This window comes from Pimephales promelas, chromosome 9 (assembly GCF_988280905.1).
Source record: "Pimephales promelas chromosome 9, fPimPro1.hap1.1, whole genome shotgun sequence".
Lineage (NCBI taxonomy): Eukaryota > Metazoa > Chordata > Actinopteri > Cypriniformes > Leuciscidae > Pimephales > Pimephales promelas.
The window spans coordinates 7,637,849-8,791,281 of NC_142777.1; the positions used below are offsets into that span (position 1 = coordinate 7,637,849).

At 40.0% G+C, this 1,153,433-nt stretch overlaps 8 protein-coding genes, 4 long non-coding RNA genes and 4 pseudogenes across 21 annotated transcripts; 8 read left to right on the forward strand and 8 right to left on the reverse strand.

The window, feature by feature from the left end:
- The first annotated feature begins 1,070 nt into the window (after positions 1-1,070).
- Positions 1,071-12,334, forward strand: rell2 (RELT like 2). Its single transcript, XM_039694260.2, has 6 exons — positions 1,071-1,272; positions 7,038-7,259; positions 8,122-8,184; positions 8,284-8,347; positions 8,747-8,926; positions 10,465-12,334. The coding sequence occupies exons 2-6, from the start codon at positions 7,067-7,069 to the stop codon at positions 11,150-11,152; spliced, it is 1,188 nt and encodes a 395-aa protein (XP_039550194.2). The 5' UTR covers positions 1,071-1,272; positions 7,038-7,066; the 3' UTR covers positions 11,153-12,334.
- Positions 12,335-25,549: 13,215 nt separating this feature from the next.
- st3gal5 (ST3 beta-galactoside alpha-2,3-sialyltransferase 5) lies at positions 25,550-92,725 on the forward strand. 3 transcript variants are annotated; one of them, XM_089134718.1, is made up of 8 exons: positions 25,550-25,936; positions 62,449-62,565; positions 62,697-62,817; positions 70,834-71,171; positions 86,767-86,953; positions 87,029-87,187; positions 90,597-90,653; positions 90,823-92,725. In XM_089134718.1, exons 2-8 carry the CDS (start codon positions 62,462-62,464, stop codon positions 90,931-90,933), a joined length of 1,077 nt encoding a protein of 358 aa, XP_088990844.1. In that variant the 5' UTR covers positions 25,550-25,936; positions 62,449-62,461; the 3' UTR covers positions 90,934-92,725. The 3 variants fall into 3 exon arrangements, 2 of the variants coding, with proteins under 2 accessions (XP_088990844.1, XP_039550124.2); XR_016169635.1 differs by having other exon boundaries at positions 25,558-25,936; positions 90,597-92,172; positions 92,270-92,725; XM_039694190.2 differs by having other exon boundaries at positions 25,558-25,936; positions 90,597-92,725.
- A 3,148-nt stretch (positions 92,726-95,873) lies between these two features.
- On the reverse strand, positions 95,874-100,594 carry atoh8 (atonal bHLH transcription factor 8). Its single transcript, XM_039694205.2, has 3 exons — positions 99,490-100,594; positions 98,804-98,995; positions 95,874-97,161 (listed from the first exon to the last, which is right to left on the reverse strand). Exons 1-3 carry the CDS (start codon positions 100,087-100,089, stop codon positions 97,156-97,158), a joined length of 798 nt encoding a protein of 265 aa, XP_039550139.2. The 5' UTR covers positions 100,090-100,594; the 3' UTR covers positions 95,874-97,155.
- Positions 100,595-103,229: 2,635 nt separating this feature from the next.
- On the reverse strand, positions 103,230-103,977 carry LOC148977497 (uncharacterized; annotated as a pseudogene).
- A 26,035-nt stretch (positions 103,978-130,012) lies between these two features.
- LOC120494838 (uncharacterized) lies at positions 130,013-137,806 on the reverse strand. 2 transcript variants are annotated; one of them, XM_089134719.1, is made up of 4 exons: positions 136,884-137,806; positions 136,043-136,240; positions 133,004-133,051; positions 130,013-130,607 (listed from the first exon to the last, which is right to left on the reverse strand). In XM_089134719.1, exons 1-4 carry the CDS (start codon positions 137,317-137,319, stop codon positions 130,198-130,200), a joined length of 1,092 nt encoding a protein of 363 aa, XP_088990845.1. In that variant the 5' UTR covers positions 137,320-137,806; the 3' UTR covers positions 130,013-130,197. The 2 variants fall into 2 exon arrangements, with proteins under 2 accessions (XP_088990845.1, XP_039550106.2); XM_039694172.2 differs by lacking the exon at positions 133,004-133,051 and having other exon boundaries at positions 136,884-137,790.
- Positions 137,807-138,187: 381 nt separating this feature from the next.
- tmem129 (transmembrane protein 129, E3 ubiquitin protein ligase) lies at positions 138,188-151,004 on the forward strand. Its single transcript, XM_039694171.2, has 4 exons — positions 138,188-138,626; positions 141,377-141,851; positions 148,880-149,039; positions 149,971-151,004. Exons 1-4 carry the CDS (start codon positions 138,422-138,424, stop codon positions 150,217-150,219), a joined length of 1,089 nt encoding a protein of 362 aa, XP_039550105.1. The 5' UTR covers positions 138,188-138,421; the 3' UTR covers positions 150,220-151,004.
- Positions 151,005-169,473: 18,469 nt separating this feature from the next.
- On the reverse strand, positions 169,474-321,887 carry LOC120494794 (mitogen-activated protein kinase kinase kinase kinase 4). Of its 3 annotated transcripts, none has more exons than XM_039694128.2 (32): positions 321,734-321,887; positions 321,247-321,312; positions 293,181-293,237; positions 290,632-290,757; positions 242,396-242,506; positions 240,496-240,586; positions 240,232-240,362; positions 239,990-240,044; positions 239,809-239,887; positions 235,054-235,229; positions 234,612-234,684; positions 228,736-228,922; positions 226,140-226,253; positions 225,243-225,308; positions 223,912-224,028; positions 223,639-223,785; positions 221,167-221,286; positions 220,714-220,775; positions 220,526-220,602; positions 220,347-220,420; positions 219,841-219,926; positions 215,300-215,390; positions 214,882-215,022; positions 213,857-213,977; positions 213,614-213,769; positions 210,455-210,598; positions 203,077-203,211; positions 202,224-202,324; positions 197,681-197,830; positions 184,206-184,365; positions 176,188-176,327; positions 169,474-176,008 (listed from the first exon to the last, which is right to left on the reverse strand). In XM_039694128.2, exons 1-32 carry the CDS (start codon positions 321,788-321,790, stop codon positions 175,925-175,927), a joined length of 3,495 nt encoding a protein of 1,164 aa, XP_039550062.2. In that variant the 5' UTR covers positions 321,791-321,887; the 3' UTR covers positions 169,474-175,924. The 3 variants fall into 3 exon arrangements, with proteins under 3 accessions (XP_039550062.2, XP_039550063.2, XP_039550060.2); XM_039694129.2 differs by having other exon boundaries at positions 213,857-213,893; positions 214,882-215,025; XM_039694126.2 differs by having other exon boundaries at positions 214,882-215,025.
- A 442-nt stretch (positions 321,888-322,329) lies between these two features.
- Positions 322,330-823,529, reverse strand: il1rapl2 (interleukin 1 receptor accessory protein-like 2). 2 transcript variants are annotated; one of them, XM_089134720.1, is made up of 11 exons: positions 822,997-823,529; positions 721,219-721,307; positions 494,537-494,810; positions 453,042-453,228; positions 450,040-450,193; positions 358,753-358,827; positions 341,800-341,929; positions 336,365-336,510; positions 334,055-334,195; positions 330,880-331,050; positions 322,330-323,952 (listed from the first exon to the last, which is right to left on the reverse strand). In XM_089134720.1, exons 2-11 carry the CDS (start codon positions 721,298-721,300, stop codon positions 323,267-323,269), a joined length of 2,046 nt encoding a protein of 681 aa, XP_088990846.1. In that variant the 5' UTR covers positions 721,301-721,307; positions 822,997-823,529; the 3' UTR covers positions 322,330-323,266. The 2 variants fall into 2 exon arrangements, with proteins under 2 accessions (XP_088990846.1, XP_088990847.1); XM_089134721.1 differs by lacking the exons at positions 721,219-721,307; positions 822,997-823,529 and adding an exon at positions 539,750-539,899.
- On the forward strand, positions 401,890-402,744 carry LOC148977498 (uncharacterized; annotated as a pseudogene).
- LOC148977499 (uncharacterized) lies at positions 618,126-619,249 on the reverse strand (annotated as a pseudogene).
- Positions 630,879-631,943, forward strand: LOC148977500 (uncharacterized). Its single transcript, XR_016169776.1, has 4 exons — positions 630,879-631,018; positions 631,328-631,427; positions 631,606-631,684; positions 631,797-631,943. It is a non-coding gene; the product is annotated as an uncharacterized LOC148977500 (long non-coding RNA).
- On the forward strand, positions 705,613-714,219 carry LOC148977501 (uncharacterized; annotated as a pseudogene). The gene is made up of 5 exons (XR_016169636.1): positions 705,613-706,721; positions 706,796-706,900; positions 711,756-711,815; positions 713,503-713,595; positions 713,954-714,219. The product of XR_016169636.1 is annotated as an uncharacterized LOC148977501 (transcript).
- Positions 731,692-734,358, forward strand: LOC120482910 (uncharacterized). The gene is made up of 5 exons (XR_016169637.1): positions 731,692-731,953; positions 732,666-732,700; positions 732,983-733,100; positions 733,248-733,340; positions 733,684-734,358. It is a non-coding gene; the product is annotated as an uncharacterized LOC120482910 (long non-coding RNA).
- A 16,876-nt stretch (positions 823,530-840,405) lies between the features above and the next one.
- Positions 840,406-944,282, reverse strand: fam199x (family with sequence similarity 199, X-linked). 2 transcript variants are annotated; one of them, XM_089134723.1, is made up of 8 exons: positions 944,125-944,209; positions 942,518-942,749; positions 942,008-942,181; positions 887,319-887,538; positions 887,049-887,201; positions 886,550-886,711; positions 873,241-873,489; positions 840,406-843,158 (listed from the first exon to the last, which is right to left on the reverse strand). In XM_089134723.1, exons 3-8 carry the CDS (start codon positions 942,172-942,174, stop codon positions 842,985-842,987), a joined length of 1,125 nt encoding a protein of 374 aa, XP_088990849.1. In that variant the 5' UTR covers positions 942,175-942,181; positions 942,518-942,749; positions 944,125-944,209; the 3' UTR covers positions 840,406-842,984. The 2 variants fall into 2 exon arrangements, with proteins under 2 accessions (XP_088990849.1, XP_088990848.1); XM_089134722.1 differs by lacking the exon at positions 942,518-942,749 and having other exon boundaries at positions 944,125-944,282.
- Positions 944,283-1,031,910: 87,628 nt separating this feature from the next.
- On the reverse strand, positions 1,031,911-1,035,728 carry LOC120485580 (uncharacterized). 2 transcript variants are annotated; one of them, XR_005623935.2, is made up of 4 exons: positions 1,035,497-1,035,728; positions 1,034,825-1,034,893; positions 1,034,328-1,034,428; positions 1,031,911-1,033,652 (listed from the first exon to the last, which is right to left on the reverse strand). It is a non-coding gene; the product is annotated as an uncharacterized LOC120485580 (long non-coding RNA). The 2 variants fall into 2 exon arrangements; XR_016169638.1 differs by lacking the exon at positions 1,035,497-1,035,728 and having other exon boundaries at positions 1,034,825-1,035,150.
- A 24,423-nt stretch (positions 1,035,729-1,060,151) lies between these two features.
- LOC120481874 (uncharacterized) lies at positions 1,060,152-1,063,858 on the forward strand. Its single transcript, XR_016169639.1, has 5 exons — positions 1,060,152-1,061,609; positions 1,061,859-1,061,936; positions 1,062,069-1,062,120; positions 1,062,689-1,062,749; positions 1,063,022-1,063,858. It is a non-coding gene; the product is annotated as an uncharacterized LOC120481874 (long non-coding RNA).
- The last annotated feature ends 89,575 nt before the right edge of the window (positions 1,063,859-1,153,433 follow it).

Sequence of the window (1,153,433 nt, forward strand, 5' to 3'; positions counted from 1 at the left end):
CTTGAGGTCAGAGGAAATATTAACTGAAGTAAAAGCATTTGACAGTGTAATATCCCTTAATGACATCTTTATAACTAGTACAATGTGTTCCACTTTACTTGAGGACAAGTAAAATATTTATGACACAGTTATAATGGTGTCATGACAACCAAAGTTAAAACCAACCATAACATATGAAAGGGTAATGTAATGTTAACACAAAACTAAATAACTTCTTTAAGTTTGATAATTAGACCTGTTATGACATATTTGTGACAGGTTATGATTTCTTGGTTAATGTCAAGTTGTCATAACAAAGACATTTTGAACAATGTCAACTTTGCATTAAACGTGTCATAATTTACCGAATGACACTTAATGAGAAAAGTCATAAACATTCATAAAGACTCCTTCATGTTCATGACAGGTGTTATGTCATGTTTATGACAGTGTCATGTCAGTCTTATGCACACCCCTTCAAATAAAGTGTTACCAAAATGTACTGCCGGCAGTAGATCCTTTTCCTATTGAGCACCTCTGGAACAGTCTTCCAACCATTGTCCAGAAAGCAGACACACTCTGTCAGTTTAAATCTAGAAAACACATCTCTTTTACCTGGCATTCACATAGAACATTAGACATTTCTTTTATTCATATAAGTTAATTGTTTATTAGGCAGCATTATAGATTAGGTCAGCCGGAACCAGGAACACTTCCTACAACACTCGATGTACTCGTTACATCATAAGGAGAATGGCATCTACGCTAATGTTAGTCTTTCCGTTTATTCCAAGGTTTACTGAAGTCAGCCGGATCCGGGCCGTATCCAGATCATACGGTGAACCTGCGCCCATACACGACCACAACGCATCCCTGAAGTGCCAGCCTCATCAGCCCTGAGAAGGTCAGAGTCATACCGCCAAATTTTAATTATCAACTTTAATTGCTATTTATTCAATAGAATTTCCTTATCATTTTAATTGTCTTAGCGTGTGTTCTCGACTTAATGGACCTGACAGAAATAAAGTCATATCGCTATCTGGGATGGCATGAGGGTAAGAAAATTGTGAGAGAATTTTCAAGTTGTGGGTGGAGTGTCCCTTTAATGTAATAATCCCTTGCAAAAGTTAAAGACCTGTTCTACAGTGGAGCTGAATCCACTATGAGAGCATTTCACGTGTCGTCTTCCTTTAAATATGTGGACTGCAGCTCTTGATTCCAGCTGCTGCTGTTTCAGCTTCAGTGTCATCTTGGAGGCATCATAAGCGCATCCCTTGCCTGTCAAAAGCTTTGGTGAGTACCGTATAATGTTCTTGTTTCGAAAATATCGCGATTGTAAAGGTAGCAGTGGCTATGTCATGTGATCTCTGACTTTCTCAGTTTTGAAGGTTGTTATATAGGAAATATAAAGGCGACAGTAATCAGGAAACAAATAAATCAAAACGTCGCGTTTATTTTATAAGTGTTTACCCGAGCGTGTGAGCATCAGTTCACATGGGTACCCGTGTTTAGTCTACGTGAAGATGAAGATGAAAATAACGGAATGTAACAGAACTCGAAACTCCCGAGACTCTTTTCTGAACTATTTTTAACTTTGCACGCACTTCGAAAATGCGCCAGAAAACAAACAAAACTGGTTACTATTAATGATAAAAACATTCATCAAAATAATAATAAACAGAATGGTTGTGATTGTCGCATTTGACAGTCTTTGTAGGTATATTAACTACTTGCAGTGAATCGAGCAACCCATTTATTTTGATCCTCAAAATAACGATTTTCGCTATGTCTTGCTAGTCAAAGTTGCTGATATGTGGGATCCTCCTCTGCCCATATAGAAAGTGAGTGCATTGATAATAGGCTATTCTCCTTTCGTCTGTTTTATTATAACTGATACAGATGTGCAGTTTAATATAGCCTAGTATTATAATAAATTGCATGATTTATTTTCCATAGTGTTCATAAGGTAATTCAGTAGTTGATTATAAAGTTGAATTCTTCATGTAGCCTATGCAGTTCCACAGAGTGTCTCTGCACTATTTTCATTGCCATGCATTTCATGAATATAAAAATGTTCTATTCTTGTTGTTGCATGCATATGATAAGTACATTTTGCCATCTTATGTTAGTCTTATGTTAAAAAATATTTTTGATAAGTTAGATGCATGTAGGCAGGATATGTACATGTTTTGTTTACAACTGATCTAAGTAAACCAGTGTGAAAAGACTGAATGCATTGCATTTGAATGCATTTGAATTGCAGTTGGGTATAAAGGCTGCATTTTGTAGATCAGGTTTCAATGATGTGAGGATGAGAATAACCCATGCAGTGTCATCAGTGTGCGTTTGGATGTGGAGGTCATGAGAATGCTGAGTCATACTGCAGAGTAGCTCTCTCATGGTTAGCGTTCCTCTGTATTGAACAGTGGCCATGCTTTGTAAGTTAATCCAATGTCATGACTAATTCAGCAATCTCCACAGAATGACTTTGAGCCAGATGATGGTTACTGGTATAACGTTATTTTATTATTTACCTGATGCTAATAGAGGTAATGCACTGATATCACTTTCCCGCCGGATAATGCCCTCTTAGGACTGAGTGGCAAATTGGCTGCCGGCCTGGCGCTAGTAGGGAAAACTGCAATAACTAGAGTAAAACAAATTATTACGTGCTTAAAGGAATAGTTCACACAAAACTGAAAATTCTGTCATTAATTACTCACCCTAATGTCATCCCAAACCCATAAGACTTTCGTCTTCACGTTATATGATAAGGCTGGTTCCATTCAAAAGTCATCCTTACCATGAAAAAAATAAGTTTTTACCAAAAGAACAAAACCCTTTATAAGTTATAAGTATAAAGTAAGTATAAGTCAATTTAGGTCTGCAATATACTGTATTACTGTGCTGTAAAATAAAATTGCCTTGTTTATCCACCACAAATATGGTTAGCAACAATGCTAAAATTACATTTGCAAAAAACCATATTTCATTGTTTCAAAAGAGGGATCAAAGACTTTATTTTAACATTAAGCATTTTGCAGAAAGATGGAGGCATGTCTGAGAAATAAATATACTCATTTTGTGATGGTGATGACGCTCAGTGCTCTGTCACGACGCTCTGTGCGCTGTCACGTCCTTAACGTTTTAAAGATTAAGTTTATATAATATAATTATAAATACAAATAAGTTGAAACTTTATAAACTTGCACGCTTTGCGATAAATGCGGTTAAGGTTTACACTCGGCAGGTTTTCTATGTACAACGTTCTCAATTTAATTCATAATCCCATGAACAACGCGTAATGGCTATTGTGTTATTACAAGCTGTGTACAGATAGCGTTCGTATATCTTACTAAGTTACTCTACCCTTCCAGTACATACAAAGATAGATCAAAGTGACATTACGTTAACCAACCATTCAGAAATGTCCTGTTCGAGCCTTAATTGTCGAACTTCTTTGGGCTGTCATCTTGTACCAGGTCCGAATCTGGTTCAAACTGATACGGTTGCACATGTGTCCTTGGAGACTTCCGTTGCCATTCTTTCTCCAAAATATACCCTCAAATGTTGTCAAGGCAACACTCCATGTGTGTTGTGTCAAAACTCCCAACAGAACAGGGGGTGAACAGGAAAAGCTCATTATCATTTAAAGACACATGCACTTAAATGCCGTGCTGACCAGGTAAAATGTGTTTTCTTACAATACTAATGAGAATTTTAATTAAAGTATATTGCAGACTTTTCATTTAGACCCTAAAGACTCATATTAACTTTCAGTAAATTGGTATTAAATGCATTTTCTGATAATGTTTTTCTGAGAAGTATTTACAGCACTGCGCAACACGAGAATTAACCTCACTGGTTTTTGAGCAAAGCTCAAACGTGCTGCGTAACACGAGAATGAACCTCATTGGTTCTTACAAAAGCTCAAACGTTCTGCGTAACACGATAATGAACCTCATTGCTTCTTGCAGAATCTCAAACGTGCTGCGTAACACGAGAATGAACCTCATTGGTTCTTGCTGAAGCTCAAATGTGATGCGTAACACGAGAATGAACCTCATTGCTTCTTGCTGGAGCTCAAACGTGCTGCGTAACACGAGAATGAACCTCATTGGTTCTTGCTGAAGCTCAAACGTGCTGCGAAACACGAGAATGAAACTCATTGCTTCTTGCTGAAGGTCAAACGTGCTGCGTAACACGAGAATACGGGCGGGCTTTTGTCTCTACTACTCCCGAACCGAATTCATCAGAAATTACTTTGCAAGTTACTTGCTAGGGATGCTAGGAAGTGATATTCAGATTGCTACATTTTTAATGATTACAGTAGCTAAAACAGCTAAACTTCAACATTTTAGCTGTAAAATGCCACATGCAGTAGCTAATATTAAGAAATATGCTGTGATTTTACTTTTAAAAATATTGGTAACATTACAATTAATGCTTACAAACTTTGAAGATTTTGAATACAGAAGTTACATATGTAATGGTGTAGCTTATTTTCTTTTAAATGTGGTATTATTATTTGTGCAGTAGCTAAGATTAATTACTGCATAAATTAATTAAGATTATTAAGTAATAACTTAATTTTGAGACAGCATGGAATAGATTATATAAAATGCTGTTTGCTATCATTTGGATGATATAGTATCATGAGCCACAATTAAAGTCATGTGACACTCATGCCAGGCAGCAGGCGTTATTGTTGTTGTTGTCGAGTTTCCGTGTGCCGATTGCTTTGGGCTGGGCCTAGTCAAAGTCCAGGGCCGTTTTTCAGTCTTAAAGAGTTAAAGGGCCTTGAAACACATACTTCAAGTCCATATGACTACAGTGGTTCAACCTTAATGTTATGAAGCAACGAGAATACTTTTTATGCGCAAAGTAAAACAAAAATAACGACTTTAACAACAACTTCTCTTCCGTGTCAGTCTCCTACGGTGATCACGTTGGAAACACAGTGCAGCGCTTCCAGGTTCTACGCCAGAACGCCGTGCTCCTTATTTGCCAACGCTGTTCATGTGATCACCATGAGACGTGTGTGTGTGGTGCTGACGCAGGAGATGGCCAATAATGAGCAAGCGTTCTGAACTAGAACCCAGAAGCATGAGATGCCCGTTCCAGCACTGCTGGCCCCTCCCAGGCTCCCTGAGCTAACGGCACTTCCCTGGCTTCCTGTCCTGCCTATCCCACCCCTGGCCACCCCCTTCTAAAGCCCCTCCCCTGTTGGACTTATTACGGCACGAGGACAGTCCTTCTGGGTGGGAGTACTTCCATCTACTGTCGCGTTTTGAGTTTGTTTGTTAATGTTTTTTTTTCTGTTTTATTGTTGTTTGAAGTGGTTGTTCATGGTTGTGTTTCCTCTGATGGAGCTGCGTCATCCAGACGCAAATACGGCAACGATGATCCCCACGCCTCTGTTCTAGCTCTCCAGAGCAAATACAGTGCGGTGAATCTCTCAATGAATGCTCGATCAACATAAAAAAAGATGTCCGCCAACAGGTTTTCGATTTTGACGTGCGAGACACGCGTAAATTTCGCTTCAAACGTTTGATTTTACGTGCATCAGTTTCTCTCTTGACACGCGAATTAACACAAAGTGGTCAAGCGTCAAACTAGACGCGGTAGACGCGAATTTGACGCTCTATTCGCGTCCGTTGTGAACGTAGCATTACGGTTCTTACAACCACTCTGCACAGTCTATGGCCACACATTCCGTGGTCAATTGTTTTTGATTAATGAGCACTAAACTGGTTAATTGACTATTTTGCCACATAGATGTGCCAGTTTCGGGTCTCTTATTATTAGGGTTGGGTATCGTTTTAATTTGAACGATTCTGATTCCGATTCCGATTCCTTGTTTCGATTCCGGTTCCTAACGATTCTCGATTCCGATTCTTTTAAGAGGCAGGGTCAAAAAAGTTTAACTAACCTTGCTAACCAACGGTCTTTCTGAAGGAAATAATCCTTTCTGAAGGAAATACTCCTGTCACAAATACTCCTTTTGTCACAAATTTTGCATTTTGCCGAGATTTCGTTATTTTTAGAAAAGTGAAGCCACACTTTGGATCGCCGACGTAAGGTACTATTGTTCGACACGCGCGGTTATGGCAACACTTCCCGTAGACGCTTCTTTGTTGGTGTTGTTCAGCGGTTTCTTCTTCCTTTTTGAACGATTCCGGAAAAAACGAAAAGTTAGTCCCGATTCCAATCGATACTCGATTCTCGATACCCAACCCTACTTATTATTCACTACTCTTTTTGTTATTAATATTTGTTATTTTATCTTTTGCAACGTAGCCATAATGGAGAAACATAAAATAAAGCGGTAAAAAGACATCTGTGTGGCTTGAAGCAAGCACTCAGTAAATCTGACTGAATTAGAACCGTTTAAGCAACTATATTTGTTATGTTGATTACATTTGTAACAGTTATCAATGGGTGAACAAAGAATAACAATAGCCATTATTAAAGGAAATACAGAATACAACAGAAGAATTTCTTTCAATGGTGTTGCAGTCATACTGTTGCCCTCCTTTTATGCTGCTGTGAAAAACAGACCTTTAATTTGTTGACCCCTACACAACCTCATAGGATATAGAATTTTTGTATGATTCCCTTACACCCCTCTGACTGGTATGTTTATGGGTGAACTTTTTATGCTAGAATTTTATAATGCAGGGAGATTTGGTGATACATTTGACAAACACATCACATAGAAACTGGAATAAACTGGAAAACCCTATATCAATCCAGTTGCCAACAGAATGAGAAATGTGTTGCAGGCTGTTGAAGTTGCAACATATATCAGTTTCTGAGTGAAAACAGAGGGTGTGGGCCAAGCTCCTCTCACCACATGCCTGGATGGCAAGATAAAGGTACTCGCTGACAGGAAATATACCCTGATGGATCTGAGTGGCTGATTATCTCTCTAAGCCAAGAGAGTCAGATGCCGTGACAAATACAACTTTCTCAATGCTGGAGAGAAAATAGTTTTAGGTTGTGTGAGCATTACGTGCTGTATAAATGTAACTGGCATCCTTTTGTCCAATTTGCAGCCAACTGCCTTTGCAAAGAAGACAGTGGGATGACAGACGAAGAGATACCCAATGTGGGTGATCCCCCTCCAACATACATAATCTTCCTCCTTGTCTTTTTCTTCTTCATCACTGGCCTCCTGGGTTTCTTAATCTGTCACTTATTGAAGACGAAGGGCTACCGCTGTGAACTGGAAGAGGATCAAGTAAACTGTGAAGACAAACCGGGGACAGACAAAGATGGCAAGTCATTTCAGCCTTTGTTTTTACAAAAATATGCATATGCTTTATACAAAATATGGTAATAAATTGTTACCCCAAATCCATACTGTTTAAATATAGTTTCTTATCTTTTTATTTCTTGTGTCTTTATACCATGGAGGTTTTATTCATTTCCAAATTCCTGGCCTCATACATAGTCATTCTTAAAACCCTCACCATCACTTTTTTATTATTATTTTCCTGTATAATCTACTCATATTGTCCAAAAATAAGCATTATTTTTCAATAGACGACTCACCCAGACACACACAAATGTCTGCCTACCGTAACTGCTATATTATAATAATAGACTTATTTAAAAAGATCAGTGCAAAGAGAGAAGATCACTTTCTCAAGAAATAAAACACAGTACATCGGCGACAATTCTTGACCTTAATAAAACATGGTGGTGTAAAAAAGGTAGATGGTGTTTGCACAAGAATAAATAGCAAGAACATATTGCTCTAAATGTAGACTATATGAGAAATAGTGGGAAAAGTTAGTTACAATAACCTTTGCCAACAATGCTATTTGCACTGTTTAATTGCATTAAATAGACACTGCCATAAGACAAGAGATTGCAAACCGAGTAGCAAGATTGCACATAATACTCATTTTACACTTTAACAATAAAGTGTCAATGTAAGGATATAAATACTTTTTGACAGTAACAAGCTGTTCACAATGGCAATACAAAAATGTATTAATACATTCTTACAAATAGCCCCTTTAAACTGAACAAAAACACATTAAGAATTTGGTTAGTTCATCAAATTTGTAATGACATTATTGTCATTACCATAATTATGTTTACCATAAAATTAGAAAACTGTTTTTTGTCCAGATGAATCAGAAGACAGCCAAGACACTGTGGAACAGATTCTGAAATGCATCATTGAAAATGAAGGTACAGACAATTTGTTCTGTTCTGTTCTGCAGTATTTACTATTGTATTTGTCATGTATTTAAACAATTTTCTCCACTTGTTTTGCTATTTTTGTCACAGCCAATATGGAGGCCTTCAAAGACATGTTTACTGGGCAAAACGTTTGTGAACATCAAGATCCACGGTATAATCATTACATTTGTTATTTTTGGATATTTCTTTTTCTCTATAGTGTGTTAAATATAATAATATTTGACTCAAAGAGGAGATATCAACTTTGTATTAATATGTTTCATGATATGATGTGAACTGCCAACATTGAGATTATTTAAGATCTTCCTGTTTGTTTTCAGATATTTTAGTTTGTAAAGTATAAAAGACTAATTTCTTTTAGTACATACCTCACAATGATGCAGGACAAGTAAAGCAATGTAGATGTGTAAATTAGTTTACATTGCTTTACTTGTCCTGCATCGTGAGGTACGTATGTGGGGCCAATGACCTCTGAACTAATCCAAATGTAATTTGACAAAAAATGTTACAGTTTTACCAAAAATTAAAAAAAAACATGTTTTCTGACCAGGTTACCTCAGAAAGATGGTGCAAGTGGTCTTCCCCTTCACCATCATACAGTTCATCTTGGTGGTGAAATCAGCTCTTGTGTCCACTGTATGCAAGAACGTTTATTAAAAACACGGCGCAAAAGCCGTGTGGCTAGAAGCAAAGCTCGGCTAGCGGAGCAGACTGTGCTTTCTGTGGGAAGGTGAGGATCTGTTATCTGTTATTATATACCAGTCAAAAAGTTACGGTAATGGACACACTCATTCTTTATTACTGTTCCGTATTTAGAATAATGTTAAAGTCCTTACAGTAGTTCCCATGTATGCTAAAATTTTTAAAATATTAGTTGGATGACAAAATAAGAGTATCTGCGATAAAGATAAATATTTCATTTAATATACATGTACTCTTAATGTCTAATATGGTTTTGAAAAACTTTAACTTCCGGTTTGTTGCAACTGAAAGCAACTTACACTGGCATATCTTAAATATGTCAGTGCCTGTGTTTTGTGTCAAGTCAAGATGCACACCAGTAATGTTTTAAAGGAACATTTATAAAAGTGACTTTTATGTCCTAATTAAACTAAGCTATGCCCTTTCTGTAAAACCAGGCCTAAATATAATTTCAAATGGTGAGGGCTGGCCTGTTCACATCCATTCGCATATTGCCTTGGCAAACAAAAAATGTTTTTTTTAAACAATATAACCCAATTCACAGTTTTATGTGAACGATTAGGAGGATGATTTTCAGATCATTGTGAAGAAAAAACTCTAGGCAACAACATCAATTAGTCAAAAGTCTTGTGGACCCATATTTCGTGTTTTGTGGCCTTATTTCAGTTTTTTCAATAACCACGCACAAACAATATTCTCTCAAAAATACAAACATGTACATACATGTTGCTCACATATTATGGTAGCCCTGTTTGTGCTAAAAAGAGTGTAATTTCACCTGTGCCGTTAATATATTTATAAGCACTGAAAAAAGTACAAATGTCAGGGTATGTCAGAATATCTCAAGGACCCCAAATACACCTTGGTCCTCAGGGGGGTTAAGTAAAATTCGAAAATTAAGATCACACGTTAGTTTTGTGTTCAGTTCTCACTATTAACTAACTATTACTGTAACTACGACTTTTGCTTTAATAAACTAGTAATTACTACTCATTCATGTTAAATTTAGGTATTGGGTAGGATTAAAGGATGTAGAATATGGTCGTGCAGAAAAAAGCATTAAAATGTGCTTTATAAGGACCAATAAACAGCCAGTATCCTAGTATGCATGCTAATAAGCAACTAGTTAATAGTGGGAATTGGACCCTAAATTACAGTGTTAGCAAAACTAATAACATGTTTCCCTTCCCTACAAAGACCAGATGAGAACTGGCCCACCGACTGACCTTGGTTTCTCCCAGGTTTTTTTTTTTTCCTCCATTCTATTACTTGATAGAATTTGGGGTCAGTGCGACTGCAGGCTTTAGCTTGTTTACTTGGGATTTAAAAGACATTTAATATCTAGCAATCAATTTGACTGTACTGATATCAGATGCTAACAACATTTGAATTGATTTCAACTGAATAATGAGAAAAGTCATTTCATAGCTGATAAATTCTGAATCACTGTTGTTACTGTGAAGCTGCTTTGGATGGAAGATAAGACTAGAATTAAGATTTGTGCTATTTACAATATGTACAGAATACACCCAAGCTAACTTAACAAATACTTACCTAAATTCACAGGTTTCGTGTCACCCACATGGAGAAGAGAAACAGCCTGCAAGGTTCGATCAATCTTTCTGCCTCTAAGCCAGGAAACACGTCCAATGACACAACGCTCTCTGATAGCAAGACGGGATTTAAAGACACTTCCAAAAAACCTCAGGAGGAATACAACATCCGTAATATGTTCAAAGACTCTGGAGCAACCAACGGCAAAGTCCTGAATGTTGGCAAACGGAAGAAGAGTGTCACATTGCTTAGCTTTTTTAAGGGTGCTGATCCTGTGGATACCAAAGGGGTAGCAGACGTGATTGAGGACGACAAGGAGGGGTCAAGCACAGCGGATCAGTTATCTGTCTCTCTGGGAGAAGGCTTGAGCTCCGTTGCACTGTCCCCCACTGATGAAACAGCTTTAGATGAAAATGCAAATAAAGGTTCAGGTAAATTAGAGAAGACCAGCCTAGAGAACGAAAAGGCTGATGAAGCGACTTTAAATGTGAAATCGCATGACAAATTAAGTACAAACACAACAGAGATAGTTGGGGATAGTTCTAATGACTGCTCTAGATTTGTGGTGGTACGAACTACGGAAGAAACCGTCATCCCACCTGCAGCCGCTGTGGACCATAGAGGAGATGAAACGACAAAACTCAAGGACATTAAGACTGGCCAAGTTAGTCAGGAGAGTACAGACAATCAGCAGATATGATTACAGCATCATAGCCCTACAAGCATAACATTATACAATTATCAGATGGTCAGACAGTTGTTTATTAAGAACAAGACTCATGAAAAATGACACTGCTTTTACCAAAAATAGCCCTTGTTCTCAATTAATTGCATTTTAAATCTATAAATATGATGGGCTTAATTGAAAAGCAATGCCTATTAAAATATGTCGACAATTTGTTGTTTTTCTTTTCGCATCTTTAGAAAGCAGCTTTATTCATTGGGAAATCACAGCTCATATTAAAACAACATGTTATAGAGGGAATGCATTGACACGTGACTTTCCCGCCGGAACAACCCCCCTCAGCCTGACCGAGTGGCAAAAGATCTGCAATTTTTTTCAATTTAAACTAAATGTTGGACTCAATATAGTGTTCCTTACAACTAACTAAAGATCCAGTGATCCATGGATATTGACATGCAGCCAGGAATCGTGTTGCCTGACAATTTATATTTGCCTGATTTCGACACCGGGGACACCGAGACCTAAACATAAAGCAAATTTGCCTGTGAACGCTTTATATAAATATATAGGTAGGTCTAAATCCGGGTGACCACTTAAATCAGTGTTATATATAACCTATATATATATCATATTGTCCAGCCGTAAAACTTTATACGTTTTTTTGGTCAGTGTTTATTAAAAAAACATCCAATAATGCAGAATATGCAATGATAAATATTTAATTGATGAGTTGTTAATGTATATAACAATACAAAATATATGGGTATGGTTTTACAGCTAAATTCAGCATATTGACACAAAATGATAACTGCAAATCCACCTTTCGCTGACTGGAGTCCAGTTGTTTCTGTGAATTGCTGCGATCCATTTGCTCCTCTTTCTATAGGAGTCTGTAAAAATATACCTCCGATGTTTTGTCAAATCTAGTTGTAGGCCTACAGTCAATCGCAAAGCTCTTTCCCACTTTATTTGTGTGTGTTGTGTTTGTTTTTCGCGGCATTCACGCTGAACACATATACAGCCTCTCAGTCTTTTTGCCACTCACTGTGAGGAACTACAGGCACTCCGGCCGACGGTGACGTCACGCGTGTCATGTGTCCTTGTATACAAGACTGCAAAAAAGACTGGAAGTTATGCAGGTCGTCCATGAATAGAATGTATTTATAAAACTATACGAACATTTCTGATTATTAAAGACATTTCACCACTCATGGCTTCATCAATTGTGGAATAGTGGGTTTTCCCAGACATTGAATGCCAAAATACATTTTATGTCATGGGCTGAGGAATTGGCTGAAATGTCTGCCCAGATAGCAAACTGACATTGAATCAACGTGGAAATATGACATCGAAACAACGTTGATCTGACATTGTTTTGCTCATCGAATTAACGTTGAACCAACGTCAGACGCGTCATTCTTTCAAAACTAACGGAAAATCCACTTGAAATCAACGCGTTGTTTCAACGTTATGAAAGCAAACCAATTTTCGATTGTCATTTAGCTTTGAAGAATGCCGCTTCAACGTTAATTCGATGAGCAAAATCAACGTTGTTTCAATGTCACGAGAGTTTCCACGTTGATTCAATGTCAGTTTGCTGTCTGGGTGGGTTTTAAAAGTTTTAAAAGTCTTCATTGAACAGAAGAGACTCGTCAAATTATATAATTGCCTAATCATCAGTAAACACCAGCAATTTTGGGGAGGTGGAACCCTGTCCAATTTTTCATTTTAATTTGGAGCAAGGGATACAGTATGGAGAAGAAGTCTCAGCTCAGTCTGTCTCACTATGACAATCTGATGCATATTGCATACAAAACTGGAAAACACCTTTTCATTCTATCATTATCTACTTAACTGTTTTGCCAAGTTAGTAACAAAATAATTGTGTAGATATTTAGTTTTGTTTGAGATTGTCGTTCAATTATTTAAAAACATGAATAATACAGCCCATTCTCACCCCCAAGGCGTCACCTAACTGACCTTGGGAAGCATTTTGAACATGCTTCAATATCTGACGCTTTAGGCGCCCTTTAGCATCAGTTAGATGACGCCCTAGGATCGCGTGTAACCCTACCCCCACCCCAGACCTAAACCTAACCGCGATCATCCACCTGACGCTTTCCTTTAGCGTCAGTTTGATGACGCCGTAGGATCGCGTCATGTAACTGACGCTAAAATGTAAAATATTGAAGCATGGTCAAAGGTGACGCCTTGGGGTGAGAATGCGTTGAATAATAGCATAAAGTCCTGGGGTGTTCCAACTGACAGATGTAACTTAAGTGCTTTTTCAAGCATTAGTTGTGTTAAATATGAACTATAAATGTAGGTTTTTGACATACATTTTGGTTGTAGACTGATAAATTTTTTTTTTTTCTCAAAAATTGCTACAACTGTACTCAGTTTACCCTATGTTTGACATTTTTCCTTGGTTTCCATTGAGTTTCTTTTTTTTCTCCATGTCAGTTGTATGTTTTCCATGTATGTTTTTGAGAATAGAAAATAAAATATTAAAAATAAAATAGTTTCAGCCAGCTCTGTTACAGTGCTCAATGGTACAAATTTACTAACATTTGATGACCTATAAATAATGCTTCAGAATTGTATATATTTTGCATACATGTCAAAATAATTTCATAATAATTTTCATTATTATATGAATCAGCTGTTACAACCATTCCCTTGAATGGGTGACTCAACTCACTCATTAAGTCAGTCAGCGTGTCCAAAATCACTTACTGTAAGTATTACATTTGTGACCGTCAAAAAAGGTAATTCTATAAATGAATGTTTGGATGTAATACATCTGTTGTCACAGTCATGTGACCTAGGGCATCAGTTACGTTGCTTCACCGCCAATCACAAATCTTCTTGTGGCTTCATGATAGAAACTTTCATTGGAAAGTTTGTTCATCAGATGCACACTTCAGAATTTCCCCGACAGTAATGGGTCATCTGAGTAGTTTTTGCTTACTGTTTGATGAATACTGTGAATTCAAAAATTCTAATTGAAATCTATTCTGCACACATACTGCTTTTTGCCTACTAAAGTAGTCATATTCGGACACTTGTAGTCACTTGCCACCACCTACAGGCTTTTTTATTTCATATTTAAATAAAATATTTATTTTATATTCAATAAAAAAGCAGCTTGATTAATTCAAATCATTCACCTATTTATCGAGGTTTTAATTGCAGTTTAAATGCATACATTACACACATATGCATGATACATTCTGTGTAAATGCAAGTGATTTTAATTTGTATTGACAGGATTGCTGCTGCTGCTGAGTTAGTTTGCATCTGTAAGCTTTGTATATCTTTCTGTTTTGAATCATTGATTACTTTCATTCTCTATAGACGAGCGGGCAAAACACCACTCATCTGTTCTGATTACAACATCAAACAGGTTCCCCCTTCTCAGTGAAACACCCACTGTTGAATCCTGTAGAAAGTCCCCTAGATATTAGTGATTCTATTACACGGAACGTGAAAATAGAGACACCACCCAGATAGCAAACTGACATTGAATCAACGTGGAAATATGACATCGAAACAACGTTGATCTGACATTGTTTTGCTCATCGAATTAACGTTGAACCAATGTCAGACGCGTCATTCTTTCAAAACTAACGGAAAATCAACTTGAAATCAACGCGTTGTTTCAACGTTATGAAAGCAAACCAATTTTCGATTTTCATTTAGCTTTGAAGAATGCCGCGTCTGACGTTGGTTCAACGTTAATTCGATGAGCAAAATCAACGTTGTTTCAATGTCACGAGAGACGTCGTTTCCACGTTGATTCAATGTCAGTTTGCTATCTGGGCAGCCACCATAATTGCAGAGCACCTGACATCAAAGGCGCTGACATTAAAGGAGAACTCCGGCGCAAAATGAACCTTTGGTCTAATAAAACTTTTGTACCTAGTTAAGCGTTCTCTGAGATTTGTTTTCATGATAATCAAATGTAAAGAGTTTAATCACTAAAAAATCTTTAGCGTATGACGCTGGTAATGGGGGCATTTACTAAGTAAAAATAAATTGCTATTTAATACCACTAACAAGGCTCAAAATAGCCCCACACTAACACAGTAACATAATGTGACATAGTCCCTACGTGCAAAACGAAGCATTGAGAACTTAGTAAGTGTACAGACCGTTTAATAAGAAGATCCTTTATAAAGAATCCACTTCATGTATACACAGCAGGATCCATCTTTGCAAAACAGTGAACACCACGAACGATGTGCCAAGTGAGCTGAACTGTATGAAGTTCAGCGAACTTCTGAACTGTATGAACAACGTTTGTGGTTTGACTTGTCGAGACTGTTTTCTCCTGCCTGTCTACACGAAGTGAACTGTCTTTATAAAGGATCTTCTTATTAAACGGTCTGTACACTTACAAGGTTCTCAATGCTTCGTTTTGCATGCAGGAATTTTATGTTACTCATTATGTTACTGCGTTAGTGTGGGCTTTGAGCCTTTTTAGTGGTTTTAACTAGCGATTTCTTTTTACTTATTATATGCCCCCATATACTAGTGTTATACGTTAAATAGCTTTAGAGATAAAACTCTTTACATTCGATTATCATGAAAACAAATCTCAGAGAACGGTCGACAAGGTACCAATGTTTTATTAGGGGGGTGAGTGCGATTTCACTTTTTTGATTTTAAGTAGTGTGTAATGTTGCTGTTGGTGCATGAACAGTATCTGCAAAGTTGCACCGCTGAAAGTTCAGTGTAAGCGGAGTTATCGTCTTTTAAAAATCAGGAAGTTGAATGCCTACAAAAACGACTCGATTGGGACTACAGCTGGGTTTTAGACGTCACTAACCCACAGATTTGCATCACCCCCTCCGGAATATGCAAAAAAGGGCATGCGCATATTTCAGCAGCTCCAGCTCGTCGAGTGTGTGTTCACCCAGCTGTCAGGTCTTCTGTGTTCGGGCTTCCCACGGACGCTGTACTTCGTCAACAATGGATAGAATTTATGTATGATTATGTTCCTGTAAATGACAATCGTAATCTAGCTCTCTGTGCTGCGCATTTTACGAAAGACAGCTTCCAGAATCTCCACGAGTTCAATGCCGGAATCAAAAAGACACTGTTACTAAAACATGAAGCAGTTCCAACTGAGCAGGGTACTCAGAACAGGGAACTAGAAACAGCATAACATCAAACAACGACCGACACCCAACAACTGAAGCACAGAGGTTTAAATACACAGACAAACAAGCTAAACAAGGTAACAAGGGGGCGTGGTTAATCAGAAACACCTGTGGGAACTCATCAACAAGAAAAACTACAAAGGACTACAAAACATGGCACGGAACAGGAAATAGCAAAAGTTCACACAAGACAAGGGAAACAGACAGGAATCATTACAAATTTCAGATGTAATGTTTTAGTTTTGTCAAATGCCAACGCTGGCTTTATATCCACTTAGTTATGCTATTTTGTGTGTACGACAAATGCGTACAAACATTTTGGACCTGAATTTGTATATGTACTTGTTTTATAAATGTATTTTTCATGTATATATCATCACTTTGTGATGTAAGAACAGGTTCGTTATGTGTGTGATGAAAGGAGACACAGCGTCGGCGAATACTGGGACTCGTGCACTTTTATTTACACAACTCTTTTCACAGCGCGAGGTCGCGCTCAAATAAAGTTAACTCAGAATGTCACAGGCAAGAATAAATAATAGGTGATAATACTCTTCCCACTGAACACAGCTTTGCTGAACACGGTTGCAGTGAAGACTCTTCCCACTGAATACAGCTTTCAAATGTCACGCGTTCGGTAACAGGACTCCATAGGATACGTGCACGAGCTGCCAGTCTCTGTCTCTCAAACTGTTGTGCGCACGGCCCACTTATATGCGCTCTCCTCACGCCAATCACTGAAATCACAGACAGGTGTTTGTCATTTGAACCTGACCCACTTATTCACCGCTCGGCTCCGTCCGTCCGTCCCCGCTCTCCCACAGTCCCACTATAGACTTCACTGAACCAGACTTCGCCCTCCTCGCCACAGGCGTTAAGTATCTGGACAACGTGAGTGAAAGTTTAGCCAATCACAACACACCGGCCCAAACTAACCAATCTGAGCCCACTGCCTGTTTCTGAGGGAGTGGTTTCATAGAATCAGGAAGTCAACCAGTCGTTCGAGGACAGAGGAGAGCGCGGCTAACAATAAAGGTGAAATTTATGAAAAATAAGACTTTTTAAAAAGAAACACCACGAATACATGTTATATTGCACCCCATAAACACAATCATGCAAAGAAAAAAAGCAGTCAACCCCCCCCTTTAATGCTAATCGTAAATTATTACGTAGATTATAATCGTAGATTATTCTTCACGTTGACACTAATGATGTTGAACATCGCCAGTTGGAGATCACTTCTTCCGTACAACTCATCTTAATATTACGGTGCATTTCCCAAAAGCATCATAATTTAAGTAGCACTTGAAAATCATCGCAGATCTACGGGTGCTCTGGAGCAATCGTAAATCCCTAAGTGCATCGTAAGAAGACATAGTTATGAGGTCAGCTGCAGGACAACCGGCAGATTACACCTTTAACTTCATTCAAGTCCGATGTAATTGTTGTGATTATAATATGAGTTTTTGATTGTACTTTATTGTACACTTTATTACTCGTTTTTGTTTTAATTAATTTAGAAATAAAATAGTTAAAAAGGGCAGAAAACAACAAAAAATTATTAAATTATATAATAATTTAAATTTAAATAAAATGAATGAACAAAAAACTAATTATAAAAGATGTAAAATGCTTCAAAGATTGGGCAAATATAATGATGAACTAAAAACTAAAAAAAACCACCCATGTAGCCTATTTCTTAGTTGGCCATCATGTGGTCCCATGCCATCTTTTGTCCTTTTCCTCCTCCACCACCTCTTCATCTTCCTCCCTGTTAAGTATGGACACTTTCATATGTCCTGACTAACAAACATTCTCAAACTCCTGAGATGTTATGGCTGCAGTCTGGACAACTGAAGATAGAGGCTGAGGCCTGGTAGGGTTGTTTGGAGGAATAGGGGATGTGCTGGGGGATGCCAGATTAAACGGATAGTTCCTCTGAGCATAAAGGATCCGACTCAGGCTGAAGTTGAGTATCCCTACTCCTCAATGCATGCCAATACCACCACAAATGCCATCTGAAGCAGTTTTGCCAAGTAGTGACAAGGCCTTTTCTTCCTCTGCTGCAAGAAGGGTGGAATCATTGGTCCCACCACCTGTTTTATTAAATGTTGTCCTCTGCATTGCCCTTTTCCTTTTAGCAAGGCTGGCAAAGTCTTGCCACTTCTTCCTGACCTCCTTCCCTGATCTTTTAATGCCCCTAGTTGCAGTCCGTTTTGTAGCAATATGTGCAGAGTTTTTGATTTGGTTTATTTGAATGACTGCCCTTAAACTTACTAAAAATAATATGTTTATAGAGCTCCACCTCCACTAAAATAACATTAATGCGAATCCCCCCTTTTTGTAAAATGTATTTTCTTCATTTTTGGTTTAGCTATTTTGCTGGTGTCATCTGAGACAGCAGAGAATAGCCATAATAAGCCAAGAGTGTGTAACATTGTCACTGATTCTGTTGTCACAGTCCATTACAAACCAGATAACGTTTACAAAGCCATAGTCAGGTGAGGATCAAGGGACCTTATATATAATATAATGATAGTAATCAGCTGATTGTCTCACAAACGTAACCAGCTCATTACTAGTTCTGTGTATAAATACCCTTCTGTTTTAGGCCTTGTCATGGATTCATCACATATTGTCTGTCAGGGGATACTGGAGAAGAAACCTCAGAAAGCGTCTGGTGGGTAACTCAGTCTTTAATGACAAATTAGGCAAAGCCGCAACAGCCGTACATCAACGAAAAGTTCAATGTCTTAAAGTCCCTGTGAAATCAAAATTGAACCTATTTACTTTGTTAGCGCATATTACTAGTCTTGTGGTGAACAATTAATCCGTGCAAGTAAATATATATTAAAAAAATGTTTTACCTTTGTAATCTTTAATCAAAATCTGAAAAGTTACTTCCGGTCTGGAATGGTTTCTTTTTTTGATGACGTAGGTTTCACAGTTTGGGTGGGGAAACGCTTAATCACTCGCCTCAAACCGTTAGTTTACTATGAGCGAGAGATGGAGAGGAGGAGCGCTACAGTAAAACCCTGCTCTCTGTTCAATATTCCGTTTCACTTGGAAATGCGTCACAGCACTGGAGAAAAGTCGTTTGCGACTTCCGGTTCACGGGGACTTTAAATGCAAACAGAGCAAAGCCGCTTAGGCCCTTTTAACAGAGAAAAGTTCTCCTTAAAGGGGTCATGAACTGGCTTTTTAAATGTTATTATATTGTTGTCTGAGGTCAACTTATAACGTTCGCTTGGTTTTTGCATTCAAAAACATTAAAATGAACAAGTAATAGGCTATTTTGTACCCTGGTTGTGAGCCTGCCTAAAAAACAGTCGGTTTTTATGGGCGTGTCGCACTGAAGACTTGGAAGTAAACACCCACTGCTGCGAGTGGAGAACAGTTTTGCATATTATAATGAGTTTAACTCACCCGTCGGTGTACGTGGGGGAAAACGTCCTATGTTGTCAAATGGCAACCGGATTCGCCCATACATGTTCAATCCAGAGTCCGTGTGTTGCACAATATTCCTGTCAGATCCAATATAGACGGCACAGCACCGTTCTTTACTCTTAATCGGTCTGCAAATCCAGTCTTGTTGACAAAACAATCCTAAGTGAAATGAAGCGAACAGACGACGATGTTTTACCCTCATCAGCTGGAACGTCATTAAAAATAAATTTTATCCATGCAGTCCTATTGGAATCCACAGGAGGCTTATGCAGCGACTGTCTTGCACAACCAGGCACTGCACAATATTCTGTATTGCTCGGTAGCCATCACGAGGTAAGCATGCACATGTATGATACTTATGTGTGTAATGCGCGAATCGGTGGGCGGGGCTAAACCTGCCGTAGTGAAGCAGGCGTTGATCATCTTCTGTGGGGGTGGTGTTTTATCCTCTTTGTCGTCATAGTTCCCCACTTTTAAAAACGAGTCGTTTTTAGAGGCTGTGTCAATAAAAGCTTTTATTGGACTAACAAGGACGTTTTCAGTTCTGAAACTTACAGGATATTCTTATAATATGATGACCTCTTAGATGTCAAAAGCTCAAGGAAAATTTGATTTCTCAGTTCATCGCCCCTTTAAATTCTTGAGAAGCAGAGTGAAGCCAGAGCGGAAGGTCCCAAAGCCTCGGGAGTTAGTAGAGCAGGAAGACAGGTGAGACGTTGCACCCTCAGCGGTAACCCGTGGTGGCTCAGCACTGGACACAGGACAAATCAGGTAACATAACCCCCAAAATAATAAGCAGTACTAGACAGGGCAAGACATGACTGGACTCTTGATCAGTGGATAAAACACAAATACGGCAACATACGTGACGATAGCAATAATCCGACAGAGAAGGGATGAAAGAGAAAGCTAGAAATAGAGAGACTAATGATCAGAGATGGAGAGCAGGTGAGGAGATGAAAGAACGAGGAACAGCTGAAACAGATGAGAGCGCAATGATGGATGAGAGTCAGAGTGTGTGGATGTGTGTGTGTCCAGCAGATGGAGACAGAGAACAGAAAGAGAGAAGGAACCAGGATCATGATATTGTCACTATGAGGTCTGTCTTTCTTGTTTTGTTTCTTGTTTTGTTTCTTGTTTTGTATTTTTAATTGATTATATGGAATATGACCCTTGCCTGGATGACTACGAATGAATAAAACCGGATCTACTCTTTCCTGTGTGTGTAATGGCTCTTTCAGACTGCACGATTTTCAAAGTAGTCAGGTCGCTGCTCTTTTCACACTGCATGACTATCTTGGCCAGCATTCAGTCGCTGCTGTGTTCACACTGGACGATGGATCGGCGACAGAAGGTTTCACACTGCATGACTTTAGAAAAATCGCCGACAGACTCTGTCTAGCTGCACGCAAACTACATTTCACAACAAACACGCGTGAGATATGAAAAGGAAACAACACGCGACACCACACGTGCAAGACCGGAGTTCTCACGTGAGACTTTTTTTTTCGACCCGGTTGTGGTACAGCTGGTGAAACAGACACGAGTGCTCCTGCCAAATTTCTACTAATTTTTCTTCCATTTATTGTGTCCAAATAGACCCAGAAGAAGCTTTTTTTGTTGAAACAATGCCATATCATGTTGATATGTGATCTATAACTCCTCCCCGAACTCCCTGCTGCTCTGTATCTTGCTCTCTCACTGGCTGCCGGTGATCGCCGATGTAGTTTTCAGTCAAAACACTTTTCACACAGCAGGATTTTGAATCGTCGACAGGTCCAGATATTTAGCATGCCAAATATCTCACGGGCGTCGGCGACTCGTCGGTGATTCTCTCAGTTCGCGTCTTTGTTCATTCACACTGCGTGATTGTCACTCGCGTGAACGAGCGCCGATTTGCCTGTGATTTCGGGCATTTGTCGGCGATTTCTCAAAACCTGTCGGCGAGCCAAAATCGTGGCTAAAATCATGCAGTCTGAACTCGGCATTAGTCGCTGCTGTGTTCACACTGGACGATGGATCGGCGACAGAAGGTTTCACACTGCATGACTTTAGAAAAATCGCCGACAGACTCTGTCTAGCACGCTGCACGCAAACTACATTTCACAACAAACACGCGTGAGATATGAAAAGGAAACAACGCGCGACACCACACGTGCAAGACCGGAGTTCTCACGTGAGACTTTTTTTTTCGACCCGGTTGTGGTACAGCTGGTGAAACAGACACGAGTGCTCCTGCCAAATTTCTACTAATTTTTCTTCCATTTATTGTGTCCAAATAGACCGAGAAGAAGCTTTTTTTGTTGAAACAATGCCATATCATGTTGATATGTGATCTATAACTCCTCCCCGAACTCCCTGCTGCTCTGTATCTTGCTCTCTCACTGGCTGCCGGTGATCGCCGATGTAGTTTTCAGTCAAAACACTTTTCACACAGCAGGATTTTGAATCGCCGACAGGTCCAGATATTTAGCATGCCAATATCTCACGGGCGTCGGCGACTCGTCGGTGATTCTCTCAGTTCGCGTCTTTGTTCATTCACACTGCGTGATTGTCACTCGCGTGAACGAGCGCCGATTTGCCTGTGATTTCGGGCATTTGTCGGCGATTTCTCAAAACCTGTCGGCGAGCCAAAATCGTGGCTAAAATCATGCAGTCTGAACTCGGCATAACGTGACACCCGTTTTTGTGTTTCCATTTTTCAAACTTTAGTTAGTGTGTTGCTGTTAAAGCATAAATAATACCTGTAAAATTATAAAGCAAGTTCAATGCCTAGCGAGATATTTTATTTAACAGAAGTCCCCTTTCAAGCTTTAAGTCTCCAGTTTGGGCTACATCATAGACAGTAAAAGAAATGGACAGAGTGATCTCATTGGAACACCTTTGAGACAATTGAAGCCCGTTTTTGGCGATTTTTTTCTTTTTCTTTTAGCACTTCCGTCCCTGACGTGCAGACTCAAACAGAGCTTGACTACGTAGATGTGACGAGAGCAACCCGTCTGTCTTCTAGTGCCGTGGCATGTGAAATCTGAATCATTCCCTTCCAAAACATACAGAGGCGGAAAGTGTGAATAGGAGCAGTCCATGAGCAAGGAGAAGGAAACAATTCTGCTAGGTATTCTGATTAATCATTTTGTCATTTTGCCTCCACGTTTCCCTGATTGCGCGTGAGCTTCTTCTCCTGTCCATATGGTAATCTCTCTATTGTGCGACAGAGAGTCGTGTGGGTATGACGCAATCGTTAGCCTAATTTTACTAAAACTGCTTCTACGGGGCCATAAGCTACAAGGTAATGGAGCATTTTATACATTGTCGTGTTTCTTTAGAAATAAATAAAGGACAAATGGGGTCTTCAAACGCCTCAGATGTAAAGTTATTCGCTGTCAAAGTGACGCCAAAATGAATGGGAGTCAATGGGAATGGTAACGCAAGTGAAGTTCTGCTACAAGATGGCAACTCCCAGCGAGGCTTCAACTCCCAGCGAGGCTTCCTTGGGCTACATTCCTCTACTTCCTTTTTTAATGACATAATTAGAACAGTTTTTTGACTAATCTCCACCCACAGGAATACACAAAAAAAGGGAGCGTGGTCTTGTTGAGCTTCCACGTTTGTCGATAATTCGTCGACAAACCTACACATTGATGTGAGACAGTAATAATTTAATGTGCAGTCACGTAACGATCAACTTTTAATAAATAAATTATTTTAATGCATGGCAACGACGATTTCTTTTACACAACATGGCAGCTTGTAAGGCTATATAGTAAGCCAATAGAAAGATAGAAATATATATAGAAAGCCAATAAATTAATTTTTTATCATACTGTGCTTACATTCAACCATATATATGTTTAATTTTCAACCCATAGATGTCAAAATTACCTTACAGTAAAATTGCACAAGAACATATTTTGCCAGAAATGTGATGATAACTTTTATATACAATAGATGTAAAATGTAAGATGTAACATATTGTTCCTTTATACTTACATGGAGGTACACTATAATTACAGAAACGTATACAATAATTTGGGGTTATTTGTAAGTTGTATATCTGCTTGTTACCCCTTCATTACCAAAAAACGTAACATATTGTTCCCTTATACCTAGACGGAAGTTAGCTATAATTACAGAAATGTACTTACGGTAGAAATATGATGTCACAATATGTCGAACCTTCATAGAAGAAGTGGGTGCCCGCGGTTATGCAGTAGCACTTCATTGCAGTACACAAGATCCAGGGGGCGTAGTTAGATCCAAATCTAAGGGGTGGAGATGGGTAGGATAAGGGGTGGGGTTAGGGATCAGGGGGTGGAGATGGGTAGGATTAGGGGTGGGGTTATGGATCAGAGGGTGGAGATGTGTAGGTTTAGGTATTTGTAAGGCATCCAACTCCTCCCCTTGGATTTCGTGTTCTGCAGATAATGATTATGTAGATAATGTCTCATTCTAAGGTAATAAAAACATTCCGGTTTATTAGGTTTTTTATATACCACTAAAAACATAGCTATGGATGTCATATTGCATTTCTGTTAATAGATAATCATTATATTACACATTGCACCTTTACACCTTTAAATAAACCCACAAGCCAGCTCCAGGGCTTGAAGGGCCTGTTTCGCCTGCTCTACCCTGGTCTCCCGAGCTGCCGGCACTGGCCAGGACACCCAACAAAGACAAAAGCAAAAAAAAAAAAAAAAAAAAAAAAAGAGAGAGAGAGAGGGCTATTACATTAAATAAAATTGTTCACATGAAGAGATGAAAGGCTGTGCAATTCCTACCTGTCCTTATAGCTTTCTAGTAGATACAGAAATCACATTTATTTTAAGACAGGGAAGACAAGTTTACAGTTTAAAAAAAATGCATTTGTGATTTTTTTTAATTAGACCCCACAAACGAAAATATCTGTTTTGTTATTGAGTCTAAATACCCAAATATGTTTCTCATATGTATTGAGAAGCCTGGCAAAATATTACACTTGACAAATACACTAATTTCATTCCAATATGCTTTTGGCTGTAATGGACTGTCTGTCTTTTTTTAAATTTATTTATTCTTATTCAGCATTGTTTTACAATAATGGCTGTAGCAGACCATCTTAAAACTTTGAACTGCGGGCACTGACATCACTGCCATTACATTACACTGCCATGAGGTGCCTCACGTGATGGCTCTCCAGTAGCAGCTCATTGCAGTACACGAGATCCAGGGGGCGGAGTTGGATCCAGATCTGGGGGTAAAGACGAGTGGTATTAGGGATGGGGGTTGGGGATTAGGGGGCAGAGGGGTGTAGGTTTAGGGGTGGAGTTAGGGATCAGGGGCGGAGATGGGTAGGTTTAGGAATATGTAAGGTGGGAGGAATTGGATCTGGATCCAACTCCTCCCCCTTGATTTCGTGTTCTGCAGTGAGGACCATCTCACATAACCTCTCATCATCTCCCTAATAAGACAAGACATCTCTGCCTAAACCCACTGCTGGCCCTGCTCTGTCTGGACATAATACTTAATGGAGATCTTTAAGCGAAAAACACTGTCTCCTTTCGAGTTTCTGTTGAATTTAGTGCATGCATCTTGTTTTGAACGCTTGTAGCCTTGCCATAGCGTGTACGTTGTTGTGAAATAACTAAATTTACAACAGTTAAAATTTGGCTATACCGTTTACATTACAATTATATTTACAGAGTATCTTTACTTTGATCATTCGGAAAGAAAGTTTGCATAATGCAAACCGCTACTGACAAGCCCACAGAGAGGCATTGTAGCGTTCAGCATAACTGAACGGCTCACTAGCGCTACAGTAAACACATCGGTCACCGGAACTCATGACTTATGCATATTAATAAGATAACGTCAATGGACGCCCACAGGAAGCGGCAAGTTATTTCTTTTTGGCATCTTAAGAATAACCTATTGACGTTGAGGTTTGACTTGTGAATTTCGTTTAACACCTTCGATTGTATTGCATACTGAACTGTGGCGTCGAAACGCTTTTGGCCTGGATCTGGAGGAAATGGGTTGTATGTTAAATCATCTCCGGAGAACATGATACAGTCCTCAGAGTTTTTTTTTTTTAATTCAGCGTCACGCTGTACTAGCTATAAAATGTATCTGGTTATTTGTCACATCGACACCGGGAAATCATTACTTAGCTCAGTATGCGGATCCTTATGAGAACACAAAGCTAAAGGTAAGTGTGAATGTTGATATACCATTATAATAGCCTATTCAGTCATGTACATGTGTAAACAAGAGCATGTTTAAAACTACCTCAAAATCCTTTGCTGATAAACTGTTTGGGTGTTGTGATGTGATATATAGGCTACTTGCTAGTATTTACTGTATTTGAATCAAACGTGCTGCTTTTTTAATTGTAGTGAGTAAACCCTTATGTTCTGTTTGGGTTCCGCAGACCTTCTTAAAGTAACGTTAACGAAAAACACACACATGTCATTGTTTTTGATGCTTGCATAAATAATTATTAATAGTTATCTTATTTTTTTTTCCGGTAACACTTTACATTAAGGTTTATTATTAAATAATGTATTAACTAACTTGAATTAACATTGAGAAATATTTGTTACAGTAGCCTATTTATTAAATTTGTTAATGTTAGTTAATTAAAAACAGCTGGTAATGGTTTGTTCATGTTAGTTCTCCGTTGTATGTGTTCAACTGTTAACACATAGTATTTGATTTTAATAACGTATTAGTAAATGTTGAGATTAATATTAACTAAGATTAATGCTGTAGAGGTATTGTTCATTCTTAGTTGCCACAGCTGTGGCATACAGGGTGTCCACTAAAGTGGGCTGATGAATTCACTGCTCTGTCTCTGGATCCACGTCCTCATCCAACGGTCCTTATGGTAGAGGTGTGTCAGTAAGGTTACAGATAATGTTCCAATGTTTGGCAGATAAGTAGCTGATATGGCCTGGCCATGTTCACCAGCATACACATTCAGCGCCATCTGTGTTCATACATTCTTTGGTACATGTGTAGTGTTGAGTTCCATCGAGTTGAGATGGCCTGGATGATGTGCTTTGGGACACCAAGCTCCTCCTGAATAGTTCTTAGCCTCTGTTTCACCAGTACAGAATAGCCAAAGTAAATGCACAGTTTTTTAATAGTCAAGTCACCTTTATTTATATAGCGCTTTTTACAATTGTATCAAAGCATCTTCACAGTGATAACATGAAAATAATATAACAAGTTTGTTTCTAGAAGAAAATTGCATCAATGTTCACCTTAAAGGGATAGTTCACTTTGAAATTAATTTTTGATATGTTTTAGCTTACCTCAAGGGCATCCAAGATGTAGGTGTCTTTGTTTCCACAGTATTTCCAATTTTGATATTTTTTGGTCAAACCGTTGTTGTCTATCAGTCATACACTGGAGGTTAAGGGGGTCCACACTGGGTTCCCATCAAAGAGTATGCACAGAGAAGTCAAAATTAAACATGATCGAATGACTCATGAAACGAGCGGTTTGTGTGAGAAAACGATCAGTATTTATATCGTTTTTACCTGGTGTAATCACAGCCATGTCAAACTGATCTGACGGCACGGGCGCGTGTACGTCTCTCGCGTGTACGTCAAATACGGAGATTTCGGAAGTTTTACCTTTTACTGTGAAGATCTAAACATATTTAGATATACCGAAATCATCTTCCATTGCGATTTCCTGTATCTAAATATGTTTAGTAAAAGGTAAAACTTCCGAAATCTCTGTGTAAATATTGAGTAGGGTTGGGTATCGAGAATCGAGTATCGATTGGAATCGGCACTAACTTTACGTTTTTCCCGGAATCGTTAAAAAGTTAAAATTTCGATTCCTAGTTTCGATATTCACAGTCCGCCGAGTGGAAGAAGAAACCGCTGAACAACACCAACAAAGAAGCGTCTACCGGAAGTGTTGCCATAACCGCGTGTGTCGAACATGAGTACCTTACGTCGGCGATCCAAAGTGTGGCTTCACTTTTCTAAAAATAACGAAATCTCGGCAAAATGCAAAATTTGTGACAAAAGGAGTATTTGTGACAGGAGTATTTCCTTCAGAAAGGATTATTTCCTTCAGAAAGACCGTTGGTTAGCAAGGTTAGTTAAACTTTTTTGACCCTGCCTCTTAAAAGAATCGGAATCGAGAATCGTTAGGAACCGGAATCGAAACAAGGAATCGGAATCAGAATCGTTCAAATTCAAACGATACCCAACCCTAATATTGAGTGACGTACACAAGCAAGCGATCACTTCCGGCAGAGCGTTGAACATGATTCAGTTCGGTTCAGTTGGACATTGCACAACTGATTCAGATCACTTGGACGTGACTGTGATTACACAAGGTAAAAACGATATAAATACTGTTCGTTTTCTCGCACAAACTGCTCATTTCGTGTCTTAGGCCATCAATGTGTACTTACATGTACATTTCCGAGTCATTAAATCATGTTTAATTTTGACTTCTCTGTGCATGCTGACATGGACCCCCATACCTGCATTATATGACTGGCAGACAACAGCAGTTTGACTGAAAAATCATCACGTTATCAAAGAGCGCTTAACTGTTTTCCTTCAGAGACGACTGCAGCTGGAGAATTGAGATGTATAGATTCCGCTGTCGCGTCTGTTGTAAAATAAATCGGCAGTGCATTAATTTTAATAGACAGAGAACTGCAATCAAGGCATTTGTCGATCGGAAAGATATTTTTGGCGTCATTCCAACATGATTCGGGAAAAGTGTAACTTATCAGCTGGCTCTGACGGTCGCTAAGAAGATGGGACATAATGAAAAGCCTGTGGTCGTTGAGGTTTCTCCTTTGGTCGCACTCATGGAGAAGTAAGTAGAAGATACAACAATCGTTATTTAACTTCTAATCTAAAATAAGAAGTTCTGTAGTTGAAAACTGCGCTATGCAAAGGAGTTGACTTACTGCTTTGCTCTGATTGGTTGTATGTTTACCGACTATCCAATTGAGTGCAGATGGTTTTTTTTTAGATGGCTCTGCATTTTTTTCGATGCAGAGCCAAATGGGAGGAGCTAGAGCTCGAGCTCCCCCTTTTCTGGAGCTCCAGCTCCACCTCGCTAAATTTAGTGGGCGGGGCTTCGCTGCAGCTTCCAATGGGAAGAGCTAGAGCCCTCGCTGGATCTAGTGGACAGAACATAACGCGCTATCAAGCCTGTTAATGTTAGTGCGAGTTTCACCCGTGATGAAAGGACAAGTTTGTTTTGATGCGCAAGATGCTGGCAAACATAATATTGTATTTTACTCTAAGATTTGTCATGATTATGAGAAATTATAAAATGATTTATCGTTTCTGTGACAAACGCGTAAACACTTAATAAGAACATTGCTCACACTATCTGTGCGTGTTTCTAAAAACTGTTGAAAACTTTGTCTATCTATGTATTCTTTTCTCTTTATTACGATGAACAGTTTCGTTGTTTTCCTCACTTTTAAAGCCGCTTTGGACAAAAGCGTCTGCTATATGATTATGTAAATTACTAGACAAAGGCAATGTGAAGGCTTACTATCTGTGCACCCGTTTATTTTGTCCACCGCAGTAACGCGAGTTATTTGTTGTAAATTAATCTAAAAAAAGATTGTGTAAATAAATCATCTGATTAGTTCATTAAATAAAAAATAAGACTAGGTTACCTAATCTGCTCTTTTTGTACGTAAATGTAAAAGCATAAACTACTCCAATAGGCCAGTTGTATTTTTTTTTTATATTGTAAATTAAAGTGTAATATTGACTGTAATATTGGATAGACTCAACCTTCATGTTATAGGCTATGCATTTAGCTATTTTAATGAAATGGAAACAAGCAGTCCAGTACTCTAAAACCAGCTGTGTGACTTCCCACACTAGTCTAGAGGAAAAACAAGATAACAAATGTGCTCTGAGATTAGTGATGCATCCGCTTCACATTTTAATGGTATAATAAGAAGTACATTGAAGGACACACTTCATATAACACATAACATTTCTCTTCACAGAACTCAACCAATATTTTTTTTACATAGTATTCCCACTGGTAGATTCAAGTTCAAGTTGATTTTATTTATACAGCACATTTTATAACTGCCACTGACTGACCTTGTGCTTTAAAGAACTACAAAAATAAAAAAATTAAAAGAGAATAATACCTGCATAACAGCACAGCACACGGATAAGTGCAGCAAAGCTAAGAGCAGCCTTAAACAGGAGTAGCAAAAACATTATCAAACATAAAATATAAAATAAGAAAACAGAAATCGCTTGATCACAAGCGATTCACAAGTTAGGGTTGTGTAAACAAGACACACAGATTTTTCTTCTGTCTCGTACTTCCTGCAAGAAAAGTTCCATGTCCTCTACTCTTTGAAAAATGAATAGGAAGGGAGCCCAAATTTCTTCTTCATATGCTTCACCTTCATAACGTGTGGAGTTTAAAAACAAGTCCCGCATTGTGATGGCCAACAAGGCATCATCCATCTTCATCCTTAAGATCTTTGGCAGATCAATCTTTCCAGTAAAGTACTGTTGGCTCTCTTCCACCCACTCACAGCAGGCCAGCTGAATATTTTTCATCACTGCAGAGGCCTGTGTGCCATATAATAATTCCAATAATAATGTTATTAATGAAGTGCTGCTCATAAACACTTTTATGAAACAGGAAAGCCAAATGTATAAATAAACAAATTTCGCAATAGATAAACATTCACTCAACATACATAGATATCTGGTGTTGGGGTGATCTCCATGACATTCGACTCAGGTGGACTGACTTCCATGTCAGCTGGGGGTATTTGTTCCTGGAAAGGAAGAATATTAGTACAAGTTATAATACAAAAATACTTATGACAATTACTGTAATAAGAACATTGTAATTGAGCAGCAAAGATTGAACTTAACTAATTTTGCCCCTTATGCTTCATATAGAGGGTTTTCACCGACGTCACATTCTGAGCGGTAACCTGGATGAGCGGCCATTATGGAGGCACTCGGATGTAAACAACAGCATGGATTGCACTGTTTACGTACTGTACTGAACACATTGTTGCACTAAAAAAACACAGAAAAAACCCATGGTATGTGCGAAATTCATATAGAGAAGGCCTTATAAAGCAGGAGAGAGTGCAATATTTTGACAAACTAAAGTTAATATGTGGTAAATGTCCGACCGAGCTAGCTTCTCTAGCTAGCCCATACTGCAATTCTTCCTTCTATTTCTTATCCCGACATAGGCTACGTTCAGATTGTCAGCCCAGAAAAGCACATGAAATCCGTTTCAAGCTACATCCATATGTGGTTTGAAATCCTATTTAAATACCGGGACATATGCTTCAGTCTGAACGATCGGATTTCGGGTGGTGTGTGACTCTCACGCCACATAAAATGAGATGGTGCTCGATGCAGAGCCACTCTTGCTAACTAACAGAGTATTTATTTTGTTTATTTGTGTTAAATAAAAATCGAGCTGGCGCTGAAATATGTTGCTTTTGAAATCATGCCGAGTGTTCGGAAGTTAACCTGCGCGTGCACGGCCCCCACTAAATCCAGTGAGGTGAAGCTGGAGCTCCAGCGAGGGGAGGAGCTAGAGCTCCAGCTCCTCCCATTTGGCTCTGCATCGAGGACCACTTGTTTTTTTTCCCCTGGTTCGGTTAAGAAACGCCTCATAATCAAACCCCAACGGAGCAGTATCAGACTCCTTTTCTTATTAGACGTTTGGAATGTTAGGTACCTAGTCGACCGTTCTCTGATATTTGTTTTAGTAGTATTCGTGGTATTGTATTGGTGGTATTAAGTAGCGATTTCTCTTTACTTACCGGTATTAAATGCCCCCATATACTACGCTAAACAGATTTTAGAGATAAAACTCTTTACATTCGATTTAAGCCTAGTTCACACTACGTGATTTTAAGCCAGATTTAAGCCCGATTTGCAAATCGTTGAGTCGCCGACAAGTCAGGGTGTTATCGCGTGCAAATCGCGGGCGATTAGCGGACTATTAACGCTCGCCAATCAGTTAGTGTGAAAGAGCCAACAACGCATCAAAGACAGCTCGCAGACAGCTCGCAGACAGGTCACCGAGCTCAGAAAAATATCTAGCATGCTAGATATCTCGCGCAGTCGCGCGACTCAATCTCAGTGATGTCATGAGTACAGCCAATCATAGCAACGCATGGGTTGAGGACACCAGGTAAATCTTACTTTTTCTTTTTTGCATTTTTTTTTTCTCAGAGCATATCGTCGAGCAAACAGTGTGCAGCACTAGTTTCTGTCTGACGTCCATATTCGCGTGTTATGTTCTTCTCTGCAGTTTCGCGTCATTTCTGGTTCGTTTTATTGCGTGGTTTTTCGTTACAAAACATGGTTTCTAGACCAGATAGAATCGTGTTGTCAACTCGTTATTTGGTTGATTATTTTCAGGATTTAGACCGTATTATAGTACTGAAACAGCTCTCATTGAGTCACAAATGATATGCTCTTATCATCCGATCGTGGTTGTATCTCTATGTAGTGCGTTGTTAACTCGTGTAGTGAGTTACCTCCTGTTGTGGATCAATCACGTTGTGTTGTGTGGTGTGAACAGCTAAACAACTTGAACACTCATGATTTCACTGAGAGCAAGTCATGTAGTGTGAACTGCACAGTTCAGCCCGACATTTTAAAATCATGTAGTGTGAACTAGGCATTACATGAAAACAAATCTCAGAGAATGGTTGGCTAGGTACCAATGTGTTGGTACCAGACCATGTGTTGGTACCAGACCAAAGGTTCATTTCGCGTTGGAGTTTTCCTTTAAGGTTAACAGATAAAAAAAAAATTAAAACTTAACTTTAAAAATGTATTTGTAAATGTTGAAATTAACAAACTAACAATGAACAACACAATGAGACTAATGAATATATAAGCATCTTTATTTTTTTAACAACAAACTTTAACCAATAAATTGAGAGTGGTTTATTGTCAAGAACAATGAATTGGGTAAGCATTTCTGTTATTTTTATTGCTCTTGGGGTATCTTTTGACATTTTCTCTTGCCTTGAAAAGGTTTGCTGCAAAGTTTGTTGCAGAGTGCTACTGCTAGTGGCAAATTCACCATGCTCACTTTTGTGTTTAAATATCAGATGTTTTATCAAGTTACTTGTATTATATGTACTGGCTTTTGTACCTCCTCTCGATTAGGGGTGTCCATGGTTAAAACCGGTTAAACGATTAACCGTTTAAAATTGTGGCGTCAATACATTTGCACAAAACTTTTGCGTTTTTTTTCTGAATGTCGATAAAAAAAATATTGTGAAATGACAGCGTTTCTATTAAAGATGTTATGCGACTAAAGCATTTTTTTCTTTCGCGATAAGTCATTCCAAAAATAATGGCAACGGTCTATATCACAACCACCGCACTAGACATTAGCCTATTATTATTTATGTGAGGAGACGTGGTGTGTCATCCAAGCATTAATGGCAGGCAAAGACACAGAGTTTCTGTGTGTTTCTCCCTCATTTCTGCTCCAAGGTCTTGATTTTGGCATTTCTTTGAGGTTTTGTCTAGTAGGCTATTCCTTAATCTTTTATGATTTAAAAAAAAAAAAAGAACTCTGCCTCGTATTATGTCCAAACGGTCAGTGTACTTTTGTGTTCATTCGTTTCCCCTTATTTAATCCGCTGCGCAAAAATATATAGGCTAGGCTATACATATCGACAAATTTTCAGATATTTGTTTGATTGTTTTGTCCATTTAAACATTTTAAATATGTGGCAAATGAATATGGAAAAAAAAAAAGATTTTACTAGTTTTCTGAGGCCAAATTAGAACCTGGAAATGATATTTTTCCCGCAGTGCTGAATGAGAAGAGCCGTAACCACAGCCTACAGAAAGGAGATTTATAGATGATTTATAAGATATAATAAATGTGTCTGATAATAAAATAATATAAAATAATGAGACATTAATTGTTTGTTAATAAACTATTGTTTTCTAAATCAGTTTCTGCTAAAAACAAATCTCCATCCCCGGATCCACCTTTAGAGAGAAATACATAATTAGCTGGCTACATACATAGTCAGAAGATATTGGCTTTCGATTCGAATTTGTTCGTTTTAAATTGGACATTTAAAGCTTTAGTCTACTCAGACTAAAGCTTTAAATGTCCAATTTAAAACGAACAAATTCGAATGCGGTGGCTGTTTCAGTTCTCGCGCTTCAGTTCACGGAGATCATGAAGCGCGCCTGCTGTTAAAGCACAACATTTTCTTGTTATTGTGAGTTTACGCAAATAAATGTATTTGTCAATAATGTATTATTATTTTCTGTATGACCAGAAATGAAAGAGTATTTTAAGTTGTTTCCACTGAAAGAACTGCAATGAAACTGCAAGTGTTCACATGGGCGTCTCGCAGCCATCAGTGCACGCTCCACACTAAGCACACACACTGGATATGCGTCAAAATATTGTGTTTATTTGTGCTTTGTTCCTTTTTTGGATAAAGGCGTCTTCTACATTATGCAGCCTAATAAAATGTTACAACAATGATGATGATCATAAATATTTATTTGCGGACACAGAGTTTTTGCGAAATGGACTTGTTTCTGTGCGTAGGCTATTTTCAATTGGCAATTTCAGTTTGAAGGGTGATGGAAATGTGCCTACTTAACTGCTCTGTACTTATCACTGCGTTTTATTTCTATAAATTAATTCGTTTCAAATGGGGTCCAACCAGTTATTAAAGGTTTTAAAAATTAACTCTGTATCTCGATGTTGCAGCGCGCACACTATGGTTAACCGAGTATTAACGGTTAATGAAAAACTTGAAAACGTGCAGCCCTACTCTCGATATTAATGCAGAATCGTCATCATTGATTTTGAAAATATTTCCACACTGCTGAGGCTGACATTGCATCTGGTGTCTCTGTGTGCACTGGAAAGTTCTGCCAGTTACGTCGCGTGAGGTAGCTATCGGTCTTTGGTATCGGGGTATTTTTACGAGTATGAGTACAAGTACATGAGCTTGGTATCGGGCCCGATACCCGATACTGGTATCGGTATCGGTGCATCCCTAATTCTTATCGGTTCTTTTTGGTATGTTTTTTTTTTACATTTGGGTAATAATTAACATTTGCTTTCTATAGCAAAAGAAAAAGTAATCCTTTAACAAAACAAATAAAATTTATATTTGTTGTGCAGCAGTGTGCAGGCTTATATGAGATGTAAGCAAAAACAAGTACAAACACATGGTCAAACAAAGAATACAATTAAACAAAGATATAAATTAGCCTATGTACACAGTGCTTTAATTTCAGGAAGGTCTAAAATTACTTTTCAGTTAAGTGTGTCAAACTCTGTCTGAAAAGAAATTTAATGTAGTAATCAAATGTAAAATGACACTGCATAGTTTATCATAGTTAGATTAATGCTTATTAAAGTTTAAGTTATTCATTCAAGAGGTATGAGTGATTTTTCTCTGCCTTTTGTTGTTTGATTCACATTACTGGCTCAATCGTCACATGTTTATTAGACTACTGCCCCTAATAGATGACTGCACGCACCATCATTTTCTCCCAAATATTTAGGCCTACGTCCATTTAAGACATAAACTGTATTAAAGTTAATCTCAGAGCTGGTCATTTTTATATTTTATGTATATTTAATAGTAGATGCGCACATCCCAAAATGAGGCTATAGCTTACTTTTCTTGTCTCGTTGCAGTGCATTTCGGAGCGCGCACCGCCCCGTGAACAGCGTATCTTGTGCAGACTTTTGTGCTTTTAATAGCTCTTTTAATGATTGAACGGGTCCACAATTTAGCAACAGTATAGACTGCATTTTACAACAATCACTGATCGTACTGATTCTGACGGTACGTTTGGGTTTTTGGAAGAAATGACAGGGCAAAGCTGTGAAGGGATGGAAGTTACGCTAGACAGAATGCACCTGTAGGCTAATGGTTTCATCTCAAATATCTTCTTTTGATAATCTTTGAAAGCGGAAATCTAAAATAGAATAATATCCCAGATCTAAAGTGTAACCACGTTTGAATGTTTAGTTCTGTCCTCATTGTCACTCATTAAGCAGGGCTGTTGTGTTGTGCGCGCTGTGGCTCCGGGTGAGAGATCGCTCTCTCTCCTCTAGGGGGGTCCCCGACTAAGGATTTACACATTCGAATCAGAATTTTCTAATCTTTCTATAGTCGACTGATAGTCGAATCATCTGTGTGTGAATGTGTTGGGAGGGGCACGACACTAGGTCGTCAACAGGAGGGTAAAACTATTTTTATTTTATTTTACACACTGCACACAGCAACAACTTTTAATAAAGCGACCAAAACTTCCTGCCAACTAACAATGGCTTTCTTATTTACGTTTAATAAAAGGTAATGTGGTGGATAAACATTCGGAAAACGTTCTCTCATAACATTTTAAAGCCGCGATCGAAATACAGAACATCACACAAATATCTAAAAGAACATTTTGATAAATAAACCTAAAAAAAATACCTGCCTTGAGCGGAAAAGAACACACTGACTGCAGACAGGATTTGCATTTCACATTTTGCGAAATTAAATTAAATCGGCAAAATTACCTGTGCTAGCATGCTTTCAGTGCAGCGCAACATCGACACAACGAAAAGCAAAAAAAAAAGCATTAATTTACAGAATTAAATTAGAACAGATTATGCATTTCTTATAATAAAAAATAAATAAAAACGAAATAGTCAGAATCAAGTCACAGGGAGCATAATAAATGTGTGCAAAATGCCAAATTACAGGGGAACATATATTTAAAAAAAAATACAAGTTAAATTAAGTAACCCTGAGTGATCAATAAATAAAATTTAAATAAATTAATTAATAAAACAACGAAAGTTTAGCCAAAATTGTGAACTTTCTCCTTTTAACTGCCAAAACAACAATAAACGCTAAACTGGCAGTTTTTTTAGCTAAACATGTTCACAGCAAATTAAAATTAGAAACGGCTGAAATGTTTGAAAACACTTGTACCCTACCCGATCGAAAAAAATCCAGTCTTTCACTCTGCTTGTGTGCGTTTGAGTCTTTTTAAGTTGTGTGCGAGAAAAAAACTACTTGTTGACGTTGGCCGGCAGCAGTGCGCTCCTTGTTTTACTGATAATAAATCCAGCCTTGGAGAAAATTCTTTCTGATGGTGTGGAAGTAGATGGGATGCTGAGGAATCTCTTTGCGGCCCTGGACAGCTTTGGGTATCTCTCCTCATTCTTTTGCCACCATTCCAGTTAGGGGTGCACCGAAATTTCGGCCGATAATGGCATTATCGGTTTCGGGCCGAAAAAAAAAACCCCAGCCGAAAACGTAAACCGAAAATTAATGTCACCCACCCGCCCCTCCCATCCGTGCGCAAGCGCTTAGGTTTCACTCACGTGCGCAAGCGCTAATTTCACTCACGGTTCAGCTGTTATCACGCGTCTGCATATCAAAGATTAACCATGTCAGTGGTATGGAAGTATTTTAAAGTTTCAGATGAGGACACCAAAGTTGCAATTTGTAACATTTGTTTAGCAAAAGTCTCAAGAGGGGGTGCGGAAATCACGACATCCAATTGAACATGAGGAGTACCGCAAAACAACATCAGTTAAAAGTAACGTTACCTCAACTACATCACAAACACCCTCGGTGGCCACACTCTTTGAAAAGGCTAAGAAATTTGCAGATGACAGTGCCAAAGCACGCGGCATTACTGAGAAAGTAATGGAATTCATTGCCTTGGATGACCAGCCGTTTTCTGTCGTGGAGGACACTGGATTTCGTAGGCTCATACAACATATTGAGCCGCGTTATACACTGCCAAGCAGACGCTATTTTGCAGAAACATGTCTACCTGCAATGTATGACCGAGTCGCAAAGCACGTTCACGAGCTTATGTCCACAGACACAAAGTTTTACCACAGACATTTGGAGCTCAGACGTTAGCCCAACTAGCATGCTTAGCTTAACAGCGCAGTGGATTGACCACGATTTTAAATTGCAAAATATTTTGCTTCACTCAAAGGAGTTTGTTGGGTCACACACTGCAGCAGCGATATCTGATGCTTTGTCTACAATGCTTGACACTTGGCACATTGAAAAGTCTAATGTGCACGCGATTGTCCGAGATAATGCACGGAATATGATAAAGGCTATGGAGGACAGTGGACTGAACAGCATACCATGCATGGCACACACGCTTCAGTTGGCTGTGAATGAAGGAGTGCTGAGTCAGCGCAGCATTTTAGATATAACAGCAATCGGTAGAAAAATCGTGGGACACTTTAAACATTCTCCTCTTGCTTATTCCCGACTGCAAGATTTGCAAATACAGTTTGGGATGTCACCCAAACGACTCCAGCAAGATGTAGCTACTCGCTGGAACAGTACGTACTACATGTTGCAAAGTCTACTTGAACAGAAGCTTGTCATAGCTGCCTATATGACAGATTACGAACTGCCCGCTACTTTGAGTGCACACCAGTGGATGCTAATGGAAAACATAGTGTCTCTTCTCGCCCCTTTCGAACAGATGACCAAGGAAATAAGCTCGGCTAAAGCCTCGGTTGCAGAGGTTATTCCTTTGATAGCAGCACTGAAACGTCTGCTTGGAAAAGAGGTGGAAACAGATCACGGCGTAAAAACAGCTAAAAAGACTCTATTGGAGGCTGTTAACAAGCGCTTTCAAGAAACTGAGTCCAACCCTCTCTGCTGTATTGCAACTATACTAGACCCGCGCTTTAAAGAACATTACTTTGACGAAGAAAAAAAGCAGCGAGTGCGTGAAATGACACTAAAAGTGCTGACGGAGATCGAAAGGAAGAGACTCGACGGGGAGTAGGGTTGGGTATCGCTTGAATTTGAACGATTCTGATTCCGATTCCTTGTTTCGATTCCGGTTCCTAATGCTTCTCGATTCCGATTCTTTTAAGAGGCAGGGTCAAAAAAGTTTAGCTAACCTTGCTAACCAATGGCCTTTCTGAAGGAAATACTCCTGTAAAAATACTCCTTTTGTCACAAATTTTGCATTTTGCCGAAATTTCGTTATTTTTAGAAAAGTGAAGCCACACTTTGGATGTTCGACTCGTGTGGTTATGCCAACACTTCCGGTAGACGCTTCTTCGTTGGTGTTGTTCAGCGGTTTCTTCTTCCGCTCGGTGGACTGTGAATATCGAAACTAGGAATCGAAATTTTAACTTTTGAACGATTCCGGGAAAAACGAAAAGTTAGTCTCGGTTCCAATCGATACTCGATTCTCGATGCCCAACCCTAACGGGGAGCGCAGCGCAAACGGTGCCTGAGAAACGCTTACGTACAAGTGAGGAGGCATACACTCCCTCACTTTCTGAGATGTTTGACGAAATTTTACAGGAAAGCACGCCGATTCGTAGCGGTGTCGGAACAAGCGCAGCCGCACAACAAATAGAGACGTATCTAGCTGAACTACCCATTGCCAGAAGCGACAATCCCCTTGACTACTGGCGCGCGAACAAAGACCGGTTTCCATTGCTTGCGCGGATTGCACGCAGGTATTTATCTGCCCCAAGCACCAGCACAGACAGGGAGAGACTATTCAGTGCAGCATCACATGTTCTTAATGAGAAGAGGAACCGTCTTTCCTGTCAAAAAGCTGAGCAGAGCAACTTTTGTTTTTAAAGAGAAACCTGCCACTTTTGCTTAAATAAACAGCAGTCCTATTTTCTGTGTGTGGATAGCAGTTACATTAAAATTTGCGTAGCACTGCACAACTGTGTTTCCTAAGGCTACATGGGCCAAAATGTTGTTTACAGTTTGAGTTTGGATTAAGTTCTATTGCTGTTTTTGCACTGTTGTTTTGCACAGCAATTTAAAATGTAAGGAAACCATTGTTTACATGCAGCAGCAGAATAGAGAATGGCCACTGCCATTCTGTGATTTTGTGTGCAGTTATTCAGATAATTGTGGATCTTTTTTGCACAACTGTTAAAACAATTTTATTTGGTGGAACATAAAACTTGAATTATAATATTATTTGGTATTATTATTTATGTTTATTTATTGTTAAAGATATTTTAGGTTTTGTTATGTAGGCCTAACTGTTAATAAAAGTTTGATTATTCTATTGGTTTGTGATTTTTCAGATCCATTAAATTCAAACAATTTAAATATATATTTATATTAAATAGTATGTTTTTTCGGCTTCAGTTTCGGTTTTCGGCCAAGTGCATCCTAAATTTTCGGTTTCGGTTTCGGCCCAGAAATTTCATTTCGGTGCACCACTAAGTGGTCCTGTACAGCTTCTTGTAGTGTCCTTTAAATAAGCCCTCATTTCACTGTCCCCTGGCTGTTGCTCCTCTTCATCGCTGGACAACAGCATCGACATCACTTGGTCTTTCTCTTTTTCTTGTCTTGAAGGGCCTGCAGTATCACGCTCCTCCACCAATTCACTGTCATCACCTACCTCCTGTACAGGCCTGGCAGCTAAACTCTCAGCCAGATTTTCCACCACAGCATACGCCTCATTCCTTTGCTCATCATCAGTGAAAAAGGAAAGCTTCTTAAAACGTGGGTCAAGAATTGCAGCCTTGATATAGACCATTTCACAAGATGTAAACACTGGTCCAGAAGCACTTCCTGTTTCAGTTTGTAACTGTTTTCTTTATTTCACATGTAAAGAAAACATCTTAAAGATGTTTGTTTAACTTTTTGATTCAGTTTTAAATGTTCTGTTGGTTGTATTTTATCCCAGCTTTTATGTAGTGTTAAAAATCTGAAACAGGAAGTGCTTCTGGACCAGTGTTGTTTACATCTTGTGAAATGGTCTATAAATACTGCTCTCCAAAAGACGGCCTTTAAGCTCCCATCGTCTGTCAATCTCCTCGGTCAGGGTAATCTTGAGGGTCTTTGTAACAGCGCTGTCGTCTTCATGTACCACCAAGTGTCGTTTCTCAATGTTCATAAGCATCGGAACAGTGGCAGACAGAGATGCGTTCATATCTTGTGACAAAAGCTCTGTCAGTTTGATCATTGGCTTGAGAACATTGACTATGTCCTCTGCCATTCTCCACTGGGATGTTGTGAGCTCTAGATCACGGTCGGACCGTTTGCTGACACTTGAATCCGTCAGCACGGCTGAAACTGCACCCTTTTGTTCTAACAGGCGATCGAGCATAAGATGGACAGAATTCCATCGAGTGGCAACATCTTGTACAAGTTTATGCTCTGCAACATTCAGTTCTCTTCGTTTTTCTGCAAGTGCTGTGGTGGCCTTGGCGCTTTTTTTGAAGTGTGAAACAAGGCGCCTTGCAGCAGCAACAGTGCGACACACGGGATCTTTCTTTAATGCGCTGTTAATGCACAATTGCAGTGTATGCCCAGCACAACGGACTCCCTGTACAGTTCCCCACGATGGGTCTTGGGCCAGTTGATTGGTGCATGCAACCATATTCGTTGCATTGTCATGGACAACAGAAACGATCTTAGTGCCTGGAATGTCCCAATCAGAAATGACTTCTTTCAGTGTTTGTGAAATATGTTCTGCTGTATGACTTTCCTCCATTTTTTTTGTTGCTAACACAAAATTTTCCAGTCGCCAGGCTTCAGTAATAAAGTGGGCTGTATCTGTAGGATATGCCTCCATTTGCAGCGAGTTCCAAATATCTGTGGTGAGGCTGACTGCGTTGCAATTGTTTATTAACATGTAAACCTCCGCGTGTATGGATGCGTATTTCGCATCCACCGCATGCATAACCGTCTCTCTTTTGGGAACTGTGTATCCTGGCTCAAGTGTGCGCGTTAAAAATTAAAACCTTTGCCGTCCACAACATTCACTGGCCTCATGTCGAGCGCAATAAACTCTGCAATTTTGCCCGTGATTTCTCTTTTCCTTTTCTCGGACAATGGCGGTCTCAAATCTTGTTTTCTTTGAGTTAGTTTTGGCGCAGCTCCGGTACTACTACTAGATAAACTGCCGTCGTTAGTCTGATACTGTGGGTGGATCTAGAAAAAAGACGAACATATTTTAAGTTCCAACATATGATATTGCTATTCGTAAATTAAAAGCGCCAGTTAAATGAAAGAGTGAAACATCCTTATTGGAAGCTTAGCTTCCGAAGCTAAGAAACTTACCCGTTTTAAGTGGAAAGCCATATTTGTTGTTGATGAGTGGTAGGACATGAGCTTTTGGCACAACTTGCATTTTACTTTTTTTGGATCATCTTTTACCATTTCAAAGTGCATCCACACTTTTAGATTTTTTTGTTCCAGACATTGTAATCCCTGCCGTCAAGATGCTCCTCGTCTGTCACGGATCAGGGAAAGTGAAACTTAAATCTGTCACAGTGGTGAGCGGTGGTTGGATTTATTCACACACACAAACGTTAAAAATATTTATTGAACGCTTCTTTCTTTTCACGTTTTTTTTACAGCATTATCATAATTAAAGGCTGTATATAATAGGGGTGGCACGGTTCACAAAACCCACGGTTCGGTTTGTATCACGGTTTTAGGGTCACGGTTTTCGGTTCTGTACGGTTCTTGTTATTTTTTCTTTTAATCTTTAACACTCCAGAAATGTACTTCAGCATGTGATATATAGCTTAATTATCCACACTTTAGGATACAGTATTAAAAAAAATATATATTATATTCATGCAATCATGCACAAACTGAATTTGACTCTTTGACTTTAAGCACATTTTGGGACTATCTCAGAGGAAAGCTAGGTGAGATTTAGATACAGCAAGAGAGAAGAAATTGACATGCTTTTTGTTTATTTGGCAAAAAAAAGGAGAATGTGTATCACTATCTCTACAAGAACTTGTGCATTTTTATCACATAAATCTTATTTACACAAAGAAATTAACTTTCATGTATCAACTGCTAACTTTTGTAGCTCTTACCAAAATTCTATCTTTTAAAAGAAAAAGAGAGCAACTCTTAAAACACTGTCTTTTAAATGTCAATATACATGAAACCTCATTGCCTATAGATAATAAAGCTATTGCAATAGCAAAGGCCATAAACATAAAGTGAAATTTAAGTTCAACCTCAACACAAAAACAGTATCAACAATGCTTCTATTCCCAAAATGTGAGGGTACCTTTTTCCACTTAAAATTAAAGTGCAGGGTTTGGAAACGTATGACTGAAGCTCTTATACATAAAGTCCCACTGTAGTTAAATTAAAATATCATAACATGAAATCCAAAATGTTCCCACACACCGGACTTATACCATAGACTTATACGACGCTGGCGCATCCTCCAACTCCCTCATCTCTCCCACTTGCCATTTCTCCGCGTGCCGTGACCTGCAGCGCTCCATACTCCACTTTTACTGGCTTGTTTATTAATTTGAACCGGCGCTGCACAGAGCGATCGGTAATGACATCAAATACCGCGAAAGTGATGAATGCATACGGAGCCGACTCGCGCTAGATTGATGTTATTCACCGATCGCTCTGTGCAGCGCCGGTCCAAGTCGAACAAGTTTATGTCGCGCGAAAAGAAAACACACATCACATACGGGCACGAGGTTACATTGCGCATGCGTCGAACCGTGAGACGCACACGCGCTCCGAACCGAGACAAGCGAACCGAACGGTTCGGGTGTTTTTTCATGTACCGTGCCACCCCTAGTATATAACTTACTATAACCATACAAAATCAGTAGTTCTGTGTGAAATTAGACATTGACCACCCCCATATTGCCAAAATGGTATGATCCACGTTTCATAAAACCCGCGAACGAAGATTCGAATGTGAGATCGGTGGTCGAATCAGGCTCCGCATATCGATGCATCGAATCTTCGACTATTCGGGGTCACCCCTACTCTCTTCTGGACTGCGAATAGCAAAATTGCATCGCAGACAAATTGTTTAATATTATTGTATATAGAAATAGCTTAAGTTCAGCCCGGGGGCCCGTTTAATACCGGGTTTACCAAGCGCGAACACTGAATGAAACGAAACGAACGTACAAGCCATGTGAAATGCGTAAACCAATGGTGTAACCATAATCAGATGACTATGACGCCACGGGTTTTTACTTAAAAGAAAGAACGTACACCGGCAAGTGGGACGGACTAAAAGGAAAAAAATTGGATCGGTCGGTCGGGTTACGTCAAACAAGAATATTTTTAAGGATGGCCTCATTCCCTATTCAGAGAACATGGGTTACACCAGTGACCAGAAAGGTTCTCTTTCATGTTTACTTAAAGCTGCAGAGCTAAGATGCAGTGGGAACGAGATGCCAAACTCGCCAAGCGCTGCGTGATCAATGATCAGATAATGATCAGACAATGATCAGATAACTTGCAAGACTCTTTAAAGCAGACCAAGCATGAGAACCTGTCACCATGGTGATATTAGATTACCCTGGTAGTAACCTCTATTAATCTCCAGTATTATTATTACATCGTATGATACAATATTGTTTTATTTGATATTATGCAAATGTGAATTTTTATTTATATTGGTTTATTTATAATTACCATATGTTACTTGTATTTATATTGTTTAAAGAGGTACATTATGGCATGTTTTCTATGTAGGCTACAACGGGTACATTATGGCATGTTTTCTATGTACAACGTTCTGAATATAATTCATAATCCCCTGTTTATAATGAACAACGCGTTATGGTTGTTCACAATTGAGATACAACTTGAATTGAAGGGAGGCAATGCCTTCTCTAAGTCTCCACGTTTACTCCAAAAACCCAAGTGATTGCACTCATTACAAAAGCAGGCTTATCTGTAAAATACTATTTTTACCATGTTACACTTAACAGGAGAATAAACACTTTAATCACCTAACTTAACCCATGTCATGTAATATATTTGCAAAGTGAGTGAGGTATGAGAAAGTAGCAGTTCTTCTATTTTATTACACAAAGATAAACTAAAATTAGCAAAAACACAATAGAAGAAAGATAGATAAACAATCCCAACTTGTAGTTTTTTTTTAATTGCAACCGTGCAACTGTTGATGGAACAGCACACCAAGACATTATATTTTAGAGTGTCCATCAGTGTGCCATTTTCTAAAACAGTTTCTTGATGGCACCAAGCACAAGGGTACATTACACTTTACACAGTACATGGGAGTCTTTACTTTGAGCCCTGAAAGTTTGCACAAAGCACAAACTCTCCTCCCACTTGCGGCATCTGACCCAAAGTACTCCAGAAAACATTGCTCAACTGCTGTTGTGGCAGATGTAGACAGCTCTGGGGCACGCGATGATGTAAGGGCGCCTCTGGGGCACACAATGAAGAAGTGGGCAGCTCTGGGGCATGCGACGAAGAAGCGGGCGGCTCTGGGGCACGCGATGAGGAAGCCGGCGGCTCTGGGGCGTCTGAGGTGCTGGACTGTGTGGCCAGCTCAGACACAAAACTCTCTCTAAATTCCTTCTGGGTGAGAGGACTTTTGTTCTGACATTTGAATAGGTGCTGGTGAAGAATGAAACCCTCAGGCGTGGACATTGGTGGACATTATTTTACCCAATGAGGGCATCTGACAGATCCACACCTCCCATGTGTTTATTATAGTCTTTGACTGACGCTGAAATCGGGACTCTCTGCCTTTCCCATACACCCTCGGGATTCTTGACACGCCTGAGGACTTCATCACCTTCATATGGCTTGTGCATTTTGGAACACATTGTCACCTCTTGTGTGTCCATCCACTTTACAAACAGAAGCTTCCCAAGAAGTGACAAATCCAGGAGCTGCATGACAGAATCATAACCGAGCCCTTTTCCAGTGGCCGAGGAAGACTTGCCTTCATAGACGAAGAAGTTCCATGTGTAACCGCATGCAGAATCAGCCAGCACGTATAGTTGTAGCCCCACTTGGTTGGTTTGTCTTTCATAGACTGCTTGATGCCGATTCACGCCCTTGAAGCCACCATCCTCTCGTCCACTGCTAGTTGTCTGTCTGGATGGAAATACATTTTGCATGCCAAGACAATGTCGTTGTACAGGAGCTTGATCTTGAAAAGTCTGTCGTAGACTTTAGTCCCCTTTTTTCTGGAGTTGTCTCGATCATCCTCAGGATCGCAAAGATGAAGGTTCCAAGAAATGGCCTGAAATCTGGGCCTGGACATGACAGATTTTGGGTAGGGTAAGCTGTACATTTCTTTACCAGACCAGTAATCAATGATGTTCTTTGCACCGAGGAGCCCCATGTAGATGACAAGTGCCATGTACGAATACAGTTCATGTGCATCCAAAGGCAACCAAAGGAAACGTTTTCTAGCCTCCGACCTCATTTTATCAGCAAAGCTGTTGGGCTTCATCACAATAGTTTCCACCACAGAGCTTGAGAAGATGAGCTGGAAGAGCTGCAACGGGGAATAGATCCTGTCCATTACAAGCTGCGCCCCCGAGTTTCTCTTTGGAAGGAAATTTGATAGCGCTGGAACCTCATCCTCCACACTGCAACACTGCAGTCTTTTCACCTTTCTGTGCCACCATCCTTTGACATTGCACTTGCTGACCTTTTCGTCCCCCGTACCGCATGCTAGGAGTTCCACCTCTCTGTGGCCGCCTCACAGAATCACCAACAGAGGGTGTGGGGGTCTTGGAGGTGTGAGGTGGTCAAACAACCTCCTTGCTGCTGGTGCGTGGAAGATCTGGCTGCCACTCATCACCACGGTCCAGACTGCAAAACAAAACAAACGTATAAATCCACATTGTATTCAGAAATGCAAAAATAAAATAAAAATAAAAAATCCTTGGTTATGCTCATTTATTATTGCATTTCTATGTTTTTGGGTGCAAAATAAATCTCAGATATACATGCACAAACATTTACGCTCCAAAAACAAAACAAAGAAAAAAAAAGGCATGCTTTAGCAAAACCACCCATGCGCATTTTTTGAATTAGAGCATACATGGTTTGCGATATTTCTCTATGTCTATTGCATGAAATTTTTTTACAATTGTTGCATGCATTCGTTCATGGAATAAACAAATATAACGTTTATGGGCCCTATTTTAACGATCTGAAACGCAAGTGCCAAAGCGCAAAGCGCAAGTAACTTTGTGGGTGGATCGCGGCGCTGTTGCTATTTTTCGGCGGGATAAATGCCTCTTGCGCCTGGCGCAAATCTAAAAGGGGTTGGTCTGGAGTAGCTTCATTATCCATAGGTGTGGTTTGGGCGTAACGGAAATAAACCAATAAGAGCGTCATATCACATTCCCTTTAAGAGCGTGAAGAACGAGGTGCGCTTGTTCCATGGCGCAATGCTATTTTAATGGCGCATTTACCAGACGCACTTCACAATCGGTTCACAGCCGAATAGATCGATATTCTCGTCAGGGCCGTAAAAGAAAGAGAAGGGACATTGGGGATGGGACAAACCCACCCAAATTAGCTTCGGTTAAACATGCATATAATAACTTGGGTAAACGTGTAAGTTTTATGCCTATTTTTCCCATCATCATGGACACAACAATGATTTCCCTCATGTTTATATATTTTTTCTTATAATAATGTATCATTTGCAAAAAGTAAAATGCATCTGTGTAGATGAGAGAATCATCTACAGTGTATGCGCGTTGTTCACACTCTGTATTATGGCCAAGCAGGCGCGCTTAAAATAGCATCTGAATGTACGCGCAACGCGCCACTGACTTTAGACCAGGTTTTTTCTGGTCATTGGCGCAATTGTTTTCTGGAACTTCAAAATAGCACTAGGGATTGTTTGCACCGACACACGCCTCCTTTTTGCGTCAACCCGCCCAGGGAGCGCAAGTTCATTTCCTAGTTTACCGACGTGCGTCTGTGGAGGAAAAAAACCCGCTTTGCGCGCGTGCAAAATAGGAATGATAAATGCGTCAGTGTATAAAGTCATTTGCGCCGGGTGCAAGATAGAACCCTATAAGTTCGAAATGTGTACTTAAGCAAAGTCTGGATCCTTTCCTAGATTGTACGCAGCCTGTCTAACGCTCTCTCCATCGAGCTCCGCCAAAACAGGATCCACACTGACAAAAACCTTTCTTGAAGCCATTGTCTAAAGACAAAACACTCCAAACAGTTGTAAAACGCATGCAATAACTCAAAAAAACACTAACCAAATCATTCCAAACTGTTCTCCTACTCTCTGCGATGATCGCTTGCACCAGGTCTGTGGATAGCTGAGAATCTCAGCTTTTCTGACGTATGGCGGAAGATTTGATGACGTCATCAAAATTGTGGCTACTAAGGACAATCAAATTTGTTGTATGTTTGTCTATTTTTGGTGAGTTCATGTGATATAAAAATGAAATTTAATATTATTAATATGATTTTCTCGAGGGGGTGGGTCCTTTTCTTATTCTATATAATTTAAATACAAAAGTGATGGGGTTGTCATGAAAGCTGGGGTTCTTCTAACCTTTCAAAAAATACCACATATATCTATGTTTTGTGTTGCACGACTTTTTCTAAATTATTATGATGATGCAATATTGGATATATTATTTTTTCATTTCCATGTTTTGGAACTATTGGGGCTTCCATGAACCATGTGATAGCCTTGCGGCGACATCAAAGCGTGTCGCAACTCTCTTAAGCGTGTCCCCGTGAAATCAAAATTGAACCTATTTTTTGTTTCTTTGTTTGCGCATATTACTAGTCTTGTGGTGAACAATTAATCCGTGCAAGTAAATATATATTTAAAAAAAATGTTTTACCTTGGTAATCTTTAATCAAAATCTGAAAAGTTACTTCTGGTCTGGAATGGTTTCTTTTTCTGATGACGTAGGTTTCACAGCTTGGGTGGGGAAACGCTTAACCACTCCCCTCAAACCGTTAGTTTACTATGAGCGAGAGATGGAGAGGAGGAGCGCTAGAGTAAAACCCTGCCCTCTGTTCAATATTCCGTTTCACTTGGAAATACGTCACAGCACTGGAGAAAAATCGTTTGCAACTTCCGGTTCACGGGGACTTTAATATATGGCTGTGACTTGACCTAATGTAAGGGCGTTCAATACCATGATTTGACCACTATGGTGCTGTGGCGCTAGAGTGTAATGCAGCCCTTTACAAATGCTATTGCGGTAAAAGGAAAAAACAGCGTGAATTGGGCCGGTTCCAGTCCAAAATTGTCATGCCCTTCACTTGCTTCCCTCCATCTCATTCACTCGGATGTGCGTCATGCTGCACGAGTGCCCACCGCTGGCGGAAACTGCATTGGGCTGAAGTGGAACGTCCAAAGCCCTTGATCACTTGGAATCAGCTATGGAGTTGATTTATTATTTAGATTTTTTTTTTCCTTTAAGAATTTTTTAATGCAGCATCCAGAAGAATATATGTGTGTTTGGGTTGTTTTATATAAAAAAATTCTAATTCATATATCATAATTGTTTTTGGTGATGATGATTAAACGAGATGCGATGACATCACAATCGTGTTGCGTTGTGATATATGGAACTGCCTGAAGTGTACATATGAAGTAGACTCGCTCCCTCGGTCTAAATTGAGTGAATGAGGGTCTGTCCATATAAACTTCCCTCGTCCAATTCATGAAGTGGAACGCACTTCAAAATGGCATCAGGGATTCCCCCGAGGGGAAGTGCTTAGGGAAGTTCGCAAGGGCGTGTCTAAAAGTGGATTGGAACGCAGCCCAGGCTTTATGCACAGCTGCACTACTTCCTGAACTTCAGCCAGCTCCTTGTTTCCTGTCTGCCATTATTGGACAAACTTGATTAATTCAGGTGTGTCTGATTATTGTTGCCGTGACTACTGAAATCAGGCACACCTGAATTGATCAATTTGTGAAAGTGAAAGTGTTTTTTGTCTCTTTGGGATGATGGCACCACAAGGTGCTGTTAATTTGCAGAAAACAAGCTTCTGGAGGACACAAATATATAAAGTAGTGAGTTTATGTATAGGGCTACCTTTAAAGACCACTCTGGCTGCAGCATCTGGATCAGTTGCTGTGGTTTGACTGATGCTGGAATGCCTGCATTACAATAGTCCAGTCTGGATAGAACAAAAGCTTAGACCAGGAGTTGTGTAGCTCCAATAGGAAGGGCCTGATCCTCCATGGTGTAAGGAAAATCAGCAGGATCACAGCAAGTATGGTTTGGCTGAAACCATAAGCAGTTCTGTCCTGGCAAGGTTGAGTTGAAGGTGAAGGTCATACGCCTTATTTACGACAGCGCCATCTTTGATTTTTAATGAGAATGAAAGCGAGGCTGTGAGGGATAGACTTGCATGGCGCTGCTCTGAAGAAGGTCTATTCATCCAGAAAGAATGTTCCATCAGCTAGGCCTGATTGAAAAGTGCAAGTAATGATAGTGTGCGGGAGTTCCTTATCTGCTTTTATTACTATAATTGAAAAGTCTAATGGAAATCCTAAAGAATCCTAAAATCCTAAAAAATCAACCCAATGAACAAAAAACTGTAGAAATTAAAGTAAATGACCAGCTGACAAACAATACTCTAGAGGTAGCAGAGGCTTTTAATCACCATTTTATTGATTCTGTGGCTAACATAGCAAGCTGTTTTACACCTGAGAATGTATTAACTCCGCCAGTAGACACAAGTCAATCAGTTTTCAACATATTTAATATCACAGAACTAGAATCACAGACCATTAAATCACTCAGACCATCGAGATGCAAAGATATTTTTGATATGGAGACAGTGATGATCAAGGCTTTCAGTACATCAGTTACACCCCCCCATCACCAAAGTTATTAATCTGTCCATTTCTCAAAATTTGTTCCCAAGCATGTGGAAAACAGCTGTTGTTATTCCAGTTTTTAAAAGTGGAGATCCTCATCCCATGTCAAACTACAGGCCCATAAGTATATTGCCCACCGTGTCTAAGATTGCTGTGAAACTGATTGCAAAACAAATTATTAACCATCTAAACACCACTACCTATACTCTCCACCCTATGCAGTTTGGCTTTAGAGTAAAATACTCCACCGAGACTGCGACTTGTTTCTTTACTGAAAATATAAGAGCTCTGTTAGATCAAGGTGGGGTTGCTGGAGCAGTATTTCTGGATCTCAGGAAGGCTTTTGACACCGTTAACTATAAAATATTACTGACAAAATTATGTAATTTTAATTTTTCCTCAGATGCACTCAAATGGGTTGAGTCTTATCTCACTGACCGTTCCCACATGTCAGAGTTCAATCATCTAAATCGGCGGCCTTGAGTCTGTCCACCGGTCTTCCTCAGGGATCTAATTTAGGGCCTCTGTTATTCTCCATTTATATAAATGACCTCCCACTCGCTTGCCCTGATGTTTTTGTGCAGATGTATGCTGATGACACCGTAGTCTATGCACACGGTAGGAATATCGCTCAGGTGGTTGAGAAGCTCAATAACTCCATGGATAGCATCACAGCTTGGTTGAAACACTCCTGCCTGCAGCTGAATACATCAAAAACAGTAGAGATGTGTTTTACTAAGTCCCACAAAATCTTCAGTGTTGAGCCAGATATTTTTGTTTCTGGGGAAAAATTGCTGATCGTGTCAGAATACAAATATCTGGGAGTTTTAATTGATTCAAAGTTATCATTCTCATCACATGTAAAAATGGTCTGTAATCGAATTAAATATAGTCTCAGTAACTTTAGACACATTTAGCTTTAGACACTTTAGCAACATTTATAATAATAACAATAATAGTGTGTGCATCTTCAAAGTGCCGGACAGAACAAGAAAAATAAAACGTACTCGCCAGAACTCAGCTCAAAAAGGATTTATTAATCCTCATTGCCATTTTTAAGAAAGTGTGTTTGCCACAGGTACAAACAATATAAGAACAATAACAAACATAACATTTAACAAATACTTAAAGTGGGAAAAGGGAGCACGAGAGATACCCAAATCAAAGAAATCAATAAAACAAAACGAATTATCTAAAGGTTAAATTTAACTAAACTAACTAAACTAACTACCAAACACAAAATGTAGAAAGTAATAATCTTCGGCGTCAAGACGCTCTAACTAAACTATACTAACTACATAACAAAACTTACAAAGTGGGCATTCTCCTGAACTAGTGTGTCTAACACAATCAACAATCCTAAGTGCAAAGTGTATGTCGCGCGACCTACTAACCTGCTCTCTTCCCAGCTTTACACACTCCGTGTAAAGCTATCAGGTTGACATTATAATCTAAAAAAAAACACCAGGCAACAATAAACAGCAACTGAAATGTTAGACACACACAAAAAACTCATTGAAAGTAAATCAAACAAGCGAACAAACAAAAGTGAGCAAACAGCTGGTCAACATTTGAGTGAGCGCGGTCTTTAACTGCCGTGGTGAGATGTGATTGGAGGAGGCGGACCAAAACGTCACCGTCAGAATGGAGATTGACAGCAGATTGATCCAACGGACACCTGAAACACACACTACAACAACACCACACCCACATCCATATTGCAACACTTAAATACGTACGAGTACGTAACATTCGCCATCAAATGTCCACACAGGGAGCAAAAATGTACATGCATTCTATGATTTTCTCACACATCACTTACCGTCTACCCGTTTGGGCACAAGCTAGTAGTACATCTTTGAAACCTCTGGAATCACTCTACAAACGAACTGTTAAAACTCTGGATAAGAAACCATGTATTTCTCATCACTGTCCAATATTACAAAAATATAGATTGCTCAGTTGGGATAACATGGCTAAATACTCAAATCTATGTCTTATTTATAAAATTATTCATGGTTTATCTTCCCCTCCCCTCCAACAGTTTGTCAATACCCGAACAGCTGATTACTGCAGGACCAGGGGCCTCATTTATAAACGTTGCGTACGCACAAAAGAAGGCGTACGCCGCTCTCTACGCAATAGTTGGTATTTATAAAAAACAAACTTGACGGTAAAATGTGCGGTCCTTCAGGCAAGCTCTGACCCAGGCGTACGCACAAAAACGGGTGAAATGAGAAATGGCGACACCGTCGGCAGTTGGAAAAAACATGTGAAAGTGTGTGAAACTGTAGACGGTTGTGTAAAATAAATTGCAATACTGCAACGAATACTTCACAAAGCAAGTCTTAACAGCTTACAATTAACAGTCACACGAACACCCGTTTGATCGATCTGTAACAGAAATGCAAATTAACACATATTTCCAAAAAGAAAGTGAAATATTTTCTGCTATAATATTGGTATGCAATTCATCCTCATAAATAAGATGGTAAACAGAACGAAATAATGTACAAAACTAATATTCTCGCCAATATGTCCATCTAACGGAGCAGATTTAGCAATTAGATAGTCAGTCAGTCAGATAGATAGATAATTCTATTTCCCATTTCCAAGTAGATTAAACCCGATATCCGTAGCTTGTCAGATGCAGAATTAAATGGATGTAAATAAAATGCCCCATCACAATGCGTATAATGACGCACAATGGCTGATCTTGAGCTCTTAGAAGATGTGGCGATTAAATGGAAGGATTCGGAGTGAACGCATCATCTTCACAACAAAAGGTGTGGAAAAATATATTATTTATTCAAGAATTATGCAGTTTCTTATGCAGTTTATTTCAGTTAGGACAGTCTTGATTTCGCCCAACTCCTTGGCCACCTCTTGAATTAATGACTAGACGCTTTTTTTGCCTCAACTTTGATATCCGACCATTTCTTTTTTATTTTGGCCACAGTCTGAGCATTTACGGCGTCTGCAACCTTTTGCCACTCAAGTGCCTTTTTGGCATTAGTAATGCACACACTGTGCCCTCCAAACAACATTTTTCTCCTCTTTTCCACCTCGCCAACGATAAGTTCTACTTCACATTGAGTGAAGTTACTTTTTTTTATTTCCTCTCTGTGTTTAACATGATTTCGCAATTCATGAATATTAACTTTTGGGCGTTTCACGGACTATTTATGGGCAACTATGGGCGTGGCATGAAGCCGCAAAAGCTGCGCTACATTTAGAACTGATTGTGATTTATTAAAGGTGCCCTCTGGGATTTAAAATCAAATCATACAACATGTTCCATACCAGATGGGGGCAGTATACCTCCAGAAATACCTCCACGGCCACGCGCTCTCTCATGTCTTCAAACAATATGGGCGAGTGCTGTGTTGCTCTGTCTCCCTCGTGCATATTAATCAAATCAATTGACACGATAGTAAAAGGTTGGAAGACCGCAGTTTCACGTGGAGCATTTGGAGATTTTCAGAGATTAGAGACTAAATGAACAACATCTCAATACTAAATTATAAGGTCCGTCTCATAGACAAGTCGGTGCATTTCGACGATATGGGAAAATTAAAGCCCAGGCTATTATTTCTAGTTTTATGATATTCGATTTGTTCATATTACATTTTTTATCATTAGTTTGAATTAATTTGACCGACAGCATTCCCTGATGTGGACCACGCTAGCGTCTTTCAGAGCTGCCAACTCTCACAACACTTTTCACACACTCACGCCACACATCAATTTTGTCATGCACAGAAAAGGACACGGAGACCGATGTCAACTCTCAGATTCTGTTCATTTTATTATGCAATTCAAACAATAAATACAGTATTGGCGCTTTACACGACAGATCCCTAGCACACGTGAACCGATCATCTCTACTAGCTAATGGTAAAAGAACACGAACACTGTTAAAAGATAAAGTATGCTACAACTTACCAAAATGTATTCCTCATGCATAATATCGACCAATTATTGTTTTTTAACTCTTCCCTGAACTGAAATGTAGTAGTGGGCTGTATTTTCCACACGACTGACGTCAGGTTCAAGTAAACACAAGCTGGCGCGAGCGCGACTCACTCGTGTACTGCAGTTTGGCTGGTGCTAACGTTGCCCGCCCGCATACCGCCTCCCATGGTCGAAACTGGTATTACGACACCTGCCGGGCCGGGGCTAGTAATTTAGCATGCTAATTCAGATTAATATCTCGGCAGCACTATAACGTGTCAGTTTTTTAATGACATCATCAACCTTATTTCTTCTCAATCTTTTGATGCGTGTAGCTCATTTTTGGGATATTTTAACCTCAATTTTTACAGATGGCACCTTTAAGGGAAAAATGCATAGGATGTGCGTGCGCACGGTTTTATAAATCCGAATATTTCTGTGCGTACGCACGTCCTATGTTTCATCCATACGCCACTTCTGACGCAAATACTACGCAAAGTTTTATAAATGAGGCCCCAGATGTGCAGCTAGGGGAGATTGTATCATTCCCTTTAGAAAAAGTGTATTTGGTCATACTGCTTTTTCTGTTCAAGCTGCTGCTGAGTGGAACCTCACCCCCATAACTATCAGAAATATAAACACGTATACTATAGTTCATTTAAAATTCAGTTAAGGAAATGGCTTATTGATCATCAGAACAACATTAACCTATTTCTACACATGCTCTTGATGCACACTGTTGACTTTTTACCTTATGTGTTTGTCATGTTTTTACGTGATGTTTGTCCGATTGTTGTTTTGATGTGTTTAGATTATATATTCTAAAATAATAGATATTTTACTAAATTTATTTACATTTTTTTAGTGCTATGTACTATGTAATCTTTTTTTTAGGGTGACTCTTACTAACTGTCTAGGGACTGCAGATGAAAAATAGCCTTTAGGCTAATTCTGGCGTATTGACAGAAATGTTTATGAATATGCACTGTCCCTGTACTAAATAAAAGTCAAAAAGTCGAGACAGGACCCATTGTCAAAATTTCTAAGTCCACCACTCTATTTCATTCAAAACGAACTACAAAATAGACTCAAGGTGTTAAATACCGGAATTATCCTTTAAGATAGCAGTGATAGGAAAAGCCATGTTTCCAAATCTAAACGACAGAGCCTAGTTACAAAAAAAACTAAACAAACAAAAAAATAAATAAATAAAAAAAACAATACATGGGTGGAATCTAACACAATCGTGGTCTTACTGTAGCAAAATCAAACCTTGTGCACACTTTTAGTGCAATCACATGAAATCAGAAGACTCCTCATTACTGTTTTTTAAAGTCAATTCTTCCCATACCTTGTTTGCCATGAACATCTGCTTTCCACAGGACCTGAAATCACAAAAAAATAAGTTATTTTAAAACTCAGTATTATATTTACACATGTCAAAATGTGTTCCATTGGGACAGTGCAAAACCTCAACTGACCATGATCTGAAGGCTGAGCAGGAAAGGTTATCATTATGTTTTGAGCTGTCATGTGATTTTAGCTACATATAAAGTAAAAATGAATATTACACATAGGGGTTCATTATGTTATATTCATACTCTAGTATTCGCTGTATTATTATCATCAACAAGTAACGTTACAGAACTGAATTTGATTTCTTAACAGTCTTGATAAAGTTAACTTATGAAAATCGGTCATGGTTTAACTACAAAGAAAACAAACTAAAAAGGTAGGCCCATTTTTAGTAAAACTGTGGTTATTAAAATGGCAATAAATCTGCCAAAAACGTGGTTACTATCATTTTAGTATAATAAAATCAAGGATATTAGAGTTTTCAGCTTCCAGACAGTGTTTCAAAATGACAGTGTTCCTGCCGTTTAAGAGATTGATTGAATGACTATCATAACGAAGAAGATTGTATACGCAATTGGACGGACTTTGATATGCATAACAAGTCTACTAAAGCTTGTTTTAGGTCTTTAGAGATGTTCAACTGATCTTTCTTAAAACAGATGGAAAATTGAAAGGCATGCTGCAGTGTTTTGCCCTCCAGCTCTCGATGACCGTTATGACTGAACATTTATGAATGCTACCGTTAGCTTGGAAACTGTCAAATAACACACATGTAATATAAATTTCGTTTACCGTCAGTTTGACTGGATGAGCTGTCAATTTTCCTGAGAATAACGTTATACTTGGTATTTTAATGTGACATGTTATAACTATGGCAAGAGCTCTTTCAGTCACTGCTTTTTTTTTCCTCATGATGATTTTTATTTTTTCCTTTGCAATCCGCTGTAAAAGTATGACAAAGGACAACAAATACGGCACATTTGTGGTCTTTTTTTTTTTTTTTTTTTTACAGTGTATGTATTTTTACATTAAGCACCAACACTTCAAAAGAAGTATATTTAAAAATAGATTTCTTAGTGGTTTTGAAAAATTACTATAAATTACAGCAACACCTCCTCCTTTGCCTTTCAATATGAGATTCATGTTTATAACAATCCAATCTTGTGGGGTGGACTCATTTAAAGGAATGTATTCATTTGGTTTTAGCCAGGTTTCTGCCTAACACAGCACATATTGATTATAATCTGAGATCATATGACTATGAGCGATTTTGAAGAAAGGGATCGAATATTCAGCAACCCAAGCTTTATCACTTGCTCCTCTATCTGTTTTTTTTTTATTTGTTAAACATCAATTCGATTGTTAATCTGACGTTTTTTTGGATGTCCAAATATAATATCTTGGTGAAAGAGGCTCTATGTGATGGGATTTATCTGACCTTGGTGACGCGAGGCCGTTAAAATGAACTTGTATTTGTGAATGCAGCACAATCGTGAACAGAAATGGATAACTTTAAAGGTGATTTTCTCAATGTTTTTATTTTTTTGCACCCTCAGATTCCAGATTTTCAGATAGTTGTACCTTGGCCAAATATTGTCCCATTGTAAAAAAAAAAAAAAAAAACCCAATTCACATCAATTGACAGATTATGTATTCAGCTTTCAGGTAAAAAAAAAAAATTAACCAATAACAATTTGAAATGTATACAATGTTTAATAGGGAGCCAATGCTGTGTGTGTATTGCCAGTGTATACTATTTAGATATTTTTGCTAAAGAAAATGACTTAAATGTAATGTTTTACTGCCTCCTTGTTGCTGGTGTCTCTTTCCCTGGTTAACAGTCCTCTCCTCGCGGCTGAATCACACAAGCACTGAGCATGCGCAAGCTCCGTGCTCTGTCGCACTAATAAAGCATTCTGTTTGAAGCAGTCAGTGGCTCGGCGCTGAGTGCTATATAAAGCTATGCCATGCATGTCCGTGCATAGTAAGTAAAATTTATTTATATATTATATATTTTTATATAGCACTTTTCACAGTTAAACATCACAAAATGCTTAAGCTATGGTTGTTTATTTGGAAAGTATAAAATGTAAAATCATACACACACACACACACACACACACACACACATATATATACTGTATATATATATATGTGTGTGTGTGTGTGTGTGTGTGTGTTTATATATATATATATATATATATAGCACATGCATATAATGCAGGATATTAAATCATATAAAGACAAACTATTATATGGTCTTTTTGGTCTTGATTGCAATGTTATTTTTCTATATGTATCAATATATATACAAATGGTCTATATACACTCACCTAAAGGATTATTAGGAACACCATACTAATACTGTGTTTGACCCCCTTTCGCCTTCAGAACTGCCTTAATTCTACGTGGCATTGATTCAACAAGGTGTTGAAAGCATTCTTTAGAAATGTTGGCACATATTGACAGGATAGCATCTTGCGATTGGAGATTTGTGGGATGCACATCCAGGGCACGAAGCTCCCGTTCCATCACATCCCAAAGATGCTATATTGGGTTGAGATCAGGGTAGGGTACACCAGCCGTTCACAAGTTCTTTCTTCAATTGTAAAGTCCACACTAGAGGCTTAGTAACTACTAGCTAGTTTGTAACTAACTCTGTACTTTATTCCGTTGCTCCATTTGTTCGTAAGGTAGAACGTAGCTAGTAGGTCAAACTCTCCATAAAGTAATGCGTAGTCGCATAATATGACGTTTAACCTGGATGAAACAATAGCAGCCTTCAAATACATGAGTAGAAGTTGTGTTGAAATGCCCTGAATATCAGTTTATCCTTCATTCTAACTTCTTTTGCCTCAAGTTACTAACGGTAAAAAAAAGTTTCCAAATAATACGATACTTGATCATGAATAACATAAGTGTTTTTATATATAAATAACATTCATAAACCATATGAAATGAAATTAATAAGGATCAATAAATAAATATTGATACAAAAAACGTATATTTTGTTTATTGATAATGACTGATATTTGACATGCACAACATGGACTGATGCACACAGAGGCACTGTTTAGGACGGGTTTGTGTTAAAGATCCTCTAAGTAGCCTAATTAAAACTTAAAATGTAAGCGAGTGTAAATGTCAGCATTATCATATATGTCTAAAGAATTGAAGTCTGTCACGTAAAAGAAGAGCTTATGGATGCAATTCATCTACCTGATGAACTATCTTGGTTTATTCCAACCGTTACTCCTGATCGGATGCTGCCATAAATATTTAGTTGGAACGTTTAGTTTAATGGTGCAACGTAAAAATATTTAGTAGTGGGTAAGTTGTAACTTAGTGCCCATTTACGTCAAAATTAGTCTAAGTTTTAACTTGCGCACAGCTGGTGCAACCGGCCCCTGGTGACTGTGGGGGCCATTCATTGTCATGTTCAAGAAACCAATTTGAAATGATTCGAGCTTTGCGACATGGTGCATTACCCTGCTGGAAGTAGCCATCAGAGGGTGGCCTAAAGGGATGGACATGGTTAGAAACAAGAGGCCACCCCCGCACTGATCCTCATCAGGTCTTTGGTGGTGGAGACCCCAAGGCAGCTTCTTGCCGAAGTCTTAATGCGATTCTGCGCAGAGAAGCCTCGCTCACACTGGGAGGCTGAAATGGGCAGCACCAGCATAATCTGTACTCCAGTATATTCTAGAGAAAAGATGATACTTTTTCATTTCATTTAAACAATTACTATTAACTTATCAAAACCAACCTAAGAAGGATACCATACACAACCACTCAGTACTGTTGGCCTACCTTGTAATCAAGCCTGTAGGGGTGCTTTGTCAACATGGTCTCCCACAGGCCACTGTAGGACTTGTCTTTGAAATTGTGCTGATTAGGGTTTTCAGGCCCTACCACTCATCCTGGATTGCAGCTAAGTTTAAGTTTGAACAGAGCAAGTGAGTTCAAGTATGCAAACATAATATTGGCTCAATGGCAATGCAGTGTCAAATAAATTCTTACCTCTCTAGAGGCTCCTTGAAATGCCTCACCAGGTCTGCCCCATCATCTTCACCAAAGGTGAGAAGGTTTGCCTGGTCTTCTGGCATATGTCAGGGTTTAGCACTCTGAAAGACCCCACTGGGGTCCAGTTTTCTCATCCTTCAGCAAACCACCAAACCTGGCTCGCCTCCATGTGCTCCCTCAGCTGGGGATTAGTGAGGTCTGTGAAGCCTTTCAGATTCCCCTTCAGTATTATTCCCTAAAACATAAATAACACATACAGAGGCAGACAGACAGACACACACCAACACACTATGAAATGTCTGGCCATTTGTCACTCTATTTTCTCCAATCTTCACTGCATTTCCCTCCTTATCCTCTAATTGTTTGTATTGTATTGTGCAACGAAAACATGATATAACATTTATAGTCTTAACCTTTATAGTTCCAACTGGAATTTCCTCTCATCACCCTGCTGATGAGCGAGCACTGTCTGGATCCTCTCCAGCATGCCTCCTGCCTTTGTCCTAAACTTTAGTGCTTCCAGTCTGGTCACTGTCTTCCTCAACTCTGATGTGGGTTGGGGAAGGATTAGGTAATTTTTTTTTTTTTTTTTGCAAGGTGAGGCTAAGTGAGTATAACTCCTCAAACATGTCAGAGAGAAAATGGCAGAGTACACAAAAGAGTGCATTCTCCATTTTCCGCTTTATCTGTTAAGTAGTGAGTAAACATGTTAGTTATTTTAAGTTGATTTTTTATTCTGAGAAGTAATCTGTCTATTACTTGATTCTAAAAGTTAATTTGACTTTTGAAACTATGTTTGTAAATTAGTGGTATTGAATTTACTTAGAATTTCCCTTGAACTTCTGCTGTTGATGATGCTACTTGCCAGGTGGTCCATATGCTGCAGAGCAACTGAGTACTGGCCTTGGTCATTGGCACGGTCCTCTTGTCCATGCCGCAAGAACACTTTGAGGGCTCTGTGGACATGGAGGATCCATCGAGTTTCCTTGATGCTAGCTGGTGTACAAATATCCACACCAAGCTCTTGTCCGAGAACATAGAGCTCTCGTTTGGATTTTCCCAGGGGGGTAATCCATCGACCGGAAGTGGAAGCCTCGCGGGAGCTGACATCTTGTAGCAGAACTTCACTTGCGTTAGCATTCCCATTGACTCCCATTCATTTTGGCGTCACTTTGACAGCGAATAACTTTACATCTGAGGCGTTTGAAGACCCCATTTGTCCTTTATTTATTTCTAAAGAAACACGACAATGTATAAATAGCTCCATTACAGTAGCTTATGTTATGGCCCCATAGAAGCAGTTTTTGTGAAAGTAGGCTAACGATTGCGTCATACCCACGCGACTCTCTGTCGCACAGTAGAGAGATTACCATATGGACATGAGAAGAAGCTTGCGCGCAATCTGCGAAACGTGGAGGCAAAATGACAAAATAATTAATCAGAATACCTAGCAAAAGTGTCTCCTGCTCCTCGCTCATGGACAGCTCCTATTCACACTCTCCACCTCTGCATGTTTCAGAAGGGAATGATTCAAATTTCTCAAGCCATAGCGCTAGAAGACAGACGGGTCGCTCACGTCCCATTACGTAGTCAAGCTCTGTTTGAGTCTGCGCGCCGTCAGGGACGGAAATGCTAAAAAATCGCCAAAAATAGGCTTCAGTCGTCTCAATGGAGTTCCAATGAGATCGCTCTGTCCATTTCTTTTACTGTCTATGGATTTTCCGCTGAAGTGACAAGTCTTCCATATCAGATGTAGAAGATCATATACAACAGACACCTTTGGCTCTTTCTTGAACAGTCAGTATTGCCAACTCTAGCCTGTGAAAGTATAAAAAGAATCTTTCAAACAATTCAAATCTCTCTATTGTGCCAACATAAAACAATAATTTGTGATATTTTCAGTAACACTTTCTAATATGATCATGCTTAAAATGAATTATAGCGCCATATTGATTTATAAGTAAGTACTACCAAATATAAATTATGAATACTCATTAAGACTTTTAATTACTGCATTATAGGAACAGTTATAGTTACATTTATATTGTCTTTATAATTACTTGTTAGTCGTGCTTAAAGTACAAAAACTTTAAAACTCATACTTAAAGTACTTGTTAATAAAATATTTTTCCAGGAGCAGTGCTGTGCGTAAGGTGTTACCAGGCCGCGCAACCCGGGGGCATGCAACAAAAATGACATTTTTCAACTGATTTCAGTGGTTTGTAGCCTACGTGGGGTAAAAAAAAGTTCCATCTCTAGTTATTTAAAATCTCAAAGTTGCAGAGCGGGCGTGTTATGAATACGTCGTGTAAATCGTAAGTCGTGAAACACTGGCATGTCAATTGAATGTGCATTGTTTCCATTCAGAATGAGAGAATTATGTGAAAGTGAAGGACTACTGGTAAAGCAGATTGAATCAGGTGTGACTGTGAGATGCAAGTGAATCTGAAGCTTGAGACTTTACAAGTGCAGGCAGCACACCTGAACTGATTTCCCATTACATTACTTTCTCACATGATTTCCTATATATTATTTGAGCTAGCATTCCTGAAGTGCAATGAGTAGAGCAGATTGCGTCTGACACCTTTTTCACCCCTGATGAGTTTGCATTTCAACCAAATCTGCCAAAAGTGTGAACACACCTTCAAATGCAGTATTGAATGAACTGCGTCAGCAATTTATTATTTGTGCTATTTAAAGTCATCAGTTTGTTTTTTTGTTCTGCTTTTAGGCGTCATCGTTACATGTGGAAGCAAGGGGTTCTTGTTTTAGGCAGTAAAAGTAAGAAGAGGACTTGGTGGTCAGATGCCACCATGAGAGCTGTCAAACTGTGGCTTTTTCAACCCAGGTAAACAGTAGACATGAAAATATTAAACATATTAAAATGTCTTCCTTACCTGTAAACAATTAAAACATGTTTAACATTCACCTAAAAAAATAATTTTACTAATTTTATGCATCTGACCCTTTTTACCTTAGCAAAAGGCTGGTTATTCTTCTTCTGAGCTTGGCAATGATTTCGCTGGGAATTTTAAAACTGCCTCTCTTTCACACGGACCCAAAGCCTGTTGAAGTGCCAGTAGACCCCATCTACCAAGAGGTATATCTTTTTCATTTTACATCAGATTCAAGAAGTATCTACACCATTTCTGTGGTCCATCCAAATTAGTTTAGATTTGATGGGCTTAATCAAATCAAAAACTTTTCAATTCAAAATGACAAATCTAAATGCATAAATTTGTATTTTTTTTGGTATTTTTCTGGAGAATTTTGTGATATTGAGTCACAAATATAAATGGAGTAGTCTGAATTGCATTTGTGGTGCCAGATTTGGCTGCTGCTGCAGAAAAGTTGATTAAGGCCTGTCTGTATCAGAAAAGCTCTTAACAGGGTTAGTTCACCCAATGAATTGATTTCTTACCCTCATGTCATTCCATACCCATAAGACTTTTGTTCATCTTCGGAGCACAAATGAAAATGTTTTTGATGAAATCTTAAAGTTTTCTGTCCCTTCATTGACCGCTACACAACTACTACTTTGATGTATTCAAAAAGTTCATAAAGAGATTCTAAAAATAATCCATATGAATTGAGCGGTTTAGTCCAAATTTTCAGAATAGCTTTATATGATGAAGATATTGAATTTAGTCTTTTATTCACATATAAACATTCATCAACTCACATGCCAGTTGTGTTAAACAGAAGCTCCAGCATGTTCGTTTGACATGTGATAAATTAGGTTCATTTTCGGATCAAGCAGGTTCGGCTGGTCTTCACTGATTAATGTTTATATGTGAATAAAAGACTAAATTTAATCTGTTCTTACAGTATGTATTACATTTTCTTTCAACAGGCACTAATCTGCCTATTTTAATTTGCACATACTGCTTTTAAAAAAGAATAGAATTAGTTTGTTTCTGATATTTGTTTTTTATATAAAAATAAATGGTGAATAATTTATTGTTTAGAAGATATGAGACACCTCCTGTTTCCCTTTTTTGACACTTTTAATCCCACGCCATGGCAACACTGTTCGAGATATCCAATATCCATTTACAATTTTGCATCTTCAATGTCTTTTCATCATTTTCAGAAAGGGAGGAGGAGGAGTTAAAAATACAGAGCCTGTTTATTTAAAAAAAATCCACATTCAAACTAAAATATCTGATTTCCTGTTGGTCGGAGCTATTGACTGTAAATCATAATGTTGCCCGGCTCGATGAGAACAATATATAGCGAGTTTGGTTACTGTAGGTAAAACTAATCTCCCCACTTTAGTCTAAAGGTGGTGCCCTTCTACATGCCCATTTCTAATGCTTTTCCCATGTCTATTGGTGGACAACTCTGATGTTTTATGTTCTCATGTGTTGAGTTTCATGCAATTAAATTAAATTCTTAGCATCCTAAGAGTCTCAAAAGTATCCAAAAAGATTATTGAACTTTGATGCCGCTGCCATGTCAACAGTATTTAAGATATTAAGAATCCTTGTGTTGGTGTATATCTGCCATGTATTGACATTAGTCTTACAAAGTTAGAAACAAATTGGGTAAAAATTAGTAACTCACTTTCTGCTTGCAGTCGGTGGTACTATGATTTTTACACACCATAGCCACATCCATGTGATCAGTCTCCTTCAATGAACATACAGCTTAAGTTATAACACACTTCCTGTTTCCCTTTTCGTGCCTTAACCCTCTGGGTTCTGAGGTGTTTTCTGGGTTCTGGAGGTGTTCTGACATGCTCTGACATTTGTGCTTTTTTCTGTTACTTGTGTTACATGGCTGCACTAAAGTTTGATTACACTAAATTCAGCACAAACTCTGCTACAATAATATGTCAGCAGCATGTATGTAAAAATACATGTATTTGTAGTTTTGAGGTAATGACGTTTATGAATGGTTTGTGAAAAAATATAAAAGTCTTTTCAAATTTGTTTGATTTTTCACTTAGTTATATTCATTTACAGAGTCTCCTGTGAATGTTGAAGTCAGGACTCATCAGTGGCATCTGGTCCCTGTAAAAAAAAAATAAAAAATAAAATAAACACTTGAACATACTGATATCAAGAGAAACTATATGGCTGCACTATTTTGGGAATACATTTTAGATTTTTCTGGTTAAAATTATTAATAAATATTTATGAACACCAAGTTTGTTGTGCATTGTTATAGCCTATTTATAAAACGGTTAGTTCCAATCCTTGATTCTGATTGGTCAAGAGCTGTGCTTTATTCACGATAAAACACGGCAATGACCGCTTCACCCAACGGTTCTAGTTATCACTGCGCCCTTAGCAACCACACACATCAACCCAATGGGCAGTGAAATGCTTCGGTGACTGGTGTAGTGAAAACGGTTGCAGCATATTTTAAACAAATCACCAAGACGGAACTCAACGCACTTATCCGTGACTTCTACGGAACTGTCACGCCGGTTTCACACCGCACGCGTTAGCAGAGCGTTAATTTGGCCATGATCAATGCAATGTTGCTTTAATTCAGTGTAAGCCGCGCGGCAAAAATAGAAAGAACGCCGAAACGATCGCGGCACTGCTGCTCCTGCTACGCGATGCCGCGCCGCCTCTGCGTGCGGTGTGAATGCTCTAATCTGTTAACATGGGCGCCGAAAAAAATACGCGCTGCTGACGCTCTGCTAACGCTTGCGGTGTGAAACCGGCGTCAGAAGCTCCACAGGAGAAAAATATGGGATCAGTAGCGTTACGCGCGGGGCTGAACAGATTCCTGAATGATCCACCTTTGAGTTTGTCCTGGTGTCTGAAGAGACACAGCGAATTCACCTCATCCAATAATGTTTTCGTTGGAGTCGTAAAGACAATAAGAAGAGAGGGTCGTGATGAAACACACCGATTTCTACTAAAGATTTCAGCACCATAAAACTGTCCGATGCGCTTAATCCCAACACACCTGTCACTATACCAGTCACCGAAGCATTTCACTGCCCATTAGGTTTGCTGCACGGTATTTTTTTTATTACGAGTCTTCTCGAATGTATTAAATTTCAGCACTTCAGCATGACAGTTCGTATTTGTAGAAGTCTCTCCAAATTGTTCCTCAAACCACTTATCCATCGTCATGCCACCTAGTATAAATCGAAATTTACTTGAAACATTTTAGCCTTTTTAAATTTTGTCTGTGAGTGCACATAAGTGTAAAAGTAAAGAGCTACTGGAGGCCAAACTTAAAACAAAGAAAGCACTGGAGTGACATTCTTGCTGCAACAGAAAACATCGCTGACAGCGCTAAACCCCAACTAAAGAGGAAGTTAAATATCACCACAGCGGAGCCGATTGAAATGAGTCAAATATTTAATGCGTGCACAATAAAAGATGTTCAAATAAATTTAAATAAACAACAATAAATAAAGTATCTCTTGTTAGGCAGCATTTAAGCAACTAAATTAATAACTAGATTAAAGACCTAACTGTTATCTATCAAAATATGTGCCCTTGTGTTTTTTATTATTATTTTATTTGTTAGTTTGCTGAGAGGTAAGCTATGCCTATTTGTGAGGAAATTTCACAAATTTTGTGTTGTAAAAAAATCACAATGGTTAATTGTGATTTTTCAAAACATATGGTAACTAAAACGAATTGTTTAAAGTTGAGTGACAACATGTTACAATGTTTACATGGTACAATGACTGGTAGGTTACTGTTTGTATTATTCAATTAAATTCTTGGATTTGATTTCAGTCTTAATTCAATATTGACTCATTTGGATAAATATTAGGTAGGCCCCAGTCTGTTAATGTATTCAAGAAAAAAATCTCTCACATAATGCTGTAAACATACAGAGAGAAATTAAATATAATATTTAGCAAAATGCTCCTTGCTATTTTTTCTAGTCAACTAATGTGCTGGTCATTAAATGGCTTTCCTGGGGTAAAATGTAACGTTTTGTGACACAACTGTTCTCCTGCAGTGTTACTGACCTCTTTCCGTGTTTGAAAACACTGATTGATCGTTATTAAGTAAATATACCTTTCGGTAAGTTGTACTGTGTCTTTAAATAAAACTAAAGTAATATGATCAGTTTACTTGAACTGAGGAGCAACGATCTGTGATCAGAACCTAAGAGCTGATTTATCAATAACAACTTTCATATCAAAAGTAACCTGCTCTCTCTAGTCTGTCGGTGTCAGTGTCCTCTTTGCTCTGTGATTTTTCTGTGTGAAAAGTGTCAAATGTTTTAAGCGCCTTTCAGACAGGACTCGGAATGCGCGACGCTGGCCTCTTGGTTCAACATTGCCCTTCAAATACAACGTGATTTGCCATTTTACAAATAAAAAGTTGAACTATTTTGAACTTTAACCCCGGCGTGTGTTGATCGATGCAGGTCGACGCAGCAACAAAACATCCCTGCGTTTCGCGCGCGTATTCTGTCTGAAAGTCTGAAAGTCTCAAGCTTGAGTCTCAAGCTGAATGTGTGAGTTGGCAGCCCTGCGGGGATAAATCGTCGGGAGCGTTCAGCCATGCTTCTACTCCATGTGAGGATTGTTTACATTAGACTAGTGCGCACTGCCTCATGCACACAGTGCTTATACATGTGGGTTTACATCAGAGTGCGCGCGTGTTTTGCGCAGCATATACGCAGTGTTTGAGCGGTTGATGAAAAATAAGCTAATGCGTGCTCTAAAAGTCTAAATTCGAATCTATTATTTTTCACGGTATTTTGAAGAGCCCACGATAACAATATCGTGCATATTCATTACCGCGATTTATCGAATTACCGAATACCGGCACATGTCTAGTCTTACCTTAAAAATCATTCTCATAATAAAATCGTGTTCTTCGAATTCTTCTGAGGTAAATCCAAGGTGATTTGTTTAGAGGTGATGAGGGCGGTAAAAGTTCTGCGTTCCTTCACGTGGATCATTTGAATTTGAACAGCTCTTGCGCGTGTGGGCGTGGTCATATTAGAGTTAATGAGCTGGGCTGAAGAAACTGTACATGTCGTTGCTTTCGTTGCGAGGGAAGCTTAGCGCTACATCGCGATGCTGTCTTTTCAGACCAGTACCAGCTTGCTGAGCAGCCGTGGGTCTAAATGAGGTGAACTGCAACAACTTGAGGCAATGAATGCCAATGCAGTTGGGGGTTGCCCCGGCCAGCGTTAAAGCATGCCCTTTGTACATGGCACCTCAGGCAGTATTTGTGGACTTAGTTCTAGGAGCAGTTGGCTTGGAGAAACGAAAGATCTGATCACAGGCTGAGGGTCTTGCGGCAGGCTGGGGTGTTCAGTTGTGACACAGGTCCAAGATGGTCACGACCCACCACATACTAGGTACGAGTTTATAGAAATTAGTCTTCATATCGGCTGAAAGGAGCGGCTTTATCGCATCCTTTGCCAGTACAGTGGCGTGCGCACAAGACAGGAGCACTGCTCAACACTAGATGTGATGAATATCACTACACTCGAGCAGGCGCTGGGTGATAATGAATTGCATAGCAGAGTCTGATGGTACTGTCTGGTCTGGACCGGTTGGGAAGCTTTTTATGCATCTACGAACCAGGCCCAGAAGACCGCAGACGTACCCGAAGTGGAGTAGTGAGAATGACGGGGTCCTCAAACCACACCGGTCTGCCGGCTGGCTATCAAGAATATCATGAATAAAACGACTCAAATTTTGTTCAAAGTTTGTGAGTTGATCAAAGTTTGTGAATCAAAAAACATTTTGGTTGCCCTTAGCAACCGACAATTGAAATTTTGAGTTTTTTAACTGTCTGAACTGTCAGACTTTAGAAAATATTTCTGCAGTGATTTGGTTCAGATCGGACCAAAAACCTAGGAGTAGTTCGCAAAAGTAGGTTTTTCAAAAAAATGCAATTTACTCAAAATTGGCGCCTGAAGGGCGAGCCAATTCAATTGCATATTTTCCGGCTTGAGCCAAGAATTCCAACGATGTAAGACACTTGAGCCTACACCTAATGGTTGAGGAGTTATGAGCCGTTCGTACCCGTCAGGCCGATCGGGCGGGCCTTGGTGATATCGTAGGCGGTGTGAGTACTACCAGCCCCCAAAGTTTCAAGTCTCTACGACTGGTTTGTTCTGCCCAATCAGTTTTATTTGGTGAATGTTGCATCATGGGAAAATTAACAATAACAATAGGGTTTCAGCACTTCGTGCTTGAACCCCCAAATAATTTATTCTCTGTAAAATTGCGTAATCTGCGGGACGTGAAGATGCGTAAAAAGGTTGGTGATGCTCTGCCCCCACTTCTTTGTGTGTGGCATAGCCTGTTACAACAGCTCGGCAGATAGCTAACAGTTTCCCCAAGACGAAAAATGAAAATTGTTTAACCTTTCCAAACTTTACTCAGGAAGCACTGTAAAAAGGCAAACGTGTTTTCTGGCCATGTTAAATCCAGAGAGGAAAAATATGAGATCGCTTAATTCACCGACAAACATGAACTGACGCGAGACTACTAATAAATGTAAACGGCATGCTATGTTGCTGTAAATCATCTAGAAGTAGCCACAAGACGTCTCTCTTTTGCCGAGACAAACAACAGAACATAACAGGTGACATTCATCAAAATATCTTCTTTTGTGTTCAGCAGAGGAAAGACATTCATGTTAGAAACAACTTGAGTGGTGGTTGGTAAATGATGACAGAATTTTCATTTTGTAAGTGAACTATTCCTTTAAGGCAGTCATTCCCAAAGTCGGGGTCCCACACGTGGGTCGCGGGAGATTTTGTCTGGGTCGCCAAGTCGAGCACTATTTTTCAGTGTGTTGTAGGCTACTCTCTAGATATGGGCTATTCAATTGGCGGCCCGCGGGCCAAGTGCGGCCCGCCAATCATCTCCATACGGCCGAGGGCATCCCAACCTCCCTCTCCTCCTATTTTCTGGTGGTGCCGCGCGGCTAAATTTGGTTAGATATGCGCGTGGACGCAGTGGCGCGTGCAGCTGGATGACTATACGCACGCACTGTGTGTGTACCATGAGCACTCCGACTGACCTGAGAGAAAAGTTTACAGTCCGAATATTTCAGCAGTTTTTATGTGTGTCCCGTATTTCTGTCGACTGAACCAGCGATAATAATCATTCGTTGGTTTGATTATTTCCTTTCCATGAATTGGCTATTGGCCAAACGCGCGTGCATAACGGTCTGAAACGATTCGGATTTGTTCACCTGAGGCGGTTTCTCGGTAAGTAACAACAAATAGAGAACAAAATAGCGCTGGTTTCAGTCGTTTCACTAGTTTACTTTGAACTAGGCAGCACAGTCCAGTGGATAACGGAACGCAAAGCTTAAAGGAGATGCGTTTACTCCCGGTCCCGGACACTATTATTAAACAACGTTGCGCGACATCCTTTAAGAAGCGTCGGACACGTACTCCTCTCTCTTACAAACCACACATCACTCAATGATTTTAACTAGTTTTAAATCGGATGAAACAGTCTTAACATTCCCAACACTATATGAGAAAAATAGAAGAAACATGAATAAAGTTAGAAGACTAAATGCCCTAATCACCCCCCTTACAAACATTTACCATGTAATAGCCTGAATGTAATAATTTACCATGGTTTGGGCATAAATGTGGAATATTTATATTGAATGCTATGTTATAGTCATTTATATTGCCTTAGATTTATTAGAGGGGTAGAGGAATATGTATTTAATCGTGTGTGTAGTTTTTTTTTTTTGTGCCTGTTTAGGCATTTTTATGCAGTGGTAGTGAGCCATGCATGGTTACAAAGTCTCAGTGTCAGAATATTTTAATTTAAGCCTATAATAATTATTATAGTAAATTATGTACACTGTAACTATGAGAATATGAAAACAATGAGATGCCCTGTCAACTTTTCCTTTCTCATTTCACCTCTGCATATTGTCAACAACAGGTTAAACAAAAAAAAGTGCTTTGTCAAATATCTGTATCTCTTTTAAATAGTTAACTGGAAGCTTAAAAAATGACCTTAAAAAATGGTCATACATATTTTGTTAATGCATAAATTCTCTTCGTGATATATGAACTATATGGGCCTAATGTTTTTTGGGTCACAAGGATTTATCGACTTTAAAATGTGGGTCGCCAGAAAAAAAGTTTGGGAAACACTGCTTTAAGGTATTTCTTTTTCACTTTTCAGCGCATCCATTCCTATGTCAGAGAGATACTGGCCAAAGAATGCAGACCTTCTTTTGCCCGACAGAGAATGAAAGCTGAACATTACAGCTCCACACCGGTGGTACAGCCCTTTTTGGACAAGAACACTCATTTGAATGAACAAATATTCCAGTATCCCCCACCGTTTGGTTTCATGAACATGAAGAATAAGCTTCAAGAAATCTTGAACCTCCTACCAGCCTCTTCTGAATCGAGTCATGGAGTGCAAGATTGTCATCGATGTGTAGTGATTGGAAATGGAGGGATACTGAAAGGATTAGGACTTGGACCTCTTCTCAATCAGTTCGATATCATCATCAGGTGAGCTCCTATTAATATGTGTGATTTTAGCTAAAGGACCTCTAGGGCTGGACGATAAAGTTAAACTTTTGATAATGTTATGATAATAATGCAAATAATAAAATATAACTTTCTGCATACAAGAAAGTAAAAAAAAAAAAACAGCAGAGAAGTGATATGTACATTTATTGCTTTATCGGTAACACTTTATTTTACAGTGTCCTTGTTACATATGTAATATGTACTTGCCATAGTAATAACAGTAAATTACATGCAATTAACCCTCAGCCAAATCCTAATCCTACCCTAACCCTATAGTACCCTCTCTCCTCTCTCCACCTATAGCTGGTGTGCTGTGAGCGCACTGGCACTGTTGTACTGTGGCACCCATCGCATCATCCAAGTGGATGCTACACACTGGTGGTGGTTGAGGAGAGATTCCCTGATATAATTGTAAAGCGCTCTGGGTGTACAGTAGTACATATGAAAAGCGCTATATAAATGCCTCATTCATTTATTCATAGTAAGTACATGTAGTTACTTAATATTACTCATAGTAAGTACATGTAGTTACTTAATATTACTTAATTATATACTTAAATATATAATTACACAGTAACAATAAAACCTTAAAATAAAGTGTAACCGCTTCATTTACAGTATGTTTACAATAGGTTGTCCCCTCAAAATGCCCTGTTCAAGGATATATAGGTAATAAGGGGTGATTTCGGACACAGCCAAAGTGTTTTTAATGGGTTTTGTTTGAATGCTTGAAATAAGGTCTGTGGGGATTGTGGTAGATTTTTGCCCTACCCACCTGACTTAAGTTTCAGGGACGGATTATGGCCATGATGTGGCCCTGGGCACGGATGTCCTCCCTTCACCACATTTTGCGACAATATATTTAGTTATTTTTTGCCTAATTCTTATGAATTCATTCTGGGCACAGTTGCCTACCTGCTCTTCCTCTCATCTCCCTCTCCTTCTATCTCTCTTCTCTTAGTCCATTTCTCTTACATATCTTCCCTTCCCAAAACGGAGCTTTGATTGTTATAGTCTGCAAACTCATTATTTCTGTCGGTCGGTAATCTTAAAACAGCTGTTTAGCCTCTTATCTCGCACTGTAACGTTATGCCCGTTAAGTTAATTCCAGTGCGATTCGCGCTCGTCTATCGCTCCTGTGAACATAAAGCCTACCAACGGTGATGTGATTGGTCATCTGGTCACTCAGTGTTTGAGTTCTGAAGCTGCTCAGATGAGAATGTCAGTTCTCGTCGCGACTCGCGAACGTGATGTGTGAATCATGCCAATTATTTCACGACCTTCATTATATAGCCTACACAGAAAAATTACAGAGGCCTGTCCCTCAGAACCTTCAATGGTGGGTACCACCCTTTATATTAGCCACATTAGCCCACGCAATGATTTTCACTGGCCTCTTTAGATGTTCCTCTTAACAATGCAGCACAAAATTAAAATGATTTATTTTTCAGTTCATATTTTGCAACTGAAAAAACACAATATTCAACACAATTTTACTGAAAAAAATATAAATTTGACAGGGCCCAATAGTGCTCAATAGGCCCGTGCATTAATCTGTGCCTGCCTGGTGCGTCTCCAGTCGACACCCAAGCATCTACAGTTGACAATTTAAAATTATATTTCGTTTATTCACAGAATTATTTATCGCTTCCAAGTAGCAATGTGAACCGGAACTTTTTTGACAACGTTATATCTGTACAGAGATAAAGGAGAAAGACGCTCCAAATACCTGGAGGCACCTACTAATTAAAAGAATAACTTTTAATAACACATTGCAACCTAGTATTACCATGCCAGGCCAAGAAATGTTCTTTGTTCAAAATCAAATGTCCCAGTTCTTCTATAGATCAAAGGTCTGAGTCCTGGTCGGGTCGTTATGCTTAAAAAAACGTTACCGCTTGTCCTTCACCGTCAAATGAATAAAGTTATTTTGCGTGCGTCACCACTCCTAATATGCTTGAATCGTTTGAACACAGTTCTGCGTCTTTTGACCAATGGCTGTAGTGCTGGATTGAAAAGTTAGCAACTGAACAGCCCCAAGCTAATTGCTTTGAGTACGCGAACTCTCTGGCTGTGTGTGGGATGGCTCTCCCGTTAATGGCTCCGGCACTTTTCGACAGTGCGTCCCATTGATCCATGGCACCTTCTCTGCGACCTCCACGGCAGTGTGAGTGACCAGTAGCACCTGGTATGGCCCTTTCCACCTCTTCTGTTTCCAGTGCTTCCTTCGAAAGTCCTTGACCACGAAATCACCAGGCCGAATGGAATGCAGGGGTCCGTCTGCCACCTCCGTTACAGCTGCTTTTACCTGTCAAGATATATCAGAGAAAAACCTTGTCCAGTTCAACACAATAGTTCAGCATCCCTTTTTCACACAGAGCAGTATCAGGCAATGTTCTTTGATCATGTGACTCCCAGCCCATATGTGGTGGTCTCCCAAAAAGGATTTCAAATGGGGAGAGATTAACTCTCCCTCTATATCTCATTCTCATTCATGTATGTGAGTGCTATTGGCAGTGCTTTTGTCCATGAAAAATTTGTTTCTTCATGTGTTCCATTATCACTGGAAATTTTACCTGGTATTCCTCATCTGGGAACAATTTCTTGTAATAGAAGTTTAGCCACCCCTTTGCTGTCTGGGTGTTTTGTTGGCATTGCTTCAACCCATTTTGAAAACATGTCTACTGCGACCACACCGTTTTTTGTTTTGTTTTTTCTCCTTCACTTGGTGTCAATTCAATGTCATGACATGACTAAAGGATTTGTCTAGGCTGGGATGCTAGTTTTATTGCCTGACCCTTAAGGCCATTGCACACTGAGTCCGAAATTCGCATCCGAAATTTTCGCACGTAAAAAAAAAAAATTCGACCTCACGTTATGTCAGTCACGCTTGCACACCGCCTCCGAAACTTTCGTCCGTCATAAAATTAATCGGATCGGGTTTGATTTTCTGCGTTTTTCGCATCCAGAGCCAGCATTTTGAGAGGTCTTTTGACAATTCAGGGCCGGGGGGAGCTCGTCCTTAAATCATTGCACATATGTTTTTGTTCTCTTCTCTATATTGGATTATGAAATTAATAAACCTCCCCTTTCAATCAGATTGAAATTTAGGATCGAATAAGGTGTGATTGAGCAGCCTATTCGATAACTAATGTATTATTTGGGCACAATATACACAATAACAGCCTAGCTGTTCTGTCTGCCCAGCGCTTCCAACGGGCCGCGCGCGGGTGTGCGTTTGTCCGTGTGTGTGTCCATACCTGGTCCATTTCAGACATACTGCCAGTCTCCGTTCAGAATCGATTGGTTCACGGAAATTGGTGGTCTTGTTTTTAATATGTGGCTCCAGAATCGCTAGCAAAGCATCCAACTGTCCCACTGACATTCTGAGGTAAATTTTGAATCGCTCAGGATAAATTCGCAACTCCTTGATAAGGAACTCTCCTTCCTCTCGGCGCAATTTCAGGATTGGATGGAAGTAATATTTTTTAAAAAAGGTTTAAGAAATACGCAACGGACTCGGTGTGCAAGGTTTCTATGCATGACGAATTTTTAAGCTGACGAACACGAAAATATGCATACGAATATTTCGTGCACGAAATATTCGTATGCGTATTTTCGTGTTCGTCAAGCAGTGAGGATGATTCGTCAAGCAGTGAGGATGATTTTTGTCCTCTCTTATTGAAAAGAGAAGAAAGAGAAAATATTACGTCCATCCAATCCTGAAATTGCGCCGAGAGGAAGGAGAGTTCCTTATCATGGAGTTGCGAATTTATCCTGAGCGATTCAAAATTTACCTCAGAATGTCAGTGGGACAGTTTGATGCTTTGCTAGCGATTCTGGAGCCACATATTAAAAACAAGACCACCAATTTCCGTGAACCAATCGATTCTGAACGGAGACTGGCAGTGTGTCTGGTATGGACCAGGTATGGACACGCACACGAACACATGCACCCGCGCGCGGCCCGGTGGAAGCGCTGGGCAGACAGAACAGCTAGACTGTTTATTGTGGATATATTGTGCCCAAATAATACATTAGTTATCGAATAGGCTGCTCAATCACACCTTATTCGATCCTAAATTTCAATCTGATTGAAAGGGGAGGTTTATTAATTTCATAATCCAATATAGAGATGAGAACATAAACACTTGATTGAATTGAAAACCGAAACTGAAAGCACGGCGCATATATGCAATGATTTGAGCTCCCCCGGCCCTGAATTGTCAAAAGACCTCTCAAAATGCTGGCTCTGGATGCGAAAAACGCAGAAAATCGAACCCGATCCGATTAATTTTATGACGGACGAAAGTTTCGGCGGCAGTGTGCAAGCGTGACTGACATAAAGTGAGGTCGAATTTTTTTTTTAACGTACGAAAATTTCGGATGCGAATTTCGGACTCAGTGTGCAATGGCCTTTACCCACATTGTTCGTTGCACAAATCATACACCTGCTGCAGTACTCGTGTGCCACTGTGGAAAAACCTTTTGTAAACCAGTTATTTTGCATACATTTCAACATCCCCCCTTTGGACGCATGGTCAACTTAGCAAAAGCTGAAAAGAAATGTTTTGGTAAAGGTTCATCATTAGGCCCCGTCCAGATACCTGCAATGTAATGGGCCCCTGCTAACTTCCTTTTTTCTTTTTTTAATGTCAGATTCAATCTGCTTCATTGTTTGAACTGTACCCAAAGGTTCTGGGCGCTCAGCCAATTTAACCACAGTAGTCACAGAAAGAGGAAGCTTGTGACCCTGCTCAGCCAAAATGTCAACAAAGCCACAGTTGCAACTTTATACACTTCTTTAGATGGACAGCAGAGCAAAATATCAAAATATTGCAGCAAAGCAACACCTTCTGCCAGGTGTAATGGCTCTAAGCTTTGTTTCAGCGCTTCATTATATATTGTTTTAGCTTTCGCAATACCCATGGCATAATTGTGTGAATGTGTATGCTTTTCCATGAAAATTGAAAGTGAACCAAAACTGAGAAACTTTATCGACTGGTACACTGAAGAAAGCATTAGAAATATCTACCAAAGTGTAACTGACTGTCTTTGGCGGAATTTGAGACAGTATTGTAAAAAAAAATTTGGTCCGTTCGGAGCTCTGGCCTGAACAGCACTGTAGACTGCCTGCAGGTCTTGCACAAAATCGCTATTCTGTTGGCTGCTCCCTGTGCCTAATTTTTCTTTCACAGGAAAAAATTGGATGTTCTGACAGGAGAATCTGGACATGGAACAATCACGCCTCTTTCCAGTAGAGTTATACCATCAATAGCCTCTTGTTTTAGGTCATATTGCATTTTTCTTGGGTCTGTAATCACTTTTTGTAATGATTTTAACAGATTCACAATGTTTAATCAAACCCACGTCATATTTATCTCATGTCCAGAGTTCCTGTGGAACAGCTTCCAAACCCTCAGGAATAGACACTTCTTCATTCTTTGTCATTGCAAAATCACACAGCACCTCAACAGCCCTAAATCCCTTAATGTATTTATTTAGTGACTGTAAAACCATGTGCTCTCAGATCGCCACACGTCTTTTTCAGTGGTCAAAACCCAATCTGTCAATGAATCACATTGTTGATTCACAAAAGGCCCCAAAATGTTTCACTCAGCGGTGTGTGGTTTTGCATCAGATAGGGCTGGGCGATATATCGCACGATATTGTTATGCGCGTCTAAACAGTAAAGCCGGTTTCTTGATTAGTTGTAAAATACTTTCAAATGGACGATATGAGTGTTAAATTAACCCTCAAGAGTGTTAAAGTTAATGAGATAATTAAGTGATTAATTTAGTGACGATTGAGCATTATTGAAGACACCTGATGATAACAAGCAGAATCGCTGAAGGACAAAATCACAAATTGTAAGTCACCGTTATGGAGATCAGTGTCTGCTTTAGTTGGGCTCTTGACACTTTTACTTGTACTTTAAATTTTGTTTGTTTGCTGCTATTGATTTATAGCAGTCAAATAAGACATCTGTGGTGTGATAGTGTTGATTATGTTATAACATAATCATGCTTGATCTAAAAAATAAATTCTATACAGGTGATTTGCTTTAATTTGTTAGCAACAGTTTTGTGGTTGTATTGCATATCTGTATTTTTCTTATAACTTAAAATGTTTAATATATATTCTGATCAAATCACTGTCATCTTTATTTAGAAACACAGATATCAATAATCAGCCTGTGTATCTCAATTGTGGTGACAAAATTAATCCTTGTTGCCACCAATCACAACTCATTAAAGGCTCCCATCATGCATTGCGGTTTGAATAAATTATGATCTTAATTGTCTATGTAATTTACTTTTCCTACTTGAATATTCTACTCGTCACCGTTGTTGAGAAGCATTGACTGAATCTTGAGGTCTGTGTGTGCCTAAAGGAAAGTTGTTGTTTTTAAACAACTTTAGAGAAATCCGTCAATTATATTTAACACTCTGGACATTTATGCAGAATCTCAGTTATACACTAACCAACAGAATAAATTATAGACATACATATCGAATGATGAATGTCACTATATGATCAACATCATTTTATTATTGTATATTTTTGTTCATCTGACAAATATAACTCAGATGCATAAGCAAATTAAAATATAAAATTTATATTATAAGGGTCAAGAGCCCAACTAAAGCAAACACTCATCTCCATAACGGTGGCTTAAAATTTTAGATTTTTTCCTTGTGATTCTGCTTTAGGTGTCTTCAATAATGCTCAATCATCTCTCATTTAATGACTTAATTATCTCATTAACTTTAACACTCTTGAGTGTGGACTTATATACACTCCCAGGTGTGTTAATTTAACACGGGAGATTTTGTCATGACGAAGAGCCGTAGTTAACTGACCAGCTGAGCCATATCGCATTAAATATCGCTGGCGATACGTCCTCGATATCAACGCGATATGGCTCAGCTTGTCAGTGATCTACGGCTCTTTGTAGTAAATTTAAACCACTGTGAGTAGTACTCCATTCAAAAACATACAACATTTCCTCAGGCATTTTTACCATGGTCACATCAGCAGTGAGACCATTGTCATCTATACAAATTCAGCCTTATTTTACACATTAAATCTCTATCCAACAGATTACATGGACAAGTGTTTGTTACCAGAAACGCATGCGCAAATGAGTGATCACCAGTCTGACAAGACAAATTTGCCATATATGGCTCCCTAACCAGATGCCCTGTGGCGCTTCTGGAGGTTGCCCATTTTCCAGATTATACCGTTAAATCAGGCAATTCTATTTGTTTAATTACAGAGTTAGTTGCTTCTAGAATCAGTTAAAAACAACTTTTCTCCCTTCAACCTGTACTTCAATTATTGGTAAATTTGCAAATGCTTTATACATTCGTTCAGAGTTAGCAAGCAAGATTTCTTCATTGCAAGAAGCAGAAATGGAAATAAAATTGAAATATAGTTACCACCTGGGAGTCTGACTCTTCACTGTCACTCCCCTCTCAATCTCCCTGCTGTTGCTGGTAAAACTCTGCCTGTTGTGGAGTATATGGAAAGTCATTTCTTTGTGTCCCATTTTCTTGCAGTTAAAACCGGCTTCAGGTGTCATGATCCTGGCTCTCCTCTCTTGTGTTATTTGATCTCTGTCTCCCTTTTGTGGTTATTCTCTGTCTCTGTTCCCTCTTGTTCGCTCTCTTCATTTACTACTTATCTTCCCCAGCTGTTCCTCATCATACCATCGCACCTGTTCTCTATCTTCTATCATTAGCTACCCTCTTTTTCTAGTCTTGTGTTTCAGTCTAGTTTTTCGGGTTATTGTTGACCGTCACGCAAGTTATTGCTCACGATTGTGGTTTGTCCAGTCTAGTCCAGTTGTGTGAGATCTACCTGCAACTTACCAGATCTGAGCGGTTACCTGTTTGAACCCAGAAGAGGCGTGAGAAGTCAGCGCTTCACCTGTTCTTCCTTGCTCTATACTATCTCCAGCTCACGAGACCTGCTGCATGTGCTTTTCAGTTCGTTCAAGAATATTAAGAAGTGATTTGTCTCTGCCTTGTTTCAATTAAAGATTGTCAACCTGCTTTTCGTCTCCTGCAGTTTTCTCACGCAGTAGTCATTGTGACATCAGGGTTCGTTGTTGGGTCTGTTACCCATTCCTCGTCCTTTTTTTTACCTCCTCTTGGATGATTTTTTTTTCATCGAACCTCCTATTTTCAGCAGAGCAAGTTGAGTGTCCTTTTTAGTCTTTTTCTGCGTATTCTTCGCTTGATCTCTCAGCAGATGTTGTTGATGAGTGGGTCGGTGATTCAGGATCAGCGAATCTTTGAGATGGAGGAGCGTATGCAGGAGGTGTAGAGGGAAAATACCTTAAGCTGTCAGGTCTGGATATGCATGGGGTGATTTCTCTTCTGGCTGTCTTTGTGGTCTTATGTCGGCAACCCGGTCTCACCCCAAGACGTCATATAACTGACGTTTTGGGACGTCTTTTGACCATACGTCAATATTCGCCTTTTTAGGGCCCCCTTAAACGTCGGTAGATGAGGTTATGGGATCCTAACTCTACCCCATACCTAAACCTAACCCTAAACCTAACCCGTCACCTAACTGACGTTAAAGGTAAAGCGTCAGTTGTATGACGGCCCGGGATCGCCATCTACCGACGTTTAAGGGGGCCCTAAAAAGGCTGATATTGACGTATGGTCAAAAGACGTCCCAAAACGTCAGTTATATGACTTTTTGGGATGAGACTGTGTTAGACCAGCTGTGGTTGGAAGGGGAGCGGGGAGCCGGACAGTGGTCATCCTCAGCCAGGCGAGTTTTTATTTCAGGCGGGTTTTCATCTCATTTCCTCAGAAGAAAAAGAAACAGAAGTTTTCTGTGGCTTCTTCTACCTTTGTATCTCTACTATCTGCACTTCCTATTGGTGATAGTGCTGCACTTATCTGTTTTCTTTGTCTGAAAATTGCCTCATTTAACCACAACTCTATGATTTGACCATCGAGATTATAATTGTCTTTGTTTCTTTTAGACTTGTTTTTTGTCCAATTTTCCTTAGTCTTTTGCAGATGGTTTACACTCTAATCCCAATTAAACCCTTATTTTTAAATTATTCATGGTATATTTTTATGCCACCACATTCCATTTTTCTTAGTAATATAATTATAATTTGCTTTCGAGAAATCCACTGTCTTTAAAGACTCTTTATTATTACAACTACACATTTTTGCACTACTTGGCCTTTTCTTCAGGATACGGGAAAATAGCCTTCAGAAAATGTCCCTCGTGGCTTACACGCCTGCCAGTAGTCGTCACTACCTGGTCTTTCTTTGAGACTTTCCCTGCGTGGTCTCCACGCACCTGCTGCCAGTAATCGTCACTACTTGGTCTTTCTTTTGAGAGTCCCACGTCTCACAGCACTTTTGGAATAACTTTTTAGCGCAAAAATTATTTTTGTTTCTCACCGTACTTTTTGCAGCATGATTTTACTCGGAAACGCGTCCACCTAGGCCTCCTGTGGTTTTCACAATTCTCCCATCCCTCAAAGTTGGGGGTTTGGAGCCATAGACTTCTTGTCTTTTGGGATGATCAGTCAATTGATTTTACCACGGAGGTCATCAGTGTTGCAATCGCATCCTCGTCGCCAAACTGTAGTGGAAATTTTATACCTAGATATTAAATAATAATTAAAGAACAATGAAGATCTCAAAAGTATTAAAGCTACACTGTTTTTACCCCCATCTAGCGGTGAAAAGGTATATGACCATCCAGTGAATATTAGTTTCTGTTCGTCTCAATTCCCATTTCGTTTTAACTCCTACGGTGGCCAATGTAGTCCAAGATTAACATGGCTTCCAGTTCGACCTCGTCCATGAGTGTTAACTCAAACGTAAACGCGAAAGGTGAAGCTTGAATTAACGGGTATGTCCCTCTTTGACATTAGAACCCCTTACCCGTATGTATTTTCAATGGCATATTATACACTCACGAGAATACTTTATTACTTGAACGAAGTAAATATACATTAATGAACACATATATTTTTGAAAGAACTAAGTGTTTTAGCTAAGAATATACTAAAAGATGTACACAGTGTAGCTTTGAGTATACATGTTTATTTCTTGCAAGAAAGGCAGTTCCCACACAGAGTCTGATACGAGAAGGGCAAAAGTCTTCTCACTTTACAGAGCTTATATACAAAAAAGTTCATCCTCCAATATGTACCCCCTCCCCTTCTTATCTTCTGACTAAGGGCCTGCACGTACACATTTCTTTGGTTCCTCTTATTTTAACACCCCTTATCAATGCATCTTCAAGAAAACCTAACCAGACAATGTCTGACTTCTACTCCACTTATAGTTATCTATTGCTAAAAAAGCAGAACGTTCTGTCCTTTGCCCTGTCCTATTGACCAAATGTAAAGAGGGTACTTATTTGGCTATTTGCAAAGCAGATAATACATCTTGTAATTTTCCTTGACACACACTACTTTTGAGTAAAATCACATCCATATAAAATAAGAACACATTTGTGTTTAAAAAACACATCTATATGAGAACACAGCTATTTTAGAACACACACAAGCAGATATATATATATATACACTCACCGGCCACTTTATTAGGTACCCCATGCTAGTAACGGGTTGGACCCCCTTTTGCCTTCAGAACTGCCTCAATTCTTCGTGGCATAGATTCAACAAGGTGCTGGAAGCATTCCTCAGGGAGTTTGGTCCATATTGACATGATGGCATCACACAGTTGCCGCAGATTTGTTGGCTGCACATCCATGATGCGAATCTCCCGTTCCACCACATCCCAAAGATGCTCTATTGGATTGAGATCTGGTGACTGTGGAGGCCATTTGAGTACAGCGAACTCATTGTCATGTTCAAGAAACCAGTCTGAGATGATTCCAGCTTTATGACATGGCGCATTATCCTGCTGAAAGTAGCCATCAGAAGTTGGGTACATTGTGGTCATAAAGGGATGGACATGGTCAGCAACAATACTCAGGTAGGCTGTGGCGTTGCAACGATGCTCAATTGGTACCAAGGGGCCCAAAGAGTGCCAAGAAAATATTCCCCACACCATGACACCACCACCACCAGCCTGAACCGTTGATACAAGGCAGGATGGATCCATGCTTTCATGTTGTAGACGCCAAATTCTGACCCTACCATCCGAATGTCGCAGCAGAAATCGAGACTCATCAGACCAGGCAACGTTTTTCCAATCTTCTATTGTCCAATTTCGATGAGCTTGTGCAAATTGTAGCCTCAGTTTCCTGTTCTTAGCTGAAAGGAGTGGCACCCGGTGTGGTCTTCTGCTGCTGTAGCCCATCTGCCTCAAAGTTCGACGTACTGTGCGTTCAGAGATGCTCTTCTGCCCACCTTGGTTGTAACGGGTGGTTATTTGAGTCACTGTTGCCCTTCTATCAGCTCGAACCAGTCTGGCCATTCTCCTCTGGCATCAACAAGGCATTTCCGCCCACAGAACTGCCGCTCACTGGATGTTTTTTCTTTTTCGGACCATTCTCTGTAAACCCTAGAGATGGTTGTGCGTGAAAATCCCAGTAGATTAGCAGTTTCTGAAATACTCAGACCAGCCCTTCTGGCACCAACAATCATGCCACGTTCAAAGTCACTCAAATCACCTTTCTTCCCCATACTGATGCTCGGTTTGAACTGCAGGAGATTGTCTTGACCATGTCTACATGCCTAAATGCAGTTGCCGCCATGTGATTGGCTGCTTAGAAATTAAGTGTTAACGAGCAGTTGGACAGGTGTACCTAATAAAGTGGCCGGTGAGTGTATATGTGTGTTTAAGAAAAGAATTTCCATTACAATGTGTTTTTAGTCTAGATTTGAACTGTCTGAGTGTGTCTGCTTCCTGGACAATGTTAGGAATACTGTAACAGAGTTTTGGTGCTAAAGTGTAAAATGATCTACCGCCAGCAGTCAATTTTGATATTCTAGGTATTATCAACTGGCTGGAGTTTTGAGGTTGCAATAGACTATAAGGACTATAATGTGTTAAGAGCTCGCTCAAGTACTGGGGAGCTAAACTATTTAGTGTTTTGTAAGTAATTAGCAATATTTTTAAAATTTATACGATGTATTATAGGGAGCCAATGCAGTGGTGACAGAACTGGGCTAATATGATCATACTTCCTGGTTCTAGTAAGAACTCGAGCTGCTGTGTTTTAGACCAGCTTTAGTTTGTTTATTAAAGGGTTAGTTCACCCAAAAATTAAAATTAAGAGCTGTATAACTACCACATAGACTTCCGGGACTGGCTCTTGACGGCCCAGAAAGTCAATGAAGAAAATGTTTAAATATTCCATGTGACTACAGTGGCTCAACCATATGTTCATCAAGTGACGAGAATACTTTTTGTGCGAAAAAACAAACAAAAATAACGACTTTATTCGACTATTCCTTTTCTTCCTTGTTGGCCTGAAACGAGACTTCCTTAGATTTCCACGACGCATGCGCGAGAATTGCGATCTCCTTACACTACTTCAGTTCAGTTCTCGCGCATGCGTCGTGGAAATCGTATGGAAGTCTCGTTTCAGGCCAACAAGGAAGAAAAGGAATAGTCGAATAAAGTCGTTATTTTTGTTTGTTTTTTCGCACAAAAAGTATTCTCGTCGCTTGATGAACTTATAGTTGAGCCACTGTAGTCACATGGAATATTTAAACATTTTCTTCATTGACTTTCTGGGCCGTCAAGAGCCAGTCCCGGAAGTCTATGTGGTAGTTATACAGCTCTCAAATTTAATCAAAAATATCTTCATTTGTGTTCCGAAGATGAACGAAGGTCTTACGGGGTTGGAACAGCATGGGGGTGAGTAATTAATGACTTAATTTTCATTTTTGGGTGAACTAACCCTTTACGCATGCAGGGAAACCCCCCATAATTGCATTACAATAATCTTAGCCTTGATGTCATGAACGCATGAACAAGTTGTTCTGCATTTGTCATTGACAGCATATGATGTAATTTAGGTATATTTTTAAGATGGAAGAATGCAGTTTCACTGTCCAAAGCCACGCCTCCTCAAATACATGAACGCCCACAAACCAGAAGCGAGATGAGCAGAGACAACGTTACAGTACAGAAAACTTTACAGTACAGTGAGTAACAGTACTACAATAACCAAAGTAAATAACTGTTTGCCTGCCATTCTTGGTCTGTCTGCACAGCGTACGTCACCATGATAGGGAATTTCGACCGAATGCTATTATTGAACAAACATTTTATGCTCCTACGCTTTCCTTAGACGATATATTTATAAAAATACATTTAGACCACTTAACCTTCTAAGCGCCACGGTCGAGTTTACTCGACAAGATGCAGCACTGAATAAAACGGCCGATTTTGTCAAATTGGGTGTCAAATTTCGTTCAACCTCCCCTCCACCAGAAGGCAGACATGTCATACTTCATCCCCGACTCAAAAAAACGTCATGCTTCTTTAAAAAATCTTTGAGTTAGAGTGCATTGAGTCAGTGTGATCAAAAGCGGAGCTAGTGTGTGAGTGAGCCATTTTATCAGAGCCTCTCCGCAATCACGGCGACAGAATTGTGGTGGAGACTTCGTTTAAAGGAAAATGCCGACTTTTTGGGACTTAAGCTTATTCACGTTATGTCCCAGAGTTGGATAAGTCCATACATACCTTTTTCATCTTCATGCGTGTTGTAACTCTGTCTGATGATTACTAGATAGTAAAAGCATAGTTTACAATCATGGGTGTTCGCTGAATTGTAAAGAGGTATGACAATAAACAGTGGAGACCAGGTAATAAAATGATGTTTCATAGAATTCCAACCAAAAACGCATCCAGATTAATAAATATCACAGAACACAAATAAAGAATTATTAAATCAAATTTATTACATGTGAATTCCACTCCTTGAACTGCCACCTTAACGTCGTGGAGGGGTTTGAGTACCCGAATGACCCTAGGAGTTATGTTGTCTGGGGCTATATGCCCCTGGTAGGGTCTCCCAAGGCAAACAGGTCCTAGGCGACGATCAGACTAAGAGTGTTTCAAAACCCCTAATGATGGGCAAAAATTCAAGGACCGCGACGTCGCCCAATATGGCGCAGCCGGGGCCCCACCCTGGAGCCAGGCCCACGGGGGCCGGCTGGGCTCAGCCCGAAGTAGCGACATGGGCTCACCACAGTCTTTGTGCTAAGCTATGGTGAAGAATAAGCTTAAGTCCTTGTGGTTCCTTTAATGCCACTGGGTATGTTAGAAGAGGCCGAAGTATTCATAGGACAGGTAGGGGGCAACGTGGAGGCAGGGTGGGTAGTCGCAATGACAATGACTGTAGTCCGAGCTGTGCACATTTAGCGTGTGCGCGAGGCACATCTGGCTGCGCTGCTCGTATCATCTCACTCATGATCTGTGCCTTGCCGTTGCGAGTGAGTTTTTGAACTAAACAGGTCTTGTCTACTTGCGTTTGTATGTCATATGAATAATATATATGTGCCCCATATACATGGAATCAGAGTGTATACTGTATGTAGTAAATGGAAAATCTCTACTGCAAAAGGACAACCGCTACATGCAATCGGTTTGTTTCTACCATTTATTAGTTATGATTTACAGTTTTTTTACTACTTACTATATTCCTGAGCGTTCAGTAGTGTGCAATATAGCACACAGAAGGTGATGGACATTGTGGGGGTGAAAGAAGTGTTGCATTTTATCATTTAAACGTGACTTTTCATGAAAATTCTATAATCGAAGATTGCACCATATGACGTCATAATATGCTAATTAGACGGGAAAATGTAATCCCAACATAAACTTTGCGTCATCCTTAATATTTCTCTAATTTACAGAAAGTCTCTATCTTTTATCACTTTTAAGATATAGCCTTTTGAAATTAAGATGTAAAACCAAACATTTTGGTTAACAGGGATTGCTATCAGGATATGAGGAGACTTTCAACCAGCATAACAAAAATGTTTTTGTAGAGAATTACCTATTGCAGCTTTAAAATATTTAAGTGTTATTGTTTAGGCCTAGGAGCTGTTTCATAATGAAAATAAGCCCATATAGCACCATTTAGTTGTATGCTTTTAAGTATCTTATTATTGGAAAATGTATGTATCTTCTTAAAATAACATAACTTAAAATACACAATTACATTTCATAAACTGAAAAGGTGTATAGTGAGATCTTTGACTTGTTCATTAGAGTGCTTTTGTTAGCTTTGTTAAACTGATTAAAACAAATACACTGACCAAACATTCTTATTTGACATCTGCTATTATTATTATTAAAAATCTATGACTATATATGACTAAAAGGAACTAAGAGAGGGACTAAGAGATTACATTTTCAGTAATAAAAGTTAATAAATTGTTATAATATATTGTTTGCATTGCATAGAATCATGATAATATTGTATCATTGTGCCTTTGGTGATTTTTTTTTTTTTTTTTTTTGTATTGCTTGTATTTCTCATAGTTTTTTTTTTTTTTTTTTTTTCAATTCCTGTCTTCTAACCCATTTAGGAGTTTTACACTTGCCAAATGTTTAATTGTAAATATTTAAAAGAGCAGAGGAACTTTGTTTCTATGCAGGCTGAACAGTGGTCCTGTTCAAGACTTCAGTGCAGATGTTGGGAACCGCACCTCCATCAGGATGAGTTACCCTGAAAGCTGCCCTAAGGTTTGGGAAGATATGGATCCAGATCTCAAATATGTGGCTGTGATCTATAAATCTGTGGACTTCCACTGGCTTCGTGCGATGATCACCAAGACATCCATTGTGAGTACTTGTTTAGATGATTGCTTTTTTAAGTCTTGCTCAATACATTCTGAACATCAAGTTTGAATTTTTCAGTCGCTGTGGGACTGGCTGTTTTTCTGGCAGAATGTGCCAGTGAGTGTTCCAATCAAGGCCTCCCAGTTCCGTCTCCTGAATCCGGAGATTATTAGGGTGACATCCTCAGATCTACTTCACTATCCCAATCCTAGAGAACGGCTCTGGGGCTGGGACCAGGTTAGTTCCCTTTCATTTGCTTTATAGGAGAGAAAAAACTGATATACTCTACCAGTCAAAAGTTTTGGATCGGTAAGATTCTTTTTTTTAAAAAAATGTTAAAAGTATTTTCTGCTCCCCAAGGCTGCATTTATTTGATTAGAAATCAGAAATCATTCTACTATGGGGATTATGGGGATGCTCAAAAAACATTCATTATTATCAATGTTGAAAATAAAAAAGAGATTATTTGATGAATAGAAAGTTCTAAAGAACTGCATTTATTTGAAATAGAATCTTTTGTAACATTATACATGTCTTTACTGTAACTTGATCAATTGAATTCCTCCTTGATGAATAAAAGTATTGATTTATTTGATTTATTTTGCTCAAACAATTGTAAAAAATATACTTAAAACTGACCCCAAACTTTTGAACGGTAGCGTTTAAAGGCACACTATGCAGCTCCGATTTTTTTTGTAAAACAGTGACCCCTAGAGCTGCTTTGGTGTACTTGCACTGTAGTAAATAACCGTAACTCCCCTGTTACTGCATAATCAACTGAACTACTGGTGATGGTAATAGGTTAACAATAACTATATGTCAAGTGTTAAACTACTTACATTTAATTTGTGTTTTTTGATTGTAATGTAAACACTACAACATTTCAGATGACATCAATAAAATGAAATGTACGTCACATTATTTCATAACATTGGCAGTTATGATTTCATTAGACATGATTATTACAATGTATCATAATAGTTAGCAAATTGTGTTCAATTACACTATACAACCTCTAGGCTTATATATGTCCTAAAAATGATGTGAGATGTTGACTATGTCCTCATGATAATCGCAGGGATCAACATCAACAGAGTCAATATTTAATTGACTCATAATCAACACAATTTGAAGAGCAGTTACAGTCGGGAAGTGCACTGTTAGGCCGGATTCACATATAGCGCCTAAAAACGCGTAGAAAACGCCGGGCGCGCCGCATTCTCCTTTTTCCAAAACGCTAGGGCGGTTGCGCTCTGGTTGGTTCTTGTCACGTGACCTATTGTGTGCTTATGGTGCGCTTGCGGCATTCTGAAAAGTTGAGATGTTTTTATCTCGACGCGGCGCGGGCGCGCTTGGAAAAAACGAGCGCGTCGCACCGCGACTGCGTCGCTTCCATTATGAGCGCGCATACCACGCGCCTACATTTGAAATAACGAACTTGAGCGCGCAAAAGACGCGATATGTGAACCGGCGCTTAGTCAGCAAAAGTTTGTATAAGCACAGTACACGCCATAAGAAATCCGAACCAGACACAGGACTAACGTTACGTGATAAATACACGTCACAACACCTGAGTTCAGCTGGCAAACTAGACTTTGTGCCAAGCTAGTAGGGGTGTAACGATTCACTCGTTTTCTCGATGCATCGATTATAAATCCTGGCGATGCATATGCATCGATCCTGAAACATGTATTTTGAATCGTGAATCGTTTATTTACGTGAATAATTGATTTAAAAGGCTAAGAATCGAATTAATCACGATTTTATAGCGATTCAGTGGTTTAAAATATATAAACACAACCTTAAAGTGTTCCTGGTACAAGCTGCCTCACGCATTGGCCGTCATACGACATCCGCATTTGATTGGTTTCAGACGCTCACACACCCCTGATTTCTCACGCTGAAGCCCGGTCGGTCAAATGCCTGAAAGATGAGTTTATCTTTCTACCTGTTGAGCTACTCATGTCGTGATCAGCTTGTATTACCGCAAATTAGTTAAAATCTCCCGGAATCTAGAGCGAGCGTGCATACGAGACAGAGGTTGTGCTCCAAACCGCGTATCGCGCGTTCACACACGGCTGCACGCACTCGGCAGAGAGGGAAAGCGAGCGAGAGACCACCTTGCGTGTACGGAGAGTCCATGTAATAAATGAATGAAAGCGTTTTATTTCCTAGTGCCCACGCAATGGCATGGCAATGGCATGGCAAACATGGACTGCTCAAAAATCTGTAGTTAACGTTATGAAAGCATGAGAGCTATGGGACCGAGCGCGAGCAAAATCCAGTGAAAAGATGATAACGAGTGCACTGAGAGGACGCAAAATGAAACTAATGAAAACGTCTCCATTAATTTGTGCATGTAGTCATTTAATGCAATACTTTAAAAGCCTTTTTCAAAAACAAAAACAAACATGAACTAACATTATCAATGGACAAAATGCTCACTATCTGATCCCCGAAGGCCGCTGTAGGCTAATTCAAACCCAGACAAAGATGGGTGAAGCATTGAAATAATACTATAATGCATATAAAAAAATTAAGAATCGAATCGATCCGTGAATCGCATCGAATCGAATCGTTCTGAATTTGCACAAATCGTTCATGAATCGAATCGAAAACCTATGAATCGTGAATCGAATCGATTCGCTGTCTACCCAAAGATTCACAGCCCTTTCACAGCCCCCAAAAACTTAGAGAAACGACTGTTTGTTAGGACTTCTGCTTACAGGTCTGGTAATCGAAAGCTAGACATATGTGGGAATTATTGAACTGGTCTAATTATCAACAATGGATGAATGAACAGCACCGTAAAAAATGACATACTACAAGCCAGCGCAGCAACATAGAACGCAAACAAGTTTACAAATAAGAGATTTACTTACTAGTCCATCAACAAGATCGCCAGGTCAGCATCGCTGTTGCATCCAGTGCTCGCGCCAACGAGTGAAAGCCTGGACTCTTGTCCGGTTTCTAGCACGGTCCAATTCTCTTTCCCTTTTTCTTGACATTTCTGAGTCTGACCGAGTTTTCCTGGATGCACGTAAGTGGCTTCATATCTTGTAGTTGTTGTGTGACGTCGTTGCCGTAAAGCATTTTGTGATTCTCGCGAGATTTGTCAGGGGCGCCCGCCCCACCCCCCCAAGCTGTACTAGCAGGATGATTCGCCCTACTATGACATTGTTTACCACCGAAACGACTTTGAAGCTGTTACATTAAGGTACAAATCTTGCATAGTGTGCCTTTAATTTTACAAAAGCTTTCTATTTGTGATAAATGCTGTTCTTTTGAACTTTCTATCCATCAAAGAATCTCGAAATAAAAATGTAAATAACTGTTTTCAACATTGATATTAAAGAGAAATGTTTCTAAAGGATATTAGAATGATTTCTGAAGAATCAAGTGACACTGAAGACTGGAGTAATGATGCTGAAAAATTCAGCTTTGATTACAGGAATAAATTACACTTTATATATTCACATAGAAAACAGCTGTCTTAAATTGTAATAATATTTCACAATATTACTGGGGGCTTTTTATCAAATAAATGCAGCATTGGTGAGCAGAAGAGACTTCTTTTAAAAACTTACTGATCTAAAACTTTTGATTGGTATATTATATTTATTTTATTTCCCTGTTCCCTCTCTAGAATGTCCCTACTTTAGGAGTCTCTGCTCTCAATCTGGCAACGTACTTATGTGATGAGGTGAGCTTAGCAGGTTTTGGCTATAATCTCAGCCAGAAAGTGGTTCCCCTGCATTACTATGACGACAAACCCATGACATCCATGTTAAAGGAAGCCATGCACAATGTACAAACCGAGACCGTTTTCCTTAAAGGCCTGGTAACTTCCGGCATTATCACTGACCTCACAGGTGGGATACACTGCAGCTTCTGTTCAAGCTAAATGTCTTCTCTACCACCAAGCACCTTTGTGGGCCAAGCTATCACATGTGTGTAAGAATTCATGCAAGTGGACAAATTAACTTTTTAGTATGTGTTTTAGTAACCTTAAAGCTGTGAGACTGTTTTACCTGAAACTTTTAATTTCCATTTTTAGTCTTTTGTTTGGCTAACCAAAGCTTGTTTATTTTTTTTTTTTTACATTTATTTATTCTGATTACATTTAAAATGTGTCACTGTAATAACTGTACTTTTCCTACAGATGGAGCAGTTGTAAAAAAAAAATAAAAATACACACAAAGTCACACAACTGCCTAGTAAATATCTAGCCTAATTAAGAGAAACTACATTCATCTTTGCTAGAGGTCAAAAAAGTCACCAGACACTCTATGGGACAAGTGAGAAATATTGATTTCTGAAATTTCTTGATTGCTGAAATTCTGATATTACTATTGTTTTTTTTACGGCTTTGAAATGAGCTGAATGAGCTTTTAGTCTTCCTGGAGTATTGATCTTTTATTGTTATTGGTATTATAATGATAGTAATAGTTACACACACACACAATAACTTATATGTGGCTTTTTTGACATGAAGGTGAAAAAAATGGTTCTGTTAATAACTATTTAATGAACTATATATATATATATATATATATATATATTTATATTTCATTAAATAGTTATTAACAGAACCATTTTTTTCACCTTTATAAAGAAAGGTTCATATATATATATATTAACCTTTCTTTATTTTGAGTGTATTTGTTGAACTGTATAAGAACACTGCAAAAAAACAAAAACTAACAAAAATAAAACGATAAAAAAAATCTGTAATTGCTCAAACAATGGAAGATGAAATTGATTTCAGATCATCTTTTTGAAAAATGTTTGTGCTGTGCAAAAGTTATAGAATCGCATATTTAGAGCCTAGACAGGGATTGTGTTTTCGACACTGTTAGCTGTATAATGTCAATAGTGCAGTGTAAAACTTTACACTTTCATTAAATTACAGGGTTCTTTTCCCAGAGTCTTCCTGGAGTATTGATGATACTTGATGGTATTGATAATACTTGATGATAGTATAATGATAGTAATAGTTACACACACACAATAATTTATATGTGACTTTTTTGACATGAAGGTGATGGATGAGCTACAAATGAGAGATCTTTGTCTCAAACTAGAGACCCTGATGTGCCTGTTATTTTGTTGTGCATCTGGGCTGGTTAAAGTTAGCGTTTTATCTTAAGACTGTGCATTTCCAAACATTCCTTTTGACATTAATTGTAATAATCCAGTGAGATTTTCGTATGCACAAGCAGGTTGGTGTTAGCCTGGCTGCGCCCTCCTCCGCACTTCCGCTCAATTTCATTTTACTTCTGAAATGAAATGAACTAGAGTCTGGTTGAACCAGGCTAGGTTGGTGTCGTCCAGTGTTTTGGAGACGTTGCCGCAGTTCTTCTGGATTTAGTCTATTTTCTGATTCTTCATGTAATCCCAGACAGACTTGATGACTGTGAGATCAGATCATATAAGACTCTTTCTGCATAGAAAAATCTCACTGGATTATAAGAATTAGTGGCAAAAAGGAATGTTTTGGAAATGTAAACTGAAATTTCCGGGTCACACATTAAAGCGAAGTAAATAAATAACTGGCGAACTCATTTTTTTTTTTTTGGTGAAAATAATAATGTACCTTAGACTTTTGCACTACTGTATATGTGAATGTAGAGTGAATTCTCTATCCAGTCAAAATCCATATGAAGACAAGACACATTGTTAGTTCTACTCTCATGTTGCTTGTAATGATTTAAATAAATGACGTATTATTTTTCATGCTGTATTCTCTAAAAATAAAATAAAGAAATATTTTGATTTATTCATTTTCATTGTAGGTAGCTACTGGGTAGACTGTGGGGGAAGACAAAAGGGTATGATGTTGGTCACCAGCAATTTATACCTCATATTTAAGCTAAACTTTTAAAACTAAATAAAGCTAAATCTAAACTAATTTAAAGCTAAATCTTTATTTCCAAAGAGATTTGGATATAAAGATAAATGTTTCAGTAGTACTAAGAAGGTTTAATTTTGATGCATCTGTTTATCTCTTTGCCTAGACAGTAACTTTTGCAAGTAGGTTATGAATGGGTGTGAGAGATCAGTTAAACTACTCCCCCTCTCATAGAAAATGGCTAGCGATAATGACCATTAGCGATATTCTTTTTCTCCATTTAAATCATTTGTTTGTTGAAAACCGGTTTAAACAACATGGCCAGCCCACACCCTAACCGGGACGGGAGATCCTGAAGCTCACTATATGCATGTGACTGCATGACTGGGTTCAGAAATCTTATATAGAAAAAAGGGGGCCAAGCATTGACCCCTGAGCTACCCCAGCTGATGCGAGTTACCCCCACCCTTTAGGACTGATGCAGCTCTGATGCGGGAGACGATATGGAAATGTCTCGCTTTTTAGAAAGTCTGTGGTTATACAAGTATCTGTGATGTGTTGGCCTTACTATGAAAGACATGTATAATGAAATTATTATAAATAATTTTTAAACTTGAAGTTGCAATGTAAATCATATAATGAAAGCAAAAATGGCTTTGATTGTTATAAATATTGCATAATTGTACTTGAATGTTTAGAAAGGCAAATCTGCAAAGCATGAGACTTTGAGAGTGAAAAAGACATCTTGTTGAATTGTTCTGTAATCTTATAAAAGTCTGTCTGAGAGGAAACCTCAGGTGCAGAATATTTTCAGTGAAAAAGACCTATACAGTCTCTAAATGTTATCAGTTGAATGAAAGAAGTAACATTTTTGAACAATGTGAAATTTTGACATGCATTGAGAGAGGAAAGAAAACATCTCCTTACGTGAACTCTGAATAGGGAAAGCATACAACAAAGCTGTTTAAAATATGAAAAAAAAAATGATGAAACAAAATGTTTTAAACCTGCTGCTTAAAATAGTGTCTTTCTTTTTTCCCCCCGCAGTTTCAGCTGATATGATTATAGACACCTTGAAATAAAATTGGCTCTATATTTTACCTCTTATTTTTCCTTGTACATGAGACAACATTAGTAATATTCTGACCTTGCTTCCCCATGTTATTTCCAATCATTTTAACAGACATTAATTTCCACTAAAAGATCAATTTAAAAGTCAGTAAAACTTAGCAAACAAGAAGCTTAATAAAAGTGAATAGTAGATCTGGTCTTAGACTAGATTGCGAGAACTGCTGATGCAGTTGCTGAAAAGAAAAACTTGCTATTGCTAATATGTACATACATGTTGCTGTGACTGATGAAAAAAGACATGCGTACTTTCCCCCTGAAGCAGATCTAGACAGGTGGTGCTGGGGAGGAAGGTGCCAGAGAGAAAACTCTCATAACACTCTGCAGTTGTTAAAAATTGCAAAAAATTAAGTTTTTTTTTGATGAAAACATTCTAGGATTTTCTCCATATAATGGACTATACTGGTAACCAAACGGTTCAAGGTCCAAAAGCCAGTTTCAGTGCAAACTGCAAACTGTTCAAAGGGCTTTAAACGATTCCAGACAATAAACAAGTGTCTTATCAAACGAAACGGTCGCTCATTTAAAAAAAAATAACAAAGTTTAAAGGACAACTCCGGTGCAAAATGAACCTTTAGTCTAATTACACATTGTTACCTAGTCAACCGTTATCTGAGATTTGTTTTCATGATTGCCGAATGTAAATAGTTTTATCTCTAAAAACAGTTTAGCCTATAATGCTAGTATAATGCTAGTATATAGGGCATAGAGTAATGACAAATAAAAATCGCTTGTTATTACCACTAAAAAGGCTCAAAATAGCCCCACACAAACACGACAGCATAACAAAGGTCCCTACATTCAAACCGAAGCATTGAGAACTTTGTCAGCGTCCATAAAGTTTAATAAGCAGATGTTTTATACACACAGTAAATTTCGCGAATTCAGGACGAAGCCATCTTGGAAAAATAGTCTCTACCAGTCGATCTATGAACGCCGATCCAAGTGTCCGACTATTTTTCAAAGATGGCTTCTTCCTGTATTCGCGAAATTTACTGTGTGTATAAAATATCCTCTTATTAAACTGTGTGGACACTGACAAAGTTCTCAACGCTTCGGTTTGAATGTAGGGACCCTTGTTATGCTGTCGTGTTTGTGTGGGGCTATTTTGAGCCTTGTTAGTGGTAATAACAAGCGATTTTTATTTGTCATTACGCTATGCCCTATATACTAGCATTGAACTAGCGTTATAGGCTAAACTGTTTTTAGAGATAAAACTATTTACATTCGGCAATCATGAAAACAAATCTCAGATAACGGTTGACTAGGTAGCAATGTGTAATTAGACCAAAGGTTCATTTTGCGCCGGAGTTGTCCTTTAAGTTTTAAAAGCTCAAATGGTCGCCTTCTTCTGTTCTGTTGCGACTTTTTTTCTGTTCGACCTCGTTTATCAAAATGAACGAATCTTTTTTCGTGTCATTTGGTTCATTCAACGAATGAAATGACCGAATTGACTCGGAAAAAATATTGTTCATTTTGATGAACGAGTTCAAACAGGAGAGTCACGAACGCGCATCACAGAACAGAGCAAGGCGACCATTTGAGCTTATAAAACTTAAACTTTTTTTTTTTTTAAACGAGTGATCGTTTCGCTTGATAAGACCCTTGTTTATTGTCTGGAATTGTTTAAAGCCCTTTGAACAGTTTGCACTGAAACTGTCTTTTGGACCTTGAACCGTTTGGTTACCAGTATAGTCCATTATATGGAGAAAATCCCAGAATGTTTTCATCAAAAAACCTTAATTTCTTTTTGACGGAAGAAAGAAAGACATGGACATCTTGGATGGCATGGGGGTGAGTAAATTATCAGTAAAAGTTTTTTTTTTTTTTTTTTAAATTGATACAATTCGTAGTGTCAAAGCACTATATAAATAAAGGTGACTTGCAAGTAGTTCAAATGCTTATAAATACATTGATCTATAAACACTAACCAATCAACAACCATTTACCATTTTTTTAATACTATTTTATTTTCTCATTGGTGGAACAGAAAGTGTAAAACTTTAATTCATAGCAAATACATACAATTAAATACATTATATACACTGACTGGTCAAAAAAGTTTTGAATTTAAATAAGGAAAAGTAAATACTTAACAATCTATGATTGGATCATTATTGCATTGATTAATGTGTTTCTGGCATGTTATATATATAAACACATAATACTGACTTTGGCATAACTAAAACATTCATTAAGGTTTGATGATGCAGAAGTTAAGAGTTTGTAACCGTGTGAAATAGGAATCCTACACAGGTCAGGTCACTGTGTTCTGTCAGATCTGATTCCTCTTGATGTTTTGTTTAATGTATTGGCGGGTCACCAACCATTGCTTATTGCTGCCTCCAAAGAAGAACTTCTTCAGTTATAAAGATGAAGTCTTGTACAACATAGTTGAGTATTTTAACATTAAATGAATCCATGAAACATAAGCAACTTGCTGACAAAGCCACAGCTCAGAACATTTTATAGAGTATAGGCTCCTGTTTACAAGAATGTTAATACAAACCAAGTGGAGGACAGGAGATGAGTGTCCAAAAAAATCTGCGCCATTTTCATTTATACAGTGTTTATAATGTAATTGATCAAATGAAAAATAATTAAATGGAATTAAAAGAAAAACAAAATGTGCTTTCTTGATCTAGCACATGCAGGACATTTTCGACAGAATATGCACAGGAACTTGCAAATACGCTTTTAAAAATAAAGGTTCTTTATTGACACTGATGGTTCCGTGAAGAACCTTTAAAATCCATGGAATCTTTCCATTCCACAAAAGGTTCTTTTATAGTGAAAAAGGGTTGTTTAGATTATATAAACTTTCCACTAATAAAAAAAAATGGTTTAAATATATATATATATATATATAGGAACCTTTCTTTATTTTGAGTGTATTTGTTGAACTGTATAAGAACACTGCAAAAAAAACCTAACAAAAATAAAACAATAAAAAAATCTGTAATTGCTCAAACAATGGAAGATGAAATTGATTTCAGATCATCTTTTTGAAAAATGTTTGTGCTGTGCAAAAGTTATAGAATCGCATATTTAGAGCCTAGACAGGGATTGTGTTTTCGACACTGTTAGCTGTATAATGTCAATAGTGCAGTGTAAAACTTTACACTTTCATTAAATTACAGGGTTCTTTTCCCGCATGGGGAAAGTGTCTTCATGTTAATTGATTGAGTTCCTTCTTTCTCCAAATTCACAGAAGACATTCTTCATTTCATTCCTGTGAACAAAAACAAAACAAAAATACAAGTTAGTTGACAAAAATAGAAAGAGAGGACAATATTCTGACTAGATGTAATTGTTTTTCAATGTGCTTTTTGAAAAATGTTGCAACAGTCATGCACATTTCCATGTTCACTCAGTGCTTTTCATCGCTGTGCTTTGCCAAAACATTTTTCCCCTCAGACTCACTGGCTCTACTTGACAAAGGGATTTCTTTCTTGGACGGTGCCCCTCCTCCAAACCCTCCTCCTGTTTCCCCCTCGCCTCTGTAACAGCTGCTCTTTGGAGCCGTATCCTAAGAGAGTGATGATCGGTGCTTTTTTATTTCAAAGTGTTTTTTTGGAACAGATGGCCAAGGGAGAACTGGGGAGTCAGCCAAGACCGCGCTGGGGAATGTGCCAATTCCTGTAGTGAGCGAGTTCTCTGGGCTCCAGCTCGCGTGCCTTCCCTCTGCCCTCTGCCCTGAGTGGCGCCAGCAGGACTTCCCAACTAGTGTTGCGAACATCTGGTGTCTGGCTCTGACGGGGGGAGGGGGAGGCGCGCTCAACCAGCTTCCTTTTCAGTGTGCTTTGCTGAAGGAACGTATTAGCTCACATAGGGATGGAGGGTGGCTTTCCTTCACACATAATCTGTTGGGCTTCTGAAGACCCTTCATGCCTAAATTAAGCATAGCCTACAACGGTTGATTTGATTTCTCACAGTTGCTCATTTGTTATTTATAAATGTCATAAAAAAAGTTCCATCATGTAAAATATATATGTTAACTGTACACAACAGCGACCGCCGTTACAGAGGGAACGCACATGTCGATATAGGATAACACTGCAGGAGATCTGGACTACATAGATGACTGTGTCATAAAACTCCCTGCAAAAACACATCAATCACTCCATTTATTCGCCCGGGATGCTTTCTCGGCGTATTGGAGGAAAAAGCTGGCGGAACACCCAGTCCTGCCTCTGACAAAAGTTGATGATAATTGAATTTAATTTAATGGGATCATTATTAGGCAAGAGGGAAATTCTCTCTAATTGTTATCTGTATGTATACACATACACATATTCTCCCTTGTTTACTACTATCTTTATTTTGCTAATATGTCTAAGAATACAGAGTGACGCTCTGAATCCTTCTGTTAAGCAGTCTATAATTATTCACAGTTTGCTGGGCAAATGTCATGGTTCACATGAGAGCAGCGTGGCTTTCTTAAAGGAATGGGTTTGTTTTCAGATAACCACTAGCAAATGACCGTTTAATGTTAGAGAGCAAATCAAAGGTGGGAAATGGGACCTATCTCACGACCAATTCGTACGAATGATTCAAAAGTTGAATCACTCGTACAAATTTGTACGATTTGTCTAAACCCACGTGACGGTTATGTTTAGGGGCGGGGTCAGGGGTAGGTCATTCGTACGAATTCATACGAATTGGCTAATTCGTAAAATATGTACGAATTAGCTAAATCGTACTAATTCGTACGAGTGAGGTCGTACAAATTGTTACGAATTAGCCACCTCGTAAAATTCGTACGAATTCCCGTGAGATCGGGTTGGATTTGTCACCTGGTTTTATCATGTAAGAGCCCTATAGAGTATCCCTTCATGAGACACTGGAAAACTTCTTCCCAACTGACTGTTTACCTTCCTTTTCTTGGAGCGACCCTCGGCCTGCAGAGTTCTAGTGCACTGCTCCACACACTCTCTGAAGCTCACGTTGCGGTGGTCTGGCGAATAATCCAGGTCGGCGAGCTGTGCAAGGGACAGTATGTAGTTGCAAGCTATTCTTAATATAGCCAGCTTGGAAAGCTTCTGCCCATAAGAGTAGCAGGGTACCTGTAAAGTAGATTAAAGTGTCGGCAAGTGAGAAAAAGCAGGTTGTGATTATAAAAATCAATTATTATGATGACACAAGGCCTAAAAAAGTCTACTTAATCCATTAGTAATTTATTAAAAGTCTACTTCGAAACAAGGGTACAAACAAAGTAGATATTTGCTGCAATATTTCACCACTTTTAATGTTTAAACCGTTATTTGTTTGATCATTAAATAGTTAAACTTGAAAAAAAAAACGTTTTTTCATAGTCTCTAGACTTTATGAAAATGACTGTCTACTAGTGGCAATAAGACAATTTCTTTATTTTGTTGAAATAAAGTTTATTTACAGCTAAAACACATTTGCAATCCTTTTTATTCGCAAACTTGGGATATTGTTGACCTCTACGCTTCCTCGGCACTTCTATACAGTAGACTCTGTAAAAGCAGAGCCTTGTGTATTCTGTGGCAATTCATCCAGCTCTGAAGTAATGCTGCCTGTGGTGGGATTTTACCTGCTTTCTGAGCGCCTCAAAGGCTGCACTGATGGTGTGCACGCGCGTCCTCTCGCGCGCGTTCGCCAGTAGTCTTCGTGTCTGCTGAATGGCTTTGATCTCCGTGACGACGCCCGACGGCTCTCCAGTGCGTCTCCTAGGAGACTCCGCGCGCTCGCTTCTGCCGCTGGCGTCAGGCGCCTGCGAGGCTGCGCGCGGAGAAAACACAACACGCTCCAAGGGAAAAACCTGTGAACCGCTCAAAGCCGAAACATGCGAGTTTGTTTGAGCAATTTTGCTATTGACAGTCTTCTCGGAGATGGATCTTAGCTTCGAGTCAGGTATCTCTCCAGAAATCACGGTGTTAATCCTCATATCTATGGCAGTATTTAAAATTTCGTTTCCCACACTGGCCGCATCGATTTCCGAAGCCTGCGTCTCTTTTGGACAAGCGTCTCCCAGAGTCTCTGGCATTAGATGCGAGTTCTTATACAGTTTAAAGTAAGGCAAATGATCTTCACTGACACGCTTAATTGGATCTCGTGATTTCCGTTTAAATTTCTTGTCTCCTGATACCGTGTTCAGGATCTTGCAATGACCGTTTAGATGTGGATTCTTCATTTCGGATGTCCACCCTGACTAAAAGTCCAATAAAATAAAATAAAAAAATGAAAAGAAGATAAATGTTGTTGAGAGGTGATACACAAAGCACGCTGTAAGTGTCAAACCAGCCCTCTGTCAGCTGCAGTCAAGTCTTCTAGGACGAGCATGTCTGCGTCGCTTGTTTAAAACTCCATGTCAGTGTATTTTTGAGGTGACGTGCTTCTCCTGTGGTGTCCAAGAGTCCCGTGAAGTCAGGCAGACATTGCCAGGACATTTTTGTGAATGTGCTCGACAGTTCATCTGTGTTTATTCAGCCTCAGTTAACACAGAAGCCCCTGTTGGTGAGATAAGTCAGCGCCGAGAGACCGCCCAAAATAAACCCTCAAGAGGATCTGACACATTTCCAATGAAAGCATTCTCTCGACAGTTTTTCAAATGATAGTATCATATAATCATAATTATAAAAAATCGTAATAATTACGATATTGTCGGACTTAATAGGCTGTCTTTGTTTAAAAAGTGAGGTTTGATGGCTGTAATGCATTATAAACTTTTTTTTAAAAAAAGAAAGAAATAAATAAATAAATAATAGCCTAGATAGATATTCAGGAGCAATTTGTTGCAATATCTACATCTCAGTTTCTACAATTATTTATTAGGGGTGTCACAATATATTGTAATTCAAAAACGCAACAATATTGTGGATAGTGACAATATGGATTGTGTATAATTCACCCAAAATTAAAATTACAGAGTTTTAGTGTCAGTACATTAAACTACTATAAATAATATTTAATATAAAGTATAATAATGTAATGGAGGAATATTTGTGGGTCCTAATAATGCCAAATGTTTTATGTTACCAGTCAAAATCCTGAATACTGTTATGTCTCTATTGTCCTGATTGGGTTTCCAGCACCAAGTCCAAGCCATTTTCACCCCCAAAAGCATTTTAAATGTTAATTTTGTTTAACCTTTTAATATATGTCTTGGTGTATTGCAATAATAATATCATATTGTGATATGTATCAAATGTTGACACGAGGATATCGTTACACCCCTAAAGGTTATTGTTCACTGTAAACCCCAAAGTCGTTATTAAAAGCTACTTAAAACTAACAAGTCTTTTCTTGCTTTGTTGTCACTATTAGCACAACAGAATGAAAGTGTATTTTAATGTTCCACAACTTATTAAAATTAATTTGATTGTTAAATGTTAGTGTGTTTGCATGCTGAATGTTGATGTCTGCATGTGACGATTAAGGTCACTTGTAAAACTATAGATTAATAAATTGTATATAGATTAATAAATTAGATTACTATAAAATCTTAATAATAACTCAGGTGTTAGTAATATAAATTTAATATTTCCTAACTTTACATTGACACATAAATGTGGGTTAGATAATGATCAATTAAACTTATGAATTTAAATCACTTATAAAAAAACAGCCAATTTACTGTACTTTTCTTCCTTTAAAAGCACAAATAACTGTGATTTCTTGTAACTCTACTGATAGCTGGAATATTATTGTCAAGTAAAAGAAGTTCCAAGTGCCCAAACAATAACACTAATGACCATAATCAAAACCATTTTTGGGGGAATCAACATCAATTTATGAATTCAAAATGTTCCAATGTTGTATTGTCAAACTTACAACATTTAAGACAACTTTGTAAAATGAGTGAATTCAAATAAAGAGGAATATAACTAGAAAATTAATGAAAATTATATTAAGATTGCCCACTTTTTTTTTTTTTTTTTGCTTGACCAATCAATTTATCTCAACTTGGGTTTTACACAGGCATAGTATGCAAACCATACAGGGCTCAGTTGTTCAAAAAGATGAATCTGCATTAGAATGATCTGGATTTAGAAATCCTATGTTTTGCTATCCAGGATCAGGTAATCCATTTTAATTTTGTCAGTTTTTCAAAGCACAATTGGATTGTGTCACCCTGACCAGATCCAAACCTTTTCAGATCTGTATTATCAATGCTTGGAATGTGACTAAATGTCACAATTTAGACTACTAGAACATTCAACATGGATCAATTTAAGTGTGTTTTATTTGAATAGGCACAAAACAGCACAAAAAAAAAAAGTCAGATTACTCTTTACATTTTCATAAAAATAAAAAAAAACAGTCAGGCCCCCAACAAATAAATAAAGCAAACAAATATATTACTCACACGTACATTGCGCATACTTTGAACATATTTTAAATCATAAAAAAGATTGTCCAGTTGTTAACAAAATAAAGAATAATCAGAGTTCTTCATTTGTGGAGAGACCAGCTTAAATCAGATTTCAAGTGTAGCTTTGGTTTGTAGATTGGTAATAGTGTTTTGTTCCTCTGCCAGACAAATCTGTATTTCCACGCTTTCAATTTCTCGTTTAAGAAATTGCGTATAGGCATCATCATCCTTGTTTTGTAACGAACGCTTCAAGCCTCTTTACTGGGCTCCTGTTGGAAAGACTATTGATACCATTGAGTCTTCTTGCTAAAAACATGGCTGAGATCCAGAATAAATGTTTCCTCTGCATCAGGAGGAACTGACTCACTTTTCCACAGTCTTGGACGCACTGTCCTAACAACACCTTGAATCCCATGCAGAGATTGTGAATTTTCACTTCCAATAATGTCAAGAACCAAAACCTTGTAATCACCTCTGTTAAGGGGCTGTTGTGTGTTTTTTTTTTAGGGCTGTCAATCGATTAAAAATTTTAATCTAATTAATTACATACTCTGTGATTAATTAATCAAAATTAATCGCATACATAATTTTTGCTGTGAAAGTATTTACAATATTTCAATTCAAATGAATCAATGAATCAGCATTAGTGACATTAAAGTTCAAAAAGTATTTTAGATTTATATCCAGTGTTCAAATAATGGCCATAACATTCAACAATATGGCCTAATATTCTGAGGAAATAAATTCAAAAGTGCTTCAGGAAGATTTTTTTTAACTGTACAAGGTATCTCAGGCCACAGTTATAACCTTGGGGACACAATGAATAAATTAACACTCCCCTCAATTTCAACACTATTTCTCTTGTATGCAAAATCAATTTCAGGGCTTTTTTTTTGTGTGTAATTGAACATAAATAAATAAATTAAAAATAAGCCCCTTTTACTACATTTCACACACACACACACACACACACACAAAATCAACAAAGCAACAAAGCGTGTGCGTGCTTTTACCTGCATGGTTTAAGGATGGTTTCCTGCCTCTGAAGTTTGTCCCACTCAGGTGTAGTCAACATAGTCAACTTGTGCTTCTGTCTGCTCAGTGGTTTTTTAGAAGACGAGAGATCATGGAGAGTGATGAGTTCCATCTTGCAGGAATCCTGAATCAGACTTTCTGTCAGTTGCCCAAGTTGATTTTGCTGCTGATAGCTCCTCTGTATTTGCAGGGCTATGTTTAAAATGTCCCACTTTCTTACGATACTTTGTCAATGCGTCACAAAACCCACTGTCTGTGAGGCAAACAGTGATGCTTCTCTGTACCATATGAGCAACACAAGGCATGTGCTCATATGGAAGCTTTCTCTCCGCAGCAATCATGTTTCAGGGACACGGGCATCGGCGTAATGCCAGGTGTCCGTTTTTAGCATTGCTAATGCAAATGAATTGAGTTTCCACTTACATTCAATGATGTGTGCAGTAACACCAAGGTGATTGCCAACTGAAGTCCAGTGATCCCCTGTCAGCGCGATATATTCCGCTCCCACCAATACATCTCCTTTTGTTTTGTTTTTTCAGTGCCATATAGCTGCTGAATTTTTAACAAAATAGTATTTCCCGATGGCGGGTTAAATGTTACGTTTGAAGTGGCAATTTGCAAAACCTCTGCTAACCCTCTGTCTTCTATCACCGAAACTGGTCTGCAGGACATTGCGATCCGTTTAGCAAGGGAATTGCTCAGTCGGTCACATACAGATTTGCTAAGTTTGTGTTTCAGTGTTTGGTCCAGTGTGGTTTGAAGATGAGGCTGACTGCTAGAGTTGGTATCACGGGACGTGCTAGGTTAACGTTAACTCCTGGATGCTTTGCATTGATGTGGTATTTTAGAGTTGACGAACTCCTGTGATAGGCATATTCATTGCAGCAGACATTACAGATGACTTTATTTTTTATCAACACTTCCATCAGGCTGTTTTTTATAGGTAAATGTTCCTATCAATGATCCAGAAAGTGCGTTCTCGTCTCCCTCCTTCATTTTGCAGTTGAATGGTGGCTAGTACAGCTCAGAGTCAAAGGTCAATACTGAATGGATTAATCTGCGTTATTTTTTCTCAGATTAATTATTCGAAATTAACGCGTTATTTTGACAGCCCTAGTTTTTTTTTTTTTGGTTAATTGCATTCACATTTTGGGTTAGTTGTCACTTCACCACCCTTAGAGTTAATATACTATTAAAGCATAATGGCATCTTACACCCGCCAGCAGTGTGCGAGTTTCTGCTACAGTGAAAAATGAAATGTTTCCCTTTCGAGAGCAGTAACTCTACATTGCGATGTTTGTGTAAATGCTGTGTCTGTATGAGTGAGATCCACACTAAAAACATGTATCCTTTCACAAAAAGGGCTTTCCCTCCTCTTCCACCCAACACTGTGACTCACCCTGCCCCAGAGCAGTGCAGAGTCGCAGCCCATAACTATAATGGCCTCTCGAGAGAATGCCAATATTCCTCCATAGTGCACGACCCCGTCCGTGCCCGATCGGGTGCCCGCCTATATCCTCCTCAAGCAGTTCCCCCACCAGTGCTTCTAACATGGCTGGGGCAGGGCTCCAATCAATAGCAACAGCGGCCGTAGAACTAACGCGACCACTGTATCATTTCCTAGATGCGCTCTGGCCGCCCATCCGCACAAAACAGTGAACTGTAAAGCCGCACAAAACTATTATTTCTGTAAAGCCGCTTTGGAACAATCCGTACTGTTAAAAGTGTAGTGAATTAAATGAAGGTGACTTGACACGCGCATTCCAGTCACTCACAGTTGCTTCAGCGCTCTGAGACCATGGTGCAACCCGGATATGTTCTGCCTAGGAGTCCCTTTGGGAATAGTGACAAAACGCACCATGGTATCGACAAATGCTTCGACCTCAGGCTGAGGAGCAGTGTGCTTGGGTATGCCTGCCTCAGGTCTGTGGTCAGAGTCACAGAGGGAGTGGCACATACACCGTTTGAATTAAAGGCAGTGTCCTTAGCCCTGGAAGCTGTTCTGTCAAGGTTGGAGAAGCAGCATGTACTGATTTGAATTGACAACATGTCTATGGTTTCGTACTTAAATCACCAGGGTGCTTCAGAAATGAAGGTTTATTAACTAAGTTCGGGAGGAGCACGTTCAGATAATTGACACGTGTGGACAGCAATCAGCAGTCAATGATAAGAGGGTACAAATAGACTCAGCAGTCTTACCTCGATCCATTGACAGTTTGCAGCATCCCTCCTCCACACTAGTTCTCCACACTCCTATTTCTCCACACTCCTCTTTCTAAAAATCACTTGCATACGGGGGGAGTACTCTGGGTTAGAGCTCGGAGAGCTCGGAGCCCTCCCTCCTGACAGCATGCCAAATACGCATTGAATCTTACTAACTCAAAATTATATGTAAGTGTGAACTCGTGAACTCTTTTTAAACAGGCAGGGAGTCTCCTGTTGTGGGCGGATTGAAACTTTCTCTCCATCAGAGCGGCACAAATCCCCAGTCTCCTAAACCGCAGAGCAGACATGCTTCCGAGGAATGGGATTCCTCGGGGAGAGTGGAGGTTTTACCTCGAATCGGTGTGAATGATTTGGAATCGATTTGGGAGGGCGGATGTGGATCTGTTTTTGCCATGTGCCAGAACATGCACTGTCAGTCGCACTTCTCACTATCTCACTGCCTGCAGGAGATGCTCTGGCTACAAGTTGTCATTGAAAATCCCATGGCAAATCCCCCTCAAGAAGGACCTGCTGTCTCAGGCCAACGGCACGATATGGCACCCCAGCCCCGAGCTGTAGAACCTTCATGTGTGGCCGCTTCAGGAACCTTCAATGACAGGGACACACTGCCTTCACGAGTGCTGGGCACACTCACAGAGGTGCACGCACCTTCTACCAGGCGCCTTTTACGCTCTAAAATATTTTTGCAAAATGCGTTTCCCGAAGGTATCGTTAGCCAACTATGGTCGCAAGTTGGTCGCAATTTCCATTGAACTCTATTGTTAACGACGGAACTTGCGACCATAGTTGGCTAACGATGCTTTCGGGAAACGCACCCCTGGTGATCTGTTCCATATGAGATATTTTGTGCTTCCAACAGCGCAGACTGGATAGTGGGAGTTTGCCATGTGAATGTGTATGTGGACGCTATTACTTTGTTTCGTTCCCCGGTTGATGGCAATCGATCAGTAAGCACACTCGGGTGACCAGATTTCTCAAGTGAACGAGGAGATAGTGTTCTTCATGGCCGCCACCGTGGGATCTAGCTCTAGTTTTGAGGGCTCTCTCTCTACCGCCGTTTGAGCCCCTAGCTTCGATTGCTGTTAAGGAGCTCTCAATGAAAACAGCTTTGCTCCTTGCTCTTGCCTCTGTGAAGCTCATTGGAGACTTACAGACGTTCTCGGTGAATGACGTTTGTATCTGTTTCGGACCCGGCGACTGTCACTCTCTAACACCGTTCAAAGCACAGGTTGTTTCCCTGCCCACTTTATCTGCTGAGCTGTAATCCTCGTGTGACGCTGACGCTCAGTGTTTTTTAGGTTGTTTTTAACAATTGCATCCCTTGCCGCATGTCCAGTAATTAATTCTTTCTGATAGAACCCTGGAAGTTAGGCTGGGTTTTCAACAGGCTCAGGTCATAATCACGGAGACATCACAGAGAGGGACATTATGCCTGGTAGGGATGTTGTCGAGGACAATACAGGAAAGTATTACTGTATGTTGCATGCTTTTATGTGGTTTCGCCTGCAAGTTGCAAAGCACCTCTTTAGAACTCCATCAAAATGCCCAATTGCAGATTGTATTTTCCAATGAGTAGTGTTAAAGCGTGCCCGCTAGCTATGTTTTCTGCAAGGTATAAGTGGATAGATTAGGTCTCCTATGCCGCCTGGTTAGTATACGATCATGCTATTAAGCACTCTCCTTCAAGATATGTGCATCATGGACATAGGTATCATTTCCCACCCCGTCCTTCATTCATCGCTGTTTCAAGACAGCACAGAGACCTTTTTATTAGGTTTCATTAACCTGTTGGGAATTGGAATTACCGTCATTGATCTCGTCAAGCATACCTCTTTTACCATCACTGCAGAGCTCAGCCAGTCTTCCAACCCCACATCTGTTGGAGGTTTGCAGTCCTTCACCGTCTCTAAGGAGGTTTTGCTATGATGTCAAGTCTCAGGTCAAGCAACCTCCATCAGCGCCTGAGCGAGTGGATCCTGTGACCCCACCTTTGGCGTCTGATCCCTTCGCTCCAGCTCTAATCACCGTGTGACACTGTCACATATGACACATTTTTAACCACTCTATATATGTATATATATGAATGATTTATGTATATTAGAGTTTTAGGTTTACATGTTGTCTTAATCATTTTAGCCCATTTGAATTTTCTGTTTTATGTGTATATGTCTTTAAATGATCATGGGACTGCCTGTCATGTAAGTGATCACATGACATGAAATGGGAAGCACCATAAAGGAAGCAGCATGGCATGCAAATATGTTCACTAACACATTGCCTGATTAGTGATCAGTGATCATAACAGACTGTAAAAAAAAAGATGGACGACGCCCTTTTCCATTGGTGAAGTGAAGCCGCCAAAGTCCTAATAGGGCGCTGACATCTTGTGCAGATTTGGGACCTGATTCTGTGCAGTAGAAAACACGGGACCCAAATCCGCGCAGTAGTGAGTGTGGAGTGGAGCCGCCTATCAAGGTCCCGCCTCCCGAAAATCTCCCAAAAAGTCTATTGGTGTCTCAGTTACTGCTTCGCTCAGAGAAGCTGTAAAATCTCAGCTGTCAAGTATGATGTCACTCCTGTTTTTATAGCATCAAATAACTAGCTAAGACCAAACTTATTTAAAAAACGAACACTTAAACTTACGTGATAAAAACGACCTAAAATGACCACAAACATCTTTGAAAAAAATAAATGTATTTGAAGTGTAATTCGATTGTTTAGTCATTGCATCCATTAGACTACACGGGGAGGTCTGGACTGGACAACCACCGGGGGCCAATCAAGACACTTTGGCTTCACTTTTCAGGACTTGTGTGGCACGCTTGTGATCACCAAGAGCCTGGACTTTTACCTTTTAAGGACTTTCCTTTCCAGGAATCGCACTTTATTGGATATATACCTGTGGACACATTCACATAGGGACTATCAACACAATTGGACTCATTTGGTTTTAGGGTATGGTGTTATGGACTTAATGCTTTTAACTGTCTGAAGTTTCCTTGTTTTACCAGTATAGGTGTTAAAGCTATACTGTGTCGCATTTACTCCCATCTAGCGGTGAAATTGTATATGACTACCAACTGAATATGAGTGTACTGAGTGTAAAAAAGCGAAAGGTGAAGCTTGAATTTCCAGGTATGTCCAACCAACGTTATAAGTTTGTTTGGTTCAGATGTGTTTAATTAATTAGCCTTGTTTATTTTGTGGACTCTTATTAAATATCCTTTTTGAACTTTCTTCATCTGCCTGTCTTCAGTCTGTGCTACAGCCTTGTAACACAACTGAAATCTGATTAGATTCCATTTAAACAACTTGGCCAAAATTACAAAATTTTTGACAATTATAAATTTAACAAATCGTTGGACATAAAGTAAAGTCAAGTAAAAAAATGTATTTACAGTGCACAAGTCCTCGAAGTCCATGCTACAAGACTGGGATAGCATGACTAGTAAACCTATGCTTTCCTTCCAAAGAAAACCAAATTATGTGTCTCCAGTATGTGATGCAGATTATTTCTCTCAGATTAGCTTTCAGATTCAACGCATATTGCCCAGCTTTTGCAGAGTATCATTGAAATTTAAATGAGCAATTCTGAAACAATCAAGCCAACTTTTGTCAGGCCAGTTAAAGCCCAGGACACACCAAGCCAACTGCAAAGAACTAGCGGCAAGGAAAGCTGACTATGTTGTCGCCTCTTGTCAGCTGTGTCTCAACCATAAAGCTGCGCTTGAACATGTCAAAAGGACTAAAGGCGAGTGTCAACTTGCACATGGTGGCAGTGGCTCAGTGGTTCATATAGGTTGTCAACAACTGGAAGGTTGGTGGTTCAATTCCCGGTTCCACCTGACCAAGTGTCGAGGTGTCCATGAGCAAGACACTGCCGTCGGTGTGTGAATGGGTTAATGTGAGGCAAATGTAAAGCGCTTTGATGGCCATTGGGTCTGTGAAAGTGCTATATAAATTCAGTCCATTTACCATTTACATGCTTTCTGTGCCTGCGTATAAGTAAATATCAGTCTATATCATTAGACTATAAGCTTACCATTTTGAATCACACAGATCACTTTTTTGTGGCTCATTATGAAAAATATTTGTGCATTTCAATGGGTAAGTTGACGTAAAATTAAAACTTTTTTGTCTGTACTGTCTTGACTTCTTTGTTCGATTTCATTACTTTAAGTCACATTAACTCTAATGCTTAACTCTGTGATTAAAACATTGCTTACCTTTGGTTACTGGTTTCAATTAGGACTGTTATTCTGAAGTTTCTGTTTTGTAGTTTTCATCTCAGTAGGCAAAATGTGGTAAGGTAATGATTCTGAACTGGCCATACACTGGACACTTTACTATCCCATGAGGCCATGGGAGAGGAATCATGGCAGCGCAACTGCGCAGTTGCATTCATAATACACACATCCATATTTTAAGGAACATGTTTTTTAATAGTAAGTTTTGTCTCAAATCTAGTACACAGACAGTATGTGATTTCAGATGCAGTCTGATGCTGATTCTTCAGATATTTTTTTCATGTACTAATATAAACCGTGTATGCAAAGTTTGTATACAGGAATTAATTCTGATTAATTCAAACTCACAGTTATTTAGATTCACATAGAAATTAGAGGCTGATTTTTTTTAAAAATCTCTGGCTGTGTCTGAAAACTGCAAAAAAAAAAAAGCTGTCTTCACAGCTGTACAAGAGGTAGGAATTAAGATATCAAGCCTCATCTAAATTCCAGTCGGTGTAACGTTATCCTATCCTATTGAGATGCCTTCGTGTGGTCATTTTTTAAGGCCTATGACATCTGTCAGTTTACTGAATGTCCTCCAGTAGAACATACTGTACCAGTAAGGGGTTTAACATTTCAGCCACTCCCAACAAGCAGAAGGTAGCCTCTTGAGCACAGGCTAACTTATCAAATGCTCATAACCTCCTGAATCCGCTCGTTATTATGTCTGACATCACATGTCACTGATTGCGTTTCCAAACTTTGATGAATCAATCAGATGCCAAAAGAAAATGACGAACAGTGCTGATATACACTCACAATGTGATGTAATACTACCTAAAAATCAGGGTTCTCAAGTTTGAGCAAAAGCTTGGAGTGAGATCACACGCGGTTAGGGGAGGAGCCATAATGAAGCCCCGCCCCACCCATCCCCGCCCCCAATTTTACCCATTGTTCATAATTAACCACACTGTAAAAAATATTTTCAAGATTTGTTATCACAACATATTTTCTTTTGTCAAATCAACTTTATAATAATTTATTTAGTTGAGATAACTTAATATTTTCAGTTTATGATGGTTAAATTAATCTCCTTCATTGTATTAACTCACTTTTTCCAGTTCAATCAACTTAAAATTTTAAGGCAACCCAGGTTACTTACTTTTTTAAGTTAAACCAACAATATTTTTTTACAGTGTAGTTATCACTACATTTTTTCTTTTGTCAAATCAACTTAAATAATTTATTTAGTTCAGATAACATATCATTTTGAGTTTCTGATGGTTAAATTAATCTCCTTCATTGTATTAACTCACTTTTTCCAGTTCAATGAACTTAAAATTTTAAGGCAACCAGGTTACTTACTTTTTTAAGTTAAACCATCAATATTTTTTACAGTGCAGAACAAATTAAAATTATAACAATTGGTAAATCTGATAAATGACAGAGCAATTCATCACATCAAATACTCTTTAATGCAGTATTACAAATATAGCTAACCAAAAATATAACAAAGTGCTCCAAACAGTTTCAAACAAATCTTTAAAAATTGCATTTTGATTTTTGAATGCGTCTTCTATCTAGACGAATGATTTATTGTGTGGTGGGACATTGAGAACAAATGGACAGATTAGAGTGCACCACCTCTTCCACTGTCTCCTCCTCTAATCTGGCAACCTTTTTAGGGGGCTTACCCTTTGGTGCCCAAAATGACAAAATATCTTTCTGCTTTTTTCCTGACATCTTTGAAAAATACAAATGCAACATTATGACAATGATTAAATATTACCCAGAGCAATCTGCTGTAATACATCCTTAATGTAACTAGAAAGACTATTAATATTACAGTATAATATAATTTAAAATAAAATCAGTAAATCTTCATTCCTTTCCATACCCACTAACATTTCTCTTAGTTTCAGATAACGTAAGATAGCCAAACTGAGCCTGGTTGCAAAGTAGTTGTAGAGTTTTTGACTGCATCAATAATAATGTACGATGGGCTACATATTAAATGTTCTAGCCCAAAAATGTTAGACGAGCTTCTTCCAACTTACCTTCTTCTCCATCACGACACATGTGTTCGCGCGATATTTTTGGTTACCTAGTAACGAACGTAAGGTGGCCGAGGATGTTCCGTCCATTTCCGTGTGTTCGCGCTACTGAATGACATGTCATGGATAGATCAGTGGTGCACGCAGCGCGCATATATGTTGCCTATAGTAACGAACGCAATCTGGCGGAGATACGCGCTGGCGGCAGGAAACTTCACTTTGTTTGCCTGCGCCTCGTATACAACGTTAGAAAGCTTTCAGCCAGGACAACTTGGTTGGCATTGCCTTTTCAGCGTGAGAAATACACAGTGTGGCGTGTGAGCGTGTGAACCGGTCGAAATGAGTGTGTCTCACGGCCAATGCGTGAGACTTGAGAACCCTGCTAAAAATCATCTCCATTCCTAAATCCCAGATGGCCAGAAAGTGATTCATCTTTTATAACTCGCTAAAATATTTGTGGATGCTGTGAGTCTGGAATGTACACTATATGTTTTTTTAATGCACAGCTTAAATATGTAATGTGTAGTAAAAATAAGTAGTACTCATAAACAGCTGTTGAGATTCCCAAGTAAAACGAGAGGTTTAGACCCAGACACAGCATTCCTTAAGTCACGACTTAACAAGTGGATAAAGTGGTTATGTTTCTCCTTGGCAGCTGAGACCAGTGAGATGAAGTAAGCCACCTTGGGATATAATCAGTATAAAACTCAGCTGCTCAAAATTTAATTAGCCTGGGTCAAACCTAGGTCATTTCCATATCACTCTGAGGCTGGCAACTGGGATAAGGCTAAATCTATGAAGACAGATGATCTTCACTGAAACAATCACAATGTGAAGAGGTGAGGGTTATTTGGCTCTGTTGAATATCAGCAAGGACGTGTTACTCGTGTGTCTCAACTGTAGATGCTTGACTGATTGAGAATGAAGCTAAACAAGCTCATTTCATAGTGGCTCAAATTTGCTCTTACTCTGGTGGTTAGCACTCCATTGATTGAACAAAAGTCCTGCCCTCTTACTGTTGGTCAGTAACTTACTGTTTCTTAGTTCCTCTTACTGTTTCTTAGTTCTTACCACAATTAGGTGGTAACCATAATTAACTTTAACAAGTAGAAACAGCCCTTTTATCCAGTAGCTCTTTGTAGACCAGCTTTCTATTGTGTATGTGAATTTGGGCCAACAAGACATGCCCTGTGAAATATCAGTATATTACATGGCACTAGCTCAAGAGCAGTGGCTCTTGAACTTTTTCTACCAGGCCCCTCTTTTGTAGAGAAATGCATCCACATAAAAACACTCTCAAACATGAGAGTGCTGGGGCCAGAGCTAATGCTGGGGCCACACCACAAGATATTCAGGCTGATTTCTCCCCTGCTGACAATCCTAAGTGAAGTCCCAATTATCTTGATTGTTCTACAGACTCATCCGATTTTCCTGTGGTGTGAGATGTGTTAAGAGTGACTTGCTTGGAAGAACATTGGAATATCTACGATTGCGAATCAAATTCTGAAGTCTTGACTCTTGAAATATTGGGGCTCACTGCGTCGGACAGGTGAGCCCTACTGGCCTATGGATTAGGAACAGCATGATTTATCCCGTCTGACCAGGAGGGTTGTTGCTGTGTTGCCTCTGGCGTGAGCAGGTCACTGCGCTGGGCGGATGGGCCCTACCGGATGACGAAAGAGGGGCAGCAAGATTTGGGAATGCTTGACCAGGAGAGCCTGTGTAGCTTCCGACGGGAGGAGCTCACGGCATCGGGCGCTACCGGCAGACGGCGGAGTGGTACGTTTTGGAAGCCCAGACTGGAGATTTCTTGATATGTCCGCTGGCAAATCGATACCTGTTGGATAGGAAAGAGGAAACAGATGAACGCTACATCCGCTGGGAGACCAATGCTCGCTGGACAGAGAAAGAGGAAACATAGATGCATGCAATGTCCGCTGGGAGACCAATGCTCGCTGGACAGAAAAAGGTAGATATATGCTGTCCGCTGAGAGACCAATGCTCGCTGGACAGTGGTAATGGTAAGATAGATACATGCTGTGTCCGCTGGGAGACCAGTGCTTGCTGGTCAGAAGAGAGTAGAGATAAGTGCACAGTACGTCCGCTGGGAGACCAATGCTCGTTGGATGGGAGAGAATATAGATAAATACACAGTACGTCCGCTGGGAGACCAATGCTCGCTGGACAGGTGAGAGTAGAGATAAGTACATAGTACATCTGCTGGGAGACCAATGTTAGCTGGACAGAGAAAGAAACAGATGCATGCAACATCCACTGGGAGACCAGTGCTCCCTGGACGGAGAAAGAGAAAACAGATGCATGCAACGTCTGCTGGGAGACCAATGCTCCCTGGACGGAGAAAGAGGAAACAGATGCATGCAACGTCCGCTGGGAGACCAATGCTCCCTGGAAAGAGAAAGAAGAAACATAGATGCATGCAATGTCCACTGGGAGACCAATACTCACTGGAAAGAGAAAGAGGAAACATAGATGCATGCAACATCCACTGGGAGACCAATGCTCGTTGGATGGAGAAAAAGGAAACAGACGCATGCAACGTCCGCTGGGAGACCAATGCTCGCTGGATAGAGAATCAAGAAAAAGATGCAGGCAATGTCCACCGGGAGACCAATGCTCGCTGGATGGAGAAAGAGGAAACATAGATGCATGTAACTTCCGCTGGGAGACCAATGCTCGATGGACAGAGAAAATAATCAATTAGGGATTTTAACGGGAATATTAATTCTGAATAGTGAGGTACTGGAGAGAAGACATCACTGCAGCAGCAGTGGAGAAACTTACCTGGAGAAATTGAGCTCCTGTGGAAGCAGAGACATCACTGCTGCGGCAGTGTAGAAAATTAGCCAGCAAAAAAGTACCTTCATGGGAGCAGAGACATCACTGCTGCGGCAGAGATGAAAATTAGCCAGAGAAAAAGTGCTCTTGTGGGAGCAGAGGAGACATCACTGCTGTGGCAGTGTAGAAAATTAGCCAGAGAAACAGAGCTCCAGTGGGAGCAGAGGAGACATCACTGCTGTGGCAGTGTAGAAAATTAGCCAGAGAAACAGAGCTCCAGCGGGAGCAGAGGAGACATCACTGCTGTGGCAGTGTAGAAAATTAGCCGGAGAAACAGAGCTCCTGCGGGAGCAGAAGAGATGTCACTGCTGTGGTAGTGGAGAAACTTACCTGGAGAAACAGAACCCCTGCGGGAGCAGAGGACAAATATCTGCTATGGCAGTGGAGAAAATAGTCTACATAGGAGTACATTACATTACAAAATAGGAGACATTACTGCTGCGGCAGTGGAGAAACTTACCTGGGCAAATTGAGTTCCTGTGGTGTGAGGCTGAGCGAAGGGACCTGGTGGGCCAATGCTTGTCTTCTTTTGCGCGTTAATCAAAGATGCAAGGAAGAGGTGAGAGATTAAATCCTTGCAGGATTATGCGCATCTGAATTTTAAGGGGCCAAGAAAAGATAGCAGTTCACATTTAGAACAGTTTAGACTGTCTGGGAAATATTCTCTCATTTTTTTGTTTTTTTTGTTTGTTTCTTGTCTTGTGCTGTATCCAAGTTAAAGAATTCAAATGGACGAGGCTGAACCCATGGTTTTAACCTATGCAATTGGAATCCCGAGCTCAGCAGAAAATGTGCGGGCTGAGATTGATTATTAAACATTTGAAAATATTCTTATTTTTCTCAGATGATTTTGTTTATTTTCATAATTTCTATGGGTCACATTCCCTGTCAATTTGTCCGTTCTGGATCAGAAAAGCCAACAGTGAAGGTGTGAGCTTAAATTACCTACTTCAAAAATAAAAATACATTTATGACAAAAATTTTAATTTCGAAGCGATTTTGTAAATAAATTCCAGGACAGTGTTAACAAAAGGTTTTTAATGATTCTATGTGCAATCTGCATGTAGGCCTAATGTGCGACCTACTGTTTACATGTTAGTTTACGCCACAAGGAAGCATTACATCAATGAACGGCAAATCATTTGTACAGATTTTAAATGTGTGTTCTCCAATCAAAAATTAGTATCCAGATAGCACAGATGGCATAACTTGCTCGTGATTCAACAACTGAAGCGATGTGAAATTCAATCAGGGACAGAAAAAGGTTTTGAGCTGGCTGAATCTGCAGTGCGGCTTACTCAAGGCCTGTTACGGCGGCCTGACGCTGAAGGAAGGCCCGGTCCTTCGCGTTAAAGGGATAGTTCACTTTGAAATTAATTTTTGATGTTTTAGCTTACCTCAAGGGCATCCAAGATGTAGGTGTCTTTGTTTCCACAGCATTTTCAATTTTCACATTTTTTGGTCAAACCGTTGTTGTCTGTCAGTTCTATAATGCAGTTTTAGGGGGTCCACCTCAAAGAGCATGCACAGAGAAGTCAAAATTAAACATGATTTAATGACTCGTGAATGTAAGTACACACTGATGGCCTAAGTGAGAAAACGAACAGTATTTATATCGTTTTTACCTCTTGTTAACAGCCGTCGAACTGATCTGAATCAGATGTCCAACTGAATGGAACTGAACCATCTCCAGACATTACGCCGGAAGTGATCTCTCGCGCATCTACGTCACGCATTGTTTACATGGAGATTTCGGAAATTTTACCGATTCACTAAACATATTTAGATATACAGGAAATTGCAATGGAAGACGATTTCGATATATCTAAATATGTTTAGTGAAAGGTAAAACTACTGTGTAAAAGTACAGTGTAATCTCCGTGTAAACAATGCGTGACGTAGATGCGCAAGAGATCACTTCCGGCGTAACATCTGGAGACGGTTCAGTTCGGTTCAGTTGGACATCTGATTCAGATCAGTTCGACGGCTGTTAACAAAAGGTAAATTCTAAGGATTTATTCTCAATCAACGAAACTACAACAGGAATTTGAGTGTCTGACTTCTATCGTTGAAGACCTGGGCAAAAGTTGCATTCTATCAGGTCCTCTTCCCACGGTTAGACGTGGAAACGAACGTTTTAGCAGACTATTCAACCTAGACCAATGGCTTAACAATTTTTGCACAGCGACAGGCCTGGCCTATATAAGTAACTTTGACACATTTTGGGCCAGACCACAGCTATTCAGATTTGACGGGCTTCATCCCAATAGCAAAGGGTCTAGTTTCAATTTGACTAACTTTATTATTGACAATCTTTCATATAGATCTGATTGACTAGTCACGTGTCAAAATGCAGGTCCTTTATCCAGCCCACTTTCTCCATCCTTCACAATTTCCCCCCCATTCTTTGTTATGCAGTCCCTATTAAGTTCTCCTACATCCAAAAATAATTTTATTAGCCCACAAAACCCTTATAAAATTCCAGTCAGAATAAATAATAGATTATACAAGGAAATTAATCTGCAAAACAATAATAAGAAACAATCAAATTCAGTTAACTTAGTGCCTGTTCCCCGCCAACCAAATCCTGTTCTAACAAATGATGTAGATGATACTACTAATACACTAACAACAGCTCTGCTGAATGTTAGGTCCTTATTAGGAAAATCATTGTTAGTTAATGATCTTATTATTCAGCATAAACTTGATTTTTTGTTTTTAACTGAAACATGGTTGGATTCCATGAACAATGCGGCTGTTCTCATTGAATCGGCCCCTCCCAATTTTAGTTTTCTATGATAATCTCTCTGAAATGCTGTCTGTGATTTGTATCGATTTTGACTGTGTGATTGTCACTGGTGATTTAAACATTCATGTTGACAACCTTGAGGACAGAGAGACCAAGGAACTATACTGTGTTTTTGAGAACTATGGGCTGACTCAGCATGTGACAGGGCCCACTCACATTAAGGGTCACACTCTTGATTTGATTGTATCCAGAAGTTTTAAATACTCCCAAGGTTGTAGTGACAGATGTTGCTCTATCTGATCATTTTTGTGTTTTCTTTAACGCTGTTATTTCTGTCTCTAACAATGCTCAAACAAAGATAGTAAGAAAACGGTACATCACTGAAAGTACTAGTGATTATTCACTCACCTCTTTTCCTCCACTCCCACCGTTTCTGGGTCCTCGATCAATGAACTTGTGAATAATTTCAATTGTAAAGTCACAATTGTTATTGATGAAATTGCACCTATTAGGGTTAAAGCTGTCTCCAGTAAAAAAAAAAAAAAAAAAGATCACCCTGGAGGAATGACCCACTTGTAAGATCAGAAAAACGAAAGTGCCGAAAAATTGAGCGTAAATGGCGAAAAACAAATCTTCAAGTTCATTTTGATGCCTTTAAAGAGAGACTTCGCATTTATAATCTGGAACTTAGAAATGCAAGGCAGTCTTTCTTCTCTGATATTATTGCTAAAAACAATAACAATGCACAGGCTTTGTTCGCTTTGTTCAACATCTAAAAACTATGTCCTGTTGCCTTAACATCCTGCCGACAGACTTTTTTAAAAATGTTTCAAACTGCTTGGTCTTAGACCTTATACAGATTGTTAACATGTCTCTTCAAACAGGTATTTTCCGCGCAGGCCCTAAAAACTGCTGTAATCAAGCCACTTTTAAAAAAGAACAACTTAGATAAGTTACACTCTAAAAAATGCTGGGTTGTTTTAACCCAACTTTGGGTCAAATATGGACTAACCCAGCCGTTGGGTTAAATTTTTACATTACATTTTTAACCCAACATTTCGGGTTTGTCCATATTTGACCCAAAATTGGGTTAAAACGACCCAGCATTTTTTAGAGTGTACTAATGGATAACTATAGACCAAAATCAAACCTTCCATTTTTAAGTAAAATAATTGAAAAGGTGTTTTTTCAACAACTAAACCTTTTTTTATCCCAAAACAATATTTTTGACATTTTTCAGTCGGGTTTTAGACCACATTACAACACTGAGACGGCTCTTGTTAAGGTCTTTAATGACATCCACCACCAAGATGGATCCTCCGAAACGGCAAAACTACAGTACTAGTATTGCTAGATCGTAGTGCTGCTTTTGATACGGTCGACCACGATATACTTTTAAACCGATTTGAAAACTGGTTAGGTCTCTCTGGTTCAGTTTTAAAGTGGTTTGAATGCTACTTAAAAAAATTGAAATTATGTGTCCATAGGCAGCTTTACATCTGAGCACTTAGGTGACGTGTGGAGTTCCCCAAGGCTCCATCCTGGGACCTTTGCTGTTCAATATCTACATGCTTCCTCTAGCTAAAATCATGGGAAGACACAATATTAGTTATCACAGTTATGCGGATGACACGCAAGTTTACATAACTGTCACACGGAGACTACAGGCCAATCCAGGAATTGGCAAGGTGCATTGAAGAAATTAATTATTGGATGTGCCAGAACTTTTTAAAATTAAATGAGAATAAAACTGAGGTGATTATTTTTGGAACTAAAGATGAACGGCTAAAAGTGTTTTCACAGGCCTCTCGAAAAAATCTATCAGACAGTAGTTAGTTCAAAATGCTGCTGCTCGGGTCCTCACAGGGACCAGGAGAATGGATCACATTACTCCGGTTTTGAAATCGTTACACTGGCTTCCTGTGCCACAAAGAATTGACTTTAAAGTACACCTGCTGGTTTACAAATCAATAAATGGCTCAGGACCTAGTTATATTTCATACTTGCTTGTAAGCTATGAACCATCTAGACCTCTTAGATCATCTGGGGCAGGTCTGCTTGCTGTCCCCAGGGTTAGAACTAAAAAGGGGGAAGCGGCGTTCAGTTTTTATGCGCCGCATATCTGGAATAAAATTCCTGACGACTGTAAGTTCGCAACAACGCTTAGTTCTTTTAAATCAAGGTTGAAGGTCTATTTATTTAATGTTGCACATTCTTAATTTTTTTCATTCATTCATTGTACTGTATTTTCTTTTCTTTTATTCTTTTATTTTTGTATTTTTAATGTTGCTTTTGTGTTTTTATGTTTGTACCTTGTAAAGCACCTTGAATTGCACCACTGCTGAAACATGCTATATAAATAAAACAGCCTTGCCTTGCCTTGCCTAAACATTGATTTCTTCACTCAAACGGGATTCTCTGTGTTTGTGATGCCATATCACATGAGTGATATGGTTTTGTTCAATTTATAACAATTTGGTGTAGTGACAAGCCAAATTGCTATTTGGTGATGTGCATCACTGCAACGATTCATTACACATATAATTGACAGGGTTTAAGATTTTGCTCATATCAAGCATTTTAACTGAGGAGTTAATTAAAAGTCATATCATAATACTTACACTGTACATAGTATGTCAGGGTCCTGTCACTTCGGTCTGGTTTATTCTTGGTTTTGTGACAAATCATGTATTGTCTCGTCTTTGTGTGCAGCTTTGAGTGTGCTTAAGCTCTGCGCTCCACTCCGTTCCAGTCCGCGATCCTCCAGAGTCCACTCCAGTCCACGATCCTCCAGAGTCCGTTTCAGTCCGCAATCCTCCAGAGTCCGTTCCAGTCCGTAATCCTCCAGAGTCTGTTCCAGTCCGCGATCCTCCAGAGTCCGTTCCAGTCCGTGATCCCCCAGAGTCCATTCCTGTCCGTGATCCTCCAGAGTGTGTTCCAGTCCATGATCCTCCAGACTCCGTTCCAGTTTGTGATCCTCCAGAGTCCGTTCCAGTCCGTGATCCTCCAGAGTCCGTTCCAGCCCCGGAACCTACTCCAGCATCCCCAGAGCCTGCTCCGTTCCCAAAAGCCTGATCCATTCAGTCTGTGATCCTCCACTCCGTTCCAGTCCCGGAGCCTGCTCCAGTATCCCCAGCCTGCTCTTGAGTCCATTCCAGTCCGCGATCCTCCAGAGTCTGCTCCAGGCCACGATCCTCCAGAGTCCATTTCAGTCCGCAATCCTCCAGAGTTTGTTCCAGTCCGTGATCCTCCAGAGTCTGTTCCAGTCCGTGATCCTCCACAGTCCGTTCGAGCCCTTGAACCTGCTCCAGAATCCCCAGAGCCTGCTCTAAAGTCCATTCTAGTCCGCGATTCTCCAGAGTCTGTCCCAGTCCTTTCCTCCACAATCCGTTTCAGTCCCCGATCCTTCACTCAGTTCCCGTCCCGGAGTCCACACCAGTATCCCCGGAGCCTTCTCTAGAGTCCGTTCCAGTCCGCGATCCTCCAGAGTCCACTCCAGTCCACGATCCTCCAGAGTCCGTTTCAGTCCGCAATCCTCCAGAGTCCGTTCCAGTCCGTGATCCTCCAGAGTCTGTTCCAGTCCGCGATCCTCCAGAGTCCGTTCCAGTCCGTGATCCCCCAGAGTCCATTCCAATCCATGATCCTCCAGACTCCGTTCCAGTCCGTGATCCTCCAGAGTCCGTTCCAGCCCCGGAACCTACTCCAGCATCCCCAGAGCCTGCTCCGTTCCCAAAAGCCTGCTCCATTCAGTCTGTGATCCTCCACTCCGTTCCAGTCCCGGAGCCTGCTCCAGTATCCCCAGCCTGCTCTTGAGTCCATTCCAGTCCGCGATCCTCCAGAGTCTGCTCCAGTCCACGATCCTCCAGAGTCCATTTCAGTCCGCAGTCCTCCAGAGTTTGTTCCAGTCCGTGATCCTCCAGAGTCCGTTCCAGTCTGTGATCCTCCAGAGTCCGTTCTAGTCCGTGATCCTCCAGAGTCCGTTCCAGTCTGTGATCCTCCAGAGTCCGTTCCAGTCCACAATCCTCCAGAATCCGTTCCAGTCCATGATCCTCCAGAGTCTGTTCCAGTCCATGATCCTCCAGAGACTGTTCCAGCCCCGGAACCTGCTCCAGAATCCCCAGAGCCTGCTCTAGAGTCCATTCTAGTCAGCGATTCTCCAGAGTCCGCTCCAGCATCCCCAGAGCCTGCTCCGTTCCCCAAAGCCTGCTCCATTTCAGTCTGCGATCTTCCACTCCGTTCCAGTCCTGGAGCCCGATCTAGTATCCCCAGAGCCTGCTCTTAAGCCCGTTCCAGTCCATGATCCTCCAGAGTCCGTTCCAGTCCGTGATCCTCCAGAGTCCATTCCAGTCCATGATCCTCCAGAGTCCGTTCCAGTCCATGATCCTCCAGAGTCCGTTCCAGTCCATGATCCTCCAGAGTCCGTCCAGTCCACGATCCTCCAGATTCTGTTCCAGTCCATGATCCTCCAGAGTCCGTTCCAGTCCCGGAACCTGCTCCAAAATCCCCTGAGCCTGCTCCATTCCCCAAAGCCTGCTCCGTTCCAGTCCGCGATCCTCCAGAGTCTGTTCCAGTCAGCAATACGGGTCCTGCATCCTTACTTTTTTGCCCTAGCCAATTGCTGGGGTTCTTGTTCAGCCGTAGCCTCTATTCTGTTCTAGTGATGTCACAGCATACAAATGCTCTGGAAATGCATTGCTTACAAACTTCTTCAATACAGTTTTGAAAGCCCTGATACACTTAAAAAAACATTTTAAAAAACAGGAAATGCATGGAAATGTAAACAAACCAGTTACTTAAAATATAAAATTATTATTATTATTATTAATAATAGTGAGGCCATTTTTTCTTCATAGAGAACACACAAGCTTAAACATCCCCCCCCCCCCCCCACACCTACATAAGGACGCCCGTTTGTTCCTGGGCAATGTGCCAGTCATCCAGCGACCTGCTGTTCCTCTGATATTGCATTCCTCTGGCACTGACTGTGCCCTGCCTGACGCCAGCGCTCCACAAGAACTCACAAGTAAATATTTCCAGCTGTCAGTGCTGTAATACTCTCTAGTGAGGTCATTCATTGTATTCTCACACATTTACTATGTTTGAAAAGTGTTCAGTCTGTTTATTGCATTCAAATGTATACCGGTTCAACTGTATCAAGTGTATATCGATATATCATGCTAGTGCTGAAGTCAAAGGAATGAATCACAGTAGGGAGTCAGTTATTTTCCAATAAGACTTTGATTTACAGTGAAAGTGGATTATAGCGGTGAAAATGAGTTATTTACTGCTGTTAAACCTTACATTAATTTAAACAAGTTAAATGCAGCACTGATAAATAATACTAATAATAATGTACTTCAGTATAGAATTAATAAAAGTACATGTATACCCTGTTTAACCAATTTGAAATGGATGAAATCATTATCATACTATGGTCTTCTGAGGTGCCAGTAGAGTTTTTAAGTCCATCCATTAGGCACTTCAATTTTATCCAAGATTTTACTTGATAAACATATAGACATTTAAGTAAAAGCTGTTACAACACTCTACAACTACAACTACATGTACGAACAGACTTGGTATTAAACTAGTAAACTATTTTTTTCCTTCATAATAATTTGTTTAGTTTAAGTCTTGGCCAATCACTCAGTGTCCTTATATAGCACTATTATGACATCTAGTGGTAGAGATTAATGGTTCATATCACTCCTCCAACCCACTATGAATTTTGATTAAAAGCAAATTGTTAATTCAGTAATTAAGAGCCTGCAATTATCAATATCAGTGACTATGGCAGAACTAAACAGCCCTGCACAAGTTTGGTTACCTTCTTGATGTTGTTGTTGTTAATAGCAGGAAATATACTGTATTTCAACTCAAAATTAATGTTTTGTCAATGTCAAATGTGCATTTCTGTGTGATTGCTGTGGTCCCTCAACAAGTAGGCTACATGATTTTATGTACATGACAGTCACGTCTAGCATACACATTTAATACAATAGGCCGACCTGGTGGATATTATAAACATCAGTGGTTTTCAATCCTGGTCCGTCGGACCCAACACCCTGCACATTTTGTATGTCTCTAAAATCTGACACACTCGGCTCAGTTATTGGAGCTCTTTTCTAACAGGCTGATGATCTGAATCAGGTGTGTGAAATAAGGGACATACAAAATGTGCAGAGTGGTGGGTCTCCAAAAACCATACATTATTTATCATCAAGGGAACATAATCAGTCATTGCAGACCAAGGGATCACCTGTCCCTTATGGAACGAAAATATATTTCCCATATATGAATGATCATATATGATAATTTAAATGGTTTAACTGCATATTTGAAAATATACAGAATAATATATCCTGTTAATAGATTACAATATATTAAATAATACATAAAGAATTGCCACTTTTCACATGTTGAAAAATATGTGACAATATATTTACTAATATATCATAATATATGTAATTTTACATTCAGTAATACACTTCATAATATATAGATGTATATGTGATCAGATGTACTGCATGTACTGCAAAACACATACAGGAGTTAATTACTTACATTATGGATGCTTCATAGTTTCTAGTGAAGTAACATAAATAACTGCATTTGCCAAAATACTTTTACCCTAAAGTCCATCACTGTGCTGAGGAGTCCACAATCTTTAATTTATCTAATTTAAATATTAGTTAATTTAATATTATAATAATAATAATTGTAGTTTTTATAATACCATAGTTTGTTTTTTCTGTATAATATGTATGAATTTGGTTAATGTATGTGAATGATTGATGTGTGATGAGTTGCCACTTGTGTTTCCGCTGCCTTTATAAGGGACCACAATGGAAATAAGTCTCCGGGCTTTATTGTGTTATCCCTGACTACTTTTGTATTTGATTTTAATGTATTCAATCAGTTTCAGACTGTTTTCATGTTTTTATATTTAAGTGGTCAAATAAAATCAATCAATCAATCAAAATCTGAAATAATAGAACATGAAACATTAACAGATCTCCCCCTATATTAATATTGAGCAGAACACATTAAATAACACTTAATTTTAACATTTGCTCTCCTTTAACAGTCAGAAGCAAAGCATGCTGGTAACTACAACTACTGTAACAACTCATTCCGTGAATATGTGTAAACATTCACAATTATATGGGAACATGTACAAAATATGAACACAATAAAGGATAAGACTTTGTGAATATTTTACATGCTATTTTTTTCTTAATTTATAAATATAAATTATTCATTTATATTTATATTCATTAATATATGCATATTGCAGTATATTGAAAAATATAAGCATTAGTTTACCATATATGAAAATGTATAATGTAATATATCGCATTATATTTTGCAGTATATTCACATACCGGTATATTTTTGTTCCATAAAGGGTGCCAGGCTAAGCACAAGCAGATAAAAAAAAAAAAATCAATTCTCTTATGTAACTATAAGGTTTTAAAGGAGACATCCAAAATGTGTATTTTTGTGGGGAAAGCGGTTCGATTATATTGAGCTACTTAAAGGTTATTAAATATGTGGAAATTATGACTAGTCTCACAAAACAAGACTTGTGTAGCTACTCAAATGTGTAACAAACTAAAATAATAATAACTGGACATACAGTCTTTAAAAAACAAACGAACAAAAAACATGGAGCATTTTCTTTTAAAATTGATAATACCTTTGCCTGTACATAAATGAACCTTTATCAGGTTCATCGCAGATTAAAATTTATTTAAAAAAATGTATATTTATTTACCCAAGGCACATTGCCTCAGTGTCTTTGGGTAGATTGCTGAGGCAGATTACTGGCAACAGCCATTTTAGGATTGTTTTTGATTTGGTCTTAATGATTAACTTTGCACAGATAAGAGCTGGTTTAGGTGATAAAAAATGTGTAGTGCTAAAGAGAGGACTGACCAGTAGTTTTAAGAGTTTCGGTAACACTTTAAAATGCGCGTGCGCTAAGCAGCATTCATACTTAACAAATGCACAGATAATCATGAGTTAATGTATGACTCATGACTAAACCATTCATTAATTATTACTGCATCAGCAACTATATATACTGTATATGAATACAACTTAAATGTAATTAATCAAATTAAATGAAAATAATATTCAAAATACATTAACGTCACTATTACAAGGAAAATAACACAAATAATAAACAAAACTATCAAAATAAACACAATGAAACAATGCCTGCTCACACTAGGAAATAGACTATGCCTACAATACCCAGAATTCCTTGGGATGGCATAAAATAAGGAACAGGAAGACTTCCTCTTAAACCCCACCATGAACCGAGAGACAAAAGATACGATTTGAAAATGTGGATTTAATACTGATATTGTTGATATCAATTCTAAATAAAGACAATAAATAACAATCTTGGTGTCTTCTTTTCATCCTCTAATGTGCACCTTAGCATTGTAGTTAGGGGTAAGTTATGACATCGTCACATACTGTTATCAGGTGTTTGTGAAAGACACAGACTTTTACCATGAGCACATCCTTCGAAAGTGTGTTACACACTGGTGTACAGCATTCATTCCCCATATATCAACACATGTTGCTGGTCTGAAAATCTGAGTGAGCTTGACAGTGTTTTCTTTCAGACGTCACATTCCACATGTCCAGCTCCAGCATAACAGGAAGCAGGAAAATAGCTTGGACTGTCCTTTTGAGTTCTCCAGCATTTCAGCACATTATTATCTCCAACAATAATGTGAGTAAAAGGGGTGGTGATGGCGCAGTGGATAAGACACATGCCTTTGGAGAGACCCCAATGTGTCCCTGAGCAAGACACTTAACCCCTAGTTGCTCCAGAGGTGTGTGACCTCTGACATATGTAGCAATTATAAGTCGCTTTGGATAAAAGCGTTAGCTAAATGAATAAATGTAAATGTAATTATATATAAACAATATGAATGTAAGCCAGAGGAGAACTGGCCCCTGACTGAGCCTGGGTTCTCCCAAGGTTTTTTCTCCATCCAATCTGATGGAGTTTTGGTTCCTTGCCACTGTCGCCTTGCTTTTGGCTTGCTTTTGGCTGCTCAGTGTTTAGCAATGTTGTTGATCTGTGTTGTACTACTTTCATGTTATCAGTGTGAAGCTGCTTTGATACAATCTGTATTGTGAAAAGCGCTATATAAATAAATGTGACTTGACTTGACTTAATGTCTGTGCGGGGTTCTGCTGAAACACGCAGAGATAGAGACGTTCACAACAGCTCAACAAGAGTTCAGTTTCTTTAAACACACAGATAAAGGCATGCACAACAGCTCAACAAAGGGGTTGTGCTCGTCTGAACTAGAGTGTCCTTGTTCTGTTTGACTATAAAACTGAGACTAGTGTCTTAACGTGGCTAATAGTAATAGTAATAGTAGCTAATGGTACCTTTTAAGTTTTAAAAAGAAAGATTGGAACTAATAGATTAAAAGAAAGTGTGTGTGTTTGTGCCTGCGCTAAAGACTATAAAGTAATTATGAGATCCAGGCAGACAAGCAATGATTATATCAGAGATCAAATTTTAAAAAGGAACAACAAATGTGTTAAGAAAAAAAATTAAAGAGACAAACAAATGAATACGTAAATATTAAAATTGTACTAGCAAATAACTTATAGATATTTATTATAGATATTTTTGCTTAAATCTTATTCTATAGTTTAAAATAAAATCCAATGTATTATCTAACAGATGAAGATTGTGAAGATATAGAGAAATGAAGGATGAAAGGAGAGGTAAAAGGGAAGAAAGATAAGCAAAAACACACGCACAGCACATCTATCCGATTCACATGCTGCATGCTTCTGGATTATGGAGGAAACATTGGGAGAACATGTGTATTAAACTGATCTGTGAATTTATTTTAGATTGATATTAAACGTTTGATAACGGGGGATTTGTGGACGCAGCAATTCATACATATGAAGAGAAGTCTCTTCTTCTGCTCACCAAGGCTGCATTTATTTGAACAAAATACAGTAAAAACACGACCAAGTCGTACGAATTCGACGAATGATTAAAAAGTGGCTAATTCGTAACAATTCATACGACCTCACTCGTACGAATTAATACGATTTTGCTAAATCGTACATATTTTACGAATTGGCCAATTCGTATGAATTCGTACGAATGACTTACCCCGCCCCTAAACCTAACCATCACGTGGGTTTAGACAAATCGTATGAATTAGTACGAGTGAGGTCGTACGAATTAGTACGAATTAGACACTTTTTAATCATGCGTCGAATTCGTACGAGTTGGTCGTGAGATAGTGTTGACAGTAACAATGTGAAATATTATTACAATTTACAGTTTTCTATTTTAATACATTTCAAAATTGCTAAGCTGAATTTTCGGTATTTACTGTATCTTACTTACTGCAAAACTAATAAGGAATTAATGAAGAACTAATAGGTAATTCTTCATTAAATACTTCTTCACTACTGTTAACTACAAAGGAAGATGTGTTAACTAATCAGTATGTAATATAATTTTATGATTGTGTTAAGTATCAGTTAGTTAATCAATAACTAATGAATTCTGTCATACCTCCTGAAGAACTACTATTAATTATCTATTAATTAAGGTTCAAGAAAAATAACTATGAAGTAACTACTAATTAACAGTCATAGTTAGTTTGTCATTCTTCAGCACTAATAAGAAAGATAAGTGCAGACATTTACCTATAGGCTATGATCTGCAAATAAGCAAAAACATATCATGTATATTACACCTTATTATTATACTTAGTTCTTATACATTTTAAATTTCTTTTGCACCATTCAAGTTCCGGCAATATCGCGGTAGCCACTGAGCCTGGGTTCTCCCAAGGTTTTTTTCCTCCATTCTGCCACCTGATGGAGTTTTGGTTCCCTGGCACTGTTGCCTTTTTCAACTCTCTTCGCCATTGGCTTTTGGCTTGCTTAGTTGGGGACATTTAACATTTAATTTTAATTTAACAATACTATTACAACATTGTTTTCCTGTTATCTATGTGAAGCTGCTTTGAAACAATTTGTATTGTAAAAAGCGCTATATAAATAAAGGTGACTTGACTTGACAGTGATTTGGTGACACAAGAGCGCAGGCATTTGCATCCTCCTCTGGAGAGTTCTCAGCACCGCAGATTTGGTGCATTTCTTTAGCGAAATACAGATTTGTGTACGTTTATTTAATCCATAAAATCATTACTGTGCTGTAAATAATTTTGTTTTTATGCAAGGCAACATACACGATGTCAATTACCCTGTAGCTAGCTAAATCTATTTATATCAGATGTTAAAATCTGTTCTCAGAGCTGTGCACTGTTATGGGCAGGTTATGGAGTCAAGTATTTTTTTTTTTATTCTAAAATGTTTGTTAAATGAGTTTAAATGTAAACATTATTATAAATGTTAAAACGAAATAAAAACATTTACAGTAAGTTTGATTTGAGTCAGAAGTATGTGGTAATTTTTCATTAATTACTAATGGGTTCCCTATATTGTCACTTTAGAATACTGTTTCAGGTTCTAAGTAATTCCTGAAGGACTATCTAATAATTATTTATTAATTACTAATAAGTTCCTTATATTTTTACTTTAGAAGACTGTTTCAGGTTATAAGTAGCCTAATTCCTAGATAATTATTTATTAATTACTAATGGGTTTCCTGTGTTGTCACTTTAGAATACTGTTTCAGGTACTAAGTAATTCCTGAAGAACTATTTGAAAGTTATTTATTAATTACTAATAAGTTCCTTATATTTTCACTTTAGAATACTGTTTCAGATTATAAGTAGCCTAATTCCTGGATAATTATTTGATTATTCTTTATTAATTACTAATGGGTTCCCTATATTTTCACTTTAGAATACTGTTCCAGCTTCTAAGTAATTCCTGCAGAATTATTTGATACTTATTTAAAAAAAAAAAAAAAAAAATTACTTATAAGTTCCCAATATTTTCAGTTTCCCTCAGTCGTTGCCTCAAATACATGAATTTACTCAGTGGCATTCTATGCTGAGGAAAACAGACACACACTGTATATAAAATATACAAATAATCTGAGGTTAGTTTTGTATGACTGTTCAGTAGTTACTTCTTAGTTATTTTTCTTGAACCTTAATTAGTAGATAATTAGTAGTAGTTCTTCAGGAGTTCTTCAGGAGGTATGACAGAATTCATTAGTTATTGATTAACTAACTGATACTTAACACAATCATAAAACTATATTACATACTGATTAGTTAACACATCTTCCTTAGTAGTTAACAGTAGTGAAGAAGTAGTTAATGAAGAATTACCTATTGTTCGTCAATAATTCCTTATTAATTCTGCAGTAAGTACAGTATTCTAAAGTGTTACCAAATTTTCTTTTTGAATTTTTTTTTATTGTAAATTAACAAAACAGTAACACATACAAGGTAAGAAATCAGTGACACACATCTACAATACAGAAGGAGGAAAAAAAGCTGAATTTTCAGCAGCCATTACTCCAGGCAGTGTTACATGAGCCTTAAGAAATGATCAAATTAATAGATGACTCATGATAACATATTTTACAAACATGGTTCCAGATGACATTAGACAGACTCGTTATTGAACATTTGATGGATATTTCACTCAGTAGCTGGTACAGAAAAAAACAATAACAACAAATCATTTAAACATAGGCTAATATGTTAGCTAAAACAACATGTCTTCTGAATGCTCGACTGCTTCTTTGGGTTTTACGAACCAGGTTGCTCAAAACGCAACAAAGAATGCATCATTCATATATTCCAGTTGAGGGACTCTTTGAATCATTGAGGGGCGGCTTGAGAGTCTCTGACATGTGGTCTTTTGAATCTTCTTCAGGCTGAGATGTCATAGCTGTTGTCTGGCGTGCGGGGTGTGTGTTGAGGATGTCGGTCTGGGGATTCGACTGCAGGTTGGGATGGGCCTGGGACTGGGACTGGGGCAGGAGGCTTCTTAACCCTGCGAACAGCTGGTTGACTAAAGCCTCCATAGAGCGTGTGTGTTCAGCCAGGACTCTGGCAATGAGTCGTTCCTCTCGCGCCTGGTTCTGTTCCCACTGACGCTCCAGCCACATGTTCTGCGTCTGCTGCATTCTTTCCAGAAAGTCTTGATACTGGGTGTGCAATGCACTGCAACAAGTCCTTCTGCGCCTGAACATACCTGAACAAAACACCAAAGAGAGAACAGAATGCATGACACTAAGCTATTCATTTCATGTTAAAGTCCCTGTAAAGGCAATTCTACAAAAAAGTTCTAAACATGTTATAAATGTTACATATGTATTGGTAAAACATATTACAAAGTCTGTGAACTGTGAAGTACTGAAATGTGGAGTTAGACCGTTAAACCGTTTTTCACCATTGCAATTTTACGGATTGTTTGGGCGGGGCTAAAACAGGGCTCGATGATGCACTGGAGCCCATGAGCTCCTGGACACGCCCCTATTTGATGACGCACATAGTCTGATCTCTCCCCTAACACACAATAACACTCCCCGAGCACATTCGCATTCACCGCTCAATCGCGAGTGACTGTCAGTACAGCTGAGCCTACAGTTTGCTACCTAGCTATGCCTTCGACACGGACATGCATAGGCTACCTGGATGCGATCATGTACAAAACAGATCGGTATCTTCATTTAAATTCCCTAAAAACGATCACATCAAGAAGAGGTTTTTAGAGAGCCAACCTTGATGAAGAGCTGAGGATCACCGTCAACACCCGCCTCTGAAGCGATCATTTTACACTGGATAGTTTTATAAACTTTCCTCAGAGACAACTGGGATTCACTGATTATCCGCTGCTAATGGTGAACGGGGCCGAAACGACTATCTCCCGCCTCAGTGTTGATCCTCCCGCCGCGAAAGCAGTTTCACCTAATATCACCGTCGACAGTGGGCGTGGTTTCCACGCAGCCAGCGGACACGCCCCCAGCGTTTGAGAACAGAGATAACTGCTCATTTTTTCAAGATTTTGATAGCTTTTTTTATTTACTTGCCGGCTTTTTTTATCATTCAAATTTGGCTGGGTGGCTAATAACACATTTTTCTGTGGTGTGACAAACTCAGAACACATACTTAATTTCAACATGACATCATGACTTTTGCGTAAACATATACGCCACTTTCGAGTCAGGTGGCGTGTTATCTCTACGCATTTTGAGCTATCTGCGTGTATCCGCGTGTATGCGTATATGTCTACGCCATTAACGTCCGCGTCATTCCGCGTGTCCGTACACGCAGTCAAATCTCCAGTCATAAATGCCATTAACCCCAGTGACGGTTAAGTTTAGGGATGGGGTTGAGGTAAGTCGTATCTTTTTTTTACCTAGGATGGTAAGGGAACAGTCATAAATGCCATTAACCCCAGTGACGGTTAGGTTTAGGGAACGGGGTTGAGGTAAGTCATATATTTATATAACGTTAAGTCAACGGCGTTCATAAACACGCTGAAAGGCGATTATGCGTCTTGATAGCACGCCAAAAATGGAAATACGAATTGGCGTGTCATACACACGCTACTTCATGAGATCAGCCTGCTTAATTTGGACTTTACAGGGAACAAATATAGAAGTCAACCAATATTGAGCCAAATATTAGGGTGAAGTGGTTATTTTTTGGGAGTTTTGAGCCATGTCATATCTTTCTTCTGAATGATACAAAGAACAATATGTCATTAGATCATCCACATTATTCATGAGAGTTACGTTCCACGTGTATTTGTGTGTTTTTTTTCGCTCTCTGTGTCTCTCCACTCATTGTTTTCAGGTGGCGGACTGTTCATCGGCTGCGTGTCGTTATTGGGAGCACGTGACATCAGCCGTCTCACCAATCTGCTGCTGCGACGCTGAGCTTAAAAAGCTCATTCATGAGAAGGAAGATGGATCCTTGCCAGATCCTGGTGGTCTCTGTAAGATCTCAGTGAACATTCTGCCAGATCTCAGCTTGCTTATGTCTACAGAGTTAATTTGTGGAATATACCACTATCTTAGAATGTTTGTGAGGTGATCGTTAGATCCATTGATTTGAGTAACATTTGTGAATTTCTTATGGGTTTATTTTGTTTATGCTTTAACATGCGTGATATGAGATTGACAGAGATCCTCTCGTAAACATGTTTAACTGTGATACTATAATTTAAAACGCGGGCATACACTGTGCGATTTTCGTCCGATTTTGAGCCGAATTCTGACTCGTGCGACTCTTTTTCGTGTCGGACCGATTTTCAGCTTTGTCGTGCGTTGTTTGTCGTGCAGTGATCGTGCAGTGTACAGGGATAAACGAGAGGCGATTAGCCTCTCACGATCGACAATCGGATGGTCGGATGAATTTCTGGCATGCCAGAAATTTTTGTCGCTCCTTGTGACTATATCGCACAGTTGAAGCAAAGCTACAAACCGATTGCCCTACACTCAGTTTTTTTTCCCTCACTGCACCTGCGCGAAAACAGAAGTTTAACCATTTCATCTGCAGCAAAAATAAAATTAAAATAAAAACGAAAAGAGGGAGAGCTTTAAGTTCTGTAGTTCAAACTAGCTACAAAGTACTGTTGCTTACCTCCAGTTCGTGTTGCAAAATGGATATTACCCACGTCTTCCAAGCCACCTGCGATGTAACACCTCTTTTATTAATTTGTTAAACAATGTTTTTGAAATAAACCTGTTTTTAATTTTCATTGATGATAATTATGGCAATGTTTGGACATATTATAGACTGTTAATAGCTATTTTATATGCCTATAATTCATTGTAATCGACCTAAATGTTTTAGACATTTTTTAATGAGGAGTAAGATTATGTAATATTTTATTATCCTCACAGAACGTTGGTTATGTGCTGTGAAAATATTGCGCGGCAAATTAATTACAATAGCGGATCATTTTAATAATAAAATTAGCCTATAGGCCTCCCCTAATAATTATAATACAATAATACTAATAATAATTAAATGCATAAACTGAAAATGCTAAATCATCTTGATATGGATAGCAGATGCTTGTTTTGAGCGGGACAGTGGTCGATTCAAACAACAGGAAAACAATGGATCGCAATGACATTTCGGACGCTGAGGAAATACTCGTATGACGGACCAAGTCATAAAGTTATGAGCCTGCTATGCTAAAGAGAGCAGGGACAGGCCAGGATAATGTTAGACAGAACGGTCAGAGACAAATTGAGTTGTGGTGTGAGGAGAACCAGTGGAGAACAGGACAGGTGTTTTTTGGTGAGAGACGTGGTTATAGATATACACGTTCGCCAGTGTTGGGGAGTAGTTAACTACAAGTAGCGACACTACTAACTTAACTACATTTTTCAGTAGCTTGGCTGTAGCTCAATTGCTTTTTAAACAGTGTAGCTTTTCCAGTAGCTAACTACTTTTTGCAGCAAGTAGCGGTGTAGCGCGAGCAAAAGCTACATTGCGTTTGTCGAGCCTGCGCGAATCAGCCCGATGCAAGGATATTCTTCATCTTGTTAGATTACAAACTCATTTTTTGCCATTACCGCCACCTGTTGTTTAATCACGCGTCTTGCGGCTAACGGTTCACTGACGTAAAGAAGTGGATTGACAGTGACACACCCATATTATGATTATGATGGAGCCAGAGGTGACGGCAGATTTGGATGATGGAGAAACAACTAAAGTTAATTACCCATGGCCTTATTTGTCCAAGTTCAATCAGTATTTTTGAGAAAATGTTCTAAATGCAATTTATGTTGAATGTATATTTAGTTCTTGCAATGTTGTAGGCTATTTGTTGCAATTTTGCACTTTTGGCAAACAGTCTGAGATATTTGAGTGTTGTGTGTAATAAAACAATACTCTATGAAATCATAATTGTATTGCATTGCTTTAAACACTAAATATTTTAATTAAAACATTCATCAGACAGTTATTCAGTTATTTATAATATATAATTTATAGCATGTTATAATAATAATATGTAATATAATATTTATAATATGTTGTTCAAAAAGCAAAAGTAGTTTCAACGTAGCTAGCTATTTTTTGATAGTAACTTGTAGTGTAGCTAGCTACTTTTCCAAAAGGGTAACTTGACTGTAGTTTAACTACTTTAACGTACGAGTAGCTTGTAGCTTGTCAAACTACAGTTTCAGAGTAGCTTCCCCAACACTGACGTTCGCTACGTCTATATTGTGCTCACAATATTGTACAGATTATTATGATCCTATAACAGGCCAGCAGACATTAGTATGTTTAGAGTAGATTTATACTATTAAATGTATAAAAACTATATTTGAGTATATTTATATTGTACTAAAAGCATACTCAGGTACATTTTTAATACATATTTTTCACCTGGGTTATAACATAAACAGAAAATTAAAGATTTGAGTATTTAAACAACTAATTTTGTTTTTCAATTCGCCTTTGGCTAAGCCACGCCCTAGAATGCAGATTGACCTATCACAGCGCAGCCAAGAACGAGCTCCCACAGAGGTCGGACACTTTTTCACAGCGCTCCATTGACTTTCAACACAAGCGTCTCATATTTTTGATCTCGGCGGGCTATTACCGTCGTAGTTTTATCAAAAATATGGTTAAACGTTGTGTCTGAGGCTCCCTAACGTGACGTAAAACGATGCGATGTTGAAAAAAAAAGCCGTTTTTACGAGCAGTCCAAGAAACACTCACTTAGTAAGTAACTACTAAATTAGTGCCCGAATGTTGTTTTAAAACATTTTAAATCCTATATTAACTTTTCATATGGTATTTTCATACAAGGTTATCAATACATTTAGACCTTTTTTTTTTTTTTTGCTCTTTAACTCTTACTGACTGTGGGAGACACATTTAACACCAACGGAAGGTAGAATTATCTGTGTTAATTAGGTGTGGAGTGTTTTGTCATTATTGTATTTTTGTTCTTAGAGTTTAGTTAAGGCGGCACATCCGCCGAAGAATTCGGTTTTGTTTCTACATTTTTCTTTGGTAGCCAGTTTAAGGGATGGCTAAAAATGAGATATTATTTTTATGTTTTGATTATTTCAATGATTTGACAACACTTCTTTTCTTTGTCTCTTTTCTTATTTTGTATTATTCCTGTTTTCACTTGTGTGGTTTACCTCATTCATTCCTGATGATAACGTCTAGAATGTTAAGTGACGTTTTTTTGGTTGTTTTTTCTGCCTTCGCACATTGCAACAGTGCTTTACATGAAATTTACGTAATCATCCCCTTTACCAACTTAAAACACGTAACAATGAGAAAGAATACCATTTCGTACTGTGCTGATTTTTTCAAGTTTGAAAGTATAAAACGGTGGATATATACTGTATAAGTGGTATAATAATTTGAATGTAACTGAAATGTGCTACATATAAATAAACTCACCTCGTCTACATTAAATCTTAATGTGTTTATTCAGCACAAATGTTACTGCCGGCCAGTTATTGTTAAGTTTTGTTGTGGTATTGCACACCGCCATCCCAAGCTGGTCCCAGTGTGCAAAACATGCCTTATGCTGGTGAACAGCAATTCTGGATATACAGCAGCGTGTGCAAACTAAACCTGTGTTGTAAACTAGCAAGATTTACGAAGGTGTTGATATTTACAGCCTTAGGATGAGATGTTCACCTTGAGCTGGAGGCTGCTGGGAGGAGGATGGCTGTGAAGATGTCATGCTGTCTGTGGACGTGAATGGCTGTGTGGGAGTAGAGCTTTCTGTACAGGTGGAGCTCTCCTGGGACGCTTGCGTGAGGACGAGGGGTTCATTCTCCGTTTTCACTGACTGGACTTCCTGTATCCCACCTTCCATGTCATCCACTCCATTATCTTTAACAGAAAAACATGCGAGGTCAGAAATCCATAAATCTTACACAACTACTGAAAGAGGTTGTCTTCTCCAGCTGAGTACTGCTACTTTTATTGCACTGCATTATTATTTCATGTCATGTTCATTCATCGCTCGTCTGTTCTAAAAATGAGCTTAGGATAATAAAGGATTTTAAATGAAATTTTATGATCGATTATTTGTTATTTTCTTTTTTATACCACTTTGAATGTAACTGAAATGTGCTACATGAATAAACTCACTCATCAGATTTAATGTATTAATTTTTTTTTATTAATATAGCACATTAAGTGCACATTTTCAGAGAAAACTATCAAAATGTCTAGAGTTGTATTTTTGCTTAATATTATCAATATAAAACACTATATGGCAGTAGGAGTAGTATAGTGGCATCTGATGGTAATATCACATGTACCCTGCAATACTTTGTACTATAGTGTGAATTTAGGTTAAATGTGATACCTTTTCCCACTCATCTCAATGGCAAAATGAATTATATTCAAGATATCCAACTAAAGATATGTTTGGTAAATGCCCTGGTTGTAAAACAAACCAAAACATGATACCACCCTGGTACTTTTTCTTTTAGTTTTTTCTTACTTTGAAGCATACATGTCCACTCACCATCATCACCATCACCGTCATCATCATCGTCATCATCTTCACCATCCTCAAAAGTAAAGCATTTGCTGTCCGACAAAGGGGACCCGTCTTTAAAGTCGATGTCTCCAGTTTGGTTTGTCACAACAACCAAAGGTCTATGTCCAAAAATTTCTTCCATTGTATCAAAATGTTTAAATGCACTATTAGAGTTGCTGGGGTTTTGTTTCTTGGCCTTATAGTAAATGGATTTTAGGGTTTTCCAGCGATGTTTGACTTGATCACATGAGCGCCTAAAACCTGCCTCCTTATGTCTGGCGCAAACCTTCCTGAAGAGCAGACTGTTGCGGTGCTTGCGTCCGTCCCTGTATCGGTCTATGTGCATCTCTTTTAAACTTTGTAAAAGGAAATCTGTTTCTTCCTCGGTCCAGAAATGTGTGCTTCTGCGATTGCTTGACATCTCTGCCTGGATCTCGTATAACCCGTAATCACTTAGATATAAGTGATACCCGTTACAGTAACAGGGTATTCAGAATAAGACGTTAAGATGAGACAAAATTCAGACTAACGCAAATTGTTTGATTCGGATTCCAGTAGCGTGTAGAACGGCGTCCATGAGGCTGCGGATTTAAAAACACAGCCAATCACAAGGCTGCATCTTGCCCAACAGTCTCTCGAATGACCCACCCTGATTGGTTGTATGCTTTGGGCTGCAGCCTCATAGGTTGGTTAGGCTGTCAGTCAATTGTCGGCCATAATGGCCAACCCATCCGAAGGCAATCGGATTATCGCGCTCACATGACGAATATAATCCTACACGTAAATATATGAGAAATGTGACCCCAATACTTGCGTCAGTAAATACTCCCCATTTAGAAAGAATTATAAAAAGTAAGCGCAATGTCACTTATTGGTAAAAACATTTTGTCTTTCATCAGTATTACTTTTGGTTCATTCACAAACATTTGTTAATATTTATATACATATATATATATATTTATATATATTAACAACATTATAAAACATTTATCTTGTTCAGTATCGAGGTTATCGACAACTTCTGACCCATATGGACCCATCACCAGACAAATGCTGCATGAAAATTCTCAGAATATTAAGAAACATATTTTCCATTAATGACAATAAAAAAAACCTCACGTTTATAGTGTTGATCTCAACTTTCACTTGACCTGCATTCATGCGCACCAATTATAAAATTAATTTTACTATAATTATAGATTATGGAAATAATTGTGGATTTACAAATAAATATTGAAATTTAGCCTATACGTTTTATCTGATATTTCAGTTACCGTGACTTTTATTTTGAAAACATCATTGCCACGTCCGCTGTTGTCATTTAATAGTTTAACATGCTGCTGGGGTTAACTGTGTATAAACACTTCCAAGCTGTTCACTGATACATTCTAATTATTTATTATTATTTATGTTCGACAATAGGGATAAAAAAATCGAGGATATCCGTTGCTTTTTGCGAGTCATTGTCCTTTTATTTCACGAAGTTGCATCTGGCTTCACGCGCGTGTAACTTAGATGTAAACATGGACAGGCCGGATGCCACATTTACTCTTGCTTATATGGTATTTGCTTTGTGCTTTGTTTTTACGCCGAATGAGTTTCGATCTGCTGGTTTGACGGTTCAGCACATGTTCTCAGAGTGGCTGGGCAGTGAAGACATCACCTTCATTCAGCACCACATCCGACGAACAACACTTACGGTGCTCTTCCACTGCTTCCTGCCGCTCGGTATGACACTTTCTATAATGGTTCTACAATTGATGTACTGCTTATGTAGCAATGCAGTTTGAAGTCCTCGTACTGTGGATGTTCTACCAAAATGCGCAGCATAGACAACAGTTGCTATATTATTTTCACACCACATAGACTGCTTAATATTATGGACCATATTATGGTCACATGACCGTGTCACGTGCAAATGTAGACGTGCATACTGTCATAGATTTCTATGCATACTGTACTCAGTACAGACAAGACTCATACGCTATCCATTTTGAAGCGCGGAAGGAAGTTATTTTTATTTATTTATTTATTTTATTGCATAACAAGAACAATATATAACATACACATACAGAGGATCACATACTAGTATTACATTCATAATAGCATCAAAGAAACAATAGACAGAAAAAAAAAAATTAAACTACAGGGGAAACATCATTACAAAAAATTCCAAAAAGAAAGGGATTCAAAAATAGTATACATCCGTTTTGCTTTTTTATTTCTTGCATCTTTTAGGGCTTCAATATAATGTTTAAAAATATGGTATTTTCCATACATAATTATTAAGTTAATCACCAAATTTTGCTCCACACTTTTATTTTTGTATAACAAAAAATATCTTTGCCAGATAGACAAATCTTTAATTTTGTGAATTTAAATATCAAATATTCAACATCAATCCAAAACAGCTGGGTAAATACGCATTCAAAGAATAAATGTTTTATTGATTCTTCTTCTGTGTTACAAAAGGTGCATGTTGTCTCCATATCTCTAAAAAATCTAAAAAACTAAAAAAGTATTTACTGGGTAGACTCCAGACCTCTTTCCATTCAATCGGATTATACAATGACTTCCAAAATGGTTTACATTTAGGCAATAATGCAGTTCTAAATAATTCTCTAATAAAAAAGTTATAAAATTTTTTATTTATAATTTTTTACACCATCAATACTTAATTGATTGGTATTATATATGGAGATAGATTCAGAAGATGCATTCGCCTGAAGCGGAAGGAAGTTATTAATAGAAGGCGCGAGGCTTCAGATTCATCATCAAGTTATCGTCTTGTAATTTGCTGCAAAATTAGTCATATTTATATTCGCAACGCACCGTTTATCTGGTGGACGGAACATGGGAAATGTTCAGAAAAAAGTATTTAACATAAATTCAGTCAACAGAATCATAATTAGCTGATTGCAAATTATGCAAATTATGATTAGCCAATCAGCAAATTATGATTCTGTTGACTGAATTTATGTTAAATACTTTTTAATTTGCATTTGCAAATTTAATTTGCATGGGATAGCAGTTCTTATCCCTAAATTGAGATTAAATTCTGATAGCCTGTAATGCAAATCATTGAGAGATCTTTATATGACAGCTAAGACCTTTTATATAAATTGTCTCTGATGACAGTAACAGAGAAATTCATATATATATATATATATATATATACACACTTTTTTTACTTTTATTTTTTTTCGAGAAACACTGCCATCTTGTGGCAGGTCAAAACAACATACAATCTCCGTTCTTTGATTTATTAAAGGTACAATATGCAATATTTTTGTATTAAAATGTTTCCAAGACTAATTCTCAATTTGAATAGTTTAGGCACAAGTAAAAGCCTGACAACGGTCAATGTTGATTTCTGAGAATATAATTCACATATTAAAGTATAAATTAAATGTAAGAATAATTATAATAATACCAACAGAGCTGTTTGATGCAAATAAATGATGCACTAAAATTTAAACATTTTAGTTTAGATGTGTTTAAGTCTGTATGTTTTTGATGTGTCAATGCTGTGATTACGCTGTTTGAAATTTGAAACATGGTTTTAAACTTTTTGCAGTATATGGCAGAATATATGGTAATGTAATATAGACCATTTCACAAGATGTAAACAACACTGGTCCAGAAGCACTTCCTGTTTCAGTTTTTCAACACTACATAAAAGCTGGGATAAAATACAACCAACAGAACATTTAAAACTGATTTAAAAAGTTAAACAAACATCTTTAAGATGTTTTCTTTACATGTGAAATAAAGAAAACAGTTACAAACTGAAACAGGAAGTGTTTCTGGACCAGTGTTGTTTACATCTTGTGAAATGGTCTATAGGCAGGCTATATCACATGATCACGTTTCTCTGAAAACTACGCTCTTTGGATCGGAACGCTGTGAATTCTATAGATACATGCTTTGAAGCTTTTGTTGTTTGCAACATCACTACAGTACAGTATAGTTTACTGTAGATAAAATGCATGTACATATCAGATGTCACTCTATATCTTCCAATAATATAAATAAATAAAAAACAAAGCTCTATATTTAAAAAAAAAACAATGATTGAGAGATGAACAAATACACGTTCATCAAAAGCCTGTTGGATCATATTTGATACTTAGCTTTATATAAAAAAAATCAAGTGAAACTAAGTTGCTGAACATTATTAAAAATTATAAACATTATTCTTACGTTTACTTCATAAAAATCAGTAAAGATTTCAAAGTAAAAAGACACATGAACCACGACCTGAAGGGGGACATTTTTACAGTTACATTAAAAGGCCTCTTACTTGCTAAAAAGTGTAAACTGTCAACCAGACAACATAGAAGGTGTTAGAAGGAGGCCTTAGAAATGTGCGTATCAAATATGTTTGATTTTCCTCACTTGAACAGAGGGTTTCTCATTGCTCCCTGTGCAGTTTCCAGCTCACTGCGTGATATAACACCATCATACTTGTGTTGCAGGATACTACATAGGAATGTGTTTTGCAGTTCAAGAACAGAATCTCATGTACATCCATCATGCAAGTCAGGGATGGCAAATATACTTTGGACTGTCACTGGCCATCCAGCTTTTGAGTTGTGCACTGGCCTTCTATTGGTCCAGACGCGGATGGGCGAATCACCCGATATGTCGAGCGCTCAGCACACACGCTTTGCCGCGCTCCAGCTGGAGGGCCGTGGCATCGTCCATCAACACAGAGTTTCGCCGCATCGATAAGTTTGCTTCCGGTTCCACGAGCGCGAGGGTGATCGTCACGGACACCTGGGTGATGAAGGTCACGACATACTCCCTGCATGTTGCCCTGCATCAGGACTGTCACCTGACCGTCACAGACTCCAAACATCACAGCCTGTCTCCTGAGTTAAACACGCCGGTGCAAATCGTCACCATCACTGTTGCCAGTATCAATCCCAGAGTCAAGCCTTTCGACATAAGGTAATTTCCAGTGTTGGGTGCAACGTAAATCAGATTACTTTTTCAAGTAATTAGTAATGTAACATTTTACATTTACTCATTTCACTGACAAAAGGAATCAGTTCCTCAAAAGGAATATTATCAGTGAAATGCAAAATCAGAACACTACGCAAACCTCCAACTAAATATTTTAAACAAAACAAATATTTTTGTGCATAAAATATCCATTTATTGACCAATGTACTTGTGCTCACCTTCGATGACTCTGTTAAACTGAGAGGATTGTTTGAGCTCCACCCATGTGTGAATTTGCATTTCCTTCAGCCTTATTGTTTAAATTTTGGACAAAATAAAGAACTTAATGTATAGAACATCTGCCCAAAAATAGTTTTGTTTAAAAATCAAAACAAAACACACAAGCCCAGCCCTGGGGCCTGTTACAGAAAGGAGGTTAAAGGGTAACTAAACCCCTGGTCAGAGCCTGACTCCACCCACTAGCAAAATTTGAAAAATGCTGAAAAAATGGGCAGACCCCAGCGGGGCCAGGGGGTGTGCACCTGAGACCCGCCGTGAGTGACAGCTGCTGTCAGACTCTAAAATAGAGAGAGACTGGAGTGACGCAAGTAGCTGCCTTTGCAACAGAGCGGCCATTTGAAGTCGAGGACTTTTCTCCCTCACCTTCACCTGAAGTGGATGAGGGTGAATTGTATGTAGGCCAAATCCATTCGAGCCGCTGGCTCAAATAGGGGCAAATCCATTCGAGCCGCAAATCCACAGGGCCAAATCCATTCGAGCCGCTGGCTCAAACTGTCTTAACTCCCGCATCGCGACCGGCATCTGATGAGTTTTGTCATCGAGTTGATCTCAATAGCGCACGCTCTGTGGGCTAAATTATCCATGTCCAATTATCCAATTATTAAATTATCCATGATCACTCACATCAAGTGAATAACACCGCTGCGGTGGAGGAGTCCATGCAGGACGAGCAGTGTTTGGCACTGCGTGTGGAGCTGTGTGGAGAAGCCCATGTCCACCTCTATTCCGTTACTATCCTGATCACTGTACTAAACACTGATAAATCTATGATATATAAATGATATATGATGATATATATATCATATATGATATATACAGTATATGATATATATGATATACATCTATGATAGATAAATCTAAATTATCTATATAATGCTATGCTAAATAGATGCAACAATACTCTATCCTGATCGTTTTCAAAAATAATCTAAATAACTATATAAATGCTATGCTAACTAGATGCTAATATATGCTATCCTGATCGTTTTCAATACACATAAATCCAACTCCTGACTCGCTACAGTAGTTTTGACGGAACCAGATGCTTTTATACCAGGGGCTGCCAAGGCTGTGGTGAGCTCGCACCAAGGGCGTGACAGAGTGGCGTCTGAGAGTTCCCTACGTCAGAAAGTACCCCTACTGCAGGAGCTTTCCGTTTAACCTGAAGAGGGCAGCACTCAGATGTTTTTACACCATATATTTGAAAATCAAAACACTTTATACTCAATTGTCAAAAAATGTACTCAAATCAATGAACAGCATTTATGAAGCTCCATTCTTACAGATCATTAACTAAAAAAGTTGTTTTGGTTTTTAGTTACCCTTTAAGTGAAAACTCTGAGTATGTTAACCCTGAAATGAGGGAAACTCTGGGTTCTCTTACGAGAGGTTCTCTCGTATTGCGTAAGTTAGCTTACGTTACGGGAAAGATTCGTCTTTTCTGAGAAGTTGAAGCCAAAAAATTATTCCATAATTTGTATCTTTTGTCAACGCAGTTTCCCTGCAGCAGACTACGAGCAGGCTAGCTAGCAGCTCATTGGTTCGCTCAGAGAGAACTGCTTAAGCCTATGGAAGAGCCAGGCTGAACTCGCGACCAATGAGAAGCAGGCACGCTCTCATTCCGTCAAAGCCTGCCAGAAAGGGCGTGGCTAGACAGTATAAATTCGGCTCTTTCAGGCTGATAAGTCGATTATTTCATCCTTCAGCGAGCTATACGCTTCCGCTGTTTTGAGTAGAAGCCGTCGCCGTCGAGAAGGCACCTTCAAGCGAGCTCCGGAGACTGAAGAAGCGGTCCGTCTTCGCCACCTTCAGTCGCCCTGCAAGCTAGCGCCATCCGACGACATGTATCCTTTTCCATTCATCTTACTGAAAGAGCACGAGCGTCTCTTTAAAGATGTCTCGTATTTCCTGCGGTTCATTCCTGCGGGCACGACTTCAGGCCGTCAAAACCGCTACCTCTTAGTTCGCCGCGGAAGAAGAAACGCCGCTCCCAGAGGCTGCCGGAGCCCCCTGCAGAACAATGCTGGCCGGCGCCGCTTCCCGCTCTCCCCAGCCGGACATGCAGTTGCCACCGAGTGGCCGCTCTGTCGCCTCCGATGACGCCGCGGAGGAGATGGATTTCTGCTCACTGCTCGCTTCCAACAGAGAGGAATGGTCCTCTCTCGGTTCTTCCACGAGAGAGTCTGCTGGGACCCGCGCCAGAGAAATTAATGCTCCTCCTCTCACAGGCCTTCGAACGCCTCGGTCTCGAGTGGTCTCCGCCACCAGAGCAGGCTCCGAACCGGATGGACGGCAGTTATTTTCACCAGCGCTCGGCTCCTGCTTGTAACCGGGCCGCCCCATTCCTGCCTGAACTTCATGCTGAGCTTACGAAGTCCTGGAATGCCCCGCTTCCGGCTAGAAACCACTCCGATGGAGCCACCGAGTAAGGATATCGAGGCCCGTCGAGGACTTGGTTGCTGCACACCTCTGCCCGCCCTCTGATAGATGGCGTTCTTCTCCTGCGCTTCCTTCGAAAGCCTGCAGAGCGACCTTGAGCTTCCATCCTCTCGCCTATGACTGGCGGTCAGGCCGCCTCGGCGTTCCACTCCATGTCAGTCCTCCAAGTTCTCCAGAGCGACATTCTCCGTGAGTGGGCTGAGAGCGGTAGAAACTGTTAGAAACTTCTCAGTAGTAGAAACTTCTCATTAGTAGAACATTAGTAGAAACTTCTCAGATCCGCTGAAACGCGCCCCTCTCCCCGACCGGCCTCTTCGGATCTGCCGTCACGGGAATCGTCGACTGGTTCTCCGAAGTTCGAAAAGCCATCCAGGCCATGGAACTGTTTCTGCCCCGCCGTGCTAGCTCTTCTGCAGGCCACTCTCGTGACCTGCCCCCTGCTAGAGCCCCACCCCAGCGCCTTTCTCAGCAGGCTCAACCATCCCGGCGCTCTCGCTCTGACAGCCTCCGCAGACAGCCGCCTCCCCGTGGGCCTCGACCCAAGATCACGCTGAAGCCTGATCATCAGAACTCTGCCTAGCATAGCTGAGAAAAAGACGGCTCTCTCCCGCCACGGCCGGACCGCCGTCAAAACTTCGCCCTCTGCTAGTCCCTGTTGCTTCGCCGACTGCAGTAGTGTTCACCGCCACAAACAAGCCGGTCTCCCTGCCCGCTTGCGAGCGACAAAAAGCCGTTTTCACGGCTACCCAGAGAAATCTCAAAAAGAGCATAAATTTCTCTTGTGTAAAAAATTTGCCCAAAATCATGTGTTGACCCATACACACAAACACCACAAGTCCCGTGTCTCTCACAGAGCCCATCCCCAGAGAGCAGGCACAGCCTGCTCTAGTATCAGAGAACATAAGAACGCCCACGAGCTTGTGCGCGTGTCCCCTCTCCGTTTGCTCTCTCCGAGTGTAAGTCCCGTTGCCACATACAGCTTAAGCGTGCCCACACCCTGTGTCCAGCCCGCTATGTGCAGCAATCAGACCGATATAGCCATCCACTAGCCGCGTGCTCCAAAGCGTGGGAAGCCATCCCGGGCATCTCCCTGTGGGTACTGAGCATTATAAAGAACGGTTATCTGCTACAGTTTCGTCGCTGCCCGCCACGCTTCCACGCTCGGCTCGAAATCATTGTCAGCCCGGTGGCTATCAACACGCTCCGCTCAGAGATAGCGAAGCTGTTGCAAAAAGGCGCCATAAAGAGATCGTCATCTTTGACCGAGTCTGGGTTTTACGGCCGTTATTTTCTTGTGCCCAAGAAAGACGGTGGCCTCAGGCCGATCTTAGATCTCAGGTTTTTGAACAAAGCGCTCATGAGGAGACCGTTCAAAATGCTTACAGTCAAGAAACTCCTCGCGCACGTGCACCAGGGGGGACTGGTTCATCTCTCTAGACCTGAAAGACGCCTATATTCAGATCCAGATAAATCCCCGTCACAGGCCGTTCCTACGCTTCGCCTTCGAGGGTCAAGTTTATCAATATGCCGTTCTCCCATTCGGCCTATCCCTAGCACCCCGTACCTTCACCAAGTGCATGGATACGGTGCTCGCCCCCTGCGTCGTCAGGGGATGCATATATTAAACTATCTGGACGACTGGCTGATTTTGGCACAATCACAGACGGAGCTTTTGTCGCGTCGCACAGTTCTCCTCAACTATCTGAAAACGTTGGGTCTCTCTGTCAACTGGACAAAGAGCTCCCTTCAACCCAGTCAGACTATTTCCTTCCTGGGGATAGATTTGAACTCGGTCTCTATGATGGCTCGCTTGTCTACACAAGCGGGCGTGCAGTGTTCAGCGACTAGCCGCTTTGTTTTGGATGGGCACCCGCAGACCTCTGAAATCCTTTCAGAAGATGCTGGGTTATATGGCCTCAGCCTCCGCTGTGCTTCCAGCCTCAGCTGGGCCTTCTGCACATGCGCCCGCTTCAGTTCTGGTTAAAGAGCCGTGTATCTCATCGTGCATGGATTACAGGTCGACAGCTGATCAAAGTTACGCAGACATGTCTCACGGCACTGCAGCCATGGACAGTAGCAGATTGGTTTCAGCGGGGCGTCACCATGGGGACCTTCTCCCACTGAAAAGTCATCTCGACAGACGCATCCAACACGGGTTTGGGTGCGGTCTGCGAGGGGTCACCGGCCTTCGGCCATTGGTCGACTCAGGAAGGCTCCTTACACATAAACTGTCTGGAAATGCTCTCGGTCGAGAACGCGCTCTCGCGCTTCCTTCCGCTCATTCGGGGTCACCACGGCCTGATCCGTTCAGACAACACGGCCGTGGTCTCCTATCTCAACCGTCAGGGCGGGGTCAGATCCAGGAATCTCTTCCTTCTGACAAACCACATCCTAGTTTGGTCCCAGAGCCACCTGCTCTCGCTCAAAGCGACGCATGTGCTGGGCCATCTGACGGCCCAGACATACTGTTAAGGAACCTCATTTCCCCTGCAGAATGGTCCCTGCACACCCAGACAGTCCAAATACTGTGGTGCTTATTCTGCAGAGCAGAGGTGGATCCCTTCGCATCAGAAGATAACGCTCACTGCCCAATATTCTTTTCAAAGAGCGAGGACGCGCTAGCCCAGGACTAGCCCCGCCGCCCGCTCTATGCTTTCCCTCCGATATCTCTGTTACCGCAGGTGCTCCTCATAGCCCCGGCTCCTCGGTGCTCCTCATAGCCCCGCGTTGGGAGAGTCAGACTTGGTTCCCGGAGCTCACCCAGCTGTCGTAGACAGCCCTGTGGCCCATTCCAGTCCTCTCTCAAGCTCGCGGCACGATCTGGCATCCCCATCCACAGCGCTGGGCGCTACATGCATGGGTGACCAACGAATACTCGTCGATTTGCCAGAAGGAGTTCTAAACACGATTATGCACGCCAGAGCGGCTTCTACCAGGAAGCTCTATGCTGTCAAAATGGTCTGTGTTCTCCAAATGGTGCAGCGACAAAAACTTGGACCCACGGTCGTGCGAGGTATCGTCTTTGCTCGTTTTCCTTCAGGAGATGCTGGATAAGGGCAGGTCCCCATCCACTCTCAAGGTTTACGTGGCAGCTGTCGCGGCGTTCGCTGAACCCCGACGCGCTCAGTCTCTGGGCAAAGACGAGTTAATCATCCGCTTCCTCAGGGGAGCTAGAAGGATGAACCCTCCGCGCCCCCCTTCGGTTCCTATTTGGGATCTTACGCATCTAAAAGCCTGCCTTGCCCTCTGGGCATCAGGGCTCATTCCACTAGAGGCATGGCCTCATCGTGGGCATGGTCCTGCGGAATTTCCATTCACGACATTTGCGTGGCCGCGGGATGGGCCTCCCCGTCCACCTTTGTCAGATTTTACAATCGGAAGTCCCCGCCCTGCAGGTTAAATACTAGCTGTCTAGTATGCTTCAGTTCCGTTGATGAGCTGCTGTATTGGGAGTCAACCGGTTCGCCGCTTGTGCTCCCCCTAGGTGCTTATGTAATATATAATCACTGGCCCGCTTTGATGGCTTATCACATTACATTCACTCCACTCATAAGGGTCCCCCGGATCCCCCCCTGGACTCATTAGTGGTCACATAGCGCGCACAGCGTTGACCAGGTGTTCCCGTAGCGTAAGCTAGCTTACGCAATACGAGAGAACCTCTCGTAAGAGAACGATTCGGTTACCTAACGTAACCTCGGTTCTGTCTAGATGAGGGAACGAGTATTGCGTTCCTAGCGTAATAGTTCCACTATTGTTTTATACTGATTTGGTCTATAGTTTATGCAGTAGCCTATTTAATGTAATTGCATCATATTTTATTTTAAATTACAGAAGAATTAAGAGTAATCCCTTTAGTTAAATTACAATATTCAGATTACTTGGTAATTAATTACACCCAACACCTCTTTTTGTCTGGCGCTGTTGCCATGGTGACTCATAATATCTGCGCTCCATTGATAATGGCTTTTTATAGTTGTGGTGTATATGTGCTTAACTCAGAGTCAGTCAACTCAGAGTTGATTGAGTTTTCGGTTACAGAACAGCTGAAATGAGTTGGTTCAGAGTTTCCCATCTCAGGGTATGTCAACTCAGAGTTCAAGCTTTAACTCAGAGTTGGTTGAACCTCTTTATTGAAACGGGCCCCAGGTGAGTAAAGGTAACGCAAAAGTAATGAAACGTTACAATATTGTAATGCATTACTTTTCAAAGTAACTTTCCCCAACATTAGTAATTTCATATTTAGGAAATGGATGTTTTCTTTGGTGATGTCACTTTCGGGTCACTTTCTCTTGCAGGCTGAAGTCCACAGAGTATGTTGAGCTGCAGGAGAAACTGCACGCACCCATCAGAAACGCCACCAATGTTGTCATCCATCTGACCATGAGTGAGCTGTTTTTGGAGACCTTTAAGTCATACGTGGGGCTGAATGAAGTGTACAGGTGTCCGAGTGGCCAGGTGAGCACTGAAACTATCAGCACACACTTTTACAGCTGGGTGAGAAACCCTGCTTCTTTTATAGCCGCTTCACAGACGACCTCACTAGAGTTTGAAGACTGTCGGCTCCAAGGAGCACGAAGGCAAAATTGAAAATGACAAATAATCAAGATTTTACTAATTCATACGATGAAACACTGCCAATGATGAAAATATTCATCATTTTAATTAATAATTAAATTAAAATTGTCACTCACAGCATTTATTCATAGGGTAATGTTCCACATACACGCTTTTTTACATTTCAACTTAAAACTTAACATCAAATCAAATAACAACAGTAGTGTATTTATAAATGTTTGATAGCTAATGCTTTGACTGTTTGGACCTGTTATTGTGTAATCTGGTGGTTCTGTATAACGATGTCATATCTGAATAGAGACTGACTTAATTGCATCATGTGCAATGCTTTATTGCATGTCCATGGCTGTGTTTGAAATTGCCCCTATAGTGAATGGTATATAACATTCACTATTCCCTACTTCACTCACTAATATAGTTCACTTAAAGTATTGAATGAAAACAAGTGAGTGAATTCTGACGCTTTTGCATAGTTTCATACTGGCACCAGTAGTAATGAAAAGATTTATCTTGTACTCTATCATAGAAACTAGCTTGTAGAACTTAATTAAACTGTTCAATTCAAAAAGTATTTATGATATTATGCTGTACCCATATTGGGTACATTCAGGTGATTCAGCTGCAGGGCTATTCTCGGTTGTACACTCGGAATTGATTACGTCCATGGTTTCGGTTTATTTCGGACATGTCCATTTTGTCGTTTTGTCTATAAATAGAAGTTTACCTCTGCAACCCAGCTGTTAAACTTTTTACAACTGAAACGTATATTTTTTTTTTTAAATCTTTGTCCATTTTTGCTGTTTCCTGTTAGGAACTTGAACCATGTATTGGATGTATGCAAGTCAATGCCAACGTGAAGCTTGTGCGACTGTGCCAGGGAGACGGCGAGGGCGAGTGCCAGCAGTGCTACTGCCGCCCCATGTGGTGCCTCACCTGTATGGGCAAGTGGTTCGCCAGTCGACAGGACCAGCAGCAGCCCGAGACCTGGCTGAGCAGCAGAGTGCCCTGTCCCACCTGCAGGGCCAAGTTCTGCATCCTCGACGTGTGTCCCATTCACTGAGGAGTGAAGTGCCTTTACTGAACCTGCTATTTCTGGGCACTTTTATGTGCTTTTTCCAATCCTTTGTGCCTCCAAAACTACGAACAAATCTAATGACAGTGAATCACGCAAACCATCACATCAAAGCAAGAAGAAGCAATATATTTGATTTTTTTTTTAAACATTTTATTTACAATTAGACAGATTCACCCTCCATTTCTCATTGCAATAGTGCCAAATTCTCACTTTTATTACTGTATGGGCAACTAAATATATTATTTTTTATGTATGTATATACCATCATTGTAATACTTGTTGCAATGATTTTATAGTATATTTATTTCTCTGGAGGTAATGTGCCTAAGGTGTTGAAAATGTTGTCACAGTTGCAGCACACAACACTACGGATGGGTGCCAGGACCTTCAAGCTTAAGTGTAATGTTACCAAGATAACGTTTTAGACACAGACATTAATGGGATTTTGTTAAAATTGCAAAAATGTGTTGATATTGTGCATTTTGAAAGCATCAGTAAGAATGTTGCACCACAGTGTGTTTATAAATCAGTGGAGTTACATTATAGCTGTATAATTTCAAGTTTGTTAAAAAAAATGTGTGAAGAACTTAACGTTTAATTATAATTATGAATAGCTAGATGTTGGATCCGAGAAATAAATGAATAGAATTGACGTATAGTGTACAAAATAGTCACATAATTTTATCACATGCACTTATGTCAAACTTTGATAAATGGAGAAACTTCATATAGCTTCATTGTAATAAAGTCGGATGTTTTGGACACATGAACTTTTTGTTTTCTCTGTCCATCCTCTAGTGCTCTTAGCATGGTGTACAATTTTTTTAAACTAAATTATATCTATCATATCTTATTGTGATCCATTTATTCACTTTGTGAGCATGAACTTGAAAATGAAACTTACAGCATACTGTCATAAATCTTGAATGTTTGGCAGAGTTGAGTTTCATCTCTTTTTGAAGAAGACACTTGACGATTATTATAAAGCGATAAGTGAAAAAAAAGTTTGAAAAGGAGCAATCAGATCAAATTTGAATAAGGAATAAAACATTAAGTAGAAAAATGAAACTTATAAAGGCTAAATTTAATAAAGATTAATTTAATCACGTAAATATTAAAATTGCAATAACAAATATGTGTAAACAAAAATAAGATCTATCTTAGTCTAAAGTTTATAATAAATTCCAATGTATGAAACATGAAGATAGTGAAGAAACTAAGATATGAAGAATGAAAGGAGAGGTAAAAGAGAAGGAAAAGCAGAAGTGAAGGGCAAAATAAGAGCGACAAATGCAGGAACAATATGCAGAAAATTGACATCCTCCTAAACTTATGTATAAGAAAAGGTTATAGACTTTACAACCGTGTATCAGACGACCGAGCCGTTACATGATAATGTAACGGCTCGGTCGTCTGATACACGGTTGTAAAGACAGACAAAATTAGGTTTTGACACCTTCTGTTGAATACTACAGATAACACACAATTGTCATCGTTTACACACAATTCAAAATTGTTCACACTTATTTCATGATGTGATCATCAACTGCATGAAATATGAGCCAGTTCAGAGAGCTGCAGGAGACACAGGTGCGTGATATGAGAAACAATAGATGGAAGCATATTTTGATACAAAGGTTATCACTTAATTCTTCGATCTTACAGCAAAGCAGACAACAAAGATCATACATCTGCAAATTCAGAGTAGAAAATATACAAATGATTAAAGAAATCAATAACATGTAGAGGAATAATAATGCAACAATTAATGATGATTGAATAAATCCATAGCTATCAATGACTAGAATTCATAAAGAAGAGATTAATCAGATGAAAGAAAAGAAATACACAAAAGACATTTAGCATAAATTGATTAATTTTAAATACAAATAACACTATTTCAAAATTTTATATGATAAATGTATTTTCCAAAACAGTTAGAAAGTCAAAGCCAACAATCTAAAGCAGTTTTCCAAATTTGAGGAAGTTTTTTTTTAGGGCAGTAGTTTTGAAACTAATGGGAAAGAAAATGCCTTTCCCATTCATTTCCAATGCGCTGATTTCAGATTGGGAAGCGTGCAAGTGGGACTTTTTTTCAGGACCATATGAGATGTTTTTTGTATGTCCACATTATAACCGAATAGTTACAAATAACCGAACAACTAACAGTCAGTTGTTCAAAGGTAAGCTGATCGGATTTAGGTTATCGGATTGGATCGAAACTTGAAAATGGTTGTTCAAAAGGGAAGAAGGAATCTGGAATCAGATTAGATCACATAATCCAAGTTCCCTTTCGTAGTCACTTCGAGTTACGTCAGAAGTGACGGAGATTGGGGGTTTCGCATAGAAAGCCAATCCTCTTCGAGTATTTAAAAACGAGCCAATGGCATGCAATGCCTTGGGGCTGCGGAAATTTGCATAGCGTACTCCGCCCTACTCCGTGAGTATAAAAGGAGGAAGTGAACGCAACCGCAGTATGTTTTCGCTTCGGAGCCAAGAGAACCTCTTCACTCCTGAAAGCTATTACAAGACTCTTCGAGACGAGCGTCCTCTTCAGTGTTGGTGTGACGGCGGTACCCAGCGAGTTTCTGCATTGCCTGCGATCTGAGCAGTGGTCTGCCAGACTTTGCGCTTCTCCCTGGTCGCCTCAGCGCTGAAAGAGTGAATTTCCTCCTCTCTGTAAAAGAGCTACACGCGGCACGTCTTTTTAAAGACGGTTCGCCCGTGTTCTTCTGGATGCGGTCGATTTCTGTCGTCATCTGATGGTCGCGATCGCTGCTCTGTATGCCTGGGCATTCAGCATGCAGCAGCAGCGTTCGTGGATGACTCATGTTCCTGCTATGGGGACATGACCATCTCCACACTGAGGTTAAAAATATATATATATATATATATATATAAAAAAAAAATCTCACTAGAGTGAGAGCCCCGGTCCCCCTTACTCGATCGGCTTCCTTCACGAAAGGGGGCCCGTCGACCGGGGACCCGGCAAATTAACGGTGACGGTGTGGCATAAAGCCCCGACGATTTCTCGGGCCACACCTCCCGCCTCAGTGCGTGAGCCAGCGAGCGTTAGTTCGATTCAGTCGGCTGCCTCTTTAGTGGTACCGGCTGCTTCGAGCAGCGCTCCAGATGATGATGTGATGTCGATCGCGGCATCACTAGGCGGGCTACAGTCCTCGGGAGATGAGGATGCGGCTGCACTGCCCCCTTCGGGAGAGCCAGCGCTGCCCGTGTCGGATCCCGAGCTGACGGCATGCTGTCTCAAGCCGCTGGGAGTATTGGGTTAGAGTGGTTAGAGTGGCTAGAGTGGCTGGGATGCCCCCGCTGGAGCATTCTGTTGCGATACAGCTGTGTCCACAGAGCGCCTCCTCCGTGGTCCTCCTAGGCACCCATCCAAAGCCTGTAGGTTCTCGTCTGCCATGGCGGCGCGTTCCTATAGAGCGGCGGGACGGGCGGCCTCCGCTTTGCATGCGATGAGCACTGTGCAAGCGCAGATGCTCAGAGATATGCTCGAGGGCGGGACTGATCCAACGGCATTCGAAGATTTGCGGTCCGCCACTGACCTTGCTCTCCAAAAGGGCAACGAAAGTGGCCGCTCGCGCCGTTGGTCAGGTGATGGCCACTAGTGTGGTCCAGGAGCGTCAACCTGGCAGACACTCGGAGAGCTGAGCGGATTCGTCTGCTCGACGCCCTTCTCTCCCAGGTTGGCCTTTTTTGGCGGTGCAGTCGAGAACTCTTGCCCAGCAGTCTCCACTGCCCAGGAGCAGACGGAGGCAATCAAACATGTTCTGCCCCGACGACCAGCTGCTGCCTCCTCCCAGTCGTCGGCACAGATGCCTCCCGCTGCTCGCCGCCGAGGACGCCCCCCCCGCGGCTCCCCTGCCTCCCGCCCCGCCCCAGCAGCAGCCTTCATCCGGGCCACGGCGTGGAGGAGGCCGCCGGCAGGCGTCACAGCCCCCTCAGGCCGCACACCCCGCTAAACGCCAGGTAAGCGATGATCCTGATACGGGCTGCTCAGTGATGGAGTTGAGTTTTTCCCCAGGAGGCGGGAGCAGGCCCCCTCCTGCCCCCGGTGGAGGGCCGGGGGGAAAATCTTTCGTTTTCAGTTCCCGCTGCTCGCCCACGGGTGGGCAGCGCCCTGAGTTGGTTAAGAAAGACTTGACATCATCACTGAGCCCACAGACTGGAATGAGTGCGCTCAACGTTCCAGTGCGTCAGCCCACACATTCCTCTCTGTCTCTGAGGGTGCGGAAGGGTGCGAGTGTCGTCCCCGGGCTACGCCAATCCCTTCCCCCTCTGTCGCCAGACCCCCGGCGGAACGGACCCCCGTGGAACGCTCCGCTTTCCCTGGTCCCTTCCGTCGGGGAGCGGGCTTCGACGCATCCGAGCGGGGTCATCCCTGCACGCGTGCCAGTCGACCCGCCACGCTGCCCCTCCGGGGGGACGTCTGTGGTTCACATGACCCCGTTGGCTCACTTCCTGGAAGCCTGGCTAGTGCTTCCCGGGATATCCCGCTGGGTCATCAGAACGATCAGATTCGGCTACGCGATTCAGTTCGCACGGTCTCCTCCCCGCTTCAGGGGAGTTCGCTCCACGATAGTTGGTGGCTATGCCCCACTCCTGAGAGCGGAGATTGCGACCCTGCTGGCGAAGGGTGCAATCGGGACGGTCCCTCCAGCCGAGGTGGAGTCCGGGTTTTACAGCCCCTACTTCATTGTCCCCAAGAAGACCGGTGGGTTACGACCGATCCTGGACCTGCGCATTTTGAACCGTTCTCTCCATCGACTACCGTTCAAAATGCTCACGGCCAAACGCATTTTCGAATGTGTTCGGTATCAGGATTGGTTTGCAGCGATCGACCTGAAGGACGCGTACTTCCATGTGTCTATCTTACCTCGACACAGACCGTTTCTTCGGTTGGCCTTCGAGGGCCAGGCATATCAGTACGCCGTTCTCCCATTCGGGTTAGCTCTGTCCCCTCGCGTCTTCACGAAGATCGTCGAGGCAGCCCTTGTTCCCCTTCGCGAACACGGGGTTCGCATCCTGAATTATCTCGACGACTGGCTGATACTAGCACACTCTTGAGCTCAGCTTTGCGAACACAGAGACTTGGTGCTCCGGCACCTAGCCCGTTTGGGCCTTCGGGTCAACCGGGAAAAGAGCAAACTTTGCCCCGTGCAGAGGATCTCTTTTCTCGGCATGGAGATAGACTCGGTCGCCATGTCCGCGCAGCTCACGAACGAGCGCGCACTCACTGCTGACTTGTCTTCGACAGTTCGAGGGCAAGAGTGCGGTTCCACTGAAACTTTTCAGAGGCTCCTGGGGCATATGGCATCCGCGGCCGCGGCAACGCCGCTCGGTTTGCTTCATATGAGACCGCTTCAGCTGTGGCTTCGCGATCGAGTCCCGAGGTGGGCATGGCATCGCGGCTCGCCCCGAGTCCCAGTGACTCCGGCATGCCGGCGAACCTTCTTCCCGTGGTCGAACCTCAGCTTTTTACGGACAGGGTCCCTATTCAGCGAGTTTCCAGACATCTCGTCTTCTCCACGGATGCATCTACCACGGGTTGGGGTGCCATGTGCAATGGGCTTGCAGCCGCCGGTTCCTGGACAGGAGCCCAGCGCCTCATGCGCATCAATTGCCTCGAGCTGCTGGCAGTACGGCTCGCCCTGCACCGCTTCAGAGCGTTGCTCAAGGGCCAGCATGTGCTTGTCCGCTCAGGCAACACTACGGCTGTAGCGTACATCAACCACCAGGGGGGTCTACGCTCGCGCCAGTAGTCGCAGCTCGCCCGCCACCTCTTGATATGGAGTCAGAAGCACCTGAGGTCCCTTCGTGCAGTTTACATTCCTGGAGACCGGAACTGGGCAGCCCACGAGCTGTCTCGGTTCCGTTCCATCTCCGGCGAATGGCGACTCCATCCCCAGTCGGTCCAGCTGATTTGGGACCAGTTCGGGGAGGCACAGATAGACCTGTTCGCCTCTCGGGACTCGTCCCGCTGCGCCCAGTTTATTCTCTGACCCGCGGCTCGGCTCGGATGCGCTGGCGTACAGCTGGCCACGGGGCCCACGCAAGTGTGCGTTCCCCCAGTGAGCCTCCTTGCACGGGTGATCTAGGAGGACGAGGAGCAGGTCTTGCTGGTAGCCCCCTACTGGCCCACCAAGACGTGGTTCTCCGAACTCATGCTCCTCGCAACAGCACCTCCTTGGCCTATCCCTCTGAGACCGGCTACTCTCTCAGAGACGGGGCACTCTGTGGCACCCTCGTCCCGATCTTGGAAGCTGCACGTGTGGCTCCAGGACGGGACGAGGCAGGTTTGAGTTCGCTGCCACCTGCTGTGGCGGCAACCATCACTTCCGCAAGAGCGTCGTCCTCGAGACACCTTATGCGTTGAAGTGGAACCTCTTCGTCAATTGGTGTTCTTCTCTCTGAGAAGACCCCCGGAGATGTTCGATCGGAGTCGTGCTTCCTTCCTGCAAGAGGGGTTGGAGCGTAGGCTGTCGCCCTCCACCCCTTGGATTTATGTCGCGGCCATTGCCGCGTCTCAGGATGCAGTGAAAGGTAAGTCTATGGGAAGCATGACCTGGTCATCAGGTTCCTGAGGGGAGCGAGGGGGCTAAATCCGCCTCCCTCCCCTCCTGCCCTCTGGGGACCTCTCAGTAGACCTGGGTGCTCTGCAGAGGCCTCCCCTGGAGCCTTTGCAGTCGGTAGAGTTTTTGCCCTGTCCTATGTGACAGCACTCCTGATTGCATTGGTCTCCATCAGGAGAGTAAGGGACCTGCACGCACTCTCTGTTGACGAAGTGTGCCTGGAGTTCGGGCCGGCTTACTCTCACGTATTCCTGAGACCCCGGCCTGGATATATGCCCAAGGTTCCTACCACTCCCCTCCGGGACCTGGTGGTGAACCTGCAAGCGCTGCCCCTGGAGGAGGCAGACCCAGCCTTGGCACTGCTCTGTCCGGTACGTGCTCTCCGCACCTATGTCGACAGAACGCGGTGTTTCAGGACCTCAGACCAGCTCTTTGTCTGTCATGGGGGGAGCCAGAAGGGAAGGGCTCTCTCAAAGCAACGGCTGTCCCACTGGATAGTGGATGCCATTGCTTTGTCTTACCAGCAGCAAGGCCTTCCGTGCCCCCTTGGTGTGACGGCCCATTCCACTCGGAGTGTAGCCTCCTCTTGGGCTTAGCGCACGGCGCCTCGCTAACAGACATCTGCAGAGCTGCAGGCTGGGCGACACCCAACACCTTCGCCAGATTCTTAATCTGCGAATTGAGCCGGTATCCTCTCACGTACTCGTTTCGGCCAGTTCTGGATCCGCTCAGGTGTCTTCGCTTGCTCGCCACTCCACTCCCCGGACTGGATAAGTGCGATATTTCCTCAGTTCTTCCATTGAAGTCTTGAGTCCTCCAGCACCGACGATGCGGGCACCACTGATGTTGCTCTGGAAGCTGGCTAGGTGCCTCCATGCGCACGGTTCCCCTTGGTAACCGTCTCATGTGTATTATCCACTGTAAGCCTCTCTGAGCATGTGTCTTCCCTTGGCAAGCCATCTGCCACCCCTGGAGTTGAAATTAGTAGCCACCTGCAGTTGGTACTCCAGTGTTCCATATGTGTTCCTATGTGGCCATATGTGTTTTCGTAAGTCCTCCCCTCGGTAGGCAGCTGGTAGCATGTCCCTTCCGGGATATGTTTCCCAGTGTACCTTGGTAATCCTGTGTCAAAGTCGGATCCCCAAAAAAAAAAAAAGAGGTAAGTCTCGGGGGTCCAGACTTTCGCAGGGCACTGGAAGACAGCTTGAAGATGGCGTGATGGCACAGACCCCCAATCTCCGTCACTTCTGACGTAACTCGAAGTGACTACGAAAGGGAACGTCTCGGTTACGTATGTAACCCTCGTTCCCTGAGTAGGGAACGGAGACGTTACGTCTCCCTGCCACTTCTGCTGTATCGCTGGGTAGACGCCGAGTTCAGTCTTGGCTCCTCAGCGAAGACATACTGCGGTTGCGTTCACTTCCTCCTTTTATACTCACGGAGTAGGGCGGAGTACGCTATGCAAATTTCCGCAGCCCCAAGGCATTGCATGCCATTGGCTCGTTTTTAAATACTCGAAGAGGATTGGCTTTCTATGCGAAACCCCCAATCTCCGTCACTTCTGACGTAACGTCTCCGTTCCTTACTCAGGGAACGAGGGTTACATACGTAACCGAGACGTTTTAATCTGGATCCAAGTTTTTGTTGTTCAAAACTTAGTAGGATTTGGATAACTTTGGTCCAAAAAAAAAAAAAAAAAAAACCCCGGGATTATCCTGATCCCAACTAGGATTTCAAGGTGGATTCCAGGAAGAAAATGTAGTAAAACTTTAAAATTGGTCAAATAATAAATTTCTATCATTTAGTGTATATACTTTTATTTATATTTTGCACTTGACTAGTGTAACCATTGTAACAGTGATAAAGTAGACATAGGCTATTCAGTATAGTAATGGAAATATAAAATAAAAATTATCTTGTCCCCATTTGTGTTTTGTCTCAAAATAAGAAACACTTACATGGGGTCACTACCCCATGTTGGCTCTTCTACCTGTTCTTTACATAGCTGGTAGCCCACATTGTAATATGTTGTCCCATTTAGAGCACTGGTAATCCGGATTTAGTAATCTTGAAAACTGTGTATCTGGATCAGGGTGATCCAGTCCAATGTTGCTTTGAAAAACCAGCACAAAAGTAAGACGGATTACCTGATCCTCTATAGGAAAAAATGGGATTTCCAAATCCAGATTAAATGTTTTGAACAACTGGACCCTGGTGATCCAGTCCAATATTGCTTTGATAAACTGTCATAAAAGTAAGACGGATTACCTGACCCTGAAAAGGAAAAAATGGGATTTACAAATCCGGATCATTTTTATCCAGATTAAATGTGTTGAACAACGGCCCCAGGGCCCGGTTTTTGAAAAGTAATGCACTAGGATTTTGGATTACGTATTGTGGCCCAGGGCCCATTTTTTCAAAAGGTTTAATCCGGATAAAATTGATCCGGATTTAGTAATCCTTTTTTTGTGATCCGTGATCACGTAATCCATCTTACTTTTGAGCCAGTTTTTCAAAGCAATATCGGATTGGATCAATCTGATCCGGACAGGAATTTTCAGGATCACCAAATCTGGATAACCAGTGCTCAAACAGGATAGGAATTTACAATGTAGAACTATAGATATGAAAACAGCAACAAGTAGACAAAACAAGTAAAAAACACTGTATATTTATAACAAGTTTTAAACATAGATGTATTGAATAAAAAAAAAGACTTAATGTCAAATACTCCACAATAATTTCAGACTTCTGTTGTGGAGAGACCAGTGTAGCCCTCAGGAGCCGGATCTCAAGTCTGGCTTGTTGCAGTTTGGTCAGAGTCAATTGTTCCTCTGCCAGACGAAGCTGTGCTTCTGACCTTTCAGTCTCTTTTTGCAGAAGTGCCTTGTAAACATCATCTTTGTTTGATGAAAGGGACTTCAAGCCTTTCCTCTGAGATCCTGTGTCAACTACCACTGGCGCAACCAATGAGGATCCAGCTTCGTCCTCAGGATTTAATTCAGATTTAATATAAATATGCTCAGGATCAGCCTCAGGAGGCAGATTCTCCTCCTCCTCCCCAATGCGAAGCTCGCCATCCCTTGAATACCATGGATAGCTTGCGACTTCTCACCTCCAATGATGTAGAGATTACATCTGTGTAATCTCCCCTGTTAAATGGCTTGTTGCCTGTTAGTGGGTTTTTGGCTTCAGCATGGTCCTTGTTGCCCTGGCCTTACGATTCTTCCACCGCAATTTGATTTTCCAGACCCTATGGCATTCACATTTTCTGTGATTAAAATCCAAACATCATTTTTCTTTTTGTTAGTATCGTTATCAGAATTAAAACTTCCCATTATTGTTCCATGGCAACGAACACCCTCTAGTAGTGCATTGGTTTCAGCAGCAGTGAAGTTACAGCTTCTTGAGTCCATGGTTCTGTTGCTTTACTATAGTGAACATTGTTCATCAATTGGCCTTGGGTTCAACTGCCTCAATTACTAATCAGTTGTAATAGGTGTGTTTGAAAAAACCAACTACACAGCTATATAAATTAGCCTTTCTCAGAGGATTCACAGAGAGAAAGTAGGAGAGGATACCATCAAAGTGTGTATGTTGAACGTACCAAGCCACTGGAGCAATACACCACTGAGGAGCTGTATGTCCGGCTTTGCTACCTTGTGAATCTTCTCAGGCCAAAACTTCAACACAGAACCCAAAGGAGTCACGGTCTGTCTGTGGAAGACCAGATCCTCATTGCTCTCTTATTTTATGCATGTTGTTGGTGACTGGTGAAATCAGTTGTGTGTGATGTGGTGAAAGATGTGTCAATCGCACTGGCCAGCCTGGTCAATGAATTTGTTTCTTTTCCAAAGGACAACCAGATTGCCCAGGCCAAGCGCAGCTTTTTTCTTTTGGGGAATATGCCCAATACTATTGGAGCTATCGACTGCACACATGGACATATACGAACACCTCGTGAGAATTAATGGGAGTTTATAAACAGAAAGGGGAGGTGACTTGTTGTCCAACTTGTGTGTGATGCTGACCTTATCATCACCAACTGCGTTGTCAAGTGGTGTGGGAGGGAGAGCGCTCTATATAGAGACCTCCAAACCAACTGACCGGATGGAATAATATTAGGAGACTAATATTATTCCTAATATTATGACAGATACTATTAGGAATACTAATTAGAGAATTAGTATTCAAAATTAATACTAATATTATGCCTACCCACTCCTACCATGGCTGATGACTCCTTTTCTAACAGCTAAAACACCGGCGCTGGCATGCTTTAACTCTGCTCATTGCAGAGCAAGATGTGCAGTTGAGCTTTTGCAATTGCAAATGGAGTTCTTAAGAGGCACTTTGCATGCCTTAACTACCTGAGAGCAGAACCACAGAAAGCATGCAACATAACCTTTGCCTGTATTGTCCTGCACAACATCGCTACTAACGCAATGTCCCTCTCTGTGCTGACAATGATGCACCTGAGCCCCTTGGAAACCCTAACCAACCTCCTGCATTCTGCCAGAACAAGCAAACAGGAGCCCCTGAGCCCCTTGGAGACCCTAACCAACAGGACTGCACAACCAACAAAGGACGCAATAGACACTATTTCTGATTTGGATTTGTTTTGGATTTCAAAAATCAGTGATTGCCATTCTTTGCTTTTTTTGGGGTTATTCTGTAATCATTGCAAGCATCACTTGGTTAAAACCAGACCATTCTCAGTTGTAACTGAGTTATGGTCTGGCAAAGCGTCACAAATCATTTCCAGAGGGGCGTCACCAACGGACGTCGTGGGTAAACCTAAAACCAATCAGAGCGATGAAGATGATGTATACAGAGCGGCGGCCAGCGGAAAAACATCTCTGAGTGTTGTTTTTTGCTCGGTTTTTAACAAAAAGGAAACGTTCAAATCGCTTAAAACAAGACGCGATAGGTGATTCGAACACGTAATATTCGACAGCGGCATCCATCTTTGTAATGTAGGCTATCGTCATTTGCTATGTAGGCTGTCGTCATCGTGTAAAGCCCGCCCCAACGTTTCTGATTGGTGCCGCAATTTCGGCGAATTGGAAATGGGCTTGAAAGAGCTCTTTGCCAGACTACTGTAACTTTCAGAGCAAATCTTAATTTGCCGGAAGTTGTCTGGGTTTTCCCAGGCTATGCACCACTAATAAATATTCTAAAAACAAAAATATTTTCGATTGTGATGAATATATATATATATATATATATATATATATATATATATCATTTTTGGATTAAAGTGATTCAAATCCTACAAAAAAGTTCTGAAAAACCCAAACTAAAAGTTTGATCCGGATCAAAAGCAAGATTGGATTACCGTTTTTTCTTTTGAAAAAAACAAACAAAACATTTTCAAGATTCGATTACTTTTGAAAAACCAGGCCCAGAGGATTGAAACCATTAGAAACCATTTGCAAAACGTCTCGGTTACGTATGTAACCCTCGTTCCCTGAGTAGGGAACGGAGACGTTACGTCAGAAGTGACGGAGATTGGGGGGGTTTCGCATAGAAAGCCAATCCTCTTCGAGTATTTAAAAACGAGCCAATGGCATGCAATGCCTTGGGGCTGCGGAAATTTGCATAGCGTACTCCGCCCTACTCCGTGAGTATAAAAGGAGGAAGTGAACGCAACCGCAGTATGTCTTCGCTGAGGAGCCAAGACTGAACTCGGCGTCTACCCAGCGATACAGCAGAAGTGGCAGGGAGACGTAACGTCTCCGTTCCCTACTCAGGGAACGAGGGTTACATACGTAACCGAGACGTTCCCTTTCGTAGTCACTTCGAGTTACGTCAGAAGTGACGGAGATTGGGGGTCTGTGCCATCACGCCATCTTCAAGCTGTCTTCCAGTGCCCTGCGAAAGACTGAACCCCCGAGCCTTACCTCTTTTTTTTTTTTTTTTTTTTTGGGGATCCGACTTTGACACAGGATTACCAAGGTACACTGGGAAACATATCCCGAAGGGGACATGCTACCAGCTGCCTACCGAAGGGAGGACTTATGAATACACATATGGCCACATAGGAACGCATATGGAACACTGGAGTACCAACCGCAGGTGGCTACTGATTCAAACTCCAGGGGTGGCAGATGGCTTGCCAAGGGAAGACACATGCTCAGAGAGGCTTACAGTGGATAATACACATGAGACGGTTACCATGGGGAACCGTGCGCATGGAGGCACCTAGCTAGCATCCAGAGCAACGCAGTGGTGCCCGCATCGTCGGTGCTGGAGGACTCAAGACTTCAATGGAAGAACTGAGGAAATATCGCACTTATCCAGTCCGGGGAGTGGAGTGGCGAGCAAGCGAAGACACCTGAGCGGATCCAGAACTGGCCGAAACGAGTACGTGAGAGGATACCGGCTCAATTCGCAGATTATAGAATCTGGCGAAGGTGTTGGGTGTCGCCCAGCCTGCAGCTCTGCAGATGTCTGTTAGCGAGGCGCCGTGCGCTAAAGCCCAAGAGGAGGCTACACTCCGAGTGGAATGGGCCGTCACACCAAGGGGGCACGGAAGGCCTTGCTGCTGGTAAGACAAAGCAATGGCATCCACTATCCAGTGGGACAGCCGTTGCTTTGAGAGAGCCCTTCCCTTCTGGCTCCCTCCATGACAGACAAAGAGCTGGTCTGAGGTCCTGAAACACTGCGTTCTGTCGACATAGGTGCGGAGAGCACGTACCGGACAGAGCAGTGCCAAGGCTGGGTCTGCCTCCTCCGGGGGCAGCGCTTGCAGGTTCACCACCTGGTCCCGGAAGGGAGTGGTGGGAACCTTGGGCACATATCCAGGCCGGGGTCTCAGGAACACGTGAGAGTAAGCCGGCCCGAACTCCAGGCACGCTTCGTCAACGGAGAATGCGTGCAGGTCCCCCACCCTCTTGATGGAGGCCAATGCAACCAGGAGTGCTGTCTTCATGGACAGAACTTTAACTCTACCGATTGCAAAGGCTCAAAGGGATGCCTCTGCAGAGCACTTAAAACTACCGAGAGGTCCCAAGAGGGTACGAGGGGAGGACGAGGCGGATGCAGCCTCCTCGCTCCCCTCAGGAACCTGATGACCAGGTCGTGCTTCCCTAAGGACTTACCTTCCACTGCTTCATGAGAAGCGGCAATGGCCGCGACGTAAACCTTAAGGGTGGAGGGCGACAGCCTGCGCTCCAACCCTTCTTGCAGGAAGGAAAGCACGACACTGATCGAACATCTCCGGGGGTCTTCTCCGCGAGAAGAGCACCAATTGACGAAGAGGTTCCACTTCAACGCATAAAGGTGTCTCGTGGACGACGCTCTTGCGGAAGTGATGGTTGCCGCCACCGCAGGTGGCAGCGAACTCAAACCTGCCTCGTCCCGTCCAGGAGCCACACGTGCAGCCTCCAAGATCGGGACGAGGGTGCCACAGAGTGCCCCGTCTCTGAGAGAGTAGGTCTTGTCTCAGAGGAATAGGCCAAGGAGGTGCTGTCGCGAGGAGCATGAGATCGGAGAACCACGTCTTGGTGGGCCAGTAGGGGGCTACCAGCAAGACCTGCTCCTCGTCCTCCTTGATTTTGCACAACACCCGTGCAAGGAGGCTCACTGGGGGAAACGCATACTTGCGTGGGCCCCGTGGCCAGCTGTGCGCCAGCGCATCCGAGCCGAGAGTGCCGCGGGTCAGAGAATAAAACTGGGCGCAGTGGGACGAGTCCCGAGAGGCGAACAGGTCTATCTGTGCCTCCCCGAACTCGTCCCAAATCAGCTGGACCGACTGAGGATGGAGTCGCCATTCGCCGGAGAGGGGACGGACCCGGGACAGCTCGTCGGCTGCCCAGTTCCGGTCTCCAGGAATGTAAACTGCACGAAGGGACCTCAGGTGCTTCTGACTCCATATCAAGAGGTGGCGGGCGAGCTGCGACAACTGGCGTGAGCGTAGACCCCCCTGGTGGTTGATGTACGCTACTGCCGTAGTGTTGTCTGAGCGGACAAGCACATGCTGGCCCTTGAGCAACGCTCGGAAGCGGTGCAGGGCGAGCCGTACTGCCAACAGCTCGAGGCAATTGATGTGCATGAGGCGCTGGGCTCCTGTCCAGGAACCGGCGGCTGCATGCCCATTGCACATGGCACCCCAACCCGTGGTAGATGCATCCGTGGAGACGACGAGATGTCTGGAAACTCGCTGAATAGGGACACCTGTCCGTAGAAAGCTGAGGTTCGACCACGGGAAGAAGGTTCGCCGGCATGCCGGAGTCACTGGGACTCGTAGCGAGCCGCGATGCCATGCCCACCTCGGGACTCGATCGCGAAGCCACAGCTGAAGCGGTCTCATATGAAGCAAACCGAGCGGCGTTGCCGCGGCCGCGGATGCCATATGCCCCAGGAGCCTCTGAAAAGTTTCAGTGGAACCGCACTCTTGCCCTCGAACTGACGAAGGCAAGCCAGCAGTGAGTGCGCACGCTCGTTCGTGAGCTGCGCGGACATGGCGACCGAGTCTATCTCCATGCCGAGAAAAGAGATCCTCTGCACGGGGCAAAGTTTGCTCTTTTCCCGGTTGACCCGAAGGCCCAAACGGGCTAGGTGCCGGAGCACCAAGTCTCTGTGTTCGCAAGCTGAGCTCGAGAGTGTGCTAGTATAGCCAGTCGTCGAGATAATTCAGGATGCGAACCCCGTGTTCGCGAAGGGGAACAAGGGCTGCCTCGACGATCTTCGTGAAGACGCGAGGGGACAGAGCTAACCCGAATGGGAGAACGGCGTACTGATATGCCTGGCCCTCGAAGGCAAACCGAAGAAACGGTCTGTGTCGAGGTAAGATGGACACATGGAAGTACGCGTCCTTCAGGTCGATCGCTGCAAACCAATCCTGATACCGAACACATTCGAAATGCGTTTGGCCGTGAGCATCTTGAACGGTAGTCGATGGAGAGAACGGTTCAAAATGCGCAGGTCCAGGATCGGTCGTAACCCACCGGTCTTCTTGGGGACAATGAAGTAGGGGCTGTAAAACCCGGACTCCACCTCGGCTGGAGGGACCGTCTCGATTGCACCCTTCGCCAGCAGGGTCGCAATCTCCGCTCTCAGGAGTGGGGCATTGCCACCAACTATCGTGGAGCGAACTCCCCTGAAGCGGGGAGGAGACCGTGCGAACTGAATCGCGTAGCCGAATCTGATCGTTCTGATGACCCAGCGGGATATCCCGGGAAGCACTAGCCAGGCTTCCAGGAAGTGAGCCAACGGGATGACCCCGCTCGGATGCGTCGAAGCCCGCTCCCCGACGGAAGGGACCAGGGAAAGCGGAGCGTTCCACGGGGGTCCGTTCCGCCGGGGGTCTGGCGACAGAGGGGGAAGGGATTGGCGTAGCCCGGGGACGACACTCGCACCCTTCCGCACCCTCAGAGACAGAGAGGAATGTGTGGGCTGACGCACTGGAACGTCGAGCGCACTCATTCCAGTCTGTGGGCTCAGTGATGATGTCAAGTCTTTCTTAACCAACTCAGGGCGCTGCCCACCCGTGGGCGAGCAGCGGGAACTGAAAACGAAAGATTTTCCCCCCGGCCCTCCACCGGGGGCAGGAGGGGGCCTGCTCCCGCCTCCTGGGGAAAAACTCAACTCCATCACTGAGCAGCCCGTATCAGGATCATCGCTTACCTGGCGTTTAGCGGGGTGTGCGGCCTGAGGGGGCTGTGACGCCTGCCGGCGGCCTCCTCCGCGCCGTGGCCCGGATGAAGGCTGCTGCTGGGGCGGGGCGGGAGGCAGGGGAGCCGCGGGGGGGCGTCCTCGGCGGCGAGCAGCGGGAGGCATCTGTGCCGACGACTGGGTGGAGGCAGCAGCTGGTCGTCGGGGCAGAACATGTTTGATTGCCTCCGTCTGCTCCTGGGCAGTGGAGACTGCTGGGCAAGAGTTCTCGACTGCACCGCCAAAAAAGGCCAGCCTGGGAGAGAAGGGCGTCGAGCAGACGAATCCGCTCAGCGCTCCGAGTGTCTGCCAGGTTGACGCTCCTGGACCACACCAGTGGCCATCACCTGACCAACGGCGCGAGCGGCCACTTTCGTTGCCCTTTTGGAGAGCAAGGTCAGTGGCGGACCGCAAATCTTCGAATGCCGTTGGATCAGTCCCGCCCTCGAGCATATCTCTGAGCATCTGCGCTTGCACAGTGCTCATCGCATGCAAAGCGGAGGCCGCCCGTCCCGCCGCTCTATAGGAACGCGCCGCCATGGCAGACGAGAACCTACAGGCTTTGGATGGGTGCCTAGGAGGACCACGGAGGAGGCGCTCCGTGGACACAGCTGTATCGCAACAGAACGCTCCAGCGGGGGCATCCCAGTGCACCCACGGGCGGCCCCACCATCGAGGGGGGAAAGGCGGGGGAGAGATCGCGCTCTCGAGTGGACAGAGGAGTCCCCCAAGAGCGCGATAACTCCGCATGCAGCTCGGGGAAAAAAAGGCAATGGAGTTGGCCGTGGCCTCGCGGCGGCAGCTTGTCCAAAAACCAATTATCCCTCCGTGAGAGATCGGGGGAGAATGGAGGATGCCACTCTAACCCAATACTCCCAGCGGCTTGAGACAGCATGCCGTCAGCTCGGGATCCGACACGGGCAGCGCTGGCTCTCCCGAAGGGGGCAGTGCAGCCGCATCCTCATCTCCCGAGGACTGTAGCCCGCCTAGTGATGCTGCGATCGACATCACATCATCATCTGGAGCGCTGCTCGAAGCAGCCGGTACCACTGAAGAGGCAGCCGACTGAATCGAACTAACGCTCGCTGGCTCACGCACTGAGGCGGGAGGTGTGGCCCGAGAAATCGTCGGGGCTTTATCCAACACCGTCACCGTTAATTCGCCGGGTCCCCGGTCGACGGGCCCCCTTTCGTGAAGGAAGCCGATCGAGTAAGGGGGACCGGGGCTCTCACTCTAGTGAGATTTTTTTTTTTTTTTTTATATATAAAAATATATATTTTATATATAAAATATATATATATCTCTTTATATATATATATATTTTTTTAACCTCAGTGTGGAGATGGTCATGTCCCCATAGCAGGAACATGAGTCATCCACGAACGCTGCTGCTGCATGCTGAATGCCCAGGCATACAGAGCAGCGATCGCGACCATCAGATGACGACAGAAATCGACCGCATCCAGAAGAACACGGGCGAACCGTCTTTAAAAAGACGTGCCGCGTGTAGCTCTTTTACAGAGAGGAGGAAATTCACTCTTTCAGCGCTGAGGCGACCAGGGAGAAGCGCAAAGTCTGGCAGACCACTGCACAGATCGCAGGCAATGCAGAAACTCGCTGGGTACCGCCGTCACACCAACACTGAAGAGGATGCTCGTCTCGAAGAGTCTTGTAATAGCTTTCAGGAGTGAAGAGGTTCTCTTGGCTCCGAAGCGAAAACATACTGCGGTTGCGTTCACTTCCTCCTTTTATACTCACGGAGTAGGGCGGAGTACGCTATGCAAATTTCCGCAGCCCCAAGGCATTGCATGCCATTGGCTCGTTTTTAAATACTCGAAGAGGATTGGCTTTCTATGCGAAACCCCCCCAATCTCCGTCACTTCTGACGTAACTCGAAGTGACTACGAAAGGGAACTCAACACATTCTCACTCACTAAAACACATATCACATTTGTGACCATTTGAAACACAAAAGGCAAAAGTTAAATACAACTAACAGTTGTCATTGTTTACACACAATTCAAAATTGTTCACATTTATTTCTTATTATGAGATCAGATGAAATATGAACCGGTTCATAGAGCTCAGGGGATACAAGTGCGTGATATGAATGGAATCAATCTGATAGCAAAAGGAGGGAGAGTAGGACAAGGAAGAGCAAGATGCATTGTTGTCAAAATGCTGGATCCCAGACAGCAACACAGTGTGTCCCCAGATCCGGGTACACGTGGATTCCACACAGCCCAGATGTGGGCCGAATCTGGGCCGACACTATGTTGCTGTCTGGGATCTGTGAGACTAGAAGGTTTTCCCCTTCGTCTGGTTAGAGAAAATATTTCCTATGATGTGGATAAAGTCCTCAGGCCAGAGCCAGCAGAAGACATGATGCTGAGTCAAGCTCTCATTCACCCTGGGTTGGACTTACAGGATTTAAATGACTGTAACATGTTTTCATTTAGAGTTTTATTTGACCTTTTGCAGTTGGACTAATGTATGTAATGTGATCCACGGTATGCAAGTGCTGAATAAACAGACATTCAATAGGCCTACTATATTCAGTACAATACTTACAGTGAAGGACCCTACTAAGTCGAAATTACTATACTTTTTATGTAATTGCAAAAATTGTTTACTGTATATATATATATAACATTCTGGATGTTGTGTTCTCTATTTTTGATGTAGTGTCTCATGAATGATATAGTGCTTATTTGTGTACGATCTGAAAGCATTGCTTGATTGATTGAGTTCAACTGAAACGGTTTTGAAGCGATTGTTTGAATTTGTCAGAAAAATCAATGGGTTTGTGAGTTCAGTTTGAAAATTTGGATTTGTGTTTAATGTTATGAACAAATGGGTGAAGGTTTCAAGAAATGCGTCTTAGCAATTGTGAAAAAAAGGACGAGCAAATTCCTGCAAAATTTTACTGATGCTGATTTTACATTAAAACACAGCGTATGGAAAGAACAACCAAAGACACATTGACCCGTCCATTCTTAAAGCATTTATTTTGCTCAATTCATTGAGCAGCGACACACACACAACACAAAATACAGATTTGCAGCTTTGTGTTGTTACAATCTAAACCCAACAAGCATACCAATATTGATTATGGTACATATTATAAAACAGGGAATATATATACAATAATATACAGTCAAATTACATGGTTACAAAGAAAAAAGTTTTGAATTAAATGAACCTTTTCTGTTGTTAAAGGGTTAGTTCACCCAAAAATGAAAATTTTGTGAGTGTTTACTCACCCTCATGTTGTTCCAAACCTCTATGTGTTTATTTGTTCTGCTATAGACAAAGGAAGATATTTGGAAGAATGTTTTAATCAAACAGATCTCAATCCCCATTGACTACCATAGTAGGAAAAAATACATACTATGCTAGTCAATGGGGAATGAGATCTGTTTGGTTAAAACATTCTTCCAAATATCTTCCTTTGTGTTCAGCAGAACAAATAAACACATAGAGGTTTAGAACAACATGAGGGTGAGTAAATACTGACAGAATTTTCATTTTTGGGTGAACTAACCCTTTAATGTGCAATACTAAGTTTGACCAAATGTGAAAATATAGAACCCACTGTCAAAACATTTTAATTTTAAAACAAAGCCCAATTAAAATTGTAAGATATTTTTCATGCCTAAGATGAAGTTATTTGCCACTCAGAGCACACATTAAGGCACAGACAGGTCCTGCTTGGTTCAAAAGAAAAGAAAAAAAAGTTATTTCAAATGAAAAGTTTGATTTAAATGAGCATTGCAACCCATCTGGATGTGTTCATTCCCAAACAAACAGGATATTCCGTGACTAAACTCTGGCAAGCGTGGGCTGGAATCGGAAGAGCAGAGAATGCGAGATGCAATGCGAGATCCGTCAAAAGATAATGCAATTCTCTCCTTCACGATACACTGAGATGCTTTATGATTTACAGCATGAAATCAGTGCACTTGTGATAGACAGTCATTACAGAACGAAATTATATATTTCCATATATTTATGAGCAATAAATCACTATAGTGTAAATATACTGAAAAAAAATATTAAATAATACGTTGCATTAATATAATGTGTTATATATTACAATATATTGAATAATTGACGCTTTTTTAAATATTGACCAATATATTTACACTGTAAAATGTAATATGAGTGTACTTAGAAAATGATTGCCTTAAATTTCTCAAGGATGTTTACTAAAAGCTGCAAGTTTCTAATATCAAAACATACAAATTAATTAACTAGCGTCTATTATTGGATAGACATTTGCATTTGTATTCATTAGTATTTTTTTAAATAGAAACTTAATTGAATGAACAAAACTTCACAAAAAAGTTAATAGAAATTAATTAACTTATAAAAATATATATAAAATAAAAAATAATAAAAATAAAATAAATATAAAAAATATATTTTTGCCTTTTAGATAGTCATATGCAGTGTTTTTTGGTTTCTTGGTCTTCTGAACTGAAACAAAGGCTCTCTCTTCAGCACAACGGTGACCCACAAAACTCAGCAGAAATCCTTTCAATCCCAACAGAACATTAAACACTAACATATCTCTCGAGAGTGCAGCAGAGCTTACACAACAAAAACAGCATTACCAGCTTCACTTATTAACCCAGACTGACCCATAAAAACCCAGACTGACTTTGTTTCTATCAGACGTCTACAGAGGATCTCATTGAGAATTAACAGAGGTTTAGATGTTGATAATATAATTTTGATCAGTGTTTGCTTCAGCTGGGCTCTTGAGCTCAAGAGCTCGAGTTTTTCTCTGGCAGTTGTAACTGTATATTTATATGAGACAGAAATTGTGGCAAAAAGGATATATATATGGCAAAATATGGAAAATATGGAAGAACTGTTGGGTATTAATTGATGATGGTAGATTCACCAATAATTATACTGAGTCACAGATCACATCCCAAGATGTATCACTGGATCAAAAATGTGTTTATTGAACAATTGCTGTATTTAGTTGCACACGGATATCAAGAATATGTATCTCAACAACGGTGACATGCTTCATGCATTCTGGGAGCTACCATAGTATAAAACCAAAGCGTATACATTGCAGCATGAAGCACGTCACCATTGTTGAGATTTGTATGCTGATTCTTAATGTTTCTTTTTTTGAAAAAGTTTTTTTGTGATTGTTGCGGGCAAAAATCCTTGATTACGCGGCCCGTTTTCTTTAAAAATGCGATGTAATATGCGGGATATTTATGCAATTTTATGCGATGAAATTGCGGGAACTTGCAAAAATTGCGGGAACTTGCAAAAACTGCGGTTTGATGAAAAAGAGAAAAAAAGTGATTCCCCCAACACCCTGTTCTCACTAGGCTACTACCTTAATGTAAAGAGTCATTTCTTATTACTTTCTATGATGTAGCAAGCATACTACATCATAGAAAGTGCTGGGAATATTTAATTTCTCATCTTGTTTTATTTTTATTAAATTTTCAAAATCAAAAAAAGTTTGATATCAAGTTCTTGACATTTCTTTTACACATTTTCTGATAAGTATAACATCTGAGAAGTAGCCTAAAACATGAAACAATAATTTGGAAGAAAAAAAAAAAAGAAAAAAAAAAAGATAGAGGGCATCACAGACATACAGATACAGATCTTTTGGGCTTTTCGATTTTTTTTTTTTTAATTTTAAAGACTCAAAATACATTTTAAAGGCTGTTTTGAAATGAGCAAAGTTGGGTTTTGAGTTACTCCACTTAGTTTGATGAATATGAAATTTTCCTAATAATAGAAAAAATCGATAACATACATTTTTCTTATAGGAAAGTCAAAATCATTTATGAAGATGACAAATTTAAGACAAGGTTGCAATTCATTTTAAAACCTAGAAATTGAGACATCTCATTCCAAAAGATTGAAAAATAGGGACATTCAAACAATAAGTGCACAATAGACTCTCTTTCACAATTACAAAATCAGCAATGTTTTATTTCAGACTGTAACGAGTGTAAATAAGGTGTGGCCCCTTTAAGAGCTGCGTGCTGAACTGTCTGCAGTGTCTGCGCCTCAAACACCCCATGTGTGCGGGTAATTTCTGTTTGATGCTTATTCTTTTATCTTATTTTGTTTATTAAGTAACGATGTGATGGTAGAACGTGTGACAGACAGTTATACGAGTTCGATTTGTGAGATGTCAATCGCCTCCGTGTCGCGTAATTGCGTCACTTCATAACGTTCCCATGGAAACAGGAGGAAATGGCTGTTCTTGTATGAAGCAAACGCAACATTTTTCAACTTTCTGCGAAGATATATGTGACTTTTTTTTGCAACGAAAATGCGAGGATTATGAAATCATGCAAGCCCCGCATATTTTGCATGGAAATCGGCATTTTATGCGGCAAAAGTGCGGCCTATTCGAAAAAATGCGGCCCCCGCATAAATATGCGGACTTTGGCTGATTTTGCATTGAATTCAGCGATCGCATAATCGCGTTTTTCTGGAGGGACTGGTTTGTAATAATTTAAATGCATTTAATGATCTAACACACTTTTGTAATACACTTTAGGTGGAGACAATTAATCAATATTCAATGATGCTTATGCTTATCATCTGTAAACTAATTACCCATCAGATCACACCCAGTACAAACAGCGCTTTAAAACTAGTGTTATAAAGCCAAGAGTCCAGCTAACGCGAACACTGATCTCCATCATGGTGACTGCAAAATTATATCATTTTCAATAAATCATCAACATCTAAACCTGTTAATTCTCAATAAGAACCTCTGTAGAAGTCTGATAGAAATAAAGTCCATCTGGGTAGTAATAAGTGAAGCTGGTAACGCTGTTTTTGTTGTGTAAGCTCTGCTGAGCTCTCGAGAGATCTGTTAGTGTTTGATGTTCTGTTGGGATTGAAAGGGTTTCTGTTGAGTTTTGTGGGTCACCATTATGCTGAAAAGTAGAGCCTGGATACCAGACAAACTTAACACATTTGAGGACTAGAATTTGAGTATGACAACGTCAGGCTACCTGTGCTTCAGTCCAACAAAAGACCAAGACACAGTGATCATAAAGCATGTTGCTTTATCTAAAAGGCAGTAACTTTATTGCAGTTTATTTTTAGTCAGTTAAGTTTTACACATGCACTAAATATTTGCAATTCAATAGATGAATTAAGTGCACAGTCCATTATTGTCCCAACACTCTTATGTCTTCGTAACTTAAGACTTTGAGTAATACACCTTTCCCACGTTCATTCTTAGTACACCCATCAGTGTAAATGTAATTTTCAATATATGAAAAGCGGCAATTCCTAATACTGTAATATATATTGATACAATATCATAGTTCACATATTTTTTCAGTATATTTACACCATACAATAGAGATCATAAATATATGGAAATATATTTTTGTTTTTCTGCTGCAAATGATCTCAAAACAGCATTTCTGATCTACAGCCAGCATCATTTCCAGTGTGTTGTATGTGCGCATGCTCACAAAAATATCTGTTCTAAACAAAAACCATTTAAGTGCAATTTTACTGTTGTTCCAAATGAGACAAATCATCAGAGTGTGAAAATAGAACAACTGGATGAACAAGCAAGTTTGTCTGTATACAAGCAATACAAAGTGCATACATTTGGATATTCAAGGAATGGTATTGCACCTTTACAAACACAGGTGCTTTGAGTACATACAATTCCAGATATAACAATTCAACAGTTACCAATCCCACATATCCCAAGCTCCACACCACTCATTTTCTAACTCAGATCGCCATCATTCCAACTTTTTAAAAAAACATTCAAATGATCATCTCCATTCCTGGTACTTTTCTTTGCTCCATTAATTTCCAACAGATCAATCATCTCAAATCACATCTCTAGACATTCACATCTCTACCTCTAGGTCCACACATTGTATTTTTCCACAAGATGAAGACGAACTGAACACGGGATACAAATATAAACGTGGTTTATTAGAACAAAAAGGTAGACATGCCCAGTGTGCAGCAAAACACTTGCATATATGAACATCGCCTGACAAAAACGGAGTGAACCGAGAGGAACTAAACACATGGCAAACAATGAACAGCTGAATGAATCACCATGGTTACTGATGAGTGGCGGGAAAAAAAAAATCAAACAAAGGAGCACATTTGATGAATGAAAATAAACTGAAAGTCCATGAAAACATAAAAATAATAAAGTAAAGTGAAGGCTGTTACTGTTCAGTTAGTTTCTATACAAAAAAAATAATGAAAATGTTTCATAACTTTGTCTTAATTTTCCTTCAAAATTTAAACAAATACAGTACGGCTAACAGAAAACACATATTAAGCCATAGTTCGAACACTAATTAGAGCCTAATTTACACAGAATTGTTACATGTCGAGCACGAAAAAATCATTTGCAAGACAGTGCAGAGAACGGATGAATGTCTCGCACATTTTGTGCCAACTGAACTCTATTTAAAAAACAATTTTGTCATTTAAGAAATCCATTGCCTGGCTTCAAAATACCAGTCTTTGTGAATTAAGGATATGTGTTTTTCATCCCTAAACTTGAGCTGAAATATATGGCTATGTGGAACGTAATGTGGAAGGCTGCGATTAGACAGAACCAGAAGACAAAAGAAAAAGGTTTTAAAAAGAAAGGTAAACTAACACAAACTTTGTCAGCTGTGAAATGCGGACAAGGGCTAAAACAAAACCAGCAGCAAAAAAAAAAAAAAAAAAAAAAGGCTTCTCAGACAGTCAAGGAAACATTAGACGTTCAGTCTGCATCCAAAAGACATGTGACAGCTGAACAAACCTTTTATTGATATAACATTTATCATAATAATGTGATCAGTTATGTTTGTGTTGTAGTATGGTGAGAGTTATAATAAACAAAAACAACAAAGTTAAGCTGATCATTACGATTATTAATTATTTTTTTTTTTTACCTGAAAAGTCCCTAAAATTAAAGCTGAAAGTGCACAGTTATTGTATCAATTCAGTTCTGAATTGTTGGCATACACCATAAAAAAAAAAACAATATTTGACCATACAATATTACAACAGTTAGTCCTTCATCTACTAGCTATTAGTATCGGTTTCACACCAAACCGTGTACCAGCCATGGTTATTATACAATAAAATAGTTACGTATTAGGGACAAAATATAAAGTCCATTTAGCAAGATTTGACATGAAAATAGAAAGAGAAATAAAATTAAAATCCAAAACAAGATTTATATTTTGGGGTTAAGCACAGATGGCTGACGCTGTCACACAGGATGCAATAAATCACCTATTTTACATGTATTAATATGTGTGTGTATATATATATATATATATATATATATGGAAAAAATGGGCTATTTGAAATTTATTTGCAGAGATTGTTCATTACGGGATATGGACAGTCTATACAGAGTAATTTGGATGCTTTTACCGAGCAACAAAAGATCACCAGTTGAAGAGCGAGTTCTGCCCTAACGTCATGAAGTAGATCTGACTGCATCCACCCGACTGGACAGAAGCAAAAAACACCTGCAGAGAAACATAATGCCCAATGCTTTATTGTCATACCGTTTAGTCATTCATATGCCTATAATGCCCAGACAAGCTCTTTAAAAATAGTTCTAGGTTATGGGATTTCTGGGGTAATTTGGAGAGATATTTGGCGTTTCTAAATGTGATATTATAAAAGCATATAGGAATTTCCTTACTTTGTCGTTTCTCTCACACAGGAACTTGAGCTTTTGAGCCTTTTTGTGCATGAAGACTCCCTCCAGACTTCCAGTCTTGGCAGATCTAAGTTCGATGGCTTTCTCGCCCCATCCCATCACCTGATTTGACTGAAGGTAGGCTGCCAGACAACAGAGAAAATGATGCAAATCAACATCAAGTCTAGCTTACCAGAACCAGGAAGTATGACCATATTAGCCCGGTTCTGTCAACATTGCATTGGCTGCCTATTAAACATCGTATACATTTTAAAATATTGCTGATTGCTTACAAAACACTAAATGGTTTAGCTCTGCAGTACTTGAGCGAGCTCTTAACGCATTATAGTCCTTCACGTCTATTGCGATCTCAAAACTCTGGCCAGATGATAATACCTAGAATATCAAAATCGACTGCTGGTGGTTGATCCTTTTCCTATTTAGCACCAAAACTCTGGAACAATCTTCCTACCATTGTCCGGGAAGCAGACACAATCTGTCAGTTCAAATCTAGACTAGATGTGAGATGTGTTTTTACACATCTCTTTGGCCTAGCATACACATAACACACTATAGACTTCCTAAATTCAAAATTAGGCTGCATAATTTAGATCAGCCAGAACCGGGAACATGTCCCGTAAATCCTGATAAAAAATCATATTAATGGTTGAGCAAAATCACAAGAATGCAGTTTCATTCATCAACAAGATAACACTGAGTAAATTATATTTGAGCCACAATATTACCAGTAATATTGTCGAGGTAAAGTAATATTTCGAACTCTGTGATCGAAGCTCAGGTTTTTAGGAAACCACAGAACACCAAGAATGTGCCGTCATTTGTGCCAAATTGAATTTGTGGTTAGCTCATCAAGTTGTATTATATTTTTATTATTTTTAGTTTTTATATATTTGTATACTTTTTAATACTATCATTTTGTGTACAGTACATTTCTATTTATCATTTTTCACATTTTGGCCATTAAAGTTTCTAACTTTTCTGTTAGTTGGTTTCTGTTATTTGGTCAGCAGCAGCAGCTCACCAACATCCCATGCCAGAGACATGCATCCAAAACACAGGATATCCCGAAGACCAGCATCTGGCCCATCTGGTCTAGTGCAAATAGACTCAACCATTTTAAAGGTGCATTGCGCAACATTTCATGTTAAAAATAGCCGTTTTCTAACCCATACATGCTTAAACGATCGCCTGATGAGCTTAATGAGCCCTTCTTTGATCGCTGCGATCGCCTCTATAATCCTGTACAGTGAAATATAAAAGAGGGATTCGGGCTCGAATCTGAGACTGGGCGTGACGTCATGCGCGTTCACGCTCGTCGCCTGGCTATGTCTGGCAGGTTCGTGTAGCTATTCGCCGCCGTTCTCTGTATGAGAGAAGACAACTCGAGCGACACAACTCTAGTCAGCTTTCCACAAAAGTAGACGATGGATTCAAAGGAGCTGTTTAGCCTACACCTGGTCACTTCATGCGTTTTCTGTAATCGGATAGCTATTCGATCGTGAAAAGACCAGGGTGTAAATGCCCTTCGAAACGCATTCGAGACGGATTTGAATCCGATCGCTCATGAGGACGTGGTCTGGGCCGTATTCCAGACAAAACTGGACAAGTGTAAATGCATCTGGTTGTTGAAACCAAGCTATATGTAATGTTATTTTAGTCATATATGACGACGCGCATCACCTCAGATGAGCAGCGCTGAGCATCTATCATAAAGCCAGCGCGCCGCAATCTATCGCAAATCAAAGTGAAAGTAAGTCCCAGACGCTTAACACTACCATCTTCATTAGAAGTAAAGAAATGAAATGATCTTACCAGGCCTGTTGCCGATCTCTCTTATTGCTGTCTTTGCTGATTTTGAAATTAGCTGATGATTAATAAAATGCAGCTCATATCTGTTGCTTTCGGTGGCGTGCACTTCATTAAATCTGTATATGGCGTGGAAAGAGACAGGCTTGTAGTTCATTACAAACCCCAACGCAAACTCCGCGTGAGACAAAGAAAATACAACTTCTGTCTGTCCAATGCCAGTCGTCGGAAAAAGACGAGAGTCAACATCGGGAAGGCTTTCAACAAACGGAGAGGAAATTCTCCGGTCTGCTCTAGGGCTCAAACGGGTCCTATACAAAGTGATAACTGAACGTGTTTCCATAATAATTCAATCATAAGTGGATACAGTAAGCACATGAAGATGGATGGAAACAAAAACCAAAGTTTTCTACTACCCCTGTTTTCCCCTCACACACACACATAAGTGTGTAATTTACTCGAATACCTTTCCTTTCAAATATTTTAAATGACTTTTTTATGACAGATTACGACAAATTACAGATTTATTACTGTATCTGTATTACCTCATTATGACTGTAACAAAAGATGTGTGCCTCCTTTGGTTATGAGCAGCTCGTGCAAACGTGCCTGTGTGTGTGTGTCCATGAACGCGCACAGCTCTGGTTGCAGTTTCGCTTGTCGCCAGAGGGGGCGTAGTTCTGTAAAAACTCAGATACTTGCGTTTAGCTCCTTTAATGTGTTTGCACTGATTCACTCAAAATGTTCCAAGTGCTACACAATAGTCTCCTCCATCTAAGACTAATAGTCTTAATAATAGTTACTCTAGACTGGAACTACTTTAGAGATGAAGTGGTCTTCAAACCTCTTTTAAGGAACACTGTTTAATGTTGAGCTCTGGTAAAGTAATGCAAGTCTAGAAAACCGTCTCTTGTTTATTATACTGAACAGATCACAGTAGAAAACTTTTGTCACATCTTTCCAGCTGAGACCAAAGCATTAAAGAGAACGTTATAAGCGTCCACATAAACAGATGATAACGGTATGTTTATTTTAAGAGTGTGCTTCAGTTATGTTTTCAGGGCATTAATGCACATATTTAGCTCTGAAAGTGATTCCAACAATAAGTTGTGGTGACAGACTCTGCTGTTTTCTAGGGCGTTTTCAGATCTGTAGATCGTTTGCTTTGTTCCGAAACAGGGACATTTTCTCAGTTCACACTTACAAATAATTAGAAAAAAAGGTATATGCGTATTTGGCGTGCTTATTGTGTAATAATCGTACTTGGCTAGAACGTGCTCCTCCCAAACTAAATTATGTTTAATAAAACATAATTTATTACAATGTAACACTTTCTTCTTGGTTTGGTTCGCTTTCACAAGGCAACATTTCAAAGTGTACCAAACAGTGTTTAGGCACACGTGATTAAACTGTCCTCTCATTGCTCAGAGTGTCCTCTGCGTCATCCATCAAGATGATTTTGTGATTTATCATAAGAAACACGAGAAGTGCCAGTAATACAAAGTTTCATTCATCATTCATGATAGTATAAACAGGGACACACATTAGAGTGGGAACTCTACTAATTTCACTAACACCTCATTGCAATACACGAGATCCAGGGGGCGGATTTGGATCCAGATCAAAGGGGTGGAGATGGATAGGATTAAGGGTGGGGTTAGGGATCAGGGGGCGGAGATGGGTAGGTTTAAGTATATGTAAGGTGGGAGGATTTTGTGTCTAAAGTGAGGACCTAATCACTAATTTATTCACATAAATTAAAAAAGATCATTTATAATCCCATTAGAGCAGGAATCAAGGCTCCGTCGGGACAGTATACTTGCAGTGCAGGGCGCTGAAGAGGCGCACTTTGGTTTTCAACTGTGATAACTAAAGCCGAGTTCAGACTGCACGATTAAGCCCCGATATTGGCTCGCCCACAGGTTGAGGAATCGCAGACAAAGGCCCGAAATCACAGGCAAATCGGTGCTTGTTCACGTGATTGACAATCACGCAGTGTGAATGAGCAAAGATCGGAGAGAATCGCTGACGAGTCGCTGACACCCATGAGATATTTGGCATGCTAAATATCTGGACCTGACGGCGATTCCAAATCCTGCCGTGTGAAAAGTGCTCTGACTGAAAACTACATAAGTGATGACCGAGAGCCAATGACAGAGCAAGATACAGGACAGCAGAGGAGGAGTTAGACCAGAATATCAGTATTTTAATAGATATATTTACAATTATATCAAACAGAAATAAAGTAGCCTTCACATTTGCTTGACCAGCAGCACACAGCAAAATTAATTTTTTACCCCCAATTCTCTTTGCAAAATGCACAATCCTTGATCTCATCTCCCCAACCATTTCCTCCTGCATTATCTGTTTTTCTTTTCACTGCAAATCAGCACACAGACAATTGGAATCTTTGAGTCTCAATTTGAGTCTCAAGAAAGAACTCCAGTCTCACGCACGCGTGATCTTGAATTATTTCACTTCTCGCGTGTTTGGTTGTGAAACATAGTTTGCAGACCAGGCAGAAGTTGTAGGCAATGCTTTCTTTTTTAAAGTTATGCAGTGTGAAACCTCCTGTCGACGATAGTTACGCAGAGTGAAAAGAACAGTGACTCTGATACTTTGAAAATCGTGCAGTCTGAACTCGGCTAAATGTGCTCGCTCGCGGAATCAGACTCTGCTGATTTTTATATGACACGTTTCCCGTTATGAATTACGATAACGCTTGGTTCCTTGGGTCGGATTGCTTGTCACCTCAACTGAACGTCCCTATAGTTTGTTTTCAATCAGGCCGAGACAACCCTGTTCTAGTGCGGATACGAGCGTGATCGCCGTGTTTATATTTGCCTAAATGAACTGTGCATTTTCTCCCTTTGTTCAGAGTTCCCAAATAAACATTACCGTTATTTTTGTTGGTTTATTTTTACAGAAACCGTGGGACATGTAATGTTTGTGGGCACTACTGAGTCGTGGGCACGTTCACTACATTTAATGTAACGTTACATTTGACATGAGACTGTGTTTGTGTGTAGAAATGAACACTGGGCTGTGGGGAATTTATTACACTCATAACACCATCGGCTGTGGCCAGAATACCAGAAAATACTACACTGCTTATTAGGGCTGGGTAATAAATATCGATTTCTCGATATTAATCGATTCTCATTTTTACAAACCGATATCGATTCTTAAATCTCAAGAATCGATTAGTCATCCTGTTTCATTTGAATGAATGAGACATTGTATCGCGGCTGCGCGCATCCAACAAATCGCAATAATCTTTGTCCTTTGTTACTATTGATATGAAACAAAGTCTCAATTTTCAAATTACGTCCATTTTCTTTAGAAATTCAAAAACATATATAGCGTTTTGCCGTTTTGGCGCTGTGGCGTGAGATCGCTCTGGAGAAGCAGCAGCGCTGATCTCTCTTCCGGGTTAATAATACCAGTCACAGCGCCAAATAAACATGAATGAGCATCTGAAAGTGTGTTAAAAGATAGAGTACAACTTATCTAAATCCCTGTCATTTCACATTGATTCGCTCAATCTGCGTTTCAACCGTGGAAAGACGTCAGGTAAACAGCTTGTAATCAATGTCATGTATCGTCATATTTACCTCAGAAAACCCACATAAACTCGTTAGTCCACACTCGTGTTCTTCAATATTTAATTAGGGCTGGGCAAAAAAATCGATTTTTCGATTAATCGTTTTTTAAAATGTGTTCGATTCAAAATCGATTCTCAACGGCCACGAATCGATTTTTTCCATATAAAGGGCTCGCGGACGCGGTGCTGCATCTTCTCGTCTTTCTGCACTAGGCAAGCGCCAAGCGCTGCAGCTGTCGATACACACACGCGTTCAGGAGTCGGGACATGACGGAATATTCACTTAACAATCGGGCCAGCATTGCATCGTAATCTATGATCGTAACTAACGTTTATCATTTTCACGTCTTTTTGTGTTTTACAAGCAATGTTAAACCATCCCATGCTCGCGCACTCTCAGAGATGTCTTTCACTGCCTCACAAACAGCTCGCCAGAAACAAAAGTTTTGTCCCTCGATTATATCACTTTAACAGTTAAAACACACGACATTATGTCAAAACTCTGGTCTTGGTGAGTAACCTCGTAAAGACAGTCGGTAATGTCTTAAATTAGCATTAAACGCGTGTGACAGAAAGTTAATGGAACAATAATGGATTCGCGCACTAGTTCTTAAAGTGAACGCAGCCATTTGTGTCAGTCATTAATTCTGTTGTCATAACAACAGAATATAGTATTAATTGTAAGCAATCAGAATTAAAAGCCTTTGTATTTAATTCAGTCTGGACTAAAAAGACTATCCAGTGTTATTTTACATTGGATTACTTTATTCAGTTTCTGTAGTATTTCTGACATACCCAAAAAACTACCCCAAAATGTCTCTTAATTTGTGTCTTTATTCTGTTGTATTTATTTGTGCTACTTTTTTCAATTTAATTCAAAGATTGAAATCAAGCTTCCATACATAAACTCTTAAAACAAAAACAAAAAACAAAAATAAACAAAAAAATTACATTACCATTTAGGTAAGATCAATGTAAAAAAATGTCTAAATATTTATATATTTATTTATATATATATATATATATATCTATCTTAAACATAAAATAACATGATACTGTTTGATCAAGCTGTGCGACTGTTCTGACTTTTTTTGCATATTGCATCAAAATCCTGTTTATTCTTTGTATGCATTTAGTGTACCTAAAATAAAAAGAGTTTTATATACAGGTTTATGGCTCTTAATTTCTTTGTATTAATTAACCACTAGTAAACTTATGTCCACTGTTGTTTTTTATAAATATAGGATTTGTATTACATCTTCATTATAGTCGAATCGAGAATCAAATCAGGTATCGAGAATCGAAACCGAAAATTGAATCGAGAATCGAATCGAACTGAGAGCTTGAGAATCGAAATCGGATCGAAATTGAAATGTGAATCGATACCCAGCCCTATATTTAATGCATATTTGAATAAATCTGGCAAGTTTTTATGACAGCCACCATTTAAATGTTTATATTTCATATAATCTTCTTATTATAAAAATAAATAAAAGTGTAATTTAAGTGTTTGTATAGCTACAAAACAGTTAATTATTACCTTCATATTAGGCCAATGAAGCCTAGTAGGCTACAACTAGACTATAGACCATAGTTTACAGCATTTAAGAGATTTGATTCCCTTGAGAAAAATTGCCATTTATTGTAACTGATATCCAAAATAATCGATATTGAATCGAATCGAAATCGAATCGAATTGCAAGCTTGTGAATCGAAATCGAATCGAATTGTGAAATTTGTCTCAATACCCAGCCCTACTGCTTATATGAATTTATCAGGGTTACCTTGGAAACGGCATTTGTGGGCAGACAAGCGTCTGCATCAGTCGAACACCCTTCCTCTTTTAGCTCCCGCCAGCGAGCGAAGCGAAAGCTGGACCAATGTTAATCCTCGTCCTGGCTTTTAATTTGTCACTCTCCCCTTTTCTTTTTTTAGTTTCCTCTGACAAAACCTTTGCATTCTTCCTTATAGCTGTTGTTCGGCCATGACGAAAACATACAGATGGCAATCAAACGCGAGTTGAGCACTAACGTCAGAATCTGAGGAAGTTGTGGGTGGTGGGGGAAGTGACGTATGCCGTAAAGCGGTCGAATTTTGTAGTTCTTTTGTGCTCGGGTTCCTACCCGAAACCCGAAGTTACAAAGTCCTAATAAAAGCGATACAGACACGTGTCATTCAAACTATTGTAAATCGATGTACCATCTCAAAAAAATGGGTTTTGGTAATATATTATAAAGGTTGAAAAGTTCAACAGTGTGGCTTTAACACAAAGTTGCTTTGACTTTCTCCACACACAAATCTGCTCATATGTAGTAAGTGGGCTGAAAGATGACTCATCCACCCAAATGACTTGTTTTGCTTTTTCGTATTTAGAATTTAGACTTTCACATCAGTCAGTACAAGAACGGCAGATATATAGCCAGTTTTAGACAGTTGCATCAAAAACCAAGAGAAACAACAACAAAAAATCATACATATTAAAATGAAGCTGCATTACCTATAGATCAATCATTGCATGTCCGTACTGTACATTATTTACAAGCTAATGCTCATGTTGTTGCAGCTGTTCTTGTGGAGAGCTAAAACTCACCGACAGAGGCGGGCATCTCCCCCCACTGCAGAACCGTCTCCTTGGTGATGCGGCCATAGGTGTCGAGATAGACGCCCTCATCCTCGTAACACAGCAACAGCTCCATCCCACTGCTGCTGGGGAGGATGATGATGGCATGCGGACGAATCAGACCTTGGATCTGAAACACACAAACGTTCTGTTATAAAGAGGAGAACGGTAACTGCCTTAACAAATACAGAAGTCACAAGTATATCTCTGTACTGTGTGTACACCATGCTGTCAAATTATCCACAGCACATTTACTTGTCACAGCATGTAGTACAGCAGGGGTCAGCTGGTCGTAACTACAGCCAATTATTATGCCAAGGCAATGTATAAACAAAATAAAATGACTACCTATTTTCAGTTGAAAGTTGCAAACATAGGCTGTATGTTTTCTTCAGTAATGTGCTAATTTAGGGAAGCATATGTACATGCTGTCACAAAAGTGCATCACAAATAATAAAATGAATCAAATGTAAAGATATTGTTTAAAGGAGCAATGTGTGACTTTTAGCGACATCTAGTGGTTCGGTTGCGAGTTTGCACCAGGTTTGCACTAAGGGCTCAGCCCACTGCTCACCCCTCCCTTTCGAAGAAGCTACGGTTGCTAAAACGGGACAAACATCTCGACGGCTGAGACAGCAGAGAATAGCCAGAGTAAGCCAAGAGTGTGTAACATTGTCACTGTTTCTGTACCACAGTCCATTATAAACCACATCATGAATACTGTCTGTTTACAAAGCCATAGTCAGGTGAGGATCAAGGGTTTTAATATATAATTTAATAAAATAATAATCAGCTGATTGTCTCACAAACGTAACCAGCAGCGCATTTCTCCCCACATACTGTAGCAAACCCATAATACAGCGAGAGAGCAGCTATATATTTTTTCTAACAGGGTAGTAATAGTTTAGCTGGCTAATATGAGCTGTTGCTGTGGCTGAGCTCGGACGCGTCCGCATGAGTTCAAAGGTCGGAACTGCGCGCGCTGTTACAATCATGTCATCTCCGCATCCCATAGATACTATTTACTACACACAATAGGCTTTTTTTTCTCTGATTTTTAAAATTCTTCGCGATCGACTTTAGTGATAAAAGACTTTAGTAAAAGTCTCTATCGACGGGTTAGTGATTCCTGTAACGGTTAGTAATTCCTGTTACGGTCAATGACATGAATACTAATCATCAGCTGTCTCACGAACGTAACAGCACATCTATCCCCAACATAACAAACCCATAACACAGCGAGGGAGAACTAAGTTACATGAAACAATCCCAACTACATATTTTACACCACTCACAAGGGAAAAGTCACTACTCACGGAGTGTGAGGCTAGCTTCCAGCTTTCCGCTACTTCTCTTTCAAGGTAGTGATGAAACGCGTTCTGTAGCGCTGTGTGTTCGCGTTCGGCTACGGTAGGAATATGACGTCACAACATGGCGACCTTCATAGAAGGGGATTCCCTCGGTTATGGAGCTATTAATGTCTCATTCTAAGGTAATAAAAACATTACGGCTAATTAAGTAAAGTTCTTTATACACCACTGAAAACATAGTTATGGATGTCATATTGCATTTCTGTTAATAGATACTCAACTTTGTTACACATTGCACCTTTAATAAGGTGAAAATATTGACTTTAATTCAGTAGTTTTTATCATAATTGGAAAACATGTTTGAATCACCATTATTCTCTATCTATTATTTTATGAATGGCATTTGAGCATTTAACAAACAAACAAACAACAACAAAAAATCAACTGAAAGATTAATAATTTTTAGAAAAGCAAACTTGTCCAAAATATATTGTCAGAAATAACTTGCAGCTTATAACTTAGGCTGTAATCTTTAGGCTTACAATCTTATTACATCTTTTTTATAATACCAATTGATTTAGTTATATTAGTGTTAATAAATTAATGAATAACTAATGTTTATGTTAAGTTGTAAGTGATCGTGAAGGGTCCTAAGTTCAGTGCTCCCAGAGGGCTGTCCACTCTCTTCAGTGCTTCTGAGGTGTCTGTAAGCCATGTACATTTCCCCATCTGGCAGAGAAGCCACATTGTCCTCTGCCCCAAGTCCAGTGGTCCAAGAGGTCCTAAATCAGGTTGACGCATGTTCAGTAGTCCTGGAAGTCTCAAATCCATTAGTCCTGAAGGTCCCAAGTCCAAGGGTCCCAGAGTTTCTTTTACTGTCCTCAGTGCTTCTAATGATGGCGGCCACCATCGATGTGTGTGGCTCCATCTGGCTCAGAGGCTGTGGTATCCACGGCAGCGCTCACAGTGGTCCAAGAGGTCCAAAGTCAGGTGAACCATCGCTCAGTTGTTTTTCCAAGTCTGGTTGCCCTGGAGGACCCAAGTCCGGTGGTCCCATGTTCTCCAGGTAGTCCTGGAGTTCCCAAGTTCAGCCTTCCCCAGTCTGGTGGTCTCAATTCCAGTCTCCCATGTCTGGTTGCTTCCAAGTCTGGTGGCCCTGTAGGTCCCAAGGTCTACATCCACACTGGGATCTCCAACCCTGCTGGTTCCATCCTGGTGTTCTTCAGCCATGACAGCTTTACCTTGATCTTCAGCTCCGTCATGGCCACCAGCCTGATCCCAAGTGGTCTTTTGCTCTGCCATGATGTTCATCTCCACCAGCCTCACCTTGGTTTACTTTACCATTCAATTTTATGGTTTGAATGATTGATTTTAATCCAGGTAATGGGTAAGGCTCTCCTTCAACCTTCTCAATTACCCACTTCTGGGTTGTGCAGCATGTTTCCCTATGGGCTGGGCACATAGGGCAGGTTGCATACTTAAAGATTAAGGGTGTACTCACACTAGGGCTGGGTATTGTTAGGTATTTCAAAATTCGATTCGATTTCAATTCTTGAGGCTTCGATTCGATTTCGATTCGATTCAATATTGACTTATTAGCTTCGATATCCATTCAATAATAAGTAAATACACAAGTAATTAAGTGCCTGAGTATATTTTTAAGTGCCTGAGTAATGTGCGCAGTTTTACCAATGTTAAAGAACAAATTGACCCCAGCATGTTTGTTTCCTGTCATGGTTTATTCAGCAGAATAAAAATGTACAATATTGTATGTGTTAAATTCAAACACAACTGTGACAAGCACTGTACAGAGCTTTAAAAACACCTCTAAAGTGCATGTAACTAAGTAGTAGAAAGTATATTTCTTTCTTCCTATACATTCAAGTTATAAAAGAAATGTAAACAGAAGCACAAAATGTGCATACTCAAAAAAGTGAAATATTATATTCTAATTATAATTTTGTAAACAATAACACTTAACAGCTGATCACACTTAACAGCAATTGCGAGTTATCAGGCCAATTCTAAGGGGGAAAAAATACTAACCTTTTCCCTCTCAGAAGTTTATATCTCATAGACTTTATATCATGCATTTCTGACTTTATATCATGCATTTCTGACTTTATAACACCCAATTGCGACTTTATATCACGCAACTGTGACTTTATATCTCGCAATTATGACTTTATATCTTGCAATTCTGAGAAATAAAGTCAGAATTCCGAGAGATAAACTCCTAATTGTGAGAAAAAAAAAGTCAGAATTGTGAGATAAAAAGTCGCAATTACCTTTTTTATTTTCCATTCTGTGGCGGAAACAAGCTTCCATAGTTCCCTTTTTTTTTTTTTTTTTTTTTTTTTTATTGAACACAAAGCACAGGGGATACATCAAGTAGAAAAATAGATAAAATTTAAAAAAAAAGAAAAAAAAAAAACATGCACAAAGACGACGTAAGCAAGGCAGTACAACAGGGACCGTTCAATAAACAAAAAAAAACAAACAAAAAAAGATCACGAAACAAGCACATCAATACAGGAGGTGATTTACAAAGAAACCATAATTTTTTTAAGCAACAAAGTAGTTTTAGCAGCTTTCTTATTAGCTGATAAACAAAGAGAGTCGTAAAATAATTTTAAATCAACACAAAAAAGTTTAAAGTTGGGCTTAGATTCAGTTACTTTACATTTATGAAGATGAAATTCACCGCATAAAGTAAGCAGCTTTAATCTGTCATCCATCTCCTTTGACCCCGAGTCCCAAGTCAAAAACAACACATTAATAACCTCAAAAGTAAAGAGTTTGTAATAAGCAGAAAAAATAAGCCAGGCTACTCTTTTCCAAAACTCCTTTACATAATCACATTCAAAAAACAAATGTGGTATTGTTTCAAGTGTGAAGAGACGTCCAACTTAAATTTAGAAAGAAGAGAGTTACAGGGATAGTAATTTTGTAGAATTTTAAAGTGAAGCTCCTTCCACTTGTTAGGTAACAGAAACCTATTAATGCCAGTCCATGTATTAATGGTAGAAAGAGAAGGATAATTTAATTTCCATTTGAAAAAGGCTTTGGGATGACAGCTGATCTTCCTAATAAGAAATCTTCTAATCCAAAAATTGTTACATTTGCCATTGGAAATCTCCAAACCTCCAATAGATAACTGGGGCATTTCACAAACGGATGCTCTGTAGCTACAGTATGACCTAACCATATGCAAAAGTTTAGGAGAAATAGAATTAATAACCCCGTTATAAACTGCAGGTGAGGAATTCACTCCAAAAAGATTGATAAATTCATTATAGGAATAAAAGCTGCCATCCTTCTTAAACAAATCCAAAACAAAAATAACACCTTTGTCAACCCAATCCTTAATAAAGATAGATTTTTTTCCACGCAGCACATACTGATTATTCCATAGAATGCTCCTATGTGGGGAAAAATTGTGGCAAAAGGCAAGCTTACAGGCCTCCAAGGCTTGCTTATGAAAATTAGCAAGCTTGAACGGAAGTGCTTCCATAGTTCCCGGCTTACAGTGGAATCCAAAATGAGCCCAAACGTCGGCTTTTAATGTTGGCGGTGCAGGCTTGAATCAGACTTGAACGGAGTGCAGCTGCTGTCCGTCATCCCGCTGTTTTGCAAAGGGATAAAGCGCGACTTGTACAACGCTGAACGCTCTCACTAGAGTGTAGCCCACAGCGCCGCCACTGGCCTGGATGGCTGAATCGATTCATAGGATTTGATGAATCGATATTGAATTGAGAAGCAAAAAAATTGCAATGCATTGATGAATCGATATTTTTACCCAGCCCTAACTCACACTAGCCAGTTTGAACCGTGCCCGAGTGCGTTTGACCACCAAAGCGCGGTTCGTTTGACTAGTGTGAGTGCTCCGAACCGTGCCCGGGCGCTTGGAAGAGGTGGGCCAGAGCACGGTTCAGTTGGACTCGGGCGCGGTTCACATGCAGTGTGAGCGCCAACCGTGCTGGAGCACGGAACAGGACGCGTGACTCCTCGGACGAGCAGCACGATTACGTGAAAATTTTCGCGCCACTAAGGCGACACATCTGTTTAACAACAGGCTGTGAGAGGGCTGTGGACCACCGTGGACCAAACGACACTAAATTAACGTTATCCACAAAGAAAACAGAGCGATGGACTCCATTGTGTTCAGAGAGCGCCGCTCGTCTTGTTTATCCCGAAACCGTCGCACCATAATGACGTAAGCGTGCTCCGGCACGAATGCTGAAACCCTATGTGAGTGCAGGCCAGAGGGGGAGTGGGGAGGGGGGACAATCGTACTCGGGCCCGGTTCATGGCAACCGTGCCTAGTGTGAGTACACCCTAAGATTAAAAAAAAAGTTTACTTTTTTAAACAACACTGTTGTTTATTTCTTTTTTAGACATTTGTTAAGAAAATCAAAAAGCTAAAATTCCTTTTTCAAAGACTACAACGAATATACTAAGCAATGCTTTTACCGCTTGTTTTTGCTTCTTTTTTGCCTGAAGATTCTCCACTTTCAGATGCATAAAACTTTATAACAGTGAAAACATGGAAAGCTGGAACATTCTGTCAATGGCGGGGAAAGGAGTTGTTAAAATAATGGTGAAATCTTTATCACGCATCACTTTTAAATAAATGCAATGACCATGTAATTCAGTTACAAGAACAAAGTTAAACACATTTTAATATTAAAATATCTGTGTTAGCTAAAAAAAAAAAACGTAACCACTTTTTAAGCGACAACAAAAGATTAGAATACATATTCTCAATCATTTGTACTTACGTCTATGTCATTTCCACAATCACACACCTCCCCACTGTACTTGCCTGACTCAGAAATAAATTCACACACACTGTACTGCCATCCCTCTGTAGAGCCACCACAATCCTGAGCATCAATACGGGCATCCAGAGCCGCAGAGAAATCCTTATCCTCTGCCGCGGGATTCTCATGAGCGCCAGCCGCGCAAACACACCGACGGAGAAACGGAGAGCGTGTTCCCAAGTGGGAGAAGCAGAATTACACCACGCAAAGAGCAGCCTTAGAGTGGAAGGACTTCACTAATGAGTGTGTGCAAGTGAAAGACAACGAATAAGTGAAAGGTGGAAAAACGCAATTGCATTAAAAGCTATGTGTGTGAGCATATGAAAAAGTCACAAAATGAATGAGAGAATGAATGAGAAAATGTTGGTATAGGAGGCTAAATGACTTAGTGCCGCCCAGCTTCCAGTTCTCTTTCTTGCCGCTAGTTCAACTCTAAATTTAACTACTGCCTGTTACTAGAAGAAAAAGAAAAAACTGTGAAATACCAGGTCATTTCAATAGGCTTATGCTTTGGGAACATAGCAAAGGCTGCAGAGTTATTTTTGGACGAGAGATCAGTTTGGAGAAACTAGCACACACACACACACATTGTGAGGGTGAACTAGTCCGTAACTATGTGGGACAGCTCAGAGGAGTGTGGGCCGTAGCTAGGAGGGGGTGGTGCATGATCACTATGGTCTTCGCTCTTCCTCTGTAGAGGATAAACTGCTGTGTGGGTGTGTGGGGACGTCAGCAATATAGAGCAGCTCTATCTCATCACATTTTTCACACATTACATTTTGTTCTACATGCATGCCATCTCTAAACTGTGCATTCGGTAGAAGGAAAACGAGTGTGATATGGTGACGGCATTTTCATATGCCTGCTTTTGTTTAAAAACCCAAAACCAAGCTCATTTTGATTACTTGATAAGAAATCTATCTATAGTATGATGGTACACAATTGTGGTTTTGTGATGTGATATCTCAGCTGTTCTGTGCAATCAGGGTTAAACATACAGTTTTAACTTGGTTAAACACAGAGAGAAATCTGAATTATTATTCCATATTTTCAGATTTGAAATTACTGTGTTTCTGGACCCTTGTAATGAGAATCTCTGGCCAAATACAAAAGGTAGGGTTGATGGAAATATAGAAGTACAGTTATCAATTCTTTGTTTTGCTTTTAAAGTAAGCCAGACAGGCAACACAAACAACACATAATAATGAGCATTTAAAATGTATATTAAGCGATATAGCACATATAAAAAGCTTTCTTAAGACTTATTTTGAGATCACAATAAATAACCTATAATATAAATAACTTTACCTTTTAAAAAAAGTTCTTCAACAAAAATATTTTAAAAATGTTGGACATATACTATTATATAAAAAATCATAAATAAAATATATCTTATAGCAGCAACCATAAAACCTGGAAGCCCTCCAGTGTATTTACTTGTCAACAGCGTAGGAGAATGACACAGAAGAGAAGAAATTCTTCAAGTGTGTTTTTGCACACAAAGACCCCATTTACACCTGGTATTAAAATGCGATCTGTATCCAGATAAGTTATCCGGATAATAAGTACCGATTCCATTTACACCTGGCCACATAAATGTGTTTTTGCGAAACGGATATAAATCCGATCTTAAACTCCCGCGTTATATGCAGATTTAATGGATTGCACGCCACCAAAAGCAACAGATATCAGCTGCATTTCGTTGATCATCAACTAATTTCCAAATCAAAGACATCAATAAGAGAGTGGCAACAGCGCTGGTAAGATAATGTCGTTTCTTTACTTGAAGATGATTGTGTGTTAAGCGTCTGTGACTTACTTTCACTTTTATTTGCGATGTTTGCACGTTGGCTCGATGAATAGACACTCAGCTGCTCATCTGCGGTGATGGGTGATGCTGTGAGCGGCAGTAGCGCCGTCATATCTGACTATAAAGCCGCCTTTCCACTGCACACGACATTCGCATACGATTGTCGCATTTCGCCCCCTAGTGTCAGTCGCACGGAACTTTGAAATTGGTCGTGAACTGGTCGTGAAGCAACCGTTACCCTAGGATATTCACAATGGTAAAATTAATGATTTTAATAAATGTAATGCATGCATGAATATATCTACACAAAACAAATGACCCTCAATTCATCTCAAATAAAAATATAGTAGTATAAATATTGGTTTAATAATTATAAAATATATTTTCTGCTATAGTTAATTATAACCAACATTTTACAGAGCGAGCGTTTACAGAAAAACATTAAAGAGTTAAAATATTGGTAATTCTAGCCTCGCGCTCATATTTTTTATTAGAATACATCACTTCCGGTTGGCCGGTCGCATACGGTCTAGCCGCAGACGTTCAGATATTTCAACGGATCCAAAGCTCAAAACGGATCAGAATTTTCCGCATACGCATATGATCGGAACTCCCCGCAGCTCCCGTAAGACTCTCCATTGGAAATGAATGACTTCCGGTCTGACGGTGGTCGTTTGTCGTGTGCAGTGGAAAGGCGGCTTAACATGACATATTGCATATATAACAAGCTCTCACTCGTTTATTTTTTTTGCATTTTTGGGAGGAGTAACATATACATATGTGGTTTCAACAACCAGTTTACACCTAGTAAAGATCCGGACACAATGCGAGCCAGACTACCTCCAGATGTGGTCAGGCAGATCCGATCACAGCGCATTTACACCTTGCATTAACATGCATTTTTTATTATCCGGATAACTTATCTGGATACAGATCGCATTTTAATACCAGGTGTAAATGGGGTCAAAAATTCAAGTCACCCTCATTTATAAAGCACTTTTAACAGTATGGATTGTTTAAGCAGCTTTACAGTGGTAATAGAAATTACCATAACAGATTGTTTAGGCTTTACAACAGCATTAAGATTGTCAAGTCGTTGTCCAGCTAAAGTTAGTTTTGATTGATTCAATTCCGTTGCGAAGATCATTAACTTAGGGGGCGCTAACACGACACCGTTCTAACAGAAAAACTTTTAACACGCTCCGGCTGCCCATCTGCACAAAACAAAAAGTGCCTGGTGTCTCGAGAATGCACTCCCTGAAATAGGTTAGAAGGTGCAAACGATTATCCGTTATCTCTGCGCAAAACCTCAAAAATGCAAACCCGCGAAAACGCAGATGATGCGCACATGCGCCATCACATGTTCGGCCCATAGTAGGCGTGTAACGATATTAGAGCCGAACCGAAAAACCGTGATACAGAACCCACGATTCGAAACGCAATACTCTCATGTCGTACCGAACACGCCCTGCTACCCCGGCCCGGCTCCTGGGACCTCATAAGGACCTCATGTCTTATGTTTACACAACAAATTCAGTTTTGTAGCCTAATCCCCATTAACACCGATAATAATAAGTAAGGTGTAATCTTTGCTATTTGATCACGAAATTCAAACAATAAATGCCGTTTTGGCACTCTTTGATATGGCATGACAGATCACTGTACTAGCTCCACATTTCAAGTGGCAGAGCGAGTAAACGCGATCATCTCTTCCTCATTCACAGACTAAACATGAATGTTGTTCCTGAAGGTATGTTGAAAGATACAGTGAACTTACAGAAAGGCATCATAACTTGTGTAATCGCTCAATTAGTGTTTCAGCAGCGGAAAGAGGTCAATAAAACAGCATAGCTTGTCACTAGCATTATATTTACCTCAGCAGAAGTCATTCAGTGTCCACAACTTGTTGGTACCTAGAGAAATTAATGCTGCGTTCATGTGCTATGGTAATTATGGTAAATACCAAAAGCCGACGTGGAAAATGCACATGAACACCCCCTCATGTGGTATTTTCTACTGGGCAACTCGTAGAATATTTTGATGGACGAGTTGCCGAGATGAGATAACCTTTGAACTTTTTAAAATGGCGGAGAGTACCGCAAGTGAATGGTAAAAATATATATACTTTTCATGATCTAGAAAATATATATAGCATATTATTTACCTTTTGATAAATCATTTTCTTGCAGTTGCAGATGACTTAAGCAATCTAAAATAGATTTAGCTAAATAACAGGTCTGGATCTCCATCTTTTTACCGCATTACGACAACAAAAGCACTTGAACGCAACACACTGGTAAATACCAGTTCACAAGTGGAAAATATCCTACTTTCCATAGCACGTGAACGCAGCATAACTCTTGCACTAAATAAATGAAGAGTTCAGATGCAAAAGCCTCTAAATGCCATTTGAAATTCTCTTCTTTAATGATGATTTTTGTCAAGCCTGTATATTTAAGTTCAGTGATTTCACATAAATGGCAATGATAATTACCTATTAATTGTTATTTAAGTGAAATTACTGAACTTAAATATATAAGTTTGACAAAAATCATCATTAAAGAAGAAAATTTCAAATGGCATTTAGAGGCTTTTGCATCTGAACTCTTCAAATGCACTACATTAGCCTACATATTATATTTTCCTTAACCTGTTAATCTTGATTATTTAATTTGGTTTAAAATATCTTTCATGAAAATGACAGCAACTGTGTCAATTATTATATTTCACAAACAAATTAGAGTAAAAACATTGTCTTACTGCCTTATGTTCAGTTTACATGTTTTCATACAATGTGTTGATTATTATATCTAAACAATAAATAGAATCTGAATCTAGGCTAAAAGTGTAGGCTCTGTTGTTAACCTTTAATGTTATAGTAATGTGCGGCTCTCTATATAGTTAACATTAGCAGATTTATTTTAACCCTTGCAAAACGTTTAATTGTAATTTAATTAATTTAAAGACAAAGACACATTTTTTTTCATTAAAGGTGGAATACCTAAGATTTTTGCATTAAAATATCCCAAAATCACAAGGCCAGTGTTATATATTTAGTTAAGATGATAACTTACAATATTCCAAATGTTTCAAACAATGTTTAAATCGCGAGAAAATTTATATTTTAACCAAGGAAACGGGGCGTGTGAGCAGGGAGTTGCCAGTCAATTGCGTCATATCCACGTTACCTCGGTTTCCGCTCGTACTACGTGTAGTCCTGGACAAATGCGGAAGTTGTAGTAGTGCGTTAGCGTCTATCAAGCAACAAACGTCCGCTTGTTTCGCGCATTTGTTATGGAATGGAGCACAATTATTCTTTTCATTTATTCTCGGAATGTGAACTGTTGGCTGTAAAGGGGGTCGCACACCGGACGAGAAGCGTCGCGCCACGTTTAGGACAACTCCACAGTAACGTTATCGAACACCGGGCGCGCACTTTCTCATCAGTGTATGGCCAGCAATATTGTTATGTTTAATGACATGAAATGAAGATAATGTCTGTTCTATGTTATGATTGTACTGTACAATTAAATACAATCGTTGTTGAGTTTGCATTCTGAAAACTTTACCTCAGAGCATCCGTTCACTGAATGAATTGAGAATCTCACCTGAAAAATCTAATAATATCAGCTATTGTTATTCAAGCAGCTGATTTCTGTAAATGAATGCAAAACTAAATGCATATTGCAGCATAGGGCGAAGTCAGGATCCATTAGCAACGATTTGAGACAAAAATAAGTCACTTCGTCCAGTGACTCGTATAGTAACATCTGTGATAACTATTTTACTTTTAAACCTGACTTTTCTAGAAATCGAACTTTACCTCATCCATGACAACTAATTTTCGATTCCCGTCTGACTGATTTATCCACGGTGGAGTTGAAAACAACAGTTCCCATCAACCGCGTTTCTCCACATCGTCATTAAGCAAAGCCGGTGTTGTTGTTTTGAATGTAGCGCCCTCTAGCGGCATCTAAATCTTAGGTATTCCACCTTTAAACCACTGTTTGAAAAAAAGAAGCAATTTTAGCTTTCTGAACCGAACCGAGACGACAAAACCGTGGGAAAACCGAACCGTCACTTTTGTGTAAAATTACAATACTAGTCCATAGGTATGCGAGTTTGAATATATATGTGCGCAGGAGTGTAGTCCTTCTTCACAAATCAACCCTCAAGAAACTACTTGTCTTACAAATTTATAATAAAGAAAAGTATTCTCGTCGCTTCATAACATTATGATTGAATCACTGGTGTCACATTAGATATTATTTCACCGATGTCTTTACTACTTTTCTGGGCCTTGAAAGTGGTCGTTACTTTGCAGTGAAGCGCAGCTTTTTGGTCCAGGCGCAGCCGACAAAACTGTCAGTTTTCATCACGCTTGTTCTCTGAAGTCGGCTTAGTGTGTTCCAGTTAAACATGTTGTGCAGTAAGAGGGGTACTTATTAGCTTCCACACTCCGCACAGACACTTATGCGCCTAATATGCGCATAACATTAGCTAGGGTTATGTTAGCGATACAGCCATGTAAAGTGGATCACGTTAGGCTGCTACTTGCATGTTTTAAAATATGTCTTGTTTGAGGTTGCACGTCACCTTTTGTGGTCATTCTTTACTCTCTCGAAATGTTCCGACATATTACCGCATGATCCGGCCACGCTAGCGACCTATCACTGCGTGGCAACGTTTTTATTTTATTTTGTGACCAACTGATTTAAATTTAGATGACCAAGCTTCTTTTTGTTAATGAATGCTTAGTTGACTATGAGGTAGCAGCCTTACTGTAATATTCTCTCTACTAGCTCTTTTATAGCATGTAGTACCACAATGAAATATCTATCATATGTATTATACAACAATATTTAATGATTGTACAAACTACACAGGAACATTCATTTAGGACTCCCGCACACAAGATACTAATTACTGACACAGCGTTTCACTGAGATATTTCATGATGATAAACAAATGATTCTGCAAGTGCAAGGTTTATTTAAAGATGTGAATGCACCATGCAGTGTTGTGAAAATTGGTCAAGCTGTTACAAGAGTGGTTTTAAACATGACATCACGGTTCTGAAATGAGTGCAAAAGTGATGGTAAAATACTAAAATAACAAACAAAAAAATAAATTAAAAAAAAGTATACTTCCTATAAAACAGAAGCAGTACTATGGCGGGACACTCATTTTCAAAATGCTAAATAAAATGTTCTGGCACATTTTAGTTTTAATGTATGCATACAGTATCAGTTAAGTGTTTTTGTGAATGTATGCTCTTAACCATTTTCAGTGGTGATAAATCCACAAAACATTGTCCCGCTATCAGTGCAGACAACATTGGCCAATTTATTTCAACACAATGTTACAGCTGACCTCATTAGATGTTTGCTTGATTTTGTCAGTGACCTGGCATGCTAGCTTGACCCAAAAACCTTTAAATAAAATCTAATTACAACAGACAGTTGCACTACTACAGGTACAAGTGCTTGCTGGGATACTCACATGACTGGGCAGGTACAGATCGAATGGCGTCCCTGAATCCACATCAACAGCATGAAAGCCAGAGTGAGACCCATAGATGACCTTTAACCTCTGTCCATTCTCCACCGTCAGGTCAACTGAGAGGGGCTTCTGAGGCAGTGAGCTGAAGGACTGACCGAAGATAAAGCACAACTGAATTACTCTACTGAAGAATAAACAAAGGATGGACATAAAATCTAGTGGTTTCTTTTGGAATACGAGGACACAGGAAGTCTCATTAACATTAACCATGTTTACGTTGTATTACCTATGGCAAGTTTAAACCATGAATACAAGAACACACACACTTGTGAAACACACAAAGACTTGAGGTTTTACATCCAGTCAGTGTTCACTGTTCTCCACTCATCTTTGGTTACAGGATATATTCACAGCTAATGTGAGAATAGATTCTGTTTTATACAGTATCGGCTTTAATTCTGTTAAGGGAAAACGCTGATGGTGTGAGCACTGCTTTTGGGCTTCTGACATCAGAAACCAGAGGATGTCACAGTTGTATTTTCAGTTGAGATCCAGTGAATGGTGTTTTTTGGGCTGCGTAGGAAGTGTTGAGCTCTGGAAGTAACTCTTTCAAGAAAACAATTATGAGTCATAAATAATTATTAGCAATTTTGCTGACTTCAAAATTTCATATACTGTAATATATTATCTAAAAAAGAATTTGCATTTCACATTTCATTTATCCGTCAGAACTTTGTACACCAACATTGCTACACCAAATGGAAGAACCAGCTTCAGATAACAATTTCTTTAAAAAAAAATAACATTTTCAATGACATTTTCTAAACATACTATGTTTTCATGTCCATAAAAATGGGAATGACAACAATCTGATCTAAATGTTATAAATAAAAACGGCAGAACTTCATGTCAGAAATAGAGTAAGTCTCTCAGGACAGCGGTGAAGTAGGACACGTACTCAAAAATGACCCATTTCCAAAAACACTCCAGATACACTATCTATCATTACACTATCCTATTCTTTTTTTTAATGGAAAAATATAAATGTAAACAGCAGGTGATTAGAAATATCACATAAGAAAGTATGGTTATAACAAAAACTGTCTCCTGAGCCGGGGCTTGAATCAATTATGGAGGTACTGTACCAGCAATCTCAGAAAACTTTATGTTTCAACCCTTTCTTTACAATTCACTGTGGTTTCCACTAGTGGCAGTAAAACACTAAAAGTATTTGTTCATTTATACACACATTATGATTACTGGGACAGACTATTGATTAATAAAGACTTTTTGGCAAAGTTTTTCTGACATAGTTTACATTTATGCATTTGGCAGAAGCTTTTATTTAAAGTGACTTACGTTGTATTTCAAGGTACACATTTACATTGTTATCAGTTCTTGCTTTCCCTGGGAATCGAACCCATGACCTTGCCAACGCTCTACTGTTCGAGCTACTGGAAAGCTATATTTAACTTGCTCGGTAACTCACATAATTCTTTAAAAAAATAAAATCAGCATTATTAAAATTGCATGTAAAATTTGTGCCTACTACAAGCCAGGTATTCAATTGCCCTTTGCTGGAAGAATACAAGTTGTCCTTCCCTTGGACATTGGCTGAAAAACTTGATATCTAGTTTGGCCCTTGAGCAGCTTACATCAAGAGAAAAGCCTTCTGAATTTTATGAAATTTGCGAGATGTTTTTGAGATTTGTTAAAGGGGTCCTATAATGCCATTCTCATACAAGTTAATTTGATTCTTTGGTGTCTAAATGAAAAGTTTATAATATACTTTAATTAAAAATTCTCATTAGTATTGTAAGAAAACGTTCATTTTACCTGGTCAAAACAGCTCTGTTTTCAGCATGCCGTTTCAGTGCATATGCCTTTAAATGATAATGAGTTTCGCTCACTCACCTCCTCTGTTCTGTACTGTTTTGACACAACGCACGTGGAGTGTTGCCTTGACAACAGTTGAGGGGATATTTGGGAGAGAGAATGGCAGCGAGAGAATCTGTGCAACCGTATCAGTTTAAACTGGAGTCAGAACCAGAACAAGATGGCGGCCCAAAGAAGTTCGACAATAGGCTATATGCACGCATAAGTTCCGCATTTGACGCAAGGCTGCTCTTCAGTTTCCGGTTGGGGAGATTTAAAGTGGAGGAAAACGGGATTATTGCAGAGTCATCAAAATTTACTGTCCTCCCGTCTTTGAAACGAAACTTTAATATGTTTAGATGTAATTTTATATATGGTTATGTTTATTTAATATAATAAACAAAGAAGAATAAACAAAGTAAGGGGTGTCTGTTTTGTCTTTTTTTGGGACTAACATTTCTTTAGTATAGCCATAGAGTATAAAAACCAATATAAATTATTGGTATAGCATTGGACTCTACGATCGGCGGAAGTTATCGAGCATCCTTAGACCTTCACCGGAAAAAACGCCGTGCATAGAGCCCATTAAGGCTTGAACAGGACGTTTCTAAATGGTTGGTTAATATAATGTAACTTTGATCTATCTTTGTATGTACTGGCAGGGTAACTTACTTTAATTAAAAATTCTCATTAGTATTGTAAGAAAACATTCATTTTACCTGGTCAAAAACAGCTCTGTTTTCAGCACGCCGTTTCAGTGCATAAGCCTTTAAATAATAATGAGTTTCGCTCAATCCACCCCTCTGTTCTGCTGTGTTTTGACACAAAGCGAGTAGAGTAACTTGGTGAGATATACGAACGCTATGTGTTTACTGATGTATACGTACTCAGTTTGTAATAACATAATAACCATAACCCGTTGTTCACATTATAAACATGGGATTATGAATTATATTGAGAACGTTCTTTTAGAAAACATGCCATAATGTACCCTGAGAGTAAACCTTAGCCGCAGTCATCGTGAAGCGTGTAAGCGATTAATATAAAAATAGATTAATATAAAATATTCAATTTAACACTCACTTCTTCAGGAGGTGCAGCAGGAACATGAATAATTCGTACCGATTCTTTTTAAGAAGCAGCTTCTTAGCAATACCAGCTTAATACTGATCCTCGTTTATAAAGCAGTCTGGTGAGAAATGATACACGAATCATTGACGTTCATCAGTGACGTTGCACGTGGGAATACTCCCTTCGAAATTCAGATTTAGGAACATCAAAACGAATGTGTTCGTTATTACACCCAAGAACAGAACACCACAATGGCTTGGACGCCATTCTGCTCCAGTGTATCAACAATGGCGGACTATGATGACAGCTTGCTCAGGTATGTGTCTGTGTTGAAACGCTGCTGTCAATCAACAACCGTGGGAGGGGCGTCCGATTTAGTGAGGTCACAAAAACGAACGGCTCGAATTGAGGCAGAGGAAAACATATAAGGAGATTAAAACAAAAACACTGGATAGATTTTATCATTATATGATGGTTGTGTACAGGCACTGCCAACACACATTTCAGTACAATCAACTTGACAAAGTGCATGTGTGCATGTACGTTTTATGACCCCTTTAAAGAAAGGGGATATTGAAGAGGTTATAGATGATAGATGTGTGAAGTTGTAGTATATGCCTAATGCTTAACAAGAGTGTGTGATATATAGCAATTTAAAGTATTATATATATAATTTTATTTTAACCAACTGCCAGGGTTAATGTGGAGAGGGAGGGATTTGAGTAATTTATGTTTGTAATTAAGTGTATGTTATGTTCTTTTGTTAAATCTGTTGTAAAATTCAATAAAAAATATGTTCTTAATAATAAAATAAAGCATAACGTATGACCAGGAACTTGATCTTGATTCTCATACCTAACTGAAAGAAGTTAGTGTTAAATGATAATCAAAATGGAGATTATATGCAAGAAAGACATTGATCAAACCATTCTAGCCTAGATTACAATAGAACCAGTGGCGAGGCCACATAAGGGCCAGGCTGGCACTGTCCCACCCAATCAAAGCTGCCAGAATATACTAATGGTCTGGAAATAAAAGTCCACTATAACAAATACTTTTTTTTTTTATAATTTAATAGGTAACACTTCACAATAAGGTGCATTAGTTAACTACCTTAGACAACATGAACTAAGAATGAATATTACCTCTACAGCATTTATTAATCTAAGTTAATATTAATTATCAACATTTACTAATACGTTATTAAAAGCCAAGTTTGTGTTTGTTAACATTAGTTAATGCACTGTGAACTAACATGAACACACAATCAACAGCTGTATATTTATGAACTAATATTAACAAAGATTAATAAATAATGTAACAAATGTATTGCTCATGGTTAGTTCATGTTAGTTAATACATTAACTAATGTTAACTAACGAAACTTATTGTAAAGTGTTACCATTTAATTATTACTCATTTTAATTATTTTTAATGAGAATGCGACTTTGGCATTGTGGTAATATCACTCTCTTTTGTTTCTCATAATTTCCTATTTTTATTAATTTTATATACAGTTATGAAATATAGGCAAAAATGTTTTGGCATACTTTATGACATTTCACACAGATCATTTCTACTAGCATACGAGACTTACTTTGAAAGCCATGAACTTGTGGTATGGCTTGGGAGCCCACGCATAGATCTCCACTGCGCTCCTCAAGGCGATGACCAGGAACTTGATCTTTTCATACCGAACTGAAAGAAATAAGTGTTAAATGATAATCAAAATGGAGATTACATGCAAGAAAGACATTTATCAAACCATTCTAACTTAGATTATTATAGAACCAGTGGCGAGGCCACATAAGGACCAGGCTGGCACTGTCCCACCCAATCAAAGCTGCCAGAACATACTAATGGTTTGGAAATAAAACTAAACTGACCATCTTTCCTATTGTACACAAATTGTACTAAACTGTGACCCCAAAACTGAGGTACATACCCAACCGTGACTTCTGTGTACCGCTACACCCCTAATATATACACTATATATAGAAGACAAAAAATGTAGGTCCAGCACCAAGGTTCACTTGGAGACTTCTGGTATCACAACTGCATGTTGTTTCAAAACCACAATTATGACACTGAAATCTGAATTTGCTCTATTTTTGTGTCATTCTGTGATTATAAATACAAAAATCACCCCTGAAAGACCAGCCTTTATGATCCAAACGTAAGATTTGTCAGGCTACTTGCTACTTTACAGGACTGATCATACTTCCTCTTCGGGTTTGCTAGATAAAGTTCACAAGGTATTTCCATGCAGTGTGTGTATATTAATAACGGTCAGTGTTTTTAATTACACTTAGCATGTTTTATTGGCTTACCTTGAATGTCTGCTCTAAAAGAAGTTCAGCCTTTGTATACTGTAAAACTGCCTGAGATGTAGCGCACTGATGTTGGTTGGTAAAGTCCATTAAACAAAAACATATTTAAAATGGACTCACCTACTTTGTAGCTGACACATCCCTCCAGATCTCCCACTGAGGTCCAGCCCTGTTTCTTTTCCACCTCGGGATCATTACGCAAGATCTTATTCCTCAGCCAGGACAGGTAGTACAGCCTCAGCTTGTTTTTCTTACCTTTCCACAAGAAACAAACAATAAATTAGATTCAAGCTATATCTGTACACTACCGGCCAGAAGATTCAATGGTTTTGAAAGAATGGTTTCGTCTGCTCACCAAAGCTGCATTTATTTGATCAAAAAATACAGTAAGCAATAAAATTGTTCAATATTTCTAGAGTTTTCTATTCAAATATACTGTATTATGTGTCAACTAGACTCTCCCCTGTGAAGGCCTCATCGATGCGACAGCCATCCTCAACAAACTAGTGCTGGAGCTGGTCTGAGGTACTGAAACACTGCGTTCTGTCTACGTAAGCACGGAGGGCGCGTACTGGACAGAGCAGTGCCAAGGCTGGGTCTGCCTCCTCCAGGGGCAGCGCTTGCAGGTTCCTGGAAGGCAGTGGTAGGAACCTTGGGCACATACCCAGGCCGGGGTCTCAGGATCACGTAAGAGTAGGCCGGCCCGAATTACAGGCACACTTCGTCAACGGGGGAATGCATGCAGGTCCCCTACACTCTTGATGGAGGTCAGTGCAACCAGGACCACTGTCTTCATTGACAGGAACTTAATCTCAACTGATTGCAGAGGCTCAAATGGAGGCCTAGACGTTTATCAGGCATAGACGTTTCTTGTGGACGACGCTATAGCGGAAGTGATGGTAGCCACCACCGCAGGTGGCAGGGTACTCAAACCTGCCTCGTCCCATCCAGGAGCCACACATGTAACCTCCAGAGATCGGGGCGGGGATGCCATAAGGTGCCCCGTCTCTGAGAAAGGAGGTCCTTCCTCAGAGGAATTGGCCAAGGAGGTGCTGTCGCGAGGAGTATCAGTTCGGAGAACCAGGTCTTGGTGGGCCAGTATGGGGCGACCAAAATGACCTGCTCCTCAACCTCCTTGATCTTGCACAACACCCGTGCAAGAAGGCTCACTGGGGGAAATGCATACTTGCGTGGGCCCCGCGGCCAGCTGTGCGCCAGTGCAACTGTGCCGAGCGTGCCCTCGGACAGGGAATAAAACTGGGCGCAGTGGGATGAGTCCCGGGAGGCGAACGGATCTATCTGTGCGTCCCCGAACTGGTCCCATATCAGCTGGACCGACTGGGGATGGAGTCGCCATTCGCCAGAGACTGGACGGAGCCGAAACAGCTCGTCGGCTGCAAAGTTCTACTCTCCTGGAATGTGAATAGCACGAAGGGACCTCAGGTGCTTCTGACTCCATAAGAGCAGGTGGCGTGCGAGTTGCGACATCCAGCGAGAGCGTAGACCACCCTGGCGGTTGATGTACGCTACTTTCGCAGTATTGGCTGATCGGACTAGTACGTGTTGACCCTTGAGCAACGCATGGAAGCGGTGCAGGGCAAGGCGTACTGCCAGCAACTCGAGGTAATTGACATGCATGAGGCACTGGGGTCCTGTCCAGAAGCCTGCGGCTGCATGCCCATTGCACATGGCGCCCCAACCCTTGGCAGAGGCATCTGTGTAGACAACAACATGCCTGGACACTTGCTCTAGGGGAACTCCGGCCCGTAGAAAGCTGAGGTTCCTCCACGGGACCTCAAGGTCGTGAAGGTCTGTCTGACGGCAGACCTTCACGTCTGCCGTCAGACGTGAAGGTCTGACGGCAGGTCGGAGTCACTGGAACTCTGAGCGTACCGCGATGCCATGCCCACCTCGGGACTCAATCGCGAAGCCACAGCTGAAGCCGTCTCATATGAAGCAATCCAAGTGGCGTTGCCGCGGCTGTGGATGCCATATGCCCCAGGAGCCTCTGAAAAAGTTTCAGTGGAACCGCACTCTTGCCCTCGAACTGTCGAAGACAAGTCAGCAGTGAGTGTGCGCGCTCGCTCGTAAGCTGCGCGGACATGGCGACCGAGACTATCTCCATACCACGAAAAGAGATCCTCTGCACGGGGCAAAGTTTGCTCTTCTCCCAGTTGACCCGAAGGCCCAGACGGGTTAGGTGCCGGAGCACGAGGTCTCTGTGTTTGCAGACCTGATCTCGAGAGTGAGCTAAGATTAGCCAGTCGTCGAGATAATTCAGGACGCGAGGTGAGTTACGCTATGTAAATTCCACAGACCCATGGCATTTGCCATTGGCTCGTTTTTTAATACTCGAAGAGGATTGGCTTTCTAGGCGAAACCCCCATTCTCTGTCATCCGACGTAACTCGGAGTGACTACGAAAGGGAACCACATGTTTGAATGTACTAATGAAACATAAGCAAATTATTCCACGAATAAAAATATTGTGTTTCCATGAACTTTGTAAGACAGACAATGAACTCGCTCATGCAATTCCATTCAGTATGTTTCCACATGTTCAACTAGAAAAAAAAAGGAAGTTAATGGCAACCAAAACTGGTTACCAACATTCCAAATATCATCTATATGCTGCCATTGAAATCATAATCGAGAAGTACAGATAGAGAACGATGCCTTGGACTACCAACCTGAATCTGCTGCTGCGATTTACACTATTGGATGTTAATATCCAATATAGGATATGTGTATATACTTCGTTCCTGTTTCTTTTTTTACGTTCTGAATTATGTATAAAAAAATATATATTTTATTTATAAATGAATTTCACTGTATTTAGTCTAAAGTATGAAAGAACTGTATATACATTTTTAGAATAACTAATTTCCACATTAAACACAACAATACGCCATTGCATTCGCGACTCTCCTATGATTAAGAGCGAACCTTCCGGTTTTCTTCCCACCGGAACCATTTCAAAATGGCGGCTGCGTGAAATCAGCATATTATATTCCACAGAATAAAGAGAGTCATACTGCAATGACATAAGGGTGAGTAGCTGATTTAAAATTTTTTTTTAAAAAGAATTAAAATCTTTGGCCAAACAAACCCCTTAAAAATATCCATTAACATGCTAAAATATTCAGAGAGTTGTTATGTGTGTATGTCTGGTTAGTTGGCAGACTAATATATTACGAGGTTTTGGTGCTGTTTTTAGTGGTACAAAACTCTTTTCTTTGTTTTGCGCCAGGATACTGTTATAAACATGAGCCTCGTCTGATCGGTCGTGGCGGCGGTGTTGCAACAATCTATAAAGATATTTTTAATATTACTCAGAAAACAGGTCACAGGTTTAATTCATTTGAAGTACTTGTGCTAAATGTTACGCTCTTAGATGTAAGAAGGAAATCTATATTATCTCTAGCCCTGGCTACTGTATATAGACCTCCAGGGCCATATGCTGAATTCCTAAAAGAGTTCGCAGACTTTCTCTCGGATCTATTGGTAAATGTCGATAAAGCAATAATTGCTGGAGATTTTAACATACACGTAGATAATACAAATGATGCTTTAGGGGCTGCGTTTACAGATTTATTAAACTCCTTTGGGGTCAAACAAAACGTCAGTGGTCCCACTCATCGTCTAAATCATACACTAGATTTAATTATATCATATGGAACCGATCCAACTGATATAGATATTATACCGCAAAGCGATGATGTCACTGATCATTACATGGTGACTTGCATAATACGTACTGCTGAAATATGTCATGTTGCGCCACGTTATAGACCAGGCAGAACAATCCTTCCAACCACTATAGATGGATTTTCAAATAGCTTACCTGATCTATCTAAGCTGCTAAGTGAACCCAAACAAACAGATGAATTAGAGGAAATGACTAGCAGTTTAAGCACCATTCTTACTAGTACATTAGATATTGTTGCGCCAATTAGATTAAAAAAGGTTCGAGAGAAAATTAAAGCACCGTGGTACAACAGTGCTACGCATGCTATCAAGAGAGAAACTCGCAACTTAGAGCGTAAATGGAAACAAACTAATTTAGAGGTCTTTAGAATCGCGTGGAAAGACAGTATGTCACGTTATAAAAAGACACTAAAAACAGCCAGGGCTGAGCATCTCCGCAAACTAATCGAAAATAACCAAAACAATCCAAGGTTTTTATTTAACACCGTGGCTAGACTAACAAATAAACAGACATCACCAGAGCAAAATATACCTTTACAGTTTAGTAGTAATGATTTTATGAATTACTTCAACGCGAAAATAGAAAGCATCCGAAACAAAACTATAAATGTACAATCCGCTATGGTGTCTTATGATTCTGCTTCAATTATGGACCCTCTAGAACAACTAAACCGCTTTACAACGATAGGACAGGAGGAGCTAAATAAACTTATCATTGCATCTAAACCAACAACTTGTTTATTAGATCCAATACCCACTAAACTACTGAAAGAACTATTACCTGTAGTGGAAGAGCCTCTCCTCAATATTATTAACTCGTCTTTATCTTTAGGTCATGTCCCAAAAATATACAAGCTGGCTGTAATAAAACCGCTCATTAAGAAACCGCAATTAGATCCAAATAACTTGGCAAATTACAGACCCATTTCAAATCTTCCATTTATGTCCAAAATACTTGAAAAAGTAGTGTCCGCTCAATTGTGCTCTTTCCTGCAAGAAAATGATATCTATGAAAAATTCCAGTCAGGATTCAGACCGCATCATAGTACAGAAACTGCGCTAGTTAAAGTTACAAATGATTTACTTTTAGCTTCTGACCAAGGCTGTATCTCAATACTAGTCCTACTTGATCTTAGCGCTGCGTTCGACACTATAGATCATAAAATACTCTTGGATCGACTACAAAACTTCACCGGTGTTCAGGGACAGGCATTAAGCTGGTTTAGATCGCACTTATCGGACCGTTCTCATTTTGTCTGTTTAAATGGGAAAAAATCAAAGATAACGTCAGTAGACTATGGAGTACCGCAAGGATCAGTTTTAGGCCCTCTGCTATTCTCAATATATATGCTGCCACTTGGTAATATTATAAGAAAACATGGAATTAATTTCCACTGTTACGCTGACGACACTCAATTATATATTTCATCACGACCAGATGAAAACACTAACTCATCTAAAATGACAGAGTGTCTCAAAGATATAAAATGCTGGATGACGCGTAATTTCCTGCTATTAAATTCAGATAAAACGGAGGTATTACTTATTGGTCCAAAAAACTACTCACAAAACCTCTCACAATACAACTTTAATATAGACGGATGTCCTGTTACTTTATCCACAACAGTAAAAGACCTGGGTGTTATACTAGACCGCAACTTGTCGTTCGAAAATCATATTTCATATGTTACAAGAACAGCCTTTTTCCACCTTAGAAACATTGCTAAGCTACGCAACATGCTATCTATTTCTGATGCAGAAAAATTAGTTCACGCATTCATGACCTCGAGACTAGATTACTGTAATGCTTTATTAGCTGGTTGTCCTGCATCCTCAATAAACAAGCTACAGTTAGTACAAAATGCAGCTGCTAGAGTTCTTACTAGGTCAAGAAAATATGATCATATAACACCGATTTTATCATCTCTACACTGGTTACCTATTAAGTTCCGCATCAACTACAAAATACTACTACTGACCTATAAAGCCCTAAATGGTTTAGCACCTATGTACTTAACGGACCTTCTTTCGCCCTACAATCCACCGCGTTCCTTAAGATCACTAAATTCAAGGCTTCTGGTCATTCCTAGGATATCGAAGTCCAGTAAAGGAGGGAGGGCGTTCTCGCATTTAGCTCCAAAACTCTGGAATGGCCTTCCCGATACGGTCCGAGCCTCTGACTCGCTGACACAGTTCAAAACTAGATTAAAGACGCATCTCTTTAGTCAAGCATTCACATAATGCTTACCTTCTAGTCCTCTGTTATGCCATACGGAACCGTTTGCCACTGAAACTGCTTAACGCACCAGTGGGGCTCGACAGCCTCTTAGACAAACGGGTCGGCGCGTATGGTTGGGTTGCAGAGAGTTCGGGTTACGGAGAGTTTGTGAGTTATAACGGAAATTATTATGAACATCAGCTATGCTAATTATTTCCCATCTGCCTTTCTGCTGTTATCTCGGGACGCTTGTCCCGAGAAAAATGGCGTTCGTCAGGTCCAGTTTTGTGTCCAGCCTCTCACGGGGATTTCGGATGCCCCAACGCCTGTGATGAGACGACTCAACGCCTGTGATGAGACGACTCAACGCCTGCGATATGTTATGGCGCCGTTTGATTCATAAACAATATTTATATTTAATATTTATATTTAAACAATATGAATGTAAGCCAGAGGAGAACTGGCCCCCGACTGAGCCTGGGTTCTCCCAAGGTTTTTTCTCCATCCAATCTGATGGAGTTTGGTTCCTTGCCACTGTCGCCTTGCTTTTGGCTTGCTTTGAGCTTGCTCAGTTGGGGTTATTTATTTAGTGTTTAGCAATGTTGTTGATCTGTGTTGTGCTACTTACATGTTATCACTGTGAAGCTGCTTTGATACAATCTGTATTGTGAAAAGCGCTATATAAATAAATGTGACTTGACTTGACTTTGTCCCAAGACTTTCTTTGTATGGTGACATTTGATCTCAGCTTTAAGCGTGGCTCCTCCAACTAGAATTTAGATCCAAAATTATCAACGTGATGAAGCTTTTTCAGTTTCGTAGTCAAGTCTTTTTAGTCAGACTTCATACTTCCGCTCAATTTTATGGACTGCATTTATATAGCGCTTTTATTGACCTAATGGCCACCAAAGTGCTTTACATATTGCCTCACATTCACCCATTCACACACACATTCATACACCGACGGCGGTGTCAGCCATGCAAGGCGCCATCCAGCTCGTCAGAAGCAGCTGGGGTTAGGTGTCTTGCTCATGGACACCTCGACACTTGGTCAGGTGGAACCGAGGATTGAACAACCAACCTTTCGGTTTGTAGACAACCAACATGAACCACTGAGCCACTGCCGCCCCAGTGTACTCAGTCTGAGATAGCGACCTATATCTCAGTTTTCCTCCGGCCTGAAAACAGCTGGACAATCAACAAACAGAGTGCAGGCTGAGAGCCGTGACGTATAGGCGCTAAGTGCCAAGTTTAAGATTGTATTTTAGGTTAGGGAAATCCAAAACGACAGTGGATATATAGCAATATATATATATATGCAATTTGCTCTGTTGTGGAGAATATTCCCAGCATTTGCAAACTGAAGCCCGAACAAGAAGAAGCCCTCACGGGTAACCAATGATTTTATACTTCAGACAAGCGCCTCCCGCGAGATAGAAAACACTTTTCAATTATGCCATGCCAGACTCTGTTTTCTGATTTGCCAAAAACTCTTAATTTTGTTCATTAATTTGCTAGTACAAGTATAAGAATACTATCTGTTGTGGTAAAGTGCTTTGTGTAGAGTATGCACCTGATATAGTGATGAGTACATTGAGCCCCTCAAGTACGTCCATCTGCTGGAAGCGTCTTCGGCTGATGAGAGAGTAAACTTTGCCCTGACCACTGCGGTCCAGCAGCCACAGGCCGTTCTCTGTGCCCACCAACAGATTCACACCTAAACACACACAGTGAGGAAACACAGATCTGCCTCAGTTACACCAATTAAAACAGCATTTTCACTGCATGCAATATCTGCTTTAAAAAAGACAAAAAATACACACTGATAACAGCAAGTTTCGAAAATAGTTATCATGTAATGACTAATGAGTCAAAGTCCAAATTACAGCCTTTGCGGTCCAAACTTAACTAATAAGCATAGTGTGGAACATTATATAGAAACTGTGTCTATTCCTCGTTTAGTGAAGCCAAACAATAAATCTAGTGTAGGATCTAGCAAAAATCTTATTGTAATTAAACCAGAAAATCTAAATATCAGTCAACAAAAACAATTTCTAAAGCTAGGTCTCCTAAACATTAGATCGCTCACACCTAAGGCGGTTATCGTAAATGAAATGGTCACAGACAATAACTTCGATGTTCTGTGCCTTACTGAAACCTGGCTTAAACCAAATGAGTATTTCGGTCTAAACGAATCTACTCCGCCAGGATACTGTTATAAACATGAGCCTCGTCTGATCGGTCGTGGCGGCGGTGTTGCAACAATCTATAAAGATATTTTTAATATTACTCAGAAAACAGGTCACAGGTTTAATTCATTTGAAGTACTTGTGCTAAATGTTACGCTCTTAGATGTAAGAAGGAAATCTATATTATCTCTAGCCCTGGCTACTGTATATAGACCTCCAGGGCCATATGCTGAATTCCTAAAAGAGTTCGCAGACTTTCTCTCGGATCTATTGGTAAATGTCGATAAAGCAATAATTGCTGGAGATTTTAACATACACGTAGATAATACAAATGATGCTTTAGGGGCTGCGTTTACAGATTTATTAAACTCCTTTGGGGTCAAACAAAACGTCAGTGGTCCCACTCATCGTCTAAATCATACACTAGATTTAATTATATCATATGGAACCGATCCAACTGATATAGATATTATACCGCAAAGCGATGATGTCACTGATCATTACATGGTGACTTGCATAATACGTACTGCTGAAATATGTCATGTTGCGCCACGTTATAGACCAGGCAGAACAATCCTTCCAACCACTATAGATGGATTTTCAAATAGCTTACCTGATCTATCTAAGCTGCTAAGTGAACCCAAACAAACAGATGAATTAGAGGAAATGACTAGCAGTTTAAGCACCATTCTTACTAGTACATTAGATATTGTTGCGCCAATTAGATTAAAAAAGGTTCGAGAGAAAATTAAAGCACCGTGGTACAACAGTGCTACGCATGCTATCAAGAGAGAAACTCGCAACTTAGAGCGTAAATGGAAACAAACTAATTTAGAGGTCTTTAGAATCGCGTGGAAAGACAGTATGTCACGTTATAAAAAGACACTAAAAACAGCCAGGGCTGAGCATCTCCGCAAACTAATCGAAAATAACCAAAATAATCCAAGGTTTTTATTTAACACCGTGGCTAGACTAACAAATAAACAGACATCACCAGAGCAAAATATACCTTTACAGTTTAGTAGTAATGATTTTATGAATTACTTCAACGCGAATATAATGTAATATATGGGTGAGATACAAGTTGTTAAGTTAGAGTCTAACACAGGAAGCCTGTCATTTCATGTACTGATGTGACTGATATCTTTACTTAGATGGGAGTGTCTACAGTGTGTGCATCAGTAAACTCACTTAAATAAATCTAACATACTAGATACAATTACAGTCATTCTGAGCAGTCAATAACTGGACTCTCCATACTGATTTAGATTTAAACAGTGCAGAAACCAGTTATTTTATGTGGAAATTTGTCCAAAAGTTTTCATTCCATAATAAAATAGTAACAAAATTCAATGAAGGTCAAAATATATAATGAAAAGGTGTGAAAAAAAAAATCATCCGGAATCAGTATGGGACAATTTTTTTTGTCAGAGGACTGCTGATTTTGATGGAAAATGGTAGGTATTTTGCTCCATTTTATTATATAAACATTAAACAAAGTTGATTTCATTTCAATAATTTTTATTAATAATAATTTCAATAATATAACAGTGAAGTGAACATAAAATGAAGTGTGCATTCCATTACAGTGATTTTCACAGTTGGATAGTGAATTTAAAGGGTTAGTTCACCCAAAAATGAAAATTCTGTCAGTATTTACTCACCCTCATGTTGTTCCAACTCTGTAAGACCTTTATTAATCTTCGGAACACAAATTATGATATTTCTAATGAAATCTGAGAGCTGGATCACTCCTGCATACTAGTCCATAGGCTTCTTGAGGGATTGAAACTTGCTGGCCTCGAAAAATTATAAAAGACATCGTTAAAATAGTCCAAGTGACTACAGTGGCTCAATCTTAACTTTATGAAGTGACGAGAATACTTTTTAAGTGCAAAAACAAGCAAAAATAACGGCTTTATTTCAACTATTCATTTCCTTTCTCTCTGGGCGATCTGTTGTTGTACGTCACACACATGACCAGCATTGGCCAATAGTGAGCCTACGTGTGACGTTTAACTGACTAGAGGCCCAAAGAGAAGGAAATTAATAGTTGAAATAAAGTTGTAATTTATGTTTGTTTTTGCGCACAAAAAGTTTTCTCGTCGCTTGATAAAGTTAAGACCATTTTAACGATATCTTTAATAACTTTTCGAGGCCGGCAAGTTTCAATCCCTCAAGAAGCCTATGGACTTGTATGATCTGAGTGATCCAGCTCTCAGATTTCATCAAAAATATCTTAATTTGTGTTCCGAAGATGAACGAAGGTTTTACGGGGTTGGAACAACATGAGGGTGAGTAAATACTGACAGAATTTTCATTTTTGGGTGAACTATTCCTTTAAGTATTCCTTATTGAGCCGATGTGATGATCCCGGTTCTGTCTTTTTTTTTTTAATAGTTTTAAAACGTTTCATATGACATTCATTTATTTTATTCTTTTCCATTTGATTTAAGCAGGAACAGGCAAAGTCTTTATTAAAATCATTAGTCTGCACTGCATGTGTTCCTGAAGTGTGATGTGTGTGTATGAAGATGTCTCACCCCACAGGCTGGCGCAGAGGATCTCAGCATTGAACTTCTTTTTATATTTGCGGATCTCTGGGGCATCGCTCTGGGGCCGAATGTTGGTGGGGTTGACGTTTACCACAGAGCCCTTCCTGTGGGGCTGTCTAACACACGGCTCACACCTGCCATTCACTGACAGAGAGATGCATGTGTTTTATACACTGACATTTTACTCACTGTTTACTGACATTTATACAGGTCAGTGGGCATCAGACTCACATTGGTCGTATCCCTGCGGACTCTGGGGTGGAGAGATCTGCAGTAAACGAGGGTCAATAAAAGGTGAGAATGAGGAAGAGGAAGAGGACGTGCTTTTTCCAGGCTGGTTATTGAATACTTTCTGTTAATACAGAATAACACAAGCACAAACATCAGGGGGAGAATGACAATGCGAGTATGATCAAGCAGAACACCAAACCATTGCTCTTTCCATTAAAAAGCGCTGAACACATGGAAACATAATAAAATATCAATAATATTTTTACATCTATGTAAAAAGGGGACACACACACACACACACAAAATATATCTTTGAAACTATCGGTCTAAGTTAGGGGTGGGCAATATACTGGTAGTCTTAAAATAAGTTTAGTCTTAAAGTGACAGCAACCTAATATACTTGGTGCTGTCTGTGTTTTTAATGTTCATCAAACAACAAAAGTTAAAGAGAAATTGCTCCTGACTGAATCACTTTTGTTACTTCAATAAGAATACATTTATTATCTATGCAGTGTTTTTGTACATTTACAGTAAGTGCTTTATATAATTTATTTAGCCTAGCATTTCTTATTTAGTGCTTGAATTTTTTAGGTAGGTCCATTTCATGTGTGTCTTTGTTCTATTGTAGTTTGTTGTCCTTGTAATTAGTTTCTTTGTTGTTATTTAATCACTGACTGTTTACTTGTCTTCAGTGAGTTTTCTTTTTTACTTATTTAGTCAGGTCTTAAATTTTTTTGTGATATTGAAATTGTTGATGAGAATTATGAAATTCCAATGGTATAAAAAATGTATTTAAAGCAAAAATAAATATATTGTGATTCATCTCGTTATCGTAAAAAATAAAATGACTTGTATCGTGATATAAGTTTGATGACCAGGCTTTAATCGTTATTAAAGCTCTAACTGTTTACTATTGTGTGTGTCCATGATCACAGTATTAGGCACACATTAAAAAGAACCAATCTATCAAAACCCAAGGTCTCAAATGTTGTTATCAGTGGTCTAAACAAAGTTAGAAGACCTACATCAAAGCTCTGTGCGGTGTGCTGGTGGCAGGTGAGCTCATGTGTGGGGCTCTTGTGCAGTAGGTCCGGCAGATGGTAGCTGTCGCTGGATTGGGATCCAGAAGGCCTCTGATGGACGTAATGCGTTGGCTTTGCTGCACTCTGCTGGAGAAACATGAATATCTTTTTTCAGACAAGAAATCCCACTTTGAAAAAAGCTGACAGTATCTATGAAAAACTGATGGATTGAATGATTGCAATAATTACAATAAATATCCACTGGTGTACTGTAAATGAGCTGCAGTATCACAATAAACCAAAAGCAGATGAACAAAGGAGTACATTAAGACCCAATTACTGAGTTTATTCAATATATACTGATATGTTTGTCAGCTTTTTCAACCTGTTCCCTAAAACAACAGACTGAAGGTGACTTTACCTGCTGCGGTTTCACATTGAGGTGAGGCTGAAGAATGATTTCATTAAACTGCCCTCTGGATAACAGGGGCCTTCCATTGCTCAACGGAGACCTAGACAAACCACAGTCAGAGTGATTTTTTAAGGGATGCCAAAGAAAACATTTGATCACTTGACCATGAACAAGGCAGCAAAGACAAACACTACACACAGCACTTGTTAAACACGAACACTCTTAAATGCACATGTGAACACCATCAGCATTTATCACAGGTTCGCGTTTAAAGTCTGTTTAGAGAGAGCAGTGTCATCTTAGCGACCCCTAATTGAATAACAAATGATAACATTTTGACGGAAGTGATCAAACAAAACTAACTTTAGCTGGAAATTAACATCTTTCAAGAACCGCTAAACCAAACCAATCTCCGTTTATCTCTGTAAAGCTGCTTTAGAACAATCTTTCTTAGATTTTTTTTTCGAAAGGACCCTGCTATAGCTATGCAAAAGCCAAAGTTCAACATATTTTTGATAATTATTGACCATCCTAGAGAGTCCCCGAAAATTGTGCAGCAGTGATTTTATCAAGGTTGAAACAAAAATCTAGGACTAATTCGCGGAAGATACAACAATACAATTGTCAGGGGCAATCCTGAGGCAAAGTTGCTCAGAATGAGGATTTCTACCAAGTGGTATGAATTTTGTGAGCATGTGCGAAAAATCGCGTGGTATATAAACGCGAGTACATTGTTTTCTGTTTTCCTTTTTTTGCTATTTGACTTATAATAGCAGACAATATGAAAAGTATGCTACGCTACACATAAGGAAGCATTGTTAAAGGTACAATATGTACGATTTTTGCAGTAAAATATCCAAAAACAACCAGGCCAATGTTATATATTTGTTTAGTTGATTACTTACAATAACCCAAATGATCAACATTAACAAAGATCGAAGATCAACATCTTTCGAGATGCCGAGAGCTCCACGTCCGCGACTAACTTCGACTTGACAGAGACTGCATGTTATTTGAGCAAACAGGTGAGCAAATCAATGTATATAAAACTAATCAATGTTATATAGTTCAACATGATGAAAAGTTAGAATATGATATGCATGTTATTCTCTAATGTTGATCTAGCTTAGTCTCATTCAGCCAACACAAAAACCTAGCTAACAACATTCAACACACAAATGCAGTTTAGTGTGATAGTGAAACTGTTAGAGCAAGTGAAATTGCGCTGCGTTACCTCAAGTTTCATTTCTCTAATAAACTGACCTGTGTGAGTAATTCAGCAAGTAGTTCTGTAGAATTAAATGTCCTTATTCCTTTATATCCGCGGGACTTGCGTTACGTGTGTCGCAGGTATCTGTCTAGCAATCGTGCCCTGCTTCATACTACAGTGTATTCACTCATCCAGAAAATATCCATCAGCTTGACGACAAGATCCATAATTCCGCTTAATGCGGAATATACATCATTAATATATGACTAAATATATATATGGTATTGTAAGAGGTTAGCGACCCCTGGTGGTGAAACAATCTAGCATATTGTACCTTTAATGAAAATTAAAAAAAAAAAAAAATCAGCCAAATGTTTATCTGTTTCTGTGTGGGTCAATAGCACCGAGTACAAAAACATCAAGTTCAGTTCCACCCAAAGGGTACAACAGGGCTAAAGGCACACCTTAAAGGTGCATTGCGCAACTTTTCATGTTAAAAATAGCCGTTTTCTAACCCATACATGCTTAAACAATCGCCTGATGGGCTGAATGAGCCCTTCTTTGATCACTGCGATCGCCTCTATAACCCTGTACAGTGAAATATATAAGAGGGATTCGGGCTCGAATCTGAGACTGGGCGTGACGTCATGCGCGTTCACGCTCGCCTGGCTATGTCTGGCAGGTTCGTGTAGCTATTCGCCACCGTTCTCCGTATCAGAGAAGACAACTCGAGCGACACAACTCTAGTCAGCTTTCCACAAAAGTAGACGATGGATTCAAAGGGGCTGTTTACACCTGGTCACTTCATGTGTCTTCTGTGATCGGATAGCTATTCGATCATGAAAAGACCAGGGTGTAAATGCCCTCCGAAACGCATTCGAGACGGATTTGAATTCGATCGCTCAAACCACTTGAGGACGTGGTCTGTGCCGTATTCCAGACGAAACTGGACAAGTGTAAATGCATCTGGTTGTTGAAACCAAGCTATATGTCATGATATTTTAGCCAATATATTTTATATTTTTTGACGCTTAACACTACCATCTTCATTAAAAGTAAAGAAATTAAATGATCTTACCAGGCCTGTTGCCGATCTCTCTTATTGCTGTCTTTGCTGATTTTGAAATTAGCCGATGATTAATAAAATCCAGCTCATATCTGTTGCTTTCGGTGACGTGCACTTCATTAAATCTGTATATGGCGCGGAAAGAGACCGGCTTGTAGCTCATTACAAACCCCAACGCAAACTCCACGTGAGACAGAAAATAAAACTTCTGTCTGTCCAGTGCCAGGCGTCGGAATAAGACGAGAGTCAACATCGGGAAGCTTTCAACAAACGGAGAGATCTCCGGTTGGCTCTAGGGCTCAAACGGGTCATAGCCTATACAAAGTGATAACTGAACGTGTTTCCATAATAATTCAATCATAAGTGGATACAGTAAGCACAGGGAGATGGATGGAAACAAAAACCGAAGTTTTCTACTACCCCCGTTTCCCCCTCTCACACAAGTGTGTAATTTACTCGAATGCCTTTCCTTTCATATATTTTAAATGACTTGCAGATTTATTACTGTATTACCTCATTATGTAACAAAAGATGTGTGCCGCACAGTGTGCGGCTGATGCTCCTTAGTTATGAACAGCTCGTGCAAACGTGCGTATGTGTGTGTGTGTGTGTGTTCCTCCATGAACGCGCACAGCTCTGGTTGCAGTTTCGCTTGTCGCCAGAGGGGGCGTAGTTCTGCAAAAACTCAGAGACTTGCGTTTAGCTCCTTTAAGAAAAAATGTGCTTTTCACTACTCCCATAGTGTATGAGCAAAGCTGCAATGTCTTTGTCAGGCTGCTCGAGAACTAGTTGTTTTCCATACAGAAAATAAGTAGCACAAGCTAACGTGGTTTGATGTTGATAGGACATCGGCAGAACAGCAGAAATGTGACTGCCACAGGCACTTCTGCACTTTCTTGATTCAGTGACATGCGGAGCCTAGCGTGTTCACGACCTTAGACCCAGGGACCTATCCATCCGGCACCAACCATATGTCTCTCCTTTCACTTTCATTTAAATCATATCAGGATTATTTTGGCATGGAGTTTAAATTGGTCGCAATCACTGTTGAAAGGGATGGTTCACTCTGTATTACAAAACTGTATGACTCTCTTTCTTCTGTGAGCACAAAAGAAGATATTTTGAAGAAACCCAGCAACATTGGAGCTCACTGACTTCCTTTGTATGGACAAAAACAGATGTTCTTGCATGTTCCACAGAACTAAGAATTAGTCATATAATGACATGATGACAAAATTGTAATTTTAGGGATAATTTCAGGGTCTTTAAAGGGATAGTTCCCTCACAATTGAAAATTCTTTCATCATTTACTCATGTTGTTACAATATCAGATTCTTTCTTTTGGCAAACACAAAAGAAATTATTCTGAAGAATGTTGGTAACCAGACAGTTGACGGTAGCCATTGACTTCCATGGCAACGCAATGGCTACCGTCAACTGTCTGGTTACAAACATATAAGCTGTGTCTGAAATCGCTCCCTATCCACTATGTAGTGCACTATATCGGGTGTCGGCCATTTTGTAGAGGTGTCCGAATTCTGAGTGAACGACATCATTCCCTACATTCATTCACTACTTTTACCCACAATCCTCTCTGAATTTGAGTGTACATTCGATGTACACTTGCTGAAGTCCTATTTCCCACAATCCAATGCGGAGAGAACTGAGCACGCATGAAAGTGCGGCACGAGCAAGTTTAAACCAGAGATTACATTACATCCAGTGGAGGATTTGAAAAATATCCGTTAATCGTCGTTTTGAACATAATAACGGTCGCCGGAGGGCGCTCGACGACACGTCATCTGTGAACGTGAGAGTTACAATTTCAGTCGATGAAACTACAAAGCTGGCACGGAGGTATAATTACAAAATAAAGTCATTATGATTGTTATTGTTGTTAATATTATTTTATAACGTAGGTAATGTAAGATAAAAGGAGTTTTATCAGTACGCGTGACGAAGCCTTTTCTGCGACAGCTCCAACTCTCCGACGCACAGTGTAAACGTCAGCGTCCGAATTCCCTCACTTCATCTCGTTCACTCCTTGCAGATATAGTGCACTCAAATGCCATACACTATATAGAGATTAGTGAATGAGTGAACGAGTGAGCGGTTTCAGACACAGCTATAGATTTTTTGGGTGAACTTTCACCTTAACAACATTAACAAGAGTATGATAATTTCAAGTATAACCACAAAATGACTTGATCATGTGTGTTTTGTTTTTAAATTGGTGAACATTCAGAGGAGAGCAAATAGTCAAGGTGAGATTACCTCGTCTTCTCATCATCTTCATCACTGGAGGAAGAATACTCCGCAAGCTTCTTTAATGGGCTAAAGTGAGACTTCATTCCCAAACCCTTAAAGATGAAAACAGTTTGATTTTAAAATCCAACAATCTTGAGGCCTGTTCACAAATCTACAAATCTATATCAAAAATACATTTAAAAGAATAGCAGGGTCCACAGCACAACCATAACTATAACAGCACAGAAGAACAATATTGTTGGAATCACTTTTAGAAGAAAAAAAAATCCAGCAGAAGAAATGATAAAAACATTGACAGCCAATCAGAATCAATCCTGCTTGAAAGAGCTCAAGTATTAGTTATCGTTATAGTCATCAATCTTGGTGTGAACGGGCCATTACTGATACTTATTTTAATATTCTATATTTGGTTGGGGACAAAAAGAGTCTCTGCGTAAAAAGCAGAGGTGAAATCAGCTGCATAACGTGCTTAAGAGCTGCTACATTATCGAATATAAAACACAGATCCACACCTGGTTTGGTGATGATGTTCCTGGACTTTGAGGGCTTCTGTTTTGATGAGCTGGACTGTCCAGCATATAGCAACCTGCAAGAACGAGAACGTCTACATACAGTGTACAAAAACATATGCTTGAATCATTGACCTTATTCTGTTCTGATACAGGTTTCAATAAGTAACAGAAAGACACACCTGACTGTGAGCTGCTTGTTGAGCTGTTAGATAAAGACATCTTAACACTGTTGTCCAGTGAAGACTGACGATCTCCACTGATAGAAAGACAAGAAACAAAAACAGTTTCTAGTCTGAGGATAATCAGAGGACTACACTTAATGTGGGTTTGAAAATGTGTCCTGCACGGATTTCAAACAACATCTTACCTGGATCCATATCTATGATGGCCTGTGACATCTTTGAACTTTGACGTTGTTCGCTCTGGAATCTATTTGCAAAAATAAACAGATTGCTTCCTTTTTTGTTGTTGTTGACATTTGTCAGTGACTAAAATGAATAATTTAGTATTCTTCATGCAATACCTTTGACCTACACTTTGGGCCTTTATGCTATTTTCACTTTTGTGCTAACCACATGTCTGCTTTGAATGGATGTCACATTAAAGGAAGGAAGGAAGGCACCTCCCTTTGGAAGAGGAAGCCGTTTTGACCACAATTTTAGCAGTTGCCACCTACAGCATCTGCACCAAGCTGACACAGCAAAGTAATACATTTGAATGAACTCTACAATGAAAAGTATAGTATGATATCGGTTTGGGTTTCCATTTTGGATCTGAGGCAACCCATGCTGACAGCTGAAACGCTGTCTCAAGGACAAACCTTTGGCGGCAGATCATCAGGGATGAAGAAGACCTCATCTTGTGTTGGCGAGAGAGGAGTGGTGACATCAGACATCGAGCTGCTGTGATGAATCTCTCGACCGGAGCACACGTTCATGTTCTGAAATCAACACGATTCTTTCAGTCTTTTTTACTGCATGCTGGATTCTACATCCTTGTCATTACACTGCACAATTATTACATGGTTGTACACAATTATTTATTTTGTTCATACATGTTTTGTATGTATGTATGCGCAAATCATGTTCAATGCTACAACTTACAAATAATAAACTTTATTTACTAGGTTTTTTTCCCTAAAAACAGAACAACTAAAACAAAAGTTATTTCTGATCCTTTCCCCCCCTCTCCCAGACCCATCTGTTCTTCTGTTATATTTTGCTGCAGTGACTTTAACACTGTGTTCTAACCAGACATGATACAATAAAGTGACGAGCGATTAAAGGTATCTCTTCTATCTATAAAGCATGCCATCTGTGGAAACATTAAGAAGTCATGAAAATACAAGGTAGAAAACCTTTTGCCATGGACGCTCAACTTGTCACTGGAATCTGGACTTGAAAGACTTCTACATAAACAGGTGAAACTCGAAAAAATAGAATATCATGCAAAAGTTCATTTATTTCAGTAATTAACTTAAAAGGTGAAACTAATATATTATATAGACTCATTACATGCAAAGTGAGATATTTCAGGCCTTTATTTGTTATATTTTTGATTATAATGGCTTTATGCAGCTTAGTTTATACAGTTTACAGCTTGTACAGCTGAAACCTTTTCACAATATTCTAATTTTGAATTTGGGTTTTTTTTTATAACTTGTCAGCCATAATCATCAAAATTATAACAAATAAAAGGCGTGAAATATCTCACTTTGCATGTAATGCATCTATACAATTTATAAGTTTCACCTTTTAAGTTGAATAACTGAAATAAACGAACTTTTGCACGATATTCAAATTTTTCGAGTTTCACCTGTAAGTCTCCAATATGGGTTGAAAGACTTTTTTTTAAGTCAACATTTACATGATTAAAGTTGAGTCGACTAGTTGCTGTCGATGTCATTAAAGGAGTAGGTCACATAAAAAAAAAAATAAAAAAAACTTTTGCTGATAATTTACTCACCACCATGTCATCCACCCCCATGTCATTCTTTCTTCAGTTGAAAAGAAATTAAGGTTTTTGATGAAAACATTCCAGGATTTTCTCCATATAATGACTCTCCTGTTCGAACTCGTTCATCAAAATGAACGAATCTTTTTTCGTGTCATTATGTTCATTCAACGAACAAAATGAATGAATTGACTCGGGAAAAGATTCGTTCATTTTGATGAACGAGTTCGAACAGGAGAGTCACAAACGTGATGACATGGGGGTGAGTAAATTATCAGTTTATTTAAAAGTGAACTACTCCTTTAATGAACAAATAAGCCTGAACCTCAAGCAGAGACTCGAACGCGGGTTGCCATGTGCACAGTTATGGCGTATGACAGCGGCTATTGCTCCCACATAACAGCTTATCATAATCAGTTCTTTTATCTTTGGGTTGTTACATTTCTCACAGATTTCTGTTCGATCTAAATCAGATACAGATAAAATAGCACAGTAAAGATGTGTATGGATGCATTAGAGAGAGAGCGATAGCATGTGAATTAATCCTACCTGGCAGCATCTCTCCACTAGTGAAGCTGTGGGTTTTAGTTTCTAAGAACTTTGCCATTTCGAAGCTATTTTATTGTTAAATCATAGAACATTTCTGCACTACTGAATGTTTCTGTGTGCACAATCTGCACTCTGCGTGCTCCTGACATGCATGTACGTTACAATGCAGCAGAGCATTAGTACAGAAGCACGATTAACTTGCATGTTTAAAATGTGCATTCAATTTTAAGCATCCAAATGATACAATCAAACATATCGTGTGGAGCGTAATCAGAGTATGCATTTATTTGTAATTTAAACTGTGAACGGAGCGTAAGACTGGACCTGTTGCGCCATCTATAGGCCAAGATCTAGCGGCAGAGCATTAAAGTCGACTAGTCTCTGTGCAACCCCTTGTCTCCAACATCTGACTTGTGAAATGAGTAACAGTGATTTGCTGTGCTGACAATTTAGCTAGTTTTTACTGCCCTATCCTTCAATGACAGTCTGCATTACACTGGTTTCGATTCATTAAGCGTTTGCTGATAAAAATGTGCCACTCAAATTCAGACTGATGAGGAATACACTTTAGCAGCCTCTCGTTTGTAACGATGGGATTCTTTAGACTTCACATTTTACTGTTGAGGATTAATTATATTCTTCCTACAGTACTTCTTGTGGAGGAAATTCGGCATCCTGAAAGCTACAGTAAGTTGTTCCCAGCCGTAGAACATCAATCCTCTATTACAACTGACAATTTGATTGTTTAAGAGCAGATTCAGGGACAGTTGTCAAGTGTGTGATGTCATACCGGCTGTTTGGCGGCTCTCTGGAGCGCTGGAGTACAAGGACTGGAGTTGCTTCCTGATCCCAGACGTGACTGAACATGAGGAAACCTGACAGCTAAATTATTCAGATTGACAAGATGGGTGTCGAGGGATTCCAGTTTACCTGCCAGCTGAGAGCCAGAGTTTCACAATGTCATCACAAAACAGGACAATCAAAATACCATAATGCATTGTTATATACAAACTAATGTTGACAGAAATCTCATGATACACCATCAAACTGGACGATGTTTTACCCCATCATGTGGTGAGGTGTCTCTAGAGCTCTTCTGCTGGTGTCCGTGGTCGTGCTGGAGCAATAGCAGCTGTGACTGATCTCTGGGAAGTGTGCGGAGGGGTTTTCTGCCCTGAGCCTGATGATGTGGAACACAAACACACAGTTAACACAACACGAAGACAGGGGTGATGTACAGCATGACATCATCACTAGGGTTGGGTATCATTTGAATTTGAACGATTCTGATTCCGATTCCGGTTCCTAACGATTCTTGATTCCGATTCTTCTAAGAGGCAGGGTCAAAAAAGTTTAGCTAACCTTGCTAACCAACGGCCTTTCTGAAGGAAATACTCTTTCTGTAAAAATACTCCTTTTGTCACAAATTTTGCATTTTGCAGAGATTTTGTTATTTTTAGAAAAGTGAAGCCACACTTTGGATCGCCGACGTAAGGTACTCATGTTCGACTCGCGTGGTTATGCCAACACTTCCGGTAGACGCTTCTTCGTTGGTGTTGTTCAGCGGTTTCTTCTTCCGCTCGGCGGACTGTGAATATCGAAACTAGGAATCGAAATTGTAACTTTTGAACGATTCCGGGAAAAACGAAAAGTTAGTCCCGGTTCCAATCGATACTCGATTCTCGATACCCAACCCTAATCATCACAAAACTAACCCTGACAGGGTGATCAGGACCCCAAAAAGATGAGCAGCTGCTCATTACATGACTATTAATCGTATCGAATCGTATCGCGGGGAATTTTCAAGTATCGAAAATAATCGAATCGCTGGCTTAAGAAATCGGTATCGTATCGAATCGTCATGAAGGCCCCGATTTACACCCCTAAAATGTCAGGTGGTGCAACCATCCGCACAAATGAACAGACTTTTAATTTACACAACACAGTTTTCAACTAAAAACGTACAACTTTTTATGCGTTTGGCCGTTCGTTTACACGACAACAGCGTTTTGGGTGAAAGCGGATTGACCACAGAACCGGAAGAAAATACAATGCTGAATAAAGTCGTAGTTTTGGTTATTTCTGGACCAAAATGCATTTTCGATGCATCAAAATATTCTAACTAACCCACTGCTTTGATGATTACCTCTTTATTTCCGTTCTGGACAAAGACAGTATACCATAAATACATTTTCAATGGAAGGGCAGAAAGCTCTCGGACTAAATCTAAAATATCTTAAACTGTGCTCCGAAGATAAACAGAGGTCTTACGGGCTTGGAACGACGTGAGGGTGAATCATTAATGACATAATTTTCATTTTTGCGGGAACTAACTCTTTAAAGCAGTTTAAAGCAGTTGTGTTTAAACTGTTCAGTATTAAAGAAGGCATTTACCTGCTCAGCAAAGAGACTTAAAGACAACGATTCAACATCAGTCCTGTGATGTTCACTGTCTTTGAGCTGAAATCCAATGAGAATAAAAGACAAACAGCAGAACATTATACCAGCAGTGAGGTTTGAGGTTAACCTTTACAACAGCGGCATTAAACAAGAGAGCATGAAGGATGGTTTTGAACACATTTAAAATGTTGAATAGACATATTTTCTGGAAAATAAGTCCCACCACGTCATATTGCATTGTTGAGAAAAGAAAACACACACACACACAGAGATAAGTCACATCGGTATATAAGTCACATTTAATTATTACATTAAGAAATAATCTAAAATAACAAACATTTTAAACACTATATTCAGCTATTTTAGTTCCCCTCACTCCACAAGAATCCCTCAAATGTAATGGTATACAGAACAAGAAATAAACTAATTATAGTGCCATTCATTATAAACAACATTTATTATAAACAGGAAGCCTAAATGAATTTAAAGCTAAACTGAATTACTGGCATGTGGGAAATGAGCAATAGCCTATAAATAAACTTCACATGCTTATCTTGCCTAAAAAGCACAAACTGAGTTTAAGTGGAATGTGAGGAGAGAAAAAAATCCATAACATAAAACATTCCTGTATGAACTCACGGACCGATAATGTCTACTCCGCCACCAACTGACTTGTTGCAGTTACCATTCATTAATGATTTCTGTTCATTTGTCAAGAGTTAACGTTACTCCAAGGCACTGTGAGAACTGCTGTGAGAAAATCAACTGACCTGACCTTGAGTTTTTTCTGTTAAATGTATTTTTTTTTTAAAAAATCAGTCTATCAGAATCTACTCATTGTAGGAACTGTTTGACAAATCATTCTAATGAAGAGGAAAAATAAACTCTAACCTGTTTCTTGTGATTTCTTTTGCTTTTCTCGGTGACATCAGTCTCTTCTTGCCATAACATCTCCTGAAGCTCTGGCCACTGGAGTCCGGTCTCGTGTAACAGCCTTTCTTGGTGCTTTCAAAACACAAACACATTGGCTATGAACTGACTTGTTAATTGTTGTCTATTTTCCACATTGAACAATAATAGCAAATAAATAACACATATGGTCTATTTCAGCTTCTTAATTTGTCTAAATTCCATCAAAGTTTAAGTTTTATAAGCTCAAATCTTCACCTTGCTCTGTACCGCGATGCACGTTCGTGACTCTCCTGTTCGAAATCATTCATCAAAATGAACAAATCTTTTTCCGAGTCAGTTTCCGTTCGTTGAATGAACCAAATGACTCGGAAAAAGATTCGTTCATTTTGATGAACGAGTTCGAACAGGAGAGTCCCAAACGTGCGTCACAGATAAAACTTAAACTTCGTTATTTATTTATTAAATGAGCGATCGTTTCTCTTGATAAGACCCTTATTCATCATCTGGAATCGTTTAAAGCTCTTTGAACAGTTTGCAGTTTACACTGAAACTGTCTTTTGGACCTTGAACCGTTTGGTTCCCACTGAAGTGCTTTATATGGTGAAAAATGCTGGAATGTTTTCATCAAAAACCTTAATTTCTTTTCGACTGAAGAAAGAAAGACATGGACATCTTGGATGATATGGGGGTGAGTAAATTATCAGCAAAAGTTTTTTTCAAAGTTGAACTACTCCTTTAAGTATGCGCATGGCAAGTGCGCATAGGGTGCCCTAATCCACTTTTGCTAGTTTAACGACGGGAAAAATAGTCGGCACGCTTGGTGCATGGTCTAAAAGGGTTGTCCCTATTCTCTTAATGAGTAATAGGTGTAACATGCAATAAACTAACTAGAGTCTCACCTCCCATTCCCTTTAAAAGCCAGTTGAGCTTGCAAATTGGCAGATTCGCTAATTACATGGAGGAATTTGCTAGCCAAAAAATTGAGAGGAGAGAGAGGAAACAGATCTGCTCGTGTGCGAGGTTAAAGCAGCAGACCATCAACTAGACAAAGTGTTTGTGCGTTGTGGACCCATCTATACCCACTGCGCCATTGATTTAGACCAGGTTTCAGTTGGTCAATGGCTCAGTCTATTTCAGTTGCCTCAAAATAGCAACGCGCCAACAATGTGCCCAAACACATCTCGTTTTTTAAGACCAGCACATCTATGGGCGCACAAATGGGCTCAAATGCATTTGTTATTTAAACAACGTGGCACAGGGCATGAAAATGATGCTGTGTTGAATGAACTGTGTCGGGCTGACACTAGCAAAAAACATTTGCGTTGCACTGGGTCAGTGGTGGAAGAAGTACTGAATCTCAGTACTTAAGTAAAAGTACAAATAAACAGATAAATATTTACTTAAGTAAAAGTAGAAGTAACACAATGACAACCATACTTGCATAACTATTTTTTCTCTTAATGTCTATTTTTTTCTAATGATTAATAAAACATTTAATTCTAACTCGTTCCACCTAATACTCCTATAATGATGTTCAATAATGATGGAAAAAAATTGTTGTCACCATCTCTGAAACAAGCTTGCAATTAGGCAATATGCAAATCATGCGTTTATCCTTACTATATATTAATAATTATGTTTGGCAGTAAACACGATTAATTTATGGTGTAATTCTGAACCTCTTGGCTTGCCATAGGCTAATCCTAACCAAATGTATAGGCCTATTACACATGGTGCGTTTCCTATGCACATAAAAACAAATTTTCGCGTATAAAATTGCACGATAAACACACTGCGTGCGAGACGCATAAGTGTGACCGGGTTGATGTATCTATGGCAACCAAACGTCACTGGTGAGACAAACGTGCAATGAACGGATGGTCAGATTACGTTCTGGCAGGGGAAAAACTGATCAGAAAATGTAATGAAAAAGTAACAAAAGTTGTAGAAATGTAGTGGAGTAAAAAGTATAATAATTGCTGCAAAATGTAACTAAGTAAAAGTAAAAAGTATGCACTATTTATTCTACTTAAGTAAAGTAAAGATACGTGAAAAATGCACTTTAGTAAAGTAACAAAGTATTTGTACTTCGTTACATTCCACCACTGCACTGGGTATAAGATAGGGCCCTTCAAATGGACTTTTTAAATGGAGTTTCCATGAATGAACTCTGAACTCAGCTATTCCTTCATTTCTGTTTCAACTCATCAAATTTTGAAATGAATAATTATAGGATTGTAAAGAGATTTGGCACAATTTTGATTCGCCTACAAAACTTTCAGGCCAAAGGCCTGAAAAACAAATCCACTCAAACGTGTCAAAACGTTTGACCTCTAACATACAGATTTAAAAGATTTAGATAGGCAGAAAGAAAGACGGGGCACTTGTAGTAAACCCATGCTACAACTGACTGGACATAAATGTCAAACGCTCGAAAGGTCACTGAAAACCCTAAGCAAACAAACGCCAAACTTGTGTGTCACTCTCCATCTGCATGGTGAAACGTTTTTCTCTGAAATGAGCACATGCACTCATTACACAATCTGAAAAATACAAATAAAACATTCATCCTTACATTTTCGAGGCGTCGTCTTTCCTCCTGCTGTTGTTGGATCCTCTTCTGTCGGTCCGCGAGCAGTTGTCTCTTGTAGTTGTCTTGATTGTGTACTTGTTGGAGTAGTTGTGTTTGAGAGTTTGTCTCCTGCTGCAGACGCAGGAACTCTCGTCTCAACATGGACTCTCCAGGAAGATTCACTATAGAGCTATATGAGCACAAAGCAAATGATGTGAGAAACCATCAAACCTAAGACCAGGGCGATGCTGAAAAACCAACATTTGCACACTGCGTCATGCAAGGCCGTCAGGTTTTCATGCCATCTGCCATGTGGAGAACACTGACAGAGCACATTAATCCAAGGGGTGACACTCACTGACCCGAGCCATTTTAATGGGTCACAAGACAATTTATGGCTACATAACAATTTCCTTGATTTACTTTGATCGTCTTTTTGGTCATCATTAAGCTGCTTGCTGATGATGCCATTTAGATACTACTATAGATCACAAATCCAAATATCACCTCTCAAGTCAATATAAAACCCTGGTCTTCTGGTCTTTTCTGGTCTTATTATCAACGCTTCACCGGTGCATGTTATTCCAAAGAAAATATATCTGCATTTTTTTTTGACATCAGGCCAAACAGTTCTAAGCAGACTGAATGCATTTCTGATTATTTTTACATGTTTCTGTCGGCTGCATGACGATACAGTTTGCTTTCACATGTCTCTAACTTTAACTATGCAACTTCACTGCATAATGAATGCATAAAAGCGAAATCAAATGGATATAAACTAAAGCAAACAGATGGTAACCCACTGAGCAAAATGATGTCCAAAAGACGTCTTTTCAACGTCTTTGTCACAAAAGTCGGACGTTGAAAAGACGTCCACTGAGGGGCCGGAATGAAAGTTTTTATAACGTCTTTTTTTAACGTGTTCTGGACGTCTGAAAAAGATGTTAATGGATCCTTCGTACAAGGTTAAAAACTAGTTCAAATGTGGCCATTTTCAACATTATTTATGGTCTCATTTAGACAATTTATACTGTTTCTTGACCAAATAAACACTCTCAGGATGCATTAAATTAAAACTCAAGTTTATTTCAATGTAATTTCCTTACATTGTTTAGATGGTGATATTTATTTTATTTTGAGTCACCATTGTGGTGATCAGTGTTTGCTTTAGTTGGGCTCTTGGTCCCAATAATTAGTATTTTAGCTTTTCTTAGGCTGTTGTAACTGTGTGTTTGAATAACACCATTGTTGTGACAGAGAAAGCCAAGAAAATTGACTCTCATCAGCTCTTTGTTGTTGTTGTTGATGATGGTGATGATGATGATAATGAAATAAACATAAAGTGGGCATTTAACGTTGTGTTTAGACTTTTGTGTTTGTATCTGGAGTTTATAACCACCAATGTTGTGGAACTGCATTAGTAACATGGAAGTTGGACAAAAAGCAAATTTACACAATGTTTTGAGAAAATCTACCATAGAGTCACACAAAGACATGAAGATTTTGCATATGATTCACAAAAATGGTGACAATAAATAAAAAAAAGCTTCATGCTGCAATGCATGATGGGTAGCTTTCATAGTACAAAACATCCTCGATTCCCAGGCTTTTTTGTTTTGGTTGTCACCGTCGTTGAGAATCATATGCAAAATCTTGATATCTTGTGTGTGACTATCTGATTCACTTTCTTAAAACATATTATACACAGTGGTCATTATAAAGTTACTGGTCCAAATAATGCAGTTCTAAAAGGTGAATAATTATTTCAGATATACAAACAGAAGTTTAGATGTTGTTTAATGCTTGCATTGCGTTGATTTTGTCATCATCAACAAGCAGCTGAAGACAGATGATCTTTTATTTTCTTGGCTTTCTCTGCACAATCAATGGTGTTATGCAAACAGCTACAACAGCCAAAGAAAAGCTAAAGTAAGAAGAATTGGGACCAAGAGCCCAACTAAAGCAAACACTCATCACCACAATGGTGACTTAAAATGAAACAAATATCACCATCTAAACCACATCTAAACAATGTAATTAACCATGAGTTTTAATTTAATGCATCCCGAGAGTGTTTATTTAGTCCAGAAACAGTATAAATTGTCTAAATGAGGCCATAAGTTATGTTGAAAACATGTCCACAATGGCCACATTTGAACTAGTTTTTAATCTTGTCCGAAGGACCCATTAACGTCTATACCGGACGTCCAGAACACGTCACATGTTTCAATGTCCGACTTTTGTGAAAAAGACGTTTAAAAGACGTCTTTTGGACATCACTTTGCTCAGTGGGAACAATCGTGACATAAACATTTGGTTTGTGTTTGCGTTTATTTTTGTCACATTCTTTTATCTGCTTGAGGTACTAATGTTAGCATCCTCTCAGCCTTGACGACAGGCATACTGCTGTTCTCTGCTAATGCAGCATCTAGTCAACAAATGAGTTACTTTGACATGAAAATATGTACTGTAGTACTGTCCCAAACTGTCGGCACAAATCCATACCGTTGAAAAAGTAACAATAAAACAAACTCCATGAGGTGTCAGTGATGGTTTTTATTTAGCCCCCAGAGTCCGCGCTCGTACGGTATAATGACAGCGGACTCTTCTGAGCCGCTCCAGCAACGGAACCAACCCGGAAGAAATATTGGTATGGATTTGTGCCGACAACCGATTGTTCCAGCAATCGGCGCCGGTTAACCTGCAACTTTATATTTCCTGTATTTTTTATTTGTGTGTGTGTGAGCAAAACGTATGGGATCAAAATCCCGCCAAATGTATTGCGGCCACGGATCAATAAATAATAAGCGATTAAGCGTGATTCAAAAATGTTAAAACTCATGTAAAAATATATTGCACAAACAGAAAAAAAAAATCATGCAAAATTATCAGACAAGCAAACAACGTGGTCACGGATCAAAATAAAATCAGCGTGATTCAAAAAATAACAAGCATGAATAAAAACTTTAAACACGTTAAAAAATATTTTGCACAAAACTTAAATTTTAAACGTAAGTTTTTCGCTCTTCTTTCCGTGTCCTGCGCTTGCTCTTCCAAATGTTGCAGTTCGAGTTTCATGCAAATTAGGGTGGGCTTAAGTGTCACCATTGGTCCATAGTTCTAGATTGACAGCTCCAATTAATCGAAGAGGGGAGTTGACGTCACTCAATGCGACTCACGCTAAGGATGTCTATCAGCTCAGCTGGTAAAAATCTTTCAGTGGCAGGACACTGTTAAACTACATGTGTGCCTGCAACCTGTTACCGATATACAATTCTACCTGGCGATACGTTATCGTTAAATTCGTCATCCTAACGTTGACAACCTGTCACAGTTATACCTGTCTGACGAGCCATCATATTCACCTTTAAAGTCCCCGTGAACCGGAAGTTGCAAACGATTTTTCTCCAGTGCTGTGACGCATTTCCAAGTGAAACGGAATATTGAACAGAGGGCAGGGTTTTACTGTAGCGCTCCTCCTCTCCATCTCTCGCTCATAGTAAACTAACGGTTTGAGGGGAGTGGTTAAGCGTTTCCCCACCCAAACTGTGAAACCTACGTCATCAAAAAAAGAAACTGTTCCAGACCAGAAGTAACTTTTCAGATTTTGATTAAAGATTACCAAGGTAAAACATTTTTTAAATATATTTTTACTTGCACGGATTAAATGTTCACCACAAGACTAGTAATATGCGCCAACAAAGTAAATAGGTTCAATTTTGATTTCATGGGGACTTTAATGCCCTGGCCTTGCTTCTGGACCTGGAATTGCGAGCGTCGATTTCCTCCGAGCCACACAACAGTCACACAACAAATGCAAATATGTAGCTATGTAAATGAACACAATAAGTATGTAAGAAATCACTGCATATCAAATCCACCTGGTTTCTGTAAACTCCTTTGTACACTATCATTTTCATTAATCTTTTGTCAAATGGTAGCCTATAGTCTTAGAATTAACATATATGATCACTTGGCAAAAACAATTACGAAAATTTTAGGATGGCGTAGGCTATTAAACAGTAACGGATTGCCAGGTAGGCTGTGCGGATGTTTTTTATTTATTTATTTTTTACAAAGGCTAGATTTTTTTTTTTTTTTCAATTTTAGTTGTTGTTCTTTGATTTACATACTCTGAACTGTATCACAAATGCCTTGTATTTGCCCTGTACTTTTTGCGCCTGGTCTGTAATGGAACTAAAAATAAAATAAAAATGAATAATACATTTTTTATAAATTAATATAAAAGGTAGGCTGTGTGTATTGTTTTTAGGTCAAAACCGTTCTTGTCTGTCAGTCATATAATGCAGGTCTATGGTCACCACCTCAAAGAGCATGCACAGAGAAGTCCAAAGTAAACATTGATTTAATGACTTGTAAATGTAAGTACACATTGATGGCCTAAGACACAAAACAAGCGGTTTGTGTGAGAAAGCGAACAGTATTTACATCGTTTTTATCTCTTGTAACCACAGTCACGTCCAAGTGATCTGAGGGACTGGCGCTTTGTGGCTGTGGTTACAAGAGGTAAAAACGATATAAATATTGTTTTCTCACACAAACCGCTCGTTTCTTGTCTTAGGCCATCAATGTGTACTTACATTTATGAGTCATGTTTTATTTGGACTTCTCTGTGGATGCTCTTTGAGGTGGTGGTGACCATAGACCTGCATTATATGACTGACAGACAAGAACGGTTTGACCTAAAAATATCAAAATTGAAACAAAGACACCTACATCTTGGATGTCCTTAAGGTAAGCTAAAACATACCAAAAATTAATTTCAAAGTGAACTATCCCTTTAAGCCCACCCTAATTTACATGAAACTCGAACTGCGACTTTTGGAAGAGCAAGCGCAGAAGACGGAATGAAGAGCGAAAAACATGACCATAAATTTAAGTTTAAAAATTTTAGTATAATATAGTAAAATATTTTTAAATGTGTTTAAAGTTTTTATTCAAGTAAATTACTCTTTTTTTTCCAAAGGACATCCTGGGATTTTTAAAGACCACAGAGAGACCTCGGTTTAACGCTTAATCTGAAGGACGGTGCTCTTTGACAGTATAGTGTCCCCATCACTATACTGGGACGTTAGGACCCACACAGACCACAGGGTGAACGCCCCCCACTGGCCCCACTAACACCTCTTCCAGCAGCAACCAGCTTAGCTTTAGTGGGCAACCAAAGTCTTGGGCTACAGGGTGATATGGCTGCTGGCAAGTGAACCTCAACAAAATCCATGTCATGACCCCATTAATGTTAATCAAACAAAAGAGAAAATAACTTACCGCTCTTGACTGAATAACTTTTGTTGGTTTAATAAGAATATATTTAATTTGTTTTGTTGGGTTTTTTTTTACATTTGATTATTCAATTTGTGTACTATTTCTAACTATGTTAAATAAACCTTTTCAAATGGATAAACTTGATTTGTTTCATTCCAAATTGTTATATTGTAATTTGCTTCCTTTTTTTATTTTTAATAAAATATATATATATTATGATATTTATCTGTGATACCATATGGTGAAATTTGATTTTGGTCATATTACCTACCCCTAGATGTGTGTGTAAATTACTTGCCATCACAGAAATATATTTTATATAACAATTTTATTGTATATTATTATGACAACACTAATGCTGATGCACACACTCACAAACATACACATACAGCATTAAAGTTGTCAAATTTTTCATTAGTTGGTATTAGCCAAACCTGATGGTGGAAAAGTAGAGTCTAGTTTGTCTTTTTAATCTTTCATCAAAATGAAATCAGTAATGGCCATTTTTATTTCTAGCCCATCTCCTCCTTCCAGAAAGTGTAATATAAAGATTGGTGTAAATTTATTTTCAGAAAAGATGAATTATGACATACCTGGGTTCACCTTCATCTTCATTTATGGCATCTTCTTCATCTTCACTTCCACTGTATTCATATTCTGTTCCCTCTATTAAGATTGGTCACAAACAGAACTTCAGACAAATTAGGCCAACATTGCAATTCAATAAAACTGCTTTTAATAACACTGTCATTTCAGGCATCTGTAAAAATCTCAGAATGGTAAATGGACTGCATTTATATAGCGCTTCACAGAAACAATGGCCACCAAAGCGCTTTACATATTGCCTCACATTCACCCATTCACTCACTCATTCATACCGACGGCGGTGTTGGAAAGTGAAAGAACCTTGAAAGCAGTTGGAAAGTGAAAATAATGACAAAATATTCGAGGACCTCGCCAGTCTAAATCAGAATGTTTATTCGGGGTAAATGGATATACCAAAAGCACATCAACACGTCAGTGTGTGTCTCGTACCTTTCTCTCGTCTCCTCTTCCTGGTTCTGTCCAGATGATCTTTGAGCGTGATGCGTACTTGTCGTTCATTGGGAAGGTCTTTAATGAAGGAATGGCGTAAGAGGGTCTCTGTGGACGGTCTGTGGAGGTAGTTCTTCACCAGACAACTGTCCACAAATGTCAGAAACTTTTTAGACCTTAGAGGAGCAATAAAAAACAGATTTACTGCATGCATGTCTACAGTGGGACAGTACATTTAATAAATGCTATTAAATACTCTTCAAATGCTAGTGGTGGACGAAGTACATACAGTAAATCAAGTCCTTTAATAAAACTACAGATACCCTGTTAAAATATTACTTTCAATTTTACTCTGGTAAATGTACAAACGTACTTGAATTTTAACGGACTTTAAGTACTGATTAATGAATATCCTACTGCTCAAAATATGTGGGGGGAGGGAGAAGGAAAACAGTAAACAGAACTTAAAGAGCTTAAATAGGCAACAGATCAGTGATCATTATAAATAATAAAGAATTTTCAAATAGCCAGCACTAGTCAATAAAGAAGATTATGCGGACACTTTATTGATCTGCGAGCAAGAAAACATGTTATTTTATTACCAATATTTGTCATTCACTGATAACTACCACCAGGGTTCCAGACTGCGACCAAATTGGCCGCATATGAGACCATTTTTTGAGAATGTGCGAGTTAAAATTGTATGTGGTTGCATATGTGCGAGTGGACACTCGCGCAACAGAACGGCGTTGTATCAGCTGCTGCAGTCCGTAACTTGTGTTGAAAATGAACGAGTAGGCTACATTATGAATCCATTTTCCAAACCGTGTTTTTGATTTATCCTGAATCACTACGGTACGCCTATAATAAGTGTTTATATTCGGACTATTTTATCCCGGGGTTGACTCTGATACGGAGTTGCCCAGTGCCTGTGTGCCTGTGTGACTTGCCATATGGACATTAAAGGAGAGAAGTAGCTCCGGCTACAGTGTTCTTCCGCAGGACACGTGCAGTTTATTTATTGACGAACGTAGACGTCACACGCATTGCACACTGATGGTGGAACTTGCCAATTACGAATTCACGAATCCTACGTCTTTTCAGCGGTTAGATGACAGTAATCACTCGACTGAGGAAAAGGAAATTATTATAAATTATATTATATATTATAATTATTATATAATTATTATGCAGAAGGTAAGGAGTGTGAGAGTTCTGATTTTTGTTACAACTATAAACTTTGATAACAAAGAATCTGTATTAGCTTATTATAATACTCTAACCTTTTAAAATGTAATGCATACATTTGAATGTTTAATGTTTTTTAAAAGATAGAAAGATGAAGCTAAAAGAAAGATGATAGATAGATAGATAGATAGATATGTAACCCCCAACACCCGGGTCCTACTCGCCCCGCTCCAAGCGGGCCTCGAAACCCGTGTCTCCAGCGTGAGAATCGGGCGCTCTAACAAGGAGGCTAAAGATTGCAACCTCTAGTGTCTGTCGCTAAAGCGCCTATAGATAGATAGATAGATAGATAGATAGATAGATAGATAGATAGATAGATAGATAGATAGATAGATAGATAGATAGATAGATAGATAGATAGATAGATAGATAGATAGATAGATAGATAGATAGATAGAGGGAGAGGGAGGGAGGGAGAGTGAGAGAGAGAGAGAGAGAGAGATAGATAGATAGATAGATAGATAGATAGATAGATAGATAGATAGATAGATAGATAGATAGATAGATAGATAGATAGATAGATAGATAGATAGATAGATAGATAGATAGATAGATAGATAGAGGGAGAGGGAGGGAGAGTGAGAGAGAGAGAGAGAGAGAGATAGATAGATAGATAGATAGATAGATAGATAGATAGATAGATAGATAGATAGATAGATAGATAGATAGATAGATAGATAGATAGATAGATAGATAGATAGATAGATAGATAGATAGAGGGAGAGGGAGGGAGAGTGAGAGAGAGAGAGAGATAGATAGATAGATAGATAGATAGATAGATAGATAGATAGATAGATAGATAGATAGATAGATAGATAGATAGATAGATAGATAGATAGATAGATAGATAGATAGATAGATAGAGGGAGAGGGAGGGAGAGTGAGAGAGAGAGAGAGAGAGAGAGATAGATAGATAGATAGATAGATAGATAGATAGATAGATAGATAGATAGATAGATAGATAGATAGATAGATAGATAGATAGATAGATAGATAGATAGATAGAGGGAGAGGGAGGGAGAGTGAGAGAGAGAGAGAGATAGATAGATAGATAGATAGATAGATAGATAGATAGATAGATAGATAGATAGATAGATAGATAGATAGATAGATAGATAGATAGAGGGAGAGGGAGGGAGAGTGAGAGAGAGAGAGAGAGAGAGAGAGAGAGAGAGAGAGAGAGAGATAGATAGATAGATAGATAGATAGATAGATAGATAGATAGATAGATAGATAGATAGATAGATAGATAGATAGATAGATAGATAGATAGATAGATAGATAGATAGATAGATGGTAATCAATATATTACAGGTGTTTATGCTGCAACCCAGAAACCCTTTGCTAGCTTTGGTCCATTAAAATCACTATTCATCAGCATGCATTGATTAATCCCATGGTATGTAGCAAAAAAAAAAAAAGTGCGACCAAATCAAATGTTGGTGCGACCAACTGAGAAAGCACCAGTTCAACCACTGGAAAATTTAGTCTACAGCCCTGACTACTATTGATAATTACTCAAAATGTGCAAAAGTGAAAATAACAAAATATACCATTTAGTAGATAGAAATGAGGAAAAACAAAATGTGTGTTGACAAATATAAGCATACAATATAATATATAGGGCACAATGTTACATTGTAAGAAGAACGCTATGCAAACATACTAGTTTTATATCATTTGAATCTGCTACGGAAGAGGGGAAGATGCATGGGCATTACAGTTTTTCTCGATTGTTTACACACATTTTCTGGTACTTGAGACACAATGACCACAACATGTAACTCATTCACCAACCCCCTGAACCAATTCTGCTGAACTACAAGCACAATTCCTGCTTTACACTCAAATTGCAGTTCTAGAACACACGTTTTTCAAAACACTACACACAATTCTCTGCATTTGGCACAATTTTCATGCAGAAAATCTCTTGTTTTCAAGAGGAACACACTGCCATTCAAATATTCACACTGACTCGTCACATGGGCAAACACATTTCACACAGTTTTACAATTAGCCATCAGAGCTTTAGCATAAAATACCAAAACCAAAGAGAGGATGCAGCATAGATATTTTTTTTATTTCTTTTTTTACTGTAACAACATAACAAATTCTGTTGTTTTGTATGTAGACCACTGTATGTGCAACTTTGTGTTGGTCGGGGTGTACAAAATGTGGGATCTATCTCCCATTGATTTTGTGGGAAAAATAAAATATATTTGTTACCGTGTATTTGTGTGTTCTGGGTATAAAAACAATATTCTCAAATATTTTACAACACACTTATGTATGTAATGTTTGTAGTAAGTGTAACACTAAACAAAAAAGGCCCAAGTCATTATGATGAATGGAGAAGAAGTGTTTTCCATTGATCATAGTGTTTTACATTGAGCACATCAGTGTTCAACTGGTTCTTTTAAATGTCTATTCATATGATGGTTTGTGTGTGTCATTTGAAAACAAAATACCATTTTGAGAAAAAATAACATTGTTTTGAATGTAAAGTTTCATTTTGCAGGAGAATTGAGGGGTTTTGCCGATTGTGTGGGTGTTTTTAGATTTGTGTGTAGAGTTCTGAGAATATGAGGCATTCTTTCAGAAAATGTGTGTAAACAATCGAGAAAAACTGTAATTTGCATTCTTTTGATGTTCTGATTGTAACTAAACCCTACCCTGTGCAAATAGTAATACACAAATGTGAACATGTCCAAGCATTTCATACAATGGGCTTAAACAGTCCACCCTTTTACAGCAGATTTTTTTAACAAATACCTGAAAGTCGTGACCTAAATATGATATTGTTTTACAATAATTACATTATTAACTTATTTTCCGCACCATCAGTCACACACACACACACACACACACACACACTCAAGCTCAAAGGATCTCCCGTTCTTGACTCATTTTGAGTCATTTCAGACTTGTGAATCATTGGAATCAGTGAGCTGGTGACTCCAGAACACATGCAATCAGATCGGTCCAATTCACAAATGTATCGTTTAGTGCGATTTGCGAATCGATTTAACAGGTCAGTAGAAAAGAATCAGCCTCTTCATGAATTGGATGGTGTTATCGCATCTCGAGGCGATTTCTTCAGTTCAAAATAATGAGGGCCGACATGTTTTTATGAAATGTAGTGGAGTAAAAAGTATTATTATATTATGCACATTAATATCATACTTTTGATCCATCTGTGTGAAATGATCCAAATGTGTGAAGCCAAAGAGGCAACAAACACCCCAAAACAACACATTCCAGCACAAGATCACCTTGAATGAATGAAATGAATACTCTACTACTCAGCTATAGACGCTTCCTTTTTTCTATTAGATATATTCATGCCGTGAGAAGTGGTGTGGACATTAAATTATGCCTATGCTTTTAAATATGCAAAATAATCCTTCACTAGAACTAACAATGCCAGTGTAAACCAAAATTACTGTGTGAGACCTTCTAGCTGTCACGTGTCACAATGCTCTCTATAATAAAGGAAAGTAATCTTACCATTTCTTAGACTTTAGTTTGGGAGGAGGGTTCCGTGGAATGAGAAACAGCGCTCTCATTGGATGCATATCACACAAGGCTGTGGAGAAATGTGCGAAACAAAGAACCATTAAAGCATATGCAAAGTTGTATAGTTATATAAAAGTGTATTTTGTTTTTTCGGAATATGCCTAGAACTCACGTGGCGCCCCCTCTGCCATCTCCAACGCTGTGATACCCAGAGACCACACGTCGCTCTAAAAACATGCAATGTATTTCAGGAACACATTCAACTACTCATGTTTAGAACACAATATACTGATATTTCGCTTTGCCAATAGACAGTAAATTATTCCCCTTTTTTTTGCAAATTTGTAGTTAACAAATGTTGAAAAGTTTATGACAAAATAAGTATCTTAAATGGATCTCAGTCGATGGACTTACCCTATAGTCATACGTCGAGTCAGGATTCTCGTCACACGCGATCACCTCTGGCGCCATCCAATATGGAGTCCCGATGAATGTGTTCCTTCTGCCAATCGTCCTGTCTAACTGAGCACTGACACCAAAATCCACTGACAACACAAAAATTCAACAATGTCTTCAGCCATATATACTGTACCAACACTTACAGTATTTGTCATGTGACTGGGCATTGTTTTTCATATTAAGAGTTTAAAGCTGGTAATGGTTCGTCTCCATTCTTACCGAGTTTAATCTCAGCGTTCTCCGTGAGCAGCACGTTTTGTCCTTTAATGTCTCGATGAATGACATGATGCGAGTGCAAGTGTAACAGACCCTGAGAACAGAAAGTGTAGCAAATCAGTGTTTACATACATCACAGAAAAATACCCACACCAGATAGAAATACTCCTTTTCTATAGGTGTAGCCCTTAAACCGTATTCACTTTATAGCCTTTAATCCTGTGGACAAATGTGGGCACAGAGGACTCAGGTGTGATCCTAATTTTTTTTTTGTTATAAATGTTATATCACTGTCTTCGATAAAGTTTTGTTTATCCATTTATGGTGGGGGGTATTTTTGAATTTATTTTCTTCAAAAAGTACCATATTTTCTATGTAAATGATGGTTATTTTTATGTTTTATTTTTTTAAATGTTTTAACTACATTAAAATATCATTCCAATAAGTTCTTAGAGCTAAAACCTAAAGATGAAGTGACTTTGCCGTCACCTGGTGTCTTATTTTGGCTTATTTTAGAATGCTCTAAAACACAATTTTTCCCATTCATTTCTATGGGTGCCCATTTTTGACCCAAGTACAAGATTAAGGAGGGGTTTTTTTTTTCACTCACTTAACATTATAGAATTGATAAAAAAAAAAAAATTGTGTGTGTTCAGGAGGCAAACTTAGGAAAAGTAGCCAAGTCTTGTACCGCTCAGATCAAGGGAAGAATTTTTAAAAAATAAATCAAAACTATTCTGCCCACATTTGTCTAGACTACGGTTTATTTTCTGTTATGTTGATGAAAATGACTACAAATGAACAGCTTTTCATCTCAAATGACAGAAGAGTTCATTGAAATGTCATTTTTACAATTATAAGATAAACTTTCTTACGGTTGACAGTGATTAGAGCATGTATACAAGTAATGTGGATGAAATCAGTGGTATGCTAGGTAGGGTTGGGTATCGTTTGAATTTGAACGGTTCTGATTCCGATTCCGATTTCTTGTTTCGATTCCGGTTCCTAACGATCCTCGATTCCGATTCTAACCTTGCTAACCAACGGTCTTTCTGAAGGAAATAATCCTTTCTGAAGGAAATAGTCCTTCTGTAAAAATACTCCTTTTGTCACAAATTTTGCATTTTGCCGAGATTTAGTTATTTTTAGAAAAGTGAAGTCACACTTTGGACCGCCGACGTAAGGTACTCATGTTCGACTCGTGTGGTTATGCCAACACTTCCGGTAGACGTTTCTTCGTTGGTGTTGTTCAGCGGTTTCTTCTTCCGCTCGGCGGACTGTGAATATCGAAACTAGGAATCGAAATTTTAACTTTTGAACGATTCCGGGAAAAACGAAAAGTTAGTACCGGTTCCAATCGATACTCGATTCTCGATACCCAACCCTAATGCTAGGTGGTTATTTATTGATGTTTTATGTATTGTCATCCTCATAAACTTTAATAAACCGAATCATAAACTGAAGTGCAGACTTCATCCAATGATTAAATGCAACTGGTTTTCTTTCCAGGTACAATATGCATCAAAGAATATCTGCATTTTGGCATAAAGTACTGCATTTTTGTTACATAAGTCAGTCTATCCATGAAAATAGTCAGCTTACACTTAGACAGTGCTAAGTGTAAGCTGACTATTTTCAGGAAAACTATTTTTAAGGAAAGACTATAAAAAAATGATGATCCTTACAGTTTAAAATGAGCCTTACAAACATACAAAAATGTAATAATTTCATTTATTCAATGAAAATATGACTTGTTATGCATGCAGGAGGGTCATATTTACTCTAGCATACTCCACTCACTGTAATGCCAGAGGAGAGCCGAGTCTGCCTCCACTCAAGGTTTTTCCCACCACCTAAACGTCTTAATGTATACAATCAATAATCTTTAACTGTGATCACTCACTCTCAGAACCTCTCTACAAATATAAGCGATCCAGTCCTCTTTAAGGCAGTTTCCTTTGGTCTTCTTCAGCAGGTCTGTGACCGAGCCTGCGCCACAGTACTCCATCACCAGCTGAAGGCCAAGACACAGAGAAAACACTTTAACATCAGTCTAACAAGAACGTGACAGCACACAGACGTCTAGACTGGTTATCTACATTGTTATTTATCTCAGTAGCTTAATCAGGATGGTAAAGTCCTTCAGTTAAACGTCAACACACACCCTTGAAGGCCCCGAAGATATGGACTGTGGAGGGAAAGAATGTAAAAGGCCCGTTCCCATTGCAGACACTAATGCCGCTTCTAATCGTCTGAACTCTTTTAGCGATATCGTAACGGCAGAGGAACTGTGGGAGGTTAGCAGGCACACTGTTGTAAATTTACACTACAAAGTTATTGAACATTACTTGGAGGAAATTTTAAGTTTGTACACAAATATATTTGTATGGGCTATATGCACGCATAAGTTCCGCATTTGACGCAAGGATGCTCGTCCATTTCCGGTTGAGGAGAACCGAGGAAAACGGGATTATGGCAGAGTCTTCAAAATTTACTGTCCTCCCGTCTTTGAAACGAAACATAGATACGTTTAGATGTAATTAAGTTGGCTTGAGAAAGCCAACTTACTGAAATCCTATTTAAACTTATTAAGTTGGCTTGAGAAAGCCAACTTACTGAAATCCTATTTAAACTTATTATTATTAAGTTGGCTTGAGAAAGCCAACTTACTGAAATCCTATTTAAACTTATTATTAGTGTGAATGCTTCAAGCATTCACACTCTTGAAATCCAAATCTTTCTTATTATTATTCCGTATTCTTCCGTACGTTTTTCGGTCGCTTTCTTCTCCTCTCTACTTTGTGCTACAAAAACCATTCAAGTATCAAAATGTGCAGCTTTTCAAGGACATGTGTGCTATTACTTTTCTTTTTTATAACCTTTATAATTTTTAAATTATTAAACTTTTTGTGCATATTTTTTAACATGGAAGTCAATGGAGAATTCTTCAAATTCTGTTTTATGCTCCTTCTGCTTTCAAAGCCTACAACTTCTGCATACTTTCAGCTATTTCTGTCATTTAAACTTTAAAATGTTGAGAAATTTGTAAGCTATTAAAGTTGTATTCAACTTTTTGATATCTATTAAACTTTTTTCACAATCTCTACTTTAGTCTCATGATGTTTTCCAACCCGTTTCTGAAATTATAATGGGAGTGAATGAGAGAGACTGTTCAGAGCTAGAGCACGTGCTAGAGTGAGCCAGCTTGAAACCTAATGCTAAAAAATAATTTTTAAATCGCTGGCCTGGCCACAATTTTCACTCTTTGGGCATAAAATTATACTTGAAACGTAGGTATTTTTGTTGTGGTTCCTCTCATGTGTTTAGTAAATCCCTGGGACTTATAGTTTTTTCACTGTGTCCTTCCAAAGGACAAGAGTGACAGACATTCCTCCATTGACAGCAATTATAAATTCAGGTCAAACTTTTGTGATCAGAGCAATACAAACCAGTTTTTTAACTTGCCAAAGTGGTCCCTTTTTTTAACTCTATCCACAAAAAAAATACATCACATCGTTCACAAAGGCCTTGTCTCGCTCACGGTCAGGTCATTTCGCCAATACAACCTATAGTTTTGTCTCTATTGAGGTTTGTTCGAGGCCAAGTATCAGCAATTTTGGCCTCTGTCTAAATAGGAAAGCTGATTGCACAGGTGATGCTGATTAGCAAAGATCAAAGGGAGACACACATAATTGGTCCTGTGTTCTGATTGGTGGACAGTCACTCAGCTCTTTTCTGAAGGATACTACAAGTTTTTGTTGCATTTATGCCTCTACTTCTCCTGTTCTCCCTCTCTCTTCCCTCCTCTTCTCCTCCTCCAATCCTCTACTCCTCCTGTCCTCCTATTCTACCCTCCTTTCATAATCTCTTCTCCTTTCTACTCTTCCTTTTATCCTCTTCTATCCATCTGCCTGTCTTAACTATTTGACTTTCTGTGTCCAAATGATCTATCTATCTATGTATAGACTATGTATCTATCTATCTATCTATCTATCTATCTATCTATCTATCTATCTATCTATCTATCTATCTATCTATCTATCTATCTATCTATCTATCTATCTATCTATCTAACTAATCCATCTATATTTCTAACTAATCTATCTTTCTTTCTTTCTTTCTAGATAATCTATCTATCTTTCTAACTGATCTATCTTTCTTTCTAAATAATCTTTTCTTTCTAGCTATACTATCTATCTTTCTAACTGATCTATCTTTCTTTCTTTCTAAATAATCTTTCTTTCTTTCTAACTATACTATCTGTCTTTCTTTCTAACCAATATATCTTTCCTTCTTTCTTTCTAACTAATCCTTTCTTTATTTCTAACTAATCCTTTCTTTCTTTTTTCATCCTTTCAAATCCATCTTTCTTTCTAACTAATTCTTTCTTTCTTTCTTTCTTTCTTTCTTTCTTTCTTTCTTTCTTTCTTTCTTTCTTTCTTTCTTTCAAATTCATATTTCTTTCTTACTAATCATTGCTTTCTTTCTTTCTTTCATCTATCTATCATCTATTTTTCTTTCTTTCTTTCTTTTTTCTTTATTTCTAATAATCTATCTATCTATCTATCTATCTATCTATCTATCTATCTATCTATCTATCTATCTATCTATCTATCTTTCTTTCTTTCTTTCTTTCTTTCTTTCTTTCTTTCTTTCTACCTAATCTTTCTTTCTCTCTTTCTTTCTTTCTTTCTTTCTTTCTTTCTTTCTTTCTTTCTTTCAAATTCATATTTCTTTCTTACTAATCCTTTCTTTCTTTCTTTCAAATCCATATTTCTTTCTAACTAATCTTTCTTTCTTTTTATCTTTCTTTCTTTCTTTCTTTCTTTTTCTTTATTTTGAATAATCTATCTATCTATCTATCTATCTTTCTTTCTACCTAATCCATCTTTCTTTCTTCCTTTCTACCTAATCTTTCTTTCTTTCTTTCTTTCTTTCTTTCTTTCTTTCTTTCTTTCTTTCTTTCTTTCTACCTAATTCATCTTTCTTTCTTTCTTTCTACCTAATCCATCTTTCTTTCTTTCTTTCTTTCTTTCTTTCTTTCTTTCTTTCTTTCTTTCTTTCTTTCTTTCTTTCTTTCTTTCTTTCTTTCTTTCTTTCTTTCTTTCTTTCTTTCTAATAATCCATCCATCTATCTATCTATCAAATCCATCTTTCTTTCTAACTAACTAATCCTTTCTTTCTCACTAATTCTTTCTTTCTTTCTTTCTTTCTTTCAAATCCATCTTTCTTTCTAACTAATTCTTTCTTTCTTTCTAATCCATATTTCTTTCTTTCTTTCTTTCTAACTAACTAATCCTTTCTTTCTTTCTCTCTTACTAATCCTTTCTTTCTTTCTCACTAATCCTTTCTTTCTTTTAAATCCATCTTTCTTTCTAACTAATTCTTTTCTTTCTTTCTTTCTTTCTTTCTTTCTTTCTTTCTTTCTTTCTTTCTTTCTTTCTTTCTAACTAATCCTTTCTTTCTTTCTTTCTTTCTTTCTGTCTTTCTTTCTTTCTAATAATCTATCTATCTATGTATCTATCTATCTATCTATCTATCTATCTATCTATCTATCTATCTATCTATCTATCTATCTATCTATCTATCTATCTATCTATCTATCTATCTATCTATCTACAGTCTGTCTATCTATCTATCTATCTATCTATCTATCTATCTATCTATCTATCTATCTATCTATCTATCTATCTATCTATCTATCTATCTATCTATCTATCTATCTATCTATCTATCTATCTATCTACCCCCTGTCTTTCTCTACCTTTCTTTTTTGTACTCCTTTACTTCTCTACCTCTGTCTCTTTCTCTACCCCTATATTTCTTTACCTCTGTGTCTACATCTCTACCTCTCTTTACCTCTCTAAGTAAACTTGTAGTTTTCTACAATTTTTTGGATCTTGTTTTGCATTTCAGCTTATTAAATGCATTTGAATTAAGCTTTTTTTTTCTTTTTTGCTCTGTTTTGCTGTTGTTTGAACTGCAATATTATTTTTTTTTAAGCATTTAAGTTAAGCTTTTGAAGCATTCACACGCATATTCCGCAGGAAATGCAATTTTTCTAGTTAAGTTGGCTTGAGAAAGCCAACTTACTGAAATCCTATTTAAACTTATTATTATTCTTCTTCTTATTTTTCTTACCCAAAATTTTCTGACTGCTACTCCTCCTAGAGCTTTAACTCTACAAACTCCAAACTCGGGTCAGACCTTCAGACTGTTCTGACTCGAGTTGCTATATCTTTTTAGACTGATTCGACTTTCAGATTTCTTAAAAATTAATATTAAAAATCATAAAAATCCCATTGACTTTCATTGCAGCATGGTCAAATTGAGCCAAGACTACGGTGGCCCAATAGCGTACAACAAAAACTCAAATCTAAATTCCCTGAAGCCCTAGACTCAATTAAACTACCATTCTATATGTACTAATGAACTTATCTATCTATCTATCTATCTATCTATCTATCTATCTATCTATCTATCTATCTATCTATCTATCTATCTATCTATCTATCTATCTATCTATCTATCTATCTAATCTTTCTTTCTTTCTTTCTTTCTTTCTTTCTTTTTTTCTAACTAATCTATCCATCTTTCTTTCTATCAAATCTATCCATCTTTCTTTCTATCAAATCTATCCATCTTTCTTTCTACCTAACTAATCTATCCATCTTTCTTTCTAACAAATCTATCCATCTTTCTTTTTAACTAATCTATCCATCTTTCTTTCTAACTAATCTATCCATCTTTCTTTCTAACAAATCTATCCATCTTTCTTTTTAACTAATCTATCCATCTTTCTTTCCATCAAATCTATCCATCTTTCTTTCTACCTAACTGATCTATCCATCTTTCTTTCTAACTAATCTATCCATCTTTCTTTTTAACAAATCTATCCATCTTTCTTTCTAACAAATCTATCCATCTTTCTTTCTAACTAATCTATCCATCTTTCTTTCTACCTAACTGATCTATCCATCTTTCTTTCTAACTAATCTATCCATCTTTCTTTTTAACAAATCTATCCATCTTTCTTTCTAACAAATCTATCCATCTTTCTTTCTACCTAATCTATCCATCTTTCTTTCTAACTGATCTATCCATCTTTCTTTCTAACAAATCTATCCATCTTTCTTTCTAACTGATCTATCCATCTTTCTTTCTATGTAACTAATCTATCCATCTTTCTTTCTAACAAATCTATCCATCTTTCTTTTTAACTAATCTATCCATCTTTCTTTCTAACAAATATATCCATCTTTCTTTTTAACTAATCTATCCATCTTTCTTTCTAACTAATCTATCCATCTTTCTTTCTACCTAACTAATCTATCCATCTTTCTTTCTAACTAATCTATCCATCTTTCTTTCTAACAAATCTATCCATCTTTTTTCTAACTAATCTATCCATCTTTCTTTCTACTTAACTAATCTATCCATCTTTCTTTCTAACAAATCTATCCATCTTTCTTTCTAACTAATCTATCCATCTTTCTTTCTAACTAATCTATCCATCTTTCTTTCTAACTAATCTATCCACCTTTCTTTCTAAATAATCTATCGTTCTTTCTTTCTAACAAATCTATCGTTCTTTCTTTCTACCTAACTAATCTATCCATCTTTCTTTCTAACAATTCTTTCTTTCTCTTTCTTTCTTTCTTTCTTTCTTTCTTTCTTTCTTTCTTTCTTTCTTTCTTTCTTTCTATCTTTCTTTCTTTCTTTCTTTCTAACTAATCTATCCATCTTTCTTTCTAACAAATCTATCCATCTTTCTTTCTAACAAATCTATCCATCTTTCTTTCTAACAAATCTATCCATCTTTCTTCCTAACAAATCTATCGTTCTTTCTTTCTACCTAAGTAATCCATCCATCTTTCTTTCTAACTAATCTATGCCTCTTTCTTTCTAACAATTCTTTCTTTCTTTCTTTCTTTCTTGATGCTAATAACATGGTAATCATGCTAGCTTTATGCTAATCATGTTAGCTTTTTGTTATAAACATGCTAGCATGATGCTAGCTACATGCTAATCATGCTAGCATGATGCTAGCTACATGTTAATCATGCTAGCTTCTTGTTAAAAACATGCTAGTATGATGCTAGCAACATGCTAATCATGTTATTATGATGCTAGCTACATGCTAATCATGCTAGCATGATGCTAGCTACATGCTAATTATGCTAGCTTCTTGCTAAAACATGTTAGCATGATGCTAGCAACATGCTAATCATGCTAGCATGATGATAGCTACATGCTAATCACGTTAGCATGATGCTAGCTACATGCTAATAATGCTAGCTTCTTGCTAAAAACATGTTAGCATGATGCTAGCAACATGCTAATCATGCTAGCATGATGCTAGCTACATGCTAATCATGCTAGCTTCTTGCTAGCAACATGCTAATCATGTTAACATGATGCTAGCTACATGCTAATCATGCTAGCTTCTTGCTAAAAACATGCTAGCATGATGCTAGCAACATGCTAATCATGCTAGCATTATGCTAGCTACATGCTAATCATGCTAGCTTCTTGCTAAAAACATGCTAGCATGATGCTAGTAACATGCTAATCATGCTAGCATGATGCTAGCTACATGCTAATCATGCTAGCTTCTTGCTAGCAACATGTTAATCATGTTAGCATGATGCTAGCTACATGCTAATCATGCTAGCTTCTTGTTAAAAACATGCTAGCATGATGCTAGCAACATGCTAATCATGTTATTATGATGTTAGCTACATGCTAATCATGCTAGCTTCTTGCTAAAAACATGCTAGCATGATGCTAGCAACATGCTAATCATGCTATTATGATGTTAGCTACATGCTAGTCATGCTAGCTTCTTGCTAAAAACATGCTAATCATGCTAGCTTGATGCTAGCTACATGCTAATCATGTTAGCTTCTTGCTAAAAACATGCTAGCATGATGCTAACAACATGCTAATCGTGTTATCATGATGCTAGCTACATGCTAATCATGCTAGCTTCTTGCTAAAAACATGCTAATCATGTTAGCTTGATGCTAGCTACATGCTAATCATGTTAGCTTCTTGCTAAAAACATGCTAGCATGATGCTAACAACATGCTAATCATGTTATCATGATGCTAGCTACATGCTAATCATGCTAGCTTCTTGCTAAAAACATGCTAACATGATGCTAGCAACATGCTAATCATGCTAGCATGATGCTAGCAACATGCTAATCATGTTAGCATGATGCTAGCTACATGCTAGTCATGCTAGCTTCTTGATAAAAACATGTTAGCATGATGCTAGCAACATGCTAATCATGCTATTATGATGCTAGCTACATGCTAATCACGCTAACAACATGCTAATCATGCATATCTACATGCTAATCATAATCAGCTAGCTACATGCTAATCATGTTAGCTTCTTGCCAAAAACATCTATCTATCTATCTATCTATCTATCTATCTATCTATCTATCTATCTATCTATCTATCTATCTATCTATCTATATTTCTTTCTAACTAATCTATCCATCTTTCTTTCTTTCTTTCTTTCTAATCCATCTTTAAAACTTCATTCAAACTTCAAAACTTCAAACGCTCTGGTCCGGCTTTCTCAAGCCAACTTAAAGTTTGTGTCATCAAACTTTTTTTTCTAGTTATTATTATTCTTCTTACTCAAAATTTTCTGACTGCTACTCCTCCTAGAGCTTTAACTCTACAAACTCCAAACTCGGGTCAGACCTTCAGACTGTTCTGACTCGAGTTGCTATATCTTTTTAGACTGATTCGACTTTCAGATTTCTTAAAAATTAATATTAAAAATCATAAAAATCCCATTGACTTTCATTGCAGCATGGTCAAATTGAGCCAAGACTACGGTGGCCCAATAGCGTACAACAAAAACTCAAATCTAAATTCCCTGAAGCCCTTGACTCAATTAAACTACCATTCTATATGAACTAATGAACTATCTATCTATCTATCTATCTATCTATCTATCTATCTATCTATCTATCTATCTATCTATCTATCTATCTATCTATCTATCCATCTATCTATCTATCTATCTATCTATCTATCCATCTTTCTTTCTAACAAATCTATCCATCTTTCTTTCTAACAAATCTATCCATCTTTCTTTCTAACAAATCTATCCATCTTTCTTTCTAACAAATCTATCCATCTTTCTTTCTACCTAATCTATCCATCTTTCTTTCTAACAAATCTATCCATCTTTCTTTCTACCTAATCTATCCATCTTTCTTTCTAACAAATCTATCCATCTTTCTTTCTACCTAATCTATCCATCTTTCTTTCTACCTAACTAATCTATCCATCTTTCTTTCTAACAAATCTATCCATCTTTCTTTCTACCTAATCTATCCATCTTTCTTTCTACCTAACTAATCTATCCATCTTTCTTTCTAACCAACTAATCTATCCATCTTTCTTTCTAACAAATCTATCCATCTTTCTTTCTAACTAATCTATCCATCTTTCTTTCTAACAAATCTATCCATCTTTCTTTCTACCTAATCTATCCATCTTTCTTTCTAACAATTCTATCCATCTTTCTTTCTACCTAATCTATCCATCTTTCTTTCTAACAAATCTATCCATCTTTCTTTCTACCTAACTAATCTATCCATCTTTCTTTCTAACCAACTAATCTATCCATCTTTCTTTCTAACAAATCTATCCATCTTTCTTTCTAACTAATCTATCCATCTTTCTTTCTACCTAATCTATCCATCTTTCTTTCTAACAAATCTATCCATCTTTCTTTCTAACTAATCTATCCATCTTTCTTTCTAACAAATCTATCCATCTTTCTTTCTACCTAATCTATCCATCTTTCTTTCTAACAAATCTATCCATCTTTCTTTCTACCTAATCTATCCATCTTTCTTTCTAACAAATCTATCCATCTTTCTTTCTATCAAATCTATCCATCTTTTTTTCTAACTAATCTATCCATCTTTCTTTCTAACAAATCTATCCATCTTTCTTTCTATCAAATCTATCCATCTTTTTTTCTAACTAATCTATCCATCTTTCTTTCTAACTAATCTATCCATCTTTCTTTCTAACTAATCTATCCATCTTTCTTTCTTACTAATCTATCCATCTTTCTTTCTTACTAATCTATCCATCTTTCTTTCTAACTAATCTATACATCTTTCTTTCTAAATAATCTATCGTTCTTTCTTTCTAACAAATCTATCGTTCTTTCTTTCTACCTAACTAATCTATCCATCTTTCTTTCTAACAATTCTATCCATCTTTCTTTCTAACAAATCTATCCATCTTTCTTTCTAACTAATCTATCCATCTTTCTTTCTAACAAATCTATCGTTCTTTATTTTTACCCAAGTAATCTATCCATCTTTCTTTCTAACAATACTTTCTTTCTCTTTCTTTCTTTCTTTCTTTCTTTCTTTCTTTCTTTCTTTCTTTCTTTCTTTCTTTCTTTCTTTCTTTCTAACAAATCTATCCATCTTTCTTTCTAACTAATCTATCCAGCTTTCTTTCTAACAAATCTATCCATCTTTCTTTCTAAAAATTCTTTCTTTCTCTTTCGTTCTTTCTTTCTTTCTTGATGCTAATAACATGCTAATCATGCTAGCTTTCTGCTAATCATGTTAGCTTCTTGTTAAAAACATGCTAGCATGATGCTAGCTACATGCTAATCATGCTAGCATGATGCTAGCTACATGCTAATCATGCTAGCTTCTTGCTAAAAACATGCTAGCATGATGCTAGCTACATGCTAATCATGCTAGCATGATGCTAGCTACATGCTAATCATGCTAGCTTCTTGCTAAAAACATGCTAGCATGATGCTAGCAACATGCTAATCATGTTATTATGATGCTAGCTACATGCTAATCATGCTAGCATGATGCTAGCTACATGCTAATCCTGCTAGCTTCTTGCTAAAAACATGCTAGCATGATGTTAGAAACATGCTAATCATGTTATTATGATGCTAGCTACATGCTAATCATGCTAGCTTCTTCCTAAAAACATGTTAGCATGATGCTAGCAACATGCTAATCATGCTATTATGATGTTAGCTACATGCTAGTCATGCTAGCTTCTTGCTAAAAACATGCTAATCATGCTAGCTTGATGCTAGCTACATGCTAATCATGTTAGCTTCTTGTTAAAAACATGCTAGCATAATGCTAGCAACATGCTAATCATGCTATTATGATGTTAGCTACATGCTAATCATGTTAGCTTCTTGCTAAAAACATGTTAGCATGATGCTAGCAACATGCTAATCATGCTATTATGATGTTAGCTACATGCTAGTCATGCTAGCTTCTTGCTAAAAACATGCTTATCATGCTAGCTTGATGCTAGCTACATGCTAATGATGTTAGCTTCTTGCTAAAAACATGTTAGCATGATGCTAACAACATGCTAATAATGTTATTATGATGCTAGCTACATGCCAATCATGGTAGCATGATGCTAGCTACATGCTAATCATGCTAGCTTCTTGCTAAAAACATGCTAACATGATGCTAGCAACATGCTAATCATGCTAGCATGATGCTAGCTACATGCTAATCATTCTAGCTTCTTGCTAAAACATGCTAGCATGATGCTAGCAACATGCTAATCAGGTTAGCATGATGCTAGCTACATGCTAGTCATGCTAGCTTCTTGATAAAAACACGTTAGCATGATGCTAGCAACATGCTAATCATGCTATTATGATGCTAGCTACATGCTAATCATGCTAACAACATGCTAATCATCTTAACTACATGCTAATCAAATTAGCATCAAGCTAGCTACATGCTAATCATGTTAGCTTCTTGCCAAAAAACATCTATCTATCTATCTATCTATCTATCTATCTATCTATCTATCTATCTATCTATCTATCTGATGTTAGCTACATGCTAATCATGTTAGCTTCTTGCTAAAAACATGTTAGCATGATGCTAGCAACATGCTAATCATGCTATTATGATGTTAGCTACATGCTAGTCATGCTAGCTTCTTGCTAAAAACATGCTTATCATGCTAGCTTGATGCTAGCTACATGCTAATGATGTTAGCTTCTTGCTAAAAACATGTTAGCATGATGCTAACAACATGCTAATAATGTTATTATGATGCTAGCTACATGCCAATCATGGTAGCATGATGCTAGCTACATGCTAATCATGCTAGCTTCTTGCTAAAAACATGCTAACATGATGCTAGCAACATGCTAATCATGCTAGCATGATGCTAGCTACATGCTAATCATTCTAGCTTCTTGCTAAAACATGCTAGCATGATGCTAGCAACATGCTAATCAGGTTAGCATGATGCTAGCTACATGCTAGTCATGCTAGCTTCTTGATAAAAACACGTTAGCATGATGCTAGCAACATGCTAATCATGCTATTATGATGCTAGCTACATGCTAATCATGCTAACAACATGCTAATCATCTTAACTACATGCTAATCAAATTAGCATCAAGCTAGCTACATGCTAATCATGTTAGCTTCTTGCCAAAAACATCTATCTATCTATCTATCTATCTATCTATCTATCTATCTATCTATCTATCTATCTATCTATCTATCTATCTATCTATATTTCTTTCTAACTAATCTATCCATCTTTCTTTCTTTCTTTCTAATCTATCTTTAAAACTTCATTCAAACTTCAAAACTTCAAACCCTCTGGTCCGGCTTTCTCAAGCCAACTTAAAGTTTGTTATCAAACTTTTTTTTCTAGTTCTTCTTCTTATTTTTCTTACCCAAAATATTCTGACTGCTACTCCTCCTAGAGCTTTAACTCTACAAACTCCAAACTCGGGTCAGACCTTCAGACTGTTCTGACTCGAGTTGCTATATCTTTTTAGACTGATTCGACTTTCAGATTTCTTAAAAATTAATATTAAAAATCATAAAAATCCCATTGACTTTCATTGCAGCATGGTCAAAATGAGCCAAGACTACGGTGGCCCAATAGCGTACAACAAAAACTCAAATCTAAATTCCCTGAAGCCCTAGACTCAATTAAACTACCATTCTATATGAACTAATGATCTATCTATCTATCTATCTATCTATCTATCTATCTATCTATCTATCTATCTATCTATCTATCTATCTATCTATCTATCTATCTATCTATCTATCTATCTATCTATCTACCTAATCTTTCTTTCTTTCTTTCTAACTAATCTATCCATCTTTCTTTCTAACAAATCTATCCATCTTTCTTTCTAACTAATCTTTCGTTCTTTCTTTCTACCTAACTAATCTATCCATCTTTCTTTCTAACTAATCTATCCATCTTTCTTTCTAACTAATCTATCCATCTTTCTTTCTTTCTAACAAATCTATCCATCTTTCTTTCTAACAAATCTATCCATCTTTCTTTCTAACTAATCTATCGTTCTTTCTTTCTAACTAATCTATCCATCTTTCTTTCTAACTAATCTATCGTTCTTTCTTTCTAACAAATCTATCCATCTTTCTTTCTAACTAATCTATCCATCTTTCTTTCTACCTAACTAATCTATCCATCTTTCTTTCTACCTAACTAATCTATCCATCTTTCTTTCTTTCTAACAAATCTATCCATCTTTCTTTCTACCTAACTAATCTATCCATCTTTCTTTCTACCTAACTAATCTATCCATCTTTCTTTCTTTCTAACAAATCTATTCATCTTTCTTTCTAACAAATCTATCCATCTTTCTTTCTAACTAATCTATCGTTCTTTCTTTCTAACTAATCTATCCATCTTTCTTTCTTTCTAACTAATCTATCCATCTTTCTTTCTACCTAACTAATCTATCCATCTTTCTTTCTACCTAACTAATCTATCCATCTTTCTTTCTTTCTAACAAATCTATTCATCTTTCTTTCTAACAAATCTATCCATCTTTCTTTCTAACTAATCTATCGTTCTTTCTTTCTAACTAATCTATCCATCTTTCTTTCTAACTAATCTATCGTTCTTTCTTTTTAACAAATCTATCCATCTTTCTTTCTACCTAATCTATCATTCTTTCTTTCTACCTAATCTTTCTTTCTTTCTAACTAATCTATCCATCTTTCTTTCTAACAAATCTATCTATCTTTCTTTCTAACTAATCTATCCATCTTTCTTTCTAACAAATCTATCCATCTTTCTTTCTAACTAATCTATCATTCTTTTTTTCTAACTAATCTATCGATCTTTCTTTCTAACTAATCTATCCATCTTTCTTTCTAACAAATCTATCAATCTTTCTTTCTAACAAACCTATCCATCTTTCTTTCTAACAAATCTATCCATCTTTCTTTCTAACTAATCTATCGTTCTTTCTTTCTACCTAACTAATCTATCCATCTTTCTTTCTAACAAATCTATCCATCTTTCTTTCTAACTAATCTATCGTTCTTTCTTTCTAACTAATCTATCCATCTTTCTTTCTAACTAATCTATCGTTCTTTCTTTCTAACAAATCTATCCATCTTTCTTTCTAACTAATCTATCCATCTTTCTTTCTAACTAATCTATCCATCTTTCTTTCTAACTAATCTATCGTTCTTTCTTTCTAACTAATCTATCCATCGTTCTTTCTACCTAATCTTTCTTTCTTTCTAACAAATCTATCCATCTTTCTTTCTACCTAATCTATCCATCTTTATTTCTACCTAACTAATCTATCCATTTTTCTTTCTAACTAATCTATCCATCTTTCTTTCTAACAAATCTATCCATCTTTCTTTCTACATAATCTATCCATCTTTCTTTCTACCTAACTAATCTATCCATTTTTCTTTCTAACTAATCTATCCATCTTTCTTTCTAACAAATCTATCCATCTTTCTTTCTACCTAATCTATCCATCTTTCTTTCTACCTAATCTATCCATCTTTCTTTCTACCTAACTAATCTATCCATCTTTCTTTCTAACTAATCTATCCATCTTTCTTTCTAACAAATCTATCCATCTTTCTTTCTAGCAAATCTATCCATCTTTTTTTCTAACTAATCTATCCATCTTTCTTTCTAACAAATCTATCCATCTTTCTTTCTAACTATTCTTTTTTTCACTTTCTTTCTTTCTTTCTTTCTTTCTTTTTTCTTTCTTTCTAACAATTCTATCTTTCTTTCTTTCTTTCTTTCTTTCTTTCTAACAATTCCATCTTTCTTTCTTTCTTTCTTTCTTTCTTGCTTTCTTGCTTTATGCTAATCATGTTAGCTTCTTGCTAAAAACATGCTAGCATGATGCTAGCTACATGCTAATCATGCAAGCTTCTTGCGAAAACATGCTAGCATGATGCTAGCAACATGCCAATCATGCTAGCATGATGCTAGCAACATGCCAATCATGCTAGCATGATGCTAGCTACATGCTAATCATGCTAGCTTCTTGCTAAAAACATGCTAACATGATGCTAGCAACATGCTAATCATGCTAGCATGATGCTGGCAACATGTTAATCATGCTAGCATGATGCTAGCTACATGCTAATCATGCTAGCTTCTTGCTAAAAACATGCTAGCATGATGCTAGCTACATGCTAATAATGCTAGCATGATGATAGCTACATGCTAATCATGCTAGCTTCTTGCTAAAAACATGCTAGCATGATGTTAGCTACATGCTAATCATGCTAGCTTCTTGCTAAAAACATGCTAGCATGATGCTAGCTACATGCTAATCATGCTAGCATGATGATAGCTACATGCTAATCATGCTAGCTTCTTGCTAGCAACATGCTAATCATGCTAGCTTCTTGCTAAAAACATGCTAGCATGATGCTAGCTACATGCTAATCATGCTAGCTTCTTGCTAAAAACATGCTAGCATGATGCTAGCTACATGCTAATCATGTTAGCTTCTTGCTAAAAACATGCTAGCATGATGCTAGCAACATGCTAATCATGCTAGCATGATGCTAGCTACATGCTAATCATGCTAGCATGATGCTAGCTACATGCTAATCATGCTAGCTTCTTGCTAAAAACATGCTAGCATGATGTTAGCTACATGCTAATCATGCTAGCTTCTTGCTAAAAACATGCTAGCATGATGCTAGCAACATGCTAATCATGCTAGCATGATGCTAGCTACATGCTAATCATGCTAGCATGATGCTAGCTACATGCTAATCATGCTAGCATGATGCTAGCTACATGCTAATCATGCTAGCATGATGTTAAAAACATGCTAGCATGATGCTAGCATAATGCTAATCATGCTAACATGATGCTAGCTACATGCTAATCATGTTAGCATGATGCTAAAAACATGCTAGCTTCTTGCTAGCAACATGCTAATCATGATAGCATGATGCTAATCATGCTAGCATGATGCTAGCTACATGCTAATCATGCTAGCTTCTTGCTAAAAACATGCTAGCATGATGCTAGCTACATGCTAATCATGCTAGCTTCTTGCTGAAAACATGCTAGCATGATGCTAGCAACATGCTAATCGTGTTATTATTATGCTAGCTACATGTTAATCATGCTAGCATGATGCTAGCTACATGTTAATCATGCTAGCATGATGCTAGTTACATTTTAATCATGCTAGCTTCTTGCCAATAACATCTATCTATCGATCTATCGATCTATCGATCTATCTATCTATCTATCTATCTATCTATCTATCTATCTATCTATCTATCTATCTATCTATCTATCTATCTATCTATCGATCTATCTATCTTTCTAACTAATCTATCCATCTTTCTTTCTTTCTTTCTTTCTAATTCCATCTTTTTCCAACTTAATTCAAACTTCAAGATTCTTCAAACGCTCTGGTCCGGCTTTCTCAAGCCAACTTAAAGTTTGTGTCATCAAACTTTTTTTTCTAGTTATTATTAGTGGTGCTTGCTGAAAGCAAGGCAACACTATTACTATTGTGTTTTCTGAGCCGGCCAAAAAGTTTGACGCGCTACTCCTCCCGCAGTTTTTGTCACACACCCATGAATGAGGTCTCAAAACGTGCGGAATATTCGGGAATGGTGTGCTATGACTTTTCTAAGCGATCGGGGGTACGATGTTCGCCCGAAGGGCGAACAAATTTCCCAAAAATCCCATAGACTTAACATTGCGACAAACTTTGACGACTCATAGCTCCGAGCGAGAATTTCACAGAAGCCTGAGATTTACCACATTTGAAGAGGCTGACAGGCTCTGTAAGAACATACCTCACAATGGGGTAAAAGTTGCACCCCTGGGGGGCAGGAGCTGCCCAAATATTCCCCCATTGACCCCCATGTTATTTATTAGTGGTGCTTGCTGAAAGCAAGGCAACACTATTACTATTGTGTTTTTTGAGTCGGCCCAAAAGTTTGGCACGCTACTCCTCCCGCAGTTTTTGTCACACACCCATGAATGAGGTCTCAAAACGTGCGGAATATTCGGGAATGGTGTGCTATGACTTTTCTAAGCGATCGGGGGTACGATGTTCGCCCGAAGGGCGAACAAATTTCCCAAAAATCCCATAGACTTAACATTGCGACAAACTTTGACGACTCATAGCTCCGAGCGAGAATTTCACAGAAGCCTGCGATTCACCACATTTGAAGAGGCTGACAGGCTCTGTAAGAACATACCTCACAATGGGGTAAAAGTTGCACCCCTGGGGGGCAGGAGCTGCCCAAATTTTCCCCATTGACCCCCATGTTATTAGTGGTGCTTGCTGAAAGCAAGGCAACACTATTACTATTGTGTTTTTTGAGTCGGCCCAAAAGTTTGGCACGCTACTCCTCCCGCAGTTTTTGTCACACACCCATGAATGAGGTCTCAAAACGTGCGGAATATTCGGGAATGGTGTGCTATGACTTTTCTAAGCGATCGGGGGTACGATGTTCGCCCGAAGGGCGAACAAATTTCCCAAAAATCCCATAGACTTAACATTGCGACAAACTTTGACGACTCATAGCTCCGAGCGAGAATTTCACAGAAGCCTGCGATTCACCACATTTGAAGAGGCTGACAGGCTCTGTAAGAACATACCTCACAATGGGGTAAAAGTTGCACCCCTGGGGGGCAGGAGCTGCCCAAATTTTCCCCATTGACTCCCATGTTATTTATTAGTGGTGCTTGCTGAAAGCAAGGCAACACTATTACTATTGTGTTTTTTGAGTCGGCCAAAAAGTTTGGCACGCTACTCCTCCCGCAGTTTTTGTCACACACCCATGAATGAGGTCTCAAATCGTGCGGAATATTCGGGAATGGTGTGCTATGACTTTTCTAAGCGATCGGGGGTACGATGTTCGCCCGAAGGGCGAACAAATTTCCCAAAAATCCCATAGACTTAACATTGCGACAAACTTTGACGACTCATAGCTCCGAGCGAGGATTTCACAGAAGCCTGTGATTTACCACATTTGAAGAGGCTGACAGGCTCTGTAAGAACATACCTCACAATGGGGTAAAAGTTGCACCCCTGGGGGGCAGGAGCTGCCCAAATTTTCCCCCATTGACCCCCATGTTATTTAAAATTTCTAGTATAGCATTATACTATTCCAGGAAAAAGTTTGGCGCACTCCTACGTCCACAGTTTTTGTCACAGACCCATGAATGAGGCATCAAATCGTGCGGCCTATTGAAGAGAAGTGTCCTATCACTTTTATCAGAGATCGGGGGTACGGTGTTCGACCCAGGGGCGAACAAATTTCCCAAAAATCCCATAGACTTAACATTGAGACAAACTTTGACAACTCATAGCTCCGAACAACGATTTCGGAAAAACGTGTGATTTGCCACATTTGAAGAGGCTGGCAGCCTCTGTAAGAACATACCTCACAATGGGGTAAAAGTTGCACCCCTGGGGGGCAGGAGCTACCCAAAATTTTCCCCATTGACTTACTATGGTGAAGGATGTCCCATCAAATGCATGTTTTTCCTACTATGGTAAATTGGATAGGGATTTTGTATTGAACATAGCTCTGGATCATAGTGTCATAGAGACAAGGGGGCGGGCTCATTTTACTCAGACGACCAATCAGTCTCTCAGGATCATTGTGAAGCTATCAAGCCACGCCCTAGCAACCATATAGAGCACCTTAGCAACAACTCCCATAGACTTCCATTGAAAGAGATCAAAGGGATATCTCCGGATAGAAGTGTCATAGAAACACAAGGGTGGTCTCGTTTGACTCGGGGTAGCAAACAGCCAATCATGAATCACCTCAACAATTTCTGGACACACCCTAGCAACCATTATCGAGCACCTTAGCAACCAAATTTTAAAGAGGGATATCTTCCATTCTGAATGTCATACAGGCTTGGGAGTTGTATTATATCAATTATACTGACAAGCAGCCTTTGGAGATTCATGATTGGCAGCTGCCAAGCCACTCCCTAGCAACCAAAAAGAGTACCCTAGCAACCATTTTGCAAGGCCTACATCTCTGCATCAGAACATCGTATAGAGATGGGGGTTGGTTTATACATTCACATTGACTTTGGAGCTTCATGATTGGAAGCTGCCAAGCCACTCCCTAGCAACCAAACAGAGTACCCTAGCAACCATTTTGTAACAGCTATATCTCAGCATCAGAACATTGTATCACGATGGGGGTTGGGTCTTTTGACTCATGCTAGCACATAGAACTTTCAAAATGCTAAACATGCTAGCTGTGAATAGCTACATGCTAATATTGATTAGCTAAGTGCTAAATCATGCCATGAACAATATAAAAACTCTATAATAACCATATGTGAACACTACCAACCACCTAGTAATACCATAGCAACTACCCAGAATACCTTAGCAACAACCTAACAACACCATAGCAACCACCCAGAACACCCTAGCAACCGCATAGCAACACCCTAGCAACCACCTAGAAACTATCCAGAACACCTTAGCAACACCCTAGCAACCACCCCAAACACCATAGCAACCACCTAGCAACACCTTAGCAACCACCCAGAACACCCTAACAACCACCTAGCAACACCATAGCAACCACCGAGCAACACCCTAGCAACCGCCTAGCAACCATCCAGAACACCTTAGCAACACCCTAGCAACCAACTATCAACACCCTAGCAACCACCCAGAACACCCTAGCAACCACCTAGCAACACCCTAGCAACCACCCAGAACACCCTAGCAACACCCTAGCAACCACCTAGCAACACCTTAGCAATTACCGAGCAACATCCTAGCAACCGCCTAGCAACCTTCCAGAACACCTTAGCAACACCCTAGCAACCACCTAGCAACCACCCAGAACACCCTAGCAACCGCCTAGCAACACCCTAGCAACCACCCAGAACACCCTAGCAACCACCTAGCAACACCTTAGCAACCACCAAGAACACCTTGGCAACCACCCAGAATACCCTGACAACCAACTAGCAACCACCCAGAACACCCTAGCAACCGGGTGGTGAGTTTTGCCACTGCAAGCACCACTTCACATTTTCCTCTGGAAATGTACATTCTAGTTTATTAGTGGTGCTTGCTGAAAGCAAGGCAACACTATTACTATTGTGTTTTCTGAGCCGGCCAAAAAGTTTGACGCGCTACTCCTCCCGCAGTTTTTGTCACACACCCATGAATGAGGTCTCAAAACGTGCGGAATATTCGGGAATGGTGTGCTATGACTTTTCTAAGCGATCGGGGGTACGATGTTCGCCCGAAGGGCGAACAAATTTCCCAAAAATCCCATAGACTTAACATTGCGACAAACTTTGACGACTCATAGCTCCGAGCGAGAATTTCACAGAAGCCTGCGATTTACCACATTTGAAGAGGCTGACAGGCTCTGTAAGAACATACCTCACAATGGGGTAAAAGTTGCACCCCTGGGGGGCAGGAGCTGCCCAAATTTTCCCCATTGACCCCCATGTTATTTATTATTCTTCTTCTTATTATTATTCTGGCCACTTTTTGGTTCGCTACTCCTCCCGCAGCTTTTGTCACAGACCCATGGGTGAGGCGTCAAATCGACCGGCTCATTTAGGAGAGGTGTGCTATGACTTTTCTAAGCGATCGGGGGTACGATGGTCGCCCCAGAGCCGAAAAACGGCCCAAAAAAATCCCATAGACTTAACATTGCGAAAAAATTTGACGAGTCATAGCTCTGAGCGAGGATTTCGCAGAAACCAGCAATTTACCACATTTGAAGAGGCTGACAGGCTCTGTAAGAAAATACCTCACAATGGGGTAAAAGTTGCACCCCTGGGGGGCAGGAGCTGCCCAAAATTTTGCCAAAATTCCCATAGACTTAACATTGCGAAAAAATTTGACGAGTCATAGCTCTGAGCGAGGATTTCGCAGAAACCAGCAATTTACCACATTTGAAGAGGCTGACAGGCTCTTTAAGAAAATACCTCACAATGGGGTAAAAGTTGCACCCCTTGGGGGCAGGAGCTCCCCAAATTTTTCCCATTGAAAATTTTCTAGTATAGCATTTTACTATTCCAGGAAAAAGTTTGGAGCACTCCTACGTCCACAGTTTTTGTCACAGACCCATGAATGAGGCATCAAATCGTGCGGCCTATTGAGGAGAAGTGTCCTATCACTTTTATCAGAGATCGGGGGTACGGTGTTCGACCCAGGGGCGAACAAATTTCCAAAAAATCCCATAGACTTAACATTGAGACAAACTTTGACGACTCGTAGCTCCAAACAAGGATTTCGGACAAACGTGAGATTTGCCACATTTGAAGAGGCTGGCAGGCTCTTTAAGAACATACCACACAATGGGGTAAAAGTTGTACCCCTGGGGGGCAGGAGCTGCCCAAAGTTTCCCCATTGACTTACTATGGTGAAGGACGTCCCATCAAATGCATGTGTTTTTCCTACTATGGTAAATTGCATAGGGATTTTGTATTGAACATAGCTCTGGATCACAGTGTCATAGAGACAAGGGGGCGGGCTCATTTTACTCAGACGACCAATCAGTCTCTCAGGATCATTGTGAAGCTATTAAGCCACGCCCTAGCAACCATTTAGAGCACCTTAGCAACAACTCCCATAGACTTCCATTAAAAGAGATCAAAGGGATATCTCAGGATATAAGTGTCATAGAAACATGAGGGTGGGCTCGTTTGACTTGGGCCAGCAAACAGCCAATCATGAAACACCTCAACAATTTCTGGCCATGCTCTAGCAACCATTATCGAGCACCTTAGCAACCAAAATCCAAAGTGGCATATCTTCCATTCTGAATGTCATAGAGGCATGGGAGTTGGTTTATATCATTCATACTGACAAGCAGCCTTTGGAGTTTCATGATTGACAGCTACCAAGCCACTCCCTAGCAACCAAATAGAGTACCCTAGCAACCATTTTGCAAGACTTTATCTCTGCATCAAAACATCGTATAGAGATGGGGGTTGGTTTATACATTCACATTGACTTTGGAGCTTCATGATTGGCAGCTGCAAAAGCCACTCCCTAGCAACCAAACAGAGTACCCTAGCAACCGTTTTTCAAGACCTATATCTCTGCCTCAAAACATCGTATAGAGATGGGGGTTGGTTTAAACATTCACATTGACTTTGGAGCTTCATGATTGGCAGCTGCCAAGCCACTCCCTAGCAACCAAACAGAGTACCCTAGCAACCATTTTGTAAGACGTACATCTCTGCATCAAAACATCGTATAGAGATGGGGGTTGGCTCTTTTTACTCATGCTAGCAAACATGACTTGCTACATGCTACACATGCTAGCAGAGAATAGCTACATGCTAATATTGATTAGCTAAGTGCTAAATCATGCCAAGAAAATGCTACAAACTTCATAGTAACCATCTGTGACAACTACCAACCATCCAATACCAGAACATCCTAGCAACCTCCTTGCAACAACCTAGCAACAACCCAGAACACGCTAGCAACACCCTAGCAACCACCCAGAATACCCTAGCAACCGCCTAACAACACAATAGCAACCACCCAGAACACCCTAGCAACCACCAAGAACACCCTAGCAACCACTCAGAACACCATAGCAACTGCCTAGCAAAACCCTAGCAACCACCCAGAACACCCTAGCAACCACCTAGCAACACCCTAGCAACCACCCAGAACACCATAGCAACCACCTAGCAACACTATAGCAACCACCCAGAACACCCTAGCAACCACCTAGCAACACCCTAGCAACCACTCAGAACACCCTAGCAACCGTACAACAAAACCATAGCAACCACCCAGAACACCCTAGCAACCGCCTAGCAACACCCTAGCAACCACACAGAACACCCTAGCAACCGCCTAGCAACACCCTAGCAACCACCCAGAACACCCTAGCAACCGAGCGAGCTTTTTGCCACTGCAAGCACCACTTCACATTTTCCTCTGGAAATGTACATTCTAGTGTTGTGAATACTATTCTCCAAGACAAAACTTTGGCACGCTACTCCTCCCGCATTTATTGTCGTAGATCCATGAATGTGGTGTCAAATCGACCCGGTCATTGAGGAGAGGTGTGCTATGACTTTTCTAAGCGATCGGTTGTACAATGTGTGTCTGGCGGGCGATAAATCGGACAGAAAAAGTCCCATAGACTTAACATTGGCACAAAATTGGTGAGATCATATCTTTTGAACAGAAGGTCATAGAGACTTGGGGTTGGGCTCTTTTTACTCGGCCTATCATGCAGCCAACAAGTAGAGACATAATAACTTCATATTTACGCCCTAGCAACCACTTAGGGCAGCCTAGCAACCATAAATCAACATATTCAAGTCATTTCTCAGCTTCAGAAAATAGAAGAAACATGGATTTTGCCTTTTTTTGATTTAGACTGTCAACTAGTGTTTAAATATAATCTCATACACTGTATAATCACACCATAGCAACCATATAGAGTACCCTAGTAACCACCTGAACACATGAATAAGCCATTTCTCAGCTGAATAAACAATTTATCATCACAAAAACATCGTACAGACGTGTTTGGTGTCTCGTATGCAAAAATGTGCCACACTCTAGCAACCGAGCGAGCTTTTTGCCACTGCAAGCACCACTTCACATTTTCCTCTGGAAATGTACATTCTAGTTAGTGGTGCTTGCTGAAAGCAAGGCAACACTATTACTATTGTGTTTTTTGAGCCGGCCCAAAAGTTTGACGCGCTACTCCTCCCGCAGTTTTTGTCACACACCCATGAATGAGGTCTCAAAACGTGCGGAATATTCGGGAATGGTGTGCTATGACTTTTCTAAGCGATCGGGGGTACGATGTTCGCCCGAAGGGCGAACAAATTTCCCAAAAATCCCATAGACTTAACATTGCGACAAACTTTGACGACTCATAGCTCCGAGTGAGAATTTCACAGAAGCCTGCGATTCACTACATTTGAAGAGGCTGACAGGCTCTGTAAGAACATACCTCACAATGGGGTAAAAGTTGCACCCCTGGGGGGCAGGAGCTGCCCAAATTTCCCCCATAGACCCCAATGTTATTTATTATTCTTATTCTTATTCTTATTGTTCCGCCGTTTTTCTGTTCGCTACTCCTCCCGCAGCTTTTGTCAGAGACCCATGGGTGAGGCGTCAAATCGACCGGCTTATTTAGGAGAGGTGTGCTATGACTTTTATAAGCGATCGGGGGTACGATGTTCGCCCCAGGGGCGAAAAACGGCCCAAAAAATCCCATAGACTTAACATTACGACAAATTTTGGCGACTCATAGCTCTGAGCGAGAATTTCGCAGAAATGTGTAATTTACCACATTTGAAGAGGCTAACAGGTTCTTTAAGAAAATACCTCACAATGGGGTAAAAGTTGCACCCCTGGGGGGCAGGAGCTCCCCAAATTTTTCCCATTGAAAATTTTCTAGTATAGCATTTTACTATTCCAGGAAAAAGTTTGGAGCACTCCTACGTCCACAGTTTTTGTCACAGACCCATGAATGAGGCATCAAATCGTGCGGCCTATTGAGGAGAAGTGTCATATCACTTTTATCAGTGATCGGGGGTACGGTGTTCGACCCAGGGGCGAACAAATTTCCAAAAAATCCCATAGACTTAACATTGAGACAAACTTTGACGACTCGTAGCTCCAAACAAGGATATCGGACAAACGTGAGATTTGCCACATTTGAAGAGGCTGGCAGGCTCTTTAAGAACATACCACACAATGGGGTAAAAGTTGCACCCCTGGGGGGCAGGAGCTGCCCAAAGTTTCCCCATTGACTTACTATGGTGAAGGACGTCCCATCAAATGCATGTGTTTTTCCTACTATGGTAAATTGCATAGGGATTTTGTATTGAACATAGCTCTGGATCACAGTGTCATAGAGACAAGGGGGCGGGCTCATTTTACTCAGACGACCAATCAGTCTCTCAGGATCATTATGAAGCTATTAAGCCACGCCCTAGCAACCATTTAGAGCACATTAGCAACAACTCCCATAGACTTCCATTGAATTAGATCAAAGGGATATCTCAGGATATAAGTGTCATAGAAACATGAGGGTGGGCTCGTTTGACTTGGGCCAGCAAACAGCCAATCCTGAATCACCTCAACACTTACTGTCAACGCCCTAGCAACCATTGTAGAGCACCTTAGCAACCAAAATCCAAAGAGGGATATCTTCCATTCTGAATGTCATAGAGGCATGGGAGTTGGTTTATATCATTCATACTGACAAGCATCCTGTGGAGATTCATGTTTGGCAGCTGCCAAGCCACTCCCTAGCAACCAAACAGAGTACCCTAGCAACCATTTTGCACAACCTATATCTCTACATCAGAACATCGTATAGAGATGGGGGTTGGTTTATATCATTCATACTGACAAGCAGCCTTTGGAGTTTCATGATTGGCAGCTGCCAAGCCACTCCCTAGCAACCAAAAACATTACCCTAGAAACCATTTTGTAAGACTTATATCTCTGCACCAAAACATCGTATAGAGATGGGGGTTGGTTTATACATTCACATTGACTTTTGAGCTTCATGATTGGCAGCTGCCAAGCCACTCCCTAGCAACCAAACAGAGTACCCTAGCAACCATTTTGTAAGACCTACATCTCTGCATCAAAACATCGTATAGAGATGGGGGTTGGCTCTTTTTACTCATGCTAGCAAACATGACTTGCTACATGCTACACATGCTAGCAGAGAATAGCTACATGCTAATATTGATTAGCTAAGTGCTAAATCATGCCAAGAAAATGCTACAAATTTCATAGTAACCATCTGTGACAACTACCAACCACCTATACCAGAACATCCAAGCAACCTCCTAGCAACACCCTAGCAACCACCTAGCAACCACCCAGAACACCCTAGCAACCACCAAGAACACCCTAGCAACCACCCAGAATATCCTAGCAACTGCCTAACAACACCATAGCAACCACCCAGAACACCCTAGCAACCACCTAGCAACACCCTAGCAACCACACAGAACACCCTAGCAACCACCTAGCAACACCCCAGCAACCACCTAGCAACCACCCAGAACACCCTAGCAACAGGGTGGTGAGTTTTGCCACTGCAAGCACCACTTCACATTTTCCTCTGGAAATGTACATTCTAGTGTTGTGAATACTATTCTCCAAGACAAAACTTTGGCACGCTACTCCTCCCGCATTTTTTGTCACAGACACATGAATGAGGTGTCAAATCGACCAGCTCGTTAAGGAGAGGTGTGCTATGACTTTTCTAAGAGATCGGGTGTACGATGCTTGTCTAGCGGGCGATAAATTGGCCGAAAAATCTCCCATAGACTTAACATTGGCACAAAATTGGTGAGATCATATCTTTTGAATAGAATGTCATAGAGACTTGGGGTTGGGCTCATTTGACTCGGCCTATCATACAGCCAACAAGTAGTGACATAGTAACTTCATATTCACGCCCTAGCAACCACTTAGGGCAGCCTAGCAACCATAAATCAACATATACAAGCCATATCTCAGCTCCAGAAAATAGAAGAAACATGGATTTTGCCTTTTTTTGACTCAGACTGTCAACTAGTCTTTAAATATTAACTCATAAAATGTATAATCACACCATAGCAACCATATAGGGTACCCTAGTAACCCTACAAACACATGAATAAGCCACATCTCAGCACCAGAACATCGTACAGACATGGTTGTTGTCTCATATGCAATTCTGTACAACACTCTAGCAACCGAGCGAGCTTTTTGCCACTGCAAGCACCACTTCACATTTTCCTCTGGAAATGTACATTCTAGTGTTGTGAATACTATTCTCCAAGACAAAACTTTGGCACGCTACTCGTCCCGCATTTTTTGTCACAGACACATGAATGAGGTGTCAAATCGACCGGCTTGTTAAGGAGAGGTGTGCTATGACTTTTCTAAGAGATCGGGTGTACGATGCTTGTCTAGCGGGCGATAAATCGGCCGAAAAATCTCCCATAGACTTAACATTGGCACCAAATTTGTTAGATCATATCTTTTGAATAGAAGGTCATAGAGACTTGGGGTTGGGCTCATTTGACTCGGCCTATCATACAGCCAACAAGTAGTGACATAGTAACTTAATATTCACGCCCTAGCAACCACTTAGGGCAGCCTAGCAACCATAAAACAACATATACAAGCCATATCTCAGCTCCAGAAAATAGAAGAAACATGGATTTTGCCTTTTTTTGACTCAGACTGTCAACTAGTCTTTAAATATCATCTTATAAACTGTATAAGCACACCATAGCAACCATGTAGGGTACCCTAGTAACCACACAAACACACGAATAAGCCATATCTCAGCCTCAGAACATCGTACACACATGATTGTTGGCTCGTATGCAATCCTGTACCACACCCTAGCAACCGGGTGGTGAGTTTTGCCACTGCAAGCACCACTTCACATTTTCCTCTGGAAATGTACATTCTAGTGTTGTGAATACTATTCTCCAAGACAAAACTTTGGCACGCTACTCCTCCCGCATTTTTTGTCACAGACACATGAATGAGGTGTCAAATCGACCAGCTCGTTAAGGAGAGGTGTGCTATGACTTTTCTAAGAGATCGGGTGTACGATGCTTGTCTAGCGGGCGATAAATCGGCCGAAAAATCTCCCATAGACTTAACATTGGCACCAAATTTGTGAGATCATATCTTTTGAATAGAAGGTCATAGAGACTTGGGGTTGGACTATTTTTACTCGGCCTATCATGCAGCCAACAAGTAGAGACAAAATAACTTCATATTTACGCCCTAGCAACCACTTAGGGCAGCCTAGCAACCATAAATCAACATATTCAAGTCATTTCTCAGCTTCAGAAAATAGAAGAAACATCGATTTTGCCTTTTTTGACTTAGACTGTCAACTAGTGTTTAAATATAATCTCATACACTGTATAATCACACCATAGCAACCATATAGAGTACCCTAGTAACCACCTGAACACATGAATAAGCCATTTCTCCGCTGAATAAGCCATTTCTCATCACACAAACATTGTACAGACATGTTTGGTGTCTCGTATGCAATCATGTACCACACTCTAGCAACCGGGTGGTGAGTTTTGCCACTGCAAGCACCACTTCACATTTTCCTCTGGAAATGTACATTCTAGTGTTGTGAATACTATTCTCCAAGACAAAACTTTGGCACGCTACTCCTCCCGGATTTTTTGTCACAGACACATGAATGAGGTGTCAAATCGACCGGCTCGTTAAGGAGAGGTGTGCTATGACTTTTCTAAGAGATCGGGTGTACGATGCTTGTCTAGCTGGCGATAAATCGGCCGAAAAATCTCCCATAGACTTAACATTGGCACCAAATTTGTGAGATCATATCTTTTGAACAGAAGGTCATAGAGACTTGGGGTTGGGCTCATTTGACTCGGCCTATCATACAGCCAACAAGTAGTGACATAGTAACTTAATATTCACGCCCTAGCAACCACTTAGGGCAGCCTAGCAACCATAAAACAACATATGCAAGCCATATCTCAGCTCCAGAAAATAGAAGAAACATGGATTTTGCCTTTTTTTGACTCAGACTGTCAACTAGTCTTTAAATATTAACTCATAAACTGTATAATCACACCATAGCAACCATATAGGGTACCCTAGTAACCCTACAAACACATGAATAAGCCACATCTCAGCACCAGAACATCGTACAGACATGGTTGTTGTCTCATATGCAATTCTGTACAACACTCTAGCAACCGAGCGAGCTTTTTGCCACTGCAAGCACCACTTCACATTTTCCTCTGGAAATGTACATTCTAGTGTTGTGAATACTATTCTCCAAGACAAAACTTTGGCACGCTACTCCTCCCGCATTTTTTGTCACAGACACATGAATGAGGTGTCAAATCGACCGGCTTGTTAAGGAGAGGTGTGCTATGACTTTTCTAAGAGATCGGGTGTACGATGCTTGTCTAGCGGGCGATAAATCGGCCGAAAAATCTCCCATAGACTTAACATTGGCACCAAATTTGTTAGATCATATCTTTTGAATAGAAGGTCATAGAGACTTGGGGTTGGGCTCATTTGACTCGGCCTATCATACAGCCAACAAGTAGTGACATAGTAACTTAATATTCACGCCCTAGCAACCACTTAGGGCAGCCTAGCAACCATAAAACAACATATACAAGCCATATCTCAGCTCCAGAAAATAGAAGAAACATGGATTTTGCCTTTTTTGACTCAGACTGTCAACTAGTCTTTAAATATCATCTTATAAACTGTATAAGCACACCATAGCAACCATGTAGGGTACCCTAGTAACCACACAAACACACGAATAAGCCATATCTCAGCCCCAGAACATCGTACACACATGATTGTTGGCTCGTATGCAATCCTGTACCACACCCTAGCAACCGGGTGGTGAGTTTTGCCACTGCAAGCACCACTTCACATTTTCCTCTGGAAATGTACATTCTAGTGTTGTGAATACTATTCTCCAAGACAAAACTTTGGCACGCTACTCCTCCCGCATTTTTTGTCACAGACACATGAATGAGGTGTCAAATCGACCGGCTTGTTAAGGAGAGGTGTGCTATGACTTTTCTAAGAGATCGGGTGTACGATGCTTGTCTAGCGGGCGATAAATCGGCCGAAAAATCTCCCATAGACTTAACATTGGCACCAAATTTGTTAGATCATATCTTTTGAATAGAAGGTCATAGAGACTTGGGGTTGGGCTCATTTGACTCGGCCTATCATACAGCCAACAAGTAGAGACATAATAACTTCATATTTACGCCCTAGCAACCACTTAGGGCAGCCTAGCAACCATAAATCAACATATTCAAGTCATTTCTCAGCTTCAGAAAATAGAAGAAACATCGATTTTGCCTTTTTTGACTTAGACTGTCAACTAGTCTTTAAATATAATCTCGTGAACTGTATAATCACACCATAGCAACCATATAGGGTACCCTAGTAACCCTACAAACACATGAATAAGCCACATCTCAGCACCAGAACATCGTACAGACATCGTTGTTGTCTCATATGCAATTCTGTACCACACTCTAGCAACCGAGCGAGCTTTTTGCCACTGCAAGCACCACTTCACATTTTCCTCTGGAAATGTACATTCTAGTTATTCTTCTTCTTCTTCTTCTTCTTCTTCTTATTATTCTGGCCACTTTTTGGTTCGCTACTCCTCCCGCAAATTTTGTCACAGACCCATGGGTGAGGTGTCAAATCGACCGGCTCATTTAGGAGAGGTGTGCTATGACTTTTCTAAGAGATCGGGGGTACGATGGTCGCCCCAGGGGCGAAAAACGGCCGAAAAAAATCCCATAGACTTAACATTGCGAAAAATTTTGACGAGTCATAGCTCTGAGATCGGATTTCGCAGAAACCTGTGATTTACCACATTTGAAGAGGGTGACAGGCTCTGTAAGAAAATACCTCACATTGGGGTAAAAGTTGCACCCCTTGGGGGCAGGAGCTGCCCAAAATTTTGCCAAAATTCCCATAGACTTAACATTGCGAAAAAATTTGACGAGTCATAGCTCTGAGCGAGGATTTCGCAGAAACTTGCAATTTACCACATTTGAAGAGGCTGACAGGCTCTGTAAGAAAGTACCTCACAATGGGGTAAAAGTTGCACCCCTGAGGGGCAGGAGCTCCCCAAAAATTTTTCCCATTGAAAATTTCTAGTATAGCATTTTACTATTCCAGGAAAAAGTTTGGAGCACTCCTACGTCCACAGTTTTTGTCACAGACCCATGAATGAGGCATCAAATCGTGCGGCCTATTGAGGAGAAGCGTTCTATCACTTTTATCAGAGATCGGGGGTACGGTGTTCGCCCCAGGGGCGAACAAATTTCCAAAAAATCCCATAGACTTAACATTGAGACAAACTTTGACGACTCATAGCTCCGAACAACGATTTCGGAAAAATGTGTGATTTTCCACATTTGAAGAGGCTTGCAGGCTCTGTAAGAATATACCTCACAATGGGGTAAAAGTTGCACCCCTGGGGGGCAGGAGCTGCCCAAAATTTTTCCCCATTGACTTACTATGGTGAAGGACGTCCCATCAAATGCATGTGTTTTTCCTACTATGGTAAATTGCATAGGGATTTTGTATTGAACATAGCTCTGGATCACAGTGTCATAGAGACAAGGGGGCGGGCTCATTTTACTCAGACGACCAATCAGTCTCTCAGGATCATTGTGATGCTATCAAGCCACGCCCTAGCAACCATATAGAGCACCTTAGCAACAACTCCCATAGACTTCCATTGAAAGAGATCAAAGGGATATCTCCGGATAGAAGTGTCATAGAAACACAAGGGTGGTCTCGTTTGACTCGGGGTAGCAAACAGCCAATCATGAATCACCTCAACAATTTCTGGCCACACCCTAGCAACCATTATCGAGCACCTTAGCAACCAAATTTTAAAGAGGGATATCTTCCATTCTGAATGTCATACAGGCTTGGGAGTTGTATTATATCAATTATACTGACAAGCAGCCTTTGGAGATTCATGATTGGCAGCTGCCAAGCCACTCCCTAGCAACCAAAAAGAGTACCCTAGCAACCATTTTGCAAGGCCTACATCTCTGCATCAGAACATCGTATAGAGATGGGGGTTGGTTTATACATTCACATTGACTTTGGAGCTTCATGATTGGAAGCTGCCAAGCCACTCCCTAGCAACCAAACAGAGTACCCTAGCAACCGTTTTGCAAGACCTATATCTCTGCATCAAAACATCGTATAGAGATGGGGGTTGGTTTATCCATTCACATTGACTTTGGAGCTTCATGATTGGCAGCTGCCAAGCCACTCCCTAGCAACCAAACAGAGTACCCTAGCAACCATTTTGTAAGACCTACATCTCTGCATCAAAACATCGTATAGAGATGGGGGTTGGCTCTTTTTACTCATGCTAGCAAACATGAATTGCTACATGCTACACATGTTAGCAGAGAATAGCTACATGCTAATATTGATTAGCTAAGTGCTAAATCATGCCAAGAAAATGCTACAAACTTCATAGTAACCATCTGTGACAACTACCAACCACCTATACCAGAACATCCAAGCAACCTCCTAGCAACACCCTAGCAACCACCTAGCAACCACCCAGAACACGTTAGCAACACCCTAGCAACCACCCAGAATACCCTAGCAACCACCTAACAACACCATAGCAACCACCCAGAACACCCTAGCAACCACCAAGAACACCCTAGCAACCACCCAGAATACCCTAGCAACTGCCTAACAACACCATAGCAACCACCCATAACACCCTAGCAACCACCCAGAATACCCTAGCAACCACCTAGCAACACCCTAGCAACCACTCAGAACACCCTAGCAACCGCTTAGCAACACCATAGCAACCACCCAGAACACCCTAGCAACCACCTAGCAACACCCTAGCAACCACACAGAACACCCTAGCAACCACCTAGCAACACCCTAGCAACCACCTAGCAACCAGCCATAACACCCTAGCAACCGGGTGGTGAGTTTTGCCACTGCAAGCACCACTTCACATTTTCCTCTGGAAATGTACATTCTAGTTCTTCTTCTTCTTCTTCTTCTTCTTCTTCTTATTATTCTGGCCACTTTTTGGTTCGCTACTCCTCCCGCAGATTTTGTCACAGACCCATGGGTGAGGCGTCAAATCGACCGGCTCATTTAGGAGAGGTGTGCTATGACTTTTCTAAGCGATCGGGGGTACGATGGTCGCCCCAGGGGCGAAAAACGGCCAAAAAAAATCCCATAGACTTAACATGGCGAAAAACTTTGACGAGTCATAGCTCTGAGATCGAATTTCGCAGAAACCTGTGATTTACCACATTTGAAGAGGCTGACAGGCTCTTTAAGAAAATACCTCACAATGGGGTAAAGGTTGCACCCCTGGGGGGCAGGAGCTCCCCAAATATTTTTCCCATTGAAAATTTCTAGTATAGCATTTTACTATTCCAGGAAAAAGTTTGGAGCACTCCTACGTCCACATTTTTTGTCACAGACCCATGAATGAGGCATCAAATCGTGCGGCCTATTGAGGAGAAGTGTCAAATGAATTTTATAAGAGATCAGGGGTACAGTGTTCGCCCCAGGGGCGAACAAATTTCCAAAAAATCCCATAGACTTAACATTGAGACAAACTTTGACGACTCGTAGCTCCGAACGAGGATTTCGGACAAATGTGTGATTTGCCACATTTGAAGAGGCTGGCAGGCTCTTTAAGAACATACCACACAATGGGGTAAAAGTTGCACCCCTGGGGGGCAGGAGCTGCCTAAAGTTTTCCCCATTGACTTACTATGGTGAAGGACGTCCCATCAAATGCATGTGTTTTTCCTACTATGGTAAATTGCATAGGGATTTTGTATTGAACATAGCTCTGGATCACAGTGTCATAGAGACAAGGGGGCGGGCTCATTTTACTCAGACGACCAATCAGTCTCTCAGGATCATTGTGATGCTATCAAGCCACGCCCTAGCAACCATATAGAGCACCTTAGCAACAACTCCCATAGACTTCCATTGAAAGAGATCAAAGGGATATCTCCGGATAGAAGTGTCATAGAAACACAAGGGTGGTCTCGTTTGACTCGGGGTAGCAAACAGCCAATCATGAATCACCTCAACAATTTCTGGCCACACCCTAGCAACCATTATCGAGCACCTTAGCAACCAAATTTTAAAGAGGGATATCTTCCATTCTGAATGTCATACAGGCTTGGGAGTTGTATTATATCAATTATACTGACAAGCAACCTTTGGAGATTCATGATTGGCAGCTGCCAAGCCACTCCCTAGCAACCAAAAAGAGTACCCTAGCAACCATTTTGCAAGGGCTACATCTCTGCATCAGAACATCGTATAGAGATGGGGGTTGGTTTATACATTCACATTGACTTTGGAGCTTCATGATTGGAAGCTGCCAAGCCACTCCCTAGCAACCAAACAGAGTACCCTAGCAACCGTTTTGCAAGACGTATATCTCTGCATCAAAACATCGTATAGAGATGGGGGTTGGCTCTTTTTACTCATGCTAGCAAACATGACTTGCTACATGCTACACATGCTAGCAGAGAATAGCTACATGCTAATTTTGATTAGCTAAGTGCTAAATCATGCCAAGAAAATGCTACAAACTTCATAGTAACCATCTGTGACAACTACCAACCTCCTAGCAACAACCTAGCAACCACCCAGAACACGCTAACAACACCCTAGCAACCACCCAGAATACCCTAGCAACCGCCTAACAACACCATAGCAACCACCCAGAACACCCTAGCAACCACCCAGAATACCCTAGCAACCACCCAAAACACCCTAGCAACCACCTAGCAACACCCTAGCAACCACCCAGAACACCCTAGCAACCACCTAGCAACACCCTAGCAACCACTCAGAACACCCTAGCAACTGCCTAGCAACACCCTAGCAACCACCCAGAACACCCTAGCAACCGCCTAGCAACACCCTAGCAACCACCCAAAACACCCTAGCAACCACCTAGCAACACCCTAGCAACCACCCAGAACACCCTAGCAACCACCTAGCAACACCCTAGCAACCACCCAGAACACCCTAGCAACCGGGTGGTGAGTTTTGCCACTGCAAGCACCACTTCACATTTTCCTCTGGAAATGTACATTCTAGTTAGTGGTGCTTGCTGAAAGCAAGGCAACACTATTACTATTGTGTTTTTTGAGTCGGCCCAAAAGTTTGGCACGCTACTCCTCCCGCAGTTTTTGTCACACACCCATGAATGAGGTCTCAAAACGTGCGGAATATTCGGGAATGGTGTGCTATGACTTTTCTAAGCGATCGGGGGTACGATGTTCGCCCGAAGGGCGAACAAATTTCCCAAAAATCCCATAGACTTAACATTGCGACAAACTTTGACGACTCATAGCTCCGAGCGAGAATTTCACAGAAGCCTGCGATTCACCACATTTGAAGAGGCTGACAGGCTCTGTAAGAACATACCTCACAATGGGGTAAAAGTTGCACCCCTGGGGGGCAGGAGCTGCCCAAATTTTCCCCATTGACTCCCATGTTATTTATTATTCTTCTTCTTCTTCTTATTATTCTGGCCACTTTTTGGTTCGCTACTCCTCCCGCAGATTTTGTCACAGACCCATGGGTGAGGTGTCAAATCGACCGGCTCATTTAGGAGAGGTGTGCTATGACTTTTCTAAGCGATCGGGGGTACGATGGTCGCCTCAGGGCCGAAAAACGGCCAAAAAAAATCCCATAGACTTAACATTACGACAAACTTTGACGAGTCATAGCTCTGAGATCGGATTTCGCAGAAACCTGTGATTTACCACATTTGAAGAGGGTGACAGGTTCTTTAAGAAAATACCTCACAATGGGGTAAAAGTTGCACCCCTTGGGGGCAGGAGCTCCCCAAATTTTTCCCATTGAAAATTTTCTAGTATAGCATTTTACTATTCCAGGAAAAAGTTTGGAGCACTCCTACGTCCACAGTTTTTGTCACAGACCCATGAATGAGGCATCAAATCGTGCGGCCTATTGAAGAGAAGAGTCCTATCACTTTTATCAGAGATCGGGGGTACGGTGTTCGACCCAGGGGCGAACAAATTTCCAAAAAATCCCATAGACTTAACATTGAGACAAACTTTGACGACTCGTAGCTCCAAACAAGGATTTCGGACAAATGTGAGATTTGCCACATTTAAAGAGGCTGGCAGGCTCTTTAAGAACATACCACACAATGGGGTAAAAGTTGCACCCCTGGGGGGCAGGAGCTGCCCAAAGTTTCCCCATTGACTTACTATGGTGAAGGACGTCCCATCAAATGCATGTGTTTTTCCTACTATGGTAAATTGCATAGGGATTTTGTATTGAACATAGCTCTGGATCAGAGTGTCATAGAGACAAGGGGGCGGGCTCATTTTACTCAGATGACCAATCAGTCTCTCAAGATCATTGTGAAGCTATTAAGCCACGCCCTAGCAACCATATAGAGCACCTTAGCAACAAGTTCCATAGACTTCCATTGAAAGAGATCAAAGGGATATCTCAGGATATAAGTGTCATAGAAACATGAGGGTGGGCTCGTTTGACTTGGGCCAGCAAACAGCCAATCCTGAATCACCTCAACACTTACTGGCAACGCCCTAGCAACCATTGTAGAGCACCTTAGCAACCAAAATCCAAAGAGGGATATCTTCCATTCTGAATGTCATAGAGGCATGGGAGTTGGTTTATATCATTCATACTGACAAGCAGCCTTTGGAGTTTCATGATTGGCAGCTACCAAGCCACTCCCTAGCAACCAAACAGAGTACCCTAGCAACCATTTTGCAAGACTTTATCTCTGCATTAAAACATCGTATAGAGATGGGGGTTGGTTTATACATTCACATAGACTTTGGAGCTTCATGATTGGCAGCTGCCAAGCCAGTCCCTAGCAACCAAACAGAGTACCCTAGCAACCATTTTGTAAGACCTACATCTCTGCATCAAAACATCGTATAGAGATGGGGGTTGGCTCTTTTTACTCATGCTAGCAAACATGACTTGCTACATGCTACACATGCTAACAGAGAATAGCTACATGCTAATATTGATTAGCTAAGTGCTAAATCATGCCAAGAAAATGCTACAAATTTCATAGTAACCATCTGTGACAACTACCAACCACCTATACCAGAACATCCAAGCAACCTCCTAGCAACACCCTAGCAACCACCTAGCAACCACCCAGAACACGTTAGCAACACCCTAGCAACCACCCAGAATACCCTAGCAACCACCTAACAACACCATAGCAACCACCCAGAACACCCTAGCAACCACCAAGAACACCCTAGCAACCACCCAGAATACCCTAGCAACTGCCTAACAACACCATAGCAACCACCCATAACACCCTAGCAACCACCCAGAACACCCTAGCAACCACCTAGCAACACCCTAGCAACCACTCAGAACACCCTAGCAACCGCCTAGCAACACCATAGCAACCACCCAGAACACCATAGCAACCGCCTAGCAACACCCTTGCAACCACCCAGAACACCCTAGCAACCAACTAACAACCACCTAGCAACCAACCAGAACACCATAGCAACCACCCAGAACACCCTAGCAACCGGGTGGTGAGTTTTGCCACTGCAAGCACCACTTCACATTTTCCTCTGGAAATGTACATTCTAGTTAGTGGTGCTTGCTGAAAGCAAGGCAACACTATTACTATTGTGTTTTCTGAGTCGGCCAAAAAGTTTGGCACGCTACTCCTCCCGCAGTTTTTGTCACACACCAATGAATGAGGTCTCAAATCGTGCGGATTATTCGGGAATGGTGTGCTATGACTTTTCTAAGCGATCGGGGGTACGATGTTCGCCCGAAGGGCGAACAAATTTCCCAAAAATCCCATAGACTTAACATTGCGACAAACTTTGACGACTCATAGCTCCGAGCGAGAATTTCACAGAAGCCTGCGATTTACCACATTTGAAGAGGCTGACAGGCTCTGTAAGAACATACCTCACAATGGGGTAAAAGTTGCACCCCTGGGGGGCAGGAGCTGCCCAAATTTTCCCCATTGACCCCAATGTTATTTATTATTCTTATTCTTATTCTTATTCTTATTGTTCCGCCGTTTTTTGGTTCGCTACTCCTCCCACAGCTTTTGTCACAGACCCATGGGTGAGGTGTCAAATCGACCAGCTCATTAAGGAGAGGTGTGCTATGACTTTTCTAAGCGATCGGGGGTACGATGGTCGCCCCAGGGGCGAAAAACAGCCCAAAAAAAAAATCCCATAGACTTAACATGGCGAAAAAATTTGACGAGTCATAGCTCTGAGCGAGGATTTCGCAGAAACTTGCAATTTACCACATTTGAAGAGGCTGTCAGGCTCTGTAAGAAAATACCATACAATGGGGTAAAAGTTGCACCCCTGGGGGGCAGGAGTTCCCCAAAAATTTTTCCCGTTGAAATTTTCTAGTATAGTATTTTACTATTCCAGGAAAAAGTTTGGAGCACTCCTACGTCCACAGTTTTTGTCACAGACCCATGAATGAGGCATCAAATCGTGCGGCCTATTGAAGAGAAGTGTCCTATCACTTTTATCAGAGATCGGGGGTACGGTGTTCGACCCAGGGGCGAACAAATTTCCAAAAAATCCCATAGACTTAACATTGAGACAAACTTTGACGACTCGTAGCTCCAAACAAGGATATCGGACAAACGTGAGATTTGCCACATTTGAAGAGGCTTGCAGGCTCTTTAAGAACATACCACACAATGGGGTAAAAGTTGCACCCCTGGGGGGCAGGAGCTGCCCAAAGTTTCCCCATTGACTTACTATGGTGAAGGACGTCCCATCAAATGCATGTGTTTTTCCTACTATGGTAAATTGCATAGGGATTTTGTATTGAACATAGCTCTGGATCAGAGTGTCATAGAGACAAGGGGGCGGGCTCATTTTACTCAGATGACCAATCAGTCTCTCAGGATCATTGTGAAGCTATTAAGCCACGCCCTAGCAACCATTTAGAGCACCTTAGCAACAACTCCCATAGACTTCAATTGAAAGAGATCAAATGGATATCTCAGGATATAAGTGTCATAGAAACATGAGGGTGGGCTCGTTTGACTTGGGCCAGCAAACAGCCAATCCTGAATCACCTCAACACTTACTGGCAACGCCCTAGCAACCATTGTAGAGCACCTTAGCAACCAAAATCCAAAGAGGGATATCTTCCATTCTGAATGTCATAGAGGCATGGGAGTTGTATTATATCATTCATACTGACAAGCAGCCTTTGGAGATTCATGATTGGCAGCTGCCAAGCCACTCCCTAGCAACCAAACAGAGTACCCAGCAACCATTTTGCAAGACCTATATCTCTGCATCAAAACATCGTATAGAGATGGGGGTTGGTTTATACATTCACATTGACTTTGGAGCTTCATGATTGGCAGCTGCCAAGCCACTCCCTAGCAACCAAACAGAGTACCCTAGCAACCGTTTTGCAAGACCTATATCTCTGCCTCAAAACATCGTATAGAGATGGGGGTTGGTTTAAACATTCACATTGACTTTGGAGCTTCATGATTGGCAGCTGCCAAGCCACTCCCTAGCAACCAAACAGAGTACCCTAGCAACCATTTTGTAAGACCTACATCTCTGCATCAGAACATCGTATAGAGATGGGGGTTGGCTCTTTTTACTCATGCTAGCAAACATGACTTGCTACATGCTACACATGCTAGCAGAGAATAGCTACATGCTAATATTGATTAGCTAAGTGCTAAATCATGCCAAGAAAATGCTACAAACTTCATAGTAACCATCTGTGACAACTACCAACCTCCTAGCAACAACCTAGCAACCACCCAGAACACGCTAGCAACACCCTAGCAACCACCCAGAATACCCTAGCAACCACTCAGAACACCCTAGCAACACCCTAGCAACCACCTAGCAACACCCTAGCAACCACCCAAAACACCCTAGCAACCACCTAGCAACACCCTAGCAACCACCCAGAACACCCTAGCAACCACCTAGCAACACCCTAGCAACCACCCAGAATACCCTAGCAACCACATAGCAACCACCTAGCAACACCCAGAACAACTTAGCAACCTACAATAATACCCTAGCAACCGCCTAGCAACCACCCAGAACACCATAGCAACCAGCCATAACACCCTAGCAACCGGGTGGTGAGTTTTGCCACTGCAAGCACCACTTCACATTTTCCTCTGGAAATGTACATTCTAGTGTTGTGAATACTATTCTCCAAGACAAAACTTTGGCACGCTACTCCTCCCGCATTTATTGTCGTAGATCCATGAATGTGGTGTCAAATCGACCCGGTCATTGAGGAGAGGTGTGCTATGACTTTTCTAAGCGATCGGTTGTACGATGTTTGTCTGGCGGGCGATAAATCGGACAGAAAAAGTCCCATAGACTTAACATTGGCACAAAATTGGTGAGATCATATCTTTTGAACAGAAGGTCATAGAGACTTGGGGTTGGGCTCTTTTTACTCGGCCTATCATGCAGCCAACAAGTAGAGACATAATAACTTCATATTTACGCCCTAGCAACCACTTAGGGCAGCCTAGCAACCATAAATCAACATATTCAAGTCATTTCTCAGCTTCAGAAAATAGAAGAAACATGGATTTTGCCTTTTTTGATTTAGACTGTCAACTAGTGTTTAAATATAATCTCATACACTGTATAATCACACCATAGCAACCATATAGAGTACCCTAGTAACCACCTGAACACATGAATAAGCCATTTCTCAGCTGAATAAACCATTTATCATCACAAAAACATCGTACAGACGTGTTTGGTGTCTCGTATGCAAAAATGTGCCACACTCTAGCAACCGAGCGAGCTTTTTGCCACTGCAAGCACCACTTCACATTTTCCTCTGGAAATGTACATTCTAGTTATTCTTCTTATTATTCTGGCCACTTTTTGGTTCGCTACTCCTCCCGCAGATTTTGTCACAGACCCATGGGTGAGGTGTCAAATCGACCGGCTTATTTAGGAGAGGTGTGCTATGACTTTTCTAAGCGATCGGGGGTACGATGTTCGCCCCAGGGGCGAAAAACGGCCAAAAAAAATCCCATAGACTTAACATGGCGAAAAAATTTGACGAGTCATAGCTCTGAGATCGGATTTCGCAGAAACTTGCAATTTACCACATTTGAAGAGGCTGACAGGCTCTTTAAGAAAATACCTCACAATGGGGTAAAAGTTGCACCCCTGGGGGGCAGGAGCTGCCCAAATTTTTCCCATTAAAAATTTTCTAGTATAGCATTTTACTATTCCAGGAAAAAGTTTGGCGCACTCCTACGTCCACATTTTTTGTCACAGACACTTAAATGAGGCATCAAATCGTGCGGCCTATTGAGGAGAAGTGTCAAATGAATTTTATAAGAGATCAGGGGTACGGTGCTCGCCCCAGGGGCGAACAAATTTCCAAAAAATCCCATAGACTTAACATTGAGACAAACTTTGACGACTCATAGCTCCGAACAACGATTTCGGAAAAATGTGTGATTTTCCACATTTGAAGAGGCTTGCAGGCTCTGTAAGAATATACCTCACAGTGGGGTAAAAGTTGCACCCCTGGGGGGCAGGAGCTGCCCAAAGTTTTCCCCATTGACTTACTATGGTGAAGGACGTCCCATCAAATGCATGTGTTTTTCCTACTATGGTAAATTGCATAGGGATTTTGTATTGAACATAGCTCTGGATCACAGTGTCATAGAGACAAGGGGGCGGGCTCATTTTACTCAGACGACCAATCAGTCTCTCAGGATCATTGTGATGCTATCAAGCCACGCCCTAGCAACCATATAGAGCACCTTAGCAACAACTCCCATAGACTTCCATTGAAAGAGATCAAAGGGATATCTCCGGATAGAAGTGTCATAGAAACATGAGGGTGGGCTCGTTTGACTTGGGCCAGCAAACAGCCAATCCTGAATCACCTCAACACTTACTGTCAACGCCCTAGCAACCATTGTAGAGCACCTTAGCAACCAAAATCCAAAGAGGGATATCTTCCATTCTGAATGTCATAGAGGCATGGGAGTTGGTTTATATCATTCATACTGACAAGCATCCTGTGGAGATTCATGTTTGGCAGCTGCCAAGCCACTCCCTAGCAACCAAACAGAGTACCCTAGCAACCATTTTGCACAACCTATATCTCTACATCAGAACATCGTATAGAGATGGGGGTTGGCTCTTTTTACTCATGCTAGCAAACATGACTTGCTACATGCTACACATGCTAGCAGAGAATAGCTACATGCTAATATTGATTAGCTAAGTGCTAAATCATGCCAAGAAAATGCTACAAACTTCATAGTAACCATCTGTGACAACTACCAACCTCCTAGCAACAACCTAGCAACCACCCAGAACACGCTAACAACACCCTAGCAACCACCCAGAATACCCTAGCAACCGCCTAACAACACCATAGCAACCACCCAGAACACCCTAGCAACCACCCAGAATACCCTAGCAACCACCCAAAACACCCTAGCAACCACCTAGCAACACCCTAGCAACCACCCAGAACACCCTAGCAACCACCTAGCAACACCCTAGCAACCACTCAGAACACCCTAGCAACTGCCTAGCAACACCCTAGCAACCACCCAGAACACCCTAGCAACCGCCTATAAACACCCTAGCAACCACCCAAAACACCCTAGCAACCACCTAGCAACACCCTAGCAACCACCCAGAACACCCTAGCAACCACCTAGCAACACCCTAGCAACCACCCAGAACACCCTAGCAACCACCTAGCAACACCCTAGCAACCACCCAGAACACCCTAGCAACCGGGTGGTGAGTTTTGCCACTGCAAGCACCACTTCACATTTTCCTCTGGAAATGTACATTCTAGTTATTATTATTCTTCTTACTCAAAATTTTCTGACTGCTACTCCTCCTAGAGCTTTAACTCTACAAACTCCAAACTCGGGTCAGACCTTCAGACTGTTCTGACTCGAGTTGCTATATCTTTTTAGACTGATTCGACTTTCAGATTTCTTAAAAATTAATATTAAAAATCATAAAAATCCCATTGACTTTCATTGCAGCATGGTCAAATTGAGCCAAGACTACGGTGGCCCAATAGCGTACAACAAAAACTCAAATCTAAATTCCCTGAAGCCCTAGACTCAATTAAACTACCATTCTATATGTACTAATGATCTATCTATCTATCTATCTATCTATCTATCTATCTATCTATCTATCTATCTATCTATCTATCTATCTACCTAATCTTTCTTTCTTTCTTTCTAACTAATCTATCCATCTTTCTTTCTTTCTAACAAATCTATCCATCTTTCTTTCTTTCTAACAAATCTATCCATCTTTCTTTCTTTCTAAATAATCTATCCATCTTTCTTTCTAACAAATCTATCCATCTTTCTTTCTAGCAAATCTATCCATCTTTCTTTCTACCCAACTAATCTATCCATCTTTCTTTCTAACAAATCTATCCATCTTTCTTTCTAACTAATCTATCCATCTTTCTTTCTACCTAACAAATCTATCCATCTTTCTTTCTACCTAACAAATCTATCCATCTTTCTTTCTAACAAATCTATCCATCTTTCTTTCTAACTAATCTATCCATCTTTCTTTCTAACAAATCTATCCATCTTTCTTTCTAACAAATCTATCCATCTTTCTTTCTAACAAATCTATCCATCTTTCTTTCTAACTAATCTATCCATCTTTCTTTCTAACTAATCTATCCATCTTTCTTTCTAACTAATCTATCCATCTTTCTTTCTAACAAATCTATCCATCTTTCTTTCTATCAAATCTATCCATCTTTCTTTCTATCAAATCTATCCATCTTTCTTTCTTTCTAACAAATCTATCCATCTTTCTTTCTTTCTAACAAATCTATCCATCTTTCTTTCTAACTAATCTATCCATCTTTCTTTCTATCAAATCTATCCATCTTTCTTTCTTTCTAACAAATCTATCCATCTTTCTTTCTTTCTAACAAATCTATCCATCTTTCTTTCTTTCTAACAAATCTATCCATCTTTCTTTCTAACAAATCTATCCATCTTTCTTTCTACCTAACTAATCTATCCATCTTTCTTTCTAACAAATCTATCCATCTTTCTTTCTAACTAGTCTATCCATCTTTCTTTCTACCTAACTAATCTATCCATCTTTCTTTCTACCTAACTAATCTATCAGTCTTTCTTTCTAACAAATCTATCCATCTTTCTTTCTAACTAGTCTATCCATCTTTCTTTCTACCTAACTAATCTATCCATCTTTCTTTCTACCTAACTAATCTATCAGTCTTTCTTTCTACTTAACTAATCTATCCATCTTTCTTTCTAACAAATCTATCCATCTTTCTAACATCTTTCATGATGCTAGCTACATGCTAATCATGCTAGCTTCTTGCTAAAAACATGCTAGCATGATGCTAGCAACATGCTAATCATGCTAGCATGATGCTAGCTACATGCTAATCATGCTAGCTTCTTGCTAAAAACATGCTAGCATGATGCTAGCAACATGCTAATCATGCTAGCTTCTTGCTAAAAACATGCTAGCATGATGCTAGCTACATGCTAATCATGTTATTTTGATGCTAGCTACATGCTAATCATGCTAGCATGATGCTAGCTACATGCTAATCATGCTAGCTTCTTGCTAAAAACATGCTAGCATGATGCTAGCAACATGCTAATCATGCTAGCATGATGCTAGCTACATGCTAATCATGCTAGCTTCTTGCTAAAAACATGCTAGCATGATGCTAGCTACATGCTAATCATGCTAGCATGATGCTAGCTACATGCTAATCATGCTAGCGTCTTGCTAAAAACATGCTAGCATGATGCTAGCAACATGCTAATCATGCTAACATGATGATAGCTACATGCTAATCATGTTAGCTTCTTGCTAACAACATGCTAATCATGCTAGCATGATGCTAGCTACATGTTAATCATGTTAGCTTCTTGCTAAAAACATGCTAGCATGATGCTAGCAACATGCTAATCATGCTAGCTTCTTGCTAAAAACATGCTAGCATGATGCTAGCAACATGCTAATCATGCTAGCATGATGCTAGCTACATGCTAATCATGTTAGCTTCTTGCTAAAAACATGCTAGCATGATGCTAGCAACATGCTAATCATGCTAGCATGATGTTAGCTACATGCTAGTCATGCTAGCTTCTTGCTAAAAACATGCTAGCATGATGCTAGCAACATGCTAATCATGCTAGCATGATGTTAGCTACATGCTAGTCATGCTAGCTTCTTGCTAAAAACATGTTAGCATGATGCTAGCAACATGCTAATCATGCTATTATGATGCTAGCTACATGCTAATCATGCTAGCTTCTTGCTAAAACATGCTAGCATGATGCTAGCAACATGTTAATCATGCTAGCATGATGCTAGCTACATGCTAGTCATGCTAGCTTCTTGCTAAAAACATGTTAGCATGATGCTAGCAACATGCTAATCATGCTATTATGATGCTAGCTACATGCTAGTCATGCTAGCTTCTTGCTAAAACATGCTAGCATGATGCTAGCAACATGCTAATCATGCTAGTATGATGCTAGCTACATGCTAGTCATGCTAGCTTCTTGTTAAAACTATGTTAGCATGATGCTAGCAACATGCTAATCATGCTATTATGATGTTAGCTACATGCTAATCATGTTAGCTTCTTGCTAAAACATTTTAGCATGATGCTAGTAACATGCTAATCATGCTAGCATTAAGCTAGCTACATGCTAGTCATGCTAGCTTCTTGTTAAAAACATGCTAGCAACGTGCTAATCATGCTATTATGATTCTAACAACATGCTAATCACGCTAACAACATGTTAATCATCTTAACTACATGCTAATCATATTAGCATCAAGCTAGCTACATGCTAATCATGTTAGCTTCTTGCCAAAAACATCTATCTATCTATCTATCTTTCTTTCTTACTAATCTATCTTTCTAACTAATCTATCCATCTTTCTTTCTTTCTTTCTTTCTAATTCCATCTTTAAAACTTCATTCAAACTTCAAGATTATTCAAACGCTCTGGTCTGGCTTTCTCAAGCCAACTTAAAGTTTGTGTCATCAAACTTTTTTTTCTAGTTTTATATATAGTTATATTTATTTAATATAATTTTAAAAAGAAGCATAAACACAACGAGGGGTGTCTGTTTTATCTGTTTTTGTGACTAACGTTTCTTTATTATAACCATGGAGTATAAAATTCAATATAAATTCTCAGTATTGCATTGGACTCTACGATGGGCGGAAGTTATCGAGCATCCCCGGAAATACCGCCGTGCATAGAGCCCATAGGATTAAATAAAACCGTGATATTATATATTAATATCTTCATGCAATAATATAGTTTTCATTTTCGCAATGATACAAGCAATATATTTGCTATATATACTGCTTATATGTGGATACACAGATATATACAGAGCTGTGCGAAAAGACTGATCTTCCTGCATTGACACTGAACTGAGCTGGACAATGACATCATGGTTTTCTCCAGTGCGGCTATATGAACAATTTTTCGCAACAAAAATAAAACATCACTAAACTTACTTAAGCTGTACTGTGATGCTATTATATTCTAGAAACAAACTTTGTTGCATTATTTTCCACTGTAAAACTGCTTTAAAACCATCTGTATTGTAAAAGGCGCTATATAAATAAATGTGACTTGACTTGGCTTGGCTTGACATTTTTACGACAATATAAACAAATCAAAGCCTATAGAAATGTCTATGAAAAGATCTCAAACGTTTAAATGTGATGGACATTGGTTATGCTAATCTTTGCTCGCTCCTTTTAAGTTATCTTGAGTAAAACCGCAAAAAAATTCATGAAGCACACACAAAAGACCTAAACCGGAGGCGATGCGATCTGTTTTACAGAATGCGGAAGTAAGTTGTGCATAGAGCCTATTGCTACAGGGACCGTTTTTGGAAGGTATCTCTGTAACCTCAGAAAGCACAAACTCTCGCTCTTCTAGTAATGTGAGAGACTATACACAACCAGTTAAAGGGTTAGTTCACCCAAAAATGAAAATTAAGTCATTAATTACTCACCCCCATGCTGTACCAACCCCGTAAGACCTTCGTTCGTCTTCGGAACACAAATGAAGATATTTTTGATTCAATTTGAGAGCTGTATAACTACCACATTGGCTCCTAAGGGACTGCCTCTTGACGGCCCAGAAAGTCAATGAAGAAAATGTTTAAATATCCCAAGTGACTACCGTGGCTCAACTATATGTTTATCAAGCGACGCGAATACTTTTTGTGCGAAAAAACAAACAAAAATAACGAGTTTATTCGACTATTCCTTTTCTTCCTTGTAGGCCAGAAACGAGAGTTCCTTAGATTTCCACGACGCATGCGGGAGAACTGATCTGAAGTAGTTGAAAAAGATGACAATTCTCGCGCATGCATCCGTCGTGGAAATCTAAGGAACTCTCGTTTCTGGCCTACAAGGAAGAAAAGGAATAGTCGAATAAACTCGTTATTTTTGTTTGTTTTTTCGCACAAAAAGTATTCGCGTCGCTTGATAAACATATAGTTGAGCCACGGTAGTCACTTGGGATATTTAAACATTTTCTTCATTGACTTTCTGGGCCGTCAAGAGGCAGTCCCTTAGGAGCCAATGTGGTAGTTATACAGCTCTCAAAATTAATCAAAATATCTTCATTTGTGTTCCGAAGACGAACGAAGGTCTTACGGGGTTGGTACAGCATGGGGGTGAGTAATTAATGGCTTAATTTTCATTTTTGGGTGAACTAACCCTTTAAGAGCCTCTAGAGCAGAGGTCTCAAACTCGCGGGTGATATTTTGTGGCCCCCCACTTGACATTAAAGTTTAATGTGACTGCGGCCCGCCGTTGCGTTTGCCGCGTGTTTTTTTTTTTTTTTTCTTATGGGCTACCATAACCATAGCCTCGTGACAGCTTAAGGTGGGTTTGTTGCAATAGTTGTCATAGACAACCACGAAGTACAAACATATACTGCGCCTGGAAAAAATGAACGCGTCGCTTCAATTATGAGCGCGCTTGATGCGCGCATACATTTGAAACAAACTTGAGCGTGCAAAATATGTGAGCGCGATAGCCCCAAGGCGAGCTTCTACCACCGAATCAGGCTCGCGAGCGACGTGTTGGATATCCCTGCTCTAAAACAATGTGAGAATAATCATTTTGAGCTTGTAATATGTGTTGTGTCTGAACGCGTTCAATGAACGATAGTTCATGAACTTGTTCATATTTTGGGCGAACGTGAACTGAACGTAGCCTACTGTATTACTGCCTGACGAACGTTACAGTGAACTCGTTCTTGTGAACCGAGGAGCGAGGAGGCGTCGTAAGATCATTAAAAAGGGTTTTATGAGGTCGGTGAGGATGGGAAAATCTTAGGCTACATGTCTGTGCAAACTCGACATTTTATTCGACAAAATAATTGTTATCTGTGGTTGTATATGGGCTGTGGCAATAATAATAGCATAATAATAAAAAAGAAGCTCACAGCAACATATGGAAAAAAAAGAACTATGAACTAGTTCATTTTTTGAAGTGTGAAATATGAACTGAACCAGTTCATTTTAAAATTTGTGAACTGAACTTTGATCCAACAGGTTGATAAAAAGGTTTGCTTTGATATGTGCAAAGTCAGTAATTTGCCTGAGATACTATACATGTGTAGAAATAATTATTTGTATTTCAAAAGCAATAATTGTTTTTCTTTTTTTTTTCTTTTTTTTAATTAAGTATAATAAAAGGAAATGTGCCTTCCGAAAAAAGAAAAAAAAAACATTCAATATAATAGTGTTGTATAAAGAAAATAAAAAGCAAATATGACTATCCACACTATATACAAAGATGTTGTGTATAAGAAAAAGACAAAGAAAGTTTGTAAAATGAACTTCAACTGTCAGAAGGACAGCTCATGAAGAACCAATCATGTTCAGAAAGGAATGTTCAAATTCAGAGGAACAGTTCAGAAGAAACGTTAGTAATAAAGATTGAGAAGATTGGATCAGTTGTGCTCCATTTTTGGAATACTTAAATACAATTTTTTTTTTTTTTGAATACTTGATGCGGCCCGGCCTGACCCAGACTCTACCTCCAGCGGCCCCCAGTTAATTTGAGTTTGAGACCCCTGCTCTAGAGGAAACCAGGTTGATTGTTTATTTGGGTTCAGTAGATACTCACCCAAAGCTGGTCATCCTGACCGGCAGGACTTTTCTTAACAAAAGCACCATAATACGTGGCTATGTTCCTGTGATGGGAATGAGTTTTCAACATGTTAATCTCCAGTTTGATTTCATCTTCCTCGTCCTGTGGAAGACAAAATACATTCACGTCATTACTTAGTAATGGAGACCAATATATTGAGACTCCCTTTAAAAAAAGAGCACTCCAAACATTAGCACTTATATGTAAAGGCTGCTTTTACAGTTCTTTCCCAAGAGGAAAGACAGGAGAGGTGTGTGTGAAAGTGATGGTCAGGGGAAAGGAAATCTGGAGCCTGGGGTTCAAATGACCACTACATTGCTCTCTTATCTCCCATGGCAGATAGTGCAAGACGGAAAGGGAACCAGGAAACAGCATTTCTGTGATGGGGAGAGCAGAGTCTTTCACTGGAAGCTTCATAACTGACTCATTTTGGGTAAAACAAAAACCACTTGTACTGACTAAAATCTGTATATTAATGCAATAAATCTACAGTCAAGTAACAGAAATAAAATCTATGCAAACAATCAAACAGACTTGTTGTCTTTGTGTAATGAGTTTAGCTGTCACTGTGCTTGTGTAGTGGTCAGGCAGACTGTCCGGTTGTGATATTATGAATAAGTAGTGAATTAATTAATGATTAATTAATTAGATTACATACCCTGTATCAGACACATCAATTAACATAATCAATTAAACCATGATCATTAAGCATTTTGACCAATGTCGTTTTCCACAGATCTTTCTCTTGGCAAAAAAAAAAAAAACATTTATGTTTTACGTCATTACACCAAATGCCATTGGTTAAAATCTGGCACAATCCATCAATAAATGCTGAATATTCTGATATTTGAACCGGAGTCGGACCATGATGTAGAGAATCAAAAAGAAGTGACAATTTATGTTAACTACCTTCAAGTCATCGATTAGCATGTTCTGTCATGATAATCTATAAATCTCTGTACAGGTTCTCGTAGGGGAACTGTTGTAAGATGCCTAGAGAGCCAGACTATACTGCATGCAGACAGAACAGTTTAGTTTATTTACTTATGCTGTCTTTATGCTTTTATGACAAGCTATTGCATTTGTGTTGTACTGTATTGCAATAAAGGTGAAAAGATGGGTATAGAGACTCTTAGCTGCATTGGTACATCCCAAAACATAACACTTAAGCTGTCATGCCTCTTTAGTACAGACATTGTACAACTCCAGCAGCTACACCGAGGATACAGAAACTCTGTGCGTCTCACTGAGGGCTGTGTGTGTGTGTCTATGCTAATAGAGCAGATCATCACTGGCTGTGGGCGGAGCTTCTACCTTTTGTGGGGGAAATCTGAATCAGCTCATTTGAAGAGACTGCTTTTGATTTATGGGAATTATTAAAAAAATAGTGAGTGGATTTTTACCATTATAGGCTTGTTATTCTCACACACTGCAGGCACACATCGGAGTTCAAACACCTTATAAAAGTGAATTTTGCATAATAGGTCCCCATTGAATCAGCATATTTGTGATATGTGCCACCTTAAAATTGATTTCAAAGGAATACCTTATTAAATGTTTGTCATCATTCATGACAAATTCTTACATTTTAGCAATGAATAAATATATATATATATTAGGGGTGTAACGGTACATGTATTCGTATTGAACCGTTTCGGTTCGAGGCTTCCGGTTCGGTACGCATACAAACCGAACGATTGCTTGGACCATTTTTCTTGCCAGCAAAATTCGTGCTGACGCGGCCAACACAACGTTGCGCAACATCCAATTGGCAAGGGTAATGAAAGCAGAACGAAACTGCGCTCCTCGTTATGTGCTTCACGGATCGTTTATCAGTTCGGACCAGCAACATCTGTGCAGCGAGAGCCGATCTCGATCAAGCAACACTGTTACCACACAGCGCTAAGAGATCCGGTAAAGAAAACATTTGAATTCGCCACTGAGGTAATAACATCGCTGCAAGATCTAGTGAGATGCATTCACATTTCTCCGTTATTAACTGTAGATGTCTATTAGATCAAACAGCGCTGTCATGGAAACCAGGAAAAACATTGTGCCGTGAATGAACTAGTACTTTACGTCCACAGACCAGCAACATTCACCATGGATTTAATATAGTAACACTAACTGGAACCAGTTTGGCTGGAATGGTGAAATGCTTTCAAGTACTTCACACATCTTTTTCCAGCACTTCAAAATTCAATATTATATAAATAAATATATATTTAAATGTTATTTTTAATGTGATGACCAAAACATTATTTGTTCATCCTTCAAAGATGACCCCCATTTATAAACCTGAAAGTTTCAAGATCTAGGAAAACTCACACTTATTTAAAAATATTTTTTCTTTAAACAAATAGGAAATTTCTCTGGCATTTCTTTCTTTTTGCTGTATCGAAAACGTACCGAACCGTGACTTTAAAACCGAGGTACGTACCGAACCGTGATTTTTGTGTACCGTTACACCCCTAGCTGAAGACACAAACTGTTTCTCTCTCTTCTAAAGGTGAAGAAGCTCATACCTCTGTCACGTCCATGACCTTGATGGCTGCCAGCTGTCCTGTTTTCACATGTCGACCCTGTCAAACACAAGGACAACCATGAGAGATAACACACATGACCATGTGGCCCTGCTAAAGGATGTGGACACGTGATTAGGATGTCTGCACTTGTGCGCTTCATCTCTGAAGTGTCCCAAAATGTATAATAGCTCCACAATAGTTGTGTTTTTTTTTTCTGTGATTTATAATATTGGTTAAAGGGTTAGTTCACCCAAAAATGAAAATTCGGTCAGTATTTACTCACCCTCATGTTGTTCCAACCCCCGTAAGACCTTCGTTCATCTTCGGAACACAAATTAAGATATTTAAGATATTAAGATCACTCCTGTATACTAGTCCATAGGCTTCTTGAGGGAATGACTTGCTGGCCTCGAAAAGTCATTAAAGACATTGTTAAAATAGTCCAAGTGACTACAGTGGCTCAATCTTAAGTTTATCAAACTACGAGAACACTTTTTGTGTGCAAAAACGACAAAAATAACGACTTTATTTCAACTATTCGTTTATTTCTCCCTCTGCCTCGAGTCAGGTTACTAGTTTAATAGCGTAAGCTTCTGTTATTGTACGTCACACGCATCAGACACATGACCAGCGTCGGCCAAAAGTGAGCCTACGTGTGACGTAGCTCTACGTAATCACACTACGTCAACTGACTACAGGCCCATAGAGAAGGAAGTGAATAGTTGAAATAAAGTCGTTATTTTTGTTTGTTTTTGCGCGCAAAAATATTCTCGTCGTTTGATAAAGTTAAATTGAGCCACTGTAGTCCCTTGGACTATTTTAACGATGTCTTTGATGACTTTTCGATGCTAGCAAGTGTCATTCCCTCAAGAAGCCTATGGACTAGTACGCGCACGCGCAGGAAGCGATCGGTTGTTTGTGTTTGTAGCTCCGGAGAATTTCTTCACAAATCCTTGATTTTCTTCTTTACTACTTATTTATAAACAAGCACTTTCTATTTTTATATTATGTGAACTTATCCTCGATAGTATTCTTTATAAAAAACAATTGGATTGCTTTGATATCGCTACTTATATCCAACCTCCCTAATCCTGGCTACTAGCCTTTAGCCCGCTAGCATTCCACGCGTGCCCTCTCGCCTATTGATCGTCTCATTTTACACCCGTTTTCACTGAATCCTGGTTATTTCCGACATTTCAATCCTAAATTAGTAGTGATAGTTGTAGTATCACTACTAATTTACTGATCATCCGTTATAATGGCGAACATATCAGATGCGTGTCTAACATTACCTTTGAGTGCAGGTGAAGACACATTCGAGCTCTTCACGGTGAAGCAGGAGCTGGAATACGTCGAGAAACAGATCCGCGGTCTGCTGGTGAAGCAAGCCGAGCTGTTGGATCGGCGCTCAACGCTTGAAGCATCACGCGCCGACGCTAACAAATCAAATCACTCTTTGACTCCGAGTTCATCTACGCCGTACGTTACTCTGCCGAGGAAGATGCGACCATCTCAGGCTTCATTCACTCCGGCACCGAAACAACATGGACCATGGATCACACAGCGGAAGACACGAGCCAGGACCAGAGCCGCCTCTCCGCCCCTCCCGGTCTTCGAGATCTCCACCCGGAACCGCTTCTCCCCTCTTCGCGAGCCGGAACGCGACGACGCCGTGATCATCGGCACATCCATAGTCCGCCATGTCCGCGCTAATGCGGATAAAGGTAAGGTGCGCACTCACTGCTTTCCTGGTGCTCGTGTTCTTGATGTTGCTGCACAGGTTCCCGAGATCCTGAACGGGGACGAGCGCGTCGGAGCTGTTGTGCTGCACGCGGGAGCGAACGACATTAGGCTGCGGCAGACGGAGGTTCTGAAGAAGGACTACAGGAGCCTGATCGAGACGGTACGCAGCACAGCGCCTAAAGCAGCGATCATCGTGTCTGGACCGCTTCCCACGTACAGACAAGGACAGGAAAGGTTCAGTAGACTTTTTGCATTAAATGAATGGTTAATGTCATTGTGTAATGAACAGAGGCTGCACTTTGTAAATAACTGGCATCTGTTTTGGGAAAGACCGAGGCTGTACAGCACAGATGGTCTCCATCCCAGCCGAATCGGAGCGGCTGTGCTGTCGGACAACATTTCCAAGACATTACGCACCAGATGACTAATGAGTCAAAGTCCAAATTACAGCCTTTGCGGTCCAAACTTAACTAACAAGCATAGTGTGGAACATTATATAGAAACTGTGTCTATTCCTCGTTCAGTGAAGCCAAACAATAAATCTAGTGTAGGATCTAGCAAAAATCTTATTGTAATTAAACCAGAAAATCTAAATATCAGTCAACAAAAACAATTTCTAAAGCTAGGTCTCCTAAACATTAGATCGCTCACACCTAAGGCGGTTATTGTAAATGAAATGGTCACAGACAATAACTTCGATGTTCTGTGCCTTACTGAAACCTGGCTTAAACCAAATGAGTATTTCGGTCTAAACGAATCTACTCCGCCAGGATACTGTTATAAACATGAGCCACGTCCAATCGGTCGTGGCGGCGGTGTTGCAACAATCTATAAAGATATTTTTAATATTACTCAGAAAACAGGTCACAGGTTTAATTCATTTGAAGTACTTGTGCTAAATGTTACGCTCTTAGATGTAAGAAGGAAATCCATATTATCTCTAGCCCTGGCTACTGTATATAGACCTCCAGGGCCATATGCTGAATTCCTAAAAGAATTCGCAGACTTTCTCTCTGATCTATTGGTAAATGTCGATAAAGCAATAATTGCTGGAGATTTTAACATACACGTAGATAATACAAATGATGCGTTAGGGGCTGCGTTTACAGATTTATTAAACTCCTTTGGGGTCAAACAAAACGTCAGTGGTCCCACTCATCGTCTAAATCATACACTAGATTTAATTATATCATATGGAACCGATCCAACTGATATAGATATTATACCGCAAAGCGATGATGTCACTGATCATTACATGGTGACTTGCATAATACGTACTGCTGAAATATGTCATGTTGCGCCACGTTATAGACCAGGCAGAACAATCCTTCCAACCACTATAGATGGATTTTCAAATAGCTTACCTGATCTATCTAAGCTGCAAAGTGAACCCAAACAAACAGATGAATTAGAGGAAATGACTAGCAGTTTAAGCACCATTCTTACTAGTACATTAGATATTGTTGCGCCAATTAGATTAAAAAAGGTTCGAGAGAAAATTAAAGCACCATGGTACAACAGTGCTACGCATGCTATCAAGAGAGAAACTCGCAACTTAGAGCGTAAATGGAAACAAACTAATTTAGAGGTCTTTAGAATCGCGTGGAAAGACAGTATGTCACGTTATAAAAAGACACTAAAAACAGCCAGGGCTGAGCATCTCCGCAAACTAATCGAAAATAACCAAAATAATCCAAGGTTTTTATTTAACACCGTGGCTAGACTAACAAATAAACAGACATCACCAGAGCAAAATATACCTTTACAGTTTAGTAGTAATGATTTTATGAATTACTTCAATGCGAAAATAGAAAGCATCCGAAACAAAATTATAAATGTACAATCCTCTATGGTGTCTTATGATTCAGCTTCAATTATGGACCCTCTAGAACAACTAAACCGCTTTACAACGATAGGACAGGAGGAGCTAAATAAACTTATCATTGCATCTAAACCAACAACTTGTTTATTAGATCCAATACCCACTAAACTACTGAAAGAACTATTACCTGTAGTGGAAGAGCCTCTCCTCAATATTATTAACTCGTCTTTATCTTTAGGTCATGTCCCAAAAATATACAAGCTGGCTGTAATAAAACCGCTCATTAAGAAACCACAATTAGATCCAAATAACTTGGCAAATTACAGACCCATTTCAAATCTTCCATTTATGTCCAAAATACTTGAAAAAGTAGTGTCCGCTCAATTGTGCTCTTTTTTGCAAGAAAATGATATCTATGAAAAATTCCAGTCAGGATTCAGACCGCATCATAGTACAGAAACTGCGCTAGTTAAAATTACAAATGATTTACTTTTAGCTTCTGACCAAGGCTGTATCTCAATACTAGTCCTACTTGATCTTAGCGCTGCGTTCGACACTATAGATCATATAATACTCTTGGATCGACTACAAAACTTCACCGGTGTCCAGGGACAGGCATTAAGCTGGTTTAGATCGTACTTATCGGACCGTTCTCATTTTGTCTGTTTAAATGGGAAAAAATCAAAGATAACGTCAGTAGACTATGGAGTACCGCAAGGATCGGTTTTAGGCCCTCTGCTATTCTCAATATATATGCTGCCACTTGGTAATATTATAAGAAAACATGGAATTAATTTCCACTGTTACGCTGACGACACTCAATTATATATTTCATCACGACCAGATGAAAACACTAACTCATCTAAAATGAGAGAGTGTCTCAAAGATATAAAATGCTGGATGACGCGTAATTTCCTGCTATTAAATTCAGATAAAACGGAGGTATTACTTATTGGTCCAAAAAACTACTCACAAAACCTCTCACAATACAACTTTAATATAGACGGATGTCCTGTTACTTTATCCACAACAGTAAAAGACCTGGGTGTTATACTAGACCGCAACTTGTCGTTCGAAAATCATATTTCATATGTTACAAGAACAGCCTTTTTCCACCTTAGAAACATTGCTAAGCTACGTAACATGCTATCTGTTTCTGATGCAGAAAAATTAGTTCACGCATTCATGACCTCGAGACTAGATTACTGTAATGCTTTATTAGCCGGTTGTCCTGCATCCTCAATAAACAAGCTACAGTTAGTACAAAATGCAGCTGCTAGAGTTCTTACTAGGTCAAGAAAATATGATCATATAACACCGATTTTATCATCTCTACACTGGTTACCTATTAAGTTCCGCATCAACTACAAAATACTACTACTGACCTATAAAGCCCTAAATGGTTTAGCACCTATGTACTTAACGGACCTTCTTTCGCCCTACAATCCACCGCGTTCCTTAAGATCACTAAATTCAAGGCTTCTGGTCATTCCTAGGATATCGAAGTCCAGTAAAGGAGGGAGGGCGTTCTCGCATTTAGCTCCAAAACTCTGGAATGGCCTTCCCGATACGGTCCGAGCCTCTGACTCGCTGACACAGTTTAAAACTAGATTAAAGACGCATCTATTTAGTCAAGCATTCACATAATGCTTACCTTCTAGTCCTCTGTTATGCCATACGGAACCGTTTGCCACTGAAACTGCTTAACGCACCAGTGGGGCTCGACAGCCTTTTAGACAAACGGGTCGGCGCGTATGGTTGGGTTGCGGAGAGTTCGGGTTACGGAGAGTTTGTGAGTTATAACGGAAATCATTATGAACAACATCAGCTATGCTAATTATTTCCCATCTGCCTTTCTGCTGTTATCTCGGGACGCTTGTCCCGAGAAAAATGGCGTTCGTCAGGTCCAGTTTTGTGTCCAGCCTCTCACGGGGATTTCGGATGCCCCAACGCCTGTGATGAGACGACTCAACGCCTGTGATGAGACGACTCAACGCCTGCGATATGTTATGGCGCCGTGTGATTCATAAACAATATTTATATTTAATATTTATATTTAAACAATATGAATGTAAGCCAGAGGAGAACTGGCCCCCGACTGAGCCTGGGTTCTCCCAAGGTTTTTTCTCCATCCAATCTGATGGAGTTTGGTTCCTTGCCACTGTCGCCTTGCTTTTGGCTTGCTTTGAGCTTGCTCAGTTGGGGTTATTTAGTGTTTAGCAATGTTGTTGATCTGTGTTGTGCTACTTTCATGTTATCACTGTGAAGCTGCTTTGATACAATCTGTATTGTGAAAAGCGCTATATAAATAAATGTGACTTGACTTGACTTGACTAGTACGCAGGAGCGATCTTAATATCTTAAATATCTTAATTTGTGTTCCGAAAATGAACGAAGGTCTTACGGGGTTGGAACAACATGAGGGTGAGTACATTTTTGGGTGAACTAACCCTTTAAGTATCGGAGTTGCTCAACAATACTGTGTTGTTAGCCTGATCCTGGAATTTACTGTATAATATAAATGTCACAGAATTTGGAAACATTTTTGGATGAAAAGAGCAAAAGTATAGCTTTACACATAAACCAATTGCGCTATAGACTAGTGTGTGTGAATATTACAGACTGCTTTAAAAATCTGAAGTCTGTATGTTGTGCGTGTCTCAGTTTTTGAGCTGTTTTCAGAGTCACTTCACTAGCATTTCACCAGTTCGTTTGGCAAAACTATCGTCATATCATACAGTATCTACACAGCTAAAATAAAATATCTTCACTACAACCTGCTACAATAAAGGTTTGGTTTAACTTGATGAAAGACATAGCCTATTGCACAGTAGAATTTACTTCTCAAAGTAATAATCACAACAGCAATAATAGTATATGAAAACATTATTCTTAAGAAATATCACTATTATTTTTATTTAAATAGTAAACATGAGTCTGTTGTGAGGCACTTTATTTGCCAAAACAATAAAAATATTTAATTTCATTCTATTTTAAAAGAATGATAACCTTGTTAAAGTTTCATCTTTCAATTTTGAACAAAACTGTAAAACAGGGAATCCAGGAAAAATGAAAATTACCAACACAGATACAGATAAATTTGCACAGAGGAACATCTAATAATACCAAATATATTCACTTTGGGAAAAACAAACATTCTTTATGTAATTATAGAAGAAATGACACATGGACCCAGAGAGGTGCAGGATGCCTCAGTTAGCTGAAATAATTATGGCATCTAATTATGGACAATGTTTCATATGTCATGCTCAAACACACAGACCTTAAATTGGCACAGTTCCTTTTCTGCTTTCAAGTTCCACATTCACATGCAGTCAAGCATAGCAATAGCATTTGATGTTTTAAGTGAGAAAGACTAGTGTTTTTACAATATATAATAATAATAAATCAAGACGTGACTATCACTGATCACATAAATAGGCCTATACTGTTGTCCAGTTGTAAACTGCAACCAATGGTTAAAAAATCTCAAGTGGCATATGTGGTATAAAAAATGAAATATTATTTTCTCTTATTTACTCTGCTGAAGGAAACAACAAGTTACAACCATATAGGCCAGTATGATGGTACCCCTGGTACTTGTGTTGGTGGGAAGGAGAGAGACCTAACCTGATGGAGGACAGATCAATTCCTCAATGTTTCATGATGGTATGAAAAGAGGGAATTAGTAGTAGAAGAGTTTAAAGTTAAAAGAGAGTAAGTCAGTTCCCAGTTCTCCTTAGTGATATGGCACATAGACTTAAGGCCTGTTCACACCAAGGACGATAATAATAAAGTTATAGTTCTAAAAATTGTTCTCAAAAGCAGAGTTCACACCACAGCTATAATGCTAACAGCACAGAGAAACGATATTGTTGGAATCACTTTCAAAACAATTCTATCCAGCTGATGAATGATAAAAAACACTGACTGCCAATCAGAATCCATCATGCTGTAACGAGCTCGAGCATTTAAAGTGGCAGACAAGCACGCTCTTAAAATAAACCGTACAATAGGATTTATTGCAGGATCGTTGCCTGCACTAGTAAAAAAATCTACCAAAACCATTTGAAGGTAATCATTTAATTGAAGTTTAACAAATAAAAAACAAATATATTACAGATGGACAAATGATAAAGCTCGGTTTGCTGAATATCCGATCCCAAAAGCACTTATTGTAAAAGAAATGATCCCAGATCATAATCTAGATGTGCTGTTTTTAACAAAAACCTGGCTAAAACCAGAAGATTACATTACTTTAAATGAATCCACCCCCCAAGATTAATGTTGTCATTTCGTCTGAAAGGCAATGGGGAGGTGTTGCTACAATTTATAGAAATATTTTCAATTTTTCTCAAAGGTCTGGTTTCAGGTGTAACACCGTGTCCTAACTACACGCGACGCGATAAAATTCCAGCGACAGCAAGTGTGTCTGTCCACACTAGACGCGACGCGGCTGTGAGACGCCACACATCAGAACAGCGTGTGAGCGAAGTGTCTCTGTGAAAGCACACTGCTGGCCCGCACTCGCATTGGAAATGGGTAAGGACATAATCAAATCAAGAAATAACATTATTAAAAATCAAAACACTGACAAAATATAGCCTACTCATTGACTAATATTGTTATGAAGTAGCCTACAGTTGTCTGTTTGCATAGAACTCATTTTGAACGCTATATTATATGCTTTCAAAATCTAAGGTAAATTATCAGTTATCGCTTGTGGCACAGTGACCTATTTTTAACTAAAAATAAATAATGTATATATACTCATAACCAGTGTAATTTCTTCATTCCGTCAGCCGCGACGTCGCAGAAATAGGAACCGTTTCTAAAGCCCCGTTCACACTACACGCGACCAAGCGACGCGATACCATTCATTATCAATGGTGAGCGGGCGACTTCCGGCGACAGCAATCGTTAGCGACCGGTGGGGCGTGTCCAGCGACGCGATTAAGTTGAGAAATGTTTAACTTTATGCAAATGAAGGGCGATTTTCGCGAGCGACAACCAATAGGAGTGAAGTCAGTGGAGCGCGTCACTCTTCAGTGCGGAGTCTGACCAAGGAAAGTTGAACGAGAAACTAATTTTATCAGTCAGAAACTGTCCTATAATGGATGATATTGAGAATGGATGACAGTTGACGTCATTTTACAGTGCCCCTCCCCTTTCCGCCATGTTGGTAGGTTTCCCACGACAAAACAGTATTGATTACGTGTGTTTTTAGCTCGGTAGTAGAGGAGTTTCTCACAACCGCACTGTTTTACCATGCCTGGAAGTAACTGCTGTGTTAAAAACCGATAAAAACCCTGATAACCGATAGCGTCACCTACCATCATGGCCGACCGGTTCAGACCCCGCCCAAATAGGCACGTGACTCCTCATTCTCAATATCTCCATGTACATACAGTGGTGTACATCGTACTGACTCCGTGACTGAATGGTTTCAGGGAACCCAGATAGATTGGTATTTGCCTGTTTGCTGCAGTTAAATTGCCGCGATGGCAAACACTCACTAGCCATGTTTCCATCCACTTGTCAATCGAATTATCTGAAATTCGGTTAAAAAACTCATGCGGATAAAGCTGGTGAAAGTGTGTTTCCATCCAACGGCTTTAAAGCGAATAAAAACCTGTACGTAATGACGTCACATGCTGTTTTGCGATCAAATTGGTATATCGAATTGATTTGAGACATTTTAAGGTGTTTCCATTTATTTTCGCACTGAATCGAACAACATTCAAGCAAACTTTTGCGAACAAAGTTTTGTTAGACAAAACGGATCGCACCATCTACCAAAAATGATCAATATTTCACAAGTTGAAGGCTAATAATGCTTATGTGCCAGCTGATTGCGACATATGAATGGGATAATGTATGCGAGGCGGTTGTTGGTTGTATTCGCTGTAACAACCGCCTCGTTATATATTATCCTGCTTATTAGCCTACATATAAATGAACCAAATAAATAAATAAATCAATAATTTGACACAAAATATTGACTTAAAAACGAGTTTATTGATTTAAAAACGAGTATTGCTTTTGCTAAAGAAAATAGTGTCCATGGCAATGGTGTGTTATACTAGAAGCGCCGCAGTCTGTTAACTAGAAATAACAGACCACATTCGACATTACAATTCAACCAAGCCATGTAAAAACAAGCAAAACTAACCTAAGAAAACAGCGACGCTATAAACATTGCTATGATGATGCCGATGCACGCAAGTTATGCCCGACGACAGCGGAGGTGACTGTGGTTTGGGAACGACAGCGCTCCATCAGTTCTGGGAGATCGTGGTTCACGGAAACCCTGTGGTTGAAGCATCTTTTTGCTTTGTCCACTTACATCTGTCTTTGTTGACATCCACCATGTGTGCGAACAGACTGGCCGGAAATGAACTCGTCTTCTGACGTGTTGCAACCAAAAAAGGGCATAAAACTTAATCGCAATTCATTATTTATTCGGCAAATAACGTTTCCATCAGCTTTTATCGCATTAGCCGTATATCGATCAAGAGAAAATCCGATGAGACCGAACGCATTTCATTTGAGTCGATTTTCATGAAATTTCATCGAATTTTACTGTTTCCATAAGGCATTTTTCATTCGATATCACTTAATTCGGATAAAAACGTGTCGATGGAAACATGGCTACTGTTTCTTGTTTATCTTTAATATTATGCATTTTATGTACTGATTCCATTTATATTTAGACTTTTCCTTACAAAATATTTGTTTGTAGCGGCAATAAAACTTATTTGTTGTCTAACATAGAGTAACTTCCGTGAATGTCACTCACAAACATTACTTGACAACCAGTAGTGGGGAACGCCCTCCAGCGCAGCCCTGCAGCGACAAAGTCGCGTGTAGCGTGAATGGGGCTTAAATTAGAAACTTTGCGTGTCGCCGTCGCGTCTGGTTAGGAGAAAAACTTTGATTAACATGGAAAAGATACCTTTTATCACGTGTCGCGGCGTCGCGTGTAGTTAGGACACGGTGTAATTCTTTTGAAGTTTTGGTGCTTAGAGTATCTAGTGTAAATGATCAAATCCCGTTTAACATTTGTGTTGGCTACTGTATACAGGCCACCAGGGCACCATACAGACTATATCAAAGAATTTGCTGATTTTCTACTGGCTGCAGATAAAGTGCTAATTGTCGGTGATTTGAATATACATGTAGATAACGAAAAAAAACGCATTCGGATTGGCATTTATACACACACTTAACTCTATTGGAGTTAGACAACACGTGTCAGGACCCACTCATTAATCATACTCTAGATCTAATATTGTCACATGGAATCAGTGTTAATGCCGTTGAAATTCTGCAGCAGAGCGATGACATCTCAGATCATTATCTAGTCTCATGTAAATTACATTTAGCCAAGGCCGTAACACTTGTTACAAATATGGTAGAACTATCACTACTAGTACTACCACTAAAGATTTAATTGTAAATAATTTTCCCGATTTGTCTCAACTCCACAGACTATCTGATAGCTCACAAAAACTTGATGATGTAACAAACTATAACTCTCTCTTTTATAGCAATTTAGACACAGTTGAAGTAGCGCCACTTTGACTGTAGGGAAGAAGTCTGCTGTGGAGCTCGAATCAGTTCGGGTTCGGCAAAAGTGCACATCAAGGGCGCATATCGGCAGTGAAACTCACGAGCACCCTTCTGAAACCAAAAATGACAAATTGGATACCCTGCGGTCTCATGGACTTAAATGGATACGCGCATACGGGCAGTGTGTCCTGACTCCTGAAGTCCTGAAGACCATAATGCAACTTGGTACCTTGGTATCCCAATAATGACTTGAGGGGTACTTGCAGTTTTGACAGCACAGCACCAGAGATATGAAAAATTAACATTTTTGCTACACAACCTATACTAATCCACTGTTTATTATAAAGGGCTTTGTTACGCCTGTTGTAGCACAATTACTGGCTTGAAAAATAAAATGTGTATTATTTTTTAACATCTACTTCTGCTGTTATTTATTCAGGAATATTAAAAGTATTTAAATTAATTAAAGACTCATACTAAAAACAATACAATGACAATACCAATACTCTCTCCCTTTTTGACAAGTCATTCGGCTTTCCAGATTTATTGTAAAAAATAATTTTATGCTTATTCTGAGCTGTACTTTTAAGAATATGTGATCGTACAAAATTTTGTTCTATGATTTTCACTTACAAAAACTTTTTCCTGACAAACGAGTAAAACCTAGTGGTTTGAAGGATAAGCAAAGTATAAAGATGACAATTAATTGGGCTAAACTGTGATCAAATGATTGTTGTTCAAAATATGCGTGAGTCGTGACAAGATTTTTTTTGCATATAAACTATTGTTACACTGAATTAAAATTTAATCTTCTGTAAATTGTGGTAAAAATGGATGATAGCCATTATTATTTTCTCAGAACAAAAAAAAATTATTTAAACAGGATACATTTTAATGTACAGAAAAAAAGAAAACATTTAAAGTTGTATTACACTTTTTTAATGCTTGAAAACCTTTTTATATTTAAACCATCTGCTGATTATTCCATTAAACAAAAGCAAAAGAATCTCTCTAAATTACGGTGAGAATGGGGAACTAAGCTGGATGATGACATCACTGTTTTCTCCAGAGCTGCTTCATAGATGACGTGAACTCATTCCATAACTGATGAACTTTACACAGGTATTACACTGTTGACTGATTTCAGCTGAATAATGACTGTTCACAATTGTCTTTTTAGAGCTGCTTTACAGCAGAATTGCATTCTGAATCATAATTGTCATGTTTATCAATGTAAAGCTGCTTTGAAATAAAAACTCAGTATTGTATAAAGCGCTTTATAAATGAAGGTGACATAACTTGACTTCCATGTTGTAGAAAGGGTGCAACTACTGTATGTAACTTCTAATGTGTAACAATTTCAACAAATGTCACATTTTTGCAATAGGAGTACCACACATGGGGCACTGTAAAATACTATGTTTTAAATAAATAAAAAAACATAATTAAAATTAGATTATTATTATTATTACCACAATGTTTTTCAGTTTATTTTATTATATTATAAAACAAATATGAGTTTCTTGTATGTTTTATTTGGTGACAGAAAGAATTTGGGACAAGTCAAAATCACTTTGAAAAAAAAATTGCGAAGTGTTAGTTACTGGAAATGATTAGCAGTTTCTCTGTCATTGTTACAAAATATGGTGTCAGTAATCGTTGGCACCCTCCCATTTTACCAAGAAACACTAGCACAGTTGTGTCTCAATCATTCATCTCTAGATATTTATAGAAGTGAATGCCAGTTATGTCTTGAGTTAATATAGACGCATGGGAGAAAATATGGCATCTGTGCATTAGGTCTAGCAGTGTAAATATAGCCTACAGTCATGCTGCTGTATATTATGTCCACAACCGAATGATTTCAAGAAAAAGAAAATATTTTTACAGCCCTTATGGCTATCAGATAGTGTGGGACATTGAATTGAGTTAACTGTCTGGTGTACTTGCACATGCAAAATGTTGACGATCAATCAATCGGTCACAGAACAATGTCAATAATCTATCAGATCTGATTTAAAGCCACATTTGGAAATATGGCTGTGTTGAAAATATCGATTATGAACCAACATTGAATCTTAAATCTCAAGAATCAATATTTAGTATGCTGTTTTCTGATGTGTGGGCCAATTGGATTTTAAAAAGAAGTCAGGGAATGCTCAGAGCTTTGACAGGCTACATTAAAATATTCAGTAAACACAACCAACTTGCATTATCAATTAACAAGTCACCACGCATATGAAATGGCCCTACTGCAACCTCAGCCGAAACCTGTTGACAAGGCAAACTACACTGGATAATACCACCAGAAAGCTCAGGATTGTACCGATTTCCACATTGCTATAGTTTTGTTGAAAACCCCAGCTTCAGGCATATGGTGAACAATGTGATCTTGACTCACATATGAGTTATTATGAGCATAGTTAAGTCAATTTATAGCGCTTTTTATAATCCAGATTGTTTCAAAGCTTTACAGTGATAACAGGAAAATGATGCAACAAAGTTTGTTCTCTTTCATAGGTTCACTCAACGCTGCGGATAGCGCAGTGGGATATTCTCTGAATATGCCGATTGTCTGAAGCCCAATAGAATCACGCCAATCCATTGGCTGATGGCGCTCGCGCAATCTGGCCCCGCCCCGACGCAATTACGTCGCATAATCATATACGCGCGTGCGCCATCTTCCCCTCAGATTTCTCTGCCTTCACGAAGCGATCACATCGCCCTTCGTCTCGGTTTTTCTAAGCCTACTTCGGATTATTCGGATTCTTGCACTTCAGCGACTGCACAAGTGGAACTCTGTTCTCCTTCCAGTGAAGCTGCAATGGATTATCGACGTTGCTCTCCGCCATGTGCTCGCTTCATCGCAAGCGACGACCCTCACAGTAAGTGCATCAGGTGTTTGGGTTTCTCACATGCGCGCGAGGCCGTTTTGGGTTTTTCTAAATGTAAATTTTGCGATAATTTACTTCTAAAAACTCTCCGCTCTCGGCTTGCGGTTTTTGAGAAGGATTCTAAATTCGTTTCCCCCCGTCGCGCTCCCGAGGCTTCTCGAGGATCCGCGGCCTGGGGTTCGGATGTTGAGCTCGAGGATGTGGAGTTTGAGCAGACGGGCCCCGCTCTTTCTCTCCCTCCATCTCCCGAGCTCGCTCACTCGCCGGTCGAGTTTGCTCATGATTATTTGTGTCCCAGCCCGGGAGCACGCGATTCTGTTTCTTTCGGGCTGGAGGACGTCATCTTTACCGCGGCTTCCGACTCCGAGGATTTCGGGCCTGCTCTCGTCGATGACGTTATCCCGCCTAGCGGCCAGGAAACGCGGCCTACCGCGGCCTACTCTGAGCTCGTGGATGTGCTTTCGCGCGCCACGGAGAAACTCTCGATCGACTGGCCTGACGAGCCTCGCGAATCGCAGTCTTCCAAACTCGACGAGAGGTTTTTCAGTGGCCCTAATTCTAGGCCCCAACGGAGAAAATTGCCATTTTTCAATGATCTGCATCGGGAGATTTCCAGATCCTGGAAGCAGCCTTTTTCTTCGCGTCTCACTAATGCATCAGCTGCTGATTTCACCAACCTCGTGGGTTCTGTGGAACAGGGCTACTCTGCCATTCCGGCTATCGAGGATACTTTGGCCAGCCATCTTGCTCCATCGTCGGCGCCATCTTGGAGGGCACGTCCTCTCCTTCCATCGAAGGCATGTAGAACCTCTTCCTCTCTCATCGGGAAATCCTACATAGCGGCTGGTCAGGCAGGCATGACCCTTCACACCATGGCCATCCTTCAGGCCTACCAGGCCGATATCCTTAAAGAGATGGATGAGGGTAGTGGTGTCACTCCTGAGGCTGTGAAGGAGCTGCGTAAGGCCACGGATTTGGCCTTGAGGGCCACCAAACATACCGCACGTGCGGTGGGCCGCTCTATGGCTGGCGCGGTTGCTGCGGAACGCCACTTATGGCTCAACCTCACTGAAATTCGCGATAGAGATAAGGTTTTCCTCCTCGACGCCCCTATCTCTCAGTCAGGTCTGTTTGGGGAGGCGGTAAATACGGTGGTTGAGAAATTCCGCTCTTCCAAGTCTCAATCTGCCGCTTTTAAGCAGTTCATGCCCAGGAGAGTTAGGGAATCCCCCGCTCCCTCCCCTGCCCGAAGACCTAGAGAACGCTTTTCTCAGGGAGCGGAGTCCTCTTTCAGGAGGAGTGACCCAGCGCGTCCCCCACCTCCCACGGTTTGGGGAGCCAGCGGTCGCCCGTTCCCTCGTCAGCGACCTCATAAACGTGTGCAGCTGAAGCGATCCGACAAGCCGCCCGCTCCAGCTGCCTCGTCCCGCTCCTGACCCGTTGGTCGGGAAAAGGAGAGCTCCTCCACAGGCACGAGGTTGGGACAGACCGCGCAAGCGTTTCTGTCCACCTCCAACCAGCTCTCCTTTTCTTACCCTGTCTCCTTCGCCACCCTGGGTGTTTCGAAGAGCAGGCCATATTTCACCGCTTCTACGCAGCCCGGTGCGAGAAGAAGGAGACACCCTGGGTTTTCTCTCCTCTCCCCCGACACTCTCTTTGACTGCCGGTCACGTCCTCAGAAACGTTCTTCCTTTTTCTCTGGAGCAGGCAGGCCCGGTCACCCAGACCTCAGCGTTAGCACCTCTCATCGCGTGTCAGGACGCCAAGGGCTCTCCTGCACGGCCAACCTTGCAACTCCACGGCCTTCAGCACGACACCCTCACTCAGGTATGTCATTTGCATTGCAACACCCCTCTTCCTCTTTCACATTTCTTTCCAGAATGGGAGCGGTTACAAGGGGTATCGCCGTGGATTCTTCGCACAGTTCGGTTCGGCTACACTCTCCAGTTTTGCCGCAACCCCCCTCGGTTCAACGGGATTTTTCCTACTGTAGTCAACAGCGCCACTCAGGCTTCTGTGCTACAGCGGGAAATTTCTTCCCTCCTTCTCAAAGGAGCTATAGAGGAGGTTCCTGCGGAGGAAACCGAACAAGGCTTCTACAGCCGTTATTTCCTGGTTCCGAAGAAAGGCGGCGGCTTGCGTCCCATTCTAGACCTCCGCAGACTAAATTTCGCCCTCTTCAGAGGGAAATTCAAGATGTTGACGTTGAAAGCCATCATCTCTCAGATTCGACCAGGAGATTGGTTCGTGACAATAGACCTCAAGGATGCCTATTTTCACATCCAGGTCGTGCGGCGTCACAGAAAGTTCCTCAGGTTCGCCTTTGGAGGGAGGGCGTTCCAGTACAAGGTCCTTCCCTTTGGCCTTGCCCTGGCACCGAGAACGTTCACGAAATGCGTGGATGCAGCACTGGCCCCCTTGCGGCTCCAGGGCATCCGCATTCTCAATTATCTGGACGACTGGCTCATTCTAGCCCAGTCCAGGGAGTTGGTTACCCACCACAGGGACACTGTTCTCCGCCATATTCAGTCTCTCGGCCTGAGGTTGAACGTGGAGAAGAGTGTTCTTACTCCAGCTCAGCACACAGTCTTCCTGGGTGTGCACATGGATTCCGTTCGTATGCAGGCCCGTTTGGCTCCTGCACGGATTTGCAGTTTGATGACATGTTTGGCCCGTTTTTCGCTTGGCCATCATGTTTCTGTGGGCACTTGCCGCAGGCTTCTGGGCTTAATGGCCGCAGCCTCCCCTGTGCTACCCCTGGGTCTGCTCCACATGAGACCCTTCCTGTGGTGGATGAAGCTCTCAGGCATCCGGCCCACTGGGTCAGCCTTTCGCCTGTTGAGGGTGTCGGGCAGTTGCTCTCGCGCCCTGTCGATTTGGCGGGACCATCTCTTTCTTCAGAAAGGGGTCAGCATGGGTACGGTATTCCGTCGCCAGATGCTTACGACGGATGCCTCTCTAACCGGTTGGGGAGCAGTTTTCGAGGGCAGGCCAGCATGCGGGGTCTGGACGGGCGAGACCCTCGCTTGGCACATAAACTGCTTAGAACTGAGAGCCGTCTTCCTGGCTTTGCGTCATTTCCTCCCTTTTCTAAAGGGTCACCATGTCATTGTCAGGACGGACAACATGGCGGTAGTTTCCCATGTAAACCGGCAAGGAGGTTCTCGATCTCGCACCCTGGACAGGCATGCGCGTCATCTTCTATTATGGTCTCAGAGCAGGTTTCTTTCTCTGAGAGCGGTCCATGTCCCAGGGGTTCTGAACCTCGCAGCGGATTTTCTATCGAGGCAGAAACTCCAGTCGGGGGATTGGATGTTGAACCGTCAGACAGTTTCCCTGATCTGGGAGGTGTTCGGAAAAGCGGAGGTGGACCTCTTTGCCTCGCAGGAGTCATCCCAATGCCCGCTCTGGTTCTCCCTGAATCCTCCAGCTCCGTTGGGGATAGATGCATTCGCCCACCCTTGGCCAATGCAGAAACTCTACGCCTTCCCGCCCATCAAACTGATCCAGGCGGTCCTGGCCAGAGTGAGGGAGAGCGGAGTCCGCCTCCTTCTAGTAGCCCCATTCTGGCCGTCTCAGCCATGGTTTTCGGAGTTAATTCCTCTGCTGGAATCGCCTCCCTGGAAGATTCCAATCAGGGAGGATCTGCTTTCCCAACTTCAGGGCAGGATTTGGCATCCTCGCCCGGACATGTGGAAGCTGTACGTTTGGCCGATCAAGGGTCGTCGACTTTAGGCTTGGATCTCCCGACTGACGTTCAGGAGACCATCGCTAGTGCTAGAGCTCTTTCTACAAGGAGACTGTATTCTTCCAAATGGAAGGTTTTCGCGTCTTGGTGCTTGGCGCGTGATAGGAACCCAGTTAACTGCCCTGTCGCTTCAGTGTTGGAGTTCCTGCAAGAGAGATTTTCCTCCGGGGCGGCGGCTACCACCCTCAGGGTCTATGTTGCAGCCATTGCGGCACATAGAGAGTCAGACGAGATTCCTTTGGGCAAATTGAGGTTAGTTTCGGCCTTCATGCGTGGGGTTAGGCGCCTGAAACCAGTTCGCTCCCCTAGAGTTCCCTCTTGGGATCTTTCTGTCGTCTTGGAGGGTTTAAAGGAGGCCCCCTTTGAACCCTTAGAGTCAGCTCCAGATCGGATTCTGACTCTTAAGGTGTCACTTTTGTTGGCTTTGTCTTCTTTAAAGCGGGTAGGGGACTTGCAGGCTCTTTCGGTTAGTGAGTCATGCTTAGACTTTGCTCCCGGGTTAGTCAAAGTTTCCTTGAGACCTAGGCCAGGCTATGTTCCTAAGGTTCTCTCCACAGCGTTCCGCTCTCAGGTTGTTAGCCTTAACGCTTTCCACCCTCCGCCTTTTTCCTCTGAGGAGGATAGGAAGCTTAATCTGCTCTGCCCGGTTCGGTCTTTGAAGTTTTATGTAGACCGCTCCAGCTGTTGGAGGAAATCTAACCAGCTTCTGGTTTGTTTTGGTGCTGGCCGCCGTGGGCTTGCTGCATCGAAACAGAGGATTTCTCATTGGGTCACAGAGGCGATATCGATTGCCTACCAGGCGCGTGGTTTGCCTTCGCCTCTTGGCATTAGAGCGCATTCCACCAGGAGTGTGGCATCCTCTCAAGCTCTTTTCAGGGGAGCTCTATTAGAGGACATTTGTGTTGCGGCCGGATGGTCCTCTCCGCACACTTTTGTACGTTTCTACAATTTGGATCTTGACATGACCCCGGGTTCCCAGATTCTTTCTGTTTGAACCGTTTGTAGTCTTTATCTTTTGATACCAGTCATTGCAGCGCTCTTTGCTTGGCGAGTTTGGTATCCCGTTCCCACTGCGCTATCCGCAGCGTTGAGTGAACCTATGAAAGAGAACGTCTCTGGTTACTTACGTAACCTATGTTCTCTGAATAGGGAACGAGACGCTGCGTTAGCGGCCAAGCTCCTCGCGCTGCTGACAGTCTTCTTTTCGGCAGAGAAATCTGAGGGGAAGATGGCGCACGCGCGTATATGATTATGCGACGTAATTGCGTCGGGGCGGGGCCAGATTGCGCGAGCGCCATCAGCCAATGGATTGGCGTGATTCTATTGGGCTTCAGACAATCGGCATATTCAGAGAATATCCCACTGCGCTATCCGCAGCGTCTCGTTCCCTATTCAGAGAACATAGGTTACGTAAGTAACCAGAGACGTTTTGGCTTTACAGCAGATCTAGAAGAAAATAGTGTCATAGTCCAGCTTCAGTAAGTTCAGTGATGGTTCATTTTGGTTGTTTAATTTTTTTTTTTTATTAATTTAGTTCATTTATCTATACAGCCGATCTGGAGAAAACCAGCTCAGTTCAGATTAAAAATATTATTGCATATTAAGCTAAATACTGACCATTTAGCATGCTGTTTCAGTTTCATGAATGCTTAATGCACTTTTTTTATTAACATACTGACTATTTCAGTTTTATAAATTGTTTACTTAATGCACTTTAATTTTATACAGTATGATTTTTGTCTACAATCAACATTTTTAGTTAAAAGTGTTCAGTGACAATAATCAGTTTATGCATTTCAGTGTGTTCGCTGTTTAGTGTAACTGCAATGCAAATACCTTTGCAAACCAATTGGAATGTAAGTTTGTATTTGTCTGCTGGGTTGTCAATATAATGCGATACAAATACCAGAATTGGAACAAATACAGAGTCTTCCTCCAAAAATGATTTCAGTTCATTTTTGTGACGTATTTTTGCGTATACTTTGCAACTAGACTTTTTACAATATGGAATCGACTGTAATGTATGGAAGCCCTGAGAGGCCATGGATTTTTTTTTTCTTGTTTTCTCGTGATCACAACTTAGTTTTCTCGTGATCTCAAGATAACAAAGTTGATTTCATCGTCGGTGTATGAATGAGTGAGTGAATGGGTGAATGTGAGGCAAATGTACAGCACTTTGGTGGCCATTGGGTCTGTGAAAGCGCTATATAAATGCAGTCCATTTACCATTCTCGTTATCATGACTAAATCTTCTCCAAGTTGCACAAATGTAGGTGGCAGTCTAGAACCAAATATAGCTAATGGGGTGTTGTATACCATATCCACACTGAAAAAAATGATTTTTGCTGCTTGTTCAAATCGCTTAATTAAAATTAGCTTAAGCAACATAATTGCTTTACATTTTGTCCAAACTTAATTTGATTGTGTCCAATCTGCTTAAATATATGTACAATTTAAGTTTACTTAATCCGTTTGTGTTGGATAACATGAATGATTTGTGTTGCATTAACTGAAATTGGGCGGTGCATGTTAATTCCCAGCATGCTTTGCATATGTCTGAATTATGAGAGAATAAATGTTGAAATGATGTGTTATTTTATATGTTTTTGAGAAAATAAGAAAAGGTTAGTGTGTAATTGTGTTTAATGTTCAATTACATTGGAATTATTAGAACCATTTGAATTACAGTTGGTTACCATTGTGGAGAAGAGTGGATGATTTGGTTAGGCTGTGGACCGATTCAACTATGTGTATAGCAACTGCTTATTGTTGATGGTGTATGTATACTTTTGCATTCAGTATGCCACCAAGTACTATTGGTAGCTAACTGCAGGCTATAGACTAGATATTGAGATGTGTGACAAACACATTTAATCTTAATTGGATAAATGAATATATGAATTTGAATACCTGAAACAGCCAATCAGGGAGCCTTTTAAAATCACTTTGAGACTACTTAATTGGATAACTTAAAATTACTTAATTCCATGACATTGAAGATACATTAATAAATTATGTTTGTGTAACTTAATTGGTTCATGTGGGACCGATGTACACTATCAAATCATGTAAATCCAACAGACTTTTTTTTTCAGTGCACCTTACTGTGTAATTTCATATTGGCCCAGATTTGTACGCGGTTGGGTCAGAAGGAGTGAAACCTACTTCTTTGTGATTGCTATAATTTGTGCAGTATATTGTGCGTTATGTTATGTAAATACTTGAATATGATTATTTTGTTTGAAAGTGTATGTTATCACTACGTTCTAACAGCTAGAAGCATGACTCGTTAGGTTAGGGTAGCGCTCCATGGCTACTGGCCCGACAGTGGAAACAGCATGATTTGGTCTTGCAACTTGAGGTCCGAGGCTATTGGCCCCAGCTGGCACATTTTTAGCACTGGTTCGCACTGGCCCCACAAGTGGCTAATGTCTCTTCATTAGTAGTAATGTTTCCAATAATGGCTGTTAGAACAAACCGAACATCAAGTATTAAACTTTGGTGTTTAACTCCACCCATGTTTGCACATTAGGAGTGAGAAACAAAATGAATTATTGGTCCAACTGAGATTTGAGCAGAACATGTTTGCAAGTTTCAAATGATATTCCTGTCTGAGGGGATTTCCTCGTGTTCTCCAGGATGCCTGTGAACTGGGACATAAACAGGAAGTGCTGTCTAAAAAGGGTGACGACTGGATTATACAGTTCTCCAGTAATTCCTTTGAAACATATTGAAAAGCTGTGAAAACTGATCCATATTAGAGCTCAGGAGGAACTGTGGAGAAAAGGATCTTAAAGTCTTTCTTAAAAAACAATACATTGTTTCGGACTGTGTTTTACCAGTGTCTAAAACTGTAATAAGGATGGGATAAAAACACTGTGTTGTCATCCTAAAACTTGGGAGATGGTTAATAGATGGTTAACAGAAGCCTACAATGAGGTCCACAGAGTTTCACCCCAAGCACATCGGATCCAGATAAGCGAGATCTTCAGGACTGCTGAAACACACAGGTAGGTATATTGGAGCAGGAGGACCTCCAAAAACATGGATTGGAGACCCCTGGTCTATGGCCACATCCTAAACCATAAATTGACTCTAAAATTTCAAGTTTTGACAATAACAATATATGACTTATAAATTGATCAAACTCACATTTCATATATGAATCAGGTGAATAGCCTATTTCAACGTCAGAACAAATTTCACAGAAAGACAAAGAGTGTGTTTATATGCACACTCATAATGTGATTATAATGGGATTTGGGCAATATTACGATCAAACTTTACCTCATGTAAATGCAATACTTCAAACCAATGCAATTAAGCTCATAATTGTAGTAACCATATTCACATTATACTATGTGGCGTACACCGATTTTAATCTGAATAAACAGGCATGTAAACACCTTGATTTCATTATTACCACTCTGACCAAATTCCGCATACCCGCTAACATACCTACTGTGTAGAGGCCTGCATTTCAGCCCGAGCCCAAATTTATTTACTGTAGTTATTACATATGGGTAGTGTCATACATCGCAGGACTATGGTTAATTGTAAATTCTTTCATGCAGTATGAGGTGGTACGCACCCCTTTAAGCCAAGGAGGCAAAACAGGTACATGACCAATCAAAATCGCCCATTCGCAGCGCACTCTAGTACCGCACTCTACGCGCTCCGACTTTCTTTCAAGCCAAACACGAAGTAATTTTGATATAAATGTCGATATAAAAACGAAGTTTGAAATGTCTCTCTATCTACCTTAAAAAAAAGAAAACACCCAGAAATGTGCGTTTATTGACGTTGATGTGAATCCTGTGTGCTTAATCTGCAACGAGTGCCTCGCTGTGTGCAAGGAGTATAATTTGAGAAGGCATTTCAAGACAACACTTGAGAAATAACTTTGATGCTACTTTCCCACTGGGCTCTGCTGCACGGAGGCAAAAGATAACAGGGCTTACATCTTGTTATGAGCAAAGACGTCGCATTTTGTTTCGGGCCTGTACGGATCGAGAGAGAGCAACTTGCGGCATCGTTATGAATGGCATGGATATTGGGCAAAAAGAAAAAGCTGTTTACAGACACAGAGACAGTCAAGGAGTGTATGCAGGCATCCACATAGGAGGTGGTAACAGATGAGAAAACCAGAAAAAACATTACCAATTCAATCAAGCAAATTCCGATTTCTGACACGTCAAATATGAGGAGAGTCGAGTACCTTGCATTGGACGTTTTCGAGACGCTTTTGGACAAGCTGAGGAATACTTAAAGGAGAACTCCAGCGAATAATTAACCTTTGGTCTAATAAAACATCGGTACATAGTCAACCGTTGTCTGAGATTTGTTTTCATGATAATCGAATGTAAAGAGTTTTATCTCTAAAAACTGTTTAGCGTATAATGCTAGTAATGGGGGCATTGACTAAGTAAAAATAAATCGCTAGTTTATACCACTAACAAGGCTCAAAATAGCCCCACACTAACGCAGTAACATAATGAGGCTCCATACATGCAAAACGAAGCATTGAGAATTTTGTGAGTGTACAGACCGTTTAATAAGAAGATACTTTATGAAGACAGTTCAATTCGAGTATACAGACAGGAGCCATCCTAAAAACATAGTCTCCATAAGTCGATCCCCGAACGCCGTTCATACAGTTCAGAAGTTCGCTGAACTTCATACATTTCAGATCACGCAGCACGACGTTCGTGGTTTGACTTATCGAGACTATTTTTTAAGATGGCTCCACGAAGTGAACTGTCTTCATAAAGTATCTTCTTATTAAACGGTCTGTACACTTACAAAGTTCTGAATGCTTCGTTTTGCATGTATGGAGCCTCGTTATGTTACTGTGTTAGTGTGGGGCTATTTTGAGCCTTGTTAGTGGTATAAACTAGCAATTTATTTTTACTTTGTCAATGCCCCCATTACTAGCATTATATGCTAAACAGTTTTTAGAGATAAAACTCTTTACATTCGATTATCATGAAAACAAATCTCAGAGAACGGTTGACTAAGTACCAATGTTTTATTAGACCAAAGGTTCATTGTTCGCCAGAGTTCTCCTTTAGGTGATGTCTTTGGTTGTGGATAAGTCGACTGATAACAGTGATGTTGCACAGCTGTGCCACTATGTGCTAGCCTGACTTCGTCATACTCATGTTCAAGAGAGAATATGTGTCTGAAACTCCTCCGTTGGGCTTTGATTATGAGGCGTGTCGTAACCGAAAAAGGAAAAAAAAAACCTCTGCACTCAATTGGATAGTCGGACAGACCTACAACCAATCAGAGCAACGGAGTAAGTCAACTCCTTTGCATAGCGCAGTTGTCAAATACAAAACGTAGCATAACTTTATTTATTTTAGAAGTTAAATAACGATTGTTGCTTCTTCTACTTACTTCTCCATGAGTGCCACCAAACGAGAAACCACAACGACCACAGGCTTTTCATTACGTCCCATCTTCTTAGCGACCGTCAGAGCCAGCTGATAAGTTACACTTTTCCCGAATCATGTAGGAAGGACGCCAAAACTATCTTTCCGATCGACAAATGCCTTGATTGCAGTTCTCTGTTTGTCTATTAAAATGAACGCACTGCCGATTTATTTTACAAAAGACGCGACAGCGGAATCTATACATCTCAATTCTCCAGCTGCAGTCATCTCTGACAAGCGCTCTTTGATAACGTGATGATTACGTCCCTGCAGATCATCTGTCCATCATCGTATAAAGCTCGTTCTTGGCAATCTGATTTTGCCTGATCATAATTACTCCCCAATGGATCGAGTCCAGACCGAACTTGCCGACCAAAAAAATGTTGTGGGCGGAGTTCGGGCTGGCATCCAGGCTATCTATGTGCGATTTTTTGATGGGGAATGCTTTCGTGAGGATCTGCTTGGACTAATTCCGATGGAGGGGCACACTACCGCTGAGATTCTCTTCAGCAAAATTGCTTCATTCTTTGTGGAGAACAACTTGGATTTGGCGCGGGTCAACATGTTGGTGACGGATGGTGCGCCCTCGATGGAGGGTGAGTTAAAAGAGACCATGGACTCGGTCATGGCAATTATAAACTTCATCCGTTGTACCTCCAGTTTACAGCACCGCCGCCTTTTCTGCAAGCTGTTGACTCACATGTCTGCTGAATATAAAGATTTGCTCATTCACAAAGACATTAGATGGCTCAGCAAAGGAAAAGCTTTTAAAAGTTTTTGTGAACTAAGAGGGGAGATTCTGGTTTTTCTCCTGTCTTCAAAATTTAAAAAAGCTGGCAAGTTTCTGTCTCTGATAGAAAATGATGAGTTTAATGCAGCTGTTTGCTTTTTGAGCGACGTTTTCCAACATTTGAACTAACTCAACGTGGAGTTGCAGGGAAGAGATTAAACAGTTGCAGAATTTGTGGAGAAACGTCATGCTTTTTAAAGAAAGCTCTCACTCTTCTCTGCTGATCTTTGTCCTGGCAAGATGCTCCACTTCCCCACATTGAGGAAATCTGGCCTGCAAATTACTGTCAGGGTTTATTGAGTCATTGAAAAACAACTTTTCCTCTATAGGTTTGAGGATTTCAGCATCTCCAGTGAAGTGATGAGATTTGTGAAGGACCCTTTCTGTGTGTGTTGAGGCAGACTTTGCATTGAAAGGGAAGGAGTTAGTCTACAACTGGGACTCATTGACACTCAGTCATCAGATGACTTGCGACAGTCATTGCTGCAGGCAGGTTTTGAGAAATTCTGGACCCATGAAGTCAGCCAAGAGAAATTTCCACATTCAAGGAAATTGCAATTTTTCTTCTGACAATGTTTGGCTCAACGTACACTTGCGAGTCTTCATTCTCACACATAAACGCCATTTATGTGACCAGCATCTGCAACACTGCTTACGCATTGCCCTGACAGCATAAGCATATACACCTGACTTCACTGCTCTTACCAAGTAAAAAAAAATGCCATTTCTCTCATTAGATGGCAAATGTTAGCAAACTATTTTGAACAGCATGATGCAATTAACATGTTATTCACACCATATTATGCACTTAATGTTTTTCTTGATGTGGTATTATTGTTGAATGCAGTTTGAAATGTTTTGCCTTGATAAAGTGCCATGCACTGTTATGTTGTTATAATTCTATTCTGTAGCATACTATGCACTGACTTTGGTTTTATTTTTGTTGGTGCACTTGGAATTAAAGTTGTTTGTTAGTTAAATTAATGAAATTCTAAACAACTGATATAACTCACCTAAACTGAGTAATGCAATTTTAAATAATTTGCCTTGATAAAATACCATGCACATGTTGTTTTAATTCTATTCTGTACCACTATGCACTTTGGTTTTATTTTTGTTAGTGGAGATACATTTGATGTTGCCCGTCAACATTTAAATGTAACAATGCTTTGGGCCTATGTGTCTTAGTGTCTCACAATGTGCATATGTTGTTCTGCATTTACAAAAAAGAATATATTGATTCCTTCAGTGAGTTGTTGTAATTTCTTTATTTGTTACCATAATTACTCATATTCTCTGGCCCCTTATTTTGCTTCCGTTTCATGAACTGACCCCAATTCCAAATTAATTGAATAGCCCTGTCTTAAGACCTTACTCTGATTTTTAGACATAATCGCATTATTGGTCAATGAGTTTTCATGTATGTCCTCACAATAATGAAGAAAAGTTGGTCGCAATTTCCGTTTCATGACAATTTTAAAGAATTGCGGTCAATTTTGCAGTAACAGTGAAAGCACACGCTGCACTAGGAAGTGAAGAAGTGATTGGATTTGTGTTTCTCATACTGTAAGTGACAAAATTCATGATTAAACAAGTGTGTGTGTAAGAAAGCTCTACTAAACACAGAGCTAGTGTGGAAATGATGGGCATGAGAGCTGTGTGATATATTAGGATGCAAAAGCAGGTTCCTAGATTTAGGACGACATTTTCCTAAGTTGAAAATGATTTAAGAAAAATAACAAATGAAATGTAAAGGTGCACTATGTAACCTTTTACATTCAAAATGAAATTATTGTCAATAATTAAATTTTAAATTAAATTAATTAAATACAACGTTAATCCGTTTTTTGGCTTACCCTGATTCATTATGGTAGGCCAGTTATAAATGTTTATTTTAGCCCTGTCGGGATAGTTTTCGTGAGAAATTGCCTACATGTTACTCGCCCCTGCGTGTCTCGTAATATCTGTAAATAGAGAGCAGTTGCTCCGTCTACTTTGATGGGTTATGGTGTGTGAGTGGCAGAGGTTAGTTGTCACAATGAGCGAGAAAGGTTGACATGAAGCTGCTAAATCTCCAACCACCAGGGAATCAGCCATTTAAAAAAAATGGATCACAAGGATCAACGTAGGCTCGGCTTTTCAGAGATGGCGAGAACTGGGGGATTTGAATTACTGTAAAAGCAATGCAGAGATGATGGTGCTTTTAATACTGAACAGGTGAGTAAGGTATTTTATTGAACAGATAAATTGTCATAACAGAGTTAAAAGCATTATCTATTGCGAAGGCTCATATTCATCCGTACCACAATATTCTCCAGCGAAATGCATGCAGTTTTGTTTTTTAACCACTAGAGGACCAAAACCTTTAACACAAAATGAATGTCAATAATTCAAAATGACTGAAAAATAACTTTTTAGATGGGTTTAATCTATATATCAGCTATATATCTTTATAACAACTTTGACGTGTGGTATATGGTACTAAAAATATGATATGATGCAGTGTCACAATTACAATATAAAAACCCTGAAACAGATATACTAAGGCTGCCCTAAATAATCTGAGCACTTCATATCAAAAGGGAACACCCTACAAATTGATCTGCTTTTACAGCAATCTTTTTCGGAGAATGCCAGAAGGAAGAGAAGAAATCATCCCTCTAGCTTTTATTGCACAAGATGCTGTCAAGTGACTTGTGCAACTGAAACAGATCCACCCTGAGCTGAATCAAACACACATGTGTGTGTGTCACAAATCCCACTGCTGCACAGGATGTTTGGGCTCAGAACACACTTCTTTAAAGATGTGATATTTATGTGAAGCATGTTGTGCCCTTCATGAGGAAGTGAGCTCCACCCAGAGAGTGTGTCAAAGACCAAAACCACACTCGTAGGTTTCATTAGCAAAACTCTCACACAAACTATTTATGTAACTAGTGCTGCTTCTGGTCAGAGAGCTTTAAGAACAAAACTATGTTGCACTCTTACAGATAACTATATGTGAGTTTTGAATTCCAAAAATGAAGAACAATCAAAGCAATGAAAAGAGACACCAGCCCAAACCTTGTAAACCTGTCCATAAGTCCCATTCCCGACCACCTCGATGAGCTCAAATATCCCTGCAGGATCCTGGAATGAAAATGACATGGATTGACTGATCAGATTCACTAGGTTTGAGACAATGATTTACTCGATTTGAATAGTTATGATGTCCACACTGTTATCTAAGTTGGCAATTCGCCCTGGTTTTGAGACACGGTCCATGTTTTCACTCTCCTTAACCACAAATTCATTCCCATATCATGTAACGTTAAGATTGACAATGACAAGTGACGAAAAGTACACGAATATTTCCCCAAAACAACTGAGTTTAACGGCCACTCTCAACTTGAAATTGCATTCACAGCAAAGTTAACACAACTTATCGCTAAGCTACTAAAAGTGTAAGCGCCGAGAGAAACTTTGTGCCAAGCCTCGATCAATCGCTGCTGTTGAAAAGATGCGAAACTGCTGAAATAAGAAAAAAAAACTACAGTATTGCTGTACTTACCCGTAACGAGGCCAGGTCAATGTTGCTCAGACTTGTTGTAGTGAAGTCTCTCGCCATTTTTATGAGCTCGTCTATCAATATAAGAGTTTCTTAACTGATCATGGTTTGAGGAACAGTATGTCTGCCCATCTTCAGCGTGTTTAATCCTACTATAGCGAAGGCTTGGCTCATGAATATTAATAACATAACGGAACTGTCGCCCAGCAGTTGGAACTGACTCGCTAATGTTGGGAAGTGGGCGTTCACAACAGTCGTATTAACCAGTAAATCACAGTCCAACTTAGCCGCTTAAATATTAACAAGCTCATGTTCCCAGATACTACGGAAATTTACAAAGAAACGTCAATATTATCTAATTAATATTCATATGCTAGTCCTTTACCTTAGTAGGACTTGTGATTTCTCAGGACAAACACAGGAAACACGGAAAACGAGTAAAAAGTGAAAAGCTGCCCCTTCCTCTGCTTGAAACAAAACAAAGCTTGATCCCTAGAAGCTTACTTTTGCTTTAAAAAGACGATTTTTTCATTAAAATGCACATTTTAGACATCTCACACACACAAAAATAGAATTAAAAGGCATCTCTCAGATTTAATTTCTCATACATTTATTTACTTAGTTGGTTCGATAACAATATTTTTTGCAAGGTATATTACAAATAGGGCCTAATTTATTTGCTAATTCAAAAACAAAAACCTGTGAATCAGACAAACTGCTGGGTTTGTGAATATTTTTACATAACAGCTGGGATATTTGTACTCTTCCACATATCACTGTATCCGAAGAGTAAAATGGCATACTAGTTTTGAGTATACAAAATGAAAACAATGATTTTAATTACCTTCAATTTATTTAAACTAGAGCAAGAGGGCAAAATTGTATACAACTTCAATAAAACGATAATGATAAAAACTGTTAGATCAATAACAGCACTGAAATGCTTAATCAATAGTACCAGATAAACCATAAAAACAAGATGTTTCTACCTATATAATGTATGAAAAAAACAATCGAAATCGAACTCTCATGAGGGAAAACCAAACGATCAGGAAATAAGCCAAATTATGAGCTGTATCAAATATTTAAATACCTCCCCTCCTTACTAGCTACAAACTATTTTAATGTGCTTATTAGATTTGAATAGTATTTGCATAAATAGAACATAATATTCTTTAAAGCTCAGAGATGACGTGTTTTTACATTATTGTGCTATAACAACCAAAGTCATAAGGTCAAATAAAACCTTTATTGTTGGTTCACTTGAAGATGCAGATGCAGTGTTTCATGGAATAGCTGTACATGGTATATTAAATAACCTTCAGATTCAAGTAGGAAAGCAATTTCAGCAGCTCTTCATCTGTCTGAAAAGTATGAAAACACTAAAGGTGGGAAGAAAGCGAGATAAACCATTATGCTTCTTTTACTTTATTTTTCTTTCTTTCTCTAATCTTAACTAGATGAAATCATGCAGATAAAAGGGGAAGAAAAGATGATACAGACAAAGCTATGTTTGGGCGACTGCTGCGAGGTGCTCTACCAGATATCACTGGAATGTTCTTGTCCAGACAGCTGTCCGAATGGGCTGTTCAAGTGAATATCTTTCTTGGCTTTCTCAATGTTATTTTGTGTGAGACGTCCGTTCAGCAGCGTCATGGGCAAACTGCAGTACATGTGACGGCCGCTGAGCGTGGCTATAGCAGTGGTGGGCAGCTCGTATTCATAGTCGCGGCAGAAGTGGCGCATTTGCAGGTGGCCGGGCTCATTATAGTCTGGTATCTCGACATGAGCTGGCACTAGCGACGCCGACGTCCCGGTCATGGCAACTGTAGATACAGCCTGCAGGTCGCCAAAGAGCCCTTGCTCGCCCGAGTCTATGACTTGTCGGCGGGACACGATCTCTTTTTTCTTAGCTGGCATTTCGTACCGGACTTGCTTCCAGAACTTGGATTTCAGCTGGTTGCTTTTGGGACCGTTCCACTTAATGAGCGTCAGCACTCGGATGGTGTGTTTGAGGTCTTCTACTTCCTGGTAGTTGATGACGCTGCGCAGGTCCGAGCATTCGATCATTATCACCTTGATTTCGCCTGTCACCAGCATGCTGTGCAGCCGTGGCTCGAACTGGAAGATGCTCCAACCACGACGGGCCACGAACTCGGGGGTCAGGATGATAATAAGACGCCTGCTCTGCTCCACGCTCCGGGCCAGATCATCAATGTATGCTGGAGACAGAGAAAGATAAATGAGTATGGATGTCATGCACCAACAAGAAGAGATTCAAATAAATTGGGTGATTCAGAAAGCATCAGCATCTGCTTTAGAGCTTGTTAGGCAATGATGTGATCTGCAATGAGAGCTACACTTAGGTTTGTCCTGTTCCATTTGTACCACGGACGTGACAGACATGAGTGATGTTGCCTCAAATACATCCAATTACCAAAATGAAATCTAAAGTCAAATTTCGTGGAATTTCGTCTAGATCTGAAAGAAAAACAGGCAAAACAAAATCATAGACCAGATTTACTAAACAGGGCAAATTAACGTGAGCACTCAATCCCAGCTGGGTTATTTCCATAATGACCAACATAATCTATCAAGAGCAGCACAAATTAGTGGCCAGTTTAAGAGATTCTTTTTTGACTGCATAAAAAAAAAACTGACTGCGAGGTAAAGGGGGTGGGTCTCACTGTCATATCAAGATCAAAAATCTTAGAAAAGAAAACTTGAAGGCTGACCTTCTTATAATTATCTTGCTCTATCGTCCTCCTAAGGCCTTGTCCAACTTTTTTTCTGAACTCTGAACTCTTGACGCTTGCCTGTTCATTGTCATTTCCCATTCTCCTGCTCACTGAGTTTATTATTCAAGTTGATGCTGTTTGCTCCAACACTAATCGATTACTGTCAGTTTTAATTGGACCTAACATGTTAATTATTCTACTCCTACACATATTCTTGATTTGATCTATACGTCAGGGATTGATATCTCTTCCATCTCTTCTTCTGACACTGGTATTTCTGATAATAAATTAATTGGTTTTAGCCTCAGCTTGCCTATAAGAAATGACCTGTTATTTTATAAGGCAATCTCAAAGCTGTTGATATACGGCATCATTTTGTACGTCCATTGTTTCCTTTAATCTTTCTGATGTCTTTGATATCTCCTCTCCCTCACTGATATTATCTAACTGTCACTCCACCATTTCTGAAATCTTGCAGGAGCATTTTCCTGTTAAGACCATAACCCTTCCACCCACTCTTCTCCTTGGTAAACCCCTGAGGCTACTGGTAGACGACCTGAGCATCTTTACAAAAAAACAGGCCTAACTGTACACTATTTAACTTTTATTGAACATCTAACAAAACACTAATCCCCCCTGAACTTGGCTCGTTAGTTTTATCAACAAGGCCAAAAGCATTGTTTAACATAATAAATAAGTTTACCGAACCTCCATCAACCTGGGTGTGATCTTGGATTTGAAAAATATGTTTCTAGCATCTTTAAAAACTGCATCTAAATTACGAAATATGCTTTCAATGACAAAAGCATTAAATTATTGTGATAAAATGATAAAAGGTTAAATTATTGTAATGGTATTATGGGTGGTTGCCCTGCATGCTTAATTAACAAACTCCTGGTCCAAAATGCAGCAGCTCGAGTTCTTACCTGAACCAAAAAGTATGACCATATTAGCCCGGTTCTGTCAGCACTGCATTGGCTGCCTATTAAACATCTTATAGACCCCTTTTGCGCTGACGTCACAGTTACGTCAGAACTGCGGATCGTACACACAAGTCTTATACAGGACCATATAGGCATCTAAAGATTTATATGCCCTCAGTTTCTATTTACGATCGGTTTCTCTATAAGGTAGGTGTAGAAGTCAGGCCACTCAACCGAGGTAACGTACGTTAATCCTGTCAGATCATCCATGCATTGAGTGAGCGTGTAGGCGGCTACAGGTCGGCCAATCTGGTTCCGTCCGTTAAAAATAACTTTTGGAAATAACAATCGCGGTCCTGGACACTGAGTGACCTTACACATTAAGATAATATCGGATTTTCTCCAGTCATTGTTAAAAAAACAAGCTAACAATCCTTGCTAACTAGCGTTAGTGAAGCGGCCAGAGGGATCTTTCTGCCTCCACCCACAAAAAAAACGTCACCAGGTTTACCAACTGAAAGGGGGTCTATACATTTTTAAATATTGCTCTGTACTTGAGCGACCTCTTAAAGCATTATGATCTATGAGCTATGATTATGATTTGTGATCTCAAAATTCTATCCAGTTGATAATACCTAGATTATCAAAATCGACTGCTGGTGGCAGATCCTTTTCCTATTTAGCACCAAAACTCTGAAACAGTCTTAGCATTGTTTGAGAAGCAGAGACACTCTGTCAGTTTAAATCTAGACTAAAATCACATCTCTTTAACCTAGCATACACATATAAAATTATACATTACTATTATTCAAATCAGTTAAATGATTATTAGGCTGCATAAATTAGGTCAGCCGAAACCGGGAACACTTCCTATAACGCCCGATGTACCAATTACCAATTACATGTTTATTCCAAGGTTTACTGTAATTCTGGGCCCTATCCAGATCAGATGGTGGACCTGCGCCTAGACATGACCACAACGCATCCTAGAAGTGTCAGCAGATTGTGTCAACAAACCCGTTTCCATACCGTTCTTCAACCAGATGGAACTGGATAATATTCTGATTGTTACAAACCAATCTGACTTCTGACCTGTAATGCTGCCTGAATCATAATCATACAATATTCGTTCGTTGGCCAGAGGAGAACTGGCCCTCGACTGAGCCTGGGTGCTCCCAAAGTTTTGTTCTCCATTCTGTCACTGATGGAGTTTTGGTTCCTTCCCTTTTTTCCTTTGTTGCCATTGGCTTTTGGCTTGCTTAGTTGAGGACATTAAATTTAACATTTAATTTAATATTCAACAATAATATTGATCAGCCTGCATTTACACCATTATATGAGAACTGAATTGAGCTGGACGATGACATCACAGTTTTCTCCAGAGTATAAAAACTAAATTAATAATTTGTTTACAACTAAAATGAAACATCACTGAACTTAATTAAGCTAGACTGTGACGCTATTTTCTTCTGGAATCAAACTTTGTTGCATTATTTTCCTGTTATCTCTACTGTATTGTGCACTATATAAATAAATTTGACTTGTCTTAAGCTGGAGCTGGTCTCTAAAACACACATTCACGAATCTCAATAGTTTTTAATAGGATAAAATGAATGGAGATCTCGTGTTTTTCCGTGGGTGCTAGAGCCCACGAACACCCACAGGATCGGCGTCTATAGTGGGTGGTTAGAAACCACCTACAACCATCAGCAACTATCCAGAACATCTGAGCAGCTGGGAGCAATGTGCTAGAACACTGTACTTCAGAGAAATGGCCCAGCAATCACCCAGAACACTCTAGCAACTGCAAACGATCAATCATAACAGCGTAGCAACCACATAGCAATGCCCTAGCAATCCGACAGAACACCTCAGCAACTGTTTCTTTCTCTCTCTCTCACATACATACACCTCAACGACCGTATTACAATGAGAACGAGCACCTTAACAACCGTACAGCAAACAGGGCAACAACCCACAAGACATAAAACATTATGTATTTCTTCCACAAAAATAGAAAATGATTTGGTAACACTTTATAATAACTACACGCTAATAATAATTAGTTAAGTATGAGTAAACCATTAATTCATCATTCATAAAGCATTAATAGACATTAATAAGCAGTTTATAAATACAGCTATAAACATTGCCTAAAATATTATATATTATTATTATTTTCCACTTTTACCAAGTTAAATCTTTTAACCAGCATCAGTCCTCATCATAACTACCAAAAATGTATTCAATTTCAGGATTTTAACCCTTTAATTACCAGTTTTGTTTGCGAAACCATCGATTTGTATAAGAGGAAAAAACACAAAAATTCAATTATTTTCAATAAACTAAATGCAAAGAGAAAACTTTAGATTTGGATTATCACAGTCCCACTTTGCAAAAAATCCCACTTAGCGCGTTAGAGACCAAAAATGGCCACCTATTAAACATTGCCTATTGCCTAAAATAAGGTGCATTTCCACCCATAGGGAATAAATATGTAGTGACGTCATCTGGTGGAATACACTATATAATGCAAATATAATGCTTTTGCTTCAAAATGAAAGGATGTTTGTGCAAAAATCATGTTTCATGTATTACTGACAGCCTCAGATTTAAACAACGTTTTAATGGGTTTCAATGGGCCATTTTTGGTCTTTATGGTGCTGAGTGTTACTATTTGATCTACACAGTGTGTGTTATACACATTTTGCAAAATGGGATCACATTTTTTTACATGTATCCAAAAAGACACAATTTTGCCAAATTTCATACCATTTGCATTAAAACAGCCAAAATGGTCAAAGAAATTAAACTGCAAAAGACCAAAAATGTCCCTAATGCAGCATAAGGGTTAAACAACTGGTTTGTAAATAATGCTATACTTCATTTAGAAATTATTAATTGATCATTAACAAAGTATGAAAATACAATTATTAAACGCATTATAGATATGCGTATAAATCAAGAAAAAAACATGTATAGCTATATTTATAAACTGCTTATCAATGTGTATTCATGTTTTATAAATGATGAATTAACTGTTTACTCATGCTTAACTAATGATTAATAGCGTGCAGTTACTATAAAGTGTTACCAATGATTTAATCTATTTATTTATTTATTTAAAAAAACACTAATAATTCAAACAATGATTTGAAATCCCCTATTCTGTGATGAGTAGCCATGTTCTGAACTACTGTATCATCAAATGATAAAAATCAAAAATTATACCAGATATCAGGGGAAAAGCCTTAAGAAAACCTAATTAAATTAATAAATAAAAACATTATTGTTGTACCACCTTCATTAAACATGCTGATGTAAAATCAATAAAAAAAAAAAAAATTTAAATACTTGTATGTATTACCATGCAAGGAACATACCTCTCTGACATTTTATGTCTTTTTTATTAAGAAAGAAAACTTATTAAAACTTGAAATTAGCAGTTTTCATTTGAAACCATTAAAGTGAATATATTGAATACATTACTAAAGGTGCATCACATTATCGGAGTTTCGGAGACATTTTGCGCACAAAACAGGTCCATTGTCAGTTGTGTAATGATGACTTTTCTGTTGGTCAGCGCAACGAATTAATCACCTTAAGCATGAACCAAATCTGCATGGGGATCTTTTTTCTTCTTCTTTTTTACCCTCATGCAAACTCCTGATCGCACGGATTGTAATTTTGGAATGACTGGATTTCGAGCTTTAAGAACTTGGTTTAATGGCCAGGGCTTCAACACATGAGCTGTGTGTGCTACATCGCTGTGTTTCCGTTTCTTTCTTCATCATCCCGATTCTCTCTGTGGAGGGGAACATCTGTCACACCTGCAGTGTCACAATCTGCTGTGGAGAGAAGCGAGAGCTTGTTCTGCTCATGACAGGGTCGGCCATGAATGCAGAGACATTCAGATATCTGAACTGGCTTTATCTTTGTGGGGCCGCTGAACATTAAGTACAGAAAAACATATTTTACTGTCTCTATGTTCATATGTTTTTAAGTAAATCAGTCAGTATATTTGAATTCAATTATTTTTGCCTTTTATTTAATATTATGAGGCATTTGACTTGGTAAGAAAGGCTGCAATGACTCACAGACTATAATTTCATGATGTTTGAAACTGCTGGATGAGTAAAATATGATATTCAAGCTTTTCAGTTTCTGCTTCTTGAGTTAAAGGATTAGTTCACTTTCAAAAAACTTTTGCTGATAATTTACTCACCCCCATGTCATCCAAGATGTCCATGTCTTTCTTTGTTCAGTCGAAAAAACAATTAAGGTTTTTGATGAAAACATTCCAGCATTTTTCTCTAAATAATGCACTTCAATGGGAACCAAACGGTTCAAGGTCCAAAAGACACTTTCAGTACAAACTGCAAACTGTTCAAAGGGCTTTAAACGATTCCAGACGATGTAAAAGGGTCTTATTAAGTGAAACGATCACTCATTTAAAAAAAAAAACAAAGTTTAAGTTTTATAAGCTCTAATGCTCGCCTTGCTCTGTACTGTGACTCACGTTCGTGACTCTCCTGAAAAAAACTAATCTTTTTCCGAGTCAATTCCTTCTGTTCGTTCGTTGAATGAACCAAATGACTCGGAAAAAGATTCGTTCATTTTGATGAATGAGTACGAACAGGAGAGTCACGAACGTGCGTCACAGAACAGAACAGAGCAAGGCAAGCATTTGTGCATATAAAACTTAAACTTTGTTATTTATTTATTAAATGAGCAATTGTTTCGCTTGATAAGACCCTTATTCATCATCTGGAATCGTTTAAAAGCCATTTGAACAGTTTGCAGTTTGTACTGAAAGTGTCATTTGGACCTTGAACCATTTGGTTCCCACTGAAGTCCATTATATGGAGAAAAATGCTGGAATGTTTTCATCAAAAACCTTCATTTCTTTTCCACTGAAGAAAGAAAGACATGGACATCTTGGATGACATGGGGGTGAGTATATTATCAGCAAAAGTTTTTTGAAAAGTGAACTACTCCTTTAAATGCATTTCTACTCTTCATATTGTTAATAACAAGCTCTTTCTCATTAGCTCAGAAGTAAACCACTCACAGGAAGTGAATCTCTCTTCTAGTTTCACATGACTCAGTTTTCAGCAAATGTCATTCTTCTCTGTGCATGTGGACTAATCACAAACTCAGGATCCATTTTAACGTTTATAATGAGGGGTTGAACTTATTCGGTTTTCTCAAAGCATAACCAATCCTGGAATCCTGAGTTTGTTGAACTCACTTTGTGGTACAGGACACTTATCAGTATTTATTTTGGGACATTATCCCTCAGATATCTTTCCAGTCCCCTAGAATTGATTTGATGATGAGCTGCAGTTACAAAGCAGAAACACTTTCGTAACACCGTGTTTCCCTCCAGCAGGCTCGTGTGCAAGGCCGCGTCAGTCATGCGCCTGATTAAATTCTAACTTGCACTCATGAATGAAAGGGACGTGAAATGGCAGGATGTTGTTCTTACTGCTGCTGGGTATAAGGTCCCGGTGTGGAATGAAGAGTTTATATCCGTAGTGTTTCTCCAGAACGTCGGGTAAGATCTCCAGAGCAAACAGCTCCTCCTCACTCATCTCTCGCTCCACTGACTCCAAGTCCACTTTGGTGTAAGAGAGGTAGGCGTCATATTCTTTGTTGTCTGAAAAGAACAGATAAGTTGTACACTTTCAACTTATGTTTAATGTATTATTTTAAATCGATTTAATATAAATCTAAAAAACTTCAAAATATGAGAAACAATATTCATACAAAGTAAAAATAAAAAATGACTTATTTATTTTTTCTATAGTGAGCTTTATTTGCTTTTAGACAAACTAAACAAAACCATAAAAGTAGCCTACACTGTATGCCTTTACTTTGACTTTATTAACCAACGCCTTTGCTGCTGAACTTCGATTATCCAATTCAACCACACCTTCAATGTGTGTTGAATTTAATATATATATATATATATATATATATATATATATATATAATTATTATTATTATTATTGCTGAAGTAACTGTGTTGAACTTTCTTGATCTTCTGCAATCCAGAATGGCAGCACAGCTGAAAGGTTTGAGTTGCGCCCTCTACTGTACAGACGTGAATTTGTATTTCTTTCAGCGTAAGGTTTGTTCATTTCACTTTCACTTTTTCTGTACATTTGGCAAAAAAAAAAAAAGTTTCACAGATGATTTATAAAACACAGTCTCATGAGAATTTGTTGCTATTTCACATTTTTGGAAAATTGGTGGCAAACTGGTACGGTCTCATTTGTATGACCAGCTCTCACACCACTAAGGGTTAAGTTGGTGGGTGCATGGGGTGGTGATGGCACAGTGGATAAGACGCATGCCTTTGGTGTGAGAGATCCGGGTTCAAACCCACTGTGAGACACCAATGTGCCCCTGAGCAAGACACTTAACCCTTAGTTGCTCCAGAGGCGTGTGACCTCTGACATAGATAGCAATTGTAAGTTGCTTTAGATAAAACTAAAAGCGTCAGCTAAATTAATAAATGTAAATATTATATAAATGTAAGTTTAGGGCTGCAGCTTCACGCTTAATGAATCACAAAAATGTAAAAATCAAGCTTTCTTGTGAGATTAGTTTGAATGTGCTTTGATGAAAGAATAGACCTTATTCAGAGCAGCGCCATGACAGGTATGAAAGTGAGGCTGTGAGGGATGGACTTACCGTGTTTCCAATGGCATCCGCAGTAAAAAGCTGAATAAAGCGGCTATATTACTTATAATTTTCCACAGCTTACATTGTCGGGAGTTTTTTTTGTCAACTGACATTTCTTTGAAAGATATTTTTCCAGTGTTTCATGAGCAGAACAATCCGAAAACACATTAAATAACAGTACAGCCCATTGAAGAGATGCATGTCTATCCCTCACAGCCTCGCTTTCATTCTCATTAAAATGCCGTGAATAAGGCGTATTGCATTTTGCATTACTAGACAGCACCTGGTTGTTTATTAAAACAACAATCGTTTAAATTATTGCAGTGACTAATTTGTTTATGCCTCCTACAGGGTTACATGATTATATTCAGTTAATTCATTCATTTTTCTAAGTAATGTTAGAAAAAACCAACATGGGTAACACTTAATCATTAGTTAAGCATGAGTACAGTTAATTCATCATTCATAATAGACATTAATAATCAGTTTATAAATACAGCTATAAATGCTATCTTCATGATTTAAAAGCGTATCTATAATTGGTTTAATAATTGTACTTTAACCCTTTATTAATGATCAGTTTATCATTTCTAAATGAAGAAATGCATTTTTATAAACCAGTTATTTAAGAGTTTTCAGTGGTTCATACGATTACTTAGAGCTTTTAAACTTAAATGATTAATAAACTATTTAAATGTACATTCATACATCGTATCATTCAGACATAGTGATGGTTACTTAGTGTGTTGATTAATGCTTTATTAACATGTATTTATGCTGTAATTCAGGGTTAATTCAGGTAGTTATAAAGCATTTAGTGGTCAGTTAACTATGTTTGTGAGCATCTAAAGTTCGGACTATTCATGCTTTGTAAAGCATTTATAAAGGTGCATCAATCTTCTAAACAGTAAAATGTAACAAACACAACACAGTGATACAGAACTTAGAAATATTTAACAGCCTTTAAATCTCCTTTATAAATGCTTTACAAGGCATGAATAGTCCTCACTTTAGATGAGCTCACAAAATAGTCAACTGACCACTAAATGCTTTATAACTACCTGTATTTACTACATTTACTTACACTTTCTAAGTGATCTTATGAATGACTGACAACTCTTAAACAACTGGTTTGTAAATAATGTTATACTTCATTTAAAAATTATTAATTGATCATTAATAAAGGGGGAAAATACAATTAATATAAACGCATTTTAGATATGCTTATAAATCAAGAAAAAAGCATTTATAGCTGTATTTATAAACTGCTTATTAATGTCTATTAATGCTTTATAAATGATGAATTAACTGTTTACTCATGCTTAACACATGATTAATAGCATGCAGTTATTATAAAGTGTTACCAATACTTGTCAAAAAAAATCTGCAAGATTAGTTTTATACATATATTATCGTCCTGTGTTCTTATTCCCATTCCCATTCCCATCATATTCTGTAGGCCTACCCAATCATAATCTGCAAATACATAATCATGTACATTGTACAATGTCTGGTTCAATTTCAAAACATGAATCGCTCCTTCATTTGCTCCCACTGTTCGGTTGTGAACAGAGATGTTGCGACATGAACAGAAATGCTCTCTATGCTCTGTCTGCACTTTCTGAATGTTTCAGCATAGGTCAAGAAGCACTTCTGTGGCCCTAGACCTGTTGGTTTTTCTGTTTGGTAACTGTGCCATTGGATACATTTAATTCTGTAAAATGACTGAATTGTTTTACTTGTGATGCAAGTACAGTACTTTGTGGTTTAGTTGTGATTAAGCTGCTCTCCATGAAGAATTTTTCTGCTTTTACTTCCAGTAAATTGTATAGCTAACTGTTTCTTACATGTATTTTTAGGCATGTTTGTAGGGAGAAAGAGACATTATTTAGAGCCATCTGAGATGATCCAAGTGTCCAGGACAATTAATGGTTATTATTAGTTGTAATGTTATTATTACTATTATTACGTACCATCATCTGCCTCATCGCTGCCGAAGTGTCGCCGGTAGCACAGCATGATCTCCACATTATAGCACTTATAGATGGCAGTGAAGATCCCCAATAACAGCATGATGGCGCCTAGACCACCAACCAACTCCAGCCTGTACATATCTACATGAGAACAGAAACACACTTTCATCACGTCTTCACTGTCCAGGGTGATGTGCAGCAAGTGAAAGGGTAAAATCATATTGAATCAATCTTCTTTATTTTTATACATTTAAAAAAATCCTTTCTCTTTTTTGTAGCCAAGGTCATAGTAGCTGTTCTTTGGGGAAAACAGTCATTATTCCACCTCCACCTTTTAATCCATATCCATAGATTTCTAAAGAATGGATTTCATATATGTATCTGGGATTTATTACTTTAGGCTGACTGAGTGACCTTAAAGGGTTAGTTCACCCAAAAATGAAAATTAAGTCATTAATTACTCACCCCCATGCTGTACCAACCCCGTAAGAACTTCGTTCGTCTTCAGAACACAAATGAAGATATTTTTGATTAAATTTGAGAGGTGGATCCCTGCTACAAAGGCTCCTAAGGGATTGAAACTTGACGGCCCAGAAAGTCAATGAAGAAAATGTTTAAATATTCCATGTGACTACAGTGGCTCAACTATAAGTTTATCAAGCGACAAGAATACTTTTTGTGCAGAAATAAAACAAAAATAATGACTTTATTCGACTATTCCTTTTCTTCGTTCTGGGCCTGAGACGAGAGTTCAAGAGATTTCCACGACGCATGCGCGAGAACTGATCTGAAGTAGTTGAAGAAGATCGCAATTCTCGCGAATGCGTCATGGAAATCTCTTGAACTCTCGTCTCAGGCCTACAAGGAAGAAAATGAATAGTCTAAAAAAGTTGTTATTTTTGTTTGTTTTTTCACACAAAAAGTATTCTCGTCGCTTGATAAACTTATAGTTGAGCCACTGTTGTCACATGGAATATTTAATTTTTTTTTCAATGACTTTCTGGGCCGTCAAGTTTCGATCCCTTAGGAGCCTATGTAGCAGTGATCCACCTCTCAAATTTAATCAAAAATATTTTCATTTGTGTTCTGAAAATGAACACTTTTCGGGGTTGGTACAGCATGGGGGTGACTAATTAATGACTTAATTTTCATTTTTGGGTGAACTAACCCTTTAATTCACAGGTAAGTTTCATAAGCCAAAATACGCAGCAATACGTGGAATGGACTGCAAAAAAAAAAAAAAAAGGATGATAAGTCCCATTTTTCAAGCCCACAGCACAAGTGGAGTTTCAACGCATTCTCATCCCAAAGCGCCATATACAACGCTTTTGCAAAAGCATAAATATCCAACGCACATGGCACCCTTTAACGTCTAATGAGACGCTTCGGTTATGGTTAAGTTTAGGTATGGTGTAGGGTAAGGGTTAGACCACTAGGGGGCGCCTTCTGCCCAAATATATCTGCGTCTCATTTGACGTTAAAGGGTGCCATGTGCGTTGGATATTTACGCTTTTGCAAAAGCGTTGTATATGGCCCTTTGGGATGAGAACGGGCTCGGAGTTTATGTCAGCGCCCGCTATTGGTGTGGAAAAGCAAAGCAGTCACATCTTAATCAGTGAGAGTCACAAAGTTACACAGAGAGCAAGTACAATTAATGGTAGAATTGATATTTTTAGGATGAGGGAAGAGAACAAACGATAATTCACTGAGAACTCTCGGTTGATTGAACCCAATGTTACTCGAGGTAAGCCGGTTCAAAACCATGTTCTGGAGTAAGTTCAGTCAACCCGGAGAATGAAGATCAGAGATAACGGTGACACAAAAAGACATTCTCAACCGAATGCCGAATCCAAGAGTTACCATGGAAACGGATGCTAAGAAGAAGCACACCATATATGTTAAATGATGATTTACATTCTTAGTGCATTTCGCCACATTTTCTTCAATTTTTTAAGTTTTAATCAGTTTGTTTATTACTGTGAACAACAGTATTTACTTTTATGCTAGAATTACTTTGTATGCTAATTATTATACATACAAGAACTAACAAAAATTGTTGAGTGCTACCTTTTGAGTGCAGTAAAATAAGAATTGCTGCCTGCTCCGGAGCAGGTTGTGTTGAGAAAATAATTTTCTATGGCCACTTGCATAGCCTCTCAGTTTTTGGAACCGATAGTTGAGGTTATCTGCTTCTTCAGAGTAAACTCACTCAGGTAAGATGCATAACCTTCTTTGTGGAAAAGCCACAGATCTACCGCTTTGTCGACATTTGAGCTTAAAACATACAGAACATCACTCCCAGTGATTTACCTTTCTTCTGCAGGATAGCACTTCCACTGCCACGGCCGACGTGGTTCTCAACATTACAGGTGTAGTTGCCCATGTCCATCTCATCCACAGCATCAAAGATCAGAGACAGCTCCACCTCCTTCTCCCCAAGAAACTCTCGCACCACCCTGCACAAACACACATGCTATCTATACATACATATCTATATATATATATATATATATGTATATATAACATAAAATGCAGTATTGTAGTCGAGACCAGCTCACTCGAGTCCGAGTCGGGACCGAGACCATAGAGAGTCGAGTTCGAGTCGGGAGCGAGACCATAGAGAGTCGAGTTCGAGTCGAGACGGAGGTCAAAGAGAGTCGAGTTCGAGTCGGGAGCGAGACCATAGAGAGTCGAGTTCGAGTCGAGACGGAGGTCAAAGAGAGTTGAGTCCGAGTCGAGACCGAGACCAGAGAGAGTCGAGTCCAAGTCGAGACCGAGACCAAAGAGAGTCGAGTCCAAGTCGAGACCGAGACCAAAGAGAGTCGAGTCTGATTTGAGACCGAGACCAAAGAGAGTCGAGTCTGAGTCGAGACCGAGACCAAAGAGAGTCGAGTCGAGTCGAGACCGAGACCATAGAGAGTCGATTTCGAGTCGAGACCGAGACCAAAGAGAGTCAAGTCCGAGTCGAGACCGAGACCATAGAGAGTCGAGTCCGAGTCGAGACCGAGACCAAAGAAAGTCGAGTCCGAGTCGAGACCGAGACCATAGAGAGTCGAGTCCAAGTTGAGACCGAGACCAAAGAGAGTCGAGTCCGAGAGTCGAGTCCGAGTCGAGACCGAGACCATAGAGAGTCGAGTCGGAGTCGAGACCGAGACCATAGAGAGTCGAGTCGGAGTCGAGACCGAGACCAAAGAGAGTCGAGTCGAGACCGAGACCATAGAGAGTCGAGTCCGAGTCGAGACCGAGACCAAAGAGAGTCGAGTCCGAGTCGAGACCGAGACCATAGAGAGTCGAGTCCAAGTTGAGACCGAGACCAAAGAGAGTCGAGTCCGAGAGTCGAGTCCGAAGTCCGAGACCGAGACCAAAGAGAGTTGAGTCCGAGTCCGAGACCGAGACCAAAGAGAGTCGAGTCCGAGTCGAGACCGAGACCATAGAGAGTCGAGTCCGAGTTGAGACCAAGACCAAAGAGAGTCGAGTCCGAGTCGAGACCGAGACCATAGAGAGTCGAGTCGGAGTCGAGACCGAGACCAAAGAGAGTCGAGTCGAGACCGAGACCATAGAGAGTCGATTCCGAGTCGAGACCGAGACCAAAGAGAGTCAAGACCGAGTCGAGACCGAGACCATAGAGAGTCGAGTCCGAGTCGAGACCGAGACCAAAGAGAGTCGAGACCGAGACCAAAGAGAGTCAAGTCCGAGTCGAGGCCGAGACCATAGACAGTCGAGACCGAGAACAAAGAGAGTCGAGACCGAAACCATAGAGAGTCGAGTCTGAGTCGAGACCGAAACCAAAGAGAGTCAAGTCCGAGTCGAGACCATAGAGAGTCGAGTCCGAGTCGAGACCGAGACCATAGAGAGTCGAGTCCGAGTCGAGACCGAGACCAAAGAGAGTCGAGACCGAGACCAAAGAGAGTCGAGTCTGAGTCGAGACCGAGACCATAGAGAGTCGAGTCCGAGTCGAGACCGAGACCAAAGAGAGTCGAGACCGAGACCAAAGAGAGTCAAGTCCGAGTTGAGGCAGAGACCATAGAGAGTCGAGTCCGAGTCGAGACCGAGAACAAAGAGAGTCAAGACCGAGACCATAGAGAGTCGAGTCTGAGTCGAGACCGAGACCAGAGAGAGTCGAGTCCAAGTCGAGACCGAAACCAAAGAGAGTCGAGGCAGAGTCGAGGCCGAGACCAAAGAGAGTCGAGTCCGAGTCGAGACCGAGACCATAGAGAGTCGATTCCGAGTCGAGACCGAGACCAGAGAGAGTCGAGGCCGAGTCGAGACCAAAACCAAAGAGAGTCGAGTCTGAGTCGAGACCGAGTTGAGACCGAGGCCATAGAGAGTCGAGTCCGAGTAGAGACCGAGACCATAGAGAGTCGAGTCCGAGTAGAGACCGAGACCATAGAGAGTCGAGTCCGAGTAGAGACCGAGATCATAGAGAGTCGTGTCTGAGTCTAGACCGAGACCAAGCAGAATCGAGTCCGAGTCGAGACCGAGATCAGAGAGGTTGGATAACCTAAAGTTGTGTCTGAAACCAGACTTAAAGTTATCTTCAAGAATATGTAAAATATTTGGTGGTAACAATAAAATTGGCACCATACTCACAGTAAACCAAATATACCATGGAATCATGTACACTGTAATAGTAAAAAGGCCACATAGTGGTGTAAAGGTAATTTTATAACAATTATGACTGACAATTATTAAAATTAGTAAGTGCACTTTCACATAACATTACTGCACACAAATTCTGTGTGGCTCTTATATGCAAACTGAATTATTGATGATACGGCAGACGTTTTCAATACATAGTTGAGCTAGAGGCTCCACATCACATCTGACCTGGGTCCTGCTGCATTTGCGTGCCACGAACGTTATAGTTATAGTCGTTATAGTTGTTATAGTCAGTTGCGCACAAGAAAGTTAGCAATCATTGGGCGTTTCAATCAAACAGCAATTTAAAGAAATATTAACATACAGTAATAATCATGAGATATTTTGAATGGGACTCGAGTGGACTCGGGAATAAGTCCGAGTCCTAATATGTTCGAGTATGTTCGAGTCAATTCCGAGTCAAAGTCCATGACAAGACGGAGACCATTAAAATATGGTCTGGAGACCGAGTCCAAGACCGAGTCTCGAGTACACAACACTGCTTAAATGTAAATTCATGTTCATTGAATATGTGTTATATGTAAACACTATCTGAATGCAACTAGGAGAAATATCATGGCTTTAATGAATATACTGAACAAACATGGCCCCTGTATAGGAAAACTTCATCCCTGTTGTGCAGTTTCATATTTCAGTCTGAATATGTTCAGACTTTCATTTCTTTAACACACTGCCTCACAATATTTGAAGGTTCTCTAAGATGAACTGCTTTCCTTAGATCTCGCTCTCACTTTGGATTCTCTCTTATCTGAACATGCGTGGTACGAAACCTAGATGAAACACCAGTGACTTTCATTTTTCAAAATAGCTTTTCTGTTCCAGGAAAAAAAGAAATGCAGATTTTTAAATCTGATCGCTTTCAAATTTATAGCAACAATTAGAAATGAAAAGAGGCTAAGCATTCATTAATGATTTTGCAACATTTCCACCATGCTTCATGTTGATACAAATGAGCGATGTCAAACAAACCAAACAAAGAAAAAAATTGACATTTTATAATCATTGATATACTGATATTGTATACTAAAGTATTTATATACTTCATAGAAAATGCCATCCTTTCAAACCTTAGGCTTACAAAAGAAAATAAGTTAAATAATCTAATAAATTATTCTCCAGAGCTTTGTCAGTTGTGACATTATGCAGCCTCAAGACCAGCTTGTTCTTTATTCTTCATTTGTGAAACATGAAGAAATCTCCATAAATAAGGCTCCAGCATCTCTTCCTATAACGGAGGAGCATTAGTCACCTGAAATGAGAGAGTACTTCATAAAGATCAAACAGACATCAGCTGATAATGGCTCAACTGATGAAGCCCTCAAAGGAATTATGCAGATGAAACACTGAAACAAGGTTGCTTATTATAACAGATGTTCTTCAGTGTTTCCTGGTTTTGAATGAGCATTCGGAAATGGACACATTGTGGTTGATTGAACTGTCCCTTTAATGTGTGCCACCTATAGCAAATATTTTACACTAGGGTTTACTATCCTTCTGCTGACATTTGGCCCCTCAATCTTGGTGGAACACAATTACTGAATAGGGGGCATAACATAAACTTTGATTGTTTTATATACTGTACCAGAAAATCTATTGAATGTTGAGGTTTTTGAAAGTCTCTTCTGCTCACCAAGGCTGCATTTACTTGATTAAAAATACTGTAAAAGCAACAACAACAAAAAAACAAACAAAAAAACAGTTTTCTATGATGAATAGAAATAAACCCCAGCATTTACTTTAAACAGATTTTTTTATTTTATAATCTGTTATGCCACATTTAGTGGGCCAAAACAGTATTTGTATTGTTTGAAAGCTGAGACTTTGTTTCATATCAAATGTATGGTTGCCAATTTGGCATGAGATATACAGTACTTGGGCAGAGTGTGAGTGCGTGTGTGTGTGTGTCCATGTTCAGCTGAAGAAAATGTGAGTGAGTGAACATCTGAGATACTGAGTTCCCCTGCTGGAGATCTGCATGTCTTCAGAGTTTACACTTCATGATCTGAACACATCATTTTTAAAATAATTGTAAATTTCAGACACTTGTGAAACATTGAACACCCAAATGCTCACAATGGGTAACTGGCAATCACTCGCATATATTAGCAATAATAATGACAACATAACTCAATTCTACTTATCAGAAAGTCATAGTAAAGACTTTACTTCCTCGGACAACTATGGAAACTCAGAGTCCGACAGAAAGTTGGACTCTAAATATCTATTAAAATGTTAAGAAAAGAGTCCGACAGAAAGTTCTAGATGGTTGTGGAGTGAACATCATCCCTCATCGAGTGCTATGGGAGAAACCACATTGATCAGTAGAACAGCTCGTCCCTCAGAGTGATCCCTGTACATCCAACATACATCAGGGAAACACACTGGATGGATGGTCAGTCCATTACAAAACGTACAAAAACGTACAATGTGAAGTTTGGTGGCGAGGGTTCAACTAACAGTTTGATTACTGATGATGCACTTGAACAATTTGTATTTTTGAACAAAGCGTGGTGGTAGTCTTATGCAAAGAAAATATATTTGCTTAAATTTGAACAATCAATATATTAAATGATTTAATGAAATGATAAAGAATATATGACGTTAAAGGATGAGAATGCGTTGCAATAATATATTGTTAATATATTACAATATGTTGAGTAATACATAAGGATTTGACACTTTTTATTTAAGTGACAATATATTGTCTTGTATTTTCAGGCATACTTCGCCAGAAAAGCAGATTAAATTCAATTCAATTGCAAAATGTGTTTTTTTTTTTTTTTACATTACTGTTATCTTGGGTGAATCCATTCAACCCTACCTTTTTGTTCATGCAGCAACAAAAATCTATTCTATTCTTTCCAGAGTAAATTTTTTTGCACCCTTGTCCACTAGAGGTCTCTGTGCCCTCAGTAATCCTCATGGATGTGTCACACCTGTTTTCCTGGAGGTTGTTAGTGTTCTGTTATATAATCATAGTCTGCTCTTCAGTTTAAGCTCTGGGAAATCATGCATGCTTTATCTATTTATAGTTTGTTATTCTTAATTCAAGTAGTAACAGGTAATAAGCCCCCCAAAAACAGTACCTGACTTCACTCTCTCTTATGTGTCCTTCCAACTCCTCTACAAACTTATCCCCCTTCATCCAGTAGATGATGGGCTTAGAATCACCACTGTAGCCGAAAAAAGCCTTGCAGTCCAAGATGAGACGCATGCCTGCCAAAAAAGAATAATAAATTATTAATAATTTTTAATAATAAAACATCACACAAATAATATTTTATTTCTTCACTCATTCAAGATTCAAACGCAGATCCTACAATGACCTGGCTAAACAAAACCCATGTATAACAAGTGAACACTTTAAACTGGTGTTTCAAGGGCAGGATGTTTAAAGGATTAGTTCACTTTTGAAAAAACTTTTGCTGATAATTTACTCACCCCCATGTCATCCAATATGTCCATGTCTTTCTTTCCTCAGTCGAAAAGAAATTAAGGTTTTTGATGAAAACATTCCAGGATTTTTCTCCATATAATGGACTTCAATGGGAACCGGATGGTTCAGGGTCCAAAAGACAGTTAATAACAGTTTCAGATGCAGCTTCAAATGTCTTTAAACGATATCAGACGATGAATAAGGGTCTTATCATGCGAAACGATCGGTTATTTCAAAACTTATTCCAAAAATGTAACTTTTCTAAGGACAAATGCTAGCCTTGTAATATATTGTGAGGCGCGTTTGCAACGTCACGTAATACGTAATTACATTCAAAAGGTCACGGGCGACGTAGCCGGAAGTACAGAATCAAAATCGTCCGACATCGTTGTTTTACCTTTTAATTCCTTTTTTGTAAACGCCGTTTGAGTTAGTTTTCACGTTCAACCTATGCGTTCAACTTGTAAACACTCTGTAGTTCTGGCTACGTCGCCCATGACCTTTTGAACGTAATTACGTATTACGTGACGTTGCAAACGCGCCTTACAGAATGGAGAAAGGCTAGCATTTGTCCTTAGAAAAGTTACATTTTTGGAATAAGCTTTGAAATAACCGATCGTTTCGCATGATAAGACCCTTATTCATCGTCTGGTGTCGTTTAAAGACATTTGAAGCTGCATCTGAAACTGTTATTAACACTATCTTTCGGACCTTGAACCATCCGGTTCCCATTGAAGTCCATTATATGGAGAAAAATCCTGGAATATTTTCATCAAAAACCTAAATTTCTTTTCGACTGAGGAAAGAAAGACATGGACATCTTGGATGACATGGGGGTGAGTAAATTATCAGCAAAAGTTTTTTCAAAAGTGAACTAATCCTTTAAGAGAAAAGCAGCAAATGAATAAAAGCCAAGTGTAACCCTTTGAAAGAACTAATGCATTGCTGCAGTCAAATCAGACCAAGACCCTTTAAAAGCAACCAAAGGTCAAAGTGAGGAACTCACAGACATATATTCATATTCTCACCCACATAGAAAAGGAGCTTGTTCACTTTCACTGGGTGAGTGAAGTAAACATGCCCACAGCATCTTGCGCATCTGTCTGTGAGACGCCCGCCAACACTGCCATCAGACAAACACTGCCATCACTTTCAAATGGAATTTGGTAAAATAATAATAATAAAAAAACGTACCAAAAAGTTTTTTTTTTTTAACAGCATTCATTTATCTGAATTTAGACAATTTTAAATAAACATTTTAAAGTGAATGTCAAGTGGTGTAACAATATTTAATAATAAATATTGCCTTAAACCTTACACATCCTAATCATGTTCTCAGACACCTAAAGCGCAATGACCCATTTCCCACAATAAGCCGTTTGGCACCATTTCATTACGCTGACCTGCTCTTTCTACACCTCCGGTCTCCGTGCATCTGCCCACTGATAGAGCGAACGCTTCCACCCACGTCCACTTCTGTGTTGTGCAGGCATTGCTCTTAGATTTAGTGCTCTCACTATAATTGAGGAAGATGTAGCGCACAATCCCGTACCAAATATGGGTAAAAAGACAAAACCTATGCTTTTTTAAAGTGGTCTTTAAAAGCATAGATCTGGATGCAAACACTTTTATGCTCTGAATCCCTCAAATGTTAAAACTTAACATACAGTTTCATTAGACCAACAGTATGGAAATGCTTCTTTTAATTACATGAATGCTGACTGAATAGAGAACTATTGTTTTCATGTTGCAGTTCTGCTAAGACAAGCGTATTCTGAGTAAACTCACTACCATTAGCTACCTGCTGAATAATACTGCTTTATTTACTGCACTGATCCACTATTCTCATATGCTGATTATATGCAAATAATGTCTAAAAACCCTCCAGGGCTTTCAACAGCATTAACAGCACAGGCAGTGAAGAGCTTCCTCTGGCTGTAATTACAGCTTTTAAGAGACAGAAAATGGTAGGAGATGCAAATGAATGAGGCTGTGGCCAGCTACAATGTTTTAATGGTGAATAATTATCCAGTTTGCTCCTGTAATCATATCCAGTGTGTCTGAGGATAATTGTGTGTATGTTACTAGGATGAGCGACATCAAATTCACTGTTGAAGAATTTGCAGATGGTTTCTCATACATAATGAAATACTTCTTCCTCGGTGATCAGGGTCAACCTTGCATGCAATCTAAACGTGAGCTATGTATAGAGCATTTCTTTCAGTTTCACATTCATTTTAGTCTACATATGTAAGAATCACGAACATCATCTGGTGCTCAGAATAATCAAAATACTGTTTTAAGAATTGGACTGAAGTAAAAGATTGTTTAAGACCATTCAACCTAAACATGGAATAGCTCAAAATGGCTCTTTCAGACTAAATTCTGAGCATGTGTTATCTTTATGTATGTTGTATTGTGTTACAGTACTAGCACGTACAGTGTCCTTACATAAGAAAGTACTGGGTATTTAAATGGGTTAAAGTTAGGTTTAGGGGTAGGTTCAGGGTTAGTACCAAATTATTACCCAGTTATTGTAATTAATATATCAGTATGCGGAACAGGACTGTAAAATAAAGTGCTACCATTTATTGTTATGTTAAGAGTTAAATCTGCCTGTTTGTTAGAGTACTAGGTTAAGTTATAACTTGCACACACCTTAAATACAAACCAGGGCCTAAAACTAACTTTTTGCCACACAAGCTAATGGCCAGTGACTTAAAGGATTAGTTCACTTTTGAAAAAACTTTTGCTGATAATTTCCTCACCCCCATGTCATCCAAGATGTCCATGTCTTTCTTTCCTCAGTCGAAAAGAAATTAAGGTTTTTGATGAAAACATTCCAGGATTTTTCTCCTTATAATGGACTTCAATTGGAACCAGGTCCAACCGAGGTCCAAACGACAGTTAATAACAGTTTCAGATGCAGCTTCAAATGTCTTTAAACGACACCAGACAATGAATAAGGGTCTTATCATGCGAAACGATCGGTTATTTCAAAGCTTATTCGAAAAATGTAACTTTTCTAAGGACAAATGCTAGCCTTGTAATATATTGTGAGGCGCGTTTGCAACGTCACGTAATACGTAATTACGTTCAAAAGGTCACGGGCGACGTAGCCGGAAGTACAGAATCAAAATCGTCCGACATCGTTGTTTTACCTTTTAATTCCTTTTTTGTAAACGGCATTTGAGTTAGTTTTCACATTCAACCTATGCGTTCAACTTGTAAACACTCTGACTCTGTACTTCTGGCTACGTCGCCCGTGACCTTTTGAACGTAATTACGTATTACGTGACGTTGCAAACGCGCCTCACAGAATGGAGAAAGGCTAGCATTTGTCCTTAGAAAAGTTACATTTTTGGAATAAGCTTTGAAATAACCGATCGTTTCGCATGATAAGACCCTTATTCATCGTCTGATATCGTTTAAAGACATTTGAAGCTGCAATTGTAACTGTTATAACTGTTGTTTGGACCTCGGTTGGACCTGGTTCCCATGGAAGTCCATTATAAGGAGAAAAATCCTGGAATGTTTTCAACAAAAACCTTAATTTCTTTTCGACTGAGGAAAGAAAGACATGGACATCTTGGATGACATGGGGGTGAGGAAATTATCAGCAAAAGTTTTTTCAAAAGTGAACTAATCCTTTAAGAAAATGTTCCGGCCATAAATCATTTTTGATACAGGCTGAACGGGTTCCTTTGCTTCTTCTTGCGCTTGAATATTTAAATTGGCAAGGCTTTCGTGATGATGCAGCACTGCCCCGTCAACGTTAACATTTGTTCACGTTTATGTTCTCACAACATTTAATTTCTTAAATTCACCCAATGCAATGCAGCGCCAGGTGAGCCATACACTCTAAAAAATGCTGGGTTGTTTTAACCCAATTGTGGATCAAATATGGACAAGCCCAGTCGTTGGGTTAAATTTATAAATTACATTTTTTAATCCAACAATTGACTTTGTCCATATTTGACCCAAAATTGGGTTAAAACAACCCAACATTTTTTAGAGAGTAGTGTTTTTTTTCTAGTTTCAGCCCGATGCAGGTTTCATTTTCACGTCCTGCACCACGTTGTTTAAATAGCAAATTAATTTGAGTGTGCTGGTCTGAAAACCAGATGTGTTCGGGCGCATTCTTGGCGCGTTGCTATTTTGAGGTAACCTAAATAGACTGAGCAATTGACTAACTCATCGGTTCCCAACAGGGGGGGCGCGGCCCACAAGGGAGCCTCAGCGAGCTCTGTGGGGGGTCGCGGCATATTTAAAAAGGTTCGTTTGAGCAATGAGCATTAAATAAAAGTCCTTAACTTTTTTCTGTTCAAAATTTACAAAATGTATATAATGAGTGAGTTCATCATGAATCCATTTTCCAATCCGTGTTTTTGTCTTATCCTGAACCACTATGGTACACCTATAATAAGTGTTTACATTGGGACTATTTTACACTGGTTCGGATCGCTGCCGCTGCGGAGTACTACGTACCTTCGTGACTCGTCATAGACGTACACAGAGAGAAGTAGTTCCGGCTACACTGTTCTTTCCGAAAGACGCATTATTCTGTTAATAAGTGCAAGTTTATTATCGCTCGCTATAGCGCCAAAAGCGTAAAAATAAAGCCTCACATTGATAAAGCCTCACAGATAACATGCAATTATTGAGGCCCCAGATAACAGTCATTTAATAGCATATATTCTTTTTCTTAACCTAAACACCAGTGTGAATATTTTTATTTTTGCATTTCAAATAGGGCCAATTAATAGGCTTCTCCTAGGCTTACGTTGTTAAATTACAAAGGGCCTACTGATGTTTTAGTCATTGTATTTTCAATATTATAGGCTATTATTTGTGCATAAACATACCGTTTGTTTGAAAAAAAAAAACATATTTTGTTATCCGTGCTGCAAGCTTACAAGAGCGATAATATTATTAAATGTGAAGGGGGGCCCTAAAAGGTTTTCTTGGGAAAAAGGGGGCCATAGACAAAAAAAGGTTGGGAACCACTGGACTAACTGAAACCTGGTCTAAAGTCAATGGCATCTATAGGCGGGTCCACAACGCATGAACATTCTGCTTATTCCACACACATTGATGCGCAGCAGCATACAAACCAGCCATATCTTAAAAATGAAAGGTTTACAATGTAAAACATTAATATTGTGAGGAGCCAAATTAAAAAATTCTTTTGCATTTCAAAAACATATATGATCCACTTTCAATAAAGATTAATGTTGAAATGGGTGAAATGCTCCTTTAACCTCATGCACAAGCTGATCCATTTCCTCTCTTGAGGCAAAATTCTCCATGTAATAGCGAATTCGCCATGTTTTGCGAGCACAACTGGCTTTTAAAGGGAATGGGAAGTGAAACTCTGATTGGTTTATTGCACGTTACGGCCAAAACACACTCATTACCAACATATTCTCATCCTAGGGCGTCATCTAACTGACGTTTTTGACAGCCCATTCTCACTCCCAAGGCGTCACCTAACTGACGCCTTGGGAAGCATTTGACCATGCTTCAATATCTGACGCTTTAGGCGCCCTTTAGCGTCAGTTAGATGACGCCCTAGGATCGCGTGTACCCTACCCCCACCCCACACCTAAACCTAACCGGGTCCTCTTACTGACGCTTTCCTTTAGCGTCAGTTAGATGACGTCGTAGGATCGCGTCATGTAAGTGACGCTAAAGGGCGCCTAAAACGTCAAATATTGAAGCATGGTCAAAGGTGACGCCTTGGGGTGAGAATGTGTTGTTTTTGACCATGCGTCAAAATCCGACGCACATGGCACCCTTTAGCTTCAGATGACGCAGGTAGGTTTAGGTCTGGAGTAGGGTTAGGGTTAGACCACTAGGAGGCGTGTCTCATATTGACGCTAAAGGGTGCCATGTGCGTCGGACGTTGAAGCATGGTCAAAAAGCGTCAGTTAGATGACGCCTTGGCATGAGAACATGCTGTCATTACTCATTAAGAAAATAGGGAGAACCCTTTTAGATTATGCGCCGAGCGCGCTGAACCTCTTCCTGTCGTTAAATGAGCAAAAGTGGATTCAGACACAACCTAAGTGCACTTGCCCTGTGCACTTTATACCATTCACTTAGATCCTTAAAATAGGGCCCAGTGACACAATAGAGGCTCAAACTCCAGCGATTCTCAGCAATCAGCAGTTCTCAAAAAACACTCCAGCACTGTGGCATTGGACAAAAGGCGAACTCACAAAGTCCACAGAAAAGTTAGCGTTTGTAAATTAGTTTGGTGCAGACATTGCACAATTCACCTTCAAACAAGCAAAAGTTTCAGTGTGCTCTCTCTGGTTCCAGGGAGTCAGTGCTGTCCACCTGCGCTGTGAACACAGGTGATGTTGAGCTCTGTCACGCACTGAACAGACTGACTGTGGGCTGACCCCTGACCCCTGAGGTGAGCATCACTGTCACATCTGTGAATCTGAGCAGGTGGCAGCAGTGTGAGAGGGTGTCACTGACCGAAGTCAAACCACTTCTTCAAAGAACAAGGCTATGTGTGCGGGATACTTTCAGTGTATGTGCTGACAGTGATAAACATGTGTCACATGACCTAATGGAATGTGACAAGTTAATTTTGCAATTTTCTTTTTTGTCCAGTTATGTGTTAAAATGATATACGTCCCTGCCAAATCCTGGCCGAGATAACAATTAGCACGGGACTAATATTATCACAGGACACCTTGTTGGGTGAAATATGGTAGATCACTTGTGGGGAAATTTGTGCTTTACAAATTACAGACATGGCCGTTTCGCATGGGATTAAAATCACATACATCCTCCGCAATTATTACAAATGACTAGAGGGCACCAGGTAATAGTTATCCTGTGCGAATAGCGTTTAAGTGAACAAATTAGGTGTAAGGTGTTTTTACAGATCATCATTGCGTGTCGGTAATTGGTAAATTAATGTGGCATTTAAAGCGCTGTTAGTTTTGAGTGATGTGTCTACTGTAAAGAACTGTGTTTAGCATTTTGCAAAAAGCAAACTGAGTGTAAATCAGAGAATGTGCTTGCAGTTTTGCAGACTTGGTCTGAACATTGGGTTGAAGATTTTAGTGTGAAAGCAAGAAACAACAACAACAAAAATGTAACACTACCATTGAAAAGCTTTGGGTAGAAAGATTTTTTTAAAGGATATTAAAACTTTTATTCAGCATGAATGCATTTAAGTTTTTAGATGTTGACATTTTCTATTTCAAATAAATGTTGAAAAAAAACCCTCACCATTTCCAGAAAAAATATTAAGCAGCATTGTTGATAATAATAAGAACCATTATTACTATAATTGAGGGCAACAATAATTCATTATAACTTTGCAGCAAATCAGCATATTAGAATGATTTCTGAAGGATCATGTGATGTTATAAATTACATTTTAAAATATTCTGTTAATTGTATATATATTTAAATAACTGCAGCCTTGGTGAATAAGAGACAACAAAATCATACTTTTACATAATTACATAGAATGCTTTTCTGAACACTGCACGTCATTTTGTGTGCTCTGGGTGTCTAAAGCAGATGTTGGTGTCCTTCTGAAAATGTCACTAGAACAGAAAATATATATTTTTTAAAAATGTTGCTATGTAACAGACACTTCTGACTGATGCTTTAATTGCACAACACTACCAGCAAATGGACTTCATACGGTGTGCCTGCAGATCTCTAGTGCTAGGAGTCATCTGGCATACAGTTCATCTATTGAGAGATAGTTGACATTTCAAGGAGTCCATTTCCTGTGCTGTCTCCAAGTCAATGCGTGGAATAATGTGCTATAAATTAGTGGAAGCCAACAGATTAAACATGTGAAATCTCCAGCTATTTTGATTCTGACAACAGCCCGAGGTTGGATGAGGAGCCTTACAAATGCATTCAGACAGGAGTGAATACTTTGAAAAGAAAGAGGGGGCATTTAACAGAGGAACTAAGACATGTCTTATATACTGTAGGCACTAGGTCAGATGGGTACTTTAACGGTTAAAATACCGCACACCACAGTGCTAAAATGAAAGTTAGCATTTGTTGTATTGCATTGTACTTCAGTGGAAGCTTTAGTTATGATCCAATATAGATTCCAGATTAGAGGATGATTTCCGGGTGTGTGATTTTATTCATTTCCTTTGGCAGTCTCTGACGCATTTCTTCATGAGGGATACGGATACACACCTTACGCCGCCTTCACACTGGCAGTTTAAATCAGCTCCGTAATACGCAATACGTTCCCAACGGACGTCGTACTACACAGTGAAAAGCATCGGACACAAAAATGGCGGAGAGATTCTGTCAGTTCTGTATGATCTCTCTGATGAGGGTTATGCTGCGTGAGGAAAGTTGCTGAGGACGTTGACATGTCAGGTCGGCTAAAAAATGTGATATAGTGGTGGTCAATAGTTCAATGTCTACCTTCAATTTAATTGTATTAACTGCCCTTAAAAACGTTAGAAAGTCATGAACTCAACTCATTATCATTATGAAATCATTATTTATTTTATTAAAAGTTAATAATTCAGGTTTGTTTATCAGTACCATAGCAACGGTCAACTTCCGCGGAATTGTCGGATAGGAACCGTCCGTAGCTTTTCGCACGAGTTCAAATTTTTGAACGCATCCGGATGACCAACGGACACGATTTTCTTCGCACCGCACTCGGTCGGACCCGTTTCGGACCCATTCGCATGCGGTCTGCGAATCTCCATAGGAAATGAATGACTTCCGGTCGTTTCGCAGCCGCATCGGAGCTGATTTCAACTGCCAGTGTGAAGGCGGAGTTACAGGCCACATCAGCTGACACCACAATGAGACTCTGAGTTTGGTGTTTAAACAAGTAAGAGTTAATTAGAGTTCTTTAGAGAAATTTCATTAGAAAGCAAAAAATCTATTTTAAAAGTGGCATGATGCTTTATAAGCATAGAAAATCAGCCAACACAAATATTGGGGAAAATAGTTTAACTTGAACTATATACAGTATATTAGTGCTGTCAAATCAATTAATCGCATCTTTTGTTTACATAATATATGCTCTGTGTATATATTATTATGATTATATATATATGTATATATTTCAGTGTTGGTGATGAAGTCACTCCAACAAATGTTGAGGATTGTGCGGAGGCAGCGCTGATGGAAACGCTCATGGTACGTGACCCAGGACTCAGAGGAGAGTGGTCAGCACAACAGCTTTGTATACACCATTGTTTCTTTTTTGAGGTTGTTGTTGTTCCAGACCAAGCGTGCCACACAAGCCCACAAAAGTGAAGCCAAAATGTCTCGATCGCCCCCCTGTGACCGGTCCTAGTATAGGTCATAACCCCCGCCTCCCCATGTTATTCAACGGGACGTGAGACCACTTAACAATTCAAATACACTTCACATATCCTTTTTCCAAAGATAGTTTCTGTCATTTACTGTAGTTTATATCACGCTGATGTAATTTCAAAAGTTTGTTTTTAAAATAAGTTTGTATTTAGTTAGTTATTTTATGCTTTAAACACGGTGCTGTGACTGCATGATTGACAGCTGTGATTGACAGGTTGTCTGTGAGATGTAGTCACTGCTGAAGCACCAGCGAACTTTTTTTCATAATGTTGACTATGTGGTTAGTAGTTGTATTTACCTTATTTTAACGAGGTACTGCAATCAGCGGACATCATTGGAGACAAAGGCCACTTAAGAAATGTGCGGGGCGTGTGCTTGCAAAAGATTCAGCGAGAGTGAGGGCGCGGCCTTGATTTCACGGCTTTACTTCCTGCTCTCGACTGCGCATGTCTGGTCCCGAAAACGCAAAGTGTGCAGACTCAAGTCCCAAGATGTCAGAGCCATATCGGGACATTGGCGGCTTCAGTTCTCTCCGATGGAAAAGAGCGGAGGAGCGTCGTCCATCTTTTTTACAGTCTATGTTCCAGATAGAGGTCTTCACAGTGCACCCGAGACCCGTCGGCCCAGGATATTCGGGTCTATATTTTAAATGATCAGCCGGGTCCGGGTCGGGTCCGAATCTATTACTTCGGGTCCCGGGTCTGTTTAACATTGTGTGTAATACCCGCGCGATCGGAGTGCAATCTCAAGTGCGTGTCATGTTTCTATGGCAACCAGAGCAGAGCTTCAGCTAAACCACGCTTTACATTTTCTCCAACGTTTATAATAATATAAATGAACCGTCTTGTTTAATCTTAAAGGGTAACTAAACCCCCGGTCAGAGCCTGACTCCACCCACTGGCAATATTTGAAAAATGCTGGAAAAGTGGGCAGAGCCCAGCGGAGGGGGGCGTGCACCTGAGATGCATCTCTTTGTATGGAACTTGCCTACGTCACCAACAACCGCTGTGTCACGTACCACCGCAAACATCCAATAGGAAAATTCAACTGCAGTAGCCACCGTTCAACCTGAAGAGGGCAGCACTAAGACGTTTTTACACCATATATTGTAGAAATAGAACACTTTATAAACAAATGCCAAAAAAGTTACTCGAATCAATGACTGGTATTAACAAAGATCCATTCTTACAAATCATTAACTAAAAAAAGTTGGTTAAGTGTTTAGTTTCTCTTTAAAGTTTTGGTGGTCAGATTCAGTCTCAATGAAGAGCAGAGAGCACAGATATGATCAAACTGAACAAGCAACACGCAATCATTATTATAGTTCAAAAGGGCAAACAGTTCAAGTTATTATGCAGACCCGAGAAATGTCATAAATGTAGCTACTGCCCAGACCCGACCTAGACCATCAGCGTTGTCGAGGTCCTGCTGGAGCAAGAACATAGCCCTATTTCGCACCGTTTGCAATGGGGAAGGGCTGCGAGAGGTCGTTGCTATGTCTGACTTGTCCAAGCTGGTCTTCATGAAGCTGGATGATCATGGTGAGGACTTCGGTTGGCAGCCTAGCTTCTCCGGAATTTTCCAAACTCCCTCCCTGCTCACGATATCAGATGGTTTTGTCAGATCCACAAAGGTGACGGAAGACAATGGCGGAAGTCCGCTTTTTTATGCAGGCAGGATGGTTGGGCCAGGTGGGGCTTGTGTGCTGATCTCTTCTTTGACAGCAGCTCCTGGACTTCTTAGTTGTTCTCATCGAACCAATCCCTGTTTTGCTTCATGGAGAATCTGAGGGTATCTTCAGATGTTTGCAGAACAACAGTTTTGATGCGGTCCCACGGCACTTCTGGGGCCGGAGGAGAGTCGGCTAGGCAGATGGGTTCCTCTAGCCTAGACCGTAGGCTCTCCAGGAAGACTGTGGCAGACTGAAGGCTGGAGACCTTGAGCTTCTTCCTCAGGGCATCACCTTTCTTTGGTTTGGGCTTAAAGTGGAATGTGATTTTGCAGAGGACAAGGCGGTGGTCTGTGTGACACTTGGCGCTGGGCATTACCCTGCTGTGAAGGACATTGTTTAGGTCACACTGGGGCACTAGAATGTAGTCTATAGCCGCTTTCCGACCGGAGGGACTTTTGCAGTTCCTAGAACCTAACGTTCCTATAACCCTTTTTTTCTCATGTTCCGACCGGACTAAATTGGGGATTTTTTAGTTCCTCAGATCGTTGTTCCTATAACTCTTTCAGTACCTAGTCTACAGCGAGGACTTTTTTAGTTCCCTGTCCCTAGGTCTACATTGAATGGTTCAACTTATTCGTCATGCCCACTGTCAACACGGAACTTGTAGCGCGCTGTCTGCCATACGCTGTGTTTTTGCAAAACATTACAATGAGGATTAAGACAAACATAACGCATTCAACCAGCTGATTGCTAATAATATCTAAACTTACCCGTCGTTTTGTTTGCCTCATGCGCTCTGCTCTTTTATCTTCTTCCATCATATTACTTAATATTATATTACGCTGGAGCCTTCGTCTTCTGTGTTTCTCTGTACAGAACTCAAACGCCGTACAAAATCTTTAAATGCCACCATTCGTTCTCCGTTATTAAGGTCCCGGCAAGGCAGAACACGAACCAGGAACATTTCAATAGCCTCCTCCATGCTTGTTTGTTGTAAGACCGTCGCCGTGCTTGCGTCCTACCAGTTCCTATAGCCACTTGGCCAGTGCGAACACAAGCAGCAAAACCGAGTTTGGGGGAGAGAAGTTCTTAGAACTGTTTAGAAGTAGACAGTTCCTATAACTAAGTTCCTGTAACTACTTGGTCGGAAAGCGGCTTATGAGATGCCAGTGTTTCTGATGTAGTGTGTTATTAGACCAAAGGTTCATTTTGCGTCTGAGCTCTCCTTTAAGACCTATGGGTCTTACATCTATTTTAATGAAAATATTTGAAAGATTTGTGAGATCTGATATATTAAAAACGTTTATTAGACCCAACGCAGTTTGCGTATAGATGAAAAAGAGGTGTAGAGGATGCAAGGGTCACCCTGATACATCTGCTTTTGAAACATTTGGAGGAGAAGGGGTCTCAAGCAAGGCTTCTAATTTTTCCTCTGCGTTTAATAGGATTCAACCTCACATCCTAGTAAGTAGGTTTTAGACCTGCGTGAAGTTGGCCCCCCACTGAACGCAAAATGTCGTCAAATTTGCTCAATGCTCAAAATGTGCTCAGTTTCTGCTGGTTTGTGCTTTAATATGTTTTGTTTGTGCTGCTTCGGTTTTTTTAGATATTAAAAGAATATTTTAGGTCATTCTGAGGTCACTCAGCCACACACACACACATTATCCAAATTCACCCAACATAGACTTGTTTGTTTGTGCTTCGTTTGTGCTGGTTTGTACTGTAAAAAGTTTTGTTTGTGCTGCGTCAGATTTTAAAATATCAAACATTGAATTATAGACGATAACATCACCAGCCCCCCGCAGGCTCCAAATTCAGCCAAAATAGACGCAATCCTTTGTGCTCCATTTGAGCTGGTCTGTCGAGTAAAAAGTTTATTTTGTGCTGCGTCGGGTTTTAAAATATTAATCATTGAAGGTTAGGTCGATGACGTCACTCAGCCCCCCCCACATGCTTCAAATTTATTCAAAATATACTCAATCGTTTGTACTCCGTGTGTGCTGGTTTGGGCTGTAAAAAGTTTCGTTTGTGCTGTTTTTGGTCATTCTGAGGTCACTCAGCCCCACCACATGATCCAAATTCACCCAAAACAGTGTTCTTCATTTGTGCTTCGTTTGTGCCGATAAAATTTTCGTTTGTGCTGCATCGGGTTTTAAAATATTAGACATTCAATTATTGTTGATGACGTCACCAGCCCCCCATAAGATCCAAATTCACCCAAAATAATCTCGTTCGTTTGTACTTCGTTTGTGCTGGGTTTTGCTGTAAAAAAAAATTGTTTGTGCTGTGTTGGATTTTAAAAATATGACATTAAATCAAATTATTATTATTATTTAATTGGTCACGGAGATCAAAACTAGTTAGTAATTGTCATTCTGGTTACTTAGGCTATTTCTAAGACGTGTCTATTTTTATATGAAGTCAGTACGATGTAGATTATTTCTGATTTGTTATATTAAATCTCCTACAAAAATTTTAGATGCTAATAAAGATGATTTAATAGAACATCAATTTCGTGTTTTTGTAGTCCTGTAATGTTTTCTGTCACTCACTTTATCTCTGGATTTGTATTTCAGCAAGCTTGGCCACGTTTGGGCACTAGAACAGCAAAAATATCCTTGAGGTGAGCACACTTTTAAAGTAGAATTAAAAAAGACTTTCCGTCATCACATCATTTGTTTAATAAACAATTATCTTTTATCAATTATTATTGTTGGGGAAACAATTATTGTTATTTTTATTAATTTACAAGGAGTATCATCTGCTACACTTCACTGCCACCACTAGGGGCAAGTGACACTTCTATTCAAGACTGCGCTTGTAGAAAGAGTTAGTAGAGAAAAGGTTGGTTCAAAAGTCGATACAATTCCACATTTCTGGCCAATGCGCGTATATATTGTTTTAAAACTGTCACTTACAATATTAGTAGTTTCAGGAATAATTGTAAAACATTCAAGAGAGCTAAGATTGTCAATGGTTATTGAACATAAAACTCATTGCTAAAACTGATATAACTCATTTAGCTATAAAATGCTGATTACAGTTGCGTAAGTTGTTTTTTAGTATTAAAAAAAATTAACATGGGTCACATGTGCAACTGTAGCAAACATTTTATATCTAAATTAGTGAGTTTAGTATTAGCAATGAGAATTCTGTTCATTAAACGCCGACAATCTAGGGGTCAACATTACCATATGGTCCTAATATAAGATATATTGTCCTTGTATTCAGACTAATACAGTAATGGATGAAAACACATTTATGCTGTACATTACTTTTTTTTGGGAGTCAGAATTATTGAAGAGGGTAATTATGTTTTGCTCATGCCAGATGCCCAAGAAACCAGCAGTTGACAGGGATTCCATTTTCATCGTCCTGTGTTCATCAAAAGAGGCTATAGTCCAAAATGGCAATAGTTTGCCATTTCGGTCTTACTTCAACTGTAAAAAACGGCCCGGAGAAGTCACGGTATAATTGTCTGTCATTCAGTGTCCAAAATTTTTAAATTTAAATTTGGGGCATGTGGGGGGCTGGTGGCGTCATCGTCTATAATTCAATGTCTGATATTTGAAAAAACCCGACACAGCACAAACTAAACTTTTTACAGCACAAACGATTTTAGCATATTTTGATGACATTTTGTGTTGGGTGGGGGGCAAACTTCACGCAGGTGACTTTTAGAACAGTTCAAACTGAGTAATAATTTAGTCAGATGGATTTTAGATTTTTTAATGGAGAGAACACAAATAGTGAAAATAAATAACACAATCTGTGTGCACAGGTTACTTCCTCCACTCGTTCAACACAAGGATACTTTCTCCACTTCTGTTTATTCTCTACACAAATATGTGCCATAGTCATTTGGAAAATTGTGTTGTGCTGAAGTACGCAGACAACACTGTAATTGACAACACAGTCTGCTTAAGAATAATCAGAATAGACATGGACCTATTATTAAAGGAATACTTAACCTCTGGAATGATAAATGTGCATTTACAATGGGTCATTTATTTAGAAGAAATGTGAAATTATTTTTGAATTTAGAGCTTTCAAGTCTGAGACAAGCCAGAAAATGTATTTTTGGCTTCTGTAGATGAAAGACAACAACTCCCAGAATGCACTTGCTTCGCTGCCCTAAGAGGCCACGCCTACCGGTAACAAAGCGCAGTAGTTAAACAACAAATCTAGGCTGCTAATGAGTCTCTGTGATGAGTCTGCCCGAAAGTGTGTTTGGAGATGTTGCCAGATGATTCGGCTTTAGCGTTCTACAGTCGCCATTAATCACGGTTACTGTGGTGAGCAGGACAGGACTGAGCGCCGTGGGACGGGAGAACAATCTCGTCTCTGATATGAAAAAAATGTGATTTTCAGCGTGGCATGGTTGTTGTTGCCAGATGGGCCGGTCTGAGTATTTCACAATCTGCTCAGTTACTGGGATTTTCACGCACAACCATTTTTGGGGTTTACAAAAAATCGTGTGAAAAGGGAAACAACATCCAGTATGTGGCAGTCCCGTGGGAGAAAATGCCTTGTTGATGCTAGAGGTCAAAAGGAGAATGGGCCGGCTGATTCAAGTTGATAGAAGATCAACTTTGACTGAAATAACCACTCGTTACAACCAAGGTATGCACTCATCTTCACTACAAATAGGAGGCTACAATTTGCAAGACATTTGAAGACTGTAAAAATGTTGCCTAGTCTGATGAGTCTCGATTTCTGTTGAGACATTCAGATGGTAGAGTCAGAATTTGGTGTAAACAGAATGAAAACATGGATCACTCATGCCTTGTTACCACTGTGCAGGCTGGGGGTGGTGGTGTAATTGTGTGGGGGATGTTTTCATGGCACACTTTAGGCCCCTTAGTGCCAATTGGGGATCGTTTAAATGCCACTGCTGAGCATTGTTTCTGACCATGTCCATCCCTTTATGGCCACAATGTACCCATCCTCGGATGGCTACTTCCAGCAGGATAATGCACCTTGTCACAAAGCTCGAAGCATTTCAAATTTGTTTCTTGAACATGACAATGAGTTGACTGTACTAAAATGGCCCCCACAGTCACCAGATCTCAACCCAATAGAGCATCTTTGGGATGTGGTGGAACGGGAGCTTCGTGCCCTGGATGTGCATCCCACAAATCTCCATCAACTGCAAGATGCTATTCTATCAATATGGGCCAACATTTCTAAAGAATGCCTTTAGAACCTTGTTGAATAAATTCCACATAGAATTAAGGCAGTTCTGAAGGTGAAAGGGGGTCAAACACAGTATTAGTATGGTGTTCCTAATAATCATTTAGGTAGGTGTATATGCTTAAATTACATTTTGTCATTTTATAGGAGCGAATAAATGACAAAGTTAGCAGAAATTGATTAAATGCCACAAAACTCATTTGGATTTTATGGAATCAAGGTCAGGAGCTCTGTGGTTCCCAGTATTTTGTGGTTTTGTGTTTTACTTCTGCCATATTAATCATGCATGACTGTAAGCACTATAAGAAAATAAAAATATTTTTTTCTCTTTGTGTATCTGTGGATGTGTGTTTTTGTGTTTTATGGTGTGGCATGACTGAGATTGTGAGGACTCACCGAGTTGGACGTCTACAATAGTCGGCTGCCTCTCTGATGGGAACAAGACTTTTGGTGCTCTGGTTGTAAGAAGTGCTGCAAAACAATAAACACACATTAGCAATTGGGCACTGAATGAAATATTACATCCATTACATCCAAATATTACAACTACATCCACTTGTCTAGGCCATCTAAAAGTAATTCATACATTTGGCAAACGCTTTCTCCAAAGCAATTTAGGGCCCTATTGAACAGCGGCATGTCTTGAGCACTGTGCAATTCAGTATGTTTTACAAGTCAGTGGACAAGGTAAAGTTTTGTGCAGTACACACTCAGGCATAACTGACTGTCATCACATGAACCCCTCATGCACGTTTCGTTGAATGCTCCCACAAAAAGTGAATAAGACAGTTTATGGTTGTAGTCTCTAGCTCTGCACTAACAAAAGTACAAAATAGAGCCCTTATCGTGCATTCAAAGTCCTTTTCAATGATTCAGAAGTAATAAAAAATTCTGTTCTTCCACATTTTGAAGTACATCCGAGTGTAATGGATTTTCGAAAAAAGAAAAATATAGGGCGGTTGTGATTCAGTTGTTGATTGGATGTTGAGATGTGGGCATTACAGATGAACTTGCAGGAGTCAGGTTTATGTCCTTAAAGGTGCTCTAAGCGATGTCACACGTTTTTTAGGCCAACAATTTTTTTTGTCACACACAGCAAACATCTCCTCACTAGCTGCTAGCTGCCTGTCCCCTAAACACACTGTAAAAAAACGCGGTCTATGGATACAACCAAGGCTCCACAAATGGCAACAAAAAACAAAAATGGCAACCCACTCCACAAAACATAACAAAGTGTTCCAGCCAATAAATGACAAGAAGGCCCTGGTGGTGGGGTTTGGGGGGTCAGTGCACGGATAAGGATGAGGGAGGGTCTATCTAGCCTCCATTTTGTGTGAAAATACTTTAAACGTCAACAAGATGTCACGTCACCCGACATCGCTTAGAGCACCTTTAAAATGATCATGTGCAAACGCTCACTAATTTCTTACCCATCTCATCCCACGCCTGCTAATTTCAAAAAGCCATTTAAGAGCTAGTAACGGAGGCTTGGGCCATTGATAGCAGACTAACGATGTGTTTACAGGACAATGATGTACTAAAATCGGAAAAGTTTTTACCTGAAGATGATAACCTTAAAGGATTAGTTCACTTTTGAAAAAACTTTTGCTGATAATTTACTCACCCCCATGTCATCCAAGATGTCTATGTTTTTCTTTCCTCAGTCGAAAAGAAATTTAGGTTTTTTATGAAAACATTCCAGGATTTTTCTTCATATAATGGACTTCCATGGGAACCGGATGGTTCAAGGTCCAAAAGACATTTAATAACTGTTTCAGATGCAGCTTCAAATGTCTTTAAACGATATCAGACGATGAACAAGGGTCTTATGCGAAACGATCGGTTATTTCAAAACTTATTCCAAAAATGTAACTTTTCTAAGGACAAATGCTAGCCTTGCTCTATTCTGTGAGGCGCGTTTGCAACGTCACGTATTACGTAATTACGTTCAAAAGGTCACGGGCGACGTAGCCGAAAGTACAGAGTCAGTGTTTACAAGTTGAACGCATAGGTTGAACGTGCAAACTAGCTCAAACACCGTTTACAAAAAAAGGAATTAAAAGGAAAAACAACGATGTCGGACGATTTTGATTCTGTACTTCCGGCTACGTCGCCCGTGACCTTTTGAACGTAATTACGTATTACGTGACGTTACAAACGCGCCTCAGAGAATATAGCAAGGCTAGCATTTGTCCTTAGAAAAGTTAAATTTTTGGAATAAGTTTTGAAATAACCGATCGTTTCGCATGATAAGACCCTTATTCATCGTCTGGTGTTGTTTATAGACATTTGAAGCTGCATCTGAAACTAACACTATCTTTTGGCCCTTGAACCATCCGTTTCCCATTGAAGTCCATTATATGGAGAAAAATCCTGGAATGTTTTCATCAAAAACCTAAATTTCTTTTCGAATGAGGAAAGAAAGACATGGACATCTTGAATGACATGGGGGTGAGTAAACTATCAGCAAAAGTTTTTTCAAAAGTGAACTAATCCTTTAAAGATGATAAACAATTTGTGGTTTGACTTGTCGTGACTGTTTTCCAAATATGGCGCCGCCTGTATATACGAAGTGAACTGTCTTTATGACAGAGCACATAATAAGCATGCGCATGCCATCACCATTTTCACAAATTCACGTTTTCTTTTTTTTTTTTTTGTTGCAGTTTACACAGAGACAATAACAGTATAATTTTCCAAAATCTTGCACTTTGAAACACATTTTCAAGCCCCCAAAACACTGTTGTCAATTAAATGAATAGCAAGAACACATAAAAAATTCTGTTTTTATTTAAATATGTTTATTTTATTTTATTTTTATTTTTTGTTGTTGTAAAATTCTCCTCATAGTTATTAGAAAGATAGGGAGAGATGGAGAGAGAGAGAGATTAAGCATAGCGAAACTGTCAGTTTATCTGCTCCAAGAACAGCATAGTTATTACCTCGCTGGAGAGAAATGTCAAGTACTGTAGCTTTTAAGTTGTTTTAAGTAAGTATTTTACTGCTAAAATTGTCAGCAGCACTGACAACATACTGTATTTCTGTGTGAGTGTGTGTCCGTGTGTGCGTTTGAGTGGGAGAGAGCGCAGGAGAAATAGAGCATGTGCTTTCTGTTAATAATTAAGTCATTTTGTGGCAAAAAAACATTTGCCGTATTTGTTTTGCTTATATTTATTTGCTTGGTCAGTGTCATTGTAGGTTTTGGTTCTTTTTGCTGTTGTAGTCTGTAAGAACCTTTAACCCTTGTGCATCAATTAAAAAAAGTTACACATAGGTAAAAAGAGGACAAAAATGTCCATGTCAAAAAACTGTCATAAAAATGTGACGCTTTGGAGCACAGACTTAAGTTTGGTATTATTTTAAAGAAGACCCTTTGCAGATTATTGCTGAAGTAAAAAAAAAATAATAATAAGTAAATCCAAAAAAAGTTACATAGGTATAAGTTTATGAAAATTATTTATAAAATAATATTTTATATAAAATATTTATTTTTTTAAATCAGGTTTAACTCAAAACTACAATAAAATCAAAGCCATAAATCTAAATAGGTTGTGTTCCAAATTTGAGGATGATATCTCAAAAAATGAGCTTTCGGTAACAGTTTGTTTGGGCATAGTAACATATTTTCCCCATTGGGTCCCAGCAAAACCCCACTGGAGCTCACAGTGATTGGATTTGAATTTGCAGTTTTTCTCTCTCAGTCTGACAAACACCCACATGCGCACACACACACATATTTTTTTATAACACACATACTAACCACACTCTGACATCCATACCAACACACCCACACAAATATCGTTGCATAATTTATCCAGTTGGCTCTATATTATGCCGAACCAGAAAACAGGAATAAAGCGACATTTGTTTTATAGGCCAAACTTAAAAAAAATGACACCATCTGATAAAAAATAGTAAAAAATAAAATTTTGAAGCCTTGCCATCAGAATGAAAGCCTCTTAACAAAGATTGCATAATTTTATAGTTAACTGAACCTGGGATTAAAAATGGCAGTTTTAATGGGTTTCAATGGGGACATTTTTGTCCAAAAGGGGCTGAGAGGGAGTATTTTTTGTACCTAATGCAAAAAATATTTTTTTACGAAAATGACGGTGAAATAGTAAAATTCCAATAAAAATACACACCTGTGCCAAGTTTTTTGCAGTTAGCTTTAACACAGGCAAAGTGATCAAAAAAACAAAACTGAAAAGGACAAAAATGTCCACAAGGATGCACAAAATCATTTGGCGAAGTGATACGGACATGCAATGCAGTGAGCCCTGAAAATAACTGCACACCTTAGAATGTTTGTCAACCAATCAGATTCAAGCATTCAAAAGCCTCATAGACATATACTCACATAAAGTGATATACTGTTCTAATAGCAAATCTCAATCTGGTTGAGTATTTACATCATCAACAAAATGTAAACTATATTTCCCATGAAGTTCTAGACTGCTCACTGTGGACTATAGAAGGAAATAAGGTATTATAAAGATTAATATTATTAAAACATTCTATTGTGAATAGAAATGAAAAAAATAAGTTAACCAAGCTCAGTAAATAGAAAAATATGGATACATTTCAATGTTTTCAATGATTTTGTTGCCACCTGAGTTTGAAATTGGAATCTGCGCAGTATGTTACTGTCCACTGAGCTAATTTTCAGGACAGGCAGGCTCAGTCCCTTGAGGTCACCTTTCAAGCAGAGTTTGGGTTCATTATGTGCTATATAAATGCTTATCCTTTTGGTATAATCTTGTCTCTCTCTATTGTGGAGGAATACTGCAAAAAGAGAGAGATGAGGTCGAGACCCTCATCCATCTTGAGGGGGCAGCTGCCACTTTAGCATGCAAATGAAAGCTATCATTCTTGTCAACAGAAGGCCGGACTGTTCACCAGATCACCCCTTCTGCATCGACACATCTTTATCAGCTCACACTCCTTGTACATCTCAAACCCTTCTTATCCTGCAGCTACTCTATATCAAACGCACACGCCGGTGAGCAGATGTCAGTTAATGCAATGTCAGTAAAGTTTAGAGGTGTTAATTGTGAACCCCAGTGATGTGTTTATAATACAGTGAGAATGTGTTTACTCAATACTTGTGAACAGAACTGGCTTTCTCCACTCTCTGCATTTGTACAATGTCTCTGGAGCAATGCAATTAGTTACAATGATGCAAAAACCACGGCACAATTTCTTTTGCTGACTTTGGATTTTTTCATGGGCAGAATTACCTTTTAACAGCTCCCCTTATTGACTAATAAAATGTTAGGAAAATAAAGTCCTCTCTATGTTTAGATTACATTGTTCGAATTTAACTGGGTTTGCTGGGTAAATAAATGCTCCAAATGTTGTATATGCATAAGAATATAGTGAATTCATTTGGACTATCTATGGGCCATTAAAGGCATAGTTCACCCAAAAATGAAAATTAGCCCATGATTTACTCACCCTGCAGGTGAACATGTCATTCTTCTTTCAGACGAATACAATCAGAGTTATATTAAAAAATATCCTGGCTCTTCCAAACTTACAGTAATAATGGGAGTGAATGGGTATATTTTTTTCCAAGTAAGTCCATCAAAGTCCATCCATGATAAAAGTAATCCACATGGCTCTAGTGGGTTAATAAAGACCTTCTGACCTTCCGAAGTGAAGCGATGTGTTCATGTAAGAAAAATATCCGTATTTAAAACTTTATAGACTAAAATACACATCGATTTATGGCAAAAAGAGTAACCCTTGAACTTTACGCACAATGTAATGACGAACACGGTTGCCCCGCCCTGTTTATTTGAATCGCGAGAGGCGTCAAAGCTTACGATACTCCTACATCATACATTGTGAAGTGTTACTCTTTTGGTCTACGTCATTTTAGTCAATAAAGTAAAAAATATGGATATTTTTCTTACACAAATGCATTGCTTTGCTTCAAAAGGCCTTTATTAACCTCCCAGAGCCATCTGGATTACTTTTATCATGGCTGGATGCGCTTTGATAGACTTCCAAAAATAAATATACCAATTGGCTCCCAAATTAAAGCTTGGAAGAGCCAGGACATCTTATCATATAACTCTGGTTGTATTTGTCTGAAAGAAAAATGTCATATACACCTAGGATGCAGAGTGAGTAAATCATGGGCTAATTAAAATTTTTGGATGATCCATCCTTTTAAAAGACAAGCTACAATGCTACAGTACACAGAATCACAGCACTAAAGAAAAATCCTTCTTAAAATTTTCTCAGAACCAATGGCGGATCCACACAGTCAGAACCAATTGGGGATCCTGGCAGAGGAGTAGAGGGCAAATATGGCAGCTATTACAGCCTGGCAGAGGGCAAATATTCTATATAGACAAGGAAAACCCGGCTCATCCGTATCCGTTTGATCAGATTGTGCCGCTCTTCGTTCTACCCACCCCTCTTGTTTTATCCCTAACAGCTCCCTGTGCAATACTTCACCGCCCCCTCTCACTTCTGCTGCTATCTGTCTGTCTGCCCAGAGGAAAAGCCTGCTAGAATCTTCTAGAATCCATGTAAGCAAAGCACCATTCAAGTTAATTAAATCACAGAATAAAAAACACCAGGTCCAAAATCAATATCGACAAACAATTGCAGTTTTATCTGGTCATTTAAAAAAAAAAAGAGTCTACTGTCAAAAGATTAACATATGTGACAAAACGGCCAAATACTACGGACATGGCACGCGTTCTCGTTAATATACTGTAACATGCGCTGTGATGGGTAGGTTTAGGTGTGGGGTAGGGTAGGGTAGATATTACGCTAAAGGATTTATGACGCCTTGGGTTCGTGTGTTATATTCACGATAAAGGGTGCCATGTGCGTAGTAGTTCACCGTTTTGTCATATAGCATCACATATGACACTAAAGGATGAGAACGGGCTGGAATATGTAAGAAGGGTGAAAAATGTAAAATGAAAAGTGAAAGAATCAGGGTGAAAAATGTGTATGGATTACACTTGCAATAAATTGTAATTATATATTAAGAAATTAAACTGAGGCAGATTCTGCAGCAACAGCACTCTTTTCTCTTCTCTTCTCGGCAACATGCAAAACAGATTCTATGATATTCAAATATTCTATATTCAAACACTGGAATATACAAAAACTAGACTTTTTGCAAACTTGCAATTATCAAATTATTCAAAAAGCATTTTTGGTTTCTCTCTGTGTGAATAGATAATTTATGTGCAATCTGCATCATGTTTTACTTTTCTGCATCACGTTTAAATACTTCAAATTAAACAAAGTGTCAGTATGAAGATCACTTCCAATTAAAGAACAAGCATACCCACTATCCTGTTTACTTTGGTAATGTGCTAACAGAGTTTCATGCAACTTTTTCATTACTTCCCCATCAGGAAGAGCTTAAAAAAGTTTAACTAATTGTCTGTGAGTCTTTGCCTGCAGTATATATATATATATATATATATATATATATATATATACACACTAAAAAATGCTGGGTTGTTTTAACCCAATTTTGGGTAAAATATGGACAAACCCAGCCATTGGGTTACATTTTTAAATTACATTTTTAACCCAATGGCCGGGTTTGTCCATATTTTACCCAAAATTGGGTTAAAACAACCCAGCATTTTTTAGAGTGTATATATATATTTGGATATTTCACAGTGTGCAAAAAGATTCTCTCAATTGAAAATTGCTCGAATGCTTAGAGCATCAGGCAGCTGATATTGTAGCTATTAAGATTCAAATACGAATCGCACATAGCAGGACTAACTATTGATCTTGCATGTTTCACGTCTAGCAGGATCTGCCTACTTTTAGGTGTTCCGACTTCAGACTCACTCCAGGAGTGAGCATGTGACAATGGATCTGTATCTAGGATCTCTTTATCCATGGCTGATGCCTCTCTTTCACAAGCAAGCACCAGCTGTCCTTGAAGGTCTAGATATCTCATGACACCTGACCCTGCGCATCTGGACCCATCACTTCCCATCCACATCCTCACTTCCTCTCACACACTGAGGACACTGTGGCCCTTCTGCGGACACCTCCATTCCCCAAATGACACCTCCATCCCTGCCTTTAAATATACATCTTCTAACCACATTTTATCCCACTCTGCCTAACTTTTATGCTCCTCGGAACATTTACTTGGTCTAGGCAATTTCCAGTTGTGATGCAAATACACTATATGGACAAAAGTACTGGGTCATCTGGCCATTACAACAGGGACTTTAAGGACATTAATAACATTAATATTGGTCAGCTCTTTGCAGCTATTACAGCTTCAACTCTTCTGGGAAAGCTTTGAGTGTTTCTGTGGGAAATTTGTGCAGGCCATTCAAGTTCTTCAACACCACACTCATCCAACCATGTCTTTATTGACCTTGCTTTGTGCACTGGGGCAAAGTCATGCTGGAATAGAAAAGGCCCATCTACAAACATTTCCCACAAATTTGGAAGCATTTTTGACCATACCCAGACAGCAAACTGACATTGAATCAACGTGGAAACGACGTCTCTCATGACATTGAAACGACGTTGATTTTGCCCATCGAATTAACGTTGAACCAATGTCAGACGCGTCATTCTTCAAAGCTAAATGAAAATCGAAAATTGGTTTGCTTTCATAACGTTGAAACAACGCGTTGATTTCAAGTTGATTTTCCGTTCGTTTTGAAAGAATGACGCGTCCGACGTTGGTTCAACGTTAATTCGATGAGCGAAACAATGTCAGATCAACGTTGTTTCGATGTCATATTTCCACGTTGATTCAATGTCAGTTTGCTATCTGGGATAATATCTTGGCATGCTAAAGAATTAAGATTTCCCTTCACTGGAACTGAGGGGCCAAACCCAACCCCTGAAAAATAGCCCAATACCAGTAACCCTCCTCCACCAAACTTTACATTTGGCACAATCGCCAAACATCCGCCAAATCTAGAGTCGTGTTTCCAGTCCATTGGTGGCGTGCTTTACATGAAGACTTGCTTTACATGAAGAAAATGTCATCTTTTAATATAATTTTGTTATTTAATATTATGTATCTGTATTGTCATTCTTTACTAGTATTCATAATTATTGCATTATCTTATGAAGTTTAAAATGCATGAGTTAGGCTATAGGTTGCATGGACACGTGTGTCACGGTGCGGGTTCGGGCAGAAGGACAGGCTGAGTCCAAAGTCACGAAGAACATAGATTTAATATCAAAATACAGGCAGGAAGACAGGATCCACAGCGTAACATTAAACATTGACCGACAATCACTGAATGCAACAGAGGGAACTAAATACAGGGAGGAATCGAACATAACGATGTGAAGACAGGTGATACTGATGAACAAGACAAGGAACAGGTGGCTGATGAGGGGGTGAGTTCAGGAGTGGAGACAAGAGGATCCTGGGAAGTGTAGTGCTGATGACAAGACAGGACGGTGCAGACGAAGACTGTGACAACGTGTTTAAGGATCATATTTCAGACACAGGGAAGGGAGCTGGTAGAGTTATATTTTGCTTAGAGGTATGTGTGCAATGTAATTAGTTCACTGAGCAGAGATCTGTATATGTATTTGTACATATATGAGTAGAGATCTGTATCTGTAATTATATGTACATATATGAGCAGAGCTATATATCTGTATAATTATTCTTTATTAGTATTCATATTCATTGTATTATCTTATGAAGTTTAAAATGCACAGTTAGATATCATATATCATATTTTAGACACAGGGAAGGGAGCTGTTTATATTTTGCTTAGAGGTACGTATGCAATGTAACATGTTCACTGATCAGAGATGTTTTAATGATGATGATACATTAAATGAGTACATATTCTTTACAAGGAAAAAATGTTTCAACCGATGCAAATGTCCCACTAATGTATACACAGAGGGATAGTGGATTGTACCATGTGTAAGCATTAGGTATACAGTACGTTCCATTTTTAAAGAGGGGGGGGGGGGTTGACGGTAGACTTAAAAAGTCTTATTTTTCATAAATTTCACTTTTATTGTCAGCCGCGCTCTCCTCTGCTCCATGAACGAGCGGTTGACTTCCTGATTCTATGAAAACACTCCCTCAGAAACACGCAGTGGGCTCAGATTGGTTAGTTTGGGCCGGTGTGTTGTGATTGGCTAAACTGTCGCTTAAGTTGTCCGGAAGGTTAACGCCCATTACCTTTACGGGGGAAACATGCATGCCAAAGGTCCAACCATGTAAATAAAGGTGACGATACTATGGTCGATACTGCAGTATCAGTTTGAGGCAGAATCAGACCGAGAAAGCGGCGATAAAGAGTGTCAAGCAGAACCTCACCACACACGGCTCTTACTAAACGTTTCTGAATGATAATTTGCTACATTTTTTAACTTTGTTTTACACAATAGCATCTGATTGCCAACAATAGCAACTGACTGGCTACTAACGTTATACTCAAACAGGGTTGGCATTAGTTTGCGTACTTGATCAAATCGAAAATAACATCATAAAGCATATATACATGAAAAATACGTTTAAAACATTAGTACTTATACAAAATTCAGGTCCATAATGTTTGTACGCGTTTGTCGTAGACACAAAATAGCATAACTAGTAGCCTATAGTGGCTATAAAGCCAGCGCTGGCATTTGAAAAAAATAAAACACAAGGCTACGTCTGGAATTATACATGCAAATACATTTAAAATGATTAAGTCTTAGCCTACTTACAGGCTTTGGCCCAACAACTGCTGCCTCTGGTTTTAAAGTTGAAACTGCTTCATGTTTTAGTAACAGTTTCTCATTGAATCCGGTGTTGAATTCGTGGAGATTCTGGAAGCTGTCTTCCGTAAAATGCGCAGCACAGAGAGCTAGATTACGATCGTCACTTTCAGGAACATAATCAAACATAAACTGTATCCATAGTTTTGGTAACACTTTATTTTACGACCCGCAAACAACTGTGTAAGTACACTGAAATTACGGTGTATACGTTTCTGTAATTATAGTGTACTTCCGTGTAGGTATAAGGGAACAATATGTTAAGTTTGGGGTAATAAAGGGGTAACAAGCACCACTTTAATTTACAGCCCGCAGGAGTTACACTTACCCTGTAACTACAATGAACAAGGGGGTAACAAACGCTACTTACTATGTAGCAATACGAAACAACACTATTTGCACTGTAATTAAAGAGAAAGGTTATCAAAAAACAAACAAACAAAAAAAAAAAACGTTTTAATTACACAGTATATTTGCCCTGACATTTAAGTGTCATTGCAATTCAATGGGATAAGGTGAGTATTAATTACCACATGGTACGGTCTAAATTAAAATCATAGCAGAAACAAATTATTTTGACTTTTGTAGTAATCTAGTAAGAAAAGCCAATAAATTTAATTTATCATTTTGCCAGAAATGTGATGCATTTTAGAAACAACAGACGTACAATCTTTGCCTGGAATAGAATAGGTAGCTACCTGTTATTTTTTAACTAATTAAACAATTTGCTTGTATATCTGCTTGTTACCCCCTTATCGCCCCAAACTTTACATATTGTTCCCTTATACCTACACGGAAGTACACTATAATTACAGAAAAGTACACCGTAATTTCAGTGTACTTACAAAGTTATTTGCAGGGTGTATATCTGTTTGTTACCCCTTTATTACCCCAAACTTAACATATTGTTTCCTTATACCTACACGGAAGTACACTATAATTACAGAAACGTACACCGTAATTTCGGTGTACTTACACAGTTGTTTGCGGGTCGTAAAATAAAGTGTTACCATAGTTTTTTGTAATTCAACTTTTTTATTGTTCAACAGTCAAAACATCAGAGTACATCACATTATTCAGTAATCACCTTTGCAATTACACACTCCGCCACTAGTCCCCATCAGTGGAATACAACCAAAACAAAAGCACATGAAAATTAAACAATTATTGTTGTTGACGAAGTACAGCGTCCGTGGGAAGCTCAAACACCGAAGACTTGACAGCTGACAAACATAAAGTGTATCCATTGTTGACAAAGAACAGCGTCCGTGGGAACTAGGAAGCTTGAACACGAAGAACACACACTCGACGAGCCGCTTAAATATGCGCATGCCCTTTTCTGCATATTCCGGAGGGCGGGTTGATGCAAATATATGGGTTAGTGACGTCTAAAACCCAGCTGTAGTCCCAATCGAGTTGTTTTTGTAGGCAATTATACTTCCTGATTTTAAAAAGACGATATCTCTGCTAACACTGAACTTTACAGATACTGTTCATGCACCAACAACAATATTACACACTATTTAAAATCAAAAAAGTCAAATCGCAGTCAACCCCAAAAGCATTGCTTTGTTACGCATTGCTTTGTTTGTTGCTAGTGTTTCTTCCCTACCCTTTTTGTTTATGGTTTGCTGTGTTTCTTCCCTCTGTTGTTGGTTTCTTCCTGTTTTCCCGCTCTCTGCTATCCTTGAGTTTTTAGGTGCTGCTATTGGTCAGAGACAACCAATCATCGGCTGTGGTTCTGATATAAGGCACTCTGGAGAACGGAAGAGGAGCTTGGAGTGCACTTCAGTGCGCCAGCGCTCTGGCAACGGTTAGGTTAAGCAACATCTTAATAGGTTAATAGGTTATAAGCCTTTTAATTCAATTTATAATTGTTTTTTTATTAGTGACACATTTGGGGAGAGGATGTATTCCAAAACTTTCTGAAAATACAGCGTGAGAATTGCCTGCATAGTTACTAGAAATGTTTACCTTGGATATAATACAATTTGCATGCATAAAAAATAAGTCCTTACATTCTTTCTTGTGGTACCCAGTGACACACCTGAATGAAAGACACATTATGCAGGTCATTGTCTTCTCAGGTGTGAACCACAGCATTCTCCATGATCATTCATGCCCCCATGCATATTGTCTTTCCAAACAAAACATGTCTTACAAAGTTTAAATCAATGTATTGTTTATGTGAATGTTTAGGCAGGATAATTTTCAGATCATTTTGAAGCAAAAATTATAGACGACAAAACCCCTTAGTCAAAAGTCTTGTGGACACATATTTAGTATGTGTTTTGTGGCCTTATTTCAGAAACTTTAATTTTTATTTTTTTCATTTACCATGCATACAGTACCTTCAACATTATTCTCTCAAAAATACAAACATGTTCATACATGTTGCTCACATATTACGGTAGCACTGTGTGGTGAGCAGGACGGCCGAGAGACGTGAGAGAAAGTCGCGAGGCCGGTGGTGCGATTGCTAATGAGCAGCACCTGCGAAGCACACCGGTCTCTCATCTCTCACGGAGGAGTGGAGACATAAAGGGGGACCGACGGAGTGGATGATCGAGGAACAGGCCTGCTTTTGTTTGTGTTTTATATTTTATTTTGGCAAGCCAGCAGTTCCGTGAGGAACTGTGAGGTTCCTGTCATCCGGCAGGTAATTTGTTTATTTCGTTTAAATAAAGTTGTATTTTTTTATTGTCATCCGGTTCCTGCCTCCTTCTTCCCTGAACCTTGCTACACTGGTGCCGAAGCCCGGAAAGAGGGAGGAACGCGCTGTCCGAGGGTCCTCGCCGCTGTGGGGAATCCGCGGTGCCATCGAGCATGGTGCGCGAGTCGCCGCCGCTCGCCGTGGGCCGGAGCCTGCTGCCGTCCGCCGCATAAGGGGAGGAGCAGGGAGCGGGGGACTCGCGGCCATGGATGCTCGAGGCGGGGCACTGGGGTGCGTTCCCGGTGGGACGCCCGACCTCGCCGCCGACCGCCTGGGAAATGGAGGGGAGGCTGCCTTCCGGGAGGGAGAGGAGGAGTCACAGCCAATTGCCGTGGGCCGGAGCCTGCTGTCATCCGCCAGTGAAGGGGTGGAGCAGGGAGCGGGGGACTCCTGCCGTCTGCCAGGCATCCGAGGAGCCGTCGCCGTCCACAGGGGGCGGGGGAGTGTCGAGTGGAGGAAAAAATCCCGCTTTGCGCGAGTGCAAAATAGGAATGATAAATGCGTCAATGAATAAAGTCATTTGCGCCGGGTGAGAGATAGAGTCCTAAATGTTTTTTAAAAAAAGGTTTGTCGGGGGGGGGGAGTAGGCACAGTTTCGGGTGTACCCCCCGGCCTGTGAGGGGTGATGGGGGTATGTGGTGAGCAGGACGGCCGAGAGACGTGAGAGAAAGTCGCGTGGCCGGTGGTGCGACTTGAGTAGCACTTGCGAAGCACACTGGTCTCTCATCTCTCACGGAGGAGCGGAGACATAAAGGGGGAGCGACGGAGTGGGTGATCGAGAGAGAGAAACAGGCTTGATTTTGTTTGTATTTTATATTTTATTTGGTACACCAGCAGTCGTCAGCGAGGGGCTGCTGGCCGGTACTGTATTTTGTTTGTTTATTTCATTTAAATAAAGTTTAATTTTTTGATTGTTATCCGGTTCCTGCCTCCTTCTTCCCTGAACCTTGCTACACACACCGTGCTAAATAGAGTGTAATTACACCTTTGCCATTAATATGTTTATAAGCAACTGAAAAAAGCACATATCTCAGGGCATGTCAAAATATCTCAAAAACACCTTAGACCCCAAATGGTTAAAGGGTTAGTTCACCCAAAAATGAAAATTAAGTCATTAATTACTCACCCCCATGCTGTACCAACCCCGTAAGACCTTCGTTCGTCTTCGGAACACAAATGAAGGTATTTTTGATTAAATTTGAGAGCTGTATAACTACCACATTGGCTCCTAAAGGACTGGCTCTTGACGGCCCAGAAAGTCAATGAAGAAAATGTTTAAATATCCCAAGTGACTACCGTGGCTCAACTATGTTTATCAAGCGACGCGAATACTTTTTGTGCGAAAAAACAAACAAAAATTAAAGCTGCAAGCAGCGATGGGCGGGCCCTCGCACCTGTAGCCCTTCGGGGTGTGAGGCGGCCGCGTTGCATATTCTGGAGCTCAGCCGGCGCGGCTGTGAATTTGCTACGCTTCATTAAAGGTCACTTCCTGTTGCCAGCAGGTGGCGCTATGACTGTTGGTGAATGTCGGCATGTAGATTTGTTCAGGGCGGGACTCTTGTCAAATGTGTAAAATTTCGTGCAGATCTGGGCATTTACATCCAAGTTAATACAACTTCCTGTTCCATGGCGAATCATCGACGCCACGGACACGCCCATCGATGAAAACGCGCAGATAGCACAACTTTACATCGTCAATGCCTTTAGAAGGCACAGCAGAAATTTTAAGTCGATCCGACTAAATCCCTAGGAGGAGTTAGTTAAAGTATGTAATGAGTAAATCATCCAAAAATGGCGGTAAAATTAGAAATGGCTGACTTCCTGTCGAGTTTAGGCCATTGCTCCAAGAGACTTTTCTGTGCGTCTGGACATGGTAGATGTACCACAGAAATTTCGTACATGTTGGTCAAGCATGTGGCGGGGGCTGCGCCTTTAAAGGTCACTTCCTCTTGCCACTAGGTGGCGCTATGACTGTGGGTGAATGTCGGCATGTAGATTTGTTCAGGACGGGACTCTTGTCAAATATGTAAAATTTCGTGCAGATCTGGGCATTTACAGCCAAGTTACAACAACTTCCTGTTTTATGGCGAATCATCGACGCCACAGACACGCCCAAGGACGAAAACGCACAGATAGCACAACTTTACATCGTCAATGCCTTTAGAAGGCACAGCAGAAATGTGATGTCGATCCGACTAAAGCCCTAGAAGGAGTTAGTTAAAGTACATAATGAGTAAATCATCCAAAAATGGCGGTAAAATTAGAAATGGCTGACTTCCTGTTGAGTTTAGGGCATCGCTCCAAGAGACTTTTTGTGCGTCTGGACATGGTAGATGTACCACAGAAATTCGTACATGTCGGTCAAACATGCGACGGGGGCTGCTTCGTTAAAAGTCACTTCCTCTTGCCACTAGGTGGCGCTATGAATGTGGGTGAATGTTGGCATGTCGATTCGTTCAGGGCGGGACTCTCGTCAAATGTGTAAAATTTCGTGTAGATCTGGGCATTTACAGCCAAGTTACTACAACTTCCTGTTTCATGGCGAATCATCGACGCCACGGACACGCCCATCGACGAAAACGCGCAGATAGCACAACTTTACATCGTCAATGCCTTTAGCAGGTACAGCAGAAATTTGAAGTTGATCCGACTAAATCCCTAGGAGGAGTTCGTTAAAGTACGGAGTGTGTAAATCGTCCCAAATCGGTCGCCAAATTCAAAATGGCGGACTTCCTGTCGAGTTTAGGGTATGGGTTCTTGAGGCTTTTTTGTGCGTCTTGATATGATACACGTCCCCACCAAATTTCGTGCATGTAGGTTGAACGTGGACGAGGGGCTAATTTTTTCCAATTTTCTAGGTGGCGCTAGTGTGCCATTTTGCCCCGCCCATCCGCGAAACCCACAAAATACGAAATTTTTCACCAGTCCTGACATGCGTGCCAAATTTGGTGAGTTTTTGAGCAGGTTGCGGCCCCGAAAATGGCACTTACTTTGCAGAAAAAATAAAAAGAAAAAAAAAGAAAAAAAAATAATAATCCTAACAGTTTCAATAGGGTCCTCGCACTGTTAGTGCTCGGGCCCTAATAACGAGTTTATTCGATTATTATTTATTTTCTTCCTTGTAGGCCAGAACAAGACTTGCTTAGATTTCCACGACGCATGCGCGAGATTTGCGATCTGCTCACACCAGCTTACACTACTTCAGATCGCAATTCTCGCGCATGCGTCGTGGAAATCTAAGGAAGTCTCGTTCTGGCCTACAAGGAAGAAAAGAAATAGTTGAATAAACTCGTTATTTTTGTTTGTTTTTTCGCACAAAAAGTATTCGCGTCGCTTGATAAACATATAGTTGAGCCACGGTAGTCACTTGGGATATTTAAACATTTTCTTCATTGACTTTCTGGGCCGTCAAGAGGCAGTCCTTTAGGAGCCAATGTGGTAGTTATACAGCTCTCAAATTTAATCAAAAATATCTTCATTTGTGTTCCGAAGACGAACGAAGGTCTTACGGGGTTGGTACAGCATGGGGGTGAGTAATTAATGACTTAATTTTCATTTTTCGGTGAACTAACCCTTCAACTTACAATAGAGAGAACAGGACTGGCAGAAATCTCTTGCTGGAAACTCTGATAGAATCATAATTTATACCTCAAATGCTAAATCCAGTCTACTAAATTTTCTCAGTTTATAGTCTATTGTATTGGAACCTAAATTAAACATTTGATATTATTATATACATATACACACACACATACCCCTAGATAAATACCCCCTAGCACCCTTACTCTTGTATAACGGTTTGAAGATGAAAGGTCGCTTTTCATTGTGACTTTTGATTATATGACGATATGAGAAGAAAATGCACACAAAATGTCAGATTTAGAGGATATCGTGTTTACTGCTTGTGCTTGTTAACTGCCTCTAACAGCACTCTTCAGCATGTCAAACTGATTCTAATTTTTTTCAGCGATGACATTCCGGTTTACTGTACATCTGCACAGTGACTTTTAAGAAAAGTGCGGGTAAATTACATGACTGTGTAGTCTCCATTTAGGAAACATTACGAACAGACTAAACCGATACTCCTACGCAAAGCTTTTTAATGCTTTTGAGCGGCAACTGAAAATAGCCCCATGAAAAGCTGCTTATGCAATTGTAGATGTGTGGTGCACCCTTGAGAGCATCTCCCCACCGCTTCCAAATCCAGCCCAGCCAGCTGAACTATGGGCGCTCACTGGAGCATGTGGGGGAAGAACAAATGGGAGAAAATATTGGAAATGCTTGTGGGATCTGGGACCCAATCAAGAATAAAAATAAGATGAAAGTACAAAAAAAGTACAAAAGAACTGCTCAAACATGTGAACTGCCTGAAGAAATCATTCCAGCACCCAGTACAAAAGGGAAAGGCAAAAATGAATGTACAACAGGCCTGGGACAACTCAGTCTTACAAGAAGTCGTAAAGAATCTAGTGGACAACCTCTTACCCAATGAAAACCAATGAGCAGAGAAAGGGTGCAGCACATTTGGCCAACAGGAAGATCAGCACATTCCCCTTCCGTAATTTCTTGTTGTGAAATTGGGAAATCAGTCCCCATGCATGTTCAAGTCAACTCAAATATTTTTCACCCTTTTTAATTTATTTTCCCTTGTCATACGTTGCTTTTGGAATAAACATTGGATATTGCCACATTTTTCATGTACAGATGTTATTGCACACATTCAGCATCTCATCTCTGTGTAAGCCAACTTTGCTGTATCATTCATTCTACATCTCAGTGTTGTTGCATTGGGACTGTGTCGAAATGTGGCTTTATAGAGTGGACTGCATGCCATCTTCTGCTGAGTGCAGCTGTTTCATACTCACTGACTAAACTGTCATGAAAGTTTCATGGCAGAGTACGGCCCACTCTTCTGAGAGCATAGAGCAAGAGTCTGAAAGCATAAGGCTGATTCAACGCTCATTTTCTCAAGAGTTCGGCAGTATTTTTATGATGATGGAAGTTCATTCCATTTCAAATTATGCTTTGCAAAACAACACATTCAACAATAAAAGCTTGGGACAGCAGCTGCAAAAAATGCATGATTTAAAGTGTTTTCCCCCAGTGCTTGAAGCTTGAGCTTGAGTTAGGGTGATTTGCGAACAGCACAAAAAGGAGTGTGTAAAATCACTGTAATTCTTGACTTGACTTACATTGGAAACATAAATGAAACATTAAGGATATAGTTCATTATCCACACTGTAAAAAATGATCCGCTGAAATTATTAAGTAATTAACTTAATGCGTAATTTAATTTTATCCATAACGCATGAAGCTTTTTTGCTTAATGATTTTAAGGCAACGGGTGTCCTTACTTTTTTTTAAAGCTAAGTCAACTGATCACCTTTTACAGTACAGACTGCAGGTGATACTGATATGTAGACTTTAACTCTTTTCCTGCCATTGACAGTATTTTCCGGCTTTCTATGCTTTCACTGTTATAAGGTAGGGGGCGCTATTTCACATCTTCTGAAAGAGTAGAGAATCTCCGGATCAAATCACAGGTGAAAATGAAGCAGAAACAAGTGATAAAAGGATTGCTTATGCATGTTGTAGTCTTTGACAAAAACGCTAGTGTTGATAAGAGAATGCATGAAGCTACAATAATTTTGTATGTTGTTGTTTAAGAGCAGAGGCTCTGTTTTGATCGCATGTTCAGATATTCATACAATTACATTTTCTGGGGGCCATGAAAGTTTTGGTAAAATTATCAAAAATGCTGACGGTGGCTGGCAACTTAAAAAAAAAAATATAGTGAGGAAAGAGTTGTCATAGAGTTCAGAGTATAAAGCACATTTACATAAGCTACAAATGCGGCTCATCGAATCATAATTGTTCATGAAAGCAAATTAGCCCAATTTGACTTTTAACCTTATAAAGACATTAAATGTTTTTACAAAAAAGCTTTTTTACTAACCAATATTTTTTTTCACTTAATAGCTTTGCAAGAACTGATGCTCAACATTAACTATAGTCAAATTCAACACTTATGTCCAAAGACATTAAATATCCAAAGACTTTGGATTTAAAAGATATTTAAAAACTCCAAAATAAAAGCTAATATCAGCAATGTAAGTCAATCATTTTCATAACATTTTGGCTGGATTATCCACAGTATACAGGAGCTTAGAATTGCAAACGTTTTTTTTTTTTTTTTTTTGTTGCTACATACTGTATAACCACAAAATGTCATATTGTGAAAAAAAGTGCACTCAATTGAAAGATATCCTCTTAAATAAAAAAAAATCTCAATATAATAAACAGTTGGCCTAGGAGTGTTGAGTGCTGTTTTAATGAGCATGAACTGTGGCACATGCACTTGCAATAAACATAAAATGCCTGGTTTTCTTTCTGCCTGCCAATTTAATTCTCCCTTAGCCAGCATATACATCTGATGCCTCGCCAACTACGGCCGTCAACAAACTCTTCCCTGCATCATTAAAAAAAGGATTGCACACGACATTTATATTCATTCCATTACCTTTTATTTTAAGTGAAAAAAATGCATGTATCTCTCCACAGTCACGTCAACAAAAACCAGGAAATATTTTTGGACACATTAAATGACTTTACGCCAGAAACTTGCAACATAGTGTTTCACGAAATGAAAAATATTCGCTAGTTTCAGCAATGTGTTGACTGAGCAATTACTACATACACATGTCCACGAATGACTTTGTCGTGGGATACACACCCATCTGAAATATATCATCATATACAGTCAATACTTTCATTTACTTATTAAAATCAATTAAAAAGTGAATCCAAGAAACAGAAAAGGCTTCTTGGAACTGACTATATATGAAACAATCTTTGTGAAACATTTTAATTTACAGGAACTGGCCGTATCTGACCATTCAGTCTGTGTTATGGGTAGTCGTGACTGAATGGTCATGAGCAGATGTAACACTCAGGAGAAGTTAGATGAGTTTGCATAGAAGGGGTTTTTATTTATCCATAATTAAGGCCAATGAAAAGCAAAAAAATAAAAAATAACAAAAAAAAATACTTTTGAATAAACAAAGTAAATTGACATGAGAGTCAAAATAAATACATTAAAAACAAAAACAAAAAAAAAACAAAAAACTTTTACAACAGTTCAAACATTGACCTATTAGAGCAAGGACAGACTTATGTCCTTTCACCCCAAGCTCCCCTAACAGAATGAAAATACTAGCCTTTATCCACAAGTTTCCGAGGGGCGCTCCTGTAAGAAATAAAGTGGGTGAAACTTCCGGTGAGGCGGCGGAAGTAGCATTCCAATGGTATTTTGTGTGTTAGTTAGCGAAGAGGCTAGCTGTTTTTCGGAGAATTATTTTACTATTTAAAGACGCCAATCTTTATGAGAGATGTCGTTACGGAGCTCAGGGACAACATGTGCTGTTCGCGGTTGTATATATAACCGGACTAAACTAATTCAGTGGCTTAAACATGATTGTTTTGAACATAAGCTGAAAACGAAATCACAGTGATCCTACCAACGACTGTAGTTTCCATCACCTCCCAAAAGACGACGAATCTTCCTGTGTACATTTGTTTAAAATCTTAATATTCTATAAACTCTATCAGCATGTGATTGGCTGTTCACTACTGATGTTACACCTAAACTCAGCATCAAAGCCTGAGTTGACAGAATACCAAATGTGCCAGTTAATGTATTCAAGCAGCACATTCATTTATAATTTTGAATAAACTCCAAAGCACAATGACTAAGTGTGTATTTTTTATTTTAATTGTTTGTCAGCTCGCACAACTGTCTGTCAACATGCCTTGATGAGTATTGATTATTAATAATAATGTTATTACTCCCAATCAACTACTGCAGAGGGTAAAGGTACTGTTATTTCACCCTTTTTAATTTCGTTGAGGTTGTGTTCCCACATCGTTAGCTAGTTTGGATCGCTATAACTTGAATGAATGAACGAGTGTCAAGCATGTCAAGTTGCGCTTTGTTTACTTCAAACCGGAAGTCGCGCCCACTTTTGACGCAAGGCCTCATGGGGCGTAGGAAACTTGTGGATAGACCTGAGTTCACCCATGGAATTGGAACATATGATTATGATACAGGGGTGACTCAGATGACAACAGCATAAATGCTTAAAAACAGCATGAAATACAACCTCTATAAAACTAGAAAATTACAGAATATTATTTCTACAGTTTCAGCTGACAATTGGCAAGCAAAAAGTCACATTAACAGCTACGAATTAATTAAACTCAAACTCCGGGTCATTTTCCTATTGACCCAGAAGTCATAGCGTCATTTAAACCCCACAATAGCGGCACATTTTCCTTTACTCAAACAAACCAGAGACGGGAGTACAACAAAGATAGTATGTGAACACAATGTTTCTCCTAAACTAAATAAACAGATACCTATTGAAAACATGTATTCTGTGATTATTGTAACTGAATAACTGTGATGTAAATGACATAATTTTCTGGAAAACAGCAAGATATGCATTGATAGAAGTAGCTATAGCATTTAAATCACCGCAGTATTAGCTCTTAAAGATGTGCACACCAAAAGCTACGGGATATATGAGATTTTGTTATGAAAGGCTAGATTAACCGTTGATTTATGACCGTATAAAGATTAACAAAAAACCTTAACGTGCTAGACAAACATACGGATCACATTTACACACAGTCTTTGTGTACAAGAATAGGCAGCGTATCGCTGCCGTGACGATAGCTATGCGCCCCGTCACAGTCTGACATTGCTCATAGAAATAGGTCAAAGTGCCTGAAGAACCAACCTCTCTTAGAGCTGGTTAAAATGGTCCAGCACTTCACAGCATGTGAGAGCTCAGGAGACTGGCAGAGATTTGGGACAAATAGTTGTAGAGCTGCGGCCATCGGTCAGACTGAAAGGATTTGCACTCACGGAGAGCTCACCGAGCACTTCCAAACTCCTCTGGGACAGCAGCAGGAAAGACAAGCCCAAAGAGGCTTCAAGAGTGTGAAGTGAGCCACGCGTCCATTTGAACAACGGTGTAGCTGATAAGATATTTCCATTCCAACGAAACAGTCCACTGATGCATTAAGAAGTAAATATGGTCATAGGGCAATGGGGTCATTTGTTCATAAAACGGACCATCCCCAATAGTTAATAGTTTGTTTTTTTGTTGCTGTTTTTTTTACCCAATCCGATTCTTTTTATTATTAATATTATTATTTTTTTTAACATTCAGACACACAAACCAACAAAGTGCAGTAGTGAACAATCTTGTAATTCCATAATTCCAGAAGTGAAATAAAAGTATTGATCTATGAGTGTGGGTGTGAGTGTGGGTATGTGTATGTGTATGTATGCGTAAAAAAAGTAACCATTTATTATTTATTACCATCGTCATTACCATTACCACTTCCACTCCCCACTACCACCATATTTCCAATATTGTATTAGTTAATTTTTATTTTTATTTCCATCTTTCCTCCTATGTAACAATTGCCATTGTCAACACTGCCTAAAATAAAAGATGATATAATAAGATAATATAAGATAGCCTCCCCCCACATCTCTTCAGTCCCTATCTTCTCCTAAAACTTTGTGTGTGTGTGTGTGTGTTATGTGCAATGTCTAAAGTGCATTAAAAAAGGGAGTACAGTGTCACATCTTGGGACAGAGATGCTGTCCCATTGAAAACACTTCTCGCCTGTTTTGCTTGCCTAGGTGTTTGTGATGTTATCCATATAATGATAATGATGATGGCAGTGGTGATCGCAATGGTGAGAGCAAAGACAGCAATTACAACAATGAAATGAAAATAAAAATAGTAATCATAACAGTAAAAGAAAAGATAGTAATAACAATGATGACAGAAACAAGTTCAAACAGCTAAAATGCATATTCATGGCTTGATTAAGAAGGTGGGAGAAGTCGGGGTTAAGAACAGAGAAAGGATTCATAGCTGTAAGAGGTCAGAAAGTGTTGGACGGCAGAGGTCAGTTTCAGATGCGTAATTATAAAGGGGAGATGCGTATTCCATTGCAATGAGGTCTGTAATAAGATTTTTTTCAAATGTTAATGTGTATTTTGTTTCGAGTTTTCCAGTTCATGAGGATAGTTTTCTTGGCGATGGTTAGAGCTATGAGGAGCATTTTAGAGTTTATAGTTTTATCAGTGATTATTGTGAGGTCCCCCAGTAAGAAAAGAGAAGGCGACAGTGGGATGTGGCAGCCAACTATAGTGGATAGTGACTGTGTGACCTCTTCCCAAAAGTGTTTGATTGGAGTGCAGTGCCAGGTTGCATGGATGTATGTATCTGTAGAACTGTAGAAGTTGGCATCAGGAGCTATTGAAAGATTGTTTTCCCATTTTATTGTTGGTAAGTATATGGTCTGAAGTTGGTTTGAAATCATTTTATATATTTTAGAGAGAAGTTTGTCTTGCGAGGAAATGTTAACCAAGTCTGATATTGCTGGTGGGAGTTCTAAATTTGTGTCTCTGATGTTTATTTTTGTCAGAACAGAAGATTTAAGTTGTAGGTATTTTAAGAATTCGTTGTTCCCGATGCCGTACTCCTGGGCCAATTGCAGAAATGGTCTAAATGTGTTAGATTTGAAAATATGATTGATGTGGGTGATACCACTTTCCGACCATGTGCGAAAAGTCAATGTTTTTTTATTGCTTATAAAAGTCACGGTTGTTTCACAGTGGGGTGAGGTTAGATGGAGCTAATGTAGAATATGTGATTTAGTGAAATTTCCAACAGGCTGTCAGAGTTGCAGCTATAGTTACTTCATTGAAGGTACAATATGCATGTATTTTGGATTTTTGCAGTAAAATATCCAAAAACCACTAGGCCAATGTTATATATTTTGTTTAGTTGATTACTTACAATATCCCAAATGTTTCCAACTATTTGTAAATCGTGAGAAAATTGCGATTTTTAACCAAGGAAATGGGGCGTGTGAGCAGGGGTGAGGAGTCACCAGTAAATGACGTCATATCTGCGTTACCCCTGGTTTCCGCCAGGTTTGACCTCGTACTGCAACAGTAACCATGGCGACAGACGTGGACAACTGGGTCGGTTATGGCCGTTATTCGAGCTCAACAGCGTGAGCGTCCCTAGCAGGGTTTTGTTCAAACATTATGGACCATAGCATGTAGATTTTGAGACAAAAAGAGGACTAAAACGGAGATCAACATCTTTCGAAATGCCGAAAGCTCCACGTCCGTGACTAATTTTGACTTGACAGAGACGCGAGTGTTGCATGTTACTTTAGCAAACAGGTGAGCAAATTAATGTATTTAAAACTAATCAATGTTATATAGTTCAACATGATGAAAAGTTAGAATATGATCTGTATGTTATTCTCTAATGTTGATCTAGCTTAGTCTCATACAGCCAACAAACAACCTAACGAACAACATTCAACACACACAAATGCAGTTTAGTGTGATAGTGAAACTGTTAGAGCAAGTGAAACCGCGCTGCGTTACCTCAAGTTTCATTACTCTAATAAACTGACCTGTGTGAGTAATTCAGCGTGTAATTCGGTAGAATGAAATGTCCTTATTCCTATATATCCGCGGGACTCGCTTTGCATGTGGCGCTGGTATAACTTACGTCTAGCAATCGTGCCCTGCTTCATACTACAGTCATGTTAAAAACATCAATGTATTCACTCATCCATAAAAGATCCATCAGCTTGACGACAAGATTCAAAATTCCGCTTAATGCGGGATATACGTCATTAATATACGCCTTTGTTATTGTAAGAGGTTAGCGACCCCTGGTGGCGAAAAAATCTTGCATATTGTACCTTTAAAACGCGTGTTGTTTGATTGATTTGGTGAGGAACGGTATGTCAGCTATATTTAATTCTTTTATATTGTTCTATATCTAGCCATATAATATCGGATTGGGTGGGGTGAATCCATTTGTATATGTATTGCGGTTGGTTAGCCATTGAGTAATATTGAAAATTTGGTGCTTCAATAGTATTGCACCCAATAGTTAATAGTTAAATGTGTGTGTATATTAATAAATTCCAATTTATGAATGAATGTAAGTAGACTTATAAACAAAAAACAAAAAAGTTCAGCTTGCAGACAAATAGATCTACTACTTGTCCTCAGAATAAAAGGTATTTAAAATGAAAAGGGAAAATTAATCAATAACTATAATTAATAGTTCTTACTTTAGGTTAGGTCACAGAAAATGGGAAAATGACAATAGGGCCCTATCATACACACGGTGTCACGTGTCTGTCCTATCGTGTTAGCACATGGGTGGTTTTGTTATGTTGAGCCATGTGCTCCTGTCATTGTTTGATCCTCCCCCGCGTTACCTGATTAGTGTTTGAGTTCTCCCACCTGTTCCCTCTTGATTTTTTTTCCCTATTTAAGTCTCCTCTTGTTTGCAGTCTTTGTCGGTTCGTTGTCATATGTCTTCCCAGTTCTTTGTGGATAGCTTCATGTTCAGAGTCAGTGTTTGTGTCATGTTCATTTATTGTGTTTTCCCCCTCGTGGGTTTTTGCTTTGTGTTTTGGTTTTCTTTTTCTTAATAAATCCTCCTTGTTTTTGCATTTGAGTTCTCCCTTCCTGTTTGTACCGTGACACACGGTGCAATGCAGCGCCAGGTGTGGCGCAAGTGTTTCTCGCTAGTGTCAGCCCGACGCAGTTATCATTTTCACATCCTGCACCACGTTGTTTAAATAGCAAATGCATTTGTGCCCATTTGTGCGCCCATGGGTGTGCTGGCCTGAAAACGAAATGTGTTCGGGCGCAAAAAACATTTGACGCAAATGTTCAACGAATTGAAACTAGAATTTTGAATCTGGCTTTATCCAATGTTTGGATTTGTAATACAAAAGATATTTGTCTTAATGTCAGTAATCAACTGTGGAAGTTTCATGCTGATATCTATTAGTTTGTATTTGTTTGTTTTTTTCTATTCACCTGGGGTGTATCCCCTTAAAAACCACCTTAGTAATGCTTAATAACTCTGCTTATTACACAGGGATGCCCAGCAGCACACAAACATGCCAAATATTACAAATAAAAGGATTACAATGCAAAATATTATTGTAATGGACATAAAGATATGGTGGAATCCGGCTTGTCCTGTATATTGTCTGCTTGCACGCTTTAACCTCACGCACGAGCAGATCCGTTTCTTCTCTAGAGACGCATTCAGTCTTTCCATTTGCAAATTCCGCCATGTAAATAGTGAATCCGCCATGGTGCGAACACAACTGACTTTTAAATGGAATGGGAAATGTATCTGATTGGTTTATTGATTCCATGTTACGCCCAAGAAAAAAAGACTAATAAGTTTAATTTTTACTAAAAAAGCAAGCAAACAAACAAGCTCTGAAAACACATCTCAACATTACAGAGACTTGACAAAGAGTGATGGCAAGGGTGAGGCTTAAACAACAAACTGAAACGAGCTAATAAATGACACACAGCTGAAACCAATGAACCAATAATGACGTAACCATGGAAACTGAACAAAGGCAGAGAAACTGAACAAAGGAACATCTGCAACTCAGACTTGAACAAAACAGGAACACAGAACAAAAACAAAGATAACCCGTGACACATACTATCAACCCTAAATAATATCCGAGACAAGAATTACAAAGTTCAGACCGTGCAAACGCCAACTACTGCATGGCCTACTACCCCTTTGGAGAATGATTTGTGAAATTTCATTTCAGAACTAAAAACAGATGAAGAGAACTAAGAAATTTTTTTTTATCAAAGTCCTGCTAGATATTATTAGACTTTGTCATTTTTATTTATAACCATTTTCTATTCACTTTGAAATCAACCAACAACCTCCAAGACAAACCCCAACCCCGAACCTAGTCTCAATCCTACCGTGATGGTGTCTGACGACTAAATTATGACTAGATAGTTATGCTCATCTTTCAAACAGTGGCGTATCCAGGACATTTTTTGGGGGGTGGCCAAGATGGGACACAAAGCTAGAGTGGGGTGGCCATGGCATAGCGAAGTTAAATGCGTATATGTACGCAGCCGACTATGGATCAAATCCCGGTCCTTTGCTGCATGTCACATCCTCTCTCTCTCCCATGATTTCCTGTCTCATAACTGTCAAATAAAGGTGTCTATCCTGTTAAAAACAGTCCTAACCACCAATCACAGACAGTCCTCAAGTATCTCTGGTTATTTTAACATGTCTATTTTTAATCAGTAATTATGGTCAGGATAGGGTAAATATTTTCTAAGAACTATTTTCTTGTAGTGGATTTAAGTCCTTGTCACTTCACAAGTTAGATTAGATTAGCAAAATTAAACTGCTCTTAACTCATCCTGTAGAATAACATGCATCAGTCGTCAGCTCATCATCTGTGTCACCTGTATTGTTACCTGAGTAATTGAGGCACCATCTTGTGGTTACATGAAAACACAGAAATCCAACAGGACAAACCAACATGCTTAAAGATAGGACCTTATTCAAAAGTGTATCTGTAAAAGCAAAAGAAAAAAACTAAGTTTGTGAGAAAAACAAAACAAAATATTTGTTGTTCTTTACATGCTTAGTTTATGTTATTATTTAGCTTTGATATAATTTGTTAGAGAGCTTAGTTTATGTTATTATTTAGCTTTGATATAATTTGTTAGAGATACTGGAATTTGAATTTCTTAGTTTGTTCTTTGCCAGGAGTGTTTTTATTTAACCACAAGAGGGGACTTAAATAAGTAAAGCAAACACAGGTAACACAGAGAGTGGCCTGATGACTGAATAATTTCATTAGGATGCCTTGTGATGTATGAAAATGTGCAAAAAGTGTTTTTCAACCCAGACAGTATTCATGTCCAAGGCCTTGATGAAAATATAAATTGAAACGTTGGCTTTGATTCAGCATACATTAATCCGTTTTTAAAATCAAACAGTTAAGACTCAAAATCATAAATAGTCAAGATGCTTCTTCATAATTTAACTTATGACATTTGTGCCATTTTAATGCAATTTACTCTGCCTATTTAAACTTCTAAAAATATATGTGGACTGTGAAGATGAGCTAATTGATACAAACAAAAAGTCCTTTTTAAACACTTAAACCACAGAGCAAATAAATAAGTCACAGCTTGTTTTTTTGTGTTTTAACTTAAATCTACTCTCACACTATATTTAACACAGTGGTTGGCGAAAAATATAACATTAGCTATAATTGAACACACACATCTGCAAAAACCACCATCTGTCTTCCAGAAAATAGCGTTTTATATTTCATGGCGATGTATGAGTGGAAATAAGGTGTGGCCCCTTTAAGAGCTGCGCGCGTTCTCTTTACCGTCTGCACTTTCTCAGGATGCTAATCTAGCTAGTACAGTGTAGTTCGACTTTTTCAGTTTTCCTACACATTCACAGGGAACTACGATATAACTAAACATTAAATTACCATACCTCTCAATCTACAGATTCCCGCGTTTTTATCGTAGTATTTGTTGCTGTTGTAACTGTGACTGTGACCATCCACCTGTTTCACGGAGCAGCAGCTGCCCGCGCGCGCATCTCATTAGTAACCTGACCTGCATGGCCAAAGATCCGCTGAGCAGAAATCAGCTCTCAGAGCCTCAGTATGACTATTACTGTGTTATTAAAAAAGGTAAAACTGGACCTAAATCGGTTGATCAGCTGTCACCATTGATTGACAGCATTTCTCTTGTTTCTTGTGTTGACGAACTTGACCAACTACCTATCAGATCTGGGGTGGCCACAGGGGTGGCCAATGAGCTTTCAGGGGTGGCCCTGGCCACCCCAGGCCACCCCCTAGAATCGCCAGTGCTTTCAAACATTCATGATTCAAATCATAATCAATTACATTCATAACATAATCAATTACAACGGCCCACAACTCTTTTGGAGGAGGATCCATGATATTTCGTTTCAGATTTAAAAACACAAATATGTAAATACAACATGAGACATGAGGTCAAATAAAAAATTGTCTTAAAAACGGTTGGGTGATTAAAAAAAATGGTAACACTTTAGAATACGGTTCCTTCATTAATGAATAACTACACAAGAACCAATGAGTAACTGAGTAACCAATATTAACGGTCTAGTAACTATTATTAACTAACAAGAAGCTCTGATTAATGAACTATTAAGTAATTGCGCACAGATGAAAGTAGTAGTTCACTATGAACTAATCAATAACTACTATTTTTGAATGCTTCCCAAAGAACTACTGAAAAAGTTTTTTTAAAAATCTAGTAACTACTACTAACTAAAAAGAAACTGATTAACAAACTAGTAACTAATAGCTCACAGATGAAAGTGGTACTTCATATTTCTTTGGTAATTACCAATTATTTGCATCCGTATTCTAAAGTGAAGTGTTCCCTCGTTCGAAAGCTTGCCAGACCTCCCGCGCATAGTTACGGTAGCTAAGACATGATTGGCCAGTGGCGGTTTTCGGGCGTGGCTTAGCGAAGGGTCAATTACTAATTATTTGGATCCGTATTCTAATGTGAAGATCATGGGAACTAACCAGTAATGATTCAAGTGTTACTACATGATCTGTAGACTACTACATGAGTCATGATTTGTGCAACCAAACACAAAAGCCATTCAAGCGTTTGAGATTGTGGTGAACTTTAGTATATTAGAACATTTCTTTAAATGTAGTAACACTTGAGTCATTACTGGTTAGCTCCCATGATCTTCACTTTAGAATACGGATCCAAATAATTAGTAATTGACCCTTCGCTAAGCCACGCCCGAAAACCGCCACTGGCCAATCATGTCTTAGCTACCGTAACTATGCGTGGGAGGTCTGGCAAGCTTTCGAACGAGGGAACATGCTGAAGCATTGTGCGTATGGATTGTGCAAATCTGATACCGGTATACTAAAAGTTTGGACGGGGGAGAGGAATTGTTTTCCTTCCAGAAAATCTAAAAGCCAAGGGGAGAAATGATTGGCGTGATCTAGCATCTATGTGCGAGACCCATTCTGGTAAATGTCGACATGCTTAAAGGGATACTCCACCGGGTTTTCATATTAAACTATGTTATTCCCTTAATTAAGACGAGCTGATACATACCTCTCTCGTCTCAGTGCGTGCACTCTATCGCTCTGTATTGCCGCAAAACTATGTTAGCACTTAGCTTAGCCCAGTGCATTAGATATGGGCCAGAAAGAGAAGTGACAAAACACTTCCTCGTTTTCCCTATTTAAACACAGTTACTCGATTAGTGTAACTCGACCTAGGCTGGTGACACAAAATAAAACGTTGTGTTTTTCTAAGCGTTTAAAATTGATGACTATATTGTATGGCGGAATACCATAAAAAAGTGCTTTAGAGCACTTCAACTTGGCGCAATAATACCTTCACTCGTGAAAAGTCCTCTTACCGGCTCCCGCTTTGTCTCATGTCACGTTGGCTGCATTGACGGAAATAAGAGGGAGGGGGAGAGCGAGGAAGTGGGAGCCGGTAAGAGGACTTTTCACGAGTGAAGGTGTTATTGCGCCAAGTTGAAGTGCTCTAAAGCACTTTTTTATGGTATTCCACCGTACAATATAGTCATCAATTTTAAACGCTTAGAAAAACACAACGTTTTATTTTGTGTCACCAGCCTAGGTCGAGTTACACTAATCGAGTAACTGTGTTTAAATAGGGAAAACGAGGAAGTGTTTGGTCACTTCTCTTTTTGGCCCATATTTAATGCACTGGGCTAAGCTAAGTGCTAACATAGTTTTGCGGCAATACAGAGCGATAGAGTGCACGCACTGAGACGAGAGAGGTATGTATCAGCTCGTCTTAATTAAGGAAATAACATAGTTTAATATGAAAACCCGGTGGAGTATCCCTTTAACAAAAACACCCATTGCTTGGAAATATTAACGGTTCTTTGGTCATAATGATACAACGTAAAATAAGACGATTAAAGAGACAAGACAAAGGCTCACTGACATACTTTAAAATATATTTCAGCATTTTGTTAATCGACGTCCTACTAACGTTACCCCTTAACTTAACCCAATCCGATCGCGGCTCTCCCGGTATTAGTTTTATTCCACAAGATTTATTGATAAGCTGTTAATTTATAATTATTGAGATTATTTTCACATACCCTGCTGTATATGAACATAGCTGTTCCTCAATTTGTGTTTCCCATTTGAACGGTCAGCGTATGAGGCGCCGCTGCTTGCGCTGGGACTAGTAGCCTAGGCTAACGTTAGGCTTTAACTTCAATTTTTAAGAAATTATTCTCTAATCGGTTGCATAATGTCGTGAATATATCCCTCGAATGCATACTGTAGTCCCTTTTGTCTTGCTCTCTCAGATATTTCACTTGTTCGCCGAAAATTACTAATTATCTCATTGGGAATGTCTGACACCGGGTGCATCCACACTATAATAGATGGGCCAGCCGCGAAAGCTTGACAGGCGTAGCAACAGTAACTAGGGAGGGCGGGGCTTAGCAAAGGGTCAATAGAAATATGAAGTACCACTTTCATCTATGAGATATTACTTACTAATCTGTTAATCAGAGTTTATTTTAGTTTATAGTAGTTTCTAGATTGTTAATAAACTTTTCAGTAGTTCTCTGGGAAACATTAAAGTAAATGTAGTTATTGATTAGTTGATAGTGAACTACCACTTTTGTTCTGTGCGCTATTACTTACTAGTTCGTTAATCAAAGTTTCTTGTTAGTTAATAATAGTTACTAGATTGGTAATATTGTGTTACTTATTGGTTCTTGTATAGTTATTCATTAACGAAAGAACCGTATTCTAAAGTGATACCAAACAAATTACTTGCACATGATGAAAAATATTTGTTTTTGTGTCATCTGTGTTCAACAACATTGAACAGAGTTCTCCGCATTGAAAGACTTTCATGATCAATAACTGTTATGAAAATTCAGCTTTGCCATCACAAGAATAAATTACATTTAACAATTTATTCACATAAAATGTTGTTTTAAATTGTATTAATATTTCAGTCTATTACCAATTACCTAAGCTATTCCATGTTTAAATTTAACACAGTGTCATCCCAAAAAGTCATATAACTGACGTTTTGGGACGTATTTTGACCATACGTCAATATCCGCCTTTTAAGGGCCCCCTTAAACGTCGGTAGATGGCGATCCCGGGCCGTCATACAACTGACGCTTTACCTTTAGCGTCAGTTAGGTGACGGGTTAGGTTTAGGGTTAGGTTTAGGTCTGGGGTAGAGTTAGGATCCCATAACCTCATCTACCGACGTTTAAGGGGGCCCTAAAAAGGCGAATATTGACGTATGGTCAAAAGACATCCCAAAACGTCAGTTATATGACGTCTTGGGATGAGACCGGGTTGTTAAATTTAATATGGCCGCATGTGGACACTCACCGCTAAACTTTGGCTATTCATTGACACTGTAGACAATTGTTCTAGATATCAGTTTAAGGAGGACCTTTTTAGTTCCTAAATGACATTGCATCAAGGTCATCAGTGAGGTCAGGCACTGATGTTGTGTGATGGGTTCTGGCTCACAGTTTGCTTTTTCAATTTATCCTAAAGGTGTTCAGCAGAGTTTAGATCTGTGCTTTACTCAGGATAATAACTTCTTCAAACCAGAATGTCATGCTGGATTAGAAAAACAACCGTCCCCTAACCATTGGAACAATGTAAGTACATAATTCTCGAGAACATCACTGTATGATGTACCGATAAGTTTTTGTTTTCACAGAAATGACTAGAATAGTCAAAGCCATTAATTATTCATTTCTGTCAACATTATGTTTGGCCGAATAATGTATATAGTTAGAGTTAGCACACCCAAAAGTAAAGTTGTGTATGGTCTAGATCAAATGTTCCTCGAACATTCAATGTTGTCCATTAGCAAATTTCATCACGTCTATTAATTGGGTGATTTTCTCAAATGCCTGAAACAAGGGCAACTTGAAATCACATTTTGAGAAAGATGTTATACAAGAATGGGATTATAATATGGGCGGAAAATTAATTTGGAAATCTTTGTAAGACATTTACAAAGCATTTGATGTTACATAGTTAGCGGTAACACTTTACGGTAAGGGTACATGAATTATCATAAATTCATGTATAAGTTAATTGAATGAATTATGCATTCATTAATATCTCATGAATCATCAGGAACTAACACAAGTTCAAAGTTTTTTATTCATGACTTCATGAATGAACAACACCTTAATTAAACATTAACTAAGATGAGCACATCATCATGAATTTTGATTTATTACGGATGATCATGATGTTTTCTTTGTTCTCAGTTATGCCACAATTAATAGCACATTGTTCATCAGAGTTTCAAAGGACCTAGTAACCACTTTAGTTGAGGGGCCACACACATGATGAAGTCATTGATAGATAATGCTTAGTTAATGATGACTTCTGTATTTGATTAACAACATTTTTTTGTGCTATGAGCTGTGATTGGTCTATTATTGTCACAGTCTGCGTCTGCACCATCCTGTCTGCGTCTCCTGCACTATACTTCCCATGATCCTCTCGTCTGCACACCTGAACTCACTCCCTCATCAGCCTCCCGTTCAGCGTCCTGTTTCATCTGTTTCACCTGTTTGCACCTCATTAGCCCTGATTCCTCTGTGTATTTAGTTCCTTCTGTTTCATTCTGTCTTTGTCGGTCAATGTTGAATGTTACCAGGTGTACCCCGTCTTCCTGCCTGTATTTTTGAATTAAATGTATCTTCATTGTGACTCTGGAGTCCTCCAGTTCCTTCTGCCTGCTCAACACCCGTGACAATTATGGTGTCTGTCCAAATACAGTAGTCATCATTAACTAGGCATTGATTTATTAATGACTTCATCATGCGTGTGGCCCCTCAACTAAAGTGGTGACTAGGTCACTGACCTAGACAAAGAACAAAGAAAACATCATGATCATGCATAATAAATCATTATTCATGATGATGTGCGTGTCTTAGTTAATGTTTTAATAAAGGTGTTCAGGTGAAGTTGTGAATGAAAAATATTGAACTTGTGTTCCTCATGATTCATGAGATATTAATGCATGAATGAATGCATAATTAATGCATTAATTTATACATGAATTCAGGATAATTCATGTACCCTTACCATAAAGTGTTACCGAGTTAGCAAAGGGTCCACCAAGATTAACCACATCCTCACACAGATTGACTTAATTTGCTATTCAATGATCAGACTGAGAGAATGGTCAATGTGAATGAAAAAATGAAACTCTTTCAATTTCATTATACTGGATCATGTGACCATGACTGAACCCTTCGAAAATTATTCAAGACACACCTTGGCCAGCTCAGGATATCTAAACCAACAACCTGATCTCACAAGAAAATGTGACTGTGCATACAATTTTGTCAAAGTCCTGCTAGATATTATTACACTTTCTACATGAAATGTCTCCTTATATTTATAATAATTTCCTATTCAACAACCTCTAAGACAAACCCCAACCGTAAGCCTAATCACAATCCTACCATGATGGTGGAAACCACATCACTAAAAGTGCATTGATTTTAAAAACACAATTAAAGGGCACCTCTTATGCCCCTTTTTACAAGATGTAATATTGGTCTCTGGTGTCCCCAGAATGTATTTGTGAAGTTTCAGCTCAAAATACCCCACAGTTAATTTATTATAACCATTTGAAAATGTCATTTTGGGGCCTGCTTAAAAATGACCTGTTTCGGAGGTATACGGCTTTAAATGCAAATGAGCTGTATATCCCTGCCCTGCCCTTGGATGAGGGCGTAACTTGATACCTATGGCAGTCGGTAAGCCAGGGGTGCCCAAACTTTTTCCTACGAAGGGCCAAAAATCAAACTTGATTGTGGGCCGTGGGCCAAAAGTAAATTTTGCATCATAAATCAAACGGTATTACATTAAAGTTGCTATGGGTTTATTTATTTTATAATATTTAAAATAAATATAAAACAACTTCAATCTGATTAACTAATGCAGTTTTATTTGTAAAGTTTTGCATTTTAAAGAAATCCCCTCCAGTGTTTCCTCTAGGATTTTTCCAAGCTGTGGTGGCAGGCCCATATCCCCAGGGGGATGGGGCGTGGCCCACGAGTGATATTCCCTTAGGCCACGCCCCCTTGTCTCCCCTAAGTGTTATAATATGAAAGGCTCCACAAGCAGCAAAGCGATCGAGCTTTTTAAAAAAATTATTAGGCTTAAAAAAAATAACAGCTTTTAAATAAAGTGAACTTCAAACAATCCTCACTCACATAAACCCATAAGTGCCATATTTACCTGTGCCCTTCCTGTCTTAAAAAGTAGGATACAGAAATTGAATAAACAGTCTGCGCTGCATGAATTATAAATTATATACAGACTTTATTAAAGCTACTAAAGTTCTTTAGTCAAGAGCAGTGAGTAAAAAGAGCAGCAGTTGCCGAGAAGCGGATCTCACGCGCGCCTCATTCTCCCACATGCACAACTCTTTTCGTCCATATAAGACTTTTCTTATGCTATTAACATACTCGACAAAATGACATTTTGGCATAATTGTGTGTGTTATTGTTCGTTCAAGCTCGAAAGAGAACTGCATTCTCTGGTACGCGGTCTGATATGCGCATTATTCTGGCGCGCGTCTTTCTGCGAGTCTCATTCAGGACATCCAGGCAGTGCGCTCTCTTTTGACTTCTTGTCGTACAAAATGCAAAACGGCATTTTCACGAATAAGAGCGGGATCATGTAACACTAGTCAAAGGATGACAAAAAAGAAGAGATATCCTACTCTACTGCGTTAATATCCCTAATTTGTTTATTTCATAAAATCGCGGCATTTTGCGTTATATAGCCTACTAAACGCTATTATTACGATTGCTATATGATATGATTAATCGTGCAGCACTAATGCTTAGTGTATTCTATCTATGCAACAGTTTTTTTTAGCCTTTTCTTTTAACATTTTTAAATTTCAGTTACGCAGTGCGCATGAAGAACAATTATAGCACTCGACTCCAGTGCTGTAATCTTACGGACACCTGGGAGAAAGGGATATGATTTAGAAAGGGCAATAAACTCCAACGAGATAAAGTCATTTTAGACCTTTATGCTTTATCTACAAATAAAGTAGCCTATTATAATGGGAACATTGATCTTGAAGAGAGTGTCGTCGTGTTACTGTCGCAACAGAACGCGACGCGCAGTTTGAATGCTGAATGGAGAATGACTGAGGAGAGATGACTTAACTTTACGACTTAAATATTCATTTTACCTCACATTATGCTATTGAATGACTTTAGAAGTCTTGGAATATAGTGCGAAAACTCGATTGTGTTTTACAACGTTTTTTATGCCTTTAGTGGGGCTCAACAAAATAACACAATACAGAAGCTGCAGCCGTGCAGGGAGGATTTTAGGTGTGGCGGCCCGCCACAGCGGAATGAATGTAGCGGAAACACTGCTCTCTCCCCGGACGGTATGGCGGGCCAAATCAAAGGATACCACGGGCCACTTTTGGCCCGCGGGCCCTAGTTTGGGCATCTCTGCGGTAAGCAGAAGGGGAGAGTGAGAGAAACCGCTGTTTTGAATGTCATTCAGCGTACGTTTGAATCGGAATATAAATAGTACGAAGAGACTCCGGCAGAATAAACACAAATGAGAATGGACCAGTACGTCTCGGTATGGTTATTTGATACATTTATGTACAAGTACTTTAGCGTTGTAATCGCGTTCCCTTTGAAATGATGGGCATGTGCAACACACACACACAGACACACATAAACACTAATGCTGGCGCAATTTCTTTGAAATTACATACACATACTGTGATAAAGTTTGCTACGTACAAGCGAAATTACATTTATGCGAGGGACCTGTGGCGTCATGTTTAGCTTGTCATACAGGTGCTTCTGTGGCAAATGTGAGGAGATGGCTAACATACAGAACAACAACATATATGCAGTTTTTAATACAATATCTTTAAATATATATATTTATTAACGTGTGGTTACACACTATACAAACAAGGTTTAAATTATATAGCCTACACAGACATCCTACGACGACAACAACTTTAGACACATTTGTTGTTGAATTGGCTGACATTGACTGAAAAGACTATTTGCTCAAAAATCATAAAATACACTTAACTGTTACTGGATGTGACGTTGGATCACAAACAGTAGATGACGATTAACAGTTGAGGATTAACTTTTAAGCCACAACAACAGGATTAACCCACGAGTCCACGACAGAACACTTATGTTTCCAAGAGATATTACAGGCTGTCGTTGAAACAATGGAGGAAGATGTGTACAGATCACCGAGGGCGGGGTCTAGGCCACAGCCACACTGTCAATCAAACCCCTGTCTCACTTTCTACGTCACAAAGAGCTGAATCTCAGAACAGCTCGTTCTGAGGCAGTGCATATGATTTATTGAGATTGTAAAAAAAACACTGGGTGGATTTTTATCATTCTAGGGTGGTTTTGCTCACACACTGCCAACACACATTTATGTTCAAACACCATGTAAAAGTGAATTTTCCATAATAGGTGCCCTTTAAAGGTGGCATATGTAATAATTGAGGTAACAATATACGAAAAATGAGCTACACGCATCAAAAGAATGAGAAGAAATAAGTGCAAAGATGTCATTAAAAAACTGACAAGTAATAGTGCTGCCGAGATATTAACCTGAATTAGCATGCTAAATTACTAGCCCCGGCCCGGCAGGTATCGTAATACCAGTTCCGGCCATGGGAGGCGGTATGCGGACGGGCAACGTTAGCACCAGCCAAACTGCAATAGACGAGTGAGTCGCGCTCGCGCCGGCTTGTGTGTGTACTTGAACCTGATGTCAGTCGTGTGGAAATACAGCCAATTACTACATTTCAGTTCAGGGAAGAGTTCAAAAAATGATTGGTCGACATTATGCATGAGGAATACATTTTGGTAAGTTGTAGCATACTGTATCTTTCACCAGTGTTCGTGTTCCTTTTCCAGCTAGTAGAGACGATCGGTTCACGTGCGCTAGGGATCTGTAGTGTAACATGTACAAGCGCCAAAACGGTATTTATTCTTTGAATTGCGTAATATAATTGACAGAATCTGAGAGCTTAACTAACCTGCTTGCTAAGTGTCAATTGCGTGTGTCTCACGGTGAATTCACGGCGCTAGCTTGATCAACATCAGCGAATGCTGTCTGTCAAATTAATTCACTAACAATAAAAGTGTAATATGAACAAAACGAATACCATAAACTTCAAATAATTGCCCAAGCTTTTATTTTCCCATACTGTCGAAATGCACCAGCTTGTTTTTGAGATCTATGAGGCGGTCTTCATCATTTAGTGTTGAGATTCATAGTGTTTAGTTTAGTTCACTCTAGTGTTTAGTTCATTGAGTCTCTGATCTCTAAAAATCTCCAAATGTTCCACGTGAAACTGCGGTCTTCCAACCTTTTACTATCATGTCAAATGATTTGAATAACATGCGCGATGGTAGGAGCACAAGTCATTTTTTGGAGGTATACTGCCCCCATCTGTTATGGAATATGGAGTAGGATTTGATTTATGATGTTAGATGGCACCTTTAAGGCATCAAAGCGAATGAAATTCAGTTAAAATCTGACTTAATAGCTATACCCATCTTTCAAAGATTAAAATTCTAATCAATTACTTCTTGAAGACAACCAAACTGTATCAAATGAAAAAAAAAAAATATCAGTTTCGCTGTTTGGACATACCAAACCGACGCCAAAGAACTAGTGCTGATGAAAGCGTCGCCTGCGTCAGGGTAAAAAATCTCCACTTGAACACACCGAGAGAACCACCGCCGACCAACCACCTAGCATGGGCGTTTTCCCTCTGCGCGTAAATAAAACAACTGTCTATTTCTGCAGATATATTAGTCTATATTCGTCATTCAAAAAGGGAAACCGACGCTGCAGGCTGCAGATACACATACCGTAAACAAAGCAGTACCGTTTTGAATATCAATCCTGCTAAACAATTTCTTTATTCCACTCTGCTCATGTTAAAGGGTTAGTTCACCAAAAAATGAAAATTCTGTCAGTATTTACTCACGCTCATGTTTTTCCAAACCTCTATGTGTATATTTGTTCTGCTGAACACAAAGGAAGATATTTGGAAGAATGTTTTAATCAAACAGATCTCATTTTCCATCCTACTATGGTAGTCAATGGGGAATGAGATCTGTTTGATTAAAACATTCTTCCAAATACCTTCCTTTGTGTATAGCAGAACAAATAAACCAACCCGGTCTCATCCCAAGACGTCATATAACTGACGTTTTGGGACGTCTTTTGACCATACGTCAATATTCACCTTTTTAGGGCCCCCTTAAACGTCAGTAGATGAGGTTATGGGATCCTAACTCTACCCCAGACCTAAACCTAACCCTAAACCTAACCCGTCACCTAACTGACGTTAAAGGTAAAGCGTCAGTTGTATGACGGCCCGGGATCGCCATCTACCGACGTTTAAGGGGGCCCTAAAAAGGCGGATATTGACGTATGGTCAAAAGACGTCCCAAGACGTCAGTTATATGACTTTTTGGGATGAGACTGTGTTAAATAAACATATAGAGGTTTGGAACAACATGAGGGTGAGTAAATACTGACAGAATTTTCATTTTTGGGTGAACTAACCCTTTAAAGGGTTCATATCCTGCTTTTGAATCATTCCTTTTGACCACATCATACATTTGTGGTCTATATAAGGCGAAACTGCAATGCTTGGGTCTAAATTCCTCATTATTATAGCTCCACAGGCCAATTTTCTAACCCTTTTAGTGTGAGCAACTCGTTTTGGAGCGGCCTCTTTAAAAAAAAGGAGATGTGTCATACCTCGCCCGCTCTCCAGATTGCTGAGTTCAAACTCGATTCAACTCCACCCCGTTCGGCCAATTTTGTAGTTTGATTAGAGATAGGCTACACAATTATATAGTCAAAGAACATTTTTATTCTCACTTTAATAAAATGTCAACAATGGGAGACTAGTCCATCAAGCCTTTCATGTTCGAGCCAGAGCGAGTGAGTTGAAAAAGAAGACGACGAACCTGCAGAACGTCTTCATTTTGATGTTTTGCAATGGTATGTATGTAACTGTATTGTGTTTATGTTATAAGTGAAAGTCAATTATTTCTCTTGTTAAAACAAGCACAATAACAAGATAAACTACTACGGTCTACTCTTACCACTAAAAATCTGTATTGATAATATGATACGTTTAGAAAAGCATCAGAAAACACAGCAGCTAAATGACCATTGGTGAAACTCAAGAACAATAATACTGCAGACGTGTAACGTTACTTCTAAACAAAAACAAAGAAAGTCAAAGGTACTGCTAAACCATGACCAACATGTGTTTTAAGAAAGTAAACTACTTTATTTTTATTAACGACATTCACAGCTTATTAAACTGCTCGGTTCGTCGTCTCCAAAGATAGAAGGAATTTACGCCTTATTCAGACGAAGTCGATCGGCAAACCCTTCTTTATACTGGCGGAGGTTGTTGAAGTGGGAATCCTTGAAGTGCTTCAGGTCACTACATCCAACAACCGAACATTTTGACTTGCCTTCTTGTAACTTCTGCATCATTGAGCTTGGACTACAAAATCGGAGCGAGAAATAAAAATGGCGGATTGATCGAAGTGTTGGGCCAGTAGTCAATGTACTGTACTTCTTTGGCAGTTCTGCTGCAAATACTGTGACGTAATTGTTCAAAATACGTCATAGATAATAGAAAAATCTGAACAGGTTGAAAAAATATGACCAAAACCGAATATAAAGCTCCTGAAGAGAATAATTTCAACTTTTCTGTACTTATAAACACTCCAAATATACAACAAATGCATTTAAGGGCTAAAAAAGTGGACTTAGCATGATATGTCCCCTTTAATATTTAAATATTTGCCAAAGAACACTCAAGGAAAGATGACGTAACATTAGAACAGCCTTCTATCTGTACCATTTTGACTTCTTTTCTCGCTGTTTTGCTATTATTCTTGTGCACTAAGCTGAACAGCCAATCAGAGTTCCCTCTTTTACAGACGGCCTGTTCGCCACAAAAAACCTGACTAGAGCCAACGGTGCCAATCGTCTGATTGTTGTGAGGGCTTAAAAGACATGCAAAATTTAAGTAAATATTAAAGTTGTGTATGGACCAAATGCAATTTTCCTAAAAACATTCAGTGTGTTGACCAAGAGCAAATCCCATCTACATTTAATTTCATTTCAGGATTTGTCCAAAGCCTTGGAAGACAACACATTCTCACCCCAAGGCATCACCTTTGACCATGCTTCAATATTTGACGTTTTAGGCGCCCTTTAGCGTGACTTACATGACGCGATCCTACGGCGTCATCTAACGCAGTGTTTCCCAACCCTGTTCCTGGCGGCACACCAACACTGCATGTTTTCTTTGTCTCCCTAATCAAACACACCCGATTCAACCCATCAGCTCATTAACCCACCTGATTATGAGCTGATGGGTTGAATCAGGTGTATTTGATAAGGGAGACAAAGAATACACGCAGTGTTGGTGTGCCGCCAGGAACAGGGTTGGGAAACACTGATCTAACTGACGCTAAAGGAAAGCGTCAGTTAGAGGACGCGGTTAGGTTTAGGTATGGGGTGGGGGGGCGTCATCTAACTGACGCTAAAGGGCGCCTAAAGCGTCAGATATTGAAGCATGGTCAAATGCTTCCCAAGGCGTCAGTTAGGTGACGCCTTGGGAGTGAGAATGGGCTGTGGAAGAAGGCCATATTAACCCCTCTTTTCTATCAGAGGTGTGCAATTACAGGTCCATTAGTATTACCTGTTGTGTCGAAGGTCATAGAAAGGCATGTCATTTAAGATTACACTCAAAGCAATTTCGCCAACAGAAAATAGCCAACTACTGCTTTTTAGAGTTGGAGAAAACTAAATTGCCTTGAGGCAAAGGTAAGGTCATTTTCCAAGACTTGTAAGCCTTGTTTTGACTTGACAAGATTGGAGATTGGAGGATTCTTTACAAGATTGGAGACTTGCAGATGTTTGGGAATACTTAAATACTGAATCTATAAATATGGAATTCATAGAATTAATAAATGGATTCTATTTTATTTAATGATATCAATTAAACACACTCACATAAACACATAACTCTTTTTTAACTTTAATATTACAATCATTATTAAGAATATTATTGAGCTGACTGCACTGACACTATTGGATGAGAAATGAACTGAACTGGTAAATGGTATCTGAATGATGCTATGAAAATAAAGGTTAAAAAAATCTAATGTGCTCATTTAAATTTGGACAATATGTGCTGTCAATTAAGGGGTCAGAGATTTGGAACAAATTACCACTTGTCATTAGAGAATGTCCGACATTTCCCATATTTAAGAATCAACTTAAACAATGGCTCAAGACACATCAAAATTGTGACCATTAAACAATTTTCCTTTCTTTCTGTTTTTTCTTTTTTCTCTCTCTCTTCTTTAAAATCGAGGTATATGAATAAAGAACACTGTAGTATCGTGTAAGCATTTGTATGTATATTAAACCAGATTTAGTATTTATTGTAATTCCAGCATGTATACATAGAATAGCACTTTACTGTATATGTATAATTTGTCTGAAAACAGTGGTGTCTTTTGTAATTGTTACTGAATTTTAAGGTGTTCTTTAAACTGTGTAGTATTCTATTTAAACTTAAATGTTAGTTTTGTTATGTGTTGTTCCCTATCGAGGGAACTCGCGATGCGTCACTGTTACGCTTTTGGGAACGCCTCCAGCGTGACTGCGTCTGAAGCATCTATGTCAACTAGTCCAATAGGAAACATGACCGTCATGGGCGGATGACGTCATGACCAGGAAATGATAAAAGAGCACCCGGTGCAAACCGGCATTAGCTTCTGTTGCCTCAGCAAGCGATCTTTGTCTCTGTCTGTCTTATTTACTGTTGTCTGTGATTATTATTGGAAACGGAATTATGGCGAAACAAATGTTCAGGCTTTGTGCTTCTCCCTGCCCGCGCTATTTAACGGGTGGGGATACTCACGAGCTTTGTGTCATTTGTTTGGGAGTGGAGCATGCGGTGTCAGCCTTCGAGGAGGCTGACTGCCAACACTGCGAGAATCTCTCGCTCCGCATGCTTCGCTCCCGCCTGGCGCTGTTTGATGAGAGTGGCCAGGCTCGCAATCCTCAGGGTGCAGGTCTGCCGAGGCAGCGCGGAGAATGCATTCCTGGGGATCGCAAAAGGATCTTTCAGAGGGGTTGGAGACGGGTCCTGTGGCCTTATCGCCTTCCTTTTCTGAACGATCCAGTGCTCTCGCTCCGGTGTCAGAAGCCCGCGCTGCGGTTCCTTCTGCCCGGGGAGAGAGCCCGATGCTTCAGTGCTCTAGCTCCGAGGAGGTAGATGTACTGAGCATCGACAGTTTAAGCACACACACGGGAGAAAAAGACTCGCCATCTGTTTCTCCCGCATATGATGAGTTGGTGGAAGTGATTACTAGAGCGGTTGAAAAATTACATATTGATTGGCCAGCTGTAAGAGAGGACGCGCGTCCTAAAAGCAAACTCGACGAGCGTTTTCTTTCATCTAGTGTTTCACTTCCACCACGAGGCCTTCCATTCTTTCCCGATTTACATAATGAGATATCAAGAACATGGAATAAGCCGTACTCTGCACGTGTTTTCAGCCCTCAAGTTCATATTTATTCGGGTATAAGGGGGCTGAAAGAGTACGGCTATGAGGCGATGCCCCGGGCTGAACAGACGCTCGCGAGCTATCTGTCACCCGGTTCGGTATCGTCTCTGAAGGCCTCAGCTTTGCCCACTAAACCATTAAAAACAACATCTACGTTAGTGGGCAAAGCCTATACGGCAGCAGGTCAGGCTGGTGCATGCCTCCATTCTATGGCTATATTACAGGCATACCAGGCTGAGCTGCTGGGGGATTTGGATAAAAGTGAGGGAGTTGGACCCGATGAAATTAGAGAACTTCGTCGGGCCACAGATTTGTCTCTCAGGGCTACTAAGGAGACCGCTAGAGCAATTGGGCGGTCTATGGCAGCCCTGGTGGCCACTGAGAGACATCTGTGGTTGAATTTGACTGATTTAAAGGACCGAGATCGTTCCTTTCTTTTAGATGCCCCCGGTTAATCCTGATGGTCTCTTCGGCGACGCTGTTGATGAGGTCGTCGAGAGATTTCAGGAAGCTAAAAAACAGTCAGAGGCATTTAAAAAATTTCTCCCTCGCCGTGTCCGACCCCCTGGGGCTGCTGGGCTTGAGCAGCCCCAGCGGTCAAGCTCATCATATCGTGCGCAACAAAAAGAGAGTGTTGCGTCTCGTGCACCTCCACAAAAACACTGGAGGCAGACGAAACACTCTCAGCCAAAGCCTTCAAAGTCGAAGCCGGATCTGAGGACCGTTCTTCAGGCTAAGAAGGCTTCGGCGCAAAAGAAAAGGTCCTGACGCCACGGGTGTCAGACCAGTGAGGACTGCCCCAACCGAAGTGAACCGGTGTACACCTCAGTATACGGTGCCCGGTTCATTTCGGGGTCCTCAGGGGACAATTCTGCCCACCCCGCCACCCTTGGTGCTTCGGGGCGCAGTGGTCGCCAGAGGTTTGTCGACTCGACGTTGCGTCGGACGGGAACCTTCTGAGGGGGGTTCAAAAACAGTCAGTCCGGTTGGTGTCTGCCGTTATGTTCCAGGCCCCCGGGCTGGGTGTTTTAAATACATCAGAGGCCAGCCTCGAGAGGCTGGTTCCCCTAGTAGAATTTCTGACAGAATGGAGGAATCTGCCAAATATTTCTCGTTGGGTCCTGCAGATGATAGAGAGAGGATACAGAATCCAGTTCGGTTCTCGTCCTCCACGTTTCAACGGGGTGCTGCCCACGTTGGTACACCCCGAGCAGGCTCTGGTGATGGAGCAAGAAGTGAAGGCTTTATTAGCGAAAGAAGCTATAGAGCAGGTGTATCCACCCGACAGGGAATCAGGTTTTTACAGCCGCTATTTCATTGTTCCAAAAAAGGATGGAGGGTTGCGTCCCATTTTAGATCTTCGTCTATTGAATCGTTCAGTTCAGAAACTCAAGTTCAAGATGCTGACACTCAAGCAGATTGTGACTCAAATCAGATCCGAGGACTGGTTCGTCACGATAGATTTGAAAGATGCGTACTTCCATATCTCCATCCTCCCTCAGCATAGAAGGTTCCTGAGGTTTTCTTTCGGGGGCAAAGAATACCAATATCGGGTACTTCCATTCGGTCTGGCTTTATCACCCCGCACGTTCACGAAGTGCGTAGATGCAGCTCTGGCCCCGCTCAGGCTGCAGGGCATACGCATTCTGAACTACATAGACGACTGGCTGATTCTAGTAGAGTCAGAACAGTTAGCGGTTCGGCACCGAGGTGTCGTTCTCGCACATATGCAGAAATTGGGGTTGAGGCTCAACGCCAAGAAGAGTGTGCTTTCTCCAGTACAGAGAACCACTTTTCTTGGTGTGGTATGGGATTCAGTCACGATGCGAGCCACGCTGTCGCCCGCTCGTGTAGCTGCTATCCTTTCCGCCACAAAGGAGCTAAAGCTAGGTCAGTCACGCACTGTGAAACAGTTCGAGAGACTGTTAGGTCTCTTGGCAGCAGCGTCCAACGTGATTCCTTTTGGCCTGTTGTATATGAGACCTCTGCAGTGGTGGCTCAGGACCAGAGGGTTCTCCCCGAGGGGGAACCCATTTCGTATGATCAAGATCACGCGGCGGTGTCACCAAGCCTTGATTATATGGAGGAAACACTGGTTCCTGTCCCAGGGTCCGGTGTTGGGAGCTCTTTGCCTTTGAGTGGCTATCTCGACAGATGCTTCCCTCACCGGCTGGGGAGCGGTAATGGAAGGCCGTTCAGCTCAGGGTCTGTGGAGGAGTCATCATCTCTCCTGGCACATAAATTGCCTGGAGATGATGGCTGTCTTCAAGGCTTTGAGATATTTCCTCCCAGATCTGAGGGGCCATCATGTGCTTGTCCGGACAGACAACACATCAGTGGTCTCTTATTTAAATCGACAGGGGGGTCTGCGTTCGCGTCCACTGTGCAAACTGGCGCACCAGATCCTCCTGTGGTCCCTAGGGAAATTGCTCTCACTGAGGGCAGTATACATTCCAGGGGCCCAGAATGTAGGAGCAGACACACTGTCGAGGCAGAGGCTGAGGCCGGGGGAATGGAGGCTCCACCCCGAGGTGGTGGAGCAGATCTGGAGGGTGTATGGCCAGGCGGAAGTGGATCTGTTTGCGTCTCAGCACACGACGCACTGTCCTCTTTGGTTCTCCCTCACTCAACCAGCCCCCCTGGGGCTGGATGCTATGGTTCAGGCATGGCCGAGGCTGCGTCTGTATGCCTTTCCCCCTGTAGCTCTGCTCCCAGGAGTTCTGGAGAGAATCCGCCAGGATGGGATAAGTCTATTGCTAGTAGCACCACGCTGGCCAAGTCGTATTTGGTTTGCGGATCTCATTCATCTTCTCGACAGGCCTCCCCTGGAGTTGCCCATCAGGAGAGACCTTCTGTCTCAGGCAGGGGGCACGATATTTCACCGCCAGCCAGAGATTTGGAAACTATGGGTGTGGCCTCTGAGGGGGCCCAACTCATGAGTAGTGGTTTGTCAGCGGAAGTGGCTGAGACCATTTTAAGCTCCAGAGCTCCGGCTACGAGGAAACTTTACGCACTTAAATGGAAAGTGTTTACTTCCTGGTGTCGCCAACGCCAGTGGGACCCGATTAATTGTTCAGTCAACACAGTTCTCGAGTTTCTACAAGAGCGTTTCTCGTCAGGTCTATGTCCTTCCACGCTCAAGGTTTACGTGGCAGCCATTGCGGCTTTCCATGCCCTAGTGGGGGGTACTTCCCTCGGTCGAGACCCCTTGATTACACGTTTCCTCCGTGGCACACTGAGGCTGAGGCCTGCAACTCGTACTAGGGTGCCGGCTTGGGATCTGGCTACTGTTCTTGAAGGCTTATCTGGGGTTATCTTTGAGCCCCTGGATTCGGTTTCAGAGAAATTTCTCACTTTTAAAACAGTGTTTCTGTTAGCTATTTCATCCCTTAAGAGAGTCGGTGACCTTCAGGCCCTTTCGGTTTCCCCTACATGCCTTGAATTTGCACCAGGGATGGTCAAGGCATTCTTATACCCTAAACAAGGCTATGTGCCTAAGGTGCCCACCATGATTCCGAGGCCTATTGTGCTACAGGCTTTTTGTCCTCCACCGTTTTCTTCTCCGGACCAGGAAAGATTGAACCTTTTATGCCCAGTGAGAGCACTGGACAATTATGTGCATCGGACTTCTGCTTTTAGGAGATCTGATCAGTTATTTGTCTGCTTTGGATCTCCCAAGAGGGGTTTTCCTGCTTCAAAGCAGACAGTTAGCAAGTGGATAGTTGAGGCTATTTCTCTGGCTTATGAGTCTTCTGGCCTGCCTTGCCCTTTGGCGGTCAGGGCCCATTCTACTAGGAGTATGGCGGCTTCTAAAGCTCTCTTATCTGGAGTCTCTCTGCAAGATGTTTGTGATGCGGCGGGTTGGTCCTCTCCTCTCACATTTGTCAGGTTTTATAGCCTGGACCTGGAGGCTGCCCCAGGTTCACATGTGCTTAATAATGCTTAGGGTGGTGTGACAACAGGCTGACACTCAGGCATTTGAAAGTCTGGCGATTTGGGTATTCTCGTTCCCAAAAGCGTAACAGTGACGCATCGCGAGTTCCCTCGATAGGGAACGTCTCAGGTTACGTCTGTAACCATAGTTCCCTGAGAAGGGAACGAGACGATGCGTCACCCTGCCATACTTCCTGCATCCCTGTATCGGCTTGCTTCGGCAATTTCTGAAGCTAATGCTGGTTTGCACCGGGTGCTCTTTTATCATTTCCTGGTCATGACGTCATCCGCCCATGACGGTCATGTTTCCTATTGGACTAGTTGACATAGATGCTTCAGACGCAGTCACGCTGGAGGCGTTCCCAAAAGCGTAACAGTGACGCATTGTCTCGTTCCCTTCTCAGGGAACTATGGTTACAGACGTAACCTGAGACGTTTTGTGATGACCTGACGGGGAAAGTAGCCCTGGGGCATATTCTGGCATAATTCTGGCATATTTACATTACTGAAATATTTATCAATATGCATTGTCCCTTTTAAATAAATAAATAAATAAATTAATTAATAATTTCTTCAAAAATGGAATACTGTCAGTGTTTACTTACAGACAAAACACGTATGACATGTTCTTCTTTGAAAGAGTAGTTGAAATTCAAGTTTCAAATTTTTTCGGATGCAAAGCATAAATAGAACTATAAAAGTGGTTCATACTTGTGTGCTATAGACAATAGCACACATCTGTACAATGAGAGAAAACAGTCTTGACACAAATCTGTAATTATTACATTTAATTCTGTTCTGTGCAACTTCTGATGCCAGCTTTACAAAGTATTCTATAATTTTAAATAGGACTGCAGCACTTTAAAATATAAAAATAAGGATATAATTTCTCAAATCGTTTAACAATTGTTTATGTAATAATTATTTTCTTTGCTGATGGACATCGTTTTCAGACAATTATGTTCATAAAAATACCATAAAACTGACTTATTTTCAGAAACATTTTTAAAACAACTGAGTGATCGGGGGAGAGTTTTCCAGTTTCGGTGCACCGATATTGAAAGATTGAAGAGAGGCGATACCAAGGTACAATGCAAAATTGGGGTCATATGAGCAGAATTTTTGGTATAAGCAAGTATTCTAGCAGCAGAGTTTGGAATATATTGTAATCTGGAAATGGAACTGGCAGGTAATCCACTGAAAAGGATATTGCAGTAATCAAGATGATGTGATAGAGTAGATATGAGCCTGAAAGGAGAGAGAGGTGTCAAAAATAACACCTCAATTTTTAACCGTACTGGATGGTTTCATGTGAATACCAGTTCCAATAAAAATGATCTCAGCTTTGTCTATGTTGAGTTCGAATTAAAATTTGAATTAAGTCAATCTTTTATTTTATTCATACATGCAGAGATTTTGTCAGTTTGGGCAGACAGAGCAGGTGTACAGCATTAAATTGATAATTAAAACCATGATGATATAAGGTCTGACCCACAGGTAATATGCAAATTATAAATAATAATGGCCTGAGAACAGAACCCGGGGGGACACATGCTTCAGAGGGACAGTAGGTCATCAAAAATCCTGTACTGAAATGTAGAATCTTCTGTCAGAGAGGTAGGAAGAAAACCAAAGAGCAGCACCAGAAATACCAACACATTCTCATCCTTTGGCGTCATATAGGAGACGCCATATGACATTTTGTCGAAATACTATGCACAGGGCACCCTTTAGCGTCAATATAACACGCACTGTTATGGGTAGGTTTAGGTCTGGGCCTGGGGAAGGGTCTGCGTCTCATATTGATGCTAAAGGATGCCAGTCACCTGTATGCCACCTTGGGTTCTGCATGTTATATTGAAGCTAAAGGGTGCCATGTGTGTAGTATTTCGATGAAATGTCATATGGCGTCACATACAGGGGTTGGACAATGAAACTGAAACACCTCTCATTTTAGTGTGGGAGGTTTCATGGCTAAATTGGACCAGCCTGGTGGCCAATCTTCATTAATTGCACATTGAACCAATAAGAGCAGACTGTGAAGGTCCAATTAGCAGGGTAAGAGCACAGTTTTGCTCAAAATATTGCAATGCACACAACATTATGGGTGACATACCAGAGTTCAAAAGAGGACAAATTGTTGGTGCACGTCTTGCTGGCGCATCTGTGACCAAGAGAGCCAGTCTTTGTGATGTATCAAGAGCCACGGTATCCAGGGTAATGTCAGCATTACTTACACAGCAACATTTTCCTCCACCAGCATCACGTCGTGACCTGGCCACTATCCTGCAAGAAGAATGGCTTAAAATCCCTCTGACCACTGTGCAGGACTTGTATGTGTCATTCCCAAGACGAATTGACGCTGTATTGGCCGCAAAAGGAGGCCCTACACCATACTAATAAATTATTGTGGTCTAAAACCAGGTGTTTCAGTTTCATTGTCCAACCCCTGTATATGACGCCAAAGGATGAGAACAGGCTCAAAATACCCACATCCAAGAGGCAAGAAATAAAAATTCATGCGAGACATATCAAAGGCAGAGCTGAGGCAGAGTAAGCAGAAGAGAGAATCAGAGTCACCAGAAAGTAGTAGATCATTCACTATCTTTAAAAGTGCAGTTTCTGTACTAAGTGGGTGAAAACCACATTGAAGGATCAAAGAGATTATTTGTGGCCAGCGGTGGGACAAAATATCAAAAGGGCGATATATTCTCCTTCTCTGTGCGATACGATAATCGATGCGCTGGCACCATATGAAGAGTTCAGATGCAAAAGCCTCTAAATGCCATTTGAAATTTTTTTCTTTAATGATGATTTTTATCAAACTTGTATATTTAAGTTCAGTAATTTCACTTAAATGGCAATGATAATTACCTATTAATTGTTATTTAAGTGAAATTACTGAACTTAAATATACAAGTTTGATAAAAAATCATCATTAAAGAAGAAAATTTCAAATGGCATTTAGAGGCTTTTGCATCTGAACTCTTCATATATCAATATTTTAATTACAGGGGTTGGACAATGAAACTGAAACACCTGGTCTTACAACACAATAATTTGTTAGAATGGTGAGGGCCTCATTTTGCATCCAAATACAGCACCAATTGACAGATAGAAGTCCTTCACAGTGACCAGAGGGATTATGAGCCGTTCCTCTTCCAGAACAGTGTCCAGGTCACTATATGATGCTGGTGGACTCGCTCCTCCAAAACACCTCAATAATATTCAGATCTGGTGACTGTGCAGACCATGGGAGATGTTCAACGTCACTTTCATCTTCATCAAACCCTTCTGTCACAAGTCTTGCTGTTTGTGTTGGTGCATGATCATGCTGATACACGGTTTGAGCATCAGGTGCTCATGATCCTCCAGAAGGGTTTGGTAGTCCTTGGCAGTGTCGTGTCCATCAAATACAATCAGGATTGTCATGATATTGGAGCTCAAACCATCACTGATCCACCCGTGCTTCACTCTGAAGATTGGCCGCCAGGCATATAGATGTGAAACCTCCAACATTGGCCAGTGTTTCAGTTTCATTGTCCAACCCCTGTAATAGCATAAGCCACTCTAGATGTCCCTGCTCCCAGCGTCACTACTGCATGGCTACTCAAGGTAGCGCTCAACACATGAATAAGGTTTTTAATAGTGATGTGCAAAACTAGTCGACTAAACGGTACAGCTGCTACTCGTCGACACTGAAAATAATAGGTGATTAGACTGGAAAAAAATTCACAAGATTTTGTTGTTGAAATTACTGATTCAAATTCAAATTATGATCAGAATGAGCTTTATTCGTCAAGTGTGTGGTGTAGCGGCATTTATTATGGGATTTCACAATTTGATTTATAGATTAAGAGTTTCTAATGGATCATATAGACCATTTTACAAGATGTAAACAACACTGGTCCAGAAGCACTTCCTGTTTCAGTTTTTTAACACTACATAAAAGCTTGGATAAAATACAACCAACAGAACATATAAAACTGAATCAAAAAGTTAAACAAACATCTTTAAGTTGTTTTCTTTACATGTGAAATAAAGAAAACAGTTACAAACTGAAACAGGAAGTGTTTCTGGACCAGTGTTGTTTACATCTTGTGAAATGGTCTATACACAAGTCTTTAAAGGGTTTTATTTACTTTTAGACTACTCAGTTACAAAACGTCCTCGGGTTACGACTGTAACCCTTGTTCCCTGAGAAGGGAACGAGAACTGCGTCAAATGACACTTTGGGGGGAACGCCCCTCAGCGTAGCGTCTCTGAAGCATGAATGAAACTAAGCCAATCTCCGATTGGATCAACGTGATGACGTGATGTGTGACGACACATAGGCGGAAGCATATGAAAGGAACCGGCACACACAACATGTCAGCTTCTGTGATGAAGCAAGCGCTCCCAGGCAGGGGAAGGCGTGGCCACGAGACGCAGTTCTCGTTCCCTTCTCAGGGAACAAGGGTTACAGTCGTAACCCGAGGACGTTCCCTATCGAGGGAACTCAAACTGCGTCAAATGACACTTTGGGGGAACGAGTACCCACTACGCCACAACGCGCCCTGCCTGTCCTGGTGTGAAGCTGCTCACAGGCACACTCAGGACGCGAGCACAAGAGAGCCGGGTGTCGACGGAATGTCTAAGCTGTAAAACCTAATGAAGGTATGTGGGGTAGCCCATCCAGCTGCATCGCAGACTTCCTGGATGGGGGCCCCTGCGAGAAGGGCCCTAGAGGATGCTATGCATCTAGTGGAATGGGCCCTCACAGCCAAAGGTGAAGGCATACCGCGCACCTGATAAGCTGTGGAAATCGCATTGACAATCCAGTTGATGATGGTTTGTTTTGAGGCCGGAAGCCCCTTTTTGGGCGACCCGAAACATACCAGCAACTGGTCCGCCTTCCGCCATGAAGAGGACCACCACTAAAAATTTATATTCTTAGTGCTCTGACGGGGCAGAGCCTATGAAGTCTCTCCTCATCCGCCGTCAGGTGAGGTGGAGGATGAAATGCCTGCAGAACCGTAGGCCGTGCCACATTAGATGGCACTTTAGGCAGATAGCCAGGCCTAGGGTGAAGGATGGCCTTAATGTTGCCTGGAGCAAACTCCAGGCACTCGTTAGATATAGAGAGCGCCTGAAGATCTCCCACCCTCCGCAGAGAAGTGATGGCCAACAGAAAAGCGACTTTCAGCGTTAGGTTCTTGGCCTCAGCTGACTCCAGTGGCTCGAAGGGGGCCTCAGCCAATCCCTCTAGAACTACTGCCAGGTCCCAAGAGGGAACCCTGGTACGAGCCGCAGGTCTCATCCTCCAAGCTCCACGGAGGAAACGTACGATCAATTGGTGTCTCCCCAGAGACCCATCACCCAACGGAGCGTGGAAAGCCGCAATGGCAGCCACGTACACCTTGAGCGTGGACGGGGTAAGACCAGAGGAGAAGCGATCTTGGAGGAACTCCAGCACTGAAGCCACTGGGCAGTTAACTGGGTCAACCTCACGCCTCCTACACCAATCAATAAACTCATTCCACTTTAACCCATACAGTTTCCTCGTGGAGGGAGCTCTAGAGCTGAGTATGGTCTCCACTACTCCAGCTGACAGGCCGGCCTCTAGGTACTGTGCCCCCTCAGGGGCCAGACCCACAGCTTCCATAACTCTGGCCGAGGGTGAAATATTGAGCCCCCCGCCTGCGTCAGCAGGTCCCTCCTGAGGGGAATCTCCCACGGAGGGCCGTCTAGGAGCAATATTATGTCCGAGAACCATACTCGGGCCGGCCACAACGGGGCTACCAACAGTAGACTGATCCCTTCGCGACGGACCCTTTCCAGAACTCCCGGGAGCAGAGCGATCGGGGGAAAAGCATACAGACGCAGCCTCGGCCACGTCTGCACCATAGCATCCAGCCCCAGAGGGGCTGGAGGGGTGAGGGAAAACCACAGCGGACAGTGGGTCGTCTCTCGAGACGCAAACAGGTCCACTTCCACTGGGCCGAACCTCTGACATATCGACTCCACCACCTCGGGGTGAAGTCTCCAATCCCCGGGCCTCAGCCCCTGTCTCGACAGGACGTCTGCTCCCTGATTTAGACTTCCCGGGATGTATGTTGCTCTCAGAGACAACAGTTTCCCCTGGGACCACAGGAGGATCTGATGCGCCAGTCTGCATAGAGGGCGAGACCTCAGGCCCCCCTGATGGTTTATATAGGCCACCACTGACATGCTGTCTGACCTCACGAGGACATGATGACCTCTGAGGTCCGGCAGGAAGCTCCTCAGAGCCCGGGAGACCGCCAACATTTCCAGGCAGTTTATGTGCCAGGAGGAATGATGGTCCCGCCATAGGCCTGTCGTGAAGCGGCCGTCCATGACCGCGCCCCAGCCCGTGAGGGAAGCGTCTGTCGAAACGGTTTTCCGGCGACATGGCGCTCCCAACACTGGACCTTGGGACAAGAACCAAGCTTTCTTCCACATAACCAGAGAACGAAGGCATCTGCGCGTAACTCTGATTGTGCGGAACGGGTTTCCCCTCGGGGAGAACCCCTTGGTTTTCAACCACCACTGGAGGGCCCTCATGTGCAGCAGGCCAAATGGAATGATGTTGGATGCTGCTGCCATGAGTCCCAGCACTCTCTGAAAATGCTTGACAGTGACGGCTTGGCCTAGCTTTATCCCAGCCACTGTGGCCAGAATGGACTCGACTCGCGCGGGAGACAATCGTGCCCGCATCACGACCGAATCCCATACCACTCCCAGGAACGTAGTCCTTTGGGCTGGTATCAACACGCTCTTCTTCGTGTTTAGTCTCAACCCCAGCTTCTGGATGTGGGCAAGAACAACATCTCGATGCTGAACTGCCAGCTCTTGAGACTGGGCCAGAATCAGCCAGTCGTCTATATAGTTGAGCACCCTGATGCCCTGGAGCCTCAGAGGTGCTAGAGCGACATCCATACACTTGGTGAATGTGCGGGGAGAGAGAGCTAGGCCGAACGGAAGAACCCGATATTGGTACGCTGCCCCCGAAAGCGAACCTCAGGAACTTCCTGTGTGATGGAAGGATGGATATATGAAAGTATGCGTCCTTCAGATCTATCGTGATGAACCAATCCTCGGATTGGATCTGACTCACGATCATGGGAATAGTGAGCATCTTGAACCTGAATCTCCTCAGAGAGCGGTTCAGATATCTGAGATCTATGATTGGACGCAACCCCCCATCTTTCTTGGGAACTATAAAGTAGCGGCTGTAAAACCCGGACTCCCTGTCTAGTGGAGGAATACGCTCTATAGCCCCCTTTGCCAGCAGGGAGTTTACTTCCTGTTCCAATACCCGACCCTGCGTCGGGTTGACTACATTCCAGACCACCCCGTTGAATCTGGGTGGGTGGAACCCGAACTGCAGCCTGTACCCGTATTGTATCGTGCGCAGCGCCCACGGGGAAATATTCGCTAGATTTTTCCATGCATCGAAATATTTCGCCAAAGGAACCAGGCTCTCGAGCCTGGTTTCGGGTATTAATCGGGATTCGTTCTCGACCGCCTGAAACGGATCTCCGGCAGGACTGGACCGAAAACGATTCTCGATGGGCAAACGCAATCGCTGCCCGTCCGCAGGCTCGTGGGGCGGACGAAGCAGCTTGCGATCGCTGGAAACCGATGCGTCCCGAAACGTACTTGACGGCGGGAGAACAACATCGATTTCCTGCGGGCCCCACGAGGGAGACGACCTCAGTCGCTCCATCACGGGTGGGGCCGCCCGCAGAGATCCTAGCACTGCTAGGACCTCTTAGATGTTTTCTTAGCCTGCAGGACGGCCCTCAGGTCGCCCTGCTTGGCTTGCGGCTTAGATTGAGAGCGCCGTCTATGCCCCCAAGCTCCTTGAGGGGGGGCTCTAGACGCGACGCTCTCTCTCTGAACCTGCCTGTAGGTGGAGGAGCTGGTACCTGGCTGAGGCTGCGACTGCCCACTGGGGGCAGACTTCCTGGATACCGAGCGGCGAGGGAGAAATAGTTTGAAGGCCACTGATTGTTTTTTCGCCTCCTGAAACCTGTCGACAACGGCATTAACAGCGTCGCCGAACAGGCCAGAAGGAGAAATCGGGGCATCAAGGAGGAAAGCCCTGTCTTTCTCCCTTATGCCCGACAGATTTAACCATAAATGTCTCTCCGAGACCACCATCGCCGCCATGGAGCGACCGACAGCGCGGGCCGTCTCTTTGGTGACTCAGAGAGACAAATCAGCGACCTTCCTCAACTCCGCCACATCCTCCGGAGTTGGTCCCTCGCCCTCATCAATATCCTTAAGAAGGTCGGCCTGGTACGCTTGGAGAAGCGCCATGGTGTGAAGACTCGCACCAGCCCGACCCGCAGCCATATATGCCCTGCCCACCAGTGAAGATGTCTCTCTGCATGGCTTGGTGGGCAGCACCGGGGCTTTAAAGGAGGATGCCGACTCAGGTGATAAATAATTAGCCAAAGGCTGTTCAACCCGCGGCATCATCCCATAACCATTCTCTCGTGCCCCCATGATGTTACTATATTTTAAAACAGTAGGATTGGAAACACGAGAAGAATGGGGTTTCTTCCACGATTTACACATCTCAGTATGCAAATCGGGAAAAAACGGTAAGCCCCGATGATGAGATTGTTCCCTGTGCTGCAGGAAGCGCTCATCTAATTTACTTTTAACTTGCACTTCCTGCTTTTCTTGTGGCCAATCGATCTTTAAATGAGCCACTGCACGGGAAACAACCTCTACCAGCTCTTCATATGTAGGGACACGGGGTGGCGAGTCGTTCCCGAAGTCCCCGCCCCCTTCGATGCTGAGCACGTCCACCTCCTCGGAAGCAGACAGCTCAAGCATCGGGTCCTCGACTCGCGCAGAAGAAGCCGCCGAGCGGGCTTCTGCGCGAGGCTCGAGGACATCGGAACTGTCCGATGAATCCCGAGAAGGTGCCTCAGCAGCCTCAGGATCCCCAGACAGATCCATTTGCGAGCCCCATGAAGAGCGTCGCCGCGCCGCCTCGGCGGACGCGGGTCCCGCACCACGGGGCTCACGAGGCTGACCCTCTTCATTGAAAAGGGCCAGCCGGGAACGCAGCATGCGGAGCGGTAAAGCCTCACAATGCTCGCAAGCAGCTCCCTCGAGAGCTGCCTGCGCGTGCTGCATTCCAAGACAATCTGTACACAGATGATGTGTGTCCCTGCCCGTGATGTAGCGAGGGCACGGGTGCACACACCGCCTGAAATTCACACTCGCCATTATATATATTTTTTTTCTGGGAGATTCACTTGCTTAGACAGACAAACAATAAATAAGACTGACAGTCACAGAGAGCACTTAGCTGAAGAACAGAAAGCTGACATGTTGTGTGTGCCGGTTCCTTATATATGCTTCCGCCTATGTGTCGTCACACATCACGTCATCACGTTGATCCAATTGGAGATTGGCTTAGTTTCATTCATGCTTCAGAGACGCTACGCTGAGGGGCGTTCCCCCCAAAGTGTCATTTGACGCAGTTTGAGTTCCCTCGATAGGGAACCTCCCTTTAAATGACTGTCAAAGTAGTGGATACACACATCCCTAGTTTTTAACGAGAAGGCGAACAACAATGTGAGTAAAGTAATAGATGCCCCAGCCATGTCTGGACACACTCCGGCTTTGATACATTTGATGGGACAAACATCTTTGACGCTCTTCACCGAGCACTTACACAGATACACACGGGAGCATTTGAAAGCATGCGTCGATCAGTGGATTCGCCTATTTAATTTACTTAAAATGCTAAATTTAATTTACAAACTAAAAAAGTTTTTTGTGCTGTTTTATACCAGTTTAGACTTTAATAAAGAGAGAAACCCTGCCTTAACTTTTTCACAGGCATTTTGTTTTCATAGTTAGACAGATATCATGATGTATCATTATACTGTAGGATTGTCTAGCAATATTTCGATTATAGCAGAATTGCTGTTTCATGATATTATCGGTATTGTGTATCATGAGGTACCCTGTGATTCCCAATCCTATTTATTACTAGAAAAGACTGAAGCAGGAAGGCAACAGTACTTTACAGTAATTTAGCAAGAAAGGGTAAATTTGAAATAAGACAATATGGGATCAATATTTGATTTCTTAAGAACAGGAGTAACTGCAGCAGTTTTGAGTGGCAGAGGGAATGAAGCACAGGCAAGAGGTGCATTAATGAAGTGAGAAATAGGTGCAGAGATGACAAAATGGCAAAGTTTCAGGAGCCAAGTAGGAGCAGAGTCAAATCGGCAGGATTAAGAGTTGGATTTCAAGATTAACTCAGAGACAGAAGATGGACTAGTCAGAGAAAAGAAAGTCAGCTGACCACATTTGGCAAAAAGCTAAGCTTCGTAGCATCATTTGAGTCTTTTCTACCAAGTAATTCAGAAAGGGACAGCAAAGCTCTGAAGTTAGAGCATCATGGGATGGAGGTTTGGTAATCGTATTTATTTGTGTTAAGTAATGCTTTTGGCCTGTTGCTTGATTGTTAATTGTGGCAGAGATAAAACTGGAACGAGCAGAGTTCAAAGCAGATTCATATTGTATGAAATGTTCGTTCGGTCTTGGTTTTACTTAACCAAAACTGTCATTCATATTGAAAACATTCAAACTTCATGCTTTTAAAACTTCTTTAAACTTTCTGGTTAGGCTTTTTAAAGAAAACGTAACGTTTGTCTACAAACTTTTTTAATCTAATTGTAAAGTGTTACCTTATTATATGGTAAACATCATGTACACATGTTACAAGTCAAGTGCAACGCTGCATGATTTAAGCAAATAAGTTAGATAATGGCAGAAAATTAGGCAAAGTTATTCATCAACGACAATGAGCAATCAAATTCGGATACCACATTACAACTTACAGTTCTTGACTTTTTTGCGAAAAAAGTGTTTTTTGCCGTTTTGAATTCAATTCGACCTTCGACGATGGATTCAGTGCGGGTGCGAGCACGGGCGTGTGGTGATGCACGAGCGCGAGTGACTGATTACCATGGCAACGTGAAAGTCACGTGTAGATACAGTAGATAGACGATCTTTTCTCTTTGAATTTTAAATCTGTATCTATTAATACACATTGGCTTGCGAAAATCCCAACATGTCGTGAACACTTCCCCTATGAAAAAGTGCGGGGGACAAATTTACATTTTATAAAATGTGGGGGGGGGGACACGTCCCCCGCGTCCCCCGCGTAATCTACGCCCTTGTGTGAAAATGAAGTTGAGTAAGTCATGGTAATCTCGATAGATGACAGTGAGACCACCCCCTTTACCGTGCAGTTGAGGTCGAGACATATACGTGTATCCTTCTGGTGTGAGTATATTTAAATGCAGAAAATCATCAAGAACTTGCCAAGTTTCAGTGAGAAGAAAAATATCAAGCTTTTTTGTCAATGATATTTTTGTATAGAGATGAAGGCCTTTGTTCAAGATTGATCGACAGTTCAAAAGAGCAAACCTAGGGTGCCGATGAGGTATGTTGCTGATCGCTACCAGTGAGATAGATCAGAGAGTGCTGTATAGTGTAATCAGCAGGTAATTCTCTGGGCATGGACGACAATCTGTAGTTAGTCCAGATGCATGGAAGAGCATCAGGCTTAGAGTGAAAGCTACTCTTGAAGACATGCGGTTAGTGTATATCCAAAGTATCCAATGAACAGAATTTTGTCATCAGAAGTGTATACAATTTGTGCTCTGACAGATTTTTAAAACCGATCTCACAAGCCCATTTATTTATTTTTTTAGTAATTAGTTCATCCACAAGGTTGCAACCTTGCCCTGGGGGCATCAATTCATAAGGTAGTCGAAGGAAAAAAAACTGCATAAACAGAACAGAATGGAACGCATGCAAGCTACAGTGACAATGGGGGCCAACATAGATGAGAGATTTTGCGAAGAGGTTAGAATTACCCTTATTTGTATAACTCTAGCATGAAAGAATAGAAAGATATTTACATGGGTAGTAACTCGTGGTGCGTCAAACTACAGTGTACACGTATGAGTCAGAAGAAGTATACTTTGCAAGTAACGCTGCATGTTCGACTATACATAAAAATACATTTTCTTTAAAAAAAGTATACTGCTTAAAGACTAATTAACGTCTTATTCTTTTTTCTTGTTTTACTTCTGGATTATTTTCATTTACTAGTTGTCATTGATTATTGTATTTCTACATTTAAAAAATTAAATAATGTGATAAACATACTATTGTTGGGGAGCAATGTTATTTTCCATGATAGTTTATTTCTTTTTGTGCATTTCATTTTATTTGTTTATGTTTATTTATTTATCTCTTTTTACTCTTCCTAGAATGTTCTGATATTTCTAGTGCATATGCATATTTTACACTTGCGTGTACTATATATTTCAATTCAATATATCCCATCCCCCATGTTTTATTTGATAAATTAAAGTTGTCTTAAAGTTTCCATTCTCTTTGTCATAAAGTATCATTAGTAGTGGCGACAGGAAACTTGTGTTGAGGCAGACAAAGATAACATCAATCAGATGTTGTTTTCTCTGCAGGTGTGCTGATGGCAGTGGATGGTGATAGATAGTGTTACCTTGTCGCCTGCAGAGGGGGTTTATCCTCATCACATTAGCTGCTTTACTTCAGTGCATCTTGTTAAAACGCTATTCACTCAACGATCACAACAAATGAGTCTAGGTGTCCCACAGGGAGAGTGTTTAGCATCAGCATTGCCCAGTAGAAATTTTAAAGATACACGTACAAACAAAAGACACGAGGCTACAGTTCAGCCAGATTTCTTGAAGGTCAATAATGTAATTAATGAGTGATGAATGAATGTGCAGAGGATTTGTGCATCCTCAGGAACTTATTATCAGAAAATTAAAATTGAAATTATAAGATTAGTTCCTAATTTCTATGTCACTAAGTGAAAAATGAGATGACAGGGCAGCCATTAGAGTGCTGTTATCAGCACACTGCAGTTCATATAGAAGGAAATGATTCAAATTATTGGCTGCAATATATTTATTGGCAGGGCTTCATAAAAAAAAATAAAATAAAAAATAAAAAACACTTTCCCTCCCCATCACAATGACACAACTATTTGAATTGCAGCAGTTTCCAGGTGTTAATAGGGGGGTTATTTGAAATATGAAAGCAGGATATGTGACATACCTGGGTATGTTTAAGGGTAAGTAAATGAATAACCTCAACCTCAACCTAAGTAAATGGATAACCTTAACCTTTCGGTTAAAAAAACAGAGCTAATGCGGTGTTCCAGGCAACCTGTAATGGCAGTCAAACCCATGACTTCCCACCCGTGAACTCGTACTAGATCGATGTACTCCCAGTTACGAGCTCTAATGTCACATAGCTTGTGAAACCATACAAAACTACAATGGAAGCCCCTATGGATACAGTGTTTCTGCAGACAGTACACGGTGTGAATACACTTTAGGACAATATAACGTTAAAACACAACAATATTACTAGTTTTCAGTCCATTGAGTGCAAGGGTAAATTAATACCAAATACATTTCCAAATATACAAATAAAGTAAAATAAAAGGTATAACAGCTTGTCTTATGCGCCCTTATGCGCCATTTTTCCTCCTTAGTTTCCCTCAAATAAACAAGGAGTAAGCACCTTTGCCCAAAGAAATTATTACAAACGTGCATAAGCCCCATAAGGTCCGCCATGCTGGTTTGATTACATCTAGCTACTAGGGCTGGGTAATAAATATCGATTTCTCTATATTAATCAATTCTCGTTTTTACGAACTGATATCGATTTTTGAATCGATTAGTCATCCTGTTTCATTTGAATGAATGGATCATTGTATCGCAGCTGCGCGCATCCAAAAAAAATCGCAATAATCTCTGCCCTTTGTTACTATTGATATGAAACAAAGTCTCAATTTTCAAATTACGTCCATTTTCTTTAGAAATTCAAAAACATAAATTACGTTTTGGCGCTGTGGCGTGAGATCGCTCTGGCGCAGCTCAAGAGAAGCAGCAGCGTTGATCTCTCTTCCGGCTTAATAATACTAGTCACAGCGCGAAATAAACATGAATGAGCATCTGAAAGTGTGTTAAAAGATAGAGTACAACTTATCGAAATCCGTGTCATGTCACATTCGCTCAATCAGCGTTTCAACCGTGGAAAGACGTCAGTTAAACAGCTTGTAATCAATGTCATGTATCGTCATATTTAACTTACCTCAGAAAACCCACATCAACTCGTTAGTCAGCTAGAAAAATAACTCTAGAGAGGAGTATTTTGCTAAATATATACACCATATTACATATGCATTATAATCTTAATGTTCTTCAATATTTAATGCATATTTGAATAAATCTGGCAAGTTTTTATGACAGTCACCATTTAAATGTTTATATAATCTTCTTATTATAAAAATAAAAAAAAGTGTAATTTAAGTGTTTGTATAGCTACAAAACAGTTCATTATTACCTTCATATTAGGCTAATGAAGCCTAGCAGGCTACTACAACTAGACTCCCATAGTTTACAGCATTAGTTAAGAGATTTGATTTCCTTGAGAAAATTTGCCATTTATTTTGATATCCAAAATAATCAATATTGAATCGAAATCGAATCGAATTGCAAGCTTATGAATCGAAATCGAATCGAATTGTGAAATTTGTGTCAATACCCAGCCCTACTAGCTACCACAATTCCTTGCGCTCAGGTAGTTTGGCGTGACTGGCCTGGAATGGTACAAAGTCGTGAATCGTCGTTAGAAGTCGTGATTTACGTGCTCAAAAACCTGCCTGGAACGCAGCATAACTTTCAGGGTATGCAAGTAGCCATAGCAACCTACTCATAGGGTTAGTTTACTTCACAGGTGTTAACTGGATTGTGGTACAGAAACAGTGACCATGTTACATGGACCATGTTACTAACCCTAACAATGAACATCCTCAGAGTTGGATGAACTTACTCCTAAGTAAGCTACTCAAAAGTACTCCACCCACTAATTGAAGACCTGAAATGTCTTGAAGAGCAGTGAGTATATGTTGAGCAGTTGGGATCATGCGTAAGGGGATCTGTTCTGCATGTCCTCGCAGATAATCTGGGTGCTTATTCTTTGGCAGTACGAATCTTTTTCTGAGTCAATTTGTTCGTTTCGTTCGTTGAATGAACCAAATGACTCGGAAAAAGATTTGTTCATTTTGATGAACGAGTTTGAACAGGAGAGTCACAAACGTGCATCACAGAACAGAGCAAGGTGAGCATTTGAGCCTTTTGAACAGTTTGCAGTTTGTACTGTAAGTGTCTTTTGGACCTTGAAGCGTTTGGTTCCCACTGAAGTGCATTATATGGAGAAAAATGCTGGAATGTTTTCACCAAAAACCTTAATTTCTTTTCGACTGAAGAAAGAAAGACATGGACATTTTGGATGACATGGGGGTGAGTAAATTATCAGCAAAAGTTTTTTTTTTCAAAAGTGAACTACTCCTTTAAGCTGGACAATGACTTCTAGAGTTACTGTACAGCAAAAACAATCTTTGTTGCATTATTTTCCTATTATCACTGTAAAGCTTTATATAAATACAGGTGACTTGACTTTAGTTTAATATTTAAAAGAATCACTTTGTTTTTACCATCATTTCATTTTTCTTGATTGAACAGTTTTTATTTAAAGGGGGGGTTGATTGTGATTTCACTTTTTTCATTTTAAATAGTGTGTAATGTTGCTGTTGGTGCATGAACAGTATCTGCAAAGTTGCAGCACTGAATGTTTAATGTAAGCAGAGATATCGTCTTTTAAAAATCAGGAAGTTTAATGCCTACAAAAACGACTCGATTGGGACTACAACTGGTTTTAGACGTCACTAACCCACACATTTGCATCAACCTTCCCTCCGGAATATGCAAAAAAGGGCATGGCCATATTTCTGCAGCTCGTTGAAAGTGTGTTATGTTCATCCAGCTGTCAGATCTTCTGTGTTCAGGCTTCCCATGGACGCTGTAGTTCTTCAACAATGGAGACAATTTATGTTAGATTATGTTCCTGAAAATGACATGCTGCGCATTTTAAGAAAAACAGTTTCCAGAATCTCCATGAATTCTATGCCGGATTCAACAAGAAACTGTTACTAAAACATGAAGCAGTTCCAACTATAAAACCAGAGGCAGCAGTTGTTGGGCCACAACCTGTAAGTAGACTAAGACTTAATCATTTTAAATGTATTTGCATGTATAATTTCAGACGTAATGTTTTAATTTTATCAAATGCCAGCGTTGGTTTTATAGCCACGCACTAGACTAGTATGCTATTTTGTGTCTACGACAAACGCGTACAAACATTTTGGACCTGAATTTTGTACTAATGTACTAATGTTGTAAATGTATTTATCATGTATGTATAATTTATGGTGTTATTATTCGATTTGATCAAGAACGTAAAGCAGTGCCAACGCTGTTTGTGTATATAGTAGCCATTCAGTTCGATGCTATTGTAAGACAAACGTGTATAAAGTAAAAAAAATATATATATGCAAATTACCTTTCAGAAACGTTTTGTAAGAGCCGTGTTTAGGGAGGTTCTGCTTGACTCTCTTTATCACCGCTTTCAACACCATTATTTAAATCATTAGTGTCGACACCATTATTTACATTTGACAGGAACACATATGCAACTCTCGCCCGTAAAGGTAATGGGCGTGAATTTTCCAGACAACGTGCACAACAGTTTAGCCAATCACAACACACCGGCCCAAACTAACAAATCTGAGCCCACTGCCTGTTTCTGAGGGAGTGGTTTCATAGACTCAGGAAGTCAAGAAAGCGGCTTACAATAAAGGTGAAATTTATGAAAAATACTTTAAAAAAAAAAAAAGAAAAACCACAAATACATGTTATATTGCACCCCATAAACACAATCATGCAAAGAAAAAAAGCAGTAAACCACCCCTTTAAAACATTATCTCAGTCATAACATTATTTGTGCCTTTTTTTAATTGTATTCATGCCACCGCTGAGCAGCCTTAAACAGTGTGTGAATACCTAGATGCAGCTTGTGCCACTGCTGTCCAAAAATGGCTTTTGTTGATACTGATTTCAATAGATTGAAATGATTGATTTAGTTTATTGCTTTATCTATTATATTAATAATTAAATTGATCGAATTTAAAAAAAAAATTAAATAAAGCATGGCAATATACACTCACCTAAAGGATTATTAGGAGCACCATACTAATACTGTGTTTGACCCCCTTTCACCTTCAGAACTGCCTTAATTGTACGTGGCATTGATTCAACAAGGTGCTGAAAGCATTCTTTAGAAATGTTGGCCCATATTGATAGGATAGCATCTTGCAGTTGATGGAGATTTGTGGGATGCACATCCAGGGCACAAAGCTCCCGTTCCACCACATACCAAAGATGCTCTATTGGGTTGAGATCTGGTGACTGTGGGGGCCATTTTAGGACAAGGATGTTATAAATGGCTTATAGGGTATGCCCGTTTAGGAACCCTATTGAACTTTAACAACGTGATCTCATGAGTAAGTATTTGTATTTTGTCTTCCACACGTACATTTACATATACATTCAGAATTGGCATTTGACAGCATTTTGTTTTGTTTTGTTTCTTTGGATATGTTTAGCTTTAGGGATAGGGTTACAGAATCATATGCGTGTGTGTTTCAAGTATTCCCTACATTGTCAGATGGCAATAACATAAATGTGCTATTGAAACAGTGACACAGCAATTTGAGAGAATAAATGTGGGGATTATTTCAGTAATATTAACATTAATATAAAGTTCCCTGTCATCTGATGTGCAACATAAAGCTTATAATTTATTTATTTATAATTTTAATTTTACTGATCTAATTTAAAAGAAGTGGGACTGCCTAATGGTTAGAGAGTCAGAACTATCACCCTGTAGCCCAAGACTGGTTACTCACTGAAGCTAAGCAGGGTTGAGCCTGGTTACCTGAATGGGAGATCTTCTGAGAAAACCAGGTTGCTGATGGAAGAGGTGTTAGTGAGGCCACCAGGGGGTGAATAGTGCTATATAAATGTAATGGATTATTATTATTATTATTATTATTATTATTATTAAGACTGAGTTGCTCTTGAGCAGGGCACCAAACCCCTAATTGCTCCCGGACGTCCCAGCAAATTGCTGCCAACTGTTCACTAACTTGGATGGGATAATTGCAGAGTTCCAAATATGGGCTACCATAGCCTACTTGGCCTTCATGTCATGTCATGACATACAAAAACTGAAGATATTTGTTTTAAAGAAGAATGGAATAATTAATTTAATATTTTTTTCATATATATATATATATATATATATATATATATATATATATATATACATTATATATATTCCATATATATAATGAAGGAAGAAAATTATTTTTATATATATATATATATATATATATAATTTTAATTTTCTTCCTTCATTTCTGATATGGGTTGGCGTCAGACCCAGTTAAGAAAGACTTAAACAACCTATTTTTGAATAGATGGTTCAGGGCTGCAGGCTGTGCACTGTTTTTTCAGTTTGAAAAAAATAAAATAAAAATACTGCCACTGTGTTGAACTGATTGTTGATTTGGTGACAATTGACTTCCATTGTAAGGACAAAAACAGAGACAATTTTAAATTAGATATTTATTGAGATTAATAATTTTTATTGAGATTAATTTTTAACTTTATAACAATTTCCTCATGAGACCACTTTTAACATCAAAGCTTTTTTTGCAGTGCGGCAGGGATATTGAAGTACTCCAGAGCTCAAAAATCCATTAAAACTCTCTAATAGAGGTCACTTAACCGTACATATATATAATTACGTCCCTCTGCACAACATAAAAAGGTTATAAAAGCCACTGCACTTTAATGCACAAAAAATTAATTTTTTAAAAGCTATTCGTCAAACTATGGTACAATTACCTGGAGATAGGAGAACTGTAGAAACTATAGAGCAGAAGCACAGAATGACATTGGTGTTACTTTAATGCAAATATGAATTCACAAGCTGTTGATGGAAACTGATCAGGAATTAAAACACTTTAATTGTGTCACATTGTGAAACCCAATTTCTAAAGCTTGGGTTCCTAAACATTAGATCACTCACATGTTACATCTAAGGCAGTTATTGTAAATGACATGATCACAAATAATAGTTTTGATATACTCTGCCTTCCTGAAACCTGGCTTAAACCAAATGACTATATCAGTCTTAATGAGTCCAGCAGGCTACTGTCATTAGCACGAGTCCTGTCTGATTGGTAGTGGAGGCGGTGTTGAACAAATCAATAAATTACACTTAATGCTATTCAGAAAACAGGACACATGTTTAACTCGTTTAAATGGATACTCCACCCAAAAATGAAAATTCTGTCATCATTAACTCACCCTCAATTTGTTGCAAACCTGTAAATATCATCCCAAAGGAAGATATTTTAAAGAACGATTGGAACTTTGGCACCATACACTTCCATAGTATTTTTTTTTTCTACCATGGAAGTCAATGGTACCCCACAACTGTTTGGTTCCAATAATTCTTCAAAATATCTTTGTGTTTAGCAGAAGAAAGAAACTCATACAGGTTTGCAACAAATTGAGGGTGAGTTAATGGACAGAATTTTCATTTTTGGGTGGAGTTTCCCTTTAAAGTGCTTGTGCTAAATATTACACTTTCAGAGAAAAGAAAGGGGGAAAAAAATCACTGCTATCTCTTGCTCTGGCTAATGTGTATAGACATCCAGGGCCCTATGTTGATTTTCTAAAAGAGTTTGCATATTTTCTCTCAGATCTATTGGTCAACATTGAAGATTACAACATTCACAGATGATACAAATTGATGCGTTAGGAGTTGCTTTTACAGACTTACTAAACTCCTTTGGGGTCAAGCAAAATGCCACCAGACCCTCTCATCATTTTAATTATACGCTAGATTTAATTATATCACATGGAACCAATATCACTGATATAGATATTCTAGTGATGATGTCACTGATCACTACCTTGTAATGTGCATACTATTGACATTTGCCATATTGCTCCACGTTATCTACCAGGTAGAACAATTATCCCAACCAATAAAGATTCAAAAATAATCTGCCTGATCTTTCTCAGCAGCTCAGTGTACACATAAAGATAATGAAGTTCATGAAACGAAGCAGTAAAGGGCACTATCTTCTCTAGTACATTAGAAACTGCTGCAACCATCAGATTAAAAAAAAGGCTAGAGACAGAAGTCCTATTCCTCACGTTCTCACGCCTAAATTAAATCTGTTAATCATGTAAAGCAATCGAGTCTCTTAAGAAAATATTGACTAAACCTCTAAATTCATTTGGATTTAGTTTTATGATTTCTTTCTGAACTTTTAGAAGCAATCAAAGTGGTAGTTGTGTAGCGGTCAATCGAGGTACAGAAATCTCTCTGTAAATATCTTCATTTGTGTTCCGAAGATGAACAAAAGTCTTTCGGGTTCGGAATGACATCGGGTGATTAATTAATGACAGAAATGTAATTTTTCTCTGTAACTTAAACAAAACCATTTTATAATCGCCAGAGAGGGGTGCGACCACTGTCATTTGGACTACTTTTGATTAGACGATTTAAGAAATTGTTATGGGTAGATTAAGAGGCAGGAGTGGGATTAACGGCTCAAAATATTTTTTAACGTTATATTGTTATTAAAATTGTAATTTTCCTATTTCTGTCTATAACATTTTATATATTTGTTTTATTCTCTATAAAATGGTTGTGTTTAGTTGTAAGGTTAAGGCATAAAATGTATCTATAAAATGGTAATGTAACGTTGCAGTGCTGACAAAGAACACACAAAGAAGTAAAGAAAACAGAACGTTAATCCACACGGAAAGCTCAGGAGATCACAGGAGAATAAACAGATCAACGTACACATCGACAATAACAGACAAAGAACTAAGGAGAACTCTGGGCTTAAAAAAACAAATAGATAATAAGACAACAGCGGGGTATGCCAGAAAGCAAGGTTATTTTACCGTCAAACATGCCCTGAAGTCTTGGTTGATTAAACCAGACCTTGCTTATTCGAGTAAACTGGCTCCAAATCCTCGCCCAGGAGTAATGTCATCCAACTCATACAGTATGTTCATGGTTAAAGGGATAGTTCACCCAAAAATGACAATTCTGTCTATATTTACTCACTCTCATGTTGTTCCAACCCCGTAAGACCTTTGTTTATCTTTGGAACACGAATTAAGATATTTTTGATGAAATCTGAGAGCTGAATCCCTCCTGCATACTAACTAGTCCATTGGATTCTTGAGGGATCGGGTATCCTAACATGAGGGTGAGTAAATACTGACAGAATTTTCATTTTTGGGTGAACTATCCCTTCAACACACCAGACATTCTCAACAGAAAGTGACGAATTGGCGAGATACCCTGGAAATGAACGCTAAGAAAAAGCCGCCATACTACTACTTTCTTCTTACTTTGTTTAGTGGATATTTATCCACCTATTTGATGGTTGAGCAATAATTTTTCAATCACTTTGTTTAATAATCCTTAATCGCTGTGAATAAGAAATATATTGTTTGTTTAATGCCAATTTTAAAATAAAAAGAAAAATTGATTAAACTAAATAACAGCAAAGATATACGTTTGTATATATATATATTTATATATATATATATACCAGCGCAGTCTCATCCCAAGACGTCATATAACTGACGTCTTGGGACGTCTTTTGACCATACGTCAACATCCGCCTTTTTAGGGTACTCTTAAACGTCGGTTAGATGACGTTATCGGATCCTAACCCAGACCTAAACCTACCCCTAAACTACCCCGTCACCTAACCGACGTTAAAGGTAAAGCGTCAGTTGTACGGCCCGGGATTGTCATGTAACCGACGTTTAAGGGTACCCTAATAAGGCGGATGTTGACGTATGGTCAAAAAACATCGCAAGACGTCAGTTATATGACTTCTTGGGATGAGACTGTGGTATATATATACACACACACACACATTTTGCTTCTGTATTGCTTGAAAAGTAAGATATAGGCCTATCATTGTCACACTTGGTCATCTTGACTTCCTTTGTGTTTCCCCTGTGATCTAGTTTTGCTGTGTTCTGATTAGTTCACTATTCCCACTTGTTGTCTTGTTAATTATCCTATTAGTTCCAGTGTTTAAATACCCTTAGTTTCCTTCATGTGGCTGTCAGTCTACATATCTTCATAGATGATTGGTTGCTTTCTACATGTTTCCTGTGATGAGTTCCATTAAACTGTGCTTCTCTAAATTCATTGCTATAACCAAGCTCATTACAAATTGCCCGACCCACAACGTTTTTGCTGCATTTTTTTCTCTTTCTGTTTTTTATTTGTTTTCCCTGTGAACCTTCCCTCAGCCCAGCTTCTCTGCTTTAAGCAGGGAGACCGTCCGTTGGAGATCCACACCCGTGAGAGATCAAAGAAGATTGCAGAGAAGATTTCATAGCTTGTGTCGAGTGGGTGCAGGTGAACAAAAGACTGTCCGTTGTTATAGATACTTATGCCCTGAATGTAATCTACGTTTTAGGAACCGATATTTGAAGTTATCGGCTTACTTACCCTTAAACATACCACATAAACTGCTCCTTTTGGAATACCCCCCAGATTATGTAAAGGGTACCATCAAAATAATGTGTAGCCATTTAAACTTCTGAAACTTTACAGCTTAGTTTCATTATTTGAAGTGTAGAAGTTACCGAAGTGGTCATGGCACTTCACTTCTGATGCAGTGTGAATGCAAAATCCTAAATGCTTTATAGATGAAATAGAAGTTGTAAATAACGATTGAATCCTATTGAAAAATTTTCGATACAGCTCTAATGACCATCTAGCTAATAAAAGTGTGCTCCATTTAAATTTTTTATAAACCACTGCAATGGATTTATTAAATGTTCAGGTGATTTTATTTTGTGAGGTTAAGAGGCAATAAACTAAAACTTATATTTCCAGCTGGCAGGCAATTCACAAATACTCAACAAACACAATGATGGTTGGATAGATCAACTCTTCCAAAGATATGAACCATGAGTGAAAGTCAAACTCTCTGCCTGTAAAAACTTAATAAGCGCACTTCATAGCAGCCAGCTGAGACGCATCCAAAACTAATTTATTTGTGACTTTGTACTTACTTTTCACCTTTTACATCAGTGATGGCATGAACAGCGAAATCACAGCAAGCAACCCAGTGTCATGCATTACTGTGATTTTTACCACGATTAAGGGAAGATGTTTGGCACAAGATGTTGGTCAGATTTTGGAGTTGAAACTATCCACTTTTTCAAAAAACATTTTGGCAGTTCCAGAGAGCCGTATCTCTGTCCATCTGTTTCCCTTCACACTCAGTCAAATTAGAACGGTCCAAATAGTCGATCCAACTTTTGCTTGTATTTTGCTGACTGGGACCTCTGCATTGCTTTTGTGAAAATATATCATGAAAGAAAGAAATCTGAAATAAATAAAATCCATTTAAATGATAAGGAGTGTCTTGCATCTGTACAAAGCAAAATTGATGGGTTAAATTTTCAGTAATGGTGTAAAATTCACAGTGTTGCTGTTTGAACATTATATGGCAATAAAACAGCACGGTCTGTGCCACCTGAAAATCTGTGTTTCTTTTTAACACTATCACTGTAGTTGCAAAACAATGTTAAGTGTTGAATAGGGCTATTTTGAATCAACACAAAACTGGTACTAAAAAGTGAATAATGACATTGCTGAGTGTGCACTGCACACTTTGCTGGTGTTAGATGTGACACAGAGGCAATTTTGCTGTGAATTATTCAGAATGAAACATTTTGGGATCCTTTCAACAGAAAACCAATATTAAAATATTCCAGGAAAATGTTTATCCACTTATAAATTAATTGATATATACAGTAAATTATATAAGGAACCAAAATACTATGTAGGAACACATTGTTTTGTTATTGTGTGGGTAACTCAATTCAGTGCTGGGAGTGTGCCTCCATCTGGTTAAGCATGTCTATGTGTGTGTGTGTGTGTTAATGAGAGTCATGAGCTGAGATGTTAATCAGAACTTCACAAAGCAGTTATTTGCACACACAGTTGTTCCCTAGAGACCACCTAATTAAGTCTGCAGTAATGTCACATTAGACAACACAGGCAGTAAAAAAAAGACCATTAGCATTAAGAAAAATGGAAGATTCATCCTTCAAAATTCATTGTTTCCTTCAGAGAACTGAGATATGAGGCTTTCACAGTAAAATAACTGGTAGAGAAATCTTTTCAGAAATATGTCCAGGACATATTTCACCCCCCAAAAAAATAAATAAATAAAAAATCAATAGAAAGCAAACAAAAACAAGAAATTATTTTTTTAGATCATTAAAATCTGTACACTATAAAAAGTGGTAACCTGCAATAATAATTATAACCTTAATTGATTAGCCTAAGTCATGTTAAATGATATTTTTGACAAAAAAAAAAATAAAATTCAGACGTTAACATTATTATTCCAGTGTTCCAAACGTAATTTTGCTTTTCTTTGCTAACCTCGCTTGCAAGTTTGCAGTGGTCTAGTGGCCTATTACACTGAAACGCAGCTATAAAAGTGAATTAATGTGCTCCCAAATACATCAAAATGCTTTTATTCTTTTTTTTTTTTTTCATTTTGAACAACGTAAGGCTCTGGTGTATTTACACTTGCAGTAACTCAATCACATTTGCGTATGCTTTCTGTTCCATTTATTAAATGATAAATTAAAATAGAGAAACTATTAGCTTTTCTAATAAAGTGTGTCTGCATAATCCCATGCTTCATTACTCTTCTCATCACTTCACATTCCTCTGTCTACTGTGAACGGAGTCGAGGAGCAATTTTCAAGACAATGGCCTTGTTGAGAATGTGATGGATGTCGGCAAAAATTAATTATCCAGCTCATTACTGAGTGAGAATAAATCTTTGGCTTTTATCTGGAGACCATCAGTGCTGATAAAAGAGCCACAGCGGGCTTCTGCACAATCCCAGTTTCATCTGTCACCTTATCGACTGGCACGTAACCGTCAGACTCTCAGCTGCAGTGGTGCAGTACAGTCACTCTACTGTAAAAAAAATATAGAATAATACCTACTGCACTCCATCCCAAACATGTACAGCAGATATGCATATAAACAGGTCAAAACAAGTGGTATGATGGTTATCCTTGAATAGGTGGAATTTATAGTTTAGGTGCAGGGAAATTCTCATTCTACAGAGAAATTTATTGGACAAAAATAAAATATTGTAACACTATTTATGAAGACCATGCTTATAATGAATTATAGCTCCATTTATTCTTATGTAGTATAAGTAAGTATTACTATTTTATAAATATATCTTCCTGATCACTCAGTTTCATCATCTCAGCATCCCAGATAGCTTAGAAGAACTCGATATTGCGACCGAAAATTTTATCTCTCTCTTTTTCAGTACTTTAGACACAGTTGCTCCGTTGGGCTTACGGAAGATTGAGCATGTTCTCATCCTTTGGCGTCATATTGGTGACGCCATATGACATTTCGTCGAAATACTACGCACATTGCACCCTTTAGCGTCAATATAACACGCAGAACCCAAGGCGTCATACAGGTGAGTGGCATCCTTTAGCGTCAATATGAGACGCAGACCCTACCCCAGACCTAAACCTACCCATAACAGTGCGTGTTATATTGAAGCTAAAGGGTGCCATGTGCATAGTATTTCGACGAAATGTCATATGGTGTCACCTATGACGCCAAAGGATGAGAATGTGTTGGAAGTAGGGGTGTAACGATTCACTCGTTTTCACATCGATTATAAATCCTGGTGATGCATATGCATCGATCCTGAAACATGTATTTTGAATCGTGGATCGTTTATTTACGTGAATAATCGATTTAAAAGGCTAAGAATCGAATTAATCACGATTTTATAGCGATTCAGTGGTTTAAAATATATAAACACAACCTTAAAGTGTTCCTGGTACAAGCTGCCTCACGCATTGGCCGTCATACGACATCCGCATTTGATTGGTTTCAGGCGCTCACACACCCCTGATTTCTCACGCTGAAGCCCGGTCGGTCAAATGCCTGAAAGATGAGTTTATCTTTCTACCTGTTGAGCTACTCATGTCGTGATCAGCTTGTATTACCGCAAATTAGTTAAAATCTCCCGGAATCTAGAGCGAGCGTGCATACGAGACAGAGGTTGTGCTCCAAACCGCGTATCGCGCGTTCACACACGGCTGCACGCACTCGGCAGAGAGGGAAAGCGAGCGAGAGACCACCTTGCGTGTACGGAGAGTCCATGTAATAAATGAATGAAAGCGTTTTATTTCATAGTGCCCACGCAATGGCATGGCAGCTTTATCAATGGCTTGAGCGGTTTGCCTCAAAACTATTGCTTTCTCAACAGAGAGCTCAGCTGGAGATCGAGCTCAAACATGGACTGCTCAAAAATCTGTAGTTAACGTTATGAAAGCATGAGAGCTATGGGACCGAGCGCGAGCAAAATCCAGTGAAAAGATGATAACGAGTGCACTGAGACGACGCAAAATGAAACTAATGAAAACGTCTCCATTAATTTGTGCATGTAGTCATTTAATGCAATACTTTAAAAGCCTTTTTCAAAATATTTGCTACTTGCAAATGCTAATTTGTAGGCCATTGATTTTTTTTAATAATAATATATTCATTAAAATTAAAAACAAACATGAACTAACATTATCAATGGACAAAATCCCCACTATCTGATCCCCGAAGGCCGCTGTAGTCTAATTCAAACCCAGACAAAGATGGGTGAAGCATTGAAATAATACTATAATGCATATAAAAAATTAAGAATCGAATCGAATTAATCGAATCGCTCTGAATTTGCACAAATCGTTCATGAATCGAATCGAAAACCTATGAATCGTGAATCGAATCGATTCGCTGTCTACCCAAAGATTCACAGCCCTAGTTGGAAGATTAAAGAAGATAATCCAACGCCGTGGTACAACAAGCACACTCGAGCCCTTAAGAGAGCAGACAGAAAAATGGAAGAAAACAATACTAGAAATATTTCGCATTTCATGGAAGGAGAGCTTGATCGCATACAGAGATCTGCTTATTTTTCAATCCTATTAGAAGAAAATAAACAAAACCTGTAGTTTTTATTTTAAACTCGCTGTCAACATTGAACATTGAAAATAAGTGAGATTTTCCAGAATCCATCCCCAAAATAAGGGATTTTTTTTTCTTTTTACACGATTCTTACCCTCAAACTTTAAAAAATAAAGCACTAACCATAAAAAGTCTAAAGAGTTTATAGCCAACATATGTGTGAAAGAGAAAGAAACAGTGTGTCATTTAAAAAAAAAATCATAGAGAATGTTTAAATACTCTAATATCAGTTTATGAGGGAAACAGTCGGGCTTTGGGGAAACGGAGGGGAAGTTAGTGGTGCTTCGGAGGCTGAGTGCAGGAGATGATTGGGAGAGGTCTGTGCACCTTTACCGATCAGAGCGCACGCTGACACAGAGTAAAGCCTTTATACTCGAGGTGTCCGTTTGAGAGTGGCAAAAATGACGCGTTGGGTGCACAAGACCGGCAAGACCTCATTTTGCATGGCTGTGTACAGCTTTTTTTGTGACAGCAGACAGCGCCGCATCTGAGGATGAACGACTTCAAGCCGAATCTGTCCGAGCTTGTACGTCTCACACAGTCAGAGCATAAAAATACGGGATATTTTACGGGAAAATACTAAAACGGGAAGACAGCAGGAAAAGAGCTAAAATACGTGAGAAAGCCGGAAAAAACGGGATGGTTGACAGCTATGATTTGAAACAGTGGTTAAACTAACAAAAAATAAAGCCTCAAACTAGATTTAGAGCATATCATAGTACTGAGATAACTCTCACTAGATCCACAAATTATTTGCTCTTATCATTCGATCGTGGTTGGATCTCTCTATTAGTGTTACTTGATCTTAGTGCTGCATTTGATACCATCGATCAAGGCATTCTTTTAAAAAGACTTGAAAAATTATGTTAGCATTAGTGAAATTGCATTAGCATGGTTTAAATCATACTTATTTGACCGTTATCAGTTTGTAGCAGTAAATGAAGAGGTGTCCTATCAATCACAAGTTCAGCATGGCGTACCACAAGGTTCAGTACTAGGACCGCTGCTATTCACTCTGTACATGCTTCCATTAGGAGATAAGCAAGGCATTCATTTTCACTATTATACCGATGATACGCAGCTCTCAGAGATTCTAATAATTGGACAAAAAACTTCCTTGTGTAATTTCTTAGAAATACAGTCTAACACTTGATGGCTGCTCTATCAAGTCTTCGTTGTCGGTTAGGAACCTGGGTGTGCTCTTAGATACCAACCTTTCATTTGAAAGTCACGTGAATAGAATCTGTAAAACCGCATTTTTTTTTTCCATCTTAAAAATATTTCAAAATTATATGCCCTCATTGACAAATGCGGAACAGTTAGTTCATGCATTCATGACATCTAGGCTAGATTAATATAATGCTGTGTGGTTGCCCTGCACGCTTAATAAACAAATTACAAAACACAGAAGCTCGAGTTCTTACCAGAACCTGGAAGTATGACCATATTAGCCCAGTCTTGTCAACACTGCATTGGCTCCCTATTAAACATCATATACATTTTTAATTATTGCTGATTACTTAAGCTGGTTTAGCTCCCCAGTACTTGAGCGAGCTCTTAACGCATTATAGTCTGTCTATTGCAATCTCAAAACTCTGGCCAGATGATAATATGATAAGATGATACCTAGAATATCAAAATCGACTACTGGCGGTACATCATAAGAAGAATGGCATCTACGCTAATATTAGTCTCTTTGTTTATCCCGAGGTTTACCGCAGTCCACCGGATCCAGGCCGTATCCATATCTGATGAAGGCCCTGCGCCTAGAAATGACGACAACGCAGTCCTGAAGTGTCAACAAGTCCCTCCCTGTGAAGGCGTTTCTCCCTTAACCTCTATATAGATAATCCGGCCTCTAGTTCATAAACGCCAAAGGAGAACTGGCCCCCGACTGAGCCTGGGTTCTCACAAGGTTTTTTTTTTTTTTCTCCATTGGGTCACCTGATGGAGTTTTAGGACACCATTAGTTCACTTGATGGAGTTTTTCAGCACTGTTGCCTTTGGCTTGCTCAGTTGGGGATATTCAAATTAATTAACCAATCAGTAATACCATTGATCAGCTCTACCAAACGTAGATGTTTTTCCACTAAGAAACGAACATTGTCATTATGTTTTGATTGATACTGTGAAGCTGCTTTGATGCAATCTATGTTGTGAAATGCGCAATCTAAATATAAATATACTTGACTTGATGATCGTTGTCGGGATATATGGCTACACAAAGTAGTTTGTTGAGGGTTGGTTTTTTAGGTAAGGACTGCATGCCTGCGCACATATATTAAAATGTGCATTCCTATAGAATTAACTCTTTAACAACGCATATGCACGCTATCAGCGATCTCACAATTTTTCACGTCTTAAGAGTTTTCTGTTAAAACGGTTGTGTTAGCGGCCCAGACCCCAAAGTTAATAACTGCTGATCATTGCGACGGAGGAGAATCAATCAAAACTAACTTCAACTGGAAAATAACTTTATTCTATATAACTTTATTCTATCAAAAACAATCTGTTACTTAAATTTATTATTGAACTATTATCACTGTAAAGCTCCTTTGAAACAATCTACATTGTTAAAAAACGCTATATAAACGAAGATGATTTGACTTGACTGATTTATACAAGTATGAATTAGTCAGTCATATGGTTCCATGGATGTATTAATAAAGATGCAGCCCGCATTGCTATATGTTAATATATTATAGTTAAAATGACTTTTTAGCAGTTCAGATTTATGTTTGTCAAATAAGTGAATATTTTGTTATTAACAGCTGTTTTGTGTTCTTATAAATACTTATTGTGAGTGACAATACAGTTACTAACCTCTATAAATGCATCACTGATGGCTTTAAGTAAAGTAAAAACATAGGATGCAATTTTCCTAAAGCAAATCTTAAAGGGATACTCCACTTTTTTTTTTGGAAATATATTATATTTAGTATATTTTTTTTCCTACTATGGAAGTCAATGAGACCAGAAACTGTCTGGTTACTGATATTCTTCTAAATATCAGAAAATCAGCTGAATGGATTCGAAAACGGTAAAAATCAACTGTTTAACTTTGGGGGAGTTGTAAAATGAGCATATTTCCAAAAAAAGTAGAGTATCCCTTAAGAAATCATAAGGATGTGCTTAATATGCGTTTCACATTGTTTACTTGTAAATGTAACTAATGAACAACTCCTGTAACAAAAAAATGGGGAAAAAACTGAAATCATTAATACAAACAGTTGGGAAAAAAATGTCACATACAAGCAAAAAATATTTATTAAAGTATAATTCCAATACCATGATTATGGCTGAGGAAATAATCCTTCATGACCAATAATGCAAACATTAGCTATGAAATACATAATTGATAAATAATTGGTACAGCAAACAATTGTCTCTGGAACTATTTTATATTTGATCATTTATAAATCAGTGAATTATGGATTATGAGCATGCACATTGAAAAATGTAAATGTAAAGTATAAAAATGTATACACCCTTGTGGATGACAGTGTCATCACTGTTTTCCTTGTAAAGAAATAAAGTAAATGTAAAATGCATTTATTTTACAAAAGCTTATTAGTATTTAAAAATATATAATGTAATGACATTAAAGAACATATTATTTTGAGTTTAGTTATCAATTTTTTTAGTAATGTTTTATAAGAGTTTAACAATGGTTCAGTGAGCTTTAGCCAGACCGGCTCAGCAGCACGTGGTCAGATTTAATCTAACCACACGATAACTATGAAAAAATAGCCTACCCGTTCCTCTGTGCTTATTTATTGACCTGCACATTGGTAGCTTTAGTGGTTATTCATAAATCAAAAGTAAATCCTCCTGACACTGCTGAGCACTAAGCGCCCTGGCAATGAGCATAACCTCTAATGTATATTGACTATTTCACTGTTAGTACACACCATAAGAGCTGTAAATAGACTAATGTTTGGTCACCTTGTTCTCAGAGGGGAAACTTTAGCTAACAAATAACACTGACCGATACAGCAAAATATCTGTTTAGATGGACTAACATTGTCAAATTCATAACTTCTATACAGCACTAGAATAGAGGCCACGCACACACTGCAGCTAAATTACGTTTACACTGTCAGTTGTTGAGATTGACAACAGTGTTTACTTATGAGTGTGAGTTGTGAAATGTCCCGTTCGCACAGCAACTTACAGTAATGTCTTTATGAATGTGCAGCCAGAGTAAAGCCCTTTCTCTCTTATCAGTAACCATAGTGGCACTGACCAAAGCTGCAACGTCCATAAAACTGAAAAGGCTTATCACGTTTAACACAACAGTCCAATCGAGGCATAAATGTATCTGTCAAATCTTTATTGACCAACAGCAGCATTTATATGTTAAATGTAAATGTATTTCTGAGTGTAGTGGATCATTTGAGTCACACATATAACACAAAACTGACAGGAGCAACAGTGACTGGAGCAATATTATGGTTCTATGAATATGCAAATTAGTACTTGTAATTTCAAGGTCTGAAATAAATTGTGATGATTAAAGTCCCCCTGTGGTGAAAATCAAGCTTTTTAAATGTTGCTTAAATGTCTATGTGGTGTTTTTAATATGCTTTAAGACAAACTATTCACAAATTCATAAGTCAACACCATTGCTGAGTATTTTTCTATTTAAAACTGCAGTGAACCAAAGACAGTCTCAAAAATGTGCTGGTGTTTCTGACGTCAAAAACTACCTTGTACCCAATCAGGTCAATGTGTGATCGTCAACGAGTGGAGCTCTGGGGTGCATTTCCCAAAAGCATCGTTAGCCAACTATGGTCGTAAGTTGCTCGCAATTTCCATTGAACTCTATTGGAAATCGACGGAACTTGCGACCATAGTTGGCTAACGATGCATTCGGGAAACGCACCCCTGAGCTGGTGTGAGGTGGGGCTAATTTGCATATCATGCAAATGACCTGCTTGATGTAATCAAAAAAAAGTTGCATTGGAATGCTTTGCTGTATGTGAACATTAATAGGAATAAAAAAGCTCTATTTTTTATTTACTATATTTACCAATTCTAAGTGTTGTGAAGACATGGAATAACATTGTTGTGAGGAAAAGAGTTTCATCTACAAAACTGTTGAGAACTTCTTGGGCTATACAGGTACTTGCTTGAAGCATCACCAACTGTATAAAAAAACAGCATGCGGATTTATTAGATTGTATATCGTCAAGCAAAGTACATTTGAGCAGATAAGTTCATAGAGCTTTGCATAGAAAATAGACACAAATTCAAAGCAGGGGGAATTAAAAAAATTATAAAAGGAATTAAAGGAGATAAATTATATAGTTGCGTAACCATTATTACATGTATCTAGATAAGAACTAAACCGAGTTGGACAATGATATCACTGCTTTCTCCAGCTGCTTCATTACTGAATTAAATGTTTCATAATTGATTACCTTTACACAATGACCCAAACTAAATGAACAATGAACTGACTTCAGCTGAACAATGACACTGTTGTCTTTTTAGAGTTGCTTTACATCAGAATTCTGTTCACATCAATGATCAATCTTTTCCTTTTTTATCACTGTAGAGCAGCTGCTTTGACATGATCTTTATTAAGCACTATATAAATAAAGGTGACTTGACTTGAAAAGTGTTTTGCATTACAACATGAACACAATAAGTACATTATTCCTAACAATTGCTTTTTAATGGGTAAAGCCACCTAAAATAAAATGTAACCCCCCAAAAAATGCCTTGCCTGCCATGGACAGAGATGTTAGAGTCATTGTGCAGTCACAACATGACTATTCCTCTCTTTGAGGATTTGCTCATCTGTTTGGTCTAGTGATACTGGAGACGATACAGCATGATAATGGCACTATTTCACGCTTATTCTCTCACCGCAGGCTGTGTCTGAGCATATCTCACCCCAATCCATATTTTATCATGATAATACAGATCCAGTACCTCTAGGCTATGATGGTTCGGTGCCTGAGTTTACTGAGGTCCTACGGGATCATTGCATTTACACATCAATGCACTTAAAGGGGTCATATAATGGTACATACACTTTTACAAGTTGATTGTACTGAAATGTGTGTTGGCAGTGCCTGTACACACCATCATATAAGGAGATTAAAACAAAAACACTTTATCATTATATGTTTTCCCCTGCCTCAAATTATGCCGTTTTCTTCTACGATTGACAGCAGGGTTTCGACACAGACCCTGAGTGAGCTGTCATCACAGTCCGCCATTGTTGATACACTGGAGCAGATTGGCGTCTAAGGCCCTGTCCACACTACTGCGTTTTCATTTAAAAACGGAAAATTAAAACAAATACGATCTCCATCCACACCAGCGTTTTATCTGCGTATTAGAGTTGATCTCCATCTACATTAAAACGACTGAAAACGCGGATCACGTGACCATACACCAACACTGGGCATGCGCGTGCCGGTGTAAACGGTGGCTGACGAATCAGTGAAGGACACATCATGACTGATGACACCCAATCATAGAGCCGAGCGTGAGCCGCTACGTCATCATTTCTAAACTCCTCCGTCTTGTCCCGTAGTCACTAAAACTCCCTCTGGATTCAAAACGCAAAACGGAGCTGCAGCGTTTCTAAACTTCTCCATTTTAGGTCTTCGTTTTTTCTGTTTTAGTCTGGACGGGAGGTGCAAATGTAGCAAAAACGTTTTTAAACGAAAACACAGTGGTGTGGACGGGGCCTAAGCGACTGTGGTGTTCTGTTCTTGGGTGTAAAATACCTAAATCCAAAACGCTGAAGACACAGTGGCTGAGTTTTGTTTTTAAAGGGAATATTCCCCACAAGCAACGTCAGTGCTTTAATTTTTGCACAAATCTTTTCTCACCAGACTGCTTTATAAACGAGGATCAGTATTAAGCTGGTTTTGCTAAGAAGCTGCTCCTGAAAAAAACAATCGGTACCAACTTTTCATGTTCCTGCTGCACCTCCAGAAGAAGTGAGTGTAAAATTGTATATTTTATATTAATCTTTGCAAATCGCTTGCACGCTTCACGATGAATTTAGCTTCTAAGGTTTACACTTTGATTTGATACATTACGGCATGTTTTCTATATGACAGTCTCAATATAATTCATAATCCCACGTTTATAATGAACAATGCATTATAGTTATTGTGTTATTACAAACTGTGTACATATATCAGTTAACACATAGCGTTCGTAAATCTCTCACTACTCTACCCTGCCAGTACACAAAGATTTATCAAAGTGACATTATGTTAACCAACCATTCAGAAACGTCCTGTTCAAGCCTTAATTGTGGAACTTCTTTGGGCCGCCATCTTGTTCTGGGTCTGACTCCGGTACAAACTGATACGATTGCACGGATGTGTCCTCAGAGATTCCCACTGCCATTTTTTCTTCTAAATATATCCTCAACTGTTGTCAAGGCAACACTCCAAGTGCGTTGTCAAAACACAGCAGAACAGAGGGGCGGAGTGAGTGAAACTCATTATCATTTAAAGGCATATGCACTGAAACGGCATGCTAACCCTAACCCTGACCAGGTAAAATTTGTGTTTTCTTACAATTCTAATGAGAATTTTTAATTAAAGTATATTACAAACTCTTCATTTAGACCCTAAAGAATCAAATGAACTTGTATGAAAATGGCATTATAGGACCCCTTTAATGAATGTGCACTTACTCAGCTCAGACCAAACCTCACAGATATGTCAGGTTATGTCAGTCGTAGGTTTTTTTTTTTTATCATTTTTTATGCTATTTATGAAGCTTTTTAGCAGAAAAGGAAAACATTTAAGACAAACTGTATTGGTCTTCTGTAGTCCATTAATGTTTGTTTTGTAAGCTCATAACCTATCATCAAAATGCAATACAAATGCAGTGCTACTACAATACATATAAATTCAGCCCATATTTTGTTTGAATTTAATAAGAACCATTTCATGAGGTTTCATTCACTAATATTACAATGTAGTTATGCATCTACTATTGAAATACATGAAATAATGGTAATTTAAAGAACTTGAAATGCTAAAATGTAGTAGTCTATGTAAAAATTAACCCTAAAGTCAGCAGGAAATGGAAGTTGCGATAGTCCTTTCTTACCCATTGTGATTATATGTCTAAATGAAACGGATTCTTAAATGAGGGGAAAAAAATAGGGTGGGATATGATTTTGTCTTTTGGAAATTGACTGGATAGTAGGAAGTTGATCATGGTTCACGAAATGGAGGCAGATCCGAAAGCCAATTTGGAGTCCGTTGTGGAGGGTCCCTCCGAGACATACGTTATGAAAAGAACAGGTGTTGATTTGAGGGGGAGGGGAGGTTAACATATTTGATTAAAGATTACGAGAGATTATGATTTTAAATATATTTATAATTCTGTGCAAGAATAAATCATTTATAATAAACAGTCCGACATTCTGTGAAAAAAAAAATATATATAAGAATTGTCCATTTTGATTTCATGGTGGCATGACTTTATAAAACATTAGTAGAGTATGTAAATGTATTATTTCATGTTATATTACCAAATAATGTGAACTAATAAAACCTTCCTATGAAGTGTAAGTTTAATTAATTAAGTGATTTTAACAAACCTTCTCAAAATCAGTTGTTGTTTTTTTTTTTTTTTTTTGCTTGGGCCAGCCTGGAACACTGCATCAATGACACCCTGAAAATCACCATAGCACAGTCTAATTTGAGTCGGTCATGTAACTTTAGAGAGTAACTTTTTAGGTGTTTTATTATCAGTTTTATTTTGACATTTTAGAATTTGACAACTGTAGTCACTATATGAACCAACATTCTATAGAAAGATCTGCAGTAGAAGTAAAGATCCTCTTTTCACAAAATTCTCCTCTTGCTAAATCTGCTGGGTTAACTAAATTACTTTGTTATCTCTTGAAATATTTTTGAGTTTTAGACCCCATTCTGTGTCTAAGAGAGACAAATCATCTGCCTTTGGCACTTAGGCAAAACAATAACGGTGTGTGACAATCTCTGCCCACACGTGATGAGGATGCTGTGTGCGGGGGATCAGAGAACGTCAAATGTGTCAGACGACACAGAAATAAATGTGTGTTGTGCTTCTAAGAAGACAAGCAGGAAGGAGGGTCTCTATGAGGCCATCAATTCATATACAATGAAGGCAAACCAGTCCTCAGACAAGCTGCTGTCTCATCTCCCATTATTGTGACATGAAAGGAGTCTTGACCGTTTACAATGGGTGTAGTGATCAACAGACAAGATAGCATCCCAGTTAAAAGCAGCATTGTGAAATGATCTTGTTGAATTATGAACACAAACAGCTCATATCCACTGTTATTTCTATTTTGCAAACATCTTTCCCCTCGTCAAATAGTCACATACAGTGAGATACAAGGCCATTCCATTACAGATTTGCTCAAAAATTTTGTGATATTTACCAAATGTCGATAAAAAACTATTGCGAAATGACGGCGTTTCCATTAAAGGAGTAGTTCACTTTTGAAAAAACTTTTGCTGATAATTTACTCACCCCCATGTCATCCAAGATGTCCATGTCTTTCTTTCCTCAGTCGAAAAGAAATTAAGGTTTTTGATGAAAACATTCCAGGATTTTTCTCCTTATAATGGACTTCAATGGGAACCGGATGGTTCAATGTCCAAACGACAGTTAATAACAGTTTCAGATGCAGCTTCAAATGTCTTTTAACGACACCAGACGATGAATAAGGGTCTTATCATGCGAAACGATCGGTTATTTCTAAGCTTATTCCAAAAATGTAACTTTTCTAAGGACAAATGTTAGCCTTGTAATATATTGTGAGGCGCGTTTGCAACGTCACGTAATACGTAATTACGTTCAAAAGGTCACGGGCGACGTAGCCGGAAGTACAGAATCACAATCGTCCGACATTGTTGTTTTACCTTTTAATTCCTTTTTTGTAAACGGCGTTTGAGTTAGTTTTCACGTTCAACTTGTAAACACTCTGACTCTGTACTTCTGGCTACGTCGCCCGTGACCTTTTGAACGTAATTACGTATTACGTGACGTCACAAACGCGCCTCACAGAATGGAGAAAGGCTAGCATTTGTCCTTAGAAAAGTTACATTTTTGGAATAAGTTTTGAAATAACCGATCGTTTCGCATGATAAGACCCTTATTCATCGTCTGGTGTCGTTTAAAGACATTTGAAGCTGCATCTGTAACTGTTATAACTGTCGTTTGGACCTCGGTTGGACCTGGTTCCCATGGAAGTCCATTATAAGGAGAAAAATCCTGGAATGTTTTCATCAAAAACCTTAATTTCTTTTCGACTGAGGAAAGAAAGACATGGACATCTTGGATGACATGGGGGTGAGTAAATTATCAGCAAAAGTTTTTTCAAAAGTGAACTAATCCTTTAACCGATGTTATGCGACTAAAATGTCTTTTTTTCCTCTCGTGATAAGTCATTCCAAAAATCATGGCAACGGATGTTGGTAGGTATATAACCTATATCACATCCATGCACCGTACTAGACATTATTATTATTATTAATGGAAGGAGACGTGGTGTGTTATCCAAGCATTAATGGCAGGGAAAGACACAGAGTTCCTGGGTGTTTCTCCTTTATTTCTGCTCCGAGGTCTTGATTGTGGCATTTCTTTGAGGTTTAAAGTCCAGTAGGCTATTCCTGTAATTATTATTTCTTTTTTAATGAATTTAATAAAGAACTCTGTCTCGAATTATGTCCAAACGGTCAGTGTACTAGCATTCGTTTTGCCCTTTTTAACCCGTAATTGCAAAGCGAAAAATTAACGGTTGTTGTATTTTTAAAACGCAAAGTTGAACAACATTTTAGTTTGACCACACCAATGCTACGCAATCCATATACATCTCAACAAATTTTCATATATTTGTTTATGACTTTTTGCCCCCTTTCACAAATTAATTTGGGGGAAAAAAATGTAGATTTTACTGGTTTTCTAAGGCCAAATTAGAACCTGGAAATTATATTTTTTCCCACAGTGCTGAATAAGAAGAGTCATAACCACAGCCAAAGGGGATAGGTGAGTTACTATAAATGCGTTATAAATTATAAGAGCTAAAAATATATCTCCAGATGCACCTTCAGAGAGACCTGCACCTTTCATACGGATTACATAATCAGAAGGTATTAGCTTATGATTCAAATTTGTTCCTTTTAAAGTGGACATTTAAAGCTTTAGTCTACACAGGCTATTGTTTCAGTTCTCGCGCTCCAGTTCAGGAAGACCATGAAAGCGTGCCTGATTGTTTCATTTTATTTTACAAAAGCACAATGTTTTCTTGTTATTGTGACATTACGCAAATAAAAGTAGTTGCATAGTTACAAACACTTAGATATTCGTCAAAATCTAGTGTTTATTTGTGATAATCTTAGCCCTAATATTATTATTGTCCAACCTGTACTGTGAATGAAATGAGACAAATTGCTTTGTTCCTTTTTTGGATAAAAGCGTCTTCGTAGCCTAATAAATGTTATAATAGGCTAATGATGATAATTATTATTATTTGCAGACACGGACCCAAAACACACTCCGTCTTCTAAGTCAGGTGACTTTAAATGCACAAAACCCATTTCCATTGTTTTGCCTGAAAAACCTCGTCATGCGACCCTAAAAACTTTTTTGCAATAAACGGGAGTTTTTGCGAAATTGACGTGTTTGCATTGAGAGTATTTTAATTTCTCAATTTCAATTTGCGCAAATTGAAGGGTAATGGAAACGCAGCTACAGACATATAGTCACGTGATTTTGTTCCATAGTCACAGTATTGTGCAGTTTATCTTGAGCAACATGCTGTAAGAGGGCAAGTGAACTGTTCTCAGATCAGCACTTTAGAACTTCTACAAGTGTTCTAGTCTAGTGGTTTATGAAAAATCGAACACTCGCTTCATGTTTTTATATATTGGCCAATAATCAACCGTGAATGCATCATAACGATAATTGCAAAGTGAAATGTTCAAGGTGCAGTTGGTACAGTATGCTCATTTTTATAGGGGTTTCTAAGGGTCACAGTCAATGCATACTGTATGATCAAGAAACAATTAGGGGTGACTATGGCATTGAAATAAAATACTTTATTGTCAAGCAAGCAATTAATTCATAGCAATGGGAGTGTACATGAGATCAGATCAGTGTTGTGTAGTCTATCAGGCAGGAGTTTTCAACTCTGGCCCTGGAGATCTACTATCCTGCAGAGTTGATCTCCAATCCTAATCAAACACACTTTAACAAGCTGATCAGGATCTTTAGGATAAGCTACAGGGAGGTGAGTATGATCAGATTTGGAACTAAACTCTGCAGGACAGTGGACTTCGAGGTCCAGAGTTGGAAATGCATGAAAGACATTGTGTTATCTAGACACAAGCTGTGAAAGCAGATTTTATTATGATTCCATCACTGTGTGTTGTGTAAAACGGTGTAGTCTATTGTTTGCTCTGTGCTGCGCTGGATTTACTGTAGCTTGGAGATGTTTACAAAAGGGCGAGTTAAGCCTGGAGGGTTGAACCAAAGGCTTGGTTTTAAACAAACCTTCTCATCAGTTTCCTCCAGCATGTGGATTGAGGCACAAGGCTGCCAATGTAAAATATTTTTGGCATCATCACTTTTAGAACTTGCAGAACATAGTCATCTACAGCTGCTATTGTTTTACTGTTGTTTTCATATATTCATTTGCTACGGAGAGTAGTGATAGAATTGATAGACTTTTAATGTCACATTACAGAAATTGTATTAATTTCTATGAATTATATTAATGTAAATTCTTGATTTTAGTTACAGTATTAAGGGAAATTAAATCAACCACTATTTTTTTTCCATAATCGTGAAGCCCTAGTCCAAATGTGATGTGACCAACTACAGCAGGGGTTCTTGACTCTGGTCCCCGAAGTGTTCTAATCAAACAGATTTGAACAGGCTAATCAAGTTCTTCAGTATTACTAGAAAACTATTGGAAGATGAGTTTGAGGAGGGTTGGAGATAAATTCTGCAGGAAAGTGGAACTCGAGGATTTGAGAACGAGAAAGAGAAAAAATCAATTAAAATAAAGCCACAGCCGTATGAATGTTGTATTAAAAAGACTGAAAATCAGATTCGATTAGAAGTCTGTCCATCAAAAACGACACCCCTCCCTCACCCCCATTTTTTAAAATCAGTGTGAAAGAGACTCAAATTACTCAAATAATTGTTGTTATATAGAGAGGTGTTATACATCATTATAAATTATATCGAAAGCAAATATTTTCAACAAATATTTATGTAGTCTGTATGAAATCTACGCGAGCAGTTTTACTAATTATTTTACTATTATTTTACAAGTCTTACAAATTATTTTAATTTGACCACATCCACAACCTGTGCAGCCTTTGACATGCTAATCGTCCACACGTAAACACCCCCATCAATCATCTCAAAACAAACCATCAAACTTCACCAGATTCCTCTGCTTTGCATCGAGAACTATGAAAAATCCATGAAAACATTATAAGTAACAGAAATAAGCACAAATGTCTGGGCATGTGAAAACACCTCAGACCCCAAAGGGTTAATAAATACTAGGGGTGCAGCGCTTACAGTAGGACAACAAATACAGTAAATCACATGCAATCCACACTCCTATCCAGAAGGGGGTACGAGCAGTAATGCAACGCTTATTGCTATTCGCCATAACAGTAAAAAGAGCAGAAGAAGAAGTGACGATCTTCGCACCAACCCAAAATAAGAGTTCAGATGGGACGCAAAAGTTTGCTAGTAGCCTATACGCTGAGTTTCGATTCATTTTTGTGTGACATGCTTCACTAACTTCACCGAAAGGAAACCGGGATGGCAGAAAGCCATTTCATTTTATTTTACAAAAACACTTTTTTTTTATTTTATTGTGATTGTAGTGTACACAAATAAAAATAGACCCTTTACATATCTTTGATGTCTTACTCAGATCCATATGACCAAAATGATGGAGTATTTTAGGTTGTTTCCACTGTTATAATGAGACAAAATCATTTGGCATTGTGCCAATTTGTGTCAAGAAAGTTTCACTACTACTTTACAGTGATGCGTGTCCTGGAAATGGGACGCCACAGGTGCCGTTTCACACACTGCCTTCTCGAGAAAAGGTGAAGTAGACTCTTTTTTTTTCTTTTCATTACGTGATTTCTTAAAGAAGCGTAATATTGAACTTCGTGCATGTTAATGAACTCTAGTGTGCAAAGAAAACTAATCTCTGCACTAATTTTCATTACTCTATTTATTTTGTACTTTTACAACACAAGATATGAAGAGTTCAGATGCAAAAGCCTCTAAATGCCATTTGAAATTTTCTTCTTTAATGATGATTTTTATCAAACTTGTATATTTATCATTGCCATTTAAGTGAAATTACTGAACTTAAATATACAAGTTTGATAAAAATCATCATTAAAGAAGAAAATTTCAAATGGCATTTAGAGGCTTAGGGTTAGGGTCTCTTCATATGCTGTTGCTGATATGTTGCTGATTATGACCAAATACCTTTTGTTTTCCCCTATATAAAAAAATGTACCTAAGAGCGAATCGTTTACTGCTTCATGCTTAATACACTAAAAGAGGCTGTACTGTAGCAACAAGGGGACTAAATGCCGCTAGTTGGAACAAACTGTAATTTGCACTATTGTCTGTTCAAAATAAATGGAAAGAAACCTAGCATTGGAGATGTGTGGGGAACTCATATCCTATGGAATCATATGTGTAGAAATATTCAATTTGATATCAATTTGAACAGAGAAACGGTAATATTTCCGAAGATTATTACATGTATGTAGGTGATAGAACAGTACATTGTTGAAACGTCTGGGAGAATTTTCTGCCTTATCAGGCGCCGGCACCCGTTGGGCTGCTTACCTCTTAAAGGTGGTGGAAGAACAGCTGTATTCAGATAGGCCTAGGGGAGTGGGGAGGCCATAAATGGGGTATCTTATGTATGGATTAAAAGTTAAAGATATCACGACCTTGTATGGAGTTAGTCGATGGACGGTACATCGCCGAATGCAGCAGTGTGGACTGAAATAAACAACAACTTAAATATATTTTAATATACTCGTAATAATCTTTGGAAATATTACCGTTTCTCTGTTCACGCTCCACTTCATCTGCTAAATGATTTAACGCTCGAATTAGCTCTGTCGCAGCATTTTTTTCAACAGCTCAAAACACGTGACATAGCCATAACATGTTATGTTTACCTGTTGTTGCCGAGCCCCGCCCTGTTGCATTGATTGACAGGCCAGGAGGGGGCGTGATCGGCTCGAAATGCATTTTCAATGTGCACATTGAATTTTGCTACATCCATTGCGGGACATTTCATGAAAATGCAATCGCAAGTGTCTTGACTGGAAGTGTAAATGCAATTAAGAAAAATAACATTTAAATGATCATTTTACCACAGTTTCTGCTTGAACATGTTACACATATCTAATCATTTCTGTAATGCATTTCCATTTTAATTTTGCCACTTATAAAGCAGTTCAATATGCGTATTAAAACTAGTGTATGAAATGGCAAATGTAAATTATGTAATTTCACTTTCATTTTGCACCAAACGATGCGAATGGTAATGTAAAATGTAAATTTAAATACAAAATGCAATGCCATTTTACATATTGCATTGTCATTTTGCATATTACATTTCAAATTGAATATTGCTACACATATGATTCCATAGTATCCAACCGTGACCCCAAAACCGAGGTAGGTCTTGAACCATGACTTCTGTGTACCGTTACAAGCCTAATAAATATTGCTTGCCTTCTGCTAAGTATCTTTTTAAAATGTGATATTACCCACATTGTATCAGTTTGGTAAAATGTAAATCTAGCCAAGCAAATAATAACTTGTGATTTCAAGTTTCAATTTCAACACCTCTTCCCTTTTCTGTGCACGATGCAACACAATGGCTTGAGGCGGTCTGAACTGGACACGCCAAAGTGATGTTCCAAATCCATCTGGCCTCTTAATGGAAGTAGGACAAAACAAACATGTAGCGCAGCAAAAACAGAACGGGCACCTGTTTACTGTCGGCAACTCCGCACAACGTGACGCATCCGGTGCGGATGCCATCAGCTGCTTTCTGTCGCTATTTGAGCGAAGTAAACAAGTTAATAATAGAAATATCCGATCAATATCCTCCATAATGTGGTCACTATTTACTTCTCATACTGTCTGTAAACTCTTGTGTTAACAAGGCAACCACTGACAGATTTGTATTACATGCCAAAGAGCTCTGTTTTCAGCCCCACAGTGGATGAGAGAATGAAATCATATCCGTACCAGCTGGGCCGGATCGGCATGGAGCAATTAAGCAACGAGAACGGTTTGGCCCGGCAGTGGAAAAGCAGCTATTAGATTATAACATGTACTATTTGCTTTCGATTCACCACACATTTGAATTGGTTTGAAAGTGTACCTGTGACTTTGAGCTCTGTGGTCCGCCTCACAACTCTGCTGCCGTATTTAAGTTCACATGTGTAATTTCCTCCATCATCTTCCTGCACATCTGGGATCCACAGACTGGTGGTGTTGATGATTATGGAGCTCCTCCAGTCTTGCCTCTGACATTCCTGAGGAAATAAAAAAAAATAACTGAACCTTCACATATGTGGAGTTTTTCGTCTATCCAACTGTCAGACTACCTCAATTCAAACCAATTGGAACACTGGAACAATATTTCCATTGAAATCAGATGGTTTAAGGCAGTGTATCTCAAACCTCAAACCTTGCACATTTTGCAAGCCTCCTCCATCATTTCTCAATATGCGTTCTTGTCTGTAGTTATGTTCTTGTGGACTTCCAATTCAAAGTTCACATTTATCCAAGTACAGTGTTGCTCTTGATCTGCCCCTTTTATTGAGGATACATCGAGAAGTGACTTGTGCTGACTTGAGATCCCTGTAGTGGTTAAACACGATATAAAAGATTTAATCAACACATTCTCATCCCAAGACGTCATCTAACTGACCACACGTCAACATCCAACGTTATAGGGTACCCTTTAACATCAGTTAGATGACGATCCTAGGGTGTCAGTTAGATGACGCGGTTTAGGTCTGAGGTAGGGTTAGGATTAGATAACGTCATCTAACTGACGTTAAAGGGTACCCTAAAACGTCGGATGTTGACGTATGGTCAAAAGCGTCAGTTAGATGACGTCTTGGGATGAGAACGGGCTGATTTAATTCATCTATCCAACAGGCAATCTTTGGTCTCATGAGTCTATAATTGTTCCCTGGCAAATCGTTTTTAAAAAAGATAAATTACTTACATTTACAATGCACATTAGCTTATCTTTTATTAGAAATAGTAAAATTACGTCCGGTTTTCCCGTGACGTCTTTCGTTGCTATGCAACCTTGCTCTGTGCTCTACACAATGACAAAGAAGTTATATAGTAGCTTATATAGTAATGGATTTGCACCACCAATAAACGCTTGCTGTAGTTCTGCAACAAGATTTATTTACGGAGAAGAGAAAAAAAACTGATTGTTTGGGTTGCATACCCATCCTTCACGTTGACTGAGCTTTTAATCTTGTTATGAAAATGTGAAGCTGATGTGTTGGTTCTTGTCACATGACCTGCGGTGCGCTTGCAGCATTCAGAAAAGTTGAGATGTTTTCATGTCGCTCCGCCTGGAAAAAATGAGCGTGCCGCTTCAATGATGAGCCCGCTTGAGCCTACTTTTGAAATAACGAACTTGAGCGCGCATTCAAAGGACAAAATATGTGAACAGCCTCTTGACGATCTACCTCCAATCAGACCACGAGCTACTGGTAGCTCGCGGGCGACGTGTTGGAGTCAAAGATATGCAGCAAGAAGAAACACTTGTGGTTCACAATGGGCTCTATGCATGGCGGTGTTTCCGGTGAAGGATTAAGGATGCTCGATAACTTCCGCCGATCGTAGAGTCCAATGCAATACCGAGAATTTATATTGAATTTTATACTCCATGGTTATAATAAAGAAACGTTAGTCACAAAAACAGACAAAACAGACACCCCTCGTGTTTATGCTTCTTATTAAAAGTATATTAAATAAACATAACTATATATAAAATTACATTTAAACGTACGTTTCGTTTCAAAGACGGGAGGACAGTAAATTTTGAAGACTCTGCCATAATACCGCTTTCCTCGGTTCTCCTCCGCTTAAATCTCCACAACCGGAAATGGACGAGCATCCTTGCGTCAAATGCGGAACTTATGCGTGCATATAGCCCATTGCACGCATACTGCTGTTTTGGCGCGCAGTGTTCTGATTTCCTATTTATTTGTTTGGTGGAAGCAATCCAGAATTACTGTTGGTAAAATTATAATCAGTGCATAATCAACTGTGCATAATAGCAGCGAATTAATAAAAAACACAATATTGACCCGCGTTCTGTTTTCACCGTGCACGTTTGCGATGACATAATATGCACACAAATGCACCAGGGTTGGATAGAATCAACTTGAGTGTGAAACCAGACCAACGGTGCTTTGGAAACAAACGTGCTCGGACTGTGGCAAACAAGCGGGTTCGGTACCCCAGTGTGCACCCGGGTCCCATGACAGCGTTCACATTTGCGATTTTTCATGCAAACCGTGCCCTGTTCTGAACAAAACTGCCAATGTGAATGCCCCCCCTAGTCTGAGAGCGTCTATTAACAAGAACAGACAGTGTGTGTGTCTTTGTGAGAAATCCTTTTCACTGGTGCTCAGGTGATGAGGTGATGGTTGACAGCTGATAATGATTACTGAATGCGTACAGGTAATCAATATTTTTTACAATCAAACCGATAAGAGGCATGGTGATGTTTTATAACATATTTTGTTTTATTGTTGCCTAAAATATACATAACGAGATAACGCTGCAGTTATATTTGCAGAATTATTGGACTTGTGTCCTCTTTTCCTCTGGAGTTCGTTCTTCTGAATCAAACTCGGCCAGTCTGAACTAGTGCTAGAACTTATGCTCCTAGGGGCGGTTCAGTCTTTTACGGCCCTGACGAGAACGTCGGTCTCCTTGGCTGTGAACCGCTCCTGGCGTGCGCCTGGCAAATCCACCATTATAATTGCAATTCCCTTGCATGGAACAAGCATGCCTGCTCCTAAAGGGAATGTGAAAATGGTCTGATGGTCTGAAAAGATGCTCTGGTTTATTGCACGTTACGCCCAAACAACACCTATGAGTTACTCGTGTTTCGCGTTTGATACTCGCGTTTCATATCTTTAAAATAAGGCCCAATGACTCACTCATAAATACTTAACTTGTTGCATTATTGGAGTAATTTTTTAATGTATCGTTTGAATAAATGTTTCAATGACACATTTTTATTTAAAATAAAAAAAGGGGTAGAGACAGAAACAAAACATTTATTTTCCTAGTTGGAAAAACTCATGGTCACCTCATGCTGCGCGAGTTCTAACTCTGTACCTTGTTCCAGGCCATGATAGGCTGCTTGTAGGGGGCGAGATAGTCATCAATGTCAGGGCAGGTAATCATTTTGCTCTTGGTGATCTCGGCCCTCTCCTGGTAACGTATTCGACTGCTAAAGCAGAGTCCCTCTTCACTCTCCTCCACCGTCAGTGACATGGACACCTTCATACAGTACGTTGAGTTTCTGTGAAGACAAAACATTTAATTGGTCATCATGACATGATAAATCTTTTAACATATAAAAGGTCACTGTAGTATGAAAATACTGTACATTTTAGAGTTCAATATTCTTCATCTCTGAGCATTTGTTGAAAAGCAAGCTATCAAAATGACTCTTTTTCTACTTCCACCATATTGTGACATCACTGTAGTTAACATTTACATCAGACCCTTAAAACATCATACCTCAAGGAACATAATAATATTTATTTATAAATAATAATAAATAATAATATTTATTTATAAAATAATATTTAATATTTATTCAAAAAGTTCTTTACACATTACACAATTTTACACATTCATTCATTTTCAAGACACAAAAGACATCGGCACTGATCTTAAACAAACTCGTCTCCATACCCTCGTGAAGTCTCCGACTTCCAACCAGATGGAACTGAATAATAATATTCAGATAGTTCCAAGCAATCTGACTTCTGACCTGTAATACTGCCTGAATCATAATCATACACTGTTCATTCGTTGGCCAGAGGAGAACTGGGCCCCGACTGAGCCTCGGCTCTCCCAAGGTTTTTTTCTCCATTCTGTCACTGGTGGAGTTTTGGTTCCTTATCACTGTTGCCTTGGCTTTTGGCTTGCTTAGTCGGTAACACTTCCTTTTACAGTACTATACTTAAAATGTACTTACCTAGAAAGTACTGGCTAATACAAGGTAAGTACATGGAACAGTGGTAGGTTTAGGGGTAGGTTCAGGGTTAGTACTAGTTATTACCCAGTAATTGTAGTTACTAAAATAAGTACATTGTATTTACATGGGTAACTGGACTGTAAAATGAAGCGTTATCGCTTAGTCTGGGATATTTAATATGCAACAATATTATTGATTTGCCTTACTTAATACAATCTGTAATGTAAAAAAACACTATATAAATAAAGGTAGAACTAGACCCCCTTTGAGGATGTTTCTTTTATTTGTGAATCATGACCATTTCTTATTAGACGCTATTCACTACACTCTAAAAAATGCAGGGTTGTTTTAACCCAAATTTGGGTAAAATATGGACAAACCCAGCCATTGGGTTACATTTTTAAATTACATTTTTAACCCAATGGCTGGGTTTGTCCATATTTTACCCAGAATTGGGTTAAAACAACCCAGCATTTTTTAGAGTGTATAGTTCGTTTGAACATGGTGTAAAATAACAATGCATGTCCTCTGGGCTACTGTCCATTTGAAAACATTAAATGACATGAATGTGAACACAGCTTAGATTCTAGAAATATCTAGCTTTTTCCGCACATTTTTTGAATCGCCAATTGCACTGGTTTTCGTTTAGTCTGTGCGATATCAGAAGCACAGGGCTTGGCCACAATAGTAATTACTTGTACATTAGATGGGAACAGTTTAATAATTATTAACAACCCCACTGCTCCATTCTTGTCTTTTTCCATTATCCCATAATGACACCCAGCTGAATTAATTGAGAGTTGTGTTGTGCTATTCTGTTATTAAAAAATCTGAAAACTCATGTCATAATGTTCAAAGGGAATCAATTAAAGATGAGAAACACAGAGGATCTGAAAAATGAAAATACATCTGCATGCAAATATAAACCAAAGTCTGTGAAACAAACTGCATCTCCCACATGCAGGAAATATCTCATTAAACATTTATATGCATATCATTCAAACATGTAAACCAATCTTCCTCCAATAAGGGTTTTTTTTTTTCCCACAGGCATTCCTTCGAACAAGGATGTTGCCACCATGACCAATGGCTGTTCAAACATACAGAACAAAATTTCACATTACATTCTCAGTAACATGAAATCGTTCTGAAACAATCCAGAAATCAACACATATGGAATTATTTCTGGACCAGCGTGGGTGTTGATGTTACTACTGTTACTAGTAATACTGAAATGCATGTGTGCTGCTGACTCATCCATAATGTTGAGAGATTGCATCTTCTGTGACATGGATCAATGGATTTATTTGAGGCCTGAGGCTGCAGAGAGGCCAGGGTGAACACATCTTCTCCTGTCCCAGATGACATTGAGAGTGGACAATGGAAATAGGGTCTTTCGTACCTGAAAACTGCTGACCTAAACCTGATTGCATTGCAAGGAGAGGCAAAGATTCTTCCTGTGTGCAACTAACACAATCCAGCAGCGACTGCAGAACAGCCATTTGAAATCCTCCCTTTATGCTGCTAATAAGGGCATTAGGCTACTATTTGAGCGGTAATGAGGCTTCACCGGTCCAGTCATGGTCAAATTGTGAAAATTGCCACTCTGCATAGCCTGGAAAATTGTAGAATATTAGAAACCAAAGACAAAAGTTTATTTTAACAACATCCCTGAAAAGTCTGTGCAGCACAGTTCACTACATCTTTGATTGTGATTGTTTTTTTCATCTGTCACGATGTAATACAGAAAAAGTACTGTTACTAAAGAGGGCCATTTTATATGCAAAGGGGGTGTTTTTAATCAGCAAAAGACTGTTTATGAAACAAGCTGAAATTGGATTTGAAAAAAATAAAGATGCGTCCCAGAAAAACTTAACTAGCAATGTTATAAGTTTTTAAAATGTGGTATGAATATGGTTTTATGGCTTAAACTGATGCAGTTGAAAATGTAATGCCTGGTTCAGATTACACTTTTTTTTTGTCTGTTACGATAGTCGCTGTGTCAGATAACGCGATTTTGACTCCTAAAATCTTGTTGTGTCGTGGACAAGACATGTCAGACTGCACATTGCTTCCTGACCAGTCATCGCATGCTGTCTTTCATCAACGGCACGCGTGATGTCATCGAGAAGGCGAAACTAGTAGCGAGTGACTTCCGGAAACGAATGTAAACAAACAATGGATGAAGCGGTGAGTGTTGTATTGGCTGTCCTGTGTTCAGAAAAAAAGTAAAAAAAGAAAGAAAACCCGACACGTTCCTGGATTGCTCGGCATTGCCTTTTCAGCATGAGAAAAAACGTTACACGGTGTGGCGTGTGAGCGTGTGAACTGGTTGAATTGCGTGTGTCTCACGGTCATTGCGTGAGAGTTGAGAACCCTGCTCGAAGAGGACAGTATGGGCTGTCCATCCTCCAAAGAGAACTTGAGGTAAAATGTTGTTTTCTTATATATTTTTACTTTTAGTTTTAACGTTAGCACCATCGTCTCTCTTTCGTTTCGCCATTTTTGAAAGTTGAGTACGGAAAAGTTTCTGTGCTCCTATTGGTCAACCTCATCCATGTGACGGAACCGTCGTGGACGACCGTTAAAAAAATGAAACATGCTAATCTTTTCGTCGTGATGTCGTGAAGCATCTCAGACGCGACGTAGGTTGTCGCCCACTATGACACACTATCCGAGATGATATGGTCGAATCTTGCATCCCGACGTCCGTTGTCATTTACGAATCCCCACGACACCCTACTTCAAACGGATCGTGCCAAAATCGGGCTAAAATCGTGTAATCTGAACCAGGCATAAGATGTAATTAAGCCTTAAAGTTTGAGCCCGTTCTCATCCCAAAGCGCCATATAGGACGCTTTTGCAAAAGCGTAAATATCCAACGCACATGGCACCCTTTAACGTCAAATGAGACGCAGATATATTTGGGCAGAAGGCACCCCCTAGTGGTCTAACCCTTACCCTACACCATACCTAAACTTAACCATAACCGAAGCGTCTCATTAGACGTTAACTCTTTCCCCGCCAAACACGGAATTTTCCGGGTTTAATGAAAAAACGCATCCCCGCCAAACACGGAATTTTCCGGGTATCCGTGTTTTAGGTGGTATACGGTAAGGAAGACCCGCGCGCATGTTCTGAATGAGTGCGCAACTCTTTGATCAGAGAAAAAGATTGCAATCGTCTCAAACAGTGGAGTAGTGAGAATGTATCAGACAGACAATGCAGAGGTATATGGCTGAAGTACTGGAGGTTAATGGACTCGGAGTCCGATCACTCTTTATTTGATAATTCTGAATCTGATCGGGACGAAGTAGTCAGTGAGAGAGATGCACATGTTGTCACAGAAAGTTCTAGCCATGGACGTGCCGCAGATAGATCGTATAATATTATGACACTATAATATTTATGTGTGTGTGCAGGCATTTATGTGTGGCTGTCTAAATATGAAGGTGTAATTGTCAAATTATTTCTCTCTTTGTGCACATTTACCACATTGTAATATGTATTTGTGTGTGTGTGTGTGTGTGTGTGTGTGTGTCTAGGCCTGTTTATTGTAATTCCAATTATTCATTATTCACAGGTAGAACACAGAGAGGCAGAGGCAGAAGTTTTATTGAAAAAGTTACATTTCCCTTACATCCTGGGAAATTTGATATATTTTACATTTATTTATGTTTTTAATTTATTTTGGAAAGTTTTATATATGAAGGAAACAACATCTGAATGTATTCTGCTTTTAAATGCACTTGTTTGATAAAAATACCTTTTTCTCAGTTTTTTGTCCAAAATGTTGTGTTTTTGACAAAACCTACCTCTGTTTAAGAGGCAATAAAAAAAGAACAAATGAAGATAAAATAAAAACGTTTTTTTTTTTGCCTAAAAGCAGAGGCTCAGATCTTTATTTTTATATATATCATCTTCATATATTCATGGAAGAAAATATTCAGCGGGGCATTCAAATTTAGCGAAAATCGTCAAAAACCCTGGCGGTGGCTGGCAACTTTTTTTTAAAACGCTGGCGGGGAAAGAGTTAAAGGGTGCCATGTGCGTTGGATATTTACGCTTTTGCAAAAGCGTTGTATATGGCGCTTTGGGATGAGAATGCGTTAAAGGTTTAGATGCCTTGAATGGTTTTACATTGACAAGCACATTGATTTCACCCCATACTTCATTCTGAACGATTAATAGAGAAAATTTGTACACTGTTTAAACATTTAAAATATCAAAAGATTCATGTTGGTGCTAGATGGAGCTTTTAATAAAGACTTTAATATTTTATGTCACATTATAAATTTAAAGCATTGCAGACATAGTATGTAAGTTTCTCTGCTTAGGTTGCTTGTTCAAAACAAAATAAAAGGCATAGGTTGATGTTGTCATCACCTCCACAGCCAATGGAAACATCCGAAGGGGCAGAAATCATGGTCATTGGTAAGCTAATGTATTAGAGTTTTATTAATAGAACTGTGGTAAGAAGCAGGGCAGGGATGAGATCCTTGGACTTTTTTTTACGTAGCTGTTATGCTTATATGCTGCAAGTGCTGAATTACTACTCAGGTCACTTTATTTAATTTTTTACTTGGTTAAAACAATCATAGTAAAATACTTTTGAGTATGTTGAAAGCTGTCATAACGTTCTTCTGTGCTTTCGCTCAGTGGCTGCTAGATCAATATTAGAATATAATAATATATTAATCAAAGCTGGATGACTTGTGTTGCTAAATAGTATGCCATTAATTTTAAATATATATTGTATGGTGGAGAAAATGCTGTATTACTGTTCCTACAAATAAAGCTCTTTCTGATTATGCTATGTTAGCATTCTCTAGGCATGGTACAAACATGAAAACGTAAATCAGGAAAACAAGAGATTCAAACTATAAGACTAATCATGTTGAGCTATACGATTAGATTCTGTCAATAAAGGTGTCCAAACATTAGCTCACCTGTCTAATAAAACATAATATTTTAAAGCGTCTTAGAGTGGATATGACATCATTAACAGACGAAGCAATAACAAGAACCATTACACTGGTTAAAATAGCTGATTTCTCTGGATATAAACATTGACTGAAACAAGTCAACAAAATGTATAACATTGTTTTAGTGGTTTTGGGATATTTTATTCCAAAAATCTTACATAGTGTGCCTTTAAAAGATGAATGTTTTTGTAAAGTACAATATTTATTAATGTATATATGTTTCTCAAAGAAATCCTACACATTAAGGAAAATTTATGACAATATGTGTATTTATGTCTCTCACTACAGACAAAACTGTCCATGCAACCTGTTTGTGCATATACAGATTAAAGCTAGTTAAGATTTATCTTTGTGCGCACTAACTGATTGTGTTTATTAGCACTGATTGTATTATTGTGTTCTGTAGTGTTTATTAACTGCCACAGTGTAAACTGTATTGAATGGGATTGTATTGATTTTTACCCAAGAAAGCCAGCATGCTGTTGTCCAGTATTACTGCTATAAACACTGCATCAATGATAGTGAGTTTATCGTCAAAGTGAGTTTAGCATCAAAGATTATCATCTTATTCATAATTTTTAATATCGACAGTGTGTCTCCATTTCACACTAATGGAGAACTAGGCCATCTGCAATTGCTCAACAACACTTGTTTCTGTGGTTATTAAAGCTATACTCAGGGCTGGATTTACCTTATATTGTATAGACAAAATAACATTTTGGGCCAAGCTTAGATTAAACATATATCATCACTGTCAGGCGGAAACCTCATATGCCAATCGCTACTTGGAAATGGGGGAAAAAAAATATGTTAACCCTGTGTTGTCAAAGTTGACATTCTGGCTTTATTAACATCCCACCGAAATCAAGTTCAAATTTAGTTTTTCACCAATAAATGTAGGACATACACATTTGTTTTTTATGCTATTAAAAGAGCACACACCTAAGGCAGTGCAATCTTTTTCATCAACTGACAGGTTATTTAGTTATTAAGTTTCCTGTAGCTATGTGGGCGCACAGTTTTTCAGTTTTATTTTGTCCAAAATCTTATGTAATAAACTGATATAGATGATTATGACTCGACGACAAATGCTAGAGTAAAACAGACTTCTCTGCTCCTCAAATACATAAAACATTACCCTTTCTATAGAGGGAGTAAAGAGTACAGAAAAGTCCAATTTTGGCAAGACAAAAGTTTTGTTGCCTGTTCAGAAATTGAACAAAGTTACAGCAAATACAAAAATATGTTAGCAAATTAAGTAGTGGTGCTGTGAGATCCAAAGGACTTCCATGAGCTTGAAGGACTGCACCCATGCGGTTTGGCAAGGATTCATACAATTTATTGATGAAGTCATCAGGAATAACAAAGAAAGCAGTCGTACATGCCTCCCAGAGTTCATCAATATTCTTAGGTTTCGTTTTCCATGCTTCCTCTTTCATCCTATATACCTCACATATGCTCAATGACGTTCATGTCTGGTGACTGGGCTGGCCAATACTGAAGCATCTTGATCTTCTTTGCCTTGGAGAACTTTGATGTGGAGATGGAAGTATGCGATGCAGCACCATCCTGCGGCAGACTTTGGCCTCTTCTATGGAAGGGAATATAAGAAGTAGCTACGATTTTTTGTTATCTCAGACTATTGATGTTGCCTTCCACCCTGAAGATCTCTCGCACACCCCCATACTGGATGTAACCCCAGATCACGATTTTTACGCCAGTAACTTCGCTGTTCGTGGGTGAATCTTGGATCCATGCAGGCTCCAGTAGGTCTCCTGTAATATTTGTGGTGACTATGGTGTAATTCAACAGAAGATTCATCTGAAAAATCACCTTCCACTTTTTCAGCGTCCATCCTTTTAGCAGGCAGTGGGCCTTGGCAAATGCCCCACGGTTTTTCAATTGTCTTTTGTTTAGTGCTGGCTTCTGCCAACGCATTCTCATAGGCCGCCATATTATGACGCTTTTGACAATGAGTATACATCCAACGCACATGGCACCCTTTAGCATCAATATAACATGCTTCGGTTATGGGTAGGTTTAGGTCTGGGGTAGGGTAAGGGTTAGACCACTAGGAGGCACCTTCTGGCTCATATACATCTGCGTCTCATATTGACGCTAAAGGGTGCCATGTGCGTTGGATGTATACGCTTTGTCAATATATGACGCCTTGGGATAAGAACGGGTTTTTCACTGATTCGACCATGGAGGCCATTTCGAGACAGAATCCGACAAACTGTTCTAGTTGACACGGGGATTTCAGGTGACGAGGTCTCGTGGAGATCTGCTGGAGTGGAAAATGGGCTGGCCTTGGATTTGAGCCAGCAAACGGTCCTCTCAAGCAGTTGTCTTGCGGGGTCTGCCTGACTTACTTGGGCTTGTAAAAAATATCTCCAGTGTCTTCAGATGTTTTTTTTATTTTATTTTTTATCCTCTGTACTTGACGCCGAAACACATTAAAGGTGACTGCCACATCAGCAGTGGATCTGGTCTTCATAATCAAAACTTTAGTCTCAGGGTGAATCTTAGGCATGTTTGCAGAGGTCTAGTTGTGGATGATGTGAAGGTCTAGTTTAATGGGGTTGTTTTTATACACACCCGAGACCTAATTTATCCATTATTTGTCACAGGTGAAGCTCAAATGGCAAGGTGACAACACTTACATGTATGTCTTTGCAAAATTTGACTCAATGGGCTTTACCAAGCTGTGAATATTAGACTACTTTTTGACAGTTTCATTTTGCACTGAAACATTATTACAAAAGCTGTTGGGATTAAAATGAGCCATTTCTTGTAAAAAAAAAAAAATCTTGATTAGAAATATATCTAATATATTTTTTAGAGCACTTCAGGTCAATTTGTACACAAGCAACAAGACGTTTGTCAGGAACTGTAATAATAATTAAAAATAGTTACAATTATTTATCCATCTGAGGTGGATTTCATGGCACGAGGAGATATAGATTTTGCAGCAATTATTTCACATTAGGGCATTTCTCACATTAAATATGGGAGTTTCTGTCTGTCTGATATGGATTCGAGTTCAAAATATATTTGAGAAATGTTTGCAAAGTGTTTTTGCCTTAGTGTATTATATTTGGGGCATGAGGTTAGAAAGTGCAGCTCTGTCTCTACCTGTCCTCTGTCACACTGGGAGCAGAGTCTCTCCTCTTGTGGTATCCAACTCTGTCTGTGGCGACCCGTCTCTATAGCCAGTAGGGCTGGGTAATAAATATCGATTTCTCGATATTAATCGATTCTCATTTTTACAAACCGATATCGATTCTTATATCTCAAGAATCGATTAGTCATCCTGTTTCATTTGAATGAATGAACAAAAAATCGCAATAATCTTTGTCCTTTGTTACTATTGATATGAAACAAAGTCTCAATTTTCAAATTACGTCCATTTTCTTTAGAAATTCAAAAACATATATAGCGTTTTGGCGCTGTGGCGTGAGATCGCTCTGGCGCAGCTCAGCAGAAGCAGCAGCGCTGATCTCTCTTCCGGCTTAATAATACCAGTTACAGCGCGAAATAATGAGCATCTGAAAGTGTGTTAAAAGATAGAGTACAACTTATCGAAATCCGGATCATGTCACATTGATTCGCTCAATCAGCGTTTCAACCATGGAAAGACGTCAGTTAAACAGCTTGTAATCAATGTCATGTCATATTTACCTCAGAAAACCCACATAAACTCGTTAGTCCACACTCGTTAGTGTTCTTCAATATTTAATGCATAGGCCTATTTGAATAAATCTGGCAAGTTTTTATGACAGCCACCATTTAAATGTTTATATTTCATATAATCTTCTTATAAAAATAAATAAAAGTGTAATTTGAGTGTTTGTATAGCTACAAAACAGTTAATTATTACTTTCATATTAGGCTAATTATGCCTAGTAAGCTAAAACTAGACTCCCATTTACAGCATTAGTTAAGAGATTTGATTTCCTTGAGAAAAATTGCCATTTATTGGAACTGATATCCAAAATAATCGATATTGAATCGAATCGAAATCGAATCGAATTGCAAGCTTGTGAATCGAAATCGAATCGAATTTTGAAATTTGTCTCAATACCCAGCCCTAATAGCCAGGCTGTATGTTGTCAACATTTTTCTTAGTTCAGGACTTTTTATTGTCCTCAGGTAATTTGCCAGTGTGAATTTGCCAGTGTGAATGCCAGTGTCACCATGTGAATGCCAGTGTGACCATGCCTCAATATCTGACGCTTTAGGCGCCCTTTAGCGTCAGTTAGATGACGCCCTAGGATCGCGTGTACCCTACCCCCACCCCATACCTAAACCTAACCGCGTCCTCTGACTGACGCTTTCCTTTAGCGTCAGTTAGATGACGCCGTAGGATCGCGTCATGTAAGTGACGCTAAAGGGCGCCTTATGGCTCTTTCAGACTGCACGATTTTCAAAGTAGTCAGGTCGCTGCTCTTTTCACACTGCATGACTATCTTGGCCAGCATTCAGTCGCTGCTGTGTTCACACTGGACGATGGATCGGCGACAGAAGGTTTCACACTGCATGACTTTAGAAAAATCGCCGACAGACTCTGTCTAGCACGCTGCACGCAAACTACATTTCACAACAAACACGCGTGAGATATGAAAAGGAAACAACGCGCGACACCACACGTGCAAGACCGGAGTTCTCACGTGAGACTTTTTTTTTCGACCCGGTTGTGGTACAGCTGGTGAAACAGACACGAGTGCTCATGCCAAATTTCTACTAATTTTTCTTCCATTTATTGTGTCCAAATAGACCGAGAAGAAGCTTTTTTTGTTGAAACAATGCCATATCATGTTGATATGTGATCTATAATTCCTCCCCGAACTCCCTGCTGCTCTGTATCTTGCTCTCTCACTGGCTGCCGGTGATCGCCGATGTAGTTTTCAGTCAAAACACTTTTCACACAGCAGGATTTTGAATCGCCGACAGGTCCAGATATTTAGCATGCCAAATATCTCACGGGCGTCGGCGACTCGTCGGTGATTCTCTCAGTTCGCGTCTTTGTTCATTCACACTGCGTGATTGTCACTCGCGTGAAAGAGCGCCGATTTGCCTGTGATTTCGGGCATTTGTCGGCGATTTCTCAAAACCTGTCGGCGAGCCAAAATCGTGGCTAAAATCATGCAGTCTGAACTCGGCATAAAACGTCAAATATTGAAGCATGGTCAAAGGTGACGCCTTGGGGTGAGAATGTGTTGCACCCCCATGCTGTGCCAACACCGTAAGACCTTCATTCGTCTTCGTAAACACAAATGAAGATATTTTTTATTAAATTTGAGAAGTGGATCACTGCTACATAGGCTGCCTAAGGGATCGAAACTTGACGGCCCAGAAAGTCTATGAAGAAAATGTTTAAATATTCCATGTGACTACAGTGGCTCAACTATAAGTTTATCAAGCGACGAGAATACTTTTTGTGCGAAAAAACAAACAAAAAAAATAACAACTTTATTCGACTATTCATTTTCTTCCTTGTAGGCCAGAGACGAGAGTTCAAGAGATTTCCACGACGCATGTGCGAGAATTGCGTTCTCCTTCAACTACTTCAGTTCAGTTCTCAGGCATGCGTCGTGGAAATCTCTTGAACTCTCGTCTCAGGCCTACAAGGAAGACAATGAATAGTTGAATAAAGTCATTATTTTTGTTTGTTTTTGCTACATTTAGCCTATGTAGCAGTGATCCACCTCTCAAATTTAATCAAAAATATCTTCATTTGTGTTCTGAAGACGAACAAAGGTCCTACGGGGTTGGTACAGCATGGGGGTGACTAATTAATGACTTAATTTTCATTTTTGGGTGAACTAACCCTTTAAGGCTTTGTGATGATATGTCTGGAGGTTCACTGATTTTAAGTGATTGTAAAATTAAATTGATCTTTTCTGTATTTTTAGTAAAAGCTCTGCTCTGCACAGGTTATTTGGTGTTTTTTTTTTTTTTTTTTTTAACTCGGATGCTCTTATAGAACTCGGTATGGAAAAACTCTTGTTTTGTCCCATTTTTCAAATTCATTAAGTTTTGGCCCCCAAATGTCACTACCATATAGAATTATTGGTTCTAGATTTAAATTGGAATATAGCTTTTAATGTTTATTTTAATTGCATAGAAAGCTCTCCTTGCTTTGACACTAATTGCTTTTGAAATATTTTTTTCCAGTTAGAATAAAAAAAATAAAATAAAATAAAAGGGGTGTCCAATACTGGTCCTGGAGGGTCGACGGTCCCCCAGTTAAAATGCAACCTGCCCTATCATACTATTTCAAGTCAAGTCACATTTATTTATATAGCGCTTTTTACAATACAGATTGTATCAAAGCAGCTTCACAGTGATAACATGAAAATAATACTACACAGATCAATACAGATCAACTAGTTTAAAAATTTCTAATGGTGCGTTCCATTTCACCTTTAGACAAACACTCGCAAACTTGCCTGAGCAATTCTCCATTTACCACAATTTAAATCAATTTTGATTCAATTACTGCAGATCATGCTTTACACACCCACACAACGCTAGTCAATGGTATATGAATTATTTAGAGATTTGCCGAGTGCACATCTCTTTTTCACAGATATCGCTGGAGAGTTTGCATGCTCTGATTGCTGAACTCAGGACACATGCATATTTGAATTAAAACTAAATTGTGCGCGAACTGTTACATGATTTATGATTAACGAGTGGTTCCCTACATTAATACAAGAAGGCGGTACAGTAATCACATGACGTTTCCTGTGCGCAAACACCCTGAAGCGTGCACCTTGAAATTTGCTCAGACAGTGCGTGAATAGTCTATTAAATCGACTTCTCTTATGTCTTTAATGGATAAATTCAGACAAAATTATTTCAAAATGTCCCTATAGGCAAGTATCCTTGTGAAACATAGTCAGCTATGTCTTAAGTAAATGTAAACAGTTGAAAAGAAAGGAGTGTGTAATAGTATGTTGGATAAGTGTCGCTCTTAAAGTGACAGCAGCCTAATGAACCTGTCTTTATCATCAATGTTTAATAAAACAACAAGACAAGGAGAAAATCTCTCACTGCTCTTGACTGGTTGAGCCCTGCTGGAGCAGCTAAAATATACACTGTGCTATTAAATTAAAGATACAATATGACAGAGCAATAAAATTAACATAAAAATTAACAGTAGGTCTACAATACATTTTAACAGGCATAATTAGGCATGAAAATAACTGAAGGAAATATCTGTTTGCGAAGCCTTTAAATTTTATTCATATTCTTTTGGTTTCGGGGCCTAATAAAAATAAATATTTTTTTAAAAAAAAGTACTCGGTATAGGCAGGTAGTAAAAATAAAAATATTGGTAAAAATAAAAGTATTAGTTCTAGAAAAATTGGTATCGGTGCATCCCTATTTTATATATTTCTCAGGCCCAAGCACACCTAGGCATAGAGAACGGCGCAACAGACAAATCCATAAGAGTAAAAAAGTCTGAACAATAAATCAGCTTCATAGCAAGTGCTAAGTGATCAAGGAATTAAAAAGTTTCAGTTCAACGGTAGTGTCCACTCACGCAACATAAGCAAATTCATCCCCGTTAACAAAGACAGAGGGAAGTTAAGCTGACTTCACGCTATTTTAGCCACGATTTGGCCGTATTAGAACATTTTTGAGAATCCAAAAAGACTCCTCTCATCCTGGTCTTTGCTTGCTGGTTTGACATGTTCGCCAACAGCCGATTCATTTTGATTAAATTTAGGCACGGTCCTGCGGTGTGGCTTCGCCTCCAAACACCAATAGGAGTGCAGAACCTGATGACAAAATTAGTAAGACAACAAACCACGACCTGCTTCACACATGCGTCTGTTTTTTTTTCCAGTTCTCTTTTCAAGTAAAGCCATGATCAAATTTAACACTAGAGATGTATTCGTTTGCTAGCCACCAATTCTATCCATCATAGCTCAGTTACCAGATTGATAATGTAACACTCTAGATGAGTCTTCTTTCATGTGTCTGTCTTTAAAATGTCTTGACTGTCATACTGTCTGAAATTAATTACAACTGAGATCCTTCAGTGTGACATGGATTACATCAGGGATCACGTTCGTACAGTGTGCCCGGCTGTGAGGGAAGGGCATAAATAAGTAATCTGAAACCCTTGATTAGCTTGATAAGCTAAAGTGTGCTTGGCTCTCTAGGAGCAGGACTGTAATAAAAAGGCCATTTAAAATCCTCAAATATAACTTTTGAGTCTCTATTTTTTTTTGTGAAGCATAAATGCAAACATTTATCTGTCTGTAAGAATGCTATACAGACAGACACTGTTGATGAACCTATATTTCTAATTGCATAGCCTACAGTGTTTTCTATGGCATCCATGTATTAGAAGAATGGATTAATACTTAATATGTGTTGAACTGCTCAGTAAAGGGAGGATTCAGAGAACAATAACCTCACACATCGCAGCACAGTCGCTGTTTTCAGCGAGTGAAGAGAGATTTATAGAGTGCTGACAGTATAGAGTTAATTGCAGAATTGAAAGGCTGAGATGAAAAACGGAGGTCTCAAGCTTCTATAAACAGGTTCCAGCAATGCATATAATTCAGGGCATAATGAAATGCTTTCCAGAATAAATTAATTCATGGCTTTCAATTTGACATTTTGCAGCCCATGAAAGCAAGTGTTGAATGATTTCTAGCTATGAGTAACTCAATGAGGATTTAGTTCCTGTTCTTTGATACTTTATTCGCTGCAATGTCTGCTTTGCATGCTAATGATGCTACAATTTTGAATAATTAATATCCTACGCAACCATAGGAAAAGCTGCTACTGACAATAATCTAAAACATACAATCGGAATTTGCCATGTATGCTGTTGCTAATATTTTTTTTTTTTTTTTTGCGAAAATAATAATATGCAGTGTTACAGTATGAATTTGCTATATCTAATATACGTACGTAATATTCACATATTGTGCAAACTGATTTTGCTAAGCATAGCCTACTGCTGCTGCACAACTTAGTCGGGATGGGCAAAAAAATGAGTCACATATGAGTCGTGATTCTATCTTCCAAACGTTTAATAATATGATGTTGTTTCAAAGAAGGCCACACGACGACAGTTTAGAAAGCGCAAAGGCTCGCAACAGGGGAAGCTTTACGAATGAAGGTTATACTTGACAACAGCAGTTCATATCAAAATTGTAACAAATAGAAAATATCCATAAATAATGTTTAGTTTAGTTAGTCGAGCACACTTCATGCTTTTTTACGTATACAGGTAGGCTACTTTTGTTTTTACATACAAGTAGCACATTCAACGTGGACGCACAAGCGGTTTGCTCTGGTAACGAACAAATACCCTAGAACCAATAGCCTATAAAAGGTAATAAACATGCCCTGTTTCTGAGGCTAAAGTAATAAATATTGAGAATGCAATGGCCCGTATTATATATCTCTAACTCCAAACGATTGGCCACTGACCAGGGCTGCATTTCCCCAAAGCATCGTATAAGCTTAAATTGATCGTCGATTACCAGCAATCAATTTAGGCTTATGATGCTTTTGGGAAACACAACCCAGATACAAATGATAGTCACTTCCTTTCATAAATACTGTATGTCTGTCGACTTGCTCTCTCATTTTAAAGATGCAAAAGACACGCGTAAGCTCACGCCGTGAGAGGGGAATATGAACACTGAGCAGCGTCCAGGCTGGAGTGTTTGTTATTGTTTTAGTCTGTGATACTGCACGTGATGCTGCAATTGTCATTGTCCATTGCGCTCGTTCCTTTTGCATGGTGTGCTCAAACTGGCAGCCAGTGTGAGTGTCGTCCAGTCTGAGGAGCAGGTGGCGGAAGAAACGACTATCACCGATATTTTGAATTATACTGCAATACCTATGTCGACCACTAGTTGCCATTCTTACATACTTCACCTTTAAAGGGATAGTTCACCCAAAAATGAAAATTCTGTCGGTATTTACTCACCCTCATGTTGTTCCAACCCCGTAAGACCTTCATTCATCTTCGGAACACGAATTAAGATATTTTTGATGAGATCTGAGAGCTGGATCACACCTCCATACTAGTCCAGAGGCTTCTAAGAGATTGAAACTCGCCGGTCTCGAAAAGTTATTAAAGACATCGTTAAAATATTCCAAGTGACTACAGTGGCTCAATCGTAAGTTTATCAAACGACAAGAATACTTTTTGTGCGCAAAAAAATAATTTTATTTTTATTTCAACTATTCATTTCCTCTCTGGGCCTCGAGTATAAAAAGTATTATTGTCGCTTGATAAACTTAAAAGGGGGATTGACTGTTTTTTTTCTTTGCATGATTGTGTTGATGGGGTGCAATATAACAAGTATTCATGGTTTTTCTTTTTTAAAAAGTCTTATTTTTCATAAACTTCACCTTTATTGTCAGCCGCGCTCTCCTCTGTGCCCTGAACGAGTGGATGACTTCCTGATTCTATGAAACCACTCCCTCAGAAACAGGCAGTGGGCTCAGATTGGTTAGTTTGGGCCGGTGTGTTGTAATTGGCTAAACTGTCGCTCACGTTGTCCGGAAGGTTAACGCCCATTACCTTTACGGGCGAAACGTGCATGTCATGAGCTCCGGTCCAGATGTAAATAAGGTAAATAATGGTGTCGAACAGCAGTATCAGTTTGAGGCAGAATCAGACCGAGAAAGCCGAGATGAAGAGAGTCAAGCAGAAACTCACCACACATGGCTCCTACTAAACGTTTCTGAATGATAATTTGCAACATTTTTTAACTTTATACACGTTTGTTTTACACAATAGCATCTGACTGGCAACAATAGCAACTGACTGGCTACTAAACAGCTTTGGCATTAGTTTACGTTCTTGATCAAATCGAAAATAACATCATAAAACGTTTATACATAAAAAAATACATTTACAACATTAGTACTTGTACAAAATTCAGGTCCATAATGTTTGTACGCGTTTGTCGTAGACACAAAATAGCATAACTAGTAGCCTAGTGGCTATAAAGCCAGCGCTGGCATTTGAAAAATAAATAAAACACAAGGCTACGTCTGGAATTATTCGCGCCTGGATCGTCTAGTTTGACGCATGACAACTTTGTGTTAATTCGCGTGTCAAGAGTGAAACTGACGTGCGTAAAAACAAAAGTTTGAAGCGAAATTTACGCGAGTAATGCACATCAGAATCTAAATCCATTGGTGGCCATTTATTTATGTCGACCGAGCCTACATCGAGAGAGTCATCGCTTTGTATTTTCTCAGGAGAGCAGAACACACCTAAACTTAGCCCTCACAGCGCGTGTTATATTAACGATAACGGGTGCCATGTGCGTAGTATAGCGCCGTTTTGTCATATAGCGTTCTATATGACGTTAAAGGATGAGAATGCGTTGGATGCTCAAATCGCGCCATTCGCACGAACTTGACACGCGAATGAGGCGTATTCGCATCTTCCGCGCCGCATTGAAGCAAAACTGAAAGCGAAAGTCTATTTCACTTTAACACGGTCTACGCCAGACCCGAGCAGCAGAAACGAGATTTACAGACCGAGTTAATAGGTGAAGCGGTCCATGGATGCAGCACGATGCAAAGCCACACCAAAATTGAATGCCAAAAAAATGCTTTTTGAACAGCTGTCCATTGTAGAGACCTCTATGCATGACAGGGTTAAGTTATTAGGGGATCTCCTTCAATGCTTTCATAATCAGAATGAGCTCATTCAAAATAATTATGAATGAATGGCTTAAAAAGACACGGTTAAAAACTTAAGATGAAGACTTTAGATGTCACACCACATGACTCATGACAGTTTCCCATATACCTTTGGAAACAAAATTAGGTTTCTATGATCATGTACTATATTAGAGTATTAACACCAATCTGTCATTCTGTCAATCCATCATTGTATGTGCGGGTCTAAGAATATACCAGAGTTCACTGGCTTAATTAACTAATCACTTCATTAAAGTACTTTAATATAAATGTGTCACTTTTAGCTATGCAAGTCATTTTCATCCTTTGTCCCTATAGACAAAGTAACATGAGACATAAGGGCTAAAAGTACCACATGCATCATTTAAGTGAATAGATGAGAGAGTGACATTTGTGGCTCTCTTACCTCTCTTATCTTAAATAGCTCAGTTTGCGAGTCTATCACTTCCTTTTCATGTTTAGGACCATTTAAGTCCTTTAGTAATCTTGAAATCTAAAGCAAATCGCCTGTCAATTTATAATCCAGTTTATATATTCAGGGGTAAAGCTCATGTTTCTTGTGATGTTGCATTGAGGAGATTTAAATGTCAGTGATGTGCGTTGATTGTAGCCTCTGAGTTGACTGATAAACATAAGTGAATAATTTGAACATAAATGCCATCCACTGCATTCCCTTACTGGTAACACTTTATTTGAAGGGGTATGCATAAGACTGACATGACACTGTCATAAACATGACAGAACACCTGTCATGAACATGAAGGAGTCTTTATGAATGTTTATGACTGTTGTCATTAAGTGTCATTCGGTAAATTATGACACTTTTAATGCAAAGTTGACATTGTTTAAAATGTCTTTGTAATGACAACTTGACATTAACCAAGAAATCATAACCTGTCACAAATATGTCATAACAGGTCTAATTATCAAACTTAAAAGAAGTTATTTAGCTTTGTGTTAACATTACATTACCCTGTCATATGTTATGGTTGGTTTTATCTTTGGTTGTCATGACACCATTATAACTGTGACATGAATATTTTACTTGTCCTCAAGTAAAGTAGAACACATTGTACTAGTTATAAAGATGGCATTAAGGGTTATTACACTGTCAAATGCTTTAACAACAGTGTCATTAATATTTCCCCTTACCTCAAGTAAAGTGGAACACGTTGGACTAGTTATGATTTCTTGGTTAATGTCAAGTTTTCATAACAAAGAATTTTTGTTTTTGTTAATGTCAAGTTGTCATAACAAAGACATTTTAAACAATTTCAACTTTGCATTAAAGAGCCCCTATCATAGCATTTAAAATGTTCCTATTTTTGTTTTAGGAGTTCCCAAAAACAGTTTAACGTGCATGCAAGGATAAAAAAAAAACACTTTATTTGTCTTATAATATGCATTTATTTTTAACTGATTTGCTCAACGACTCCCAAATGATTCGTTCGACGATTCATTTTCCCAAACACCTCCTTTGAGTGACGCGAATCTGCTGCGATTGGTCAGATGACCCAGTTGGTGTAGTTGTTATTGGTAAACCAAACGCCCATAACCAGGATTATAGCTTGTCAAGTGTTGAAAATTGTATATAGTGTTTCAACAAACGTGTCAGAAAAAGTGCACTTTCGACACGGTCCCTTACTCGCGTCTCCGTCAAGAGCAAGCTTTCCTGGCGAAACTCACATTGTGGGGGCTTTTGAGGGGCAGTGCTTATTATATAGAGCGAAGTCATATTTGGCTAAGTCATTTAGGAGATAATTGCCATTTTTCAATGAATGTAAGTAAGTAAGTAAGTAAAATTTATTTATATAGCACCTTTCACAGACAAGGAGTCACAAAGTGCTTTACAATCTGTTAAAAACAAAAAGGATGAAAACATGGATACAGTAAATACACCATAACATGACACACGAAAACAATCTTCACAAACATGAAACGACAGTTAACCACTGCTGTTACGTAAAAGCAAGTCCAAAAAGATGCGTCTTCAGTAGGGCTGTGAATCTTTGGGTAGACAGCGAATCGATTCGATTCACGATACATAGGTTTTCGATTCGATTCATGAACGATTTGTGCAAATTCAGAACGATTCGATGCGATTCACATCCAAATTCGATGCGATTCGATTAATTCGATTCGATTCTTAATTTTTTATATGCATTATAGTATTATTTCAATGCTTCACCCAATGGGTCTTTGTCTGGGTTTGAATTAGCCTACACAGCGGCCTTCGGGGCTCAGATAGTGGGGATTTTGTCCATTGTTAATGTTAGTTCATGTTTGTTTTTAATTTTAATGAATATATTATTATAAAAAAAATTCAATGGCCTACAAATTAGCATTTGCAAGTAGCAAATATTTTGAAAAAGGCTTTTAAAGTATTGCATTAAATGACTACATGCACAAATTAATGGAGACGTTTTCATTAGTTTCATTTTGCTTCCTCTCAGTGCACTCGTTATCATCTTTTCACTGGATTTTGCTCGCGCTCGGTCCCATAGCTCTCATGCTTTCATAACGTTAACTACAGATTTTTGAGCAGTCCATGTTTGAGCTCGATCTCCAGCTGAGCTCTCTGTCGAGAAAGCAATAGTTTTGAGGCAAACCGCTCAAGCCATTGATAAAGCTGCCATGCCATTGCGTGGGCACTATGAAATAAAACGCTTTTATTCATTTATTACAATGGACTCTCCGTACACGCAAGGTGGTCTCTCGCTCGCTTTCCCTCTCTGCCGAGTGCGTGCAGCCGTGTGTGAACGCGCGATACGCGGTTTGGAGCACAACCTCTGTCTCGTATGCACGCTCGCTTTAGATTCCGGGAGATTTTAACTAATTTGCGGTAATACAAGCTGATCACGACATGAGTAGCTCAACAGGTAGAAAGATAAACTCATCTTTCAGGCATTTGACCGACCGGGCTTCAGCGTGAGAAATCAGGGGTGTGTGAGCGCGTAAAACCAATCAAATGCGGATGTCGTATGACGGCCAATGCGTGAGGCAGCTTGTACCAGGAACACTTTAAGGTTGTGTTTATATATTTTAAACCACTGAATCGCTATAAAATCGTGATTTATTCGATTCTTAGCCTTTTAAATCGATTATTCACGTAAATAAACGATTCACGATTCAAAATACATGTTTCAGGATCGATGCATATGCATCGCCAGGATTTATAATCGATGCATCGAGAAAACGAGTGAATCGTTACACCCCTAGTCTTCAGGAGTTTTTTAAAGGAATTAACAGAACCCACAGTTCTCAGTGCTAAAGGCAGAGAGTTCCAGAGCCTCGGTGCCACAGTACAAAAAGCACGGTCCCCTTTAGTCTTGAGACGTGCTCTAGGGACAAGTAAGAGGTCCAGACCAGAAGACCGCAAGAGCCGACCCGATGAATGTTTATGTAAAAGATCCTGAATATAAAGAGGTGCCTGACCATGCAAGGCTCTATAAGTGATAACTAAATTTTTAAACTGAACTCTGTATTCGACTGGGAGCCAATGAGGGTCCTTGAGAACTGGTCTTATATGGGACCACTTACTGGTACTCGTCAAAAGCCTAGCAGCTGCATATTGTACAACTTGTAGTTGCTCCATAGATGATTTATTCAAACAAGTGTACAGAACATTGCAATAGTCCAAACGTGATGAGATGAAGGCATGAACAAGCATCTCCATCTCTTTTCTTGAGACCACCGATCTAATCTGAGCAATGCTCCTGAGATGGAAAAAAACTACAGACTTTACATGACTGTTAAAACACATGGCTCTATCCAGAAAAATACCCAGATTTCTTATCTCACTACGAACTGAACTGGGTGAAACCCCCAAAGCCTGCTTAATCTTAGGTGTCATATTGTCAGGTGCAAAGATCATCATTTCAGTTTTGTCCTTATTAAGTTGTAAAAAAATAGTTTGCCATCCATTTATTAATGGAGACTAAACAATCCTGTAGAACCAACAGTTTATCTAGACTATCAGGTCTAAACGTAATAAGTAACTGAATGTCGTCTGCATATAAATGATAAGAAATTATTTTAAAACCATTTATAATCTGTCTAAGAGGAAGCATATACAAATTAAACAACAAAGGGCCCAGCACAGAACCTTGTGGCACACCACAGGACAAATGCACAGAGTCAGACATAAAAGATCCAACTGATACCGAGAAACTCCTATCGGACAAATAAGATGAAAACCAATCCAGAGCAGAACCCGAAATACCCACTAAGCAGCGTAATGTATTAATCAAAATGCATTGATCTACCGTATCAAATGCTGCGCTGAGATCTAACATAACCAACACGGAACATTCCCCCGCGTCTGTGGCCATCAGAATGTCATTTGATACCCTGAGTAAGGTGGTTTCAGTAGAATAATTCTTGCGAAAACCTGACTGAAATTTGTCATAAATGTTATGAGTCTCCAAAATATCATTCAACTTCATTGCCACAACAACGCATTCTCATCCTTTAACGTCATATAGAATGCTATATGCAAAAACGGCGCTATACTACGCACATGGCACCTGTTATCGTTAATATAACACGCGCTGTGAGGGCTAAGTTTAGGTGTGGGGTAGGGTCTGCGTGTCATATTCACGCTAAAGGATTTATGACGTTTTGGGTTCGCGTGTTATATTAACGATAAAGGGTGCCATGTGCGTAGTATAGCGCCGTTTTTGCATATAGCGTTCTATATGACGCTAAAGGATGAGAACGGGCTGGCCACAACCTTTTCCAGGATTTTAGAAATGAAGGGCAATGTCTGGTGAATATCCAAAACAAAACTAACTTTATCCCGCTTAGAAGCTGCGCAGAGTGTTCACAACACACCCAACACAATATAACTATATTGTGCATGCTAGAGAAAACATAACAGCAAACATTATATTACTTACAGATTGTGATTCGGAGGAGGACGAACCTGATCCATATACACTGGATACTGAGCCCTCCTTCAGGAACAACCGGCTTGCGAATCCCCATTTAAATTCATTTAGGCTTTTGAATTTTGAATGATTCGTCATTAAAATGATGAGAACACAAGGTACGGGCGTTGCAAATATGAACTCTGACCACTGATTCTTCACATGCTCGTCGCTGGACAATGGAAACAAGTGGCTGAACTGTCTTTGCAATGTAGAACACAGTGTCTTCTCGACATGATGCGATTCAGCTGAAGTATTTGAATGTGTTCTAGACGTCACCTCAAGTTTACACTTCCGTATGCGTGCGTAGTTGTTGTGAGCGGCCAATGACCTCTCTACGTCACGATGTAACAGCTAATGACTAGTTTCAAAAACAATTCATTTCATAGACTCAGAGTCAACTGTCTCTTTTGAAAGACGATAACTTTATATACAGTGCACTTTCAGATATAAATCTTTGCAGGATGTTGAGCTATATTCCACACTACATGAACAGTCATTTTCAAAAATCCATAAACATTCATAAAGACGTCATTTTCACGACAGGTATTATGTCATGTTTATGACAGTGTCATGTCAGTCTTATGCACACCCCTTCAAATAAAGTGACTTACCGACTTACCTAATACTTATTGTAATTCAAAAGCAGCGTGTCCTTCCTATTTTACATTATTTTAGCTAACCATTTCCTTATTATTATTATTATTATTATTTTATGTTTCTGTTGGGTGTAATAATAAAACAATAATTATAAATGCAATCAGGAAATGCACAAATAGTTTTGTTGTATGTTAGTTAAATAAATTAATTGTGTACATGATGTGTCCATAGAATGTTTCCTCATCTTTCAAGTCAAAATACAAACGTAAACAATAACAGAACAGAAATATTCGAAACTTTAAATGACAATTTAAGTAGCACACTGAGTGTCTCATTATGTCTCACTTACAGTGGTATGAATAAGTTTTGGCACCCATGCTAAAGTTGCCTGAAAAGAGGAATAAAAAAATCATCTTTTGGATATTGATCTTAATGCATTAATTAGAAAAATGAGGAAAACTCCAACCTTTAAGGACACAAATTGTCTTTGTGAATGAATAATGTATCATAAATAAATAAATGTTTTTCCTTAAAATACAGGGTGCATAAGTCTGGGCACCCCTATGTTAAATTCCCATAGAGTCAGGCAGATTTTTATTTTTAAAAGCCAGTTATTTCATGGATCCAGGATAATATGCATCCTGATAAAGTTCCCTTGGCCTTTGGAATTAAAATATCCCCACATCATCACACACCTTCCACCACACCTAGAGATTGGCATGGGGTACTTTCCATAAGATCATCTTTCAATGCAAATCAAACCAGCTATTAGGCTAACTGAAGTAAAACCACTGATTCTTCACAAAAACTGAAGTTTTTATTCCTCTTTTTAGGCAACTTTAGCATGGGTGCCAAAACTTATTCATACCACTGTATCAAATAAAGCAACATGTTTAATTGGATAATGTCACCCTAACATCTGTTTGATTATCCTAGTTGATGCTGTGTATAATTCATTTCTGGTACTTACATTTTTCCTGTTTAATTGAACTATTATGGGGTATTATATGGTAGAAAGGCACAGGTTATTTTGGCAGTGCTTGAAGGCTGGCTTTAATTTGTACGTACATAGGGATTTAATTAAATAACTTTTTTTATTATTATCTTTTTTTTATCCAGTGCACCAACATATCAAATCCTACATCCAAAAGTTGTTATCAGATGATATAGCTACACACCAAGTACAGTTGCACCCTCAAGGCAGTAGACTACTGTTTTTTGCAACCAAATAGGTCATGAAAGCCATTTTGTCTAAATGCACGGCAAAGAAGGCAAGGAACAACAGAGGAGCTGGAAGCAGGAATACACAGGAATACGCACAAAAGCTGCTGCTCTCCATTTGTTTTTCCATCATCTCCGAGTGCATTCATGTAAATTGTGAGAACTTATTTTGTCCATTAAATCGAACGATCTGAAAAAAGACTCTCAGATCAGACGTGGTTGAAAGTGAACAAAAGAGATGGATTAAAATACTAGGTGTAAGTGTCTCCCTCGTCTACTTCGTGATCTAAATGACCAAAACACATCTTAAAGGCACTCTATGCAAGATCTGTACCTTAATATAACAGCTTCAAAGTCGTTTTGGTGGTTAACAAAGTCATAGTAGGGCGAATCATCCTGGTAGGAAAGCTTGGGGGGGACGCCGCCGGAAAAACCAGCCATGCAAGTTTGAGAGTGGCGCCCCTGACACAGCGCGTGAGAATCACGAAATGGTTTACGGCAACGACGTCACACGCATCAACAACATCATACTGTATGAAGCTACTTTCGAAACAGGGAAAGAGAATCGGACCGTGCTAGAAACCGGACAAGAGTCCACTCGGTCGGGCTTTCAGTTTCACCCGTTAGCGCTAGCTTAAAAGCTGCACTGGATTGTAACTGCGATGCTGACCTGGCGATCTTGTTGATGGACTTGTAAGTAAATCTCTTATTTATAAACTTGTTTGTATTTGTATACTAGTTTCTATATTGTATGTTGCTGCACTGGCTTGTGGTATGTAATTTTTTACGGCGCTGTTCATTCATCCGTTGTTGATAATAAGACCAGTTCAATAATTCTCACATGTCTATAGCTTTCGATTACCAGAGCTTTAAGCAGACTTCCTAAAAACAGTCGTTTCTCTTAGTCTTGTTGTTTTTTTCGTTATGTTTTATTGCCGAGTTCGCCACAAGAGCTAGTTTGCCAGCTGAACTCAGGTGTTGTGATGTGTATTTATCACGTATCTTTAGTCCTGTGTCTGGTTCGGATTTCTTATGACGTGTGTAAGTTACTGTTATATCAAGTTTATCTGACTAACAGTACACTTCCCGACTGTAACTTCAAATTGTGTTGATTATGAATCAATCAAATCTTGACGCTGTTGATGTTGATTCTTGCGATTACCATGAGGACATAGTCAATATCTCACATAATTATTAGGACATATATAAGCCTAGAGGTTGTAAATAATTGAACACAATTTGCTATTATGATAAATTGTAATCATGTCTAAATCATAACGTCCAATGTTATGAAATAATGCGACGTACATTTAACTTGATTGATGTCATCTGACATTTTGTAATGTTTAGGCTACATTACAATCAAAAAACATGAATGAAATTATACAGTAGCCTATTCACTATAGGCTATTTACTTCTGATTTTGCAGAAATCATGTAAAAACGCTATAAGCCAGCAAACGCGATAGGCAACTTTATTATTAAAAAGCAGGCTAGCACTTGACAGTAGTTCAGTAGATATGCAGTAACAGGGGAATAACGGTTATTTACGACAGTGCAAGTACACCACAGCGGCTCTAGAGGTCACTGTTTTACAAAAAAAACAGAGAGTGCATAGTGTGCCTTTAATATCAGGGTCATCAATCAACGCTCATCAAGCCACTTGGAGACTCTAACGATTTCTTGCTTTATTAAGATATATTAAGAGTGTCTACATTAATAAAACAATTAATTATGATAGCAGATGTCTTCAGCGCACATTTGAAGTGACATTTCAGTGAGTATGGTATATCCAATTTAACATGTTTCATTTGAGAACCTCTGTCCTCGAATTTCATCCTTGTAATCTTTCATTCATCCCAAGAGGCCTTGTTAAAACACAAATAATGAATGCATGGAAAGGGCATAAAACTGAGAAGCACTGAATAAAGATCAAGGCTGGCAATCAGGCCTGGCTGTGTTTAACCAGCTGTCTCTAATTGTCCTCTTAATTGGCTTGATTTAATTAGAGGAAATTACTTCTTCAAACACTACTACTGCACTGTCAGACGCATTTGATGAAAAACTGTTTACACCAGCTATTAAGATGCATTTTCCCAGGTCAATGACAAGTGGTCAAGCAAGGCGCATGTGTCTCTCTTGTTCACTTGTGACCTTTCTTTAAGGGAAGACTCTCTGATCCCCTCAACATCAGGAAGCAGGCAGCTTCCTACATCAACAGGAAGGTGAAAGGCTGATGTGTTCAAACATAATATGAATGATTTACAGAGTGATAATATGTCCTATCGCATCACACAGTCCACATGTTGTTTTTAAATTGAGTATTTATTCCAAACCAAGAAAAGGCACCTGGTTTCCCAGGCCAACCATCCGATCTATTGTTTTGTTTTTTGTTTTTCTTTTTTTTCTTTCATCCTGTTGGGATTCTAGCAGGCTTGCTGGGTTTAAATCTCAGATTTTGACAGACTTTCCCTCAACACATCCCTAATAGAGAGATGGTAGTCGTAGTAGTTAAAACACATGATTACACAATGAATGCAACGTGACATGCTTTTTTAACCACCTCTGAATGGGGTTGAAAGTTTTGTACCCTGGTACACCTGCATTTAGCAATGTCCACTTGTGATCACATCAACCAAATGTATTTTAATAGCAAATGTGAATGGGGCCGGGCACACATTTTATATTAATTGTCTTTTGCTACTATGTAGAACGCATTCTCATCTTATCCTTTTGACATTGCGTCTAAATCTGACGCACATGGCACCCTTCGGTGTCAATATAACACGCTTCGGTTATGGGTAGGTTTAGGTCTGGGGTAGGGTTAGGGTTAGACCACTAGGGGGCGCCTTCTGGCCAATAAATATCAGTGTCTCATATTCACGCTAAATGGTGCCATGTGCCTCGGATGTAGACGCAATGTCAAAAAGTTAAGGTTTTTGAAAAGTTACATTTTTGGAATAAGCTTTGAAATAACCGATCATTTCGCATGATAAGACCCTTATTCATCGTCTGGTGTCGTTTAAAGACATTTGAAGCTGCATCTGAAACTGTTATTAACTGTTGTTTGGACCTCGGTTGGACCTGGTTCCCATGGAAGTCCATTATAAGGAGAAAAATCCTGGAATGTTTTCATCAAAAACCTTAATTTCTTTTCGACTGAGGAAAGAAAGACATGGACATCTTGGATGACATGGGGGTGAGTAAATTATCAGCAAAAGTAATCCTTTTGATCAGTAAAATCAGTAAAATCAGTAAAACTAATCCTTTAAATAAAAGTCCAAATAATCACAGATTTACTTTAGTAAAAGTAGAAGTACCACAATGACAACCCTACTTAAGTAAAAAAGTACCTGATTTTAAATGTACCTTAAGTATTAAAAGTACTTGCATAACAATTTAATCTCTTAATGTCTATATTCTAATGATTAATATAACAGTTAAAGGGTTAGTTCACCCAAAAATGAAAATTAAGTCATTAATTACTCACCCCCATGCTGTACCAACCCCGTAAGACCTTCGTTCGTCTTCGGAATACAAATAAAGATATTTTTGATTAAATTTGAGAGCTGTATAATGTCTCAGGTTACGACTGTAACCTATGTTCCCTGAGAACAGGGAACGAGACAATACGTCGAATGACGCAATGGGGAAACGCCTCAGGCGTGACAGGTGTCTGAAATCAAATATCAACTCACAGTAATCAGGTTGACCGGCGACAGCCCGTGCATCATCAGCTTGAATGATGAGCGCGTCAATCTGGATGTATAAGAAGGGCGCCTTGAAACCGTGACAACATCCTATCGTCTGAAGGGACTGTTGCAGGCAGGCCCCGAGGCATGGCAACGAGACGTATTGTCTCGTTCCCTATTCTCAGGGAACATAGGTTACAGTCGTAACCTGAGACGTTCCCTTTCGAAGGGAACTCAACAATACGTCGAATGACGCAATGGGGAACAAAAATACCCACTCCGCCATGCTGAGGGGAGTGCATGCCGAAAAGGCAGTGACAACTGTCAGAACCAGTAATTCCAAGGAACACTGAAACCACTCACCCTATGTTACATCGGGCTGTCAGTGACAGCACTCCCTACCGGTCATAGCCCAAGCTAATGAACCAAGAAAAACCAGAACGTAATAACGTGGGTAAATCGGGGCCAGCTCAAAGGCTTTAGGACCACAACTTCAAAATAGAAGGGGTCCCTTCTAGGGAGTGTGGCTAGGGGGCCAAAGGGACCCCCAGCCAGTCACTATTCAGGAGAACACTCCTCCTGAAATGCCCCCAGGCTGGCCTGGTGATCTGTACTAAGACACACAGTCTGGCCATAGTCTGTCCGTCCAAGACAGAGCCTCTGGAAATTGCCTAGGAAAGGCATCCAAAAACTGAAGGCCCGCGAAGCTGGCAGAAACCATCAAGTTTCGGATCACAGAGACGGGATCCTCCGGAGAGTGTGACTCAACCTCAAAACAACGGGAATCGTACACTCAATCCACGAGTTTCCACCCAGTGCTCGCTTTGAGCACTGAGGAAGTAAGAGAGGGATCAAAATCAGGAAGGTCAATGAGACCTAAGACCTGATGACCCCCTGTGTGGGGAGCTCTGAAACATGAGGGCTCATGTCAGGAAGGCCGTACACTGTGCGGCCTGAAACCCAACGACCACAGCATGTGGAAGCTCATCCTTCAGGAAAGCCAGAGGCTAGAAACCTGACAGACCCACAATATGGGGCTACCTCGAAACAGGTCCAATGAGACCTAAAACCACCAGTTGTGGGAGATAGCTTGAACAAGGGAAGTGCCTGTCGTAATGTATTGCGACAAAGACACATCTAGAGTGGGACCCAAAGTGAAGAACCGGAGTCTGAACCACATAAGAAGGGACCGAAGCATACTGCGCGTGACCCTCACCATAAGAAATGGATTTTAAAAAGTGCACAAGACATCTCGTCGGGTGACTTACCACAATAATAGGTGAAGTATGGGTTTGTGTACTTCACTCTGAATTCAGGAAGGCCCGTTGAGGCCTGTAACCTGGCGACCACAGTGTGTGGGAGCTCATGGCCAGGAAGGCCTGGTAAGGCCTGTAACCTGGCGACCACAGTATGCGGGAGCTCATGACCTGGCGACCACAGTATGTGGGAGCTCATAACCAGGAAGGCCTAGTGAGGCCTGTAACCTGGCGACCACAGTGTGTGGGAGCTCGTGACCAGGAAGGCCTGGTAAGGCCTGTAACCTGGCAACCACATCCGGTGGCAGCTCGTACTCAGGAAGGTCAGGGAGACCCAGCCTGGTGTACCTGAAAAACCACACCAAGTGGGAGCTACTTCGAGAAGTTAGCTCTTAAGAACTCTTAAAGTGGGACCCGAGGAAAGACCGGGGTCTGAGCCACATAAGAAGGGAACGAAGCATACCGCGCGTGACCCTCACCATAATGAATGGATTTTAAAAAGTGCACAAGACATCTCGTCGGGTGACTTACCACAATAATAGGTGAAGTATGGGTTTGTGTACTTCACTCTGAATTCAGGAAGGCCGAACTTGAGGCCTGTAACCTGGCAGCCACAACAAGTGGGAACCCATAATCAGGAAGGCCTGACAAGGCCTAACACCCGATAGTCCCAATGCATGGGGAGCTCACATTCAGGAAGGCCGCTGAGGCCTGCAGCCTGACATGTGAAGACTCACCACTACAACTTAGCGACCACAAAAAGTGGGGGTTTCACATTCAGGAAGGCCTGGTGAAGCCTGCAACCTGATATGTGACAACTCATTACCAGGAAGGCCAATGAAGCCTGAAGCCTGGTGACCACAGAGTGGGAGCAAAGTGCTCAGGAAAGGTGGTGAGGCTGTATTCTGGCTACCACAGTATGTGGGAGCCCACATTCAGGAAGGCTGGGTGAGGCCTGTAAACTGACTACCACAGTATGTGGGAACTCATAACCAGGAAGGCCTGGTGAAGCCTGTAACCTGGCGACCACAATGTGTGGGAGCTCATAACCAGGAAGGCCTGGTGAGGCCTGTAACCTGGCGACCACAGTATGTGGGAGCTCATAACCAGGAAGGCCTGGTGAGGCCTGTAACCTGGCGACCACAATGTGTGGGAGCTCATAACCAGGAAGGCCTGGTGAGGCCTTTAACCTGGCGACCACAATAAGTGGGAGCTCATAACCAGGAAGGCCTGGTGAGGCCTGTAACCCGGCAACCACAGTATGTGGGAACTATAACCAGGAAGGCCCCTTTGAGGCCTGTAACGTAGCGACCACAATGTGTGGGAGCTCATAACCAGGAAGGCCTATTGAGGCCTGTAACCTGGCGACCACAGTATGTGGGAGCTCATAACCAGGAAGGCCTGGTGAGGCCTGTAACCTGGCGACCACAGTACGTGGGAGCTCATAACCAGGAAGGCCTGGTGAGGCCTGTAACCTGGCGACCACAGTATGTGGGAGCTCATAACCAGGAAGGCCTGGTGAGGCTTGTAACCTGGCGACCACAGTATATGGGAGCTCATAACCAGGAAGGCCTGGTGAAGCCTGTAACCCAGCGACCACAGCATGTGGGAGCTCATAACCAGGAAGGCCTGGTGAGGCCTGTAACCTGGCGACCACAGTACGTGGGAGCTCATAACCAGGAAGGCCTGGTGAGGCCTGTAACCTGGCGACCACAATGTGTGGGAGCTCATAACCAGGAAGGCCTGGTGAGGCCTTTAACCTGGCGACCACAGTATGTGGGAGCTCATAACCAGGAAGGCCTGGTGAAGCCTGTAACCCAGCGACCACAGCATGTGGGAGCTCATAACCAGGAAGGCCTTGTGAGGCCTGTAACCTGGCGACCACAATCAGTGGGAGCTCATAACCAGGAAGGCCTAGTGAGGCCTGTAACCCGGCAACCACAGTATGTGGGAGCTCCCACAGATGTCTCTCCGTGGCCACCAAAGCACTGACGGAACAGCAGATTGCTTGGTGGCCCGGAGTCCCGCAGCAGATCAGTCTGGTAGGCCTGAGGACCACAAGGGCGTGCAGAACCGCACCTGCCTGACCTGCTGCCGTGTACGCTCTGTCATTCAAGCATGAAGATGTCTTGAGCAGCTTGGATGACAGGGTCAGAGCTCTTAGTGAAGAGGACCAACCAGAGACGAGATAGTTAGCCAACGTCTCGTCCACTGGCGGCATCGACACATATCCGTGCTCCACGGCTCCCTCCACAGCAGCGAAACTAGCCCGCTGATGCAGATAGAGACGTGAGGAGAACGGATTCTTCCATACCCTCTCAATCCCAGCGTGGAGATCAGAAAGGAATGGAAGGCTCATCCGAGCTGGTGGCTTATGGGTGGGGAGGAACCAGCCATCCAAAATACCATGAGCGGGTTCCTCCCAGACGCGCCTCCACTGCAACTGCAATCTGTCTGTGGCGCGCCCCATAATGTCAACCAGCTCAGCATACACTGGGCAGGAGGGCTGAAATGGTTCGGTCTCAACCAAACTGACATCCTTTTCTATATATATATATATATATATATATATTACAGCCAACTCCTGCCCTGCCCGAAGAGAACAGTTACAGATTCACCAAAGAGAGAGAGTGCTCATTTTCTCTCTTCTTAGATGTTCAACATTAATCTGTAACTTACCCTCATCAGCTGGTAGATCATCCGCGAGGTTAACGCCCCTCTCCCGATAATCTGCCAGCTCCGTCTGAAAGCTCCACGAGCTCAACCGCCACTGAGCCTCAGCCCGAGCGGGAACCGGAACCGCGGGGTTTAGATGCCGCGCCCACTTTCCTCGAGAAGTGGGTCAGACGAGAGCAGAGAGTTCTGAAAGGAAAACTCTCAGTTTGCGCAAAAAACTCCCTCGAGAGCTTCCCGCGAATGCTCTTCTCTCAGGCAGAACACGCACAGATCGTGTGAATCCTCCAGTGTCAAATATCTGGACACAAGTCGGCACACTCGCGCAAAGTGTTTCTCCACGTCTCTGCGCGCTTAATCGTTGATACTATCAAACAGGCAAACAGTCCCTGAAGACGAAAAGATGTTGTCACGGTTTCAAGGCGCCCTTCTTATACATCCAGATTGACGCGCTCATCATTCAAGCTGATGATGCACGGGCTGTCGCCGGTCAACCTGATTACTGTGAGTTGATATTTGATTTCAGACACCTGTCACGCCTGAGGCGTTTCCCCATTGCGTCATTCGACGTATTGTTGAGTTCCCTTCGAAAGGGAACTACCACATTGGCTCCTAAGGGACTGCCTCTTGACGGCCCAGAAAGTCAGTGAAGAAAATGGAAATCTAAGGAAGTCTCGTTTCTGGCCTACAAGGAAGAAAAGGAATAGTCGAATAAACTCGTTATTTTTGTTTGTTTTTTCGCACAAAAAGTATTCTCGTCGCTTGATAAACATATAGTTGAGCCACGGTAGTCACTTATTTAAACATTTTCTTCATTGACTTTCTGGGCCGTCAAGAGGCAGTCCCTTAGGCAGCCAATGTGGTAGTTATACAGCTCTCAAATTTAATCAAAAATATCTTCATTTGTGTTCCGAAGACGAACGAAGGTCTTACGGGGTTGGTACAGCATGGGGGTGAGTAATTAATGACTTAATTTTCATTTTTGGGTGAACTAACCCTTTAATTCTAACTCATTCAACCTAATACTCCTAATATAAACACAATTAATTTATGCCGTAATTCTGAACCTCTTGGCTTGCACTACTAATCCTAACCAAATGTACCCATGTGTATCCTATGCATGTAAAAACTCATTTCCGTGTATAAATTGCACAATAAACCGATAAACACACGCTACGCTATGCTATGCATGCTATAGAGACGCATTTAGTGTGACCGGGTTGATATACAGTATCTATGGCAACCAAACTTCACTGGTGAGACAAACATGCGACGAACTGACGTTCAGGATGACATTTTGGCAAGGGAAAAACTGATAAGAAAATGTAACAGAACATTGTAGAAATGTAGTGGAGTAGAAAGTATAATAATTGCTGCAAAACGGCGCCACATCGAAGGATGAACGACTTCAAGCTGAATCTGTCCGAGCTTGTACGTCTCACACAGAGCGTAAAAATACAGGATATTTTACGGGAAAATACTAAAACGGGAAGACAGCGGGAAAAGAGATAAAATACGTGAGAAACCCAGAAAAAAAAAAAACAGGAGGGTTGACAGCTATGCTTAAGTAAAGTAGTAAAGTACAGATATGTGAAAAACATACTTAAGTAAAGTAACAAACTATTTGTACTTCGTTACATTCCACCACTGGTATTTTGTGCCTGCTGTTTTATGAGTAATGCTTTTGTTCATAATCAATTGGCATAACCTTCTTTTGGACTACTATCCACCTTTTTCTGTTCTAAACAATGCGCGCTTATTAAAGTGCTTGCGATTGGATTCCACCTCTGCTTCCTTCTTGCCGTATCATAACAGGTTGTTTCAGGAATTGCGGCTGTGTTCTGAAATAAGTGAATATTTGTTTGATAACATGCAGATGTTGTGTGTTAGATAATAGCTGCTCATTTTTAGTTTTGTGGGTCTAAGACTGTGTAGTTTGTCACAGTGTATTTTATTCACTGCCAGACAAGTTTACAGGGCCTGAAATGGAAACACAGAATTAACCATCCCGCAGCCATTGGACCTTGGAGGAAATGGATCCTGTGCTTTCAGTCACAGCTGCCTCTGTTCAGATGCTTTACACCAATTGCCCTTCAGTCGCTGTGTGAGAGTGAAATCTTTCCTGAGCAGTGGGTTTCCTCAAGGTCTTCCTTTAGCTCTCCTCTTTCAAAAGCGTACAGCCACTCGGGTGTGAATTAGAGCTATTTTTTGATCCTGCATCTTCAGCATCTGATTTTAGACATTTTCTTTAAATAAAAGGGGATGTTTAGGGAGTTTGGGGTGGAATATTAACTACTATTTTTGGAAATGGTAAGCAGTATGTGTACAGTGCATATCATGCATATATTCTATAAGGCTAGTTTTCTAACAACAAATATACAACCTTGGGAGCAGAGATCCACGAATAAAGGGAACAGGAGGACCATCATCTGGGAGCATTTAATTACTGTTCATCAATGGTTTTGCATGTTTTATTAACATGAGTAAAGGCTGGATGCACTACACAGCTTTGCCCTAATTTCAGTCACTAGAGGGTATGCGTGACGTCACCGTTGGCCGGAGTGACTGGTAATGCCCACGAATGGCAAAAAGACTTGCGGAAGCATTGGTTTTCAGTGTGAATGCCACGAAAAACACAAAAACACAACTAAAATGGGAAAGAGCTTTGAGATTTACTGTATAAATTTGACAAAGCAATCTGAGGTATATTTTTATAGACTGCTGAAAGGTACAGAAAAGAGAAGTCAATGGATTGCTGCAATTCATAGGAAAAAAAAAATGGACTCCAAGCAGTGAAACTGCAAATCCATGTTTTGTAAGATAACATGAACTTGAACTTTGGGTAAAATCATAACCTATATATTGTACTGTTATATATTCTATTGGCAACTCAAACACTGACACAAACTATACACGTATTTACAGCCCATTCTCACCCCCAAGGCGTCACTTAACTGACGCCTTGGGAAGCATTTGGACATGCTTCAATATCTGACGCTTTAGGCGCCCTTTAGCGTCAGTTAGATGACGCCCTGGGATCGCGTGTACCCTACCCCCACCCCACACCTAAACCTAACCGCGTCCTCTAACTGACACTTTCCTTTAGCGTCAGTTAGATGACGCCGTAGGATCGCGTCATGTAAGTGACGCTAAAGGGCGCCTAAAACGTCAAATATTGAAGCATGGTCAAAGGTGACGCCTTGGGGTGAGAATGCGTTGGTATTTAAGGTTAGATGATATGATGATGTATGATATGCACTCACATAAAGGATTATTATGAACAGCTGTTCAATTTCTAATTAATGCAATTGTCTAATCAATCAATCAATCACATGGAAGTTGCTTCAATGCATTTAGGGGTGTGGTCCTGGTCAAGACAATTTCCTGATTTCCAAAATGAATGTCGAAGAAATATGATTTAAGCAATTTTGAGTAACATGGTTGTTGTTGCCAGACGGGCCGGTCTGAGTATTTCACAATCTGCTCAGTTACAGGGATTTTCAAGCACAACCATTTCTAGGGTTTACAAAGAATGGAGTGAAAAGGGAGAAACATCCAGTATGCGGCAGTCCTGTGGGTGAAAATGCCTTATTGATGCTAGAGGTCAGAGGAGAATGGGCCGACTGATTTAAGCTGATAGAAGATCGACTTTGACTGAAATAACCACTCGTTACAACCGAGGTATGCAGCAAAGCATTTGTGAAGCCACAACACGCACAACCTTGAGATGGATGGGCTACAACAGCAGAAGACCCCACCGGGTACCACTCATCTCCTCTACAAATTAGAAAAAGAGGCTACAATTTGCAAGAGCTCACCAAAATTGGACAGTTGAAGACTGGAAAAATGTTGCCCAGTTTCATAAGTCTCAATGTCTATTCAGACATTCAGATGGTAGAGTCAGAATTTTGCGTAAACCGAATGAGAGCATGGATCTATCATGCCTTGTTACCACTGTGCAGGCTTGTGGTGTTGGTATAATTGTGTGGGGGATGTTTTCATGGCACACTTTAGGCCCCTTTGTGGCAATTGGGCGTTGTTTAAATGTCACTGCCTACCTGAGCATTGTTTCTGACCATGTCCATCCCTTTATGGCCACCATGTATCAGTCCTCTGATGGCTGCTTCCAATAGGATAATACACCATGTCACAAAGCTCTAATCATTTCAAATTGGTTTCTTGAACATGACAATGAGTTCACTGTACTAAAATGACCTCCACAGTCACCAGATCTCAACCCAATAGAGCATATTTGTGATGTGGTGGAATGGGAGCTTCGTGCCCTGGATGTGCATCCCACAAATCTCCAACAACTGCAAGATGCTATCCTATCAATATGGGCCAACATTTCTAAAGAATGCTTTCAGCACCTTGTTGAATCAATGCCACATAGAATTAAGGCAGATCTGAAGGCAAAAGGGGGTCAAAAACAGTATTAGACCTTGTATAATGAACAAATAATTTAAATGTATGGGAACACCTAATATAATAAAACAATACCTGAATTAAAAATGGAAGCAAAATCTCAGACTGAATTTATAATAATTTTAAACTGGTGTCAGAATAAACCCCAGAACTAGAATGAAATGAAACATTCGCTTAAGCACAAGAAAAAGACATCTCCTGTGAATACTTTCTCCCACGCCAATGGGTTCATGATTGGGCCAGTGGGTGCTTCGTACATTTCTGTGAGGAAATGTTTTATGACAGGGGGTTTGTGCAGTGACGTCAGTTTCACAATATGCCTAAAGAAGTCGAACCTTATCCTAATGAAGTCAAACAATGTGCCACTCTCACAGTAAAGTTAAAACACATCATATAACAATTACAGAATATGGTTTAAGCTCACAAATAAAATTAAATGAGATTTGCAAATAAAAATATATATATATATCCAAATGTGTTTTATGACACAAACACAACTCTGCCAGGCATTTATTTGTGAATCGTTCAGTACATTTCTAAATCACTGCGCGCATTTGTGAATTGCTTCTTGTGCATTTGTAAATCCCCTCACGCACCTATGGATTTTGAAACACTTCTAGCATCGACATGCAGACAAATCCACAAAAAGCGGACTTAACCCACTGTTTCCTCAAGCCATTCAGACAACGGGCACATTGAGCCAACCAATCATAGCAGATAGCACGTTCTCGCTACAACCAATAAAGTCAGGCTTTACAATCAGGGTGGTCTTGCCCTAAAATAACTTTGCTCATTCATCTGCATTTTGGCTCAAATAAGAAGGGTAAGGCTAAGGCCCATAAAATTGCTCCAGTAAAATATGTTTAAAATTTGGATTTCGTTAGAGTTGTTAGACCATTAGCTGTGTATAAAAGCAAGACACATTTTTATGAGCCTTTGAAAATGCCAGAGAAAAAGTGTTTACATCTCTGTTAGGAACAACGTGTTGCGTTATTCATGATTAAACAGAAAAGCATCAATAAGTTGCTGACTAATGAATAACTGGATTCAACCTTGTCATGAATACATGGGTTTGTGTAATAAAGGTGAAATTCCTGTCACAACAGCTTTTCCCACGTCTTCAAGTTAATATTCAGCAGGTCTGTGGATCTAATGATCTATAAAGCATTAAACATGTATCATGCATTTAAAAGTGAAATGCCAGCAGGCAAGCGATTTCATATGAACATTTCATATGAATCAGACTTAATAATATCTTATGGTAAAAGTTACTTACAGCATTCAAAATAAATGCAAAGATGTATTTTTCAGTATTGCATTATCCACTCAAAACCCCAGTACACGCTGCTACATCTCCATGCTGGTCATTTGGGCTGATATTTAGTATTCTAAATAATAATGTATGTCCTATAGCTATTTGTCACCACATTTGTGCTTTAAAAGACAAAATGATTAGTTTTTGTCATTTCTTGCATCGTTTCTACCCCGTGTGAGGCTGTCTACACTGGACAAAGCAAATGTGCAAAGTATTTGTCCTTAGTGTAGTTGTGTGTAGTAGCCGCTACTTCAGAAGAAGAACCGGCATTTGTCTACTATCAATGAATCACGCTGCGCCACGTCCAGTATAGACACTATCACTAATTATGAATTTTCATGCAGTCAGCTCGATAAGAAAGATTATAGACACGTCATATATATCTGTAAGAAAACAGACATCATGGGCAAAATGTGCTAACATTTTCTTGTGGTGTGAGTTGTGTTAAAGGTGTAGTTCACTTTTCAAAAAACTTTTGCTGATAATTTACTCCCATGTCATCCAAGATGTCCATGTCTTTCTTTCTTCAGTTGAAAAGAAATTAACGTTTTTGATGAAAACATTCAATCAACACTTCAGTGGGAACCACACGGTTCATGGTCCAAAAGACACTTTCAATACAAATTGCAAACTGTTCAAAGGACTTTAAACGATTCCAGACGATGAATAAGGGTCTTATCAAGCGAAACGATCGCTCATTTAAAAAATAAAAATAAAAAAAAAACAAAGTTTAAGTTTTCTAAGCGCAAATGCTCGCCTTGCTCTGTACTGTGATGCACATTTGTGACACTCCTGAAAAAACGAATCTTTTTCCGAGTCAATTCGTTCATTTCGTTCGTTGAATGAGCCAAATAATTCAGAAAAAGATTTGTTCATTTTGATGAACGAGTTCGAACAGGAGAGTCACGAACGTGCGTCATAGAACAGAGCAAGGCGACTCTTTGAGCTTATAAGACTTAAAACTTTGCCATTTATTTATTAAATGAGTGATCGTTTCGCTTGAAAAGACCCTTATTCCTTGTCTGGTGTCTTTTAAAGCCCTTTGAAGCTGCACTGAAACTGTCATTTGGACCTTGAACCGTTTGGTTCCCACTGAAGTGCATTATATGGAGAAAAATCCTGGAATGTTTTCATCAAAAACCTTAATTTCTTTTCAACTGAAGAAAGAATGACATGGACATCTTGGATGACATGGGGGTGTGTAAATTATCAGCAAAGGTTTTTTTCAAAAGTGAACTACTCCTTTAAAGGGTACATATCATGCTTTTAGATCATTCATTTTTACTTATAAATCATACATTTGTGGTCTATATAAAGCATAACTGCAATGCTTGGGTCTGAATTCCTCATTATTATAGCTCCACAGGACCCTTTTCTACCCCTTTTCTGATGTGCGTCTGTGAGCAAGTCGTTTAAATGCGGCCCCTTTAAATAAAAAGAAGTTGCGTCTTTCCCCGCCCGCTCTACAGGTCGCTGAGTTCACGGTTGGTTCAACTCCCCCCTTTCGGCCATTATTGTAGTTTGATAAGAGATATATGATTACTATAGCTTCAAAGAACATTTTTATTCACACGTTAACAAAATGTCAACAACGGAAGACTTGTCCATCAAGCCTTACATATTCGAGCCAGAGCAAGCAATTTGAAAAAGACGACGACGAACCTGCAGAACAACGTCTTCATATGGATGCAGTGGTAAGTTAACTATTTTGTGTTTTTAGTGAAAGTCGACTATTTCTCTTGTTAAAACAAGCACACTGACAAGATAAATGACTACGGCCTAATCTTACCACTAAAAAAATCTGTATTGATAATAATATGATAACTTGCGTTTAGAAAAGCATCAGAAAAAACAGCAGCTAAATGATAGAAGGAATTTAAAGGGATAGTTCACTTTGAAATTAATTTTTGATATGTTTTAGCTTGCCTCAAGGGAATCCAAGACGTAGGTGTCTTTGTTTCCACAGCATTTTCAATTTTGACATTTTTTGGTCAAACCGTTGTTGTCTGTCAGTCATACATTGGAGGTGAAGGGGGTCCTCAATCGGTTCACCTCAAAGAGCATGCACAGAGAAGTCAAAATTAAACATGATTTAATGACTCGTACATGTAAGTACACATTGATGCCCTAAGACACGAAACAAGCGGTTTGTGTGAGAAAACGAACAGTATTTATATCGTTTTACCTCTTGTAATCATAGCCATGACAAAATGATCGGACGGCATGGGCGCTTCGGTCTGCACATGCGCTTGATGTGATTGTTTGCGCGCCTACGTCACTCTTTGTTTATACAGAGATTTCGGAAGTTTTACCTTTCACTAAACATATTTAGATATACGGGAAACCACAATGGAAGACGATTTCGGTATATCTAAATATGTTTAGTAAAAGGTAAAACTTCCGAAATCTCCGCGTAAATATTGAGTGACATCACACGCAAACGATCACTTCCGGCGTAACATTGAACTGATTCAGTTCGGTTCAGTTAGACATTGAACAACTGATTCAGATCACTTGGATTACACGAGGTAAAAACGATATAAATACTGTTCGTTTTCTCACAAAAAACGCTCGTTTCGTGTCTTAGGCCATCAATGTGTACTTACATTTACGAGTCATTAAATTGTTTAATTTTGACATCCTGTGCATGCTTTTTGGTGGATCCCCTTTGCCTCCAGTGTATGACTGATAGACAACAACGGTTTGACTGAAAAATGTCAAAATTGAAAATACTATGGAAACAAAGACACCTACATCTTGGATGCCCTTGAGGTAAGCTAAAACATATCAAAATTAATTTCAAAGTGAACTATCCCTTTAACGTTGCCCCTAATTCAGACGATCGACAAACCCTTCTTTATACTGGCGGAGGTTGTTGAAGTGGGGATCCTTGAAGTGCTTCAGGTCACTACATCCAACAACCGAACATTTTGACTTGCCCTCTCGTAACTTCTGCATCATTGAGCTTGAACTACAAAATTGTAGCGAGAAATAATAATGGCGGATTGCTCGAAGTGTTGGGCCAGTAGTCAATGTCCTCATTTATCAGTTCCGCTTCAAATACTGTGACGTAATTGTTCAAAAAACGTAATAAAGAACAGAAAAATCTGAATAGGTTGAAAAATATGACCAAAACAGAATATAAAGATATAAACGAAGCACCTGAGGAGAATAATTTCATCTTTTCTGAACTTATAAACACTCCAAAACAACAAAATGCATTTAAGTGCTAAAAAAGTGGATTTTGCATGTCCCCTTTAAGAGTGACTGAATCTGCTAGGAAGAACATCAGAGCCGCCACGATCTCGAATCGTAAATATTTAACATGAATATTCAACATTCCTCTATTGTGTGGCTGACAGAAGACTCGCCCACTGCTGTAATGTCCAAGTTCACACTGTCTCGACCACTTCACCAACATTTTTCTTTTTTCTCCCGTGAGTTTTCTGTAAAAAGCAGTCCATACACTATAAGCGCCATTTCTTCTTGCCTGTCATCCGCACGAGATTTCCCATTTTCACGACTCTGTTGTTTGTGAATGGAATCTGTTAGTGTGTGTTGTGCTTTTCCTAGTCACATATCACTCCACACACTATGCAACAAAACGGTTAAATCTATGATTTCGCATCGTAATGTTTGTGGTCGCTCACATTAGAAAATTCTTATAAGATTTTAAAAAAGCGTTTGAAAAAGTGTGGCCCCAGCCTACATAAACAGATATGACCCAGTGCAGTTTTAGGGCTCTGTTTTTTTTTGTTTTTTGTTTTTTTTGTTTTAGTTTTTTTCAGCGAGCACTTCATTTGAAGCTTGAATTGCTAATGACCCACCTGAGCACACAAGTGTAAAATCCATTGTCCTCCATCTCTGCTGAGCGGAACCAAATGGAATCTCCCTCCTTGCTCAGCCGATGACCCGAGAATATGATTGGCTCCTCAGAATCACCCTTGTTCCTGTACCAGATGAGCCGCAGCTTGGCATTCTGGGCCACGCTATAGTTGGTGCGTATGTAGCTGTAGAACAGAGCGCATTTCACCCTCAGAGGCTCTCCGGCCAACACACGATACGTCTTCAAGTCCACTGACCAGTCTATGCATCCGTCAACTGTAAGAGAGAGAGAAAATTCAACAATTTATAAAGACAAAGAAAAAAAAAACATACAAACAAAAAAAACTATTACATTCATCAAACACGATTGCCTGGTTTCACAGACAAGGTTTAAGCCTTGTCCCAGACTAAGCAACTTGTGCTGTCATATCTTAAAATATGTCAGTGCTATTGTTTTGTCTCAAAATACACAGCATTAATGGTGTTTTCTAAAGCACACAAAAGCCACTGAAATGTCTAAATTGAACTAAGGCCAAATCCGGGCTTAATCTAAGCCCTGTCTGTAAAAACCAGGATGATGTTTTTTTAATATAGAGTGCTTAGTTTGGGAAAAGGATAGATTTCTGGAGTCTAAAACATACGATGAATGGCAAAGAAAATGATAAGAATAAATTTGAAGTGTAAAGTATGTGTAGAGAAGTGTAGCTGTTTTTTGTTTGTTTTTTTAACACGTTGCTATGTCAAGGGCATGCTGTTACATGTGTGTCCTTTGTTTCCCCCGTTCCTTGTGTATTTGGTTCAGTCCTGTTTCCATTTTCCCGCTCCTCGTTACTGTTTAGTTAATTCACCTGTGTTTAGTTACTTTGCCCTCTCTGTGTATTTAAACCCTGTGTTCTCCCTCACTCCGGTGTAGGTGTGTTATCCTCTGCCCGTCTGTCTGCCTGTATCCGTTTGTTGTTTTGCTCTATTAAGTAAAGTCTATTGTTTTTTGGAAGTCCTGTTCTCCTCACCCAGACAGCAAACTGACATTGAATCAACGTGGAAACGACGTCTCTCATGACATTGAAACAACGTTGATTTTGCTCATCGAATTAACATTGAACCAACGTCAGATGCGGCATTCTTCAAAGCTAAATGAAAATCGAAAATTGGTTTGCTTTCATAACGTTGAAACAACGCGTTGATTTCAAGTTGATTTTCCGTTAGTTTTGAAAGAATGACGCGTCTGACGTTGGTTCAACGTTAATTCGATGAGCAAAACAATGTCAGATCAACGTTGTTTCGATGTCATATTTCCATGTTGATTCAATGTCAGTTTGCTATCTGGGCATCCTTCCCTGCACAAACCAGACCGTAACACAGCTTTGTTGATTATAATGGAGCTTAATAGCAAAATATTTTTGAAATTCTATTCCCATTATAGGTGAAAATGAATGTCCTACTATACACTTCTATCGTGGAGCCGTTGTTTTAGCCTATATCTGTATAGCAGCCTATAGCACCCTCAGTGATTTGGTTCCGTAACCAGGCCTGCACAGAACTTCTCAATACAAATCATTTCAAAACAGCTTTACAGAAACTAGTGATGTTCATTTTTATAATACCTTAAAGTTTAATTGTCCACACTGAGGAGTTTAGAGATGGGAGATTAAGACCGTTTATATTCGGTGATAATATAAAGGTTGTTCAAGGATGTTTCTATAATTTTAAGTCAATGAGCCCAACCCCAGCTCTTAATATACTGTATGGCTTTGGTCCCACCTTAAAATTAAATATATTTTCATCCAGCAGGTCAAAATCGTACATCCAGTTGTAATTTAAATGTAATTGCACACCATGATTTGAAGTATAATTTATGCATTATTAATTTATCCTGTATACCTTGTAACAATTGGACTGATCAAACAAACCATTGCTCCATTTAATCTTCGCACGCACCCCTCCCCCCTAGGCAGACTCTCTGATTTCCCCACTGAGAATTATCACCGTTTTGCTCCACTCATACACTTCAAACACACTTGGGACATTGATTGTTCTTAATGAGAGAACAGTACAGGATACAAGAAACAGACATGCAGTCCCATACACTCTAACAATGCTGGATTATTTCAACCTATATTTGGATCAAATATCGACAAACCCAGTAATGGACTACTTGCACTGAGCATCGCGACGCACTTCCGTTTCGAAACAATATATATCACTTATTTCCGGTTACGTTTACTTTCAATGTACTGCGGGCAATGAGTTGAACAAACACCACCTAAAATGAGTGTCTGTAATAAGATTTTATATTTTGGACATTTTTTTTGACAGAAGAAGGGATATTCTGATGTTTACCGTGTGCAGAATTTTCAAAACTCATCGGAACATTAAGTTCCAAACCAAGCCAATACGAGAAAGCTGCGGCTGTTAAAAATACGCCATTATTTGGTTGGCACCTCGCGATCATTCATTCATTCATTCATTCATTCAACTATTTTAAAAAGACAGGAATAAAGCACCAATGCACACTTTTTATTAGTCAAATTCATTAAAAAATGTAAATTCAAGAATAGAATATAAGTAGGCTAATACTGTTGTTAATGAGAAGACAGAAGACTGCTGCAGGTTAGTGGATAAATATATTTAGCCTATTTATTATTCAGAATCGAACGGTTAGAAAGAAAATATATTTATAGGAACATTTCAACAGGCTCAAGATAATTAATACAGAGATCGTTATTCATTGTTTTAATCAATTGGCATCCATAAAACGTAGTGATAATCTGCATTCTCATGTATGGACGTGCGATGAGCACTCTAACCGGAAACTCCCGGTATGTAATAAGCAGAACGCGGAAGTAGTTGTGCTAGTAGTGCATTGGGTTAACATTTTAAATGACATTTTTAACCCAAAGTTTGGGTTTGTCCATATTTTACCCAAAATTGGGTTAAAACATCCCAGCATTTTTTAGAGTGTAGAAATGGAATTATCTTCACTTATTCATTGAAAAATCTCTCACAAAATGCCCAGTACATTTTGTGTATTATTACTGTTTGTATATTGTCTTTTTATATTGTATATAGTGGTATGCATGCCTGATGTGTACATTATTCAACCAGAACAGAGTCAACTAACTCCACAAGTTCACAATAGCTTCTTCATTTAACACTTAACAAATCGATTGCAAATTCAGCACCATCGGAACAAATTATCAAGACATTCTCTACGCCACACGCACTTTCCAATTTACCCATGTATATTTGTTTAGATTAGTTGTGTTCGTGATTTAGTTAAACAAAACTTTTGTGTACATTCTTACCAGTTGATTCTCGTCTGCTTATAAATCAATGTCAATTGTACAGTTCAAAGCTGCATGCTAAGGATGAGTTATTTTTCTGTGACCACAGAAAATATCCTTTCTGAAGAGTTGATAGACGATTAAAGGAGAACTCTGGCGCAAAATGAACCTTTGGTCTAATTACACATTGGTACATAGTCAACCGTACTCTGAGATTTGTTTTCATGATTATCGAAAGTAACGAGTTTTAGCTCTAAAACTGTTTAGCTTATAATGCTAGTATATGGGGCATAGAGTAATGAAAATAAAAATTGCTAGTTAATACCACTAACAAGGCTCAAAATAGCCCCACACTAACACAGTAGCATAATCAGGGTCCCTAAATGCAAAACGAAGCATTGAGAAATTGTACAGACCATTTAATAAGAAGATATTTTATGAAGACAGTCCACTTCGCGAATACAAGCAGGAGCCATCTTTGGAAAACAGTCTCGAGCAGCCGAACCACGAACGCCGCCATCTCACCAGCGCACTTGGCTCAGCGTTCGTGCTGATCAAGGAGTCTAGTAATTGCTATTACTCTGAACAAACTCTCTGCTCCTCACCACGGTGCGTCTCAGGTGATGCGGTAATCACTCCGCCCAAGTAGCAATGCTTCGCCTTCTGAGAATATAGTTCCCAATATTTATACGGTCAAAAGACGGCTGTGTCTCATTTGATCTTGTTATTTGTACACTCTGTGACTAAAAAAAAAAAATCACAACATGTAAATAGGAAAATGTTTACATTATTTTGACACTCATTGGGATTAGTACAGTATGCTAGCTGGAGCCATTTAAATCTAGTCTTTGAACTAAGCTAGAGTGTGGTTTAAGCTAGCGATGCATCAGATACAGTTACTAGTGTTGGGCGATATGCTCCATTTTCATATCGTCCTATCGTCAGCCTGTGAGATCGGCGATACACGATATTATCGTGAGGGGGCGGGGCTAACTTATTTGATTATTAACTTGATTATTTAGCCTACTCAACTCATTAATTTGCTTGTTTTATTAGCCTACTTCGTTTTATATACGAGAATCTTTTTTCTATTTTGCTAGCAAAGGTGGAGTGTTTATTAATACGATCAGGTTATTTCCTGGTATAGTGAGGTAAAAAAAAGAGATCCTAATCCTTTTGTTTGTCAACGGGAAATTTACGGACACATTAGCCTATCCTCATGCCGTTACATGCAGCATTTTGACTAGGGTCTATTTCTGCACGAGATGAAAACACGTTTTAAAAATTTCTTGGGTCAGAAAAAGTCGGAGTTTACGATATGTGCCCCCCTACCAGTGCGCTCTCCGCGCACTTCACATGCGCACTTCAGTAAGCACGAAGTACGCGGGTTAATGTGTTTTAAATGCCGATAGAAACAAGAGCAAGGGCCAAACGTCTAGCTGAGTCGATCGGTTTATACTTATAGTTATGACTTGACTCTGATAAAGGAAACGTTTACATGACCACATGCATTGTCAAGTTTATTCAACATAATCAGGTTAAGAACGTCGTCGCATGTAAACGCGCTCAATCTCTGAAAGTGAAAGTAAAAACGGACTGCTTTCGGCATCTGCATTAACGCCGCGTTCCCTCAGAGACGACGATGATAACGGTAACTATAATACTATTTTAGTGATATTATTATTATTAATACTATTTAGTAATTGTATTGTTTTTAGTGTTAGTGTCATTAAACGTTTTGTTAATGTGTTACGGAAACAAATACTGACGAACAACGATGCCGTTTTCATCTTGGATCTGTAGGAAATTGAATTTTGCGTCTGTTAAAACGAGCACACTTGATAATTTGTGAATGGATCACCTTGCAATTAAATTTTGATGTGGGATGTTTTTTAGTCTGTTTTAAAAACATTCTCTTAGAGGAGTCCTCATTAGTGTGTGTGTTGTTGCAATTGTTATTCATTTAATAACAATACTAGCTTTATAATAATAATAATAGGCCTAATAATAATAATTTAATACATTATGGTAAAACGAGCCAATTATCATTATTGATATCGTCAAAGGCATCTGCCATCGGCGATATGTCAGACTATCGTCGATACACGATACTATCGTCTATCGGCACAACCCTAACAGTTACTGCACGCATAGAGATAAAAAAAAAAGGTATGGACTTATCTAACTGGAAGATACAGTGAATAAGCTTAAGTCCCAAGAAGTCGACATGTTCCTTTAAGATTGTCAGTCCAAATTCGATTTGTGTGGATATCCGATTGAAATCTGTACCGATTTAGCAATTGTTAAGGCCAAAAAAATATATACTATTTATACATAAAAATACAAATACGCTTAGAGCTAATATAATAATGATAATAAACTTTATTTTATATAGTGCCTTTAAAAGTAGCATCTGAAAGCACTTTACATAAAATAATGAATTAAAAGGATACACATAACAGTCAAGGCAGTAAAAACTAAACAAGCTATAAAAATAAAAAAGCCAATATACAGAGTAATCACACGAATCACAAAAGCCACCCTAAAAGGTAAGTTTTAAGGGACAGTTTAAAAACTTGAAGGGATTCTTGCATTCCTAATCTCAAAGGGCAGGGAATTCCACAATTTAGGAGCCAAAGAATAAAAAGCCAGATCACCCATAGTTTTTAGCCATGTTGTTTGGACAGTTAAAATACCAGCTTCAGAAGATCGTAAAGCACGTGTAGGAGTGTAGGGGGTTAAGAGCTCACACAAATATTGAAGGACCAAATTATTCAAGGCCTTATAAGTGAGCATGAGAATTTTAAAATCAATACGAAAACTAACAGGAAGTCAGTGATTTTTTTCCAGGATAAGTGTGATGTGCTCCCTTGCACTAATCCTAGTCAGAACTGTAGCAGCTGAATTTTGTACCAACTGTAATTTACTTAGGGTAGCTTTAGAAACTCCAGCCAGCAAAGCATTACAATAATCAATACTTGAACAAACAAAAGTGTTAATTAACCTCGAGCTACAGAGAAAGTCAACAGAGCATAATTTGTCAATGTTTCTGAGATGAAAAAAAAAAAGATATTTTGACTGTTACGAACATGATGTCAAATGTTCAAATGTTAAATTAGCGTCAAATATCACACCCACATTTTTTGTTTAGTTTGGAATTTCAAAGCAGACCCATCCACACTTAAGGTTATAGACTCTGCTTTACACAATGGATGAGGTGAACCAATAAGCACCAGTCTTATCACTGTTTAGACAGAACAATTTCAGAACGTTTTCACACCTAAAAGTCCGCACCAAGGTCCGAACCAAAGTTCACGTTATGATACTTTCAGAATGTTTTGGTTTGGTTTCACACTGCAATTATACGAGGGCCCTAAAGAACTTTACGTGACATACTTGCATCCTGTCGTCATCATCGATGTGGGCTGCATCTTGTATTGATTAGTTGTTAGCGTGTTGTCAATTCGGCGGGTAACTTTGACAGCACAAATGAAAAGACACATATCGTTGCAACTATATTGTTATTTTTATGCCATAATTATCTGCAGCACCAACAATACACACGGCTAGTTCAAATTCGCCAAATGAACGTCCTCGTTGCGCGAACATTTTATTGTCGCCGGCAGGAAAGGAGGAGAAGACTGCAAGTTGACTTATTATTATGTCATCACACCATACTTCAATTAAAAACCTCGTCTCCTTCTCTCCCCATGTGCTACCACGGATCATTTTTCCTGCCACCTTCTGTTTTTTCGGCTATGAGGAACTTAACAGTAAAAGGTCTGAAAGTCTGAGCCATACAGAAATGCTTTCACACTAGAAACGAACCGACCTTTGTTCAGTTCCCTATCGAGGGAACTCAACACTGCGTCGATAAAATCGACTCTTTGGGGACGCTCCCTAAGCGTGCGCCTCTGAAGTATGAATGAAACTAATCCAATCCTGATTGGTGTTGCGTCGTGACGTAACATGTGACGGCATACCCGGAAGTATAAAAGTGACGCTGTCACAACACACACTAGCTTTCGCTCTTCAGCAAGCGCTTTATGTTGAAACTGTTTGTCTTATTTGGTGTTGTTTGTCTTATTATTGAAAAGAATGGCCAGTGAGCAGTTCAAGAAGTGTGTGCATCCCTGCCCTCGTTACATCACGGGTGGGGACGCACACTCTCTTTGTGTGAATTGTTTGGGAGTGCAGCACGCACGGGCAGCTCTCGAGGGGGCTGCTTGTGAAATGTGTGAGGCTATGCCTATTAGAGTGCTGCGCTCCCGGCTGGCGTGCTTTGACGAGCACGGTCAGGCTCGCGTTCCCCAGGGTTCCGGTCCCGCATTTGTCGAGGCGATGCGGCGACTGAGATCCTGGGGTTCGCAGCGGGATCTGGCGGAGGAGAGTGAGAATGCTGAGGCATTTTCTCGCTCTCCATCGGCTGATCCCGCGGCCTCTGAGAGTGGTGTGGGAGCCCGCGCTGCGGTTTCTCCTGCCCGCGATCAGGTCCCGATGCTTGAGCTGTCTGCTTCTGAGGAAGTGGACGTGCTCAGCATTGATGCGGACGACCGTGATCTCAGCGCGCCATCACGCGGCCTGAATTATGAGGAGCTGGTGGAGGTTGTGACGCGCGCTGTGGCCAGACTAAACATCAGCTGGCCACAACATGAGCAGGAAACGCAAGTCACAAGTAAAATGGACGAGCGTTACCTGCAGCGCAGGTCACAGCCTCACCGCCGGGGTCTGCCGTTTTTCCCCGATCTCCATAAAGAGATCGCGAGATCGTGGGAAAGACCGCATTCGTCCCGTATTTCGAGTCCCAGTATAATAGATTACAGCAATGTTGTGGGGGCTCGAGATATGGGATATGGGAAGATGCCGAAGGTGGAGGAGGCTTTAGCGAGCTATCTCTCTCCCGAATCGGCGTCTTCCCTAAAGACCCCGGTGTTGCCTAGTAAGCCCTGCAGGGAAACATCTGCATTAGTGGGCAGGGCTTACATGGCGGCGGGTCGGGCTGGTTCATGTCTGCACTCGATGGCGATTTTGCAGGCATACCAGGCCGACCTCCTGAAAGATTTGGATGAGGGGGAGGGGCCTACTCCTGAGGACATCGCGGAGTTGAGGAAGGCCGCAGATTTGTCTCTCCGGGCCACTAGGGAAGCAGCCAGCGCTATTGGCCGCTCTATGGCGGCCATGGTGGCCACGGAGAGGCATCTGTGGCTGAACTTATCTGGAATTAAAGAAAAGGATAGGTCCTTCCTGCTGGATGCGCCGCTTTCGGCTTCTGGCCTGTTCGGCGACGCCGTTAATTCGGTTGTCGACAGGTTTCAGGAGTCGAGGAAACAATCTGCGGCGTTCCAGCAGTACCTCCCCCGGAAAGCGAAGGCCAAATCTAGTAGGGTGGGGCAAAGCGATCAGCCCCAGCCATCAGCCAGCTCCTCCCACAGGGCAGAGCAGAAGGAGAGCGTTTCCTATAGAGCCCCCCCTCCGGGGTCTTGGCAACAGAGGAAACGCTCCCAAAAACCGAAGTCCTCCGGCCAGAGGGGCGACCTGAGGGACGTCATTCAGGCTAGGAGGACTTCGGAAAAGAGGTCCTAGCCACGGCAGGACTTCAGAGGGCTGCCCCCTCCGCAGTGAGACAACCGAGGTTGTTCTCGCAGCGGGGCCCTCTAGGAAAAGATGCAGGTCCGCCGTTAACAGCGTTTCGGGCCGCATCAATTTCCAGCGAAAAGACGATTTTAAAACATCGGTTATGGTCGCAGGGACCGAATCGACTACAGCCTGCCAATATTCAGCTTCAGGTAGTCGAAGAGAATACCCTGAAGACACCAGAGGCCAGCCTCGAGAGGCTGGTACCCTTAGTAGATTTTGTAGAGGGATGGTATCATCTTCCCAACATATCTCCATGGGTCCTGCAGATAATACGAGTTGGGTACAGACTGCAGTTCGCGCACCGCCCCCCCCAAGGTTTCTGGGGTGGTGCTCACTGCGGTGGTCCCAGAGCAGGCTCAGGTGCTGGAACAAGAAGTACAGACTCTGCTGTCGAAAGGAGCCATAGAACGTGTTCTTCCGGTAGACAGGGGGTCCGGGTTTTACAGCCGGTACTTTATAGTTCCAAAGAAGGATGGGGGGTTAAGGCCAATTTTGGATCTCAGTGTGTTGAACCGGTCTCTGAGAAGGTTCAAATTCAGAATGTTGACCATTCCAACAATCGTGAATCAAATCAGGTCCGAGGACTGGTTTGTCACGATAGATCTGAAAGACGCCTATTTTCACATCTCCATCCTTCCATGTCACAGGAGGTACCTGAGGTTCGCTTTCGGGGGCGAAGCATACCAATATCGGGTTCTTCCGTTCGGCCTAGCACTCTCTCCCCGCACATTTACCAAGTGTATGGACGTGGCCCTTGCTCCATTGAGACTTCAGGGGATTCGGGTATTGAATTATCTCGACGACTGGCTTATTCTGGCCCAGTCTCGGGAGATGGCAGTTCGGCATCGAGATGTCGTTCTTGGCCATATTCAAAAATTGGGGTTAAGACTCAATTTGAAGAAGAGTGTGCTAGTACCGTCCCAGGGCACGACCTTTTTGGGAGTCGTGTGGAACTCGGTTACAATGCAGGCACATATGTCTCCCGCACGTATCGAGTCAATTCTGGCGATGGTATCCAGGGTGAAGCTAGGCCAGGCCGTCACTGTGAAACACTTTCAAAGGATGCTGGGCCTCATGGCAGCGGCATCCAACATTATTCCTCTGGGCCTCCTTCACATGAGACCCCTCCAGTGGTGGTTGAAGACCAAGGGGTTCTCACCCAAAGGGAATCCGTTCCGTATGATCAGAGTAACGCGCAAGTGCCTTCAGTCTCTGCAAATATGGAAGAAGCCTTGGTTCCTATCCCAAGGGCCAGTGTTGGGGGTGTCATGTCGCCGGGAAACCGTTTCGACAGATGCCTCCCTTACTGGCTGGGGCGCGGTCATGGACGGCCGCTTTGCCAGGGGTCTGTGGCAGGACCATCATCGCACTTGGCACATAAATTGCCTGGAAATGATGGCTGTGTTCAGGGCTTTGAGGAGCTTCCTCCCAGACCTCAAGGGTCGCCACGTCCTAATACGGACGGACAATACGTCAGTGGTGGCCTATCTGAACCGACAAGGGGGACTCAGATCGCGCCCTCTGTGCAGACTGGCGCATCAGATTATCCTTTGGTCCCAGGGGAAGATATTGTCAGTAAGGGCAATGTATATCCCAGGGGTTCAGAATCGGGGAGCAGACATCCTGTCGAGGCAGGGGCTGAGGCCCGGGGAATGGAGACTTCATCCGGAGGTGGTGAAGTCGATATGGGAGAGGTTCGGACCGATGGAAGTGGATCTGTTTGCGTCTCGAGAGACGTCCCACTGTCCACTTTGGTTCTCCCTCTCACATCCAGCCCCGCTGGGGTTGGATGCCATGGTACAGGCTTGGCCGAAGCTTCGCCTGTATGCTTTTCCCCCGATCGCTCTGCTCCCAGGGGTCCTGGAGAGGGTCCGTCAAGAGGGCATCAGTCTACTTCTGGTTGCCCCGAGATGGCCGACACGAGTATGGTTCTCGGATATAATATCACTCCTCATAGCTCCGCCGTGGCCGATTCCTCTGAGAAGGGATCTATTGTCTCAGGCGGAGGGCACAATCTTCCACCCTCGCCCAGAGTTGTGGAAGCTGTGGGTCTGGCCTCTGAGGGGGTTCAGTACCTGAATGCTGGCTTATCAGCTGAGGTGGTTGAAACCATACTTAGCTCTAGGGCTCCATCTACCAGGAGATTATATGGCCTCAAGTGGAAGGTGTTTCTCACTTGGTGTGAAGAACGAAGGTTGGATTCAGTAAACTGCCCAGTGTCTTCAGTTCTGGAATTCCTTCAGGATCGTTTCTCTGCGGGTCTCTCCCCGTCCACTCTTAAGGTGTACGTGGCTGCCGTTTCGGCTTTCCACGCGCCAGTAGATGGTGGACCTCTGGGGAGGCACCAATTGGTCATTAGGTTTCTCCGTGGTGCTTGGAGGATGAGGCCGGCGACCAGGTCCAGGGTTCCTGCCTGGGACCTGGCGATAGTTCTGGAAGGGTTGTCCCTCGCTCCCTTCGAACCTTTAGAGTCGGCTTCGCCTAAGGACTTAACGCTAAAAATGGTCTTTCTCTTAGCGATTACCTCTCTTAAGAGGGTGGGAGATCTCCAGGCCCTGGCGGTAACGCCAGCTTGCTTGGAGTTTGCCCCTGGCAAAGTAAAGGCCTTTTTGCACCCGAGTCCGGGCTACGTGCCTAAAGTTCCTTCGAGTACGGCTCGCTCTGTAGTCCTTCAGGCATTCCATCCTCCACCTCATGTGTCGGCGGAAGAAGAGAGGCTTCACTTGCTCTGCCCCGTCAGAGCTTTGAGTGTATACCTGGAAAAGTCTGCTTCTTGGAGAAGATCTGACCAGTTGTTAGTATGCTTTGGGTCACCTAAGAGGGGGCTCCCGGCGACCAAACAAACTATAAGTAACTGGATTGTCCAGGCTATTACTGAGGCTTACAAGGTGCGCGGGGTTCCTTCACCTTTGGCCTTTAGGGCTCACTCGACTAGAGGCATGGCTTCCTCTAGGGCCCTTCTGTCGGGAGTACCTCTGCAGGAGATTTGTGAGGCAGCCGGCTGGGCTACCCCGCATACTTTCATCAGGTTTTATAGTCTCAACCTTCCCAGTACGCCCGGTGCACACGTACTCGGCCCTTGCTGAGGGCCTAATCAGTTTCACTCTGGGGCGGGTCTGTTCGGTGCGTGGCCTAGTGGGTACTCATTCCCCAAAGAGTCGATTTTATCGACGCAGTGTTGAGTTCCCTCGATAGGGAACGTCTCGGGTTATGACTATAACCCTTGTTCCCTGAGAAGGGAACGAGACACTGCGTCGTGTTGCCACGCCCCTTTTTTAGACCCTTGAGCGTCTTGCTTCATCGCGAGGCTAGTGTGTGTTGTGACAGCGTCACTTTTATACTTCCGGGTATGCCGTCACATGTTACGTCACGACGCAACACCAATCAGGATTGGATTAGTTTCATTCATACTTCAGAGGCGCACGCTTAGGGAGCGTCCCCAAAGAGTCGATTTTATCGACGCAGTGTCTCGTTCCCTTCTCAGGGAACAAGGGTTATAGTCATAACCCGAGACGTTTTATCCAGACCGAGACTACCTCTTTTTGTCAGACCAAATTCCATCTGTTTGTTCCGGACCGTGGTCCGTAGTAGGTTTCACACCTATAATTTTGATTCAGACCAAACCAAACAAGGTAGGTGTGAAAGGGCCCTTAGACATCCATTTCTTAATCTCAGTAAAACATTGAGAAAGAAAAGACACATATTTTGACCTCAGGTTTTGAACATATATAGATGGGTGTCATCAGCATAAAAGTGAAAGTTAAACCAAGTGTTCTTAAAGTTGGCCAAATGGAAAAAAAGTAAATACTTGTAAGTAATAAGTAACGGGCCTAAAACTGATACCTGGGGAACACCAGAGAGCACCACACCGACTTCAGACTTGCAATCACCCATCACAACAAACTGCTTACGATCAGAGAGGTAGGACTTAAACCACTGCAAAATCAGAAACTCCAAAGACAGTCTCTAAGCGGTTGATTAAAATAGAGTGATCTATAGAGTCAAAAGCGGCACTAAGATCAAGAAGAGTCAGTATAGATAGACGGCCAGAATCAGAAGCCATTAACAAATCATTCATAACTTTGACTAGCACTGTTCCGGTACTGTGGAGTTTGCGAAATCCAGACTGAAGTGCCTCAAAAAGATCATTAGAGGAAAGATGAGAAAGCAGTTGAGAAGCCACTGTTTATTCTAAAAGCTATCAATTATCAATTGATGAACCCACATTTTGACAACCAAAATGTCCAGGCAAAATGGTTTTGGAGTTTGGTTTTTGTGTACATAAACTACAACAGGTAATCATGTCAGTTTTGTGAATGCCAAAGCCTGGTTCACACAGCAGGATTATTAGGCCGATTTTAGTCCCGATTCACCCGTTCCGGCAATCTTAAGGATGCTCCGATTATCGTAAAATAATCTGATCAGATATTCGTGCTGTGTGTGGTGTGTTAAGGCTGTTCTCATCTGCTCGGAAGGATGCCGGGACCACTCCGATCTCAAATCGGGGATATCCAACATTTTTTTGGCCCCATTTCTCCTCATGTGTGGTGTCCCCTGGGGACGAACGAGCTGCCTGTGAACTGTGGCGTGTAGCCAATCAGAAAGCGAGGCGACGAGGAACAGAGGAAGCACCGGCAGGAAACAAAATCAAAACAGCCGGCGGCTGTTTTTTTCCGTTGAAAACAAACTACACACTATCACCACTGCATCCTCTTCATCCGCCATGATTGTTTACTCTGAAGTCACGTTTGATTTCGAGGGATTTTGTGAGATTTTCCGTCTGACCTGGGAATGCTCGGGAGTCAAATCGGTTTGTGTGTGATGTGTTGATTTTTCCGTGTGGCTGCACACCACACACTGTACGACCAAAACTGTTAGACTCGTGATTTTTTATGGTCATGTGTGGGGTCTCTCAGGTTTTGAAAAATCAGCCGACATTTTTAAAATCATCCCGTTTATTATTTAGCCTTTATTGTTTTTAATACTGATAGTTGAATTCTTTAGATCTATATTACTGTGTATATACTGTATATATGCTTTATTTTTTTTACTTTTAATTTAAAACAGTCTCAGCTTTCAGATTCTGTCAATTTTATCACGAAATTCAACAAATAGGCCATTTTGACACTTTTGACTTACTTTTGACAGATTCAATTGGCAGCGTGGATCAAACAGCTTGTTTTCAACTAGACTAATTACAAAAATAAGTAAACATGAATAAATATCAGAAGATATATTGAAAGATAAAGTAGGTCTACCGAAATGTATAATGTCTCAGGAATTTTCTCAACCTCCACTGCGGTTTTGTAACGTTGAGGCAGGAATGAAGCAGAGAGAATCCTAATGCAAGCACTATTTTAGTGAAATAAATAGACAACCAACAATAAATTCAGATAACAACTGAAGCACAGAGGTTTAAATACACAGACAAACAAGCTAAACAAGATAACAAGGGGGCGGGGCTAATTAGAAACACCTGGGGCCATCTTCACAAAGACTTTAGGCCCTGTTTACACTAGAATGCTCGTGGGTGAAAACTTAAAAATATTTTATCGGATGTGCCTTTCGTTTACACGGCGATGGCGTTTTAGGGGCATAAAAACGCAAAAAAAGTGAAACCACCCTCCAGAGTGGAAATCTTAAAACCGCTCTGCCGCCGCGTTCCCGTGTAAAGGGTAAAAACGCAAAAGTCTGCTAGACAGTGAAGGTTGTACGCAGGCGCGCGGACTTGGTGTTGTTGTGTGGTAGTGCTCCACATTGCCACCTAGCCGCCTGGAGGGCATACTACATTGAATTTCATGCACTTTTGCGTCACCATATGCATTACCATACCATACGGATTTTCCACCCAAAACGCATGTCTAAACGCAGAATAAAAAGTGATAACACAACGCCACTTTTGCGTTTTCTCTTCAGAATCGTTTCCGTGTAAACATAGCCTTAGCACCTATCTGGTGAATTTATGAGTAACTCCTAAAAATAATGGGTGTGTCACTCCTAACTTTAGAACTCCTAATTTTTTTTTCACTTAGAGTAATTCACTAAGCATTTTAGCCCTAAAAGTAGCACCTACTGTAAGTTTGGGACGGCTTAAAACAAGTCTAGAGAACTCCTAACTCACTAAGACCTATTCACAAAGGATTGTAGCGCACACCACCGCCTCTCGCAGTCACACAAGCCGGAATGCTGCATTGATCTGCAAACAAATCCTCTCCCATGTCTCATGCTTAGTTTTGCTTGATATCCTAGGGCCGAATACCTTTTTATTATTTTATAAAACAAAAACAAAAATTCAGCACCGACTGGGCCAGCAGCAGTAACTTATCCTGCATCCAGTTGGGCTTTCTTTTCTGATTTGGCGAGTTCATAATCCACCATCTTCAACTATTACATTACTTCAACAGGAGCAATATTTCCTTGCTTTAAAGGGCACCTATTATGCCCCTTTTTACAAGATGTAATATTGGTCTCTGGTGTCCCTATGTATTTGTGAAGTTTCAGCTCAAAATACCCCACAGTTAATTTATTATAACCATTTGAAAATGTCATTTTTGGGCCTGCTTAAAAATGACCTGTTTCGGAGGTATACGGCTTTAAATGCAAATGAGCTGCATATCCCCGCCCTGCCTTTGGATGAGGGCGTAACTTGATACCTATGGCAGTCGGTAAGCAGAAGGGCTAAGAGAGTGAGAGACGCGCTGTTTTGAATGTCATTCAGCGTACGTTTGAATCGGAATATAAATAGTACGAAGAGACTCCGGCAGAATAAACACAAATGAGAATGTACCAGTACGTCTTGGTATGGTTATTTGATACATTTATGTACTTTAGCGTTGTAATCGCGTTCCCTTTGAAATAATGGGCATGTGCAACACACACACACAGACAGACACACATAAACACTAATGCTGGCGCAATTTTTTTGAAATTACATACACATACTGTGATAAAGTTTGCTACGTACAAGCGAAATTACATTTATGCGAGGGACGGGGACCTGTGGCGTCATGTTTACTTGTCATACGGGTGCTTCTGTGGCAAATGTGAGGAGATGGCTAACATACAGAACAACAACATATGCAGTTTTTAATACAATATCTTTAAATATATATAAATGTGTATATAAAACACACTATACAAACAAGGTTTAAATTATATAGCCTACACAGACATCCTACGACGACAACAACTATAGACGCATTTGTTGTTGAATTGGCTGACATTGACTGAAAAGACTATTTGCTCAAAAATCATAAAACACACTTACTGTTACTGGATGTGACGGTGGATCGCAAACAGTAGATGACGATCCACAGTTGAGGATTAACTTTTAAGCCACAACAACAGGATTAACCCACGAGTCCACGACAGAACACTTGTGTTTCCAAGAGATATTACCGGCTGTCGTCGTTGAAACAATGGAGGATGATGTGTACAGATCACCGAGGGCGGGGTCTAGGCCACAGCCACACTGTCAATCAAACCCCTGTCTCCCTTTCTACGTCACAAAGAGCTGGATCTCAGAACAGCTCGTTCTAAGGCAGTGCATATGATTTATTGAGATTGTAAAAAAAACACTGGGTGGATTTGTATCATTCTAGAGTGGCTTTGCTCACACACTGCCAACACACATTTATGTTCAAACACCATGTAAAAGTGAATTTTCCATAGTAGGTGCCCTTTAAGTACTCTATTTAGGCTAAATGGATGATCATTAACCAAACGTTTATGCAAGTGTCGTTTTTCATTATTAGGCAAGTGGTGGTTTTCATTGAGGTATAGGCTACCTTGATTTAATTTAATTGCACAAATATGTCATTATATATGCATTTCGATGACATTACTATTATTAATTTGTGTAGGACACAGACATATTTAGATGTCGTAATTCCATGATTTGTGTCTGTTATGTTCCGTATGATGGTCCGGCCCTGTCATCTAACGACCAATCAACGTGATCATTGCGAGAAAGCTTGTGCATGAGAACTGACGTCATCCATAGCAACAAAGACTCTGTCTTAGTTTAGGAGTTGTCATTTTTCCTTACAAAGAGTGAGTCTGAAAGGCGTTGTGTATAATTTTTATGAGAAAACCACTAGCTAAAATATTTTAGTGTGATTTAGAAGTAGAAGTGGTAAGATAAAATTCTTTGTGAATACAGCCCCTGGAGAGACTAATAAAATTACAAAGGACTACAAAACATGGCACAGAAAAGGAAATAACAAAAGTCCACACAAGACAGGAATCGTGACAGGTTTGACCTCAATAGTCACTTGCTGTTCCATTCAGAAAAGCTAGATTCAATGTCCATAGCTCAATATAAAGTTAGCTAAAAATCTCTCTAGAGAAGAGCATTTTGCTAAATATGCTCTGTACATATTCAATAGGTTTTTACTTAACCTGTTACTGAAGTCTTCATAATTTAATGTAGGCTACGTTTGAATAAATATTAGCCATCATTTAAATGTTTAATTTATATTGGAGTAGAAACATTTTAGGCCTAAAAGAATATTAATATTCAATATTTATTCAATATAAAACTGCTTTATGTGCAATTTAAATGTCTGTACAGCTCAGTTTTTTGAGTGTTGATTATTAAATAAAATGTATTGGTCAGTTGATTATAAATGTTATTTTTGTTTTCCATTTTGGCTCTTGGCTAAATTAAAATTAAAATGTTAATTTCCATTTCAGTGAATCACTAAAATGTTTGAAATCATTCAAAAGTGTTAGCCTATACAATGATAGTGATATATTATAAAAAGAAACAAATAATCCAGGAGCATTCATTGTACCTAGGTCATTTTGTTTAACACTAACTTACTGTTAGGGAAATAAAATGAATGTAATGGCCAGAATAACTCAGCATCTGGAAATAAAATGCTTGGGAGTTATTAGTTTGAAGGGACCTCCTGCTATTGCTGTAATATCAGCGCAGCAGCACTTTTGAGAAATGTATTCCTGCAGGAATTATATAGACCATTTCACAAGATGTAAACAACTCTGGTCCAGAAGCACTTCCTGTTTCAGTTTGTAACTATTTTCTTTATTTCACATGTAAAGAAAACATCTTAAAGATGTTTGTTTAACTTTTTGATTCAGTTTTAAATGTTCTGTTGGTTGTATTTTATCCCACCTTTTATGTAGTGTTAAAAAACTGAAACAGGAAGTGCTTCTGGACCAGTGTTGTTTACATCTTGTGAAATGGTCTATAGGCTGTGTAGCCTTCACTATACAGAGGCCTTGTCTATAATGGAAACCTATTAATACTAACAAAAAATGCATCAATACAATGATAATTCAGCATGCAAAAATAGTACAAGTGGTTACCGGTATACGAATTACAAAAATAAACACAATATAGCATTATGTCATCATGAAAAATTAAAGGTCTTGTTAAAAATCTGCAACTTGATCATACAAAATTAGTCAATTACAGGCCGATCTGGAATCTACCTTTTCTGTCAAAGATATTCGAAAAAACAGTATCCTCACAACTGTGTTCCTTTCTCGAAAAAAAAAAAAAAAGATATCTGCAAGGATTTTCAGTCCGGAGACAGCGTGGTTGTATCTCCTTATTAGTGTTACTTGATCTTAGTACTGCATTTAACACAATTGACTGCAACATTATTTTAAATAGACTAGAAAACTATGTTGGTATTAGTGGAATTACATTAGCATGGTTTAAATCATACTTATCTGACTGTTATCAGTTTGTAGCAGTAAATGAAGAGATGTCTTATCGATCACAAGTTCAGTATGGCGTACCACAAGGATCAGTACTAGGACCGCTGCTGTTCACTCTGTACATGCTGCCATTAGGAGATATCATTAGGAAACATGGAATTAGCTTTCACTGTTATGCAAATGATACTCAGCTCTATATTTTGCAATCTTAAATTTTTTTCTAAATTATGTCACATGCTCTCATTGACAAATGTGGAACAATTAGTTCATGCGTTCATGACATCAAGACCAGACTATTGTAATGCTCTACTGGGTGGTTGCCCTGCACGTAGGGGTGGGCGATATGGAAAAAATATCATATCACGATTTTTTTAGGAAAATCACGATCACGATTTTTTATCACGATTCTTTTTCAAGTTGGTTTTAATATTTTGCAAGTGGCTGTTCATTACAGCCAAACTAATGTCCCTATGTTAAAAACAAAGCCTTAGGTAACAAAATAAAAAAGAAAGGCATACATTTAGGCCAGTGGCGAAGATAAAAATCTTTGTCATTATTTTCTTTGTTATTAAAAAAATAAGACAAGATAAACATTACACAAATTAATATTCAAATTAAATAAATAGTGCTTTATTTTTCAGATGCACTAGGTGTATTTAGCAGTAGCATTGAAGAAAGTAATTAAATTAAACAAATATGAAATTAAAACACTACAGAGACTTCACTGAATAAATTGATTCTTATTAAAGCTACTATTAAAGTTCTCAGTCAGTGAGTGATTTCTCCTTATGTTTTATGTTTTCTCCTTATGTCTCCTTACCTTGTGTTTTTTTTTCTTTTACTAAGAGATAGTTCCCTCAAAAATGAAAATGGTCTTAATTTACTCCCTCAAGATGTTTTAAACTCGAATAAGTTTCTTTCTTCTGTTGAAAATAAAAGTTATTTTGAATAATGCGGGTAACCGAACAGTTGGTCCCCCTACAGTTTTTTATTGGTTCTCTCCTGGAAGTTAATGGGGACCAGCAACTGTTTGATTACCCACATAAAAAAAAAAAATTCGTTATTTTGTGTTCAGCACAAGAAAGAAATTAATACAGGTTTGTAACAACATTAGAGTGAGTAAATAATGACAGATTATTATTATTTTTTTTTTTTGGTGAACTATCCCTTTAAGGACGTGCGGCAGTACTATTTATTCCTGTCGCTTTGACCAGCACGCGACGCGTTTAATATAGACGCATATTACACCAGATATTCTCTCAAATGTTTGCTTTCACTTTAGACATAGCCTGTTTATGTAAACATTGTGTGTATTTAACAGTATTAGCATAATAAAACTCGAAAGATAACTTAGTCCAGTATTCAGGCGCTGTTTGACAGGCTTCTAGTGCCTGTGAGCGTCGGGGGTATGTGGTCAGGAAAGCGCACGTTAGAACAGCACATCAGCGCCTGAATTAAATGTTTAACCGGCAAGTCTTATGCAAATAATGAACTTTTGTGAATTGCAGTGCCCCGTACCTGTTCATTAACGTGTGATCATGTGTAGGCTGCGTCGTGTTGTACAGTTGAGACGGGGCGCCAGAACTGAACTGATAGAATGCACTGTAACACGATACTACGATATTTCTTCAAAAGCAGATCGTGGAGACATTTTAATCGTCCACGATTAAAAATCGTCATATCGCACACCCCTACCTGCACGCTTAATAAACAAACTACAGCTGGTACAAAAACAGCAGCTCGAGTTCTTACCAGAACCAGGAAGTATGACCATGTTATCCCGGTTCTGTCAACACTGCTTTGGCTGCCTATTAAACATTGTATACATTTTTAAATATTGTTGATTACTTACAAAACACTAAATGGTTTAGCCTATTAAACATCGTAAACATCACAGTAATTGAGTGAGATCTTAACGTATAGTCCTTCACGTCTATTGCGATCTCAAAATTCCTGCCAGTTATTAATAGCTAGAATATCAAAATAAAAAAAAAATCAAAAGCTGGCGGTAGATCCTTTTCCTATTTAGCAAGAAAATTGTGGAATAGTCTTCCTTCCATTGTCCGGGAAGCAGACACACTGTGTCAGTTCAAAGCTCGATTAAAGAAACATAAGCATACACATAACACATTATAGACTTCTATAATTCAATGTTAGGCTGCATAGATTAGGTCAGCCAGAACTGGGAACACTTCCCCTAAATCCTGATGTACTCGTTACATCATAAAAAGAATGGTATACACACTAATTTGAGTGTCTTTGTGTATCCCGAGGTTTTCCTACAGCTTGCCGGATCCAGGCCATATCCATAACTGGTGAGGAGCTCACCTGATGACAATGCAGTGCTGAAGTGCCAACTAGCCGCTCCCTATGGAGGATCCCTTTCCCACTCTACAGATAAAGCGTTGTGAATTTTGTTTTGCGTACCTACCCCGAAGTGATAAAATAAAACAAAATTCTGTATCAAATTTATAGACAAGACAAGCTTGTTCAGGCATGGTTTTGTAGGGAATTACAAACCCGCGCACATATATTCAAACGCATATAACTATACAATCAATTTTTAATGCGCATGTGAACGCCATCAGCGTTTATCACAGGTTCGCATTTAAATTCTGTTTAGATACATTCATATAATTTTTACCTTACAGTTACTGTAAATCCCATATTTCATAAACGCTAGAGGAGAACTGTCCCCCGACAGAGCCTGGGTTCTCCCAAGGTGTTTTTTTTTTCTCCATTGGGTCACCTGATGGAGTTTTAGGACACCATTTGGTCACTTGATGGAGTTGTTCGGTGCCTTGCCACTGTTGCATTTGGCTTGCTCAGTTGGGGATATTTAAATCAGTAATACCATTGATCAGCTCTACCAAATGTGGATGTTTTTCCACTAAGAAACCAACATTGTTATTATGGGTGTATTCACACCAGGAAAGTCCGATAGTTCACTTGCTTTGGTCCGGACCAAATAAATTTTTTTTTTTTTTTTTTTGGTACGGTTCCCTTTCACACTGCTCTTTTTGCAAGTGAACCAAAATTTGTAAACCAAACCACACGTGTGCTAAGGTCGTCCATTCATTGGACAAGGATTCTCAAGGGAAATCAGGAAGTGCAAAAAAGGCTCAGCATGGAGATATTTCCATATATTTCATACTGCAATATTTGTTCTTTTACTAATTTTGTGTTAATTCTGTACAAACGCAATATGAAGAAACTAATGAGTATCATATGATACAATGTCATCTATACGAAGTTGTAATTCGGATTTTAAAAAGACGACGAGTGTAACGTTTGAGTGGCTCTATAAACGCGGGGAAATACGACAACTCTCGTCTCTCGTGCATCTTTTCATTCAACCATCTACTGTTTTTTTTTATCTCTGGGCAACATCTCAACTTTGCGTTACAAGTGGCACTGCACAGAAGACGGATAAGGTATAAAGTTTTCATTCATAGAGAGGGGCTCAGTTCACTCATTCAAATAATGAGATTCTTATTGTGTACTAACAAGTGCTGTCAATGTTAACGCTTGCGATTCAGTTTGTCCAGTTTAACGTAAATTAATGCATCATCATCCTTGTATTGTAACTATCCTTACATTAATAATAATAATAATTCATTACATTTATATATAGAATTTTTCTCGGCACTCGCTTTAAGGGGGAAACTCGTCAACCACCACCAAAAGGTGGTGAACTGCAAATGCTTTATGAACTGCAAATGATTTTTTTTTTTGCATCTTTGCGCGATTAGACATTCACACACGACGCGCAGAAAGACGCGCAATATTCTCTTTCGACGCAGTGCTTTCTTGCAATTGGGTCGGTTCATGTTCACACCGTAAACGAACCGTACCAGAGTTCGTTTGGAACCGTACCGAGACCACCTCTTCAGCTGGGTCTCGGTTCGGTTGTTTGGTCCAAACCTGAGTTCGATTGCTGTATTCACACCTGCCCAAAAGGTCCGCACCAAGGGGGCAAACGAACTAGAGTTCGATTCAATCGAACCAAACAAGGCAGGTATGAATACACCCTATGTTTTGATTGATGTGAAGCTTCTTTGATGCAGTCTATATTGTGGAATGTGCTATAGGTATAAATATACTTGACTTGACATTTTCTTAAAGGAAGTAAAGCAGGACTTTATATAAGGAGAACATTCCAAAATTGGGATTACAGTGAATGGTTCTAGCTTTTTAAAGATTAGATAACTATAATATAGCATCATCAAGATAAACATCCTTGGAATAAAAATCATTCAAAAAATGTAGGGTTTATATTATTTTTGTGACCATATGCATGAGGGCACTGTAGTAAAATTATTCGTTTTTCTTTGCATTTACATCATCAACTACTTTCCTGACATACATAACAAAGCATTATTAGTCGTTTTCACAGATTCATGTGAACGGGGATTGTTTTGATTACGTTTCAGTTTTCAGGCCTATAGGCTAATTTTATTATTAAATTGATCCGCTACTGTAATTAATTTGCCGCGCAATATTTTCACAGTGCTGTGAGGATAATAAAATATTACATAATCTTACTCCTCATTAAAATTGTCTAAAACATTTAGGTCGATTACGATGAATTATAGGCATTTAAAATAGCTATTAACAGTCTATAATATCTCCAAACATTGCCATAATTATCATGAAATGAAAATTAAAAGGAGAGGTTAATCGTCTCTCGTTTCTCCCTAGCTGTACACTACACGACAAACGACGCACGACAAAGCTAAAAATCGGTCCGACACGAAAAAGAGTCACACGAGTCAGAATTCGGCTCAAAATTGGACGAAAATCGCACAGTGTATGCCCACCTTTAGTTTCAGCTGAACACCTGATCCCTGTTTTGTTGATTATCCTCCCTTGTCCTTTAGCCCATTCAGTTCTTTGTTAGGTGTTTAGGGGTTTGTGATTTCTCCTATGTTTACCCTGCATGTCCCTGAGTGTTTGTAATTAAAGATTGGTCTTTAAATTCTCTATCGCAGTGCGCTTCATTTCAGCCACAAACTCGTTACAAAGGCAGCATGGAAATATTCTGTCGAAACCAGCCATAATGAATCAACAACTAATCAATAGCTAAATGCTTTGTGAAGGCACTCTCACCACAGAGAAACAACCTCTGAAACACGAGCAAAGCCCATCTCCAAAGAGCAACAAAACCATTTAACTCTCACATGACATTAGCTGCAAGCTCACTGCGTGCCAATATTTCACGTTGATAGAAAGATGAAACTCATCAAAGTCATGGCCACCTATCAGCATGAAACGCTGTAATTTATGAGCAATTACAGAGGTGTTTGTATGTGCGGACACTGACTCATCACTGCACCCGCCTCCCATCACATAAATATCTTTCACATTCAAAACCTGCCACCGGCAATTTATGTCAAGCACTGTCACAATCACACATTTACGGCATGGATTTTGTTATATACGGCTGGCCTGATCAATTTTGTGGCACTGCATTGAAAGAAAAGCTGCGGGAAAGATGCAGGGAGAAAGCGATATCACACATGACTGTACAAGGAGAAAGTGTTGATTTTAAAGGGCTTGAAATCTCACACACACTCATATGCACACTAGATAAGCAGTGGATTAGTTTGGTCTGCTGCCTTTATGCGAAGCGTCTGAAGCAGAAACAGTGTGGCGAGCTCACAGGTTACATGTTACATAAACAGGCAGCCATATGTCGCCCCAAGTCATTTCGCATATAATGTGCTTGTCTTGAATGATTAATTTATCACTTATTGAGTGCAGCATAATGGTGTAATTGGACAGGATATGCCTTGCTTGTCATGCTAATTCTTGTTACATTGCAAAGTGAATCACGGTAAGCGCCAGAGCGCAGCTTTGCACCAAATCCTAAATGTTTGCATATGGATGAGGCCAAGGATTGTGAAAAATAGGTTCTAAAAATGGGGCCGGTCAGAAAGAGCAGACGTTATATATGCACAGCAAGAGGGCATTAGTGAACTTTTCAACGAAACACTAACTCAAGATCAAGATATTACTCACGGCATCACAGACACCTCAGATAGTTAGCGAAAGGCCACGTCACAAGATAGAAAATCCAAACAAGACACTAGCATTTAGGGTTTGTGCCTTTAATGCTTAATGTTATGTATGAAGACATTTTTGCATTAAAAAAAGGGTGAAAAATGACTGAAATTTCTATTTGGCTGAACCATTCCTTGTTCAGTGTTTTCAGTTTTTCCTCATGCATTGCTTTACTCTCAAATGGCACTGTCATCTTCGGCTCCTAATGTGAAATCCATTGCAAAGCCCTGTACCTGCTGCAATAATAATTGCCTGACCTGCTTACAGCATGGTGGCTCGGTCTATTATGAAGCAGTACAGCAATTTCAACTATGAAAGCTGAAGGGGTACAAAAAGTCAATATCAGAACAGCAGACCACCAAACACTTTGTGCTGATATGCAATTTCATTGCTGACTTTCTTCTTATAGCTTGTTTATAATTCTTGCAATGTGTGAATGAATGGCTTGTAGTGGACATGTATCTTCAGACAGGTGTAAATGGAAGCTGGTGGACGCCTGGGGTGAAACAGTCTCCTGAAATGACTCGCACTTTGGCATGTTATCAAAGACTAATCAATATGGAAATGCAGAGAGGGTTCTGGCCCTTAGCGCATGATTGCACCTGTGTGCACAGCACAACTCATTGGCCATTTGATGTGAAACGACTGTTTGACTCACAGCCCGGATTCATTTGGACCCGTGTCATTGTCATAATAAAGCTTCTATACTATAGGACAGTAGGGCTTGGTGGTATGACAATATCTCAATATCGTTACCAAGGTGTAAAATGTCTATTGTTTGATCTATTGCTATATCATGTATATTGGGGTATGCGCACTACTGACACTTCAGAGTGATGAAATACATAAATGAGAATATAAAGAGCAGGACGTGCTTGCTGTTAAAAAGAATTAAGCGCAATATATGAGGTGCAGACACAGAAAGTGTAAAGTAAGTTTGTAGAGAACCCAAGAGTTTATTTACAAAAGTGAACAAACATAAACCAATTATGCTTACACTCCTCTCACCACCTGATTTATAAAGCTGTGCACAGTAAATTAACACCGCTCAGTGTTCATATGGGAACCACCAGCAGGGTGTTAAAAGTAACACTGAGGCAGTGTTAGAATTAATGAGATAATTAAGTGATTAATTGAGTGATGATTGTTTGATTATTGAAAACACCTGATGATAACAAGCAGAATCACTGAAGAAAAGAGAAACACAAGAACTACAACTGACTTCCAGATAGGGCTGGGCGATATATCGCACGATATTGTTATGTGCATCTAATCAGTAAAGCCGGTTCCTTGATTAGTAGTAAATCACCTTCACCTGCTTTCAGATGGACGATATGACTGTTGAAGCTAATGAGATAATTAAGTGATTAATTTAGTGATGATTGAGCATTCTTGAAGACACCTGATGTTAACAAGCAGAATCACCGAAGGAGAAAATCTAAAATGGGAAGCCACCGTTATGGTGATCAGTGCCTGCTTTAGTTGGGCTCTTGATCCTTATACTTTAACCTTAAACTTTGTCTGCTGTTATTTATTTATAACAGTCAAAGAAAATTGTGATCTAATATTGTTGGTTATGTTTTGACATAATCATGCTATGATCTGAAAAATGAAACTTTTCAGGTGAATTGGCTTAACTTGTTAGTAACAGTTTAGTGATTGTACAGCATATCTGTATTTTTCTTAAAACCTAAAATACTTAATAAAAACTATTCTGATCAAAGCACTTTAATCTTTATTTAGAAAAGCAGACATCAATAATCAGCCTGTGTATCTCAACAATGGTGACATTAATAATCCTTGTTGCCACCAATCACAACTCATTAATGTCTCCCATCATGCATTGCGGTATGAATAAATTATGATCTGAATTGTCTATGTAATTTACTTTTCCTAATTGAATATTCTGCTCGTCACCATCGTTGAGAAGCATTGACTGAATCTTGAGGTTTGTGTACCTAAAAAAAAGTTAAACAACTTGTAGAAATCCATTATATTATATCTAACATTCTGGATATTTATGTAAAATTTCAGTTATGTTGTGACCTACAAAATTAACCACAAATATATTTTTCAAATGATGAATGTCATAATATAATCAGCACCATCATATAAATTGTTTCTTTGTTCATCTGGCAGGTATAACTCAGATGTAACAGCCATTTAAAATATAAAGTTAATAATGAAAGGATCAAGAGCCCAACTAAAGCAAACACTCATCTCCATAACGGTGACCTGAAAGTTAGGTTTTCTCCTTGTAATTCTGCTTTAGGTGTCTTCAATAATGCTCAATCATCACTCAATTAATCACTTAATTATCTCATTGACTCTAACACTGTATCAGAGTTACTTTTAACACCCTGCTGGTGGTTCCCATATAAACACAGAGCGGTGTAATATTTAACATCGGGGAATTTACTGTGTAAATACCTTTGAAATCCAGGTGTACGCAATGCCTGCCGTTGATAAATCCCGCGGCCGAAAACGATCGTCATTAGAATAACACGCCCCTAAATATTCAAGTCTCCGCTCCCCCCACGCCCTCATTTTACGCCATGTACACACGGAAGACGGCAAAGAAGAGAAACTTCTCTGACGTGGAGCCGAAATCACCTATCACAATGCATTATTTTACAGCACGTCTTTTGAAATTAGCATTCAATTTCGAATGACGTCCATTTTTTACAGTCTATGATCACGTCACTTGTATAATAGTGATGATGATGTGATGTGAAGTACCATTCATTCACATAATAGCATGACAATTTGTAATATTCTTCTTATTATTATGATTTGTATTAATGACACTTATTGTTTTAGAAGAAAGATGTCGTTATTATTATTTCTATTATTATTATCATTTAAAAGAAGAAGAATGTATTTTTGTATTATTTTGTCAGTCTGAATTATTTTTTGGTCATTGAAAGCCTTTCATTACTGAACCCAGTCCATGCGCACCTGCCGGGGATAATCCTGAAACGTCAGTTAAGCACACAGGCTCGCAACTGAAGGAATAATTATGCTTACAAATCAAATGCTTTGGTGAAGTCACACAAATTAAACATTGAAATCAAAAAAATCACAAATCACAAATCACAAAAATAAACACTGAAGTTTATAATTACTATGTTGTTGTTTTTTGTTTGTTTGTTTGTTTGTTTGTTTTTTTTTACAGTGGGTCATAATATATCATATCTCTTAGTTTGTCAGTGCGTTTTGTGGTGTTAGGAATTTTTCTGCGCATTTCCGCACTAACTCAAAACGTGCGTACACCACCTCCTGAGCTGGTGTAGGATTTGAGCGTACCATACGCCAACGTCCATATTGATAAATCTCAAAGTCACCATGGTTTTGGGTGTACGCAAGGTGTATGCTGGAAATTTGGTGTACGCACTTTTGAAAAATGAGGGCCATGGCACCAACAGTGGTAACAGGAAACAATACTTGACAAGGACACATGAGGCAAACATGAGGGCTTAAATACACAAGGACTAATGACTAGACCAAGGGACACCTGTGAACAATGAAACAATGAACCAATGACAACATAACACACCAGACAAGGGAACACATGGCTAACAGGGAAGTACATAACAAAGACATGAAACATGACTCACATTAAAAAACAAAACCAGACGTGAAAGAAAGCTGAATCTCTCAGAAGGCGATCGCGAACTTGGGACGTGCTTGATATTAAAAAGATATTATTAAGCACAATATAAGCAGTGAAAAAAAACTCAATGGGGTGATCGCGCTGACTGGGCCAGGCTTTTAAGGGATTGAAACTTGCCGACCTAGAAAAGTTATTAAAGACATTGTTAAAATAGTCCAAGTGACTATTTTGTGGTACAGTGGCTCAATCTTAAGTTTATCAAGCGATGAGAATACTTTTTGTACAAACCCCCCCCCCCCCCCCACAAAAATAACAACTTTATTCAACTATTCATTTATTGGTAACACTTTACAATAAAGTTCATTAGTTAACAATAGTTAATGTATTAACTAACATAAACTAACCATGAACAATACATTTGTAACAGTTTTTGTTAATCTTCGTTGATGTTAGTTAATAAAAATAAAGCTGTTCATTGTTTGTTCATGTTAGTTCACAGCACATTAACTAATGTTAACAAGATTTTAATAAAATATTAGTAAATGTTAAAATTAACGTTTACAAAGATTAATAAATGCTGTATAAGTGATGTTCATCATTAGTTCATGCTAACTAATGTAGTTAACTAATGTTAACTAATGAACCTTATTGTAAAGTGTTACCAGGCTCACTATTGGCCGACGCTGGTCGTGTGTGTGATGTGACGTAGCTTTCTGTGTCACGCAACAACAAAAAAAGCTTCTTACTAGAAAAACAATAGTATTATGAAGAGAGCTGGTCTAGTGAACAATGGAGTCAAGTTATTGGTGTTGCTAGTTTTGAGCCAGTTGCTACACTGGTTCAGAGGTCTAAGGATTGTCCACTTAACAGAGAGAGGTGAATCTGTGTTTTTCTCCTGTGTGTTGGGCTCCTTTTAGAAACAGTGGGATCATGAGGTCATTCGGTCAGGAGAGCAACGACCAGAGATGCTGAGTTTGTTTCGGCATGAGACCTAATGTAGGCTACTTCCAAATGGCATACATTTGCTACTCTCACGTGAAGTGTGCTACACCTTCTATCTGTCCTCTTTGATAGGAGTTAGAGTTACAGCTGTCAGTGTGAATAAATTTCTCAAAGAAAAAAAGAACATCATGTCTCAAACAATCAGGAGGTGCGTGTCTCCGTGTTCACGGTCCATCTCTGATTATATTACACATGAGCTCTGCTTTGAGTGTTTGTGTTTGAGCATGGCGAGTTCGAGTACTGTGAGTTGTTCTCCATTAAGCTCTTCTTGCACATCACAAGGTGATCGGGCTGAGGAGTGGGAGACAGGTCCTTCCCTCTCTCCAGATCGCGATGTTCTCCCATCCACTGCTGAAGACGGTGCTTATTGAGAGTGGGATGAGGACGTAGGTCCTCTTGCCAATAAATAATCTAATGGTTCAGAAATCACGTTTGCTGAGGCAACGCAAAGATTATGGGACTCATATATAATGTGAGTGAACTGAGCAGAAAGGAGATGCTCTTTCTCTCTAGTTCCTATGATCGCATGCAAAATAATTATGTGTGTTTGCAAGCTATGATTTTGTGATTCTTTGTTGAAACTGCTCTAATAAAAAAAATCACCATAGTCAACCTTTCATCCAGACAATTGTTTACTTGTCTGGTTGATATTTGGCTACATTTAATTCTGAGGAACAAAATGGCAAAATAGCCATCTAAAGATGGACTTTGAGGATGCCGCATCTTAGCACTCCTTCCGTGATGATAAAGCTCATGAGGAGTTACTCAAGGTGGTCACTTGTGGAGTGGCCAGACAACAGCTAAACTGGCCACAGAAGAAAGAGCATGCACTCGAAGCAGTTTTTTTTCAGCTACAGTCTCTCCCCTTCTTCAAGGACCTTCATTCATGGGAAGAAACCTTTTTCTTCACATGTTTTTGCACCCTGGACGTTGACTTATTCAACTATCAGGGGTGCAATTAAATGGTTAAATGATGGAAGAGTTGGAAGAGATGTTTGTGGGCTATCTCTCCTGGGAGTTCATCTTTACTTAAAAAGTTAGTACTCCCCACCAAGCCATGAAGAACAACATTCACACTGATAGGGAAGGCGTTAGAGTCTGATAGGGAAGGCAGCTACAGTCAGGATTCTTGGTGCTGCTCAGCAAACTATGGCAGGCGTACCAGGCTGACCTGCTGAAACAAAACAAAACAAAACAAAAAAAACACATGCAACAGGCTATGTAAATATATATTAAGTACTGACAACCTCACGACACCTCTGTTCCATCCCCGTCACCCACAGAGTTTAGGGGCCAGCGGTTTCCAGCAAAATGTTAAAAATATTCAGTTTCTTCCTGCCGTTCCCCAAGGCACGGGATATTTAACATTCCCCCCCCCCCCCCCCATCAAGATGTTGAGCCACAAGACATTGCTTCACAAAACATTGCATCTGAACCATTCTCTCAGACCATTCAACTTCCAAATGATGACAATCAAAATGATTGTCTCTGAAATTCCTGTCACAACACAGAAAGTACTAGGTTTGTTTTCGGGGACGAAGCTTCCCAATACCGGGTTTTTCCATTCGGCCTAGCCTTGTCACCCTGCACATATGCAACATGCATGGATCCAGCTCTGGCTCCGTAGAGACTCCAGGGCATCCAGAGCCGTCTTAGATAGCCGTCGATCCCAAGAGGTCTGGAGAGGCTGTCATCTTGATTGGCACATCATTTGCCTCTAACTGATGGCTGTATTTCTAACCCTGCAGTACTTTCTCCAACAGGAGGCTACCATGTCCTAGCGCGGGTGGACAATACTACAGTAGTCAACTACATAAATCGCCAAAGCGGAATTCGTTTGTGCCATCTGAACAGGCTAGCGCAGCAGGTTCTGCTTTGGACTCAGGAAAAGTTCATGTAACTCAGGGCGATTTACCCCCCTGAGCATTTAAATGTGGGAGCAGGCTTTCTGTCAGGTTACGACACATGGGGAATGGAAATGCCACCCCCAAGGTAGTCAAACAAATTTGGGAAAGATTTTATGAAGTAGGGGTGTACCCTTTTCGCTTCACAGAAAACAGTGCAATGTCCCCACTACTTCTTTCTGAATCACCTGAACAGGGTCTGACCATGGAGGCCATGGCTGAGGCCTCCCATTAGAGCAAAGGTATCTTAGTGGAACTTGGCTATAATCCATATTTGAAGCTCTAGAGTCAGCCGCTGACTCGATTCTGACTCTAAAACTGTTTTCTCTCATAGCAATTACGTTTCTAAAGAGAATTTGGGAATAGGCTCTGTCAATTTTGTCATCCTGCTTAGACCCTGCCCCTAGACTGGTCAAAGGTATTTTGTATCATTCTCCACCATGTATCCGGTCATTCTTGAAGCCTTCTGTCCTCCACCGTTCACTGCAGGAGAAACCTACTGTGTTAAGTTCCTGCTCTTCAGACTTATGTCCACCTCAATAGCCAGTGGCGTAATCAGAGCAACTTTTCATTTGCTATGGGGAGGGGATGGCCGCAAACAATGTCATACTGGGTACGGGATGATATTGCTCTAGCAAGAGGTGTGTGGTAAAGCTTCACCTCTAGGAGTTAGGGTTCATTCCACCAGGGACGTTGCATGCTCCAGGGCTTTGGTAAGAGGCAAGTATGTGATGTGGCAGGCTGGTCCTCTCAGCAGACATTTATTAGTTTTGCACCCAGAATGCAATGAAGCTGTCTATTCGTGATCGTTATGGGACGTGTTGTGAGAAAATTGCACCAAACCAAGTGATTCAAACTTTGCTGCATTGTACCAAAACACAAAAATCAGTTGTCCTCCCTAGCCTTTTCATTCGCTTCCTTACCCGCTCACTTAGGCCTTGTTTACACTGCATGGTTCAAGTGACCCAAATCCGATTTTTTCCTCTCATGTGGCACAGATCGGATATGACCGGTGAACATGTAAGCAGGAAAAAAAAAACGCATGGATTCTGATTTTCTCAGATCGGATGCAGGTCTCATTCATATGTGGTAATAAATCAGATATGAATCAGATACGTGCATTTGCGTGTGCCATGTAAGCAGACAAATTGGATATTCCCCAGTAAATGCGAGTCATGCGTCATTAAAAACTGTGCGATTATAGGCGCGAGTGAAGAAAGGATACACACAGTGGAGCAATGCGGAGGTTTCATGTCTTTTGAGTGTTTGGGGTGAAGAGTGCAGGCAAAAATGCAGGGTTGTTAAAGAAATAAATCCGTTTATGAAGACATTTCACAAGATATGGCATCGTTTTAAGTGCTCATGGCCAGAGCCTCTCCTCTTTTTTTCTCCGCCGTACAAGACCAATGTTTTGATGACTTATTGAAATATTGTGGAAAGAAAACACTGGATAATTTTATTCGCATCAGCATCCATTGAATTTCGTGCTGTTTTGCTTTATTTCCCGGGTCAGAACCGTCAGAACGTCTGCATTTGGTAGTTTCAGCAGTGTATAGTGTGAATGCAAAAATCGGATATGGGTCACTTTTAAAAGATGATGTAAGCAGGTCATCAAAAAAAAAATATATATATTATAGTCAGAAAATATAGTCAGAAAATTGGATTTGGGCATCAAGACCTGCAGTGTAAATGCAGCCTTATAGTACATAATAAGAAAAGTATTCTCATTAAAATAGAGAAAAGAGAAGAAAAGAGATTGCAATGGGGAATGCCTTACAGTATCTGCTCGGATAAAGAAGCACGGCAAGATAATATTTATTGGTAGCACTTTACAATAATGTTTAATTCGTTAACATAAGTTAATGAATTTACTAATATGAACTAAAAATGAACAATATATCACAGAATTAATTCACTTTTATTAAATGTAATAAAATGTTCATGTTAGCACATTAACTAACGTTATCAGATAAAACTTTTGATCTTAAAATTTAAATGTAGTATAAATGTTGAGATTAACTAGCCTTGAAATCCAGACCCAAATCCGAAAGATTAAGGGTCTGGCACTGAGTAATGAAAATTGCCCAACTTGAGGGGCGGCACCAAGCATGCATTTGAAAATCTCACTGCATGCTACAACCAATCACAACAATACACCCCATACACTAAGCTACAGTGAATGTTTTGGGCTATGTGAAGAATTTACTCAGAAGACAGTAACAATACAGTATTATCAAGATTATCTTTAGAATAAAAATTGGACAATATTTTCATTCTCTCATTTTAAATCACAACTCAAAATGCATCTGTTTAAAACTGCCTACCACATGTGATTTAGATTTTGCTTTTATCTTGTTTTAATGTTCTATTGTTTTAAGCTGTGCTGCTTTTAAATGTCTTGCATTTCTGTACGGTGTCCTTGAGTGCCAAGAAAGGCGCCTCAAATAAAATGTATTATTATTATTATTAATAATATATATATATATATATATATATATATATATATATATATATATATATATATATATATTCATAATAAAAATTATTTAATTCGTGTCTATAGGCATGTGGGTTCAGCTTGAGTTTCACGAGTTCACACTTACATACATATAAATTTTAATGTCTAATTTGGCATGCTGTCCTTGGGGATGGGGGATGGGGGAGGGAGGGGGTGGGGGGGGGGTTGGCCCGAACCCAGAGTACTCCCCCCTATGTACTGTAAGTAGTTAGGACTAGAAGTGTGGAGAAGGGGCGGTGGTAAACTGTCAATGGATTGAGGTGAGACTCGAGTCTTTATATACACCTCTTATCATTGATTTTTGAGTGCTCTCCACTCGCGTTATTTATCTGAACGTGCTTCTCCCGATCTTTGTTAATAAAACATCATGCATTGTAAAAGAATGGGTATGCGCAGTCTTACTTAGCGTTTTTAATTGTTTTCATGAATCCGTGTCAACGAGCACCATTTCATTAAAGTTGTCATCTATACACAGATCTCAAATCTGAATGTCAGGGGCAACTGCCATACTTTGCCATACATAAACACTGCCCCTACACAAAATGAAAGTAAAGCCCCTCACAGATGACTGCCACACATACACATATAATACAAAAAATTTCATTAGCAATCACGCCACTCGTCCTGCTTGCCACACTTACCAGGCACACTAACAGCTAAAACTACTGACCTTGCTGATGCATCATCATACTAGAAATAATCAGCTAAATTTAACACTTAGCTTCTTTTCAAAATCAATCCCACATTGATTTAAATTGACCATTTCAAACTCTTTGATACTGACAAGCGGAGCAATACCACCGAGCAGCTCCCCGCCCCAATGTCTATATTGTGGTCACACAACGCATTCTCATCCTTTAGCGTCATATAGAACGCTATATGACAAAATGGCGCTATACTACGCACATGGCACCCGTTATCGTTAATATAACACGCGCTGTGATGGTTAGGTTTAGGTGTGGGGTAGGGTAGTCTCATATTACGCTAAAGGATTTATGACACCTTGGGTTCGCGTGAATATTAACGATTAAGGGTGCCATGTGTGTAGTATAGTGCCGTTTTGTCATATAACGTTCTATGTGATGCTAAAGGATGAGAACGGGCTGGGTCACAGCCTTGACTACTATTCAGCTGGCTTTGGTTTTAACTTGTTTAACGTGAGATGATCATAAGCTTTTCTTAAGTGTGTGTTTAATTGGTGTCATCGCTTGAGGCACATCTACATAACAGACCAAAACCTCATTTTAGAGCTATTTTTACATGATTCAATTTGCAGTAGGTATTAATCACAAAATGTGCTGCTACAGCATCTTAAAATGCATACAATTTATAATGGGCAACAGTTCAACAGAATAAAAAGGCAAAGAGTTTGCAATAAAAGTAAAAAAAAAAAAAGAATTTTCTTTTTTCTTTTTGATAGATTTAGAGATTTATGTGGATGATCGCTGCAATTTAGTTCAGGGCAAAAGAAAAACGTTTCAGTTACATATGTAACCTTCGGTGCGTTGAAACACTGTGGGAACACCTCTGCGTGTTTGCGTCATGAAGCACTTATGAAATCTCGCACTGCGAAGATGAAGGCTGGCAGGCCGGCTCATAAGCAAGTGAGATATCTCTTGCGCATCCTCTGCTTAGACGCCGGTAACCATTACCTGGTTGACCTGAAACAAACAAACAGTTGTTTGGACTTCCTCCACAGGGTAGCTCTGTGGACGTAAGCATCTAGTGTTCTAAACTGGGAGAGCATATTTAGTTTCTCTTAGTCAGACATGCAAAACAGAGGAGGACAGAAGGCTTGCAGAACAGTAGGTCTTACAGTCTTAGTAGGAACCTTCGGAACATAACCCGGTCTATGGTGAAGAAAAGCCATACCAGCCTCAAATTCCAGGCACGAGGGCGAAACCGAGAGGGCTTGTCAGTCTCTAATTCTTTTGAGAGACAGGATAATGAGGAGAAAAACAGTTTTCAAAGTGAGAAACTTCTCAGAAACGGACTCAATAGGCTCAAACCAAGCCAGGGCAGCAAGATTCTCTGGAGTCTGATTTTCAATAATTATCAAGAATATTCTAAATTTTGCTGCACGGTTGCAAGGGGGTCAACATGACATCATGACTTTTGCGTAAACATACACGCCACTTTCGAGTCAGGTGACGTGTTATCTCTACGCATTTTGAGCTATCCGCGTGTATCCGCGTGTATGCGTGTATGTCTACGCCATTAACGTCCAAGTCATTCCGCGTGTCTGAACACGCAGTCAAATCTCCAGTCATAAATGCCATTAACCCCAGTGACGGTTAAGTTTAGGGATGGGGTTGAGGTAAGTCATATCTTTTTTTTACCTAGGATGGTAAGGGAACAGTCATAAATGCCATTAACCCCAGTGACGGTTAGGTTTAGGGACGGGGTTGAGGTAAGTCATATATTTATATAACGTTAAGTCAACGGCGTTCATAAACACGCTGAAAGGCGATTATGCGTCTTGATAGCACGCCAAAAATGGAAATACGAATTGGCGTGTCATACACACGCTACTTCATGAGATCAGTCTGAGGGGGTGCCACAATTTTCTACTGTATAGACGCTTTCATCAGACGCGTTGCCATGGTGATGACCTGGCCCAAAGTTAACTTCCGTTCTGTTCGTTTATTAGCGTTTACTGGATAATATGGCATTGACTACAAATGCAGTAAAAAGTTAAGGTGATGAGCAGGTTGTTGAGCTGTGGGGTGCAACCTGACCTAGGGAGCAAACGCAATTTTTAAAAATAAAAATGTCAAGGTTTCCTATGAGGGAGACAGCGGTATTAAAATAGCCTATGTTTATCTGAGTGATAACCGGTACAGTGTTTCCCATTCATTTATTTGTGGCAGCCCACCACATTATCAGCGCTGACCGCCACATATTGATTTCCGTGTTTTTAACAATTTAAGATGGGAAAAGTTGTAATTGACTGCAAAGTTGCGTGCAGCGCATATTCGCACGCTCTCTCTCTCTCTCTCTCTCGCAAACACATTGACAGCGGACCAGTCTGTGTATTGAATGGTTAGTATCGTAAACAGCGCTGCACAGATCCATCCAACATGCTGTCAATGTGGAGACCCACCTTAAAAAAAGGTTAGCAAGCATGTAAGAAGCCTAGCTAATAAGGAGAGCTAAGTTAACCTTATCAAACCCCGCCGTCGCGCTCGCCACAGTTTTTTAACACTGCGGTAAATCAGACACGTCGGTAGAACATCTTGTCTCCAATTTTGTTCAACGGGTCTGGCAGTGTCACATTTCAGTTTGGCCAGGTAACATTTATTTTCTTTGACTGGCAAGAAATACCAGCTACTAGATTATTTACTTGTTATGGATTGTCTCCGCAAGTCTGCCGGAAGTTAAGTTTGGGCCAGATTAATGCACATGTGCAGTACCGTTTGTTTATGTTGTCACTGCTGAAAGCGTCTATATGTCAGCGGCCATATTTACATGTATGGCAACATGAGTATGTTACAAAATGGCTATAACTCAAGAACGGAATAAGATATATTCACCAGACTCGGGACACGTGTGTACGAGCTCAATCTGAGGTTACTTAAAAAAATTAAGACGATTGGCCACTTGGTGGTGCCAAAAATAAAAATAAAAATTGGCCACTTGGTGGTGCCACTCAAACATTAGCCCAAATTACTTGAAAATTGGCATGAGCTGTCTTTGTACGAGGTGCCACGATTGTCTATGAGGACATTGGCGTATCTGAAAAAACATGGCCCCCAATTAAATTTGAGTAGCTATCAGACAATGTTACCAAAGGCTGATCAGAACGAAACTCAGTGAGCATGTTTGACTCATGGCTCTAAAGTTCTGTAAAAAAATTGAAAGAAATAGGCCCCTAGTTGGCGCTAACTAGTTTTGTGCCTCTGTAATCATGTTGTTTTTCACTCATACACACAATAGCCGTTTCTCAATACCAAGTACGCAAACTTCGGACTTGCGTCCTTGGTAGTTCGGACTTGCCAAGTTCGACTCTGGAAAACGAACTCCCGAGGATGAGAGGGTTATATTTTCAGGGTTATTCAGCAAATGGAACAGAGCGTACTTGATCGCGTCACTCAGCACGCTGGCTACTCCGGTTATCTCTTTATGTATATTTTGTGCAACAATAAAACGAAATATGCTACAATGCTGCATCTTTTCGTCAACAATAAAACGAAATATGTTTCGTTATGTTTTCACTCTGCCTCTTTTCATTTAAAAAAAATCATCATATTAGCCTAATTGCCATGTGGTTCAGGCAACGCGATTCTCTTCACTGCATATTAACAAAATGAACATGATCTTTTTGTTTTCATTTTAAAAATATGAAACATTGATTTTTATTGCCATTTCTAAAACAGAGACAGGGTTGTGTCATTTTATTGTATTGTTCATATAGTGAAGATATAAAAAATGTTGTTAAAGTTAAATAGCCTAAAACATATAAAGTTATGAAACTTCAAAAAACTATTTTTTTTTGCCATGGAACAAACTATAGTTTAATGAGACCAAAGATAGACTTATACACAAGACGAATTAAACGACAAGTTTATCCACTAAACTAGAGAGATCAGAGCCAGCGGCAAACGTCAGAAGCACTAGTCGAGGAAAAGCTGTTCCAGTCGGGGTTGATCTCGCTGAGTATCCGGTGAAGGCTTGGATGTCAGAACTCCAAAAACGTCAGATGCATCAAATAGGCCCTATCTTTATAAATAAACTACAGATTTGAGATTTAAAGGATTAGTTCACTTTTGAAAAAAACTTTTGCTGATAATTTACTCACCCCCATGTCATCCAAGATGTAGCCGGAAGTCCATGTCTTTCTTTCCTCAGTCGAAAAGATATTAAGGTTTTTGATGAAAACATTCCAGGATTTTTCTCCATATAATGGACTTACATGGGAACCAGACGGTCAAAGGTCAAAAAGACAGTTAATAACAGTTTCAGATGCAGCTTCAAATGTCTTTAAACGACACCAGACGATGAATAAGGGTCTTATCATGCGAAACGATCGGTTATTTTAAAGCTTATTCCAAAAATGTAACTTTTCTAAGGACAAATGCTAGCCTTGCTCTATTCTGTGAGGCGCGTTTGTAACGTCACGTAATACGTAATTACGTTCAAAAGGTCATGGGCGACGTAGCCGGAAGTACAGAATCAAAATCGTCCGACATCGTTGTTTTACCTTTTAATTCCTTTTTTTTGTAAACGGAGTTTGAGTTTGTTTTCACGTTCAACCTATGCGTTCAACTTGTAAACACTGACTCTGTACTTACGGCTACGTCGCCCGTGACCTTTTGAACGTAATTACGTATTACGGACGTTACAAACGCGCCTCACAGAATAGAGGAAGGCTAGCATTTGTCCTTAGAAAATTTACACTTTTGGAATAAGCTTTGAAATAACCGATCCTTTCGCATGATAAGACCCTTATTCATCGTCTGGTGTCGTTTAAAGACATTTGAAGCTGCATCTGAAACTGTTATTAACTGTCTTTTGGACCTTGGACCATCTGGTTCCCATTGAAGTCCATTATATGGAGAAAAATCCTGGAATGTTTTCATCAAAAACCTTAATTTCTTTCCGACTGAGGAAAGAAAGACATGGACATCTTGGATGACATGGGGGTGAGTAAATTATCAGCAAAAGTTTTTTTCAAAAGTGAACTACTCCTTTAAACAACCACATTCTCGCCTGAAACACTCTTAAAATTACATGGGAGTCTGGGTGAGTACCTGTACTGGTTCCCAGCATGTACTGCGACATGGAACTTTTAATGTCACAATTGTTGAGATTCATATGCTAATTCTTGATCTCTGTGTGAGTCAGCAAAATACCACTGAGGTTTTTAAATCTGATTGTCACAACAATGGATTTTACAGTATCACATTTCTACTATAATTAATAATACAAAACTAATAACATATCACCTGTATAAACAGATACTAGGCTTTGGATAAGTTCGGTGAATCAAGTCACTTCATTTCTTGACCGCAATGTATATCTTCTTTTAGTGACTTCAAATGAAATAACTTCACAGTACTCATAACTATTGGTTTCTAAAAAAAACGTTATGAATTAAGGTAATCCGTGTCCTTAAATGATATGAGTTAGCTCAATTATTGGATTTGACTTGTGTGTGTGATATTGTGAGCTAACAGTAACTGCAAGCACTTTGAGTTTATTTAAAGTTGATAATTTCAGTGGTTTTACTCAATATAGTGATGTTTCAGTTATGAAGTATTTAAGAAATAACCTTGTTTATTTGTGTATTAAGAAATATCCTTTTTTTAATGGGCTCAATTAAAATAAGTTCAGAGTACTCATTACTATTGTTTTTTTATCAAATGAATTGAATTGAGGGAATCGGTGTTCTCAAATTTTTTGAGTTAGCTGAACTTGTTGGATTTTACAGAGTGCGACTAATCGCTACACCTAATTAGAATGTATAATGTAAACATTCATAATTTATATGAAAAATATGAAAATATGAAAATCACACACAAACCATCAACCATCTTATCTGTGTGTTTCTTAGCTTCTTATTTCAAGTGTAGAAATGTTTCTTTGGTTCGTTCTTCACAGAGCAAAGGGCAAGGAAATGTACAGGAGAATGTCATGCAAAGGGCAGGATCATAATTGTACATGAGTTAATTATGTTAACTCACGTACAATGATTGAGAGCTGTAGAAATCAAATGAGTCATAAACTTATGCAAATTAGGAAGAGAACTTGCTCTGAATGCTCTTTCAGCTCTTCAGATCGCATAATTCAGTGGGAAATAAATAAAAATAGTATTCTATATGACAAAATATTTAGCAAACGTCATTATTTCTAATATTACATTATTCATTTACCAGATGCTTTTATCCAAAGCGACTAACAAATGAGAACAATAGAAGCAGTTAAAGTAACAGTAGGACAAAGTGCTATATGACCCATCTCCGTTCAATTTAACATGTTTTTTTTTTGTTTTTTGTTTTTTTAAGGAAAGACAAAAAATAGACAGATTCAAAATGGATAGCACATATTGGCTCATTCTGCTCTGTAACATAATTATTTTCAAGGGTTTTGCATTTGAAATAATATTTAAACTTTATAAAATCATTAAAATAAAATGACAAATGCCTTTCTCAAAATGTACCTTTTCAATTGTTCATTTTATGCATCATACTTTGCAATATCACATTGCAATGATGCCTGAAAATTATTTTTTAAATGGGAGGCCTGAAATAAGCATTTATTTAACTATCGCTTATTTCAAATGTCTATATACAACAAATTGTGTGTGTAAGCATGTTTAATGAAGTTAACATGGAAAATGTGCCTTGCTGTAGAGGAGACAAACAGACACATTTCAATGAAAGCAAGCTAATGAGTGGTCCTCTGCTGGTTACAATAGTCTTTGTCTTACTATTTACTAATGTGTTTCTATAATTCATATTTGGAAATCGTAAAATTACTATTATAACATTTCCAATCATATTTTATCAAAATCCATCCCTTCATATCTATTTCAACATAAGTTTTGTCAATTATGCTAAATGTGAAACCTGAAAATGGTGTTTTACAGAGGACACTTGCAGTGAACATTTTGTTACCCATCATATATTTTGTATATATATTTATCTGTATCTAAAAAAAATGTGTGCATATATTAATAGTCTATATTAAGTAGAATTGTTTAAGACTTTAATTGTTTTGTGAATGTGTTTTTGCATATTCTCCATCATGGACATTTTATGGTGTCAGGCTGTCAGCCCTACATTTCGGCTTGGCCTAGCTAGACCTTATAACAGCATAATTGGCATGAAGGTCTTAAAACATGTGAACCCCACTAATGCAGCTATATATTTTTTATATTATCATATTCATTATCATTATTCTATTATTATTATTATTATTACACATAAAAAGTAGAGCAGTGCACTACAAAACAAGGTTAAAACAATATGAAGAGTTCAGATGCAAAAGCCTCTAAGTGCCATTTGAAATTTTCTTCTAGAATTATAATTTTTATCAAGCTTGTATATTTAAGTTCAGTGATTTCACTTAAATGGCAATGATAATTACCTATTAATTGTTATTTAAGTGAAATTACTGAACTTAAATATACAAGTTTGATAAAAATCATCATTAAAGAAGAAAAATCAGTATCCACAACCATGTTGTGATCCAACATTCAAGATTGAATGAATCAATAATGCATCAAGCAGTAGTGGAATCAAACTTTCCTTTAAAAAAACATGATTACATAAGCATGTATGCATAAAATCTCATTACACCAAGATTTCAAGATTGATGAATAATCTACTACAGCATCAGCACAGGTTCAAATAATTCCTAATCATCAATAAACCAAAGAGGTCGTCTTATGTAATAAATATTACATTATGCCTCAGATGTAGGCAGCTGCATCTGTCTGTAAAGGTGAGAGTAAAAATAGTTCACACAATTACAACAAATTAAGGACAATGTTGCCTGCAAGATATCCCATTTGCCTATTGCTCTCCTTCCTCACCGTATTGTTTACAGCTAAAAGGTTTTGTTAATAATTATTTGAGCTGAGAAAACGTGATATTAATATTTGCTGCTTAATGGGTTAAAATAATGAATGCAGCAGAACCTCATCGCAATCATCGACAGTAGTGGGAGATTCTATGAGAGAGAGAGAGAGAGAGAGAGAGAGAGAGAGAGAGAGAGAGAGAGAGAGAGAGAGAGAGAGAGAGAGAGAGAGAGAGAGAGAACGTCTCTGGGAAATATAGAGAGGGAAGAGGACAAATCAAGTGCAGGAGCAATTAAATTGAAAAAGTGTGTATGAGCTGAACAAAGAGGAAGACATGACAAACGTCTCTGTGCCACAGGAGGAAAACTTAAGCCAATAAAACATGTACTGTACACCAGCTAACTGCCAAAAAAAAAAAAAAAAATGAAAAATTACATTTAAAATAAGACAAATTTCTATTGAAAGCAAGTTATGTTTTTTGGAGATTAATTTAAATAGTTCAGGTAATTAGTTGTCACACATCACAAATCATTGCAGTGATTTGGAGTTTTTAGTTTGACTGCAATTGTATATATATATATATATATATCATCTTTGTCTTATACTGTTAGTCTCGTCAGTTCATTTGTGTTGACGTTTGTCTGCTCTTGAGTGGTAAGCGATGAATTAGATGAGATTGTCCTTTTGAGTGTGTGATGGCAGAGGGCCAGACCAGGCTGTGTTCATTTGCTCGTCATGAAAGGATTGAAGTGGCTATACTTGGACACTGACAAGCTGAAACATAAACGCAGGTGAAGGTGAGGGGAGAGAGAGAGAGAGAAAGAGAGACAGAGAGAGAGAGAGAGATGGTCTCGTGGCAGCTTAATGAACTTGCTCAGAGCTCATTGTCATGTTGATGCTGAAAGCCTGATGCTTCTTCCTGGTCACTGTCTCCCTTCTATGAATCAGTTTGACATTTGCCTCTGACAGCCAATCACACCACAGGAAATACAACGAAACACTAAAATATTACACACAGACCCTTGGCAAGGAAACAGCTGTGCTATGTGACATTTAACTTATGAATATTTCAACGTTTTTTTTTTTTTTTAAAGAATGCTTTTTTTTTCTTTTTTTTTAAATGAAAGCAAAACCATTCAATCGAGCAGGTTCATTGAATAAGTTGTGAAAAAGGTAGAAGAAAAAGAAGAGATGTTTGTTATTATTATAGACAATACAGTCCCTTGCAAGTTTAGAGATTTATTTTAAAATTCTCCTCTGCAATATTTGGACTTTGATCCGCAGTCAGTTCCAGTCCTCTAATCTGTTCCAAGAGTGATGATATTGGAAAAACAGGACTGGAGGTTTCGCCGTTTGTTTGACTGAGCTAGTCTGTTCACGACAGTGACAATCCGCCTGGAGACAGAAGGGGTTTTTTGAAAGTCAGAGCAGTGTGTATGTATAAAATGTAGAGGGCCAGATTTACTAAACAGGGCAAATTAGCATGAAAATGCAATTCCAAAAAAAGTGCAGATGGGAGTTGAAAGTTCTGCGCGTGATGTACTGACAAGGTGCAAATTAAAGAATACAGATGCAGCCGGATCATTTCCATAATTACCAACGCAATCTATCAAGAGCAGCGCAAATTAGCATCCAGTTTAAGACATGATTTTTTTGGCTGGTAAATAATGGCGCAAACCTTAGTAAATCAAATACATTTTTCTCCCATAAATTTTGCATCTGAAAGTGAAACTCGTACAAATGCATATGCAATATATCCTGTGTCTAACTACACAAAAACAACAACCAGTTACACCTGTCCACAATATTTCATCGTAACTTTTTACTGTTTGTCTTTAGTGAACCCTGACAGTAGTGTAGCCCTCAATCGGGTCATGGGGTCTATACGACCCCAATCGACTTTTACTTAATAATAAAATAAAAAGGTTCCCTTTATCTCAGTGGAATACGATTTTGTGACTTTTCATACATTATCTATCTATACACACACACACACACAAACTGGGCTTGATTCGGTTGTTCTGAAGGTGTGTAAAAAAAAAATGTTTACACTTCTGGTCTTTGGGGTAAGTATGACCCCACATTGAAATTAATGGGAAATGTGAAAAAAAAAAAACGAATTATATTTTCTTCACGTCAAAAAAAAAATAAAATAAAATAAAAATACGGCATAAATCTGAAAATGTTTACACAGAAATGAAGGCCTAGTACTAGAGCATAAATGCAATGTATCATAAAAAAAATAATATTTTATAGACCATTTTGCAAGATGTAAACAACACTGGTCCAGAAACACTTCCTGTTTCCGTTTGTAACTGTTTTCTTTATTTCACATGTGAAAACATCTTAAAGATGTTTGTTTAACTTTTTGATTCAGTTTTATATGTTATGTTGGTTGTATTTTATCCCAGCTTTTATGTAGTGTTAAAAAACAGAAACAGGAAGTGCTTCTCGACCAGTGTTGTTTACATCTTGCAAAATGGTGTAGTTGAGGAATTGTGTGGTATATGGATACAAATGTACTTTATATCTCCAAAAACACAGCATTAATGAATAGATGAGAAGTAAACAAAAAAAATTATATATTATTCGTATGATTAAAAATGTATATTTTTTGTACAATTACGCAATCAATTGTTGGGGTCGTATAGACCCCGAAGCCCAGAAGTGTAAACAGGAAACGAAGACCATTTGAAGGTTAACACCAAAAGAGGGTTTGTGCTGAATCTGGCCCATAAGCTTACTACCTATTTTAATATTTCTTATGGAACAGAGACTCCAGACAGAGATAGAATACATGATATAAACATTATTAGATACAGATAGGTAAACAGGAAGTGCAGGTGAGTGTTTGCTGGCGATGTGGATAGAATGAGGGTGGATAACAAAGAGATCCTGACAGTCTTTTGTGTTGTATATATGGTGTGAAGTTGTATATGGTGTGAAGGTCGTGGATGACTATGTAGACGGTAGACGGAGCACAAACCTCAATGAAGGAACAGGTAGGTAGCAGGAACACTGAACAGGAGACCAGGAGGTCAATGGATAGAGGTAACATGCACCTTGGGATAGTAGAGTCAATGGGTAAGTGAGTAGCTCAAAACGAGACCAGACGATGTGTGTGACGGAGATGATGAGGGAATGTGATGCAGGTGCAGATGATTAGTATTTGGGTGATTGTGGAGTCTGGTTTATCTGCGACAATTATACTGTATTATTTTGTATTGAATTAGGCTATTATATAATGTTTGCATACATTCATTTTTCTTATTCATTCATTTTTTAACAAGCATGTCTATCTTTAAATGTACATAGATAATATCAACATATTCATGGTCTTTAGGATGGATGTAGCTACATAAAATATATGATAATATAAGCTTATATTATCTATATATACATAAACAATTTACACAGAAGACTTTTTAATATAATACAATGATGAATTATTGTATGAAAACATAAGTCCATACAGTTTTAGGGATTTCAATAACTGCCCCATATGTGTGTAATGATACTGTTGCCAACACACACTATGATGAAGATAAAAGGAGTTTTCCAAAATATAAAGTCTTTAATAAACTAAATCCATGAACACCTCATAATGCAAATGAGAACTGATCAGCAGTAATTGAAACATACATACAAAGTAAAGCAACTAGATGAGAAATAGGTGAATCTAATCAAATAAAAAATTAGTAACCATAGTAACAAAGGACATTATCAGAAAGCAAGGAAAGACACATGGGAACTAAAGGAAACATAAGAGTCCACAAACAAAACGTTACCTTTACAATGTGTTATCGACAAACCAAGACACATGTAGTTTAAAATGGAATTTGCATATCATACAATAATTCAAATGTTTTGTATAAACTATACTGTATATATGTCAATATATGAAATCGTGTGTTTGTCATGGTGTGACTGTCACATGTATATGTGTAATTTGTATATTATACAATAATTCAAATATTTTGTATAAGCATATAGCTTATATAGCTTATGTCAATATATGAAATCGGTCCAAATCCAGATAGGTTTCATGTATGTTTACGCTTTATATATTTTATTTATGTAAATATACGTATATATATATATATATATATATATATATATATATATATATATATATAAAATCATTTTTGTATGGGAAGGAATGGTTTCTTCCTTGTTTGGCCCATGCACAGAAAAAAATGCAAGTCTTTTTAAGTTTTCAAGCTTTAAATTTAAAATAATGGGGAGAACAGAATAATAACAGGAACTGTGCCTGACTATAGCAGCAACCTTAGCTTTGGGTTGTTTCTTTGAAAGCCTTTTCTCGAGGCTACCTGATCAGGCTTTGGTCCACCTGGACTGTGTTGACTACAACAAGCATTGAGGCTTTTGTCAAATTGGCTGTCACTTTAATGTTAGCCAGAGAGCTTGAAACAGAAAACTGACTGACCAAACATTTAATAACAGTACATTCACTAAAGCTGAAAGGCTTTGTTTCTTTGAATTTTTTTCTACTTCAGTGTATTTGCAGAACTGTCCTACTGTATACGACAATTCACCATGACGTCACAACAATAATAGACGTTCTTCCGGGTGGCAAGAGGCGAAGCGTCCCTATGGCATCACTAGTAAATTGCTTGAAAGGAGACACACCGTCGGCAGTAGCCTAATCTACATTTCAACAGTTGATTCAAAAACAGACGTGGTGGAAATTCAGACATAGTTAACATGATCATTAGAGCTTAGATTCTTTGATCTAGAGACGTGCACTCCCAACGCACTAGACCGCGGCGTGGGACTAGATCTGATGGCCGAGTGCTATCGGTAATGCGTTCACTCTGTGTGTGCGGATTCCGGGGGGAGGATAAAACGATTTGCGGGACTCCCGCAAACTAGAAATATCTATGAATAAAAAATGAAAACTAATACATTTGTATTCATCTGTTGCAGAAAAGCAACAAGAACAACAAAAACAAAATAGATATTATTTACATGGCGTTTCTTTTAATAACATGACTGCAGCGATGAGCGATGTAGCCAATCACAGACATATGTGTTGATTTATTGAACCAATCAGAAGCATTTACTCCTCACCGCTCAAAAGAAAGTAACATAGAAAGTAATAGAAATTAACTAAGTTAGTTGAGAACGTCAGTTATATAACGACCCACGTATTAAAATGGTTGGGTTTAAATCGGGCTCAGGCTCATAATTAGAAAACGACATGCACTTTTGACGAAGTCCACTCGCTTTAAACTCCTCACCCACAGGTTCCGCTGGATAGATTTACTTTTTTCTGAAGGAAATCGATAAAAAACCTACACCTTTTGCTGTATATCTGGTGGCGCAACCCCAAACACAACATGTTTTCGCCATCGTTTCAACTTTGATCAACAACAATGATTTTAACTATGTAACTGTTCAGTTGCCGGCTGGATCTCTTCAGTTAGTCAATAGAAGCCGCACGCGTTCTGCCACCCGGAAGTATCGCGGTGCCTATTGTTTACAAACATTCTGAAATGCATTATAGTTGACTATTTTATATTTTACCATTAGGCTATACAGATATCTTTGAGCCCCTCTTCTCTAACATATTAGAACGTAATAGGAAGATATGTACAATGACATTCATAAGGAGTTATTTTTAGGTATACTTTTGTATGGATATTTTTAAGATCTCTTCACATTTCTGGACAATCAAGAAAAAAAAACATGTACAGTAACATGTACTGTCACAATAATTGATTTTAAAAACAGTTTATGTGATGCATTTCCAGTGCTGTGACAGCAAAATATCATTTTATTTTGTGTTAGTTACAGAATGAATCTAACATTTCTAATGTGTCACACTCGCAGCTATACTCAAATCTGGCATGCCAACTAATCACACACAAGACAGTTCCCACTCCAAGTGCTCTGTAGGTCAGGGTTCACGCTCACTTCTGACTGAAATACGCCCCATGACATTTCACATCCGCAAACCAGTGTCTTAAGGTGCTTCAGGCACCAGTTCTATGATCGATTTGCCTGCAATTATCAGAGAACAAATAAACTGAATGAATAAAAAACTGAAATTGGATAAGAATAAAACTAGAACTGAATTGAGCTAAATGTAGCAATTTTGTTTTCTGTAGAGCTGCTTTTTACAGTAGCTGACTTGACATGTTATTAAAGGACAAGTTAATTTTACACTTAAAGCCCTGTTTAAAGTAGCCTGGCTGCGCCCTCCTACGCACTTCCGCTCAATTTCATTTTACTTCTGTACTAGGTCTGGGATCGCTCCATATCCTTAGGTTTCCAGAAATCAATTTTTTGTAGGACCAATCAGCGAATAGTGGAGTGGCTGAGAAAGATGACGTTGATGTAAGCGCGTCAGTTTCAATTCAGTAATGCAGCGGAGAAAGACGTGAGAAAAGCTATTCGGTCCGTTGTTGGAAAAGAAACTGCCGAATATACAAAATTTGAAGCCGGATTGTTATTGTCTAACCTCTTGTTGCACAACTGAGGACCAAGTGAAGGAGGCAGAAAGTTTGGAAGTTTGTGCTGGGCAGTTCGTGCATGATGACCGTGACATTTTGGACGGACGGTTTAGCCTGGTGTTCGCGGTGTTCGGAAGCCCCAAATCCTGGCTGCTAAACTATGGTTGAAGATCCGCTCAGGAGTCATGTCAGTCGCTCATATTCCCAACTGTATATTTACTGATTCTTGTGATGAATAGAACATTTTGAGCCCCTTTGTGCACTCGTGCAGGAGGTTGGTGTGTCAGTTTTACATGTTGTAAATCATACAAATTGGTTGTGATTTAAAAAAAAATAATTGTCATAAATAAAAATGTGAAAAACCATACTTTGAAGATATTTGATTTTCAGTTTTAGATGGCAATGGTTGATTTGTTTTACTAAAAAAAATAAATGCCACATAAAAATGTACAAACACATACTTTGAAGACCATAATTAAGGTAATTAAGAAACAATAAGACGTAATATGAAAAATTGTTGTTTATTACACGTCTGCAGATAGAGACAGACTGATCATTCACTGTAGCTGCTACAGCATTTGCGGCAGATCAGAAACGACCACAGCGGCGTATTTGTAATGATTAGACACAGCTTCCACCGTTGAATGAATATATCACTGTCCTTCGTGTCAAATATACATTTCGAATTAATAATTGTTCCTAGATTAACAAAACCTGCGGCGCTCGTTGACTGAAATCCTATTGTAAACATAATCCTCTGATCATTCAGGCTTGTTGTTTCCAGCCATTTCGGCGCGTGACAGACGTCACTCACGACCACACGTTAGCGATTGGCTATGGCAGATCGTGAGTGACTTTGGCCAGATCCAATAGATTTGAACTTTAATAGTGAACCCGCCTACAAGGAAGGAAACGTTTCTCAATGGAGCGGTTCCAGACTCTATGTGGAAATGAAATGAACTAGAGTCTGGTTGAACCAGGCTATGTTTTAAGATCATTTCTGATGAAATAGAACGTTTAAGATTGTTTTTTAGACAGATGCTGCTGGCCCGAGAAATTTCAGTTTCTGTGGTTTCACTGATATGCTCACACAACATAGCTGTCAACATTGAACATTGAAAATAAGGGAGTTTTCCCGGAATCCATCCCCAAAATAAGCACGATTCTTACCCACAAACTTTAAAAATAAAGCACTAATCCTTAAAAGTCTAAAGAGTTCATAACTAACGTAAGCCATGTGTGAGAGAGAAAGAGACAGTGTCATTTAAAGAAAAAAAAAAATCTACATTTGGATTAGCGGTGTGTTGCTCTTGCATTTGGACAACAATTTCTACTGAATTTCTACATAAGAAACAAATGGAAAAAAATAAAATATATTTTATTCATATATTTGAAAATCGATTTATAATAATTATTATTTGTTTAAATTACATTGATATCTGAATTTATGTAAAAACCTAGACTTTCAAACATCAAAATGTAATTTATTAATATGTATTCGAGTACAAAATGACATACAGCTAGTCTAAACATGTAGTTTCCTATTTTTTATTTATTTTTTTGCCTGGAAACGCAAAGAAATTCCAGGCAAAAAACACGCTTGCCTGTCGCGTGAAAAATAGGCGTCAGTTCTATTTCTAGCATGCACGCGTTTTCTGGAGACGCGCGTGTCACGCAGGCAGCGTGCAAGCTCTAATCTGTTAACATGGGAGCCGAAATAAAAACGTACACGCCACGCAGCCAGTGTGTCTCCGGCCAGTGCGCGCGGCACCGCATCCGAGGATAAACGACTTCAAGCCGAATCTGTCCGAGCTCGTACGTCTCGCACAAAAATACGGGATATTTTACGGGAAAATACTAAAACGGGAAGACAGCGGGAAAAGAGCTAAAATACGTGAGAAACCCGGAAAAAACGGGAGGGTTGACAGCTATGCACAAAATCACTGCAAAAGATGCTTTCCAACAGGTTTTATCGCAGTTTTTGTACAACTGCCGGAAACGGAAATGTGGTTGTTTGTGCTTGCAATTGACAAAGGTGCATTATCGCCACCAACTGGTCTGTAGTGTCTATTATTCAAGCTCTCAATGGAAGAATGTACGGTTGTGAGGCGTTCGGAAAAATAGGTCTACAGTTTTACAACGAATGGTAAAACGATTTTTGACAAGTAAATGGTTGCTATGACGGTGAACCCTAACCACAGTTGTCTCTTATACAATACCGTTCAAAAATTTGAGACTTGAAACTTGATTCTTTTCTTTTCTTTTTTCATTAGTATTAGAAACAATGTCAATCCAGGAGCGTGTCCAACTTGGCTACATCACATCGTCCCCCTCCATCCATGTAAAGTTAAGGGCAGAACTGGTCGTGAGAGTATTTTTTATGAGTCTGAACTCTTGTTTGGCAGTGAAATGAGAGTCGAGTCACCTTGATACCTGCGGCTTTACTGACCGAATCCTGTGTCTGACCCCTGTCACTAAAACCTGCCAGCACTGCTCAACAAACACTCTGGAGTTACAGACTCAAAGTTCACTCATGAAGGACACATGCATGAAATAAACTCATCATATCCTTCTGTATATAACAATATCTATCTATCTATCTATCTATCTATCTATCTATCTATCTATCTATCTATCTATCTATCTATCTATCTATCTATCTATCTATCTATCTATCTATCTATCTATCTATCTATCTATCTATCTATCTATCTATCAATTTTGTATAAATAATAACCAAATCAAGCTGAAAGGCATTTAGTTTCTGTTATTGTGTTAGGTGTGCCGGCTATTCACATGCAACCGTCGGCAGGCAGTATTGGCTTTGGCTCCTGTTAGCTGGATTATGTGGACATTTGTGCCACCAGCCTTCAACATGCTCATTAGTTTGGTGTTTCTCTGGAGACAGGTGATTTTCTTAGAGCTGGAGCCAGCACCTGTGCCAGACACCCTTTCACACGCACCCAGACCTCACAACTCAAGGACAATTTAACATTGCCATGCAAGCTCAGCCACAACTGCCTCCAACACATCCGGCACAAAACTTTATGATAGCATTACCCATGTCAAACAGTCACTGTGTCCATTTATAGATTCTGAAAACCAGTTCATTCTAGATTATGAGTGAGACAAGCAATTCACTGCTGGAAGATTGCATGAACAGTACTGCTAAAAGCATACTTGAAAGTGAGACTGTAAAGGGAAAAGTGTGTAATCACTGTGGCTCTGGACATGTCAACTTCTGGCAAAGGTGTGAGTATGAGTATTTACTGAGCAAAGCCGTGGTCACACTAGACTTTGAGTATAAAAAAAATGTATTTGGACACCACAAGGGACAGAATATGATGCCACACTTGAGTGCTTAATAAATCATAAATATATATAATTAATGAAAGTTATCTACTTTCCCACTACACTGCAAACCAAGTAGCTTTAAAGAGTAAAATCCATTATTTGACCCCTCTTCAGATTCGCAGAGCAGAAATTAACCTTTTGTACTTAAAGGGTTAGTTCACCCAAAAATGAAAATTAAGTCATTAATTACTCACCCCCATGCTGTACCAACCCCGTAAGACCTTCGTTCGTCTTCGGAACACAAATGAAGATATTTTTGATTCAATTTGAGAGCTGTATAACTACCACATTGGCTCCTAAGGGACTGCCTCTTGACGGCCCAGAAAGTCAAAATGTTTAAATATTCCAAGTGACTACCGTGGCTCAACTATATGTTTATCAAGCGACGAGAATACTTTTTGTGCGAAAAAACAAACAAAAATAACGAGTTTATTCGACTATTCCTTTTCTTCCTTGTAGGCCAGAAACGAGAGTTCCTTAGATTTCCACGACGCATGCGCGAGAACTGATCTGAAGTAGTTGAAAAAGATAGCAATTCTCGCGCATGCGTCGTGGAAATCTAAGGAGCTCTCGTTTCTGGCCTACAAGGAAGAAAAGGAATAGTCGAATAAACTCGCTATTTTTGTTTGTTTTTTCGCACAAAAAGTATTCTCGTCGCTTGATAAACATATAGTTGAGCCACGGTAGTCACATGGGATATTTAAACATTTTGACTTTCTGGGCCGTCAAGAGGCAGTCCCTTAGGAGCCAATGTGGTAGTTATACAGCTCTCAAAATTAATCAAAAATATCTTCATTTGTGTTCCGAAGACGAACGAAGGTCTTACGGGGTTAGTACAGCATGGGGGTGAGTAATTAATGACTTAATTTTCATTTTTGGGTGAACTAACCCTTTAAAGCAATAGCATAATATTTAATATAGGCTATTTCTTAGCTGCTAATCCTCTCGACTTTACCATACAGCTCCCCATAATTAATTCATAATTAATTAAAATGTGAAAAGCACTAAAGTAGTCCAAATGACAATGTGTTACATTCACAGTCCTATTTTTTGTGGTATAAAAGGTTTTTTTTTTTTTTTTTTTTTTTTTGTGAATTACATACATTTCAACACAATTTAATTTGATAATTACTGACAATCGTCTCACTAACAAATACACAATTTTGAATTTGTAATGAATGTAGGATTTGACTGAGCTAGATGAAGAATAATAAAAAAGGCTAGAATTTGGGTCTGTCTATCACAAAAATCATTCTGTTTGTAAACTAATTACCTTTTTGGTTTAGGCTATTTTATGGCCATCATGAGGCCTGTCCATTATGATGCTTGATATTGCAAATAGCACGTTATTGGTAATCATGTTATTTTAATTTATTATCGTAATTATAAACACACTGGTTTAGCGCAAATTATTACCATTTACTGCATTTTCTTATTTTTTCATTTACTAAAGTGGCTAATGCACCAGAACCAAACTGATTTCAACTGAATAATGACTGTTCACTATTGTATTTTTAGAGCTGCTTTACAGCAGAATTGAATTCCGTTTGCATCATCGAATCATTTTCCCGTTTATCACTGTTTAAGCTGCTTTGAATTAATCTGTATTGTATAAAGCGCTATATAAATAAAGGTGACTTGATATATAAATAAAGGTGACTTTCTATTTTCTTTTCTTTTTTTTTTTTTTTGTCACAGCATTTTGAGAAAATGTATTTTGTGTCCCATGGCAAACAAAATAAATATTAAATGATAAGTAATGGTTAAATGATTACAGAAATTGTCTTAATTTAAGGTTTTAAAGTCTTGTTATCATTTTATGATATTTTATTTAGTTTATCATTACGTAATTCTTTGAAACACATTGACAGGTCTTTCACACAGCGTGTTGATCTCAGGAAATTGCCAGAATTTGGTGAACACAAACATGACCCGGGATTGATACTGGCATCGATGCCGGGTTGGGGACCTAGTAACATTGCCGGAATCAGTCCAGGAACATGCGCTGTGTGAACAAAAGCCAGGACCAATGCCGTAAGGGGTGTGTCATAGTGCGGTGTCCGTCTTCAACAAAGAAAGGACGAACAAATGTCTGCAAACTGGAGCGAAGCAGAGACTATCCATGCTGAAGCTGAGATCGTTCACCAGCTTTGTGGAACGGTATGCGTGTGTACATGTTTTCGACGCGTACGTTACACGTCTCATCCTGACGTCATGTGTCTTTACGGGTTGTGTGTGAACGCACTCACAGATCCCGGCAAATCACTGGCAGTGTGAATGAACCGAAATCAAACAATCCCGGGACAAATGCCGGGTCACATTATCCGTGTATTTTCCGGAATCTCTGTGTGAAAGGGGCTATAGAATGAAATATTTTCAAAATAGGTAAATGAGTCAACTGCGTTAAACAAATGTGAACCACATTTTACGCCAATTACAAACAAATACTCATGAGATCATCCCAATAATGAAGAAGCATTTGTTTCATTACTTTTGAAATCCCATGTGGTGCTACTAGGGGTACAGACATTACTCACTTTTGAACAATGCTTTAACAAAATTTGAACCTTCAATTATTCACATGCCATTTGAGGTCAAGCTATCAGTTAGCTTAATTCATTTTCCCACTTCAATACGACCCTAGAATGATTAAACATCCCATTAATTGATTTCATAGTGTGTGTTTTTTTTCTTTTTTAAGTGCCTAATTAGGGTGTGAAATTGATGTCGTTCTGATGTCGCAGGAAATTGAGATGTACAGACTCTCTGGAGACACAGCAAGCGCATATGGAGAAATACAAAGACAAACCATAGAGTCAGGACAGAAAGACTGGTGGTTGGCACATGAATACCAACAAATGCAAAGGAAGGACACCGCAGAAACACGGGAGAAAGTGCTGAAGCCTTCACAGGGCAGCTCTGAGTGGAAACAGATGGAGTGTTTTCACCTCCTCATAAGCAACACACGTCCACCTCATCCTTCACCCGAAACCTACAGCGCTTGACACCTCCTGTGGTGGCTGGTCCTCCTCGGCTGCGGGTTCAGCCTGACAGCTCTGACAAGAGGAGGTTTGAATTAACGCCGGCCCGCTTACATTATATGCTCCTGTGACTGGAGAGAATTGCTGTCTGCACTTGGCAGTTGTGTCCCCTCTCCGGCCTGATATGAATGACACTCATTATGGTGAGAAGGACTACAGCATGTGGCGCAGCACTGTAAATAATGCTTACCACACAAACTATTGAATGACTGGAGCTCGTTGCAATCCAGCATTATCAGGCTGGCCTGCCACTAAGTAGTAATTAAATAAAATAAAAACTTAAAAGGCCGCTCCTTTTTGCCTTACATAAACCATGCAGACCATTTTTTGATAGGTTTGGTGTTTATAATGTAGATAATACAGTAACATAAGATTTCATAAGTCACATACAAGATCATACAGAAAATGCAGAACTGGATTTCCTGAATTACAGCATTTGTATAAGTAGCAACCCGGTCTCATCCCAAGACGTCATATAACTGGCTTTTTGGGACGTCTTTTGACCATACGTCAATATTCGCCTTTTTAGGGCCCCCTTAAACGTCGGTAGATGAGGTTATGGGATCCTAACTCTACTCCATACCTAAACCTAACCCTATACCTAACCCGTCACCTAACTGACGTTAAAGGTAAAGCGTCAGTTGTATGACGGCCCGGGATCGCCATCTACCGACGTTTAAGGGGGCCCTAAAAAGGCGGATATTGACGTATGGTCAAAATACGTCCCAAAATGTCAGTTATGTGACTTTTTGGGATGAGACTGTGTTATAAGTAGTGGCGTTTTTTTTTTTTTATGTAGCAATTTGTTGATCTCCTAAAATGTCACTTTCTCAAGTACTTAGCACAATAATTTTAGCAAATTTGGACAGCTTGTTTTAGTTTGGTCAAAACAGCAATTCACTGGTTCTTTTCAACGAAATGCCAACATGAACTTAAAATTGACTTAAATTATTTCCATAATACATGTTCACAGTCTCATTGTAAGTGATTCATCTGTGTATGCTAAAGGAACAAACATTGTTTTTGTAATATTTCAATAATTGAAACAACTTTTTTTGGCCACATAATCAATTAAAATGCAGGACTAAAAACTTTTTTTCCACATTTATCATTATTATTATTATTATTATTATTATTATTATTATTATTATTTAACTCTGAAGACAGTGATAGCTTGCTCAGGTGTCTGTGATTAGGGTCAGAACTAAACTCTGCAGATTAGTGGCCCTCCAGGGCCAGATTTCAGGAACCCTGACCCCTTAAACTGGTTTTGAGTCCTGCACCATGATGTCATGAATGGATATGCACACACAAGCATTGATTCCATTTTTTACCATTCACTGTTGCATTTGAAAAAAAGGAGTTTGTCATGCCAGATGCCGGTCAGTCCTTGCAGTGGGAAGGTAGATGAGCGCGGGACACAACCTAAAAGGGGGGTTACAGTAAATGTAACACGGACTTTTTACATACTGTAGTTCGTCAGGATCAAACCGGCTGTCTTTCCGCTCTTTTTCACTTGCTGCCAGAAGACGGTCTCCTGCGGATTTGCGGAAAGTTTTGATTATATTTCGTGAAGATACTGGACAAAGAGTGTTTTGACACCATGATAGTAAGTTTTTTCATCATAGATTTTTTTTTCGGTTTCAGGGTTGGATGTATACGGTTCCAAATCTAACTTTATATTGCCTTAATCCCTGTCTTGTTGGCTCAAACATAGCACCGTTTTGAAACATGTCAGCCAGTAGCGGAGTGGCAATCGGGAGAGTCGGGAGTTTTCCCGGTGGGCCGGTAGTGTTACGAGGCCGCGAGGGCCGGCCCGGTCTGATAAAATGTATTTATTGGAAGTTCGCCATGGCCCAAGCTAAGGTAAGAAAACAATTTTCTTTTTACATTTTTTATAACGGAGCATATATTTGCACTAAATGCCTGTCTTTACAGCAAAACGACACCCGTCAAAGAACAGCCTCAGTGGCGTAGGTCGTAGGGCGTGAAGTGTTTGAATGCAGCTTTTTGATGCGCTGAACGCGAGTTCGAAACCGCCTTGCCGAACTCTCTCTTCTCCCTTTTCCCAACACATATATGTAAAGATGTAAAATGTAAAACCTAACATTAAGGTCTCTAGCGTTATGTTTTGCCAACGAACTAAAATTGAAACCATATGGCGTTGCGCCATTATAATAACTGACATTAGAATAGCATCCAGTTTGTTCTGCGTGATTACTTTGCTCTCGCGATCATCTGGTGTTTTCTCCTAAATAAAAGCTCAAGGGTTTATTTCTTGCAAGTGAAGAAATTAGGACAAAAGTATTTTAATTTTCCTATATTATAGTGTAATGTAGGTTAAAATATACTTTTGAAATACTCATTTTCATTTACACATAGGCTATGGATTTTACAGTACGTCATAGGAATAATTATAAATCATTATTAGGCTACATTATTATAATAATTGTTTGGCATCCTAAAACACCATTGATAATGTAATGCAAACTGAGACTCTCATAACTAAAAAAATATCTGAGCCCTCTTTATTGTCCTGGTACAAATTAATGTTTTTTCTTTGTTCAACGAGCAGTTGATGGGTCTTAATTTCGATCTCTCAGAGAGCATGAGATTGATGCATTATAACCTTAAAATGTCCATAATTTTCTTGCGGGGGAGCATGCCCCCGAACCCCCCTAGAGGCACAGAGTCCACCCAACTAGTTTTAGAAAGTACTATGGGAAAGAACGACCATTTATGAACTTTACTCCAGCATACTAGTACAACAAAGTTCCCTTTAAATCAGTAAAACTGTAAATGCTATTGGCTAATCGTGCCGGCGACGAGGGCCGGTGGTCTACGAAATTTCCCGGTAGATTTTTTGGTCCCACTCCGCCCCTGATGTCAGCAATTCCTAGCGACTGTTAGCTAGGTTTAAAATATGTAATACACAGCGGGGTTGGTTGTAACAAAGTGTTACAACTAAGCTGCCAAGTGTACAATGATAATCAAATGAAAACGGAGCCACAAAACTTTTCAGGTTTGAGGCCCTGTTTACACGATGGGAAAACGCAGATATTTCTCTGCGTTTTGCCCTCTCATTTACACGAAAACGCCATTTTTATCACAGAAAACGATTATTTCTAAAAACTCCAGGCAAAGTGATTTCTGAAAACGCCGGTTATGTGTTGCCGTGTAAACAGGGAGAAACGCCATTTTAGGTTCTCTCTTGTCGATTCTGAGGCTTTATCCTTAACCCCTACACTGCCACCAATAGGTTTGGCATAGTTATGATGGTGCTCGACGGCGTATTTATGCGGGTGTGTGAACAATGTTATTTTTGAAAACGGAGAGGGGGAAAATATTCATTTTTTTGCTAAATACCCGGCTTTGTGTAAACGTGGCCTGAGTATACATTTAACTTTGTTGGACTTTCACAAACAATGTTGGAATTTAAAATGTTTAAAATTTAGTGTACTATGAATCATAACTTGTTTATTTATTAAAAATATGGCCTGTTTTTAATGTAATAAACCCTTTCCATTTTTATTTTGAGCTCATTTGTATTATTATTACTGTTATTAGTATTATTAATAATAATTGTACATGCAGCTGCCACACACAAATCTAATTTAATTGCAATTACAATATTTATAATTTTATTTATTATTATTTATTGCAAAACTGTGCAGCCCTTTTCTACGTCTCTATCCATGATATTGATCCATAACAAAAGGATGATTGGATGAGGGATGGATGTATGGATATCTGTCTATACAGATGCACAAACAATATCAAACTATACAAATAAAATAGTACTGAATTATGTGTGTTGCACAAAAGTGTTACAACTAACCCCTCTGTCTGTTACAATTAACCCCGCATATGGGGTAAGTTGTAACATTTGCACTTCTGTCACTTTCAGTCCAACTGTACGAAAATGGTAGGTCCTAGAAAAAAAAAACTTTAAGTGTTTATTTGTAGCAGAGATGTTTATGTTGCTTGTGTAAAAAAAAAAAAAAAATCAAACCTAATTATTTTTTAATTAATTGAGCCAAAACCAAAATGTGTTAGATTGTGCTCCAGTCTCCCCTACTACTCACTAGTACTGAGTACCTGCACTTCTGAAATAATTCTTTATTCAGTGTTAGTGGGTAATTCGGTACTTGTTGCTTTGAGTGCTTGAAGTGGGCAATATTAATGGATTTATTCTTGCTCACCAGCTGCTCGATTACCATGATGTTACTCTTGAAGAACTATTTTCTAGGTTAAGCACTGGACGTGTGCAGTTAATTAAAGCCACTAATATTGGAGAGGAATCTTCACGAAAAGCAATTCATGTCACAGGATGAAACTTGTTCTCTTCAAGGCAAAACATTTTTTTTTTTTGAGACACTCAAATGGCCACAATGACTATGATGGAAAATTGTTGGAAATTTTGTTAAGCTAAAACATATCAAAAATTATTTTCAAAGTGAACTATCCCTTTAATCTTTTTCATGCTCCCTACTTCTCTGCAATGTGGGTTCCCAAATACAGTAGCTAATTTTGATGTTTCGGTTTTATTTGTTCTGAGACCGATTTTGAGGCCAAAGCTTAGACCCAATATAGGGATAACCTGCACTGGACAAAGTTCATTCCTTATTCCTCAGATGGACTAATTCACTTAAAAGTAGGATAGGCAATTTTGGAAAGGCTAGCGCTAGCAATAGCAAGCTAGCTTTGAAAGCATGAGATCCAACCCTCCCTTTAGAGCGTCTCCAAATCCATGGCTCCTTCAAAACACATGTAGACACACAGCAGATTCGGCAAAGCGTTAAATTACCTCATGTTCAAAGCACATAACATTACCACATTACATAACATTCGCTGTTCATAGTGTTGACATAAAAACGCATAAATCCGAAATCCGAGGACGTGAATAGCTCCAGGGAAGAACGTCAGGGGTTGCCATCTTGTTCAGTAGGAACTGTAAAAGGGGCTGCTCTTTGTTTTTGGCGCTCAGTGACTGCATTACAGAACACACTGTTGATGTGTGATGTCGGTGCGAGCAGGTGTGTGGAGGTATGAAAATACAAGTGTTGACTGGCAGATAGGACATCATATCATTGGATGAACACTTTTTAGTATTGAGACTATTTACATGTTTTAATATTTAGACCACTTCAATTATTAAATGCTATCAGGATGTGAATTGAGTTTCAACCAATACAACAAAAATTGTTTATTAACCCTTGTGCTGCATTAGATTTTTAACACCGTTGAGTGCATTAAGGACCAAAAATGGCCACATATTAAACATTGCCTAAAATATTATATATTATTATTATTTTCCACTTTTACCAAGTTAAATCTTTTAACCAGCATCAGTCCTCATCATAACTACCAAAAATGTATTCAATTTCAGGATTTTAACCCTTTAATTACCAGTTTTGTTTGCGAAACCATCGATTTGTATAAGAGGAAAAAACACAAAAATTCAATTATTTTCAATAAACTAAATGCAAAGAGAAAACTTTAGATTTGGATTATCACAGTCCCACTTTGCAAAAAATCCCACTTAGCGCGTTAGAGACCAAAAATGGCCACCTATTAAACATTGTCTATTACCTAAAATAAGGTGCATTTCTACCTATAGGGAATAAATATGTAGTGACGTCATCTGGTGGAATACACTATATAATGCAAATATAATGCTTTTGCTTCAAAATGAAAGGATGTTTGTGCAAAAATCATGTTTCATGTATTACTGACAGCCTCAGATTTAAACAACGTTTTAATGGGTTTCAATGGGCCATTTTTGGTCTTTATGGTGCTGAGTGTTACTATTTGATCTACACAGTGTGTGTTATACATATTTTGCAAAATGGGATCACATTTTTTACATGTATCCAAAAAGTCACAATTTTGCCAAATTTCGTGCCATTTGCATTAAAACAGCCAAAATGGTCAAAGAAATTAAACTGCAAAAGACCAAAAATGTCCCTAATGCAGCATAAGGGTTAAAAAAAAATGGCTACCCTTCATGTAACTGCCACATCACAAAAAAGCCATCTAATAGCTACAAACCATCAACAAACTAGTGTAGAATGAGATTTAAATAGCACTGCATATTGAGTATTTAAATCCAGATGTACTGTGTATTTTGGGTGCTTTCACACTTGGTTCGCTTGCTTGATCCGAACCGGAGATTGCTTGCTCCCTCTGCTCCCACTGGTTTGTGTTCACACTTGCACAGGTTGCATCATCAAATCAGCCACTGTTTACTCCTGTTGCTAAGTAACAACAAGGCATGAGAAGGTAAGAAATTGCATAGAGTTGCTTGTCTTTTATATGTAGGCTTTTGAACCTTTGGCTTTGTTTCAAAGTGTCAACACAGAACAGCATTTGCAGCGAATGTGCTGTGAATGTTCTGCGAATGTGCTGTGAATGTTCTGCAAATGTTCGAAAGAACACAGGAGTCTATTTCTAAAGACAAGAAGAAATTAAATTTAAATCTCCCTGCTTGCATTGGATCAGTCCTACTTGTCAGGAAAATGAGAACACACAAACACACAGTTTTATAAATTATGATTTTTGTCAGCATAGAAGATCCACCAAACAGCTGTCAATTTGTTGTGAGAAGTTTTAGTCACGTATTACAGTTTTTTTGGATTGCTTACACACTAAAATTAAAAGTAGTACACTATTAGCAAAACCTTACACTCAAGAAGCAAAACATCAGCCCATATTTGCACAACTATAAGCACATTGTCAACCTCACACTTGTTGCAAAACTCTACACACAGTGATTTGCAAAACACTAAACACACTTAACATACATTACACACAAAAATCTATTATGAAGTCACTTCCTTGCAATACCAAAGCACTGACTGTCAAATTACCGCACCTTCCAACCAATTGATTCAACACAGTCATCAGGTGTGCATCAGTTGTTTGCTTAATTGTAGACACACCAATCAGGTGTATAAGCACTATAAAAAGCAGCAGGTGAGTTCATCGGTCTTCAAGCACAATGGAAAGAGTCAGAGAAAGAGTAAGACGAGGTGGAGGACGAGGTGGAGGTGGAGGACGAGGACGAGGAGGAGGTGGAGGTGGAGGAGGACGAGGACGAGGACAAGGAGAAGGAGGAGGAGGACAAGGAGAAGGAGGAGGAGGACAAGGACAAGGAGGTGGACAAGGAGGAGAAGGAGGAAGAGGAGGAAGGGAAGGAAGAGGAATCAACAGAGGAGGAATCAACGGAAGAGGAAGAGATGGAGGCCATGCTGGAGGTAGAGGAAGAGGAAGACAAGAAGGTGCTCAAAGAGGACTGAATCTGACAAATGAGATCCGCGCAACACTGGTTGACCACGTTGTCAACCACGGCCTGACGCTGAGGGAGGCTGGACTGCGAGTACAGCCAAATCTAAGCCGATACACAGTGGCAAGTGTGATCAGAACATTTCGACTGGACAATAGGTATTGTAAAAATATCATCATATCAAAAACATCTGCACGGTTTCAGCAACTGCTTACAGTACTGTATTCTATGCACTATCAGCACTTCCGTTACCTTTTCCTGTGAAATTACTGTACTATTGTTTACTGTTTTTTTTCTACATAGGATTGAGGGTCAGGAACGACGAGGGGGAAGGCCTCCTATGTTCACAGAACAGCAAGAGAGGGAGATAGTAAACATGGTTTTGGCCAACAATGCTATAACCCTCAATCAGCTCAAAGCTAACATTGTCAATAACCACGTCGGTTTCAACAATATCCATCAGGTCTCAACATCAACACTGGCACGCATCCTAAAAAAAAAACATATTCAAATGAAGCAAATTTATCGAGTGCCTTTCGAGCGCAATTCCGAAAGGGTGAAACGACTGCGGCATGATTATGCATAGGTATGTATTCACCTAAGCATTGTGATCTTGCATACTGTCTCATAATCTTTTACTGTACTGTAATATGTATACTAGATCTACACTGAACACAATTTTGCCTGACACTGTTCTTCAGAGAGTTTTACAAATGGATGGAGAGGAGATCCAGCATGAGTTCATTTACGTAGATGAGGCTGGGTTCAACCTGACGAGAACAGGAAGGAGGGGAAGAAACATCATTGGCCACAGGACTATAGTCAATGTCCCAGGGCAACGTGGGGGTAATATAACAGTCTGTGCAGCCATTACACAGAATGGGGTCCTCCACCGCCATGCCCATATGGGCCCTTACAACACAGCACTCATACTTGCATTCTTGGACCAATTGCACAACATAACAGCAGCAAATCAAATCGATCATATGCAATACATTGTTGTCTGGGACAATGTGTCTTTCCACCGCTCTGCTCTGGTTCAGAACTGGTTTCAGCAACATCAACATTTCACCGTGCTATATCTTCCACCATACTCTCCATTTCTCAACCCTATAGAAGAGTTTTTCTCGGCATGGCGGTGGAAGGTATATGATCTCCGTCTCCAGGCTGAGGTACCCCTCATCCAAGCCATGGAGGAGGCCTGTGACCAGATGGAGGTAGCAGCAATGCAAGGATGGATTCGTCATTCAAGACGTTTCTTTCCAAGGTGTCTTGCTAATGACAACATTGCCTGCGATGTTGATGAAATGCTCTGGCCAGATCCAGCTAGGCGAAGAGACAATGTCTAGTTTTGTTTTGTTTTGTTTTTTACAGTAAACTTACAGTACAATACGTAAAGTGACATTTTGTTACAGTATTATGAATCTCCATGTCAAAATTTTGGGCGTGTTGAGAAATAAATAAATTTCTTCAGTCTGCAACATTGGTCTTGTTTGGTGAATTTACATTAGATTTGTACTTTGTTGATGGTAGCCAACTCTAATCATAGGGAAGTAGAAGTGCTAAAAGTGTTTTAGGTTTATCACAGCAGAGTGTAAATCGTGCAAACAGAGTATAGTAATGTGAAACGTGTGTGTTTCATGTGGTAACAAAGTGTGGTTTTTAAACAGAAGTGTATAGTTTTTACAACAGTGTTTAATTATGCAAAGGATCTGTAGTGTTTTGCTAATTGGGTGTGTGGTTGTGCTAATTGTGTGTAGTGTTTTGAAAACACGGGCCCTGTTTTGAAAATCCTGCTTAAGCAATCCAAAAAAACTGTAATATTGTAAGGTCAGGTGCTCTCAGGGACAAGGAAAGGCAAGATCCATGGGTAAATTTTACATGATAACAACCAAAATAAACAAACCATGTAGACAAGGGAGCAGAACTGAGAACATCGACAATACGTCCAACAATTAACAACGCCAGACAACTAAACACTGTAAACACAAGGGGTTATACACAAAGGAGGTAAGTGACAAACAAGACACACAATCAGGAAGGAATGAGGAGAGCCAGATTAACTACAAAAGCACTACAAAACAGAGACATGGACTACAAAACTTAGCCCAAACAGAAGTCCAAAACAACACACAAAACAGGATGGGATGGGAAACGGAACAAATACAAGGCTTCCCTAAAGAGTTTTCAGCAAAAAGTTCATAAAAGAACCTAAAATAAGTATATATATATTTTTTTATTTATTTTATTAATTATGCACACTTTCACTCCTGAAAGTCACTGCTCATTTTCGTAAAATCGCTTTGTCCCTGGCAGAGGGTCGCTTTAGATTTCAGCATTGTCCATCATTTTGAAGGGGAGGGTTGTAAAAATTCCTTCATAATCTATTATCATCCGTTATTTTAATATTCATACTGTAATGATAATAAGCCATTTCTGTTTTTGTTCACATTTTTATTCACAAACGTACAGAACAAGCATGTAGGCATAATGATCAGTGGTTTTTAAACTGGGGTACGTGAGGTGAAGGGAGAGGTATGTGAACAAAATACTGAAATGTAACGTGAATTTAATTATACAGCACTTTTAAGTAACATTTAACTGAGCATGTGTTTCTCACAGGCAAAATATATAAGTGTGTGTCACGTCTAGTGTACAAACAACAAAATGGTATTGCCATAAAAGGTGAAATACATGATATCCAATCAAATTACCTCTTATTTTGCAGTAGAATAATGCATCCACTCAAGTGTCATGCGTAAATGGACATTATGACACCTTTATAATCATGACATAACACGTCAAGAATATGAAGAAGGTTTTATGCATGGTTATGACAACTGTCATTAAGTGTCATTCACTCAATTATGACATTTTTAATGCAAATATGACATTGTTTAAGATGTCTTTGTTACACTGTTAGACCTTACCAGGTTTTTTACAGTAAAATACTGGCAACACTGTTGCCAGTAATTTACTGTAAAATGCACTAAAACTCAAGTTAACTAAAATATAAAACTTATTAGTTTTAGTGCATTTTTACAACACTGTTCCAGTAATTTACTGTAAAAATGCACTAAAACTCAAGTTAACTAAAAAATACAACTTATTAGTTTTAGTGCATTTTTACAGTAAATTACTTTTACTGTAAAAAAAAATTACTGTAAAAAACCTGGTATGGTCTAACAGTATATGACAACTTGACATAAACCAATACATCATAACCTGTCAGTGTCTTTGTCATGACATCTTGACATTACTAAGACAACACAACCTGTCATAAATATGTCATAAACATGACATAGCAGATTAATTATCAAACTTAAGAAACCACTTAGCTTTATGGGTTTACATTACATTAATCTGTCAGGTAGTTGGTTTTGACCTTGGTTGCATGAGGCCATTGTTACAAATTCAATTTGTACCACTGTAGTTGAGGAAGAGAAATATATCTATGACACAGTTATAATGCCTTCATGGCACCCAAGGTCAAAACCAACCACATGACAGTTTAATGTAATGTCAACCCATCAAGCTAATAGGTTTCTTAAGTTTGATAATTAATCGGCCATGTCATATTTATGACAATTTATGGTAATGTCAAATTGTCATTATCAACACACTGACAGGTTATGATGTCAAGTTGTCATAACAAAGGCATCTCATACAATGTCATATTTGCCTTACAAAATTTCATAATTGAGCGAATGACAATGACAGTTGTAATAAACATGCATAAAAGATGTGTCATGTCAGTTTTTTGCACACCCCTTCAAGTAAAGTGTTACGGCGAGCAATAAGCTAAGATTTAAAAATGGATAAATGGCTACAAAGAACACGGCCTGCAGCTACAGATAAAAGGTCTACTCCGGGAAGCTCGGCGGATCCACAATCCTCTAACAGCAGAACGCCTGGTTCCTGTGACAGTGCTCTCAAGTGCAAGAAGTGTGACCGCACCAAATGATACTGTTGACACCGATACTGACAGCAATGCATCCGAAGCTCACCATCACCAGCAATTCACAGAAAGACCATCAAAAAGACGAGCAAATAATGTATGATATGAAATACATTTCAATTTTCGCTTTACATACATGAAACCAGCATTTTTGAAAGAAAATAAACAAAACAAAAAAAAATGTTTTTTTGAAAAAAAAAAAAAAAAACATTTAATTATTGATATCAAAAATGCATACTGTGAATTAAAGAGCCCCTATTATAGCATTTGAAATTTTCCTATTTTTGTTTTGGGAGTTCCCAAAAACAGTTTAACGTGCATGCAAGGATAAAAACACTTTATTTGTCTTATAATATGCATTTATTTTTTACTTGATTTGCTCAACGACTCCCAAATGATTCGTTCGACGATTCATTTTCCCAAACACCTCCTTTGAGTGACGCGAATCTGCGGCGATTGGTCAAATGACCCAGTTACTGTAGTTGTTATTGGTAAACCGTAGGCAGAGACTGTCGGCAACGGAACGCCCATAACCAGGATGGTAGGTCATTTGCGGGGGAATTTTTACTTTACAAATTACAGACATGGCAAATTTACACGGGATTAAGATCGCAGACATCCTGCGCAATTATTACAATTAGTACTTAATTATCCCTGCTGCTTGCTTTGTGAGCTGGTGGGTAATGGCTGGCTTGGGGTAATGAATTAAGCCATCATCAGAAAACACGGTTTCATGTCGCATCACTGATATGGCAGAAGACACACCATTGAAAACGTCTCGGTTACGTATGTAACCCTCGTTCCCTGAGTAGGGAACGGAGACGTTACGTCAGAAGTGACGGAGATTGGGGGATTTCACATAGAAAGCCAATCCTCTTCGAGTATTTAAACACGAGCCAATGGCATGCAATGCCTTGGGGCTGCGGAAATTTGCATAGCGTACTCCGCCCTACTCCGTGAGTATAAAAGGAGGAAGTGAACGCAACCGCAGTATGTCTTCGCTGAGGAGCCAAGACTGAACTCGGCATCTACCCAGCGATACAGCAGAAGTGGCAGGGAGACGTAACGTCTCCGTTCCCTACTCAGGGAACGAGGGTTACATACGTAACCGAGACGTTCCCTTTCGTAGTCACTTCGAGTTACGTCAGAAGTGACGGAGATTGGGGGTCTGTGCCATCACGCCACTTCAAGCTGTCTTCCAGTGCCCTGCGAAAGACTGAACCCCCGAGCCTTACCTCTTTTTTTTTTTTTGGGGGATCCGACTTTGACACAGGATTACCAAGGTACACTGGGAAACATATCCCGAAGGGGACATGCTACCAGCTGCCTACCGAAGGGAGGACTTATGAATACACATATGGCCACATAGGAACGCATATGGAACACTGGAGTACCAACCGCAGGTGGCTACTAATTTAAACTCCAGGGGTGGCAGATGGCTTGCCAAGGGAAGACACATGCTCAGAGAGGCTTACAGTGGATAATACACATGAGACGGTTACCATGGGGAACCGTGCGCATGGAGGCACCTAGCTAGCATCCAGAGCAACAGCAGTGGTGCCCGCATCGTCGGTGCTGGAGGACTCAAGACTTCAATGGAAGAACTGAGGAAATATCGCACTTATCCAGTCCGGGGAGTGGAGTGGCGAGCAAGCGAAGACACCTAAGCGGATCCAGAACTGGCCGAAACGAGTACGTGAGAGGATACCGGCTCAACTCGCAGATTATAGAACCTGGCGAAGGTGTTGGGTGTCGCCCAGCCTGCAGCTCTGCAGATGTCTGTTAGCGAGGCGCCGTGCGCTAAAGCCCAAGAGGAGGCCACACTCCGAGTGCAATGGGCCGTCACACCAAGGGGGCACGGAAGGCCCTGCTGCTGGTAAGACAAAGCAATGGCATCCACTATCCAGTGGGACAGCCGTTGCTTTGAGAGAGCCCTTCCCTTCTGGCTCCCTCCATGACAGACAAAGAGCTGGTCTGAGGTCCTGAAACACTGCGTTCTGTCGACATAGGTGCGGAGAGCACGTACCGGACAGAGCAGTGCCAAGGCTGGGTCTGCCTCCTCCAGGGGCAGCGCTTGCAGGTTCACCACCTGGTCCCGGAAGGGAGTGGTGGGAACCTTGGGCACATATCCAGGCCGGGGTCTCAGGATCACGTGAGAGTAAGCCGGCCCGAACTGCAGGCACGCTTCGTCAACGGAGAATGCGTGCAGGTCCCCCACCCTCTTGATGGAGGCCAATGCAACCAGGAGTGCTGTCTTCATGGACAGAAACTTTAACTCTACCGATTGCAAAGGCTCAAAGGGATGCCTCTGCAGAGCACTTAAAACTACCGAGAGGTCCCAAGAGGGTACGAGGGGAGGACGAGGCGGATGCAGCCTCCTCGCTCCCCTCAGGAACCTGATGAACCTCCGGGGGTCTTCTCCGCGAGAAGAACACCAATTGACGAAGAGGTTCCACTTCAACGCATAAAGGTGTCTCGTGGACGACGCTCTTGCGGAAGTGATGGTTGCCGCCACCGCAGGTGGCAGCGAACTCAAACCTCCCTCGTCCCGTCCAGGAGCCACACGTGCAGCCTCCAAAGATCGGGACGAGGGTGCCACAGAGTGCCCCGTCTCTGAGAGAGTAGGTCCGGTCTCAGAGGAATAGGCCAAGGAGGTGCTGTCGCGAGGAGCATGAGCTCGGAGAACCATGTCTTGGTGGGCCAATAGGGGGCTACCAGCAAGACCTGCTCCTCGTCCTCCTTGATCTTGCACAACACCCGTGCAAGGAGGCTCACTGGGGGAAACGCGTACTTGCGTGGGCCCCGTGGCCAGCTGTGCGCCAGCGCATCCGAGCCGAGAGTGCCGCGGGTCAGAGAATAAAACTGGGCGCAGTGGGACGAGTCCCGAGAGGCGAACAGGTCTATCTGTGCCTCCCCGAACTCGTCCCAAATCAGCTGGACCGACTGGGGATGGAGTCGCCATTCGCCGGAGATGGGACGGACCCGGGACAGCTCGTCGGCTGCCCAGTTCCGGTCTCCAGGAATGTAAACTGCACGAAGGGACCTCAGGTGCTTCTGACTCCATATCAAGAGGTGGCGGGCGAGCTGCGACAACTGGCGTGAGCGTAGACCCCCCTGGTGGTTGATGTACGCTACTGCCGTAGTGTTGTCTGAGCGGACAAGCACATGCTGGCCCTTGAGCAACGCTCGGAAGCGGTGTAGGGCGAGCCGTACTGCCAACAGCTCGAGGCAATTGATGTGCATGAGGCGCTGGGCTCCTGTCCAGGAACCGGCGGCTGCATGCCCATTGCACATGGCACCCCAACCCGTGGTAGATGCATCCGTGGAGACAACGAGATGCCTGGAAACTCGCTGAATAGGGACGCCGGTCCTTAAAAAGCTGAGGTTCGACCACGGGAAGAAGGTTCGGCGGCACGCTGGAGTCACTGGAACTCGGAGCGAGCCGCGATGCCATGCCCACCTCGGGACGCGATCGCGAAGCCACAGCTGAAGCGGTCTCATATGAAGCAAACCGAGCGGCGTTGCCGCGGCCGCGGATGCCATATGCCCCAGGAGCCTCTGAAAAAGTTTCAGTGGAACCGCACTCTTGCCCTCGAACTGACGAAGGCAAGCCAGCAGTGAGTGCGCGCGCTCGTTCGTGAGCTGCGCGGACATGGTGACTGAGTCTATCTCCATGCCGAGAAAAGAGATCCTCTGCACGGGGCAAAGTTTGCTCTTTTCCCGGTTGACCCGAAGGCCCAGACGGGCTAGGTGCCGGAGCATCAGGTCTCTGTGTCCGCAAACCTGAGCTCGAGAGTGTGCTAGTATCAGCCAGTCGTCGAGATAATTCAGGATGCGAACCCCGTGTTCGCGAAGGGGAACAAGGGCTGCCTCGACGATCTTCGTGAAGACGCGAGGGGACAGAGCTAACCCGAATGGGAGAACGGCGTACTGGTATGCCTGGCCCTCGAAGGCAAACCGAAGAAACGGTCTGTGTCGAGGGAGAATGGAGACAAGGAAGTACGCGTCCTTCAGGTCGATCGCTGCAAACCAATCCTGATACCCAACACATTCGAAAATGCGTTTGGCCGTGAGCATTTTGAACGGTAGTCGATGGAGAGAACGGTTCAAAATGCGCAGGTCCAGGATCGGTCGTAACCCACCGGTCTTTTTGGGGACAATGAAGTAGGGGCTGTAAAACCCGGACCTCACCTCGGCTGGAGGGACCGTCTCGATTGCACCCTTCGCCAGCAGGGTCGCAATCTCCGCTCTCAAGACTGGGGCATTGCCACCGACCATCGTGGAGCGAACTCCCGTGAAGCGGGGAGGAGACCGTGCGAACTGAATCGCGTAGCCGAGTCTGATCGTTCTGATGACCCAGCGGGATATCCCGGGAAGCGCTAGCCAGGCTTCCAGGAAATGAGCCAACGGGGTCATGCGAACCACAGACGTCCCCCCGGAGGGGCAGCGGTGCGGGTCGACTGGCACGCGTGCAGGAGTTACCCCGCTCGGATGCGTCGAAGCCCGCTCCCCGACAGAAGGGACCAGGGAAAGCGGAGCGTTCCACGGGGGTCTGTTCTGCCGGGGGTCTGGCGACAGAGGGGGAAGGGATTGGTGTAGCCCGGGGACGACACACGCACCCTTCCGCGCCCTCAGAGACAGAGAGGAGTGTGTGGGCTGACGCACGGGGGCATCGAGCGCACCCACTCCAGTCTGTGAGCTCAGTGAGGATGTCAAGTCTTTCTTTAACCAGTTCAGGGTGCTGCCCACCCGTGGGTGAGCAGCGGGGAGCTGAGAACAAAAGATTCTCCCCCGGCCCTCCACCGGGGGAAGGAGGGGGCCTGCTACCGCCTCCTGAGAAAGACTCGAGATCGTCACTGAGCGGCCCGTGTCAGGATCTTCGCTTGGCCTGGCGTTTAGCGGGGCGAGCGGCCTGAGGGGGCTGTGACGCCGGCCTGCGGCCTCCTCGACGCCGGGGCCCGGGTGAAGGCTGCTGCTGGGGCCGGGCGGGAGGGAGGGGAGCCGCAGGGGGGCGTCCTCGGCGGCGAGCAGAGGGAGGCACCTGCGCCGATGACTGGGTGGAGGCAGCAGCTGGTCGCCGGGGCAGGATGTGTTTAATGGCCTCCGTCTGCTTCTGGGCGGTGGAGAACTGCTGGGCGAAGTCCTCGACAGCACCGCCGAAAAGGCCAACCTGGGAGAGCGGAGCGTCGAGCAGACGAGTCCGCTCAGCGCTCCGCGTATCTGCCAGGTTGAGCCAGAGATGGCGCTCCTGAACCACCGAAGTGGCCATCACCTGACCGACGGCGCGAGCGGCCACTTTCGTTGCCCGGAGAGCAAGGTCAGTGGCGGACCGCAAATCTTTAAATGCCGTCGAGTCAGTCCCGCCCTCGTGCATGTCTCTGAGCACCTTCGCTTGGAAGACCTGCAAAGTGCTCATGGCATGCAAAGCGGAGGCCGCCTGTCCCGCCGCTCTATAGGATCGCGCCGCCATAGCAGACGAGAACCCACAGGCTTTGGATGGGTGCTTAGGAGGACCACGGGTGGAGGCGCTCTGTGGACACAGCTGCATCGCAACAGAACGCTCCACCGGGGGCATCCCAGTGTACCCACGGGCGGCCCCACCGTCGAGGGGGGGAAAGGCGGGGGAGAGATCGCGCTCTCGAGTGGACAAAGGAGCCCCCCAAGAGCGCGATAACTCCGCATGCAGCTCGGGGAAAAAAGGTATCGGAGTTGGCCGTGGCCTTGCGGCGGCAGCTTTGTCCAGATACCAGTTATCCATCCGCGAGAGATCAGGGCAGGATGGAGGTTTCCATTCTAGCCCGATACTCCCAGCGGCTCGAGACAGCATGGCCGTCAGCTCGGGATCTGACACGGGCAACGCTGGCACTCCCGAAGGGGGCAACGCAGCCGCATCTTCCTCTCCCGAGGACTCAAGCCCGCCTAGTGATGCAGTGATAGACATCACATCATCATCTGGAGCGCTGCTAGAAGCAGCCGGCGCCGCCGAAGAGACAGCCGACTGAATCGAGCTGGCGCTCGCTGGCTCACGCACTGAGGCGGGAGGTGTGGCCCGAGGAATCGTCGGGGCTCTATCCCACACCGTCACCGTTAGATCGCCGGGTCCCCGGGTCGACGGGCCCCCTTTCGTGAAGGAAGCCGATCGAGTAGGGGGGACCGGGGCTCTCACTCTAGTGAGATCATTGAGCCTCGACCTCAGTGTGGAGATGGTCATGCTCCCACAGAAGGAACATGAGTCATCCACGAACGCTGCTGCTGCATGCTGAATGCCCAGGCATACAAAGCAGCGTTCGTGACCATCAGATGATGACAGAAATCTACCACATCCAGAAGGGCACGGGCGAACCATCTTTAAAAAGACGTGCCGCGTGCAGCTCTTTCACTTTCACTTTTATGAGAAAGGAGAAATTCACTCTTTCAGCGCTGAGGCTACCAGGGAGAAGTGCAAAGTCTGGCAGACCACTGCTCAGATCGCAGGCAATGCAGAATCTCGCTGGGTACCGCCGTCACACCAACACTGAAGAGGACGCTCGTTCTCGAAGAGTCTTGAATCAGCTTTTAGGAGTGAAGAGGTTCTCTTGGCTCCGAAGCGAAAACATACTGCGGTTGCGTTCACTTCCTCCTTTTATACTCACGGAGTAGGGCGGAGTACGCTATGCAAATTTCCGCAGCCCCAAGGCATTGCATGCCATTGGCTCGTGTTTAAATACTCGAAGAGGATTGGCTTTCTATGCGAAATCCCCCAATCTCCGTCACTTCTGACGTAACTCGAAGTGACTACGAAAGGGAACAACTATTGCTTCGCATAAAAGCCAGTGAATGCGTCGCTTTATAAATTGATGAGTCAACCGATGTAGCTGGTTTAGCTCAACTGCTAGTATCTCCGGTTCATTTACGAAGGTACAATTATGGAAGATGTATTTTTCTGCAAACCGTTGGATGGGCAGGACAACTGGGGAGGAGTCTTAATTGGCTTTGTAATGTCACATGGGCTTTTGTGGACAAAATGTGTGGGCATTTGTACTGATGGAGTGAAAGCCATGACAGGAAAGCAGAGTGGAGTGGTATCGTGTGCAAGCAGTTGCACCCTGTGTAGCTTGGGTACAGAGAGGCGTCACCAAGGGAATGCCTGACTATTTGAAAGAAGCTTTGGACAATGCTGTGAGAATTGTAAACTTAAAGCATTTTTTTCTTGACCATCCTTTTGGATTGTGTCACCGCTAACACAACGAAAAGTGGCTCACAATACTGGCCTATTTGGGTTATGTTTTTTCGCATTTGAATGAGCTGAACCTCAGATTACAAGGAATGTCCACAACCATTTTTAACATGCAAGACAAAGTCGAGGCTATGATCGGGAAGTTTGCTCTCTGGTCACACTGCATTAACGAGAAAAACACAGAAGCCTTTTCATCATTGCATGATTTGTTGTTAGCAAACAACCTCAGGCTTACTAATGGAGTTGTGTGACATAATGAAACACGTTTCTGAGCTGGCCACGCGATTGCGCAGATAATTCCCCGAGACAGACAATGCAAACAACTGGATCCGCCATCCACCTGCACATTTCTGAGCGAGAGGGTCTCATTGAAATCTCTACAAATGGCTCTTTGAAAATAGACTTCACACAAAAATCACTTACAGGGATAGCTCTGCATAGAGAGTATCCTGCCTTGGCAAATCGCACTGTAAAGACTTTAATGTCCTTCGCGACAACGTACCTTTGCGAAAGTGGGTTCTCAGCACTTACCAGCATAAAGGTCAAATATCAACACAGACTGATTAGAGAAGGAGTTAAGACTCAGACTCTCGCCTTTACTGCCAAACATCACGACTGTAAAAAGTTTGAAACCCACTGGGCTAGATTATGCATTTATTTATGAAGAGAAAGTCACTTTTTAGGTTTCATCATGAACGTTTTTCCAATTGCAATAAGCTTTGTGCTTTGTTACTTTAGATATATAAAACAAGACTCAGCTTTCAAATTCTGTCCATTTTATCACAAAATGCAAACAATAAATACCGCTTTGGCACTCTTTAATGTGGCGCGAGAGATCACTGTAGCACCTCAGTTCAAGCGAAGCGCACCGAATAATAGATACTTTCAGTTCAATCTTTCAAAATGATGGATGGCTTTCACATTTTACTGTCGCGGCTAAAAAGATTCCATCGATGACGGAAAAATTTTCGGTTAACACGACCTCTGGTCGCTGTACACCTACCTCCTGTCACCAGGGGTCAGTGTCACTCGTGTAGGAGGATTCCATTCTGATTTTTTTGGTTATGTTTTTTGTTAAAGCCCTTTACTCAGAACGGTTCTTTCGAATTTCTCTCTCCACCAGCAGATACAATGTGGCATCACTGCACCAAGGTCTATGTTGCTCAGACGTAACAGCACATAAGGATTGCCAAGGTGGTCACATGGCCCTGAGGGGCCAAAGCACAACAAAAACATCAGTCTTGAGTGACACAAAGTCTCAGAGAGACTGCATCACAGAAGAGGCCAAGACCGTGACAGCATATGGGCAGCAAGCGAGCAGGAAACAGCCCTGCGAGTTTGGGAATAAGAGAGAGAGAAAGAGAGAGAGCAGCATTCTTATAAAAAAGAACTCTGACTGTCCTTATACAAAACTGCTTTCTACACACTTTTTGAAGGCAGATAGTCTCAATGGATGCTTATTGTAAAACAAACAAGTACTCATTTAATGCTTCACTAACCTATTTTAGGTTACAAGAAATCGTGCACTTTTTCTGTGTAACCAGTCACTTACATTGAATCAATCATATATATATATACGGTCTGCCTTGTACGGTCTGGTACATACAAATATCAGAGTAAAACATCTTAGCCCAGATATTATAGTGTGTTTGAAAAAGAGTGTCTTGCAATGCATACTAAGCCATTTCTAATTCAACAGATTACATAGAAAGCTAAAAAGATAAAAAGAGATAACAGGGCTGAATCAAATCACTTCAAGATTTATAATGAAAAATGCATGAGTAACTTGAACAACAATGTGTTCTGACAGTAAGAGCATTTACTGCTCAATGTTTTAGAGTTAAAAGCTAGTAAATATAATTTATTAATGAAAATGCTGTATTTTCTAACTAATGTAGTTATATGGCATATGAAGTAACTTTTAAATAAAATCTGTCATTATTTACATATATTCTTTTCAGTCTTAAAGCTGAAATTAACAGAAGATTTATATTGTTCTTCTCTACAACAATGACGTTTTACAGTACATGGTACTGTTGCTAAAGATATGTAAATTTATCAGCTGAATATAACCAAACAGCTTATTCAAATTCAGGCAAACTAAATTATGAGAGAATACACAATGATTTATGTGTACAACAGTGCAAAGTAATAATAATAAAGACACTTTTTTTCTTATTTCAGAGAATTATGAGTACATTAAGTCTTCATTTACTACACTAATGTTTCTTCGACTAAGGCCAGAAACTCTGGCTATTGCAAAAGAAGCCCAAACAGGTACTTAAGACAAACAGTAACAAGCATAAGAAACAGACAGCGCTCTATCCTCCCTCCTGCTGTGCGCTACATGGCTTCATACGGCTCGGTCACTCTTCAGTCTACACGTGGATTAGACACACAGACCTCACACTGGCCAATCAACACAGGGCTGCACAGGCACAATATTTCAATGGCAGGTAAGTGCCCTCAGCTTTCTCAGCAGGAAACGGATAAATCTGTGTACACACCCAATATACCAGCAGGCTCCAAGAGCGAGCGGGAAGCTGAGATTTACCACATCGTTCTCTTCGGTTTGAGAAACAATCGGATGAAACAAGTCTCTAAACACACTCTTGTGCCTGTTAACACAACAGATTCGGTGGAATGTATACAGGGCAGGCATAACAAATTGTTTACTTTGATTTTTTATACTGTAAAGATGAATTTATAATTTATGGCATTATCCAAGTTTCCATCAATTTCAATTTCATTGTCATTTTCCTAGAGATTAAACTTTTCTTCAGGTAAAACAAAGAGTAAACTGTAACCATTTTAATTGTAACTATTTTGAAATTTTGAAAAAAAAAAAGAATAAAAAAGGTAATGCTTTACAATAAGGTTGTATTTGTTGTATTGTATATAAATGATGCATTTGTTAACATGAACCGATGTAATGGGACAGAAGACTGCAAATAGGTAAATTCCAAACCGAGTTTGAGTGACATAAGGGACTTGAGCAGGAAATGAACTGGATTTCAGATCAGTATGGCAGGAAAGTGACAGTTCTTATCTGTTGCAGGTGGTGATGGAGGAATGAAGACTTGAAGACAAAATGGTCACAGAAGATGCATGAAGAATTGACAATTTGAGACAGGATTGTAGAGGTAAGTTTCCACAGATGAGTAGTCAGGTAAGTGTCCAGTGTTGAACAACGAGACCTGACAAATGGTGAACTGACTTGGACCCCATTTACACCTGGTATTAAAATGCGATCTGTATCCAGATAAGTTATCCGGATAATAAAAAATGCATGTTAATGCAAGGTGTAAATGCGTTGTGATCGCGATCGGATCTGCCTGACCACATCTGGAGGTAGTCTGGCTCGCATTGTGTCCGGATCTTTACTAGGTGTAAACGCAATCTGGTTGTTGAAACCACATATGTATATTTTACTCCTCCCAAAAATGCTAAAAAATAAACGAGTGAGAGTGTGTTATATAGGCTATATGTCATGTTATAGTCAGATATGACGGCGCTACTGCGACACGCATCACCCATCACCACAGATGAGCAGCTGAGCGTCTATTCATCGAGCCAACGTGCAAACATCGCAAATAAAAGTGAAAGTAAGTCACAGACGCTTAACACACAATCATCTTCAAGTAAATAAACGAAATTATCTTACCAGCGCTGTTGCCACTCTTTTATTGATGTCTTTGATTTGGAAATTAGCTGATGATCAACGAAATGCAGCTCAAATCTGTTGCTTTTGGTGGCGTGCAATCCATTAAATCTGCATACGCGGGAGTTTAAGATCGGATTTATATCCGTTTTGCAAAAACACATTTATGCGGCCAGGTGTAAATGGAATCGGTACTTAAAACTGTAAGTTTTTTGAGGCATAGGCTCACCATGTTTTGCCAAATTGCGGCTTTGTCCCCACCACTATTATAACACAATATATAACACACATCCCCAATCCCCCATTCTTCACAATTTCATTAATACATTCTTCACAATTTCAATTATATACAGTAGCTCATATAAAACATGAAATCTGCGCCAGACTCGTTTGGTGATGCTGTGAGTAACCAGCAAAATGGTTGAGAACTAACGCAGAGGCTATGTCCTAAATAATACATACATAATAAATAATGAGGCTTCTGCTTATATACAGTAGCTCTATGCTTCTAGCAACCTTTTCAGGGCAGCCCTTAAAGGAAATCAGTGTGAAAGGCTATTCGATTGCTCTGTGCTCTTTTACATTTATAGAGTTTGCACAGATTCACTTACGTCTGAAGGTTAACACACTCAATATTGCGTTGAAATTGTAGTTATATATATAAAATATCATGCTGTCAACTGGTTCAAGTAACCAAGCAAGCACAATGATTGACTGCATCTTTTCTATTATTCATTTGAATTCACTAATTATTATCTGTGCATTAACAAATATATTTTGCTTAGGGCACATCCCGAGTGCTATAAATACATAGTTGTGACTGAGAAAATATGTTACAATAAAAATGGACTATAATGTTGTCTGTAAACGCATGTAAAGGATTAAAAACACTATTATCTGTTGTTTACTGTTGTTGTCAGTGGCCTTTCAATCCCATTTTCTCATTGTAAACAGCAGTGGGGCGATAGAGTGACCCGTCTGGGTAACCCGCATGATTCAGCTGCCCCAGGGAGCAAAGATGATTCAATCATCATGTTCCTCCAACACAGCAGCATGATGGAGAGATGTCAGCCTAGGTCTCAGCAGCATTTGTTTGGCTGTCTAGATTTCATTTAACACCAGTTCATGGTCCGCTGTGGTTGGCCTTTACGGGGACCGGTTCTTATGTAGCATGTGACTACACAATCAAAAAATCATTTAATTCACAAGAATCTTGCTGATTGAGTAGAGGGGTCACTTATACCTTATGCCCCTGGGTTCCCATTAACCGACAGGTCACACTTTACACTTCGGTGACACCCTTTTTTTATTAGGTGTATGTGTTACGGTGTAATTATACATTTAGTACTGAGTAATAGCAATTAAGTACATATACTTACTATTTGGTTAGGTATAGGGATTGGTTTAGGGTAAGTGGCATGCATTTATGTATAATTTATAATTATTAATATGGACCTCCACCACTTTTCAGCACTGTGCTCATTGTGTTTTGCTGTGGGTTTGTATTTCCACAGCATGATGGTAAGATCTGACGGATTTATGAATGAACCGCATTTTAAAATCTTCCCGGTTTACTGACATTTGTTATGACATCTGCTTCAAACATTACAATGCTAATGATAACTTAAGTTAACTCTAGAATAAGTAAATCCACTTCACCAGCTTCTCTTCTACAACGATGCCATAGATATATACAGGGCTACTGCAAAAATGAAAGTTCAAAGAGAAAATTATATGGTGCATAAGGTCTATAGTAACAACATGTAACGAGTAACAACGACACTTTAAAATAATAAAAATGAAAAAAAAAAAAAAAAACGTTCCAGAAAAAAAAAATCAAACATTTCATTTAATGTATTGTGAATACAAAATATAAACAAACAAGCATTTAGTACATGGAATAGTTTACATTTATGCTCCGCTTTGTGTCTAATCTGACACACCAGGTGACTTAATATATTATGTGTGCAATTTGTTATGCAAGCGTATTATGCCATGACTACTTTCTGAGGGCTGTTTCACGAAAGCAGAATTTAGAAATGCAGGATAAGAGATAATGCTGGGCTTGATCTAGTGTGATCAGTGCATCCTGGCTTTATCAGTTTCACAAAGGCCAAACCAGGCTCAGGAGGAGTGGCTATGTCAAGCCAGGTGTAAGTAATTCAGATAAGTGGGTGTCAACAGCTTTCTTCAAGAGACCACACAGTCCATCAGATTCATTGACGCTACAATGGATAAGTTGCACCATACTTCCAGTGTTGGGTGTCAGTGGTTCTCAAACTTTTTCAGGAGGAGGCCCCCTTGTGTAGGGTGAATCATTTTGTGGCCCCCCAAAAGAAAACTCATAACGAAAACATCCTCGAACGTACAATTGTACTTACAAATTTTAGATTGTACCAAAAACAAATGAATTTGTACAATGCTGGAACAACAGTTCTGTTTGTAGCTTTATGTCTTTGAATATACAAAATTGGTTAAATTGTACATTTCATTAAATATAACATTTTTTTATTAAAAATGGTTTTGACAGTTAACAATAATATTGTCTGAAAAGTGCAACAAAAGTATTGAATACTGAACATTTGTGATGTTCATAGTAAAAGATGAACACTGAAAAATTAATTTGCTGATTGTAAAAAAGTGCATTAAACTTCTTAGATTTTAAGGTAGTAAATGACAGTGGCTCAAGTTTGGTTTGCAATTTTAAACAGCAATCTGTTTTTCCAGCAATCTTTTTTTCTGCAAGAAACAAAAAAAAATTCTACTCTACTTAAAGAAATAGTTTTTCAATATAGAAGACATACAATTTTATACAAGTTTTACAATATAAAATAAATCATGCAATGCAGATTTCACATAGGACAATACAAACTTACATACAGGTAAAATCATTTTTTAAAATAATTTCATATTCTAGAATTTCTTTGCGGCCCCCCTAGCGCCATATAGTGGCCCCCCAGGCCCCCAGTTTGAGAACCGCTGTACTAAGTAATTAGTTACTGTAATTTAATTACTTTTCCCTTGAAAATGTAAAGTAAGGGATTACTCTTAATTTATCTGTAATTTAATTACAGTTACTTCTGATGTAATTGAGGTAAATATTGTCTGTGTATAGATCAATCCGATCTCACAGCGATTCGAATGCATTTTATGAGATGTCTAAATATTTTATAGTATTTATTTTAAAGAATTAAAACAGATTCATGTCTATCCTTGTATTATTTAGCTGGTTGAGATTGATGTGGGATTTTGAAAGTAATTAGTAGTTAAAAGTAATTAAATACTTTTTAGAGAGAGTAATTAGTACAGTAATGTAATTACACTGTTGAAGAAGTAATTAGTAACTAGTAATTAATTACTTTTTTAGGGTAACTTACCCAACACTGCATACTTTAGACCAAATGAGCAACATCTTTTAATGGAGACTTACGAGGAATTGAAGCACATCATACTCAGAAAAGGAAACACTGCCACTATTATAAAGGAGCGAGAAAGGGCATGGCAAACAATAGCGGATCGACTGAATGCGCTACTGAAAACGTCATAATTATACATTCAAGGAGTTACTTGTCATTTGCTCAAATGATCAACTGTAAACTTAAAAATGAACAGTGGAAGTCAATGTTGTAACGTGTGAATCTGACAGCTGATTAATTTATGTTACTCTTTTTTGTTACACATCCTATCAATATTTATACAGAACAAACATGACTGGACCAAAGAGGACCTGTTTAAGTTTTTTGCAACCTTAATAAATAAATCCTAAACACTCAAAATAGACATCAAAGATGAGAATCTTGGGCCCCGAGGGCCAAAGCAGTGATGTCTAAGAATTTTTGCCAATATTTACACACAAAAAATATCGACAAAGACAGCAATTAATTATATCTATTTTTTTTTTTTAAACAGTCAGGCAGCTGATAGACAAGTCCAAAGGGAAGTCTGCAGAGTGCAAACCCCCCAAAATATTAAATAGACTTCAATGTCACACTCTAGTGTCACCAAATTCAGTTTACACATCAATGGTCTCCAACTGGTCATACGACAACATAAAAAGTGATAAAATGTGCATAGTTTATATTATGAAAATTCAGTTTCACACATCACTGCTCTCCTGCTGGTTATACAACACTTAGGGCCCTATTTTAATGCTCGTCTAAAGCACATGGCTCAAGTGCACTTAGAAGTGCACCAAATCCACTTTTGCTAGTTTTTGACAGGAAAAACTGAAATTTTAACAAATGAATCCATGATATCATTTTTTTTTATTGTAAACCTGTGGTAAAACACACAGTTATTGGATTCTATATCTTTAAGTAAACAACAAAAATGCCAGCAAATGGTCGCTTTTATCATGTTTGATTTGCGATCTGGTTTCCAGTCATTTCTTTCTGATTAGCTTTCTGATAAAATTTCCATTTTTTTTTACAAAAATATGGGTTTGTTTGTCAGTGTTCCAGAGAGGCGTGTTGCGGGAGTGTTTTAGTGGAGCGCTGAGGAGCTTCTGGCCCGACAGGGGAACAGCAGCATGGTTCTGGGCTCGTTGCTACAGCCCGAGGCTTTTAGCCCGGCAGGGCCCGGTTGAAGCCCTGGCTCGCACTGGACTAACAGTGGAAATGCTGCTATTGTAGAGTTTGATTATGAGGAGGACTCTAGCCTAAAGACACATCCTCACTAGGATGTATCCTTCCATTGCAACCCAGAGGCAGGGTTGGAGACCTTTGATAGTATATACTGTAGCAAATCTCAACTGCTTGACTGCTTGTATTGTTGCAAAATGTATTACCGTCCATCTCTAATCTGCGAAATGAAATTATGAGACATGAATATATTATAAACATAAAAATCATAATTTTGTCTGATCCTGGAATTTTAATATTTTACAATTGGTAAAATAATTCAGTTTTCTCATGAGATTGGGCTGGCAATAAATAATAAACTAGTAGTAAGAAATAGCTGGAAAAAATGTAATTATTGAAAAATAATGTACATCCAGTAATGTTCCTCATTGCATCATGATTATTATGCAACGCTACTTTCTTTCTATAGTACAGAACTAAATTCTTGCATATCATTTTAAGGTAACACTTCAGAATAAGGTCCATTAGTTAATTACATTAACATGAACTAAGAATGAACAATACTTCTTCAGCATTTATTAATCTTAGTTCATAATAATTCCAACATTTACTAATACGTTATTAAAATCAAAAGTTGTATTAGCTAACATTAGTCAATCCACTGTGAACTAACATGAACACACACCGAACAGCTGATTATAATATTAACAAAGATTAATAAACACTGTAACTAAATGCATTGCTCATCGTTAGTTCATGTTAGTAAATGCATTTACAAATGTACTGTATTTACTAATGAACCTTATTGTAAAGTGTTACCCATTTTAATTTTAGTACAGAGGCTTTAGCTTTTCCTATTTAGTTATTGTACACAGAGTGAGGGATTATTGTTACTGATTTAAAATAACATCTGCATATTTATTCTCTAATGGAACAGAAAGATGTTTTCTGCACCTTAAATGCAGTGCGTATGTCTGATAAGGTTAGACTTCATCCACAAATATCCAATGCTTTGAGGGCAGTTCTGTCTGAGACACACTTGAATCATAGTGAAGATTTAAAAAACTGGGTGAAAAAGCTGCGATGGCTGTCATGTAGCTGGAGGTATATCTCAAAGCTACCACAGATGTCTTGAGTGGAACTGCGCATGAGATGAATCTCTGCAAATGAGCTTTAATGTTTCTCTTCAACACTTTCTCAAGCATCTCTGAGACAAGAACTTTTCACAATCGAATTCATAAATGAGCCCAGGATCTACACACTGACACAGAGAAATATTTAAACATATTTCCAACATAATATAATGGCCGCACTACAGAATGAGGTCAGTGTTTATCAAATAATGGGACTGTTCTCTGCAGAAGAATGAATAGTGATTATATGAAATGGTATGTAAGTGTGTTGTGTGTCATTGAATATTTTTTTTCCAAGGTTTTTCAGTTATGGACTCTCATTTGACCTCCGTTATGTGATGTATTTCAGGGGAAACAAAGTTCCTTCAGTCAAAGGCCAGCTCCTGTGTATGAATAGTAAATGATCAAGATGTTGAATCAGTGGTGAATTTCAAATCACCAATTTACCATTACAATTTTTACAATAATGAAATAATAAATGTTGCTTCTTAAAGGGTTAGTTCACCCCAAAATGAAAATTCTGTCAGTAATTACTCACCCTCATGTTGTTCCAACCTCGTAAGACTTTTGTTCATCTTCGGAACACAAATTAAGATATTTTTGATACAATCTGAGAGCTGGATCACTCCTCCATAGGCTTCTTAATGGATCGAAACTGGGACGAATTGCTTTGTTCCTTTATTGGATAAAAGCGTCTTCTACATATGTAGCCTAATAAATGTTATAACAGGCTAATGATGATAATTATTATTATTATTTGGGGACACGGACCTAAAACACACTCCGTCTTCTAAGTCAGGTGACTGTAAATGCGCAAAATCCATTTCCATTGAAGTTTTGCGGAAAAAAATCCTTTTTCGAATTGCCTGAAAAACCTCCTCATGCGAGCGTAAAAACTTTTTTGAGATAAACGGGAGTTTTTGCGAAATTGACGTGTTTCCATTGAGCGTATTTTCATTCCGCAATTTCAATTTGCGCAAATTGAAGGGTAATGGAAACGCAGCTATTGAGAGATTATTTCCAAGTGAGAATGTTAGTGTGAAATTGAACACAGTAAATGCCAATGTTGTTTTCAATAAAAAAAAAAACATTTGCACAAAGCAAGCCGATCCACTTTTCCATGTTGATAAGAGCATTAAAATGAGAACAAATAATGGGACAAAAAGAAATCAAGAGACATTTAGAATAGATAAAAATGTGTGATCAATCGCGAGTTAACTATGACATTGATGCGATTAATCGCGATTAAATATTTTAATCGTTTGACAGCACTAAAAAATATATATAAATCCCCTCACGCATTTGTTGATTTTGAAACAATTCTAGCGCCGAGGCGCAGACAAATCCACAAATGAGTTGACTCCACCCACCGTTTCCTCAAGCCAATTAGATAATGGCCACATTGAGCTGACCAATCATAGCATTTTTTTGCTACAACCAATCACTTTAGGCTTTACACTCGGGGCAGGAACTGAATCTGATTCATTAAGAAGATATTTGCACCGGTGAAATGGAACTGTAAACGGTAGTGATAGTAAACGGATGCCCGTTCTTCTTCTGAAGCAGCGGCTTCACGGAGGACACATCAGGCCACCCTTAAAAATATTCTTGTTTGCCGTAACCCGACCGACCCTGTCAATTTAGGGCCGACCCAATTTTTTTTTTTTTTTTTCCTTTTAGTGCGACCGACTTGCCGGTTGTAACTTGTGTTCAGACCGACCGATTTTTTTTTTTTACTCTTCAAACGACTAATTCAAATTCAATAAAATAATATTAAAGTTAAATTTTAGTTAGTATTGTGAAAGCGTAGGCTACGTTCTTTCTTTTACATAAAAACCCGTGGCGTCATACTGTCATCCGATTATGTTTACACCATTGGTTTAACGTTACGCGTGTCACACTATATGGCTTGTAAGTTCGCTCGTTTCATTCAGTGTTCTCGCTTGGTAAACCCGGTATTAAACGGGCAACGGGGATGAATATCAACCATTTCCATATATAATAATATTAAACAATTTGTCTGTGATGTAATTTTGCTATTCGCAGTCCAGAAGAGAGAGCGATCTCTCACTCGGAGCCACAGCGCGCGCACAACACGACAGCCCTGCTTAATGAGATACAATGAGGACAGAACATGGTTACACTTTAGATCTGGGATATTATTCTAATTGTATTTTAGATTTCCGCTTTCAAAGATTATAAAAAGAAGATATTTGAGATGAAACCATTACAGACGCATTCTGTCCAGCGCAACTTCCTTCCCTTCACAGCGTTTGCGCTGTCATTTCTTCCTAAAGCCCAAATGTACCGCCAGAATCAGCACGATCGGTGATTGTTGTAAAATGCAGTCTGTACTGTTGCTAAACTGTGGATGCGTTCAATCATTAAAAGAACTATTAAAAGCACAAAAGTCTGCGCAAGAGACGCTGTTCACAAGGTGACGCGCTCCGAAATGCACTAAAACGAGACAAGAAAAGTGGGCTATAGCCTCATTTTGGGCTTCATGTGCGCATCTAAACTATCAAATATACATAAAAAATAAAAATGACCTGCTCTGAGATTCATTTAAACACAGTTTATGTCTTAATTGGACGTAAATAGTTGGGAGAAAATGATGGCGCATCAGTCATCTATTACAGTAGAGTTCTGCATTCGGTCTTAAAGGGGCAGTAGTCTAAACATGTGACGATTGAGCCAGTAATGCGAATCAAACAACAAAAGGCAGATAAAAATCACTCATACCTCTTGAATGAATAACTTAAACTTTAATAAGCATTAATCTAACTATGATTAACTATGCAGTGTCATTTTACATTTGATTACTAAATTAAATTTCTTTTCAGACAGAGCGACAGACTTAACTGAAAAGTAGCTAATTTTAGACCTTCCTGAAATTAAAGCACTGTGTAAATAGGCTAATTTCTATCTTTGTTTAATTGTATTCTTTGTTTCACCATGTGTTTTGTACTTGTTTTTGCTTATCTCATGTATATATGCATAAAAAATAGATATTTTATACATTTTGTGACTGGCGTAAAATGTAACCGGTTGTAGGTTGCATTAACACCTAGCGGTGGATGCACAGTTTGAAGACCCAGTCAGTGACGTCACAATATGCATTTTTTTTTAAATTCACGATCACCATGAAAAAAAAAAAAGTAACTTTTTTTTTACACTGAATCTTGAAAAAAAAAAATATAGACATACCTACCAACCTTTTTTTTTTTTTTTTAATTGCTGTTACTGCAAACCAAAATATTTTTAAGGATGGCCTCATTTGAACCTTTGCTTTGTCCAGTGTAGAAAGACTCGCACGGGGTAGTCACGATGTAAGAAATGAAAAAACGGATGATTTTGTCTTTTAAAGTACAATTGTGGTGACAAATAGCTTTGTAGAATAGCAAATATCAGCCCAAATGATCATCATTGAAGATGTAACAGCATGTAGACTACTGGGGTTTTGAGTGGATCATGAAAAAATACATTTTTGCATTCATTTTGGATGCTGTGATCAAGTTTTAACGGATAAATAAATGCTAGGCATTTCACTTTTAAATGCATGATACATGTTTAATGTAACGTTACTATGGATCATTAGATCCACGGACCTGCTGCGTATTTAACTTGACTGAAGAAGTGGGAAAAGCTGTTAGGACAGTAAATTCACCTATATTACGCAAACTCACGTATTTATCACGAGGTTGAATGCAGTTATTCATTAGTTAGCAACTTATTGATGCTTTTCTGTTTTATCATGAATAACGTTACACTTCCAACGTGTTGTTCCCATAACAGTGATGTACACGCTGTTTCTATTGCATTTTCAAAGGCTCATAAAAATGTGTCTTGATACACAAGGTCTAAATCTAAAGAAATCCAAATTTTAAACATATTTTAGCAGCCTGGTCTCATTGTTAATACGTAGCTATTTTACGTTTTTGCAAAGATAGAAAACGTACTTTTTAGTACGTTTGGATAGATGCTGAAACGTATAATATAGACGTATCTGCAACATTTAAACGTAACATTATTACGTTTTTACAGCTACAAAACGTAAACTATTTACGTATATTCTATATCATAAAGATATCTGGATAATTTCCCTTTTTACTATTTTATAGATAAATGTAAGATCCCGTAACCCTAATCCCAAACCTAAACATACCCATTTTATACTTAATATAAAAAAGGATAAAACGTAACAGACAGGTGTTGGGAAAGGGCAGTTTTATTAACAATATAGCATTAAAATATATTTTGAGCCACCTACTCCTACCCCTAAACCTACCATAACAATTCCTTAAAACTACGTAAAAAACTACAATTATGAAGAAAAACATAACTAACAGACAAGTATAATCACAATAATTTATTTATTGCGAAAATGTCAAAACCGATACCAAAAGCCGTTCACATGATGAAGCGTTGCAGTCGCAGTCTTCTCTCTGGCAGTATTGTAATAGTTTTGTATGAAGTACAGAGCAGAAATTAAATTACTAATGAAAATGTTAATCCGGCTTCGGTTGGTTCGCGCTTCTCCATTTCAAAATTCAAATGAACTAAACTAACCAACCGTCTACAGTCCTTCATGTCGCAAACTGTGACGAAGCAGGGAAGAGCCAATGAACGTTTGATATCGCTGCCGTAAAAGATGACGTATGGGCGCAATATTTGAATTTGAATTCATCACCAGCGCGGGGTTTGACTTGTAACGTTACGGTCGCTGCTGAGAATGGAGATCACGACTGGATAAGAGGCTGAAATCGCTGAATTAGGAGTTGTTTCTTGCAAACAACTATGGATTCTAAAGATTTGGATTACATCAAACTATTAAAATTGATGTCTTTTGTGAATTTTTGTTGTGTTTTATAGGAGAAAACGCTTTATGTGTCTCAAGGTAAATAAACTATTACAAAATGGTTGAACGAGTAACGTTAAAGAATGTATTTTTTAAGGTTTTATAGTGTATTGTTTAACACCATGCAGGTGAAACGAGCAAAATGTTAATATTTATGAGTATTATATCAATAATGCGACTGAAAACTTCATTAATAAGACAGTGGGATGCAATAGAGTCAAAACATAATGCTACGATATTAATATGCATAAATTGTGATACGTACAATGTGTACGTCGGTGGATTTGTTCATACGTAAATAAATTACGTTTTTGTGCTGTCAATACGTAAATATTTTACGTTTTAGTACTGTAAATACGTCAGTATTATACGTTTCTGCGCATATAAAACGTAATTATATATACGTATGATAGAACGACACTTTACGTACACATACATACGTATTCTCATGAGATCACGCTGATTTTAGTGCAGCAATATTATGGGCCTTAGCCTTACACTTCCTATTTTCACCAATACAGATGATTCATAGATTCAACGAAACGTGATTGGCTGTAGCGAGAACGTGCTACGATTGGTCAGCTCAATGTGGCTGTAATCTGATTGGCGTGAGGAAATGCTTGAGGGGATTTACAAATGCACAGAAACAATTCACAAATCAAATGCATGAGGAACGATTTACAAATGCACAAAAAGCGGTTCACAAATAAATGCCAGGCAGAGTTGTGTTTGTGGCATTAAAAAAAAAAAAACATTTGTAAATATATATTTTTATTTGCAAATCTATTTTTTTTTATTTGTGAGCTTTATATTTTTTTGTGAAACTCTTTATATTTATTTGTGGATCTTAATCTATTTATTTGTGAATTTGATATATTTTTGTGAATCTCTTTACATTTATTTGTGGATCATAGTCTAGATTATTTGGAATAATGCAACAATCCTACCACCATAGAAATCAGCCAATAGAGAGCCAATGTGTTTCGATCCCTTAAGAAACCTATAGAGCTCTCAGATTTAATCAAAAATATCTCAATTTGTACTACGAAGATGAATGAAAATCGTACGGGGTTGGAAAAACATGAGGGTGAGTAATTACTGACAGAATTTTCATTTTGGGGTGAACTAACCCTTTAAGCAAAAAATCCTGTTTTTCAAGTTGTTTTAAAGTTTTCAACATGGAGTAAAAAAGACACGGCAATTATGAATAAGGAGACTTTTTTGGCCACATTTATATACTACTTTATTTTACTCCGGAAAGACAGCATGAAAAGCATTATCAAAGAAAAAGACTACAAACAGAAAATGAAATCTGTCACCCACATTAGTGGTTTAGTATATATATTATAAAAAGCGGCAACAAGTGAATCGTAATCTTTGGGGCTGGCAAGTTTTTATAAAAGATCAAGACCTTTTGTGTGATATAAAAAGAACATGCCAGCTGTTAAATTAGACTATAACCAAATACTCCCATCAAATTCATAAAAAGCATAATTAATTGAAAAGTCTCAATTAAACCTTTGGAATACATTTGTAATTTGCTTTGTTCAAAACATGGAGATCACTACTGAGGTCTCTTTGGATGTCGAGGTCTATATTTTTGCCCATGGATTATTACCCATCATGCATGAGAGACTGCACTATGCTTTGGGAAGCACATATGTGTGATCCAAAAATAGATTTGCCCTAAAAGCGAAAAAATGTAAATAAAAACAGACTCTCTCAGAAGAACATAAGAGGTCTTAGTATAGAGTATTTGATCATATTCCAGGATAGTTGTGATTATTGTTATGGTTATTGTTAGACTGACTAAAATTCATGAAGTGAAAGACAAACCAAGGTTTATACAAACATGGCTCCTGGCCTATAAACTAGATGACTACTACCACAACTCAATCCTGTTCTGGGACACATTTTCCAATATCAAAATAACAGTTGGCAGTGGAAAGGAAGAGTAGTTGAGGCGGGATCTAATCGTAGCAGTCATTATTATTAACAATTCAAACAAAATAACAAGCACGCTGTCCTGCATATAAACGTGTGGGACTAAAGAGAACACACTCGATTCACAAAATGCACTTTCAAATTCAAAAATAAGGTGCAGCCCTGCTGAAAAATCCAGCCTAAACCTGCATAAATACATTGTTTGTCCAGACTGGTTTATGCTGGTATAGAGCAGGTTTAGTGCTGGTCTGGTTATGCTGTTCTCAAGCAAAACTGAGCTGGTGTAGCAGGTCCACCAGCACTTCCGCTTCACGAGTGGCCACTTCAAGCTGGTCCTGGTGTGCAATATATAGGTAACACTTTACAAAAAGGTTCATTAGTTAACATTAGTTGATGTATTAACTAACAGGAACAAACAATGAGCAATACATTTGTTACAGTATTTAATAATCTTAGTTTATGGTAACATATACAGCGGTTCATTGTTTGTTCATGTTAGTTTCCAGCATATTAACTAATTAACAAATACAACCTTCGATTTTAATAATGTATTAGTACACTGGAATTAATATTAACTAAGATTATTAGATGCTGAAGAATTATTGTTAACTAATGAACCTTATTGTAAAGTATTACCAAAGTAATACTGTATACTGATGACTAACAATGCAGGATTTTTCAGAGGCTATTTAGCCAATGCTGATAGTTTAAATTCATTCATTTACATATGCAACATTCTGTTTAAGACTGAACTGATGCATGACATAATGTTCCTAAAAAAAAGACCACTAGACCAATAAGTTTTGAGCATGCTTCAGTATTAAAGTAATGTATGTAAGAGTACTGCAGTGGAAATGTTTTGATGTGTGGAGTGTGAAGTTCTGAAGCTGACGCATCACTTTTCTTCATCCCACACTCCTGCCCATCTGACCAGTGCCGATTTTGGAGGCATTAATGTCTGTCCGCTCATGCCAAATTTATGTGTGTGAGGAAAGCCCAGATAATACCCAGAGAGCCGATCTGACTCAGCAGTGAGACAACCTTCCATCTGTGAAACAGGCCACAGAAATCTCCATCAGAAGAATGTATTTTGACATTATCAATCTGTATTACGTCGTACTTAAACTTCATCCTCAAACATGTTGAATAAATAACGGTTATGCTATCGAGCGAAGTTTGTGAAAGTCTTGGTTTAAACGTACACTATGTAATTTTTGGCCACCAGGGGGCAATCGATCTAAATAATAACAAAAGACGTACTTTGATGACATCGGGAAAGAGTGTGGGATCACGGGAGTTGTTGTCCCTGTCAATGACAACCAACCCTTTGAGGGAGAGAGAGAGGGAGTGCGTGAGCAAATCAGAAATACGATGTTCATTGGAACACACGCGCGCATGCTCAACTGAGTGTTCCTCACTCATTCTTACTATGTATTTTGACAATCACGTCTTTTCGAACAGACAGATACGTATATGAATTATCAGTCCCCTATTAAAGGAGCTCTAAGCACCTTTAATATCACACGTCACACGTTTTTTAGGCCAAAAACATTTTTTGTCACATACAGCAAACATCTCCTCAATATCCGCTAGTTGCCTGTCCACTAAACACACTGTAAAAAAACACGGTCTAAGCAGACAACCCAGGCTCCACAAATGGCAACAAAAACAAACTGCGGCAACCCGCTCCACGAAACATAACAAAGTGTTCCAGCCAATAACTGACAAGAAGGCCCTGGGGGTGGGGTTTGGGGGGTTAGTGCGCGGATGAGGAGGAGGGAGGGTCTATCTAGCCTCCGTTTTGTTTGAAAATACTTTAAACGTCAACAAGACGTCACGTCACCCGACATCGCTTAGAGCACCTTTAAATCAATAATCCATCTAGCTAGTATTAATAGATGTTTAAAAAACACAGTCACCTTTCGTTAATAATATAATTATGTTTATACTTTGATTTCGAATAAGATAATGTTAGTGAACTGCATATCGAAGCTACTTTCTCCAGCTATATCTAGAACAAATATGAATTTACATTATAGCTAATATACATGAGAGCTAACCCATCTGCGTTTTACACATGACATCATTTCAGACATCCAACGCACATGGCACCCTTTAGCGTCAAATGAGACGCATGATATAGTATATGGGGCAAAAGGTCTAACCCTATCACTCTAAAAAGAGATGTGTTAAAAAAACAACACACATCATGTGTTGATGGTATTTTGACACAAGTTGTGTAGTTTTTAACACACAATGTGTGTTAAAATGTAACTGGATAGAATTTGAATGGGTGGAGGGAAGTTTGTGTTTAAGAACCTAATTAGAGGTAGTATATTTTATATGGTATCCCATAATAAGCTCTAAAATAAATGAAACAATACATTACAATAAATAAATAAAATCTTAATTCATAAAAAAATGGCAGATCAATGAATGTTTTTGGCAGCCAATCACATCATGTCTCGGTTTCAATGTTTTTTCAAATGCTGATTTCACTTGTTATTAATAACTAATTTATTATAACAAACAATTTATTTCTGTCAGACGTCTACAGAAACACTTATTGAGAATTACCAGGTTTTGTGTTGACGATTCATTGAATGAATACTCAAAAACTTGATCATAACTTGCTGATTATGACATCATCAAGAACAATCTGATCATATTTTCTGTCACCTTAACAGATGCATTTTATTAAACAGTTACAGCAGTTACAGTTACAGCAGCCAGAGAAACTCTAAAACAAGAGTAAAGGGTCAAGAGCCTAAATAAAGGAGCCATTAATCACGATTCTGGTGACTTGAAATAAAACTGAAATGAAACATCAAACCTCTGTTAATTCTCAATAAGAGCTTGTCTATGTAGATTAATGATGTTTAAAACATCCAAATGTTCAAACAAACTCTATTAAACATCACTGGACTACATAAACACAAGTTACCAATACGTGTCAGTGTTCATCCAAACACTTTTGTAAGCACACGGGAAGTAACTCTGGCAAATACTCTCCGACTACAGTCACATGTGACGCATATCTGACACAAGTTGTGTTACTATAACACATTAGTGTGTAAAAGGTTTCAACAACACACTGCTGTCTAACACATTAGTTGTGTTAAACGTAACACAAAATGTGTAATCCTTATAAACACAGAGATGTGTAAAGAAACAACACAGGTTGTGTGTTAAATTTAACACAACATGTGTTGTACCTGAGCACACACACTAAATGTGTTAAAATCTACAAAACGTGTTAAAATCTACACAACATGTGTTAAAATCTACACAAAATGTGTTGTCCCTGAGCACACACACTACATGTGTTAAAATCTACACAAAATGTGTTGTCCCTGAGCACACACACTATATGTGTTAAAATCTACACAGCATGTGTCATTTTTAACATCTCTTTTTACAGGTTGTGTTATTTACAAAATCATTTTATAAGAGTGCACCAGTGTAAATAAAACTTAATTAATTAATTAATTAATTAAATCACACTCCCTGTGTTAAGAACAATAACACGCTGGTTGAGTTAAAAGTAACACAAAATGTGTTGTCCTTTACTAGACACACAGGTGTGTTAAGATATAACACAGGTTGTGTTGTTTTTAACACATCCATTTTAAGAGTGTAGTGGTTAGTGGCCTAACCCTACCCTATACCTAAACCTACCATAACCGAAGCGTCTCATTTGACGCTAAAGGGTGCCATGTACGTTGGATGTCTACGCTTTGGCAAAAGTGTCATATATGACGCCTTGGGATGAGAATGCGTTAGATCATGACATGAACAAATCAAAACATGACAACAAAAAAAAGATCAGATTAGGCAAAATTAAAAACAAATGGTCAAATTAGTATTTAGTTGAAAAAAAAAAAGATTTACTAGATAATGTTTTACTCGTCTCGAGTACTGAATGTTTTAAGGGTCTTTCGGTTCTTTGTTTAAGTTCCCCTTTGGTAACACACAATTGCACTCTAATAGATCTGCTATCACTGCATGGGGCACTAACAGAATTGATTATATACACAATTAGACTAGAGAATGATTAGAAACAACTTGTGGCAGTTTGGGCGGATAAATCGGCATTGACAGGCAGACAAATTTGCTTAATTGTTGTAATATTTGAATTTACAAGTATTTTTGAAGCTATTGTTACACCCCAAGGGATGTAGGCCTATGTATTTTTTATTGCTGGTGTGGTACTTGTCTCTTTTTATTCTCTCTCTTTCCTTGTTGCTCCTCCCACTATCCACTTCACAGGTTTGGGAATGCCACCTGATTTGTGTTCCAGCTCGGTAGGGTGTGAGTGGAGCCGTGTATAAAAGAACCCATGAGAGTTCCAGCCTAATGTTTGACATTAAACATATTGGCTCAACTGATTTGCAGAGGGGGGGATTTAAAGCTGTTCCTTGTTACTGGTGATTCACTTTTTTAATTTTTATTTCATGTAACGTTAGCCTTTTTTGTTGATCACATATTTTACCATTTCACGTGAACAGCTAGATCGTGTTGCTATGGACACAGTTGTTCACTCCGGTAATATAATCATTTTTAAATTAATAAATTCTCTTTTAAATCAATATTTTGTCTCAAATTATTGATTTATTTGGTAGGTAGCCATGTTATAAGTGGGAAAATGTATATGGAGGCAGTTGTTACAGCAAATACAACCCCAATACAAGGCTGATTCAAGACCCCTCCACTTCATGGTAGACTTTGCGGGGTTGTATTCGCTATAACAACCGTCTCGCTATTCATTATCCCTTACTTTTATTTATTTATTTCTATGAGGGCTGACAAGAAAAAAATAAGGACTGTCAAGTGTGTTTAAACAGAACCAAAAACCATTACAGTAGCACTACCATTTTAGCAGTGCCTGAAAGCAGACCTTTCACTAATGTAACGACGCAATGCTGTGCACTTGCTGACCTGTTTCATTTACATGTTCTCCGAATGCTAGAGGAGCCTCGTCTAGCCTCTGAAGGAAATGACTTGGAAGGACCCGTCCTGCCAAGGAAGTATCCTTGACATTGAGAAACACGTTTTGTGTATACATAAATCTTCGAAATCTATGACCCATCGTCCTCTTCACCGTCTTATTTTCTGTCGCTCTACATACGTCATCTCTGAACCGATTGGCAATGAGCTACGTACAGGCGCATTTGATAGACATTCGTTAGCACCCAATAATACGGCTCTGGGCATTCGTAAACCACGCCTCAAATACGAGAAAATGAACATTGTGGTTTCCAGACCACGTCTCATTCGCAATGATACATGGTCTGGCGTTAGCGAGGCTAACCAAACATACTACATGTGATTTTAGTTAACCATAGTATGCAATTCTGAAACATCAATACAAAAGAGTTTGAATGAATACTCTTTTGAATGGTAAATGAAAAATAAATACCATTGCTTTTACCTATACATGTAATTTCGTGTCATTTTATTTTTTAAACAAGTGAGTCCTGGTGTCCTCTAGTACAGAGGACACATGTTTTCCCCTTTTGTTTCTTATACTCTAAACCATGGGTGTCCAATCCTGCTCCTGGAGGGCCAGTGTCTTGCAGAGTTCAGTTCTAACCCCAATTAATCACACCAGAACCAGCTAATCAAGGTCTTACTAGACATGCTAGAAACTTCACGCAGAAGTGTTGAGGCAAGTTACAGCCAAACTCTGCAGGAAGTGGCCCTCCAGGACTGAGTCTGGACACCCCTGCGATTCTAAACAATGAAATGACATGGAAAAAAATACTAAATTCCAAAAACATTTGTTTCCTGGGTCTTGTGAGGCTATTAAAGGACAGTCCCCATGGAGTTTGAATTTTTAGTTCAAGGCAAGGGGACAATGACAACAGCTCTTGGTCCGTTCCTCAGGGCAATGAACGCTGTCATTCCAAAATGGTACTAGTTGGCGAGTCGACTGTATTGACTGTTTGCTTCACATTAGCAGTGCACTATCTCCAGAGCAAACAACATTTCCATCCTGAATTTTTTAGCCACAATGGTCCATTTAAGTTGAAATGGATAACACATCGATTTCTCATTGATGCCAAGTCCACACTTTAAAGCCAGCAGCCTGTTTGTGTTTTGCTGATAATATCATGACCAAGAGGCAATCTGCACTGTCCATTTTATTGTGTAATGGCAGTATCCACCGGCTCTGTGGAAAAATGTTAACCTCTAGACGGAGAGATTCAGCTTTGCACGGACTCTACAGCAAAGCTCCAAACAATGTAGTGTATGATGAATAGATTAATTATGCAACCTAACATGATTAATTAGTAGTAAATTACTTTGTAATAAATATCTGGCTTGCTGAACATTTTATTAGATACAACCAATTTTGAATACTTGATTTTAATTGAATGAGGCGTTTTAAAGGGGTTGGCTAATTTTGATGATTTTTTTAATAAATGCTCAACTACTTGTAAGGTGCAAATTTAAATTGGAGCGGGGACCAGGGCAAACGTGATTCGCCATTTGGAAAACACTTTGTGGAAGGAAGCAATAAAAGATGCTTTATTTTCACCTGAAATTTGACCGTGACAACTGTTATTATGACAGGAATCTCTTTCATTTTATTATGGTTAATATTGTTGTATATAAATATACATCTTGCAGTTGCCTTTGTGTGTTATTTCAAATGTCTTGGTGAATTCTTGCATATGTGTCTCATCACAATGGGTACCACTAGACAGAGTCATTTTTCTTCTGTTATTCAAATTTACCTTTTCAAAATTATCCTGTATCATTCTTCATCAACCTCTTCCTCTAACTCCACCCCATTTCATTTTACAGTAAGGCATTTCAATACAAAAGTAAATTAAGCTGAAGAACAAGAACAACCTCTGATGCAGATCTGGTGTGTGTGTTGCTAGCCTGTTTCATTTACATGTTCTCCGAATGCTAGAGGAGCCTCGTCTAGCCTCTGAAGGAAATGACTTGGAAGGACCCGTCCCTGTGTGGTGTGTGTGTTTGAGGTAAACCCTAAGTTATGGGGAAGATGGCGATATAAAAAATCTTTGACCTTGTCGGGACATTTTTTGGTCCCCATGAGGAAAACATCTTATAAATCATTAGTGATCACTCTCTGTTTCTCACAGACTCGCACATAACCTTGTGGTCAATGCAACTCAGCTACTTAATTAGCAAGCACCACTAATGTACAGTTTGTCATATAAAGCATTTGCCGTTTTACAGCAGTAAGATCACATATCTTACTGCCTTAAAAGGGCAAATGCTTCATATATGTTTGTAGTAATTAGTGAAGGAAACAAATATATTTCCATAAATGCTCTAAGCACATTCTCAACTACTGAACAGATGACCCTGTGGTTAAAAAGGTCTAGTTCTTCTCATAAAAATTCAATTGGATTGTAACCACGTCAATTAAAATGTTAGGCTCTGTTATAAATGATATTATGTGGGGGTCATGATGGCGCAGTGGATAAGACACATGCCTTTGGTGTGAGAGATACAGGTTCGAATCCACTTTGAGACACTAAAGTGTCCCTGAGCAAGTCACTTAACCCCTAGTTGCTCCAGAGGCATGTGACTTCTGTCATATATATATATAGCAATTGTAAGTCGCTTTGGATAAAAGCGTCAGCTAAATGAATAAATGTAAATGTGTGAGTCTTTGTTAAGCCTGTGTTTTGATACTCTGGGCTCTGGAGCTTGTGAAAAAGGTACGCTAATTTGTCTTTGTTCTGCTCCATTTATCCTCTGATTGAAAAAGAATAATATTCAAGTCAATTCTGCATGCCAGCTAAATACAAAAAGAGAGGGAAAGAAAGTGATGAATTTAAGATTGGTCTATCAATGATATGTGTGCCTTCTGTTTGTAATTCAAAGTAATCTTCCACTGTGCATTTCGATAGATGCTGAATCTGATGTGGAAATACCAAAAAAAAAAAAAAAAAGCCTAACTAAATATAAGGCATTTCTCAATTTACGTTCACGTCCATGAACAATTATGTCACGATTTAGACACGTACTCCCTGGGTTAATTTGGGTCACATTTCCCATCACTTCTCTGTGAAGCCTTGACTTTCCTGGCGTTTATCACTGTGGATTGTTTGTTGCCTTGACCTGTGTACCCTGTTTCTGATTGTTCTCAGCCTACCTCGACTTGGATTGTTACTGGACCTTGCTTCTTGCCGCCTGCCCCTACCATTGCTTGCTATCTGGTTTGTCTCTACCTTTCACCATTGCCCTGTTTGCTGGTGTTGATCCCTGCTTCTCTGACTACTCTAATAAAAGCTGCATATGGATCCCCTTGTGTCTGCTGAATCATTACAAATTACATAACCTATTACAGTTTTTTTTCAATTGCTTACGCACTAAAATTAAAACTTTCCCACTATTAGCAAAACCTACACTCAAGGACCAAAACACCAGCCTAGATTTGCACAATTGTAAGCACGTTGTCACCTTCACCCTTTTTGCAAAACATTACACACAGTTATTTGTAAAACTCTACACACATTTTCACACCTTAGACACAGATAAGGATTGTGAGGTTACTTCCTTGTGATTACAAAGCCCCAGTTTGCCATTGAACACACTAATGAATGCATTGGATATTCACATCCACCAGGTGTGGAAGCACACATATGCTAATTTGAAAACGCAGCACTCAGGTGTGCTATAAAAGGCAGCAGGTGAGTTCACCTGTCAAAAAAATGGAAGGATCTAGAAGAAGAAAAAAGAGTGAAAATACATAAGAGGGGGAGCTCAAAGAGGAGAAGAAGGAGGTAGAGGAAGAGGAGGAGGTAGAGGAGGAGGCCCAGGTAGGAGAACGAGGTAGAGAAGGACCTGAAGAGTTGATAGAACCTGAACAAAGAAGATGAGGACCAAACTCGACTCAAGAAATCCGTGCAACACTTATTGACCATGTTATCAATCATGGACTGACACTGATGGAAGCTGGACAAAGAGATCAACCAAATCTCAGGAAAAAAATCACAAATCACACTCTTAGAAGAAAAGGTTCTATATAGAACCTTACAGTATAAGGGTCTATCAGTGCTACATATTTGGAACCCCTAAAAGGTTCTATACACTCTTAAAAAGGGTTCCTCTGGGGTTCCATACTTGGCCAATAGAACCTTTTACCAAAAAAGGGTTCTATATAGAGCCATTTTGGAGTTCCATATATGAAGCGGGGGATGGAACCATTTCTGGTTCTAAATAGAACCATTTCTTCTAAGAGTATGATTGTTGCTTTTACATTAGTTTTTCTTCAGAGTCAAACTGTATGTACTTCATACAGTAATTTTTATTTGTCTACAGATTTTATTTTTGTCATTGATTTCATTGTTGGTTGATTACTGTAACAGATTATGGTAAGAGATACTGTAAATAAATACTTGCAATATAAGTCTGCAGACATCACTATTTTTTTCCATCTAAATTATCCCTTACATAACAATGTCTGGTCAAAAATCTAGCACATGATATTTCCTAAAAATAGCTTTTATACAAATGTGTTTTTTATTTATCACAGCAGTGTGAAACTGGCTGCAATAGTGTCTAATCATTGAGGACTGTGTTGGTTAAATGAAAACTGATAGCATTTTTACATATATGTGTATATCTTTTGACTGAAGTGTGTGTATGTTTTGACAGAGGTGTGTCATTTTGCAAACAATTTAGGAATTATGCAAATTGAGTGTGGTGTTTGGATAATTGTCATTATATTTTGAAAAAAAGAACCCGGTTTTCAAAATTGTGTGTAAACAATTGAAAAAAACTGTAATATATATATATATATATATATATATATATATATATATATCATCTCAACATTAGTTATTAATCTTGCTATGTTTTTTAACTGGTAAATTGTTTGTGAAAATTTTATCAGAATAATCAACTTAATATCAACCTAATAATGGGCTCTATGCACGGCGTTATTTCCGGTGAAGGATTAAGGATGCTCGATAACTTCCGCCGATCATAGAGTCCAATGCAATATCGAGAATTTATATTGAATTTAATACTCCATGGTTATACTAATGAAACGTTAGTCACAAAAACAGATAAAAGAGACACCCCTCGTTGTGTTTATGCTTCTTTTTAAAATTATATTAAATAAACATAACTATATATAAAATTACATCTAAACGTATGTACGTTTCGTTTCAAAGACGGGAGGACAGTAAATATTGAAGACTCTGCCATAATCCCGTTTTCTCCGGTTTTTCTCCGCTTTAATCTACACAACCGGAAATGGACGAGCATCCGTACGTCAAATGCGGAACTTATGCGTGCATATAGCCCATTATGCTCTGTAAATAAGTTAATTTCTAGGTGGTTCATACTGTATCTACCTCCGACAACAACAGCCAATCACGTTGGTGGATTGGAAAATTGGCAAACTGCAATTCCCTTCTTGTCAGGAAGGGATAATAGTTCCATCAATGGGACAACAAGAGATACAACCATATTTGTAGTCTCCAGCATGTGTGGAAATTCTAGCAGACACAACAAGCAACAAGTTTAAGCACTTCAAGGTTCCTCCATCAGGTTGTTCAAGATTGTTAAGGAACCTTTTGGACCACTAGTCAGCCTGACTTACCAAATACCCTTGTTTGTTGGGTTTCCACTCAATAAGGAACTTCTCTGCCCAACCCCCCCCCCCCCCCCCTTTAAATTTCGCATGCAAATTTAATTCCAAGTTCCCTGAAAACTGTTTATATTGTCGGTATATTGTTTTCTAAATTTGCTTTAGAGATTGTATAGCTGATCATGCCACTTAATACCAAATAATCTTTCTGCTGATGAGGAATAAGTTCTTGGCCCTATTGGTTTCTTTGAAATAATCTGTTTATCTTTCCATAAAATAATACAAATCTGCAATAGCAACATCCAACTCGACTAGTATTTGTCCATCGTATGCACTTTATTGCCATATCAATTTAGGGTATTCATTTAGTAAATGTGTTTAGATAGTATGCATTTACTTGTAGTAATTGTGTTAAATCTTGTTAATAAACTTTTATTCATAAAAAAAATGTTTTCATTGCATATCATGTCTGCCTTGTGGTGATACACAGTTAAAATTTACACAACATCTAACAAATCCTTCAGATTGGTCATTGGCTGAGAAACCCTCTCTAGAGTACATCATTTTATTGATTGAACAATAATTGGCTCTTGAATTGTTCCTATAGTGTCAAGGGTCATCTAACACTTCAAGTGACGTGTGACCTAATTTGGTGTCTCATGATCTCTCCATATATAGCATACTTGTGAAAATTTCAGTGACTTTATGGTGTAATTCAGTGTTATATAAGGGGTAATTGAGACAGAAAAGGGCATTGTTAATAATCTAATTATGTGTCATCTTACCAGCTCACATTAATGTTATCATGTTCATGTGACACTATGGATGAGGTCATCATTGACCTAGAAACCTTCTAGTATCACCAATTACCAGGAATGGCTTCAGTTTAATAAATGATCTCTGCTTTGATGCTGGAACAGCACAACAAAATAAAAACCTTAATAGTGTTTTGAGGTGAGCTAAAAGACTTATGCCTTTGATTTTATTCTGTTGGTGATAAGTCTACAACAAGAATTTGCAGATTACAGTCTGATAAAAAGAGTCATTAACTTAGCTTTGGAGAAGCTAAGTACCTTGGTATTCCTGTGTTAAGTAGGACTCGTCGTCCATGCTAGAATTCACGAAAGGGGATCAGCTAACATGGTTAGTTCATGTTAGTTAATACATTAACTAATGTTAAATAATGAACCTTATTGTAAAGTGTTACCCATATTTGTTATAATTAAAAAAAAGAAGAGTAGTTTATTGTATCTTATTGGCGTAATTAGCCAAGCCCACAGGAATACATATTATACAGACTCTTGACATTGTATTGTATGTGATTATCTGATGAGAGCATAGATTACACTTTCAGGAAAGCATTTGCTAAATATATTAAATCAATTAAAGGGGTGGTTGATTGCGATTTCACTTTTTTCATTTTAAATAGTGCGTAATGTTGCTGTTGGTGCATATATACTTTATGGTGTTATTTTTCAACTTGATCAAGAACGTAAACCAGTGCCAACACTGTTTGTGTACAGTGTATAGTAGACAGTTAGTTTGATGCTATTTTGTTTAAGACAAACGAGTATAAAGTTAAAAAAATATAGGCAAATTACCATTCAGAAACGTTTTGTAAGAGCCGTGTGTGGTGAGGTTCTGCTTGCCTCTCTTCATCGCCGCTTTCTGGGTCTGATTCTGGCTCGTACTGATACTGCAGTATTGACACAATTATTTACATTTGACATGAACAATTCCAACAATTCCAAAGTTGACATGCCAACATTTCATAGACTCAGGAAGTCAACTAGTCATTCAAATGACAGAGGAGAAAGCGGCTTAAAATAAAGGTGAAATTTATGAAAAATAAGACCCCATAAACACAATGATGCAAAGAAAAAAAGCTTAAACCACCCCTTGAATTAATAAATAATAGCATTTCATGTGTGTTGAAATATCTTGTTAGTGAGCATTAGAAAGTTTCATCCTTGTCGAGTGTCAGAACTATTTCTCTCCATATATGAACAATAAAAATGTTTTTGTCCTTGTCTAAACTTGTCTAAACAGTTTTGAGGCTAAATACATACAAAAAACAGAATGTAATTGTGTTTTGGTGTCAAGGCTAATACGGTTATAGTTATCTATATACGTAGTTACCATTCTTGGTGTGAACGAGCATTTATTGGGGACAACAGGTTAGGGTAACTGAGAAATGACAGCTCTGTTCTGTGATGTTAGAGAGCTGCACTGTGACACTGATGCAGACAGAGCCTTTTCTATTTAACCTTTTTTAACAAATGAGTGATACAGAGAGAAAGAGAGAGAGAGAGAGATATCTACGGGTGTCCATCAGAAAACTCCAATCACACTATTTAACCAAACTTCCAAATCTGGTGTTACTCTGACTTGGATCTAGACAGATGGGAAATTCATTCCCTTCTACCTAATTAATCATCTCCCAGATTACTTATTGATTTCTCCTATTCAGGGTGATTTATTTGAACCGATCCATTCACCCAGAGATAGGACGTTAACACAGATACACTTAATGCAACTGTAAAAAGTCTGTGTGAGTAATTATTGCAAAGGCTGTGCTGATGCTGGAGATACAGATGTAGATTGCTGGCTCAGAGGATGCTGTTTGACATGGCCATGAGCCAGTGACTGAAGGTTTGCAGCAGTCAGACATGCTCTACAACAAGAATGACCTTCAGGATCAAGAATGCACTTAACCTAACTCGCTCCAGGGAGCCTTCTCTGTAATGGATTATTATATATAAATTAAGATAAAAAAGAGTGCTAAATTATTCATTTTATTTACCAGTGTTTTAAATGCATGTGTATTGAATCACACATGATATTGCCTTCGCTAACCAAGGTCATGAGTTTGAGCTACAGAAACTCACTTGGAACTGAAACGATAGGATTTCTTAAACCATGCTTCCAAATGTAACATTTTCTTGTGTTCCTGAGGGGGAGGGGGGTTGGAATGATGAGTAAAGCTGAGAACAAGATGCCATATTTTTTTAATAAACCATGCCATTAAAATTGAGAGTTTGAAAAAAAGCTGATTTGAAACGATATGGATTGTGAAAAGCACTATACAAATAAATGTGAATTGAATTCTGAGGCCAAACGATTTCTTTATGTAAATTTGATCATAAACTTCATATGTTGTAACACTCAAATCCCACACACATTCAAAAACTGAGCCTGAAGAAGCGATACAGCAACTTTGATGTTATGCATCATAATAAAAGTTCAGATTTATCTACATGATGTAGGAGGATCTTGAGAGATTAAAAACTCTGATGGTTTGCATCTCACCCCCGTCTGATCAGGCCTAGAATTGTTACTTTACTCCTGTTAAAGGAAGAAGAAGAATTGATATAGTTCACTATGCCAAAAGTAAATCTTAAAAAAAAGTTATTAAGTCACCAGAGATAAAGTCTTGTGGGCAGTACTCTTATGCATTGCACTGTATTTTACCGTAGCATTTACACTATACGGTCACACAGAGCAAGATGACCTTTACAACTTTACATTTCAATGCAATATAGTGTTATGCTCATATTGCAGTAAGTTGTGTACAGAATTTAAACCAATTTCTGATAATAATATCAGTATATAGTATGCTCATGTTTAATGTTTCCTTCAATCACATATACAAAACGTTTCTGGTTACGTACTGTATGTAACCTTAGTTCCCTGAAGGGAACGAGATGCTGTGTGTAAACACTGTGGGAACGCCCCTGCGTGAGTGCGTCATGAAGCACGTATGAAATCAGTCCAATAGCGAGACAGAACTTTGCCTCTGCTTAGATGCAGGACAGCCCTTTCTAGGGGGTCCAAAACAAACAAATAACTGTTTAGTCTTTCTCCACGGGGCAGCTCTGTGGACATACACATTTAGGGCTCTAACAGGGCAGAGCAGATGGTCCGACGTCAGAAATGGACAGAAAGCCTGCAGCACAATAGGCCTGACCACATTGGTTGGGACCTTGGGAACGTATCCCGGTCTAGGGAGGAGGAAAGCCTTTACCATGCCAGGTGCAAATTCCAAGTCCGAGGGGGAGACCGAAAGAGCTTGAATATCTCCTATTCTTTTTAATGAAGATATAGCCAGAAGAAAGATAGTTTTAAGAGTGAGGAATTTATCCGAAACTTCTTCAATGGGCTTGAACGGTGCTAGAGAGAGCCCTTCTAGAACAACTGCCAGGTCCCACGTCACCAACCCCGTGCGAACTACTGGCCTCGGCTTCAAAGTGCCACGAAGGAAACGAGTTACAAGTGGGTGTCTCCCAAGAGAGGCACCACTCAAAGGGACGCTATAAGCAGATAAGGCTGCCACATACACCTTCAGTGTGGAGTGGGATAACCCTGTGGAGAAACTCTCCTGAAGGAATTCCAACGCTGCACCCACCGGGCAGTTAACTGGGTCCAACTGGTGTTCCCCGCACCAACAGGTGAACATTTTCCACCTCAAGGCATATCATTTCCTTGTGGCCTGGAGCTCTGGAGTTGAGGATGGTCTCCACCTCAGTCACGAGACCAGATTATATGAGCTGGGCCCCCTCAGAGGCCAAGCCCACAATCTCCATAGATCTGGGCGGGGGTGAAGTATGGACCCACTCGCCTGAGAGAGAATCTCCAGATGAGAGCCGTCGAGGAGAGAAATTAGGTCTGCAAACCAAACTCGGGCCTGCCAGCACGGGGCTACCAACAATAGACTGACCCCGTCCCGGCGAACCCTCTCCAGAACTCCTGGGAGCAGAGCAATCGGGGGAAATGCATGCAGGGGTGACCTCGGCCACTGTACCATCGTGTCCAACCCCAGAGGGGCTGGATGACTTAGGGAAAACCACAGGGGACAGTGTGATGTTTCCCTGGAAGCAAATAGGTCTACCTCAGCACAACCAAAATGTTTCCATGGGAGCGTGGCCAGGGATGAACACACTTTCTGAACTACTGTTCGCTCGCCATCATTATATAGTGTCTTTTTTATAGTTTTTTTTTAAATGTGAAAAACTCCTGCCTAGATAATACTAAGAGCAGACAAAAACACGGATATATATTTCACACACAGAGCGGTTGCTGAAGACTTTATAGTCGATGACGTCACCCGCCTGACGTTCCGTCTCGCCATTGGACTGATTTCACACGTGCTTCATGACAAACTCACACAACGACGTTCCCACAGCGTTTACACGCAGCTTGAAGTTCCCTGATAGGGAAACTATATTGTCATGTGAGGGAAGCAGGTGAAAAAGACGTAGTATTAAATGTATTAAAAATATACTTGAAATTTGAGTAGTATGTTAATAATACATTTGTATTCCCAACATACTTATTTGAAGTGCATTATAATATATTTTTTAAAAGTATACTAGAAGTACATTGGTAATAAACATATGCTTATTTACACTTTTAAGAAATATGCTAAACACAAGCATACTTTTTGTGAAGTTTTTGTGCATTTACAGAAAATATACTTATGTTGCTCTTACTTAAAGTACATTTTATGTGTGCTTTATGTAGCAAATGATTAAAGTGAAAATGATTAAAGGACAAGTTTGGTATTTGACATTTAAAGCCCTGTTTTAAGATAATTTCTGATGAAATAGAACGGTTAAGATTAAAAATTTGGACATATGCTGCTGGCCCAAGGATTTTCGGTTTCTGTGGTTGCACCCCCCACCTGTTTGCACACTTCAATGGTTGCACACTGGAACAATCCTTCATAAAAAAAAAAAAAAAAATTTACAAAGACGTGAAACTCACCAAGTGGTCTGGGGTGTTCACTGATATGCTCACACAAAAATCGCTGCAAAAGATGCTTTCCAACAGGTTTTTATCGTAATTTTCATCCAAGTTTCGTGGAGTTGGACAAAAAAACTATGATTAAAGCTGTTATTGAAATAATCAAAATAATAACATTAATGGGAGGTTTTTTGTTTCCACCACCATTGCTCACAAAAAAAATCCCAAAACTTATTTATGGTTTAGCCTGTTGGATATGTAGCAAATGCACAGAAATCTTGTTATCTCCACTCAATAACCATCCTGCCAATGTGAGGCTATATTGAGCAAGGACAACCTACATCTTGGATTTGATCCTGTTATTCATTTGAAAGTGTTGTTATGAAACAAAGGATCTGAAACATGCTAGTACTGTGGCTGCACAGATTCATGTGGAAAACACAGATTTTAAATTGTGATGTTTCGAGTACTGACTCACCTCTGTAGTACTGGAGAGTATATCACACTAACAAGCAACACTTGCCTGTACCACCCACGACACACATGTATCATTTGCAGACTCGCCAGGCGTGTAGTATTATTTTACAAAATGTGATTCAGATTCAGAAAACATGAAATGTTAGAAGCTGGTAAAAAGTATTCATGCCCTTACCAGTTAACATGCAAAATAACTGTGTTTGAACCACTATAAATCAGTATGCCATTCAGTAGGACAGGAGATAAAGATTCTCCTGAGGACATGTGTCTTAGAAAAATCTACAATGCTGAAAGATCAAAACAATCTCTGACACCCGTCTCATAAATGCCATCACCAGCAACTTGATTGGCAATGACATTGAGTTTTAGTATCTGTCAATCTAAAATTTCCCTTTAAATGTGACCCATCGATCCAGGTTCCAAAGCACTTGTTGGGTCGTAGGGATGGTCATCCCAGTGTCATCCCAGTGTCTCAGGATGTAAGATTCTGAAGTGTGTAATATTTTGGATCTCAAAATATGGTTCATTTAAAAATCTAAATTCTCATATTTACTCACCCTTCCAACCCTGTAGGGCTTTCTTTCTTTTGTGGAACATAAAAGAAGATATTTTGTTCCTAGCATTCTTCAACATTTATTTTGTGTTCAGCTGAAGGAAGAAGAATGACTTTCATTTGAACTATCCCTTTAAGCCAGGGTTTCCCATAGGGGTTCCCAAGGACCCATAAGAGTTATTGATGGAACTGCAGGGGTTCATGAGATGATGAAAAGCTAATGATTAAATGATAAACATTTAAAATAAATAAATAGGGCTGTGAAATTAATCAAAATAAAATTTAAATAGTGAAACGGCTTGTCAAATCACATAAGGCATTTTGTGGACTGCATATTTCAGAGTAAAGCGAGACTGTGTTCATTTGCATGCAAGCAGCTCATGATCAAGTTCACAGGAAATGCTGCTCCAAACAACCTCCATCCATTTTTGTGAACATTAGTTTTCAGCATATTCAACAGTTTTGTAACGAGAAGCGTTTATAAACCTGTTGTCATCTAAACAGTCTGACTAAAGTTTACAGTGCAGTTTTTCAGTCAAAAAAAGCTTTAGGGTTTAACGTTTGAAAGTGTTGAAGACATATTAGTACTGTAACTTTAAAAATATTTTTGATTAATAATAATAAAGTGCATGTGTATTGGGTTCTTAGTTAAATAAAATCTAAACTGCTTGTGATTAGATCCTGCACTGATCTTTACTTGCAACTAACTGTGATAATTACAACTTTAAATGTCAAGTTTGAAGGTCAATGCAAATGATATTTTTGTTTATTTGTTTTTACTCTGTTCTGTTTGTTCACCCACAAGTGAACACCTTAAAAAGAAACCTTTCCGTTGGCATCAGGGTGCTTACAGTATATTTGTGATATATATTCATTTTGGTCTGTTTTCTTTCTTGAATGTGGTTGATTGTTCCGCCATTACTGTAGTTTTTTATTATTTTGTTATTTTGTCCTTGGTCCTACCTATTTGCCTCCTTTTTGTACAGTAGTGAAAGCGATGTTGTAAATATAAGAATATAAATAAAAAGAGAATAAAATTCTGGTGTAAGAACTTGTTATTTCCCCTGACCCTAGAGCGAGGACGTAACAACTGGATGTTTCAACAGCAACAGTATAAGACGTTTTCATTATATTGAAATGATATAATTTTGCAGTTCCAATCACAATATGAAAAACAAAATAAAAATTTGACCAAATCGTACAGTTCTATAATAGTGTAAATAAATAATTTAACAATACAAACAAAACACTTGCTAAAAAAAGATGTAGTATTTTTAATTGTTTATCTGCGTGTCATGTGACTATTAATTTATTATTATCCTCTTTGTCGCCATCTCTGTTCGAAATTTGCGATTGCAGTCATTCGCAAAATTATCAACTTCACAAGAGTTGTACCTCAGCATGGCACAGCGTGGATGAATCCAATGTTTTGAAGAATGTGCAGCTGTCAATCACCGCGCCAGTGAGGATACTGTCATTCGTAATCACAGATTCTACTTTTTGGAAGTATGACCAACATAAGGATTTTTACCCTAAAATGTAATCTGAACAAGTATCATCCACTTTTGCTCTTTTGACCAACTAAGGAAAAAAAACATTGCAGTAAATCGCACTGATTAAATCTAACGACCGCTTATCATATCACGTCAAACAAAATACATTTTGTTATCAAATTGTTAATGTTAAAGGAGTAGTTCACTTAAAAAAAAAAAAAAAAAAAAAAAACTTTTGCTGATAATTTACTCACCCCCATGTCATCCAAGATGTCCATGTCTTTCTTTCCTCAGTCGAAAAGAAACGTCTCGGTTACGTATGTAACCCTCGTTCCCTGAGTAGGGAACGGAGACGTTACGTCAGAAGTGACGGAGATTGGGGGATTTCGCATAGAAAGCCAATCCTCTTCGAGTATTTAAACACGAGCCAATGGCATGCAATGCCTTGGGGCTGCGGAAATTTGCATAGCGTACTCCGCCCTACTCCGTGAGTATAAAAGGAGGAAGTGAACGCAACCGCAGTATGTCTTCGCTGAGGAGCCAAGACTGAACTCGGCATCTACCCAGCGATACAGCAGAAGTGGCAGGGAGACGTAACGTCTCCGTTCCCTACTCAGGGAACGAGGGTTACATACGTAACCGAGACGTTCCCTTTCGTAGTCACTTCGAGTTACGTCAGAAGTGACGGAGATTGGGGGTCTGTGCCATCACGCCAACTTCAGGCTGTCTTCCAGTGCCCTGCGAAAGTCTGAACCCCCGAGCCTTACCTGTTTTCCTTAGGGGATCCGACTTAGACACAGGATTACCAAGGTACACTGGGAAACATATCCCGAAGGGGACATGCTACCAGCTGCCTACCGAAGGGAGGACTTACGAATACACATATGGCCACATAGGAACACATATGGAATCACTGGAGCACCAACCGCAGGTGGCTACTAATTTCAGCTCCAGGGGTGGCAGATGGCTTGCCAAGGGAAGACACATGCTCAGAGAGGCTTACAGTGGATAATACACATGAGACGGTTACCAAGGGGGAACCGTACGCATGGAGGCACCTAGCCAGCATCCAGAGCCACAGCAGTGGTGCCCGCATCGTCGGTGCTGGAGGACTCAAGGCTTCAATGGAAGAACTGAGGAAATATCGCACTTATCCAGTCCGGGGAGTGGAGTGGCGAGCAAGCGAAGACACCTGAGCGGATCCAGAACTGGCCGAAACGAGTACGTGAGAAGATACCGGCTCAATTCGCAGATTATAGAATCTGGCGAAGGTGTTGGGTGTCGCCCAGCCTGCAGCTCTGCAGATGTCTGTTAGCGAGGCGCCGTGCGCTAAAGCCCAAGAGGAGGCCACACTCCGAGTGGAATGGGCCGTCACACCACGGGGGCACGGAAGGCCTTGCTGCTGGTAAGACAAAGCAATGGCATCCACAATCCAGTGGGACAGCCGTTGCTTTGAGAGAGCCCTTCCCTTCTGGCTCCCTCCATGACAGACAAAGAGCTGGTCTGAGGTCCTGAAACACTGCGTTCTGTCGACATAGGTGCGGAGAGCACGTACCGGACAGAGCAGTGCCAAGGCTGGGTCTGCCTCCTCCGGGGGCAGCGCTTGCAGGTTCACCACCTGGTCCCGGAAGGGAGTGGTGGGAACCTTGGGCACATATCCAGGCCGGGGTCTCAGGATCACGTGAGAGTAAGCCGGCCCGAACTCCAGGCACGCTTCGTCAACGGAGAATGCGTGCAGGTCCCCCACCCTCTTGATGGAGGCCAATGCAACCAGGAGTGCTGTCTTCATGGACAGAAACTTTAACTCTACCGATTGCAAAGGCTCAAAGGGATGCCTCTGCAGAGCACTTAAAACTACCGAGAGGTCCCAAGAGGGTACGAGGGGAGGACGAGGCGGATGCAGCCTCCTCGCTCCCCTCAGGAACCTGATGACCAGGTCGTGCTTCCCTAAGGACTTACCTTCCACTGCTTCATGAGAAGCGGCAATGGCCGCGACGTAAACCTTAAGGGTGGAGGGCGACAGCCTGCGCTCCAACCCTTCTTGCAGGAAGGAAAGCACGACACTGATCGAACATCTCCGGGGGTCTTCTCCGCGAGAAGAGCACCAATTGACGAAGAGGTTCCACTTCAACGCATAAAGGTGTCTCGTGGACGACGCTCTTGCGGAAGTGATGGTTGCCGCCACCGCAGGTGGCAGCGAACTCAAACCTGCCTCGTCCCATCCAGGAGCCACACGTGCAGCCTCCAAAGATCGGGACGAGGGTGCCACAGAGTGCCCCGTCTCTGAGAGAGTAGGTCTGGTCTCAGAGGAATAGGCCAAGGAGGTGCTGTCGCGAGGAGCATGAGATCGGAGAACCACGTCTTGGTGGGCCAGTAGGGGGCTACCAGCAAGACCTGCTCCTCGTCCTCCTTGATCTTGCACAACACCCGTGCAAGGAGGCTCACTGGGGGAAACGCATACTTGCGTGGGCCCCGTGGCCAGCTGTGCGCCAGCGCATCCGAGCCGAGAGTGCCGCGGGTCAGAGAATAAAACTGGGCGCAGTGGGACGAGTCCCGAGAGGCGAACAGGTCTATCTGTGCCTCCCCGAACTCGTCCCAAATCAGCTGGACCGACTGGGGATGGAGTCGCCACTCGCCGGAGATGGGACGGACCCGGGACAGCTCGTCGGCTGCCCAGTTCCGGTCTCCAGGAATGTAAACTGCACGAAGGGACCTCAGGTGCTTCTGACTCCATATCAAGAGGTGGCGGGCGAGCTGCGACAACTGGCGTGAGCGTAGACCCCCCTGGTGGTTGATGTACGCTACTGCCGTAGTGTTGTCTGAGCGGACAAGCACATGCTGGCCCTTGAGCAACGCTCGGAAGCGGCGTAGGGCGAGCCGTACTGCCAACAGCTCGAGGCAATTGATGTGCATGAGGCGCTGGGCTCCTGTCCAGGAACCGGCGGCTGCATGCCCATTGCACATGGCACCCCAACCCGTGGTAGATGCATCCGTGGAGACAACGAGATGCCTGGAAACTCGCTGAATAGGGACGCCGGTCCGTAAAAAGCTGAGGTTCGACCACGGGAAGAAGGTTCGGCGGCACGCTGGAGTTACTGGAACTCGGAGCGAGCCGCGATGCCATGCCCACCTCGGGACTCGATCGCGAAGCCACAGCTGAAGCGGTCTCATATGAAGCAAACCGAGCGGCGTTGCCGCGGCCATGGATGCCATATGCCCCAGGAGCCTCTGAAATAGTTTCAGTGGAACCGCACTCTTGCCCTCGAACTGTCGAAGACAAGTCAGCAGTGAGTGCGCGCGCTCGTTCGTGAGCTGCGCGGACATGGCGACCGAGTCTATCTCCATGCCGAGAAAAGAGATCCTCTGCACGGGGCAAAGTTTGCTCTTCTCCCGGTTGACCCGAAGGCCCAAACGGGCTAGGTGCCGGAGCACCAAGTCTCTGTGTTCGCAAAGCTGAGCTCGAGAGTGTGCTAGTATCAGCCAGTCGTCAAGATAATTCAGGATGCGAACCCCGTGTTCGCGAAGGGGAACAAGGGCTGCCTCGACGATCTTCGTGAAGACGCTAACCCGAATGGGAGAACAGCGTACTGATATGCCTGGCCCTCGAAGGCAAACCGAAGAAACGGTCTGTGTCGAGGTAAGATGGACACATGGAAGTACGCGTCCTTCAGGTCGATCGCTGCAAACCAATCCTGATACCGAACACATTCGAAAATGCGTTTGGCCGTGAGCATTTTGAACGGTAGTCGATGGAGAGAACGGTTCAAAATGCGCAGGTCCAGGATCGGTCGTAACCCACCGGTCTTCTTGGGGACAATGAAGTAGGGGCTGTAAAACCCGGACTTCACCTCGGCTGGAGGGACCGTCTCGATTGCACCCTTCGCCAGCAGGGTCGCAATCTCCGCTCTCAGGACTGGGGCATTGCCACCAACTATCGTGGAGCGAACTCCCCTGAAGCGGGGAGGAGACCGTGCGAACTGAATCGCGTAGCCGAATCTGATCGTTCTGATGACCCAGCGGGATATCCCGGGAAGCGCTAGCCAGGCTTCCAGGAAATGAGCCAACGGGGTCATGCGAACCACAGACGTCCCCCCGGAGGGGCAGCGGTGCGGGTCGACTGGCACGCGTGCAGGGGTTACCCCGCTCGGATGCGTCGAAGCCCGCTCCCCGACAGAAGGGACCAGGGAAAGCGGAGCGTTCCACGGGGGTCTGTTCTGCCGGGGGTCTGGCGACAGAGGGGGAAGGGATTGGTGTAGCCCGGGGACGACACACGCACCCTTCCGCGCCCTCAGAGACAGAGAGGAGTGTGTGGGCTGACGCACGGGGGCATCGAGCGCACCCACTCCAGTCTGTGAGCTCAGTGAGGATGTCAAGTCTTTCTTTAACCAGTTCAGGGTGCTGCCCACCCGTGGGTGAGCAGCGGGGAGCTGAGAACAAAAGATTCTCCCCCGGCCCTCCACCGGGGGAAGGAGGGGGCCTGCTACCGCCTCCTGGGAAAGACTCGAGATCGTCACTGAGCGGCCCGTGTCAGGATCTTCGCTTGGCCTGGCGTTTAGCGGGGCGAGCGGCCTGAGGGGGCTGAGACGCCGGCCTGCGGCCTCCTCGACGCCGGGGCCCGGGTGAAGGCTGCTGCTGGGGCCGGGCGGGAGGGAGGGGAGCCGCAGGGGGGCGTCCTCGGCGGCGAGCAGAGGGAGGCACCTGCGCCGATGACTGGGTGGAGGCAGCAGCTGGTCGTCGGGGCAGGATGTGTTTAATGGCCTCCGTCTGCTTCTGGGCGGTGGAGAACTGCTGGGCGAAGTCCTCGACCGCACCGCCGAAAAGGCCAACCTGGGAGAGCGGAGCGTCGAGCAGACGAGTCCGCTCAGCGCTCCGCGTGTCTGCCAGGTTGAGCCAGAGATGGCGCTCCTGAACCACCGAAGTGGCCATCACCTGACCGACGGCGCGAGCGGCCACTTTCGTTGCCCGGAGAGCAAGGTCAGTGGCGGACCGCAGATCTTTAAATGCCGTCGAGTCAGTCCCGCCCTCGTGCATGTCTCTGAGCATCTTCGCTTGGAAGACCTGCAAAGTGCTCATGGCATGCAAAGCGGAAGCCGCCTGTCCCGCCGCTCTATAGGCTCGCGCCGCCATAGCAGACGAGAACCCACAGGCTTTGGATGGGTGCTTAGGAGGACCACGGGTGGAGGCGCTCTGTGGACACAGCTGCATCGCAACAGAGCGCTCCACCGGGGGCATCCCAGTGTACCCACGGGCGGCCCCACCGTCGAGGGGGGGAAAGGCGGGGGAGAGATCGCGCTCTCGAGTGGACAAAGGAGCCCCCCAAGAGCGCGATAACTCCGCATGCAGCTCGGGGAAAAAAGGTATTGGAGTTGGCCGTGGCCTTGCGGCGGCAGCTTTGTCCAGATACCAATTATCCATCCGCGAGAGATCGGGGCAGGATGGAGGTTTCCATTCTAGCCCGATACTCCCAGCGGCTCGAGACAGCATGGCCGTCAGCTCGGGATCTGACACGGGCAACGCTGGCACTCCCGAAGGGGGCAACGCAGCCGCATCTTCCTCTCCCGAGGACTCAAGCCCGCCTAGTGATGCTGTGATAGACATCACATCATCATCTGGAGCGCTGCTCGAAGCAGCCGGTGCCGCCGAAGAGACAACCGACCGAGTCGCGCTAGCGCTCGCTGGCTCACGCACTGAGGCGGGAGGTGTGGCCCGAGGAATCGTCGGGGCTTTATCCCACACCGTCACCGTTAGATCGCCGGGTCCCCGGGTCGACGGGCCCCCTTCCGTGAAGGAGGCCGATCGAGTAGGGGGGACCGGGGCTCTCACTCTAGTGAGATCATTGAGCCTCGACCTCAGTGTGGAGATGGTCATGCTCCCACAGAAGGAACATGAGTCATCCACGAACGCTGCTGCTGCATGCTGAATGCCCAGGCATACAAAGCAGCGTTCGTGACCATCAGATGATGACAGAAATCTACCACATCCAGAAGGGCACGGGCGAACCATCTTTAAAAAGACGTGCCGCGTGCAGCTCTTTCACTTTCACTTTTATGAGAAAGGAGAAATTCACTCTTTCAGCGCTGAAGCTGCCAGGGAGAAGTGCAAAGTCTGGCAGACCACTGCTCAGATCGCAGGCAATGCAAAATCTCGCTGGGTACCGCCGTCACACCAACACTGAAGAGGACGCTCGTTCTCGAAGAGTCTTGAATCAGCTTTTAGGAGTGAAGAGGTTCTCTTGGCTCCGAAGCGAAAACATACTGCGGTTGCGTTCACTTCCTCCTTTTATACTCACGGAGTAGGGCGGAGTACGCTATGCAAATTTCCGCAGCCCCAAGGCATTGCATGCCATTGGCTCGTGTTTAAATACTCGAAGAGGATTGGCTTTCTATGCGAAATCCCCCAATCTCCGTCACTTCTGACGTAACTCGAAGTGACTACGAAAGGGAATGAAGGTTTTTGATGAAAACATTCCTGGATTTTTCTCCATATAAATGGACTTCAATGGGAGCGCGTTTGTAACGTCACGTAATACGCAATTACATTCAAAAGGTCACGGTTGACATAGCCAGAAGTACAGAGTCAGTGTTTACAAGTTGAACGTGGTAGTTTCTGGATCAGAGTCCTGTTGCTTTACTGGTGTTGAATGTGAAAATTAGCCCAAAAATATGTCAATACATCTAATATAGTAAAACAAAAAAACACACACATACCTCCGTTATTGCTGTAAAAACGTATAGGGCACAGCCGACGTTTTCAGAAAACGGTGAGCTCCTTGCTGGGAGAGTTTGAAATCATCATTGAAAAAGTGATCACTGCACACGCTCTTACATATTAGAGCATGTTCAAATGTGTTGACATCCAAGTGCAGCGCGAGCAACCACGGTTTCAATAGCTCAGGATTGTGAATAGGAAATTTATGAAACGTTTTTCATTAATTGATTTTCAAATTCATTTTCATAAATTTTCAAATTTTCATTAGTCTTTAAAATATTAAAACACCCAGGACACACACATGACAAGGGCATTTTAAAACCAAACAAACCAAAAGGTTGGTGGTTCAATCCTGGTTCCACCTGACCAAGTGTCGAGGTGTCCATAAGCAAGACACACCTAACCCCAGCTGCTCCCGACGAGCTGGATGGCGCCTTGTATGGCTGACACCGCCGTCGGTGTATGAATGTGTGTGTGAATGGGTGAATGTGAGGCAATATGTAAAGTGCTTTGGTGGCCATTAGGTCTATGAAAGCGCTATATAAATGCAGTCCATTTACCATTTTATGTATGTTCCTCCCTCACATTGGTAAACTCTGTACTTCTGGCTACGTCAACCGTGACCTTTAACATGCTATATAAAAATGTCTGTGGGGTATTTTGTGCTAAAACTTCACACACACACACTCTGGGGACATCAGAGATTTATTTTATATATCATCTCATCTCAATATCATCTCAAACAGCCCATTCTCACCCCCAAGGCGTCACCTAACTGACATTTAGCATTTTGACCGTGCTTCAATATTTGACACTTTAGGCGCCCTTTAGCGTCAGTTAGATGATGCCCTAGGATTGCGTGTAACCCTACCCCCACCCCAGACCTAAACCTAACCGCGTCATCTAACGGACTCTTTCCTTTAGCGTCAGTTAGATGACGCCTTAGGATCGCCGTCATTTAACTGACGTCATTTAGCGTCATTTAACTGACGCTAAAGGGCGCCTAAAGCGTCAAATATTGAAGCATGGTCAAAGGTGACGCCTTGGGGTGAGAATGCATTGTCTCAAACTACAACTGTGTGGTGTTCAGAGAATATCAGCTCAAATGGATTGTTCATCTGAATCAGATGTTGAACACAATCAGGAGGTTTGAGATGATATTCAGTAATGATCGTGCACATGCTTACCTCTCTTGCTCGCTCTAGATTACAGGATATTTGAACTAATTTATGGTATAACTAGTCGATCACGAGTGGCTCAACAGGTAGATCTATAGATAAACTCATCTTTCAGGCATTTGACCGACCAGGTTGACTCTTCAGCATGAGAAATCGGGGGTGTGGCGTGAGAGCGGGAGAATTGGGTCAATTGCGTCTATTGAGTCTCACGCTGAATGCATGAGAGTTGGCAGCCCTCATAATTACATTTAACTCTATAAGTCGAATAGAGTTGCATTATAGATATACAGTACATCATTCTTATGAAATACGCAAGATGGCTTGAAGAACACAGATAAACACTAATCATTGCAATCGTGCTTATTGTCTTCATGTTTCATTAGTCAAAATGTCTTTATCTGCATGTTATTCAACTGTATCTGATAAAAGGGATTTTCTATAATAAAACCGCTCCATATTGCTAGAAATCACCTCATTTTGGATAAAAATAGACAAATATACTAAAGTACTTTGTAACGTATCACTTGAGTAGTTTTTCAGCAAACTACTTATTTACACTTACTTGAGTCATTATTTTCCAGTACTTCTACTTGTACTCAAGTAAATTATTTTTTGAAGTATTAACTAGCAACATTTTTACTTAAGTAAAAATTTTTAATACTCTTTCCATCATTGTAAACAACACCTTGGGGGTTGCATAAATCTTGTGAATAACCCATTTCAATGTAAGAACGTAAAAGTGACGAGTTTGTGGGTATGCAGCAAAGAAAGTCTTTAATTTGTTTGTGGTCTTTAAAATTTGCAAATCCAAAATACTTCCACACCAGACTTGAGTCATCAAACAGAGACAGCAAATAAAATAGTGTTTCAGGCAGTGGGTGAAACTGTACTGTACGGTATGATAAAATATCTGTTTTTTTTTTGTTTGTTTGTTTGTTTGTTTTTTTACTTTAAATCATGTACATTTATTTTAGCAGACTCCAATATAAAATTATGAACTTGTAAATCAGCATAGTATGGGCACTTTAAACATCGCACAGGCTCATGTTATGTGAACATAGCTATTCCCTGTATTGTGTATTTGTGTAATCAAATCATCTCTCATATTTACAAACAAATAACTCTCACTCGTCTGCCTTGCCCTCTTGAAAGACACACACTCTCAGCCCAGTGGCGATGGTGGTCGGTCAGCTATGATGATGTGAGGAGTGCTAACCTTGGCTACGTTTGCAGGGCAATGGAAGTGCAGGCTCAGCACACTGTTGACAGCCATCAATTGAGGAAGAGCTGATGGGAAGCGATAGGCTGGGCAAATGGAGTCTGAGCTGCAGAGACATTTCTGACACAAATTTTCTGCGTCAGGCCCCCTGTGCCATCAGCTGAGCGCAGTCAGCCCAGGCAAGACACAAGGCAACAGAAAAGAGGTGGATAAATGTCTCTCTGTCTCTTCCTCTAGGTGCAGTGCATAAAGAGAAAATATCAGGATAAATGTCACCAAAACATTGCATTATTGTGAATTATTTGCTTGCAGTTAAGCGTGTTGTACTTTTGTTTTTTTATTTTAGTCTCATTTACTCACTGGTGAAATAGGATATAGAATATCCTACACCATATTAATCCATTAAGTTAATGTTTTTTTTTTTTTTCACATTGCTTGTTTACTCTTATTTAGACCGCTTTTGTTTCAGTTTGGATAGGCAAAACCCCTGAATGTCACTGGTTATATAATCCATAATTCATGAATACTCTAAGATGACACATCTAAAGTGAAACTGACAAACTTGCTTTTCCTTAATGCCATCTGTCTAATTTAGTTTTGGCCTGTGGACAAGCAAGATCAGAGGGTGTGGGTAATATTTCAAAATATGTGGAAAGTCATGTAATAAAAATAATGTCACAGTGCAAAAAAAAAAAGAAAAAGGTCTAAAAGGTCAGCTTTTTTATGTCTTATGTTTTTCATTTGATTTCATGGCAGAATGACCTGGACGGCAATTGAACTTTTGACCTTTCGTGATGTTTCATGATGACCTTCAGAATGAGTGAGATCATCACAATAGGGCATCTTTGAACAGAATAAGGGTCTTCAACATTGGTGGTCTGTTCTGAGCTGCCACTGTTGAGCAAATAACTTTCAAAAGACTCCATTCGCTGGTGTACTGGCAATGACTCACTGGTATTTGCGGTGCATTTTGAGAAGCTAAAACTGTTTGCCCCCACAGCATAGTGACAGATAGAGTTTTCAAGCGTAGGTGACAACAGATTCAGATGTCATTAAATCCTGCCTTGAGGGGGGTCTCGTCTTGTGTTCAGGCATTTCAAAGGCGAGTCTCTCCAGATACACAGGCACTGTCAATCCCTTCAATTCTTTTCATGGCCTGCCAAGCACAGAGCTTTTATCCACTCAATGGATTAGCCCTTCTCTCATCCTCACACTCAGTCCATATGGCATTAAATGTGGAAAACGAGTGCTGACAGATTCAAAATGCTTGTCAATTAAAGTGGTCAAAATGGAGACGCTTATTTATTTATCAGGGACACAGTAGCATATCTAGAATGATAAAGCCGCAAGTGGCAGCAACACTACGACACTACCGAGGATACATTGGTTTGAAGAATGGATGATGGATCAATGGATAGAATTTATTTGTACAAATTGTAATATAATAATGCTGCAAAAATACTACACAGAGCAAATTGGACAGCAATATAATTACTCTTCTTGGAACTTGAAATATGTTTTAATATTATCAAGATGTATAAATGTCATTGGTCAATTCACTCAAAACACATGGAAACGGTGACATCAATGAAAACTGAAATTCACAGGTGAAAGTAAAAACACAATTTGAGTTATATTAACTATAAAAGTTATATTAACATTTCATTATCTACAAGCATCATATATAAATGTCATTTGGCTCTGTACTGCCACAAACGACTCTTACACGGAGGTTGAGGATCCAAATGTCAGAATCGAAATAACAGGGAGAAGGTCAAAACCACAGGGCAAACAATACAGATAGCAACAGAGTCCAAGACAGGCTAAACCAGGGAAACAGGCAGAAGATCGCAACCATAAAATACAAGAAACTAGAAAAGCGCTGAGAAATGCAGTGGGGCCACCCGAAAATATATTCAAATCTCGGGAAAGATTTGACGGGAAATCGTCTCAGGTTACGTCTGTAACCATAGTTCCCTGAGAAGGGAACGAGACGATGCGTCACTGTTACGCTTTTGGGAACACCTCCAGCGTGACTGCGTCTGAAGCATCTATGTCAACTAGTCCAATAGGAAACATGACCGTCATGGGCGGATGACGTCATGACCAGGAAATAATAAAAGAGCACCCGGTGCAAACCGGCATTAGCTTCAGAAATTGCCGAAGCAAGCCGATACAGGGATGCAGGAAGTATGGCAGGGTGACGCATCGTCTCGTTCCCTTCTCAGGGAACTATGGTTACAGACGTAACCTGAGACGTTCCCTATCGAGGGAACTCGCGATGCGTCACTGTTACGCTTTTGGGAACGAGAATACCCAAATCGCCAGACTTTCAAATGCCTGAGTGTCAGCCTGTTGTCACACCACCCTAAGCATTATTAAGCACATGTGAACCTGGGGCAGCCTCCAGGTCCAGGCTATAAAACCTGACAAATGTGAGAGGAGAGGACCAACCCGCCGCATCACAAACATCTTGCAGAGAGACTCCAGATAAGAGAGCTTTAGAAGCCACCATACTCCTCGTAGAATGGGGCCTGACCGCCAAAGGGCAAGGCAGGCCAGAAGACTCATAAGCCAGAGAAATAGCCTCAACTATCCACTTGCTAACTGTCTGCTTTGAAGCAGGAAGACCCCTCTTGGGAGATCCAAAGCAGACAAATAACTGATCAGATGTCCTAAAAGCAGAAGTCCGATGCACATAAGTGTCCAGTGCTCTCACTGGGCATAAAAGGTTCAATCTTTCCTGGTCCGGAGAAGAAAACGGTGGAGGACAAAAAGCCTGTAGCACAATAGGCCCCGGAATCATGGTGGGCACCTTAGGCACATAGCCTTGTTTAGGGTATAAGAATGCCTTGACCATCCCTGGTGCAAATTCAAGGCATGTAGGGGAAACCGAAAGGGCCTGAAGGTCACCGACTCTCTTAAGGGATGAAATAGCTAACAGAAACACTGTTTTAAAAGTGAGAAATTTCTCTGAAACCGAATCCAGGGGCTCAAAGAGAACCCCAGATAAGCCTTCAAGAACAGTAGCCAGATCCCAAGCCGGTACCCTAGTACGAGTTGCAGGCCTCAGCCTCAGTGTGCCACGGAGGAAACGTGTAATCAAGGGGTCTCGACCGAGGGAAGTACCCCCCACTAGGGCGTGGAAAGCCGCAATGGCTGCCACGTAAACCTTGAGCGTGGAAGGACATAGACCTGACGAGAAACGCTCTTGTAGAAACTCGAGAACTGTGTTGACTGAACAATTAATCGGGTCCCACTGGCGTTGGCGACACCAGGAAGTAAACACTTTCCATTTAAGTGCGTAAAGTTTCCTCGTAGCCGGAGCTCTGGAGCTTAAAATGGTCTCAGCTACTTCCGCTGACAGACCACTACTCATGAGTTGGGCCCCCTCAGAGGCCACACCCATAGTTTCCAAATCTCTGGCTGGCGGTGAAATATCGTGCCCCCTGCCTGAGACAGAAGGTCTCTCCTTATGGGCAACTCCAGGGGAGGCCTGTCGAGAAGATGAATGAGGTCCGCAAACCAAATACGACTTGGCCAGCGTGGTGCTACTAGCAATAGACTTATCCCATCCTGGCGGATTCTCTCCAGAACTCCTGGGAGCAGAGCTAAAGGGGGAAAGGCATACAGACGCAGCCTCGGCCAGGCCTGAACCATAGCAGGGGGGCTGGTTGAGTGAGGGAGAACCAAAGAGGACAGTGCGTCGTGTGCTGAGACGCAAACAGATCCACTTCCGCCTGGCCATACACCCTCCAAATCTGCTCCACCACCTCGGGGTGGAGCCTCCATTCCCCCGGCCTCAGCCTCTGCCTCGACAGTGTGTCTGCTCCTACATTCTGGGCCCCTGGAATATATACTGCCCTCAGTGAGAGCAATTTCCCTAGGGACCACAGGAGGATCTGGTGCACCAGTTTGCACAGTGGACGCGAACGCAGACCCCCCTGTCGATTTATATAAGAGACCACTGATGTGTTGTCTGTCCGGACAAGCACATGATGGCCCCTCAGATCTGGGAGGAAATATCTCAAAGCCTTGAAGACAGCCATCATCTCCAGGCAATTTATGTGCCAAGAGAGATGATGACTCCTCCACAGACCCTGAGCTGAACGGCCTTCCATTACCGCTCCCCAGCCGGTGAGGGAAGCATCTGTCGAGATAGCCACTCGATGGCAAAGAGCTCCCAATACCGGACCCTGGGACAGGAACCAGTGTTTCCTCCATATAATCAAGGCGTGGAGACACCGCCGCGTGATCTTGATCATACGAAGTGGGTTCCCCCTCGGGGAGAACCCTCTGGTCCTGAGCCACCACTGCAGAGGTCTCATGTACAACAGGCCAAAAGGTATCACGTTGGACGCTGCTGCCAAGAGACCTAACAGTCTCTCGAACTGTTTCACAGTGCGTGACTGACCTAGCTTTAGCTCCTTTGTGGCGGAAAGGATAGCAGCTACACGAGCGGGCGTCAGCGTGGCTCGCATCGTGACTGAATCCCATACCACACCAAGAAAAGTGGTTCTCTGTAAAAAAGTGGTTCACACTCTTCTTGGCGTTGAGCCTCAACCCCAATTTCTGCATATGTGCGAGAACGACACCTCGGTGCCGAACCGCTAACTGTTCTGACTCTGCTAGAATCAGCCAGTCGTCTATGTAGTTCAGAATGCGTATGCCTTGCAGCCTGAGCGGGGCCAGAGCTGCATCTACGCACTTCGTGAACGTGCGGGGTGATAAAGCTAGACTGAATGGAAGTACCCGATATTGGTATTCTTTGCCCCCGAAAGAAAACCTCAGGAACCTCCTGTGCTGAGGGAGGATGGAGATATGGAAGTACGCGTCTTTCAAATCTATCGTGACGAACCAGTCCTCGGATCTGATTTGAGTCACAATCTGCTTGAGTGTCAGCATCTTAAACTTGAGTTTCTGAACTGAACGATTCAATAGACGAAGATCTAAAATGGGACGCAACCCTCCATCCTTTTTTGGAACAATGAAATAGCGGCTGTAAAAACCCGATTCCCTGTCGGGTGGATACACCTGCTCTATAGCTTCTTTCGCTAATAAAGCCTTCACTTCTTGCTCCATCACCAGAGCCTGCTCGGGGTGTACCAACGTGGGCAGCACCCCGTTGAAACGTGGAGGACGAGAACCGAACTGGATTCTGTATCCTCTCTCTATCATCTGCAGGACCCAACGAGAAATATTTGGCAGATTCCTCCATTCTGTCAGAAATTCTACTAGGGGAACCAGCCTCTCGAGGCTGGCCTCTGATGTATTTAAAACACCCAGCCCGGGGGCCTGGAACATAACGGCAGAAACCAACCGGACTGACTGTTTTTGAACCCCCCTCAGAAGGTTCCCGTCCGACGCAACGTCGAGTCGACGTTGCGCCAGACGTTCTCTGGCGACCACTGCGCCCCGAAGCACTAAGGGTGGCGGGGTGGGCAGAATTGTCCCCTAAGGACCCCGAAATGAACCGGGCACCGTATACTGAGGTGTACACCGGTTCACTTCGGTTGGGGCCGTCCTCACTGGTCTGACACCCATGGCGCCAGGACCTTTTCTTTTGCGCCGAAGCCTTCTTAGCCTGAAGAACGGTCCTCAGAACCGGCTTCGACTTCGAAGGCTTTGGCTGAGAGTGTTTCGTCTGCCTCCAGTGTTTTTGTGGAGGTGCACGAGACGCAACACTCTCTTTTTATTGTGCACGATATGATGAGCTTGACGGCTGGGGCTGCTCACGCCCAGCAGCCCCAGGGGGGTTGGACACGGCGAGGGAGAAATTTTTTAAATGCCTCGGACTGTTTTTTAGCTTCCTGAAATCTCTCGACGACCTCATCAACAGCGTCGCCGAAGAGACCATCAGGATTAACCGGGGCATCTAAAAGGAAGGAACGATCTCGGTCCTTTAAATCAGTCAAATTCAACCACAGATGTCTCTCAGTGGCTACCAGGGCTGCCATAGACCGCCCAATTGCTCTAGCGGTCTCCTTAGTAGCCCTGAGAGACAAATCTGTGGCCCGACGAAGTTCTCGAATTTCATCGGGTCCAACTCCCTCACTTTTATCCAAATCCCCCAGCAGCTCAGCCTGGTATGCCTGTAATACAGCCATAGTATGGAGGCATGCACCAGCCTGACCTGCTGCCGTATAAGCTTTGCCCACTAACGTAGATGTTGTTTTTAATGGTTTAGTGGGTAAAGCTGAGGCCTTCAGAGACAATACCGAACCGGGTGACAGATAGCTCGCGAGCGTCTGTTCAGCCCGGGGCATCGCCTCATAGCCGTAGTCTTTCAGCCCCCTTATACCCGAATAAATATGAACTTGAGGGCTGAAAATACGTGCAGAGTACGGCTTATTCCACGTTCTTGATATCTCATTATGTAAATCGGGAAAGAATGGAAGGCCTCGTGGTGGAAGTGAAACACTAGATGGAAGAAAACGCTCGTCGAGTTTGCTTTTAGGACGCGCGTCCTCTCTTACAGCTGGCCAATCAATATGTAATTTTTCAACCGCTCTAGTAATCACTTCCACCAACTCATCATATGCGGGAGAAACAGATGGCGAGTCTTTTTCTCCCGTGTGTGTGCTTAAACTGTCGATGCTCAATACATCTACCTCCTCGGAGCTAGAGCACTGAAGCATCGGGCTCTCTCCCCGGGCAGAAGGAACCGCAGCGCAGGCTTCTGACACCGGAGCGAGAGCACTGGATCGTTCAGAAAAGGAAGGCGATAAGGCCACAGGACCCGTCTCCAACCCCTCTGAAAGATCCTTTTGCGATCCCCAGGAATGCATTCTGCACCCTGAGGGTCCTGCACCCTGAGGATCGCGAGCCTGGCCGCTCTCATCAAACAGCGCCAGGCAAGAGCGAAGCATGCGGAGCGAAAGATTCTCGCAGTGTTGGCAGTCAGCCTCCTCGAAGGCTGACACCGCATGCTCCACTCCCAAACAAATGACACAAAGCTCGTGAGTATCCCCACCCGTTAAATAGCGTGGGCAGGGAGAAGCACAAAGCCTGAACATCTGTTTCGCCATAATTCCGTTCCAATAATAATCACAGACAACAGTAAATAAGACAGACAGAGACACAGATCGCTTGCTGAGGCAACAGAAGCTGATGCCGGTTTGCACCGGGTGCTCTTTTATTATTTCCTGGTCATGACGTCATCCGCCCATGACGGTCATGTTTCCTATTGGACTAGTTGACATAGATGCTTCAGACGCAGTCACGCTGGAGGCGTTCCCAAAAGCGTAACAGTGACGCATCGCGAGTTCCCTCGATAGGGAACTTGCAAAATCATTAGCAACTTCAGAATAAACACGGAGGACGATAGGCAGGAAGAAATTGCTATTAACGTTTTGCGTGATTCCTTGAAAAATACTACAAATACTTCATTGACCTCCAAACAGTTTACCATAGAGGATTATTTATAACTAATTCATCAGGACATTTTATCACACAAGCAGCTCCCCATGCATGTTTATTTTTGTTCTTTTTATTTTATTTTATTTTTTTATGTTGCTTATTATATAAAATTGCTCAGTAACTGCTCTGATAAAAATTATTCTTTGGTGAAGAAAAATACTACAGAAAAAAAACAAATGTAATTTATATAGAGACATGCCACTTCCTCAATCCTTAATACAACTAAAACCCCGTAACACCAAAGATGGCGGATGTATGCACATGTCCCGCCCCCCTCCCCTGCTGGACAGCCAATCGTCTGCTTTTAACAGTCAAGCCGGGAAACATTTAAGCCTATCGTCTGGTTCCTCCGACGCATGCGCACACTTGAGGTTTGCGACAGCGGAAAATACTTTACTGTTTGAAAAGGCGGCAGATTTGATATGCAGTGTATGTGTGCGTTGTGTAAATATCAGACATCCCAAGTCTCCCAGAGGTTCCGGGAGTCTCGCTGATGCACGCAAATTAGTTCAAATCTCCCGTGCAGCGCGCACACGACAGAGAGCGAGAGAACCCTTGCGCATGTGTAGTAAAAGTATAACCTGTGGGGAAAACAGAGTTTTAAACCTTATTTTGGGGCAAAGTCATCAAACTTTTTCAGAGATTTTTATCATATTTTGTTACTGTTTCTATAGATGCAGTTTTTATGTCCCGGTGACCAGTGATAGTGCATTTCTGAGTCTCTGCCCATTCATTTAGAAATAGTCCAAAATAGCTGCCCGGAGGCATTGCCAAGATGGCGGCCGAGTGGCATGACTTGCCTTAAAGGACTTTGGTAAATATCAACATTATAAAATTAAGTAAAACTACTCAACGTTCTTTTTAATTACAAACCTTTTAGTCCCACTCACTAGACATTTAAATTCTCAACTGCCACATACAACAACCATCATAATTAAACATTGCTAGTTTTGTGTGCTATGCGCAACTCGCTGGATGTTTCAAAGCTGGTAAGAAGCAATGTAAACAGAGGCATTTTTTTTTTTCACTGAGCCGGCTTGGTCTAATAAACGCTGTTAAAATATTTTTATGGCAATATGACAAAAATATCTTTAAATTAAGAACCCGACTGTTATTTTTAAGTGTTATGCCATTGACAAATTACAGTAAACATTAATTTTATACAGAAAAAAAACACTGTATTATATGTACACAGTATTGTTCCTGGGAGTACAACGCTGCACTGCTGTCCAGGTTGAAACTTTCAGGCATTTCCTCTGGCCACACACATAATCAGTTTATCCAAATTGCGAACAGAGTTGTGATAATCATACATCTGTAAAAACTTCAACTCCCCAAAAACCACCCATCAACTTCCACAAACACACTCATATGCATATCAATGCATGAGAAAGAGTGTGTGAGAGAAACATACAGTGAAGTCACACTGAGGCATACCCTATATTGAGACATTTGAAACCTGATAAAGCAGTACATCTAAGAAAAATGTTTGAAATTACTGGAATGCATCCCAGCATGCAATGTGTGGAAAATACACATTCAAATATGGCCAATTTCGAATCCTGTCTTTGCTTATACAGTATATTAAACTTATGACGAGATTGATGAGTTGCATCATCAGTTGGAGATGTTTCTCCGCCAGCCACCGCTCTGCCTACGTCATCTCCTTCATCGCTCTGATTTTAGGTCTATCCCCGACGTCCATTGGTGACATCCCTCTGGAAATTATTTGTCTATGACGCTTTGCCAGACCATATCTCAGTTACTGAGAACTGAGAATGGTCTGGTTTTAACAAGGCTAGAAACCACTTATGGGTTAATATTACATTAAACTGTCAGGTGGTTGGTTTTGACATTGGCTATCATGAGGCCATTATGAAATCATGAAAATTTTTCTAGATCTCAACTACAGTGGTACAAATTGAAAAAAAAAAATTGTGTCATGAAAATTTTTCTAGATCTCAACTACAGTGGTACAAATTGAATTTGATATTAAAATGCCTCATGACAGCCAATGTCAAAACCAACTACCTGACAGTTTAATGTACACTGTAAAAAAAATGTGTTCAATTTACACATTGGTGATATATAAAATACCGGCAGCTGTGGTTGCCAGAAATTTACCGTCCAAAATACGGTAACAAGAATTTACGATAATAAGGTTTTTCAGGCTTAACTTAAAATTTACGGAAATAAACCGTATTTAATTATCTGATATACTGTTAAATTATCGACCATTTGAAGTGTAAATATCTGTTTTATACCATTGTAATATACTGACATCCATCAATCTCAGCAGTAATAAGAGTCGCATGATATATGGAAACTCATCACATGTAGCTCTTTCACAAGAAACTTAATATTAACATATAGAAGCGGCACAGTGTCATTCACTCAAACATGGTAAAACACATGAATTTTTAAAAAGGCAATAAACATTAATTTAACAACATTAAATTTCATAAAACCCTAATGTACCTAACTGATTAGAAAAAGACTAAGCAAACTATGAAGAAACAAGTTATTTCAACAAAAATACATTAAGTGTGGAGTGTCACGCAGGGAATTGTGGGAATGTCAATTTACGTTTTTCACTGTAAATTATACGATGAGTTGGTCATTTTCACTTTAAAAACTGTAAATTTAACAGTATTTTACAGTAAAATTACATCAAATTTACCATAAGATCTATCACAGTTATTTACCGTATATAGTAAGGAAAGGTTCTTCACTGTTCAGATGTTCTGAGCAGCTTTTCGTTTCGTTTGGTGGGCACACTAGGGTCTAGCCACCTCGAAACAGACACTATCCAGATCATTCCAGCTCATTCCACGTTTAGCGCATGGAGTTGACAAGGGGTTCCCGTAGCATAAGCTTACGCAATACGAGAGAACCTCTCATAAGAGAACGAATCGGTTACCTAATGTAACCTCGGTTCTCTCTAGATGAGGGAACGAGTATTGCGTTCCCGACTGTGAGCGCTATGAACGTTCTTCGCTTCATTCTATGAAAACCAGTTATTTGCAGCCTGGGCCCGCTCTTATAAGGGGTCACGCCCCTTTTCGCGGGCTTTGACGCTATGAGAGCGTGTCAGTCTCTCATTGGTCACGAGCTCAGGCGAGTTCACCCCTAAGCTGCAGCAGTTCCCTCAGAGCGAACCAATGAGCTTGCTAGTTAGATACAAAAATTAGGATAATTTTGTGGCTTCAACTTCTCAGAAAAGATTAATCTTACTTGTAGCTAGCCTACACAATACGAGAGAACCGCGTTTGAGAGAGGAGAACTGTAGGGTGTGCTCTTGGGTAACTCTGGTTCTCTTACAGGGTCTGGTAAGAGAACCAGAGTTGCCCAAGAGCACAATTCTCCTCTCTCAAACGCATCATGAATTTGGGAATTCATCAATATTCTTGAGTCATGGGTTGATCCTGGCCAGCGAGTGACACAGTTAAGCACTCTGAGTTTGGTATCACAAATTGCCTGCACATTAATACTGTGGAAGCCTTTCCTACAAACAATGGTTCATGGTGCTTGAATCCTAATGAATCAACAATGGCTCCTACTACACTTCATGGAAATCCATGAAGATTTGCAACAAAAAAATCTGCTTGCACCTTATTCAAGGTGGAGACGTCAGTTTCTCTAGCAGTTCCCTTTCAGAGGGGTTTTAAATTAAAATATTAAAATTTGCCATAGCACAAGACATATTCAAATCACTTTTATGAATCTAGAGCAGTTGACAGTTTATTAGCTTCCATAGCAACATAGATTGTAACAGAAAGTTATACCCTGTGATTACACAGTAATCAGTAATCACCCTTACTTTTTGGTCTCAAATTAGACCAGCCTTAAATTGTATGCAACTGACTTAAATAAATACCAGTCTTAAATAAAGACAAACTTTTAAGATTAGTCTCAAACCGATATTTGCAAATGTCCCAAGATCCTAGACAATTTGGTAAAGACACTGGAAATAACATTTTTGGCTTTCCTGTCATTTCAGAAGGATCTAACAACATTTAATAATCTTAAATCTGCCAGTACTCTGTGTTCACATAGCCAGAATGTGTCGATGTCAAATGCTGTTAAAAGACAATTCAAATAACAATAGTTTAAGCTTGTTTAAAAATAAATAAATAAATAAATAAATAAATAAATAAATAAATAAATAAATAAATAAATAAATAAATAAATCCTCCTTTTTAAGGATTAAGTCAATCAGTGTCTTCTTTTACTCCCAGACACACCAAGGATCTGATGACTGGCAATTTGGAGAACGATTGTTCTTTATCTGCTGTAACTGTCACTTCTGATATAGACTTGTGGACCTTTTGTTGTATGTTTTGATTTTGTTTATTAATACACATATTTAGGATTCTGAATTAAAAGACAATGAAAAGATTCTTATCAAAAACTTCTTATCGCTAGTAGTTCTTAACTTATTCCTTAACCTCTCTCTTAACCTTATGGCACGGTTCCCGACACGTTCGTGCGCAAAAGTATTTCTTCTGTAAGTCACACTTTCGTAAGGTTGGTCTGGACCATTCGTAAGCTCTCTCAGTGTCGTTTGAGCTCAAGACGCTAGTTGCCGCCACTGTTCTTTATAAAATTAGACACATTTTCAAAACCGTCACCTTTTTTCAAAACTCCGACACACAATACCCAAAACTTCACACACAAAATGCAAAAATATACACACACACACACACACACACACATGGTAAATAAAAGCTAATAACAACAAACAGCAGAATTGGTTGCTTTCTCATTTACTTTTTTTAAAGGTGAAATTATGTCATCATCATGATAGTAACCCTAACAGACAAGATATTTTTCACAAACGGTCTGTACACTTACAAAGTTCTCAATGCTTCGTTTTGCATGTAGGGACCCTCATTATGTAACTGTGTTAGTTGTGTGGCTATTTTGAGCCTTGTTAGTGGTATTAACTAGCGATTTCTTTTTACTTAGTAAATGCCCCCAGTACTAGCATTATACGCTAAACAGTTTTTAGAGATAAAACGCTTTACATTCGATTATCATGAAAACAAATCTCAGAGAACGATTGACTAGGTACCAGCGTTTTATAAGACCAAAGGTTCATTTTGCGCCAGAGTTCTCCTTTAAATTTTTGATGCACATTATTGTAACAACATAGTATTATTTGAATTAACTGAGTACTGTGTAAATATTCTGCAAATTATTCAGTGATAGCTTGATATATAATGATCATTCAGTAGCTCTGATCACAACCCAGCAACTGCTTACAAATACATGTTGGGTGATTCCATGTTGTGCATTAAAATCATTGAATAAATCATTTGGTAAAATTATTTGAATGAATATGAATACATTTTATGTGTATGCATGCGTGTGTCCTTCAGTGAAGACACCCCATTAACTTAGAATGTGTTTAAACTGGAACTGCCTATTCATTAAATGGTAATGCACACTATCCAGGCAATTAGAATCAGGTATTCTTAGAGACCATGATATAAATATATCCAAAAGCATAAATAAATAGCGCCCCTAACATGAAGCATCCGGCAGAATTATTTCCTACAGAGTTTTACATTGATGTGATACTTTAATAAGCATCAAATATTCAACAAACTCAAACGTTGGATAAAACTGTCAGTTATTAATTAGATTTTTAATGATACTTTACTGTACTGAATGAAATATATTTATAGTCAGCATTTATACCCACTTTGTCGACATCTTACAGCCGATGCCATGCAACGCTGCCTTAGAATTTGGCCCAAGCAAGGTATTTTTGGAACTGCCTTTGCATGGCGAGTGCATGGAACGTCAGAGCTCAATTTATGGAACAAAGCAGCAGCATTACATCACATTGGCAGGCAGATCGAAACTGTGGGTGTCATTAGCATTTTTTTTTTTTATGCAACAATGTTTTAGAGATTGTCTATGCAGTCCATAACTGATTGATGAGAATATTATTATACAACTTTGACATTTATCATTGATACTGTTAAAAAAAACATGGACTAATGCAGATTCCACATGAGTAGATGAGTCATATGAGGGTGGTCTCAGATTATTCTCAAAACTCCAGCTCCCTGCAGAGGACTATCACATTGGATATATGGTTAAAGATGCAACAACTGAACCATTGTCCATTTGGTCTATTTTCCTGAAGCCATGATGTGAAGTGTGACAGGGAGAGAGTGACAACATAAGGGTGATAAGGGGGTGGGAATTTGGACAGAGAGAAAGCCAAAGGCAGACATTACAAAACCTCATATGCACCCAATTAAATACAAACATGCCAACCTGCATGATCATCCCTGAGCAATCTTACTCTACTGGTTCACAGCTCTGATAAAATCACCCTTCCTCTGCATAATATCATGTGGAACTCTCATTTAAAATCATGTTTATGTGTAAATAATACTAAAAAAATTGCATATTATGCATACTTACAGGACTGTCTTTACATTTGGCTAATGTTCACAACTCTTTTCAATTTAAAAAAAAAGCTTACATGTAGCATTTATACAACACCATTCAGCTAAAAACGGAAAACCTTTTATGCATTTTGGCCGTTCATTTACATGACAACAATGTTTTGGAGGACTGAAAAAAGAAACTTTGGAAATGAGTTTGAAAGTGCACGTTTTTGAAAATGGTAATGTTAATTTCTCCATGTAAACTACTAAAAATTTAATTCGTGAAAACAATGATGTCACATGCATGTGTATTACGTGTTCTGTCTATAGGCGTGTAGTGTTTCATCAAAAAGTGACATTTCCAACTGCTGGCCTGGCATGCATAATACAACATTTTTAGTCCTTTTGCAGATATGTGTGAACAGAGATCGTTTTGATAACATTGTCGTCTGTATGCGAAAAACACAAAAGAAAGAAAATCTGTTAATAGTACATAGTTGTTGTGTAAACTTATACTAAGACTTGATTTAAGCTGTACTCCTTATGTCAGAAGCTGAAACCCTGGGGTGAATACCATATTCAGAAAAGCATTAGACAAAACAAGTAACAAATTCAAATGAATAGTTGAAAAAGGGTTCATTAGACAGTCATTCCTTGTTTTTGCTGATTAACAAGAGCCAGGTGACAGGACAATATTTTAGATATACAACTAAAACTATAATGTAATATTTTGTGTGTAAAGTGAATGAGTGTAAACTATATGGATGAAAATGAGTCATGGCAACAACATAAAATGCAACAAATATTTTTTGTGTGTGTGTGTGTGTTACATCTTCAATTAAATTATGAAGAATGAGGGATTGGATATGCTTTTCTATGTGCTATACGTGACTTCTGCAAGCATTTTTTTAAATGGACTTTTAAAAAACTAAAGCATTTTACGGTTTTAATCAAATATATATTTACAGAAATTTTGTAATAAAAACAAAACAAAAAAAAAACATATTTGCTATATAATAACTATGACTGGAACAGAATGATATTAAAATAAGCTTTTCATATAGTTTGGACAAACATCCAGTGTAAGCTCCCAAATACAGACAAAAAGTAGGCTAGACGAATGGTTATTGCCCAGCAAATTACAGTCTCCACGTTCTTTCCGGACCTCCACATTAAGATGTCAAGGTCCTGGAACAAGCCATTTTCTGCTAGGCTCTTTTGTCTCTTTTGTCCACTATCATGGAGCTGAATAAGCACGGCTAATGGGAAATGCATGGCAGCTTTGGTGGCTATGGAGAGGCACTTATGGCTGAACCTTATGGGAATAAAAGAAAAAGATAGAGCTTTAATTTTGGATCCCCCGCTTTCCCCTCCTGGCCTTGTTCCTTGCACCATAAACAGTAAAAAGAGAGCCCCACCTCACAGAGACTGGGGGTTGAGACGGCACTCTCAATCGAAGCCAGACCAGGAGAAGACGGATCTAAGGATAAATGGGTCCTGACGACTATAGAGACAGAATTCAGAGCAATTCTCTTCCCCCTTGATTCAAGGGAGTACTGTCCACTATATTCAGCCCAGAGCAGGCTCAGGTGCTGGAACAGGAGGTTCAGTCTCTCTTGGCGAAAGAGGCCATATAACATATCCCTCTTCCCAAGAGAGATTCGGGGTTTTACAGGCGGTACTTCATAGTTCCCAAGAAGGATGGAGGATCGCGTCTTAGATCTTTGGCAATTCAAGAGTTAGTTCATCCAAAAATTAACCATTGATTTACTCACTCTCAAGCCTTCCAAGGATTATAGGACTTTCTTTCAGATGAATACAATAGGAAATTATTTAAAGGTGTCCTGGCTCTTTTAAGCTTTATAATGTCAGTGAATGTAGAAGGATATTTTGAAGCCCAAAACTAACAACTGAAAATAACTGGCTTCCAGCAGACGACCTACGCTGGGCAATAAACTCAAGCTACTCCGACATTTCTCTGAAAAATTAGAGTTTTAGACTTCTAATTTTTGTTTTGTTTTGCTCTATCGTCTGAGATTCTGCGTTTGTCAACACTTCATGCCTCAAGTCAAGGCTCTTTCGCCTTAAATCGATGCGTACGACCGTCTGGGGAAGCTAGTTATTTTAGTTTAAATAACTAGCTAAATAACTAGAGTTTTTTTTTTTTTCCAAACACAAACACATCACTTCGCTTCAGAAGGCCTTTATTAAGCCCCTGGAGCAATATGGATTATTTGTATCAATCATCGATGGATGCACTTTTTATTTTAAAAGATAAAAGATAATTTTTACTTATCTTAGATGTTGATTCCAGATGTGTTCTGAAAGTGTGCTGCAGACCTTGCCGAGTCTGCAAACAATGCCAAGTATTTGAATGTTTGAGCAGCAAGCTCATTTGTCGCTGATGCAACAGCAACCAATCAGCTGTACTATGTAGTTTGACATGATTGCTACCAATAAGTTAAAGACCTATTAGCCTGCACTATCCAGAATTTCATGACAGAAGTAGGTATACACATATATATAAAGTATATATATATATATATATATATATATATATATTAGGGGTGTAACGATTCATCTACTACATCGATCTATCGATTTATATTCCTATAATCCAACTACATTGATCTGTGCTCGGCAAATCGGCATTCTAGACGACATGTATCGATCTAATATCGTTTTGAAAGGTAATCAATCGATTGTATCAATAATAGGAAATAACTCATTAGATTTAAAGGGTTAGTTTACCCAAAAATTAAAATTAAGTCATTAATTACTCACCCCCATGCTGTACCAACCCCGTAAGACCTTCGCTCGTCTTCGGAACACAAATGAAGATATTTTTGATTAAATTTGAGAGCTGTATAACTACCACATAGGCTCCTAAGGGACTGCCTCTTGACGGCCCAGAAAGTCAATGAAGAAAATGTTTAAATATTCCATGTGACTACAGTGGCTCAACTATAAGTTTATCAAGCGACGAGAACACTTTTTGTGCGAAAAAACAAACAAAAATAACGACTTTATTCGACTATTCCTTTTCTTCCTTGTTGGCCTGAAACGAGACTTCCTTAGATTTCCACGACGCATGTGCGAGAACTGAACTGAAGTAGTTAAAGGAGATCGCAATTCTCGCGCATGCATCGTGGAAATCGTATTGAAGTCTCGTTTCAGGCCAACAAGGAAGAAAAGGGAAAAAAAGTATTCGCGTCGCTTGATAAACTTATAGTTGAGCCACTGTAGTCACATGGAATATTTAAACATTTTCTTCATTGACTTTTTGGGCCGTCAAAAGCCAGTCCCTTAGGCAGTCTATGTGGTAGTTATACAGCTCTCAAATTTAATCAAAAATATCTTCATTTGTGTTCCGAAGACGAACGAAGGTCTTACGGGGTTGGTACAGCATGGGGGTGAGTAATTAATGACTTCATTTTCATTTTTGGGTGAACTAACCCTTTAAGCACGTCAGACTTTATATGGCCGTTTTTTTCTTAGCACTTTTAATGATAAAGGCGTTAAACATTACTCGATTCAGTCTGCCTTTATGTGACGTCATCGCCAGGCGCCAGCAGCAGTGCAACTGCAAAGACAAAACACTACAGCATGGCGGAATACAGAAGAGATGCCGAGGAGCAAGAAATCATCAAGCCACCATTGCTGTCCAGTGTTTGGAACCACTTTGGGTTTTGCAAAAACGGCGATGTTGTAAATAAGTCGTTCGCTGTTTGTCAAATATGTAAAGGCAAAGTAAAGTACAACGGCAACAGGACAAATCTCTCCAGCCATCTACTAAGGTGCCATGGGATTTCACACAACACCGACCGTCCAGGCACCTCTTGCAGCGTTCCCACTGCAGTAGCAATACAAGGTAAAGTCAAAGAAGCCTCAGGACTCGCCTGCATGTTTAGTCAGAAACTAGACCAAAACTCAGCTTGAGCGAAAAACATCACGGCAACAATTGGCAAGTTTATCTGCAAAGATATGCGACCGTACACTGTGGTTGAAAATCCGGGGTTCCGTGAAATGATTCAAACATTGCAACCAAGGTACACGATACCAAGCCGACCACACTTCTTAGAAAAGGTTATTCCTGCATTGTACGAAAGTACTAAGAATGACGTGATGCTGTCACTTTCTCAAGCTGAACGAGTAGCCATAACGACGGATGCCTGGACGTCATGTTTAAATCAAGGGTGTGTGACAATTACCTCTCATCACATTGATCCGGAGTGGAAAATGAAGACCTTTGTTCTGCAAACCAGAGTTTTAAACGAAGCCCATACTGGTAAAACTATTGGTGTGTCACTGCGTGAAGCCTGCATGGAGTGGAAAATCTCAGACAAGAATCCTGCCATCGTCACAGATAATGCCAGGAACATGATTGTGGCCGGTGCAGAAGCCCAGTTCAGTCCACACATTACCTGCTTCGCACATACACTCAACCTTGCCTCGCAGAAGGTTGGAGCGTGCTTCCAGGTTGTTGGGGAAAGTTCGAAAAATTGTTGAATATTTTCACCGCAGCCAGATTGCATGTCACACCCTACAGGAAAAACAAATTCTGATTGATTTACCAAAACATAAACTGATCCAAGACATAATAACCAGATGGAACAGTTCCTTTGAAATGCTTGAACGCTTTTTGGAACAACAGCCAGCTATAATGGCAACTCTGATGTCCAAGGATCTCCGAAAAAAGGGGGTCACAGATGTAGCCACGCTGAGTGAGAGTGATATTGCCAACATGGAAGACCTTGTTCAGTTGATGGGTCCTGTAAAAATGGCAACCACTGTTATGTGTGAAGAAGACCAGCCAACTCTCTCTGTAATTGCTCCTCTTCAAGCAAAACTGCTCAAACACCTTCAGCCATGCGAAGACGACTCAACCCTGGTTGTAGAGAACAAGAGGGTGATGGATGGCCAATGACCTCTCCACACGCTACAGTCGCATCCAAGATACACTCAACATAGGTAATTATTTTTAGAGCCTTAATTAAAATCAACTTGGTTAATATTTTAGGTTATTAATTTGTAAAATGCCACATCTTTGCTATTTCAAGTTTGAATTTGAGTTGAGTTTTTTTTTTTTAAGTAAACAAGGTATCTGCTATTAAATTCTCAGTTTGTGGTGGCTTAACATCACCGTACCACATTTCTTTTGAACATACTAAAGTTCAATCTTCTGATTATTTTGTGTGTGAGGAGGTGGTCATCACTTGCAATGTCAGGTCAGCTTAATCTAATAATGCAATGAATGCAATATTCTTGTTCTTTAAACAGCATCAGCGTTGGACCCACGATTTAAAGAACTGCCCTACCTGGAAAAAGAGGACAGAGAACAGGTCTACGCAAAACTTTGCTTTTGGAAGCAGACCACCAGGTTGATCTTCTCTTCCTCTCCTCCCCACCTCTTTCCTCTGCTTTCCCTTTCCTTTTCTCTTCTCTTTCATTTGTTCTCTCTCAAATCTCGTCTTTGAGAATCTTGTCTTCCTCTAAATTTCTATGTGCAGTCTTACAGAGCAGAAATTTGAACAGTTCACGCATTCTTACTTCAATAGATACAATCAATGGCAAATCAGGAGGAAGACGAGGGAAACTCAAGCACAAAGCGGTCAGGATTCAATGAAGAGACCACAGGTGTGTTTCATGTGATACCAACAAAAGATTGTTGTTGTTTTGTATTAATGATAAGCATGACTATATTTTGAAATATATTTCTTATATTCTCTTATATTTCTTATATACTCAGCTAACTGAGTCACCTCCTTGTAAGAGGAAAGCCTTAGATGTACTGTTTGGCGATTCCTTCACCCAAAGAGAAAGAAAATCCACAAGCGAGACAGCCAGAGCAGAGGTGACAAGGTACCGAGTAAAAGATGTGTTGCCTTTGACTGAAAATGCCATGAAGTGGTGGAGATCTCAGGAGAAAGAGCTATCTGTACTTTCAACACTTGCTAAATGGTGCCTGTGCATCAGTGTGCCAGCAGAACGAGTTTATAGTTTATAGTCATTCAAGAGTAGTTGGTTACACTTGATCTTTTGTTAAATATTTTTTGTTTATTAAAATGAGAGTAGTTGTAGGTTCAGCCCTTGCTCATTCAACCTGAAGAAATTTGTTTGCACTTTATTTTTGATATTAATAGTTAATACTGTATTTTTGTATTATTTTTATGTTGAAAAACAACAGCAAAGGTAGCAGGTAAACCTACTGTTAATTCAACCTGAAGAGGTGTTGTTTGCACTTTATTTTTGATATTAATAGTAACTTAATACTGTATTTTTATATTATTTTTATGTTGAAAAAACAACAGCAAATGTAGCAGGTACTGTTAATTCAACCTGAAGAGATATTTATTTTTTATATTGTAATATATTTGTTAAAAACAAAAGCAGAAGTAGCAGTTAAACCTACTGTTGAAATGTTGGTTGCACTTACTTTACTTTTTTTTTTTTTAAGTTTTGAATAGTGAAAATGAGAGCAGAAAAGTTCAACTTCCTGTTTATTCAACCTAAAGTGTTGGTTACACTTCAAATAAAATGTGAATGCATTCGCTATTACAGTAATTGTTGTCTTGTTTGTTTATATCCAGAATTAATTGATACCTGAAACTTTCCCCGCACTGTCCAGTATCCAGGTATTTATTTCAGTCACACTGGTTGAATTTTTGGCGAAAAAATTACTGAATCGATTTCAAGTCACTGAATCGTTTCGGATCGTATCTCTCTAAATTAACCAATATCGTCCTTGAATCGTATCGACAACCACAAATCGTGATACGAATCCAGATGCAAAAGCCTCTGGAGAGTTCAGATGCAAAAGCCTCTAAGTGCCATTTGAAATTTTCTTCTAGAATGATCATTTTTATCAAGCTTGTATATTTAAGTTCAGTAATTTCACTTAAATGGCAATTCATAGGTAATCTTCATTGTCATTTAAGTGAAATTACTAAACCTAAATATATAAGCATGATAAAAATTATCATTTTAGAAGAAAATTTCAAATGGCACTTAGAGACTTTTGCATCTGAACTCTTCATATATATATATATATATATATATATATATATATATATATATGAAGAGTTCAGATGCAAAAGCCTCTAAGTGCCATTTGAAATTTTCTTCTAAAATGATCATTTTTATCAAGCTTGTATATTTAAGTTCAGTAATTTCACTTAAATGGCAATGATAATTACCTATTAATTGTTATTTAAGTGAAATTACTGAACTTAAATATACAAGTTTGATAAAAAATCATCATTAAAGAAGAAAATTTCAAATGACATTTAGAGGTTTTTGCATCTGAACTCTTCATATATATATATATATATATATATATATATATATATATATATATTATGGGCAAAACCAGATCTGTGATCTTTAACTGTAAGGTTATACTAAATGCATCTAAGCAAGACAGACCAAAAACCAAAAAGGGGTTAAAAAAGTTACATACAACTCCAGCTTAAAGCCCTGACTGGTGATGAATGCAAACTGTCATCCCTGGAGTGAAGATAAGACATTGAAATTCTAATCTAATTCCTTTCCATACTGTTTCTTTTAATTATAGTGCAAATGATGACAATGACAGAGGTTTCTCTCATTTGATTTACTAGCATTGATTTACTAAAACCTGGACAGTATGATAGATTTTTCTCACTTTATCTTTGCAGTCAAATACAACACACAATCTTTTTGATGTTTTGATTAAACACTCATGTACAGTAAGTGATTCTATTGTGAGAGATTAAACATGTTAGTTTGACAGCATAGCATTTTTTTTCCTACTTCCATAGTAGGAAAAAAAATATTATGGATGTCAATGGGGTACATCAACTGTTTGGTAACCAACATTCTTTAAAATATCTACTTTTGTGTTCAGCAGAGGAAAGAACACTGACTGATACAGGTTTGAAACAACTTGAGGGTGAGTAAATGATGACAAAATTTTCATTTTGAAGTGAACTATTTTTTTAAAGCCGTGTTTATTTTATACTGTCTATTGCATTTATTTGTGCTTTTATACATGTATTTGTTTATTTGTTCTTATTTTATTAAAGACTGTTTACTGGTGTGTTTTTTTTTTATTAAAATAAATCTTTGCATTGAAGGAAAGTAGATTTTTGTTTGTATATGCAGCTATAGTTGAAAGAAAATAATCAATATCGGCGGGTCAAGCTTACAAACAAATCGAAAAAAGCGGCCAAGAAAATTGTAATTGCTGTAACTCTAAATATTACGACTTGCTGTATTCCTCATTTGTAAGTCACTTTGGATAAAAGAGCATAGTGAACAAATGTGTAATTGTGTGTAAATGTGTGCTAGTCATGGTGTAACTCTTGCTCTTCTTGCCACGATGTGCTGAAACAACGGCGCACAAAGAATTCACAACATTCTTTTGTTGAGTTCTCGTTATGATTTTATGAAGCCTATATGACAGATTTGTGCTGCACGTTTCACTTAACTGTAGGCCTATATTCCTTTTCAAAGTGATTTTAATCATATCAAGCAATTAAAAACCATCATGGCAAACAATGTGAATCTGAAGCGTCTCAAGCTGAAGCATGTACATTAGTTATCGGCTTCAATATATCCAACGCATTCTCATCCTTTAACGTCATACAGAACGCTATATGCAAAAACGGCGCTATACTACGCACATGGCACCCGTTATCGTTAATGTAACACGCGCTGTGCGTAGTATAGCGCCGTTTTTGCAAATAGTGTTCTATATGACGCTAAAGGATGAGAACGGGCTGATATATCTGCCTCATTTTCTTATCGGACTGATAACATTAAAAATTAGCATTTATCGGCCGATACGAGATGGTTTCCTTTGTTACCAATGTTTTACCTTGTTTCAATTTTACTTCCTGGTTTTGGATGAATTAGATTTACACCTCAACAACGTCTATTTCTTGCCACTACTTGTAACACATACAGTGATTTCTTGTAAAGGCACTTTCAGGCCTATATGAATTTTGTTCTCCTTTACTTCTCTACCACAGTTCTCCTTTTCATCTGTAGCAGTGTTTAAAGTACTATGTGAATTTGGATTTTTCCAGACTGATTTGATTCAAGTAATTCTAGGCTCATTTTCAAAATAGTTAAAAACTGGGCCATTAGTTTCTTGAACAAACGTTAATTTTGCCTTGCGTTTGGGAACAGCTGTCCTGCAGAATGAGGAATGTTTTCTCAACAACAACAAAAAATGTTTCCATCAATTTTTTTTATCTGGATTTGTCAAGATGTGCAGTTCATTCAGAGTAGCACGGAGCGAGATTGCACCATTGTCTTCACTATAGATTTGGTGTTTTGTGTGGACAGAGCAAGAATTGCACTACACAACTCACTCTGAATTGTGGCTAACCTGATCCAATCACATAATTTCTTCCTACATCACAAATGGTTCATTATTAGGCGTTTGGCAAACTCCAGACATGCTTCCATATGGCTCTTTTTGAGAGATGGCATCTTTTGTGTCATCCTTCTATTCAAGTCAGTATCACACAGCGTTCTTCATATAGTTGACCAGGTCAGTTTTCATCTTTTTTTTATATTAGGGACATGAATTACAAAAACTAAATTTTTATGAGATTCTAACACATAAGTTTGTGTTGAGTTCAATAAACCCTTGTCTAGTGAACCCAATGCTACAAATAGCAATGAAACATCTAAAAGTATCTTTATTTCTATGATTTCTGAGAGGACTACTGTAGCTTTCCTTTTCTCATGTAAAATGCAGTATTTCTCTGCTCAAGTCACGTCGACTGTGCTTCACCTCAGCACAAGTTTGGTATGGTTTATAGCACAGCATTCCAACTTTGTGAATATTCATATCGAAATCATGATGGCATGAGTCTGAACCAATGAAATGTGATTTTCAATCTCATGCTGTAAACAAAACGATCTTATTTGTGCTGACTGACAGATCCAAAGTGTGAGCACAAAGACTTCCCAGACAGTGCACAATCCTGTTATACACATAAGGAAATACAGTATTTTAAAATATCTGTTTTAGCAACTATTCATGCAAACATTATGTCTGACACAAGTGAATGTAACTGAGAAAAACATCTGATGTGTTGTGTAACATATATCCGTGCTGTACAGTAGGTCTTAATATATAGTCTATATCATTAATGTTAATAATCAAACAATTGTGGTCTCATGGGAAAAAAAAGATTTCCTCTAGATATCTGGATTTGGGTTTAACCTGGTCTTTTTTTTTTCTTTAGCACAGGCATTTTTTTCGCACAAATCCTACATTATTTTTGTTTTTTATAGGTTATGTTAAAGGGCACATATTATGGAATTTAAAATGTTCCTAATATTGTTTTGTTGTTTTTTTAGTCCCCAAAAAGTATTTTTAGTTTTACATGCATGCAATGACAAAAAAAATATATTTGTTGTCTTATAGTCTTCATTTATTTTTACCCGACTGGCTCACCGACTCCCAAATGATTCATTCAACTACTCTTTTTTTCCAAACCCCTCCTTTGCGTGACGCTAATCTGCGGTGATTGGTCAGATGCCCTTTAACAGCTAGACCTATACTTATATATAGTTATATAAATATATATATATATATATATATATAGTTGTAAATATAAACTCTAGCCACTGTTTCTTTACATGCTCGTCCCTGGGCCATGAAAAAAAATGTTGCTTTTGATTCGCGCTACAGAACACAGAGTCTTGTTGTCGACATGATGTTTTCAAGTTTACCCTGGTGTCTGCACGCGCAATGAGTGGGCGCGGCCAATTTGATAATTTTTCGTCTTGAGGTCACAACGAAAAGGAACATGACTCATTGGAAAAACGATTCATTAAATTGACTCAGAGTCGACACATACTTCGAGACAACTTTTTTTACGGTGAAAATCAATATATTGTTTTATCTGAATGATTAGGCAGGATGATTTTCACATAGTTTTGGAGCAAATATTCTAGGCTACATTCTACAGGCTACACAATTTTCAATTGGTTTTTCACAAACCACACAGAAACGTCATTATCTTAAAACTTGTACATACACACTGCTGACATTATTGTAGGAGAGTTTGTGCTGAATACAGTATAATAAGACTTTAGCCATGAAAATGTCACAAGTAGTACTTGAAATTCCGATGGAAATCCTGTTGAACGTGCTGAACCATCTATAATGGACCGATCAGCCGTTTCAATTGGGGTTTCCCCAGAGGATGTCGATAGCAGCATCGGAGGGTGAGCTGGCCTCTGGAGATGATGACTCGGCAGTGTTATCTTCCTTTGGGAGTCTAACAATGCCAGATCCAGATCCAGAAATGTCAGCTATTCCTAAACGGGCCTCAGAGGCTGCCGGGCTCAAGTGGAACCCTCCAACCGTGTCCCGTTCAGTCTCGGTTGGAGGATTGGCATCTCGGGGCTGGTTCTCAGCTCGCTGCCACAGTGCCTTTCTTCCCCTCTTACCAGGTTGTAGATGGCACCTTTCTCTGCCAGAAACTATCTGAACAGCTTTTTCCCCTCGTTACCCTTGAGGGAGGAGTGATGAAGGGTTATGAGGCTGTCCCTCATAACACAGGTGCACCTGTGCCCGACGGCCACTGCATCTGGGGGATCCTTGTCTCCCCTCGCAGGCCTGTAAGCTTGTGTCAGGTTTGACGGTCAGAGCTTACAAAGCCTGTGGGCAAGCTGCCTCCACTTTGCATACTGTACCATGGCGTTGTTGCAGGTCTATCAGGCCAAAACACTCATGGACAAGGGTAGTCTAGACCAGTGTTTCCCAACCCTGTTCCTGGCGGCACACCAACACTGCGTGTTTTCTTTGTCTCCCTAATCAAACACACCCGATTCAACCCATCAGCTCATTAACCCACCTGATTATGAGCTGATGGGTTGAATCAGGTGTGTTTGATAAGGGAGACAAAGAATACACGCAGTGTTGGTGTGCCGCCAGGAACAGGGTTGGGAAACACTGGTCTAGACTATGCACTCATGAGTGAGCTCCGAACTGCTACCGACCTCGCCCTCCAGGGCACGAGTGTTGCAGCATGCGCAGTCTGTCTAGCGATGCACGCATTATTGGTCCAGGAGCTCCATTTGGGCTCAGCCTGGTTGAGATGTTGGATGCGGACAAGGTTCGGTTCCTGGACTCCCCAGTTTCCCAAGTTGGGTTGTTCGGTGATGTGGTGTAGAGTTGAACCCAACAGCTCTCCGCCGCCCAGGTGTAGACGGAGGTCTTCCAACACATCATGCCCCTGCGGCCTGCGTAACAAGGCAACTTATTCAGTGGTTCATGTGGCAACTTATTGGACATGTAAGGCAAACGTAACATGACCAGTAAGTTGCCACCTGTTCAACCAAATATTACACGCAGAAGACAATATTCCTCAGCCGATTCTTGGTGGTTGCACGCCCAAAACAACTGGAAGCTGCTAGGGGCTAAAAAATGCTGGCTGATCTTATCAACAGCTTATTTTTCCACCTGAAAATTGCCACCACTAACCTCCGACCAGATACTGTTTTGTGGTCTGGATCAGCACACATTGTTCAACTGATCATCTGACCACTGAAGCAGAACAGTGAAGATGGAGAGTCCAGGTTTATCCAATGGAAGTAGGTTGTTGAGGGTTTGTGGCACACTCTACAACCTGGTTCCTCAGAGACGTCGAAATCAGTGGCCAAGAATTGTGTCGCACAGTAAAGAACTTATCTGAAGCAGCAGAGAGGAGCAGCAACTGGCTGTGGTTGAGACAGAAATATTCTGGGTGGCTGTGTACAGGCCGCCACGCTACAGTTTTATAGAATTCTTGAAAAACTCGAAGAGCCTGTTGATTGTATTGTTTGCATAGTAATTACAGTTATTACATTCCTGTGTATATTGCGTGAATGAGGGTTGGTGTTTGGGCAAATATTGTGTTTTGCGGTAGGTAGTAGGCTCGGTCCAAACAAAATGAACCTTTGGACTAAGCAGGTTAGTTAAAGGTAAAAGAGGCAAATTCTTGCAAAAACTCCTATAATACCCTGCCATACCTAGGAAGTGTTTTAACTCTCTTTGAGATGATGCTACATCAAAATTAACAATGGCCTCTATTTTTGCTCCTACTGGAGACACATGACCCTGGTAGACCAGGTAGAACTATAAATAACCAAATCATCAAGGTAAGCCTCATATCCTACAACTCCTTCAGAAGTTGACAGAAATGGAAGAAGTTGTCCTGCGTCACAAAAGCGGAGATCTCACAGGCTCGCTGGTGGAACCTGCCAGAAGCCTTTCAAAAGATCTAACTTCAATTTGATGTTGGTATTATGGCTACCAACATTAAATGGAGAAACATCAGTAAAGCCCCGTTCACACCACCAGCGATTTTGTCGCTGTGTCGCTAGTCTCTGTACTGTGATGTCGCTTGTGGGTGTTCGTAGTGCTGTCGCTCTGATGTTATTGGTAGACTGCACGTCTGGCTATATCTATACAAAAGACCATCACAAGTGATATATACAACTACTGTATATAATTTTAATTTGACTGGGAATAAATTACTTTTAAGGCTAAAAAGGCTAAACCGTATGCTGTTGGGAGAGTGTTTTTATATTACCACAGCAGTGTTCAGTGGATTAAATAATTTACTAGAATAGATCAACGATCGATCAATCAACAAATTAAACTCATACTGGCAAAAATTATAAAAACGTCATTCGAATCTGACAAATAATCAATTTTCTTGTCCCTAATAGTCAACTTAATGCAGGGGAAATTGTAAAATGAACTGCAGCAGTGCTAAACGTGCATCATAAAATTAAAAAAAGTCAAATAATGTTAAATGTATGAATTAAACTCTGTAAACTGAAACTGTCGACAGTTTCTTTTCCATGCATCATTTTATTATCCATGTATTGGTTACAGTCAAATTATATAAAACAGTGAAATCGTCCTCGTACTCTTTCTTTCTGTCTTGCCTGCACTCGAGACGGTGACATGAGCTCCACTGAAAGTCTTCTTTCCTATTGGTTGTCGCTCGCGAAAATCGCTTCTCATTTGCATTAAGTTGAAAATTCTCAACTTTTGTCGCTTGTCACACCCACATTCTGTCGCCAATGGTCACTGTCGCTCGTGTCGCCGGATGTCGCCAGCGCTCCATTGAAATGAATGGGATCTTGTCGCTTTGTCGCTGCGTGTTGCTGGCGGTGAACGGGGCTTAAAGGGTTAGTTCACCCAAAAATGAAAATTAAGTCATTAATTACTCACCCCCATGCTGTACCAACCCCGAGACTTCCTTAGATTTCCACGACGCATGCGCGAGAATTGCGATCTGAAGTAGTGTAAGAAGATCGCAATTCTCGCGCATGCGTCGTGGAAATCTAAGGAAGTCTCGTTCTGGCCTACAAGGAAGAAAAGAAATAGTCGAATAAACTCGTTATTTTTGTTTGTTTTTTCGCACAAAAAGTATTCGCGTCGCTTGATAAACATATAGTTGAGCCACGGTAGTCACTTGGGATATTTAAACATTTTCTTCATTGACTTTCTGGGCCGTCAAGAGGCAGTCCCTTAGGAGCCAATGTGGTAATTATACAGCTCTCAAATTTAATCAAAAATATCTTCATTTGTGTTCCGAAGACGAACGAAGGTCTTACGGGGTTGGTACAGCATGGGGGTGAGTAATTAATGACTTAATTTTCATTTTTGGGTGAACTAACCCTTTAAGGTGATGGAACTACCTCCTACACAAAAGTGCATCACAACAGGTCCACTATAGCACACAGATATAAAAATGAAAATAAGCAGCAAAAACAAAACCTTTAAACACAGAAGAACTAGAAACCCAACAGACCGCAAACAAAAGATAACTTACCCCAGACAAGCAAACACTTTCTAATGCAACTTGTCAGTAATCACAAATATCTATAGTTTAGTACAATTTAGTCTACACTAAGGAACTCCACAAGGAACTTCACAAAAAAGCTACTAACACACTAAAGTTAGGACCACAGACATAATGGTGCCTCAAATGTTTAACTCACCTAACTTAAGCCGAGTTCAGACTACATGATTTTGAATTGGGATCGCAAGCTTCTTGCAGGCTATCAGTTTTAATAACAATTTGAGCTTGCGCGAGAACTCCAATCTTACGCACACGTGATCGTGCATTATTTCCTTATCACTTCTCGCGTGTTTGGTTGTGAAACGTAGTTTGCAGACCAGGCAGAAGTTGTCGGCGATGCTTTCTTTTATAAAGTCATGCAATGTGAAACCTCCTGTCGACAAGCCCTCATTCAGTGTGAACACAGTAGCAACAGAATGTAACCCCAGATAGTCACGCAGAGTGAAAAGAACAGTGACCCTACTTTGAAAATCGTGCAGTCTGAACTCAGCTTTAAGTATATCCCCCTAAAGTCCCTTAAAGTGAGTATGGTTGCTGAGCCCAAGTATAATAAAGGACACATGAGAGACACCCGGATTCCTGCCTAGCATTTTCTAACACCTAGGAGTATCAGGCACGAGGTGACTTTATTAGCAAAAAATCAGCAACTATAGGCCATATTAACCAATTAACCAACTCACACAGTTTTGAAATGCTTATCCCCGAAAGAGAACAAGTCTAGCCCAGAATAACCTGGAAAATAAAAAAAGGAAAAATAACAAAAGAGTGAACCGATGGAAGGACTGAATATTCAACTCTTCAAAGCTGGAACTCTCACCCTAACTAACCGGGAAACTCATGCAATTATTTAAATCAAAATACTCAATCATACTCACCAAAAAAACTCAATAAAAGGTAATGAAAAAAAACCAGTCCCAAAGCATCAAAAAGAAAACATAACTTTTGATGGCTTTTTGTTTGCTTTATAACCAACAAAATTGGACGAGCTACCATTTTGTTACAGCCCTGGCTCTAGGGAAGCAACATAAAGGACACAAAGACCAATATAGCTGCCAAACAAAAAGTAAAGTTTACTAAATTATAAATGGAAAAGGGGACTGTAGAGATGACTACACTGCTATTGCAGTGTTGGCTGCAAGACTAGAGAGATAGAAGCCGTTTCTCAATATGCTTTCTTGTCTGTACTTGTGTTCTTGTGGACTTGAGAAACATCATCAGTCGCTGCCCAAGTACTGGTCCAATTCAAAGTTCACATCTAGCCAAGTCCAGTTCAAATCCCCAGATATGTTTTTGATCCGCCCCGTTTACCAAGGATGCATCGAGAGGTGACTTGTGCGGACTTGAGATAGCCAGGTATCCCAGAATGCATCTCGTGTCAACCAGCAAGCGTCAATGGGAGAGGAGAAAATCCGCGAAATATCAAAATACTACTGTTATTGTGTCATGAAATGTAATTTTAAGAGTGTTTCAAGCGAGAATGTGGTTGTTTAAATCTCAAATCTGTGGTTTATTTATAAAGATTAATAAAGACACTTATTTCAAAAATGTATCTGACATTTTCGGAGCTCTGACATGCAAGCCTTCACAGGCGCCCAGCGCTTATCAAACACGACTGGAACAGCTTTTCCTCGGCTAGTGCTTCTGAAATTTGCCGCTGGCACAAATATCTCGTCTAGTGGATAAACTTGACGTATAATTCGTCTTGTGTAAAAGTCTATCTTTGGTCTCGTCTCATTTAACTAGTTTGTTCCATGGCAAAAAAAATCGTTTTATTGTGTTATTATAAATAAATATCTTTATTTATTTATTTAATTTTTTTTTTTACATGATCTTCACTATATGAACAATAAAACAAAATGAACTATGTCTTTGTTTTTTTTTAAATGTCAATAAAAAACAATAGGCCTAATGTTTCATATTATTAAAATGAAAACAAAAAGATCATGTTCATTTTGTTATTAATATATGGAGTGAAGATAATCAATATATGCTTGATTTGAGCATGTGCCCTGGATTTGAAATAGCTCCCTTCAGGTGTCATCAATTAGCCAGTTAGTCACAGGTGAGTTGCCAGGCAGCTGTAATAATCACAAATTTTAACTGGGTGCTAAGACTACTGTATGGGTGCTTCTCAAAATCCCTCCTCGTCTCCTCTCTCATCCGTCCTCCATCCTATGACCCGGAAACGGATCGAGCTCAGCCATCTTGAAGGATCTCAATTCTCTAATTGCACCCCGTGGAGTTGAGGATCAAGGAGGCTTCCAGAGGAGATATGAGTGAGGATACACAGATGTATCATTTACCAATCCTCTTTAATGCATCCGTCTATGTGTTCAGCTTCGTCCATATTTTCAAAAAGTTTCTGCCGGTGAAATCAGATGCACTGGCACTGTTCTGTGATAGGTCTGTTAGCTCATTAGGTCCAACCCCCTATGGGCGGGTTTGAAAGGGTAGGATCTAGTGCTTTTAGTCTTTACAGAAATCCCCCCCTCTTACACTTCCTCCTACAATGACGTAAAATTAAGATTTTTGCGTCATTGTAGGAGGAAGTGAAACAGGTATATCAGATTTCTCTCGTCTTAGGGGAAAATTAGTGAGTGTTGCACGAACATTCAATAGTATAACTGGGTTTCTGCAATTCACAGAAAAAACTGGACTCCAGTCAGCGAAATGTGGATTTGCAGTTATCATTTTGTGTCAATATGCTGAATTTAGGTGTAAAACCATACCCATATATTTTGTATTGTTATATATATATATATATATATATATATACAAACAACTCATCAATTAAAAATTTATCATTGCATATTCTGCATTATTGAATGTTTTTTAATGGGCTGGATGATATGATGATATGTAACACTGATATAAGTGATCACCCGGATTTAGACCTACCATATTGTATTTATATAAAGCGTTCACAGGCAAATTTGCTTTACGTTTAGGTCTATATTGCTTTTATTTCCCCGGTGTCGAAATCAGGCAAACATAAATGTCAGGCAACATGATTGCTAGCTGCATGTCAATATCCATGGATCACTGGATCTTTAGTGAGTTGTAAGGATTGAGTCCAACATTTAGTTTAAATTAATAAAATTCTTAGTTTTAGTTGCAGTTTCCCCTATTAAATCCAGTCACGCAGCAGATCTTTTGCCACTGAGTCAGGCTGAGGGGGGTTGTTTTCTGTTAAAGCTACACTGTGTAACTTTTTTAGTTTATTCTTAGCTAAAAACACTTAGTTCTTTCAAAAATATATGTGCTCTTAATAAAAAAAATGTAAGTTAAATATATATACAGTATATGTGCTCTTTAATGTATATTTAGTTCGTTCAAGTAATAAAGTATTCTCGTGAATGTATAATATGCCATTGAAAACACATACAAGTAAGGGGTTCTAATGTCGGTCGCCATGTTGCCCCTCCATCTTGAAAGTACTTTAGCCAAAGAGGGACATTCAAGCTTCTCCTTTCGCATTGCACCGTGTCGAATGTGAAGAGGGGGATTGCTTGAGACTGATACCGTATTTTCCGCACTATAAGGCACACTTAAAAAACCTTTAATTTTCTCAAAAAACGTCAGTGCGTCTTATAATCCGGAGCGCCTTATATATGGATCAATTAGTTAACAACGCTCCGCGTTATTATATTCGCCCGTGAACTCGCGCTCGTGTCCATCTTATGCCCGCTTTGTCAAACGGCAAGTTCAACCTTATCCTCCCTCAGGTTATGTGTGTCTCCCGATCACTCTACAAACACACGAACAGACACACTGTCCTCGGCGCTGCTCGCGTCACAGAATGTTCATAAAGCGCTCCCCGTTCACAGTAACTGGGTCGTCTCATTCAAAACAGCCAGCTGTTGCTGTCAGCGAGCCTCTGCACATGAATAGTCACATGAGTCAGGCTGCGAATGTAAGTTATGCCCGCCACAGCGCGCTCACGCTTACTAAATAAACGCCTCACCTCCGGCGCTGCGCACTCGCTACATTCCCTTTAGCACATTTAGTGGTGGATGCATAACGCAAACCCAGTCAGTTGTTTGACAACAGTATCTTATGCGCCTTATAATCCGGTGTGCCCTATAAATGAAAAATGTTCTAAAATAGGTCATTCGTTTAAGGTGCGCCTTATAATCCATCCAGGACAGTCAAGGGTTTTACTGCCTTTCCAGTGCACTTTCAAGGGTAGGCTATAAGGTTGGAAAAACACGGATTACAGGTTGCCTGGAACGCAGAATTGGTTAGCTGTTTCTAAGCGAGACTTTCACCTTCATCACATCTGTCCTGTAATCTTATTCATTTAAGACGTATTATTGTATGATCTAAATATTTTTTCACAATGACACCTTACTATGACTGGCCTATACACTTCAGTATGAAAATGATATGGCCTACAATGTAAAATTTGCATTACGCTAGTGATGTCGTACAACATACAGAATAACGATAGCACTGATAAAAGTTACTTTACTAAGTTGCATTCGTCTGGGAACCTGATAACTGATGAAATGAAATGGTAAAAAAATAATGAAAACATAAAGCTATTATTAATTTTACATAGATGTCATAGCCTATATCATGTTACCTGTCAAATTAAATTACTGCAAATTATAAGTTTTCAAGTTATACAAGTTATACGTTTTCTAAAATAACCTCATCACTTGAAGGAACACTCATAGACATGGAGACGAGGTCGATCTGGAAGCCATGTTAATCTTGGACTACATTGGCCACCGTAGGAGTTAAAACGAAATCGTAACAGAAAATAATATTCACTGGATGGTCATATATCTTTTCCCCGCTAGATAGCGCTAAAAATCACACCGTGTATCTTTAAAAAAAGGTCATAGCCTATAAACTTTAAACTAAATAAGAAATGATTTTTTTACAATGTAAATTAATCAATGCTGAACTTAAACTGGACAAGGTTTTCTTCTAGAGATGCTGTTCAGACAAAACAAACAAAAAAATCTTTGATGCATTAATTTCCTGCTATCATTGAAAAGCTGCTTTGAAATAATCTGTATTGTAAATAGTGATATATAAATAAAGGTGACTTGACTTAAAGGAGAAGCTTACTTTAAAAAAAAAAAACTTTTGCTAATTTACTCACCCCCATGTCATCCAAGATGTCCTCTTTCTTCAGTCAAAAAGAAATTAAGGTTTTTGATGAAAACATACCAGGATTTTTCTCCATATAATGCACTTTACTGATAACCAAACAGTTCAAAGTCCAAAAGACAGTTTCAGTGTAAACTGCAAACTGTTCAAAGGGATTTAAACTATTCCAGACAATGAATAAGGGTCTTATCAAGGGAAACGATCGCTCATTTAAAAAAAAAAAAAAGTGTACGTTTTATAAGCTCAAATGGTCGCCTTGCTCTGTTCTGTGATGCACACTTGTGATTCTCCTGTTCAAACTCATTCATCAAAATGAACTAATCTTTTCCCGAGTCAATTCGTTCATTTTGTTCGTTGAAGGAACCACGACACGAAAAAAGATTTGTTCATTTTGATAAACGAGTTCGAACAGGAGAGTCACGAACACGCATCACAGAAAGTTATTGTCTTTCAAAAGTGAGAGTTGACTCTGAGTCTATGAAATGAATTGTTTTTGAAACGAGTCATTACCTGTTACATCGTGACGTAGAGACATACTGGCCGCGCCCAGTTACTGCGTGCGCTGACGGAAGTGTAAACTTGAAGTCTACACATTCAAATACTTCATCATAGCATCATGTCGAGAAGACGCTGTGTTCTACAATGCAAAGATAGTTCAGCCACTTTGTTTTCATTTACCAGGGACGAGCATGTGAAGAATCGGTGGTTAGAGTTCACATTTGCAACGATACCACAACAGTATAGCCGATTGTGTTCTCATCATTTTAATTAATCGTTCAAAAACATAAATGAATTCAAATCTGGATTCGCAAGTGGTTGTTCCTGAAGGAGGGCTCAGTAACTTACTTACCCAGTGTATATGGATCAGCTTCCTCCTATGAATCACAACCTGTAAGTATTATTAATAATTGTTGCTTTTATGGGTTTTGATTGAACGGTTTTGTAGTGTCGGGCGCGAGGAGGGAAGGCGCAATAAGTATGTGTGTGCAATGTGTGTGTGTAAGTTACGCTCAGCGCAGCTTCTAGGTCTCCAATGTCAATTTTTTTTCAATATGTGAAATGTTTGTTGCTGTTATTGGAGTTGTCATAAAGAATAAAGCGTCTTGTAGTACTGCAGTGCTTTATCAATATGTGTATGCGTTGTGCTAACAAACAATAACTGACTGGGTCTGTCATCTGACCAATCACCGCCGATTAGCGTTATGCAAAGGAGTGGTTTGGAAAAATGAGTCGTTGTACGAATCATTTGGGAGTCGGTGAGCAAATCAGTTAAAAATAAATGCATATTATAAGACAAATAAAGTGTTTTTTTATCCATGCATGCATGTTGAACTGTTTTTGGGAACTCCTAAAACAAAAATAGGAACATTTCAAATGCTATGATAGGGGCTCTTTAATAAAAGGTCCAACATGTTAGGAATACTTTTAGCTGCGTTGCTATGTATTACGATGACGTAATCTAGTAGGCTAACACTCTGTCTAGAGCAAATGCATGTGCCTTGCTTATTATAAACCCATCCAACTTATCTACACCAGGCTTATTTTTGACATGCCATGCCGGTTTAAGGCTATCTACACTGGAAATGTCCAAGTAAACATTATAAACTGGTACATTTGTCTTTCTAAATGGGTGAATGAGGATGTTGTATGGTACTGAAGCATCAATTACATACCTTGCTTCACAATCCCCCAGTAGCTTTAACCTGTTTAAACTTTGAAGCCCTAAGTGCAACAAATTTAGGCTTGCATTTCTGTAACCGAAGCCGAATGCTATGAATCTTTCCCATGTAACACATTCGTCTTGGTCCCACACTGGTTAAACAGCTATGACTCATCCTGTTACAGTACCACTTCCTAAACTCTCACTATAGGTTGAGCTGGAAAGAAACCGCCAGATCTGAGCGTACTGCTCTCAGCAGTTTGATGGTGACAGGGAGGCTCATTGTTTACCCTTTTGGGGTAGATGGTGGCCATGGGGTGGTGATGACGCAGTGGATAAGACACATGTCTTTGGTGTGAGAGACCCGGGTTCAAATCCACTGTGAGACACCAATGTGTCCCTGAGCAAGACACTTAACCCCTAGTTGCTCCAGAGGCGTGCAACCTCTGACAAATATAGCAATTGTAAGTCGCTTTGGATAAAAGCGTCAGCTAAATGAATAAATGTATATGTAGATAAACCATGGTATAGTTATAGTAGGGAATACACAATTTACTGGGTTAACAGAATGTATTTTAACTTAAAAAAAAAGCAGATGATTGTATTCTGTCAAAGAATAAAAAGCATTGTTCAACTCCCAAACACATACATGGTTTTTAATAAGGACTTCACTTTAAAAACATCAGTTACAACTGTAAACTAAATGAAACAGCCTTCGTCAAGGCATAATTTTTGGCACTGTGTCATGCTCCTGTATTCTTTTGCAAGTGTGTTTTTGCTAGTTTCAACCCAACGCAGTTATAATTTTCACGTCCTGCGCCATATTTTTTTAAATAGCAAATGCATTTGCGCCCATTTGTGCGGCCATGGGTGTGCTGGTCTTAAAAACCGAGATGTGTTCGGGAAAATTGTTGGTGCATCGCTTTTTTGAGGCAACTGAAATAGATGCAATATGTTTTTTTTTTTTTTTTTGTTATTTAAAGAGCGCATTAGTAATATGCGTCTATAGGCGGGTCCAGAACGCACGTACACTCTGTTTTTTACACACACAGGGATGTTGTATTGCAAAACACTTTTCTTCAACAAAGAAAACGGGCACTTCAACAAAGCAACTGAGCATCCCATTTCAACATGAATTCATAGTGTCTACTGTTGTTTTTATACAGCCCCATACAAATGACATTTGAAACTATTTTCAAGACATACAGAATACTGCCTTGACAGCTTTTATGAGGTTGGATGTCACATTTTCTTAGCAAAGCTGTCATAGTAGACCAACATTAATTCTAGTAAATCTGTGATTCAGCTCTGTGAGGCTTGAGGCCAGGGAAATAAGCTGCTTTTTAATATTTAAAATCACTTTTCAGTCCTGTGACATTAAGTTCAGTCTGCATGAATATTTTATAAATCATTAGTTCAGCATAATTTCATGAAAGCAGCTAGAGTGGTGCATTTTTACATAACCCAGGTCTTAGAAAACTTGAACTAATGGCTTCACTAAACAAGTGAAGATGGCAAGGGAAACAACAGAACACACACAAAATGTACACTTACAGATTTCTTAAAGTCATTATTAATTAATGAGCAACATCATTTTTTTTTCTAAAATTGCTGTCATCATGCTTTATCTGGGTCATTAAGGTAAGATTACAAAACTAAAGCTGTTATTTTATACAACGAAAAAGAGGCCAACCTACCATGGTGGCAGCTTTTATTTTAATTTGTCTTATTATAGAACTTTCCTTTACTATCAATATTGTTGGCTTTGCTACTCAGGGGTGCATTTCACAAAAGCATCAATAGCCAAGGTCATTCAATATAGTTCATCATAGTTCACAGATTCAGTGATTTCAGTGTCATTCTACACTGACAAAATAGTTTTTGTTGAGTCAAGTTGTTACACAAAATGAATAGGCTACATCTTCATTTTAAATATACTTTTTTTTTAAATTAGTCAATGTTTTTAATTATATAAACAACTTTTTTAAAAGTGCATTCATAAACGATTCTTGGGCTGTAAATTAAAGTGGCGCTTGTTACCCCCTTGTTCTGTGTAGTTACAGGGTAAGTGTAACTCCTGCAGGCTGTAAATTAAAGTGGCGCTTGTTACCCCCTTGTTCTGCATATTACAGGGTAAGTGTAACTCCTGCGGGCTGTAAATTAAAGTGGTGCTTGTTACCCCCTTGTTCTGTGTAGTTACAGGGTAACTGTAACCCCTGCGGGCTGTAAATTAAAGTGCTGCTTGTTACTCCTTTATTACCCCAAACTTAATATATTGTTCCCTTATACTTACACAGAAGTACACTATAATTGAAGAGTTCAGATGCAAAAGCCTCTAAATGCCATTTGAAATTTTCTTCTTGAATGATGATTTTTATCAAACTTGTATATTTAAGTTCAGTAATTTCACTTAAATAACAATTAATAGGTAATCATCATTGCCATTTAAGTGAGATCACTGAACTTAAATATACAAGTTTGATAAAAATCATCATTCAAGAAGAAAATTTCAAATGGCATTTAGAGGCTTTTGCATCTGAACTCTTCAATTACAGAAACGTACACCATAATTTTGGTGTACTTACACAGTTGTTTCAACGACAGCCGGTAATGTCTCTTGGAAACATAACTGTTCTGTTGTGGGTTAATCCTGTTATTGTAGTTTAAAAGTTAATCCTCAACTGTTAATCGTCATCTACTGTTTGCGATCCACCGTCACATCCAGTAACAGTAAGTGTATTTTATGATTTTTGAGCAAATAGTATTTTCAGCAAGGGCGTAGATTACGCGGGGGACGTGTCCCCCCCCCCCCCCCACATTTTATAAAATGTAAATTTGTCCCCCGCACTATTTCATAGAGGAAGTGTTCACGACATGTTGAGGTTTTCGCGAGCCAATGTGTATTTATAGATACAGATTTAAAATTCAAAGAAAAAAGATCGCCTGTCTACTGTATCTACACGTGACTTTCACGTTGCCATGGTAATCAGTCACTCGCGCTCGTGCATCACCACACGCCCGTGCTCGCACCCGCACTGAATCCATCGTCGAAGGTCGAAAGGAATTCAAAACGGCAAAAAACACTTCACACTTTTTTCGCAAAAAAGTCAAGAACTGTAAGTTGTAATGTGGTATCCGAATTTTGTTGCTCATTGTCATTGATGAATAACTTTGCCTAATTTTCTGCCATTATCTAACTTATTTGCTTGAATCATGCAGCGTTGCACCTGACTTGTAACATGTGTACATGATGTTTACCATATAATAAGGTAACACTTTACAATTAGATTAAAAAAGTTTGTAGACAAACGTTAAGTTTTCTTTAAAAAGCCTAACCAGAAAGTTTGAAGAAGTTTTAAAAGCATGAAGTTTGAATGTTTTCAATATGAATGACAGTTTTGGTTAAGTAAAACAGAAAGAAAGAAAGAAAGAAAGAAAGAAAGAAAGAAAGAAAGAAAGAAAGAAAGAAAGAAAGAAAGAAAGAAAGAAAGAAAGAAAGAAAGAAAGAAAGAAAGAAAGAAAGAAAGAAAGAAAGAAAGAAAGAAAGAAAGAAAGAAAGAAAGAAAGAAAGAAAGAAAGAAAGAAAGAAAGAAAGAAAGAAAGAAAGATGCAATTGTATGCATTAATGTTCTGATTTAGGTCTTAATTTATAGGGCTCAATAATATTATTGCACTAATTTAATGTTTTTTTTCTTCTTCTGTGTTGTCAAGATTGATCAAGAAACAGGGAGCCTAGGGTTGTCAGGTCAGAAAGAGGATGACACTAAAAAAAAAAAGAAAGTTCACAGGTGAAAAGTAATAGACTGGCTTTAAAAAAAAGCTTGAATCATGCAGTGTTGTACTTGTAACATGTGTACATGATGTTTACCATATAATAAGGTAACACTTTACAATTTGATTAAAAAGGTTTGTAGACAAATAGACAGATAGACAGATAGACAGACAGACAGATAGATAGATAGATAGATAGACAGACAGACAGACAGACAGACAGACAGATAGATAGATAGATAGATAGATAGATAGATAGATAGATAGATAGATAGATAGATAGATAGATAGATAGATAGATAGATAGATAGATAGATAGATAGATAGATAACTAATGGAACTTTATTGTAATGTGTTACCATTCAATATAAATGCAGTATGCAATTGTAAAAAAAAAAGGTATAATGCTTGACATTCTGTCCCCCTCACTTTTGAAATGATTGCTACGCCCCTGATTTTCAGTCAATGTCAGCCAATTCAACAACAAATGCGTCTAAAGTTGTTGTCGTCGTAGGATGTCTGTGTAGGCTATATAATTTAAACCTTGTTTGTATAGTGTGTAACCACACGTTTATATATATTTAAAGATATTGTATTAAAAACTGTATATATGTTCTTGTTAGCCATCTCCTCACATTTGCCACAGAAGCACCTGTATGACAAGTAAACATGACGCCACAGGTCCCTCGCATAAATGTAATTTCGCTTGTACGTAGCAAACTTTATCACAGTATGTGTATGTAGTTTCAAAAAAACTGCGCCAGCATTAGTGTTTTTGTGTGTGTGTGTGTGTGTGTGTGTGTGTGTGTGTGTGTTGCACATGCCCATCATTTCAAAGGGGACGCGATTACAACGCTAAGTACATAAATGTATCAAATAACCATACCGAGAAGTACTGGTCCATTCTCATTTGATTATTTATATATTCCGATTCAAACGTACGCTGAATGACATTCAAAACAGCGGTTTCTCTCAGTGTCTCAGTACCGAATGTCATTGGTATCAAGATACGCCCTCATCCAAAGGCAGGGCGGGGATATGCAGCTCATTTGCATTTAAAGTTGTATACCCCCGAAACAGATCATTTTTAAGCAGGCCCCAAAATGACATTTTCAAATGGTTATAATAAATTAACTGTGGGGTATTTTGAGCTGAAACTTCACAAATACATTCTGGGGACACCAGAGACCAATATTACATCTTGTAAAAAGGGGTATAATAGGTGCCCTTTAAGTAAACAGAAGTAAACCAAGTCACCTATATGACGCCAGAGGATGAGAATGTGTTGAAATGACAGTAGTGTCACATTTTCAAAATTTAAATTTTCAGAGTTAAAGGAGTTCCCCAAAAGCTCAGCTGGGATGCAACACGTGTTCCCTCAAAAGGGAACCTTCGAAGGGAATCAAAAGGGTGGATGTAAATTAATGGAAGATTCAACCTTTCAAGTTAGACTGGTATGAATAAAGAGATTAAACCATACGTGAACACACACACCCACACTGAAACTAAAAAGACCACTGAGAAGTCTAAGGTATGAGTGTCTCACTCGGCCACGATAGCAGGTTTGTTTTCTGCATGTGTATCTTTAACATACAATTATATTTTCATTAATTCTCTAAAAACAAGTCTCAAAATTTAATTAAGTATTACTTCTCAAGTAAATAATTGATCCACATTTGAGGATTTTAGATATTTCACTGGATATAGGATTTTTTTTTTTAATGTAGATGATGTCAGACATGCATTTGATGCCTCTTTCTACAGCAATTAGTGACCTTTTAATAAAGGGCTGCAGAATGACAGCTTAGTATCTTCCACTTGTTGGCTATGGGCTATGTTCAGACTGCAGGAAAAACAGATTTTTTCTTAAATCAGATCTCTTCAGGCAGACTGTCCACACTAATAATTGCAAGTGATCAAATATGATTTGTGTGTCCAGACATAACCAACCTATCTGTATGGGTTGCTTTGGTAACTACGGAGGCTTTCAAATGAGTCGAGTCATGGTGCAGAAATACCCCATTGCACAAGAAAACTTCAGCAATGCATGACACTGTTAAGAATATCTGCTGCATTTCCGTCATCTGGGGCTTTTAATGGAAGGTTATGCCGAATTTCAGTCTTTAATTAAAACGCCAGGGAACACCTCAAAGTGTGCAAAAGCCAGGAGAGAGTGCTGGCAAAAGTAGAAGACAAATTAAATGCATTTGTGGTGGCCATGTTAGATGTTTTAATAACTTATTATTATTATTTTATTTTTATTTTTATTTTCATAATTTCATAATTACTTTGTTCATTGTAATGTCAGTCACCACACTAATAATGGACATGGTGAAAGTGAAGTACAAAAATATTCTACTTAATGGTAATTTTACTTGGCCTTATAGGCCTACTAGTCTCTTTTAAAAAGGCACTGTTAAATAAATGATTGTCTGTTTATAAAAGCAACCAGGAAAAAGGCTGAGAAAAAAAATAATGATGCTCCTGGACCCTGGCAGAAGAGCTGACCCTTGGGTTGAATGTGAATTGACCTGTTGTGAAGGGCATCCCTGGGTTCAGCTCTTCCAGACCCACACTGTTAGACCTTACCAGGTTTTTTACAGTAAAATACTGGCAACAGGCCAAATTCTGACACTATCATACCATTTTCCATTAAAACAGTAATATACCGTAGAAAACAAAACTAGCCTACAGGAATATACTGTGAATTAACAGCTCTCAAAGTCAACACTCAGAGACTGTGTTCCTAATCACACCCTATACCCTCATTCACTATTCCCTACATTAGTTCACTAATATAGTCCACTTGAATGAAAATAAGTGAGTGAATTGAGACACTGATGAACACCTGATAAGCAGAATCACTGAAGGACAGAGAAACAAGAACTGAAAAAGAGAAACACAAGATCTACAACTGACGTCCAGCAACACAGAGTGTGAAAACTGTTTACAAACCAGTTTAACATTATTTATTTCATTCATGTATAAAATTTCTTGTTGAGAATTAACAGAGATTTAATTAATAATAAAGTTTTTTGTCACCATAATGGTCAGTATTTGCTTTAGTAGGCCTCTTATCCCTGGACTTGTTACATTTATCTTTCTCTGACTGCTGTAACAGTGAGTTTTAAAACACATTTGTTGTAGCTAGAAAAGGTCAAGAGGAAGTTGATCTGGTGTTATTGGCTTTTGCGATAATATCAAAATCATTCTGGATATGTCTGATTTTCAGATCTTTCCTGTTTATACTCTTTGAATATATATGAAACTTACATTAAGTTAAGATTATAAAATAAATCTGTGAATCTACAACATGAAATCAATATGTTGGTTAATCATGTCTTCTAAATAATATTGTAATCATATAAAACATTTAAATAATATCCTGCTTAAGTCAGACACACACAGACATCAACAATTATAATATTCTTCTCAACAACGGTAACATTCAAAAGTTTCATGCAGCAGTGCATGCTGGGTTCCAGGATTTTATAAAACTCCCAGCATGCACTGCTGCATGAATAAAAAAAACTGCCACCATTGTTGAGATTAATGTGCTAAATTTTTATATCTTGGTGTTTCTACAAGACTGTAATGCTGCTTTGGTTTATGTATGATATGTTAGAAAAAAAATTAGTCGTAATTAATTGCTGTGGTTTCACGGTGGTGGTAATGTAACACTTTTGGTTGAGGATTAAACTCTGAATGAGTAAGAATTAATTATTTTGTAAATGAACAGACAGTATAAATCCTTACTAAACTGTGTGTCTGCACAAGTGTGACTTGCTTAAACACAGCTCACAGCGTCAAAAGAAAATCTCATGTTACAGCATCAGCATACCAACTAAAGCAAACACTGATCTCTATAATGGTAACTTCAAAACAAACATTTTCAATTAAACATCTCAACAACATCTTCTATAGATGTATGACAGAAATAAAGCCATACTGGTTAATAATAAGTGTAATAATGTGTAATGGCTGAAGTCAGTTGTAATTCTTGTGTTTCTCTATTTTCTGTTCTTGTTGTTCCTCTTTCCTTCAGTGATTCTGCTTGTTAACAGCAGGTGTTCATGCTCAACAATCACTTACATATTCCCTTAATTATCTCACTGCAACACTGCATCAATGTTACTTTTACTCTTTGTAGTGTGGATTTTCCTGTGTGGTAGAAAGGGTTAACAGTGTAAGATTAAAAAGACACTCCCACAAAATGTATTTTACCAGTAATAAACTGTAAGTTATAAAACAGGTTTATACTGGCAACACTGTTGCCAGTAGTTTACTGTAAAATCTTGTTTTTTGGGTCACCGTTGTGCTGAAGAGTAGAGCCTGAGCTTCAGTCCAGGAGAAGATCTACAAACATTGATGATATGCTGCATGTTGTTTTATTTAAAAGGCACTGTCTGTGTTAGTCGCAGAATCCGGTGGAAATCTCTTTATTTACAAAAGTTAATTTTTGTTGTTTTTAATTAAATGAGTTCACAATAATACCTTGCTCACATTATTAATGCATTATAGATTTAGTAGATTCTTTTAAGTTGGTTTCTGCAAGTGAAGTTAGTTAACTCGAGTTTTAGTCCATTTTTACAGTAAATAACTGGCAACACTGTTGCCAGTTATTTACTGTAAAAATGCACTAAAACTAATAAGTTGTATTTTTTTAGTTAACTCGAGTTTTAGTGCAACAGTGTTGCCAGTATTTTACTGTAAAAAAACCTGGTAAGGTCTAACAGTGCACATCAGAGACCAGTAGCAGCAACACCTTCATCACTGGGAAATGAGATTTAAATTATCTTTGTACACTGTGAAATAATTTGTTGCTGCATTAAATGAAGTAGGCCTACAATCCAAATTGGCTGGTTTAGTCATTTCAGCTGTTAAATCTTGAGTAATGATAAATTGCTTTGTCTTGTGAAAGTAAAAACTGATAAACTTATGTTAATGTAAAAATATTTTGCCATGAGTTATTAATCACATTGCACTGGAGAGTGAAAAAAACTTCTCAGATGACTGTCCTTTGGAGGAAGAACTTTAATTTAATTTATGGCTTTAATTGATTTATACTTGTGCCTATGCCTATTATTTCTGACAGGAGTCCACATGTACAGAAAGGCCTACAGAAGAGTCTGCACACAGCAGTGATACAGAGGTGGGCAGTGTAGAGACAACATTTCCTTTTTATTTGTTGCATGAGGCATGTGTGACACAAACGACACAGGGTGAAACTCGTTCCCTATATGAGTCTTCAACAGAAAAATAGAGTGTTTTGAAAAAACAAAAATCAGGGGGAGAAATAGAACTTGACTAAGAAAAAAATGCACTAGAAATAGAGTTGCTTCAAAATAAACTTCAGAGTAAAATACACTATTTCACACAGAGTACTATTGCTGACCTTGCATAATATCTATTTTAAAAAGATGATTGAATAACTTCCCTTTAGTTGGCCAAAGCTCATGTCATTGTGTGCCCTTGTCTTAGAGCTGCATTGTAACTGGTCTGGGGTTTGGGTCAGGGAATGGGGTCATAAAACACCTTTCTCTATGCAGGATCCATGTTGTAATCACCTGTATAATGGAAAAATGCAGTTCTCAGCATAAGTGTATGTAATACCGTGAGTTTGATATTTAAAATTTTCCTTACCACGTTCAAATAATGTGCATAAATGTGAATCTCTTAAAATTCTTGAGTCATGCACAGATCCTGGCCATTTTGCTTTCACACTGATTTGTGATATAAAACATGGGTCACACACCATCTAAGAGACTCAGTCAACTGCCTTTTAAAAAATTTGATATAATATTACTAATCTGGAATATTAAAAATTGTAATAGTAACTTGGCTACACATTTACATTGTAAGCCCCCTTTCTGCTCACAAAATCCCTTCATTGAGGCCTTGATGGGAACATGTGTGTAGTCTACAGTGTATGGCACCAATCACGTAAATTAAGCCTGAGGGACTGTAAGTCATAATCAGCATGGTCATCATGATTGCATTATCTTCATTAAAAATTATAATATACTCTAAGTTGGCAAAAAAAAAGTAAATAAAAAAAACTAAGAGCACTAGGTAAACTTTGCGAATGGCACGACAAAAAGCTCCAATAGTGTAAAGGAAGCCACTCGGAAAGAATTTAAGGGAAATTCAAACATTTTGTGCTGTTGTTGAAGCCCGACATCGAATCGAACATTAATGTGCATTTCCAACAAATTAATAATGTATTTAAACGACACCCTCACGACAATCGTTTCACGAGAAAAAATAATAATAAATCTCAGAAATTAGGCTACACTATTGCGCTGCACTAAAGGACTTCCCGTATCAGCCGCGATCTAATCCTGTTTACATGAAATAAGCCTGCTCGCAAGCAGGTTCAAGCTGATGGACCTGTTGCTATAACAGCAAATCCAGGATGAGCGACCAATGAACCAAATGATCCAAGATCATGGCAAATCACCAACAATCAAATCCAGCTAACTGAGTTAGCGACGTACGAAGAACGAGCCCCTGTTCTCAAGTTGCTGTTATATGTTGCCTTAAAGGGTAGTTCACTCAAAAATGCCAATGGTCCCCTACAACTGTTTGGTTACAAACATTCTTCAAAATATCTTCTTTTGTGTTTAGCAGAACGTCTCGGTTACGTATGGTAACCCTCGTTCCCTGAGTAGGGAACGGAGATGTCTCGGAGGAGTTTCCCACGAATTTGGGTCACGCTAGGGAGACCAATTGCCTTCGAGTGAATTAAAACAAGGCAATAAATATTGGCATGCGGGATTTGCATTTCGCGTCCCGCCTATCAATGCGGGTATAAAAGTGGAAGTGAACGCACATACAATTGCTTTACGCTGAGGAGCCGGGCGGTGTCCAGTCCACCACGAAGGTACAGCAAACATGGCGATGGGACGAGACATCTCTGTTCCCTACTCAGGGAACGAGGGTTACCATATGTAACCGAGACGTTCCCTTTCGTATGGGAACTCCTACGTCTCATCGGAGGAGTTTCCAAGGAATTGGGATTCCAAATAAAACGCCATGGTGCTGGCCCCTTCCAGCGTCCAGCTGAGCTACCCGCCAAGCAGTTTCTTAGTTTATTTAGCGCGGGAGCTGGAAGAAATTACACAGCTGTTCTGCAAGACCTGCTCAGTGAATTTGGATAACACTGGGGAAACGTGCCCAACCTGTAGGAGGGAACGTTGTGGAGCTCTTGGCCCGCCCAAAGGGAGGCACTGGAATAGACATATGTACTAACTCGTAGGGTAGTGAAACATACGGGAGTCCTTGAGGTAGTCCCAGCCCATAGGGTGTGAGTGTACTCAGCAAGGTGGCATCACTGGCAGCCGAGGCGGTATCATTGGCATCTGAACACTGGGGCGAGGGAACTGAAAGCGGTGAGGCAACGTGGTGGCGCACACTGTAATTCTGGCCCTCTTGGACGGCGGAAACTGAGAGTGACGCAATATTATGAAGCTGCAGACTCGGAGCCTGCATCTACAGTCCCCCACCGAGAGTCCCACATTCTCAGACCCCTCGTTTTTCGAACACAGCGCCTCCTGCTGTTTAAAAGATTGAATAACACCCGCACACAGAGTACAGCGCACGATTATCCAAATGCAATTAAAAACAATAGGATGCAATATTACGGTCTCCAAATAAATTATCCAATAAATATTTGCGTTCCCTGCTTAATGCATGTGCAAAAAAAAAACTAATTGTTACTGATGGAAGGGATACAATTAGCCTACAGATTGAATTATCTTCAGAAATATAGCCTAGTATGTGATATTATATTGCTACAATGTTATTTTATATATAATTTATTCACCTATAATTCAACCTATAATGGTCTAATTAACATTACGATGCTAACATTACAAAATCTGGAACAGACCCCCGGAACAGAAACAAAAGGAAAACGAGGCACCCAGAGCCGGAGGCGCAACCGACGGGGGCGGGGCAGCCATAGCCCGCTTCCGAGACATTATGTGCTTTATAACCTCCAACCGCTTCTGGGCGGCGGAGAACTGTTGGTCAAAGTTCTCCACCACATCGCCGAAGAGAAGCAAGAAACTTGTTCTTGTCCAAGTACTTCGTATCCGACAGGGTAAGCCAGAGATGTCGCTCCTGGACCAGGGAACGGACGGTGACTTTCGTCGCCCCTAGGGCAAGGTCCGTCGCCGTGCTCATCTCTTTGGAGTACCCCTGGGTCTGCACCACCCTCCTGCATGTCACAGAGCACCTGGGCTTGGTGGACCTGCAGGAGCGACATGGCATGTAGGGCAGAGGCAGCCTCTCCACACACAGTGTAGGCCTTTCCAGTCAGACTGGAAGAGAACCTACAAGCGCGGGGAGGGGATCGAAGGGTTACCCCGCCAGGAGTAAGCGTAGATGGGACACAGCTGCATCGCCGCCGCGCGCTCCACTGAGGGGATGCCTTCGTATCCCAAAGCTGCTCCGCCATCCAGGGTGGTGAGGGAGGAGGAGGTCAATCTTAGTCTAGCCGCCAGGGGGTTCAACCAAGACTTCGTCACTTCCTCATGCACCTCCAGGAAGACAGGCACCAGAGCGGGGAGCTGAGGAGCAGCATGGACCACTCCAAGAAACCAATCATCGAGCCGGGAAGGTTCAGGATGCGGTGGAGGGTTCCACACAAGCCCAACCTTCTCGGCTGCCCGGGCAAGCATGAGCGTCTTCTCCGGGTCCGGCTTGGACAACGTTAACCTGAAGGGGGTAACGCAGCTGAGTCATCATTCCCAGAGCCCACCTCATCTCCCTCTGATGCCGCGATCGACATCTGGTCCTCCGGAGGGGCCCTCTGGTGAGGGATCGCAGTTTTAGTCTCAACACCGCGATGGTCATGTTCCCGCAGTGAGAGCATGACTCATCCACGAGCGCTGCCTCAGCATGCGCGAGGCCCAAGCACATGAGACAGCGATCGTAGCCATCAGATGAAGACATGCGAAATGCAAATCCCGCATGCCAATATTTATTGGCTCGTTTTAATTCACTCGAAGGCAATTGGTCTCCCTAGCGTGATACCAATATCTTTGAAACTCCTCCGACGAGACGTAGGAGTTCCCATACAAAAGGGAACAAAGAAATACAGGTTTGGAAAAACTTGTAGGTGAGCAAATGTTGATAGAATTTGAATTTTTTAATCACTTAAAGAGTGACGCAAAAGTTGAGTCGTCACTCTTATATCATACGCTTTATACAATGCAGATTGTTACAAAGCAGCTTTACAGTGATAACAGGGACATTATTCAATAATGCAAACAGTTAATTTTGGCTGTACAGCAGCTCTAAGAGAAAAGTGTCACTATTCAGCTGTCAATTCAGTGTTGATTCCATTCCAATACAGTTCCAAAAAGACAATTTTACTGTGACAAATCTATATATATATATATATATATATATATATATATATATATATTGGAATTGCATTTCAAACCACCTCCAAATGTGGTTTGAATCAGATTTGAGAAACAGATTTCATTTTGTTGTTGTTGTTGTTGTTGTTGTTTTGTTTTGTGTTATTTTAATTGTTTTGTGGTCAACAACAATAACTGTTATTGTATTTTTTTATTCTAAACTGTTTTAATTATTTACTGTATTTTATTTTTTATTCTAAACTGTTTTAATTATTCTGATTTCTTTTGATTTCTTTTAATTTCTTCTATGTAAGGCACTTTGAATTACCATTGTGTATGATATGTGCTATATAAATAAACTTGCCTTGCCTTGCTGTCCAGACTTTCAAAAACCCATCTGGATAAAATCTAGATATGGTACAATTCCGATTTTTGCTACTAGTCTGAACATAACTGTCATGAATCGCACCTCTGTGGCTCTCTCCGCTCAACCCAGAGCTCCGTCTCCTGAGTATTAAACTCCATTTCCCATAAGCCCCGTACCTAGCGCTGATTACCGGCACAGGTGAACCTCATTCCCCGTTCTATATAAACAGCCCGTTGACTCTTCTTCAGTGCGAAGTCTTGTTTTGCCCCGGCGACATTTCTGAGCGTTTCTCTACCGATTATTCTGGATTCCCTGTGTACTGACCCTTGACTGTTATTGGATTTGATTCTCTGTTTGCTGCCTGCCCTGACCCTTGCCTGTTCTCTCTGGATCACGATCATTGCCGCCTGTCCTGACCCCTGCCTGGTATCGTTTATGCTCTTGGACTGCCTGTTCTATGTTTGATGCTGATTGTTGACTCTTGCTTGTTTGACTACTCTTAATAAAGACACTGCACATGGATCTGCACGCCTCTGACCCATCGTTACAGAAGACTTCGCCACAACAAGATCCAGCAGCCATGCATCATCTAGCGTCGGAACTATCCACTCAAGCTAATATCCTGGCATCTCACCAACAGCAACTGGTCAAACTGACTACACTTACCGAGCAACTTGTGAAGTCCGTTCAGTTACTCACGCCTCCTTCTGGTGCTGCGGCTATTCCCTCGGCAGCGTCCGAACCTTCTCCTCCAATAGCGGGTAATGCAACCATCAATCCCCGTTTATCCCTTCCTGAGAAATATGATGGAAGTCCCGCCAAGTGTAAAGGCTTTCTAATGCAGTGCTCCATCTTCATTAATCAACAACCCCATTTCTATCAGACTGACGCGAGTCGAGTTTCATTTATATGCTCATTGTTAACCGGCAGAGCATTGGAGTGGGCAACAGCACTTTGGGAGGGAAGTAATTTAACCTTTCCATCCTATCACGACTTTTTGCTGCAATTCAAGGAGGTTTTCGAACACCCCGCCGGAGGGAGGGAACCAGGTGAACAGCTGCTTTCTTTACGCCAGGGCGCCTCTTCAGCGGCTGATTATGCGTTATCTTTCCGTACCCTCGCTGCTCAAACAGGCTGGGGCGATGATCCACTCAAGTTGTTATATCACAGGAAGTCACGTTACAGACCAGTACCCTTCATTCTGAGAGCATCCAACTGCTTACCATTGAATCACCACGACACCCCATAATTCTAGGATTACCTTGGTTAGAAAAACATAACCCCGTCATATCATGGTCTGAGAAACAGATAATCCAGTGGTCCAATACCTGTCAGAAGGACTGTCTTCGTTCCATTACCAAGGTACCCTCACCCATCACTCATTCCGAAGTGCTTGACCTATCGAAGATTCCTGCACAATATCACGATCTATCTTTAGCCTTCAGTGAGGACAAGGCAACCAAACTTCCTCCTCACCGCTCTTATGACTGTGCGATCGATCTCATTCCCAGCGCCGTTCCTACGCGAGGAAGAGTTTTTCCTCTTTCCCAGCCTGAATCCGAGGCTATGAAGTCATACATCGAAGAACAGCTATCTAAGGGCTTCATAAGACCATCTACTTCTCCTGCTTCAGCTGGGTTTTTCTTCGTGAAGAAAAAGGATGGAGGATTGCGTCCCTGTATTGATTACCGCAGTCTAAACGAGATCACCGTGAAATTTCGCTACCCATTGCCATTAGTCCCCGCTGCTCTTGAACAGCTCCGTACCGCCAAGTATTTTACCAAGCTTGATCTGAGAAATGCTTATAACTTAATACGGATCAGAGAGGGAGATGAATGGAAGACAGCCTTCTCAACCACTACGGGGCACTATGAATATACAGTGATGCCCTTCGGATTAGCCAACAGTCCCTCAGTATTCCAGTCCTTTGTCAATGAGATCTTCCGTGACATGATAAATCAGAACCTCATTGTGTACATTGACGATATCCTGATATACTCAGAGACTTTTGAGGATCATGTGAGAGATGTGAGAGCGGTATTACAACGGCTCATGGATAACCAATTGTACGCCAAGTTACCCAAGTGCGAGTTTCATCAGACGCAGATCGCCTTCCTAGGTTACATCATCAGTGCTGAGGGGGTCACCATGGATGGCAGTAAAGTTGAAGCAGTGGTAAACTGGCCACAACCCACTAACATCAAACAACTGCAACGTTTCCTGGGCTTTGCTAACTTCTATCGACGATTCATTAAAAACTTCAGCATCATCGCAGCACCACTTACGTCCCTACTGCAAGGAGGTGGACATCAGCTAAAGTGGTCATCCAGAAGCGTTTCTGCCTTTCAACAGTTAAAGGAAAGATTCACCACAGCTCCCATTCTGCACCATCCAGACCCTGAGCGGGAATTCATCGTGGAGGTAGATGCATCCGATACAGGCATTGGGGCTATACTGTCACAGCGGCAGGGGAATCCAGCAAAACTTTTTCCTTGTGCTTTCTACTCACGTAAGCTTAATGCTTCAGAGAGAAATTATGACGTAGGTGACCGGGAACTACTGGCTATGAAAGCAGCATTAGAGGAGTGGCGTCACTGGTTGGAGGGAGCTCATTTGCCTTTCACTGTTCTGACTGATCACCGTAACCTTGAGTACATCAAGACCGCCAAGAGACTGAACCCCAGACAGGCCAGGTGGTCCCTCTTCTTTAGTCGATTTAATTTCAAAGTAACTTACCGTCCAGGTTCCAAGAACGGCAAGGCTGACTCTCTCTCACGGCAGTTTGACAGCTCAATCGGTCCTCGCACATCAGAACCCATTCTTCCTCCAACTCTCATCGTGGCTCCAATCCAGTGGGACATTATGACGGAGATTTCGGCTGCACAGCACGAGGAACCAGCACCACCAGAGTGTCCACCAGAGCGCACCTATGTACCTACCCGTCTTCGCACCCGAGTATTGGAATGGGTGCATAATACCCCCAGCGCAGGTCATCCTGGGATCACAGCCACTACCCATCTGGTAGCCAACCGGTTTTGGTGGTCGACACTTCAAACAGACGTCATCTCCTTTGTACATCAATGCAATTCCTGTAACATTTCCAAATCATCCCATCATAGACCGGCCGGACTACTCCAACCACTTCCAGTACCACAACGACCATGGTCCCATATTGCCATTGATTTTATCACTGATCTTCCTCCATCCCAGAATTTCACCACCATTCTCACAGTGGTTGACCGGTTCTCGAAGGCTTGCAGGTTCATTCCGTTGGCCAAACTCCCCACAGCCCTACAGACAGCCGAAGCTTTGGTGCAACAGGTGTTCCGGATGTACGGATTACCCGAGGATATCGTGTCGGACAGGGGTCCTCAGTTCACTTCTCGGGTATGGCATGCTCTCTGTGAACGATTGAACATTAATGTCAGTTTGACTTCCGGATATCACCCACAGGCCAATGGGCAGGTAGAGAGGCTTAACCAAGAGCTCACACGTTTCTTACGGACATACTGTAACCAGAACCAGCAGGATTGGAGTCACTTTCTGGTATGGGCCGAATACGCTCAGAACTCCTTACGCAAGCCTTCTACAGGTCTTACTCCTTTCCAATGTATACTGGGTTATCAACCGCCTCTATTTCCCTGGTCAGGGGAGCCCACGGACCTTCCAGCCATTGATGCTTGGCTACAGAGAAGTGAGGAGACTTGGAACAATGCTCATGTGCATCTACAACGTGCAGTTCGACGTTTCAGAGAACAAGCAGACCGTCATCGGAGAAAGGGTCCCAACTATCAACCAGGACAGTGGGTCTGGCTTTCATCCAGGGATCTACGCCTCCGTCTTCCCTGCAAAAAGCTGAGTCCTAGGTACGTGGGTCCATTCAAAATTCTTAGACAAATTACCCCTGTGTCATACCGTCTTGCTCTACCATCTACTTACCGCATATCTCCCACTTTCCATGTCTCATTACTCAAACCCGCCGGAGCTCCGAGTGGAGAGAGGGACCAGGACGAGGTTGCGGAGACGAGCTCCCCTCCCATCATCATCGAGGGTGAGGAGGCATACCGTGTGAGGGAGATTCTCGACTCAAGACGCCGAGGCAGGGAACTACAGTATCTCATCGACTGGGAGGGGTATGGTCTTGAGGAGAGATCTTGGGTAAAGTCCCATGATATACTTGATCCTACACTGATCTCCGAGTTCCATCAGCAACACCCCACCAGACCTGCTCCGAGACCCCGTGGAAGACCTCGGCGTCGCACGCATCCTCGCTTCAGGAGCCGCTCGCAGGAGGGGGGCTCTGTCATGAATCGCACCTCTGTGGCTCTCTCCGCTCAACCCAGAGCTCCGTCTCCTGAGTATTAAACTCCATTTCCCATAAGCCCCGTACCTAGCGCTGATTACCGGCACAGGTGAACCTCATTCCCCGTTCTATATAAACAGCCCGTTGACTCTTCTTCAGTGCGAAGTCTTGTTTTGCCCCGGCGACATTTCTGAGCGTTTCTCTACCGATTATTCTGGATTCCCTGTGTACTGACCCTTGACTGTTATTGGATTTGATTCTCTGTTTGCTGCCTGCCCTGACCCTTGCCTGTTCTCTCTGGATCACGATCATTGCCGCCTGTCCTGACCCCTGCCTGGTATCGTTTATGCTCTTGGACTGCCTGTTCTATGTTTGATGCTGATTGTTGACTCTTGCTTGTTTGACTACTCTTAATAAAGACACTGCACATGGATCTGCACGCCTCTGACCCATCGTTACAATAACCTTATTTCTTTAATGCATGCCCAAATGAAACATTTTGTGGTTGTTTAATTAATAGTAAAAACAAATAAATAATAATCCTCAAAAAATAAAGTATGGGCTTGAGTGCGAATAGTGGAGTGCCAGAGAGAAGATACTGTAAATGGTTCTAAATCTGAAATATTGTAAAGTTATATTAATCTAATGTAGCCCATTTCTGCCATTATATAAATTATTTATCAGAGAAATAGTGGGAATATGGGAACTCTTATTTTTTTCGCTTAACTAATAATGTGTTTTTACTTTTTCTTTGTTCGACAGCTTATAATGTTTTGTTTTGTTTTTTTTGTTTGTTTTTGTTTTTTGTTTTTTGGGGGGGGGGTTTGCGACCAGTGCTTCATATTACCAGTGATTTCCAAACCTGTCCTGGAGGCCCCTAAGCACTGCATATTTTTACTGTATTTCTTCTTTACTAATCATACCCAGTTCAAGTCTTGCAAATTTTACTAGTGACTTGTTTTATGCCAAATCCCTAATTTTTTCTCACATTAAAGGAGCTAAACGCAAGTCTCTGAGTTTTTGCAGAACTACGCCCCCTCTGGCGACAAGCGAAACTGCAACCAGAGCTGTGCGCGTTCATGGAGGAACACACACACACATACGCACGTTTGCACGAGCTGTTCATAACCTAAGGAGCACACTGTGCGGCACACATCTTTTGTTACAGTCATAATGAGGTAATCCAGTAATAAATCTGCAAGTCATTTAAAATATATGAAAGGAAAGGCATTCGAGTAAATTACACACTTATGTGTGTGAGAGGGGGAAACGGGGATAGTAGAAAACTTCGGTTTTTGTTTCCATCGATCTCCATGTGCTTACTGTATCCACTTATGATTGAATTATTATAGAAACACGTTTAGTTATCACTTTGTACAGGACCCGTTTGAGCCCTAGAGCCGACCGGAGATCTCTCCGTTTGTTGAAATCTTCCCGATGTCGACTCTCGTCTTATTCCGACGCCTGGCACTGGACAGACTGAAGTTTTATTTTCTGTCTCACGTGGAGTTTGCGTTGGGGTTTGTAATGAACTACAAGCCGGTCTCTTTCCGCGCCATATACAGATTAAATGAAGTGCACGTCACCGAAAGCAACAGATATGAGCTGGATTTTATTTATCATCGGCTAATTTCAAAATCAGCAAAGACGGCAATAAGAGAGATCGGCAACAGGCCTGGTAAGATCAGTTCATTTCTTTACTTTTAATGAAGATGGTAGTGTTAAGCGTCTGCGACTTACTTTCACTTTGATTTGCGATAGATTTCGGCGCTGACTTGATGAAGGGGCTCAGCTGCTCATCTGAGGTGATGCGTGTCGTCATATATGACTAAAATAACATGACATAACCTATAGCTTGGTTTCAACAACCAGATGCATTTACACTTGTCCAGTTTCAAATCAAATCCGTCTCGAATGCGTTTCGGAGGGCATTTACACCCTTGTCTTTTCACGATCGAATAGCTATCCGATCACAGAAAACGCATGAAGTGACCAGGTGTAAACAGCCCCTTTGAATCCATCGTCTACTTTTGTGGTAAGCTGACTAGAGTTGTGTCGCTCGAGTGGTCTTCTCTGATACGGAGAACGGCGGCGAATAGCTACACGAACCTGCCAGACATAGCCAGGCGAGCGTGAACGCGCATGACGTCACGCCCAGTCTCCGATTCGAGCCCGAATCCCTCTAATATATTTCACTGTACAGGATTATAGAGGCGATCGCAGTGATCAAAGAAGGGCTCATTCAGCCCATCAGGCGATTGTTTAAGCATGTATGGGTTCGAAAACGGCTATTTTTAACATGAAAAGTTGCGCAATGCACCTTTAAAGGTCCTATATGTAATTTTTTTTATAAAATAAATCCTTTTTTTATTCCCTGTGTTTGAATGTGTTTGCGCACATTGCAATGATCCACTTTTCGGGTTTTGCTATTGTCTCTGAAGGTCAATATTCATATTTATATGTGAGGTCTCCGGGTCGGATTTCCTGCGAAATCCATCAGATGTGACGTGCATGCGCGCTCCCGAGCCTCTTTATTCAGTCAACCATGTCTCTATCCAGTCTCTATACAGTCAACCATGCGACCAACGGCACTTCAGCTGACGACATGGAGTCTGATAAACCCCCAAAACGTCCTGCCTCCAGCACAACACAGACTCAAACACAAACTCCACATAAATATAAAAACAAAAAAGTTTTATCTGCTCAAGCTCGTCAGGCAAAACGTGAATCTGATCGACTCCGGACGAAAACGCGAATCAACATAGTAAACTCTAGTGAAATAGCAAGGTAAACTACATGAAACATGACATGAATACAAAAGAATGTTCCAGGATAACAAAAAAGTAGGTGTTTTAGGATGTAACTTATTTTATTTACTAGATCTATTGACTAAGGTCACTCATCCCACTACTACCATATTGTTTATACACATTTCCAGACACGTTCAGTACAGTAATGTCATTTCCTGCGATCTTACTGATACACTCAAACTGTTCACTAACCGTGTTCGTTATCATATTATAAGGTTGACATTATTTTGATGACTTTCGGTTAGGGGTGTCCCGAGAATGTGGAATTTCTGGAAATCAAACAAACAGCCCATCATGGTTCCAGAGTTGTTAACAAACACATACATTTGCTTTTTACAGCACTATACCATGGCGGATTCTCACCAAATGTAATGCACAAAGTATTCTAAACACCTTCTAAGTACCTAATTAATTTTGTAATGGTCAGCCGTTCAGATGTAATGTTGTAAGCTTCCAAAGATGTTTGTTTGTTTGTTTATGTGATATTTGAAGAATATGTCAGCATTTGCATTTGCCCAGCCTTTTTTAACTTGAAAGATAACAGGGAGCTGCAGAGTTATGAGCATTTGAGCTGTTCACCATGATGGTCTCTGTGGCAAGCAGGGCTGGTGATTGATAATGGCATGTGATGATTGATTATGAGCGTCACCTGTGCGCCATAACAGCTTTGTATCTGTCACTAAGGAGATACGGAAGCATAAAAGCAGGAGTGACCACAGTGAAGGACGAGAGATGACCAGGCCTAGGCTTTAAATTATGTTTCCTTTTGTGTGTGTTTATTTAATATTAAAATGTTTAAACCTTCACTGGTTGCCACGTGTAACGAGGACGCTGAGGCTGAGTGAGAATCAATGTGCGGAAGTTTCCACAAACAAATACGATTAGGCAGGCAGAGGATCATTACCAAAAACATCCGTCCGATCAGGCTACCAAAACAAAGGGGATAATCCAGAAAAACAAAAAACAGATAACCAGGCAGAATTATACACAGTAGACAGACAGGATTAACAGGAAATAACGCTCGGTAAGGCAGGTAAACTGTCAATACTTTGCAATGAGTGGTCGCAACCGGAATGGTCCCTGGTTAAATACAAGGGGGTAATCCATCAGCCGGAAGTTGAAGCCTCGCGGGAGCCGCCATTGTGGCAGAACTTCACCTGCTGTTAGCATTTCATTGACTCCCATTCATTTTGGCGTCACTTTGACAGCAAATAATTTTACATCTGAGGCGTCTAAAGACTTAATTTGTCCATTATTTATTTAAAAAAAAAAAATGTATAAAAGGCTCCCTTACCTTGTATCTTATGTTATGGCCTTGTATCTTACGTTAATAGGCTAACGATTGCGTCATAACGAATCGACTCTCTGTCACACAGTACAGAAATTACCGTATAGACAGATGGAGAAGTTCGCAGGCAATCGGGGGGAGAAGCCCATAGAGAGTCATAAAGCTGATCCTGCTGCTAGTTCATGGACAGCTACTCACTCTCTCCATCTCTGTGAGATTCAGAAGGGAATTATTCAGATTTCACTCGGACCAGCTATTAGAAGACATACAGGTTGCTCACGTGACAGGCTCAGTACGCCTGGCTATCAGCTTTTAACGGGCTTCAATGTTCTCTGTTGAAATAAATGGGGTTGCTGTGTCCATTTTTTTTTTTTTTTTTTGCTGTCTATGGTTAAATAGTAGTCAAACAGGAAATGAGTGCAGAAGAAGCAGAGGGAGTGGAACACAGTCAGTGCTCAGGTGAGGGCTCCCTCTTCTGGTTTGGCATAACACCGTGTCCTCCTTCCCTTATCAAAAAACTTCATCACAGTCTCCAGGTGATGAAAAAGAAGAAGCTTAAAGGTGGGGTAAGCTATATTTCAAAAACGGACAAAAGTGTGGCATGGTAGGTGGGCATTAAATATTCTATAAATAATCTGCTCTCAACTTCACAGAAAGTTGCTTTTGATCTGTATCCGATAGGAACACAGCAACCATTCGAGCAAGAATTATCAAGTAATTGGCTTTATGCACAGCTGCACTACTTCCTGAACTTCAGCCTGTTCCTTGTTTCCTGTCTGCCATTATTGGACAAATTGATTAATTCAGGTGTGCCTGACCTCAGTAGCCATGGCAACAATAATCAGACACTCCTGAATTAATCAAGTTTGTCCAACAATAGCAGACAGGAAACAAGGAGCTGGCTGAAGTTCAGGAAGCATTGCAGCTGTGCATAAAACCAATTAATTTGATAATAATTGAAGAGTTCAGATGCAAAAGCCTCTAAATGCCATTTGAAATTTTCTTCTAAAATGATCATTTTTATCAAGATTGTATATTTAAGTTCAGTAATTTCACTTAAATGGCAATGAAGATTACCTATTAATTGTCATTTAAGTGAAATTACTGAACTTAAATATACAAGCTTGATAAAAATGGTCATTTTAGAAGAAAATTTCAAATGGCATTTAGAGGCTTTTGCATCTGAACTCTTCAATTACATAACCCTATACTCTTATTTGATCAATGAAAAGCCACTAGGTGTGATAATTAATGACAGCGTGCTCTGACTCTCCATAAACAGAGAATAGGTTAAGAATAGGTAATGAAACATTACCCTTGAAATAAAAGTTGGGTTTTTTTCACAGCTAACATGCAACCCCATTGAATGTGAATGCTTATTTTACTTTAACCTTCTCATCCATAACTTCTCATTCAAAGCGTATACTCACGAGATCCAAACAATAGACTATTTTCTGCTGGATAGACACAACTGCATAACGCTCCAACTTGTGTATCGTAAGTCACTCCACTAGACTATAAACATGACGCTAGTTTAACTGTATTGATTGTTCTTTAGCGTGACTTAAACACACAAGCATCTGAATCAACCACACACACTTAGCATAGCTAATGAAAACATAGCTCTTGGAATTAAAAGTGTGGCGAGCAGGACGAGGCCGAGGGCCATGAGAGAGCAACACGAGGCCGGTGGCGTGATTAGTAATGAGCAACACCTGCGCTATGCACCAGTCTCAATCTCCACTGTTGCCGCTCCTCCTTTTATGCTTCCGCTCCTCCATGAGAGATACAAGACCGGTGTGTCGGGCAGGTGTCGCTCATCAGTAATCACGCCACCGGCCTCACGCCACTCTCTCATGGCCCTCTGCCTCGTATCGCTTGCCACAAAAAGGATGAGCCAAGTTATACCGCTAAATGTGGTAAACGTAAATTGAATCACTAATGCTGCTTATAGACCATTTTGCAAGATGTAAACAACACTGGTCGAGAAGCACTTCCTGTTTCAGTTTTTTAACACTACATAAAAGATACAACCAACAGAACATATAAAACTGAATCAAAAAGTTAAACAAACTTTTAAGATGTTTTCTTTACATGTGAAATAAAGAAAACAGTTACAAACTGAAACAGGAAGTGTTTTTGGACCAGTGTTTACATCTTGTAAAATGGTCTATATCACTTTTAACTGTTTTCATTATCCATGCTGACAGTGTATAAAACAGCTAAGACTGCATGCAGTTAACACTGCTAATTATATGCTTCAGTGATTCACACATGCACTGCTGACATGACACTATTTAAAAACATTTCTAACATGAAGCTAGTTTAAAGGCGCAAAACGCAAGTCTCTGAGTTTTTACAGAACTACGCCCCCTCTGGCGACAAGCGAAACTGCAACCAGAGGTGTGCACGCTTATGCATCACACCATAGACTGTAAAAAAGGATCACACACACACGCACATTTGCACAAGCTGTTCATAACCAAAGGAGCATTATTAATGCCGCACACATCTTTTGTTACAGTCATAATGAGGTAATAGAGTTATAAATCTGCAAGTCATTTAAAATATATGAAAGGAAAGGCATTTGAGTAAATTACACAATGTGTGTGTGAGGGGGAAACGGGGGTGGTAGAAAACTTCGCTTTTTGTTTCCATCTATCTCCATGTTGAACTGTTTTATGTGCTTACTGTATCCACTTATGATTGTATCATTATGGAAACACGTTCATGAACAATATAAGTTATTATTTGTATAGGATCTGTTTGAGCCCTAGAGCAGACCAGAGACCTCTCCAAGCAAGTGGTCAAATATTTCCTATATCAAAATCGCAAATAATTTAAATTAAAACTTGAAATTGACAAAAGCAGCCGATTGCCTTTTCTTTTGCATCTTAATTTTAAAACAATGGATCTCTATGGACTCCGTCTTGACTCGGACTCGACTCTCTATGGACTCGGTGTCGACTCGGACTCGAGTGAGGTGGTCTCGACTACAACACTGAATAAAATCTCTCATTAAGAAACCGCAATTAGATCCAAATAACTTGGCAAATTACAGACCCATTTCAAATCTTCCATTTATGTCCAAAATACTAGAAAAAGTAGTGTCCGCTCAATTGTACTCTTTTTTGCAAGAAAATGATATCTATGAAAAATTCCAGTCAGGATTCAGACCGCATCATAGTACAGAAACTGCACTAGTTAAAATTACAAATGATTTACTTTTAGCTTCTGACCAAGGCTGTATCTCAATACTAGTCCTACTTGATCTTAGCGCTGCGTTTAACACTATAGATCATAAAATACTCTTGGATCGACAAAACTACACTGGTGTTCAGGGACAGGCATTAAGCTGGTTTAGATCGTACTTATCGGACCGTTATCATTTTGTCTGTTTAAATGGGAAAAAATCAAAGATAACGTCAGTAGACTATGGAGTACCGCAAGGATCGGTTTTAGGCCCTCTGCTATTCTCAATATATATGCTGCCACTTGGCAATATTATAAGAAAACATGGAATTAATTTCCACTGTTACGATGACGTCACTCAATTATATATTTCATCACGACCAGATGAAAACACTAACTCATCTAAAATGACAGAGTGTCTCAAAGATATAAAATGCTGGATGACGCGTAATTTCCTGCTATTAAATTCAGATAAAACGGAGGTATTACTTATTGGTCCAAAAAACTACTCACAAAACCTCTTACAATACAACTTTAATATAGACGGATGTCCTGTTACTTTATCCACAACAGTAAAAGACCTGGGTGTTATACTAGACCGCAACTTGTCGTTCGAAAATCATATTTCATATGTTACAAGAACAGCCTTTTTCCACCTTAGAAACATTGCTAAGCTACGCAACATGCTATCTATCTCTGATGCAGAAAAATTAGTTCACGCATTCATGACCTCGAGACTAGATTACTGTAATGCTTTATTAGCCGGTTGTCCTGCATCCTCAATAAACAAGCTACAGTTAGTACAAAATGCAGCTGCTAGAGTTCTTGGGGCTCGACAGCCTTTTAGACAAACGGGTCGGCGCGTATGGTTGGGTTGCGGAGAGTTGAGGTTACGGAGAGTTTGTGAGATAGTGGTTTTCTAACACCGACTCCCGTATAATGGAAAGCATTATGAACATCAGCTATGCTAATTATTTCCCATCTGCCTTTCTGCTGTTATCTCGGGACGCTTGTCCCGAGAAAAATGGCGTTCGTCAGGTCCAGTTTTGTATCCAGCCTGTCACGGGGATTTCGGATGCCCCAACGCCTGTGAAGAGACGACTCAACGCCTGCGATATGTTATGGTGCCGTTTTATACATAAACAATATTATATTTAATATTTATATATAAACAATATGAATGTAAGCCAGAGGAGAACTGGCCCCCGACTGAGCCTGGGTTCTCCCAAGGTTTTTTCTCCATCCAATCTGATGGAGTTTTGGTTTCTTTACTTTTAATGAAGATGGTAGTGTTAAGCGTCTGCGATTTACTTTCACTTTGATTTGCGATAGATTGCGGCGCGCTGGCTTTATGATAGATGCTCAGCGCTGCTCATCTGAGGTGATGCGCGTCGTCATATATGACTAAAATAACATGACATAACCTATAGCCTGCTTTCAACAACCAGATGCATTTAAACTTGTCCAGTTTTGTCTGGAATACGGCCCAGACCACGTCCTCAAGTGATTTGAGCGATCGGATTCAAATCCGTCTTGAATGTGTTTCGGTGAGGGCAACCTGGTCTTTTCACGATCGAATAGCTATCCGATCACAGAAAACGCATGTGACCAGGTGTAGGCTAAACAGCTCCTTTGAATCCATCTTCTACTTTTGTGGAAAGTTGACTAAAGTTGTGTTGCTCGAGTTGTCTTCTCTAATACGGAGAATGGCGGCAAATACACTACCTGCAAGACATAGGCACATAGCCAGGCGAGCGTGAACGCGCATGACGTCACGGCCAGTCTCAGATTCGAGCCGAATCCCTCTTATTTATTTTACTGTACAGGATTATAGAGGCAGGGCTCAGAGAAGGGCTCATTCAGCCCATCAGGCGATTGTTTAAGCCAACCCGGTCTCACCCCAAGACGTCATATAACTGACGTTTTGTGACGTCTTTTGCCCATACGTCAATATTCGCCTTTTTAGGGCCCCCTTAAACGTCGGTAGATGAGGTTATGGGAGCCTAACTCTATCCCATACCTAAACCTAACCCGTCACCTAACTGACGTTAAAGGTAAAGCGTCAGTTGTATGACGGCCCGGGATCGCCATCTACCGACGTTTAAGGGGGCCCTAAAAAGGCTGATATTGACGTATGGTCAAAATACGTCCCAAAACGTCAGTTATATGACTTTTTGGGATGAGACTGTGTTATTTAAGCATGTATGGGTTAGAAAACGGCTATTTTTAACATGAAATGTTGCGCAATGCACCTAATGGCAGAAGTTATAGGTCTAACACATTTATAACACAGAGTCCGCTTTGCTGCTTTGAGAGTTTACATGAGACTAGATAGTGATCTAAGATGGCATCGCTCTGCTGCAGAATTTCAACTGTATCAACATCTATTCATGCTGATTCATTCATAGATGATCATTCATGCTTTTATCTCGTCTCGCTTAGACTATTGTAACAGTCTTTTTATTTGCCTTAATAAGAAGGATCTTGGTCGTCTCCAGACTGTCCAAAATTCTGCTGCTAGGTTTTAACCCACACGAGCAAAAGGGCACATACTACTCCAGTTTTAGCTTCACTTCTTTGGTTACTAGTGATATTTAGAAATTTTGCACTACAAAATTTTGGACTTAACTTTTAGAGCCTTACAAGGACCGGCACCCCCATACATCTCTGACCTGATACAGCTGCGTACATCCTCACGTAGTCTGCGATCAGCAGGCCAGAGACTATTAGTTGCCCCCCTTACACATTTTAAAACTGGGGGGGGGGGGGGGTTCATTCCAAGTTGTTGCACCCAGGTTATGGAACACTTTGCCTCCTTCCATACACGGCTTGGATTGTGTGGAAAAATTTAAAAGTCAGCTGAAAACTCTGCTTTTTAAAGAGGCTTTTAACTTGATTGTAGGGTGGTTAGGCTGGTCTAATGTGTACATGTTGTTTATTTTATTTTGTTTTTGTGATGCAATGTATTTATGAGAGTTGTTAATGCTTCCTTTTGTTGTGAAGCACTTTGTGATTTTCATCTGAGAAAGTGCTATACAAATAAATTTTACTTACTTACTACTTACTTACTATTCCATGCGATAATATTAGATCTATAGAATGATTACCATAATGAGTAGGTCCTAAAACGTGTTGTCTAACTCCAATTGAGTTTATACTGTCTTTAAATGGCAATCCCAATATGCATCTTTTTCATTATCTACATGTATATTAAAGTCACCAACTATTAGTACTTTATCTGCAGCCAGGAATAACTCTGATAGAAAGTCCGCAAATTCTTTGATAAGAAAGAGTGTGTACGGTTGCTGTTATTTAGGAGTGATAAAGGATCCTAATGAAAGAACTTTCAGAGGCTCCTGGGGCATATGGCAGACGCAGCCGCTTGGCTTCCTACATATGAAGTCCGCACTCCCCCACACACAAACACACCTATTTAAACTAATGATGTATTTTGACTTGATGCGGGTGGGTGTGTAATTGTTAACGTTCTGTGTCCATCAACCATTATTTCCACCACTTTAATCAAACCACTCTTTTTTAAAACATGATGTGATTTTATTTCACTCTTTATCCTCTTGGGCCTTATCTCTGCTGCAACTGCACTGCAGAGACCGCCCCTGAGCTACTGCAGGCAGTGAGTTAAAAATTGTTTTCTCCTGTTCGCCTGGTCTCTACTAGAGGGTAGGGACTTGCTCACTTTCGGGCAACAAATTGCACCTGGAGATCACGCAGTCTACTCTCACGAGCTGAGACCCCGGCCTGGATTGTGCCCAAGGTGAGGTGATGCCATATCTTCCACAAATGGATGCAAACACTACAACAACAAAGAAAAACTAGATTCTTACCAATTCACACTTAATATTTTTACTAAGGTTAGAAAAAAAGCCATAAAGTATAGATAAAAGGAAAAGCTTAAAGATCAAACAAACTCCTCTCACACACCTCACCACACCAAACATGCGCATGCGCGAGAGAGAGAGAGAGAATTATGTTCCAGTGCTGTACACAGTAACACACCGCAAGCTATTTACACCCAATACAAACACTTAGAGGTCATGTTCTCCATCCTATTTTGCCTGTAGTTGTTGTTAATTGCTTCTAAATAGGTGTGAAACAGACCTGACATTGGCCCAGGAAACAATCAAATTGGGCTTCAGTGTAAGTTACATGTCCAATAAAGGGATTTTTTTCAGTAATGTGCAATAAAACAAGAAATAGTATTTAACATAACCTCTTTAAACAACTCTGTTTGATTATCAGTCTATATAATAATTATTTTAAAGAGAAACAGATCTAATAAAAGCTGCAAGGCCCTTACATTTATCAACCTTCCTCCAGAGTCTCATTCCACAAGCAGAAGGAAATAGTTATAGATGTGCAATTAAAATGATGAAGCACCACTTTCTTGGGTCTCTAAGTATGTATCCCCCATCTTAGTGATTCATGCAGACTTAGTGACTTGCCCAGAGGCAGATGTCACCAGTAAGATGTAGTGTAAAGGTTGTGCAGTTACTTTCTCCAAGTGGGTACAGATACACTCAGATGTTTTTTTACACCATATATTGTAGAATTAAAGGGCACCTATTATGCCCCTTTTTTTGGTCTTGGGTGTCCCCAGAATGTATTTGTGAAGTTTCTGTTCAAAATTTTCTGTTGCTAATTTATTATAACCATTTGAAAATGTCATTTTGGGGCCTGTTTAAAAATTAGCTGTTTTGGGTGTATACTACCTTAAATAAAAATGAGCTGTATATCCCCGCCCTGCCTTTGGATGAGGGCGTAACTTGATACCTATGGCAGTCGGTCTAAGCAGAAGGGGAGAGTGAGAGACGCGCTGTTTTGTCTGTCATTCTGCGTACGTTTGAATCGGAATATATAAATAGTACGAAGAGACTCCGGCAGAATAAACACAAATGAGAATGGACCAGTACGTCTCGGTATGGTTATTTGATACATTTATGTACTTATAGAGTCGTAATCGCGTCTTTTTGCAAGTATGGATGTGCAACACACACACAAACAACATTTTTTAAACTACATACACATTCTGTGATAAAGTTTGCTACGTACAAGCAAAATTACATTTATGCGAGGGAACTGTGGCGTCATGTTTACTTGTCATACAGATGCTTCTGTGGCAAATGCGAGAAGATGGCTAACTAACTGAGGGAGGGAGAAACCAAGGCGGCGCCGACTGGTTGACAGGCCGAGGTGGAGTGAAGGGCTCAGAGACAGAGTATCCTCGTGGCAAGGTGGAGCTGGAAACTTGAAGACCTGAAAAGAATCAGAGTTGCTGGTTGGAACCAACTGAGGAGGAGCCGAGTAACTGAATGGAGGCAGTGGAGGAGGTCCAAGGAACTACTGGCTTCAGTAGAAGAAGCAGGAGAGAGGCTGGTTAGGATCATCAGAGACGCAGGAGACTTAGAGCATGGTGGGAACAGTGGAAAAGTGAGCTGGTCATAATGAGTGGTGACTTTGGGGAAATTACCTTCTCAAATTCCTCCAAATAATTCTCAAAGGCCAAATATAGCTCACACTGAGTTACAGGTTGGTGTTGTAAATGACACATAGCGAGTGATCTGGGTAAGAGGTAAGGGACACCAGGTCTAAAAAGTACTTTGTGTGGTCATTGAAAGCGAGATCTTCTTGGTACACCAAAAGGAGAAATACTGCACTCAAATCGTATTTGTAGTCAAACTGTAATTGTGATTTTTTTTTAACAAAAAAAAAATAAAATTAAAAAAAAAATATATATATATATATATATATTCATTCTTGGGTTCTCCATTCTGTTACATGTAATACAATGCGCACAAATCAAAGTAGTCAAAAATCCTATTTAATAAAACAAGGAGAGTATACATGAGAATTAGATAAAGCAGTGGAGCCCTGCACTTCGGCCATATAACTGACAGGTCTGATTCAGGTGAGTCAAAACAAATCAAAACTTCTAGTTCGTCTGCTGGACTAGGGGTTCAAACCACATTTCGACATTCAATCATTGCCGCTTACGTTTTGCATCAGTATTGCTAACATTTCAATATTTTAGTGAATGTAAGTGAGCTACGCTCATATTCTATTTAACATTTTAGGCTTCCTCTCATCTGAGAGTTATCAAACTGATGCCTTCGACCTCCAGAGTTCCATTGAAATATAATGTCTTTGCATAGAAAAAGGTCTCTCTCTTTGTTTTAGAGTTTTTAGGCCCTTCACTTTTTAAGCTCTGTGCTAAGCATAGCAGCGCTTAGTAGGAATTTTTTCAGTATGGCAGACCTCCTCTTCCTTAAGATGTACCCTTGCCTTCATTCAGAGTCCAGTCAAGTTTGTGTTAAGGTGTCTCTCCTCTTCTATGTATGTTACTGTCTTGTGGATTATTATTAAAGACTATGTATGAACTTCATCACGTGTCTATCTTCAGTGTGTTCCTGCACACCCTGCTGACAGATTCCACTATAAGAAACATATTACAGAGGGGTGATTTGAATCTGAATGGAAAGGCTAACAAACGTGTACAAGAAAACTAGTCTGGAGTTTTACATCCATCATTGACTTGTTCGTTCACACGAACGTGAGCTGCATTACATGTGGGATTGAAACGGCTACAAAGAAATCTCTAAAGTTTATTTTGGTCATGGCTCGTCTTGAAAAACGAAGACAATTTGACGGTCCTCATAGAAGAAGTCAGGAACTGCAGGACTGGGAGTTGATCGCAATGGTCATTAATCAGATGTCGGTGAACATGTAAAACTAACGATCAAAGACTCAGATATTAGGATTTGCCAAATTTGTCTCAGACGGCCAAATCGTGACCAAAATCGCACAGTATGAGCCCGGCTTTACACTGCCACAGCAAGACACCCATTGAGTAGAAACACCTACTACATCACCTAATAATGATTTACGAGTTCACACTTGCATTTAATAAAACAGAGTAAAGGTTATGGGTATTTGACGTGCTGTCCGAGGAGAGGACTCTGAGCTCGGTATTTGGCCTGAACCCAGAGTACGCTCTCATCCCAGGTTGGGATAGCAAGTTCTCTTCTGATAGACAGAAGTGAGGAAATGGGGTGGTAGAGGGATGCTGGAAAACTGTCTTGGAACAGAGGTAAGTCTGCTGTATATATACTTTTTATATATGTGACTGCTTTACTTGAAATGTAGTCTGTTAAAGCATCATAAGTAACTGATAAGTCTATCATTATAATTGAAAAGGTTTAAACAAGCAGAATACAAAAAACATATTTTTATTTTTGTGACCAAACTATACCAAGTATTTGTATGAAAAATCGCTGCCGATGCACATAACAACAGATGAGGCTTTTGGTTTACTTTTGCTATTTAACTTCTAGAAACATCAGTAAACCATAGTAAATCACACAGCTTTATTTAGAGCAGGTTGTCTTGATTCAAACGAGCCCAAACACAAAATAACATGACATGTAGATCTTTAGAAAATCCTCTTTAGTGACAAGACATGCTTATGTGGCGCTAAAGGACTTCTGTGTATGTGAGGTAAATTGTGCCATGAATTATTTACCGAAGGAGACAGTTGTGTACATTTACTTTAGAGAAGGGTACATCACCACCACAAGTGCATAAGACTAACATCGTGGAAAAATATGTCACCATGTGAGATTCAAATTATACAGTACATTGTCAGCAGAGCTGTAGTAAAACAGTTTTCAGTAAAACAGTAGCCTAATTAAAATGAGCCCCACTATTCGACCTAGCAACAACTTTAAAGATGAACACATACATTCAATAATTATAAACCAGTAATATAATCTGAAATGTGCCAATCTGCACTTCTTTGGAACATAAAAGTTATTTTGAGACTTATAATTCAAGACTTATCCATGTTCCTCAACAATATGATTGTTGACTCAGTATTTGTAAATGTAATCACTTGAAAACACTGTACTCTGCTTGCTCAATGGAATAAAGCTAAGAATAAAAAAAATAGATACTGCTTTATACTGTGGGAAGTGGTCTGTCAGCTCTTTGAGCCATCGTATCTTATGTAATCATTATAAGTTTTGGGTTGTTAGAATACTAGATTAATAAAAAATGCTGTTTTGGGTCTAGGCCACCCTGAAATGTAGGACTGACACTGTTTCACTGTAATCACAATGTGGTAGAATTGTTTAAACTTTTTGGTTTGGTTCAGCTACTTAATCAGACCGCAGAAGACTATAGGACTGCTGAGAGAATTATTGGTTCTCCTCTTCCTACTCTCCAAGAACTGTACTCATCCAGAGTGAGGAAAAAGGCCTAGGAAATCACTGGACCCTTCACATCCAAGTTCACATCATTTTGACTGTGCTGGATGTGATGTGTATGTTTTGTGTAATGTGGTCAGGATTGTGTAAAAGGTCAATGTTAGTTTTTATAATGTATTTGATACATGGTTGTGCAATGTGTGCTATGTTTTAGGAATATGTTTTTTTTTAGAAAGGCCTGACCAGGGACTGGGGTTGCATTTACACATTTTGTTATGGCTTTGCCTATTACAACTATGTATGTAATAATGTGCGCTGCATTGTCCCTGACAAATAAACTAATAAATAAAAAAATAAAAAAAATTAATTCAACACTTTACTGCTTCATACACCATCTGTTTGAACTAGAATAAAGTTCAAAATAAGCCTATAATCAATGACGTGGAGTCAAAGTTTTTTAATCAGTTTTATTTTGATAAACATGATAAACATGACACAATATAACATCGCGACTACATGAAAATACTGTTTACTGTTATAGAAAACTGATTTGTGAGCTTTAGCGGAACTAAATGTGCGAGAATAAACACGAAACGCACGTGATCGTTGTCATGCGTTGAACCCTGCGAATCGTGGAACAGCTGTGACATCATCAGAGCTCGTGCAGCCGCTCTTGAGAAGCTGCGCTGGCTGAGTCCTCTGGCTACTCTCGTATCGCTCTCGCGGTACTTTGATGGCATACATCACAGTCACGTGGAGTCAGCGCTGCATCAAGTCGGACAAAATTTCTAACCGGCATGCACTGTTTCAAGTCAGCCGCCGATCGGTCTGCGCAGAGCTGCATGAAGTCGAACAAGCCTAATAGAAGCAAGTAGAACACGGTTCGTTTCTGAAGCACACGCAGCGTCATCACGTATCTGTGTTTAAAAACTAAGCTCAGACTCGATTCTGAAATTCTCTGAATCGATCCAGGATTGTTGGGGAGAGAATAAATAACACAATATCACATACATTAAAAATAAACAGTTCTTTTCTGAATGCCAGACCGCGTAGTTGATGCTTGATCTTGCAGTCTGCTCCCGCGTGTCACGTGACCAGTGTAATCGCAGCTCTTGTGATTATAAAATCGCGTTTCATCATATCGCGATTTTATCGCAAATGCAATTAATCGTTCAGCCCTAATTAGAATGGGTGTTAAGCACAATAAGACAGGGCTATTCGCCACAGTTCGATCGCCGCCCTCCATGCTTTCGAGCGCGGCTTGAAAATACTGTGAATATGGAAGCAGCAGTCCTAGTATGTTCGGACAAAAGGTCTGTGGTGTCCTACCTGAGCCGTCAGGGCGGAGTTAGATTCAAAAACCTCTGAAATCTGGCAGAACGCAAACTAGTTTGGTCTTAACTCCACCTGCGCTCGCTGAGAGCGTCGCACGTGCCAGGCCACCTGAACGATGGCCCAGACAAACTGTCCAGGGACAACGTTCCCCCAGGGGAATGGTCCCTGCACCCCCAAAAACTCCAGAAATGATGGCGCCTATTCGGCAGAGCGGAAGTCGACCTCTTTGAGTCAGAAGACAACGCTCACTGCCCAGTACTCTTCTTGAAGAGCGACAACACGCTGGCCCAGGACTGGCCCATTTGTTTCGTTTGGTGGGCACACTAAAGGGTTCGCCGCCTCGAAACAGAGACTGTCTAGATGGATAGTGGATGCTATTGCGGCTGTGTACGCGTCAAAAGGCCTGCAATGCCCATTGGGTGTCAAGGCTGACTCCACTAGAGGCATCCAGTGGGATTTCCATTCATGACATATGTGTGGCGGCGGCTGGGCTTCCCCATTCACCTTTGTCAGATTTTACAATCTGGAAGTTCCCGCCCAGCAGGCAAAACTTCTAGCGGTATTGTGTAAACAACACAAACAGCTCTCCTGGTGAGCTGCACTATTGGGTTGCTATATACTTACACAGACTGGCACCGCCGCTCTGCTGTTCCCTCTAAGAAGTGCTTATGTACATGTGCTGGCCCGCACGGTTGCTGTCCCGCACGGTTGCACCTATTTTTCCCACTTTCAGGGCTCCCCGGTTTCCCTCTGGGCTCATGTAGTGGATGCTTGGAGAACCTCTCGTAAGAGAACGTATTGGTTAGCTAACCTAACCTTGCTTCTCTCTAGAAGAGGGAACGATTATTGCGTAACCAGCCGTGCGACTTTCGCTTCAGTCGATGAAAACCCGGAAAGCCTCTGAACCTCGCTTATATACACATATATACATTCGCTTATATACACATATATACATATATACATTCTGGCAGGCTCTGACGCTGCAGAGAAGCCTATGAGCTGGCTAGATAGCCCGCTCTAGGTCTGGCAGCTGCTGCACTGTTGACAATGGATACAAAATTAAGTATAATTTTTTGGCTTCAGTATCTCAGAAAAGATTAACCTTTCCCCTGCGCATAAGTTGGCTTACGCAATACTCGTTCCATCTTCTAGAGAGAACTCAGGTTACGTTAGGTAACCGATACGTTTTTCATCCAAACTGAAACATCAGAAAATGCCTAGTGTGGACGGAGAGCATTTTTAAACAAAAATGCCATTTTCAAATGTATCCGGATTAATGTGGACGTAGCCTTTGTTGTGCATTGAATGTTTCTTGTCCAGGTTGCTCGTCCTTGTTTCTGTTTCAGTTTCTGTTCCATGCCTTGCCATGCTTTTGTTTAGTGTTTTTAGTTATCTAATTAAAGTTTGCATTTGGGTCCTATCCAGCTTGCATCCAGGCACTCATTACAGTGTGAACATGTAAAACGCATGCGCATGACATCACAGTTTTCACAAATTCACGCTTTTTGTTGCTTACATGTACACAGTAAAGCCATTGGTTTCAAAACCTTGCACTTTGAAACCGTTTTCAAAAGCTTGTGTTTTCAGGCCCCCAAAACACCTTTGTTGAGTGAATGAATGGCCAAAACACATAAAAAGTGTTGTGTAAACATACCCAAAATGAACAACTAAACGAGACACAGGTTGAACCAAATCAGTTAATATAGAAACAAAAAATTACTAAAAACCCAAAGGAAACTGGAACAAAACAAGGAACACAAATAAAACAGAATGCAATAATATAAAAAAAGAATCTCTACGCAGACAAACAATATTGTATGTGACAATATTATATGAATACATAACATAATAATAATAATAATACATTTAGATTATCAATGTTAGAAACTTTAATCATTTTAAATTTTAATAATTTAAAACATGCATATTCATGATTATTTTAGTTAGTCACATGACATTCAAAAAAATATAAAATATTTGGTAACACTTTATTTCGATAGTCCACTTTAGACATTGTACTAACTATAAGTAACTTTTCAACTACATGTCAACTAACTGTCATTAGAGAATTAGTGGACTGTGAGCTTAATTTCTGCTAACACTTTATTTTGTTGGTCCCACAACAGGCATTCAACTGACTATAAGTAACTTGGCGACTACAAGTAAACTTATTCTCCTAACCCAAAGCCTAAACGTCTCTGGTTACGTATGTAACCCTAGTTCCCTGAAGGGAACGAGACGCTGCGTGTAAACGCCGTGGGAACGCCTCTGCGTGACGAGTCATGAAGCACGTATGAAATCTGTCCAATGGCGAGACGGAACGTCATAGGCGGGGTGACGTATCGACCAGGAAACTATAAAGCATCCCCGAAACACAAGCGCAACAGCTTCTGATAGGACTGAAGCAAGCGCTCACGGGCATGCTGGGAGTATGGCATAGACACGCAGCGTCTCGTTCCCTTCAGGGAACTAGGGTTACATACGTAACCAGAGACGTTCCCATTCAGGGAACTTCGAGCTGCGTAGGCGGGGTCGAGCTGAACTTCGAGCTGCGTGTAAACGCCGTGGGAACGCTAATACCAACGCCGCCATGCGAGCAGGTGTCCGTTGTATGAAATCAGGCACATATTTAGACGAAAGCACCTGCGCCCCTGGAGCGGAGCTACCATACCCCTGGTTGAGTGAGCCCAGACAGCCAAAGGAGAAGGCTGACCGGCGGACTCATATGCAAATGAGATGGCCTCGACCACTCACTTACTCAACCTCTGCTCAGATGCGGGACAACCTTTCTTCGGAGGTCCAAAACAAACAGATAACTGTTCAGGCTTTCTCCACAGGGCAGCTCTGTGGACATAAGCATCTAGAGCCCTCAGAGGGCAGAGCAGATTAGTTTCTCTTGGTCTGACCTCACAATACCACGAAGAAAAAGAATTACCAATGGGTATCTCCCGTGAAAAGCTCCACTCAAAGGGACGTGGTAAGCAGATAGGCCACCACATACACCTTTAGTGTGGAGTGGGATAACCCTGTGGAGAAATGCTCCAAAGGAATTCCAGCACCGCCACACCGGGCAGTTAACTGGGTCCAACTGGTGTTCTCCCCACCAAGAGGTGAAACATTGCCACCTCAAGGCATATAATCTCCTCGTGGACGGAGCTCTGGATTGGAGGATGGTCTCCACGACCTCAGTCGAGAGACCCGATTCTATGAGCTGGGCCCCCTCAGAGGCCAAGCCACAACCTCCATAGATCTGGGCGGGGGTGAAGTATCGACCCGCATCCATACTCGGGCCGGCCAACGCGGGGCTACTAACAGTAGAAAGACCCCGACTCGGTGAACCCTCTCCAGAACTCCTGGGAGCAGAGCAATCGGGGGAAATGCGTACAGGGGTGACCTCGGCCACTCCTGTACCATCGCATCCAACCCCAGAGGGGCTGGTGGATACAGAGAAACCACAGCATGCAGTGTCTCAGTCCCTGGATTCAAATAGGCCTACCTCGGTATGACCGAAATGACTCCATAGGAGCTCCACCACCTCGGGGTGGAGTCTCCACTCCCCGGGCCTCGGCCCCTGCCTTGACAGGATGTCTGCTCCCCGATTTAAATATCCTGGGATATATAATCGCCAAAGAAGAAGCTTCCCCTGGGCCCACAGAAGGATCTGGCGCTAGCCTGAATAATGGACATGAGCGCAGACCCCCTTGATGGTCTATAAAAAGACCCCCGATGTGCTGTCTGACCGGACAAGAACATGGTGACCCCTCAGGTCTGGGAGAAAGTCCACAGACCCCGGGCTGAGCGACCACTCATGATCGCCCCCAGCCCGTGAGGGAGGCGTATATCGTTAGCTTCTTTGGAACAATGAAGTAACGGCTGTAATACCCCAACTCTCTGTCGGGGGGAAGAACTCGTTCTATCGCCCCCTTCAGTAACAGAGCTTTCACCTCTTGTTCCATGACCAGAGCCTGCTCGGGGGATACCACTGTAGGCAAAATCCCCCGAAAACGAGGCGGACGTGACCTGAACTGGATCGCGTACCCGCGTTCGATAGTCTGCAGGACCCATCGAGATATATTTGGAAGACTTTCCCATTCTGCCAGAAATTCCACTAAGGGTACCAGTCTCTCGAGACTGGCCTCTGGAGTAATTATAGAGACAGAAACAGTGCCCTGTGACCGCGCACAGGCAGGGTTTAACGACTGTTCTGTATCGCTCCTCGGAGCAAACGAGCTTCCCTCGGGAAACCACTCGCTAGGACCGTCTGCGTCCACCCTCGCAGGCAGGTTCAGCAGAACGGGTCCCTGCAGACCCCCCTGGTGGTTTATGTAAGAGACCACAGACATGTTGTCTGACCGGACAAGAACATGATGATCTCTGAGGTCTGGGAGAAAGTGTTTCAGAGCCTGAAACACCGCCATCATCTCTAGACAATTTATATGCCATCGGAGATGATGGTCTTGCCACAACCCGCGGGCCGAGCGACCACTCATGATCGCTCCCCATCCCGTGAGAGAGGCATCCGTCGTCACCGTTACCCGGCGACACGGGGCTCCCAGCGCAGGTCCCAGGGACAGGAACCAAGGTTCTTTCCACATAGCCAGGGCACGGAGACCACGTCGCGTGACCTTGATCTTGCGGAGCGGCTTTCCCCTCGGGGAGAACCCCTTGGTCCTGAGCCACCACTGTAGTGGTCTCATGTACAGCAGGCCGCACGGTAACACGTTGGATGCTGCTGCCATCAGACCCAGAATTCTCTGGAATTCCTTTACAGTGAGTGACTGGCCTAGCTTCACTTGCTTGACAGTCGAGATAATCGAGGCTATACAAGCCGGCGACAGACGTGCCTGCATCGTCGTCGAATCCCATACCACGCCTAGAAAAGTGGTCCGCTGAACTGGCGAAAGCACACTCTTCTTAGCGTTGAGTCTCAACCCCAACCTTCTGATGTGGGCGAGGACGGCATCTCGATGCCGAATCGCCTGATGCTCCGATTGAGCCAGAATCAACCAATCGTCGATGTAATTTAAAATGCGAATGCCCTGGAGACGCAGCGGGCTAAGGCCGCGTCCATGCATTTCGTGAAGGTTCGAGGAGATAACGCTAGGCCGAATGGAAGGACCCGATATTGGTACGCTTCGCCCCAAAAAGCGAACCTCAGGAACTTCCGATGTTGCGGAAGGATGGAGATATGGAAGTACGCGTCTTTTTTTTTTTTTTTAGGTCTATCGTGACAAACCAGTCCTCGGACCTGATCTGTGACACGATCTGCTTGAGAGTCAGCATTTAGAACTTGAGCTTCCCTACTGACCGATTTAAGAGGCGCAGGTCTAAAATCGGACGCAGCCGCCCATCCTTCTTTAGAACAATGAAGTACCGGCTGTAATACCCCAGCTCTCTGTCGGGAGGAAGAACTCGTTCTATCGCCCCCTTCAGTAGCAGAGCTTTCACTTCTTGTTCCATAACCAGAGCCTGCTCGGGGGTCACCACTGTGGGCAAAACCCCCCGGAAACGAGGTGGACGCGACCTGAACTGGATCGCGTACCCGCGATCGATAGTCTGCAAGACCCAACGAGATATATTTGGAAGACTTCCCCATTCTACCAGAAATTCTACTAAGGGTACCAGTCTCTCGAGACTGGCCTCTGGAGTAGTTTTTTAAAAACAGAAACAGCGCCCTGTGACCGCGCACAGGCAGGGTTTAACGACCGTTCTGTATCGCTCCTCGGAGCAAACGAGCGTCCCTCGGGAAATCGCTCGCTGGGACCGTCTGCACCCCCCATTACAGGCAGGGTTGGCAGAACGAACCCCTGAGGGCACCGAGAGAGAGCGGGCGCCGGATTCAGCGGCGAACACCTCTGTCTCACGGTGGGGACCACCCTCAGTAGCCTGACACCAGTGGCGTCAGGACTTCTTCGACGAAGCCTTCCTGGCGACAATAACCGTCCTCAGATCGGTTCTATCCCGGGAAGACCTCGCCTGAGAACGCCGCGTCTCAGCCCAGTCTTGCTGGGGAGGAGCCCGAGACGCGACGCTCTCTCGACGGGCGGGGCTGCTCTCGCCCAGCAGCCCCCGAAGGATGAGTACGGAGGGGGAGACATTTCTGGAGCGCCGCTGCCTGTTTTTTTTTTTTTTTTTTTTCGGTCGACAGCGGCGCATCCAGGAGAAACGCTTTATCTTTCTCCTTCATATTAGCCAGATTTAGCCACAGATGCCTCTCCGTGGCCACCAGGGCTGCCATAGAGCGGCCGACTGATCTGGCCGTCTCCTTGGTGGCACGGAGAGAAATATCTGCCACCTGACGCAGTATCTCATTAATCACGTCAGTGCCGACGACCTCCCCCTCACTCATATCTCCTAGACCCAGCAATATTAGCATACATAGAGGTCTGGTGTGTCAAAATTCTAGCTGACACTGGTTTGTTCCACGATCTACACACCTCGGTGTGTAGATCGGGGAAGAAGGGCAAACACCGGTATGGAGGTAGTGAGTGTGATATTAAAAATCTCTCATCCATTTTACTCTCTCGACTCTTGTTTTTCAACTGGCCATTCAATGGTTAATTTTTCCACAGCCCGAGTCAAAAACCTCCATTTTTTTTTTTTCCTTTTATTTTTTACTACATTCGCGGGAGACTGGGATGGCAAACGAGCTTCCCTCGCTCTCCACTGAGTCCATAGACTCTGCATCCACACTTTCAACATCCAGCTCCTCAGAACTGGATAATTGAAGTGATGGCGCCTCAGCCCGGGCAGGAAAAACCGCAACGCGGACCCCCGCAGCGAGAACTGAGGCACTGGATCTACCAGGTAAGGGCAGAGAAAGGGCGGGGCCCGTCTCAATCCCCGCTGATAGATCCATCTGCGATCCCCACGACGCAAGCCTTCGCTGTGCCTCGGCAGCAGCGGGACCCGAGCCGCGGGGAGCGCGCACCGAACCACTCTCCTCGAAGAGTGCCCGGCGGGAGCGAAGTGTCTTCATGGGCAGACACTTGCAGTGCTCACAGCCGGCCCCCTCGAGAGCCGACTGAGCATGCTGCACTCCCAAACAAACAACACACAGATCGTGTGTATCCCCACCCGTGATGAAGCGAGGGCAGGGATGAACACACTTTCTGCTGTTGTTTGCTCGCCATATCAATATATATAAATATACAATATTAGACAGACAGACAAAATTCATACATAGAGCGCTTGTGAAGACTCAGAAGCTGTTGCGCTTGTGTTTCGGGGATGCTTTATAGTTTCCTGGTCGATACGTCACCCCGCCTATGACGTTCCGTCTCGCCATTGGACAGATTTCATACGTGCTTCATGACTTGTCACGCAGAGGCGTTCCCACGGCGTTTACACGCAGCGTCTCGTTCCCTGAATGGGAACTAAACCTAACCATAACCTAACAGTGTACTGACAGTCCAGTCTACTATAATATATTAATACTCTAATAAGAGTTAATTGACATGTAGTTGAAAAGTTACTTATAATTAGTAGAAAGTCTAAAGTGACTATCCAAATAAAGTGTAACCTCACTTTTTGCAATATATATATATCCCTCTACAGCATAGTGTTGCCCTCAGGCAACAGAAAGTTTTCTTAAGCCCTATGTTCAGTAATTTTTTCTTTAAATGATTGCAACCAATTAGAAAGTTTGAAAAAGTATCAAAGAACAGTCCAATAAGGTTTGGGAGTCACCATCAAGCACCATTTGAAGGTGGGAAGTCCTTTTCTGGCACATGGTTACAGGAGCACATGTTGTGAGTTGAAAGCAAGATTATGTGCTTAAGTGATCTTCTTTAAAATGACATTGACTGTATATAAAAAATATGTGTGTCTGTATGAAGGTGTAGAAAAGTAGTTGTTCTTGGACTTTAAAGATGTTCACACCTTCATCTTACTTACTAATCAGTGGTAATTAGTAGCAAAGTACAGTCTGCTTAGCAGGATTGTGGCTTACTTGTGATACTTGTGAGGGCCAAATGTCCTCACTTATATAGTGAAATATTATGACAACCGACTAAAGAGGACAGTGTGTGTGTGTGTGTGTTGCACTACAACAGTGGTATTGTTGGTGACGAGAGGCACAGCTGCTGTGCTCAGGTACATTAAAATGTAATTAAAGAAGCTTCATTAGAGGCATGTCTTAGGAGAAGCACACATTCCCTTCACTGAGTCACATGCACACATGCTCCACGGGCTTCCACATCTACACAAGCAAATGCTTGTGTGCTTTAAGAGAGGATAGAACAAGAATGCTTTCAAACGCATTAAAGTCTAATTAAATGATAGCTGTAATCCTTTTAGATACCAAATGAAACCAAATCACGCTGGCATTTTATGCACATCTTTATTTCAGTCGACTGGAAACTGTTCGGCTCTTTTTATGTAACCATGAACCAGTCCACATCTGCAGCCGCAGAAAGATTTCCACAAAAAGAGTTAGATTCCCCATTGTTCACAAACTTCTGCACATGCATTGTTCAATATTGTGGTTAATTTAATTACATTTTGGCAAGCAATACAACTTGCATTTTAAAATCATATTTGTAATTTGTCCCAAGATATTTTTCTCCAACTTAAATACATGAAAGATTTGTGTGTGTGTGTGTGTGTGTGTGTGTGTGTTCAGACTGCAGTTGTGTGGCCATATTGGTTGTGCAATTTTGTGCAGAGGTTTAGAGCATCTGAGATATTTCAATTTTGAGTGCACAGTGTTAAAATCTGAATACACTAGTTCACAAAAAAACTCACACATTTGATTAAGAAGATATAAATATAAGATATAAGATTCTGATTAAGATAATTGTGTGCAATAATTATGTTTCAAGAGGAAGAATCAAGATAGGCTAATCCAGTTTCAAGAAAGAAAACACCACATGTAAAATTAATCATATTCAGAAATAGCCCACTTACAATTTACATTTAAAGCTTTTATTACAGATAAATGACTAAATTCTAAAAGTGAATAAATGTAAATGAACAAAAATTTAAGTTGCATTTACAATTCACCTTTGGCTAAGCCCCGCCCCCCTTAGTTACTGTTGCTATATCCATCAAACTTCTGGGCTCTAGTTTGGTATCAACATGGCTTATGCTGTGACAGCTCTTCCTGCTGAAATGTTTTCAAACTTTTATAAAGCAGCAAATAAAATGTCCGATAGAAGTAGGCAAAAGGGGCTGCAATATGCTTTTGAAGGCTATATTCAAGACATACAGGTGAAACGCAAGAAACAACAAGGCATCCAAAATAGAGGCAAAAGCATAACGTTACCGGTCACAGTCAAAAACTGAACCACCGCATTTCCTACTAAACGAGACGGAGGCTAGGACTAACAATATCAGGGAGCAACACTCTTCATGCAAAGCTGGGTAGGTCTCTATTCACTTCTATAATCATTATTACAAAGCAAACGGATTACACGTGTATAAAGTTGTATTTATTAGCAGCGTGTGCTAGCGTATCAACAACCGGTATGAGAACCGAAATCATAACCTAAAACATTATAAAACGGTCTATAACTTCACAGTAAGGTTAGAAGCAAAAAAGATGTGCTTGTTGATCTTTGAGGGGTTTAGCTGACTGAGGACGTCCATACAGTTTAATCCAAAGACAACACTTCAGGATTTGACCGGTTTTGGGAAGGGAAAAAACGGACACCCCCCTCCAACCTCTCAGGGAAACACACAAGTTATCTGTGTTACATATACCCCAGGCACAATGTTTAACCATATTTTTGATAAAACTACGATGGTAATAGCCTGCCGAGACCAAAAATATGAGACGCCTGTGTTGAAAGTCAATGGAGCGCTGTGAAAAAGTGTCCGACCTCTGTGGGAGCTCGTTCTTGGCTGCACTGTGATTGGTCAATCTACATTCTAGGGCGTGGCTTAGCCAAAGGTGAATTCTGTAAATGTAAATGTAGTGTAGTGATAGCATGTTAAAAACACAATAACATGTTGGTAAAAACACAATAAAATGTAAAACTTTGAAAATGAGGTGCATTCACCCATTAATGAAAAGTTACTGATTCGATGCTATGGTTTATTTGAAAAATATTAAGTTATGACTGAGTTATGAATGAGTTTTAAAAGCTTAGGTTGACTTCATGCCTTACTTATATTTAATTTATTTTATTTAATCCAGAGAATGGTGAAAAAAATAAACTAAATTTAATATAGGTTTGGTCTAATGTGTTTATTGCATATTTATGGTGGTGGTGATGGTGCAGTGGATAAGACACATGCCTTTGGTGTGAGAGACCAGGCTCGAATCGACTGTGAGACACCAATGTGTCCCTGAGCAAGACAACTTAACCCCTAGTTGCTCCAGAGGCGTGCGACCTCTGACATAAAAAACAATTGTCAGCTAAATGAATAAATGTAAAATATTTATTTTTTAATTTTGTTCCTAGAGGCAATATTGTTGACTTAAATAGACAGACACTATTGGATGAGAACTTAACTGAGCTGGTGATGATGACATCACTGTTTTCATCACTGACATCACAAGTTATTGAACAAAACTGAATCAACACTAAACTGATTTTAACAAATGACTGTTTCCTTTAGACTGATGACTGTGTTTTTAGACCAATTCTCAAAGGAGAATTGAATTCTCTTTACATCCTTGAATCATTATTTTCCTATTTATCACTGTAAAGAAGCTTTGAAACAATCTGTATTATATAAAGTGCTACTGAAAATATGATGACTTATTGAAAGGCATATTGACTTGACTAGACATTAATACTAAAACATCCAAAGTGAATTGGAAATTGACCACATATTACCAAACAAAAACAAAAATATTATACTCACTGCCTTTTTGTTATATTAATTTAAATTTGGGACAAACCATTTACAAATTTAAAGACTCATCATCATCATCACCATCATCCTAACATTATTCCTGCTCATTAGTCTTCAAGCCAGCGAGCCTTCCAGTCACATTATGTCTGCCGGCAAACAGATAAAAACAGTCATTACTCTGCCAGTATCATCTCAACGATCTACTTTCCAGTCACTCACCTGTTTACATCCTGTGTGTGTCAATAAAACTCTGTTTGGATTCTATTGCTTACCTTAGCATAGACACTGAAACGGACAGCATTGACATAATGACAGAATCTAAAATTTAATTAATTTACCTCTCCATGTTAAACTAGTCCCGTCCTAATAGGACTATAGATGGCTATACTATGCTTTTGGGAAACGCACCCCAGGTTAGGTGGATTGGATATGCCAAAATTGTAGAATTATCAATGTGTGAGTGTGAATGTGTCCCAGCACTCTTACTGCTGGGTTGTGGCAGAATGGGCATCCGGCGTTACACTTCATCAAGATGTGTGTGAGAAGGCTCGCTGGCTTGAAGACGAGATAATCACTGAAGACTGAGGAAGACAGAAGACTAGACAGTTCAAGACGGAAGCACACAGGTATGTATCCACAGGTTGGTCATCGGGTAAGTGATCAGGGATGAACGTGGAGATGCAGGGATGGTAAGAGGAGCAAGCGAAGGGATGATGATAGGGGCGGCGAATCGACGGTAGTTTTCCGAAAGCACAAACCCAGAGACAACAGTCACCGACACAACCCAGCCATATATATATATATATAGATATATATATACAAAAGACTTGGATATGTGTATTATAATTCATTTTTCAACTTAGTTTTTTCGTTTCATGATTTTTTTTTCTAAATAAAATCAGTAAATTTATTCTCTTTTTTTGTATATTTAAATTCTATTTACAAACTCACCACACACAATAATGGTCAATTACTGTAATTTTTTGAAAGCTAATCTTTTTCTGAAAAAAAAAAGATGACACCTTGCACATAAAGATAGCACATTGTTTTGGAATTTTTCAGTCAAAAAATCTAATTGTGAGAAAAACACCAAGCCTATTTTAGCTTCGGGTTCTAAAGGGTTAACCTGGCATACACATAACACTATCGCATTTCTATAATTCACATCTGCTAAAGGATTGTTAGGCTGCATAAAATAGGTCAACCGAAACCGGGAAGACTTCCAAGAACACTCGATGTACTTGTTACATCATAAAAAGAAAATGCCATCTACGCTAATATCAGTTTTTTCTGTTTATTCTGAGGTTACCGTAGTCAGTTGTATACGGTCCGTATCAGCCCGTTCTCATCCCAAGGCGTCATATACGACGCTTTTGCCAAAGCGTAGACATCCAACGCACATGGCACCCTTTAGCGTCAAAAGTGTCGGTATATGGCAAAAGTGTCAGTATATGACGCCTTGGGATGAGAATGCGTTGTCCGTATATAGATCAGATGATCTACACAGAACCACTACGCAGCCCTGGATGTCAGCAGAGATCCTCCTGTCAACTAAAAAAATTCCTGTGAAGGCCTAGTAGATCCTCAGCAATGACCACAAGAACCAGACAAGTCATATGCACAGACCTTCATCCAGCTTCATCTCCATACTGGCATGACAAATCTGGACAGGGTATCCCAATAACGTTGTCTCTTAGCACGCGATGAAGACTCTAAAGGTATACCTTTTCTAGGTGTATGTTTCCCTTAGGAGGTTGCTTGAGGTATACCTTCTTATGTGTGACATTACCAGGTGCTGTCCATGGCAGTGGTGCTGTATTGGTTGATATTGATGGCTTGAGAATCGATTATTTACTCTATGCAGGGGCTGCTTCACTGCATTTAGATAGAAAGCATTGTTCTTTGTAAAAAAGCACTTCAGAAATAGTTGAAATTGCATTTTCCAGGACTCATGGCTTATTATAAAAATAATCTGCAAATAATGCGCAAACCTAATGCCCAAATGTACCATGCCTCAACCTGCTACACTAACTGTCAGATGCCTTCACTGGCCTTTGAAAGGGTCGTTATCATAATATATTTGCTATAGTGTCTTCATTTACTCCCCAACCAGGTTCGATTGTCTAGCAGCCGCTTAGAACACAATTTGTTCTAAATTAAGTCATATCAGTTCGTTCTTCAATTTCGCTGGAAGTACATCATAGCGAAGTATATCTTCGCTTCATCCTCTGAAGAGGCAGGAATGATGAACAGTTCTCCAAGGTTACAATAAACAATGTTTTACAATGTACGCATACTGTAGTAAACACGGACGTAAAAAATTGCGTGATGCATGGAATCAACACGAGCGCGAGTAAATACAGAATTGATATTTTTGGGTGAACAAACCATTTACAGTTTTAGAACAGTTATTTTGACATGTTTTTCTGTGATTATTGCATTGTTCAGCATGAAGCGCTGCACCATACCCTGCACCATACTCATGATGTTCAGTCAAACAGAGAAGACTCTTATTTTATCCCACTTATGATGAGTCCATAAGTTGTTTAGCGGTGTGATTTCAGCCATAGCAGGGAACAGATGAGTTTGAGAGAGAGCTCTCTGGATGTGTGCTCTCACATTAGGTCCAATTATACCCAAAGGTAATTATCCATAACATCTGTATTTCAAAACGAGCATTTAATCTTCTCCCGCTGTTAATGACATCCTCTGTGGCTGACGTTTGGCAGGAGTCCATTTCCACACACACACACCATCACCCGGCATGTATCCAGCGCTTTACAAACAAGCTCTGATACATACATAAAATACCAGCAAATATTTTTGTCATTTGTTGTTTACTATTGCTGTTAATTCAATTCAGACACACTGTGCCATTCTGTTCATACCGAAAGAAGATAGCAGATATTCAAGAATTGTTAAAAGAATTGAACATCCTCAAAATCTTTCGGTCTCAGTGTTTTATAAAACATCGCACTTTGTGAGGTTTGAATTAGCAAACTATTAGCAAATGACCCTGAGTTTAAGCCATCACAACAGTGACTTGTGTAACGAATCAGCTCTTTGGAATATTAATAATCAATAATAACATGTTATTAATAATTAATTATGAATATTTGGGGTTCCATGTAACTATGAGAAGAAACGTCACCATTTCATTTTCAAAGCATCAAATCAAAAGTATACTTGCATGCCTGGGTAGTGTACACTATTATCAAAGTTGTTGAAAATTGAAGTTGTTGATGATTCTGCGAGTGTCAAATGTTGAAGTCCCAATCATTTTCTTCATTGTTGGATGAAGAAGATATGATGAACTTGCATGGCTGGAGTGCAGACTGTGGCCTGCCAGCCCTGGTCCGGGAGGACACGCAGAGTAAAGGGTGTGAGTTGTGGCGGACTTCTTCTGCCTGAGGAGGAGTCGTGGTACACTCCTGAGGTTGTCCTTTTCAGTTGGTAAGGTTGCAGTTTCTGGATTGAAGAAAAACAGTCTGACTCCCTTCTGTGAGAGTGAAAGCATGGCCAATGGTGCTGGGCCCGGGGGCTTCAGTGAGGGAGGGAGGTCACGGTGGACTCTAAATAAAGCCGAGAAGATCCCACCTCTCTCCGTTTACCAATGAGAGGAGTTGACTTTCTGATGGGAGTTTCATCTGGGGGCAAGATTTATGAGTCTCTGTCCTAACAGTAATTATAACTCTGCCTCAACCTTTTTCTGTTCAGTAATGCTCAGTAAGATATAACAAATCCACACTGCATTCTAAAGGAAGATGATGTACATCAAAGTGTGAGTCATTAGGTGAGGATTAAATAGGTAGAAGACATGATACAGGTGAGGTTATATTGACCGTTGGTTGGATGTACAACCACGTACATACCAATCAAAACGGTATACATAATAGTACACGAGATCACAGTTTCTGGGAGGAATGTTCCTTCATAGATCAGAGTAATGCCGCAAAGTTTGTATTAAAGATTGTCTCTCTCTCTTAAGCATGTGGCGCAGGCGCATGTGGACACATTCCTTTGAGGTCGTAAAAGTCTGTCATCAGTCTTAGGCTATGTTTACAGGGAAACGATTCTGAAGAGCAAAAGTGCAAAAGTGGCGTTGCGTTATCACTTTTTATTCTGCGTTTAGACGAGTGTTTTGGGTGGGAAATCCGCGTACATATGATGACGCAAAAGTGTGTGAAATTCAATGTAGTATGCACTCCAGGCAGCTAGGAGTGCATACTACAACAACACCAAGTCCACGCACCTGCGTGCAAACTTTTGCGTTTTTACCCTTTACATGGGAACGCGGCGGTGGAGCGTTTTTAAGATTTCCACTCTGGAGGGTGGTTTCACATTTTTGCGTTTTTAAGCCCCAAAAACGCCGTCGCCATGTAAACGAAAGGCACATCCGATAAAATATTTGTACGTTTTCACCCGCGAGCGTTCTCGTGTAAACAGGGCCTTAAAGTGCTCTGTAACAGGACACCCGGCCGACAATGTAACTTCATTTGTAAGGTTAGTTTTGGGGGAGTAAATATAATCACATTTAATATAATTAATATATGAATAATTAGTGTGTGTCTGATTGGTCCAGGCCCTACACTTGAGAAAAAAATCCAAGATTGTTTTTTACCCATGTCTCAAATCTTGTTTTATTGCAGTTGCTGTATTATAGAAGTCTATGAAGCAAAGCAATAATAAACATTCAAAAACGACAAGTTAAGAATATGAACACGAGACTAGTGTAATGCTGAACAGCTAACCAGAATATCATCCTCCCACCACTACAAAGAGCTTTACGGCTTTATTAGGGATGATTTCATGTAAGTGCTTTAAAGGAGTAATATACTTTTGAAAAAACTTTTGCTGATAATTTACTCACCCCCATGTCATCCAAGATGTCCATGTCTTTCTTTCTTAAGTCGAAAAGAAATTAAGGTATTTGATGAAAACATTCCAGCATTTTTCTCCATATAATGGACTTCAATGGGAACCAAAGGATTCAAGGTCAAAATGACACTTTCAGTGCAAACTGCAAACTGTTCAAAGGGCTTTAAACGATTTTTAGACGATGAATAAGGGTCTTATCAAGTGAAACGATTGCTCATTTAATAAATAAATAAAGTTTAAGTTTTATAAGCTCAAATGCTTGCCTTGCTCTGTTCTGTGATGCACATTTGTGACTCTCCAGTTCGAACTCGTTCATCAAAATGAAAGAATCTTTTTCTGAGTCATTTGCATCATTTAACAAACGAAACGAACAAATTGACTCAGAAAAAGATTTGTTCATTTTAATGAACGAGTTCGAACAGGAGAGTAAAAAATGTGCACCGCAGTACAGACCAAGGCGAGCATTTGAGCTTATAAAACTTAAACTTTCGTCGTTTCACTTGATAAGACCTTTTTTCATAGTCTGGAATCGTCTTTCATCGTCACCAAAATGCTGGAATATTTCCATCAAAAACCTTATTTTTTTTTCGACTGAAGAAAGAAAGACATGGACATCTTGGATGACATGGGGGTGAGTAAATTATTTGTAGTTTTTAGAAAATTGAACTACTCCTTTAACAAAACAAAATTGCTCAAACAAAATACATCAAAATTATTGTCATTAGTTAACAGATGCTGTTGGTAGACCATACTTCTAACACCTTTATTGTTAATACCTAATATATATATATATACAGTGTTTCCCCTAGAAATTTTTTCAGCAGCGGTGCTGTAAGGTGCCGGAGGTTGTTACCAAGCCGCGGTGGGCGGGGCGGGGTGGGGCTGTGGGCGGGGCGGTGTGCGGTTTGGGGAATTGCACCTCCGGGAGAATTTTTTTTAAAATAACCCCTTCAACCATGAGTTTGAAAAATGTAAATACATTTTCCATACACATTAGATCCATCTGCATGACAAGTTCCATCATTACGCTTATTCACTGCGTCCTAAACCTACGCCTTTGTTATTGTAAGAGGTTAGCGACCCCTAGCGGCGGAGAAAAATACATAATGTAGCTTTAATGATATTTTGACAGTTAAGAGGTCGTTATACTATAAAAAATAACCTGTAAGTTTTAAAACTCAAACTAAAATGTAGAAATTGATAGGGGAAAAATGAAATGTCACAACCCAGAAAAAGATTATTTATAATTTATTGAACATTTTTTCTTAATGGCAAAGGCCACACCCAATCTGTGAGCACTTAATTTTTATGGGTTTTTCAGATGTGTGTGAGTGACAGTGATACTATTTTATGTTTTTGCAAGAAGCCTTGCTCATCTAGCCTGTATTTATTTAATCAAAAATACAGAAAAAACAGTAGCCTAATATTGTGAAATACTATTACATGATGTTATTTTTTAATAATAAAAGAAACTTTAAAAAAAGAGCAGATATCATCATATTAGAATGTAGGGCTGGGTATTGACACAAATTTCACAATTCGATTCGATTTCGATTCATAAGCTTGCAATTCGATTCGATTTCGATTCCGTTTCGATTCAATATTAATTATTTTGGATATCAGACAGTTACAATAAATGGCTAATTTTCTCAAGGAAATCAAATCTCTTAATGCTGCATGGGAGTCTAGTTGTAGTAGCCTGCTAGGATTCATTAGCCTAATATGAAGGTAATAATGAACTGTTTTGTAGCTATACAAACACTTAAATTACACTTTTATTTATTTTTATAATAAGAAGATTATATAAACATTTAAATGGTGACTGTCATAAAAACTTGCCAGATTTATTCAAATATGCATTAAATATTGAAGAACATTAAGATTATATGTAATATGGTGTATATATTTAGCAAAATACTCCTCTCTAGAGTTATTTTTCTAGCTGACTAACGAGTTGATGTGGGTTTTCTGAGGTAAATATGACGATACATGACATTGATTACAAGCTGTTTAACTGACGTCTTTCCACGGTTGAAACACTGATTGAGCGAATCAATGTGACATGATACGGATTTGGATAAGTTGTACTCGATCTTTAACACACTTTCAGATGCTCATTCATGTTTATTTCGCGCTGTGACTGGTATTATTAAGCCGGAAGAGAGATCAGGACTATGAGCAGTAGGTGATACTTCCTCGTCCGGCTCATGGAAACAGTTCGTACCGCTTTCTCCTTTCCACAAGTGCTCGCTGTCCCGTGGAGTCTCTCGTTGCTATGCAACCTTGAACAGAGGCGCGATTGGATAAACGAGCGCGCCGCCACCGCGTCACTTCTATTCTGAGTGGAGCGCGTATGGCTTATTTAAATTAACGAACGGCCCCTTATGGCAACGTGACATTAGCCTAATCGAACATATTTCCATATATGGCTCTGTCCTTCGTTCTTGTCAACAAGTGGATTCAGAGCCACATTAGCAGCGCTGCCGGTCGCCATGTCTGTGTTTTTAGGTGTATAAGTGAATGAAGTGAATGTCATGATATTGCTGTTCATGAAAAGATTTTGCGGCGGCGCTGAAAATCCAGCGGCGGCGCTGCGCCGCTGCTGAATACATTGTAGGGGAAACACTGATATATATATATATATATATATATATATATATATATATATATTATATTTATGTATTATTTACTGTGTTTTTAGAGGATAAAAGAAACCCAGCTATATTTAGTAAAAAGTACACAAAATCACATGTCAGGATCCCTTATGTAATCCTATGTGAACCCTAAGTAGACTTGACCTCTTCTCATAGTGGACAAGAAAAATACTGGTCTCACTTGAATGGGATTCAGGACAAGTGCACTGCCACTCCACCCCTCCTCCATTAAGTCTGGCAAACACTGTCCGCAGTACCTGAAGGATTAATTAGCAATTATGCATGTGCTATTAAACATCTCCGGCTGCCTCTCTCGAGGCAAGATGAATACTGCTGGGTTTGGCATTCATTTCTGCCACACACCACACTCTCCAAATAATAGTGAATTTTTCATTTTTGCCCTAGTTTCCTAACCGTTTTTGTTCAAAAAATGGTATATGCACTCCAAACCCTCCCCATCCCCCACCTGCAATGAGCCATGCTGACTTTAAGTGCTTGTACTTTCACTGAAATCATATTGCTACTATTTATTAAGACAACCAGAAAATTGCTATGGGGAGTCAGGAGAAGAAAAAAATATCTGTGCACTCTTCAAGAGAGCATCTTCTGGCATGTTACATTCCGTGCCAGAGAAGGAGCTCTTTGTCTGGCCTATAATCTCCCTGCCTCCCTCCTGCACTCTTAAAACAGTACTACAAAACAGAGGAGGAAAACAAAACCTGAATTATCTTGCAGCTTGTTCAGCTGGAAGACAAATTATTTCCTCTTGGTTAAACACTTTCTAAGGAATAAGACAGCAGCACAGTAATGCCTGGCTAAATGTAGTATGCTCTCTAAGACATGCTTTAAACTCTGGGCAACGATAATAAATTAATGCTAAATAAAAAAAAAAGACTCTCAATAGACACAATCCAGTAAAGTGTTCCTCAAACATCTATGGTGGTTACCTCTCGTATTGTCTTCAAGCAGATGATTCTCTGTAATCACTTACTTTAGACTCTGTTTGGGAACTGTCTATCAGTGATGGTCAGAATGCATAAATAATATCTCCATTTGAAATCCATGGTGTCTCAAAATGTCTCAAAACGTGGAGAAGAGTGCATATGAAATATTGCGTTGGAAATATCCAACAATGTCAGGCATCTTATATCAAGGGCAGGATGACAATTCCCAATTCCTTGAAGACCTTTCGCTTGAGTCAAGAGGAAGTAAACAAGGTTGATCAGCTGAATATTAGAGTTCATTGGCAGAAGCGAAGGAGGCTACAGATGTTCACAGATACTAAAGAATCAGTGCACCAGGCCATGGCTGAATGCTTCTTCAACCATGAAAACCTTGCAGAGCAAAAATGATCTAATATTTTCCCACCAGCATCAATGCTGAGAAAATACAATGTTGGTTGAAAAACAATCCAGATTTTGGGGAAGCAGCCTCATGTCTCAATTACGTTCTGTTTAGTTAGTTTTAGGCTGCGTTTCCACTTTGCATTAACATGCTATATTCGTGACCAAGCAGATCGGATCATTAGCCAATCAGGACATGGAGTGTTTACATTTGTTCACATTAGGTAGCCTCTGAATCTGGATAATCTGATCGGATTTCTGTTTCCTGCATAATATTTAAATTAGGTCTTTAACTGTAAATTAGGACATTAACAGTAAAGATGATACCAATTAAACAATGTACCAATTGCTTTCACTCACTCACAATGTACCAATTGCTTTCACTCACTCACTTTACTTTTCTGTAAAAAAAAGCAATCTCCAGTCACAAATCAATTTTTTTGAACGAAGGAATACTTCCAGAGTTGATTATACAAAAATAACTGGGTTGACCATGTTAAACAAGTCACATCATCGATCATCTGGGTTTAAGGTTATAGCGCGCAATGACTATATTGACAGAAATGGGAGCTTGATAACAATGGCGCCACCAGGGGGTGGCCAGGGGTGGCCATGGCCACCCCTGGCCGACTCCTGGCCACCCCAATGGCCAGTATTAATTTTTGTAGCATCAGTTATGCATTTTATAAATAAGTCAAAAATATTCTTAAGTAAAAGAAGACGGGGAATTATGTGTCATGACGTGCTTTTTAAGTGCCAAATGGTACACTGTTACAGCAGCTTTTTGATGTGTTTTTGCCACGTTTGGACAGGCAGGGATGCAAACAGCACGCTTTTCGGCGCCTCCCGCTTTTTTCACGTCAGTTTGGGTGACAAAGTCATCTGAAGTCATTCCATAGCTTAATGTGAGGGACAGAAGTATATTTACATCATTAAAGTATACGGGACTTCCTTAGATTTCCACGACGCATGCGCGAGAATTGCGATCTCCTTACACTACTGATCAGTTCAGTTCTCGCGCATGCGTCGTGGAAATCTAAGGAAGTCTCGTTTCTGGCCTACAAGGAAGAAAAGGAATAGTCGAATAAACTCGTTATTTTTGTTTGTTTTTTCGCACAAAAAGTATTCTCGTCGCTTGATAAACATATAGTTGAGCCACGGTAGTCACTTGGGATATTTAAACATTTTCTTCATTGACTTTCTGGGCCGTCAAGAGGCAGTCCCTTAGGAGCCAATGTGGTAGTTATACAGCTCTCAAATTTAATCAAAAATATCTTCATTTGTGTTCCGAAGACGAACGAAGGTCTTACGGGGTTGGTACAGCATGGGGGTGAGTAATTAATGACTTAATTTTTGGGTGAACTAACCCTTTAAGTTGGCCTCAGTTCTCCTAAAATTGGAAAACATTTACCTGGTACTTCTTGAGGAACTACAATTTATTATCGGTACTGTGTCTGTTCCGGTCACTCAGAAGACAATCACTCAGTTTTTAGTGAATCATAATTGTCAGGTAGATGGGTCCCCTGTCCAAGAGTTAGCCACAGAACTCTGTACCTTACATCCTATTCAAAGTGCTATTGGAAAAGACGGCCCATTATCTACTGCATGGAGGCGCAACAAATATTATAGAAGTAAGTTTTTTGTTGTGAAACCAGTGGAATATGTAATTGATCAAAAGAACAAAAGGTCATTTCAGTACATCCTGTGCTAAAAACATTGCAGCAGGTTTTGAATTGTGAGAATATCCTCAGCAATGCGTTTAATTTAAAGGAGAAACTTCAATCAGTGTCAAGTGAGAAGCAGGTTTACAGATGTCTTTGGGATGGTGCGATCTTTAAAGAACACATCCTTTTCTCAAATGAGTGTGCAGTTTCAATAATTCTGTATATAGATGATTTTGAGGTTTGCAATCCCCTTGGCACCTCACGTAAAAAGCATAAAATCTGTGCTCTGTACTGGATTTTAGGCAATCTGCCACCTGGTTCGCACTCTTCATTGTCATCAATCTACTTGGCTGCATTGATAAAAAGTGATGATGTAAAAGAGTATGGATTTAACACAGTTTTAGAGCCTTTGATTAATGATATAGTCATTTTAGAGCAATATGGTGTATTTGTGAGCAAGTTAGGAAAATCTGTAAAGGGCACAGTGCAATGTGTTGTTGCTGATAACCTAGGTGCTCATGGTTGTGCTGGTTTTGTGGAGAGTTTTTCAAGTGCTTATCTTTGTAGGTTTTGTACAGCTTCGAAATTAGAAATTCAGACGAGGGACGTAGCGAGTGGAACCTTCTCATTAAGGACAGAGGAGGGACACGCAAGACATCTTAAAACACTTGAGGAGGAATCGTTGGCCAATTTTTTTGGCGTTAAGAGAACTTGCGTTTTGTCCGAAAAACTTGCTCATTTTAATGTCACTACTGGCTTCCCACCAGACATAGTTCATGATTTATTTGAAGGGATTGTTCCTCATGAAATAGCTCTTTGTCTCTCTGTTTTCACCTCAAAGAAGTACTTTACCTTGGAGTTTTTGAATGACTCCATAAAAACTTTTCCCTTCAAGTGGAAAGATAAAGCAAATTCCCCCCATCCTGTGCCACTTTCCTATTCAAAAAGGAAAACAGTTGGTGGCAGTTCTCACGAGAATTGGAGTTTGATCAGGTTTTTGCCACTTCTCTTGGGACAGAAAGTACCTGCTGAAGAACCTGCCTGGAATCTCCTCACTGACTTAAAGGACATTGTTGACCTTGTTGTCACACCTGTACATACATACTGATGAAAAAATAGCTTATTTAAATTTCAAAATCTCTGAGCATAGAGTAAGGTTCAAGGAGGTTTTCCCAGACTCCAACTTGCTTCCAAAGCATCACTTCTTGGAACACTACCCGCAGCTAATTTATCAGTTTGGACCTCTTGTTTCACTTTGGACTTTAAGATTTGAAGGAAAGCTTTTTTAAGAGAGTTGCACGACACACTAGCTGCTTTAAAAACTTGTTGTATTCCTTAGCAGAGAGACACCAGTTGTCTCTGGCACACCAGCTCTACTCATTCAACTTTCCTAAACCTTTATTGGAAGTTAACAAGTGTTCAACAATTAGCATTGATGTCCTGAAAGATGATATTGCACAGGCTGTTAAACACAAATACCCAAATGTGAAGGAAGTTTCTTTGTCTGAAAATGTCACCTATAATGGATTTAACTACAGACTTGGAATGATCCTTCCATATGGCTCAACTTAAGGAATGCCTGCCTTCACTGAAATCATCCTGATGGTGATTCTCAAAAAAGAATTGGTCTTCATTGTTCGGAAACTAAGTTCTTGGTACATGGAACACTTCAGAGCCTATCAACTTGAAACCTCACCTTCAAAGGAGATTGAAGTTCTGGAGCCATCTCAACTAACCGATCCTTACCCCCTGGTAGACTACACAGTTGGGGCAATGCGGCTTATTACACTCAAGAGATATTTTCAAGTTTAAGCTTTGCTTAAAGTTATGTCTTTTAAGGGTTGGGTCAAATACATATTCATTAATGAAGGTCACAGTGGATTTGATTCATAATGATAATTAATTTTTTTATGCCTCTAATATGAACTTCATAGCACCCACTAATCATTCAACCCCCCAAAAAATAGTTGTACACATTTCTAATGTCTTTCTCTATTTTCATCCTACTCAGAGGATCTCAAAGCATGGCGGGCATCACACGGCTCCTGGTGATTTTAGAAGAGGACAACCGCATCAAGTTGGAGCTTCCAAATGGCATCCCATCCTCTGTTGACAAAGTCATCCAGAAAATAAAATCCGTCTGTGGTCTACCTAATGAAATACGGCTTCAGTACTACGATGCGGATTTTGGCACTTGGGTTAACTTAACTTCAACCTCAGAACTGAAGGATCTTGCCTCTTTGAAAGTTATTCATGTTGAACCCACTGTGACTCTATTCTTTGATCCAGTTGACATGTCTGCGGATAAGGGCAATTTTCACAGCCAAGATGATTCATGTATCTCTGCAAGCTTAGATGACTTGTTACCCGCCAAGCAGCCATTCCTCTAATACCTACAGAAAGGAAAGCAGTGGCCCAAGGTGTTTGTCATCCCAACTTTCTCTCATTCAACACAATCCCAACTTAGTACCAGAGAAGCCTGGTTAGACTTACTCCCAGTTCTAAAATGCTTTCAAACATACTGGAAACACTCGCTGACAAAATCTTTTCTTACAAATCTTATCCTAGAGATGCAGACTTGAGCGAAGTGGCAGAGACACTCACACAGACACACCCCTGTCTGAAAGAACCTGGAAGCTTCAACCACAGTTATGGATGGAAACAGAGACTCAAGACGAAGATGTATAATTATCGCACATACCTGAAATCGCACAGTTCATCATCTGACGAGCTGACCGTCAACACAATGAAAAGAAAGTCTCCAATGGATGCCCACCCTGCAAAGAACATAAAGAAACCCAGACGAGCTGAGTCTAACCATTACCCATCTCTACCTCTCAACGAGACCCCAGAGTCCATGGAGCAAGAGAGAATAGCCCTCTTATCTGAGGTAAAGAAAAAGAACAATGTCAAAACTATAAGAGAGAAGATGGCTCAGACGTTTGCATTCATCAGGCAAGAAATTGTCGACAAGAAAACATCTTTGCTCAGTATCATTGAGAGATGGCCAGGACTCTTAGAAGTTCAAGAGGTACATAAGAATTGTTAAATATATATATATATATATATATATATATATATATGTATATACATATACTTCACCAGGTGAATGCTGAGTTCTTGAGAGTCACCACAATACCCCTTGAAGCTAAATTCATGGAAAAGCTCGATGAGAGGTGCAGTGAATTAATGCAGGTGGTCAGAAAAAGGGTGGTGAAGTATTACTCGACAGCATCAGAGGTGGGTGTATGAACTTCTTTACTCGGGGTTCACATGTTCAACATAGCATACACTTCCGGTACATGCACACAGCGTCTTACGTACATAGTATTACGTAGACTATCACAACATCCCCCCTGTTTAACATAAATGTGTAAACACGTCAGACAACTAATACAACAACAAAATTGGTTTAACATAAGATTCTTAACAAAAATATGTCAAGCTTTTTTTTTTTCCAATAGGGTGCACATTCCAATAATAATGAACAATAACAACCTGTTTGGTGGTTATATGTGCAAAATAAGCATTCAGTCCATATTTGGTATTCTTTTTACTGCTTGACTATTAATTCAGCTTTACACATAGTCCCTGTATTGCACTGGCTTGACAATGATCCGTCCAGACCTTGTGCATGTTGGTCTTGTTGTCTCAGTACCTGTATTGTCTGCTTTTGTTTCAAGAGGTTGTGTGATTTTGTTTTCAACTGGATTATTGTGGCTTTGTTCAACCACATCTCTTTTGGGTGTTTCAGCGAATTGTACCTTTTTCTGGACTTTCTGTGTGTGTGGTACATACATTTCACGGAGTTGGCTCCTAGTACGTCTGACTGTGTTTCCATTTGGTGTTTGGATCAGGTAACTTCTCGGCTCCTTGCATCTTTCCACAATAGTACCTGGGTGCCATGTTTTCTTCTCTTTGTCCAGTACTCTCACACTCTGTCCACGAAACAATGGTGGTAAGTCTCTGCCACTACATTGATCATGGTGTGTTTTCATCTTTGTAATCCCTTTTTCCAGGTGCTGTCTGTGTTCAAGTTTACCTGGATCTGAATGACTTGGTAGGAGTGTGGTGATTGGTCTGCCAAGGAGTAATTCTGCAGGGGATGGTAAATCACTGTCAATGGGTGTCGCTCGCACCTGCATCAGAGCCACTTGTACATCTCCTTTGTGTTGCATTGTTTTTTTTTATGATGGATTTGATGTGTCTCACATGTCTTTCAATAAATCCATTGCTTTTTGGGTAGTGTGGTGAACTTGTGATGTGTTCTATTCCCCAATCAGCTATGAACTTCCTGAAAGACTGTCCAGTGTACTGTGGTCCGTTATCTGTCATTATTTCATCTGGCCGACCAAATAAAGACATGTAACTTTGCATTTTTTGTGCAACTGCATGGCTACTTACTGGTGTGGGCATTTCATCAACTAATGGGTACTTGGAATACCTGTCCACGGTAAGTAGGTACTGATGTCCATGGATCTCGAATAGATCTGACGCCAGGTATTGCCATGGCTTTGTGGGTGTTTTGTGTGGAATGAGAGGTTCCTTTGGATGTGCATCTTGATTTTCTGCACAGGTACTGCAAGATCTGCACAGTTTCTCAATGTCTGTGTTTATCTTTGTCCAATACACACTTTCTCTAGCCAACCTGCGTGTTTTTTCGATACCTTGGTGGGCTGCGTGGAGTTGAGTCAGAATGTCGCTGGTCATGGATTCTGGGATAAGCACTTGTCTGCCCTTAAATACAACTCCGGCTTCTATGGCAAGTTCATCTCGGAAAGGCCAATAGCTGCGTAGGTCTTTTGGCAGGTCTTGAATTCTGTCCGGCCATCCCTGATGGATGATTTCTTTTAGCGCACTGAGCTTGGGGTCTTTTGCAGTCTCAGTTCTGAGAATCTCCTGTTTGTTTGGGGAGAAGTTCACAATTGCAACAGTATGATGCTCAGGGTCTTCAAACTCTGTATCCAGCCCATCAATGCGTTCATCAAGTTCAATGTCTTCATTGTTTTCAGGGTTTGGCAGGCGGCTTAGAGTGTCAGCTAGAATCATTTGACATCCAGGACGATACACGATGCTGTAATTGTATCCCTGTGTTTTGATCAGCATGTGTTGAAGCCTGGGAGGAGCAGCATGCAGAGGCTTTGTGCATATGGTGACGAGAGGTTTGTGGTCCGTTACTACGATGAATGATTTGCCGTACAAGTATGTGTGATATCGCTGCATACCATACACAATAGCAAGCATTTCTCTTTCAATGTTGCTGTATCTTGATTGACATTCTGTTAATGTCTTCGAACCAAAAGCAATGGGCCTGTTGTCTTGCACCAGTGCTACACCAATGCCTCTCTGTGATGCATCTACCTCCAGTGTGAGGGTGGCTGCTGGATTGTAGTACTTCAAGCAAGCATCAACAGTCACTGTTTTCTTTAGGTCATCGAAGTATTGCTGATACTCAGTGTCCCATACCCATTGTGAGTCACTTTTTAACAATCCTCTCAGGTTATGGGCTTTATCAGCAAACTTTGGTATGTAGGGTGACAGGTAGTTTAACATACCCATGAATCGATGAAGGTCATCTTTGCTTTGTGGTGTTGGCATTTTTTGTATATCGTGGATTTTGGCTGGATCTGGTCTGATGCCTTTCTGTGTACAGGTTGCCAAAAAAGGATATGCTCTGCTGTTTGATGATACATTTGTCACTGTTAAACACCAGACCTGTTTCTACAGCTCTTTCCATCAGGCTTGTCAGATTCCTGTCGTGTTCCTCTTCGTCAACTCCACAAACTGCAACATCGTCTGCTATGCTGATTACACCATGAAGACCTTCAAGAATTTGGTCCATTTTGGCTTGGAAAAGGTCTTGGGACACACTGAGACCAAATGGTAAGCGTCTCCAGCAGTATCTGCCAAAAGGAGTGCGGAACGTGGTTAGAATTTGGGACTCCTCATCAAGATGTATCGACCAGTATCCGGCTTTTGCGTCCAGCTTTCTGAACACTTTTGCATTTGCAAATTTGGGGTTAAGTTCTTCCACAGTTGGAATTTTGTGAGGGCACCTCTTCAGGCTTGCATTTAGTTTCTGAGGATCTAAACAGATTCGAAGTGATCCGTCTTTTTTGGTGCTGAAGGCAAGACTAGAACACCAATCTGTGTGCTCTTCTACTTTTCGCAGGACTCCTTGATCGACAAGTTTATTCAGCTCATTTTGAAGTTTATCCTTGATGTGGATACTGCATTTGCGTGGTGGGTCAATGAATGGATTAGCACCTTCCTTTAGGATGAGCTTTGCTGTGCCGCTGAAACTGCCAATTTTATCAAACTGGTCTGGGTATTTCACTTGCAGTTCTTTGATGCCTTTCATGTGTTGTTGGGTACTCACTTCTGTTTGTCGTCCTTCATGTCCATTGTTTTCTCTTTCAGTCATCACATCAACATTTACTGTCACAAGGCTGAGAAGCTCACTTGTGGGTAGTCCAACCACAGCTGGTCCAGGTACGTCAACGACATAGAACTTTGCATCTATCCATCTGGACTTTTTGTGCTGGCATGGCATGTTGATGGTTCCAAAGCAGGGGATCACATCACCAGTGTATGACGTCAATTTTACATTGGATGCTGATTTGAGATGTTCCATGCTTTGTGGTGATGCACCATACATCTGTTTGAATGTACGCAGTGGAAGCGTGTTTCCAGATGCCCCTGTATCTATCTTCAGGCGAAGCGTGTATCCATGTCCTTGCAAGAGAGGTGGTTTAATATTCAGAGTTGTATATGCGTCATCTCTAGGTGGTTTCACATGAATACTATGCATGCATTTTGCGCTGATGGTGATGGAGTAAAAGTGTTGTTGGTATGTATACTCATCGTCTTTAGTGCTGTCTACAGTGCTAATGCTGGACTCGTCTTTGCGTTTGTGGTCTTTCCATGGGTGAGCGTGGCTTTGGTATCTGTTGCGTGTTCGTGACTTACTTCTTCTACCCTGGCTGGATAGCTGTCTCTGTCGTCTGCTCTTTTTACAGCACTTTGCCCAGTGGCCTCTGTTACCACACATAGAGCACATATCGTTGTATGCAGGGCACTGCCTTGGCTTGTGGTTTGTGTTGCAGTTTTGACACGTTCGTCCTCTTGTTACAGCATGGACATTTTCAGTCTGTGACATACCAAGTTGTTGTATCTGTTCATTACCAGCTGCTAAGGCTTCATACCTTCGTCCCTCTGCTAGTACTTCGGCAATGGGGTGACCTTTAGGTTTGCTGTATAGGTCGTTTCTTAAGGAATCAAAAGGAGTACTGGCAATGATAAGTTCAACTAAGCGCTCATTGAGCTCATCGTCAGTGAATTGGCATTTGAGTGCTAAAGTTCTTGCTCTAGTCACAAAGTCATCAATGCTCTCACTTGGCTTTTGTCTATACTGCATGAGATGGAGTCTGTGGATTCTGAAGTTCACATTTAGCTTTAATTGCCCTTCAAAGAAATTCCACAAGGTGTCAGGATTTCTCTTTTCTGCATCACTAAGCCCACTTGCATTTAGTCGTTTTAATCCTTCATCTCCAATTCCTCTACATATTTTCCTAGCTTGTTTCCCTGCGTCCGTTATTTCTTCATCTTCCAAGTACAGATTCATTTTTTGTTTGAATAAAGACATTGCTTCACTCAGATCGGGGTCAGACCAGTTCATCATTGGTAAATGAGCTGCCATTTTAACGCATTTGTCTTGTACTCACGTCAACAGTAGTCGTTGGTTTTTATGAACAATTATCACACAGACAATGCTCTTTTATGATCCCACACGTGTACAAGAGAAGCGCATCACAGGTCTCCCGCGGCATTCCACACAGCCATATAACGTTACACAGATTGGGCTCGCGGCATAATTTTCTCGCTTCACTGGTCACGAACATTCACGCGGATGATAGTATAGTTGTTTTACCGCTGCCACCATGAAGTATTACTCGACAGCATCAGAGGTGGATGTATGAACTTCTTTACTCGGGGTTCACATGTTCAACATAGCATACACTTCCGGTACACGCACACAGCGTCTTACGTACATAGTATTACGTAGACTATCACAACAGGTGGAGCCATTCGTGAGAAGACAAAGCTGCTGCCAATTGTAGAAAAGGTATATATGTTTTTTACTTTAATGTTCACCATCATGTCATCTCAAGTCGTCAATACATTTTCAATATACATTATTTTTAGCAGTGGACATGGTCTTGGAACAGTTTTAGCTGGAGGTTTCATATACTAAGCACTTTCGTCATGTTTTTCATGTCTAGCTAGCCTCCATTTTGTTTGGCAAAATTTTCCCAACAACACTTAAAGCACCTTTAGCAAACCTTGACAGACTGACAGTAAATGCATGGATTGACTTAAAGAGAGTTCACTTTGAAATTAATTTTTGGTATGTTTTATCTTACCTCAAGGGCATCCAAGATGTAGGTGTCTTTGTTTCCACAGTATTTTCAGTTTTGATATTTTTAGGTCAAACCGTTCTTGTTTGTCAGTCATATAATGCAGGTCTATGGTCACCACCTCAAAGAGCATGCACAGAGAAGTCCAAATTAAACGTGATTTAATGACTCGTAAATGTAAGTACACATTGATGGCCTAAGACACGAAACAAGCGGTTTGTGTGAGAAAACGAACAGTAGTTATATCGTTTTTACCTCTTGTAATTCACAGTCACATCCAAGTACTCTGAGGACGCGGGCACTTCTGTCAGCGCAAGCGCTGGAAAGCCCCGAAAGTGATCTCTCATACATCTCATACATTTACGAGTCATTAAATCATGTTTAATTTGGACTTCTCTGTGCATGCTCTTTGAGGTGGTGACCATAGACCTGCATTATATGACTGACAGACAAGAACGGTTTGAGCTAAAAATATAAAAATTTCAAATACTGTGGAAACAAAGACACCTACATCTTTGATGCCCTTGAGGTAAGCTAAAACATACCAAAAATTAAAGGAGAACTCCCGTGCAAAATGAACCTTTGGTCTGATAAAACATCGGTACCTAGTCAACCTTTCTCTGAGATTTGTTTTCATGATAATTGAATGTAAAGAGTTTTATCTCTAAAACTGTTTAGTGTATAATGCTAGTATATGAGGGCATATAATGAGTAAAGAGAAATTTACTTAGTAGTTAATTTACTAGTTAATACCACAAACAAGGCTCAAAATAGCCCCACACTAACACAGTAACATAATGAGGGTCCAAACATGCAAACTGAAGCATTGAGAACTTTGTAAGAGTACAGACCGTTTCATAAGAAGATATATTATAAAGACAGTCCACTTCGTGTATACAGGCAGGAGAAAACAGTCTCGACAATTCGAACCACGAACGCTGTTCACAAAGTTCAGAAGTTGGCACGTCGTTCGTGGTTCGACTTGTCGAGACTGTTTTTCAAAGATGGCGCTGCCTGTATGCACAAAGTGGACTGTCTTTATAATATATCTTCTTATTAAACGGTCTGTACACTTACAAAGTTCTCAATGCTTCGTTTTGTATGTAGGGACCCTCATTATGTTTCTGTGTTTGTGTGGGGCTATTTTGAGCCTTGTTCGTGGTATTAACTAGTGATTTCTTTTTACTTATTAAATGCCCCCATTACCAGCGTTATACGCTAAACAGTTTTTAGAGATAAATTATCATGAAAACAAATCTCAGAGAACGGTTGACTAGGTACCAATGTTTTATTAGACCAAAGGTTCATTTTGCGCCGGAATTCTCCTTTAATTTCAAAGTAAACTATCCCTTTAACCATTTTAATTTTTCCATATTTTTTACTATCTTGATGCAGGATACTGACGTTGCTGTAAAGAGGGAGATTGCTCTAAAAAGTATAATTGTTTACATGGGAGAAGAAGTGGAGGGCCTCATCAAGGATTTCCTGGTAAATCAAGATTTATTTAGCAATGGGAAAATTCTACCTAAGGCTGTCAACTTCAAAAATAGCCAGCTGACTGTTCAGATATATGTCTGAAAACAGTCTGTGAGCAAATTTCAAATAGAGATACAATACCTTTCCACTAAAATCAGAGTCTCATGCGCTGGTAAGTGTGCAGTTTCAATAATTCTCATAGACTCGTATAACAGTCGCATAGACTTGTATTTATATTTCAAAAAGGAATTAATACAAAAACAATTTTATAATTAGTTGTTGGTAACCTTTAATCTGGGGGGAAACCCAACCTGTATCGATTAATTATTCTTTCTCTTTTCTTTTTTTTCCTCCCTAAATTCTTTTCCAGGTGTCAGAAAAGGAAGAGGCTGAACAAGTCCTTCAGCAAGAAACCATCGCAATCGTCAAGAGGGTCAAGAGGTTCTGAGCGGCTTGCCCTCTGTCGCAAATGCGGTTTCCATTCTTCTGGGCCTTCTTTATGCTTTCAATCTAGAGTATCCTAAGACAATGAAACTGACATTTGAGTACATCCAGAAAGTCATTATGGACCTGGACCCAAAAGGCATGACCAAAAAAGTCAAGAGGCTCTATGACAAGCTCTACAATAGAGCTTAAAGGGCTTTCTAACTAGTTCTAGTTATATTAAAGGACTAATTCAGGTTCTGCACACAGTTTAAATCTGTAAAGAATGTTTTAAGTGACTGGCTACAGTTTAAGTAATAGGTCCAGTATTTTAGTAGAAGTACCTGTCATGTCTTGAAGCAGTCTAGTTCAGATAAAATTGCGACAAGTTTAGTTGAAAAACTCTGTGCTTCCATGTATTTTCAGCAATGTGTTGTTGTTGTTTTTTTGTTGACAACATTTGGAGTAGAGATAGTGAAATACTTAACTACAGCTGCATTTCTGGTAGTGTTGAAACTGAGAAATTGTTGCATTTCCCTAATTCTCTGCAGGGTTAGTTCACCCAAAAATTAAAGTTCGGTCAGTAATTACTCTGCCTCATGTTGTTCCAACTCTGTAAGACCTATGTTCATATTCGGAACACAAATGAAGATATTTTTGATTAAATCTGAGAGCTGGATCACTCCTACATGGGCTTCCAAGGAACTAAAACTTGCCGGCTCCAAAAAGTTTTTAAAGACATTGTTAAAATAGTCAAGTTTTAGTCCCTTAGAAGCCTATGGAGGAGTGATCCAGCTTTCAGATTTAATCAAAAATATCTTCATTTGTGTTCCGAAGATTAACGAAAGTCTTACGGGGTTGGAACAACATGAGGGAGAGTATTACTGACCGAACTTTCATTTAACTATCCCTTTAAGGCTGTTGTAAGATCAATGTTTGGCCGCCCTTTGAAGTTAAAATGACACTTGAGCACTGAAATTGCTGATGTGTTTAAATTGGTTAATAAATCTTTTTGCAATGCAAGTTATTTGTCTTTTTTATCTATTAGATTTTGGATCGATCAAATATTAAGCAATGTTCCTTGATGGGAAACATGTTTTATTAAATCCATATCTTTTTGTTTGTTTAAAATTAATAATTTATATTAACATTTATTTTTAAAAATAATTGTTTAATTAAATCTATATATAATTGATTGGAGAAAACAAATAATTTCTAATAAATATTTCTTAAATGAGAAGTTTTGTTTCAATTAAATCTATAGATTATTGTTTAGATCAAAACTTTTTTCAACATGAAAAATTTACTTTGTACCAAGTTTAAAAAAAACCTTTTCATAGAAATAGAAATTATTGGTTCGGTTAAGTTATTTATTTTTCATTGGTTCAAGTTATAAAATATAGATGTGAACCATTACCCTAAAATTTTTTAATTGGATGAATGAAAATATTTTTTCAGTGATATGGTATCATTTTTTATTTTTTTTTATTTTTTTATTTTTTGGTTGAACTACCCCTTTATTCCTTCCATCTGGTATTGCCATGCCTTTGTGGATTAGCCAAGTTTACTTTATTTAATAAATACAACACCATTTGATATTTTGATCTTCTTCATCCTCACATTGGACTAAATGCTGACATGCTGCTAAAAAAGTACATAGATAAGTCAGGAGATTTCAAAACAAAAGGATTAATAAGAAAACAAACTCAGATAGTCAAAGTCCACAAGAAAGACAGCATTAATAGACAGCAGTCTAAACACAAGCATTAAACAGAACTCAGAGGAGCTTATTTAAATCTACACAGATAATGAACAGAATACTAACAGGTGTGATCAAATTAATCAGTAACCATAGTAACAAACAAGTGGTGGAAAAAATGAACAAAGGAAAGAGGAAACAATGCTGAGCAAATTAAAAGTTCATGACAATTACACACAAGATAACTGAATAGAGTGCCGAAGTTACGACGTCACTCTGTAGGCCAAAACGTGGAAGTGAGTTCGCATTTAGCACTCCCGGTTCCCTTGCGCTAAAGTCTATAGGATTTTTAAATGGGTTTTTGCTTAATCGACTGAAATAAGGTCCGTGGTTAACAAAGCCTCTAAATATTTTCACGGTTTGATCTATGACATAGAACCCCAACCTCTGGCACCCAAGCAATTCAAGCAATCCAGTGCTTTGGAGTCTCTCCTCGGGGAAGCCTACAGACCACAACAGGAAGTAGGACCACAGAAAACTAAAACAGCAGAGGCAGAAGACGAGATCAAAAGGTACAGGGCAAGGAGACCTGTGGGACAGCAGGACAATCCTCTCATCTGGTGGAGGGAGAATGAAAACTAATTTTTTTAGAGTAGCCTCTTTTGGCTCGCAAGCCTCGCATGGCAAAGTGATATCTCTGTGTCCCAGGAACCAGCATCACATCTGAGAGGGTTTCATCTGAAAGGGTTTCAACTGCAGGTGACATCATTACTGCCAAAAGAAGTTGCCTTACACCTGGGCATGTCAATGAGCTACTGTTAAGAAGAATCTTTCCATTCCTGAGCCTGAGTGATGGCAGTTCACACTCTGGTTTAAGACAAGTTTAATTTCCAGTTTATTTTTATTTGCACTTTAATAGGCAGGGCCTTTACCAGTTTTTATTTATTTTTATCTACTGTTTTAGATTAAAATGACCAGTTTACACAAATACACTTTTTAATGTCTTGGAGTACTTCAAGGTTTTACACACAACTGTGACACACTTGTGTTTTCTGAAGTTCAAATTTTATTTACATTCTGTGTAATGTTGTCTGTTTACTGTGAAGCCAGTAACAAACAATCTGTTTACTGTACATTTGCACTGGCTTAGAACAAATGTGTTCTAAATGTTAATTTTTAAAATAAAAAATAAAGGTGTATTTGCATCTGAACTGTAGGAGCTTTTTGGAAAATTATTAATGTCATTTTTTATAATACATCAGGTTCGTGTCTAAATGTCTACTGCTGCTGATATACCTCTGCGTCCTCTGTCGTCTACACCAGTGCAAGTTTGTGAAAGCAGTTGTATCAACACTTTAGAAGAGGGATTGTTCTTTATAACCATCAATACTCCATTAATTTGCAGTTGAATGTCTATAAAAATAGTATCAATATGTTGCATAACTACGGTCCTGTAATTCAGGTAACAGCTGGAAAAAAATCTAAATCTCGAAGATCGGATCGGATCAAATCATGATAATCGATTCAAGATCTTGAGAATCGGAATCGAACCGATTCTTGAAATTTGAATCAAAACCCAGCACTATATCTGAACATGTCCATGCCTTTATGGCCACCGTATACCCATCCTCTGATGGCTACTTCCAGCAGGATAATACATGTTACAATGCTTGAATCATTTCAAATTGGTTTCTTGAACAATGAGTTCACTATACTAAAATGGCCCCCACAGTCACCAGATCTCAACCCAACAGAGCATCTTTGGGATGTGGTGGAATGGGAGCTTAATGCCCTGGATGTGCCCTATTAATATGGGCCAACATTTCTAAAGAATGCTTTCAGCACCTTGTTGAATCAATGCCACGTACAATTAAGGCAGTTCTGAAGGCGAAAGGGAGTCAAACACTCCTAATAAAGTATTAGTTTTAGTATTAAGATCTGCTGAGAAAGGAATTATGCTGTATGTACCACACACAAAATACAAGCAACGGAGTGATAGGGCCTTTGCTATAGCTGCCCCAAAGCTATGGAATACGCTACCACTTTCTATTAGGTCGGCTCCGACTATAGGCGCTTTTAAAAGTCTTTTGAAATTTTATATACTCCATATGTCCTCTTCAGGTGTAGAGGGATGTGCATTATGTTTTATTATGTGATTTTGTGTGGTGTTGTCCTGTGTTTTATTCTGCATTCTACATATATATACACACACACTCACAGTTAAACCAAAATTTATTCAGAAACCTTCAACATTTCTCACATTATCTCAGTTTATTACCTATAGTTTAGAAAATAAAAGATCTCAGAGTTATCAAATCAGTTGTTATTTCACTGGTTTTGGCCATCCTTCTGATCGACTGTCTCACAAATGAATTGTGTTGAATACCTGTCAGCTGTTAAATTTAAGTACACAATTAGATAATACTGTTTTAGGTCAACAAATTATCAAGCAATGTTTAATTTTGTTCAATCTGTGGTATAAAAAAGTCACATTAGCAATTAAAGAAAAACACTTGGTAAGGTCAAAAGTGTCTGAATAAATTTGGGTTATAATATGTCACAGTTTATTTTATTTTGCGATCCACGCTTTAAAAAAACAATAAATTTCATGCACCGACTAGTAAAAAAAAAATCTAATTATATCTGGTGTCTGAATAATTTTCGGTTTGATATATACATGTATACAGTATATGTATATATATACTGTATTACACACATACACTACCAGTCAAAAGTTTATTGGTAAGATTTTTATGTTTTTAAAAGAAGTCTCTTCTTCTTTTAAGGCTGCATTTATTTAATTTAAAAAAACTAACAAAAAACGAATATTGTGAATGTATACAGTTGTTTTTTATAATTTATAATAAAGAAGTGTGATTTATTCCTGTGATCAAAGCTGAATTTTCAGCAACATTACTTGAGTCTTAGTGTCACATGATTAATCAGAAATCATTCTAATATGATGATTTGAAGCTCAAGAAACATTTCTCATTATCAATGTTGAAAACAGTTAGTTACATTTTAGGATTCTTTGATGGATAGAAAGTTTAAAAGAACAGCATTTATCTGAATCGAAAGCTTTTGTAATGTTGTGCAATGTAATGCAATGTTGATGCCTTTGAAATTTTGCAGCAGAGCGATGGCATCTAAGTCATTATCTAGTCTCATGTATACTTCATTTATTCAAGGCTGCAGCTGATTCTCTGTTACAAATATAGTAGAACTATCACTTCAACCACTAACTATTGCTTTAGAAATAATCTTCCTGATCAGTTTCATATGCTCAGCATCACATATAGCTTAGAAAAACTCAAAGTTGCAACAGAAACTATTGATTCTCTCTTTTCCAGCACTTTAGACACAGTTGGTCTCTTAAAGAAGATTTTTAAAAAATAGTATAACGCCGTGGTTCAACAAGCACACTCTGGCCCTCAAGAGAGCAGCCAAAAAATGGCACGTAGCTGGAAGAAAACAAAACTAGAGGTATTCATTTGGTACAGTGGCTAAATCAACAAGAAATAATGCTTCAACGTCTGATGTTTTCAAACAGCATAGCAGTAATGACTTTATGAATTTCGTTACTTGCAAGATTGATAGTATTAGGGAAATAAATATAACTATGCAACAGTCTACTACAGTATCGCATCAGTGCATTGTAGTGTCCCTGAGGAAAAAAATCCATTCATTCGTTGCTCTAGGAGAAAAGAACTGTCTAAACTCTTTCAATATAAATCAACAACATGTTTGTTAGACCTTATACTGACTATAACTACTGAAAGAGATGCTTCCAGAGGTCATATTCTCTTCTTAAAATCATTAAATAATATTTGTCATTAGGATATCTAATGACAACTTTTAAGCTGGCTATTATTAAACCTCCTATTAAAAAAAAACAACTTAATCCTAGAGAATTAGTATATTACAGGCCTATCTCAAACCCTTTCTGTCAAAAATACTAGAAAAGGCAGTTTCCACACAACTAGAAAGAAAGAAATGGTATCTGCAAGGATTTCCAGACATGATTTCAAATGTATCATACTGAGATAGCTCTCATTAGAGTTACAAATGATGTGATATTATCATTCTATCATGGTTGTATATCAAGCGTAGCATCAGTACTGGCAGGTCACTTAGTCAAGCTCGCATCAGTGACTCTCAGCTGATCCACGTCTACCATATGGGAATACGATGTCTATCACTTTATAAATACATAACCTCCTTTAGTATTATGGGGGTGGGGTATTTCAATCTGACTAAATTCCCCCAAATCAATATTAAGTTATTGTTGTTTCAATCAAAAACACAACAAGGCAATGCTGAAGGAAGTCTTGATTAAGCCTTATCGTGGCTAGAAAGACAGAGACAAATACACAAAAGTCAACGTTCAAAACTAACACTCTCCAAGAACCAGATGCAAGTAAAAGGAACAACTACAAGATAGATCCATTAAATTGATGTGCGAGATGCAAATTCAAGACATACAAACTGTCTTCAAAGAAAATCTTCAGAGAGGGAATACCTTTTTCTTTTTACATGACACATTCTGTATGTGGATTATTCCTTCCATTAAACCACTAAAAAGGAAAACATGAGCATCAAAATTACAGTGTGTTTTAATGATTGTGACAGGTGTTGTTTGCAGAAAAATATCTGTTAGTCAAAAAAATATATACATATTTCCCTTTTTTCAATAAAAATAAATAAATTGAAGCTACTATAAAAAAAAAATAATAATATGTCACAGTTAGAATGCCATACCTCAGTTAAAAATATCAGTTTCATATCAATATCAGTAATATCATCCCTGTGCTGTTATGGACATTTTTAGAGAGAAATCAAAGCACATTGCACAAATGCATTCATACAGATATTATCCTTTATCCTTAAACATACAATACAGTTGTATGTTTAATATGGTAGTAACATGGCAGTATCATAAGTTACCAATGCTTAATTTTTAACACAGTAACATTACACAAAAATAGCTATAAACTAGTGTTTCACGTGTTAATTTAAAAACAGGAAACATTTCTGCTTATTTGGTGGCACAGTAAAACATACATGCCAAACTCTAAAATCTCAGGCTGGGTGAGAAACTGACAGCTAAGATTGCCTCTGTGTTTTTACCACCCACATAAATGCCCGTTTGGTGCTGATAACATAATTGCTCAATGCACACCACACCCACACACAAACACACGCACAATGCGGGGGGGGGGGGGGGGGGGGGGGGGGGTTATGTGATCATGTAGAGAGCCAGGGTTTTTTAAAAAAAAAAAAGATTTCATCAAAAATCGATCGTTTGCTTTTTTTGTAAACAGTTCATCTGAAATCAGGTGCAAGGTGTATTTTTCACCAATGGCGACAAAACTGCATTTACTGTACATTCCCATCATTCCATGAGTCTTAACCAAATGCCTAGTTTTGTTTAACCACTAAAAAAATACAACACTAAAAGCTTAAATCAAACATTTTAGCGCATGGTCTTGGCCTTAGTAAAATAACTTGCATACCTGAGTTCCTTTTGGAGATGTATTTGAGATTGATGGAGGTCGCTGAATTGATGAGGAGGAGCATAAATCCACCGAGCTTCATGTTTCATCTACAAGAAACCAGAAAAGATGAGCATAAGCCCTGACTTCCTTTTTAAACTTTAACATATCTAGCATCCCCAATGAAAAAAAGCAACTCTCATCCAAGAGAATGGACAAAGTTAATACTGGACGTTTTGGACTGCCAAATCTGTTCAGTGCCAAAAGTATTTGAAATATTATAGATGAGTGTTAAGAGCAGACATATTAAATTAGATTTGGTGTCCCCGTAATATTCCAAATAATCAAGTCTGTATTTAACCTGTTAACTCACAGGAGGACTCCGGCAAGGCCCAAGACTGGTTGTCTACTGAAGCTAAGCAGGGTTGAGCTTGGTTAGTACCTGGATGGGAGACTTCCTGGTGAGGTGTTAGTAAGGCCTGCAGGGGGTGCCTACCCTGTGGTTTGTGTGGGTCCTAAAGCCTCAGTATAGTGATTGGGACACTATACTGTCAAAAAGAACCATCCTTTGGATGAGACGTTAAACCGAGGTTTCTCTGTAATTACTCTCTGTGGTCATTAACCCCCTGGGGACCAAAAACGCGGCCCCGCATTTTAGATTTTTTTTTTCTTCACATAGCTGCAACATAGACTTAAAATACTCCGTCATTAATGGTCATATAAATAAAATCAATACATGATTGTAAACTATTGTCACAGTCTTCATCTGCACCATTCTGTCTTCGTCTTCTTCACTATACTTCCCAGCATCCTCTTGATCCACACCTGAACTCACTCCCTCAATCATCCACCTGTTCTTCGTGATTATCATCTGTGTCACCTGTCTTCACCTCGTTAGTGTTCATTTGCTTCTGTATTTAGTTCTCTCTGTTTGTTCAGTCCGTGTCGGTCAATGTTTCTGTTTATGTCAAAGAGATTATGTAATTGGTATTATATGGAGTGTTTGAGTACCGTCTGCTTATCTGTACCTGTTTTTTTTTTTTTTATGATTTATTTATGCATTTTAAGATACATTACAAAACACTGGGAGACAAAAAAGGCATTACAATATATGTAACAGTAAACTGATACACCAAAGTCCCACCAGAAAAAAAACAAACAAACAAATAACAACAACAAAAAAAGAAAAAAGACATAAATAAATAAACAACTTACATGTGCAATCTAATACAATTCTGCATACAGAAAACCCAATTATATATTGACCAGACAAAACAGAAGTAGTATCCTCTGAGCTGGTGAGTAGTGGAGATTGGTGGGCTTGGGGTCTGGGAGTGGAGTCCAGAATCAAACACAGAGAGCAGGGTCAAGCTGGAGAGTTTGAATATGTTCACTAAAGGGTCTCCAAAGCTTGACAAAAATGGTACTGAGTCAGCGAAGAGAGTACCTTATTTTCTCTAACTTCATAAAATAAAGAACATAGCCGTCGTGTGTGCTAACGTGGCAAGTACACTGCACACGTTAACGCCGGACAGAAGAGGAGTCACACCACCATATGGAAAGAAGCGTAAATGGATGGAGAAGCATAGTTTACTGTAAAGCTACGTCTTAGTTTTGCTTACCTTGGCGAAAGCCGAGTATAAATCAGCAAAAAGTTTTAAGATCTACTCTCGTGTAATGGAAATCATTATAAAAAAGCAACTATTCTCAGTTGATGTAATCTGTACGAAAACAGAGAGATGTCTATGAAAGTAAAATAATGTCAAATGTTTTTGAAACAAAAAGCATGTTGAATTGCACCAATTGAAAAAAAAATGCATGGTTCTTGCTGTAAAGCGCTTTGAGAAAGCTACTTTTAAAGGCACTATACACAATAAATATATTAATATTATTATTTAGTGGGGCTTAACAATAACAGAGAATAGTACATACTATATTGGACGTCACTGAGAAGATGCAGCTGCCCGCCATGTCTTCTTATACAATAAAAAAAAACAACGGCAGCATGCTGCGGCAGAGTAATGCTGCCTGTTCAGGATTTACTGCGAGTTGATAATTATATTTGAAATGATCATACAAACCGTCAGGACATTTTATCGTGGTTTATCATGAAACCAGTAAATCGTTTCATCCCTGCTTTCAATACAGTTCGCATTGCATCAAAGAATCTTTTTTGATCACTATGGGGAACAGCTACATAACGCTGTGCTACTAGCACAGAACGAAGCCGCCCTGCGAAACCGTAGCCCAGGGGCACTCAGCGAGGCAGACTACTAGAATAAGGGACGTATGTCCAGAAAAGGCAGACTCAGGTCTGCTGACCAGAGTCTGAGGGTATAGCATTAGCAACTCGAGAAAAACCCTACAGGGTGGTGCCTGGTTTAGGCTGACATGAAGAGCTGTAGAACCTGATAAAGGTGGACGGTGAGGACCAGCCGGCCACCGAACAGATGTCAACCATGGATATTCCATTAGACCACGCTAAAGAGGAGGCCATTTCTCTTTTGGAGTGGGCCCTCACTCCTATGGAGCACTGCGAGTCCAGGAACTTGTAGGCTAGCACTATCACGTCCACTATCCAAAAGGAAAGTTTGTGCTTCGTAGCTGGCAGCCCCTTAGAGCGGCCTCCAAAGCACACAAATAGCTGCTTCGATTGCCTGAATTGACTGGAGCGCTCAATGTACACCCAATGGTCCCAGTGTTGGTGTGGTGTCTGATGACTCTCGGCAGAGGGGAGAGCAGAAACAGATATAATCTGTGCGCTAGGGGGGCATTGAGAGAACTTTTGGCCCATAGCCTCATTTGGCCCATAGCCCTCTGGGGTCGAAGGTGTATTTGGGGTCCTTGAGATGTTCTGACATTTGTGCTTTTTTCAGTTGCTTATAAACATATTAATGGCACAGGTGAAATTACACTATATTTAGCACAAACAGGGCTACCATAATATGTAAGCAACATGTATGTACATGTTTGTATTTTTGAGAGAATAATGTTTATGTGTGGTTATTGAAAAAACTAAAAATGAAAGTTTCTGAAATAAGGCTAAAAAACACATATGAAATACGCGTCCACATTACTTTTGACTAATGGATGTTGTGGCTTTGTGTATTGTGAAAAAACATTATTTGTTTGCCAAGGCAATATGCGAATGGGCCTGAACTGCCCAGCCCTGTATAATTAGAGAGAGACAAAGACACGCATTATAATTAGCCTTTCATTCAGGTGAGTCAGACAAGAAAAAAATTGAACAACCCCTTTTTAGTCAATTAGTAGTTACCTGGAAACAAATCCTGGTCAAATAGGTTATATCGACCATTGTGTAGAATTGGTTCAAAGTTAGAGTTGGAAACATCTTGAAAAGAAAATAATTTTTCCATATAAAGTATTATTTTTAAAGTAGGCCAATATGGTTTATTATACATATTTCAAAATTAAAGCTAAACTGTGTAACTTTTTTAGTTTATTCTTAACTAAAAACACTTAGTTCTTTCAAAAATATGTGTTCATTAATGTATATTTACTTCGTTCAAAAAAGTATTCTTGTGAGTGTATAATATGCCATTGAAAATACATACGCGTAAGGGGTTCTAATGTCGGTCGCCATGTTGCACCTCCATCTTGAAAGTGCATTAGCCAAAGAGGGACATACCCATTAATTCAAGCTTCGCCTTTCGCACCGTGGCACCGTGTCGAATGTGAAGAGGGGGATTGCTTGAGACTGATACCGTATTTTCCGCACTATAAGGCGCACTTAATTTACTGAAAAAAACGACAGTGCGCCTTATAATCCGGAGCACCTTATATATGGATCAAATTAGTTAACAACGCTCCGCGTTATCAAATTCGCCCGCAAACTCGTGCTCGTGTCCATCTTATGCCCGCTTTGTCACACGGCCAGTTCAACCTCGTATAAATCAGGTTAGGTGTGTCTCCCGCTCATGAGCGCTCACTCTTAACAGACACACGAACAGATACACTGTTCCCGGAGCTGTTCATAAAGCACTCCCCATTCATAGTAACTGGGTTGTCTCATTCAAAACAGCCAGCTGTTGCTGTCAGCGAGCCGCCGCACATTGAATACTATGAGTCAGGCTGCGAATGTAAGGGTGTATTCACACCTGCCTTGTTTGGTTCGATTGAATCGAACTCTAGTTCGTTTGCCCCCTTGGTGCGGACCTTTTGGGCAGGTGTGAATACAGCAATCGAACTCGGGTGCGGACCAAACAACCGAACCGAGACCCAGCTGAAGAGGTGGTCTCGGTACGGTTCCAAACTAACTCTGGTACGGTTCGTTTACGGTGTGAACATGAACCGACCCAATTGTAAGAAAGTACTGCGTCGAAAGAGAATATTGCACGTCTTTCTGCGCGTCGTGTGTGAATGTCTAATCGCGCAAAGATGCAAAAAAAAAATCATTTGCAGTTCATAAAGCATTTGCAGTTCACCACCTTTTGGTGGTGGTTGACGAGTTTCCCCCTTAAAGCGAGTGCCGAGAAAAATTCTATATAAATGTAATGAATTATTATTATTATTATTATTATTAATAATGTAAGGATAGTTACAATACAAGGATGATGATGCGTTAATTTACGTTAAACTGGACAAACTTAATCGCAAGCGTTAACATTGACAGCACTTGTTAGTACACAATAAGAATCTCATTATTTGAATGAGTGAACATAGCCCCTCCGAATGAAAACGTTATACCTTCTCCGTCTTCTGTGCAGTGCCACTTGTAACGCAAAGTTGAGATGTTGCCCAGAGATAAAAAAAAAACACAAGGTGGTCGAATGAAAAGATGCACGAGAGACGAGAGTTGTCGTATTTCATATTGCGTTTGTACAGAATTAACACAAAATTAGTAAAAGAACAAATATTGCAGTATGAAATATATGGAAATATCTCCATGCTGAGCCTTTTTTGCACTTCCTGATTTCCCTTGAGAATCCTTGTCCAATGAATGGACGACCTTAGCACACGTGTGGTTTGGTTTACAAATTTTGGTTCACTTGCAAAAAGAGCAGTGTGAAAGCGAACCGTACCAAAAAAAAAAATAATAATAATTTTTTTTGGTCCGGACCAAAGCAAGTGAACTATCGGACTTTCCTGGTGTGAATACACCCTAAGTTACGTGCCCGCCCCAGCGCTCTCAGACTAATAAACGCCTCACCTCCAGCGGCGCGCACTCGCTACATTCCCAGCACATCTAGTGGATGCATAACGCAAACCCAGCCAAACGTTTGACTGCAGTATCTTATGCGCCTTATAATCCGGTGCACCCTATATATGAAAAATGTTCTAAAATAGGTCATTCATTGAAGGTGCGCCTTATAATCTGGTGCGCCTTAAAGTGCTGAAAATACGGGTATTTAAAAACCTGAAAGCCTTTTTGAAAGTCTGTTGCTGATGGGGGATCACTCTTATTCTCGAGGATAAGTGCCAAGGAAGCGAAAAAGAGAACTAAGGCGGCAACGCAACAGGCAAATCAACAAGACATAAGTAAATATTGGAGTGGTCTTTCCAAGATGGAAAGAGCTCATGACGAGCAACGATTTTAAAAAGGACGCCGACGTTGCCTGCTTTCCTCTCAACAGGTAACATTAATTAAGCCTATTTGTGTATATTGGAAATTTTATTGTTCCTTGGCTAATTATATCATGGTGTGCTGTGTTCCAGTGCACTTTCACGGGTAGCCTATAAGGTTGGAAAAACACGGGTTACAGGTTGCCTGGAACGCAGCATCAGTTAGCTGCTTCTAAGCGAGACTTTCACCTTCAATTTCACATCTGTCCTGTAATCTTATTCATTTAAGATGTATTATTGTATGATCTAAATATTTTTCACACTATGACACCTTACTATGACTAGCCTACACTTCAGTATGAAAATGATATAGCCTACAATGTAAACTTTGCCTTACTTTATTGATGTCGTACACCATACAGAATAACGATAGCACTGATAAAAGTTACTTTACTAAGATTAACTTGCATTCGTCTGGGAACCTGACAACTGATGTTAGCAATGAAATGGTAAAAAAACGAAAACATAAAAGGGTCATTCTTCATTTGTGGTGGCAAGTGGTGTCCCTCTACTTTACAACAGTTGAAATGAACTCTAAATACCAATAAATTATAAAATGTTTTCATTTTTGTATTCTGTAGGATAAACACAATTTGTGCACTATTATTTGACAATTTTTAGTTTTAAAATACATATTTAATTGAATTTGAGAGATTGCATTTATAACAAAATATGTATGTTCCCACCATATCTCAGAGAGATATCATGGAATTTAATTACAACAATATAATATTTTTTACAAAAAAAAGTGGTTATATTATGAATATAGTTTTTTATTTAACATGTACAATTTTATTAAATTGTTTTTAAAAATACATACTTTGTAATGTTCACAAAAAAAGTAGTGTTCCCCAAATTCATGTCTGTGGTGTTACATCAATGGATGTCGCCCCTTAAAGAAAAGGGGGAAGTCTTTTTGGACTACTTCTTGTGTGTAAAGGTCATTGCAGGTGCTGGTTGATCAGAGGGGTGCATGGTGAGTACATTTTTTCTTATTAATTTTCTTAAAGTTAGCTAAATTCCTGACAATTTCATGTGTCACACTTTATAGTGTCTGTGGTGTTATGTTGATAACTTGCAGATTTTACATATTTTAATAACATTTTTTATAAATGCATACTTACTAATATTTCTAGAATGTCCTCTGATCTTGAAATCATCATGATGGCAGCCTCCATTTTAGAAAAGTCTGGATTTAGGCTAATTTGTCCATGGTGTTACTGTCTGTGGTGTTACTGTCTTTCCTGGTAACACCACAGAATCTATAACTCCACAGACAATATACCAATAATGTTGTATTTTTAATACAATACACAGGACATCCGTAATCATATCATAATCCTACTCATGATTAATTTCATTATTTTGCTCAATTAACTTTTAATTGTTAAACCTTTTATGCAATATGTCTGTGGTGTTAATTTACATGTATCCGACATTTCTTTCCTTAAGAGCCATTTAATCTTATAATTTAATGTTTTTAGACTGTACAATGGTTTTAATATTTTAGAAGAAAGACTATAAAGGTAGCACAGACCATTTTTGCCTTTTTTATGTATATACAATAAAAAAAGAAACAACTCTTCTTTGGCAAAAATAGGGGACAAGATGAACAATTTAACATTTATTTCAAAAAATTATATTTAAATTATCAATGAAACAGAGTCCTTAAAGTAATTTATTTATTTATTATTACCTAAATTTGCATATGCCTGTTTATTTAGAATAAATAAATGTTATTAAGCTTCAATTTTAATTGATATAGAATATTAAACTAATTTTAAATGCATAGCAATACATTTTATTAAAAGAAAACAAACGAGCATTTTTACAATTTCTGCCTCTCATTTGCCACCCCAATTGAAGAATGACCAAAAACTATTATTCATTTTTACATAGATGTCATAACCTATGTGTTAGCTGACAAGTTAAATTACTGCTAATTATAATAGTTTTCTAAAATAACCTCATCACTTGAAGGAACACTCATAGACGAGGTCGAACTGGAAGCCATGTTAATGTTGGACTACATTGGCCACCATAGGAGTTAAAACGAAATCGGAATTGAGAGGAACAGAAACTAATATTCGCTGGATGGTCATATACTTTTTCACCGCTAGATGGGGTTAAAAATCACACAGTGTAGCTTTAAGGATTCATTATTTTGATATGTGCATTGCATTAGCTTGCATTGGATAACAGTTGATTAGTTTATTTTTGACAAGACATACTATATTTAACATATGAGCAGGAACTGTATAACTCAGGGATTCCCAAACTGTGGTGCACGAGAGGAAAAATGTAATGGCAGTCTGTTTTTTTTTGGATTTTTCCATACAAAAAAAACACATGAACTGTAAACATTTCCTTTGAAATCGTTTATATTATAAATTTTAAAAAAAATAAAATTTATCAGTTTTTGATAGAGCATAGAAGACAGCTGCTGTCGTCTTCTACACACTGCTCTGCACTGCAGCCGCTATATTTAGAATGAGGAGGTGACGTCACGCGTATAACTCCGCAGTGCATTGTGGGAGGGATCCGCCATTTTGAGACGCTATCCGTTGTCATGGTTACTTCGACCGTGAGACTGAGAGAAATAGTGACAGAGAAGGAGTGCAGCTTGATATTTATTTGCATTTTTGCGATAAGGCACACTTTCTTGGGAATAAATGAAGCAAAAGGAGAGGGTCTCTATCGGGAGAGACTACATAACAACACTAAGCAGCGTTATTTAGAGAAACTACTTGACATCAACATACAGTAGGACCCGTACGACCTGCTACAGAATGGACGAAAAACCTGAAGCACTACCACCTTTCACACACCCTGACATAATCAAGCACCTGGTTTATGGTAACAGTGCTTAACGTTACTGCTACACAATGCAAGTTCAGAAGCTAAGTTTAAGTCATTAGAAGCTTATGAGCAATTCTGCTGTGGCTGGGTGCAAGAGAAACCCCCAAACCTGCAACGTTAAACTGCGAGAATTCAGTCAAACTTGATGTTTCAGGCTTCATTCATATGTGGAAATAAATCTGATTTGAATCAGATACGTGCGTTTGCACCTGCCATGCAACGTCAAGCGGACAGATAGGACATTCCCCTGTCAATGCGAATCGTACATCATTAAAAAAGTGTCTTTTTAAAACATTTCGCGGTACAGATATATCTAAAACAAATTAAACAACTCTAGTTGAATAACAGAGTATTTATTTCATTTGTCTGTGTTAAATAAAAGGCGAACTGTGCTGAAATGTATTGCTTTTGAAATCATGCTTTGCTCACTGTTGCTCATGCTGTTGCTGCAGTCAGTTTATCCACAAGCAGTTTCTCTAAATAAAGCTGGCTAGCATTGTTATAGAACCACTTTCATTTCTTTTCCTTCTCCATATCTTCCAAAGACACTGCCGTGTATCGCTAAAATGTAAACAAATACTGCGCTGTGCAGTCTCTCTCTCTCTCTCTCTCTCTCTCTCTCTCTCGCTATTTCTGGCATATTTAGTTGCGCCTCTGTGTAGATCTGAAGGCCTTGCCCCTGGCAACCGATAGTGTACCCTCCCAAAATGGCCGACCGGCTCAGACCCCGCCCAAATCGGCACATGACTCCTCCCTCTCAATACGTTATATATATATATATATACGTTTTCAACTTCTAAATTCAGCCAGTGCTGTCATATCACAACTATTGAGTGTTTTCAACCACATGTTTATTTTAAGTTTCAGACATTTAAATGAACTAGCAAAACAATGATTTTGATTTTGCTAATATCTATGGAAGCGGCAATAATAATCCTTTTCATTATTAAGACGACACGTTTTATCTTTTCAGATACACATTTTGTAGGTAGCTTCACATTTTACTCTATTCTTCTCCCAGTTCACCGGCCTCTTACTTAATGTATTTCGTGAGAAATGGAGAAACTGACGTGTTGTAAAATCCAATAGATCCAATTCTCTGAACTGCCCATCGCGCATACAGCTCAACTCGTTGTGAAGGCGTCTAAAAACAACAACACGCTTCCACTTACACATATTTGACTATCGGAATATCATTGTTTCATGTTCTAGCTAATACATTTGTGAACATCTTTGATAAAAAAAAAGGACAAATGACAAAAGCAGATTCATTCAGCGCTGTTTCCCGTGACAAGCAATGACGCGTCACCATGGAAACATTAAAATGAGATGTTCTAAATAACAGTCGCCTTGAAAAACTCACGTTGGAGGTCAGTTCGAATAATAACTTACGTGTGAAAGAGAAGCTTGTGCGTAGCTGTGTGGCATATTTAAACTTTGTTGATGTTGTTGTCATGCATGTTCTGTTTTTTTTTAGCATGGTAAAAATGAGTCTTTATATGGCGATAAAACAAAGCTTTGTTGCGTTTGTTTGTTTTCTTTTTTGTTTGTTTGGTTTTTTTTTTTAAGTGGGGCCAACCCAGTTGGGACACAGCCGGGGGTGCGCAAGAAACAAGGTTTGGGAACCGCTGGTCTAACTAAAGCTTATTTGAAGTCTATTTTATAGTAAAAACTTTATATAATCTATTTAGTCTTGTAACAGTAGGCTATGCATCTGTGCGTTCGTTCGTTTGTTCACACACCCGATTCATATTTAAACAGTCTTTTTGGTTATACAGATCAGTATAGAACAAATCTAGTACAGTAGTCTACTGTATATAGTCTTACTAATGTATGAACGAGAGTGAATGTTTAATTTTTAATACAGTCTTTGTGCAGTTTACAGACACTATTCAATAATGCGATTAGAACAAAGCACTTAAGAATAAATTATTACATCAGCTGCATCCGTGTGCTCCTCGAAATGAAACAGGTAACTGAGGGAACTTTTTCAGGATAATTATGACAATATTATTCCTCACAGCACAGCAAGACAAGGTAAAGGTTACACTGTAAAATGTAACTGATGATCTTACTAATAACATTAAGTGAATAAAACTTATTTTGAATAAGTTTGTTGACCTTACTAAGTTTGATAAAGTAAGGACAACGTTTTAGCACGGTAAGTTATTAAACTCAAAAGATTAAATTAACCTCTACTTAAAATAATAAGTATGTTGAACATTTTCGAGTGGTCATGCGCAGTTCTACCAGTAGGTGGAGCCGATTTGAAAACGTAATACCATTATTTCGGATGAGGAAAGCACATGGAAAGGTGAGTCAGTGCTTTTTATGTCTTATTTTAATGTCTGAATTGCTTAATATACACAATTGACCGTGTAATAAATGAAACAGATTAAACAATCTAGCGTTACACATGAACATTGGATGTGTTATTTTAATCAAATTCTTGGATTGTGTTGGATTGTGCTAATCGAAATGAGCAGTCTAGCATTTGCAAATCGGTAGCCTAATCGTTAGGTCCATGCTTTCAATCAAGGAACATATTTTATGATACAACTGTTTTTTGGGAGAACTATTCTTTTAATGTTAATAAAACAAAAGTCACTGAAAATCACTCACTTAAATACAGTGGCTTTAATAAGAATACATTATTAATGTATACTGTCAAGCCAATTTATAGGGTTTATCTTATTTATTATGTTGTGTATATGTAACGTGTATCTTTATTCCTATTTTTTTTATTAACAAAGATTAAACAATTACTAAGCTTTTTATTATCATTAATTTTGACCTAAAATGTCTGCTATTCTATTTTGTTTTTAGCTTTGTTTTTTGAAAATATGGAAATTTGTTTGGCTGTAATGCAAAACAGTAAAACCAACATGAAAAGAATTGTGATATCATATTTTGCCATATCGCCCACCCCACACTTTAAATGTTTGAACACTATTGATTTATAAATTAAAATACAAAGCTGTATATTAAAAAAGTGTGTATTTTAATATTATTTTCTTCATTTGCAGAGCTTGCTTTGTGAGATGAGACATGGAAAGGAAATGTAAGTACTGTTTTTTTCCCCCTATGAAAATAGAGCTCTCCTCTTGAAGCATTATCGTATAAAACATGGAAGCTACACCAGAACTACACCATTTCCATGCCTTCACACAGACTGTTTGTGTTCATTTAAGTCATAAATATATACCTTTACGTTTATCTGAAGAATAGAGGTACATTTGGGATACTACGAGATTGAGTAAATAAGGCAATTTTCAAGTATCCCTATAACGCAGTAACCAAAAGCCTAATAATAGATATAACATTGTTCTTTTTCCTTTTACAGATCAATGCAGAGTTTATTCGCATCACAAGCAAAAATCTCAAGCAAGAATTTTTTACAGCACTTGATCAACATACAGCTCCATTTCTGGCAGTTGGAAAAAAAACTTTCTGAATTTGTGGTAAGCTTGTCTATGCTTATTTCTTAACTGTTTGTAACTGTTATTTCATAAAATTTAATTCTATGTTATAAAACTTTTTTTCAGAGCAGCCATCACATTTTAAAGTAGTTTATTCAGACTAATTTTAAATTTAATTTGGTTTTCCAGGGCACTGACATCACTGCAAATCGCACAGCAGTTCTTTGTGGACTTCCCCTCATTTTTGGAGAAGACACCTCAGACTTTTTCAAAACAATATTGGCAAGTACCATTCTCTACCATATTTCTCTCTAAACTAATCCCCCACACATACATTACATATAGCCATTCAATTATTCTTCATTCAACTATCCCAGAAACAGACCAGACACAAACTCTTCAAATGTAATTGTACATTTTCTTGTGTGTTTGTTCTGCCATCATTGCACTGTGCATTGTTTTCTGATGTCTAATTTTCATACAATACTTTAATGTTTACCTGTTAGTTGAGTTGTATGTAGAACAGAAGGTAATGGTCCTGATTCTTTAAGTTACATGCACATTTGTGAGATTTCCTATTTGTAATGTAACTAGAATTTTAATATTTCTGTATTTTTTTTATTAGGACTGTGATTGCAACACACCCAAGATTTCCATTGGGATTATAACTGTGATGACTGAAGAAACTCAGGATTCTTCACAAGCACTGCATTTAGAGGCTTCACACACAGCAATTGTCCTACAAGGAGCCATTGTTATGGATGAACTTCAAAAACTTCCGGATGCCATGTGCCTACTTTTTGGGCTGATATACTGTATGCGTTTAATACGAAGTACACTCCACAGCTCAAGAACACCTTTGATTTTATTCAGAGACTGTTTCTTTCTCTGGGACACAAATTCCTGAAGCCTAAACTACAGTCACCTGAAAACATGCTGCTCATGTAAGTAAATGTTGTTTCAGATTAAAAAAATTCTGTCATAATTTACACTCCCTCATCTTGTTTCAAACCCGTAAGAGAAAGGGTCTAGTCTTAAAATAAATCATAAATACATCTTAATAATCTCTTTATATCTTTTAAGTTAGGGTCATCTGGACTATCAATAGAGGGACATAAAATGCTTAACTGGTTAATTTTAAATATTTGTATTTGTGTTTCCAAGAATATCCAAACTTACAGGTTTGTTATGAGATGTGGGAGAGTAAATTATGACAGATTTTTCAGTTTAGTGGCTATCCTGTTACTATCCCTTTAAAGGGTTAGTTCACCCAAAAATGAAAATTAAGTCATTAATTACTCACCCCCATGCTGTACCAACCCCGTAAGACCTTCGTTCATCTTCAGAGCACAAATGAAGATATTTTTGATTAAATTTGAGAGCTGTATCACTGCTACATAGGCACTCTAAGGGATCGAAACTTGAGGGCCCAGTAAGTCAATGAAGAAAATGTTTAAATATTCCATGACTACAGTGGCTCAAGTATAAGTTTATCAAGCGACGAGAATACTTTTTGTGCGAAAAAACAAACAAATATAATGATTTTATTCGACTATTCCTTTTCTTCCTTGTAGGCCTGAAACAAGAGATAACGAGATTTCCATGACGCATGTGTGCGAGAAATCTTTTTAAGTCTTGTTTCAGGCCCAGAAGAAGGAAAAGGAATAGTCGAATAAAGTCGTTATTTTTGTTTTATTTCCCCACAAAAAGTATTCTCGTCGTTTGATAAACTTATAGTTGAGCCACTGTCGTCACATGGAATATTTAAACATTTTCTTCATTGACTTTCTGGGCCGTCAAGTGTCTATCCCTTAGGAGCATATGTGGTAGTGATCCACCTCTCAAATTTAATCAAAAATATCTTCATTTGTGTTCCGAAGATGAACGAAGGTCTTACGGGGTTGGTACAGCATGGGGGTGAGTAATTAATGACTTAATTTTCATTTTTGGGTGAACTAACCCTTTGAGTTTGTGGTTGTACAAAATTTCTAAAATACACAAAACATTTATAAATTGTCACTTGTCAACCTTGGTTAAAAATGCTTTTCTTGTTTTATAACAGTTGTATTGTTAAATGCTTTTGTTTAACATATTTTTACATTGCAACTTAAGTGTCAATTTTCCTGCATTACCCTAATGTTGATGCTTTTTAGTTGCATTTGCACTGCACATTTGAATTGCTTTAGGGTTAACAAGAATAACAATGTGTTTTTGTGATTAAAATTGTTTGTTACATTAACAAAAAACTGTTTGGGGTGTCTGAATGACATTGTTTAGTACACTGTTGTGCATAAGGACAATTGATGAGTAATAAATAATGTTTTACCCGAGTTCAGTTTTGTCTTTTTGTCTTAACTTAATTTGTTTAGTTCAGCTTACTTCAAAATTTTAAGGCAATCAGTTTCCTAATTTTTTCCTAGTAATGTGAACTCTAATAAGAAGTTAACACAACTAATAATTTTGAGTCAACTTTACTTGAGTATACTTGATTTACAAGTTGTCTATACAAATGCTATTAAGTTGCGCCAACTAAAAATTAATACAATACTTTACTTGGAAAATTTAAGGCAATCGGTTTCCTCACTTTTTCTAAGTAAAGTCAACTTGTTACATTTTACAGTGTAGATTTGTGTTAAACTGGATGTTTTATTCAGCTGATGTGGGCGTTTTCATGGCTTGCCTCAACATTAGCGCTTGAATAGCGTGCGCTCTCAGTGGACGGGTCACATTAAAACGTCATATGCTATAATTAGGTGAAAGGAAAAAGACTGACATCTCTCTCTTTTCATACAGATTGCATCAACTGAGAATAGTTGCTTTTTTATATAAATTACTTCATTTAAAAGAAGAGAATTTCAGCTTCATAAAGAGAAATCTTTCTCTGTGACAAATATTTACTGAGTTGCAGTTCATTTATCGGACGCTTTTAAGAAAGATTTTTGCGGAGACTTGAAAGCGCACCCTGTTTATTTTATTTACTGTACAAAAACACTAGGTTTTGATGTTAACCCTCTGGGGTCGACTCAAAATACTAGTAAAAGTACTATAAAAGTGTTGTACATCATTAGATCCTGTGGTAACACTTTACAATAAGGTTCATTAGTTAACATTAGTAAATGCATTAACTAACATGAACTAACGATGAGCAATGCATTAGTTACAGTGTTTATTAATCTTTGTTAATGTTAGTTAATACAAATACAGCTGTTCATTGTGCGTTCATGTTAGTTCACAGTTCATTAACTAATGTTAACTAATACAACCTTTGATTTTAATAACCAACGCATTCTCACCCCAAGGCGTCACCTTTGACCATGCTTCAATATTTGACGTTTTAGTAATATTTGCGATCCTACGGCGTCATCTAACCGACGCTAAAGGAAAGCGTCAGTTAGAGGACGCGGTCAGGTTTAGGTGTGGGGTGGGGGTAGGGTACACGCGATCCTAGGGCGTCATCTAGCTGACGCTAAAGGGCGCCTAAAACGTCAGATATTGAAGCATGTCCAAATGCTTCCCAAGGCGTCAGTTAAGTGATGCCTTGGGGGTGAGAATGGGCTGTAATAACGTATTAGTAAATGTTGGAATTAATATTAACTAAGATTAATAAATGCTGAAGAAGTATTGTTCACATATTGTACATGTTAACGAATGTAGTTAACTAATGTTAACTAATGAACCTTATTGTAAAGTGTTACCGATCCTGTTACGTTTTTTTTTCTTTTTTTTTTTTTTGTGGGTCCTAACAATAAAAACAAAGTGTTCTGCTTTTCCTCAAATAAAGAAAAATAAACATGAAGCGAGTTTTGCGTTCTCGCTCTCAGGGAAGTCCGTTCAGAAACGCGTCCGAAGAAAGAACTGTAAATTGTCAAACAGGCATGAGCGATATGCCTTTTTAAAGCTTGTATTCTCTTCTTTTAAATTAAGTAATTTATTTAAAAAATAAATATTTCCAGTTTATGTAATCCGTTTCAAACCAAGGAGAGGTACTATGTTTTCGTTCTCCCTTCATTATCTTTAATTAGCTGAGGCCGCCATGCCCCCAGCACTTTTCACATGGAAAATAGGTGATCTATGCATCGCACACGCCCACCGATCAATGCCCAATACAAAAGTAGCTATTCACTGATAGTTCATCGCGCTATGAGGATGGCAAGCTACTGGACAGTGATGATTCTGGACAGCAAGGACGAATTCACCTTTTGCTCAGAGGAAGATTGTACCTCGGATGACCAACGGCTGCATTTTGAAGAACGAATTGATCCCGTTTTTCTGATCATTTTCTGATCATATAGAGCTCAAATGAATTTTCAGACAATATTTTGCATTTTGGCTAGCTTTTGACATCTTACAGGAAAGATTGCCTCACAATATCCCTAACATTCGTGTAACGTTACGCTCCTGTAAACTTTTTTAAATGTGATACTATTACTCTCTAAACACATTTGTATTTCACTCAGTTTTGATTAGCTTATGAGTGACACTGATTATCATGCTAAAATACTGCCTTATGCATAATGTATTTTGTTTGCAAATAACTGCTTAGGTTATATAATGATTTAATGAAATATATTTCAGCCGGTAAAATATGTGATACCATAACTGAACTATATATAAAAAAATATACTGTATTTTTTTTGTAGAAAAATAATATCTAAATAATAAATAACTAAAAGAAATACCTCCAAATTGAACAAAAATAGCTCTCACAAACTTACAAAAACGAACAAACAAAATTTATTTATTAGTGCTGTCAAATGATCAATCACATCCAAAATAAAAGTTTGTATTTACATAATATATGTGGGTGCACTGTGTATAATTATTTTGTGTGTGTGTGCGCACACATATACATATATACATGTATACACATGCATGTATATTTAAGTAAAAATATTAATTCTATATGAAATTATATATAAATTATATATAATTATATATAAATCTATACCCAGTATATACATGTAAATATTTCTTCCTCCAGCGTAATTCAACTCTCGTTTCTGATCATCACTCAAGGATGTCCGTTCGATACACGGCCCAGACTGTGGATCGGATCACTACCTCGTGCGTGCTGTAATTAAGCTTCGACTACACAGAACCAAATGCAAATTGCGTCCATCAGCCAAGCTAGATTGGAAATACTTGTCGGATCCCGGTCATAAGATGGAATTCCAAATAGCACTATCCAACCGTTTCGCAGCATTGGCTCCATCCGAAGACGTCACAGTCGAAGAACAACAGCTTTCAGACGCCATCATGGAATGTGCAAAGGAACTGTGCCATCCCACCCCTCGCTGAATACAGCCGATGAGTGTCTCAGTATGGTAGACGAACGGAAGCGAGTGAAGCTGGTCGACTTCGAGCGATACCGCCAACTCAACAAGGACATCCGATGCGGAATGAAAGAAGAACGAGAGGCTTACTGGAACCAAATAACAGCTGACTTGGAGGTTGCGGCCTCGAAGCACGAGTACCACACGCTTTATCAAACCCTCTGACAACTGAGCGGAAAGGCCAAATCAACGAACGACAACATCCGAAAAGCACCTTCATGCGATCATCGACGGAGCGTCTACAACTTTGGAGGGAGTTTACTTTGAGCGTAGACGGAGAGAGTCTGGCCGTCCAACAGATTTATTGTGGTTAATTAATGTTTAATGTGATTTAATGCATTGTTAATATAGAATATATTCTTACCAGATATTTTTTAACAGAAAGTATTACTAGTGATTGCATTGTGTTGTTAAGAGACGTTCAACTAAATATATAACACTAAATATATAAATATAAAGTATATTTATATTATTAGTATATTTGATTGTGATAAAAGTGGAACTATTGCAAGTACACTTTAAATAATTTGCATTAATGACTGTTATTATACAGAGATCATCCTATCCTTAATAATAGTAATATTAAAACATTTTAAGAATTAATATTAATAAATGTGCATTGGGCAAAAAAGTACTCCAAATACAGTTTAATTGTAATATTTATATCAGTAAGTCTCAAGTGATATGTCAGTAAATATGTTAATGGATTTGAAGTATACTTGGTATGAAATAAAAGTATTTTAAATACATTTTGGTGTAGGTTTTTTTTTTTTTTTTTCACTAAGGGAACTATGACACATGGAACAAGCTGCTGTTGTTGAATGGTGTCAAATTAATGTCATGTCATTCTAAAATTCATCTTCCACTAATCGTCTGGGAAGGGGAGCAGGACAACCTCCCACCAGTCCTTGTTTCGGACTGTCATCCACAGACACCTTGTTTTGGGCACTGGAAGGGACGTTTTTACTGCTTTTAAGCATATAAGCAGCATGGCACATCGGTTTGTGTGCTCGTCATCTCCTAATTAGGACCAAAAAGAGATAAATATTAATTCTGCTCTTTTAAACAAAGAAAATAAGCAAAATAGCTGAATGGTTAACCAAAAAGCAGAAAGTTGTTAGTGCAGTGTGTGTATGTCAAAAAATGTATTCAAATTCGAAGCTTTATGTTTATAAATAGGTACAAGCTACAAGAACAATGGATGGCTGAGAGAGTTTATTAATGGATAGGATTAGAGAGTTTATTAAGTACCCACATTTTTAAAACTCTAGCCTAAAAAGATTGCAAAAGAGTGCAAGAGAATGCTCAGTCCATTAGGCCTACACTGCATGAGCCTTATCTTTTGATAAATAATATTCCCATTATTTCTGTTGTTACTATTATTCTATTATTCTACTATTCCTATTATTAAAATCCTCCTATTGCTGAGATCAATTCAAGTGTTTCATGTTGTTCACGTCCTTGTTTAGTTTGTTTTGAGATGGCTGTTTTATGATTTTATGGTGAAATTAGCGCTACTTAGAAGAGAAAAAAATGTGATACAATATTAACAACAACAAAAAAAAATCTCATAACTATGTGTTCTACCTATGGAGTAGCATTGTGTTGTCATCGCCGACGGCAGACAAATCGGAGGATAGCGACAGACTGAGTGCTTTGATGTGGATTACTGCGCCTTGTACGGTGGATTTTGTCCACTCGAATGTGGCTTCATTTGGATCAAACCACTGGATTACAGCACCGCATCCAGCGGAATTGTGTCAATATGACGATCGGCAGTTGCAGCTAGTGCAGCGATGTAGAGGAACAATGAACACACAGCAGTTTGTTTTTTTCAGCTGCTTGCAGACAAGGACAGAGATCTGCATATTAGGGATGGGACGGTATGAAAACTTCATATCACGATTATAGTGTCCAAAATAATCGTGATTATCAATATTATCACGGTTTTGTTAAAAATTTATGAAAGTGCTCAAAAAGAACTGATTTTTTCATGAACAAGTTTTATAATTGAAAATCAACAAACAACAAATAAAACAAGCCTCTCTATGCAGTTTTTTAAGCAAGATTCTATTCTACGGCATTTGCTTCTTTATAATGCCCGTCGTCAATAGCAACGCATTATTACACAGCGCACATCCATATCACAACGGACGCGCGCTCTTGTTTCATTCAAATACAACTTGCCGTCTTGCATCTCCGGTTTTTGATTGTATTGCAAAAATGAAATCAGAGTTGATTTATTGCTTACAGAGGTTGATAATATTGGTGTGATATAACTTGTCTGGACAATTGTTTTACAAAATGAATTCATAAACAGGTAAGATTTAAACCATTAGCTAATCTCATTATCAATTCAATATGTTCCCGTAATTATGTGGTAAAAATAAAATTGGTTTAATACGTGATGTATCTATACTTTACTATCCCTTAAAATATCACTCTTAATAATATTCTTGTTCGAAGTTGTTCGTTCGTCTTTAGCTCAAATCCACTTGCTACGAACTTTTCTTCGCGGAAGCTTCACGTCTATTTCAAGTGAGTGACATAAAATGTTTTAACTCAAAACAACATTTTGTGCCCAATTGTTTCCCAGACGTAGTTTTGGTATTGAGGTCAAAGTTAACTTGCCTTGCGTTCGAGTGATGATCACACAAGACGACTCGGCAGATTTGAAGTGTTTCTATTGCAGTGACTTTTTGTTCGGCAGACAGGGTGACCATCCTCGATCAAGTTTCCCTCAGGACTTTTTTAAAACCCAAAATATGACCTCACCTCAGATTTGGTCCTCTTAAAAGGTTGTAAAATCTCCTGAGCACGGTCACTGCCTTCCACCATTCCTTCTTGAAGAGTAATTTAAAAAAAAATATTGCGTGCTGCGCGCCTGCGTCAGACTGGCCGACAGGATTCAGTGAGTTATTAAAATCGCGATAATCAAACACGGTTTTAATGATAATTAAATTTTAAACGATAATACTAACCGTCAGTACATTTTATCACGGTTTATCGTGAAACCGGTTATCGTCCCATCCCTACTGCATATGGACTATAATAGACTTCAATAGGAACCAAATGATTCAAGGTCCAAAAGACAGTTTCAGTGCATTATATGGAGAAAAATCCAGGAATGTTTTCATCAAAAACCTTTATTTCTTTTCGACTGAAGAAAGAATGACATGGATATCTTGGATGACATGGGGGTGAGTAAATTATTAGCAAAAGTTTTTTTTTTTTTTTAAAGTAAACTACTCCTTTAAGGATAAACATGATATTAGCAGAAGCTTTTAATTAGCACTTAATAATGTTAGTTCAACAACTTATTCAAGTCTACCTGTACATGATAAAGATAATATGGCTATCCCCTTAAGTTGTAAAAGAAACCATTTTAATTTTCTTCCATTTCTCCATGTCAGGTACAAACCTGAGGAAGTTCCAGGAAGTCAGCAGAAATTAAACTTTGTTGGATAATTATTGCCCTATTTCCAGATACATATAACATATAACATAGACAAATAACAAGGTACTATAACTGCCGCAATGTCAGTCACTTATGACATTATTGGCCCTATCTTGCCGCATTCTCAGTGCAATTGACTTTATACACCGACACATGTATCATTCGTATTTTGCACCCATGAAAAGCAGACTTTTCTCTCCACAGACGCACGTCGGTAAACTAGGGAATGAACTTCCTGGGCGGTTCAGCGCAAAAAAGGAGGCATGTTGAGACGCAAACAATCCCTGGTGCTATTTTGCAATTCCAGAAAACAATTGCACCACTGACCAGAAAAAAACCTAGTCTAAAGTCAGTGGCACAATTGTTTTCTGGAACTGCAAAATAGCACCAGGGATCATTGAGTCATTTATCCCACCAGTTAAATAGAGCATCACAGTCCCACCCACAGCCGGTGCCGGAAGTAAGAATTCAATACAATTTCTCCATTGACAGTTGGGATATAAGCCACCAGCTTGTATATCCTCATATAAACGCCAAAAGTTCATGGGCCACTAACCTTGTTTTAAGATAAATGCCTTTAATTCGCAATGTCTTGGATAAGTACTTCATTACCCACAATCCTGAACAATCCCACAATCCCACAGTAATCCATCTGATTGGTGGAAGTCGTGTAACTGTCTGGTTAAACCAGAGTCCGTCTGTTAAACCCTGCGAAAGTCTGTGAAGACTGAAAATCGTGTAATGACGTAGGGCTAAGTTCATTGGTCGCACCTCAGAGACGCCCCCGCATCATTGGATGTGCAGTTGCCACAGCACAGCCTATGAGCGAGCCAGATGCTCAATGTTTTGGCTCTGCAAATGCATTTTACATATAAGCTTCAGTAAATCAAGGAAAAGGAGTTTCCCTGCACATTCACTATATAAAATTCACTGGAGGAAAAAGTTCACGTGGTCGTCGTCAGATTTGGAAGTCGCTCAAAAAGCTCTTTCACAGTGGCTTCAGTCAAATTCAGTTTTTTAAATTCAGAAGTTTTTTGGATTTTCTCTTCGTTTTTTCACTCAAAATGATATGTTGTATGCTTATGAGTTCAGCCGTAGCTGGTTATCCTCAGACATGCTCTAAAACTCTTTAGATATGGATTTTACAAAATGTCAATGGTAGAAATGAATGGGAAATTTACTTCCGGCACCAAAGCTCCCTCGGGCTGTGAGCAGACTGTGATGCTAAAACAGGTCGTTATGATCGTTAAAATAGGGCCCTATTACTGCATTGGATAATAAAAAATAATTTTGCACTTTTTTATTGATTTATCCAAAGCATTTCATTCTGTGGATCATGATCTTGTTTTCCAAAGGCTTAAAGGTTTTAGTAGTTTTAAAGTGGTTTTCAAATTATCTGACTGGAAGAATTCAAAGTGCGTCTAGATTATATTTCTACCCCTTTAAGACAGGTGTTCCTCAAGGATCAATTTTGAGACCAATTTTATTTTCCATCTATATAAATGAATTTGGCATAGGATTAGAGACAGTAAATGTACACTTTTATGCAGATGTTACTATCATCTATACAATGGCCTCATCTTTAAAAGTACCAATGGACTCTTTACAGAATGCATTTAATTCATTTCAGACTTCTCTTGATAGTCTAAATTGAGTGATGAATGCAGATCGTTTAATGATTTTTTATGATTAAAACTTTTGATGGTACTCTGCTTGAGAGGGTTGCATCCTACAAATATCTTGGAATCTGGCTGGATGATAAACTTAATTTTAGTACTCATATTGATATTCTTTTAAATAAATTGAGACCAAGCATAGGTTTTTATTTTCGTTAGAATTTTTTTTTATTCCTTTGTTGCTCGTAAACGATTAGAGGAAACTACCTTTTTGTCAGTACAGGACTATGGCTATATATTAAAACACTATATATTAATATATATGAATGCGCCTTTGAATACTTAGAAAAAAAATGGATGTTGTTTATCATGCTGCTATACGATTTGTGACTGGTTCAAGTGTGTGTATACATCAGTGCAATTTTTTAGGAAATGACAAAATTGACTTCTCTGTGCTTGGGGAGGAAACACCACGTGTTGATTTTTATTTTAAACGCTTTACTGGGTAAATTACCACAGTATATATCTAGTTTATTGACATACTGTACTAGTATCTATACTAGATCAACAGTCAAACCTTTACTCAAGAACCCAATTTTTCATACAGAAATAGAAATAGACCACCTTTTTTATGCTCCTTATGCATGGAATGAGCTTCAAGGTATATTACACATGAAATATGTACCATCTCCCGCTTTGTTTAAAAACATCTTAAAGTCTGTTTATATAAAATGGTGTAAATGTTTTAATAAGGTTTGTTTATTATGTTGTGTTAGCTACTACTTTGTAATTTTTGTCTCGTGCTGCCTATCTTGACCAGGACTCCCTGGTAGAAGAGATTTTGTATCTCAAAAGGGACCTTCCTGGTAAAAATAAATAAATAAATAAATAAATATGACATAAGGTAAAAGTTCATAGATGGACTAGTTAAAGTTATTATTTATTTTAGTAAATTATTGGTTATTATTTATTGGTAAATTAACTGTTATGTACAAAATAAATGATAATATCTAATCTAATCAAATTATTAATAATTAACATCTAATCTATCAAAAATCCAGCATGGAAAGATTTAAAAAAGGCTTTATGGCATTTATCGAAATGTTCTTAAAAGCATCCACAGAGTTAAATTTAGGTGAATCGCAAATAAATGCACGTAGACCATAGTTTCGCTTTGAGATTGTGTTAGACTATATTGGTCCTTTGCTTTAAACCCATATAAACTGGAGCAAACTTCTAAAAGTGCATTGCACAGAGACTTTTTTATGTAAAAAAGCTACAACAACCTATATGTATCTGTGTGAGTCAACTTGCATGTCTGTTTATGGGTGCGTTGTTAACAGCCAAAAGTCCATTAAGCACACTTTTAGGGTATCTACTGAAAAATTCAAAGACTTTTTCTCAAAGCTTTCCCAGAAAAGAATACATCTACAATAAGCAACCCCACAGCTCTTCACAAACAACCTCTCTTCCCCAAACCTTCTAGCAGGAGCAGTGTACAGATGGTCTAATTTAGCCTTCAATCATATACAGTACATTTGCAAGAATGTTTCAAAACACACTATGCCTTATGCTGCTGCCCACAGTTTATCGCTCTAGGATTTCCTACCAACAAGCCGTCACACAGACACAGCTATTTTCACATAAATTATGCACAGGTCTGAGATGTGAATGTTCACTGATATAGGTTGCCATCTTCCTGGTCAGTGTAACTCTGGAAGAATTACAGCTGATTGAATGCCCAGGTGAGCGCAGCTGAAAGTGAATTCTATAAATATTAAGTCGGTTTTTATTTTATTTTATTTTTTAAAGGGCACCTATTATGCCACTTTTTACAAGATGTAATATTGGTCTCAGGTGTCCCCAGAATGTATTTGTGAAGTTTCAGTTCACAGTTAATTTATTATAACCATTTGAAAATGTCATTTTGGGGCCTGTTTCAAAATGAGCTGTTTTGGGGCTATACAACCTTAAATGCAAATGAGCTACATATCGCTGCCCTGCCTTTGGATGAGGGCGTAACTTGATACCTATGTTAGTCGGTCTAAACAGAAGGGCTTAGAGAGTGAGAGAAACCGCTGTTTTGAATGTCATTCAGCGTACGTTTGAATTGGAATATATAAATAGTATGAAGAGACTCCGGCAGAATAAACAAATGAGAATGGACCAGTACGTCTTGGTATGGTTATTTCATACATTTATGTACTTATAGCATTGTAATCGCGTCCCATTTGAAATGATGGATGTCCAACACACACACACAGACACACACAAACACTAGCGCTGGCGCAATTTTTTGAAATTACATACACATTCTGTGATAAAGTTTGCTACATACAAGCGAAATTACATTTATGCGAGGGACCTTTTACCTATTTATGCATCATGTCATACAGGTGCTTCTGTGGCAAATGTGAGAAGATGGCTAACTTACAGAACACCAACATATATGCATTTTTTAATACAATATCTTTAAATATATATATATATTTATAAACGTGTGGTTACACACTATACAAAGAAGGTTTTAAATTATAAACACAGACATCCTACGACAATAACTTTAGACACATTTTTTGTTGAATAGGCTGACATCGACTGAAAAGACTATTTGATCAAAAAATCATAAAATACAATTCTGTCACTGGAGGTGACGGTGGATCGCAAACAGTAGAGTAGACGACGATCCACACTTGAGGATTAACTTTTAAAGGGTTAGTTCACTTTTGAAAAAACTTTTGCTGATAATTTACTCACCCCCATGTCATCCAAGATGTCCATGTCTTTCTTTCCTCAGTCGAAAAGAAATTAAGGTTTTTGATGAAAACATTCCAGGATTTTTCTCCTTATAATGGACTTCCATGGGAACCAGGTCCAACCGAGGTCCAAACGACAGTTAATAACAGTTTCAGATGCAGCTTCAAATGTCTTTAAACGACACCAGACGATGAATAAGGATCTTATCATGCGAAACGATCGGTTATTTCTAAGCTTATTCCAAAAATGTAACTTTTCTAAGGACAAATGCTAGCCTTGTAATATACTGTGAGGCGCGTTTGCAACGTCACGCAATACGTAATTACGTTCAAAAGGTCACGGGCGACGTAGCCGGAAGTACAGAATCAAAATCGTCCGACGTCGTTGTTTTACCTTTTAATTCCTTTTTTGTAAACGGCGTATGAGTTAGTTTTCACGTTCAACCTATGCGTTCAACTTGTAAACACCTCGGTTGTTCTCTGACTCTGTACTTCTGGCTACGTCGCCCGTGACCTTTTGAACGTAATTACGTAACGTTGCAAACGCGCCTCACAGAACGGAGCAAGGCTAGCATTTGTCCTTAGAAAAGTTATATTTTTGGATAGCTTATTCCAAAAATATAACTTTTCTAAGGACAAATGCTAGCCTTGCTCCGTTCTGTGAGGCGCGTTTGCAACGTTACGTAATTACGTTCAAAAGGTCACGGGCGACGTAGCCAGAAGTACAGAGTCAGAGAACAACCGAGGTGTTTACAAGTTGAACGCATAGGTTGAACGTGAAAACTAACTCATACGCCGTTTACAAAAAAGGAATTAAAAGGTAAAACAACGATGTCGGACGATTTTGATTCTGTACTTCCGGCTACGTCGCCCGTGACCTTTTGAACGTAATTACGTATTGCGTGACGTTGCAAACGCGCCTCACAGTATATTACAAGGCTAGCATTTGTCCTTAGAAAAGTTACATTTTTGGAATAAGCTTTGAAATAACCGATCGTTTCGCATGATAAGACCCTTATTCATCGTCTGGTGTCGTTTAAAGACATTTGAAGCTGCATCTGAAACTGTTATTAACTGTCGTTTGGACCTCGGTTGGACCTGGTTCCCATGGAAGTCCATTATAAGGAGAAAAATCCTGGAATGTTTTCATCAAAAACCTTAATTTCTTTTCGACTGAGGAAAGAAAGACATGGACATCTTGGATGACATGGGGGTGAGTAAATTATCAGCAAAAGTTTTTTCAAAAGTGAACTAATCCTTTAAGGCGAGACACTACAGGTGAATAGGGTAAAATTTTAAACTAGCAGATATCACCATGAAACTTTCCCAGTTGATTACCTACATTAAGATGAGAAAAAAAATGTATTACAAGTTTTCTGTAATTTAATGTTTAAATATGCAAATGAGGCATTATCTGATTAAATATGCACAAATTTGCATATCTTTAAAACAGGTTCAATTTTTTTTTTCATTGTGTTCATATAATAGATGGGGAAAAAATTACAGAAGGATTTATGGATATCTACTTTTGTTATCCTGTAAATCAGAATATACCATCAATAGTCTTAAAAAAATGATTTTCGCCATGTTTTTTGGGATAAAATGTTACATAAATCAGGCTAGGAATAATATATTTACAAATCCGTCTGTAATGTCTTCATAATATAACTAGGTACAAGACTGGAAAGTTTGGTGTATATAGGTGCTACTGAAGTGGAGATTTCAGACTATGAGAAAATAGTATGAGAAAAAAGTCATTTTGAGAAAACGGGCTTTAAAAATTTATATTCTAAAATTCCACACATTTCTACATGAAAACATTGCTAACAAGCAAAATAACTGGCTAAGTTATTGTTTATAACAATTTACATGAAAAATGACAACTGAATAAAACAACATTGCCAAATAAGCAGCCACTGTTGTGTTGCGTGCGCTTCATCTTTATTTATAGATTGGCTTCCCATCGACAGCTTGCGTTCAGATGCGCTTCCCGAGGGCATTTTACAGGGTAACATTTTACAGGGTTTTCCTTTTCCCCCTAGCAAGTGACAACTGCTGTAATCTTTTCGATGACTGACGTGAAGTCATTTTCATTCATTCATTCAGAAAGTCCCGCGGAAAGCTAAACCAAATCAGCAAGCGTCAAAGCATACCATGTGACGATTGACGAATCACGTTAATCCCCGAGGTAAACAAATCCCCACTTTTGCTTCCACGATTGGATGTTGATTAAAAGGAAATGACCATATTTGGACCTGACAGCATTGGAAAGGAGAGAGATGTGCTTTGTATGTGATGACAGGGTGTATGCAGCGATCGCGGAGCAGCGCGATCATTTAGAACGCAACTTTTGTTGAATTTATGAGAAATCTACAGGCGCAAACGGACAAAGTGTAGTAAAATAAAGACCTAAATATGTATTTCGGACTTTTTTTTAACACAAGTCTGAAAGAATACATGTTATTGAAGTCAAATATCCCAAAATCTCAAAATTGACCAGTGGAAAAAAAAAAACGATGTTTTTGCCTGCCGTGTCTCGCCTTAAGCCACAACAACAGGATTAACCCACGAGTCCACGACAGAACACTTATGTTTCCAAGAGACATTACCGGCTGTCGTTGAAACAATGGAGGATGGTGTACAGATCACTGAGGGCGGGGTCTAGGCCACAACCACACTGTCAATCAAACCCCTTGCTCACTTTCTACGTCACAAAGTGCTGAATCTTAGAACAGCTCGTTCTGAGACAGTGCATATGATTTATTGAGATTGTAAAAAAACTACTGGGTGGATTTTTATCATTCTAGGGTGGTTTTGCTCACACACTGCCAACACACATTTATGTTCAAACACCATGTAAAAGTGAATTTTCCATAATAGGTGCCCTTTAAAGAACAGTGGGAAAAGCTATTCAGATTTGAAGATTGTGACATATAACCACATACATCAACCCGATCTCTTTATTTAGTGTTCATGTATACACTACGATCAGATTCGGAAACAAAAGGTGTCCATGTAAACCAGTGGTGTGCAATGGTGTTTTTTATATATATCAAATGTTAATTTAAGTACCTGTAACACTTAAATTTCCTGGTTAAATAAACATTACATAAAAAAGAGAGACAAAATAAAATCCTATTTTGTAAATGTTCTATTTATTAATAACAAATATAAATTTCATTGCCTCACGTGACTTTCCGTTATTCATTCTCAACCTCACAACTATCTCCTCTCAGTAGCATGGCAAAACTATAATAACACTAATGTATACATAGTGTGGGAAACTCAGAAGCAAAGACCAGGAGACTATGTTGTAACTTCAGCATGATTCTTTATTGAGGACACAAGCTGTTGGTAGCTGCAGTCATCAAATCTAACATGTACATTGTAGTTTCTATAGATTTTAGTGCTTGGAAATGGAGACAAAGCACCTGGGTGATGACTTTAAAGGTGCAAAACGCAAGTATCTGAGTTTTTGCAGAACTACGCCCCCTCTGGTGACAAGCGCTCATGGAACACACACACATACACGCACGTTTGCACGAGCTGTTCATAACCAAAGGAGCATCTTTTGTTACAGTCATAATGAGGTAATACAGTTATAAATCTGCAAGTCATTTAAAATATATGAAAGGAAAGGCATTCAAGTAAATTACACCCTTATGTGTGTGTGTGCGGGGAAAAAGGGGGTTAGTAGTAAACTTCAGTTTTTGTTTCCATCTATCTCCATGTTGACCTGTTTTATGTGCTTACTGTATCCACTTATGATTGCATTATTATGGAAACACGTTCATGAACAATATAAGTTATTACTTTGTATAGGTACGGTGGCCGAGAGAGCTCACCGCGCTGCAACCTGATGAAGACGAATGCAAATACAAAAAAACGTGTGCAACTATAAAAACGCGTGCAAATACAAAAAAACATCCGCAAATTAAGAAAAACATCTTCATCAGTTCCACAACACACGTGTGCTCCAAGTACTCACAACACCACCAAATACAGAAACGCGCTGCAAATAACACGGTCCACAACGGAAATGTTTACGGGGAACCAAATAAGTGACGGACCCAACTGGGACTTGCTTATTGCTCGTGAGCTTCCCTATGCCCTACTCCCTTCAAAGGGCAGACGGCAAAGCTCTTCAAGTGGGAATTTGGCGTGAGCATGACACCTAGTGTGTCATTTATGTAGCCGCTTGGAACTTGATGAAGGGAGCAACAACAGACAACGTAATGTAATTATTTTTACCTTGGATGTTCCTATGACAACACAGCACTTTGTCCATCAGCTGTATAGCTTTTCTGACGACAGAAATATAATGATTAACATAACGGTTGCAAATAAATTATTTATTTATTTATTTTTACTTTATAAAAATCTGTTAAAATATCCGTTTTATATATCTGTAGGCCTATGTCAGTGCCATACATTACCTAACATTTTTAGGAAACTTTTCTTATGAAAATGTAAACATAAAATGAAACTATTTGTATAGTGTAACTGATGTATAGATTAATATCTTGCCTTCATGTTCTTCTAGATCTTTTTATTTATTTATTTAGTTTAGTTTTCAGATCATTGTTCTTTTCTCATTTGTATTGTGATGACATTGAACATATTGTTAACACATGTTGTATATTGTACACAAGTTGTATGTCATAATAATTTGAATCTCGGTGTTTTGGAGCATTTGCCTCTTCTGTCTTCGTCTGCCTAAACTCCACAACTAACCGTGACACCTATAAGTCGGAGAAGTTAGTCTATGTTAAACGCTGTCACATTTACATTACAGATTCACACTTTTTTTTCTTTAAATATCAATAAAAAACTATTGCAAAATGACAGGGTTTCCATTAAACGATGTTTTGTGACAAAAAAGTCATTTTTTCCTCTCTCAATAAGTCATTCCAAAAAACATGGCAACAGATGTTGGTAGGTTTAAATATATCACAGCCACCACTAGACATTATTATTATTAATGAAAAGAGACGTAGCCCTAAGCGTGTTATCCAAGCACTAATGAAAACATTGCCTTGGCGCTCATTGAAATACATGCGACAATTAGGCAATGTTTTCCCCCACGGGCTAAATTCACATCACATGACGGGGCGTTCCCAGACCAACCGACTGTATCTATACATCGTGCAGCCCTATATGAGTCTTTCCTTGCCATTAATACTTGGGTAACACGCTTAGGGCTACGTCTCTTTTCATTAATAATAATAATAATGTCTAGTGGTGGCTGTGATATATTTAAACCTTCGAACATCAGTTGCCATGTTTTTTGGAATGACTTATTGAGAGAGGAAAAAACGTAGTTTTAGTCACATAACATCGTTTAATGGAAACCCTGTCATTATTCACGTTATTCAATCACTCCTGCTGCCTGTCTTCAAAACTTGAGAGCCCTGCTATATAATTGAGCATAGTACATACCAGGAAGGTATCAATCAGGATTATGAGTTATTTTTATTTTTTATTTTTTGATTAATCACTTTTTTATGATTTAATCATTAATTTTGACAACAATAATGTTTAGTGTATATAGACAAGACAACCTACAAGGGTATTTGTTTATAAGCCTGCCCTGGGTACACCAGCTAAGCTTTTTGATTAATCACTTTTTTATGATTTAATCATTAATTTTGACAACAATAATGTTTAGTGTATATAGACATATATATGGACCAATAATGTTTAGTGTATATAGACATTTATATGGACCAAGTGTTCGGACCCCGTTCCAGGGGGCGCTGACGAGCCCCCTGCCACGCCCCGGTACCATCTTCAGCCCGGCCCTGATGGCCGCGGGTTCATACCCGTGTCAAGTTGCAAGAGTTTTCGAGCATGTTAAGGGCTCCAAAAGTGCCAAAAAGGTAGTAAAATAATAATAAGAATAAATAATCCTAAGGAAAACAATAGGGCCTTCGCCCTTTCAGGGCTTGGGCCCTAATAATAGAAAAGAATAACCCTAAGGAAAACAATAGGGCCTTCGCCCTTTCAGGGCTTGGGCCCTAATAAAGCTAAAACTTGTTTTGAACAATTTCTTTGTCATCTGCAGATTGATTTTAAGTAGGGACAGAAAAAAAATCGATTTAAATCGTAAATCGGATTTTTTGTGAAAAAATCTTGGATTTGTTTTTAGGCCATATCACCCAGCCAAGTGTCAAGTGTCTAAAGTTTGATTATGTTTTTAGGTGGAGCTGTCACTTGAGCAGCCATTTATAAGGGAGGCACAGTGCAAATACAAAGCTGGCTTGGGACATGTCAGGGTTCTGCCCTGGCAGCCTTGTCTTTGTCTCTGTTTCATGTCTCTATGTGTGTGTTGTGCTTGAACTTGTGGTTTTGTTTGTGTGTGCCATGTGCTTCTTTGTTCCTGCCTCCTTGTTTCCCTGTACCACGCCCTCTTGTCTAGTTTAGTCCTCATTAGCCTGAGTGTCACCTGTTGCTAATGTTCTCTGTTCCCTTGTTTGAGTCCTCGTTTACCTGAGTGTGTACACCTGTTCCTCTCGTTCTAAGCTCCCTTTATATGTGTGCTCTTTCCCTCATGTGTTTGCCAGTTCGTTAAACATTGTACTACTGTGTACTTCTGTGCAACATAGTGTTTCTTGTTTCTAGTTTCTAGAGCTATCTGTGATTTAGTTGTAGAAGAACTTTGTGCTTTTGTTCTGCCATCAGTCCTGTTTGTCTTATCTTCTGTGTCTCCAGTCCTGCTAGCGGAGCTCCCCGGGCAGCTAATACTCTCAGTTTTGGAGGAAGCCTTGTGCTGGGCCTGAGATCCCTGTGTGCCTTGCAGTTTCCTGTCTGGTTACTGGTGGAAGCCTCAGGGCTCATACTATTCTGCCATTGCTACTCTCCAGCCTACATACATCTTGTGCAACTATCTACGGCAGCTCGGCTAGCTTCAACCCCTGTCTTTGTGTCATCTTTGCCCATTGTCTGGACTGTTCACCTCTTCCACCACATCCTGTCATCTGTCTGCTGTTTGTCAATAAACCTGCTAATTCACATTCTGCATTTGAGTCCTCCTTCAGAGACCCATGACAGAACGAACTGGCCAATTCAGGACTCAGCAGAATGAGCATCAAGATCCTGCCACCTGCTAACTTCCAGGAGAGGATGGCTCGTCATCATGGTCTAACTTCCCTTCGCCAGGATGGCTTTGAGGTTGGGGGTTTTGCTCAATTCTTCTGGACCATGTCTGTGGGGCTAGATTATAATGATGCTGCTCTCAAGGATATCTTTAACTCCTGCCTGGATGACCCCTTGCCTGCATGGGAGATGGATTCTCTCCGTATTCTGGATTTCTGGGGTTTCTCTCGGTACCTTGGTAATCGCAGTAAGTGGGGAATGCCGCCAAGTCCACCAGAATCTGCTTTCAACAACCACCCTGCCCTTCCTCACCTGTCTCGTCACATTTATGATCCTCCTCTGGCTAGCACTAAGAAACTAAGACTCAGACGAAAGAGGGCAGCTCAGTCCACCACAGCTACCCCAGAGTCAGTCAAACCAATCACCATCATCTCTCAGGCATCCAGGTCAGTCCCAGTCACTTTAAGAACTGAGTCAATATCTGTTATTCAAGACACCGCTGTCTTCCCTCAGACTATTACGTCAGTTCCAGCCATTTCTGAGTCTGCCGATTTAACCTCCGTTTTCCCTCTAACAACCCAGAGTTTCCCTGTCACTTCAGAGTCTGCCAGATCTGTTTCAGTCAGTGCTGATTCAATGAAGGTCACTGCTTTTCTGCCGGGGTTGGCCGAGTTAGCTGTTGATACTACAGAAGCAGCCCAGCAAGCAGTATCAGCTCGTCGAAAGAGGAAGAATAGGAGAAAGGCTAGCACTGAACAATCTATGTTTCTCCTTTCCCAAGCTCCAGTTCCAGTTGTTCCTGAGGTATCAAGTCCAGTGAATTCAATTTCTTCTAAACCTTTGAATAGTAATGCCATTCCCTCTAAGACAATCTCTGCCAGTCCTGTTATGTTGACTGAGCCCAGTCCCAAGATTCCTGTTGCCATTGCCGCAGAGGCCTTTTCTGAATGTTTGACAAGTCTTGTCAAGATTCTAGAAATTCCTGCCAAACCTGTCGTGTCAACCAGTTCCGAGTCCGCTTCAGAGAGGGCGGTCCCCGAGCCGTCCGCTTCAGAGAGGGCGGTCCCCGAGCCGTCCGCTTCAGAGAGGGCGGTCCCCGAGCCGTCCGCTTCAGAGAGGGCGGTCCCCGAGCCGTCCGCTTCAGAGAGGGCGGTCCCCGAGCCGTCCGCTTCAGAGAGGGCGGTCCCCGAGCCGTCCGCTTCAGAGAGGGCGGTCCCCGAGCCCTCCGCTTCAGAGAGGGCGGTCCCCGAGCCCTCCGCTTCAGAGAGGGCGGTCCCCGAGCCCTCCGCTTCAGAGAGGGCGGTCCCCGAGCAGTCCGCTTCAGAGAGGGCGGTCCCCGAGCCCTCCGCTTCAGAGAGGGCGGTCCCCGATCCCTCCGCTTCAGGGAGGGTGGTCCCAGGACCCACTGCTGAGAGTAAAGTTACTAAGCCAACTTCAGAGAGAGCTGTTTCTGAGCCATCTTCAGAGGAAGCAGCTCCTGAGTCCGCTGCTCCAGAGAGTGCAGTCCAGGAGTGCGCTCCCGGGTCAGTCCCCGTGCACGCCAGTGCAGCCCAGGAGGGCGCTCCCGAGTCAGTCCCCGTGCTCGCCAGTGCAGCCCAGGAGGGCGCTCCCGAGTCAGTCCCCGTGCACGCCAGTGCAGCCCAGGAGGGCGCTCCCGAGTCAGTCCCCGTGCACGCCAGTGCAGCCCAGGAGGGCGCTCCCGAGTCAGTCCCCGTGCTCGCCAGTGCAGCCCAGGAGGGCGCTCACGAGTCAGTCCCCGTGCACGCCAGTGCAGCCCAGGAGGGCGCTCCCGAGTCAGTCCCCGTGCTCGCCAGTGCAGCCCAGGAGGGCGCTCCCGAGTCAGTCCCCGTGCATGCCAGTGTAGCCCAGGAGGGCGCTTCTGAGTCAGTCCCTGTCCATGATTTCAAGACGTTCACCAATCTTGTCAGTCCTGTCTTTGCACCCAAGCCTGTCAAGCCCAGTTGGAAGTCCAGACCAGTTAGGCCAGTTCCTGTGTCCAAGAGTACCTCCAATCAAGTTCCCATTCCTCCCATCCCACCTTCTGCGTTTCCGGTTTATGGTTTCCCTAAGCCGACACCTCCGTTGTCAGCCTTGAACTTTTTTCCCAGTTCTGTTCCCACCTGTCCCATCCCTCCCTCTGTTTTCCCTGGTCAGTTTGGGACTTCCATGTTTACACCCCACCCACCCCCCCAGCTGTTGCCTCCGTGGACTTCTATGCCTGTTTTGGACGCCTGGAGGTGTCCATTAGAGAGGGGGTACTGTCAGGGTTCTGCCCTGGCAGCCTTGTCTTTGTCTCTGTTTCATGTCTCTATGTGTGTGTTGTGCTTGAACTTGTGGTTTTGTTTGTGTGTGCCATGTGCTTCTTTGTTCCTGCCTCCTTGTTTCCCTGTACCACGCCCTCTTGTCTAGTTTAGTCCTCATTAGCCTGAGTGTCACCTGTTGCTAATGTTCTCTGTTCCCTTGTTTGAGTCCTCGTTTACCTGAGTGTGTACACCTGTTCCTCTCGTTCTAAGCTCCCTTTATATGTGTGCTCTTTCCCTCATGTGTTTGCCAGTTCGTTAAACATTGTACTACTGTGTACTTCTGTGCAACATAGTTTTTCTAGTTTCTAGAGCTATCTGTGATTTAGTTGTAGAAGAACTTTGTGCTTTTGTTCTGCCATCAGTCCTGTTTGTCTTATCTTCTGTGTCTCCAGTCCTGCTAGCGGAGCTCCCCGGGCAGCTAATACTCTCAGTTTTGGAGGAAGCCTTGTGCTGGGCCTGAGATCCCTGTGTGCCTTGCAGTTTCCTGTCTGGTTACTGGTGGAAGCCTCAGGGCTCATACTATTCTGCCATTGCTACTCTCCAGCCTACATACATCTTGTGCAACTATCTACGGCAGCTCGGCTAGCTTCAACCCCTGTCTTTGTGTCATCTTTGCCCATTGTCTGGACTGTTCACCTCTTCCACCACATCCTGTCATCTGTCTGCTGTTTGTCAATAAACCTGCTAATTCACATTCTGCATTTGAGTCCTTCTTCAGAGACCCGTGACAGGACAGTGCAACCATCTCATCAGGCTACTCTACACTCTCGCTCACTTTGCCAAGATGGGCTACACACATCTGTCCCCCCAACAACGAGCAAGACATCACTGATAATCTGTTTATGTATTTAGTTCTCTTTTGTTTTTATACATTTTTAAATGGTTTGTTCCTAATGCAATTTCTAATGTTCTGACCTGTTCCGGTTCCTTTTCCATACTTATACAAGGTTACCTTTAGAAACCTAGACTATTCTGCCTAAGTTGATTTGAATTGTTTTCTGATGTTCTGGTTTCTTTTCCAAGCTTACAGTACAGGCAGGCCATTTTACATTACTCCCCTGCACCAACTTCTATATACAAAGTTAACTTTACAAACCTTAACCAGTGTGCCTATTAATGTTTTATGTTTGTTTTTTTTATGTTTTCTTATACCTGTTCTGTTTCCGGTATATTAAATTATAAAGTTATGAAGGAAATCATCCATGTGTAATACAATTGTACTTTATTGTTTAGATTGATACACATCCAGTAGCATATACATACGTAAAATAATCAAATCATTCACAGGTATGTAAAAGTAAAAGAGAAGTGATTATAAGTTCTGACAGAGACTGATCCTGTTATATACTGACTAGTATAAGGTGCTATGGTGACAAAACAAGTTCACATATTTGTATAGATTCATAAAGAAGAACAATAATTAGGGTTATGGATTTGTATAGATTCTAATCTAACATAGTAACTTACACAGTCAACAACTCCATATTACAGCTAAGCTTACTACCTCGAGCTGCTGCAAGCTCAAAGAAACTGAGGTAAAGGTGCGTCTATTCAGACGTTCAATGTCGTGGATAAAACCTCCGATCCAGGTAGTGTATCCCTTAATTAACACAGCCCGGGGGATGTTGCAGACACTGGCTCAGGCCATCCTTAAAAATATTTTGGTTTGCAGTAACAGCAAAAATTTGTTTAAAAAGGGTCGGTAGGTAGGTCAATATATATTTTTTTTCAAGATTCAGTGTAAAAAAAAAAAAGTAAAATTTTTGAAAAATTGCATATTGTGACGTCACTGACTAGGTCTTCAAACTGTGCATCCACCGCTGGTGTTAATGCAACCTACAACCGGTTACGTTTTAGGCCAATCACAAAATGAATAAAATATCTATTTGTTATGCAGCAGTGTGCAGGCTTTTTTGTTTTTTTATATACATAAGCAATATAAGCAAAAACAAGTGTACACATGGTGAAACAAAGAATACAATTAAACAAAGATACAAATTAGCCTATATACACAATGCTTTAATTTTAGGAAGGTCTAAAATTAGCTACTTTTCAGTTAAGTGTGTCGTTCTGTTTGAAAAATGTTTAAATTAGTAATTAGAAAGTTTAAATTAGTTTAAATTAGAAATTTAAAAAGTTTAAATTAGTTTAAATTAGAAATTTAATTTAGTAATCAAATGTAAAATGACACTGCATGGTTTATCATAGTTAGATTAATGCTTATTATAGTTTAAGTTATTCATTCAAGAGCTGCGAATGATTTTTCTCTGCCTTGTTGTTTGGTTCGCATTACTGGCTCAATCGTCACATGTTTATTAGACTACTGCCCCTTTAAGACCGAGTGCGTGCGGCTCTAATAGATGACTGACGCACCATCATTTTCTCCCAACTATTTATGTCCATTTAAGACATAAACTGTGTTTAAATGAATCTCAGAGCAGGTCATTTTATATTTTATGTATATTTGATAGTTTAGCTGCGCAAATGAATCCCAAAATGAGGCTATAGCCTATTTTTCTTGTCTCGTTGCAGTGCATTTCGGAGCGCCTTGTGAACTCTTGCGCAGACTTTTGTGCTTTTAATAGCTCTTTTAATGATTGAATGCGTCCGCAGTTTAGCAACAGTACAGACTGCATTTTACAACAATCACCAATCGTGCTGATTCTGACGGTACGTTTGGGTTTTAGGAAGAAATGACAGCGCAACGCAGTGAAGGGAAGGAAGTTGCACGTTAGACAGAATGCGTCTGTAATGGTTTCATCTCAAATATCTTCTTTTTATAATCTTTGAAAGCGGAAATCTAAAATACTATTAGAATAATATCCCAGATCTAAAGTGTAACCATGTTCTGTCCTCAATGTCACTCATTAAGCAGGGCTGTCGTGTTGTCCGCGCTGTGGCTCCGGGTGAGAGATCGCTCACTTCTGGACTGCGAATACCAAAATTGCATCACAGACAAATTGTTTAATATTATTATTATATTTAGAAATGGTTGATATTCAGCGCCGTTGCCCGTTTAATACCGGGTTTACGAAGCGAACGTACAAGCCATAGTGTGACACGGGTAAACCAATGGTGTAAACATAATGACGCCACGGGTTTTTATTTAAAAGAAAGAACGTATGTAGACATAAGCAACTTTCACAATACTAACTAAAATATAATTAATATTATTTTATTGAATAAATTAGTCGTTTGAACTGAAGAGTAAAAATAAAAAAATAAAAAAAATAAAAAAATCAATCGGTCTGAACACAAGTTACAACCGGCAAAGTCGGTCGGACTAAAAGGAAAAAAAAAATAAAAAATTGAGTCGGCCCTAAATTGACAGGGTCAGTCGGGTTACGGCAAACAAGAATATTTTTAAGGGTGACAGGAAAGGTGGTCCACACTGCGAGTTTTAATTGCTGGTGCTGCTGCGTCGCATGCATACTTCCGGGTGAGTGTACCCCTCAGCGGCGTTCCGTTTTCAAAATGGCTGCCAGGTGAATAAGGCGAATAGGCCCCTGTGGCATGGAATAAGCTTTTGCCGTTTATGCATCCCTCTTCCCGGGCCCCGGGCCCCGGTCCCCAAACACCACACCACCGCAAATAGAATCTAATTCTGTGGGAAACACTGAATTATGTAAATCATATAAAAAAAAAACTCTGTTCTCTGTTTAAGTAATCCATATGAAAGCAACGAGAGGTCGAGTTTTTCGAGCGCCTTCTCATTAACTCTAATGTGACCACACCCACGTGCGCATAAGCGACTCACGTGCAAATAGTCCATGTGAAGGAACGCAGACCTGTAAACGCCCTCATTCTGTAGAGATGCTTTTATTGTTGCAATTGAAGTTTTCATAATCGCTAAATTTGCAACATTAATATGGTTAATTTCCTTTTTTTCCCTTATTTTTATTTTTTTTTTGGTTTATTAATGTGAAGCTGCTTTAAAACATCTGTACAAAGCGCTAAATAAATAAATGTGACTCAAAATGCGACTTGTTGAATTGCTTTTAGCAGTATGGCATACAAATATTTCTCAACTCAGGTGACAGAAGTTCAGTAGAGAAATAGGCTGGCACTATTAAGCCAGATCTAATAACGTCACAGGAGGCGAGCTGGCTGGAGTCGGCTGTCCTCTCAGTGTACTGACATGGAGATGCAATGATGTTTTGTTTGTAAGAATAAACCCAGTGAAGCAGCTTTAGGACACTACACCTTATCCATGTCTAAAACATCACTAAACAGCCCACCATGAAATACTAAAGAATATTTTGATTATTTGAATGGCAGATTTTATAAATATTGTGGCAAAGGTGATGCCATGAGTATCTACAAAAAGCTATTTTGTACTTGTCAAGAACCTATCATTAAGTGTGTTTGTAACATGCACCCTCATAATGCAATTATAAGGGAATTTTGGCAATATTGCAATTAAAGGGTTAGTTCACCCAAAAATGAAAATTAAGTCGTTAATTACTCACCCCCATGCTGTACCAACCCCGTAAGACCTTCGTTCGTCTTCGGAACACAAATAAAGATATTTTTGATTAAATTTGAGAGCTGTATAACTACCACATTGGCTCCTAAGGGACTGCCTCTTGACGGCCCAGAAAGTCAATGAAGAAAATGTTTAAATATCCCAAGTGACTACCGTGGCTCAACTATATGTTTATCAAGCGACGCGAATACTTTTTGTGCGAAAAAACAAACAAAAATAACGAGTTTATTCGACTATTCCTTTTCTTCCTTGTAGGCCAGAAACGAGATTTCCTTAGATTTCCTCGACGCATGCGCGAGAATTGCGATCTGAAGTAGTGTAAGCTGGTGTAAGCAGATCGCAATTCTCGCGCATGCGTCGAGGAAATCTAAGGAAATCTCGTTTCTGGCCTACAAGGAAGAAAAGAAATAGTCGAATAAACTCGTTATTTTTGTTTGTTTTTTGGTAAAAAAAACAATAAAACATGGTACTGTATTATTACCTGGTCTCCCCTGTTTATTGTCACAGCTCATACAATAAAGCAAACACCCATGATAAACTTTGCTTTTCTATCTAACGTTAGTAATTGCTGACTCTTTATTCCAACGCTGAGCGAAGCGAACTCTCTGCTCCTCGTCACGGTGCGTCTCAGGTGATTGTTATCACTCTGCCCAAGTAGCAGTGCTTCCCCTTCAGAAAATATAGTATTTATACGGTCAAAAGATGTCTGTCTCATATGGCCTTGATATTTGCACACTCTGTGACTATACAAAACACAACATGTAAATAGGAAAACGTTTGCGTTATTTTGTCACTCATTTGGATTAGTATGAAAGCTGCAACCATTCACATCCAGTCTTTGTGCTAAGCTAGGCTAGCGGTGGGTGCGTCAAACAGACTTATAGCACGCACGGAGATGAAAAAGGTATGTATGGACTTATCTAACTCTGGGGGGTAAGGTGAATAGGCTAAAGTCCCAAAAAGTCGGAGTGTTCCTTTAAGAATTTAGACAACACAAGGCTTGATTTAAATTGTTCAATTAAATTGAAAAAAGTTGCACAAATAAATACAATACAATAAAGATACAAATAAAGAGAAAAGTTTTTGAATGGGTCTAAAACTAGTATTCATAGATAGAAACTGAATAAAGTAATCAAATGAAAAATAACACTGGATAGTCTTTTAGTCCTGAATAAATTAAACACATAGCCTATCAATCCAGATTCCTTTAACTTAAAGCTCTCTCTGGTTGTTTTGACGACAAAATTAATGACCGTCACATATGGTTGCTGTCACTCTGCACGGATCCTGTGTTCATTATACTGGCATGCGTTTTATGCTTATTAAAGACAAAACCGACTATGTTTAGGCTATTATACTCTAGGGATGGGACGGTATGAAAATTTAATATCACGATTATAGTGTCCAAAATAATCGTGATTATCAATATTATCACGGTTTTGTTAATTTATGAAAGTGCTCAAAAAGAACTGATGCTCACACTGAAAACATTTCAGCACGTTTTATAATTGAAAATCAACAAACAAATAAAACAAGCCTCTCTATGCAGTTTTTTAGGCAAGATTCTATTCTATGGCATTTGCTTCTTTATAATGCCCGTCGTCAATAGCAACGCATTATTACACAGCGCACATCCATATCACAACGGACGCGCGCTCTTGTTTCATTCAAATACAACTTGCCGTCTTGCGTCTCCGGTTTTTGATTGTATTGAAAATGAAATCAGAGTTGATTTATTGTTTACAGAGTTTGATAATAATGGTGTGATATATCTTGTCTGGACGATTTTTTTACAAAATGAATTCATAAACGGGTACGATTTAAAACGTAATCTCATTGTCAATTCAATATGTCCCCGTAATTATGTGGTAAAAATAAAATCAGTTTAATACGTGATGTATCTATACTTTACTATCCCTTAAAATATCACTCTTAATAATAGTCTTGTTTGAAGTCTTCTTTGGCTCAAATCCACTTGCTACGAACTTTTCTTCGCGGAAGCTTGACGTCTATTTCAAGTGAGTGACATAAAATGTTTCAACTCAAGACAACATTTCGTGCCCAATTGTTTCCCAGACGTAGTTTTGGTATTAAGGTCAAAGTTAACTTGCCTTTCGGGGTGATGATCACACAAGACGACTCGGCAGATTTGAACTGTTTCTATTGCAGTGACTTTTTGTTCGGCAGACAAGGTGACCATCCTCGATCAAGTTTCCCTCAGGACTTTTGTAAAACCCAAAATATGACCACACCTCAGATTTGGTCCTCTTAAAAGGCTGAAAAATCTCCTGAGCACAGTCACTGCCTTCCTCCCATTCCTTTTCGAATAGTAATTTAAAAAAATATTGCGTGCTGCGCGCCTGCATCAGACTGGCCGACAGGATTCAGTGAGTTATTAAAATCATGATAATCAAAAACGGTTTTAATGATAATTAAATTTTAAACGATAATACTAACCGTCAGTACATTTTATCACGGTTTATCGTGAAACCGGTTATCGTCCCATCCCTATTATACTCACAAAGACCGAAATTGACACAGTTTTGTGTGTTAAAGCAATATAATCCGTGAAAAATAACTTTTGTTATTGGCCAGCTGTTCTTGAGGCGGATTTTCTATGAATGTGCGCAAAGTCATCCCAGACAGCGTGCAAGCACTGATAGTTTAAAATTGCTTGAATGTTAAACTGGTAAGGCTTAAAAAGACGTGCAAATGGTAAACTTCATTCACGATGCACTTTTGGCCCGATTGTGCAAGTGAATATTCCATTCATGTCATGTCATGAATATTCACAGCAGCGCCTGATGCTTGCCTTCCATAACACATTTTGAGAGAAGAGAAGACGTGGCACCCCTTAACACTCATGCTGTTTGTGAAATTGCGTCTGGCAAATAGTTATTGAAAGAATTATTTGATTTTATAATATGTGTGGATTACAATTGCGGGAATATCCTGTGGTATGGGGGGCGTGGTTCAGCGCTGTCTGCAGCGGGAGAGCGGGGGAGGAGTCGAGCGGGAAGTAAGCGGGTCAAGTGCAAATGATAAACACCTGTCTGTGATTGCAGTGATTGGCGTTGGGAGAGTATATAAGCGGCTCAGTGAGACGCTTCTTTTGAGAGAGTCTGGAGCTTGTGTGCAGACACCGGGAGCTGGAAAGCTGTGAACAGAGGAACTGTCCGAAACCCAAGGAAGCTGTGGATCAGCGGGAACGAGTCTGTGATATTATTTTGTTGATGTTACGTTGAAGCGCGCAGTCGCTGTGGAAAGAGTATTTTTATTTGATCTGTCTGAATAAAGCACACAAGCTCCAGTATTTGCCGACCCCTTTGCCTTCTTCCATCACATCGTCTGAACCTTACCACACTGGTGCCGAAACCCGGGATGGAAGAAGCAGCCGCCGCCAGGAATCCTCTGTCTTCGCCATTTGCGGAGATCATCCAGGGGCTCGCGGGCTTGCATCAGCAACACCAGGCAGCCCTGTTGAAGATGGAGGAGCAGCAGGAACGACGCTTCGACGCGCTCCTCCAGGAACAACGGGAGGCCCGCGAGCAGTTCCGGAGCTGGGTGGACCAGGGGGTCCGCTCCCCGCCCGCGGCCCCCGCCCTCCACAAGATGGGGCCGCTCGACGATCCGGAGGCCTTCCTGGACCTCTTTGAGAGGACGGCCGGGGCGGGGAAGTGGCCGGAAACTGACTGGCCGCTGCGCCTCATTCCACTACTGTCCGGGGAGGCGCAGCTCGCCGCCCAACAACTGCCAGTCAGCAGCCTCCTGGTCTACCAGGACCTCAAGCGTGCCATCTTGCAGCGGGTCGGTCGATCTCCGGAGCAAAGCCGCCAGCGGTTCCGTTCCCTAGAGCTGGGGGAGGTCGGCCGACCCTTCGTCTTCGCACAGCAGCTCCGGGACGCCTGCCGCAAATGGCTGGTGGCCGAGGGCCGCGACGTCGAAGGAGTCATCGAGCTGGTGGTGCTGGAGCAGTTTATCACCAAGCTACCCAAGAAAACCGCTCAGTGGGTCCAGTGCCACCGGCCGACGTCGCTGGACCAGGCCATCACGTTGGCGGAGGACCAGCTGGTGGCGTGCCCAGGGGTCGGCGAGCCCCAACCATCATCTTCTCTCTCTCTCTCTCTCTCCCCTCTCCCTCTCGCCCTGTCCCCGCTCCCAGGTCTCGAGGTGGATTTCCCCCGCGACCAGCACCCCGCTGGAGGTCCGGCCCGAGCACGGAGGCGCCCCGTGCTCCACCTCGGGGAGGATCCCTGCCCGGGAGCGTTCCGGCGTCCGCTGGCCCCGCGCTCTCCCAACGCCAATCCCTTGACCCGCTTCCCGCCGCCGGAGTGGCGGGGAGGCCTGGGCCGGCCTGTTGGCGTTGTGGGGACCCGGGGCACTTTATCGACAGGTGTCCATTGATGGAGGTGGACACCTTCATTCGGGTCCCCTATGCGCCACAGGCTGCCCCCGATCAGACTGGGCTGTATCAGATACCCGTGAGTATTAAGGGGGTTACGTGTCAAGCTTTGGTGGATTCAGGTTGTAACCAGACCTCCATCCACCAAAGCTTGATTCAGCCAGGGGCATTGGATAAGAGCCGCGAGGTTATGGTGCGGTGTGTGCACGGCGAGGTGATGGGGTATCCCGTCGTGCCAGTCATCATCCGATTTAGGGGACAAAAACATAGTGTGGAGGTGGCAGTTAATCCGCACCTCCGGCACCCGCTGATTTTGGGTACCAATTGGCCGGGGTTTCAATCGTTATTGGCTTGTTTGTGTGCGGGTGCTCCTGGGAAAAAACAACGGCACCGGGGGGGGGCGACTGTTCAGGCCGGCGAAGCTGTTCCGGGACCATCGGCGGCTGATCCAGAGGAACGGAACGGGCCGAGATACCCATCTTTTCGGTCCGTGATGATTTTCCTCTGGAACAGTCCCGAGATGATACGCTGAAAAACGCGTTTGAACGGGTCCAGGTCATCGACGGGCAGCCGGTGCGGCCCGATCAGCCGATCACGTACCCATATTTTGCCATGATTAAAGATAGGTTGTATCGGGTGACTCAGGACATCCAGACAAAGCAAGATACAACCCAGTTGTTAGTACCTAAAAGCCGTCGGGAAATGCTTTTCCAGGCGGCTCATTCTAATCCGATGGCTGGACACCTCGGGCAGACAGCCACGTTAAATCGTTTAATGGCCCGATTCTTTTGGCCGGGCATTCATGAGAATGTGCGCAGGTGGTGCGCGTCTTGTCATGAATGTCAGTTAGTGAACCCTCCGGCCCATAGTAAAGCACCATTGTGCCCCCTGCCGTTAGTCGAGATCCCCTTCGAGCGAATTGGCATGGACCTCATCGGGCCATTAGAGCGATCAGCACGGGGGCATCGCTTTGCATTAGTCCTGGTGGATTATGCCACGCGATACCCTGAAGCAGTTCCACTACGCAATATTTCGGCTAAAAGCGTTGCGAGTGCGCTGTTTCAATTAATCTCCCGGGTGGGAATCCCAAAAGAGATTCTCACCGATCAGGGCACGGCGTTTATGTCACGTACGATACGCGAACTATATGAATTATTGGGCATTAAATCGATTCGCACCAGCGTCTATCACCCACAAACCGACGGTCTGGTAGAACGATTTAATCGCACGTTAAAATCCATGATTCGTAAGTTCGTGCGGGAAGACGCCAAAAATTGGGATAAGTGGTTGGAACCCCTCTTGTTCGCTGTACGGGAGGTCCCCCAAGCCTCCACGGGGTTTTCCCCCTTTGAGCTTCTCTATGGACGCCAGCCCCGCGGGGTTTTGGATGTCCTTAGGGAGGCTTGGGAGGACGGACCTTCTAATAGCAAAAACGAAATTCAGTATGTCCTGGACCTGCGAACAAAACTCCACACTTTGGGGCGGCTTTCTATGGAGAATTTGTTACAGGCTCAGGACAGACAAAGTCGGCTGTACAATAGGGGGGCCAAGCTACGTAAATTTGCACCGGGAGATAAAGTGCTCGTATTACTTCCCACATCCAGCTCGAAATTACTCGCCAAGTGGCAAGGACCGTTTGTGGTTACACGGCGAGTTAATGATCTTAACTATGAAATCATTCGTTCAGATAGGGGGGGAGCACATCAGACATACCACCTCAACCTCCTTAAAAAATGGAATGAGGTGGAGTCAGCGATGCTGGCGACGGTGGTGAGTGGGGAGGAGGATCTCGGGCCAGAGGCGAATGTAAAAGTGCAATCCCGCCCTCTGGCCGCTTGTGGGGACCACCTCTCACCGTCCCAGATCGCTGACATCCAACAGCTACAAGCGGAATTCGCAGATGTGTTCTCACCCCTCCCTGGCCGAACGAATCTCATACAGCACCACGTTGAGACGGAGCCGGGCGTGGTGGTTCGCAGCCGGCCATATAGATTACCTGAACATAAGAAAAAGGTAGTTCAGGATGAATTAGCGGCGATGCTGGATATGGGGGTAATAGAGGAATCCAACAGTGACTGGGCAAGCCCGATAGTTTTAGTGCCTAAAACCGACGGCACCGTCCGGTTCTGTGTGGATTACCGCAAGGTGAATGCTGTATCGAAGTTCGATGCATATCCAATGCCAAGGGTTGACGAGTTACTCGATCGGCTAGGCACGGCTCGGTTTTATTCGACACTGGATTTAACGAAGGGATATTGGCAGATCCCCTTATCTCCAATGTCCAAAGAAAAGACTGCTTTCACGACGCCGTTCGGATTACACCAATTTGTCACCCTTCCGTTCGGTTTGTTCGGGGCACCCGCCACCTTCCAGCGCTTGATGGACCGGATTCTACGGCCGCATGCTGCATATGCTGCGGCGTACTTGGATGACATTATCATCTATAGTAACGATTGGCCGCGGCATGTGCAGCATTTGCGAGCGGTTCTCAAGTCGCTGAGGAGGGCGGGGCTCACGGCCAACCCGAAGAAGTGTGCGATTGGGCGCGTGGAGGTCAGGTATCTGGGCTTCCACTTGGGACACGGACAGGTGCGTCCCCAAATTGACAAGACCGCCGCGATTGCGACCTGTCCGAGACCCAAGACCAAAAAGGAGGTTAGACAGTTCCTGGGGCTGGCAGGATATTATAGGAGATTTGTGCCTGATTATTCGGACCTTGCTAGCCCGCTGACTGATCTAACTAAAAAGGGGGCGCCAGATACCGTCCAGTGGACGGAGCAATGCCAGCAGGCTTTTACCCAGATAAAGGCAGCTCTGTGTGGCGGCCCGCTCTTACAGGCTCCTAACTTTGCTCTTCCCTTTTCCCTGCAGACAGACGCGTCGGACAGAGGACTGGGGGCGGTCTTGGCCCAGGAGATGGAGGGTGAGGAACGGCCGGTGCTGTACATCAGTCGCAAGCTCTCCAAGAGAGAGACGATGTACAGCACCATTGAGAAAGAGGCGTTGGCCATCAAGTGGGCTGTCCTCACCCTCCGCTATTATCTCCTGGGTCGGGAGTTCACCCTGTGTACGGACCACGCTCCCCTGCAATGGCTCCACCGCATGAAAGATGTCAACGCGCGGATCACTCGTTGGTATCTAGCTTTACAACCATTCAAATTCAGAGTGATCCACAGGCCGGGTGCACAGATGGCTGTGGCTGACTTTCTCTCCCGGAGGGGGGGGGGAGGCTGCAGGCCGGACGGCTCCCCGGCCTGAGACGGGCGGTGGGGGTATGTGGTATGGGGGGCGTGGTTCAGCGCTGTCTGCAGCGGGAGAGCGGGGGAGGAGTCGAGCGGGAAGTAAGCGGGTCAAGTGCAAATGATAAACACCTGTCTGTGATTGCAGTGATTGGCGTTGGGAGAGTATATAAGCGGCTCAGTGAGACGCTTCTTTTGAGAGAGTCTGGAGCTTGTGTGCAGACACCGGGAGCTGGAAAGCTGTGAACAGAGGAACTGTCTGAAACCCAAGGAAGCTGTGGATCAGCGGGAACGAGTCTGTGATATTATTTTGTTGATGTTACGTTGAAGCGCGCAGTCGCTGTGGAAAGAGTATTTTTATTTGATCTGTCTGAATAAAGCACACAAGCTCCAGTATTTGCCGACCCCTTTGCCTTCTTCCATCACATCGTCTGAACCTTACCACATATCCATTAGCATTATAAATGGTAGACCTTCGGGAATGAATAGAATTATGCGCAATACCCACAATCCCGAGCCGAAATTCGAGCCCTGGTCTTATGCATGACATTATCAAGACAGTCATTTTGGGTTATTATTTGTTGATCTAAAAGCAAAAGTGTCACAACACCCAGGATTTTTAAGTAGGCTAGTAGCTAGTAAGATAGTAACTATAGTAACAGCATGAGAAGACACGCTCCATTGTAGTGAGAAATTGGTCGATTAATTTTGGCATTTTCTATGTTAATGTTACTCCAATAGGCTAGTAATATATGAACACACATACAAAAATGTTGGACTCGGTCAAGACCAAAAGCCATATTTGGCAAGACCAGTGGCCGACACCAAGACACGTCTGAGTCCAAATACCAGCGAGTCCGAGACAAGTCCGAGACCATAGAAAAACGGTCTCGAGTCCGGACTCGAATCCAAGACCGGACTTGAGTACTACAGCCCTGAATCATTTGCAGCAGCTGCTCTGCCACGCTGATACGTAGTACTTCCGGATTCAGTGATCTTTGTGCACTGCCACTTCCGTTGAATTACCGACCTCACTGGCGAACTGATGACAGACTACAAAAAGTTTATTTATACATATGTTTATATTATATTTATATTAGTCTGATTCACTAAAGTGCCGGCTGCAAATAAACGTGCTACCTTGTTTTGTTTTAAAGTTTTAATCCACTTCTTCCTTATACTCAATTCAGTCGGGAATCCATGAAAACTTAAGTAGGGTTGGCGTTGTTGGTTAGATTTACAAAGTGGAACAGAGCAGTGACATATATAGCCTTCGTCTCAGGCATTGTCGAACTGCGTCGGAAGTGGACAAATGAAAGTTTGAAAGTTGACAAATCCCGCCCATGAAACCCGAAAGCATGATAATCCCCTATTAGCATACAGTTAGGATTGGTGGTATGGTTGTTCTGGGCAAGAACTTCCTGCGCATCAATGCAGCCTAGCATGGATTAGAGCAGAGAGAGCAGCAATAAGCCCCCATAGGACAAACAGAACAGAACCAACATGAATGTATTGCAGATATCATTAATTTAAGATTTTAAAGTACAACATATTCAAAGAATTTATTCTGATTCAAAGGGTACTCTGAAGGCCAAATACTTACTGCACGAGAGGAGGAGCTGGGGATGGAGGATAATTCACTCCTGATAATACTGAAGGAGCTTTTATATGTATACAGTGATAGGCATCGTATTCTTATAGGTAGACATGGATCAGCTGAGAGTCAGCTGATGCGAGCTTGACTAACTGCCAGGCGCTACACTTAATTTCTGTCAAGACCACTATTGTCAAATACGATTGACAAGCAGCATACAGTTAGGATCGGCAGTATGGTTCTGTTCTGGGCATGGAGAGCAGCAATAACCTCCCAAAACAAAACCATATGCCAATTCCCCCAACACAAACTGACACCGAATTTTCTGGAAGCCCTTTTTTTTTTTTACGCACTACCCTCAAGGTAATACATCCTGATGTTAGTGGCATGTTAAGTGCTATATCCAATCTAGGAGGCATCACCACGAGCTGGAGCAAGCAAGGACACCTTGCAACATGAGTGTTTCTGTAGCCAATTTAACAGTGTATGGGATCTATTGGGGGATGCCTACACCCCTAGCGGCAGCAAAATCTGATACAAAAAGCATGTTGTAGTGAGGTCATCAGCTTCTGTGAGGACATGTGTGTCCCCATAGGACTTTTTTAACATACAACAACGATAAGCCATGGTTCACTGCAAAACTCTGGAGCAACTAGGGGTTAAGTATCTTGTTCAGGGACACACTGGTGTCTCACAGTGGATTTGAACCCAGGTCTCTCACACCAAAGGCATGAGTCTTATCCACTGTGCCATCACCACCCCACAAATTGTTGTTTATTTACAATACAATGTTCACGGTTACATCATGGATAATACAGTAACTAACCAAGTCTGCCACAGGACTCTACATCCTGCCATGGAACAGTTCCATGTGGAGACTAGGGGTGTGCAAAGCAGCCGGTATTTGTATCTGTATTTGTATTTGTTGAGGGGGGCTTTATGACTTGCGCTCCATGCTTTCACAGACAACACTTTCGTGAAGTATGGATCTCAATCACACGTTGCTGCTTGCTAGGACCCGCCCTGCTCTGCTTCTGATAGGCTTGTAACGTGTTAGAGCTACGTTCCTCTCATATGATTGGTAGGTGAAATCAATTGACTCGAAAACATTAAACCGCATGCAAGTTTACAATTTTTTTCCCCTCACGCCCATACGCCGGAGATCCGGCACGGTGCCGGAGTACTTTAAGCCCTCTAACCATCAGCACTGTGACAGCAGTCGAGTCATTCAGGTTCCTGGGCACTACCATCTCTCAGGACCTGAAGTGTGACAATCACATTAGCCGCTTTCCGACCGGAGGGACTTTTGCAGTTCCTAGAACCTAACGTTCCTATAACCCTTTTTTTCTCGTGTTCCGACCGAACTAAATTGGGGATTTTTTAGTTCCTCAGACTGTAGTTCCTATAACTCTTTCAGTACCTAGTCTAGAGCAAGGACTTTTTTAGTTCCCTTTCCCTAGGTCTACGTTGATTGGTTCAACTTATAAGCCATGCCCACTGTCAACACGGAACTTGTAGCGCGCTGTCTGCCATACGCTGTGTGTTTTTGCAAACATTACAACGAGGATTAAGACAAACATAACGCATTCAACCAGCTAATTGCTAATGCTAGCTAAACTTACCCGTCGTTTTGTTTGCCTCCTGCGCTCGGCTCTTTTATCTTCTTCCATCATATAATATCAAATTACGCTGGAGCCTTCGTCTTCTGTGTTTCTCTGTACAGAACTCAAGCATAATCTTTAAACGCCGCCGTTCGTTCTCCATTATTAAGGTCCCGGCAAGGCAGAATAGGAACATTGCAATAGCCTCCTCCATGCTGGTTTGTTGTTATTGTATGTGGCCACAAGACAGTCGCCGTGCTTGCATTACCCCTCCTACCAGTTCCTATGGCCACTCGGCCAGTGCGAACGCAAGCAGCAAAACTGAGTTTGGGGGTGAGTAGTTCTTAGAACTGTTTAGAAGTGGACAGTTCCTATAACTAAGTTCGTATAACTAAGTTCCTGTAACTACTTGGTCGGAAAGCGGCTATTGACCCCATTGTCAAAAAGGACCAACAGAGGTTGTACTTCCTTCGTCAACTGAAAAAGTTCAACCTACCACAAGCGCAGATGACTCAGTTTAACTCAGCTGTTATTGAGTCGGTTCTGTGCACTTCTATAACTGTCTGGTTTGGGTCAGCCAGCAAATCAGATATAAGAAGACTACAACGGACTGTTAGGACAGCTGAAAGGATCACTGGTGTACACCTCCCCAACCTTCAGGACTAGTACAATGCCAGAGAGAAGAAACGGGCAGGGAACATCATCACAGACCCCTCCCACCCTGGCCAAAACCCGTTTGCACTTCTGCCATTAGGCTGACGTTACAGATCTCTGCGCACTAGAACATCTAGGCACAAAAACAGTTTTTCCCCCATGCTATCTCCAGCTACCCAGTTTTCCCCCCATGCTATAAACAGCTAAAATAGCAATTAAATACATATACAAATTTTATTTATAGAGCTGTACAAACAATGCACAAATCTGTACATAAGATGTATACTAGAACTATTATTATTGTTTATTCTATTTATTTATGTTCTAATTTAAATGCCTGTTCTAATGTCATATGTATGTATGTACCAAGAGCTCCTGTAAAAAAAAAAAAAAAAATTCCTTGTGTGTTTGTGCACACTTGGCGAATAAAGCTCATTCTGATTATGAATGTATAATCGCAATAGGCTTTCGGTTCTGTTTTCGGTACGCATTTTTTAACCGAATAGTTCGTTGGACCATTTTTCCTGCCGACCAAAATTTTGTTAATTCAAATTTAGACCCGTTGCGCATGGTGTCCATACATGGAAAACGAAGCATTGAGAACTTTGTAAGTGTACAGACCGTTTAATAAGAAGATACTTTATAAAGACAGTTCACTTCGTGTATAGAGACAGGAGACATCTTCGAAAACAGCCACTACAAGTCAAACCACAAATGTCGTGCTGAGTGAGCTGAACTGTATGAAGTTCAGTAAACTGTATGACGTTCGGGGATCGACTTATCAAGACTATTTTCTAAGATAGCTCCTGTCTGTATACACGAAGTGAATTGTCTTTATAAAGTATCTTCTTATTAAACGGTCTGTACACTTACAAAGTTCTCAATGCTTCGTTTTGCATGTATGGACCCTCATTATGTTACTGTGTTAGTGTGGGGCTATTTTGAGCCTTGTTAGTGGTATAAACTAGTGATTTCTTTTTACTTAGTAAATACCCCCAGTACTAGCATTATATGCTAAACAGTTTTTAGAGATAAAACTCTTTACATTTGATTATCATGAAAGCAAATCTCAGAGAACGATTGACTAGGTACCAATGTTTTATTAGACCAAATTTTCATTTTGCACCAGAGTTCTCCTTTTACTCTTCTGTTAGTGTCCATTTGCAAAAACATATAACTCCATTCTTGTTCATTTTCATACATCATGTTTTTTTTTTACTTGTGACTTGTAACAAACAACTTTCAACTCCCAATTGGGAGAGGGTGTGCAATTTTCAAAGAGTTTAATTAAACTTTCATGTTATATATTTTTGGATGCATTTGTGAGTTAATAAACGTAACTGGTTGTGTACACTTGGCACATAATATCTAAATATCGATAGATCGATTTATATGGCCCTGAATCAAATCGTAAACGCACCGCAGAATTTTTTGAGGTATCGGCAAATATCGTATAGCTGGCAGTAAGAGTGGAACACCATTGACTGGTGACTCCATCACCCCTGCTCACACGTCCTGTTTCCTTGGTTAAAATCACAATTTTCTCACGATTTACAAATAGTTGGAAACATTTAAGATATTGTATAACATATAAGTATTCAACTAAACGAAATAACATTGGCCTATTGGTTTTTGGATATTTTACTAAAAAAAATCCAACATATTGTGCCTTTCAGCCATGTTAGCGTTTCAGAACGTCTACGAGGACGCGGGTTCCCTTTCAGTTGATAACGTCAGTTGATAACAGTTGATAACGTCGGACGGATTTTCTTCGAGTACTATTGAACGAGCCAATGTAATTGGCGGGCGGGATTCGCATCACACACTCGAGGACCCGGTCATCCGCCTTCTCACGCATCCCTGGCCATCTCGTGGAGACAGGTAAGTGTCATGCATCACACACTCAGACCCTACTTAAGGCCGCATCCAGGCCGCTTCCGGGCCTTCCGAGTCGGGTCTCTGTCCTCCACTTTGCTGCCCCACCTCAGGTACATCTGCCATCAGACTTGGTAGCGATTCAGTTCGCTGGCTTCTGCCCTGGCTCAGTGATTTTATTCATAGCTAGGTGTTGAGCATTGCTACTGTCCTGTGTGCGCACTTCGCGTCCTACTGACAAACGATACGATGGAGCCTTTCCCTCCAGCCGATATGAAAACCGATTTCTATTAACCCGTATTTCATTGTACCTTAGGGTGGTGGGTTAGCCTGACTTCGTCAAACTCATATTCAAGAAAGAATATGAGTCTAAAACCGCTCTATTAGGCTTTGATTATGAGGCGTGTTGTAACCGAAACAGGAAAAAAAAAAACTCTGCACTCAATTGGATAGTCGGTAGACCTACCAACCAATCAGAGCAACGCATAAGTCAACTCCTTTGCATAGCGCAGTTTTCAAATACAGAACGCAGCCTACTTTATTTATTTTAGAAGTTAAATAACGAGTGTTACTTCTTTTACTTACTTCTCCATGAGTGCCACCAAAGGAGAAACCACAACGACCACAGGCTTTTCATTACGTCCCATCTTCTTAACGACCGTCAGAGCCAGCTGATAAGTTACACTTTTCCCAAATCATGTAGGCAGGACGCCAAAAATATCTTTCCGATCGACAAATGCCTTGATTGCAGTTCTCTGTTTGGCTATTAAAATGAATGCGCTGTCGATTTTTTTTTTTTTACAAAAGACGCAACAACGGAATCTATACATCTCAATTCGCCAGCTGCAGTCATTTTTGACAAGCACATTTAATGACGTGAGAATTACATTACTGAAGACCACCTGTCAATCATCGTATAAAGCCCGCCCTGGCAATTGGATTGGCCCGATGATTTCTGAACCGATCATAATTACTCCTCAATGGATCGAGTCCAGACCGAACTTCCCGTCCAAAAAATGTTGTGGGCGGAGTTCGGGCTGGCATCCAGGCTAGTGGAGGGTCATGGCCATCTTAGACCTGTGTCAATTAAAATGGGCCCTTTTTCGAAAGCCTCCGTTCAGCTGTTACACAGATGCATTTCTGAATGCTCCGTCCCTTAGATGGCCTGCAGCATTCGAACTGAAGGACAGAGGGTGCAAAGTATTAGTACAAGGTCCTACCCTTCGAGTGCACAATTGCCATTTGGGTCTTCAGGTCAACTGAGAGAGAGTGTTCTCGCCTACAGGCTGAGTATCTCTTTTTATCTCCGAGTAAGGACTCGGTCTAACACATTTCTTTAAGTAAGGATGTGTTTGGCTGGTGTTATTTGAAGTGAGAAAGCATCCCACTGAAAGAACTTTCAGAGGCTCCTGGGGCATATGGCGGAGGCAGCCGCTTGGCTTCCTCCATATGAGGACCGCTTCAGCACTAGCTTCATGATTGAATCCTGAGGCGACCGTGGCAGAGCGGGACGCCCTGTGTGACAACAGATCACCCCGGCCTGCCACCAAACCCTCAGTCTGTGATCAGACCTTTCGTTTATCCGGGCAACTCGCTCCTAGAACGAGGTTCACTATCACCATCTGAGGGGCCATGTACAAAGGGCATGCTTTTACTGAGGCTTGGGTGACTTCCGACTGCACTGGCATCTGTGCCTCGAGTTGTTGCAGTTCCCCTTGCTTTGAGCCATAGTTGCTCAGCAAGCTGGTACTGGTTCGATCGTGACCGTTGCGCTATGCTTCCCTCCCGTCTCACAACTCGGCCGTCACCTCCTCCTTGGAGTCAGAAGCTTCTGAGGACGCTTCATTCCAATACTCATCCAGCCTGCTCAATCGTGCCGCCAACGAGCCTCACGACAGCTTGGCCAGGGAGAGTAGTCACTCCATCCCCTGTCCGTCCAACTGGGGAGGTACTTTTCGGGGACGCACAGTAACATCTGTTTTCCTCTCCGGAGTACTCCTTCTGCCAGTTGTTATTATGTCTGAGTTGACCACCTTGAACAGACACTGTATCTCAGCAGGACCCAGGGCTCCGCAGAAATGAGTGAGCCTACTAAAAAAGCGGCTGCGATTCATTATCGCCTGGCGCCTGCTCAAGTTCAGTGATTCATCACACTCACATGTTGAGCCGAAATGCTCCTGAAACTCAGTGAAGTTGATCACACTCAGGTGTTGAGCAAAAATGCTCCTAAAGCTCAGTGATAATTATCATACTTAGGAGTTGTTGAGCATAAAATGCTCCTGAAGCTCAGTAATCTCCACATGTAGAGTCTGTTGGCGCCAGTCGCTTGCACCTAGTGTGCCAGGTCAGAAGGGAGCAAGTCTTGATAGTTGCCCCTTTTTTGGCCCAACTGGACCTTGCTCCCCTCGACAGCCTTCCTGACTTCCCTGAACACATTTCAGGGATGGGGCACAATGGCTGCGTCCTGAACCTGGTCACCTGGGCCGGTTCTACACTGGATGCGGAGGTTCAGGTGGCTATCACAGGATTCATGTGGCAGTTACCATCACTTCTGTATGCACCCCCTAAGGAAGAGGTAGTGTGCTTGCGTATTAGGAGTAGGGATGTCCCGATCCGATACTCAGGATCGGTATCGGCTCCGATCCTGCCATTTTTGCGGGATCGGGTATCGATGAGACGAGGCCGATCCAAATGCGATATTGTGAGTATACTATTATGTTATTGTTAAGCTCAACAGAAGGCACAAAAACATTCTAAAGTACCATAACGTTTTCGTGCACTCTATTATAAGTGTTCTGAAGCCATTATGTGTGAGAGAAATTAATATTTAAGTCATTAAATTTAAGATCACGTAAACTTTTCCCTCTCACGGCTGTCAGTCATTCTACATTCAGCACTCAAACAGCGCGTCGCGTTCGGTTGCAGTCAATGATGAAACTATCTTCAAGATGATTCAATGTTAATACTATTATACTTTATCTCTAGATAAAGGTATATGTTTTCGCATAAAACAACATTATCTTGCTGAACTTAATTGCTGTAACTTAATCGTGTTACTTTCTACCAGGTGTCGGACGCTGTCGGTTAGATCACCACACTGGAGCACTATTGTTCTTCACACGCACAGTAACTGAAATTTAAAACTGTTAAAAGAAAAGGCTCAATAAACTATTGTATAGATAGATACTGTTTAATACACTGTCCATCAATATGTATTTCCTTTGTGCTTTGAACTTTTCAAAGCGGACTCGACGCGCAGCGTTCATACCATAGGGTGCATACTCGGCTGCGTGCTGTAACTCCACGTGGTTTCAAGCGCATCATTCTGCGCTCGGAATGCGCATAAGCGCTTTGTGCCGCACTGTGTTGGAGTCATTCATATCATAATGCAGTGACGCAATTAAAGCTTCTTAACATTACAGTAATAATTATTAATGTTGCTGCCTCATTAAATGGCAGTGCTATACACTTAAAACATGTCTCAATTTTTAGTAGCCTTGGCTATATCTAAAATAATTATCTTTTTAATTTTTGTTATATTGTTTTTCATGAATGTATTTTACAACAATACAACGAGCAATATGTATTATTCACTAATCTAGTTTATAATAGCATTTTGGTCATAGATTATGATCATATATTTTGGGGATTTGTTGTTCATCTTTATAATGAAGCTGTCTGTATTAAGTAGATTGTGTTTAACACACATTACAATGTAGAATACTGCTGTTTAAATTGTTTTAACTTTAAACCTGTTGGTAGCTAGCTAGCTTTAAGTACTGAAGTATATATATATACTAGCCTTTAGCCCGCTAGCATTCCACGCGTGCCCTCTCGCCTATTGATCGTCTCATTTTACACCCATTTCACTGAATCCTGGTTATTTCCGACATTTCAATCCTAAATTAGTAGTGATAGTTGTAGTATCACTACTAATCTACTGATCATCCGTTATAATGGCGAACATATCAGATGCGTGTCTAACATTACCTTTGAGTGCAGGTGAAGACACATTCGAGCTTTTCACGGTGAAGCAGGAGCTGGAATACGTCGAGAAACAGATCCGCGGTCTGCTGGTGAAGCAAGCCGAGCTGTTGGATCGGCGCTCAACGCTTGAAGCATCACGCGCCGACGCTAACAAATCAAATCACTCTTTGACTCCGAGTTCATCTACGCCGTTCGTTACTCTGCCGAGGAAGATGCGACCATCTCAGGCTTTATTCACTCCGGCACCGAAACAACATGGACCATGGATCACACAGTGGAAGACACGAGCCAGGACCAGAGCTGCCTCTCCGCCCCTCCCGGTCTTCGAGATCTCCACCCGGAACCGCTTCTCCCCTCTTCGCGAGCCGGAACGCGATGACGCCGTGATCATCGGCACATCCATAGTCCGCCATGTCCGCGCTAATTCGGATAAAGGTAAAGTGCGCACTCACTGCTTTCCTGGTGCTCGTGTTCTTGATGTTGCTGCACAGGTTCCCGAGATCCTGAACGGGGACGAGCGCGTCGGAGCTGTTGTGCTGCACGCGGGAGCGAACGACATTAGGCTGCGGCAGACGGAGGTTCTGAAGAAGGACTATAGGAGCCTGATCGAGACGGTACGCAGCACAGCGCCTAAAGCAGCGATCATCGTGTCTGGACCGCTTCCCACGTACAGACAAGGACAGGAAAGGTTCAGTAGACTTTTTGCATTAAATGAATGGTTAATGTCATTGTGTAATGAACAGAGGCTGCACTTTGTAAATAACTGGCATCTGTTTTGGGAAAGACCGAGGCTGTACAGCACAGATGGTCTCCATCCCAGCCGAATCGGAGCGGCTGTGCTGTCGGATAACATTACCAAGACATTACGCACCAGATGACTAATGAGTCAAAGTCCAAATTACAGCCTTTGCGGTCCAAACTTAACTAATAAGCATAGTGTGGAACATTATATAGAAACTGTGTCTATTCCTCGTTTAGTGAAGCCAAACAATAAATCTAGTGTGGGATCTAGCAAAAATCTTATTGTAATTAAACCAGAAAATCTAAATATCAGTCAACAAAAACAATTTCTAAAGCTAGGTCTCCTAAACATTAGATCGCTCACACCTAAGGCGGTTATTGTAAATGAAATGGTCACAGACAATAACTTCGATGTTCTATGCCTTACTGAAACCTGGCTTAAACCAAATGAGTATTTCGGTCTAAACGAATCTACTCCGCCAGGATACTGTTATAAACATGAGCCTCGTCTGATCGGTCGTGGCGGCGGTGTTGCAACAATCTATAAAGATATTTTTAATATTACTCAGAAAACAGGTCACAGGTTTAATTCATTTGAAGTACTTGTGCTAAATGTTACGCTCTTAGATGTAAGAAGGAAATCTATATTATCTCTAGCCCTGGCTACTGTATATAGACCTCCAGGGCCATATGCTGAATTCCTAAAAGAGTTCGCACTTTCTCTCGGATCTATTGGTAAATGTCGATAAAGCAATAATTGCTGGAGATTTTAACATACACGTAGATAATACAAATGATGCGTTAGGGGCTGCGTTTACAGATTTATTAAACTCCTTTGGGGTCAAACAAAACGTCAGTGGTCCCACTCATCGTCTAAATCATACACTAGATTTAATTATATCATATGGAACCGATCCAACTGATATAGATATTATACCGCAAAGCGATGATGTCACTGATCATTACATGGTGACTTGCATAATACGTACTGCTGAAATATGTCATGTTGCGCCACGTTATAGACCAGGCAGAACAATCCTTCCAACCACTATAGATGGATTTTCAAATAGCTTACCTGATCTATCTAAGCTGCAAAGTGAACCCAAACAAACAGATGAATTAGAGGAAATGACTAGCAGTTTAAGCACCATTCTTACTAGTACATTAGATATTGTTGCGCCAATTAGATTAAAAAAGGTTCGAGAGAAAATTAAAGCACCATGGTACAACAGTGCTACGCATGCTATCAAGAGAGAAACTCGCAACTTAGAGCGTAAATGGAAACAAACTAATTTAGAGGTCTTTAGAATCGCGTGGAAAGACAGTATGTCACGTTATAAAAAGACACTAAAAACAGCCAGGGCTGAGCATCTCCGCAAACTAATCGAAAATAACCAAAATAATCCAAGGTTTTTATTTAACACCGTGGCTAGACTAACAAATAAACAGACATCACCAGAGCAAAATATACCGTTACAGTTTAGTAGTAATGATTTTATGAATTACTTCAATGCGAAAATAGAAAGCATCCGAAACAAAATTATAAATGTACAATCCGCTATGGTGTCTTATGATTCAGCTTCAATTATGGACCCTCTAGAACAACTAAACCGCTTTACAACGATAGGACAGGAGGAGCTAAATAAACTTATCATTGCATCTAAACCAACAACTTGTTTATTAGATCCAATACCCACTAAACTACTGAAAGAACTATTACCTGTAGTGGAAGAGCCTCTCCTCAATATTATTAACTCGTCTTTATCTTTAGGTCATGTCCCAAAAATATACAAGCTGGCTGTAATAAAACCGCTCATTAAGAAACCGCAATTAGATCCAAATAACTTGGCAAATTACAGACCCATTTCAAATCTTCCATTTATGTCCAAAATACTTGAAAAAGTAGTGTCCGCTCAATTGTGCTCTTTTTTGCAAGAAAATTATATCTATGAAAAATTCCAGTCAGGATTCAGACCGCATCATAGTACAGAAACTGCGCTAGTTAAAATTAAAAATGATTTACTTTTAGCTTCTGACCAAGGCTGTATCTCAATACTAGTCCTACTTGATCTTAGCACTGCGTTCGACACTATAGATCATATAATACTCTTGGATCGACTACAAAACTTCACCGGTGTCCAGGGACAGGCATTAAGCTGGTTTAGATCGTACTTATCGGACCGTTCTCATTTTGTCTGTTTAAATGGGAAAAAATCAAAGATAACGTCAGTAGACTATGGAGTACCGCAAGGATCGGTTTTAGGCCCTCTGCTATTCTCAATATATATGCTGCCACTTGGTAATATTATAAGAAAACATGGAATTAATTTCCACTGTTACGCTGACGACACTCAATTATATATTTCATCACGACCAGATGAAAACACTAACTCATCTAAAATGACAGAGTGTCTCAAAGATATAAAATGCTGGATGACGCGTAATTTCCTGCTATTAAATTCAGATAAAACGGAGGTATTACTTATTGGTCCAAAAAACTACTCACAAAACCTCTCACAATACAACTTTAATATAGACGGATGTCCTGTTACTTTATCCACAACAGTAAAAGACCTGGGTGTTATACTAGACCGCAACTTGTCGTTCGAAAATCATATTTCATATGTTACAAGAACAGCCTTTTTCCACCTTAGAAACATTGCTAAGCTACGTAACATGCTATCTATTTCTGATGCAGAAAAATTAGTTCACGCATTCATGACCTCGAGACTAGATTACTGTAATGCTTTATTAGCCGGTTGTCCTGCATCCTCAATAAACAAGCTACAGTTAGTACAAAATGCAGCTGCTAATGTTCTTAATAGGTCAAGAAAATATGATCATATAACACCGATTTTATCATCTCTACACTGACCTATAAAGCCCTAAATGGTTTAGCACCTATGTACTTAACGGACCTTCTTTCGCCCTACAATCCACCGCGTTCCTTAAGATCACTAAATTCAAGGCTTCTGGTCATTCCTAGGATATCGAAGTCCAGTAAAGGAGGGAGGGCGTTCTCGCATTTAGCTCCAAAACTCTGGAATGGCCTTCCCGATACGGTCCGAGCCTCTGACTCGCTGACACAGTTCAAAACTAGATTAAAGACGCATCTCTTTAGTCAAGCATTCACATAATGCTTACCTTCTAGTCCTCTGTTATGCCATACGGAACCGTTTGCCACTGAAACTGCTTAACGCACCAGTGGGGCTCGACAGCCTTTTAGACAAACGGGTCGGCGCGTATGGTTGGGTTGCGGAGAGTTCGGGTTACGGAGAGTTTGTGAGTTATAACGGAAATCATTATGAACATCAGCTATGCTAATTATTTCCCATCTGCCTTTCTGCTGTTATCTCGGGACGCTTGTCCTGAGAAAAATGGCGTTCGTCAGGTCCAGTTTTGTGTCCAGCCTCTCACGGGGATTTCGGATGCCCCAACGCCTGTGATGAGACGACTCAACGCCTGTGATGAGACGACTCAACGCCTGCGATATGTTATGGCGCCGTTTGATTCATAAACAATATTTATATTTAATATTTATATTTAAACAATATGAATGTAAGCCAGAGGAGAACTGGCCCCCGACTGAGCCTGGGTTCTCCCAAGGTTTTTTCTCCATCCAATCTGATGGAGTTTGGTTCCTTGCCACTGTCGCCTTGCTTTTGGCTTGCTTTGAGCTTGCTCAGTTGGGGTTATTTAGTGTTTAGCAATGTTGTTGATCTGTGTTGTGCTACTTTCATGTTATCACTGTGAAGCTGCTTTGATACAATCTGTATTGTGAAAAGCGCTATATAAAATATAGCTGCGAGCAGCGATGGCGGGCCCAAGCCGGTGGCACCGCAACCCCGGTTCCTTTAGTTACCTAAAGGCACCCGGGTAGCGGTGCCGAAGGCTTTGGCCCTTTTATGATTAAATGTTAAAACGGCTTGCCATACTCTGTCATTTCGACTAGTCACAATTATGTTACAGATGTCTTAAATGATAATACAAACTATCCAAAATGTAATTACGAATAGACAGAAAGACGTTGTTGATATCTACAATGTTAATTCCGGACAGGCAAACTTAGCTTTTAAATGTTAAAAGGGCTTGCCATACAGGGACGTAGGCTCAGAGAGAGGCTCACCATATTCAAACCAAAATATCTGACTTCCTCTTGGTCCGAGCTAATGACTATGTATTAGAAAGTTGTCCGGCTTGAGGAGTACAATGTATATACCGATTTTTGTAACTGTAGATAAAACTAACAACCCCACTTTTGTCAAAAGGTGGCGCTATTTAGTCCTTGCACATTGCCCGTTTCTGAAACTTTGCACGTCTACTGGCTAATAAATGTGATGTATCTGTTGAGTTTCAAGCAATTTCAATTTCAATTTGACTGTTGAAAAGAAGTGCGCCGATTAGATACTCAGGATCGGTATCGGCTCTGACACTGCCATCTTTGACGAGGCTGATTCAAATTCTATATTGTGCATATACTATTCTGTTAGGCACAAAGGCACAAAAACTTTCTAAAGTACCATAAAGTTTTTGTGTACTGTATTATTAGTGTTCTGAAGCTATTATGTGATATAGAAATTAATATTTAAGTCATTAAATTCAAGAACACAAACTTTTCCCTCTCTGCGCCTGTCAGTCATTCTCCATTCAGCATTCAAACAGCACGTCACATTCGGTTACAGTCAATGATGAAACGATCTTCAATGATTCAATGTTAATCCTATTATACTGGATCTTTAAGATAAAGGTCTAAAGGTCTATATTTTCGAATGAAGAAACTTTTTCTTGCTGGACTTTATTGCTGTAACTTAATCGTGTTACTTTCTACCGGGTGTCGGACGCTGTCGGTTAGATCACAACACTAGAGTCAGAGCACTATAATTGTTCTTCACGCACACAGTAACTGAAATTTAAAACCTTTAAAAGAAAAGGCTCAATAAACTATTGCATAGATAGATAATGTATAATACACTGTTCATAAATATGTATTTCCTTTGTGCTTTGAACTTTTCAATACGGACTCAATGCGCTGTAACTTCATGTGGCTTCAAGCACATCATTCTCCGCTCGGGATGCACATAAGTGCTTTGTGCTGCACCGTATTGGAGCCGTAATATCATAATGCAGTGACGTAATGACAGATTATTAATTGCCTTTCAATTATATGTTGCTTTATAGCAGCCATGGCTATATTTTTTTTTAATGATTTTTGTTATCTTGTTTTTCATGAATGTATTTTTCAAAAATAAGAGCAATGTGTATTATCTATTATTAATATGGTTTATAATAGCATTTTTGTCATAGATTATGACAAAGTAATCATATGATCCACCAGCGAGGAACCAGCAGAACAGAGTGAACATTCTTTCTGTTTAGTTCAATCCTACTTAATAGGAATTTATTTAAAATGCTCGCTCTACTCCACACCATTAATGTCTTATGCGGACATCCGTATTTTGACTTTCGGTTTTAAGTAAGCGATTTAAAAGCTCCCAAGTCCCAGCGGAGTCACACGTTGATTAACCGGTGGGAATATACACAATAGGCCTACCTGATATTGAACACAAGAGGGCAGTATAGCACTACGTATGACTCAGATTATTATTTTTTTATGAATTTTACAACAATTCTGGCTGTTTTTGAACGTAAACACAATTCTTAAATGAAAAAAAAAAGAAAAATTGGGGAAGTTATAATATTTGTATAATTTAATTTAGAAACAAATGATTTATAATTACATTTTTAGAAGATATGAGGCTTTTAGTGTTTACTTTTTTGACATTACTTTAATCTTTTGCCATAGTTGCACATGTCTATTGGCTAATAAATGTGATGTATCTGTTGAGTTTCAAGCAATTTCAAGGAAGCTAAGAGTCCCAAAAGCATCAAAAAATAATGTTAAAGTTTGTTTCGTTGCCACGGCATTTTGAAAGTGACACACTTCCTGCTGCCAGTTGGTGGCGCTATAACTTTGACTCACAATAGTCACATCCATGTGATCGGTCTCTTACAGCGAAAACACTGCTGAAGTTTCATCAAGATCAGTTAATGTATGCTGAAGTTATAACACACATCCTGTTCCATGTTTCTCGCCATAATTTCGTTTCCTCGCCACGGCCAAACCGTTCGAGATATCAAAAATCCCGTTGCACTTTTTCATCCTTAATGTCTTGACTTCACGCTGATCGAGTTTCGTCGAATTTGGTTCAGTGCTCTAGGAGCAATAATTTAAATTACATTGCATGTGTTTTAAACACAACCCTAAATAGCCAACTTCCTGTTGGGCTGGGGTAAAAAGTAAGAGTGTGAAGTATATATGAAACGATGAGATCTATATGTGTACCAAGTTTCATATTATTACATGCAAGTGTGTTTGATTTATGGACCAAATTTTCAGACCAAGTTTATTGACCAAGTTAATCTGATTAATAAACTAATTATATAAAACTATTGTCAATTCACTACAATTAAACTAGTTATATGCCTTTACTTATAAAAAAATAAAAATAAAAACTTATTTAAAAAATACCAGGCTTGAGAAATGTATTTTCTTTATGCAGGTCATACACACAGCAGTGAAATGGTTAAGCCCCCTCCCCCTGCACACACACACACACACACACACACAGACAGCCAGCCAGCCAGCCAGCCAAAGGCTCAGAGTGGCCATATTCAAACAAAAATATCTGACTTTCTGTGGGTCCTAGCTAATAAGTGTCAATTAGAAAGTTGTCCGGCTCGAGGAGTACAATATACATACCAATTTTTGTAACTGTAGTTAAAACTAACCACCCCACTTTTGTCAAAAGGTGGCGCTACTGAGCCCTCACCACGCCCGTTTCTGCAACTTTGCACATGTCTACTGGCTAATAAATGTGATGTGTCTGTCGAGTTTCATGCAATTTGAAGCATGCTAAGGGTCTCAAAAGCATCCTAAAAGCATCCTAAAAGAAGGGTAAAGTTTGATGCGTCGCCACGGCAACAGTTTCAAAGATATCAAGAATCCATTCACAGGTCTACATCTGCCGTATGTTTACATTATACATATGAAGTTTGAAGCAAATCGGGTAAAAATAAAAGGGTGATATCTAAGCATTTTGAAAGTGACACACTTCCTGCTGCCAGTTGGTGGCGCTATAACTTTGACTCACAATAGTCACATCCATGTGATCGTCCTCTTACAGCGAACACACTGCTGAAGTTTCATCAAGATCAGTTAATGTATGCTGAAGTTATAACACACTTCCTGTTTCACGTTTCTCGCCATGATTTCGTTTCCTCGCCACGGACAAACCGTTCGAGATATAAAAAATCCCCTCGCAAACTTTCATCCTCAATGTCTTGACTTCACGCTGACCGAGTTTCGTCGAATGTGGATCAAAGCTCTAGGAGGAGTATTTGACATTCCATTGCGAGCGTTTTACAAACAAACCTCAATAGCCAAATTCCTGTTGGGCTGGGGTAAAAAGTAAGAGCGCGAGGTATAGATGAAACGATGAGATCAACATGTGTACCGAGTTTCATATTATTACATACAAGCGTGTTTGAGTTATGGACCAAGTGTTCGGACCCCGTTCCAGGGGGCGCTGACGAGCTGCCCTGCCACGCCCGGGTACCATCTTCAGCCCGGCTCTGATGGCCGCGGGTTCTGACCCGTGTGCAAAGTTTCAAGAGTTTTCGAGCACGTTAAGGGCCCCAAAAGTGCCCAAAAGGTAGCAAAATAATAATAATACTAAAGAATAAATATAGCTGCGAGCAGCGATGGCGGGCCCAAGCCGGTGGCACCGCAACCCCTGGCTCCTTTAGTTACCTAAAGGCACCGGGGTGGCGGTGCCGAAGGCTTTGGCCCTTTCATGATTAAATGTTAAGACGGCTTGCCATAGTCTGTCATTTTGACTAGTCACAATTATGTTACAGATATCTTAAATGATAATACAAACTATCCAAAATGTAATTACGACTAGACAGAAAGACATTGTTGATATCTACAATGTTAATTTTTCTGGATAGGCAAACTTAGCTTTTAAATGTTAAAAGGGCTTGCCATACACGGACGTAGGCTCAGAGAGAGTCTCACCATATTCAAACCAAAATATCTGACTTCCTCTTGGTCTGAGCTAATGACTATGAATTAGAAAGTTGTCTGGCTTGAGGAGTACAATGTATATAACGATTTTTGTAACTGTAGATAAAAATAACAACCCCACTTTTGTCAAAAGGTGGCGCTATTTAGTCCCTGCACCATGCCCGTTTCTGAAACTTTGCACATGTCTACTGGCTAATAAATGTGATGTGTCTGTTGAGTTTCATGCAATTTCAAGCATGCTAAGAGTCTCAAAAGCATCCTAAAATAATTTCAAAGTTTGAAGCTTTGCCACGGCAACAGTTTAAAAGATATCAAGAATCCATTCCCAGGTCTACATCTACCGTATGTTTACATTATACAGATGAAGTTTTTCATCTGTTTTTCATCATTATACAGATGAAGTTTTTCATCTGTTTACATTATACAGATGAAGTTTTTCATTCATATTATTACATGCAAGCGTGTTTGATTTATGGACCAAGTTTTCGGACCCCGTTCCAGGGGGCGCTGTCTAGCCCCCCTGCCACGCCTAGGTACCATCTTCAGCCCAGGCCTGATGGCTGTGGGATATGACCTGTGTGCAAAGTTTCAAGAGTTTTCAAACCCGATAAGGGCCTCAAAAGCCATTAAGAGTCTCAAAATCATCAAAAAAAAAGAATTTTAAAGTTTGATGCGTTGCCACGGCAACAGTATCAAAGATATCAAGAATCCATTCACATGTCTTCATCTGCCATGTATTTACATTATAAAGATGAAGTTTGAAGCAAATCGGGTAAAAATAAGAGGTTGATTTCAAAGCATTTTGAAAGTGACACACTTCCTGCTGCCAGTTGGTGGCGCTATAACTTTGACTCGAAATAGTCACATCCATATGATCGTCCTCTTACAGCGAACACACTGATGAAGTTTCATCAAGATATGTTAATGTATGCTGAAGTTATAACACACTTCCTGTTTCACGTTTCTCGCCATAATTTCGTTTCCTCGCCACGGCCAAACCGTTTGAGATATCAAAAATCCCCTCACAAACTTTCATCCTCAATGTCTTGACTTCTTGCACACCGAGTTTGGTTGTGATTGGTAAACACATGCGTTGTAATTTGATGTATTTCTCCTAGGACAACTATTCAAACAACCCATAATTCTCAACTTCCATTTTAATTGTCGTAAAACTTAGAGCACGAAAGTTGTTTGGCCTGATGTGATCTATAATTGTACCGAGTTTCATATTAATTCACGCAAGTGTGTTTGATTTATGGACAAATGTTCGAATCCCAGTCCAGGGGGCGCTGTCGAGCCGCCCTGCCACGCCCGATGACCAGCTTCAGCCCGGCCCTGATGGCCGTGGGTTCTGACCCGTGTGCAAAGTTTCAAGAGTTTTAGAGGATGTTAAGGCCCCCAAAAATGCCAGAGAAGTCGCACACAGCAAATAAAGGGTTAAAATTAACCTGACAGGCGCCCCTCCTCTCACTCACACAGAGAGACACTGAGAGACTGGCAAAATTCTAAGATTTTCTCTACATTCAAACAAAGATATCTGACTTTCTGTGGGTCCTAGCTAATGAGTGTCAATTAGAAAGTTGTCCGGCTCGAGGAGTACAATATACATACCGATTTTTGTAACTCTAGTTAAAACTAACAACCCCACTTTTGTCAAAAGGTGGTGCTACTGAGCCCTCACCACACCCGTTTCTGAAACTTTGCACATGTCTACTGGCTAATAAATGTGATGTGTCTGTCGAGTTTCATGCGATTTGAAGCATGCTAAGGGTCTCAAAAGCATCCTAAAAGAATGGTAAAGTTTGATGCGTTGCCACGGCAACAGTTTAAAAGATATCAAGAATCCATTCACAGGTCTACATCTGCCGTATATTTACATTATACAGATTAAGTTTGAAGCAAATCGGGTAAAAATAAAAGGGTGATTTCAAAGCATTTTGAAAGTGACACACTTCCTGCTGCCAGTTGGTGGCGCTATAACTTTGACTCACAATAGTCACATCCATGTGATCGTCCTCTTACAGCGAACACACTGCTGAAGTTTCATCAAGATATGTTAATGTATGCTGAAGTTCTGACACACTTCCTGTTTCACGTTTCTCGCCATAATTTCGTTTCCTCGCCACGGCCAAACCGTTCGAGATATCAAAAATCCCCTCGCAAACTTTCATCCTCAATGCCTTGACTTCATGCTGACCGAGTTTCGTGCCGTGTGTTTGAATTCTCTAGGAGGAGTATTGCACATTCCATTGCGAGCGTTTTACAAACAAACCTCAATAGCCGACTTCCTGTTGGGCTGGGGTAAAAAGTAATAGTTTGAGGTATATATGAACGATGAGATCAACATGTGTACCGAGTTTCATATTATTACATGCAAGCGTGTTTGAGTTATGGACCAAGTGTTCGGACCCCGTTCCAGGGGGCGCTGTCTAGCCCCCCTGCCACACCCAGGTACCATCTTCAGCCCGGCTCTGATGGCTGTGGGATCTGACCTGTGTGCAAAGTTTCAAGAGTTTTCAAACCCGTTAAGGGCCCCAAAAGCCGCTAAGAGTCTCAAAATCATCAAAAAAAAAGAATTTTAAAGTTTGATGCGTTGCCACGGCAACAGTATCAAAGATATCAAGAATCCATTCACAGGTCTTCATCTGCTATGTATTTACATTATACAGATTAAGTTTGAAGCAAATCGGGTAAAAATAAGAGGGTGATTTCAAAGCATTTTGAAAGTGACACACTTCCTGCTGCCAGTTGGTGGCGCTATAACTTTGACTCACAATATTCACATCCATGTGATCGTCCTCTTACAGCAAACAAACTGCTGAAGTTTCATCAAGATCAGTTAATGTATGCTGAAGTTCTGACACACTTCCTGTTTCACGATTATCGCCATAAGTTCGTTTCCTCGCCACGGCCAAACCGTTCGAGATATCAAAAATCCCCTCGCAAACTTTCATCCTCAATGCCTTGACTTCATGCTGACCGAGTTTCGTGCCGTGTGTTTGAATTCTCTAGGAGGAGTACTTCAAATTCCATTGCGAGTGTTTTATGAACAACCCTAAATAACCGACTTCCTGTTGGGCTGGGGTAAAAAGTAATAGTTTGAGGTATATATGAACGATGAGATCAACATGTGTACCGAGTTTCATATTATTACATGCAAGCGTGTTTGAGTTATGGACCAAGTTTTCGGACCCCGTTCCAGGGGGCGCTGTCTAGCCCCCCTGCCACGCCCGGGTACCATCTTCAGCCCAGCCCTGATGGCCGCGGATTCTGACCCGTGTGCAAAGTTTCAAGAGTTTTTGAGCATGTTAAGGGCCCCAAAAGTGCCCAAATAGTCGTATAAATAATAATAATAAATATAGCTGCGAGCAGCGATGGCGGGCCCAAGCCGGTGGCACCGCAACCCTGATGCCTTTAGTTACCTAAAGGCACCGGGATGGTGGTACCGCCGGCTTTGGCCCTTTATCGCTGCTCACAGCTATATTTATATTTAATATAAAGCCGGTGGCACCGCCACCTTGGTGCCTTTAGGGTTATTCTGTATGACGTGCAAAAACGTAACCCCCACTTTGACTGTCGAAAAGAAGTGTATTGTAGAGCTTGCATCAATGCGGACTCGATGCGCTGTGCGCTGTAACTCCATGTGGCTTTAAGCGCATCATTCTCCACTCGGGATGCGCATAAGCGTTTTGTGCCACACTGTACTGAGCCTTTCATATCATAATGCAATGACAGATTATTAATTGCCTTTCTTGTTCTGTTCTATCTATTATGTGTTGATAAAAGATAGGATAGAGCACTAAAAACCTCAAACAAAGCACTAAAAACTTAAGCTGTTTGCTGTGTAGTCTGAGAATGAGCTGTTTGATTTGCACCCTCTTCCTATTCACTGTCCTCCATAAAAACAGGCTATTCAGGTCCATGTTGTTCTAGAAAGTTTGTATGTTGCTGCCTCATTTAACATCTCTGCTATACATTTAAAACATGCTGTCTCAATTTTATAGCAGCCATGGCTCTATCTAAAATAATTTATCTTTTTGATTTTTGTTATCTTGTTTTTCATGAATGTATTTTACAACAATACAAAGAGCAATGTGTATTTACCACTAATATAGTTTGTAATGGCTTTTTTTGTCATAGATTATAATCATATTTTTTTTTGGATTTGTTATTTATCTTTATAATGAAGTTGTCTGTATTAAGTAGATTGTGTTTAACACACACAAGAGTGCCACCAAACACAGCTCTAAAAAAACTTGACACAATCCATCATTCAGCCATCCGTTTTGCCACTAATGCACCCTATCACACTCATCACTGCGACCTGTATAAACTGGTGGGTTCGCCCTCCCTTCATACCCGGCGGCTCCATCATTGGTTTCTCTTCATATATAAGACAATTCTGGGCAAGGCACCTCTCTATTTGTCATCCCTATTTCATGCCGCTCATACAGTGGTGGAATGTAACGAAGTACAAATACTTCGTTACTTTACTTAAGTACATTTTTCACGTATCTTTACTTTACTTAAGTACAATAAATAGTGCCTACTTTTTACTTTTACTTCGTTACATTTTGCAGCAATTATTATACTTTCTACTCCACTACATTTCTACAACTTCTGTTACATTTTCGTTACATTTTCTGATCAGTTTTTCCCCTGCCAAAACGTAATCTGACCGTCCGTTCGTTCCACGTTTGTCTCACCAGTGACGTTTGGTTGCCATAGATACAGTATATCAACCCGGTCACACTAAATGCGTCTCACACGCAGTGTGTTTATCATGCAACTCATACGCGAAAATTAGTTTTTACGTGCATAGGAAACACACCGTGTGTAATATATGTTTGGTTTGGTTATATGGCAAGCCAAGAGGTTCAGAATTACACCATTAATGAATCGCGTGTACTGCCAAACATAGTTATTAACATATAGTAAGGATAAGCATGATATTGCCTAATTGCAAGCTTGTTTCAGAAATGGTGACATTTTTTTCCATCATTATTGAACATCATTATAGGAGTAGGCTATTAGGTTGAATGAGTTAGAATTAAATGTTTTATTAATCATTAGAAAATAGACATTAAGATAATAAATTGTTATGCAAGTACTTTTACTTTTAATACTTAAAGTACATTTAAAATAAAGTACTTTTTACTTTTTACTTAAGTATGGTTGTCATTGTGTTACTTCTACTTTTACTAAAGTAAATATTTATCTGGGTATTTGTACTTTTACTTAAGTACTGAGATTCAGTACTTCCTCCACCACTGCGCTCATAACACCTATCACACAAGATCAAGTAATTTGATTAAATTTAGTATCCCCCCTACTTCTACTACCTTTGGACATAATGCCTTCCGCTTTGCATCAGTACACGACTGGAACATACTACAAAATACCCTGAAACTTACATCTCTGATCCCAATCTCCACCTTTAAGCAAAACCTCGAAAGTTACATAGTTGACTCTTGTTCCTGCTGACAATCATGAACCATATTTACACACTTATTTAAGCACTCTATTCGTTTTCTTTTTCCTCTTTGTTGTCTTTTTTATTTTTATTTAGCTGCTTGTTCTAAGTGTTATGTGTTTGACTATGTACAGCTGTACATTATGTTCTTATTTTTTCCTGTAGCCTCTTGGCCAGGTCATGTTTGTAAATGAGAAGTGGTTCTCAAACATTTTACCTGGATAAATAAAGGTTAAAAAAAAAAAGAAAAAAAAAAGAGTGATTTATCAGTTCAACACATAGTTATAGAAATTCTACTTTATCTAAAAAAACCTGCACTTTATACACACACACACACACACACACACACACATACATAAATACATGTAAATAAAAATACAAAAAGAAACATCAAATGTGTTTTTAGTCAGAGTATTATTTTATACAGAAACAAATATTTGTAATTCAGAAAAGAATGAAGTTAGTGTTTTAAAGTCTTAAGGAAAACAAATATATTGAAATATAGCACAAGAATTTTAAATTCATTCAGCTTCAATTACAAATACAATCTTACTTTTATTTAAAGCAAACTATACATTTAAAAGATGGGGGTTATATGCCTATTTTGTCATTTAAAAAAAATACAAAATTGTTATGCAAAAAGACAAGGACTTAGAGACAAGGACTTATAGGAAAAATCGCAGCCAGCCACACTGTGTGGTTCAAACATACATAAACACAGACAACAGCCCTCCCCTCCCCCCACACACACACACACACATGGACACACACACACACACAAACACAGACAACAGCCCTCCCCTCCCCACACAGACACACACACCCACACAGAGAGAGAGAGAGAGAGAGAGAGAGAGAGTGAATCGCAGGGGAAATAAATCCATTCAAACTACAATATCTGACTTTCTGTTGCTCAGAGCGAATGACTTTAAATTGGAAAGTTGATCGGCTTGACGAGAACAATATACGTGGAAAGTTTTGTAACTGTAGGTAAAATGAGCAAAGTTATAACACACTTTATGTGTCCTTTTTTAGTCATAAAATTCATTTCCTCGTCACGGCCAGACCGTTCGAGATATCAAAAAACCGTCCGGAATTGAGCATCCTCAATGTCTTGACTTCATGCACACCGAGTTTGGTTGTGATTGGTAAATACATGCGTTGTAATTTGATCTATTTCTCCTAGGAGAATTATTCAAACAACCCATAATTCCCAACTTCCTTCTTAAAACTTAGAGCACGAAAGTTGTTTGGCCTGATGTGATCTTTAATTGTACCGAGTTTCATATTAATTCATGCAAGTGTGTTTGATTTATGGACAAATTTTCGAATCCCAGTCCAGGGGGCGCTGCCGAGCCGCCCTGCCACGCCCGGTTACCAGCTTCAGCCCGGCCCTGATGGCCATGGGTTCTGACCCGTGTGCAAAGTTTCAAGAGTTTTAGAGGATGTTAAGGCCCCCGAAAATGCCAGAGAAGTTGCACACAGCAAATAAAGGGTTAAAATTAACCTGACAGGCGCCCCTCCTCTCACTCACACAGAGGGACACTGAGAGACTGGCAAAATTCTGAGATTTTCTCTACATTCAAACAAACATATCTGACTTTCTGTGGGTCCTAGCTAATGAGTGTCAATTAGAAAGTTGTCCGGCTCGAGGAGTACAATATACATACTGATTTTTGTAACTGTAGATAAAACTAACAACCCCACTTTTGTCAAAAGGTGGCGCTACTGAGCCCTCACCACACCCGTTTCTGAAACGTTGCACATGTCTACTGGCTAATAAATGTGATGTGTCTGTCGAGTTTCATGCAATTTGAAGCATGCTAAGAGTCTCAAAAGCATCCTAAAAGAATGGTAAAGTTTGATGCGTTGCCACGGCAACAGTTTCAAAGATATCAAGAATCCATTTACAGGTCTTCATCTGCCATGTATTTGCATTATACAGATGAAGTTTGAAGCAAATCGAGTTAAAATTAGAGGGTGATTTCAAAGCATTTTGAAAATGACACACTTCCTGCTGCCAGTTGGTGGCGCTATAACTTTGACTCGCAATAGTCACATCCATGTGATCGTCCTCTTACAGCGAACACACTGCTGAAGTTTGATCAAGATCGGTTGATGTGTGCTGAAGTTATGATACACTTCCTGTTTCACGTTTCTCGCCATAATTTTGTTTCCTCGCCACGGCCAAACCGTTCGAGATATCAAAAATCCCCTCGCAAACTTTCATCCTCAATGTCTTGACTTCACGCTGACCGAGTTTCGTCGAATTTGGATCAAAGCTCTAGGAGGAGTATTAAAAATTCCATTGCGAGTGTTTTACGAACAACCCTAAATAGCCGACTTCCTGTTGGGCTGGGGTAAAAAGTAAAAGCGCGAGGTATAGATGAAACGATGAGATCAACATGTGTACCGAGTTTCATATTATTACATGCAAGCGTGTTTGATTTATGGACCAAGTGTTCGGACCCCGTTCCAGGGGGCGCTGTCGAGCCCCCCTGCCACGCCCGGGTACCAGCTTCAGCCCGGCCCTGATGGCCGCGGGTTCTGACCCGTGTGCAAAGTTTCAAGAGTTTTCGAGCATGTTAAGGGCCCCAAAAGTGCCCGAATAGTCGTTAGAAAAATAAAAGAAAAATATAGCTGCGAGCAGCGATGGCGGGCCCAAGCCGGTGGCACCGCAACCCCGGTTCCTTAGTTACCTAAAAGCACCAGGGTGGCCATGCCACTGGCTTTGGCCCTTCATCGCGGATCACAGCTATATATATATATATATATATATATATACTGTATATATACATATATATATGAAGCCGGTGGCACCGCCACCCTGGTGCCTTTAGGTTTATTGTGCACGACATGCAAAATGTAACCCTGCTTTGACTGATGCAAGCTCTACAGCACAGTTTATAGTAAGAAAGAATATAGTAAGAAAGAAAAGTAAGCTGTTACTCTGAGATGGTTTGGGAAACAAACATTCATCATGTCGCATTGGTTTTAGTTACTTGTCCTCAAACAGAGCCCTACTCTGTTTATATTTCAGTTACACATTCTACATTGATTAAAAAAGAAAAATCAAATGTGTTTTTAATTGATACAGAAATAAAATATTTATAATTCAGCTGAGAATAAAGTTAGTTCAAATTTTAAGAAAAACAAATATATGATCTGAAATATAGCACATTCATTTTTAAATTCATTCAGGTTCAATTACCAAAAATACAATCTTAATTTAATTTAAAGCAAATAATAAATCTAAAATATATGGGTTATATGCATATTTTGTAAAAAAAGAAAGAAAGATATATATCCAAAAACACAAGGCCTTAAACTTTAACAAGGGTGCAACTCTTTTCACTACAACAAACATAGTCACACACACAAGTCAAGTCACTTACATTTTATATGCAATATTGACTTTTTAGATGCAATATTGACTTTTTTCTGTTTCAGCAGAGAAAATAGTTAAACAAAGATCACAGCGACCCATCGCGCATCTCAAAGCAATGTGTTTTCTCATTACTGAATGATTCAGCATTTTGAATCCATGACTCGTTCATTAAGACGGTCATCTGGCGACACCTTATGGTGATTTAGGGTTATGTTTAAAAGTATCGTTCTTTACAGCGATTTTTAATTGACTCCTGTTAAACCAATCTCGTAACATTATTGTGTAACCGATTTAATTTGATCAGCCTTACCTAGGGTAACAGCCCTATAGTGTCTTATTATTCTAAATTATTGAATTTATTGATCAAATTTACTAATGAAAAATGAAGCATACATTTATTAAGACTAGGCTGCCCTGCAGATATTAGGCTACAATATGCAGATTTAAATATACCATTTATCAAATAATCTGTTTATTTTTAGGTTACACATTACATTGTTTAAAAAATAAAAATCAAATGTGACCCGCTCTGGCGAAATGAGTCGGAAGTTGCAACCTTCCATTTTAAGATATGGGCCGATTATGTGGAAAAACCATGAAATAACAAAAAAAAAAAAAAAAAAAAAAAATTTTTTTTTTGCTAATTTCAAAGAACAGACATTCAAAAATAATCTCACAGGGTTTCGTAGTCGAGATAATTGAGTAAAGGTATTTAAATAACGATTAAAGTTGTCAAAGCTTTAAATTCGCTGAAATAAACATTGCTCTTCTCAACTCCCTTCGTCACCTCTGAGCATTTCCTATCCCCTGAAACGTTGAACTCACTGGAGGCTTCTAACCTAAACTGCGTGAGTATATTTATCTGCAAGAAGAATATAGCCTATGTAAGGCTGTAACGATCGCGACACTCAGATCCACGAACCTGTGTCGCGGTGTGAGAAGACAGAATCACGACACCGACACGTCCCTTCAACTCCCGAAGTTATCCTTCACGTCCAGACCCAATGCTAGCTACAACATCTTTAAATTACTAGGCTATTAGTATTATTTGAAGTTAACATTATAAAATACGTAGACTTACACCACAAAACTTAAATTATTACTATTTTTTTTTTAAATTGGGCAATTTCAGCATTATGGAGGAGATCCAATTCCCAGATAATTAAATATTTTAATAAATTGGCCTATGTGAACCACACTGCACAAACCAAAAGTAATACTCACCCGATGAAGAAGGGTTGACTCTCTCCAGAACATAAAATCTTTATTTTATTTTCCGTGTTCGCATTTATGAGGAAAAACAATCCGAACGTGACCGTTCTCTGGAAGCAGCACTAAAACTTTCACATAGCTTAAACATGCAAGCACAAAGCCTTTCTTTAAAGTAAATTTCGTTTTAAAATAATTATCTTAATTTAAATCAATGTTTCATCAACCAATTACTAGGATTTAATAATAAGAAATAAATTGCAGACAATAGGCTAGGCCTAATCACGACGCGGAGACGCGCGGCACGTGAACTGAAGCTTGTCTCATGAACCGAAAGTCAGCGTATAAGGTATCCTCACAGACATATATATTGAAATGTCTACTTTTAAACACAACCATTCAAAATGAAAGAAAACAGACTGCTCTCTGCTTATGTGGGCTAATCCGTATGAAAACTGAATTTCTCTCTGACTCCTCTTTAATCTTTCTGATTTTAGAACATTTTTGTAAAAGTGACTTTTTAATTATTTATTTCAAAAAAATTAAAAATAAGTTGAGTTTCAGCCTCGTTAAATTGCATTTATATATGTTAATCTATTTGGTCAAATTAAGCTATATAAAATAAATAGTTTATCCCTTAAAATGCTATGGATTTTGAAAGATATCAAAAAAAAAAAAAAAAAAACGGGCAAAAAAACTTTAAAAGCGATTTTCTTAGGTTTTCAATTGGAAAAAAAGGGCAGACGACCAGAATTCAAATCTGTATATCGTTACAACCATTCAAGGTATGACCAAGGTATCATTTGAAAGCTTACAGTGTCCTCTTTCCATTAATATCAAAATCTCAATTTTTAAATTTGGGTCACTGTGACTAATTTTGCTGGATCAGGTCGGTCACAAATGTGTTTTTTATTGTAGTATTATTTTATACAGAAATACATTATAATTATATATAATATACAAAATATAACCGTGGGCGCGATTAAACAGTGTTACAATAAAACTCAACATTGTGTTTTTTAAAAATAAATTCAAATAATACAAATCCCGAAATTGCGCTAATTTTAAAATTAAACTAAAACTCATGGCTGCACAAGCATTCATAACTGTGCGCGCCAACAGCGAGGAACCAGCAGAACAGAGTGAACGTTCATTCTGTTTAGTTCAATCCTACTTAATAGGAATTTATTTAAAATGCTTGCTCTACTCCACAACATTAATGTCTTGTGCGGATATCTGTATTTTGACTTTCGGTTTTAAGTAAGCGATTTAAAAGTTCCCGAGTCCCAGCGGAGTCACACGTTGATTAACCGGTGGGAATATACACAATAGGCCTACCTGATATTGAACACAAGAGGGCAGTATAGCACTACGTATGACTCAGATTATTTTTTCTTCTTCTGAATTTTAAAACCATTCTGGCTGTTTTTGAACGTAAACATAATTCTTAAATGAAAAAAGGGAAAAACTGGTTTAATTATAATATTTGTATAATTTAATTTAGAAACAAATGATGTATAATTACATTTTTAGAAGATATGAGGCTTTTAGTGTTTACTGTTTACTTTTTTGACATTACTTTAATCTTTTGCCAAAGTTGCACATGCCTACTGGCTAATAAATGTGATGTATCTGTCGAGCTATCTGTATCTATCTGTTTCAAGCAATTTCAAGCATGCTAAGAGTCCCAAAAGTATCAAAAAAGAATGTTAAAGTTTGATTTGTTGCCACAGCAACAGTATCAAAGATATCAAGAATCCATTCACAGGTCTACATCTGCTGTATTTTTACATTATACAGGTGAAGTTTGAAGCAAATCGGTTAAAAATAAGAGGGTGATATCAAAGCATTTTGAAAGTGACACACTTCCTGCTGCCAGTTGGTGGCGCTATAACTCTGACTCACAATAGTCACATCCATGTAATCAGCCTCTTACAGTGAACACACTGCTGAAGTTTCATCAAGATCAGTTAATGTATGCTGAAGTTATAACACACTTCCTGTTTCACGTTTCTCGCCATAATTTTGTTTCCTCGCCACGGCCAAACCGTTCGAGATATCAAAAATCCCCTCGCAAACTTTCATCCTCAATGCCTTGACTTCATGCTGACCGAGTTTCGTGCCGTGTGTTTGAATTCTCTAGGATGAGTATTGCACATTCCATTGCGAGCGTTTTACAAACAAACCTCAATAGCCGACTTCCTGTTTGGCTGGGGTAAAAAGTAAGAGCGTGAGGTATAGATGAAACGATGAGATCAACATGTGTACCGAGTTTCTTATTATTACATGCAAGCGTGTTTGATTTATGGACCAAGTGTTCGGACCCCGTTCCAGGGGGCGCTGTCTAGCCCCCCTGCCACACCCAGGTACCATCTTCAGCCCGGCTCTGATGGCTGTGGGATCTGACCTGTGTGCAAAGTTTCAAGAGTTTTCAAACCCGTTAAGGGCCCCAAAAGCCGCTAAGAGTCTCAAAATCATCAAAAAAAAGAATTTTAAAGTTTGATGCGTTGCCACGGCAACAGTATCAAAGATATCAAGAATCCATTCACAGGTCTTCATCTGCTATGTATTTACATTATACAGATTAAGTTTGAAGCACATCGGGTAAAAATAAAAGGGTGAGTTCAAAGCATTTTGAAAGTGACACACTTCCTGCTGCCAGTTGGTGGCGCTATAACTCTGACTCACAATAGTCACATCCATGTGATCGTCCTCTTACAGCGAACATACTGCTGAAGTTTCATCAAGATCAGTTAATGTATGCTGAAGTTATAACACACTTCCTGTTTCACGTTTCTCGCCATAATTTCGTTTCCTCGCCATGGCCAAACCGTTCGAGATATCAAAAATCCCCTCGCAAACTTTCATCGTCAATGCCTTGACTTCATGCTGACCGAGTTTCGTGCCGTGAGTTTGAATTCTCTAGGAGTAGTACTTCAAATTCCATTGCGAGTGTTTTATGAACAACCCTAAATAACCGACTTCCTGTTGGGCTGGGGTAAAAAGTAATAGTATGAGGTATATATGAACGATGAGATCTATATGTGCACCGAGTTTCATATTATTACATGCAAGCGTGTTTGATTTATGGACCAAGTTTTCGGACCCCGTTCCAGGGGGCGCTGTCTAGCCCCCCTGCCACGCCCGGGTACCATCTTCAGCCCGGCCCTGATGGCCGCGGGTTCTGACCCGTGTGCTAAGTTTCAAGAGTTTTTGAGCATGTTAAGGGCCCCAAAAGTGCCCGAATAGTCGTATAAATAATAATAATAATAATAATAATAATAATCCTAAGGAAAACAATAGGGCCTTCGCCCTTTCAGGGCTTGGGCCCTAAATATAGCTGCGAGCAGCGATGGCGGGCCCAAGCCGGAGGCACCGCAACCCCGGTTCCTTTAGTTACCTAAAGGCACCCGGGTGGCGGTGCCGAAGGCTTTGGCCCTTTCATGATTAAATGTTAAAGCGGCTTGCCATACTCTGTCATTTCGACTAGTCACAATTATGTTACAGATATCTTAAATGATAATACAAACTATCCAAAGTGTAACGACTAGACAGAAAGATGTTGTTGATATCTACAATGTTAATTCCGGACAGGCAAACTTAGCTTTTAAATGTTAAAAGGGCTTGCCATACAGGGACGTAGGCTCAGAGAGAGGCTCACCATATTCAGACCAAAATATCTGACTTCCTCTTGGTCCGAGCTAATGACTATGTATTAGAAAGTTGTACGGCTTGAGGAGTACAATGTATATACCGATTTTTGTAACTGTAGATAAAACTAACAACCAATGTAGTAGCACTTCTCTTTTTTTGATTGGCTGATGCGTAGCAGGGTCGACTGCTGAACTCCAGGCGAGACGCGCTTGATTCTCACGTGAGAGCGGCGCGGCCAGAGAAATTGCGTATATTAAATATATTATTAATAGTTTTTCCGCATGAGAAATACAATGTGTGACGGGAGTGTGAGACAAAAGACTGAAACGAGTGACTGTCATGCTCAATGCGTGACACACTATAAAAAAATATTTCACACTGACTCCACATTTAGGGGGCCACAAGGGGGTCCAAGCTTGTTGTCGCAGGGGCACTGGCCCCCCCAGGCCCCCGCCTAGAACCGCCATTGCTCACACACACACACACACACACACTTTCTCTCTCTCTCAAGAAGCAAAAACATGACTGCTAAAGGTTGTATCAGCGATGGCGGGGTAACATCACTTAACATCACGAGTGCTATTCCCTTAGGCCACGCCCCCTTGTCTCCCCAAAGTATTATAAGCAATCATGCGTATCCCGTGTGCAGAATGATGCACTTGAAGCAACACCAAGTCACAGCACGCAACGCTTCACATTGAAAAGAACATAGCGAAGGGATGGTATCTATAATCTATGCTTAGTAGGGCTGCACGATTTGGGAAAATGTCATATTGCCATTATTGAGCCAATATTGCAATTGCGATTTGCGACTCCGATATAATAAAATGGTTTCATGAGTCCAACTTGCTTGGTTCTAAAGTAAAATGCACACACAGATTAATGTTTATTTCTCAACTCAAACTAAAAACAACAACAACAATAAATGATTGATAACACCTATAATGATCAATAAACCATCAACCAAACCAACATTACAGTGATTCCATCAATTGAAAGCCATCAACTTTTTAAAAAATTATTACGCTTAAAAAATATATATAACAGCTTTTAAATTAAGTGAACTTCAAACAATCCCCACATAAACCCATAATAAAAAACATATTTACCTGTGCCCTTCCTGTCTTAACAGGTACAGAAATTGAATAAAGTTATCAAACAGTCTGCGCTGCCTGAATCATAAATTATATATATAATAATCCTTATTAAAGCTACAAAAGTTCTTTACTCAAGATCAGTGAGTAATTTTCTAATTTCCCTTTGTTCTTTTAACTTTACTGAAAGAACGCTTTATTCGCTGCTGGCCCTTTAAGAGCACCCGTTGCCGAGACGCGGATCTCACACGCGCCTCATAGCACAACTCTTTTCATCCATAGACTTTTATGTTATGAAGATACTAGACAAAACCACATTTTGGCATAATTGTCTGTGCTATTGTTCGTTCAAGCTCGAAAGAGAACTGTTTATTCTGGGCTGGCACACGGTCAGTGCATGCGCATTATGCGTATCATCTAATCTAGGGCACTCACAGGCAGCTTTTCACTTCTTGTCGTGCAAAATGCGAAAAGGCATTTGAACCAATAAGAGGGGGATCTTGTAACACTAGTCAAAGGATGACAAAAAAGAAGAGATGCTGCGCTAATAGCCCTACTTTGTTTATTTCATATAAAATCGCGGCATTTTGCGTTATATAATTGCATAGGTTTGAGATCGCTATTACGACTGCGATATAATTAATCGTGCAGCACTAATGCTTAGTGTATTCTAAAGGGCAATAAACTCCACTCCAGCAAGATAGTCATTTTATGCAAATCATAGACCTTTATGCCTTATCTACAAATAAAGTATAATATTGGGAACATTGATCTTGAAGAGAGTGTCGTCGTGTTACTGTCGCAACCGAACGCGACGCGCTAATGCTGATGCATGGAGAATGACTGAGGCGAGATGACTTTCCGTTAACTTTAACTTAGAGACTAAAATATTAATTTTACCACACATTAAGCTATTGAATGACTTTAGAAGTCTTGGAATATAGTGTGAAAACTTGATTGTGCTTTACAGTTTTTTATGCCTTTAGTGGGGCTTAACAAAATAACACAATATGCAGAATGTCGGACGTCACTTATAGGCTAAACTGTTTTTATAGATAAAACTATTTACATTCGGCAGTCATGAAAACAAATCTCAGATAACGGTTGACTAGGTAACAATGTGTAATTTTGCGCCGGAGTTCTCCTTTAACTTACATTAGCTAGCTAACTACGAACGAGCTAACCAGATAACATTAACAAATTGACAAGCACTTACTGGGCACAGTGGGCAGAATGGCTCTTCAAATGACGGACGAAATTGGAGGTTGTCATCTGACTGTCCGCGATCTTAACGTTGCATGTCTTGCAAAGCGCTGTTCTTTTGCCATCTTGTTGTAAGAAATTCTTGAATCCAAAAGCGACGACGACCCTCGTTATCCCTCCGGCTGACATGTTGATGTGATCTGATGTAAGTGGGCGTGGTGTGCGCGTAAGGTATGAGAGGGCATGACTGATGATCTCGTGATCCAGTCATGACAGCGCTATTCTCAGCCTGCGCTCCAGCTGGATCAACTTTATTTTTTTTACATAATTTATATATTTTATATTCAAACTGAAAACATGATGTGATTAACACTCAAGTCATATTATTACATGCAAGTGTGTTTGATTTATGGACCAAATTTTCAGATCAAGTTTATGGACCAAGTTAATTTAATTAATAAACTAATTATATAAAACTATTAATGCACTACAATTAAACTGGTTATATGCCTTTACTTATAAAAAATAAAAAACTTATTTAAAAAAATACCAGGCTTAAGGCATTTATTTTTTATGCAGGCCATACACACAGGAGTGAAATGGTTAAGACCCCTCCCCCTACAAACACACACACATACACAGACAGGCAAAGACAGAGATGTAGGCTCAGATTAAGCAAGACCACATTCAAACAAACATATCTGACTTTCTGTGGGTCCTAGCTAATGAGTGTCAATTAGAAAGTTGTCCGGCTCGAGGAGTACAATATACATACCGATTTTTGTAACTGTAGATAAAACTAACAACCCTACTTTTGTCAAAAGGTGGCGCTACTGAGCCCTCACCACGCCCGTTTCTGAAACATTGCACGTGTCTACTGGCTAATAAATGTGATGTGTCTGTTGAGTTTCATGCATTTTGAAGCATGCTAAGGGTCTCAAAAGCATCCTAAAAGCATCCTAAAAGAAGGGTAAAGTTTGATGCGTCGCCACGGCAACAGTTTCAAAGATATCAAGAATCCATTCACAGGTCTACATCTGCCGTATGTTTACATTATACATATGAAGTTTGAAGCAAATCGGGTAAAAATAAAAGGGTGATATCAAAGCATTTTGAAAGTGACACACTTCCTGCTGCCAGTTGGTGGCGCTATAACTTTGACTCACAATAGTCACATCCATGTGATCGTCCTCTTACAGCGAACATACTGCTGAAGTTTCATCAAGATCAGTTAATGTATGCTGAAGTTATAACAAACTTCCTGTTTCACGTTTCTCGCCATGATTTCGTTTCCTCGCCACGGCCAAACCGTTCGAGATATCAAAAATCCCCACACAAGCTTTCATCCTCAATCTCTTGACTTTACGCTGACCGAGTATCGTCGAATTTGGATCAAAGCTCTAGGAGGAGTATTTCAAATAACATTGCGAGCGTTTTACAAACAAACCTCAATAGCCGACTTCCTGTTGGGCTGGGGTAAAAAGTAAAAGCGCGAGGTATAGATGAAACGATGAGATCAACATGCGTACCGAGTTTCATATTATTACATGCAAGCGTGTTTGAGTTATGGACCAAGTGTTCGGACCCCATTCCAGGGGGCGCTGACGAGCCCCCCTGCCACGCCCGGGTACCATCTTCAGCCCGGCTCTGATGGCCGCGGGTTCTGACCCGTGTGCAAAGTTTCAAGAGTTTTCGAGCATGTTAAGGGCCCCAAAAGTGCCCGAATAGTCGTAAGAAAAATAATAATAAATATAGCTGCGAGCAGCGATGGCGGGCCCAAGCCGGTGGCACCGCAACCCCGGTTCCTTTAGTTACCTAAATGCACCCGGGTGGCGGTGCCGAAGGCTTTGGCCCTTTTATGATTAAATGTTAAAACGGCTTGCCATACTCTGTCATTTCGACTAGTCACAATTATGTTACAGATATCTTAAATGATAATACAAACTATCCAAAATGTAATTACGAATAGACAGAAAGACGTTGTTGATATCTACAATGTTAATTCCGGACAGGCAAACTTAGCTTTTAAATGTTAAAAGGGCTTGCCATACAGGGACGTAGGCTCAGAGAGAGGCTCACCATATTCAAACCAAAATATCTGACTTCCTCTTGGTCCGAGCTAATGACTATGTATTAGAAAGTTGTCCGGCTTGAGGAGTACAATGTATATAGCGATTTTTGTAACTGTAGATAAAACTAACAACCCCACTTTTGTCAAAAGGTGGCGCTATTTAGTCCTTGCACTATGCCCGTTTCTGAAACTTTGCACATGTCTACTGGCTAATAAATGTGATGTATCTGTTGAGTTTCAAGCAATTTCAATTTCAATTTCAATTTGACTGTTGAAAAGAAGTGCGCCGATTAGATACTCAGGATCGGTATCGGCTCTGACACTGCCATCTTTGACGAGGCTGATTCAAATTCTATATTGTGCATATATACTATTCTATGTTAGGCACAAAGGCACAAAAACTTTCTAAAGTACCATAAAGTTTTTGTGTACTGTATTATTAGTGTTCTGAAGCTATTATGTGATATAGAAATTAATATTTAAGTCATTAAATTCAAGAACACAAACTTTTCCCTCTCTGCGCCTTTCAGTCATTCACCATTCAGCATTCAAACAGTCACATTCGTCACATTCGGTTACAGTCAATGATGAAACGATCTTCAAGATGATTGAATGTTAATCCTATTATACTGGATCTTTAAGATAAAGGTCTAAAGGTCTATATTTTCGAATGAAGAAACTTTTTCTTGCTGGACTTTATTGCTGTAACTTAACCGTGTTACTTTCTACCGGGTGTCGGACGCTGTCGGTTAGATCACAACACTAGAGTCAGAGCACTATAATTGTTCTTCACGCACACAGTAACTGAAATTTAAAACCTTTAAAAGAAAAGGCTCAATAAACTATTGCATAGATAGATAATGTATAATACACTGTTCATAAATATGTATTTCCTTTGTGCTTTGAACTTTTCAATACGGACTCACTGCGCTGTAACTTCATGTGGCTTCAAGCACATCATTCTCCGCTCGGGATGCACATAAGTGCTTTGTGCTGCACCGTATTGGAGCCGTAATATCATAATGCAGTGATGTAATGACAGATTATTAATTGCCTTTCAATTATATGTTGCTGCGTCATTAAACATCTGTCCTATGCATTTCAAACATTTATAGCAGCCATGGCTATATTTTTTTATGATTTTTGTTATCTTGTTTTTCATGAATGTATTTTTCAAAAATAAGAGCAATGTGTATTATCTATTATTAATATGGTTTATAATAGCATTTTTGTCATAGATTATGACAAAGTAATCATATGATCCACCAGCGAGGAACCAGCAGAACAGAGTGAACATTCATTCTGTTTAGTTCAATCCTACTTAATAGGAATTTATTTAAAATGCTCGCTCTACTCCACACCATTAATGTCTTGTGCGGACATCCGTATTTCGACTTTCGGTTTTAAGTAAGCGATTTAAAAGCTCCCAAGTCCCAGCGGAGTCACACGTTGATTAACCGGTGGGAATATACACAATAGGCCTACCTGATATTGAACACAAGAGGGCAGTATAGCACTACGTATGACTCAGATTATTATTTTTTTATGAATTTTACAACAATTCTGGCTGTTTTTGAACGTAAACATAATTCTTAAATGAAAAAAAGGAAAAATTGGGGAAGTTATAATATTTGTATAATTTAATTTAGAAACAAATGATGTATAATTACATTTTTAGAAGATATGAGGCTTTTAGTGTTTACTTTTTTGACATTACTTTAATCTTTTGCCATAGTTGCACATGTCTACTGGCTAATAAATGTGATGTATCTGTTGAGTTTCAAGCAATTTCAAGCATGCTAAGAGTCCCAAAAGCATCAAAAAAGAATGTTAAAGTTTGATTCGTTGCCACGGCAACAGTATCAAAGATATCAAAAATTCATTCACAGGTCTACATCTACCGTGTATTTACATTATACAGATGAAGTTTGAAGCAAATCGGTTAAAAATAAGAGAGTGGTTTCAAAGCATTTTGAAAGTGACACACTTCCTGCTGCCAGTTGGTGGCGCTATAATTTTGACTCACAATAGTCACATCCATGTGATCGGTCTCTTACAGCGAAAACACTGCTGAAGTTTCATCAAGATCAGTTAATGTATGCTGAAGTTATAACACACATCCTGTTTCATGTTTTTCGCCATAATTTCGTTTCCTCGCCACGGCCAAACCGTTCGAGATATAAAAAATCCCTTGGCACCTTTTCATCCTTAATGTCTTGACTTCACGCTGATCGAGTTTTGTCGAATTTGGTTCAGTGCTCTAGGAGCAATACTTTAAATTCCATTGCATGTGTTTTAAACACAACCCTAAATAGCCGTCTTCCTGTTGGGCTGGGGTAAAAAGTAAGAGTGTGAAGTAGGCTATATATGAAACAATGAGATCTATATGTGTACCAAGTTTCATATTATTACATGCAAGTGTGTTTGATGTATGGACCAAATTTTCAGACCAAGTTTATTGACCAAGTTAATCTGATTAATAAACTAATTATATAAAACTATTGTCAATGCACTACAATTAAACTAGTTATATGTCTTTACTTACAAAAAATAAAAATAAAAACTTATTTAAAAAATACCAGGCTTGAGAAATGTATTTTCTTTATGCAGGCCATACACACAGCAGTGAAATGGTTAAGCCCCCTCCCCCTGCACACTCACACACACACAGACAGGCAAAGACAGAGATGTAGGCTCAGATTAAGCAAGACCACATTCAAACAAACACATCTGACTTTCTGTGGGTCCTAGCTAATAAGTTTAAATTAGAAAGTTGTCCGGCTCGAGGAGTACAATATACATACCAATTTTTGTAACTCTAGTTAAAACTAACAACCCCACTTTTGTCAAAAGGTGGCGCTACTGAGCCCTCACCACGCCCGTTTCTGAAACTTTGCACATGTCTACTGGCTAATAAATGTGATGTGTCTGTCGAGTTTCATGCATTTTGAAGCATGCTAAGGGTCTCAAAAGCATCCTAAAAGCATCCTAAAAGAAGGGTAAAGTTTGATGCGTCGCCACGGCAACAGTTTCAAAGATATCAAGAATCCATTCACAGGTCTACATCTGCCGTATGTTTACATTATACATATGAAGTTTGAAGCAAATCGGGTAAAAATAAAAGGGTGATATCAAAGCATTTTGAAAGTGACACACTTCCTGCTGCCAGTTGGTGGCGCTATAACTTTGACTCACAATAGTCACATCCATGTGATCGTCCTCTTACAGCGAACACACTGCTGAAGTTTCATCAAGATCAGTTAATGTATGCTGAAGTTATAACACACTTCCTGTTTCACGTTTCTCGCCATGATTTCGTTTCCTCCCCACGGACAAACCGTTCGAGATATAAAAAATCCCCTCGCAAACTTTCATCCTCAATGTCTTGACTTCACGCTGACCGAGTTTCGTCGAATTTGGATCAAAGCTCTAGGAGGAGTATTTGACATTCCATTGCGAGCGTTTTACAAACAAACCTCAATAGCCGACTTCCTGTTGGGCTGGGGTAAAAAGTAAGAGTGTGAGGTATAGATGAAACGATGAGATCAACATGTGTACCGAGTTTCATATTATTACATACAAGCGTGTTTGAGTTATGGACCAAGTGTTCGGACCCCGTTCCAGGGGGCGCTGACGAGCCGCCCTACCACGCCCGGGTACCAGCTTCAGCCCGGCTCTGATGGCCGCGGGTTCTGACCCGTGTGCAAAGTTTCAAGAGTTTTCGAGCACGTTAAGGGCCCCAAAAGTGCCCAAAAGGTAGTAAAATAATAATTATTATAATAATAATAGTGAAGAAAAATAATCCCAAGGAAAACAATAGGGCCTTCGCCCTTTCAGGGCTTGGGCCCTAATAATAATAGAAAAGAATAATCCTAAGGAAAACAATAGGGCCTTCGCCCTTTCAGGGCTTGGGCCCTAAAAAAAAAATAATCGGAAGGAAAACAATAGGGCCTTCGCCCTTTCAGGGCTTGGGCCCTAATAATAATAATAATAATCGTTAGGAAAACAATAGGGCCTTCGCCCTTTCAGGGCTTGGGCCCTAATAATCCCAAGGAAAACAATAGGGCCTTCGCCCTTTCAGGGCTTGGGCCCTAATAAATGTGACTTGACTTGACTTGACTATTGTAGTGTTTGAATAAAGGGTGGCAATCTTTCATAATCAACTGTTGTTGTGGACTATATACTGGAGGTATATTTTAAGGGGCTAATTGAGGAAATCGCTATATTTTTTATTAGTTTAAAAATAAAATAAAAATATCGGATTGGTATCGGTCGATACTCAGAATTTTGGTATCGGATCGGTTTTGAAAAAACGGTATCGTTGCATCCCTAATTAGGAGTGGAACCTAGTCATTGAATGAGTCTTCTCTCCGTGAGGAGATCCTGAAAGCTTTCAATCATTTCAGTGCTCCCTTTCCTGCAAGTTGGGTGGAGTAGGCTGTCCCCCCCATCCAAGAAAAGTTGGCCCACTGATGGTGGCTGCCGTCCATTTGGTGTAAGTTCCGAGATGCTCATGTCCTCATAAGTTTTATAGAGCTCCTCTATAATGAGTGTGTGCTCCGCCTGGGCGTTGACAGATGCTTTGCTGACAGATTCTAGAGTTGGAGCTGGGCAACACCTAGTTTGAACTGCTGCTTCCGTGGGCTCCCTTCTCATGAAGCCAGTTTCACCATTAGCCTGGTTCAAGGGTCGGCTTTCTCCACCATTCCCCTCCTATGGACTGGATATGCGCGGCATTTCTACTCCAGTTGTGTTCCCTTTGCCGAACCCTGTCGAGTTCCTCCGCAGCCCTCCGACATCGGACGTGGCGGAACGTCTGGTGTTAAGCATATCACTCGTAAGCAGTGTGGAACCTATGCTAGGCTGGGGCCCATATGTTGTGATCCCTACAGTCTGATCTCCACATATATTTCCACGATACGGCTCCCTTCGGTGAGCCTGTGTGTTCTCTCGGCAGAGTCTGCTCTGCCATCACAGTCCGGTGTGTCTCTCCCCTGTCATAGGCTGGAGCCACCCCAGTGACATTCCTTATGTCATACTGCCCAGTCTTCCGCCCTGTAAGAACAGCAGTGACTTCCCTGGCCTAAGCCCTGTCCTTCCCACCTCAAAATTACGGGGGCATCAGGGGGCTTTTGTCTAGGCACTGGAAGGTGGCAGCTTTAGTGGCGTTTTCAAAGGTTATCCCCATTCAGTCGACCCTGGTTGCGTATGAAGGAGGGAATGGAGGACAGTCCCCTTGCCACTATCACTGGACCACCGTTGACTCCAGGTTACTCTCGACTCCTCAGCAAAAAAGCAAGTGCGTGCTTCCATTTCCGTATTTATACCCGCGCGTGGGTATTGGCTCGTTCAATAGTACTCGAAGAACATAGGCTCTCTGACGCGATCCCCATTCAGTCGACCGTCGACTACATCCTCTGTTCCCTCCTTCAGGGAACAGTGGGTTACATGTGCAACCAGGACGTTTCATGACATCATCAAGTCCTATTTCATTGGCTAGGCACCAACCAATCAAACCACTCGTTTGAACACCCCCTCTCCCTCCCCCTTTTATATCTCGCCGCCAATGAGTTGCAAGTATATTTTTCAAGTTTGCGTCTGTCATTGTATTTCTGTTAATGCCATTTTACACATTTGTTACTACTTGTCTGCAGCTTCAAATTCAGAATACAAGTTTGTGACTATTTGTCTGCGAGTGCAAATTTCAACGTTCAACTTTAGATTTTTATGCTACTGTTTTACCTTCATAGTATTAAGCATCTTATGAAATAGTGCACAATTTCCAGACACCAAAACCAGTGGGTTTTTTTCCTCTGATGAGGCAAGGGAGGCAGTGTCTCCTCAAAAAAAACGTATGAGAAAATAATCGATATTACAAAAAAAAGCAAGGCAAATATTAAAAAATGTGACATTAAAAAGTGTAAAAGTCACTAGTTTTATTAAGTAGGGTTACTTGTTGGCCAAGTTGGCCAACAGCGACACCCGCAGGTGAAGTTACAGGTGAAGTTCTCTCATGTCTCGCCTGAGCCTATTGAGTTAACAGACCCCCTAAAGCAAGCGGTGGGTTTAGTGGGGGGTAATTGAGAATGAATCAGAGAAAGTTACATGAGAGGAGGCAATGCCTCTATGATTAGATATGATTGTTCGTGATTGGTTCACGCAATAAATCCTGCCTCTTGTTTTCATGAGTTCTCAAATTGGCCTGAATGAGGACAAAGATGAAATTGATGGGAAGACTAATTAAAAAGTAAGTAACAACTGAGCTATTTAGATATCACCGCTTTGTCACATAAAAATCAAACTTGAAATGGCCTGAAAGCATGATGACTGTGGGGGTATTTAGTCCGCAATCAGCTTGGGGAAATTAAAGGTACATCTTCGTGTCTGTGACCAGAGTGTAGGGTAGACTGGGTACAGTTGAGACACTTCTGCATTTTGATTTTTCACACAAAATAGATACTGAAAAGACGTGAATTTCCACATGACATGCCACATGACATTTTATTAGCTTGTAGACTAAGATATTATCAATCAATATTACTCATAAGTAGTTTATATTTTTCACAATTAGCTCATAAAAATAAGGTGCTTTTTCTTTCAACTTTGTCTCAACTGTACCCATATGTGGTACAGTTGAGACAGTACCATGGTACAGTTGAGACACCCATTTTTAATGATGTAAAGGTAACTAATCGTTCAATGAAAATATAATAAATTAAGACATATAAAAAAAATAACAATTGGGCAACATGTTTTTTTATTCATCCATTCAAATTCATTAATTTTATTTTAATTAGCACTGGTTAAATTTTATAAAACAGAAACAATATATTTTATATATTAATTAATAATACACAGTTTAATGATCACAAATACCAAATTTTTATTTCATTTGTGGCTTTTACTGGCTAATTATGACATTTAACCTGTTATCATAACACTGAACAACTAAACAGTGTGTTTCCTAATTGAACTCTATTGCGGGTACAGTTGAGACAGTAGTGTCTCAACTGTACCTCGCTGGCCACCTCGCGCATTTCTCTAGATTTTGCAATGACCATGCATGACACAATACCATGAAATATGCCAGTTTTTAGGGCACAGAATAACGTTTGTGATTATACCAGTTACGTTTAACAGTCACATAAGGATAATAAGCTAGCTATTCATTGTGGAGTGTGCATGGTGAAGTGAAAGTCTTACCTTAGAAAAAAAACTTTTGCCAATATCTTTGGATCGGAAATGCGTCCATTGATAAAATTTCCCACGATCAAAGAGGACACTAATACGCATGTGCACAGCAAAAATCACAACTTTTGCTGGCTGCGCACGCAAGTTATTTAAGGTGTCTCAACTGTACCTATGTCTCAATACCCGTTCTACCCTACAAGCTTGATGATTGTCAAATAATCTGACTATTAAAAAACAACGTTAGCTCAACATAATATGCATTGTTTAAATTATTATTATTTTGGAATACATGTAAAAATGTGCAAAAAGACTAACTTGATGAAATGTATACTTGGTGTAGGAGCATTAATTGTTTTTTTTTATTTATTATTGGTTATTCACTGTCACGTGGGCACAGGTGATCACTTCCGTTTTCTTTATTATTTCCTTTGTTGAATTGTTTGATGCTGTGTTTGGAAGGGGCGAGTGGCGGGAGCCTACTTTCTGTTGACCGCATTGCGATTCAATGAATCATGTCTACATGTGATACCAAAAATAAAGGTGAAATCAAGTAAAGATCTTCAGTCTATTGTTTAGGTAACGATATGAGCAATGAGTGCAAGCGAGTCAGGAGTCATCCCGCTTCAGAGCCTCTGCGTGGCTATTGGACGCCGCGAATACTTGGTTTAAATAAATAAAACATTATATAGTAAGTGTAAAACTACAAAATAGAATTATATTTTGTTTCTCTTTTTATATAATGTTTTTTTACCAGGAAAATTAAGTGTAATGGACATAAATTTGCATTTGATATGTATAAAAAAACTTTCCCTTCTTGTTTTAAAACACCACTGCGCACCGGAAGTGTCATGATTTTGCCATCATGTCCATGGTTTCTCCTAGTATAGTGGCAGGATCATGACAGACCCATGTTTTGTGTGCAAGCGCATGGCCAGCTGTTTTGGCCATGTGCTTGTGTTGTCTCGTTTCTTTACTCCGCCCCCTTGTTATCCTCGTCTCGTCATTATTGTCTAGTCAGTCTCACCTGTCCTTGTCATTAGTGTCTCCCTATATTATTCCCCTTGTGCTTGCTGTCTTTTGTCGGTTCATTGTTAATCCATGCCAAGTTTGTGAGTACCTATCTAGAGTATTTGTCCTGTTATTCGATTGCTTGTGTCAGTCGTTTATCTAGTAGTATTTTGTCAGTACCTTGTCTAGTAAGTCTTTATAGTCCTTGTCAGAGTCTTGTTTTGCCCCCTCGTGGGCTTTGTTTTCCCCTTTTGTCTACAATAAACTATCTGTGATTGCACACCGTCTGCTTCTGGGTTCATCCGCCACCCACATCATTACAGAATGAACCGACCAAAATCGAACCCAGCAGATGGTATGTCCTCCAGTGTCAAGCATGACCCTGAGGAACTGAAGGAGTGGTGGTCCAAGACCATCGCTGACTCGAGGAGAGGCAAGCTCCCGATTCCCGCTCAGGGACAGCTATCGATAAGGGAGTATGCCCGGGTTGTGAACGAGAGGGGGTTTTTCATTCCGGAGTTCCTCCTAAACTGCTACCTCGTCGCTGGTCTCAACTCTCTTCCACCCCTGGTTGAACGGGAGGAGCTGGTGACTTATCCGTTCACTGATTTGGTGGATTGCTTGTCTCGGAGAGAGTCACAGACACCCACAAGCTCATCATCCGCCAAGCTGCCCGTGATCCCGGAGGGTCGTGTTCTAGCTGTGGTCACTCAGGGGGATCTGGTTTCCTCCGTATCTTCTCCTGAGGTTTCGTCCACACCACCTCATCTCCGTGGCAAGCGAGAGAGACGGAGTTCATGGGATTCTCCTTCTGAATCATCCTCGACAGAGTCAACGCTGTCTGAGACTGCCCTTCCTGCACTAGTTACAGCCCCCATTGAGCTTCCACAACCAGTCAAAGGTCCGTCTTTGATGTCCGTGCCACGGCCTAGGAAGAAGAGGAGGAGGAGGGGAGCCTCTCGTCCTTCATCTCCACCTGTCCCAGAGCCCGCTGCTGTAAGCGCTGTCCCAGAGCCCGCTGCTGTAAGCGCTGTCCCAGAGCCCGCTGCTGTAAGCTCTGTCCCAGAGCCCGCTGCTGTAAGCTCTGTCCCAGAGCCCGCTGCTGTAAGCGCTGTCCCAGAGCCCGCTGCTGTAAGCGCTGTCCCAGAGCCCGCTGCTGTAAGCGCTGTCCCAGAGCCCGCTGCTGTAAGCTCTGTCCCAGAGCCCGCTGCTGTAAGCGCTGTCCCAGAGCCCGTTGCTGTAAGCGCTGTCCCAGAGCCCGCTGCTGTAAGCTCTGTCCCAGAGCCCGCTGCTGTAAGCGCTGTCCCAGAGCCCGCTGCTGTAAGCGCTGTCCCAGAGCCCGCTGCTGTAAGCGCTGTCCCAGAGCCCGCTGCTGTAAGCGCTGTCCCAGAGCCCGCTGCTGTAAGCTCTGTCCCAGAGCCCGCTGCTGTAAGCTCTGTCCCAGAGCCCGCTGCTGTAAGCTCTGTCCCAGAGCCCGCTGCTGTAAGCTCTGTCCCTGAACCCGCTGCTGAGGACACCGTTCCTGAGCCTGCTGTCGTGAGCGCCGCTGAGAGGGCTGCAGCTGATTCGGCTGCTGAGGCTGTTTTGCGGTCAGTGTCAGCAGATCAGGAGTTGCCTATTGCCGTTGCGGCAAGAGCTTTGTCCAAGTACCTGTCAAGTCTGGCCAAGATCCTGGAGGTTCCAGCCAGGACTGGCATGTTGTCTTGTCCCGAGTCCACAGCTGCCGTGAGCGCCGACCCCCAGTCAACTGCCGAGAGCGCCGACCCCCAGTCAACTGCCGTGAGCGCCGACCCCCAGTCAACTGCCGTGAGCGTCGACCCCCAGTCAACTGCAGTGAGCGCCGACCCCCAGTCAACTGCCATGAGCGCCGACCCCCAGTCAGCATCTGACGACGATCTCTCCGATTCAGAGATGTGGAGCGTTGGTACTGTGCCGTCTTCAGGGAGCTCAGTTCGGGCTTCTGCTCCACAGTTACCCGCAGCATCCCTTGTTTTGTCTCCTGTTGTGTTGCCTCCAGTGTCCCCTTTCAAGAGTCCTGTCCCATCGCTCGTTTCTGTCCCTGTGGGGGTTTCCCCCCCTGTCATGCTACCTAGTGTTTCCCCTAGCGCTCCTGTCATGTGCAAGCCTCAGACTGTTTCCCCCAAGAGATCTCCTCAAGCGTCCACAGGAAAGTCCTCCCGGATTCCCCGTCCTCAGCCCTCGTCCCAAAGACCCAAGACCCCCAGTCCTCCCATCCACCCTGAACTGCCCCCCAAGGACACTGTGTTTCCCCCACCACCTCTGCCTTGTATGTTGTTTCTAATGTTTCACCCCAACCCGGTTGTTGTTTATTCATGTATCCCTTTAGTCATGTTTGCTATGTTTTGTTGGTTTTTGTCCATGTCTCGTTCTGTCTTGTCCCGTGCTTAGTGTCCCTTTGAGGAGCGTCTGGTAGCCGCTCCTTAAGGTGGGGGTTCTGTCATGATTTTGCCATCATGTCCATGGTTTCTCCTAGTATAGTGGCAGGATCATGACAGACCCATGTTTTGTGTGCAAGCGCATGGCCAGCTGTTTTGGCCATGTGCTTGTGTTGTCTCGTTTCTTTACTCCGCCCCCTTGTTATCCTCGTCTCGTCATTATTGTCTAGTCAGTCTCACCTGTCCTTGTCATTAGTGTCTCCCTATATTATTCCCCTTGTGCTTGCTGTCTTTTGTCGGTTCATTGTTAATCCATGCCAAGTTTGTGAGTACCTATCTAGAGTATTTGTCCTGTTATTCGATTGCTTGTGTCAGTCGTTTATCTAGTAGTATTTTGTCAGTACCTTGTCTAGTAAGTCTTTATAGTCCTTGTCAGAGTCTTGTTTTGCCCCCTCGTGGGCTTTGTTTTCCCCTTTTGTCTACAATAAACTATCTGTGATTGCACACCGTCTGCTTCTGGGTTCATCCGCCACCCACATCATTACAGGAAGCAGCAGAGACAAGCAATACAATTATTTCAATGGATATGCACTCTTCAGACTGAAAATCTGGAAATAGTACAGTTCTAAAGTTAATAAGGTAAATAAACTAGGGATGTACCGAAATGAAAATTCTTGGCCGAAACCGAAAACCGAAAAAGAGGAAACCAAGGCCGAAAACCGAAAACCGAAACACCGAAAGAAATTATGCCAATTATTAGTATCATTGCATTTATGGCTATGACTGTGTACAAACTTTACTAAAATCAAGGCATTGCAATTGCATAAATTAATATAACATTTTCAAAGAATAAATCAATTACAAATTATGCAAATATTTATTTAGCACAATGCACAGTATAAAATAAAATTCAAACTAAAATGTTTAACTTGACCCCACTCATGTGTACACTAAATAATAATAGGTTTTAAAGAAAGGTTTTAAAATGAAATGTTCTCTCAAAAACAAAGCTGAGCGCAAACTTCTCATCACACTAGCACCCAGTTTGCATGTCTAAATTAGTTACATTTTAAAAATTTAGCATACAATAGCATAAAAAGCCTTTTTAAATGAACAAAGGTCCATGTTTAATACAAATGTACATGAAACTTAATGAAACATGTTTAGTGAATGTAGAAAATATTTAAGAGAGCATTAATTTAGTTCTATACATACATATACATAGTTCCCAATCCCATATACATATTTTTTTGTAATGTCACAAGTAATAATCTCAGGGTTTACTGGGTTTTACATGATTATTTTTGTATTGGTGGTGGAATACTAAAAAATAAACATTGTCATGTATTTATCTGTCTTCTTCTCACCGATTACTGAGGGTTAGAGAGGACAGTTACCCTGTCGTTTCAAGGAATAGTACAAAGGAGAGCGCGTCAAGTATAAACACCTCGACCGTTTGGAGCGGTGCACGCGCTGTTTGTGGAGACTCGCGCTGCCTTGTTTACTTTCGCCTGCCTCCGCAGCGCGAGTCTTATTATAATTTTTAATTGTTTCATCCACCTATATCTGCTCTAAACAATGCGTGCCGCCATGACGACGACTCCGGTTGCGAGCGGGTCAAGAGCGGTGCGCGCGCTGTCTGTGGAGACTCGCGCTGCCTTGTTTATACTTTCGCCTGCCTCCGCAGCGCGAGTCTCCACAGATAGCGCGCGCACCACTCTTGACCCGCTCGCAACTGGAGTCGTCGTCATGGCGGCGCGCATTGTTTAGAGCAGATATAGGTGGATAAACAAGGTTTCCGTCTCATCGCGGGTTCAGATACACTGAAATACGTCCACACCACAGACATGTTGCTTCAGACAAGCACGTGCAGGTCGCGGTTTCTGTTTGCGTCATCACAACATTTCGGCCGTATTGTTTCGGTGATAAAAGTCTTTCGGCCGAAAACCGAAAATGCACTTTTGGGCCATTTTCGGCCGAAAATTTTCGGCGGCCGAATATTCGGTGCATCCCTAAAATAAACAATAAAAAAAATGTTGACAGTTATGCACTGACAATGGAAGTGTTTGGGAAAAGCTCTCAACTGACTATCCCATATGGAGCAAGCATGCGTCTCATGAATGCATCATGCATAATACATATGGATCAGGGAGGGGTATTTTCTCCAAGAAGGAAAGTGACAAAGTGCCTCAAAAAATATATATATAAATAAATATCTAAATAAATAAAAAATAATAATTAATATATATATATATATATATATATATATACACACATATATGAAGAGTTTGGTTCCAAAACGCTATAAATCCATTTTGATGAATTTGAGTAAAACTGTGTTTTCTTTAGCAAGAAAATGGGAAGATGAAAACCACTATTTTCGGTTTCAAATTTTCACATAGCATTTGTAGGTTATAATAACAATAAAAAATGAAATCCAGGTTTTGATTTCCAAAGATTTATTATAAAAACAGATCGTTTTTTCCCCCAAAATGCAATTAATCCAATAATTATTTTTTTTTCAAAATGCAATTAATCAAAATATTAATTTAAATTTTTCTTGTGCATACTATAAATCCATTGCTTTAATATAACAATATTCGGTAACACTTTAAGGGTTCATGTCGTGAATTATCATGAATTCATGGATAAATGAATTATGCATTAATTCATATTAATATCATCAGGAACTAACAACGTTTTTTTTAACAGTTCAACGTTTTTCATTCATGACTTCATGGATGAACAAAACCTTAATTAAAACATTAACTAAGACGAGCACATCATCATGAATTATGATTTATTAAGCATGATCTAACGTTATGCATAGGCCTATCGCTGTTGTCAACCTTGTGACGTCGCCGCTGAACTTTTTAACGGCGATCAGCTGTAAACTGGCTTGGTCCTGCTCGGTTTTCGTTGACTTTGAATAAAACAACTGAAAGTTTTCCAAAAGATCCTCTGGGGTCAGTGTGTCAGCGTGACAAAAGTTTGATGCTGTCGTGTGAGAACAAGCAACAGCCGGCATTTCCTCCTCCCGAGTAGGGATGCAGCGATTACCGGATTTCACACGTCACGGTTAATTAATCGTAAAGACTTTGCTACACCGTGTATTGTGCACGGGCAACTAACACAAAACGAAAACAAAATTACACCAGCGGTGGACCAGCTTAAAATGCTCATCAGTCACTATGGCAGAGGGACTAAGCAGCGGCGCTCTATTTCCACCGGAACCCCCCCCCCCCCTGTCGTTGCATCCCTACTCCCGAGTCCATCTTCTTCCTCACGTAAATGATTCGATTTCGATGTCACGTTTACCCATGCAGGATGCCTTACCCTCCGCAGGTTCACCAATGCTGTCAAAATTATTCATTTTTTTGTTTGTTTGTTGATCGAAAGGACAAAATAGGGAAAACATAGGAAGCCGGGTTAGTTAAAGTGCTGCCGTTACTGTTTACATTGCGTGGAATGGTGCGTTGTGATTGGTTTAGCGGATATGTGGCATTTTGCAGAAAAGGGAGACTGCCGTTTGTCGCGGTTTGGAAAGAAAGGGAGAAAACATTACATAATAACACGGCGGATATCCCATTTTACGTAAAATTAAACATTGTTTTGTATCTGGTCGGTATTGAAAAGTCAGATTTTTGCAGTAACTCATTTTTTTTTAAATGGCGTTTATCGCGTTTTGGAACCAAACTCTTCATATATATATATATATATATAATTTAAAATATAATGAGAAATGACAAATAGACATTTGTCACATGTAATACAATTGTCACGTATAACTAAATTAAAGTGACACTATCCAACACCAATGGAAATAGGCATTGTCTCATTCCCCTCCTTGTGAGGGAGTAACGGTAAAATCCAGACAAAAAGCCATGTGATTGGAGGAATCATCCCCATCAAACTATGATTGCGAAATCGGCTGTTTACCATGGGAATTACATAATGCCCATCTCATGTTCACAAACTTTCTGTAAAACAACCTGAATGGGTCAAAGTAGTGGGAATGGACCCGGATTCAAATGAATTCAATAAACTATTAATAATTTGTTAAAAAAAAAAAAATATATATATATATATATATATATATATAATATATACATTGTATCACTTGTTGCTTGCTTTAGTGTTTCACTCTGATTAGGACAATATTATAGGCTAATAATAATGATAATCAAGCATTTATTATTTTAGTTTTTAATTTAAATTTGTCGCAAATTTAATTCTCAATTAAGTGTATGTCCGAAAAACTATCTGTTAACGGCCCTGATAATGATAGTAGAATAACAGTTAATAGTAACAAAATCTGCACAAAATATGTTTCCTGTTTTAACTTATTGATTGCTAAACAGTATATTTGTAAGCTAATTTTACAATATTAGAAATTATTGAAATTATTAAATATTTTTTATTTTAGTTAGCAGTAAAGTTCAGAACTCTGACTATACTATTTAAGCATAAACATACAAAAATATTAGGCAATAGTACAGGCTATGTAGGGTTGGGTATCGAGAATCGAGTATCGATTGGAACCGGGACTAACTTTTCATTTTTCCCGGAATCGTTCAAAAGTTAAAATTTTGATTCCTAGTTTCGATATTCACAGTCCGCCGAGCGGAAGAAGAAACCGCTGAACAACACCAACGAAGAAGCGTCTACCGGAAGTGTTGGCATAACCACGCGAGTCGAACAAGAGTAGCTTACGTCTGTGGTCCAAAGTGTGGCTTTACTTTTCTAAAAACAATGAAATCTCGGCAAAATGCTAAATTTGTGATAAAAGGAGTATTTGTGACAGATGGAGTATTTCCTTCAGAAAGGATTATTTCCTTCAGAAATACCATTGGTTAGCAAGGTTAGCTAAACTTTTTTGACCCTGCCTCTTAAAAGAATCGGAATCGAGAATCGTTAGGAACCGGAATCGAAACAAGGAATCGGAATCGGAATCAGAATCGTTCAAATTCGTACGATACCCAACCCTAAGGCTATGTCTTAAATGTATAGTACACCCAACTTAATAAGATCCTCATTTCTACTTTCCAAGACTATTTTGTAATTATTTAACATCATTAGGCCTACTTTATTTGTCAAATATTGCTCTGTCATCTAATCTTCTTTTGCTGTTCACAGACCCACATTAAAGAGACCTCTTCTACATATTTATACGCCTCTCGCTGGCTTTTAACACTGCACAGGCCATTTAAATGCTAAGTAGCCTTGTCTTTTTCAGCCTATTTGATTATGGTCATACACTGGTCAGATGACCATCCATCAAGACTGGATTTGCACTAGTGAAATTTAATTATAAATGTATGCTTTCAAAATTCTTTCACATAAATCTTTTCAACTTTGGGATACAGCTATTATTTTCAGTGGAGTGAAGGGTTCATACAGAAAGAGCATGTGGAAATATGTCAGCACTTGGTGATTTAACTTTACAAAAAAAAAAAAAAACCCTCTTTTAAAATCCACAACGAAAAAATTGCTAAAAATGGTCTTCTTCATGACACCTTCTTCATTTAAAATATCATGTCAAGGAATGCATGTAAATTCTTGTCGAACCAATTTATACAATAATAAAATTCAGCTTGTGGAAACCCATTTCCACTTGCTTTTTCATCCAAGTTACAAAGCTACAAAGAGCTCCATTGAAGACAGCAGATTAGAATTTCTTCCATGGCAAACATGAGTGCACTTTTTCTCTAAGAGGCCAAGGGAGTTGACGGTGATAAATGGTAGTGGCAGAGGCACAGCAGCACCCACGTGGGGATTGGCACTGTCATCTGTTTTCATTTAGCCAGAGATTCATGGCACTCTTGCATGCAAAACGCGTGAAGATGCTCTACTGGAAATTGAGATGGTTAATTTCACTCACCCCACTCTTTCACCAGTCTTGGTCTATACGATTTGAAAGTGGATTTGTGTCCATTCGTTCATTCACTCTTTGCCAATATACCAATGAAACTCAATGTGCGTCTACAAAGCCTTTTTTTTCCAAAGAGGACTAGTTCACCCAATAATTTACATTTTGTCATTTACTTACCCTCATATCATAGCCTACCCATCATATGATGTTCTTACTCCCATGAGATTTGTATGGGGAACAGACCAAAATGTAAGCAATATTTTGATGACTTTTTAAAGAGAAAAAAAATACAGAAGCTCAGAGCTTCTGATATGATCGATCTACTTTAGTTTTTCATGGAAAAAGAAAACATGAGGATAAGTTAATGAATACATTTTCATTTACAGTGCCGAATTGTCAATCGAAATAATGTTGATGGTGAAATACATTAACCATCTGTTACTTTGACAAAATTAATTAAAGGGGCAGTACAGCAAATATTGTAACAATACCACATCTGATTAATCTGACACATTTTAACACAGGATGTTAATTTGATTAAGAATACTGAAATAGTTTTGATATCTACTGTGTTGATTACAAACTATATTTGGAATACACATTCTATATATATATCTGCTGCTAATCTAATCTATTTCTTAATGAGTGAAATAGAACATAAAAATTATTAGTAAAGATCAAACTTTAGAAAAGAATCTTAAACTCAGTGAGCAATTAAAGAGACGTTAAAACAGCCAAAGTAAACAATAACTTCACTTTCCTAATCCATTATACATTTGCACCTGAGATTATCAAGCAAAAAATGATGTACATTAGAGAACAAACCATTAGTACTGCTTTCATGTCAGTCTTCATGTAGGCTACAATATTCAATCAGTGGTAATTAAAACACAAAATTAAGCAGGGAGAAACAGTGGGAAAAGCTCATAGATGGAGTTGCATTTCTTTGTTATGAATCAAGCCAAGAGTTTGTGAAGGTAATCACAGTACAACATCCAGTCCTCAGCGAGATTTAAGTTTATCATTAAAGAAACCTACTGTAGAAACAGATCTAGTGGAACTGCACCAATGGCCAATCTACCTGAGAAATGCTTTGAAAATGTGAGTCAGATATGAAATATTGCAATCTAGAGCCACTATTCCAAACAACTAACGTAGGATAGAGTAAAGTAAGATGCATTCTGCAGTGTTGGGGGAAATACAACAGGAGAATGACAGGAAGGGTTAAAAAAGGCCTGCACAACTTCTAAAAATTGGTCTGAAATGTATGTTGACACTCAAAGGAAATTCTAACATTTTTAAATCTTGTCTATAAAGCTTCATCCGTTATCTTTAACCACTCATTCTCTATATCAGCCTTTACCACAGAGAAACGTATCAAGGGCAAAAGCTGTATGAATGAATGAATATATAAAGAAAGTAGCCTATATAATAAAAAGAAAGAAATAATCAAAGATTGACTGTGGTGCAGAAGCACACTTGTTACCATAGAATATCAGCAAATGTTTATATTAAAGTGGCACTAATAGTATTATCTTATCTCATATACACTGATCAATATAGAAAGTCATCCAAGTTATATTGAACCATATAATTACTGTAATGGTAACTATGGTAAATTTTATCAGACACATAATAATAATAATAATAATTATTATTATTATTAATAAAGCTCCTTCGAACATTGTAAGTAGCTTTCAAAAGCTTTCTGCAATGTTTTATTTATTTATAATAATAATAAAGCCACCACTGTAGAAAAAGTAATATGGAAACATAGTATCAACATGTTTTTTTACCGAATAAATCTAAATACACCAGGTTAAAGCTACAGCAGGTTATATCAAAAAGGAATGCATGTTTTACACTTTTTTACAATGCAACAAATCCGTGCAAGGACCATCTTTTTGGTGGTTACCATGGTGACTTTAATAAGAGCCAACCGTCCCTTGCCAGTTTTAAGTATCCCATATAGTAAATCCCTAGACATTTATTGCTATGCATTTAACATAACAGATCGCTATTAGTGTGGGTAAAGTAGTGCAAAATGAAAATTCTACAAGTTAACAAAAAAATAATAATGACGTACAATCCACCACACGAGATTTAGGCTACAATATAGACAATCAATCCATTTTTTCATAATAGTCCACTTACCGGATGGTGCTGAAGTGTTTTTAATCTCGCACGTCACATAAACGAACAATCTTTGCGATATATTTCCACAAGTTTATATCAGATGTACGTTACTTCATGAAGATGTGGTTTATCACGGGCAGAACCCGCAGATGAAATTAAACGAGGTAAACTGAGGAGAACCGTAAATTGCGAGACGTTGTCAGTCAATAACGATGCAGTTTGTCAAAGTCTCCAAAGTTATTTCTGCTGATCGTCATATTTCACCTGCACGACTTGTTCGTTTTTGACATCCACTTAGAACTTCCATCCTATCAGATTTTTTTAACCAGCACCTGAAGGATGACTGCCCCTTTCTCTGCTTAAGAGTGAATTAAATCCTTTGGAAGCGCCTCAAAAAAAATTCAGGAAACAGCAGATAGATGGAGAGTTGAGTCGTATCACACACATGCGGTTACATGGCTTTTCAGATCGACACACTACCATATTACTCCTAATAGGAATGCAGTAAACAGTAGCCCATTGGTGTTCGATTCACAAATGAATCATCTTTTGAACAGCTTTTTTAGTGATTTGATTGATCCGATTCGTGCAGCATAGTGAATCACTTGACAGTGAGGACGGCGAATAATACTTCATACGACGCTGGATTCTGTAAAATAATAATTGGAGAAAAGGTGATTAACAGCTCTATGTTATTAAAACTTGTACTGCAACATGACACGTAAAATGACCTATGCGAACGAGGCATCAAACGAATCAGTGTACCGTTTCTTTTAAACAAACAGTCCGAACGAACCGACTAGTTCAAACGTACTCTCAATCTAAGTAGAATTGTGTGTAGAATATTAGAGCGTTAGTTCTGCTGATGAACTGTTCTTCAGCATTTAACTCTAAAATCCTTTTATTAGAAAACTCTTTGTAAGTATTTTTTTCATGTGAACATACATAGCAGCCTAGAGCTATAGAATGAGTTTTTGCCAAAATAGTTTTGCAGTGCTTTATGACAATATCCGAGTTAGCGCCTCCCTGTGGTCTATCACGTGTGTGAATATCTCTGGATTGAGTGTGGGTATTTTGAGACTTTCCTCCTCTCAATACACACTTGGATCTGTCCATTTGAGTTTAACAAATCAAAAAAATATCTGTTTGAGAGTAGGTGGCTGTAGTCAGTGGAGGAGTGAAATAAATGCACTCAAGTTCTCACTTCTTGTTGGATCAGCCACCTATGATATCAAAGGCAGATATCGCGTGATTCATGCTCATGTTCTTTGTTACTAATAGGGTAAGACGGGGTAAGATGCACCCCGTGGCACTGTTTCCCTTGACCATAGATGGCACAAAATCTACTCTCAACATTTGATGATTGAATGTGCTCTTAATTTTGAAATTTAATCTTAAACTATCTTTAGTCAGTCAAAACACTTTTTACGTTAACCACGTAGGCTAATCTAAGATTGTGTCTCTGAAAATAGTGATATGTGTCATTGTATTAGGCCTATGCTTTTTGTGTCCATTTGTTTAATCGGCATTTGTGGACATGAATTTTTTTGTTTTGTTTTTATTATTATAATTCATGGGGGTTTTATTCATTTCCATGAATTAGTTGTATGCCATGGCTTACATTACAGATATCTTTGCTATTCAAATTAGGCTAATTGAGTGAAATAATTTTAATTTTAGACTACTTCTTTTAGGTTTACTTGTTTTAGAGCTAATTGTAACTTGTGAACTCATAATAACAATAACACATTTTTCGTTAGACTACTATATTTTAAAATGTTACAATTATTGCGCTCATCAAAACTAACTTCAAAATAATTATGTTGACCAAAAATAATAATCTTTGTAGTGAAGTGTCGGCTTCAGTTGTTTGCAGGAACAAAAAAAAAGCATATTGTTTCTTCCTGCATAAAGCATTTTTTTGTGTGTGTGATTTGTTGAATGATTTGTTGAAATTGTTGAATGAATGGTCAGCTGACTAAGTGACTCTTAAAGACAGTCTCTTGCCGCCATCTACTGACGTACCAATGTAACCTGCACTGAAATCTTTGAAAAATCCCTACCAACACAGAGACTGACCAACTGTCTAGTAACAATGTATCATTTATGATAATACTTTTAATCTCTGGATGAACAGAGGCATCCATACAATAGGAGAGCTATACATTGATGGCATTTTTGCATCCTTTTCATAATTGCAGTGTAAAATATACCGGGTAGCAGTTTCTTTAGATACTTTTGAAACTATATGTAAAAAAAAAATGTGCAAAATTTTGAGATCTTCTCAGGCTCTTGTTTTGATCGATGCCTCCGACCCATGTCTTTCTTAGAAAAATCAATATCTTATATTCAGTGTTGTGCAAGTTACTTCCAAACTGTAATACATTAGGTATTACTTGTTACTGTTATTTAAAAGTAATTCATTACCTTACAATATTACTGTCTCAGAATTGTAATGCGTTACATTACTCATGTATTACATTTGAGTTACTTTCACCAAAATAACTAAGTAGAACTTAACTTTTGGGGCTGTAACGATATGCAATATGAAACCGAAATCGCCATTCGCCACACGACTCAGATCCACGAACCTACAGAATCGCGACACACCTCTTCCAACTCCCAGCATTATTCTCCTTACCGTCCAGATCCAATGCTGCCTTATCTTTAAATTAGGCTATTAGTATTATTTGAAGTTAACATTTGAAGTTAACCACAAAACTAGTTGAGATTAAATTATTGAAAATTGGGGAAGTCCAGCATTATGGACATGACATTTGCAGTCAAAACTTGAAATAAAAATTCTCAGAAAATACATGTATTGAAACGTATATAGGCTACTTCCTTAAAGGACTCCAGACATATATCAGTCTATGTTTTATTTTTAATATTAGGGAAAAGACAAAAAAATAGGAGGCAAAATATATTTTTTGTAATTCTGTTAATTACACTGCGCAAATCGGATGAGGAAGGGTTGGCTCTCCCATAGAACTTGAAATATTCATTTTATTTTAGTTTTCGTGTTCGCATTTATGAGGAAAAAACAATGTTACAGACGCGACCGCTCTGAAGTGGCACTAAAAGACTGCTTTAAAACTTTCACACAGTCTGTTGCCTTTAAGAAGTAAAAGCAGACAATACACTGTAATACAACAGTAATACAAGCCTCACTGAACATGTAACGAGTAAAATATTACTGAAAATTGATTAGTAATGCCTTACACTACTGCGTTACAGCAAAAACTAATATGTTACAGTAATATATTACTTTTGTAATGCGTTACTCCCAACACTGCTTATATTTATGACACTTTGCAGTCTATCCGTCCAGTGATCTCCACTTCAATAAAAGCAAAATGGGAGGAAGAAATGGGCATTGTGATCCCAGACCCTATATGGGAAAAGAGTTTGAAACATACCCATCAATGTTCCAATAATGCTAGGCACTGTCTAATTCACTTTAAGATCCTACATCGTCTTCATTTTTCTAGGGAGAGATTACACAAAATATACCCTGAGAGTTATCCCCTCTTTGTGACAGATGCCTTGTTGCAGAAGACACGTTGCTTCACAGCTTCGTCCTGTGTCCCAAAGTTCAGATCTTTTGGTTTAATATCTTCAGTTTAATTTCTAAGATACTTAAAATACAATTGAAGCCTAATCCTCTCATTATTATTTTAGGAATTTCAGATGAAATTAATAGATTAAACAGTTACCAACAATGCCTCCTGTTAGTCTCATCACCGCAAAGAAGCTACTTCTCATGCATTGGAAAAATAAAGAAACACCCACTACAAAGTTATGGCTCAGTGATCTTACTAACACTCTCTACTTAGAGAGAATAAAATATATACTTTTGGATAAACTTCCATACTTTGAAAAAGTGTGGTCTCCTCTGATTCACTATCTCTCTCTTGGCAATGGAAATTAATGTGTTTTTCTTCTAACTATAATAAAGTAGTATTTAAACGGTAGGATAAGGCTGGGTAGGGAGGGAAGAGGGATTGTTTTGTTTTTTTTGTTTGTTTGTTTTTTGTGTTTGTTTTGTTTTGTTATTGCTGTATGTTCCAAAACAAAAAGAGCACATTATGTCCTAACTGTACACATTTCCTTGTGGTTATGCATTATACTCCTGTGTATGATGTAGATAATATAACATTGTGAATATGTGCTTTAATAAAAAATATTTGAAACAATTTATCATTTATTTTTTAACATTTAAATATCTAATTAGTTTCCAAGATTTAAACACAAGTTTTTGGAACAAACATAACATAAGTGTCACATCAATCATCTGACTAAATTCTACATTAATAAATAATGGATTTACATGGATTTACATGGTCACATTATGGAATAAGTGGCACCCCTATAAATTCTTATGACTAAAATATCTCTTAAGTATATTCCCATTCACCTTCTTTTTTAAATTAAAAGCACACTGGTGACCAGTAACATAAACTTCTGGTTTCACAGGAGTATAAATATGAGGAAACACAATGGCCAAATTCCCTTAATCATCCATCACAATGAGTAAAACCAAATAATATAGTTCTGATGTGCAGCAAAAGATTGTTGAGCAACAGAAAATAGAAAGTGGCTGTAAGAAAATAGCTAAAGCATTGAAAATCCCCATTATGACCATCAGGACAATAATTAAGAAGTTCCAATCAACTAAATATTCCAGACAACTAAGATGTTACGAATCTACCAGGAAGAGGACGCGTGTCTATATTGTCTTAAAGCACGGTGAGGAGGATATTTTGAGTGGCCAAAGACTCTCTGGAGGGATCACAGATGAAGAATTGCAGAAATTACTTGAGTCTTAGGGTCAGAAAGCCTAAAAAAATATATCAAACAGGACCTACATTATCACATGGTAGGGTTTCAAGAAAAATAACAACTCCAGCATATTCAGTTGTCAGACACTTTTGGAAGTTCAAACGAGACTGTTTTTTGTCAGATGGGAAACAAAAAAAGTTCTCTTTCATAGGTTCACTCAACGCTGCGGATAGCACAGTGGGATATTCTCTGAATATGCCGATTGTCTGAAGCCCATTAGAATCACGCCAATTCATTGGCTGATGGCGCTCGCGCAATCTGGCCCCGCCCCGACGCAATTACGTCGCATAATCATATACGCGCGTGCGCCATCTTCCCCTCAGATTTCTCTGCCTTCACGAAGCGATCACATCGTCCTTCGTCTCGGTTTTTCTAAAGCCTATAAAACGGATTATTCGGATTTTGCTCTTCTTGCACTTCAGCGACTGCACAAGTGGAACTCTGTTCTCCTTCCAGTGAAGCTGCAATGGAGTATCGACGTTGCTCTCCGCCATGTGCTCGCTTCATCGCAAGCGACGACCCTCACAGTAAGTGCATCAGGTGTTTGGGTTTCTCACATGCGCGCGAGGCTGTTCTAGGTTCTTCTAAATGTAAATTCTGCGATAATTTACTTCTAAAAACTCTCTGCTCTCGGCTTGCGGTTTTTGAGAAGTATACTAAATTCGCTTCCCCCCGTCGAGCTCCCGAGGCCTCTCGAGGATCCGCGGCCTGGGGTTTGGATGTTGAGCTTGAGGATGTGGAGTTTGAGCAGACGGGCCCCGCTCTTTCTCTCCCTCCATCTCCCGAGCTCACTCACTCGCCGGTCGAGTTCGCTCATGATTATTTGTGCCCCAGCCCGGGAGCACGCGATTCTGTTTCTTTCGGGCTGGAGGACGTCATCTTTACCGCGGCTTACCACTCCGATGATTTCGGGCCTGCTCTCATCGATGACGTTATCCCGCCTAGCGGCCAGGAAACGCGGCCTACTCTGAGCTCGTGGAAGTGCTTTCGCGCGCCACGGAGAAACTCGCGATCGACTGGCCTGACGAGCCCCGCGAATCGCAGTCCTCCAAACTCAACGAGAGGTTTCTCAGTGGCCCTAATTCTAGGCCCCAACGGAGAAAACTGCAGTTTTTCAACGATCTGCATCAGGAGATTTCCAGATCCTGGAAGCAGCCTTTCTCTTCGCGTCTCACTTATGTGTCAGCTGCTGATTTCACCAACCTCGTGGGTTCTGTGGAACAGGGCTACTCTGCCATTCCAGCGATTGAGGATACTTTGGCCAGCCATCTTGCTCCATTGTCGGCGCCATCTTGGAGGGCACGTCCTCTCCTTCCATCTAAGGCATGTAGAACATCTTCCTCTCTCATCGGGAAATCCTACATGGCGAATGGTCAGGCAGGCATGACCCTTCACACTATGGCCATCCTTCAGGCCTACCAGGCCGATATCCTTAAAGAGATGGATGAGGGTAGTGGTGTCACTCCTGAGGCTGTGAAAGAGCTGCGTATGGCCACGGATTTGGCCTTGAGGGCCACCAAACATACCGCACGTGCGGTGGGCCGCTCTATGGCTGGCGCGGTTGCTGCGGAACGCCACTTATGGCTCAACCTCTCTGAAATTCGCGATAGAGATAAGGTTTTCCTCCTCGACGCCCCTATCTCTCAGTCAGGTCTGTTCGGGGAGGCGGTCAATACAGTGGTCGAGAAATTCCGTTCCTCCAAGTCTCAATCCGCCGCTTTTAAGCAGTTCATGCCCAGGAGAGTTAGGGAATCCCCCACTCCCTCCCCTGCCCGAAGACCTAGAGAACGTTTTTCTCAGGGAGCGGAGTCCTTTTCCAGGAGAAGTGACCCAGCGCGTCCCCCACCTCCCACGGTTTGGGGAGCCAGCGGTCGCCCGTTCCCCCGTCAACGACCTCACAAACGTGTGCAGCTAAAGCGATCCGACAAGCCGTCCGCTCCAGCTGCCTCGTCCCGCTCCTGACCCTTTGGTCGGAAAAGGAGAGCTCCTCCACAGCATTGAGGTTGGGACAGACCGCGCAAGCGTTCCTGTCCACCTCCAACCAGCTCTCCTTCTCTTACCCTGTCTCCTTTCGAAGAGCAGGCCATATTTCACCGCTTCTATGCAGCCCCGTGCGAGAGGAAGGAGACACCCTGGGTTTTCTCCCCTCTCCCCCGACACTCTCTTTGACTGCCGGTCACATCCTCAGAAACGCTCTTCCTTTTTCTCTGGAGCAGGCAGGCCCGGTCACCCAGACCTTAGCATTATCACCTCTCATCGCGTGTCAGGACGCCAAGGGCTCTCCTGCACGGCCAACCTTGCAACTCCACGACCTTCAGCACGACACCCTCACTCAGGTATGTCATATGCATTGCAACACCCCTCTTCCTCTTTCACATTTCTTTCCAGAATGGGAGCAATTACAAGGGGTATCGCCGTGGATTCTTCGCACAGTTCGGTTCGGCTACACTCTCCAGTTTTGCCGCAACCCCCCTAGGTTCAATGGGATTTTTCCTACTGTAGTCAACAGCGCCACTCAGGCTTCTGTGCTACAGCGGGAAATTTCTTCCTCCTTCTCAAAGGTGCTATAGAGGAGGTTCCTGCGGAGGAAACCGAACAAGGCTTCTACAGCCGTTATTTCCTGGTTCCGAAGAAAGGCGGCGGCTTGCGTCCCATTCTAGACCTCCGCAGACTAAATTTCGGCCTCTTCAGGGGGAAATTCAAGATGTTGACGTTGAAAGCCATCATCTCTCAGATTAGGCCAGGAGATTGGTTCGTGACAATAGACCTCAAGGATGCCTATTTCCACATCCAGGTCATGCGGCGTCACAGAAAGTTCCTCAGGTTCGCCTTTGGAGGGAGGGCATTCCAGTACAAGGTCCTCCCCTTTGGCCTTGCCCTGGCACCGAGAACGTTCACGAAATGCGTGGATGCAGCACTGGCCCCCTTGCGGCTCCAGGGCATCTGCATTCTCAATTATCTGGACGACTGGCTCATTCTAGCCCAGTCCAGGGAGTTGGTTACCCACCACAGGGACACTGTTCTCCGCCATATTCAGTCTCTCGGGCTGAGGTTGAACGTGGAGAAGAGTGTTCTTACTCCAGCTCAGCACACAGTCTTCCTGAAAGGGGTCAGCATGGGAACGGTATTCCGTCGCCAGATGCTTACGACGGATGCCTCTCTAACCGGTTGGGGAGCAGTTTTCGAGGGCAGGCCAGCATGTGGGGTCTGGACGGGCGAGACCCTCGCTTGGCACATAAACTGCTTAGAACTGAGAGCCGTCTTCCTGGCTTTGCGTCATTTCCTCCCTTTTCTAAAGGGTCACCATGTCATTGTCAGGACGGACAACATGGCGGTAGTTTCCCATGTAAACTGGCAAGGAGGTTCTCGATCTCGCACCCTGGACAGGCATGCCCGTCCTCTTCTATTATGGTCTCAGAGCAGGTTCCTTTCTCTGAGAGCGGTCCATGTCCCAGTTTTCTATCGAGGCAGAAACTCCACTCGGGGGATTGGATGTTGAACCGTCAGACAGTTTCCCTGATCTGGGAGGTGTTCGGGAAAGCGGAGGTGGACCTCTTTGCCTCGCAGGTGTAGAGATTCTGGGTCGGACATCATTAACCAGTTTGCGTGCAATTACTCAGAGCGTGGTTGGCAGAGACCCTTTTAACACATTCCTACGCATATGTGTTTTAATTCAACTTTGACTTTTACTGCAGTCAGGCGCCCGAGTGTCTGGGGTTACCTGACTAAGTGTGATTTAGGACGAACACGGAAACATCACGGGGCAACATCCCCCGCCCGTAACGCCAGTTAATCTGACCGCGATCAGATTAACTCTCTCTCCTCTTTGATCCTTTGACACCTCCAAAAGCGAGGGAACTCTGGAGACTAACCAGACTTCGTTTGTTCTATCGCAATATACGTGCGACCCGCTGACCCACACCTACATGCAACACACACACACATTAACGCGTCCGCACGCTGAACATTCCTGCACGCACACAAACACGGACATCTCTGAAAGCTTGTAAAAGAGTTACCAAAATTATCTAGTATGCCGAAATACATGTAAAAGAACTGTAATTCACTATTTCAGCTTCGAATGGACTCACGCGTGTCAACGAAGTTTAGATAACTGTAATACAATGCTTTAAACATGTAATTCAATAATGCTGTCAAAATAGTTCAATGTGTTTGATGTCTTTGTAATCCTCATAGCATGATCTGTCTTTTAAACTGTATATCGATATTGTGAAATGTATACCATTATGTATAAGTTTGTTTTCAAAGTTAGCAGAACTTTTCCTTTGTCTTAAGAACCAAGATTAACAACGTGATATGTTAATCAAGTGGGCGCGCGCTCCTTCAGTTGTGTGACGCTCATTGGCCATCCGAAGGTTAGGAGGGGTCCCAAAACACCCTTGAAAAACTCTCGCCACGGAATCATCGGTCTCTTATGTCTCTTAAGTTCTTAACTCTTAATCTCTTAGCTCTCTTACCTGATTGCTCTTGTTCTTACTCTTAAGCTTAGACTCTTGAACTCTTTCCGGAATTCCTTGGACACTCTCGGCGTCTTCTGAAGCTTTTTAAAGTTATCAGTTTTCGTTATTTTTACTTCGTTTACTTTTGCGAATAGCCAGTTAAAGTTCGTACGTGTGTCCTCTCCAACAAGAAGACACCATCCAGCACGAACTCGTTTTGAACTCCCGCGACGCACACCCACGTGGGGAGAACAAAGGAACCTGTCTCCAGCCTCACGGACAACCGCACGCTTCCAGCATACAAAGGTCTGAATAGCAATTTGTTCCATCAAATTTGAAACTCAAGATATAATCCTGTGGTTGTCTCTGAAGGTTTAAAGCTGTGCTAGTAACTGTACTTCTCTTTGTATTCCCATTTTCCCTTGTTTCCTTTTTAGTTTCACTTTCATTTTGTGTACATACATATATCGTGTGATTTTTGTAGTGTAACTTAGTCGTGTGTTTTTATTAAACTCATTTATACATTCTTTGCCATTGTTTGTATTAATCACATAACAAAGCCTCTTTAATATTAGATCCTAACGCTACAATCTGATTTTGTTGAGTGCACAAAACATTGTCAGAAAATTAAGCTAAACAGATCAAGTGATTAATAGTTTTACAGATCCGCACGCTGGCGCGCTGACTGAGAAAACTGTAATCCTTGTTGTTATAAAGAACAGCCCCGATCTGTGGAAAATATATGTTCCAAATTAATCATAATTCGTTGTGTTTAATTTCGTCATATATACCTGAAGCAGACGTGTGTTGTGACACACCCCTCGTTGGGTGATTTAATTCATGTGAGAAACTCGGTTTAACGAATATTCTATAAGTTGCTGATCCAGATCATTGATTTTGGAATATTCTTCCCCTGAATTCAAATTGAGCTATAAACTTAAGCCGAGATTCTCTACACAGGAGTCATCCCAATGCCCGCTCTGGTTCTCCCTGAATCTTCCAGCTCCGTTGGGGATAGATGCAGTCGTCCAACCTTGGCCAATGCAGAAACTCTACGCCTTCCCGCCCATCAAACTGATCCAGGCGGTCCTGGCCAGAGTGAGGGAGAGCGGAGTCCGCCTCCTTCTAGTAGCTCCATTCTGGCCGTCTCAGCCATGGTTTTCGGAGTTAATTCCTCTGCTGGAATCGCCCCCCTGGAAGATTTCAGTCAGAGAGGATCTGCTTTCCCAACTTCAGGGCAGGATTTGGCATCCTCGCCCAGACATGTGGATGCTGTACGTTTGGCCGATCAGGGGTCGTCGACATTAGGCTTGGATCTCCCGACTGACGTTCAGGAGACCATCGCTAGTGCTAGAGCTCTTTCTACAAGGAGACTGTATTCTTCCAAATGGAAGGTTTTCGTGTCTTGGTGCTTGGCACGTGATAGGAACCCAGCTAACTGCCCTGTCACTTCAGTGTTGGAGTTCCTGCAAGAGAGGTTTTCCTCCGGGGCAGCGGCTACCACCCTCAGGGTCTATGTTGCAGCCATTGCGGCACATAAAGAGTCAGACGAGATTCCTTTGGGTAAACTGAGGTTAGTTTTGGCCTTCATGCGTGGGGTTAGGCGCCTGAAACCAGTTCGCTCCCCTAGAGTTCCCTCATGGGATCTTTCTGTCGTCTTGGAGGGTTTAAAGGAGGCCCCCTTCGAACCCTTAGAGTCAGCTCCGGATCGGATTCTGACTCTTAAGGTGTCACTTTTGTTGGCTTTGTCTTCTTTAAAGTGGGTAAGGGACTTACAGGCTCTTTCTGTTAGCGAGTCATGCTTAGACTTTGCTCCCGGGTTAGTCAAAGTTTCCTTGAGACCTAGGCCAGGCTATGTTCCTAAGTTTCTCTCCACAGCGTTCCGCTCTCAGGTTGTTAGCCTTAACGCTTTCCACCCTCCGCCTTTTTCCTCTGAGGAGGATAGGAAGCTTAATCTGCTCTGCCCAGTTCGGTCTTTGAAGTTTTATGTAGACCGCTCCAGATGTTGGAGGAAATCTAACCAGCTTCTGGTTTGTTTTGGTGCTGGCCACCGTGGGCTTGCTGCATCGAAACAGAGGATTTCTCATCGGGTCATAGAAGCGATATCGATGGCCTACCAGGCGTGTGGTTTGCCTTCGCCTCTTGGCATTAGAGCACATTCCACCAGGAGTGTGGCATCCTCTCAAGCTCTTTTCAGGGAGCTCTCTTAGAGGACATTTGTGTTGCGGCCGGCTGGTCCTCTCCGCACACTTTTGTACGTTTCTACAATTTGGATCTTGACATGACCCCGGGTTCCCAGATTCTTTCTGTTAGAACCGTTTATAGTCATTATCTTTCGATACCAGTCATTACAGCGCTCTTTGCTTGGCGAGTTTGGTATCCCGTTCCCACTGCGCTATCCGCAGCGTTGAGTGAACCTATGAAAGAGAACGTCTCTGGTTACTTACGTAACCTATGTTCTCTGAATAGGGAACGAGACGCTGTGTTAGCGGCCAAGCTCCTCGCGCTGCTGACAGTCTTCTTTTCGGCAGAGAAATCTGAGGGGAAGATGGCGCACGCGCGTATATGATTATGCGGCGTAATTGCGTCGGGGCGGGCGATTTGGCGTGATTCTATTGGGCTTCAGACAATCGGCATATTCAGAGAATCCGCAGTGTCTCGTTCCCTATTCAGAGAACATAGGTTACGTAAGTAACCAGAGACGTTTTTTGGCCACCAGATGGGTTTGGTGCACATAGGGATCAAAAGAACTGCTGGATCTGTGAAATTTTGGGCCTATTTTTCTGCCAGAGATCCTGGTCTACTTCTTGTTCAGATACATGGCATCATGGGGTCAATCAAATACCAACAGAAAAAAAAAATCAAAACCTCTGCTAGAAATTGTATAATGGGCAGAGGTTGGATCTTCTATTAGGATAATGATCCAAAAACAAACATAAAAAATCAACAGAAAAGTGGGTCTCTAAGCACAAAATTAAGCTTCTGCCATGGCCCTTAAAGGGATATTCCACAAATTTTTCATATTAAACTATGTTATTCCATTAACTAAGACGAGTTGATACATACCTCTCTCGTCTCAGTGCCTGCACCTCCATGTTTTCCTATTTAAATACAGTTACACGAGTAGAGTAACTCGACCAAGAATGGTGACACAAAATAAAACGTTGCACTTTTCTAAGCGTGTGAAGTGGATAACTATAATGTATAGCGGAATACCACAGCAAGTGCTTGGGAGCACTTCGGCGTAGTAGTATCATCCAAAGGCTAGATATCTCGTCCACGCTGATGGCCAATGGAGGTCGACGTCTGCACCTGGCGGCCATCTTGTCACAGGCAGCTCGCTCACTTGTAACGTTCTTCATCTTCTTCTCTCGAAAAAAGGCGGATTGCACCCAACTTTGAAGTGCATACCGCCACCTACTGTACTGGAGTGTGTAACATCATGCTATTTAATTGTTCTCATATTCTGTAACATTGTGTTAATGGTACATGTACTATTTAAATAACCATAACTTGCTCAATTTTCTACCGATTTTCAAACGGGTTGGTTTGTTATAAACGTCAGAGATGTAGTTATGACACAGCATACATATGAATAATAAGTGTATAAATAAATAATCATCCAGATAATTATAGTCACGTTAATAACGTTTGTAAGAAACCAAACCGTTTGAAAAAACACATGAACTGTAAACATTTCCTTTGAAATCGCTTATATTCTAAATAAAAAAACTATAATTTATCAGTTTTTGATAAAGCATAGAAGACAGCTGCTGTCGTCTTCTACACACTGATCTGCACTGCAGCCACTATATACGTTATTATATCCACAAGTTTCCAACGCCCCATGAGGCCTTGCGTCAAAAGTGGGCGCGACTTCCGGTTGGAAGTAAACAAAGCGCGATTTGACATGAGGTGCGTTCCATTCAACAGTAAGTGGACTGCGAAGTGGACTTTCCAGGGTATTTCGCCATCTTAAGTGAGATTCCAATTCAAGGGAACGAACATGTTCAGTTCGAAGGGCACTGCAAACGGCATAGGGAATAAGGGAACATCGATACATCACTTCACAGGAAGTCAGTGAAGTCCAATTCAACTGATATACCGTGTTCAGGGAGTAGGGAGCAGTGAACACTGCGCAGGGACCCTGTCGAATGGAACGCACCTATGCTTGACACTCGTTCATTCAACAGTTGACAGTCATTCAAGTTATAGCGATCCAAACTAGCTAACGATGTGGGAACACAACCTCAACGAAATTCAAAAGGGTGAAACAGTACCTTTACCCTCCGCAGTAGTTGATTGGTAGTATTATAATAACATTTTTAATTAAAGCTGCAAGCAGCGATGGGCGGGCCCTCGCACCTGTAGCGCGTTGGGGTGTGAGACGGCCGCGTTGCATATTCTACAGCTCAGCCGGTGCGGCTGTGAATTTGGTTCGCTGCTTCGGTAAAGGTCACTTCCTGTTGCCAGCAGGTGGCGCTATGACTTAGGGTGAATGTCAGCATGTAGATTTGTTCAGGGCAGGACTCTTGTCAAATGTGTAAAATTTCGTGCAGATCTGGGCATTTACAGCCAAGTTACTACAACTTCCTGTTTCATGGCGAATCATCGGCGCCACGGACACGCCCATTGACGAAAACACGCAGATAGCACAACTTTTCATCGTCAATGCCTTTAGAAGGCACAGTAGAAATTTGAAGTCGATCCGACTAAATCCCTAGGAGGAGTTCGTTAAAGTACGTAATGAGTACATCATCCAAAAATGGCGGTAAAATTAGAAATGGCCAACTTCCTGTTGAGTTTATGGCATCGCTCCAAGAGACTTTTCTGTGCGTGTGGACATGGTAGATGTACCACAGAAATTTCGTACATGTCGTTCAAAGGTGCGGCGGGGGCTGCTTCGTTAAAGGTCACTTCCTGTTGCCACTAGGTGGCGCTATGACTGTGGGTGAATATCGGCATGTAGATTTGTTCAGGGCGGGACTCTTGTCAAATGTGTCAAATTTCGTGCAGATCTGGGCATTTACAGCCAAGTAACTACAACTTCCTGTTTCATGGCGAATCATCGACGCCACGGACACGCCCATCGACGAAAACGCGCAGATAGCACAACTTTACATCGTCAATGCCTTTAGAAGGCACAGCAGAAATTTGAAGTTGATCCGACTAAATCCCTAGGAGGAGTTCGTTAAAGTACGGAGTGTGTAAATCGTCCGAAATCGGTCGCCAAATTCAAAATGGCGGACTTCCTGTCAAGTTTAGGGTATGGGTTCTTGAGGCTTTTTGTGCATCTTGATATGATACACATCCCCACCAACTTTCGTGCATGTAGGTTGAACGTGGACGAGGGGCTAATTTTTTCCAATTTTGTAGGTGGCGCTAGCGAGCCATTTTTCCCCGCCCATCCGCGAAACCCACAAAATACGAAATTTTTCACCAGTCCTGACATGCATGCCAAATTTGGTGACTTTTTGAGCATGTTGCGGCCCCGAAAATGGCGCTTACTTTGCAGAAAAAAGAAAAAGGAAAAAAAAAAGAAAAAAACGTTAAAGCTGCAAGCAGCGATGGGCGGGCCCTCGCACCTGTAGCGCGTTGGGGTGTGAGACGGCCGCGTTGCATATTCTACAGCTCAGCCGGTGCGGCTGTGAATTTGCTACGCTGCTTCATTAAAGGTCACTTCCTATTGCCAGCAGGTGGCGCTATGACTGTGGGTGAATGTCGGCATGTAGATTTGTTCAGGGCGGGACTCTTGTCAAATGTGTAAAATTTTGTGCAGATCTGGGCATTTACAGCCAAGTTACTACAACTTCCTGTTTCATGGCGAATCTTCGACGCCACGGACACGCCCATCGACGAAAACGCGCAGATAGCACAACTTTACATCGTCAATACCTTTAGAAGGCACAGCAGAAATTTGAAGTCGATCCAACTAAATCCCTAGGTGGAGTTTGTTAAAGTACGTAATGAGTAAATCATCCCAAAATGCCGGTAAAATTAGAAATGGCTGACTTCCTGTTGAGTTTAGGGCATCGCTCCAAGAGACTTTTCTGTGTCTCTGGACATGGTAGATGTACCACAGAAATTTCGTACATGTCGGTCAAACATGCGACGGGTACTGCTTCGTTAAAGGTCACTTCCTGCTGAAGTGGCGCTATGACTGTGACAGTCCTGACATGAGTGCCAAATTTGGTGAGTTTTTGAGCATGTTGTGGCCCCGAAAATGGCACTTACTTTGCAGAAAAAAAAAAAAAAAAAAATCCCAACAGTTTCAATAGGGTCCTCGCACTGTTAGTGCTCGGGCCCTAATAACCCTAACAGTTTCAAGAGGGTCCTCGCACTGTTAGTGCTCGGGCCCTAATAATCAATACTCATCAAGGCATGGTGACTCACAGTTGTGCGAGCTGAATAAAAAAATACACACTTAGTCATTGTGCTTTGGAGTTTATTCAAAATTATAAATGAATGTGCTGCTTGAATACATTAACTGGCACATTTGGTATTCTGTCAACACAGGCTTTGATCCTGAGTTTAGCTGTAACATCAGTAGCGAACAGCCAATCACATGCTGAGAGAGTTTATAGAATATTAAGAATTTAAACAAATGTACACAGGAAGATTCGTCGTCTTTTGGGAGGTGATGGAAACTACAGTCGTTGGCAGGATCAGAGACGGGCTCTGGCAGGATCACTCTGATTTCGTTTTCGGCTTATGTTCAAAACAATCACGTTTAAGCCACTGAACTAGTTTAATCCGGTTATACATACAACCGCGAACAGCACATGTTGTCCCTGAGCTCCGTAACACCATCTCTCATAAAGATTTGCGTCTTAAAATAGTAAAATAATTCTCCGAAAAACAGCTAGCCTCTTCGCTAACTAACACACAAAATACCATTGGAATGCTACTTCCACCGCCTCACCGGAAGTTTCACCCACTTTATTTTTTACAGGAGCGCCCCTCGGAAACTTGTGGATACGTTATCAACTTATATTCAAACGTGCTTTCGCGTGTTGGCTGGCACTGAGCCAGTGCTGTCATATATCACAACTATTGAGTGTTTTCAACCACATGTTTATTTTAAGTTTCAGACATTTAAATACACATAAGTATTAGCAAAACAATGATTTTGATTTTGCTGATATGGAAGCGGCAATAATAATCCTTTTCATTATATTAATAAAACATCATTAGATGGAAACAGCCTGAAAAGGAGAAGAAGAGTATGCTTTAGAGGTGGTGGATGAGGAGGAAGAGGATGAGAAAGATGAAGGTGTGGACAGTGTTGTCAAGGCTGGATCCATTACACCAGAGACAACATTGCCCAAGACGAAAAAATCACACTGAGGCTGAATGAATCTCTCACTGACTTTGATTTTGCAGTTGCACAGCTCTTTTGAGTGTACTGTAACATACATCATTTAGAGTTAAAAAAAAAAATACTTTTTGGCTACAAGCAAGAATGACACTCAATAATATTCAATACAAACTTGCAGTGCACACAACATACAGTTTAATCACTTTACCACTGTAAGTTGCGATTACTATATGTATTACTACATAACTGCAAAATTTGTTTACTGTTACAATATTTTTTGTGTAACTGCATGCTTTGGATGCTGTATTCTCCTTTTTTTTGATGTAGTGTCTAATGAATGATATGTCGTGTTATTATTTTGACTGACTGACAGCATTATTTGATTTTGAGCTCAGATAAAATGATTTTGAGGAAATTGTTTGATTTTGCCAGAAGAGTCATGTGAATGTTATGTGAAACAAAACAGCTCTCTGAATGTAGTTTGAGGATTTGGTTTTGTTTAAGGTGTATTGGAAAATAATATTAAAGGGCTGCATTACCTTCCATAGTAGGAACAATTCCTAAATGGTTAACCGATTGCCTGCACATTAGCCAAAAAGCCTTTCAAATGACTAAATAAATATTGATATATATTTATAGAGAGTAATAACCCTCTAAACTATGTTTAATTCTTAATGTTTGACTGCACAATTCCATAACTGCCAAGACAATACTGTAAAGATAAATTTAAATGCTGAAAATTCATGTGAAGAAAATATATAATTGACACAAAAGCAAGTATGATGTGGAATATATTTCACACCTCAATCATGTCATACTTTGATTTTATTTGATGAAATTAAGAATATTCAGACATTTCAGCAAAGCAGTTAAGTCATACTAACTTCATCTTACACATTTATGTCAGAAATCAAAATATCTATGTACTAATCTTACAAATAGAGTAAAGAATAACAAAATGGACTTCTCTAAAAATGTATGTCATTAGACACACTGCAACTAAACAAAATTTTCCCATTGTTTGAGTATCTGTGCATTTATGTTTGAAAGATCGAAGAAAAAATATTTTAGGTTAATCCATTTTTTTAGATTAAAATCTTAATTTTTGCCCATTGTTATTTTCTGCACATTTGCAATAAAAGGATGTTTAAATGGATGAAGAATGCATAAATAACACATTTGTAAGGTTAAAAATAAATGAACTTCTGTTACTAAACTAATGCTAACCTTAAGGTAGCATAACCTCAACAAATTCCAAGATGTAATGTATGTTTTTTTTTACACTAAAAGGTAGTCCCCTCACTTCCAATATTTAACCCAGATTACATAAATATAATTACAATAAAAAGTTGGAAATATTACTTTTCCCCAACTTGGCTAAAAGAGAGCAAAGTAATATTTTTTCAGGTATCGTATTCTATTAGTTTTTAATATGAAATTTAAATGTCAAAAAGTTCCAAAACATATTTGTATGACCTTTCAAAAAAATTTAAAGTAGATACAAAATGAAGGCAATGACATAATTTGTCAGTGTTCCCTCTATGCCTGAGTTCATATTGTATGTACTTCTACAAGCAATAATTACCCAATGTTTTTAAACAGCATTTAAGAACTTGAATTTGTAAGGTACAATGCACATTTAACTGTGCTGTTACATGTCTGGATGTTTTATCTTCTGGGCAAGAGTCAAAACACTTGGTTTAAAAATTTAAACCAAATATATATTTTTTTTCAATGCCCTCCATATTTATCAGACTCTAAGGTTTAACTTTCATCACTAGTCTGGCAAACTATTACAAAAATACCTATCATTTACAGTATGTGTTGACTAAAATTGTACCAAGTACAGATTAAACTTAACAGATGCAACTGTGTGCTTAAACAATTAATTGTGTTCAATAGCACATACATTTTTGCTGTGGTACCAAGAATCATGAAACTCGTTGCCACTGGTACTGACTAGTAACATGCATCAAGTACAAACAACTTTAGGAGGCAGCAGTCTTTTATGGGTCTGTGGACTGCATGGACAACTTTTCTTTCAACCATTTTCGTGTAAGTGTGTGCACCTATGATTTAACTTCAGAAAACTGATGAGATGTACATTAACTTACATTTACATGTATGATAAACAGTCACTGGAGATGTTGGTCAGACAGCACTTACTGTTAGGATAACTGCAGAGACACTTTTATTATTACAACTAAATATCTGGGGCCTCATGTATAAAACTTTGCGTAGATTTCATTCTAAGTGTGTGCACAAAATTCCTTTTATAAAACCCAGTCAGCAGAAGACACGACATACATGCACCTCCACCACGAAATGTCATCTGCATATCATTGGCATGTGCATATTCCTATCCACGTGATACCATGTTTAACGGTACAAGACATTAGGAAATTATGAGATTCAAACTATAAATGTGCAGTCAAATTGTACAAAATAATATAATTGTATAAAATAAGGCTTACTTTTCAGAGAAGGTTTTTTTTTTAGAGAAGAGCTATTCTCTTTCTTTATCATTGGCCAAACAGTTTTTTAGTTGTTTTAAACCAATACAATCAATGCAATTGTCCCTTTAAAAGATAAACATATGTTTCAGAATGTTTATATATTTTTAATGGAAACAGACTGGCCTTTTTTGGACTCTGACAAAACTTTTTTTTTTTATAAAACGTGCAGATCTTAGTTTCTTTCACAATGTTTGGAAGATCACAGAAGGAGTTATCATTAGGATACCATCTAACTGCTCATTAACAGAACACCTGCGTGCAGCAGTGATTGTAGTGTTGTCATCAGAGCCATTCAGACCAGCTAATGGACCTCTCTACCAGTGAACAAAAGTGTGCATCATTGATTATTTTTCTCACAAGAAATATTTTCTCAGAACAAGAGTAATGGAATTTAGATTAAAGAAGAATTATCAAGCGCCTAGCACTCTTCACTGTCACTAAAACATGAAAATGTAGCATGCAACAGGAAAAGAGTTCAAAGCAACACATCCACTTCAAATATTTCTAAATTCATAATTTTTGTTTAATTTCTGGATAATGACTATGTAATTTGAGTGCTTAACTCCATTAATGAGTGGAATATTTAATTGAAATGTGTACAAAATGCATCAAAACTGAAAACAGTTTTTAAAATCATTGTTTACTTCGCTCACTCCAGTAAAACAATACATACGCAAATATTTACACTAAATTTATTTTTTTATAAATCCAGATATGAGCGGGGAAAATTACGTACACATATTTCAGCGCCTTTTTTTGTGCACGCAACATTTATACATCAGGCCCCTGGTTGCCGAGAGATGTCTAGAACAGAGTAATTAATGCTGCATTGAAAGAGGCTTAGAAGGAACACTGAATAATTCACTCTCGTCACATCAATACATCAACATCATCACAATGGTCTTCCTCCTCTGTGACTTTAAGTGAAAGGACCTCCTCATTAAGGAAGAGGCCGCTCAGTCTCTCTTTGCGAGCCTGTCTCTGCTCCTTCAGCTGGCGCTTGCGTAAAGCTTTCTGCTGCATCTTCCTCTGCTTGGAGCGTTTCTGTAAAAGATGATAAACACAACATTATGCTATTACTGTTAAGAATAGCAAAGCATTTAAAGTTGGGATGCACCGATCCAGTCTTTATAGGTCAATTAAGCTTCATCCACACAGGCAGCAACTTTGTCACTTGCACAGCGATACAGTGAATTTCTATTGTTGGTTAGACCAGGGTTGGTCTTAGATCAAGATCTTCTGGATTTCTAGAAACTTCCAGGCAAGTATTTATTGGAGTTGAATTGTTGGACATTGGCCCTCCAGGAGCAGGTCTGGAAACCCCTCACAGCACTGTTTACTCAATATTATTAAAATATTAACCGTTACTAATATGGTAAATTTATTCAATATATTTTGTGTATTTAGGTCACGTGATGACGCCGAGCAAGATGGCTGCTTAGGTAGAGGGGTCCGATGCCACAAGTTTACATTTAGTGTGAATCTATAGCTTTTTCTGCCTATAATAAGCTTAATCCATTGCTGATATGCCAAGCTCCCGAAAAAATGAAAATACTACCCAACAACAGCAAATCGCCTTCTCCGGAATCGCCAGCACGTGAAGATGCGGATGTGGCTATCTCCACTGCTAAAATACACAAACTTCTTCAGAAACTATCAGATGAGCAAACTAAACTCTTTGCAGATATCCGCAAGGACGTCTCAGAAACGAGAAGAGCTGTTGAGACGATTGAGGGTAAGCAAGCCGATATGTTAACCAGGATAAACAGCGCGGAGGTGCGTTTCGATATGCTAGAGTCTAGCGTCTCCCCCCCGGCCTTGGCTTAGGATGTTGAAAAACTGAACGCCAAATTAACTAAGTACGAGGATTGGGAAAGGCAAGTTAATCTACACATTTATGGGTTCCCGGAACGTGTTGAGGATAAAGATGCCATATCGTTTTTGAGGGTCACTCTTCCCGCAATCCTCCAGGCTGACTTCCAAGGGGGACTAGATTTGGAACGCGCTCATCACTCGTTACAACCAGCAAAGTCCGGAGCGCCTCCAAGGCCATTCATCGTGCGGTTTCTGAGATTTCAACAGAAGGAGCGGGTGAGACAACTTGCAAGAGAAATCGGGACTTTTCTAAAGCCACACAGGAGCGCCGACACTCTTTTCTGGAGTGTAAACATTTGCTTCACTCAGCCAAGATCCCGTTGGGCATCGGCTATCCTGCAGTGCTTTCATTCACAACGTCTGGTGGAGTAAAGCGTCGTTTTGAAGATCCCAAAAAGGCCTTGATATGCATTAAAAACCTTTGATTGTTTCCGCCCTTCCGCGGTCATGTACGGCTTCCCAATGTTTTTTTTTTTTTTTTTTTTTTTTGCTGGCAGAGTGACTCTGATGAGTGGGTAAGATAATGTAATCTATGCTCCATTCTCCTTCTCCCCCTCTAATAATCATTTAAATTAGCGTTTCGGTTTTATATTACTGGATGTTGGAGACGTTTATTTTTAATATCTTTTTTTTTTTTTTTTTTGCTCTGGCTTGTATCACTACCTGTAATTTACTTAATTGCATAGGTCTACTATTCTATGTTCATCTTATCGTCCTTAGTGGTGTTCTATTGGTGCATTTGTTGTTTTTAAAATTATTATCATCAGGTATTATCATTTGGGTTTTTTTTAATTATTATCATCAGGTATTTTATTTGTATCTATTTTTTTGTAGACTGTGGGTAGATTATTAACAGGTAGTCTTTCATCTCTGCCTGGCTTGCAGTTCATGTAGGCTGGATGTTGGGTGAGGCGTTTCCACGAGTGCTGGGTCAGTAAGGATATATCTCGTTGCTATATAAAGGCAGACATTTTAAAGGGGGGGTTGACTGCGATTTCACTTTTTTCATTTTAAATACTGTGTAATGTTGCTGTTGGTGCATGAACAGTATCTGCAAAGTTGCAGCGCTGAAAGTTCAATGTAAGCAGAGATATCGTCTTTTTAAAATCAGGAAGTATAATTGCCTACAAAAACGACTCGATTGGGACTACAGCTGGGTTATGGTACGTCACTAACCCACACATTTGCATCAACCCTCCCTCCGGAATATGCAGAAAAGGACATGCGCATATTTCAGCAGCTCCAGCTCGTCGAGTGAGTTGTTCATCCAGCTGTCAGGTCTTCTGTATTCGAACTTCCCACAGACGCTGTACTTCGTCAACAATGGATACAATTTATGTTTGATTATGTTCCTGAAAATGACGATCGTAATCTAGCTCTCTGTGCTGCATATTTTTACGGAAGACAGCTTCCAGAATCTCCACGAGTTCAACAACGGATTTAAAAAGAAAAATGTGAAGCAGTTTCAACTTTAAAACCAGAGGCAGCAGTTGTTGGGCCACAACCTGTAAGTAGGCTAAGACTTAATCATTTTAAATGTATTTTCATGAATATTTCCAGGCGTAGCCTTGTGTTTTATTTTTTTCAAATGCCAGCGCTGGCTTTATAGCCACTATAGGCTACTAGTAATGCTATTGTGTCTACGACAAACGCGTACAAACATTATGGACCTGAATTTTTTTATCCACAAGTTTCCGAGGGGCGCTCATGTAAAAAATAAAGTGGGTGAAACTTCCGGTGAGGCGGCGGAAGTAGCATTCCAATGGTATTTTGTGTGTTAGTTAGCGAAGAGGCTAGCTGTTTTTCGGAGAATTATTTTACTATTTAAAGACGCCAATCTTTATGAGAGATGTCCTTACGGAGCTCAGGGACAACATGCGCTGTTCGCGGTTGTATGTATAACCGGACTAAACTAATTCAGTGGCTTAAACGTGATTGTTTTGAACATAAGCTGAAAACGAAATCACAGTGATCCTACCAACGACTGTAGTTTCCATCACCTCCCAAAAGACAACGAATCTTCCTGTGTACATTTGTTTAAATTCTTAATATTCTATAAACTCTATCAGCATGTGTTTGGCTGTTCACTACTGATGTTACACCTAAACTCAGGATCAAAGCCTGTGTTGACAGAATACCAAATGTGCCAGTTAATGTATTCAAGTAGCACATTCATTTATAATTTTGAATAAACTCCAAAGCACAATGACTAAGTGTGTATTTTTTATTTTAATTGTTTGTCAGCTCGCACAACTGTCTGTCAACATGCCTTGATGAGTATTGATTATTAATAATGTTATTATAATACTACCAATCAACTACTGCGGAGGGTAAAGGCACTGTTATTTCACCCTTTTTTAATTTCGTTGAGGTTGTGTTCCCACATCGTTAGCTAGTTTGGATCGCTATAACTTGAATGACTGTCAACTGCTGAATGAACGAGTGTCAAGCATGTCAAGTAGCGCTTTGTTTACTTCAAACCGGAAGTCGCGCCCACTTTTGACGCAAGGCCTCATGGGGCGTAGGAAACTTGTGGATAAGTACTAATGTTTTAAACGTATTTTAAACGTCTTCATCGCCGCTTTCTCGGTCTGATTCTGCCTCAAACTGATACTGCAGTTCGACACACATTTACATCTGGACCGGAGCTCACGTTTCTCCCGTAAAGGTAATGGGCGTTAACCTTCCGGACAACGTGAGCGACAGTTTAGCCAATCACAACACACCGGGCCAAACTAACCAATCTGAGCCCACTACGTGTTTCTGAGGGAGTGGTTTTATAGAATCAGGAAGTGAACCGCTCTTTCGAGGACAGAGGAGAGCGCGGCTGACAATAAAGGCTGACAACTACCCAGTTTCAGAGGGTTATGCAGCAACAATTTTAGCGCCCCCCAACATTTAATATCGGCTCTGTTCTCAATTCTAGGATACTTTGGGAGGCGGTAAAAGGCTAAGAAAAAATATTTCTAGGTGTTAACATGTTCTTGTGTCATTTTTCTAATGTTAGAGGGCGTTTCTTGAGAAAAATAAGCTCGAAGTTGCATTTCTGAGTATTTCTACATTCAAATGGCTGTGAATCAGTAGCAGACGCTAAAATGCTGGCTAAAATAGACTGGAGTTGTGACGTATTAACTCCACTGGGTGGGGCCACAAGCTCATACTCCCCTCCCTCTATACTGATATTCCCTAAACTTTTTACAAACAAGCACGTAGATAATGTATAATATACTGTAATAGTAGTTAATTCATGTATAATATATAATAAAACACACCACAGATGCACAATATAGAAAAGTTATAATGCCTATAAATATAAAACAATATACATTCAGACGCAGTCAATAATACGAAACGAATGTACTTCATGCGAGATACCAGCGGTCAAGTGACAAAAGAACGAATCAAACCCGAAGACTCAAGAGATGAACTAATCATTTCTCTTTCCGGTAACGTTACTGACAGCATAGCCTCTCTAGTCTATGGGACTGACAGGAAGAACGAAAGACTCGGACGCGGCCGAACCCGAACTCGACACTCGAAATATGAACTAATCATTACTCTTTCCGGTCCTTTTTATCACACACGGCACGGCCCAGCAGACAGATCAGAGTCAGACACTGACGAGTCGACAGCTAACGTATCGAGACACGAGAGGAGGAGAACAAACCTGATAAATATGAAGTTGCAAAAGGAATGAATGTATCGGTTTAGGAGGTGAGGTGAACTAACAGAATCAGACAGCAATAGCCTGCCCTGAACTTAAGACTCAACAACTAATAAATTAATACAACATTAGCGGGAGAGACAGAGGAGAGCTCTCAGCAACGGGGAGGGGGAGGGTCGTCTCTGTGCCAACGGCTCCGCCCACAACCCAGAGGCGAAATTGCTAATGAGCTACTGCCGCTCTGCTGAAGTGAAGTCCCATAAAACGGCACAGGTTTTGTGTTTTTGGCTAAAAATGGCATAATCATATTTTAAAGACCACTGGGAATATTTATAAAATAGATCAAAATATGATCGGAGGGGGACTTTAACACCACTTTATATGCTTCAACGTGAAATAAAGCACGTGCAGCCAAATTGGAAGCTTTTTTCTAATTAAGAGATTAACTCTCTTCTGTGGCGCTGTTCAGAACTCCTCAGGCACAAAACAAGACAAAATTATTATTTTAACTCCTCAAAACCCAGTCGTTTACAAGCAATGAAACTTCGGACAGATGAGCACTTTGCCGATATTTTTTGCATTAAAAACAAAAATGGTACAATAAAATGTGATCCAAAGGAAGTGAATGCTGGCTTTGCCTCCTTTTATCAAGAGTTACATAATTCGGAAAGTAATTTTGATAAACATGTCTGCGCTAATTAATTTCCTGTATGATGTTAGACTATCCCGCCTTGGTAATGATGACTCCATAAAGCTAGATCGGCCAATCACATTGCAGGAGTGCGAGGCAGCTGCTAGGGACATGCGTAAAGGTAGATCACCAGGACCGGATGGAATTCCTCCCGAATTTTATACCTTTTGGCCCCTGATTGGTCCGCTTTTATGATCCTTTACTCAGTCAGAGTGGGATCATTTTCTAGGGATGTTAACTCTGCATTAATTTCACTGCTTCTTAAAAAAGGAAAGGACCCAGTCGAATGTTCTAGCTATAGACCCCTTTCGCTTTTAAATGTAGATTTAAAGATTTATGCAAAATTACTGGCCCAACGGCTTCAATGAAAGAACTGGTTCATTGTGACCAGACAGGATTTATAAAGTCTAGAATTGCAATAGATAATGTGTGAAGACTATTACATGTTATAGATGGTGCTCAAGGCTTAAGTTCCCCTGCTGCTGTCCTTTCACTAGATGCAATGAAGGCCTTTGACCATCTGGAGTGGCCTTTTCTGTGGTCAGTGTTAGAATTCATGGGGGTCGGTTTGCCGTTTTTTTAATATGATTAAGGTCCTGTTAAAAAAAAAACCCAACAGCTGTAGTACTTACAGGCAAAACTGGTTCATCTCCCTTTGGCAGAAATCAGCTTTGCTACCTTTAAATCAGGCAATGTGTAATGTTCCCATCCCTTCATCTATTCCAGTTACTAAAAACTTTACATATCTAGGGATAGATATCTCTTCCTCTATACAGACAATTATTAAAAACTATTTTTGTAAAACACTTAAAAAAGTTGTGGCGGATCTGGACAGGTGGTCTAACCTGCCGAATTTGCTTTGTGGGAGGGTAGCCATCAAAATGAATATTCTACCTAGAGTCAATTTCGTCAGCTCAATGCTCCCCCTTCCCCCACCCCCTAATTATTGGAGCAAATTACAGTCAGCAATAACTAAATTTTTGTGGCATATGTGGCACGGGGGGCGTGATTCAGCGGTGTCTGCGGTGAGAGAGAGAGGGAGAAGCCGAGCGGGAAGTAAGTGGGTCAAGTTGAAATGATGAACACCTGTTTGTGATTTCAGTGATTGGTGTAAGGAGAGCGTATTTAAGCGGGCCAGGTGGACAGAGTGTTGAGAGAGATCTTGGACCTTGTGTGTGCCTGTGTCGTAGCCGTGACCGAGAAAGCTGTGATCAGCGGGAAGAGTCTAACGCCTGGGAACCGGAGAAAGCTGTGTACAGCGGGAAGAGTTTGATCTGCAGTGATTGTTTATTTTTGAGTTTATTGTGAAGAGCGCTGAGTCGCCGTGAACAGAGTTATTAATAAAGCACACAAGCTCCAATATTCGCCGACCCCTTGTCTACCTTGTTACCATCTCCTTCTTTCTCTCTCTCTCTCTCTCCCCCTCTCCCCCTCTCTCTCGCCCTGTCCCTGCTCCCAGGTGCCAAGGCGGCATTCCATCGCGCCTGACGCCCCGCTGGAGATCCGGTCCAGCTGCCGAGCCGGTTCCTGCGCCGCGCGCTCCACCCCGGGAAGGACCATCAGCTGGGAGCGCCCCTTCAGCCCCTGGCCCCGCGTTCTCCTCTCGCCAGTCCCTTGACCCGCTTCCCGCCGCCGGAGTGGCGGGGAAGCCTGGGCCGGCCTGCTGGCGCTGTGGGGACTTATGGAAGTGGACACACTTATGGAAGTGGACACCTTGTTTAGGGTCCCCTACGCTCCCCCGACCACCCCCGATCAGTCTGGGCTGTACCAAATACCTGTGAGTATTAAGGGGGGTAGGTGTATCAAGCCTTGGTGGATTCGGGTTGTAACCAGACCTCAATCCATCAAAGTTTGATTCAGCCAGTGGCGTTGGATAAGAGCCGCGAGGTTATGGTGCAGTGTGTGCACGGCGAGGTGGTGGGGTATCCCCTCGTGTCAGTCACGATCCAATTTAGGGGACAAAAGCATAGCGTGGAGGTGGCAGTTAATCCACACCTCCGGCACCTGCTTATTTTGGGAACCAATTGGCCGGGGTTTCAGTCATTATTGGCATATTTGTGTGCGGGTGCTCCTGGGCGAAAACATAGGCACCGGAGGAGGGCGACTGTTCAGGTTGGCGAAGCTGACCATCGGTGACTGGGACCATCGATGGCTGTTTCAGAGGAACCGAGTGTGTCCGAGAACACAATATTTTCGCGATGACTTTCCTCTGGAGCAGTCCCGAGATGACACGCTGAAAAATGGGTTTGAGCAGGTCCTTGTCATCGACGGACAGCAGGTTCGGCCGGACCAGCCGCTCTCGTATCCTTATTTTGCCGTGATCAAAGATAGTTTGTATCGGGTGACCAAGGACACCCAGACAAAACAAGATACAACACAGTTGTTAATTCCTAGGAGCCGTCTGGAAATGTTATTCCAGGCGGCTCATTGTAATCCGATGGCGGGACACCTAGGGCAGACAGCCACATTAAATCGTCTAATGGCCTGATTTTTCTGGCCGGGCATTCATGAGAACGTGCGCAGGTGGTGCGCGTCTTGTCAGGAATGTCAGTTGATAAACCCACCGGCCCATAGTAAAGCACCTTTGTGCCCCCTTCCTTTAGTGGAGGTCCCCCTTTGAACGAATTGGTATGGACCTCATCGGGCCATTAGTGCGATCTGCACGGGGACATTGCTTTGCATTAGTTCTGGTGGATTATGCAACGCGATATCCCGAAGCAGTGCCACTGCGCAACATTTCGGCGAAAAGTGTTGCGAGTGCACTGTTTCAGTTAATCTCCCGGGTGGGAATCCCGAAAGAGATTCTCACCGATCAAGGCACAGTGTTTATGTCACGCACAATTCGCGACCTGTATGAATTATTGGGCATTAAATCGATCCAGACCAGCGTCTTTCACCCACCAACAGACGGCTTGGTAGAACGGTTTAATCGCACGTTAAAAGCCATGATTCGTAAGTTCGTACGGGAAGACGCTAAAAATTGGGATAAGTGGCATATCCAATGCCCCTCTTGTTCGGTGTACGCGAGGTCCCCCAAGCCTCCATGGGTTTTCCCCCTTCGAGCTTCTCTATGGACGCCAGCCCCGAGAGGTGCTGGATGTTCTTAGGGAGGCTTTGGGAGGACGGACCCTCGAATAATAAAAATGAAATTCAGTACGTCCTGGACCTGCGAACAAAACTCCACACTTTGGGGCGGCTCTCCATGGAGAATTTGTTGCGGGCGCAGGACAAACAGAGTCGGCTGTACAACAGGGGGGCTAAACTCCGTGAATTTGCACCGGGAGATAAAGTTCTCGTATTACTTCCCACATCCAGCTCAAAATTACTCGCCAAGTGGCAAGGACCGTTTGTGGTTACACAGCGCGTTAATGACCTCAACTATGAGGTTGCTCGTTCAGATAGAGGGGGAACACATCAGATATACCACCTCAATCTCCTTAAAAAGTGGAGTGAGGTGGAGTCAGTGATGCTGGCGACGGTGGTGAGTGGGGAGATGATCAAGGACTCTCGTGTTTGCTGAGTACATTTCACTAAGGACGACTATTTAAAAAAAAAAAAAGGAATTTGCCACACAGACCATGAAACGTGTGCTGAAGGATACGGCCATCCCATCGATGGCACATACGGGATAGAGTGGATCGCCTGCGGCTGCAGTAAGTGTTCCGTTATGTTTTTAGATAACTAGCCTACCGTAACAGTGCCATTTTAGCCAGATCTAATGTAATGTTATTGACACTATTATATTAATAGAGTGGTCACTACTATTGCAGTTGTTCCGGGCCTCCATGTATCCCTGAAATGTTGATACGCTGATATATTGATGTTGACACGCTTGGAAAAAAACGAGCGTGTAGCTTCTATTTTGAGTGTGCATACCCGCGCCCCTAGATTTTCGACATTTACCCAAATAAATGAATTTGAGCAGGCAAAAGGCGCGACATGTTAGCAGGCCCTAATGTTAATATTGTTTGTAGTGAACTTATCAAGTGTAGAAGACCAGGAGCGAAGACCAGGGGCCTCATCTATAAAACTTTGCGTAGATTTCATCCTTAAAGTGTGCGTACGCACATAAGGCAGAATTTGCGTACGCACAAAAGTTTTCAGATTTATAAAACCGTTCGTACGCCAGAACCTGCGCAGAATTCACTTTATAAATCCCAGTCAGCGGGAGATTATGCGCACGTGCGTCTCCTCCCCGAAATAACCATATATGGAGATTACAACGCCTAGTTTAAATATGCATATCCTAATCTGCATATCATTTGCATATGATTATTCATCCACGTGATACCAAGTTTAACGGTAGGCTACAAGACGTTAGGAAAATATAAAATGCGGATGTGCCGTCACATTATTACAAACATTTTTTTTTAGTAGCCTATATCCTTGTTTTTGAATGAATAAATCAAATAGTGTTAAATACATTTCAGAGAAAGTTTTTCTCAAATCTTTTCCACTGGCCAAATAGTATTTTTAATTGATTTATATTTTAATGGAAAGAGATAGACATGGTTGAGCATTATTTGCACGAAACGAAAAGTGTTCAAAAGCAATGCACAACAAATAGGTCTTTCTATTTATTGAATATATATATATATATATATATATATATATATATATTGTAACTTCTCAGTAATGATTTCATGTAGTTTAAGAGTTTAACTCCATTAATGAGAATGGCATATTTAATCTAAATGTTTATATCAGTAGTAAAACATAGTTAAACCATTCTGTTATTGTGAATATGGACTGTATTTATGATTTGGACTCATAATGAAGATTTACGGTTTTACTCCATCTGCCGTTAGATTATAGGCTATATGTGCGTCAGTTTCACCAAACGGTCCAACGCGCGCCGCGTGCTGGCGCGGTCATTTAAGAAGGGATGGATATTTGCTTCAAGTAATGATAGGTTTGTGAAATTATATTTATATTATCTTTCTGTAGATGTATAATTTTCTTTAGATTCTCTGTCTAATAGTAAGCAAAAATACATTTGACTCCAGCTCACCATCGGTGTCGCCAAAACCCATACTCTTCTATAAGAGTGCGTACGCATGGTCAAGAGCATCCTTACGGTGCGCACTTATTTACGGCAAGTTTATTTTTTATAAATCCCGATGTGCGCGTGGAAAAATGCGTACGCATATTTCTATGCCCATTTTGTGCGTACGCAACGTTTATACATGAGGCCCCAGGACTCGGGCTGTATCTTAAGCAGGATTCTTTATTGAGAACACGAGCTGTTGGTAGCTGTAGTCAACGAAATCTCGTCTTGAGTCTGACTATAATCAGTATACACTTCAATTCATATACATTTTAAAGGGGAAGGAGTTATATTGAGGGGGGATACATTCTGAAACAAAGCATGCAAATGAAGTAGGAACACACCCTACTCTGAGGGCACTGGCTAGGAACTCCAATTCCAAGAGCCATCCCAGAGCCATTAAAGACAAAAGGTGAAAGTCTCCCCTTATAGCTAATCCATTCAACCTTATGATTCAACATCTAGGCTGAAAGGTGAGAATCTCAGTCATCTGATTTAAAATACAATAAAAGAAAACAGTATGGGCAGGAAAGAACCATTAACCCTCTGGGGTCCAAGGTGTATTTGGGGTCCTTGAGATTTTCTGACATTTGTGCTTTTTTCAGTTGCTTATAAACATATTAATGGCACACGTGAAATTACACTATATTTAGCACAAACAGGGCTACCATAATATGTGAGCAACATGTATGTACATGTTTGTATTTTTGAGAGAATATTGTTTATGCGTGGTTATTGAAAAAACTAAAAATGAAAGTTTCTGAAATAAGGCCACAAAACACATACGAAATATGCGTCCACTTTACGTTTGACTAATGGATGTTGTGGCCCAGAGTTATTTCTTCACAATGATCTGAAAATCATCCTGCCTAATCGTTCACATAAAAGTATGAATTGGGTTATATTGTGAAAAACATTTTTTGTTTGCCAAGGCAATATGCGAATGGGCGTGAAGAGGCCAGCCCTCATCATGTATAATCAGATGATTCTCACCTAAGAGAAACAAAAGAACACATAATAATGAGCCTTTCATTCAGGTGAAGTCAGACAAGAAAAAATTGAAAGGACAACATACATAGATACATATACATACATACATATATATATATATATATATATATATATATATATATATATATATACACATATATATATATATATATACACATATATATATATATATATATATACACATATATATATATATATATATACACATATATATATATATATATATATATATATATATATATATATATATATATATATATGAAGAGCTCTTTTCCAAAACGCGATAAGCGCCATTTTAAAAAAAATGAGTTTGTCGTGTCATTCTGCTGTGGACAGAACCCTTTCACTGCCCCATCAACGTTTCATGCCAAATCGCTATATTTCCTTGTTTAAAATGTACTGCAAGATACAGTTTCTTTCCAAACCGCGATAAGCGCCAGCCCTGTTTTTAGCCTAAACGCGATAAGTCCTCAAATTCGATGAGCGTTCCACGCAATCCAGCACGGCGGCACTCTGAACAGAGGTTTATTATGTTCATTCATTCCTCAAAATGAGTCCTAGTTTTCTAGTCGACTATAGTAGTAGATCATTTAAGCCATTTGTCTAATCATAGGCTAATCACATATATTGATTTAATGAAATGGGAGAGAAACCATATGAGCGTTTTTTAATTGCCTATTCCGCATCTCAATGCATGCATAAAGCTTGCCACAAAGAACCGGCAAAAGTAATGATTATGCATGAAACATTGGAATTGTTTATTAATAAACTAGTGTTTTCTGTTAGTGTCAGCAGCAAGTTGATGATGCTACTCGCCATCTTCGCAGTGAACGCGCATAAGCCTATAGAGAGATACTTCGAATTAGCATACGCAGAGAGTTGCCAATTTATTTTCGTTTTTAATTGTTTTGTTTAAAAGTAGACATTTAAAGATTTCTGTAGCCTAGTTCTCAGGTCTGTGAGGCAAGCATCGCAGTGTTTCGGTTCATAATAGCCTATATTAGACGCGCTCTCCGGTTCACGTGCGCGCCTCTGTGTCCTAATTATATTGTCTGATATTTGCTGTTTTAATCCAGTCAATTTGTCGATGAAACATTTATTAAAATAAAGATATAATTTATATCAAACGAAATTTACAAGCTTTCTACAAAACAAAACTTAATAAGTGGTCAAAATCATGTCTGACCCACTCCAAATATTTTCCGATATTGGTCGGATATCTTACTCATCTCATGCGGTTCCCTTTTCATAGCCTACTCAACATAGATGAAATAATAAAAATAAGTAACGTAATATTAGTAAACACAAATGTGAAACGTAGCCTATGTTTATTTTATGTTTTTTTTTTTTTTTTTTACTTATTTAAGCGTCTCGCAGCTCCGCTTTGCTAACATGCTATGTATGTAGCCTATGTGTGTGTGCATGTGCTGGACGGGTGCCCATCCCTTTTTTGAATATCGTTATCATTATTGATCATTTTTAATAATTAGTTTTTTCATGCATATGTTGAAATTGGTAGCCTACTATTTGTTTGAGGTTTGACACTTTACTAAAAAAGACTTTACTAAAAATGATACAAAAAAATGGATGGATGTATAACGTTTTGAAAAAATAAATAAAATTAACTTTTAATTTATCATTAACAATATTGTTGTTTGATTTAATAATCATTGTTCAAAATGTTCAGACTGAACCAATAAAACATTTCAACAGGATAATTTGATTATTCACAAAATGTGTGGGTCTAGGTAAAAAATGTAGTTTTCCTGAAAACTATTGAAATGGATTTATAGCGTTTTGGAAAAGAGCTCTTCATATATATATATATATATATGAGAGTCAAAACCCCATTTTTAGTCATACCTGGACACAAATCCTGGTCAAAAAGCTTATATGGGTCATTGTGTAGAACTGGTTCAAAGTTAGAGTTGGAAACATCTTGAAAAGAAAATTCTTTTTCCATTTAAAGTATTATTTTTGAAGTAGGCCAATACGGTTTATCATACATATTTCAAAGTTAAGGATTCATTATTTTGATATGTGCATTGCATTACCTTGCATTGGATAACAGTTGATTAGTTTATTTTTGACAAAACATACTATATTTTTAACATATGAGCAGAAACTGTCTAACTAAAGCTTATTTGATGTCTATATTTTTTTTATAGTAAAAACTTTGTAATCTATTTCGTCTGTAACAGTAGGCTATGCATCTGTGCGTTCATTCGTTCACACACCCGATTCTTACTAATGTAGGAGTGAGAGTGAATGAATGCACAGCGCGTGCGCTTCTGTCTGTGCACGCATTTAATATTTAAACAGTCTTTATGCAGTTTACAGACACTATTCAATAATGTGATTAGAACAAAGCACTTAAGAAAAAATTACTTACTACATCAGTTGAATCCGTCAACTGGGGGTAACTGGGTTAACTTTTCCAGGATTATTACGACAGTATTATTCCTCAAAGCCAGCAATACGAGGTAAAGGTTAGATTTGTGGTAAACGTGATGTTTTGTTTTATCCAGCTGTTGTGGGCGTTTTCGTGGCTTGGCTCAACATTAGCGTTCAATAGCGTTGAATAGCGTGCGCTCTCAATGCAGTGTCACATTAATATGTCATAGGATATAATTAGATGAAAGGAAAAAGACTGACATCTCTCTCTTTTCATACAGATTACATCAACTGAGAATAGTTGCTTTTTTTAAATAAATTACTTCATTTAAAACAAGAGAATTTCAGCTTCATAAAGAGAAATCTTTTGTGTCTCTGTGACAAGTATTTACTGAGTTACAGTTAATTTTTCTGACATGTTTCAGAAAATTTTTTGTGGAGACAGAGTGAGCTGAAAGCGCACCCTGTTTATTTTATTTATTTTACAAAAACAAAAGGTTTTGATGTTAATACGAGTGTACACAAAAAAGAAGACCCTCTATAGTTTATAATAATGTGTTGATTTTATTTACATGACCATTAATTACAGAGTATTTTAAGTCTATGTTGCAGCTATTTGAAAAAAAAAAGAAAAGATCAAAGCACTGGGGTGCGTTTTTGGTCCCCAGAGGGTTAAGAGTTTCAGTAATCTGACCAATACAGAAAAACGGGATGGGCCAATATCATCACCATCCTAATCTTAAATTCTAAATTCAATGCATTTCTCAGTTTATACTACTGTATTGGAATCTAAACTATCTAAACTTTTTTTTTTTTTTTTTGGAGAAACAGTGACCTTGTCCAGTACGGGTAGGCTACTGTGGGTTCATTGTGCAAAAACCATTTGCCTTGTGCTATTACTTTCCCCTCATTCTAGCCTATTGTAATTGGAATTAACATTACAGTATTATATCCTGTTGAATACATTTGGTTCAGCTGTAATAAATTGCATTTAAAGGTGCTGTATGCGATTTTTAGCGACCTCTAGCAGTGATGTTTCAGAATGCAACAAGAGCGCTCGTGCTCTCAAGAGCGAGCAATCATTCACTACCAGCCACACAGAGACTTTCAACGCAACGGCAAAATTATCCCACATGCTGGAAACTAATGTAAATTCCCACTGCAGGTACAATAATAGCCTACCTTACTTATCACCATGACGTTGAACTAATGCTCTGTGCGCGTCCATGATAATGTTGCAATAAACTGCATTTAGCAGACATGTGATGTTATATAGCATTTCTCTAACTATTCGTGTATCTTTCACAATCAGCAATGTCAACATAGGTGAATGTATAATATGATAACGAAAACGGTTAGTGAACTAAACTGAACAGTTTCAGTGTATCTGCTAAGATCGTAGGAAGTAACAATACTGTACTGAACTTGTCTGGAAATGTGTAATAAAAGAAGTTACATACTAAATGTTATACTAATGTTATCCTAGAACATTCTTTTGTATTCATGTCATGTTTCATGTAGTTTACCTTGCAATTTCACTTGAGATTACTATGTTGATTCGCGTTTTCGTCCGGAGTCGATCAGATTCACGTTTTGCCTGACGAGCTTGAGCAGATAAAACTTTTTTTGTTTTTTATATTTATGTGGAGTTTGTGTTTGAGTCTGTGTTGTGCTGGAGGCAGGATGTTTTGGGGGGTTATCAGACTCCATGTCGTCAGCTGAAGTGCTGTTGGTCGCATGATAGACTGTAGGATAGAGAGGCTCGGGACTCGGGAGCGCGCATGCACGTCACTTCTGATGGATTTCGCAGGAAATCCGACCCGGAGACCTCGCATATAAATAAGAATATTGGCCTTCAGAGGTAATGGCAAAACCCGAAAAGTGGATCGTTGCAATTTGTGATTACAACCCCTTCAAACACAGGCAATAAAAAAGGATTCATTTTATATAAATAGTTACATATAGAACCTTTAAAATATATTGATTACTGTAATAATAATTCTTTTTTCATGTTCTGTGATATTTATTAGTCAGGATGTGTTTTTGGTTGGAATTCTATGAAAAATCATGGTATTACCCGGTCTCCCGTTTATTGTAGATTGTAAACTATGCTTTTACTATCTTGTAATTGCTGACTCTATTACTCCAACTCTGAACGAACTCTCTGCTCCTCATCACGGTGCGTCTCAGGTGCTGCGGTAATCACTCCGCCCAAGTAGCCGTGCTTTGCCTTCTGAGAATATAGTTCTGAATATTTATATGGTTAAAATATACAGTTGTCTCATATGACCTTGTTATTTGTACACTCTTTGACTATACAAATCACAACATGTAAATAGGAAAATGTTTGCATTATTTTGTCACTTATTTGGGATTAGTATGCTAGCTGTAGCCATTTAAATCCAGTCTTTGACCCCGTTTACACCTGGTATTAAAATGCGATCTGTATCCAGATAAGTTATCCGGATAATAAGTACTGATTCCATTTACACCTGGCCACATAAATGTGTTTTCGCAAAACGGATATAAATCCGATCTTCACCTCCTGCGTTATATGCAGATTTATTGGATTGCACGCCACCAAAAGCAACAGATCTGAGCGGCATTTTATTGATCATCAGCTAATTTCCAAATCAGAGACATCAATAAGAGAGAGTGGCAACAGGCCTGGTAAGATAATTTCGTTTCTTTACTTGAAGATGTGTTAACTGCGTCTGTGACTTACTTTCACTTTTATTTGCGATGTTTGCACGTTGAATAGACGCTCAGCTGCTCATCTGCGGTGATGCGTGTCACGTGTCGCATCTGACTAGGCTATAACATGACATATAGCCTATATAACACGCTCTCACTCGTTTATTTTTTAGCATTTTTGGGAGGAGTAAAATATACATATGTGGTTTCAACAACCAGATTGCGTTTACACCTAGTAAAGATCCGGACACAATGCGAGCCAGACTACCTCCAGATGTGGTCAGGCAGATCCGATCACGATCCGATCACAACGCGTTTACACCTTGCATTAACGTGCGTTTTTTATTATCCGGATAACTTATCTGGATACAGATCGCATTTTAATACCAGGTGTAAACGGGGTCTTTGTGCTAAGCCAGGCTAGCAGTGGGTGCGTCAGACAGAATTACAGCACGCACGGAAATGAAAAAGGTACGGACTTATCTAACTCTGGGGGATATGGTGAATAAGCTAAAGTCCCAAAAAGTCGGAGTGTTCCTTTAAGGCAGAGGTCTCAAACTCGCGGCCCAATATTTTGTGGCCCCCTACTTGATTTTAAAGTTTAATGTTAGTGCGGCCCGCCGTTGCGTTTGCCGCGTTATTTTTATTATTAATATTTTTATCCCTTATGGGCTACCATATATAGTCTCGTGACAGCTTACCGTGGGTTTGTTGTCAATAGTTGTCATAGACAACCACGAAGTACAAATATACTGCGCCTGGAAAAAATGAGCGCGTTAATTATGAGTGCGCTCGGCGCTTGATGCGCGCCTACGTTTGAAACGTACTTAAGCGTGCAAAATATGTGAGCGCGATATGTGAACAGACGAGCTACCACCACCAAATCAGCCCACAACTACTGATAGCTCGCGAGCGACGTGTTGGATATCCCTGCTCTAAAACAATGTGAGAATAATCATTTTGAGCTTGTAATATGTGTTGTGTCTGAACACGTTCAATGAACGATAGTTAATGAACTCGTTCATATTTTGGGCGAACGTGAACTGAACGTAGCCTACTGTATTACTGCCTGATGAACGTTACAGTGAACTCGTTGATTCTAGTGTCTGTGAACCAAGGAGGCGTCGTAAGATCATTTAAAAGGCTTTTATGAGGTCGGTGAGGATGGGAAAATCTTATGTCTGTGCAAACTTTGCCCGTCGATAAAATGATTGTTATCTGTGGTTGTATATGGGTTGTGGCAATAATAATAGCCTAATAATAAAAAAGAAGCTCGCAGCAACATATGGGGAAAAAAGAACTAGTTCATTTTTGAAATATGAACTGAAATAGTTCATTTTAAAATTTGTGAATTGAACTTTGAACTAGTTCATGTAATGAACTTGGTCCAACAGGTTGATAAGAAGGTTTGCTTTGATATGTGCAAAGTCAGTAATTTGCCTGAGACACATGTGTAGAAAGAATTATTTGTATTTCAAAAGCAGTAGTTGGTTTTCCAAGTATAATAAAAGGAAATGTGCCTTTTGGAAAAAAAAAAATCAATATAATAGTGTAAAGAAAATAAAAAGCAAATATGACTATCATCACAACAAAGATGTTGTGTATAAGAAAAAGACAAAGAAAGTTTGTAAAACTGTCAACTGTCAAGGACAGCTCATCAAGAACCAATCATGTACAGAAAGGAATGTTCAAATTCAGAGGAACAGTTCAGAAGAAACGTTAATAATAAAGATTGAGAAGATTGGATCAGTTGTGCTCCATTTTTGGAATACTTAAAAACATTGTTTTTATTTTTTTAAATACTTGATGCTGCCCGGCCCGGCCTGATCCAGACTCTATCTCCAGCGGCCCCCAGTTAATTTGAGTTTGAGACCCCTGCTTTAAGGGATCAAAACTGGCTGGCCCAGAAAAGTTAAAGAGACTAGTCTGACTACAGTGGCTCAATCTAAGTTTTGCAAGCGACAAGCATACTTTTTGTGCGCAAAAAAACAAACAAAAATAGCGACTTCATTCAACTATTCATTTCCTTCTCTATGGGCTGTGAGATTTCATGTGGTAAAACTGTGCAAAGCTTCTGTGTTGCACGTACAACCTAGAAGCTTTGTGCAGTTTCACTACGTGAAATCTAGAGGCCCTCAGGGAAGGAAATGTATAGTTGAATAAAGTTGTTATTTTTGTTTGTTTTTTGCGCACAATGGAGAAGTGATCCAGCTCGATTTAGGGTTGTAGGATTAGAACAACATGAGGGCGAGTAATTACTTAGAGAATGGGGTGAACTAACCCTTTAATGTCACTCTTAATAGCATTATATTCATATCTATAGCATTATATTTATTACATACATATTTACACACTTTAAAACACTTTTCATGATTAGTTAACCTTGAGAGCTGTAATAGTCAAAACGTAAAAATGTGATCCTTAAAATCCCTGTAAAGGCAATTCTACAAAAAAGTTCTAAACACATTATAAATGTTGCATATGTATTGTTAAAACATATTACAAAGACTGTGAACTGTGAAGTACTGAAATGTGGAGTTAGACCGTTAAACCGTTTTTCACCATTGCAATTTTATGGATTGTTTGGGCGGGGCTCAAACAGGGCTCGATGACACACTGGAGCCCATGAGCTCCTGGACACGCCCCTATTTGATGACGCACATAGTCTGATCTCTCCCCTAACACACAATAACACTCCCCGAGCACATTCGCATTCACCGCTCAATCGCGAGTGACTGTGTCAGTACAACTACAGCTGAGCCTACAGCTGTCGCCTTGCTTTTGGCTTGCTTAGTCGGGGTTATTTATTTATTATTTAATATTAACAGTATTATTGATCTGTGTTGTACTACTTTCATGTTATCACTGTGAAGCTGCTTTGATACCATCTGTATTGTGAAAAGCGCTATATAAATAAATGTGACTTGACTTGACCTACAGTTTTCTAGCTAGCTATGCCTTCGACACAGAAATGCATAGGCTACTACCTGGATGCGATCATGTACAAAACAGATCAGTATCTTCATTTAAATTCCATAAAAACGATCACATCAAGAAGAGGTTTTTAGAGAACCAACCTTGATGAAGAGCTGAGGATCACCGTCAACACCCGCCTCTGAAGTGATCATTTTACACTGGATAGTTTTATAAACTTTCCTCAGAGACAACTGGGATTCACTGATAATCCGCTGTTACTGGTGAACGGGGCCGAAACGACTATCTCCCGCCTCAGCGTTCATCCTCCCGTCCCGAAAGATCTCTGGTATCAGCTAATATCATCGTCGACAGCTTTCCCGCTAGTGGGCGTGGTTTCCACGCAGCCAGCGAACACGCCCCCAGCGTTTGAAAACAGAGATAACTGCTAATTTTTTCAAGATTTTGATAGCTTATTTTATGTACTTGCCAGCTATTTTTATAATTCAAATTTGGCTGGGTGGCTAATAACACATTTTTCTGTGGTGTGACAAACTCAGAACACATACTTAATTTTGACTTTACAGGGACTTTAATTTCAGAGGGCTAAAATCAGGGTAGGAAAAATGCCTTCATTTTTAAATTAAATGTAACTAACATTAAACTAACATTATAAGTGTACAGGAAACGTCCTTGTTAGTCCAATAAAAGCTTTTATTGACACCAGCCTCTGCAAACGACTAATTTTTAAAAGTGGGGAACTATGACGTCAAAGAATATAAAACACCACCCCTGCAGAAAAAGATCAACGCCTGCTTCAACATGGTAAGTTTAGCCCTGCCCCCCGCCCACCGATTTCACGCAAGCTAATAACATAAGCCTCGTGATGACACACCGGATCAAGCTACCGAGCAATACAGAATATTGTGCAATGCCTGGTTGTGGAAGACAGTCGCTGCATATGCTTCCTCTGGATTCAATTAGGACTGCATGGATAAACTTTATTTTTATTGACGTTCCAGCTGATGAGGTAAAACATTGTCATCTGTTAGCTTCATTTCACTGAGGATTTTTTTGTAAACAAGACTGGATTTGCAGACCGATTAAGAGTAAAGAACGGTGCTGTGCAGCCTATATTGGATCTGACAGGAATGGTGCAACACAAGCACTCTGGGTCGAACACGTATGGTCAAATCATTTCGGTCACCATTTTACAACATTGGACGTTTTCAAAACAATATCCCCCACGTGCATCGACGGGTGAGTTAAACTCATTATAATATGCAAAACTGTTATCCACTCATACCAGTGGGCGTTTGTATGTTAATTATAATCAATGTTTCATCAACCTGTAAGGAATTGAGGCGAATCAAACACAGATTAATCAAATTAATCTTTCATGGGATTAATTCACATGGATTCAACACTCCAAAGGTTTTGGAGCTCACATTCCATTGACTGGATGGCTCCAAAAGGTCTGCTTTGGTGGACAATAAACCCCCCCTCTGAAGACTTTTTATGGTCCTGCAGTTCCAACAGAATGCCACAGAAAGGGGGCACTCCTTTGATCCCCTGACAGAGATGTTACGCAGACCTCTTCCCCCACGAGTTGAACACAGACTTGCACCCTTTTCACATAAACTCACTTCAGAACCATTTTCAATGGACTTCTACTCAAACATTTAATTCTATGTTTGCTAATGTTCCTACAATATATGTTTGTGGATATTATGCGTTCTACAATTTGTTTGTAGTTATTATGCTTAGATCACATATTAATCATGTAATTGTTAAGTATTGTGATTGTTTATTCCTCTAGAGTGTGAATGCCTCGTTTCATATCAAAAGAATCGTATTCTCTTGATTCAAAAGATGGCTTGATTGAAATCGGTCTAAAATGCTTTGTTTTATGATTATAATATATAATCTTAAACTGTGTTCTCTTGTTTCTCTGCTAAGTGCTGGAAAACCAGCAGATCACAAGATAGTGATAAGAAGAAGTCAGATCCACCTCCTAAAATTATACCATTGGCCAGAAGTTTCTGGGAGGCTGGACTGAGTTTTAAGTTAAAGATCCAAACAAAGGAACAAGACGTGCTGTTCTGTTCAGTTCTGTTCGTGTTTCCAGTTTGAGTTCGTTCAGTTCTGTAACCGTTAAGTTCGTGCCTCTCTCTAAAACCAGCAAGAGAGTGTTCTGTTCGTGCTTATCTCTGAAACAAAGAGCGTGTTCGCATGCTTCTACATCGACTAGACCAAATTCGACCAGCAGACAAAATAACCCATCCAGATCGGGGTTACAATTCAGCCAATTCAAGCCATCCAACGTCTCACTTTCATTTGTTTTCTGTATTGTCTTTTTTGTAAGAGTCTCGTTTCAAAGTTAAAGGTTCTCTGAGCGATCCTGGGTGTTGTTGAAGTTCGGAATATTTTCAAACAATTCGGAGGCTAGCTAAACCCTCCCTCCGCCGCATCTCATCTCCTCCCCCTCCCTTCCGTGCTTCCTGAAATAATTGTGAACGTGCATAGTTCTAGCTAATTATATCCTTTTGTGGGTTTGGCGAACATAAAGCGTCAATTTAGAAGAAGAAAAAAAAACAATTTAACGTTACCCATCTGTCCAGCAAAAACAGAGCAACCTGAATGTCGGACTGGAAGCCCTTCTGCCGCTGGAGTTCTCGCCATCGTTTAAAAGCTTTGCTACCGATGTAAATTCGGAACTTCGCACGTTCTTTATCCGACTCCTTCTTTTTAATTTGTTCTTCAGAACGACGTCTATTTAGTCGTGTGTCGGCCATTTTTCAAACTTCCCTCTGATGCTTCTATCTCCTTCACACACACACCCCCTTCATGTGCACGCGCACTAACCCCCCAGACCCACCCTCAAATACTTCTTGCCAGTGATTGGCTGGAACACTGTTTGTTAGGTTTCGTGGTCCGGGTGAGACATGATTGTTTTTGTTGCCGTTTGTGGAGCCTGTGGTGTCTACAGAGACCGCGTTTTTTTTACAGTGTGTTTAGGGGACAGGCAGCTAGCCGATAGTGAGGAGACGTTTGATGTATGTGACAAAAAATGTTTTGGCCCCACATCGCTTAGAGAACCTTTAAGTTTGCTGCAAAGCTTCGTTTCAAACGGCTCTCCGCAATGCACTTCGAACCGTAAGGACTCTCATTTGCCTGCCAACCACACGTGATCGGCAGCTCCGAAACTTCCTTCCAAACACGAGAAGACAGCCACGCAACGGACCCGGCCGGGAAACCCCCCTTCGACGCAACGACAAAAGGGATTTCCCAAAGCAACACAGAGACAAGCAAGTACTTCAGGCTCTAAGTGAACTGGTGCCTTAATGTAAATTGAATAACCTCTCTAAGAAACGAAGGTTTAAATTAACGCTTGGTGGTCCTTTCAGGTCATGTCTTACGTGCATATAGAAAGTTGAAACTTTCTCTCTCACTCTTTCCAACTCACTCTTTCCCTTTCGCGACTGTATAAATGTGTGTGTGTGCGTGATTATGTTTAGACCTTAGTTTTGTGTTTAGAATAGCTAATAAAGTCTTGTCCATATATTTGAAAAGATAATTGCCTTTTGTCGTGTTTGCACATTTAATGTCTTGTACTGTTCGATCAAAAGTTACCTTGCTACGACATAGTGTTTTACTATAGATTGGGTATTTATATCTTTGCAAAGGTTATAATTACGTCCCGTTCAAATGAACTCTAAACGAGTCGTTTGCTCGGTTCCATTAGTGATTCAGTCAAGATTCAGTGTAAATCAATGAACCATTCCCTTTGAGCTAAATTGGCCTTCGGCCCCCTTAAATACATTTTATGTATATTATTAAATGTTGCATTTGCTACAAACCAATTGCCTGGATTTGATAAATAAAAAGTAAATATAGCAGGCAATATAATGAGTACTTTTTAGGAGCTCTGTGCCAGCCCGTAAACTGGAGCTCGCCTCATAAATGAGCCCAAACATAGTGTATAAGCTTTGCCTCAAATACCTGAGACAGGTAAAAATTAATCTCGCTTAGGGCAACCAAAGGTCTAGAGCCGGCCCTGACCTGAGAAATATATAGAAAGCTTGAAATGTGTACTTTTAAACAAAACTATTAAAAACGAAAGAAAACAGAAAACTCTGCTCATGTAATCTGTATAAAATGTGCTCACTACTGCAAAGATCGTGACTCAGCATCGTCAACTTCATCTTTGCAGCCAACACTGACAGAAACCACTTGTTTAGTAATAAACAATTGAAATTTACTTTTGCCGGTTCTTTGTGACATTTTTCACGAACGGCTTCACCACTGCCACTATTTTTCATGAGCAGCGTCACCACTGCTCAATAGTTAATATCTTTCTTTGGTGTTCACAATACAGGTTTTTCAAATGTTTTTTGAATCATTTTTTTTTTCTAATTCAAAAATCTCTCTTTTTTTTCTTCTAGTTTTTCAATAAGTAGAGCTCACAGTAGAACTTTATATAGGCTTACATATTTAGAAACATATTGGGTTCTGCCCAAACTCAAGCAATATAAAAGTAACGAGTAACGTAAGAAGTTACTTTCCAAAGGGGGTAACTAAGTAAAGTAATGGATACATTTTTTAAGAAGTAATAAGAAACAAGCAAACACTAATTTTTAATAGTAACTCCCCCAACAATACTGATGGTCAGTATGTTTTTCTAATGTTGATCTACCTTACTGCTAGTTTCGAATAGCAAACGAACTAATGCCCATTTTATTTATTTATTTCTATTTATTTACTGTTTATTTGAATAGGGACAGATACAAAAAAACATAGATTATTACATAAAGAACAATCCGATGCCTGTATCATAGTGTTTATAGCCAAGGCTAATTCGCAACACCTGTCCCTAGAAGAGCTTTTAACAATCAAGAAAAACAAAGGAATAAAAAAAAAATGACAGTGAATAAAAAAAAATGTCAAGAAACCAGTTAGCACCAATAAAAATAAGTAAATAAACACATTCACTCAAACTCACACAGATGCACACCTCACATACACAACAATATACAATTTCATATGGCATGATCACACTGCTGCTGCTGTATGAACCAGGCTTTTGTTAGTTTTTTGATGGTGGACAGTTTAGTTAAGGTCTTTATATTTGTTGGAAGACCGTTCCACAGATTGGCTCCTTTCACAGAAAAACATTTTGGGCAAAAGAAGTTAACAAAATGGAACTTTACAGCCTCCATGTGTAGCAGCTTTTGTTGATCTGGAGGGTTCGAGCCTGTTCACAAATTTACAGAGTGGCTCAAGTGCAAGTCCAATTAAACATTTACTAAACTTAATATGTCTGAAATTAATAAAATTGACAAAATGTAAGATTTTATGTTCACTTAAAATATAGCAGTGATGGAATCGAATGGGCTTTTCATCTAAAAATTTTAGGGCACGGTTATAAAGCGTCTCTACCGGCTTTAGGGTAGTTTGGCTGGTCTGCGACCAAACGGTGGTGCAGTCGAACAGGTGGGACAGAATCATAGTGTTCAGAAATACGTGAGCACATTCCAATGTTAGACAGCTCCTGATCATTCTGAAACAGTTCATAGTGGCCTTCATTTTTTCTTGAGAAGTTTTTGATATGACTTTTAAAATTTAGCTGAGAATCTAAAGTCACTCCTAAATATTTTTCTTGTTCCACCTGGTCGATTAGTTCGCCATTCATTTTAATGTTAAGGTCATTTATTGTCCGAGCTCTTATCGAAAAACACATAGACTTAGTTTTCCTCGGGTTAAGTGTTAACCCTCAGGTGCTCTTCGGTCATTTCTGACTGAAAAATGTTCTGTTTTGAAATTTTAAAAATAGCTTCATCGGAATGTTACGAAACTTGGTGACTTTTATGGCATTGGGTATGTGAACACAAAAAAAATTGAGGTCATGATCCGAGCAGGCTAAGTGGTCGTAAAAAAAATAGTCACACTTGTGCTCTTCGGTCAAAAATGACCGACCATAGGAAATGCATGGGAAATTGACAAAAACAAAAACTTTGAGAATTGTTGTGTGTACAATCTACAAATCGACCACGATGCAGAAAAAAAGTGCTCAGCATTGAAGGGGTGACACTGTAAAACATCAAGAGTGCAAAACAGACATACCCACCCCTACGCACACACATACACACACACTTTTATACACAAAAACACCAATAAATTGTGATTCAAGAAATCTGTTTTGAATATTTAAAAATCACAGCTTCTTCAGAAAATTACGAAACTTGGTGACTTTTATGGCATTGGGTATGTGAACACACAAAAAAATGGAGGTCATGATTCGAGCAATTTAAGTGGTCGTAAAAAAATGAGTCACACTTTTGCTCTTTTGTCAAAAATGACAACCCATAGGAAATGAATAGGAAATTGATACAAAAAAATTCTCTGAATTTTTGTATGTACAATCTACAAATCGGCCACAATTCTAAAAAAAAAAGTACACCGCAAGAAAGGGGTGACACTCTACAACATCTAGAGTGCAAAACAGACACACCCACCAACACACACACACACACATACAAACACACTTTTATACACATACACACCAATAAATTTTGATTACAAAAAGTATGTTTTGAATTTTTAAAAATCACAGCTTCATCGCGATGTTACGAAACTTGGTGACTTTTATGGCATTATGTATGTGAACACACAAAAAAATTGAGGTCATGATCTGAGCATGCTATGTGGTCCTAAAAAAAATAGTCACACTTGTGGTCTTTGGTCAAAAATGACCCCATAGGAAAAAAAAAAAAAAAAAAAAAAAAAAAAAATTGTGAATATTTGTTTTTTGTCATTTTTTTTATAAGAAATAGTTTTTGAGATTGTTTCAACTATATATACAAATCCACCAACAACAACAACAAAAATGTGTTCATAAACAGCTGGGGAATTCACATGCCTCTCAATAGAGAGCTGTACATGCCATCAAGTGGTTACACCATGATTCTACGCCTTTTCTCTATACTGTAACCAGATGGTGCTAATTTTCTTCAAAAAACATTTTTTTTCTGAAGGCCTAGACTCTATATTAAACTAAAATACTGCATTAATATTTTTTGAAGAAAATAATATATATATATATATATATATATATATATATATATATATATATATATATATATAGAAAATAATATATTTTTTTCTATGGCAAAAATAAACCATAAATATTGCATAAATATTAATAAATTCATTTAAATTGTCTCAAAATACTAAATTAAAAAGAATAAATATTATCGAACAAAAATGAATTGCATTGGTTTTACTGGGATGGAGAAAGTTTCATTTTTAGGTGTCCGGTCAAGATAACAAGTGTGACTCCGAAACGAAGAGCACCTGAGGGTTAAACATGATTCGTTTAACCAATTAGACACTTTCTCAAGACTTTTGGTCAGTGTATTGCCGATAACAGCAGGGCTTTTGCCAGAAACATAAACCACAGTGTCATCCGCATACATCTGAAGACCAACTTCAGGACACACTTCAGGCAGCTCATTTACATACAGGCTGAAGATAATAGGCCCCAGTATGGTTCCCTGAGGGATTCTGGTCTTAATTTAACATGGGACAGATTTTACATGATCGATAACTACACATTGTTCTCGTCCCTGTAAGTATGACTCGAACCATGATGCCTGGTGTGACATGTTATAAGATGACAGTTTTGAGATAAGAAGACTATGATTTACTGTATCGAATGCCCTCTTTAAGTCCAGGAATACTGCACCCACAATGTTTCCTTTATTAAGCATTTCCTTTATTTCACACATACTCTATGTGCAGTGCGGTATGCAGTGTGTGTGGCGGTGCGCATCCGGTACAGGCGCAGCACAGGCTATAGTGCTTTCACATATGCTGCGTGCGTTTGCAGTGCGCAACTGATCTGTGGCTGTAGCCTACCACAAACACATTTATTCTCTATTTGCATTTCAAATCCAGAAGTTATCAGCAACTTTGATTTATAAAAAAAAGTTGTCACTAGTGCGATTCTTTTTGTACACATATACACTCGTTAATAAACGTATTCACGTTAGAACACACTTTAATCATCGTTTTATTACTTCTATATAGATTATATATTAGGTTTCTCAAGCAAGTAACATATTTAACCATGTACTTAAAGCCACAATATGTATTTTTTCAGCTTTAAAAATAGCAAAAATAACTGTATCTATGTTATATATTTCTATTAGATGTGTACTTACATTATCCTGAAAGTTTCCACCAACTTTAAAATACGGAGAAATTTATAGTTTAATTCGAAGACACGGGACGTTTCTTTATATCCGTTTCGTCGCCCGTCTATGGCGTCATAAAACCTTTTACTCCTCTATTTTCTCTAACTTCCTGCGGAACCCGGCAAAACCCGCCAAAAACAAAGGGGAACACTGGACTACCGCCAATAAAGCAAAGAAAATGACGAAGAAAGAAAAGTTGTACGTATTTTTATGTGTGTAAATCACATGCCCGCTCACGAGCGCTCATTCTTAACAGACACACTGTCCCCGGTGCTGCTCGCGCATCACAGAATGTTCATAAAGCGCTCCCCGTTCACAGTAACCAGGTCGTCTTATTTAAATCAGCCAGCTGCTGCTGTCAGCGAGCCACCCACATTGAATACTCATATGAGTCAGGCTGCGAATGTAAGTTACCTGCCCGCTCAAGCGCGCTAATGCTTACTAAATAAACGCCTCACCTCCGGCGCCGCGCACTCACTACTACATTCCCTTTAGCCTTAGCACATAGTGGATGCATAAAGCAAACCCAGTCAAACGTTTGACTGCAGTATCTTATGTGCCTTATAATCCGGTGCGCCCTATATATGAAAAATGTTCTAAATAGGTCATTCATTGAAGGTGCGTAATATAAATATTTATATTCGTCTGTATCATAGTTATGGACAACGATTACGCTTTGCCTGCACGTTCTGCTGCTACAGCCAGCTCAGTAAAGCTCGAACGTACGGGTGAAAAATATGACCCGAGAAGGGTTTGGGACAGGAGAAGCATGGCACAGGTAAACATTGGGGTTGCATTTAAAGCTTCTTGACAAGCTAAATCTACAGAGAGATGCCGTATATCCGTATATTTTTGTGAAACGATAATGTCATGTCATGAGCTGAGCTGGTTGTCATTGACAGCGACAACAACTCCCGTGAGCCCACGCTCTTTCCCGACATCATCAAAGTACGTCTTTTGTTATTATTTTAAATAAGTGACCCCTGGTGGCCAAAAATTGCATACTGTACGTTTAACCTATATTAAAATTGCAAACATTATAAATTAAAACCTAAAATTGACAAAAACAGCAGGCTCATACCTTTTTTCAAAATAAATCTTGCATGTCACAAATAACTTCTTCGTCCACCTCCACAAATCAGATGAGTATCGTTCATTAGTCACCTTGTTTAAGTAAATTATCATTTCCTTGGTTTACCCCAGTCTTTAAAGGAGTAGTTCACTTTTCAAAAAACTTTTGCTGATAATTCACTCACCCCCATGTCATCCAAGATGCCCATGTCTTTCTTTCTTCGGTCAAAAGAAATTAAGGTTTTTGATGAAAACATTCCAGCATTTTTCTCTGTATAATGCACTTCAGTGGGAACCAAACAGTTCAAGGTCCAAAATACAATTTCAGTACAAACTGCAAACTGTTCAAAAGGCTTTAAATGATTCCAGACGATGAATAAGGGTCTTATCAAGTGAAACGATCGCTCATTTAAAAAAAAAAAAGTTTAAATTTTATAAGCTCAAATGCTCGCCTTGTTCTGTACTGCGATGCACGTTCTTGACTCTCCTGTTCGAACTCGTTAATCAAAATGAACAAATCTTTTTCCAAGTCAATTCGTTCGTTTCGTTCGTTGAATGAACCAAATGTTACCAAATGTTAATGAACGAAAAAATCGTACATACTGTGCTTTTAAGGAAACTAAACATCATATTAAAAACCAAAGGGATGTAAAACTTTTAAACAACATTTGTGTAAATTCAGTTTTTGTTTTGTCTAGTGGAATGTGTAAATATTTGTTACATGAAACAGGGAAGTAAAAAAAATGTGAATATCAGGGAAGTATTAAAAAAAAATCACTATAAATTACTGTTACTTCAGTTCGTACAGTGAATGATTTGTCAGACTGATTCAATCATTCATTTTTTTTTTCATTCAAGAGAAATTACTTGAGAGAGACATTACCTTGTGAATCAGATTACACTGGCTTCACTCTATGTTTGTATTAAGACATGTCACTTTAAGGCCAATTTATACTTCTGTAGTGTACGGCGTAGGCTGCGCACGTAGGCGACGCCGTCGTGAGCATTTATACTTCTGCGTTCAGATCTTGGTTGCTGTGCAGTACTGCTTCGAAACGCTAGTTGGGTTTTAATGTTCCACTGTGTTTAGATTCCTCACGGCTAGGTTACAAGCAGCAATGCCGACTGAAAGAGAGCGGATCATGTTGGAGTTGGAGCTTATTGAGGTGGAAAAACAGTTAATTTTAGTGAAATTACTAAATCTAAAAGGCAGAAACGAGAGAAGACGTCGGAGGAGATGGTACGTGCGGAAATGTGTAGGAGGAAATGCGATGCTACCAAGCCGACCAATCACAGATCTTGCGGTCCGCGTCGTCGCGACGTGTAGTTAAATTTTTGAAGAGGTGCGCGTCAGGCTACGGCGAAGGGTACGCGGTATGGTATGCGTCTGTGCGTATGCTACGCCGTACCTACTGCGCGCACCCTATGCAGAAGTATAAAATGGCCTTTAGCAGTACACTGTCTTGTGCTATTTTTCTTGATGTTTTGAAGAAAATGAGTGCTAAAAGTACCTTAGAGTCTCTTATTCTCTCTGCAGCGGTGGCCAGGTTTCCATCACTGTGTGCACGGCTGATGCTTGTGGAGGAATTGGACCCCGTGGAAGTCGTGCTACTGCTGGCACTGCTTACTATGCTGACATTACTGCTGCTGTGAGCACTCACACCACTGGTGCTGCCACTGCTTGCCATGCTCCTCTTCCAGCCATCACGTGTCATAATGGGACGCTGCCGTGGACTGTGCTCACGTATGTAGCTCCTCACCTAAATTAACAATAGAAATCTTAATGTTTTTAAGAGTTTTCCTGACTAACACATCTCAGATTAACCTGCAACAATTGTATGATCATTGAATGAAACTAACCTACTTGTATGAGATAACTAGCAAGCCTTGAAATACACGCTACAGGATTTTCACGATTTTTGCTCCAATTTGCAGTCTGGATGAGTCAAATTTAGTCGTTGAAAGACAGACAGTCAGCAATTTAAGCTGTCAGAGTTGACATAATATATATATATATATTAAAAAAATGTAATCCCTTAATTTTCTTGAAGACATCACACACGCACTTGACATATTATTTTCATTTGTCATGCATCTCCTAGCAATGATGTACATTTCTGCGTGAGTTTGTGGCGTTTGGAACATCAAATTCAAGAGCAAATTTGTAAGTGTGTGTGTGTGTGTGTGTGTGTGTGTGTGTGTGTGTGTGTGTGTCTGCGTGTGTGTGTGTGTGTGTGTGTGAGGGCTTTTTTCTCTTTAAATAACTGAGGTTTTTTTTCTCTTTAAATAACTTGCTAGTGGATATGACTTCTTTTCTATAGTGGAAAGAAAAAAATGTCCAGACATGGTGGCGTTTCACATGGCTTAGTTTGATTTACTCTTGTTGATGCCGCTGAAGCAGTGCAAGTACTGCTTAAATCTTCCGCTGAATCCATTTGGAATGTTTGAATCTCCTGCTGAATCCGTTTGGAATGTTTGTATCTCCAGCTGAAGCAGTGTTTGGGATTTTTTAATGTTTGAGTCTGACTGGTTGGGGCGGAGCTTTGGAGTGCCCAATAGGCTCTATGCACGAACCCTGCTGATGTGTGTTCGAAGTGCGTTCTGCAGGCAAAGTATATAGCGGCAAAACTTTAATAAAATCCGTTTTCTCAGAAACGGAGACAACGTTTTCAGAAACGCTGATTCGCTAGACGAATTTCGTACGATATGAGAAAATACTAACCCTCAAAGTTGTCGATGTAGCTCGAAATATATAATTTAAATAACTTCTCTTTTTTACTCTTGTGTGACAGCTAACTGCCTCACAGTGTTGTTAACATCATTCACGTTAACAGTAGGATGTTTTTATAAACAGCAAGTGTAATTTGACACTCTCCACCTAACGCAAAACCGGCTTCTGACGCAGCACCGGATGTAACTGGGCGTGCTGAGACAAAGGAAGGAATCATTCCGGTTGCCATTTTACAACATTAGACGTTTTCAAAACAATTTCACCCACGTGCACCGACGAGTGAGTTGAAACTCATTACATTATGCAAAACTGTTATCCACTCACAGCAGTGGGCGTTTACTTCCAAGTCTTCAGTGCGAGACGCCCATAAAAACAGAGCGTTATTGAGCTAGGCTCAAAACTAGGGTAGAAAATAGCCTAATTGTAATGGTTCAATTCAGTAATGTCAACCTTTAAGCGCCCTCTTGTGGCGAAGATTGTGTATGTTAACTACCATTGGCGTCGAATTTGAATATGTACAAGCCTAATTGCTGTATTTTTTGTTTGTTTGCAGTTTTACAATGGTAAAGTTTAAAAAAAAAAGATTCATATAGCTATTGGAAGATTAAAAAGCCATGAATCAACAACTCGCCTGTTCACTGTCTGTCTAGCTGGATAGAGAAGTGACACGTCTAGTGAGGACAGAACAGTAAAAAGCCTTCTATCAGCAAACAACGCCTTAAATGCTAACTTCAGCCATCAAGTCATCATGTGGCAGCCATCAGACCTGCATCCCCAACAGCACCCAGGGAGCCACATGCTGAAAGTTCAAGAGGGGGCACTGGAAACGAGATCCCAGTGCTCTGCTTCTTCAATGTGGTCTACCAGGTCATCTGCAAGCGTAGCAGCTCTTAAAGTGCGAGCCAAAGCTGAGGCTGTACAAGCGCAGGTGATCTATGCAGAAGAGGAAGCTGAAGTAATGAAACAACAAGCTGAAATGCAGGCTCAGCTACATATTTTAAAGATAAAGAAAGAAGCGGCAGCTGCAGCTGCAGAAGCAGAGATACAGTTTGACGAACAACAACCTTACAGCCAAGAACATCTGTGCGACAACCCTGTGGATTCCAAGGAAAAGGTTCAAAATTTCATTGACAGTCAAGTATTCATGCAAAACAACCAAGTGCCATCGCAGCCTCAAATCTCAATCACAAATCCCTTCACCTACAATACTCCTGTAACCAAGCAAGAAACCCTGGAGCATAGACAACAACGGCCGCCCATATACACGTCAACATCGCATCCTAACACATTACATCCAGTTCTGACCCACCGTCACCAGTCATTCTTCTCAACGCCCCCAAATCCTCAACAGACGTCTACGGTAAATGATACGGCTAAATATCTAATGAGACGGGAACTGGTGTCAGCTACTTTGCAAACCTTTGACGATGATCCACAAAACTATCGAAGCTGAAAATCCCCATTTCTGAATATTACTAAAGACTTGTCCCTGTCCCCTAGAGAAGAATTAGATCTACTTGTAAAATGGCTTGGACCAAAGTCGAACCAGCAAGCTAAAAGAATCAGTGCGGCTCAAATCAATGATGCCTCTGAAGCCCTAAAACTGATAAAACTAACCCAACTAGCTAAAGCAGAGGGTTATTCACCAGGGTTAGCCTTTCTGGATACAGCTTGTGGGGTTCCCATAGTGGAAAAGCTCCCTTACGCCCTACAAGAAAAATGGATCTCACATGCATCCAAATACAAAGTAGATTACAATGCCATATTTCCACCATTTTCTACCTTTTCTAACTTTGTACGGGAGCAAGGATGCATAATAAATGATCCTAGCTTCTCATTTCTATCAGTAGCACAGTCCAAGTTTGAGAGACCTGTTAAAAACAGTACTCGTCCTACAATTTCAGTGAAAAAGACAAAAATAGCACAGAGTAATGAAACAACAGATGTTAGTGAGGATCCTGACAAACAATGTCCTTTGCACAAAAAGCCGCATCCCCTCAGAAAATGTTGCAGCTTCCGTAGTAAGTCCCTAGAAGAGAGAAAAACATATCAGGGATAACAACATATGCTTCAAGTGTTGTGCATCAACCAAACACCAAGCCAGAAGCTGTCAGATCAAAGCCATCTGCAAAGAATGTGGGAGTGAAAGACACATTACTGTGCTACATCCAGGCCCACCTCCTCCTAACAGCATCACACCAACGACAGAGGTGAAACAGCATGGCGGGGAGCCTGAGCTCAGCACACCAGCAGTCTCAGCTACAGCGATGTGCACAGAGGTATGTGGTGAACAGCGCGGCTCAAGATCTTGTGCTAAAATATGCTTAGCAAAAGTGTATCCATTAGGTCAGAGGAACAAGGCAATAAATCTGTATGCTGTTATGGACGAACAAAGTAATCAGTCTCTGACTTTTTCGACCTCTTTAGTGTTAAAGAAGGCACGGAGGTGTATACGTTAAAGACATGTTCAGGTATCATGGAAGTGAGAGGGAGAAAGGCTAAAGACTTTATTGTCAAGTCTATGGATGGTCACATAAAGGTGCCACTGCCTGCATTGCTACAATGTGACATGATCCTAGAGGATCGCTCAGAGATCCCTTCGCCTGAAGTCACCCAATACTACCCGCACCTAAAGGCGCTCGCACACAAGATACATCCCATAGACGAGAATGCACAAATCCTGTTGCTCTTGGGTAGAGACATCCTGAGTTTGCACAAAGTGAGACAGCAGTGCAATGGTCCCCATGATGCACCATTCACCCAGCGCCTTGACCTCGGCTGGGTAATTGTGGGAGATGTCTGTTTGAATGGCGCTCACAAACCAAAGCCTGTAGCAACGTACAAAACTAACATATTTCTCAACGGCCGTCCATCGTACCTCAGGTCATGTACCAATCTCCTGCAAATAAAGGATAAATCTGCAAGTCAACCAAAATACATTCAGAGCTGTACAGATACTTACCAGGCAAGACAAAAAGACAATCTTGGGGACACTGTCTTTATCAGGAAGTAGGATGATGAAAGGTTATCACAACAGGATGCGCAATTCCTGACAATAATGCAGAATGAAATGTATCAGGATGAGACAAACAGTTGGGTTGCTCCCCTTCCCCTCGTTACACCCAGACAACGTCTACCGAATAACCGACACCAAGCCTTAAAAAGACTTGATACACTAAAACGAAGCCTCGACAGGAAACCTGAGATGAGGGAGCACTTTGTACAGCTCATGCAAAAAGTAATTGACAACAAGCAAGCAGAAGTCGCCCCCGCTTTACAACTGAATGATGAGTGTTTGTATCTCCCCATGTTTGGGGTGTACCACCCGCAGAAACCCAAGCAAATCCGTGTAGTTTTTGACTCGAGCGCCAAACATGAGGGTGTAGCGCTCAACGATGTCCTCTTAAGTGGCCCAGATCTCAACAATGCTTTGCTTGGGGTTCTAATCAGATTCCGCAGAGAGCCCATCGCAGTAATAGCAGATGTGGAACAAATGTTCTACTGTTTCACAGTAAGAGAAGACCATTGCAATTTCCTACGATTTCTCTGGTTTGAAGACAACAACGTCACAAAAGAGATTATCGAGTATCGCATGAAAGTTCATGTTTTTGGAAATCGTCCGTCTCCCTCTGTTGCAATCTTTGGGCTCCGCAAGGCAGCTGAAGCCGGTTTGAAGGAATATGGCAAGGACGCAGAGCATTTCGTCACCAGGAACTTTTACGTAGACGACGGTCTAACCTCACTCCCAACAAGGCCAAAATAGCACCAAAACCAGCTCACACAATTCCACGGTTTGAACTATGTGCCGCTGTCCTTGCAACAGAAATGGCAGAGCTTATATGCCAAGAAATCGACATGGAGCTTCATGCTGTAACGTTCTACAGGGATAGTAAGATTGTTCTAGGTTACATCTACAACACGTCAAGAAGATTTTATGTCTATGTATCAAACAGAGATTCTAGAATCAGAAAGTCTTCAGTACCAACACAGTGGCATCATGTCTCATCAGAAAACAATTCAGCAGACATCGCTACTCGCCGAATAGCAACACTTTTACTCCCACAAACTTACTGGTTCACCGGACCCCCATTCTTGTCAAAGGAACTGCCCCAGTGTTCATATTCAGCAGATACAAACAAGTTCGAGCTAATAGAACCAGAGCATGATTCAGAGATTCGACCAGAAGTGAATGTCTATGCTGTGAAGTGAATGACAACGGTTCGAACAATTCTCAACGTGGAAACATCTCATCCGAGGTATGGCAAAACTCATTACTCTAGCCAGAAGCAAGTCTAAAACTTCCAATCAACACACAACAAATCCTCAAATTCAAGCTAAGCTTACAGTCATCTCATGCGTCCAACAAGATGCATTCAAAGAGGACATTAATGGCTCGTTTCCACTGAGTGGTACGGTACGGTACAGTTCGGTACGCAATTATTTGCGTTTCCACTGTCAAAACTTGTGAATTGTACCAAAAAGCCGAACCGTACCATACCACTTTTTGGGTACCCTTCCATTGGGGTACGTAGCACAGTGAAAGGGTACTAAAAGGTGGAGCTAGACTCACTGCAGAACGGTGATTGGTGGACAGAGTATATCACAAAAGGTGATATTTTCATGATGTAAAGTGATTAAAAAGCCATGAATCAACAACTCGCCTGTTCACTGTCTGTCTAGCTGGATAGAGAAGTGACACGTCTAGTGAGGACAGAACACTATTAGTTATTCATTTTGATGTTTTTGAATGTAAAAACCAAGCAAACGTCAAAAGTTGACCTCAGACAACAATATAATAAAATTTAAAAAGTCAGTTCATGACCCCTTTAAAGATAATAAGGACAAACAAAGGGAAAATACACTGTGTTGGGGAAGCTACTCTGAAACTGTAGTTTGACAAGCTACTCGTAAGTTAAAGTAGTTAAACTACAGTCAAGCTACCCTTTTGGAAAAGTAGTTAGCTAAACTACAAGTTACTATCAAAAAGTAACTAGCTACATTGAAACTACTTTTGCTTTTTGAACAACGTATATTATAAATAACTGAATAAGTGTCTGAGGAATGTTTTAAATATGCACTTTGTCATGAAAATAAGCACCTCCAAATCCGAGGCCATGGTCCTCAGCCGGAAAAGGGTGGCTTGTCCACTTCAGGTTGGTGGAGAGATCCTTCCTCAAGTGGAGGAGTTTAAGTATCTTGGGGTTTTGTTCACGAGTGAGGGAAGGATGGAACGGGAGATTGACAGACGGATCAGTGCAGCTTCAGCAGTAATGCGGTCGATGTATCGGTCTGTTTTGGTGAAGAAGGAGCTGAGCCGTAAGGCAAAGCTCTCGATTTACCAGTCAATCTACGTTCCTACTCTCACCTATGGTCATAAGCTTTGGGTCATGACCGAAAGGACAAGATCCCGGATACAGGCGGCTAAAATGAGCTTTCTCCGCAGGGTGGCTGGGCGATCCCTTAGAGATAGGGTGAGAAGCTCGGTCACTCGGGAGAAGCTCAGAGTAGAGCCGCTGCTCCTCCACATCGAGAGGGGTCAGCTGAGGTGGCTCGGGCATTTTTTCCGGATGCCTCCTGGACGCCTTCCTGGGGAGGTGTTCCGGTCACGTCCCACTGGGCGGAGGCCCTGGGGAAGACCTAGGACACGCTGGAGAGACTATGTCTCCCGGCTGGCCTGGGAACGCCTCGGTATCCCCCCAGAAGAGCTGGAGGAAGCGTCTAGGGAGAGGGAAGTCTGGGCATCTCTGCTTAGACTGCTGCCCCCGCGACCCGGCCCCGGATGAGCGGAAGAAGATGGTATGGTATGGTATGGAATGTTTTAAGTAAAATATTTAGTTTTTATCTCAGACTGTCAAAAGTGCAAAATCTAACAAATAGCCTACAACATTGCAAGAACAAAATATACATCCAACATAAATTGCATGTAGAACATTTTCTCAATAATACAGATTGAACTTGGACAAATAAGGCCATGGGTAATTAACGTTATTTGTTTCTCCATCCTCCAAATCTGCCATCACGTCTTGCTATATAATCATAAAATGGGTGTGTCAACACACTTCTGCACGTCAGTGAACCGTTAGCTGCAAGATGCGTGATTAAACAACAGGTGGCGGTAATGGCAAAAAATTAGTTTTTAATCTAACAAGAAGAAGAATATCCTTGCATCTCGCTGATTCGCGCAGGCTCGACAAACGCAATGTAGCTTTTGCTCGCGCTACACTGCTACTTGCTGCAAAAAGTAGTTAGCTACTGGAAAAGCTACACTGTTTAAAAAGCAACTGAGCTACTGCCAAGTTACTGAAAAATGTAGTTAAGTTAGTAGCGTCGCTACTTGTAGTTAACTACTCCCCAACACTGAAAATACATTAGCAGGTCAGAGGTAGAATGTTCCATAAGATCAGTTCCCTTGAATGTTACTGTCATTTATTATTCCAGTAGGCTAAATGTAAAGGTCTCTATTAAGACGAGTAAAACTTTATAGAAAATAGCAGAAAGTATCTGTTCCGCTTAAACTTTTTTTTTTTGCTCCTTCCTGGTGAGATGTGTGTGTGTGTGTAAATTTATTTATTGTTTTTCCAACAATTGTGATTCACAGTGTGTGAGGTGGTGAGCAAAGTGGCATAGGGTAAGAATCTCTCTCTTGGAAAGTAAGGGATTTTTTTATTCAACAACAGTTTTGCTCAACTGATTTCTATGATCTGTATGAGAAATTGAGTGTTTTGTATCTAGTCTTTGCCTTGTTGTGCCACTATATCGAACCAACATGTTTGTATATAGTAACAAATTCGCTACAGTTGCTGACCCAGATGCAAGCTTTGGGTCAAGCGGTTTAAAAGATAATATTTCAAGATTTAAAGGATATATTATTGAATATTGTGCTTGAATTTTTCCATGGCTCAGTGTCAGTTTATTTTTGGTCTCTCTTTTCTTTTCTTATTTACCAATTGGTCCCTTTAAGCTGCATTTTGAAAGAGTTTTGATTTGATTACCACAACTAACAATGAGCATGAAGCCTTCAACTGTGGATGCTATTCTTTTTCTTCACAACAGTCGCAAATAAACAGTGAATGATGACCAACGTACATGTAGCCTACTCAGTTCAACAGATTTTTTATTTATTATATTTGATTTATTATTTAACCAGTTGGCGAAGACTTCTTTAAAACGTTGTTCTTCAGTAAAGTTACTTATCAAAAAAAAAAATCTTCAATTCGAAATAAAATTATCGTAAATCTTTATTTACTGCTGGATCACATTTGGCTATATACAATTCTCTAGTGCATGCTTATGCTTCTCTGTAATGGACAGTCTGTATTAACCCTCCAGGCACCACGGTCGAGTTTACTCGACAAGATGCGGCACTGAATAAAACGGCAGATTGTCAAATTGGGTGTTAAATTGTCAAATTGGGTGTTAAATTTCATTCGACCTCCCCTCCACCAACAGTCAGACACGTCATACTTCATCCCTGACTCAAAAAACGTCATGCTTCTTTACAAAATGTTCGAGTTAGAGTGCATTGAATAAGTGCGATCAAAAGCGGAGCTAGTGGATCACATTTGGCTATATACAATTCTCTAGTGCATGCTTATGCTTCTCTGTAATGGACAGTCTGTATTAACCATCCAGGCACCACAGTCGAGTTTACTCGACAAGATGCGGCACTGAATAAAATGGCAGATTGTCAAATTGGGTGTTAAATTGTCAAATTGGGTGTTAAATTTCATTCGACCTCCCCTCCACCAAAAGTCAGACACGTCATACTTCATCCCTGACTCAAAAAACGTCATGCTTCTTTACAAAATGTTCGAGTTAGAGTGCATTGAATAAGTGCGATCAAAAGCGGAGCTAGTGTGCGAGTGGGCAATTTTATCAGAGCCTTTCTGCAACTGTGGCGACAGTATTGAGGTGGAGACTTTGTCTAATGCCACTGGGTATGTTAGGCGAGGTCGAAGTATTCATAGGACAGTTAGGGGGCAAAGTGGAGGCAGGGAGGGAGTCGCAATGACAATGACAGTAGTCCGAGCTGTGCACACTCAGCATGCTTGCAAGGCACATCTGGCCGTGCTGCTCGTATCATCTCACTCATGATCTGTGCATTGCAGCATTTTATCCTTTAAATGTGACTTTTCATGAAAATTCTATAAACTAAGATTGCCGCCACTACATGACGTCATAATATGAGATTAAATGGGAAAATGTAATCCCTACATAAACTTTGGGTCATCCTTAATATTCCTCTATTTTACAGAAAGTCTGTAACTTTTATCACTTTTTAAGATATAGCCTTGTCAAAATCGAACGTTTTAGGAAAAAACCTCAGGCGCCTAAAGGGTTAATATTTGTGGGCATGATTGTCAGTGGTGGTAGTTATGTTTGAGGACTATAGACCATTTCACAAGATGTAAACAACACTGGTCCAGAAACACTTCCTGTTTCAGTTTGCAACTGTTTTCTTTATTTCACATGTAAAGAAAGCATCTTAAAGATGTTTGTTTAACTTTTTGATTCAGTTTTAAATGTTCTGTTGGTTGTATTTTATTCCAGCTTTTATGTAGTGTTAAAAAACTAAAACAGGAAGTGCTTCTGGACCAGTGTTGTTTACATCTTGTGAAATGGTCTATAATAAAAGTTTACCTCTTGTGTGCATGTAGCAGAGACAACACGCATCAGAGAGCGTGTCAGAGAGAGCTTAAAGTGATACTGATATTGGTCTCGGGTCGGGTTCGGGCTGAAAAATTGCAGACGTTGTTGGGTTAGGCCCAGGTTAGGGCTTGAACACCACGGGCCAGAGCAGGGTTAGGGCTGGATTTTTCTAGCCTGTGCAGGACTCTACTCTCAGGCACTCACTAAACAAAGTAGGAGCAAAAAAAGGTGCGACTGCAGCAGAAAAGAAAAACCCTGCACTTGCAGGAGAGTAATGGAGACATTTGTAAAGTCACTAAGGTTTGTCCAAAGAGTTGGTAAGCACTTTTTGGGGAAAAAAGTAGTCACGAAAAGAGTCTGAAAAGTCGCTTAATCTACATAGATTCTTTTTATTTTGATTATATTATACAACTACTTATGAGCTTCAATTGAGTCACAATATATGAAATATTGTGTATTTATGATTCAAGCCCCTTTTTAACTTTTTTTATCTTCTTGAGTGAAAGTCAATGGCCGCCCAGAGACTATTCAACCAATTAATATTAAAGGTGCATTGCGCAACATTTCATGTTAAAAATAGCCGTTTTCTAACCCATACATGCTTAAACAATCGCCTGATGGGCTGAATGAGCACTTCTCTGATCACTGAGATCGCCTCTATAATCCTGTACAGTAAAATAAATAAGAGGGATTCGGGCTTGAATCTGAGACTGTCTCAGATTCGAGCCCGAATCCCTCTTATTCACGCTCGCCTGGCTATGTGCCTATGTCTTGCAGGTAGTGTATTCGCCGCCATTCTCCGTATCAGAGAAGACAACTTGAGCGACACAACTTTAGTCAACTTTCCACAAAAGTAGAAGATGGATTCAAAGGAGCTGTTTAGCCTACACCTGGTCACTTCATGCGTTTCCTGTGATCGGATAGCTATTTGATCGTGAAAAGACCAGGTTGCCCTCCGAAACGCATTCGAGACGGATTTGAATCCGATCGCTCAAACCACTTGAGGACGTGGTCTGGGCCGTATTCCAGACAAAACTGGACAAGTGTGAATGCATCTGGTTGTTGAAAGCAGGCTATCGGTTATGTTATGTTATTTTAGTCATATATGACGACGCGCATCACCTCAGATGAGCAGCTGAGCGCCTATTCATCAAGCCAGCGCGCCGCATTCTATCGCAAATCAAAGTGAAAGTAAGTCGCAGACTCTTAACACTACCATCTTCATTAAAAGTAAAGAAATGAACTGATCTTTATCAGGGCTGTTGCCGCTCTCTCTTATTGCTGTCTTTGCTGATTTTGAAATTAGCCGATGATTAATAAAATGCAATTCGGTGACGTGCACTTCATGAATTCTGTAGCCTATATAGTGCGGGAATTGAAGATCAGATTATATCCGTTTTGCAAAAACACATTTATGTGACCAGGTGTAATGGAATCGTTTTGATAAATCAGATGGCTATCCGATCTGAGAAAACGCATTGTGGCCAGGTGTAAACAGCCCCAAAGAGACCGGCTTGTAGTTCATTCCAAACCCCAACGCAAACTCGACGTGAGACAAAGAAAATACAACTTCTGTCTGTCTAGTGCCAGCCGTCGGAATAAGACGAAAGTCAACATCGGGAAGGCTTTCAACAAACAGAGAGATCTCCGGTCTGCTCTAGGGCTCAAACGGGTCCTAAACAAAGTAATAACTTATATTGTTCATGAACATGTTTCCATAATTATACAATCATACGTGGATACAGTAAGCACATAAAACAGTTAAATATGGAGATAGATGGAAACAAAAACCGAAGTTTTCTACTACCCTGTTTTCCCCTCACACACACATAAATGTGTACTCGAATGCCTTTCCTTTCATATATTTTAAATGACCTGCAGATTTATAACTGTATTACCTCATTATGACTGTAACAAAAGATGTGTGCCGCACAGTGTGCAGCTGATGCTCCTTTGGTTATGAACAGCTCGTGCAAACGTGCGTGTATGTGTGTGTGAGCGCGCACGCAGTTTCGCTTGTCGCCAGAGGGGGCGTAGATCTACAAAAACTCAGATACTTGGGTTTTGCTCCTTTAACTTAACTCATGGACCCAATTATTTTTTATTAATTGCATTTTGGGGAATTGTGCATTGTTGGAATTTAGTTGTTTCCAGAATACATGCTGATATTGATGAGATTCAAGCGTTTTGTCAAATTTGAGGAAGGTAACTTGTAAAATCTATTACAAGGCCAAAAGAAACATGTAGTAATGACAAAACTTACAGAAAGCATCTGTTACAATAAATTTCATGGTCAAGTGTTTTAAACCCATTCACCCGGTTCATATTCCATTATGAAGCAGATACAACCAAGGACAGAGACGTCACCCAGCATGGCACAGCCAGGGCCCCACCATGCGAGCGCCTGGTGGCCAGGCCTCCCCCCCATGGGCTCAGCCCGAGTGATGTAGGAAGGGGCCGGGCCGGTGCACAGTGGATCGAGCAGCAGTCGAAAGCGGGGGCCCCGATGACCCGATCTATGGACACGGAAATTAGCTTTAGGCTAACGGATGGTTTGCAGGATGGTCTGGGATGAGAATCAGTACCTCCAAGTCCAAGGCCATGGTTCTCAGTCGGTAAAGGGTGGCTTGCCCTCTTCAGATTGGTGGAGAGTTCCTGCCTCAAGTGGAGGAATTAAAGTATCTTGGGGTCTTGTTGAAGAGTGAGTGATGGATGGAACGGGAGATTGAAAGATGGATCGCTGCAGCTTCTGCAGTAACACGGTCGATATACCATTTTGCCGTGGTGAAGGAGCTGAGCTGCAAGGTGAAGGTCTCGATTTACCGGTCAAGATCCCGGATATAATGAAATAATGCCGAAATGATGCTGCTGAAATGAGCTTTCTCCGCAGGGTAGCTGGGCGCTCCCTTAGAGATAGGGTGAGGAGCTTGGTCACTCGAGAGGAACCAGCTGAGGTGGCTCGGGGATCTGTTCTGGATGCCTCCTGGACGCCTTCCCATCGGGAGGAGACTCCGGGGAAGACCTAGGACACGATGGAGGGATTATGTTTCCCGGCTGGCCAGGGAACGCCTCGTTTCCCCCCGGAAGAGCTGGAGGACGTGTCTAGGGAGAGAGAAGTCAGGGGATCTCTGCTTAGACTGCTGCCCCAGCAGGCCGGCCCCAGATAAGCGGAAGAAGATGGTATGGTATGGTACAGTATGGTATGGTATGGTATGCGTTTTAAACAGAATGTCAAACTTCGGAAACTATGTGCCAGAAAAATGCAGTCAAATCTCAAGTTGGGGGTACTTTTTGTTAATCATTTATCATATGTCTTAGAAGTAATAATTAGGAAAAACAACACTGTGGATAAATGAATGCCATTTTGTTTTGAGTGGGCATTAACCAGGTCACTTCCTCAAACTCATTTAGAATGGTATGTACTTGTTGTCATTCATTACCTGTTTAAGTTTGTCATCTGTGAGGCAGTTTAGTTCAATGATGAACTCGCTGTCTGTCGGCAGTATCTGTGCGCTCGGGTCAATTATTTTTATGATATCAAGTTGCTCCCGAAGACCCATCTCTGTGCTCACTTTTCGACTTAAATATTCAATATATTCCACCTGAAAAACAAAAATCAAAGTTAGTTTGCATTAAGAACAGTAGAAGCTCTAAAGAAACCGAACAACAAGTAAATTCAGAGAAAAGTTTTTCATTCTTTCATAATTGTCTAATTAACATTTTTCATTACAATTATAGTATCACTATAACAATATAAAAGTTAGCATTTGAGAAATGTTATCCCATGTTGATTTATTGACAACAGCACTGGAGTTGACATGGACAAAACCTGATGATCCATGTTAATTATTGTTATTTGTTGGTCTCAGACTCTTGAACACATGACAACACATACTGGGTGTATTTTATATTTTCATTGCATAAATAAAATAAATCAACCTGTTCATCATTAGTCATGGCACTCCAGGGCAGCTCATCCAGATTTCGGTGTGGTTTGTTTTTTCTTTTGGATACAAGGCAGGGTGAACTGGGCACGCTGGGTATGATGTCTGACAACACATCACTGCCACTGGCTATGTCACTGCCTGGTAACTACAATGGCACAGTTTTTGTTCAGCAAATTCTTCAATAAAATAATCAACAGCTTGTCCATATGTTAATAAAAAACAATGAAAGTGAAATAAAAAATAAAAAAGGTGAGTGGCTCACCTGCCACTCAAATTCGCTGTCTGACCAGTCCCAATAAGTGCTGATGGAGGATGACACGTCGCTGCAGACACTGCCTTCTGGGAACAGGTCAAAGGAGGTGAGTTCCTGATCATCCAGGAGGGAATAACAGTCATCCTGATCGCCCACAGAAACGGAGGAGAAGAGTTCTTCACTGCAATCAGAACTGGCAACACTAGTGCCGCATGACGTCAGGTTCCATCTGCAAAGAGGTGAACATTGTTGACTTGAAGGCAGTTTCCATTAGAGGTCTTTCACAGGTCCATTTGGATCTAAAAATCCGAGGTCTGACCCAAGAACAGAACGGGTTCGGGTCCAAAACTTTGACGAGTGCCTCGGACACTGATCGGTCCTGATTTTAGTGGCCACGGGTTTAAGGTAATTTTAAATAAATGTGCTTTTACCAAATGAACCCAAGAAGACCTAAATTATTATACAATTTTCTGTGGTTCTTAATATTAAAATAAATATACATATCCATTTCATTTGAGGTGAAACAAAGCTTCTGAGCGGTTTATTTCCTTGGAAGTGCTCGTCCAATTGCAGAAAAAAGATAAATCGTTGTTAGATTGATTACAGAAAACCATCTAAATGCAGTTGAGGCCAAATAAATCAACTAAATCTATTTAACAAAAATAGCCCAGAACTCTATATTTTCATGTTTTATGAACATTTGCAAAAATTTACAAAAAGCTGGACAGACAGCAAGACATTGGTGTGTCACATTGGCGTGTCACACTCATTTGGCAGTCAGAACAGTAAAACTCTCTTCCAGATATTTCAGTGACATCAACTTTCAGAATTGGAATTTAAAGTACTTCTAAAGAATTCAAAGAAATGCCACGAAACTCAGTCAGCATGAAGTCAAGCCATTGAGGATGAAAAATTGACGGGGGATTTTTGATATCTCAAACGGTTTGGCCATGGCGAGGAAACGAAATTATAGCAAGAAACATGAAACAGGAAGTGTGTTATAACTTCTGCAAGTGTGTTATAAACTGATCTTGATGAAATTTCAGCATTGTGTTCGCTGCAAGAGGCCGATCACATGGATGTGACAATTGTGAGTCAAAGTTATAGCGCCACCAACTGGCAGCAGGAAGTGCGTCCCTTTCAAAATGCTTTGAAAACACCCTCTTATTTTAACCCGATTTGCTTCAAATTCTATGTGAACTGTATAATGTAAACATACGGCAGATGTAGACCTGTGAATGGATTCTTGATATATTTGATACTGTTGCCGTGGCAATGCAACAAACTTTACAATTCTTTAAGGATGCTTTTGAGACACTTAGCATGCTTAAAATTGCATGAAACTCGTCAGACACATCTCATTTATTAGCCAGTAGACGTGCAAAGGGGCTAGATTAACCATTTCACTGCTGTGTGTTTGGCCTGCTTTAAAGAAAATAAATGTCTTAAGCCTTGTATTTTTTAATTAAGATTTTTTTTTAATAAAGTAAAATGTAACCAGTTTAATTGTAGTGAATTGACAATAGTTTTACATAATTAGTTTATCAATTACTTTAACTTGGTCCATAAACTTGGTCTGAAAATTTGGTCCATAAATCAAACACACTTGCAAGTAATATATTGAAACTCGGTACACATATAGATCTCATAGTGCCAAACAACTTTAAGCCAGCCCAACAGGAAGTCGATTATTTTGGTCTGTATGTGGATGTTTTGCAAAATCAGCCTTTACATTTTTATTCACTCCTCTTAAGTGGTTTAATTTATTCCCCCCAAACTTTTTCAAAATGATGAAAATACATTAAAGATGCTAAATTGTTAACGGATATTGAATACCTCAAACGGTTTTGCTATGGCGGGGGATTATGTCAAAAAAGAATCAGGAAAGGCATCAAATCTTTAAAAAATGTAATTATACACAATTTATTGTTCTATAAAATTATACCACTATTAGAACTAAACCCATTGTTTTCCTTTTTTTTTAATTTAAGAATTATTTTTAATTTCCAATTTATTTTCAACTTAAAAATCATTCATAGTGCTATACTGCCCTCTTGTGTTCAAAATCGAAGCATTTAAACTGATATATTATATTACTTCAAATAGAATTTTTTTTTTTTAAATATTATATTAGGCCCATATTGTATTATATTATAAGCCTAAATAAAGAATCGCACAAAGGTATTGTTTAGGTTATATTAGGCTTATATTTTATTATATTATATAAGGCTAAATAAAGAACCTCCCAAGGGTATTGTTTAGGGCTCATTACCGTTAAAAAGTTTGAAACCCCTTGCTAAAAAAAATATTGGAAATTCATAAACAATAAACAATCATTTAACTTTGATGGTTTAATGCTTTCTGTACACAATTCATTGACTGTACAAAAACACTCATCACTGCTTGCAGCTTTAATTTGTCATCATTATGACTGGCCAATGTAGATCCTGTAGCAAATTAGCTCAAAAGGGAAATATATATTTGAGTAATCATAATGAGTACGCTTAATCCCTTGGGGTCGAGAATCACGCCGGCGTGATTGTCTCTCTTTTTTTCTCATCAGTGCAAAAGAGACTCAAATAACTCTGGCGATTTTTGTGATACAGTCAAGTGTTACATCAATCAAAACTGTTAAATGTCTACTTTTATTTGTGTACACAAATAATAAAAAACAAAATGTTGTGATTTTTGTAAAATAAAGAAAATAAACATGCGCGTTCTCCCTTCTCTCTCAATTTGAAGTTCGTGACATAAAATGAAAATGTATTTCACATTCTGAAACGTGACGTAAAATGATCTTTAACTCTGCAAATACTTGCCACACACATGTGAGAGTTATGTCTTTACAAAGCTTGAAGTCTCCATTTTTAAATTATGTAAATCATACCTAAAACAAATATTCTCTGTTTAAGTAATTCGTATAAAAGCAACGACATGTTCATTTTCTCCAGTCTAAGCTGATAAGCACTAATGCGGCCGTAGCTACACCCACACGTGCGCACGAGCTGTTCAAATTCAAATGTTCCACGTGGAGGAACGCACTGCTGTTACCGCCCTCGTCACCTCAAAACAAAGAATAGTCGACTCTGCATTTTTGTCAATTTTGTAAGGCAAGACATCTTATGGTTGTATATAGCGTACTTTACATTGTTGCTACTAGTTAAACTGGTCCCACACTAAAATGTTATGAAATGAGATTGGAGTTGTGAGATTGAGTTGAGAGAAATTAGATGTTTTTATCTTTGATATTAAACACAGCATGATATAAAGAAGACTTTGTTATTCTTTAATAGTGAATATTATAATGTTTGGACATGTATGATTGAGAATATCTGCTGAAACGTAGATATGTATCATGTAACAATAATGTTTCATAGTTTGGAGCGGATTCGGATCGGTTCAGTGAATTTCTTCTGCACGCGCTAAGTTTGAGGCACTCATGCTGTGGGTTTGAAAAGCAAAACATGCCAAACATTATAGGCATAGGTTTTCTCCAATCTTATTTCATAACAAATGGAAACGTTTGAAGTAACATGCTGTATGATAAATCATATTTTTGTCTAGTGTAGTGTTGCTGAAGTGTTCCTTTTTTAACAATATATAGGCTGCTTGCTATTTATCTGTTATTATTTTATGCAGCCCTATACATAGGCTATAACGATGCACAACAAACTTGGTGTTCATATATATTTAATAATTGTAACCAGAAAAATAATATTCCCAAAATCATGCAGTCCTGTGGTTTCTCTTGATATCAGCATGATATGAGCATGATTTATTTTTTACAGGGATGCCACTGATGAGTCCTGCTGACTTCAGTATTCACAGGAGACTGTACATGAACATGGTAAAGTGACTAATCAAACACCTTGGAAATGACTAGGGCTGTAGTCAACCAAAGAAATCCTTGGTCGACCAAAATCTTGTCCTGCGCAACCATAGTCGACCAAAAAAAAAAAAACATTTTTTAACAATTGTCATAGAACATTTCTAAAACAACAACGAAAAAAGGGTCGGTTTACTTGGCGCCATGACCAAGTACTGCGATGTTTGGCTTTAGCATTGGAGGGAAAGCGTAGTATGACCAATAAGATGCCACCTGCAAAACATTACACGCAGAAGACAATATTCCTCCGCCCAGGCGAGCAACCACCAAGAAAAGGTGTTAACACCAATTCTCACCCAGGACAACTGGAAACTGCTAGGGACTGGAAGATGCTGGCTGATCTTGATGAACGCCTTATTTTTCCACCTGAGATTGCTACCACTAACTTACGACCAGATATTGTTATGTGGTCTGGATCAGCACGCATTGTTCAGCTGATAGAGCTAACAGTGCCATGGGAGGATGCGGTAGATGAAGCATATGAGAGGAAGAAATTGCGTTATGCTCATCTGGCCACTGAGGCAGAGCAGCGAGGATGGAGAGTCCAAGTTTATCCAGTGGAAGTGGGTTGTCGAGGTTTTGTGGCACACTCTACAACCCGGTTCCTCAGAGACGTTGGATTCAGTGGCCAAGAGTTGCATCTCACTGTAAGGAACTTATCTGAAGCAGCAGAAAGGAGCAGTAACTGGCTGTGGTTGAGACGGAAAGATTCTAGCTGGCTATGTACAGACCGCCACGCTACGGTTTCGTAGAATTCTTGAAGAGACTGTTTGTATAGGTTGCACTGAAATTACAGTCATTACGTTCCTGTGTATATTGTTTGAATGACGGTGGTTGGCAAGATATTGTGGTTTGCGGTAGGTGGTATGCCATACGGAACCGTTTGCCACTGAAACTGCTTTATAACGCACCAGTGGGGCTCGACAGCCATTATCAAACGGGTTTGCGCGTATGGTTGGGTTGCGCGTGATCGTGGTTAGGTCTCTGTAGGGGTCAGTAAGCTGGGCTAAGTTGAGTGGGGGACAGAGGGGGGTGACTCTGGGACGCCAGGGTCACTGTCGAGCCCTCTTGAGGTGTCGTGGGCTAGTTGACGAAACACTGAGGATGGAAGGTGCCCACTTGAAGACCAACAACGCTCAAAATAGCCCCACACCAACACGACAGCATAACAAGGGTCCCTACATTCAAACCGAAGCATTGAGAACTTTGTCAGTGTCCATACAGTTTAATTTCGCGAATACAGGAAGCAAAACCGTTTGAGGTATTCAATATCCATTAACAAGTTTAACTTCGCGAATACAGGAAGAAGCTTTGAAAAATAGTCTCGACCAGTCGATCTACGAACGCCAATCCAAGTGCGCTGGTGAGATGTGAATTAGGTGATAAGGTGAGCGCGAACAGTAGGCTACGTGTACATATTGAAGAGAAGTAAACGGTTTGTGTTTGTGTTTCTTCTGGAAACAATGGACCATATGTGATTCTGCACAGTTCAGCGCACTTGGATCGGCGCTCGTAGTTCGGGCAGAGTCTATTTGTGTTGTGCTATGCTCATTTCAAGTGAAAGCACACTTTTGATGGAGAAAATAAGTATGATTTCACACAAAAAGTGCCCAAAATGCACAGAATTTGCATGTCTAGTATGTTTTAACAAGAACTGGAGTAGGCTACGTCAGAAAGGAAATGAAGACTCAAAAATATTTATTTAGTCATTTAAACTTCTCTTAATTATTCAGTCTATATGTTTTAATAATAAATAAAACGAGCTAACTAGTCAGAATAAACTTTTCTTTTAGTTTATGTAATAGCCACAGACAGGTACATGCCCATATCAAAACCGAGTGTAGCCTATTTTTTATTAATGTTTGCTGTCTTGTAAACATATCGAAGTATGACTGAAAAGACTATATCAGAGCTATTTTTTGTTTACCATTTACATGCAATTGTTGTATATCTCCAATCTTAACAAACTTAAAGAATCAAGTTTATTACTGACCAACTTCTAAAAAGAGAATTTCTTTGTAAAAAAAAATGCACGCACACATACTTGTTTAAATACATTGCCTTCAATTTGGACTTCTCCCTCGGGTTATGTGGCCACTCACTATTTACGAGCTCCCAATAACAACTGTGGAGAAGATGGAGCGAACCATGACCTCATACGTGAAGAAATGGCTCGGCGTCCCTCGCTGTCTGACTAACATCAGCCTCTACGGCAAAGGGGTCCTTGAGCTTCCTATCACCAGCCTCACCGAAGAGTACAAGTGCTCTAAAGTGAGACTTCAGATGACTTTGAAGGACTCCAGAGACCAGACCATCAGCAATGCCGTTCCACCTCTGTTAACTGGACGGAAATGGAAACCATCCGACGCGGTGCAGCAAGCTACGTCAGCCCTGAGGCACAGCGATATTGTAGGGCACGTCCAGTTGGGAAGAGGAGGCCTTGGCCTTACGACAAGCAAGCCAACTTGGCGTAAGGCCTCAACAGCAGAGAGGAGGAAAATGGTGGTCGAGGAAGTGCGCCGTCAGGAGGAGGCAGAAAGAAGTTCAAAGGCTGTCTATCTTGCTAAGCAGGGACAATGGATGAGGTGGGAAGGCCTGGAGAGAAGAAAGCTTAGCTGGAGGGAGCTCTGGGAAATGGATGCAAGCAACATCAGCTTCATCATCAGAGCAACCTATGATGTGCTCCCATCACCAAAAAACCTCCACCAGTGGTATGGTGAGGACCCAACCTGTGCCCTCTGCCCAACTCCAGCGACACTTAAGCACATCTTGGTCGGCTGTAAGACCAGTCTCACACAAGGTCGTTACACCTGGAGACACAACCAGGTCCTCAAGAGTCTGGCAGCAGCTCTTGAGAGCCAGAGGGATGCCACCAACCAAGGTTATAATCGTTAACGAAAACTAACGAAAAAACGAAAACTAGATGGGAAAAAACATTGTCGTTAACTGAAATAAAAATAAAAACGAGCCATTACAAAAAAACTATAACTAACTAAAACTGTAATGTGTGTTTGCAAAACTAACTAAAATAAAATAAAATTATAGAGCAAATGTCCTTAGTTTTCGTCTTTAACACTATTTAAAACACGCAGTGTATTCGTTGCATTTCATTTCCCTGTAACGCTCTCTCCCTCCGTCTCTCTCTCAAATGCACGCACACACACAGCCCCTCCCCTCCGTGCAATACACACCGCGTCTGTATGAAAACGAGGGTTCGATCAATGTTAAAAGCAAGTTCGCGAAAGGTTGGTATCTCATGATGAACATTTTACACAATCACACATTAAAAGGTGGTGTAAAAATATGTTAATGTCAACCCGAGAAGCGATTGAGCCTTCGTTAGAAAGTTACTGACTTAGTTGCAATTTTGAGGTAAAATGCTGCTGGGCAGTGGGCATGGCCGTGGCTAACCAGTCCGGACCTCGGCCATTTTTTTTTACATTCAAAAATGGAATGGCATGATTGAATGATTATGTGAATGATTAATTAGCCATGTTTAGACCACCTGTGTGTTTGCAATTCATGTTGCAGCGAGAAGCTAGCGCAGTGAAGGGGGCTTGAGAACGCATTGTGAATGAGGGCGCTAGTGTAGCCTCTGTGTTGCCAGATCCACCTAATCGAATGGTGCGGTAATCTTCTGGACCTGTTTTTCGGATTTTTTGTGACACTTTAGGAAGTTATTATAGTGGAAAGTTGCATGTTAGTGTTAGTGATATATTAATCTTATTTCCAAAACACAAGCTTTGAAGTAATTTCGAATTGTTATTATATTATTTGCTTGTTTTTCGTAGCAATATCTGGCAACATTTTACTGTCTGCGTTAATAAAAAAAGCTTATAGACAAACTGCAATTGCATAAGGCAACCATACCAAACGCAATGATCATTGTGATTATCTGTAAAAACAATAGCATAATACAGATCTGTATGTTACAGAATAAAATTTGCCAAAATAACCTTACTGGCCAGCTGGAAGACAGCTCATGCTTTGTTAACGTTTCACATAGTCATCATAAATGCAATAATTAAAGTAGTGTTTCTCAACTAGCAATCTATTCAACTAGCAATTTATTTAGACCTACTTTTATTCTGTTTCTTTGCACAAAACTCTCCAGAAAGTGCCATTTAATAGTTAATATAATATATATATATATATATATATATATGGTAATTCCTTTAAAAAATCCCTTCATGTCCATGGGGAAATGTGGGTCCAATAGCCTAACTATTATTATATTACTAATTATTGTGAGGTAATTATTAACCATTATTACCTCATAGTTTTCAGACCCTGGTTGCAGCCTTGCTGCTTGGTTGTCGGTGTCAAAAAACTCTATAAGCTGTGATTCAAATATTAAATAATGTTATGTCATTATTTTACTCTTACACTGACTGTTTGCTGCTTCTGTCCAGATTAGTGTTGTATAGGGTAAATTTAGTATAAGGTGTGGAAATTGTAAAGCTGTGGGATTTTTTTATAGAAGATATCTAGATTGTTACGGTAAAGGATTTTCACATTGTAGGCTTCATTTTATGTACTGGTTTTAATGTTGAATAGATATTTCTAAAATTGTATGATGTTTTTGTTGAGTTATTGTTACACAATTCTTTTTCTGACCTTTTTCAACCTTGCCCCTGACAAATAACCCAAACTACAAAAAAAAGACTAAAACTAACACTAAAACTAATAAAAACTAAACTAAAACTAAGCATTTTCAAAAAATAGAAACTAAACTAAACTAGCAAACCCACTTTTAAAACTAATTAAAACTAAACTGAATTTGAAAACAAAAATTCAAAACGAAATAAAAATAAAAACTAAATATAGCTGCGAGCAGCGATGGCGGGCCCAAGCCGGTGGCACCGCAACCCCGGTTCCTTTAGTTACCTAAAGGCACCCGGGTAGCGGTGCCGAAGGCTTTGGCCCTTTTATGATTAAATGTTAAAACGGCTTGCCATACTCTGTCATTTCGACTAGTCACAATTATGTTACAGATGTCTTAAATGATAATACAAACTATCCAAAATGTAATTACGAATAGACAGAAAGACGTTGTTGATATCTACAATGTTAATTCCGGACAGGCAAACTTAGCTTTTAAATGTTAAAAGGGCTTGCCATACAGGGACGTAGGCTCAGAGAGAGGCTCACCATATTCAAACCAAAATATCTGACTTCCTCTTGGTCCGAGCTAATGACTATGTATTAGAAAGTTGTCCGGCTTGAGGAGTACAATGTATATACCGATTTTTGTAACTGTAGATAAAACTAACAACCCCACTTTTGTCAAAAGGTGGCGCTATTTAGTCCTTGCACATTGCCCGTTTCTGAAACTTTGCACGTCTACTGGCTAATAAATGTGATGTATATGTTGAGTTTCAAGCAATTTCAATTTCAATTTGACTGTTGAAAAGAAGTGCGCCGATTAGATACTCAGGATCGGTATCGGCTCTGACACTGCCATCTTTGACGAGGCTGATTCAAATTCTATATTGTGCATATACTATTCTGTTAGGCACAAAGGCACAAAAACTTTCTAAAGTACCATAAAGTTTTTGTGTACTGTATTATTAGTGTTCTGAAGCTATTATGTGATATAGAAATTAATATTTAAGTCATTAAATTCAAGAACACAAACTTTTCCCTCTCTGCGCCTGTCAGTCATTCTCCATTCAGCATTCAAACAGCACGTCACATTCGGTTACAGTCAATGATGAAACGATCTTCAATGATTCAATGTTAATCCTATTATACTGGATCTTTAAGATAAAGGTCTAAAGGTCTATATTTTCGAATGAAGAAACTTTTTCTTGCTGGACTTTATTGCTGTAACTTAATCGTGTTACTTTCTACCGGGTGTCGGACGCTGTCGGTTAGATCACAACACTAGAGTCAGAGCACTATAATTGTTCTTCACGCACACAGTAACTGAAATTTAAAACCTTTAAAAGAAAAGGCTCAATAAACTATTGCATAGATAGATAATGTATAATACACTGTTCATAAATATGTATTTCCTTTGTGCTTTGAACTTTTCAATACGGACTCAATGCGCTGTAACTTCATGTGGCTTCAAGCACATCATTCTCCGCTCGGGATGCACATAAGTGCTTTGTGCTGCACCGTATTGGAGCCGTAATATCATAATGCAGTGACGTAATGACAGATTATTAATTGCCTTTCAATTATATGTTGCTTTATAGCAGCCATGGCTATATTTTTTTTTAATGATTTTTGTTATCTTGTTTTTCATGAATGTATTTTTCAAAAATAAGAGCAATGTGTATTATCTATTATTAATATGGTTTATAATAGCATTTTTGTCATAGATTATGACAAAGTAATCATATGATCCACCAGCGAGGAACCAGCAGAACAGAGTGAACATTCTTTCTGTTTAGTTCAATCCTACTTAATAGGAATTTATTTAAAATGCTCGCTCTACTCCACACCATTAATGTCTTGTGCGGACATCCGTATTTTGACTTTCGGTTTTAAGTAAGCGATTTAAAAGCTCCCAAGTCCCAGCGGAGTCACACGTTGATTAACCGGTGGGAATATACACAATAGGCCTACCTGATATTGAACACAAGAGGGCAGTATAGCACTACGTATGACTCAGATTATTATTTTTTTATGAATTTTACAACAATTCTGGCTGTTTTTGAACGTAAACACAATTCTTAAATGAAAAAAAAGGAAAAATTGGGGAAGTTATAATATTTGTATAATTTAATTTAGAAACAAATGATGTATAATTACATTTTTAGAAGATATGAGGCTTTTAGTGTTTACTTTTTTGACATTACTTTAATCTTTTGCCATAGTTGCACATGTCTATTGGCTAATAAATGTGATGTATCTGTTGAGTTTCAAGCAATTTCAAGCAAGCTAAGAGTCCCAAAAGCATCAAAAAATAATGTTAAAGTTTGTTTCGTTGCCACGGCATTTTGAAAGTGACACACTTCCTGCTGCCAGTTGGTGGCGCTATAACTTTGACTCACAATAGTCACATCCATGTGATCGGTCTCTTACAGCGAAAACACTGCTGAAGTTTCATCAAGATCAGTTAATGTATGCTGAAGTTATAACACACATCCTGTTCCATGTTTCTCGCCATAATTTCGTTTCCTCGCCACGGCCAAACCGTTCGAGATATCAAAAATCCCGTGGCACTTTTTCATCCTTAATGTCTTGACTTCACGCTGATCGAGTTTCGTCGAATTTGGTTCAGTGCTCTAGGAGCAATAATTTAAATTACATTGCATGTGTTTTAAACACAACCCTAAATAGCCAACTTCCTGTTGGGCTGGGGTAAAAAGTAAGAGTGTGAAGTATATATGAAACGATGAGATCTATATGTGTACCAAGTTTCATATTATTACATGCAAGTGTGTTTGATTTATGGACCAAATTTTCAGACCAAGTTTATTGACCAAGTTAATCTGATTAATAAACTAATTATATAAAACTATTGTCAATTCACTACAATTAAACTAGTTATATGCCTTTACTTATAAAAAATAAAAATAAAAACTTATTTAAAAAATACCAGGCTTGAGAAATGTATTTTCTTTATGCAGGTCATACACACAGCAGTGAAATGGTTAAGCCCCCTCCCCCTGCACACACACACACACACACACACACACACAGACAGCCAGCCAGCCAGCCAAAGGCTCAGAGTGGCCATATTCAAACAAAAATATCTGACTTTCTGTGGGTCCTAGCTAATAAGTGTCAATTAGAAAGTTGTCCGGCTCGAGGAGTACAATATACATACCAATTTTTGTAACTCTAGTTAAAACTAACCACCCCACTTTTGTCAAAAGGTGGCGCTACTGAGCCCTCACCACGCCCGTTTCTGCAACTTTGCACATGTCTACTGGCTAATAAATGTGATGTGTCTGTCGAGTTTCATGCAATTTGAAGCATGCTAAGGGTCTCAAAAGCATCCTAAAAGCATCCTAAAAGAAGGGTAAAGTTTGATGCGTCGCCACGGCAACAGTTTCAAAGATATCAAGAATCCATTCACAGGTCTACATCTGCCGTATGTTTACATTATACATATGAAGTTTGAAGCAAATCGGGTAAAAATAAAAGGGTGATATCTAAGCATTTTGAAAGTGACACACTTCCTGCTGCCAGTTGGTGGCGCTACAACTTTGACTCACAATAGTCACATCCATGTGATCGTCCTCTTACAGCGAACACACTGCTGAAGTTTCATCAAGATCAGTTAATGTATGCTGAAGTTATAACACACTTCCTGTTTCACGTTTCTCGCCATGATTTCGTTTCCTCGCCACGGACAAACCGTTCGAGATATAAAAAATCCCCTCGCAAACTTTCATCCTCAATGTCTTGACTTCACGCTGACCGAGTTTCGTCGAATGTGGATCAAAGCTCTAGGAGGAGTATTTGACATTCCATTGCGAGCGTTTTACAAACAAACCTCAATAGCCAAATTCCTGTTGGGCTGGGGTAAAAAGTAAGAGCGCGAGGTATAGATGAAACGATGAGATCAACATGTGTACCGAGTTTCATATTATTACATACAAGCGTGTTTGAGTTATGGACCAAGTGTTCGGACCCCGTTCCAGGGGGCGCTGACGAGCTGCCCTGCCACGCCCGGGTACCATCTTCAGCCCGGCTCTGATGGCCGCGGGTTCTGACCCGTGTGCAAAGTTTCAAGAGTTTTCGAGCACGTTAAGGGCCCCAAAAGTGCCCAAAAGGTAGCAAAATAATAATAATACTAAAGAATAATAATCCCAAGGAAAACAATAGGGCCTTCGCCCTTTCAGGGCTTGGGCCCTAATGAAAAATGCAAAACTATAATAACCTTGCCACCAACTCCTTGCCCCTGAGAGCAACCAAGTCCATCACGGCCCCAATCTTCATCCGAGAGGGACAGGAAAAGCCCAACCATCCCCCTACCAAACCAGAGACTGGACAGCTAGCCATGGCCCGGGACTGGAAGATGCTAGTCGATATAGGCCAGCAACTAATCTTTCCACCTGAAATTGCAGTCACCACCCTTAGGCCAGACTTGGTTCTCTGGTCCCCTTCGTTAAAGTCTGTTTACATCATTGAGCTCACAGTCCCATGGGAGAATGCAACAGATGAGGCCTATGAACGCAAGAAACTGCGCTATATAGGACTGGCAGCAGACGCTCAACAACGAGGATGGAAAGCGAAAGTCTATCCGGTTGAAGTGGGATGCAGAGGGTTTGTGGCTTCGTCTACCATCAGATTGCTGAAAGACCTTGGCATCCGTGGACAGGCTTTGCGACAAACAATCAGATCAGTCTCTGAGGCATCCGAAAGAAGCAGCCAGTGGATCTGGACTAAGAGGAAGGATCCCTGTTGGGCTCAAAGAGCATCAACATGACCCACTCACTAATCCCCCCACCCGATAACCCCCTTGGGAACCCAGGTCACAACCCTCCATGAGGAGGCTGAAGGTATGCGGTCAGCCTTATGCTTGACTCAGGGAAGAGGACGCCTCCTGCCTTGCATAGTCCTAATTTTTCTTATGATTGGGCATGGGACACAAGCTCAGGTTTGATCACCCTGTAGCTGGCCACCTTTGATGAGGGTGTCTAGTGTTGAAAGGCCGAAAGACCCCCTGATTCAAAGGCACATTACTGATGATGTGTCCCGAAATTTAAACCTTTCCCATGGCTGAAGTACAGATCCCACGCCACTCTCAACATCAAGGCAAAACTCATGTGCATACCACCTATTGGCACAATGGACAGTTTTCCATCACGTCCCGTGTTTATGATTCTATGTTGTTAATAAATACAATAAATTGTTGTACCAGTAATATTTCCTAGTTTTGTTTTTCACTGTGGAAATGTAGAAAATCAAAGGACTGGATCCTTATGAGCATAGTGACTGGCCAGGAGACGTCAACCCGTTGCCCTACTTCGAGCACCCATACACAACTATATTAAATGTTAGAGCATACACGCACAAAGTTTTCAGTAACTTCAAGTCGCTGCAGCAGGCCCAAGTCTTTTCTTACAGATGGGTGGGTCCAGGACCTGGAGATTGTAAAAGTGGAGCAGAAAACTGTTGTCCATTCAAATGTATGCTATTCCACACTCATCGCTCTCTGTCATTTGCATGTAGTCAGAATTCCTGTCAAGATTGTAATGATGGCCAGCCAAAAGCCCCGTTCACACCGCCAGCGACGTTGTAGCTGTGTGTTGCTAGGCTACTGTGATGTCGCTTGTGGGCCGCGGGCTTTCGTAGTGCTGTTGCTCTAATGTTATTGGTAAACTGCATGCCTGGTCATATTTATACAAAATACCATCACAAGTGATATATACAACTATATAATTTTAATTTGACTTGGAATAAATGACTTTTAAGGCTAAAAAGAAACCGTATGCTGTTGGGAGAGTGTTTATATTACCACAGCACTATTCAGTGGATTAAATCATTTACTAGATTAACGATCGATCAATGAACAAATTAAACTCACTCATACGGGCATAAATTATAAAAACGTCATTCGAATTTGACAAATAATCAATTTCCATGTCCCTAATAGTCAACGTAATTGATAATTACAGTTTACAACACAGCAGGCAGAACGCATCTTGTACACTGTTTGTACCGTGGATTCCCAAAACGTTCACCACTGGTAATACGTCACTGGTGACGTCACGTTAGCAATCTCTATCTCTATATAAGGCACCAATCCCGGGCCGTGTTTGCGTTCACACAGGTGTTTGTTCTGGCAATTTCCCAGGATCAACGCGCTGTGTGAAAGGGGCTCATGTTGTTTCAATGTTGCTGACTGGATGGGGTAGAGTGACGTGACTACTATGTTTTAAGGGGAAAGTACGTCAACACACAGTGGGCGGATATATTAATAGTATTCAAAAACCAAAATAACTGACATGGTAAAATCACGTCGTTTATAGGCTCTGAATTTCGGTTTCGATTATTTTTCGGTTAATCGTCCAGCCCTATCCAGACGGTTGTCGTGGTGGTCCACTAGGGAGAACACACTGTAGTTGCAGCCGTCGTGTGTGCTGACGCGACAAGTACACTGCAGCCGTTAACGCCGGACAGAAGGGGAGTCACACCACCATATGGAAAGAAGCGTAAATGGATGTAGAATAGGGCTGAACGATTAATTGCATATCGATAAAATCGCGATATGATGAAATGCGATTTTGTAATCGCAAGAGCTGCGATTACACTGGTCACGTGACACGTGAGCGAAAAGCAGTCTGCAAGATAAAACATCAACTTGCCACGCTACGTGGTCTGGCGTTCAGAAAAGAACAGTTTATTGTGTTATTTATTCTCTCCTCTCCTCAACAATCCTGGATCGATTCAGAGAATTTCAGAATCGAGTATGAGCTTAGTTTTTAAACACAGATGCGTGATGACGCTGCGCGTGCTTTAGAAACGAACCGTGTTCTAAATCTGCTTGCTTCTATTTTCTCGCTCTCTCTCTTCCTCACTCACACACACACACGACACCGCTCGAACCTTCCAAAACATAGTAACGTTATTTCATAAAGTTCGGGATTGAACCGAATTACAAGGACATTCGCAGGCTTCATTGAACAGGTTTCGCCGCTTTGCTTGATGTTATAACGTTACACTTGCAGTGCGCGTTCTCTCCCGCGGGAATTTTCTTTACAAATGCTTCACAGAGGCATTATTTATGTCTTTTGGAATGCAGTTGGCTTATATATTAAAACCATGAAAATCACTGAGAAGGCTGCTTTCATTTTAAAATACTAACGCATGCTTTGTGAAGAGCGCTCGTGCATGCGGCTGTGAGTGACTCATTGGTAAATGTACTTGCATGTCAAAATGCTTTTATGACGCGAAATTAATGTAAACACGGTCAGTTATATCTTAAACCAACAGTACAAACCACATTTACTGAGACAACTCTTTGTTTATTGCTTGTAATGTTTTTTTTTTGTTTCTCTTTATTTAGCTTTTATATTTTTAAGCTATATTATTTTATATAGCCTATTTAAAATTCTAAACATGTAATTGGTTTAATTAAATGTTTTTTTATATTTATTTTTTATGTGTTTTTACACATGTAATTAAATACATATTTTAAGAGTTATTAAGATTAATTAATAAGAAAAAAAGTAGATCGGATCATGAGCTATCTAAAGATTCCCATCCCTACTGTACAATGATTTATTGCTTGTCTTTGTCGACTAATACAGAAGGTAAATAACTTTTTTTTTTAAATCGCAATCGCAATATTGGTTAAAAAAAATAAAAATAATTAAAAAAATAAATAAAAAAAAAAAAAAAAATCGCAATTAGATTATTTTCCAAAATCGTATAGCCCTAATGTAGAAGCATAGTTTACTGCAAAGCTATGTCTTAGCTTACCTTGGCGAAAGCCAAGTATAAATCAGCATAAAGTTAACATCTACTCTCGTGTAATGGAAATCATAATGGGGGGGGGGGGGTAACACCTCCCCGCATAAAGCGATCTTCCCCAAAACACAAACAATTTTAAAAGACTTGATTGTCTTATCTGAATGAGTAGTCAGGAAGATTTTCATATAATTTTGGAGCAAATACTCTAAGCTATGTGATACTATTTTTTAAAAAGTCTTGTGAAGAAATAATCAGTATGGGTTTTATGAACTTATTCCAGTGACATTTTTTTTTTGTTTTATTCACAAACCACGCATAAACGTCATTGTTAAAACTACAAAATTTTACATACGTGCTGCTATCATATTATTGTAGCAGAGTTTGTGCTGAATACAGTGTAATAATACTTTAGCCATGAAAATGTCACAAGTAACAGAAAAAAAGCACAAATGTCAGCGCATGTCAGAACACCTCCACACTCTAAAAAATGCTGGGTTGTTTTAACCCAACTTTGGGTCAAATATGGACTAACCCAGCCGTTGGGTTAAATTTTTACATTACATTTTTAACCCAACATTTTGGGTTTGTCCATATTTGACCCAAAATTGGGTTAAAACAACCCAGCATTTTTTAGAGTGCAGTACCCAGAATACACCTCAGATGGAGGACTGACATCCATTTTTAAATCTACTTTTTGCTGTCAACAATCTTCAACTGCAGGCTACTCCAGCTTTGAGCTGCAACTCTTTGAGGTAAAGCTTTCGGAAACTTTTCTTTGTGCGGTGATCTATCGGCCACCAAAATTTAACAAAGACTTTGTTCGGGACTTTGCAGACTTTGTATTGGGTGTCACTCTTAAATATGACCACTTTTTGATTGTTGGGGATTTATGTATGTTGCGAGAACAGACCTCTGGTCAAAGATTTTATGAATGTAATTGACTCTTTTAACCTTATGCAGTCTGTTCGGGAGCCCACGCATGAAAAGGGTCATATTTTGGATCTTGTGCTGTCATATGGGCTGGACATACAGATAACTGAGATCGGCCACACACTTTTATCTGACCATTTACCCGTTTTATTTTCCATCTCTGTGCCTGCTCACTCTCTCAGCGCAGCTCCTCTGCGCCGTTTTCACGTTTTTAATTCTGAAACTCCACAGTTGTTTTGTGCTATGTTTAAAGACTCTTTTTTTATATTCTTTAGACGATCTTAATGATTGCAGTGTGGATGAATGCATAGCAATGTTTGATTCTCTCTGTACTAAGATTTTAGACTCGATTGCACCCATGACTTTAAAGCGTTTAAAGCCACAAAAGGAGCCCTGGCTGAATGAGTCCACCCGTACACTCAGGCGCTCATGTAGACAGGCGGAGAGAAAATGGAAAAAGGACAATCTGCAAATTTCTAGGGAGCTTCTTCAGGACAGTCTTACTAAATATCAGCAGGCTGTAAAAACTGCAAAAACTGATTATTTCTCCTCACTTGTGTCTAAAAATGCTCATAAGCCCCAGGTTCTTTTCAATGTATTTGATTCACTGGTGAACGCTGGTGATGCTGTCTGTATGGAGCCTTCTACTAGCTTGTGTGAGGCTTTTCTGCACTTTTTTATAGACAAGATCTCTGCTATTAGAATCTCACTCTCTCGGTTTGCTCAGGTCCCTTCAGCTCCTATAGCATGCAGAGCTGTCTTTGACAGCTTTGAACCCGTCACTCTTGCTGAACTGAATGAGATAGTTGCACATTTACGCCCTGCAAACTGTCAAACAGATAGTATTCCATCACGTCTGTTTAAGGAGGTATTCTGTTCAGTGAAGTCTTTTATTTTGAAATGTATTAATTTGTGTCTTAGTTCTGGCTGTGTTCCTTTTTCCTTTAAACATGCCATCGTTCAGCCTCTTCTGAAGAAGAAGAACTTAGACCCTAGGAATTTGTCTAATTTTAGACCCATTTCTAAGCTCCCTTTTATTTCAAAGGTTTTAGAAAGATCTGTTTTATTACAGGTTCAAGAATTTTTGAAGACAGCTGATGTCTGTGAAAAGTTTCAGTCAGGTTTTAGGCCTCGTCACAGTACGGAGACTGCTCTATTGAAAGTTTTTAATGATCTGTTCTTACATCTTGATGCTGGCAATTGTGCCATTTTAATTTTACTTGATTTGACTGCAGCCTTCGACAAAGTTGATCTTAAAATTCTTCTGGTGGCGTTTAGAGCACTGTGTTGGCTTGAAAGGCACTGTTCTTAAGTGGTTTGAGTCGTATTTAACAGACAGATCAATTTCAGTACAAATGGGACAGTTCTCATCCTCAGTGGCCCCTTTGACCTGTGGGGTACCGCAGGAGTCAGTTCTAGGTCCACTGTCTCCCTGTATATGCTACCATTGGGGTATATTTTCAGGAAGCATGGCATTTCCTTCCACTGCTTCGCTGATGATGTGCAGGTGTATCTACCGCTAAAGGTTCCAGCTAAAGAATCTTTGCAGGCCGTGACAAACTGCTTAAGCGACATTAAGACTTGGATGGACCTAATTTTTTTTAAAACTGAATGAGACTAAAACGGAGGTTGTCTTGTTTGGGCGTCCGGAGTTGGTTCAGGTTCTCATTAGCTCCCTTGGCCATCTAGCACCTCACTTAAGATCCCATGCACGGAACCTTGGAGTGATTGTTGATAGTGCTTTTAAACTGGATAAGCAGGTCAGTGCTGTGGTTAGGGCCAGCTTTTTTCAGCTGAGACTGACCTAGAAAAAGTCATTCATGTTTTTATTACCTCTCGCCTGGATTACTGTAACTCCCTGTATACAGGCATTGGGAAGGGTGAGCTTTATCGTCTACAGCTTGTACAGAATGCAGCAGCACATCTCCTAAGTGGCAAGAAGAAACGGGAGCACATCACTCCAGTGCTCTCATTGCTTCACTGGCTTCCAGTAAAATATCGGATTGATTTTAAGGGTCTTTTACTTGCTTTTAAATGTATCAATGGTCTTGCCCCAGAGTACCTTACGGACCTTGTCAGGCTGCATAGGCCCTCCAGAGACCTCCGTTCAGCCAGCATGATGGTCCTGGAGGTTCCTAGATCTAAACACAGATCCAAAGGTGATGGGGCTTTTTCAGTGGCTGCTCCGACACTCTGGAACTCATTGCCTGTAGCAGTGCGGACTGCTGGTAGCTTGTCCATTTTTAAATCATTGTTGAAGACTCATTTGTTTGAATTAGCGTTCGGCACAGGGGAGCCGCCTTGATGTATGCTGTATTCTATTTCTTAGTATTTGCTATTTATTTATTCATTTACTTATTGTGTTTTAGTGTATCAATTTGTGTTTATTGTTTTGTGCTCTAACTGTGAAGTACTTTGGGAGGCCTAGGCCTTGGAAATGTGCTATACAAATAAACATGACATTGCAGGGAACTACACTAACCTTTTCCACTGGTGGCACTTGCGCTACTAACTTTTTCAGTTACTGGCGCAAAACATGATTTGGTCGCACAAATTATTTATAGTAAGCCGCACTCTGGATAGTAATGAATAATAATGAAACTGCATTAGGGGTGGAACGGTATGGTTGGGTCGGGTTCATACCTTGGTTCAGACATTCAGACGGTTCGGTACGATTTCGGTACAATGGAGTGAAAAGCAAAACAAAAATGCAGAAGGCATTTTTATAAATGTCTTAAGCCTCTTATTTTTTTCTAAGTTGTTTAAGTTTTATTAATAAAGGCATAGAACCAGTTTATGTGTAGTGCACTGACAATAGTTTTATATAATTAGTTTATTAATTAAATTAATAAAAAGACAAAATGACCTTGATATATGTTTGGTAATTGTACTTGAATGAATGTAAAATTAATTTGCAATATTTTAGATCAATATATTTGTTTTCCTTAATTTTAACTAACCCTAACTTTATTCTCATCTGAATTATAAATACATTATTTCCGTATAAAATAATTACCATTAAAACACATTTGATTTTCTTTTTTAATCAATGTACAATCATACGCAGGACTGTTGGAAAGCTGTGATGACAATAAAATGATAGCTTATAAATATATCTCTGGTTGTTTCTGTTCCACAACATTTTGTATGTCATGTTTGGGGTGTGGGATGAAGAGAGGGATATTTTCAGTAATTATTTAATAAAACATTTAATTTATCTTCAGTGTGTAGTATTAGCCAATCAGGTGTCTTGACGCGAATCACGCGATTATGATTATGAAAAAACTAACGTTAGTCTAAAAAACTGCTAGTGATCATATAACGTTAGTCGATGTCAATATCAGCGCTAGTGCTAGCAATATAATTAGTTAGCTCATGGCAGAGTTTATCAGCCGAACACCAGACCGCAAATCTACCTTTGGTGTAAGGAAGAGACACGGTCTCTTACATCTCTGCGTCTTTTTCCTGCCGCCATGCAGGCTCAGATGGTAGCCTATATGATTATGATTAGCATGCCTATTATAAAGACACAAACCTTTTACTATCATGTCATTTGAATAATATGCGCGCGATAGAGAGAGAGAGCAAGACAGCGCTTGTGTTGTGTGAAGACGTGATAGTGCGCGCGCGGCCAGGGCGCGCGCTCTCTCTCTCTCTCTCAGCTCGTTTGCGCGCTGTCAAACGCATCAGTCATTCTACTCTACAACACTCACCGCGATCAAAAAAGGCTTTGGCGGGACAAAAAGCGGACGATCCGACAGGTTTTAGAAGATTAAATACAAACCGAAAGAAACTAAAAAAAAACAGACCCGTCAAAATAGTCAGTGATACATTTGCGACCCATTAAAAATTAGGGTCGCAATGGGATTTCAAAAGGTCGCATATGCGACCATTTTGGTCGCAGTGTAGTTCCCTGCATTGACATTGACATCAGACCCCTAAGGGTTAAAATAGAACTACAAGCAGAATTACTTTACATTTATATCTGTTTTTCCACCAAACCGAATGTACAATCTTGTATCAATTCTTAAAGGAGAACTCTGGTCAATTTTAACATTGAGCTATTTATTTATTTTTTTTTGTAAATTTGGAGTGTTCTCAGTGTTTCCTACACCGTGTTATCCTCTTTTTAAAATTTGCACCCTGTTGAATTAAATGAGCTCTGTTTTAAACTTGCTTTTAGCCTCTTAACATCCTTGATGTGTCATTACAAGCGCCATGTGAGTGATTTTATTCAGAGTGAACACGGTGAATCTGACTGAAGTAGATGTGAAAGAGATGAATAGAAATTATGTTTATTCAGCCAGCTCACATACCTGTATTTACTTCCTGTTTTCGGTCGAAGTCCACAGTAATTGATTGTCGAGTTTGCGCACGTGATCATTGGTAACTAAGCAACAGTGGAGACTTACGGTTTGCGCATGCGAACTCGACAAGCAACTACTGTGGATTATTACTATTGTTGTCTGTATTATTATTCTTAATGAGAAACACAACAAACAAAACTCAATTTTGAAAAACTCGCTTAAATAGGTGCCTTGATATACCGTTTTGGACTGACTTATAAATGAATAACTTGACAAATGAAATCTGACTCCTATTTCTGATCTGTGCTGTGACTAATTCGGTTCACACTAAATTGAGCAGACGAGTTCAGTTTTAAATTGTAGTGTTTGTTCTACAAATGAACTAAACAGTGACGTCTCCTGAGTTTAGTGTTGGACAGATCAGTTGTTTTACCCATTCATTAATAAATTGGTTCAAAGAAGTCATTAGGTTGTGAATCAGACATTAGTGGACGTGTAAATGATATGTGCTAATCCTGACTGTATAAGACTTACCTTAGCTCTTATTGGCACCAATGTAGCCATGTAGGGATGTAACGATTCACTCACAACCGGTTGAAAAACAATAAAAATGTGTGACGATTCAAGTCGGTTGAAATGTTAAACGAGTTGCGATACACATTTTAAACAGCAGGGGTGTTTACTGAATAGCGTACTGTGAAGTTGTGAACCTCGCTTTACAGGCACAATAGCAGTGAGCACACACTGTTCAAGTTCAAGTTCATTTATTTATATAGCACATTTAAACAGCCGTTTAGACAGACCAAAGTGCTTTACAACACACAAATAAGAAAAGTAAAAACAGCAAGAAAAAAAAAAACATATAACACATACGAGTAGCCTCGTCAGGGACTCAATTATAACATATTAAAATACTTAAAAAAAGAGATCAGTATGCTAAAGAGAACACGTAGGTTTTTACCAAAGACTTAAAAATAGACAGGTTGGGGACGTTTGGATCTCTAGGGGCAGGGTGTTCCACAGACAGGGCCCTGCCACTGCAAAAGCACGCTCCCCATACGCATCATACTTTTGACTTAATAAATGGCAGAGAATGTCTAAAGTTTGGGATCATTATATGTTTATAAAGGGAAAGAAAAAGGTGCAATGTGTCTGCAAAGTATACCTGGCAGGGCTGCCACTCACGCATTCAGCGTGAGACTCGCGCAATTCGATTTCTCACGCTGAAGTGTCAATCCCTTCGGTCAAATGCCTGAAAGATGAGTTCGTCTATAGATCTACCTGTTGAGCCACTCGCGATCGACTAGTTTTAGGACGCATATTAATTCGCAAGTTAAAATATCCTGTAATCTAGTAGTGTGAGCGCGCATGCGAGATGTTGAGCTCCTAACCGCGGCTCGCGCACGACGGCAGAGAGGTAAGCGAGCGCGTGCACCCATGTCTCTCTCATGCGCCAGTCAGACCAATTGCGGCAATTCATCATATGCTTAGACTTTTATGTAGCCACGCAACAAAAATTTCAGCATACATTCACCGGGACGTGATGGAGGAACAAATATTGTGAGACACACAGACACACACACTCTGATGTTTGTCTTGAGATTACAGTTGAAAAAGTCTGATTGTTATGTATAATTGTTTTATTTCCATTCATTTTGTTTATAAATTGTACACATTTGTGTACCTGTTTGGGTTGATATTTTATATTAATTTATTTTTGTTTCCAGGTGGGTAATTTGCAGAAGGTGCAATCCTTTTTTTGTAATGTTGTATTAAGAAGACAAAACTAAGGCCAAATGGGCTTTACTATTTAAGTTTGTATTCAAAGTTTTACATGTTATGGGCTACATGTAACATGTTTTACAGTAAATTGTTTTAACTCTATTGTTATATAATTGTTGTTGGCACTGGCACTTATAAACACTAAATGGCTAAAAATTGCAATAATTAGTTGTGGAGCCAAATGTTGGAGTTGGAATAAATACCTCTATTTTTTTAAAGAAATAAAAGCTAAACACCTTATCATTTTCATAATTATTTGTTTTGGTTGCTTAAAAACACACATAAACAAATTATCCGATTACTCGATTAATCGATCGATTAAGTGCTAGATTAATCGATTACAAAAAGAATCGATAGCTGCAGCCCTACTGAATTCATTCATTTAAATCGGTGAATCTGAATGTATTGTTGATCTAATTTTCCTGTGTTTTCATCTCAGTCGGGATCCGTTTGAAGCTGAATGCATCATCTGAGAAGCTGATCACGCACGTGTCTGTGTCAAATAATGTACACATAATGAATGGCGACTGTAGAAAGCAAAAGCTGGATCCCGGACCATTTGTGTGGTCTTCTGCTACTGTAGCCCATCTGCCTCAAAGTTCGACGTACTGTGCATTCAGAGATGCTCTTCTGCCCACCTTGGTTGTAACGGGTAGTTATTTGAGTCACTGTTGCCCTTCTATCAGCTCGAACCAGTCTGGCCATTCTCCTCTGACCTCTGGCATCAACAAGGCATTTCCGCCCACAGAACTGCCGCTCACTGGATGTTTTTTCTTTTTCGGACCATTCTCTGTAAACCCTAGAGATGGTTGTGCGTGAAAATCCCAGTAGATTAGCAGTTTCTGAAATACTCAGACCAGCCCTTCTGGCACCAACAATCATGCCACGTTCAAAGTCACTCAAATCACCTTTCTTCCCCATACTGATGCTCGGTTTGAACTGAAGGAGATTGTCTTGACCATGTCGACATGCCTAAATGCACTGAGTTGCCGCCATGTGATTGGCTGCTTAGAAATTAAGTGTTAACGAGCAGTTGGACAGGTGTACCTAATAAAGTGGCCGGTGAGTGTACATAATTGCGTAGAGCACAAAACAAGACTGTCATATTTTTTTATCAATCATTTAAGCGAAAAAAACTTCTTTATTTTAAGCGAGAAAATTCTTGGTCTGAAGGGGTATTTACCCCTTCACCTTACCCCTACCCCTAGATTAAAATGAAAATTGGGATAGCCCTTCCTCTCACATGATCGCACAAAACTAAGGGGAAGGGGTAAGACAGAGAATTGAGATTCAGCCTTAGTCTAGCCGCAGCGTTTTGGACCAACTGAAGACGGGCAATTTGAGAAACTGATATCCCACAATAAAAAGTGAATTGCAGTAGTCAAGCCTACACGTGATGAATGCATGGACCGCCATTTCCAGAGTTACCGGAGTAAGAAAGCCTTTGATTTTAGATTTAGACTGGAGCTGATGACAGCTGATATGTGTTTGTCAAATTTTAAAGACTGGTCAACAACAAGTTCCGCACTCCTGTCGACTTAAAGGGGGATAAGCTCCCCAAGTCTGGGCTTAAACACGGAGACCTTTCACTCAGGCTGAAAACAATGACCTTGGTCTTATCATTATTTAGAGAGAGGAAGTTGAGCCAGCCATGCCTTCACCTCCTCTAAGCATAGCAGAAGAGAGTTTAATGCTGCAGGGTCATTTTTCTTGAATGGAATGTAAATTTGGGTGTCGTCCGCATACAAATGAAATGATACACTGTTTCCTTAAAGGAAAACTCCACCGTTTTTTAAAATATGGCTTATTCACATTCTTTCCTACATTTAGATATGTGTGCAAATGCATTTTTGTCTCAGTGCATGCATTGTTTTAGTTTGACAGGGTCGGCGCTAGCTTAGCTTAGCACAATGAATGGATTCCCTTGTTGCCAGCTAGTATGTCCTGAGTAAAAGTGATTAAAAAAAATAAACAAACCCACGTAATTACTTCTTGTGGCCTGCGTATTCACAATGAGTACAAATAGCGACGCAGATTAACACTAGGCGATTTCCTAGGCAGATATTGACTTGGGACTATATTAGGGGGAAGCACAGGCGAAGCACTGCTGCTAAGGCGAATCACTGCTACTTGGGCGCAGAGACGTCACACAACACGTGAAATCCCACGACTTCCGTAAACATACCGGCTTGAATAGTAGCTACCTGACTATTTTCCTTACAGTACATGACTGGCGATGAACATGTCTGATTTTGTGAGAGACGAAGAGGGTGACTTCTCAGACAGTCAAGAGCCAGAGCCATAACGTTACCTATTTGAACCAGAGTTTTATTACTTTTATTATTTTATTATTATTATTTTTATTATTATTATATTATTTTCTTTTATTACTCTCTTCTTTGTTTATCGGTGTCTTTATTCTGTTGTAAGATCGATGCTGAGAAGCTTTATGTAGACTACGAACGTCATGTTGAATTCTACCTGTTTAGCATGAACAACCTGTCATAATTATAACTTACCTATATCCGTTTGGTCCAATCGGCGTGGCGCGTTTTTTCCAGTTCACCTTATCACACCGGATAAAAAAAAAAAAAAAAACGAGTGCTGCAGGATGGATCAGGGTCAGTGCCGTGAAATCCTCAGTAACGTTAGCTGTGATAACTGTGGGCACGCTCATGATCTTATCTGACGCGTTGAGCCTGGCCATCGGCCCCACTCGCCACAGTACAGACACTCTATTTCAGTTGGCATAGGTTGGCATATTCCCCCACATTCACACCACCAGTTCGTGTTGGCCCTCATCCTCACGTCCTCAGGCTGTTGAGCGATTGCAACATCCTCCTCCTCACGGTCTATTTCTAAAGCACGCAGCTCCTCTTCTGAAAACTCTGGTTCAAATAGGTAACGTTATGGCTCTGGCTCTTGACTGTCTGAGAAGTCACCCTCTTCGTCTCTCACAAAATCAGACATGTTCATCGCCAGTCATGTACTGTAAGGAAAATAGTCATGTAGCTACTATTCAAGCCGGTATGTTTACGGAAGTCGTGGGATTTCATGTGTTGTGTGACGTCTCTGCGCCCAAGTAGCAGTGATTCGCCTTAGCAGCAGTGCTTCGCCTGTGCTTCCCCCTAATATAGTCCCAAGTAGTGTTGTCAAAAAACTCGGTACTTCGGTACCAAGTCGGTACTAAAAAAAAAAAAATGTTACGGTACCAGCTTTTCTAGGTACCGAATACCAGGTTAATCCAGTTCTAGACGCGCTGTCTAAAAGGTGCACAGTTGCGTCCTCTTCATAACGCTGATATGGCTCTCTCTCTCTGAATCCACTTGTTGACACGAAAGGAGGAAAGAGCCACATATGGAAATATTTTGGATTAGGCTAATGTCACGTTGCCATAAGAGGCCGATTACATGCAAATTCGCAATTTCAAATATAGGCGCGAGGCAAGCGCGCTCATAATAAAAACTCGTTGCATAGCAACGACAGACGCCGCGTGAGAGCAAGCGCTTTGGAAAGAATAAGCACGCGCAAAAATATAATAAAAAAAACACGCGCGATATGTGAACGGCCTCTAAAGTGCTTTCGGGGTAGTTTTACGAGTACATGAGCACAGTAGTACCAACCGACACCAGAGTACTGGTATTAGTATCGACGCATCCCTATTTATGTCATTTAATGTGAGTGCCAGTTCTAGGCGTATTCTTGCCTTTATAACTCAGCAGTTTTAAAAAGCCTTTTCAAAATTAAATATGAATGCAGTTTTAGATTAAATAAAAGTACAGTCAAATCAAATAAAACATGTTTTTTCTCCTGTAGCCTATAGTTTGGTAATGCTACAATAAGATACCATTTATCAACATTAGCTACTTCACATCAACACATTGAGTGAACAATATATTTTTACAACATTAATTAATGTTTGTAAATGTTATTTAATAGAAACACTTGATTGTTCATGTTTGTTCACTTCATTCATTGTGCATTAAATAAATGTTAATGGATTAAAACTTTACAAACAACTTTGAAAATGTGTTAGTGTATACTATTGTTTATTTTAGGTCATTTTTTCAAATTTTTTTCTAAAGTGTTTATAATACAAATGTACAGTTTCCATACTTGTAACCGTGATAAACACTTAAATATATGTAAATTTAAACTAAGCTTTGGTACCGAAATTGGTACCGAGAACCGTGAATTTTTACTGGTATTGGTACCGAATACTGAAATTTTGGTACCGTGACAACACTAGTCCCAAGTCAATATCTGCCTAGGAAATCGCCTAGTGTTAATCTGCGTCGCTATTTGTACTCGTTGTGAATACGCAGGCCACAAGAAGTAATTACGTGGGTTTGTTTATTTTTTTAATCACTTTTACTCAGGACATGCTAGCTGGCAACAAGGGAATCCATTCATTGTGCTAAGCTAAGCTAGTGCCGACCCTGTCAAACTAAAACAATGCATGCACTGAGACAAAAATGCATTTGCACACATATCTAAATGTAGGAAAGAATGTGAATAAGCCATATTTTAAAAAACGGTGGAGTTTTCCTTTAAGATAGCGCCCAACGGTAGAATGTAAAGAGAAAATAGAGAGGGAGCCAAAATGGAGCCCTGTGGAAGACCACAGGTTAAAGGGGCCATGGAGCTGGAGAAATTACCCATCTTAACTAAAAACTTTCTGTCAGAAAGGTACGACCGAAACCATGACAAGACAGAGGCTTTTAGTCCCATCTCAGTCTCAAGTCTGGCCAACAGATTAGGGTGGTCAACAGTGTCAAAAGCTGTCGAAGGGTCTATGAGAATTAGAACTAGTGATCGACCGATATATCGGCCGGCCGATATATCGGGCCGATATTTGAGGTTTTTACGTGTATCGGAATCGGCCGATACACCGCTGCGCGTTCGCCGATAGTTTTTTTTTTTTTTCGGCGTTATTTATAGACAGGCGGCCACGGGCAGCTCCGTGCTGCTGGAGATGCTGCAGTTCACGTGCCCCGCCCTCCACCACTAGCAGAGTGCAACCTGCTCTTCACGAGAATGGTAACTTAAACTTTCAAAGGATCTTTTATGTTTGACTGCTGAAATATTGTCAAACACTTTGAAAATGGAAACACGTCGCCCTATAACTGTTATGTGCTTGCAACTAAGCAAGTTTGTGGGTCCAAATGGAAAACGCGAATGCCTCGTCTATAAAACTTAACTGCTTGCCATTGTATTAGGGAGCTGCAAATAGCTAAGGTGTAGGCTATCCGTTCAGTATGCATTAGGACTGTCTATGAATATTCTACATTCGAATATTTATTAATTTTGAAGGTGAAAATTAATATTTGAATGTGGAAAAACACGCCCGCGGTTGCAGACTAATAACGTTACTACAGCTGCACAGGTCGCTCGGAGCGCTCACTGTCGGTTAAAAGTTATATACTGTGAAACTTCAATCACTGAATGAAGCCTGCAATATTTGGGACAAGAGTCGCGACTCGCAACCTTAAATTGCTTGCACAAAACTCTTGATCAGCACTTAATATTTGTTTGTTGAACCGACGCGCAGAGAGCGTGAGGGCGAGAGAGAGAGAGAGTGCCTGTGCGAGACAGAGTGAGCTCTGCGGTCTTGGCCATTAGTTGATTTACTTGCTTTTTAATACGTTGTCAAATATGTTTAAACTCAAATAAACTATCTAATACTAGTAGTTATGTCGCTTTGTATTAATGTGTCCTGTTATTGACGTAATGCGCGTCAATAACAAAACGCGCAAAGGGATGTTCGAATATGTTTTTTAGAGGGAATATGCAAACGCCATTTGAGCAATTTTGACAGCCCTAGTATGCATACGGTAGCTGTTATGAACACTGGTCATAGGATTAAGTAATGCCAACGTTGTTCTGTGCTTTTTGTGGATATTTATTCAGCGCCCACCTGGTTGAGGTTTGGACGCGTGTGGTGTGTCCCTCGCCATCGCAGTGATATTACAGACTAGACATGCTCATTTTATTTTATGTAGAAAAAAATGAAACCATGGCAGTACATAGTTCGTTTCTTTTAAAATGAAGTACAGTGTGCACTGTGCACTTTATTATGCTGGTTGCTACTGTGTGCAATAGTGTAATTATTTAATTTATGCTTAAATATTCATTTTCAGCACTGAACTTTTTTTGTTCTACTTTATGTTTTTAATATTTGTTCAATTGTTTATCTACTTGTTCTACCTCATATTTTTTTTACTATTTGTTAAATATTAATTTTTGAAGTTAGTTAAATGTTACTTTTATTAAATTGAGACCTGTAACATTTCTTAACGTCATGTCATTTTTATGATGTAAATTGAGGGAGCAAAATGTATCGGCTCCAAATATCGGCTCAAGAAAATCGGCAGCCCGTATCGGTCATCGGCTAAGGCTGATGGGAAAAAAATCGGTATCGGTATCGGCACTAAAAAATCCATATCGGTCGATCCCTAATTAGAACCACAGAATCACCAGAATCAGTGGAAATAAAAATGTTGTTTAACACTCGCAGAAGGGCAGACTCAGTGCTGTGGGCAGTCCTGAACCCAGATTGAAAAGCATCATTAATACAGTTATTTAAAAGAAAGTGCTGGACTGGAGTTTATTAAACACGATTTTCTCCAATAACTTGGAAATAAAAGGCAAACAGAGATGGGTTGGTAATTTTGTAAAATAGATGGATCCAGTGAAGGCTTCTTGAGCAAAGGAGTGACCGTAGCCACTTTGAGATTAACTGGAACTGAGCCGTATTGAGATACCTGTTAATAAGAGATTCCAAACGTGGACCCACAGAGTCGATGATTAACTTTAGAAATTTCGGCTGAATGATGTCATTTGGACAAAATGAGGGTTTGAGCTTGGCGCTCACATCCTTTAGTGTCTGGAGGTTAACAGGATCAAAAACCTGCCAAGCACAATTAGTAGATGCAGGCATGTGATTGGCTAAGGACAAAAAAGCAGGAAAATATACAGAAAATAAACCAGCAACTGTCTGGTTACCCACATTCTTCAAAAAATCTTCTTTTTTGTTCAGCACAAGAAATAAATGAATACAGGTTTGGAACAACATTACAGTGAATAAATAATGACAGAATTTTTATTTTGGGGTCAACTATCCCTTTAAGAACAAGCGGCTGCATTTTTATTATTAGGGCTACTGTCACTTTAAGACCTGTACGCGACACGTCTAATATACACGGAGCATTTGACAAACAGATTTCGCTCAATTTTCTCGGTTTGCTTTCAGTTGGCCTCCCCCGAGAAAATTTTGATTTCTCTGACCAAATTATGTGCCATTTAAGACTTTTGAAGGCCAAAAAAAGGATAATAAATAGCTTTAAAACCATGTCAGTTTTAGGAGAACCATAAAATGTTAACAGGAAAAAACAATGTTACAGACGTGACAGTTCTCCGACGGACACGAGCGCTCTGAAGCAGCACTTAAAGACTGCTTTAAAACTTTCACAGACCTCAAACGCAAAAGCACAAAGCCTTTCTTCAAAGTTAATTTCGTTTTTTTATAATTGTTTTCTTGATTTTAATAATGTTTCATCAACCAATTGTCTGAATTTAATAAATAAGAAGGAAAAGAAGACAATTACTGATAATCAAGGCGAGGCACCAATGTGTGAACTGGAGCTCGTCTCATAAATATAGCTACCGCAACTCAGCGTATAAGTATAGTCTACTCCACAGACCCGAACCTGAACCATGAACCTGAAACATAGCCTATATCTATTAGGGATGCAACGGTACACGGTAAAATCCCGGACCGTTCGGTCAGCCCTTCACGGGACAATCTACCCTCGTGTCCCGCGGGACTTCGGTTTTGCCATAGAGTTCGTGCTGATCCTTTTAGTTTTTCACTTTAAACAGTATCGGGTGCGTTTGCCTGTCCAGGCAGACGAAAGCCCGCCCCCGCAAATTAATGTGTCCAATCAATCACTCACTGTTGTGCACCCACACGCTAACTTCTGTCACTCACGGCCACGGGCTCATTTTACTGTTTGGCTACACATGCTACAGAGACACGGAGAAATGGCGAACTCTAGAACTCTAAGTTGAAAAACAGAAATTTGAAGATGCACCAGCATCTTTCAAATCTTCAGTGTGGAATCATTTCGGCTTTGGGGTTGAGTACGACGAAGGAGGTAAAAAAATCAACAGAAATTACACAGTCTGTAAACTTTGTTTGGCACATGTCGCATACTCCAAAGGAAACACGAGCAATATGTTAAAGCATATCCAGCGAAAGCATCCAGACATAACGCTTCCTGAACACAGGTCAGTCGAGCGACCTGAACAGGCATCAGCAGAAAAAAAACAATTGTCTATTGAGAATGCTTTTGCTCAGACCTACCAGGCCTCTTCAGAGAAACACAGAAAGATAACCGGTGCATTGGGGGTGTTTATCGCTAAAGATTTACAGCCCTTTTCTGTAGTAGAGGATGTGGGGTTTAAACATTTAATGAAAACGCTCGACCCACGTTATGCTGTGCCCAGTCGCACTTATTTCAGTGCGGTTGTCATCCCTGGTCTTTACGACAAAACGCGCAAAGCCATCGAGAGTGATTTGGCGAAAACAGAAACCCTCGCACTGACTACAGACAGTTGGACTTCTCGGGGAACACAGAGCTACTTGACTGTGACGGTTCACTACATGTTGGATTGGCAGATGAAAAGTGCCGTGCTGCAGACCCGCCCACTCTATGAAAGCCACACAAGTGCGCATTTAGCAGAGGAGTTAAAAAAATGCTGTCACAGAGTGGAAGCTGGAGCGGCCAAACACAACTATACCCGTCGCCACAGATAATGCTGCAAACATAGTTAACGCAGTCAATGAAACTGTTGAGCTGGGACCCCAAATTGGCTGTTTTGCGCACACTGTGAATCTCGCGGCCAAGAGGGCAGTGTCAATCAACGGTGTGTCCCGCCTCCTTGGGAAAGTGAGGAAAGTTGTCACCTTTTTTCACCGCAGCACCACAGCCAACCAAGCACTTGCTGTGAAACAGGAAATGTTAAACTTGCCAAAGCACAAGTTAATCCATGATGTGATAACTCGGTGGAACACATCACATGACATGTTGTCACGATATGTTGAGCAACAGCCTTCCATCTATTCGGCATTAACAATGGACAAAAACCTGAGGAGCCACGTCACGGGCATTGCAATGTTGACGGATGGAGAACAAAAAATGGCAGAGCAACTAATTGAAGTACTCAAACCACTGAAGACTGTGACAACACTCATGAGCAGTGAAACAACCCCCACAATTTCAATGATCCTCCCACTTAAGGAAATGATACAGAACGAATAGCCTAATGCGCATACGTCCATCTCTTTTGTTTGAAATGGAAAAAATTTAGCTACTTGACCCATCTAAAAAAGAGGTTCGACTATGGCAAAATCTAACGAATCAGATTCAAATATGAAAATCCTTAGTCGAAAACAGCCCTACTTATTTGCAACTGTATCATACAAATAAATAGTTAAAAAATCATATATTGTAAAGTCTGGATTTTTTTTTTTAGATTATGTCTCTCACAGTGGACATATCGGTACCTATAACACCTATAACACAACACCTATGATGACAATTTCAGACCCCTCCATGATTTGTAAGTGGGAGAACTTGTAAAATAGCAAGGTGTTCGAATACTTATTTTCCTATTATATATATTTATTAGGGCTGGGTATTGAGACAAATTTCACAATTCGATTCGATTTCGATTCACAAGCTTTCAATTCGATTACGATTCGATTCAATATCGATTATTTTGGATATCAGTTACAATGAATGGCAATTTTTCTCAACGGAATTAAATCTCTTAACTAATGCTGTAAACTATGGGAGACTTGTAGCCTACTAGGCTTCATTAGCCTAATAGGAAGGTAATAATGAATGAATCACTTAAATTACACTTTTATTTATTTTTATAATAAGAAGATTATATGAAATATAAACATATAAATGGTGGCTGTCATAAAAACTTGCCCGATTTATTCAAATATGAAGGTAATAATGAATGAATCACTTAAATTACACTTTTATTTATTTTTATAATAAGAAGATTATATGAAATATAAACATTTAAATGGTGGCTGTCATAAAAACTTGCCAGATTTATTAAAATATGCATTAAATATTGAAGAACTTTAAGATTATAATGCATATGTAATATAGTGTATATATTTAGCAAAATGCTCCTCTCTGGAGTTATTTTTTTCTATCTGACTAACGAGTTGATGTGGGTCTTCTGAGGTAAATATGACGATACATGACAAGACATTGATTACAAGCTGTTTAACTGACGTCTTTCCACGGTTGAAACGCTGATTGAGCGAATGAATGTGACATGATACGGATTTCGATAAGTTGTACTCTATTTTTTAACACACTTTCAGATGCTCCTTCATGTTTATTTCACGCTGTGACTGGTATTATTAAAGGAACACTCCGACTTTTTGGGACTTTAGCCTATTCACCTTACCCCCCAGAGTTAGATAAGTCCAAACATACCTTTTTCATCTCCGTGCGTGCTATAAGTCTGTTTGACGCACCCACCGCTAGCCTAGCTTAGCACAAAGACTGGATGTGAATGGTTGCAGCTTTCATACTAATCCAAATGAGTGACAAAATAACGCAAACGTTTTCCTATTTACATGTTGTGGTTTGTATAGTCACAGAGTGTGCAAATATCAAGGCCATATGAGACACAGACATCTTTTGACCGTATAAATACTATATTTTCTGAAGGGGAAGCACTGCTACTTGGGCAGAGTGATAACAATCACCTGAGACGCACCGTGACGAGGAGCAGAGTTCGCTTCGCTCAGCGTTGGAATAAAGAGTCAGCAATTACTAACGTTAGATAGAAAAGCAAGGTTTATCATGGGTGTTTGCTTTATTGTATGAGCTGTGACAATAAACAGGGGAGACCAGGTAATACAGTACCATGTTTCATTGATTTCCAACCAAAAACGCACCCAGATTTATAAATATCACATGAATAAATAATTATTATTACAGGAATCAATATATTTTAAATGCAATTTATTAGCTGAACCAAATGTATTCAACAGTAAATACATTTGCCTATATAATATACAGTATTGCATTACTATAGGATAGAATAAGGGGAAAGTAATAGCACAAATTGTTTTTGCACAATGAACTCACAGCCTATCGTACCCTTTTGCACGCTCAAGTTCGTTATTTCCATGGTTATTTCAAATTTAGGCTACTAGGCGCGCCGCGCGCAGGGTGCAAGTTCAACACGGTAAACGCGCTCGTTTTTTTTTTCCCAAGCGCGTCCGCACCGCATCAAGATAAAAACATATTCATACCCTAATCATATAATAGTGTCACTAACGTTACATTAGATCTGGCTAAAGGCACTGTTACAGTAGGTCATCTAAAAACATAACGGAACACTTACCTCAGCCGCAGGTGATCCACTTGTCCTGTCTGTGCTATCGATGGGATGGCCGTATCCTTCAGCACATTATGGTCCGTGTGGCAAATTCCATTTTTTCAAAATAGTCGTCCTCATTGAAATGTACCGAGCAAACATAATGTACCTTGATAATCTTAGGTGTGTTTGGATAAATATCCAGAGTAAGTTAGCCATTTCTTCATCCAGTCAGCGTTTTTAGTTGGAATTCTGTGAAACATGGTATTACCTCCCCTGTTTACAGTCGCAGCTATTTACAATAGAGCGAAAACCCATGACTCTAAACTACGCTTTTACTATTTATAAATTGCTGACTCTATTACCCAAACACCGAGCGAACTCTCCGCTCCTCACCACGGCTTGTCTCCGGTGATGCGGTTATTACGCCGTCAAAGTAGCAGTGCTTCCCCTTTAGAGAATAGTTCCCAGGTTTTATACGGTTAAAAGATGTCTGTGTCTCATTTGACTTTGTTATTTGTACATTATGTGACTATACAAACCACAACATGTAAATAGGAAAACGTTTGCGTTATTTTGTCACTCATTTGGATTAGTATGAAAGCTGCAACCATTCACATCCAGTCTTTGTGCTAAGCTAGGCTAGCGGTGGGTGCGTCAAACAGACTTATAGCACGCACGGAGATGAAAAAGGTATGTATGGACTTATCTAACTCTGAGGGGTAAGGTGAATAGGCTAAAGTCCCAAAAAGTCGGAGTGTTCCTTTAAGCCGGAAGAGAGATCAGCGCTGCTGCTTCTCTAGAGCTACGCCACAGCGCCAAAACTCAATTTATGTTTTTGAATTTCTAAAGAAAATGGACGTAATTTGAAATTTGAGACTTTGTTTCATTTCAATAGTAACAAAGGACAAAGATTATTGCGATTTTTTGAATGCGCGCAGCCGCGATACAATGATCCATTCATTCAAATGAAACAGGATGACTAATCGATTCTTGAGACTTAAGAATCGATATCGGTTCGTAAAAATGAGAATCGATTAATATCGAGAAATCGATATTTATTACCCAGCCCTAATATTTATATAATATTTATTTATATATATATATATATATAGCACAGGGCTAAAAATCATTTAAATAGTGCTAAATAACTTTAAGTTATACAATATTAGAATTTATAAGTAAGCACAAGAAACAAATACATTTATTGTAGTTCATAACCACTTTATTCATTTTAGGTAAATAAAAGGGTTTATGGGAGTTGTAGTTTGAAATACAATAGGCTCTATGCATGAACCCTGCTGACGTGTGTCCAAAAAAATCTCAGTCAGCGTCTTTACTTTCGGAAACGCGTTCTGCAGGCCAAGTGTATAGCGGCAAAACTTTAATAAAATCTGTTCTCAGAAACGGAGACAACGATTTTAGAAACGCTGATTCGCTAGTCGAATTTCGTACGATATGAGAGAATACTAACCCTCAAAGTTGTTGATGTAGCTCGAAATATATAATTTAAATAACTTCTCTTTTTTACTCTTGTGTGACAGCTAACTGCCTCACAGTGTTGTTAACATCATTCACGTTAACCGCAGGACGTTTTTATAAACAGCACGTGTAATTTGACACTATCTACACCTAACGCAAAACTGGCTTCTGACCATAGACTGACGCAGCACCGGATTTAACTGGGCGTGCTGAGACAAACCCAGGAGCGTGCATAGAGGCTATTGTGTTTGTTTCTAATGTGTTTCATTTATTCTAAGTTTTTGTTTAAAGGATTTCATTGGTGAAGTGAAATGAATAAATGTAACATAATATTTTGATGTTTGGTGGTAAAAAAATATTTTCCTATATGACTTTTGTATGATGGAGTGACGTGAGGTGAAAGGTCGCAAACGGAAAAAAAAACGGATGAGCTGAGGAGAAGTTGCGTCGAGGACCTGCTCATTGTTTTAGTAGTTAGACTGTAAATAGAACGTGACAATTACTGAGAGGAAAACACTAGTTGCGTTTCCATTACCCTTCAATTTGCACAAATTGAAATTGTGAAATGAAAATACGCTCAATATAAACAGGTCGATTTCGCAAAAACTCCCGTTTATCACAAAAAAGTTTTACGCTTGCATGAGGAGGTTTTTCAGGCAATTCGAAAAAGGTTTTTTTTCGCAAAACTGCAATGGAAACAGATTTTGCGCATTTACAGTCACCTGATTTAGAAGACTGAATGTGTTTTAGTTCCGTGTCCGCAAATAATAATAATCATCATTAGCCTATTATAACATTTATTAGGCTACATATGTAGAAGATGCTTTTATCCAAAAAAGGAACAAAGCAATTTGTCACCTTCATAGAGCAGGTTGGACAATAATAATAATAGGGCTAAGATTATCACAAATAAACACTCAATTTTGTCCAATATCCAAGAGTGTGTGTGGAGTTTGGAGCACGCACTGGATGGCAGACAGGCGCGGACGCGCCCTGAACACTTTCATTTTCCCATCAACAGTGGAATCAACTTAAAATACTGGTTATACAGAAAATAATAATACATTATTCACAACTACTTTTATTTGCGTAATGTCACAATAACAAGAAAATGTTGTGCTTTTGTAAAATAGCCTAACATTAAACAATCAGGCGCGCTTTATGATCTTCGTGAACTGGAGCGCGAGAACTGAACCAATAGTCTTTATAGACAAAGGCCCCGTCCACACTACTGCGTTTTCGTTTAAAAACGGAGAATTAAAACTAATACGATCTCAGTCCACACCAGCGTTTTATCTGCGTATTAGAAATGATCTCCGTCCACATTAAAACGACTGAAAACGCGGATCATGTGACCATTCAGCAACACTGGGCATGCGCGTGCCGGTGTAAACAGGGATTGACGAATCAGGGAAGGATACGTCATGACTGATAACACCCAATCATGGAGCCAAGCGTCAGCCCCTGCGTCAGCGTTTCTGAAGTCCTACGTTTTGTCCCGTCTACATTAAAACGCTCTCCGGAGATTCAAAACGCAAAACGGAGCTGCAGCGTTTCTAAACATCTCCGTTTTAGGTATTCGTTTTTCCCGTTTTAGTCTGGACGGGAGGTACAAACGTAGCAAAAGGTCTCCGTTTTTAAACGAAAACGCAGTAGTGTGGACGGGGCCTAAAGCTTTAAACGTCCACTTTAAAAAGAACAAATTCGAATCGTAAGCTAATACCTTCTGATTATGTAATCCGTATGAAAGGTGCAGTTCTCTCTAAAGGTGCATCCGGAGATTATGTTTTTAGCTCGTTATTTTTTCAGACGCATTTATAATAACTCACTTATAGCCTACAGCACTGCGGGAAAAATATCATAAATATTCATGTTTTTGGCCTTAGAAAACCAGTAAAATCTACATTTTTTTCCCATATTAATTTGTGAATATTTTAAATGTTTTAAAGTGGGGAAAAAGTCATAAACAAATATGAAAATTCGTTGAGATGTATATAGTGCAGGCTGCTGGTGTGATCAAACTAAAATGTTGGTGTTCAACTTTGCGTTTTAAAAATACAACAACAGTTCATTTTTCATATTGCAACAACCGTTTGGACATAATACGAGATAGAGTTCTTTATTAAATTTTTTTTTTTTAAATGTTAAAAAAAAAAAAAAACAATAATTACAGGAATAGCCTCTCTAAACCTCAAAGAAATGCCATCAAGACATCAAAGCAGAAATAAGGGAAAAACACCAGGAACTCCGTGTCTTTCCCTGCCATTAATGCTGGATAACACACTACGTCTCCTTCCATTAATAATAATAATGTCTAGTGCGGTGCATGGCTGTGATATAGGTTATAAACCTACCAACCAGGGCTCGAGACTAACGGCGTCCTATCGTCCTGGGGACGATAGAAAATGTGTTTAGGACGAACAGAAATATTCTCCAGGACGCCTACAGGACGAAAGACATTTTGTATGTGTGTTCACAGGGCTCGAATTTCGTCGCGGGTATTGCGCATAATTCTAATCATTCCCGCAGGTCTCCTAATTATAATGCGGGATATTCCCGCAATCCACATAGATTATAAAATGCCAGATGCAATTTCACAAACAGCGTCAGTGTTCAGCGGTGCCGCGTCTTCTCTTCTCTCAAAATCAGTCACTGCTGCGAGAATACACACTCGCATTCAGGAGTGGGACATGACGGGATATTCACGTGAACAATCGGGCTAGCAGTGCATCGTGAATGAAGTTTACCATTTGTACGTCTTACCAGTTTAAACATTCAGGCGATTTTAACCTGACCAGTGCTCGCGCGCTCTCTGGGATGACTGCGCTGCGCACATAGAAAATCCGCCACAAGAACAGCTGGCCAGTAACAAAAGTTATTTTTCACGGATTATATTGCATTTAACATGCAAAACTATGTCAATTTCGGTCTTCGTGAGTAAAATAGTCTAAACATAGTCGGTTTTGTCTTTAATAAGCATAAAACGCATGCCAGCATAATGAACACAGAATCCATGCCATAACTCTTAAAGAGACAGCAACCATATGTGTCGGTCATTAATTTTGTCGTGAAAACAACAAGTTTAAGGAATTAAAGTTAAAGGAATCAGGATTGATAGCCTATGTAGGCCTATTTAATGTATTCTGGACTAAAATACTATCCACTGTTATTTTCCAATTGATTACTTTATTCAGTTTCTGTCTATGAATATAGTATTAGACCTTCAAAAACTTTTCTCTTTATTTTTCTTTATTTGTATTTTTATTGTATTTATTTGTGCAACTTTTTTCAATTTAATTGAACAATTTAAATCAAGCTTTGTGTTGTGTAAATTCTTAACAACATTTCCCCATTGTAAAAATGCAATGAGTGCAAACATTCAGGCAAGATAAATAATAATTTTGTTTGGAAAAAATAAGTTATTTTTTTAAGTCACAGTAGTTAAATCTGTATCTGTATTGCATGTTCAAACTTTAAAATCATTCATATTAACTGCTTAATAGATTTTTTTTCTTTGGAAGTATGTAGGTTTGGAAATTTCAGAGAAATTCTAAATTCTAAATTAATGCATTACAGTTGAACTAAACCCATTATATTTTAGTCATCTGAATCTTTTTAGTTAATTAACAGCTATGGATGATAACAGCAGGTACAGAAACAGTACTTTGTTAATGATCAATTAATAATTTCTAAATGAAGTATAGCATTATTTACAAACCAGTTGTTTAAGAGTTGTCAGTCATTCATAAGACCACTTAGAAAGTGTAAGTAAATGTAGTAAATACTAGGGGTGTAACGGTACACAAAAATCACGGTTCGGTACGTACCTCGGTTTTAAAGTCACGGTTCGGTACGTTTTCGATACAGCAAAAAGAAAGAAATGCCAGAGAAATTTCCTATTTGTTTAAAGAAAAAATATTTTTAAGTAAGTGTGAGTTTTCCTAGATCTTGAAACTTTCAGGTTTATAAATGGGTCATCTTTGAAGGATGAACAAATAATGTTTTGGTCATCACATTAAAAATAACATTTAAATATATATTTATTTATATAATATTTGAATTTTGAAGTGCTGGAAAAAGATGTGTGAAGTACTTGAAAGCATTTCACCATTCCAGCCAAACTGGTTCCAGTTAGTGTTACTACATTAAATCCATGGTGAATTGTACATTTAGTACAAAGTGTGGGTATGTGTAAAGCTGTTGACTTGTGTTATTCATACAATACCACAAGAAAAAACAAAAAATATTTAAAGTTGTAAATATATACTGTAGATACAATAACATGAACGCAAAATGCAATGTAAATAAATACAAGCAGTTCCTTACTTTATGGCTTTTTTTAACTGGAGTAACCATCTGATGGCAGCGTGCACATAATGACATAGGCACGTAGGGTTATAAAAGATAACGTAAGAGTAAAAGATGCACGCGCGTGCACAACTATCACCCCTGCGCTGGGTGCGCCCCTTCCCCTTTAACCGAAGAGCTAATGCATCTGTGTAAAACACGCATAGGAAAAAAAGAACGACAGAAAGAACGGCTCCCCTCCAGCCGCGACTCGGCTCCCATCGTTCATGTTTATGAGCTGTTCAAAAGAATCGGTTCGTTCGCGAACGTCACAACTCTAGTCCGAACTGATAAACGATCCATGAAGCACATAACGAGCAGCGCAGTTTCGTTCTGCTTTCATTACCCTTGCCATTTGATTTTGCGCAACGTTGTGTTGTCCGCGTCAGCTCGAATTTTGCCGGCAGGAAAAATGGTCCAAGCAATCGTTCGGTTTGTATGCGTACCGAACCGGAAGCCTCGAACCGAAACGGTTCAATACGAATACATGTACCGTTACACCCCTAGTAAATACAGGCAGTTATAAAGCATTTAGTAGTGGTCAGTTAACTATTTTTGTGAGCTAATCTAAAGTGAGGACTATTCATGCTTTGTAAAGCATTTATAAAGGTGATTTAAAGACTCGTATATCTTCTAAACAGTAAAATGTAACTAACACAACGCAGTGATACAGAACATAGAAATATCTAACAGCCTTTAAAAATGCTTTACCAGGCATGACTAGTCCTCACTTTTGATGAGCTCACGAACATAGTTAACTGACCACTACTAAATGCTTTATAACTACCCAAATTAACCCTTAATTACAGCATTAATACATGTTAACAAAGCATTTATTAACACATTAAGTAACCATGACTATATGTCTGAATAATAAGATGTATGAATGTACATTTAAATAGTTTATTAATCATTTACTCACTCTCTCTAAGTAATCGTATGAACCACTGAAAACTCTTAAATAACTGGCTCATAAAAAATGCAATTCTTCATTTAGAAATGATAAATTGATCATTAATAAAGGATGAAAATACAATTATTAAACAAATTATAGATATGCTTTTAAATCAAGAAGAAAGCATTTATAGCTGTATTTATGAACTGCTTATTCATGTCTATTAATGCTTTATGAATGATGAATTAATGGTTTACTCATGCTTAACTAATGATTATTAGCGTGTAGTTATTATAAAGTGTTACCCAGAAGTTTTATTTTGGGACGCTTGACATTCACTTTAGGACGGTTCAAATTGTCATTCAGGACGGTTCCAGGACGGAGGTGAAAAAAGTTAGTCTGGAGCCCTGCTACCAACGTCCATTGCCATGATATTTGGAATGACTTATCGCGAGAGGAAAAAAAGACGTTTTAGTCGCATAACATCGGTTAATGGAAACACCGTCATTTCGCAAAAGTTTTTTATCGACATTTGGAAAATATCGCAAAAGTTTTTGCACAAATCTGTAATGGAAACGCGCCTACTGAGGGGATGCCTGTCACGTGAGTGATTGCCAAGCCCTGGTCATTCCGTGTGAGAGTCTCCCTGTCTCCCTGTTCGACGGAAGAACCATCACCTGGGATTAAGGCAGTGTTTCTCAAACTTTTTCTGCCATTCCCGACTTTGAAGGTAGGGAAGGGTTCGGGCCCCACCTGTCCCCTTGCAATCGCCCACAAAAAAATGTTAAAAAACTAGGCTTTAAGTTAAAACATATTTTATCAACATGAAATTTTAAAAACAAAAAACATGACAGTATATAAAAATAATAATGCAATTGTGTTTGTATTTTGCCTTTGATAACATCAAATTCAGAAATGGAGAAAATAAAAGTGTGGACTAGTTTATTAGCTTTATTTTGTCACTTCGCAAACTGCCTGCAAAAAGAACAAACGAAATTGAAAAAGAATAATAATAATCTCAGGGTTTTTTCTGGCTCACAACGAAGCGGAGGTGGTAAAATCCTAATAATGTTTGTATTTTAGGTATTTTTATAATAATAATAGTATTTTATATTTTTCGAAAACTATCATAAAGCTACTGTGTTTCCCACAGTATTGTGTGTGTGGTGTGGACCTCTGCACCCAGGGGGTCCGGGGGCATCCTCCACCGGAAGAAAAGTTTGCACGTTTTAAAGATAAATTCATAAATCTTGTGCACTTTGAAAGCTCAAAATTAATTGATTAACTAATTTAGTGTCTAAAATGAGCCAGTTCTGTAGTAGGCTACACATATGTTCTGAGCCAGAGACAGAGATATATCAGATATTTCCCGCTACAGCCAACAAATTTGTGAAATAAACGCAGATAATCAGTCATTCAACTCCAGTTCCATCAAGTCATTCTGGTCTACCACCCGCCGGCCTCTGAAGAATACCGGACGCACCGCTGATCACTCGCTGTTAGCTCGGGTCCAGAGGTCAGCTAATGCTAATGCGGCTGTCAGTCTCAGCAGTACTGTTGTCAATATCGGCCTTTTAAACATCTGCTCTCTTACGGGCAAGGGTCACCTCGTCCAGGATCTCCTGACGGACCATAAGTATGACATTTTTTGTCTGACTGAGACTTGGCAGCAGCCAAATGACTTTGTTTCCCTGAATGAAGCCACTCCACCGGGGTTTGTTTACCGAGCTGCACCTCGCATGTCTGGGAGAGGGGGTGGTGTTGCGGTAATATACCGTGAGAACTGGAAAGTGGTTCCTGTTAATCTGTCTGCCTGCCTCTCTTTTGAAGCTACTGTCTGTCAGCTCTCTGGACCTACTCCTACTGTTATTGCGATTTTTTACAGACCACCAAAACCAAACAAGGACTTTATCTCTGAATTTTCTGCATTTTTGTCTCATCTGGCTACACTTTCACCTAATGTCATATTACTGGGAGATTTCAATATCCATATGGACAACTTCAATAATCCTCTTACTAAAGACTTTATCTCATGTATTGACAGTCTTGGATTTCAACAGTTTGTCAATTTTCCCACTCACAATAAAGGACATATTCTGGACTTGATCTGTTGCTCAGGAATAACACAGATGGACTGTAAGATCACCTTCTTTACACTGATCATCTGCTTCTTTCATTTAATATTAATCTGTCCTTCACTAAATCTAATCCACCACATACTATTCATTTCCGTAAGATCAAGGACATCAACCTGGACAATTTCATAACTCATATCAATAACCTTCCCAGTGCAGAAAGCCTTTCTACAACAGATGAGTTTCTCACACATTACAATACACATCTTCAAAATATTCTCAATATTCTGGCTCCACTCAAAACTCGATCTGTCACTTTCACTCATACATCACCTTGGTTCACTCCCACCCTCAGGAAACAAAAAGCAATAGGCCGCCGGCTGGAAAGGCTCTATAGGAAAACTGGACTTACCGTACACAAAGACATGTACACAACTCACATCCTCAAATACAAAGATTCCATTTCTAAAGCCAAAACATCCTACTACTCCCGGCTAATCAGCTCCAATGAAGGTAATTCAAAGGCTCTATTCTCCATTTTTTACAACATTACAAAACCACCTGATTCACTTCCATACCATCCCTACTCCTCTGACTTTTGTAATAAACTGGCATCTTTTTTCACCCAAAAAATCCAACACATTCACCAGCAACTCCATCCCTCAGTCCTAATTCCACCCATTTTACCATTATTTAATTCAGTTCATTCATTATCAACATTTACCATTCCCTCTGTAAATCAGATTTTTATTCTCATTCAGAATACAAATACCTCATCCTGTCAACTAGACCCTCTCCCTTCTTCTCTTGTTAAAGCTTCCATTTCTGCTCTATCTCCTCTCATTACTAATATTATTCATGCCTTCCTCACCTCTGGCACTGTACCCCCCTCTCTGAAAACTGTGGCTGTCACTCCCATACTTAAGAAATTTGGTTCTGATCCAACTGACCTTAATAACTTTCGCCCCATTTCGAACCTTCCATACATCTCCATGCTTCTTGAAAAAACTGTTGCTGCTCAGCTTCATACCCACCTCTCTTCCAATAATCTTTATGAACTTTTTCAATCTGGCTTTCGCCCTCTTCATAGTACCAAAACAGCCCTTCTCAAAATTACCAATGATCTCCTCCTTTCGGCTGACTCCGGTTCACTGACTATCCTCCTCCTGCTTGATCTCAGTGCAGCCTTTGACACCATCTCACACTCTATCCTTCTTGACAGACTTTCTTCCATTGACATCACTGGTACTCCACTCGCCTGGTTCCGCTCTTACCTTTCTGACCGCTCCCAGTTTATTCAATTAAAGTCCTTCATAGAGGTCGACCGATTCATCGGATTTGCCGATTAATCGGCACCGATAGTTGATTGGTGGAACTATCGTTATCGGCAAAAATCCGCACCGATAGTTATTTCCTGGTTTCGTCCGTTGCTGGCGCGGCTGAGAAGTGCGCGCTGTCATTCATTACACAGTACGAGAGAGCTGAGAAGGGTCTGGCATCATGCAGTACAAGAGCAGCCTCTAGAGGTGTCATAAAAACTATCAACTGATGCCTCGTGTTGTTTATTTCGACACGTGACACTGCGCGCTGCACTGAGAGCGCGCGTTGTGTGGAGAGCGGAGATCGCTGACATCTGATGCTCGTGCTAAAGCACGGACAGCGAAAAGGTACAGGGAATTTTGTCATATCATTATGAACGGATGAATTTGTTGACTAAATACTGCATTAGTAGAGAAAGAACCGCACAACAGTATGTTTGTTTGCCTTCGAGAGTGGCTGAGAGGACGCACATAGTAGGCTACCTCAAGCGGTTAAAACACTGACACAAAAATACACCTAACAAGTCCGACCCGAATGTTTAATGTTTAATGTCACAAATTGTTCCCATCTATTTGCATTAGTTTATATCCAGCTGGTCACTTTGATGCATTCATTATGCAGCGACGTTGCATTAGAGACGTATGATAGCAAACTGATATGTTCATACAGCCGACAAAAACAAACGAATCAGAGAAGCATTCGATTTCGGTTCTTTTTTCACCATCACTTTAATACATATTTATTTTTATTAAATATTCTTTAAGTTCTATAAAATACAGGGCTCCAGACTGCGACCAAATAGTCGCATTTTGCGACTAAAATTTGAGAGTGTGCGACTAAATTTTACATCCAGTCGCACATGTGCGACCGGTAAATTTGCCACACGTTAAACGCATGGTAAGCGTGGAAGGGACGCGTCAATGAATCCGTGACAAGAAAAGCGCGAAACGTCTGTGGGAACATGAGAGACGGAGTGAGACGGAGACAAATATCACAACCTGATGTGCGTCTGAGCAATAAGCGATCTATCGACACGTTACCTAGCAGCGAATACAAACAAAATGAAAGTGGAACTAAAATACGCAACTCATATAGGCTATGCTTCACGGACCGTTGGCGTTTTTATTGGACCAATAATAGACAGAGCAGCGCATAGTGGAGCCCCCCGAACCACCGACAGTAATAAAGCCCCGAACTTGCCAGTCGCTGGTTAACACATTAATAACATTAACTAAGGTTAATAACTGCTGTTCATTGTTTGTTAATTAACATACTAAATGTTTAAATTAAGGTTTTTATTTGTTAACCATAGTTAAAACTCTATGAACTAACATGAATGATCAAGGTGAAATTGTATTGCTCAAATATTAATGCTGTAAACATTTATATTGCATAATGCACATAGTTAAACTAGCTAATAATCATTGTTAACAAATTGGACTTGCAACATGTTATAGCTAAAGAAACACACATTTAACATATTTTAATGTTTAAATTATTTTCAGATGGCAAATTTTGTTATTATTTGAAACGTCTTTTTTTATTCATTAGGTTGGCTTGAAAAAGAACAGTTAAACAGTTACATTTGGAATGTTTAATTTGTTATTTAGAGTATTATTTTTTGTTTGTTTGAAAGAATGCCTTTTATGCCAGTTTTTTATATTTTATAATAAAGTTCAGCACTGTTTTACTTGGAGTGTTATGTTTGTTTTTATCCAGTATCAATTTTAAAAACTATCGGTTGATTAATCGGTTATCGGCAAGTACAGCCCAACCTAGCTATCGTTATCGGTAAAATCTAATATCGGTCGACCTCTAGTCCTTCATCTCTCATCCCGTCCCTGTCACATCTGGTGTACCACAGGGTTCTGTTCTTGGCCCCATGCTTTTTTTGATCTATCTTCTGCCCCTTGGTCACATCTTTAGGAAACACAACATCCATTTTCATTGCTATGCGGATGACACCCAGCTCTACATCTAACCGACTGCCTTCATGAAATAAAGTCCTGGTTCACGTCAAACTTTCTCAAACTGAATAGCAATAAAACTGAATTTCTACTCAGTGGCACTAAATCCACCTTAAGTAAAGAATTTTTCAATCCTCATTGACGGCTCCTCTATCTCCCCACCCTCTCAGGTAAAGAGTCTGGGGGTGCTTCTCATTTCTTATTTGTGCATACTCGTTTCCTTCCCTTGCTTCCTTTCTTTGCGTCTCAGCTCCACCCCCTGTAGGACGTGAGGGAAGGAAGCGAGGAAAGGAAAGGAGGACAGAGGAATCGAATAAAAGCTTTTTTATATCCATTGGAGTACTTGATGACTCGAGCTTCACTCCACAGTGTCATCAGCAGCGCTAAAAGGATCTGCCCTTATGTTGTTGAAGTTTGGTTATTTAATAAATTCATAATAAATAATAATAAAGATAGGCTATACTGTTGAAATATTTGAGATGTGTGGTTTATATAAACTGCAAAGGTAAAGTATAAATTAAAATGATTGTGACCGATGTGAAGGGGGAGGAGAATTGACACGTGCGTCACGTTTAGTCAACATAACAGTTCCGCGTAGGATGCACCTGTGTATCCTCGCTTATGACTCCTCAGGAAGCCTCCTATCTCCTCGATCCTCGACTCCTCACGGTGCAATTAGAGAATTGAGATGTCCTTCAAGATGGCTGAGCTCGATCGGTTTCCGGGTCATAGGAGGGAGGACGGAGGAGCGAGGAGACGAGGAGGGATATTGAGAAGCACCCTGGGTGTCATCCTAGACAGCACCCTCAGCTTCAATGCACATATCAATGATATCACCCTTTCAGCCTATTATCATCTCAGAAACATTCATCGTCTTCGTCCTTCTCTCACTCCTCTATCCACTGCTGTTCTTATGCATAGCCTTGTCACTTCCCGAATCGATTATTGTAATTCTCTCCTGTATGGTCTCCCACAAAAAACCCTCCGTAAACTCCAACTTGTTCAGAATTCTGCTGCACGTATCATTACTCACACACCATCCATAAAGCACATCACCCCAGTTCTTTAACAGCTTCACTGGCTTCCTATTTCATATCGTATCCAATATAAAATCTTGCTCCTCACATTCAAAGCCATCCATAACCTAGTAGGGCTGCAACAACTAATCGATAAAATCGATTATAATCGATTATGAAAATCGTTGTCAACGAATGTCATTATCGATTAGTTGGTCTGATTACGTCACGGGGATTGTTTACATGGAACATGCGCTTCTTACATGCGCTTCATGAGGCGCACATGCAGTCTCTCTCCCTCGCCGCTCTACCCTGTCTCGCGCGCGCAACACGGACGGTTTGGAGCACGTTATCTTCTGTCTCGCATGCGCGCTCTTGATTCCGTGAGTTTGAACTAATTTGCGGGCATCAGGAAACCGCTATCAATATGCAGCATACACGAAAATCATTCACCTTTCGGTAAATTCGCCGTTTTGAAACCAAAATAGGTGACCTACGTTAATCGTGTATACTTTATGAAGCCATACTATAGTATAATGTGAGATAGAAATGTATATTTAAGTCATTAAATTCAAGTTAACCTAAGCTTTTCCCTCCACTGCGGCTGTCAGTCATTCTCTATTCGGTGTTCAAACAGCGCGTCGCGTTACAACAGTTAACATGATGATCTCTTTCCAAGATGATTCAATGTTATTATTATAATTGATACGTAGATGGTCTATGATGGTTTTGAAATCTTATTAATAGCCTTTCTTGTTCTGTCCTATCTATTATATTTTGCTTCCTCACTAAACAGCTGTGCTTTACATTTAAAACAGCTGTGCATCTGATTTTTACGATGTTTTTCATGAATGTATAACAACAATACAAAGAGCAATGTGTAACGTTTTACCAGAGTTAGTGCTACACTTATTGTCTCTTATTTGTTCCCCACTAAGGAATGTTTTTTTCACTAAATGTTTAGATTTTATAAAATTATTGTGCACTTGTGATATTTCTAGGCTAAGTTTTGCTGAGTTATCCACTAATCTAGTTTACAATAGCATTTTTGTCATAGGTTATGGTCATATATATTTTTTTTATTTGTTGTTTTTCTTTATAATGAAGTTATCTGTATTAAGTAGATTGTTTAACACACAAAAGAGTGTGGTTTTTAGGGTTTTATTTTGTTATAATAAACAAAAAAGAAATATAATTTTTTATCCGATTAATCGATTAATCGAAAAAATAATCGTCCGATTAATCGATTATCAAAATAATCGTTAGTTGCAGCCCTATAACCTAGCCCCCTCATATTTGACTGATCTCATTCATATTGCCAAACCAGCCCGCTCTCTTCGTTCCTCTTCCTCTCTCCATCTCACTATCCCGCTCGCCCGACTCATGACTATGGGGAGTAGGGCTTTCAGTTGCTCAGCTCCCCAGCTCTGGAACACTCTACCCCCTGACCTCCGCAACTCCAATTCTATCAAACACTTTAAATCCACACTCAAAACTTATCTGTTTAGACAAGCCTACTCATTGTGATCACATATGTATTATACTATTTATGATGCTTTTTATGATTTATGTATGATGTATTTTAACATGTTTTTATGCAAGTTTTTACTATAGTTTGTTTTATTGTATTTTTTGTAAGGTGGCCTTGAGTGTCCAGAAAGGCGCCAAATAAATAAAATGTATTATTATTATTATTATTATTATTATTCAGCGCGGTGTGTGACCATACTGTCTATGGGTGTGACAAGCAATGATGCGTCACCATGGAAACCATAAAGGGAGACGATCTAAATAACGGCACCTCTAAAAACTTTTAAACGTGCGTGTTAAAAGGTTAAGTAAGGCTTACATTTAAATGTGTCCTCGTTTTGTTTTGAGTTTATGCTCGATAAATAAAGGAACTAATAGAGTTGGGCACAAAATTACCACATTTTCTCCCATTTGTAGCGCCCCACCTGTCATGTTTCTATTCCCCACCAGTGGGGCGCGCCCAACACTTTGAGAAACGCTGGATTAAGGTATCTGTAAATCGTTTCGTTTTCTCCAAAAGGAGTGAAGGGGTCATTTTGTTTAGCCACGCCGAAGAACACAACCAAAAACAAGACTGCTAGTCACTTTGTAAAGACGTGTAAGCTGAGAGGAATTTTGTCAAAGCTGACTAAAAGTGATCGAGGATGGATAATTTCAATGAACTTGATGAACCCGTGATATCTTCTTTGGGGTGTCCAGGCCTGCAACGGTTAACTGTTAGGTTTTAACGCATTTGCCGGCTATGGACTGGGGTGGGTGAATCACGTGTAGTGTTTGTGTAGTAAAACGGTTTTAATTTGAACGACACAGAGTTGCTTGGTCCCATTATTGTCTCCCACACTAAGTGCTTTACAGATTTACTAAAGATAAAACTTTTGTGAACTATTGTGAAATAGTTTATTTTGTGACGTTTCCATTAACCGATGTTATGCGACTAAAACATAATTTTTTCCTTTCGCAATAAGTCAAATTCTTGTTATTCTTATTTTTAATCGAAAAAGACGTGTGTTATCCAAGCATTAATGGTAAAGAATACTTGGAACGGCTGGTGTTTCTGGTTGTTTATCCCTCATATCAGCTTGGAGGTCTTGATTGTGACATTTCTTTGAGGTTTAGAATCCAGTATTCCTGCAATTCTTTTTTCCTTTATGAATTTAATAGAGAACTGTCTCGTACTCTGTCTATACCACATCATCTACGTCAGGTGACCTGTAGATGCGCAAAAACAGTTTCCATTGCAGTTTTGCGAAATATTTGTTTTTCGAATTGCCTGAAAAACCACTTCCTGCGAGCATAAAATGTTTTTTGCGATAAATGGGAGTTTGAGAAATGGTCATGTTTCCATTGGGCATATTTTCAATTCGCAATTTCAATTTAGGCCTCTTCAGACATCGTCATTGCATGATTGTCGTTTCTCCAGCATGCCGTTTCTGTCCATGCACTGAAACCCTGGAAACGCATAACATTTCTGAAAGCTGGCATGCCACTAGGGGTGGTGTCCTCCCATCGAGAAGTGATCATGACCGATGCTTCACTAACAGGATGGGGGGGAAACCTGGAACCAGAGGGGAATTGGTGACATGGAAATGAAGGCAGTGTTCTTAGTTCTTACACTTCTTACCAAATTTGATGGGTCGTCAAGTGCTAGTCCGGTCCGACAACATGTCAATGATCTTTTATTTGAACCATCAGGGCAGCAACAGGTTTCTTGCTTTTTTACAGGTAACTCGCAAGATCCTTAAATGGTCTCACGGCCAGCTGGCTTTGTTAAAGGCAGTTCATCTCCCGGGATCGGACAATCAAGTGGCGGATGCTCTGTCTAGGGATCTGCTACCCATGAGTGGCTGAGTTGCCTGTTGTATGCAATCCTTACTCTTCCACTTCTGTGGGAAACATTACACCAAATATTCCTATACAAGCACAGGGTGCTTTAGTTGCATCCCGATGGCCGAAGGTTTCTTCTCCTTCTGAGTCTGTTACAGGGAGAACAATGGCAGCTTCCCATCAGCTTTAAAGTGCTATGTTTAGTCAACCACTTCTTTCAGACAGACGGATCAGTTATTTGTCTGTTACGGTGAGGTAAGCAAAAGTGCACCTTTATCCAAACAGATACCATCATGCTGGATTGTCGAGGTGATAAAGTTGGCGTATAACAAATCTCATAAAACCTTACCAGTGGGTGTTACTTGTCACTCCAATAAGGCCGTCTCGTCGTCTTAAGGCCTGTACACACCGGGACGAATATCAGCGCGCGTTATTCGTCAGCGTTTTTCAACGCGTTTTTTGTGTTCACACCCAAGCGTTTTTCGCTGACGATGAGCCGAATGAACATGCAAATTCATTCCCTGACATTAGATGGCGCTTAATGTAAAACAGAAATAATAATAGAATACTATACTAGGGTGATCATGTTCATGTCTCAATGTTTTATTATGACAGACAAAAAAAAAACGAATGAAATGATAGAAATGTCTTCTGTATTAGAAAAATAAATATATAAATAATAAATAACTAAACGAAATGCCTCCAAATGTAACAAAAAATAGCTCTCACAAACTTACAAAAACGAACTAACAAAATCTATTTATATCTTTAGTTTTCATTCTCTTTATCTTGTTTTTCTTCCTCGTCCACCTTGTTTGCCCATTTATATTTTGCTGTAGAACTGATCTTTCCCAGCAGTTTTTGTTTGAAAACCAGGACATTTTCATCACTTAAAAACAGTCAGGACAGGACGTGGAAACAGGACATGTGTACGCAAAGTTGAGATGTTGCCCAGAGATAAAAACATAGCACTAGTTGTCGGATGAACAGATGCACGAGACGAGAGTTGTCTAGAGTTGAATCTAACTCAGACTAAGCACACTATGCACAGTTCTCATCTCAACTCAGATTTCTGTAAAGCACAAAGTGATCGTTTTACACATGTCCCGGGAAAACAGGACTGTTGGTCACCCTATACTATACTATTATTACAGAAATACTAAAATAAATATTATCTTATAGCTCTTTATGCTCCGAGACCAGCAGCTCAACATTCATCTTGCCCATAGGTATCTTATCTCTTCTTCGCCGTATGTGTGCTCGGCAAGACCGTTTTGTGTTTGAGCGCCCTCAAGTTGTGTTTTACTGTAACTTCAGAAGTACCAGACACGTGAGCAAACCCGCCAATCTCGTTGGTCGGATAGGTTTCGACGCGGCGCGTCAAACCAAAAAAACGAACCAGAGGCGTTTTTTTAAAAATGACGCTTTTACGCGTGGCGTTTTTCGCGTCGATGTGAACACTCACATTGGCGCCCATTGTTTAGTCACGAGGCGTTAAACGTCGACGAATAACGCGCGCGAAATTCGTCCCGGTGTGAACAGGCCTTTAAGCCACTTTATAGGGAGTGTCATTGGCAGTGTCTGCGAAGCTGCTACCTGACTATGAACCTTCGCGCAGCTCTACAAGGTTAACGTGGCTGCTGCCCATGATGTGAGCTCTGCAGTCCTTCTGGTGCAACCCTGATGTTTGCAAGTGGGTGGCTTTCCTCATGAGTACGTTGATATGAATCATCCACTAGTTTTTAGCATCATCTCTGGCGGTCAGGAAAAATTAAACAGAACGCTAGTTGAAATCTATTCACAAAACTCAGTTTACTGAGTGTATCGTTTTATTTAGGTGTAGTCTACATGTGGCAATTGTGTTAAAAGCATACTGTACACTGATAACAAGAGCTGCAGTTTGCTGCAATTACATAGTTAAAAACATATAATTTTTTAACTTTATACACGTTTGTCTTACACAAAATTGCATCAAACTAACTGGCTATATACACGAACAGCATTGGCATTGGTTTACGTTCTTGATCAAATTCAAAAATTACTTCATAAAGTATATGAAAAATATATTAAAAAAATTAGTACATATACAAATTCAGGTCCAAAATGTTTGTACACGTTTGTCGTAGACACGAAATCATAATTAAGCATAACTAAGTGGCTATAAAGCCAGCTTATTATATAAAGCCAGGTATTTGATAAAACTGAAACATTAGGTCTGAAATTATAAGTACATAAAATAAGCTATCAAAATCATGAAAAAATGAGCAGATTCTCTGCTCTCAAACGCTGGGGGCGTGTCCGCTGGCTGTGCTGAAACCACGCCCACTCACGGGAAAGCTGTTAACGGTGATATTAGCTGATTAGCTTTTGGAGACGGGAGAATGAAAGCTGAGGCGGGAGATCGTCGTTTCAGCCCCGTTCACCAGTAACAGCGGATTATCAGTGAATTATCAGTGAATCCAAGTTGTCTCTGAGGAAAGTTTATAAAACGATCCAGTGTAAAATGATCACTACAGAGGCGGGTGTTGGGGGTGATCCTCAGCTCTTCATCAAGGTAACGTTAGGCTCTCTAAAAACCTCTTCTTGATGTGATCGTTTTTAAGGGAATTTAAATGAAGATACCGATCTGTTTTGTACATGATCGCATCCAGGTAGTAGCCCATGCATGTCCGTGTCGAAGGCATAGCTAGCTAGAAAACTATAGGCTCAGCTGTAGTAACTAATAGTACTGACAGTCACTCGCGATTGAGCGGTGAATGCGAATGTGCTCGGGGAGTGTGTGTGGAGAGGGGGAGATCAGACTCAGTGCGTCATCAAATAGGGGGGTGTCCAGCAGCTCATGGGTTCCAGTGCGTCACGGAGCCCTGTTTTAGCCCCGGCCAATTAATCCGTAAAATTGCAATGGTGAAAAACTGTTTAACGGTCTAACTCCACATTTCAGTACTTCACAGTTCACAGACTTTGTAATATGTTTTAGCAATACATATGTAACATTTATAATGTGTTTAGAACTTTTTTGTAGAATTGACTTTACAGGGACTTTAAAATGATTAAGTCTTAGCCTACTTACAGATTGTGGCCCAACAACTGCTGCCTCTGGTTTTAAAGTTGGAACTGCTTCATGTTTTAATACCACTTTCTTGTAGCCTGGATGCCAGCCCGAACTCCGCCCACAACATTTTTTGGTCGGGAAGTTCGGTCTGGACTCAAACCATTGAGGAGTAATTATGATCAGACAAGAAACGTTCGGGCAAGTGAAAATCGCAATCAACCACCCTTTTAATATTATTATGGCAACTTGGAAGAAGACGCCGTGGTCAAACGAGGAGGTGCAGACTTTCCTTTGTTTGGTTTCCGAAGAGAGGATCCAGCGAGAGCTTGATGGGGCAACAAGGAACGAAAGGTGTCGCTATGATGACAGGGTACTATTTGTGGCGGTACTGTCTACAAAGGAAAACGGAGCGAAAAGCGAGCCAAGTCGAGGCGAGTTGATAGAAAAGCACCATAATAAACTCCTGCCTAATAACCAGTCACTTACCTGCTGCTGTGAAAGCGGTGTAAAGGGTCTGTTCGGTGACATGATGACAACTGACACCCAAAGTCGCTAATATCCAGTGTGGCATTTTCACTGAAGTTTCCTCCCTGTGAAAGCAGTGGAAATGGCTCCTCTGGAGCAAGGAACTTCTCATAGACATGCTCAGACATCTGAAAGCTATATCACAAGAACAGATACTGGCATCAGAATTGACCTTACAAAATTGTAAGGCCTCAAATTGCTGCGCTAAGAAACCTTGTTGCTATCTGCCATTTTGTCAATTAAGCTTTAAATCTTAATGAACTGTCAGACACATACAAACTTAACCCTAACTACACATTAGAACAGTTGATGACTATTTCCGGCGACATGACAACGCCCTAATTTTACACTTTATTATTATGTTCAATTATATATAACATGGGTCCTACTTGCCCTTTTACAAAGTCTTGTTTTTGTTTTTGGGGCATACTACAATGTTTTCATGCTTGATTGTTAAAAAAAAAACATTACTTTTCACATATTTTACATTATTACAGCTCTTCTCTCAGCAGTCTGGTTGAACAAGGCGTTTTCGATGAAGCCTCTCCTTCCGAAATACAAAATATGCTGTGATTGGTTAGCAGGCCCGGTGTGTTGTGAACGGATTTGGCACCGCTTAGTCCACATTTGGAAATGTCATGCCCCTTCATAATAGTGAATTCAGCTCTGGTGTTGATAATTAAGGATGGCATCAATTCAGACCCTGACAATGTTAAATGAAAAAGAGGATCATGTAGAATAGATTTCAAGCATGGACTTTGCAAGCACTAATTTCAAAGAATGTTTCAGAGTGGTACTTTTTTGTACATTTCTTTTTTCATCTTCTCTAGGACGGAGATTATTTAAATGATTAACCTTATGACTTCTTTAAGGTTACAGAGTTTTTTTTTCCAGATCTTGTGATCTTTGTTATGCTTAAACAGCAACATTACAAACTAACTAAAGTTGATAAAGCATTATAGGAACCCTTGTTTAAATCACAAAATATGAGTCAGAAATTCCTGGAATATTAAGACACCTTTTTTTCTTTGTTTCACAATACTCAGTTACTGATTGTAAACTGGGGTTGGTGTCTTTAGAAGTATCTGTGCTGAATTTTACATGAACAAATCACAACAATCCTGTGCTATGGGCACAACGATTGATTGCGCTCCTATTTGAAGCTTCTGCTTTTCAAACACGCAAGTGAGATAAAGGCCTATTTTGTAAAAATGTCTGTTTTGACAAGCATCCACGTAAACACAGTCTAAAGTGAAATTAATACTCATATGGTCTTAGTTTCCTGTTTACACTTAGTGCATTTGGGGTCTATATGACCCCAAAGATGCATAGAGATATTGTACAAAAAATATACATTTTAATAATACAAATTATATATCATTTTTTTCAGTTACTTCTCATCTATATTTTTATGCTGTGTTTTGGGGGATATGAAGTACTTTTGTACCTATTTACTGGAGAATTCCTCAACTACAGTATTAGCATTAATATGAAATATTACATTTTTATGGAAAAAACACATTAATGATGATCAAATTTATATACGAGTTGTTTCTGGATATTGATCTAGGTGTCTGATGCATATTTTTACCATCTGCTGGTTAGATATTTTTTTGTAATTGGAAAAATTGGAAACTGGAAATTTTAGAACACAAATTCCATCTCATTAAAACATTTAAATTATAAATGGTCATCAATATTTAAGGCTGTAAATATAGTGAATATGTATTAAATGCACTACTGTCTGAATTAAATGATTTTGTGATGCAAGTAAATACCCGAGCTCTGTTATTAGCAGGCCAGCTACCATGCTACACAGCTATAATCATCAGTTAGGCCTCTATAAAATTACAGTTGAAGAATACATAACTTGTGACGTTCATTATGGGGAATAAGTTAAAATATTTAATTGATGTCATCCTTATTTTAGTCACTCGGATCTCATAATATCAGCGATTATCCTTCCACCTCCGTAAACTCATGACCGAAAACATTTCACTCTCTAACCTGCCCGATAACTGCACTCGGAATAAAATTAACATTAATTAAATAATTTAATACTTATATTTTACACATACCTGTAGTATTATCTGTTTTAAGCGTACGATATGACCAGCACGAACATCAGATCTCAATCCTCATCCGCTTGATACGTCACTCTTCTTCTTCTTCTTCTATGGATTTATTGGCGGGTTGCATACCAACTTTGTGTTGCATACCGCCACCACCTGTGCTAGAGTGTGAAGTGATTTCAGTCTAGAAGTATGTTAAAAGATGACTAAATTCTAGTCCTAAGACCACTATTCTTTATGAATTTTAAAACTGACCTTACAATTTCCCTGGATCCTTGTTTTGTGTTCAATATGTTATTGATTGTAAATTCTTTGCATCCCATTTCCTTTAGTTCACTTATTAAATCCTTTCTTTCCAGTTCATACCTGGAACAAAATAACAACACAACTGTTTCCTTTACTTGGCATATTTTGCATAAACCAGTACCATGTTTCCCTATAATATGAAGTGTTGAATTAAGTTTTGTATGTCCCATCCTTAGTCTTGTTAAAATAACCTGATCTTCTCTCTTTAAATTTTGTGTCAATATACTTTGTCTTACAGTATTATGTAGATTATAAAAATGTCTTCCTGTTTTACATTCATTCCACTTTCTTTGCCATTTCTGGTTGCAGGCAGCTTTAAAAATACTCTTCCCTTCCATCCTGCTTAATGCAACTGTAGTAGGAATGTTCAATTTAAGTGATTCTTTAGCCATTCTATCAGCTCTTTCATTACCTGGAATATCTGCATGTGCTGGTACCCAAACAAATTTTATTATTGTTCCAGTTTGCCTTAATCGATACAACATATTCAGTATTGATATGTAAAAAAGTACTGTTTGATATGTTTGTAGGCTTATAAGTGATGCCATTGAATCTGAACATATAACAACTCTATTTGGCATCACTTCTTCCACCCAACTAAGAGCCATCTGAAGTGCCACCAATTCCGCGGTATACACAGAAGTACCATCTGTTAATCTTCCATATTTCTCTATTTTAAATTCAGAAACATAAAATGCTGATCCAGTACGACCTATCTCTGGGTTTCTTGATCCATCTGTGTATACAGGAAGAAATGAGAAATAAACTATTCTTAAATATTCAATTTTATAGCTCTTAATATCAAATTGTCCTTTTTTTAACACTCTCATTAATTTGTAGATCAACTTCAGGTTGGGTAAACAACCAGGGGGATATTGGAAAAATGGTAGTCGTTGATGTTAAATTTATAGTTCCCATTCAGGGAACTTCGAGCTGCTTGTAAACGCCGTGGGAACGCCTCTGCGTGATGAGTCATGAAGCACGTATGAAATCTGTCCAATGGCGAGACGGAACGTCATAGGCGGTGACGTATCGACCAGGAAACTATAAAGCATCCCCGAAACACAAGCGGAACAGCTTCTGAGTCTTCACAAGCGCTCTATGTATGAACTTTGTCTGTCTATATTGTCTATTTATATATATTGAAAATGGCGAGCAAACAACAACAGCATTTCAGAAAGTGTGTTCATCCCTGCCCTCGCTTCATCCCGGGTGGGGATACACACGATCTGTGTGTTTCTTGTTTGGGAGTGCAGCATGCTCAGTCGGCTCTCGAGGGGGCCGGCTGTGAGCATTGCGAGTGTCTGCCCATGAAGACACTCCGCTCCCGCCGGGCACTCTTCGAGGAGAGTGGTTCGGTGCGCGCTCCCCGCGGCTCGGGTCCCGCTGCTGCCGAGGCACAGCGAAGGCTTGCGTCGTGGGGATCGCAGATGGATCTATCAGCGGGGATTGAGACGGGCTCCGCCCTTTCTCTGCCCTTACCTGGTAGATCCGGTGCCTCAGATCTCGGTGCGGGGGTCCGCGTTGCGATTTCTCCTGCCCGGGCTGAGGCTCCATCACTTCAATTATCCAGTTCTGAGGAGCTGGATGTTGAAAGTGTGGATGCAGAGTCTATGGACTCAGTGGAGATCGGGGACTCGCCATCCCAGTCTCCAGCGAATGTAGAGCTGATGGAGGTTTTGACTCAGGCTGTGGAAAAATTAAGCATTGAATGGCCAGTTGAGAAACAAGAGTCGAGAGTGAAGAGTAAAATGGATGAGAGATTTTTAGCGTCTCACTCACTACCTCCGCGCCGGTGTTTGCCCTTCTTTCCCGATCTACACACCGAGGTGTGTAGATCATGGAACAAACCAGTGTCAGCTAGAATTTTGACACACCAGACCTCTATGTATTCTAATATTGCTGGGTCTAGGAGACAGGGTTATGGGGTGATGCCGAGGATGGAGGAAGTTTTGGCGAGCCATCTTTCTCCTGAGACGGCATCGTCTTTTAAAACACCGGCGTTGCCCACCAAGCCACTCAGAAATACTTCGGTTTTGGTGGGCAAAGCTTATTCAGCGGCGGGACAGGCAGCATCTTGCTTGCATACGATGGCCATCCTCCAGGCGTATCAAGCAGATCTGCTGAAGGATATGAGTGAGGGGGAGAAGGTCGGCACTGACGTGATCAATGAGCTGCGTCAGGCGGCAGATATTTCTCTCCGTGCCACCAAGGAGACGGCCAGATCAGTCGGCCGTTCTATGGCAGCCCTGGTGGCCACGGAGAGGCATTTGTGGTTAAATCTGGCTAATATGAAGGAGAAAGATAAAGCTTTTCTCTTGGATGCGCCGCTGTCGACCGAAGGTCTTTTTGGTGGTTCTGTGAACGCAGTAATTGAGAGATTCCAAGAAGGAAGAAAGCAGGCAGTGGCGCTCCAGAAATGTCTCCCCCTCCGTACTCATCCTTCGGGGGCTGCTGGGCGAGAGCAGCCCCGCCCGTCGGGTTCCTCGCATAGGGCGCAGCAGAAGAAGAGCGTCGCGTCTCGGGCTCCTCCCCAGCAAAACTGGGCTGAGACGCGGCGTTCTCAGGCGAGGTCTTTTGGGATAGAACCGATCTGAGGACGGTTATTGTCGCCAGGAAGGCCTCGTCGAAGAAGCCCTGACGCCACTGGTGTCAGGCTGCTGAGGGTGGTCCCCACCGTGAGACAGAGGTGTTCGCCGCTGAATCCGGCGCCCGCTCTCTCTCGGTGCCCTCAGGGGTCCGTTCTGCCAACCCTGCCTGTAATGGGGGGCGCAGACGGTCCCAGCGAGCGATTTCCCGAGGGACGCTCGTTTGCTTCGAGGAGCGATACAGAACGGTCGTTAAACCCTGCCTGTGCGCGGTCACAGGGCGCTGTTTCTGTTTTAAAAACTACTCCAGAGGCCAGTCTCGAGAGACTGGTACCCTTAGTAGAATTTCTGGTAGAATGGGGAAGTCTTCCAAATATATCTCGTTGGGTCCTGCAGACTATCGAACGCGGGTACGCGATCCAGTTCAGGTCGCGTCCACCTCGTTTTCGGGGGGTTTTGCCCACAGTGGTGACCCCCGAGCAGGCTCTGGTTATGGAACAAGAGGTGAAAGCTCTGTTACTGAAGGGGGCGATAGAACGAGTTCTTCCTCCCGACAGAGAGCTGGGGTACTACAGCCGGTACTTCATTGTTCCAAAGAAGGATGGGGGGCTGCGTCCGATTTTAGACCTGCGCCTCTTAAATCGGTCAGTAGGGAAGCTCAAGTTCAAGATGCTAACTCTCAAGCAGATCGTGTCACAGATCAGGTCCGAGGACTGGTTTGTCACGATAGACCTAAAAGACGCGTACTTCCATATCTCCATCCTTCCGCAACATCGGAAGTTCCTGAGGTTCGCTTTTGGGGGCGAAGCGTACTAATATCGGGTCCTTCCATTCGGCCTAGCGTTATCTCCTCGAACCTTCACGAAATGCATGGAAGCGGCCTTGGCCCCGCTGCGTCTCCAGGGCATTCGCATTTTAAATTACATCGACGATTGGTTGATTCTGGCTCAATCGGAGCATCAGGCGATTCGGCATCGAGATGCCGTCCTCGCCCACATCAGAAGGTTGGGGTTGAGACTCAACGCCAAGAAGAGTGTGCTTTCGCCAGTTCAGCGGACCACTTTTCTAGTCGTGGTATGGGATTCGACGACGATGCAGGCACGTCTGTCGCCGGCTCGTATAGCCTCGATTATCTCAACTGTCAAGCAAGTGAAGCTAGGCCAGTCACTCACTGTAAAGGAATTCCAGAGAATTCTGGGTCTGATGGCAGCAGCATCCAACGTGTTACCGTGCGGCCTGCTGTACATGAGACCACTACAGTGGTGGCTCAGGACCAAGGGGTTCTCCCCAAGGGGAAACCCGCTCCGCAAGATCAAGGTCACGCGACGTGGTCTCCGTGCCCTGGCTATGTGGAAAGAACCTTGGTTCCTGTCCCTGGGACCTGCGCTGGGAGCCCTGTGTCGCCGGGTAACGGTGACGACGGATGCCTCTCTCACGGGTTGGGGAGCGATCATGAGTGGTCGCTCGGCCCGCGGGCTGTGGCAAGACCATCATCTCCGATGGCATATAAATTGTCTAGAGATGATGGCGGTGTTTCAGGCTCTGAAACACTTTCTCCCAGACCTCAGAGATCATCATGTTCTTGTCCGGTCAGACAACATGTCTGTGGTCTCTTACATAAACCACCAGGGGGGTCTGCGCTCACGTCCATTGTACAAGCTGGCGCGCCAGATCCTGTTGTGGTCCCAGGGAAAACTTCGGTCGCTGAGAGCGATTTATATCCCAGGATACTTAAATCGGGGAGCGGACATCCTGTCGAGGCAGGGGCCGAGGCCCGGGGAGTGGAGACTTCACCCCGAGGTGGTGGAGCTCCTTTGGAGACACTTCGGTCGGGCCGAAGTGGACCTCTTTGCATCCAGGGAGAATTCACACTGCCCGCTGTGGTTTTCCCTGAGTCCTCCAGCTCCATTGGGGCTGGATGCGTTGGTACAGGAGTGGCCGAGGGCACCCCTGTACGCATTTCCCCCGATTGCTCTGCTCCCAGGGGTTCTGGAAAGGATTCGCCAGGAGGGGGTCAGTGTACTTCTGGTGGCCCCCCATTGGCCAACCAGGGTATGGTTTGCGGACCTGATTTCCCTTTCTCGAGGGTCCTCCTCTGGAGATTCCGGTCAGGAGGGACCTTCTTTCTCAAGCAGACGGGGGGATACTCCACCCCCGTCCGGAACTGTGGAGGTTGTGGGCTTGGCCTCTGAGGGGGCCCAGCTCATAGATTCAGGTCTCTCGACTGAGGTCGTGGAGACCATCCTCCAGTCCAGAGCCCCATCCACGAGGAAGTTGTATGCCTTGAGGTGGAAACTGTTCACCTCTTGGTGTGGAGAGCGACAGTTGGATCCAGTTAACTGCCCGTTGCCGGCAGGGCTGGAATTCCTTCAGGAACGCTTCTCCACAGGGTTATCGTACTCCACACTAAAGGTGTACGTGGCGGCCCTATCCGCTTACCATGTCCCTTTGAGTGGAGCTTCTCTTGGGAGACATCCCCTGGTAACCCGTTTCCTTCGTGGTATCCTGAGGCTGAGGCCGGTAGTGCGTATGAGGGTACCGACCTGGGATCTAACGGTTGTGTTGGAGAGGCTCTGTTTAGCCCCTTTCGAGCCCATTGATGAGGTGCCTGAGAAGTTTGTTACTCTCAAAACCATCTTTCTCCTAGCCATCTCTTCCCTAAAGAGGATTGGAGATATTCAGGCGCTGTCGGTTTCCCCCTCGTGCTTGGAATTTGCTCCCGGTATGGCGAAGGCTTTCATCCTCCCTAGACCAGGGTATGTTCCGAAGGTTCCAACTACGGTTGTCAAACCTATAGTGCTACAGGCCTTCTGTCCTCCTCCGTTTCGGACACCAGACCAGGAGAAACTAAATCTGCTCTGCCCGGTGAGGGCCTTAGACGCGTATGTCCACAGAGCTGCCCTGTGGAGGAAATTAGAACAATTATTTGTCTGCTTTGGGCCTCCTAATAGAGGTTCTGCGGCGTCTAAGCAGAGAATGAATAAGTGGGTGGTCGAGGCCATTTCACTTGCTTATGAGTCCTCCGGTCAGCCTTCTCCCTTGGCTGTCCGGGCTCATTCAACCCGGAGGCTGCCTCTAAGGCATTATTATCAGGAGTTCCCTTGTGTGACATCTGTGAGGCGGCAGGATGGTCTTCACCACACACATTTGTGAAGTTTTACCATCTGGACTTCAGCTCCACCCCAGGGGCGCAGATGCTTTCGTCAGAATGTGCACTCTGATATTCATACAACGGACACCTGCTCGCATGGCGGCGTTGGTATTAGCGTTCCCACGGCGTTTACACGCCATTTACATCCGTCTCGCCATTGGACAGATTTCATACGTGCTTCATGACTCATCACGCAGAGGCGTTCCCACGGCGTTTACACGCAGCGTCTCGTTCCCTTCAGGGAACTAAGGTTACATACGTAACCAGAGACGTTTCCCAACTCCCCTCTATTATTGTATTTGTAAAATGATCCTGTTTATGCCCAAGTAAATTGATCCAATAAGCAACAGATAATTTTTGACGTCTTATTTCTAATGGGGGCTCTCCTGTTTCCACTTGCATTGCTGAGATTGGAGTTGTTCTAATTGCTCCAGTGATGCATCTCAAAGCTCGAGCCTGAATTACGTCTAACCTTTTTAGCATACTAATTGATGCTGATCCATAAATAATGCATCCATAATCCAAAATGGATCGTAATAGAGCACAATATATATTGATTAAAGATTGTTTATCAGTCCCCCATTCTTGGCCTACTATACATCTCATTAGATTTAGTACTTTGCTGCATTTCTCTTCAATATATTTGATATGAATTTTCCAAGTCAATTTTGAGTCAAACCATAAACCTAAATATTTAAAATGTGTTACCCTTTCTAGTGGCTGTTTATATAAATAAAGTTTAATATTTTCTGAAATCCTCTTTTTAGTAAAAAACTGACAGCACGTTTTGGAAATAAAGAATCTAAATCCCCATTCCACTGACCATTTCTCAACATTCTCAATTGCTTCTTGTATTTTTTTCACTATATATTTAACATTTCTTCCCCTCTTCCAAATTGCTCCGTCATCTGCATATAATGCTGTTTTAATTCCTGGATGCATTCCTAGTATGTAGTACTATAGAGTACTATAGAGTTTTTATAATGTTTTTGGCAATTAATTTATATATCATCAAAAGGAGTCCATAAGTTTTTCAGAAATAATTTCAATAGGTCAGATGTGGACAATTCTATATGGCCTAGGAATCCTAGGAAATTATTTCTGAAAAACTTATGGACTCCTTTTGATGATATATAAATTAATTGCCAAAAACATTATAAAAACTCTATAGTAATTTGGACACTACCAACCACCTTGAAACACCATAGGACCCACACAGACTACCATAGTAACCACCTAAAACACCCTAGCAACCACCCAGAACACCCTAGCAACACTCTAGCAACCGCCTAGCAACCACCCAGAACACCTTAGCAACACCCTAGCAACCAACCAGACCACCCTAGCAACCACCTAGCAACACTCATTGAACTCATTTCTGGTCAAAGGGTACTTGATCATTAGGTTACTATACATTGATATTTACTACTTATGATGTTTTATGAGCAGGAAGATAACCACCCAGAACACCCTAGCAACCACCTAGCAACACCCTAGTAACCACCCAGAACACCCTAGCAACACCCTAGCAACCACCCAGAATACCCTAACAACCACCTAGCAACCACCCAGAACACTGTAGCAACCACCTGGAACACCCTAGCAACCGGGTGCTGAGATTTGCCATTGCAAGCACCACTTCACATTTTCTTCTGGAAATTTGCCAAAAATGTGTTACATAGGTCAAAAATTGACCCATGTATAGCTAATACAACATCAGAAGGAGTCGACAAGTTTATTTTGCTATGGTAAAAGGGTCCTCAAAAGGTTTCAAACAATAAAAACATATTGATTAGTTTATATCATGTTACATTATATTACAAAAGAATGGATTAGTTAACCTAAAGGGAAATAAATGAACTCCATTACTAACACTATTGCTACAGTATATAGCATACAGTATAGGACTTTGGCAGTTAATTATTAAATAGTAAAGCAGTAAAACAACATGAAAATCACCACAATGGTAGACAGTGAGATGAAGAACAAGAATCTGGTGGAGTTTGCAGAAAACAATTTGATTTCGATTTTTTATGAATTTATGAAATATTGCTATATAGCCAGGTGTACAGTATAGGGCTTTGACAGGTAATTATTAAATAATAAAACAGTAAAATAACATGAAAATCACCACATTGAGATGTGGAACAAGAATCTGGTGGAGTTTGCAGAAAACAATTTGATTTGCATTTTTTATGAATTTATTAAATATTGCTATATAGTATACAGTATAGGACTTTGGCAGTTAATTATTAAATAATAAAACAGTAAAACAACATGAAAATCACCACAATGGTAGACAGTGAGATGTAGAACAATAATCTGCTAGAGTTTGCAGAAAACAATTTGATTTCGATTTTTTTATGAATTTATTAAATATTGTATATAGCTCTGGCTATAGCCAGACAGGTAATTATTAAATGATAAAATAGTAAAACAACATGAAAATCACCACAATGGTAGACATTGAGATGTAGAACAATAATCTGCTGGACTTTGCAGAAAACAATTTGATTTAGATTTTTTATGAATTTATTAAATATTGCTATATATACAGTAGCCTATAGGACTTTGACAGGTAATTATTAAATAATAAAACAGTAAAATAACATGAGCATGTAGCATGTCCACGCTTCACCTGCACTCAGAGGTAGACACGTATCTGATATGTTCGCCATTATAACAGATGAACAGTAAATTAGTAGTGATACCACAACTATCACTACTAATTTAGGACTGAAATGCCGGAAATAACCAGGATTCAGTAAAACGGGTGTAAAATGAGACGGCCACGCGTGGAATGCTAGTGGGCTAAAGGCTAGGTGTTGTGCCTAATTCCGACCCCCCGGCTAAAGACTACCCCCTTTCGCGTGCACGCGGACAGTACCGTCGTGTTTCCGGTAGATGGCAGTTAAAACCAAGAGGTCCTCGCTGCAGTCTGTAGCACGATGACGTAGCTGGACGGTCCAATACGTGTTGGACCCTGTAACGCGCGCATGCGCACTAGTCAAGTCAAGTAATCTTGATTTATATATCGCTTTTAACAATTTAGATTGTTTCAAAGCAGCTTTAATTTAATGTAACAGATTGTTTTTGCTTTATAGCGGTTCATGAATAATGTTATTTAACAGCTAGTTAGTTTTGATTCTGTCGAAATGATAATTTGTTATTAAATTAGGGGATGACACCGTTCTCTCTATACAGACTTCAAACGCGATCCTGTGATAAACGCTGATGGCACATGCACATTAAGAATTCATAGGCCTAGTTAGAGAGTTGGTGAACAATCGTTGATCTTCCAAGAATACATTTAAATATGGTCACGAGCGAAGCTCTTATTTTCAGAGCTTTCAGAATAAAACTTTTTTTTTTAATAATTGCGACTTTTTCCTTACAATTGCGAGTATACTTTTCGCAGACTTTATTTCTCAGAATTGTGAGATATAAAGTCAGAATTGCGTGAAATAAAGCCTCAATCGCATGTTATAAAGACATAATTGCTTGAAATAAAGCCTCAATCGCATGTCATAAAGACATAATTGCTTGAAGCCTCAATCGCATGTTATAAAGACAGAATTAGGTGAAATAAAGCCTCAAAGTCAATCGCATGTTATAAAGACAGAATTAGGTGAAATAAAGCCTCAATCGCATGTTATAAAGACAGAATTAGGTGAAATAAAGCCTCAATCGCATATTATAAAGACATTGCGTGAAATAAACTAAAGCCTCAATCGCATGTTATAAAGACCGAATTAGGTGAAATAAAGCCTCAATCGCATGTTATAAAGACAGAATTGGGTGAAATAAAGCCTCAATCGCATATGTTATAAAATACATAATTGCTTGAAATAGCCTAAGCCTCAATCGCATGTTATAAAGACATAATTGCGTGAAATAAAGCCTCAATCGCATCTTATAAAGACAGAATTAGGTGAAATAAAGCCTTAATCGCATGTTTTAAAGACAGAATTAGGTGAAATAAAGCCTCAATCGCATGTTATAAAGACAGAATTGCGTGAAATAAAGTCGCAATTGTGTGCTATAAAGAAACCTTTTTTTCTCGCAATTCTGAATGTATAACATAAACGCGAGTTTATTATTACAAGATTTATTTTCCTCATGCTGTTATTATTTTAGCATTTTCCTTACTTATTCATCAATAATTACTTATAATTATTTAACAGAATTATACTACACAGTTTGAACATCATCTCAGTACAATATTGAGCTTACATATCACTTAAAACCAATGCATTTGAATTATAATCAGAGATCGGCACTGCGCATGCGTAAATGACGTCACCAAAACACATCCATCCACTACGTATTGGACCATCCAGCTACGTCATCGTGCTACAGGCTGCAGCGAGGGGTGTCTCGTTAAAACACGCAACGTTCGGTTAAACGCTTCACTGATCCCCACTCCAAACGTTCAAATTGAAGAAAATCTGTTATTTTCCTGTAGATGGCAGTATAAACTCAGACACGTAATTGCTTTTCAACCATAATCGTAAAGGAAACTGGCACGTCCGTTGCAAATCTTTTTTGATAAACGCTTCGATGGCGTAATTTGTTCCATTTTTTTTCTTCTTCTTTTTTTCTTTTCTGCTTAGATGCAAACCAAGCTATATTGTCACTTACACCGAAATGTTTATAATATTCCAAAAAATTTATGAAATAAAATACATATACACAAGGATTTTGTCTTGGTACTGAAGCTTCCAGTGCACATAATACAACAAGAAACATGATAATAATAAAATATTAAGTATAAAGACACGATAGGTTTAGTCATAATGAACTTTAACAGATTATGAACATATTTACAGTAATTTCTTATGGTAATTTCTTCTCTCGAAGTACACAAACGATTCCTAAAATGGGTCTGTTTAACACATATTAGGCTGTTCACACATATTTCTAAACAGGTCTCCCTTGCAAAATAGGTTCTAAACACAGGGGCTTCTCCTGGTTAAAAGGTATAATATAATAAATAATTAGTAGCCTAAAAACTTCCTTCTAGTTGTCATGGATACGCAACGCTCCACTCTGTAAAGCGACTACTTGGGTGCGGTGACAAAATGTGAAATATCGTTTAACGTACTTTTCACAATGCAGCAGCGCCTGGCTCCACCCATATGAGTGAAAACGAATCGGTTACCTAACGTAACCTCGGTTCTCTCTAGATGAGGGAACGAGTATTGCGTAAGCTAGCTTACGCTACGGGAAAGATTCATCTTTGCTGAGAAGTTGAAGCCAAAAAATTATTCCATAATTTTGTAATCATTGTCAACGCAGTCTCTTCTGAGGCAGACCATGAGCGGGCTAGCTAGCGGCTCATTGGTTCGCTCAGAGAGAATGCACGAACCTATGGGAGAGCGGCGCTGAGTCCGCGGCCAATGAGCGGACGGCGCTCGCTCACTGCGTCACAGCCCGCCAAAAGGGGCGTGGCTACAGTGTATAAAGGTCGCTCTCCCAGCTCGTTCGTTGATTCTGTAGCATGAAGCGAAACGCTAGTGGCGCAAGCACGGCCGGGAACGCAATACTCGTTCCCTCATCTAGAGAGAACCGAGGTTACGTTAGGTAACCGATTCGTTCTCTTACGAGAGGTTCTCTCGTATTGCGTAAGCTAGCTTACGCTACGGGAACACCTGGTCAACGCCGTGCGCGCTAAGTAACCACTAAGCATCCCAGGGGGGAACACCGGGGGAATCTATAAGTGGATGAAGATAATAAGGCGGCCAGCATAGCGGCCGTTATCATCTAGTGCAAAAGCGCCCAAAGGCGGCCGGCGAAGCGGGCCGTGATGTGTAGGCTAATGCATAAGCACATAGGGGAACACAAGGGGTGAGCCGGTTGTGATGGAACTCCCGATAGTGCGGCTTCTATAGGAGGGCTGTGAGTACTAGACCGCCAGAATTTTAGCCTGTAAGGCTGGAACTTCCAAGTTATAAAATCTGACAAAAGTGGAGGGGGAGGCCCATCCCGCTGCCACACAAATGTCTTGAATGGAAATCCCGCAGGACCATGCCCACGATGAGGCCATGCCTCTGGTGGAATGAGCCCTGATGCCCAGAGGGCAAGGCAGGTCTTTAGCGGCATAAGCAGAAGCAATCGCGTCTACTATCCACCTGGATAGGGTCTGTTTCGAGGCGGCTAGTCCCTTGGTGCGGCCACCGAACGACACAAACAGCTGCTCCGAGCGTCTGAACGCGGCAACGCGTGTAGTGTACACTCTGATAGCCCGAACCGGGCAGAGGCGGTCAGCGTCACGTTCGCTATCGGATGCAGGCAGCGCCGATAGAGAGATCACTTGCGCCCTGAAAGGGGTACCAATCGCTTTTGGAACATAACCGTGTCTAGGTTTTAGAATGACTATGGAGTCATTCGGTCCAAACTCTAGGCACACGGCGCTCGAAGACAGCGCGTGAATGTCCCCCACACGTTTTACTGAGGCGAGTGCCGTCAGAAGAACGGTTTTAAACGAGAGGTATTTTAGCTCCACGGACTCAAGTGGTTCAAACGGTGGGGCTTTCAGAGCTTCTAGAACTATAGAAAGATCCCAGACCGGCACCGTAGGGGGGCGAGGGGGGTTCATCCTTCTGGCTCCCCTGAGGAAGCGGATGATTAACTCGTCTTTGCCCAGAGACTGGGCGCGCCGGGGTTCAACGAACGCCGCGACGGCTGCCACGTAAACCTTAAGAGTGGATGGGGACCTGCCCTTATCCAGCATCTCCTGAAGGAACACTAGCAAAGACGAAACCTCGCACGTCCGTGGGTCCAAATTTTTGTCGGTGCACCCTTTGGAGAACACAGACCATTTTGCAGCATAGAGCTTTCTGGTAGAATCCGCTCTGGCGTGTTTGATCGTGTTCAGAACCCCTTCTGGCAATTCGACGCGTAGTCGTTGGTCACCCATGCATGCAGCGCCCAGCGCTGTGGATGGGGATGCCAGATCGAGCCGCGGGCTTGAGTGAGGAGATCTGCTCTGATTGGAATGGGCCACGGGGCTGTCTGTGACAGCCGCGTTAGCTCCGGGAACCAAATCTGATTCTCCCAGCGCGGGGCTATGAGGAGCACCGAGTGGCGTGAGTCCCTGATTCTCTGAATGACCTGCGGTAGCAGAGAAATCGGGGGAAAAGCATAGAGCGGGCGGCGGGGCCAATCCTGGGCTAGCACGTCCTCGCTCTTTGAAAAGAATATTGGGCAGTGAGCGTTCTCTTCTGACGCGAAAAGATCTATCTCCGCTCTGCCGAATAGGCGCCACAGCGTTTGGACTGTTTGAGAGTGCAGGGACCATTCTCCGGGGGAGACCAGGTTCTTGGACAGCCTGTCTGGACCGTCGTTCAGATGGCCCGGTACGTGCGTCGCTCTGAGCGAGAGCAGGTGACTCTGGGACCACAATAGGATGCGGCGTGTCAGATGAAAGAGATTCTTGGATCTGACGCCGCCCTGACGGTTGATGTATGATACCACGGCCATATTGTCGGAGCGAATCAGGACGTGGTGACCGTGTATGCGCGGGAGGAAACACAGCAGCGCGTTCTCGACCGCGATCATTTCCAGACAGTTTATGTGTAGGGAACTCTCGTGGTTTGACCACTGGCCGGCGGCCGGTGAGCCCTCGCACACCGCTCCCCAACCCGAGTTGGATGCGTCTGTCGAGATAACTTTCCGTCGAGAAAAAGTCCCCATGGTAACGCCCTTCTGAAACCACTCGATTACTGACCATGGCTGCAGTGCAGTGATACATGTCTGAGTAATCTTGATCATCTGGCGGCCCGTCGTCCACTCGTGGTGGGATACGCGGCTCTTTAACCAGAGTTGAAGGGGGCGCATGTGCAGAAGACCCAGCTGTAGCACAGCGGAGGCTGAAGCCATATGACCCAGCATCCTCTGAAGCGATTTCAGGGATGTATGGGTACCCATCTGAAACGAGGCGGCTAGGCGCTGAACACGGCGCGCGCGCTGTGTGGATAAGCGAGCCGTCATAGTGATAGAGTTCAAATCTATTCCAAGGAACGAAATAGTTTGACTGGGCAGGAGAGAGCTCTTTGTCCAGTTGACAGAGAGTCCCAGCGCTTCCAGATGGTTGAGGAGAACTATGCGGTGCGACAGCAGCTCCGTCTGGGAATCTGCTAGAATCAGCCAGTCGTCCAGATAATTCAGTATGCGCAGCCCCTGACTTCGCAGGGGGGCGAGCGCTGTATCCATGCACTTCGTGAACGTACGGGGTGCTAAGGATAGGCCGAACGGGAGAACGGCATACTGGTAAACTTGGCCCTCGAAGGCGAAACGTAGGAATGGCCTGTGATGAGGGTTTATCTGGATCTGAAAATAGGCGTCTTTCAGGTCTAGAGAGATGAACCAGTCCCCCTGGCGGACGTGCGCGAGGAGTTTCCTGACTGTGAGCATTTTGAAAGTCTCTTCATGAGCGCTTTGTTCAAAGCCCTGAGATCTAAGATCGGCCTGAGGCCGCCGTCTTTCTTGGGAACCAGAAAATAACGGCCGTAAAACCCCGACTTGGTCATAGCTGGCGGGACTCTCTCTATAGCGCCCTTCTGCAGTAGCTTGGCTATTTCTAAGCGAAGCGTGTTCATAGCAGCCGGGCTGACAGTGGATTCGAGCCGCACGCGCGAGCGTGGCGGGCGGCGACGAAACTGTAATCGATAACCATTCTTTATTATGCTTAAAACCCACGGGGAGATGCCGGGGATGGCTTCCCACGCTTCGTAGCATGCGGCTAGCGGTTGAATGGCGATTTCGCCCTGATTGCTGCACATAGCGGGCTGGACACTGGGTGTGGGCACGCTTATAATGTGGATGGCAACGGGACTTACACTCAGAGAGGAGTTTATGGGCCGTGTGACAGAGCGGGCAGAGGGGGGACACGCGCATGGGCTCGTGGGCGTGCTTATGTTCTCTGCTACTGGAGCGGATAGTGCACGCTCCGTGAGAATGGGCTCTGTGAGAGACCCTGGGCATAAAGTGCTTGTGTGTGAGCGCGTCTGTACGTGAGCACATGCTTGTGGGCACATTTTTTACACTTGAGGCTTTTATGCTCTTTTTGTGAACTCTCTGGGTAGCCGTGAAAACGGCTTTTAGTCGCTCGCAAGCGGGCAGGGAAACCGGCTTGTTTGTGGCGGTAAACACTACTGCAGTCAGTGGTGAGATGGGGACTAACAGTGGGCGAAGCTTTGACGGCGGTCCGGCCGCAGCGGGAGAAAGCCGTCTTTTTCTCAGCTGTGCTAGGCAGACTTCTGTTGATCGGGCTTCAGCGCGATTTTGGGTCGAGGCCCCCGGGGAGGAGGCTGTCTGCGGCGGCTGTCTGAGCAAGAGCGAGGGCGGCCGCCCTGTCTACGCTGGGGCTGCTGAGCTTGCTGAGGCGGGCGCTGCTGTGGGGTTCTGGCAGGCGGCTCGTGAGAGCGGCCCGTCGAAGAGCTCGAGCGGCGGGGCAGGAACAAGTTCATGGCCTGAGTCGCTTTTTGTACCTCGGTGAAGCGGTCAACGATGCCCGTGACGGCAGATCCGAAGAGCCCGGTAGGAGAAATAGGCGCGTTGAGGAACACGGCGCGTTCTGACTCTCCCATGTCGGTAAGCGTGAGCCATAAGTGTTTCTCGGCGACACAGAGGGCGGCCATGCATCTCCCCAGAGCTTGTGCGGCGGCTTTAGTGGCGCGAAGGGAAAGATCCGTAGCGCTTCTCAGATCCGAAAGGACGGGCGGTTGCCTCCCGCTGCTCGCCATTTCGCACAAGATGTCGCTCTGGAGCACCTGGAGGACAGACATCGAATGCAGCGCTGAAGCGGCCTGACCGGCGGCAGAATAGGCGCGGGCATGGAAGTTAGAGGTCGCTCTGCACGCTTTAGAGGGAAGCGTATGAGAAGACCGCCATCTAGCAGAGGGCGGGCAGAGATGAGCGGCGACCGAGTCCTCGACGGGCGGCATGGCAGTATAACCCTTCTCGGCGGCTCCGTCCACTGAGCGCAGCGAAGCGGACACATCAGAGCGATTACGAGCCGAAAGAGGAGCATTCCAGGATTTCGTGAGCTCGCTGTGAAGCTCAGGCAGGAATGGTGCAGCCCGGCTGCAGGCGGGGGCCGGGCGCCGGTGCAGGAACTTCCCATCCATGCGGTTCGGTGGTTGCTCAGGGGGAGGAGACCACTCGAGACCCAGGCGGCTAACGGCCTGTGAAAGGAGGCGCGTTAGTTCCTCTTCGATGCCGGCGCGGGTCCCCGCAGACTCTCTCGTCGATGAGCCGATCGACGACCAATCCTCGCTGTCAGAAGCATGCAGCGAACAAGAGTCCTTCTCATCCGCGGTGTCATCGGAGGCGACAGAGCGGCCACTCGGCGGCAACTGTAAGTCCGGCAGGGGCGGAGAGGGAGAGCGATCGGTGGGCAGCGGCGGCGGCCCACATGGATCCGCAGGGGGCTCCGGCAGCCTCTGGGAGCGGCGTTTCTTCTTCCGCGGCGAAGTGAGAGGCGGCGCTGGAGCGGTTTTGACCGCCTGTAGTCGAGCCCGCAGGGTTGACAGCGGCAGGTCCTCGCAGTGGTCGCATCCTCCGTTGGCGAGGGCGAGCTCTGCGTGTTCCACTCCGAGACAGAGAGCGCAGATGGGGTGGCGGTCTCCTTCATCGAGTGGAGAGCGGCATGAGCCGCAGGAAATACGAGGCATCTTTAAAAAGACGCTCGGCTCTTTTAGGAATATGGAATAGTAAAGGATACGCGTCGGATGGCGCTAGCTTGCTGGGCGGCTGAAGGTGGCAGACGGCCGGCTTCCTCAGACTCCGGAGCTCGCTAGAAGGTGCCTTCTCGACGACGGCGGCTTCTTCCCAGGACAGCGGATGCGTGTAGTTTGCTGAATGAAAAAGAATCAACGAACGAGCTGGAAGAGCGACCTTTATACACTGTAGCCACGCCCCTTTTGGCGGGCTGTGACGCAGTGAGCGAGCGCCGTCCGCTCATTGGCCGCGGACTCAGCGCCGCTCTCCCATAGGTTCGTGCATTCTCTCTGAGCGAACCAATGAGCCGCTAGCTAGCCCGCTCATGGTCTGCCTCAGAAGAGACTGCGTTGACAATGATTACAAAATTATGGAATAATTTTTTGGCTTCAACTTCTCAGCAAAGATGAATCTTTCCCGTACCGTAAGCTAGCTTACGCAATACGAGAGAACCTCTCGTAAGAGAACTGTGTTGGTTGACTTGACAATGAACAAACGAACATAGTTTTAGACAAACATATTTAGATAGCTAAGCTTTAGATAGCCGGTCCACTGATGTAGGATGTAAACAACGGCAACCGGAGTACCCAACATCCGCCCTCAAGGCGGAAGTTATCATTTTTCTCGTGCACAGAGTCAATTAGGCACAACACCGGGATTCGGACGGTTGGATATAAGTAGCGATATCAAAGCAATCCAATTGTTTTTAATAAGGAATAGTATCGAGGATAAGTTCACATGATTTTTTTCAAATCTTGTAGGCCAGCTGGAGCTAATCGACTAGATCTGCGCGTGCGCGAGCGATCGGTTGTTTGTGTTTGTAGCTCCGGAGAATTTCTTCACAAATCCTTGATTTTCTTCTTTACCACTTATTTATAAACAAGCACTTTCTATTTTTATATTATGTGAACTTATCCTCGATAGTATTCCTTATAAAAAACAATTGGATTGCTTTGATATCGCTACTTATATCCAACCTCCCTAATCCTGGCTACTAGCCTTTAGCCTGCTAGCATTCCACGCGTGCCCTCTCGCCTATTGATCGTCTCATTTTACACCCGTTTCACTGAATCCTGGTTATTTCCGACATTTCAATCCTAAATTAGTAGTGATAGTTGTAGTATCACTACTAATTTACTGATCATCCGTTATAATGGCGAACATATCAGATGCGTGTCTAACATTACCTTTGAGTGCAGGTGAAGACACATTCGAGCTCTTCACGGTGAAGCAGGAGCTGGAATACGTCGAGAAACAGATCCGCGGTCTGCTGGTGAAGCAAGCCGAGCTGTTGGATCGGCGCTCAACGCTTGAAGCATCACGCGCCGACGCTAACAAATCAAATCACTCTTTGACTCCGAGTTCGTCTACGCCGTACGTTACTCTGCCGAGGAAGATGCGACCATCTCAGGCTTTATTCACTCCGGCACCGAAACAACATGGACCATGGATCACACAGCGGAAGACTCGAGCCAGGACCAGAGCTGCCTCTCCGCCCCTCCCGGTCTTCGAGATCTCCACCCGGAACCACTTCTCCCCTCTTCGCGAGCCGGAACGCGATGACGCCGTGATCATCGGCACATCCATAGTCCGCCATGTCCGCGCTAATTCGGATAAAGGTAAAGTGCGCACTCACTGCTTTCCTGGTGCTCGTGTTCTTGATGTTGCTGCACAGGTTCCCGAGATCCTGAACGGGGACGAGCGCGTCGGAGCTGTTGTGCTGCACGCGGGAGCGAACGACATCAGGCTGCGGCAGACGGAGGTTCTGAAGAAGGACTATAGGAGCCTGATCGAGACGGTACGCAGCACAGCGCCTAAAGCAGCGATCATCGTGTCTGGACCGCTTCTCACGTACAGACAAGGACAGGAAAGGTTCAGTAGACTTTTTGCATTAAATGAATGGTTAATGTCATTGTGTAATGAACAGAGGCTGCACTTTGTAAATAACTGGCATCTGTTTTGGGAAAGACCGAGGCTGTACAGCACAGATGGTCTCCATCCCAGCCGAATCGGAGCGGCTGTGCTATCGGACAACATTTCCAAGACATTACGCACCAGATGACTAATGAGTCAAAGTCCAAATTACAGCCTTTGCGGTCCAAACTTAACTAATAAGCATAGTGTGGAACATTATATAGAAACTGTGTCTATTCCTCGTTTAGTGAAGCCAAACAATAAATCTAGTGTAGGATCTAGCAAAAATCTTATTGTAATTAAACCAGAAAATCTAAATATCAGTCAACAAAAACAATTTCTAAAGCTAGGTCTCCTAAACATTAGATCGCTCACACCTAAGGCGGTTATTGTAAATGAAATGGTCACAGACAATAACTTCGATGTTCTGTGCCTTACTGAAACCTGGCTTAAACCAAATGAGTATTTCGGTCTAAACGAATCTACTCCACCAGGATACTGTTATAAACATGAGCCTCGTCTGATCGGTCGTGGCGGCGGTGTTGCAACAATCTATAAAGATATTTTTAATATTACTCAGAAAACAGGTCACAGGTTTAATTCATTTGAAGTACTTGTGCTAAATGTTACGCTCTTAGATGTAAGAAGGAAATCTATATTATCTCTAGCCCTGGCTACTGTATATTGACCTCCAGGGCCATATGCTGAATTCCTAAAAGAGTTCGCAGACTTTCTCTCGGATCTATTGGTAAATGTCGATAAAGCAATAATTGCTGGAGATTTTAACATACACGTAGATAATACAAATGATGCGTTAGGGGCTGCGTTTACAGATTTATTAAACTCCTTTGGGGTCAAACAAAACGTCAGTGGTCCCACTCATCGTCTAAATCATACACTAGATTTAATTATATCATATGGAACCGATCCAACTGATATAGATATTATACCGCAAAACTATGATGTCACTGATCATTACATGGTGACTTGCATAATACGTACTGCTGAAATATGTCATGTTGCGCCACGTTATAGACCAGGCAGAACAATCCTTCCAACCACTATAGATGGATTTTCAAATAGCTTACCTGATCTATCTAAGCTGCAAAGTGAACCCAAACAAACAGATGAATTAGAGGAAATGACTAGCAGTTTAAGCACCATTCTTACTAGTACATTAGATATTGTTGCGCCAATTAGATTAAAAAAGGTTCGAGAGAAAATTAAAGCACCATGGTACAACAGTGCTACGCATGCTATCAAGAGAGAAACTCGCAACTTAGAGCGTAAATGGAAACAAACTAATTTAGAGGTCTTTAGAATCGCGTGGAAAGACAGTATGTCACGTTATAAAAAGACACTAAAAACAGCCAGGGCTGAGCATCTCCGCAAACTAATCGAAAATAACCAAAATAATCCAAGGTTTTTATTTAACACCGTGGCTAGACTAACAAATAAACAGACATCACCAGAACAAAATATACCTTTACAGTTTAGTAGTAATGATTTTATGAATTACTTCAATGCGAAAATAGAAAGCATCCGAAACAAAATTATAAATGTACAATCCGCTATGGTGTCTTATGATTCAGCTTCAATTATGGACCCTCTAGAACAACTAAACCGCTTTACAACGATAGGACAGGAGGAGCTAAATAAACTTATCATTGCATCTAAACCAACAACTTGTTTATTAGATCCAATACCCACTAAACTACTGAAAGAACTATTACCTGTAGTGGAAGAGCCTCTCCTCAATATTATTAACTCGTCTTTATCTTTAGGTCATGTCCCAAAAATATACAAGCTGGCTGTAATAAAACCGCTCATTAAGAAACCGCAATTAGATCCAAATAACTTGGCAAATTACAGACCCATTTCAAATCTTCCATTTATGTCCAAAATACTTGAAAAAGTAGTGTCCGCTCAATTGTGCTCTTTTTTGCAAGAAAATGATATCTATGAAAAATTCCAGTCAGGATTCAGACCGCATCATAGTACAGAAACTGCGCTAGTTAAAATTACAAATGATTTACTTTTAGCTTCTGACCAAGGCTGTATCTCAATACTAGTCCTACTTGATCTTAGCGCTGCGTTCGACACTATAGATCATATAATACTCTTGGATCGACTACAAAACTTCACCGGTGTCCAGGGACAGGCATTAAGCTGGTTTAGATCGTACTTATCGAACCGTTCTCATTTTGTCTGTTTAAATGGGAAAAAATCAAAGATAACGTCAGTAGACTATGGAGTACCGCAAGGATCGGTTTTAGGCCCTCTGCTATTCTCAATATATATGCTGCCACTTGGTAATATTATAAGAAAACATGGAATTAATTTCCACTGTTACGCTGACGACACTCAATTATATATTTCATCACGACCAGATGAAAACACTAACTCATCTAAAATGACAGAGTGTCTCAAAGATATAAAATGCTGGATGACGCGTAATTTCCTGCTATTAAATTCAGATAAAATGGAGGTATTACTTATTGGTCCAAAAAACTACTCACAAAACCTCTCACAATACAACTTTAATATAGACGGATGTCCTGTTACTTTATCCACAACAGTAAAAGACCTGGGTGTTATACTAGACCGCAACTTGTCGTTCGAAAATCATATTTCATATGTTACAAGAACAGCCTTTTTCCACCTTAGAAACATTGCTAAGCTACGTAACATGCTATCTATTTCTGATGCGGAAAAATTAGTTCACGCATTCATGACCTCGAGACTAGATTACTGTAATGCTTTATTAGCCGGTTGTCCTGCATCCTCAATAAACAAGCTACAGTTAGTACAAAATGCAGCTGCTAGAGTTCTTACTAGGTCAAGAAAATATGATCATATAACACCGATTTGATCATCTCTACACTGGTTACCTATTACGTTCCGCATCAACTACAAAATACTACTACTGACCTATAAAGCCCTAAATGGTTTAGCACCTATGTACTTAACGGACCTTCTTTCGCCCTACAATCCACCGCGTTCCTTAAGATCACTAAATTCAAGGCTTCTGGTCATTCCTAGGATATCGAAGTCCAGTAAAGGAGGGAGGGCGTTCTCGCATTTAGCTCCAAAACTCTGGAATGGCCTTCCCGATACGGTCCGAGCCTCTGACTCGCTGACACAGTTCAAAACTAGATTAAAGACGCATCTCTTTAGTCAAGCATTCACATAATGCTTACCTTCTAGTCCTCTGTTATGCCATACGGAACCGTTTGCCACTGAAACTGCTTAACGCACCAGTGGGGCTCGACAGCCTTTTAGACAAACGGGTCGGCGCGTATGGTTGGGTTGCGGAGAGTTCGGGTTACGGAGAGTTTGTGAGTTATAACGGAAATCATTATGAACATCAGCTATGCTAATTATTTCCCATCTGCCTTTCTGCTGTTATCTCGGGACGCTTGTCCCGAGAAAAATGGCGTTCGTCAGGTCCAGTTTTGTGTCCAGCCTCTCACGGGGATTTCGGATGCCCCAACGCCTGTGATGAGACGACTCAACGCCTGTGATGAGACGACTCAACGCCTGCGATATGTTATGGCGCCGTTTGATTCATAAACAATATTTATATTTAATATTTATATAAAAACAATATGAATGTAAGCCAGAGGAGAACTGGCCCCCGACTGAGCCTGGGTTCTCCCAAGGTTTTTTCTCCATCCAATCTGATGGAGTTTGGTTCCTTGCCACTGTCGCCTTGCTTTTGGCTTGCTTTGAGCTTGCTCAGTTGGGGTTATTTAGTGTTTAGCAATGTTGTTGATCTGTGTTGTGCTACTTTCATGTTATCACTGTGAAGCTGCTTTGATACAATCTGTATTGTGAAAAGCGCTATATAAATAAATGTGACTTGACTTGACTTGACTTAAAATAGAAAGTGCTTGTTTATAAATAAGTGGTAAAGAAGAAAATCAAGGATTAGTGAAGAAATTCTCCGGAGCTACAAACACAAACAACCGATCGCACGCGCATGCGCAAAAGAAGCAAAACCTGAGCCGTACATAACTCCGCCCCCTGCGTAACCCGGAAGGCCGTTACCGGCCTGTAGCGTTCGGGATCCACTTTGTACGGAGCGTGATCCTGAAACGTACATCCTGGTTTAAATCGTCTTTTACATCAACAGAGATTTCTGAGATGCAGCTCTTATTAACACGCACGTAATGAGGTTTGTCGTATCTGACACTGACTGTTTTGTTAGTTTCACCATCTACAGTTGCTAATAAAGGTACATGGCATCCCCAACCGCTTGATAGTCGATTATATTCGTGTATACATATAGCGTGTAGAATCCCGCATTTATATCAGCCTGGAATGGTGCATATGTGATGTGTGTCTTGATGTTCATCCAAACTGTTTACATTTTCTATAGAAACCCCTGGTTTTAAACCTAGGATGATCGCTATCTTGCCATAAAATGTCAATGAAGTCCCGTGGGGCGCTTTCAAAAATACCTTATTCAATACGGTCGTAGACGAGACGTACCCTCAGGGGGGCCCTGAGCAAAATGGGTACATCCTCAAAATACCCACATTTTAACCTATGCCGACTCGTTGATAATTTTAGAGCATTCTGAAATGCATCGCCTCTTACATCGTTCAGTTCGTGGTTATTCTGTAGTTAGTCTCGCGTAGCCAGACCTTCAGACTGACGGCTGAAGGTCTGGAATTCATATCAGCTTTCTTTGGCCAAGGCCCGCCCATAAGGCCGTTTGACCGACATGTCAAACAACCAATAACAGTTCGTTTCATTCAGCGTCACGTTTCGGGGCGTGGAAATGTCCCCAAAACATCAGACCTGCGTGCAACAAGTCAGTCAGCAGTCAGCAGCAGTCACCGGAGGCGCTCGTTAACAATGCTCCGCGTTATTAAATTCACCCACGAACTCGCGCTCATGTCCATCTTATGCCCGCTTTGTCACACGGCCAGTTCAACCTCGTATAAATCAGGTTATGTGTGTAAATCACGTGCTCACGAGCGCTCACTCAGACACACTGTCCCCGGCGCTGCTCGTGCGTCACAGTTATGTTCATAAAGCGCTCCCCGTTCACAGTAACCGGCTCGTCTCGTTCAAAACAGCCAGCTGTAACGTTAGCTGTCAGCGAGCCGCTGCACATTGAATACTCGCAGTCAAACGTTTGACTCTGCAGTATCTTATGCACCTTATAATCCAGTGTGCGCCCAATATATGAATACTGAATCTCGGCCAGCTGCGATGTCAGCGTCTCCCAGCAAACAGGGGACGTCCTCCGGACGTTGCGAACGTCTAATTAGGTCCGGATCTGGTCCGGTTCATAACGTTCGCTGGGGGACGTTCGGAGGACGTCCGCATTTGGTCCGGTTTATAACGTTCGCCGGGGGACGTTCGGAGGACGTCCGCATTTGGTCCGGTTCATAACGTTCGCTGGGGGACGTTCGGAGGACGTCCGCATTTGGTCCGGTTCATAACGTTCGCTGGGGGACGTTCGGAGGACGTCCGCATTTGGTCCGGTTTATAACGTTCGCTGGGGGACATTCCGAGGACGTCCGCATTTGGTCCGGTTCATAACGTTCGCTGGGGGACATTCCGAGGACGTCCGCATTTGGTCCGGTTCATAACGTTCGCTGGGGGACGTTCGGAGGACGTCCGCATTTGGTCCGGTTAATAACGTTCGCCGGGGGACATTTTGAGGACGTGCACTTTATTGACATTATGGAAAACCATAAAAACATAAGAAGTGTTGGTGGTATAAAAATACTGCCTATTAGCATTTTTAGCACATTCAAATCAATGAGATATGCTTGAGTGTTCGCAAAAACAATAATAAAAATATAGCTGCGAGCAGCGATGGCGGGCCCAAGCCGGTGGCACCGCAACCCCGGTTCCTTTAGTTACCTAAAGGCACCCGGGTGGCGGTGCCGAAGGCTTTGGCCCTTTCATGATTAAATGTTAAAACGGCTTGCCATACTCTGTCATTTCGACTAGTCACAATTATGTTACAGATATCTTAAATGATAATACAAACTATCCAAAATGTAATTACGACTAGACAGAAAGACATTGTTAATATCTACAATGTTAATTCCGGACAGGCAAACTTAGCTTTTAAATGTTAAAAGGGCTTGCTATACAGGGACGTAGGCTCAGAGAGAGGCTCACCATATTCAAACCAAAATATCGGACTTCCTCTTGGTCCGAGCTAATGACTATGTAATAGAAAGTTGTCCGGCTTGAGGAGTAAAATGTATATACCGATTTTTGTAACTGCAGATAAAACTAACAACCCCACTTTTGTCAAAAGGTGGCGCTATTTAGTCCTTGCACCATGCCCGTTTCTGAAACTTTGCACGTCTACTGGCTAATAAATGTGATGTATCTGTTGAGTTTCAAGCAATTTCAATTTCAATTTGACTGTTGAAAAGAAGTGCGCCGATTAGATACTCAGGATCGGTATCGGCTCTGACACTGCCATCTTTGACGAGGCTGATTCAAATTCTATATTGTGCATATACTATTCTATGTAAGGCACAAAGGCACAAAAACTTTCTAAAGTACCATAAAGTTTTTGTGTACTGTATTATAAGTGTTCTGAAGCTATTATGTGATATAGAAATTAATATTTAAGTCATTAAATTCAAGAACACGTAAACTTTTCCCTCTCTGCGCCTGTCAGTCATTCTCCATTCAGCATTGTTGTGGAAATTTTAATTATTAATTGTTCTCCCTTATCAAGAGTGGAGCTAGGCACCAGAGGACCGGCCGGGTCAGGGGTCATCTTAGACTGGGAGGGGTTGAGGGGGTTAGTAAATCTAACCTGGCATCATGAATCCTATAACTTTGTGGAAATTTACAGAGAAGGCTCGGCTTGCAGTAAATAACCTTGGGGAGGGCTATTTAGTCTTCACCCCGGCCTGTGTTCTGGGCGTCACTCCACTTCGCAGTGATCTGTGTTGGTGATTGAGCCTTATTGTTCTTGCAAGAATAATAAACCTTTTCCTTTATTAATTTGACTCAGAGTGTCTCTTACGAAGTGATGTCTGTTTAATGAATTTTGCCTTAACAATTGGTGTCAGAAGAATGGGATTCCTTGGAAGTGCCTTCTGGACCTGAGTGCGGACGGTGTTTGGCCACCTGGACTGAGCAGTTCCAGCTCTACCTCGTAAGCTTGAGAGAGAGGGGCCGACCGCTATCAGGCCCAGGAGAGGCTCCACTGGAATCAAAAAGAACCCGAGGCACAGCGAAAAGACATCCTGGTAAGACACAGCTAAATTCATTTTATATTGGGTATATAATTGAGAGGAACTGTACTGGCTGGGGTCTATTTCGGTGGTTGCGAATAAGAGAGTAGTCCAAGATTAATTGAGACCTGTTGTCAGGTCAAGAAATTTCATATGGACACTGAGTTTTCGTAAATCTGAAATGAATTGACATTTGTCAGGTCAGAGATTTCGCCCAGATTACGGTCCGAGATCACTTGAGAGCTGAAAGCAGGTCAAGAGATTTCAGGTGGACTCTAATCTGTGGGGTAATTGAAGATCTGCAGCGGGGTCAAAAGATTTCCAGTAGATAAAGCGCTGGTAGTGCACCTTGACCGATCTTGGGTTAAGAGATCGGATCTGTTGGAGACGTCCGACAGATTATTAGACGCGTCGAAAGGAAAATCCACGGGGGAAATAGAAACAGCCAGTATGGGGAAATCTCAGAGCAAGCTTGCCAGATATGATAGACCGGTGTTTTGCCAAATGAGAAAACATTATGGGCAGAAATGTGTGGATATAGAAAAAATTGATAAAGTATCATGATTTTCCCAGTGAGGGAACACTGAGCGCTACCAGACTAAAGTAGTGAAGGAATCAGTGGAACAGGGCAGCGAAAAGCAAACAGGCTGTTGTGGCTGCGTTCATCATGAATGTAAAAATGTGAACAGACAGTGGACATTTGGCTTGAGGAACCTGGTAGAGAGAAAAGAAAATTCTGAAAGAATTCATGGAACTATTTATGAGCGACTGTTAAGTCAGGTTAAGTTGAACTTATATGAAAATAAGTTTCAGATAAAACAATAAGGCATTGAGTATGATTAACAGTTATATAAAGATAAGGAATGTTTCATTAAGCAGAATGGGGAACAATTTTATATTTTAGTGGTAAAATAATGATTGAAATTATGTTTAATTTTGGTTTGACAACCATTGTTTGAACCTAAAGGGTCCAGCTATGCTGGGAGTACAGTTAAGAAACTTTGTGAAAACAACTTAGAATATTTTGAGCATTTCGATGCGGCTTATGAAAATGAATGATCTGTCAATAATAATAATGATGAAGATTATGATTGGGCTATTGTGATTAAATCCGCCACTGGTGGACTGTAAAAGAATACAGAGAACTGCTTATCAGTGGCTCTGTGTGCATTTCTGAATGGGTCACACACTGCTTCAAGAGTGTGCAATAAGTTGGAGCAGATAGAGAGTGTTTTAATTGTGGTCAGCAGGATCATTTAACTGTAAATGCCCACCGAGAATGTGTTTTAAAATGTGATAACAGACAACACATTTCTGGTATTAATGTGGGTTTGGAAGTAGATCTGTGTTTAAATGACTACATTAACATTTGTCATCTGAGAAATAAGAGATAAAAACTAGGTCAAGAGATTGAAGTTTTAAAGTGAATCCTTTTAAAGAAAAGATCTATACTAGTAATTTTTATAGTGAAATAATGAAATACAGTTTGATGTTAAATGAATGACTCCAACAAATGCGAGTTGCAAAATATATCAAAGTAACTAAAAGGATGATTGTGTTTTAATTAAACATTTTAAAAAGGTTTTAGATGATATAGAGAGACTAATCGCACAGATGATTTACAATAACTGTAAAAGTATCACAAGCAGAGAGTGCTTGCCTCGTCAAAGTTAGTGTGAATCCTAATTGGAGATTGATAAACTCCAAGAGAAAACTTAAGTCAAATATTAAACTATGGTTGAACTCGACGATTGAAATTGAGATTGAGAAATGAGAAACGTTATTGAGAACAAGAATAATTATTTTTATTTTAAAAACAAATAAGCAGAAGCAGTACTTTATTAGCAGTTGTTGAATGCTGATTAAAAAAACAACTTGAGAAGTTGACCAAGAAAGAACTAGAAGCTGATGTTTAGCTTTCAAAAGATAAGTTTGTTTTGGGCTGTAATGAAACAGTTTGCTTATCTGAATCTGGTGTGTGCTGTGGCTGCAAAACTGCCAGTGCAACAGAGACTCAATCTGAGAGGAAATTAGTAATGCCTTAATTCCCTGATGTGGGCAAAAGACAAATGTAAATAATGTTTATTTGAAACCGTATGTAATTTCTGGCAAAGATGCCTTAAGCTGGAATAGAATATAATGTTTGATGTTAGAAGTTTATGAGCGTGCAGTACCAGTCCTGAATACCTCACAGTCTCTCTCATTCAATGTCAGCTAAAGATGTTATCTGAGCCTGTGTCATTAGTGATAATAAGCTATTTGTATTAAAACACAGTGTTTCAGTTGAAGATCATAGACACAGAGATGTTAAGAGAAATCATTGCTATTCAGAGACAATTTGTATTTTAAATGTTTTAAAAGTAAAACTGAAGGACTTTCAAGAAGTCATTAAAATAATAATAGACGAAACGAAGATACATCTTTGACTAGGTTGTTTGTTAACCAATAACTTATTTGTCTGAAAATCTTAGTCCCCACCATGAAACGGGGGCGGGCCGATGGCTCCGCCTACAGATGAAGTGCACTGAATGTACGGTTGTGATCTAAATCCACTGAGTAGCTATTTGCTGCTTTTAAGATGGTTAATGGATTTAAGTGATTGAATACTGTTGTTATTAACCTGTCTCCCTGTGTTACAACTATTAGGCAATCCGAATGGCCCTGGTGACTCTTGACTATTTTTCCTAAGCTCCAGAAACAACAGATTTTGTTGAAGAAAACGATTTTGAGAAAATGGCGGTTACCATGTGTGCACGAGTGGTCATCTCGATGACGGGTAAGACCTTCTTTGGCCAAATAGGAGGCAACCTAAGGCAGGGGGATCACGCAGACACTGGGCATCTCCTGATGGAGGTGTTTATGTGAGGTTGGGTATGAGAGTGGACGGATGTCTGCGAGGCCAACAGCATCCTGTATCGTTAGGGGGGATGGAGCTGTGAGGAGTCACGGCAGTCTGCCCCAGGAACGTAAGTCCCTCTATCCCACTCACCAGAAACCGCATTCACTGTATGGCTTGTTTCTCATTGTGACAAGCTCTATGTATGCCAGGGGACCACACCCTGATGGAGATTATAGATAAAGAGCTAACAGGAAGGGGGCTTCGGGGTTCAGTCAAGGCCATGAAGTGATTCCCATTTGTTGTTGTGGAGACAGTAACAAAACCTTTGGATGTCGGTTACCTTATGGGCAAGGAAAATTATAGTGTAGATTTAGAATATGTCTAACATAATTTTGACTCCTGGAGGTCGTTAGACATGGTGGTGACTAAAGATAAAGACAGCTTTTGTAGATTTAAGAAAAGTCTGGATAACAAAGGTGAATGGTCAAAGGATATTGTAATGAGTTTAAATGTTGTCTAAGTTACAGTCTTAGGAGGCTGTTGAAAGGATTATTTTGTTATAGTGAGAGAGACTTGAGTGGAGGAAGGAACTGTGTCTGTCTTTCTGTTATTGGCCTGCTAAAGCAAAATAATGATAATGAACCAAAACAACCAGCTGACCTTGTTAAATTCGAATGAATAATGAACAGACATGCTTTGAAAGATGGTTCAGAAACCATGTAAAATTAGGTAAAGGTTACAAGAAAATGTAAAGTTTAAAATCTTATTCAAAAGATTTGAATATGAAAATATGCAGTTCATAGTCAGGTATGAGTGTGTGTGTGTGTGTGTGTGTGTGTGTGTGTGTGTGTGTGTGTGTGTGTGTGTGTGTGTGTGTGTGTGTGTGTTTAATAGTGAAAGCATTTTATGCTTTTGTGAGTTTTATCATCACAGATGGGCCAAGGCAAATGACAAACTTTAAAGGAAAATTCTGACGAGCTTTAAGTTGATTGGTCATCAAGCTCTGTCTAGCAGTAATGGTTTTGTCATTCATGATGTAGTTGTAAATTGGAATTGTGAATTTGTTGACGGACGTCTGTCAGGGGTCTGTCAGGGGTTGAGATCAACGAAAAGGGGGTAGATTTGATGGCAACAACAAAGAAAAATGGCTAAGTTAATATCGAATTATTAAGAGAGTCCTTAACAATTATGAACAGAGGGGGACATGTTTGACTGACATAGACTAAGTCTGTACAGCACGACGTGACCTGATAGAAACAATTGATGACTTTGGAAATGTTTGTAGATAACTGACTTGAGAGACCAAACAACAGGCCTGAAAAGCAGGATTCGCTGTGAGACTCAGGGCCGTTGCCCTTCAAAAAACTTCGATAAGAAGGTGAGATTGGGCCTTTAAGTAATATTTTTGTTTCAGAGGCAGAGAAAGATGTCTGGGCGAAAATTGGTTGAAGGATGATGTTTGGGTTAGTGTTGATTGGAGAATTAGATTAATTTGAATTGATGCATGAGCTGGGTCATGCATCAAAAGGGGGATGGTAACAATTGCCAAATATGGGTTTTGAACCCCTCAGGGTTCAAATTTGCTGAAAGCCATTGCACAGGTGGGGCAATGTTGCTGTCTATAAGTGGGCTGCACACGCTGATAACACAATTTCAGGACTGTTTAACAGGAGACGCCAGGGCAGAGGCAGCAGCGAAGGCCATGGCAGCACAACAGACAAAGGAAACTACGTGTATCTGAAAATAACCTCGACATTTGTTTTTCTCTACAGATCATTCAGACTTTTAAGACATGAGCAGAATGTGTCTAATAAAATAATGGCTAGGGATGAATTTGGCTAACTACCCTGGCCTGGGTTTTTAGTGTGGTGGAAAGGCGTCACACCTGCGCAGCGCATAACTAAGATTTTCCTTTTACAGAATCTCAGGATGGATTGCAGCAAACAGAACTGATTCTGTTTCAAATGTATAAACGTTATGTTGAGGACATGAGCAATATGAGTTGAATGTTTCCCAGAGGAAAAAGGACTCTGAATGATATTAAGATCCAGTGATAATGTTTCAGGTTATTGATTACACAGGTCACATTAAAAGGGGAAGACCGGCCAGACAAGCAGATGAGTTAATAGATGTTGTCACTAACAAGAATAGTTAAGGTCTCTGTTCGCAGGTGAAAGCAGGCAAGAAATGGTTCACTCCAGTGGGGGTGCGGTCGTGAATTAAGGGAAACCTTGAAAGGATCAGAGAATGTGACAACTGGGTCCAAGCCTCTCACCTTAAGACAACACCAACAGGCCTCAACCATCCAATAAAGCATAAAGTGAGGGGTCAAAGGCTAGTGCTAGTAACAGCCTCCCTCCCGACGTGGGAAGACCATTGCGACGGCACACAAAGTGTCACCCTGGTGAACATGGAACGTCCATGGGGCGAACGAGATGATCAACACACCAGGAGGAACCACCTGCTAACTGATGGTTTAAGTTTAACAGGAGAATCTGTTGAATCAAACTAAGTATTGATTTGATTGGTGCAAATATAGGAAATGTATTGATCGATGTGTCTGTACTAGAGATATTAGAGTTCATTTTGAACAACTAATTTGGTTACAGGAAAGGATAAAATTACAAGTCTTATCTGGTAAGATTTGTTAAACGGCATTTAATAGGGCTTACTAAATTGAATTAGAAGTCTTGTTTTAACATTGCAGACTATAGTGACAACATAACTGGTGGATTGAACACATGAGACAGGCGGTAAAGGAGCCTGAACATGCTAATGGGGCATGGGTTGGGTGATTCATGTCTATGTGGGGAGGATGGGTGTACTGGATAATCCAGACGGTACTGCCAATTGTAGCGATATAGGACTGCTGCATTTTGGTGTATTTTAATATCATATTGGAACAATTATGGGGTTTTGTTGGTTGTTTTTCTTGCTAATCTATAACCTATTTCTTATATATTTGGAGTGACTGAGGGTCTGATTTTTATCAGGAGTGCAATAACAGTGATTATTCATTTAGCCCGGCTTCAAATAAAATGCTTTACTTGCTTGCTAGACAATTAATGGAGCTTTACTCCGCAAAAACAGCCTTAAGCTTTCTTCTTTTACAAATACTATTTTTTTCCCACCAGATGTTTAAGCAGAGTGATCATTTATGCGAAAATCAATTGAAGGGTATAAATGTGATGTTGGGCTTAAAATTTGTCTTTGTTTATTATTATGATTATGGGTAACCTAATGATAAACAGGGGGGAATTGTTGTGGAAATTTTAATTATTAATTGTTCTCCCTTATCAAGAGTGGAGCTAGGCACCAGAGGACCGGCCGGGTCAGGGGTCATCTTAGACTGGGAGGGGTTGAGGGGGTTAGTAAATCTAACCTGGCATCATGAATCCTATAACTTTGTGGAAATTTACAGAGAAGGCTCGGCTTGCAGTAAATAACCTTGGGGAGGGCTATTTAGTCTTCACCCCGGCCTGTGTTCTGGGCGTCACTCCACTTCGCAGTGATCTGTGTTGGTGACTGAGCCTTATTGTTCTTGCAAGAATAATAAACCTTTTCCTTTATTAATTTGACTCAGAGTGTCTCTTACGAAGTGATGTCTGTTTATTGAATTTTTGCCTTAACAGCATTCAAACAGCACGTCGCATTCGGTTACAGTCAATGATGAAACGATCTTCAAGATGATTCAATGTTAATCCTATTATACTGGGTCTTTAAGATAAAGGTCTAAAGGTCTATATTTTCGAATAAAGAAACTTTTTCTTGCTGGACTTTATTGCTGTAACTTAATCGTGTTACTTTCTACCGGGTGTCAGACGCTGTCGGTTAGATCACAACACTAGAGTCAGAGCACTATAATTGTTCTTCACGCACACAGTAACTGAAATTTAAAACCTTTAAAAGAAAAGGCTCAATAAACTATTGCATAGATAGATAATGTATAATACACTGTTCATAAATATGTATTTCCTTTGTGCTTTGAACTTTTCAATACGGACTCAATGCGCTGTAACTTCATGTGGCTTCAAGCACATCATTCTCCGCTCGGGATGCACATAAGTGCTTTGTGCTGCACCGTATTAGAGCCGTAATATCATAATGCAGTGACGTAATGACAGATTATTAATTGCCTTTCAATTATATGTTGCTGCGTCATTAAACATCTGTCCTATGCATTTCAAACATTTATAGCAGCCATGGCTATATCTTTTTATGATTTTTGTTATCTTGTTTTTCATGAATGTATTTTTTAAAAATAAGAGCAATGTGTATTATCTATTATTAATATAGTTTATAATAGCATTTTTGTCATAGATTATGACAAAGTAATCATATGATCCACCAGCGAGGAACCAGCAGAACAGAGTGAACATTCTTTCTGTTTAGTTCAATCCTACTTAATAGGAATTTATTTAAAATGCTCGCTCTACTCCACACCATTAATGTCTTGTGCGGACATCCGTATTTTGACTTTCGGTTTTAAGTAAGCGATTTAAAAGCTCCCAAGTCCCAGCGGAGTCACACGTTGATTAACCGGTGGGAATATACACAATAGGCCTACCTGATATTGAACACAAGAGGGCAGTATAGCACTACGTATGACTCAGATTATTATTTTTTTCTGAATTTTACAACAATTCTTGCTGTTTTTGAACGTAAACATAATTCTTAAATGAAAAAAGGGAAAAATTGGGGAAGTTATAATATTTGTATAATTTAATTTAGAAACAAATGATGTATAATTACATTTTTAGAAGATATGAGGCTTTTAGTGTTTACTTTTTTCACATTACTTTAATCTTTTGCCATAGTTGCACATGTCTACTGGCTAATAAATGTGATGTATCTGTTGAGTTTCAAGCAATTTCAAGCATGCTAAGAGTCCCAAAAGCATCAAAAAAGAATGTTAAAGTTTGTTTCGTTGCCACGGCAACGATATCAAAGATATCAAAAATTCATTCACAGGTCTACATCTGCCGTGTATTTACATTATACAGATGAAGTTTGAAGCAAATCGGTTAAAAATAAGAGAGTGATTTCAAAGCATTTTGAAAGTGACACACTTCCTGCTGCCAGTTGGTGGCGCTATAACTTTGACTCACAATAGTCACATCCATGTGATCGGTCTCTTACAGCGAAAACACTGCTGAAGTTTCATCAAGATCAGTTAATGTATGCTGAAGTTATAACACACATCCTGTTTCATGTTTCTCGCCATAATTTCGTTTCCTCGCCACGGCCAAACCGTTCGAGGTATCAAAAATCCCGTGGCACTTTTTCATCCTTAATGTCTTGACTTCACGCTGATCGAGTTTCGTCGAATTTGGTTCAGTGCTCTAGGAGCAATAATTAGGGCCCAAGCCCTGAAAGGGCGAAGGCCCTATTGTTTTCCTTAGGATTATTCTTTTCTATTATTAGGGCCCAAGCCCTGAAAGGGCGAAGGCCCTATTGTTTTCCTTAGGATTATTATTATTATTATTATTATTTATACGACTATTCGGGCACTTTTGGGGCCCTTAACATGCTCAAAAACTCTTGAAACTTTGCACACGGGTCAGAACCCGCGGCCATCAGGGCCGGGCTGAAGATGGTACCCGGGCGTGGCAGGGGGGCTAGACAGCGCCCCCTGGAACGGGGTCCGAACACTTGGTCCATAAATCAAACACGCTTGCATGTAATAATATGAAACTCGGTACACATGTTGATCTCATCGTTTCATCTATACCTCGTGCTTTTACTTTTTACCCCAGCCCAACAGGAAGTCGGCTATTTAGGGTTGTTCGTAAAACACTCGCAATGGAATTTTTAATACTCCTCCTAGAGCTTTGATCCAAATTCGACGAAACTCGGTCAGCGTGAAGTCAAGACATTGAGGATGAAAGTTTGCGAGGGGATTTTTGATATCTCGAACGGTTTGGCCGTGGCGAGGAAACAAAATTATGGCGAGAAACGTGAAACAGGAAGTGTATCATAACTTCAGCACACATCAACCGATCTTGATGAAACTTCAGCAGTGTGTTCGCTGTAAGAGGACGATCACATGGATGTGACTATTGTGAGTCAAAGTTATAGCGCCACCAACTGGCAGCAGGAAGTGTGTCATTTTCAAAATGCTTTGAAATCACCCTCTAATTTTAACTCGATTTGCTTCAAACTTCATCTGTATAATGCAAATACATAGCAGATGAAGACCTGTGAATGGATTCTTGATATCTTTGATACTGTTGCCGTGGCAACGCATCAAACTTTAAAATTCTTTTTTTTGATGATTTTGAGACTCTTAGCGGCTTTTGGGGCCCTTAACGGGTTTGAAAACTCTTGAAACTTTGCACACAGGTCAGATCCCACAGCCATCAGAGCCGGGCTGAAGATGGTACCTGGGTGTGGCAGGGGGGCTAGACAGCGCCCCCTGGAACGGGGTCCAAACACTTGGTCCATAAATCAAACACGCTTGAATGTAATAATATGAAACTCGGTACACATGTTGATCTCATCGTTTCATCTATACCTCACACTCTTACTTTTTACCCCAGCCCAACAGGAAGTCGGCTATTGAGGTTTGTTTGTAAAACGCTCGCAATGGAATGTGCAATACTCCTCCTAGAGAATTCAAACACACGGCACGAAACTCGGTCAGCATGAAGTCAAGGCATTGAGGATGAAAGTTTGCGAGGGGATTTTTGATATCTCGAACGGTTTGGCCGTGGCGAGGAAATGAAATTATGGCGAGAAACGTGAAACAGGAAGTGTGTTATAACTTCAGCATACATTAACTGATCTTGATGAAACTTCAGCAGTGTGTTCGCTGTAAGAGGACGATCACATGGATGTGACTATTGTGAGTCAAAGTTATAGCGCCACCAACTGGCAGCAGGAAGTGTGTCACTTTCAAAATGCTTTGAAATCACCCTTTAATTTTTACCCGATTTGCTTTAAACTTAATCTGTATAATGTAAATATACGGCAGATGTAGACCTGTGAATGGATTCTTGATATCTTTTAAACTGTTGCCGTGGCAACGCATCAAACTTTACCATTCTTTTGGATGCTTTTGAGACCCTTAGCATGCTTCAAATCGCATGAAACTCGACAGACACATCACATTTATTAGCCAGTAGACATGTGCAAAGTTTCAGAAACGGGCGTGGTGAGGGCTCAGTAGCGCCACCTTTTGACAAAAGTGGGGTTGTTGGTTTTAACTAGAGTTACAAAAATCTGTATGTATATTGTACTCCTCGAGCCGGACAACTTTCTAATTGACACTCATTAGCTAGGACCCACAGAAAGTCAGATATCTTTGTTTGAATGTAGAGAAAATCTTAGAATTTTGCCAGTCTCTCAGTGTCTCTCTGTGTGAGTGAGAGGAGGGGCGCCTGTCAGGTTTATTTTAACCCTTTATTTGCTGTGTGCGACTTCTCTGGCATTTTCGGGGACCTTAACATCCTCTAAAACTCTTGAAACTTTGCACACGGGTCAGAACCCATGGCCATCAGGGCCGGGCTGAAGCTGGTCATCGGGCGTGGCAGGGCGGCTCGACAGCGCCCCCTGGACTGGGATTCGAACATTTGTCCATAAATCAAACACACTTGCGTGAATTAATATGAAACTCGGTACAATTATAGATCACATCAGGCCAAACAACTTTCGTGCTCTAAGTTTTACGACAATTAAAATGGAAGTTGAGAATTATGGGTTGTTTGAATAGTTGTCCTAGGAGAAATACATCAAATTACAACGCATGTGTTTACCAATCACAACCAAACTCGGTGTGCAAGAAGTCAAGACATTGAGGATGAAAGTTTGCGAGGGGATTTTTGATATCTCGAACGGTTTGGCCGTGGCGAGGAAACGAAATTATGGCGAGAATCGTGAAACAGGAAGTGTGTCAGAACTTCAGCATACATTAACTGATCTTGATGAAACTTCATCAGTGTGTTTGCTGTAAGAGGACGATCACATGGATGTGAATATTGTGAGTCAAAGTTATAGCGCCACCAACTGGCAGCAGGAAGTGTGTCACTTTCAAAATGCTTGGAAATCACCCTCTTATTTTTACCCGATTTGCTTCAAACTTAATCTGTATAATGTAAATACATAGCAGATGAAGACCTGTGAATGGATTCTTGATATCTTTGATACTGTTGCCGTGGCAACGCATCAAACTTTAAAATTCTTTTTTTTTGATGATTTTGAGACTCTTAGCGGCTTTTGGGGCCCTTAACGGGTTTGAAAACTCTTGAAACTTTGCACACAGGTCAGATCCCACAGCCATCAGAGCCGGGCTGAAGATGGTACCTGGGTGTGGCAGGGGGGCTAGACAGCGCCCCCTGGAACGGGGTCCGAACACTTGGTCCATAAATCAAACACACTTGAATGTAATAATATGAATGAAAAACTTCATCTGTATAATGTAAACAGATGAAAAACTTCATCTGTATAATGATGAAAAACAGATGAAAAACTTCATCTCTATAATGAAAACATACGGTAGATGTAGACCTGTGAATGGATTCTTGATATCTTTTAAACTGTTGCCGTGGCAAAGCTTCAAACTTTGAAATTATTTTAGGATGCTTTTGAGACTCTTAGCATGCTTGAAATTGCATGAAACTCAGACACATCACATTTATTAGCCAGTAGACATGTGCAAAGTTTCAGAAACGGGCATGGTGCAGGGACTAAATAGCGCCACCTTTTGACAAAAGTGGGGTTGTTATTTTTATCTACAGTTACAAAAATCGTTATATACATTGTACTCCTCAAGCCAGACAACTTTCTAATTCATAGTCATTAGCTCAGACCAAGAGGAAGTCAGATATTTTGGTTTGAATATGGTGAGACTCTCTCTGAGCCTACGTCCGTGTATGGCAAGCCCTTTTAACATTTAAAAGCTAAGTTTGCCTATCCGGAAATTAACATTGTAGATATCAACAATGTCTTTCTGTCTAGTCGTAATTACATTTTGGATAGTTTGTATTATCATTTAAGATATCTGTAACATAATTGTGACTAGTCAAAATGACAGACTATGGCAAGCCGTTTTAACATTTAATCATGAAAGGGCCAAAGCCTTTGGCACCGCCACCCCGGTGCCTTTAGGTAACTAAAGGAGCCGGGATTGCGGTGCCACCGGCTTGGGCCCGCCATCGCTGCTCGCAGCTATATTTATTATTATTATTATTAGGGCCCAAGCCCTGAAAGGGCGAAGGCCCTATTGTTTTCCTTAGGATTATTCTTTTCTATTATTATTATTATTAGGGCCCAAGCCCTGAAAGGGCGAAGGCCCTATTGTTTTCCTAACGATTATTAGGGCCCAAGCCCTGAAAGGGCGAAGGCCCTATTGTTTTCCTTGGGATTATTAGGGCCCAAGCCCTGAAAGGGCGAAGGCCCTATTGTTTTCCTAAGGATTATTTTTCTTTACTATTATTATTATAATTATTATTATTTTACTACCTTTTGGGCACTTTTGGGGCCCTTAACGTGCTCGAAAACTCTTGAAACTTTGCACACGGGTCAGAACCCGCGGCCATCAGAGCCGGGCTGAAGCTGGTACCCGGGCGTGGCAGGGCGGCTCGTCAGCGCCCCCTGGAACGGGGTCCGAACACTTGGTCCATAACTCAAACACGCTTGTATGTAATAATATGAAACTCGGTACACATGTTGATCTCATCGTTTCATCTATACCTCGCGCTCTTACTTTTTACCCCAGCCCAACAGGAAGTCGGCTATTGAGGTTTGTTTGTAAAACGATCGCAATGGAATGTCAAATACTCCTCCTAGAGCTTTGATCCAAATTCGACGAAACTCGGTCAGCATGAAGTCAAGACATTGAGGATGAAAGTTTGCGAGGGGATTTTTTATATCTCGAACGGTTTGTCCGTGGCGGGGAAACGAAATCATGGCGAGAAACGTGAAACAGGAAGTGTGTTATAACTTCAGCATACATTAACTGATCTTGATGAAACTTCAGCAGTGTGTTCGCTGTAAGAGGACGATCACATGGATGTGACTATTGTGAGTCAAAGTTATAGCGCCACCAACTGGCAGCAGGAAGTGTGTCACTTTCAAAATGCTTAGATATCACCCTTTTATTTTTACCCGATTTGCTTCAAACTTCATATGTATAATGGAAACATACGGCAGATGAAGACCTGTGAATGGATTCTTGATATCTTTGAAACTGTTGCCGTGGCGACGCATCAAACTTTACCCTTCTTTTAGGATGCTTTTAGGATGCTTTTGAGACCCTTAGCATGCTTCAAATTGCATGAAACTCGACAGACACATCACATTTATTAGCCAGTAGACATGTGCAAAGTTGCAGAAACGGGCGTGGTGAGGGCTCAGTAGCGCCACCTTTTGACAAAAGTGGGGTGGTTAGTTTTAACTAGAGTTACAAAAATTGGTATGTATATTGTACTCCTCGAGCCGGACAACTTTCTAATTGACACTTATTAGCTAGGACCCACGGAAAGTCAGATATTTTTGTTTGAATATGGCCACTCTGAGCCTACATGTGTCTTTGGCTGGCTGGCTGGCTGGCTGTCTGTGTGTGTGTGCAGGGGGAGGGGGCTTAACCATTTCACTGCTGTGTGTATGACCTGCATAAAGAAAATACATTTCTCAAGCCTGGTATTTTTTAAATAAGTTTTTATTTTTATTTTTTATAAGTAAAGGCATATAACTAGTTTAATTGTAGTGAATTGACAATAGTTTTATATAATTAGTTTATTAATCAGATTAACTTGGTCAATAAACTTGGTCTGAAAATTTGGTCCATAAATCAAACACACTTGCATGTAATAATATGAAACTTGGTACACATATAGATCTCATCGTTTCATATATAGCCTACTTCACACTCTTACTTTTTACCCCAGCCCAACAGGAAGTTGGCTATTTAGGGTTGTGTTTAAAACACATGCAATGGAATTTAAATTATTGCTCCTAGAGCACTGAACCAAATTCGACGAAACTCGATCAGCGTGAAGTCAAGACATTAAGGATGAAAAAGTGCCACGGGATTTTTGATATCTCGAACGGTTTGGCCGTGGCGAGGAAACGAAATTATGGCGAGAAACATGAAACAGGATGTCTGTTATAACTTCAGCATACATTAACTGATCTTGATGAAACTTCAGCAGTGTTTTCGCTGTAAGAGACCGATCACATGGATGTGACTATTGTGAGTCAAAGTTATAGCGCCACCAACTGGCAGCAGGAAGTGTGTCACTTTCAAAATGCTTTGAAATCACTCTCTTATTTTTAACCGATTTGCTTCAAACTTCATCTGTATAATGTAAATACACGGCAGATGTAGACCTGTGAATGAATTTTTGATATCTTTGATACTGTTGCCGTGGCAACGAAACAAACTTTAACATTCTTTTTTGATGCTTTTGGGACTCTTAGCATGCTTGAAATTGCTTGAAACTCAACAGATACATCACATTTATTAGCCAGTAGACATGTGCAACTATGGCAAAAGATTAAAGTAATGTCAAAAAAGTAAACACTAAAAGCCTCATATCTTCTAAAAATGTAATTATACATCATTTGTTTCTAAATTAAATTATACAAATATTATAACGTCCCCAATTTTTCCTTTTTTTCATTTAAGAATTATGTTTACGTTCAAAAACAGCCAGAATTGTTGTAAAATTCAGAAAAAAATAATAATCTGAGTCATACGTAGTGCTATACTGCCCTCTTGTGTTCAATATCAGGTAGGCCTATTGTGTATATTCCCACCGGTTAATCAACGTGTGACTCTGCTGGGACTTGGGAGCTTTTAAATCGCTTACTTAAAACCGAAAGTCAAAATACGGATGTCCGCACAAGACATTAATGGTGTGGAGTAGAGCGAGCATTTTAAATAAATTCCTATTAAGTAGGATTGAACTAAACAGAAAGAATGTTCACTCTGGTCTGCTGGTTCCTCGCTGGTGGATCATATGATTACTTTGTCATAATCTATGACAAAAATGCTATTATAAACTATATTAATAATAGATAATACACATTGCTCTTATTTTTAAAAAATACATTCATGAAAAACAAGATAACAAAAATCATAAAAAGATAAAGCCATGGCTGCTATAAATGTTTGAAATGCATAGGACAGATGTTTAATGACGCAGCAACATATAATTGAAAGGCAATTAATAATCTGTCATTACGTCACTGCATTATGATATTACGGCTCTAATACGGTGCAGCACAAAGCACTTATGTGCATCCCGAGCGGAGAATGTTGTGCTTGAAGCCACATGAAGTTACAGCGCATTGAGTCCGTATTGAAAAGTTCAAAGCACAAAGGAAATACATATTTATGAACAGTGTATTATACATTATCTATCTATGCAATAGTTTATTGAGCCTTTTCTTTTAAAGGTTTTAAATTTCAGTTACTGTGTGCGTGAAGAACAATTATAGTGCTCTGACTCTAGTGTTGTGATCTAACCGACAGCGTCTGACACCCGGTAGAAAGTAACACGATTAAGTTACAGCAATAAAGTCCAGCAAGAAAAAGTTTCTTCATTCGAAAATATAGACCTTTAGACCTTTATCTTAAAGACCCAGTATAATAGGATTAACATTGAATCATCTTGAAGATCGTTTCATCATTGACTGTAACCGAATGCGACGTGCTGTTTGAATGCTGAATGGAGAATGACTGACAGGCGCAGAGAGGGAAAAGTTTACGTGTTCTTGAATTTAATGACTTAAATATTAATTTCTATATCACATAATAGCTTCAGAACACTTATAATACAGTACACAAAAACTTTATGGTACTTTAGAAAGTTTTTGTGCCTTTGTGCCTTACATAGAATAGTATATGCACAATATGAATCAGCCTCGTCAAAGATGGCAGTGTCAGAGCCGATACCGATCCTGAGTATCTAATCGGCGCACTTCTTTTCAACAGTCAAATTGAAATTGAAATTGCTTGAAACTCAACAGATACATCACATTTATTAGCCAGTAGACGTGCAAAGTTTCAGAAACGGGCATGGTGCAAGGACTAAATAGCGCCACCTTTTGACAAAAGTGGGGTTGTTAGTTTTATCTACAGTTACAAAAATCGGTATATACATTGTACTCCTCAAGCCGGACAACTTTCTATTACATAGTCATTAGCTCGGACCAAGAGGAAGTCAGATATTTTGGTTTGAATATGGTGAGCCTCTCTCTGAGCCTACGTCCCTGTATGGCAAGCCCTTTTAACATTTAAAAGCTAAGTTTGCCTATCCGGAATTAACATTGTAGATATCAACAACGTCTTTCTGTCTAGTCGTAATTACATTTTGGATAGTTTGTATTATCATTTAAGATATCTGTAACATAATTTTGACTAGTCGAAATGACAGAGTATGGCAAGCCGTTTTAACATTTAATCATGAAAGGGCCAAAGCCTTCGGCACCGCCACCCGGGTGCCTTTAGGTAACTAAAGGAACCGGGGTTGCGGTGCCACCGGCTTGGGCCCGCCATCGCTGCTCGCAGCTATATTTATTCTTTAGTATTATTATTATTTTGCTACCTTTTGGGCACTTTTGGGGCCCTTAACGTGCTCGAAAACTCTTGAAACTTTGCACACGGGTCAGAACCCGCGGCCATCAGAGCCGGGCTGAAGATGGTACCCGGGCGTGGCAGGGCAGCTCGTCAGCGCCCCCTGGAACGGGGTCCGAACACTTGGTCCATAACTCAAACACGCTTGTATGTAATAATATGAAACTCGGTACACATGTTGATCTCATCGTTTCATCTATACCTCGCGCTCTTACTTTTTACCCCAGCCCAACAGGAATTTGGCTATTGAGGTTTGTTTGTAAAACGCTCGCAATGGAATGTCAAATACTCCTCCTAGAGCTTTGATCCACATTCGACGAAACTCGGTCAGCGTGAAGTCAAGACATTGAGGATGAAAGTTTGCGAGGGGATTTTTTATATCTCGAACGGTTTGTCCGTGGCGAGGAAACGAAATCATGGCGAGAAACGTGAAACAGGAAGTGTGTTATAACTTCAGCATACATTAACTGATCTTGATGAAACTTCAGCAGTGTGTTCGCTGTAAGAGGACGATCACATGGATGTGACTATTGTGAGTCAAAGTTATAGCGCCACCAACTGGCAGCAGGAAGTGTGTCACTTTCAAAATGCTTAGATATCACCCTTTTATTTTTACCCGATTTGCTTCAAACTTCATATGTATAATGTAAACATACGGCAGATGTAGACCTGTGAATGGATTCTTGATATCTTTGAAACTGTTGCCGTGGCGACGCATCAAACTTTACCCTTCTTTTAGGATGCTTTTAGGATGCTTTTGAGACCCTTAGCATGCTTCAAATTGCATGAAACTCGACAGACACATCACATTTATTAGCCAGTAGACATGTGCAAAGTTGCAGAAACGGGCGTGGTGAGGGCTCAGTAGCGCCACCTTTTGACAAAAGTGGGGTGGTTAGTTTTAACTACAGTTACAAAAATTGGTATGTATATTGTACTCCTCGAGCCGGACAACTTTCTAATTGACACTTATTAGCTAGGACCCACAGAAAGTCAGATATTTTTGTTTGAATATGGCCACTCTGAGCCTTTGGCTGGCTGGCTGGCTGGCTGGCTGTCTGTGTGTGTGTGTGTGTGTGTGTGTGCAGGGGGAGGGGGCTTAACCATTTCACTGCTGTGTGTATGACCTGCATAAAGAAAATACATTTCTCAAGCCTGGTATTTTTTAAATAAGTTTTTATTTTTATTTTTTATAAGTAAAGGCATATAACTAGTTTAATTGTAGTGAATTGACAATAGTTTTATATAATTAGTTTATTAATCAGATTAACTTGGTCAATAAACTTGGTCTGAAAATTTGGTCCATAAATCAAACACACTTGCATGTAATAATATGAAACTTGGTACACATATAGATCTCATCGTTTCATATATACTTCACACTCTTACTTTTTACCCCAGCCCAACAGGAAGTTGGCTATTTAGGGTTGTGTTTAAAACACATGCAATGTAATTTAAATTATTGCTCCTAGAGCACTGAACCAAATTCGACGAAACTCGATCAGCGTGAAGTCAAGACATTAAGGATGAAAAAGTGCCACGGGATTTTTGATATCTCGAACGGTTTGGCCGTGGCGAGGAAACGAAATTATGGCGAGAAACATGGAACAGGATGTGTGTTATAACTTCAGCATACATTAACTGATCTTGATGAAACTTCAGCAGTGTTTTCGCTGTAAGAGACCGATCACATGGATGTGACTATTGTGAGTCAAAGTTATAGCGCCACCAACTGGCAGCAGGAAGTGTGTCACTTTCAAAATGCCGTGGCAACGAAACAAACTTTAACATTATTTTTTGATGCTTTTGGGACTCTTAGCTTGCTTGAAATTGCTTGAAACTCAACAGATACATCACATTTATTAGCCAATAGACATGTGCAACTATGGCAAAAGATTAAAGTAATGTAAAAAAAGTAAACACTAAAAGCCTCATATCTTCTAAAAATGTAATTATACATCATTTGTTTCTAAATTAAATTATACAAATATTATAACTTCCCCAATTTTTCCTTTTTTTTCATTTAAGAATTGTGTTTACGTTCAAAAACAGCCAGAATTGTTGTAAAATTCATAAAAAAATAATAATCTGAGTCATACGTAGTGCTATACTGCCCTCTTGTGTTCAATATCAGGTAGGCCTATTGTGTATATTCCCACCGGTTAATCAACGTGTGACTCCGCTGGGACTTGGGAGCTTTTAAATCGCTTACTTAAAACCGAAAGTCAAAATACGGATGTCCGCACAAGACATTAATGGTGTGGAGTAGAGCGAGCATTTTAAATAAATTCCTATTAAGTAGGATTGAACTAAACAGAAAGAATGTTCACTCTGTTCTGCTGGTTCCTCGCTGGTGGATCATATGATTACTTTGTCATAATCTATGACAAAAATGCTATTATAAACCATATTAATAATAGATAATACACATTGCTCTTATTTTTGAAAAATACATTCATGAAAAACAAGATAACAAAAATCATTAAAAAAAAATATAGCCATGGCTGCTATAAAGCAACATATAATTGAAAGGCAATTAATAATCTGTCATTACGTCACTGCATTATGATATTACGGCTCCAATACGGTGCAGCACAAAGCACTTATGTGCATCCCGAGCGGAGAATGATGTGCTTGAAGCCACATGAAGTTACAGCGCATTGAGTCCGTATTGAAAAGTTCAAAGCACAAAGGAAATACATATTTATGAACAGTGTATTATACATTATCTATCTATGCAATAGTTTATTGAGCCTTTTCTTTTAAAGGTTTTAAATTTCAGTTACTGTGTGCGTGAAGAACAATTATAGTGCTCTGACTCTAGTGTTGTGATCTAACCGACAGCGTCCGACACCCGGTAGAAAGTAACACGATTAAGTTACAGCAATAAAGTCCAGCAAGAAAAAGTTTCTTCATTCGAAAATATAGACCTTTAGACCTTTATCTTAAAGATCCAGTATAATAGGATTAACATTGAATCATTGAAGATCGTTTCATCATTGACTGTAACCGAATGTGACGTGCTGTTTGAATGCTGAATGGAGAATGACTGACAGGCGCAGAGAGGGAAAAGTTTGTGTTCTTGAATTTAATGACTTAAATATTAATTTCTATATCACATAATAGCTTCAGAACACTAATAATACAGTACACAAAATCTTTATGGTACTTTAGAAAGTTTTTGTGCCTTTGTGCCTAACAGAATAGTATATGCACAATATAGAATTTGAATCAGCCTCGTCAAAGATGGCAGTGTCAGAGCCGATACCGATCCTGAGTATCTAATCGGCGCACTTCTTTTCAACAGTCAAATTGAAATTGAAATTGCTTGAAACTCAACAGATACATCACATTTATTAGCCAGTAGACGTGCAAAGTTTCAGAAACGGGCAATGTGCAAGGACTAAATAGCGCCACCTTTTGACAAAAGTGGGGTTGTTAGTTTTATCTACAGTTACAAAAATCGGTATATACATTGTACTCCTCAAGCCGGACAACTTTCTAATACATAGTCATTAGCTCGGACCAAGAGGAAGTCAGATATTTTGGTTTGAATATGGTGAGCCTCTCTCTGAGCCTACGTCCCTGTATGGCAAGCCCTTTTAACATTTAAAAGCTAAGTTTGCCTGTCCGGAATTAACATTGTAGATATCAACAACGTCTTTCTGTCTATTCGTAATTACATTTTGGATAGTTTGTATTATCATTTAAGACATCTGTAACATAATTGTGACTAGTCGAAATGACAGAGTATGGCAAGCCGTTTTAACATTTAATCATAAAAGGGCCAAAGCCTTCGGCACCGCTACCCGGGTGCCTTTAGGTAACTAAAGGAACCGGGGTTGCGGTGCCACCGGCTTGGGCCCGCCATCGCTGCTCGCAGCTATATTTAGGGCCCAAGCCCTGAAAGGGCGAAGGCCCTATTGTTTTCCTTCCGATTATTAGGGCCCAAGCCCTGAAAGGGCGAAGGCCCTATTGTTTTCCTTAGGATTATTCTTTTCTATTATTATTATTATTATTATTATTATTATTATTTTTCTTACGACTATTCGGGCACTTTTGGGGCCCTTAACATGCTCGAAAACTCTTGAAACTTTGCACACGGGTCAGAACCCGCGGCCATCAGAGCCGGGCTGAAGATGGTACCTGGGCGTGGCAGGGGGGCTCGTCAGCGCCCCCTGGAATGGGGTCCGAACACTTGGTCCATAACTCAAACACGCTTGCATGTAATAATATGAAACTCGGTACGCATGTTGATCTCATCGTTTCATCTATACCTCGCGCTCTTACTTTTTACCCCAGCCCAACAGGAAGTCGGCTATTGAGGTTTGTTTGTAAAACGCTCGCAATGGTATTTGAAATACTCCTCCTAGAGCTTTGATCCAAATTCGACGATACTCGGTCAGCGTGAAGTCAAGACATTGAGGATGAAAGCTTGTGTGGGGATTTTTGATATCTCGAACGGTTTGGCCGTGGCGAGGAAACGAAATCATGGCGAGAAACGTGAAACAGGAAGTTTGTTATAACTTCAGCATACATTAACTGATCTTGATGAAACTTCAGCAGTATGTTCGCTGTAAGAGGACGATCACATGGATGTGACTATTGTGAGTCAAAGTTATAGCGCCACCAACTGGCAGCAGGAAGTGTGTCACTTTCAAAATGCTTTGATATCACCCTTTTATTTTTACCCGATTTGCTTCAAACTTCATATGTATAATGTAAACATACGGCAGATGTAGACCTGTGAATGGATTCTTGATATCTTTGAAACTGTTGCCGTGGCGACGCATCAAACTTTACCCTTCTTTTAGGATGCTTTTAGGATGCTTTTGAGACCCTTAGCATGCTTTAAATTGCATGAAACTCGACAGACACATCACATTTATTAGCCAGTAGACATGTGCAACGTTTCAGAAACGGGTGTGGTGAGGGCTCAGTAGCGCCACCTTTTGACAAAAGTGGGGTTGTTAGTTTTATCTACAGTTACAAAAATCGGTATGTATATTGTACTCCTCGAGCCGGACAACTTTCTAATTGACACTCATTAGCTAGGACCCACAGAAAGTCAGATATGTTTGTTTGAATGTAGAGAAAATCTCAGAATTTTGCCAGTCTCTCAGTGTCCCTCTGTGTGAGTGAGAGGAGGGGGGCTTGTCAGGTTAATTTTAACCCTTTATTTGCTGTGTGCGACTTCTCTGGCATTTTCGGGGGCCTTAACATCCTCGAAAACTCGTGAAACTTTGCACACGGGTCAGAACCCATGGCCATCAGGGCCGGGCTGAAGCTGGTAACCGGGCGTGGCAGGGCGGCTCGACAGCGCCCCCTGGACTGGGATTCGAACATTTGTCCATAAATCAAACACACTTGCATGAATTAATATGAAACTCGGTACAATTATAGATCACATCAGGCCAAACAACTTTCGTGCTCTAAGTTTTATGACAGTTCAAATGGAAGTTATTTATGAATTATGAATTATGGGTTGTTTGAATAATTGTCCTAGGAGAAATACATCAAATCACAATGCATGTGTTTACCAATCACAACCAAACTCGGTGTGCATAAAGTCAAGACATTGAGGATGCTCAATTCCGGACGGATTTTTGATATCTAGAACGGTCTGGCCGTGGCGAGGAAATGAATTTTATGACTAAAAAAGGACACATAAAGTGTGTTATAACTTTGCTCAATTTACCTACAGTTACAAAACTTACCACGTATATTGTTCTCGTCAAGCCGATCAACTTTCCAATTTAAAGTCATTCGCTCTGAGCAACAGAAAGTCAGATATTGTAGTTTGAATGGATTTATTTCCCCTGCGATTCTCTCTCTCTCTCTCTCTCTCTGTGTGTGTGGGTGTGGGTGTCTGTGTGGGGAGGGGAGGGCTGTTGTCTGTGTTTATGTGTGTGTGTGTGGCTGGCTGTGATTTTTCCTACAAGTCCTTGTTTCTAAGTCCTTGTCTTTTTGCATAACAATTTTGCATAACAATATTTTTAAATGACAAAATAGGCATATAACCCCCATCTTTTAAATGTATAGATTGCTTTAAATAAAAGTAAGATTGTATTTGTAATTGAAGTTGAATGAATTTAAAATTCATGTGCTATATTTCAATATATTTGTTTTCCTTAAGATTTTAAAACACTAACTTCATTCTTATCTGAATTACAAATATTTGTTTCTGTATAAAATAATACTCTGACTAAAAACACATTTGATGTTTTTTTTTTTGGTATTTTTATTTACATGTATTTATGTGTGTGTGTGTGTGTGTGTGTGTGTGTGTGTGTATAAAGTGCAGGGGTTTTTTTAGATAAAGTAGAATTTCTATAACTATGTGTTGAACTAATGAATCACTCTTGTGTGTGTTAAACACAATCTACTTAATACAGACAACTTCATTATAAAGATAAATAACAAATCCAAAAAATATATGATTATAATCTATGACAAAAAAAGCCATTACAAACTATATTAATGGAAAATACACATTGCTCTTTGTATTGTTGTAAAATATTCATGAAAAACAAGATAACAAAAATCAAAAAGATAAATTATTTTAGATATAGCCATGTTTTAAATGTATAGCAGAGATGTTAATTGAGACAGCAACATACAAACTTTCTAGAACAACATGGACCTGGATAGCTGGTTTTTATGGAGGACAGTGAAGAGGAAGAGGGTGCAAATCAAACAGCTCATTCTCAGACTACACAGCAAACAGCTTAAGTTTTTAGTGCTTTGTTTGAGGTTTTTAGTGCTCTGTCCTATCTATTATAAACATATAATAGATGGAACAGAACAAGAAAGGCAATTAATAATCTGTCATTGCGTCACTGCATTATGATATGAAAGGCTCAGTACAGTGTGGCACAAAACGCTTATGCGCATCCCGAGTGGAGAATGATGCGCTTAAAGCCACATGGTTTTACAGCGCATCGAGTCCGCATTGATGCAAGCTCTACAATACACTTCTTTTTGATAGTCAAAGCGGGGGTTACGTTTTTACACGTCGTACAGAATAACCCTAAAGGCACCAAGGTGGCGGTGCCACCGGCTTTATATTAAATATAAATATAGCTGTGAGCAGCGATAAAGGGCCAAAGCCGGCGGTACCACCATCCCGGTGCCTTTGGGTAACTAAAGGCATCGGGGTTGCGGTGCCACCGGCTTGGGCCCGCAATCGCTGCTCGCAGCTATATTTTTTTTTTTTCTTTTATTTTTCTAACGACTATTCGGGCACTTTTGGGGCCCTTAACATGCTCGAAAACTCTTGAAACTTTGCACACGGGTCAGAACCCGCGGCCATCAGAGCCGGGCTGAAGCTGGTACCCGGGCGTGGCAGGACGGCTCGTCAGCGCCCCCTGGAACGGGGTCCGAACACTTGGTCCATAACTCAAACACGCTTGTATGTAATAATATGAAACTCGGTACACATGTTGCTCTCATCGTTTCATCTATACCTCACACTCTTACTTTTTACCCCAGCCCAACAGGAAGTCGGCTATTGAGGTTTGTTGGTAAAATGCTCGCAATGGAATGTTAAATACTCCTCCTAGAGCTTTGATCCAAGTTCGACGAAACTCAGTCAGCGTGAAGTCAAGACATTGAGGATGAAAGTTTGCGAGGGGATTTTTGATATCTCGAACGGTTTGTCCGTGGCGAGGAAACGAAACTATGGCGAGAAACGTGAAACAGGAAGTGTGTTATAACTTCAGCATACATTAACTGATCTTGATGAAACTTCAGCAGTGTGTTCGCTGTAAGAGGACGATCACATGGATGTGACTATTGTGAGTCAAAGTTATAGCGCCACCAACTGGCAGCAGGAAGTGTGTCATTTTCAAAATGTTTTGAAATCACCCTCTAATTTTTACTCGATTTGCTTCAAACTTAATCTGTATACTGCAAATACACAGCAGATGAAGACCTGTGAATGGATTCTTGATATCTTTGAAACTGTTGCCGTGGCAACGCATCAAACTTTACCATTCTTTTAGGATGCTTTTGAGACTCTTAACATGCTTTAAATTGCATGAAACTCTACAGACACATAACATTTATTAGCCAGTAGACATGTGCAAAGTTTCAGAAACGGGCGTGGTGAGGGCTCAGTAGCGCCACCTTTTGACAAAAGTGGGGTTGTTAGTTTTATCCACAGTTACAAAAATCGGTATGTATATTGTACTCCTCGAGCCGGACAACTTTCTAATTGACACTCATTAGCTAGGACCCACAGAAAGTCAGATATGTTTGTTTGAATGTAGAGAAAATCTCAGAATTTTGCCAGTGTCTCAGTGTCCCTCTGTGTGAGTGAGAGGAGGGGCGCCTGTCAGGTTAATTTTAACCCTTTATTTGTTGTGTGCAACTTCTCTGGCATTTTCGGGGGCCTTAACATCCTCGAAAACTCTTGAAACTTTGCACACGGGTCAGAACCCATGGCCATCAGGGCCGGGCTGAAGCTGGTAACCGGGCGTGGCAGGGCGGCTCGACAGCGCCCCCTGGACTGGGATTCGAACATTTGTCCATAAATCAAACACACTTGCATGAATTAATATGAAACTCGGTACAATTATAGATCACATCAGGCCAAACAACTTTCGTGCTCTAAGTTTTATGACAGTTCAAATGGAAGTTATTTATGAATTATGAATTATGGGTTGTTTGAATAATTGTCCTAGGAGAAATACATCAAATCACAATGCATGTGTTTACCAATCACAACCAAACTCGGTGTGCATGAAGTCAAGACATTGAGGATGCTCAATTCCGGACGGATTTTTGATATCTCCAACGGTCTGGCCGTGGCGAGGAAATTAATTTTATGACTAAAAAAGGACACATAAAGTGTGTTATAACTTTGCTCAATTTACCTACAGTTACAAAACTTACCACGTATATTGTTCTCGTCAAGCCGATCAACTTTACAATTTAAAGTCATTCGCTCTGAGCAACAGAAAGTCAGATATTGTAGTTTGAATGGATTTATTTCCCCTGCGATTCTCTCTCTCTCTCTCTCTCTCTCTCTCTGTGTGTGTGTGTGTGTGTGGGTGTGTGTGTCTGTGTGGGGAGGGGAGGGCTGTTGTCTGTGTTTATGTGTGTGTGTGTGTGTGGCTGGCTGTGATTTTTCCTACAAGTTCTTGTCTCTAAGTCCTTGTCTTTTTGCATAACAACTTTGCATAACAATATTTTTAAATGACAAAATAGGCATATAACCCCCATCTTTTAAATGTATAGATTGCTTTAAATAAAAGTAAGATTGTATTTGTAATTGAAGTTGAATGAATTTAAAATTCATGTGCTATATTTCAATATATTTGTTTTCCTTAAGATTTTAAAACACTAACTTCATTCTTATCTGAATTACAAATATTTGTTTCTGTATAAAATAATACTTTGACTAAAAACACATTTGATGTTTTTTTTTGGTATTTTTATTTACATGTATGTATGTATGTGTGTGTGTGTGTGTGTGTGTGTGTATAAAGTGCAGGGTTTTTTTAGATAAAGTAGAATTTCTATAACTATGTGTTGAACAAATAAATCACTCTTGTGTGTGTTAAACACAATCTACTTAATACAGACAACTTCATTATAAAGATAAATAACAAATCCAAAAAATATATGATTATAATCTATGACAAAAAAAGCCATTACAAACTATATTATTGGAAAATACACATTGCTCTTTGTATTGTTGTAAAATATTCATGAAAAACAAGATAACAAAAATCAAAAAGATAAATTATTTTAGATATAGCCATGTTTTAAATGTATAGCAGAGATGTTAATTGAGGCAGCAACATACAAACTTTCTAGAACAACATGGACCTGGATAGCTGGTTTTTATGGAGGACAGTGAAGAGGAAGAGGGTGCAAATCAAACAGCTCATTCTCAGACTACACAGCAAACAGCTTAAGTTTTTAGTGCTTTGTTTGAGGTTTTTAGTGCTCTGTCCTATCTATTATCAACATATAATAGATGGAACAGAACAAGAAAGGCAATTAATAATCTGTCATTGCATCACTGCATTATGATATGAAAGGCTCAGTACAGTGTGGCATAAAACGCTTATGCACATCCCGAGTGGAGAATGATGCGCTTAAAGCCACATGGAGTTACAGCGCACAGCGCATCGAGTCCGCATTGATGCAAGCTCTACAATACACTTCTTTTTGATAGTCAAAGCGGGGGTTACGTTTTTACACGTCGTACAGAATAACCCTAAAGGCACCAAGGTGGCGGTGCCACCGGCTTTATATTAAATATAAATATAGCTGTGAGCAGCGATAAAGGGCCAAAGCCGGCGGTACCACCATCCCGGTGCCTTTGGGTAACTAAAGGCATCGGGGTTGCGGTGCCACCGGCTTGGGCCCGATTATTTTTAGGGCCCAAGCCCTGAAAGGGCGAAGGCCCTATTGTTTTCCTTGGGATTATTTTTAGGGCCCAAGCCCTGAAAGGGCGAAGGCCCTATTGTTAGGGCCCAAGCCCTGAAAGGGCGAAGGCCCTATTGTTTTCCTAAGGATTATTTTTCTTTACTATTATTATTATAATTATTATTATTTTACTACCTTTTGGGCACTTTTGGGGCCCTTAACGTGCTCGAAAACTCTTGAAACTTTGCACACGGGTCAAAACCCGCGGCCATCAGAGCCGGGCTGAAGCTGGTACCCGGGCGTGGCAGGGCGGCTCGTCAGCGCCCCCTGGAACGGGGTCCGAACACTTGGTCCATAACTCAAACACGCTTGTATGTAATAATATGAAACTCGGTACACATGTTGATCTCATCGTTTCATCTATACCTCGCGCTCTTACTTTTTACCCCAGCCCAACAGGAAGTCGGCTATTGAGGTTTGTTTGTAAAACGATCGCAATGGAATGTCAAATACTCCTCCTAGAGCTTTGATCCAAATTCGACGAAACTCGGTCAGCGTGAAGTCAAGACATTGAGGATGAAAGTTTGCGAGGGGATTTTTTATATCTCGAACGGTTTGTCCGTGGCGAGGAAACGAAATCATGGCGAGAAACGTGAAACAGGAAGTGTGTTATAACTTCAGCATACATTAACTGATCTTGATGAAACTTCAGCAGTGTGTTCGCTGTAAGAGGACGATCACATGGATGTGACTATTGTGAGTCAAAGTTATAGCGCCACCAACTGGCAGCAGGAAGTGTGTCACTTTCAAAATGCTTAGATATCACCCTTTTATTTTTACCCGATTTGCTTCAAACTTCATATGTATAATGGAAACATACGGCAGATGAAGACCTGTGAATGGATTCTTGATATCTTTGAAACTGTTGCCGTGGCGACGCATCAAACTTTACCCTTCTTTTAGGATGCTTTTAGGATGCTTTTGAGACCCTTAGCATGCTTCAAATTGCATGAAACTCGACAGACACATCACATTTATTAGCCAGTAGACATGTGCAAAGTTGCAGAAACGGGCGTGGTGAGGGCTCAGTAGCGCCACCTTTTGACAAAAGTGGGGTGGTTAGTTTTAACTAGAGTTACAAAAATTGGTATGTATATTGTACTCCTCGAGCCGGACAACTTTCTAATTGACACTTATTAGCTAGGACCCACGGAAAGTCAGATATTTTTGTTTGAATATGGCCACTTTGAGCCTACATGTCTCTGTGTCTCTGTGTCTTTGGCTGGCTGGCTGGCTGGCTGTCTGTGTGTGTGTGCAGGGGGAGGGGGCTTAACCATTTCACTGCTGTGTGTATGACCTGCATAAAGAAAATACATTTCTCAAGCCTGGTATTTTTTAAATAAGTTTTTATTTTTATTTTTTATAAGTAAAGGCATATAACTAGTTTAATTGTAGTGAATTGACAATAGTTTTATATAATTAGTTTATTAATCAGATTAACTTGGTCAATAAACTTGGTCTGAAAATTTGGTCCATAAATCAAACACACTTGCATGTAATAATATGAAACTTGGTACACATATAGATCTCATTGTTTCATATATAGCCTACTTCACACTCTTACTTTTTACCCCAGCCCAACAGGAAGTTGGCTATTTAGGGTTGTGTTTAAAACACATGCAATGGAATTTAAATTATTGCTCCTAGAGCACTGAACCAAATTCGACGAAACTCGATCAGCGTGAAGTCAAGACATTAAGGATGAAAAAGTGCCACGTGATTTTTGATATCTCGAACGGTTTGGCCGTGGCGAGGAAACGAAATTATGGCGAGAAACATGAAACAGGATGTCTGTTATAACTTCAGCATACATTAACTGATCTTGATGAAACTTCAGCAGTGTTTTCGCTGTAAGAGACCGATCACATGGATGTGACTATTGTGAGTCAAAGTTATAGCGCCACCAACTGGCAGCAGGAAGTGTGTCACTTTCAAAATGCTTTGAAATCACTCTCTTATTTTTAACCGATTTGCTTCAAACTTCATCTGTATAATGTAAATACACGGCAGATGTAGACCTGTGAATGAATTTTTGATATCTATGATACTGTTGCTGTGGCAACGAAACAAACTTTAACATTCTTTTTTGATGCTTTTGGGACTCTTAGCATGCTTGAAATTGCTTGAAACTCAACAGATACATCACATTTATTAGCCAGTAGACATGTGCAACTATGGCAAAAGATTAAAGTAATGTCAAAAAAGTAAACACTAAAAGCCTCATATCTTCTAATAATGTAATTATACATCATTTGTTTCTAAATTAAATTATACAAATATTATAACGTCCCCAATTTTTCCCTTTTTTCATTTAAGAATTATGTTTACGTTCAAAAACAGCCAGAATTGTTGTAAAATTCAGAAAAAAAAAATCTGAGTCATACGTAGTGCTATACTGCCCTCTTGTGTTCAATATCAGGTAGGCCTATTGTGTATATTCCCACCGGTTAATCAACGTGTGACTCTGCTGGGACTTGGGAGCTTTTAAATCGCTTACTTAAAACCGAAAGTCGAAATACGGATGTCCGCACAAGACATTAATGGTGTGGAGTAGAGCGAGCATTTTAAATAAATTCCTATTAAGTAGGATTGAACTAAACAGAATGAATGTTCACTTTGTTCTGCTGGTTCCTCGCTGGTGGATCATATGATTACTTTGTCATAATCTATGACAAAAATGCTATTATAAACCATATTAATAATAGATAATACACATTGCTCTTATTTTTGAAAAATACATTCATGAAAAACAAGATAACAAAAATCATAAAAAAATATAACCATGGCTGCTATAAATGTTTGAAATGCATAGGACAGATGTTTAATGACGCAGCAACATATAATTGAAAGGCAATTAATAATCTGTCATTACGTCACTGCATTATGATATTACGGCTCCAATACGGTGCAGCACAAAGCACTTATGTGCATCCCGAGCGGAGAATGATGTGCTTGAAGCCACATGAAGTTACAGCGCAGTGAGTCCGTATTGAAAAGCTCAAAGCACAAAGGAAATACATATTTATGAACAGTGTATTATACATTATCTATCTATGCAATAGTTTATTGAGCCTTTTCTTTTAAAGGTTTTAAATTTCAGTTACTGTGTGCGTGAAGAACAATTATAGTGCTCTGACTCTAGTGTTGTGATCTAACCGACAGCGTCCGACACCCAGTAGAAAGTAACACGGTTAAGTTACAGCAATAAAGTCCAGCAAGAAAAAGTTTCTTCATTCGAAAATATAGACCTTTAGACCTTTATCTTAAAGATCCAGTATAATAGGATTAACATTCAATCATCTTGAAGATCGTTTCATCATTGACTGTAACCGAATGTGACGTGCTGTTTGAATGCTGAATGGAGAATGACTGACAGGCGCAGAGAGGGAAAAGTTTGTGTTCTTGAATTTAATGACTTAAATATTAATTTCTATATCACATAATAGCTTCAGAACACTAATAATACAGTACACAAAAACTTTATGGTACTTTAGAAAGTTTTTGTGCCTTTGTGCCTAACATAGAATAGTATATATGCACAATATAGAATTTGAATCAGCCTCATCAAAGATGGCAGTGTCAGAGCCGATACCGATCCTGACTATCTAATCGGCGCACTTCTTTTCAACAGTCAAATTGAAATTAAAATTGAAATTGCTTGAAACTCAACAGATACATCACATTTATTAGCCAGTAGACATGTGCAAAGTTTCAGAAATGGGCATAGTGCAAGGACTAAATAGCGCCACCTTTTGACAAAAGTGGGGTTGTTAGTTTTATCTACAGTTACAAAAATCGCTATATACATTGTACTCCTCAAGCCGGACAACTTTCTAATACATAGTCATTAGCTCGGACCAAGAGGAAGTCAGATATTTTGGTTTGAATATGGTGAGCCTCTCTCTGAGCCTACGTCCCTGTATGGCAAGCCCTTTTAACATTTAAAAGCTAAGTTTGCCTGTCCGGAATTAACATTGTAGATATCAACAACGTCTTTCTGTCTATTCGTAATTACATTTTGGATAGTTTGTATTATCATTTAAGATATCTGTAACATAATTGTGACTAGTCGAAATGACAGAGTATGGCAAGCCGTTTTAACATTTAATCATAAAAGGGCCAAAGCCTTCGGCACCGCCACCCGGGTGCATTTAGGTAACTAAAGGAACCGGGATTGCGGTGCCACCGGCTTGGGCCCGCCATCGCTGCTCGCAGCTATATTTTTCCTTGCGATTATTTTTCTTCTCTATTATTATAATAATTATTATTTTACTACCTTTTGGGCACTTTTGGGGCCCTTAACGTGCTCGAAAACTCTTGAAACTTTGCACACGGGTCAGAACCCGCGGCCATCAGAGCCGGGCTGAAGCTGGTACCTGGGCGTGGCAGGGGGGCTCGTCAGCGCCCCCTGGAACGGGGTCCGAACACTCGGTCCATAACTCAAACACGCTTGCATGTAATAATATGAAACTCGGTACACATGTTGATCTCATCGTTTCATCTATACCTCGCGCTCTTACTTTTTACCCCAGCCCAACAGGAAGTCGGCTATTGAGGTTTGTTTGTAAAACGCTCGCAATGGTATTTGAAATACTCCTCCTAGAGCTTTGATCCACATTCGACGAAACTCGGTCAGCGTGAAGTCAAGACATTGAGGATGAAAGTTTGCGAGGGGATTTTTGATATCTCGAACGGTTTGGCCGTGGCGAGGAAACGAAATCATGGCGAGAAACGTGAAACAGGAAGTTTGTTATAACTTCAGCATACATTAACTGATCTTGATGAAACTTCAGCAGTATGTTCGCTGTAAGAGGACGATCACATGGATGTGACTATTGTGAGTCAAAGTTATAGCGCCACCAACTGGCAGCAGGAAGTGTGTCACTTTCAAAATGCTTTGATATCACCCTTTTATTTTTACCCGATTTGCTTCAAACTTCATATGTATAATGTAAACATACGGCAGATGTAGACCTGTGAATGGATTCTTGATATCTTTGAAGATGTTGCCGTGGCGACGCATCAAACTTTACCCTTCTTTTAGGATGCTTTTAGGATGCTTTTGAGACCCTTAGCATGCTTCAAAATGCATGAAACTCGACAGACACATCACATTTATTAGCCAGTAGACACGTGCAATGTTTCAGAAACGGGCGTGGTGAGGGCTCAGTAGCGCCACCTTTTGACAAAAGTAGGGTTGTTAGTTTTATCTACAGTTACAAAAATCGGTATGTATATTGTACTCCTCGAGCCGGACAACTTTCTAATTGACACTCATTAGCTAGGACCCACAGAAAGTCAGATATGTTTGTTTGAATGTGGTCTTGCTTAATCTGAGCCTACATCTCTGTTTTTGCCTGTCTGTGTATGTGTGTGTGTTTGTAGGGGGAGGGGTCTTAACCATTTCACTCCTGTGTGTATGGCCTGCATAAAAAATAAATGCCTTAAGCCTGGTATTTTTTTAAATAAGTTTTTTATTTTTTATAAGTAAAGGCATATAACCAGTTTAATTGTAGTGCATTAATAGTTTTATATAATTAGTTTATTAATTAAATTAACTTGGTCCATAAACTTGATCTGAAAATTTGGTCCATAAATCAAACACACTTGCATGTAATAATATGACTTGAGTGTTAATCACATCATGTTTTCAGTTTGAATTTAAAATATATAAATTATGTAAAAAAAAAATAAAGTTGATCCAGCTGGAGCGCAGGCTGAGAATAGCGCTGTCATGACTGGATCACGAGATCATCAGTCATGCCCTCTCATACCTTACGCGCACACCACGCCCACTTACATCAGATCACATCAACATGTCAGCCGGAGGGATAACGAGGGTCGTCGTCGCTTTTGGATTCAAGAATTTCTTACAACAAGATGGCAAAAGAACAGCGCTTTGCAAGACATGCAACGTTAAGATCGCGGACAGTCAGATGACAACCTCCAATTTCGTCCGTCATTTGAAGAGCCATTCTGCCCACTGTGCCCAGTAAGTGCTTGTCAATTTGTTAATGTTATCTGGTTAGCTCGTTCGTAGTTAGCTAGCTAATGTAAGTTAAAGGAGAACTCCGGCGCAAAATTACACATTGTTACCTAGTCAACCGTTATCTGAGATTTGTTTTCATGACTGCCGAATGTAAATAGTTTTATCTATAAAAACAGTTTAGCCTATAAGTGACGTCCGACATTCTGCATATTGTGTTATTTTGTTAAGCCCCACTAAAGGCATAAAAAACTGTAAAGCACAATCAAGTTTTCACACTATATTCCAAGACTTCTAAAGTCATTCAATAGCTTAATGTGTGGTAAAATTAATATTTTAGTCTCTAAGTTAAAGTTAACGGAAAGTCATCTCGCCTCAGTCATTCTCCATGCATCAGCATTAGCGCGTCGCGTTCGGTTGCGACAGTAACACGACGACACTCTCTTCAAGATCAATGTTCCCAATATTATACTTTATTTGTAGATAAGGCATAAAGGTCTATGATTTGCATAAAATGACTATCTTGCTGGAGTGGAGTTTATTGCCCTTTAGAATACACTAAGCATTAGTGCTGCACGATTAATTATATCGCAGTCGTAATAGCGATCTCAAACCTATGCAATTATATAACGCAAAATGCCGCGATTTTATATGAAATAAACAAAGTAGGGCTATTAGCGCAGCATCTCTTCTTTTTTGTCATCCTTTGACTAGTGTTACAAGATCCCCCTCTTATTGGTTCAAATGCCTTTTCGCATTTTGCACGACAAGAAGTGAAAAGCTGCCTGTGAGTGCCCTAGATTAGAATAGATGAGACTCGCATAATGCGCATGCACTGACCGTGTGCCAGCCCAGAATAAACAGTTCTCTTTCGAGCTTGAACGAACAATAGCACACACAATTATGCCAAAATGTGATTTTGTCTAGTATCTTCATAACATAAGAAAAGTCTATGGACGAAAAGAGTTGTGCTATGAGGCGCGTGTGAGATCCGCGTCTCGGCAACGGGTGCTCTTAAAGGGCCAGCAGCGAATAAAGCGTTCTTTCAGTAAAGTTAAAAGAACAAAGGGAAATTAGAAAATTACTCACTGATCTTGAGTAAAGAACTTTTGTAGCTTTAATAAGGATTATTATATATATAATTTATGATTCAGGCAGCGCAGACTGTTTGATAACTTTATTCAATTTCTGTACCTGTTAAGACAGGAAGGGCACAGGTAAATATGTTTTTTATTATGGGTTTATGTGGGGATTGTTTGAAGTTCACTTAATTTAAAAGCTGTTATATATTTTTTTTAAGCGTAATAATTTTTTAAAAAGTTGATGGCTTTCAATTGATGGAATCACTGTAATGTTGGTTTGGTTGATGGTTTATTGATCATTATAGGTGTTATCAATCATTTATTGTTGTTGTTGTTTTTAGTTTGAGTTGAGAAATAAACATTAATCTGTGTGTGCATTTTACTTTAGAACCAAGCAAGTTGGACTCATGAAACCATTTTATTATATCGGAGTCGCAAATCGCAATTGCAATATTGGCTCAATAATGGCAATATGACATTTTCCCAAATCGTGCAGCCCTACTAAGCATAGATTATAGATACCATCCCTTCGCTATGTTCTTTTCAATGTGAAGCGTTGCGTGCTGTGACTTGGTGTTGCTTCAAGTGCATCATTCTGCACACGGGATGCGCATGATTGCTTATAATACTTTGGGGAGACAAGGGGGCGTGGCCTAAGGGAATAGCACTCGTGATGTTAAGTGATGTTACCCCGCCATCGCTGATACAACCTTTAGCAGTCATGTTTTTGCTTCTTGAGAGAGAGAGAAAGTGTGTGTGTGTGTGTGAGCAATGGCGGTTCTAGGCGGGGCCTGGGGGGGCCAGTGCCCCTGCGACAACAAGCTTGGACCCCCTTGTGGCCCCCTAAATGTGGAGTCAGTGTGAAATATTTTTTTATAGTGTGTCACGCATTGAGCATGACAGTCACTCGTTTCAGTCTTTTGTCTCACACTCCCGTCACACATTGTATTTCTCATGCGGAAAAACTATTAATAATATATTTAATATACGCAATTTCTCTGGCCGCGCCGCTCTCACGTGAGAATCAAGCGCGTCTCGCCTGGAGTTCAGCAGTCGACCCTGCTACGCATCAGCCAATCAAAAAAAGAGAAGTGCTACTACATTGGTTGTTAGTTTTATCTACAGTTACAAAAATCGGTATATACATTGTACTCCTCAAGCCGTACAACTTTCTAATACATAGTCATTAGCTCGGACCAAGAGGAAGTCAGATATTTTGGTCTGAATATGGTGAGCCTCTCTCTGAGCCTACGTCCCTGTATGGCAAGCCCTTTTAACATTTAAAAGCTAAGTTTGCCTGTCCGGAATTAACATTGTAGATATCAACAACGTCTTTCTGTCTATTCGTAATTACATTTTGGATAGTTTGTATTATCATTTAAGATATCTGTAACATAATTGTGACTAGTCGAAATGACAGAGTATGGCAAGCCGTTTTAACATTTAATCATAAAAGGGCCAAAGCCTTCGGCACCGCCACCCGGGTGCATTTAGGTAACTAAAGGAACCGGGGTTGCGGTGCCACCGGCTTGGGCCCGCCATCGCTGCTCGCAGCTATATTTCTTCACTATTATTATTAGGGCCCAAGCCCTGAAAGGGCGAAGGCCCTATTGTTTTCCTAACGATTATTATTATTATTAGGGCCCAAGCCCTGAAAGGGCGAAGGCCCTATTGTTTTCCTTAGGATTATTATTAGGGCCCAAGCCCTGAAAGGGCGAAGGCCCTATTGTTTTCCTTCCGATTATTAGGGCCCAAGCCCTGAAAGGGCGAAGGCCCTATTGTTTTCCTAAGGATTATTAGGGCCCAAGCCCTGAAAGGGCGAAGGCCCTATTGTTTTCCTAAGGATTATTTATTAGGGCCCAAGCCCTGAAAGGGCGAAGGCCCTATTGTTTTCCTAAGGATTATTTTTCTTTACTATTATTATTATAATTATTATTATTTTACTACCTTTTGGGCACTTTTGGGGCCCTTAACGTGCTCGAAAACTCTTGAAACTTTGCACACGGGTCAGAACCAGCGGCCATCAGAGCCGGGCTGAAGCTGGTACCCGGGCGTGGCAGGGCGGCTCGTCAGCGCCCCCTGGAACGGGGTCCGAACACTTGGTCCATAACTCAAACACGCTTGTATGTAATAATATGAAACTCGGTACACATGTTGATCTCATCGTTTCATCTATACCTCGCGCTCTTACTTTTTACCCCAGCCCAACAGGAAGTCGGCTATTGAGGTTTGTTTGTAAAACGATCGCAATGGAATGTCAAATACTCCTCCTAGAGCTTTGATCCAAATTCGACGAAACTCGGTCAGCATGAAGTCAAGACATTGAGGATGAAAGTTTGCGAGGGGATTTTTTATATCTCGAACGGTTTGTCCGTGGCGGGGAAACGAAATCATGGCGAGAAACGTGAAACAGGAAGTGTGTTATAACTTCAGCATACATTAACTGATCTTGATGAAACTTCAGCAGTGTGTTCGCTGTAAGAGGACGATCACATGGATGTGACTATTGTGAGTCAAAGTTATAGCGCCACCAACTGGCAGCAGGAAGTGTGTCACTTTCAAAATGCTTAGATATCACCCTTTTATTTTTACCCGATTTGCTTCAAACTTCATATGTATAATGGAAACATACGGCAGATGAAGACCTGTGAATGGATTCTTGATATCTTTGAAACTGTTGCCGTGGCGACGCATCAAACTTTACCCTTCTTTTAGGATGCTTTTAGGATGCTTTTGAGACCCTTAGCATGCTTCAAATTGCATGAAACTCGACAGACACATCACATTTATTAGCCAGTAGACATGTGCAAAGTTGCAGAAACGGGCGTGGTGAGGGCTCAGTAGCGCCACCTTTTGACAAAAGTGGGGTGGTTAGTTTTAACTAGAGTTACAAAAATTGGTATGTATATTGTACTCCTCGAGCCGGACAACTTTCTAATTGACACTTATTAGCTAGGACCCACGGAAAGTCAGATATTTTTGTTTGAATATGGCCACTCTGAGCCTACATGTGTCTTTGGCTGGCTGGCTGGCTGGCTGTCTGTGTGTGTGTGCAGGGGGAGGGGGCTTAACCATTTCACTGCTGTGTGTATGACCTGCATAAAGAAAATACATTTCTCAAGCCTGGTATTTTTTAAATAAGTTTTTATTTTTATTTTTTATAAGTAAAGGCATATAACTAGTTTAATTGTAGTGAATTGACAATAGTTTTATATAATTAGTTTATTAATCAGATTAACTTGGTCAATAAACTTGGTCTGAAAATTTGGTCCATAAATCAAACACACTTGCATGTAATAATATGAAACTTGGTACACATATAGATCTCATCGTTTCATATATAGCCTACTTCACACTCTTACTTTTTACCCCAGCCCAACAGGAAGACGGCTATTTAGGGTTGTGTTTAAAACACATGCAATGGAATTTAAATTATTGCTCCTAGAGCACTGAACCAAATTCGACGAAACTCGATCAGCGTGAAGTCAAGACATTAAGGATGAAAAAGTGCCACGGGATTTTTGATATCTCGAACGGTTTGGCCGTGGCGAGGAAACGAAATTATGGCGAGAAACATGAAACAGGATGTCTGTTATAACTTCAGCATACATTAACTGATCTTGATGAAACTTCAGCAGTGTTTTCGCTGTAAGAGACCGATCACATGGATGTGACTATTGTGAGTCAAAGTTATAGCGCCACCAACTGGCAGCAGGAAGTGTGTCACTTTCAAAATGCTTTGAAATCACTCTCTTATTTTTAACCGATTTGCTTCAAACTTCATCTGTATAATGTAAATACACGGCAGATGTAGACCTGTGAATGAATTTTTGATATCTTTGATACTGTTGCCGTGGCAACGAAACAAACTTTAACATTCTTTTTTGATGCTTTTGGGACTCTTAGCATGCTTGAAATTGCTTGAAACTCAACAGATACATCACATTTATTAGCCAGTAGACATGTGCAACTATGGCAAAAGATTAAAGTAATGTCAAAAAAGTAAACACTAAAAGCCTCATATCTTCTAAAAATGTAATTATACATCATTTGTTTCTAAATTAAATTATACAAATATTATAACGTCCCCAATTTTTCCTTTTTTTCATTTAAGAATTATGTTTACGTTCAAAAACAGCCAGAATTGTTGTAAAATTCAGAAAAAAATAATAATCTGAGTCATACGTAGTGCTATACTGCCCTCTTGTGTTCAATATCAGGTAGGCCTATTGTGTATATTCCCACCGGTTAATCAACGTGTGACTCTGCTGGGACTTGGGAGCTTTTAAATCGCTTACTTAAAACCGAAAGTCAAAATACGGATGTCCGCACAAGACATTAATGGTGTGGAGTAGAGCGAGCATTTTAAATAAATTCCTATTAAGTAGGATTGAACTAAACAGAAAGAATGTTCACTCTGTTCTGCTGGTTCCTCGCTGGTGGATCATATGATTACTTTGTCATAATCTATGACAAAAATGCTATTATAAACTATATTAATAATAGATAATACACATTGCTCTTATTTTTAAAAAATACATTCATGAAAAACAAGATAACAAAAATCATAAAAAGATAAAGCCATGGCTGCTATAAATGTTTGAAATGCATAGGACAGATGTTTAATGACGCAGCAACATATAATTGAAAGGCAATTAATAATCTGTCATTACGTCACTGCATTATGATATTACGGCTCTAATACGGTGCAGCACAAAGCACTTATGTGCATCCCGAGCGGAGAATGATGTGCTTGAAGCCACATGAAGTTACAGCGCATTGAGTCCGTATTGAAAAGTTCAAAGCACAAAGGAAATACATATTTATGAACAGTGTATTATACATTATCTATCTATGCAATAGTTTATTGAGCCTTTTCTTTTAAAGGTTTTAAATTTCAGTTACTGTGTGCGTGAAGAACAATTATAGTGCTCTGACTCTAGTGTTGTGATCTAACCGACAGCGTCTGACACCCGGTAGAAAGTAACACGATTAAGTTACAGCAATAAAGTCCAGCAAGAAAAAGTTTCTTCATTCGAAAATATAGACCTTTAGACCTTTATCTTAAAGACCCAGTATAATAGGATTAACATTGAATCATCTTGAAGATCGTTTCATCATTGACTGTAACCGAATGCGACGTGCTGTTTGAATGCTGAATGGAGAATGACTGACAGGCGCAGAGAGGGAAAAGTTTACGTGTTCTTGAATTTAATGACTTAAATATTAATTTCTATATCACATAATAGCTTCAGAACACTTATAATACAGTACACAAAAACTTTATGGTACTTTAGAAAGTTTTTGTGCCTTTGTGCCTTACATAGAATAGTATATGCACAATATGAATCAGCCTCGTCAAAGATGGCAGTGTCAGAGCCGATACCGATCCTGAGTATCTAATCGGCGCACTTCTTTTCAACAGTCAAATTGAAATTGAAATTGCTTGAAACTCAACAGATACATCACATTTATTAGCCAGTAGACGTGCAAAGTTTCAGAAACGGGCATGGTGCAAGGACTAAATAGAGCCACCTTTTGACAAAAGTGGGGTTGTTAGTTTTATCTACAGTTACAAAAATCGGTATATACATTGTACTCCTCAAGCCGGACAACTTTCTATTACATAGTCATTAGCTCGGACCAAGAGGAAGTCAGATATTTTGGTTTGAATATGGTGAGCCTCTCTCTGAGCCTACGTCCCTGTATGGCAAGCCCTTTTAACATTTAAAAGCTAAGTTTGCCTATCCGGAATTAACATTGTAGATATCAACAACGTCTTTCTGTCTAGTCGTAATTACATTTTGGATAGTTTGTATTATCATTTAAGATATCTGTAACATAATTTTGACTAGTCGAAATGACAGAGTATGGCAAGCCGTTTTAACATTTAATCTTGAAAGGGCCAAAGCCTTCGGCACCGCCACCCGGGTGCCTTTAGGTAACTAAAGGAACCGGGGTTGCGGTGCCACCGGCTTGGGCCCGCCATCGCTGCTCGCAGCTATATTTATTATTATTTTGTAACCTTTTGGGCATTTTTGGGGCCCTTAACGTGCTCGAAAACTCTTGAAACTTTGCACATGGGTCAGAACCCGCGGCCATCAGAGCCGGGCTGAAGCTGGTACCCGGGCGTGGCAGGGCGGCTCGTCAGCGCCCCCTGGAACGGGGTCCGAACACTTGGTCCATAACTCAAACACGTTTGTATGTAATAATATGAAACTCTGTGCACATGTTGATCTCATAGTTTCATCTATACCTCGCGCTTTTACTTTTTACCCCAGCCCAACAGGAAGTCGGCTATTGAGGTTTGTTTGTAAAACGCTCGCAATGGAATGTTAAATACTCCTCCTAGAGCTTTGATCCATATTCGACAAAACTCGGTCAGCATGAAGTCAAGACATTGAGGATGAAAGTTTGCGAGGGGATTTTTGATATCTCGAACGGTTTGGCCGTGGCGAGGAAACGAAATCATGGCGAGAAACGTGAACCAGGAAGTGTGTTATAACTTCAGCATACATTAACTGATCTTGATGAAACTTCAGCAGTGTGTTCGCTGTAAGAGGACGATCACATGGATGTGACTATTGTGAGTCAAAGTTATAGCGCCACCAACTGGCAGCAGGAAGTGTGTCACTTTCAAAATGCTTTGATATCACCCTTTTATTTTTACCCGATTTGCTTCAAACGTCATCTGTATAATGTAAACATACGGCAGATGTAGACCTGTGAATGGATTCTTGATATCTTTGAAACTGTTGCCGTGGCGACGCATCAAACGTTACCATTCTTTTAGGATGCTTTTGAGACCCTTAGCATGCTTGAAATTGCATGAAACTCGACAGACACATCACATTTATTAGCCAGTAGACACGTGCAAAGTTTCAGAAACGGGCGTGGTGAGGGCTCAGTAGCGCCACCTTTTGACAAAAGTGGGGTTGTTAGTTTTATCTACAGTTACAAAAATCGGTATGTATATTGTACTCCTCGAGCCGGACAACTTTCTAATTGACACTCATTAGCTAGGACCCACAGAAAGTCAGATATGTTTGTTTGAATGTGGTCTTGCTCAATCTGTGGTCTTGCTCTCTGACTTTGCCTGTCTGTGTATGTGTGTGTGTTTGTAGGGGGAGGGGTCTTAACCATTTCACTCCTGTGTGTATTGCCTGCATAAAAAATAAATGCCTTAAGCCTGGTATTTTTTTAAATAAGTGTTTTATTTTTTATAAGTAAAGGCATATAACCAGTGCATTAATAGTTTTATATAATTAGTTTATTAATTAAATTAACTTGGTCCATAAACTTAATTTGGTCCATAAATCAAACACACTTGCATGTAATAATATGACTTGAGTGTTAATCACATCATGTTTTCAGTTTGAATATAAAATATATAAATTATGTAAAAAAAAAAATAAAGTTGATCCAGCTGGAGCGCAGGCTGAGAATAGCGCTGTCATGACTGGATCAGAGATCATCAGTCATGCCCTCTCATACCTTACGCGCACACCACGCCCACTTACATCAGATCACATCAACATGTCAGCCGGAGGGATAACGAGGGTCGTCGTCGCTTTTGGATTCAAGAATTTCTTACAACAAGATGGCAAAAGAACAGCGCTTTGCAAGACATGCAACGTTAAGATCGCGGACAGTCAGATGACAACCTCCAATTTCGTCCGTCATTTGAAGAGCCATATTCTGCCCAGTAAGTGCTTGTCAATTTGTTAATGTTATCTGGTTAGCTCGTTCGTAGTTAGCTAGCTAATGTAAGTTAAAGGAGAACTCCGGCGCAAAATTACACATTGTTACCTAGTCAACCGTTATCTGAGATTTGTTTTCATGACTGCCGAATGTAAATAGTTTTATCTATAAAAACAGTTTAGCCTATAAGTGACGTCCGACATTCTGCATATTGTGTTATTAAGCCCCACTAAAGGCATAAAAAACTGTAAAGCACAATCAAGTTTTCACACTATATTCCAAGACTTCTAAAGTCATTCAATAGCTTAATGTGTGGTAAAATTAATATTTTAGTCTCTAAGTTAAAGTTAACGGAAAGTCATCTCGCCTCAGTCATTCTCCATGCATCAGCGTTCACACAGCGCGTCGCGTTCGGTTGCGACAGTAACACGACGACACTCTCTTCAAGATCAATGTTCCCAATATTATACTTTATTTGTAGATAAGGCATAAAGGTCTATGATTTGCATAAAATGACTATCTTGCTGGAGTGGAGTTTATTGCCCTTTAGAATACACTAAGCATTAGTGCTGCACGATTAATTATATCGCAGTCGTAATAGCGATCTCAAACCTATGCAATTATATAACGCAAAATGCCGCGATTTTATATGAAATAAACAAAGTAGGGCTATTAGCGCAGCATCTCTTCTTTTTTGTCATCCTTTGACTAGTGTTACAAGATCCCCCTCTTATTGGTTCAAATGCCTTTTCGCATTTTGCACGACAAGAAGTGAAAAGCTGCCTGTGAGTGCCCTAGATTAGATGATACGCATAATGCGCATGCACTGACCGTGTGCCAGCCCAGAATAAACAGTTCTCTTTCGAGCTTGAACGAACAATAGCACACACAATTATGCCAAAATGTGGTTTTGTCTAGTATCTTCATAACATAAGAAAAGTCTATGGATGAAAAGAGTTGTGCTATGAGGCGCGTGTGAGATCCGCGTCTCGGCAACGGGTGCTCTTAAAGGGCCAGCAGCGAATAAAGCGTTCTTTCATTAAAGTTAAAAGAACAAAGGGAAATTAGAAAATTACTCACTGATCTTGAGTAAAGAACTTTTGTAGCTTTAATAAGTATTATTTTATATATAATTTATGATTCAGGCAGCGCAGACTGTTTGATAACTTTATTCAATTTCTGTACCTGTTAAGACAGGAAGGGCACAGGTAAATATGTTTTTTATTATGGGTTTATGTGGGGATTGTTTGAAGTTCACTTAATTTAAAAGCTGTTATATATATATTTTTAAGCCTAATAATTTTTTTAAAAGTTGATGGCTTTCAATTGATGGAATCACTGTAATGTTGGTTTGGTTGATGGTTTATTGATCATTATAGGTGTTATCAATCATTTATTGTTGTTGTTGTTTTTAGTTTGAGTTGAGAAATAAACATTAATCTGTGTGTGCATTTTACTTTAGAACCAAGCAAGTTGGACTCATGAAACCATTTTATTATATCGGAGTCGCAAATCGCAATTGCAATATTGGCTCAATAATGGCAATATGACATTTTCCCAAATCGTGCAGCCCTACTAAGCATAGATTATAGATACCATCCCTTCGCTATGTTCTTTTCAATGTGAAGCGTTGCGTGCTGTGACTTGGTGTTGCTTCAAGTGCATCATTCTGCACACGGGATGCGCATGATTGCTTATAATACTTTGGGGAGACAAGGGGGCGTGGCCTAAGGGAATATCACTCGTGATGTTAAGTGATGTTACCCCGCCATCGCTGATACAACCTTTAGCAGTCATGTTTTTGCTTATTGAGAGAGAAAGTGTGTGTGTGTGTGTGTGTGAGCAGTGGCGGTTCTAGGCGGGGGCCTGGGGGGGCCAGTGCCCCTGCGACAACAAGCTTGGACCCCCTTGTGGCCCCCCTAAATGTGGAGTCAGTGTGAAATATTTTTTTTATAGTGTGTCACGCATTGAGCATGACAGTCACTCGTTTCAGTCTTTTGTCTTACACTCCCGTCACACATTGTATTTCTCATGCGGAAAAACTATTAATAATATATTTAATATACGCAATTGCTCTGGCCGCGCCGCTCTCACGTGAGAATCAAGCGCGTCTCGCCTGGAGTTCAGCAGTCGACCCTGCTACGCATCAGCCAATCAAAAAAAGAGAAGTGCTACTTAATAGCCAATCAGAAAAGGGCACTATTGTATCTGGGTAAAATTTAACGCAACAACCAATGAAAAAAAGCATATCCTGGAATTGTTCATATGATTCTGTTACAACATCTTCCGAAAGTTTCTTCACCCGTCCCACAGATGAAACTAATCACTGGAGCTCCGAACATCACTTGGAGCACGGAGTAAGTCATGATCTCCTGTTTTAATGTTACAACAAATTCACAACTTGTTTGACAAAAACTATGACAACTTGACTGATGTAAGATGAATCTTTCCCGTAGCGTAAGCTAGCTTACGCAATGCTCGTTCCCTCATCTAGAGAGAACCGAGGTTACGTTAGGTAATCGATTCGTTTCCCATTTAATTAGTATCAGTCTGTAACTTAGACAACAGTTTTACAGCCTGTTCACTGACAACACCTGCTCAGAACAAGTAGTCTAGGCCTAGTCATCTTATTACATGAATCACGATGACTGACATATTGTCACATTATAAACATCTCTCTCTCCAAATAGGCTTAATAATTTTATTAGCACTAGATAAATTAAAGTGTAATGCATAGTCGATTTTAAAACATCTCTCTCTCCAAATAGGCTTAATAATTTTATTAGCACTAGATAAATTAAAGTGTATTGCATAGTCGATTTTATAGGTCACTTTTAAAATCATGTCATATTTTATAATTATATCCTGGCCAAGGATGCATTAATTATTGCGTCTGTCTTTCAAAGATGTCAGGAAAAAAACAATTATAAAAAAGCTCATTCACCCTGAGAGGAAAGCCCCCTAAAAAGGCCAGTTTAGAGGATAATTTGCTGATCTTTTTGCAAAAAAAAAAAAAAAAAAAACCACAAAAATCGTAAAAAAAATACATACTGTATATTCAATGTAAAAAAATAAAATGGAAATTCAAATACAGACTGATATATGTAATGCAAATGTAAAAATATAATGGAAATGCAAATTGTTGGATAATTATAAACATGGTATTTTGCTTATTTATGCCTTCAGTGCAGTGCAGAAAATGATAAGGTCTAAATGTAACTGGCCCCTCTAACAGTACAACTGGCCCCAGCTTGGCCCCCCCGGTTGAAATGGTCTAGAACCGCCACTGTGTGTGTGTGTGTGTGTGTGAGAGAGAGAGAGAGAGAGAGAGAGAGAGAGAGAGAGAGAGAGAGAGAGAGAGAGAGAGAGAGAGAGAGGAGAAATGTAACAAAGTTTAATATTGTTTGTAAACTGTGTTTGAGAGAGAGGAAGGTGTTCAGAGAGTCTGTAGGATGTTAAGCTGTTATTTGTTTTATGGACTCAATGTTGAAAATTTAAAACATTTCAAACACACTGTTGGCAGAAGTAAAAAATAAATAATTTTATGAAGTTACAATTTTGTTTGATTCCATGGTGTATTTTACTGAACATGAGTATTTACAATGCAAATTATTGTAATTTACTGGCAAATACTTATCTTGTCTTTTCATTTTATTAAGATCAGATTCTGCATGTAAAATTAAAATAATAAGGTGACTTGACTTGCACTTGACTTAACCTACTACAAGACTTGACTTGACTTGACATAGCCTGTGACTTGACTTGACTTGCCCCCCCCCCAAAAAAAAATACTTGGGACTTACTTGAGACTTGACGGTTAAGACTTGAGACTTACTTGAGACTTGCGTGACCTGCGCCCATCTCTGCTCTAAGTTTTAAGACAGTTCAAATGGAAGTTGGAAATTATGTGTTGTTTGAATAAATCTCCTAGGAGAAATACATCAAATTACAACGCATGTGTTTACCAATCACCACCATACTCGGTGTGCATGAAGTCAAGACATTGAGGATGCTCAATTCCGGACGGATTTTTGATATCTCGAACGGTTTGGCCGTGGCGAGGAAAATAATTTTATGACTAAAAAAGGACACATAAAATGTGTTAACTTTGCTCGTTTTACCTACAGTTACAAAACATGCCACGTATATTGTTCTTGTCAAGCCGATCAACTTTCTAATTAACAGTAAGAAGCTCAGACCAAAAGAAAGTCAGATATTGCAGTTTGGATGTGTATCTTGTCTCTATCAGTGTCTGTGTGGGGAAGAGGGAGGGAGGGGGGGGGTTGCTGGTGTCTGCGTTTATGTGTGTGTGTGTGTGTGTGTGGCTGACTGTAGATTTTTTCTGCAAGTCCTTATCTTTTTGCATAACAATTTTGTATTTTTTTAAATGACAAAATATGCATATAACCCTAATCTTTTAAATGTATAGTTTGCTTTAAATAAAAGTAAGATAAATTGGTAAACTACAAATTGGTAATTGAAGCTGAATGAATTTAAAATTAATGTGCTATATTTCAATACATTTGCTTTCCTTAATATTGTAAAACACTAACCTCATTTATATATGTGTGTGTGTGTGTGTGTTTGTATGTATATAAATTTTGCAAAGCCCTCACTGATGCAAGCTCTTCTGCACACTTCTCTTCGACAGTCAATGCGGAGGTTAAGTTTTTGCACGTTGTGCAGAATAACCCTCTTTATATATATATATATATATATATATATATATATATATATATATATATATATACATATATATATATATATATATATATATATATATTAGGGGTGGCACGGTTCACAAAACCCACGGTTCGGTTTGTATCACGGTTTTAGGGTCACGGTTTTCGGTTCTGTACGGTTCTTGTTATTTTTTCTTTTAATCTTTAACACTCCAGAAATGTACTTCAGCATGTGATATATAGCTTAATTATCCACACTTTAGGATACAGTATTAAAAATTATATATTATATTCATGCAATCATGCACAAACTGAATTTGACTCTTTGACTTTAAGCACATTTTGGGACTATCTCAGAGGAAAGCTAGGTGAGATTTAGATACAGCAAGAGAGAAGAAATTGACATGCTTTTTGTTTATTTGGCAAAAAAGGAGAATGTGTATCACTATCTCTACAAGAACTTGTGCATTTTTATCACATAAATCTTATTTACACAAAGAAATTAACTTTCATGTATCAACTGCTAACTTTTGTAGCTCTTACCAAAATTCTATCTTTTTAAAGAAAAAGAGAGGAACTCTTAAAACACTGTCTTTTAAATGTCAATATACATGAAACCTCATTGCCTATAGATAATTAAGCTATAGCAATAGCAAAGGCCATAAACATAAAGTGAAATTGAAATTCAACCTCAACACAAAAACAGTATCAACAATGCTTCTATTCCCAAAATGTGAGGGTACTTTTTTCCACTTAAAATTAAAGTGCAGGGTTTGGAAACGTATGACTGAAGCTCTTATCTATACATAAAGTGCCACTGTAGTTAAATTAAAATATCATAACATGAAATCCAAAATGTTCCCACACACCGGACTTATACCATAGACTTATACGACGCTGGCGCATCCTCCAACTCCCTCATCTCTCCCACTTGCCATTTCTCCGCGTGCCGTGACCTGCAGCGCTCCATACTCCACTTTTACTGGCTTGTTTATTAACTTGAACCGGCGCTGCACAGAGCGATCGGTAATGACATCAAATACCGCGAAAGTGATGAATGCATACGGAGCCGAATCGCGCTAGATTGATGTTATTGATGAGCGCCGGTCCAAGTCGAACAAGTTTATGTCGCGCGAAAAGAAAACACACGTCACATACGTGCACGAGGTTACATTGCGCATGCGTCGAACCGTGAGACGCACACGCGCTCCGAACCGAGACAAGCGAACCGAACGGTTCGGGTGTTTTTTCATGTACCGTGCCACCCCTAATATATATATATATATATACTTAAAAAAGCGGGGGTTAAGTTTTTGCACGTCGTGCAGAATAACACTAAAGGCACCATATATATACTTAAAAGTGGGGTTGTTAGTTTTATCTACAGTTACAAAAATCGGTATATACATTGTACTCCTCAAGCCGTACAACTTTCTAATACATAGTCATTAGCTCGGACCAAGAGGAAGTCAGATATTTTGGTCTGAATATGGTGAGCCTCTCTCTGAGCCTACGTCCCTGTATGGCAAGCCCTTTTAACATTTAAAAGCTAAGTTTGCCTATCCGGAATTAACATTGTAGATATCAACAACGTCTTTCTGTCTAGTCGTTACACTTTGGATAGTTTGTATTATCATTTAAGATATCTGTAACATAACTGTGACTAGTCGAAATGACAGAGTATGGCAAGCCGTTTTAACATTTAATCATGAAAGGGCCAAAGCCTTCGGCACCGCCACCCGGGTGCCTTTAGGTAACTAAAGGAACCGGGGTTGCGGTGCCTCCGGCTTGGGCCCGCCATCGCTGCTCGCAGCTATATTTATTATTATTATTATTATTATTATTATTATTATTTATACGACTATTCGGGCACTTTTGGGGCCCTTAACATGCTCAAAAACTCTTGAAACTTTGCACACGGGTCAGAACCCGCGGCCATCAGAGCCGGGCTGAAGATGGTACCCGGGCGTGGCAGGGGGGCTAGACAGCGCCCCCTGGAACGGGGTCCGAACACTTGGTCCATAAATCAAACACGCTTGCATGTAATAATATGAAACTCGGTACACATGTTGATCTCATCGTTTCATCTATACCTCGTGCTTTTACTTTTTACCCCAGCCCAACAGGAAGTCGGCTATTTAGAGTTGTTCGTAAAACACTCGCAATGGAATTTTTAATACTCCTCCTAGAGCTTTGATCCAAATTCGACGAAACTCGGTCAGCGTGAAGTCAAGACATTGAGGATGAAAGTTTGCGAGGGGATTTTTGATATCTCGAACGGTTTGGCCGTGGCGAGGAAACAAAATTATGGCGAGAAACGTGAAACAGGAAGTGTATCATAACTTCAGCACACATCAACCGATCTTGATGAAACTTCAGCAGTGTGTTCGCTGTAAGAGGACGATCACATGGATGTGACTATTGTGAGTCAAAGTTATAGCGCCACCAACTGGCAGCAGGAAGTGTGTCATTTTCAAAATGCTTTGAAATCACCCTCTAATTTTAACTCGATTTGCTTCAAACTTCATCTGTATAATGCAAATACATGGCAGATGAAGACCTGTAAATGGATTCTTGATATCTTTGAAACTGTTGCCGTGGCAACGCATCAAACTTTACCATTCTTTTAGGATGCTTTTGAGACCCTTAGAATGCTTGAAATTGCATGAAACTCGACAGACACATCACATTTATTAGCCAGTGGACACGTGCAAAGTTTCAGAAACGGGCGTGGTGAGGGCTCAGTAGCGCCACCTTTTGACAAAAGTGGGGTTGTTAGTTTTATCTACAGTTACAAAAATCGGTATGTATATTGTACTCCTCGAGCCGGACAACTTTCTAATTGACACTCATTAGCTAGGACCCACAGAAAGTCAGATATCTTTGTTTGAATGTAGAGAAAATCTTAGAATTTTGCCAGTCTCTCAGTGTCTCTCTGTGTGAGTGAGAGGAGGGGCGCCTGTCAGGTTAATTTTAACCCTTTATTTGCTGTGTGCGACTTCTCTGGCATTTTCGGGGGCCTTAACATCCTCTAAAACTCTTGAAACTTTGCACACGGGTCAGAACCCATGGCCATCAGGGCCAGGCTGAAGCTGGTCATCGGGCGTGGCAGGGCAGCTCGACAGCGCCCCCTGGACTGGGATTCGAACATTTGTCCATAAATCAAACACACTTGCGTGAATTAATATGAAACTCGGTACAATTATAGATCACATCAGGCCAAACAACTTTCGTGCTCTAAGTTTTACGACAATTAAAATGGAAGTTGAGAATTATGGGTTGTTTGAATAGTTGTCCTAGGAGAAATACATCAAATTACAACGCATGTGTTTACCAATCACAACCAAACTCGGTGTGCAAGAAGTCAAGACATTGAGGATGAAAGTTTGTGAGGGGATTTTTGATATCTCAAACGCTTTGGCCGTGGCGAGGAAACGAAATTATGGCGAGAAACGTGAAACAGGAAGTGTGTTATAACTTCAGCATACATTAACATATCTTGATGAAACTTCATCAGTGTGTTCGCTGTAAGAGGACGATCACATGGATGTGACTATTTCGAGTCAAAGTTATAGCGCCACCAACTGGCAGCAGGAAGTGTGTCACTTTCAAAATGCTTTGAAATCAACCTCTTATTTTTACCCGATTTGCTTCAAACTTCATCTGTATAATGTAAATACATGGCAGATGAAGACCTGTGAATGGATTCTTGATATCTTTGATACTGTTGCCGTGGCAACGCATCAAACTTTAAAATTCTTTTTTTTTGATGATTTTGAGACTCTTAATGGCTTTTGAGGCCCTTAACGGGTTTGAAAACTCTTGAAACTTTGCACACAGGTCATATCCCACAGCCATCAGGCCTGGGCTGAAGATGGTACCTAGGCGTGGCAGGGGGGCTAGACAGCGCCCCCTGGAACGGGGTCCGAAAACTTGGTCCATAAATCAAACACGCTTGCATGTAATAATATGAATGAAAAACTTCATCTGTATAATGTAAACAGATGAAAAACTTCATCTGTATAATGATGAAAAACAGATGAAAAACTTCATCTGTATAATGTAAACATACGGTAGATGTAGACCTGTGAATGGATTCTTGATATCTTTTAAACTGTTGCCGTGGCAAAGCTTCAAACTTTGAAATTATTTTAGGATGCTTTTGAGACTCTTAGCATGCTTGAAATTGCATGAAACTCAACAGACACATCACATTTATTAGCCAGTAGACATGTGCAAAGTTTCAGAAACGGGCATGGTGCAGGGACTAAATAGCGCCACCTTTTGACAAAAGTGGGGTTGTTATTTTTATCTACAGTTACGAAAATCGTTATATACATTGTACTCCTCAAGCCAGACAACTTTCTAATTCATAGTCATTAGCTCAGACCAAGAGGAAGTCAGATATTTTGGATTGAATACTGTGAGACTCTCTCTGAGCCTACGTCCGTGTATGGCAAGCCCCTTTAACATTTAAAAGCTAAGTTTGCCTATCCGGAAATTAACATTGTAGATATCAACAATGTCTTTCTGTCTAGTCGTAATTACATTTTGGATAGTTTGTATTATCATTTAAGATATCTGTAACATAATTGTGACTAGTCAAAATGACAGACTATGGCAAGCCGTTTTAACATTTAATCATGAAAGGGCCAAAGCCTTCGGCACCGCCACCCCGGTGCCTTTAGGTAACTAAAGGAGCCGGGGTTGCGGTGCCACCGGCTTGGGCCCGCCATCGCTGCTCGCAGCTATATTTTTTTTCTTTTTTTTTTTCTTTTTTTTTTCTAACGACTATTCGGGCACTTTTGGGGCCCTTAACATGCTCGAAAACTCTTGAAACTTTGCACACGGGTCAGAACCCGCGGCCATCAGGGCCGGGCTGAAGCTGGTACCCGGGCGTGGCAGGGGGGCTCGACAGCGCCCCCTGGAACGGGGTCCGAACACTTGGTCCATAAATCAAACACGCTTGCATGTAATAATATGAAACTCGGTGCACATGTTGATCTCATCGTTTCATCTATACCTCGCGCTTTTACTTTTTACCCCAGCCCAACAGGAAGTCGGCTATTTAGGGTTGTTCGTAAAACACTCGCAATGGAATTTTTAATACTCCTCCTAGAGCTTTGATCCAAATTCGACGAAACTCGGTCAGCGTGAAGTCAAGACATTGAGGATGAAAGTTTGCGAGGGGATTTTTGATATCTGGAATGGTTTGGCCGTGGCAAGGAAACGAAATCATGGCGAGAAACGTGAAACAGGAAGTGTGTTATAACTTCAGCACACATCAACCGATCTTGATGAAACTGCAGCAGTGTGTTCGCTGTAAGAGGCCGATCACATGGATGTGACTATTGCGAGTCAAAGTTATAGCGCCACCAACTGGTAGCAGGAAGTGTGTCATTTTCAAAATGCTTTGATATCACCCTTTTATTTTTACCCGATTTGCTTCAAACTTCATCTGTATAATGTAAACATACGGCAGATGTAGACCTGTGAATGGATTCTTGATATCTTTGAAACTGTTGCCGTGGCAACGCATCAAACTTTACCATTCTTTTAGGATGCTTTTGAGACTCTTAGCATGCTTCAAATTGCATGAAACTCGACAGACACATCACATTTATTAGCCAGTAGACATGTGCAACGTTTCAGAAACGGGTGTGGTGAGGGCTCAGTAGCGCCACCTTTTGACAAAAGTGGGGTTGTTAGTTTTATCTACAGTTACAAAAATCAGCATGTATATTGTACTCCTCGAGCCGGACAACTTTCTAATTGACACTCATTAGCTAGGACCCACAGAAAGTCAGATATGTTTGTTTGAATGTAGAGAAAATCCTATAATTTTGCCAGTCTCTCAGTGTCCCTCTGTGTGAGTGAGAGGAGGGGCGCCTGTCAGGTTAATTTTAACCCTTTATTTGCTGTGTGCAACTTCTCTGGCATTTTCGGGGGCCTTAACATCCTCTAAAACTCTTGAAACTTTGCACACGGGTCAGAACCCATGGCCATCAGGGCCGGGCTGAAGCTGGTAACCGGGCGTGGCAGGGCGGCTCGACAGCGCCCCCTGGACTGGGATTCGAAAATTTGTCCATAAATCAAACACACTTGCATGAATTAATATGAAACTCGGTACAATTAAAGATCACATCAGGCCAAACAACTTTCGTGCTCTAAGTTTTAAGATGGAAGTTGGGAATTATGGGTTGTTTGAATAATTCTCCTAGGAGAAATACATCAAATTACAACGCATGTGTTTACCAATCACAACCAAACTCGGTGTGCATGAAGTCAAGACATTGAGGATGCTCAATTCCGGACGGATTTTTGATATCTCGAACGGTCTGGCCGTGACGAGGAAATGAATTTTATGACTAAAAAAGGACACATAAAGTGTGTTATAACTTTGCTCATTTTACCTACAGTTACAAAACTTTCCACGTATATTGTTCTCGTCAAGCCGATCAACTTTCCAATTTAAAGTCATTCGCTCTGAGCAACAGAAAGTCAGATATTGTAGTTTGAATGGATTTATTTCCCCTGCGATTCACTCTCTCTCTCTCTCTCTCTCTCTCTCTCTCTCTGTGTGTGTGGGTGTGTGTGTCTGTGTGGGGAGGGGAGGGCTGTTGTCTGTGTTTGTGTGTGTGTGTGTGTGTGTGTGCATGTGTGTGTGGGGGGGGGGGGGGAGGGGAGGGCTGTTGTCTGTGTTTATGTATGTTTGAACCACACAGTGTGGCTGGCTGCGATTTTTCCTATAAGTCCTTGTCTCTAAGTCCTTGTCTTTTTGCATAACAATTTTGTATTTTTTTAAATGACAAAATAGGCATATAACCCCCATCTTTTAAATGTATAGTTTGCTTTAAATAAAAGTAAGATTGTATTTGTAATTGAAGCTGAATGAATTTAAAATTCTTGTGCTATATTTCAATATATTTGTTTTCCTTAAGATTTTAAAACACTAACTTCATTCTTTTCTGAATTACAAATATTTGTTTCTGTATAAAATAATACTCTGACTAAAAACACATTTGATGTTTCTTTTTGTATTTTTATTTACATGTATTTATGTATGTGTGTGTGTGTGTGTGTGTGTGTGTGTGTGTGTATAAAGTGCAGGTTTTTTGAGATAAAGTAGAATTTCTATAACTATGTGTTGAACTGATAAATCACTCTTTTTTTTTCCTTTTTTTTAACCTTTATTTATCCAGGTAAAATGTTTGAGAACCACTTCTCATTTACAAACATGACCTGGCCAAGAGGCTACAGGAAAAAATAAGAACATAATGTACAGCTGTACATAGTCAAACACATAACACTTAGAACAAGCAGCTAAATAAAAATAAAAAAGACAACAAAGAGGAAAAAGAAAACGAATAGAGTGCTTAAATAAGTGTGTAAATATGGTTCATGATTGTCAGCAGGAACAAGAGTCAACTATGTAATTTTCGAGGTTTTGCTTAAAGGTGGAGATTGGGATCAGAGATGTAAGTTTCAGGGTATTTTGTAGTATGTTCCAGTCGTGTACTGATGCAAAGCGGAAGGCATTATGTCCAAAGGTAGTAGAAGTAGGGGGGATACTAAATTTAATCAAATTACTTGATCTTGTGTGATAGGTGTTATGAGCGGCATGAAATAGGGATGACAAATAGAGAGGTGCCTTGCCCAGAATTGTCTTATATATGAAGAGAAACCAATGATGGAGCCGCCGGGTATGAAGGGAGGGCCAACCCACCAGTTTATACAGGTCGCAGTGATGAGTGTGATAGGGTGCATTAGTGGCAAAACGGATGGCTGAATGATGGATTGTGTCAAGTTTTTTTAGAGCTGTGTTTGGTGCCACTCTTGTATGTGTTAAACACAATCTACTTAATACAGACAACTTCATTATAAAGATAAATAACAAATCCAAAAAAATATATGATTATAATCTATGACAAAAAAAGCCATTACAAACTATATTAGTGGTAAATACACATTGCTCTTTGTATTGTTGTAAAATACATCCATGAAAAACAAGATAACAAAAATCAAAAAGATAAATTATTTTAGATAGAGCCATGGCTGCTATAAAATTGAGACAACATGTTTTAAATGTATAGCAGAGATGTTAAATGAGGCAGCAACATACAAACTTTCTAGAACAACATGGACCTGGATAGCTGGTTTTTATGGAGGACAGTGAAGAGGAAGAGGGTGCAAATCAAACAGCTCATTCTCAGACTACAGAGCAAACAGCTTAAGTTTTTAGTGCTTTGTTTGAGGTTTTTAGTGCTCTGTCCTATCTATTATCAACATATAATAGATGGAACAGAACAAGAAAGGCAATTAATAATCTGTCATTGCATTATGATATGAAAGGCTCAGTACAGTGTGGCACAAAACGCTTATGCGCATCCCGAGTGGAGAATGATGCGCTTAAAGCCACATGGAGTTACAGCGCACAGCGCATCGAGTCCGCATTGATGCAAGCTCTACAATACACTTCTTTTCGACAGTCAAAGTGGGGGTTACGTTTTTGCACGTCATACAGAATAACCCTAAAGGCACCAAGGTGGCGGTGCCACCGGCTTTATATTAAATATAAATATAGCTGTGAGCAGCGATAAAGGGCCAAAGCCGGCGGTACCACCATCCCGGTGCCTTTAGGTAACTAAAGGCATCAGGGTTGCGGTGCCACCGGCTTGGGCCCGCAATCGCTGCTCGCAGCTATATTTATTATTATTATTATTATTTATACGACTATTTGGGCACTTTTGGGGCCCTTAACATGCTCAAAAACTCTTGAAACTTTGCACACGGGTCAGAATCCGCGGCCATCAGGGCCGGGCTGAAGATGGTACCCGGGCGTGGCAGGGGGGCTAGACAGCGCCCCCTGGAACGGGGTCCGAAAACTTGGTCCATAAATCAAACACGCTTGCATGTAATAATATGAAACTCGGTGCACATGTTGATCTTATCGTTCATATATACCTCAAACTATTACTTTTTACCCCAGCCCAACAGGAAGTCGGTTATTTAGGGTTGTTCATAAAACACTCGCAATGGAATTTGAAGTACTCCTCCTAGAGAATTCAAACACACGGCACGAAACTCTGTCAGCATGAAGTCAAGGCATTGAGGATGAAAGTTTGCGAGGGGATTTTTGATATCTCAAACGGTTTGGTCGTGGCGAGGAAACGAAATTATGGCAAGAATCGTGAAACAGGAAGTGTGTCAGAACTTCAGCATACATTAACTGATCTTGATGAAACTTCAGCAGTGTGTTCGCTGTAAGAGGACGATCACATGGATGTGAATATTGTGAGTCAAAGTTATAGCGCCACCAACTGGCAGCAGGAAGTGTGTCACTTTCAAAATGCTTTGAAATCACCCTCTTATTTTTACCCGATTTGCTTCAAACTTAATCTGTATAATGTAAATACATAGCAGATGAAGACCTGTGAATGGATTCTTGATATCTTTGATACTGTTGCCGTGGCAACGCATCAAACTTTAAAATTCTTTTTTTTGATGATTTTGAGACTCTTAGCGGCTTTTGGGGCCCTTAACGGGTTTGAAAACTCTTGAAACTTTGCACACGGGTCAGATCCCACAGCCATCAGAGCCGGGCTGAAGATGGTACCCGGGTGTGGCAGGGGGGCTAGACAGCGCCCCCTGGAACAGGGTCCGAACACTTGGTCCATAAATCAAACACGCTTGAATGTAATAATATGAAACTCGGTACACATGTTGATCTCATCGTTTCATCTATACCTCACACTCTTACTTTTTACCCCAGCCCAACAGGAAGTCGGCTATTGAGGTTTGTTTGTAAAACGCTCGCAATGGAATGTGCAATACTCCTCCTAGAGAATTCAAACACACGGCACGAAACTCGGTCAGCATGAAGTCAAGGCATTGAGGATGAAAGTTTGCGAGGGGATTTTTGATACCTCGAACGGTTTGGCCGTGGCGAGGAAACGAAATTATGGTGAGAAACGTGAAACAGGAAGTGTGTTATAACTTCAGCATACATTAACTGATCTTGATGAAACTTCAGCAGTGTGTTCGCTGTAAGAGGACGATCACATAAATGGGACTATTGTGAGTCAAAGTTATAGCGCCACCAACTGGCAGCAGGAAGTGTGTCACTTTCAAAATGCTTTGATATCACTCTTTTATTTTTACCCAATTTGCTTCAAACTTCATCTGTATAATGTAAACATACGGCAGATGTAGACCTGTGAATGGATTCTTGATATCTTTGAAACTGTTGCCGTGGCGATGCATCAAACTTTACCATTCTTTTAGGATGCTTTTGAGACCCTTAGAATGCTTGAAATTGCATGAAACTCAACAGACAGATCACATTTATTAGCCAGTGGACACGTGCAAAGTTTCAGAAACGGGCGTGGTGAGGGCTCAGTAGCGCCACCTTTTGACAAAAGTGGGGTTGTTAGTTTTATCTACAGTTACAAAAATCGGTATGTATATTGTACTCCTCGAGCCGGACAACTTTCTAATTGACACTCATTAGCTAGGACCCACAGAAAGTCAGATATCTTTGTTTGAATGTAGAGAAAATCTTAGAATTTTGCCAGTCTCTCAGTGTCTCTCTGTGTGAGTGAGAGGAGGGGCGCCTGTCAGGTTAATTTTAACCCTTTATTTGCTGTGTGCGACTTCTCTGGCATTTTCGGGGGCCTTAACATCCTCTAAAACTCTTGAAACTTTGCACACGGGTCAGAACCCATGGCCATCAGGGCCGGGCTGAAGCTGGTCATCGGGCGTGGCAGGGCGGCTCAACAGCGCCCCCTGGACTGGGATTCGAACATTTGTCCATAAATCAAACACAATTGCGTGAATTAATATGAAACTCGGTACAATTATAGATCACATCAGGCCAAACAACTTTCGTGCTCTAAGTTTTACGACAATTAAAATGGAAGTTGAGAATTATGGGTTGTTTGAATAGTTGTCCTAGGAGAAATACATCAAATTACAACGCATGTGTTTACCAATCACAACCAAACTCAGTGTGCAAGAAGTCAAGACATTGAGGATGAAAGTTTGCGAGGGGATTTTTGATATCTCAAACGGTTTGGCCGTGGCGAGGAAACGGAATTATGGCGAGAAACGTGAAACAGGAAGTGTGTTATAACTTCAGCATACATTAACATATCTTGATGAAACTTCATCAGTGTGTTCGCTGTAAGAGGACGATCACATGGATGTGACTATTTCGAGTCAAAGTTATAGCGCCACCAACTGGCAGCAGGAAGTGTGTCACTTTCAAAATGCTTTGAAATCAACCTCTTATTTTTACCCGATTTGCTTCAAACTTCATCTGTATAATGTAAATACATGGCAGATGAAGACCTGTGAATGGATTCTTGATATCTTTGATACTGTTGCTGTGGCAACGCATCAAACTTTAAAATTCTTTTTTTTTGATGATTTTGAGACTCCTAATGGCTTTTGAGGCCCTTAACGGGTTTGAAAACTCTTGAAACTTTGCACACAGGCCATATCCCACAGCCATCAGGCCTGGGCTGAAGATGGTACCTAGGCGTGGCAGGGGGGCTAGACAGCGCCCCCTGGAACGGGGTCCGAAAACTTGGTCCATAAATCAAACACGCTTGCATGTAATAATATGAATGAAAAACTTCATCTGTATAATGTAAACAGATGAAAAACTTCATCTGTATAATGTAAACATACGGTAGATGTAGACCTGTGAATGGATTCTTGATATCTTTTAAACTGTTGCCGTGGCAAAGCTTCAAACTTTGAAAATATTTTAGGATGCTTTTGAGACTCTTAGCATGCTTTAAATTGCATGAAACTCAACAGACACATCACATTTATTAGCCAGTAGACATGTGCAAAGTTTCAGAAACGGGCATGGTGCAGGGACTAAATAGCGCCACCTTTTGACAAAAGTGGGGTTGTTATTTTATCTACAGTTACAAAAATCGTTATATACATTGTACTCCTCAAGCCAGACAACTTTCTAATTCATAGTCATTAGCTCAGACCAAGAGGAAGTCAGATATTTTGGTTTGAATATGGTGAGACTCTCTCTGAGCCTACGTCCGTGTATGGCAAGCCCCTTTAACATTTAAAAGCTAAGTTTGCCTATCCGGAAATTAACATTGTAGATATTAACAATGTCTTTCTGTCTAGTCGTAATTACATTTTGGATAGTTTGTATTATCATTTAAGATATCTGTAACATAATTGTGACTAGTCAAAATGACAGACTATGGCAAGCCGTGTTAACATTTAATCATGAAAGGGCCAAAGCCTTCGGCACCGCCACCCCGGTGCCTTTAGGTAACTAAAGGAGCCGGGGTTGCGGTGCCACCGGCTTGGGCCCGCCATCGCTGCTCGCAGCTATATTTATTATTATTATTATTTTTCTTACGACTATTCGGGCACTTTTGGGGCCCTTAACATGCTCGAAAACTCTTGAAACTTTGCACACGGGTCAGAACCCGCGGCCATCAGAGCCGGGCTGAAGATGGTACCCGGGCGTGGCAGGGGGGCTCGTCAGCGCCCCCTGGAATGGGGTCCGAACACTTGGTCCATAACTCAAACACGCTTGCATGTAATAATATGAAACTCGGTACGCATGTTGATCTCATCGTTTCATCTATACCTCGCGCTTTTACTTTTTACCCCAGCCCAACAGGAAGTCGGCTATTGAGGTTTGTTTGTAAAACGCTCGCAATGTTATTTGAAATACTCCTCCTAGAGCTTTGATCCAAATTCGACGATACTCGGTCAGCGTAAAGTGAAGACATTGAGGATGAAAGCTTGTGTGGGGATTTTTGATATCTCGAACGGTTTGGCCGTGGCGAGGAAACGAAATCATGGCGAGAAACGTGAAACAGGAAGTTTGTTATAACTTCAGCATACATTAACTGATCTTGATGAAACTTCAGCAGTGTGTTCGCTGTAAGAGGACGATCACATGGATGTGACTATTGTGAGTCAAAGTTATAGCGCCACCAACTGGCAGCAGGAAGTGTGTCACTTTCAAAATGCTTTGATATCACCCTTTTATTTTTACCCGATTTGCTTCAAACTTCATATGTATAATGTAAACATACGGCAGATGTAGACCTGTGAATGGATTCTTGATATCTTTGAAACTGTTGCCGTGGCGACGCATCAAACTTTACCCTTCTTTTAGGATGCTTTTAGGATGCTTTTGAGACCCTTAGCATGCTTCAAAATGCATGAAACTCGACAGACACATCACATTTATTAGCCAGTAGACACGTGCAATGTTTCAGAAACGGGCGTGGTGAGGGCTCAGTAGCGCCACCTTTTGACAAAAGTAGGGTTGTTAGTTTTATCTACAGTTACAAAAATCGGTATGTATATTGTACTCCTCGAGCCGGACAACTTTCTAATTGACACTCATTAGCTAGGACCCACAGAAAGTCAGATATGTTTGTTTGAATGTGGTCTTGCTTAATCTGAGCCTACATCTCTGTCTTTGCCTGTCTGTGTATGTGTGTGTGTTTGTAGGGGGAGGGGTCTTAACCATTTCACTCCTGTGTGTATGGCCTGCATAAAAAATAAATGCCTTAAGCCTGGTATTTTTTTAAATAAGTTTTTTATTTTTTATAAGTAAAGGCATATAACCAGTTTAATTGTAGTGCATTAATAGTTTTATATAATTAGTTTATTAATTAAATTAACTTGGTCCATAAACTTGATCTGAAAATTTGGTCCATAAATCAAACACACTTGCATGTAATAATATGACTTGAGTGTTAATCACATCATGTTTTCAGTTTGAATATAAAATATATAAATTATGTAAAAAAAATAAAGTTGATCCAGCTGGAGCGCAGGCTGAGAATAGCGCTGTCATGACTGGATCACGAGATCATCAGTCATGCCCTCTCATACCTTACGCGCACACCACGCCCACTTACATCAGATCACATCAACATGTCAGCCGGAGGGATAACGAGGGTCGTCGTCGCTTTTGGATTCAAGAATTTCTTACAACAAGATGGCAAAAGAACAGCGCTTTGCAAGACATGCAACGTTAAGATCGCGGACAGTCAGATGACAACCTCCAATTTCGTCCGTCATTTGAAGAGCCATATTCTGCCCAGTAAGTGCTTGTCAATTTGTTAATGTTATCTGGTTAGCTCGTTCGTAGTTAGCTAGCTAATGTAAGTTAAAGGAGAACTCCGGCGCAAAATTACACATTGTTACCTAGTCAACCGTTATCTGAGATTTGTTTTCATGACTGCCGAATGTAAATAGTTTTATCTATAAAAACAGTTTAGCCTATAAGTGACGCCCGACATTCTGCATATTGTGTTATTTTGTTAAGCCCCACTAAAGGCATAAAAAACTGTAAAGCACAATCAAGTTTTCACACTATATTCCAAGACTTCTAAAGTCATTCAATAGCTTAATGTGTGGTAAAATTAATATTTTAGTCTCTAAGTTAAAGTTAACGGAAAGTCATCTCGCCTCAGTCATTCTCCATGCATCAGCATTAGCGCGTCGCGTTCGGTTGCGACAGTAACACGACGACACTCTCTTCAAGATCAATGTTCCCAATATTATACTTTATTTGTAGATAAGGCATAAAGGTCTATGATTTGCATAAAATGACTATCTTGCTGGAGTGGAGTTTATTGCCCTTTAGAATACACTAAGCATTAGTGCTGCACGATTAATTACATCGCAGTCGTAATAGCGATCTCAAACCTATGCAATTATATAACGCAAAATGCCGCGATTTTATATGAAATAAACAAAGTAGGGCTATTAGCGCAGCATCTCTTCTTTTTTGTCATCCTTTGACTAGTGTTACAAGATCCCCCTCTTATTGGTTCAAATGCCTTTTCGCATTTTGCACGACAAGAAGTGAAAAGCTGCCTGTGAGTGCCCTAGATTAGAATAGATGAGACTCGCATAATGCGCATGCACTGACCGTGTGCCAGCCCAGAATAAACAGTTCTCTTTCGAACTTGAACGAACAATAGCACACACAATTATGCCAAAATGTGATTTTGTCTAGTATCTTCATAACATAAGAAAAGTCTATGGATGAAAAGAGTTGTGCTATGAGGCGCGTGTGAGATCCGCGTCTCGGCAACGGGTGCTCTTAAAGGGCCAGCAGCGAATAAAGCGTTCCCTGCAAACAAGCCTGCACTGGCCCTGTCCGGGCCCACTTAGGGCTAGCCTAAGGGCCCCCTGCAGGCTGCTAGCGCAGGGCCCATGAGAATTTGCTCATTGGCAAAACGTTGGGCCTGCATGGGCAGCCCTCACTTAGCCCTCACTAAACCCACACAGGGCCCGCACACTGGGCCCACAAAACGTTGGCCCTGCATGGGCAGCCCTCACTTAGCCCCAAGGAAGCCCTCACTAAGCCCACACAGGGCCCGCACCGCACACACAGGGCATCTACAACAATAGATCTAGTTCACAATTAATCTGTTTCACTATAAATACTTTTTGGCTAATTTAACTATAAGTCTTTGGGAAAAACAATTATTCTATACATCTGAATGCAGTCACCACATAACTAATTTCTGTATTTTCACAAATGTACAGAAGTCAAAGGGATTTCAAATCAATGTATTTATTAATTACAAAACATAAAACATTAAATTCAGGTTATTATATATAATATAATTACACTATTATATATTCACATAAAAAACAGAAACATAGAAAACAGCTGTTTTACATTATGATAAAATTTCACAATATTACTGTTTTTTTTTTTGTTTAAATAAATGCAAATAAATGCAAGCTTGATAAGCAGAATAGACTTCTTCCAAAATGTTTCCAATTTTTTTACCTGTATACTGTATATGATTTTATACAAAATAAATAGTAGTTAATAAGATTGACACTGTATTATATCTAGTAATATTGAAGCTAAACAGAGTCCCTATAACAGTGCAATTTGTAGATTTTTAGTCTTCGAGAAAATGTTTAATGAGTTGCAAACCTCTTTTTCTTTGCTTTCTCTCTCTCACAAACACAACACATCAGTTACACAAAACATCAGTTAAATTCTTCATTGCAGGTGCACAAATCCTATTCTAAAAATTACCAAACTCATAGGGTCATATTTTTGTTGATAAACAGTAACATTTTGGCCAATTATGCACATTTCTTGGTGTATAATTTTGTGAATCATCTATACTGTTTGGCTATTCTCATGTGGTCACACTTCACTTTTCATTCACAGTCACATATGCTCAAACCCCGTGTGGCCATGCCTTAAATGTCAGCATACATTTCTTACAGGGCTGTGCAAAAGTTAATTGCGATTAATCGCATTCAAAATAAAAGTCTGTGTTTACATAATATATTTGTGTGTGCTGTATATAATTATTTTGTATTAGGGCTGTGAAACGATTAATCGCATCCAAAATAAAAGTTTGTGTTCACATAAATTATATACGTTTGTGTAGTGTGTATAATTATTTTGTATATATAAATACACACACATGCATGTATATATTTAAGAAATATTTGCATGTTTGTACTGTATATATGTTTATACAAAATTAATATTATACATAAATATAAATCTTTGATATATCAATAACACATTTTTCTTAAATATATACATGCATATGTGTGTATTTATATATACAAAATAATTATACAGACATATATCATGTAAACACAAACTTTTATTTTTGATGCAATTAATCGTTACACAGCCCTATATTGTATATATAAATACACACACATGCATGTAAGAAAATGTGTTATTCATATATAAAATATTTATATTTATATAATATAGATTATGTATTCATATATATATATATATATATATATATATATATATACACAGAATTTAAGTGCAAATAATTCTTAAATATATACATGCATGCATAGGTATTTATATATACAAAATAATTATATACAGCACACACAAATATATTATGTAAACACAGACTTTTATTTTGGATGCGATTAATTGCAATTAATTTTTGCACAGCCCTTTTTGTGATTTGAAAAAAAGAAAATTATTTGTACACCTCCAATGAAGAATTTGAAAAGCTGTAACTGCAGTGTTTTTTGTGAAAGAGAAAAAAGTTTGAAACTTAAAAAAAAAAAAACGTTCTCTCTGTGACTACTTTACACCTGACTACTTTTAACTGACTACGTTACACCTACAGATTCCACTGTCACAGGTGCTCTGTTTTGCTATAATGAAACCTTTACAGAACATGATAGTAATCCGCCATCCATGTAAAAGCAGAGGTCGGTGTGGTGTACAGGTACATCTGTCCAGCCAACATCTCACGCCTTGATGCCTTCCACTGTGGATCCCAGAAAACCTGCAAAAAAAAAAAAAAAATACAGTTCAAAATCTATCATACATAATCATACATCTGGTATCACAAATTATTCCAGGTTATTATAACAATTCCAGGTTCAATCAGGTTAAATGCTCAATATTAGAGCTGCACAATACTAAAAACCTTAAATAAAATATTTTGTTTATCTGCTGCTATATATATTGCGATATAAAAACAAATTTCAAGAGATTATTGAGTGAATCTGCATTGAAAATGATAACAAATTACAAGTATTGATAAATTCAATAGAAGAAAAATACAATTGAAATAAGCAGTGCATGAAGTTTTTTCGGAAAATCTAACTTATCAGGTACGGAAATTGAATTATCTAATGTAAAATAAGTCTTCACTGAGGTACAGCCTCTCTCTACTCTTACAAAATGACAAACAACCAGCCTGAAAAACACATGACAATGACACAAGATAATGTCTATAATAAATAGTGTGTGTGTAATTTCTTCAGTACCGTCAGCAGAACTGATAACATCTGAGCTTATCGATACTGCAGTCTTCCTTAATTTGGCCCCAGGGCCCGTTTAATGTTTAATACTGGGTTTCGGAACCTACCTACATATGGGTGAGTTCATATGGATGAAGGCCTGTTGTGTTTGGCCTCTTGGTTTGTGATGGTGATATAGCTATTGTGAAACTCACCTTCGTCATGTACTGGGTGTGGATGGCATCAAGATCTTGTCCTGAAGAATCACAGGATCAAATGATATCTCATCTGGTAACAAGAGCACAGCCATAACCCCCTGAATTCAGCATTTGAAAGTAAAAAGAATTTCAGTATTTATCAGTCAAACATACATAAAAAAATAGCTTTGAGTTGGACAGTATGGTGTCTCATTGGCCAACATAATTAAAAACACACCCAGAGAAAAAATAAAATAAAAAAATAATATATATATATATATATATATATATATATACTGTATATATATATATATATATATACCCATGACTATTATCCTGAATTATTATAACTATGACTATTATAACATTATATTTGCCACCTATTATTTAGCTTCTCAAGTACAATGTCACTGAAAAAAACTGTAGTTAATGAATTTAAAGTGAGAGACTTCATTCAAAATCATAAATCCTACAGACCCACAACAATTAAACAGTATGTATGAAGTTTTGCTTACTATAGTCGAGGTCATAGCCGTGGAGATTGTCTTGGACCCCAGGGGGTGCAGCAGGACATCTATGATGATCTTCAAGAAAATAACATGCAATGTGTCACAGAGCCAACAATATTACATTGAATTTACAATAGAACAAAGGGTTTAATACAAGGAAGCAAGCTAGAGCATAGCTAAAGAATATACATAAAAAATCTTAAGGTAATATATTGTGCAATAATGCATATGAAATAATTATCATGATTAAACAATAATTCCCCTTTGTTGTGTTTTTTTCCTGTTCCTTCTGAAATCACTTATTACCAATATTTGTAAATGACGTCATTAAGTAGCCTACGTTACAATGAATTCTTTCAAGGTTAAATAAATTAACTTAGCTAACTTCCAATCACCCATTGACAAATTACCAGCAAAACAAAACTATCAAAAACTGTTATCAACACAAAAATGTGGTTAAAAACCCACACTTATGTAAAACAAGAGCTCAATTGTAACGTAAACAACTTAACTTTAGCTCTTCTGAAAACGGTTCAGTCAGATGCTAACGGACTTTATCGAAGACACAAAACTATTTCTATAAAGTAAATATTCAACAGAAGTGTATCAATTACACGTAAGACATATATCAGGAAGGTTTGTATGTATTATTTGTGTGATTTTGGTAACTAGACTTACCTGAAAGCAGAGAAAACAACAGTGAGAGACGCTGCTGTTTGTCAGTTGATGGGTTTCCTCGTTTCCATGGTTTCCATCTGCTCGCGCGCGCTCCTGTCTTTGAATCAGATTTGAATGCGACTCGCGCACGTACGCCCATATTGAAACCATAGAACACGTCAAAAGGCACGCAGCATTTAAATAAACATCTAGAATTATAACATTTAACAATTTAAAATATCTTTAATTTTATATAATGAATTTAAACTCATTGTGTAGTTCTATGACCCATTCAGTTGACAATTATGCTTTTTAATACCATTTTGCTTTTACTTTTATTGAAAATAAAAAAATAAAACATTTTTAAACAATTTAAATATATATATATATATTTAAATTGTTTAATTTTTTTTTAAGAGAATTAAAATTACCAAGTTATTAGTGCTTTCTTATTCTCTTTATATATATATATATATATTATTAGTGCTTTCTTATTCTCTTAATATATATATATATATATTTTTTTTTTTTTTTGAAGAGAATTAAAATTACCAAGTTATTATGATTAGAGGACGTACTGACGACATTGTGGGCATGTGGGCAAATCTAAATGTGGGCTACCTAAACTAAACCCGCATGGGCCCAAAGGTGCAAAACCTGCTCATGGGCCCGAATGGGATGGCCCACAGTGGGCCATCATGGGCTTAATGTGGGCAGCCCGCTAGTGTGGGCTGCTCACTGATAGCCCGCAGTGAGCCCAAAGCTGTGGGCCTCGTCTGGGCAACCCGCACTGGGCCTGTTTAGGTTTGGCGTGGGCTGGCCCTAGCCCACTGTGCCCACAAAAAGCCAGCGTCGGCCCCGCAGGGGCATGTTTGCAGGGTTCTTTCAGTAAAGTTAAAAGAACAAAGGGAAATTAGAAAATTACTCACTGATCTTGAGTAAAGAACTTTTGTAGCTTTAATAAGGATTATTATATATATAATTTATGATTCAGGCAGCGCAGACTGTTTGATAACTTTATTCAATTTCTGTACCTGTTAAGACAGGAAGGGCACAGGTAAATATGTTTTTCATTATGGGTTTATGTGGGGATTGTTTGAAGTTCACTTAATTTAAAAGCTGTTATATATTTTTTTAAGCGTAATAATTTTTTAAAAAGTTGATGGCTTTCAATTGATGGAATCACTGTAATGTTGGTTTGGTTGATGGTTTATTGATCATTATAGGTGTTATCAATCATTTATTGTTGTTGTTGTTTTTAGTTTGAGTTGAGAAATAAACATTAATCTGTGTGTGCATTTTACTTTAGAACCAAGCAAGTTGGACTCATGAAACCATTTTATTATATCGGAGTCGCAAATTGCAATTGCAATATTGGCTCAATAATGGCAATATGACATTTTCCCAAATCGTGCAGCCCTACTAAGCATAGATTATAGATACCATCCCTTCGCTATGTTCTTTTCAATGTGAAGCGTTGCGTGCTGTGACTTGGTGTTGCTTCAAGTGCATCATTCTGCACACGGGATGCGCATGATTGCTTATAATACTTTGGGGAGACAAGGGGGCGTGGTCTAAGGGAATAGCACTCGTGATGTTAAGTGATGTTACCCCGCCATCGCTGATACAACCTTTAGCAGTCATGTTTTTGCTTCTTGAGAGAGAGAGAAAGTGTGTGTGTGTGTGTGTGTGTGTGTGTGAGCAATGGCGGTTCTAGGCGGGGGCCTGGGGGGGCCAGTGCCCCTGCGACAACAAGCTTGGACCCCCTTGTGGCCCCCTAAATGTGGAGTCAGTGTGAAATATTTTTTTATAGTGTGTCACGCATTGAGCATGACAGTCACTCGTTTCAGTCTTTTGTCTCACACTCCCGTCACACATTGTATTTCTCATGCGGAAAAACTATTAATAATATATTTAATATACGCAATTTCTCTGGCCGCGCCGCTCTCACGTGAGAATCAAGCGCGTCTCGCCTGGAGTTCAGCAGTCGACCCTGCTACGCATCAGCCAATCAAAAAAAGAGAAGTGCTACTACATTGGTTGTTAGTTTTATCTACAGTTACAAAAATCGGTATATACATTGTACTCCTCAAGCCGTACAACTTTCTAATACATAGTCATTAGCTCGGACCAAGAGGAAGTCAGATATTTTGGTCTGAATATGGTGAGCCTCTCTCTGAGCCTACGTCCCTGTATGGCAAGCCCTTTTAACATTTAAAAGCTAAGTTTGCCTGTCCGGAATTAACATTGTAGATATCAACAACGTCTTTCTGTCTAGTCGTTACACTTTGGATAGTTTGTATTATCATTTGAGATATCTGTAACATAATTGTGACTAGTCGAAATGACAGAGTATGGCAAGCCGCATTAACATTTAATCATGAAAGGGCCAAAGCCTTCGGCACCGCCACCCGGGTGCCTTTAGGTAACTAAAGGAACCGGGGTTGCGGTGCCTCCGGCTTGGGCCCGCCATCGCTGCTCGCAGCTATATTTATTATTATTTTTCTTACGACTATTCGGGCACTTTTGGGGCCCTTAACATGCTCGAAAACTCTTGAAACTTTGCACACGGCTCAGAACCCGCGGCCATCAGAGCCGGGCTGAAGATGGTACCCGGGCGTGGCAGGGGGGCTCGTCAGCGCCCCCTGGAATGGGGTCCGAACACTTGGTCCATAACTCAAACACGCTTGCATGTAATAATATGAAACTCGGTACGCATGTTGATCTCATCGTTTCATCTATACCTCGCGCTTTTACTTTTTACCCCAGCCCAACAGGAAGTCGGCTATTGAGGTTTGTTTGTAAAACGCTCGCAATGTTATTTGAAATACTCCTCCTAGAGCTTTGATCCAAATTCGACGATACTCGGTCAGCGTAAAGTGAAGACATTGAGGATGAAAGCTTGTGTGGGGATTTTTGATATCTCGAACGGTTTGGCCGTGGCGAGGAAACGAAATCATGGCGAGAAACGTGAAACAGGAAGTTTGTTATAACTTCAGCATACATTAACTGATCTTGATGAAACTTCAGCAGTGTGTTCGCTGTAAGAGGACGATCACATGGATGTGACTATTGTGAGTCAAAGTTATAGCGCCACCAACTGGCAGCAGGAAGTGTGTCACTTTCAAAATGCTTTGATATCACCCTTTTATTTTTACCCGATTTGCTTCAAACTTCATATGTATAATGTAAACATACGGCAGATGTAGACCTGTGAATGGATTCTTGATATCTTTGAAACTGTTGCCGTGGCGACGCATCAAACTTTACCCTTCTTTTAGGATGCTTTTAGGATGCTTTTGAGACCCTTAGCATGCTTCAAAATGCATGAAACTCGACAGACACATCACATTTATTAGCCAGTAGACACGTGCAATGTTTCAGAAACGGGCGTGGTGAGGGCTCAGTAGCGCCACCTTTTGACAAAAGTAGGGTTGTTAGTTTTATCTACAGTTACAAAAATCGGTATGTATATTGTACTCCTCGAGCCGGACAACTTTCTAATTGACACTCATTAGCTAGGACCCACAGAAAGTCAGATATGTTTGTTTGAATGTGGTCTTGCTTAATCTGAGCCTACATCTCTGTCTTTGCCTGTCTGTGTATGTGTGTGTGTTTGTAGGGGGAGGGGTCTTAACCATTTCACTCCTGTGTGTATGGCCTGCATAAAAAATAAATGCCTTAAGCCTGGTATTTTTTTAAATAAGTTTTTTATTTTTTATAAGTAAAGGCATATAACCAGTTTAATTGTAGTGCATTAATAGTTTTATATAATTAGTTTATTAATTAAATTAACTTGGTCCATAAACTTGATCTGAAAATTTGGTCCATAAATCAAACACACTTGCATGTAATAATATGACTTGAGTGTTAATCACATCATGTTTTCAGTTTGAATATAAAATATATAAATTATGTAAAAAAAATAAAGTTGATCCAGCTGGAGCGCAGGCTGAGAATAGCGCTGTCATGACTGGATCACGAGATCATCAGTCATGCCCTCTCATACCTTACGCGCACACCACGCCCACTTACATCAGATCACATCAACATGTCAGCCGGAGGGATAACGAGGGTCGTCGTCGCTTTTGGATTCAAGAATTTCTTACAACAAGATGGCAAAAGAACAGCGCTTTGCAAGACATGCAACGTTAAGATCGCGGACAGTCAGATGACAACCTCCAATTTCGTCCGTCATTTGAAGAGCCATATTCTGCCCAGTAAGTGCTTGTCAATTTGTTAATGTTATCTGGTTAGCTCGTTCGTAGTTAGCTAGCTAATGTAAGTTAAAGGAGAACTCCGGCGCAAAATTACACATTGTTACCTAGTCAACCGTTATCTGAGATTTGTTTTCATGACTGCCGAATGTAAATAGTTTTATCTATAAAAACAGTTTAGCCTATAAGTGACGCCCGACATTCTGCATATTGTGTTATTTTGTTAAGCCCCACTAAAGGCATAAAAAACTGTAAAGCACAATCAAGTTTTCACACTATATTCCAAGACTTCTAAAGTCATTCAATAGCTTAATGTGTGGTAAAATTAATATTTTAGTCTCTAAGTTAAAGTTAACGGAAAGTCATCTCGCCTCAGTCATTCTCCATGCATCAGCATTAGCGCGTCGCGTTCGGTTGCGACAGTAACACGACGACACTCTCTTCAAGATCAATGTTCCCAATATTATACTTTATTTGTAGATAAGGCATAAAGGTCTATGATTTGCATAAAATGACTATCTTGCTGGAGTGGAGTTTATTGCCCTTTAGAATACACTAAGCATTAGTGCTGCACGATTAATTATATCGCAGTCGTAATAGCGATCTCAAACCTATGCAATTATATAACGCAAAATGCCGCGATTTTATATGAAATAAACAAAGTAGGGCTATTAGCGCAGCATCTCTTCTTTTTTGTCATCCTTTGACTAGTGTTACAAGATCCCCCTCTTATTGGTTCAAATGCCTTTTCGCATTTTGCACGACAAGAAGTGAAAAGCTGCCTGTGAGTGCCCTAGATTAGAATAGATGAGACTCGCATAATGCGCATGCACTGACCGTGTGCCAGCCCAGAATAAACAGTTCTCTTTCGAGCTTGAATGAACAATAGCACACACAATTATGCCAAAATGTGATTTTGTCTAGTATCTTCATAACATAAGAAAAGTCTATGGATGAAAAGAGTTGTGCTATGAGGCGCGTGTGAGATCCGCGTCTCGGCAACGGGTGCTCTTAAAGGGCCAGCAGCGAATAAAGCGTTCTTTCAGTAAAGTTAAAAGAACAAAGGGAAATTAGAAAATTACTCACTGATCTTGAGTAAAGAACTTTTGTAGCTTTAATAAGGATTATTATATATATAATTTATGATTCAGGCAGCGCAGACTGTTTGATAACTTTATTCAATTTCTGTACCTGTTAAGACAGGAAGGGCACAGGTAAATATGTTTTTCATTATGGGTTTATGTGGGGATTGTTTGAAGTTCACTTAATTTAAAAGCTGTTATATATTTTTTTTAAGCGTAATAATTTTTTAAAAAGTTGATGGCTTTCAATTGATGGAATCACTGTAATGTTGGTTTGGTTGATGGTTTATTGATCATTATAGGTGTTATCAATCATTTATTGTTGTTGTTGTTTTTAGTTTGAGTTGAGAAATAAACATTAATCTGTGTGTGCATTTTACTTTAGAACCAAGCAAGTTGGACTCATGAAACCATTTTATTATATCGGAGTCGCAAATTGCAATTGCAATATTGGCTCAATAATGGCAATATGACATTTTCCCAAATCGTGCAGCCCTACTAAGCATAGATTATAGATACCATCCCTTCGCTATGTTCTTTTCAATGTGAAGCGTTGCGTGCTGTGACTTGGTGTTGCTTCAAGTGCATCATTCTGCACACGGGATGCGCATGATTGCTTATAATACTTTGGGGAGACAAGGGGGCGTGGCCTAAGGGAATAGCACTCGTGATGTTAAGTGATGTTACCCCGCCATCGCTGATACAACCTTTAGCAGTCATGTTTTTGCTTCTTGAGAGAGAGAGAAAGTGTGTGTGTGTGTGTGTGTGTGAGCAATGGCGGTTCTAGGCGGGGGCCTGGGGGGGCCAGTGCCCCTGCGACAACAAGCTTGGACCCCCTTGTGGCCCCCTAAATGTGGAGTCAGTGTGAAATATTTTTTTATAGTGTGTCACGCATTGAGCATGACAGTCACTCGTTTCAGTCTTTTGTCTCACACTCCCGTCACACATTGTATTTCTCATGCGGAAAAACTATTAATAATATATTTAATATACGCAATTTCTCTGGCCGCGCCGCTCTCACGTGAGAATCAAGCGCGTCTCGCCTGGAGTTCAGCAGTCGACCCTGCTACGCATCAGCCAATCAAAAAAAGAGAAGTGCTACTACATTGGTTGTTAGTTTTATCTACAGTTACAAAAATCGGTATATACATTGTACTCCTCAAGCCGTACAACTTTCTAATACATAGTCATTAGCTCGGACCAAGAGGAAGTCAGATATTTTGGTCTGAATATGGTGAGCCTCTCTCTGAGCCTACGTCCCTGTATGGCAAGCCCTTTTAACATTTAAAAGCTAAGTTTGCCTGTCCGGAATTAACATTGCAGATATCAACAACGTCTTTCTGTCTAGTCGTTACACTTTGGATAGTTTGTATTATCATTTGAGATATCTGTAACATAATTGTGACTAGTCGAAATGACAGAGTATGGCAAGCCGCTTTAACATTTAATCATGAAAGGGCCAAAGCCTTCGGCACCGCCACCCGGGTGCCTTTAGGTAACTAAAGGAACCGGGGTTGCGGTGCCTCCGGCTTGGGCCCGCCATCGCTGCTCGCAGCTATATTTTAAATTACATTGCATGTGTTTTAAACACAACCCTAAATAGCCAACTTCCTGTTGGGCTGGGGTAAAAAGTAAGAGTGTGAAGTATATATGAAACGATGAGATCTATATGTGTACCAAGTTTCATATTATTACATGCAAGTGTGTTTGATTTATGGACCAAATTTTCAGACCAAGTTTATTGACCAAGTTAATCTGATTAATAAACTAATTATATAAAACTATTGTCAATTCACTACAGTTAAACTAGTTATATGCCTTTACTTATAAAAAATAAAAAAATAAAAACTTATTTAAAAAATACCAGGCTTGAGAAATGTATTTTCTTTATGCAGGTCATACACACAGCAGTGAAATGGTTAAGCCCCCTCCCCCTGCACACACACACACACACACACACACACACACAGACAGCCAGCCAGTCAGCCAGCCAGCCAAAGACACAGAGACACAGAGACATGTAGGCTCAGAGTGGCCATATTCAAACAAAAATATCTGACTTTCTGTGGGTCCTAGCTAATAAGTGTCAATTAGAAAGTTGTCCGGCTCGAGGAGTACAATATACATACCAATTTTTGTAACTCTAGTTAAAACTAACAACCCCACTTTTGTCAAAAGGTGGCGCTACTGAGCCCTCACCACGCCCGTTTCTGAAACTTTGCACATGTCTACTGGCTAATAAATGTGATGTGTCTGTCGAGTTTCATGCAATTTGAAGCATGCTAAGGGTCTCAAAAGCATCCAAAAAGCATCCTAAAAGAAGGGTAAAGTTTGATGCGTCGCCACGGCAACAGTTTCAAAGATATCTAGAATCCATTCACAGGTCTACATCTGCCGTATGTTTACATTATACATATGAAGTTTGAAGCAAATCGGGTAAAAATAAAAGGGTGATATCAAAGCATTTTGAAAGTGACACACTTCCTGCTGCCAGTTGGTGGCGCTATAACTTTGACTCACAATAGTCACATCCATGTGATCGTCCTCTTACAGCGAACACACTGCTGAAGTTTCATCAAGATCAGTTAATGTATGCTGAAGTTATAACACACTTCCTGTTTCACGTTTCTCGCCATGATTTCGTTTCCTCGCCACGGACAAACCGTTCGAGATATAAAAAATCCCCTCGCAAACTTTCATCCTCAATGTCTTGACTTCACGCTGACCGAGTTTCGTCGAATTTGGATCAAAGCTCTAGGAGGAGTATTTGACATTCCATTGCGAGCGTTTTACAAACAAACCTCAACAGCCGACTTCCTGTTGGGCTGGGGTAAAAAGTAAGAGTGTGTGGTATAGATGAAACGATGAGATCAACATGTGTACCGAGTTTCATATTATTACATACAAGCGTGTTTGAGTTATGGACCAAGTGTTCGGACCCCGTTCCAGGGGGCGCTGACGAGCCGCCCTGCCACGCCCGGGTACCATCTTCAGCCCGGCTCTGATGGCCGCGGGTTCTGACCCGTGTGCAAAGTTTCAAGAGTTTTCGAGCACGTTAAGGGCCCCAAAAATGCCCAAAAGGTAGTAAAATAATAATAATACTAAAGAAAAAATATAGCTGCGAGCAGCGATGGCGGGCCCAAGCCGGTGGCACCGCAACACCGGTTCCTTTAGTTACCTAAATGCACCCGGGTGGCGGTGCCGAAGGCTTTGGTTTAAATGTTAAATGATTAAATGTTAAAACGGCTTGCCATACTCTGTCATTTCGACTAATCACAATTATGTTACAGATATCTTAAATGATAATACAAACTATCCAAAATGTAATTACGAATAGACAGAAAGACGTTGATGATATCAACAATGTTAATTCCGGACAGGCAAACTTAGCTTTTAAATGTTAAAAGGGCTTGCCATACAGGGACGTAGGCTCAGAGAGAGGCTCACCATATTCAAACCAAAATATCTGACTTCCTCTTGGTCCGAGCTAATGACTATGTATTAGAAAGTTGTCCGGCTTGAGGAGTACAATGTATATACCGATTTTTGTAACTGTAGATAAAACTAACAACCCCACTTTTGTCAAAAGGTGGCGCTATTTAGTCCTTGCACTATGCCCGTTTCTGAAACTTTGCACATGTCTACTGGCTAATAAATGTGATGTATCTGTTGAGTTTCAAGCAATTTCAATTTCAATTTCAATTTGACTGTTGAAAAGAAGTGTGCCGATTAGATACTCAGGATCGGTATCGGCTCTGACACTGCCATCTTTGACGAGGCTGATTCAAATTCTATATTGTGCATATATACTATTCTATGTTAGGCACAAAGGCACAAAAACTTTCTAAAGTACCATAAAGTTTTTGTGTACTGTATTATTAGTGTTCTGAAGCTATTATGTGATATTGAAATTAATATTTAAGTCATTAAATTCAAGAACACAAACTTTTCCCTCTCTGCGCCTGTCAGTCATTCTCCATTCAGCATTCAAACAGCACGTCACATTCGGTTACAGTCAATGATGAAACGATCTTCAAGATGATTGAATGTTAATCCTATTATACTGGATCTTTAAGATAAAGGTCTAAAGGTCTATATTTTCGAATGAAGAAACTTTTTCTTGCTGGACTTTATTGCTGTAACTTAATCGTGTTACTTTCTACCGGGTGTCGGACGCTGTCGGTTAGATCACAACACTAGAGTCCGAGCACTATAATTGTTCTTCACGCACACAGTAACTGAAATTTAAAACCTTTAAAAGAAAAGGCTCAATAAACTATTGCATAGATAGATAATGTATAATACACTGTTCATAAATATGTATTTCCTTTGTGCTTTGAACTTTTCAATACGGACTCACTGCGCTGTAACTTCATGTGGCATCAAGCACATCATTCTCCGCTCGGGATGCACATAAGTGCTTTGTGCTGCACCGTATTGGAGCCGTAATATCATAATGCAGTGACGTAATGACAGATTATTAATTGCCTTTCAATTATATGTTGCTGCGTCATTAAACATCTGTCCTATGCATTTCAAACATTTATAGCAGCCATGGCTATATGTTTTTATGATTTTTGTTATCTTGTTTTTCATGAATGTATTTTTCAAAAATAAGAGCAATGTGTATTATCTATTATTAATATGGTTTATAATAGCATTTTTGTCATAGATTATGACAAAGTAATCATATGATCCACCAGCGAGGAACCAGCAGAACAGAGTGAACATTCTTTCTGTTTAGTTCAATCCTACTTAATAGGAATTTATTTAAAATGCTCGCTCTACTCCACACTATTAATGTCTTGTGCGGACATCCGTATTTTGACTTTCGGTTTTAAGTAAGCGATTTAAAAGCTCCCAAGTCCCAGCGGAGTCACACGTTGATTAACCGGTGGGAATATACACAATAGGCCTACCTGATATTGAACACAAGAGGGCAGTATAGCACTACGTATGACTCAGATTATTATTTTTTTTATGAATTTTACAACAATTCTGGCTGTTTTTGAACGTAAACATAATTCTTAAATGAAAAAAAGGAAAAATTGGGGAAGTTATAATATTTGTATAATTTAATTTAGAAACAAATGATGTATAATAACATTTTTAGAAGATATGAGGCTTTTACTGTTTACTTTTTTGACATTACTTTAATCTTTTGCCATAGTTGCACATGTCTACTGGCTAATAAATGTGATGTATCTGTTGAGTTTCAAGCAATTTCAAGCATGCTAAGAGTCCCAAAAGCATCAAAAAAGAATGTTAAAGTTTGATTCGTTGCCACGGCAACAGTATCAAAGATATCAAAAATTCTTTCACAGGTCTACATCTGCCGTGTATTTACATTATACAGATGAAGTTTAAAGCAAATCGGTTAAAAATAAGAGAGTGGTTTCAAAGCATTTTGAAAGTGACACACTTCCTGCTGCCAGTTGGTGGCGCTATAACTTTGTCTCACAATAGTCACATCCATGTGCTCGGTCTCTTACAGCGAAAACACTGCTGAAGTTTCATCAAGATAAGTTAATGTATGCTGAAGTTATAACACACATCCTGTTTCATGTTTCTCGCCATAATTTCGTTTCCTCGCCACGGCCAAACCGTTCGAGATATAAAAAATCCCTTGGCACCTTTTCATCCTTAATGTCTTGACTTCACGCTGATCGAGTTTTGTCGAATTTGGTTCAGTGCTCTAGGAGCAATACTTGAAATTCCATTGCATGTGTTTTAAACACAACCCTAAATAGCCGTCTTCCTGTTGGGCTGGGGTAAAAAGTAAGAGTGTGAAGTAGGCTATATATGAAACGATGAGATCTATATGTGTACCAAGTTTCATATTATTACATGCAAGTGTGTTTGATTTATGGACCAAATTTTCAGACCAAGTTTATTGACCAAGTTAATCTGATTAATAAACTAATTATATAAAACTATTGTCAATGCACTACAATTAAACTAGTTATATGCCTTTACTTATAAAAAATAAAAATAAAAACTTATTTAAAAAATACCAGGCTTGAGAAATGTATTTTCTTTATGCAGGACATACACACAGCAGTGAAATGGTTAAGCCCCCTCCCCCTGCACACTCACACACACACACACACAGACAGCCAAAGACAGAGACACAGAGACATGTAGGCTCAGAGTGACCATATTCAAACAAAAATATCTGAGTTTCTGTGGGTCCTAGCTAATAAGTGTAAATTAGAAAGTTGTCCGGCTCGAGGAGTACAATATACATACCAATTTTTGTAACTCTAGTTAAAACTAACAACCCCACTTTTGTCAAAAGGTGGCGCTACTGAGCCCTCACCACGCCCGTTTCTGAAACTTTGCACGTGTCTACTGGCTAATAAATGTGATGTGTCTGTCGAGTTTCATGCATTTTGAAGCATGCTAAGGGTCTCAAAAGCATCCTAAAAGCATCCTAAAAGAAGGGTAAAGTTTGATGCGTCGCCACGGCAACAGTTTCAAAGATATCAAGAATCCATTCACAGGTCTACATCTGCCGTATGTTTACATTATACATATGAAATTTGAAGCAAATCGGGTAAAAATAAAAGGGTGATATCAAAGCATTTTGAAAGTGACACACTTCCTGCTGCCAGTTGGTGGCGCTATAACTTTGACTCACAATAGTCACATCCATGTGATCGTCCTCTTACAGCGAACATACTGCTGAAGTTTCATCAAGATCAGTGAATGTATGCTGAAGTTATAACAAACTTCCTGTTTCACGTTTCTCGCCATGATTTCGTTTCCTCGCCACGGCCAAACCGTTCGAGATATCAAAAATCCCCACACAAGCTTTCATCCTCAATGTCTTGACTTCATGCTGACCGAGTATCGTCGAATTTGGATCAAAGCTCTAGGAGGAGTATTTCAAATAACATTGCGAGCGTTTTACAAACAAACCTCAATAGCCGACTTCCTGTTGGGCTGGAGTAAAAAGTAAAAGCGCGAGGTATAGATGAAACGATGAGATCAACATGCGTACCGAGTTTCATATTATTACATGCAAGCGTGTTTGAGTTATGGACCAAGTGTTCGGACCCCGTTCCAGGGGGCGCTGACGAGCCCCCCTGCCACGCCCGGGTACCATCTTCAGCCCGGCTCTGATGGCCGCGGGTTCTGACCCGTGTGCAAAGTTTCAAGAGTTTTCGAGCATGTTAAGGGCCCCAAAAGTGCCCGAATAGTCGTAAGAAAAATAATAATAAATATAGCTGCGAGCAGCGATTGCGGGCCCAAGCCGGTGGCACCGCAACCCCGATGCCTTTAGTTACCCAAAGGCACCGGGATGGTGGTACCGCCGGCTTTGGCGCTTTATCGCTGCTCACATCTATATTTATATTTAATATAAAGCCGGTGACACCGCCACCTTGGTGCCTTTAGGGTTATTCTGTACGACGTGTAAAAACGTAACCCCCGCTTTGACTATCAAAAAGAAGTCTATTGTAGAGCTTGCATCAATGCGGACTCGATGCGCTGTGCGCTGTAACTCCATGTGGCTTTAAGCGCATCATTCTCCACTCGGGATGCGCATAAGCGTTTTGTGCCACACTGTACTGAGCCTTTCATATCATAATGCAGTGACGCAATGACAGATTATTAATTGCCTTTCTTGTTCTGTTCTATCTATTATATGTTGATAATAGATAGGACTGTTAAGAACTGCTCCGAGACTGGGAGATGTAGATCCAAATGCAGCTTTAATATAAGAATAGTCGTACAGGCAGGGTCGAGAATCAGCAGACAGGACAATGGAGAATACACAATGGGAATCCAAGAAGCAGGCAGAGGTCAGGGCAGGCAGCAATAATCAAAATCCAAGAACAATCCAAAAGTCAAAAAACCAGAAAACAAACACAGAAAATGCTCAGAAATGCAGACAAACAGTACAACAAGACTTCGCAGGGATTGAACAAATGAACCAGGTATATATAGACAGACAAACAGGATGATACACAGGTGAATGCTATCAGAGAACGAGGTACAGGTGAGTGTGATCAGTGAAGATGAGTCCGAGCAATGAGTTATGGGAAATGTAGTCTGAGAGTGATACAAGACTAATCTGGAGTGCCTTCTGGTGGGTATCAAGGGCACTCCAGCTGGTGACCGTTACATAGCCCCCCCTTTAAGGAGCGGATTCCAGACGCTCCTCAAAATGTCCTGGAGGGAGGTGGAGCAGAGGCGGACCTGGGGGCGGGGTGGAGGGCCAGGCCCGTGGAGCGGAAGAGGACCTGGAGACTGCGGTGGAGCTGGCTGTGGAGGTGACCAGGTCGGAGCAGGCTGTGGAGGTGGCCAGGGCGGAGCTGGCTGTGCGGGAGACCAAGGCAGTGGAGACCCCTTGGGTGGCCACGGCGGTGAAGACCCCTCGGGCGGCCACGGCGGTGAAGACCCCTCGGGCGGCCACGGCGGCGAAGACCCCTCGGGCGGCCACGGCGGCGAAGACCCCTCGGGCGGCCACGGCGGCGAAGACCTCTCAGGACCAGACACCGGCTCAGGAACAGACACTACAACAGAAATGGTCACAAGGACAGATACAGACACAGAAACAAACACTGGATCGGGAGCAGACACTGGATCGGCCATCTTGTCCGGAGACACTGGATCGGCCATCTTGTCCGGAGACACTGGATCGGCCATCTTGTCCGGAGACACTGGATCGGCCATCTTGTCCGGAGACACTGGATCGGCCATCTTGTCCGGAGACACTGGATCGGAGGTGGCCATCTTGTCCTTAAACAGTGGCTTGGAGGCGGTAACGTGAACAGTCTCTAAATTGGCAGAAGTAACATGAACAGTCTCTGAATATGCCATCTTCGATATAGACACTGGCTTGGAGGCGGCCATCTTATCCGTAGACACTGGCTCGGAGGCGGCCATCTTGTGCGTAGACACTGGCTCGAAGGCGGCCATCTTGTGCGTAGACACTGGCTCGGAGGCGGCCATCTTGTCCGTAGACACTGGCTCGGAGACGTGAAGCGTCTCTGGCTCGGCAGAAGTGACGTGAACAGGCTCAGACTCGGCAGGGCTGACATGGAACTCAGGCTGGGCTGTCTCGGCAGGACGAGACTCTGGCTGGGCTGTCTCGGCAGGACGAGACTCTGGCTGGGCTGTCTCGGCGGGACGAGACTCTGGCTGGGCTGTCTCGGCGGGACGAGACTCTGGCTGGGCTGTCTCGGCGGGACGAGACTCTGGCTGGGCGGAAGTGACGTGAAGCGTCTCTGGCTCGGCAGAAGTGACTTGAAGCGTCTCTGGCTCGGCAGAAGTGACGTGAAGCGTCTCTGGCTCGGCAGAAGTGACGTGAAGCTAGGGCTGGGCGATATGGCCAAAAAATCATATCTCGATATTTTTTGGTCAAATGGCGATATACGATATATATCTCGGTACTTTCTACGTTTTCTATTTAGATAAAGAAAATCTTTATATAAAAAAAAAAAAAAATATATATATATATATATATATATATATATATATATATATATACAGTATATTCACATTCGGCCCAATGATATCCTACAAACAATGTTGATATTGAAGGATATGGAAACAAATATAATATAGGCTATGCAATATATTATGTGCAAAAAGCTTTTGTTTTTATATTGACTAAAAGCTAAACTAAAAATGAAAATAAAAACAAAAACAAAAGCACAAACTAATTATATTAGCCTGCATTTGATTACCCCATTATAATCACTTTCACTTTCATTAAAAATATATACTTGTAGGTTTAAAATTCCACATATGGCACATTTATTTTCTCCAACAACAAATATTTTAGCAATATGTTTATTTTAGTCAGAATTATTGCGTACTACGTGGTACTATTCACGCGCATGCGCGCGCCGGCGCTCGTTCAAGGAAGCATGAATTTTAGCGGAGATTCACTTGCAGAAGCTCGTCCTCTTCTGACATGGACGTATTTGTTGTGAAATGGACATATTTGCTTTACTTTCTAACATTTACAGATGGAGAATATGTGAAATGTAAGTTGAGCACTGAGGAAAGCACCACATCTCAAACGCATTAAACAGCGCAAGTATATCTGTCAGTCAGCAACAGTGTCTGTCAGAGCATTTGACAGGGCGGCAAGCTGCCTTAAACTTGTTAACTATATCAAAGTGATTTTGACGCAATTAATATAAGCTTGTGTCATGTTTAGGACAAATTGTACTACGTAGCCTAGCTACTTTCACTGCAGCAGCTCACACTGCAAACTCCGCTATTTTTCAGATGTGCTCATATCAAACTACTGTATCGATATAAACGGTATTGCCTCATTCGATATCGTTTCAAAAAATATAACGATACATCGTACATATTCGATATATCGCCCAGCCCTACGTGAAGCGTCTCTGGCTCGGCAGAAGTGACGTGAAGCGTCTCTGGCTGGACGGGCTGGACGGTCTCTCGCTGGACGGTCTGGACAGTCTCTGGCTGGACGGTCTGGACGGTCTCTCGCTGGACGGTCCTCTTGGCCCTCCGAACTGACATCAGCGGCGGCTGTGTCACGGTGGACATCAGTCCTGGACACCCATAAACGGATGCCATGGCTGGCTTGACGGCTGAAGTAACGAGAAGATTCTCAGGCAGTGCGGTTGTGATAACCTCCTCCTCCACCTTCCCTACGGTGAAGGTGGATCCACAAAACTCCAGGACAAAGTCAATATACTGTGCCAGGGTCCAGCTGGGGTCTTCCTCTGGTAAATTTATCCTAATGTCCTGGTCTAGTCCACTCCAGAAACAATCTTTCATCATTGAATCATCACCGGGAACAAGATGACTATAAAAAAGAAACTCCTCCACATACTCCTCAATGATGCGATTGAACTGATAAATACTACACAATTCTCTCAGCGGGTCCTGAATGGTACCTGTTAGACTCATGTTGGTCAACGGTGCTGCTGGATCTCAGTGTGGCGAAGTCTTCTGTTAAGAACTGCTCCGAGACTGGGAGATGTAGATCCAAATGCAGCTTTAATATAAGAATAGTCGTACAGGCAGGGTCGAGAATCAGCAGACAGGACAATGGAGAATACACAATGGGAATCCAAGAAGCAGGCAGAGGTCAGGGCAGGCAGCAATAATCAAAATCCAAGAACAATCCAAAAGTCAAAAAACCAGAAAACAAACACAGAAAATGCTCAGAAATGCAGACAAACAGTACAACAAGACTTCGCAGGGATTGAACAAATGAACCAGGTATATATAGACAGACAAACAGGATGATACACAGGTGAATGCTATCAGAGAACGAGGTACAGGTGAGTGTGATCAGTGAAGATGAGTCCGAGCAATGAGTTATGGGAAATGTAGTCTGAGAGTGATACAAGACTAATCTGGAGTGCCTTCTGGTGGGTATCAAGGGCACTCCAGCTGGTGACCGTTACATAGAAATGTAGATCCAAATGCAGCTTTAATATAAGAATAGTCGTACAGGCAGGGTCGAGAATCAGCAGACAGGACAATGGAGAATACACAATGGGAATCCAAGAAGCAGGCAGAGGTCAGGGCAGGCAGCAATAATCAAAATCCAAGAACAATCCAAAAGTCAAAAAACCAGAAAACAAACACAGAAAATGCTCAGAAATGCAGACAAACAGTACAACAAGACTTCGCAGGGATTGAACAAATGAACCAGGTATATATAGACAGACAAACAGGATGATACACAGGTGAATGCTATCAGAGAACGAGGTACAGGTGAGTGTGATCAGTGAAGATGAGTCCGAGCAATGAGTTATGGGAAATGTAGTCTGAGAGTGATACAAGACTAATCTGGAGTGCCTTCTGGTGGGTATCAAGGGCACTCCAGCTGGTGACCGTTACAAGGACAGAGCACTAAAAACCTCAAACAAAGCACTAAAAACTTAAGCTGTTTGCTGTGTAGTCTGAGAATGAGCTGTTTGATTTGCACCCTCTTCCTCTTCACTGTCCTCCATAAAAACCAGCTATCCAGGTCCATGTTGTTCTAGAAAGTTTGTATGTTGCTGCCTCAATTAACATCTCTGCTATACATTTAAAACATGGCTAGATCTAAAATAATTTATCTTTTTGATTTTTGTTATCTTGTTTTTCATGAATATTTTACAACAATACAAAGAGCAATGTGTATTTTCCATTTATATAGTTTGTAATGGCTTTTTTTGTCATAGATTATAATCATATATTTTTTGGATTTGTTATTTATCTTTATAATGAAGTTGTCTGTATTAAGTAGATTGTGTTTAACACACACAAGAGTGATTTATTAGTTCAACACATAGTTATAGAAATTCTACTTTATCTAAAAAAAACCCTGCACTTTATACACACACACACACACACACACACACACACACACACACACACACACACACACCACACACACACACACATAAATACATGTAAATAAAAATCCAAAAAAAAAAAAAACATCAAATGTGTTTTTAGTCAGAGTATTATTTTATACAGAAACAAATATTTGTAATTCAGATAAGAATGAAGTTAGTGTTTTAAAATCTTAAGGAAAACAAATATATTGAAATATAGCACATGAATTTTAAATTCATTCAACTTCAATTACAAATACAATCTTACTTTTATTTAAAGCAAACTATACATTTAAAAGATGGGGGTTATATGCCTATTTTGTCATTTAAAAATATTGTTATGCAAAATTGTTATGCAAAAAGACAAGGACTTAGAGACAAGGACTTGTAGGAAAAATCGCAGCCAGCCACACACACACACACATAAACACAGACAACAGCCCTCCCCTCCCCACACAGACACACACACCCACACACACACACAGAGAGAGAGAGAGAGAGAGAGAGAGAGAGAGAATCGCAGGGGAAATAAATCCATTCAAACTCCAATATCTGACTTTCTGTTGCTCAGAGCGAATGACTTTAAATTGGAAAGTTGATCGGCTTGACGAGAACAATATACGTGGTAAGTTTTGTAACTGTAGGTAAATTGAGCAAAGTTATAACACACTTTATGTGTCCTTTTTTAGTCATAAAATTAATTTCCTCGCCACGGCCAGACCGTTCGAGATATCAAAAATCCGTCCGGAATTGAGCATCCTCAATGTCTTGACTTCATGCACACCGAGTTTGGTTGTGATTGGTAAACACATGCATTGTGATTTGATGTATTTCTCCTAGGACAATTATTCAAACAACCCATAATTCATAAATAACTTCCATTTGAACTGTCATAAAACTTAGAGCACGAAAGTTGTTTGGCCTGATGTGATCTTTAATTGTACCGAGTTTCATATTAATTCATGCAAGTGTGTTTGATTTATGGACAAATTTTTGAATCCCAGTCCAGGGGGCGCTGTCGAGCCGCCCTGCCACGCCCGGTTACCAGCTTCAGCCCGGCCCTGATGGCCATGGGTTCTGACCCGTGTGCAAAGTTTCAAGAGTTTTAGAGGATGTTAAGGCCCCCGAAAATGCCAGAGAAGTTGCACACAGCAAATAAAGGGTTAAAATTAACCTGACAGGCGCCCCTCCTCTCACTCACACAGAGAGACACTGAGAGACTGGCAAAATTCTGAGATTTTCTCTACATTCAAACAAACATATCTGACTTTCTGTGGGTCCTAGCTAATGAGTGTCAATTAGAAAGTTGTCCGGCTCGAGGAGTACAATATACATACTGATTTTTGTAACTGTAGATAAAACTAACAACCGCACTTTTGTCAAAAGGTGGCGCTACTGAGCCCTCACCACACCCGTTTCTGAAACGTTGCACATGTCTACTGGCTAATAAATGTGATGTGTCTGTCGAGTTTCAGGCAATTTGAAGCATGCTAAGAGTCTCAAAAGCATCCTAAAAGAATGGTAAAGTTTGATGCGTTGCCACGGCAACAGTTTCAAAGATATCAAGAATCCATTTACAGGTCTTCATCTGCCATGTATTTGCATTATACAGATGAAGTTTGAAGCAAATCGAGTTAAAATTAGAGGGTGATTTCAAAGCATTTTGAAAATGACACACTTCCTGCTGCCAGTTGGTGGCGCTATAACTTTGACTCACAATAGTCACATCCATGTGATCGTCCTCTTACAGCGAACACACTGCTGAAGTTTCATCAAGATCGGTTGATGTGTGCTGAAGTTATGATACACTTCCTGTTTCACGTTTCTCGCCATAATTTTGTTTCCTCGCCACGGCCAAACCGTTCGAGATTTAAAAAATCCCCTCGCAAACTTTCATCCTCAATGTCTTGACTTCACGCTGACCGAGTTTCGTCGAATTTGGATCAAAGCTCTAGGAGGAGTATTAAAAATTCCATTGCGAGTGTTTTACGAACCCCCCTTAATAGCCGACTTCCTGTTGGGCTGGGGTAAAAAGTAAAAGCACGAGGTATAGATGAAACGATGAGATCAACATGTGTACCGAGTTTCATATTATTACATGCAAGCGTGTTTGATTTATGGACCAAGTGTTCGGACCCCGTTCCAGGGGGCGCTGTCTAGCTCCCCTGCCACGCCCGGGTACCATCTTCAGCCCGGCCCTGATGGCCGCGGGTTCTGACCCGTGTGCAAAGTTTCAAGAGTTTTTGAGCATGTTAAGGGCCCCAAAAGTGCCCGAATAGTCGTATAAATAATAATAATAATAATAAATATAGCTGCGAGCAGCGATGGCGGGCCCAAGCCGGAGGCACCGCAACCCCGGTTCCTTTAGTTACCTAAAGGCACCCGGGTGGCGGTGGCGAAGGCTTTGGCCCTTTCATGATTAAATGTTAAAACGGCTTGCCATACTCTGTCATTTCGAGTAGTCACAATTATGTTACAGATATCTTAAATGATAATACAAACTATCCAAAGTGTAACGACTAGACAGAAAGACGTTGTTGATATCTACAATGTTAATTCCGGATAGGCAAACTTAGCTTTTAAATGTTAAAAGGGCTTGCCATACAGGGACGTAGGCTCAGAGAGAGGCTCACCATATTCAGACCAAAATATCTGACTTCCTCTTGGTCCGAACTAATGACTATGTATTAGAAAGTTGTACGGCTTGAGGAGCACAATACCGATTTTTGTAACTGTAGATAAAACTAACAACCCCACTTTTAAGTATATATATGGTGCCTTTAGTGTTATTCTGCACGACGTGCAAAAACTTAACCCCCGCTTTTTTAAGTATATATATATATATATATATATATATATAAAGAGGGTTATTCTGCACGACGTGCAAAAACTTAACCTCCGCATTGACTGTCGAAGAGAAGTGTGCAGAAGAGCTTGCATCAGTGAGGGCTTTGCAAAATATATATACATACAAACACACACACACACATATATAAATGAGGTTAGTGTTTTACAATATTAAGGAAAGCAAATGTATTGAAATATAGCACATTAATTTTAAATTCATTCAGCTTCAATTACCAATTTGTAGTTTACCAATTTATCTTACGTTTATTTAAAGCAAACTATACATTTAAAAGATTAGGGTTATATGCATATTTTGTCATTTAAAAAAATACAAAATTGTTATGCAAAAAGATAAGGACTTGCAGAAAAAATCTACAGTCAGCAACACACACACACACACACACATAAACGCAGACACCAGCCACCCCCCCCCCCTCCCTCTTCCCCACACAGACACTGATAGAGACAAGATACACATCCAAACTGCAATATCTGACTTTCTTTTGGTCTGAGCTTCTTACTGTTAATTAGAAAGTTGATCGGCTTGACAAGAACAATATACGTGGCATGTTTTGTAACTGTAGGTAAAACGAGCAAAGTTAACACATTTTATGTGTCCTTTTTTAGTCATAAAATTATTTTCCTCGCCACGGCCAAACCGTTCGAGATATCAAAAATCCGTCCGGAATTGAGCATCCTCAATGTCTTGACTTCATGCACACCGAGTATGGTGGTGATTGGTAAACACATGCGTTGTAATTTGATGTATTTCTCCTAGGAGATTTATTCAAACAACACATAATTCCCAACTTCCATTTGAACTGTCTTAAAACTTAGAGCAGAGATGGGCGCAGGTCACGCAAGTCTCAAGTAAGTCTCAAGTCTTAACCGTCAAGTCTCAAGTAAGTCCCAAGTATTTTTTTTTGGGGGGGGGGGGGCAAGTCAAGTCAAGTCACAGGCATGTCAAGTCAAGTCAAGTCTTGTAGTAGGTTAAGTCAAGTGCAAGTCAAGTCACCTTATTATTTTAATTTTACATGCAGAATCTGATCTTAATAAAATGAAAAGACAAGATAAGTATTTGCCAGTAAATTACAATAATTTGCATTGTAAATACTCATGTTCAGTAAAATACACCATGGAATCAAACAAAATTGTAACTTCATAAAATTATTTATTTTTCACTTCTGCCAACAGTGTGTTTGAAATGTTTTAAATTTTCAACATTGAGTCCATAAAACAAATAACAGCTTAACATCCTACAGACTCTCTGAACACCTTCCTCTCTCTCAAACACAGTTTACAAACAATATTAAACTTTGTTACATTTCTCCTCTCTCTCTCTCTCTCTCTCTCTCTCTCTCTCTCTCTCTCTCTCTCTCTCTCTCTCTCTCTCTCTCTCTCTCTCTCTCTCACACACACAGTGGCGGTTCTAGACCATTTCAACTGGGGGGGCCAAGCTGGGGCCAGTTGTACTGTTAGAGGGGCCAGTTACATTTAGACCTTATCATTTTCTGCACTGCACTGAAGGCATAAATAAGCAAAATACCATGTTTATAATTATCCAACAATTTGCATTTCCATTATATTTTTACATTTGCATTACATATATCAGTCTGTATTTGAATTTCCATTTTATTTTTTTACATTGAATATACAGTATGTATATATATATATATATACATATATATATATATATAATTTTTACAAATTAATCTACGATTTTTGTGGGTTTTTTTTTTTTTTTTTTTTTTTGCAAAAAGATCAGCAAATTATCCTCTAAACTGGCCTTTTTAGGGGGCTTTCCTCTCAGGGTGAATGAGCTTTTTTATAATAGTTTTTTTCCTGACATCTTTGAAAGACAGAAGCAATAATTAATGCATCCTTGGCCAGGATATAATTATAAAATATGACATGATTTTAAAAGTGACCTATAATATCGACTATGCAATACACTTTAATTTATCTAGTGCTAATAAAATTATTAAGCCTATTTGGAGAGAGAGATGTTTTAAAATCGACTATGCATTACACTTTAATTTATCTAGTGCTAATAAAATTATTAAGCCTATTTGGAGAGAGAGATGTTTATAATGTGACAATATGTCAGTCATCGTGATTCGTGTAATAAGATGACTAGGCCTAGACTACTTGTTCTGAGCAGGTGTTGTCAGTGAACAGGCTGTAAAACTGTTGTCTAAGTTACAGACTGATACTAATTAAATGGGAAACGAATCGATTACCTAACGTAACCTCGGTTCTCTCTAGATGAGGGAACGAGCATTGCGTAAGCTAGCTTACGCTACGGGAAAGATTCATCTTACATCAGTCAAGTTGTCATAGTTTTTGTCAAACAAGTTGTGAATTTGTTGTAACATTAAAACAGGAGATCATGACTTACTCCGTGCTCCAAGTGATGTTCGGAGCTCCAGTGATTAGTTTCATCTGTGGGACGGGTGAAGAAACTTTCGGAAGATGTTGTAACAGAATCATATGAACAATTCCAGGATATGCTTTTTTTCATTGGTTGTTGCGTTAAATTTTACCCAGATACAATAGTGCCCTTTTCTGATTGGCTATTAAGTAGCACTTCTCTTTTTTTGATTGGCTGATGCGTAGCAGGGTCGACTGCTGAACTCCAGGCGAGACGCGCTTGATTCTCACGTGAGAGCGGCGCGGCCAGAGAAATTGCGTATATTAAATATATTATTAATAGTTTTTCCGCATGAGAAATACAATGTGTGACGGGAGTGTGAGACAAAAGACTGAAACGAGTGACTGTCATGCTCAATGCGTGACACACTATAAAAAAAATATTTCACACTGACTCCACATTTAGGGAGGCCACAAGGGGGTCCAAGCTTGTTGTCGCAGGGGCACTGGCCCCCCCAGGCCCCCGCCTAGAACCGCCACTGCTCACACACACACACACACACACACACACACACACACACACTTTCTCTCTCTCTCAAGAAGCAAAAACATGACTGCTAAAGGTTGTATCAGCGATGGCGGGGTAACATCACTTAACATCACGAGTGATATTCCCTTAGGCCACGCCCCCTTGTCTCCCCAAAGTATTATAAGCAATCATGCGCATCCCGTGTGCAGAATGATGCACTTGAAGCAACACCAAGTCACAGCACGCAACGCTTCACATTGAAAAGAACATAGCGAAGGGATGGTATCTATAATCTATGCTTAGTAGGGCTGCACGATTTGGGAAAATGTCATATTGCCATTATTGAGCCAATATTGCAATTGCGATTTGCGACTCCGATATAATAAAATGGTTTCATGAGTCCAACTTGCTTGGTTCTAAAGTAAAATGCACACACAGATTAATGTTTATTTCTCAACTCAAACTAAAAACAACAACAACAACAATAAATGATTGATAACACCTATAATGATCAATAAACCATCAACCAAACCAACATTACAGTGATTCCATCAATTGAAAGCCATCAACTTTTTAAAAAATTATTAGGCTTAAAAAAAATATATAACAGCTTTTAAGTTAAGTGAACTTCAAACAATCCCCAAATAAACCCATAATAAAAAACATACCTGTGCCCTTCCTGTCTTAACAGGTACAGAAATTGAATAAAGTTATCAAACAGTCTGCGCTGCCTGAATCATAAATTATATATATAATAATCCTTATAAAAGCTACAAAAGTTCTTTACTCAAGATCAGTGAGTAATTTTCTAATTTCCCTTTGTTCTTTTAACTTTACTGAAAGAACGCTTTATTCGCTGCTGGCCCTTTAAGAGCACCCGTTGCCGAGACGCGGATCTCACACGCGCCTCATAACTCTTTTCATCCATAGACTTTTCTTATGTTATGAAGATACTAGACAAAACCACATTTTGGCATAATTGTGTGTGCTATTGTTCGTTCAAGCTCGAAAGAGAACTGTTTATTCTGGGCTGGCACACGGTCAGTGCATGCGCATTATGCGAGTATCATCTATTCTAATCTAGGGCACTCACAGGCAGCTTTTCACTTCTTGTCGTGCAAAATGCGAAAAGGCATTTGAACCAATAAGAGGGGGATCTTGTAACACTAGTCAAAGGATGACATTAGCTGCGCTAATAGCCCTACTTTGTTTATTTCATATAAAATCGCGGCATTTTGCGTTATATAATTGCATAGGTTTGAGATCAATATTACGACTGCGATATAATTAATCGTGCAGCACTAACCCAGCAAACATTGGTCCGACGGCGACGTCGTGTCCCTGGCCAAAAATAGTTGCGGCCAGGACGTCATAAATCGGTAAAAATATGTAACACAGAAAATTTCCTAAAAATGCATTCAGATGCATTTGTACATGTCTACAGTTGCATGCATAATAGTTATTTTAAGTTTTAGGTACGTGTAGTTATATACAGTTTATCGGGTGAAAGGACGTCACTTGGCGACGTCTTTTACACGTGCATTTATAGTCCATCATGACCCTCCATGAAATCCTTGTTAAATATGCAAAAGCTGCGCTTAATCCTCGCATGGTTTATACCGCAATAATTAATGTAATTGCCGAAGTAGTTTTTAAGAGGTTGTGAAGACGTCCAATGGCGTCCTTTACACGTCTAGTCTGGCTGTGAACGTCCACTGGCGTCTTTTGCACGTCTAGTCTAGCCAGACAGAAAACAATTATCAGGAATTATCTTTATGAAATACACGATTTGTATACAATGTAAATTATAATCACAAAATGCCCAGTGTAGTCAAGTGATTGCAAAGCCACTGCATTTATTCATGTTGTGGATCAGTTTTAAGTTGACGTCCAGTAGGTGACGTCCTTTACACGTGCATTTATAGTCCGTCGTGACCCGCTATGAAATCCTTATGAAATATGAAAAAGCAATTATGCTTACACCTTGGCTGATATTGCAGTAAATAATTTAAATGCCCCAAATAGTTTTTACGAGGTTCTGAAGTACAATTACGTCCTCAACCTTTACACTTAACTGTGCTACCGAGATTTGATAACAAATCCCGCGATATGATTGATTATCTCGCGATAAAGCAACTACGCAGCCAATTTCCTGTTTTTTCTTCTTCAACCACGACGAGGCGAGAAGGACTTGATGATCGGGGGCAATTTGTTGTACGAAAAGTTGACGAACTACTACAAATCTGCTGTTTGGTAAGTACATTTTGTATTATTTTATAAATGTGATTTGAGTTTTGTAATTGGACTCAGGAACCGGAATAAATGATGCGTACACTTTCAACTGAAAGGTTTGAGTTTGGATAAAATTAATTTGGCAGAATTTCAGATTGCGACCATTTCTCCGCCGGTGAGACCAGATTTTGTTATAAGTCGCGCTTACGCGACAGCAACGTTGCAAAAGTCAAACAAAATGAAAGCGGAACGAATCTGCGAATCGAAAGCGGAACGAATCTTGCGCTACTCCTGCACGGACCCTTTATTGGTTCGGACCATTAAGGATCTTTCATAATATTTCAGGTCCAAGTCAGGTTATGTTTTCCATAAGTGTTAACATAATATCCCAAAACGGCTCTGTGATTGACTGTGTTTATATCTTACACTACAATAAAATTAACTTTTTGTGCAGGTGAGGTAATGCACAATGAAAATAGGCACATATCTGGATGGAGACTATCTGATTCCTCAACCATGGCCTCAGCTTTAAATGTAAAGTATTGACTGTACATTTTTGCACATTTGATTATAAATACTGTCTGTATGCAAAGAATAAATCTTATGTTTTTGATAATATTTGGAATGTAATGTGAGTGTATTATTGTCACTTAGAAGACAGTTAATGTACTCTCTATAAGGCAGTTTTCCAGTTTTGCTCTGTTACAAGTCTCTAACCATACTCTAAAGATTACCAATTTTGTGATCACTTTTGTGAATTTTATTTTTCAATTTGTCTTTCAGGGTGACATAACGAACAGCCATCTGTCAGACGTAGAATTCAGGAATCCTTCTCCAGGCCATCTGGCAAAACCGAAAGAGGCATGGCATTTTTCTTGTTTTATGTCCTTCACAAAGTTTTGTTTGTTTGTTTTGTAATGGTGTTTGTTTATTGATTAAGGTGTCTTTACTTACTTAAAATATTTTTCACCCATTTGTTTTTAATGTCTATAGTCACCAGTTCCAAATTCTGCATTATCATCCCAGTCCCAGAGGACACCCCATTGTATGTTAGAACTTTGCTATTTGCATCTTATTTTTTTTTACACAATTTACATTGAATACAAATATAGAGCCTATGTCTGTCATTGCTCAAGAAAAAGCTAAAGTACAGCCAGCTAATTTCATAGTATCTAAGTCATTATTACACTGTTAAGTGAACATTTGAACAGCAGTCTTATTACACAATTTAAAATATGCGCAGACCAGGTGTAGCCAACCCTGGTCCCCGAGAGCCACTACCCTGCTTGTTTTCCAACTATTCCTGCCCTTGCAGCTTCTGAAAACACACCTAATCCGTTAATAGTCAGCACTCAGCAGTAGGACAGGGATAGTTTGGAAATAGCAGGAGTGAGGCTCTCGAGGACCAGGGTTGGCTACCTTAGATTTAGTCATTATGAATGATCATTATGGCTACAATAGTTTACTAGGTAGAATTGGATAACAATATGTCTAAATCCTTGCTACATCCACAAAGTAGGCCTAGTTAAAATAAAACAATATTGTTTACTGTTTTTTTTTTTTAATTTATTAAACTACTCTCTTATTTAAGTCTGTTATGTTTTCATGAACAGAATTTCCTAATGTTGTCTTGCCTCTTGACCGCTGCATTCGGGAGAGAACACAGAAGTGAGGGTATGTACGTTAATGTTTTTTTCCAGCCATGGGGTTGTCCTATCCAAAACTGAATTTACATTTTACAAATATTTATTTAATACATCTCTTGTTCCTTAATGTAATTTTATTTTAATTATTTCACTCTTCAAACGCATTTAGTCCAGAACATCTTTTATTGGCATAAGATTATTATGCAGAAAAATAACATTGCTATTTTCAGACATTTTCAAACACCGTACGTAATTAACCTAAAAATGAGCCTTTTTTTAAACCGCATTCTCTTCCCTCAGATGCTGTGATTGTGACGAGGTGGAGCCCAAACGCCACAGAATAAGATGTTGATGCAGCAATGGCGAACACCTGAAGCACACTCAAGAAGAGCTGGATATAAAAATAGCCATAAACAAAACCAAAACCTTAAAGCCATAAACAAATTTCAAAGACTCTAAATAATTTTATTTATGTCTGTTTAACAGTAATGCAAGACTGAAGTAACTGAAAGTTAGTACTGCCACAGCTCTGACTTCTATTTATCAATGGTGGAATATTTTTAGAACGACTTTTCTGTAATATTATAGAATGTGTTGACTGTTCCTGTACTTTTGTTATATTCTGGTTTGATTAGTGGCTGCTTAACCTTAATGTGAAACTGTCAGAAAATGTCATTGTACTATTTTTATTATTATTATTTTTAGCAGTTTAACAACTGGAAGACATTTCAAATGTAATATTCTCAATAAAATGTTGTTGTAAATTATAACTCTTTTGCTTTTGTCCAGAAGTAATGTGTTGATGTAGACGTGTTTAAACCGTTTTATAGACGTCCAGGTCTGACCGGACCGATTTTGGACCCGTTTTAGAACCTAGTAAAGTTCAGATGTGTAGAAATATCCTGATTGATTGACTTTCACGAACTTATACAATATGGGTGTAATTATTTTATATGCAGGAATATATATAAAAAATAAGCCCATTTAGACGTCCGTGGACGCGCAGAAAAGACGTGCAGTTCACGGCCAGATGACGTCGAAGACGTCGGTTCAACTTCCATTTTGGAACTATTTTTCAACCATGACGGGACGTCTCGGATGGACGTCTTTTCAACGGTCAATAAACGTCAAAATGTTTGCTGGGAATGCTTAGTGTATTCTAAAGGGCAATAAACTCCACTCCAGCAAGATAGTCATTTTATGCAAATCATAGACCTTTATGCCTTATAATAAAGTATAATATTGGGAACATTGATCTTGAAGAGAGTGTCGTCGTGTTACTGTCGCAACCGAACGCGACGCGCTGTGTAAATGCTGATGCATGGAGAATGACTGAGGCGAGATGACTTTCCGTTAACTTTAACTTAGAGACTAAAATATTAATTTTACCACACATTAAGCTATTGAATGACTTTAGAAGTCTTGGAATATAGTGTGAAAACTTGATTGTGCTTTACAGTTTTTTATGCCTTTAGTGGGGCTTAACAAAATAACACAATATGCAGAATGTCGGACGTCACTTATAGGCTAAACTGTTTTTATAGATAAAACTATTTACATTCGGCAGTCATGAAAACAAATCTCAGATAACGGTTGACTAGGTAACAATGTGTAATTTTGCGCCGGAGTTCTCCTTTAACTTACATTAGCTAGCTAACTACGAACGAGCTAACCAGATAACATTAACAAATTGACAAGCACTTACTGAGAATGGCTCCTCAAATGACGGACGAAATTGGAGGTTGTCATCTGACTGTCCGCGATCTTAACGTTGCATGTCTTGCAAAGCGCTGTTCTTTTGCCATCTTGTTGTAAGAAATTCTTGAATCCGAAAGCGACCCTCGGTATCCCTCCGGCTGACATGTTGATGTGATCTGATGTAAGTGGGCGTGGTGTGCGCGTAAGGTATGAGAGGGCATGACTGATGATCTCTGATCCAGTCATGACAGCGCTATTCTCAGCCTGCGCTCCAGCTGGATCAACTTTATTTTTTTTACATAATTTATATATTTTATATTCAAACTGAAAACATGATGTGATTAACACTCAAGTCATATTATTACATGCAAGTGTGTTTGATTTATGGACCAAATTTTCAGATCAAGTTTATGGACCAAGTTAATTTAATTAATAAACTAATTATATAAAACTATTAATGCACTACAATTAAACTGGTTATATGCCTTTACTTATAAAAAATAAAAAACTTATTTAAAAAAATACCAGGCTTAAGGCATTTATTTTTTATGCAGGCCATACACACAGGAGTGAAATGGTTAAGACCCCTCCCCCTACAAACACACACACATACACAGACAGGCAAAGACAGAGATAGGCTCAGATTGAGCAAGACCACATTCAAACAAACATATCTGACTTTTTGTGGGTCCTGGCTAATGAGTGTCAATTAGAAAGTTGTCCGGCTCGAGGAGTACAATATACATACCGATTTTTGTAACTGTAGAAAAAACTAACAACCCCACTTTTGTCAAAAGGTGGCGCTACTGAGCCCTCACCACGCCCGTTTCTGAAACTTTGCACGTGTCTACTGGCTAATAAATGTGATGTGTCTGTCGAGTTTCATGCAATTTCAAGCATGCTAAGGGTCTCCAAAGCATCCTAAAAGAATGGTAACGTTTGATGCGTCGCCACGGCAACAGTTTCAAAGATATCAAGAATCCATTCACAGGTCTACATCTGCCGTATGTTTACATTATACAGATGACGTTTGAAGCAAATCGGGTAAAAATAAAAGGGTGATATCAAAGCATTTTGAAAATGACACACTTCCTGCTGCCAGTTGGTGGCGCTATAACTTTGACTCACAATAGTCACATCCATGTGATCGTCCTCTTACAGCGAACACACTGCTGAAGTTTCATCAAGATCAGTTAATGTATGCTGAAGTTATAACAAACTTCCTGGTTCACGTTTCTCGTCATGATTTCGTTTCCTCGCCACGGCCAAACCGTTCGAGATATCAAAAATCCCCTCGCAAACTTTCATCCTCAATGTCTTGACTTCATGCTGACCGAGTTTTGTCGAATTTGAATCAAAGCTCTAGGAGGAGTATTTAACATTCCATTGCGAGCGTTTTACAAACAAACCTCAATAGCCGACTTCCTGTTGGGCTGGGGTAAAGAGTAAAAGCGCGAGGTATAGATGAAACTATGAGATCAACATGTGCACCGAGTTTCATATTATTATATACAAACGTGTTTGAGTTATGGACCAAGTGTTCGGACCCCGTTCCAGGGGGCGCTGACGAGCCGCCCTGCCACGCCCGGGTACCAGCTTCAGCCCGGCTCTGATGGCCGCGGGTTCTGACCCATGTGCAAAGTTTCAAGAGTTTTCGAGCACGTTAAGGGCCCCAAAAATGCCCAAAAGGTTACAAAATAATAAATATAGCTGCGAGCAGCGATGGCGGGCCCAAGCCGGTGGCACCGCAACCCCTGGCTCCTTTAGTTACCTAAAGGCACCGGGGTGGCGGTGCCGAAGGCTTTGGCCCTTTCATGATTAAATGTTAAAACGGCTTGCCATAGTCTGTCATTTTGACTAGTCACAATTATGTTACAGATATCTTAAATGATAATACAAACTATCCAAAATGTAATTACGACTAGACAGAAAGACATTGTTGATATCTACAATGTTAATTTACGGATAGGCAAACTTAGCTTTTAAATGTTAAAAGGGCTTGCCATACACGGACTAGGCTCAGAGAGAGTCTCACCATATTCAAACCAAAATATCTGACTTCCTCTTGGTCTGAGCTAATGACTATGAATTAGAAAGTTGTCTGGCTTGAGGAGTACAATGTATATAACGATTTTTGTAACTGTAGATAAAAATAACAACCCCACTTTTGTCAAAAGGTGGCGCTATTTAGTCCCTGCACCATGCCCGTTTCTGAAACTTTGCACATGTCTACTGGCTAATAAATGTGATGTGTCTGTTGAGTTTCATGCAATTTCAAGCATGCTAAGAGTCTCAAAAGCATCCTAAAATAATTTCAAAGTTTGAAGCTTTGCCACGGCAACAGTTTAAAAGATATCAAGAATCCATTCACAGGTCTACATCTACCGTATGTTTACATTATACAGATGAAGTTTTTCATCTGTTTTTCATCATTATACAGATGAAGTTTTTCATCTGTTTACATTATACAGATGAAGTTTTTCATTCATATTATTACATGCAAGCGTGTTTGATTTATGGACCAAGTTTTCGGACCCCGTTCCAGGGGGCGCTGTCTAGCCCCCCTGCCACGCCTAGGTACCATCTTCAGCCCGGGCCTGATGGCTGTGGGATATGACCTGTGTGCAAAGTTTCAAGAGTTTTCAAACCCGTTAAGGGCCTCAAAAGCCATTAAGAGTCTCAAAATCATCAAAAAAAAAAAGAATTTTAAAGTTTGATGCGTTGCCACGGCAACAGTATCAAAGATATCAAGAATCCATTCACAGGTCTTCATCTGCCATGTATTTACATTATACAGATGAAGTTTGAAGCAAATCGGGTAAAAATAAGAGGTTGATTTCAAAGCATTTTGAAAGTGACACACTTCCTGCTGCCAGTTGGTGGCGCTATAACTTTGACTCGAAATAGTCACATCCATGTGATCGTCCTCTTACAGCGAACACACTGATGAAGTTTCATCAAGATATGTTAATGTATGCTGAAGTTATAACACACTTCCTGTTTCACGTTTCTCGCCATAATTTTGTTTCCTCGCCACGGCCAAACCGTTTGAGATATCAAAAATCCCCTCACAAACTTTCATCCTCAATGTCTTGACTTCTTGCACACCGAGTTTGGTTGTGATTGGTAAACACATGCGTTGTAATTTGATGTATTTCTCCTAGGACAACTATTCAAACAACCCATAATTCTCAACTTCCATTTTAATTGTCGTAAAAGCACGAAAGTTGTTTAGCCTGATGTGATCTATAATTGTACCGAGTTTCATATTAATTCACGCAAGTGTGTTTGATTTATGGACAAATGTTCGAATCCCAGTCCAGGGGGCGCTGTCGAGCCGCCCTGCCACGCCCGATGACCAGCTTCAGCCCGGCCCTGATGGCCATGGGTTCTGACCCGTGTGCAAAGTTTCAAGAGTTTTAGAGGATGTTAAGGCCCCCGAAAATGCCAGAGAAGTCCACACAGCAAATAAAGGGTTAAAATTAACCTGACAGGCGCCCCTCCTCTCACTCACACAGAGAGACACTGAGAGACTGGCAAAATTCTAAGATTTTCTCTACATTCAAACAAAGATATCTGACTTTCTGTGGGTCCTAGCTAATGAGTGTCAATTAGAAAGTTGTCCGGCTCGAGGAGTACAATATACATACCGATTTTTGTAACTCTAGTTAAAACTAACAACCCCACTTTTGTCAAAAGGTGGTGCTACTGAGCCCTCACCACGCCCGTTTCTGAAACTTTGCACATGTCTACTGGCTAATAAATGTGATGTGTCTGTCGAGTTTCATGCGATTTGAAGCATGCTAAGGGTCTCAAAAGCATCCTAAAAGAATGGTAAAATTTGATGCGTTGCCACGGCAACAGTTTAAAAGATATCAAGAATCCATTCACAGGTCTACATCTGCCGTATATTTACATTATACAGATTAAGTTTGAAGCAAATCGGGTAAAAATAAAAGGGTGATTTCAAAGCATTTTGAAAGTGACACACTTCCTGCTGCCAGTTGGTGGCGCTATAACTTTGACTCACAATAGTCACATCCATGTGATCGTCCTCTTACAGCGAACACACTGCTGAAGTTTCATCAAGATCAGTTAATGTATGCTGAAGTTATAACACACTTCCTGTTTCACGTTTCTCGCCATCATTTCGTTTCCTCGCCACGGCCAAACCGTTCGAGATATCAAAAATCCCCTCGCAAACTTTCATCCTCAATGCCTTGACTTCATGCTGACCGATTTTCGTGCCGTGTGTTTGAATTCTCTAGGAGGAGTATTGCACATTCCATTGCGAGCGTTTTACAAACAAACCTCAATAGCCGACTTCCTGTTGGGCTGGGGTAAAAAGTAATAGTTTGAGGTATATATGAACGATGAGATCAACATGTGTACCGAGTTTCATATTATTACATGCAAGCGTGTTTGAGTTATGGACCAAGTGTTCGGACCCCGTTCCAGGGGGCGCTGTCTAGCCCCCCTGCCACACCCAGGTACCATCTTCAGCCCGGCTCTGATGGCTGTGGGATCTGACCTGTGTGCAAAGTTTCAAGAATTTTCAAACCCGTTAAGGGCCCCAAAAGCCGCTAAGAGTCTCAAAATCATCAAAAAAAAAGAATTTTAAAGTTTGATGCGTTGCCACGGCAACAGTATCAAAGATATCAAGAATCCATTCACAGGTCTTCATCTGCTATGTATTTACATTATACAGATTAAGTTTGAAGCAAATCGGGTAAAAATAAGAGGGTGATTTCAAAGCATTTTGAAAGTGACACACTTCCTGCTGCCAGTTGGTGGCGCTATAACTTTGACTCACAATATTCACATCCATGTGATCGTCCTCTTACAGCAAACAAACTGCTGAAGTTTCATCAAGATCAGTTAATGTATGCTGAAGTTCTGACACACTTCCTGTTTCACGATTATCGCCATAAGTTCGTTTCCTCGCCACGGCCAAACCGTTCGAGATATCAAAAATCCCCTCGCAAACTTTCATCCTCAATGCCTTGACTTCATGCTGACCGAGTTTCGTGCCGTGTGTTTGAATTCTCTAGGAGGAGTACTTCAAATTCCATTGCGAGTGTTTTATGAACAACCCTAAATAACCGACTTCCTGTTGGGCTGGGGTAAAAAGTAATAGTTTGAGGTATATATGAACGATGAGATCAACATGTGTACCGAGTTTCATATTATTACATGCAAGCGTGTTTGAGTTATGGACCAAGTTTTCGGACCCCGTTCCAGGGGGCGCTGTCTAGCCTCCCTGCCACGCCCGGGTACCATCTTCAGCCCGGCCCTGATGGCCGCGGATTCTGACCCGTGTGCAAAGTTTCAAGAGTTTTTGAGTATGTTAAGGGCCCCAAAAGTGCCCAAATAGTCGTATAAATAATAATAATAATAATAAATATAGCTGCGAGCAGCGATGGCGGGCCCAAGCCGGTGGCACCGCAACCCCGGTTCCTTTAGTTACCTAAAGGCACCCGGGTGGCGGTGCCGAAGGCTTTGGCCCTTTTATGATTAAATGTTAAAACGGCTTGCCATACTCTGTCATTTCGACTAGTTACAATTATGTTACAGATATCTTAAATGATAATACAAACTATCCAACATGTAATTACGAATAGACAGAAAGACGTTGTTGATATCTACAATGTTAATTCCGGATAGGCAAACCTTGCTTTTAAATGTTTAAAGGGCTTGCCATACAGGGACGTAGGCTCAGAGAGAGGCTCACCATATTCAAACCAAAATATCTGACTTCCTCTTGGTCCGAGCTAATGACTATGTAATAGAAAGTTGTCCGGCTTGAGGAGTACAATGTATATAACGATTTTTGTAACTGTAGATAAAACTAACAACCCCACTTTTGTCAAAAGGTGGTGCTATTTAGTCCTTGCACCATGCCCGTTTCTGAAACTTTGCACATGTCTACTGGCTAATAAATGTGATGTATCTGTTGAGTTTCAAGCAATTTCAATTTCAATTTGACTGTTGAAAAGAAGTGCGCTGATTAGATACTCAGGATCGGTATCGGCTCTGACACTGCCATCTTTGACGAGGCTGATTCAAATTCTATATTGTGCATATACTATTCTATGTTAGGCACAAAGGCACAAAAACTTTATAAAGTACCATAAAGTTTTTGTGTACTGTATTATTAGTGTTCTGAAGCTATTATGTGATATAGAAATTAATATTTAAGTAATTAAATTCAAGAACACAAACTTTTCCCTCTCTGCGCCTGTCAGTCATTCTCCATTCAGCATTCAAACAGCACGTCACATTCGGTTACAGTCAATGATGAAACGATCTTCAAGATGATTGAATATTAATCCTATTATACTGGATCTTTAAGATAAAGGTCTAAAGGTCTATATTTTCGAATGAAGAAACTTTTTCTTGTTACTTTCTACCGGGTGTCGGTTAGATCACAACACTAGAGTCAGAGCACTATAATTGTTCTTCACGCACACAGTAACTGAAATTTAAAACCTTTAAAAGAAAAGGCTTAATAAACTATTGCATAGATAGATAATGTATAATACACTGTTCATAAATATGTATTTCCTTTGTGCTTTGAACTTTTCAATACGGACTCAATGCGCTGTAACTTCATGTGGCTTCAAGCACATCATTCTCCGCTCGGGATGCACATAAGTGCTTTGTGCTGCACCGTATTGGAGTTGTAATATCATAATGCAGTGACGTAATGACAGATTATTAATTGCCTTTCAATTATATGTTGCTGCGTCATTAAACATCTGTCCTATGCATTTCAAACATTTATAGCAGCCATGGCTATATTTTTTATGATTTTTGTTATCTTGTTTTTCATGAATGTATTTTTCAAAAATAAGAGCAATGTGTATTATCTATTAGTAATATGGTTTATAATAGCATTTTTGTCATAGATTATGACAAAGTAATCATATGATCCACCAGCGAGGAACCAGCAGAACAGAGTGAACATTCTTTCTGTTTAGTTCAATCCTACTTAATAGGAATTTATTTAAAATGCTCGCTCTACTCCACACCATTAATGTCTTGTGCGGACATCCGTATTTTGACTTTCGGTTTTAAGTAAGCGATTTAAAAGCTCCCAAGTCCCAGCGGAGTCACACGTTGATTAACCGGTGGGAATATACACAATAGGCCTACCTGATATTGAACACAAGAGGGCAGTATAGCACTACGTATGACTCAGATTATTATTTTTTTTATGAATTTTACAACAATTCTGGCTGTTTTTGAACGTAAACATAATTCTTAAATGAAAAAAAGGAAAAATTGGGGAAGTTATAATATTTGTATAATTGAATTTAGAAACAAATGATGTATAATTACATTTTTAGAAGATATGAGGCTTTTAGTGTTTACTTTTTTGACATTACTTTAATCTTTTGCCATAGTTGCACATGTCTACTGGCTAATAAATGTGATGTATCTGTTGAGTTTCAAGCAATTTCAAGCATGCTAAGAGTCCAAAAAGCATCAAAAAAGAATGTTAAAGTTTGATTCGTTGCCACGGCAACAGTATCAAAGATATCAAAAATTCATTCACAGGTCTACATCTGCCGTGTATTTACATTATACAGATGAAGTTTGAAGCAAATCGGTTAAAAATAAGAGAGTGGTTTCAAAGCATTTTGAAAGTGACACACTTCCTGCTGCCAGTTGGTGGCGCTATAACTTTGACTCACAATAGTCACATCCATGTGATCGGTCTCTTACAGCGAAAACACTGCTGAAGTTTCATCAAGATCAGTTAATGTATGCTGAAGTTATAACACACATCCTGTTTCATGTTTCTCGCCATAATTTCGTTTCCTCGCCACGGCCAAACCGTTCGAGATATAAAAAATCCCGTGGCACTTTTTCATCCTTAATGTCTTAACTTCACGCTGATCGAGTTTTGTCGAATTTGGTTCAGTGCTCTAGGAGCAATACTTTAAATTCAATTGCATGTGTTTTAAACACAACCCTAAATAGCCGTCTTCCTGTTGGGCTGGGGTAAAAAGTAAGAGTGTGAAGTACATATGAAACGATGAGATCTATATGTGTACCAAGTTTCATATTATTACATGCAAGTGTGTTTGATTTATGGACCAAATTTTCAGACCAAGTTTATTGACCAAGTTAATCTGATTAATAATCTAATTATATAAAACTATTGTAAATGCACTACAATTAAACTAGTTATATGCCTTTACTTATAAAAAATAAAAATAAAAATTTATTTAAAAAATACCAGGCTTGAGAAATGTATTTTCTTTATGCAGGTCATACACACAGCAGTGAAATGGTTAAGCCCCCTCCCCCTGCACACACACACACAGGCACACACACACACACACACACACACACACAGACAGCCAAAGACAGCCAAAGACACATGTAAGCTCAGAGTGACCATATTCAAACAAAAATATCTGAGTTTCTCTGGGTCCTAGCTAATAAGTGTAAATTAGAAAGTTGTCCGGCTCGAGGAGTACAATATACATACCAATTTTTGTAACTCTAGTTAAAACTAACAACCCCACTTTTGTCAAAAGGTGGCACTACCGAGCCCTCACCACGCCCGTTTCTGAAACTTTGCATATGTCTACTGGCTAATAAATGTGATGTGTCTGTCGAGTTTCATGCATTTTGAAGCATGCTAAGGGTCCCTAAAGCATCCTAAAAGCATCCTAAAAGAAGGGTAAAGTTTGATGCGTCGCCACGGCAACAGTTTCAAATATATCAAGAATCCATTCACAGGTCTACATCTGCCGTATGTTTACATTATACATATGAAGTTTGAAGCAAATCGGGTAAAAATAAAAGGGTGATATCAAAGCATTTTGAAAGTGACACACTTCCTGCTGCCAGTTGGTGGCGCTATAACTTTGACTCACAATAGTCACATCCATGTGATCGTCCTCTTACAGCGAACACACTGCTGAAGTTTCATCAAGATCAGTTAATGTATGCTGAAGTTATAACACACTTCCTGTTTCACGTTTCTCGCCATGATTTCGTTTCCTCGCCACGGACAAACCGTTCGAGATATCAAAAATCCCGTGGCACTTTTTCATCCTTAATGTCTTAACTTCACGCTGATCGAGTTTTGTCGAATTTGGTTCAGTGCTCTAGGAGCAATACTTTAAATTCAATTGCATGTGTTTTAAACACAACCCTAAATAGCCGTCTTCCTGTTGGGCTGGGGTAAAAAGTAAGAGTGTGAAGTACATATGAAACGATGAGATCTATATGTGTACCAAGTTTCATATTATTACATGCAAGTGTGTTTGATTTATGGACCAAATTTTCAGACCAAGTTTATTGACCAAGTTAATCTGATTAATAATCTAATTATATAAAACTATTGTCAATGCACTACAATTAAACTAGTTATATGCCTTTACTTATAAAAAATAAAAATAAAAACTTATTTAAAAAATACCAGGCTTGAGAAATGTATTTTCTTTATGCAGGTCATACACACAGCAGTGAAATGGTTAAGCCCCCTCCCCCTGCACACACACACACAGGCACACACACACACACACACACACACAGACAGCCAAAGACAGCCAAAGACACATGTAAGCTCAGAGTGACCATATTCAAACAAAAATATCTGAGTTTCTCTGGGTCCTAGCTAATAAGTGTAAATTAGAAAGTTGTCCGGCTCGAGGAGTACAATATACATACCAATTTTTGTAACTCTAGTTAAAACTAACAACCCCACTTTTGTCAAAAGGTGGCACTACCGAGCCCTCACCACGCCCGTTTCTGAAACTTTGCATATGTCTACTGGCTAATAAATGTGATGTGTCTGTCGAGTTTCATGCATTTTGAAGCATGCTAAGGGTCCCTAAAGCATCCTAAAAGCATCCTAAAAGAAGGGTAAAGTTTGATGCGTCGCCACGGCAACAGTTTCAAATATATCAAGAATCCATTCACAGGTCTACATCTGCCGTATGTTTACATTATACATATGAAGTTTGAAGCAAATCGGGTAAAAATAAAAGGGTGATATCAAAGCATTTTGAAAGTGACACACTTCCTGCTGCCAGTTGGTGGCGCTATAACTTTGACTCACAATAGTCACATCCATGTGATCGTCCTCTTACAGCGAACACACTGCTGAAGTTTCATCAAGATCAGTTAATGTATGCTGAAGTTATAACACACTTCCTGTTTCACGTTTCTCGCCATGATTTCGTTTCCTCGCCACGGACAAACCGTTCGAGATATCAAAAATCCCCTCGCAAACTTTCATCCTCAATGTCTTGACTTCACGCTGACCGAGTTTCATCGAATTTGGATCAAAGCTCTAGGAGGAGTATTTGACATTCCATTGCGAGCGTTTTACAAACAAACCTCAATAGCCGACTTCCTGTTGGGCTGGGGTAAAAAGTAAGAGCGCGAGGTATAGATGAAACGATGAGGTCAACATGTGTACAGAGTTTCATATTATTACATACAAGCGTGTTTGAGTTATGGACCAAGTGTTCGGACCCCGTTCCAGGGGGCGCTGACGAGCCGCCCTGCCACGCCCGGGTACCATCTTCAGCCCGGCTCTGATGGCCGCGGGTTCTGACCCGTGTGCAAAGTTTCAAGAGTTTTCGAGCATGTTAAGGGCCCCAAAAATGCCCAAAAGGTAGCAGAAAAATAAAAAGAAGAAGAAGAATAATAAAATATAGCTGCGAGCAGCGATGGCGGGCCCAAGCCGGAGGCACCGCAACCCCGGTTCCTTTAGTTACCTAAAGGCACCCGGGTGGCGGTGCCGAAGGCTTTGGCCCTTTCATGATTAAATGTTAAAACGGCTTGCCATACTCTGTCATTTCGACTAGTCACAATTATGTTACAGATATCTTAAATGATAATACAAACTATCCAAAGTGTAACGACTAGACAGAAAGACGTTGTTGATATCTACAATGTTAATTCCGGATAGGCAAACTTAGCTTTTAAATGTTAAAAGTGCTTGCCATACAGGGACGTAGGCTCAGAGAGAGGCTCACCATATTCAGACCAAAATATCTGACTTCCTCTTGGTCCGAGCTAATGACTATGTATTAGAAAGTTGTACGTCTTGAGGAGTACAATGTATATACCGATTTTTGTAACTGTAGATAAAACTAACAACCCCACTTTTAAGTATATATATGGTGCCTTTAGTGTTATTCTGCACGACGTGCAAAAACTTAACCCCCGCTTTTTTAAGTATATATATATATATATATATAAAGAGGGTTATTCTGCACGACGTGCAAAAACTTAACCTCCGCATTGACTGTCGAAGAGAAGTGTGCAGAAGAGCTTGCATCAGTGAGGGCTTTGCAAAATATACATACAAACACACACACACACACACATATAAATGAGGTTAGTGTTTTACAATATTAAGGAAAGCAAATGTATTGAAATATAGCACATTAATTTTAAATTCATTCAGCTTCAATTACCAATTTGTAGTTTACCAATTTATCTTACTTTTATTTAAAGCAAACTATACATTTAAAAGATTAGGGTTATATGCATATTTTGTCATTTAAAAAAATACAAAATTGTTATGCAAAAAGATAAGGACTTGCAGAAAAAATCTACAGTCAGCCACACACACACACACACACACACACACACATAAACGCAGACACCAGCAACCCCCCCCCCCTCCCTCTTCCCCACACAGACACTGATAGAGACAAGATACACATCCAAACTGCAATATCTGACTTTCTTTTGGTCTGAGCTTCTTACTGTTAATTAGAAAGTTGATCGGCTTGGCTTGACAAGAACAATATACGTGGCATGTTTTGTAACTGTAGGTAAAACGAGCAAAGTTAACACATTTTATGTGTCCTTTTTTAGTCATAAAATTATTTTCCTCGCCACGGCCAAACCGTTCGAGATATCAAAAATCCGTCCGGAATTGAGCATCCTCAATGTCTTGACTTCATGCACACCGAGTATGGTGGTGATTGGTAAACACATGCGTTGTAATTTGATGTATTTCTAGGAGATTTATTCAAACAACACATAATTCCCAACTTCCATTTGAACTGTCTTAAAACTTAGAGCAGAGATGGGCGCAGGTCACGCAAGTCTCAAGTAAGTCTCAAGTCTTAACCGTCAAGTCTCAAGTAAGTCCCAAGTATTTTTTTTTGGGGGGGGGGGGGGCAAGTCAAGTCAAGTCACAGGCTATGTCAAGTCAAGTCTTGTAGTAGGTTAAGTCAAGTGCAAGTCAAGTCACCTTATTATTTTAATTTTACATGCATAATCTGATCTTAATAAAATGAAAAGACAAGATAAGTATTTGCCAGTAAATTACAATAATTTGCATTGTAAATACTCATGTTCAGTAAAATACACCATGGAATCAAACAAAATTGTAACTTCATACAATTATTTATTTTTCACTTCTGCCAACAGTGTGTTTGAAATGTTTTAAATTTTCAACATTGAGTCCATAAAACAAATAACAGCTTAACATCCTACAGACTCTCTGAACACCTTCCTCTCTCTCAAACACAGTTTACAAACAATATTAAACTTTGTTACATTTCTCCTCTCTCTCTCTCTCTCTCTCTCTCTCTCTCTCTCTCTCTCTCTCTCTCTCTCTCTCTCTCTCTCTCTCTCTCTCTCTCTCACACACACAGTGGAGGTTCTAGACCATTTCAACTGGGGGGGCCAAGCTGGGGCCAGTTGTACTGTTAGAGGGGCCAGTTACATTTAGACCTTATCATTTTCTGCACTGCACTGAATGCATAAATAAGCAAAATACCATGTTTATAATTATCCAACAATTTGCATTTCCATTATATTTTTACATTTGCATTACATATATCAGTGTGTATTTGAATTTCCATTTTATTTTTTTACATTGAATATACAGTATGTATGTATATATATATATATATATATATATATATATATATATATATATATAATTTTTACAAATTAATCTACGATTTTTGTGGGTTTTTTTTTTTTTTTTTTTGCAAAAAGATCAGCAAATTATCCTCTAAACTGGCCTTTTTAGGGGGCTTTCCTCTCAGGGTGAATGAGCTTTTTTATAATTGTTTTTTTTCCTGACATCTTTGAAAGACAGAAGCAATAATTAATGCATCCTTGGCCAGGATATAATTATAAAATATGACATGATTTTAAAAGTGACCTATAAAATCGACTATGCAATACACTTTAATTTATCTAGTGCTAATAAAATTATTAAGCCTATTTGGAGAGAGAGATGTTTATAATGTGACAATATGTCAGTCATCGTGATTCGTGTAATAAGATGACTAGGCCTAGACTATTTGTTCTGAGCAGGTGTTGTCAGTGAACAGGCTGTAAAACTGTTGTCTAAGTTACAGACTGATACTAATTAAATGGGAAACGAATCGATTACCTAACGTAACCTCGGTTCTCTCTAGATGAGGGAACGAGCATTGCGTAAGCTAGCTTACGCTACGGGAAAGATTCATCTTACATCAGCCAAGTTGTCATAGTTTTTGTCAAACAAGTTGTGAATTTGTTGTAACATTAAAACAGGAGATCATGACTTACTCCGTGCTCCAAGTGATGTTCGGAGCTCCAGTGATTAGTTTCATCTGTGGGACGGGTGAAGAAACTTTCGGAAGATGTTGTAACAGAATCATATGAACAATTCCAGGATATGCTTTTTTTTATTGGTTGTTGCGTTAAATTTTACCCAGATACAATAGTGCCCTTTTCTGATTGGCTATTAAGTAGCACTACTCTTTTTTTGATTGGCTGATGCGTAGCAGGGTCGACTGCTGAACTCCAGGCGAGACGCGCTTGATTCTCACGTGAGAGCGGCGCGGCCAGAGAAATTGCGTATATTAAATATATTATTAATAGTTTTTCCGCATGAGAAATACAATGTGTGACGGGAGTGTGAGACAAAAGACTGAAACGAGTGACTGTCATGCTCAATGCGTGACACACTATAAAAAAAAATATTTCACACTGACTCCATATTTAGGGGGGCCACAAGGGGGTCCAAGCTTGTTGTCGCAGGGGCACTGGCCCCCCCAGGCCCCCACCTAGAACCGCCACTGCTCACACACACACACACACTTTCTCTCTCTCTCAAGAAGCAAAAACATGACTGCTAAAGGTTGTATCAGCGATGGCGGGGTAACATCAATTAACATCACGAGTGATATTCCCTTAGGCCACGCCCCCTTGTCTCCCCAAAGTATTATAAGCAATCATGCGCATCCCGTGTGCAGAATGATGCACTTGAAGCAACACCAAGTCACAGCACGCAACGCTTCACATTGAAAAGAACATAGCGAAGGGATGGTATCTATAATCTATGCTTAGTAGGGCTGCACGATTTGGGAAAATGTCATATTGCCATTATTGAGCCAATATTGCAATTGCGATTTGCGACTCCGATATAATAAAATGGTTTCATGAGTCCAACTTGCTTGGTTCTAAAGTAAAATGCACACACAGATTAATGTTTATTTCTCAACTCAAACTAAAAACAACAACAACAATAAATGATTGATAACACCTATAATGATCAATAAACCATCAACCAAACCAACATTACAGTGATTCCATCAATTGAAAGCCATCAACTTTTTAAAAAATTATTAGGCTTAAAAAAATATATAACAGCTTTTAAATTAAGTGAACTTCAAACAATCCCCACATAAACCCATAATAAAAAACATATTTACCTGTGCCCTTCCTGTCTTAACAGGTACAGAAATTGAATAAAGTTATCAAACAGTCTGCGCTGCCTGAATCATAAATTATATATATAATAATCCTTATTAAAGCTACAAAAGTTCTTTACTCAAGATCAGTGAGTAATTTTCTAATTTCCCTTTGTTCTTTTAACTTTCCTGAAAGAACGCTTTATTCGCTGCTGGCCCTTTAAGAGAACCCGTTGCCGAGACGCGGATCTCACGCGCCTCATAGCACAACTCTTTTCATCCAGACTTTTCTTATGTTATGAAGATACTAGACAAAACCACATTTTGGCATAATTGTGTGTGCTATTGTTCGTTCAAGCTCGAAAGAGAACTGTTTATTCTGGGCTGGCACACGGTCAGTGCATGCGCATTATGCGAGTATCATCTATTCTAATCTAGGGCACTCACAGGCAGCTTTTCACTTCTTGTCGTGCAAAATGCGAAAAGGCATTTGAACCAATAAGAGGGGGATCTTGTAACACTAGTCAAAGGATGACATTAGCTGCGCTAATAGCCCTACTTTGTTTATTTCATATAAAATCGCGGCATTTTGCGTTATATAATTGCATAGGTTTGAGATCGCTATTACGACTGCGATATAATTAATCGTGCAGCACTAATGCTTAGTGTATTCTAAAGGGCAATAAACTCCACTCCAGCAAGATAGTCATTTTATGCAAATCATAGACCTTTATGCTTTATCTACAAATAAAGTATAATATTGGGAACATTGATCTTGAAGAGAGTGTCGTCGTGTTACTGTCGCAACCGAATGCGACGCGCTGTGTGAAGCTGATGCATGGAGAATGACTGAGGCGAGATGACTTTCCGTTAACTTTAACTTAGAGACTAAAATATTAATTTTACCACACATTAAGCTATTGAATGACTTTAGAAGTCTTGGAATATAGTGTGAAAACTTGATTGTGCTTTACAGTTTTTTATGCTTTTAGTGGGGCTTAACAAAATAACACAATATGCAGAATGTCGGACGTCACTTAGGCTAAACTGTTTTTATAGATAAAACTATTTACATTCGGCAGTCATGAAAACAAATCTCAGATAACGGTTGACTAGGTAACAATGTGTAATTTTGCGCCGGAGTTCTCCTTTAACTTACATTAGCTAGCTAACTACGAACGAGCTAACCAGATAACATTAACAAATTGACAAGCACTTACTGGGCAGAATATGGCTCTTCAAATGACGGACGAAATTGGAGGTTGTCATCTGACTGTCCGCGATCTTAACGTTGCATGTCTTGCAAAGCGCTGTTCTTTTGCCATCTTGTTGTAAGAAATTCTTGAATCCAAAAGCGACGACGACCCTCGTTATCCCTCCGGCTGACATGTTGATGTGATCTGATGTAAGTGGGCGTGGTGTGCGCGTAAGGTATGAGAGGGCATGACTGATGATCTCTGATCCAGTCATGACAGCGCTATTCTCAGCCTGCGCTCCAGCTGGATCAACTTTATTTTTTTTACATAATTTATATATTTTATATTCAAACTGAAAACATGATGTGATTAACACTCAAGTCATATTATTACATGCAAGTGTGTTTGATTTATGGACCAAATTTTCAGATCAAGTTTATGGACCAAGTTAATTTAATTAATAAACTAATTATATAAAACTATTAATGCACTACAATTAAACTGGTTATATGCCTTTACTTATAAAAAATAAAAAACTTATTTAAAAAAATACCAGGCTTAAGGCATTTATTTTTTATGCAGGCCATACACACAGGAGTGAAATGGTTAAGACCCCTCCCCCTACAAACACACACACATACACAGACAGGCAAAGACAGCATGCTCAGATTGAGCAAGACCACATTCAAACAAACATATCTGACTTTCTGTGGGTCCTAGCTAATGAGTGTCAATTAGAAAGTTGTCCGACTCGAGGAGTACAATATACATACCGATTTTTGTAACTGTAGATAAAACTAACAACCCCACTTTTGTCAAAAGGTGGCGCTACTGAGCCCTCACCACGCCCGTTTCTGAAACTTTGCACATGTCTACTGGCTAATAAATGTGATGTGTCTGTCGAGTTTCATGCAATTTCAAGTATGCTAAGGGTCTCAAAAGCATCCTAAAAGAATGGTAACGTTTGATGCGTCGCCACGGCAACAGTTTCAAAGATATCAAGAATCCATTCACAGGTCTACATCTGCCGTATGTTTACATTATACAGATGACGTTTGAAGCAAATCGGGTAAAAATAAAAGGGTGATATCAAAGCATTTTGAAAGTGACACACTTCCTGCTGCCAGTTGGTGGCGCTATAACTTTGACTCACAATAGTCACATCCATGTGATCGTCCTCTTACAGCGAACACACTGCTGAAGTTTCATCAAGATCAGTTAATGTATGCTGAAGTTATAACACACTTCCTGGTTCATGTTTCTCGCCATGATTTCGTTTCCTTGCCACGGCCAAACCGTTCGAGATATCAAAAATCCCCTCGCAAACTTTCATCCTCAATGTCTTGACTTCATGCTGACCGAGTTTTGTCGAATTTGGATCAAAGCTCTAGGAGGAGTATTTAACATTCCATTGCGAGCGTTTTACAAACAAACCTCAATAGCCGACTTCCTGTTGGGCTGGGGTAAAAAGTAAAAGCGCGAGGTATAGATGAAACTATGAGATCAACATGTGCACAGAGTTTCATATTATTACATACAAACGTGTTTGAGTAATGGACCAAGTGTTCGTACCCCGTTCCAGGGGGCGCTGACGAGCCGCCCTGCCACGCCCGGGTACCAGCTTCAGCCCGGCTCTGATGGCCGCGGGTTCTGACCCATGTGCAAAGTTTCAAGAGTTTTCGAGCACGTTAAGGGCCCCAAAAATGCCCAAAAGGTTACAAAATAATAAATATAGCTGCGAGCAGCGATTGCGGGCCCAAGCCGGTGGCACCGCAACCCTGATGCCTTTAGTTACCTAAAGGCACCGGGATGGTGGTACCGCCGGCTTTGGCCCTTTATCGCTGCTCACAGCTATATTTATATTTAATATAAAGCCGGTGGCACCGCCACCTTGGTGCCTTTAGGGTTATTCTGTATGACGTGCAAAAACGTAACCCCCACTTTGACTGTCGAAAAGAAGTGTATTGTAGAGCTTGCATCAATGCGGACTCGATGCGCTGTGCGCTGTAACTCCATGTGGCTTTAAGCGCATCATTCTCCACTCGGGATGCGCATAAGCGTTTTGTGCCACACTGTACTGAGCCTTTCATATCATAATGCAATGACAGATTATTAATTGCCTTTCTTGTTCTGTTCTATCTATTATGTGTTGATAAAAGATAGGACAGAGCACTAAAAACCTCAAACAAAGCACTAAAAACTTAAGCTGTTTGCTGTGTAGTCTGAGAATGAGCTGTTTGATTTGCACCCTCTTCCTCTTCACTGTCCTCCATAAAAACCAGCTATCCAGGTCCAGGTCCATGTTGTTCTAGAAAGTTTGTATGTTGCTGCCTCATTTAACATCTCTGCTATACATTTAAAACATGTTGTCTCAATTTTATAGCAGCCATGGCTCTATCTAAAATAATTTATCTTTTTGATTTTTGTTATCTTGTTTTTCATGAATGTATTTTACAACAATACAAAGAGCAATGTGTATTTACCACTAATATAGTTTGTAATGGCTTTTTTTGTCATAGATTATAATCATATATTTTTTTGGATTTGTTATTTATCTTTATAATGAAGTTGTCTGTATTAAGTAGATTGTGTTTAACACACACAAGAGTGGCACCAAACACAGCTCTAAAAAAACTTGACACAATCCATCATTCAGCCATCCGTTTTGCCACTAATGCACCCTATCACACTCATCACTGCGACCTGTATAAACTGGTGGGTTGGCCCTCCCTTCATACCCGGCGGCTCCATCATTGGTTTCTCTTCATATATACAATTCTGGGCAAGGCACCTCTCTATTTGTCATCCCTATTTCATGCCGCTTATAACACCTATCACACAAGATCAAGTAATTTGATTAAATTTAGTATCCCCCCTACTTCTACTACCTTTGGACATAATGCCTTCCGCTTTGCATCAGTACACGACTGGAACATACTACAAAATACCCTGAAACTTACATCTCTGATCCCAATCTCCACCTTTAAGCAAAACCTCGAAAATTACATAGTTGACTCTTGTTCCTGCTGACAATCATGAACCATATTTACACACTTATTTAAGCACTCTATTCGTTTTCTTTTTCCTCTTTGTTGTCTTTTTTATTTTTATTTAGCTGCTTGTTCTAAGTGTTATGTGTTTGACTATGTACAGCTGTACATTATGTTCTTATTTTTTCCTGTAGCCTCTTGGCCAGGTCATGTTTGTAAATGAGAAGTGGTTCTCAAACATTTTACCTGGATAAATAAAGGTTAAAAAAAAGAGTGATTTATCAGTTCAACACATAGTTATAGAAATTCTACTTTATCTAAAAAAACCTGCACTTTATACACACACACACACACACACACACACACACACACACACACATACATAAATACATGTAAATAAAAATACAAAAAGAAACATCAAATGTGTTTTTAGTCAGAGTATTATTTTATACAGAAACAAATATTTGTAATTCAGAAAAGAATGAAGTTAGTGTTTTAAAATCTTAAGGAAAACAAATATATTGAAATATAGCACAAGAATTTTAAATTCATTCAGCTTCAATTACAAATACAATCTTACTTTTATTTAAAGCAAACTATACATTTAAAAGATGGGGGTTATATGCCTATTTTGTCATTTAAAAAAAATACAAAATTGTTATGCAAAAAGACAAGGACTTAGAGACAAGGACTTATAGGAAAAATCGCAGCCAGCCACAGTGTGTGGTTCAAACATACATAAACACAGACAACAGCCCTCCCCTCCCCCCACACACACACGCACATGCACACACACACACACACACACACACACACACACACACACACACAAACACAGACAACAGCCCTCCCCTCCCCACACAGACACACACACCCACACACACAGAGAGAGAGAGAGAGAGAGAGAGAGAATCGCAGGGGAAATAAATCCATTCAAACTACAATATCTGAATTTCTGTTGCTCAGAGCGAATGACTTTAAATTGGAAAGTTGATCGGCTTGACGAGAACAATATACGTGGAAAGTTTTGTAACTGTAGGTAAAATGAGCAAAGTTATAACACACTTTATGTGTCCTTTTTTAGTCATAAAATTCATTTCCTCGTCACGGCCAGACCGTTCGAGATATCAAAAATCCGTCCGGAATTGAGCATCCTCAATGTCTTGACTTCATGCACACCGAGTTTGGTTGTGATTGGTAAACACATGCGTTGTAATTTGATGTATTTCTCCTAGGAGAATTATTCAAACAACCCATAATTCCCAACTTCCTTCTTAAAACTTAGAGCACGAAAGTTGTTTGGCCTGATGTGATCTTTAATTGTACCGAGTTTCATATTAATTCATGCAAGTGTGTTTGATTTATGGACAAATTTTCGAATCCCAGTCCAGGGGGCGCTGTCGAGCCGCCCTGCCACGCCCGGTTACCAGCTTCAGCCTGGCCCTGATGGCCATGGGTTCTGACCCGTGTGCAAAGTTTCAAGAGTTTTAGAGGATGTTAAGGCCCCCAAAAATGCCAGAGAAGTTGCACACAGCAAATAAAGGGTTAAAATTAACCTGACAGGCGCCCCTCCTCTCACTCACACAGAGGGACACTGAGAGACTGGCAAAATTCTGAGATTTTCTCTACATTCAAACAAACATATCTGACTTTCTGTGGGTCCTAGCTAATGAGTGTCAATTAGAAAGTTGTCCGGCTCGAGGAGTACAATATACATACTGATTTTTGTAACTGTAGATAAAACTAACAACCCCACTTTTGTCAAAAGGTGGCGCTACTGAGCCCTCACCACACCCGTTTCTGAAACGTTGCACATGTCTACTGGCTAATAAATGTGATGTGTCTGTCGAGTTTCATGCAATTTGAAGCATGCTAAGAGTCTCAAAAGCATCCTAAAAGAATGGTAAAGTTTGATGCGTTGCCACGGCAACAGTTTCAAAGATATCAAGAATCCATTCACAGGTCTACATCTGCCGTATGTTTACATTATACAGATGAAGTTTGAAGCAAATCGGGTAAAAATAAAAGGGTGATATCAAAGCATTTTGAAAATGACACACTTCCTGCTACCAGTTGGTGGCGCTATAACTTTGACTCGCAATAGTCACATCCATGTGATCGTCCTCTTACAGCGAACACACTGCTGAAGTTTCATCAAGATCGGTTGATGTGTGCTGAAGTTATGATACACTTCCTGTTTCACGTTTCTCGCCATAATTTTGTTTCCTCGCCACGGCCAAACCGTTCCAGATATCAAAAATCCCCTCGCAAACTTTCATCCTCAATGTCTTGACTTCACGCTGACCGAGTTTCGTCGAATTTGGATCAAAGCTCTAGGAGGAGTATTAAAAATTCCATTGCGAGTGTTTTACGAACAACCCTAAATAGCCGACTTCCTGTTGGGCTGGGGTAAAAAGTAAAAGCGCGAGGTATAGATGAAACGATGAGATCAACATGTGTACCGAGTTTCATATTATTACATGCAAGCGTGTTTGATTTATGGACCAAGTGTTCGGACCCCGTTCCAGGGGGCGCTGTCGAGCCCCCCTGCCACGCCCGGGTACCAGCTTCAGCCCGGCTCTGATGGCCGCGGGTTCTGACCCGTGTGCAAAGTTTCAAGAGTTTTTGAGCATGTTAAGGGCTCCAAAAGTGCCAAAAAGGTAGTAAAATAATAATACTAAAGAAAAATAATCCTTAGGAAAACAATAGGGCCTTCGCCCTTTCAGGGCTTGGGCCCTAATAATAAATAATCCTTAGGAAAACAATAGGGCCTTCGCCCTTTCAGGGCTTGGGCCCTAATAATCCCAAGGAAAACAATAGGGCCTTCGCCCTTTCAGGGCTTGGGCCCTAATAATCGTTAGGAAAACAATAGGGCCTTCGCCCTTTCAGGGCTTGGGCCCTAATAATAAATAATCCTTAGGAAAACAATAGGGCCTTCGCCCTTTCAGGGCTTGGGCCCTAATAAATATAGCTGCGAGCAGCGATGGCGGGCCCAAGCCGGAGGCACCGCAACCCCGGTTCCTTTAGTTACCTAAAGGCACCCAGGTGGCGGTGCCGAAGGCTTTGGCCCTTTCATGATTAAATGTTAAAACGGCTTGCCATACTCTGTCATTTCGACTAGTCACAATTATGTTACAGATATCTTAAATGATAATACAAACTATCCAAAGTGTAACGACTAGACAGAAAGACTTTGTTGATATCTACAATGTTAATTCCGGACAGGCAAACTTAGCTTTTAAATGTTAAAAGGGCTTGCTATACAGGGACGTAGGCTCAGAGAGAGGCTCACCATATTCAGACCAAAATATCTGACTTCCTCTTGGTCCGAGCTAATGACTATGTATTAGAAAGTTGTACGGCTTGAGGAGAAAAGAGTTGTACGGCCTTTAGTGTTATTCTGCACGACGTGCAAAAACTTAACCCCCGCTTTTTTAAGTATATATATATATATATATATATATATATATATAAAGAGGGTTATTCTGCACGACGTGCAAAAACTTAACCTCCGCATTGACTGTCGAAGAGAAGTGTGCAGAAGAGCTTGCATCAGTGAGGGCTTTGCAAAATATATATACATACAAACACACACACACACACACATATAAATGAGGTTAGTGTTTTACAATATTAAGGAAAGCAAATGTATTGAAATATAGCACATTAATTTTAAATTCATTCAGCTTCAATTACCAATTTGTAGTTTACCAATTTATCTTACTTTTATTTAAAGCAAACTATACATTTAAAAGATTAGGGTTATATGCATATTTTGTCATTTAAAAAAATACAAAATTGTTATGCAAAAAGATAAGGACTTGCAGAAAAAATCTACAGTCAGCCACACACACACACACACACACACATAAACGCAGACACCAGCAACCCCCCCCCCCCCTCCCTCTTCCCCATACAGACACTGATAGAGACAAGATACACATCCAAACTGCAATATCTGACTTTCTTTTGGTCTGAGCTTCTTACTGTTAATTAGAAAGTTGATCGGCTTGACAAGAACAATATACGTGGCATGTTTTGTAACTGTAGGTAAAACGAGCAAAGTTAACACATTTTATGTGTCCTTTTTTAGTCATAAAATTATTTTCCTCGCCACGGCCAAACCGTTCGAGATATCAAAAGTCCGTCCGGAATTGAGCATCCTCAATGTCTTGACTTCATGCACACCGAGTATGGTGGTGATTGGTAAACACATGCGTTGTAATTTGATGTATTTCTCCTAGGAGATTTATTCAAACAACACATAATTTCCAACTTCCATTTGAACTGTCTTAAAACTTAGAGCAGAGATGGGCGCAGGTCACGCAAGTCTCAAGTAAGTCTCAAGTCTTAACCGTCAAGTCTCAAGCATAGGCGGAAATCGCGGGGGGGTCGGGGGGGTCAGGACCCCCCCTATCTGAGGGTTGTCCCCCCCAAAAAAAAACATTAAAATATGTGTATTGTAAATAATGTAATGATATATTCTTAAAATAATTAAGAAATAAAATAACACAAATGCAAACGGGGCAATTACGAAAAAAGCGTTCTAAACATTTTGAGACCCCCCTCCCTTGCCTCACAGTGCGTTGTTCCACCGCCTCCGTCCCTTTTACCTCAGACACACACATTCCGGTGGCGGGAGAGAAAAACATAGTGTTTGAATAGTTGTGGAACTCCAGTAAAGGGGGTCGCACACCGGACGAGAAGCGTCGCGTCGCGTCGCGCAGCGCCACGTCTTTAAAATTCGAACACATTATTCTCTATGAGTGTACACACACCGGCGGCGCCGTTCGGCGTCTGTCCGCGGCGCCCAGCAACGACTCAGGACCGTGTTTAAAACCCTGCTGCGCCACAGAGCGCCATTTACATAGTTTTATATACAATTTAAATTATTTTTGTCTCAAATCGGTGCTGACGGATCCTGACTTCGCCCTATGCTGCAATATACATTTAGTTTTGCATTCATTTACAGAAATCAGCTGCTTGAATGACAATTGCTGATGTTATTGGATTTTTCAGGTGAGATCTCAATTCATTCAGTTAACGGTTGCTCTGAGGTAAAGTTTTCAGACCGCAGACTCAGCAACGATTGTATTTAATTGTACATAACAATAATAACAGACACTATCTTCATGTCATTAAACATTACAATATTGCTGGCCATACACTGATGAGAAAGTCCGGGTGCGCTGTGCATTTAGATTCTAACGCTTTCACTGTGATTTAGTTGGTTTATATCATTTAATATAGTTAAATAATTAGTCAATGAATGAAATGAAATCGCTGCGCTGCGTGAGGAGAGTATGTAAACAGATTCGCCGCTGGCTTAAACCAGAAAGAAATTTTAAGAAGTATAATGAAATGGTCTCAATGCTACACTAATAATAGTAGTAAGGCTTTCCTCTGTATTTTTTTTGCCTGTACTATTGGTGTCCCCTTCAAAATTTGCTCTTGAGAATTGTTATGTTTATTGTCCCCCCCAACATTTTGATGAAATTTTCGCCCCTGGTCTCAAGTAAGTCCCACGTATTTTTTTTTTGGGGGGGGGGGGGGGCAAGTCAAGTCAAGTCACAGGCTATGTCAAGTCAAGTCAAGTCTTGTAGTAGGTTAAGTCAAGTGCAAGTCAAGTCACCTTATTATTTTAATTTTACATGCAGAATCTGATCTTAATAAAATGAAAAGAAAAGATAAGTATTTGCCAGTAAATTACAATAATTTGCATTGTAAATACTCATGTTCAGTAAAATACACCATGGAATCAAACAAAATTGTAACTTCATAAAATTATTTATTTTTCACTTCTGCCAACAGTGTGTTTGAAATGTTTTAAATTTTCAACATTGAGTCCATAAAACAAATAACAGCTTAACATCCTACAGACTCTCTGAACACCTTCCTCTCTCTCAAACACAGTTTACAAACAATATTAAACTTTGTTACATTTCTCCTCTCTCTCTCTCTCTCTCTCTCTCTCTCTCTCTCTCTCTCTCTCTCTCTCTCTCTCTCTCTCTCTCTCACACACACAGTGGCGGTTCTAGACCATTTCAACTGGGGGGGCCAAGCTGGGGCCAGTTGTACTGTTAGAGGGGCCAGTTACATTTAGACCTTATCATTTTCTGCACTGCACTGAATGCATAAATAAGCAAAATACCATGTTTATAATTATCCAACAATTTGCATTTCCATTATATTTTTACATTTGCATTACATATATCAGTCTGTATTTGAATTTCCATTTTATTTTTTTACATTGAATATACAGTATGTATATATATAATTTTTACAAATTAATCTACGATTTTTGTGGGGTTTTTTTTTTTTTTTTTTTGCAAAAAGATCAGCAAATTATCCTCTAAACTGGCCTTTTTAGGGGGCTTTCCTCTCAGGGTGAATGAGCTTTTTTATAATTGTTTTTTTCCTGACATCTTTGAAAGACAGAAGCAATAATTAATGCATCCTTGGCCAGGATATAATTATAAAATATGACATGATTTTAAAAGTGACCTATAATATCGACTATGCAATACACTTTAATTTATCTAGTGCTAATAAAATTATTAAGCCTATTTGGAGAGAGAGATGTTTTAAAATCGACTATGCATTACACTTTAATTTATCTAGTGCTAATAAAATTATTAAGCCTATTTGGAGAGAGAGATGTTTATAATGTGACAATATGTCAGTCATCGTGATTCGTGTAATCGACAGGAGATCATGACTTACTCCGTGCTCCAAGTGATGTTCGGAGCTCCAGTGATTAGTTTCATCTGTGGGACTTTCATCTGAGAAACTTTCGGAAGATGTTGTAACAGAATCATATGAACAATTCCAGGATATGCTTTTTTTCATTGGTTGTTGCGTTAAATTTTACCCAGATACAATAGTGCCCTTTTCTGATTGGCTATTAAGTAGCACTTCTCTTTTTTTGATTGGCTGATGCGTAGCAGGGTCGACTGCTGAACTCCAGGCGAGACGCGCTTGATTCTCACGTGAGAGCGGCGCGGCCAGAGAAATTGCGTATATTAAATATATTATTAATAGTTTTTCCGCATGAGAAATACAATGGGTGACGGGAGTGTGAGACAAAAGACTGAAACGAGTGACTGTCATGCTCAATGCGTGACACACTATAAAAAAAATATTTCACACTGACTCCACATTTAGGGGGGCCACAAGGGGGTCCAAGCTTGTTGTCGCAGGGGCACTGGCCCCCCCAGGCCCCCGCCTAGAACCGCCACTGCTCACACACACACACACACACACACTTTCTCTCTCTCTCAAGAAGCAAAAACATGACTGCTAAAGGTTGTATCAGCGATGGCGGGGTAACATCACTTAACATCACGAGTGATATTCCATTAGGCCACGCCCCCTAGTCTCCCCAAAGTATTATAAGCAATCATGCGCATCCCGTGTGCAGAATGATGCACTTGAAGCAACACCAAGTCACAGCACGCAACGCTTCACATTGAAAAGAACATAGCGAAGGGATGGTATCTATAATCTATGCTTAGTAGGGCTGCACGATTTGGGAATGTCATATTGCCATTATTGAGCCAATATTGCAATTGCGATTTGCGACTCCGATATAATAAAATGGTTTCATGAGTCCAACTTGCTTGGTTCTAAAGTAAAATGCACACACAGATTAATGTTTATTTCTCAACTCAAACTAAAAACAACAACAACAACAACAATAAATGATTGATAACACCTATAATGATCAATAAACCATCAACCAAACCAACATTACAGTGATTCCATCAATTGAAAGCCATCAACTTTTTAAAAAATTATTAGGCTTAAAAAAAATATATAACAGCTTTTAAATTAAGTGAACTTCAAACAATCCCCACATAAACCCATAATAAAAAACATATTTACCTGTGCCCTTCCTGTCTTAACAGGTACAGAAATTGAATAAAGTTATCAAACAGTCTGCGCTGCCTGAATCATAAATTATATATATAATAATCCTTATTAAAGCTACAAAAGTTCTTTACTCAAGATCAGTGAGTAATTTTCAAATTTCCCTTTGTTCTTTTAACTTTACTGAAAGAACGCTTTATTCGCTGCTGGCCCTTTAAGAGCACCCGTTGCCGAGACGCGGATCTCACACGCGCCTCATAGCACAACTCTTTTTATCCATAGACTTTTCTTATGTTATGAAGATACTAGACAAAACCACATTTTGGCATAATTGTGTGTGCTATTGTTCGTTCAAGCTCGAAAGAGAACTGTTTATTCTGGGCTGGCACACGGTCAGTGCATGCGCATTATGCGAGTATCATCTATTCTAATCTAGGGCACTCACAGGCAGCTTTTCACTTCTTGTCGTGCAAAATGCGAAAAGGCATTTGAACCAATAAGAGGGGGATCTTGTAACACTAGTCAAAGGATGACAAAAAAGAAGAGATGCTGCGCTAATAGCCCTACTTTGTTTATTTCATATAAAATCGCGGCATTTTGCGTTATATAATTGCATAGGTTTGAGATCGCTATTACGACTGCGATATAATTAATCGTGCAGCACTAATGCTTAGTGTATTCTAAAGGGCAATAAACTCCACTCCAGCAAGATAGTCATTTTATGCAAATCATAGACCTTTATGCCTTATCTACAAATAAAGTATAATATTGGGAACATTGATCTTGAAGAGAGTGTCGTCGTGTTACTGTCGCAACCGAACGCGACGCGCTAATGCTGATGCATGGAGAATGACTGAGGCGAGATGACTTTCCGTTAACTTTAACTTAGAGACTAAAATATTAATTTTACCACACATTAAGCTATTGAATGACTTTAGAAGTCTTGGAATATAGTGTGAAAACTTGATTGTGCTTTACAGTTTTTTATGCCTTTAGTGGGGCTTAACAAAATAACACAATATGCAGAATGTCGGACGTCACTTATAGGCTAAACTGTTTTTATAGATAAAACTATTTACATTCGGCAGTCATGAAAACAAATCTCAGATAACGGTTGACTAGGTAACAATGTGTAATTTTGCGCCGGAGTTCTCCTTTAACTTACATTAGCTAGCTAACTACGAACGAGCTAACCAGATAACATTAACAAATTGACAAGCACTTACTGGGCAGAATATGGCTCTTCAAATGACGGACGAAATTGGAGGTTGTCATCTGACTGTCCGCGATCTTAACGTTGCATGCAAAGCGCTGTTCTTTTGCCATCTTGTTGTAAGAAATTCTTGAATCCGAAAGCGACCCTCGGTATCCCTCCGGCTGACATGTTGATGTGATCTGATGTAAGTGGGCGTGGTGTGCGCGTAAGGTATGAGAGGGCATGACTGATGATCTCTGATCCAGTCATGACAGCGCTATTCTCAGCCTGTGCTCCAGCTGGATCAACTTTATTTTTTTTACATAATTTATATATTTTATATTCAAACTGAAAACATGATGTGATTAACACTCAAGTCATATTATTACATGCAAGTGTGTTTGATTTATGGACCAAATTTTCAGATCAAGTTTATGGACCAAGTTAATTTAATTAATAAACTAATTATATAAAACTATTAATGCACTACAATTAAACTGGTTATATGCCTTTACTTATAAAAAATAAAAAACTTATTTAAAAAATACCAGGCTTAAGGCATTTATTTTTTATGCAGGCCATACACACAGGAGTGAAATGGTTAAGACCCCTCCCCCTACAAACACACACACATACACAGACAGGCAAAGAGAGATGTAGGCTCAGATTGAGCAAGACCACATTCAAACAAACATATCTGACTTTCTGTGGGTCCTAGCTAATAAGTGTCAATTAGAAAGTTGTCCGGCTCGAGGAGTACAATATACATACCGATTTTTGTAACTGTAGATAAAACTAACAACCCCACTTTTGTCAAAAGGTGGCGCTACTGAGCCCTCACCACGCCCGTTTCTGAAACTTTGCACGTGTCTACTGGCTAATAAATGTGATGTGTCTGTCGAGTTTCATGCAATTTCAAGCATGCTAAGGGTCTCAAAAGCATCCTAAAAGAATGGTAACGTTTGATGCGTCGCCACGGCAACAGTTTCAAAGATATCAAGAATCCATTCACAGGTCTACATCTGCCGTATGTTTACATTATACAGATGACGTTTGAAGCAAATCGGGTAAAAATAAAAGGGTGATATCAAAGCATTTTGAAAGTGACACACTTCCTGCTGCCAGTTGGTGGCGCTATAACTTTGACTCACAATAGTCACATCCATGTGATCGTCCTCTTACAGTGAACACACTGCTGAAGTTTCGTCAAGATCAGTTAATGTATGCTGAAGTTATAACACACTTCCTGGTTCACGTTTCTCGTCATGATTTCGTTTCCTCGCCACGGCCAAACCGTTCGAGATATCAAAAATCCCCTCGCAAACTTTCATCCTCAATGTCTTGACTTCATGCTGACCGAGTTTTGTCGAATTTGGATCAAAGCTCTAGGAGGAGTATTTAACATTCCATTGCGAGCGTTTTACAAACAAACCTCAATAGCCGACTTCCTGTTGGGCTGGGGTAAAAAGTAAAAGCGCGAGGTATAGATGAAACTATGAGATCAACATGTGCACCGAGTTTCATAATATTACATACAAGCGTGTTTGAGTTATGGACCAAGTGTTCGGACCCCGTTCCAGGGGGCGCTGTCGAGCCCCCCTGCCACGCCCGGGTACCATCTTCAGCCCGGCCCTGATGGCCGCGGGTTCTGACCCGTGTGCAAAGTTTCAAGAGTTTTTGAGCATGTTAAGGGCTCCAAAAGTGCCAAAAAGGTAGTAAAATAATAATACTAAAGAAAAAATATAGCTGCGAGCAGCGATGGCGGGCCCAAGCCGGTGGCACCACAACCCCGGTTCCTTTAGTTACCTAAAGGCACCGGGGTGGCGGTGTCGCAGGCTTTAGCCCTTTCATGATTAAATGAAATGTTAAAACAGCTTGCCATACTCTATCTGTCGTTTCGACTAGTCACAATTACATTACAGATATCTTAAATGATAATACAAACTATTCAAAATGTAATTAAGACTAGTCACTTTTGTCAAAAGGTGGCGTGTTGATATCTACAATGTTAATTCCGGATAGGCAAACTTAGCTTTTAAATGTTAAAAGGGCTTGCCATATAGGGACGTACAGTAGGCTCAAAGAGAGGCTCACCATATTCAAACCAAAATATCTGACTTCCTCTTGATCCAAACTAATGACTATGAATTAGAAAGTTGTCCGGCTTGAGGAGTAAAATGTATATACCGATTTTTGTAACTGTAGATAAAACTAACAACGCCACTTTTGTCAAAAGGTGGCGCTATTTAGTCCCTGCACCATGCCCGTTTCTGAAACTTTGCACATGTCTACTGGCTAATAAATGTGATGTGTCTGTTGATTTTCATGCAATTTCAAGCATGCTAAGAGTCTCAAAAGCATCCTAAAATAATTTCAAAGTTTGATGCGTTGCCACGGCAACAGTATCAGATATATCAAGAATCCATTCTCAGGTCTTCATCTGCCATGTATTTACATTATACAGATGAAGTTAGAAGCAAATCGGGACAAAATAAAAGGATGATTTTAAAGCATTTGGAAAGTGACACACTTCCTGCTGCCAGTTGGTGGCGCTATAACTTTGACTCACAATAGTCACATCCATGTGATCGGCCTCTTACAGCGAACACACTGCTGAAGTTTCATCAAGATCAGTTAATGTATGCTGAAGTTATAACTAGGGATGTCCCGATCCGATCCACGGCATCGGTATCGCGCCGATACCGGCCCAGAACGCTAGATCGGAGATCGGAGGGGAGAAAAAAATATGAGCGATATCCAGTTTAGCGGCGCAGCCTGTCACGTGATGATTGTTGTGTTTAAGCACACGCGTGCAGAGAATCACTCTCGCTTTTGCGCACGGATTCTAATGTAATCGGATGATTCCACAAAAGCTGCATTTCAGTCTTCTCAGAAATTCATTGGCTATCAGAAAATAGCGTCATTTCATTCTCTATTGCAACTGGATAGATAAACTGTCACTCAAAGAGAGAGCGAAACTGGCGCGCGTATAGTTTGAAGCGAAATTTACGCGCGTGACGCGCGTCAGAATCAAAATCCGTTGGCGGTCATTGTTTTTATGTCGACCGAGCATTCATCAAGAGAGTTACCGCTCTGTATTTACTCTGGATAGCAGAACAGCGGCGTGGGGATCATCGTCGCCGTATATTTGTGTCCACCGGACCCTTCGGAGCCGAACCGTTTGGCGAGTTTCACCATTTGCTCGCTCCAGGAGCTGCGCTGGATGACGGCCGCTGTCAGCGGTACTTCCGCCTGTCACGCGCCCAGTTTGATGACCTGTTGTCCCGCATCTGAGCGAGGATCACCCTCGCCCGGCCCCTCATCCATCTAATCTAGCTGTCATTTATTTTTGTTTTGATAATAAATAGAGCCAGCCTTCAAAAGTTATTAACCTGTCCTGTGATTTTTTTCTCTCTCTCACGTCCAGACACGAATGTATGCACATATGTTGATATATATATATAGCGCGCTATGTATGTTATGCGCGCAGTATGTCTCGCTCTAGATTCCGGGAGATTTGAACTAATTTGCGGGCATCAGGGAGACGCTATCAATGTGCGGGAGACTCCCGGAACTTCCGGGAGACTTGGCTGTCTTTACAACATAATACTATTTCTAGATATGGAATGAATAACATTCAATACAAAATGAACATGTCTCCATATAGAAATAATGTTTTAAGTGATGAAACATTTGCTTTGTTGTGCATAATCCCACCATGCATTTAGTCATATTAACAAAATAATTTATTGAAGCATCCAGACACTTCACCACATGAGCAAGCAGCTAGGCTCCTGATTGGGTAACGCGGCGCGTTATGCAAACGCGTGAATGCACAACGCTCAATTCGCGCCATTCGCGCCAACTTGATTCGCGTCTTCCGCGCCGCGCTCCACGCCTCATTCGCGCCGCAGGAATTTTTCTTGCATTGACTTAACATTGAAATCATTCGCGCCTGACGCCCTATTCGCGTCCGGTGTGAACGTAGCATTAGTGCGTCGAAGTTGTGATAGCGCTGTCGGCTAACGCGAAATGCTACTATTTACATTCCATGGATGTTTATTCATATATACAATTGTTTTGGACTAAAAACTTCTTCAAATTGGATTGTATGGACGCTTTACAGTGAAACCAAACCATTTTTGATGGAATGTGGACTAACAGATGGCTAATTGGTGAGTTTCTTCCAGTTTGTGTTGGTTTGTTTTGGCTGTTGGTGGTCTGACAAAGAGACAGATTGTGCCCGCTGTGTTGATTGTATCTTAAAATGGTTTACGTCGTTCGAATCACGAGTTTCTCAGCTTTCCAAAGATATGTATTATGTTTACTTTTGTGTTTGTTTTGTTTTGTCTTTCACAAAGTTAAACCTATAAACCACCCTGTGGGCCGTATACGGCACGTCGGACCACGAAAAAAAAAATATCGGACTAATATCGGTATCGGCAAAACCCAAAGGTGCGGCATCGGTATCGGTATCGGAAGTGAAAAAGTGGTATCGGGACATCCCTAGTTATAACACACTTCCTGTTTCACGTTTCTCGCCATAATTTTATTTCCTCGCCACGGCCAAACCGTTCGAGATATCAAAAATCCCCTCGCAAAATTTCATCCTCAGTTTCTTGACTTCATGCTGACCGAGTTTCGTGCCGTGTGTTTGAATTCTCTAGGAGGAGTATTGCAAATTCCATTGTGTGTGTTTTATGAACAACCCTAAATAAACGACTTCATGTCTAGCTGGGGTAAAAGTAAGAGTGTGAGGTATATATGAAACGATGACATCAACATGTGTACCGAGTTTCATATTATTACATGCAAGCGTGTTTGATTTATAGACCAAGTTTTTGGACCCCCTTCCAGGTGGCGCTGTCTAGCCCCCCTGCCACGCCCAGGTACCATCTTCAGCCCGGGCCTGATGGCTGTGGGATCTGACCTGTATGCAAAGTTTCAAGAGTTTTCAAACCCGTTAAGGGCCCCAAAAGCCGCTAAGAGTCTCAAAATCATCAAAAAAAAGAATTTTAAAGTTTGATGCATTGCCACGGCAACAGTATCAAAGATATCAAGAATCCATTCACAGGTCTTCATCTGCTATGTATTTACATTATACAGATGAAGTTTGAGGCAAATCGGGTCAAAATAAAAGGGTGAGTTCAAAGCATTTTGAAAGTGACACACTTCCTGCTACCAGTTGGTGGCGCTATAACTTTGACTCACAATAGTCACATCCATTGATCGTCCTCTTACAGCGAACAAACTGCTGAAGTTTCATCAAGATCAGTTAATGTATGCTGAAGTTATGACACACTTCCTGTTTCACGTTTCTCGCCATAATTTCGTTTCCTCGCCACGGCCAAACTGTTCGAGATATCAAAAATCCCCTCGCAAACTTTCATCCTCAATGCCTTGACTTCATGCTGACCGAGTTTCGTGCCGTGTGTTTGAATTCTCTAGGAGGAGTATTGCAAATTCCATTGCGAGTGTTTTATGAACAACCCTAAATAACCAACTTCCTGTTGGGCTGGGGTAAAAAGTAATAGTATGAGGTATATATGAACGATGAGATCTATATGTGCACCGAGTTTCATATTATTACATGCAAGCATGTTTGATTTATGGACCAAGTTTTCGGACCCCGTTCCAGGGGGCGCTGTCTAGCCCCCCTGCCACGCCCGGGTACCATCTTCAGCCCGGCCCTGATGGCCGCGGTTTCTGACCCGTGTGCAAAGTTTCAAGAGTTTTTGAGCATGTTAAGGGCCCCAAAAGTGCCCGAATAGTCGTATAAATAATAATAATAATAATAAATATAGCTGCGAGCAGCGATGAAGGGCCCAAGCCGGTGGCACCGCAACCCCGGTTCCTTAGTTACCTAAAAGCACCAGGGTGGCCATGCCATTGGCTTTGGCCCTTCATCGCGGATCACAGCTATATATATATATATATATATATATATGAAGAGCTCTTTTCCAAAACGCGTTAAACGACATTTTTAAAAAAAATGAGTTTGTCGTGTCATTCTGCTGCGGACAGAACCCTTTCACTGCTCCATCAACGTTTCATGCCGAATCGCTATATTTCCTTGTTTAAAATGTACTGCAAGATACAGTTTCTTCCCAAGCCGCGATAAGCACCAGCCCTGTTTTTAGCCTAAACACGATAAATCCTCAAATTCAATGAGCGCTCTACACAATCCAGCACGGCGGCACTCTGAACAGAGGTTTATTATGTTCATTTATTCCTCAAAATGAGTCCTAGTTTTCTAGTCGACTAGTAGTAGATCATTTAAGCCATTTGTATTATCAGTAATCACATATATTGATTTAATTAAATGGGAGAGAAACCATATGAGCGTTTTTAATTGCATATTCCGCATCTCAACGTATGCATAAAGCTTGCCACAAAGAACCGGCAAAAGTAATGATTATGCATGAAACATTTGAATTGTTTATTAATAAACTAGTGTTTTCTGTCAGTGTCAGCAACAAAGATAAAGTTGATGATGCTTACTCGCCATCTTCGCAGTGAACGCGCATAGAGAAACGCATACTTCGAATTAGCCTACATACGCAGAGAGTTGCCAATTTATTTTTGTTTTTAATTGTTTTGTTTAAAAGTAGATATTTAAAGCTTTCTGTAGCTTAGTTCTCAGGCCTGTGTGAGGCAAGCATCGCGGTGTTTCGGTTCATATTATGAGACGCGCTCCGGTTCACCTGCGCGCCTCTGTGTCCTGATTATATTGTCTGATATTTACTTCTAATGTATTAATACAGTCAATTTGTCGATGAAACATTTATTAAAATGAAGATACAATTTATATGAAACGAAATTTACAAGCTTTCTACAAAACAAAACTTAATAAGTGGTCAAAATCATGTCTGACGCACTCCAAATATTTTCCGATATTGGGCAGCTTTTGAATTTTGATCCTATCTTACTCATCTCATGCGGTTCCCTTTTCATAGCCTACTCAACATAGATGAAATAATAAAAATAAGTAATGTAATATTATTAAAAACAAATGTGAAATGTTTATTTTTTTTTTATTTTTTTTTTTTAACTTATATTTAAGCGTCATGCTGCTCCGCTTTGCTCACATGTTATGTAGCCTGTGTGTGTGTGCATGTGCTGGAGGGGTGCCCATCCCTTTTTTGAATATCGTTATCATATATTGATCATTTTTAATAATTCGTTTTTTCATGCATATGTTGAAATTGGTATTAATAATTTGTTTTTTTTCATGCATATGTTGAAATTGGTACTATTTGTTTGAGGTTTATTTCGATTTATAGCGTTTTGGAAAAAAATAAAATTAACTTTTAAATTATCATTAACAATATTGTTGTTTGATTTAATAATTATTGTTCAAAATGTTCAGACTGAACCAATAAAACATTTAAACAGGATAATTTGAATATTCACAAAATGTGTGGGTCTAGGTAAAAAATGTAGTTTTCCTGAAAACTATTGAAATGGATTTATAGCGTTTTGGAAAAGAGCTCTTCATATATATATATACATATATATATATATACTGTATATATACATATATATATGAAGCCGGTGGCACCGCCACCCTGGTGCCTTTAGGTTTATTGTGCACGACATGCAAAATGTAACCCTGCTTTGACTGATGCAAGCTCTACAGCACAGTTAATAGTAAGAAAGAATATAGTAAGAAAGAAAAGTAAGCTGTTACTCTGAGATGGTTTGGGAAACAAACATTCATCATGTCGCATTGGTTTTAGTTACTTGTCCTCGAACAGAGCCCTAATCTGTTTATATTTCAGTTACACATTCTACATTGATTAAAAAAGAAAAATCAAATGTTTTTAATTCATACAGAAATAAAATATTTATAATTCAGCTGAGAATAAAGTTAGTTCAAATTTTAAGAAAAACAAATATATGATCTGAAATATAGCACATTCATTTTTAAATTCATTCAGGTTCAATTACCAAAAATACAATCTTAATTTAATTTAAAGCAAATAATAAATCTAAAATATATGGGTTATATGCATATTTTGTAAAAAAAGAAAAAAAAAAGAAAGAAAGATATATATCCAAAAACACAAGGCCTTAAACTTTAACAAGGATGCAACTCTTATCACTACAACAAACATAGTCACACACACAAGTCAAGTCACTTACATTTTAGATGCAATATTGACTTTTTAGATGCAATATTGACTTTTTTCTGTTTCAGCAGAGAAAATAGTTAAACAAAGATCACAGCGACCCATCGCGCATCTCAAAGCAATGTGTTTTCTCATTACTGAATGATTCAGCATTTTGAATCCATGACTCGTTCATTAAGACGGTCATCTGGCGACACCTTATGGTGATTTAGGGTTATGTTTAAAAGTATCGTTCTTTACAGCGATTTTTAATTGACTCCTGTTAAACCAATCTCGTAACATTATTGTGTAACCGATTTAATTTGATCAGCCTTACCTAGGGTAACAGCCCTATAGTGTCTTATTATTCTAAATTATTGAATTTATTGATCAAATTTACTAATGAAAAATGAAGCATACATTTATTAAGACTAGGCTGCCCTGCAGATATTAGGCTACAATATGGAGATTTAAATATACCATTTATCAAATAATCTGTTTATTTTTAGGTTACACATTACATTGTTTAAAAAAATAAAAATCAAATGTGATCCGCTCTGGTGAAATGAGTCGGAAGTTGCAACCTTCCATTTTAAGATATGGGCCGATTATGTGGAAAAACCATGAAATAACAAAAAAAAAAAAAAATTGTTGTTGTTGCTAATTTCAAAGAACAGACATTCAAAAATAATCTCACAGGGTTTCGTAGTCGAGATAATTGAGTAAAGGTATTTAAATAACGATTAAAGTTGTCAAAGCTTTAAATTCACTGAAATAAACATTGCTCTTCTCAACTCCCCTCGTCACCTCTGAGCATTTCCCGGGTATCCCCTGAAACGTTGAACTCACTGGAGGCTTCTAACCTAAACTGCGTGAGTATATTTATCTGCAAGAAGAATATAGCCTATGATGTAAGGCTGTAACGATCGCGACACTCAGATCCACGAACCTGTGTCGCGGTGTGAGAAGACAGAATCACGACACCGACACGTCCCTTCAACTCCCGAAGTTATCCTTCACGTCCAGACCCAATGCTAGCTACAACATCTTTAAATTACTATTAGTATTATTTGAAGTTAACATTATAAAATACGTAGACTTGCACCACAAAACTTAAATTACAAATTTTTTTTAAAATTGGGCAATTTCAGCATCCAATTCCCAGATAATTAAATATTTTAATAAATTGGCCTATGTGAACCACACTGCACAAACCAAAAGTAATACTCACCGGATGAAGAAGGGTTGACTCTCTCCAGAACATAAAATCTTTATTTTATTTTCCGTGTTCGCATTTATGAGGAAAAACAATCCGAACGTGACCGTTCTCTGGAAGCAGCACTAAAACTTTCACATAGCTTAAACATGCAAGCACAAAGCCTTTCTTTAAAGTAAATTTCGTTTTAAAATAATTATCTTAATTTAAATCAATGTTTCATCAACCAATTACTAGGATTTAATAATAAGAAATAAATTGCAGACAATAGGCTAGGCCTAATCACGACGCAGAGACGCGCGGCACGTGAACTGAAGCTTGTCTCATGAACCGAAAGTCAGCGTATAAGGTATCCTCACAGACATATATATTGAAATGTCTACTTTTAAACACAACCATTCAAAATGAAAGAAAACAGACTGCTCTCTGCTTATGTGGGCTAATCCGTATGAAAACTGAATTTCTCTCTGACTCCTCTTTAATCTTTCTGATTTTAGAACATTTTTGTAAAAGTGACTTTTTAATTATTTATTTCAAAAAAATTAAAAATAAGTTGAGTTTCAGCCTCGTTAAATTGCATTTATATGTTAATCTATTTGGTCAAATTAAGCTATATAAAATAAATAGTTTATCCCTTAAAATGCTATGGATTTTGAAAGATATCAAAAAAAAAAAAAAAAAAAAAACGGGCAAAAAAACTTTAAAAGCGATTTTCTTAGGTTTTCAATTGGAAAAAAAGGACGACCAGAATTCAAATCTGTATATCGTTACAACCATTCAAGGTATGACCAAGGTATCATTTGAAAGCTTACAGTGTCCTCTTTCCATAAATATCAAAATCTCAATTTTTAAATTTGGGTCACTGTGACTAATTTTGCTGGATCAGTTCGGTCACAAATGTGTTTTTTATTGTAGTATTATTTTATACAGAAATACATTATAATTATATATAATATACAAAATATAACCGTGGGCGCGATTAAACAGTGTTACAATAAAACTCAACATTGTGTTTTTTAAAAATAAATTCAAATAATACAAATCCCGAAATTGAGCTAATTTTAAAATCAAACTAAAACTCATGGCTGCACAAGCATTCATAACTGTGCGCGCCAACAGCGAGGAACCAGCAGAACAGAGTGAACGTTCATTCTGTTTAGTTCAATCCTACTTAATAGTAATTTATTTAAAATGCTCGCTCTACTCCACAACATTAATGTCTTGTGCGGATATCTGTATTTTGACTTTCGGTTTTAAGTAAGCGATTTAAAAGTTCCCGAGTCCCAGCGGAGTCACACGTTGATTAACCGGTGGGAATATACACAATAGGCCTAACTGATATTGAACACAAGAGGGCAGTATAGCACTACGTATGACTCAGATTATTTTTTCTTCTTCTGAATTTTAAAACCATTCTGGCTGTTTTTGAACGTAAACATAATTCTTAAATGAAAAAAGGGAAAAACTGGTTTAATTATAATATTTGTATAATTTAATTTAGAAACAAATGATGTATAATTACATTTTTAGAAGATATGAGGCTTTTAGTGTTTACTGTTTACTTTTTTGACATTACTTTAATCTTTTGCCAAAGTTGCACATGCCTACTGGCTAATAAATGTGATGTATCTGTCGAGCTATCTGTATCTATCTATTTCAAGCAATTTCAAGCATGCTAAGAGTCCCAAAAGTATCAAAAAAGAATGTTAAAGTTTGATTTGTTGCCACAGCAACAGTATCAAAGATATCAAGAATCCATTCACAGGTCTACATCTGCTGTATTTTTACATTATACAGATGAAGTTTGAAGCAAATCGGTTAAAAATAAGAGGGTGATATCAAAGCAGTTTGAAAGTGACACACTTCCTGCTGCCAGTTGGTGGCGCTATAACTCTGACTCACAATAGTCACATCCATGTGATCGTCCTCTTACAGCGAACACACTGCTGAAGTTTCATCAAGATCAGTTAATCTATGCTGAAGTTATAACACACTTCCTGTTTCACGTTTCTCGCCATAATTTTGTTTCCTCGCCACGGCCAAACCGTTCGAGATATCAAAAATCCCCTCGCAAACTTTCATCCTCAATGCCTTGACTTCATGCTGACCGAGTTTCGTGCCGTGTGTTTGAATTCTCTAGGAGCAATATTGCACATTCCATTGCGAGCGTTTTACAAACAAACCTCAATAGCCGACTTCCTGTTTGGCTGGGGTAAAAAGTAATAGTATGAGGTATAGATGAAACGATGAGATCAACATGTGTACCGAGTTTCATATTATTACATGCAAGCGTGTTTGATTTATGGACCAAGTGTTCGAACCCCGTTCCAGGGGGCGCTGTCTAGCCCCCCTGCCACACCCAGGTACCATCTTCAGCCCGGCTCTGATGGCTGTGGGATCTGACCTGTGTGCAAAGTTTCAAGAGTTTTCAAACCCGTTAAGGGCCCCAAAAGCCGCTAAGAGTCTCAAAATCATAAAAAAAAAGAATTTTAAAGTTTGATGCGTTGCCACGGCAACAGTATCAAAGATATCAAGAATCCATTCACAGGTCTTCTTCTGCTATGTATTTACATTATACAGATTAAGTTTGAAGCACATCGGGTAAAAATAAAAGGGTGAGTTCAAAGCATTTTGAAAGTGACACACTTCCTGCTACCAGTTGGTGGCGCTATAACTCTGACTCACAATAGTCACATCCATGTGATCGTCCTCTTACAGCGAACATACTGCTGAAGTTTCATCAAGATCAGTTAATGTATGCTGAAGTTATAACACACTTCCTGTTTCACGTTTCTCGCCATAATTTCGTTTCCTCGCCATGGCCAAACCGTTCGAGATATCAAAAATCCCCTCGCAAACTTTCATCGTCAATGCCTTGACTTACTGCTGACCGAGTTTCGTGCCGTGTGTTTGAATTCTCTAGGAGTAGTACTTCAAATTCCATTGCGAGTGTTTTATGAACAACCCTAAGTAACCGACTTCCTGTTGGGCTGGGGTAAAAAGTAATAGTATGAGGTATATGTGAACGATGAGATCTATATGTGCACCGAGTTTCATATTATTACATGCAAGCGTGTTTGATTTATGGACCAAGTTTTCGGACCCCGTTCCAGGGGGCGCTGTCTAGCCCCCCTGCCACGCCCGGGTACCATCTTCAGCCCGGCCCTGATGGCCGCGGATTCTGACCCGTGTGCTAAGTTTCAAGAGTTTTTGAGCATGTTAAGGGCCCCAAAAGTGCCCGAATAGTCGTATAAATAATAATAATAATAATAATAATAATCCTAAGGAAAACAATAGGGCCTTCGCCCTTTCAGGGCTTGGGCCCTAATAATAATAGAAAAGAATAATCCTAAGGAAAACAATAGGGCCTTCGCCCTTTCAGGGCTTGGGCCCTAATAATAAATATAGCTGCGAGCAGCGATGAAGGGCCCAAGCCGGTGGCACCGCAACCCCGGTTCCTTAGTTACCTAAAAGCACCAGGGTGGCCATGCCACTGGCTTTGGCCCTTCATCGCGGATCACAGCTATATATATATATATATACTGTATATATACATATATATATGAAGCCGGTGGCACCGCCACCCTGGTGCCTTTAGGTTTATTGTGCAGGACATGCAAAATGTAACCCTGCTTTGACTGATGCAAGCTCTACAGCACAGTTTATAGTAAGAAAGAATATAGTAAGAAAGAAAAGTAAGCTGTTACTCTGAGATGGTTTGGGAAACAAACATTCATCATGTCGCATTGGTTTTAGTTACTTGTCCTCGAACAGAGCCCTAATCTGTTTATATTTCAGTTACACATTCTACATTGATTAAAAAAGAAAAATCAAATGTGTTTTTAATTCATACAGAAATAAAATATTTATAATTCAGCTGAGAATAAAGTTAGTTCAAATTTTAAGAAAAACAAATATATGATCTGAAATATAGCACATTCATTTTTAAATTCATTCAGGTTCAATTACCAAAAATACAATCTTAATTTAATTTAAAGCAAATAATAAATCTAAAATATATGGGTTATATGCATATTTTGTAAAAAAAGAAAAAAAAAGAAAGAAAGATATATATCCAAAAACACAAGGCCTTAAACTTTAACAAGGGTGCAACTCTTATCACTACAACAAACATAGTCACACACACAAGTCAAGTCACTTACATTTTAGATGCAATATTGACTTTTTAGATGCAATATTGACTTTTTTCTGTTTCAGCAGAGAAAATAGTTAAACAAAGATCACAGCGACCCATCGCGCATCTCAAAGCAATGTGTTTTCTCATTACTGAATGATTCAGCATTTTGAATCCATGACTCGTTCATTAAGACGGTCATCTGGCGACACCTTATGGTGATTTAGGGTTATGTTTAAAAGTATCGTTCTTTACAGCGATTTTTAATTGACTCCTGTTGAACCAATCTCGTAACATTATTGTGTAACCGATTTAATTTGATCAGCCTTACCTAGGGTAACAGCCCTATAGTGTCTTATTATTCTAAATTATTGAATTTATTGATCAAATTTACTAATGAAAAATGAAGCATACATTTATTAAGACTAGGCTGCCCTGCAGATATTAGGCTACAATATGCAGATTTAAATATACTATTTATCAAATAATCTGTTTATTTTTAGGTTACACATTACATTGTTTAAAAAATAAAAATCAAATGTGACCCGCTCTGGCGAAATGAGTCGGAAGTTGCAACCTTCCATTTTAAGATATGGGCCGATTATGTGGAAAAACCATGAAATAAAATATATATATATATATATATATTTTGCTAATTTCAAAGAACAGACATTCAAAAATAATCTCACAGGGTTTCATAGTCGAGATAATTGAGTAAAGGTATTTAAATAACGATTAAAGTTGTCAAAGCTTTAAATTCGCTGAAATAAACATTGCTCTTCTCAACTCCCCTCGTCACCTCTGAGCATTTCCCGGGTATCCCCTGAAACGTTGAACTCACTGGATGCTTCTAACCTAAACTGCGTGAGTATATTTATCTGCAAGAAGAATATAGCGTATGTAAGGCTGCAACGATCGCGACACTCAGATCCACGAACCTGTGTCGCGGTGTGAGAAGACAGAATCACGACACCGACACTTCAACTCCCGAAGTTATCCTTCACGTCCAGACCCAATGCTAGCTACAACATCTTTAAATTACTATTAGTATTATTTGAAGTTAACATTATAAAATACGTAGACTTACACCACAAAACTTAAATTATTACTAATTTTTTTTAAATTGGGCAATTTCAGCATTATGGAGGAGATCCAATTCCCAGATAATTAAATATTTTAATAAATTGGCCTATGTGAACCACCTGCACAAACCAAAAGTAATACTCACCGGATGAAGAAGGGTTGACTCTCTCCAGAACATAAAATCTTTATTTTATTTTCCGTGTTCGCATTTATGAGGAAAAACAATCCGAACGTGACCGTTCTCTGGAAGCAGCACTAAAACTTTCACATAGCTTAAACATGCAAGCACAAAGCCTTTCTTTAAAGTAAATTTCGTTTTAAAATAATTATCTTAATTTAAATCAATGTTTCATCAACCAATTACTAGGATTTAATAATAAGAAATAAATTGCAGACAATAGGCTAGGCCTAATCACGCGGAGACGCGCGGCACGTGAACTGAAGCTTGTCTCATGAACCGAAAGTCAGCGTATAAGGTATCCTCACAGACATATATATTGAAATGTCTAGCCTACTTTTAAACACAACCATTCAAAATGAAAGAAAACAGACTGCTCTCTGCTTATGTAGGCTAATCCGTATGAAAACTGAATTTCTCTCTGACTCCTCCTCAATCTTTCTGATTTTAGAACATTTTTTCTAAAAGTGACTTTTTAATTATTTATTTCAAAAAAATTAAAAATAAGTTGAGTTTCAGCCTCGTTAAATTGCATTTATATATGTTAATCCATTTGGTCAAATTAAGCTATATAAAATAAATAGTTTATCCCTTAAAATGCTATGGATTTTGAAAGATATCAAAAAAAAAAAAAAAAAAAAAACGGGCATAAAAACTTTAAAAGCGATTTTCTTAGGTTTTCAATTGGAAAAAAAGGGCAGACGACCAGAATTCAAATCTGTATATCTTTACAACCATTCAAGGTATGACCAAGGTATCATTTGAAAGCTTACAGTGTCCTCTTTCCATTAATATCAAAATCTCAATTTTTAAATTTGGGTCACTGTGACTAATTTTGCTGGATCAGGTCGGTCACAAATGTGTTTTTTATTGTAGTATTATTTTATACAGAAATACATTATAATTATATATAATATACAAAATATAACCGTGGGCGCGATTAAACAGTGTTACAATAAAACTCAACATTGTGTTTTTTAAAAATAAATTCAAATAATACAAATCCCGAAATTGCGCTAATTTTAAAATTAAACTAAAACTCATGGCTGCACAAGCATTCATAACTGTGCGCGCCAACAGCGAGGAACCAGCAGAACAGAGCTTGCTCTACTCCACAACATTAATGTCTTGTGCGGATATCTGTATTTTGACTTTCGGTTTTAAGTAAGCGATTTAAAAGTTCCCGAGTCCCAGCGGAGTCACACGTTGATTAACCGGTGGGAATATACACAATAGGCCTAACTGATATTGAACACAAGAGGGCAGTATAGCACTACGTATGACTCAGATTATTTTTTCTTCTTCTGAAGTTCACAACCATTATGGCTGTTTTTGAACGTAAACATAATTCTTAAATGAAAAAAGGGAAAAACTGGTTTAATTATAATATTTGTATAATTTAATTTAGAAACAAATGATGTATAATTACATTTTTAGAAGATATGAGGCTTTTAGTGTTTACTGTTTACTTTTTTGACATTACTTTAATCTTTTGCCAAAGTTGCACATGCCTACTGGCTAATAAATGTGATGTATCTGTCGAGCTATCTGTATCTATCTGTTTCAAGCAATTTCAAGCATGCTAAGAGTCCCAAAAGTATCAAAAAAGAATGTTAAAGTTTGTTTGTTGCCACAGCAACAGTATCAAAGATATCAAGAATCCATTCACAGGTCTACATCTGCTGTATTTTTACATTATACAGATGAAGTTTGAAGCAAATCGGTTAAAAATAAGAGGGTGATATCAAAGCATTTTGAAAGTAACACACTTCCTGCTGCCAGTTGGTGGCGCTATAAATTTGACTCACAATAGTCACATCCATGTAATCAGCCTCTTACAGTGAACACACTGCTGAAGTTTCATCAAGATCAGTTAATGTATGCTGAAGTTATAACACACTACCTGTTTCACGTTTCTCGCCATAATTTTGTTTCCTTGCCACGGCCAAACCGTTCGAGATATTAAAAATCCCCTCGCAAACTTTCATCCTCAATGCCTTGACTTCATGCTGACCGAGTTTCGTGCCGTGTGTTTGAATTCTCTAGGAGGAGTATTGCACATTCCATTGCGAGCGTTTTACAAACAAACCTCAATAGCCGACTTCCTGTTTGGCTGGGGTAAAAAGTAAGAGCGTGAGGTATAGATGAAACGATGAGATCAACATGTGTACCGAGTTTCATATTATTACATGCAAGCGTGTTTGATTTATGGACCAAGTGTTCGGACCCCGTTCCAGGGGGCGCTGTCTAGCCCCCCTGCCACACCCAGGTACCATCTTCAGCCCGGCTCTGATGGCTGTGGGATCTGACCTGTGTGCAAAGTTTCAAGAGTTTTCAAACCCGTTAAGGGCCCCAAAAGCCGCTAAGAGTCTCAAAATCATAAAAAAAAAGAATTTTAAAGTTTGATGCGTTGCCTCGGCAACAGTATCAAAGATATCAAGAATCCATTCACAGGTCTTCATCTGCTATGTATTTACATTATACAGATTAAGTTTGAAGCACATCGGGTAAAAATAAAAGGGTGAGTTCAAAGCATTTTGAAAGTGACACACTTCCTGCTACCAGTTGGTGGCGCTATAACTTTGACTCACAATAGTCACATCCATGTGATCGTCCTCTTACAGCGAACACACTGCTGAAGTTTCATCAAGATCAGTTAATGTATGCTGAAGTTATAACACACTTCCTGTTTCACGTTTCTCGCCATAATTTCGTTTCCTCGCCATGGCCAAACCGTTCGAGATATCAAAAATCCCCTCGCAAACTTTCATCCTCAATGCCTTGACTTCATGCTGACCGAGTTTCGTGCCGTGTGTTTGAATTCTCTAGGAGTAGTACTTCAAATTCCATTGCGAGTGTTTTATGAACAACCCTAAATAACCGACTTCCTGTTGGGCTGGGGTAAAAAGTAATAGTATGAGGTTGTATGAACGATGAGATCAACATGTGTACCGAGTTTCATATTATTACATACAAGCGTGTTTGAGTTATGGACCAAGTTTTCGGACCCCGTTCCAGGGGGCGCTGTCTAGTCCCCCTGCCACGCCCGGGTACCATCTTCAGCCCGGCCCTGATGGCCGCGGGTTCTGACCCGTGTGCTAAGTTTCAAGAGTTTTTGAGCATGTTAAGGGCCCCAAAAGTGCCCGAATAGTCGTATAAATAATAATAATAATAATAATAATAATAATAATAATCCTAAGGAAAACAATAGGGCCTTCGCCCTTTCAGGGCTTGGGCCCTAATAATAATCGTTAGGAAAACAATAGGGCCTTCGCCCTTTCAGGGCTTGGGCCCTAAATATAGCTGCGAGCAGCGATGGCGGGCCCAAGCCGGTGGCACCGCAACCCCGGTTCCTTTAGTTACCTAAAGGCACCCGGGTAGCGGTGCCGAAGGCTTTGGCCCTTTTATGATTAAATGTTAAAACGGCTTGCCATACTCTGTCATTTCGACTAGTCACAATTATGTTACAGATGTCTTAAATGATAATACAAACTATCCAAAATGTAATTACGAATAGACAGAAAGACGTTGTTGATATCTACAATGTTAATTCCGGACAGGCAAACTTAGCTTTTAAATGTTAAAAGGGCTTGCCATACAGGGACGTAGGCTCAGAGAGAGGCTCACCATATTCAAACCAAAATATCTGACTTCCTCTTGGTCCGAGCTAATGACTATGTATTAGAAAGTTGTCCGGCTTGAGGAGTACAATGTATATACCGATTTTTGTAATTGTAGATAAAACTAACAACCCCACTTTTGTCAAAAGGTGGCGCTATTTAGTCCTTGCACATTGCCCGTTTCTGAAACTTTGCACATGTCTACTGGCTAATAAATGTGATGTATCTGTTGAGTTTCAAGCAATTTCAATTTCAATTTGACTGTTGAAAAGAAGTGCGCCGATTAGATACTCAGGATCGGTATCGGCTCTGACACTGCCATCTTTGACGAGGCTGATTCAAATTCTATATTGTGCATATACTATTCTGTTAGGCACAAAGGCACAAAAACTTTCTAAAGTACCATAAAGTTTTTGTGTACTGTATTATTAGTGTTCTGAAGCTATTATGTGATATAGAAATTAATATTTAAGTCATTAAATTCAAGAACACAAACTTTTCCCTCTCTGCGCCTGTCAGTCATTCTCCATTCAGCATTCAAACAGCACGTCACATTCGGTTACAGTCAATGATGAAACGATCTTCAATGATTCAAGGTCTAAAGGTCTATATTTTCGAATGAAGAAACTTTTTCTTGCTGGACTTTATTGCTGTAACTTAATCGTGTTACTTTCTACCGGGTGTCGGACGCTGTCGGTTAGATCACAACACTAGAGTCAGAGCACTATAATTGTTCTTCACGCACACAGTAACTGAAATTTAAAACCTTTAAAAGAAAAGGCTCAATAAACTATTGCATAGATAGATAATGTATAATACACTGTTCATAAATATGTATTTCCTTTGTGCTTTGAACTTTTCAATACGGACTCAATGCGCTGTAACTTCATGTGGCTTCAAGCACATCATTCTCCGCTCGGGATGCACATAAGTGCTTTGTGCTGCACCGTATTGGAGCCGTAATATCATAATGCAGTGACGTAATGACAGATTATTAATTGCCTTTCAATTATATGTTGCTTTATAGCAGCCATGGCTATATTTTTTTTTTTATGATTTTTGTTATCTTGTTTTTCATGAATGTATTTTTCAAAAATAAGAGCAATGTGTATTATCTATTATTAATATGGTTTATAATAGCATTTTTGTCATAGATTATGACAAAGTAATCATATGATCCACCAGCGAGGAACCAGCAGAACAGAGTGAACATTCTTTCTGTTTAGTTCAATCCTACTTAATAGGAATTTATTTAAAATGCTCGCTCTACTCCACACCATTAATGTCTTGTGCGGACATCCGTATTTTGACTTTCGGTTTTAAGTAAGCGATTTAAAAGCTCCCAAGTCCCAGCGGAGTCACACATTGATTAACCGGTGGGAATATACACAATAGGCCTACCTGATATTGAACACAAGAGGGCAGTATAGCACTACGTATGACTCAGATTATTATTTTTTTATGAATTTTACAACAATTCTGGCTGTTTTTGAACGTAAACACAATTCTTAAATGAAAAAAAAGGAAAAATTGGGGAAGTTATAATATTTGTATAATTTAATTTAGAAACAAATGATGTATAATTACATTTTTAGAAGATATGAGGCTTTTAGTGTTTACTTTTTTGACATTACTTTAATCTTTTGCCATAGTTGCACATGTCTATTGGCTAATAAATGTGATGTATCTGTTGAGTTTCAAGCAATTTCAAGCATGCTAAGAGTCCCAAAAGCATCAAAAAATAATGTTAAAGTTTGTTTCGTTGCCACGGCAACAGTATCAAAGATATCAAAAATTCATTCACAGGTCTACATCTGCCGTGTATTTACATTATACAGATGAAGTTTAAAGCAAATCGGTTAAAAATAAGAGAGTGATTTCAAAGCATTTTGAAAGTGACACACTTCCTGCTGCCAGTTGGTGGCGCTATAACTTTGACTCACAATAGTCACATCCATGTGATCGGTCTCTTACAGCGAAAACACTGCTGAAGTTTCATCAAGATCAGTTAATGTATGCTGAAGTTATAACACACATCCTGTTCCATGTTTCTCGCCATAATTTCGTTTCCTCGCCACGGCCAAACCGTTCGAGATATCAAAAATCCCGTGGCACTTTTTCATCCTTAATGTCTTGACTTCACGCTGATCGAGTTTCGTCGAATTTGGTTCAGTGCTCTAGGAGCAATAATTTAAATTACATTGCATGTGTTTTAAACACAACCCTAAATAGCCAACTTCCTGTTGGGCTGGGGTAAAAAGTAAGAGTGTGAAGTATATATGAAACGATGAGATCTATATGTGTACCAAGTTTCATATTATTACATGCAAGTGTGTTTGATTTATGGACCAAATTTTCAGACCAAGTTTATTGACCAAGTTAATCTGATTAATAAACTAATTATATAAAACTATTGTCAATTCACAACAATTAAACTAGTTATATGCCTTTACTTATAAAAAATAAAAATAAAAACTTATTTAAAAAATACCAGGCTTGAGAAATGTATTTTCTTTATGCAGGTCATACACACAGCAGTGAAATGGTTAAGCCCCCTCCCCCTGCACACACACACACACACACACACACACACAGACAGCCAGCCAGCCAGCCAAAGACACAGAGACACAGAGACATGTAGGCTCAGAGTGGCCATATTCAAACAAAAATATCTGACTTTCTGTGGGTCCTAGCTAATAAGTGTCAATTAGAAAGTTGTCCGGCTCGAGGAGTACAATATACATACCAATTTTTGTAACTCTAGTTAAAACTAACCACCCCACTTTTGTCAAAAGGTGGCGCTACTGAGCCCTCACCACGCCTGTTTCTGCAACTTTGCACATGTCTACTGGCTAATAAATGTGATGTGTCTGTCGAGTTTCATGCAATTTGAAGCATGCTAAGGGTCTCAAAAGCATCCTAAAAGCATCCTAAAAGAAGGGTAAAGTTTGATGCGTCGCCACGGCAACAGTTTCAAAGATATCAAGAATCCATTCACAGGTCTACATCTGCCGTATGTTTACATTATACATATGAAGTTTGAAGCAAATCGGGTAAAAATAAAAGGGTGATATCTAAGCATTTTGAAAGTGACACACTTCTTGCTGCCAGTTGGTGGCGCTATAACTTTGACTCACAATAGTCACATCCATGTGATCGTCCTCTTACAGCGAACACACTGCTGAAGTTTCATCAAGATCAGTTAATGTATGCTGAAGTTATAACACACTTCCTGTTTCACGTTTCTCGCCATGATTTCGTTTCCTCGCCACGGACAAACCGTTCGAGATATCAAAAATCCCCTCGCAAACTTTCATCCTCAATGTCTTGACTTCACGCTGACTGAGTTTCGTCGAATGTGGATCAAAGCTCTAGGAGGAGTATTTGACATTCCATTGCGAGCGTTTTACAAACAAACCTCAATAGCCAAATTCCTGTTGGGCTGGGGTAAAAAGTAAGAGCGCGAGGTATAGATGAAACGATGAGATCAACAGATGTACCGAGTTTCATATTATTACATACAAGCGTGTTTGAGTTATGGACCAAGTGTTCGGACCCCGTTCCAGGGGGCGCTGACGAGCTGCCCTGCCACGCCCGGGTACCATCTTCAGCCCGGCTCTGATGGCCGCGGGTTCTGACCCGTGTGCAAAGTTTCAAGAGTTTTCGAGCACGTTAAGGGCCCCAAAAGTGCCCAAAAGGTAGCAAAATAATAATAATACTAAAGAAGAAATATAGCTGCGAGCAGCGATGGCGGGCCCAAGCCGGTGGCACCGCAACCCCGGCTCCTTTAGTTACCTAAAGGCACCGGGGTGGCGGTGCCGAAGGCTTTGGCCCTTTCATGATTAAATATTAAAACGGCTTGCCATAGTCTGTCATTTCGACTAGTCACAATTATGTTACAGATATCTTAAATGATAATACAAACTATCCAAAATGTAATTACGACTAGACAGAAAGACATTGTTGATATCTACAATGTTAATTTCCGGATAGGCAAACTTAGCTTTTAAATGTTAAAAGGGTCTGCCATACACGGACGTAGGCTCAGAGAGAGTCTCACCATATTCAAACCAAAATATCTGACTTCCTCTTGGTCTGAGCTAATGACTATGAATTAGAAAGTTGTCTGGCTTGAGGAGTACAATGTATATAACGATTTTTGTAACTGTAGATAAAAATAACAACCCCACTTTTGTCAAAAGGTGGCGCTATTTAGTCCCTGCACCATGCCCGTTTCTGAAACTTTGCACATGTCTACTGGCTAATAAATGTGGTGTCTGTTGAGTTTCATGCAATTTCAAGCATGCTAAGAGTCTCAAAAGCATCCTAAAATAATTTCAAAGTTTGAAGCTTTGCCACGGCAACAGTTTAAAAGATATCAAGAATCCATTCACAGGTCTACATCTACCGTATGTTTACATTATACAGATGAAGTTTTTCATCTGTTTTTCATCATTATACAGATGAAGTTTTTCATCTGTTTACATTATACAGATGAAGTTTTTCATTCATATTATTACATGCAAGCGTGTTTGATTTATGGACCAAGTTTTCGGACCCCGTTCCAGGGGGCGCTGTCTAGCCCCCCTGCCACGCCTAGGTACCATCTTCAGCCCGGGCCTGATGGCTGTGGGATATGACCTGTGTGCAAAGTTTCAAGAGTTTTCGAAACCCGTTAAGGGCCTCGAAAGCCATTAAGAGTCTCAAAATCATCAAAAAAAAAGAATTTTAAAGTTTGATGCGTTGCCACGGCAACAGTATCAAAGATATCAAGAATCCATTCACAGGTCTTCATCTGCCATTCATTTACATTATACAGATGAAGTTTGAAGCAAATCGGGTAAAAATAAGAGGTTGATTTCAAAGCATTTTGAAAGTGACACACTTCCTGCTGCCAGTTGGTGGCGCTATAACTTTGACTCGAAATAGTCACATCCATGTGATCGTCCTCTTACAGCAAACACACTGATGAAGTTTCATCAAGATATGTTAATGTATGCTGAAGTTATAACACACTTCCTGTTTCACGTTTCTCGCCATAATTTCGTTTCCTCGCCATGGCCAAACCGTTTGAGATATCAAAAATCCCCTCACAAACTTTTATCCTCAATGTCTTGACTTCTTGCACACCGAGTTTGGTTGTGATTGGTAAACACATGCGTTGTAATTTGATGTATTTCTCCTAGGACAACTATTCAAACAACCCATAATTCTCAACTTCCATTTTAATTGTCGTAAAACTTAGAGCACGAAAGTTGTTTGGCCTGATGTGATCTATAATTGTACCGAGTTTCATATTAATTCACGCAAGTGTGTTTGATTTATGGACAAATGTTCGAATCCCAGTCCAGGGGGCGCTGTCGAGCCGCCCTGCCACGCCCGATGACCAGCTTCAGCCCGGCCCTGATGGCCATGGGTTCTGACCCGTGTGCAAAGTTTCAAGAGTTTTAGAGGATGTTAAGGCCCCCGAAAATGCCAGAGAAGTCGCACACAGCAAATAAAGGGTTAAAATTAACCTGACAGGCGCCCCTCCTCTCACTCACACAGAGAGACACTGAGAGACTGGCAAAATTCTAAGATTTTCTCTACATTCAAACAAAGATATCTGACTTTCTGTGGGTCCTAGCTAATGAGTGTCAATTAGAAAGTTGTCCGGCTCGAGGAGTACAATACACATACCGATTTGTAACTCTAGTTAAAACTAACAACCCCACTTTTGTCAAAAGGTGGTGCTACTGAGCCCTCACCACGCCCGTTTCTGAAACTTTGCACGTCTACTGGCTAATAAATGTGATGTGTCTGTCGAGTTTCATGCGATTTGAAGCATGCTAAGGGTCTCAAAAGCATCCTAAAAGAATGGTAAAGTTTGATGCGTTGCCACGGCAACAGTTTAAAAGATATCAAGAATCCATTCACAGGTCTACATCTGCCGTATATTTACATTATACAGATTAAGTTTGAAGCAAATCGGGTAAAAATAAAAGGGTGATTTCAAAGCATTTTGAAAGTGACACACTTCCTGCTGCCAGTTGGTGGCGCTATAACTTTGACTCACAATAGTCACATCCATGTGATCGTCCTCTTACAGCGAACACACTGCTGAAGTTTCATCAAGATCAGTTAATGTATGCTGAAGTTATAACACACTTCCTGTTTCACGTTTCTCGCCATAATTTCGTTTCCTCGCCACGGCCAAACCGTTCGAGATATCAAAAATCCCCTCGCAAACTTTCATCCTCAATGCCTTGACTTCATGCTGACCGAGTTTCGTGCCGTGTGTTTGAATTCTCTAGGAGGAGTCTTGCACATTCCATTGCGAGCGTTTTACAAACAAACCTCAATAGCCGACTTCCTGTTGGGCTGGGGTAAAAAGTAAGAGTTTGAGGTATATATGAACGATGAGATCAACATGTGCACCGAGTTTCATATTATTACATGCAAGCGTGTTTGATTTATGGACCAAGTTTTCGGACCCCGTTCCAGGGGGCGCTGTCTAGCCCCCCTGCCACGCCCGGGTACCATCTTCAGCCCGGCCCTGATGGCCGCGGATTCTGACCCGTGTGCAAAGTTTCAAGAGTTTTTGAGCATGTTAAGGGCCCCAAAAGTGCCCGAATAGTCGTATAAATAATAATAATAATAATAAATATAGCTGCGAGCAGCGATGGCGGGCCCAAGCCGGTGGCACCGCAACCCCGGTTCCTTTAGTTACCTAAAGGCACCCGGGTAGCGGTGCCGAAGGCTTTGGCCCTTTTATGATTAAATGTTAAAACGGCTTGCCATACTCTGTCATTTCGACTAGTCACAATTATGTTACAGATGTCTTAAATGATAATACAAACTATCCAAAATGTAATTACGAATAGACAGAAAGACGTTGTTGATATCTACAATGTTAATTCCGGACAGGCAAACTTAGCTTTTAAATGTTAAAAGGGCTTGCCATACAGGGACGTAGGCTCAGAGAGAGGCTCACCATAGTCAAACCAAAATATCTGACTTCCTCTTGGTCCGAGCTAATGACTATGTATTAGAAAGTTGTCCGGCTTGAGGAGTACAATGTATATACCGATTTTTGTAACTGTAGATAAAACTAACAACCCCACTTTTGTCAAAAGGTGGCGCTATTTAGTCCTTGCACATTGCCCGTTTCTGAAACTTTGCACGTCTACTGGCTAATAAATGTGATGTATCTGTTGAGTTTCAAGCAATTTCAATTTCAATTTGACTGTTGAAAAGAAGTGCGCCGATTAGATACTCAGGATCGGTATCGGCTCTGACACTGCCATCTTTGACGAGGCTGATTCAAATTCTATATTGTGCATATACTATTCTGTTAGGCACAAAGGCACAAAAACTTTCTAAAGTACCATAAAGTTTTTGTGTACTGTATTATTAGTGTTCTGAAGCTATTATGTGATATAGAAATTAATATTTAAGTCATTCAATTCAAGAACACAAACTTTTCCCTCTCTGCGCCTGTCAGTCATTCTCCATTCAGCATTCAAACAGCACGTCACATTCGGTTACAGTCAATGATGAAACGATCTTCAATGATTCAATGTTAATCCTATTATACTGGATCTTTAAGATAAAGGTCTAAAGGTCTATATTTTCGAATGAAGAAACTTTTTCTTGCTGGACTTTATTGCTGTAACTTAATCGTGTTACTTTCTACCGGGTGTCGGACGCTGTCGGTTAGATCACAACACTAGAGTAAGAGCACTATAATTGTTCTTCACGCACACAGTAACTGAAATTTAAAACCTTTAAAAGAAAAGGCTCAATAAACTATTGCATAGATAGATAATGTATAATACACTGTTCATAAATATTTTATTTATTTATTTATATATATATTTCCTTTGTGCTTTGAACTTTTCAATACGGACTCAATGCGCTGTAACTTCATGTGGCTTCAAGCACATCATTCTCCGCTCGGGATGCACATAAGTGCTTTGTGCTGCACCGTATTGGAGCCGTAATATCATAATGCAGTGACGTAATGACAGATTATTAATTGCCTTTCAATTATATGTTGCTTTATAGCAGCCATGGCTATATTTTTTTTTAATGATTTTTGTTATCTTGTTTTTCATGAATGTATTTTTCAAAAATAAGAGCAATGTGTATTATCTATTATTAATATGGTTTATAATAGCATTTTTGTCATAGATTATGACAAAGTAATCATATGATCCACCAGCGAGGAACCAGCAGAACAGAGTGAACATTCTTTCTGTTTAGTTCAATCCTACTTAATAGGAATTTATTTAAAATGCTCGCTCTACTCCACACCATTAATGTCTTGTGCGGACATCCGTATTTTGACTTTCGGTTTTAAGTAAGCGATTTAAAAGCTCCCAAGTCCCAGCGGAGTCACACGTTGATTAACCGGTGGGAATATACACAATAGGCCTACCTGATATTGAACACAAGAGGGCAGTATAGCACTACGTATGACTCAGATTATTATTTTTTTATGAATTTTACAACAATTCTGGCTGTTTTTGAACGTAAACACAATTCTTAAATAAAAAAAAGGAAAAATTGGGGAAGTTATAATATTTGTATAATTTAATTTAGAAACAAATGATGTATAATTACATTTTTAGAAGATATGAGGCTTTTAGTGTTTACTTTTTTGACATTACTTTAATCTTTTCCCATAGTTGCACATGTCTATTGGCTAATAAATGTGATGTATCTGTTGAGTTTCAAGCAATTTCAAGCAAGCTAAGAGTCCCAAAAGCATCAAAAAATAATGTTAAAGTTTGTTTCGTTGCCACGGCATTTTGAAAGTGACACACTTCCTGCTGCCAGTTGGTGGCGCTATAACTTTGACTCACAATAGTCACATCCATGTGATCGGTCTCTTACAGCGAAAACACTGCTGAAGTTTCATCAAGATCAGTTAATGTATGCTGAAGTTATAACACACATCCTGTTCCATGTTTCTCGCCATAATTTCGTTTCCTCGCCACGGCCAAACCGTTCGAGATATCAAAAATCCCGTGGCACTTTTTCATCCTTAATGTCTTGACTTCACGCTGATCGAGTTTCGTCGAATTTGGTTCAGTGCTCTAGGAGCAATAATTTAAATTACATTGCATGTGTTTTAAACACAACCCTAAATAGCCAACTTCCTGTTGGGCTGGGGTAAAAAGTAAGAGTGTGAAGTATATATGAAACGATGAGATCTATATGTGTACCAAGTTTCATATTATTACATGCAAGTGTGTTTGATTTATGGACCAAATTTTCAGACCAAGTTTATTGACCAAGTTAATCTGATTAATAAACTAATTATATAAAACTATTGTCAATTCACTACAATTAAACTAGTTATATGCCTTTACTTATAAAAAATAAAAATAAAAACTTATTTAAAAAATACCAGGCTTGAGAAATGTATTTTCTTTATGCAGGTCATACACACAGCAGTGAAATGGTTAAGCCCCCTCCCCCTGCACACACACACACACACACACACACAGACAGCCAGCCAGCCAGCCAGCCAAAGGCTCAGAGTGGCCATATTCAAACAAAAATATCTGACTTTCTGTGGGTCCTAGCTAATAAGTGTCAATTAGAAAGTTGTCCGGCTCGAGGAGTACAATATACATACCAATTTTTGTAACTCTAGTTAAAACTAACCACCCCACTTTTGTCAAAAGGTGGCGCTACTGAGCCCTCACCACGCCCGTTTCTGCAACTTTGCACATGTCTACTGGCTAATAAATGTGATGTGTCTGTCGAGTTTCATGCAATTTGAAGCATGCTAAGGGTCTCAAAAGCATCCTAAAAGCATCCTAAAAGAAGGGTAAAGTTTGATGCGTCGCCACGGCAACAGTTTCAAAGATATCAAGAATCCATTCACAGGTCTACATCTGCCGTATGTTTACATTATACATATGAAGTTTGAAGCAAATCGGGTAAAAATAAACGGGTGATATCTAAGCATTTTGAAAGTGACACACTTCCTGCTGCCAGTTGGTGGCGCTATAACTTTGACTCACAATAGTCACATCCATGTGATCGTCCTCTTACAGCGAACACACTGCTGAAGTTTCATCAAGATCAGTTAATGTATGCTGAAGTTATAACACACTTCCTGTTTCACGTTTCTCGCCATGATTTCGTTTCCTCGCCACGGACAAACCGTTCGAGATATAAAAAATCCCCTCGCAAACTTTCATCCTCAATGTCTTGACTTCACGCTGACCGAGTTTCGTCGAATGTGGATCAAAGCTCTAGGAGGAGTATTTGACATTCCATTGCGAGCGTTTTACAAACAAACCTCAATAGCCAAATTCCTGTTGGGCTGGGGTAAAAAGTAAGAGCGCGAGGTATAGATGAAACGATGAGATCAACGTGTGTACCGAGTTTCATATTATTACATACAAGCGTGTTTGAGTTATGGACCAAGTGTTCGGACCCCGTTCCAGGGGGCGCTGACGAGCTGCCCTGCCACGCCCGGGTACCATCTTCAGCCCGGCTCTGATGGCCGCGGGTTCTGACCCGTGTGCAAAGTTTCAAGAGTTTTCGAGCACGTTAAGGGCCCCAAAAGTGCCCAAAAGGTAGCAAAATAATAATAATAATATAGCTGCGAGCAGCGATGAAGGGCCCAAGCCGGTGGCACCGCAACCCCGGTTCCTTAGTTACCTAAAAGCACCAGGGTGGCCATGCCACTGGCTTTGGCCCTTCATCGCGGATCACAGCTATATATATATATATATATATATATATATACTGTATATATATATACTGTATATATACATATATATATGAAGCCGGTGGCACCGCCACCCTGGTGCCTTTAGGTTTATTGTGCACGACATGCAAAATGTAACCCTGCTTTGACTGATGCAAGCTCTACAGCACAGTTTATAGTAAGAAAGAATATAGTAAGAAAGAAAAGTAAGCTGTTACTCAGATGGTTTGGGAAACAAACATTCATCATGTCGCATTGGTTTTAGTTACTTGTCCTCGAACAGAGCCCTAATCTGTTTATATTTCAGTTACACATTCTATCTACATTGATTAAAAAAGAAAAATCAAATGTGTTTTTAATTCATACAGAAATAAAATATTTATAATTCAGCTGAGAATAAAGTTAGTTCAAATTTTAAGAAAAACAAATATATGATCTGAAATATAGCACATTCATTTTTAAATTCATTCAGGTTCAATTACCAAAAATACAATCTTAATTTAATTTAAAACAAATAATAAATCTAAAATATATGGGTTATATGCATATTTTGTAAAAAAAGAAAAAAAAAAGAAAGAAAGATATGAAGAGTTCAGATGCAAAAGCCTCTAAGTGCCATTTGAAATTTTCTTCTAGAATGATCATTTTTATCAAGCTTGTATATTTAAGTTCAGTGATTTCACTTAAATGGCAATGATGATTACCTATTAATTGTTATTTAAGTGAAATTACTGAACTTAAATATACAAGTTTGATAAAAAATCATCATTAAAGAAGAACATTTCAAATGGCATTTAGAGGCTTTTGCATCTGAACTCTTCATAAAAACACAAGGCCTTAAACTTTAACAAGGATGCAACTCTTATCACTACAACAAACATAGTCACACACACAAGTCAAGTCACTTACATTTTAGATGCAATATTGACTTTTTAGATGCAATATTGACTTTTTTTCTGTTTCAGCAGAGAAAATAGTTAAACAAAGATCACAGCGACCCATCGCGCATCTCAAAGCAATGTGTTTTCTCATTACTGAATGATTCAGCATTTTGAATCCATGACTCGTTCATTAAGACGGTCATCTGGCGACACCTTATGGTGATTTAGGGTTATGTTTAAAAGTATCGTTCTTTACAGCGATTTTTAATTGACTCCTGTTAAACCAATCTCGTAACATTATTGTGTAACCGATTTAATTTGATCAGCCTTACCTAGGGTAACAGCCCTATAGTGTCTTATTATTCTAAATTATTGAATTTATTGATCAAATTTACTAATGAAAAATGAAGCATACATTTATTAAGACTAGGCTGCCCTGCAGATATTAGGCTACAATATGGAGATTTAAATATATCATTTATCAAATAATCTGTTTATTTTTAGGTTACACATTACATTGTTTAAAAAATAAAAATCAAATGTGACCCGCTCTGGCGAAATGAGTCGGAAGTTGCAACCTTCCATTTTAAGATATGGGCCGATTATGTGGAAAAACCATGAAATAACAAAAAAAAAATATTTTTTTTTTTGCTAATTTCAAAGAACAGACATTCAAAAATAATCTCACAGGGTTTCGTAGTTAAATTGAGTAAAGGTATTTAAATAACGATTAAAGTTGTCAAAGCTTTAAATTCGCTGAAATAAACATTGCTCTTCTCAACTCCCCTCGTCACCTCTGAGCATTTCCCGGGTATCCCCTGAAACGTTGAACTCACTGGAGGCTTCTAACCTAAACTGCGTGAGTATATTTATCTGCAAGAAGAATATAGCCTATGTAAGGCTGTAACGATCGCGACACTCAGATCCACGAACCTGTGTCGCGGTGTGAGAAGACAGAATCACGACACCGACACGTCCCTTCAACTCCCGAAGTTATCCTTCACGTCCAGACCCAATGCTAGCTACAACATCTTTAAATTACTATTAGTATTATTTGAAGTTAACATTAGCCTATAAAATACGTAGACTTACACCACAAAACTTAAATTATTACTATTTTTTTTTAAATTGGGCAATTTCAGCATCCAATTCCCAGATAATTAAATATTTTAATAAATTGGCCTATGTGAACCACACTGCACAAACCAAAAGTAATACTCACCGGATGAAGAAGGGTTGACTCTCCAGAACATAAAATCTTTATTTTATTTTCCGTGTTCGCATTTATGAGGAAAAACAATCCGAACGTGACCGTTCTCTGGAAGCAGCACTAAAACTTTCACATAGCTTAAACATGCAAGCACAAAGCCTTTCTTTAAAGTAAATTTCGTTTTAAAATAATTATCTTAATTTAAATCAATGTTTCATCAACCAATTACTAGGATTTAATAATAAGAAATAAATTGCAGACAATAGGCTAGGCCTAATCACGACGCGGCTACGCGCGGCACGTGAACTGAAGCTTGTCTCATGAACCGAAAGTCAGCGTATAAGGTATCCTCACAGACATATATATTGAAATGTCTACTTTTAAACACAACCATTCAAAATGAAAGAAAACAGACTGCTCTCTGCTTATGTGGGCTAATCCGTATGAAAACTGAATTTCTCTCTGACTCCTCTTTAATCTTTCTGATTTTGAACATTTTTGTAAAAGTGACTTTTTAATTATTTATTTCAAAAAAATTAAAAATAAGTTGAGTTTCAGCCTCGTTAAATTGCATTTATATGTTAATCTATTTGGTCAAATTAAGCTATATAAAATAAATAGTTTATCCCTTAAAATGCTATGGATTTTGAAAGATATCAAAAAAAAAAAAAAAAAAAACGGGCAAAAAAACTTTAAAAGCGATTTTCTTAGGTTTTTAATTGGAAAAAAAAGGGCAGACGACCAGAATTCAAATCTGTATATCGTTACAACCATTCAAGGTATGACCAAGGTATCATTTGAAAGCTTACAGTGTCCTCTTTCCATTAATATCAAAATCTCAATTTTTAAATTTGGGTCACTGTGACTAATTTTGCTGGATCAGTTCGGTCACAAATGTGTTTTTTATTGTAGTATTATTTTATACAGAAATACATTATAATTATATATAATATACAAAATATAACCGTGGGCGCGATTAAACAGTGTTACAATAAAACTCAACATTGTGTTTTTTAAAAATAAATTCAAATAATAAAAATCCCGAAATTGCGCTAATTTTAAAATTAAACTAAAACTCATGGCTGCACAAGCATTCATAACTGTGCGCGCCAACAGCGAGGAACCAGCAGAACAGAGTGAACGTTCATTCTGTTTAGTTCAATCCTACTTAATAGGAATTTATTTAAAATGCTCGCTCTACTCCACAACATTAATGTCTTGTGCGGATATCTGTATTTTGACTTTCGGTTTTAAGTAAGCGATTTAAAAGTTCCCGAGTCCCAGCGGAGTCACACGTTGATTAACCGGTGGGAATATACACAATAGGCCTACCTGATATTGAACACAAGAGGGCAGTATAGCACTACGTATGACTCAGATTATTTTTTCTTCTTCTGAATTTTAAAACCTTTCTGGCTGTTTTTGAACGTAAACATAATTCTTAAATGAAAAAAGGGAACAACTGGTTTAATTATAATATTTGTATAATTTAATTTAGAAACAAATGATGTATAATTACATTTTTAGAAGATATGAGGCTTTTAGTGTTTACTGTTTACTTTTTTGACATTACTTTAATCTTTTGCCAAAGTTGCACATGCCTACTGGCTAATAAATGTGATGTATCTGTCGAGCTATCTGTATCTATCTGTTTCAAGCAATTTCAAGCATGCTAAGAGTCCCAAAAGTATCAAAAAAGAATGTTAAAGTTTGATTTGTTGCCACAGCAACAGTATCAAAGATATTAAGAATCCATTTACAGGTCTACATCTGCTGTATTTTTACATTATACAGATGAAGTTTGAAGCAAATCGGTTAAAAATAAGAGGGTGATATCAAAGCAGTTTGAAAGTGACACACTTCCTGCTGCCAGTTGGTGGCGCTATAACTCTGACTCACAATAGTCACATCCACGTGATCGTCCTCTTACAGCGAACACACTGCTGAAGTTTCATCAAGATCAGTTAATCTATGCTGAAGTTATAACACACTTCCTGTTTCACGTTTCTCGCCATAATTTTGTTTCCTCGCCACGGCCAAACCGTTCGAGATATCAAAAATCCCCTCGCAAACTTTCATCCTCAATGCCTTGACTTCATGCTGACCGAGTTTCGTGCCGTGTGTTTGAATTCTCTAGGAGGAGTATTGCACATTCCATTGCGAGCGTTTTACAAACAAACCTCAATAGCCGACTTCCTGTTTGGCTGGGGTAAAAAGTAAGAGCGTGAGGTATAGATGAAACGATGAGATCAACATGTGTACCGAGTTTCATATTATTACATGCAAGCGTGTTTGATTTATGGACCAAGTGTTCGGACCCCGTTCCAGGGGGCGCTGTCTAGCCCCCCTGCCACACCCAGGTACCATCTTCAGCCCGGCTCTGATGGCTGTGGGATCTGACCTGTGTGCAAAGTTTCAAGAGTTTTCAAACCCGTTAAGGGCCCCAAAAGCCGCTAAGAGTCTCAAAATCATAAAAAAAAAGAATTTTAAAGTTTGATGCGTTGCCACGGCACCAGTATCAAAGATATCAAGAATCCATTCACAGGTCTTCATCTGCTATGTATTTACATTATACAGATTAAGTTTGAAGCACATCGGGTAAAAATAAAAGGGTGAGTTCAAAGCATTTTGAAAGTGACACACTTCCTGCTACCAGTTGGTGGCGCTATAACTCTGACTCACAATAGTCACATCCATGTGATCGTCCTCTTACAGCGAACATACTGCTGAAGTTTCATCAAGATCAGTTAATGTATGCTGAAGTTATAACACACTTCCTGTTTCACGTTTCTCGCCATAATTTCGTTTCCTCGCCATGGCCAAACCCTTCGAGATATCAAAAATCCCCTCGCAAACTTTCATCGTCAATGCCTTGACTTCATGCTGACCGAGTTTCGTGCCGTGTGTTTGAATTCTCTAGGAGTAGTACTTCAAATTCCATTGCGAGTGTTTTATGAACAACCCTAAGTAACCGACTTCCTGTTGGGCTGGGGTAAAAAGTAATAGTTTGAGGTATATATGAACGATGAGATCTATATGTGCACCGAGTTTCATATTATTACATGCAAGCGTGTTTGAGTTATGGACCAAGTTTTCGGACCCCGTTCCAGGGGGCGCTGTCTAGCCCCCCTGCCACGCCCGGGTACCATCTTCAGCCCGGCCCTGATGGCCGCGGGTTCTGACCCGTGTGCTAAGTTTCAAGAGTTTTTGAGCATGTTAAGGGCCCCAAAAGTGCCCGAATAGTCGTATAAATAATAATAATAATAATAAATATAGCTGCGAGCAGCGATGGCGGGCCCAAGCCAGTGGCACCGCAACCCCTGGCTCCTTTAGTTACCTAAAGGCACCGGGGTGGCGGTGCCGAAGGCTTTGGCCCTTTCATGATTAAATGTTAAAACGGCTTGCCATAGTCTGTCATTTTGACTAGTCACAATTATGTTACAGATATCTTAAATGATAATACAAACTATCCAAAATGTAATTACGACTAGACAGAAAGACATTGTTGATATCTACAATGTTAATTTCCGGATAGGCAAACTTAGCTTTTAAATGTTAAAAGGGCTTGCCATACACGGACGTAGGCTCAGAGAGAGTCTCACCATATTCAAACCAAAATATCTGACTTCCTCTTGGTCTGAGCTAATGACTATGAATTAGAAAGTTGTCTGGCTTGAGGAGTACAATGTATATAACGATTTTTGTAACTGTAGATAAAAATAACAACCCCACTTTTGTCAAAAGGTGGCGCTATTTAGTCCCTGCACCATGCCCGTTTCTGAAACTTTGCACATGTCTACTGGCTAATAAATGTGATGTGTCTGTTGAGTTTCATGCAATTTCAAGCATGCTAAGAGTCTCAAAAGCATCCTAAAATAATTTCAAAGTTTGAAGCTTTGCCACGGCAACAGTTTAAAAGATATCAAGAATCCATTCTCAGGTCTACATCTACCGTATGTTTACATTATACAGATGAAGTTTTTCATCTGTTTTTCATCATTATACAGATGAAGTTTTTCATCTGTTTACATTATACAGATGAAGTTTTTCATTCATATTATTACATGCAAGCGTGTTTGATTTATGGACCAAGTTTTCGGACCCCGTTCCAGGGGGCGCTGTCTAGCCCCCCTGCCACGCCTAGGTACCATCTTCAGCCCGGGCCTGATGGCTGTGGGATATGACCTGTGTGCAAAGTTTCAAGAGTTTTCAAACCCGTTAAGGGCCTCAAAAGCCATTAAGAGTCTCAAAATCATCAAAAAAAAAAAGAATTTTAAAGTTTGATGCGTTGCCACGGCAACAGTATCAAAGATATCAAGAATCCATTCACAGGTCTTCATCTGCCATGTATTTACATTATACAGATGAAGTTTGAAGCAAATCGGGTAAAAATAAGAGGTTGATTTCAAAGCATTTTGAAAGTGACACACTTCCTGCTGCCAGTTGGTGGCGCTATAACTTTGACTCGAAATAGTCACATCCATGTGATCGTCCTCTTACAGCGAACACACTGATGAAGTTTCATCAAGATATGTTAATGTATGCTGAAGTTATAACACACTTCCTGTTTCACGTTTCTCGCCATAATTTCGTTTCCTCGTCACGGCCAAACCGTTTGAGATATCAAAAATCCCCTCACAAACTTTCATCCTCAATGTCTTGACTTCTTGCACACCGAGTTTGGTTGTGATTGGTAAACACATGCGTTGTAATTTGATGTATTTCTCCTAGGACAACTATTCAAACAACCCATAATTCTCAACTTCCATTTTAATTGTCGTAAAACTTAGAGCACGAAAGTTGTTTGGCCTGATGTGATCTATAATTGTACCGAGTTTCATATTAATTCACGCAAGTGTGTTTGATTTATGGACAAATGTTCGAATCCCAGTCCAGGGGGCGCTGTCGAGCCGCCCTGCCACGCCCGATGACCAGCTTCAGCCCGGCCCTGATGGCCATGGGTTCTGACCCGTGTGCAAAGTTTCAAGAGTTTTAGAGGATGTTAAGGCCCCCGAAAATGCCAGAGAAGTCGCACACAGCAAATAAAGGGTTAAAATTAACCTGACAGGCGCCCCTCCTCTCACTCACACAGAGAGACACTGAGAGACTGGCAAAATTCTAAGATTTTCTCTACATTCAAACAAAGATATCTGACTTTCTGTGGGTCCTAGCTAATGAGTGTCAATTAGAAAGTTGTCCGGCTCGAGGAGTACAATATACATACCGATTTTTGTAACTCTAGTTAAAACTAACAACCCCACTTTTGTCAAAAGGTGGTGCTACTGAGCCCTCACCACGCCCGTTTCTGAAACTTTGCACATGTCTACTGGCTAATAAATGTGATGTGTCTGTCGAGTTTCATGCGATTTGAAGCATGCTAAGGGTCTCAAAAGCATCCTAAAAGAATGGTAAAGTTTGATGCGTTGCCACGGCAACAGTTTAAAAGATATCAAGAATCCATTCACAGGTCTACATCTGTCGTATATTTACATTATACGGATTAAGTTTGAAGCAAATCGGGTAAAAATAAAAGGGTGATTTCAAAGCATTTTGAAAGTGACACACTTCCTGCTGCCAGTTGGTGGCGCTATAACTTTGACTCACAATAGTCACATCCATGTGATCGTCCTCTTACAGCGAACACACTGCTGAAGTTTCATAAAGATCAGTTAATGTATGCTGAAGTTATAACACACTTCCTGTTTCACGTTTCTCGCCATAATTTCGTTTCCTCGCCACGGCCAAACCGTTCGAGATATCAAAAATCCCCTCGCAAACTTTCATCCTCAATGCCTTGACTTCATGCTGACCGAGTTTCGTGCCGTGTGTTTGAATTCTCTAGGAGGAGTATTGCACATTCCATTGCGAGCGTTTTACAAACAAACCTCAATAGCCAACTTCCTGTTGGGCTGGGGTAAAAAGTAATAGTTTGAGGTATATATGAACGATGAGATCAACATGTGTACCGAGTTTCATATTATTACATGCAAGCGTGTTTGAGTTATGGACCAAGTGTTCGGACCCCGTTCCAGGGGGCGCTGTCTAGCCCCCCTGCCACACCCAGGTACCATCTTCAGCCCGGCTCTGACGGCTGTGGAATCTGACCTGTGTGCAAAGTTTCAAGAGTTTTCAAACCCGTTAAGGGCCCCAAAAGCCGCTAAGGGTCTCAAAATCATCAAAAAAAAAGAATTTTAAAGTTTAATGCTCTGCCACGGCAACAGTATCAAAGATATCAAGAATCCATTCACAGGTCTTCATCTGCTATGTATTTACATTATACAGATTAAGTTTGAAGCAAATCGGGTAAAAATAAAAGGGTGATATCAAAGCATTTTGAAAGTGACACACTTCCTGCTGCCAGTTGGTGGCGCTATAACTTTGACTCACAATAGTCAAATCCATGTGATCGTCCTCTTACAGCAAACAGACTGCTGAAGTTTCATCAAGATCAGTTAATGTATGCTGAGGTTATAACACACTTCCTGTTTCACGTTTCTCGCCATGATTTCGTTTCCTCGCCACGGACAAACCGTTCGAGATATCAAAAATCCCCTCGCAAACTTTCATCCTCAATGTCTTGACTTCACGCTGACCGAGTTTCGTCGAATGTGGATCAAAGCTCTAGGAGGAGTATTTCAAATACCATTGCGAGCGTTTTACAAACAAACCTCAATAGCCGACTTCCTGTTGGGCTGGGGTAAAAAGTAAGAGCGCGAGGTATAGATGAAACGATGAGATCAACATGTGTACCGAGTTTCATATTATTACATGCAAGCGTGTTTGAGTTATGGACCGAGTGTTCGGACCCCGTTCCAGGGGGCGCTGACGAGCCCCCCTGCCACGCCCAGGTACCAGCTTCAGCCCGGCTCTGATGGCCGCGGGTTCTGACCCGTGTGCAAAGTTTCAAGAGTTTTCGAGCACGTTAAGGGCCCCAAAAGTGCCCAAAAGGTAGTAAAATAATAATTATTATAATAATAATAGAGAAGAAAAATAATCGCAAGGAAAACAATAGGGCCTTCGCCCTTTCAGGGCTTGGGCCCTAATAATAATAATAATCCTTAGGAAAACAATAGGGCCTTCGCCCTTTCAGGGCTTGGGCCCTAATAATCCTAAGGAAAACAATAGGGCCTTCGCCCTTTCAGGGCTTGGGCCCTAACTAAAGAATAAATATAGCTGCGAGCAGCGATGGCGGGCCCAAGCCGGTGGCACCGCAACCCCGGTGCCTTTAGTTACCTAAAGGCACCCGGGTGGCGGTGCCGAAGGCTTTGGCCCTTTCATGATTAAATGTTAAAACGGCTTGCCATACTCTGTCATTTCGACTAGTCAAAATTATGTTACAGATATCTTAAATGATAATACAAACTATCCAAAATGTAATTACGACTAGACAGAAAGACGTTGTTGATATCTACAATGTTAATTCCGGATAGGCAAACTTTTAAATGTTAAAAGGGCTTGCCATACAGAGACGTAGGCTCAGAGAGAGGCTCACCATATTCAAACCAAAATATCGGACTTTCTCTTGGTCCGAGCTAATGACTATGTAATAGAAAGTTGTCCGGCTTGAGGAGTACAATGTATATACCGATTTTTGTAACTGTAGATAAAACTAACAACCCCACTTTTGTCAAAAGGTGGCGCTATTTAGTCCTTGCACCATGCCCGTTTCTGAAACTTTGCACGTCTACTGGCTAATAAATGTGATGTATCTGTTGAGTTTCAAGCAATTTCAATTTCAATTTGACTGTTGAAAAGAAGTGCGCCGATTAGATACTCAGGATCGGTATCGGCTCTGACACTGCCATCTTTGACGAGGCTGATTCAAATTCTATATTGTGCATATACTATTCTATGTTAGGCACAAAGGCACAAAAACTTTCTAAAGTACCATAAAGTTTTTGTGTACTGTATTATTAGTGTTCTGAAGCTATTATGTGATATAGAAATTAATATTTAAGTCATTAAAGCAGCGCTCAGTAAGACTGGAAACTTCTTTGCTGTTTTCTCGCAGGTTTCTCTCTCGAGCTCCCCCTACAGTTTCTGAGTATATATATATGAGAAAACTGTCGTAAACTCGTTGTCAACTCCCCCTCCCATCTCGTTCAGGCAGGCCATGTGAATTTGTTTTCAGAGAAGCCGGCGAACAAACGGATTTTGTCCCCACCACTTTTGAAACATCTCGCGGCACAGATGTACCAATGCAAATAAAACATCTCCAGTTAACAGCATTCGTTTAATTTGTTTGTTAAATAACAGGCGATCTAGCACTGAAATGTGTTGGCTTCTCTCAGAAACGCGCTTCAATCCGTTGCGGAGATTCTTTCCGGTGAAATCACAAATCAAAATGCACACAAACGTGTCCCTTTTTCTCATGGTTTCTAATTCCTCTCTCGTATATTTTTCCCCACTCATCAAAACATATAAAACCACTGATAAACATTATATCAATTCAACCACTGATAAACATTATTGGTTTTGATGAGGGGGAAATAAAAACTATTCGAGGAACCTCTGGCCGGACCATCACTGTATTGTGCTCATTTTTATTTATGTGCATCAGGAAGCTATGGACATCGTCGTTCAAAACATTACCTACTCGAAAGAGAAAAAAGAATGAATGCGTTACCCAGCACTTTTGAAAATGCCCTTCCGAACGCGTCTCTGTCCCCAGCACATTTCAAACCAAACTGACGCCCGAGCCATATCCACTGCGGTATGATTCTCAGAACAATATTATTCAAATGTTGAGATAGTGTATATTTGTATTGTGTTACCAAACGTTATCAGTAACATTATGGTTAAAAATCAATAGTACTATAAGAAATATTTCCGCTATTTATTTATTTTTAGTTTAGCCTACAGCTATAGCTACTTTGATTATGCATTATCAAAATACATGTTACGTTACATTCATCATTTTTCTGGTGATCCGAGTTGTCTATCGTAACGATTGACCAAAGAAAGTCAAACACGTTTAATTTGTTTATTACAAGTTTGTTTATTTTATTATTGAAGCTTGAGACCGGTGGTAGCTACTGGTGGTCTGGGGTGCCTCGGAGTTGATAACACTTGCCAACGCTTGTAGCTAAAAAGGAAAAAGAAAATGTATCAATCTTTTATCAACATATCATTTATAGACAAGGTCAAAATAGCACAGATGGAGTTGCATGTGTGAAGTTGCAATGCAATTTATCGTTTACTTATAGTTCTGTTTGTGTAAATGTGGGTAAATAAATATAAAAAAGTTGCATTATTAGCTAGCAGCTCTCGTGTCGGTTTATGCATTATCAAGTCAGCAGCACAGTATAACGTTACTAATTCTGAGGCTGACGACAAGCTAAACTAATGCATAATTTGTAGAATTTCATATCGATTTATATGCGATCTGAGAAACACAAATAAACCCTGATAGAGGAACGGACAAAACACTTATACTTACAGAAAACAAGCAAGTTTGTTTGCTAATGAAAATGCTAACATCTAAGTTACAGTATCTAACCTAGCCTACTAGTAAGCCGGTAACAGACAGCGAGCATAATAAAAAAAAAAACAGACAATAGCAAACATCCCGACTCCCGAGGTCACAATTACAAGAAATACAAACATTAAACACAGTTTATTATAAAGATACTTACAAGTGCAACAGCAAGAAGGCCAGGTCAGCATCGGTTTTGCAGGCTTCGCTTTCTTTCAGTTCTCTCTATTCTGAAAAAGCCGGTCCGTTTTCTCTTCTTTGTTTCTCTGATAAACACTTCCGAGCTGTCTTCTTCTTCTTTTACATCAGCCATCACGAAAACTTGAAGAATTCAATATCTAGCGTTACCTTTTTCTTATATAGCTAGCCGGCTCCTGGATGGCCGGGGGCGTGTACGCATGCGTGTGCGCGTATAGTGCCGTAAAGCAATTCGTTACCTCGCGAGACCTGAAATCTCACGATACTTCCTAACACTGAGGCCGGCGAGCCGCCGGCCCAAAGTTGCAAGGGTGGTTTTGCGGCTCACAGGCACCAGGGGGGTGCGAGACGATCACCATTCAACACGAAATCAGTAATATTAACATTACAATGACTCCAAAGCTGTTCAGTTAAGGTAAAAAAGTTACTTAGTTCTGCTTTAAATTCAAGAACACAAACTTTTCCCTCTCTGCGCCTGTCAGTCATTCTCCATTCAGCATTCAAACAGCACGTCACATTCGGTTACAGTCAATGATGAAACGATCTTCAAGATGATTGAATGTTAATCCTATTATACTGGATCTTTAAGATAAAGGTCTAAATGTCTATATTTTCGAATGAAGAAACTTTTTCTTGCTGGACTTTATTGCTGTAACTTAACCGTGTTACTTTCTACCGGGTGTCGGACGCTGTCGGTTAGATCACAACACTAGAGTCAGAGCACTATAATTGTTCTTCACGCACACAGTAACTGAAATTTAAAACCTTTAAAAGAGAAGGCTCAATAAACTATTGCATAGATAGATAATGTATAATACACTGTTCATAAATATGTATTTCCTTTGTGCTTTGAACTTTTCAATACGGATTCACTGCGCTGTAACTTCATGTGGCTTCAAGCACATCATTCTCCGCTCGGGATGCACATAAGTGCTTTGTGCTGCACCGTATCGGAGCCGTAATATCATAATGCAGTGACGTAATGACAGATTATTAATTGCCTTTCAATTATATGTTGCTGCGTCATTAAACATCTGTCCTATGCATTTCAAACATTTATAGCAGCCATGGCTATATTTTTTTATGATTTTTGTTATCTTGTTTTTCATGAATGTATTTTTCAAAAATAAGAGCAATGTGTATTATCTATTATTAATATGGTTTATAATAGCATTTTTGTCATAGATTATGACAAAGTAATCATATGATCCACCAGCGAGGAACCAGCAGAACAGAGTGAACATTCTTTCTGTTTAGTTCAATCCTACTTAATAGGAATTTATTTAAAATGCTCGCTCTACTCCACACCATTAATGTCTTGTGCGGACATCCGTATTTCGACTTTCGATTTTAAGTAAGCGATTTAAAAGCTCCCAAGTCCCAGCGGAGTCACACGTTGATTAACCGGTGGGAATATACACAATAGGCCTACCTGATATTGAACACAAGAGGGCAGTATAGCACTACGTATGACTCAGATTATTATTTTTTTATGAATTTTACAACAATTATGGCTGTTTTTGAACGTAAACATAATTCTTAAATGAAAAAAAGGAAAAATTGGGGAAGTTATAATATTTGTATAATTTAATTTAGAAACAAATGATGTATAATTACATTTTTAGAAGATATGAGGCTTTTAGTGTTTACTTTTTTGACATTACTTTAATCTTTTGCCATAGTTGCACATGTCTACTGGCTAATAAATGTGATGTATCTGTTGAGTTTCAAGCAATTTCAAGCATGCTAAGAGTCCCAAAAGCATCAAAAAAGAATGTTAAAGTTCGATTCGTTGCCACGGCAACAGTATCAAAGATATCAAAAATTCATTCACAGGTCTACATCTGCCGTGTATTTACATTATACAGATGAAGTTTGAAGCAAATCGGTTAAAAATAAGAGATTGGTTTCAAAGCATTTTGAAAGTGACACACTTCCTGCTGCCAGTTGGTGGCGCTATAATTTTGACTCACAATAGTCACATCCATGTGATCGGTCTCTTACAGCGAAAACACTGCTGAAGTTTCATCAAGATCAGTTAATGTATGCTGAAGTTATAACACACATCCTGTTTCATGTTTCTCGCCATAATTTCGTTTCCTCGCCACGGCCAAACCGTTCGAGATATAAAAAATTCCTTGGCACCTTTTCATTCTTAATGTCTTGACTTCACGCTGATCGAGTTTTGTCGAATTTGGTTCAGTGCTCTAGGAGCAATACTTTAAATTCCATTGCATGTGTTTTAAACACAACCCTAAATAGCCGTCTTCCTGTTGGGCTGGGGTAAAAAGTAAGAGTGTGAAGTAGGCTATATATGAAACGATGAGATCTATATGTGTACCAAGTTTCATATTATTACATGCAAGTGTGTTTGATTTATGGACCAAATTTTCAGACCAAGTTTATTGACCAAGTTAATCTGATTAATAAACTAATTATATAAAACTATTGTCAATGCACTACAATTAAACTAGTTATATGTCTTTACTTATAAAAAATAAAAATAAAAACTTATTTAAAAAATACCAGGCTTGAGAAATGTATTTTCTTTATGCAGGTCATACACACAGCAGTGAAATGGTTAAGCCCCCTCCCCCTGCACACTCACACACACACAGACAGCCAGCCAGCCAGCCAAAGACACAGAGACATGTAGGCTCAGAGTGACCATATTCAAACAAAAATATCTGAGTTTCTGTGGGTCCTAGCTAATAAGTGTAAATTAGAAAGTTGTCCGGCTCGAGGAGTACAATATACATACCAATTTTTGTAACTCTAGTTAAAACTAACAACCCCACTTTTGTCAAAAGGTGGCGCTACTGAGCCCTCACCACGCCCGTTTCTGAAACTTTGCACATGTCTACTGGCTAATAAATGTGATGTGTCTGTCGAGTTTCATGCATTTTGAAGCATGCTAAGGGTCTCAAAAGCATCCTAAAAGCATCCTAAAAGAAGGGTAAAGTTTGATGCGTCGCCACGGCAACAGTTTCAAAGATATCAAGAATCCATTCACAGGTCTACATCTATCGTATGTTTACATTATACATATGAAGTTTGAAGCAAATCGGGTAAAAATAAAAGGGTGATATCAAAGCATTTTGAAAGTGACACACTTCCTGCTGCCAGTTGGTGGCGCTATAACTTTGACTCACAATAGTCACATCCATGTGATCGTCCTCTTACAGCGAACACACTGCTGAAGTTTCATCAAGATCAGTTAATGTATGCTGAAGTTATAACACACTTCCTGTTTCACGTTTCTCGCCATGATTTCGTTTCCTCGCCACGGACAAACCGTTCGAGATATCAAAAATCCCCTCGCAAACTTTCATCCTCAATGTCTTGACTTCACGCTGACTGAGTTTTAGTCGAATTTGGATCAAAGCTCTAGGAGGAGTATTTGACATTCCATTGCGAGCGTTTTACAAACAAACCTCAATAGCCGACTTCCTGTTGAGCTGGGGTAAAAAGTAAGAGCGCGAGGTATAGATGAAACGATGAGATCAACATGTGTACCGAGTTTCATATTATTACATACAAGCGTGTTTGAGTTATGGACCAAGTGTTCGGACCCCGTTCCAGGGGGCGCTGACGAGCCGCCCTGCCACGCCCGGGTACCATCTTCAGCCCGGCTCTGATGGCCGCGGGTTCTGACCCGTGTGCAAAGTTTCAAGAGTTTTCGAGCATGTTAAGGGCCCCAAAAATGCCCAAAAGGTAGCAGAAAAATAAAAAGAAGAAGAAGAATAATAATATAGCTGCGAGCAGCGATGGCGGGCCCAAGCCGGAGGCACCGCAACCCCGGTTCCTTTAGTTACCTAAATGCACCCGGGTGGCGGTGCCGAAGGCTTTGGCCCTTTCATGATTAAATGTTAAAACGGCTTGCCATACTCTGTCATTTCGACTAGTCACAATTATGTTACAGATATCTTAAATGATAATACAAACTATCCAAAGTGTAACGACTAGACAGAAAGACGTTGTTGATATCTACAATGTTAATTCCGGACAGGCAAACTTAGCTTTTAAATGTTAAAAGGGCTTGCCATACAGGGACGTAGGCTCAGAGAGAGGCTCACCATATTCAGACCAAAATATCTGACTTCCTCTTGGTCCGAGCTAATGACTATGTATTAGAAAGTTGTACGGCTTGAGGAGTACAATGTACATACCGATTTTTGTAACTGTAGATAAAACTAACAACCCCACTTTTAAGTATATATATGGTGCCTTTAGTGTTATTCTGCACGACGTGCAAAAACTTAACCCCCGCTTTTTTAAGTATATATATATATATAAATGTTTTATATATATATATATATATATATATATATATATATATATACAGTATATATATATGTGTGTATAGATATATATATATATATATATATATATATATATACATATAAAGAGGGTTATTCTGCACGACGAAGAGAAGAGAAGTGTGCAGAAGAGCTTGCATCAGTGAGGGCTTTGCAAAATATATAATCATACAAACACACACACACACACATATAAATGAGGTTAGTGTTTTACAATATTAAGGAAAGCAAATGTATTGAAATATAGCACATTAATTTTAAATTCATTCAGCTTCAATTACCAATTTGTAGTTTACCAATTTATCTTACTTTTATTTAAAGCAAACTATACATTTAAAAGATTAGGGTTATATGCATATTTTGTCATTTAAAAAAATACAAAATTGTTATGCAAAAAGATAAGGACTTGCAGAAAAAATCTACAGTCAGCCACACACACACACACACACACACACATAAACGCAGACACCAGCAACCCCCCCCCCTCCCTCTTTCCCACACAGACACTGATAGAGACAAGATACACATCCAAACTGCAATATCTGACTTTCTTTTGGTCTGAGCTTCTTACTGTTAATTAGAAAGTTGATCAGCTTGACAAGAACAATATACGTGGCATGTTTTGTAACTGTAGGTAAAACAAGCAAAGTTAACACATTTTATGTGTCCTTTTTTAGTCATAAAATTATTTTCCTCGCCACGGCCAAACCCTTCGAGATATCAAAAATCCGTCCGGAATTGAGCATCCTCAATGTCTTGACTTCATGCACACCGAGTATGGTGGTGATTGGTAAACACATGCGTTGTAATTTGATGTATTTCTCCTAGGAGATTTATTCAAACAACACATAATTCCCAACTTCCATTTGAACTGTCTTAAAACTTAGAGCAGAGATGGGCGCAGGTCACGCAAGTCTCAAGTAAGTCTCAAGTCTTAACCGTCAAGTCTCAAGTAAGTCCCAAGTATTTTTTTGGGGGGGGAGGGCAAGTCAAGTCAAGTCACAGGCTATGTCAAGTCAAGTCTTGTAGTAGGTTAAGTCAAGTGCAAGTCAAGTCACCTTATTATTTTAATTTTACATGCAGAATCTGATCTTAATAAAATGAAAAGACAAGATAAGTATTTGCCAGTAAATTACAATAATTTGCATTGTAAATACTCATGTTCAGTAAAATACACCATGGAATCAAACAAAATTGTAACTTCATAAAATTATTTATTTTCACTTCTGCCAACAGTGTGTTTGAAATGTTTTAAATTTTCAACTTGAGTCCATAAAACAAATAACAGCTTAACATCCTACAGACTCTCTGAACACCTCCCTCTCTCTCAAACACAGTTTACAAACAATATTAAACTTTGTTACATTTCTCCTCTCTCTCTCTCTCTCTCTCTCTCTCTCTCTCTCTCTCTCTCTCTCTCTCTCTCTCTCTCTCTCTCTCTCTCTCTCTCTCTCTCTCTCTCACACACACACAGTGGCGGTTTTAGACCATTTCAACTGGGGGGCCAAGCTGGGGCCAGTTGTACTGTTAGAGGGGCCAGTTACATTTAGACCTTATCATTTTCTGCACTGCACTGAAGGCATAAATAAGCAAAATACCATGTTTATAATTATCCAACAATTTGCATTTCCATTATATTTTTACATTTGCATTACATATATCAGTCACAGTAGCTGTATTTGAATTTCCATTTTATTTTTTTACATTGAATATACAGTATGTGTATATATATATATATATATATATATATATATATATATATATATAATTTTTACAAATTAATCTACGATTTTTGTGGGTTTTTTTTTTTTTTTTTTTTTGCAAAAAGATCAGCAAATTATCCTCTAAACTGGCCTTTTTAGGGGGCTTTCCTCTCAGGGTGAATGAGCTTTTTTATAATTGTTTTTTTCCTGACATCTTTGAAAGACAGAAGCAATAATTAATGCATCCTTGGCCAGGATATAATTATAAAATATGACATGATTTTAAAAGTGACCTATAAAATCGACTATGCAATACACTTTAATTTATCTAGTGCTAATAAAATTATTAAGCCTATTTGGAGAGAGAGATGTTTTAAAATCGACTATGCATTACACTTTAATTTATCTAGTGCTAATAAAATTATTAAGCCTATTTGGAGAGAGAGATGTTTATAATGTGACAATATGTCAGTCATCATGATTCGTGTAATAAGATGACTAGGCCTAGACTACTTGTTCTGAGCAGGTGTTGTCATTGAACAGGCTGTAAAACTGTTGTCTAAGTTACAGACTGATACTAATTAAATGGGAAACAAATCGATTACCTAACGTAACCTCGGTTCTCTCTAGATGAGGGAACGAGCATTGCGTAAGCTAGCTTACGCTACGGGAAAGATTCATCTTACATCAGTCAAGTTGTCATAGTTTTTGTCAAACAAGTTGTGAATTTGTTGTAACATTAAAACAGGAGATCATGACTTACTCCGTGCTCCAAGTGATGTTCGGAGCTCCAGTGATTAGTTTCATCTGTGGGACGGGTGAAGAAACTTTCGGAAGATGTTGTAACAGAATCATATGAACAATTCCAGGATATGCTTTTTTTCATTGGTTGTTGCGTTAAATTTTACCCAGATACAATAGTGCCCTTTTCTGATTGGCTATTAAGTAGCGCTTCTCTTTTTTTGATTGGCTGATGCGTAGCTGGGTCGACTGCTGAACTCCAGGTGAGACGCGCTTGATTCTCACGTGAGAGCGGCGCGGCCAGAGAAATTGCGTATATTAAATATATTATTAATAGTTTTTCCGCATGAGAAATACAATGTGTGACGGGAGTGTGAGACAAAAGACTGAAACGAGTGACTGTCATGCTCAATGCGTGACACACTATAAAAAAAATATTTCACACTGACTCCACATTTAGGGGGGCCACAAGGGGGTCCAAGCTTGTTGTCGCAGGGGCACTGGCCCCCCCAGGCCCCCGCCTAGAACCGCCACTGCTCACACACACATACACACACACACACACACACACTTTCTCTCTCTCTCAAGAAGCAAAAACATGACTGCTAAAGGTTGTATCAGCGATGCCGGGGTAACATCACTTAACATCACGAGTGATATTCCCTTAGGCCACGCCCCCTTGTCTCCCCAAAGTATTATAATCGATCATGCGCATCCCGTGTGCAGAATGATGCACTTGAAGCAACACCAAGTCACAGCACGCAACGCTTCACATTGAAAAGAACATAGCGAAGGGATGGTATCTATAATCTATGCTTAGTAGGGCTGCACGATTTGGGAAAATGTCATATTGCCATTATTGAGCCAATATTGCAATTGCGATTTGCGACTCCGATATAATAAAATGGTTTCATGAGTCCAACTTGCTTGGTTCTAAAGTAAAATGCACACACAGATTAATGTTTATTTCTCAACTCAAACTAAAAACAACAACAACAATAAATGATTGATAACACCTATAATGATCAATAAACCATCAACCAAACCAACATTACAGGGATTCCATCAATTGAAAGCCATCAACTTTTTAAAAAATTATTAGGCTTAAAAAAAATATATAACAGCTTTTAAATTAAGTGAACTTCAAACAATCCCCACATAAACCCATAATAACAAACATATTTACCTGTGCCCTTCCTGTCTTAACAGGTACAGAAATTGAATAAAGTTATCAAACAGTCTGCGCTGCCTGAATCATAAATTATATATATAATAATCCTTATTAAAGCTACAAAAGTTCTTTACTCAAGATCAGTGAGTAATTTTCTAATTTCCCTTTGTTCTTTTAACTTTACTGAAAGAACGCTTTATTCGCTGCTGGCCCTTTAAGAGAACCCGTTGCCGAGACGCGGATCTCACACGCGCCTCATAGCACAACTCTTTTCATCCAGACTTTTCTTATGTTATGAAGATACTAGACAAAACCACATTTTGGCATAATTGTGTGTGCTATTGTTCGTTCAAGCTCGAAAGAGAAATGTTTATTCTGGGCTGGCACACGGTCAGTGCATGCGCATTATGCGAGTATCATCTATTCTAATCTAGGGCACTCACAGGCAGCTTTTCACTTCTTGTCGTGCAAAATGCGAAAAGGCATTTAAACCAATAAGAGGGGGATCTTGTAACACTAGTCAAAGGATGACAAAAAAGAAGAGATGCTGCGCTAATAGCCCTACTTTGTTTATTTCATATAAAATCGCGGCATTTTGCGTTATATAATTGTATAGGTTTGAGATCGCTATTATGACTGCGATATAATTAATCGTGCAGCACTAATGCTTAGTGTATTCTAAAGGGCAATAAACTCCACTCCAGCAAGATAGTCATTTTATGCAAATCATAGACCATTATGCCTTATCTACAAATAAAGTATAATATTGGGAACATTGATCTTGAAGAGAGTGTCGTCGTGTTACTGTCGCAACCGAACGCAACGCGCTGTCTGAATGCTGATGCATGGAGAATGACTGAGGCGAGATGACTTTCCGTTAACTTTAACTTAGAGACTAAAATATTAATTTTACCACACATTAAGCTATTGAATGACTTTAGAAGTCTTGGAATATAGTGTGAAAACTTGATTGTGCTTTACAGTTTTTTATGCCTTTAGTGGGGCTTAACAAAATAACACAATATGCAGAATGTCGGACGTCACTTATAGGCTAAACTGTTTTTATAGATAAAACTATTTACATTCGGCAGTCATGAAAACAAATCTCAGATAACGGTTGACTAGGTAACAATGTGTAATTTTGCGCCGGAGTTCTCCTTTAACTTACATTAGCTAGCTAACTACGAACGAGCTAACCAGCTAACATTAACAAATTGACAAGCACTTACTGGGCAGGCTCTTCAAATGACGGACGAAATTGGAGGTTGTCATCTGACTGTCCGCGATCTTAACGTTGCATGTCTTGCAAAGCGCTGTTCTTTTGCCATCTTGTTGTAAGAAATTCTTGAATCCGAAAGCGACCCTCGGTATCCCTCCGGCTGACATGTTGATGTGATCTGATGTAAGTGGGCGTGGTGTGCGCGTAAGGTATGAGAGGGCATGACTGATGATCTCTGATCCAGTCATGACAGCGCTATTCTCAGCCTGCGCTCCAGCTGGATCAACTTTATTTTTTTTACATAATTTATATATTTTATATTCAAACTGAAAACATGATGTGATTAACGCTCAAGTCATATTATTACATGCAAGTGTGTTTGATTTATGGACCAAATTTTCAGATCAAGTTTATGGACCAAGTTAATTTAATTAATAAACTAATTATATAAAACTATTAATGCACTACAATTAAACTGGTTATATGCCTTTACTTATAAAAAATAAAAAACTTATTTAAAAAAATACCAGGCTTAAGGCATTTATTTTTTATGCAGGCCATACACACAGGAGTGAAATGGTTAAGACCCCTCCCCCTACAAACACACACACATAAACAGACAGGCAAAGACAGATGTAGGCTCAGATTGAGCAAGACCACATTCAAACAAACATATCTGACTTTCTGTGGGTCCTAGCTAATGAGTGTCAATTAGAAAGTTGTCCGGCTCGAGGAGTACAATATACATACCGATTTTTGTAACTGTAGATAAAACTAACAACCCCACTTTTGTCAAAAGGTGGCGCTACTGAGCCCTCACCACGCCCGTTTCTGAAACTTTGCACGTGTCTACTGGCTAATAAATGTGATGTGTCTGTCGAGTTTCATGCAATTTCAAGCATGCTAAGGGTCTCAAAAGCATCCTAAAAGAATGGTAACGTTTGATGCGTCGCCACGGCAACAGTTTCAAAGATATCAAGAATCCATTCACAGGTCTACATCTGCCGTATGTTTACATTATACAGATGACGTTTGAAGCAAATCGGGTAAAAATAAAAGGGTGATATCGAAGCATTTTGAAAGTGACACACTTCCTGCTGCCAGTTGGTGGCGCTATAACTTTGACTCACAATAGTCACATCCATGTGATCGTCCTCTTACAGCGAACACACTGCTGAAGTTTCATCAAGATCAGTTAATGTATGCTGAAGTTATAACACACTTCCTGGTTCACGTTTCTCGTCATGATTTCGTTTCCTCGCCACGGCCAAACCGTTCGAGATATCAAAAATCCCCTCGCAAACTTTCATCCTCAATGTCTTGACTTCATGCTGACCGAGTTTTGTCGAATTTGGATCAAAGCTCTAGGAGGAGTATTTAACATTCCATTGCGAGCGTTTTACAAACAAACCTCAATAGCCGACTTCCTGTTGGGCTGCGGTAAAAAGTAAAAGCGCGAGGTATAGATGAAACTATGAGATCAACATGTGCACCGAGTTTCATATTATTATATACAAACTTGTTTGAGTTATGGACCAAGTGTTCGGACCCCGTTCCAGGGGGCGCTGACGAGCCGCCCTGCCACGCCCGGGTACCAGCTTCAGCCCGGCTCTGATGGCCGCGGGTTCTGACCCATGTGCAAAGTTTCAAGAGTTTTCGAGCACGTTAAGGGCCCCAAAAATGCCCAAAAGGTTACAAAATAATAATAATAAATAATCCTTAGGAAAACAATAGGGCCTTCGCCCTTTCAGGGCTTGGGCCCTAAAAATATAGCTGCGAGCAGCGATGGCGGGCCCAAGCCGGTGGCACCGCAACCCCGGCTCCTTTAGTTACCTAAAGGCACCGGGGTGGCGGTGCCGAAGGCTTTGGCCCTTTCATGATTAAATGTTAAAACGGCTTGCCATAGTCTGTCATTTTGACTAGTCACAATTATGTTACAGATATCTTAAATGATATTACAAACTATCCAAAATGTAATTACGACTAGACAGAAAGACATTGTTGATATCTACAATGTTAATTTCCGGATAGGCAAACTTAGCTTTTAAATGTTGAAAGGGCTTGCCATACACGGACGTAGGCTCAGAGAGAGTCTCACCATATTCAAACCAAAATATCTGACTTCCTCTTGGTCTGAGCTAATGACTATGAATTAGAAAGTTGTCTGGCTTGAGGAGTACAATGTATATAACGATTTTTGTAACTGTAGATAAAAATAACAACCCCACTTTTGTCAAAAATTATTTAGTCCTATTTAGTCCCTATTTAGTCCCTGCACCACGCCCGTTTCTGAAACTTTGCACATGTCTACTGGCTAATAAATGTGATGTGTCTGTTGAGTTTCATGCAATTTCAAGCATGCTAAGAGTCTCAAAAGCATCCTAAAATAATTTCAAAGTTTGAAGCTTTGCCACGGCAACAGTTTAAAAGATATCAAGAATCCATTCACAGGTCTACATCTACCGTATGTTTACATTATACAGATGAAGTTTTTGATCTGTTTTTCATCATTATACAGATTAAGTTTTTCATTTGTTTACATTATACAGATTAAGTTTTTCATTCATATTATTACATGCAAGCGTGTTTGATTTATGGACCAAGTTTTCGGACCCCGTTCCAGGGGGCGCTGTCTAGCCCCCCTGCCACGCCTAGGTACCATCTTCAGCCCGGGCCTGATGGCTGTGGGATATGACCTGTGTGCAAAGTTTCAAGAGTTTTCAAACCCGTTAAGGGCCTCAAAAGCCATTAAGAGTCTCAAAATCATCAAAAAAAAAGAATTTTAAAGTTTGATGCGTTGCCACGGCAACAGTATCAAAGATATCAAGAATCCATTCACAGGTCTTCATCTGCCATGTATTTACATTATACAGATGAAGTTTGAAGCAAATCGGGTAAAAATAAGAGGTTGATTTCAAAGCATTTTGAAAGTGACACACTTCCTGCTGCCAGTTGGTGGCGCTATAACTTTGACTCGAAATAGTGACATCCATGTGATCGTCCTCTTACAGCGAACACACTGATGAAGTTTCATCAAGATATGTTAATGTATGCTGAAGTTATAACACACTTCCTGTTTCACGTTTCTCGCCATAATTTCGTTTCCTCGCCACGGCCAAACCGTTTGAGATATCAAAAATCCCCTCGCAAACTTTCATCCTCAATGTCTTGACTTCTTGCACACCGAGTTTGGTTGTGATTGGTAAACACATGCGTTGTAATTTGATGTATTTCTCCTAGGACAACTATTCAAACAACCCATAATTCTCAACTTCCATTTTAATTGTCGTAAAACTTAGAGCACGAAAGTTGTTTGGCCTGATGTGATCTATAATTGTACCGAGTTTCATATTAATTCACGCAAGTGTGTTTGATTTATGGACAAATGTTCGAATCCCAGTCCAGGGGGCGCTGTCGAGCCGCCCTGCCACGCCCGATGACCAGCTTCAGCCCGGCCCTGAAGGCCATGGGTTCTGACCCGTGTGCAAAGTTTCAAGAGTTTTAGAGGATGTTAAGGCCCCCGAAAATGCCAGAGAAGTCGCACACAGCAAATAAAGGGTTAAAATTAACCTGACAGGCGCCCCTCCTCTCACTCACACAGAGAGACACTGAGAGACTGGCAAAATTCTAAGATTTTCTCTACATTCAAACAAAGATATCTGACTTTCTGTGGGTCCTAGCTAATGAGTGTCAATTAGAAAGTTGTCCGGCTCGAGGAGTACAATATACATACCGATTTTTGTAACTCTAGTTAAAACTAACAACCCCACTTTTGTCAAAAGGTGGTGCTACTGAGCCCTCACCACGCCCGTTTCTGAAACTTTGCACATGTCTACTGGCTAATAAATGTGATGTGTCTGTCGAGTTTCATGCGATTTGAAGCATGCTAAGGGTCTCAAAAGCATCCTTAAAGAATGGTAAAGTTTGATGCGTTGCCACGGCAACAGTTTAAAAGATATCAAGAATCCATTCACAGGTCTACATCTGCTGTATATTTACATTATACAGATTAAGTTTGAAGCAAATCGGGTAAAAATAAAAGGGTGATTTCAAAGCATTTTGAAAGTGACACACTTCCTGCTGCCAGTTGGTGGCGCTATAACTTTGACTCACAATAGTCACATCCATGTGATCGTCCTCTTACAGCGAACACACTGCTGAAGTTTCATCAAGATCAGTTAATGTATGCTGAAGTTATAACACACTTCCTGTTTCATGTTTCTCGCCATAATTTCGTTTCCTCGCCACGGCCAAACCGTTCGAGATATCAAAAATCCCCTCGCAAACTTTCATCCTCAATGTCTTGACTTCACGCTGACCGAGTTTCGTCGAATTTGGATCAAAGCTCTAGGAGGAGTATTAAAAATTCCATTGCGAGTGTTTTACGAACAACCCTAAATAGCCGACTTCCTGTTGGGCTGGGGTAAAAAGTAAAAGCACGAGGTATAGATGAAACGATGAGATCAAAATGTGTACAGAGTTTCATATTATTACATGCAAGCGTGTTTGATTTATGGACCAAGTGTTCGGACCCCGTTCCAGGGGGCGCTGTCTAGCCCCCCTGCCACGCCCGGGTACCATCTTCAGCCCGGCCCTGATGGCCGCGGGTTCTGACCCGTGTGCAAAGTTTCAAGAGTTTTTGAGCATGTTAAGGGCCCCAAAAGTGCCCGAATAGTCGTATAAATAATAATAATAATAATAAATATAGCTGCGAGCAGCGATGGCGGGCCCAAGCCGGTGGCACCGCAACCCCGGTTCCTTTAGTTACCTAAATGCACCCGGGTGGCGGTGCCGAAGGCTTTTGCCCTTTTATGATTAAATGTTAAAACGGCTTGCCATACTCTGTCATTTCGACTAGTCACAATTATGTTACAGATATCTTAAATGATAATACAAACTATCCAAAATGTAATTACGAATAGACAGAAAGACGTTGTTGATATCTACAATGTTAATTCCGGACAGGCAAACTTAGCTTTTAAATGTTAAAAGGGCTTGCCATACAGGGACGTAGGCTCAGAGAGAGGCTCACCATATTCAAACCAAAATATCTGACTTCCTCTTGGTCCGAGCTAATGACTATGTATTAGAAAGTTGTCCGGCTTGAGGAGTACAATGTATATAGCGATTTTTGTAACTGTAGATAAAACTAACAACCCCACTTTTGTCAAAAGGTGGCGCTATTTAGTCCTTGCACTATGCCCGTTTCTGAAACTTTGCACATGTCTACTGGCTAATAAATGTGATGTATCTGTTGAGTTTCAAGCAATTTCAATTTCAATTTCAATTTGACTGTTGAAAAGAAGTGCGCCGATTAGATACTCAGGATCGGTATCGGCTCTGACACTGCCATCTTTGACGAGGCTGATTCAAATTCTATATTGTGCATATATACTATTCTATGTTAGGCACAAAGGCACAAAAACTTTCTAAAGTACCATAAAGTTTTTGTGTACTGTATTATTAGTGTTCTGAAGCTATTATGTGATATAGAAATTAATATTTAAGTCATTAAATTCAAGAACACAAACTTTTCCCTCTCTGCGCCTGTCAGTCATTCACCATTCAGCATTCAAACAGCACGTCACATTCGGTTACAGTCAATGATGAAACGATCTTCAAGATGATTGAATGTTAATCCTATTATACTGGATCTTTAAGATAAAGGTCTAAAGGTCTATATTTTCGAATGAAGAAACTTTTTCTTGCTGGACTTTATTGCTGTAACTTAACCGTGTTACTTTCTACCGGGTGTCGGACGCTGTCGGTTAGATCACAACACTAGAGTCAGAGCACTATAATTGTTCTTCACGCACACAGTAACTGAAATTTAAAACCTTTAAAAGAAAAGGCTCAATAAACTATTGCATAGATAGATAATGTATAATACACTGTTCATAAATATGTATTTCCTTTGTGCTTTGAACTTTTCAATACGGACTCACTGCGCTGTAACTTCATGTGGCTTCAAGCACATCATTCTCCGCTCGGGATGCACATAAGTGCTTTGTGCTGCACCGTATTGGAGCCGTAATATCATAATGCAGTGACGTAATGACAGATTATTAATTGCCTTTCAATTATATGTTGCTGCGTCATTAAACATCTGTCCTATGCATTTCAAACATTTATAGCAGCCATGGCTATATTTTTTTATGATTTTTGTTATCTTGTTTTTCATGAATGTATTTTTCAAAAATAAGAGCAATGTGTATTATCTATTATTAATATGGTTTATAATAGCATTTTTGTCATAGATTATGACAAAGTAATCATATGATCCACCAGCGAGGAACCAGCAGAACAGAGTGAACATTCATTCTGTTTAGTTCAATCCTACTTAATAGGAATTTATTTAAAATGCTCGCTCTACTCCACACCATTAATGTCTTGTGCGGACATCCGTATTTCGACTTTCGGTTTTAAGTAAGCGATTTAAAAGCTCCCAAGTCCCAGCGGAGTCACACGTTGATTAACCGGTGGAAATATACACAATAGGCCTACCTGATATTGAACACAAGAGGGCAGTATAGCACTACGTATGACTCAGATTATTATTTTTTTTATGAATTTTACAACAATTCTGGCTGTTTTTGAACGTAAACATAATTCTTAAATGAAAAAAAGGAAAAATTGGGGAAGTTATAATATTTGTATAATTTAATTTAGAAACAAATGATGTATAATTACATTTTTAGAAGATATGAGGCTTTTAGTGTTTACTTTTTTGACATTACTTTAATCTTTTGCCATAGTTGCACATGTCTACTGGCTAATAAATGTGATGTATCTGTTGAGTTTCAAGCAATTTCAAGCATGCTAAGAGTCCCAAAAGCATCAAAAAAGAATGTTAAAGTTTGATTCGTTGCCACAGCAACAGTATCAAAGATATCAAAAATTCATTCACAGGTCTACATCTGCCGTGTATTTACATTATACAGATGAAGTTTGAAGCAAATCGGTTAAAAATAAGAGAGTGGTTTCAAAGCATTTTGAAAGTGACACTCTTCCTGCTGCCAGTTGGTGGCGCTATAATTTTGACTCACAATAGTCACATCCATGTGATCGGTCTCTTACAGCGAAAACACTGCTGAAGTTTCATCAAGATCAGTTAATGTATGCTGAAGTTATAACACACATCCTGTTTCATGTTTTTCGCCATAATTTCGTTTCCTCGCCACGGCCAAACCGTTCGAGATATAAAAAATCCCTTGGCACCTTTTCATCCTTAATGTCTTAACTTCACGCTGATCGAGTTTTGTCGAATTTGGTTCAGTGCTCTAGGAGCAATACTTTAAATTCCATTGCATGTGTTTTAAACACAACCCTAAATAGCCGTCTTCCTGTTGGGCTGGGGTAAAAAGTAAGAGTGTGAAGTAGGCTATATATGAAACGATGAGATCTATATGTGTACCAAGTTTCATATTATTACATGCAAGTGTGTTTGATTTATGGACCAAATTTTCAGACCAAGTTTATTGACCAAGTTAATCTGATTAATAAACTAATTATATAAAACTATTGTCAATGCACTACAATTAAACTAGTTATATGTCTTTACTTCTAAAAAATAAAAATAAAAACTTATTTAAAAAATACCAGGCTTGAGAAATGTATTTTCTTTATGCAGGTCATACACACAGCAGTGAAATGGTTAAGCCCCCTCCCCCTGCACACTCACACACACACAGACAGCCAAAGACAGAGACATGTAGGCTCAGATTAAGCAAGACCACATTCAAACAAACACATCTGACTTTCTGTGGGTCCTAGCTAATAAGTTTAAATTAGAAAGTTGTCCGGCTCGAGGAGTACAATATACATAACAATTTTTGTAACTCTAGTTAAAACTAACAACCCCACTTTTGTCAAAAGGTGGCGCTACTGAGCCCTCACCACGCCCGTTTCTGAAACTTTGCACATGTCTACTGGCTAATAAATGTGATGTGTCTGTCGAGTTTCATGCATTTTGAAGCATGCTAAGGGTCTCAAAAGCATCCTAAAAGCATCCTAAAAGAAGGGTAAAGTTTGATGCGTCGCCACGGCAACAGTTTCAAAGATATCAAGAATCCATTCACAGGTCTACATCTGCCGTATGTTTACATTATACATATGAAGTTTGAAGCAAATCGGGTAAAAATAAAAGGGTGATATCAAAGCATTTTGAAAGTGACACACTTCCTGCTGCCAGTTGGTGGCGCTATAACTTTGACTCACAATAGTCACATCCATGTGATCGTCCTCTTACAGCGAACACACTGCTGAAGTTTCATCAAGATCAGTTAATGTATGCTGAAGTTATAACACACTTCCTGTTTCACGTTTCTCGCCATGATTTCGTTTCCTCGCCACGGACAAACCGTTCGAGATATAAAAAATCCCCTCGCAAACTTTCATCCTCAATGTCTTGACTTCACGCTGACCGAGTTTCGTCGAATTTGGATCAAAGCTCTAGGAGGAGTATTTGACATTCCATTGCGAGCGTTTTACAAACAAACCTCAATAGCCGACTTCCTGTTGGGCTGGGGTAAAAAGTAAGAGTGTGAGGTATAGATGAAACGATGAGATCAACATGTGTACCGAGTTTCATATTATTACATACAAGCGTGTTTGAGTTATGGACCAAGTGTTCGGACCCCGTTCCAGGGGGCGCTGACGAGCCGCCCTACCACGCCCGGGTACCAGCTTCAGCCCGGCTCTGATGGCCGCGGGTTCTGACCCGTGTGCAAAGTTTCAAGAGTTTTCGAGCACGTTAAGGGCCCCAAAAGTGCCCAAAAGGTAGTAAAATAATAATTATTATAATAATAATAGTGAAGAAAAATAATCCCAAGGAAAACAATAGGGCCTTCGCCCTTTCAGGGCTTGGGCCCTAATAATAATAATCCTAAGGAAAACAATAGGGCCTTCGCCCTTTCAGGGCTTGGGCCCTAATAATAATAATCCTAAGGAAAACAATAGGGCCTTCGCCCTTTCAGGGCTTGGGCCCTAATAATAATCGTTAGGAAAACAATAGGGCCTTCGCCCTTTCAGGGCTTGGGCCCTAATAATCCCAAGGAAAACAATAGGGCCTTCGCCCCTTCAGGGCTTGGGCCCTAAATATAGCTGCGAGCAGCGATGGCGGGCCCAAGCCGGTGGCACCGCAACCCCGGCTCCTTTAGTTACCTAAAGGCACCGGGGTGGCGGTGCCGAAGGCTTTGGCCCTTTCATAATTAAATGTTAAAACGGCTTGCCATAGTCTGTCATTTTGACTAGTCACAATTATGTTACAGATATCTTAAATGATAATACAAACTATCCAAAATGTTATTACGACTAGACAGAAAGACATTGTTAATATCTACAATGTTAATTTCCGGATAGGCAAACTTAGCTTTTAAATGTTAAAAGGGCTTGCCATACACGGACGTAGGCTCAGAGAGAGTCTCACCATATTCAAACCAAAATATCTGACTTCCCCTTGGTCTGAGCTAATGACTATGAATTAGAAAGTTGTCTGGCTTGAGGAGTACAATGTATATAACGATTTTTGTAACTGTAGATAAAAATAACAACCCCACTTTTGTCAAAAGGTGGCGCTATTTAGTCCCTGCACCATGCCCGTTTCTAAAACTTTGCACATGTCTACTGGCTAATAAATGTGATGTGTCTGTTGAGTTTCATGCAATTTCAAGCATGCTAAGAGTCTCAAAAGCATCCTAAAATAATTTCAAAGTTTGAAGCTTTGCCACGGCAACAGTTTAAAATATATCAAGAATCCATTCACAGGTCTACATCTACCGTATGTTTACATTATACAAATGAAGTTTTTCATCTGTTTTTCATCATTATACAGATGAAGTTTTTCATCTGTTTACATTATACAGATGAAGTTTTTCATTCATATTATTACATGCAAGCGTGTTTGATTTAAGGACCAAGTTTTCGGACCCCGTTCCAGGGGGCGCTGTCTAGCCCCCCTGCCACGCCTAGGTACCATCTTCAGCCCGGGCCTGATGGCTGTGGGATATGACCTGTGTGCAAAGTTTCAAGAGTTTTCAAACCCATTAAGGGCCTCAAAAGCCATTAAGAGTCTCAAAATCATCAAAAAAAAGAATTTTAAAGTTTGATGCGTTGCCACGGCAACAGTATCAAAGATATCAAGAATCCATTCACAGGTCTTCATCTGCCATGTATTTACATTATACAGATTAAGTTTGAAGCAAATCGGGTAAAAATAAGAGGTTGATTTCAAAGCATTTTGAAAGTGACACACTTCCCGCTGCCAGTTGGTGGCGCTATAACTTTGACTCGAAATAGTGACATCCATGTGATCGTCCTCTTACAGCGAACACACTGATGAAGTTTCATCAAGATATGTTAATGTATGCTGAAGTTATAACACACGTCCTGTTTCACGTTTCTCGCCATAATTTCGTTTCCTCGCCACGGCCAAACCGTTTGAGATATCAAAAATCCCCTCACAAACTTTCATCCTCAATGTCTTGACTTCTTGCACACCGAGTTTGGTTGTGATTGGTAAACACATGCGTTGTAATTTGATGTATTTCTCCTAGGACAACTATTCAAACAACCCATAATTCTCAACTTCCATTTTAATTGTCGTAAAACTTAGAGCACGAAAGTTGTTTGGCCTGATGTGATCTATAATTGTACCGAGTTTCATATTAATTCACGCAAGTGTGTTTGATTTATGGACAAATGTTCGAATCCCAGTCCAGGGGGCGCTGTCGAGCCGCCCTGCCACGCCCGATGACCAGCTTCAGCCCGGCCCTGATGGCCATGGGTTCTGACCCGTGTGCAAAGTTTCAAGAGTTTTAGAGGATGTTAAGGCCCCCGAAAATGCCAGAGAAGTCGCACACAGCAAATAAAGGGTTAAAATTAACCTGACAGGCGCCCCTCCTCTCACTCACACAGAGAGACACTGAGAGACTGGCAAAATTCTAAGATTTTCTCTACATTCAAACAAAGATATCTGACTTTCTGTGGGTCCTAGCTAATGAGTGTCAATTAGAAAGTTGTCCGGCTCGAGGAGTACAATATACATACCGATTTTTGTAACTCTAGTTAAAACTAACAACCCCACTTTTGTCAAAAGGTGGTGCTACTGAGCCC

Coding starts and splice junctions, on each gene's coding strand:
- rell2 (XM_039694260.2), top strand. CDS start 7,067: ATGACAGACGAAGAGATACCCAATGTGGGTGATCCCCCTCCAACATAC. Junction 8,348..8,746: donor TGTGAACATCAAGATCCACG/GTATAATCATTA, acceptor TTTTCTGACCAG/GTTACCTCAGAAAGATGGTG. Junction 8,927..10,464: donor ACTGTGCTTTCTGTGGGAAG/GTGAGGATCTGT, acceptor CTAAATTCACAG/GTTTCGTGTCACCCACATGG.
- st3gal5 (XM_039694190.2), top strand. CDS start 62,462: ATGTGGAAGCAAGGGGTTCTTGTTTTAGGCAGTAAAAGTAAGAAGAGG. Junction 62,566..62,696: donor CTGTGGCTTTTTCAACCCAG/GTAAACAGTAGA, acceptor TTTTTACCTTAG/CAAAAGGCTGGTTATTCTTC. Junction 62,818..70,833: donor TAGACCCCATCTACCAAGAG/GTATATCTTTTT, acceptor TTCACTTTTCAG/CGCATCCATTCCTATGTCAG.
- atoh8 (XM_039694205.2), bottom strand. CDS start 100,089: ATGAAGAATCCACATCTAAACGGTCATTGCAAGATCCTGAACACGGTA. Junction 98,996..99,489: donor TTGAGGCGCTCAGAAAGCAG/GTAAAATCCCAC, acceptor TCTACTTTACAG/GTACCCTGCTACTCTTATGG.
- LOC120494838 (XM_089134719.1), bottom strand. CDS start 137,319: ATGTCAAGCAATCGCAGAAGCACACATTTCTGGACCGAGGAAGAAACA. Junction 133,052..136,042: donor CCAGCAGCCTCCAGCTCAAG/GTGAACATCTCA, acceptor GTTACATCGCAG/GTGGCTTGGAAGACGTGGGT. Junction 130,608..133,003: donor TTTTGCAACACGAACTGGAG/GTAAGCAACAGT, acceptor TGTTTTGTTCAG/GTATGTTCAGGCGCAGAAGG.
- tmem129 (XM_039694171.2), top strand. CDS start 138,422: ATGGACAGGCCGGATGCCACATTTACTCTTGCTTATATGGTATTTGCT. Junction 141,852..148,879: donor GTCAAGCCTTTCGACATAAG/GTAATTTCCAGT, acceptor TTTCTCTTGCAG/GCTGAAGTCCACAGAGTATG. Junction 149,040..149,970: donor ACAGGTGTCCGAGTGGCCAG/GTGAGCACTGAA, acceptor GTTTCCTGTTAG/GAACTTGAACCATGTATTGG.
- LOC120494794 (XM_039694126.2), bottom strand. CDS start 321,790: ATGGCGAGAGACTTCACTACAACAAGTCTGAGCAACATTGACCTGGCC. Junction 213,770..213,856: donor TCCGCAGGGATACGACCAAT/GTGAGTCTGATG, acceptor TCTCTCTGTCAG/TGAATGGCAGGTGTGAGCCG. Junction 203,212..210,454: donor TGTACTCATCACTATATCAG/GTGCATACTCTA, acceptor TCTTGTGGAAAG/GTAAGAAAAACAAGCTGAGG.
- il1rapl2 (XM_089134720.1), bottom strand. CDS start 721,300: ATGAAGCTCGGTGGATTTATGCTCCTCCTCATCAATTCAGCGACCTCC. Junction 450,194..453,041: donor CTATCATGGCCTGGAACAAG/GTACAGAGTTAG, acceptor TTATTTCCTCAG/GAATGTCAGAGGCAAGACTG. Junction 341,930..358,752: donor TATTGTAGACGTCCAACTCG/GTGAGTCCTCAC, acceptor CTTTTTTGGCAG/GCATGCGTCTCATCTTGGAC.
- fam199x (XM_089134722.1), bottom strand. CDS start 942,174: ATGTCTGAGCATGTCTATGAGAAGTTCCTTGCTCCAGAGGAGCCATTT. Junction 886,712..887,048: donor CCATGACTAATGATGAACAG/GTTGATTTATTT, acceptor TTTGTTTTTCAG/GTGGAATATATTGAATATTT. Junction 873,490..886,549: donor CAGATGACAAACTTAAACAG/GTAATGAATGAC, acceptor TTGTTAATTTAG/GTGAGGAGCTACATACGTGA.